This window comes from Corythoichthys intestinalis, chromosome 10 (assembly GCF_030265065.1).
Source record: "Corythoichthys intestinalis isolate RoL2023-P3 chromosome 10, ASM3026506v1, whole genome shotgun sequence".
In the NCBI taxonomy this organism is placed as follows: Eukaryota; Metazoa; Chordata; class Actinopteri; order Syngnathiformes; family Syngnathidae; genus Corythoichthys; species Corythoichthys intestinalis.
This window is the reverse complement of record NC_080404.1, coordinates 38,524,973-39,562,500: the sequence shown is the minus strand read 5'-3', so window position 1 is coordinate 39,562,500 and position 1,037,528 is coordinate 38,524,973. Positions and strand designations below refer to the sequence as shown.

At 39.3% G+C, this 1,037,528-nt stretch overlaps 7 protein-coding genes and 1 long non-coding RNA gene across 40 annotated transcripts; 5 read left to right on the top strand and 3 right to left on the bottom strand.

The window, feature by feature from the left end:
• Positions 1-62,565: 62,565 nt before the first annotated feature.
• On the top strand, positions 62,566-553,041 carry ehbp1 (EH domain binding protein 1). 6 transcript variants are annotated; one of them, XM_057847482.1, is made up of 27 exons: positions 62,573-62,858; positions 111,232-111,370; positions 159,907-160,312; positions 177,678-177,735; positions 179,680-179,775; positions 180,131-180,184; positions 245,502-245,683; positions 252,704-252,843; positions 255,921-256,037; positions 261,007-261,147; positions 261,216-261,465; positions 270,442-270,676; positions 373,490-373,668; positions 373,796-373,844; positions 395,534-396,232; positions 402,247-402,288; positions 405,410-405,559; positions 450,719-450,854; positions 465,578-465,793; positions 468,313-468,482; positions 477,630-477,768; positions 477,833-477,933; positions 486,662-486,785; positions 531,188-531,287; positions 531,886-531,959; positions 549,149-549,263; positions 552,217-553,031. In XM_057847482.1, exons 3-27 carry the CDS (start codon positions 160,209-160,211, stop codon positions 552,305-552,307), a joined length of 3,762 nt encoding a protein of 1,253 aa, XP_057703465.1. In that variant the 5' UTR covers positions 62,573-62,858; positions 111,232-111,370; positions 159,907-160,208; the 3' UTR covers positions 552,308-553,031. The 6 variants fall into 6 exon arrangements, with proteins under 6 accessions (XP_057703469.1, XP_057703465.1, XP_057703466.1 ...); XM_057847483.1 differs by lacking the exons at positions 62,573-62,858; positions 111,232-111,370 and adding an exon at positions 153,840-154,230 and having other exon boundaries at positions 486,665-486,785; positions 552,217-553,041; XM_057847481.1 differs by lacking the exons at positions 62,573-62,858; positions 111,232-111,370 and adding an exon at positions 153,842-154,230.
• A 1,899-nt stretch (positions 553,042-554,940) lies between these two features.
• otx1 (orthodenticle homeobox 1) lies at positions 554,941-564,369 on the top strand. Its single transcript, XM_057847310.1, has 4 exons — positions 554,941-555,200; positions 557,522-557,761; positions 559,252-559,403; positions 562,013-564,369. Exons 2-4 carry the CDS (start codon positions 557,665-557,667, stop codon positions 562,772-562,774), a joined length of 1,011 nt encoding a protein of 336 aa, XP_057703293.1. The 5' UTR covers positions 554,941-555,200; positions 557,522-557,664; the 3' UTR covers positions 562,775-564,369.
• A 22,720-nt stretch (positions 564,370-587,089) lies between these two features.
• wdpcp (WD repeat containing planar cell polarity effector) lies at positions 587,090-818,417 on the bottom strand. Of its 15 annotated transcripts, none has more exons than XM_057847348.1 (18): positions 756,614-756,729; positions 756,006-756,080; positions 717,979-718,083; positions 712,565-712,609; positions 699,922-699,972; positions 695,610-695,680; positions 690,289-690,348; positions 689,961-690,075; positions 677,461-677,600; positions 665,330-665,521; positions 648,909-649,509; positions 641,577-641,765; positions 641,361-641,484; positions 637,147-637,210; positions 606,371-606,503; positions 597,401-597,494; positions 591,749-591,780; positions 587,090-588,585 (listed from the first exon to the last, which is right to left on the bottom strand). In XM_057847348.1, exons 3-17 carry the CDS (start codon positions 718,037-718,039, stop codon positions 591,765-591,767), a joined length of 1,956 nt encoding a protein of 651 aa, XP_057703331.1. In that variant the 5' UTR covers positions 718,040-718,083; positions 756,006-756,080; positions 756,614-756,729; the 3' UTR covers positions 587,090-588,585; positions 591,749-591,764. The 15 variants fall into 15 exon arrangements, 12 of the variants coding, with proteins under 12 accessions (XP_057703331.1, XP_057703332.1, XP_057703327.1 ...); XM_057847349.1 differs by lacking the exon at positions 756,614-756,729 and adding an exon at positions 756,319-756,501; XM_057847344.1 differs by lacking the exons at positions 756,006-756,080; positions 756,614-756,729 and adding an exon at positions 818,155-818,416.
• LOC130922546 (malate dehydrogenase, cytoplasmic-like) lies at positions 756,724-769,876 on the top strand. Its single transcript, XM_057847361.1, has 9 exons — positions 756,724-756,867; positions 757,341-757,439; positions 757,783-757,879; positions 760,153-760,328; positions 760,406-760,528; positions 760,611-760,787; positions 761,011-761,124; positions 761,217-761,306; positions 769,218-769,876. The coding sequence occupies exons 1-9, from the start codon at positions 756,865-756,867 to the stop codon at positions 769,338-769,340; spliced, it is 1,002 nt and encodes a 333-aa protein (XP_057703344.1). The 5' UTR covers positions 756,724-756,864; the 3' UTR covers positions 769,341-769,876.
• LOC130922547 (uncharacterized) lies at positions 770,603-774,005 on the top strand. 8 transcript variants are annotated; one of them, XR_009064532.1, is made up of 10 exons: positions 770,603-770,774; positions 771,297-771,395; positions 771,461-771,567; positions 771,913-771,960; positions 772,090-772,856; positions 772,927-772,978; positions 773,175-773,243; positions 773,353-773,466; positions 773,550-773,619; positions 773,748-774,005. It is a non-coding gene; the product is annotated as an uncharacterized LOC130922547 (long non-coding RNA). The 8 variants fall into 8 exon arrangements; XR_009064533.1 differs by having other exon boundaries at positions 770,604-770,774; positions 771,461-771,960; positions 772,090-772,189; positions 772,796-772,856; XR_009064534.1 differs by lacking the exon at positions 771,913-771,960 and having other exon boundaries at positions 770,610-770,774; positions 772,090-772,189; positions 772,796-772,856; positions 773,748-774,003.
• ugp2b (UDP-glucose pyrophosphorylase 2b) lies at positions 774,994-820,571 on the top strand. Of its 4 annotated transcripts, none has more exons than XM_057847358.1 (10): positions 774,994-775,049; positions 782,411-782,538; positions 797,391-797,498; positions 801,262-801,447; positions 812,699-812,832; positions 814,870-815,167; positions 816,273-816,470; positions 816,539-816,781; positions 819,870-819,974; positions 820,079-820,571. In XM_057847358.1, the coding sequence occupies exons 2-10, from the start codon at positions 782,440-782,442 to the stop codon at positions 820,184-820,186; spliced, it is 1,479 nt and encodes a 492-aa protein (XP_057703341.1). In that variant the 5' UTR covers positions 774,994-775,049; positions 782,411-782,439; the 3' UTR covers positions 820,187-820,571. The 4 variants fall into 4 exon arrangements, with proteins under 4 accessions (XP_057703341.1, XP_057703342.1, XP_057703343.1 ...); XM_057847359.1 differs by lacking the exon at positions 774,994-775,049 and adding an exon at positions 775,066-775,140; XM_057847360.1 differs by lacking the exon at positions 774,994-775,049 and adding an exon at positions 775,253-775,414.
• An 11,141-nt stretch (positions 820,572-831,712) lies between these two features.
• Positions 831,713-910,664, bottom strand: peli1b (pellino E3 ubiquitin protein ligase 1b). 3 transcript variants are annotated; one of them, XM_057848126.1, is made up of 7 exons: positions 910,584-910,664; positions 862,242-862,481; positions 854,039-854,168; positions 853,620-853,721; positions 846,549-846,746; positions 846,289-846,477; positions 831,713-840,316 (listed from the first exon to the last, which is right to left on the bottom strand). In XM_057848126.1, the coding sequence occupies exons 2-7, from the start codon at positions 862,319-862,321 to the stop codon at positions 839,747-839,749; spliced, it is 1,269 nt and encodes a 422-aa protein (XP_057704109.1). In that variant the 5' UTR covers positions 862,322-862,481; positions 910,584-910,664; the 3' UTR covers positions 831,713-839,746. The 3 variants fall into 3 exon arrangements, with proteins under 3 accessions (XP_057704109.1, XP_057704108.1, XP_057704110.1); XM_057848125.1 differs by lacking the exon at positions 910,584-910,664 and adding an exon at positions 892,236-892,621; XM_057848127.1 differs by lacking the exon at positions 910,584-910,664 and adding an exon at positions 871,412-872,819.
• An 18,559-nt stretch (positions 910,665-929,223) lies between these two features.
• On the bottom strand, positions 929,224-1,007,650 carry abch1 (ATP-binding cassette, sub-family H, member 1). 2 transcript variants are annotated; one of them, XM_057848612.1, is made up of 20 exons: positions 1,007,404-1,007,650; positions 1,000,537-1,000,682; positions 976,679-976,838; positions 976,459-976,613; positions 968,461-968,568; positions 965,325-965,418; positions 959,997-960,071; positions 959,735-959,915; positions 959,573-959,669; positions 959,339-959,507; positions 959,168-959,268; positions 945,279-945,349; positions 945,139-945,188; positions 943,215-943,271; positions 943,071-943,141; positions 942,858-942,946; positions 940,711-940,814; positions 938,524-938,683; positions 938,334-938,438; positions 929,224-932,265 (listed from the first exon to the last, which is right to left on the bottom strand). In XM_057848612.1, the coding sequence occupies exons 1-20, from the start codon at positions 1,007,539-1,007,541 to the stop codon at positions 932,159-932,161; spliced, it is 2,238 nt and encodes a 745-aa protein (XP_057704595.1). In that variant the 5' UTR covers positions 1,007,542-1,007,650; the 3' UTR covers positions 929,224-932,158. The 2 variants fall into 2 exon arrangements, with proteins under 2 accessions (XP_057704595.1, XP_057704597.1); XM_057848614.1 differs by lacking the exon at positions 1,007,404-1,007,650 and adding an exon at positions 1,001,212-1,001,270.
• Between the last annotated feature and the right edge of the window lie 29,878 nt (positions 1,007,651-1,037,528).

Below are 1,037,528 nucleotides of genomic sequence, written 5' to 3'. Positions count from 1 at the left end.
TTAATTACGATTAATTAATTTTTAAGCTGTGATTAACTCGATTAAAAGTTTTAATCGTTTGACAGCCCTAGTATAAACCCAACATATGCTGAATTTCTTAGCAGGTTTATACTGAAATATAACCACAAGATGTCGCCATTGTATGAGGTGACGTTACATGTATTCAAGTCAAAGCCACCAGTGATACTGCAGAACATCGCCGGGCATAGTGGCGCGTGCCTGTAATCCAAGTTACTGGGAGGCTTAGTCTGGCGGAGCGTTTGAGCTCAGGAGTTCTGAGCTGCAGTGGACTATGTCGAGCGGGCGTCCGCGCTAAGTTCGGTATCGATATGGTGCTCCTGGGGGAGCTCGGGATCACCAGGTCGCCTAAGGAGGGGTGCACCGGCCCAGGTCGGAAACGGAGCAGGTCAAAGCCCCCGTGCTGATCAGTAGTGGGATCGCGCCTGTGAATAGACGCTGTAGTGCAGCCTGAGTAAAATAGCGTGACACAGTCTTTTTCTTAATAAGCCATTTGTACCAGATAACAAAAAACTCAGTAGCTTTATGTCACTAAACCTTATGTGGTCATTTTATTTCCTCCCTACAAGCTATTTTCCTTTGTCCTGTACTGCCTCCTTCTGGTGAAAGGTGGCAACTTGACAGTGTCGTCATTTTAGTTACTTTCGATGTCATTGGTTGATGTGGCCACCCTTGTTTCGATTGGTCCAAAAATAATTCGTACAGCTGTGCTCTCCATTGGCCCAGCTATGTCTGCGCGGTAAATAAATAAAGCAGGCTGTGTTCTCCCTCTCTCCTCTCGTGTATTTAGACTTGTTAAAAAAATACAATTTAACAAAAGAACAACAATACATATAATCAGAGTCTTTAGATAATAATGAAATCATTTTTTCTAATACGCCTTCTGCCCGTTTCCCTTTTTCCTGTGATGAGGTAATTTCACCAGTCTGCAATCCCACTCAGCCCCCTGATTATTTGATTCAGGTGTGCTGGAGGAGGGAGACATGGGGAAAAGAAGCTGGATACGGGGTCTCGAGGACCAGACTTGGGTACCCCTGATGTAGCCATACATCGGTAATGTATTGTATAGTTCCTATACTACTAGAATGTTTTTGCACTGATTGGTTTCACATTTTAATTTTTGTTGTACATATAATTTTAGCAGTGTGCGACCAGCACATCCTTTATGATACCTCTCACTGAGAGGTGGTGCTTCATAGTGGTTCATTTGGTCTTATGACAGTCTTATGATGCCGCTGTCAAATAGTGATGGTGAGATGAAGCCTCATGAGGCATTGAACCACTTACGCCAATTGGTTTGAAAAAGGGTTCAGGGCCCATCCCTCCTCCCGCCGCCCAGCAAAGGAGCCACCGCCCCCCCCCCCCCCCCCCCGGGACCCAGGGTGGTCCCCCGGGCCACCCGCGTGCCCATCAACCGGCCTTCAGGGATGGCAGGAGGGGACGCATCACCAACCCCACGCCTACACCCACCCCCGCCCGCCCACCCGGGCCACGAGCCACAGCCACAGCCCCCCAACCGGCACGCCACGGGACCCCCAGCGGCCCACCAAGCCCCAGGCTTGGCGCCCGTGCGGTTTCTCCGCCCGTCTGCGTGGCTGTTGCGCGCCCGGTGGGGCTTGCGTGCTGCTGGATGTGGTAGGGCATGCTCGGGTTGGGGGTTCCGGTGCCGGGATTGGCGATGCGGCGGCGTAGGGTTGGTCGCCAACGGGCTTACACTCATAAGAGATTCACACGATTACTGGGTTCTAGATCACAGAACTGATTTGTGTACACTCTACCCCTTTCAATCACTTAGCTTATAGTCTTATAGACACCCCCACCCCCATTCTCCTCTTTCACTGGCCAATAGGCCCCCACATGGTGTAAACCGGAAATACATCTCGCTGACGATAGCACCAGCATATTAGTAACTAGTTTAGATGTTCAATGTATTTCTTGTTGTTGTTTGTGTATGTGTTTCTTTTCTTTCTTCTCTTGTATTTCTTTTCTTCTGTCCCCCCATAATCCCTTCCTGTTCGCTGCTTTGTCAAAATAAAAAGGTATTTTGAATGATCACAATGGGAGTATGTCAGACTCTCAATGTGAAACATTAAAACTGTTCAGAATCCGGGCACTTAGACTTCCATTCTCTGTGTCAAACAGCTGAACAGGACAGGTTAAAAAATAAATAAATAAATAAAATAAAAAAATAAAAATGGTCCGATATGCATGTGTGATACATCATTGGAAAGTTTAAAATCACAATTTTCTGGGGGAATTTTTTTTTTTAACAGGAGAGCATTTTTACCCCCAAAAAATTTTTTTTTACAGCAAAACCCTATCTGGAAGTGAGAGCACGCGAGAGCAGAATTAAAGACGCCATGACTTTAATGAGATATTATCGCGTTCTTCGCTTGTTTCGATACAAAAATTCCATGTAGCATGTATCACCGAGTGTCAAGACACAGCTGTGAATGGCCACAGCTGGATTTTTTGGGGATTTTATGGGTGAAACATGGTAATATAACAAGGGTCGCAATGCAGAAATCGCAGACATCAAGGAGTGGTCGAGATTTTCTTTTTCATATATTTACCCTTTTAAAAGTTTTTTTTCAATTTTTCTTTGTTTGGATCGATTATTTATCATCTAACATATTGGAGAAAATGCGACAGTAAAAAAAAAAAAAATACAATTAAGCGATAGGTATGTGGTAGATATCCGTGACTTTTTTACAGACACCATTTTTTTCATTATGACGTCATTTGTTTAAAAGTTTAAAATGTGCGAGTGAATAATTTTTTAAAGTCGTTTTTCTTTTTTTTAAACGAAATATTAGACATCAATTAATAATTCTAAGCTAAAAATGACAGACATTTTGAATAATAAATACGATTAGTTACCCTTTTTTTTATGGCTGGGTCGAAACAAAAGCAGGTGCGCGACGTCTCTAAGCGGGGGTTTCCAGGGTAAAACGGACAAATTAAAAATAGTTCGGTGACTTAATGCACCATGAATCTGCTATGGCAGCATATGGACATATTGCTTTATCAAACACAACAGTTGTTTTGGCTTAAAATACAGCATTTTCTTTTAAAGAGGAGTGCAAGAGCAGAAACTGCCTTTTCAGTCTTGTCCGTGTTTTCCGCCAAATATATTTTTTGTTCAACTTTTTTTTTTTTCCCCCCTCCAGTTACAGAAGTTAAATTTGGTATACAGTACATCTTCAGCAATGAGATCAAACACATAACCTGTGTGACCAAAATGTATGAGCGGACAGTACCCCCTGAAACAAAAAGAAAAAAACAAAAATATACCAAACAAAAACCCCCCAAAATATATGTTGATGTCTTATGTAAGTGAGTAGTACCAAGTAGCTCCCCTAATATCAACGTACAACAAATTCTCCATATAGACCTATAAACTTTTGAGTCCGGTAAGAGGAGTGGCCACATACGGTCACAGTCATACGTCACTCATGTAAGTCATCAAGTAAAACCTACAATATTTTTTTATGTAGTGTGTGTATGTGTGAAAATGATTCCATAAAGGGCATTATCTAATATTGCAGGTTGTGCAATGTTTTTTTTTTCCGAAAATGACATGGTGATGTTTGTTTTGGTTTTCAGCTTAACGGCGATGACTTTCGCCATCGCTTATCGCCTCCTGTGTGTTTAGTAGAGGTGTGCATCGGCACTGCCCTCACGATTCGATTCGATTACGATTCGGAGGGCCACGATTCGATTCGATTCGATTCAGAGGGTCACGATTCGATTCGGTTCGATTCGGCAATGCGTTGCGATGCATTAAAGCCTGGGATGCATTAACATTCTAAAGCAAAGCATATTTTTCGTGAATCATGAGCCAACACAAGCGGACAGACATTAAACAACTTTTTATTGGCTCTTGTGTCACTTCTGGTTGAAGTCAAATGAAAATAGTATACTTTCATATATATTTAAAAAAAAAAATCAGATCACAGCATTTAATTAGTCCTTTGAATGAGACCAGGGCTTTCTCTTTTTTTTTTTTTTTTTTTTTCCACACAGTAGCAGCCTTTCACACAGTGCAACATCTGAACTCCTGTGCAAAATCAGTAGTAACAGTCACTGTATTTTAGTCACAATGACCCACCAATAAAAATATTCAAGTAAATATTAAAGAAAACGACAAAGAAAATATTGTAGTGCAGCAGCATCTTTATCGCAATATCAATCCAGGGATCAGTTCAGTTGCAAACAAAACATCAACTAAATTGCAATGTAGAACAAAAGTAAAATGTAGGCCTGGCCTATTTTATCTCATTAATATTTCTCACTCCCTCTTTCTCCGTTTCAGCCATTGTTATGTTATGTCCTATCTCTCTGCTCTCTCGATTACAACTGCGCTTGTCTGTGACGTTACTCCGGTGAGGAAGCGGATTTGGGTTCCTCATCCCCCCTGCATAGGGGTTAGATCTTGTGCCTGAACCCGACCCGACCCGAAATGTTAAGCATTCACGTTTGGGTGGGTTGGGTTGGGCCGCCGCGCCGGACTAAAAAATTATTTTAAAAAAAAAAATGCGCAGAGGGCTGTGGCGCAGCCGTCTTTTTCTTCGTCTCCTGCCGTTATTTCGTTGTGTGAATGCTTTTATAATTCTCATAAAAATATGTAGACTATTTAAATATTGAGTAAACTTGCGTTTTTTTCCTGGCAACTGAGAATTCGTTACGAAAGACACTTTTATTTATGCACACAAAGGCAAATGTGATCCTTTCGAATCTTCTCCTCTGTGTGTCTGCAAAACCGTGTTTTTTTTTTTATATTAAACTTTCCCAGCGTTATTTCGTTGTGTAAATGCTTGTATAACTCTTATAAAAATATGTAGACTATTTAAACAGTAAGAAAACTTGAAGAAATGAAAATAAATTGCTGCTGCTGCTGCGTTTTTTTTTTCCCCACATCACTCGGCTCGGGCATGCAAATCTAGTTAATTGATCTGGCCGGTCGGGCTTCAATACCAGCGGGCCGTGTCGGGTTGGGCTGGAATTTTTTAGGCCCGATCTAACCTCTACAGGCTTGGTTTGAAAGTAAAGTAGCTCTCTCTACAGGTAAACATGAGAATAACAATACAAATGGGGAAACCAAATCCATTGCATCACCGGAATTGCGCAGGGAAGGTTTTTGAACGTACTTATATATTTTAAAATGCGCTGAATCGATTCAGCGTGTTGCCCGCATCGAATCGAATCGTCCCTGCCCCGCATCGGGATGCATCGCCGCATCGATTATTGTTGACAGCCTTAGTGTTTAGCCCTTGAGATTTTTACAATATTATATACTATAAATTTATATTATTGCCGGAACTCCCTGGCATGAAGGTCGCCACGAAGTCGCCAGAATTTTTTTTTTTTTTTTTTTCAAACCTAAAAAACTTGAAATGCAGTTAAACTGCTTTTGGTACAGTTATTTATACAAAAAATTCCAAACAAAAAAAAAAAAGATTTTCATTCAAAATTGTATTTCTTATAAATTAACAAAAACAGCAGTAACCCCAACCTCCATCTCCTAATTTTTATTTTCCCTCATTTCCTCACATCTAAATGCAAAACCTCAATTTTAACTACTTAAGAACATTGGATGTACATTAAAATTGAAGCTAATGTAAACTTTTACTTCTTTTTCTTTTAAATAATAAAGATATAAGTAACATACAGTCACAAAAATAAGTACAAATAACTTATATTATGCTCAGTGAAATGGAATATATTTTGAAGATCACGCAAACATTGACTTTTTTTTTTTTTTTTTTTTTTAAATCATTATAAGGAAATAAATAAGTAGCCTAACATAAATGACTGAAAATAAGTCCAAAGTGCACATTGACAGGGAAGATGTTCTGAACATCCCCATAAGAGCAAAAAAATAAATAAAATAAGCCTCTTCAACTTTTCAATCAATCAATTTTCTGTTACATTGCCCTTTTTTTATCGCATTGAACAAGCTTGAGCTTGTTTTTTTTAATTTTTTTTTTTTTTTTTAAAATCCCAATTTAGTGTTAAAAGTAATAGGAACGTTCCATTAATACACCCAATGACATTTGAAAGCCTTGCAAAATTAGTTAATCAAAATATGTATCTCATGCTGAGGTAGCAGAATATTACGAGAATATTAGGGCCGAAGAAAGAAAAATAATAGGATTTTGATATTAAAGTCGTATGAGTAGCACGACAGTAAAGGAAATTAAATATTACCCACAATCCTTTCCAGCGGCAGTATTTCTGTGACAGACCGATAGACTACGATCCAATCCATCTCACAAAAATCAGATTTCTGTACTTTGTGACTGTCTAGATGACAAACGTTCCATCTAGTTTCAATCTGGATGAGCTAAAAATCAGGTTTTGGCTGCTAGTCTGAACAGGGCCTAAGTGTTGAGATACTAAAGTGAGACTGGCATTCTGACTCCCAAGATTTTCCATAGACTTCACCATCAGTTGACAAGACAGCCCCAACAAGCATTGTGCCACGCCTTCCCGTTGGGGGCCGACCCAGACAGAGCGTTTGGCTTTCACTGTGAAAAACTCAAGCACGCTGCGTTCAAATGCCGGATTTAGGTGGAAAAAGGACGAAAGTTTTACTTCCTAAGCGGGCAGGAGTGTCTCGAGTGATTTGGTCGAGGATTCAAGGTAGTTATTAAATAAAATTGCCCCATACATGCACTTTAAATGTGAAAAAAATGCATGGAAAAAAATAGCTTAACTTTAGCTTGAAATATTTACATAAAATAAATGATAACTGCCTGGTTTTTTGCTTTTAACCAAGAATCTAGACTGTTCTCTGTTCATATCTAGAGAAATTCTGGAGTTTACACATTTATTTACAAGAATTTTCAACTTAAAAAGCGCTTTGTTTTGTGATGGCCGCCATGTTGTATCCATACACAGTAGCGAAACTTTACATTCAAACGATCAGGTAAATTTCGGCCAACTGCCCGTTTTTCGGCAAAAAAGTAGTAATTTAGACATTTCTGCGTCCAAACAAATTTTTCTGGCACTCCCTGAGTTCGTCCAGCTCACGTCGTAGTAGCGCGTTCTCCATCTCCACCTCTGAGCGCGTGCGTACTTTTCGCGCCTCTCGCAGAGTCATCTGGAAAGGTTTGGGCACCGTAACTTTGGAGGCACCCCGACGGCCCCCAAAGCCCCTTGACTCCGGCCGGGTCCTGAAGTTTTTCAGGATCTTCCTCATTTCCTCAGGACTTTGCGAAGGCTCTCTGATGGAAAAAAAGAATAGGTTGTCTGAAACTTGGTCCTTTATTTTAAGTGCTCTATTCAAGCCCCTCTTGCTGTAAGTCATTTGTGATACAATGACATTTTTGCACAGTGGCCATAGCAATATTTATAACATTGGTCAAGTCATACAAGCCGTTACAATGGTGCACCGCAAGCAACACGTCACTTCCACTCGTTAATATTCATGACGTTAGCTACTGTTGCTAAGGGAGGATACGCAACCGTTTGTCCTCAATAGGAAATGAATGGAAATCGTGTACGAAGGAGATGTTTACAAAGCTAAACTCGCCATTCTCTCCGAAAATTATGTCCCTGGTGCCAAATTCACTTGCAAAGATGATAGAGGTACATAAAAATGTTCAGTTAAAGAGATGGCTTGAGCATAAGCGGAGTTTAAGAGGGGGCCAGGGGGGGCCAGGCCCCCCTAACGGCTGAAAAGTGTCATTGCATGTAATTGACTTTCCTATATGTATATACAGTGTGTGTATATATATAGCTGTAAAGCATTAAAGGAAACAACAAAAATGAACAAAAAAAATATATTTTTATAACGGGTCAAAATAATTTTTCGAACACATCATGTGACTAGCACCTTAGACCGTCATTTTCTTTGCATATTATTTAAAAAAAAAAAAAGACAATTCGGGGAGGGCAATTTTATTTTTCTAATGATTTTTACCTTTGTTTGAAAATGTATAATTATTTCTTTTTTATTGAAGCAACTTTTTGGGGGATTTAATGATTTAGAAACCAATGTCCTACCCATAATATGGCCCCTACACTAAAAGGATTGCTAAAATCAAAGAAAACTTTTTCAATTAAAAATTAAAGTGTGTCGCAAATATTTTTTCGCATTCAAAAACTTTTTTCTACGATAAAAATTTTTTTTTTTTGATTAAAGTGATTTTTCGTTTGAAAATATATATATTTTTTGTATGAAGCAACTAATTTTTGGATTGAATAATAAAGACAAAAATGTCCTAGCCAAAATGTGGCCCAAACAGAAAACATTACTTCAATCAGTTGCTTCAATAAAAAAAGAGAAAAAAGACTTAAACCCCCCCCCCCCCAAATTCAAAGAAAAAAAGCTTTCAAATGCATTTTTTAGAGTTTCAAATTTATTTTTGCATTCAAACACATTTTTTTTTTTTGATCGAATGAAGAGACAAATCTACCTCCATATGGCTCCGCCCAGGGAATACAATTTTTGACTGGGGTAACTACATTGGCACGACACCGGCGGGCGTACCATATTCAATGGATGACGATCTTGGCCAAAAAGTATAGTTGTCCGAAGCAGCCTGATTTAGAATTTCCCTCAAGAATGATGGGAAACAAAAAAACGTTCATTTTCAACTTATCATTATTATTGTAAGTTAATTTTATTGCTGACACTGCATTTTGGGGTCATCAACATGTTGAGCCCCCCCTGACCCAAAGTCAAACTCCGCCTATGGATGTGAGTGTCGAGGGCTGAAAAAGACGAAAAAAAACGAGGCGACCTTAGCATAGCCTTAGCTTTTTTTATCGACACTTTTTTCTTACGCGACTGACAATGACATTCTCCTGTTTCAATAAGCTATCCTTTACCACGAGCCCTGTCTTTCCTATATATTATATCCTCTGGTTGTCCTACGTCTCTGACCGTTCTTGGGGGGTAATTTATATTTTGTGTAGCAATCGCAAATGCTACTCAGTGACAGCCAACGAACACTTTTAATTGTTTCATTGATAACAAATCTTAATTCTATTATTTATATACACTTCCCCCTTACTAAAGTTGTTTTATTCACAACAGAAAAGGCAACAGTGTCAGATACCATTTTAAATCTTTTCAGGTCATTCATTGTCAGAAGCAGGACGGCACAACATCACGTTAAAAATAAGTTAAAAATATAAAAATGGCTTACTCTTTGTCCTCTGAAAGACCATGCCAACCCAACAAAATGTTTACTGCATATGAAATGTGAATGGATTCACCGAGCTAGTCCGCGCAAGTGGATTCATTCTTCACATTTTTTCCTCCCGAGTTTTCACTTTCGGGAAACACATGAAGAAAACATCCTTCGTATGTCGTAATGTCTAGAGTCGTTTCTACAAGTTCCAAAAATGTAATGTGTGATCGGCATGTTCGATTTTGAAAGATTACCAGAAAAATGTAGCAGAATTAACATTGTTTCTATGCGAGGGCGGGTCTATAATGTCCCACTTCTGCTTTAATTCCGCTTTAGAATGTGACGTCACAGTCTAAAAATAGCACGTGTGCGGTACGCCATTGTTCATACTTGAATGCTTATTGATTATAAAATATATACTTAATGTTTACACTGCATGTACAATTGTTAAATATATTAAATTGAAAGTAGGTAAATAAATCAACGAGAAACAGTTTGTATTTGATGCATTGATTAAGATTTTCAAATTGTATAGCAATCTGCTTGGGCGAATTTTAACGTCATTTACCGTTATCGGACTAAATCTGCTTATTTTACCGTGATAAGTACTTAAAGCCATATCTCCAAGCGCTACAATATTTTACGCATTATATTTATTTGGAAAATGGATAAAATGAATTGTTATTTATAACATATTTGGAAAAAATATACTGGTTTGGCCCTCATGAGATCTAATTGATATGAATGTAGCCCCCAACCAAGACGAGTTTGACACAACTGCAGAATTTTTTTTCCCTAAATTAAAAATTTCTGGACTTTTTCTGTAATGTTACCGACCTGTCAACTGTTTTCTCCCGCGTCTTGGTAACGACCGGTGTCATATCCCTCACGTTGTCCTCCGAAGACGTCTCGGACTGGTCAGAGCCACTAGATGTCTCGTGAAAGTCCAGCTCCTCTTCGGAATTGATCCTTTGGAGCCTCCTGAAAACAAAAAGTTGTGAGATTGCATACACCACCTCTGATAAAAAATATCCATCCATCCAATTTCAACACTGCTCATCATTGTCAGGGTTGCAGGGTGCTGGAGCCTATCCCAGCTGACTTTGGGCGAAAGGCAGACTACACCCTAAACTGGTCAGTTTCAAAATATCTCTCTTTTCTCGAAAGAAACTTTCTAAAATAACCACATTTTTAAAAACTTTTTCTCAGAAAATATGATTTGAATCTTAAATTTAAAAAAAAAATCTCCAAAAAGTTATTTCTCACAAAATATAACTTTTGAAAGACACAAAAAAATTGAAGAAATAAACTTTATTTTCCTAGAAAAATGTGACTTTTCATCATTCATCGCCCCCAGATACGACTGGATTCCAAAAAAGTTGGAATGCTAATACAAATTGAGTAAAAACAGAATTTGTTCCTGTGGAAGTCCTGAATTTCATTATTTCAGTCAAAATGTAACATGGATGTCAGATCAAAAGTTTAAACTGAGAAAACGTATCTTATTCAGGGGGAAAAAAATTACATTTTAGATTTCACGGAGTTAACAAATCTAAGAAAAGTTGTTTTCTTTATATAGTAAAATTGGACGGCATGTCGTTGGACTTAAAAGGCCAAAGACAAAACAAGTTGTTTTCAGCGCTCAGTTTAGGAGACTTGATCTGTGATGGTATGGAGTTGCATGAGTGAATGTGGAATGGGCAGCTTGCACATCTGGAAAGGCGCTGTCAATGCAAAAAGACCTATTCAGGTTCTAGAACAACATGTGCTCCCATTCAGACTTCATATTTTTAAGAGAAAACCACACATTTTTCAACGTGATCATGCAAGACCACATTCACGCAGCATTTATTACAACATCGTGGCTGCGTAAGAAAAGGTTCACTGTATTGAAATGGCCAGTCCAGATATTTCACTTAAAGAGAACATCATTCCCAAGACAGTTAAACAGTTAGAAGCCCATATTAGATTCAGAATAGGACAGCATTTCCATTTCTTAACTTGTGAATGTGTTTCCTCAGTTCTTATGTAGATATTTGCAGACTGTTGTACAAGGGGAGGCCTCACAGTGGTGAAAATGGCCTTGCCCCAACTTTTTTTTAGATTTATTGACACCATGAAAATTAAAATAAACATATTTTCCCTTAAAATGATACATTTTCATCAGTTTAGACTTGTCATTTATGTTCTATCATGAATAAAATATTGAAATTTGGCTCTTCCACATCATTCCAATAAGTTTTGTTCACAATTTGTATCGTATCCCAACCTTTTCAGTGTATTTTCACTTATATATATATATATATTTTTAAAAATACTGCCCTGCAAGAAAAATAATAAAGATAACTGATTACAAAACAAAAACAAAATCCTGTCCCATTTTCTTTGGTTAGGGACTATAATTGGGCAAGAAAAGCAAAAATCTGAAAGTAATTCTAGTGCTGTAGTGCCTACAGTTGTTAAAAGATGATAGTAATTAGCACACGATAATATAGAACTCCATTTTTTTTTAAATCATTGCAGCCAATGAGTTAGAAAGGATATACAGTGGTATGAAAAAGTATCTGAACTTTTTGGGATTTCTCACATTTCTGCATAAAATCATCAAATGTGATGATCAAATCTTTGTCAAAATCACACAGATAAAAAAAAAAAAAAACCTATAAATGTGTGGGTGGTTTTAGTTAAAGGCTTTCATTTTCATGGGAATTGTATGCAAACAATTACAGAAGGGAGAAAATAAATGAACCATCACATTTAATATTTTGGGACCCCCCTCTTTGGCAGCAATAACTGACACTTCCTGTAGATGCAGATCAGTCTGGCACATCGATCAGGACTAATCTTGGCCCATTCCTCTCTACAAAAATGCTGTAGTTCAGTCAGATTCCTGGGATGTCTGGCATTAATCGCTGGCTTTAGGTCATACCACAGCATCTCAATGGGGTTCAAGTCTGGTCTTTGACTTGGCCACTCCAGAATGTGTATTTTGTTCTTCTGAAACCATTCTGAAGTTGATTTACTTCTGTGTTTTGGATCATTGTCTTATTGCAGCATCCATCCTCTTTTTAGCTTCAACTGTCTGACAGACAGCCTCATGTTTTCCTGCAAAACATCCTGATAAACCTTGAATTCATTCTTTCAGTAACAATTGCAAGTTGTCCAGGCCCTGAAGAAGCAAAACAGCCCAAATCACGATGCTCCCGCCACCATGCTTCACAGTGGGGATAAGGTGTTGATGTTGATGAGCTGTTCCATTTTTCCTCAACACATGACGTTGTGTGTTACTCCCAAACAATTCTACTTTGGTTTCATCAGTCCCCAAAATATTTTGCCAAAACTTCTGTGGAGTGTCCAAGTGCCTTTTTGCGAACATTAAACGGGCAGTAATGTTTTTTTTAGACGACAGTGGCTTCCTCCGTGGATCCCATTCTTGGCCATAGTTTTACATATAGTTGATGTGTGCGAGATATTGGACTGTGAAAGTGATTTCTGTAAGTCTTTCGCAGACACTCGAGGGTTTTCTTTTTTTTAAATCTCTGAGTATTCTGCACTGAATTCTTGGCGTCATCTTTGTATCCTTTTCCAGCTTTATACAAATCAACAATCGTTGATCGTAGGTCTTCGGACAGCTCTTTTGACCGAGCCATTATGCACATCTGACAATGCTTCTCGTCAAGACAGTTCTTACCAGGTGTGTTTTTTATAGTGGACAGGGCACCTTTAAACCACTCAATTTTCACGTTTACATGGAGCCAAATATTCCAATTACAATCGGAATATTTGTTCAAACCGAATAAATGTGTTCCATATAAACATCTCATTCGGAATGAACAGGCCCAAACCGAATGGAATTTCATTCCGATTCACAGGGGTGGAATATTCCTTTTCCCAAACCGATTAGAAGTAAAATTATATCATGTAAACAGGGAAGCGGAATGGTGTCTGGTTGCGTTCTTTCTGCACATGCTCCGTACTGACGTGGTGACGTCACTTTGTGACATAAGTAACGTCACTTGCAACATGGCTTCCAAGCACAGCGCACCTAATTGGAGTCCGGCGGAAAGATTGTATTTAATTCAAACTTGAAAAGAATTGAATATAATTGCTCGCTTAGACGGGCGTAAAACGAGGAACAGTGAACTATTTAAAAAAGTTCACGAGAGGTTACACAAAGCCGGAATAGACCGGAGCATTGACCAGATTAGAAACCGGTGGAAAACCGGCTACTACAAGGCAAAAGAGCAAAACAGCAGAAGCGGGTACGACCCCACAACACAACAAGTGGGTTAAAGTTAAAACAGCAGCACTCCGACGATCGATCTCCATGTTTTGCAACGTGACGCTTTGTTTTGATTAATCTGCGCATGTCGGACGGCAGTTGTCAAACGTCCTTTCGGAATAAAGGCAGTCACATGTAAACGCTGGATCGGAATAGATGAAGTGACATGTAAACAGCTGATCTGAAATTTCCATTCGGAATGATTTGAATCGGTATGAATAAAAGTCAGCATGTAAACGTGGCTAATGATTGGGCACAATCCTGACCTTAATTGTTTGGTAAAAATTGGTTTCAAGTGCTCTTAAAGTCTTCTTATGTTATGTTCTTATGTTCACTTATTTTATTCCCCCCCGGTCATTGTTTGCATGCTATCCTCATTGAAATATGAAAACCTCTAAATGTTTGGATGGTTTTAGTTAAAGTTGACACAGTTTTATTCATCTGTGTGATTTTGAAAAAGATCAGATCACATTTGATGGTGATTTTATGCAGGAATGTGAGAAATTCAAAAAGGCTCAGATGGTTTTTCATACCACTGTAAATTATGAATCCGTTTGTGTGTCATTATCGAACGGTTCCTTTCAATTCATTGTGCTGCTCCTTCTGGTATACAACTCAACTCCCGACCTGAAGGAGGCGCCGTGCCCATCCTTCCGCAAACGTCCGTTACGGTCTTCCCGCCAGGTTCCGATGGACATTTGCTGCAGCTGAACCACATTGTTGAGATGAGCTCGCCTCAGCTCTTCCAATTTGTGGTCCCGCCCCCACTCAGAGAAGTCAAGGTTGTCATGTCGTTTCCGTAGGCCATAAATGTGCATGGAAAGCAAGCTGTCGATGCCAATACTGCCATTGCGCAGAGCCTCCACGTTGTCGTCCGCCTGACAGGTGCACACGTGTAAAACATGATTTTCTTTGGTATTTGTGGGGATGTTTTGCCCACCATCTTAAGACAAAGACAATATAGCTTGATATTTTGGGTGAGCTATCCCAACTTTCTTAATTTTTAAGTTAGGTTTTTGCTGCTATCATTGTAAAGATATACAAAATATGTGGTTACAGGCAAACATGAAAAGAAAAAAGATAAGTATACATACATATTGTTATATTAAATAATGTATACAGTATACTGTGTGTGTGTGTGTGTGTGTGTGTGTGTGTATATATATATATATATATATATATATATATATATATATACATATATATAACGTCATGATTAACAAATGAAAGTGGACGTTGGCCCTTGCATCCACTTTTAATGAAAGTGGCCCTCAGAGAAAAAAGTTTGGACACCCCGGTTCTAAAACTTTAAAAGAAATCCAACAACTCTAAAGCGATATTAACTGATTACACAAAACCGTTCCAGAAAATAATTCTAAAAAATATACAAATGCAAAATAATATTGTTTTATTCATGTAAAATACAACATAGTTTCAGCCAAAGAAAGAGGATTTTTAAAAATATTTTTTTTCCTGAAAAGTAACAAAATATGTATGGTATATAACAGGTAACAAATATGGATAAAAATGTTCAGTGTTTCCCATCAATGAACGAGACTGTGGCGGCCCGCCACAGTCTCCTTTGCCCCCCCCCCCCCCCCCCCCCGCCGGAAAAAAAAAAAAAAAATAAGATACTAATCAGATGCATCAGTCAGCTGATTACACAGCTGTAGCCCACTCCACTCTACTACCCGCGCGAGCGAGAGCAGCATTTTAGAATACTATTTTATTTATTTATTTATTTAAGAGACGCAAGGGGAACGAGTAGGAAGAATGGGAGAACGAGCGAGATAGCGAGAGATAGCGGTCGCATGTCGTAGCAGCCCGCTGCTATTTTGTTATTGTTTTTCTTTATTATTGTTACCACAATCAAGTGGGTAAGCAAATACAGACTTCTCTCCTTCTTCCCCATATCCGGGGCATTACAATAGTTTGGATCGGACTTTTCGGCGAAAGTGAGCGGTGGACGGCCGTCTTGGACGGAAAGCAAACTTTGATTGAACTTGCGCGGAGAGGCGGGGCCCAAAATAAAGCCTTGCTCTATTTTCAGAGCGTTGGTCACAGTAAAGTATTTATTAGTTCAAGCAGAGTAAAATGATACATATTCACGGTACAAGAACGTCGTTTCCGTGTCCATCGATTGGTAAGAAAAGGCTGTACGAGTGACGTGTGGCCACTCCCGTCGGGGGGACATTTCGGGTGGAGTGGCTATTTTTCGGCACAACACTGACGCGCCAACTTCAGACATTTACGGCTGACGAAACTTGGATAAATGCGCCCCCCCCCAATTTCGCGAGATCTGGGACACTCGAAAAATGACTCTCATACCTCTCCTTGCTAAGTTAATGGTACCTCGATGTGCGTTTGTGTGGAAATTTAGTTCACGAACAACGGGGAAAAAACTATTCACCTTCTCACCGAATCAAGAAAAACTCTTTACACGGCCATTAGAATTCCCCCAGTCCTGTAAATGGGTCAGTTGACAGAAGGACTGTTATTGTTGTGGTAATGTAGTACTTATGAGGGTCAAATAAAAAGGAAAAAGGAGGGCTACGACGGCGGTCTGAAACCCGCGGCTCTTGGGCCGCATGCGGCTCTTTAGTGCCGCTTCTGAGCTTTTTTTTTTTTAATGGAAAAAGATGGGGGAGGGAAATATTTTTTGTTTTAATAGGATTACTAGGAGGACAAACATGATACAAACATTCTTTCAATTCATTAATATTGGAATGAAAAACTTGTGGTGTCATCGTACAACAGAGTAGTCACGTGGTGCGCTATAGGATCCACTGCAGGGAAAATAAACATTTAATCATGAAGGCTAATTATGTATTTCTAGCCAACTTAGTCATTTTTATAGTAGGCTAATATAGCTAGTATTGATAATTATAAGGCTTGTACAAGGCTTTTAATTTTTTGCTGCGCCAGACATACTGTATCAGTTTTTTTATTTTTTTTGGGGGGGTCAAAATGGCTCTTTCAACAGTTTGGGTTGCCAACCCTGAGTCACTACGAGATGTAAGTCGTACTATTGCTACGAGAAAAAAAGTCGCATTATTACATAGGGTAACGTAGCTGTAATCAGCAACGCATTTTACATACATGTACCACAGCTGAGAGCTATAACATTAGCTTAGCTAATGAAAGATTTCAAATATATCTTTGTTATGGTTCTTCTTGGGGGGAAAAAATAATGAAAAAAAAAAAAAACATTCGCCGTGGCACGACATGGTGTGGTTGTCCGACTCCGATGCAGCCCACCACCACAGTTTCAAAAAATCCTATGGTCAGAGACCCTCCCACCACAGTCTCCTAAAATCCTCTGGGAAACACTGATGTTTCATGTAGAAAAACATCTAAATGAAAATAAAATTGAACTACTGTATAACCTTTCCTTGAAATATGACAGAATTTGGCATAAAACAGTAGTATTTTTTTCTGATGAAAATGATATATTTAGTCCTTTTTTTGTGTGTGCGTGTGTGTGTGTGTGTGTGTGTGTGTGTGTATTTTATTTTTTTTTTTTTAAATCTCACCTTAGAGTCAAACTGTAGCAGTCCGCATTGATGCAGCGAGTTGGCGCGCCACGTCGACGCCATCACCACGTTTCCTCGGTTATGCCCAAACTGCCGCTTGCGCAGCCACGCCAAGGGTCCGACACTGAACTTGATGCTGGCTCAAGTGTTGTTCGCTTTGGACTAACTGAAGCGTAATAGCTCTGAATAGCCAGATGCTCCCAATGGGATTGACCTGATTAACATGTTGCCGCACAATATTGCCCACCTGTTGCTCACAGGGACTTTTGTACAATCTTACATTGACCTACTTTACAACTTCCATTTTCTTTTGCTGTTGAAAGAAATTTGGCTGGGTGATTGACTATTTCACTCAGAATAACCTTTTAGTGCTCTTTGTCTTTCTCAGAATAACCTTTTAGTGCTCTTTGTCTTTCTGTAAGTGTTTTGAGAGCACTGAAACACGTTTCCATTTGTTAGAAATGAGAAACTTTTCAGAATGTTTGGAGTTGTCAATTAATTAACTGTGAAGACAGAAGTCTTAGTTTAATGGGGACTACTTGGAGCACCAGTAGCAGCTTTTGGCCTGATCTTTGCAGAGCCTCCATGCACTCTTAAATACTTCCATATGTCTCCTGTCTCCCTACATTACACATGATTCCCTATGTTGTGTCATTATCAACCATGAGACATTGAGAAACCCATGAACACTAGCCTCCAAGCTTGGCAGGTGTTTTTAAGTGTCAAAATAGGCTTGTGTGGACGTACAGTGGGGCAAATAAGTATTTAGTCAACCACCAATTGTACAAGTTCTCCTACTTGAAAAGATTAGAGAGGCTTGTAATTGTCAGCATGGGTAAACCACAACCATGAGAGACAGAATGTGGGGGGAAAAAAACAGAAAATCACATTGTTTGATTTTTAAAGAATTTATTTCCAAATTAGAGTGGAAAATAAGTATTTGGTCACCGACAAACAAGATTTCTGGCTGTCAAAGAGGTCTAACTTCTAACGAGGTCTAACGAGGCTCCACTCGTTACCTGTATTAATGGCACCTGTTTTAATTCATTATCTGTATAAAAGACACCTGTCCACAAACTCAGTCAGTCACACTCCAAACTCCACTATGGCCAAGACCAAAGAGCTGTCGAAGGATACCAGAGACAAAATTGTAGACCTGCACCAGGTTGGGAAGACTGAATCTGCAATAGGTAAAATGCTTGGTGTGAAGAAATCAACTGTGGGAGCAATTATTTGAAAATGGAAGACCTACAAGACCACTGATAATCTCCCTCGATCTGGAGCTCCATGCAAGATCTCACCCCGTGGCGTCAAAATAATAACAATAACGGTGAGCAAAAATCCCAGAACCACACGGGGGGACCTAATGAATGACCTACAGAGAGCTAGGACCACAGTAACAAAGGCTACTATCAGTAACAAAATGCGCCGCCAGGGACTCAAATCCTGCACTGCCAAACGTGTCCCCCTGCTGAACCCAGTACACGTCCAGGCCCGTCTGCGGTTCGCTAGAGAGCATTTGGATGACCCAGAAGAGGACTGGGAGAATGTGTTATGGTCAGATGAAACCAAAAGAGAATTTTTGGGTAGAAACACAGGTTCTCGTGTTTGGAGGAGAAAGAATACTGAATTGTATCCGAAGAACATCATACCCACTGTGAAGCATGGAGGTGGAAACATCATGCTTTGGGGCTGTTTTTCGGCAAAGGGACCAGGACGACTGATATGTGTAAAGGAAAGAATGAATGGGGGCATGTATCGAGAGATTTTGAGTGAAAATCTCCTTCCATCAGCAAGGGCATTGAAGATGAGACGTGGCTGGGTCTCTCAGCATGACAATGATCCCAAACACACAGCCAGGGCAACAAAGGAGAGCTTCGTAAGAAGCATTTCAAGGTCCTGGAGTGGCCTAGCCAGTCTCCAGATCTCAACCCCATAGAAAATCTATGAAGGCAGTTGAAAGTCCGTGTTGCCCAATGACAGCCCCAAAACATCACTGCTCTAGAGGAGCTCTGCATGGAGGAATGGGCCAAAATACCAGCAACAGTGTGTGAAAAGCTTGTGAAGAGTTACAAAAACGTTTGGCCTCCGTTATCGCCAACAAAGGGTACATAACAAAGTATTGAGATGAACTTTTGGTATTGACCAAATACTTATTTTCCACCAAGATTTGCAAATAAAGTCTTTAAAAATCAAACGATGTGATTTTCTGTTTTTTTTCCTTGCACATTCTGTCTCTCACGGTTGAAGTTTTACCCATGTTGACAATTACAGGCCTCTCTAATATTTTCAAGTGGGAGAACTTGCACAACTAGTGGTTGAGTAACTTATTTGCCCCACTGTATTTGATACCATTAGTCACAGCACCATCTATCCAACATTGGCATCATCCACACCCCGTTGAACTGGTTCTCATACTAACTTTCTGGATGCACTCAATATATCCATCTCAAGTCACTTAAATCTACCCCCCCCCCCCCCCCCCCATTACCTCTGGTGTGCCCCAGGGCTCTCTCCTCGGGTCCCTATACCTCATCATCTACCACCTTCCCCCTGGCAACATTTTCTGTAAATTCAACATCCACTTTCACTGTTACGCCGACGACACCCAGTTGTACCTCACCTCCGAACCCTCCTTCTCTCTCCCGCCCACCCTGTAGTGAACACAGCAAGCAAAATCATCAACGCTCCACTTCCTTCCCTGCAGGACATCTACACCACCAGCCTCACTTGCAAGGCTGTCACAATAGTGAGAGATGTGACACACCCAGCGCACAAATTTTCAACTTGCTTCCCTCTGGAAGGAGGTATAGGAGCCTCCTGTCCAGAACCACCAGACTGACTAACAGCTTCATCCACCAGGCCGTCAGGATGTTGAACTCCCTTCCTTGCCTCCCACACACATTCGCACATGCACTTTAATAAGTTACTACCCCATAAGAACTACTATAGCCTAGCAATACACAACAATGGACTGTCTCAATTGTTGCCTGTCACTACATCACTTTATTATTATTATTGTTACCATTCATGTTCGTGTTCCAATGTATGTATGTATGTCTCACTTATGTTAGTTCTATGTTATGTGTCTTTCACAGGGATAGAGAGGGAATCACAATTTCGTTTTCTTTATGAAGAAGATGACAATAAAGCTGACTTATTTACTTACTTGCTTACTTACTCCTGAGTGACTGTATCACGGAAATAAAAATTTGTTTCCTAAAGTTTCCTAAAAATCAACAGCAATAAAACTGAGGTGCTCCTCAATGGCTCCAAATCCACCATATCCCAAAATTATAGTCTATCCCTCACCATCGACAATTCCACTGTCTCACCCTCTCCCCAAGCCAAGAGCCTGGGTGTCATCCTGGACAGTACACTTTAATTTCAGTCCCACATCAATAACATTACCCAGATTGTCCACTTCCACCTACGCACTATCAATCGCCTTCACTCCTCCCTAACCCCACAATCTGCTGCCATCCTGGTTCACAGTCTTGTCACTTCCCGCCTGGACTACTGCATCTTACTCCTCTTTGGTGTCCCTCGAAAAGCCCTCCATAAACTCCAACTGGTCTAGAATTCAGCCTCCTGCATCATAACCATCCATCCACCGAATCACTCCAGTCTTCCAACAGCTCCATTGGCTCCTGGTCCATTTTCGCATCCACTTCAAAGTTCTCCTCACATTCAAGGCCATGCCAAACCTCGCCCCATCATACCTGTCTGACCTCCTTCATGTTACGACTCCCTCCCGTGCCCTCAGATCCTCCTCCTCCAATCACATGTGCGACCCCCAACCCCCCCCCCCTTCGCTCGCCTCAGCGTCATGGGGAGCAGAGCATTTAGCTGCTTGGCTCCCTGGCTATGGAATTCATTACCACCCGAGCTCAGAAACACCGACTCACTCCACCTTTTTCAATCCAAACCCAAAACTCACTTGTTCAGACTTACCATCCACAATAATCATCATTTCTTTGTATTTTAGTTTTCCACTACTTATTTTCATCTATTACAGTCATCCCTCGCTTTTTCGTGCTTAAAACTTTGCGCCCTCAGTCCATCGCAGATTTTTTCCCCCTTAAAACAAATAAATACTTATTAATGCTGATTGAGACGTTAAGGTTTGAATTTGCCAAAAATGCATGGAAGCCGAAACTTCAAAGGGCAGCATGTGTCAATCATCATTTAACTTGTTAAACAGTTGCTGTGGCAACTCATTGTGTGTAAGTGAGCAGCGTGAGCAGATTTGAGTGCACTCACTCAATGAAACATTTAATAAAGACAAGCATTTTTCTACTTTATTCTTGCTTAAAAATAATTCGGTGGGACAATAATATGTTTAAAACTTATTATTACATCTGAAGTGCTTAAAACCATTTATTTAAAAAAACATATATGTACTGTGTGTGTATATATATATATATATATATATATATATATATGTTTTTTTTCCCCCAATGCTAAATCTGAATAAATACATTGAACACACACACACACACACAAATTGGAGGTGGGGAGGTGCTACTTCGCTTTTTTTCCACTTATCGCAGCGGGTTCTGGTCCCCATTAACCGTGAAAAATGAGGGATCCCAGTGTTATTTTTATTCATATTTTCACATCTGTCTGGCATTTTAAATCTCTTAAATGTTCTATACTTGATTTTCCTTTATTCAGGTATTGTTTTTCAACTTTAAATCTGCCTATATGTTTTTAATATGATTCCACTGTGAACTTGAGTGCCAGAAAGGCGCCTTCAAATATAATGTATTATTATTTGCGTGTGTTACTTTTTATCGTGCATGTCCGTTGTATAGTCACACAAATTAGGAAACAATCGCACATTTTTGTCATGGCTTGAGTTAAATTCTGTTCAGTGAGTGCCTTAGTGTTTCTTGCCCATGCGATTACCCATTGATTTCACCTGTTGTGGCCTGATCCTTGTGTCTTGACCAATCCGCTGCTTCTTATATCAACCACCTGTGTCTCATTGTCTCGTTACCCATGTCTATATTTAAGTTCCCCATGTGCGGTCTGTTCTTGTTCGGTCATTGTCAATCCAAGTATCTATCCTATGTCGATATCCTGTCCAAGCCCTCGTGTTCCTGGTCCTCTGATTTGATTAGATTAAGTTTTGATCCACAGTTTTCGTTGGTACTCCTATGATTTCTGTTTGAACCTTGCCTTTTGACCGCCAGTCTTTTTGTTTGTACTTGTTTTTGTTTGTCATAATTAAAACATTTTTTCTGGGTTCACCGCCACCGTGACTTACCTCCCTGCCTTTGTTTCGCTGCGTTTGGGTCCTCCATGGCCTCCACGTCGTGACAAATCTCGTGTTCAACAGAAACTCAAAGCAAGCCCCGTTAATGCACTTCCCCTTTTGTCCACGAGAGGATGGTGTTGTACGTGTTTGAAATATGAGAGTCCCCATTCTGTCTATCGCCTGGCTTCATTCTTAAAAGTACTACTATATATTCCACTAGAGACGGGGCTCAGGATGTTTATTTAATAATTTCTTTTAAAAAAAATGTTTACACATTAATGGGATGCGTCTAGGCCAACACAGCAAGCATAGAGACGCGAAAATAATAACGTTTCGATGACAAAAAGTGACCTTCTCACTGAAAAGTTCGAGATAGGGGTACCCTCCCAGCCCAAACAAGACAACAGATATTGTCATTCACAATTTACACACCACACACATAAATGAGGGGTGGGTGGAAGCTCAATGGTTTTCAGCTTCAATAGTTATGGAATCTGTTAGTTAGGGTGACCATATTTTGATTTCCAAAAAAGAGGACACTCGGCCCGGCCTTGAGATACTTGAATTTGATCACTCAAAGATTCCTATATCACCCACTTTTTTTTTTTTTATTCAACTGGTTATTCAACAGGCTTTATTCTTCCTAAAAAAAATAATAAAAATAATAAATAAAAAAGTGAATAATGATTAAAAAAATTTATATAATGCAGACCCATGGAAATGTAGTCCAGTCAATACACACACACAGTAGGCTATGTGCCCACTCAAAATGTTTTAAAATTAATATCGCGACAATTGTCGTTGACAAATTGTTATTTCCACTCAATTTTTATTCTCATTCAATGTTCCAGATTGTACGCAAACAATAACCGAAATAAACTGACAAGCTATTTAACCAGCATGTTTCCAAACGCAGCAGTTCAAAACTACATTACCCATAGTGCCTAGCACGGCTGAGCTCACTGATTGCTACCGTATTAGCGAGTACGTGAGCAAAGGCAAAATCACTTTGCTATAAAAGTTTACAATCATCGGCAGCGCAAAGATGCGACACCAAATGGGATTTTACAGATTACACCAGTACAAATCTCCGACAGAAGTCAACAGTTGCCATTATATACGTATTTATCGGGGAGGAAAAAAACTCATAAGAAACACAGCAATTTAAAATATAGTAATAATAGCATTCAACCAAATAAACTAAAGCAGAACAATTACAAGACTCATACAATATAAAGTATCTCTGTGTACACATATAACCCTATATACAACAGAAGACACGTGATTGACATTAACAGGAGATAAACTTACAGAAAGGTGTATGGAGCCTCGTCTTTTAGAACTCCTTACTGAACTCCTTACTGTAGTCTGATCTCTCACCAAAACGTCAGTAGATGGTGGTAATTCCCCATGAAACAAGGGGTAAACTGCCAACAAACAAGATCTACTCCTTCTCCCGCCCCTACTAGTAGGAGTCAAAACAACGCAGGCAGGCGCTGCTCCCTAGCGGCCGGAGGGATTCTCTTCAAATTGGTCCCGTGAAAAATCATAAAAACCGGACATTTTCATGAATTTATGAAACCCGGCCGGACGCTCTGGAGGGCAGGTAATAAGAGGACTTGTCCGGGCAAAAGAGGACGTTTGGTCACCCTAATCTATGTAGATTAGAAAAGGCTGCCAGGTTCTATCAAAGGTTTGCAGGGAACCTTTTAGGGAAAATCTTATTTTTTCAAATCTCAAGTTTTGCAGAATTTCTTGGATCCAATTTCTGTGTGTAGGTGGGGAAAAGTAAGTCCACTTAAGGAGAATAAGCCTCCGAGCAAGTAGTGTTGTGAAAGCAAAGACTTTCCTTGATGGTTTAGACCAGGGGTCGGCAAACCGTGGCTCTAGAGCCAAATGCGGCTCTTTAGCGCTACCCTAGTGGCTCCCTGGAGCTTTATCAAAATGTTTGAAAATGGAAAAAGACGGGGGAAGGAAATCCATTTTTTGTTTTAATATGACTGTAGGAGGTAAAAAGATGACACAAACATTCCTCTGATCTAATTAATATTGTAATGAAGTTAAACCTGTGGCGGCATTGTACAACAGAGTAGTCACGTGGCGCGTCATTCTCGAAAGCAGTGATCCCCAACCACCATGCCAGGTACTGATTCGTGGCGCATTTTCTACCGGGCCACGGAGAAATAAATCATTTGTCAATGACCGCAATCTGGCCTGTGCCTCTTGACACATCAATAACAACAAATCAGTCAATAGGCTTATTGACTGATTCGAGTAGAGATTTGTGTACGTTGCCGTCTAGAGTAGAGGTGTGCCATCAAAGGCACCCAACGATTCAATTTGATTACGATTCAGGGTGCAACGATTCAATTACTAAACAATGATCACGGTATTGACATTTATCACGGTTATCGATGCATCGTACATTACTAATTACTAAGGTAGCCAAACAAATATGTCAGTTATTTATTTAAAATATCCTAATGATTCAACAGGAACGATGGAAACATGCCCATACAACAAAAAGCTGCCCTGAAACTGCTTTTTTTTTTTTTTTTTTTAACAAGAATGTGCAAAAACATTAACAATTTTATAGGCAGTACTTATTTCTCTCAACAATACAATAAAATTTACACAGGTGGAATAAATTCCACATTTTATATAGAAATAAGGCTTCATATACTGTGTGCATATATGTATGTGTGTGTGTATATATATATATATATATATATATGAATATATATATACAGTGCCTTGCAAAAGTATTTGGCCCCCTTGAACCTTGCAACCTTTCGCCACATTTCAGGCTTCAAACATAAAGATATAAAATTTTAATTTTTTGTCAAGAATCAACAACAAGTGGGACACAATTGTGAAGTGGAACAAAATTTATTGGATAATTTAAACTTTTTTAACAAATAAAAAACTGAAAAGTGGGGCGTGCAATATTATTCGGCCCCCTTGTGTTAATACTTTGTAGCGCCACCTTTTGCTCCAATTACAGCTGCAAGTCGCTTGGGGTATGTTTCTATCAGTTTTGCACATCGAGAGACTGACAGTCTTGCTCATTCTTCCTTGCAAAACAGCTCGAGCTCAGTGAGGTTGAATGGAGAGTGTTTGTGAACAGCAGTCTTCAGCTCTTTCCACAGATTCTCGATTGTATTCAGGTCTGGACTTTGACTTGGCCATTCTAACACCTGGATACGTTTATTTTTCAACCATTCCATTGTAGATTTGGCTTTATGTTTTGGATCATTGTCCTGTTGGAAGATAAATCTCAGGTCTTGTGCAGATACCAACAGGTTTTCTTCCAGAATGTTCCTGTATTTGGCTGCATCCATCTTCCCGTCAATTTTAACCATCTTCCCCGTCCCTGCTGAAGAAAAGCAGGCCCAAACCATGATGCTGCCACCACCATGTTTGACAGTGGGGATGGTGTGTTCAGGGTGATGAGCTGTGTTGCTTTTACGCCAAACATATCGTTTTGCATTGTGGCCAAAAAGTTCAATTTTGGTTTCATCTGACCAGAGCACCTTCTTCCACATGTTTGGTGTGTCTCCCAGGTGGCTTGTGGCAAACTTTAAATGAGACTTTTTATGGATATCTTCGAGAAATGGCTATCTTCTTGCCACTCTTCCATAAAGGCCAGATTTGTGCAGTACACGACTGATTGTTGTCCTATGGACAGACTCTCCCACCTCAGCTGTAGATCTCTGCAGTTCATCCAGAGTGATCATGGGCCTCTTGGCTGCATCTCTGATCAGTTTTCTCTTTGTTTGAGAAGAAAGTTTGGAAGGACGGCCGGGTCTTGGTAGATTTGCAGTGGTCTGATGCTCCTTCTATTTCAATATGATGGCTTGCACAGTGCTCCTTGAGATGTTTAAAGCTTGGGAAATCTTTTTGTATCCAAATCCGGCTTTAAACTTCTCCACAACAGTATCTCGGACCTGCCTGGTGTGTTCCTTGGTTTTCATAATGCTCTCTGCACTTTAAACAGAACCCTGAGACTATCACAGAGCAGGTGCATTTATACGGAGACTTGATTACACACAGGTGGATTCTATTTATCATCATCGGTCATTTAGGACAACATTGGATCATTCAGAGATCCTCACTGAACTTCTGGAGTGAGTTTGCTGCACTGAAAGTAAAGGGGCCGAATAATATTGCACGCCCCACTTTTCAGTTTTTTATTTGTTAAAAAAGTTTAAATTATCCAATAAATGTTGTTCCACTTCATGATTGTGTCCCACTTGTTGTTGATTCTTGACAAAAAAATTAAATTTCATATCTTTATGTTTGAAGCCTGAAATGTGGCGAAAGGTTGCAAGATTCAAGGGGGCCCGAATACTTTTGCAAGGCACTGTATATATATATAATATATATACATACATACAGTGGGGCAAATAATTATTTAGTCAACCACTAATTGTGCAAGTTCTCCCACTTGAAAATATTAGAGAGGCCTGTAACTGTCAACATGGGTAAACCTCAACCATGAGAGAATGTGTGTGTGTGTGTGTGTGTGTGGGGGGGGGGGGGGGGGGGGGGCAGAAAATCACATTGTTTGATTTTAAAGAATTTATTTGCACATCATGGTGGAAAATAAGTATTTGGTCAATACTAAAAGTTCATCTCGATACTTTGTTATGTATCCTTTGTTGGCAATAACGGAGGCCAAACGTTTTCTGTAACTCTTCACAAGCTTTTCACACACTGTTGGTGGTATTTTGGCCCATTCCTCCATGCAGATCTCCTCTAGAGCAGTGATGCTTTGGGGCTGTCGTTGGGCAACACGGACTTTCAACTCCCTCCACAGATTTTCTATGGGGTTGAGATCTGTAGACTGGCTAGGCCACTCCAGGACCTTGAAATGCTTCTTATGAAGCCACTCCTTTGTTGCCCTGGCTGTGTGTTTGGGATCATTGTCATGCTGAAAGACCCAGCCACGCCTCATCTTTTAATGCCCTTGCTGATGGAAGGAGATTTCTCTTATATCTCTTGATACATGGCCCCATTCATTCTTTCCTTTACACAGATCAGTCGTCCTGGTCCCTTTGCAGGAAAAACAGACCCAAAGCATGATGTTTCCACCCCCATGCTTCACAGTGGGTATGGTGCAATTCAGTATTCTTTCTCCTCCAAACACGAGAACCCGTGTTTCTACCAAAAAGTTCTATTTTTGTTTCATCTGACCATAACACATTCTCCCAGTCCTCTTCTGGATCATCCAAATGCTCTCTAGCGAACCGCAGACGGGCCTGGACATGTACTTTCTTCAGCAGGGGGACACGTTTGGCAGTGCAGGATTTGAGTCCCTGGTGGCGCATTGTGTTACTGATAGTAGCCTTTGTTACTTTGGTCCCAGCTCTCTGTAGGTCATTCACTAGGCCCCCCCGTGTGGTTCTGGGATTTTTGCTCACCGTTCTTGTTATCATTTTGACGCCACGGGGTGAGATCTTGCATGAAGCCTCAGATCGAGGGAGATTATCAGTGGTCTTGTATGTCTTCCATTTTCTAATAATTGCTCCAACAGTTGATTTCTCTACACCAAGCGTTTTACCTATTGCAGATTCAGTCTTCCCAGTCTGGTGCTGGTCAACAATTTTGTCTCTGGTGTCCTTCGACAGGTTTTTGGTCTTGGCCATAGTGGAGTTTGGAGTGTGACTGACTGAGGTGGACAGGTGTCTTTTATACCGATAATGAGTTAAAACAGGTGCCATTAATACAGGTAACAAGTGGAGCCTCGTTAGACCTCGTTAGAAGAAGTTAGACCTCTTTGACAGCCAGAAATCTTGCTTGTTTGTAGGTGACCAAATACTTATTTTCCACTCTAATTTGGAAAGATTTCTTTAAAATATCAAACAATGTGATTTTCTTTCTTTTTTTCCCCACATTCTGTCTCTCATGGTTGAGGTTTAACCATGTTGACAATTACAGGCCTCTCTAATCTTTCAAGTAGGAGAACTTGCACAATTGGTCGTTGACTAAATACTTATTTGCCCCACTGTACATGAGGTGCTGGGCAATTATTCGATCGTGATTGTTGATTTATAACGTGACAAAATTAGCACTTGTTATTCAAGATGATGCACATTTCAAAATAACAGTGATCTTAATGGGGAAAAAAAATCTAAGGAATTTTGTGTGAAAAAAAACCTCAACTGAAAAAGTGTTCATTTCGCAACCTTTTTTCTTTGTGTCCGTGACTGATGAATTATCTGCACTGCAGAACTCGTTTATCAACAGTTTACCGCCACGTTTGCTGTGTGTGCTTTATCACCACTTGCCATCACATTCGCATTGTGACCACTTTACCCACTGCCAGCCCTTCCCGTTACAATGTGTTGCAAGTCTATTGCCGCAAATGAAAATGAATCATGAGAATTCACTGCCACTCACCGATGTGTTCTGTCTGAACATACAGTATCTGCTGTGGCCAATACGGTCATATAGTACAGCACTAACATGACATATCCATAATCTTCGGACCCACATCTTTCGATGTTACTCTGAACAATCATGATGTTCCATATTTTCTGTCACTTTCAACAAGGCTTATTTATTTTTTATCAATTAAAATGCCTCTTAATTGTACTAATTTAATTCATTATGTGTTTATTTTAAACATGGAGTTTTTGTCCATTCTCAACTCCTAATAATTTTTTTCCCCCTTGTAATGTTTGCATGCTAAAATGACAACCTGCTTAGTACACGCAAACGCATTTTTAAGAGTACAATTAAAATGAGACTCATCAAGATTACCCTGCTATTACCTCATTTGCTCCCAAAAACGTATAAATACGTTCTATTTTCAATTGTTTCAGTGTCCCAAAAACTTATTTATACGTCTTTTTCACAAGAGACATCTCTAGCTTCTGATGCAACTTCGCTCCAAAGCACAATGGTGAAAATTCATTTTAAAGCAATAAAACTGGCCACTGGAGGGCAGTAGCGCATTTGGTAAGAACTCATATTAGACCATGAAAGGAAGTGAGGAGAAGAGGCATCACCCGTGGAATGAACGGTCAGGTTGCACGGCCGTGGCGCCGGTGGAAGACGACCGAACGGACGACCAGGAGGACGTCCAGGACGCCAGGTGTGGGAAGTCCGAGTAGGACGATCGGGAGGATGGCCGGGACGCCAAACGACCAGGCGCGACGACCAGGAGGACGGCCAGGATGCCAGGCTTTGGACGACCAGAACGATCGGGATCACCAGTGTAGCGGACGATGTTGTTGTGTCTGTATTGCTCGTTCAGTAGCGTTCGCTTTGCCGTGTTCGGCCTCTCGTGACTCTCTAGTGTCTCGTGACTCGGCCGGAAACGCACACAACAGCGTCATCTCTCAGTTCAATAGTTTATTTATGTGTAAATGAATTGTCACTTTGCTATCAAAAGCTCTATTTTTCTTGTTGTGTACATTATTTTGTAGAAGGAAAACATTATTCAGATGTTTGGGATGTCACAAAAGCAAAAAATAGCTGTGTTAAAGTCAGTTATGTTTGAAATATATGCTTTTACGAAAAGCTCAATTTCTGTTTTTTCATCAGAAATTGGAAATTTGCTCAAACTAAGCTATTTTCTAATGCTGATTTCTAAAGAATGGAAAAAGATATGAACTTACTTTTTCTGCGAGAGAGGCTAATCTTTCTTTTGGTGAGTTCAATAGAACAGAATTTTCTGCCGGCCTTGCAAAATCAGTCAAAATCTAGTAAAACGGCCGGGAGCGAAGGGAGTTGCTCCGGTGAAAATGGCTAGTAGTGAATGAGTTACTGGTTTCATATTAATTAACTGAAATTGTATACAGTTTCCTCCATTTTTTTCAATCATGTAGTAAAGTACCATTTGTAACGTGTTCTCTCAGAGCTGTTTGTCAAATGTTTGCTGCATTGCAACACTTTCTGTAGATACATTAAAACATCTACTTTGTCAACTGAACTATTTGTTACTTGTTACTGTTTACTGTCAGCGGGGGGAAAAAAACAAATTTCGTATAACTCAGGGCTCACCCTTGCTCAAAATATTCCCACTGTTTGAATTAGGTTTCGGTTTTGCCTCGCGCTGCTAACTTAACAGTTCATAAAAGTGTGTGGAAGATAGTGACTCCACCCTCTCGCTACACTCAGAGAGACAAAGATAAGATACAAGAGGAAACACCTCGTCCTAGCAGCTAAATGGAAAGGCACTGTTGAGAAATGTAGCTTCATCTAGTGTTGACATTGAAAAATGCAATAGAGTGGAGGCTGAGCTCAACTTTCTTGTACAGGCCATAATCAATTCTTGCCTGGCACGACCAGACTGTTCTCCCTGTATTTTTCAAATACCGTGAGAAGAGTCTCGGACCCAGCTCCTTAACTCATTCACTCCCAGCTATTTTCAACGGAGCAAGGCCCTTCGCTCCCGGTCGTTTTACTGGATTTTGACTGATTTTGCAAGGCCCACAGAAAATTCTGTTCTATTGATATATAAACATGGAACCCACCAAAAAAAAGATTACTCTCTTCATTCATCAGAAAAAAAAGTTAGTTCATATCCTTTTCCATTCTTAAGAAATCCGCATTAGAAAATAGCTTAGTTTGAGCAATTTTCCAATTTCTGATGAAAAAAACTGAGAAATAGAGCTTTTTGTGAAAGCATACATTTCAAACATAACTTTGACACAGCTATTTTTTGCTTTAATTACATCCCAAACATCTGAATAATGTTTTCCTTTTACTAAATAAGATAAACAACAAGACAAATAGAGCTTTTGATAGCAAAGTAACTATTTACACATAACTAACTAAAAGATGACGCTGTTCTGGCCACGACAGCCGGTTAAACTTTTCCCTCATCGCCGTCTGTCTCATAAAGATGATTTTTTTTTGGAGTCTCAATTTAGCTCCAAAGCACAAAGCTGAAAATCCATTTTAAAGCAATAAAAGTGGCCACTGGAGGGCAGTAGCGCAATCCAATTCAACAGCAATGAACGGCCAAGCCGCATGGCCGGGCGCTGGTAGAAGACGACAGAATGAATGCCAGCCGACGGACGAAAGAACAGAACAACCGGTAGGACGCCCAGGATGCCAGGCGCTGGACGACCGAGCAGAACGACCGGGACCACTAGTGCAGCGGACGATGCCTTTGAATCCGTGCTTACTCGCGAGCAGAGCCCGCAGAGACTCAAAAAAATTCATCTTTATGAGACAGACGGCGATGAGGGAAAAGTTTAACCGGCTGTCGCGGCCAGAACGGCGTCATATTTCAGTTAGTTATGTGTAAATAAATTGTTACTTTACTATCAAAAGCACTACTTGTCTTGTTGTTTATCTTTTTTGTAAAAGGAAAACATTTTTCAGATGTTTGGGATGTAACTAAAGCAAAAAATAGCTGTATATAAGTCAAAGTTATGTTTGGAATGTATGTTTTCACAAAAAGCTCAATTTCTCTGTTTTTTCATCAGAAATTGGAAAATTGCTCAAACTAACCTATTTTCTAATGCTGATTTCGAAATGAATGGAAAAAGATATGAACTAACTTTTTTTCTGCTGAAAGAAGAGAGTCTAATCTTTATTTTGGTGGGTTCCATATTTATCAATCGAACAGAATTTTCTGTGGGCCTTGCAAAATCAGTCAAAATCCAGTAAAATGGCCGGGAGCCAAGGGCCTTGCTCCGGTGAAAATGGCTGGGAGTGAATGAGTGAATGTTCCTCTCGGGTTCAAATTGAAAGGGTTGAACAGATGACATGTTTATGTCGCTAGAGCAGTACTTCTCAAATAGCCCCCCCCAGGGTGGCGCAGAGCGATGCTGGGGGTGGCGCATGTGACCTTGGGGAACATACTTTGTTGCCGTACTAGAATAAAGTGTAATTGCACATCCACTCAGTGGGTGGTAGTGCCGCTGTCATTTTCAGCGAGTGCGCAATATTTTTGAACCAAACAAGAGCACACAGATAGGAGCACTGGAGATATGAAAAGCTAAGACAAGGAAATATGACGAAGCGTATGCAGCATTTGGATTTTGGCTTTGACTTTTAGTACAGTGGGAGAAAAATGTTTGCAGCGGACAGCAGGAATTATTTTTTTCAGCGAAAACGTGCCAACAATCCTCCCGCTTTGTCAGTGTTACATCAGTAAACTAGCGAGCACTGTCATTTAATCAAATAAGATGGCATACCAAGTTGCTCAGTGCAAAATTACTCCACAGCATAGGAAAGGAGCTGATACTGCCAGCAGCAAAAATAAACTGTCCCTCTGTCCAATGACACTATCGTTTTTGTTCTATTAATTTGTGTTTTTTCGGTGTAATTGTTTGGCACGTTTTCCTTGTCAGTTATCATTATTATATTATTGTTATTATTATTATAATATTATTATATTATATATATATATATATATCAAGTTATCATTATTTATTGACTTTTTCAAATTGTATTTTTCAGTATCAAACGGTGAAAAAATCTTGAGTGTATTTTTATAGTATGGATGAGTTTTTTGTGTGTGTTTTTTTTCAACTTTATTATAAGTTGATCTATATTACTTTTTTCACACAATGTTTTGCAGAGGAATATTGTATATACAAATGACACTACAGTATATTTACAGTGGCAGCAGAGTTGGGGTGGGGGGGTGCGGAACGTTTATGTCTTCCTGGGGGGGGCATAACAGAAAATAATTGAGAAGCACTGCGCTACAGTCATACTCTGGAAGACCGGCAGCGTAACCATGTGAGGTCTCCGCCCTGCGACGTCAACAATGGCGACCTACTAGTTCAACTAATTTTAAAACATCGAGAGGTGTTCATATAAAATTATTTTAACTTAATAACATTTATCTTTTAAGAACTACAAGTCTTTCTATCCGTGTATCCCTTTAAAGTTAAGTGCTCTTGTGGTTTAGGTTGGTTGCGAACACATCAGTGGGACTTGTGACACTGTTTGGCTGGCATTAAGCCTGAACGATATATCGTTTAAACATCGCCATCGCGATGTGCACGTGCGCGATAGTCCCATCACAAGCACGTGCGATAGTTTAAAAAAATATATATATATATATCCATATACGCGTTGCTTTCTACTCTACGCACAGCCTCATACCTTCCCTCTCCCAGCCCTTTGTTCCTCTCAGTCACTGCGGCACTTGCTTATTAAAGTTAACGATGGCTTTGATCTGGCCAAAGAAGCCGGGCAGCAGTCTGTCAATCATCGTTTAACTTGTTAAACAGTTTCTGCAAGGAAGCAGCGCTGGAATGAATGTGTGTGCGTGTGGAGACGTTGGAGACATATAAATGCCAGAAGTGATCATGAGGAGTTTGACATTTCTACATGTCACTCCAACTGTCACAGCTAAGGTAGATAAACAGAAGCATTTAATAAAGCCAAGGATTTATCTACTACAGTACTTTATTATTTTTCAAAAATGATTTGGTTATGTTTAAAACTGATCATAATTTTGACATGAAGTGCTTAAAAACCATTTTATATACATTTTTAAAATCACTTTGGGGGAAAAAGTGAGAAAAACCATGTCTTATTTGTATCTATTTTCAATGCTAAATCTGAATAAATACATTGAGCACATAAAACACACACACACACAAAAAAAGAAAACATTGTGGGGGAGCGCTACTTCACGATTTTTCACTTATCGTGGCAGGTTCTGGTCCCCATTAACCGCGAAAAACGAGGGATCACTGTACACTGTGGTGATGGTGAGTCATCCAAAGTCTTTCCAAACAGCTATTCAAGTCATCAAGTGAAAATTTCTTTAATAAATTTTTTTTTTTTTTTTTAAATATCGCAATATAATATCGCAACATATCGCAAACCCCCCAAAAATCGCAACAATATTTTTTTCCCAATATCGTTCAGGCCTAGCCGGCATTTAAATGTTAAGGGCACAGCAAATGAATGAGGAGGATGCAACTCGGCGTGTTGATGATGTAAATTTGCTTAATAAACAGGCTTGTGATTAGTCAAATCTTTGTAACATCTTTCTATGAAAATACCCCATTTTAATACGCGGACACCTGTCGGTTATACAGTAGGTGCGAGGGTTTTTTCCCCCTTAGATTTTATATAAAAGTTTTGTGGTGAGGTATGTAGTATGGTACCTTGGCAGGGATATTGTAATGATTGACACAGGCATGAATGAGCAACCAGCTCATTGGCTGGCTTGCAATGTTTGAAGGTCACTATGCTAAAGGATGCCAGGTAAGGTCACCCAGTGTGAATGCGATAGTTAATGATTAGCCACAACCTGAGTAACAGGTCAAAGGAATTCAGTAATTATTTTTTTCTTGAACTCACTGGCTGACAGAGATAGCAGTTTAATCCATGTGGAATGGGAGGGCTGGCAGTGTTCATTTGATGTCATTCATGTCCTTCATTCCCTTACCAGTTCAAAATGGATTTGACATCTGTTGCTATCAATGGCAGTGAATGATTTAGCATATTTTGTAATCACAATCCCAGGGCAAGAAGACCGTTTTAGAGCAAATGGGTTGTCGCGGTAGACGCGAGGAGTCACAGGACCTGAGGACGTCGCCACCAGGGTCCAGCCGTTGTGGTGACAAATGCCTCCATTGTTGCCCTGAGAAGAGGAAGCTGTACAACTACACGCTGCTCACGCAAAGAATTTTGGTATCTTAGCTGGACATGCTGCAAACAGAAAGTGGACAGCGTTATTTTTGGACTTCCTTTCAAACGGGTCAAGCAGCAAACAGACCTCACTCACTGCCCATACATTAACTTTCATTACCTAACTACTAGGGGTGTAACGGTAAACAAAAATCTCGGTTCGGTACGCACCTCGGTTTTGAGGTCACGGTTCGGTTCATTTTCGGTACAGTAAGAAAACAAAATGCAAAATATAAATGTGCTAGTTGTTTATTACACACCTTTGTGCTTTCAACAATAGGAACATTAGCCTATACAGAGCTAGAATTCTGCTCAAAAAGTAGCGGGTATTTAAAGATAATCCAACAACAATTTGCCTTTCAGACCCCGTGTATTGGTCAGCTTTCTTTCTGAAAGAAGAAAAAAGAAGTCCTGTGCTAAAGAGAAAAGCAATCCCAATGACAAAGATTTTAACATGTATTTTACAATAAAATGCCTCTATGAAACATTTTTCTTATGAACGGTTTTCAAAAGGTTTATAGGTGGATTTTCTGAAGTTAAAGCGCCACACAAAAATTAATAAATTTAATTGTGTAATTATTAGGGCTGTCAAAAGGATCGTGTTAACGGGCGGTAATTAATTTTTTTAATTAATCACGTTAAAATTAAGAGGTGTCTCGATCGATCGGCATCCTGATCGATCAGGTCCAATCACGTCATTTAAAGTATCGGAATCGGCAAAAAAATATCAGCCATGCCTTTTTTTAATATATATAAATTTTTTAATTAAATCGTTTTCTAAATGTATTTAACGTTACAGACATAATATGTTACACTCATCCAGAGTCTTTTAGTTTAGGCTTAAGGTAGGGTTATCAAATTTATCCCGATAACGGTGGTAATTAATTTTTAAAAAATGTATCACGTTAATTTTTAACGCAATTAATGCATGCGTTGCACGACCCACTCATTCATTGTCACGCTCAATGTGTAATGGCGCCGTTTTACCCATTTAGAGAGATAAAAGGCAGTGTAAAATGAGTCGAGTGAATTTTGGCAGCCTTTGGAGCCTTTTTGGTAATAGGCTAACGCCTTACAATCCCTCACCCTACAATTAGAAATATCATGGGAAGCAATGTGGGGAAGCAATTGATCATTTACTTAACACCTTATGTTATTTCCCAACGCAGAGAAGATATATCAATTGCTAGCACTACGCACAGTCATGGTTCCACTTCCTATCATGCATTTGGGTTGAATGGCTGCAGTATCATTTACTGAAAGCTCAACAAATACACTAGATGGCAATATTTAGTCACAGTATACAAAGTCACAAGTCTTTCTATCCGTGGATCCCTCTCACAGAAAGAATGTTAATAATGTAAATGCCATCTTGAGGATTTATTGTCATAATAAACAAATACAGTACTTATGTACTGTATGTTGAATGTATATATATAAGTTTTATTCATTTTTTTCTTAATGCATTGCCAAAATGTATATGATCGGGAAAAATGATCGAAAAAAAAGCAATCGGATCGGGAAATATCGGGATCGGCAGATACTCAGACTAAAACGATCGGGATCGGATCGGGAGCAAAAAAACATGATCGGAACAACCCTACTTGTTACTTGTATTTTTTGTCTCCCTCTGCTGGCGCTTTGCTGCAACTGATTTTATGGGTTTAAGCACCATAATGTAATGTAATTATTGACATCAACAATGGCGAGCTACTAGTTTATTTTTTGATTGAAAATGTTACAAATTTTATCAAAACGAAAACATTAAGAGGGCTTTTAATATAAAGTTTCTATAACTTGTACTAACATTTATCTTTTAAGAACTAAAAGTCTTTCTATCCATGGATCGCTTTAACAGAATGTTAATGTTAATGCCATTTGTTGATTTATTGTTATAAAAAAGAAATACTTATGTACAGTATGTTGAATGTATATATCCGTCTTGTGTCTTATCTTTCTATTCCAACAATAATTTACAGAAAAATATGGCATATTTTAGAGATGGTTTGAATTGCGATTAATTATGATTAATTAATTTTTAAGCTGTGATCAACTCAATTAAAAATTTTAATCGTTTGACAGCCCTAGTAATTATTCTTATTATTTAATTACAGGTGTTTTCGCTCATTTCAATTTATTTTACTTAAATGGGCTATTATTTATTTTATTATGTGTTTATATTTTACAAATGTGACGTAGTATTCATTTATATTGTATATTTTATGTTGTATAACTTTACTTCCTATATGAACAGGCCCGGAGTGGCTAATCGGGAGCTTCTGGACGATTCCAGAAGGGCCGGCCGGCCAGATGGGCCGGTCCGGGTTTTATTTAAAAAAAAAAAAAAAAAAATAGACTTATTAGACTTAGATTATAATTTTTTGTTTGGTATTTATTTATGACAGTGTCAATGAGTAAAACTTACATTCTGTTACCGCTGTCCCTGTGGGCCATCTTAAAAAAAAATATATATATATATACAGTATTATTTTTTTTCCAGACTCATCCTCACGTGCGCACACGAAAAATACAGCATGCAGCTCCGCCCCCTAATTGTAGTCTGTATTGAGCCAAATTAGCTGCTATCTCGGTGCTCGGATGGATAAAAAGAGCAAGGGTGGCGCTGAAAAATAAGAATTAAAAAGAGAAAAGCACTCGTGAAAGAATCGGCAAAATGCGCGAAAATAGCTAATTTTTTCATTCAACGACCTTGCTGCCTCAAACTACAGAGGATTACAACGAAAGTGGTAAGGCCAGATGGCGAATAAAATGCAACTTGCACCGTGTGATACGACAATATGTAATTGTGGAAACTTTGGCTTCTTGTAGCACCTCACAAGGGATATGTAGCAGTAAGCATTAGCCAAAATGAACACACCACAGGTGCAGAGCTGGAAGGTAGGATTGCCATGTCGTTCAACGAGTGAACAATAGAATTAATATAATCAATTACCTGGCGTTTTTAAAGTGGAAATGGAAAATGGATAATAGTATCATTAGAAGTTGTTACAATGTGCAATACGTATTCTTTATTTTTCATATTGTTATGTTGCTATGTTTGTTTTATCTGTAAGCACTCATTTTGTTAATATTTAATGTTGCAGAAAAGGTCTTATTTATTAATTTATTTTAGGGCTGTCAAAATTATCACGTTAATGGGCGGTAATTAATTTGTTTAATTAATCACATTAAAATATTTGACGCAATTAATGCACATGCCCTGCTCAGACAGATTTAAATGACAGTACAATGACATGCCCACTTGTTAATTGTGTTTTATGGAGTTTTGCCGCCCTCTGCTGGCGCTTGGGTGCAACTGATTTTATAGGCTTCAGCACCCATGAGCATTGTGTAAGTAATTATTGACATCAACAATGGCGGGCTACTAGTTTGTTTTTTGATTGAAAATTTTACAAATTTTATTAAAACGAAAACATTAAGAGGGGTTTTGATATAAAATTTCTATAACTTGTACTAACATTTATCTTTTAAGACTACAAGTCTTTCTATCCATGGATCGCTTTAACAGAATGTTAATAATGTTAATGCCATCTTGTTGATTTATTCTTATAATAAGCAAGTACAATCCTTATGTACAGTATGTTGAGTGTATATATCCATCTTGTGTCTTATCTTTCCATTCCAACAATAATTTACAGAAAAATATGGCATATTTTATAGATGGTTTGAATTGCGATTAATTACGATTAATTTTTAAGCTGTAATTAACTCGATTAAAAATTTTAATCGTTTGACAGCCTTAATTTTTCAAATGTATCATTTAATAGTTTTTTTTTTTTTTTAATCCATTTTTAAATTTGTTCAAAATGATGTTGTGTTGCACTTGTTAAAATAAAGCCACCTTGTTAAACAACCATTACCTGCACTGAATTGGAATACACAGAATTACAGTACACGGCTTTAGAGAACACTGAACTTAACACGTGTATGCATAGTGACATTATTTTAAATGAGTGGGCTGGTCTGAGGCATGAAATTCCAGGGCCGAAAATGAGTCCCACTCCGGCCCTGTATATGAATATTAGTTCCCACTTGTTTTGTTGTGGTAGGAGGATTTTGTATTGAACACGGGGCCGTGTTGGTTATTATTATAGCAGAGAAGACAGCAGTAAATCAACAAGAACAAAACAGCTGTGCCCCGATCTACCTTTCAAGAGATCTGATGGACTCAAAAAAGTGGGTTACGATTGCATATTAGTTTGAAAATCGACTGGATCCACCTTATTTTTACACGAGTGACTTCCGGCCCGATCCTAGCTACCGGTAGTAGTATTGACGCAGGAGGGCCGCGTCTCGCATCAAATAATAAACTCTGCCGTTCTTTTCGCGTGCGTCATGTTGAGCCGCTTCTGGGACGCATCTAACACTTGGCCGCACTGCGACTGGTGTGCATTGGCTGATTGACTTTAACGCCCGCGTTTCACTGCGTTCTCGCGGGGGCTACGTTGTCGCGCCGTTGATGTTTCTTACTGTCCTACCGTGTTGGTCCTCATTATAGTGGAAAAGACGGAGTAAATAAAATCTACACAAAGAAACTGTCACCCAATTGACTCACAGCCTCGAAAAGTAAGGGTTATATTATGTGAGAAACTCGTTCGGTACGCGTCCATTCCGAACCGACCACCACGTACCGAAACGGTTCAATACTATTACATGTACCATTACACCCTTACTAACTACGAAGTACCTGCTGACCTAACTGTCAGCTAAAGGATCCCATTACTTGACTCATTGGCTACTTGTGAGGTTTATAAGGGTTAAGGTAACTGTAGAGCAGACATGTCCAAAGTGCGGCCCGGGGGCCAAATGCGGCCCGTGGTCAAATTTTATCCGGCCCCCAGCCTCTGTCAAAAAATCAATAACGTCTGGCCCGCACACAGACTTAATAAATTGATCAGCAGTACTGCTACCAGCATATGAAGTAGCTTACACACTAAATGCTGCTCCTCATTTACCCACTAAAAGGCAGCAGCACTCCAAGCAACATTACCCCGTGTGACCCTTCCAATTTTCTAAAATGGCAATAGGCGGAAAACACTCAGGTGACTTGAAGTTCCGCTCTGAGACCCCCAATTTGGCCAACTTTCAAAATTGTCCGATATGTATGTGTGATACATCATTGAAAAGCTTAAAATCTCGATTTTCTGGGGGAAGAAAAATTTTGAACAGGAGGGCTTTTCTTTTAAAAAAATGTTTTTTAAACAGCAAAACCCTATCAGGAGGTGAACGCACGCGAGAGCAGAATTAAAGACGCCATGACTTTAATGAGATATTATCGCGTACTTACCTTGTTTCGATCCAAAAACTCCATATAGCATGTATCACTGAGTGTCAAGACACAGCTGTGAATGGCCACAGCTGGATTTTGGGGGGATTTTATGGGTGAAACATGGTAACATAACAAGGGTCGCGATGCAGAAATCGCAAACATCAAGGAGTGGTCGAGATGTTCTTTTTCATATATTTACCCTTTTAAATAACCATATTTCAATTTTTCTTTGTTTGGATGGATTATTTATCATCTAACATATCGGAGAAAATGCGATAGTAACAAAAAAAAAATACAATTAAGCGCTAATTTTGAGGTAGATATCCGTATCTTTTTTTACAGACACCATTTATTTCATTGTGATGTAATTTGTTGTACGTTTGAAATATGCGAGTGAATCATTTTTTTAAGTCGTTTTTTTAAAACTAAATATTAGACATCAATTAATGATTCTAAGCTAAAAATGACAGACATTTTGAATAATAAATATTATTAATTACGTACGTTTTATGGATGGGTTGAAACAAAAGCGGTTGCGCGACGTCTGTAAACGGCGGTTTTGAGGTTAAAATGGACAAATTAAAAATAGTTCGGGGGTTTAATGTGCCATGAATCTGCTATGGCAGCATATAGACATATTGTTCTATCAAGCACAACAGTTCTTTTGGCTTAAAATATAGAAGTTTCTTTTAAAGAGGAGTGCAAGAGCAGAAACTGCTTTTTCAGTCTAGTGTTTTCCACTAATAATGAACAAAAAAGAGAAAGTTGACTGTGTTGGCTGATGCCTCAAGGATAGGTGGAAATCGGACTATTTCTTCACTAAAATACGCAACAACTGTGTCTGCCTCATTTGCATAGAGACAGTCGCTGTTTTTAAAGAGTTCAATGTGAGGCGATATTACCAAACAAGACACGCTGACATGTACGATAAGATTAGAGGGAAGATACGCAGCGAGAAATTGAAGCAACTTTAAGCTAGTTTAATTTCACGGCAGCAGTATTTCGCAAGAGCCCGAGAGTCGAAAGAGAACGCCACAAAGGCTAGTAGTTAGATTGTTGAAATTATTAAAAAATAAAATAAAAGCAAATGTGACACACAGAATGGCTTGCTAAAATATATTGTTCTATGTAGTGGACTTCAGCCATGGTCGGCCCCCCACATTTTTACCACACTAAATCTGGCCTCCTTTGCAAAAAGTTTGGACACCCCTGCTGTAGAGCATTTGGTTAAATGTTGTTTGACACTCATTAGCTGCCGTACCCTTACTGTCATCCAGAGGTGGGTTGAGTAGCAAAAAATTTTACCCAAGTAAGAGTAGCGTTACTTCAAAATAATTTTACTGACGTAAAATAAGTCATCCAAAAAATGTCCTCAAGTACAAGTAAAAAAGTATTTGTTGAAAAGAATACTCAAGAAATGAGTAACATTGTGAGTACCGTATTGTTCGGAGTATAAGTCGCAGTTTTTTTTCATAGTTTGGCTGTGCGACTTATACTCTGGAGCAATTTATGTGTGAAATTATTAACACATTATGTCATTTCACATGTTATTTTCACACTAAACCGCAAGAGGGCGCTCAAGGCCTGTGTTTTAACATTGACGGTAATTTAAAAATTAGGGCTGTCAAACGATTAAAATTTTTAATCGAGTTAATTACAGCTTAAAAATTAATTAATCGTAATTAATCGCAATTCAAACCATCTATTAAATATGCCATATTTTTCTGTAAATTATATATATATTCTGTAAAATAATTTGTTGGAATGGAAAGATAAGACACAAGATGGATATATACATTCAACATACGGTACATAAGGACTGTAGTGGGCATTTCACTCTACTGTCATTTTAATCTGTCTATGCTGTCCTCACTCCGAAGCGTCTACTTTTTCCAAAGCTAGACAGCTAGTGAACGACGCCTTAATAATCAGACTTCTTCCTTTTTCATCTGATTTACTAATAAAATGGCCTCAAACCACTGTCCTCTTTAGACCGTAGTGAAACTACAAAAAAAAGTACACAAGCATTGCATTAACAACAACGTTAGCTTAGCACGCTATACAGGTTCACTAAACAAAAACAAAAAGCGTCTCATACAAAAAATATAACATTTCGCTTACTAACATAATATGTACATTCTTTACAACAACCATACTTACGGACAAATCTTGTCCAAGGATCATATAAGCACAATATTACAACGTAGGCGTCAGCCCGAGACGTCGTGCAGCCATATTGAACTGGCAAGATAGCAATAAACCATGTCGCAAAGCGACCACAAGAGTTCGCTGTTAGACAGCACAAAAAAACTTCCTGTAAAACTTACCAAAAGGCAGAATACTGTCTGAGCGGGACATGTGCGTTAATTTTAACGTGATTAATTCAAAAAAATAATTACCGCGCGTTAACGCGATAATTTTGACAGCCCTATTAAAAATACAAAGAACTCAGAAGGGCTGAACAAAATGGCACTGAAAAGAAAATCATGTTCTGCAGATAACAAGCTGCAACTAGTGAAATATGCATTTGAAAAGCAGCATCAAGCAGCAGAAAGAATGTTTGGAGTTTGCGAGAAACTTGGCTGGCGAAATGAGGTTACTCTTACTGAAATAAAGAAAACAAAAAAAGCTAATCGTGGGCTAAGAGCGAGGTGGCCTTTCAAGATGACATGTCTGTTTTCAGTGTCCGATTTTATCAAATAAATTTACCCTAAAAATGCGACTAATATAAGTTTTATTCCTCTCCGTTGCGCATTTTTGACTGGTGCGACTTATACTCAGGTGCGACTTATAGTCCGAAAAATACGGTAACTGCTTATATTTTTGTTGGATTTCAAAAAATGTTTAAACAATGGTATTTTTTTCTGAGCACAGTTATCTATATGCACTGTTGTCGTAATGATGCTGTACAATAACCCACTACATAACCATCATTGAATTACGACAAGAGAAAAAAATCTTACATAAACGAAGCATTATTCGTCCAAAGAGCATGAGTGCCCTCTGGTGGAGAAAATAATTACGAGTTTGAATAGTGAAGAGTGCCTCCATAATCACTATTTTGAAATGAAAAGGATAATATCTCCTGTTTTCCGTGGTCAATCGCTGCCAAATAAAAATTAGGAGAGAGGTTAAACTCCGTGCTTTCGAGTCATGTTAAGGGCAGCGCTTATCAAATACTTGATTTTTTCCGGTGCTTAAAAGATGCCACATGATGGAACAGGCTGGCGTGAAGATAGAACGTCAAGCTTGCGTCCAGTTGGTATAATGGAGTCATATGATTATTGTTGCGTCTCATTGGTGAAATCGGTAGAGCTACCCCAGTAATACAACAGGCACGTCTCTACACTTGGCATCGCTTGCAAAAGACAAATTTAATATGTAGAATAAAGTAGAAAAATTTAACAGCTCTTGTATAGCCCAAAATAGCGGAGTAAGAGTAGCGTTTTTTTCTTCACAAATCTATTCAAGTAAAAGTAAAAAGTATAGCTTAGTAAAACTACTCTTAGAAGTACATTTTTTTCAAAAAGTTACTCAATTAAATGTAACGGAGTACATGTAATGCGTTACTACCCACCTTTGCTGTCATATGTATGTTACCAATCACCGAAATAGCGACAGTATACATGAGACTGCACGGAATTTTGCATGTGAGGCAATCGGTGGCTCACAGTTTATTGTAGGATTGTTCCGATCATGTTTTTTTGCTCCCGATCCGATCCCGATCGTTTTAGTTTGAGAATCTGCCGATCCCCGATATTTCCCGATCCGATTGCTTTTTTTTGCTACCGATTCAATTCCAATCATTCCCGATAATTTTTCCCGATCATACACATTTTGGCAATGCATTAAGAAAAAAATGAATAAAACTCGGACAAATATATACATTCAACATACAGTACATAAGTACTGTATTTGTTTATTTTGACAATAAATCCTCAAGATGGCGTTTACATTATTACTTCTGTGAGAGGGATCCACGGATAAAAAGACTTGTGACTTTGTATATTGTGACTAAATATTGCCATCTAGTGTATTTGTTGAGCTTTCAGTAAATGATACTGCAGCCATTCAAGCCAAATGCATGATGGGAAGTGGAACCATGACTGTGCGTAGTGCTACCAATTGATATATCTTCTCTGCGTTGGGAGATAACATAACGTGTTAAGAAAATGATCAATTGCTACCTTGCTTCCCCACATTGCTTCCCATGATATTTCCAATTGTAGGGAGAGGGATTGTAAGGCTTTAGCCTGTCAAAAAAAGGCTCCAAAGGCTGCCACAATTCACTCTAATCATTTGAAGCTGCCTTTTATCTCTATATAGGACAGTGCCATTACAGATTGAGCACGACAATGCGTAAGTGGGTCGTGCAACGCATGCATTAATTGCAATAAATATTTTAACGTGATACATTTTTTAAAAAATTAATTACCGCCGTTATTGGGATAAATTTGATAACCCTACCTTAAGCCTAAACTAAAGACTCTGGATGAGTGTAACATATTATGTCTGTAACGTTAAATACAATTAGAAAACGATTTAATTAATATATATATTAAAAAATGGCATGGCCGATATTTTTTTGCCGATTCCGATACTTTGAAAACGACGAGATCGGACCCGATCGATCGGATCTCTAGTTTATTGTTTTATTAATAAACTAGTGGTTTCTTCATCTCAATTGTTATCCTTGACTCGCACAGAAACAAACACGTTTCTACAGTAATTCTCCAGTTTTTTTTAGACATTCCGATAGATAAATATTTCCTCATTCCACCGAACTAAATCTTGCTGTCCCAGTATTTCCTACCACCGGCATCAACAACAACAACAAAACAAAAACAATACTTAATTCTTTCACTACATTAGTAAAGTCATGACATTATTTCCCCTTAACTCCCAAAGCATTTCACAACTACTACAAAAACAACTTTTTCCTGTACTAAAAGATCAAAATTCCTTATGTATGGAGCTCTGATTGGCTGGCAACCAATTCACGGTTTACTACATACCCTCAGGAGGATAAGTGGAACATAAGATGAATGAATCAATGAAACGTGCAGAAGCTCTCTTCAAATACAGAACATGAGCTTTTTACTGCCAGCACCCTAATTTTAAAAAGATTATTGGCTTTATGGAAACATGGCCACTAATTCTAATACTGTACTATTTAAAGGTGACAGTATCCTGTACACAGTACATGTACTCTATGTACAGTGGGGCAAATAAGTATTTAGTCAACCAACAATTGTGCAAACTCTCCTACCTGAAAAGATTAGAGAGGCCTGTAATTGTGAACATGGGTAAACCTCAATCATGAGAGATAGAATGTGGAGAGAAAAAAAAAACAGAAAATCACATTGTTTGATTTTTAAAGAATTTATTTCCAAATTAGAGTGGAAAATAAGTATTTGGTCACCTACAAGCAAGATTTCTGGCTGTCAAAGAGGTCTAACGTCTTCTAACGAGGTCTAACGAGGCTCCACTCGTTACCTGTATTAATGGCACCTGTTTTAACTCATTATCGCTATAAAAGACACCTGTCCACAACCTCAGTCAGTCACACTCCAAACTCCACTATGGCCAAGACCAAAAAGCTATTGAAGGACACCAGAGACAAAGTTGTAGACCTGCACCAGGCTGGGAAGACTGAATCTGCAATAGGTAAAACGCTTGGTGTAAAGAAATCAACTGTGGGAGAAATTATTAGAAAATGGAAGACATACAAGATCACTGATAATCTCCCTCGATCTGGGGCTCCATGCAAGATCTCACCCCGTGGCATCAAAATGATAACAAGAATGGTGAGCAAAAATCTCAGAACCACACGGGGGGACCTAGTGAATGACCTACAGAGAGCTGGGACCACCAATGTTCCGCCAGGGACTCAAATCCTGCACTGCCAGATGTGTTCCCCTGCTGAAGAAAGTACACGTCCAGGCCCGTCTGCGGTTCGCTAGAGAGCATTTGGATGATCCAGAAGAGGACTGGGAGAATGTGTTATGGTCAGATGAAACCAAAATAGAGCTTTATGGTCGAAACACAGGTTCTCGTGTTTGGAGGAGAAAGAATACTGAATTGCTTCAGAAGAACACCATACCCACTGTGAAGCATGGGGGTGGAAAAAATCATGCTTTGGGGCTGTTTTTTCTGCAAAGGGACCAGGACGACTGATCTGTGTAAAAGAAAGAATGAATGGGGCCATGTATCGAGAGATTTTGAGTGAAAATCTCCTTCCATCAGCAAGGGCATTGAAGATGAGATGTGGCTGGGTGTTTCAGCATGACAATGATCCCAAACACACAGCCAGGGAAACAAAGAAGTGGCTTCGTAAGAAGCATTTCAAGGTCCTGGAGTGGCCTAGCCAGTGTCCAGATCTCAACCCCATAGAAAATCTGTGGAGGGAGTTGAAAGTCCGTGTTGCCCAACCACAGCCCTAAAACATCACTGCTCTAGAGAAGATCTGCATGGGGGAATGAGCCAAAATACAAGGAACAGTGTGTGAAAAGCTTGTGAAGAGTTACAGAAAACGTTTGGCCTCTGTTATTGCCAACAAAGGGTACATAACAAAGTATTGAGATGAACTTTTGGTATTGACCAAATATTTATTTTCCACCATGATTTGCAAATAAATTCTTTAAAAATCAAACAATGTGATTTTCTGTTTTTTTCCACATTCTGTCTCTCATGGTTGAGGTTTACCCATGTTGACAATTACAGGCCTCTCTAATATTTTCAAGTGGGAGAACTTGCACAATTAGTGGTTGACTAAATACTTATTTACCCCACTGTACATAATGCTGCATATAGCTATGTCTGGACAATATGTCTGCCCACATCATCGAACAGGCATGTTTTGTTGGTCACAGTGGTCACTTGACCACTTTCCCAGGCTTCTGTTGCAACCGCAAAATATTTAAACCATTTTTGCACTTTGTCACACTTGGTCACGCTGTAACTTAACCGTGACGCTGACCTTCACCTCTTTCACAAACAACACAACAAAGTCATAATTAGATTCCACATTCTTTGGTTTAAAGCATTGGCAAATTTTCTTGCTGCCCATATTTCCCTCTTGGATGAAAAAAGTTGAATGCGTCATTATTACATCAGCGGAAGCGTGGCTTGAAATTACAAATATAAGCGAACAAGTTAGTTTTGCTTTTTGAATTTCATAGCACTCCACATTTTACTGAAGTGGCCTTTTCTAGTCGCTCCTAATCTCTTCCTGAAAAATATTCTAGCGTTGTCGTAAGATTCGAAGGTACATTCCTTGAACTGACAAAAATAAACAGTGTTGTATACAGTGTTGTTTCCATCAATGATGACGATAACGAAAATATATCGTCAACGAACACTTTTTTCATGGCAATGACGAGAAAATAACAGGCTAAAAACGTGTTTCGGGAGAATAAAACGAGACACGATTTTCGTCTGACGAGAACGAGACGAAAATGTGCAAGTTTCCGTTAAATATTCAAAATATGTGACATTTTAATGTGTATTTAGCCTACATTGTAGCAGTGTCTGGTTTTGTCACTCATGTGAAGTGCTCCGCATAAGCGGATTTTAAGGGGGGGCAGAACCCTCCTGGTGGCCGAAAAGTGTCATTGCATTAAATTGACTTTGCTATATATATAAAGCTTATAAAGCAATAAAACTGCAACAAAAATTAATGAAATGAACAAAAAAATATATTTTTATAATGGCGTCAAAATTATTTTTTGAACAGATCATGTGAATAGCAACTTAGACGGTCATTTGCTTTGCATATAATTAAAAAATAATAATAAAAAATTTAGGGGAGGGCAATTTTATTTTTCAAATGATTTTTTTTCTTTGATTGAAAAAAAATTTTTTTGGGGGGGGGTTGAATGATTTAGACACAAATGTCCTACCCATAATATGGCCCAAACACAAAAAGGATTGCTTCAATCAAATAAAACTTTTTCAATGAAAAATTAAGTGTTCAAATGCAAATTTTTCAATCTCAAATATTTTTTCGCATTCAAAAACGTTTTCTATTATTGAAAATTTTCTTTTTTTTGATTGAAGTGATTTTTCTTTTTGAAAATATATATTTTTTAGAGCAACTTATTTTTTGATTGAATAAGACAAAAACGTCCTAGCCAAAATGTGGCCCAAACACAAATCAACATTACTTCAATCAAAAAAGTTCCTTCAATCCCCCCCAAAAATCAAAGAAAAATAGCTTTCACATGCATTCTTTTGAGTTTTAAATTTATTTTTGCATTCAAACACATTTTTTTTGATTGAAGAGACTTTTTTAAAAATTGAAAATATATATTTTGATTGAAACAACTTGAACAAACTTTTTTTGGGATTGAATAATAAAGACACAAATCTACCTCCATATAGCTCCGCCCAGGGGATAAAAGTTTTGACTGGGGTAACTACATTGGCACGACACTAGCGGGCGTACCATATTCAGTGGTTGACGAACTTGGCGAAAAGTATCGCCTAAACAGCCTGATTTAGAATTCCCCTCAAGAATGATGGGAAACAAAAAACACTCATTGTCAACTTATTATTAAAAAATATTCTTGTAAGTTAATTTTATTGCTGACACTACGTTTCGGGGTCATCAACATGTTGTGCCCCCCCCTTGCCCAAAAGTCAAACTCCGCCTATGGTGCTCCGCCCCCCACTCTCTGACTCAGCAGTGTGTTGTCTCCATTCTCCACGTAAGCTTGCACACACGGTAAGATTTGTTTTCTAACCTAAGCCAGAGAGAATATGCAATGTTGCTCTAGCCTTTAAAGTCTAGTGCTTAGTGATCATCACCCACTAAATGTAACTCGTAGCATTAGCCTAGCATTCGCCTTAGCATTAGGCTAATGCTAACCTCTTAAACTCTCGGACAACTTTTTTTACATACAGTTCGTGGTTTCAAGGAAGGTATAATAATCTCCTGAATATGACCCTGTTGCAAAGACTGGTTGTAAACTTAACTCAAGGGTCACCAACTGGTGGAGTGCAGTTCAAATTTGGAGCACGACACCATTCTTTGAGCATTTTTTAAATTAATAAAGGCAAACATTTTCTCACCAAAGGACATCTATGAACTAGAGTGCACGAGGGCAGCTTTGTCTGCGTCTGGATCTTTTGAGAGGCAGCCCAGATGATTAGACCTCCGAGGCGGTCACAACTGTTGTGCTGTTGTTTTCACGGTACACGCAGTCAGAAACTTGACTAAATTATGGCGTTGTCTTGAAAGAGAAAAGTGGCCTCTGAAAACCACGTCCTTTGAGATGAGGGGAGTAACGCTTATGCTTTGATTTTGCCCGCAGTGAGTTCTAAAAGGCCAGTGTGTCTGTACACGGAGTCTAAAAGTTCCAACACAAGCGGCATTACGATACAAGGCACAAAACATTCAAGGCGAATTACTCTTCAGGATCGTTGATGAGAAAATGTTTAATAAGTGATCAGAAAGTAAAGTATGAACATTACGTTACGTTAATGTTATGGAATGTTATTTTCTTAGCATAATGTGGTATGTAATGGGTTATAGTACAGTAGAAGAATAACAGTTGAGGAAAAAAAGTACAATTGTTTAAAAAAAAATCAGACATTGTATGCATTTATTCACAATGTTACCCATTACTTCTTTCTGCTGAATACTTTTTTTTACCTGTACTTGAGTACTATATTTTTCGTACTATAAGGCTCACTTGACTATAAGCTGCCACCCACCAAATTTGACATGAAAACAACATTTGTCCATATATAAGCCGCACTGGACTATAAGCTGCAGCTGTCCTCACTGTATTATGGTATATTTACACCAAAAGATGTTAAGCGCTAAAACTTTATTTTACAGCGGCATCATAAGAGTGTTATAAGACCAAATTAACCAATTGGCTAAAAAGCTTCGTTGCTTCAAGAAGCTTCATTTGGACATCACTGCCCCCTTGGGGGAGACAATCAACCTCCGCTGCCACATGCTGTCAATATTCTTGTCGATTAGCATAACTCCTAGCATGCATTGCAGCGCTACAGATGAAAATAACAATCAAAATTCATATTCTGTACTAATTATTTCTTCGGTTACTGTTCTAGTTGTTTCATTAATTGCTAGTTATGGAATTAGGTAACACTTTATTTGACAGTGGTGCCATAAGACTGTCATAACACCATCATAATTATGACATGACACTGTCATGAGCAATAATGAATGCTTATGTTGATGCTATATTTTTGTGTCATCTGGAAAATTATCTCACTTTGAATGGATGTAAAAGATCCAAGCTGGACATGAATGGAGTGACATAATTTGCCGGATGACATTTAATGACATCTGCATTCATTAATGCCCATGATAATGTCATGTCATAATTATGACGGTCTTATGGCAGTCTTACGACGCCTGGTAATAAAAGAGGTCTGCCAGATTCCCTTATCATTGTTAATAAATAGTCTATGCTTTTTTACCTTGTTTACTGGCTGTTGTACATTTTGAGTAAAACACAATACAGTGCCAAAAAGTTTGTAAGAGCACATATAATGTACTTACAAGCTGATTCTGTTTTCTGATTGCAGGTGAATTACTTGTAACTACTATATCCAGGGTCCAATTATTCTGTCAGGATGTCTAATGTGAACATTTGCATAAAATGAATATTATTATTATAGATACAGTAGTATTAAGTAATGTTCAGCAAAATCTGTTGAAGACTAAGATAATAGTATCATTGCTAATTTAACCATATGTTTTCAGTTGGAAAAAGACATTTTAAAAAAATGTATATATATAAATATATATACAGTGGGGAGAACAAGTATTTGATACACTGCCAATGGGAAAACCCATTGGCAGTGTATCAAATACTTGTTCTCCCCACTGTATATACGGTATGCATATATACTGTGTGTATGTATATATATATATGTATATATATATATATATATATATATATATATATATATATATATATATATATAGAGTATATATATATTAAAACCCTAACCCTATATACAGTGAGGCAAATAATTAAAACCCTAACCCTATATACAGTGAGGCAAATAAGTATTTAGTCAAACACTAATTGTGCAAGTTCTCCCACTTGAAAATATTAGAGAGGCCTGTAATTGTCAACATGGGTAAACCTCAACCATGAGAGATAGAATGTGGAAAAAACCCCAGAAAATGACATTGTTTGATTTTTAAAGAATTTATTTGCAAATCATGGTGGAAAATCAGTATTTGTTGGCAATAACGGAGGCCAAATGTTTTCTGTAACACTTCACAAGCTCTTTCACACACTGTTGCTGGTATTTTGGCCTATTCCTCCATGCAGATCTCCTCTAGAGCAGTGATGTTTTGGGGCTGTTGTTGGGCAACACGGACTTTCAACTCCCTCCACAGATTTTCTATGACGTTGAGATCTAGAGACTGGCTCGGCCACTCCAGGACCTTGAAATGCTTCTTACGAAGCCACTCCTTTGTTGCCCTGGCTGTGTGTTTGGGATCATTGTCATGCTGAGAGACCCAGCCACGCCTCATCTTCAATGCCCTTGCTGATGGAAGGAGATTTTCACTCAAAATCTCTCGATACATGGCCCCATTGAGGGGCCGTTTACATGGTGACTCTCCGAGAATACGAAAAATTTCAAATTTGCATTTGCGTCTTCATTTGAACAATGTCGCAATTCTGCATGAAAATGAAGTAGTATTTATGCCAGGCCCTAGGGGGCAGTGCAGATTTACAGGGCGACAGAGAATGATGCACTTTGACCCCACCAAGGTCCCTCAGCCCGGAAAAAAATATGCCCGCCCACTTGAAGCAATGTCATTTTTCTTTTCTTCAAAAAGGCACAAAAATTGAAACGTTCAACATATTTAATTTAAAAATCTTATTAAAACAGTAAATTAAATCCGACATTCCGCCATATTTGCTGTTTTAAATGTTTAGTAGCACCGCTGCGCACGTCCAATGTGATGTGTAGGAGTGCTGACGTTACCATTGCGGTCTCGTGCTGCAGGAGCCTTTGATATGCATGCCGAGGAAGCCCCCTTCAACCCCCCGCAATCGGATTCTTCCACTTTGGAGGCAGGATTCAGAATTTTTCGTCTTCGCCGACACCATATGCACGCGAGGCGAGTCCGCTACTCAGTCATTGCATTTTGTGTCGCAGAGTCGCCATGTAAACTGCCCCTCATTCTTTCCTTTACACAGATCAGTCGTCCTGGTCCCTTTGCTGAAAACCAGCCCCAACGCATGATGTTTCCACCCCCATGCATCACAGTGGGTATGGTGTTCTTCCGATGCAATTCAGTATTCTTTCTCCTCCAAACAGGAGAACCTGTGTTTCTACCAAAAAGTTCTCTTTTGGTTTCATCTGACCATAACACAATCTCCCAGTCCTCTTCTGGATTATCCAAATGCTCTCTAGCGAACCGCAGACGGGCCTGGACGTGCACTGGCTTCAGCAGGGGGACACGTCTGGCAGTGCAGGATTTGAGTCCCTGGCGGCGCATTGTGTTACTGATAGTAGCCTTTGTTACTGTGGTGCCAGCTCTCTGTAGGTCATTCACTAGGTCCCCCTGTGTGGTTCTGGGATTTTTGCTCCTCGTTCTTGTTATCATTATGATGCCACAGGGTGAGATCTTGCATGGAGCCCCAGATCGAGGGAGATTATCAATGGTCTTGTATGTCTTCTATTTTCTAATAATTGCTCCCACAGTTGATTTCTTTATACCAAGCGTTTTACCTATTGCAGATTCAGTCTTCCCAGCCTGGTGCAGGTCTACAATTTTGTCTCTGGTGTCCTTCGACAGCTCTTTGGTCTTGGCCATAGTGGAGTTTGGAGTGTGACTGACTGAGCTTGTGGACGGGTGTCTTTTATACCGATAATGAGTTAAAACAGGTGCCATTAATACAGGTAACAAGTGGAGCCTCGTTAGAAGAAGTTAGACCTCTTTGACAGCCAGAAATCTTGCTTGTTTGTAGGTGAACAAATACTTATTTTCCACTCTAATTTGGAAAGAAATTATTTAAAAATCAAACAATGTCATTTTCTGTTTTTTTTCCCTGACATTCTGTCTCTCATGGTTGAGGTTTTACCCATGTTGACAATTGCAGGACTCTCTAATCTTTTCAAATAGGAGAATTTGCACAATTGGTGGTTGACTAAATACTTATTTGCCCTACTGTATATGTATAATTGTCTTTGCCTCATCGCATTACTGGACCTCTTGCCAATTTGGTTTGGAGCCCTCACTTAAATGCTTCAATTTTCTTACAGTTTGTTGTGGTTGAGGCCTATCTTTGGCTGTGCAATTTCCTGGCTCGCGGGACGAAAATGCTTTCAGACAATGAAATGTGGACACGTGCTTCTTGAATACTAAAACAACTTGATTCATTCAACTGGATTTTCATGATAAGAATGGAGACCAGGAAAGGTATCAAGATATATTAAGTGCTGCTTTCAGGTGTTGTCATTACATCTGAGCTGCCGTTGCGTAAAGAAAAGAAGACTCACGTGTGTACTTAAGCTTTGACTCACAATGTTTTTGTACTCTTAACTGCCCCGGTGAGATGAATTGCATTGTAATATTGTGATAAGATCTTAATTCTTATCATATCGGTATATCTCAACTGAACTTAAAGCAGGAATGTGTGATGTTATTATGGGTATCAAAATATCGTGACAGTCTCCGATTGTAAGCTACATGGTCTAAGAAAAGCTCACCAGTGATGAGAAATTGTGAATGCTAAAAAAGTAATGTGAAAACTTGCTTTTCCTGTTCAACGGAGTCAAACTTATTTACTCTAAATATCCCTAAATCATTAAAAGATCCCAACGGGCTTCACAGAAATATAATTTCCATGTTAACGAGAATGATTATAATAAATAGATAACAGTAAAAGAGTAATAACAATCAGAAAATTACAAATTAAGTGAGCATGACAAACATAACTGTTCACATTTCAAGTAAATGAAATGATTTTATTTTTTTATTATATTTTATTATTTATCCAAAGTATATTACACTATTTGTAACGAATATTTTTTGTTTGGATCATTGTTCATAATTAATGTGTGAAATATTAACATGACGAGTGCATTCATGCAAAGAAATGTCATTAATGATTAACTCGTTCACTGCCATTGACAGCTATAGACGTCCAATCATTTTTAAGTGGGAGGGCTCAGGGCAGGTGTCAGTGGCGTCGTTAGTCCTATTTTAGGGGGGCCTCAGCTGAAAATCCAGTCTACGAGTTCCCTGTGACCTTGCTTGCAGTCGGTACCGCCAGCGCACACAGAGCAGAGCGTGAATAGAAGGATGAAGGACGAACATAAGAAGGTTTTTTAAGGAAGTGAGTATTTATCACTGCTGGTAGTAACAGTTACTTAGTTCCAGCTTCAAGCTAAAAGCAGAAAGTACCATGCAATTAATAAACCAAATGCTCTGTGTTTGACAAATAAAAACATGGCTTGCACACGACAATCTCTGCCAACGTCTTCTGTTAGTTGTTTTGCGGTCAAAAGTTGCAAAGTTAGTGAGTCTGAAATGCATTGTGAAGGTCCTCGTAGAGTTAAGTGTGGACTCTTTTTACCACTATCTTTGGGGTGACTTCCTTCCAGAGCATCAGCTGTGTTTCTCACTTTACGCACAGATGAGTACAGGAGCTGAGCTCATTCACGTATGATTATCATTGGTGGATAGTCATAATAATATACTAATAATAATCACTGGATCACTTTTATTGACCTGTAGGAGTCAGAGCAGATGCAAATAGGGTGAGAGGGGAGAGACCTCTACTGGAAAGGTGAGTAGGAGAGTGATGATTAGAAAGTGCAGAAAGCCAAGAAGTTGATTATATATAGCATAACCCCCCCCTACCCTCCCACACACACACATACATATGCACAGTGCTGGTAAAGAGTAATGGTATTCCGGTAGCCATCAATGAGATTCTTACAATGCTCTGCTGGAATTTTAGACCATTGTTATTTGGCCAACTGCTCCTGGACTCTGAGATTTGAAGGTTGACTTCTCCAAACTGCCATTTTCGGATCTCTCCACAGGTGTTATATGGGATTTAGCTCTGGACTCATTGCTGGCCACTTCAGAAGTCTCCAGTACTTTCTGTCAAAGCCTTTTCTAGTGCTTTTTGAAGTTTGTTTTGGTCATTGTCCAGATGGAAGACCCATGACATCTGAGGGAGACCCAGCTTTCTCACACTTGGCCCTACATTATGCTGCAAAATTTGTGTCTAGTCTTTAGACTTCATAATGCCATGCACATGGTCAAGGGTCCAGTGCCAAAGGTAGCAAAGCAACCCCAAAACATCAGGGAACCTCCGCCATGTTTGACTGTGGGGATCGTGTTCTTTTCTTTGAAGGCCTCGTTTTTTTCCCTGTAAACTCTATGTTGATCCCTTTTCCCAAAAAGCTCTACTTTTGTCTTCCAAAACATTTTTGGCTTTCTCAGGTAAGTTTTGGCAAACTCCAACCTGGCTGATTTATGTCTCTGGGTCAGAAGTGGGGTCTTCCTGGGTATCCTACCATAGAGTCCCTTATCATTCAGACGACAACGGCTGGTACGGGTTGACACTGTTGTACCGTCGGACTGCAGTACAGCTTGAACTTGTTTAGATGTTAGTCGAGGTTCTTTATCCACCATCCGAACAATCTTTCGTTGAAATCTCTCGTCAATTTTTCCTTTCGGTCCACATCTAGGGAGGTTAGCCACAGTGCCATGGGCTTTACACTTATTGATGACAATGCACACGGTAGACACAGGAACATTCAGGTCTTTGGAGATGGACTTGTAGCCCTGAGATTGCCCATGCTTCCTCCCAATTTTGCTTCTCAAGTCCTCAGACAGTTCTTTGGTCTTCTTTTCTTTTCTCCATTCTTAATGCGGTACACACAAGGACACCGGACAGTGGTTGAGTCAACTTTAATCCATTTTAACTGGCTGCAAGTGTGATTTAGTTATTGCCACCACCTGTTATGTGCCACAGGTAAGTAATTGGTGCTGTTAATTACACAAATCAGAGAAGCATCACATGATTTTTCAAAGGGTGACAATACTTTTGTCCGGCCCATTTTAGGAGGTTTGTGGAAAATGATAATGATTTAATTTTTTTCCCCATTCTATTTTGTGTTTTTTCATTGCAAGCAAAATAAATGAAGATATTACTACCAAAGCATTTGTAATTGCAATTATTTTGGGGGGTGAAATTGAGCATTATCTGACAGAATTGCAGTGGTACCAATACATTTGGCCAGCACTGTATATGTACTGTATATGGCGGAAAACACTGACTTGACTTGAAGTTCCGCTCTGAGACCCCCAATTTGGCCAAATTTCAAAATTGTCCGATATGCACATGTGATACATCATTGGAAAGCTTAAAATCTCAATTTTCTGGGGGAAGAAATTTTTTGAACTGGAGGGCATTTTAAAGAAAAATAAACAGCAAAACCCTAACTGGAGGTGAGAGTATGAGAGAGCATAATTAAAGACTCCCTAATTTTAACGAGATATTATCGCATACCTACCTTGTTTCCATCCAAAAACTCAGTGTAGCATGTATCACTGAGTGTCAAGACACAGCTGTGAATGGCCAAAGCCGGACTTCGTGGAGATTTTATGGGTGAAACACGGTAATATAACAAGGTGCGCGATGCAGAAATCGCAGACATCAAAGAGTGGTCAAGATTTTCTTTTTCATATATTTACCCTTTTAAAGGTTTTTTTCCCCCCAATTACTCCTGATTGTTTGGATCGATTTTTTTATCATCTAACATATTGGGGAAAATGCGAAAGTAAAAAAAAAAAAAAAAAAACCTAAAAACAAAATACAATTAAGCGATAGTTATGAGGTAGATATCCGTGACTTTTTAAAAAAACACAATTTTTTCATTGTGACATAATTTGTTTAAAAGTTTAAAATATGCACGTGAATAATTTTTTTAAGTCTTTTTTTTTTAATGAAATATGAGACATCAATTAATGATTCTAAGCTAAAAATGACAGACAATATGAATAATGAATATTAATTAATTATCTTTGTTTTAAGGCTGGGTTGAAACAAAAGCGGTTGCGCGACATCTGAAAACTGGGGCTTCCAGGGTAAAACGGACAAATAAAAAATAGTTCGGGGGCTTAATGCACCATGAATCTGCTATGGCAGCATATAGACATATTGTTCTATTAAACACAACAGTTCTTTTGGCTTAAAATACAGCAGTTTATTTTGACGAGGGGTGCAAGAGCAGAAACTGCTTTTTCAGTCTTGTCTGTGTTTTCCACCATATACTGTATATATATTTTGTGCTTGTACACTTCGTTCACTTACGTCCTGTTAAATCTCCTGGGGGCTAAGTCCCCCACTCCCCTGTTCTTAAAACCTAGTGAAGCCCCTGGCCGAAGGTCAATGATTTTGTTTCAGTGCAGTTGACAATAGACCCCACTCACCAATGTCACACAATGACGTGTCTCTGTATAGTGCCGCCATATTGTCCGTCATTGTGTGTCCGTATTCTCAATGGTCTCAATTTATCGTGCAATTTATAGTGCAATTCATGGAAGCCCCGGGGTTTTCAGACGCTGTAAACTCATTGGATGTGTTGCATAAAAGGCGTTATGTGGAAAAGCTTCGGTCGATCCTTCGCCAGATCCCTATTTGATGCCTAAATCGATATTTTTCGACCCGCTGTCTTCGCCGTCTCTGCTTGACATCTGCTACCCTGATATCTACAACTATCTTGTCCACAGAAACTCAGCCTATTCTCACGAAACTTTGAAAAACTTTAAGAGCAGCACTCTAAGCAACATTACCCCGTGTGACCCTTTACTTCCAATTTTCTAAAATGGCGACAATCAATAAAAAAAAAAAAAGTTGACTGCGATGGCCGACGCTTCAAGGATAGGTGGATATTGGACTATTTCTTCAATAAAATACGCAACAACTGTGTCTGCCTCATTTGCAAAGAGACAGTCGCTGTTTTCAAAGAGTTCGATGTGACGCGATATTACCAAACAAGACACGCTGACATGTACGACAACATAACAGGGAGGATACGCAGCGAGAAATGAAAGCAACTTGAAGCTAGTTTAATTTCACAGCAGCAGTATTTCGCAAGAGCCCGAGTGTCAAAAGAGAACGCCACAAAGGCGAGATTGTTGAAATTATGGATTAAAAAAATAAATAAAGCAAATGTGACACACAGAAGGGCTTGCTAAAATTTGTTTAAATATATTGTTCTACGTAAATCAGCCAAGGTAGCCCCCCACATTTTTACCACACCAAATCTGGCCCCCTTTGCAAAAAGTTTGGACACCCCTGTTTAACTTCGACGAGGCCAGCTTCTTTCACTTGTTACCAGCTAAATATTATTCAAAAAATAATGATGGTGGAAGAAATAAGCATCTTGAATTTGAAACTATGTTGTCGGCGATTAGCCTCGCAATGATCTTAATTGTGGTTGTCAGCCCAAAACCCTCTAAATATATATTAAATGCATCTTACCAGATATAAAATGACTACTACATAATCTGTGGTGAGCGTTTGGTGCCCAGTTTTCTCGTCGAATTGCAGCAGTCCACCTCGCTCTCCTCTCCGGGTCTCTTGGAATACGGTAGAACTTCAAGTCTCTCCGTCTATCTTCTCTGTTACTGCAACCAACCGCCACACACGCCTTCACCATTTTGATTATTAATGTTAACGAGCAGAAAAACACGCCATAATAGGAGGAATTTACGTAGCGGTAATGCGTAAACACAACGAGCTGACGGACAATATGGCACGGAGGCGTGGTTGTGACGTCATGTGAGTGGGGTCTATAGCTGTTTTTGCTAACTTTTATTTTGTAAATCATTGAAAAAATACAATTTTGAATGAAAATCCGTTTTTGTATGTGTTATAGAAATAACTTTTGAAACAGTTTCCTTTGCATTTCAGTAGTTTAAGAGGTTTGACCCCCTCAAAAAAAGAAAGAAACATTTTAATTTTTTAATTCTTGCTCCGTGACGACCTTCGTGTCGGGGAGTTCCGGCAAGAAATTCTAGCCACTTTCACCCCTGCATATACTGTATATATGTTTTGTGCTTGTACACTAGGGTGACCAAACGTCCTCTTTTGCCCGGACAAGTCCTACTTTCACGTAGTGTCCTCGTGGTCCGGGCGGGTTTTATAAATTCATAAAAATGTCCGGTTTTTATGATTTTTCACGGGACCAATTTGAAGAGAATCCCTCCGACCGCTGGGTGGCAGCAGTTGACATGGTCCCTACGAGAATGGAGGGAAGTAGTAGTTCTTCTTGTTTTTGTTGGCAGTTTACCCCTATCATGAGGCATTACCGCCATCTACTGGGTTGACGATTTGGCCACAATGCCTGAAGTTTTTTTTTTTTTTTTTTTTAATGATAAATAAGTATATAATGCCAACTGTTGACTTCTGTCGGAGCTTTGACTGTAAAATCCCGTTTGGTGTCGCATCGGCGCGCTGCCGATCGATTGTAAACTTTTATAGCAAAGTTTGATTTCTGCCTCAGCTAGCTATCAGTAAGCTAAACCGCGCTAGGCATTATGGGAAATGTAGTTTTGAACTGCTACGTTTGGAAACATGCTGATTGAATAGTTTGTCAGTTTATTTCGGTTTTTGTTTGTGTGCAATCTAGAACATTGAATGAGAACACCAATTGAATGGGAATAACAATTTGTCAAGGACAATTGTCGTGATAGTAATTTATAAAAATGTTTAGTTGGCACATAGCTTACTGTGTGTATGTGTATTGACTGGACTACATTTCTATGGGTCTGCATTATATATATATATATATATACAGTGCCTTGCAAAAGTATTCGGCCCCCTTGAACCTTGCAACCTTTTGCCAAATTTCAGGCTTCAAACATAAAGATATAAAATTTTAATTTTTTGTCAAGAATCAACAACAAGTGGGACACAATCGTGAAGTGGAACAAAATTTATTGGATAATTTAAACTTTTTTAACAAATAAAAAACTGAAAAGTGGGGCGTGCAATATTATTCGGCCCCCTTGCGTTAATACTTTGTAGCGCCACCTTTTGCTCCAATTACAGCTGCAAGTCGCTTGGGGTATGTTTCTATCAGTTTTGCACATCGAGAGACTGACATTCTTGCCCATTCTTCCTTGCAAAACAGCTCGAGCTCAGTGAGGTTGGATGAAGAGTGTTTGTGAACAGCAGTCTTCAGCTCTTTCCACAGAATATCGATTGGATTCAGGTCTGGACTTTGACTTGGCCGTTCTAACACCTGCATACGTTTATTTTTGAACCATTCCATTGTAGATTTGGCTTTATGTTTTGGATCATTGTCCTGTTGGAAGATAAATCTCCGTCCCAGTCTCAGGTCTTGTGCAGATACCAACAGGTTTTCTTCCAGAATGTTCCTATATTTGGCTGCATCCATCTTCCCGTCAATTTTAACCATCTTCCCTGTCCCTGCTGAAGAAAAGCAGGCCCAAACCATGATGCTGCCACCACCATGTTTGACAGTGGGGATGGTGTGTTCAGGGTGATGAGCTGTGTTGCTTTTACGCCAAACATATCGTTTTGCATTGTGGCCAAAAAGTTCAATTTTGGTTTCATCTGACCAGAGCACCTTCTTCCATATGTTTGGTGTGTCTCCCAGGTGGCTTGTGCCAAACTTTAAACGAGACTTTTTATGGATATCTTTGAGAAATGGCTTTCTTCTTGCCACTCTTCCATAAAGGCCAGATTTGTGCAGTGTACAACTGATTGTTGTCCTATGGACAGACTCTCCCATCTCAGCTGTAGATCTCTGCAGTTCATCCAGAGTGATCATGGGCCTCTTGGCTGCATCTCTGATCAGTTTTCTCCTTGTTTGAGAAGAAAGTTTGGAAGGACGGCCGGGTCTTGGTAGATTTGCAGTGGTCTGATGCTCCTTCCATTTCAATATGATGGCGTGCACAGTGCTCCTTGAGATGTTTAAAGCTTGGGAAATCTTTTTGTATCCAAATCCGGCTTTAAACCTCTCCACAACAGTATCTCGGACCTGCCTGGTGTGTTCCTTGGTTTTCATAATGCTCTCTGCACTTTAAACAGAACCCTGAGACTATCACAGAGCAGGTGCATTTATACAGAGACTTGATTGCACACAGGTGGATTCTATTTATCATCATCGGTCATTTAGGACAACATTGGATCATTCAGAGATCCTCACTGAACTTCTGGAGTGAGTTTGCTGCACTGAAAGTAAAGGGGCCGAATAATATTGCACGCCCCACTTTTCAGTTTTTTATTTGTTAAAAAAGTTTAAATTATCCAATAAATGTTGTTCCACTTCACGATTGTGTCCCACTTGTTGTTGATTCTTGACAAAAAAATTAAATTTCATATCTTTATGTTTGAAGCCTGAAATGTGGCGAAAGGTTGCAAGATTCAAGGGGGCCGAATACTTTTGCAAGGCACTGTGTATATATATATATATATATATATATATATATTTTTTTTTTAAGTCATTATTTTTTTTTTTCAAACTGTATTTTTCCATCCAGAGTGAGGGGGCACACTTTAAATATATTAAAGTGATATAGGCATCTTTGAGTGAACTTCGAGTAAAATTCAAGTACAGTGATACCTCAGCTCACGAACATAATTGGTTCCCAGAAAGTGTGTGTAAGGCGAAAAGTTCGTCTTCCCAACATTTATTTCCCATAAGAAACCATTAAAATGAGAATAATCCGTTCCCAGGTCCCCATAAAACATAATTTTCTACTAAATAAGCCTTAAAACTACACAAAAATATACCTTATTTTCTTTAATGTTTTCTTAGGCTTAACATTAGCCTGTGGTGGGGTCTTTTTCGGTCCCATAATCGCAAAAGTACACTCAATATGGTCCAAAATGTCTATCAAACACAAACCACGTCCGCACTCAACGAAAGGGAGGGGACGAACTGGGACGCCATGAGCGTGCGTCAGCTTCTCGTGGCGCTGTTCGACCGCGTGGTTTGGTTCGTCCGCCGAAAACTAGTTCGTCAGCAGAGACTATATGCTCGCGAATTTAATGTTCTTGAGGCTAAAAGTTCGTGAGCTTAAGCGTTCGTGAGCTGAGGTATCACTGTATCTTGAGGCTGGGCTGAGTGTCCTCTTTTTTAGAAATCAAAATACGTTCACTTACGTCCTGTTAAATCTCCTGGGGGCTAAGTCTCCACCCTCCCCTGTTCTTAAAACCTAGTGACGCCTCTGGCCGAAGGTCAATGATTTTGTTTCAATGCAGTTGACAATACACATAAAATCCGGGGCTTCATTCACTGTCAAAATGGATTGGACGTCTATCTCTCTATCACCGTCAAATGCAGCCAATTAGTTCAAATCGTGTGTGGCCCCACCCCCGCCTGCGCCCCCGGTCCCGGCCACGCCTCGCCCAGCGTCAGAGATCTAAAACCCGCGGAGGTGAAGAGTGAGTGAGTCCGCCTAGTGTTCCACCAAGACCAAGCAAGCAACAGTCGCCCTCTTCGTCGTCCTAACACCACGCGAACTTAATTTTCACGGCTTTTCCTCCCCATTTTTATTGTACCTTGTTTTCGGTGTTTTTTCCGTTTTTGGGCGGAAAGCCAAAATACGGCGTTGAAGCCGCCGACGCCGAGGAGTTTACGTCGGGCACCGGGAGAAGCAGCTGCGTGAGGCGGCGCCCACGAAGAGTAAGCTAACCCACCGGGCGAGGTAACTTACCATACTTATCTTGTTGTACTTTTGCTTCCTGACTCACGAGAATGAGAAGTACTATGACCAGCTGTTGCTCGTTATTATTATCAAAAGTTGTACTTTGCGTGGACGTGAAATCTTTGAATGCACCTAAATGTCCCCGAATACGATGGAGTCACGGGGGAAAACTGCGTGACCAAATGTTTTTATCGGACTGTCGTCTTGTCGATACATGACAACAAGTCAACCCTAACTTTTAACCTGGAATACTGCGAGTTTCACGTCGATGCCAAACAAATGGTAGCTCAACAACTTGACAAAAAAAAAAAAAAAAAAAAAAAAGAAAAATTACACCACTTCAACCGGAGTTTTATGCACCGATTATTGTGGTTCCACGACACATGCTGCTTGTTGTTGTTGTTTTTCGGAAATACTTCCTTTTAAAAAATCTTTTTGCGCGATATCTCCAAGAAATATTCAGATCTAAAAACAAAAGCATCAAAGATGAAGTCTTTCTTCATAATTTCTTTCCATCTATCCTTGATCCTTTTCCTTTCATGTTACTCCATTTTTGTACTGACATTCAACCGCCCCTATTAAAGACTACAATCATAGCAGTGTAAAAAAATTATAAAAAATAACATGTTTTATCATTTTAAGTTAAAATGAGATTCTGACGGTATTATAACTTTAAGCAAAAATATCACGGTATTGCAATTACAGCTCTAAAATGTGTTACTTGGAGACCTGGGTTTAAAAAAAACGTTTTCCACTGAACAGGATTTTTATTTCTCAAAACATATTAGCAAATTGGAACATAATTGTAATGTTAAGTTAAAATAAAATAACAAATTTTCTGAATAAAATTAACTCATTCACTTCCAGCCATTTTCACCGGAGCGAGACCCTTCACTCCTGGCCGTTTTACTGGATTTTGACTGTTTTTGCAAGGCACACAGAAAATTCTGTTCTATTGCTATATAAACATGGAACCCACCCAAAAAAAGATTACTCTCATCTTTCAGCAGAAAAAGTTCATCTTTTTCCATTCTTTAGAAATCAGCATTAGAAAATAGCTTAGTTTGAGCAATTTTCCAATTTCTGATGGGAAAAAAAATGGAGAAATTGAGCTTTTTGTGAAAGCATACATTTCAGACATAACCTTGACTTATACACAGCTATTTTTTTGCTTTAGTAACATCCAAAACATCTGAATAATGTTTTCCTTTTACAAAATAAGATGAACAACAAGACAAATCAAGCTGTTGATCGCAAAGTAACAATTTATTTACACATAACTAAATGAAAGATGACGCTGTTCTGGCCACAACAGTTGGCTTTTCCCTCATCGCCGTCCGTCTCATAAAGATGGAATTTTTTGAGTCTCTGTGGGCTTTCCTCGGGAGCAGCACAGACTGAAAGGCATCGTCCGCTGCACTAGTGGTCCCGGTCGTTCTGCTTGGTCGTCCAGCGCCTGGCATCCTGGGCGTCCTACCGGTTGTTCTGCTCGGTCGTCCGCCGCCTGGCATCCATTCGGTCGTCTTCTGCCAGCGCCCCGGCCGTGCAGCTTGGCCGTTCATTGTCGTTGGATTGGGTTGCGGGTCTTACCAAATGCGCTACTGTCCTCCAGTGGCCAGTTTTATTGCTTTAAATAATGGATTTTTAGCTTTGTGCTTTGGAGCTAAATTGAATCAGAACCCAGAGATGTCTTTTTAAAAAAAAAAAAAAAAAAAAAAAAAAAAAACGTAAAAGACGTGTAAATACGTCTTTGGGACACTGAAACAATTAAAAATAGAACATATTTATACGTTTTTGGGAGCAAATGAGTTAAAATAAATGCAGTCTTTTAGGTGTGCGTGAACCCACAACCACAGCTTAACATCATTATCATCAGAACAAAAATAATAGAATTTAGGGCTGCAGCTATCGATTCTTTTAGTAGTCGATTAATCGATGAACTAGTTAGTTCGAATAATGGAGTAATCTGATAAACATCAGGATAAACCAATCCTCTTACAAATCATTCAGACACATATTCCCAAAAAAAATTGGTTAAATGTACTTTTAAACTCCATTAAAAAAACATTAGCTCAAACAAAAACCTAGCTTATGTTGGTCTTAACAGGGCTGGATTTGGCCATGTAAAATGAGGCAGACTAGAGGGTAGTGTATCTACCCAAATCAATAAAACTAAATGCGAACACTTTCAAAATCAAACCATTACAACGCCACTTTAATTATACGAATACTCGAAGCAGCAAAATTTAATTTGAATATTTTTTTCTAATTGAATACCCAAGTTAATAGATTAATCGTTGCAGTCATAGCGAAGGTCGATAAACGGAAGTATTTAATAAAGCCAAGCATTGTTCTACTACAGTACTTTATTCTTGTTCAAAAATGATTTGGTTGGACAGTTATGTTTAAAACTGATCATAATTATTACATTTGAAGTGCTTAAAACCATTTATTAATATATATATATATATATATATATATATATATATATATATTTTTTTTTTAAATCATACTTTGGGGAAAAAGTAAGGAAAAAAACATGCCTCATATGTATCTCTTTCCAATGCTGAATCTGAATAAATACATTGAGCACACACACAAAAAAATAAATAAAAATATGGGGGGCGGGGGGCGCAACTTTTTTACTTATCGCGGCGGGTTCTGGTCCCCATTAACAGCGAAAAACGAGGGATCACTGTACACTGGTCATTGTGAGTCATCCAAAGTCTTTCCAAACAGCTATTCAAGTCATCTAGTGAAAATTTCTTTAAAAAAAAAAAAAAAAAAATTAATATCGCAATATGATATCGCAAACCTCCAAAAAATTGCAGCAATAGTTTTTTCCAATATCGTTCAAGCCTACTGCACAGTGATTACAGTGATCAAGTTAAACTGTTGTTTTCTTGTATATTTGTTATGGAAGATTGTAGACATCTTTGACTGCTTATAGCTTGATTTTTAGAGAGTTCCACAAAAATAGTGGACACTTATAGTAAATATTGATATCACATGTGATCTTATTGTTATCTCTTCTGATAGACAGTCATACCTCTACATACAAAGTTAATTCGTTCTAGGACCTTGTTTGTAAGTCGAAATGGTCGTATGTCGAGCAGGATTTTCCCATAAGAATACATTAGAATTCCATTCATTCGTTCCACAGGCCAAAAACCTACACTAAATCCTTAATAGATATTGGGTTCACTATTGCAAATAGCAATTACACAAAGCAAAGCAGATGACTTAGGAATACAAATTGGAATTACAATATTACAGGTATTATTATAGCATAACGAATCGGCTTCTAATGTGGCAGATGTATTTTTGCGTGGTGTACCTGAACGCACTATGTGGCTGACGTGTCAGAGTGAGGTAGGACTTGTCACTTTTACTTCACTTGTTTAGCTGGGCGGACAGTAGGCATGTTGTGTTGCGCAAGCTCTGAAATAAATGATTAAAAACCTGACTAAGCTAGTGATTTCTTTGGCGATGTTACAATCAGGGTTCGCGTTAACCGAATATTTTCCGTCGTTGACCGTTTTTTTAAAACAGTGACGGAAAAAACTGAAGTCCATCTGTCATTTTGACAGGTTGCAATTCACACCCCAGACCACAGGGTGGCGAGTGAGCATATTAATTAGCTATTGTCTCTCTTGATGCATGACGTCGTTGGCCTTACTCGGAAAAATGTCAAGGCAACTGAGTGTTTGCCTGGCACGGCCAGACTGTTCTCCCTGTATTTTTCAAACACTGAGAGAAAAGTCTGGGACACAGCCTCTCGAGTAGGTACAAAATCAATCGACAAATCAGATTTGTTAGTTGCGTGACGTGTTCTTCACGAGCAACGTCACTCTTGCGCGCCGAAAGTCGTCTCTACAACAACACGGATGGCGAACGGGAGAGCCGAGAATATGTTCCAATCCGCGGTAAATTCAGTTTTAAATGAGCTAAAACACATCGGCACGAGTGATTGACAACAGTCTGTCTCGCGCTAGCCATGTTGAATAAACTCCGTTCTCCTCGTATGTTTACTTCCGCGCGCAAGTCCCTCGTCCTGCCCTCGTCGCTTTGCTAACGGCACGTCTGCCCGTCGCTGATTGGTGCACTCCGCTGTCTGTTTGCCTCTTGTTAAGCTTGTTCGGACAGAATATTAATTAAAAATGAATGAAAACTAAATACTATTGAATATGTCATTATTATCATTTTAAAAATGTAAGTGACGGGTAAAAATAGATTATGACAGGATTTTTATGACACTGTCAGTCAAAGTGACAGACATCGAAAAAGTCTAGCGCAACCTCTGGGTACAATAATAATAATTGTCACCTTAACTTATAAAAACTACCGAACAGAGGAGGAACCGCCGAGATCACAGACCATCTACGGCCGTATTGTTGAGCCAGTTCACGGATGCGCACCTCACGTTTGTTCGTATTTTTTTTATCATTTCCATCTTCATTTCAATGGTAAGCCTCACCTTTTAATATTTTTTCACCACCTTCACTAACATTCTTGGAACCCATGTTGATTTCTGTCACGAGAAAGTCTGCCGTGCGTCTGTCTTGCGGGAAAACAAATGGCGAGTCAAATTTTACGTCTGATGTCGAAAAGATAGTGTGACTAATCGATCATATGTCAAGGTACCACTGTTTTGTTAATACAATTTGAGGGGGGAGGGAAACTTTTTAATTAGTGATTCTGTTTTATGTAAATAATGGAACAGGCCAAATATCAATATTTTGACGATAAAGTAGCATTGTAAAGAATGGAACAAAATATCAAATTTTTTTTTTGATGGTTCGTGTTAATTTTGAGGATAAATTACTAATATGACTTAATCTCCTTTTTACTTCTCAAATATAACTGTTTGCTTTTTGATATATTTCACTGCAATTGCTGATTTCATACAACCGATGATATGTAAATCATACCACTGTCTCGTACAGTATGGATGTAATGTCTAAGCGCGAAATATTTGACATGCGAATATTGTTACTTGTAGATGACCACACTTTACGTCTGTTGTCATTCGTTATAGCTGATGGCTATTTTTAGCCCTCCCGCTGCTACTCAGCTGCCTCATATGACTCCTCCTTAACGTTTTTTATCACATGAACAGAATGACTCACTTGCAGTGGTCAGCAACACCACATTTGGAGGAGTAACATGGAAAAAGTCGAACCACTGCTTGCCACACACCCTTTTCAATATCAGCGCAACACCTCTTAAAGTCAAATCAACAGGTAAAAAGATTACTCATCCCGGCGTCAACTATCTATTAGCACATCCCCTAAGATCACCTAAAATATCAATGTAAAACAGTTTTTTTTTTGTGCCAGAGTTGGCACATTCACTCGACGAGAGGCGTGTTGGCTTTTGAGAGACGGCCTATCAAAGTAACCCCAAATGATGCTGCCTTCAGGAAACGTGGGTACTTTGATGGATTATGACGCCACACTCAATCCATTTTTACTGCATTACTTCCGTGTCCTAACTCCACGTGGCTGATGGAGTGTACCAACTCTCTCAATAATAGTGGGGTGTCTCTACAACTAGCACAAACGTATGGCACCACTTCGGGTCCATTTTGCAGTAAATTGGGGGGCTGCAAGTGACGCCATCACTCAAAATCAATGAACGAATATTTTTCCAAAAGTGATAGCAGCACAAACGAACAGTTTTACAATACAAACTAGCAAAAAGATGCTCCGCTACGTTGGCGGTTTCCTTTTGGATTTTGGACACATCGATAAAAGTCAACAACCTGGCATATTTTCCAATTTTTATTAATCAAAACTGATCAAGGGTTGTCTAGAATGACTTACAAAAGCCCCCCCACAACCCCCTTTAGTATTACTTGAACTACAGGTATCAAGAAAATAAAGTGGTGAGATTGTGGCGTCATAATCCATCAAAGTACCCACGCTTCCTGAACGCAGCATCATTTGGGGTTGCTTTGATAGGCTGTCTCTCATAAGCTAAGACGCCTCTCGTCGAGGCCACGCCCCCCCGTGCCAGAACACAGCCAAAAGTTTTGAAAGTGTAAAAAAATATTAAAGTGTGAAAAAAAATGAAACTGAAAAAAATAGATCTAAAATTGAAAAAAAAAAAAAATAATCTGAAGGTGAAAATTAAATAACCGAAACCAAAAAGTTAATATTTGAACCTGAAAATATCAACTGAAAGAGGAAAACGTCTTTTTTGGTTTTGAAAGATTTAAGAAAAAAACTTCAACATGGTTTCAATTTTTTTTCCCTAATTTCTTTTTTTTTCAGATTACAATTAGTGTTTCACCACCCATTTTTTGGCTCCGATACCGATACTGGCTGTGCAGTATCGTCCGATACCACTACGTTTATATACTGTTTATATATGTATTTATTTGTGTATGTGTGTGTATTTTTCCTAAAGAGCTACATACTTGGATGTGAAAACATCCAGTAGAAATTTTTATTGCATACCTGGTATGGGTGACAATATTCGAATAAACCTTTGGCTCTCAAAAGCCAAACTAGTGCTAAATTTGTGAAATTAAAACATGTATAACACTAACCCATCAGTAAAGTAAAAATACAATCATAATAATAAATTCTGAATGAACTGATTTAAACTTTTTTAAACCTCTCAAAGGTCAAACAGTGCAACTTTCATGAAATTATATTATAATAATTGACCACAGCATCCTCTCTCTCTATTAGGCTCCCTCTTTGTGCACCAGCAGCAACACCACTCCATCTATATCAACGCACAAATGCAAACAGCGTGCACACACACACAGCTTTGCCACTTAGCTGAGATTATTTTGCTTACTTCTACAGCACTTTTGAATAGGGGTGTGACAAAATATCAAAATGATAATATATCGTGATACTTTGTATCCCAAAATGTTATCGATATGCTCCTGCCAAGAATCGAGATATCGTTTTAAAAAGGTGTCAATGTCTAAAATAAAAATGAGCCAACAAGTTGCTACCAAAATCTTCCACCATAATAGTGTCTCAGTTAACTCTAAGGTTGCATTGACGGTGTTTGACGCCCAATCCATTTAGACAGGGAACGTTCGTTCATTCGAAACCAGAGCATTCACAGTCATTCTGTCAGATTTTCAGGGCATTTACAGGTCACTTGCTGTTAATTTTAGGGCATTCACAGGTCATTTTCTGTTTAAGTCACTGCCTTTTCATTTGGGTGGTTCCCAGGTCACTTCCTGTTCTGTAACTCAAACAGGAAGAGACCCATAAAATACCCCAAAATCAACAGGAAGTAACAGAAAATCAACAGGAAAATGACCTTAAATGGCCCAAAATTACCTCATTGGCTGCCACTGACAGCCATAGATGTTCAATCCGTTTGAAGGCACGAATGGTCATTCGCTGCCACCCTCCCAGTTCAAATGGATTGGACGTCTACAAGTGATGAACTCATTCCAATTCTCAGCAGAAGCTTGTTTTTATGTTTATTAGTTGTTTGTAGAATATCCTAGAAATATTCCCTGAACAATGTACCGATAATCGTTGTATCGCCGTATCGTCAGACCATCGTTATCGTGAGCTTTGCATCGTGAGATACCAAGAGGTTCCCACTCCTACTTTTGAAACAGGTCGTAAATTACTGTGGCATTTATTTTGGTAAAAGACAAGAAAAGTAAAGTATCTTTGACTTCGGGATGCTCCAGTTGAGCAGCAATAGCTTGGCCGGTGTGTGTGACCCCTTGAATTCATTCGCATGAAGTACTACGCTTTCCAGTCGGCTGTCAGGTTAAGCAGGGAAAGTTGGGAGACTTGGTTGCTCCAGATGTCAGTTGAAAAGCTTATGGCCCCTCCCTTCTCCAGTTTTTCTAAAACATGTTTTGTTAGTTTATTTTTTAGTGCAGGATAGTCGTGTCCCGAATGTATTTGCGACTTGGGACCTTATACTTTGGTACTGCGTGAGTCATAAAAAGCAGGATTCCCACGCTTTCAACAAAGGCAAGGGGCAGGTTACAGACAAGTCATTTCTGGTATTTTTTTTTTTTCTTCCCCAGACATCTGTCTTGCTGCGTCATTATTCTCGTCCCACTGCCCAGGGTTTGTTGCTGCGGTCCAACCCCAGCCATTGTACTCGACGCTGAAATATTCTGAAACGGGCGACATTTTCTTCTCCTACTGCTAGTTTGTTTTTCTTCCATATGAAAAAGCTACCCCGGCATTGGTTAAGAGCAACTATTGGCTTGCTCTCATTGGTCCGGAGCAGGTCAATAGTGATAGCTGCTTGGCATGCAAAGTAATCACGTGTAATCACACAACACAGTCTAGTGAGTGTCAGGAGAAAAAAGGCTGTGTTCTGTGTTACCAAACCGGTAAATGGTATCGGCGCCCTGTTTGTTGGTACTCGCCGATACCACCATTTCGGGCCGGATTGGCCCCCCGCCGATATCGGTATCGGTGCATCAGTAATTACAATACTTTTGGCCTTGATTTAGCACCATACTATAAGAAGGTAGATTCTTTACTTTACCCACTAAAAGGTTTTTGACGAGCTTTTTCCAATCTTTGACAGATAGAATTGCGTGCAAAAAACACAGACAACAAATGTCTTGATCTATTGTACAGTGAGTCATTTCACAGACACGTGGGTCGGAAAAAAAAAAAATTGGCTGTCCTTATTTCAGGAAATTTAATAACAACAAATATGACAAAATGGCAAAAGAAACCACGAGACACTTTCTATGCAAGACGACTTGATTCAAATAAAGTGACTTATGGTTGCCATTTTGTTAATTGAAAATTGACATCACGACTGCTCCCTGGTGTACTGCATTTAACTGCTGATATCTAATGTTGTGAAAGCATCTCAAAAACATCAACTTTAGGGTAATTTTATTCAACTGCTTCTCAATGCTTGTGATGAGACGGCTTACAAAATCCGTTAAAAATAAATTCTTACGATGCAGGTCTTGAGGTGAAAGTTTCAGAGGTTTTCATTAATCAACCTCTCATAAAAGTTACATTATCTTTTGGGAAACCATATGCCCCCCTTCCCTGTTCACCTAATGCATGTGGCCTCATTAAGAATTCATCAACATGACTCCAGACACTCTGAATTAGGCCTGCTTCCAGCCAGGAAGGCGGAGGCAAAGAACGGCCATCAATAATCTTCACCAGGCCACATCATTCTTGTTCCGATAAATCTCTTGTCGCTTATTTCTTCCTCTGATTTTTAAATCTTGGGAAGCCTCACTTGTGCTATAAGGTCAGTGGGACGTCGTCTCCTGTGGGGTCTTGCTATTTATGGTGATGTCCTATTACCTCAAACTATTCCTGCTGACACCGCAACCTGAACTCTTTCTTTAGAGCAAGAATGAAATATGAATTGACAAACAACAAGAAAGTAATGATTTTCTGAATGTGCATTAGCTGCCTGTGCGCGCACGTAAAGGCAAACACAAACTAAGTGCGTCCCAATTCTCTAATGCAATAAAAGACGAGCACCTCGCTCATCTTTCGTCCCTGGATTGGAAATAAAAATAGATTTGTGTACGCAAAGGCTGTTCCATATCATACAGTCGTTATTACATTTTTTTTTATTGTTGTGCTGCTGGTATGAAATTTGAAATATCACTGGAATTATGCTGCAGCGATGTCAGACTTTAATACACAACTGTTTCGAAGAGCAAAAAGTACAGTGATCCCTCGTTTTTCGCTTTTAATGGGGACCAGAACCTGGGTCAATAAGTGGGGTGGGGGGCACCTAACCCTTTTTTGTGTTCAACGTATATGGAAGAGATACATATAGGACATGTTTTTTTCACCCCCCCCCCCCCCACACTATAATTAAAAAAAAAAAAAAAAATATATATATATATATATATATTTTTTTTTCTTTCTTTATAAATGGTTCTCGAGCACTTAAAATGTAATAAGTTTTAAACATGTTACTGTCCCATTGAGTTATTATTAAACAAGAATAAAGTATAAAAATTAAATATAAATAATATAATGTATTTATATATGGCGGAAAACACTCACGTGACTTGAAGTTCATGAGCATAATTAAAGACGCCATGATTTTAACGAGATATTATCGTGTACTTGCCTCTTTTCGATCCCAAAATTCCATGTAGCATGTATCACCGAGTGTCAAGACACAGCTGTGAATGGCCACAGCTGGATTTTTGGGGGATTTTATGGGTGAAACATGGTAATATAACAAAGGTGCGATGCAGAAATCGAAGACATCAAGGAGTGGTCGAGATGTTCTTTTTCATATATTAACCCTTTTAAAAGTTTTTCAATTTTTCCTTTGTTTGGATTGATTATTTATCATCTAACATATCTTGAGAAAATGCGACAGTAACAAAAAAATACAATTAAGTGATAGTTATGAGGTAGCTATCTGATACTTTTTTACAGACGCCATTTTTTTTTCATTGTAATGTCATTTGTTTAAAACTTTAAAATATGCAAGTGAATACTTTAAAAAAAATTTTTTTTTTTAACTAAATATTAGACATCAATTAATGATTCGAAGCTAAAAATGACATTTTGGATAATAAATATAATTCATTACCTACCTTTTATGGCTGGGTTGAAACAAAAGCGGTTGCACGACGTCTGTAAACGGAGGTTTTCAGGGTAAAACTGACCATTTAAAAATAGTTCGGGGGCTGAATGCGCTATGATATGCTCAGATAATGGAACAGTATGACATCTCCTATCACGCCTATGCAGATGACACACAACTGTACATTTCTGTGTCCCCACATGATTTTAGTCCCTTAGTCACCCTGAGCAAATGCATTCATCAAATCAATGATTGGATGTGCCAGAATTTTCTCCAGTTAAATGTGCAGAAGACAGAGGTGATCATTTTTGGGCCAAAAAAGGAAAGGTCAAAGATAAGCAGCCAACTTAGCACAATGTCACTTACAGCTACAAATCAAGTCAGAAACCTTGGCGTAATTATTGACTCAGACCTAAAATTTGATAGCCATTTAAAGTCCGTCACTAAATCCGCTTATTACCACCTAAAAAATATAACCAGAATTAAGGGGCTTCTGACTCAACAAGACATGGAAAAACTTATGCATGCATTCATTTTCAGCAGATTGGACTATTGCAACGGTATATTTACAGGTCTTGATAAAAAATCAGTCAGGAAGTTGCAGCTGGTACAGAATGCTGCAGCCAGAGTCCTCACAAATACAAGGAAGCTGGACCACATTACACCAGTTTTGAAATCGCTACACTGGCTTCCAGTAAGTCAAAGGATAGACTATAAAATACTACTGCTCGTCTACAAAACACTTAATGGCCTTGGACCAAAATACATGCTTGACTTGTTAGAGTCCTATGAGACATCTAGACCCCTAAGGTCGTCTGGAACAGGTCTTCTGCATGTTCCAAGAACAAGAACCAAGCAGGGTGAGGCAGCATTTAGTTATTATGCTCCTCACCTCTGGAACAAGTTACCCGAACGTCTGAAGTATGCTCAAACTGTTAGCTCTTTTAAATCAGGGCTAAAAACGCTTTTGTTTAGCACTGCATATCTATAACTGTCTATATATTTCAATCTACCTGCTTTCTATTCCTCTTGTTTTTATCTCCATTGCTGATTTCAATTATTATTATTTGTAGTAGTTTTTGTTTTATTTTTATTTTATTTATTTATTTTTATTCTGTGATTAAATGCGATCTTTTGTCTTCGTTTCTACGTTGTGTTGATTTAAATGTGATTTTTATGATCTTCATGTGATGTAAAGCACTTTGAATTGCCTTGTGTTGAATTGTGCTATATAAATAAATTTGCCTTGCCTTGCCTTGCCTATGAACGTGCTATGGCAGTATATAGACATATTGTTCTATCAAACACAACAGTTGTTTAGGCTTAAAATACAGCAGTTTCTTTTAAAGAGGAGTGCAAGAGCAGAAACTGCTTTTTCAGTCTTGTCTGTTTTCCGCCATATATATATATATATTTTTAAATAAATGGTTCTTAAGCACTTAAAATGTAATACGTTTTAAACAGTTACTGTCCCATTGAGTTATTTCTAAACAAGAATAAAGTATAAAAACGAAATATAAATGATGCATTTATATACGGTGGAAAACACTCAAGTGATTTGAAGTTCGGCCCTGAGACCCCCAATTTGGCCAAATTTCAAAATTGTCCTATATGCATGTATGATACATCATTGGAAAGCTTAAAATCTCAATTTTCTGGGAGAAGAAAAATTTTGGACAGGAGGGCATTTAAAAATAAATAAATTGTTGGGTCTAATCTTACTACTGTACTAAGAAAATAATAAAAGACCTGAGGGAGGACGGAGAGAGGATCAGAATGGAGACAGATAAGGTTTTATGCTAACGGCCCGTCAGGAGAAAAAGGTTGATGTGAGCTCGGTGGCTCCCATCAAGCTTCTCTGACTTTCATCCTGAGGAGCTCAGCTTTTATTGACAAGTGAGAAAGTTTCAACATACATGTGTGAGTTTCACATCTTGAGAAATAGCTGTTATCTTGAGAAAAGAATGCGGGCAGTTATTTGTCTTGTCTCATTGTGTTGAAACTTTATGGTCAGCAATAGAAACCTAAAACAGGAAATCTACCTCTCTGGGTCAAGCTGGGCATCTGTCCTTCAGTTGAATGTGACCTTCCGTGACACATTCTTTCTTTTGTAAGGCCTTAAGACTTTTAAATAAGACAAGTAACAATAACTATTAGTTTTAAACACACATTATTAACCTTAGCATGCAAAAGTATTAGAGCACATCTTACATTTCCCTCCTGTTGTGGGTTTAAAACTTTTCAGCTTTCATCAAAGTTAGACATTCCCGAGAGTGGGGTTTGTGTCTGACTCATCATTTATCCATTAGCAGGAGTTATAAAATGCCACAATAGGGGCAAAGGGAAAAAAAACCTTAACATTAAGAACAAAATTCCCCTATTCCCTCCCCATTTACGCTAGGGACGAGAACAGCTTCATGCCATGGCTCCATGAAAAACACACAATTCAACACAACATTTGGTAAATGTAGGTACAATCTGGAACTCTTTTGAACGCCATATTTCAGCGATTTATGATCGCCGCGTCGGTGTTATTTATCGAGAGTCCATAGGGTTGCAGAGTCGGGATAGCCGGTGTGGGGAATCTACTTTAGACGATAGTGTCCGTATCGTCACTGTCCAAGTCCGTATCTGGTTCTTCTAGGGGGACCTGTGACACAAGGTCGTATTTGACTGAGTAGGCGACAAACATGGTGTTGACCTTTTGGTCCACAGTAGAGAGCAGGCGATTTGACAATGCGAAGTAGACTCCTCCATCCAATGACGGGAGGTCATTCGTAAGAGCGGACGGGCTGCCAGGAGGGTGGAAAACCCTCCACCGCTCTTAATGACTTTAGGTGAGGTCGGGACTTTAGGAATCAGGGTCTGGTGGACTGGCGTCGCTAGGTCCTTCTGGCAACCGGAAAAGCTTATACTGGGACTGACGAATTCACCCAGTGCCTCCGGAGACTTTCACTGCAGTCGGGCTGAAGCCCACCATCTCGTAAGGACCGTCCCAGCGTTCACTGTCCCACCAGGCACGCTGCAACACTTTTAGGATCACCAAGTCTCCGACCCGCACCTTGAGAGTCTGTGGATCAGAACATTCTGGCAGATCATTGTTGTCGCGACCTTGTCTTGGATCAAACTGTTTCTTTATATGAGCTGCAATGCTGCCAGAACCCCTAACAGGTCCTGGGTTTCAATCTGGAAGTCCAAAAAGTGGCAAGTTCTTTCCTTCTGCATCAGTCTGTTATTAATTTGTCTTTTTCCACTAGTCCAGCCGACTGGGGTCTGTACATACAATGGGTTTTCTCTTCTTTTTTTCCATTTCAATTTTTAACAGTCTGCCCACTTCCATTAGGCCCTCAACTCTGAAGTGGGGTCCATTGTTAAACCTCCCTCTTTTCAGTCTCTCTTAACATTGTTTATGCAAAGTAAACACTGAAAAATTTTTTTTTGTTTTCCAAGCATGAATTGAAGACATTTTTCCAAGCATGAATTGAAGACATTGGGCCACAATTGTCATAGTGTCTATTAACCAATAACTCAGTTTTCCCCCCTGTAGACACTTGACAATCATGTGGGTCAATTCAGCTGCCCATATGATCAATAATTTTGGTAGAAACCTTTCATCGCCCATTTTTGCTTTTCTGTTTGCGATGCTATGTTTTGATAGCCTTTAAGTTTTTTTATCTATTAGTTGTTGCGGTTCAGTTTCAGCTAATAGGTGTATTTGGCTTTATTGCGTTGATTTACAACCGCTATCTTGGCTGCTTCATCCGCTAGCCTGTTCTTGATTGACACGTTATCAAGGCCATCAACTTGGGCTTCACATTTACAAATGGTTAACGCTTTTCGTAGTTTGGATGTGCTAAGACTGAGGAGCCTGTCAAGTCTGTTTACAGTTTCCTGAAAGGTACTTCGGCTTCAGGTGTCCAATTCAATTGATCATTCATTGACATTGGCTTGAGGTCAAAATCTAACAGCCAGGCTCGGCAGTGATTGCACAATCCTAAAAATAACATCATTTGTTTTTTTGGTTTTGCTGCATTCAAGATTGTTTGTTTTCGCACTACTGCAGAATTCTCAGTTAACTTAATTTGTCAGCACGATCTAAACAATTGACTCATTATTCAAAACAGGAAACCAAATTAAATTAGCTTTTATAAACTCTACATTAAAACATATCCTCAAAACAAACCAAATGTTATGTCAATAAAAATGTGAAATAAAGATACTGAGGATAAACGTGATATATTCAAAGTCTAAAATCAAAGATTAAGCTTATCTTGGGAGAATGGTAATCATGTATCGTAAATTCAAGAATAACAAATAACCCATTTCTGAAACCCCATGCTATTACTGTTACCGTTACTATTACCGTATCAAAAACAGTTTACGTTCCGCAATCAACCCAAAGTTAGAGTTACAATTCTCCCAGTATAATAATTTCCACTTGGCAAATGCCAATATTTGCTTATGATCAATTTTGTCAGTTCCCATTTTAATCAGCAAATTGAATTTTGCAGTGGCTTTAATATATCGCGCAATATTCCACTCAAGATTACAAAAATGGAATGAATTTGTCTTTGTTTTGGAAGTTCTGTAGAGCTGACAAAAATGTCTTTTCACCTTTGGGTCACTGTTGAAGATTCATCAACATGTAATCCAAAAATTACGATTCCACGACGCAATTATAATCTATTCAATTAATTGTTTTTAGTCAAATACAGTATCTCAATAGGCCTAGAGTATCTTTTGGGTAAATTTTGTAATCAATTTAAATTTCTATTTCAAATTTGAATTTTCCATATCACAGTGTGTTGTCCACATAAATCAAAATCAGAGTTTTTTTACCCAGGCAAAGTTTTTCATTTGAATGGGAGAGTATTGAGGGACTGCAATACTCTTTTAAACAATCTTTTTTTATTCCACTATGACCTCTCTGCTATTCTTTAACATTTAAGTAAACACTACCTCTTATAGCATTCAATTCAATTTTTAATTCCAATCATTTTCAACTGACATCCATATAATTTATAATAGAGGATAATTCAGCAGTCCAGAGGAGAACAAAGAATGTTTTTTCGTGCACTAAAAAACATCCATTTGTATGTCACTCCAGGTTGGTAGAATTATCTGCTTTCCGTGTGAATTTTTAGAACGTTTTTTAATCATCATTTGTTATCATTATTTATACACTGCCTGTAACAACTTATTTCCCTAGTTTAAACTATTTCTACCATTCTTAAAAAGCAGCAGTTTAGAATTGCTCTAACATCTGCTAAAACTGATTTTTCATCAGCTGTTAATATTTATTCATTTTGTGACATATACCAAACCGCTGCTCCTCCCTCAACAGGAGTTTGCTAACCAACATTTGGACATCTCTTTATCTATAAGACTAGCATTGATATCTATTATCATTCCCAAGAATTAATGGGAAGTCTTTTGACAGTTCTTACTGTATTTTGCCATTTTCTTCAAAATCTAATTTAGTCAATCTATTTCAAATTACTCTACTTACTTGGAGTAAATATTATTATTTGTTCTTATTAGCTCGATACATCCATAAGTTGGTCATTTTTTCACCTGAATTCAGAAGAATTTACTTTCAAATAATATTATGAACAATATCTATTCTTGGATGAAGAACATCTCTAACAATCTAATTTTCTTTTTATCAAATATACTAGCTCTTTGCTTAAAATAAATCTGTTAAGTTTGTTTTCAAATAGCTATTTATCAACAGTTGATCTTTTCCTTTTTCAAAACATTAACTATTTTCTTTCTCTTTTAGCCATTCTCTTATTTTCTTTTAAGAGCATTCTATAAGTTTCAATTTAGCTCAATAATCTATTTTTATCTCTATTGAGATTCCATTTCAAACTTCTATCCTAAATAGTACAAGGGAAAGGCTGGAATATTCCCAGCTGCAATTACAACCTTCCCTTATAATTAATTTGGGCAAAAACCCAGCGGATGCCGTCGAGGACCCCATGTTGCAAATAGGGGCCACCGAAGGGCCGCACTCCTCATGTTGAAAAACTTCTAGGTTTTTCCGATTTTGCACAATAAACGGTCAGCTATTCACAAACAATTCCCTCGCTTATCGAAGCTTGTCTCACACGCCCAAAACTTTCTCAACCCTACTTTCTCAGCTCCTTCATGTCACTCCGGACATCCACCAAACAACCAAACACATTCGCCACCCATCTTTACTTAGACTTACGGTTACCTCTGTCCTCAATACAACTTACTCAAACCTTCAACATCACAGTTCACCAATTATCACTATGGCCATGACTAGTGCACTTCCTCTTTGCTCCGCACACACTCCCTGCTCTGTGCGTGGGGCAGGACGTGTTGTTTCCTCATCTGGCTGTATTTTAATTGTAGCCAGAGTTGACTTTTCTTCATTCTTTCGCACAAATTTTTTTTTTTTTTTTTTTTTTTACTTTTAGTTTTTATCAGTTTTCACACGTAACACTTTTACGTTTTATTTACGTCGCCTATTTAATCTCTTAGTCGTTTTGTGTTAAGGTTTGGTCGCCTGTATTTTATTGCCGTGCACGGACTTTTCACTTTTGCTTTTTATCACGCTATTACGTTTGCTTTACCTTGTCCCTGACTCCGGGTTCGGACGTTTTATTAACTTTTTATGGCTCGGTACTTCGGCCCGCTTTCCGCAATATTTTGTCTTTACTTCGCAAAATATCGCCTGTGTGTTAGTCCTCAGTACTTCGAGGATTACTGTTTACGTAACGTTTATAGACCCTTTAAACGCACGCAATTCGTCACACAATAGTTCAGTACTTCGAACTAGGATGGTTTAAATTTCAACGGTTTACTTAACGGATGTTCCGTACTTCGAACAATTATGAGTCAGTACTTCGACTTCACAATTCAATCCGCCCCGTATTTAAACCCGAAAGCGTCAACAACTTAATTAGACTTTATCCTACCTCACTCCGTCCTGCCCTGGTTCGTCTGGGACCTGTCACCGGCAATTCGGGTCGTCGCAGGAACAAAGGCACAGCCGTCCGGTCATGAGAAAAAGGTCGTAAATATCCCGGCGGCGTCCGTTGGCCCCGCGGCGGTCCGGAAGAACGCGGATTTTTAGGTCCCGGCTTTCGGCACCAAGAAATGTTGGGTCTAATCTTACTACTGTACTAAGAAAATAATAAAAGACCTGAGGGAGGACGGAGAGAGGATCAGAATGGAGACAGATAAGGTTTTATGCTAACGGCCCGTCAGGAGAAAAAGGTTGATGTGAGCTCGGTGGCTCCCATCAAGCTTCTCTGACTTTCATCCTGAGGAGCTCAGCTTTTATTGACAAGTGAGAAAGTTTCAACATACATGTGTGAGTTTCACATCTTGAGAAATAGCTGTTATCTTGAGAAAAGAATGCGGGCAGTTATTTGTCTTGTCTCATTGTGTTGAAACTTTATGGTCAGCAATAGAAACCTAAAACAGGAAATCTACCTCTCTGGGTCAAGCTGGGCATCTGTCCTTCAGTTGAATGTGACCTTCCGTGACACATTCTTTCTTTTGTAAGGCCTTAAGACTTTTAAATAAGACAAGTAACAATAACTATTAGTTTTAAACACACATTATTAACCTTAGCATGCAAAAGTATTAGAGCACATCTTACAAAATAAATAAAATAAAAATAAAACATTTTAAACAGCAAAACCCTAACTGGAGGTGAGAGCACGCAAGAGGAGAATTAAAGACGCCATGATTTTAACAAGATATTATCGCGTACTTACCTCTTTTCGATCCGAAAACTCCATGTAGCTTGTATCACCGATTGTCAAGACACCGCTGTGAATGGCAACATCTTGATTTTTGGGGGATTTTATGGCTGAAACATGGTAATATAACAAGGGTCGCGATGCAAAAATAGCAGACATCAAGGGGTGGTCGAGATTTTAATTTTCATATATTTACCCTTTTAAACGTTTTTTTTTTTCCCTTTTTTTTGTTTTGTTTGGATCGATTATCATCTAACATGTTGGGGAAAATGCGACAGTAACAAAAAAAATACAATTAAGTGATAGTTAAGAGGTAGATATCCGTGAATTTTTTACAGAAGCTAATTTTTGCATTGTGACGTTTAAAAGTTCAAAATATGCGAGTGAATAATTTTAGTAGTTTTTTTTAAAACTAAATATTAGACATCAACTAATGATTCTAAGCTAAAAATGACATACATTTCGAATAATAAATACGATTACTTGCCTTCATTTTATGGCAAGGTTGAAACAAAGCGGTTGCGCGACATCTGTAAATGAGGGTTTCCAGGGTAAAACAACAACAACAAAAAAACAACAAAAAAAACGCCATGGACTGAGGATGCGAAGTGGCGAGAGACCACTGTATTACAAAAGCGTTGACTTCCTTTTATTTTTTTTGTTTTCGAACAAGCACATGAAATTGTTATTTGAAGACCGGGGATTATGCTCAGAATGGTGTAACGTGTGGCAAGGCAGGATGTGTGCATAAAAAAATCGAAAAGGTAGTAGACTTCCACTTCCACAAACAGTGCTAACAGCCAGAAATGATTCACTCAAGGTCAAGTCTGTCAGTTTGAAAGGCATTGGTCCATTTACTATCAGCTCAAACGGATGTCATGTCTGGCGCAACGTCTGGGCCTGAGGTCGTATCGCCTCAAGCATCCAGGAAATATACGGATCCCAAGCCAAAGTTGAAACAGCGGTTGGAACGTCACATTAGAGCTGTAACGAATACTCGAGCAACTCAAGTAACTAGAGTTTAAAAACTGATCAGAGTAATTTTATTCGCCTCTAGGAGTAGTTTAATTTTGCCAGCTATAAGCATCACGTTTTGCCCGGATTACTTTTAATGTGGGACAACGCGCTGACGTGCGTAGAGGAAGAAGCAAAAAAACAACAACAACTTATACCTGCAGACAGCTGCTACAAACAATGCCGACGTTGCTAAAAACTACACCCGCATGATGCTACGGTGGTAGCAAGTAGCGTTTGATGCGTCTCATAGATATCGCATGTCTATAGAACTAGATGTGAAATGACAGACTCAGCAGCGTTAGTAAACAGCTGCCATCTTAAAGCAGTAGACTTCTCAGCGCTAATAAATAAGATTAATGTTGCTATCGCTTTCTCACGTAATAGCGCTGCGGAGAGCTAGGTTTCTATTAATTATGACTACTGTCAATGCGTGGCTAACTTGTCTTACATAAATACAGGCTTTATTTAATCTGTAAAAACATAGCGCTGTAGAGTGGTTAGGGTTTAAAATAAAAACATAATAAAGCTGTCAATTTTAGCTCAGTAGTCATTGCTGGATAAAACACCGAGTAGCACTGGTCCCTAATGTGCTCCCAATACAGAAGGTATCATACATTTGTTTTGAACACTGCAAAAACTCAAAATCCTATCAGGACTTAGTTTAGACAAGATTAAAACTTAACTAGAACTAAAAATAGCTGACACAAATGGAAATTCAATTGAAACACATAGGAAAACCACCTAACTTTAAACTCATTTGCTCCCAAAAACGTACAAATAGGTACTATTTTTAATTATTTCAGTGTCCCAAAGAAGTATTTATACGCCTTTTACGTTTTTTTTTTTTTTTTTCAAAAGAGACATCTCTGGGTTGTGATTCAATTTAGCTCCAAACCACAAAGCGTCAACTTTCAGTTAGTTATGTGTAAATAAATTGCTACTATCAAAATCTCTATTTGTCTTGTTGTTCTGTTATTTTGTAAAAGGAAAACATTATTCGGATGTGTGGGATGTAACTAAAGCAAAAAATAGCTGTGTTAAAGTCAAAGCTATGTTTGAAATGTATGCTTTCACAAAAAGCTAATTTCTCTGTTTTTTTCATCAGAAATTGGAAAATTGCTCAAACTAAGCTATTTTCTAAAGAATGGAAAAAGAAATGAACTTTTTTTCTGCTGAAAGAAGAGTCTAATATTTCTTTTGGTAGGTTCCATGTTTATATAGCAATAGAACAGAATTTTCTGTGGGCCTTGCAAAAACAGTCAAAATCCAGTAAAACTGCCGGGAGTGAAGGGCCTTGCTCTGGTGAAACTGGCTGGGAGTGAATGAGTTAAGTGATGTGTGTTATCAAGCGTAATGACATTTTTAGGTAAGAAGTAAGATTTAAAAAAAAATTTTTTTTTTTTAAGATCGAGAATTTTTTTGAGTGAAAAAAGTGAATTAGTGATTTTTTTTTTTTTTCCCCTAGTCACATCTGAGATGCAATTGTTGGTTGTTTTCAACAATCTACATTGAAAATAAAGACATTGATTGACTTAAAATGGTTCAGTATTAGATGAAATGTCTTGTTTTCCCATGTACTAGTCCTTCTCAAAAAATTACCATATTGTGATAAAGTTAATTATTTTCTGTAATGTACTGATAAACATTAGACTTTCATATACCAGTATTTTCATTACACACAGCAGAAGTAGTTCAAGCCTTTTATTGTTTTAATATTGATGACTTTGGCAAAAAAGTCAAGAAAAACAAGAAAAACAAAAAATACCTATCTAAAAAAATTAGCATATTTCATTCGACCAATACGAAGTGTTTTTTAATACAAAAAAAGTCAACCTTTAATTGTTTCAGCTATGCACTCAATACTTGGTCGGGAATCCTTTTGCAGAAATGACTGCTTCAATACGGCGTGACATACAGCCTGTGGCACTGCTGAGGTGTTATGGAGGCCCAGGATGCTTCGATAGCGGCCTTACGTTCATCCACAGTGTTGGGTCTGGTCTCTCTCAACTTCCTCTTCACAGTATCCCACAGATTTTCGATGGGGTTCAGGTCAGGAGAGTTGGCAGGCCAATTGAGCACAGTAATGCCATGGTCAGTAAACCATTTACCAGTGGTTTTGGCACTGTGAACAGGCACCAGGGCGTGCTAAAAAAAGAAATTGTTATCTCCATAAAGCTTTTCAGCAGATGAAAGCATGAAGTGCTCCAAAATCTCCTGATAGCTAGCTGCAGTGACCCTGCCCTTGATAAAACACAGTAGACCAACACCAGCAGCTGACGTGGCACCCCAGACCATCACTGACTGTGAGTACTTGACACTGGATTTCAGGCATTTTGGCATTTCCTTCTCCACAGTCTTCCTCCAAACTCTGGCACCATGAGTTCCGAATGACATGCAAAATTTGCTTTCGTTCTGAAAAAAATACTTTGGACCACTGAGCAACAGTCCAGTGCTGCTACTCTGTAGCCCTGTTCAGGCACTTCAGCAGCTGTTTCAAGTTCAAAAGTGGCTTGACCTAGGGAATGCGGCACCTGTAGCCCATTTCCAGCACACACCTGTGCATGGTGGCTCTGGATGTTTCTACTCCAAACTCAGTCCACTGTTTGTGTAGGTCCCCCAAGATCTGGAATCGGCCCATCTCCACAATCTTTCTCAGGGTGTGGTCACCTCTTCTGGTTGTGCAGCGTTTCCTGCCACACTTTTTCCTTCCCACAGACGTCCCACTGAGGTGCCTTGATACAGCACTCTGGGAACAGCCTATTCGCTCAGAAATTTCTTTGTGTGTCTTAGTTTCTTGCTTGAGGGTGTCAATGATGGCCTACTGGACAGCAGTCAGGTCGGCAGTCTTGGCCATGATTGCGGTTCTGAGTAATGAACCAGGCTGGGAGTTTTTAAAAGCCTCATGAATCTTTCGCAGGGGTTTTGAGTTTATTCGTTGATTCAGATGATTAGGTTAGTAGCTTCTTGAGAGTATCTTTTCATGATATGCTATTTTTTTGTGACAGTGATTTTTGGGTTTTGAGTTTTTTGCCAAAATCATCAATATTAAAACAATAAAAGGCTTGAACTACTTCAAATGTGTGTAATGAATCTAAAATATATGAAAGTCTAATGTTTATCAGTACATTACAGTAAATAATGAACTTTAACTCAATATGCAAATTTTTTTAGAAGGACTAGTATATTGATAATTGCACTTTACCTAAATGTTTGATCAGATTACTCGATTAATCGATAGCATTATCAGTCGAATACTCGATTACTAAAATATTCGATAGCTGCAGCTCTGTCACATCCAAGAAATAAACTGATCCCTCCCACGTCAATGTCTCAACCGTGGTCGGAAAAACTCTAATCCACAGAGGCACAGCGATCTCCATCAACCATCCACGTGAGGTACACAAAGTCACGTTTTGATCAAAAACTTGACTGAGGTCCAGGAAAAATGTTTGGGCGCCATTTGCCTGCATAAAAAGGGACCAGACTTCCACTTATGCACGTTTATTACTCAAAATAATAAATAAATCCAGCTCAACCACTCGTCACTTGGGAGTACAATGGGCCACACACATTCGGTCACAATTGACTCCCATAAAAAGCGAGTGGCAACAGAAGAAAATGAACGTAAAGAGGCGTCACCATATGGTGGATGTCATAAGGAACACAGAGGTCACCGTTACAATGTATAAAGTTAAGCTTTAAAATCAAACTAAAATAAATTAGCATGCTAGCTTCCACTAGCTATTTGTTAACAAGCTTCCTGTTCTTACTCGGCCATTATAATCTAGATCTGCCAGTCTTCCTGCACCACAAAGACGAGTGTTATACAAATTTATTTTACACTCCAGAGCAGGGGTGTGCAAAATTTTCCACAAAGGGCTGCAGTGGGTGCTGGTTTCCGTTACAACCCTTAAAGAGGAAACTTTTTCACAAATCTGATGTCTTGCAAGCGCAATCAGTTGATAGCTGTAAGGTGCTTCTTGTTTCAGCAGAAACCTCATTGGTTTACACTCTGAGTATTTTTTGTGAAATTAGGGGTTGATTTTCTACAAGTATTTAAAAAAAAAAAAAAAAAAAAAAAAAGTTCAAACATGCCTCATGGCGCATTTTTTTATTTGTAAGTCATCAAATGATTGTCACGAACCTTTTTCAAAAGTTTTTACCTTTTTGAAATTGTCATAACAGCTAGATTTGAAGAATTTCAAATGCTAAATATGGAAAATCACACACATTGCTTACTTACCGATAACCTATACATTTTAGTAAGATTTTGACAACTGATCATAAAATTTAACATCTTAGCTTTAATTTGACATATTGCACATTGAGGTTGAGCAAATGAGCACGGAGTAATTTACATTGCAAAAATTGCACTTTTGGACAATATTATGTAAACATTATTGTGTATTTATGTACAAATTATTATCATGTAATGTGAAAAATAAACATTTCTCTTCAACGAAATGAAACTCCCATCTTTTGCATCTGGGCGGGGTCTGTTCATGATAAACGACTATATTTTTTCATTGTATTACCTTGTTGGAGGGTATCAATGCCATTGTTGATCAAATCCTCTTCCTCCGAATCAATGTCCCTTCTTTCATAATAATTCACTGCTTCTACTCGTCTTCTAAGGACCGGATGCTCTTCCACTGGTGTTCTTCACCTCTTCTACCCCTGCCTTGTCATTGTGATGCCATTTTGTCGATGTAACAGTGAACTAAACTAGATTAGGGCTGCAGATATGGATTGTTTTAGTAGTCTGTTAATCAATGAACTAGCTAGTTCGAATAATCGAGTAATCTGATAAGGAACATAAAAAATTTAAGTAACTGAGCTCAAACGGTATACAAAATAAATGAGGATCTAAGTAAAACAAAAGAACAATTGGCTAACTTACATAGCAAAAGTCCGCTAGCTTAAATGCTATAAAATTCTAACTTTTTTTTTTTTTTCAATGCTCTTAATAAATGGTTAAAACATATTCTCACCAAAAACAGCTGACTATACCTATAAAGTAAATTACGAACGCATTAAAAACATTAGCTCAAACAAAAACTTAGCTTATGTTGGTCTTAACAGGGAGCAGCTGGATTCAGCCATGTGAAATGAGTTGTATCATATTCACTGTTGCCACTAGAGGGCAGTGTTTCCACCCAAATCAATAAAACTAAATGCAAACACTTTCAAAACCATTACAACGCCACCTTAAACGAATACTTGAAGCAGCAAAATTTAATTCAAATATTTTTTTCTAATTGAATTACTCAAGTTAATACATTAATCATTGCAGCATTAAACTAGATTAATTAAAAAGTTCTATTATTAACTATAGACCCGACTCACATGACGTCACAACCACGCCCCCGCGCCATATTGTCCGTCAACTCGTCGTGTTGACGCATTACCGCTACGTAAATTCCTCCTATTATGGCGTGTTTTTCTGCTCGTTAACATTGATAATTAAAATGGTGAAGGTGTGTGTGGCGGTCGGTTCCAATAACACAGAAGATAGACGGAGAGACTTGAAGTTCTACCGGATTCTGAGAGACCCGGAGAGGAGAGCGAGACGGACTGCTGCAATTCGACGAGAAAACTGGGCTCCAAACGATTACCACAGATTATGTAGTAGGCATTTTATATCTGGTAAGATGCATTTAATATATATTTAGAGGGTTTTGGGCTGACAACCACAATTAAGATCATTGCTAGGCTAATCGCCGACAACATACACTCAGACGTTGTGAATGAACTACCCGAAAATATATAATTATAAGGGGATAATAAGACAGTTGTCATACAATGAATTTACAATTTCACTATTGAGGTCAAAAGCCAAAAAATCAACTAGGGACAATCTGGAGTAGTGCTATCGCACTTCATATTTATTACATATTATATATGTATGTAGTGAGAGTGCTATCGCTAAACCATATAAACATTAAAAGCCCTAGCTCCATTGACAAATGACATGAAATACATTAGACTTGACAGTGGATGTTGGCAAGAACAAAAGATTTTGAATTGAAAATTTCGCAACTCACCTTCCTGAGCACAAGATAGATTCCTGCCGAATTTTCGTGGACGAGGACCTGTTTCACCCAACCAGCAACGAAGTATTTATAAGCCTCCAAGCTCTTAAAGTTTTCCAAACTTTCGTGAGAATAGGCTGATTTTGTGTGGACAAGATATCAGGGTAGCAGATGTCCGGCAGAGACGGCGAAGACAGCGGGTCGAAAAACATCGATTTAGGCATCAAATATGGATCTGGCGAATGGATAAACTGAAGCTTTTCCACATAACGCCTTTTATGCAACGCATCCAATGAGTTTACAGCGTCAGATAACACTGGGGCTTCCATGAATTGCTCTATAAATTGCATGACTAATTGAAACCATTGAGAATAGGGCTTAAAAATGACGGACAATATGGCGGCCGGATACAGCGACACATCATTTTGTGACGTAGGTGAGTAGGGTCTATAGAGATCCAAGAAGGGTTTCCTTTTTGTTTTTTTAATTTATTTTTAAATGTGATTGCAAAATAATGCTGTAATCGTGAATGTTAGAAAGAAATATTGCTGCGTCCATCGCTGTCAATGGCACTGAAACATGATCATCCACTGCGAGCCCTCCCAGTTTAAAAGAATTGCAAATCTCACTGTCAGTAGAAGCAAATGGAATTGGTTCCACGCGATCTATTAAAACTTTCTCTTGGCTGAATTTTTTTTTAGTTGCTTTTTTCCAAAGAAAACCCACAAGTCAGCCTTGTGTTTCTTGGAAAACAGGATATGACTCCTGTCGTCTGTATTTAGCCTAAGGTGTTTACGGTGGATGACGCTCCAACTCCAAACAGCAACAGATGGAGACTTTGGAAACCATTAGAGTCCACTGAGGCTGCTTTCCCGAGAGACCAAACTGTCTTGTAAAATTCATTTGGTCATTTAGTAGTCGTACTACAAGCATTAAAAGCCGTTATTAGTACGGTTATGGGAAAATGACCCCTAAAACAGACATTTAAAGCCGCCCCTTTGCCAAAACTGCCCCCTGAACCCCATATCCACCCACTTAAAATACTCCCAAACTATGCAAAACATGTTTTTCCGTCGACAGTTTATCGTATTTGGGGAATTATAAAGTCACGGCAAGGCCCAAACACAACACACAAGACCAAAATGGAGTCCCGCCCTGTAAATTGACAAAGTGGACAAGTGTCTGCATCCTGGCAGCGCCTTCCTGTCGACTCCTCATAGATCCGCAGATAAAATTGGATTGATCTCGTACACCCTTCCCACTTGAATGTAAATCTACAAAAGGTTTCTGCCGCAACGTCATACGTTGTCCCGACCCACTTCCTGTTGGAGCTCCCTGAGGATGGACTGCGCCCCAGATCAGAGGAAGACACTGGGGGCCGGATGTTGCACTGTTTGCTCAGGAACCCATCCGACTAGTTCCCAAATGACTGCTCCTTCACTAGTGGCAAATGCTATGGAAATTTAACTTCTGCAATTATTTGGAAAACAGAATAACCACAGCAATCACGGTTTAAAAAAAAAAAAAAAAAATAATAATAATAAAATAGGACTAGGAATGTGCCGTTATGAGATTCTGACAGTATGATAACCTTAAGCAAAAATATCACGGTATTGCAATTACAGCTCTAAAATGTGCTACTTCGAAAGATCTGGAATAAAAAAAAATCCATTGAACAGGATTTTTGTTTTTCAAAACATATTAGTAAATTGGAACATATATATCATGTTAAGTTAAAAAAAAAAACAACAACAACAACAAAATATTCTAAAATAAATGCAGTCCTTTAGATGAGCGTAAACACCACAGCCACAGCTTAAAGTGATCCTCTAGTTTTAAGACAAGTAATTCTTAAAAGATACATCTTAGTATGAGTTATAATAATTTGACATTAAATCCCTCTTAATGTTTTCGTTTTAATAAAATTTGTAAAATTATTTTAACTGATTGTTCGCCATGGTTGTTGACGTCGCAGTGCTGTGACGTCACAAATCCCGCTGCCGGACTTCTCTCGACTTCAGCGTGTCATTCATTAGCAACATCTCGTCAGTTCGTCCCTTCCAATTTGAACCAGAGCGGAAAAGTGAAGAGCAGGACAGCACTGTCGGTCGTTCACAAGACGAGCAGCAAAGGCGAAATGCAGAGCAAGAAATACCTGATGAGGCAAGAGTTGGGCTAAACTTCTGGTGTACTTGCGGCAAGTGCATCTCGATGACAACGGAGCGAGAGAGCGTATGTTGTCGAGAACTCAGGTTTTTGTCAGCAGATCTTCAAGGTGAGTTATTGCGTCATCAAACTCATTCCAATATAATTGTGTAGATTGTTAGCATCCAGAGCTGTCGTATGCTTTACATACAGTACAGGCCAAAACACATTGGCATTCGTGCCTTTTTATTTTCTTGACCATTGACATTATAAACTCTCACTGAAGGCAATAAAACTATGAATGTGTGGCGAGCTAGGGAAGGAGGCGGAGTATCAAACCACGGAGCTAATCCGCGTTGTTTTATTGACATTTAGGCTGCAAGAAATAGCAATGTCTGTCTGGCATGCGACCCGCGGAAGGTAACAGTTATTTCCAGCTGTTCCCTTCACAAAGTACCCCCCCCCCCCCCAACCACACAACGTGCCAACATAATTTCCGCCGGTGAATTCTTTTATAACTTGCTACAAATGCACACGTGTGTATTGTGTACTTAGAAAAAAGGTGAAATAACTAAAAACGTGTAATATTCTAGTATCTTCAAAGTAGCCATCCTTTTTTCTGATTACTGTTTGGCACTCTTGCCATTCTCGCGATGAGCTTTCAGAGGGAGTCCCCTAAAATGGATTTTGACTTCACATGTATGCCATTCCGGCGATGAGAATTTATTGCTTTATCAATGGGGTTGGGACATTTGTGTTGCATTGAATGAATTGCATTGGACGTGCTTTGATCAGTTTGAGTGGCAGCATCACTCATATTAGCTGAATACTGAACACACACTGCCTGATGAACTGACAGTAGAGGTGAATTATTAGCTTCCTCTGTGACTAGCGGTACGCCCGAAGGTTCGCCTCCCGCTGTAGCGACAGGAGCGGCTTGGGTGCTTAAGAGGGCGGCCAGAGTGTCTCGTCCGTCTCGCTTCATTGCGCGCATTTCACTCGATATCCGAGCAGGCTGAGGCTTCTTGTGCGGGAAAATAGTTGCAACAGCATTTGGTTTTAGTCTGCGCTTATATCTAGCCGCTCCGGTGAGATCTTTCATTAGTTGTCATCTACTAAAATCCTCAAACGCGGTAGGAGAAAAATGGCGACAACAAAGCCTTGGTTGTTTGGGAAGATTTGCTTGTCTACAGGCATTTTCCCAAACCTTTCTCCTCTTCTTGTCAACAGGAAATTTGTGGAGACTCGCATCACTCTCCTTGTTTCCATTTGACTCGAAATTGCATCCATAAGCAGCACATCGTGGCATTTTACTTCGCGAGTTAAGCCAGTAATACACAGTTGTTGTACACACGCTACACGATTGGAAAAATATCATCTACGTCATCACTCCGCGCCCGCAGAACATGGCGCCAACTATCGGTCAAAATATGCACTAAATATTATAAAATATTTCCATTGATTTAACATTTTATGTGTTTCTAACGACATATTTTAATACAAGAGAACAATTGTGATTTATTAGAGCCTACATGTCTTTAAAATCGAGGATCACTTTAACATTATCACCATTGGACCAAAAATAAGTGAATTATTTTCCATAAAAAGCACGTGTGTATGACTCGTATCATATTTACATTATACACACTCTCTTAACACAGTCACTACACAAAAAACACCACAGGCTATATTATGAAACTGTTATTTTGAGCAGATGTTTACAATGGTGTAAGATTTAAACAAAATGTTAGAGGAATCTAGTTAGACATCTTGGCATGCTGATTAGCCATGATATCTGCCTTGTTCACAAAATTACATCATAGAAAGACACACTAAACACGCTGGCCTTAACTCTCATAGCTTGTGGAAACCGTCCGTGATGATTTTTACTAACCTTTAATTTTGTATAAAGGCGAACTCATATTGGAGGTATTGCCTCCTCGGCAGCCACCCTCCGCATACGTTTTACATGTCGGTTGGCTCTCCTCCTCTAAGCCGCGAACGTCTGTAACTTTTCTGTAGCTGAAGTATTCCCATACCAGGGATTTCGTGTTCTTCGATGGGGGGAAAAACTACAGGAGTTTCACTTCCTCTAGCCATCGTGTAGCACAGCTGACTCACTGACACTGAGCAACAGTCTGTAGGGGAGGTTTGAGCCTTGCAGCTGCATGCGAGGGATTTCTCCCTGCATTTTTGGGACGTAAAAATGGCTCATACTAAGCCTGTCGCGATATGCAATAATTCCATTTATCGCACGGTAAATAAAAATGAAGGTGGTAATTTTACCGCTTGCACGCACGTGCGGCAGACGTGCTGTTAAAAGTTCGGCTTCCTTGTTACCAACTATGCAATATGTTGCGACGAGGACTCAGGGCTAGAATACACCGGGCGCATCTTTGTTCCGGGTTCCGTCCGGATCCGGCAATAAATAGCGCCGGAGCCAATCTGTTTCCATTATATCATATTGTTCAACGTATACCGGCAATGACCATCTCCGCCGTGCCTGAACCCGCCGGGTGGTTTAGGCCATTTTCTATTTTTGCTGGAAACGTATCTGTCAAAATGGGTGTAGCCAGGCCTGGAGTCAACAACCCAGTTGGTTATTCACGGTTTAAACACCAGTGAACATGGACGAAGAACGTGTCATCATGGAGGTTGAAAGTCACAAAGTGATTTATGATGCAGCAGATCATTATTATAAGGACAGCATTCAAAAGGAAGCTTCGAGGTGTCCTATTATGTGTGTTTTTCTGGCAAAATATAACACACGACGTGCTGACAACATTGTGTTTTTATTAACACACGGCGCTAACAACACTTCCTCAACCTGGGGCTATCGGCAGGCTGTATCTCTCACTGCCGCGTCACATGAACAAAACATCACCGCTGCGTGCGCTTCAGGGTGCCTCGGAAAACATCCAATTGGAATATTACACATGGAACGCTAAAGCAGAAGCTATGAGGGAAAAGTTTTCATTTGCCAAAATGCTTGTTATTAAATGCAATTTAATTATTTTCTTGAAAAAGAAATTTTTTTATTCTGTTTCTGTGCGGTACTAATATTGTTGTCTTTTACTTAAGAGGCATGGTCTATTGTTTTTAGTTGATTTTTAAAGTATGTTTGAATTTAAGAGAAAACATTTATTGCGTTTAAATGGGTGTACTTGATCTATTAATATATACTGTATTCTCACTGTGTTATTGTAAATTGGTTTAAAAAAAATATATATTTATTTTTGCAATAATACCGCAATAATTTGAGATAAATTATCGCCCACTAAAATTTGTTATCGCGACAGGCCTAGCTAATACCGACGGTATAACAGGAAAATTTTTGCAGTTTTGAAACTGACGTTTTCATACCACTTTATACCTTGAAACCCGTAATCGGCACATGTCTATTTAGGAATAAAGAAAATCTAGACTAAAGACGTGTAGCAAAAATTACCCAAGTAAACAAATATTCAACAACAAAGAAAAACATTTCAGAAAAGTAAAAATTGCTTGGGAAACGAATTGTATGAACAATGTAATACACATGGTAAAGACATGTTAAATGGATTTTAAAAAATGTTTCAGACAAATCCTCAAAACATTTTTTTAAATCAATATTTGACAGAATAGTTTAAAATATGTGTGTTTATATAGAGCCATTTGTGATTGCGTGATTTCCATTCCATTCCGCCAGGCTTTCAAAGTTCAGGCTGTCATTGGATTCTTGTAGCAGCTGTGTTGCTTGACATTATAGCTAATTAATGGGAGGGTTGCCAGTTTTATATGATTGCAATCTATCTGCTGGAATTCCAGCCATGATTGTTCTTCTGCGTTGCAATGTAGCCACTTAATGAGGTACTGTATTTGCTTTGCCATATAATGTAGTAAGTTGGGAGCATCTAAGCCCCCTTCTAATTTGTTTTTCTGCATGTTTGATAGGATAATTCTGTTCTTCTTGTTCTTAAAGTAGAATTTTGTGGCAGCTGAATCGAGATCTTGAAACCCTTAAAGAGAGATGGGTAGATTATTCCAATGTATAAGGTCGTCACATATTTGTTAAAAGTGATATATGATTTAGTTCTGTAAATTCTGATGGGATGTGAATTCCAAGATAATTCATATTACCAATTGGAATTTTGTAATTTAAAATTTTGATCTACAGGATTCCATGAGTTTGTCGTTAAAGGCACTATTATTGATTTTGACCAATTAATACAGGGGTCGGGAACCTTTTTGGCTGAGAGAGCCATGAACACCACATATTTTTAAATGTAATTCTGTGAGAGCCATACAATATGTTTAAAACTAAAAAATACAAGTAATATGTGCATTTTATGTAATTTCAACACTTTTAAAGTACAATAAGTCTCTGAATTCTTTTTAATAACTTTTATAAATGAAAATAAATAACAATTATTTAATAATACTAAAATTGGGTCCGATCACGTCATTTTCAAAGTATCGGAATCGGCAAAAAAATATCGGCCATGCCTTTTTTTAATATACAATATATATATATATTTTTTAATTAAATCGTTTTCTAATTGTATTTAACGTTACAGACATAATATGTTGCACTCATCCAGAGTCTTTAGTTTTGACTTAAGGTAGGGTCATCAAATTTATCCCAAAAACGGCGGTAATTAATTTTTAAAAAAATGTATCACGGTAAAATATTTAACGCATTTAATGCATGCGCTGCATGACCCACTCGCGCATTGTCGCGCTCAATCTGTAATGGCGCCGTTTTACCTATATAGAGAGATAAAAGGCAGCGTAAAATGAGTAGAGTGAATTTTGGCAGCCTTTGGAGCCTTTTTTTTAATTGGCCAAAGCCTTACAATCCCTCTCCCTGCGATTAGAAATATCCAGGGAATCAATGTGGGGAAGCAAGGTAGTAATTGATCTTTTTTTTAACACCTTATGTTATTTCCCAACGCACGGTCATGGTTCCACTTCCCATCATGCATTTGGGTTGAATGGCTGCAGTATCATTTACTGAAAGCTCAACAAATACACTAGATGGCAATATTTAGTCATAATATACAAAGTCACAAGTCTTTCTATCCGTGGATCCCTCTCACAGAATGTCAATAATGTTAATGCCATCTTGAGGATTTATTGTCATAATAAAAAAATACAGTTCTTATGTACTATATGTTGAATGTATATATTCGTCCGAGTTTTATTCATTTTTTTCTTAATGCATTGCCAAAATGTATATGATTGGGAAAATTTATCAGGAATGATTGGAATTGAATCGGGAGCAAAAAAAAAAAGCAATCGGATCGGGAAATATCGGGATCGGCAGATACTCAAACTATATCTGGATCGGATCGGGAGCAAAAAAACATGATCGGGACAACCCTAATTAAAATAGTTATTTTAATATTTTGTGTCAACAGATAGACTGTTGTACTTACGGTTTTTAACCAGCAGGGGGGAGGCGTTCGCTAAGTGGCGTGCATGGGCAATAAATGTTAGCATTTTAGAGCAATGTGAGATGGACGTTGTAAACTAGTATTTTTTTTCTTGTTTGAGATGAGAAAAAGAGTATAATTTGACTGTGTATATTAGCGGATTGCTTTATTTTATGACGATTGTGATGTGTGTTGTGTGTTAATATAGTTCAGATATATGTTAATCGTTAAGTATTGTAATGTCCGTAACTATTTGTGGGCCCTTGAAAGAGGCCATCAGACGACAGAGTAGTGCCGTAGCGGGAAGCAAGGAGGAGAGAGCGTACGGCATGAGAGCAAAGTTGGAATGTTGCGGATGCTGCTGTTATTTTATTATTTCTATGGTTGCCACAATAAAGTGGGAAAGTCATCACAGACTCCTCTCCTTCCTATTTCCCCATTCTGGGCTATTACAGTATGTTTATGTGTGACTGCAGATGTGTTCGTAATGGCGAGCGGATGACGAGTGAATGCTAGTAGTGTCTAAAATGCAGAAGCTAAATGTTTTGTCACAAAAATTTGTATTTGTTTGTTATTATAATTATGTAAGAATCCACATTTCAGAGCGAATAAAAAGAGCCGTGTGTGTGCAGCAATGCGGGACTGACGTTTTTTTCTTGTTTCAGCTGTACAAGAAAAATGAAAATAAAGCAAAATTAATTGTGTAGCAACAGACTGAAGCATTTAATCCCTGTCTGCACCAAACTACAGATCCATAGCTATTATTTTAACACACTGCCACACGCATCTTCAGACTTCAGACATTCTCCACTGTGTAGTGCCCCGAATGTTGCCTGATCACTAGTTTGCTAATGGAAAATATGTGAGCGCCCCTAACTGGTTGCTATTTTTAACACTTCCCCAGTGGCTCTTACGCCTGCCAGGTTTCCCCCGAGGTCCTAGCACCCTTCCCGTTACATAACAAACATAACATTTTTTTTTAAATAACTGAAGATTTGTCTGCGAGCCAGATGCAGCCGTCAAAAGAGCCATATCTGGCTCGTGAGCCATAGGTTCCCGACCCCTGAATTAATAGCATAGCCTGATATTTGTTTATTATTATTTCTTAATAATGTTAAAAAAACCTCTTGGAAAGAAGATTCCGGTTCTTGTAAATATAGTACATAATATATCGTCTGCGTATAAATAAATGTTTACGTTCTGATATTGGCGACCGGATCTCTTTTAATCATGACATTTTTTCTTATTGCAATTACCAACGGTTCGAGAAATAATGCATATAGTAAGGGTGACAGTGGGCACCCTTGTCTGGTACCTCTTTGAAGACCAAAACTTTGCGATATAATTCCGTTAGTTTTGACTTCACTGTGGCTTTAAGGACATTGTAAAATGTTGTTATCCAGTGGATAAATGGATCTCCGAAGCCAAATTTTCTTAGTATTTTGACAAGAAAGATCTAATAAACTTCTCGAGTGAATTAAAGAACAGTATACCTTCTATTGGTTCTTGGATGTAACAGAACACAGTAGACGCAATCATAATTTAAATGTTTGTGTTACGGTGAAGCGTATACGTGTGCTTCTTGTTGTTGCCTCTCGCTGTACTTTGCAATGACCTCTGCCAAGTTGCACCAACAACTATTTGTTGATAATGAGGAATTCTGTTCTATTTAAAAGCGCGGCAGGCAGACATGTCAGCAGCTGCTGCAACATTTTGACACTCGTTGGAGCCGTATGCCTGAGGGTTGATGCTTAACTCCACAAATTGTAGCTATAAACCTAATTACAAATGCATATGCCAGGGGTCTCCAAACCGGCCCTCGAGGGCAGCTGTGGGTCCTGGTTTTTGTTCATACCGATCAAGCACAGACCTTTTAACCAATGTGGTTTCTACTAAAACAAGCAGCACCTGACTGCAATCCACTGATTACGCTTATATAACACCAGATAGGTGAAAAGGTGTGGTCTTGTTTTGTTGGAATGAAATCCTGCACCCACTACGGCCCTATGTGGAATAGTTTGGAGACCACTGGCATATGCAAACATATATTAGGAGAAAAAACTTGCAGCCTTATGTGGACCAAACGAGAGGGCAGCTGTCCTATATCCATGTCGGACGCGTATCCTACTCAGTCATGGAAGCCAAGACGACAGTTCTGCCACACCCAACGCTGCCACCAGAGGGCAGTGTATTTTCCATCATTAAACAAAATAAAATACTTTTGGATAGTTATTTCTTTAAATTCCAGCTTGCACAAAAATTCGGGTTACGTCACCAGCGTAGGAACGGAACTCATTCGTAACCCGGGGACTACCTGTGCATACCAAATGACAAAAATTAAATTGTACTATATATTATAAATCGGGTTTGGCATCGATGGGATCTTGGACTAACACTCCGATTCTCCCGAAACCGATTTAAAAAAAAAAAAAAATTTCGATTCCAAGTTTCGATGCCCTGACCGCCGACGGGAAAAAATAGCTGCCGAACACCATGAAGAAGCCACATTAAAAAACTAGCTCCGTTATGAGTAAATCAAATGAAGTGGCAAATTTAGCTTAGCATAAAAAGCTTCACTTTACATAAATGACAACAAAGTAACAGAATAAAGACAACTAAGTGATATCAGATCCTCTGTAAAAACGTGCAATTTTACAGATTGTTTTATCAAGGGTTTCCAACAATGTGTAGCGCAGAGGAGGTATGTAGCGTCTCAATAAGTTTTTTTCCTGCTGCTTTCAGTAAGTCACCACTAGGGGAAGCCAAGCACACATAGCAAAACCAAAGAAAAACGGTCCGAGGTTACAATAGTTACATCTCGTGGACGTATGAACCATATATCAGTTTAGAAAGAAATCAAACTTTAAGAGTAGTTAACACAAGATCAAGGGACAAAACACTCCCTGCCTGACATCTGCAAGATGTCAGCCCTTAACTAACTTGTAGAAATACCACCTAAAACACACGATGCAATGCAATAAATGCCTGCAGCACAAGACACTCTAAAACATAGGCAAAAGAATATGTGTAAATGTTTTCACCATGAGCTTTTGAAAAATGAATATCTTTGTGAAAGTGCACTCCTTTGGACAGAAACTTCATCATACTCAAGTTTAGTGCTGCAACGATTAATCCATTAACTCGAGTATTCGATTAGGAAAAAAAAGATTCGAATTAAATTTTGCTGCTTCGAGTATTCGTTTAATTACTGTGGCGATGGAATGGTTTATTTTGAATGTGTTTGCATTCAGTTAATTGATTTAAGTGGATACACTCCCTCTAGTCTGCCTCATTTCACATGGCTGAATCCAGCTGCTCCATGTTAAAACCAACAGAAGTTAAGTTTTTGTTTGAGCTAATGTTTTTTTTTAATGCATTCGTAATTTAGCTTATGGGTACATTTAGTGTTTGTTTTTTTTTTTGGGGGGGGGGGGGGGTGGAAATATGTGTCTGAACCATTTGTTAAGAGCACTGTGAAGAAAGAAAAAAAAAGTTTGCATTTTATAGCATTTAAGCTAGTGGACCTTTGCTATGTATGTTAGCCAATTGTTCTTTTGTTGTACATAGATCCTTATTTATTTTTTTAATACCGTTTGAGGCTCAGCTTAGGCATTTCAATTTTTCATTATGCGATTACTCGATTATTCGACAAACTAGTTCATCGATTACTAAAATAATCGATATCTGCAGCCCTACTCAAGTTTAAAGACTGATATTTATATACAAAAATAGCCCTGTAAGGAAATTCATAGCAAAGTTATTTGAAAGTTCCTATAATTTCAAAAATAATCTAGAAGTTAAGAAATTTATATATTGTAAACTATGCAATATTTTTTACCCTGCCTGTTAAATGAATCGGACTCGAGAATCGTTCGGAACCAGAACCGCTCAAATTCAAACGATATCCAACCCTAACTATAAATTGATTTTATTATCCGTGATTGACAGGTGAGGCTCTGCCTCCCCTGAATGCATGTCACTGTACATAGGTCCAAGAAAGTAAAAAAAAAAAAAAAAAAAAAAAGCACAATTAGCAAGAACAACAACAAAATAGTAGCCCAAAAAAATCCACATGTTTTGGAATAAAAATGTAAAAATCACATTAATGGAAATGACACCTCTTTGTTGCACGTTGAGCTAGCCAACACAAGGCTTTTGTTTGGTTGTTTTACTTTGAGTTTCTTTGGAGTTGGGTAACCAGTTTCCCTTTGTTTGCTCAGCAGAAGCATACACAACCTGTCAAGCCCATGTGTGTGTGTGACAGCAACAGTGTGAATAGTGTCATGGACTGGAGATATTTGGTGCCCCAGCGGCACTTGTCTATTTTGGGTGCTGCTGGGCCCGCATTCATCCTCTTAGGCGCGTTTGATCCCACCTAAAGCCAGTTAATTGCCAGTCGAGCGTGTGTGGGGTGTAAATTGACACGAAGGCATACAGTACATTTGGTGATAGACGTCTAACCCCCTCGAACTGGGAGGATTGGACATCTATCCCTATCAATGGTAACTTATTGTTAACGTTCTAGTTTGTGTTTATTTTCATATTTAACAGAGATTATATATATATATATATATATATATATATATTCCAGTTCCTTGTCATTTTGATGTTATTTCAGCGTGAAAAATTGAGAATTGAGTTCCAGGTTTAGACAAGGTTTGAAAATAAAAATGTTGAACAAGTATGAGACAAATCAAGTTCTATTGTTATAATTAAAGATATAACATTCAAAATCAAAGTATTGCAAGATATCGGGGAGGAATTGTTGGACATAAAATACACGAATATTAAAGTTAAAAATAATAGAAAATTCAAGCAAATGAAGTGAGACAAATTATGCACTGCTATAATAATGCCACAATTGGACATACAATATACTATTATAACTAGGAGTAGGAACCTCTCGTTACCTCACGATACGTTTTGCGATACAAAGCTCACGATACCGATGATCTGACGATATGACGATACAACGATTATCGATACATTGGTCAGGAAATCATTCTAGGATATTCAACAAAGAACTAATAAACGGAAAAACAAGCTTCTGCTGTGAATTGGAATGAGTTTATCACTAGTAGACGTCCAATCCATTTGAACTGGGAGGGATGGCAGCGAACGTTCATTCGCTGCCATCCCTCCTACTTCAAATGGATTGAACGTCTATGGCCGTCATTGGCAGCCAATCCCAGGCAATGAGGTAATTTTGGGCCATTTAAGGTTGTTTACCTGTTGATTTCCAGTTACTTCCTGTTGATTTGGGGATATTTTATGGGTCACTGTCTTTTTATTTTGAGTTACAGAACAGGAAGTGACCCGGGAATCACCCAAATGATTAGATAGTGACTCAAACTCAGCAGGAAATGACTTGTAAATGAACAGCAGGTGACCTGTAAATGCCCCGAAAATTGACTGCGAATGCTCTGATGTCGAATTAGTGCTGCACGATAAATCGATTAACTCGAGTATTTGTTTAGAGAAAAAGATTCAAATTAACTTTTGTTGCTTCAAGTATTCGTTTAATTAAAGTGACATTGTAATGGTTTGTTTTGAAAGTGTATGCATTTATTTTCATTAATTTGGGTGGATACACGGCCCTCTAGTCTACCTCATTTCACATGGCTGAATCCGTCTGCTCCCTGTTAAGACCAACATAAGCTAAGTTTTTGTTTGAGCTAACGATTTTTTTTAATGCATTCGTAATTTAGTTTAAAGGTATATTTAGCCATTTTTTGTGGGAATATAGGTCTAAGCCACTTGTTAAGAGCTTTGTAAAAAAAGCGTTAGCATTTTATAGCATTTAAGCTAGTGGACTTTTGCTATGGAAGTAAGCCAGAGAAGCAGAGATAGAGCACGTTTTTTCTTTGCATATTGATATTTTAGTTATGTCTGTCTCTTAATTCCAGATTGACTGCATCATGTTGAGATCAGGGCTCCGTGTGTGGGGGGGAATGGGGGCTATTATACCCTTGGTTGTGTCGGTGGGTTTATATCTTTGTGCACATTTAAAATTTATGGCACATAACATCTCATAAAGCTGTTATAAATACAGATGCACGATAATATCGGTTTCCGATAATTATCGGCCGATAATGGCAATTATGACATCGCACCGATAATCCAGATTAAAAAAAAAAAATTCAACCGATAATGCAATCCGATGATATACTTGATTAAACCTCCAAATGTGCGCAATCGACGCAAATTTGTCCAATTCTGTGCCTGCGCTTCATGCCCTCCTAAAGGCATTTTTGTGCAATTAAGGGGCATTGTATCCACCCAAATTAATAAAACTAAATGCAAACACTTTCAAAACAAACCATTATATGCCACTTTAACATTCATATCAAAAGTCCGGTAGCTTAAATGCTATAAAATGCTAACTTTTTTTTTTTTTTTTTTTACAATGCCCTTAACAAATGGTTCAAACACATATTCCCACAAAAAGCGGCTAAATATACCTATAAACCAAATTACAAATGCATTAAAAAAAAAAAAGCATTAGCTCATACAAAAACTTAGCATATGTTGGTCTTAACAGGGAGCAGCTGGATTCAGCCATGTGAAATGAGTTAGGTCATATTCACTGTTGTCACTAGAGGGCAGTGTATCCACCCAAATCAATAAAACTAAATGCAACACTTTGAAAATAAACCATTATATGTCACTTTAACTTGCATAGCAAAAGTCCACTAGCTTAAATGCTATAAAATGCTGACTTAAAAAAAAAAAAAAAAAAAAGAAAAAAATGCTCTTAACAAATGGTTCCAACACATATTCCCACAAAAAAACGGTTGAATTTACTGAACTAAATTACAAATGCATTAAAAAAAAAAACATTAGCTCGAACAAAAACTTAGCTTACGTTGGTAAGTATTATTAATATTAATTAATATACAGTGCCTTGCAAAAGTATTCGGCCCCCTTGAACCTTGCAACCTTTCGCCACATTTCAGGCTTCAAACATAAAGATATAAAATTTTAATTTTTTTGTCAAGAATCAACAACAAGTGGGACACAATCGTGAAGTGGAACAAAATTTATTGGATAATTTAAACTTTTTTTAACAAATAAAAAACTGAAAAGTGGGGCGTGCAATATTATTCGGCCCCCTTGCGTTAATACTTTGTAGCGCCACCTTTTGCTCCAATTACAGCTGCAAGTCGCTTGGGGTATGTTTCTATCAGTTTTGCACATCGAGAGACTGACATTCTTGCCCATTCTTCCTTGCAAAACAGCTCGAGCTCAGTGAGGTTGGATGGAGAGTGTTTGTGAACAGCAGTCTTCAGCTCTTTCCACAGATTCTCGATTGGATTCAGGTCTGGACTTTGACTTGGCCATTCTAACACCTGGATACGTTTAATTTTTAACCATTCCATTGTAGATTTGGATTTATGTTTTGGATCATGGTCCTGTTGGAAGATAAATCTCCGTCCCAGTCTCAGGTCTTGTGCAGATACCAACAGGTTTTCTTCCAGAATGTTCCTGTATTTGGCTGCATCTATCTTCCCGTCAATTTTAACCATCTTCCCTGTCCCTGCTGAAGAAAAGCAGGCCCAAACCATGATGCTGCCACCACCATGTTTGACAGTGGGGATGGTGTGTTCAGGGTGATGAGCTGTGTTGCTTTTACACCAAACATATCGTTTTGCATTGTGGCCAAAAAGTTCAATTTTGGTTTCATCTGACCAGAGCACCTTCTTCCACATGTTTGGTGTGTCTCCCAGGTGGCTTGTGGCAAACTTTAAACGAGACTTTTTATGGATATCTTTGAGAAATGGCTTTCTTCTTGCCACTCCTCCATAAAGGCCAAATTTGTGCAGTGTACGACTGATTGTTGTCCTATGGACAGACTCTCCCACCTCAGCTGTAGATCTCTGCAGTTCATCCAGAGTGATCATGGGCCTCTTGGCTGCATCTCTGATCAGTTTTCTCCTTGTTTGAGAAGAAAGTTTGGAAGGACGGCCGGGTCTTGGTGGATTTGCGGTGGTCTGATGCTCCTTCCATTTCAATATGATGGCTTGCACAGTGCTCCTTGAGATGTTTAAAGCTTGGGAAATCTTTTTGTATCCAAATCCGGCTTTAAACTTCTCCACAACAGTATCTCGGACCTGCCTGGTGTGTTCCTTGGTTTTCATAATGCTCTATGCACTCTAAACAGAACCCTGAGACTATCACAGAGCAGGTGCATTTATACGGAGACTTGATTACACACAGGTGGATTCTATTTATCATCATCGGTCATTTAGGACAACATTGGATCATTCAGAGATCCTCACTGAATTTCTGGAGTGAGTTTGCTGCACTGAAAGTAAAGGGGCCGAATAATATTGCACGTCCCACTTTTCAGTTTTTTATTTGTTAAAAAAGTTTAAATTATCCAATAAATGTTGTTCCACTTCACAATTGTGTCCCACTTGTTGTTGATTCTTGCCAAAAAAATTAAATTTCATATCTTTGTTTGAAGCCTGAAATGTGGCGAAAGGTTGCAAGATTCAAGGGGGCCGAATACTTTTGCAAGGCACTGTACATTGGTTTATATGTTGAAATGTACTATTGGTTCATATTTGATGTGGAAAAAGGAGCAATGAATTCTATTTTGCACAGTAACATTTGCTCTTGTGTATAATTTAAAATTGTGTATAGATATCTGTTAACAGAATTATCAGCTTCACATTATCGGTTAGCGGCCTGGAAGGTGGAGAAAATTATTGGTTATCGGTATCGGTTGAAAAATATGTTATCGTGCATCACTAGTTATAAACAACTGTTAAATAATCTGTAATATTTATAAAATGGATAGCGAATTATATACTACACGAACTAAAAAACTGCGTACTTGGAATTGGTGTCTCAACACTGCAGATTCCGGTGCCCAGTGCAAACTGTTGGTTTTTCTATGAAAAGTCAAGTAAAATGTTGGAAACAAAGAGAAGCGTCTTCAATAGAGCACCAGGTCGAAACTTGTGGTTGTCTCTTTATTCTCGTTCATACTGTCCCCCCTCGACTTTGTATACAAACCGACATTGTGTGTGCGCCGGGCACGAGAATTTCTGCGGTGGAACCACTTCCGGACAAGCTTTTTTTTTTTTTTTTTTTTTCCGCTCAAAGTTGTCAGCACGTCGTGTGTTTGATATCATTGCTAGAAAAACACACATAATAGGACACCTTGCAGCTTCCCTTTTAATGCTGTCCTTATAATAACGATCTGCCGCATCGTATATCACTTTGTGACTTTCCACCTCCATGATGAAACGTTCTTCGTCCATGTTCGCTGATGTTTAAACTGTGAATAAGCAACTGGGCTGTTACGTCCAGGCCCAGCTCCGCCCATTTTGTCGGATGCGTGCCCGGCAAAAATAGAAAATGGCCTATATCATCCGGCGGGCTGCGGCACGCCGGAGATGGTCCGCAGGCAATCCGGAGCACTGACGCGGCCGGTATACGTTGAACAATAGGATATAATGGGAACGGATTGGCTCCGGCACTATTTTTTACCGGAGTCGGACCGGAATCGCAACGATCATGCATCTGGTGTATTTGGGCCCTTAGAGTTACCTGATATTTCGATTCTTGGCAGGAGCATATCGATAACCTTTTGGGATACAAAGTATCACGATATTTCACCATTTCGATATTTTGTCACACTCCTAATTATAACTATAGCTAAAAATACAAAATAATCAAAAAGATGGGACATTTTATTTTTTTATTTTATTAATGCAAAAATTCAAAGAGCATGTAAAACAAGCAAAAGACAAATGTTGCACTCATGATAACAAAAACTTATATTTCCCCTAATAATTTGCAATATTTTATAAGGCATAAAACACACAAATATCGACTGACAACCAGTTGAATGACACCTATTTTATATCTTGAGGGGGTCTGTTTCGCTTTCACCGGCACTAATTCACTTTGTGGAGGGTGGCAGGAATCCTGCCAAACACACAAAAAAATACGGCATATGTCACTTCCCCCTTTCCCTATTCATTATGACGATGGAAGTCTATGCTTTCGCGCAAATTCTGCAAAGATTGCAGAGCAACAGAGACAAAAAGTTTTATCTGAGGAGGGGAAAAAAAGGGCGGCTACCAGGATATACAAAGTAAACATTGGCCCAGCTTTCACTCGCTAGCGTGACGCCCACCCCCGTGTGGGGGAATTAGCCATATGATTGCTAACTGTCAAATGCTATTGTTTGGCCACAACTGGATTGAACTGATTTTACGACACTATGCGGGTGTGCGCTGATCCTTATGGGAAACGCTGTCTTCCTTAAGGCAAAACACTAGAGCTGGGAATCTTTGGGCACATAACGATTCGATTACAATTCAGAGGCTCCGATTCGATTATAAAACGATTATTGATGCACCCCCCCCTTTTTTTTTATATTAAATGTTTTGTACATTAGTTCCAAAATTGTTCAAAAATCCTCTCAGGCTAAACCAAACTACTATTTCAGTATCAGGTTAACATATAGCAGTAAACAAATATACAAAAATAACAGTAAATAAAAAAACTCCAGTCCCCATTCTGTAACAGTAGCTTTAAACTACATTCAATTAATTTAATGTTGTGAATCAACTGTTAAAGTTGTTAAAATTGCTCCCGTTATTCCATAATTTCCCTTTTGTCTACTTTCGACATGTGAAAGTTTTAAAACTATTTTAAAGATAGATTCAAGTCAATATTTTACCGATTTAGGAGTATTTTAGATAAAAAGTTAATTAGGTTTGCTTGGAAGGTTCGCTACAACAGCCTTGCGGGGAAGTGTACTGCTTTAAGATGGCGGCCGTTTACTAACGGATGCATCTAGCTTTTTGTAGATGTGCTGCTCACCCTACCGAATCAGTGGTGCATCTAGTCCTATATAAATGATATCTACCATTACATAATGTGGATGACGTACTTTGTAGCAGCTTTTCGGCAGCAGTCAGGTATGTTGTTGTGTTTTTTTAGCTCGTGGCATGAGTTGAGCTAGAGCCGTGAGTTGAGCATTGGCATTACCCAAGGGGCCGGGTAATCAGAAGAATGATGTTTAGCTACTCTTGCTGCTTTCTTCCTCGTTGCGCCCCGAAGACCGCGCGGCGCGCTGAGTGTGTTGTACTTCCGCTTTACTTGGCATATTTCAATAATCGGAATTTGGATGTTTGTGAATCGTTCTCCAATCTTTCACGGCCGAATTGCGAATAATCTAAGAATCGGAAATTTTGCACACCTCTACAAAACACTACCACTTTTGTCGTCCGACATGCCTCCTAGTATGCATTGCAGTGCTTCAGATGTAAATAATGATAATATTCATATTCTGTGCGAATTATTTCTTTAATTACTGTTCTAGTTGTTTCATTAATTGCTAGTTATGGTATGGTTATGGTATTTAGTTACACTTTATTGGACAGTGGTGACATAAAATTGTCGTAAGACCATCATAATTATGACCTGACACTGCCATGAGCATTAATGAATGCTCATGACAGATTTCATTTTGTGTCATCTGGCAAATCATCTCACTTTTTTTATCAGATGTAAAAAATTTGAGCTGGACATAAATAGAGTTAGTGACATAATTTGCCAGATGACACTTAATGACATCTGTCATAAGCATTCATTTTTGCCCATGATAGTGTCATGTCCTAATTATGACTGTCTTATGGCAGTGTTATGACTGCTGTCAAATAAAGTGTTGCCTATTAACCCAAAAAAATCAATAAATAAGCCGCACTGGAGTATAAGCCACAAGATTCAAAATGAGAGGGAAAAAGTAGCGTGTCATAGTCCGAAAATTACGGTGTATATACAGTGGGGCAAATAAGTATTTAGTCAATCACTAATCTTCCACCAAGTTTTCCCACTTGAAAATATTAGAGAGGCCTGTAATTGTCAACATGGGTTGGTCAATACCAAAAGTTCATCTCAATACTTTGTTATGTACCCTTTGTTGGCAATAACGGAGGCCAAACGTTTTCTGTAACTCTTCACACACTGTTGCTAGTATTTTGGCCCATTCCTCCTTGCAGATCTCCTCTAGAGCAGTGATGTTTTGGGGCTGTCATTTGGCAACACGGACTTTCAACTCCCTCCACAGATTTTCTATGGGGTTGAGATCTGGAGACTGGCTAGGCCACCCCAGGACCTTGAAATTGTTCTTACGAAGCCACTCCTTTGTTGCCCTGGCTGTGTGTTTGGGATCATTGTCATGCTGAAAGACCCAGCCACATCTCATCTTCAATGCTCTTGCTGATGGAAGGAGATTTTCACTCAAAATCTCTCGATACATGGCCCCATTCATTCTTTCCTTTACATAGATCAGTCGTCCTGGTTCTTTTGCAGAAAAACAGCCCCAAAGCATGATGTTTCCACCCCCATGCTTCACAGTGGGTATGGTGTTCTTCGAATGCAATTCAGTATTCTTTCTCCTCCAAACACGAGAACCCGTGTTTCTACCAAAAAGTTCTATTTTGGTTTCATCTGACCATAACACATTCTCCCAGTCCTCTTCTGGATCATCCAAATGCTCTCTAGCAAACTGCAGACGGGCTTGGACGTGTACTTTCTTCAGCAGGGGGACACGTCTGGCAGTGCAGGATTTGAGACCCTGGCGGTGCATTGTGTTACTGATAGTAACATTTGTTACTGTGGTCCCAGCTCTCTGTAGGTCATTCACTCGGTCCCCCCGTGTGGTTCTGGGATTTTTGCTCACCGTTCTTGTTATCATTTTGACGCCACGGGGAGAGATCTTGCATGGAGCCCCAGATCGAGGGAGATCATCAGTGGTCTTGTATGTCTTCCATTTTCTAATAATTGCTCCCACAGTTAATTTCTTTACACCAAGCGTTTTACCTATTGCAGATTCAGTCTTCCCAGCCTGGTGCAGGTCTACAATATTGTCTCTGGTGTCCTTCGACAGCTCTTTGGTCTTGGCCATAGCGGAGTTTGGAGTGTGACGGGCTGAGGTTGTGGACAGGTGTCTTTTATACCGATAATGAGTTAAAACAGGTGCCATTAATACAGGTAACGAGTAGGCCTGTCGCGATAACAAATTTTAGTGTGCGATAATTATTCTCATAAATTATTGCAATATGCGATATTATTGCGCCCCCCCAATTGTTTTTAACCAATTTACAGTAACACAGTGAGAATACAGTATATATTAATAGATCAAGAACACCCATTTAAACGCGATAAATATTTACTCTTAAGTTCCAAAATACCTTTTAAGAAATCACAACGAAAAACAATAGACCATGCCTCTTAAGTAAAAAACAACAATATTGATACCGCACAGAAACACAGAATAAATAAAATGTTTAAAAAAAAAAAAAAAAAAAAAAAAAAGTGCACTTAATAACTTAAGCATTTAGGCAAATGAAAACTTTTCCCGTCATAGCCTCAGCAATGGTGTTCCATAGGGATGCAACGATACAGTTAAGTCACGGTTTGGTACGATTTTTGATACGGGGGACACGGTTTTTGATCCGATTCAATACATTTAATGCTCTGTTAAAAAAAATTATATTTTTCGTTTTTTTGTTTGTTTTTGTTTTGCTAACGAGCAAAGATTAAATTGCCATCATACAAACATGCATTTTAGTGCATAATATTTATGTGCTTACTTCTTACTGATCTGAAAAAAATTTGTATAAAAGTGCTGAGAACAATCTTTACTGTTTGTAAAGTGAGGCAGAGCACACTGTTGATTGCTACAGCTCTTTTAGCAGCTAGGTTTACTACATGAGCAAGACATCCTATTTGTGGTCCGAATCCATCCGTGTCAAGTACTGAATTAACAATATTTTTAACATTATCTATAGTCACTGGTATGGATTGATTTGGCCTTCTTAACTTCCATTCAGTCATGACAGTTTAGAATTCATCGATGTAGTATATGGACTACATGTCCCATAATCACTCAGGGCTCACGTAGCCAATGGCATGGGACGTAGCACATCTAGTTAGCAATTTCCTGATATCTAGTGTGTGCGCGCATTAAAAAAAGTTAGCAAGCGACGCTGAAGTCACATCTGCTCATTACTACACAACACCAGCATATGACAATCGACTTTCATAAACAGGACGAGTTTTAAGCACAGCGTTCTTAATTTCATTCAGCTGTTCCTTGTCAAAGCGAGGTTGTTCGTAGCAGCCAAGTCGGTAACAATGTTTTGGCGGACTTCGTTGTAAATATCCGGCGTTGTGCCAAAAAAAAATAGCCGCCCCACGTGAAATGTCACTCCTTACGGGAGCGCCCACACGTCAACAACACCGGCGCGCCGTAGATGGTCCACAGTCACTCCGGAGCACTGACGCGGCCGGTATATGTTGAACAATAGGATATAATGGGATCGATTGGCTCCGGCGCTAGTTTTTGCTGGACCTGGAACGAAGATGCATTTTGCGCAGTTGGTAACGAGGAATCCGAACTTTTAACAGCACGTCTGCCGCGCGCGCACGCACGTGCACGCGAGGCGATAAATCGCAGCGTAAAAATGACCGACTTCATTTTTATTTATCGCGCGATAAATGGAATTATTGCATACTGCGACAGGCTTAGTAACGAGTGGAGCCTCGTTAGACTTCATTAGAAGTAGTTAGACCTCTTTGACAGCCAGAAATCTTGCTTGTTTGTAAGTGACCAAATACTTCTTTTCCACTCTAATTTGGAAATAAATTATTTAAAGATCAAACAATGTGATTTTCTGTTTTTTTTTTTTCCACCTTCTGTCTCTCATGGTTGAGGTTTACCCATGTTGACAATTACAGGCCTGTCTAATCTTTTCAAGTAGGAGAACATGCACAATTGTTGGTTGACTAAATACTTATTTGCCCCACTGTACATGGAAAAAAAGGGAAAGTAACTTTGGGCTTATATTTGAGAGGGCTTATATTTCTGTTGCACTTGTTCTCAATTGTCAAAGTATTTCTTGTGAAGTGCATAATGTCTTTTTGCCTGTCCCATATACATGCTTGTTGCCCACGATTAAAGTCCTCCAAAACACACGAATGGAGTGTTTTGGAGGGCAAAACACCCAAATCAAAAGTGTCTCGTGTCAAAATTGTCTGCTCGCATGCGTCAGTCGTGTGTTTAGTCACAAAAAGGCTTTTAAAACTTGGCCTGTAATCTTGGGACATCCCGAAATGTTTTGTGTTTCATTGCCCCTCTTGGATTGGTGGCTCTCTTAAGTTAATCAGCGACCTTGTTTTCAATCACAAGGATTGGATTGGATTTTAGCAAGCTGAATTCCAAGTGGTTTAAGCTTCCTACAGTCCAGAAGAGCACATTCAGCAAATACGGCAGTTAATGATTAGCCAAAATACTGATTAATCAGTCGTCACTTTCCATGAAAAGGATTCGTATTGAAGCCAACATTGTCCGTGCCATCGCCTCAGGGGAATGAAAAATGAAAGTTGTTTCTTCCACTAACTATCTTTTTCCGGCCCACGTTCTGCCGTTGACTGTGTGGTTTTTGTTATTTTCCAGTTCGAAACTCACTCGACAGCACCATTCTGTCACTCCTGAACCCCTGTTGGCCGCTTTGGTCCCACTGGGCGGAGCCAAGTATGGGGTAAGCAAGCCTGGGCGACATTACAACAAGACCAGGGCCTGCTCGGCAGCACAGGTAAGATAAATTAAGACAGCGATGGACGTATAATCTGTTTGAAGTGGGAGGTCTGTGCCATTGATGTTGATAGACGTCCAATCCATTGGCAGTGAATAAGTTAATGTGGGGTCTCATTGTTTTGATTGTGGAAATTAGAAATCAATTTTTGACCAGTGCTGGCACATGTCAACTGTTCAGACAAAACATGTTTTATGTTTTTACAAGACTCACTTGAGATAAAAAGTCATTTCAGAAAATCACAAGCATTAACCCTTCAACTGCTGGACACTTCCAGAATATTTACTATTATTTATCTCCAGCTGTTTTTCATAAAAATAAAAACATTGTACTGTATATGTTAAATTAGCTGATCTCATCTCAATAAAAATAAACCATATTAATTTGCTGTTTGAACTTTAGTAACGCACGCCTTTCATGCCTCAGTAACGGCAATGGTGTTGCCAAGATGAGAAAAGTAATCAATTGGATTACTCACTACTGAAGAAAAATATGTCGTTAGTAACGCCGTTATTAACAACACTGGTTACTACTAGGGTTGTTCCGATCATGTTTTTTTGCTCCCGATCGTTTTAGTTTGAGTACCTGCCGATCCCGATATTTCCCGATCCGATTGCTTTTTTTTTTTTTTTTTTTGCTCCCGATTCAATTCCAATCATTCCCGATCATATACATTTTGGCAATGCATTAAGAAAAAAATGAATAAAACTCAGACGAATATATACATTCAACATATAGTACATAAGTAGTGTATTTGTTTATTATGACAATAAATCCTCAAGATGGCATTTACATTAACATTCTTTCTGTGAGAGGGATCCACGGATAGAAAGACTTGTAATTCTTAAAGGATAAATGTGATTTTGTATATTGTGACTAAATATTGCCATCTAGTGTATTTGTTGAGCTTTCAGTAAATGATACTGTAGCCATGCCCAATTGCATGATGGGAAGTGCAACCATGACTGTGCGTAGTGCTACCAATTGATACCAGACCAATCTTCTCTGCGTTGGGAAATAACATAGGGTGTTGAGAAAAAGATCAATTACTACCTTGCTTCCCCACATTACTTCCCATGATATTTTTATTCGTAGGGAGAGGGATTGTAAGGCTTTAGCCAATTAAAAAAGGGCTCTAAAGGCTGCCAAACTTCATTCTACTCATTTTACGCTGCATTTTAGCTCTCTATATAGGTAAAACGGCGCCATTACAGATTGAACGCGACAATGCGTTAGTGGGTCGTGCAGCGCATGCAATAATTGCGTTAAATATTTTAACGTGATACATTTTTTAAAAAATTACCGCCGTTATCGGGATAAATTTGATAACCCTACCTTAAGCCTAAACTAAAGACTCTGGATGAGTGTAACATATTATGTCTGTAACGTTAAATACAATTAGAAAACGATTTAATTAAAAAAAAATATATATATAATATAAATTTTAAAAAAAAGGAATGGCCGATATTTTTTTGCCGATTCCGATACTTTGAAAATGACGTGATCGGACCCGATCGATCGGGATGCCGATCGATCGAGACATCTCTAATTATTTGACTCGCTGATTATCAGTATCTTGGCTTGTATACTGTCAAAAAATGAAAAAATAAAAGAATGTTTTATTATTTAAAATGAAAATAAAAATATTATATATTTATTTTATATATACTTATTTATTTCAGTCTTTTTTTCCTATGTCATAGTTACTCTATCCAAAACAATGCAACTAGGGAAAAGCCACTTTTTTCCCCCTTCAGCAATTTTGGGTGTGACATCACAACCATAATTGATGATCACACCTAGCTTCCTGGTACTGCGCTAGATAGTACATGTTCACAGAATGACAAAACGGTCACATGGCAACAACATAATAGAAAGGTTTTGCATAGTATTGTAGTCGACTGCAAAAATCTGCAGCTCATTCCAGGCGTGACACCAACTTTTGTTTGGAGATTTTTTTAGTGGGTGTGGCCAAGGCAGCTGAGAAAGGAAGACTTAAGCCTGTTTTATACCTGCCACTTTGTACGTTCAGTGCGGAAACGAGACTCTGAGGTCATCCAGCATGGGTTTATCAGAATGTTTACTAGGAGTGGGAACCTCTTGGTACCTCACGATACGATTTGCGACACACAGCTCACAATAACCTGACGATATGGCAATATAACGATTATCGATACATTAGTCAGGAAATCATTCTATGATATTCTACAAACAACTAATAAACAGAAAAACAAGCTTCTGCTGTGAATTGGAATGAGTTTATCACTAGTAGACCTTCAATCCATTTGAACTGGGAGGGTGGCAGCGAATTGAACGTCTATGGCCGTCAGTGGCAGCCAATGCCAGGCAATGAGGTAATTTTGGGCCATTTAAGGTAATTTACCTGTTGATTTTCAGTTACTTCCTGTTGATTGTGGGGTATTTTATGGGTCACTTCCTGTTTATTTTGAGTTACAGAACAGGAATTGACCTGGGAATCACTCGAATAAATAGGCAGTGACTCAAACCCAACAGGAAATGACCTGTAAATGCCCCAAAATGAACAGCAAGTGACCTGTAAATGCCCTGAAAATCAGACAGAATAACTGTAAATGCTCTGGTTTCGAATGAACAAATTAGGGCTGTCCCAAACGACTAATTTCCTCCCGATTAGTCAGCTGACTATTTTTACGATTACCGTAATTTCCTGAATATAAGGCGCACCTGTGTATAATGCGCACCCCAAATTTACTTGTAAAATCTAGGGGAAAATATTGTACCCGTTTATAACGCGCACCCTAATTTTAGCACCAATAAATAGAAGAATACAAGAAAACAGCTCGTGTACAGACACAGAAATGTCATTTTACTGACTGGTGAAACACAGCACAAGAAACACAGCACAAGCATAGCATATTGGTAGTTCAAAACATTACCATAAACTGACAATATTTACGGTAATAATACGATTTGACAACTTATCCAGCTTACCAGAATCTAGGAGAAAACAAAACAGATGTGACTTTTCTTTTAAAGGCTGCTGTATAACTTGCTCGTTTCATCATGATGAATAAATGTTTCTTCCATGGATTGATACGGTAAAATGAAAGTGAGAACGTAAGTCGGAAATCCGTGAGAGCTCATCGCTGTGACCACGACAGTAATAGGAACTATTGTTATTTGGGATTGAGTTTCCTGAGGGACAGATATAGTTGACGGACACAGGAAGTCTGTGTCCTTACATTTGTTATGGTCAGAGTTGCGGAGCTGCAATAAACGTTGACTCAAATGAGTTCAAGAAACTAAATTCCGTGCTTTATGAAGAGTAAAAAAAGCAGAATTTAACACAGACGAAATCATTCGGCCGATTAGAGTGAAGTATTACCGAAACAAAATGGTGACGTCACGTACCGTAATGGTCGGCAACGGGTCGCCGCATACGTTTCTTCAACACAACGTGGCCGTGTCAATAAAAAAATTTTTTTTAAAAAATCGGTTTGTGTATATATATATATATATATATATATATATATATATACATATATATATTTCTGTCTCCATCCATGTACCCGTTTATAATGCGCACCATGATTTTACAAGTTGATTTGGGGGGGGGGGGGGGGAGTGCGCGTTATATTCGGGAAATTACGGTAGTCGACTAATCAAATTTTTTTTTTTTTTTTTTTTTTTAATAATTTAATAATGACATTTTTGTTGAAGCTTATTAATTCACAAAAAACATTTTGGAACACCTAAATTCTTTGTTAACGTATAAATAAATAACATAAATATCAATAATAAATCACAAACAATGAGGTCAAATGCTGCTGGCATTAACTACTCCCCCCCCAAAAAAACAACAATTCTTACTCTTTTTGTGGTATGTCATTGTCTATATTGTAAAAATGAATTGCAATGTCCCGGACAACTATTTTCAGAATACTTTGTGTGAGTTCAGATGCTCTTTCTGGTGTGCATTCTGCATTTTTTGGGGAGGGGAAAAACTGTTCAACTTTAGTTTGTTTTAACCTGAAAATAGACAAAGCAGAGGGCACACTGAAATATTACCACAATTATTTTGAATGAAAGACACACATAGTCATAGTAACAAAAATTAAATATATAGTATTAATTTCATAGTATACTACTATATGTATATACGCAATAATACTTTATAATATAAAGTAACTAACATTAATGCAGTCATGGATTATAGTAAGCAGGCCAGTGCTGTTTCCATATATATTTTTATTATATTATGTATATACAGGATATATATATATATATCCCCCAAGTGGGAGCTTCCATGATCCTAATAAATTTAATAATTAAATATTATATAATTTTATTAAATAAAAATGCATGTTGATATGACACACATAAAGGCAACTTCAATTAAAAAAAAAAAAATCATTACAACATTGTATGGACTTAGAATCCGCTAGCTTGTTGTTTCTTGTTGTCTTCGAAAATTATACTTTGGTGAAGGCGCTTCAAGTGTTCGTTCATAGCCGACGTGCTACCGTGGTATGCGAGCTCAGCTTAGCAAAGAGTACACAGTCGCACCCTCCATATTTTCCTTGAAATAATTCCAGGCTCTGGCTTTTCTGGTCCGCTTTTTTGGCTTTATGCCACTTTCACGTGTCACCAATTCTGCACTTTTTGGTAATTGGCGGTGTTTTCAACTCCTCGACGTACTGAGGAGTGAACCGGCGATTCACTTGGCTCGTTGGCGTCGGTTTGTCCGATTTCCTCCTCAGGAAAGCGGCGGCGTGCATAAAAACACCGAGAGGCGTCGGATGGCTCATTATGGACACTTTTATTGACCAAAACAAAAACGTGGGGGATGCAGCAACTGAACTCCGCGCTACCCGCGCACTTTCCCAACTCACCGATCTCGCTCGCTATTGCTCGCTCCCTCTCTCTCGCTCCCCCACTTTCTTCCTCTTTGCTCAATCTGACAATGCTGGTCACATTGAAATAACAGCGGCCCCCTTGGGGGTGCCAGTAACAACCGCTTGCATCGCGAGCGCCCGCAATTCTAAACTTTATCCGCATGTAATTTTTGTTTTTTAACCCGTCGTTACCCGTCGACGGTATGTTTTGCCCATCAACGCATTTATGTCATCGATGACGTCGACAACGTCGACTAGTCGGGACAGCTCTAGAACAAATGTTCCCAGTCTAAATGATTGGGCGTCGAGCACCATCAATGCAGCCTTTATAGTTAACTGAGACACTATTATGGTGGAAGATTTTGGTAGCAGCTTGTTGGTCCACAACCTTTTTTTTTTTTTCTTCTTTTTTTTAAAAACCTTTTTAAAACTATATCTAGATTCTTGGTAGAAGCATATCGATAACCTTTTGGGATACAAAGTATCACGATATATCACCATTTCGATATTTTGTCACACCCCTAGCGCGGAAAGGCATAGCAGATACGCTTTCATTTTTTTCTACGTGAAGCCGTGCAGACCACGTGGAGGCGTCTGATATAAACCAGCCTTATTTAGGATCTACTTTCATTATTAAGCTTTTTCTGTTACTTTATCGAGGTAGAATTGTGTAAAGTACAGTCTCTCGTCTGCAGTGGCGCGGAAAGTGGGGTGCTGTGGGTGTTGGGGGGGGTTTTGGTAGATTAATTTTTTTTTAATTTTTTTAAAATATATCGAAACAATAGCTTACAGTATTTAACTTTGGGGGATTAAAGATATGTTTTTTTGTTAATAACATGGTCACCACCGGACACCTTGGTGTTATGGTGTTATACTTGTATAGCGCTTTTCCACCTTTCAAGGTCCTCAAAGCACTTTACACTACAGTGCCATCTACCTACTGGTGATGCAGCACCAGGAGCAATGTGGGGTTCAGTATCTTGCTCAAGGATACTTGGGCAAGTTCATCAGGGCAGAGAGTCGAACCCGCAACCCCTGGGTTGGATATTTTTTTTTAATAAGATGTAAAAGTTTTTTTGAGTGAAAGCAGTTAATTGGTTGGGGTTTTATTCTAGTTACATCTGAGATGCAATTGTTGGCTGTTTTCAACAATGTACATCGAAAATAAAGGCATTGACTGAAAATGGTTTAATATTAGATTAAATGTCTTTTCTCATGTATATTTATAATTGCTCTTCACTTAAAAATGTTTTATCCGATTAATCGATAGAATTTTCAGTCGATTACTCTATTACTAAAATACTCGAAAGCTGCAGCCCTAAAACCGAGGCTTCATGGACCTTTTAGTTTTCAAATGTGTTGTGTGTCATTGCGCCATCTAGCTGCGGGGATTTGCATTACAATACATGGGCGCTTTTATTTCCAATACAAAAACTCCAACACACTGTAGGTGAAATGGAAAGAACGCTGTCTTTGTAGTAGCCTAGTAGTAGTAGTCTGTAAACTATCCATCATGCGTGTTGCAGTAGACACGTCTTTTATGGAGAAAAAGCGTGAGCATGACAGATTTGGACCGAAACTGCTGTTTTTGTATGGGAAAAACAAAATAAGAATAAAAATAAAATAAGCACCCCCTGCTGTGAGTGACTTCCAGCACCCCTGCTCCTATGGGTTTTGAAGTCACTTGTAGCATTTCATAGCACCTTGGAACTTTGGAAATCAATAATACAGTTGCATAATATTCCTAGTCCAACGTTTCCCAGTTAGGTTTTTGGTTCAAATGCCCATTCTACTGCTCAAAATGTTAAGACCAAACTAAAAACGGTCAATAACGTGATTTATAAATGGGCCGATTCGTTGACTAATCAGTTATTACTGGATTTTTTACTGTAAATTAACCCAGATTTCCTCCATCCATCCATTTTCAACATCGCTTACCCCTATCAGGGTCACGGAGTGCTGGAGCCTATCCCAGGTTACCCCAGACTACGCGCTAAACTGGTTGGCAGTCAGACATAGGGTACACACTAGGATTGTTCCGATCATGTTTTTTTTGCTTCCGATCGTTTTAGTTTGAGTATCTGCCGATCCAGATATTTCCCGATCCGTTTGCTTTTTTTTGCTCCCGATTCAATTCCAATCATTCCCGATAATTTTTCCCGATCATATACATTTTGGCAATGCATTAAGAAAAAAAATGAATAAAACTCGGACGAATATATACATTCAACATACAGTACATAAGTACTGTATTTGTTTATTACAGGGGTGTCCAAACTTTTTGCATTGCGGGCCAGATTTGGTGTGGTAAAAATGCAGGGGGCCGACCTTGGCTGACGTCTTTTAAGTAGAACAATATATTTAAGCAAATTTTAGCGAGCCATTCTGTGTGTCACATGTGCTTTATTATTTTTTTATTAATAATTTCAACAATCTACTATCAAACTAACCTTTGTGGCGTTCTCTTTCGACTCTCGGGCTCTTGCGAAATACTGCTGCCGTGTAATTAAACTAGCTTCAAGTTGCTTCAATTTCTCGGTATGTATCTTCCCTGTAATCTTGTCGTACATGTCAGCGTGTCTTGTTTGGTAATATCGCCTCACATTGAACTCTTTAAAAACATCGAATGCCTCTTTGCAAATGAGGCAGACAGTTGTTGCATATTTTAGTAAAGAAATAGTCCAATTTCCACCTATCCTTGAAGTGCCAGCTGTCACAGTCAACTTTCTTTTTTTTTTTTTTTTTGTTGATTGTCGCCATTTTAGAAAATTGGGAGTAAAGGCTCACACAGGGTAATGTTGCTTAGCGTGCTGCTGCCTTTTCGTGGGTGAATGAGGAGCAGCATGTAGTGTGCAAGATACTTCATATGCTGGTAGCAGTACTAGTGACAAATTTATTGAGTCTGTGTGTGGGCCAGACGTTATTGATTTTATGACAGAGGCTGGGGGCCGGATGAAATTTGACCACGGGCCGCATTTGGCCCCCGGGCCGGACTTTGGACATGTCTGGTTTATTATGACAATAAATCCTCAAGATGGCATTTACATTATTAACATTCTTTCTGTGAGAGGGAACCGCGGATAGAAAGACTTGTAATTCTTAAAGGATAAATGTGACTTTGTATATTGTGACTAAATATTGCCATAAAGTTTATTTGTTGAGCTTTCAGTAAATGATACTGTAGCCATTTAACTTCTGCCCAAATGCATGATGGGAAGTGCAACCATGACTGTGCGTCGTGGTACCAATTGATATATCTTCTCTCCGTTGGAAAATAACATAGGGTGTTAAGAAAAAGATCAACGACTACCTTTCTTCCTGACATTGATTCCCACGATTATTCTAATCGTTGGGAGAGGGACTGTAAGGCTTTAGCCATTTGAAAAAAGGCTTCCAAAATTCACTCTACTCATTTTACGCTGCCTTTTAGCTCTATATACTGAATGAGTAGAACGGCGCCATTATAGATTGAACGCGACTATGCGTGAGTGGGTCGTGCAGCGCATGCGCTAATTGCGTTAAATATTGCAACGTGATGAATTAATATTAAGCGATAAATTTGATAACCCTAACTTAAGCTTAAATACTCTGGAAGAGTAACACATTATGTCTGTAACGTTAAATACAATTAGAAAACGATTTAATTAAAAAATATACAGTATATATATATATTTTTTTAAAAAAGGCATGTCCGATATTTTTTTGCCGATTCCGACACTTTGAAAATGACGTGATCGGACCCGATCGATCGGCATCTCTAGTATACACAGAGACGGACAACTATTCGCACTCACAATCACGCCGCCACTGAGCGTGAATCGATCCCACTCTGCCCACGCTGAAGACAGGCAAACACCGTCAGCGATTCATATTTAAATAAAAAAAAAAAAAGAAAGAAAGAAATCAATGAAAAATAAACGATCTTTGTTGGACTTTCCTATCCAATAAGATTTTAAAAATGAGCCTCGTTGGCGAGTTTCTTCACTTCCACTACAACATCTTCCCTGAAATGGTTTCACAAAGGCTTGAAAAGTGTTGTGAAAGTTCCCCCTTGACACTGCTAATTCGCTGTGTATTGTCGCAACAGATGTGTGGGCTTTCCCATTATGTGGTTGAAGCATAAGTGGTACTAAAACTGTTGAGTTTGATTTCACAAAGTCTGTTATAGTGGGGGCGGGGCCGTCTGCTGTCTGATCATCATATCAACTTTTAATGCGCGAAGATCAGCAGGGAGGGAAGTAGTGAATTTACAGTTGCAAATAATATATATATATATTTTGCATTCATTCAGCTGTTTTACAGTATATCCTAAAATGACTTGAGTGAAATGGAATTATTAATTTTTGAAAATTATTTAACTATTTTATGTAACGTACCGTAAACAAGCTGGATTATAAATTATATTAGACTGTATATAAATGACATAATAGAATTTGTAATGTCAAAATGTTTTATTTACAATACATTGTATTAATTAAATACAAATTTGACAATATTGAAGTGTTTAAAATATTTTATTTATTTTCTTCAAATGAATCAATTTCTGGATTTCATAAAATTCTTTCGAAATGTCACACCAAATTATACTTTGCAAATATTTTTATTTAATTGAAATAAATATTAAAGAATCTGGAATTCTGGTTAATTACTGAATAATACATTCCAATTATTATTATTATTTTTTTTTTTACAATGAACTCAACCTTGTATTTAATAAAAAGCATATAGATATGAATGTATGTGTAATGGTTTACAGAACCTTTTTTTAATTTACAGTTAACAGCAAAATTAGTTTAATTTTTTTAAATGTTATATTTCTTAGGACATTTTTAATTCACTTACTATAAATTGAGGCTGCAGTGGGGTCTTGAAAACTCCAATGTAAAACACAACAAACTTTCTATCAAAAAAGGTAGATGTACAACCACCAATTGTGCAAGTTCTCCTACTTGAAAAGATTAGAGAGGCCTGTAATTGGCAACATGGGTTGTAAGATATGCTTGATTGGATGACCATTATACTCTGCGGGTTATACAAGTTTGCTCTCCCACAGCTATTATACGCGCTCTCCCAAGCTATTATGAGGAATACAGTTTTAGCCCATAATCATGTGCTTACCTTTTTATTACTGGCAATTGCTCACATTCTGCTGATAAATCGAGATACACGCATATGTTGATTCATCACACAACGTCTCAGTACTTTTCCACCAAGCGACTTCGAGTGCAAATGTGTGTTCAAAACAACATGGGTAAACCTCAACCATGAGAGACAGAATGTGGGGAAAAAAACAGAAAACCAAATTGTTTTATTTTTAAAGAATTTATTTACAAATTAGAGTGGAAAATAAGTATTTAATCACCGACAAACAAGCAAGATTTCTGGCTGTCAAAGAGATCTAACTTCTTCTAACAAGGTCTAACGAGGCTCCACTCGTTACCTGTAGTAATGGCACCTGTTTTAACTCATTATCAGTATAAAAGACACCTGTCTGCAACCTCAGTCAGTCACACTCCAAACTCCACTATGGCCAAGACCAAAGAGCTGTCGAAGGACACCAGAGACAAAATTGTAGATCTGCACCAGGCTGGGAAGACTGAATCTGCAATAGGTAAAACGCTTGGTATAAAGAAATCAACTGTGGGAGCAATTATTAGAAAATGGAAGACAAAGAAGACCACTGATCTCCCTCGATCTGGGGCTCTGTGCAAGATCTCACCCCGTGGCATCAAAATGATAACAAGAACGGTGAGCAAAAATCCCAGAACCACACGGGGGGACCGAGTGAATGACCTACAGAAAGCTGGGACCACAGTAACAAAGGCTACTATCAGTAACACAATCTGCCGCCAGGGACTCAAATCCTGCACTGCCAGACGTGTCCCCCTGCTGAAGCCAGTACACGTCCAGGCCCGTCTGTGGTTCGCTAGAGAGCATTTGGATGATCCAGAAGAGGACTGGGAGAATGTGTTATGGTTAGATGAAACTAAAATAGAACTTTTTGGTAGAAACACAGGTTCTCGTGTTTGGAGGAGAAAGAATAAGGAATTGCATCCAAAGATGACCATACCCACTGTGAAGCATGGGGGGGTGGAAACAACATGCTTTGGGGCTGTTTTTCTGCAAAGGGACCAGGACGACTGATCTGTGTAAAGGAAAGAATGAATGGGGCTATGTATCGAGAGATTTTGAGTGAAAATCTCCTTCCATCAGCAAGGGCATTGAAGATGAGACGTGGCTGGGTCTTTCAGCATGACACTGATCCCGAACACACAGCCAGGGCAACAAAGGAGTGACTTCGTAAGAAGCATTTCAAGGTCCTGGAGTGGCCTAGCCAGTCTCCAGATCTCAACCCCATAGAAAATCTGTGGAGGGAGTTGAAAGTCCGTGTTGCCAAACGACAGCCCCAAAACATCACTGCTCTAGAGGAGATCTGCATGGAGGAATGGGCCAAAATACCAGCAACAGTGTGTGAAAAGCCTGTGAAGGGTTACAGAAAACATTTGGCCTCTGTTATTACCAACAAAGGGTACAAAGTATTGAGATGAACTTTTGGTATTGACCAAATACTTGTTTTCCACCATGATTTGCAAATAAATTCTTTAAAAATCAAACAATGTAATTTTGTTTTTTTCCTTCCACATTCTGTCTGTCATGGTTGAGGTTTACCCATGTTGACAATGACAAGCCTCTCTACTATTTTCAAGTTGGAGAACTTGCCCAATTTAGTGGTTGACTATTTATTAGCCCCACTGTGTATCTAATATATATATATAAATAAATATATGTATTTATTTATTTATTTCGGGAAAAAAGTAAAAAAAAAAAAACATGTCATATGTATCTCTTAAACTACTTTGCAGGTTTTCACTCATCCCGGTGGGTTCTGGTCCCAATTAACCACGAAAAACTAATTAATTGGAAATACAGTGATCCCTAAACTCACCTGGACGCCACGAACTGTATGTACAAAGTTTTCCAAGAGTTGAAGACGACACTCACCCCGCTAAATGCTACTGCTAACACGAACACTATGCTAAGGCTACAAGTTACATTAAGTGTGTGATGATCATTCAGCAAATACCTTTTAAAGGCTAAAGCAACATGGCATATTTAGCCAAGATAAGAAAACAAAACTTACCAAGCAGCACATGACATGAGTTTCACAAAAAGCAAGTCTGGAGCCTATAGAGGAAACCTGCTACGATGCGTGCTAACTACACCTACGATAAGAAAATGTCGTACATTGAGAACTTATGACCAAAACTATGGCAAATTTTCATCTTGATCTTGTCTCGTCAGATGAAAACTGGCATTCGTCTTGTCATGTTTTAGCCTCCTAAGACACGTTTTTAGCCCATTGTCATGAAAAAATTGGTCATCGTTAAAATATTTTCATGATCAACATCATCATTGAGGAAAGTGACACTGGTAAAGTCTGAGGGCCTTCCCTTTTCTGTAGCGAGAGCTCGCTAATACAGATGTTGCCAGCTAACGTGTTTAATTTGGTACTGCTCAACTTTAATGAAGCTTGAGATGCTGCACTCTTATCAACAAGTTGTTGGCCTGCCTTTTTCGGACTACCTCTTGGCTCCTTGTTCTCCCTGGAGTCTTTTTGTTTTTTTTCTTTTTGAGCGTGTATGCTGGGAACAGGAAGGTAATTATCCCGCAGGGAGGAGGAGCTGGTCTGTAAAGAAAAGGCTTGGCTTGTGTTTTTCTCAGTGAAGACGGCTATATGGGGTGCCAGTAAATGTTTCACGAAGCGAAACCACAAGGACAGATTGTTTAGCATATTATCTTAACCCTTTAACACTGAATGTGTCGTCGGCAACAAAATTCCGCATATCATCTTTGAAGCCTTGTCACGCTGTAATTACGTCACCCACGTGCCGCTGGTTGATCTCATTTGAAAGTGCGGAAGTTGAGGTCCACGCCTTTTTTTTACTTGAAGTCAATCGACCAAGTAAAACCTGGCTGGATCTTCCAAACTTGACAGTGATCCGAAGCGCACAGCCTAGCTGACCAAGGGGTGGCTGCGTAAAAAGCATATCAAGGTTCTGGAGTGGCCTAATCAGTCTCCATACCTCAATCTAATAGAAAATCTTTAAATGGAGCTGAAACTTGGTGTTTCTCAACGACAGCCCCGAAACCTGACGGATCGATAGATTTCTGTGGAGGAATGGGTCAACTTGGTGAAGCATTACATACAGGAGAAGCATCTGACTCCTGTAATTGTAAACAAAGGCTTCTGCACTAAATACTAGCGCTGATTTTCTCAGGGGTACAAATACTTTTGGAACTCTGTAAATTTCAAATAAATTATTGAGAAATCATACATTTGGAGTTCCGGATTTAATTTTTTTTTTTTTTTTTTTTTTTTTTTTAACGATTGTCTCTATAAGTGGAAATACATCTATGATTTGAAATTTTAGACCTGTACCTATTTTCTAAGTGGCTGAACTTGGTTTATTGTTGTCTTGCCAGTTCAATATGGCTGCACGACGTCTCGGGCTGACGCCTACGTTGTAATGTGCTTATATGATCCTTGGACAAGATTTGTCCATAAGTATGGTTGTTGTAAATAATGTACATATTATGTTAGTAAGCGAAATGTTATATTTTTTGTATGAGACGCTTTTTGTTTATGTTTAGTGAACCTGTATAGCGTGCTAAGCTAACGTTGTTGCAAATGCAATGCTTGTGTACTTGTTTTTGTAGTTTTACGACGGTCTAAAGAGAACAATGGTTTGAGGCCATTTTATTAATAAATCAGATGAAAAAGGAAGAAGTCTGATTATTAAGGCGTCGTTCACTAGCTGTCTAGCTTTGGAAAAAGTAGACGCTTCGGAGTGAGGACAGCATAGACAGATTTAAATGACAGTAGAGTGAAATGCCCACTACAGTCCTTATGTATCGTATGTTGAATATATATATCCATCTTGTCTTATCTTTCCATTCCAACAATTTATTTTACAGAATATATATATAATTTACAGAAAAATATGGCATATTTTATAGATGGTTTGAATTGCGATTAATTGCGATTAATTACGATTAATTCATTTTTAAGCTGTAATTAACTCGATTAAAAATTTTAATCGTTTGACAGCCCTAATATATATATATATATATATATATATATATATATATATATATATATATATATATATATATATATACACTCACCGGCCACTTTATTAGGTACACCATGCTAGTAACAGGTTGGACCCCCTTTTGCCTTCAGAACTGCCTCAATTCTTCGTGGCATAGATTCAACAAGGTGCTGGAAGCATTCCTCAGAGAGTTTGGTCCATATTGACACGATGGCATCACACAGCTGGTGCAGGATTGTCGGCTGCACATCCATGATGCGAATCTCCCGTTCCACCCACATCCCAAAGATGCTCTATTGGATTGAGATCTGGTGACTGTGGAGGCCATTTGAGTACAGTGAACTCATTGTCATGTTCAAGAAACCAGTCTGAGATGATTACAGCTTTATGACATGGCGCATTATCCTGCTGAAAGTAGCCATCAGAAGTTGGGTACATTGTGGTCATAAAGGGATGGACATGGTCAGCAACATTACTCAGGTAGGCTGTGGCGTTCCAACGAAGCTCAATTGGTACCAAGGGGCACAAAGAGTGCCAAGAAAATATTCCCCACACCATTACACCACCACCACCAGCCTGAACCGTTGATACAAGGCAGGATGGATCCATGGTTTCATGTTGTTGACGCCAAATTCTGACCCTACCATCCGAATGTCGCAGCAGAAATTGAGACTCATCAGGCCAGGCAGCGTTTTTCCAATCTTCTATTGTCCAATTTCGATGAGCTTGTGCAAATTGTAGCCTCAGGTTCCTGTTCTTAGCTGAAAGGAGTGGCACCCGCCGTGGTGTTCTGCTGCTGTAGCCCATCTGCCTCAAAGTTCGACGTACTGTGCGTTCAGAGATGCTCTTCTGCCTACCTTGGTTGTAACGGGTGGTTATTTGAGTCACTGTTGCCTTTCTATCAGCTCGAACCAGTCTGGCCATTCTCCTCTGGCATCAACAAGGCATTTCCGCCCGCAGAACTGCCGCTCACTGGATATTTTTTCTTTTTCGGACCATTCTCTGTAAACCCTAGAGATGGTTGTGCGTGAAAATTCCAGTAGATCAGCAGTTTCTGAAATACTCAGACCAGCCCTTCTGGCACCAACAATGATGCCACGTTAAAAGTCACTCAACTCACCTTTCTTCCCCATACTGATGCTCGGTTTGAACTGCAGGAGATTGTCTTAAACCGTGTCTACATGCCTAAATGCACTGAGTTGCCGCCATGTGATTGGCTGATTAGAAATGAAGTGTTAACGAGCAGTTGGACAGGTGTACCTAATAAAGTGGCCGGTGAGTGTATATCACCCAAAAAGAAGAATGTATTTTTATCACTTAATCTATCACGTGTATACATATATATATATATATATATATATATGTGTGTGTGTGTGTGTGTATATATAATATACACCGTATACAGGTATATATACACAGTGGTATGAAAAAGTATCTGAACCTTTTGGAATTTCTCACATTTCTGCATGAAATTACCATCAAATGTGATCTGATCTTTGTCAAAATTACACAGATGGAAAAAAAAGTGTCTGCTTAACTAAAACCACCCAAACATTTACCGTATTGCCCCGAATATAAGACGACCCCCTCTTTTTCAAGACTCAAGTTTGAAAAAGACTTTTTGAACACCAAATTTTTATACAGAAAATAATTACAGTACATCTGAAACAAATGATTATAACAATATGTTTGAGAGAAAAAGCATGTTATTTTGCCTCATTCAAATCTTAATATCCGAACATTTAAATATGGAAACTAAAGTGCAATCCCATTTGTAAATGAATGGCTTCTGGTTTCGCTTCTGGCAGCAACAGTGTGTGGAAAAACTTGTGAAGGGTTACAGAAAACGTTTGGCCTCCGTTATTGCCAACAAAGGATACATAACGAAGTAATGAGATAAACTTTTGGTATTGACCACATACTTATTTTCCATCATGATTTGCAAATTCTTTAAAAATCAAACAATGTGATTTTCTGTTTTTTTTTTTCCCCACATTGTCTCTCGTGGTTGAGGTTTACCCATGTTGACAATTACAGGCCTCTCTAAGATTTTCAAGTGGGAGAATTTGCACAATTAGTGGTTGACTAAATACTTATTTGCCCCACTGTATATGCGTGTGTGTGTGTCGTCCATGCTCGAGATCGTCGTCAATGACGTTGACTACGTCGCCTAGTCGGGACTGCGCAATAACACATTTTTTTTATGTATTGGGAAAGGAGCCATTGCTGTGTATACCCTTTTGTTAAACATCAGCCAGATTTTGGATTCGCGTTAGTCATGATTGACAGCAGAAAGCAAAGGTTACACAATAACCATTAAATGTTTGGCAGACGAACTCTTTAACACGGCGTCAATAATTTTATTGTGTTTAGTTTGGCCTACCTGTGAGGGACTTTTTCGATAAGCAGGTTACACGAAGTCACGGCGCAATTGGGATCTTCTGGTTACTTATTGATTTGTAGTGGCGTTTGCGCAGACGAAGGCGGCACAATGAGATCAGCTTGGCATTAGGCCATTAGTAAAAGAGAGAAAGGAAGGAACTTTGCTTGACTGAAACAACGTGTTTCAACTGGAATATTTGGAAAACTCTGCCCCTATAAGTTGCTTAGCAACAAGAAGACAAAATGCAAAATAATAAATGTGCTAGTTGTTTATTACACACCTTTTTGCTTTCAACAATAGGAACATTAGGCTATACAAAGCTAGAATTCTGCTCAAAAAGTAGCGGGTATTTAAAGATAATCCAACAATTTGCCTTTCAGACCCCGCGTATTGGTCAGCTTTTTCTCAAAGAAAGAGGAAAAAAGAAGTCCTGTGCTAAAGAGAAAAGCAATCCCAATGACAAAGATTTGAACATGTATTTTACAAATGAAATGCCTCAATGAAACATTTTTTTTTCTTATGAACGGTTTTCAAAAGCTTTATTGGTGGATTTTCTCAAGTTAAAGCGCCACACAGAAATTAATAAATTTAATTGTGTAAGCAGGATCTGTGTATTATTCTTATTATTTAATTACAGGTGTTTTAGCTCATTTATATTTATTTTATTTAAATGGGCTATTATTTATTTTATTATGTGTTTATATTTTACAAATGTGATTTAGTATTCATTTATATTGTATATTTTATGTTGTATAACTGTAGTTCCTATGTGAATATTAGTTCCTACTTGTTTTGTTGTGTAGGAGGGTTTTGTATTGAACACGGTGCCGTGTTGGTTGTTATTATAGCAGAGAAGACAGCAGTAAATCAACAAGAACAAAACAGCTGTGCCCCGATCTACCTTTCAAGAGATCTGATGGACTCAAAAAGTGGGTTACGATTGCATATTAGTTTGAAAATCGACCGGATCCACCGTATTTTTACTCGAGTGACTTCCGGTCTGCTCGATCCTAGCTACCGGTAGTAGTATTGACGCAGGAGGGTCGCGTCTCGCGTCAAATAATAAACTCTGCCGTTCTTTTCGCGTGCGTCGTGTTGAGCCGCTTCTGGGACTCGTCTAACACGCGGCCGCACTGCGACTGGTGTGCATTGGCTGATTGACTTTAACGCCCGCGTTTCACTGCGTTCTCGCGGCGGCCATGTTGTCGTGCCGTTGACGTTTCTGGATTATACTGTCCTACCGTGTTGGTGTTCATAATAGTAGAAAAAAACGGAGTAAATGTAATCAACACAAAGAAACTAACCCGTTGGACTCACAGCCTTGAAAAGTAAGGGTTACATTACGTCAGAAACTCGTTCGGTACGCCTCCGTTCCGAACCGAGCACCAAGTACCGAAACGGTTCAATACAAATACGTGTACCGTTACACCCTTAATTTTAGGTAGTTCCTGGAGTAATTCCTATTGGAATACAGGTGTTTAACCCATCTTAAGAAAAATGAAATTTGTTATCCATCGTGAAGGCGGTCTTGATAAGCAATACCTAAAACGACACAGGAATTTACTTTAGGGTCTTTCCAAATGTCAACATATGAATGTTTGTGTATTCAGGTCAGGACACTGTCATGGCGCTGCTGCGGGTGAGACTGAAAGTTTTGGTGACTGTGACGATGGTCAACGTCTTCCTCTTCCTCCTCATTGCAAGACACAGTGGACGAGACAAGGGCTACCTGGATAAAGTGCGGATACCCTCCAAGCCCTTCTGGAACAAGATAACACCCAGTTCAGGCTACTGGAACCGCCAGCAGCAGGTTCTGGACTTCCAAAACAACCCTTTTTTTGCCAATCACACTGTCGGTGACTTGCCCGATTGGCTCAACGTAACCCACGTGTCTTTTAATGCCTGCCGGATTGACACCAGGGTAACCGCTCAGGTGAAAGACTACAGTTCCCTACCCTTGCGATTCAAAGACTTCCTACTCTACATGCACTGCCGTTATTACCCGATCCTGGTAGACCAACCAGACATCTGCCGAGATCCGCCTTTCCTACTGCTCGCCGTCAAGTCGGTGGCATCTCATTTCGACAGGCGCCAGGCCATCCGCCAGACGTGGGGCCAGGCGGGCCTTGTCGCCAACCGGACCGTGGTGACCATCTTCCTCCTGGGTAAGACCTCGACGAGTGATCACCATCCGGATCTCTCGGCGATGCTGAGCTACGAGAGCGAGCGGCACAGGGACATTATCCAGTGGGACTACCGGGACTCCTTCTTTAACCTGACTGTCAAGGAGGTCCTTTTCCTGGACTGGATCCAGACGCGTTGCCCCGGCGCCAGCTTCATCTTCAAAGGCGACGATGACGTCTTCGTCAACACTTTTGCTATCCTGAAATTCCTGGCCGGGCTGTCGCCGACCAAAGCCGACGAGCTCTTTGTGGGCGACGTCATTACCAATGCGGGGCCGCACCGGGACAAGAAGGTCAAGTACTTCATCCCTGAGAGCGTGTTCATTGGCTCATACCCGCCGTACGCCGGCGGCGGCGGCTACCTGTTCTCGGCCAGCGTGGCCGCCCGTCTTCATGTCGCTTCGCGCCGGGTGGTGCTTTACCCAATCGATGACGTCTATACAGGCATGTGTCTGTTGAAGGCGGGGCTGGGCCCCGAGATGCACAAGGGCTTCAAGACTTTTAACATTGAGGAGAAGTACCGTTCCAACCCATGCGTCTACAAAGGTCTGATTCTGGTTCACCCGCGAACACCGCAGGAGATGATCCAGATTTGGTCTTGGCTTAACCAGCCAGACCTCAACTGTCAGTAGGCTAGGATCTACCCAAACGAAAATGTCAGACCATTAGGAGGTGACTTGGAAGTTGCCAATTTGTTGTTGTTTTGCTTGGAGCTTTTCGGGAACAGTTTGTGCCATTTGGGATTAGGCAGCCATTTTACAATAAGAGTACACCTTCAAGTGAGTTTATTTTTTTCTTTCTTTTCTTTTTTAATCGTGATTGCAACATTGTCCCCTTTTAATTCTATATTAAAGTTGAGATTTTTTTTACATAAGGCTTTATCTTCGAGTTAGCGGGGGTTTAAATAGTCGGTGGAGTTCAACAAATTCCATGTAGTTTGCGAGTTATTATTTTCAAGGCTCCTGAGTGGCAAAACTAGCGTGCGTCAATGGTCGCATCCTAGCATGCCAATAAAAAAACAATATTAACAGATCTAACATTAGGGGTGTGCCATCTTAGACACCCCCCGATTCGATTCGATGACTATTCAGGGTGCTACGATCAGATTGTTGAACTATGATCGCGGTATTGACGATAATCGCGGTTATCGCGACTATCACGATTATCGATACATCATGCATTACTACTTAATACAGTAGCCAAACAAATGTATGTCCATTATTTATTTAAATTATCCTAATGATTCAACAGGAACGATGGAAACATGCCCATACAACAAAAAGCTGCCCTTAAGCTGCTTTATTTATTTATTGATTGATTAATTTTAAAAGAAAGTGCAAATACATTAACCATTTTAAAGGGAGTACTTATTTCTCTCAACAATACAATGAAATTGACACTTGTGGAATGAATTCCACATTTATTGGAAACAAAGTGTCGTTAGAAATAAGACTTCTTTAAACCAATATACTTTTTTCACAGAATTCTGTACTATTTCACATGTTTGTAGTGTTACTGCTGTAATTAATTGGGCTTTTACATGTTCTGCATATGAAATACATGTTAGCGAATTAGCTAATTAGCTTAGCGCTCGGCGCTAACTATTAACATGTCAAAAACAGCAACAATAAAGGCTTAAACAGTACAAGGGGTTCGTGTACTCACCTCTTACAAACGCAGAGGGGTCTTAGCAACACACTCAGGACATTTTTCAATTGAAATGCCTTAAAAGTACTGCTGGACATCTAAATGACAAGGGGCAACAAACTCTCTCTTCCCCTCTTGCGCCAAAAAAATAACTTGGGCACAAAAGCGCGACCACCGGGTCTTGCTTCTGTTCCTGTCTGTCTAATACACAAATTTATTTTCCAGTCTTTTAAAAAGGAGTAAATCTCTCTCTCAGTAACCAGCAGCATCCATCATAACATTGTGGGGTGGCGTGGCTCAGTGGTGGAGTAGTTGTCCCCCAAGCAGAGGCTGTTGGTTCGATTCTTCGCCCTGACAAACTCGTCTAAGTATCCTTGAGGAAGATACTGAACCCCACGTTGCTCCTGGTGCTGCGTCACCAGTAGGTGAATGGCGAGATAGTGTAAAGCGCTTTGAGCGCCTTGAAAGTTGGAAAAGCATAAGTGTAACACCATTTACCATAACGTGTGCGCGCCTGTTAACGGTGCCCGGTGGCAGACGGGTCTTGAATTTCGTTCTGCTACGAGCGGCTGCCATAAAGTTATGAGGGAAAAACATTTTGTTTTTGAACCTTTATGAATCGTAATCGAATCGTCATGTGTCGAATCGCGACGCATGTAATCTTTTTTTTTTTTGGAACTACTCTATTTAACATAGTCAAATAAATTCAAAATGCAGATCGTCGTTCTAAATACCAGTGCGGGCAAAACAATGTCACGCCAAACTGCCGTAATTAATTTATTTCTGCGGAACTTTTTTTTTTTTCAGATGCGCAATAAGACCACAATAGAGAAGAGTGCTTCAGCCACTCATGCTATGCTGCATTTGAAGAAGGTGGGAAGTAGGACTTATCCCACTCGGATGGTACCAGTTGCAAGCTCAAAGCATTCCAAGCGTTTATTTTGGCGATCGAAAGACATGTTGACCTCCAGCAAACCTACCTTCTTGTAAGCGATCAAATAGTGGAGGAAAAATGACGGCTAAGGTAAATAGACCAAACTGTTAACTGCCTTCTTTAGTTTTATGATTGACGGTCTGATTTTCGGATGGGCAGCACATTCTGTCACAGTTCGAGTGGCGTTCCAATGATATTTTTCCTGGTCGGAAGTTTGTCTCTTGACTTCCCACCTTCCTGGAATGCAGCATCAGTCCACAGAATCTTGACTAAAGAACGGCAACATAGTGAAACGTGCATTTAGAGGCTGTGGAAACAAACAGAAGAAATGGGCAAATGAGAGTTTCCACAAATTCCCTATGAAGAACGAAGAACAATACAAACTGGATACTTGCTGCTGGCTACGACATAAAATATCACTCGACTCTGCAGCCTGTTACCTGCGGAGCTGCTTGATTACAAATATTGCTCTTCATACTACAGTTATTGACATGCGTCATAAGTTTAAATAACATCATCCTGAAAACATAGCCAACACTATTGATTGCATGAGTCATCAGTGATTTTCATGCGTGTTGTTGTAGAGCTGCATTTATCGATTATTTTAGCAGTCGATTAATCAACAAGTTAGTTCGAATAGAGTAATCAGATCAGGTAGATTTAATGCGTTATAATATTTTAGGGGTGTAAAACAAAGGCTTGTTAAGATTGCGTTTTTAAAACACCACTAATTGCGAATACAAAATAAAATTCCTGAGTGGTTCTGCAAACTAAGCCGATTTGCGTTTGTAATTAAAAATAAATTGAAATACCTGAGATTAGCCTTGAATTGTGTAAAAATAAGTAAATGAGGATCTAAGTACAGCAAAAGAACAATTGGCTAACTTGCATAGCAAAAGTCTGCTAGCTTAAATGCTATAAAATGCTTTTTTATTTAACATATATTTCCACAAAAAACTGCTAAATATACCTATAAACTAAATTACAAATGCATAAAAAAAATTTAATCGTAACAGGGAGCAGCTGGATTCGGTTATGCTAGATATTCACGGTTCGCCGATATATTCACTGTTGCCACTGGAGGGCAGTGTATCCACCCAAATCAGCAAAACTAAATGCAAACAATTTCGTCATTACAACGCCACTCTAATTAAACAATTACTCGAAGCAGCAAAATTTGATTAGAAGCTTTTTTCTAATCGAATTACTCGTTGCAGCACAATTTAAAAAAAAAAATTTTTTCTTAATCATTATTGGCATGCTAGCAAGCCCATAACTCGCGCTAGCTTAACCACTCCGGAACCCTGAAACTAGTAACTAACAGGGGGGAATTTGTTCAAATCAACTCCACCGACTAATTCAACCCTCGCTAACTCGAAGATTAAGCCTAATGTCAAAAATTCTGAACTTAAACCCCAACCCTAAAAACGGGTAGGTGATATGAAAAAAAAAAAAAAAAAAATTCCCACCAACATCAAATCCCCTTTTATCATATTTAGCACATTTGATGTGCCCACTAATGAAATCATACCACAGGATTTATATCAACTAATAACGGGCTCTTAATCCTTTAATTGGTGAAAAACAATTTGATGGCCCCTTGTTGTAAAGTGTTTATTATTTTTAACTTGATCTACACACATTGCTGTTCAAAGAGCTTGAACCAAAAGTGCGTTTGTGCCTTGGGCACACATATTTATACCGCTGTACCTATTTATAACGCTTTAACACTGTCTGCTCTACACCAGGGGATCCAAAATGCTGTATTAATGTCGGACTTTACCTGAGAACTGTACACTCTGAACACCGGTGTCGTCATTCGTGATCATTTTTTTGCCAGCGCCTCCCAGGCAAAAGGATGAGTCATCAATTGCTGTGAATGGCAGCTAAAGAGTTAACTCGTCACTGCTTTCAAAAAATGTTTTGTCGGTGTTCGTGATGCTTTTAATGTTTTCAGAAACGAAGATATATGTACCTGTTGGGGTGTCAATACTCACACAATATATATGGCGGAAAACACTCAGGTGACTTGAAGTTCTGCTCTGAGACCCCCAATTTGGCCAAATTTCAAAATTGTCCTATATGCATGTGGGATACATCATTGGAAAGCGTTAAATCTCAATTTTGGGTGGATTTTATGGGTGAAACATGGCAATATAACAAGGGTCGCGATGCAGACAACAAGAAGTGGTTGAGATTTTCTTTTGAATATATTTACCCTTACCAATTTTTCTTTGTTTAGATCGATTATTTATTATCTAACATCGGAGAAAATGCGACAGTAACAAAAAAAAATACAACTAAGCGATAGTTATGAGAGAGATATCGGTGACTTTTTTTACAGACGCCATTTTTTTTCATTGTGACATGTTTAAAAGTTTAAAATGTGAATAATTTTTTTTTTAAACGAAATATTAGACATCAATTAATAATTCTAAGCTAAAAATGACTGACATTTTGAATAATAAATATAATTAGCTTCTCTTTATGGCTAGATTGAAACAAAAGTGGTTGCGCGATGTCTGTAAACGGGGGTTTCCCGGGTAAAACAGACAAATTAAAAATAGTTCGGAGGCTTAGTGCGCCATGAATCTGCTATGGCAGCATATAGACATATTGTTCTATCAAACACAAGTTCTTTTGGCTTTAAATACAGCAGTTTATTTTAAAGAAGGGGTGCAAGAGCAGAAACTGCTTTTTCAGTCTTGTCTGTGCTTTCCGCCATGTATATATATATATATATATATATATATATATGTGTGTGTGTGTATGTATATGTGTGTGTATATATACACAGTGGGGAGAACAAGTATTTGATACACTGCCAAAGGGTTTTCCCCATTGACTGTGTATCAAATACTTGTTCTCCCCACTGTATATATATATATATATATATATATATATATTTTTTTTTAAACATTACACAAAGACTTCACTATGAGTTGGCGGGAAACGGGGCACAGGGCCGTTCCGTTGGGGGCGATTTTCAAAAATTTAAAATTCAAATATTTTCAAAACCCAAACAGGCACCTCCCTTGGGCATATGAGTCTCCATGAGCAATGGTAAAAAAAAAAAAAATTCAAAGTCGTTCCCTAATAAAGTCCCGATTATTATTTTTATCACAATATAACAAAACTTAAAATGGCTATAAAATTCTGAGATTTTACGCTAGATGCACCTATATTTTCAGGATCAATAGCAATCTTTAACATATAAGTTTTTGCCTGAAATAGCGACTTTAATTTTTTTGTTTTTTAGTGCAATTTTGACATAGGTTTTCAGGAGCTAATAAATCACTCAATTTTCAGATCAGAAAGTTAAATCTTGAGGAAAGCATGCAAAAGCATCTTAATTTTACGCAACAATTTTTTTCTATATACAATCACAACTTATTGAGGTTGAATTCCGATGTCACTATTGCCTTAGATTGAAATGTTACATAAAGTGTTGTTTTTCGTCAACGGTGACGACAACGGAAATATTTCGTCAACGAACACTTTTTTTCATGTAGATGATGAGACGATAACGGTCTAAAATGCGTTTTTGGAAACTAAAACATAAGACGAATGCCAAGACGAGACCACAAACAGACGAAAATGCGCAAGTTTCCGTCACAATGTGTGACATTTTATGTGTAGTTGGCCTACATCGTAGCAGCGTCTGCTTGTGTTACTCATGAGACGTGCACCCCCCCCCCCCCCCCCCCCCACACACACACACCAGTGCAGTGTCTTCTCCAGACTCGAGGTTTGCACACACGGTAAGATGTTTTCATATCTTGGCCAGAGAGAATGTTGCTTCAGCCTTTAAAGGTCTGTGCTGAGTGATCACACACTAAATGTAACTCCTAGCTTTAGCATAGCATTCTGCTAATGTTATCAGACAACTTTTGTTTTTTGTTTACATACAGTTTGTACATTTTTAGTAAATGTCGACTAAAACTAGACGAAATTAGTCTTATGTTTTCGTCAACAAAAACTAGACGAAGACAAACACGTTTTGAGATGACTAATATATGACCAAAATACTAAGACAAAAATCAAAACCAACACTGGTTACAGAAAACGTGTAAAAGCCGATTTTTTTTTTTGTGTGTGTATGGATGTGGAAATGTCTAAATTACTATTTTTGGTCAAAAATTATGTAATTATTTGAATGTAAAGTTGCACTATCGTGTATGGATACAAAATCCAACATGGCATTTTCAGCGTTTTTAATTGAAAATTCTTGTAAATAAATGCATTTATCCCGGAATTTCTATAAATATGAACATAAAATGGTCTAGATTCTTGGTTAAAAGCAAAAAAACGAGCAGTTATCATTCATTTTACGTAAATATTTAAAGCTAAAGTTACACTAATTTTTCCATTTCATTTTTTTCACGTTTCAAAGTGCATACATGGTGCTACTTTATATAATATTTACCTTGAATCCTTCTCCAAATTGCTCGAGACACTCCTGCCTGCTCGTATGCACTAAAACTTTCGCTCTGTTTCCACCTAAATCTGGCGTTAGAACGCAGCCTGTGTTTATCGCAGTGAAAACTACCACGATGCTCAGCCTGGCCCGGCCCCCTACGGGAAGCCGTGGCACAATGTCTGTACAAGCAGTCTCGTCAACTGATAGTGAAGTCTATGCCTTACAATAGACCAGGGGTGTCCAACTCCGGGTGGGAGACATGGAAAACAAGCCGGATCGGGGCTCTCGATGACCGGAGTTGGACACCCCTGCTGTTGTGTGATTACGAAATCACAAGTACCCATTTGTTGTACGAATTGTTGGAATTTGGACGGATTTCTCATTTAACATATATAACACTGCAAAGGTCAAGAATGATTAATCCTACGCAGTTGCATATCAACTTGACATAAAATGATTAATCCTTTTGGTTTCCGATATTTGCGCTACTGTAAATTGTGAATGTATATGCGCACCTCTTGTCTGTACTCCTCACGCAATACTTTCAATTTGAAAGGAAAAAAAATAGGACGGTATATGCTTGCCATTTCATATTCGGAAAGATCAATTTCAGTCATATAATGTCAGAATTTTGGTGGCGTTCCGATGAAGTGACTTCTTCACTTACAGTTTGGAGATGTTGAGTATTGCGGACATAACTGGCCAAAAGTATTGGCACCCCTGCAATTCTGTAAGATAATGCTCAATTTCTCCCAGAAAATGATTGAAATTATAAATGCTTTGGTTGTAATATTTTCATTTATTTTGATTGCCATGAAAAAACACAAAAGAGGAAAAAAAAATTAAAAAATCATTATTTTACACAAAATTACAAAAATGGGCCAGACAAAAGTATTGGCACTTTCAGCCTCAAACCGTTTCCTAGTGCTTTTTGAAGTGTGTTTTCGGTCATTGTCCTGCTGGAAGACCCATGACCTCTGAGGGAGGCCCAGCTTTCTCACACTGGGCCCTACATTATGCTGCAAAATTTGTTGGTAGTCTTCGGACTATGCAATGCACACGGTCAAACAGTCCAGTGCCAGAGGTAGCAAATCAACCCCAAAACATCAGGGAACCTCCGCCAAGTTTGACTGTGGGGACCATGTTCTTTTCTTTGAAGGCCTCGTTTTTTTTCCTTTTGTCTCATCTGACCAGAGAACATTCTTCCAAAAATGTTTTTGGCTTTCTCGGGTAAGTTTTGTCAAACTCCAGCCTGGCTTCTCTATGTGTCTGGGTAAGAAGTGGGGTCTTCCTAGGTATCCTACCATAGCGTCGCTTTTCATTCAGACGCCGACTAATAGTAAGGGTTGACACTGTTGTGCCCTCGGACTGTAGGAAAGCTTCAACTTGTTTGGATGTTAGTCGAGGTTCTTTATCCACCATCCGCACAATCTTTCGTTGAAATTTCTTGTCAGTTTTTCTTTTCTGTCCACATCTCGGGACGTTAGCCACAGTGCCATGGGCTTTACACTGATTGATGACACCGCGCACGGTGGACACAGGAACATTCAGGTCTTTGGAGATGGACATGCTTCCTCACAATTTTGCTTCTCAAGTCCTCAGACAGTTCTTTGGGCTTCTTTCTTTTCTCCATGCTCAGTGTGGTACACACAAGGGCACAGGACTGAGGTTGAGTCAACTTTAATCCATTTTAACTTGCTGCAAGTGGGATTTAGTTATTGCCACAGGTGTGTAACAGGTGCTGTTGATTACACAAATTAGAGAGGCATCACGTGATTTTTTCAAAGGGTGCCAATACTTTTGTCCGGCCCATTTTTTTTTAAGTTTTGTGGAAAATGATAATGATTTTTTTTTCATTCTTTTGTTTTTTTTCATTGCAAGCAAAATAAATGAAGATATTACTACCAAAGCATTTGTAATTGCAATCATTTTCTGGGAGAAATTGAGCATTATCTGACAGAATTGCAGGGGTGCCAATACTTTTGGCCAGCAGCGTATGTTTAAAATCCTAAATAAAACCGATATGTCGTCCATTTGGATGCATACTCATTGGTTGATGGTGATCCCTTCTCTAAAAATTCAGTCAAAGCTACAATTCATGTTAGATTGTTTCAGTATTTTCCGAATTGGAGGAATTTAGTCAACAGGAAAATGACCAGTTATCGCAAAGTCACTTATGGTAGATATGTCTGAGATGCTGGTTGTCCATTAGCTTTGCTGTCACGGTCTTCAGTGTTAACAATATGAAAAATATTTCAGCAAAATTTAAAAATGCAGCCTTAGAGTGGTCTATGGTTAGGACTCCCCCTGCTGGTCAGGTTGGTCATTTGAGCTGTTGCTAGGCGAATTGTTCAATAGTTAAAAGTTAAATACCACATTATTTATGTTTTCTCTTACAGGACAATCACGTACAGATGAGTCAGATTTCTATATACGTATGACAATCAATTAGGAACACTGTTGGGGTTATTTTAATGCTTTGAGAGACGTCATATCCCATGACGAGTACTTGAAATGTTTACGTTCAAAGTCATTGCTGCTCTGTAGGAATTTGTTTTTTGGCTTGCCAACCCCCCCGGTCTCGTGAGGTAAAAACACTGGTATTAGTCATTTATTGCGTGAAGTTGAAGAATAAGAAATATTTGTGTATGAATACTGGATGTATGTACGCTACTCGCATAAAAGCCAGCCAGCTTTTTGCCAGTAGTGTACACAAATGTTTTAGAAAGAAGGGTGCACTCAGGGTAAAGACAAATTTGCTCGCCAAACAGTGGTTGTGCTCGTACGAAGTAGTTGTGAGTTACGATACATTGAGATTCTGACAGTGAATGTGTGGCAAATCTGAGGCAAACCAGACGGCAACAGCAAGACATTTTGCCGTATCGATATCGTATCGATCGGGTGCAATATTTGTATCCTGTTCTGAAATTGCCGTAGACCAAATCTGTGCCTGATGTCTGTGGTTTGATTAAATGTAAGTGTGACTGCTTTTTTGGTATCATTTGGATTCTTTCAGTAATTGTACTTTGTTATTGTTTTTAAGTGTGTTTTTATTGTAACTCCAATAAACCCAAGACACCTGAAAGCTCCTGCTCTCTTCTTTTTGTTTTATGAGCACTCGAATTCATTTTTCATGTACAATAAAACCCAGGGCGTAGGTTTGGTCTAAACATGGGTAGGGACGATATAACAGCATAACCTGCATGTACACTTTTTGCTGGGGACGGGACATTAATAAGACCAAACATATCTGGTGAATGGGGGTCAGGGCTATATTTCTCACCAATATGAACCTGATTAATGGATAGGCTAAATGATTAATGCAAAATCGCAATACGCCTACTGTCCGCTGTAGCTGACGCCAGCAACAAAACAAAAAAAGTAAACTCTCGACCGCACTCTTATCTCACCGTTACGTCAGCGACGCGGGCAGTGGCGCCACCAGGGGGTGGCCAGGGGTGGCCTATAAATTGGTTGGCCACCCCACTGGCCACCCCGCTTGCCAGTATATCATTAGATTGTTGTAGCATCAGTTATGCATTTCTTCCCAAATGAATGCATTTATTTTGTTTTGTTAAATGTAGGGCTGTCAAATTTATCACGTTAACGGGCGCTAATTAATTTTTTAAAATTAATCGTGAAAATATTTATCGCAATTAACGCATTCGCGGTACGACTCATTCACGCATTGCCACAAACTGCCTACAATGGCGCCGTTTTACTTATATACAGAGATAAGAGGCAGAGTGGAGTAGATACAAACATTCATTGGGGCTGTGCTTTTAATTGGCAAAAGCTTTGTCATCGCGCCCACAGCAGCTAAAAATATTGTGGGAAGCGACATGGAGAAGAATGACAGGACTTGATCTTTTTCTTAACACCCTGTGGTGTACCCAATGCAGAGAAGATATAGACCCTACTCACCAACATCACAGAATGACGTGTCGCTGTATCCGGCCGCCATATTGTCCGTCTCTGTTTAGCCCTATTCTCCATGGTTTCAATTAGTCGTTCAGTATATAGAGCAATTCATGGAAGCCCCGGTGCTTTCAGACGCTGTAAACTCTTTGGATGCGTTGCATAAAAGGCGTTATGTGGAAAAGCTTCAGTCTATCCATTCGCCAGATCCATATTTGATGCCTAAATCGATATTTTTCGACCCGCTGTCTTCGCCCTCTCTGCCTGACATCTGCAACCCTGATATCTACAACTATCTTGTCCACACAAAATCAGCCTATTCTCACGAAAGTTTGAAAAACTTTAAGAGCAGCACTCTAAGCAACATTACCCCGTGTGACCCTTTAATTCCAATTTTCTAAAATGGCGACAATCAAAAAAAAAAAAAAAAAAGTTGACTGCGATGGCCGACGCTTCAAGGATAGGTGGATATTGGACTATTTCTTCAACAAAACACGCAGCAACTGTGTCTGCCTCATTTGCAAAGAGACAGTCGCTGTTTTCAAAGAGTTCGATGTGACGCAATATTACTAACCAAGACACGCTGACATGTACGACAAAATTACAGGGAAGATCCGCAGCGAGAAATTATAGCAACTTGAAGCTAGTTTATTTTTTCACAGCAGCAGTATTTCGCAAGAGTCCGAGTGTCGAAAGCGAAAGCCACAAAGACGAGACTGTTGAAATTATGAATTAAAAAAAATAATAAAGCAAACGTGACACACAGATGGGCTTGCTAAAATTTGTTTCTCATTTTTCTCCCAATTGACTCTGGAGTTTTTGGAGTTTTTCCTTGCCGGCATGGAGGGTCTTAAGGATAGGGGATACCCAGGGCTTGAACTGTATCTATTCATCTTTGTTGCTTCATTTCTAATTGTGTATCATATTGCCTCTGCAAAGACCTTTGAGACATCTGTTGTGATTTAGGGCTATACAAATAAAATTGAATTGAATTGAATTATATTGTTCTATGTAAATCAGCCAAGGTAGCCCCCCGCATTTTTACCACACCAAATCTGGCCCCCTTTGCAAAAGGTTTGGACACACCTGTTTAATTGATGATCCGTAGACGAGGCCAGCTTCTTTCACTTGGTACCAGCTAAATATTATTCAAAATGTAATGATGGTGGAAGAAATAAGCATCTTGAATTTGAAACTGTATGTTGTCGGCGATTAGCCTCGCAATGATCTTAATTGTGGTTGTCAGCCCAAAACCCTCTAAATATATATTAAATGCATCTTACCAGATATAAAATGACTACTACATAATCCGTGGTAATCGTTTGGAGCCCAGTTTTCTCGTCGAATTGCAGCTGTCCATCTCGCTCTCCTCTCCGGGTCTCTCGGAATACGGTAGAACTTCAAGCCTCTCCGTCTACTCTGTTATTGCAACCAACCGCCACACACGCCTTCACCATTTTGATTATTAATGTTAACGAGCAGAAAAACACGCCATAATAGGAGGAATTTACGTAGCGGTAATGCATCAACACGACGAGTAGACGGACAATATGGCGCGGAGGCGTGGTTGTGACGTCATGTGAGTAGGGTCTATCGCATTTGCAGCCACCACACACATTCATGGTTGCACCACTTCCCAACATGATTTGGGCAGAACAGTTAAGTCGCTACAGTATCATTTACTGAAAGCTCAACAAATACACTAGATGGCAATATTTAGTCACAATATACAAACTCACATTTATCCTTTAAGAATTACAAGTCTTTCTATCCGTGGATCCCTTTCACAGAAAGAATGTTAATAAATGCCATCTTGTGGATTTATTGTTATAATAAACAAATACATTACTTATGTACAGTATGTTGAATGTGTATATATCAGTCTTGTCTTATCTTTCCATTCCAACAATAATTTACAGAAAAATATGGCATATTTTAGAGATGGTTTAAATTGCGATTAATTACAATTAATTAATTTTTAAGCTGTGATTAACTCGATTAAAAACTTTAATCGTTTGACAGCCCTAGTTAAATGTACACCTTATGCCTAATATATACTGTATATAACACAATAAAACAATTGTTGTGGAACTCAAAATGTTGACTGGACAGTTATGGACTATGCACATTAATTAATTAGTAACATCAAATGTTACACAATACACCAAAGTATATCAGTAGCCGTGTCCTTAAGTCTTTCTGATAGTTTTCCCCTGACCTTTTTACTGCAATAGTATAATGAAAACCTGAAATTATGGATTTTAGTTTTGGCCACCCCTAGATTTTAAGTGGCCCCCATCTGGCCACCCCTATGAAAAATTTCTGGAGGCGCCATTGGACGCGGCGCGTTCAGGTACAGCACGCAAAAAAGACGTCCGCCACATTAGAACCCGATTCGTTACATTATTTCAGGAATTATTATAATATTATTCCGATTTCTATTTTTAATTTTCTGTATTGGCCCGAATATAAGGCTGTGTTTTTTGCATTGAAATAAGATTGAAAAAGATGGGGTTGTCTTATATTCGCGGTCTAGACATTATACCCATTCACGACGCTAGATGACGCCAGATATCATTGAAGCGATGTTCTGTCCTGACAGATATCACCTACGATTTTAACCAGTTGGCATTACTTTATTGCAATGTTTTTCCTTATTCAGATTTGTTTTAAGACTACAGTTACAGTTAGACCCCACTTTAATGGTTAATGCAGTTATTGCAATTTTGTTGTTTTATCATAATGGATTGGTTTACATTTCAAAAACCAGAAGCCATTCATTTACGAATGGGAGTGCACTTTAATTTACATATTTAAATGTTCAGATATTAAGATTTGAATGGGGCAAAATAACATCCTTTTTCTCTCAAATATATTGTTATAATAATTTGTTTCGGATGTACTGTAATTAATTTCTGTATAAAAATTGGTGTTCAAAAAGTCTTTTTTTCAAACTTGAGTCTTGAAAAAGAGGGGGTCGTCTTATAATCAGGGCAGTCTTATATTCCGGCCAATACGGTAATTTGGATGCCTCAGATGTAAATCGGTCCTTGGATGTCTCAGATTATTTCTCATGATTTTTTCCCCCAAAGCACTTATATATTCCAATACTTTAGTTTAAGTCTAGGTCCCCCAGAAGTGGACTCATTCTTAGATGGCTCTCCTTTTTTTAAATAAAGGGACTTTCCTTCGAAATATTTCTTTAGTAGTTTTTGAAAACAAAGGTTTGAATCGAACGTTGTATCACGTAAACCAAATGTACATAAAAGTTCGTATAAGTCAATACAGATTCATTTTGCTTTAACCATTTCGCCAATCTATTAATTAGGTTCGTATTCGCGAGAAATGTGGCTCTGAACCCCGTTCAATAATTTGTTTGGTCTTATTAATGTCCCGTCCCTAGCAAAAAAGGTACATGCAGGTTATGTTGTTATTGCGTCCCTATCAATGTTGAGACCAAACCTACGACCTTGGTTAAAAGTCTTAAGTGCCAACTTTTGAATATATGTCCACTACAGTTGTGGTCAAAAGTTTACATACACTTGTGAAGAACATAATGTCATGGCTCTCTTGAGTTTCCAGTTATTTCTACAACTCTGATTTTTCTCTGATAGAGTGATTGGAACAGATACTTCTTTGTCACAAAAACTATTCATGAAGTTTGGTTCTTTTATGACTTTATTATGGGTTAACAGAAAAAGTGATCAAATCTGCTGGGTCACAAATATACATACAGCAACAGGAATTAGCAATTTTGGTGACTTAGAAAGTTGTTTCAGTGAAATGAGCTTCATAGCATGGCCTCTTAACTTCTTGTGAGTGATTATGAGTGGTGCGCTGGTGACTTCTCTGAGGCCATTGAAATAGGGCTCGTTGGATGCAAACGCCCACAAACGCTACAATGGGAAAGTCAAAGGAGCTCAGCATGGATCTGAAAAAGCGAATCATTGACTTGAACAAGTCAGGAAAGTCACTTGGAGCCATTTCAAGGCAGCTGCAGGTCCCAAGAGCAGCAGTGCAAACAATTGTTTGTAAGTATAAAGTGCATGGCACTGTTTTGTCACTGCCACGATCAGGAAGAAAACGCAAGCTATCACCTGCTGCTGAGAGAAAATTGGTCAGGAGGGTGAAGATTCAACCGAGAATCACCAAAAAGCAGATCTGCCAAGAATTAGAAGCTGCTGGAACACAGGTGTCAGTGTCCACAGTCAAGCGTGTTTTGCATCTCCATGGACCGAGACGCTGCCGTGCAAGAAGGAAGCCCTTGCTCCAAAAGCAGCACCTTAAGGCTGGACTGAAGTTTGCTGCTGATCACATGGACAAAGATAAGACCTTCTGGAGGAAAGTTCTGTTGTCAGACGAAACAAAAATCGAGCTGTTTGGCCACAATGCCCAGCAATATGTTTGGAGGAGAAAAGGTGAGGCCTTTAACCCCAAGTACACCATGTCTACCGTCAAGCACGGTGGTGGTAGTATTATGCTGTTGGGCTGTTTTGCTGCCAATGGAACTGGTGCTTTACAGAGAGTAAATGGGATAATGAAGAAGGAGGATTACCTTCAAATTCTTCAAGATAACCTAACGTCATCAGCCCGAAGATTGGGTCTTGGGCGCAGTTGGGTGTTCCAACAGGACAATGACCCCAAACACACATCAAAAGTGGTAATGGAATGGCTAAATCAGGCTAAAATTAAGGTTTTCGAATGGCCTTCCCAAAGTCCTGACTTAAACCCCATTGAGAACTTGTGGACAATGCTGAAGAAACAAGTCCATGTCAGAAAGCCATCAAATTTAACTGAACTGCACCAATTCTGTCAAGAGGAGTGGTCAAAGATTCAACCAGAAGCTTGTGGATGGCTGCCAAAAGCGCCTAATTGAAGTGAAAATGGCCAAGGGACATGTTACCAAATATTAGCGCTGCTGTACGTATATTTTTGACCCAGCAGATTTGATCACTTTTTCTGTTAACCCATAATAAAGTCATAAAAGAACCAAACTTCATGAATGTTTTTTGTGACAAAGAAGTATCTGTTCCAATCACTCTATCGGAGAAAAATCAAAGTTGTAGAAATAACTGGAAACTCAAGAGAGCCATGACATTATGTTCTTCACAAGTGTATGTAAACTTTTGACCACAACTGTATAGTACCACTGTTCCTAAAAGGGTTATTAGTATTTTAAATGCATAAAGTACAAATAACGCATTAAAAAAATAATAACAATAGTACAACTGGAGTAATAATTATAAATAACAATTCACAACAAAAATAGACAAAATAGTCCTAATATGAGTCAAATTTTGAGAATAATGAAAAAATATTACTTGTACGAAGTCAAAATATAGGAATGAATTGAATGAACAGATTAAAAAAAATAGAGAGCAGAAAAATGAACTACAAGATAGTCAAACAACTGCGAGAAGGAAATATTGAAAATCGCGATTTTACAAAAGTACCCCATGATCTGTTCTTTGGTCCTGCAGTGCTTCCATTTTCCCGACAGAGGGCAGCATCGTATGAATCCACCATCGACAGTCGATTGTCAATTTGATGCTGTGGAGGAAAAAGTCATATTATGCACTCAACTTGTTGATTCTCCGTATTCCGTTTGCTGACTTTACAAAATAGTCTCCTGCATGTGGAGGTAGTGACTTGCAAGGTGACGTCCAAATTTGTATTTGTTCCAAACATAAAGAAAACACTGATATTTTGAAGCGAAACCACAAAAAGGGCCAAGCGGTCCATCTGAAGAGAGAGCGATAATTTCCTTGTTGCACTCCCACTTCAAATGGATATTATCACCGTGAACGGAGTGAATTATTGTGTCATTATTCAGTGTCAGTGGCGTTCGGATAGAAGAGCGAAAAAAAGGGAAGGTCAAGTCTTTCCTCCAAAAACACATGAGACCCTGTTACAGTATGTGAAGTTATGAAACGGAGGCGGCGTTCACTGACACGTGGGCTGACTGACACACAACACAAGAGACATTTGTCAAAGCATGCCTCAAAACGTGTGTGTGTTCACTTGTACAGTGTAGTGCTGCAACGATTAATCGCTCAACTCGAGTAATTCGATTAGAAAAAAGCTTTAAATCAATTTTTTTCTGCTTTGAGGATTCGTTAGAGTGCTGTTGTAATGGTTTGTCTCGGAACTGTTTGCATTTAGTTTTATTGATTTGGGTGTATACACTGCTCTCTAGTCGCAACAGTGAATATGACACAACTCATTTAACATGGCTGGATCCAGCTGCTCCCTGTTAAGACCAACATAAGGTAATTTTATTGTTTGAATGAATGTTTTTTTTATGCATATGTAATTTAGTTTAAAGGTATATTTAGCAGTTTTTGGGGAGGAATGTTTAAACGATATCTTAAGAGTATTGTAAAAAAAAAAAAAAAAAAAAAGAATTTAAGCTATCGAACTTACCGTATTGGCCCGAATATAAGACGGTGTTTTTTTTTTTTTTGCATTGAAATAACACTGAAAAAGAGGGGGTCGTCTTATATTCGTGGTCTAGACATTATACCCATTCACGACGCTAGATGGCGCCAGATATCATTGAAGGAATGTTCTGTCATGACAGATCTCAGCTACTCTCCCCATTCATGACGCTAGATGGCGCCAGATATCATTGAAGCGATGTTCTGTCATGACAGATCTCAGCTACTCTCAAGTTTAACCAGTTTGCATTATTTTATGGCAATGTTTTTCCTCATTCAGATTTGTTTCAAGACTACAGTTACAGTTAGACCTCACTTTGATGGTTAATGCAGGTATTGCAATTTTGTTGTTTTATCACAATAGATTGGTTTATTTACATTTCAAAAACCAGAAGCCATTCATTTACGAATGTGATTGCACTTTAGTTTACATATTTAAATGTTCAGATATTAAGGTTTGAATGAGGAAAAATAACATGCTTTTTCTCTCAAATATATTGTTATAATCATTTTGTTTCGGATGTACTGTAATTTTCTGTATAAAAATTAACTTGGTGTTCAAAAAGTCTTTTTTCATACTTGAGTCTTGAAAAAGATGGGGTCGTCTTATAATCAGGGCTGTCTTAAATTTGGGCCAATACGATATTACTGTTACTATTTTTTATATATGCCTACATCAATACCATATTGTGCAAAATTACATGTTTTTAGACATAAATATTTGCATTTTATAGTATTTCAGTGAGTGGACTTTTGCAATACAAGTTAGCCAATTGTCTTTTTGTTGTACGCAGATCCTCATTTTTTTTTTTTTAAAACCCTTTGAGGCTAAGCTCAGGTATTTTATTTTCAAATGAAATTGCAATTCTGCATAGTGTGAAGAAACACTCGGAAAATTTATTGCATTTAATGCTATTTTGAAAGTGCAATCTTAACAAGCCTTAGTTTTACATCTCCTAAAATTTATTCTGCAACGCATTAAATGTTCCTAATCCGATTATTCGAATTAACTAGTTGATCGAATAATCGATTGCTGCAGCCCTAGTACAGTGTTTACAATTTAAGTTATTACACTGGTCAACATTTTTTTGTTGCATTCGTTTGTTTCCAGTATTCTCTGTGGGTCCCCCCCCCCGGAAATCAAGATTAATTTTTTTGTGCAAAGCAAAATGATTGCAAAGCGGAATTTGCAACAGCTGGCACTTAAAAATACCCCAAAAGCAACAATATGAATAAATTTAATACCTGTTATGCTAGGTTATAAACAGCTGCAGACACAGAGACCAACAATAGGACGTTCTGTAATTTTTCGCTGCTAAGGTGCTCTAATATGTGAAAATTAGTCAACTATGACGAGCTATTGTTAACAACAATTCCGATTTTTCTAACTATGTAAAGAACTGAAAAGTTAAACGAAGAATCTGTATAAAATACCACTAATATAAGAAGATGAAAAAAATGGAGATTGCATGAAAACGAAAAGCCTACAGAAACAAGCATGTGTGCCTCAGCACACTACAGGCTGAAGGCTGTGAGCGGATGCCCTCTACTGGCTAACTCGTAGCATACAGGCAACACTGTCGCCATAAATCCATGTGCAGTACGAGCATGCCCTGTACTGGTAAACCCGTAATGTAGACCCTATTCAGCCCCAGTGTTGTTAATAACGGCGTTAGAATATAACTGCGTTACTAACGGCGTTATTTTCTTCAGTAGTGAGTAATCTAATTAATCACTTTTCTCATCTTTGCAACGCCGTTACCGTTATTGAAGCGGGAAAGGCATGCGTTACGATGTTGGTTGACTGACGCGAGAAAAGTCTGAAAAAGACGGACTCACGGAGACTCGAGAGCAGACCAGTAGTGGGGAGGAGGCAAGGGAGTGTGACGCCGTTGCAAACGCGATGCTACTATGCTAGGTGGCTCCAATAATACCTGACTGTAGCCGAAAGCCTAAAAATACGCCCACACGATTCTTCGGTAGATATCACATATATACAGAACTAGATGCAAATGACAGACACGGCGGCATTAGTAACATGTATAATAAAGAACTAGATGCGTTAGTAAACAGCCGCCATCTTAAAGCAGTAGAGTTCTCAGGGAGGCTCTGTTGTAGAGAACCTTCCTAGCGAACCTAAGTAACTTTTTATCTAAAATGCTCCTAAATAACCAAAACTTAACTTAAATCTATCTTTAAATGATGAATCAGTTTTAAAACTTAAACATGTCGAAAGTAGACAGAAGGGAACTAATGCAATAACCGGTGCAATTTTAACAACTTTAACGGCTGATTGACAACATTAAATGACTTCCACACATAGCAAAGGTTACTATCTAGTGATCGCAATATCCGCAATACCCCTGTGTCTAGTTAAGTTTAGGGTAAAGAATTGGGCTAGGGCCAATTGTCCCAAAACCCTTTAAACTTCACATTGTGTGATCTTTTTTTTTTTTTTTTTTTTTTTTTTTTGAGAACAAAAAAAAACATGAAAATTATCACCAGTTACTTTGCCAAGTAACTAATTACGCTTACATTCAGGTAACTGAGTTACTAACGCAATTACTTTTTGGGAGAAGTAATTTGTAACTGTAATTAATTACTGTTTGTTGGCAATCTTACAAATAGTGACGTATGCTCTTACAAATTGATGACTAATCTTGCAACGTTTTATCTATCGTGCAATATGAAACAAAAATAAAACTCAATTAAAAAATAATAATTATGAATTTATTGGCAATATTGTCACATACAGTATAACCTGGTGCAATCAAAGAACAATCAATATCTTCAGCTACATCATGATTACTAAAATTTAACAGTGACTTTTGTTATAATTGTAAGTAGCACTTTTGGCAATTTCTATCATGTCTTTTGGTGGCTACACTTCATGGCACTTCAATGAATCAACCGGTAAAGTTGTTGAAATTGCTCCTGTTTTTGCATTAGTTCCCTTCTGTGTACTTTCGACATATGAAAGTTATAAACTGTTTCATCATTTAAAAATAGATTCAAGTCAAGATTTTGCCAATTTAGTATTTTAGATAAAAAATTACTTAGGTTCGCTAGGAAGGTTCACTACAACAGAGCCTTCCTGAGAAGTCTACTGCTTTAAGATGGCGGTTATTTACTAACACCGCCGAGTCTGTCATTTCGCATCTAGTTCTCTACGCATATAATATCTAGTGTAGCATCAAGTGGGCGTAGATTGTAGGCTGTCGGCTACAGTCAGGAAATATTGGAGCCACCTAGCCTAGCATCGCTTTTGAAAGAGCGTCACAACTCCTCCCTCTTTCCCATTCCCACTCTTCTTTCTCCATGTCTCTGACTTTTCTCGCGTCATTTAACCAACGTAGCAACGCATAGTAACGCACATAGTCTCGTTGCCGAAACAGTGACAAAATCCGAACGGAGAAAAAAAACGTAATGCACGAAAAACGTACAGATTTTGAACGTACGGCGTACACATTTAAAAATCAGTGTTCACTTGTACAAATTACGCTGAAACCGTACAACTTGACAGGTATTTTATCATACTGTCAGAATCTTATCTATCTACTGGCAATTTTAAACCTACAAGCAACCATAATTTCACTCTGCGCTCTACTGGCACATCCCATTATTTTATTAGAGGATTGCTCTCTACTGGGTATCTACTTACTTACACATTCCATTTTTTATTAGAGGATTGCTCTCTACTGAGTATCTACTAACTATATTACTGCAACTAACCAATCAGCCCTGATATATATATATATATATATAATTTTTTTTTTTTTCCCTTTTTTAAACTGTGCTCCGAGAATAGATGTGATAGATACTAGCCCATGCTACACTGCTACCAAGTTTCAAGACAATCTATTCACAAATGACTTGATTTCAAAGTTAGTATCCACAAGAACAACCTGAGTGGCGACTTGACAGATATACTGTAAATCATGCGTTTACAGCCACAATTTAAAGGCACTCTTTACTGAATGTGCTATTTTAAATGAGGAGGATGATATCCTCATTTCCTGTTATTCAGTTCATCTCTTGGCTTGCTTCCCACTGCATGTCCTCCACAGATTTAAAACAAGGATGTGTTCTATCGATTCCCTTGCTCGCTGACTTTTTAATGCAGCAGGAGCAGGAAATTTAAGGCTCATTAGCACAAAGCCTTGACAATACAATGCCCACGTATACCTTGAAACTCCAAACACTTATAAAATCTATTTGGAAAGTTTTGTTTCTGTAAGAACAACATTTGCTGGAGAAATTGGGGACCTTCTCTGCCTCTTCTAAAGTAAATAAATTAAAAACAGAGCTGCTACCACCTAGCATGTTGAGTTAAAGGATAGTACTGCACTGAACATGTGCAACTCCGAATTCAAATTTGCCTCGTTATATAAATCCAATTTAAATAAAATTAGGCCGGCAAGCAGGACTGAACTCGTAGTTTGGCGCAACTCGGACGAACACTGCGAAAAGCGGGGGACTATAGTCAGTGAATTTTTTTTACGCTGTATTCCCTCGTTTTTATTCCTCCGCTTTCCGCTGTGTTAGTTTTTCACAAAAAACGCGAAAAACGAGGGAATACAGCAAAAAATTGTTTTCACTATATTCCCCTGCATTCGCGGTTTTCGAGAAAAAGCGGGGGTACAGTGATTTTTTTCCCCCTCTGTATTCCCTCATTTTTCGGGGTTTTTATGGTTTTCGTGGTAAAGCGGGGAATATAGTGAAGATTTTTTTTCGCTGTATTTCCTTGTTTTCCTGGGAAAGCGGGGGAATATGGTGAAGTTTTTTTTCGCTGTATTCCTTCGTTTTTCGTGAAAAAGCGGGGGAATACAGTGAATGTTTTTTCCGCTGTATTCCCTCGTTTTTCGCAGTTTTCAATCTTTTCGCGGAAAAACGAGGAATATAGTGAAGATTTTTTTTCGCTGTATTCCCTCTTTTTTCACGGAAATGCGGGGGAATACAGTGAAATTGTTTTTCGCTGTATTCCCTCGTTTTTTGCAGTTTTCATGGTTTTCGCGGAAAAGTGGGAAATATCGTGAAGATTTTTTTGCTGTATCCCCTCGTTTTTCACGGAAATGCGGGGGAATACAGTGAAATTGTTTTTCTCTGTATTCCCTCGTTTTTCTTCATTTTCGCGGAAAAGCGGGGGAATATAGTGAAGATTTTTTTCGCTGTATTGTCTTGTTTTTCTGAATTTGGTGTGTTGCCAAAGAATGGTCGACTTCGGCACCCCGCCTAGGTTGGGCCTGTTAATGAAAACTCACCTTTTTCATATGGCAAGATCCCTCTTTTTTCGCAGAAATGCGGGGGAATACAGTGAAATTGTTTTTCACTGTATTCCCTCGTTTTTCGTGGAAAAGCGGGGAATACAGTGAATTTTTTTTCGCTGCATTCCCTTGTTTTTCGCGTAAATGTGGGGGAATACAGTGAAATCGTTTTTCGCTGTATTGTCTTGTTTTTCTGAATTTGGCGTGTTGCCAAAAAATGGCCGACTGTTTATGAAAACTCACCTTTTTTTATAACTCAAGATCTCATATGTCTCCTGAACAGTCTCACCAATTTTGAGGACAATCCAACTAACTCCCTCGGTTACAAGGTCTCAAATGTGCACCCTGTAAATCGATAACAAATTCACGTTCAATCCAAAATACCACATTTCCTGTTGGGTTTGGAATATGGGTGCAAGAGACTTTTTGGAGCAGTTTTGCACAACGTATCGACTCCCCAAATTTCATCGCTCTACGTTGAAAAAACCTAATAGGAGAGGCCTTTTTTTAAAAATTCAAGGGGGCGCCACTGAGTCATTTTATTACACTTTTTCGCAAAGTTGCATAATTATCGAAATTGACGCAAGCCACATGTATGTGCAAATTTTGGTGAGTTTTCGAGCATATTCAGGACTCCAAATGGGCCCTTGTTTGCCATGAAAAAAATCATCATAATTCTTTGCATTCCAATAGGGCTCTCGCGCCAGTTGGTGCTTGGGCCCTAAAAAACAGTGCTCCTACCACTTAGCATGTTGAGTTAAAAGATAGCACTACACTGAACATGTGCAACTCCGAATTCAAATTTGCCTCGTTATATAGAACCAATTTTTAAAAAATTACCTTTTACATACTGTATACAGTTATTATGAAGACGAAAATAGGTTGGAACTCCTGTCCTCAAGGACTGTACTTTATGTTCCACTTCTTGTAGAAACAACAAGCCCCAGAATGCCCGGTGGAGTGTCAACACGCTTTAAATGGTAGAAAAATGCCACCAACGAGAGATTCCCGGAGGCGTTTCTTCGCCTTTCAGTCATCCATCAAGGCGGCGGTAAAGATGATGTAAATCAAGTGCTACGAAAAAACATGTAGTGCTCCGGAAACATGTTGATCTTTCTACAAAATAAAATAATAAAATCCTGAATTTATATAAGGTAACGATAATGGAAACGTTAATATGTGTTTAAATTTAAGTTTTATACGTTAAAGATATATTAGAGTGAATTTAGAAGTCAGGCGTTCACGTTCATTATCCGGATGTAGCCACTTTTGATTTTACTTTGAAATTATTTTCAGTATAAACATCGGCTAACTTTTCATTAAGCGGACGGTCAAAGTACTAAGTTTCAACTATCCCTACTTTACTTTGGTAGTCGCTGCCGGTTTTCACAGTGGGGGAGTCCTTATAAATGAACTACCTCGGGGTACAAGTTTTTAAAGTGTAAAATTCGAGGCACTCGAGACATCCCGGTGCCCTTTGGAGCTCATGTTTCATAGCGACCGAGCAACGGTTTCCGTACGGGCTCTGTTATGATGGCTACAAGCTAGCAGGCTAGCGGGCTAGTACTTGTAGGGATTGATGCTACACGAACCAAGGCGACGGATCCGCTGACAATTCTTCCCAGACAGCTAATTGGGACTTCCCGTTAAGACTGCAGACAGCAGTGGTGTCGGTCATCACGACAAGGTGAGTGTCATCTGGGCTCATCTGCTCCGAAAGTCGCGTAGCCTAGCTGAGTGAGCGATGGACGGAGCGCGGCGCCGACTACTCCCTGGATTCAACAGCATCATTCTCACATCCCCAAAAAAATCAAATACTGCGCCGATCACTTCCTGTCCTCAGCAGCATCATGTCCCCTAAAATGTTGCATGTCTCCGCTGTCGTGGTTGTTTATATATAATTGGCTTTTGTGTGTGGTTGCTTTTGGCGTGATATACATTAAATTGCATTTTATTTCAGTCTGACGTAATCGTTTAATGTAACAGCATTCTTGCATAGAAACCTAGTTGTGGACTCTTTATTGATAAACCAGGGTTCTCTTTTTTGACGGTGTAGTGTTCTTTCAAACGGTATTAACGTAACCTAAAAGTAAATGGAAGTCTATAAACATGCTGATAAAGTGCCAGTCAATATTTTGGGGGGGAAAAAAACACTTGTCATAAATATACCGTGAACCCCAAAGATTATGGACCGCTGAAAATTGTTCAGATTTTTTTTTTATATTAAATGAAACATTAAATTAAATCAGTACTTCTCAAATAGTGGGGCGGACCCCCTCAGGGGGGCGCAGAGCGATGCCGAGGGTGGCGCATGAGACTTCGGGAACATACTTTTTTGCCGTACTAGAGTGTAATAAGTGTAATTGCACATCCACTCAGTGGCTTGCAGTGGCGCTCTCATTTTCAGAGTGTGCACAGTATTTTTGAACCAAACAAGATCACACAGCAAAGAGCGCTGGCAATATGAAGAGCTAAGACGAGGAAATATGACAACGCGTATGTAGCATTTGGCTTTGACTTTTAATACAGTAGGAGACAAGGACAGACTGGTCTGTATCAAAAAATGTTTGCAACCGACAGCAGGAAGCCAAATCAATTAAGATGTCACATAGTGGAATGAAATAGTATCTGAACCTTTTGTGATTTCTCACATTTCTGCAAAAAAATCACCATCAAATGCTGATCTGATCTTTGTCAAAATCACACAGATGAAAAAACAGTGTCTGCTTTAACTAAAACCACCAAAACATTTATAGCAATAAATTTTTATTTTTATTAAATTTTTCGGTCAAATGGCAATGGTGATATGAAGAGCTAAGACAAGGAAATATGACGACGCGTATGTAGCATTTGGCTTTGACTTTTAATACAGTGGGAGACAAGGACAAACTGGTCTGTATCAAAAAATGTTTGCAACCGACAGCAGGAAGCCAAATCAATTAGGACGTCACTTATAGTGGAATGAAAAAGTATCTGAACCTTTAGTGATTTCTCACATTTCTGCATAAAATCACCATCAAATGCTGATCTGATCTTTGTCAAAATCACACAGATGAAAGTACAGTGTCTGCTTTAACTAAAACCACCCAAACATTTATAGCGATACATTTTTATTTTTATTTTATTAAATTTTTCGGTCAAATGGAGATGGCGATATGAAGAGCTAAGACGAGGAAATATGACAACGCGTATGTAGCATTTGGCTTTGACTTTTAATACAGTGGGAGACAAGGACAGACTGGTCTGTATCAAAAAATGTTTGCAACGAACAGCAGGAAGCCAAACCAATTAAGACGTCACTTGTAGTGAAATGAAAAAGTATCTGAACCTTTTGTGATTTCTCACATATCTGCATAAAATCACCATCAAATGCTGATCTGACAGTACAGTGTCTGCTTTAACTAAAACCACCCAAACATTTATAGCAATACATTTTTATTTTTATTTTATTAAATTTTTTGGTCAAATGGAGATGGTGATATGAAGAGCTAAGACGAGGAAATATGACAACGCGTATGTAGCATTTGGCTTTGACTTTTAATACAGTAGGAGACAAGGACAGACTGGTCAACAAAAAATGTTTGCAACGGACAGCAGGAAGCCAAATCAATCAAGACGTCACTTATAGTGGAATGAAAAAGTATCTGAACCTTTTTTGATTTCTCACATTTCTGCATAAAATCACCATCAAATGCTGATCTGATCTTTGTCAAAATCACACAGATGAAAATACAGTGTCTGCTTTAACTAAAACCACCCAAACATTTAGAGCAATACATTTTTATTTTATTACATTTTTCGGTCAAATGGTCTGGCATATTGTTCTCATGAGTTAATGTTGCTAATGAATTTGAATATATTATTATTTATTGATTTTATTAAATTTCAGTTTTCAGTATTAAATGGTCAAAACATTTAGTACCTTGAGTGTATTTTTACAGGTTGGATGTGACTTTTTTTTTTTTAATTCAGGCAAAGTGATGCCTTTTAAGTCTTTTCTGTTCCCAACAAAACAATATTGATAACATTATACTTTATTGTATGCTGATCTATATTACTTTTTCTTTTTTTAAAAATCTTTTTCTTTAAAAAAAAAAAAAAAAAAAAAAAAAAAAGAACACAATGGTATGCAGAGGTGTACTTATGATGATAATTTTATTGACAAATGATACTATTTACAGTTGCGGCAGAGAGTTGGGGGGGCACGAAACGTTTACGTCTTCCTGGGGGGGTGCCTAGCAGAAAATAACTGAGAAGCACTGAATTAAATTGTCCACAGACATTGACAACGATAGATGCTCTGTCCGTTTTGAGTGGAAAGGTTGGCAATAAATGTTATATTTAAGTACTAATTGCGGTCATAGACTCAATGTCTGTCGCTGTAAGTGGCAGCCAATGAGTTAAACATACCCCGAATGCTTGAATATCACATTACAACAAAAGCTTTAAAAAAATCAATTAAACGAGGCATCACAATACAGTACTTCTCCCTGCAATTCAATATTGATGAACAGCATTTCGATTGAAATGATTCACATCCTGGCCTGTGGAAGCCAGTGCTGTCCACTTCTAGATATGATTATAGGTACCATTTGGATTTTTGCGGCGTTGAATACAGTGGTACCTCTACTTACGAAATTAATTGGTTATGGCAGTAGTTTCTTAACTTGATAATTCTTTAAGTAGAGACGCGTTTTCAATGTAAATGCCCTAATCTGTTCCATGCCCTCCAAAATTCACACATAAATCTATTATAATGCATGAAAAGGCATCTAAACGTGTAACAAATACATGTTACGATTAGATTATTGCACAATAAACATGAAATCTGAGTTGAGAATAATGTAAAAAACCAAGAATAAAGAAATACACTTGTATAAAGCTGTCGGAACATGAGGGGCAAATGAAGAGTACGATGGGATAAACACATACACACACTAGGGGTGTGCCATCTTTGGCACCCCTCGATTCGATTACGATTTAGGGTGCTACGATTCGATTATTGAACAGTGCTCACGGTATTGACGATGATCACGGTTATCACGATTATTTCGATATCGATCCATCGTACATTTCTAATTAATAAAGTAGCCAAAAAATGTATGTTCATTATATATTTAAAATATTCTAATGATTCAACAGGAACGATGGAAACATGCCCATACAACAAAAAGCTGCCCTTTTTTTCCCCCCCAAGAAAGTGCAAAAACATTAAGCATTTTAAAGGCAGTACTTATTTCTCTCAACAGTGCAATAAAATTTACACTAGTGGTATGAATTCCACATTTTCTGGAAAAAAAGTGTCTTTAGAAATAAGACTTCTTTTAACCAATATACTTTATTTTCACAGATTTCTGTACTATTTTGCATTTTAGCAGTGTTACCGCTGTACTTAATCATGGTTTTACACGTTTTGCATATAGAGTAACTTTTGTACACCAACAAACAACGCGTAAATGGACATGGAAACACACGTTAGCAAATCAGCCAATTAGCTTAGCGCTCGGCGCTAACTATTAACACTTCAAAAACAACAACAATAAAAGCTAAACAGTACAAGAGGGTTCATGTACTCACCTCTCATAGACGCAGACAGGTCTTAGCAACACACTCAGGACATTTTTCGATTGACATGACTTGAAACTACTGCTGGAAAACTGAAAGACAAGGAGCAACGAACAGTCTCTCTTCCTCTCTCGCTCTGAAAAATAACTTGCCCACAGAAGCGCGACCGCCGGGTCCCTGCCTGTCTCATACACAAATTTGTTTTCCAGTCTTTTGAAAATGAGTAATCTCTCGCTCAGTAATTGGCAGCATCCATCGTAACGTTGTGCGTGCGTCCGTCAAAGGTGTACGGTCGGTAGACGTGTTTTGAATTTCGTTCCCTTTTAGCGGCTGTCATAAAGTTATTAGGGAAAATCATCGTTTTTGAACATTTATGAATCGTGATCGAATCGTCACGTGTCGAATCGCGATGCATCTAATAGTCGATTTTTGGGGCACTCCCTTATTGAATACAGTGGTACCTCTACTTACGACATTAATTGGTTCTGGAAGTATTCTGTACGCGTTTTCCATGTAAATGCCCTATCTGTTACAAGCCGCCCAAAATTCAGACTTGTATCTTTTATAATATATAAAGCATCAAACCATGGAACAAATACATTTTACAATTCGATTATTGCACAATAAACATGAAATCTGAATAAAGAATAAAAGTGAATATACTCATGCAAAGCTGTCGGAACACGAGGGCCAAATGAAGAGGACGATGGGATACACATATACACACACACACTACAGGTCCCTCTTAGCCAATTGGATTCCAAGAATGCTACACAATAGCCAATGGCAGAGCAGCTTTAAGTATGTTATGTTCAGTAAATTCAGGGAGCTGAGAGTACCAGTCATACTGTATTTTTGCCTGTCTTATCTTGAAATTTCTTTCTTAACAAGAGGCAATTTTCCCAATGAGGCATGTCTTAACCTGAAAATTCTGTATGTAAAGATGTTCTTAAGTAGAGGTACCGCTGTATAGAAATGCGAGTGTTTTTTTGTTTTTTGTTTTGCTTGAAATCACATGATGATTAGGGAAATCTGAATTTCTTACTGAATCGCCCTTAGAGCATCTCAATAAAAATTGAGTTGAATTCCAAACCAAACTATACAAAATTGATTTGAATTGGGAGTTTTTTAATAATTGCCTGTCACGGCCAGACTGTTCTCCCTGTATTTTTCAAACACTGAGAGAAAAGTCTGGGAACCAGCCCATTAACGGCCTCTCGAGCAGGTACAAAATCAGTCGACAAATCAGATTCGTTTATTTGCGTGACGTATTCTTAACGAGCAACATCACTCTTGCGCGTCGGAAGTCGTCTCCACAACAACACAGATGGTGAACAGGAGAGCCGAGAATATGTTCCAATCCACGGTAAAATCAGTTTTAAATGACCAAAAACACATCGACACGAGTCATTGACAACAGTCTGTCTCGCGCTAGCCATGTTGAATAAACTCCGCTCTCCTCGTATGTTTACTTCCGTGCGCAAGTCCCCCGTCCTGCCCTCGTCGTTTTACTAACGTCACGTCTGCCCGTCGCTGATTGGTCCACTCCGCTGTCTGTTTGCTGTGGCTTGCTCCGCCCTGGAAATTTTATCCGCTGAATGGTGGCCAGACTCAATAGCTGGAACAGCGGTGAGTCTGGTATACCAGGCAATCTTTAATAATGCTCCGCATTAAAAAAAAGAACCCAATTAATTTGTAATTATTTTGAGGAAACAACTCATGTTTTCAATGACTTCATTAAAAAATTTCTTCTTGGTGTGACCCAAGCTCAACTGACTTTCCTCCTTTTATTTTGCAGGAGCCTCCTGAGATGTCACAATAACACGAAAATCCAGCGGATTACTCATCATGCCGCTGGAAATTGTGGAATGTTTTCTTTCGCAAGATAATGCATGTCGCACCGCGCTCGTGCCACCAAGATCCTGAGTCCTGACATCGGGATTTCACCCTCTGCCGCTGCTCTTGGATGTCTTATCTCATGTGCGTCTTTCTCTAAGACTTCAACTATGTGTCTGGTGGTCGCCTCGCTGCGGTAAACATTGGGGTGAAGTGGTGTGAACAGGCAAGGGGAAAAAAAGCCCAAAGAAGGATATCTCCAACATGGCTTCGGTTTGGAAGCGACTGCAGCGTGTGGGGAAGCACGCCTCCAAATTCCAGTTTGTAGCGTCTTACCAGGAGCTGATGGTGGAGTGCACCAAGAAATGGTGAGTGGTGGGGGTGTCATTTAAACCCCTTAAAACTGTGTTTTCTGGTGTTTGTGCCTCGGCTTGAATCAAGACTTTATTTCTTAGCTGTATTCCACCCGCACACCATTGTTTGTCGGCTTGTAAGTATGCTTTGGGTTCTCCCTTTGTTTGAGTGACAAGTTTTGATGAGGAGCATCTCCTCCAGGGATGCTACCGGCAAGCTGATGGACACCTGAAACTGTGTTGCAATTACTGTGGAATCTCCACAATAGGTTCCATGACATTGTTCAAAGTTTAACTTCACATATGGAATTTAGCCTTGACTTTTAACTCATTTTCTGCATTGACTGATTTCCCATCCATTTGAACAGGGAGGCTCTAGGAGTATCTGATCACTGGAAAGGTTTTTTAGTAGTCGATTATTCTCTCAAATAGTTAGTTTGAATAATCGAGTAATCGGATTAGGAACATTTAATGTGTTTCATAATCAATTTTAGGAGATATAAAGCAAAGGCTTGCTGAGACTGCACTTTCATGCGAATAAAAAATAAAATTCCTGAGTGTTTCTTCAAACTATGCAGAATTGCACTTTCATTTAAAAATAAAAATACCGAAGCCTCAAAAGGTATGAAAATAAATTAAAAAATGAGAATCTAAGTAGAACAAAAATTTGATTCAAAGCTTTTTTCTAACCGAATTACTCCAGTTAAATGATTAATCGTTGCAGCACTACAATACAGCATATCGAAACGGTAATATATCGCTCTACTTTGTAGCCCAAAACGTTATATGGATATGCTCCCACAAGAATCAATATATCGTTTTAATAAGGTGTCACTGTAAAAAAAAAAAAAAAAAAAAATCTTCCATTAGAATAAGGTCTATGTTAGCTCACTGCCTGCCATTGATGGTGCGAAACATCCAGTCATTTTTTCTGGAGGGATGTTTAGCATCGTCAATGACACTGAAATCAGAGCATTCCCAGTTAGTCTTTTGTGGGTATTTACAGGTTAATTCCTGGTGATTTTGAGTCATTCATTTGAGGACATTATTGAGTCTTTTCTTTTTCAGTAACTCAAAATCAACAGGAAGTGACCTGGAAATGATGTGAAATGCCCCAAATTGAACACATATCCTGGCATTGGCTGCCACTGATGGCCATAGACTTCCAGTCTGATTGAACTGGGAGGGTTGCAGCAAATGAACATTGGGGTGAAGTGTTAAGGGTAAACCCTAAACATATAATAACAGCAGATGCTTTATGTTCCAGTTGAACATAACATAACCCACAATGTCCCAAAACGAATAGAAAGGGACCCAACATTCGTTCATTTGCTGCTATCCCTCCTACTTCAAACTGGGACTCTGACGTCTACTAGTGATAAACTCATTCCAATTAACAGCAGATGGATGCAAATGGCTTGTCTTCCTGTTTAAAAACTGATGAATTTGCGGTGTTCATCGGAATGCGTAAAGACTTAATTTGTCATATCACGATCTCTGTGCGTTTGGGTGCAAAAAGAATATAGCAATTGCCTTACAACACTGTACCCTTGCGCATATAAATGGATAATTCCGAATGTCTAAAACAACCATAACATTGACCTTAAAGGGATCCACAGATATAAGAATTGTAGTTCTTAAAAGATAAACGTTATTATGAGTTAAAATAATTTGTTATTGAAACCCCACTTAATGTTTTTGTTTTTATACAATTTGTGAAATAAGTTTAATTAGTTGGTCGCCATTGTTGTTGACGTCACATGGTTACGCTGCCGGGCTTCCAGAGTCTAGCGACATAAACATATCATTAGTTCAACCCTTTCAATTTGAACCCGAGAGGAACGTTAATGCATGACCGCACTGTCGATGTTTAACAAAACGAGCAAAATAGCAAAATGAACAGGAAAGACGGGATGAGACGAGACGAGATTAGAAAAAAAAACAAATTTTCTGCCAAAATGTGCTACACCGGCGAAACGTCTACAAGAGGTGAATTTGACACCCAAAGTACTACCGTGCACTTTCAGCTTGTTTTGTTTAGATGCATACAGACAGAACATACTAAAGATGCCTTAAGAAAATACCTAAAAGTAGTAATATCAAATAAGGATGGTTTAAATATGCTACGTGACTAATGTGGTCAACACTCTGCTTTAAAGCTACCACAAGAAAACACAATGCTTAAAAGTATGAGAGGGAAACACATGCAAAAAGTATATTGAGGCAATGAAAAGGTAATAAAAGGCTTAATAAAAACACAAATAGTAAGTAATTGCCGCTTTAATAACCGATGAGCGCGCGTGTTGGACCTCTCGCCGCATAGAAGGAATACCAGTAACCGGGTAGTATTCATCGACTGATAAAACATATAAAACATAAAGCATGGCGCCCTCCATAGGTCAAAACATGTACTAAATATTATAGATTTTGAAATCAATGACAATATTTTATGTGTTTCTAATGGGGTTAGGCATCGAGCATCCATAAGAACCGGTTCTAACACTCCAATGCTCCCGGGATTGTTCGAATTTTAAAATTTCGATTCCTTGTTTCAATGCCCTGACCGCCGAGCGGAAAAATATTGCTCATGTTCAAAGACTGATATTTATATTAGGGCTGTCAAACGATAAAAATTTTTAATCAAGTTAATCACAGCTTAAAAATTATTTAATCGTAATTAATCGCAATTCAAACCATTTCTAAAATATGCCATATTTTTCTCTAAATTATTGTTGGAATGGAAAGTTAAGTAAATTAGTGATTGAAAATACACCACAAGGTGTCAATGGCGAGTTTTAAATTAATTGGAGATCTAGCCAAGTCAAAGTCTGTGTAAGTTTGATGTGTATTTCGCATCGCTATTTTGATTGGGAATGCCAGTTCTCTTTGCATTGAGCGCTTTTCTTTTTGTGACCATATTTTTTTTGAGCGATAGGAGTATTATTTTTTTGTGCTTTTACTAAATGATACTGTAGCGACTTAAATGTTCTGCCTAATTGCATGCTGGGAAGTTGTGCAACCATTACTGTCCGTAGTGGCTGGCAAATGGTATACAGTATGGTCTGCGTTATGTTCACTTGAGCATGTTAAGAAAAATATTGTCTCCCGCACATCCCAAATGTATGCTGGGAACATGTGCAACCATGACTGTCAGAAGTGGCTGCAAATGGTAAATGGTGTTCAAATGGTATACAATATGGTCTGCGTCGTGTTCAATTAAGCGTGTTCAGAAAAAGATCGTCACCTGCTCTGCCCAAATGCATGATGGGAAGTTAGGCAACCATAACTGTCAGTAGTGGCTGCAAATGGTACACAATATGTTCTGCGTTGTGTTCAATTAAGCGTGTTAAGAAAAAGATCGTCTTCTGCTTCGCCCAAATGCATACTGGGAAGTTGGGCAACCATGACTGTCAGTAGTGGCTGCAAATGGTATACAATATGTTCTCTGTTGTATTCAATTAAGCGTGTAAAGAATAAGAGGGTCTGATCGTCAATGAATGCCTGTGTCCGCTCGCATTTCTCTTCCTTTTCGCTCCCACTGTGCTAAAACTGCGTCATTGTAAACTCCTTTGAGGCAATGCATGAACGGGTCATTCTGTTAATTGCGTCAAATATTTTAACGTGATTAATTAAAAAAATTAATTACCGGCCGGTAACGTGATAAATTTGACAGCCCCAATTTATATACAAATTAAAATATTAAAATTAGCCATGTGAGAAGTTCATTTAATTTTAAAAATAATTGAGAAGTTAAGACTTTAATATAAACTGAGCAATTTTTTTTTACTGCATTTTTTTTTTTTACCCTGCCTCTTAAAAGAATCGGAATCGAGAATCGTTTGGAATTGGAATCGAAACGTGGAATTGGAACCGGACTCGTTCAATTTCAAACGATGCCCAACCATAGTTTCTAATAACATATTTTAGTAAAAGAGAACAATTGTGGCTTATTATAGCCTACAGGTTCCCTTTAACCCGAATGGAGGCTGCATGTAAATGTGGCAACTTGTCAGCTTCCAGTAGAAATGGATTGGTCGTCTATCTGCGTCAATGGCAACCAGTGAGTTAAATTTACTGAACATGCACGTTTTAAGGAAGCCGGATTTTTGGGAGAAAAGCCACGTGAGCATGGGGCAAACAGGGCTGTACAGAGATTTTATTGTAAATACTGTACACATACAGTATAGACAGATTTTCAATCCATTACAGTTCATCTGGAAAATAAGGAATATATGTTTCGTTCTGCCAGGAGAAACTTTACTTTTCCTGGAAGAGTTGCAGAAAAAGAGATTGCAGACACCCATCGCCCTGCAGGCACGTTTTGTCAAGAGGCGGGATCTACACAGGCCCCGGCACACCGCCTGGACCCGGGACAGATGTGTCAGGGAATGGAATGAGGAGAATGTACGTGTCTTCACAGAGCAGAGTGAAGGCTGGGAGGGCTTAGCTTAAGCAGCCGGTTCTTCACTTTGTTTTTCCTCTGTCAGCGTGGGCTTGGCGCTTTGCTGTTGTTGTAGTTTTCTGCTTATTAATATGTTTACTAATTGAGAAAGTTTTACTTTTGAGAGTAGATGCCATTGTTTTTTTGTTCATTTGTAACTATACGTTTTAAAACACATTGGCTGCCATTCACAACGGCCGCTCTCAGTTCAAATTGATTGGATGTCGATTCCCGTTTATGGAATTTAACGTATGCATTTAAGTGTGTATTGACCATTCGAGTATTAAGACGCAAACCAAGAACTTTTTGAATAGGCATCTGTGTACATCTTGCAGCCGGAAAGTTTGATGTTTATTCTTTTCTGGTTTGGGTTTCCTCCCGCTGCTGCCATTTATATTCTGAAGTTTGCAGCCATTTTTAAACCTTCATAAAGATGAACTTTTTTGTTCCAAAAGCAACACAAACAAAAAGAGGAATATTGATTCATTTCAGTGTGCACATCCCCATCTAATTTTAACATGATTTTTAGGATTCGTGGATTTTCTAGCTGTTTTAAACTCAACACTGACTTTACAGAATCAGTGACAGAAGTTACAGTATGTACGACGATGTCAGACGTCTGTGTGGTTTGCTGACTTTATTCAGCTGCTCATGACATCAACACTTGAAGAATGGAACTAAAGTAAAATGAAATTAAATCAGTCTCATCTTCAATAACAGCAATTCAAATTTGCGTTTACAAGTAGCTGCTGATGCAGCAATAACAAACGCATGTTATTAGCAGGTATCACTTAGCGTCCGCACATCATCAAAAACAATCATATTAACTCGCCCCAAGTATTTGACCAGAATTGAAAACGCACAATAAACAGTACAGAAGGGGTTTCTATACAGCCGTCGCCTTTGGATGCTTCACAAGCAACAAATGTGCGCGCAGGCTGTCACTCTGTCACTTGGCTGCTCTGTGTGTGCGGGGTGGGCGGGTGTGTTTGTAAATGCGCTGTTCTACGCTTCCCGCGCCAAAATAAAAGCGTTCTTTACAAGACAAAAGTCATTATTTAAAAAAAAAAAAAGATGCAGGTGTCATAAAGTGGTAATTGCGTAAGTCTGCTCTGTCGTGACCTGGAGACTACCTGTATTTATGTTCCTCTGCTTCATGTGCATACAGCCTTCACTCTCCCTCATGCTGCTTTACTTGCTCACTAGTGCAGCTGGCGTTTGCTTGTTAAAGGGCAGCTGAACAGTAATTTTACAAATATTAAATTTGGACGAGTTCGACAAAACAACCATGTAATTTTTAACACGTAACTGGGAGGGTAATTTGCGTTTTTTTTTTTTTTTTTTTAGTTCTTTTGCACTTCGTTAATCGTCCCTTCCCAAACCCGGAAGTGTGACGTAAATTCCTAAATGCTACAGAAGACTATTCACAGCGAGCATAGCAGCAGCAACAATATCAGTGATATTTCCACCAAAAGTAACCATTCAGGATCCCTCTTTAGTGACGCTCACGATGGCAAAGGCTCCCAGGAAAGACTATCTACAATTAATCCTTACATGTCTGAACCTGAGGCGTCAGATGATGACGATTTACCCGGCACAGCAGACGTTGTTGATGACGGCGGTTTGCAGTTTGATGGTTCACGAAAGGAAGAGTGGAAGGCAACTAGCATCGTGATTTCTCTCTGAACCTTTTATTCCCCAGTCAGTCCATGACATAACTATCAGTAATAGCAAAAACAGACTGGTAGATATATAGATCGAGTAATAAATGTATCAAACTGACATGAATAGACAACTTTTCAGCTTTCACTAGTCTTTGACAGGCAAGCAACAACAACAACAGCAAACAGGTTGTGATCAAGTAATAAACGTATCAAATTGCCAGCAAGGGTCTACTTACGTCTTTGAAAAACCAAGGTTGTATCCTCCTATGCTTTCAAAGCTGTCGTCGCTGAAATGTTGAAAACAAAGACTCGATCGAGGAGCCGGGGAGAAGTTCTTCTGCTTGACTCTGACAAAAAATGTTCGATGAGTCTCGTGAGTAAAACCTAGTAAATTTTTGCAGTATATGGCGAGGATAGCGTGGTGCTATACTTTCTTATTGGAGTGCTGGCCAGGTCGTCAGGAATTGACGTCTCTGGTAGCGGCCAGCAGCGAGGCGCGTCTGTCGTTGCTAAGGTGTTGCTATGGCAGTAACTCGAAAACTATGCGGTCAATTAAAAAAAAAAAACATTGGGGAATGTAAGTTTCGAGACAGCGAATGATGCATTCAGGTCAAATTAACAGAGTAAAATTCTTCAGCTGCCGTTTGAAGTTAACGATGAGTGACAGCTTTGATGTTGCCGGAGAAGCCTCATTGTGGGTGTTTTAAGTGTTCTCAGCAGCGTGAACGGATTTGAGTGTACTCACTCAATGAAGCATTTAATAAAGGCAAGTATTTTTCTTTATTCTTGTTTAAAAATAATTCGGTGGGACAGTAATATGTTAATTTTTTTCCTTTTTTTAAACAATTCTTGTTCGATCGGAACTATGTATTGGCAGATTCTCAAAATTATTTGACTCGGACTCTGGTGCAAAAATGCAATCGGGACATCCTGAGTTTAAACATTGTTTTTCTCTGTAATCGTTGGTCTAAGAAATTAGTGATTTGCATACTGTATCTAGAACATCTGAAACATCTTTTTTTAGTTCCAGAAACCTGGAAATTCCTGAAAATTTCAGCCTTCAGTTGTAAGATAGTCTTCAAAGCGAGCGGCTCTGCTGGTAGTCCTCAATAATCCATCAGGTCATGAAGCCTGAATCGATGACCTCAGTGGCTATAAAGAGGTGTCACCTTACCTTCCTTCTCAAAATGCCCTCCTCTTAAATATCCTTCTGCTTAGTCCTTGTGTCTTCATTAATTAATTGGATTATGTTCAGTTGTGGATGCTAGCATGTCAAAATGGGCAGAACCATGCTATCGAAAATCAATTCAGACTAAATGATTAATGAATGTAGTTGGTCAACCATGATTCGTTAGAAATATAAATATGGTGATTTAAAGTGCGTATGACACCAAAAAGCATGTTTATTTCCTGTTTCACGCCGTGTTTTATGCTCCTGAATGAAATGGACCATTTGGATGTGTGTGGAAGTGATTGTTTTATATATTCAATTTTTGAATCCCATGCCATGAAAATGAGTGACTTCTGGCTTCAGTCTCGGGTTTAGGACGAATGTGATGTCACCCTGATCAGCATCTCACAATACAACATTGCTTTATAGTAGGGTTGGGAATCTCTGGCATGAAGCCGCTTCGATATGTATCGAGATACACAGGTTACGATTCGATTAAAAAACGATACATTTTTAACGCTGAGCGATTCGATACAATTCAATACAGTTCAAGAACGATACGGTTCGATACAGAGTGAAAACGATACGACAGTAAACATTTGTGTGTGTTCGTACAGTATTTAAAACATATAAAAAAAGATTAAATTGGGATTGATAACAAAATAAAACTCCAGTGACAGACAACAATAAAGTGCAGTAATTTAATTACTGTATTTCCTGGTGTTTTGAACACAATAGGTAAGTAATTTAAGTGCAAACTTTCAACGTAGACATCTTAGAAGCAAAAAATCTTAATTATATGCAGCAGCTCTAGAAAAAAAAGAATTAAACCTGCTAGTGTCATCATAAATAAATACAAAATTATGCTTTACCACTGGTATAACTGGGGGAATAAAAACATGGCATTTCAGACAGACGGATCTATAACCATTACTTTAACCTTATACACAGCAAAGTCTTATGCCTGTGCTTCCACATTTTTTTATTCCTCATCACTGTCTATATCTTTTTTGAAGGGCAGATTTTTCTTGAGGAAGATCAACTGATCCACATGTTCATGTTTAAGTAGACTGCGTTTCGTGGAAACAATATGCCGCCCTTTCCACCATTGTAGTGGGTTATTTTTCAGACTTAACACGATCTCTGTACCGGTTCACACTTCACAGTAGCTCTGTCCCATGCGAACAGATCTGGCTGCCTTCGTCACTTCAAAGTCTGACTTTTGTTTTCCTGGGTGCGTTGAAAATCAATCGCTGCACGTCGCTGGCGTAGTGCGCAAACTATCCATTGTTTTAGCATGTTGCTTCGTTGCCACTACTAGTTTCGTTTTGGGCTGTGAAGAAAACGCTACGGAGCGTGCGTTTCAGTGGTTTTGTTAGCTCTCGCGTTGTTATGACACGCCCGTGACGATCGGGTAATGATGGCAACTACTAGCGGTTCTGCCGAAATGAATGGGAAGTTGAGGCAACCACGATGGCGGTAACAATCTAAGTGCGCTGTGTGGTGAATGACACAAGCGCAGCATGTGAGGTAAAAGCTAAATTATTATCATATTATGCAATGCATTGAAATAGGCATTAGAAGCCGATTCTTGTGCTCGCGACAGCCGAATTCTATCTCTACTATCGGGTCATTGAATATTTAATGGCTAATTACTGTCGAATGGTAACTTTACTATTGATGCCGCTGTATCTTTTACCTGTAAAACTGGATATCCGGTCGTATCAGTTTATCGTTCTCAAGCTTACTTTATAGCATGCACATGGACTGCGGATTCAGCTGATTTTGCGGATTAAGTCGTTTTTTTTTTTTTCACATCACGCCAGCCAAAAGGCTGCAGAAAATTGTTGCTGCACCAGGGAGAGGCGTGTGAGCCTTTTTGGGTTTCAAAAGGTACCCGTTCACTGCGAACTTACGAGGAAGTGAGTATTGGCCGACGACCGGCGGCTTGTTTGCACCCCCCCCCCCCCCCCCCATACTGGGCTTATTGCCCTCTTTGTGTGCCTAGTGTTCTGACAAATTTTCAACCCCATCAGAAATTGCAACTTTTGTTTTGAAATGGCCGCGAATACAGCGATTACAAAGTAAACACTAAAAACTTTCTTTAAATAAAGGTCTATTTACTTACGTTTGGTCATGGACGGACATGTAGAAAAGTTCTCCTCAGACACATCAACAACTGCACGCCGCTCTCTACGTCTTCGCTGTGTGGTACGCCATATTCGTGTTGACAATGTGACAGCTACGCGCTCCTCCGACGTTGGCCGGTTTGTCAAGCGGTACGCTCCAGCTGGTTCCCCGGTGAGCTCTCCTGTCCGTGGCAGTGGAACGAGCTGTAACTTGCTTGCTGCCGGGCGGATGGCCGATTGGCAAAGACAATCGACTACCCTGCCGCCGTGTGAGATGATCCGGGCTGGTTTTGTGTGATTTTTTTTGTTACGAAAAGCAAAAATAAGACTTTGAGACGGCACTCGGTTCGGGTTAGCATGTCAGCTAGCTGTCACGCCTCTTGGTTTGTTTACATTCTTCGAAGCCGGGGCAGGGAAATGACAAAAGCCTGACTAACTACGGTAATGTAAAATATCGTTCGAGAGGTGCGACAGTAAAAGTCGACAGTTTGGACCATTATGGAGTAATTTTGCCATGTCACACTGAATAAATGCATTTTTATTATTCATATTCCATTTAGCACAAGACTTAGTTGTCAAGACCATACCATTTATTTAGCAATTGGGGGAAAATATTATTACTTATCGCCCTCTTCGTGTGCCAGGCGTTCGGTCAAATTTTCCACCCAATCAGAAATTGCAACTTTGTGTTAAAAATGCGAATACAGCAATTACAAAGTAAACACTACAAACTTTCTTTAAATAAAGAAATATTAACTTACGTTTGATCATGGACAGACATATAGAAAAGTTCTCCTCAGACACATCGTGCCAAGTTAGCTGCACAACAACTGCCCGCCCCTCTCTCACTGTTTACGTCTTCGCCATGTAGTTAAGCATTAATTTATGCCATATTCGTGTTGACCATGTAGCAGCTACGCGGTCCTCCGACGTCGGCCAGTTTATCCGGCGGAAATTCTCCAGCTGCTTTCCCGGCAAACATGTCCATGAAGTGACAGTTTGGAGTAGAGAGACTGAAACAATGACATTTGCGGCTCTCTTCGTCGCATTTTCCTCGTTCTGAATAATTCCCCCTCAATGGATTGAATTCCAAATCAGATGAAATCATGACCCTGCCCACGTCATCCTTCCGTTGGCGACACTAGAGCCCTATAATGTTAGGCGTGGCCAAACGGCGGATTAAAAGACTTAATTTCTCGTCATCTGCGCTTTGCGAAATTGTTTTATATAGTCAAACTGTCTCAAAATATGATTATAATTCACATAATAATGCTATTTAAGAATGTTTTTTTTTTTTTTACCGTACGCACTTTAAAGGCTCTTGTAATATGGTAATCGGTACCGGTAAAAACATCAGTGAATGTAAAATCTTCCAAGTGGTGACAGTGTCTGAGAGTTGAGTCAGTGTTTTGAGCTCAGCAAGCAGCATGTGTCAGGCTGTGACACGTTTCTTGTGTTGAGCGTGTGTTCATTGTGGCGGGCAGCCATCAGGCCGCTGCCAGACCAAGCCTTTCCTGCCAGCGAGCATGACGTCACACTCCTGACACAGTCCCGCTTTGGAAGTTGGCACCAAGGACTCTCACAACTACAACTGCTGCTGAAAATAGAAGGCTGAATGCTACTTTTGCTTTCGCGTTTTGCTTGTTATAGCCTGATCTTAGTAGTCCCTCATAAATGGTGTTTTATTCTTGTCTGCTTAAATTGCAATCTGTATGAACTGAACTTCATTGCCCCATGCACAAGGAACTGTACATCAGTCAGGGCTGAGTTTCCCTTACACAAATGCACCCTTTGTGTTCTAGACGTTGTTTGCCAGGATGCTGACTTTACCGCCCGTGCTAAAATTAATGGGACTTGTCAATGAGTCATTATGTGGGATTAAAAATATGAAAATCAGTATTTGGTCATCCCATTGGAGGGTGGCAAAACCTGTGTATGGTATTTTTATTTTGTGGAAAAAGTCACGTATGTTATTATCAGTGTTGTTAATAACGGCGTTACAATATAACGGCGTTACTAACGGTGCTATTTTTTTCAGTAGTGAGTAATCTAATTACTTTTCTCATCTTGGCAATGCCGTTACCGTTACTCAGGCGGGAAAGGCTTGCGTTACTATGCGTTACTAAGTTGGTTGAATAAAAAAAGCCAGAGAGACGGACTCACGGAGACGAGAGAGCAGAGCAGGAGTGGGGAAGACGCCGTTGCAAACACGATGCTAGGTGGCTCCAATAATACCTGACTGTAGCCTACAAACTACGCCCACATGATACGATAGATATCACATTATAGAACTAGATGCAAATTATAGACACGGCTGCATTGGCAACATGTTTTAAGGACCACATGCGTTAGTAAACAGCCGCCATCTTAAAACAGTAGATCTCTCAGGAAGGCTCTGTTGTAGAGATCCTTCCTAGCGAACCTACTTTAAAAAAAAAATATTTTTAAAAAAATCTAAAATGGTCCTAAATCGGCAAAATCTTGACTTAAATCTATCTTTAAATGATGAAACAGTTTTAAAACTTACACATGTTGAAAGTAGACAGAAGGGAACTAATGCAATAGCGGGAGCAATTTTAACAACTTTAACGGTTGATTCACAACTTTAAATGACTTCCACACATAGCAAAGGTTACTATCTAGTTATCGCAATACCCTTGTGTCTAGTTAAGTGGAGGGTAAAGAATTGGGCTAGGGCCAATTTTCCCAAAAACCCTTTAAACTTCACATTGTGTGACTTTTGAGAAAAAAAAAAAACATGAAAATTCTCACTAGTTACTTTGCCAAGTAACTAATTACTCTTAAATTCAGGTAACTGAGTTACTAACGCAATTACTTTTTGGGAGAAGTCATTTGTAACCGTAATTAATTACTTTTTTAAAGTAAAATTAACAACACTGGTTATTATTATAAATTGACTGGTGGTGCATGGTCTGTGTCTCCAATGAACCCCGTTTGTACATCAAGTACTTCCTTCCTTTTGCCTTATTGTAAATGTCCAGGCAGCCACATCCTCACCCAACCCATTAGCAACACTTTTTTTTTTTTTTTGTGTAATGATGAATTTGAGTGGCTCAAGTATGGAACATTTCACAATATCTGCATGTTTCAGCAAGTGTTTGTTACTGTGCAACCAACAAAAACAGCCTCTTGTCATTTATTCACTCAAGTAATGACGCATGTGTTGAAAGGGTAGTTGCTGAATTTTCACAACATGGTATAACATAATTTTTTCGTGCCACTCACTTTTCCGTTTTGTCAACTCAAACTTAAATAAATGACACCATGTGTTATACAAGCTATATAATTGAGAAATTACACTGAGTGCTCCAAATATCAGTTTCAATTTTCAGTTTTTGTGAAGCCTAAACCGCAAAAATGGTACTCGTATTGAATGGTGTCATTTGTATATCAATACTAGAGGTGGGAACCTCTGGGTTCCTTACAATATCATACATTTTGCGATGCAAGGCTCGTGATAACGATTATCTCATAATATGGCGATGTGACAATTATCGTTACAGGAAATCATTCCACAATATTCTACAATACAAGTAATAAACAGAAAAACAAGCTCTTTTCATCCTTCTGTTTTCAATTTCAATGCGTTTATCACTAGATGTCCTAACCGTTTGGGACGGTGGCAGCGAATGAACATTCATTTATTTTCGGCCAACCCTTGGACGTCTGTGGCCGTCAATGACTTAATTTTGGGTCTTTTTTTTGGTCATTCCCTGTAGTGCTTTAATGATGATAATTTAACTCGAGTAAATCAATTAGGAAAAAAAGCTTAAAATCAAATTTTGCTGCTTAAGGGATTCGTTAAATTAGAGTGACATGATGGTTTGTTTTGAAAGTTTTGTTTTTAGTTGTATTGATTTGGGTGGATACAGTGCCTTCTAGTGGCAATAGTGAATACGAAATAACTTGTCTAACGAGGCAGAATCCAGCTGCTCCCTGTTAAGACCAACTTATGTTTTTGTTTGAGCCAATATGTTTGTTTATGCTTTCATTATTTATTTAGTTTGAAATATATATTGTTTTTGTGGTAATATGTTTGAAAGATGTGTTAAGAGCATTGTTAAAAAAAAAAAAAAAAAAAAAAAAGCATAAAATGTTCGCATTTTACACCATTTAAGCTAGCTGACTTTTGCAATGCAAATTAGCCAATTGTTCTTTTGTTGTACTTAGATCCTCATTTTTTTTTTACATATCGTTTGAGGCTAATCTGAAGTATTTTAATTCATTTTAAATAGGGCTGTCAAACGATTACAATTTTTAATTGAGTTAACCACAGCCTAAAAATTAATTAATCGTAATTTAAAGCATCTATAAAATATGCCATATTTTTCTGTAAATTATTGTTGGAATGGAAAGATAAGACACAAGACGGATATATACATTCAACTAGGAGTGGGAACCTCAGGGCACCTCACGATACGATACGATTCACGATACACGGCTCACGATAACGATTATCTCACGATATCACAATACAGCAATTATCGATATATTGGTCTTAATCTGATACATGATATTGTACGATATAACTGTTGAAACGGAAAAAAATATATATTTCAAAATAGAAAAAGTACTGTTTAAGTAATTTATTAAACAGTGACACCTTTTCTGTGCAACATTGCTGTAAAATATGAATCTACTGCAAATTGTGTATCTGCACATATGTAGGAAACCCACAACCACTGATATCTCTTGGAGAGATCATGATGAATGGCACTCTTAATTTCTTTAAAGTTTTAAATCTTAAAAAAAATAAAAATAAAAAATAGCAGTGCTGTAGGTGTTAGTCAACAGTTGAGCTTGGAGTGGGGCAATGATAAAATTGGTGGGTCTTTTCTTCGTATATGACCTTTGTTGCCAAAAGCATTGGTTTGAGCACTTCCACCATCTGCTTCAGCATTTGAGATGTCAGACTCAGTCACAATTTTCCTCACCTTAACAACAACAAAATAAAACAAAATATTTTAGTTACTTAATAGCTTTTGAGTTGAAATCCTGATTTTTTTGTGTTGGAAGTATTGAGTGAATTAAAAAAAATTGAATTGAATGTATAGAAATTAAAAATGCAATAATTACCTATTTTTAATATGTAGGCTACATTAATTATAATGCACATCACCTTATATATCTTGGAAGCTAGTCAAACCATTTTTATAGCTTAATGCATCAAAATGGCAGTAATAATAGTTTGTGTAGTAAACCAGATGGAAAGTGGTTCTCAAATAATATCAAATAAATCAGTAAGTTCATGTAGGCTTGTTCGATATTCATTTTCATCCAGTTTAGGGTCCTGGTTTATTTTGTATCACTCAACACCAAATGTCATCAAAATAATACATGTAAAATAAAAAATCAATTACATTGCAAAACTTTCTTACCTCAAGTGATCAAAGTGAAGCAGTGAAGATATCCGTGTCCACTTCGTCACCAGCTGGCAGTAAACCTTATTTTTGTTAGACAATTCTTGCATTCAGCAAAGTCCTTGTTCACCTTACTTCCTTTCTTGTTGATGTAAAATCTAAAGTTTGTCCTCATGTGTGATTTGTAGCAATATTTTTGTCACTTTTTCCTCCATCGTTCCCACGAAGCTTTTTTTATTTTTTTCAACCCACTTGGAGCTTCCTCTCTTCTTCTCTAGACAACTTGTGCTCACTTTACCTTCACCGCCACTCTTGAGCGCCCCTAGTGGACCGCCAAGGAATTGCTGAACAAACACTGAGCAGTTTACAGCATCCAATGGCCAATATGTCAAATAAAAGAATCGATACTTGGCGGGAGCATATCAATAACCGATAGGGTTGCAAAATATCGCGATATATCGCTGTATCGATATATTGTCACACTCTTACATTCAACATACTGTACATTAGTACTGTATTTGTTTATTATAACAAATCAACAAGATGGTATTAACATTTTTAACATTCTGTTAAAGCGATCAATGGATAGAAAGACTTGTACTAACATTTATCTTTTATGAACTACAAGTTATCGAAATTTTATATTAAAACCCCTTTTAATGTTTTCGTTTTAATAAAATTTGAAAAAATTTTCAAACAAAAATAAAGTAGTAGCTCGCCATTGTTGATGTCAATGATTACAGAATGCTCATGATGCTGAAACCCATAAAATCAGTCACACCCAAGCGCCAGCAGAGGGCGACAAAACACACAAAAAAACACAACAAGTGGACATGACACTGTGCTTTCATTTTCATCTGTTTGAGCGGGGCATGTGCGTTAAATGCGTCAAATTTTTAACGTGATTAATAAAAAAAATAATGACCGCCCGTTAACGCTATATTTTTGACAGCCCTAATTTTAAATGCATTTATTGGTTTTGTCAAATGAAAGTGCAATTCTGCATCATTTGAAGAAACATTCAGGAATGTTACTTTTTTATTTGCATTGAATGCTCTTTTGAGTGTAAACTTAGCAAGCCAAAATATGTTATTGCTAGGATAAGCACTTGTTTCATTGTATTACATATCCTAAAATTTATTCTGCAACGCAATAAATGTTCGTAATCCGATTACTCGATTATTCAAACTAACTAATTGATACATTAATCGAGAATCTAAATCAGGGGTGTCCAAACTTTTTGCAAAGATTTGGTGTGGTAAAAATGTGGGGGGCTGACCTTGGCTGACCTCCTTTACGTAGAACAATATATTTAAAAGCAAATTTTGGCACGCCATTCTGTGTGTCACATTTGCTTTTATTATTTTTTAAAATTAATAAATTCAACGATCTCGCAACTAGCCTTTGCGGCGTTCTCTTTCGACTCTCGGGCTCTTGCGAAATACTGCTGCTGTGAAATTAAACTAGCTTCAAGTTGCTTCAATTTCTCGCTGCGTATCTTGCCTGTAATCTTGTCGTACATGTCAGCGTGTCTTGTTTGGTAATATCGCCTCACATTGAACTCTTTAAAAACAGCGACTGTCTCTTTGCAAATGATGCAGACACAGTTGTTGCATATTTTAGTGAAAAAATAATCCAATTTCTACCTATCCTTGAAGCGTAGGCCGTCACAGTCAACTTTCGGTTTTTTTTGTTGATTGCCGCCATTTTAGAAAATTGGAAGTAAAGGGTCACACGGAGTAATGTTTCTTAGAGTGCTGCTGCCTTTTAGTGGGTAAATGAGGAGCAGCATTTACTGTGTAAGCTACTTGATATGCTAGTAGCAGTACTGCTGACCAATTTATTAAGTCTGTGTGCGGGGCAGACATTATTGATTTTATGACAGAGCCTGGGGGGGGCCTTATGAAATTTGACCACGGGCCGCATTTGGCCCCCAGGCCGGTGTTTGGACATGTCTGACCTAAATAATCAGTAGTTACAGCCCTAATTCCCTGTTTATTTTTGGTCACTTCTTGTTGATTTTGGTGCATTTGCGAGCAACTTTGTGTTGAATTTAGGTTACTGAACAGGAAGTGACCCAGGAATGTCCCGAAATAAATAGAAAGGGACCCAAAATCAATAAGAAGGGACCTGTAAATGCCCTAAATGAACAGGAAGTGACCTATAAATGCCCCCCAAACCAGGAAGACCGGCTGTGAATGCTCTGGTTTCAGTGCCATTGACGGCGCTAGACGTCCAATCCATTTTGACTGGTAGGGGCCAATGAATATAGCGATTTTTGGCGGGAGCATATCAATAACCTTTTGGGATACAGAGTATCGCGATGTATAACCATTCTGATATTTTGTCACACCCCTAATCAATACTATCTTAATGTAAAGGGAAAACAAATGTTATATCTGAAAGCAACGTTTCAGGTTTTGCCAAATAAACTTGGAAGGTTGAATTTGGCAGAATCTGAGCGAGCGACATTTTGAAATAGTGCTTGATTCTTGTCATCACAGGCCAATATTTTGCAAAATATCGGTGTGAAAAGAAACGAATCACTGTCACTTTCCCCCCCTCACACAACCCTTTCCTGTCATGTGTTTCAGGCAACCAGACAAATTGGTGGTGGTTTGGACCCGCAGGAGTCGGCGGAAATCCTCGAAGGTTTGTAACATTATTAATATTTTACACCAATTTAGAAGTTAGATACCGTGACCATCTGCTTATGTCCACTAGATGGCCTTCTAACATTATTAAAATACAGGTAGTTGCCTGGTTACGGCATACCCGATTTACGCCATTTTGACTTTACGACGCTGAAGCCTTGTCCACCAATCTGTCTCCAGTCGTGATTTTTTTATTTCTAGGCGCGTAAAAAGTACCTAGTTCATGACATGCCTCCTCCCCTAGCAGTGTCGCCGCCGCCCTGCAGTTCCTGACAATTTGCGGTTCTTATGTGTCCGCCCAAGAAGCGCCCTTTTCGGCTTGGGAGGGTCATGATGCCCGTCCCAACCTCCGGTTCTCCTCTTACCGCCGACAAAGCTCCTTTTTCGGACTGTGCTCAAGCAGCCACCAGCTGCCATCGCTGGTTCTCATGTGTCCGCCCGAGAAGCGCCCTTTTCGGCTAGGGAGGGTCATGATGCCCGCTTCAACATTTGGTTCTTCCCTGGCGCATTTTTCGGACTTCCTACTTCCTTGCCCTCATGCTGCTGCTGCCATGCTGCCCCCCGATTCCTTTTGCGAGTCCCGATCCGTTTCTTTTTTAGTTCGGACGGCGGGCTCGTGTTGAGAGAGGTGACCAGAGCGGCCATGATATCCCCCCCTTTCTCCTTGCTACTCTTTCCTCAGCGCCCTTTTCTCTCAGCAAAGCGACACACTCGCGAGTAAAGCCCGAATCGTTTAAAAAAAAAATTTTTTTATAAGCCTTAATAGTCATCCAATATGACGGCATTAACTAATTTGCTCCCAAAAACGTATAAATACGTTCTATTTTTAAATGTTTATGTGTCCAAAGACGTATTTATACGTCTTTTACATTTTTTTTTTTTTTTTTAAAAGCACAAAAAATACCCATCTCTGGGTTATGATTCAATTTAGCTCTAAAGCACAAAGCTTTTAAAGCAATAAAACTGGCCACTGGAGGGCAGTAGCGCATTTGGTAAGATCCGCAACCCGATTCAACGGCAACGAATGGCCAAGCTGCACGGCTGGTGCGCCGGCGGAAGACGACCGAATGGATGCCAGGCGGCGGACGACCGAGCAGAACGACCGGGACCACTAGTGCAGCGGACGATGCCTTTGAGTCCGTGCTGCTTGCGAGCAGAGCCCGCAGAGACTCAAAAAAATTCATCTTTATGAGACAGGCGGCGATGAGGGAAAAGTTTAACCGGCTGTCGCGGCCAGAACAGCGTCATCTTTCAGTTATGTGTAAATAAATTGTTACTTTGCTATCAAAAGGTCTATTTGTCTTGTTGTTTCTCCTTTTTTGTAAAAGGAATACATTATTCTGATGTTTGGGATTTAACTAAAGCAAAAGATAGCTGTGTTAAAGTCAAAGTTATGTTTGAAATATATGCTTTCACGAAAAGCTCAATTTCTCCGTTTTTTTCATCAGAAATGGGAAAATTGCTCAATCTAAGCTATTTTCTAATGCTGATTTCTAAAGAATGGAAAAAGATATGAACTTACTTTTTCTGCGAGAGAGGCTAATCTTTCTTTTGGTGGGTTCCATGTTTATATAGCAATAGAACAGAATTTTCTGTGGGCCTTGCAAAATCAGTCAAAATCCAGTAAAATGGCCGGGAGCGAAGGGCCTTGCTCTGGTGAAAATGGCTGGGAGCGAATGAGTTAAACACAACGTACCTCACAGTATCTTATTCTTTACCTGATGGTATTAATATGACGTATTTTGTACATGTTTTTGGACAGTTATTTTGTGTTTAGAGGTACTTAAAGGGTCAATTCTGACTTGCGTGGTTACATCGCCAGCCTAGGAATGGAACTCGTTCGTAACCTGGGGACAGTACAGTACTCAGACTAGTTAGGCCTTGGGGTAATCACATCACATTTTCTGTAGTCAATGCTGATTGTGTTCTCTTCGTCTTGCAGTCTCACAGCTGGCAGCCTGGCATCAAAAATCCCTACAGAGGTGTGGTGGTGTGGCCCGTACCAGAAAACATTGAAATCACAGTCACGCTCTTCAAGGTACCTTTTTAACTTTCTGTATTTAGTGTTGCTTATGTCATACATAAGCCTTGCTGCTTGCCAATTGGCGAGTGAGTAATGAAACAATGAGCTCCACTTAAACTATTAGGACCTTACCAGAAACTGAAAAAGCTTTTAGTGTCTGTGTGCTAGAGTGTTGTCTCCCCTTTTTGACAGTAAGCAATATTGATTGGTGACAAGCCTCAGTCCGAAAAGAAGCCATTTTAAACAATCATTAACAAAGCATTTGGGCAGCGAGTGAGCCAGCCGATCCCAGTCCGAAATGGATTGGACGTCTATCGCCGTCAATGTAGTGAATGACTTAATAATCCTATCTTTTGTTCTTCTTCTGCAGGACCCTCACGCAGAGGAGTTCGAAGACAAAGAATGGACGTTTGTCATTGAAAACGTGAGTCAGCTTGTTTGTACATTTTAGCTGAGGTGACATTGCCATTACAAAATTTATTGTCTGCCAACTTGTTTATTGAATGCTGCCTTTTTGAATGTGAAGAGTTCGCCAGCCAGTCTTCATCATTCTGGCATGCAGTGTCTGCCATCGTGTGGTTACAAAGCGACATTACATATTAGTTGCTGATGCAAGATTTGACTTGCTTTGGCACTATTGAAAACGATGTTACTCAAGTTCGTGCATTTAAATACTAATACACTTGGTAATGTATTTTTTAGGAGGAATTTCTTAGCTAGGTGAAACAACAGTATTTTGCTGCATTATTTTTTCTGAGACCTGGATAGTGCAATTGTGTTTGGCAACAGCAAGTGTCTTCACAGTCTGTACTTTCCACTCTGCTTGACGCTGTTCAGTGTAAATTGCAGTAACACAATCGTGGAAGGAGAATGTTCCCCATGTAATTTTTCACCTCATAAGAAAGCAAAGCTAGGTGCTATAACCTGAAAATACAATAATTTTGCTTCACTGGGTTCTGTATTAAATTCAAATTCTGCATCTACGTTTTCCGTTTTAGATTGAGAACTTTAAGCTACGGTGTTCTGAGTACTAGGGCTTCAAGTAACGTTAAATTTTTATAATCGATTATTTAAAGGATTAATCAGATAAATGTCACTTTTTTCGGCATGTTGTAAGTAACAATGAAGACAAAATGGATGACTATTTCCTTTAAAAAATATATGTTTTTATAGCTTCCTGACTTAACTGTAGTCTATAGTTAAGTTAGGAAGTCAACATGGGTCTCAAGAAGGGTAGTGCAGGTGGTGAAATTTTCTTTATTTTTTTAAATGATGCTTACCATTGAAATTAAAAAGGAAATGATAGAAAAATATGAGCGTGGTGTGCACGTCAGGGAATTTACTGAACTGGCTTGACAATCCGGCCGAAATATGTCAACGATCTGGAGTGTGACTCTTATTATTTTTGTAACATCGGCAAATAAGTCACCAGCTTTGTCAGGTTTTTAATCATTTAATTCAGAACTTGTGCAACACAACACGGCTACTGTTCGCCGTAGCCGGCGCCAACAACAGCAGAACATGGAAAGAGAAAGCACCTCTCACACCCTCGTCAGTCACAGGGTGCGTCCGGGAGCAGCATGCAAAACACAACTGCCACGTTAGAACCCAAGTCTTTACAATATTATTGTAATTCCGATTTGTATTTATAATTTATTTGTTTTGCAATGGGTAATTGCTATTTGTGTGGCATGAATCGCTGCCTTTAGGTCATGCCACAGCATCTCAATGGGTTTCAAGTCTGGACTTTGACTTTGCCAATCCAGAATGTGGATTTTGTTCTTCTGAAACCATTCTGAAGTTGATTTACTTCTGTGCTTTGGATCAATGTCTTGTTGCAGCATCCATCCTCTTTTTAGCTTCAACTGTCTGACAGATTGCCTCAGGTTTTTCTGCAAAACATTCTGATAAACTTTTGAATTCATTCTTCCATGAATGATTGCAAGTTGTCCAGGCCCTGAGGCATTAAACAGCCCCAAATATTGATGCTCCCTCCACCATGCTTCACGGTGGGGATGAGGTGTTGATGCTGGTGAGCTGTTCCATTTTTCCTCCACATGACGTTGTGTGTTACTCCCAAACAATTCAACTTTGGTTTTTGATCAGTCCACAAAATATTTTGCCAGAACTTCTGTGGAGTGTCCAAGTGCCTTTTTGCGAACATTAAAGAAACAAAAATGTTTTTTTTAGACATTAATGCCTTCCTCCCATGAACACCATTCTTGGCAATAGTTTTACATATACAGTGGGTAGTATATATACAGTATTTGATCAAATACTTGTTCTCCCCACTGTAGTTGATGTGCGTACAGAGATAGTGGACTGTGCCAGTGATTTCTGTAAGTCTTTAGCAGACACTCTTGGGTACTTTTTACCTCTCTGAGTATTCTGCGCTGAACTCTTGGCGTCATCCTTGGGAGAGAAGCAACAGTGCCAAACTCTCTCCATTTTTAGACAACATCTCTAACTGTCAGTTGATGAACATCCAGACTTTTCGAGATGGTTTTGTATCCTTTCCCAGCTTTATACAAATCAACAATCCTTGATCGCAGTTGTACAGACGCCTCTTTTGACCGAGCCATGATGCACATCAGACAATGCTTCTCATCGTGACAATTCTTACCAGGTGTTTGTTTTATAATGGGCAGGGCAGCTTTAAACCACTCATCAGCGATTGGGCACACACCTGGCTTAAATCGTTTGGTTAAAATTGGTTTCAATTGCTCTTTGTCTCCTTAGGCAGAGGGTTCACTTACTTATTTTTCCCCCTTCTGTCATTGTTTGCATGCTATCCTCATTAAAATAAGAAAACCTGTAAATCAGGGGTGTCCAAACTTTTTGCAAAGAGGGCCAAATTTGGTGTGGTAAAAATGTGGGGGGCCGACCTTGGCTGACGTTCTTTATGTAGAACAATATATTTAAGCAAATTTTAGCAAGCCATTCTGTGTGTCACATATGCTTTATTATTTTTTTAAATTAATAATTTCAACAATCTCACAACTAGCCTTTGTGGCGTTCTATTTCGACTCTCTGGCTCTTGCGAAATACTGCTGCTGTGAAATTAAACTAGCTTCAACTTGCTTCAATTTCTCGCTAGTCGCTACGTATCTTCCCTGTAATCTTGTCATACATGTCAGCGTGTCTTGTTTGGTAATATCGCCTCACATTGAACTCTTTAAAAACAGCGACTGTCTCTTTGCAAGTGAGTCAGACAGTTGTTGCGTATTTTAGTGAAGAAATAGTCCAATTTCCACCTATCTTTGAAGCGCCAGCCGTCGCAGTCAACTTTCTTTTTTTGTTGATTGTCGCCATTTTAGAAAATTGGGAGTAAAGGGTCACACGGGGGAATGTTGCTTAGAGTGCTGCTGCCTTTTCGTGGGTAAATGAGGAGCAGCATTTAGTGTGTAAGATAATCTGGTAGCAGTACTGCTGACCAATTTATTAAGTCTGTGTGTGGGCCAGACGTTATTGATATTATGACAGAGGCTGGGGGCCGGATGAAATTTGACCACGGGTTGCATTTGGCCCCCGGGCCGGACTTTGGACATGTCTGCTGTAAATGTTTGGGTGATTTTAATTCAAGCAGACACTGTTTTTACACCAGTGTGATTTTATCAAAGATCAGATCACATTTGATGGTGATTTTATGCAGAAATGTGAGAAATTTCAAAAGGTTCAGATACTTTTTCATACCACTGTAAATGTAACCTAAATCTTTATGCGATTATTTAATTCATCAATATAATAGATTAAAAGATTCTATAAAATATTAGACAGACACATCCCTACAGTATCTTCACTTGCACTTCAGCTGCTACCAGCCACTGTTCATGCCCAGATATTCACCTACACACTCAGGCCCTGCCTCGCCTTTAAAGGGCATGAACAGAGACTCTGAAATACAGACTTTGTTCTGTACAAATTAACTGCTTCTAGTTAAGTGCTTTTTCTAGTTCAAATATGTTTAATCGCGTAGGCGATGGTTAAAACTACAAAAGTATTTTTGACATGATCTTTCTATACCATAGATTTTTACCCACTCTTTGAGCATCTGGAACATAACCTGTGGGATAAGCAGGTATTCACTATATTTTGTGTGAAAAAAGGTGTATGATCCCTCACTCAGCTACGTTTCCAAGAATGTGGGCGGCACATTAAGAATGCTAGGTGAGTGGGCGCTCTCAGCCCTCCGCCCCCCCTCGTCATTTTCTTTGTGCACATCAAACGGACAACATAAGAAAGTGCTTGGGGGTGCTTCTGGTGTTTGATAGAAGGCAGACGTGACAAGCAGGTCAGCCGCTTTTGCGCGGTCAGAGCGTGGGAGACGCGCAAGAGGACCAGAGCAAAGAGAGGCGGCGTGACTTCTTCTAGGTTCCTAACCGCATACCTGACTAATGACCACTTTCATCACAGTGCAGAAATGAGTCATGGAATGCCGCCAGATAGACACGTTCATCATTCTGGTTGCTCTTCAACTCTTTCGCTGCCTTTGACGGCAAAAGACATCTATTTGAACTCGTGAAAGATTCCTGCCACCCCTCCCAGTCAAACTAGATAGGACGGACATTGCCATCACTGGCACTAAAACATGGTTGCCACACAATGAAACTCTGCAAGCTGCAGTAAAATTGGTCGTTATCCACAGAGAATGAAGAATATGTGTCTACTTTCCAGTTACCAAAGACCCACAGTGGGGCAAATAAGTATTTAGTCAACCACAAATTGTGCAAGTTGTCCCACTTGAAAATATTAGAGAGGCCTGCAATTGTCAACATGGGTAAACCTCAACCATGAGAGACAGAATGTGAAAATAAAAAACAGAAAATCACAGTGTTTGATTTTTAAAGAATTTATTTGCAAATCATGGTGGAAAATAAGTATTTGGTCAATACCAAAAGTTCATCTCAATACTTTGCTATGTAACCTTTCTTGGCAATAACGGAGGCCAAACGTTTTCTGTAACTCTTCACAAGCTTTTCACACACTGTTGCTGGTATTTTGGCCCATTCCTCTATGCAGATGTTCTCTAGAGCAGTGATGTTTTTGGGCTGTCGTTGGGCAACACGGACTTTCAACTCCCTCCACAGATTTTCTATGGGGTTGAGATCTGGAGACTGGCCAGGCCACTCTAGGACCTTGACATGTTTCTTACGAAGCCACTCCTTTTTTGCCCTGGCTGTGTGTTTGGGATCGTTGTCATGCTGAAAGACCCAGCCACTTCAAGACAAGAACAGTTTTGACTTCAAATAAAGTGCCCATATTTATTTATTATAATAAATAAAGTTTGAGTGAATTTCAAAACTCAATCGAAGAAATGGTGATGTTTTAAGTGGCTTATTAACTCATTCACTCCCAGCCATTTTCACCGGAGCAAGGCCCTTCGCTCCCGGCCGTTTTACTGGATCTGACTGATTTGGCAAGGCCCACAGAAAATTCTGTTCTATTGCTATATAAACATGGAACCCACCGAAGGAAAGATTAGACTCTCTTCTTTAGAAGGAAAAAAAAAGTAAGTTCATATCGTTTTCCATTCTTTAGAAATCAGCATTAGAAAATAGCTTAGTTTGAGCAATTTTCCAATTTCTGATGAAAAAACAGAGAAATGGAGCTTTTTCTGAAAGCATACATTTCAAACATAACCTTGACTTTAACACAGCTATTTTTTGCTTTAGTCACGTCCCAAACATCTGAATAATGTCTTCCTTTTACAAAATAACATAAACAACAAGACAAATAGAGCTTTTGATAGCAAAGTAACAATTTATTGACACATATTGTGGCTGTTGTGGCCGTGACAGCCGGGTCAACTTTTCCCTTTTTTGAGTCTCTGCGGGATCTGCTCGGCGAGCAGCACTGACTGAACGGCATCGTCCGCTGCACTGGTGGTCCCGGTCGTTCTGCTTGGTCGTCCAGCGCCTGGCATCCCGGGCGTCCTCTAGGTCAGGGATCCCCAACCTTTTTTGCACCACGGACCGGTGTTATTTGGGTAATTTTTTTCAAGGACCGGTGTTCTGACAAATTTTTTGGCGTGTTAAGCAGGGGCACAGGGTTAATTCGGCCAGAATGCAGTCGTTATTAAATTATTATTTCTGTGCGGCCCGGCAGCAAGTGCGCTATGGACCGGTACCGGTCTGCGGCCCTGCAGATGGGGACCCCTGCTCTAGGTTGTTCTGCTCGGTCGTCCACCTCCTGGACGTCCATTTGGTCGTCTTCCCCGGCCGTGCGGCCCGGCCATTTGTTGCCGTTGAATCGGGTTACGGGTCTTACCAAATGCGCTACTGCCCTCCAGTGGCCAGTTTTATGGCTTTACAATGGATTTTCAGCTTTGTGCTTTGGAGCTAAATTGAATCAGAACCCGGGAGATGTGTCTTGTAAAAAAAAAAAAAAAAATGTATAAGACGTATAAATAAGTCTTTGGGACACTGAAACAATTACAACAACAATGGTTGGGATGATGTCATAATTCCTATTATTGGACCGATAATTATCTGACCAATACTTATCGTGCACCTGTAGTAAAAGCAGATCATTAACCAAATAAAAACACATCAACACGGCGTGTTGTATCGTTTCCCTTCATATGGAGCGATCTGTCACATGAGGGAGCTAGACGCCATAAGTCCCACTCAAGTTTTCTGAGGGATTGTAAACCTTAAAAAAAATAAATCCTTAAAAATACAGGTCACTACATTTACAATTTAAAAAAATCTACCTATTTGACATACTCAGACCATAGTGTCGCATCTTAGTTGTAGCACACTTTGGCAATCGGTCTTCTTTAAATCAAAACAAAGTCAAAACACCCAGGGCTACCGTAATGGGATCAAGCTTCTGTTGGCGCAATCCTGGGCTAAAAGGTCCACTGAGTGCTGGTTGAAAAGCTCGTAACTGGCGTGAGCAAACAGTGGATATCTATCCTTTTAAATTTGTTCTTTTATAGCGTCTATTGAATCAGATGGCATTTTTCATCTTGAAGGTTTCTGATTAAGTATGATTAAGCTTCTGGCAAGCTTTGTCACTGCTAGTGTAGCAGGTGAGAACCATTTATTGGAGAAATTTGGATGTTATTTCTTTTAAAATATGTCTAATCATCCGTGGTAGACCTAAATGGTTCTTCTACAACAGCAGCAAGGGTCCTCTTTTGGCAGAACAACAATTATCAGTCCGTTATTCAGGGAATTAATCTGCAATACTCTATGTTACAAGTATTAAAGACAGAAACCAGCTTTTTCTGGTGTTTTTTTAAAAAAAAATTATTTGCACTTTCACGGTCAATCTGTCAAAATCTATTGTCTTCACAGACAATGAGAATATTTTAGTGCTGCATTTCTGTAAATAAATACAGCAACACTGTTCTAACAATGTTTTTGTAAACAAAGGAGTGCCTTTCTCAACGTTGACACTTTTGTAGTGGAAACTTTGGGTAGCAATCTTGTTCTTGTTTTTTTTATTTAGCTGTGACAGATTTTTAAAACAATAAATCGATTCATGGTGCTAGCATATGGGATTGTAAGTATCGCAATATATCACCATATCGATCGATATATTATTGCACCACTAATTAATGATCTAATCCCCTAAATCCCGTGGTTTGAGAGTCGCATGCGGCTCTTTAGCACTTACCTAGTGGCTCCCTGGAGCATTTTCAAAAATGTTTAAAAATGGAAAAAGATGGCTGAGGGAAATATATTTTTTGTTTTGATATGGTTTTATGTAGGAGGACAAAAAGTACACAAACATTTTTAACGTTTTGCAATGCTGTAAAAATGTGTAGAATAGGTCTTAAATTTCAACTTTTCTGGCAACTAAGATTTGCGTCATAGCTTGCGACACACATTTCTATCAGCAGAGCGGGATGCCAGGCAGGTGGCTAATGTAAACAAACCGGCAGCCGAGTACCTCGTTTGGGAGTGAGGGAAAAAGTGTGATTCCGTTACTCCACTAGTGCTGCATGTTTTGTTGCAACCCGGGAGATAATAAAGCGTGGAAAACCGTTCACAGATGGTGAGTACATGAAGGAGACACTCATCAACATATCAGAACACCTATTTGCAGACTTCAAAAACAAAACCGAGATAATAAAGAAAATCAAAGACATGCCCAGATAAAGGGCATGCTATGCACGTTTCATTTTGTTGTTTTTCGAAACCTCAAATAAAAATGACATTAAAAATCAGATGTCTTTATTGCATTTTTATTATTTCATAAAAGCAATGAAACAATTCATTAATATTGTAATGCAGTTAAACTTGAGGTGGCATCAGAAAACAGAGTAGTCACGTGGTGTGTTGGATGCACTGCCGGGAAAATAAACATTAAATCATGAAGGTTCTTTATAGGGGTGCACGATATCCATTTTTTGAAACCGATATCAATAACTTCCTGCTCTTCAAAGCCGATACCGATATCGATAACCGATAATAAATACATAATTTTTTTAATGTATAACCTGAGTTTTTGAACACCTGGAGGTTTTAAAAAAAAACAACAACTAGTGGTGGATTCAACATAGATTTGCCTTTGATCTCACCAGATTTTTCATAATGACATGAACAAAACAGTGCGTTTCACTTCTGCACTGCCCAAAAGCCAGCTAAGAATGAATGCACTTCCATAAACCACAAGGCTTGGCCTTTTCTTGCTTTTATGGGAATACACTCGTCTTAATATTGTGAAAGTACAACAGAAAAATACACATATTCAATACTCAATATACAACAAACTGCAAAATACACTTATACACACACAACTATTATATGTATAGCATAGCACACTAGCTTGAGCTATGAAAGCATTGCCTGACTTCTATAACACAACTTATGAAGTTCTGTACATATGACCCTTCACCACAGAAGTAAACATATATTGCACATCCATATGTTATAGTAAACATAAAATACATATATTTCCGAGGCGGAATCGTAACAGAAATCATTCACGACTGTCAATGCTACCACTAGACACTGCAATGTGTAAGTGATTGAACCAAACTACGGTAACAAAAAATAGATGCTATGAATTATTCTGACCAGCAGGTGGGAACAATGCCCCGCAAATGGTCAACTGATTCCCCATACCTAGTGTGTAAAATGTAAAGTCAGAACGGTACATATTATCGGTTCTATTATAAATGTTATTGGAATTATCGGGATGACGTCATAATTCCTATTATCTGACCGATAATTATCGGACCAATAATTATCATGCACCAGTAGTTCTTTATGTATTTTTAGCCGACTTAGCCATTTTCATAGTAGGCTAGTATAGCTAACACGGATACATACAGCATTTGTTGCTTTCATTATTATGCTTATTTAAGGTTTTTTATTTTTTGCGGCTCCAGACATATTTTTTTGTTTGTTTATTTGGTCCAATATGGCTCTTTCAACATTTTGGGTTGCCGACCCCTTCCCTAAGGGAAAACATGCATCTGGCGAAAATAACAAACCTTGAGAATCATTACCACAAATAGAAGTATTCCCGTTTCTGGATGATCAGGCAGCAATGTATGGCAACCTTACAGTGAAGTCTTAACTAGTGTTGCGAAACGTGGTTACACATGTTCATTCCGTCCCTACTTCCATCCTGTAAAAGAGGATTTAGTCCCTCATTCTCAGTGTTGTTAATAACGGCGTTACAATATAACGGCGTTACTAACGGCGTTATTTTTTTCAGTAGTGGGTAATCTAATTAATTACTTTTCTCATCTTGGCAACGCCGTTACCGTTACTGAGGACGGAAAGGCTTGCGTTACTATGCGTTACTATATTGGTCGAAAAGTCTGAGGGAGACGGACTCACCGAGACGACAGAGCAGAGCAGGAGTGGGGAGAGGCAAGAAAGTTGTGACGCCGAGCAGACGCGATGCTAGGTAGCTCCAATAATCCATGTTGTAGCCGATAGCCTACAAACTACGCCCGCATGTTATGGTAGACATGGTAGATACCACATGTACTGTATATAGATATAACTAGATGCAAAATGACAGACATGACACTAAATGCGTTAGTAGACAGCCGCCATCTTGAAGCAGTAGACTTTTTAGGACGGCTCTGTTGTAGAGAACCTTCCTAGCGAACCTAAGTAACTTTTTATATAAAATACTTCTAAATCGGCACAATCTTGACTTGAATCTATCTTTAAATGATGAAACAGTTTTAAAACTTTCATACGTCAAAAGTAGAGAGAAGGGAACTAATGCAATAATGGGAGCAATTCTAACAACTTTTAACAGTTGATCCAGGGTAAAGAGTAAATTAGGGTAAAGAATTGGGCTCGGGCCAATTGTACCAAAAACCTTCACAAAAAACTTCACATAGTGTGGTCAATGTTATTATCACCAATTACTTTGCCAAGTAACTAATTACTCTTACATTCAGGTAATTGAGTTACTAACGCAATTACTTTTTGGGAGAAGTAATTTGTAACTATAATTAATTACTTTTTTTCAGTAAGATTAACAACACTGCTCATTCTTCAGGTGATATACAGACCCTCTTTCCAGTAAACCCATTAAAAGAACCCAGAAGTGCGTGCTTTGCAAAACCTGACCAGCAGGGTGTAGTCTACCCCCATAATTAGTCCAACATGTTGCCTACTTCCATTAAATGTTCCTGTCACTTCAGGATTTTTGTGTGTGTGTCTGTGTACTGAGCCGCTGTAATATACACTTCTGTTTATTCTATTGTGGGTAGTTTAAAGACTGCTATGTTCACACACAGTAGGTTAAGTGGTTCCAGACGAAGGCAGGTACATGTGAATGAGTATGACGAGAGGTGAGCTCCTCAACCCCTCATCAGACGATGGAGGAGAAAAGCGAAGAATACGCCATTGTGCCCCAACGCTGGAGATGATGAAATTTAAGATCCCCGCGTTCCGGCTTCGTCTTAATCTGGTGGTGGGGGGGGAGCAACCTCGCGCGAGGCTAATCCTTCCCTGTTGAATTACCGGACCCTCCAAGATTGTATTTTGTCATTGAAAATGGCAGTGTCAAACACTGCCATTTTTTCCCCCCTCGTCTATTTGTTCCTCTGCCAAGGCCAATCGCATAATCAAGCGAGGGCAAGCCGAAAGGAGGACAAGACGGCGAGGTGGCGGCCCGCATAAGTGGCGCTTCGGCAGTATCTCTAAATTGCACGCTACCCTTGCCTTTCACCCCTTTTCAAAAAGGTGCACATTATCAAAAAGGTGGGCAAATTGAGAGGCCGCAGAGATTGGACGGCTCCATTTGAAGGTATTGTGCTGACGGACGTACTCGGGCATCTGCATATCAACCAGAAAAAGGGAGATGGCAATCAAACTTCACTTTGTGGATGGGGATTTATGCAACATATTGAACTAGTGACTTTTAAGAGTTGAATATACATTAATGCAGACTGCTCGTCTCCTTTCTGAATCATACAAACCTTTTTGCTTGATATTATCACGTGAATATTTTGCTTTGTGTTACGGCATTGGCTGTCATTGAAAGAGATAGACGTTAGAGATCAGTCCATTTCAACTGAATGAGTTATTCATTCATTCATTTTCCATGCCGCTTATCCTCACGAGGGTTGAGGAGGTGCTGGAGTTTATCCTAGCTTACTATGGGCAGTAGGCAGGCTACACCCTGAATTGCTCTCCAGGAATGTGGGAATTAGCTTAAACGTTGCTTGAAATGACCTAAATTGGATATTTTTTGCCTTTAAATAGTTCAAGATTATTTCACGACTGTCTAAACAGGCCAAGTCTCATGGAATCTTATCATTTCCAATCTGATCTTATGTGGTTTTAACTGTCTTTTCATCCCAAATCAGAATTCAAGCAACGATAACAGTTTTGTTTGGCTCAGTAACAAGTGAAATGCCAGGAGCACGACATCGATGGGGTTGTGCGGTGGAAGGACAGTGAAAGTGTTATAGCTCAAAAGTATTTGAGGGGAATTAAATGATTCAAAGGTAGTTTTGAGGGCTACCATGGCAGCTGGCTTGACTTTGTCTTTCCGACTGAAGACTGGCCTGGCCAGTTATATCCGGTCGGTGTTTGAAAGTATTTCTGGCTAGAAGGTTGAGAGGGAACCTGGCTCCAATTCCAGAGAAACATAAAGTGACTTCAAGATAGGTTTAGAGAAGCCAAAGACTCAGTCACAGAAGAGATCGGGGTCTGATAACATGTCAGGTTTACAGTGAGCTGAATGTTTAGGCTGCTTGTTACGTCTTTTGTTATTATGCTTATGCGCATGCGGGTCACTTTCACATGTTGCGACATGTCTTCTTGTTGTTAGGGACGGTATGTACAGAAAATATAAAGTGTTCTGTACTGTCACACAAATGCAATAGGCAGGGGTGCACATAATTTTTTTGCCCAGGTTCTCAGAGGAGGACCTGGAGATGTGACTTGGTCCTCATTGAGCTTGAGAGCCGACCCGCCTGATGCGATAAATTTATGACAAGCTTTACTTAGAGCCAATTAACTTTAATTAATTATATTAACAATTAATGCTTGATTAACATCAACTGGCACAACAAAATTGCCATTACTTTGAAGTGAAATGTAAAGAAATAAAAAGCACCAATTCAAAATAAAGGGCATTATGCGGCTCCCACATTAACTCCAAGCCTTTTTAAAAGTGGGATGTCTTCCTCATAATACCTCATTGAACGTGCATGTTTAGCTTTGTAAAATGCGAGCAAAAACACGTTTGTCAGTGCATGTCGCTGTTCATTACCTTTATTCCGCCCTATTCCGCCACTTGTCCATAGGGCGAGTGTGGTCCTGTCTGACATCGATAGTTTGCTTAATTGCCACATGCTCTCTGTTTTTTTCGTGCTTTTCAAAGTTTGGATGGCTGAAATTCTTTGACCCTACATAAAATGCGCTGCTCTTATCGGCGACATTGGGATACTCACGGCACATTTTGTATCGCATTTCCGTGCGAGCATCATTTGCTTCTAGCCATGGTACCTCCTGTAGCCACTTTTCAGCAAAAGTCCTTTTTTTTGGTAGCTCCGTCTCTGTCGTCTGTCTGTCTTTTGACGGGGGTGGGGGAACACGGAAGTAATTACTCAGTGTGGCCTGCCTCTTCGACATTTTGAGAAGTTATTTTCTCGTGTCCGCCGCAAATACAGTGGTCAGCCATCGGTACGCAAAAGCGTATGGAAGCCGTTGAGGGCTAGCACGTTTGTCTACGTCCAGTACGCATGCGTGCATGCGGACCATGTATGTGCACCCCTGGCAATAGGGTATGACAAAAAAGTGTATAAAAACCTTTTGTCTGAATGTAGCCTTACATGGTAGCAAATTGTAACTAGAGATTGAACGATATGAGTTTTTCCAGGACCATTACAGATTATTAGTGGTTAGAGAGGTCTATAACCGATTTTTGGAGCCGATATTTATTTGCAGTAAAAGTGTAAAAATTTGCGTAAAAAAATGAATAATGTAAACCCTGAACTTGCGTATAGCATTTTTATTGACTCACACAAATAAGAAAATAATAGGTCCGGAAGTGCCTGAATTTCCTAGACTCAGAAACATTTCATAAAGTTGAATAAAAGGTTAAATAAATATTGTAGCTCTCCAGGAAAAAAAAGTGTTTTTCGGAAAAAAATAAAAAAATAAACAACAGGTCACTACACTTACAGTGGGAAAAAAACTATTTGATATACAGTGGGGCAAATAAGTATTTAGTCAACCATCAATTGTACAAGTTCTGATACTTGAAAAGATTAGAGAGGCCTGTAATTGCCAACGTGGGTAAACCTCAACCATGAGAGACAGAATGTGGGAAAAAAAAAACAGAAAATCACATTGTTTGATTTTTAAAGAATTTATTTCCAAATTAGAGTGGAAAATAAGTATTTGGTCACCTACAAACCAAACAAGCAAGATTTCTGGCTGTCAAAGAGGTCTAACTTCTTCGAACAAGGTCTAAGGAGGCTCCACTCGTTACCTGTATTAATGGCACCTGTTTTGACTCATTATCAGTATAAAAGACACCTGTCCACAACTTCAGTCAGTCACACTCCAAACTCCACTATGGCCAAGACCAAATAGCTTTCGAAGGACACCAGAGACAAAATTGTAGACCTGCACCAGGCTGGGAAGACTGAATCGGCAATAGGTAAAACGCTTGGTGTAAATAAATCAACTGTGGGAGCAATTATTAGAAAGTGGAAGACATACAAGACTACTGAAAATTTCCCTCGGTCTGGGGCTCCATGCAAGATCTCACCCCGTGGGGTCAAAATGATAACAAGAACGGGGAGCAAAAATCCCAGAACCACACGGGGGGAACTCGTGAATGACCTACAGAGAGCTGGGACCACAGTAACAAAGGCTACTATCAGTAACACAATGCGCCGCCAGGAACTCAAATCCTGCACTGCCAGATGTGTCCCCCTGCTGAAGACAGAACACGTCCAGGCCCGTCTGCGGTTCGCTAGAGAGCATTTGGATGATCCAGAAGAGGACTGGGAGAATGTGTTATTGTCAGATGAAACCAAAATAGAACTTTTTAGTAGAAACACAGGTTCTCGTGTTTGGAGGAGAAAGAATACTGAATTGTAACCGAAGAACACCATACCCACTGTGAAGCATGGGGGTGGAAACATCATGCTTTGGGGCTGTTTCTCTGCAAAGGGACCAGGACCACTAAAGGAAAGAATGAATGGGGCTATGTATCGAGAGAATTTGAGTGAAAATCTCCTTCCATCAGCAAGGTCATTTAAGATGAGACGTGACTGGGTCTTTCAGCATGACAATGTTCCCAAACACACAGCCAGGGCAACAAAAGAGTGGCTTCGTAAGAAGCATTTCAAGGTCCTGGAGTGGCCTAGCCAGTCTCCAGATCTCAACCCCATAGAAAATCTGGAGTTGAAAGTCCGTGTTGCCCAACGACAGCCCCAAAACATCACTGCTCTAGAGGAGATCTGCATGGAGCAATGGGCCAAAATACCAGCAACAGTGTGTGAAAAGCTTGTGAAGAGTTACAGAAAACGTTTGGCCTCCGTTATTGCCAACAAAGGGTACATAACAAAGTATTGAGATGAACTTTTGGTATTGACCAAATACTTTTTATCCACCATGATTTGCAAATAAATTCTTTAAAAATCAAACAATGTCATTTTCTGTTTTTTTTCCCACATTCTCTCTCTCATGGTAGAGGTTTACCTATGTTGACAATTACAGGCCTCTCTAATATTTTCAAGTGTGAAAACTTGCACAATTAGTGGTTGACTAAATTCTTATTTGCGCCACTGTATTTTTTAAAAACTAAAAACCAGATCCTTTTCACCAGATTCCGATCCTCTGAAAAATGGGGAGATCCCTAGTCCCCATCTCAAGCTTTAAATGGACTTTTTCATATCGGCCGGTCGGATTTGGAAAAAAGGCAGATACCGTCAAATTTCCAAATATCGGCCGACTGATATATCGGTCTATCTCTAATTCTGAATATTTCTTTTTTTGTGCACATTGAAATGTTCCTTCCTGTACAAAATCTAGCTTTGTCGAAGATATTCCTGATCTTTATTGAAGTGCATCTCACGACCATTTTATGTCTGATTTTACACTGTAGTCATCCATCGTGCATCTTGCCTCCAACTCCATTTAAGCCATTTTCAATTCACACAGTCCCACACTGTTGGTGCCCACTTGGTAGCAACACACAAACCATCTCATTCCTATACACACACACATGCATGGGACCCTCTCTCCGCCGTGCCAGGGGGAGCACATTACGTAGGCCAGTGGCTTGTGAGCAGCGAGCAGGCCTCCGGGAGGGGAAAACACAATTATTTCAGCCCTGTGCTATTCACGCAAAGGTGACAAAAGCTGGTATGAAGTATGAAATCCCAAAAGTTTCCTACTTTTTGCGCTGCGGCCGACAAATTGGGATTAATTTGCACTCGAGTGTCTCGAGCCAACGCCGTCTCCAAAGTTTTCACCTTTTGCTTATTTTGCCCGTTTCTTAAGTAGTTTGGAGGGCTCAAAAGGCCTCCTTTATTTGTTTTTTTTTTTAGTTTTTTTTTTCATGCAAGTCTGCTCTCTTTAAATAATACATGTGCTGTAGTTCAAAGCATGTAAGTCATTGTGTGTGTGCGTGTGTAAGTGTGTGTGCTTTGAAAACTAATTTAATTAATCACCCTGAGGAGAGGCAACAGATGCTGCTGATTTCCCTCCTCCTGGTGAAACCTCCCCATGAGGGTAACGCGCACACACACTGTTAATTTGGTGGCACAACCATTCAAATGTGTCTGCATGTTGCCGGACGTTTTGTTGTCGGTCATGAGGACTATTTTTTGGGTGTGTGTTGACGTTGCTTGTAATAGGTGGCTGTAGAGGCCGGGTGGTCCCTCCCGCCGCCCTAATAGGCTTACCGCACCCCTAATCCAAACCGCACCACCTCCGTCACATGGTCGGTCTGCTGACTGGCTGGGCCACCACGAGGTGTTTGTTGTGTTCCTGCGTTGCTGTATTTGTGTTACAAAGTCTATGTTTTTGTAAGCATGTTTTTTTTTAGCCCGTTAGTTGATCCATTTGAACGTGCAGTTGAAAAGTGAATAAAGATGATCAATGGTCAATGACAGTCAAATAGTTAACTAACTTGAGGTCCAGTCATAGATTCTTGGGCTGCTACAAATGATTTTATTGTCGATTTATCACGGAATATTTTTTGTGATTCGTAAAATAATTGGCTTACGAATATCGTAATATTTACTATAGATGGACCGATTATCGGCGCCGATATTTAGAAATTTCACATATATCGGTATCGGCATTTTTAAAAATCTGACCAGCAGATATGAAAAAATCGATTTAAAACTGGGTTATTTTGGCTCAGATCCAGCCGCGCCTTTCTCCTGCCTGCTCTCTCCTGCACTAGTATTCACCCTGTCCTCTGATTGGTTGAATAGTAATGGTAAATGGAGTTACATTTATATTGCGCCTTTCCACCTTTTTAAGGCCCTTCACATTACAGTGTATCGCAAAAGTGAGTACACTCCTCACTTTTCTGCAGATATTTAAGTATATCTTTTCATGGGACAACACTGAAAAAAATGACACCTTGACACAATGAAAAGTAGTCTGTGTGCAGCTTATGTAATAAAGTTAATTTATTTTCCCCTCAAAATAACTCAAAATATAGCCATTAATATCTAAACCCCTTGCAACAAAAGTGAGTACACCCCTTAGAAACTACGTACATCCCTAAATGTCCAAATTGAGTACTGCTTGTCATTTTCCCTCCAAAATGTCAGGTGACCCGTTACAGGAGTGCTGTCAGCGTTGCAGCAGAGATTGAAGAGGTGGGGGGTCAGCCCGTTAGTGCTCAGACCATATGCCCCACTCTACATCAAATTAGTGTGCATGGCTGTCACCCCAGGAGGAAGCCTCTTCTGAAGACATTACACAAGAAAGCCGCCCGTCTCATCAGACATGGTTCCAGTGATCCATGTGCTTTGTTGACATGTCTTCAGCAAACTGTTTGCGGGCTTTCTTGTGTAATACACATGTTTTTGGATGGTTATTTTGAGATTTGAGGGGGGACCAAGAGGTACTTAATTAAACATTGCTATCTTTCTATCTATCTTTACCTATCCTATGCACGATACAGTTCAAAATTTTGGAAATTTACATTAGTTCCTCTCTAAATATCGTCTTTAAACAAGCTATGTTCTGTTGGCGTCTTGGGCTATTTACTAAATAAACAAATCAAACTACCTTATCCATGACAATGGGCTGCTTTCCTTCTCTTTTTAAAACAAAATGTCTTCCTCTTTTTCAGTTTTCTTTTTGTTTTGTCTGCTTTATTCTTGTAAAGTGTCCTTGTGTGTGTGTTTAATGTCCATTTGTGCAGCAGTCCTTAAGTTGTCTCCTTTTTTGTGTGTGTTGTGTTTTCAAGTACACCTCCCCATCCCACCGGTCCCGGTTCTGACCTCGGCTTTCATCTTCTTAGTGAGGTTCCCGCAGCCCGCTGCGCTCCGACTCCCAGCCAACAACGCGCAGATGTCACCAGACACCGCGACACACACAGACACAAACTGTCTGATTTGTATAATAAACACAGCGTTACTCTTTCATTCATACACATTAGCTCTCCTGCAGGCTCCCAGCTTGTGCACAAATGGCATTCAATCTTTAATACAAACAAATCTGGGAAAGCTTCCCACAGTAGTTTATAAGGAACTCTTCAGTTTCATCATAGTTCCATTCTGAAGGCAGTGACGGAAGACAAATTTTCCCTAAAATGTGAACGCACTGTATTCTATCACTTATGAGCTAATAATATCAATAGTGAGGACACTGAAGGCTTGCGGAGAGCATAGTGAGATATCGCAACATTTTGAACGTCAAACTGCTTTGCAGCAATAATCTTGGAAACGTGGGCCATTGATTTACAGCATGTAGGCATGTGCAGATTACCGGTTTCAAGGTATACAGTGGTATGAAAAAGAAAGCTATTTTTTATGTCTCAAAAATGCATGGAGAAATCCCGCGCTTGCAGCTGTAAGGCTCAATCCTCCCCCATGGTTTGTTGTTCAGTGTAAGTGAGTCAGCTGTGCTACACGATAGCTGGAGGAGGTGAAACTCCTGAACTTTTTCCCCCATTGAAAAAAACGAAATTGCTGGTATATGAATACTTCGGCTACAGAAAATTTACAGACGACCGCGGCTTAGAGGAGGGCCAACCAACATGTAAAACATGTTTGGTGGCTGCCGAAAAGGCAATACCTCCAATATGATTTTGCATTCATACAAAATTAAAGGTTAGTCAACACAGTCATGAACGTTTCCCACCAGGTACGAGAGTTAATTCCAGCGTGATTAGTGTTTTTAGTGGTGGTAAAACATGTTTTTTTCTCTCTGGCAACTGTCTGTGTCAAGAGTGTGTGTGTATGATGTAAACATGATACGAATCAGACACGTGCTTTTTATGGAAAATAATTCAATTATTTTTGTTCTGATGGTAATAATGTTGAGCTGTGGCTATGAGTTTAGGCTCACATAAAGGACTGCATTTAATTAGATTTTATTTAGAATATTTTAGTTATTTCTTTGTTATTTTTATTTATTTTAACTTGACATTATACTTATGTTCCAATTTGCTAATATTTTTTGAAAAATAAAAATCCTGTTCAATTGGAAAAAATATTTTTAAACCCAGATATCTCAAAGTAAGACATTTTAGAGCTTTAATTGTAATACTGTGAAACTGATATTTTTGCTTAAGGTTATCATACCGTCAGAATCTCATACCGGCACATGCCTAACAGTATGATTAGTCAATTTGCACAGCAAACAAATAAATTTGTCTGATCAAATCTGTAAAGATCAAGGGGTATTAATTAATACACCCCACAAGCATTTGGGCAAAAGCAGACAAAATTCTCCCTTACAAGATTTCAACCACAGGTGAATATAAATACTCATTGCACAGATTTCAAGCAGATATGGGCATAAAAGGGGTCTTGACTAATGAGCAAACCCCTCACCCTCATCACGCTGTCAGCAATGCCACCTCATGGATGAGAAATGTCTCAAGATCTCAGGAATAAATAATTTCTTTAGACACAAGGGTGAGAGCTACAAAATGATCAGTAAAGCCTTACTTGTCAGTCAAAACAAATGTGGTGCAGAAATTTAAAAGAGATGGAAGTATCATCTCTCTTGGCCATCCTGAAGTTAACACCTCGACAGGAGTGTCACCTGATTAGAAAGGTAGAAAAAAATCGCCATGCAAGTTCTCCGCAGTTAACTCATGAATTAGAAAATCCAAAAAGGGTTGACTGTTTCCTGTACGTAACACGGTGCTGCAGTGGAGTGGTATGCATGGGTGTCGTCCATGTAGGAAACACTGTAAAACATAAGTAGTGCCAGTGTTTTCATATGGGGCTGCGTGCGTTTGGGAGCTTCTTTTCACCAATGGGATCATCAGTTCTGAAATGTACGGTTATGTTTTAAAAGAAATGATGCTACCATTATTCTATGTCCCTGTTCGTCTTTCAGTTTTCCAACATGACAATGACAGGCCACAGTAGCATTTCGTAAGACGATCAGCGTCAGAGTAACTTGGGGGCAGTTTACATGGCGACTCTGTGACACCAAGACTCAATGACTGTGTTGCGGAATGGCCTCGCCTTCATATGGTGTCTGCAAAAACGAAAGGAGAAGACGCAAACCACTGAATCCGGGATTCAAAGTGGAAGGATTCGATTACGGGGGCTTGCTCCGCATCCATATCAATGGAAAGCTCCCGCGCCGATAACGTCAGCACACGCACACACGTCACATTGAGCGTGTACAGCGGTGCTACTAAACATTAAAAACAGCAAATATGGTGGAAGGTTGGCTTTAATTTACTTTATTTGAATATTTTTAATTTTTAAATATGTTGAACATTTTCACTTGTGTGCCTTTTGGAGCAAAAGAAAAATCCCATTCCTTGGAGTGGGTGGGTATGTTGTCTTCCGGGCTGAGGAGGTTGTTGGGGTCAAAGTGCATCATTGGCTGTCACCTTGTAAATCTGCACTGCCCCCTGGGGCCTGGCATGAATACTACATCGTTTTCACGCGGAATTGCTACATTGTTTGAATGGAGACGGAACCATATAAATGCAAATTTGAAATTTTTTGTATTCTCAGAGAGTTACCATGTAAACGGCCCCTGGATGGTCAAGTATGTCTCCTGATATGAACACGATTGAGCAAAAGCGCTATATAAGTATAACACAACCACCACCACCCCGGACAGCGTTGTAATAACGGCGTTATTTTTTGTCAGTCGTGAGTAATAGAGGTGGGAATCATGGGGCAACTCACGATTCAATTACGATTCAGAGGCTACGATTCAGTTATAAATCGATTATTGATGCACAACCCACCCCCCAACCCCGTACATTAGTTACAAAAATAGTACAAAAATCCTCTCAGGCTTAAATAAACTACTATTTCAGTATCAAGGTAACAGTTCAAACCAATACATAAAATACTCAATTCCCCATTCTGTATCAGCAGCTTTTAACTACATTCTGTTAATTTAATGTTGTGAATCAACCGTTGAAGTCGTTAAAGTTGCTCCCGTTATTCCATAATTTCCCTTCTGTCTACTTTCGACATGTACAAGTTTTAAAACTGTTTTATCATTTAAAAATAGATTCACGTCAAGGTTTTGCCGATTTAGGAGTATTTTAGATAAAAAGTTAAGTAGGTTCGCTCGGAAGGTTTGCTACAACAGAGCCTTCCTGAGAAGTATACTGCTTTAAGATGGCGGATGTTTACTAATGCCGGCGAGTCTGTCATTTCACATCTAGTTGTATATGTACCGTAGCATTATGTGGGCGTAGTTTGTAGCAACGTGAGTGAAGTTTGTAGCAACTGGGCGTTGTTTGTCCCGGCTGTCGGCATTTTTTATCTTGCGGCATGAGTTGTGGATGTGTACTCTCGGTCTACTCCACATAGCGTCCCATAGACCGCGCTGTTTTAGTTCCGCTTTACTTGGCATATTTAATTAATCAGAATATGGATGTTTGTGAATCGTTCTGGAATCTTCAGCGGCCAAATCACGAATAATCTACGAATCGGAAAATTTCACACACCTTTAGGGAGTAATTTAATTAATTACTTTTCCCATCTTTGCAACGCCATTACCGTTACTGAGGACGTAAAGGCGTGCGTGACTATGCTTTACTATGTTGGTTGAATGACGCGAGGAACGTCTGAGAGACACATAGAGAGCAGAGGGGAGGAGGGGATGGGGCTTGTGACGCAGTTGCAAACACGATGCTAGGTGGCTTGAAGAATTAGCATAGCATTTGCAATCTCGCTAGCATTAGCATTTAGCGTAAACGCTCGGGAAACTTTTTACATATAGTTCGTGGTGTTCAGGTGGGTACAATTAATTGAATATAATGGACTCTTTTCCTGTTCAGTATGCATTAACATCACCAAGTGGGCGTTGTCCTTGTAGATGCTACAATGTAATAATAATTTGTTTTTGTTTTTTATTACCAAAAATAGTCACTTGCCCTAAACTTTTCTTGAATGACATATCCATAAACCGTTTGTGATTATTATTATTATTTTTTAAATCAAAACAAATAGAGCAAAGATAGAAGAGGGAAGAGATTCAAGTAGGGCTGCAGCTATCGATTATTTTAGTAGTCGATTAATCGATGAGCTAGTTAGTTCGATTAATCGAGTAATCGGATAAGGAACATAAAAAATTAAAATACCTGAGCTGAGCCTCAAACGGTATTTAAATTAAAGAGGATCTATGTACAACAAACATTTGGCTAACTTACATAACAAAAGGCTGCTAGCTTAAATGCTATAAAACGCGAATGGGTTTTTTTTGTTTGTTTTTTGTTTTTTTACAGAATGCTCTTGGTAAATGGTTCGGACACATATTTCCACAAAAAACATCTAAATATACCTACAAACTACTTTACGAATGCGTTAAAGAACATTACCTCGAACAAAAGCTTATGTTGGTCTTAACAAGGAGCAGCAGCTGGATTTATTAACATGAAATGAGGCAGACTAGAGGGCAGTGTATCCACCCAAATCAATTAAACTGAATGCAAACACTTTTAAAACAAACCATTACAACACCGCTTTAATTAAACGAATACTCGAAGCAGCAAAATTTAATTCGAATATTTTTTTCTAATCGAATACTCGAGTTAATCGATTAATCGTTGCAGCACTAGATTCAAGCCTCACCTGCATATTGAAAAATATATATTAGGGGTGCGATGGTACACACAAGTCACGGTTCAGTACAACAGGAAAAAGGCTTACTCTCACAGCGTTTGAAAGTTAAAGTTTGTATAGCATTACACTCTTATATCGCTGAAATTTTAAAAACTTAAAAAAAAAGGGTGACTTTTTTTTTTTTTTGGAATAGAAAGAGTTCAATTCAATTAGTTACTATAAACATATTTTATGTGAAAGCCGTTATAGAATGGATTATGTAATAACGTGTAGAACATGAAAAGTAACATCATTTACTTTGCTGAGTAACTAATTACTCTTACGTTTAGGTAACAGAGTTACTACCTCAATTACTTTTTGGGAGAAGTAATTTGTAACGAATTAATTTTAAAGTAAGATTAAAAACACTGCCTTTGGGGAATTCTGAAGAGACAAATGGGGCGTCACTCTTCATCCAACATCAAGACTATTAAACAGGTCATTCCTGAAAGATGGAAAAAATTGAATGCCTCAAAGAGTTGCTGATGCCCTTAAAAGACATGGAGGTCATACGAGATATGGCAGCTTTTCTTAAAGATGAATTTATATTTGCACCAATTTTCATTAAATTGTTATTTTTTTGTACTACATTCAATCTCGTTCTCATGGTACGAGTCAAGCAAGCGTTGCAAAAAAAGTTATGTTGAAATTGTAAAACCAGTTGTTGTTTTAATTGAGATGTTGACGAAAATCTTACTTTCCATAGAGGGTGTACTTAATTATGATGTGCACTGTATATGAAAGGAATTCATACATTTAGCTTAAAATTAGAAATATGGTGATACACAGTTCAAAGGAGGAGGAATGGATGGATAATAATTTCACAGGTGTGGGTAGTTTAAAATACATTCGTTTGTGGAACCGAAAGCTCTTAAGGTTATTAATATGTCTGTTTAGTATACGTTTTTTGTGTCCCTTCTGCTATCGGTCATCTCTGTCACCTCGTGGTCGTCATCTCCTTCGACTTACAGTATTTCTGGTGCCCAATTTTTGCACAAGGAGCACTTTCGTTGCCCACTGATTGGACAAGGAGAGTGGAGCAGTTATTATCACCATCTCTGTTATTTATTTTGCCTCTGCGCGTCTTAAGATGGCTGCCCGCGATGGAGACAAGCCCTTGTCTCCCGCAAAACATTTCAGCTGGCAAATCCCCATGTTTATCCACAAGCTTGACCCGCTTGGCTGTTGTGTGGGTGGCGAAAGAAGCAGAACAGATGCTTCAGTTGTTAGCAGCTTGTTTGGCGTAAACCTCCGTTCGTGTACCTGTTGGTGCTCGAGTACTGTAGAGAACAATTAGGTAGGTTTCCACTGTTTTTCTGGCTGCAAAGAACTCTAATAATGCCTACAGTTTGTGCCTGAGATTTGATTTTGTCCTGATAAAAACTGCAAAATGCTGGAATTATTAGTGACTTTTTTCGTATGACCTCTCTGCCTGTTCCGCAGAGAATTTGGATGCCGGCGCAGCCACCAGGAGACAGAGGCGATTGTTCTGCTGAGTGGCAATGAATGGGGTCTTATGACGTGCTCCGATGCCAGAGCTAAGCTGGCCACTGACAGTCTGCCTGCCCACCCCCCTTTAAAAAAAAAAAAAAATCACTCGGTCTCTGTTGGGGATAGAAAGCTGTACTTTGGTGGGCCGCGCCCAGAGGTGACTGGGTCAGGAATTTGAGGTGACTCGTGCTCGAAGGCCTTTGGGTGTCACCGGGGGGGAGGTTGCATGGCGAAGGAGGGGCACATTCCAGCCGTCAAAGACATGCTTGTATTAGGTGTGGCACAAGTTACATTATTAAGAGATGGAGCAGCAACGAAGATACAACTTACACGTTTAAAACAATAAACAAAATGTATTGTTCAGACTAGGGGTGGGAACCTTTTGGTACCTCACGATACGATACAGTTTGTGATACAAAGCTCACGATAACGATGATCTCACGATATGGCGATACAACGATTATAGATACATTGGTTTGGAAATCATTCTACAAAACAACGAATACACAGAAAAACAAGCTATCTTCATTCTTCTACTGTAAGTTTATCACTAGTTTATCACTCTATTAATGGCCAGCCTCCATCTTATCAGAAATTTTAACTTTCCGTAACTCTGGCAGGACTCTTAGTTCAACCGGCCAGCTTCTTTTACATGTTCTGAGGTCGAAACTTAAACAGTGGGATGACCGATCTTTTGTGTTTGCTGCCCCCAGGCTGTGGAATAGCCTTTTTTTTTTGTTTTTGCGTCATTTCTTTTTCTTCATGTCATTGTATGATACTTTCCTGCCTTTTATTTATGTTGATCCATGTTTTGTTGTAAAGCACTTTGGTGGGCTTTGGTAGGGTTTTGTAAAGGGCTATATAAATGAATTTTGATTGGCTAGTAGACGTCCTATCCATTTGAACTGGGGGGTTGACAGCGAATGAACCTGTCCCACTTCATAGGGGCTCCTCCCACTTCTGTTGCCATCAGTGGCAGCCAACGAGGTAAATTTGGGCCCCGGGGGAGAGGGTGTAAATCTCGCACCAGGCCGTACCCATATCTGCAGCAGGTCTCCAAGGTGAACGGAGGACTCGCTCCGTTTGCTCCCCGCGCCCCAGGCCCCGCTGATCAGGAAGGCCGCCGCCGGAATCGCGACTCTGTGGCCCGGCCACTCCCGGCGCCCGGCCGGCGCCTCCGTCACGCACGAAAAGGGCGGCCGGTTACGAAGGGTGTCAGGGCCTGGCGCGTCGGGAGAGGAAGAAAGTGTGATATTAATGTACTTGCTCAAGTCGTGTTTTCAATTTATGTTGCTAACTTGCTAATGTAGCCGCTTGTAGACCGAATTCGCTTTTCTCCTGGTAGACCGAATTTTCTTCTTATCGTTTCCCGAGCGGGTTCTCGCTTCTGGCGACAAGCGTGCCCCGCGGCCCCCTCCGCAGGCAGGCCGGGCGCACGACCCGCTCCGGGGCCGGAGGAAGCTCCAGCAGGTGAAACTCATACCTCCTCACTCAGGGGGGTTGGTTATAGAGGAAGGCGACGAGTAGCAGCGCTTGAAAATAGTTAGGGAACGCTATCAGGAGAGGGCAATTCCAGACTCACCGGCGGCCTTTCCGGGCTGGCTCTCCGGCGGTTAGAAGCCAGCCGGCCTTGCTCCGCTAGACGAGGCAAGGCATCTCCTCCTGCCCGTGTTGCTGACTGAGTTGAACCGGAGAGGAGAGGGGGGCAGGTCGGGTTACATTACCTGTTGATTTTTAGTCACTTCCTGTTGATTTTGGGGCATTTTATGGGTCACCTCCTCTTCTGTACTCCAAAATACACAGGGAATGAATAAGCAGTGACTCAAACACAACAGTTAGTGACCTGTAAATGCCCTAAAATGAACAGGAAGTGACCTGTAAATGCCCTGAAAATCGGAAAGCGGGACTGTGAATGCTCTGAACGAGTATTCATTTGTCCTTTTGCAGCCATAAAGTTAACTGAGGCACTATTATGATAGATTTTGGTAGCAACTTGTTGGTTCCTTTTTTTTTCTTTTTTTTTCCCAAACAAAAAAACATTGACACCTTTTTTAATTGATATCTCAATTCTTGGCATGAGCATATTGATTACCTTTTGGGAGGCAAAGTATCACGATATATCACCATTTTGATATTATGTCACACCCATGGTTCAGACATAGTATTCGAAAATGTAGTTCAACCAGTGTTCCTAAAATCTGCTTTCATTCAGATCCTTAAATATTTGTTTGAACATTTTTATTTTTCGTGACCACAATGCTTTTCACCAGTGAACAGGCAAGACATTTTGTTCGGGTCTAGCTTGAGTAATTCAATGGTAGCCAGGTTAGGGTGGACTTTCACCACACAAAAATCAGGCCATTTATTCTTACGAGAATCAGTGAGGACTAGGGCTATGTCAGGGATGCTTTTTGGGTGGGATTCTTTTCTCAAAGGGTCAAAGATCCTTTCGGAAGCTTGATGACTTCCTCGCAGAGTGATGGGTGGGGCTCCTTAATCGGTTTCAAAAATATTTGACACTTATGTTGATTGGACTTGAACTTTGGAGGAGCGCAGCAGGTGAAGTTGTTTCTACCTGCCAAAAGAGTGATTTCAAGCCATTTTTTTGAAGTAGGGTGACTGCACAACCTACATATTGTCGACATGAATGTTTAGGAGTCATTTGATGGCATATTTGATTCATAAAGACTTTGTTGCTGTACCATTCTAATAATACAACTTCTTTCACTATAATTAAAAACAATGAAATTAAAATAGGTTGATTACTGAACCTCTTATCTTGTGTACATATGTACAGTACTAGTTAATCCTGTGCTGCTTGTAACTTTTAAACATACACTAAGCCAGTACCATTGTAAAATGTAAGACCTGTTTTAATAGCTTACCACACGAATGCTATTTTTAGACAGTGACTTCGCATCATAAAGCGGAAGTGGGACATTATAGACACGCCCTTGCATACAAACCATTATATTTCTGCTAGTTTTGTCCGGTAATCTTTCAAAAAGGAACATGCCGAATAAGCACTGCTGATATGGAACTTGTAGAAACGGCTCTAGACATTACGACATATGAAGGATATTTTCTTCATACGTTTCCCGAAACCAAAAACTCGGAGGAAAAAAAGGAAGAATGGATCGACTTGTGTGGACGTTTACCGCCAGCAAGGTGAAGCCTATCACTTTTCATATAAATTTAACATTTTGCTGGTTGGCATGGTCCTTCAGAGGACAAAGAGGTAAGCTATTTTGACATTTTTTACCTATTTGGTGCTTCTGTCTGATGATGAATAACCTGAAAAGAATTAAAATGGTATCTGACAGCCACTGTTACCTTTTCTGTTGTAAAAAAAACAACTTTAGTAAGGGGGAAGTGTAAATAAATGAGAGAATTAAGATTTTTTCATTAATGAAAAAATTAAGTGTTCGTTGGCTGTCAACGAGTAGCATGTGCGACCGCTACACAAAAATAGCTATGTAAATTGCCCAAAAAGAACAGTCAGAGACGTAAGACAACCAGAGGATATAATTTATAAGATAGACAGGGCATATAGTGGTAAAGGATCGATTGTTGAAGCAGGAGAATGTCTTTGTCAGTGGCGTAAGAAAAAGCTAAGGCTAAGCTTAGGTCTGCTCGTTTCTTTTTCCGTCTTTTTCAGCCCTCGACACTCAAGCCATCTCTTCAACTGAAAATTTGTATGTTCTTTTACATCTTTACCAGTGAATTTGGCACCAGGGACATCATTTTCAGACAGAATTGGTAGGTTTAGCTCTGTAAACATCTCCTTCGTACACTATTTCCATTCATTTACTTTTGGGGACAAACGGGAGCTTGTCCCCGCCTTGGCAACAGTAGCTAACGTCATGAATATTACTGGGCTGAAGTGACGTGTAGCGCGCGGTACGCTATTCATAGATTAATGGCAAATTAAAGACACCTGAATTCGGTCATAAGTGGTATAAAAAATTCAATACCATAGTACTGTTTTACAAAAATGCATTGTAACTGGGAACTTGAATTTTTACGCAAGTAGGCCAAGTAATGCTCAGTAGCCTTTCAGTAACCTACCTAAACTTAGTAGTAAAAGTCATAAATACATTAAAGAAAAAAAAATGTATATATGAGAAAAGTGGGTCTTAGCCATGAAATCAAAACAATCAACAGCAAAACAGTAAATACCCACTAGTTGCACAAATGAAACACATAATAGCAATATAAACAACCACAATGAGAGCACAATATATGTGGCACAAGTGTCTAAGAAGCAGAACAGGACTGGCTTAAAAAAAAAAAAGTCAACAAAAATAAACACGTTTGCATTAACGTCAGTTTGGGGTCGACACAGAAGCGAGTTGCTACCATTTGTGAGTCAGACCGCCACACGGTTCAAATGAGTAATGGCTCTTCTTTTATGTACCACAAACGCTTTAAGCTTTTGTCTGTACATAAACAAAACAGGGTAACCTTTTTGTCCTTTTGAAACAGAAAAATACGCTTAAAGAACAGCCCCATACACACACAGACCTTCACACACTGAGGCACACCGGCTCCTTATCCAATCCCTCGGCTAATTCCCCCTTAGTGGAAGGTGTTCATTGTTTCTCTTTCATTCTAATCTCTGCCTCTCCTTTTCTTAAAATCCATATTAGATTCTCTTTGACTGGGCCACAATCGGAGGCAGTGGAGCAGAGCACGGCCCCCGCTAATGCTCTTTGTCTCCGCAGATTTGTCACTTAGCATGGAGAGTACACCTTTGTCACAGAGCAGGGCCGCCAGAGAGACAGACTCGCACTCGGGGCAATTGTTTCTTGTCACAGGCCATCTCCAAACCACCCCATTCCCTCCCCACACACACGCACTTTAAACAAATCAGCTTTGCTCTGGATTAGAGCCCTATCATAGCGCCGCCACAACTCAAAAACGCTTTAAACAAACACACCCTTAAAGTGAGAAGCCAGTGGATATGGAGAAGCTTATTGCAGATTTAGCAGGAGGTAGTCATTAGACAAAGCTGGTTTACATTAGCAAAAATCAGTGCTGGAAAATAACATGAGGTATCCTAAAATCTCCTACTTTAAACCTCTGAATTATATTGCATGCTCTTAGAAGTCTATTCCTGCAAGTAACTGCACAGTGCAGTAGGACATCAATTGGTGGGCTCTGCATTGACATTCAATTGCACATCCAACGAAACTAAGGTTTAAGATCTCCTGGTACAGTAATCCATGGATGTATGCAACGTTGTTGAGCGACACGAGTCAGAATCATTTCAGAGCCAATCACTACTAAAAAACACGACGCCAAATTTTAGGGATGTGTGAAGGCTTGAGGAGGACGTCACTGTAAAGACACAGGAGGGTGCACGCATCGCATGCAGCCATCCGGGAACTCGCAGCAAGGTGACGTGATTGGTGGGGGAGGGATAATGGATCAGAGGTGCTGTGTGTCTTCATGACACCCAGTCCTCCAGAAAAAAAAACACCCTTCACAATCTCAGTTCGTCGGATGATTGCTGGACAGAACACGGCCATTGCCGTGGAAATGGTCTGGATTGCATTCTTTCTGGGATGAAGTCGTAGGGGAGGGCACCGAGGGAGAGGATCTCTGTGTGAAGTTACGTTAAATTCAGGAGTTAGCTGACATCTACAAGGCCATCTGATTAGCGTTATTTGGGTTACTAAAGTGCGGGTAGTTTTGTCTGGTCACAATGGAATTTCAACTAATATGACTGAAGCCAGGTCAGGCTATCAACCAGGGGTGTTACCAGGGGGGGCAGGGGTGGGCAGAGCGTGTCTGTGGGTGGGCAAAGAAAACTGGATGTAGTACTAACAGCAGTCTGGGCACCGCGTATGGTATCCCATTCATGTAGTACTGATGTGTTCTAAGTTTTAACCTTTGCATTGTTACCTCCTCTTTCACCTTAAAAAAAAAAAAAAATGTTGGTTTTGTTCCTAGGGGGCGCTACACACATTTACGCATATTTAGATTTTTTTTTTTTTTTTTTTTTTTTTTTTTTTTTTTTTTTTTTTTACATTTTATCAAAGTTTTCACCAGTGTTCACCTGGCTGTTGAGTTTGGTGAGTTTTGAAGCATTCTGAGGGGGTCAAAGTAGGGCTCAAAGTGTCGGCCTGTACAAAGAATGACTGCTAGGGGGCGCTACATACTGTAGTGTATTTGGAATTTGTCTTTACACAGTATCAAATATTGCACCTGTCTTGACATGCAGTTGATTTTGGTGCATTTTGAAGCATTTTAAGGGGGTCAAATTGAGCTCAAAGGGGCTGCGGAACAAAGAATATAACAATAATAATAATATGATAATAATAATAAAACCGAGGAACCACAATAGCTTACCTAAAAATAACATTGTCACCTGCATATCCATACTGTTCAGATATCGATGTGTTCTAAGTCAAATAAAATCAAATAAACTTTTATTTGTTTTAGACCAAATCACAATAGTCACACAACAATCTCAAGGAGAAAACAAAACATGTTTTAACGTGCAGTAGCCCCTCGCTAGATTTCAACCTACTTGAGCATTGTAGCTTTTTTTTTTTTTCCCCCCCCCCCTTCCCCCCACAGCACCCCCAGGTAAGACTAATGCCCACCCAAACCTGGCATCCTGGTAACACCACTGCTGTCAACTTCTTCTAGTTGGCATCCATTTCCCAACCTCCACATCCAACTTGCGATTGAACTCAATTGAGTTCTAGCATTGACAGTCCGACCCAATCCCTTCGATGAGATTGGCAGTTTTCCCAATTACGAAAGTGCTGTAATCTGCTGTTTTGATATCTGAGGTTGTTCTTCATGCTGGGGAAATAATCAATCCCAGATACGGTGCTGGGGATGTTAGCTCGGTGGCCATTTATACTGTGTCTGTGTGGTAATATTATTGGCATTGTGTGCCTTGATGGTGGTGAGAGATGGTGAAATGGCGGGAAAATGATGAGCAGGCACTTCATAGAGTGGGGATGAACTCCCTGCTATAATCCCGTCGACCTTTCTCGTCTATCCCCCGTTTTGCCACATTTCCCTTTCCTTCGTTTTCCCCTCATCTTTTTCTCCTTTCCCCTCCCCTTGATATCCACCTCTCTGTCTTTCAGCCCTCTCCTTCCCATATCCTGACCACCCCCCCAACTCCCACCCCAAACGTACTCCGCACTCTCCACCCAGCAGAAGTGCCGAGCCAGGGCTTTTTGTCGACTGGTAATTTATTTTCCCATTAGCCCCCCGTCTGAAGTGCACACGCCGGGTCTGAGCGTGTGTTGGGGGGCACACCGGGGGCCACCCAAAAAGAAAGACCCGTAGAGCGGGAGAGAGAAGGGCACTCTGGACATGCCGATAAGACGAGGCAGGGGTGCAACGTTCGAAGATGATGCTGTCTGTGTGTATGGCGTTGGGGAGGTGGGGGGCAGATAGCAACGCTAAGCATTTTCTTGCTATCTTATATATGTTGTAGATTTTTTTTAACAGAAAACATACTGGATGATTGCATGCTTAAAATACTTGCCTACAATCAAACCTACAAAAACAGGCCAACAAATGAGTCTTATTAACTCTTAACCACTACTCGCAAAGTTCAGAGTTTAAAAATGTATGGACAGAGAATGTGTTTTGAAGTTCACCTGTATATTTAATGGGTTCCAAACCAGGTAAGATCATTGATCGCAAGTTAGGATGACCCACCCAATACACCAACTCACGAGGCAAAATCCTGCCTTTTTCCCATTCTCTTCTCAGTTTTTTCAAGGTTTCTTGGGGACTGCATTCTAATAGCATACCGCATAAATGCTATTTTTAGACCCTGACATCGCCATCGTAACGCGGAAGTGGGACATTATTAAGGGTGTAACGGTACATGTATTTGTATTGAACTGTTTCGGTACGTGGCGCTCGGTTCGGAACGTTGGCGTACCGAACGAGTTTCTGACGTAATGTAACCCTTACTTTTCGAGGCTGTGAGTCGATCGGGTTACAGTTTCTTTGTGTAGATTATATTTACTCCGTCTTCTCTACTATAATGAGGACCAACACGGTAGGACAGTATAACCCAGAAACGTCAACGACGGGACAAGTTGGCCGCCGCGAGAACGCAGTGAAACACGGGCGTTAAAGTCAATCAGCCAATGCACACCAGTCGCAGTGCGGCTGCATGTTAGACACGTCCCAGAAGTGGCTCAACACGCCGCACGTGAAAAGAACGGCAGAGTTTATTATTTGACGCGAGACGTGACCCTCTTGCGTCAATACTACTACTGGTAGCTTGGAACGGGCAGACCGGAAGTCACTCGTGTAAAAATACAGTGGATCCAGTCAATTTTCAAACTAATATGCAATCGTAACCCACTTTTTGAGTCCATCAGATCTCTTTTGAGTGGTAGATCGGGGCACAGTTGACTTGTCTTTGTTGATTTACTGCTGTCTTCTCTGCTATAATAATAACCAACATGGGCCCGTGTTCAATACAAAACCCTCCTATCACAACAAAACAAGTAGGATCTAATATTCCCATAGGAACTAAAGTTATACAACATAAAATATACAATATAAATGAATACCACATCACATTTGTAAAATATAAACACATAATAAAATAAATAATAGCCCATTTAAATAAAATAAATTGAAATGAGCTAAAACACCTGTAATTAAATAATAAGAATAATACACAGATCCTGCTTGTAGAACTTGTAGAAACAACTCTAGACATGACGACATATGAAGGATGTTTTCTTCATACGTTTCCCGAAACCAAAAGCTCGGAGGAAAAATGTGAAGAATGGATCGACTTGCGCGGATGTCGAAAAGACCAATTTAACGCCAGCAAGATGAAGCCATTCACATTTCATATTAGGAGTGGGAACCTCTTGGTAACTCACGATACGATATGATTTGAGACACAAAGCTCACGATAACGATTATCTGACGATATGGCGATACAACGATTATCGATACATTGGTCAGGAAATCATTCTAGGATAGTCTACAAACAACTAAAACAGAAAAACAAGCTTCTGCTGTGAATTGGAATGAGTTTGTCACTTGTAGACGTCCAATCCATTTGAACTGGGAGGGTGGCAGCGAATGAACATTTGTTCATTCGCTGCCATCCCTCCCACTTCTAATGGATTGAACGTCTATGGCCAGTAGTGGCAGCCAATTCCAGCCAATGAGGTAATTTTGGGCAATTTAAGGTTATTTTCCTGTTAATTTTCAGTTAACGTATTTTCCACACTATGAGGTGCACTGGATTATAAGGCGCACCTTCAATAAATGACTAATTTAAAACTTTTTCCATATATAAGGCGCACCACATTATAAGGCGCATAGAATAAACGCTACAGTAGAGGCTGGGGTTATTTTATGCATGCATTAGACGGTGCTGCGCTAAAGGGAATGTCAACAAAACAGCAACACAACAGCAAGGTAAAACATGTAGTGAAACATTTATATCACATAGTGTAGGGGAACTTTTTTCTTTTCCACAGTGACCCTTTTTTTATTAGATGGGTTATAATTTTTCCAGTGTTTTGCAATGTATGCACTGCATTTGACCAGGGCATGTAAAGGCCAAAAACGCCTATGACTATACTTGCTACTTATGTTGAATTATCAAATATAAAACTATTCAAATTTTGGGGGGAATTTGTTGTCTTTTTGGTCCCCAAATGTTGATTTATGATTGGTCAGTGAAGAAAACAACAGTTTGGACATGAAGTTAAGGAACCAAACCAGAGAGTGTGAACAATTCTTTCTTTGAAATATAAATGCAATATCAAAAAAACAAAAAAACAAACAAAAAAAAAAAAAACTGTTGTGGCTCAATATTGATGCATATATAAGGCGCACCGGATTATAAGACGCAGTCGGCTTTTGAGAAAATTTAAGACTTTTAGGTCTGTTCCTGTTTATTTTGTGGTACGGAACAGGAAGTGACCTGGGAATCACCCAAATGAATAGGCAGTGACTCAAACTCAACAGAAAATGACCTGTAAATGCACAGAAATGAACAGCGAGTGACCTGTAAATGCCCTGAAAATTGGACAGAATGACTGTGAATGCTCTGGTTTCGAATGTCTAAATCAGACATGTCCAAAGTGCGGCCCGGGGGCCAAATGCGGCCCGTGGTCAAATTTCATCCGGCCCCCAGCCTCTGTCATAAGATCAATAACGTCTGGCCTTGCAACTGCTACCAGCATATGAAGTAGCTTACACATTAATTGCTTATCCTCATTTACCCACTAAAAGGCAGCAGCCCTTCAAGCAACATTACCCCGTGTGACCCTTGACTCCCAATTTTCTAAAATGGCAACAATCAACATCAACAACAAAAGTTGACTGCGACGGCCGACGCTTCAAGGATAGGTGGAAAATGGATTTCTTCACTAAAATACGCAACAACGGTGTCTGCCTCATTTGCAAAGAAACAGTCGCTGTTTTTAAAGAGTTTAATGTGAGGCGATATTACCAAACAAGACACGCTGACATGCACGACAAGATTACAGGGAAGATACGCAGCGAGAAATTGAAGAAACTTGAAGCTAGTTTAATTTCACAGCAGCAGTATTTCGCAGGATCCCGAGAATCGAAAGAGAACGCCGCAAAGGCTAGTTGCGAGATTGTTGAAATTATTAATTAGAAAAAAAATAATAAAGCAAATGTGACACACAGAATGGCTTGCTAAAATTTGCTTAAACATATTGTTCTACGTAAAGTACGTCAGCCAAGGTTGGCCCCCCACATTTTTACCACACCAAATCTGGGCCCCTTTGCAAAAAGTTTGGACACCCTTGGTCTAAATGGATTGGGCGTCGTGCGGCATCAAAGCAAGCTAAGAGTTAACAACGACACTATTATGGTGGAAGATTTTGGTAGCAACTTGTTCGTTCATTTTTCTTTTAGACATCGACACCTTTTTAAAACGATATCTCAATTCTTGGCAGGAGCATATTGATAACCTTTTGGGATACAAAGTAACACGATATACCACCATTTCGATATTTTGTCACACCCCTATTTCATATGCATTAAACATTTTATCGGGGGCCATGGTCCTACAGAGGACGAAGAGGTAGGCCATTTTGATTTTTTTTTTTTTTTTTTAACCGTTTTTGGCGTTTTGTCGTGCTGCTTCTGTCTGACAATGAATGACCTGAAAAAAAAGAAATAGTATCTGACTGCCACTAGTACCTTTTCTGTTGTAAAAAAAAACAACTTTAGTAAGGGGAAAGTGTAAATAATTTATAGAATTAAGATTTGTTAGTAATGAAAAAATTAAAAGTGTTCGTTGGCTGTCACCGAGTAGCATTTGCAATCGCTACACAAAGATAGCAATGTAAACTGCCCCCAAGAATGGTCAGAGACGTACGAGAACAAGAGGATATAATATTTAAGAAAGACAGGGCATATGGCGGTAAAGTATAGATTGTTGAAACAGGAGAATGTCATTGTCAGTGGCGTAAGAAAAGGGTGTTGATAAAAAAGCTAAGGCTAAGCTCGGCTCTTTCTCCCGTCTTTTTCAAGCTACTCTTTAACACTCAAGCGATCTCTTTAACTCAACATTTGTCTGTTCTTCCACATCTTTACCAGTGAATTTGGCAGCAGGAACATCATTTTCAGACAGAATTGGTAGGTTTAGGTCAGTAAACATCTCATTCCTACACTATTTCCATTCATTTACTATTGGGGACAAACGGGAGGTTGACCCGTCTAACCCTTCGTACACTATTTCCATTCATTTACTATTGGGGACAAACAGGAGGTTGACCCGCCAAGCCACAATTGCTAACGTCATGAATATTAATGAGCAAAAGTGACGTGTTGCTTGCGGTACGCCATTGAAGACAACCTGTTAATTCCATAGCCCCTAAAGGTGTATATTTGCAAATTACACAAAAGTTCACAAACTGAGTAAATAAAAACGAAAGACTGAGATTTTCACATGCTCTTTCTTGTGACAGTGTACTGTATGAAGGTTTCCAACACATAATGGAGGGTTAAAGTCAAGCAAAGAATGTCCAGGCTTCTCAAGTAGTATCTTTCGGTGGGGGGGGGTGTGGGGGGGTCATTTTTGTGCAAAAGAATGGAAAATTTTGTGAAAGGGTTTATTACCTGCACTTGGTTCAGTCAGCGCATAGTTTTTAGGATGATGCTGTCTTTTGGCCAGTACATGAATGAAACAAGCTGGTAGTGTTGTAAGTATCTGTCATGTTTGGGCAGTTTACCACTTCTAAAAATATCTTTAAAAAAACACAGCTGCCAAAGTCTGGTGTTTTTAAAAGAAGACTAATCCGGCTCTCGTGAAGACTAATCGCTCCTCCTGTGTGTCGTCCTCTCTCCTTTCTTTTGCTGTTTGTTTTTGTGTCTCACTTGCCTGTTGACTGTTAGTATGAAGGAACCATTTGGAGGCTTTTTTTTTTCCAGCTCGTGAATTTAGTTTCTGTTAGCAGATTTCAATCGTGAGTCTATCTACCAAAGTATTAAAAAACAATAAAGAAGCCATTTTTGTTTGAATAGGCAATTAGACAAATTCTTGCGTTAGATGAAGGTACAACCCTGTTCTTCATACTGGTTAAGTTGCTCCACAAAACTGTTAGTGATGCAAAAAAAAAAAAAACATTTTAAAAACACCTCTTCAAAGCCATTTTTTCAATTGAGACAAAATTTGTCAATCATGATACTTGAAACAGAAAGCGGGCCATGTAAATTTGAAGCAGCCTTTTAGTTTGAGACTCTCCCTGGGAATTTTCCCAAATGATCCCAGATTGTAAGCAGTCAGGCAGTCAGCAACAGACAGAGTCAGGGCTCCAGACTAACATTTTTTTACTCTGAGCACAGTGGCCCCTAACTTAAAATTTTAGGGGCGCAAGCAGAAGGTTCAGGGGTTCACACTGTAAATTGACATGCAAAGTTTTCCTCTAATTTTCAAAGTTTAACGGATAAATGCTTTCGTAATAAATGCATAGAACTACTACAAACTTATGAATCTATATTTTATTCTCTATCAATTTGGACATCAACCAGTATACAGCTTAGAATTTAGGTTAACATGGAAATTGTGTTCTATTTCTGTCGTTGTCACCTGGCACTACAGCAGCGGATTTATTGATTAACAAATCACCTGCGATGACACTGGCCAACCTGGAAATTGACATCTACACGCCACACTCTGTTAACATTGAGAAGCGTATCATTTTAGCAGTGTGCGACCAGCACATACGTTATGATACCTCTCGGCATGATTTCCCAGGCATAATTAAAAAAGCAGGAGTATAGGAAGTTGTTGTCGCTCAGAAAAGACTGGAAATTTTAAAATGCCCTCCAAATTCATAGCTAATCAGAGACTCGCGATGACGCACAGGCAGGGGGCGGTACGTCTCGCTGTCACTTGCCGATGCAGTCGCATCAAGCCTCGTGTGTTGGCTTTCAGCTCAAGGCGATGACTTTTACCTTTCGCCATCGCTCATCGCCTCCTGTTTGTCAAGCCCCTGAGTCTGATTTATTCCCCTTGCCCTTACTGATGGAAGGAGATTTTCACTCAAAATCTCTCGATACATGGCCCCATTTATTCTTTCCTTTACACAGATCAGTCGTCCTGGTCCCTTTGCAGAAAAACAGCCCCAAACCATGATGTTTCCACCTCCATGCTTCACAGCGGGTATGGTGCAATTCAGTATTCTTTCTCCTCCAAACAAGAGAACCTGTGTTTCTACCAAAAAAGTCTTATTTTGGTTTCATCTGACCATAACACATTCTCCCAGTCCTCTTCTGGATCATCTAAATGCTCTCTAGCGAACAGCAGACTGGCCTGGACGTGTACTTTCTTCAGCAGGGGGACACGTCTGGCAGTGCAGGATTTGAGTCCCTGGCAGCGCATTGTGTAACTGATAGTAGCCTTTGTTACTGTGGTCCCAGCTCTCTGTAGGTCATTCACTAGTTCCCCCTGTGTGGTTCTGGGATTTTTGCTCCCCGTTCTTGTTAATGTTATCATTTTGACACCACTGGGTGAGGAGGGAGTTGAAAGTCCGTGTTGCACAACGACAGCCCCAAAACATCACTGCTCTAGAGAAGATCTGCATGGAGGAATGGGCCAAAATACCAGCAACAGTGTGTGAAAAGCTTGTGAAGAGTTACAGAAAACGTTTGGCCTCCGTTATTGCCAACAAGGGGTACATGACAAAGTATTGAGATGAAGTTTTGGTATAGATCAAATACTTATTTTCCACCATGATTTGCAAATAAATTCTTTAAAATCAAACAATGTCATTTTCTGTTTTTTTTTTTTTTTTTTACTACATTCTGTCTCTCATGGTTGAGGTTTACCCATGTTGACAATTACAGGCCTCTCTTATATTTTCAAGTGGGAGAACTTGCACAATTAGTGGTTGACTAAATACTTATTTGCCCCACTGTATATTGATGTCAATGGCACTAACACATGAACATTCTCTAACTGCTTACAACCCTCCCAACTTCTGTTACTGCAACTGATGCATGCCTTTTATGGCCATTGTTGCATTTACGCCTACAGTTTAGACAAGAAAAAAACTCATTGCATACTATATAGTAATGGTGTATATAAATTGGTCTTAATCTGCGGGTATATGGGGACTATAGCTGCGTATTCATAGCTGGTATGTAAAGCTGACTCTTTATCAGTTAAGTGCAGAATCGCAGAGCAATCGCTCTATTGTGGCTGCAATCAAAAAGATGCTAGCACGTCGGATGTCTCCATTTCCAATAACTGTGACCTTGAGGGGGAGTGCGATGGTACCCCCCCACTACCATCATCACCAACACTCAACGACAATCTGCTGACTGCTGACTCCAGGCACATGAGGCTGGTTTGGGGTGTTGGGGCTAATCGGTGATCCCTCGAGGTTAACCTGAAATCCAAATTGAGTTTATTGTCATATCTAAATAGATGTCCATTCCATTTGAATTGAGAAGGCTTGCAGTGAATGATCATGTTTCTTTGCCGTTGACTGTGATAGGCATCAACCCATTTGAACTGGGTGGCTGCCAACCCTCCCAGTTTGAATTGGCTTTGGGTGTCTGTTGTCCTCAGTGAGATTTAGCGGATGCCAAGAAATTCGCAGCACACACTGAAGGCCAGTGGGTTACACTGAATTCCCAAAATGTTCAGTTTTTAAACATTCCAAAATGTTACTTGCCCACTTCTAATAATTACATTTAGTGAATGCTAGGTCTTAAATTAGGTGGAAGTAGCTTTAAAAAGTTTAAGCAATAGACCATACAATTAATTTATTGCATGATAATTACAACTGATGCAAGAATTCCTCCCACCTACTTAAAAAGTAATAAAATCTTAAGTTTAGTGATTAAGTGTCTTGAAAATAGGGCTGCAGCTATCGATTATTTTAGTAGTCGATTAATCGATGAACTAGTTAGTTTGAATAATCATTAATCAAATAAGGAACATAAAAAATTAAAATACCTGACCTGAGCCTCAAACAAACAAACAAACAAACAAAAAATAAGGCTATATGTACATCAAAAGAACAATTGGCTAACTTACATAACAAAAGTGCGCTAGCTTAAATGCTATAAAATTCCAACATTTTTTTTACAATGCTCTTAACAAATAGTTCAAACACATACAGTATTCCCACAAAAAAATGGCTAAATATACCTTCAAACTAAATTACGAATGCATTAAAAAAAAACATTAGCTCAAACACAAAACTTAGCTTATGTTGGTCTTAACAGGGAGCAGCTGGATTCAGCCATGTGAAATTAGGCAGACTAGAGGGCAGTGTATCCATCCAAATTCATAAAACTAAATGCAAACACTTTCAAAACAAACTATTACAACGCCACTTCAATTAGATGAGTACTCGAAGCAGCAAAATTTAATTTGAATATTTTTTCCTAATCGAATACTCGAGTTAATCGATTAATCGTGGCAGCACTACTTAAAAACAATTAGAATTTTGTCTTAAATTACCAAAATTAGAAATGGAGTCCTAAATTAGAAATGGAGTCCTATTACGTGAAATTATATCTGAGAATAAATCTGAAATTGTAGCAGTTACTGATTTAAAAAAAAAAAAAAAAAAAAAAGTAAAATATATAAATGCATGGTTGACCGGGGAATTTACCCAGGAATTAGCATTACATTTTTAAGTTTACACTTAAATGTGCCGGATTTACCTGGAATTTTAACAGGACGTATTCCGTTGACAGTCAGAAACCCGTGACCTCAGTTTGTCCTTCGCCAGTCGCCGCCCCGCTTGGGATTGTTTTTGTTTCCGCGGCGGCGGTGGGGCTTAAGCCCGATAATCATCAGCTGGATGCGATTCATCACTTCCGGACAGCGTTGCGACGTATCGCGCTGGCATCGTCTTCCTCAGCGTTCTACTTGGCTGCAAAGAACTTTTAACAAAACATTTTTTTTGCAGACATATGTAATGTGAGACAATGGGTGATTTTACTACAGATGGTGTTGAAATCTTACCTAAAGGATCAATATGGGAACATGTTGGTTCATATTAGAAAGCAATTGACTTTTGACTGTGTTAAAAAGCCATTAGTTGATTAGTCAACATACGTCTTCACAAAGAAGCTAGCTCCTGCTTAGCACTCAGTCTAATTAATCCACAGTGCCAGTCACAAAGGGATCTGCCGCCCATTCTTTCTGTACCCCCACCCACCTACTCTGGCCCGTCCCATTGGCATTTTGGGGCAGAGGGGGTTCAGGGGGACCTCCTGGGCACCCCTGCTGCCCTGACCCCTGCCCCCCCACCAGGGAAGCATCTGTGGATCGATCTGGGGCCAGCTGGTGTATACCAGTCCTGCACACCACCTCACCCCCCCCCCCTTACCCAGTGATACGTCAAGATAAGAATGAAAGAAAAGTCATTTATTAAGGGAAATTGTAATCATTTGGATGAGTTATATTTTTATTCACGTAGCGAACATTTCAAATGTATGTACATATAATTTTTAAAATGTATTTGAGATACTTTTCAAGTCCAATTTTAGAGTTGCAAATCTTCAATGTTGTTGTTGTAATAGTTTCCACAGAGCAGAAAGCGGATCTATGCTCTGTTTGTAGCTGTTGTTTAAAGGTTTTTAAATCATTCGCTGCCATGGACGGTGGTAAACGTGCAATCTATTTGAACTGGAAAGGGCTGGCAGCTATCATTTGCTGCCAGGCTCTCCCAGCTGAAAATAGGTTGCAAATATAAGCGTCGTCAATGGAAGACAATGAGTTAATAATAGTGATGCACGATAATACATTTTTCAACCGATACCGATAACCGATAATTTCCTCCTCATTCCAACCGATAACCGATAATGTCAAGCCGATAATTCTATTAAAAGATTTATGTAAAATTTTAAAGTATACACAAAAGAAAATATTACTGTGCAAAAATATAATTTATTGCTTTTTTTTTTCGACATAAAATATGAACAAGTCGTCAATTCAAACATCTAAATAATGACAGATTGTCTGACATTGTGTAATGGTAAACTTTTGGCAACAATTACTTAAAGATTAAATACCTAAGTTGCACAAAATGCCTTTAAAAGTAAGCCAATCCTAACATATATAACATTAATACACTGCAAAACACACCTCCTTAAAACTAGTCAGTTTTAAGTGTAAATCTATTGGCAATAAGTGAAATTATCTGCCATCGCTTCAAGTGTATTTCTCAGATTTCTTGGAAGAAAAATAGCTAGCTGAAAATAATCTTAACAGCCTTGTTTTAAGCAATACATTATTATACTTAATCCTAAAAAAACAAAAACTTGGAAGAAGGAAAGATTTTGTATAATATTTGTGGCTACAGAATATTGATTTAAGAATTTGATTATCTACTGTGACTGTAATTGATCAGAGAAATATGTTTAATAATTTGAAAAGTGATTGCTAATGTAATATGCTTTGTTGCACACTGTGAAAATGATTAACTCAAAAGAGCGAGATGTCATGTACCCATTCTGCAGCGCTTTGTTTACATTTGCGGCTTTCACGACATTTGCTTCACAGCAACAAAGCGGCTTTCACGACATTTGCTTCACAGCAGCTAAACTGATACACGGCAGTACTATCTGGACGGAGTTGGAGCTCGCATCCGCGTGCGTGTTGTTTTGTGCCTGAGTTTTGTTAAGCCGAAAATAAAGGCAGCGTTACAAAGTCATCTGGCCGCTCGTCATTTTACATACTGAATGCATTATTGACTGGCTGACTTCGTTTTCTCCATGTTTAAATTATCATCTAACCACTGTGCCGTCATGATAAGCTTGCTTACTGGACATCACTTTTTCATGAAGAATGGTGGTCGTATAAACTGCATTTTTTTTTTATCCAGGGCTTTGGTTCTCGGGTCATTTAGGTAAAAAAACAAACAAACACATGTCTCGTCTCGGCGGCAGCTACGTTCGTACCGGATAATCCGCCCGCCCCAGCCGGTTTGCCGCGGCGTATTCGGGTCGTGGCTCTGCTCGCACGCCGTGGGGGAACGCTCGAGAAACCGGGGTGTTCGCCGGAGGTCCCGAAGCCGGGGAACCGGGCTCGGACCGGCCAGAGCGGCGGGCTCCGTCGGAAGACGGCTACTTGCCGACTTTCGGTCTCCAGTCTTGCCGGTGTTTAGCCTTAAATGCGAATTTACCACGCGCCTTGGGCTGCATTCCCAAACAGCCCGACTCTGTATCGTCACAAGCCCTGTAGTTTAACTTGGTTAGTGTTTACAATAGCTTTAGCATTCCCGCTAGCAGCAGCCTCGTATTCGTTCCAAAATTCTTTGTGATGCAGTTTTAAATGGCTGCTGGGTTAGTGGTTTTGAATGAGGACGCTTTCTTTCTGCCTTGTGGAACTTCTTCGGTACATGTTTCGCAGATGGCGAGAGCGTCGTTTTTTTAGTAACAGCCGCCATAATATTCAACTACTTCTTGTCGTGTAACACCGCCTCCTCAACCCCTCCTCCCTCAGGGGCTTCAGGGAGGGGAGGGGTTGAATTCTTGGGTTGCGCACATTTGGAGGCAAAATCAAGTATATAATTATCGGATTGCATTATCGGTTGAATTTTTTTATTATCTGGATTATCTGTGTGACGTCATAATTGCCATTATCGGCCGATAATTATCGGTGACCGATATTATCGTGTATCTTTAGTTAATAATGTAACATTTCATTTCCTTTAGTTTCCCTCTGGCTTTTTACATTATTTACTGGTATGCGTGTTTAAATCTTGTTTGTTTGAATTAGGCCTGCACAATATGTCATTTGAACATCGCCATCAGAATGTGCGCATGTGCAATAATCCTATCGCAGGATGTGCTATATGTATATGAATATTTCTTTTCTGTGTAAACTTTTGTTTTGCTTGATAAAGGAAGAAATTGTGCATGGACATTTGCCTGGCACCGCCAGACTATTCTCCCTGTATTTTTCAAATACTGTGAGAAGAGTCTGGGACCCATCTCCTCATTGGCCTCCCGAGCCCAAACGAAATCATCCGTGCAATCAGATTCATTTATTTGCGTGACGTCTTCTTAACGAGCAACATAACTCTCGCGTGTTGGAAGTAGTCTCTAAAACCACACAGATGTCGAACGGGAGAACCGAGAATATGTTCCAATCCGCGGTAAATTCAGGTTTAAATGACCAAAAACACTTCGAGTCGCTAAAACCATCAGTCTGTCCCGCGCTAGCCATGTTGAATAAACTTCTCCGTTCTCCACTCTCTTAGTATGTTTATTCCCTCGCGCTAGTTTCTTGTCGCTTTATCAACAGTACGTCCGCCCGTCGCTGATTGGTCCACTCGGCTGTCTGTTTGCTGTGGCTTGCTCCGCCCTGGGAATTTGATCCGCTGTATGGTCGCCAGACCCCATAGACCCCAATCACGTGACGTCACAACTCCACCCCCCTGACTGGTGCCACCATATTGTCCGTCAGCTCATCGAGTTTACATATTACCGCTACGTACATTCCTCCTATTACTGCGTGTTTTTCTGCTTATCTAAGGAATCAACGCCGAGTAAACGAACCCAAAAACCTTGTCATTTTAGTAGTGTGTGCCCATTGTTAAAAGGGCAAATCTCGAAAGCAGCACATTTTGTTTATCTCAGTCCACGATGCGTTTGTGTCGACAGCCGTTAGACAACGGTGAAAAAATCAATATGATGCCAACACGATCACAGACATCATCAGACGGAGACTACGAAGCTCGTCGCCACATTCGCGCAGCAAGAAGGTGAGCGCAACAACAGGTGTTGTGCCGAAAAATAGCCGCCCTGCGTGAAATGTCCCCCCTGACGGGAGCGCCCACACGGAAACGACTTTCTTGTACCGTGAATATGTATTATTTTACTCTGCTTGAACTAATAAATGTCATACCTGAGTGATTGTCATTGGGATATGGTCATGAAAACCTGTAGACTAATACATTTCTGTTCAAAGATGGTTATGTGGCCTAGTCCACGATTTGTTACTAAAATACATCACTAATATTTTGTGTAATTTAATTATTTAAAACTGAATAAATTAGTCGTAAATAAATAATAAGTAAAATAAATAAGTCGTTAATCCATTACTGTAATGCGTCCATGAAAACATTTGATGTTTTCACATCAATAAAGCATTATAAATAAGCGCTCCCGGTAGGGGGAACATTTCATGCGGGGCAGCTGTTTTTTGGCACACACCGGCCCGTTGTCGATCAAATTTCATTTTACAATCGTGACAACGGTGACGCTCAGCCGACCAAATGTCGGTTTATATTCGGGCCGGTGCCGATTTTGGGTACCCAACTCCTCATCGTGACATAAACTGGAGTATGATTGGAAATTTTGTGGTCTCAGGACGAGCTCTGACGCACGGGACCGGATGGGAGGAAACATCGGTTTGGGCATCAAATATGGATCTGCCGACTTGATCGACCGAAGCTTTTCCAAATAACGTCTTTTATGCAACTCATCCAATGAGTTTACAGCGTCTGAAAGCACTGGGGCTTCCATAATTTGCAAGTGAATCCACCTTTACAAACTACGATCATTGACAATACTACACACAATGACGGACAATATGGCGGCACAATACAGCGATCACGTGATTGTGTGACGTTGATGATTGGGGTCTATAGCTCGAACAGCGGTGAGTATAGTGTACCAGGCAACAGAGACATGGCTTTCTGAATCCCTTTTATAAAAACCATGTCATCTGATTTTGAGAACCTGCCGATCCGGTTCCGATATAACACAATGAATGAGTTGCCACAGCACACTGCAGACTGTGTACCAAGCTTAACGATGATTAACACTTTGGTGCCTTTGATCGTAGATCTACCGAGCTGTCTCTGGCTTGATCAGAGCTAAAAACCTGTCAGTCATCGTTAACTTGAAGTACCAAACGCCAGCCAAGAAAAACAGTTTGGTCGCACTGCTTAGCAGAAGGGAGCTTGTGAGGCTGTACGAGCATGAAGCAGAAAAACATAAATTTATTTTTTAAATTCATAACCCGATACTTGTCACCCAAATTCCGATCCGCTGAAAAATGGCGCGATCAAGCTGATTTCCAATCACCTGATCGGATCGGTTCATCGCTAATGATTACAATGTGGTCATTAGGAGTGGGAACCTCAGGGCACCTCACGATACGATACGATTCGCGATACAAGGCTCATGATAACGATTATATCACGATACAGCGATTATCGATATATTGGTCAGAAATTGGATACATGACATTCTACAACTGTTGAAACGGAAAAAAAAAAGAAGATATTTAAAAATAGAAAAAATACTGTTTAAGTCATTTATTAAACAGTGACACCTTTTCTGTGCAACATTGCTGTAAAATATAAATCTACTGCAAATTGTGCCCCTGCACATATAGAGGAAACCAACCACGACCACTGATATCGCTTGGAGAGATCATGATGAATGGCACCCTTAATTTCTTTAAAGTTTTAAATCTAAAAAAAAAATACATAAATAAAAAGTGCCGTGGGTGTCAGCAGTTGAGCTTGGAGTGGGGCAATGATAAAATTGGTGGGTCTTTTCTTCGTATATGACCTTTGTTGCTTGGTTTGAGCACTTCCGCTATCTGCTTCAGCATTTAAGATGTCAGACTTGCTCAGTCACAGTCTTCCTCACCTTAAAAACAACAAAATAAAACAAAAAATATTAGCTACTTCATAGCGTTTGAGATGAAATCCTGATTTTTTTGTGTTGGAAGTATTGAATTTAAAAAAATATGAATTGAATGTATAGAAATTAAAAATTCAATAATTACCTATTTTTAATATGTAGGCTACATTAATTATCATGCACATCACTTTATATATCTTGGAACCTATTCAAACCATTTTTATAGCTTATTGTATCAAAAATGACAGTAATACCAGTTTGTGTAGTAAACTAGATGGAAATTGGTTCTCAAATAAATCGGTAAATTCATGTGGGCTTGTTCGATATTCATTTTCATCCAGTTTAGGGTCCTGGTTTATTTTATATCATTCAACACCAAATGTCATCAAAATAATACATGTAAATTAAAAAGTCAATTACATTGCAAAACTTTCTTACCTGAAGTGATGAAAGCAAAGCTCACAAACTCCAGTGTCCACTACGTCACCAGCTCCCAGTGAAACTTATTTTTCTTAGACAATTCTTGCATACAGCAAAGTCCTTGTTCACCTTACTTCCTTTCTTGTTGGTGTAAAATCTAAAGCGTGTCCCCATGTGTGATTTGTAGCAATATTTTTCTCATTTTTTCCTCCACCGTTCTCTCGGAGCTTTTTTATTTTTTCAACCCACTTGAGCTTCCTCTTCTTCTCTAGACAACTTGTGCGCACTTTACCCTCACCGCCACTCCCGAGCGCCCCTAGTGGACCGCCAAGGAATTGCTCAACAAACATTGAGCAGTTTACAGCATCCATACTCCATTGTATGGCCAATATGTTAAGTAAAAGTATCGATTCTTGGCGGGAGCATATCGATAACCCATCGGGTTGCAAAATATCGCGATATATCGCTATATCGAGATATTGTCACACTCTTAGTGGTCATAGTGAGTCAACCAAAGTAGGGCTGCAGCTATCGATTATTTTAGTCGATTAATCGATGAACTAGTTAGTTCGAATAATCGAGTAATCTGATAAGGAACATAAAAAATTAAAATACCTGAGCTGAGCCTCAAACGGTATAAGAAAATAAATAAATGAGGATCTAAGTACAACAAAAGAGCAATTGGCTAACTTACATAGCAAAAGTCCGCTAGCTTTAATGCTATACACAGTGCTCTTAACAAATGTTTCAAACATATATTCCCACAAAAAACAGCTAAATATACCCATAAACTAAATTACGAATCCATTAAAAAAGCATTAGCTCAAAAAAAAACTTGTGTTGGTCTTAACAGGGAGCAGCTGGATTCAGCCATGTGAAATGAGTTATGTGATATTCACTGTTGCTACTACAGGGCATTGTATCCACCCAAATCAATAAAACCAAATGCAAACACTTTCAAAACAAACCATTACAATGCCGCTTTAAACGAATACTCGAAGCAGCAAAATTTTATTTGAATCTTTTTCTAATCTAGTTACTCGAGTTAATCGATTAATCGTTGCAGCAAGTCATCTGGTGAAAATTCTTCTAGTATATTTCGCAATTTGTTGCAAACCTCTAAAAAGCTGCAATGTCAGTTTTTTCCAGTATCGTTCAGCCTTAGTTTGAATACTACCTACCCTTAAAAGACAAGATAATTTTGTTCAAGAAATGAATACATTTTTGCCACATTTTTTGTTTTAATTCAATTGGCATTGTGCTTATCCTTCCTTTTTGTGAGCCACAGCAAACTGGGGGCAGTGTAATACAGACATGACATTAAAGAGGAGACTTGGCTTCTCAGCTGTTTAATATTGCATTTCAAATAGTCGTTATTCATAGATGATAAAGAATATACAGTACACAGATGAGTATTATGTTACTGTTTCTGGGATAAAAATATTGAGAAAAAATGTTTTTATAATAGAATGTCTGGATTTTCTCATTCTGCAGATGGGTCTGGAATGAGTTCTCTACCCACACTTGTTATGCTGCATTTACAAGGGGCTGCAACCAGGGGGCAGCATACAGCCACAACCCCTCACTCTTTCCTTCCTGCTCTTTTGCGTTCATCATCCTCTTAATGCACACTACAACTATTCATATTATTTATTTTCCCAAAGCATACTGAGGCTTGTCCTCTGTCTTTAATGAATCTTCCGCATCGTCTCCTTCCTTTCATGTTACTCACTGCCACTCTAAACCCCCGGACCTTTTTGCATTTTTGTATTTGATTGACAAACAGCATTCAGGGTAAAAGGAGGCAGTTGCCATTGTTTTGACGCCCCGGTTCAAATCTCACGAATGTTTATCATTCATTTTGCTATCTCATCTGCATATCCTTAAGTATTTCCTATTAGGGCCCCTCCTGTCCTCCCCGGCTCTATTCGTCACTATTGTCATCTTAAGCAAATCCCCCTCATCTTAAGAGTTTGCAGCATTTAGCAAATTCATTTGTAAAAGTATCTACACGCCCTATTAGCTTAGTATAATAGCCTAGGTGTAATCTGCGGAGAGATAATTCCCCCCCCCTCCTCTTCACACTCAGCTCTCGTGTTCGTCTCTCGACGGGTTGTTCTTTGGATACGTCGCTACGTCTCCAGCAACGAAGCTCAAATGTCAGCGCCAAAATGTCAAGTGGCCGATTTTCTTCTGTACTTTTCTATATTTCATTATTTTCCGCCGCAGGTGGGAAATGGAAGGCGTGATGGGTGTAGGGAGAGATGGAAAGATAGGTGGGAGATGTATCAACACAAAATGGAAAGGGAACAAGTAGTGCTAACTCATTTACTGACAATAGCCACGTTTACATGCTGACTTTTATTCATACCGATTCAAATCATTCCGAATGGAAATTTCACATCAGCTGTTTACATGTCACTTCATCTATTCCGATCCAGCGTTTACATGTGTCTGCCTTTATTCCGAAAGGACGTTTGACAACTGCCGTCTGACATTCGCAGATTAATCAAAACAAAGCGTCACGTTGCAAAACATGGAGATCGATCGTCAGATCAGCTGCTGTTTTAACTTTTCGAGTGGAAACAAAACTTCAGAATGATACGCCGTTCATTTAAAAAGTTGTGTGGGTGCGCTGTGCGTGTGCTTGGAAGCCATGTTGCAAGTGACGTTACTTACGTCACCAAGTGACGTCACCACGTCAGTACGGAGCATGTGCAGAAAGAACGCAACCAGACACCATTCCGCTTCCCTGTTTACATGATATAATTTTACTTCTAATCGGTTTGGGAAAAGGAATATTCCACCCCTGTGAATCGGAATGAAATTCCATTCGGTTTGGGCCTGTTCATTCCGAATGAGGTGTTTATATGGAACACATTTATTCGGTTTGAACAAATATTCCGATTGTAATTGGAATATTTGGCTCCATGTAAATGTGGCAATTGACAGCAATAGATCTCCATTCCATTTGAACTGGCAGGTTACCTGCCAATAGGGTTGTGCCATCTTAGACACCCCACGATTCGATTCGATTATGATTCAAGGTGCTACGATTCGATTATTGAACGATGATCTGGTATTGACTAGGGGTGTGAAAATATATCGAAATGGTGATATATCGTAAAACTTTGTATCCCAAAAGGTTATCGATATGCTCATGCCAAGAATGGAAATATAGTTTTAAAAAGGTGTCAATGTCTAAAAAAAATAAAATAAGAATGAACCAACAATTTGCTACCAAAATCTTCCACCATAATAGTGTCTCAATTAACTCTAAGGCTGCATTGACGGTGCTTGACACCCAATCCATTTATACTGGGAACGTTGGTGCATTTGAAACCAGAGCGTTCAGTCATTCTGTCCGATTTTCAGGGCATTTACAGTTCACTTGCTGTTCATTTTAGGGCATTTTCAGGTCACTGCCTATTCATTTGGGTGATTCCCAGGTCACTTCCTGTTCTGTAACTCAAAATAAACAGGACGTGACCCGTAAAATACCCCAAAATCACCAGGAAGTACCTGAAAATCAACAGATAAATGACCTTAAATGGCCCAAAATGACCTAATTGCCTGACATTGGCTGCCACTGACGGCCATAGACGTTCAATCTGTTTGAAGTGGGAGGGATGGCAGCGAATGATGTTCATTCGCTGTCATCCCTCCCACTTCAAACGGATTGGACGTCTACTAGTGATAAACTCATTCCAATTCAGAGCAGAAGCTTGTTTTTCTGTTTATTAGTTGTTTGTAGTATATCCTAGAATGATTTCTTGACCAATGTATCGGTAATCATTGTATCGCCATATCATCAGATTGTTATCGTGAGCTTTGTATCGCAAATCGTATCGTATCGTGAGGTACCAAGAGGTTCCCACTCCTAGTATTGACGATCATCACGATTATCGATGCATCTTACATTACTAATTAACTCATTTGCTCCCAAAAACGTATAAATACGTTCTATTTTCAATTGTTTCAGTGTCCCAAAAACGTATTTATACGTCTTTTACATTTTTTTTATTTTTTATTTTTTTGACAAGAGGCATCTCTAGGTTCTGTTGCACCTAAACTGCAATGCACATTGCTCAAAACTAGGGTTGTTCTGATCATGTTTTTTTGCTCCCGATCCAATCCCGATAATTTTAGTTTGAGTATCTGCCAATCCCGATATTTCCCGATCCGATTGCTTTTTTTTTTTTTTTTTGCTCCGATTCAATTCCAATCATTCCCGAGAATTTTTCCCGATCATATACATTTTGGCAATGCATTAAGAAAAAAATGAATAAAACTCGGACGAATATATACATTCAGCATACAGTACATAAGTACTGTATTTGTTTATTATGACAATAAATCCTCAAGATGGCATTTACATTATTAACATTCTTTCTGTGAGAGGGATCCATGGATAGAAAGACTTGTCACTTTGTATATTGTGACTAAATATTGCCATCTAGTGTATTTGTTGAGCTTTCAGTAAATGATACTGTAGCCATGCCCAAATGCATGATGGGAAGTGGAACCATGACTGTGCGTAGTGGTACCAATTGATATATCTTCTCTGCGTTGGGAAATAACATAAGGTGTTAAGATCAATTGCTACCTTGCTTCCCCACATTGCTTCCCATTATATTTCTAATCGTAGAGAGAGGGATTGTAAGGCTTTAGCCAATTAAAAAAAGTCTCCAAAGGCTGCGAAAATTCACTCTACTCATTTGACGCTGCCTTTTATCTCTCTATATAGGTAAAACGGCACCATTACAGATTGAGCGCGACAATGCGTGCGTGGATCGTGCAGTGCATGCATTAATTGCGTTAAATATTTTAACGTGATACATTTTTTAAAAAATTAATTACCGCCATTATCGGGATAAATTTGATAACCCTACCTTAAGCCTAAACTAAAGACTCTGGATGAGTGTAACATATTATGTCTGTAACGTTAAATACAATTAGAAAACAATTTGATTAAAAAAAAAAAAAAAATTTAAAAAAGGCATGGCAGATATTTTTTTGCCGATTCCGATACTTTGAAAATGACGTGATCGGACCTGATCGATCAGCATCCCGATCGATCGACATTTCTACTCAAAACCCATTTAAAAGCAATAAAACTGGCCACTGGAGGGCAGTAGCGCATTTTGTTAGAACTCATCTCGGGCCAAGAAAGGAAGTGAAGAAAAATAGTCAGGAAACGGAAGTTGGAGAGATCTTGTGAAGACGCGTGAAAATTTGAGAAAAATGTGGAGAACGATCTGAAAAAAAGGCAAACGACAATGGAGGAATGTTTTGAAAAGAAAACGAAACCATCGTCAAAGAAGGATTCAAAAAAATCTATTTTGATGAGACAGACGGTGACGGCCACAGCAGCATCAGGTTCCACACTCGTTCTGCGGAGCTGACGTTGCGTTACTCCTGAGCCCGAGGTTGAAACCAACGATGAAGATGACGAAAAAAGTGAGACCGATCTTGATCCGGACTCATCAGATTACTGGGAGCCACCTCATTCAACCGGGAGCACCCGTTGTGACGTGCGCAAATAGGTCAACAGTTCAGTAGTTTAGTTATGTGTAAATTGTAAATTGTTACTTTGCGATCAAAAGCTCTATTTGTCTTGTTGTTTATGTTATTTTTTTAGAATGAAAACATTCAGATGTTTGGGATGTCACAAAAGCGAAAAATGGCTGTGTTAAAGTCAAAGTTATGTTTGAAATGTATGCTTTTACAAAAATCTCAGTTTCTCTGTTTTTTTCATCAGAAATTGGAAAATTGCTCAAATTAAGCTATTTTCTAATGCTGATTATTAAAGAATGGAAAAAGATATGAATTTACTTTTTTTCTGCTGAAAGAAGAGAGTCTAATCTTTCTTTTGGTGGGTTCCATGTTTATATAGCAATAGAACAGAAGGCCTTGCAAAATCTGTCAAAATCCAGTGAAACGGCTGGGAGCGAAGGGCCTTGCTCCGGTGAAAATGGCTGGGAGTGAATGAGTTAATAATCTAGCAAAACAAATGTCCATTCAGCAGGAACGATGGAAAGCTTCCCCAAAACTGCCTTTTTTATTTTTATTTTTTAAATTTTAAAAATTTTTTACAAGAAAGTGCAAAAACATTAACCATTTTAATGGCAGTACTTATTTCTCAACATGCCCACACAACACACAGCTGACCTTGAGATACTCTTTTTCACAAGAAGGTGCAAAAACATTAGCTGTTTCAAAGGCAGTACTCATTTCTCTCAACCATACAATAATATACACTGGTGGAATGAATTCCACATTTTCTGGAAACAAAGTTTCTTTAGAAATAAGACTTCTTTTAACCAATATACTTTGTTTTCACTGATTTCTGTACTATTTCACATGTTTATATTGTTCCCGCTGTACTTAATCCAGGTTTTAAACGTTCTGCATCTGGAGTAACTTATGAAAACCACCAAACAACGCACAACTTGACATGGAAATACATGTTAGCGAAGTCACTCATTAGCATAGCGCGCGGTGCTAACTAGGAACATCTTAAAAACAACAAAAATAAAGGCTAAACACTACAAGAGGGTTCGTGTACTCACATCTGATAGACGGACATGGGACTTATCAAAACAATAGGGACTTTTTCCAATTAACACGACTTGAATCTACTGCTTGACAACTGAAAGGCAAAGAACAAGAAATTACCCCTCTTCCCCTCTTGCGCTATAAAATAACTTGCGCACAGAAACGCGACCGCCGGGTCCCTACCTGTCTCATTCACAAATTTATTTTCCAGTCTTTTGAAAAGGAGTAAATCTCTCGCTCAGTAACCGGCAGCATCCATCATATCGTTGTGCGTGCGTCCGTTAAAGATATCCGGGCGACAGACGTGTCTTGAATTTCATTCTGCTACGAGCGGCTGTCATAAAGTTATTAGGGAAAATCATTGTTTTTGAACATTTATGAATCGTTATCGAATAGTCACGTGTCAAATCACGATTCATCTAATAATCGATTTTTTTTGGGCTCTCTCTTACCTGCCATCCCTCCTAATTCTAATGGATTGGACATCTATTACCGTCAATAGCACTGAAACGTGATCTTGCACTGCCAGACATTTGGAGATACTCCACAGCCCACCAAGGCAGTCCCACACAGCCGTTACACCTGAAAGCTTTCTTCCCATGATCAGTCGCAGGGAGGCGACTTTTCTTTATGTCCTCAAAGTTTTTTTTCCATGAATGTCTTGAGGTTCCAAAACGGCTTTTACTATTCCCTTCCTTGAGAGAGGCCGTTTTTTACATAATCCTTTTGAGTGAGCGGGAAGTCTTGAGAGCGTCGATCCCTGCCAAATTCAATGGCAGGAACAAAAAAAAGAAGCGAAAAGAAGAATGCGCCTCTTTACTATGTTAAACAGATCTAGCTCAAGATGTAATGCTTTCTTCTTCAGATCACGCAAAAGCCCTGTGGTTGGTTGCTAACAATCTGCCATATAAACATTATTCGAGCTCAGAGCCTGAGGTCAATTTCGATGATTGGCTGAGATATATTCAATCGATCAAATAACGAACAATCCCTCAAAAAGACTAGTTGAGGTAAACTGCAAAACAAAAACACGCATAACAAAGGAAATCACAAATATTCTCGCAGAAAACCACCTCAGGAACATTCTTAAAAATGAATTGGAACACTGTGAAAAACAAGTTGTAGCGGAGTTTGACTTTTGGGGCAGGGGGGGCACAACATTCTGATGACCCCAAAACGCAGTGTCAGCAATAAAATTAGCTTACAAGAATATTTATAATAATAAGCTGACAATGAGTGTTTTTTTTTTTTGTGTGTTTCCCATCATTCTTCGGGAATTCTAAATCAGTCTGCTTAGGCAATACTTTTCACCAAGATCGTCATCCATTGATTATGGTACGCCCACTGGTGTCGTGCCAATGTAGTTACCCCAGTCAAAAATAGTATCCCCTGGACCGAGCCATATGGAGGTAAATTTGTGTCTTTATTATTCAATCAAAAAAACGTTGCTTCAGTAAAAAAAAAAAGTTGCTTCAATCAAAATATATATTTTCAAAAAAAAAAAAAAAAAAAGTCGCTTCAATATAAAAAAAAAAAGTGTTTGAATGCAAAAATAAATTTGGAACTCCAAAAAATGCATGTGAAAGCTATTTTTCTTTGTTTTTTTTGGTTTTTTTTATTGAAGCAACTTTTTTGATTGAAGTAATGTTGATTTGTGTTTGGGCCATATTTTGGCTAGGGTGTTTTGGTGTTTATTATTCAATCAAAAAACAATTTGCTTCAAAAAAATTTTTTTTCAAAAAGAAAAATCACTTCAATCGAAAAATCTCAATCATAGAAAACATTTTCGCATGCGAAAAAATATTTGAGATTGAAAAATTTGCATTTGAACACTTAATTTTTCATTGAAAAAGTTTTCTTTGATTGAAGCAATCCTTTTTATGTTTGGGCCATATTATGGGTAGGACATTTATATCTAAATCATTCAATCCCCCAAAAAGTTGCTTCGATCCAAAAAAAAAATATTTTCAATCAAAGAAAAAAATCATTTGAAAAATAAAATTGCCCTCCGCTATTTTTATTTTTTGGAAAATTATATGCAAAGCAAATGACAGTTTAAGGTGCTAGTCACATGATCTGTTCGAAAAATAATTTTGACCCATTATAATGTTTTTTTTTTTTTTTGGTTCATTTCATTCATTTTAGTTGCAGTTTTATTGCTTTACAACTTTTATATATATATATATATATATATATATATATATATATATATATATATATATATATATATATATATAGGAAAGTCAATTTCATGCAATGACACTTTTCGGACACCAGGGGGGTGGCCCCCTCTTTTGCTTATGGTTATAGACCCTACTCACCAACGTCACAGAATGACGTGTCGCTGTGTCCAGCCGCCATAGTGTCCGTCTTTGTTTATCCGTATTGTCAATGGTTTCAATTTGTCGTGCAATTTATAGTGCAATTCAGGGTGCTTTCAGACGCTGTAAACTCATTGGATGCGTTGCATAAAAGGCGTTATGTGGAAAAGCTTCAGTCTATCCATTCGCCAGATCCATATTTGATGCCTAAATCGATATTTGTCGACCCGCTGTCTTCGCCCTCTCTGCCTGACATCTGCTACCCTGATATCTACAACTATCTTCAGTGTTTCCCACAGGATTTTAGGAGACTGTGGTGGGAGGGTCTCTGACCCTCGGGGTAGGGTGTGTGTGTGTACATTTTCAAGCCTGTTGTATCTCTTTAGGGCATTTTGAGACCACTGAATGTAATATAAATTGCTGTATGCAGTGTCGCCGGATCGCGCCAAATGCAGCAGAATGCAGCAGACAGTAGTCCCGTAGCCTGGTACACCAGACTCAGCGGCAATATGTTCCAATCCGCGGTAAATTCGGTTTTACATGACCAAAAACACATCGAGTCGCTAAAACCAACAGTCTGTCTCGCGCTAGCCATGTTGAATATGTTGAAATGTCTCTCGCTAGTTTCTTGTCGCTTTACTGGCGTCGCGTCAGCCCGTCGCTGATTGGTCCGCTCCGCTGTCTATTTGCTGTGGCTGGCTCCGCCCTTGAAATTTTTTTCTGCTGAATGGTGGCCAGGCTCACACTCTCATAGCCAGGCATGAAAATGGGTCAGGGGTTAAAAAGGTGAGAAGGGCGTAGAGGAAATATGTTCCAGTACACTGTACACCCCAACAAAATATTGAGCTCTGTCGACCCACACTGTGTTTCAGCAGGGCTGTGCAGAGACCGGTGGAGGGGCGGGTGCTTGTAGATAAAAAGGGGCACATGAACAAGTATTTAATACACCTTAAAACAACATAACTTCAATTTTAACCAGCTTTAGATAATAATTGGCTGTGACTGTGACATACTTTAATTGGGAGGGGGCAACAGTGAATAGAAATCAAAACTGCCATCAACACTTTCTGGCTGTGACTCAGTCAGTCTGCCTCTTTTCTTTCTTCAATCTCTGCATCAAAACTTCCTTCCTCAACTTGTTCATCTGAGACCAAACCACATCAGATGTTCACTGAGCCACCAACAGCACAGTTTTCTCATAACTATTATTTCATTATTATCCATACTTAACAACTCTAGCACCTAATGATTATTAAAGCAACGACATAAAATCTTATAGAAAAATAACATTGTAATTGTGTTTATAATTGTATTTAATACCCGACTATCCTTGCAAACTTGTTCTTACAAAGTCTGCTATTCACCCAGCTGATGAGATATCCACTGCCTTTAGCAGCCTCATCCAACTCCTTTTTTTATCCCTCAATCTCCTTTCCCTACGAGGCATGTCTATGTAAGGAAATATAAATATTAAAAAAAACAAAACAAAAAAAACCAGCCTCCCCGGTGGCTTTTAGTTTTAAAGCTTTCTTAATTTCTTTCTCTCTCAATAACGATGGAGGTAGATTTGTGTTTTTGTTATTCAATCAAAAAACAAAGTTACTTCTATCAAAAACAAAGTTGCTTCAATCAAAATACAGGATATACTTTTAATCTCAAAAAAGTCACTTCAACAATAACAATTTTTTTTGATTGCAAAAATAAATTTGAGACAAAAAAAGCATTTGAAAACTTTTTCTTGACTGAAACAAATTTTTCCATTGAAGTAATGTTGTTTTGCTTTGGGCGACATTTTGGCTAGGACATTTGTCTTTATTATTCAATCAAATAAGTTGCTTCAAACAAAAAAATATATATAAAAAGAAAAACTTTTCACATGTGTCAATCACCGTTTAACAAAGCCTGAGAGGGTTTGAGTAGACTCACTATGAAGCATTTAATAAAGCCAAGCATTTTCTTACTACTTTATTCTTGTTTAAAAATAATTCAGTGGGGCAGTAACATGTTTAAAACTTATCTTAATTCTTACATTTTGAAGTGCTTGAAAACCATTTATAAATGATACTTTGGTGAAAAAAGTGAAAAAAACATGTCTTATATATATGTATCTTTTTTCCAATATAAAATCTGAATAAATACATTGAACACGCACAAAAAAAAAAAGGGGGGGGGGGGCGCTACTTCGCAGTTTTCACTTATTGCGGCGGGTTCTGGTCCCCATTAACCAAGAAAAACGAGGGATCCCTGTATTTCTGAAAAGCTTTAAGAAGCAAGAGTCATTCCCACCACTCGTCGGGCCGGTGTTGTGCCGACACCGGTGTTCGGCCATTCCTTACGACGCGGCGAAACGTCCTACACAATGCTCAGGGCGCTTGCGCATGCATCCACACGCATGCGCACATCTGTTAGAAGTGGCGAGTACTTACTATTTTTGTTTTTATTTAGTTATTTAGAACCTTTTCACTGCCTCAAAGATACTTTTTACATGTATTACCCTCTCATACTTTTAACCATTGTGTTTTTTTGCGTTAGCTTTGAACCAGTTGACCACATTAGTAATGTAGCGTATTTAAACCGTCATTATTTGATATAACTACATTTAAGTATTTTCTGCAGGCATTTTTTTAGTACGTTATTCCTGTATGCATCTAAACAAAACAAGTTTACAGCGCACGGTAGTACTTTAGAACGTTTCGTCGATGTAGAATATTTTGGCAGAACACCGGCCGTCAGCTCAAGTCCCAGCCGAAAATAACGTGTCTCTGGCGGACGACGGGAGCGATGCGAGGCAAACGAGACTGTGGCGGGCCAAAACGAGACTGTGACGGCCCGCCAAAGTCTCGTTCATTGGTGGGAAACACTGATCTTGTCCACACAAAATCAGCCTATTCTCACGAAAGTTTGAAAAACTTTAAGAGCAGCACTCGAAGCAACATTACCCCGTGTGACCCTTTACTTCCAATTTTCTAAAATGACGACAATCAATAAAAAAAAAAAAGTTGACTGCGATGGCCGACGCTTCAAGGATAGGTGGATATTGGACTATTTCCTCAATAAAACACGCAACAACTGTGTCTGCCTCATTTGCAAAGAGACAGTGGCTGTTTTCAAAGAGTTCGATGTGACGCGATAATGATATTACCGAACAACACACGCTGACATGTACGACAACATTACAGGGAAGACAAGCGAGAAATTATAGCAACTTGAAGCTAGTTTAATTTCACAGCAGCAGTATTTCGCAAGAGCCCGAGTGTCGAAAGAGAACGCCACAAAGACGAGACTGTTGAAGTTATGAATGAAAAAAAAAAAAATAAAGCAAATGTGACACACAGAAGGGCTTGCTAAAACTTGTTTAAATATATTATTCTATGTAAATCAGCCAAGGTAGCCCCCCGCATTTTTACTAGTGATGCACGATAATGCATTTTTCAGCCAATACCGATAACCGATAATTTCCTCCTCGTTCCAACCGATAACCGATAATGTCAAGCTGATAATTTTATTAAAAGATTTATGTAAAATTTTAAAGTATACACAAGAGAAAATATTACTGTGCAAAAATATTATTGCTCTTTTTTCCAACATCAAATGTGAACAAGTAGTAAATTCCAACATCTAAATAAAGACAGATTGTCCGACATTGTGTAATGGTAAACTTTTGGCAACAATTACTTAGAGTAAATACATAAGTTGCACAAAAATGCCTTTAAAAGTAAGCCATTCCTAACGTATAACATTACTACGCAGCAAAAACACAACTCCTTAAAACTAGTTAAATTCCCTTGTTTTCAGTGTAAATCTATTGGAAACAAGTGAAATTAACTGCCAGCACTTCAAGTATATTTCACTCGGATTTCTTGAAGAAAAATAGCCAGCTGAAAATAAGCTTAACAGCCTTATTTTAAGCAATACATTATTATACATAATCCTAAAAAAAAAAAAAAAAAAAAACATGTCAGAAATGTTCTTTATTCAAGAATATTTATGGTCCAAAACATTATTTGAAAGCATTTTTTTTCCTGATTTAGGTGAAAAATGACATTTTTTTATATGTTTGGGCCTAATAAGAACAAATGGCAATATTTAGTTCAAGTAAGTGGAATAATCTGGCGCGTTCATCTGTTAACTAGTCTTCAACACTCAAACAAGATGGGGAAAATTATTTCACTAGATTTAAGAAGAATGATCTGATTAAGACGCCATAAATTTAAGCGTACTGAATGCATTACTGACTGGAGGACTCAACTAACCACTGTGCCGTCATGATAAACATACTTTCTTGACATCACTTGTGTAAATGTCCGTAGTAAAACTGATGTGATCGGCATGTCTTTCACGATGAATCGTGGTCGTATAAAATGCATTATTTTTTCATCCAGAGGTTTGGCTATCGGGTCATTTCGGGAATTTCCTCCCGCCTGTGCCCTTCAGTCCGCCCGGCTGCCAAATTAGCACCCGCGTCAGGCCTCTGTCTTGAACCGGAGTGGCGGCGGCAGCTAAGTTCGTACCGGATATCCGCCCGCCCCGGCTGGCTCGCTGCGGCGTATTCGGTGCAGGGCTCTGCTCTGCTCTGCCCGCCGAGGGCGAGGCGGCGGCGGCGGCCTGCCGAAGCGGCGGGCACCGTCGGAAGACAGCTACTTGTCGACTATCGGTCTCGTGAGGTGTTTAGCCATAGATGGGAGTTTACCACCCGCTTTGGGCTGCATTCCCAAACAACCCGACTCTGGGAGGACCGCAGCGTCTCTGTATCGTCACAAGCCCCGTAGCTTCCTTATAGTTTGTGTTTACAATAGCTTTAGCATTCGCGCTAGCAGCAGCCTCGTATTCGTTCCAAAAATCTTTGTGATGCAGTTTTAAATGGCTGCTGGGTTAGTGGTGTTCAATGAGGACGCTTTCTTTACGCCTCGTGGAACTGTTTTGTAGATGGCGAGAGCGTCGTTTATTTCATTTCACACACGGGAAAAGCAACGCACGCTAGTGAGAGTGCCTCAACACTGATGTCTAACACCGCCTCCTCTATGACGCAGTACTCATGAACCCCTCCTCCCACAGGGGCTTCAGAGAGGGGAGGGGTTGAGCAGGCGGCGGTGGAGAAGTGGAGAAAACTGCTTGGTTGCGCACATTTGGAGGCTAAATCAAGTATATAATTATCGGATTGCATTATCGGTTGATTTTTTTAAATTCTGTATTATATGTGTAACGTCATAATTGACATTATCGGCCGATAATTATCGGTAACCGATATTATCGTGTATCTTCAATTTTTACCACACCAAATCTGGCCCCCTTTGCAAAAGGTTTGGACACACCTGTTTAACTGATGATCCGTAGACGAGGCCAGCTTCTTTCACTTGGTACCAGCTAAATATTATTCAAAATGTAATGATGGTGGAAGAAATAAGCATCTTGAATTTGAAACTGTATGTTGTCGGCGATTAGCCTCGCAATGATCTTAATTGTGGTTGTCAGCCCAAAACCCTCTAAATATATATTAAATGCATCTTACCAGATATAAAATGACTACCATATAATCCGTGGTAATCGTTTGGAGCCCAGTTTTCTCATCGAATTGCAGCAGTCCATCTCGCTCTCCTCTCCGGGTCTCTCGGAATACGGTAGAACTTCAAGTCTCTCCGTCTATCTTCTCTGTTATTGCAACCAACCGCCACACACGCCTTCACCAATTTGATTATTATTGTTAACGAGCAGAAAAACACGCCATAATAGGAGGAATTTACGTAGCGGTAATGCGTCAACACGACGAGTAGACAGACAATATGGCGCGGAGGCGTGGTTGTGATGTCATGTGAGTAGGGTCTATAGCAGGGGTGGGCAAACTATTCCACAAAGGGCCGCTGTGGGTGCAGGTTTTTGCTGCAACCTATCATGAGGACACCTTTTCACCAATCTGGTGTGTTATAAGTGCAATCAGTTGATTGCAGTCAGGTGCTTCTTGTTTCCAATGAAACCTCATTGGTTAAAAGCTCTGTGCTGGATCAGATGGAACAAAGACCAGGACCCACTGCGGCCCTTGAGGACCGGTTTGCCCACCCCTGGTCTATAGCAACAAAATATCTGGATTTAGCACTTTCTTCTTCTACTACTGTTACTGTGAGTGCTTCTCTGACATCGCCTCCCAGTGGCCAAGTTGCCCACACTATCAGACTCAGAAAAAGCAGTTTTTTTTTAAATCACAAATTTTTATATTTATGATTCGGTTCTGCCGTTTCAAATGTTGGATGTGAAAAGTGTAGTTTGCAAACGTTAGAGTATGCAGTGATGCAAAATTTATGTTAACACTGTATTTACTTAATATGAGAATGAAGCTTTTTTATAACTCTCCACAGTTTTTTTCTTTAATATGATTCTTTAAAACTACGTTTAACAAAACAAAAATTAAATGAAAAGTGAAAAATATGGAGATCTGTCAATATGGGGTAGAAATAAAAATCATGGTCGCACCAAAAAGCTAGATTTTACAGCCTTATGAGCACGTTTCTTGTCTTTTGCTTCTTTTCTTTTCTGTATCCTTCCCTCTTTATGTATGTGTGTATTTGGCTAAATCCCCCCCAGGACCTTGTTGATAAGGCACCAGATTGAGTTTTCCTCACACGGCCAGATCTTCCCGAGATGTGCACGTGTGAAGATGTCTGGGGAAATGTTACAGGATGCTATCACGGCGTTATCGAACCCCAGCGTTTATGTATATGTATATGGGCTCTCCCTTTCGCGTCGCGCCTAACCGACGCTTTAACTTTGTTTGCGCACGAGAGGCTCCATTCTTAGAGGATACTAGATGGAGTTTATGGTGATCTCACACAGACAACTGTGTGTTGGTTTCAGTTTGAAAATTGGGGCCAATCTACAACCCCCACCCCCAGTTTAACTTGATGTAGATGTAATGGCACAGTGTAAGAGTGTTACATCTTTACTGGAATCTGTTTAATTTATTGGTTGCCATTGACGGCAATAAATAGACATCCTATCCATTTTGACTGGGAGGGGTTGGCATTGAATATTGATGGTCACACCATGGTGTTATTTTATTGTATTATTTGTAGTATCTATTTATTTTTTTTGTTTTAGTTTTAACAGGTTAAAAAAAAGCATCATAGTTGTAGTGTTTTTAACTTGAATGAAAAAAAAGTAGTTTTGTGTTTTTCCTAGTCACAGGGTAAATTGCACTTTAGGTGATACATTTGAAATTTTAACCTAGGTATCACAATTTAATGAGATGAATTTCAAATTTTAAGATTTATGTTTTATTGTGAAGTTTTACATCTTAGCACGTTAGTTTCACATTTTCCAGTTATGTTTTACGTTCTAATATAAATTTAATGTTAAACATTGAATTTATCTCAGTTGAAAAGTTGAAGGACATATCATTCTTAATAGATAAATGTTAGTATGAGTTATAATAATTTGATATTAAAACCCCTCTTAATGTTTTCATTTTAATAAACTTACTAGTAAATAACTAGTAGGTTGCCATTGTTGTTGACGACGCAATGCACTCTGGTACCACGGATAGAAAGACATAATTCTTAAAAGATAAATGTTAGCATGAGTTATAATAATTTGATATTAAAACCCCTCTTAATGTTTTCGTTTTGATAAACTTTGTAAAATTAGTTTAACTAGCAGGTCGCCATTGTTGTTGACGATGCAATGCACTCTGGGCGGTGATGTCACTGGACGGTGCTGCGGGGCTTCCACAGTGTCACTCTTTAGCTTCAGAAACATGTCGTCGGTTCTGCCCTTCCAATTTGAACCCAAACGGAAAAGTGATGAGCAGCACTGTCGATATTTCGCAAAACAAGCAGCAAAAACAATTAAATGAAGGTCTCCAGCAGTATTCGAAACCCCGTTTCCTGTGCGGCAGACGAGCGCGTAGACCACAGGCGTATGCTTTCGCCTGATGTCGGAGTCATGGTTTTCCTTAAAAAGATCGATTCGATCTATTAGCTGCAATCAGTAACAAGTCCTCATATGAAAACCAACAAATCTGTTACGGTCTGCAAGCAGACAACAAAGACTGCGTAAAAGGGGTTTATTTAACACACAAAAAAACATGAGATCTCGAAAAAGGAGAGACAAAAAGGTTCTGTTAAAAAAAGGGGTCGGTGACAGTAAGTCGGGATCAGTTAAAGAAAAAAACAGGAAAAACAGCGGTGAGAAGCAGATGAACGGAAAAACCAAGGCAAAGATGTAAATCGCAACGAAATGGTCAAGAATACAAACTGTCAAATGGCAGCAAGTCAGTATCTCGTCAAGCCGCCTAGGATCGGTTTAAAGGCACTACTAATGAGCTGGAATTGGATGCAAGTACGACGTTGCACAAGCTGACCAGAAGCAGAATGTGACAAAATCATGCCAGTCGTCATACTAGCTTTGCTTCCTAGCTAGCACAGCTCTTATCCCAGTCCAGCCCATTGCGTGCGTAAAACATGACGCTCTCCGTAGGTCAAAACATGTACTGATTTTATCTATTTTTTAATCAAAGGCCATAATATGTTTCTAAAAACGTATTTTAGTAAAAGAGAACAATTGTGGCTTATTAGAGCCTACAAGTCTTTCACTCCGAGGTTTCCTTAAAAAACAATCTTCATATTTTAACATTTTAAGTTTTTTTTTTTTTTTTTTTTTACATACGTTTCATGTTTTAACATAATAAATTTTGTTTTAACGTAATTCATTTCCATATTTTGAAATTTCACATTTTTAAGTTTTATGTTTTAACATAAATTCAGCATTTTAACATGGTGAATTTTTACATTTTAAGTTTCAAGAATTTCCAGTTCACGTCACTTGCGTTGTGCTTTTAGTGTCTTCGAAATCAACTCGTTTCCATTGTTACTGTAAAAACATTCTAAAATAAGGCCTAGTGTACAAAGACTGAGGACTAACTCATTGACTGCCATTGACGACAATCGACGTCCAGTCCATTTTTACTGGTTGCTGCCAACCCCGCCGAGTCGAAATGGATTTGACGTTGAGCCCAGTCAATGGCGGCCAGTGAATTATTACGTGAACACCGATAAATGTTGTAACTAGGGTTGTTCCGATCATGTTTTTTTTTGCTCCCGATTCGATCCCGATCGTTTTAGTTTGAATATCTGCCGATCTCGATATTTCCCGATCCGATTGCTTTTTTTTTTTGCTCCCGATTCAATTCCAATCATTCCCGATAATTTTTCCCGATCATATACATTTTGGCAATGCATTAAGAAAAACATGAATAAACGAATATATACATTCAACATACAGTACATAAGTACTGTATTTGTTTATTATGACAATAAATCCTCAAGATGGCATTTACATTATTAACATTCTTTCTGTGATAGGAATCCACGGATAGAAAGACTTGTGACTTTGTATATTGTGACTAAATATTGCCATCTAGTGTATTTGTTGAGCTTTCAGTAAATGATACTGTCGCCATGCCCAAATGCATGATGGGAAGTGGAACCATGACTGTGCGTAGTGCTACCAATTGATATATCTTCTCTGCGTTGGGAAATAACATAAGGTGTTAAGAAAAAGATCAATCGCTACCTTACTTCCCCACATTGCTTCCCATGATATTTCTAATAGTAGGGAGAGGGATTGTAAGGCTTTAGCCAATTAAAAAAAGGCTCCAAAGGCTGCCAAAATTCCCTCTACTCATTTGACGCTGCCTTTTATCTCTCTATATAGGTAAAACGGTGCCATTACAAATTGAACGCGACAATGCGTGAGTGGGTCGTGCAGCGCATGCATTAATTGCATTAAATATTTTAACGTGATACATTTTTTAAAAAATTAATTACTGCTGTTATTGGGATAAATTTGATAATCCTACCTTAAGCCTAAACTAAAGACTCTGGAAGAGTGTAACATATGATGTCTGGAACGTTAATTACAATTAGAAAACAATTTAATTAAAAAAAAAAAAAAAGTATATATATATATATATATATATTTAAAAAAGGCATGGCCGATATTTTTTTGCTGATTCCGATACTTTGAAAATGACGTGATCCCGATCGATCGGGACATCTCTAGCTGTAATGTTATCTTGAATACATGCACCATTTTTCCATGTACAGGAGTCTCCGTCTGGTCGCCGTAAGGCCCTGGCCACCAGCAGCATCAACATGAAGCAGTACGCCAGCCCAATGCCCACACAGACAGACGTCAAGCTCAAGTTCAAGCCACTCTCCAAGAAGGTGGTGTCGGCCACGCTGCAATTCTCCCTCTCCTGTATCTTCCTGCGGGAGGGCAAGGCCACGTAAGTCAACACCCTACACTGGGGCTTGGCCAAGGTTAAATCAAGAAAATGATTGTGAACTTACTAAGTCTGGAACAATACACTTATCGAAATCGCAAAACTCTTCGAGTCAAGGTCCTGTCTCGTGGTGTGAGATGAAAGTATTGTTACATGTTCAAGCTGAGTTAAAAGCAAATACAGTATTTTTGCATCTGCCGGTAGCTCGCAATGAGAGGGGCTGAGATGTCGACATGTAAGCTTGCCAAAAGTTAAATCTTACCCGAATCCAGGGGAGAAAAAACACTCGGGGAGAGGGCGTGATAGAGACACAGAGGGGGAGAGCAAAAACACAGCAGGGCTCCATACACAGAGTGCATCATCCTGCCACTGAAATTTGAGCTAATACCACTTTATTTCTCATCCACTCGCACCAGTAAATTTCCCTATTCTTTTAAACTTGTTGCTGACAAGTGATGAATGCCTACTCTTCAATGAGCCGATTTTCCGTGAATGTCATGGCAACAAGTGGAGGAGAGCATTTTTCAGTCATTTGAATTTTTTTCTACAGTAAGTTGCAACATTAGCCAGTGGGCAACAACAATTTGTTTTCAATGTTTAAAGAAGCGGTGTGACAAAATATCAAAAAGTTGATATATCGTGATACTTTGTAGCCCAAAAGGTTATCGATATGCTCCCTCAAAGAATCAAAATATTGTTTTAAAAAGGTGTTAAGGTTTCAAAAAGGAACTAACGCGTTGCTACCAAAATCTTCCATTAGAATAGTATCTACGTTAGCTCACTGCTGCCATTGACGGCGCAAGACATCTAATTCATTTTGACTGGAATAGACGTCTAGCGCCGTCAATGACACAACATTAGAGCATTCACAACCAGTCTTCCGGTTTTGTGGGAATTTACAGATCAATTCCTGCTCACTTGAGAACATTTACAAGTTACTTCCTGTTTATTTGGTGTAACTTCCTATTCATTTGGGGGACATTCTTGAGTCACTTCCTGTTTAGTAACCCAAAATCAACAGGAAGTCACCTGTAAATGCCCCAAAATTAATTAGCATTAGCTACCAATGACAGCCATAGACGACTATCCATTTGAACTAGGAGGTTGCCAGCGATTGAACTACTAGTGATAAACGCATTTCAATTCACAGCAAAGTGATGAAAAGAACTTGTTTTTCTGTTTATTAGTTGTATTGTAGAATATACTAGAATGATTTCCTGACCCATGCATTGTTATTGTCATTGTTGTATTGCCGTATCGTGAGATATCGTTATAGTGAGCCTTGTACCGCAATCGTATCGTATCACGAGTTACCCAGAGGTTCCAACCCATCCAAGCCGCACTTTACATCAAATTGGTGTGCATGGCTGTCACCCCAGGAGGAAGCCTCTTCTGAAGACGGTACACAAGAAAGCCCGCAAACAGTTTGCTGAAGACATGACAACAAAGCACATGGATTACTGGAACCATGTCCTATGGTCTGATGAGACGGGCCCGCAAACAGTTTGCTGAAGACATGACAACAAAGCACATGGATTACTGGAACCATGTCCTATGGTCTGATGAGACGGGCGGGCTTTCTTGTGTACCGTCTTCAGAAGAGGCTTCCTCCTGGGGTGACAGCCATGCACACCAATTTGATGTAGAGCGCGGCGTATGGTCTGAGCACTAACAGGCTGACCTCCACCTCTTCAATCTCTGCAGCAATGCTGACAGCACTCTTGTAACGAGTCACATGACATTTTGGAGGGAAAATGACAAGCAGTACTCAATTTGGATATTTAGGGATGTACGTAGTTTCTAAGGGATGTTCTCACTTTTGTTGCCAGGGGTTTAGATATTAATGGCTATATTTTGAGTTATTTTGAGGGGAAAATAAATTAATTATATTATATAAGCTGCACACAGACTACTTTTTATTTTGTCAGTGTTGTCCCATGAAAACATATACTTGAATATCTTCAGAAATGCGAGTGGTGTACACACTTTTGTGATACACTGTATACCGTGGTATGAAAACGTCAAAATTTCAAAACCGCAAAAATTTTCCGTCATACCGTCCCTACAGTATTAACTATTTTTTATGTCCCAAAAATGCAGGGAGAAATCCCTCGCTTGCAGCTGCAAGGCTCAACCCTCCCCTAATAGTTGTTGCTCAGTGTCAGTGAGTCAGCTGTGCTACACGATGGCTGGAGGAGGTGAAACTCCTGAACTTTTTCCCCCATCGAAGCAAACGAAATCGGTGGTATAGACCCTGCCCACGTGACGTCACAGCTCCGCTCTCCTGAATGGTACCGCCCACTTGTCCGTCAAAACATAGTGTTAACCTGTTACGGCTACGTACATTTCTCCTATTTACGGCGTGTTTTTCTGCTCCTTAACATTAATAATCAAAATGGTGAAGGCGTGTGTGGCTGTTGGTTGCACTAACAGAGAAGATGGAAGGAGAGACTTGAAGTTTTACCGTATTCCGAGGGATCCAAAGAGGAGAGCGAAATGGACGGCTGCAATTCGACGTGAAAACTGGGCACCAAAAAATCACCACAGACTATGTAGTAGTCATTTTATATCCGGTAAGATGCATTTAAGATATACTTAGGGGGTTTTGGGCTGACAAATAACCACAATTAAGATCATTGCGAGGCTAATCGCCGACAACATACGACGTAGTACGACATAGTTTCAAATTCAAGATGTTTGTGACTTCCCTTTCTTCCACCATCGTTATTTTTTGAATAATATTTAGCTGGTACCAAGTGAAAGAAACTGGCCTCGTCTACGGAGCTGACAAATAACCACAATTAAGATCATTGCGAGGCTAATCGCCGACAACATACGACGTAGTACGACATAGTTTCAAATTCAAGATGTTTGTGACTTCCCTTTCTTCCACCATCGTTATTTCTTGAATAATATTTAGCTGGTACCAAGTGAAAAAAACTGGCCTCGTCTACGAGGCTGACAAATAACCACAATTAAGATCATTGCTAGGCTAATCGCTGACAACATACACGTATGTATGTCGTGAGAGTGCTATCGCTAAACCATATAAACATTAAAAGCCCTAGCTCCATTGACAAATGACATGAAATACATTAGACTTGACAGTGGATGTTAGCAAGAACAAAAGATTTTGAATTGAAAATTTCGTAACTCACCTTCCGAGCACAAGATTCCTGCCGAATTTTCGTGTACGAGGACCTGTTTCACCCAACCAGCAACGTAGCATTTATAAGCCTCAAAGCTCTTAAAGTTTTTCAAACTTTCGTGAGAATAGGCTGATTTTGTGTGGACAAGATAGTTGTAAATATCAGGGTCAGGCAGAGACGGCGAAGGCAGCCGGTCAAAAATCATCGATTTAGGCATCAAATATGGATCTGGCGACTGTATAGAACGAAGCTTTTCCACATAACGCCTTTTATGCAACACATCCAGTGAGTTTACGGCATCAGAAAGCACCGGGTCTTCCATGAAATGCATTTTAAATTCCTCGATCAATTGAAACCAATGCTAATACAGAGAAAAAAAATGACGGACAAGTGGGCGGAACCATACAGCGAGCACGTGGTTTTATGACGTCGGTGGGTAGGCTCTATAGGAATACCTCAGCGACAGAAAAGTTACAGACGGTCGCGGCTTAGAGGAGGAGGGCCAACCGACAAGTTAAACATGTTTGCCGAGGGTGGCTGCAGAGGAGGCAATACCTCCAATATTATTTCGCATTTATATAAAATTAAAGGTTAGTAAACACTGTCAAGAACGTTTCCCACCAGCTACGAAAGTTAACTCTTGTGTGCTTAGTGTGTCTAGCGGTGGTAAAACATGTGTTTTTTTTTAGGGCTGCAGCTATCGATTATTTTAGTAGTCGATTAATCGATAAACTCGTTAGTTTGAATAATCGAGTAATCGGATGAGGAACATACAAAATTAAAATACCTGAGCTGAGCCTCAAACGGTATAAAAAATATCTATGAATGAGGATCTATGTACAACAGAACAATAGGCTAACTTACTTAGCAAAAAGTCCACTAGCTTAAATGTTATAAAATGCCAAGTTTTTTTTTTTTTTTTTTAAATGCTCCTAACAAATGGTTCAGACACATATTCCCACAATAAAATGGCTAAATATACCTATGAACTAAATCACGAATGCATTAAAAAAAAACTTAGCTCCGACAAAAACTTAGCTTATGTTGGTCTTAACAGGGAGCAGCTGCATTCAGCCAAGTGAAATGAGGCAGACTAGGGGGCAATGGATCCACACAAATCAATAAAACTAAATGCAAACACTTTGAAAACAAACCATTACAACGCCACTTTAACTAAACGAATACTCGAAGTAGCAAAATTTAATTTGAATCTTTTTTTCTAATCGAATACTCGAGTTAATCGATTAATCGTTGCAGCACTAGCGTTTTTCTCTCTGGCAACTGTGTTGAGAAAGCGAGTGTGCGTACAATGTAACATGATATAATTCATACACACATGCTTTTTATGAGCTTTTTACTTGGGTTTAGGCTCACCAAAAGGACTGCAAATATTTTAATTTTATTTAAAATACTTCAGTTATTTTTTGTTATTTCTGTTTATTTTAACTTAACATTATACTTATGTTCCAATTTGCTCATTTTTGAAAAACTAAAATCCTGCTCAATGGAATTAAGTGTTTTTTTTTTTTTTTTTTTTTTAAACGAGATCTTTCTAACACATTTTAGAGTTGTAATTGCACTACCGTGATACTGTGAAACCGTGATATTTTGGCTTAAGGCAGAGTTCACTAAATCCGGACCTCGGTGCCACTTTTCCTGTCGTGTTTTCCATGTCTCCCTCCTTCAACACACCTGAATCAAAATAATCAGGATCATTATCAGGCTTCTGGAGAGGTTGCTGATGACATAATCATTTGATTCAGGTGTGTTAGGAGAGAGAGACGTGGAAAACACGACAGGAAAAGTGGCACCGTGGTCCGGATTTTGTGAACCCTGGCTTAAGGTTATCTTACCGTCAGAATCTCATTCCGGCACATACCTCGGGCAGAGTCTTCACATTACAAGTTATCGATGATTTATTGACAAAGGCCTAATACTTGCAGTTTTCTGAACACTTTTTCGGGGACAGAGGCTCATTTTGTTGTCGTGTTCATGAATGTTGTTACAAAAGGGGGAAACAATTCTATTTTATATCAGCCAAATTTGTGAAGAAGTTTTTTTTTTTAATTTATTTTTTCAAGTTTGTTTTCGGCTTAAAGACAGCATTCTTTTATTTTCTCCTCAAAACCATTATTTTGGTGGAAGGCAGGAGTGAGAATTGTTTGATCTTTTTTTATTTATTCTTTCTAGGGCTGCAGCAATCGATTATTTTAGAAGTCGATTAATCGATGAACTAGTTCAAATAATCGAGTAATCGGATAAGGAACATGAAAAATTGAAATACCTGGGATGAACCTCAAATGGTATATAAAAATAAATAAAGGAGGATCTATGTACAACAAAAGAACAATTGGCTAACTTACATAGCAAACGTCAGCTAGCTTAAATGCTATAAAATACTCACCTTTTTTTTTTTTTTTTTTTTTACAGAGCTCTTAAAAATGGTTCAGACTCATATTCCCACAAAAAATGGCTAAATATACCTATAAATTAAATTACTAATGCATTAAAAATCGTAGCCCAAATAAAAACGTAGCTTACGTTGGTCTTATCAGGGAGCCGTTGGATTCAGCCATGTGAAATGAGGCAGAACAGAGGGCAGTGTATCCACCCTAATCATTAAAACTAAATGTAAACACTTTCAAAATAAACCATTACAACGCCACTTTAATTAAACGAATACTCGAAGCAACAAAATTTAATTCGAATATTTTTTTCTTATGGAATACTCGAGTTAATCGATTAATCGTTGCAGCACTAATTCTTTCATTTTGCTTTTATTAGTTTTCAATGCTCCGCTGATTTATTACTGAGTTAAGTGTTAGTATAAGTATGATTTAAATGAAGTACTTTTCAGATTTAAAGAATTTTTTTGTGTATTAAATAGCGGTTCAAGAATCGTGATACGAACAAATACAGTGCCCTCAATAATTATTGGCACCCCCGGTTAAGATGTGTTTTTTAGCTTCTAATATTTTTTTTTTAATTCAAATAATATGGGACCTTAAAAGTTCAATCCTAGTCTTAAATCCAAGTCTATTTTTGTAGAAGGGAAAGAAAAATTAAGGTAATGTTGTGGCTCCCTATGGCTCCCACTAGCTATATGTTTGAAATTAAAAATGATTGAATGAAAAAATGATTTTTTTTTTCCAAGCCTGCGGCACCCTGTCAATCACTGGCAGCTTCTTCTTTACTTGTTATTCATCTTTGAGACTCACAACTTTAATTTTAAGACACCCTTCCTCTCGTTTGTCCATTATAATTCGATCACTTTAATTTAAAGACGCACACACACATACACACACATACTAGCGGAGGCCTTTGTTGTGTTGCGGACGGCGGGTCGATGGCGCGTAACCCTTGTTAACCCTTCGGGGAATGATGTCGACCACACACAAACAAACTCCATCATGCCGCTTCAAATGAAGCCCGCCGCCCGGGAAGCGACAAACACAAAGAACACAGACACACAGAGAGAGCGAGAAAGAGAAGATTATGATGGCACTTTCAAGGGGGGGGCGGCGTGAAATAATGTGCGGCGGGGGAGCAGGGACACGAAGGCCGAGTTGAGACAGAAGGTTTGAAAACGTCGAGAAGTTAGGAAGTGACAGAGGTGGTGGCGACGTTACATTAAATCCTTTGAAATGGACGCCGTCCTCTCGTCACATCAAAATTCAACGCATTTCCATTTATTCATTGATACAGCGGTGCATAATCGCCTCGTTTTTCCCTCATCTCGGCAGTGTGTTAATCTCCCAAGGTTATGTATAGCCTTGTGAGTGTTATTTTAAAAAAAAAACGCATTACATGTGCATGATATGCATTTGCATTAATGTGATTTTTTTTTTTTCCACCCCACCACCTCCTGCCACAGTGACGAGGACATGCAGAGTCTTGCCAGCCTGATGAGCATGAAGCAGGCCGACATTGGCAACCTGGACGACTTTGAGGAGGAGAATGAGGAGGATGAGGAGAACAGGGTAAACCAGGAAGAGAAGGCGGCCAAGATCACAGGTAGCTGCAATGTTTCGTGTATGACAAACTTTGGCGACAATGGAAAAAGTGGACACATGTTTTTTTCGACATCCTGCGATAAAATGCTGTAAAATCCACGCGACAGAGCACACCTGACTATAAACTGCACCACCCAAATTTAATCACATTTTGGAAAAAGTGCACATATAAGCCACACTTGAGCTTAAAGCTGCACTACTAGGTAACTTTTCAACATTTATAAAATAGTTTCATAACATTTGTGATGATATGTCGACTGACAACTAGTTGAATGACACCTCTTTTATATTTTGAGGGGGCCTGTATCACTTTCAACCCTGCCAGACAAAACAGCTATAAATGTGCTGACTGCTTTACGTCATATTCACTTCTCTCTTTCCCCATTCGTTATAAAGGCAAAAGTCGATGTGAACGCTTTCGTGCGAAATGTGCAAAGATGACAGAGCAACAAAAGAGACTGAAAAGGACACTCAAGAATACATATTGGCCCGGCGTTCACTCACTGGCGTGAGTCCCCTAACCCACCCCCACAATGGTAGGGAGAGCATTAGCCACACGAAATGGGCGGCCGTGGCGCAGTTGGCAGCTTGAGTTGTCCTGGGACCGAAGGGTCAGCGGTTCGATTCCCGGCTATGAGTGAAAGGGTTAATGTGTGCTAATGTAAAGCGCTTTGGGCATTGTAACAATGTAGGTAAAGCGCTATATGAGTACAAAAAAATAAATGAATAAAAATTTTTTAAAATCACACGGTTGCTAACTGTCATATGCTATTGTTTAGCCACAAATGGATTCATTACCTCATTATTATTCATCCTTCACACAGCTGCTGGAAACAGAAATGTCGTTTGGGTGGCGTGGCTCAGTGGAAGAGTAGTTGTTCCATTTAACTCCATTTACCAATCCATCTGCAGGCGATCAGTAGATGAGGAATTTACGCCACTATGCGTTCATGCGCTGGTCCTCATGGAAAATGCGGTCTTCCTTAAGGCAAAACACTACCGCTTTTGTCCACCAGTGTCGCTAAAATCGACCAAAACTGAAAAGTTAGCAAGTTGCTTTAAGTCGCAGGTGTCCACATTTTGAAATTGACTGTTTTCATTTAAAAAAATAAAAAAAAATTACACAGAAATATTTTATGGATCAAAACGCCAAACCAAATTAACATCAACAAAATGCAATGTTCTGCTGATTTATTACATTGAGTTAAGTGTTAGTATAAATATGATTTAAATAAAGTACTTCTCAGATTTAAAAATCTGTTTTGTGTATCGAATCGCGGGTCATGAATCGTGATTTAAATCAATAGCAAATGAAGTCTGGGATCGTGCAGACTAGAAGTGGGAACCTCTTGGTACCTCACGATACAATACGATTTGCGATACAAAGCTCACGATAACGATGATCTGACGATATAGCGATACTAAGATTTTCGATACATTGGTCAGGAAATCCTAGGATATTCTACAAAAAACTAATAAACAGAAAAACAAGCTTCTGCTGTGAATTGGAATGAGTTCATCACTAGTAGACGTCCAATCCATTTGAACTGGGAGGGTGGCAGTGAATGGATTCGCTGCCATCCCTCCCACTTCAAACGGATTGAACATCTATGGCCGTCAGTGGCAGCCAATGCCAGGCAATGAGGTAATTTTTGGGCCATTTAAAGTAATTTACCTGTTGATTTTCAGTTACCTCCTGTTGATTTTAGGGTATTTTATGGGTCACTTCCTGTGTATTTTGAGTTATAGACCAGGAAGTGACCTGGGAATAACTCAAATAAATAGGCAGCGACTCAAACTCAACAGGAAATGACCTGTGAATGCCCTGAAAATCGGACAGAATGACTGTGAATGCTCTGGTTTCGAATTAAGGAACATTCCTCAGTCTAAATGGATTGGGTGTCGAGCACCGTCAATGCAGCCTTAGAGCTAACTGAGACACTACTATTATGGAGGAAAATTTGAGTAGCAAATTGTTGGTTCCTTTTTATTTTATTGTTTTTTAGAAATTGACACCTTTTTAAAATGATATTTCGATTCTTGGCAGGCGCATATCGATAACCTTTTGGGATACAAAGTATCACGATATATCACCATTTCAATATTTTGTCCCACCCCTATTTAGAATGTTGGTAAAAAATGGAACACCCGCGCTAATCATTAGTGCTTCTGAATGCACCCAATGCCGCAAACCACCTTGGGGCCAAAAATCAAAATGGTTTAAATGAAAAGGTTAGCTTAGCAAAAAAGGAAGCATGATTCCCATTAGCCTGTTAAGATCCACAATTTAACTGGTTTGTTGATAAAGCCAGAAGGGGGAAAAGGGAGAGAAATAATGGCTAATATATTGGCCGAAAAATATGTTAATTAGATGACTTCCTGCATGTTTGTATGATGCATTAAAATCGATGTCAGGCAAAGTGTAAATATGCAGATTTAAATTCCAAAGCCATGCAATGCTGCTATCGACAATTAGCAGTTTATCATGCCATTAGTTTTAAAAACTAAATTTCACTGTCAAACTCAGCGAGACCATCTTCCATGCAAACTCATTGAAAATCTGGCAAATGTAGATTCAAGAGGACAAATATAATTGCTAATGGCAATGAATCAGAAGTGTAACAAACATAACAATCACACCTTCATTCCACGCGTATGTCCTTGCTGTGTTGTAACGTATGTCCTCCCCTCCCTCCCGCTTTGCCTAATCCAACTTTCCTCCCGCCTCCTGTTCAGCTTCATGCTTTCTGTCTTCGCTCTTTTGTCTCATTTGTATGTGTGCACATCAAGCGCCTACAGCCACGCTTCGCTTAGCTTGCGTCTCGCTAAGAAAAGCCAAAACTCCCACTAACTTGTACCTACAAGCTTCCCCGATGATGCTCGCATGAATGCAGGGGTTCTCAAACATTTTATGTCCTTAATCCTAACACAGATCCTCAGATCCTAGTTTGAGAACCACTGCGTCAAACTAATCACACCTTCTTCCAAACATACGTATTTTAGCTGTTTCTCTTTTTGTTCTCTTCAACGCCTTGTCTTCTTCCGTCCTTCCTTGTTGTGTGGCCCCGTGGTCTGCAGAGATAGTAAACCAGCTGAACGCCCTCAGCTGCTTACACGGTGACGATGACGACGATGGCGTCGGCGTTCCTAAGCGAGCGTGCAAGGTGGCCGCAAAGCCTGCCGCTTCCTCGCAAGGTTTTATTTGTTACCGACTATCTCCAACCTGGTCTCGTCTTGTGAAACCTCCTTCAGTTTCTTTTTGTTTGGTATATCTTTATTTATTTCTTATCCCTAATTTTTTGTTTCTCATGTATTGAGTTGACATTGGTCTTGTGAACATGTGGCGAGTTTTGTTGTTGTGCTTTTTGTCCTAAAATGCATTTGGTAGTGAACCAAGCCAGGTGAACTTTATCCAGACAAGACTTGATATAAAACATAATCAATGTTCGTCTGATTTATTGATAGGATCAATCAGTCATATACCTGACACTAACCTAATGGTACAGTTTGGTTCATTATGTTAATGGTAAAAAAAAGTCCTTAAAATGCATATGGAATGACAAAAAAAATCTTAAATAGCATTAGTATTGGAATTACAATCATATTTTGAGATGATTCAACGAAATACAAAAATTTGGTAAAGGGCAGATGATGAGAAATGCGTCTTTAAATCTGTCGTTCAGCTTCTCCTATCATCTTGGTGATGATATCAGAGAATGAGCGATTTCAACGGATTTAGCAATGAGCCCAATGGAGGAGAAAGTGTTTTTTAGTGATTCTGGTTCAAGTGTGGATTTTTCGAACAATATTGTGGATCCAGAGGAAGTATGTGACATACAGCCATATGTTTGAGTTGTATTTGGAAGATGAGGAAAATTCAAAATGAGGAAAAAGGCGACAGAGACCACAAACACCAGGCTGATGATTAGCGCAGACTGCAAAATGTCATCATAGTTTTTATCTCTCTACGCCAATATTTTTACAGGATATTCTTTGTAAGTATTTTCCCCGATAGCTATACATATATATGCTCATGACAGATAACAGTCTTGTGCTAAGTGGAATATGAAATATTAAAAATGCATTTATTCAGTACGACAGGGCAAAATTACTGCATAATGGTCAAAACTGCCGACTTCTTAAACCTCCCGAAAGATATTTTATGCCACCGGAGTTAGTCCGGCTCTTGTCATTTTCCTGTCGGGGACTCGGAGACTCGGAAAACCGCGTAAACAATACAGGAGACGTGAGAGCTAGGCTACATGCTAACCTGAACCGAGCGGCTCTTCCAAGTCTCTTCCTCGTCCTTCGAACACGAAAATCACACAAAACAACCCCGACCCAGTCACACACGGCGTCGGGAGTGATTGCCTTCACCGATCGGCCGGCCTCCGGCAGTGAGCAACTTTCAGTGGACTATTACAGTCATTCCCCTGTTGCGGCCCTGGCAAGCAGTCCCGCGGGAGTGCTCATCGCCGAGGACGCAGCAGGGAATGAACGCCGAAAATTGCTCATTCTTGGTGGATAAATCGGCATAAATTGGGTTGCTTGCTACACGCAGTGCTCGCTGGCCGATGAATGCAAGCACGCCCTGCTTCACTGACCGACGGCAAACATTGTCACCCACAGAATACAAGCCATCTCCTTATAAAACGTGTGCCATGGTTCCATTATTTGACTTAATATAAAACACGTATTGTAGCTTACTCACTTCCTTGTCCGTCCAATTTTCCCTCAATTGTCGGACTTGTTTTGCCCTTTCTTCGACTTGAACAGGATCTTTTGGATCTTCCAAAATGGCTCACACAACTCTCCCTGGTGTAGCAACAAAAGCCTGCAGCTCATTGGGCTGGTGTGATGCGAAAAATGCACAAATCAATCTGTAAAATCAGATAAATCCCCAGTCATTCTGCATACAAAAGTATGGCTGTCTAGCTAAAATGATCTCATTCTCTGACGTCACATCCGCCTTCTTCCTAAACCCTGGGCTCTGGCCGGAAGTTACTCATTTTCATTTTAAAAAGTTGAATAAATTAGGGGTGCACGATAGACATTTGCCGGTTACCGGTTTCACGGTTTACCGTGGTGTGAAAACGTCGCGGTTTCAAAACCACTAAAATTTTCCGTCATACCTTAGTACGGTATTCGCTATTTTTCATGTGCCAAAATGCAGCCGAAGTGGCTTGGTGCGGCAGCGCTCACCCTTCCCCTGTTAGTTGCCGTAAGTGTCAGTGACGCTATACTGCTAAACAGCCAGCAAACCCAAAAACAAACCCTCCAAACACAAGGCGTACTTTTCTTCAATTTATTTAGCTCTCAAATCGTGGTGAAATATACAAATGAATACATTTAAAACGTTGTACAATTCGATTTTTCCACGTGTGATTTTGTTCAACAGGATAGCAGTAGCACCATTAAAAAGTTCGCCAAAAACAAAACACACATTTTCCTTTCAAATTCAATATACAAACTAACTAAAACTTACAAAGACCAATGTTAGCCTAGGCTAAGCTGGGAGAGCAACTTTGTCGAGGTTTTATGTCTCTCAGACGCTGAGTGAGAAACAAGCTTGAATGAAGGGGGGGAAAAAAGGATCGCGTCAAAGATCGCTAATTGTGAAAGGAGGTCTCACTCCTCACTTTTTTTTTTAAATTTTTTTTTTAGATGAAACCTTTCCTCAAAAATATTTACATTTTAACTAATTTATAAAACTAACTTATACATTTTTAACTAACTTATGAATTCTTTGTTCTTTTTAACACAAAGGCATGGCATCATGTAGACTAGAGTTGACACAGTGGCTGAAAATGGCGAAACTTCACTTGTCCCCCCCCCCCCCTCAAAAAAAGTAATACAGTATATATTTTTGATTTCATTTAGAATTGTTTTTACTTTTTTATAGCAATTATTTTGTTCTTACTCTAATATTGAGCAACTTGAGCTGTGGCTGTGGGTATTGTCTAGGTTCTATTTATTTAAATTTTATATAAAATATTTGTTATTTTTTGTTAATTTATTTATTTTCACATTATATTCATGTTCCAATTTGCAAATATGTTTTGAAAAAAATCCTGTTCAATGGGGAAAAAAAATGTATTTTTTTCTTTCTTTGGAGCTCTAATTGCAATACCGTGATACCGTGAAACCGCGGTATTTTTGCTCACGGTTATCGTACCGTCAAAATCTCATACCGGCACATGCCTAGTGCACGATATCCATTTTTTGAAACCGATACCAATATCGATAACTTCCTGCTCCTCAAAGCCGATATCGATATCGATAACCCATAATAAATATATCATTTTTTAAATGTATAACCTTTTTTGAACCTTTTTCTGAGTTTTTGAACACCTGGAGGTTTTAAAAAAAAAAAAAAAATTTACCCTCGTGAGGAAAAAGCGGCATGGAAAATGAAAATGAATGAATGAATGAATGAATAGTGGTGGATTGAACATACATTTGCCTTTGATCTCACCAGATTTTTCATAATGACATGAACAAAACAGTGCATTACACTTCTGCACTACCCAACAGCCAGCTAAAAATGAATGCGCTTCCATGAACCACAAGGCTTGGTCTTTTCCTGCTTTTATGGGAAGACACTCGTCTTAATATTGTGAAAACAGAAAAATATACATCTTCAATACTAAATATAAAACAAACTGCACAATACACTTATATACACAACTATTATATGTATAGCGTAGCACACTATCTTGAGCTACTAAAGCATTGGCTGGCTTCTATAACACCACAATGTATGAAGTTCTGTACATATGACCCTTCACCACAGAAGTAAACATATGTTGCACATCCATATGTTATAGTAAACATAAAATACTTACATATATTTCCGAGGCGGAAACGTAACAGAAAGCATTCACGATTGTCAATACTACCGCTCGACACCGCAATGTGTAAGTGAATGAGCTTGTAATGTGAAACAAACGGTAACAAAAAATAGATGCAGCGAATTATTCTAACCAGCAGGTGGGAGCAATGCCCCGCAAATGGTCAACTGATTTCTTATACTAGTGTGTAAACTGTAAAGCCAGCACTGTACATATTATCTGTCCTGTTAATAATGTTATTAGATTTATCAGGATGACGTCATAATTCCTATTATCGGACCAATAAATATCGTGCACCAGTAGAATAAATACATCGATCGCTTCCACAAACATCCAAGCAGTCTGTTTCATTCAGGAGCATAAAATACAGCGTGTAATATGAAATAAACATGCTTTCTTGTGTCATATGCACTTTAACGTGTACATTAAAACTGAAATGTTTGAACTAATATCTATACTATCAAACTGGTGTAGAAATGTAAAATACAATGAAACTACAATGAAGAAAAAACACCAGTAGAAGATGCATGACTGGTGCATTCATGGAGATTAATGGATAGATAGTACTAACGTGCAATTTTTTATAAGTGGGTGGAAGCTTATATGTTCAACCACTAGCCTGTTTTCACCTGCATGTTACTTATTCCATGGTAAAATGATTCGACTCCTCATTGCTTTCACAAGAAAGTCCTCATCGCTCTTGCCACCTCTGACGATCCTTTCTGTTGTCACTGACCTAAAGTGTCGTGAGACTAAATTGGGTTTAATCTGTAAATATTTATTTCCACCAGCAGCTTCTTCTGTTGTATATTTAATGACTCTAACTATGTACGCACAACTCCACACATACCGTAATCGGCCTAAAATGGGTCACCAGGGAAAAAGGCTACCCGGTTTATCAGTGAAGTGTACTTGACATAGCGACACCTCAAATAGAAATAGCCATGCTGCTCTTTCCAGACCTGTCTCGGCATCTCCTTTTTGCACCCCTTCGCCAGCCTCTCGTCTTCATGCAAATGAGCTACCGTGGTGGGGACGACGAAGATAAAGTGCTCAAGTGTCAGCCCCTTCGGCCTGTGTCACCGTGGAAACTTCACGCCGCTCGGCTCCCACAGTAACACCCCACGCTAATTGCACCAATGTTCCCAGAAAGGCGCGCAGTCAAGTTTAGCTGGTGGTTACTTGTGGTTCACTCCCAAGTGCAGCACTTTTTTTCCCCCCCTACCCATGTGATAATCATTTTCCTGCTTCATGGCTCATATTCTAATTGTTTGTCATTCATCCTGATTGACTTTTTATTCATCCCTCCAAAGAGCTGATCAACAAGCTGAACTTCTTGGAAGACAAGGACAGCGAAACGCACCCTGCCATGCTCACCAACCCTTTTGACGAGTCTGAGGATCACCTACCTGAGGCCAATCACCTAAACCCATTTGGTGACCCTGATGAGGACGGTATGTAAGCTGAAGAGGCACATAATGTTCACCATGACATTGCTGACAGAAAATTACTCTTTCAACAGAACCCCCTAGTCAGTCTCCAGCCTCCCGGATCGACGTTTCGTCCTACAACGCCTCCAATCCGTTTGACGAGTCCGCAGAGGAGTCGCGTGACACGACGCCAGGGAACCCTTTTGAAGAGCCAGAGCAAAATGAAGGCAACCAAGAGCCTGAACCACCGAAGGCCCGGCCCAGGCAAGGGGTGCGGCCAGTCAACATGAGCAAGTACTTGTACGCCCATGTCGGACAAAACGATGAAGAGGAGCTCGATGAGTATGATAATTTTTACTTATTCTAATTTTTAGTTTTTCGAGTGTGATAACGGTTCAGTTAGAACGGACAATGATGTTTTGGCATGAAGTCAATCATCCAATCCCAAGTTGACCCAGACAACATGCAAGTTAAAAAAGGTGTGGTTTGTTTCAGTTTGCAACAGCTGAAGCGTAGAAAGATCAAAGACACAGACCACATTTTATAATCTGCGATAAGGGCTCGTGCCATAGACAGTCCGTGCGGTGTTGTCTTTGAGACTACACAATCTAAGACCAAGACAAGAAAATGACCTTTGGGACCTGATCCCATCAAGTCTCCCTACAATTTTGCGATCACCAGCAACGTGTTCGTTTCGGATGCGGACCAGTTTAGTCATGTGCAAGTTGTGCCTACCGTCTTCCGCTCGCTCTGCTGCTATTAGCTTCTGGGAATAACCACAAAAATATGCCAATGTCAAAGAAATGCTGGGTAAAGATGATTTGTTCCGAAATTTTGGAATAAAGTGTTTTCATGAGCGCTGATCGGATAATCAATCGACAAAACCCACCCCTCTGGTTCGGAATAAAATCTTGATTGGAATAGCCTGCATTGGGTTATAATATTCCAAATGAGTCGTGTACATGAAGCATTTTTATTCCGAAAGTGTTTGTAAATGTAGCTAGGGATGTCCCGATCCAGGTTTTTGCACTTCCGATCCGATACCGATATTGTTTTGCACTTCCGATCCGATACCGATACTGGCCGATACCGATACCGGCCTATCTGAGCATGTATTAAAGTTTAAAGTTATTTAGCCTCCTTACTTAGTTGTCAGACTCATGTTGAAAAGGGTTTTAGTACTCTTGATAACAACTAGCCAGCTGAATTAGGTGAGTTTGAGTAACACACAATGGTTGGTAACAAGAAACTGACCTGTTTATTCAGTGACAAACACAAAACATTCTAAATAACAAACAGAAATGGTATAGTCAGTCAGTAAAACGTGCAAATAATATTGTAAACTGTCAGTGGAAAATCCCACAAACTTCCCAAGCTATTAGATGCTTTTAATGTTTCGTGCATTAGTTACAAAACTTGTATGAAAAGCCTCTCAGGTTTAAATAAACGACTATTTCAGTATCAAGTTAACATTTTAAAACAGTAAATTAAATACTCAAGTCCCCATTCTGTATCAGCAGCTTTAAACTACATTCAATTCATTTAATTTTGCGAATCAACTGTTAAAGTTGTGAAAATTGCTCCCGTTATTCCATAATTTCCCTTCTGTCTACTTTTGACATGTTAAAGTTTTAAAACTGTTTTGAAGATAGATTCAAGTCAAGATTTTGCCGAATTTTAGATAAAAAGTTAATTAGGTTCGCTTGGAAGGTTCACTACAACAGCCTACAAGGGAAGTCTCCTGCTTTAAGATGGCGGCTGTTTACTAACGCACGTAGTTTCCAATGCATGTGTTGCCAACGGCGTCGGGTCTGTCATTTTGCATCTAGTTCTATATACATATGATATCTATTAGACAAGCAGGATGTTTATGCTGCATTCCAGGGAAGAGGGAAGTCTGATTTATCCCACTCGGATGATACCAGTTCCGACCTCAAAGCGTTCCAAACAAATGTAAACAATGATGGCTGATTGCGACGAGGTGTTTTTTTATTTTGGCCATCCAAAGACATTTTGACCTCCAGCGAACCTGCCTTCCTATAAGCGATCAAATAGTACTATCTAAATATCCGACTTCCCACTTCTCTGGAATGCAGCATAAAAGTGTTGGATGGTGCGTCTTTACTCACGAGAGAGAATGGCTCGCCATCCAGAATGAATTCTTCGGCAATGACTCTTGTTATTCCCTGGGCTTTGGGACTGTCGAGTGCCAGTTTGTCACGCATAGCAATAGTTTCTGCCAGTGTTAGTTGCGTAGGACCTTTTTTTTTGTCTTCGGTTTTCTTAACATACTCCTTATATTGTTTGTGGTGGTATTTCGCTAAATGCTTGATTAGGTTGGTTGAATTAAAACTTCTTACAGCTTTACCACCACGCTTGACTTTATTGTGGCATATGTTGCACTCTGCCTCTTCGTCTTTGTCGTCCTTTAAGGTGAAATGATTCCACACAGCTGACATTTTTACCGATAAAGTCTCTCGGTAAATTGGGAGACGGTAATGTAGTGTGTTGAAGGAGTGCCGTAAAATTCGGATTTTAGGGAAACCGAGGCAAAAACTGGAATGGATTATATATGTCGGTGCGCTGGAAACCCGGACCGGATTAAAAAAAACTGGATCGGAAGTCTGGATCGGAATTTTTCCGTGTCGGCCGATCCGATACCGATGCGCATTTTTTTGCCCATATCGGCGTCCGATCCGATCCAAATATCGGATCGGGACATCTCTAAATGTAGCCAATGCCTTCATATGGGATGCTTTATTTACATAGAGAGATGTTACACAGAAAGACTGATCAAAAATTTATTAACCAAACAAACATGCATCAACACGTCGGGTTACTGTCTCATTCATATGCAGTAGCCTGTCACTCGGGAGAGCCAGACACTAGCTGTCCAAATGGTGTTCTCGCAAACCTTAAGAAGAAAAAATAACTGTAAAAAAAAAGGTCTCGACATTTACAGAGAACACAAAATATAATCCACATTACCTTGCCTTCTAAACTTGAAGTGGATGACGTTTTATAATCCCCACCATAGCATCTGGTGTACTGCAGCCCAGGGCTAAGGGCCAACGCTAACACTTAGTACATCAGCTTCGTTGTAGCACACCATGGCAGTCCGTCCTTTTTAAATCAAGTTATACTGTTTTTGTAATGGGATCAAGCATTTGAGGGGTACATCCTGGGCAATAAAGTGAATGCTAGTTAAAAACGGCTAAATGAGCGCTATCATAGCTTCCTGTTGTCGTAGCAAACAGGGAATTTCCTTCCTTTTAGAATGATTTTTGATGAAATCTGACTAAATATCTGGGCACTCTTTGTCAGTGTTAGTGTAGCAGCTGTATGAGTGCCATGTACTGACAATATTTGGCTATCCGTTATTTTAAAGGGGGGGCTATCATATATTGTAGCATCTATAAGGACAACACCGTAATCAGAACACACACTTAGCAGGAAATCAGTACTTTATTGTCAAAAAATTATACCCACCCGGACGCCAAGAACTGTATACAGGCATGAAAATGGGTCAGGGGTCAAAAAGGTGAGAAGGGTGTGGAGGAAATATGTTCCAGTACACTGTACACCCCAACAAAATATTGATCTCTGTCGACCCACACTGTGTTTCAGCAGAGACCGGTGGAGGGGCGGGTGCTCGTAGATCAAAAGGGGCACATAAACAAGTATTTAATACACCTTAAAACAACATAACTTCAATTTTAACCAGCTTTAGATAATAATTGGCTGCGACTGTGACATACTTTAATTGGGAGGGGGCAACAGTGAATAGAAATCAAAACTGTCATCAACACTTTCTGGCTGTGACTCAGTCAGTCTGCCTCTTTTCTTCCTTCAACCTCTGCATCAAAACTTCCTTCCTCAACTTGTTCATCTGAGAACAAACCACATCAGATGGTCACTGAGCCACCAACAGCACAGTTTTCTCAAAACTATTATTTCATTATTATCCATACTTAAAAACTCTAGCACCTAATGATTAATAAAGCAATGACATAAAATCTTATAGAAAAATAACACTGTAATTGTGTTTATAATTGTATTTAATACCCGACTATCCTTGCAAACTTGTTCTTACCAGGTCTGCTATTCACCCAGCTGATGAGGTATCCACTGCCTTTAGCAGCCTCATCCAACTCCTTTTTTTATCCCTCAATCTCCTTTCCCTACGAGGCATGTCTATGGAATGAAATATAAATATACAAAAAAAAAAAACAACAAAAAAACAGACTCCCCGGTGGCTTTTAGTTTTAAAGCTTTCTTAATTTCTTTCTCTCTCAATAACGATGGAGGTAGATTTGTGTTTTTATTATTCAATCAAAAAACAAAGTTACTTTTATCAAAAACAAAGTTGCTTCAATCAAAATACAGTATATACTTTTAATCCCAAAAAAGTCACTTCAATAAAAAAAATTGTTTTTGATTGCAAAAATAAATTTGAGACAAAAAAAGCATTTGAAAACTATTTTTCTTGATTGAAACAAATTTTTCCATTGAAGTAATGTTGTTTTGCGTTTGGGCCACATTTTGAGTAGGACATTTGTGTCTTTATTATTCAATCAAATAAGTTGCTTGAAACAAAAAAATATATATAATAAGAAAAACTTTGCACATGTGTCAATCACAATTTAACAAAGCCTGAGAGGGTTTGATTAGACTCACTATGAAGCATTTAATAAAGCCAAGCATTTTCTTACTACTTTATTCTTGTTTAAAAATAATTCGGTGGGGCAGTAACATGTTTAAAACTTATCATAATTCTTACATTTTGAAGCGCTTGAAAACCGTTTATAAATGATACTTTGGTGAAAAAAGTGAAAAAAACATGTCTTATATATGTATCATTTTTCCTATGTAAAATCTGAAGAAATACATTGAACACGCACAAAAAAATGGGGGGGGGGGCGGGGGGGGGGCTACTTCGCGGTTTTCACTTATTGCGGCGGGTTCTGGTCCCCATTAACCGCGAAAAACGAGGGATCCCTGTATTTCTGAAAAGCTTAGCAAGAGTCATTCCCACCACTCGTCGGGCCGGTGTTGTGCCGACACCGGCCGTCAGCTCAAGTCACAGCCGAAAATAACGCGTCTCAGGCGGTCGACGGGAGCGATACGAGGCGCCCCCCTCCATCCGAGAGCATGCCGCTTAATTTGACTCAACAGTGTGTTTCTTCGTCTATATTACCGCTAAATACACAAGCTTGACGCCAATTTAACGGGAGCTATTTTTTTTCATGGGAGATTTGGCTAGCTCTGGCAGTGTTCAACGCAAGCTGCAACGAATGGCAGTAACTTTTTTATATCGCAAAATGTGAAAACGATTGAAACCATTACTCACCAAATTCAATCTGCTGGCAAATACAGGCAAGTGTGTATGCTGCGCTCTGGTCTGCCCCGGTGTGGATAAGGCCTGCTTTTTGTTTTCGCAGCTTAGCAATGCAACCAAAGGCTCTCCGAGCACTCTATGTACACGTAAGGAGTGCGCGCGTTTGGAATAATGGAACACAGCTTGGGCCGATGATTGGTTCTCGTCAGCGAAGCATCTAGAAGGATATGCTGACTGTCCAACTTGTCCAAGTGTCACTTTTTTAAAGAACCGATTTCTTAAGTGCTCAGTTTACGTACTAAGTTAATCACATGATGATGATAATAATAAGAATTAAATAAAACCTCCCGACCCCCTCCCAAAAAGAATTTCTCCTCGGATCTACGCAATTCATGTAGGTCGCCCTTTTTGACTTCAAAATGGCGAATTTCGTCGAAAGGTGAGAGATTTTCGTGCCTGTGTATATAAAAAAGTTGTCCGGGACTTTAAGAGGAGGTTTGCCCCACCTGAAGCTACGTAAATGCTAATGCGAATGCTATGCCAACGCTACAAGTTACATTTACATACATACATTTTTGACTTTCAAGACTAAAGCAACATTGCATATTCTCTCTTGCCAAGATAGGAAAACAAATCTTACCATTTATTTTCAAAACAACAAAGCCTGCAGCACAGCCTAGCTTATAGCCCAAGCTTGAAAGTAATTCTATACACTGGTGAGGAGGAGGTTGGGGCGCAGCAAATCTCACATGAGTGACATGACTTAAACACTGCTACAATGCAGGCCAACGTGATCACGCTTTGTGAACGTATGACAGAAACTATGTCACATTTTCGTCTTGTCGTCTTGTTAGATACTGGCATTCGTCTCGTTATGTTATAGTCTACCAAGACACGTTTTTAGCTCGTCATCGTCACAAAAAATTGTTTGTCGACGAAATATTTTCGTTATTGTCACCTAGGGCTGCAGCTATTGAATATTTTAGTAATCGAGTAATCGACTGAAAATTCTATCGAGTAATCGGATAAAACTTTTTTTTTCTAGGTAAAGAGCAAATATAAATATACATGAGAAAAAAAACACATTTAATCCAATATTGAACCATTTTCAGTCAATCAATGTCTTTATTTTCGATGTACATTGTTGAAAACAGCCAACAACTGCATCTCAGATGTGTCTAGAAAAAAAAAAAATTCACTGCTTTCACTCAAAAAACTTATAGATCTTATTTAAAAAAAACAACATATTTCATACCTAAAAATGTAATGGCGTACCGCACGCAGGCTATTTTTAGACCGTGGCGTCACATCGTAAAGCGGAAGTAAAGCCGAAGTGGGACATTATAGACCCGCCCTTGCATAGACCCAACGTAAAAAGTGCTACTTTTCTCCGGTAATCTTTCAAAAACGAACATGCCGATCACGCATTGCTTTTTTGGAACTTGTAGAAATGACTCTTGACATTACAACACATGAAGAATGTTTTCTTCATACGTTTCCGGAACCAAAAACTCGGGAGGAAAAAATGTGAAGACCGAATCAACTTGCGCGGACGTTAACATCAGCTCGGCGAATCCATTCACGTTTCATATGCAGTAAACATTATGTTGGGTTGGCATGGTCTTTCAGAGGACAAAGAGGTAAGCCATTTTTATATTTTTAACTTATTTTTTTAGCGTAACGTTGTGCCGTACTGCTTCTGTCTGACAATGAATGACCTGAAAAGAATTATAATGGTATCTGACTGCCACTGTTACAGTTTCCTTTAAATATATAAAAAAACAACTTTAGTAAGGGGGGAGTGTAAATAAATTATAGGATTAAGATGTGTTATCAATGAAAAAATTAAAAGTGTTCGTTGGCTGTCACTGAGTAGCATTTGCGATCGCTACACAAAGCTAACTAAATTAGCCCCAAGAACGGTAAGAGACGTAGGACAACCAGAGGACATGTAAGAAAGACAGGGCTGATGGTAAAGGATAACTTGTTGAAACAGGAGAATGTCATTGTCAGTCGCGTCGATAAAAAAGCTAAAGCTATGCTTAGGTCGGCTAGTTTTTTTCGTCTTTTTCAGCCTTCGACACTAAAGCCATCTCTTTAACTGAACATTTTTATGTTCTTCCACATCTTTGCCAGTCAATTTGGCACCAGGCACATCATTTTCGGAGAGAATTGGTAGGTTTAGCGCTGTAAACATCTCCTTCGTACACGATTTCCATTCATTTCCTATTGGGGACAAATGGTGGCTTGTCCTTACTTAGCAACAGTAGCTAATGTCATGAATATTAATGAGCGGAAGTGACGTGTTGCTTGTGGTACGCCATTACGCTTGATAACACACATCACTTGAAAGCTACGTGTTTTTCCCACCTGTTTCAATTGAATTTCCATTTGTGTCAAGCTATTTTTAAGTTCTAGTTAAGTTTTAAGTTAGTCTAAACTGTAAGTACTGATAGGATTTTGAGTTTTTGCAGTGTTCAAAATAAAAGTATGATACCTGCTGTATTGGAGCATATTAGGGACCAGTGCTACTTGGTGTTTTATTCAGCAATGACTACTGAGCTAAAACTGACAGTTAGCTTTATTATGTTTTAATTTTACACCCTCATCACTCTACAATGCTGTGTTTTTACAGATTAAATAAAGCCTGTATGTAAGACACGTTAGCCACGCATCGACAGTGGTCATAATCAATAGAAACCTAGCCCTCCGAAGGGCTAACGTTACATGAGGGATGACAGTTAACGTTATATTTATTAGCGCTGAGAAGTCTACTGCTTAAAGATGGCGGCTGTTTACTAACGCTGCCCAGACCCGGCCGAGTCTGTCATTTCACATCTAGTCCTAAATGCATGCGATATCTATGAGACGCATCGGACACTACCTGCTACCACACCAGCATCATGCGGGCGTAGTTTTTAGCAACATCGGCGTAGTTTGTAGCTGCTGTCTGCTGCAGTAAGGTTTTGTTTTGTTTTTTTTTTTTAAATTGCTTCATCCTCTACGCACCCAAGTCAGCGTGTTGTCCCGCATTAAAAAGTAGTCCGGGCAAAACGTGATGCTTAGAGCTGGCCAAATTAAACGATTCCTCGAGGTGAATAAAATTACTCGGATCAATTTTTAAACTCGAGTTACTCGAGTTGCACGAGTATTCGTTTCAGCTCTATTGTCATCGTTGATGATAAGAACGCAGGGTACAAACGCAGAGAAAAAAATAATGGTTAACAGTCCAACAAATACGATAGTTACGCTGATGATATATAGGCGATCTTGACTTAAGCTAGCCCAACGACGCTCCTCGATCCATGCTCCTTGCTCCAGGGTCCCTCCTCGATGCGTGTTTTAGAGACTTTTCATGCTACTTAATATGTCGGCGTGAGAACTTCTTGATTGCTGTTAATGTTTTGAGGAGTGAGAAACATTGCAATTATAAAACTTGAGATGAACCCCTGTTGTATCTCCAACAGTGCGAATAGGACAGTTGTGTCATTTGTTATCCTCTGGTTCTTAGTTGCCTTCACAGACTTGCAGTTGAGCTATGCTGTCAGAAAGCCTGACGTGTTATTGACTGCCGTGACTTCCCTTAAGTCTGGGGTCATTCTCTACAGAATGGAAAGTTCAACGCAGCCTTGCCGTGTTTTGACTAGAGCAATTTCAGCCATCGCATAGGTCTTTCTTAGCTTTGGCCTCCCCTGTCAGCACGATTTCTTCCAACCCTCTTTTCCAATTGTGTTTATTTAACACCGCTTGTCGCATGCTGAGTGAGTATCTTTCACTGCCACAAGTGTGCCCCGATATTGATAACATTCGTTGGTATGCGCTGGGCGGGGGGGCGTGTTGGTGATGGACCTAGAGAAACCAGGTTGCGAGCTGACTCCTGACTCCATTGATTAGCTCAATAGGATTGTTCATTGTGTCACACGCACCACTGCTTCTTAAAACTGAGCAATGTCAAACTTTGTCTTTGTTATTGCAACCAGGTCCAACCCATTCTATGAGCCAAGAACAAGCCCTATGCAGAGCCCCGCCCTCCTGGACGTGGGTAGCAGCCAGAAGAGGCGAGCTCCGGCACCCCCAGACTCATCTGGCCCTGGAACGCAGGCTCTCGATTCCAAAACCAGCCTGGGCCCGGATGGGGAGAAAAAAACCTTGCCAGTTGGACCTGGTCCAGTGTCGGCGGTCATTGGCCGAGAACTGGCTTCGTCGTCCCCAAAGGTAAACCGTTAACAGTGAGGCTGCTTAGCGTATACACAAACTAGTGTACTTGAATTTTGCGGACTATAAGGTACACTTAAAGTGCATGTGACACGACAAAGCATGTTTATTTCATAATACACGCGGTATTTTATGCTCCTGAATGATATGGACCGCTTGGATGTGTGTGGAAGCGATCGCTATATTTATTTAGTTTTTTTAATCCCGCGCCATGAAAATGAGTGACTACCGGCTTCGGTCTTGCATTGAGGAGGAGGACGCTGTGACGTGTACGGTAGAAGACGTCCTCTTCACTATACAGCGTACTGTTGTGTTTAAGGACGAAGGATTCAGCTGATTTTGCGGATTAATACGTTTATTTTTCGCATCACGCCAGCCAAACGGCTGCAGAAAAATCATTCTGTATGAGGGAGAGGCGTATGCGCCATTTTGGAGTTTCAAAAGGTTCCCATTCACCGTGGATATTTAACTGCGGTCAAGCTGTGGGACCATTGGACTTACGAGGAAGTGAGTAAACATCTTGTTTTGTATTATGTCAAATACGAATACAGCGATTACAAAGTAAACACTACAAACTTTCTCTAAATAAAGGACTACTTACGTTTGATCATTGATAGGCATGTAAAAAGCTCTCCTCGTGCACATTAGCAGGACGTTAGCTGCACAAAAACTGCAGCCACCCTCCTCCGGGGAACGAAATGTAAATTGCTCTCCGCCGGGCGGTTTGCTGATCCGCATAGACAATTGACAACCCAGTCGTCATGTCAATAAATCCAGGCTAGTGATTTTCCGCTTGGAAGACTTTGAAACATCACTCGGTTCGGGTTAGCATGTCGGCTAGCTGTCACGCCTTTTTTTGGTTTGTTTACATTCTCCGAAGCCGGGGAAGGGAAATGACATATGTCCGATTTAGGTGTCATAAAATATCGTTCGGGAGGTGCGACAGTAAAGGTGAAGTCGACAGTTTTGACCATTATGGAGTAATTTTGCCATGTTGTCCTGAATAAATGCATTTTTATTATATTCATTCATATTCCATTTAGCACAAGACTGTTATTTGTCATGACCATGCCATTTATTTAGCAATTGGGGAAAATACTTGGATAAAAAGAATATCCTGTAAAAATATTGAAGTAAAAAGACAGAAACAATGACATTTTGCAGCTCTCTTGGTCGGGTTTTCCTCGTTGTGAATAGTTCCCCCTCGACGGGCTGACTGGTCCTTCTCAAGCCATTTATATAGCTATTGGGGAAAAATACTTGGATAAAAAGAATATCCTGTAAAAATATTGGAGTAGAGAGACTGAAACAATGACATTTTGCGGCTCTCTTCGTCGTGTTTTCCTCGTTCTAAATAATTCCCCCTCAATAGGCTGAATAGTAAAACCGATGAGCCCAGTCTACCGCTGACGTCATCCACCTGTTGGGGACGCTAAAGCCCTATAATGGTAGGCGTGGCTAACCCGCAGATTAAAAGACTAATTTCTCGTCATCTGCGCTTTGCTAAATTGTTGTATATAGTCGAATCGTCTCATAATATGATTCTAATTCACATAGTAATGCCATTTAAGACTTTTTTTCTCCTGCCGTATGCTCTTTAAGGTGACAATTATTGTGGTAACATCACCAAAGAAATCGCCATCTTCTACAGGTTTTTATTCGTTTATTTCAGAACTAGTGCAACACAACATGCCCACTGTCCGCCGCAGTTGACGCCAACAACAGAACATTAAAAAAGTAAAATCTCTACCACACCTATCTCACTCTGTCACGTCAGCCACGCGGTGCGTACAGGTACAGCAGGCAAAACACATCCGCCACATTAGAACCCAATTTGTAACATTATTACATGAATTATTATGTTATTATTCTGATTTTTTATTTATAATTAATTTGCTTTGCTATGTGTAATTGCCATTTGAATAATACCAGCAGTATATAACGATTTAGTGTAGGTTTTCGGGCAGTGGAACAAATTCATGGAATTATAATGTATTCTTATGGGAAAATCCTGCTCAACATACGACCATTTCGACTTACAAATAAGTTGGAAATGGAATTATAATGTATTCTTATGGGAAAATCCTGCTTAACCAAACAACCAAATACAGTGCCTTGCAAAAGTATTCGGCCCCCTTGAATCTTGCAACCTTTCACCACATTTCAGGCTTCAAACATAAAGATATGAAATTTAATTTTTTTGTCAAGAATCAACAACAAGTGGGACACAATCGTGAAGTGGAACAACATTTATTAGATAATTAAAACTTTTTTAACAAATAAAAAACTGAAAAGTGGGGCGTGCAATATTATTCGGCCCCTTTACTTTCAGTGCAGCAAACTCACTCTAGAAGTTCAGTGAGGATCTCTGAATGATCCAATGTTGTCCTAAATGACCGATGATGATAAATAGAATCCAAATGTGTGTAATCAAGTCTCCGTATAAATGCACCTGCTCTGTGATAGTCTCAGGGTTCTGTTTAAAGTGCAGAGAGCATTATGAAAACCAAGGAACACACCAGGCAGGTCCGAGATACTGTTGTGGAGAAGTTTAAAGCCGGATTTGGATACAAAAAGATTTCCCAAGCTTTAAACATCTCAAGGAGCACTGTGCAAGCCATCATATTGAAATGGAAGGAGCATCAGACATGCAAATCTACCAAGACCCGGCCGTCCTTCCAAACTTTCTTCTCAAACAAGGAGAAAACTGATCAGAGATGCAGCCAAGAGGCCCATGATCACTCTAGATGAACTGCAGAGATCTACAGCTGAGGTGGGAGAGTCTGTCCATAGGACAACAATCAGTCGTACACTGCACAAATCTGGCCTTTATGGAAGAGTGGCAAGAAGAAAGCCATTTCTCAAAGATATCCATAAAAAGTCTCGTTTACAGTTTGCCACAAGCCACCTGGGAGACACACCAAACATGTGGAAGAAGGTGCTCTGGTCACATGAAACCAAAATTGAACTTTTTGGCCACAATGCAAAACGATATGTTTGGCGTAAAAGCAACACAGCTCATCACCCTGAACACACCATCCCCACTGTCAAACATGGTGGTGGCAGCATCATGGTTTGGGCCTGCTTTTCTTCAGCAGGGACAGGGAAGATGGTTAAAATTGACGGGAAGATGGATGCAGCCAAATACAGGAACATTCTCGAAGAAAACCTGTTGGTATCTGCACAAGACCTGAGACTGGTACGGAGATTTATCTTCCAACAGGACAATGATCCAAAACATAAAGCCAAATCTACAATGGAATGGTTCAAAAATAAACGTATCCAGGTGTTAGAATGGCCAAGTCAAAGTCCAGACCTGAATCCAATCGAGAATCTGTGGAAAGAGCTGAAGACTGCTGTTCACAAACACTCTCCATCCAACCTCACTGAGCTCCAGCTGTTTTGCAAGGAAGAATGGGCAAGAATGTCAGTCTCTCGATGTGCAAAACTGATAGACACATACCCCAAGCGACTTGCAGCTGTAATTGGAGCAAAAGGTGGCGCTACAAAGTATTAACGCAAGGGGGCCGAATAATATTGCACGCCCCACTTTTCAGTTTTTTATTTGTTAAAAAAGTTTAAATTATCCAATAAATTTTGTTCCACTTCACGATTGTGTCCCACTTGTTGTTGATTCTTGACAAAAAATTAAAATTTTATATCTTTATGTTTGAAGCCTGAAATGTGGCGAAAGGTTGCAAGGTTCAAGGGGGCGAATACTTTTGCAAGGCACTGTAGCTCAATCTTGGCCCCACACAACAATACACACGGTCCCAGGCTTCAACTGGGACCGTGTGCTTTGGTCAGATGAGACCAAGATTGAACTTTTTGGCAACAAACACTCTTAAGTGGGTCTGGCGTGCCACGAAAGATGCGAATGCTGAAAAGCACCTCATACCCACTGTGAAGTATGGGGGTGGGTCAGTGATGCTGTGGGGCTGTTTCGCTTCCAAAGGCCCTGGGAACCTTGTTAGGGTGCATGGCATCATGAATGCTTTGAAATACCAGGACATTTTAAATCAAAATCTGTTGCCGTCTGCCCGAAAGCTGAAGATGGGTCGTCACTGGGTCTTTCAGCAAGACAATGACCCTAAACATATCTACACAGAAATGGCTCACCAGACACAAAATCAAGCTCCTCCCATGGCCACCTCAGTCCCCAGACCTTGTTTTGTTGGCAAAAGGGGGTTGTACAGAGTATTAACACCAGGGGTGCTAATAATTGTGACACACATTATTTGATGTCAAATATTTTTTTCTTTATGTGGGATTTTTTCCCCACTGAATGAATGCACTTGTATTGAAGGTTGGATTTTTCTCTTTTTTTCCAATAAGGTCCCATATTATTTGAATAAAAATTATTAGAAGCTAAAAAACACATCTTTTTCAGGGGTGCCAATAATTATGGAGGGGACTGTATGTCGATGTACAGCTTTAAAGTCAAAGGAAAGGTAAAAGGGAAAACAAGTTCATCACAAGACTTAATATCCAAGAGCTATTGTGTGTGTATGCTTGTGTATCCACATGCATTGATCCTTAGATCAGTTTTCTTGCCAAATGCACGCAGACACGCACACACAGAGCAACTCATTTGAATATTTGTTCATTGAGGGTTTGGGGTGTGTGTGCCGATTCAGTGTTTATTTATTTATTTATTGAAATTAGGCAAATGCCGGCTGGCTCTAATTAAATGGCTGATGGTCACACACACTCACGGCAGGAGTCAGACCACTGGTGGGGAATGATTGACTTGGGGGCGGGGGGGGGGGGGGGTGACTCTGCATATATATGTTTATGTGTGTGTGCGTGTAAGGGGTTGAATGGGTCTATGTGGGGGCTTAAACACAGAGGGCTTAACTACAGCAGAGCGATCACAAGGGGGTGTTGACCCCCTTGACGCACTCACCCACACATGCAATTGTACAGTACACACATACACACACACGGAGCGCACCACTGCCACCATGCACCTGGCTAGCTGACTGTTTTAGTGGCTGTCCATGTAATTATGGCACAGTGCCTTTATCACCCAGCCGCACTTGCCTGTGACAGTGGATGGATGGGGAGGAGGGGAGGTGGGCCACTTTAATTACCCGAAGCCAGTGGCCTGTGGTGGGCCGCACTTGGCCAAGAGATGCCCCTGGCCCTGGATAGAGGAACATAAGGAAGGTGGGGATCCAAAGATGGAATAGGGGAGTTGGGAGTTTTGTCGTAAGACTGTGGACATTTCAAAAGGATTTCCTGCCCTCACTAGGTGGCGCCATCACATCGAACCGAATACAGTCCCTGACAAAAGTCTTGTTGTTTTGTAGAAACAATTGCTAATAACCTGACTTTTAATAATTCAATTTGTTTCAGAAATAGCTCATATGAAAGCTAAGACCCTCCCAAATCATGTTGAATGTACAAAAATATATTTGTTTCACTGAAAAAAGATTTATCATTTAATGAAGACATAAAAGTCCAATTTTGGCAAGACAAAAGCTTTGTCACCTACAGAAAACAGTGTGAAAATTGAACCAAAAATGTACTTCAAATGCAAAAATATGTTACATAACATAAGCGAATTAAAGTAGTGGTGCTGTGAGGTCCAAATTAAATATTTTGTATGACTTCCATGGGCTTGAAGGACTGCATCCATGCAGTTCGGCAAGGATTCATACAATTTATTGATGAAGTTATCAGGAACATCAAAGAAAGTAGTCTTGCATGCCTCCCAGAGTTCATCAACATTCTTGGGTTTCGTCTTCCATGCTTCCTCTTTCATCCTGTTCATGTCTGCCAGTCCTAGAGGATCTTGATCTTCTTTGCCTTGAAGAACTATGATGTAGGGATTGAAGTATGCAATGGAGCACCATGCTGCAGAATTTGTCCCTTTTTATGGTTAGGAATGTAAGAGGCAGCTAAGATTTGTTGATATTTGAGACTATTTATGTTGCCTTCCACCCTGTAGATCTCTCGCACACCCCATACTGGATGTAACCCCAGACCATGAATTTGTCACCACCAAACTTCACTGTTTTGTGGCAAAGGGTGGATTTTTCCGATGAATCTTCCATTGAATTACACTACAGTCGCCGCAAATATTGCAGGAGACCTACTGGAGCCCGCATGGATCTGAGATTCACTCAGAAAACAGTGAAGTTTGGTGGTGTCAAAATCCTAGTCTGAGGTTACATCCAGTATGGGGGTGTGCGAGAAATCTGCAGGGTGGAAGGCAACATAAATAGTCTGAAATATCAACAAATCTTAGCTGCCTCTTATATTCCTAACCATAAAAAGGGACAAATTCGGCAGCAGGATGGTGCTCCATCACATACTTCAATCTCTACCTCAAAGTTCCTCAAAGAAGATCAAGATCCTCCAGGACTGGCCAGCCCAGTCACCAGACATGAACAGGATGAAAGAGGAAGCATGGAAGACAAAACCCAAGAATGTTGATGAACTCTGGGAGGCATGCAAGACTGCTTTCTTTGATGTTCCTGATGACTTCATCAATAAATTGTATGAATCCTTGCCGAACTGCGTGGATGCAGTCATTCAAGCCCATGAAAGTCATACAAAATATTAAATTTGGATCTCACAGCACCACTACTTAATTCACTTATGTTATCTAACATATTTTTGTATTTGAAGTACATTTTTTGTTCAATTTTCACACTACTTTCTGTAGGTGACAAAACTTTTGTCTTGCCAAAATTTGACCTTTATGTCTTCATTAAATGAAAAATCTTTTTTCAATGAAACAAATATATATTTTGTACATTCAACATCATTTGGGAGCTTTCATATGAGCCATTTCTGAAACCAATTAAATAATTAAAAGTCAGATTATTAGCAATTGTTTCTACAAAATGGATAAGCGTCAAGACTTTTGTCAGGGACTGTAGAATACCAGCATTTATTGCAACTAATGTCAAAAGGCGTCCAATTTATTTTGACTGGGTGTTGTCAACCTTCTGAGTCATTGGCAGCGAATGCGTTAATTACACGCCATGGCCAAATAAATGTCTGCTTCAAAGTAAAAAGATACACAAAAAAGATTGTAGGAGAAGGAGACGAGTCATCAGTGAAAAGACAGTGTGTGTGTTCATAAGGGCCAGTGTGAATGGGTTTCTATTTCTTATTCTCCCTGTATACCCACAAACACGAGGCAGCCATGTGCTGGCAGCAAGATGACCTTTTTGAATGTATGAAGTCAGAGGGGATTAAGAGAAGACACACGTGCTATGAGAGGCCCGAGACGAAGGCGACACATCGCACCGTGTACGTGTACTGTGTTCAAATGGGGGACTCTTGAATGCGCTCGCATGTGTATATAGATATACAGTGTGTGTGTCTGTGTGTGTGTTTATACTAGTATATATATAATTTATATATATATATATATATATATATATATATGTATACACATGCAAACATTTTTTCTAGTCTGCTGTGCCAAAGCGTCACAGGACAGTTGTCACTTCCCTCTTTCTCCGAAAGCCAACTTACATTTACCTCCTATCTCTTCCGATAGTGTTGGAGGTGTGCACCCTTCATTTATTTTTATTTCTATTTCTATTTGTTTGTGGCAACTGTTCTCGTGGCAGTCTGGCGTGTAGGGCCGAGATAAACGCGAGCCGCAAGACGACCTAGTCTAATCTGGCAATGTGAATAGAAAAAAAAAAGATTCTCCTGTTGAAAGGCAGGGGTGATGCATTTACAACTCAGCCCCCGAGGCTGTGAAATGTATTGTGTGATTGCTTGAATGAAATCATATCCAAAGGAAAATGAGATTAGCAGCTCTTGTGTAACCCTCATCTTTTACATATTGTAGTTGTTTGACGATATCCTTGTATTCCGCATTGTTTTTTCAGGAGGGATAATAATTGTCTATAAAATGCACCAGAATTTAGTTGACTTACCGACCGTCAGTTAAATATATTTTCGGTGTTGGATTTTGTTTACAACCGTCCTGACGACTAAAAGCTGAAAGGTCTTTTCTGTACATGGGTGTTTTGAGATTTTTTTTTTTTTTTTTTTCGCGCGTCCTGATACTTCACATAGATCTCGGTAACAAGTGTCCAGGGTTGAACTTAACAGAGGTTGTACATAGTGATTTTTTTTTTTTTTAGTACCGTATTGGCCTGAATATAAGACGGCCCTGATTTCAAGACGACCCCCTCTTTTTCAAGACTCAAATTTGGAAAAAGACTTTTTGAACACCAAATTAATTTTTATATAGAAAATAATTACAGTACATCTGAAACACATGATTACGACAATATATTTGAGAGAAAAAGCATGTTATCTTGCCTCATTCAAATCTTAATATCTGAACATTTAAATATGTAAACTAAAGTGCAATCACATTCGTAAATGAATGGCTTCTGGTTTTTGAAATCTAAATAATTTATTGTGATAAAACAACAAAATTGCAATAACTGCATTAACCATCAAAGTGAAGTCTAACTGTAACTGTAGTCTTGAAACAAATCTGAATAAGGAAAAACATTGCAATACAATAATGCAAACTCTAAAAAGAGTAGCTGAAATCAGTCATGACAGAACAATGCTTCAATGATATCTGTCGCCATCTAGCGTCGTGACTGGGGAGAGTAGCTGAGATCTGTCATGACAGAACATCGCTTCAATGATATCTGTTTAATAACCTCTGTTTAATTTCCCCCCCACATTTCCGAAATGCAAATCCTCAATTTCATTGAATGTACATTAAAATTATGGCTGTCAAAATTATCGCGTAACGCGCAGTAATTAATTTTTTAAATTAATCACGTTAAAATATTTGACGCAATTAACGCACATGTCCCGCTCAGACAGTATTCTGCCTTTTGGTAAGTTTTACAGCAAGGTTTTTTGTGCTGTCTAACAGCGAACTCTTGTGGTCGCTTTGCGACATGGTTATTGCTTTCTTGCCAGTTCAATATGGCTGCACGACGTCTCGGGCTGACGCCTACGTTGTAATGTTGTGCTTATATGATCCTTGGACAAGATTTGTCCATAAGTATGGTTGTTGTAAAGAATGTACATATTATGTTAGTAAGCGAAATGTTATATTTTTTGTATGAGATGCTTTTTGTTTATGTTTAGTTAACCTGTATAGCGTGCTAAGCTAACCTTGTTGCTAATGCAATGCTTGTGTACTTTTTTTTGTAGTTTCACTACGTTCTAAAGAGGACAATGGTTTGAGGCCATTTTATTAATAAATCAGATGAAAAAGGAAGAAGTCTGATTATTAAGGCGTCGTTCACTAGCTGTCTAGCTTTGGAAAAAGTAGACGCTTCGGAGTGAGGACAGCATAGACAGATTTAAATGACAGTAGAGTGAAATGCCCACTACAGTCCTTATGTACCGTATGTTAAATGTATATATCCATCTTGTGTCTTATCTTTCCATTCCAAGAAATTATTTTACAGAATATTTCTATAATTTATAGAAAAATATGGCATATTTTATAGATGGTTTGAATTGCGATTAATTGCGATTAATTTTGAGTAATTAATTTTTAAGCTGTAATTAACTCGATTAAAAATTCTAACCGTTTGACAGCCCTAATTAAAATTGAAGCTAATGTAAATGTTTACTTAAAAAATTTTTTTTTTTTTAAATAAGGATATAACTAACATGCAGTTCAGGCCAAAAGACACACCTCATTCAGTGCATCACAAATGAAGGTCCCTACCCCACTGATAAAGCAATAAATTCCACTAACCAACCCTGAAAAGGCATACCTGTGAAGTCAAATACCATTCTAGGTGACCCCTTCTTGAAGCTCATCAAGAGAATAGCAAGAGTGTTCAAAAAGTAATCAGAGCAAAAGGAAGCTACCGGTACAAGAATATTATACGTTTTTAGTTATTTCACCTGTTTTTACTAAGTACATAGTTCCACACATGTTCATTCATACTTCTTTTACGTTCAGTGAGAATTTACAATGAAACTTGATGAGTCTAAATAAATGATAGCCAGTAGATCAAATAAACAAGCCTCTTTCCTTTCTCATAAAGAGCTGGTCAATTTTCTGTTGCATTGCTCTTTTTTATTGCATCAATTCACCAGGTGTTTTTTTTTTTTTTTTTTTTTTTTTTTTTTTTTTTTTTTTTTTTTTTTTTTTTTTTAACATAGTGTTCTGTCCTCACTAAAAGTGGATTTGTTTAGGTTGACACACCAAAACGAGGCAATAGTGGATTTTTTAATTTGAAGCTTTTATACTTCTTCACTTTTGACGATTCATAAAGCTGCAACACATACCTGTATATGCACTTATGTTCAAAATGACACACATATTAACAATAAACATTTTACACAAAACAATTGGTGACCATACGTTCCTCCAGTACGATCAATATGTAAATTTAGTAAATCAATTCAGCCCAGTCTGCATAATAAAGTCCGCTAGCTTAGATGCTATGAATGCTAACGTATTCACACTTCTCACAGCAAATCGCTAAACATAAACAAGCAAATAGTATCTCCAAATTTAACTACAAATGCCAACACCAACATACATCAACTGAAACAACTTACAGCTTCAAGTGGGCCGAACCAGAGTAAGTAGCTGTCCCTCAGCCATCTCAGAAACATCTGCTTCTCAGTCATAAAAGCCAAGAGTTCAGACTCACCCAACTCCGCCACCAGAGGGCATTATTTGACAAAATACAATACTTTAAACAAACCATCACACATCGGATTTTGACAGTTGCCGTCATATTTTCAGGATCAAAGTACCGTCGGAACGGCGTTCCGGGTCGAGAACTCATGTCGGTACGGAGATCCGGCTCGCTCCGGTCCACTTTCACCCCTGCTTTTAGGTGTCTATTTTTTTAATATAGCAATGCAAAATGACAAACTGTAATTCCAAGAGAGCCTACCTTTAAAGTTCTAAAAGAAAAAAAAATGCTAAAAGCATGAATGAGGATGATTAAACATCATCTTAGGTGGAGCCTATCCTCCGTGTCACTGCATTTAAAGCTCTTTCCTCATCACCAGCTTGTGATGAATTGCTACATCTTCCAACATATGTTGCACACCCACTTACTCCGTGCACAGCTATTATACATATAAATGTGATTTACCATGATGATTTGACATCGTGAAGCAATGTAATATATTTATTTGAACATGTGGTCTACCAGTTGTTGGCTTTTTCATGTTGAGGCCATGAAATAACATTTGTAATGCAGATTTTCAATGCTGTGGTTTCCATATTACCTACTCAAGATTTTGAAGAGCACATTAACTCAAAATGAGCATTTTTACCCCCCCCCCCCCCCCCCCAAAAAAAAGGCTTTCATAAACTTTCAGTATATTGGTTGCCATTGACGTCGACGTTATAGAACGTCATAGAAGTCCAATGCATTTGAACTGGGAGGGCTGAGAGGGAATTATAGTGCCACTGACAGCAATAGACATACAATCAGTCACAACACATTGACTCCAAGCAGTTTTCAGAACAACAAGGGTCTGTGTTTTGGTTGGAAGTATTTTGAACCACTATTCTTTACAAAATATATTTCATTCAGTCCGGTTTGTTGGTTTCCGAGCATGGATAGCCCACTTTAAATCACTCCAAAGATTTACAATAAAATTGAGGATTGGTGACGGAGATGTCCATTCCAGAACGGTGTTTTTCTCTGCGTGACTCCTTTTGTAGATTTTGAGCAGTGTTTCGGGTAGTTGGATTGTTGGAGTATCCAGCCTCGATAGGTGTGTGTAATTATATGTACCATGTTTTTAAGACTATAAGTCGCACCTGAGTATAAGTTGCACCAGCCAGAAAATGCCCAACGAAAAAAAAAATATATATAAGTCGCACCGGAGTATAAGTTGCATTTTTGGGGGAAATTTACTAGATAAAATCCAACACATAGAGCAGATATGTCATCTTGAAAGGCAATTTAATGTAGAAATACAATAGAGAACAACATGCTGAATAAGTGTATGATGTTACATGATGCATGAACAACAAAATGCGAATATACTGTCCTCACCAGGACGCTACGGCTCGGTCCTGGCTATACAGTAGGGCTGGGCGATATGGCCTTAAGTAAGTATCACGATAAATTGAGCAGATTTACCTCGATAACGATAAATGACGATAAATTCGCCCAAGCAGACTGTTATATAATTTGAAAATTTGAATAAATGCATGGAAAACAAATTATCCGTTTCTCGTTAAATTTATTTAACCAGCTTTCAATCTAACAATTGCACATGCAGTCTAATCATTAAGTATTAAAAAAAAATCTTGTAAACAATAAGAATTCTAGTGTGAACATTTATAGCAGCTTGTATGACTTGGAAAATGTACAACATTATAAAAATCAATATGATGACTGTGCAAACGTCATTCTAACACAAATGACTTGCAGCTTTAACAGTACACTTCAGACAATTTATTGGTAATGGCTGCTGTGACATAATTATTCAACACAAGTGTTTACGTCAAGGTTTCAGTTACCCCCCCCCCCCCCCCCCAAAACATTTTTAATACATGCACCCTCCACACAGACACAACCAGATTAAAGCTGTATTGCTCTGATGCCAATGAAACATTTAAGGTTTTATGATGGCAGAATAAAACAAACACATACAGAAAAATAGCTGTGGCCATTAAACTGTCATATATAAGCTTCACTGTTGGATTAGGCTACTTTATGCTGAGTGCTTTACCATCATGAAAGCTTTCACACAGAGATGCCAAATAACGCGACATGATGATTTCTACATGAAGTCCGTGCCCAGTCCACTCATTAATTTCCGCCGTTTCGACAAGGTTAGAGCCGCTGTCCGACTCTTTCACGTTCATTTGTAGCCGTTGTTAGCTGCTAGCGTTAGCCTGTGGCTTGGGTACCAGAAGAACGCACTGAAAGCATCCTCTCCTAATATCGTGAGAACCAGGGAGGACAGCGGGTGAAAGCCCGTCTGGAACCCGCCAAGAGTTTCCTTAATGCCGGGTGAAAGTTTGGCAAAACTAAGTTAGCTAACTTGAGCCCGACTCCATCCCGTTTACTTTTAGCGTTAGCCGTTAGTATTAGCCTACCGGGCTTCTGTTTGATTGGCTTCCTGAAAACCACGTGACTCCATATGTAAGCACACTGTCTGCTTTCTTAAAGGGGAATGAACATAGCCGAACAACACAGCGTCAAAGCGGGATAAAAAGAGTATATTTTCTTGTTTTATTAAATTGCCGAATTTACCGACTTGGTCAAAATTACGTCGGTCATCGTGAAGAATTTCGGTGACGGTAAATTTTCGGTTTACCGCCCTGCTCTACTATACAGCGAGCTAAACTCCCAAATGACGATGCTGGACGTCCGTATAATTTGCTGAATCAATTGCCTGTAACTGCCTGTATACTCTAGCCCAGACATGTCCAAAGTCCGGCCTGGGGGCCAAATGCGGCCCTCGGTCAAATTTCATCCCCCCCCCCCCCCCCCAGCCTCTGTCATAATAATTAGTGTTGCACCGATACCATTTTTTGGGCCCGATACCGAGATAGATACCAGGCTGTGCAGTATCGGCCGATACCGATACCATTCCGATACCACTCTGTTAGAAAAAAAAAAAAAAAACACACACACAAACACACACACACACATATATAAATATATATATGTGTATGTATACATATATGATGTATACATATATACATACATACATACATATATATGTGTGTATATACATATATATATATATATGTATGTACGTATATGGGATGCAACGATACAGTTAAGTCATGGTTCGGTACGATTTTCGATACATTTCAATACATTTAATTAGGAGTGGGAACCTCAGGGGACCTCACGATACGATACGATTCGCGATACAAGGCTCACGATAACGATTATATCACGATACAGCGATTATCGATATATTGGTCAGAAATTGGATACATGACATTCTACGATACAACTGTTGAAACAAAAAAAAAAAATTAAAAATTGAAAAAATACTGTTTAAGTCATTTATTAAACAGTGACACCTTTTCTGTGCAACATTGCTGTAAAATATAAATCTACTGCAAATTGTGCCCCTGCACATATAGAGGAAACAAACCACGACCACTGATATCACTTTGAGAGATCATGATGAATGGCACCCTTAATTTTTTTAAAAAGTTTTAAATCTTAAAAAAAATAAAATAAAAAGTGCCATAGGTGTCAGCAGTTGAGCTTGGAGTGGGGCAATGATAAAATTGGTGGGTCTTTTCTTTGTATATGACCTTTGTTGCTTGGTTTGAGGACTTCCGCCATCTGCTTCAGCATTTAAGATGTCAGACTTGCTCAGTCACAGTCTTCCTCACCTTAAAAACAACAAAATAAAACAAAAAATATTAGCTACTTCATACCGTTTGAGTTGAAATCCTGATTTTTTTTTTTTTTTGTGTGTGTTGGAAGTATTGAATAAAAAAAAATATGAATTGAATGTATAGAAATTAAAAATAATATCAATAAATAAATAAAAAATAAAATAAAATCAATAATTACCTATTTTTAATATGTAGGCTACATTAATTATCATGCACATCACTTTATATATCTTGGAACCTATTCAAACCATTTTTATAGCTTATTGTATCAAAATGACAGTAATAACAGTTTGTGTAGTAAACTAGATGGAAAGTGGTTCTGAAATAATATCAAATAAATCGGTAAATTCATGTGGGCTTGTTCGATATTCATTTTCATCCAGTTTAGGGTCCTGGTTTATTTTATATCATTCAACATCAAATGTCATCAAAATAATACATGTAAATTAAAAAGTCAATTACATTGCAAAACTTTCTTACCACAAGTGATGAAAGCGAAGCTCACGGACTCCGGTCTCCACTACGTCACCAGCTCCCAGTGAAACTTATTTTTCTTAGACAATTCTTGCATACAGCAAAGGCCTTGTTCACCTTACTTCCTTTCTTGTTGGTGTAAAATGTAAAATGTGTCCCCATGTGTGATTTGTAGCAATATTTTTCTAATTTTTTCCTCCCCCTTCTCACGGGGCTTTTTTATTTTTTCAACCCCCTTGGAGCTGCCTCTCTTCTTCTCTAGACAACTTGTGCGCACTTTACCCTCACCGCCACTCCCGAGCGCCCCTAGTGGACCGCCAAGGAATTGCTCAACAAACATTGAGCAGTTTACAGCATCCATACTCCATTGTATGGCCAATATGTTAAATAAAAGTATCGATACTTGGCGGGCGCATATCGATAACCCATCGGGTTGCAAAATATCGCGATATATCGCTGTATCGAGATATTGTCACACTCTTACATTTAATGCTCTGAAACAAAATAAAACTGTTATTATTATTATTATTTTTATTTGCTAACAAGCAAAAATAACTTCATATAAACAAGCATTTTAGCGCATAATATTTATGTGCTTACTTCTGTGCTTACTTCTTACTGATCTGAAGAAATTTTGTATATAAGTGCTGAGAACAATCTTTACTGTTTGTAAAATGGGGCACACTGTTGATTGCTGCAGTTCTCTTAGCAGCTATATTTACCATATAAGCAAAACATCCTATTTGTGGTCCGAGTCCATCTGTAACATGTACTGAATTAACAGTATTTTGCAGTCACTGGTATGGATTGATTTGGCCTGCTTAACTTCCATTCAGTCATGGCGGTTTCTAATTCATCAATGTGGTATATGGACTACGTGTCGCTCTGGGCTCACGCAGCTAATGGTATGGGATCTAATGTAGCACATCTAGGTTGCTATTTGATGATATCTAGTGTGTGCGCTGCGCCGCTTGTTTTCTGGCCACAGAAGTCACTTCTGCTCATTACTGCACAACACATATGACAATCGACTTTCATAAACAGGACGAGTTTCAAGTACGGCGCTCTTAATTTGCCACTCATTGTTCATCATGAAACCATGAGTTTGCTTAGTCTCCCACGGGTTTAAGCTTTCTGATCCCGTCAGTGTGATAATAGTAGGCATTAACACACGCATGCTAATCAGTTGTGAATGCCATGTTAGAAGAGCAACGTATCATCGCGGATATGCGTTGTACTTAACATCCTTTAAATTGAAGACGAAGGAGTTAATTTCGTTTGATAAATTGGAGACAGACATACAGACGTCATGCATCGGGATTTGGGAAGTTAGCGCACGTGGGGAGGACAGTACATTTGCGTTCAAGTGATGCCAGTAGATGGTATCGGCGCCCTAAATGTTGGTACTCGTCGATACCGATACCACCTATTCAGGCCAGATCGGCGCCCCCTGCCGATACTGGTATCGGTATCGGTGCAACTTTAATAATAATCATTAACATCTGGCCCGCATAGACTTATTATATTGGTCAGCAGTACTGCTACCAGCTTACACACTAAATGCTGCTCCTCATTTACCCACTAAAAGGCAGCAGCACTCTAAGCAACATTACCCCGTGTGACCCTTTACTCCCAATTTTCTAAAATGGCGACGATCAACAAAAACTGTTGACTGCGATGGCCGATGCTTCAGGGATAGGTGGAAATTGGACTATTTCTTCACTAAAATACGCAACAGCTGTGTCTGCCTCATTTGCAAAGAGACAGTGCGCTGTTTTTAAATACTTAAATGTTAGGCGATATTACCAGAGGTGATATTACCAAACAAGACACGCTGACATGTACGAAAAGATTACAGGAAGGAAGTGAGAAATTGAAGCAACTTGAAGCTAGTTTCATTTTACAGCAGCATTATTACATTATTACATTACATATAACAGCAGTATTTCGCAAGAGCCCGAGAGTCGAAAGACAACGCCACAAAGGCTAGTTGCGAGATTGTTGAAATTAATAATTTTAAAAATTAGGGCTGCAGCCATTGATTATTTTAGTAGTCGATTAATCGATGAACTACTTAGTTCGAATAATCGAGTAATCGGATAAGGAACATGAAAAATTAAAATACATGAGCTGAGCCTCAAACGGTATAAAATATAAATAAGGATTGACAAAAGAACAATGGCTAACTTACATAGCAAATGTCTGCTAGCTTAAATGCTATAAAATACTAACGCTTTTTTTTTTTTTTTTTTTTTTACATTGCTCTTGACAAATGGTTCAGACACATATTCCCACAAAAAAAATGCTAAATATACCAATACACTAAATTACGAATGCACTTAAAAAAAAAAATTAGCTCAAACAAAAACTTGGTATGTTGGTTTTAACATGGAGCAGCTGGATTCAGCCATGTGAAATGAGGCAGACTAGAGGGCAGTGTATCACTTTAATTAAACGAATACTCGAAGCAGCAAAATTTAATTCGAATATTTTTTTCTTTAATCAAATACTGGAGTTAATCGATTCATCGTTTCAGCACAAAAAAAAAAAAAAAAGCAAATGTGACACACAGAATGCTTGCTTACATTTCCTTAAATATATTGTTCTACGTAAAGGATGTCAGCCAAGGTCGGCCCTCCACATTTTTACCACACCAAATCTGGCCCCCTTTGCAAAAAGTTTGGACACCCCTGCTCTAGCCACATAAGGTCGGGCATTGTAGTGGACCAGGAGGAACTCAGGTCCTACTGCACCAGTGTAGGTCCTGACATGGGTCCATGGATTTCATCCTGATACCCAATAGCAGTCTCAGGGTGCTATTATCTAACCTAGAGGTTTGTGCATCCTTCCAGAGATATGCATTCTCAGACCATCACTGACCGGTCATTCTGAATGATGGCAGCTTGACGTTTTCCATGGCATCTTCAGAACTTTTCACATCTGTTGCATGTGCTCAGGTTGAACTTGCTTTCACCGGTGAGGAGCACAGGCCACCAGTGGTGTAGTTGCCAATTCTGGTGGGCTATGGCAAATGCCAATTGAGCTCAACGGTGCTTCGCAGTGAGCACAGGACCCACTACCGGACGTCAGGTCCTAAGGCCACCCCCTCAGAGAGCTTATTTCTGATTGTTTAGTCAGAAATATTCACGCCTGTTTTACTCTGGCAGTGCTCATCCTGTTCCTCCTGGCACAAAAGAGCAGATACCGAACCTGCTGAGGATTTGTCCAGTACTCCTGGAACAACTACCTCCTGGAATCTCCTCCATGCTCTTGAGACTATGCTGGGAGACACCACAAACCTTCTTGCAACTTCATGTATTGATGTGCCCTCCTGGAGGAGTTGGACTACTTGTACAAACTCTGTAGCATCCAGGTACTGCATCATGCTATCAACAGATGAACAACAAATGAAAAACTACAGCAGTAGAAAGTCGGTCAGTAAAAAGTCAGCCAAAAGAGATGATGAGGGGATAAAATGTATCAGTGGTCTCAACCTGGAAGACCATTGCTGTTTTGGGGGGCATCTCATTGTTGCCCCTCTGATTCACCTCTTGTTTATTGCATTAACAACAAAGCAGCTGAAACTGATTCACAACCCCCCTGCTACTTACTTAACTGACCAAACCAATATCCCAGAAGTTTGACTATTAGGTTGCTATACTCTGATTAAAAAGTAGGGGTGTAGAGGTACAAAAAAATCTCGGTTCGGTACGCACCTCGGTTTTGAGGTCACGGTTCGGTTCATTTTCGGTACAGTAAGAAAACAAAATGTAAAATATAAATGTGCTAGTTGTTTATTACACACTTTTGTGCTTTCAACAATGGGAACATTAGCCTATACAAAGCTAGAATTCTGTTCAAAAAGTAGCGGGTATTTAAAGATAATCCAACAACCATCTGCCTTTCAGACCCCGCATATTGGTCAGCTTTCTTTCTGAAAGAAAGAAGAAAAAAGAAGTCCTGTGCTAAAGAGAAAAGCAATCCCAATGACAAAGATTTTAACGTGTATTTTACAAATGAAATGCCTCAATGAATCTTTTTTTTTTTCTTATGAATGGTTTTCAAAAGCTTTATTGTTGGATTTTCTCAAGTTAGAGCGCCACACAGAATTTAATAAATTTAATTGTGTAAGCAGGATCTGTGTATTATTCTTATTATTTAATTACAGGTGTTTTAGCTCATTTCAATTTATTTTATTTAAATGGGCTAGTGTTTATATTTTACAAATGTGATGTAGTATTCATTTATATTGTGTATTTTATGTTGTATAACTTAAGTTCCTATGTGAATATTAGTTCCTACTTGTTTTGTTGTGGTAGGAGGGTTTTGTATCGAACACCGTGTTGGTTATTATTATAGCAGAGAAGACGGCAGTAAATCAACAAAGACAAGTCGACTGTGCCCCGATGTACCACTCAAGAGATCTGATGGACTCAAAAAGTGGGTTACGATTGCATATTAGTTTGAAAATTGACCGGATCCACCGTATTTTTACATCGGTGACTTCCGGTCTGCCCGATCCTAGCAAGTAGTATTGACGCAGGAGGGCCGCGTCTCGTGTCAATAATAAACTCTGCCGTTCTTTTCACGTTGAGCCGCTCCAGGGACGCATCTAACACGCGGCCGCACTGCGACTGGTGTGTATTGGCTGATTGACTTTAACACCCGCGTTTCACTGCGTTCTCGTGGCGACCACGTTGTCGCGCCGTTGACGTTTCTTACTGTCCTACCCTGTTGGTCCTCATTATAGTAGAGAAGACGGAGTAAATATAATCTACACAAAGAAACTGTAACCCGATCGACTCACAGCCTCGAAAAGTAAGGGTTACATTACATCAGAAACTCGTTCGGTACGCCTCCGTTCCGAACCGAGCACCCCATGCCGAAACGTTACAATAGAAATACATGTACCGTTACACCCTTATTAAAAAGTGATCATTTAATTGCGACTGCAGCCAACTGCTTTTATATTCTAATTCAGCCAACGTATGTCAGAACAGAGTAAGGTTTTCAAACTTCATATCTGAGAATTTGGAGGATGTATGTGCAGGATTTATTCAAATGCACATTGGGAGTTCCCGTCGGGCGTGTTGCGATCTCTCTGGTCCGATTCAGTCCATCTCTTTTCCTCGGAGCTGATCCCTCAACACCTCCCCACCCCGCTTCTCTTCCTTCTTGCCAGTAATTCAGTGATCTCTTCCTCCGTCTTCTTCTCCATCTCTATTCCGGAGTCAAAGCACTCTACACTTAGATGCTCTGATCTTAAGATTTTCATCCCGTTTCCGCTTGACAAACTTTTTATTTGCCACATTTTCATATAAAGAAAGTTTGGAGCTTATATCTACGGGCCAAAAGTTTGAGCAAATACGTTCAACTTCATATTGAAAGTACAAATCTCGTTGAGAATTAAGCCCCTTCAATTTTGAGTCGCTGACATTGAGTGACAGTAGAATCTTTAAGTTTATGAAAAGTGATCAAATAGCGTACAGTCAATGCCGTATATGGGTTTCTTCACTGTACGAAATATTTCTGAATGATCTTTATTGGTGCCAAGTATATTAACTCATTGACTGGCATTGAGTTTCATTTTGAATTCCCAGGTATTAGTGCTTATTGATGTATGTTCCTTGTAATTTGCCTCAAATTGCCTCTTTGAAGTGAAATTGACAACTTGCCAAATTATATTTTGATCGGTGAAGCAAATTTTTCCATCGTATCAACTTTGAGTTATGACAGAGCTATTGTTCAAAAAACCGTACTCAAAATAACATAGCTTCCATTTTGGTTCCTTTTTGCCAAGGTGAGTGTTTGATGGTGGTCTACAGTTGAAGGGCTTTTCTGATTACTTATGTTAATCAAAAGGTGGAAATTAAATGCTTTTGCGCTGATGGGGGAGCAGCGCAAGTAGATCTCTCTTTACAGCCCGTCCTTTGCTTCCCCACTTTCTCCAAATTGAAATTAGAATAAATTAATGTGATTTAATTGAGTTCGCGCAAGGCTGTGATATTTCTTAATTAGCCAAGCGGCGAGCCAGGACCGCCGAGTCTCGCCAAGGTGGCCGTGTCGAATGAGAGATGTTTGCCGAGGACGAAGGGGGGAGGCCCGGGAGACGAGGACAGTCGTCGCTTTTCTCAACAACTCTGCCCTCATTAAGGCACTTGTCTTTCTGCGTATTTTATAAAGTTTTACATCTTTTCTGATAAGTTTTGCTTGTAATTCGGTCCGACGTGACTAAGACACTGTAAACTCTATTTGAGCAAATGTTTGAACAAGTAGAACCCATTTTTAAAGTACTGATTTTATATTTTGTAACATTTATAGTTAAAAAAACATGATTCCAGAAATTATTGTTACAAAAATGATTAGAAAATGAACAAATGGACTTTAAGACAAATTTCGTTTCACCAGCAACTTTTCTACCAGTAGTTTTGTTTATGATTCTGTTTTATATTTGTCATATATAATGGAACAAAAGAATGTAGTCCAGCTGTGATCTTGAAAAACAAACTTTTTTTTACCCCCCATTGTTCATGTTGATAAATATACAGAGTGAAAACTATTGCCGCCATTTCCTTTTCATGTTGACAAACTAGTGAATGAATAGATGAATGGATTGACAAAAATGGAAAGAGCAGCATTTCCCTCTAGTGGAGAAAATAGTTCCTAGTTTGAATGGGGAATAGTTCCTTCATAGTTACTATTATAAAATTAAAAGGATCATATCTCCGGTTTTCCATGGTCAATCGGTGCCAAATAAAGACTGGGAGTGAGGTTAAAATTTGCGCTTTCGAGTCATGATGAGGGCAGCACTCTATGTCAAATACTTAATTTTTTAGGGTGCTTTAAAGACGCCACGTGATTGAACAGGCTGGTGTTATCATAGAACGGCAAGCTTGCGTCTGTTTAATATAATGAAGCCATGTGATTATTGTTGCGACGTCTCTTTAGTGAAATTAGCAGCGCTACTCTTGGCATCGCTGGCAAAAAAAAAATATATATGAAGAATAAAGAGGAAAAATGTAACGACTTTTGTGTAGCCCAAAGTAGCGGCTTAAAAGTAGTGTTTTTTTCTTCACAAATCTACTCAAGTAAAAAGTATGGCTTCTTAAAACTACTCTTAGAAAAAACTTAAAACAAAAAAAACTTTTAAAAAAAATTAAAACTACTCTCATCACTCAAAATTAATATCTCAAGCCCCCCCAAATTACTGCAAAATGGACCCGAATTTGTTTGTGCTACGTTCATGCTAGTTGTTAGGACACCCCTCTTCTATTAAGAGAGTTGGTACGCTCCATTAACCGTGGGAAAAAGCTACAAGTGACATTACTGCTCGAAATTAATATCTCAATTAAAGCATAATACTGTATCTACAAAACCGTTGCAGCACAAACGATTGACATCATTTTTATATGAATTTGTATCTGATAGGGGCGTGGGGGGCACTTTACGGAGGTCCGTAGAGATGGTCACAAAGCACATGTAGCAATATACAAAGTGTCGTCTTTTTTTTTTTTTTTTTTTTTTTTAAACTTCTGGGTCATCTTCTGTGCAATTGTCTTGGGAGCCTTTTGCATTCGTGCTGTGAGCCATTTGCTATCATGTTGTGGCAACTGGGGTTCGTGCTTTTGCCAAATTGCAATCGCGCTTTAGGAATTGGGGATCGTGTTGTGGCAGTTTGCATTCGTGCTTTTTTTCCTTTTGCAAAGCGTTTGTAATCGGGGTTCGTGCTTTTTTTCTGTTTGCAAAGTATTTGGACTTTGCAGTTTGCCTAACACCTCTCGGCCACCGTAGAAAATATATGATTGGGTGCGTAAACATGTCCATTAGCTCAGGGTCTTACATAAATCACATTAGGAAAAGCAATCAACCGTAAGTGTTAACTTCCGTGGCTTCAATCCGCACATGTTAATGCTAATGCTAACCCTAAACTTCACTTCTTCTAAGTATCGTTATACCTCTTTTTTAAATTTAAAGCTGTGAATCAAAGTACCCTTCTGATTCTCCTCCAGGCCTTTTCCCCCATCATTACCTTGGTCTTTCTGAAAGAAAGAACAAGGTATTGTTATTGTGCAACTTTATTGTTCTTATTACCTTGGTCTTTCCAAGGGAAAGAACAAGGTATTGTTATTGTGCAACTTTATTATTCTTATTACCTTGGTCTTTCTGAAAGAAAGAACAAGGTATTGTTATTGTGCAACTTTATTGTTCTTATTACCTTGGTCTTTCCAAGGGAAAGAACAAGGTATTGTTATTGTGCAACTTTATTATTCTTATTTATTACCTGGGTCTTTCCTATGGAAAGTCCAGGTAGTGCTGTTCTGCAACTTTATTCGTCTTATTATTATTATTATTATTTATTACCTTGGTCTTTCTGAAAGAAAGAACAAGGTTATGTTATTCTACAACTTTATTATTATTATTATTATTATTATGCAATGGTTTCTCCGCGTTTTTTCGGCGCGCCGCGCAGCCCGAACCGTCCCACCGATCGGCACCGTTCAAGTATCGACACGACCGGAATTTTCGCGCGACGATGGGAATTTTTCAAACGACCCCGAAAAATTTTTCGTTCGCCCGTAAACGGCAATTTTCCGATTTTTTACAACTTTTTCAAAACGCTACTTGTCCTACAATTTTTAACCAAATCACATAATTTGGACATCAAAAATTCCGGGACGGTGGGGGGCATAAAGATTGTATACAGAATTTGGAAAAAATTTACGGTTCTCCGGATATTTGCCAAAAACTATCCCATTCATTTCCAATGGGAAAAGTTCCCATTCACTTTCAATAGTATTTCCAATGGACTTTACATTGCATTGATGCCATTGACGGCCATGCATGTCGAATCTATTGATGCCAATGTACTTGGATTCATTTGATTGTATGGATGTCGATGCCATTGACGGCCATGGACGTCCAAAATTTTTCCCATTCATTTTCAATGGGGAAAAAACTAAATTTCCCCAAATCAACAGAAAATGACCAGATATTAATAGGACGTATACCCCAAACGTCCCCAACTCCATTGACGCTTATGGGGGGTGCTGCCATTGACATCCATGGACGTCCAAAATTTTTCCCATTCATTTTCAATGGGGAAAAAACTAAATTTCCCCAAATCATCAGAAAATGACCAGTTATCAATAGTACGTCTCCCCCAAACGTTCCGAACTCCATTGACGCTTATAGGGGGTGCTGCCATTGACGTCCATGGACGTCCAAAAATTTCCCCATTCATTTTCAATGGGGAAAAAACTAAATTTCCCCAAATCAACAGAAAATGACCAGATATCAATAGGACGTATACCCCAAACGTCCCCAATTCCATTTACGCTTATGGAGGGTGATGCCATTGACGTTCATGGACGTCCAAAATTTTTCCCATTCATTTTCAATGGGGAAAAAACTAAATTTCCCCAAATCATCAGAAAATGACCAGTTATCAATAGGACGTCTCCCCCAAATGTCCCCAACTCCATTGACGCTTATGGGGGGTGCTGCCATTGACGTCCATGGACGTCCAAAATTTTTCCCATTCATTTTCAATGGGAATTTTTTTTTTTTCCCCAAATCAACAGAAAATGACTAGATATCATTAGGACGTGTCCCGCAAATGTCCCCGATTGCATAGCTGCTTATGGAGGGTGATGCCATTGACGTCCACGGACGTCCAAACTTCCCATTAATTTCCAATGGCATTTCTTCATGTTTGTTCATTTTATTGATGCCAGTGTACTTGGATTCCATTGACGCTTATGTAAGTTCATACCATTGACGTCCATAGACGTCCAAAATTTTTCCCATTCATTTTCAATGGGAAATTTTTTTTTTCCCCAAATCAACAGAAAATGACTAGATATCATTAGGACGTGTACCCCAAACTTCCCCAATTCCATTGACGCTTATGAAGGGTGCCGCCATTGACTTCCATGGACGTCCAAAATTCCCATACATTTCCAATGGCATTTCTTCATGTTTGTTCATTCTATTGATGCCAATGTACTTGGATTCCATTGACGCTTATGTAAGTTGATACCATTGACGTCCATGGACGTCCAAAATTTTTCCCCATTCATTTTCAATGGGAATTTTTTTTTTTTCCCCCAAATCAACAGAAAATGACTAGATATCAATAGGACGTGTCGCCCAAATGTCCCCGATTGCATTGCCTCCTATGGAGGGTGATGCCATTGACGTCCACGGACGTCCAAACTTCCCATTCATTTCCTAAGGCATTTCTTCATGTTTGTTCATTCTATTGATGCCAATGTACTTGGATTCCATTGACGCTTATGTAAATTGATACCACTGATGTCCATGGACGTCCAAAATTTTTCCCATTCATTTTCAATGGGAATTTTTTTTTTTTCCCCAAATCAACAGAAAATGACTAGATATCATTAGGACGTGTCCCCCAAATGTCCCCGATTGCATTGCCGCTTATGGAGGGTGATGCCATTGACGTCCATGGACGTCCAAACTTCCCATTCATTTCCAATGGCATTTCTTCATGTTTGTTCATTCTATTGATGCCAATGTACTTGGATTCCATTGACACTTATGTAAGTTGATACCATTGACGTCCATGGACGTCCAAAATTTTTCCCATTCATTTTCAATGGGAATTTTTTTTTTTTCCCCAAATCAACAGAAAATGACTAGATATCATTAGGACGTGTCCCCCAAATGTCCCCGATTGCATTGCCGCTTATGGAGGGTGATGCCATTGACGTTCATGGACGTCCAAACTTCCCATTAAATCCCAATGGCATTTCTTCATGTTTGTTCATTATATTGATGCCAATGTACTTGGATTCCATTGACGCTTATGTAAGTTGATACCATTGACGTCCATGGACGTCCAAAAATTTTCCCATTCATTTTCAATGGGAATTTTTTTTTTTTCCCCAAATCAACAGAAAATGACTAGATATCAATAGGACGTGTCCCCCAAATGTCCACGATTGCATTGCCTCTTATGGAGGGTGATGCCATTGACGTCCACGGACGTCCAAACTTCCCATTCATTTCCAATGGCATTTCTTCATGTTTGTTCATTCTATTGATGCCAATGTACTTGGATTCCATTGACGCTTATGTAAATTGATACCATTGACGTCCATGGACGTCCAAAATTTTTCCCATTCATTTTCAATGGGAATTTTTTTTTTTTCCCCAAATCAACAGAAAATGACTAGATATCAATAGGACGTGTCGCCCAAATGTCCCCGATTGCATTGCCTCCTATGGAGGGTGATGCCATTGACGTTCATGGACGTCCAAACTTCCCATTAAATCCCAATGGCATTTCTTCATGTTTGTTCATTATATTGATGCCAATGTACTTGGATTCCATTGACGCTTATGTAAATTGATACCACTGATGTCCATGGACGTCCAAAATTTTTCCCATTCATTTTCAATGGGAATTTTTTTTTTTTCCCCAAATCAACAGAAAATGACTAGATATCATTAGGACGTGTCCCCCAAATGTCCCCGATTGCATTGCCGCTTATGGAGGGTGATGCCATTGACGTCCATGGACGTCCAAACTTCCCATTCATTTCCAATGGCATTTCTTCATGTTTGTTCATTCTATTGATGCCAATGTACTTGGATTCCATTGACGCTTATGTAAATTGATACCATTGACGTCCATGGACGTCCAAAATTTTTCCCATTCATTTTCAATGGGAATTTTTTTTTTTCCCCAAATCAACAGAACATGACTAGATATCATTAGGACGTGTCCCCCAAATGTCCCTGATTGGATTGCCGCTTATGGAGGGTGATGCCATTGACGGCCATGGACGTCCAATTCTCCCAATCTTTTCTAATGGCTTTTACTTTGTTTAGTGCCATTGACTGGCATTATGGTCCATTCTATTGATAGACCTGAGTGGGGCTAAGATTTGTATCTCCACAGAGGAAAGACCAAGGTGTAATTTCTCCCGAAATTGCAGTTTCTAGTTATATCATCATCTTATTCTCCGCGTTTTTTCGGCGCGCCGCGCAGCCCGAACCACAGCACCGATCGGCACCGTTCAAGTATTGACACGACCGGATTTTTCGCGCGACGATGGGAATTTTTCAAAATCCCCCGAAAAATTTTCCGTTCGCCCGTAAACGGCAATTTTCCGGAAAAAAAAAAAAGTTTAAAAATGTATCTAGTCCTACAGTTTTTGACCAAATCACATAATTTGGGCATCAAAAATTCCGCGACGTTGAGGGGCATAAAAGTTGTATACAGAATTTGGCAAAAAATTACGGTTCCCCGGAAATTGGCCAAAAACTCTCCCATTCATTTGTAATGGGAAAAGTTCCCATTCACTTCCAATGGGATTTCCTATGGACTTTACATTGCATTGATGCCATTGACGGCCATGCATGTCGAATTTACTGATGCCAATGTACTTGGATTCTATTGACTATATGGATGTCGATGCCATTGACGGCCATGGACGTCCAAAATTTTTCCCATTCATTTTCTATGGGGAAAAGACAAAATGTCCCCAAATCAGTAGGAAATCAACAGATATCAATAGGACCTTTACCTCAAATGTCCCCGATAGCATTGATGCTTATGGAGGGTGATGCCATTGACGTCCATGGACGTCCAAATTTTTCCCATTCATTTTCAATGGGGAAAAAACAAAATGTCTCCAAATCAGTAGGAAATCACCAGATATCAATAGGACCTTTACCCCAAATGTCCCCAACTGCATTGACGCTTATTGAGGGCTCCGCCATTGACGGCCATGGACGTCCAAATTTCCCATTCATTTCTAATGGCATCTAATTATGTTTTTTCATTCTATTGATGCCAATGTACTTGGATTCCATTGACGCCTATGTAAGTTGATACCATTGACGTCCATGGACGTCCAAAATTTTTCCCATTCATTTTCAATGGGAATTTTTTTTTTCCCCCAAATCAACAAAAAAAGACCAGATATCAATAGGACGTGTCCCCCAAACTTCTCCAATTCCATTGACGCTTATGAAGGGCGCCGCCATTGACGGCCATGGACGTCCAAATTTCCCATTCATTTCTAATGGCATTTAATTATGTTTTTTCATTCTATTGATGCCAATGTACTTGGATTCCATTGACGCCTATGTAAGTTGATACCATTGACGTCCATGGACGTCCAAAATTTTTCCCATTCATTTTCAATGGGAATTTTTTTTTTTTTCCCAAATCTACAAAAAATGACCTGATATCAATAGGACGTCTCCCCCAAACGTCCCCAATTCCATTGACGCTTATGAAGGGTGCCGCTATTGACGGCCATGGACGTCCAATTCTCCCAATCATTTCTAATGGCATTAATTTGTTTTAATGCAAATGACTGGTATTATTGTCCATTCTATTGCTACACCTGAGTGGGGCTAAGATCTGTATCTCCACTGAGGAAAGACCCAGGTGTAATTTCTCCCGAAATTGCAGTTTCTAGTTATTATTACCTTGGTCTTTCCAAGGGAAAGAACAAGGTTATGTTGTTGTACAACTTTATTGTACTTCTTTATTATTATTCTTTATTATTATTATTATTCAATAATTGTTGACGTTTTTTTCGGCGCGCCGCGCAGCCCGAACCGTAGCACCGATCGGCACCGTTCAAGTATCGACACGACCGGAATTTTCGTGCGACGATGGGAATTTTTCAAACAACCCCGAAAATTTTTCCGTTCGGCCGTAAACGCCGATTTTCCAATTTTTAAAAAAAATTTCAAAACGCTACTTGTCCTACAATTTTTGAGCAAATCACATAATTTGGACATCAAAAATTCCGGGACGGTGGGGGGCATAAAGATTGTATACAGAATTTGGAAAAAATTTACGGTTCTCTGGATATTTGCCAAAAACTATCCCATTCATTTCCAATGGGAAAAGTTCCCATTCACTTTCAATAGTATTTCCAATGGACTTTACATTGCATTGATGCCATTGACGGCCATGCATGTCGAATCTATTGATGCCAATGTACTTGGATTCATTTGACTATATGGATGTCAATGCCATTGACGGCCATGGACGTCCAAAATTTTTCCCATTCATTTTCAATGGGGAAAAAACTCAATTTCACCAAATCAACAGAAAATGACCAGATATTAATAGGACGTATACCCCAAACGTCCCCAACTCCATTGACGCTTATGGGGGGTGCTGCCATTGACGTCCATGGACGTCCGAAATTTTTCCCATTCATTTTCAATGGGGAAAAAACTAAATTTCCCCAAATCATCAGAAAATGACCAGTTATCAATAGTAGGTCTCCCCCAAACGTTCCGAACTCCATTGACGCTTATAGGGGGTGCTGCCATTGACGTCCATGGACGTCCAAAAATTTTCCCATTCATTTTCAATGGTAAAAAAACTAAATTTCCCCAAATTAACAGAAAATGACCAGATATTAATAGGACGTATACCCCAAACGTCCCCAATTCCATTTACGCTTATGGAGGGTGATGCCATTGACGTCCATGGACGTCCAAACTTCCCATTCATTTCCAATGGCATTTCTTCATGTTTGTTCATTCTATTGATGCCAAAGTACTTGGATTCCATTGACGCTTATGTAAGTTGATACCATTGACGTCCATGGACGTCCAAAATTTTTCCCATTCATTTTCAATGGGAATTTTTTTTTTTCCCCAAATCAACAGAAAATGACTAGATATCAATAGGACGTGTCGCCCAAATGTCCCCGATTGCATTGCCTCTTATGGAGGGTGATGCCATTGACGTCCATGGACGTCCAAACTTCCCATTCATTTCCAATGGCATTTCTTCATGTTTGTTCATTCTATTGATGCCAATGTAATTGGATTCCATTGACGCTTATGTAAGTTGATACCATTGACGTCCATGGACGTCCAAAATTTTTCCCATTCATTTTCAATGGGAATTTTTTTTTTTTCCCCAAATCAACAGAAAATGACTAGATATCATTAGGACGTGTCCCCCAAATGTCCCTGATTGGATTGCCGCTTATGGAGGGTGATGCCATTGACGGCCATGGACGTCCAATTCTCCCAATCTTTTCTAATGGCTTTTACTTTGTTTAGTGCCATTGACTGGCATTATGGTCCATTCTATTGATAGACCTGAGTGGGGCTAAGATTTGTATCTCCACAGAGGAAAGACCAAGGTGTAATTTCTCCCGAAATTGCAGTTTCTAGTTATTATTATAATTCATCTTATTCTCCGCGTTTTTTCGGCGCGCCGCACAGCCCGACCCGTAGCACCGATCAGCACCGTTCAAGTATCGGCACGACCGGAATTTTCGTGCGACGCGGGCAATTTTTCAAACGGCCCCGAAAAATTTTCCGTTCGCCCGTAAACGGCAATTTTCCGGAAAAAAAAAAAAGTTTCAAAATGTATCTAGTCCTACAATTTTTGACCAAATCACATAATTTGGGCATCAAAAATTCCGGGACATTGAGGGGCATAAAAGTTGTATACAGAATTTGGCAAAAATTTACGGTTCCCTGGAAATTTGCCAAAAACTTTCCTATTCATTTTGAATGGAAAAAAAACACGCGCTTCACAGCCCGAACCGTTAGACCGATCGGCACCGTTCAAGTATCGGCACGACCGGAATTTTCGCGTGACACAGGAAACTTTACAAATGGCCCCGAAAATTTTTCCGTTCGTCCGTAAACGGCAATTTTCCGTGAAAAAAAAAAAAGTTTCAAAATGTATCTAGTCCTACAATTTTTGACCAAATCACATAATTTGGGCATCAAAAATTCCGGGACGGTGAGGGGCATAAAAGTTGTATACAGAATTTGGAAAAAAATTACGCTTCCTCGGAAATTTGCCAAAAACTATCCCATTCATTTCGAATGGGAAAAGTTCCCATTCACTTCCAATGGGATTTCCAATGGAATTTACATTGCATTGATGCCATTGACGGCCATGCATGTCAAATCTACTGATGCCAATGTACTTGGATTCTATTGACTATATGGATGTCGATGCCATTGACGGCCACGGACGTCCAAAATTTTTCCCATTCATTTTCAATGGGGAAAAAACAAAATTTCCCCAAATCAACAGAAAATGACCAGATATCAATAGGACGTGTCCCCCAAACTTCCCCAATTCCATTGACGCTTATGAAGGGTGCCGCCATTGACTTCCATGGACGTCCAAAATTTTTCCCATTCATTTTCAATGGGGAAAAAACTAAATTTCTCCAAATCAACAGAAAATGACGAGATATCAATAGGATGTATACCCCAAACGTCCCCAACTCTATTGACGCTTATGGGGGGTGCTGCCATTGACGTCCATGGACGTCCAAAATTTTTCCCATTCATTTTCAATGGGAATTTTTTTTTTTCCCCCAAATCAACAGAAAATGACTAGATATCAATAGGACGTGTCCCCCATATGTCCCCGATTGCATTGCTGCTTATGGAGGGTGATGCCATTGACGTCCATGGACGTCCAAACTTCCCATTCATTTCCAATGTCATTTCTTCATGTTTGTTCATTCTATTGATGCCAATGTACTTGGATTCCATTGACGCTTATGTAAGTTGATACCATTGACGGCCATGGACGTCCAAAATTTTTCCCATTCATTTTCAATGGGAATTTTTTTTTTTCCCCCAAATCAACAGAAAATGACTAGATATCAACAGGACGTTTCCCCCAAATGTCCCCAATTCCATTTAGGCTTATGGAGAGTGATGCCATTGACGTTCATGGACGTCCAAACTTCCCATTCATTTCCAATGTCATTTCTTCATGTTTGTTCATTCTATTGATGCCAATGTACTTGGATTCCATTGACGCTTATGTAAGTTGATACCATTGACGTCCATGGACGTCCAAAATTTTTCCCATTCATTTTCAATGGGAAACTTTTTTTTTTCCCCAAATCAACAGAAAATGACTAGATATCATTAGGACGTGTCCCCCAAATGTCCCCGATTGCATTGCCGCTTATGCAGGGTGATGCCATTGACGTCCATGGACGTCCAAACTTCCCATTCATTTCCAAAGGCATTTCTTCATGTTTGTTCATTCTATTGATGCCAATGTACTTGGATTCCATTGACGCTTATGTAAGTTGATACCATTGACGTCCATGGACGTCCAAAATTTTTCCCATTCATTTTCAATGGGATTTTTTTTTTTTTTCCCAAATCAACAGAAAATGACTAGATATCATTAGGACGTGTCCCCCAAATGTCCCCGATTGCATTGCTGCTTATGGAGGGTGATGCCATTGACGTTCATGGACGTCCAAACTTCCCATTCATTTCCAATGGCATTTCTTCATGTTTGTTCATTTTATTGATGCCAATGTACTTGGATTCCATTGACGCTTATGTAAGTTGATACCATTGACGTCCATGGACGTCCAAAATTTTTCCCATTCATTTTCAATGGGAATTTTTTTTTTTTTCCCAAATCAACAGAAAATGACTAGATATCAATAGGACGTGTCCCCCAAACTTCCCCGATTCCATTAACAATTATGGAGGGTGCTGCCATTGACGGACATGGACGTCCAATTCTCCCAATCTTTTCTAATGCCTTTAACTTTGTTTAGTGCCAATGACTGGCATTATGGTCCATTCTATTGATAGACCTGAGTGGGGCTAAGATTTGTATCTCCACAGAGGAAAGACCAAGGTGTGTAATTTCTCCCGAAATTGCAGTTTCTAGTTATTATTACCTTGGTCTTTCCAAGGGAAAGAACAAGGTTATGTTGTTGTACAACTTTATTGTACTTCTTTATTTTTTATTACCTTGGTCTTTCCAAGGGAAAGAACAAGGTTATGTTGTTGTACAACTTTATTGTACTTTTTATTATTATTACCTTGGTCTTTCTGAAAGAAAGAACAAGGTATTGTTATTGTGCAACTTTATTACCTTGGTCTTTCTGAAAGAAAGAACAAGGTATTGTTATTGTGCAACTTTATTGTACTTATTATTTATTCATCTTATTCTCCGCGTTTTTTTGAGCCAACGCACAGCCCAAACCGTAGCACCGATCGGCACAGTTCAAGTATCGGCACGACCGGAATTTTCGCGTGACGATGGGAATTTTTCAAACCGCCACGAAAAATTTTCCGTTCGCCCGTAAACGGCAATTTTCCGAAAAATAAAAAAAGTTTCAAAATGTATCTAGTCCTACAATTTTTGACCAAATCACATAATTTGGGCATCAAAAATTCCGGGACGGTGAGGGGCATAAAAGTTGTATACAGAATTTGGCAAAAATTTACGGTTCCCCGGAAATTTGCCAAAAACTTTCCTATTCATTTTGAATGGAAAAAAAACGCGCGCTTCACAGCCCGAACCGTTAGACCGATCGGCACCGTTCAAGTATCGGCACGACCGGAATTTTCGCGTGACACAGGAAACTTTACAAATGGCCCCGAAAAATTTTCCGTTCGTCCGTAAACGGCAATTTTCCGTGAAAAAAAAAAAAGTTTCAAAATGTATCTAGTCCTCCAATTTTTGACCAAATCACATAATTTGGGCATCAAAAATTCCGGGACGGTGAGGGGCATAAAAGTTGTATACAGAATTTGGAAAAAAATTACGCTTCCTCGGAAATTTGCCAAAAACTATCCCATTCATTTCGAATGGGAAAAGTCCCATTCACTTCCAATGGGATTTCCAATGGAATTTACATTGCATTGATGCCATTGACGGCCATGCATGTCAAATCTACTGATGCCAATGTACTTGGATTCAATTGATTATATGGATGTCGATGCCATTGACTGCCATGGACGTCCAAAATTTTTCCCATTCATTTTCAATGGGGAAAAAACAAAATTACCCCAAATCAACAGAAAATGACCAGATATCAATAGGACGTGTCCCCCAAACTTCCCCAATTCCATTGACGCTTATGAAGAGTGCCGCCATTGACTTACATGGACGTCCAAAATTTTTCCCATTCATTTTCAATGGGGAAAAAACTACATTTCTCCAAATCAACAGAAAATGACCAGATATCAATAGGACGTATACCCCAAACGTCCCCAACTCCATTGACGCTTATGGGGGGTGCTGCCATTGACGTCCATGGACGTCCAAAATTTTACCCATTCATTTTCAATGGGAATTTTTTTTTTTTTCCCCAAATCAACAGAAAATGACTAGATATCAATAGGACGTGTCCCCCAAATATCCCCGATTGCATTGCTGCTTATGGAGGGTGATGCCATTGACGTCCAGGGACGTCCAAACTTCCCATTTATTCCAATGGCATTTCTTCATGTTTGTTCATTCTATTGATGCCAATGTACTTGGATTCCATTGACGCTTATGTAAGTTGATACCATTGACGTCCATGGACGTCCAAATTTTTCCCATTCATTTTCAATGGGAAATTTTTTTTTTTCCCCAAATCTACAGAAAATGACTAGACATCATTAGGACGTGTCCCCCAAATGTCCCCGATTGCATTGCTGCTTATGGAGGGTGATGCCATTGACGTTCATGGACGTCCAAACTTCCCATTCATTTCCAATGGCATTTCTTCATGTTTGTTCATTCTATTGATGCCAATGTACTTGGATTCAATTGACGCTTATGTAAGTTGATACCATTGACGTCCATGGACGTCCAAAAATTTTCCCATTCATTTTCAATGGGAATTTTTTTTTTTTTTCCCAAATCAACAGAAAATGACTAGATATCATTAGGACGTGTCCCCCAAACTTCCCCGATTCCATTAACAATTATGAAAGGTACCGCCATTGACGTCCATGGACGTCCAATTCTCCCATTCATTTCTAATGGCTTTTACTTTGTTTTGTGCCAATGACTGGCATTATGATCCATTCTATTGATAGACCTGAGTGGGGCTAAGATCTGTATCTCCACAGAGGAAAGACCAAGGTTTGTAATTTCTCCCGAAATTGCAGTTTCTAGTTGTACTTATTATTTATTCATCTTATTCTCCGCGTTTTTTTGAGCCAACGCACAGCCCAAACCGTAGCACCGATCGGCACAGTTCAAGTATCGGCACGACCGGAATTTTCGCGTGACGATGGGAATTTTTCAAACCGCCACGAAAAATTTTCCGTTCGCCCGTAAACGGCAATTTTCCGAAAAATAAAAAAAGTTTCAAAATGTATCTAGTCCTACAATTTTTGACCAAATCACATAATTTGGGCATCAAAAATTCCGGGACGGTGAGGGGCATAAAAGTTGTATACAGAATTTGGCAAAAATTTACGGTTCCCCGGAAATTTGCCAAAAACTTTCCTATTCATTTTGAATGGAAAAAAAACGCGCGCTTCACAGCCCGAACCGTTAGACCGATCGGCACCGTTCAAGTATCGGCACGACCGGAATTTTCGCGTGACACAGGAAACTTTACAAATGGCCCCGAAAATTTTTCCGTTCGTCCGTAAACGGCAATTTTCCGTGAAAAAAAAAAAAGTTTCAAAATGTATCTAGTCCTACAATTTTTGACCAAATCACATAATTTGGGCATCAAAAATTCCGGGACGGTGAGGGGCATAAAAGTTGTATACAGAATTTGGAAAAAAATTACGCTTCCTCGGAAATTTGCCAAAAACTATCCCATTCATTTCGAATGGGAAAAGTCCCATTCACTTCCAATGGGATTTCCAATGGAATTTACATTGCATTGATGCCATTGACGGCCATGCATGTCGAATCTACTGATGCCAATGTACTTGGATTCAACTGACTATATAGATGTCGATGCCATTGACTGCCATGGACGTCCAAAATTTTTCCCATTCATTTTCAATGGGGAAAAAACAAAATTACCCCAAATCAACAGAAAATGACCAGATATCAATAGGACGTGTCCCCCAAACTTCCCCAATTCCATTGACGCTTATGAAGGGTGCCGCCATTGACTTACATGGACGTCCAAAATTTTTCCCATTCATTTTCAATGGGGAAAAAACTAAATTTCTCCAAATCAACAGAAAATGACCAGATATCAATAGGACGTATATCCCAAACGTCCCCAATTCCATTGACGCTTATGGGGGGTGCTGCCATTGACGTCCATGGACGTCCAAAATTTTACCCATTCATTTTCAATGGGAAATTTTTTTTTTTCCCCAAATCAACAGAAAATGACTAGATATCAATAGGACCTGTCCCCCAAATGTCCCCGATTGCATTGCTACTTATGGAGGGTGATGCCATTGACGTCCAGGGACGTCCAAACTTCCCATTCATTTCCAATGGCATTTCTTCATGTTTGTTCATTCTTTTGATGCCAATGTACTTGGATTCCATTGACGGTTATGTAAGTTGATACCATTGACGTCCATGGACGTCCAAAATTTTTCCCATTCATTTTCAATGGGAATTTTTTTTTTTTCCCCAAATCAACAGAAAATGACTAGATATCATTAGGACGTGTCCCCCAAATGTCCCCGATTGCATTACCGCTTATGGGGGGTGATGCCATTGACGTCCATGGACGTCCAAACTTCCCAATCATTTCCAAAGCCATTTCTTCATGTTTGTTCATTTTATTGATGCCAATGTACTTGGATTCCATTGACGCTTATGTAAGTTGATACCATTGACGTCCATGGACGTCCAAAATTTTTCCCATTCATTTTCAATGGGATTTTTTTTTTTTTTTCCCAAATCAACAGAAAATGACTAGATATCATTAGGACGTTTCCCCCAAATGTCCCCGATTGCATTGCCGCTTATGGAGGGTGATGCCATTGACGTTCATGGACGTCTAAACTTCCCATTCATTTCCAATGGCATTTCTTCATGTTTGTTCATTTTATTGATGCCAATGTACTTGGATTCCATTGACGCTTATGTAAGTTGATACCATTGACGTCCATGGACGTCCAAAAATTTTCCCATTCATTTTCAATGGGGAAAAAACTAAATTTCCCCAAATCAACAGAAAATGACCAGATATCAATAGGACGTATACCCCAAACGTCCCCAACTCCCTTGACGCTTATGGGGGGTGCTGCCATTGACGTCCCTGGAAGTCCAAAATTTTTCCCATTCATTTTCAATGGGGAAAAAACTAAATTTCCCCAAATCATCAGAAAATGACCAGTTATCAATAGTACGTCTCCCCCAAACGTTCCGAACTCCATTGATGCTTATAGGGGGTGCTGCCATTGACGTCCATGGACGTCCAAAAATTTTCCCATTCATTTTCAATGGGGAAAAAACTAAATTTCCCCAAATCAACAGAAAATGACAGATATTAATAGGACGTATACCCCAAACGTCCCCAATTCCATTTACGCTTATGGAGGGTGATGCCATTGACGTTCATGGACGTCCAATTCTCCCAATCTTTTCTAATGGCTTTTACTTTGTTTAGTGCCATTGACTGGCATTATGGTCCATTCTATTGATAGACCTGAGTGGGGCTAAGATCTGTATCTCCACAGAGGAAAGACCAAGGTGTGTAATTTCTCCCGAAATTGCAGTTTCTAGTTATTATTATTATTATTATTCAATAATTGTCGACGTTTTTTTCGGCGCGCCGCGCAGCCCGAACCGTACCTCCGATCGGTACCGTTCAAGTATCGGCACGACCGGAATTTTCGCGCGACGATGGGAATTTTTCAAACGGCCCCGAAAAATTTTCCGTTCGCCCGTAAACGGCAATTTTCCGGAAAAAAAAAAAAGTTTCAAAATGTATCTAGTCCTACAATTTTGGACCAAATCACATAATTTGGGCATCAAAAATTCCAGGACATTGAGGGGCATAAAAGTTGTATACAGAATTTGGCAAAACTTTACGGTTCCCCGGAAATTTGCCAAAAACTTTCCTATTCATTTTGAATGGAAAAAAAACGCGCGCTTCACAGCCCGAACCGTTAGACCGATCGGCACCGTTCAAGTATCGGCACGACCGGAATTTTCGCGTGACACAGGAAATTTTACAAATGGCCCCGAAAATGTTTCCGTTCGTCCGCAAACGGCAATTTTCCGTGAAAAAAAAAAAAGTTTCAAAATGTATCTAGTCCTACAATTTTTGACCAAATCACATAATTTGGGCATCAAAAATTCCGGGACGGTGAGGGGCATAAAAGTTGTATACAGAATTTGGAAAAAATTTACGGTTCCCCGGATATTTGCCAAAAACTATCCCATTCATTTCTAATGGGAAAAGTTCCCATTCACTTTCAATAGGATTTCCAATGGACTTTACATTGCATTGCCATTGACGGCCATGCATGTCGAATCTATTGATGCCAATGTTCTTGGATTCAATTGACTATATGGATATCGATGCCATTGACGGCCATGGACGTCCAAAATTTTTCCCATTCATTTTCAATGGGAATTTTTTTTTTTTCCCCAAATCAACAGAAAATGACTAGATATCAATAGGACGTGTCCCCCAAATGTCCCCGATTGCATTGCTGCTTATGGAGGGTGATGCCATTGACGTTCATGGACGTCCAAACTTCCCATTCATTTCCAATGGCATTTCTTCATGTTTGTTCATTCTATTGATGCCAATGTACTTGGTATCCATTGACGCTTATGTAAGTTGATACCATTGACGTCCATGGACGTCCAAAATTTTTCCCATTCATTTTCAATGGGAATTTTTTTTTTTTCCCCAAATCAACAAAAAATGACCAGATATCAATAGGACGTGTCCCCCAAACTTCCCCAATTCCATTGACGCTTATGGAGGGTGCCGCCATTGACGGCTATGGAAGTCCAAATTTCCCATTCATTTCTAATGGCATTTAATTATGTTTTTTCATTCTATTGATGCCGATGTACTTGGATTCCATTGACGCCTATGTAAGTTGATACCATTGACGTGCATGGACGTCCAAAAATTTTCCCATTCATTTTCAATGGGAATTTTTTTTTTTTTTCCCAAATCAACAAAAAATGACCAGATATCAATAGGACGTGTCCCCCCAAACTTCTCCAATTCTATTGAGGCTCATGAGTGGTGCCGCCATTGACGTCCACGGACGTCCAATTCTCCCAATCATTTCTAATGGCTTTTACTTTGTTTAGTGCCAATGACTGGCATTATGATCCATTCTATTGATAGACCTGAGTGGGGCTAAGATCTGTATCTCCACAGAGGAAAGACCAAGGTGTGTAATTTCTCCCGAAATTGCAGTTTCTAGTTACCTTGGTCTTTCTGAAAGAAAGAACAAGGTATTGTTATTGTGCAACTTTATTGTACTTATTATTTATTCATCTTATTCTCCGCGTTTTTTTGAGCCAACGCACAGCCCAAACCGTAGCACCGATCGGCACAGTTCAAGTATCGGCACGACCGGAATTTTCGCGTGACGATGGGAATTTTTCAAACCGCCACGAAAAATTTTCCGTTCGCCCGTAAACGGCAATTTTCCGAAAAACAAAAAAAGTTTCAAAATGTATCTAGTCCTACAATTTTTGACCAAATCACATAATTTGGGCATCAAAAATTCCGGGACGGTGAGGGGCATAAAAGTTGTATACAGAATTTGGCAAAAATTTACGGTTCCCCGGAAATTTGCCAAAAACTTTCCTATTCATTTTGAATGGAAAAAAAACGCGCGCTTCACAGCCCGAACCGTTAGACCGATCGGCACCGTTCAAGTATCGGCACGACCGGAATTTTCGCGTGACACAGGAAACTTTACAAATGGCCCCGAAAATTTTTCCGTTCGTCCGTAAACGGCAATTTTCCGTGAAAAAAAAAAAAGTTTCAAAATGTATCTAGTCCTACAATTTTTGACCAAATCACATAATTTGGGCATCAAAAATTCCGGGACGGTGAGGGGCATAAAAGTTGTATACAGAATTTGGAAAAAAATTACGCTTCCTCGGAAATTTGCCAAAAACTATCCCATTCATTTCGAATGGGAAAAGTCCCATTCACTTCCAATGGGATTTCCAATGGAATTTACATTGCATTGATGCCATTGACGGCCATGCATGTCGAATCTACTGATGCCAATGTACTTGGATTCAATTGACTATATGAATGTCGATGCCATTGACGGCCATGGACGTCCAAAATTTTTCCCATTCATTTTCAATGGGGAAAAAACAAAATTTCCCCAAATCAACAGAAAATGACCAGATATCAATAGGACGTGTCCCCCAAACTTCCCCAATTCCATTGACGCTTATGAAGGGTGCCGCCATTGACTTCCATGGACGTCCAAAATTTTTCCCATTCATTTTCAATGGGGAAAAAACTACATTTCTCCAAATCAACAGAAAATGACCAGATATCAATAGGACGTATATCCCAAACGTCCCCAATTCCATTGACGCTTATGGGGGGTGCTGCCATTGACGTCCATGGACGTCCAAAATTTTACCCATTCATTTTCAATGGGAAATTTTTTTTTTTCCCCAAATCAACAGAAAATGACTAGATATCAATAGGACCTGTCCCCCAAATGTCCCCGATTGCATTGCTGCTTATGGAGGGTGATGCCATTGACGTCCAGGGACGTCCAAACTTCCCATTCATTTCCAATGGCATTTCTTCATGTTTGTTCATTCTATTGATGCCAATGTACTTGGATTCCATTGACGCTTATGTAAGTTGATACCATTGACGTCCATGGACGTCCAAAATTTTTCCCATTCATTTTCAATGGGAAATTTTTTTTTTTCCCCAAATCAACAGAAAATGACTAGATATCATTAGGACGTGTCCCCCAAATGTCCCCGATTGCATTGCCGCTTATGGGGGGTGATGCCATTGACGTCCATGGACGTCCAAACTTCCCATTCATTTCCAAAGGCATTTCTTCATGTTTGTTCATTCTATTGATGCCAATGTACTTGGATTCCATTGACGCTTATGTAAGTTGATACCATTGACGTCCATGGACGTCCAAAATTTTTCCCATTCATTTTCAATGGGATTTTTTTTTTTTTCCCAAATCAACAGAAAATGACTAGATATCATTAGGACGTGTCCCCCAAATGTCCCCGATTGCATTGCCGCTTATGGAGGGTGATGCCATTGACGTTCATGGACGTCCAAACTTCCCATTCATTTCCAATGGCATTTCTTCATGTTTGTTCATTTTATTGATGCCAATGTACTTGGATTCCATTGACGCTTATGTAAGTTGATACCATTGACGTCCATGGACGTCCAAAATTTTTCCCATTCATTTTCAATGGGAAATTTTTTTTTTTTTCCCAAATCAACAGAAAATGACTAGATATCAATAGAACGTGTCCCCCAAACTTCCCCGATTCCATTAACAATTATGGAGGGTGCTGCCATTGACGGACATGGACGTCCAATTCTCCCAATCTTTTCTCATGGCTTTTACTTTGTTTAGTGCCATTGACTGGCATTATGGTCCATTCTATTGATAGACCTGAGTGGGGCTAAGATCTGTATCTCCACAGAGGAAAGACCAAGGTGTGTAATTTCTCCCGAAATTGCAGTTTCTAGTTTATTATTATTATTATTCAATAATTGTTGACGTTTTTTTCGGCGCGCCGCACAGCCTGGACCGTACCACCGATCGGCACCGTTCAAGTATCGGCACGACCGGAATTTTCGCGCGACGATGGGAATTTTTCAAACCGCCACGAAAAATTTTCCGTTCGCCCGTAAACGGCAATTTTCCGAAAAATAAAAAAAGTTTCAAAATGTATCTAGTCCTACAATTTTTGACCAAATCACATAATTTGGGCATCAAAAATTCCGGGACTGTGAGGGGCATAAAAGTTGTATACAGAATTTGGCAAAAATTTACGGTTCCCCGGAAATTTGCCAAAAACTTTCCTATTCATTTTGAATGGAAAAAAAACGCGCGCTTCACAGCCCGAACCGTTAGACCGATCGGCACCGTTCAAGTATCGGCACGACCGGAATTTTCGCGTGACACAGGAAACTTTACAAATGGCCCCGAAAATTTTTCCGTTCGTCCGTAAACGGCAATTTTCCGTGAAAAAAAAAAAAGTTTCAAAATGTATCTAGTCCTACAATTTTTGACCAAATCACATAATTTGGGCATCAAAAATTCCGGGACGGTGAGGGGCATAAAAGTTGTATACAGAATTTGGAAAAAAATTACGCTTCCTCGGAAATTTGCCAAAAACGATCCCATTCATTTCGAATGGGAAAAGTCCCATTCACTTCCAATGGGATTTCCAATGGAATTTACATTGCATTGATGCCATTGACGGCCATGCATGTCGAATCTACTGATGCCAATGTACTTGGATACTATTGATTATATTGATGTCGATGCCATTGACTGCCATGGACGTCCAAAATTTTTCCCATTCATTTTCAATGGGGAAAAAACAAAATTACCCCAAATCAACAGAAAATGACCAGATATCAATAGGACGTGTCCCCCAAACTTCCCCAATTCCATTGACGCTTATGAAGGGTGCCGCCATTGACTTACATGGACGTCCAAAATTTTTCCCATTCATTTGACGTTCATGGACGTCCAAACTTCCCATTAAATCCCAATGGCATTTCTTCATGTTTGTTCATTCTATTGATGCCAATGTACTTGGATTCCATTGACGCTTATGTAAGTTGATACCATTGACGTCCATGGACGTCCAAAAATTTTCCCATTCATTTTCAATGGGAATTTTTTTTTTCCCCCCAAATCAACAGAAAATGACTAGATATCAATAGGACGTGTCCCCCAAATGTCCCCGATTGCATTGCCTCTTATGGAGGGTGATGCCATTGACGTCCACGGACGTCCAAACTTCCCATTCATTTCCAATGGCATTTCTTCATGTTTGTTCATTCTATTGATGCCAATGTACTTGGATTCCATTGACGCTTATGTAAATTGATACCATTGACGTCCATGGACGTCCAAAATTTTTCCCATTCATTTTCAATGGTAATTTTTTTTTTTTCCCCAAATCAACAGAAAATGACTAGATATCAATAGGACGTGTCGCCCAAATGTCCCCGATTGCATTGCCTCTTATGGAGGGTGATGCCATTGACGGCCATGGACGTCCAAATTTCCCATTAATTTCTAATGGCTTTTAATCATGTTTTTTCATTCTATTGATGCCAATGTACTTGGATTCCATTGACGCCTATGTAAGTTGATACCATTGACGTCCATGGACGTCCAAAATTTTTCCCATTCATTTTCAATGGGAAATTTTTTTTTTCCCCAGATCAACAGAAAATGACTAGATATCATTAGGACGTGTCCCCCAAATGTCCCCGATTGCATTGCCGCTTATGGAGGGTGATGCCATTGATGTCCATGGACGTCCAAACTTCCCATTCATTTCCAATGGCATTTCTTCATGTTTGTTCATTCTATTGATTTCAATGTACTTGGATTCCATTGACGCTTATGTAAGTTGATACCATTGACGTCCATGGACGTCCAAAATTTTTCCCATTCATTTTCAATGGGAATTTTTTTTTTTTCCCCCAAATCAACAGAAAATGACTAGATATCATTAGGACGTTTCCCCCAAATGTCCCCGATTGCATTGCCGCTTATGGAGGGTGATGCCATTGACGTCCATGGACGTACAAACTTCCCATTCATTTCCAATGGCATTTCTTCATGTTTGTTCATTCTATTGATGCCAATGTACTTGGATTCCATTGACGCTTATGTAAGTTGACACCATTGACGTCCATGGACGTCCAAAATTTTTCCCATTCATTTTCAATGGGAATTTTTTTTTTTTTTCCAAATCAACAAAAAATGACTCGATATCATTAGGACGTGTCCCCCAAATGTCCCCGATTGCTTTGCCGCTTATGGAGGGTGATGCCATTGACGTCCATGGACGTCCAAAATTTTACCCATTCATTTTCAATGGGAAATTTTTTTTTTTCACCAAATCAACAGAAAATGACTAGATATCAATAGGACCTGACCCCCAAATGTCCCCGATTGCATTGCTGCTTATGGAGGGTGATGCCATTGACGTCCAGGGACGTCCAAACTTCCCATTCATTTCCAATGGCATTTCCTCATGTTTGTTTATTCTTTTGATGCCAATGTAATTGGATTCCATTGACGCTTATGTAAGTTGATACCATTGACGTCCATGGACGTCCAAAATTTTTCCCATTCATTTTCAATGGGAAATTTTTTTTTTCCCCAAATAAACAGAAAATGACTAGATATCATTAGGACGTGTCCCCCAAATGTCCCCGATTGCATTGCCGCTTATGGGGGGGTGATGCCATTGACGTCCATGGACGTCCAAACTTCCCATTCATTTCCAAAGGCATTTCTTCATGTTTGTTCATTCTATTGATGCCAATGTACTTGGATTCCATTGACGCTTATGTAAGTTGATACCATTGACGTCCATGGACGTCCAAAATTTTTCCCATTCATTTTCAATGGGATTTTTTTTTTTTTTTCCCAAATCAACAGAAAATGACTAGATATCATTAGGACGTGTCCCCCAAATGTCCCCGATTGCATTGCCGCTTATGGAGGGTGATGCCATTGACGTCCAGGGACGTCCAAACTTCCCATTCATATCCAATGGCATTTCTTCATGTTTGTTCATTCTTTTGATGCCAATGTACTTGGATTCCATTGACGGTTATGTAAGTTGATACCATTGACGTCCATGGACGTCCAAAATTTTTCCCATTCATTTTCAATGGGAATTTTTTTTTTTTCCCCAAATCAACAGAAAATGACTAGATATCATTAGGGCGTGTCCCCCAAATGTCCCCGATTGCATTGCTGCTTATGGAGGGTGATGCCATTGACGTCCACGGACGTCCAAACTTCCCATTAATTTCCAATGGCATTTCTTCATGTTTTTTCATTCTATTGATGCCAATGTACTTGGATTCCATTGACGCTTATGTAAGTTGATACCATTGACGTCCATGGACGTCCAAAATTTTTCCCATTCATTTTCAATGGGAATTTTTTTTTTTTTTCCCAAATCAACAGAAAATGACTAGATATCATTAGGACGTGTCCCCCAAACTTCCCCGATTCCATTAACAATTATGAAAGGTGCCGCCATTGACGTCCATGGACGTCCAATTCTCCCATTCATTTCTAACGGCTTTTACTTTGTTTTTTGCCAATGACTGGCATTATGATCCATTCTATTGATAGACCTGAGTGGGGCTAAGATCTGTATCTCCACAGAGGAAAGACCAAGGTGTGTAATTTCTCCCGAAATTGCAGTTTCTAGTTATTATTATTATTATTCATCTTATTCTCCGCGTTTTTTTGAGCCAACGCACAGCCCAAACCGTAGCACCGATCGGCACCGTTCAAGTATCGGCACGACCGGATTTTTCGTGTGACGATGGGAATTTTTCAAACCGCCACGAAAAATTTTCCGTTCGCCCGTAAACGGCAATTTTCCGAAAAATAAAAAAAGTTTAAAAATGTATCTAGTCCTACAATTTTTGACCAAATCACATAATTTGGGCATCAAAAATTCCGGGACGGTGAGGGGCATAAAAGTTGTATACAGAATTTGGCAAAAATTTACGGTTCCCCGGAAATTTGCCAAAAACTTTCCTATTCATTTTGAATGGAAAAAAAACGCGCGCTTCACAGCCCGAACCGTTAGACCGATCGGCACCGTTCAAGTATCGGCACGACCGGAATTTTCGCGTGACACAGGAAACTTTACAAATGGCCCCGAAAATTTTTCCGTTCGTCCGTAAACGGCAATTTTCCGTGAAAAAAAAAAAAGTTTCAAAATGTATCTAGTCCTACAATTTTTGACCAAATCACATAATTTGGGCATCAAAAATTCCGGGACGGTGAGGGGCATAAAAGTTGTATACAGAATTTGGAAAAAAATTACGCTTCCTCGGAAATTTGCCAAAAACTATCCCATTCATTTCGAATGGGAAAAGTCCCATTCACTTCCAATGGGATTTCCAATGGAATTTACATTGCATTGATGCCATTGACGGCCATGCATGTCGAATCTACTGATGCCAATGTACTTGGATTCAACTGACTATATAGATGTCGATGCCATTGACTGCCATGGACGTCCAAAATTTTTCCCATTCATTTTCAATGGGGAAAAAACAAAATTACCCCAAATCAACAGAAAATGACCAGATATCAATAGGACGTGTCCCCCAAACTTCCCCAATTCCATTGACGCTTATGAAGGGTGCCGCCATTGACTTACATGGACGTCCAAAATTTTTCCCATTCATTTTCAATGGGGAAAAAACTAAATTTCTCCAAATCAACAGAAAATGACCAGATATCAATAGGACGTATATCCCAAACGTCCCCAATTCCATTGACGCTTATGGGGGGTGCTGCCATTGACGTCCATGGACGTCCAAAATTTTACCCATTCATTTTCAATGGGAAATTTTTTTTTTTCCCCAAATCAACAGAAAATGACTAGATATCAATAGGACCTGTCCCCCAAATGTCCCCGATTGCATTGCTACTTATGGAGGGTGATGCCATTGACGTCCAGGGACGTCCAAACTTCCCATTCATTTCCAGTGGCATTTCTTCATGTTTGTTCATTCTTTTGATGCCAATGTACTTGGATTCCATTGACGGTTATGTAAGTTGATACCATTGACGTCCATGGACGTCCAAAATTTTTCCCATTCATTTTCAATGGGAATTTTTTTTTTTTCCCCAAATCAACAGAAAATGACTAGATATCATTAGGACGTGTCCCCCAAATGTCCCCGATTGCATTACCGCTTATGGGGGGTGATGCCATTGACGTCCATGGACGTCCAAACTTCCCAATCATTTCCAAAGCCATTTCTTCATGTTTGTTCATTTTATTGATGCCAATGTACTTGGATTCCATTGACGCTTATGTAAGTTGATACCATTGACGTCCATGGACGTCCAAAATTTTTCCCATTCATTTTCAATGGGATTTTTTTTTTTTTTTCCCAAATCAACAGAAAATGACTAGATATCATTAGGACGTTTCCCCCAAATGTCCCCGATTGCATTGCCGCTTATGGAGGGTGATGCCATTGACGTTCATGGACGTCTAAACTTCCCATTCATTTCCAATGGCATTTCTTCATGTTTGTTCATTTTATTCATGCCAATGTACTTGGATTCCATTGACGCTTATGTAAGTTGATACCATTGACGTCCATGGACGTCCAAAATTTTTCCCATTCATTTTCAATGGGAAATTTTTTTTTTTCCCCAAATCAACAGAAAATGACTAGATATCAATAGGACCTGTCCCCCAAATGTCCCCGATTGCATTGCTACTTATGGAGGGTGATGCCATTGACGTCCAGGGACGTCCAAACTTCCCATTCATTTCCAATGGCATTTCTTCATGTTTGTTCATTCTTTTGATGCCAATGTACTTGGATTCCATTGACGGTTATGTAAGTTGATACCATTGACGTCCATGGACGTCCAAAATTTTTCCCATTCATTTTCAATGGGAATTTTTTTTTTTTCCCCAAATCAACAGAAAATGACTAGATATCATTAGGACGTGTCCCCCAAATGTCCCCGATTGCATTACCGCTTATGGGGGGTGATGCCATTGACGTCCATGGACGTCCAAACTTCCCAATCATTTCCAAAGCCATTTCTTCATGTTTGTTCATTTTATTGATGCCAATGTACTTGGATTCCATTGACGCTTATGTAAGTTGATACCATTGACGTCCATGGACGTCCAAAATTTTTCCCATTCATTTTCAATGGGATTTTTTTTTTTTTTTCCCAAATCAACAGAAAATGACTAGATATCATTAGGACGTTTCCCCCAAATGTCCCCGATTGCATTGCCGCTTATGGAGGGTGATGCCATTGACGTTCATGGACGTCTAAACTTCCCATTCATTTCCAATGGCATTTCTTCATGTTTGTTCATTTTATTGATGCCAATGTACTTGGATTCCATTGACGCTTATGTAAGTTGATACCATTGACGTCCATGGACGTCCAAAATTTTTCCCATTTATTTTCAATGGGAAATTTTTTTTTTTCCCCAAATCAACAGAAAATGACTAGATATCAATAGGACCTGTCCCCCAAATGTCCCCGATTGCATTGCTACTTATGGAGGGTGATGCCATTGACGTCCAGGGACGTCCAAACTTCCCATTCATTTCCAATGGCATTTCTTCATGTTTGTTCATTCTTTTGATGCCAATGTACTTGGATTCCATTGACGGTTATGTAAGTTGATACCATTGACGTCCATGGACGTCCAAAATTTTTCCCATTCATTTTCAATGGGAATTTTTTTTTTTTCCCCAAATCAACAGAAAATGACTAGATATCATTAGGACGTGTCCCCCAAATGTCCCCGATTGCATTACCGCTTATGGGGGGTGATGCCATTGACGTCCATGGACGTCCAAACTTCCCAATCATTTCCAAAGCCATTTCTTCATGTTTGTTCATTTTATTGATGCCAATGTACTTGGATTCCATTGACGCTTATGTAAGTTGATACCATTGACGTCCATGGACGTCCAAAATTTTTCCCATTCATTTTCAATGGGATTTTTTTTTTTTTTCCCAAATCAACAGAAAATGACTAGATATCATTAGGACGTGTCCCCCAAATGTCCCCGATTGCATTACCGCTTATGGGGGGTGATGCCATTGACGTCCATGGACGTCCAAACTTCCCAATCATTTCCAAAGCCATTTCTTCATGTTTGTTCATTTTATTGATGCCAATGTACTTGGATTCCATTGACGCTTATGTAAGTTGATACCATTGACGTCCATGGACGTCCAAAATTTTTCCCATTCATTTTCAATGGGATTTTTTTTTTTTTTTCCCAAATCAACAGAAAATGACTAGATATCATTAGGACGTTTCCCCCAAATGTCCCCGATTGCATTGCCGCTTATGGAGGGTGATGCCATTGACGTTCATGGACGTCTAAACTTCCCATTCATTTCCAATGGCATTTCTTCATGTTTGTTCATTTTATTGATGCCAATGTACTTGGATTCCATTGACGCTTATGTAAGTTGATACCATTGACTTCCATGGACGTCCAAAATTTTTCCCATTCATTTTCAATGGGAATTTTTTTTTTTCCCCCAAATCAACAGAAAATGACTAGATATCATTAGGACGTGTCCCCCAAACTTCCCCGATTCCATTAACAATTATGAAAGGTGCCGCCATTGACGTCCATGGACGTCCAATTCTCCCATTCATTTCTAACGGCTTTTACTTTGTTTTTTGCCAATGACTGGCATTATGATCCATTCTATTGATAGACCTGAGTGGGGCTAAGATCTGTGTCTCCACAGAGGAAAGACCAAGGTGTGTAATTTCTCCCGAAATTGCAGTTTCTAGTGTAAATTGATACCATTGACGTCCATGGACGTCCAAAATTTTTCCCATTCATTTTCAATGGTAATTTTTTTTTTTTCCCCAAATCAACAGAAAATGACTAGATATCAATAGGACGTCTCGCCCAAATGTCCCCGATTGCATTGCCTCTTATGGAGGGTGATGCCATTGACGGCCATGGACGTCCAAATTTCCCATTAATTTCTAATGGCTTTTAATCATGTTTTTTCATTCTATTGATGCCAATGTACTTGGATTCCATTGACGCCTATGTAAGTTGATACCATTGACGTCCATGGACGTCCAAAATTTTTCCCATTCATTTTCAATGGGAAATTTTTTTTTCCCCAGATCAACAGAAAATGACTAGATATCATTAGGACGTGTCCCCCAAATGTCCCCGATTGCATTGCCGCTTATGGAGGGTGATGCCATTGACGTCCATGGACGTCCAAACTTCCCATTCATTTCCAATGGCATTTCTTCATGTTTGTTCATTCTATTGATTTCAATGTACTTGGATTCCATTGACGCTTATGTAAGTTGATACCATTGACGTCCATGGACGTCCAAAATTTTTCCCATTCATTTTCAATGGGAATTTTTTTTTTTCCCCAAATCAACAGAAAATGACTAGATATCATTAGGACGTTTCCCCCAAATGTCCCCGATTGCATTGCCGCTTATGGAGGGTGATGCCATTGACGTCCATGGACGTACAAACTTCCCATTCATTTCCAATGGCATTTCTTCATGTTTGTTCATTCTATTGATGCCAATGTACTTGGATTCCATTGACGCTTATGTAAGTTGACACCATTGACGTCCATGGACGTCCAAAATTTTTCCCATTCATTTTCAATGGGAATTTTTTTTTTTTTTCCAAATCAACAAAAAATGACTCGATATCATTAGGACGTGTCCCCCAAATGTCCCCGATTGCTTTGCCGCTTATGGAGGGTGATGCCATTGACGTCCATGGACGTCCAAACTTCCCATTCATTTCCAATGGCATTTCTTCATGTTTGTTCATTCTATTGATGCCAATGTACTTGGATTCTATTGACGCTTATGTAAGTTGATACCATTGACGTCCATGGACGTCCAAAATTTTTCCAATTCATTTTCAATGGTAAATTTTTTTTTTCCCCAAATCAACAGAAAATGACTAGATATCATTAGGACGTGTCCCCCAAACTTCCCCGATTCCATTAACAATTATGAAAGGTGCCGCCATTGACGTCCATGGACGTCCAATTCTCCCATTGATTTCTAATGGCTTTTACTTTGTTTTGTGCCAATGACTGGCATTATGATCCATTCTATTGATAGACCTGAGTGGGGCTAAGATCTGTATCTCCACAGAGGAAAGACCAAGGTGTGTAATTTCTCCCGAAATTGCAGTTTCTAGTTATTATTATTATTACCTTGGTCTTTCTGAAGGAAAGAACAAGGTTATGTTATTCTACAACTTTATTATTATTATTATGCAATGGTTTCTCCGCGTTTTTTCGGCGCGCCGCGCAGCCCGAACCGTACCACCGATCGGCACCGTTCAAGTATCGACACGACCGGAATTTTCGCGCGACGATGGGAATTTTTCAAACGACCCCGAAAATTTTTTCGTTCGCCCGTAAACGGCGATTTTCCGATTTTTTACAACTTTTTCAAAACGCTACTTGTCCTACAATTTTTGACCAAATCACATAATTTGGACATCAAAAATTCCGGGACGGTGGGGGGCATAAAGATTGTATACAGAATTTGGAAAAAATTTACGGTTCCCCAGAAATTTGACAAAAACTTGCCCATTCATTTTTAATGAGAAAAATAAAATTTCAAAATGTATCTAGTCCTACAAATTTTCACCAAATCACACAATTTGGGCATCAAAAAATCCAGGATGGGGAGGGGAATAAAGGTTATTAACACAATTTGGAAAAAATATACGGTTCCCCGGAAATTTGCCAAAAACCTGCCCATTCATTTTTAATGGGAAAAAAAGACAACTTTCAAACTGTTACTAGTCCGTCATTTTTTGACGAAAACACACAAGATGGGCGTAAAAAATTCCGGGATGGTGAGGGGCATAAAAAATACCGAGGAATTTTTTTTGATAAAATGTACGGTTTCCCGGCAAATTGCCAAAAACTGGCCCATTCATTTTTAATGGGAAACAAAGAAAAGTTTCAAATTGTATCTTGTCCTTCAATTTTTGACCAAATCACACAATTTGGGCATCATAAATTCAGTGATGGTGAGGGGCATAAAAGTTGTATACAGCATTTGTAACAAATTTACGGTTTCCCAGAAACTTGCCAAAAACTTTCCCATTCATTTCTAATGAGAACATTTCCCATTCACTTCCAATGGGATTTCCAATTGAATTTTTTTTTTTTTTTACATTGCAGTGATGCCATTGACGGCCATGCATGTCGAATCTATTGATGCCAATGTACTTGGATTCCATTGACGCTTATGTAAGTTGATACCATTGACGTCCATGGACGTCCAAAATTTTTCCCATTCATTTTCAATGGGAATTTTTTTTCCCCAAATCAACAGAAAATGACTAGATATCATTAGGACGTTTCCCCCAAATGTCCCCGATTGCATTGCCGCTTATGGAGGGTGATGCCATTGACGTCCATGGACGTCCAAATTTCCCATTAATTTCTAATGGCTTTTAATCATGTTTTTTCATTCTATTGATGCCAATGTACTTGGATTCCATTGACGCCTATGTAAGTTGATACCATTGACGTCCATGGACGTCCAAAATTTTCCCCATTCATTTTCAATGGGAATTTTTTTTTTTCCCCAGATCAACAGAAAATGACTAGATATCATTAGGACGTGTCCCCCAAATGTCCCCGATTGCATTGCCGCTTATGGAGGGTGATGCCATTGATGTCCATGGACGTCCAAACTTCCCATTCATTTCCAATGGCATTTCTTCATGTTTGTTCATTCTATTGATTTCAATGTACTTGGATTCCATTGACGCTTATGTAAGTTGATACCATTGACGTCCATGGACGTCCAAAATTTTTCCCATTCATTTTCAATGGGAATTTTTTTTTTTTCCCCAAATCAACAGAAAATGACTAGATATCATTAGGACGTTTCCCCCAAATGTCCCCGATTGCATTGCCGCTTATGGAGGGTGATGCCATTGACGTCCATGGACGTCCAAACTTCCCATTCATTTCCAGTGGCATTTCTTCATGTTTGTTCATTCTATTGATGCCAATGTACTTGGATTCCATTGACGCTTATGTAAGTTGACACCATTGACGTCCATGGACGTCCAAAATTTTTCCCATTCATTTTCAATGGGAATTTTTTTTTTTTTCCAAATCAACAAAAAATGACTCGATATCATTAGGACGTGTCCCCCAAATGTCCCCGATTGCTTTGCCGCTTATGGAGGGTGATGCCATTGACGTCCATGGACGTCCAAACTTCCCATTCATTTCCAATGGCATTTCTTCATGTTTGTTCATTCTATTGATGCCAATGTACTTGGATTCTATTGACGCTTATGTAAGTTGATACCATTGACGTCCATGGACGTCCAAAATTTTTCCAATTCATTTTCAATGGTAATTTTTTTTTTTCCCCAAATCAACAGAAAATGACTAGATATCATTAGGACGTGTCCCCCAAATGTCCCCGATTGCATTGCCGCTTATGGAGGGTGATGCCATTGATGTCCATGGACGTCCAAACTTCCCATTCATTTCCAATGGCATTTCTTCATGTTTGTTCATTCTATTGATTTCAATGTACTTGGATTCCATTGACGCTTATGTAAGTTGATACCATTGACGTCCATGGACGTCCAAAATTTTTCCCATTCATTTTCAATGGGAATTTTTTTTTTTTCCCCAAATCAACAGAAAATGACTAGATATCATTAGGACGTTTCCCCCAAATGTCCCCGATTGCATTGCCGCTTATGGAGGGTGATGCCATTGACGTCCATGGACGTACAAACTTCCCATTCATTTCCAATGGCATTTCTTCATGTTTGTTCATTCTATTGATGCCAATGTACTTGGATTCCATTGACGCTTATGTAAGTTGACACCATTGACGTCCATGGACGTCCAAAATTTTTCCCATTCATTTTCAATGGGAATTTTTTTTTTTTTCCAAATCAACAAAAAATGACTCGATATCATTAGGACGTGTCCCCCAAATGTCCCCGATTGCTTTGCCGCTTATGGAGGGTGATGCCATTGACGTCCATGGACGTCCAAACTTCCCATTCATTTCCAATGGCATTTCTTCATGTTTGTTCATTCTATTGATGCCAATGTACTTGGATTCCATTGACGCTTATGTAAGTTGATACCATTGACGTCCATGGACGTCCAAAATTTTTCCCATTCATTTTCAATGGGATTTTTTTTTTTCCCCAAATCAACAGAAAATGACTAGATATCATTAGGACGTGTCCCCCAAATGTCCCCGATTGCATTGCCGCTTATGGAGGGTGATGCCATTGACGTTCATGGACGTCCAAACTTCCCATTCATTTCCAATGGCATTTCTTCATGTTTGTTCATTTTATTGATGCCAATGTACTTGGATTCCATTGACGCTTATGTAAGTTGATACCATTGACGTCCATGGACGTCCAAAATTTTTCCCATTCATTTTCAATGGGAAATTTTTTTTTTTTCCCAAATCAACAGAAAATGACTACATACCAATAGGACGTGTCCCCCAAACTTCCCCGATTCCATTAACAATTATGGAGGGTGCTGCCATTGACGGACATGGACGTCCAATTCTCCCAATCTTTTCTAATGGCTTTAACTTTGTTTAGTGCCAATGACTGGCATTATGGTCCATTCTATTGATAGACCTGAGTGGGGCTAAGATTTGTATCTCCACAGAGGAAAGACCAAGGTGTAATTTCTCCCGAAATTGCAGTTTCTAGTTATTATTATTATTATTATTATTATGCAATGGTTTCTCCGCGTTTTTTCGGCGCGCCGCGCAGCCCGAACCATACCACCGATCGGCACCGTTCAAGTATCTACACGACCGGAATTTTCGCGCGACGATGGGAATTTTTCAAACGACCCCGAAAAATTTTTCGTTCGCCCGTAAACGGCAATTTTCCGATTTTTTACAACTTTTTCAAAACGCTACTTGTCCTACAATTTTTGACCAAATCACATAATTTGGACATCAAAAATTCCGGGACGGTGGGGGGCATAAAGATTGTATACAGAATTTGGAAAAAATTTACGGTTCTCCGGATATTTGCCAAAAACTATCCCATTCATTTCCAATGGGAAAAGTTCCCATTCACTTTCAATAGTATTTCCAATGGACTTTACATTGCATTGATGCCATTGACGGCCATGCATGTCGAATCTATTGATGCCAATGTACTTGGATTCATTTGACTATATGGATGTCGATGCCATTGACGGCCATGGACGTCCAAAATTTTTCCCATTCATTTTCAATGGGGAAAAAACTACATTTCCCCAAATCAACAGAAAATGACCAGATATTAATAGGACGTATACCCCAAACGTCCCCAACTCCATTGACGCATATGGGGGGTGCTGCCATTGACGTCCATGGACGTCCAAAATTTTTCCCATTCATTTTCAATGGGGAAAAAACTAAATTTCCCCAAATCATCAGAAAATGACCAGTTATCAATAGTACGTCTCCCCCAAACGTTCCGAACTCCATTGACGCTTATAGGGGGTGCTGCCATTGACGTCCAAAAATTTTCCCATTCATTTTCAATGGGGAAAAAACTAAATTTCCCCAAATCAACAGAAAATGACCAGATATTAATAGGACGTATACCCCAAACGTCCCCAATTCCATTTACGCTTATGGAGGGTGATGCCATTGACATTCATGGACGTCCAAACTTCCCATTCATTTCCAATGGCATTTCTTCATGTTTGTTCATTCTATTGATGCCAATGTACTTGGATTCCATTGACGCTTTTGTAAGTTGATACCATTGACGTCCATGGACGTCCAAAAATTTTCCCATTCATTTTCAATGGGAATTTTTTTTTTTTTCCCCCAAATCAACAGAAAATGACTAGATATCATTAGGAAGTGTCCCCCAAATGTCCCCGATTGCATTGCCGCTTATGGAGGGTGATGCCATTGACGTCCATGGACGTCCAATTCTCCCATTCATTTCTAATGGCTTTTACTTTGTTTTGTGGCAATGACTGGTATTATGATCCATTCTATTGATAGACCTGAGTGGGGTTAAGATCTGTATCTCCACAGAGGAAAGACCAAGGTGTGTAATTTCTCCCGAAATTGCAGTTTCTAGTTATTCATCTTATTCTCCGCGTTTTTTTGAGCCAACGCACAGCCCAAACCGTAGCACCGATCGGCACCGTTCAAGTATCGGCACGACCGGATTTTTCGTGTGACGATGGGAATTTTTCAAACCGCCACGAAAAATTTTCCGTTCGCCCGTAAACGGCAATTTTCCGAAAAATTAAAAAAGTTTCAAAATGTATCTAGTCCTACAATTTTTGACCAAATCACATAATTTGGGCATCAAAAATTCCGGGACGGTGAGGGGCATAAAAGTTGTATACAGAATTTGGCAAAAATTTACGGTTCCCCGGAAATTTGCCAAAAACTTTCCTATTCATTTTGAATGGAAAAAAAACGCGCGCTTCACAGCCTGAACCGTTAGACCGATCGGCACCGTTCAAGTATCGGCACGACCGGAATTTTCGCGTGACACAGGAAACTTTACAAATGGCCCCGAAAATTTTTCCGTTCGTCCGTAAACGGCAATTTTCCGTGAAAAAAAAAAAAGTTTCAAAATGTATCTAGTCCTACAATTTTTGACCAAATCAAATAATTTGGGCATCAAAAATTCCGGGACGGTGAGGGGCATAAAAGTTGTATACAGAATTTGGAAAAAAATTACGCTTCCTCGGAAATTTGCCAAAAACTATCCCATTCATTTCGAATGGGAAAAGTCCCATTCACTTCCAATGGGATTTCCAATGGAATTTACATTGCATTGATGCCATTGACGGCCATGCATGTCGAATCTACTGATGCCAATGTACTTGGATTCAACTGACTATATAGATGTCGATGCCATTGACTGCCATGGACGTCCAAAAATTTTCCCATTCATTTTCAATGGGGAAAAAACAAAATTACCCCAAATCAACAGAAAATGACCAGATATCAATAGGACGTGTCCCCCAAACTTCCCCAATTCCATTGACGCTTATGAAGGGTGCCGCCATTGACTTACATGGACGTCCAAAATTTTTCCCATTCATTTTCAATGGGGAAAAAACAAAATTTCTCCAAATCAACAGAAAATGACCAGATATCAATAGGACGTATATCCCAAACGTCCCCAATTCCATTGACGCTTATGGGGGGTGCTGCCATTGACGTCCATGGACGTCCAAAATTTTACCCATTCATTTTCAATGGGAATTTTTTTTTTTCCCCAAATCAACAGAAAATGACTAGATATCAATAGGACCTGTCCCCCAAATGTCCCCGATTGCATTGCTGCTTATGGAGGGTGATGCCATTGACGTCCAGGGACGTCCAAACTTCCCATTCATTACCAATGGCATTTCTTCATGTTTGTTCATTCTTTTGATGCCAATGTACTTGGATTCCATTGACGGTTATGTAAGTTGATACCATTGACGTCCATGGACGTCCAAAATTTTTCCCATTCATTTTCAATGGGAAATTTTTTTTTTTCCCCAAATCAACAGAAAATGACTAGATATCATTAGGACGTGTCCCCCAAATGTCCCCGATTGCATTGCTGCTTATGGAGGGTGATGCCATTGACGTCCACGGACGTCCAAACTTCCCATTAATTTCCAATGGCATTTCTTCATGTTTGTTCATTCTATTGATGCCAATGTACTTGGATTCCATTGACGCTTATGTAAGTTGATACCATTGACGTCCATGGACGTCCAAAATTTTTCCCATTCATTTTCAATGGGAATTTTTTTTTTTTCCCCAAATCAACAGAAAATGACTAGATATCATTAGGACGTGTCCCCCAAATGTCCCCGATTGCATTGCCGCTTATGGGGGGTGATGCCATTGACGTCCATGGACGTCCAAACTTCCCATTCATTTCCAAAGGCATTTCTTCATGTTTGTTCATTCTATTGATGCCAATGTACTTGGATTCCATTGACGCTTATGTAAGTTGATACCATTGACGTCCATGGACGTCCAAAATTTTTCCCATTCATTTTCAATGGGATTTTTTTTTTTTTTCCCAAATCAACAGAAAATGACTAGATATCATTAGGACGTGTCCCCCAAATGTCCCCGATTGCATTGCCGCTTATGGAGGGTGATGCCATTGACGTTCATGGACGTCCAAACTTCCCATTCATTTCCAATGGCATTTCTTCATGTTTGTTCATTTTATTGATGCCAATGTACTTGGATTCCATTGACGCTTATGTAAGTTGATACCATTGACGTCCATGGACGTCCAAAATTTTTCCCATTCATTTTCAATGGAATTTTTTTTTTTTTTCCCAAATCAACAGAAAATGACTAGATATCATTAGGACGTGTCCCCCAAACTTCCCCGATTCCATTAACAATTATGAAAGGTGCCGCCATTGACGTCCATGGACGTCCAATTCTCCCATTCATTTCTAACGGCTTTTACTTTGTTTTTTGCCAATGACTGGCATTATGATCCATTCTATTGATAGACCTGAGTGGGGCTAAGATCTGTATCTCCACAGAGGAAAGACCAAGGTGTGTAATTTCTCCCGAAATTGCAGTTTCTAGTTATTATTATTATTCATCTTATTCTCCGCGTTTTTTTGAGCCAACGCACAGCCCAAACCGTAGCACCGATCGGCACCGTTCAAGTATCGGCACGACCGGATTTTTCGTGTGACGATGGGAATTTTTCAAACCGCCACGAAAAATTTTCCGTTCGCCCGTAAACGGCAATTTTCCGAAAAATAAAAAAAGTTTAAAAATGTATCTAGTCCTACAATTTTTGACCAAATCACATAATTTGGGCATCAAAAATTCCGGGACGGTGAGGGGCATAAAAGTTGTATACAGAATTTGGCAAAAATTTACGGTTCCCCGGAAATTTGCCAAAAACTTTCCTATTCATTTTGAATGGAAAAAAAACGCGCGCTTCACAGCCCGAACCGTTAGACCGATCGGCACCGTTCAAGTATCGGCACGACCGGAATTTTCGCGTGACACAGGAAACTTTACAAATGGCCCCGAAAATTTTTCCGTTCGTCCGTAAACGGCAATTTTCCGTGAAAAAAAAAAAAGTTTCAAAATGTATCTAGTCCTACAATTTTTGACCAAATCACATAATTTGGGCATCAAAAATTCCGGGACGGTGAGGGGCATAAAAGTTGTATACAGAATTTGGAAAAAAATTACGCTTCCTCGGAAATTTGCCAAAAACTATCCCATTCATTTCGAATGGGAAAAGTCCCATTCACTTCCAATGGGATTTCCAATGGAATTTACATTGCATTGATGCCATTGACGGCCATGCATGTCGAATCTACTGATGCCAATGTACTTGGATTCAACTGACTATATAGATGTCGATGCCATTGACTGCCATGGACGTCCAAAATTTTTCCCATTCATTTTCAATGGGGAAAAAACAAAATTACCCCAAATCAACAGAAAATGACCAGATATCAATAGGACGTGTCCCCCAAACTTCCCCAATTCCATTGACGCTTATGAAGGGTGCCGCCATTGACTTACATGGACGTCCAAAATTTTTCCCATTCATTTTCAATGGGGAAAAAACTAAATTTCTCCAAATCAACAGAAAATGACCAGATATCAATAGGACGTATATCCCAAACGTCCCCAATTCCATTGACGCTTATGGGGGGTGCTGCCATTGACGTCCATGGACGTCCAAAATTTTACCCATTCATTTTCAATGGGAAATTTTTTTTTTTCCCCAAATCAACAGAAAATGACTAGATATCAATAGGACCTGTCCCCCAAATGTCCCCGATTGCATTGCTACTTATGGAGGGTGATGCCATTGACGTCCAGGGACGTCCAAACTTCCCATTCATTACCAATGGCATTTCTTCATGTTTGTTCATTCTTTTGATGCCAATGTACTTGGATTCCATTGACGGTTATGTAAGTTGATACCATTGACGTCCATGGACGTCCAAAATTTTTCCCATTCATTTTCAATGGGAATTTTTTTTTTTTCCCCAAATCAACAGAAAATGACTAGATATCATTAGGACGTGTCCCCCAAATGTCCCCGATTGCATTACCGCTTATGGGGGGTGATGCCATTGACGTCCATGGACGTCCAAACTTCCCAATCATTTCCAAAGCCATTTCTTCATGTTTGTTCATTTTATTGATGCCAATGTACTTGGATTCCATTGACGCTTATGTAAGTTGATACCATTGACGTCCATGGACGTCCAAAATTTTTCCCATTCATTTTCAATGGGATTTTTTTTTTTTTTCCCAAATCAACAGAAAATGACTAGATATCATTAGGACGTTTCCCCCAAATGTCCCCGATTGCATTGCCGCTTATGGAGGGTGATGCCATTGACGTTCATGGACGTCTAAACTTCCCATTCATTTCCAATGGCATTTCTTCATGTTTGTTCATTTTATTGATGCCAATGTACTTGGATTCCATTGACGCTTATGTAAGTTGATACCATTGACGTCCATGGACGTCCAAAATTTTTCCCATTCATTTTCAATGGGAAATTTTTTTTTTTCCCCAAATCAACAGAAAATGACTAGATATCAATAGGACCTGTCCCCCAAATGTCCCCGATTGCATTGCTACTTATGGAGGGTGATGCCATTGACGTCCAGGGACGTCCAAACTTCCCATTCATTTCCAATGGCATTTCTTCATGTTTGTTCATTCTTTTGATGCCAATGTACTTGGATTCCATTGACGGTTATGTAAGTTGATACCATTGACGTCCATGGACGTCCAAAATTTTTCCCATTCATTTTCAATGGGAATTTTTTTTTTTTCCCCAAATCAACAGAAAATGACTAGATATCATTAGGACGTGTCCCCCAAATGTCCCCGATTGCATTACCGCTTATGGGGGGTGATGCCATTGACGTCCATGGACGTCCAAACTTCCCAATCATTTCCAAAGCCATTTCTTCATGTTTGTTCATTTTATTGATGCCAATGTACTTGGATTCCATTGACGCTTATGTAAGTTGATACCATTGACGTCCATGGACGTCCAAAATTTTTCCCATTCATTTTCAATGGGATTTTTTTTTTTTTTTCCCAAATCAACAGAAAATGACTAGATATCATTAGGACGTTTCCCCCAAATGTCCCCGATTGCATTGCCGCTTATGGAGGGTGATGCCATTGACGTTCATGGACGTCTAAACTTCCCATTCATTTCCAATGGCATTTCTTCATGTTTGTTCATTTTATTGATGCCAATGTACTTGGATTCCATTGACGCTTATGTAAGTTGATACCATTGACGTCCATGGACGTCCAAAATTTTTCCCATTCATTTTCAATGGGAAATTTTTTTTTTTCCCCAAATCAACAGAAAATGACTAGATATCAATAGGACCTGTCCCCCAAATGTCCCCGATTGCATTGCTACTTATGGAGGGTGATGCCATTGACGTCCAGGGACGTCCAAACTTCCCATTCATTTCCAATGGCATTTCTTCATGTTTGTTCATTCTTTTGATGCCAATGTACTTGGATTCCATTGACGGTTATGTAAGTTGATACCATTGACGTCCATGGACGTCCAAAATTTTTCCCATTCATTTTCAATGGGAATTTTTTTTTTTTCCCCAAATCAACAGAAAATGACTAGATATCATTAGGACGTGTCCCCCAAATGTCCCCGATTGCATTACCGCTTATGGGGGGTGATGCCATTGACGTCCATGGACGTCCAAAATTTTACCCATTCATTTTCAATGGGAAATTTTTTTTTTTCCCCAAATCAACAGAAAATGACTAGATATCAATAGGACCTGTCCCCCAAATGTCCCCGATTGCATTGCTGCTTATGGAGGGTGATGCCATTGACGTCCAGGGACGTCCAAACTTCCCATTCATTTCCAATGGCATTTCTTCATGTTTGTTCATTCTTTTGATGCCAATGTACTTGGGTTCCATTGACGCTTATGTAAGTTTATACCATTGACGTCCATGGACGTCCAAAATTTTTCCCATTCATTTTCAATGGGAATTTTTTTTTTTCCCCCCAAATCAACAGAAAATGACTAGATATCAATAGGACGTTTCCCCCAAATGTGCCCGATTGCATTGCTGCTTATGGAGGGTGATGCCATTGACGTCCACGGACGTCCAAACTTCCCATTCATTTCCAATGGCATTTCTTCATGTTTGTTCATTCTATTGATGCCAATGTACTTGGATTCCATTGACGCTTATGTAAGTTGATACCATTGACGTCCATGGACGTCCAAAATTTTTCCCATTCATTTTCAATGGGAATTTTTTTTTTTTCCCCAAATCAACAGAAAATGACTAGATATCATTAGGACGTGTCCCCCAAATGTCCCCGATTGCATTGCCGCTTATGGGGGGTGATGCCATTGACGTCCATGGACGTCCAAACTTCCCATTAAATACCAATGGCATTTCTTCATGTTTGTTCATTCTTTTGATGCCAATGTACTTGGATTCCATTGACGCTTATGTAAGTTTATACCATTGACGTCCATGGACGTCCAAAATTTTTCCCATTCATTTTCAATGGGAATTTTTTTTTTTTCCCCAAATCAACAGAAAATGACTAGATATCAATAGGACGTTTCCCCCAAATGTGCCCGATTGCATTGCTGCTTATGGAGGGTGATGCCATTGACGTCCACGGACGTCCAAACTTCCCATTCATTTCCAATGGCATTTCTTCATGTTTGTTCATTCTATTGATGCCAATGTACTTGGATTCCATTGACGCTTATGTAAGTTGATACCATTGACGTCCATGGACGTCCAAAATTTTTCCCATTCATTTTCAATGGGAATTTTTTTTTTTTTCCCCAAATCAACAGAAAATGACTAGATATCATTAGGACGTGTCCCCCAAATGTCCCCGATTGCATTGCCGCTTATGGGGGGTGATGCCATTGACGTCCATGGACGTCCAAACTTCCCATTCATTTCCAAAGGCATTTCTTCATGTTTGTTCATTCTATTGATGCCAATGTACTTGGATTCCATTCACGCTTATGTAAGTTGATACCATTGACGTCCATGGACGTCCAAAATTTTTCCCATTCATTTTCAATGGGATTTTTTTTTTTTCCCCAAATCAACAGAAAATGACTAGATATCATTAGGACGTGTCCCCCAAATGTCCCCGATTGCATTGCCGCTTATGGAGGGTGATGCCATTGACGTTCATGGACGTCCAAACTTCCCATTCATTTCCAATGGCATTTCTTCATGTTTGTTCATTTTATTGATGCCAATGTACTTGGATTCCATTGACGCTTATGTAAGTTGATACCATTGACGTCCATGGACGTCCAAAATTTTTCCCATTCATTTTCAATGGGAATTTTTTTTTTTTCCCAAATCAACAGAAAATGACTAGATATCAATAGGACGTGTCCCCCAAACTTCCCCGATTCCATTAACAATTATGGAGGGTGCTGCCATTGACGGACATGGACGTCCAATTCTCCCAATCTTTTCTAATGGCTTTAACTATGTTTAGTGCCAATGACTGGCATTATGATCCATTCTATTGATAGACCTGAGTGGGGCTAAGATCTGTATCTCCACAGAGGAAAGACCAAGGTGTGTAATTTCTCCCGAAATTGCAGTTTCTAGTTATTATTATTATTATTCATCTTATTCTCCGCGTTTTTTTGAGCCAACGCACAGCCCAAACCGTAGCACCGATCGGCACCGTTCAAGTATCGGCACGACCGGATTTTTCGTGTGACGATGGGAATTTTTCAAACCGCCACGAAAAATTTTCCGTTCGCCCGTAAACGGCAATTTTCCGAAAAATAAAAAAAGTTTAAAAATGTATCTAGTCCTACAATTTTTGACCAAATCACATAATTTGGGCATCAAAAATTCCGGGACGGTGAGGGGCATAAAAGTTGTATACAGAATTTGGCAAAAATTTACGGTTCCCCGGAAATTTGCCAAAAACTTTCCTATTCATTTTGAATGGAAAAAAAACGCGCGCTTCACAGCCCGAACCGTTAGACCGATCGGCACCGTTCAAGTATCGGCACGACCGGAATTTTCGCGTGACACAGGAAACTTTACAAATGGCCCCGAAAATTTTTCCGTTCGTCCGTAAACGGCAATTTTCCGTGAAAAAAAAAAAAGTTTCAAAATGTATCTAGTCCTACAATTTTTGACCAAATCACATAATTTGGGCATCAAAAATTCCGGGACGGTGAGGGGCATAAAAGTTGTATACAGAATTTGGAAAAAAATTACGCTTCCTCGGAAATTTGCCAAAAACTATCCCATTCATTTCGAATGGGAAAAGTCCCATTCACTTCCAATGGGATTTCCAATGGAATTTACATTGCATTGATGCCATTGACGGCCATGCATGTCGAATCTACTGATGCCAATGTACTTGGATTCAACTGACTATATAGATGTCGATGCCATTGACTGCCATGGACGTCCAAAATTTTTCCCATTCATTTTCAATGGGGAAAAAACAAAATTACCCCAAATCAACAGAAAATGACCAGATATCAATAGGACGTGTCCCCCAAACTTCCCCAATTCCATTGACGCTTATGAAGGGTGCCGCCATTGACTTACATGGACGTCCAAAATTTTTCCCATTCATTTTCAATGGGGAAAAAACTAAATTTCTCCAAATCAACAGAAAATGACCAGATATCAATAGGACGTATATCCCAAACGTCCCCAATTCCATTGACGCTTATGGGGGGTGCTGCCATTGACGTCCATGGACGTCCAAAATTTTACCCATTCATTTTCAATGGGAAATTTTTTTTTTTCCCCAAATCAACAGAAAATGACTAGATATCAATAGGACCTGTCCCCCAAATGTCCCCGATTGCATTGCTACTTATGGAGGGTGATGCCATTGACGTCCAGGGACGTCCAAACTTCCCATTCATTACCAATGGCATTTCTTCATGTTTGTTCATTCTTTTGATGCCAATGTACTTGGATTCCATTGACGGTTATGTAAGTTGATACCATTGACGTCCATGGACGTCCAAAATTTTTCCCATTCATTTTCAATGGGAATTTTTTTTTTTTCCCCAAATCAACAGAAAATGACTAGATATCATTAGGACGTGTCCCCCAAATGTCCCCGATTGCATTACCGCTTATGGGGGGTGATGCCATTGACGTCCATGGACGTCCAAACTTCCCAATCATTTCCAAAGCCATTTCTTCATGTTTGTTCATTTTATTGATGCCAATGTACTTGGATTCCATTGACGCTTATGTAAGTTGATACCATTGACGTCCATGGACGTCCAAAATTTTTCCCATTCATTTTCAATGGGATTTTTTTTTTTTTTTCCCAAATCAACAGAAAATGACTAGATATCATTAGGACGTTTCCCCCAAATGTCCCCGATTGCATTGCCGCTTATGGAGGGTGATGCCATTGACGTTCATGGACGTCTAAACTTCCCATTCATTTCCAATGGCATTTCTTCATGTTTGTTCATTTTATTGATGCCAATGTACTTGGATTCCATTGACGCTTATGTAAGTTGATACCATTGACGTCCATGGACGTCCAAAATTTTTCCCATTCATTTTCAATGGGAAATTTTTTTTTTTCCCCAAATCAACAGAAAATGACTAGATATCAATAGGACCTGTCCCCCAAATGTCCCCGATTGCATTGCTACTTATGGAGGGTGATGCCATTGACGTCCAGGGACGTCCAAACTTCCCATTCATTTCCAATGGCATTTCTTCATGTTTGTTCATTCTTTTGATGCCAATGTACTTGGATTCCATTGACGGTTATGTAAGTTGATACCATTGACGTCCATGGACGTCCAAAATTTTTCCCATTCATTTTCAATGGGAATTTTTTTTTTTTCCCCAAATCAACAGAAAATGACTAGATATCATTAGGACGTGTCCCCCAAATGTCCCCGATTGCATTACCGCTTATGGGGGGTGATGCCATTGACGTCCATGGACGTCCAAACTTCCCAATCATTTCCAAAGCCATTTCTTCATGTTTGTTCATTTTATTGATGCCAATGTACTTGGATTCCATTGACGCTTATGTAAGTTGATACCATTGACGTCCATGGACGTCCAAAATTTTTCCCATTCATTTTCAATGGGATTTTTTTTTTTTTTTCCCAAATCAACAGAAAATGACTAGATATCATTAGGACGTTTCCCCCAAATGTCCCCGATTGCATTGCCGCTTATGGAGGGTGATGCCATTGACGTTCATGGACGTCTAAACTTCCCATTCATTTCCAATGGCATTTCTTCATGTTTGTTCATTTTATTGATGCCAATGTACTTGGATTCCATTGACGCTTATGTAAGTTGATACCATTGACGTCCATGGACGTCCAAAATTTTTCCCATTCATTTTCAATGGGAAATTTTTTTTTTTCCCCAAATCAACAGAAAATGACTAGATATCAATAGGACCTGTCCCCCAAATGTCCCCGATTGCATTGCTACTTATGGAGGGTGATGCCATTGACGTCCAGGGACGTCCAAACTTCCCATTCATTTCCAATGGCATTTCTTCATGTTTGTTCATTCTTTTGATGCCAATGTACTTGGATTCCATTGACGGTTATGTAAGTTGATACCATTGACGTCCATGGACGTCCAAAATTTTTCCCATTCATTTTCAATGGGAATTTTTTTTTTTTCCCCAAATCAACAGAAAATGACTAGATATCATTAGGACGTGTCCCCCAAATGTCCCCGATTGCATTACCGCTTATGGGGGGTGATGCCATTGACGTCCATGGACGTCCAAACTTCCCAATCATTTCCAAAGCCATTTCTTCATGTTTGTTCATTTTATTGATGCCAATGTACTTGGATTCCATTGACGCTTATGTAAGTTGATACCATTGACGTCCATGGACGTCCAAAATTTTTCCCATTCATTTTCAATGGGATTTTTTTTTTTTTTTCCCAAATCAACAGAAAATGACTAGATATCATTAGGACGTGTCCCCCAAATGTCCCCGATTGCATTACCGCTTATGGGGGGTGATGCCATTGACGTCCATGGACGTCCAAACTTCCCAATCATTTCCAAAGCCATTTCTTCATGTTTGTTCATTTTATTGATGCCAATGTACTTGGATTCCATTGACGCTTATGTAAGTTGATACCATTGACGTCCATGGACGTCCAAAATTTTTCCCATTCATTTTCAATGGGATTTTTTTTTTTTTTTCCCAAATCAACAGAAAATGACTAGATATCATTAGGACGTTTCCCCCAAATGTCCCCGATTGCATTGCCGCTTATGGAGGGTGATGCCATTGACGTTCATGGACGTCTAAACTTCCCATTCATTTCCAATGGCATTTCTTCATGTTTGTTCATTTTATTGATGCCAATGTACTTGGATTCCATTGACGCTTATGTAAGTTGATACCATTGACGTCCATGGACGTCCAAAATTTTTCCCATTCATTTTCAATGGGAATTTTTTTTTTTTCCCCAAATCAACAGAAAATGACTAGATATCATTAGGACGTGTCCCCCAAACTTCCCCGATTCCATTAACAATTATGAAAGGTGCCGCCATTGACGTCCATGGACGTCCAATTCTCCCATTCATTTCTAACGGCTTTTACTTTGTTTTTTGCCAATGACTGGCATTATGATCCATTCTATTGATAGACCTGAGTGGGGCTAAGATCTGTGTCTCCACAGAGGAAAGACCAAGGTGTGTAATTTCTCCCGAAATTGCAGTTTCTAGTTATTATTATTATTCATCTTATTCTCCGCGTTTTTTTGAGCCAACGCACAGCCCAAACCGTAGCACCGATCGGCACCGTTGAAGTATCGGCACGACCGGAATTTTCGCGTGACGATGGGAATTTTTCAAACCGCCACGAAAAATTTTCCGTTCGCCCGTAAACGGCAATTTTCCGAAAAAAAAAAAAAGTTAAAAAATGTATCTAGTCCTACAATTTTTGACCAAATCACGTAATTTGGGTATCAAAAATTCCGGGACGGTGAGGGGCATAAAAGTTATATACAGAATTTGGCAAAAATTTACGGTTCCCCGGAAATTTGCCAAAAACTTTCCTATTCATTTTGAATGGAAAAAAAACGCGCGCTTCACAGCCCGAACCGTTAGACCGATCGGCACCGTTCAAGTATCGGCACGACCGGAATTTTCGCGTGACACAGGAAACTTTACAAATGGCCCCGAAAATTTTTCCTTTCGTCCGTAAACGGCAATTTTCCGTGAAAAAAAAAAACTTTCAAAATGTATCTAGTCCTACAATTTTTGACCAAATCACACAATTTGGGCATCAAAAATTCCGGGACGGTGAGGGGCATAAAAGTTGTATACAGAATTTGGAAAAAAATTACGCTTCCTCGGAAATTTGCCAAAAACTATCCCATTCATTTCGAATGGGAAAAGTCCCATTCACTTCCAATGGGATTTCCAATGGAATTTACATTGCATTGATGCCATTGACGGCCATGCATGTCGAATCTACTGATGCCAATGTACTTGGATTCAATTGACTATATGGATGTCGATGCCATTGACAGCCATGGACGTCCAAAATTTTTCCCATTCATTTTCAATGGGGAAAAAACAAAATTACCACAAATCAACAGAAAATGACCAGATATCAATAGGACGTGTCCCCCAAACTTCTCCAATTCCATTGACGCTTATGAAGGGTGCCGCCATTGACTTACATGGACGTCCAAAATTTTTCCCATTCATTTTCAATGGGGAAAAAACTAAATTTCTCCAAATCAACAGAAAATGACCAGATATCAATAGGACGTATATCCCAAACGTCCCCAACTCCATTGACGCTTATGAAGGGTGCCGCCATTGACTTACATGGACGTCCAAAATTTTACCCATTCATTTTCAATGGGAATTTTTTTTTTTTTCCTCAAATCAACAGAAAATGACTAGATATCAATAGGACCTGTCCCCCAAATGTCCCCGATTGCATTGCTGCTTATGGAGGGTGATGCCATTGACGTCCAGGGACGTCCAAACTTCCCATTCATTTTCAATGGCATTTCTTCATGTTTGTTCATTCTTTTGATGCCAATGTACTTGGATTCCATTGACGCTTATGTAAATTGATACCATTGACGTCCATGGACGTCCAAAATTTTTCCCATTCATTTTCAATGGGAATTTTTTTTTTTTTCCCCAAATCAACAGAAAATGACTAGATATCAATAGGACGTTTCCCACAAATGTGCCCGATTGCATTGCTGCTTATGGAGGGTGATGCCATTGACGTCCACGGACGTCCAAACTTCCCATTAATTTCCAATGGCATTTCTTCATGTTTGTTCATTCTATTGATGCCAATGTACTTGGATTCCATTGACGCTTATGTAAGTTGATACCATTGACGTCCATGGACGTCCAAAATTTTTCCCATTCATTTTCAATGGGAATTTTTTTTTTTTCCCCAAATCAACAGAAAATGACTAGATATCATTAGGACGTGTCCCCCAAATGTCCCCGATTGCATTGCCGCTTATGGGGGGTGATGCCATTGACGTCCATGGACGTCCAAACTTCCCATTCATTTCCAAAGGCATTTCTTCATGTTTGTTCATTCTATTGATGCCAATGTACTTGGATTCCATTGACGCTTATGTAAGTTGATACCATTGACGTCCATGGACGTCCAAAATTTTTCCCATTCATTTTCAATGGGATTATTTTTTTTTTCCCAAATCAACAGAAAATGACTAGATATCATTAGGACGTGTCCCCCAAATGTCCCCGATTGCATTGCCGCTTATGGAGGGTGATGCCATTGACGTTCATGGACGTCCAAACTTCCCATTCATTTCCAATGGCATTTCTTCATGTTTGTTCATTTTATTGATGCCAATGTACTTGGATTCCATTGACGCTTATGTAAGGTGATACCATTGACGTCCATGGACGTCCAAAATTTTTCCCATTCATTTTCAATGGGAATTTTTTTTTTTTTTTCCCAAATCAACAGAAAATGACTAGATATCAATAGGACGTGTCCCCCAAACTTCCCCGATTCCATTAACAATTATGGAGGGTGCTGCCATTGACGGACATGGACGTCCAATTCTCTCAATCTTTTCTAATGGCTTTAACTTTGTTTAGTGCCAATGACTGGCATTATGGTCCATTCTATTGATAGACCTGAGTGGGGCTAAGATTTGTATCTCCACAGAGGAAAGACCAAGGTGTGTAATTTCTCCCGAAATTGCAGTTTCTAGTTAGCTGTGTAATATTATCAGAATAATCCTCAACTAGGGTAGTGGCCTCTCAGTGTCTGCCCTCTACCTTGGTGGACCCCTCCCTATCGCCGCTTATTTGCAGCCCCTGAGTGGTCTGACATTGGATCTTGTGGGAGAGGAGGTTTCTTCCCGAGGTCTGGTCACTGAGCTTCCTGTGTGTCCTTCCACGCCGGAGGGCAGCACTGTCATCGCATCAGGCTTGAGGCCTGCCGGACAATACCGACCACTCAACTGTCGTCACCGTCTCTAATTTAGATCGGTTCCTCAAATAGTGGCTGGACTGCTAATTGATGCCGTGCCCCAATTAGTCGCTGAGTGTGTAAGGAATCCCTTGTGTATGTGTAGGAGTTTTGGGAGACTATTAAACTTTACTTATTGGCTGCCATTGACCGTTATAGATGTCTAATCCATTGGTGATGCTTGATCATAAAAAATTGGGGTTAATTCCGATAAGCGTAGATCCGCAATCAAACGTGGAGGAAATGAAGTGGGGAGAACAAGTATTTGATACACTGCCAATGGATTTTCCCATTGGCAGTGTATCAAATACTTGTTCTCCCCACTGTATGTGTGATAACAGCCAATCACTAAAAATTTATTGGTCGGGCAGTTTAGTAAAGCGCCTGTAAATACAATACAAATATCAATTTTAAAACGTTGTAATATTGAGGTGTAGTGTTTTGTTGTAAATCTCCTCGTCCAGATAAGTTGTGCCAAAGTAAACTTGACTAATTCACATCAATGTGAATTTTAGGAAGTTTATGAGTGTACGCTTTAGCAAGTCCACACACATTAATACGATTAAGCTGTTGTAATTCCCCAAATAGAAAGTACCATTTTTTGATGGCATTTCAGGCTCTGATCGCTACTCAATTTTATACATGTTTGCCTTGAAAGGCAGCCGCCTGTGTGTGTTTTGACTCATATTTTTTTATCCAGTTATTGTAATGCGGCTATCATTTTTTTCACCCCGCGCCACCACCTTCTTCTTCGCCGAGTGCACGGCGGGTTCACAAGTTAAGCACTGCGCAAGAGCTCGCTCTCAATACCCGCGTCGACGGCTGTATATAAAATATATATATATATATATATAAAAACTAGGGCCTTCTGCAAAGCGCCTCTTGTAATCTGCCTGGGGTAAGTCCTCTTTAGTTTTATCTGCCAGGGATTACCTCACAAGCCGCGAGCGGGACCGGCATACAGAGAAAACGATGAAGATGGAACCAAATGAAAACAAATCGCTGTGTAATCTCCGCAAGGGAGCGAGCGGGCGAGCCAGCCAGAGAGCGACTGGCTTTGGTCTTGAAGGGAAGTTTCCCGTGCCACTCATTTAAAGAGGGAATTTACTAATCCCTCCGTGATTGATGTCTGCTATGAGAGGCTCTGTAGCAGACTAATAGGGCTTATGAGGATGGCCACAAAGTCCTTTGTGTATGTTCGAGAATGAAGCAAACCTGCGTCGCTTCGTTCAGCGGGGTTTGAATGACACGGAGAAGGGGTAACATTATCTTAATCTGGATTTAACTCAGACCGGTCCTCCAGGTGTGTGGGTCTAAGCCCAACGGGACCCCCTGGCTTTCAAAAGTTGTTGGTGGGAGATAAGTCTTCAAACCCCGAAAGAAGAGACCACCATACATACCCAGTCCTTAGGGTACATACATACGGATTTTGAGTATCTAAAGCTCCATATACAGTGAAGAAAATAAGTATTTAAACACTCTGCTATTTTGCAAGTTCTCCAACTTAGAAATCATGGACGGGTTTGAAATTTTCATAGTAGGTGTATGTCCACTGTGGGAGCGATAATCTAAAAAGAAAAATCCAGAAATCACAATGTATGATTTTTTTAACGATTTATTTGTGTGATACAGCTAGAAATAAGTATTTGAACACCTGAGAAAACAAATGTTAATATTTCATATTTGTTTGCAATTACAGAGGTCAAACGTTTCCTGTAGTTTTTCACCAGGTTTGCACACACTGCAGAGGGATCTTGGCCCACCCATCAGTCAGGTTTCTCGGCTGTCGCAAAGAAACACTGAGTTTGAGGTCCCTCCAAAGGTTTTCTATTGGGTTTAGGTCTGGGTGTAGGTCATGCTAGAACCTTGTTATGCTTCTTACGGAGCCACTCCTTGGTTTTTCTGGCTGTGTGCTTCGGGTCATTGTGATGTTAAAAGACCCAGACACGACCCATCTTCAATGCTCTGACTGAAGGTAGGAGGTTGTTCCCCAAAATCTCACAATACAGGGCCCCAGTCTTCCTCTTTTTAATACAGTGCACTTATCCTGTCCCATGCACAGAAAAACATCCCCAAAGCATGATGCAACAACCCCCGTGCTCCACAGTAGGCATTGTGTTCTTGAGATAGTACTCATAATTCTTCTTTCTCCAATCACTGTTAGTGAGATTATGACCTAAAAGTTCTATTTTACTCTCATCTGACCACAAAACTTGCTCCCATTGACTCCTCTGCATCATCCAGATGGTCATAGATAAATTTAAGACGGGCTTTGACTTGTGCTAGTTTCAGCAGGGAAACCTTCCGTGCCATGCATGATTTCAAACCGTGACGTCTTAGTGTATTACCAACAGTAACCTTGGAAACCGTGGTCCCAGTTCTTTTCAGGTCATCGACCAACTCCTGTCGTGTAGTTCTGGGCTGATTCCTCACCTTTTTTAGGATCATGGAGACCCCACGAGGTGATATCTTACAGTGGGGCAAATAATTATTTAGTCAACCAAATGCAAATTCTGTGCAAATTCTCCCACTTGAAAATATTAGAGATGCCTGTAATTGTCAACATGGGTAAACCTCAACCAAGAGAGACAGAATGTGGAAAAAAAAACAGAAAATCCCATTGTTTGATTAAAAAAAAAAAAAAAATTATTTGCAAATCATGGTGGAAAATAAGTATTTGGTCAATACCAAAAGTTCATCTCAATACTTTGTTATGTACCCTTTGTTGGCAATAACGGAGGCCAAACATTTTCTGTAACTCTTCACAAGGTTTTCACACACTGTTGCTGGTATTTTGGCCCATTCCTCCATGCAGATCTCCTCTAGAGCAGTGATGTTTTGGGGCTGTCGTTGGGCAACATGGACTTTCAACTCCCTTTAAATTCTTTAAAAATCAACCAATGTGATTTTCTGGGTTGTTTTTCCACATTCTGTCTCTCGTGGTTGAGGTTTACCTATGATGACAATTACAGGCCTCTCTAATATTTTCAAGTGGGAGAACTTGCACAATTAGTGGTTGACTAAATACTTATTTGGCCCACCGTACATGATGCTCCGCTCCGATTGAGATTGACTGTCATGTTTAGCTTCTTCCATTTTCTAATAATCGCTCCAACAGTGGACCTTTTTTCACCAAGCTGCTTGGCAGTTGCTCCGAAGCCCTTTCCAGCCTTGTGGAGGTGAACAATTTTGTCTCTGGTGTCTTTGGACAGCTCTTTGATCTTGACCATGTAACAAGTTTGAGTCTTACTGATAAAATGGGGTGGACAGGTGTTTTAATGCAGCTATCGACCTCAAACAAGTGCATGTGATTCAGGATAATACATGGAGTGGAGGTGGACTTTTAAAAGGCGGACTAACAGGTCTTTCCGGGTGTTTCTATGTGGGGTGTTCAAATACTTATTTTCTTCACTGTACACTAGGGCTAGGCAATATGGCCTTAAGTACGTATCACGGTAAATTGAGCAGATTTACCTCGATAACGATAAATGACGATAAATTCGCCCAAGCGGACTGTTATATAATTTGAAATTTTGAATCAATGCATGAAATACAAATTAACCGTTTCTCGTTAAATTTATTTACCAGCTTTCAATTTAACAATTGCACATGCAGCCTAAACATTAAGTATAAAAAAAAACAACTTGTAAACAATAAGAATTCTAGTGAACATTTATAAAAGCTTGTATGACTTGAAAAATGTACAATATTATAAAAATCAATCTGACGACTGTGCAAACATGTCATTGTAACACAAATGACATGCAGCTTTAACAGTACACTTCAGACAACTTATTGGTAATGGCTGCTGTGACATAATTATTCAACACAAGTGTTTACGTCAAGGTTTCAGTTTTTTTTTTTTTTCCCAGAACATTTTTTAATACATGCACCCCCCACACAGACACAACCAGATTAAAGCTGTATTGCTCTGATGCCAATGAAACATTTAAGATTTTATGATGGCAGAATAAAGCAAACACATACAGAAAAATAGCTGTGGCTATTAAACTGTCATATTATATATAGGCTTCACTGTTGGATTATACTTTATGCTGAGTGCTTTACCATCATGAAAGCTTTCAGAGAAATCACACAGAGATACCAAATAACGCGACATAATAAGGGTGTAACGGTACATGTAATAGTATTGAACCGTTTTGGTACGTGGTAGTCGGTTCGGAACGGACGCGTACCGAACGAGTTTCTGACGTAATATAACCCTTACTTTTCGAGGCTTTGAGTCGATCGGGTTACAGTTTCTTAGTGTTGATTATTTTCACTCCGTCTTCTCTACTATAACGAGGTAGGACAGTCCAGAAACGTCAATGGCGCGACAACGTGGCCACCGCAAGAACGCAGTGAAACGCGGGCGTTAGAGTCAATCAGCCAATGCACACCAGTCGCAGTGCGGTCGCGTGTTAGATACGTCCCAGAAGTGGCTCAACGCGACGCATGTGAAAAGAACGGCAGAGTTTATCATTTGACGCGAGACGAGTAATGAGACGGCCCTCCTGCGTCAATACCACTAGCTAGCAGACCGGAAGTCACTCGTGTAAAAATACGGTGGATCCGGTCGATTTTCAAACTAATATGCAATCATATCCTACTTTTTGAGTCCATCAGACCTCTTGAGTGGTAGATCGGGGCACAGTTGACTTGTCTTCGTTGATTTACGGCTGTCTTCTCTGCTATAATAATAACCAACACGGCCCCATGTTCAATACAAAACGATCCTACCACAACAAAACAAGTAGGAACTAATATTCACATAGGAACTAAAGTTATACAACATAAAATATACAATATGAATGAATACTACATCACATTTGTAAAATATAAACACATAATAAAATAAATAATAGCCCATTTAAATAAAATAAATTGAAATGAGCTAAAACACCTGTAATTAAATAATAAAAATAATACACACATCCTGCTTACACAATTAAATGTATTAATTTCTGTGTGGCGCTTTAACTTGAGAAAATCCACCAATAAAGCTTTTGAAAACCGTTCATATGAAAAAATGTTTCATTGAGGCATTTTATTTGTAAAATACATGTTAAAATCTTTGTCATTGGGATTGCTTTTCTCTTTAGCACAGGACTTCTTTTTTCTTCTTTCCTTCAGAAAGAAGACCGGGGTCTGAAAGGCAAATTGTTGTTGGATTATCTTTAAATACCCGCTACTTTTTGAGCAGAATTCTAGCTTTGTATAGGCTAATGTTCCTATTGTCGAAAGCACAAAAGTGTGTGATAAACAACTAGCAGATTTATATTTTGCATTTTGTTTTTTTACTGTACCGAAAATGAACCAAACCGTGACCTCAAAACCAAGGTACGTACCGAACCGAGATTTTTGTGCACCGTTACACCCCTACGACATAATGATTGCTAGATGAAGTCTGTGCCCAGTCCACTCATTAATTGAAGCCGTTTCGACATGGTTAGAGCCGCTATCCGACTCCATCACGTTCATTTGTAGCGTTAGCTGCTAGCATTAACCGCTAGCGTTAGCCTGTGGCTCGCCTACCAGAAGAAAGCACTGAAAGCACCCTCTCCTGAAATCGTGAGAACCAGGGAGGACAGCGGGTGAAAGCCCGTCTGGAGCCCGCCAAGAGTTTACTTAATGTTGGGTGAAAGTTTGGTGAAGCTCCCTTAAGCCCGACTCCATCACGTTTGCTTGTAGCGTTAGCCGCTAGCGTTAACCTACTGGGCTTCTGTTTGTTTGGCTTCCTGAAAACCACGTGACTCCATACGTAAGCACACTGACTGCTTTCTTAAAGGGGAATGAACATAGCCGAACAACACAGTCATAGTGGGATGAAAAGACTATATTTTCTAGTTTTATTAAATTACCGAATTTACCGACATGGTCAAAATTATGTCGGTCATCGTGAAGAATTTCGGTAACGGTAAATTTTCGGTTTACCGCCCTGCTCTACTGTACACACAGTTTTGGAACATTTCAGCATTTTACTGCCAGTCCAAATAGACTGAACGTCTATCTCTGTCAACGACAGCGAGTGAGTTAAAGTTTAACATCCATTTTTTTTTTTTTTTTTTTTTAAGGGATTTTGTTAACCTAAAAATTATCTTAAAACATCTTCTTTTCCTTTAGAAAACAATTATACAGTTGCATAGTTACAGTTTTCATAGCATCAGCGTGTAGTTTTTGGTTCCAATATACACACAAACCCACACACATATACACACATATCTAATATATAATCGTAAATATTGGTTGATTTATTTATATGAGACTAAAGATGTCATCCCGATCGATTGGGTCCGATCATGTCATTTTCAAAGTATCGGAATCGGCAAAAAAATATCGGACATGCCTTTTTTTAATATATATACTGTATATTTTCTAATTAAATCGTTTTCTAATTGTCTTTAACGTTACAGAAAAAATGTTTTACACTCATCCAGAGTCTTTAGTTTTGGCTTAAAGTAGGGCTATCAAATTTATCGCGTTACCGGCGGTAATTAATTTTTAAAAAATTAATCACGTTTATTTATTTAACGGAGTTAACGCATGCGCTGCACGACCTACTCACGCATTGTCGTGTTCAATCTATAATGGCACCGTTTTACCTATATACAGTGGGGAGAACAACCCATTGGCAGTGTATCAAATACTTGTTCTTCCCACTGTATAGAGCTAAAAGGCAGCGTAAAATGAGCAGAGTGAATTTTGGCAGTCTTAGGAGCCTTTTTGTAATTGGCTAAAGCCTTACAATCCCTCTCTCAACAATTAGAAATATTGTGGGAAGCAATGTGGGGAAGCAAGGTAGTAGTTGATCTTTTCCTTAACACCCTATGTTATTTCCCAACGCAGAGAAGAGATATCAATTGGTGCCACTACGCACAGTCATGGTTGCACTTCCCATCATGCATTTGGGCAGAACAGTTAAATGGCTACAGTATCATTTACTGAAAGCTCAACAAATACACTAGATGGCAATATTTTGTCACAATATACAAAGTCACATTTATCCTTTAAGAATTACAAGTCTTTCTATCTGTGGATCCCTCTCACAGAAAGAATGTTAATAATGTAAATGCCATCTTGAGGATTTATTGTCATAATAAACAAATACAGTACTTATGTACTGTATGTTGAATGTATATATTCGTCCGAGTTTTATTCATTTTTTTCTTAATGCATTGCCAAAATGTATATGATCAGGAAAAATTATCGGGAATGATTGGAATTGAATCGGGAGCATACAAAAAAGCAATCAAATTGGGAAATATCGGGATCGGCAGATACTCAAACTAAAACGATCAGATCGGGGGCAAAAAAACATGATCGGAAGAACCCTATATGAGACGATTAATCAACTCAATTACAAAAATAATTGGTGATTAGTCAACTATTAAAACAATCATTTCAAGTGTGTCATGTGTTTTTCCTTTCCCGATATACTGACATCTGGTATATTAAACTGTGTATGACAGCAAATAGTAAAGCAACTGACAATCAGGCCAAAGATGAGCATTTTCACCTTTTGATGTCGGTCAGTAAGGCTGTAGGAAGTCTTGAAATGATTATCCTTAGTGATTATCCCGGTTTGAGGGGTGTAAAGAGTATTTTTTTCTTAGCTGTATCTCCCTCTGCTCATAATTCTCTTCTACATTTTTAATTTAATTAACGTAAAGCAACATTTAAAAGGAACCTTAGAAGTACCTTATGAATTGTAACATCTTACTTAAATGTGTGCTCTTGCGTGTGAAGAAAAGAGGAATGATAAGACTCTCTAATTGCCTCTTTGGAATTATAAAAAGACTTCCCTTCTTTTGTCAGTTACCGTAGTCAGACATTGGAATTACTGAGTGGTGTCTTTTAGGGCCATCACCTTCTCTTGATTTAGATTTGAGACTTGTCACGTGAGTTCATGTACTCTATAGAGAGAGGGAAAAGTATTACAATTTGACTATATCAATCAAAACAGAAAATAATAAAGGAAACTTTTTTTTTTTATTTGTATGTTCGCGTGTGTGTATTCTGATCAGTAGTCAAAGAGGTGGCTTCTTAATTATGTTCAGTATAATTGGTCGTACTATCGCACTCGCTCATCGTTGTGAAGCACGCTCCATGTTGGACTATGGTCGCCGTTTGTGTAGTTGTGCTTGTGGATGGGTTCTGTACTGAGACACTTACCTGTGCAACGTAATTCCAAAAGTGGGGTCTTTAATGAGTTTTGCTCACCCTCGCTTAGATTAATTGATAAATGTCGGCTTTATCGACGCAGCCAATCTGTGAATCCATCGCACGTCTTAATTTGTTTGTTGAAGATGTCCGGTAAAGGAGATTAATGGCATTAGATAGATTTAGAAGAGATCACCATTCTCTCATCCAAAGCTTCTTTAAGGATGCAAAAAAGCACCTGTGTAAAAGTCAGAGGTATCCATGTTTTAATAGGGGTTATTTACAGAATTATTTTGCATAGGAAGATTTGATCGTTTCTCTATATTAACGAAATTAACATACATCAACACTCATCTATTTGTGTCTTACTTATTCCTGTTCTACATTTTCACAATTCAAATGCCAACAAAACATTGTCACAAGTCCCACTAGTGTGTTCACAGCCTGTCAGAAACCACAAAAGAACTTCACTTTAAAACAAGGTCCTTACAAATAGAAAAAAAATCAAATCTTTACTTTTTAGCTAGCAGCGGCCTCTTAAAGTCCCCACGGTATTTAATTCCAGTTTAGCAGCTGTCAGCACTAGAATATCAGCTTGGTTGTAGCAAACTGTGGATGCCCATTCTTTTTACGGCACCAATCATCAGACGTATCCATCTCCGGAAATCAAATCCCCATACTGCCTAAGGAACTCAGCTAGTAAATTGCTAGCCTAGCAGCTTCGTGGTAGAAAACTGTGGATATTTGGGATGTCCCAATCTAATCACATGATCGAAAATCTGGCTGATCAGGCCATTTTTAGGAAGCTCAGAATCTGGTGAAAAGGATTTGGTTTTTAATTTATGCTATATATACCGTATTGGCCCGAATACGAGACGGTATTTTTTGCATTGAAATTAGACTGAAAAAGAGGGGGTCGTCTTATATTCGTGGTCTAGACGTTATACCCATTCACAACACTAGATGGCGTCAGATATCATTGAAGCGATGTTCTGTCATGACAGATCTCAGCTACTCTTTTAGTTTAACCAGTTTGCATTATTGTATTGCAGTGTTTTTCCTTATTCAGATTTGTTTCAAGACTACAGTTACTGTTAGACTTCACTTTGATGGTTAATGCAGTTATTGCAATTTTGTTGTTTTATCACAATAGAATGGTTTATTTACATTTCAAAAACCAGAAGCCATTCATTTACGAATGTGATTACACTTTAGTTTACATATTTAAATGTTCAGATATTAAGATTTGAATGAGGCAAAATAACACGCTTTTTCTCTGAAATATATTGTTATAATCATTTGTTTCGGATGTGCTGTAATTATTTTCTGTATAAAAATTAATTTGGTGTTCAAAAAGTCTTTTTTCAAACTTGAGTCCTGAAAAAGGGGGTCGTCTTATAATCAGGGCCGTCGTGTTCGGGCCAGTACGCTAATTTAAAAAATTGTGCTGGCTTGAGTCGCCACTATTTAGAGCCAGTTGACATTTTTAAGTAAGTTACTGCCATCTTGTGGTCATAATAATTCACTGCATCCATCCTGTGACGCAGTTTAGAACACATGCTCATTCACTTTCACAGTTGACGCAGTTGAATGCTTTCTGTTACGTTTCGGCCATGGAAACCATATGTCCGTAAGTATTTTACATCTATGCCAACCTGTTAATATGCAGTATATGTATGTTTGTGGGGAAAAGCTATATGAACAAAATTTGTTGATCCTGCTGTATGGAAGCTAACCTATACTTAAAGCTTGTAGCTCAAGCGAAGTGTGGTGTCTACATGGTATTTGTACCCTGGTGTGTATTGCATACCTGTCAACCCGAGGCCGTTGGCAATCTTACATATAGGGAAGTATGCGCTTACAAATTGGTGACTAATCTTACAACGTTGTATATATTGTGCAATATGAAACAAAAATAAAACTCAATTTTTAAAATCATATACATTTATTGGCAATATTGTAACATAATCTGGTGCAATCAAAGAACAATAAATATCTTCAGCTCCATCATGATTACTAAAATTTAACGGTGACTTTTTTAATAATTGTATGTAGCACTTTTGGCAATTTTTATCATGTCTTGATGGCTGCACTTCATGGCACTTCAGCTCGCAATTCAGTTTGACTTGAAGGTAGTTTGTTAGTGTGTCCAATATAAATTAAAAAGGTCAATTGATAAAATTAACTTACCGATGCAATCTTTGAGTCAGGGAACATTTCTTTTGTTAATTCTGAGAAGTAATCAGCAATAGTTGCGGGCAAATTGTGTTCGGCAACAAATTGGCAGAATGAAATCTCCGCTTTCGTCACTTTTCATTCTGCAGACTTCATCTTTATGACCAGTGTTGTTAATTTTACTTTTAAAAAGTAATTAATTAGTTACAAATTATCTCTCCCCAAAAGTAATTAAGTTAGTAACTCAGTTAACTGAAGGTAAGAGTAATTAGTTACTTGGCAAAGTAACTGGTGTAACCTTTAATGTTTTTTTTTTCCATTTAAAAAAAAAAAAACACACACACACAAAAAACATAGTAACCTTTGCTATGTTTGGAAATCGTTTAATATTGTGAATCAACAGTTAAAGTTAAAATTGGTACTGTTTTTGCATTAGTTCCCTTCTGGCTACTTTCGACATGTTAATTTTTTACAACTGTTTCATCATTTAACGATAAATGGGAGTCAAGTCAAGATTTTGCTGATTTAGGAATATTTTAGATAAAAAGTTACTTAAGTTCGCGAGAAAGGTTCACTACAACGGAGCCTTTCTGAGAAGTCTACTGCTTCAAAATGGCGGCTGTTTATTAACGCCGCCGTCTGTCATTTCGCATGTAGTTCTATAAGCATCTGATATCTAGCCGTAGAGTGTAGGCTGTTGGCTACAGTCACGAAATATTGGAGCCACCTAGCCTAGCATCGCGTTTGCTATGGCGTCATAACACTCTTCTCTCTCAGTGTCTCTGACTTTTCTCGCGTCATTCAACCAACGTAGTAACGCATCGTAACGCAAATTGTCTCGTTGCCGAAACAGTGACAAAATCCGAACGGGAAAAAAAAAACGTAACGCACGAAAAACGTACAGATTTTGAACGTACGGCATAAAAATTTAAAAATCAGTGCTCACTTGAACAAATTACGCCGAAACCGTACAACTTGACAGGTATGGTATTGTGCAGTTGTATCGAATGCATGCATGTTTGTTATAGTTTCACAAACATAAACAAATTACTTCATATAAAAATAAGAAATGACCAAGCCAACATTATTTTAATTTAGGAAGAATTTACATTTCGTTGATCAATGATAAATGATAAAAGTCAATTGAAGGATCCAATTGCCCTTATCCAACTGAATAGCCAGTCAGTTAAAATATGCCAGAAGTTAACTCACTATCACCGCCAATGAGTAAAAAAGAAACCCAAATGAGTGCATTGCGTTACTTTACAATTGTCTATTAAATTCGCAGAGCATATATGTACTGTAAATGTGTTGTCATCTCCCGCAAATCTGTGTGTGCGCGCACTGGGTAACGTGCGTGTCTTGTGTTGCCGCAGGCTCCCTTTTGAGCGGATTACAAGTTTTAAAGAGTCACAGATTCAACACCTCCTCAAATCTGACACACTCTGACGCCGCTTTCAAGCAAGCGAGATTGGAAAGACACGTGTCTGCGGTGGTGGCGGTGTTTCTTTGCTTCCTTTCTCCTCCCCGCCATTGCGTTGGCGTTCGTATGTCATTGGGTTGAGTTTACATTCCACCGTTAAAGCCTCAAAGCCACCACTTCAGCTTGAAGGACACTCACCTTGTCATTATATACAATGTCAAGTGATTTTTGTACGCTCATATACGATCGCTTCGACGCACGATCTTTTCAACATCAGACGTAAAATTTTACTCGCAATTTGTTTCTAAATCCGACAAAATGCCCGAAATAAGACAAAATGACAGTGCCACAACTTGCACAAAGGATTTTCTTGCGAGTGAAATCAATACAGGTTCCAAGAAGGTTAGTGCAGGTGTTGAAACAAGAAAAAGGTGAGGCTTACCATTGAAACGAAGATGGAAATGATGGAAAAATATGAGTGTGGGGTGCGCATCCGTGAACTGGCTCAAATATATGGCCGTAGAATGTCGACGATCGCCACGGTCCTCCTCTCACCTTCGTTTGCTAGTCTTTATAAATCGCCAGCTTCGTCAGCTTTTTTTTTTATCATTTATTCCAGAACTTGTGCAACACAACACGTCTACTGTCCACGGCAATTGATGGTGTTCTCAACAAAACATTAAGAGAAAGTAAAATCTCAACCGCACCTTTCCCTCTCTCTGTCATTTCAGCGACGCGGTGCGTTCAGGTACAGCACACAAAACACGTCCGCCACATTAGAACCCGATTCGTTACATTATTACTAGGGCTGTCAAACGATTAAAATTTTTAATCGAGTTAATTACAGCTTAAAAATTAATTAATTGTAATTAATCGCAATTAATCGCAATTCAAACCATCTACAAAATATGCCATATTTTTCTGTAAATTATATATATATTCTGTAAAATAAATTGTTGGAATGGAAAGATAAGACACAAGATGGATATCTACATTCAACATACGGTACATAAGGACTGTAGTGGGCATTTCACTCTACTGTCATTTAAATGTGTCTATGCTGTCCTCACTCTGAAGCGTCTACTTTTTCCAAAGCTAGACAGCTAGTGAACGACGCCTTAATAATTAGACTTCTTCCTTTTTCATCTGATTTATTAATAAAATGGCCTGAAACCATTGTCCTCTTTAGACCGTCGTAAAACTACAAAAAAAGTACACAAGCATTGCATTAGCAACAACGTTAGCTTAGCACGCTATACAGGTTCACTAAACATAAACAAAAAGCGTCTCATACAAAAAATATAACATTTTGCTTACTAACATAATATGTACATTCTTTACAACAACCATACTTACAGGCAAATCTTGTCCAAGGATCATATAAGCACAACATTACAACGTAGGCGTCAGCCCGAGACGTCGTGCAGCCATATTGAACTGGCAAGAAGACAATAAACCTTGTCGCAAAGCGACCACAAGAGTTCGCTGTTAGACAGCACAAAAAGCGTTGCTGTAAAACTTACCAAAAGGCGGAATACTGTCTGAGCGGGACATGTGCGTTAATTGCGTCAAATATTTTAACGTGATTAATTTAAAAAATTAATTACCGCGCGTTAACGCGATAATTTTGACAGCCCTAATTATTACAGGAATTATTTTTATTAATATTTTATTATTCCGGTTTTTAGTAACAATTTATTTGTTTTGCTATGTGTATTTGCCATTTGTAAGCGTACCAGCAGTATATATTAAGGATTTAGTGTAGGTTTTCGGTCTGTGGAACGAATTAATGGAATGATAATGTATTCTTATGGGAAAATCCTGCTCGACATACGACCATTTCGATTTACAAAGACGGTCCTGGAACGAATTAACTTCTTATGTAGAGGTACCACTGTATTTTAAAAATATATATATAATAATTACAGGATTTGTAAGTCTAATAATCTAAAGTCTAATCTAAAATGTTTAAGGTCTCCAAATAAAGACTTTAAATTCTAGTCACAGATAATTCTATGTTGAATAATTTTTTGAGAGCCTGTTTTGCTCACATTTAATGCAACAGACCTAATTTTCCATTCATTGTCGACAAGGTGTGTTTTGACTCCCAAGTAGTTACGGTTGGTCACAGACATCTGCCTGGTTAAGGCGAGGCGGTAAGGCCCTGTCAATAGTCTCTTTACAACTGCTTGATTTTTTTTTTCATCATCATAAGTTTTTGAAGGAAGCTTGGAAGTCGTATCTGATGATACTATCTGAAATGACTCATTAAGCCCCCTTTTGTGATAGAGTTGAGTCTGTTTTTCAGTGATAGCTTTGCCCATTCGCTTTCCAAGTTTTGTAGTCGTGGGAGGGATGGCAGCGAATGACGTTCATTCGTTGCCACCTCCCAGTTCAAATGGATTGGACGTCTACTAGTGATAAACTCATTCCAATTCAGAGCAGAAGCTTGTTTTTCTGTTTATTAGTTGTTTGTAGTATATCCTAGAATGATTTCCTGACCAATGTATTGGTAATCGTTGTATCGCCATATCGTCAGATCGTTATCGTTAGCTATGTATTGCAAATCGTAACATGCCGTATCGTGAGGTACCAAGAGGTTCCCACTCCTAGTGTTGACGATTATCGATGCATCGTACATTACTAATTAACTCATTTGCCCCCAAAAACGTATAAATACGTTCTATTTTTAATTGTTTCAATGTCCCAAAAACGTATTTATACGTCTTTTACGTTTTTTTTTTTTTTTTTTTTTTTTTTTTTTTACAAGAGGCATCTCTAGGTTCTGTTGCACCTAAACTGCAATGCACAATGCTCAAAACTCATTTTAAAGCAATAAAACTGGCCACTAGAGGGCAGTAGCGCATTTTGTAAGAACTCATCTCGGGCCAAGAAAGGAAGTGAAGAAAAATAGTCAGGAAATGGAAGATGGAGAGATCTTGTGAAGACTACATCGTTTTCATGCGGAATTGCGACATTGTTCAAATAAAGACGCAAATGCAAATGCAAATTTGAAATTTTTCGTTTTCTCGGAGAGTCACCATGTTAACGTCCCCTTTGTGATCGGCTCGGGATGGCTCATTTGTATTTTTTTTTTTTTTTTTTTTTTTAATTGGAGGGGGGGGGAAATCCTCAATGGACTGAGGGCACGAAGTTTGAAGCGCGAAGTAGCGAGGGATCACTGTACATCAGTTTGGAGCAGCTTCAGTGATAAGATTTTTTTTTTAAGTCAATAGCTAAAAATGACTTTTTTCTTGTTATGTTTTTTTTTTTTTTTTTTTCTAAAAAGAAAAAAAACTTGCCGTTTAAAGGACCTAGCAACAATTCCCTCGTCCGCCTCACTCGCCTGAGCTGTGCCCAGCCATGTTTGTTATCTCACTCTTGCGTTAACTGGCGACACATTTGTCAAGTGACTAACTGGCTTCCAATGGGCCAGTCTTGAAATGCTGCTGATTGTGCCATAATTAATTTTAATTTTAATAACACACTGATTTGCAGTATGGTTGATTAATCTAATTAACGTGTTAAAATGACAGCCCTAATCTATGTTATATATTAATTAGGTGTGTCAAAAGATTAAAATTTTTAATCGAGTTAATCACAGCTTAAAAAGTAATTAATCGCAATTAATCGCAATTCAAACCATCTGTAAAATATGCAATATTTTTTGTAAATTATTGTTGGAATGGAAAGATAAGACACAAGATGGATATATACATTCAACATACTGTACATAAGTACTGTATTTGTTAATTATAACAATAAATCAACAAGATGGCATTAACATTATTAACATTCTGTTAAAGCGATCCATGGATAGAAAGACTTGTAGTTCTTGAAAGATAAATGTTAGTACAAGTTAGAGAAATTTTATATTAAAACCCCTCTTAATGTTTTCGCTTTAATAAAATTTGTAAAATTGTCAATCAAAAAATAAACTAGTAGCCCGCCATTGTTGATGTCAATAATTACTTACACAATGCTCATGGGTGCTGAAGCCTATAAAATCAGTCGCACCCAAGCGCCAGCTGAGGGCGACAAAACTAAAAAAAAAAAAAAAACACAATTAACATCATGACAGTTCACTGTGCTGTCATTTTAATCTGTTTGAGCGGGGCATGTGCGTTAATTGCGTCAAATATTTTAACGTGATTAATTTAAAAAATTAATTAACGTCCGTTCACGCGATAATTTTGACAGCCCTAATATCAAAGTCAACTTTTTTTTAAAATGGTGGATCCATGAGGAGTTTTTGGTTATTTAGAGCTAAATAAATAAATTTAGCTTGACTTAGCATTGGAATGTCCACTTTGTGTTAAATAAAATAATGCAAAACACTGTAGACAAGCTAGCAGTTAGCATTGATTATCACAGTTTTGAAAGTGAAAGCAAATCAAAAGTTGAAGTAACATATAAAGACAGATAATGCCCACAGGCGCATTTTCATTCTCCCCTACAAACTGATATCACAGTATTCTATCGGGTTACTTTCATTCGTCGTGGGAAAAGCACTGAATTGTCAGCTTGACTATTATATACTGCCTCCCGGTGGCAAAGACGGGCACACAACAAGGAGCAACACAAAAAATTGGATTGTACAATACTGTTATAAACATTATAGAGTGATATTTTTCCTTATATACAGGGGTGCACATAGGTGGTCCGCATGCGCGCATGCGTATTGGACGTATACAAACGCGCTGGCTCTCAACGGCTTCCATACGCTTTTGCGTACCGATGGCTGACCACTGTATTTGCGGCGGACACGAGATAATCACTTCTCAAAATGTCGGAGGCAGGCCCCACTGAGTAATTATTTCCGTGTTCCCCCACCCCCGTCAAAGGACAGACAGACGACAGAGACGTCACCGGAGCTACCGAAAAAAGGACTTTTGCTGAAAAGTGGCTGCAGGAGGTACCATAGCTAGAAGCAAATGATGCTCGCACGGATATGTGGTACAAAATTTGCCGTGAGAATCGCTGATAACGGCAGCGCATTTTATGTTGGGTCCAAGAATTTCAGCCATCCAAACTTTGAAATGCACGAAAAAAACAGAGCATGTGACAATTAAGCAAACTATCGATGTCAGGCAGCACCCCACTCGCCCTATGGACAAGTGGCGGAATAAAGTTAATGAAGAGCAGCGCCATGCACTGACAAACGTGTTTTTGCTCGCATTTCACAAAGCTAAACATGCACGTTCATGAGGAGGAGGACATCCCACTTTTACAAAGGCTTGGAGTTAATGTGGGAGCCGCATAATGCCCTTTATTTTGAATTAGTACTGCTTTTATGTTTATTTCTTTACATTTCACTTCAAAGTAATGGCAAATTTGTTGTGCCAGTTGATGTTAATCAGGCATTAATTGTTAATATAATTAATAAAAGGTATTTGGCTCTAACTAAAGCTTGTCATAATTTTATCGCATCAGGCGGGTCGGCTCTCAAGCTCAATGAGGACCAAGTCACATCTCCAGGTCCTCCTCTGAGAACCTGGGCAAAAAAAATATGTGCACCCCTGCTTATATAACATATTTGCTGCAAGGGCGTAGGTTTGCATAGGGACAGTAGGGACATAACACTACCAACTTTTCAGGATGCTTAAATTGTCCCCACCAACTTTTAAGCAACCTTACTGTATTTCCATTTTATAATGACTTCAATTATATAGGTAATTTAAATCGTCTTCCCATGTTGTAAGGATAAAATTAACCCCACCATTATTAAGTGAATTACAGTACTTTCAATATGTTCAGACTTACATTAACCCCTCTTCACTTGCTGAATGTGTTAGTCCATCCCCCCCCAAACGCAAGTTTGATTGGCTGATGACTTGACCCCCCTACATTCACACACGTTGTTAACAGCCGGTGTTCTGTCAAATTTTTCACCCTGATACTATTTTGCTCCCGAAGCTTTTGTGGTGGTGACTAAGCGCTCTTTTACATTCAGTTGGACTCTCAAAGTTATCCAAAAGTGCTAAATAAACAAGAGATTATTAGATTAATTACTTTTTTGCCGGTGTAGCAGCTGTAGTAGTAGCAGGTAGCTCTACCGATTTCACCAATGAGACGTCGCAAAAATAATCACATGACTCCATTATACCAATCAGACGCAAGCTTGCTGTTCCAGTTTCACGCCAGCCAGTTCAATCATGTAGCGCCGCAAAAAATGAAGTATTTGATTTTGAGCGCTGCTGTCAACATGACTCGAAAATGCGGATTTCAGCTTCTCTCCCAGTTTTTATTTGGCACTGATTGACCAAGGAAAACCGAATGTATGTTCCTTTTAATTTCTAAATAGTAATTATGAAAGAACTCTTCACTATTCAAACTAGGAACTATTTTCTCCACCAGAGGGCACTCATGCTCTTTGGACGAATAATGTCTCATTTATGTTTTTTTCTCTCATTGGAATTCCTCAATGATTTTTTTTTTTTTTGTATTTCTTTAGCTTAATGTGGTTATGTAATGTGTTATTGTCCAGTATCAATACAACAACAGTTCATATACCATTGTTTAAAAAATAAATAAATAAATAAGCAGTTACTCAAAATGTTACTCTTACTTGAGTATTCACTGTATACTTTTTTACTTGTACTTGAGTACATTTTTTGGATGACTACTTTTACTCTTACTTGAGTAATATTGTTTTGAAGTAACGCTACTCTTACTTGAGTAAAATTCTTGGCCACTCTACCCACCTCTGTGTTTAAATATTGCAATTTAAATTTGCTTATAAAATATAGACACTTATTCTGGAAGTTTACAAAATGTTTCTTTAGTAGTTTTTGAAAACAAAGGTTTGAATCGAACGGTGTACCACCCGAACCAATACATATGCACTGCAAAGCCCCGCCTTCTTTACCTTGTTTTCAATGTAAATCTACTAGAAATAAGTGAAATTATCTGCTACTATTATCTGCTAATTTTTACTCACTTAGATTTCTTGAAATAAGAAAAATACCTAGCTGAAAATAAGCTTAACAGACTTATTTTAAGCAAAACGTTTGTATATTTAAATTTTTTTTTAAAAAACCCTGTTTGTCAGAAATACTCATAATTCAAGAATAGATATTGTTCAAAACATTATTTGAAATCATTTTTTTCTTGATTTAGGTGAAAAATGACCAACTTGTATTTGTATGGCCTTAATAAGAACAAATACCGTAGTAATTAGGGTTGTTCCGATCATGTTTTTTTTTATCCCGATCCGATCCCGATCGTTTTAGTTTGAGTATCTGCCGATCCCGATATTTCCTGATCCGATTGCTTTTTTTTTGCTCCCGATTCAATTCCAATCATTCGCGATAATATTTCCCGATCATATACATTTTGGCAATGCATTAAGAAAAAAAATGAATAAAACTCGGACGAATATATACATTCAACATACAGTACATAAGTACTGTATTTGTTTATTATGACAATAAATCCTCAAGATGGCATTTACATTATTAACATTCTTTCAGTGAGAGGGATCCACGGATAGAAGGACTTGTGACTTTGTATATTGTGACTAAATATTGCCATCTAGTGTATTTGTTGAGCTTTCAGTAAATGATACTGTCGCCATGCCCAAATGCATGATGGGAAGTGGAACCATGACTGTGTGTAGTGCTACCAATTGAAATATCTTCTCTGCGTTGGGAAATAACATAGGGTGTTAAGAAAAAGAGCAAATGCTACCTTGCTTCCCCACATTGCTTCCCATGATATTTCTAATGGTAGGGAGAGGGATTGTAAGGCTTTAGCCAATTTAAAATAGGCTCCAAAGGCTGCCAGAATTCACTCTACTCATTTTACGCTGCCTTTTATCTCTCTATATAGGTAAAATGCCGCCACTACAGATTGAGCGCGACAGTGTGTGAGTGGGTCGTGCAGCACATGCATTAATTGCGTTAAATATTTTAACGTGATACATTTTTAAAAAAATTAATTACCGCCGTCATTGGGATAAATTTGATAACCCTACCTTAAAGTGCCTGTGACACGAAAAAGCATGTTTATTTCATAATACACGCGGTATTTTATGCCCCTGAATGATATGGGCCGCTTGGATGTGTGTGGAAGCGATCGCTATTTTTATTTAGTTTTTTGAATCCCGCGCCATGAAAATGAGTGACTTCCGGCTTCGGTCTTGCATTGAGGAGGAGGGCGCTGTGACGTGTACGGTAGAAGACGTCCTCTTCACGCTACAGTGTACTGTTGTGTATGAGGACGAAGGATTCAGCTGATTTTGCGGATTAATACGTTTATATTTCGCATCACGCCAGCCAAACGGCTGCAGAAAAATCATTCTGTATGAGGGAGAGGCGTATGCGCCTTTTTGGAGTTTCAAAAGGTTCCCATTCACCGTGGATATTTACTGTGGGACCATTGGACTTTTGAGGAAGTGAGTAAACATCTTGTTTTGTATTATGTCAAAAACGAATACAGCGATTACAAAGTAAACACTACAAACTTCCTTTAAATGAAGGACTACTTACGTTTGATCATTGATAGGCATGTAAAAAGCTCTCCTAATGGTCATTAGCAGCACCACGTTAGCTGCACAACAAATCCAGCCACCCTCCTCCGGGGAACGAACTCTAAATTGCTCTCCGCCGGGCGGTTTGCCGATCCACTAAGACAATTGACAACCGGGTCGTCATGTCAAATAATCCAGGATAGTTATGTGTGATTTTCCACTTCGAAGACTTTGAAACATCACTCGGTTTGGGTTAGCATGTCGGCTAGCTGTCACGGCTTCTGGTTTGTTTACATTCTCCGAAGCCGGGGAAGGGAAATGACATATGTCCGATTTAGGTGTCATAAAATATCGTTCGGGAGGTGCGACAGTAAAGGTGAAGTCGACATTTTTGACCATTATGGAGTAATTTTGCCATGTCGTCCTGAATAAATGCATTTTTATTATTTCATATTCCATTCAGCACAACACTGTTATTTGTCATGAACATGCCATTTATTTAGCAATTGGGGAAAATACTTGGATAAAAAGAATATCCTGTAAAAATATTGAAGTAAAGAGACAGAAACAATGACATTTTGCCGCTCTCTTCGTCGCGTTTTCCTCGTTGTGAATAGTTCCCCCTCGACGGGCTGACTGGTCCTTCTCAAGCCATTTATATAGCTATTGGGGAAAATACTTGGATAAAAAGAATATCCTGTAAAAATATTGAAGTAAAGAGACAGAAACAATGACATTTTGCCGCTCTCTTCGTCGCGTTTTCCTCGTTGTGAATAGTTCCCCCTCGACGGGCTGACTGGTCCTTCTCAAGCCATTTATATAGCTATTGGGGAAAAATACTTGGATAAAAAGAATATCCTGTAAAAATATTGGAGTAGAGAGACTGAAACAATGACATTTTGCGGCTCTCTTTGTCGCGTTTTCCTCGTTCTGAATAATTCCCCCTCAATGGGCTGAATAGTAAAACCGATGAGCCCAGTCTACCGCTGACGTCATCCACCTGTTGGGGACGCTAAAGCCCTATAATGGTAGGCGTGGCTAACCGGCAGATTAAAAGACTAATTTCTCGTCATCTGTGCTTTTCTAAATTGTTGTATATAGTCGAATCGTCTCAAAATATGATTCTAAGTCACATAATAATACCATTTAAGACTTTTTTTCTCGTGTCATATGCTCTTTAAGCCTAAACTAAAGACTCTGGATGAGTGTAACATATTATGTCTGTAACGTTAAATACAATTAGAAAACGATTTGATTAAAAAATATATATATTAAAAAAAGGCATGGCCGATATTTTTTTGCCGATTCCGATACTTTGAAAATGACGTGATCGGACCCGAACGATCGGGACATCTCTAGTAGTAATATTTACCTAAAGTAAGTGGAAGACTCTGACACATTAATCTGTGAACCAGCCTTTAAAACCCGGAACGAGATGGAGAAAATTATTCGACTAGATTTAAGAAAAATTAGCAGATTAATACGTTATAAATTTGCAGCGCGGAAGTTAAATAAAGTTGTATTGATTTATTTTGCATTAATAAATTAGCCTATCAATTAATTTGGTTCACATTGGTAAGAAGTGTAGCCCTGACCGCCGTTCACCCAATCTACTTGGTGTTATTAATGTCCCGTCTCAAGCAAAAAGTGTACATAGAGGTTATGCTGTTATTAGAGATGCCGATCGATCGGGTCCTATCATGTCATTTTCAAAGTATCGGAATCGGCAAAAAAATATCGGTCATGCCTTTTTTTGTATATATATATACAGTATATATATATTTTTTAATTAAATCGTTTTCTAATTGTGTTTAACGTTACAGACATAATATGTGACACTCATCCAGAGTCTACTTTAGGCTTAAGGTAGGGTTATCAAATTTATCCCGATAACGGCGGCAATTTTTTAAAAAATGTATCACGTTAAAATATTTAACGCAATTAATGCATGCGCTGCACGACCTACTCACGCATTGTCGCGCTCAATCTGTATTGGCGCCGTTTTACCTGTATAAAGAGATAAAATGCAGCGTAAAATGAGTACAGTGAATTTTGACAGCCTTTGGAGCCTTTTTTTTAATTGGATAATACCTTACAATCCCTCTCCCTACGTTTAAAATTATCATGGGAAGCAATGTGGGGAAGCAAGGTAGCATTTGATCTTTACACCTTATGTTATTTCCCAACGCAGAGAAGATATATCAATTGGTAGCACTACGCACAGTCATGGTTCCACTTCCCATCATGCATTTGGGCATGGCTACAGTATCTTTTACTGAAAGCTCCACAAATACACTAGATGACAATATTTAGTCACAATATACAAAGTCACAAGTCTTTCTATCCGTGGATCCCTTCTCACAGAAAGAATGTTAACAATGTAAATGCCATCTTGAGGATTTATTGTCATAATAAACAAATACACTACTTATGTGCTGTATGTTGAATGTATATATTCGTCCGAGTTTTATTCATTTTTTTCTTAATGCATTGCCAAAATGTATATGATCGGGAAAAATATCGGGATTGATTGGAATTGAATCGGGAGCAAAAAAAAGCAATCGGATCGGGAAATATCGGGATCGGCAGATAATCAAACTAAAACCATCGGGATCGGATCGGGATCAAAAAAACATGATCGGAACAACCCTAGCTGCTATATCGTCCTTACCAATATTGGACCAAACCTAGGCCCTTGATTTGCTGTCATTAATGGTGAATCCATCCAATCCATTTTAACCCAGAGGCTGCTAGTCCCTCTCAGTTCAGAATAGATTGAACGTCTGTCGCTGTCAGTGGCAGCCAATTTAAAAAACACAAACACTTTTTTATTAGGGGGATGGGCTGGAAAGGATTAACACCTCCAAAGTGACATTCGAGGTGTATTCCTAACTGCAAAAAAACAAAAATAAAAGTCAAATCCAGCCTCCCGTTGAGTTTAAGTCTTTACAAAAATTCCACTATCTTCTCCAACAGGAATCCGCATTCCCATGTCTGCTCCTATCTCGCCGTTCAGGTATTGTAGGGAGCTTAACCCCCCTTTCCCGGCTCCGTCGGCCTCCATTTTCTTCTCTCTTTGCCCCGTTTGGTGCATGTTGTTGACACGGCGGCGCAGGGAATAATGGATTCTCTTGTCGGCCGCCTTGTATTTTCCCGCCCAGCCTGTTAGGCTGCCGTGTAATAGCGGCAGAGGGGAGGTTATGTGGCGCTGATAGTAATGAAGCTTTTTCTTCTTTTTTTCCCCTTTTTAATACGGAATGTTTGCGGGCCGAGGCAACGCTCGCTGCTAATCCTACCCTGCAGCTCTGCTAGCTACATGGCTCTGTAAATGTGTGTGGGTTTGAGTAATACACACACACGAACCACACACACGTGCACACCTTCCTTCAGGCAAACTGTAAGTCAACATGCCTTTTGACTCCTTGTGCACTTTTAATGAAATGCGGCCTGCTCCTGTCAAAGCAGATACAGTATGTTATTTTTTACAATTTTTGATGCATTTGTAAACACTTTATCAGTGTCAAGTGTAATGGAACAGTCCGGAATTCCTATTTGAGAGAATCGCATCCGTGTCGCCATCCTTCTTTAACACATTGGCTGCCACTGATTGCCATACGTAATGGCCAGAAAATATTCAGTTTAAGGTCAATATTATGTTTACATTCTCAATTGTAAATTGTCCTCTTCAATTTGCACAACAACAATGCAATTAGAGTCATTCCTGCATTCCACAAAACCCTGCAAACTCATAACTCCTCGCTAAAGCTTGCGATCCCGTTACTTTGTACTAGGACTGCAGCTATCGAATATTTTATTAATCGAGTAATCGACTGAAAATTCCATCGATTAATCGAGTAATCGGATAAAACATTTTTTTTAAGGTAAAGAGTAATTATGAATATTCATGAGAAAACAAGGCATGTCATCTAATAATGAACCATATTCAGTCAATCAATGTCTTTATTTTCGATGTACATTGTTGAAAACAGCCAACAATTGTATCTCAGATGTACTCTCAGATCATAGAAGCCCTGCCTCGAATCGAAGTCATCCGCCTTAGGTGCGCTGTTTTCGGCTTGAACTAAAGCTGAGTCCGATGGCTGGCTGGAGCCTTGGTGGCCATTATTCTTGCTTTATCATGCTTTTATGCCATTGGTGTATTCACCTGTCACTCAAACATGTCGGAAGTAGTGGCAAAGTTGGATCTTTCTGTCAAAATCAAAACTTTCTACTTAAAAAAAAAGTGTGTTCAAAACTTTTACTACTTCAAATTAAAAATGAGTTCAAAACTTTTTGCTCTCCAAAAAAGTGACACTTCAATAAAAAAAATATATATATATATATATATATCAAAAAAAAAAAAAAAAAAAAAAAAACAGCAACATCTACTTCCTGTACTTAAAAAGAAAAAACTAAACCATCATTCTTAGTGAATGGAGCATGCGCAGAAGCTCCCTTCAAAGCGGCCAGATATTCACTTTTTAAAAATTGGTTAACCCAGGGCATATCGTGCGTTATCGTGTTACTGCCAATAAACCCGTTATGAAATGAGTTAAATGGGTGTTCACTGAGCAAAGTATTTGATTTACAGTGAGGAGCAGAAGTATTTGTACCCCTTGTGATTTTGCAAGTTCACCCACTTAGAAAATAGGTAGAGGTCTGAAATTTCAATCTCTAGATGCATTTCCACTCATAGAGACATAATCTAAAAAAAAAAAATCCAGATATCACACAGTATGTTTTTTTTTTTTTTTTTTTTTAAAGCATTTATTTGTAATTTACTGGGGTTCATAAGTATTGGTACCCCTGAGAATCAGCAATAATTATGAACCTCAAAGAGTTGTCAGTCTACCTTAAAAAAAGTCCACCTTTACCCCATGAGTAACCCACCACTCGTTTTAGCTCATTATTGTCACCCGTGCACCCCACAGTCAGTCATAATCCAACTGCTACCATGGGCAAAACCAGAGAGAAAGACACCAGAGAAAAAAATGTTGAGTTCCAAAAAGCTGGAAAAGGCTACGGGACAACTGGAAAGCAGCTTGTTGAAAATTAATCAACAGTTGCAGCAATTGTTAGAAAATGGAAAATGCTAAACATGACTGATCTACCTCAGACTGGGGTTCCTTGTAAAATCTCTCCTCTTGGGGCATCACTCATGATGAGAAAAGTAAGGGCTCAGCCTAGAACTACACGGCAGGAGCTGGTCAATGATCATGCATTGCTCAGAAGGTTCCCCTGTTGAAGCCAGTACATGTGAAGGCCCGTCTGAAATTTGCAAGGGACTATCTGAATGATGCAGTGGGGTCATGGGAAAAAGTTCTGTGGTCAGATGAGACCAAAGTACAACATTTTGGTGCAAACTTTACTCGTCGTGTGTGCAGGAAAAAGAAGGATGTGTGCAATCCCAAGAACACCATCCCCACTGTGAAGTATGGGGGTGGAAACCTCATGCTTTGGGGCTGCTTTTGGGCAAAGGGGACCGGACGACTGTACTGTATAAAGCAGATGATAAATAGTGAAATGTATCGTCAGATTTCTAGCCACAACCTCCTTCCCTCAGTCAGAGACTTGAAGATGAGTCTTGGCTGGATCTTGCAACATGACAATGATCCGAAGCACACTGCCAAGCTGACCAAGGAGTGGCTGTGTAAAAAGCATATCAAGGTTCTGGAGTGGCCTAGCCAGTCTCCAGACCTCAATCCAATAGAAAGTCTTTGGATGGAGGTGAAACCTCGTGTTTCTCAACGACAGCCCCAAAACCTGACAGATCTAGAGAAGATTTGTGTGTAAGAATGGGCCAAAATCCCTGTTTCCATATGTGAAAAGCTGGTGAAGAACTACAGAAAGAGTATGACCTTTGTAATTGCAATCAAAGGCTTCTGCACTAAATATTAGCGCAGATTTTCTCAGGGGTACAAATTAGGGCTGTCAAATTTATCGCGTTAACGGGCGGTAATTAATTTTTTTTATTAATCACGTTAAAATATTTAACGCATTTAACACATGCGCGGAACGACCCACTCACGCATTGCTGCAAACAGACTACAATGGCGCCGTTTTATGTATATTGAGAGCTAAGAGGCAGAGGCGAGCGAAGTGGACACAGGCATTCATTGGGGCCGCGCTATTTATCGGCAAAAGCTTTGGCAACTCTTCCATAACTATTATATCTTTTGTGGCGAGCGACGTGGGGAAGAATGACAGGATATGATCTTTTTCTAAACACCCTGTATTGAACACAACGAAGAGAAGATATACCATTTGCAGCCACCGCTGACTGTCATGGTTGCCTAACTTCCCATCATGCATTTGGGCAGAACAGTTAAGTTGCTACGGTATCATTTACTGAAAGCACAACAAAAATAATATTCCTATCTCTAAAAAAAAATGTTCACAAAAAGAAAAGCGCTCAATGCGAAGAGAACTGATCCCAATCAAAATACAGTGGGGCAAATAAGTATTTAGTCAACCACTAATTGTGCAACTTCTCCCACTTGAAAATATTAGACAGGCCTGTAATTGTCAACATGGGTAAACCTCAACCATGAGAGACAGAATGTGTGTGGGGGGGGGGGGGGACCAGAAAATCACATTGTTTGATTTTTAAAGAATTTATCTGCAAATCATGGTGGAAAAAAAGTATTTGGTCAATGCCAAAAGTTCATCTCAATACTTTGTTATGTACCCTTTGTTGGCAATAACGGAGGCCAAACGTTTTCTGTAACTCTTCACAAGCTTTTCACACACTGTTGCTGGTATTTTGGCCCATTCCTCCATGCAGATCTCCTCTAGAGCAGTGATGTTTTGGGGCTGTCGTTGGGCAACATGGACTTTCAACTGCCTCCACAGATTTTCTATGGGGTTGAGGTCTGGAGACTGGCTAGGCCACTCCAGGACCTTGAAATGCTTCTTACGAAGCCACTCCTTTGTTGCCCTGGCTGTGTGTTTGGGATCATTGTCATGCTGAAAGACCCAGCCATGTCTCATCTTCAATGCCCTTGCTGACGGAAGGAGATTTTCACTCAAAATCTCTCCATACATGGCCCCATTCATTCTTTTCTTTACACAGCTCAGTCGTCCTGGTCCCTTTGCAGAAAAACAGCTCCAGAGCATGATGTTTCCACCCCCATGCTTCACATTTGGTATGGTGTTCTTCGGATGCAATTCAGTATTCTTTCTCCTCCAAACACGAGAACCTGTGTTTCTACCAAAAAGTTCTATTTTAGTTTCATCTGACCTTAACACATTCTCGTAGTTCTCTTCTGGATCATCCAAATGCTCTTTAGCGAACCGCAGACGGGCCTGGACATGTACTTTCTTCAGCAGGGGGACACGTCTGGCAGTGCAGGATTTGAGTCCCTGGCAGCGCATTGTGTTACTGATAGTAGCCTTTGTTATTTTGGTCCCAGCTCTCTGTAGGTCATTCACTAGGTCCCCCCGTGTGGTTCTGGGATTTTTGCTCACTGTTCTTGTTATTATTGTGACGCCACGGGGTGAGATCTTGCATGGAGCCCCAGATCGAGGGAGATTATCAGTGGTCTTATATGTCTTCCATTTTCTAATAATTGCTCCCACAGTTGATTTCTTTACACCAAGCGTTTTACCTATTGCAGATTCAGTCTTCCAAGCCTGGTGCAGGTCTACAGTTTTGTCTCTGTTGTCCTTCGACAGCTCTTTGGTCTTGGCCATAGTGGAGTTTGGAGTGTGACTGACTGAGGTAGTGGACAGGTGTCCTTTATACCGATAATCAGTTAAAACAGGTGCAACTAATACAGGTAACGAGTGAAGCCTCGTTAGAAGAAGTTAGACCTCTTTGACAGCCAGAAATCTTGCTTGTTTGTAGGTGACCAAATAGTTATTTTCCACTCTAATTTGGAAATAAATTCTTTAAAAATCAAACAATGTGATTATGTTTTTTTTCCAAATTCTGTCTCTCATGGTTGAGGTTTACCCACATTGACAATTACAGGCCTCTCTAATCTTTTCGAGTAGGAGAAGTTGCAAAATTGATGGTTGACTAAATGCTTATATACCCCACTATAGCTATGCAAAATAATACTCAGACTTAGGTCAAACTCTATTCAAACATTTCGTTTTGCTCAACAAATACACTAGATAGCAATATTTAGTCACAATATACAAGCTCACATTTTTCTTTTAAGAATTCCAAGTCTTTCTATCCGTGGATCCCTTTCACAGAAAGAATGTTTATAATGTTAATGCCATCTTGTGGATTTATTGTTATAATAAACAAATACTGTACTTATGTACAGTATGTTGAATGTATATATCTGTCTTATCTTTCCATTCCCACAATAATTTACAGAAGAATATATCATATTGTAGAGATGGTTTGAATTGCGATTAATTATGATGAATTAATTTTTAAGCTGTGATTAACTCGATTAAAAATTTTAATCGTTTGACAGCTCCAGTACAAATACTTATGAACCCCAGTAAAGTACAAATAAATTATTGAAAAATCATACAATGTGAGTTCCGGATTTTTTCCCTATTATGTCTCTATAAGTGGAAATATGATTGAAATTTCAGTCCTCTACCTATTTTCTAAATGGGTGAACTTGCAAAATCACAGGAGGGTTCTCACTGTAAATACTTGCAATGACCACTTTTTTGAACATTGTTTTTACTATTTATGTAAATTCACCAGTGCTGTTTTTTTTTTTAACTAGTTGTTATAGTCCTCCTAGTTGGTGTGTATGTAAGTGTGTGTTTTCTCTGTGCCTGTGTGTCTAATTGCTTTAATAGCACCTGGTGTCTAATCCCAGGTAATTAGAGTGCTCCAATTAGACGGCTACTTTTTCACCGTCACTTGAAAGAGTGGGACGGAGGGAAGGCCTGGAGAAAGACCACCACACGCTCACAGACACACACAATGCAGCTTACTCAAGAAGCAATGCGCTTTTGTGTCATTGTATGCTGTACGTCAGTGACACATTTTCTGTAACTACATCCTAGGGACTTGATATCCATGTTATTATCTGCTTGTTGTTGGGGTTTTTTGTCATTATTCATTCGGGCTGATATTGTGCGAAAGGTATTGGAGGAAAAGGTTAAGGCCCTCCTTTAAAGACGAGCCAGAAATGTCAAGTGTCTCCCCCTCAGGCTGCCGCCACCGTCTCTTCCTGTCGTACCGAGATACCCGAAGGGTTCTTTACTATACACGCATGCACGCACACACACAAGGACAAAAAGTCAGGAGTTGCTAGTAGTGACTGCCTCCAGTCTTTCATTTTGTTGTGTTCGCAGTTTAAACTCTGTAATGGAGGAAATGGAATTCCTCCATTATACAGCTACCATTTGAGACTGTTTACGAAAGGCTTCCGTGGCTTTGTGTGGACCTTATATAGATTTGTCACATGTGCGCATGTTTGAGCACATGTTTAATATTGTCATAACAAATTCTTGTATATGGCGGAAAACGCTCAGGTGACTTGAAGTTCCGCTCTAAGACCCACAATTTAGCCCAATTTTAAAATTGTCCGATATGCATGTGTGATACATCATTGGAAAGCTTAAAATCTCAATTTTCTGGGGTAAGAAAAATTTTGAACGGAAGCGCATTAAAAAAAATTAAAAAATTAAACCGCAAAGCCCTAACTGGAGGTGACAGCATGAGAGAGCATAATTAAAGATGATTTTAACGAGATATTATCATGTACTTTTGTCTTTTCAATCCAAACACTCTATGTAGCACATATCACCGAGTGTCAAGACAAAGCTATGAATGGCCACAGCTGGATTTTTGAGGGATTTTATAGGGCAAACATGGTAATATAACAAGGGTCGCGTTGCAGAAATCACAGACATTAAGGAGTGGTCGAGATTTTCTTTTTCATATATTTACCCTTTTAAATTTAAAATTTTCTTTGTTTGGATTGATTATTTAAAAATGTATTTAAAAATTTTAATTTTTCTTTTTTTGATTGAGGTGATTTTCCTTTTGAAAATATATATTTTTTGTTTGAAGCAACTTATTTTTTGATTGAATAATAAAGACACAAATGTCCGAGCCAAAATGTGGCCCAAACACAAAACATTACTTCAATCAAAAAAGTTGCTTCAACCAAAAAAAAAAAAATCCAAAGAAAAATACTTTTTAAATGCATTTTTTTGAGTTTCAAATTTATTTTTGCATTCATTTTTTTTTGATTGAAGTGACGTTTTTTTTTGGGGGGGGGTTGAAAATATATACAATGGGGCAAATAAGTATTTAGTCAACCACCAATTGTGTAAGTTCTCCTACTTGAAAAGATTAGAGAGGCCTGTAATTGTCAACATGGGTAAAACTCAACCATGAGAGAAAGAATGGGCGGGGGGGACCCAGAAAATCACAGTTTGATTTTTAAAGAATTTATTTGCAAATCATGGTGGAAAATAAATATTTGATCAATACCAAAAGTTCATATCAATACTTTGTTATGTACCCTTTGTTGGCAATAACGGAGGCCAAACGGTTTCTGTAACTCTTCACTCTTCGCTTGGTGTAAAGAAATCAACCGTGGGAGCAATTATTAGAAAATGGAAGACATACAAGACCACTGATAATCTCCCTCGATTTGGGGCTCCATGCAAGATCTCACTCCGTGGCGTCAAAATGATAACAAGAACGGTGAGCAAAAATCCCAGAACCACACATGAGGACCTAGTGAAGGACCTACAGAGAGCTGGGACCACAGTAACAAAGGCTACTATCAGTAACACAATGCGCCGCCAGGGACTCAAATCCTGCACGACCAGACGTGTCCCCCTGCTGAAGCCAGTACACGTCCAGGCCTATCTGCGGTTCGCTAGAGAGCATTTGGATGATCCAGAAGAGGACTGGGAGAATGTGTTATGGTCAGATGAAATCAAAATAGAACTTTTTGGTGGAAACACAGGTTCTCGTGTTTGGAGGAGAAAGAATGTTGAATTGCATCCGAAGAGCACCATACCCACTGTGAAGCATGGGGGTGGAAACATCATGCTTTGGGGCTGTTTTTCTGCAAAGGGACCAGGACGACTGATCTGTGTAAATGAGAGAATGAATGGGGCCATGTATGGAGAGATTTTGAGTGAAAATCTCCTTCCATCAGCAAGGCCATTGAAGATGAGACGTGGCTGGGTCTTTCAGCATGACAATGATCCCAAACACACAGCAACAAAGGAGTGGCTTCGTAAGAAGTATTTCAAGGTCCTGGAGTGGCTTAGCCAGTCTCCAGATCTCAACCCCATAGAAAATCTGTGGAGCGAGTTGAAAGTCCGTGTTGCCCAACGACAGCCCCAAAACATCACTGCTCTAGAGGAGATTTGCATGGAGGAATGGGCCAAAATACCAGCAACAGTGTGTGAAAAGCTTGTGAAGAGTTACAGAAAACGTTTGGCCTCCATTATTGCCAACAAAGGGTACGTAACAAAGTATTGAGATGAACTTTTGGTATTGACCAAATACTTTTTTTCCACCATGATTTGCAGATAAATTCTTTAAAAATCAAACAATGTGATTTTCTGTTTTTTTTTTTTGTTTGTTTGTTTTTTTTCACATTCTGTCTCTCATGGTTGAGGTTTACCCATGTTGACAATTACAGGCCTCGCTAATATTTTCAAGTGGGAGAACTTGCACAATTAGTGGTTGACTAAATGCTTATTTGCCCCACTGTATTTTGACTGAATTTTTTTGTTTGTTTTTTGTTTTTGATTGATTTAAGCAACTTTTTTTGGATCGAATAATGAAGAAACAAATGTCCCTCCATATGGCTCCGCCCAGGTGATACAATTTTTGACTGGGGTAACTACACTGTCACGACACCGGCGGGCGATCTTGGAGAAAAGTATAGCTGTCCTTAGCAGCCTCATTTAGAATTCCCCTCAAGAATGATGGGAAACGAAAAAAAACCCGCTCATTTTTAACTCAATATTATAATTATTCTTGTAAGGTAATTTTATTGCCTATGTTTAGTTTCATATTTGTGAGAAATGTAGCCCTGACCTCCGTTCACCCAATCTATTTTGGCCTTATTAATGTCCCAGTATTAATCCCCAGCAAAAAGTGTACATGCAGGTTATGCTGTTATATCGTCCCTACCAATATTAAGACCAAACCTACGCCCTTAATATAAACCATTTAATACTATCAAGACAATGGTTTCTTAGAACCCAGAGAGGTATATTTGTGAATTTCACGTTTTTTGTCTGACTCGAGTGCCACTCTACACCTGCAGTATCAGTCATCGACCAACAGAGGGAGTTGGGTGGCCACTACTAACCTTTTTTCACTTCCCATCTTCACTCACTGATCACCTCAACATGAAATAGTGTTGCATATATTGCTAACATCACATCCTAATCCCAAATAACTCCGTGTGTTGTTTTATGTACATTTTGATGCCAAATCATTAAAACACTCAAAAATAAGCCATATTATTTTGTTATCTTTCATAGGAAAGAAACGTCGCAATATATCTTATTAAAATGTTTGAAGTTGCATTTTAGTCCCCCAACGGCCTTGCGTGGGCAAAATTGAATTAAGCGCCATCTAAAAAGACGCAATTCTATATAGGGGAGAGAAGACTCGGCGTGACGAAAAGCTTTTGCTCCTTGATAAGACTTCAGAGGAGGTGCTCATTAATAAGATGTTTACATTATCCACGCTCACACGCCTCTCAAGGAACAAGCCTCAATACAACTAAGCAACTAATTGGAGGACCACCGTTATCGAGGCCTTTATTTTTTTGTCTCCTCTCTCTTGTTTCCAGCCGAGCCCGATCCCCAGCCCGGTCCTGGGCGGGAAGCCCAATGCCAGCCAATCGCTGCTGGCCTGGTGCCGCGAGGTGACGCGTGACTACCGCGGCGTGAAGATCACCAACTTCACCACATCCTGGAGGAATGGCCTGGCCTTCTGTGCACTGTTGCATCATTTCCGACCCGACGCCATGTACGCACAAAAATCATGTTTCACTGCCATTGACAGCGATAGACGTCCAATTCATTTTGACTGGGAGGGGGCTGGCAGGGATCATTCGCCACTGTTAAACACACCCGCTCTCTCTGCTGTTTTTCAGAGACTACAAGGCGCTCAACCCTCAGGATATTAAAGAAAACAACAAAAAGGTAAGAGGCGACCTCCCATCGTCACTTAGCTCCCTCGCCGACACATCCCCGATCGGCCTTATTTCCACATCAGCCATTAATCCCTCCGTACAATGCGGGTGTGTTATGGTAGTTTCATTTGAGCCACCACCCCCAGCTGTAGTAAATGGATGTTGAAATGCGCTCATCTGTCGCAGGCACCCGCAGAGAGGATGTGGCTGGAGTGTGGTGATGGAAAAAGGACGAATATTTGCTCAAAGCATCATCTCGCGTGATTCAATCACAGGGGTTACGCATAAATGTTAACTAATATTTGTACCTTAAGAAAGAAAACCAACAGTTCTAGAAGATTAAGTATAAATTAGTAGGGGTGTAATGATTAGAGGTGTGCAAAATTTCCGATTCTTAGATTATTCGCGATTTGGCCGTGGACGATTCGAGAACGATTCACAAACATCCAAATTCCGATTATTGAAATATGTCAAGTAAAGCGGAAGTAAAACACGCACCGCGCCGTCTTCGGGACGCAATGAGTAACGGAGCGAGAGTAGCTAAACATCATGCTTGTCATTACCCAGCCCCTCGGGTAATGCCAATGCTCAACTCACGGCTCTAGCTCTACTCATGCCGCAAGATAAAAAAACAACAACATACCTGACTGCTGCCGACAGCTGCTACAAAGTATGTCCACATAATGGTACGGTAAATATCATATTTATATAGGACTAGATGCAATATAGACTCGGTGGCGTTAGCAGCACATGTACAAAAAACTAGATGCGGGCGTTAGTAAACGGCTGCCATCTTAAAGCAGTAGACTTCCCTGCAAGGCTATTGTAGTGAACCTTCCAAGCGAACCTAATTAACTTTTAATCTAAAATATTCCCAAATCGGTAAAATATTGACTTGAATCTATCTTTAAAATAGTTTTAAAACTTTCACATATGGAAAGTAGACAAAGGGGAAATTATGGAATAACGGGAGCAATTTTAACAACTTTAACGGTTGATTCACAACATTAAATTAATTGAATGTAGTTTAAAGCTGCTGATACAGAATGGGAACTTTAGTATTTTATTTACTGTTTTGAACTGTTAACTTGATACTGAAATAGTCGTTAATTTAAGCCTGCGAGGCTTTTTTTTTTTTTTTTTTTTTTTTTTTTTTACAGTTATTGTAATTAATGTACAAAACATTAAAAGCAGCTAATGGGGGGGGGGGGGGGGTCATCAATAATCGATTTATAATCGAATCGTAGCCTCTGAATCGTAATCGAATCGTTAGGTGTCCAAAGATTCCCACCCCTAGTAATGATACAGAGATCATTATCGATACATCAATATCGTTTTAAGCAACGTGCCAATAACAGCAAATGAAAAGCAACACATTGATTAGTATAGTCATCTTTTGATATGGTGTTTTGTTAAAAAAATGTTTTCTTTCACGTCAGAAATGTTTAAGAACCGTATTGTCCAAAATATCACAATTGTTTTGTATTTTTTATTTCTTAAGGTGCAATGTAACTCATTGTTTGATGTATTTTGTAAAATTCTATGGAAGGCCCTGGAATCAAATAGAATCAGATCTTGTACTCTCGGTGAATATTGTATCTAGGGCTGAAACTAACGATTATTTTTTTTTTATAATCGATTAACTGGACGATTAATTAAACGGTTAGTCGATTAATTGGATAATGTCACTTTTTTTCGGTTACCTTCATTATTTAACTTGAAGTTGTTTTAGGCATGTTGTAAGTAGCGGTGCAACGGTTTGCGGTTCAAAGCCGAACCGTACGGTTCGCCCTGTACGGTTTATGAACCGCGCCTTTTCGGTTTTGCAATTAATGTATTCCGAACGCTTGTGGAATGAATTGATCGAGCTTTGTGTGCCTGTGTGTGACGTGAAGCACAGCTGTGGAGAAATTCCCGCCCCGCAAGTAAATGTCGGATCGCTGTCAAGCACCCGTGTAATAGAAGCCGAGTAACGCTCTCTCTCGCTTACGAGCGAAGTGAAAGTGAAACAAGAAAGAAAACAAATAGCTATGGCGAGCGGAGTGGAGAGACCGAATTTTGAGGAAGCACCGGCTTCTTTCAAATCTGCGGTGTGGCAACATTTTGGTTTCCCCGTGGACTACAATGCGGAGAGAGAGAAAATATTGAAGAAAAAAAAAATTGCAAGCGTTGCTCAGCGCTTGTTCCCCATGCTAATGGCAACACTTTTATAACATGACTCCGGTACCTCAGCCGGCATCACCCACAGATATCACTTTCTCAGGGTAGGACAACCCCGAAGATGACACCAGTGAAAACACACGGCGGGCTTCGTTCATTTATATGCAACGCTTGACCCGCATTACATTGTTCCCTCGCGGACATATTTCTCCAACAACGTAATCCCCGACATTTATGAAATGGCACACAAAGCCATCGAAGATGATTTCGCTAAAGCACATAGTTTCGCCCTCACGACTGATAGTTGGAAGTTGGACGTCCCGTGCTACTACCTAACTGTGACGGTCTACTATAATTCATACCTGACAAATTGTACGGTCTCGTTGTAATTTGTACAAGTGAGCACTCATTTTTAAATGTGTACGCCGTACGTTATGTTCAAAATCTGCACGTTTTTCGTGCATTACGTTTTTTTTTCATCCGTTGGGATTTGGTCACCGTTTCTGAAACGAGACAATGCGTTGGTTGAATGACGCGAGAAAAGTCAGAGACTCGGAGAGGGAAGTTTGTTTGTTGAGATGCTGTAGCAAACGCGATGCTAGGCTAGTTGGCTCCAATATTACCTGACTTAGCCGACAACATACAATCTACGCCTAGATATCTCATGCATATAGAACTACATGTGAAATGACAGACTTGGTAGCGTTAGTAAACAGTCGCCATTTTAGAGCAGTTAACTTCTCAGAAAGGCTCTTTTGTAGTAAACCTTACGAGCGAACCTAAGCAACTTTTTATCTAAAATACTCCTAAATCGGCAAAATCTTGACTTGAGTCTATCTTTAAAGGATGAAACAGTTTTAAAATGTTCACATGTCAAAAGTAGACAGAAGGGAACTAATGCAAAAACGGGAGCAATTTTATCAACTTTAACGGTTGATTCACAGCATTAAATGACCTCCAAACATAGCAAAGGTTACTATGTTTTTGTTTTTTTTTTTGTTTTTTTTTTAATGGGGGGGGGGCATGAAAGTTATCACTATAACTTTTTTACTACTGTGTGTGTATTTCAGTAGTCAGTCACTACACTAGCCATAGAGCTAAGAGGCATTTTAACAGTCGAAAATGTTTACATTTAAGTGTTTATTTCATTTTTTAAAAAGCAAAATAAAGGCAGTTTAAAAAAAAAAAAAAAGAAAAAAAGCAAAACGTAAACCGAAACCGAACCGAAACCGTGATCCCAAAACCGAGGTTCAAACCGAACCGTGGGCTAACTGAACCGTTGCACCCCTAGTTGTAAGTAACAATGAACACAAAATGGATGACTTTTACCTTCAAAAATAATATTTTATTACAGCTTCCAGTTTACAACTGTGCTGTTTCAAGTTTTTAATAAAAGTTCTGAGTATAAAACTGAACAAGAATTTCTCAGTACAGAACACAAATCAAAAAAAGTCCTGTTCATTCAAATAAAAAAAAAAGTGCTGCTGATTGACATTTTTTTTCTTGTGGGCAAAGCGCTGATATAAATTGTGTCAATGACTCACTTATTTTCTATAAACAAACTAAACAACAAACATGAACAGCAGTTCATAAACACAGTCCAAATTGATTTTCAAAGCACACTTTCTTGTATCACAATTTACAGTTTGAACAGGAATTTGTGTTGAAAGGAGACTCCAAGCCAGTGGTTCTTAACCTGGGTTTGATCGAACCCCAGGGGTTTGGTGAGTAAGTCTCAGGGGTTAAAGGTAAAGAAACGCAGAGCCCTAGTTTTGTACGCTGATTAACTCTAGGCAAAGTGGCTTCTTAGACCAGGTTTTGGACTGGTTTGCGCTCAATTTACAGGCTTTATTCTATTTGTTTCAACTGCTAGCCATCTATCTAATGGGAGGAGAAATCTGTTTGCTCAGTGGAAGATGGACTGGGACTTGGTATGAGGAAGTATAACACACCTACAGACAGCGTGAACTGCGTAGATTTAAAAAACAAAAACAAACAAAAAAATACATCACTTTACGCCATGAAAATAGTATGTGATGCAAGGATGCAATCATAAAATGAGAATGTAAACATAAAAACAAAAAAAGGCTAAATTAATTTTGGTAAATTTGAAATCTGGAAGAAATGTGAACAGGAATTCACTTAGATGTTAGCTTGCTAGGTTTTGAATTCGTTAAAAAATGGCTTTATTATGAAATTCCAAAGGGTTCAGTAAATGCTCGTGTGAAACTCGTGGGGTTCGATATGTTCAGAAAGGTTAAGAACCAATGCTCTAAGCTGTAATATGAATGGGTTTATGTGTGTGGTTTCTTTATAAAAAGAAATGAGACAACTTTACTATCCAACAATAACTCATGTGCTAACATGCTTCTCCAAAACACAATACAAATGGACACTTAAGACACTGATTAGCATAATCGCTAACTAGCGTAGCACTCCGTGCTAAGTAGTAACGTCTCATCAACAAAGAATACAAACAATACAATTGGCTTCATTTGCTCATGTCTGATAGTTGCACACTGGATCTAACAACACACAAGACAATCTGACTCTCGACACTTCGTAATATTATTGTTTCAGCGACCCAACCTGAGTGCAGCAGTGAACTCTCTCTTGCTCTAATCACTGGTCATATGAAGTTGCGTACCTGTACAGTATACATGAATGGACGTGCGAGTACAGTACGCTCATACTCTTATTTTCCTCCTCACTGTATCTCTGCGTTCATACCTTGAGTTGCAGTCTTGTCAGCATTACCTTGTCCCCTCGGCTCTTTTTCGGTGTACACCTTTTCCCCTATCCGTACACACAAATGCACACTTGCCCTACACACATGCACGCACGTGCAGCCATCCCTACTCCGGCCCTGAGGGCTACAGCGATACGCGTGGGCTTCCTGCAGCTTGATTTCCTTCTCCTCATACACACTCTGGCTGGGCGATAACCTCTGGTGGCCCTGTTAGGCATGAATGCCAGCCTGTTGACAATAACCACAGCCAGAGAGCCAATCCCATATCTGCACACACCCCCACTCCCCTGCTGCAGGTGCCTCCTCGAGTAGCCCCCGAGAAAATTGGCTAGATATAAGTAATGTGGGAATATGCCGTGGAAGGCGATATCCGAAGAATAGCCGCTCCGGTGTCGCTGTTGTGGCATGCTGTCCGAGCGCTTTGCTATCGCCCAGGTGCCGTGCCAAAGCGGGTCTTTGCTACCTGGTTATTTGTCCGAGGAGAAGATAGTGAGGCCACTTCATGATTCATTTTTAATCTTTCCAACATTCTTTGGATTCACTAGGCGTCTTTTTGCTTACTGCTCCTTTCATTGGTATCATCATGGTAGTTAGACCTTGTTGGACCCAGAAAGGGCAACTACCCACCGCAGATAAGCCGCGAGGGAAAAACTGCTACCCTCGGTGTTCTTTTTGAAAACAACACTTTGAGGCTACACATAATGCACTTTATTACTGTTGTTTACTGTCGTTCAAACTACATCAGGGTTCCCGCGGGGTCTTAAAAAGTCTTAAAAGCATTGAATTTATGAATTTGGAATGAATACCATAAAAAGCAGAGGTCATGAAAAGCAACCATGAAAGCAGAGGTGTTGTAGTTGTCCGAGAGTTTAAGATGACGCTCGCCACGCTAAATGCTAATGCTAACGAGAACGCCTCTACTTGGGCTGTGTCTGCGCTGTGGTGGTGTTGCGTGAGTAATCTATTCAATACGCTGCATTCTTACATCCTGCACACATTCCAGATTTCCACTTCCGAAAAATAACACAAATTCCTGGATTTTGTTTTTCTTTGTCAATATGGCTATGAAATAGATATTAAGTTCTTTTTAAAATGGTCTTAACTAGGTCTTAAAAGTCTTAATATAACTTGAAGAAACCTGTAGGAACCCTGTATATGAAGTGTGCCATAAAGCAAGTCACTTGAATCTTTCATTTCATTTCAGGCAGTTAGATTCATTTTTTCAAATACAGTTTCGCTTTCAACAAACGACAAAAAAAAAATGCCTGAAATTTAATGGGCCGAAGAAAACCTATTAAATCCAACCCGGACTTCTCAATTTTCATGCAAATGAGGAAAATATTTCCTTGCAATCTGTTTTTGTTTTAGATAGTTACATGAGGACATTCTTTCCTGGAAAACACTCAGGTGACTCGGAGTTCTGCTCTGAGACCCCCAATTTGGCCAAATTTCAAAATTTTCCTGTATGCATGTGTGATACATCATTGGAATGCTTAAAATCTCAATTTTCTGGCAGAAGAAACATTTTGAACAGGAGGGCATTTAAAAAAAAAAAGAATTAATAGCAAAACCCTAACTGGAGGTGAGAACACGCGAGAGCATAATTAAAGGCCATGATTTTAACCAGAAATTATCGCGTACTTACGTCTTTCCGATCCAAAAACTCCATGTAGCATGTATCACCGAGTGTCAAGACAAAGCTGTGAATGGCCACAGCCGGATTTTGAGGGGATTTTATGGGTGAAACATGGTAATATATCAAGGTTCGCGATGCAGAAATTGCAGACATCAAGGAGTGGTCGAGATTTTCATTTTCATACATTTGCCCTTTTTTCCCCCAAATTTTTCTTTGTTTGGATTGATTATTTATCATCTAAAATATTGGGGAAAAAGCGAAAGTAACGGAAAATAATACAATTAAGCGATAGTTATGAGGTAGATGTCCGTGACTTTTTTACATTGTGACGTTTAAAATATGCAAGTGAATAATTTTTTATAGTATTTTTTTTTTTAAACAAAATATTAGACATCAATTAATGATTCTAAGCTAAAAATGACAGACATTTCGAATAATAAATACGATTACTTACCTTCTTTTTATGGCTAGGTTGAAACAAAAGCAGTTGCGCGACGTCTGTAAACGGGGGTTTCCAGGGTAAAACGGACAAATTAAAAATAGTTCGGGGGCTTAATGCACCATGAATCTGCAATGGCAGCATATAGATTTATTGTTCTATGTCTGTGTTTTCCCACATATACAGTGCCCTCCATAATTATTGGCACCCCTGAAAAAGATGTTTTTGCTCCTAAAATTTTTTTTTTATTCAAATAATATGGGACCTTAATGGAAAAAAAGAGAAAAATCCAACCTTTAATACAAGTGTAATCATTCAGTGGGGAAAAAAATCCCACATAAAGAAAAAAATTATTTGACATCAAATAATGTGTGTCACAATTATTAGGACCCCTGGTGTTAATACTTTGTACAGCCCCCTTTTTGCACCCTTTTGCACCCTAACAAGGTTCCCAGGGCCTTTGGAAGCAAAACAGCACCACAGCACCACTGACCCACCCACATACTTCACAGTGGGTATGAGATGCTTTTCAGCATGCGCATGTTTCGTGGCACGCCAGGCCCACTTAGTGTTTGTTGCTAAAAAGCTCAATCTTGGTCTCACACAAAAAAGCTCAATCTTGGTCTCACACAAAAATACACACGGTCCCAGGCTTCAACTGGGACCATGTACTTTGGTCAGATGAGACTAAATGTGGCCAAATCTACACAGAAATGGTTCACCAGACACAAAAACAAGCTCCTCCCATGGCCATCTCAGTCCCCAGACCTTTGTGACACACATTATTTGATGTCAAATATTTTTTTCTTTATGTGTGATTTTTTTCCCCCACTGAATGAATGCACTTGTATTGAGGGTTGGATTTTTTTCTTTTTTCCCCCCATTAAGATCCCATATTATTTGAATTAATATAAATATAAATATAAATAAATATATATATATATATATATATATATATATATATATATATATATATATATATATATATATATATATATATATATATATATATATATATATATATATATATATATATATGTATGTATTAGAAGCTAAAAATCTTTTTCAGGGGTGCCAATAATTATGGAGGGCACTGTATGTGTGTAAATCTATGCATATACAGATGTATTACATATACCCATACCAGCAATGGTAATAGACTACGCACAGTTAACAAAACATTGAGCACTGATATACATTTAAGACCCTCTGTGAATACAATGTGTGAATATTTTTACACTGTACATACACACACAAGCTTTTGCGAGTTGTTCTAAATTTGGGAAGTGTGAACTCCCCGATAAACTCTTAATGTATTAGTTCTTTCTTGTTTGGTGAAATTTGTTGGTAAATTTGCTGGTAACATATTGTTAAAAGCTTTATGCACAATTCTAGATGTGTTATAATCAACAAGGTCTTGAAATTTAAACAATTTAAATTAAAGAAATAGTTCATGGGTGTGATCCAGAAATTGTCTTGTGATTGATGTGAACTGCTCATTTCTGAACTATGACTTATGGATTTGTTGTATTGTGATAGGTGTTCACCCACACTTCCACACAGTATGTAAAATATGGCAGAATCAAGGTACAGTACAGAGTGCATTCTGATCTATATACACTTAACTTTATTAAAAATTGAGAGGCTTCTTGAATCTTGGTTTTTATGTGTCTGACATAAGGTTTCCAAGTCTGCTTGTTATCAATTATAACTCCCAGAAATTTGTTCTCATAAACATTTTCAATTTGTACACCCTCAATATTGAATGTTAGTTCAGTGTCAGTTTTTGCATTCCCAAAAATCATTGCTTTAATTTGACTTATATTCAGTGATAATTTATTTCTATCCATCCATTCTTTAATCAACTTTAGTTCCTTGTTCACAGTAGTTACAAGTTCAGTGTAACTATCACTACTGTAAAAAATATTTGTGTCATCTGCAAACAGAATGAGTTTGATTTCTTGGGATACATTAAAAATATCATTTATATACACAGAGAAAAGTTTAGGTCCCGACACTGACCCCTGTGGAACCCCACATGAAATACCAAGTTTGTCTGATGAATAAGAGCGTATTTCTAGAGCCCGAGCACTAAGTGTGCGAGAACCTTATTGTAATGCAAAGGATTCTTATTATTATTTCTTCTCGGCAAATGAAAATGGCCAATTTGGAGGCCTGCTTGAAAACTCACCAAAATTTGCACATACGTGCGGCTTTGCATGAATTTCGATTATTTTGCAACCTTACGAAAAAATGTTACAAAATGGCTCGGTGGCGCCCCCTTTAATTTTTTAAAAGGCCTCTCTATTTAGAGTTTTTGCAACGTAGAGTGATGAAATTTGGGGAGTCGATACATTGTCCAAAACTGCTCCAAAAACTGTCTTGCACCCATATTCCAAACCAACAGGAAGTCGGGTATTTAGGATTGAATCTGAATTTTTTTATCGATTAACAGGGTGCACATTTCAGACCTTGGTTTCTAGAGTGTTAGTTGGATCCTCCTCAAATTTGGTGAGAATGTTCATAAGACATATGAGATCTTAAGTTGTCAAAACTGCGTTTTCATTCACTGGCCTGACATGGGCCTGACCAGAAAATGACTAATAACTCCCTCATACGACGTTCAATCTTTTTCATATCTGGCATGTATGTGAAATATCCCAGCCTGAACACGACTGCATTGAAATATTACCCATTAGGCCTGGCGCCTCCTGGTGGGACCAGGAAATGCCCTTTTTTACGAGACAGGCTCCTCCTCCAAGGGAAAAAAATCTATTGACCTCAAACCTGTTTCAGGGAAGCCTTAAGACATGTGTTCAAGTGACTGATGAAAAATATAGAGGTTTTGTTGAAGATGAGGGGTCCAAACAGGAAAGTGAAAATGACCGTCGCTATTTTGTCTGGCCACAAATTCTGAACAGTCATAACTTAGCAGACACACAACATATCTGCGCCAAACTTCTCGTGCTTGGTGAGAGTCGTACCCTGAAGGGTCCTGTAGGGGTTATTTGCATCAACTCTGTAGCGCCAACTAGTGGCAACAGAAAGTCACTCATTTTACTTATACACGTCCAGTTCTTTTCAGGTTGGTCACTGTAGTTTTGAACCCTTTTGTAAGACTACAATTTAAGGCCCATGTCCACACGTCGATGTCTGTTGCCGTGACGACCCTTTGCCATTTCAGGGACTTAGGCAGTTTATAGACCCATACAATCTGGCACACTTGGTCAAATTGGCCCAAATAGAAGATTCATTTTGGTTTTCAATATGGGCTTGGCTGCACAGCTCAGTAGTCCCTCCTTTTTTGTAGGACTGTCTTCAATAGGGGCTTTTTCACCGAGGTGTGTGAACGTATTTGTAATCCTAAAAAAAGAGGCGAGTTCGAAGAGAGTCAGGTTCTCAGGGGATGATGAAATGGAGACGATCTGCCACCACCCTGACCTGCGTGCCATCCGAGATGCGTGACGCCCGAGTTGTGTGACTTTCGAGTTCCGCCAAAGTGCGAGGGCGCGTTCAGTCCTGCTTGCAGGCCTAGTTCCCTACCTGTTAAATCCCCAGCTACCCCCCAAATACCATATTTTTCTAAATTTTCAAATAAAATTGAGGGCAAAGAGAGGAAAAGGATGCAAAATATTTTAGCTGCCTAGCTTTTCGCAATATAAATAAAAATGAGTTTGGTCATTTTCCCAGCTTGGATTTATCGCCGTGTGCATGCCTTTGTACTCGGCACATGGAGTTAAAATTTCGGCTTCCTTGTTTAGAGTGAAATGAGTAAAGAGTCTTCATGTCAGTCATTCAATGGAGGGAGGCAGGGCCAAGGCCACGTGCACAAATAGCACACGGCAATGATGGAGCAGAGTCGGAAAGATGAAAAGATGAAGTCAATAAAAGTAATAATTGCCCAGCCCTACTTGAATCCATTTCACATCCATTTAATGTTGTACGTTGAACATCATCCAAGTCCATTTTGAATCTGACTGATCATCAGGTATAAAGAGGAATCAAAGAAGAAGAAAAGAATCATAATGAAATGTTTTAGAGTGGCCAAACGCACGGCCGAGTAGGTGTTGTTATTATTGGGGACGTATTGAACGCTAGCACACCTATCTGCTCCTTTTCACAGCTCGTTGATAGACGCGCACCCCTCACCCGCCTCCTTTCAGCATCTATCTGTGTGCAGTGATTGCAATGAGCTCAGACCGTGCTGAATTATGACAGATAAGGACAATCAATACCGGGGGCCGGTTCGTCGGCGGGGGGGGGGAAACAGAGAAGTTAATATTTAAGGAGAAAAGACGCGTTATCTGTGCATATGCCTCAATGATTGTCATGTATGTTTTTGAGGTGTTTTCTCCGTATTGGATCTTTTTAAGTGTGTGGAGAGCAGGAGACCGGGCCAAGGAGAAGTCATTTGGCGCGCCATCTGATAGCGTTGCACCAAGCGCTTTGAGGAGGTGAGGGAGGGGTGTTGATGATTGACAGCGATAGATAGCTGTCAGTCACCAAGGGGGGAGGGTGCAGGGAACAGCGGCCCGGGGCGGACCACGATGACATTTAGTCCCCGAGCATTGTCGGTGGGTTAATGGAAAGTGAGCAAGTGGAGATAGTTGTCCTTTTTGCCGTCATTGCCATATGAAAAAAAAACTGCGTAATGCACTACTATGGGTCATGTCGACTGCCAATGACGGCGATAGACATCCTATCCATTTAAAATGGGAGGGTCGGCCTCCCGGTTCAATGACACTGCAACATGAAATCAAATTTTAAATGATTTCTTGTCAACATTTGTAATAAGTTGGTTGGGGGTTTCCTTTTCCAGGAAATATACAGCGCCACACCATGTTTCTATTTGTTGTTTTACAAGTGGTGAGTGTGCAACTGAGCAACGATCGTAACATCTCAAGTAACGATGTCCGGCTTTCGTTGTTGTTTTCCAAACATTTATTTCAATCACAACTCAGCGACTGCTCGTAAAAGCCAAGCATCCCCTCATTTTTGCTCCCGCATGATGCGTTCAAATGCGCTCACGAAAAAAACAGTGCTTACAAAACTGACTCGGACAAACTGGCAACATATAATATAGACACACTCACACACACACTGTACGGCTCTCGTTGAATCATATATTAAAATATGTTGGGTGTTTTGGCTCTCTCGGTCAATAAGGTTCCCGACCCCTGCTGTATATGCTTCATTGCATTCAGTGGTACCTCTACTTACGAAATTAATCTGCTCTGGAAGTAGTTTCTTAACTTGGAAATTCTGTAAGTAGAGACACGTTTTCCATGTATATGGCCTAATCCGTTCCAAGATTCCTCCAAAATTCAGACTTAAATATTTTTTAATGCCTAAAAATGCATCAACACATGTAACGAATACATGTTACAAATAGATTATTGCACAATAAACATAAAAATTGAGTTGTGCATAATGTAAAAAAAACCCAGAATAAAGAATAAAAGTTAATACACTCATGTAAAGCTGTCGGATCATGTGGGACGAATGAAGAGGAAACTGGGATATACGCATACAGTAGAGGTCCCTCTTAGCCAATTGGATGCCAGGAATGCTAGGCAATAGCCAATGGCAGCGCAGCTATAAGTATGTTATGTTGAGTCAACTCTGGGAGATGCGCGTACCAGACATACTTATTTTTGCCTTTCTTATCCTGAAATTTCTTTCTTTACAAGAGGCAATATTTTCCCATTGAGGTGTGTCTTAACCTGAAAGTTCTGTATGCAGAGATGTTCTTAAAGTGATCCTCGATCTCAAAGACATGTAGGCTATAATAAACCACAATTTTTCTCTTGTACTTAAATATGCTGTTAGAAACACATAAAATGTTAAATCAATGGCAATATTTTATAATATTTAGTACATATTTTGACTCATAGTTGGCGCTATGTTTTGCGGGCTCGGAATGGGCTTTTGGAAGCAATTTCCAGTCAAGTGGAAAGAAGGGGGAGTGATGCGAGTCTTCACAGATTTCCTATTGACAAGAAGAGGAGAAATGTTTGGGAAAATGCCTGTAGACTATCAAAACTTCTCAAAGACCCAAGGCTTTGTTCACGCCATTTTTCTCCTACCGCGTTCGAGGCTTATCGTCGACGACAACTTATGAAAGAGCTCACCGGAGCGGCTGGATATACAGTGCCTTGCAAAAGTATTCGGCCCCCTTGAATCTTGCAACCTTTCGCCACATTTCAGGCTTCAAACATAAAGATATGAAATTTAATTTTTTTGTCAAGAATCAACAACAAGTGGGACACAATCGTGAAGTGGAACAACATTTATTGGATAATTTAAACTTTTTAACAAATAAAAAACTGAAAAGTGGGGCGTGCAATATTATTCGGCCCCTTTACTTTCAGTGCAGCAAACTCACTCCAGAAGTTCAGTGAGGATCTCTGAATGATCCAATGTTGTCCTAAATGACCGATGATGATAAATAGAATCCACCTGTGTGTAATCAAGTCTCCGTATAAATGCACCTGCTCTGTGATAGTCTCAGGGTTCTGTTTAAAGTGCAGAGAGCATTATGAAAACCAAGGAACACACCAGGCAGGTCCGAGATACTGTTGTGGAGAAGTTTAAAGCCGGATTTGGATACAAAAAGATTTCCCAAGCTTTAAACATCTCAAGGAGCACTGTGCAAGCCATCATATTGAAATGGAAGGAGCATCAGACCACTGCAAATCTACCAAGACCCGGCCGTCCTTCCAAACTTTCTTCTCAAACAAGGAGAAAACTGATCAGAGATGCAGCCAAGAGGCCCATGATCACTCTGGATGAACTGCAGATATCTACAGCTGAGGTGGGAGAGTCTGTCCATAGGACAACAATCAGTCGTACACTGCACAAATCTGGCCTTTATGGAAGAGTGGCAAGAAGAAAGCCATTTCTCAAACATATCCATAAAAAGTCTCGTTTAAAGTTTGCCACAAGCCACCTGGGAGACACACCAAACATGTGGAAGAAGGTGCTCTGGTCAGATGAAACCAAAATTGAACTTTTTGGCCACAATGCAAGACGATATGTTTGGCGTAAAAGCAACACAGCTCATCACCCTGAACACACCATCCCCACTGTCAAACATGGTGGTGGCAGCATCATGGTTTGGGCCTGCTTTTCTTCAGCAGGGACAGGGAAGATGGTTAAAATTGACGGGAAGATGGATGCAGCCAAATACAGGAAGATTCTGGAAGAAAACCTGTTGGTATCTGCACAAGACCTGAGACTGGGACGGAGATTTATCTTCCAACAGGACAATGATCCAAAACATAAAGCCAAATCTACAATGGAATGGTTGAAAAATAAACGTATCCAGGTGTTAGAATGGCCAAGTCAAAGTCCAGACCTGAATCCAATCGAGAATCTGTGGAAAGAGCTGAAGACTGCTGTTCACAAACACTCTCCATCCAACCTCACTGAGCTGGAGCTGTTTTGCAAGGAAGAATGGGCAAGAATGTCAGTCTCTCGATGTGCAAAACTGATAGAAACATACCCCAAGCGACTTGCAGCTGTAATTGGAGCAAAAGGTGGCGCTACAAAGTGTTAACGCAAGGGGGCCGAATAATATTGCACGCCCCACTTTTCAGTTTTTCATTTGTTAAAAAAGTTTCAATTATCCAATAAATTTTGTTCCACTTCACGATTGTGTTCCACTTGTTGTTGATTCTTGACAAAAAATTAAAATTTTATATCTTTATGTTTGAAGCCTGAAATGTGGCGAAAGGTTGCAAGGTTCAAGGGGGCCGAATACTTTTGCAAGGCACTGTAAGTGGAGACTAAAATCAAATGCTGTTCCAACAATTTTCCCTCACAAGAAGCCTCAACGCACTCGGATAGCGAGTGAAATGCGCGCAATAAAGCGCCAAAGACAAAAGCTAGCAGCTCTCTTAAGCAGGCAAGCCACTCCTGTCGTTACAGCGGTAGGCGAACCTTGGGGCGTACCGCGAGTCACAGAGGAAGCTAATAATTCACCTCTACTGTCAGTTCATCAGGTCGATCCCAGGATTTGATCCCGTCAGATGACGAATTTAATGAGGACAGTCACCCACAACATGACTCCGATCCTGACTATCACACGTGCGCATTCATAGTTTTATTACCTTCAGTGAGAGTTTATAATGTCAATAGTCATGAAAATAAAAATGCACGAATGACAAGGTTCGTTCAAACTTTTGGCCTGTACTGTATGTAAAGCACACGACAGCTCTGGATGCTAACAATCTAGATAATTGGAATAAGTTTGATCACGCAATAGCTCACCTTGAAGATCTGCTAACAAAAACCGGAGTTCTCAACAGCATACGCTCTCTCGCTCCGTTGTCATTGAGATGCACTTGCCGCAAGTACATTACCAGTTTTCCCCAACTCTTGTCTTATCAGGTATTTCCTGCTCTGCATTTTGCCTTTGCTGCTCGTCTTGTGAACGACCGACAGTGCTGTCTTGCTCTTCACTTTTCTGCTCTGGTTCAAATTGGAAGGGCAGAACCGTTGTTGGGGTAGCTAACGAGTGACATGCTGGAAGTTCGGCAGCGGGCTCGGTGACGTCACCGCACTGCGACGTCAACAAGAATGGCGACCTATCAGTTGAAGTAAATTTACAAATTATATTAAAATGAAAACATTTAGAGGGGTTTTAATATCAAATTATTATAACTCCTACTAACATTTATCTTTTGAGAATTACTTGTCTTTGAGATCGAAGATCCCTTTAAGTAGAGGTCAACCACTAATTATATTCATATTGCTTTTTATTATGTTTAATCATTATCTTTGATTAAAATATTATTAGATTATTTTGAATCTATAATATTTTAATGGTAATAAAACAATATAATTAACTGCCAGTCCTCTTAGCTGAAATGGATTGGACGTTTATTGGAGTCAACGACATTGAATGAAGTCATTTTTGCACAATCGGTCCTCAGCGCCTGATACGAGAGACGCGCCACGAAGAATAGCATGTGACACCGAGGTCAAAAAGACCGTTGTGAGCGTCAAAGGCGGAGACAAAAAGCCCTTCGTCCTTGCGCACCTCTCACATTCTCACTTTCTCCTCACTCGCGGTCTCCCCTCCATTCTTTTTCAAAGTTGTCGCTCCTTTTCAGCGCCAACAGGAACAATGGCAGCACGCTTTGCTGCCTTCAATACGTGTTAGAAACCCAATCAGGTTCCCCCCATATTCATTTTCTTTCTTTTCACCCTCTCCTTCCACACCTTTCATATGCACACAAACTAATCTGTCTGTTCTCTCTTTACACACTTTTGAGGTTAGATGTTCGACAGCTATTGTTCGCCTCGACATCAGCGATGGTGCAATAGGGCGAGAAAAAAAACATGCGAACAGGATGTTAGCATTGCATGTAAAAAATATTTGTTAAATATACTTGAGATTTGTGAATGGACTATAATTTTTTTAAAATCAAATGCTGACTGTCATTACCACTATATAGCAGCGTAAGAGGGAAGTTCCGAATTTTTGTACATTAGGCTTAATGTTAGAGTTAGCGTCGGTTTGATTAGTTGGTGGAGTGGATTTCAACAAATTTAGTTAGTTATTTGTTTCAGGGCTCCGGAGTGGCTAAGCTAGCGTGAGTCAATGGGTCTATCCTAGCATGCCGATAAAAAACATCATATGCACGCATGAAAATCACTAATTACCCGTGAAATCAATAGTGTTAGTTTTGTTTTCAGGATGAAGTTATTAAAACTTACCATTGCATGTCAATAACTGTAGTACGAACAGCAACATTTGTAATCCAGCAGCTCTGCAGGTAATAGGCTGCAGAGTGGCTTGGTGTGTTTATGTCGTAGCCAGCAGCAAGTATCAACAGTTTGAATTGTTTCTTGTTCTTCATAGGGAATTTGTGGAAACTCTTTATATCCCCATTTTTTCTGTCCGTTTCCACAGCCTCTAAATGCAGGTTTCACTATGTTGCCGTTCTTCAGTCAAGACTCTGTAGACTGATGCTGCATTCAAGGAAGGTGGGAAGTCGGAGTTTTCCAACCTCCGACCAGGAAAAATATCATTTGAAAGCCACTCGAATTGGGAGGCCTTAGTCACGAAGTCAAAAGAAAAAAGTACCCCGACTTCTCGAGTTGCTTCAATCAGACGTCACTTGACAAAATGTGCTGCCCGTCAAAAAGCAGACCGTCAATAATAAAACTAAAGAAGGCAGTTTGCAGTGTGGTCTATTTACCTTAGCCGTCATTTTTCCTTCACTATTTGATCGCTTATGAGAAGGCAGGTTTGCTGGAGGTCAACATGTCTTTTAATGGCCAAAATAAAAAAAAACGCTTGGTCGCAACTGGTACAATCCAAGTGAGATAAGTCCGACTTCCCACCTTCCTCGAATGCAGCATGAGACCAGTGGACGAAGGACTCTTCTCTATTGTGGTCACATTACGCATCTAAAAAATAGATCCGCAGAAATAAATGAATTAGGCAGTTTGATGACATTTGGTGGCCGCATCGGTATTTTGAACAACGATCTACATTTTGAATTGATTTGACTGTGTTAGATCTGTTAATATCGTTTTTATTGGCATGCTAGGATGGGACCATTGACTGGTGCTAGCTTAGCCACTCCGGAACCCTGAAATTACTAAATAACTAACAAACTGCACGGAATTTGTTGAAATCAACTCCACCAAATAATTCAACTCCCGCTAACTCGAAGATTAAGCCAAATGTCAGAAATCTTCTGCTTTATGGTTGATTTCGCATCTTGCCCTGCAGTTTGGTTATAATTTCTAATGAGTTGCTAACATGATGACACAACAGCTTGGAAGAGCTTGGGACTTTTGCACTTTTGGGAGGTCCAGGAAAACGAGCAGTAGGGTCCACCAGTTGAAATTTCTTGAACCTCTTATTTCCAGGAAGTTGGCATGAACTTTAAAGAGCATATGACACGAGAAAAAAAGTCTTAAATGGCATTATTATGTGAATTAGAATCATATTTTGAGACGATTCGACTATATACAATAATTTAGCAAAGCACAGATGACGAGAAATTAGTCTTTTAATCTGCCGGTTAGCCACGCCTACCATTATAGGGCTTTAGCGTCCCCAACAGGTGGATGACGTCAGCGGTAGACTGGGCTCATCGGTTTTACTATTCAGCCCATTGAGGGGGAATTATTCACAACGAGGAAAACGCGACGAAGAGAGCCGCAAAATGTCATGGTTTCAGTCTCTCTACTCCAATATTTTTACAGGATATTCTTTTTATCCAAGTATTTTTCCCCAATAGCTATATAAATGGCTTGAGAAGGACCAGTCAGCCCGTCGAGGGGGAACTATTCACAACGAGGAAAAAGCGACGAAGAGAGCGGCAAAATGTCATTGTTTCTGTCTCTTTACTTCAATATTTTTACAGGATATTTTTTTTTATCCAAGTATTTTCCCCAATTGCTAAATAAATGGCATGGTCATGACAAATAACAGTCTTGTGCTGATTGGAATATGAAATAATAAAAATGCATTTATTCAGGACGAGATGGCAAAATTACTCCATAATGGTCAAAACTGTCGACTTCACCTTTACTGTCGCACCTCCCGAACGATATTTTATGACACCTAAATCGGACATATGTCATTTCCCTTCCCCGGCTTCGGAGAATGTAAACAAACCAGAAGGCGTGACAGCTAGCCGACATGCTAACCCGAACCGAGTGATGTTTCAAAGTCTTCAAAGCGGAAAATCACACATAACTATCCTGGATTATTTGACATGACGACCCGGTTGTCGATTGTCTTCGCGGTTCGGCAAACCACCCGATGGAGAGCAATTTACAGTTCGTTCCCCGGAGGAGGGTGGCTGGAGTTGTTGTGCAGCTAACGTGCTGCTGCTAATGAGCATTAGGAGAGCTTTTTACATGCCTATCAATGATCAAACGTAAGTAGTCCTTCATTTAAAGGAAGTTTGTAGTGTTTACTTTGTAATCGCTGTATTCGTATTTGACATAATACAAAACAAGATGTTTACTCACTTCCTCGTAAGTCCAATGGTCCCACAGTAAATAACCACGGTGAATGGGAACCTTTTGAAACTCCAAAAAGGCGCATACGCCTCTCCCTCATACAGAATGATTTTTCTGCAGCCGTTTGGCTGGCGTGATGCGAAAAATAAACGTATTAATCCGCAAAATCAGCTGAATCCTTCGTCCTCATACACAACAGTACACTGTAGCGTGAAGAGGACGTCTTCTACCGTACACGTCACAGCGCCCTCCTCCTCAATGGAAGACCGAAGCCGGAAGTCACTCATTTTCATGGCGCGGGATTCAAAAAACTAAATAAAAATAGCGATCGCTTCCACACACATCCAAGCGGCCCATATCATTCAGGGGCATAAAATACTGCGTGTATTATGAAATAAACATGCTTTTTCATGTCACAGGCACTTTAAGCTGCTGGTTATTTAAGATGTAAAGTTCAACCAATTTTAAGGAGTTAACTTTGACTGAAAGAAGACACTGCTAGATGGGTAACTTTCTCTGCGATCGGGTTTGAATTGTGAAGTAGGCTGCCTGTCGAACATTTAGCTCAAAGAACTTTCAATGCCAAAAAACATTTCAAACAATCTAAAATAATTGATCTGTGGAGAAAGAAACCCTTGCTTGCTTTACATCAAAAGATCCAAGAAAATTTGGAGTAGGGTGTGCAATGCTGAACATTTCTGTACAAGTAGCAAGAATTAAAGCACCTTAGTCCTTTATGTTGCACATTTAGCCAATCTTACTGCAAGTCGTCTGTCTGCTGGAGCTGGTTCTCAAACGTAAGGATTCCTGTGTTAAATTTGAGTAACCAACCAAAAACTTTCTGTCATACCGTCCTTAAGGTATCAGCTATTTTTCATGCCCAAAAAATGCAGGGAGAAATCCCTCGCTTGCAGCTACAAGGCTCAACCCTCCCCCACCAGTTGTTGCTCCGCGTCAGTGAGTCAGCTGTGCTACACGATGGCTGGAGGAGGTGAAACTCCTGAACTTTTTCCCCCATAGAAGAAAACGAAATCGCTGGTATAGGAATACTTCGGCTACAGAAAAGTTAGAGAAGGCCTGGGTTTAGAGGAGGAGGGCCAACCGACATGTAAAATATGTTTGCGGAGGGTGGCTGCCGAGGAGGCAATACCTCCAATATGATTTCGCATTCATACAAAATTAAAGGTTAGTAAACACTGTCATGAACTTTTCCCACCAGCTACAAGAGTTAACTCCAGTGTATTTAGTGTGTCTAGTGGTAGTAAAACATGGAGTGTTTTTTTTCTGTCTGGCAACTGTCTGTGTTGAGAAAGAGAGTGTGTGTATAATATAAACATGATACGAGTCATACACACGTGTTTTTAATGGAAAATAATTCAATTATTTTTGTACTGATGGTAATAATGTTGAGCTGTGGCTGTGGGTTTAGGCTCACCTAAAGGACTGCATTTATTTTCATTTCATTAGAACATTTTGTATTTTGTTTTATTTATTTTAACTTAGCAAATTGGAACATAAGTATAATGTTAATATGTTCTCAAAAATAATCCTGTTTAATAGGAAAACGTTTTGTTTTTTTACCCCGGTATGTCAAAGTAAAACATTTTAGAGCTGTAATTGCAATACCGTGAAACCGTGATATTTTAGCTTAAGGTTATCATAACGTCAGAATATCATACCGGCACATGCGTAGCACTGGGTAACTTTGCGATCGGGTTTGAATCGTGAAGTAGGTTGCCTGTGAAACATTTAGCTCAAATAACTTCCAGTACCAAGAACCAAGGCTTCAAGCCTCTGGAGCTTTTGTCTGGTCATTTCAAGCAATCTAAAGTAATTTATCTGTGAAGAAAGAAAACCTTGCTTGCTTTACGTTCAAAAGATCCAAGAACCTTTAGAGTAGGGTGTGCAATGCTGAAAATTTCTGTACAAGTAGCAAGAATTCAACCTAAACCTTTAAGTTGTCCAATTAATGTAAGTCGTATGCTGGAGAGTTCTCAAACCTAAGGGTTCTTAGTTTAAATTCGAGTAACTAAACAAAAGTACATTTTTATACCTTTTTGAGATCTAGAGAATTTGAAAATCATGCCTGGCTTAGGAAATAAGACAAAGGAGGCCTGCAACAGGTTGAAATGAGATCAACACTATCAAGCAAGCCAGATACAAGCCGAGATACGTGTGCGGCTGTGCTGGAATGGAGACGGTGTGGGTGTACGTGTATGTGTATGAGTGTGGCGCTAATCTATTTATTTACCTGTCATTGGGTGCGATAATGGTTTTCTTCCCGTCTCTCTGTGTCTCCGACTATCAGCTAATGTGAGGGCGGGTGATTGGCTCCCGTGTGTGTGTGCGTCGTGCTTGATAATCAAACCTGTATTTTCTCATCACACTCTAATCAGACCAATTACACGCGTGACGGAGAGCGTGGGCAGGCCGATGTGATGGAGTGATAAGGACATACACACACACACACACACTGACACAAAGACTGGGATTAAGCGCTCTGTCTCGGGGTATCTCGGTCCCTTATCTGGGACAACCATCCTTAACGTGACCTGTCGGCAGTCCTGCCAAAAGGTGTCTATCTTGCATCCCCGACATGGCCATCGAATACATTCTTGAACACACACATTCTATTGAACTACAATGCGGTCCTATTTGGCACAATTTTGGATGAATCAAATCTCTTAAGAAACAATTTTCCGTTGTTTTTTCTTGTGTCACCAGGCATACGATGTGTTCGCCAGCCTTGGTATCTCGCGACTCCTGGAGCCATCGGACATGGTGCTGCTGGCCATTCCCGACAAGCTGACGGTGATGACCTACCTCTACCAAATCCGGGCACACTTCTCGGGCGAGGAGCTCAACGTAGTGCAGATCGAGGCCAACAGCAGCCGCAGCACTTACAAAGTAGGCGACTTCGAGACCGACACCAACGCCTCTATTGGCCAAGACAAGTTCTACGCCGAGCTCAATGACCTTCAGTCGCAGCCCAACGACGACGCCAAATCCAATGGCTCTAAAACTGCAGAAGTCCCGGCAAAGGTGGAAATGGTTGCGCCGCCTGCCGGCTCACAATCGACGGCACCTCCGCCGTCCTCGTCTCCCGTCCCAGCAGCCGACGCGCCGTCGTCGGGGTCTGCCCTCCTGAAAGCGAAAACTCTGGACTTTTCGGACCTACCGCAGAAGTCTGAAGCCGAAAGACCGCAGCAAAGGAGCCGTGCGGTGGAGGAGCAAGGGTCTTTCGCCACACCAACCGGGGGCCTGCCTTCTGCCCTCTCGCCGACTCACCAGAAACTAGGCTTCTCCTACAATAGGGATGCCGACCTCATCAAGAAGAAGAGGGCCAGCCTACGTCACTCAGAGTCGGAGCCCACATCAGACATCGGAGGGCCCGTCAAACATACGGAAGCAAAAAACAAACAGGTAAACAAATGAAACGCAGCAATTCAACTTATGAGTTCCCATGGAAAATTTGAGTTGCTGAACACGTAATGGGGCAATTGACTTATTTTGGCTGTTTAAAAAACACTTGACCTCATAGGCTGGATTCATACCGCAGGTCTTAATGCACAAATCAGATTTTTTTCGTGTTTTTCCGACTAGAGTTAGGCATTAACTTGACGATCTGAACAGGACAGGTTGCATAAAAAAGGACTATTTGAAATCCGATCTAGACCACTTTTGTATGTGGTTAAAATCAGATCTGGGCCACATTTTCCCAGAATGTGGCTGCGGTCTGAACTGTCAAGTCTCTCAAATCGAAATTCATGCAGCAATTACGTCAACAAAGAGCGAGAAACACTGAGGACGGCAGTGATGAAGCTGTATATTAGCGTTTAGAGGTGTGCGAAATTTCCGATTCTTACGTTATTCGCGATTCGGCCATGCAAGATTCGAGAAAGATTCACAAACATTGAATATTGAAATGTGTCAAGTAAATGTCAAGTAAAGCGAAACTATAACCCAGTCAGCGTGGTCTTCGGGACTCAACATGGAACGGACCGCATTGCGTCCCGAGAGTAAACATCAACAGCTCAATTCACGGCTCTGGCTCAACTCATGCCGCTAGATAAAAAAACAATAATACCTGACTGCTGCCGACAGCCGCTACAAACTACGTCCACATTATGCTACGGTAGGTAATAGATATCATATGTATATAGAACTAGATGCAAAATGACAGACTCAACGGCGTTAGCAGCACATGTATTGAAAACTAGATGCAAAATGACAGACTTGCCGGCGTTAATAAACAGGCTCCATTTTAAAGCAGGAGAGTTCTCTAGAAGGCTCTGTTGTAGCGAACCTAATTAATGTTTTATCTAAAATACTCCTAAATCGGCAAAATCTTGACTTGAATCTATCTTTAAAACAGTTTTAAAACTTTCACATGTCTAAAGTAGACAGAAGGGAAATTCTGGAATAACGGGAGCAATTTTAACAACTTTAACGGTTGATTCACAACATTAAATTAATTGAATGTAGTTTAAAGCTGATGATACAGAATGGGAACTTGAGTATTTTATTCACTGTTTTGAACTGTTAACTCGATACTGAAATAGTCGTTTATTTAAGCCTGAGAGGCTTTTTGTACAATTTTTGTAACTAATGTACGAAACATTGAAAGCAGCTAATACCTTTGGGGGTTGGTGGGCGTCATCAATAATCAATTTATAATCGAATCATTGCCTTTGAATCGTAATCGTAATTGTAATCGAATCGTTAGGTGCCCAAAGATTCCCACCTTTATTAGCGTTAGCGCCTTGTTTGAACTCGGCTTTTAGGGAAGAGGCGGGCTTTAAAACAGTGATTTTTTTTATTTTTATTTTAAGCCTTAGAATGCTTAGTTTTCTTTCTGTGCGCCAAATGAGCAGTACTGTATTTCAATATTGCTTACATGACCGAGTCGGGGCAAACTGACCCTATTTGTGTGCGTCATGTACGCACAGTGTTGCATGCGTTCTATCAATCCATATGAACTTTGAATATGAGACAAACGGGGATTATTTATGTCTGTTATTTGTGTCCTTTTTTTGGAACTCAACGGAAAAAGGCAGTCTGAACTAGGGCTGCAGCTATCGAATATTTTAGTAGTCGATTAATGGACTGGACTAGTTCGAGTAATCGGATAAGGAACATGAAAATTAAAATACCTGTGCTGAGCCTCAAACGGTATAAAGGTTTTGTTTTGTTTTTTTAAATTGAGGATCTATGTACAACAAAAGAACAATTGGCTAACTTTCATAGAAAAAGTCCGCAAGCTTAAATGCCGTAAAATGCAAAAGTTTTTTCACAATGCTCTTAACAGATGGTTCAGACACATATTGCCACAAAAAACAACTAAATATACCAATAACCTAAATCATGAATGCATTAAAAAACATTAGCTCAAACAAAAACTTAGCTTACGTTGGTCTTAACAGGGAGCAGTTGGATTCAGCCATGTGAAAAGACGCATACCAGAGGGCAGTGTATCCATCCTAATCAATAAAACTAAATGCAAACTCTTTCAAAATAAACATTACAACGCCACTTGAATTAAACGAATACTCGAAGCAACAAAATTTAATTCGAATATTTTTTTTCTAATCAAATACACGAGTTAATCAATTAATCGTTGCAGCACTAGTCTGAACGGACACGCCCCAAAAATGGATATAACGAAAAATCGGATTTGTGCATTAAGACCTGCGGTATGAACCTACCCATAGAGACCTGCTGTTTACATACAGTAACATCACATTTTAGGTCATATAGGCCACAATATTAACATTTTGCTGAGTGTAACCTACATGTCCCAAAATGTGATCTCCACTACTGTGAACTATTCTAATTATACTATTTTTTTTAATTACCAATCATTAATGTACTGTAGTCTAATATTATTTTTGTATTTTTCCATCAATAAATATATAAATTTAAAACTTAATCAAACCAAATATATAAAGTAAAAAAACAGAAATACACTCTTTTTTTTTTTTTTTTTTTTTTTTCAAACTAAAAATAAAGAACTCAATGATGCTATTGACAATAATAGATGTCCTATTGATCTAAACTGTGAGTGCTGGCTCTGGATACTCGGGTTTCAGTGCCATTTACAATGCAAGATCTCCATTTTGACTGGCCTTGAAAAGGATTGGACGATTTTCGCGGCCAATAGTAGCCCATTAGTTACATGAGTGCTCTATAACGTTGTATTTACAGTTTATGGTTTAACTTGCGTCTTGGAGCTACGAATGAGCTTGAGTCAAGAGGGAAACAAAAATTGAAACCAGTTTCATGTGTCTGAGAATTACACCCTTCCCTTTGGGTTCCCTCTCAAACATTTTTCTTTTTCATCCTGGCGCCTTAATCTTTCACCTCGATTGAAACTTTTGTCGTTCCGTCTTGTCACAAGACAGCGAGGTGGCGAGCGTTCATTTCCCCTCGCTAAGCTTCCCGATGACCCCCGTACAGAAATTGTCCCACTCGGCATTAGTCGTCAAATTCGTCATCGCCTGTTTTTTTCCGAAACGGCCGGGTAGAACCCCCCTACTTTGACATGTAATCATATTTTTCATTACATTTCTCATCCCCAGGCTTGATGGCAGTCGGTGCCGTGACCATTCAGGCGTGGTGGTGCTTTGCTGATTTTTTTTTTTTTCCCCTGCGAGCGCACCTCATCCCGCCTTTTGCACGCACACACGTTAAATGCTTTGCTCCCACCCCCTCCCCTCACAGATAAATGCTTTCTGTTTACAGGAGGAAAGGTCACAGGACAGGTGGGGGTGAGGCAAAAATTGACAGCTATGACACCCTCATTTTATATCTAAGCGTATATTCTCACGAGAGGGATAGGCCTGAGTTTGACATACAGTGGTATGAAAAAGTATCTGAAACTTTTGGAAGTTCCCACATTTCTGCATAAAATAAATCAATCAGTCAATAAATAAATAAGTGGACCCTCAACCTAAGGAAATTTCAAGTGCAATTGAAACCAATTTTCACCAAAATATTTAAGTCAGGTGTGTGCCCAATCACTGATGAGTGGTTCAAAGCTGCCCTGCCCACTATAAAACACACACCTGGTAAGAAATGTCGTGATGAGAAGCATTCTCGCAGCCGGCGTGATGTCACGATGACGTCATCTCGCATAGCACCGTGTCGCCATTTTGAGAAGGGGGCATGCACAGGTAAACATCCGTAGACAAACGTTGTCTGAAATTCATATATTTCAGTTGTGTTTTGCGTGTTTTTTTCATAAAAACGTCTTAAACACGACTTACTATTATCACGAGTCACTGCCGACAGACGCGAGGAGGCGATACAACTTTAAATTAGCGTGTATTGGTTAGTAAATCTGCCCATTCAAAGTCACAGCAGATAGCTGGATCAACAATCCAAAGGAATGGCCTGCACTGGAGTTCGGAAACATCTACAACTACCTCATAAAGTCACCCAGTAAGTTGACCTTTATCAATTACGTGGAATATGTACTGTTTGGAACTAAGAAAACTGGTATAGATACTGAGTGATTATTTCTGCCTTAACCGGTAATTCGCCTCCAAGCGTTATTTAGCTGTGAACACGTCACGGCAAAATAACCAATTCCCACCAGGCCTATAATATACCGATTGACCGATCAGAGCAGTTCACGGGAAAAGAAAAATAACGCTTTGCGAGTTGTCGGTTCTGTTAATAATAGCCACTGCCTAGTCTATTGAATCCTAGCAGCTAATTGGGGCACAAAAAAAAAAAAAAAAAAAACGATTAAAGTTTACTCACCAGTAATAAAATGTCGGCTACAAACATAAATGTGCCTGGTCCACGGAACCGTCTTCTTTTACTGTTCCTTGATTGATTGCTTTCAGCCATTTGCTTCTCCTTTTCTTCTCACGAGGAAGAATGAAGAACTTCAAATGCGGCTCCGAACTCTTCCTTGTGTTACAACCCGCAACTCGGGAACTTTTTGTCATTCCGATGGAAAAAAAGACAGCAAATAAGACAAAAGTTCAACGCGTTTGTACTACAATGCACGACAGAGCATCTGCTTGTGACCCGTGTTTTGCCCCCTCTTCAATATGGCGACGCTTGTTGTGGCTGGTGATGTCATTAATGCACGGATGTCCGATGTGCATCATGGCTCGGTCAAAAGAGCTGTCTGAAGACCTGCGATCAAGGATTGTTGATTTGTATGAAGCTAGGTAGGATACAAAACCATCTCTAAAAGTCTGGATGTTCATCAACCGACCGTCAGAGAGGTTTTCTACAAATGAGAGTTTGGCACTGTTGCTTCTCTCCCAAGGAGTGGCCGTCCACCAAAGATGACGCCAAGAGTTCAGCGCAGAATACTCAGAGAGTTTAAAAAAAAAAAAAGAACCCTTGAGTGTCTCCTAAAGACTTAGAGAAATCACTGGCACAGTCCAATTATCTTTGTGCTCACATCAACTATATGTAAAACTATGGCCAAGAATGGTGTTCATGGGAGGACTCCAAAGAGGAAGCCACTGCGGTCTGGGAAAAAAAAAAAAATGCTCATTTAGTATTCGTATAAAGGCACAGAAGTTATGGCAAATATTTTGTGGACTGATTAAACCAAAGTTAAATTGTTTGGGAGTTACATACAACATCATGTGCGGAGGAAAAATGGAACAGCTCACCAACATCAACACCTCATCCCCACCGTGAAGCATGGTGATAGGAGCATCATGATTTGCGGCTGTTTTGCTTCCTCAGGGCCTGGACAACTTGCAATCACTAATGGAAGAATGAATTCAAAGGTTTATCAGGCTGTTTTACAGGAAAACCTGAGGCTGTCTATCAGGCAGTTGAAGCCAAAAAGAGGATAGATGCTGCAACAAGACAATGATCCAAAACACAGAAGTAAATCAACTTCAGAATGGTTTCAGAAGAACAAAGTACATGTTCTGGAGTGGCCAAGTCAAAGTCCAGACTTGAACCCCATTGAGATGCTTCGGCATGACCTAAAGACAGCGATTCATGCCAGACATCCCAGGAATCTAAATGAACCACAGCAGTTTTGTAGAGAAGAATGGGCCAACATTTGTCCTGATCGATGTGCCAGACTGATCTGCAGCTGCAGGAAGCGTCTGGTTGAAGTCACTTACTTACTTTTCCCCTTTCTGTCATTGTTTGCATTCTATCCTCATTAAAATATGAAAACCCATAAATGTTTGGTGGTTTTAGTTAAAGCACACACTGTTTTTTCATCCGTGTGATTTTGACAAAGATCAGATCACATTTGATGGTGATTTTATGCAGAAATGTGAGAAATTCCAAAAGGTTCAGATACTTTTTCATACCACTATACAATCATGTAAAAATAATCTAAAACAAACTGTGTCAGGGCACCTATAAATGAGAAATATCGCCAAAATTTAATTTTGGGGGATCTCGACACACTTCAAGCGAACACTATTTTGCTTTGTCTTTTACAGGAAGTGGCTTCTGCCTCCGTTTCAAGTCCTCCTGCTGAGAAGGTAACTAATTTTATAACATTTCAAACTGTCCATGGACGTCGATAGAGGGCTGACGGGGAATGTAAATGTATCAGTGCCATTTACGGTGATAGATGTCAAATCCATCTCAACTTGGAGGGCTAACAGCAATCATTAAAACAGTGCCAGCCCTTCCCAGTTAAAATAGATTGGACGTCAATCACTGCCAGTGTTGGGAAGAACGCCATTATAAATAACACTGTTACATAGCGGCGTTATTTTTTCAGTAACGAGGTAATCTAATTAATTATTTTTTCTGCCGTTACATCGCAGTTACCGTTACTGACTGTCGAAAGCGGTGCGTTACTTACTTTGAATAAATTGAAGAAATTACCAGCCGTAGCGAGTCTACTCTGCTCTGTTTATTTGTCATCCAAGACTTGGGGTCCGTTCAGGTTCATGGCAATGAAAATAGGAAACACACATAGCCTAACTTTGCAAGAACGATGGAGTTGCCGTTTGATACGGTCATAATGTGCAGGTCCTGCACCCATCTGCAGCAAAACTGTTCATAGCTTTGTAGCGATTTGTAATTTTGGAATCGCTGATGAGTTTAGTAACATACACAAAAAAAATAAATACAGCAGAATGTCCATTTCGCGTAATTGTGGAAGCCCGTCGACAACTTTACTCCATTTGTCTTCGGCTTGCTCGTAAGAGTCAACATTGTTCACATCCTTAAGTTTGATCACATATCTGTTCTTCGCCTTAGTAACGAGTTTGTCTTTATCAGACTGGCAAGTTAAAGTTTAATGTCCCGCAAGCCAGACCTGCTTCCAATATGGCTGCGTTGTTGTCAAATCTCACGTGATCCCCCATTCTGTGACGTAAACGCTCGAGCCTAATAGCGCACGTACTTCAGAGCCGGTGTTTTCAAACACAAACCGGAACCGCGCGTGCAGCAAACACACACACACAAAACAGATGCAGAGGGATATGATGGCAGAGTATTCAGAGGAAATTTTTTTCCTTTACAAGGTGGAGATATAAACACTGTTTCAAGTTGGTCGAAATTAAAGGAAACGTGTATGTAAAGTAAGCTTGAGAACGATAAACCGATACGACCGGATATCCGGTTTTCCAGGTGAGAGATACAGATGTATCGATTGTAAAGTTACCATTCGACAGTAATTAGCCATTAAATATTCAGTGAACCGATAGTAGAGATAGAATTCGGCTATCGCGAGCACAAGAATTGGCTTCTAATGCCTAGTTCAATGCATTGCTTAATATGATAATTTAGCTTTTACTTCACATGCTACGCTTGTGTGTTTCAGTGAATGACACAAGTGCGCGTCATTCGCCACACAGCGGACACTTAGATCGAGACCGCACGCATGATATAATATGGACAAGCACTACTCACAGTCGTGGTTGCCACAAGTTACATCCCATGCATTTCGGCAGAACCGCTACTAGTCGCCGTCATTACCTGATCGTCACGGGCGTGTCATAACAACGCGAGAGCTAACGAAACCACTGTAACGCACGCAGCGTCGCGTTTTCTTCACAGCCCAAAACGAAAACGAAACTAGTAGTGGCAACGAAGCAACATGCTAAAACAATGGACAGTGTGATCACCGACGGCAGCGACGTGCTGTGATTGATTTTCAACGCACCCAGGAAAACAAAAGTCGGACTTTTAAGTGATGAAAGCAGCCAGATCTGTTCGCATGGGACAGAGCTTGTGTGAAGTGTGGAGCGGTACAGAAATCGTGAGTTTTAACCCTGAAAAATAACCCACTACAATGCTGGAAAGGGCGGCATATTGTTTCCACGAAACGCAGTCTGCTTAAATATGAACATGTGGATTAGTTGATCTTCCTCAAGAAAAATTTGCCCTTCAAAAAAGATATGGGCAGTGATGAGCAATAAAAAATGAGGAAGCACGGGCATAAGTGAATGACTTTGCTGTGTATTAGGTTAAAGTAATGATTATTGACCTGTCTAAAATGCTATGTTTTTATTCCCCCAATTATACCAGTCGTGAAGCATAATTTATTATTTATTTATGATAACACTAGGAGGTTTAATTTTTTTTTCAAGAGCTGCTGCATATAATTAATATTTTTTGTTTGTAAGATGTTTACATTGAAAGTTTGCACTTAAATTACTTACCTCTTGTGTTAAAAACACCAGGAAATACAGTAATTGAATTACTGCACTTTATTGTTGTCTGTGACTGGAGTTTTATTGTATTATCAGTCCCATCCAACAAAATGACGGTCATATAGTAAGCCTTATTTATTTTCTCATAAAAAATAAAACATAACATTGGTATCAAATTTTGTAAATTTTGCTATTAAAAAATATGGTGTTTTTTATATTTTTAAAATACTGTACGAACACACACAACAAATGTTTACTATCGCATCGTTTTCACTCTGTATCAAACCGTATCGTTCTTAAACTGTATCGAATCGTATCGAATCGCTGGGCCTTAAAAATGTATCGTTTTCACTCTGTATCGAACCGTATCGTTCTTAAACTGTATCGAATCGTATCGAATCGCTGGGCCTTAAAAATGTATCGTTTTTTAATCGAATCGTAACCTGTGTATCTAGATACATATCGAATCGACTTCATGCCAGAGATTCCCAACCCTAATGTAAAATGTAATTTATGTCCCGTGGCAAAGCTTTTGTCAACATCTGTGCTAAGCAATTAAAATCTGTTTATTTTTGTTGCACTTCAAGTGTAGGATAAATCTGTTGCTGGTGAGGTGCAATAAATATTACAAGGTTCTATAACATAACTACCTGTCTGTTCTTCTCTATTCAACTGACTCGAATACTGCTCAGAAAATGTCATATTCTTTGACATACAACAACTTCTTTTTAAAGTAAAGGAAATAGTTACTTTCCCTGGTAACTAGTTACTTTTACTATAGAGTAATTCAGTTACTAACTCAGTTACTTTTTGGGAGAAGTAGTGAATAACTAGAACTAATTACTTTTTTAAAGTAACGTGCCCAACACTGATCACTGCTAATGGCAACTAATGATTAACCAATTACCCATTACAACTCACTAACATTACAAGTACGATATGAGCAAAAAATTTCCTATATTTGTATTAAATGGTGTCCTGTTACTTGGTGCAGAAGGCCTTATCCCGCCAGGAGGAGCTGAAGGAGCGGGCCCGGCTGCTCCTTGAGCAGGCCCGCCGGGACGCTGCCATGAAAGCCGGCAACAAGGGCATCCCAAATGCTGGTGTCACCGCCGCACCCGGCAGAGGCATCAATGTCTGCGATGTAAGTAGTGAATTTTTTTCACTTGTCAGTCAAATCCAAAAGCAAGAGTTCACTTAGGTGGCAACGTGGCTCACTTTCACTTTATAAGACTGGCGTGTAGCACAGGTGCTCTCTTCACTGCATCATCGTGTCCAAAAATATCCTCTCGAGCAAAGAGGGAGGCCTCCAGCTCGTTAACTTGCGCTCACACTCTCTTGACCGTGTCAAAAGCTGTCACGTCAAGTCAGTCTTCTCGGTATTTGGTCATCCTTTACTTGCACAATCATCATGACACGACAGCCAAACGCGCGTATGCTTTTCCCACAGCAACAACACCTGTCGGGACGGGAGGGAAAAGTACATTTGACGGCGAAATTGCCAGCACGCTCCACTGAACATAATGCACTCAACGAAGAGTTAGCAGAGCTTGGAGTAAGTCACTTATGTGCGAGTCTCAACTTTCAAGCAAGTCCCAAGTTACTGGCAAAAAAAAAAAAGTGTTTTATATGGTTTTGCTCTCTCGTGACCTTTCCCTGACTGCAATAGACGTCCATTCCATTTGAACTGGGCTGGTAGTGAATAATCGAGTTTCAGTGCCACTGACGGCAATAAATGTCCCATCGCTGTCAAGCGGGAGGCCTGGCAGCCATTATCAGTCTCTTGTCGTCAATAGCAGTGAATGATTTTAAAATGTAGATTTTCTCCTGTGGCCTGTCATTTAGTTGAAGTCTAATGCCTTGTCCAGGTTTTTTTGTCCTCCTCCTCCAACAAAAAAAAATTACATTTAAGCACATTATTCATAATGCCAGACACATTTAGATGTTGTAACTTGTAGCTAAGTCCGTCGCAATATGCAATAAATCAAATAATCACACAGTAAATAAAAGTGAGGGCGGTAATTTTCCCGGCTGCGATTTATCGCCGAGTGTGTTTCTGCATACATGTGTGGGTGCGTGTGCTGCGTGCACTCGGCACATGTGTGTGTTGATTACATTAGACTCCAGTACCTTTCGCAGATGTTTATTGGCCATCAACACAACGTGGAATTAAAGTTCAGACATACAAAATAAGGAAACACTTCTTTATAGTGATCTCACACAAAAATACACACTGGGACCGTGTGCTTTGGTCAGATGAGACTAAGATTGAGCTTTTTGGCAACAAACACTCTAAATGGTTCTGGCGTGCCACGAAAGATGCGCATGCTGAAAAGCACCTCATACCCACTGTGAAGTATGGGGGTGACTCAGTGATGCTGTGGGGCTGTTTCGCTTCCAAAGGCCCTGAGAACCTTGTTAGGGTGCATGGCATCATGAATGCTTTGAAATACCAGGACATTTTAAATCAAAATCTGTTGCCCGAAAGCTGAAGATGGGTCGTCACTGGGTCTTTCAGCAAGACAATGACCCTAAACATATGGCCAAATCTACACAGAAATGGTTCACGGGACACAAAATCAAGCTCCTCCCATGGCCATCTCAGTCCCCAGACCTTGTTTTGTTGGCAAAAGAGGGTTGTACAAAGTATTAACACCAGGGGTGCTAATAATTGTGACACACATTATTTGATGTCAAATAATTTTTTCTTTATGTGGGATTTTTTCCGCACTGAATGAATGCACTTGTATTAAAGGTTGGATTGTTCTCTTTTTTTCCATTAAGGTCCCATATTATTTGAATTTTAAAAAATTATTAGAAGCTAAAAAACACATCTTTTTCAGGGGTGCCAATAATTATGGAGGGCACTGTATGTTACATTTTCCAACAGAAAAAAAAAAGTTTTTTTATTGATGGATGGGCCATGTTTTAAAACCCCGTAGATAACTCCATCACCAAAACATGGAAATCAAGCAAATCAGTGCAGCACAGTGGCTCCGCTCAGGGGATACAATTTATGACGGGGGTAACTACATTGGCAAAACACCGGCATGTGTACCATATTCAATGGATGACAATCTTGGCAAAAAGTATACGTGTCCTAAGCATGATGGGAAACATGATGGGAAAAAAACGCTCATTTTCAACTTATTATTATAAATATACTTGTAAGTTAATGTTATTGTTTACACTGTGTTTCGGGGTCATCAACATGTTGTGCCCCCCCTGCCCCAACTCCGCCTATGGTACTCACCTGTGCCCATTCCAGGCTCCTCCTCCAGCGTGTCTGTGGGGCGGGGGCGTGGATGGGGGGAAGCGCAGCACGTCACATGAGTGACACAGCCAAACACTACTAAATGCGTGCTCACTACACATACAATCACATCACGAGTGACACGGCCAAACACTAAATGCGTGCTCACTACACATACAATAAGAAAATATCACACATGGTGAATTTATTACGGTAACTCTGGCAGATTTTCATCTCGTGTCGTCAGACGTCAACTGGCATCCATCTCGTTATGTTTTAGTCCCCCAAGAAACATTTTCAGCGCATCATCCCGTCATTGTCATGAAAAAAATCGTTCGTTGACGGAATATTTTCGTTGTCGTCATCGTTGCCGAAAACAACACTGACAGATATCAAATCAAAGTACAGTAGTCAAACCTTTCATAGGTTTTCGACAAGCGAGTCCTGGTGACTTTAGTCAAATTGCACCTCTGTGAGTTCCTCTGGCAAATGCACAGTGGTCAAACACTCAAGAGGGAGAACAATAAAAGCAGCGACATTCACAAAAACGGCGGATTTGGTAATGAAATATCTAAAAAGCGGCAGCTGCAATTCCATAAAGCATAACGTACGCCCTTGAATTTTCTCAACTGTAGGCATGCAAATACATGGCGGTAATCCAGAGGAAACAAACAGGCAGGCTTTTCCAAGGACCTTCCAAGGTCTGCAGCTTGAGGAAAACTAATTAATTCAAAGCCGCCTTCGCTGCACATCTTTGAGGAGGAGGAAGAAGAAGAAGGTGCGGCGCTGTCCCGCCTCGTCTTTTGAGATGGCCGACCGGCTGTCTGACTTTCCAAGGACGGCCGTGCTGCGCTAACCTCGCACCCCGCCACCCGTGAGCCTATTGAATTGTTTACACTTTTTTTAATAGAAAGCATTGATCAAAGGAAGGCGACGAGCCCTCGGGGCCAGCGTTCTGATAATTGCCAGCGATTCAGATTAGATTACTCGATGTCTTCTTTTGATTAGCGCCGGTGTGCGAATGTGCATGTGTGTGCGGATGTGTTATCGCCGCCGTTCGCCATCTTCCTTGTTGACGGTTTAAGTAGCCGTCCTGCTGTTTAGCATGCATAAGGTAAGACTTAATTCAATTAAAGAAGCACAGGAAGTGGCTAAGGAGAAAACGGGTGGGGAGGCAATGTTGTTTGACGCCGCTTAACTACGTTGCATTGGGGCGTTTTTTCCGATCTTATCAGTTGGTTAACTCATTCACTGCCATTGACGGCAACAAACATCCAATCAATTTTGCATAGACTCCATAACCTATTGACATGACACAGGAAACGGAGCAGATTCGTAGGGGGCCTATTTTTAAAAACTTCAAATTCAAATATTTACAAAACCAAAGCTGCTACCGACCTCAAACCAAAAAATGAGTCTCCATGAGCAGCGGCATAAAAACATTCAAAGTCGTTCCCTTATAAAATCCCGATTATTTTTTATATAAGTATAACACAACTTAAAATGGCTATATAAGTCTCAGATTTTACACTAGATGCACAAAAATCACCAAATGCAGAGATAATCACCTATATTTTCAGGATCAATAGCAATATTTAGCATATCATATTAGTTTTTGACCAAAACAGCAACTTTTTTTTTTTTAATTTACTGCAAGTTTTCAACCGCTAATAAATCACTCAATTTAACATCGGAAACTTAATACTCGAGGAAAACATGCAGAATCACTTATAAATAATACGTAAATAGATTATTAATAAATTATATATACAATCACGATTTATTATAGAATAGAATAGCCCTTTATTATCATTATACATTATATATACTATTAGCGAATGAGGCTAGCGGCCGCCTGGCATAACAGGAGCTTTTCTGGTGAAAATTCTTGTGAATAAATGATTAAATCCCCGAATCCTTTATATATATATATATATATATATATATATATATATGTATATATATATATATATATATATAGACATAAAACAGTCTCAATTCTTGATAGACTTTAATAAGTTGGTCAGCAGTACTGCTACCAGCTTACACATTAAATGCTGCTCCTCATTTATCCACTAAAAGGAGGCAGCACTCTAAGCAACATTACCCCGTGTGACCCTTTACTCCCAATTTTCTAAAACGGCGACAATAAACAAAAAAAAAAAAAGAAAAAGAAAGAAAGTTCACTGCAACGGTGGACACTTCAAGGATAGGTGGAAATTGGACTATTTCTTCACTAAAATACGCAACAAATGTGTCTGCCTCATTTGCAAAGAGACAGTGGCTGTTTTAAAAGAGTTCAATGGGAGGCGATATTACCAAACAAGCTGACATGTACGACAAGATTACAGGGGAGATACGTAGCGAGAAATTGAAGCAACTTGAAGCTAGTTAAATTCTATAGCAGCAGTATTTCAGAGCCCGAAAGTCTAAAGAGAACGCCACAAAGGCTAGTTGCGAGTTTGTTAAAATTAGGAATTAAAAATAATAATAAAGCAAATATGACACACAGAATGGCTTGCTAAAATTTGCCTAAATATATTGTTAGGGTTGTGTCAGCCCCCCACATTTTTACCACAACAAATCTGGCCCCCTTTGCAAAAAGTTTGGACACCCCTGGTTTAAAGCAAAGAACCCGTGCACTTAGCATTTATTTTACGTGTGGCGGAAAACACAGACAAGACTGAAAAAAGCAGTTTCTGCTCTTGCACCCCTCTTTAAAAGAAATTCCTGTATTTTAAGATGAAACAACCGTTGTGTTTGATAGAACAATATGTCTATATGCTGCCATAGCAGATTCATGGCACATGAAGCCCCCGAACTATTTTTAAATTGTCCGTTTTACCCTGAAAACCCCTGTTTACAGACGTCGCGCAACCGCTTTTGTTTCAACCCAGCCATAAAATGAAGGTAATTAATTATATTTATTATTCCAAATATTTTTAACGTTTTTAGCTTAGAATCATTCATTGATGTCTAAATTTTTGTTTAAAAAAAAAAAAAAAAAGACTTTAAAAAATTATTCACTCGCATATTTTAAACTTAAACAAATTACGTCACAATGAAAAAAATGGCGTTTGTAAAAAAGTCATGGATATCTACCTCATAACTATCGCTTAATTGTATTTTTTGTGTTACTGTCGCATTTTCCCCAATATATTGGATGATAAATAATTGATCCAAACAAAAAAAAGTTGAAAAACAACGTTTAAAAGGGTAAATATATGAAAAAGAAAATCTCAACCACTCCTTGATGTCTGCGATTTCTGCATCGCGACCCTTGTTATATTACCATGTTTCACCCATAAAATCCCCAAAAAAATCCAGCTGTGGCCATTCACAGCTGTGTCTTGACAGTCAGTGATACATGCTACATGGAGTTTTTGGATCGAAACAAAGTAAGTACGCAATAATATCTCGTTAAAGTCATGGCGTCTGTAATTCTGTTCTCGCGTGCTCTCACCTCCAGATAGGGTTTTGCTGTTTAAAAAAATTTTTTTTTTTTTTTTTTTTTAAAATGCCCTCCTGCTCAAAATGTTTCTTCTCCCTCAAAATTGAGATTTTAAGCTTTCCAATGATGTATCACACATGCATATCGGACAATTTTGAAAGTTGGCTAAATTGGGGGTCTCAGAGCGGAACTTCAAGTCACCTGAGTGTTTTCTGCCGTATATTGATGAAGTACAATGCTAATATGTTAGCGAATGATGCTAGCGGCCGCCTGGCGTAACAGGAGCTTTTCTGGTGAAAATTCTTGTGAATAAATGCTTAAATCCCCGAATTCTTCATAGATATAGACGTAAAACAGTCTCGATTCTTGGTTAAAAGCAAAGAAGCCGTGCACTTAGCGTTTATTTTACGTATATTGACGAAGTACAATGCTACTATGTTAGTGAATGAGGCTAGCGGCCGCCTGGCGTAAAAGGAGATTTTCTGGCGAAAATTCTTGTGAATAAATGCTTAAATCCCCGAATTGTTCATAGATATAGACGTAAACAGTCTCGATTCTTGGTTGAAAGCAAAGAAGCCGTGCACTTAGCATTTATTTTACGTATATTGACCCAAGTACAATGCTACTATATTAGCGAATTAGGCTAGCGGCCGCCTGGCGTAAACAGAGCTTTTGTGGCAAAAATTCTTGTGAATAAATGCTTAAAGCCCTGAATTCTTTATAGATATGGAAGTAAAACAGTCTCGATTCTTGGTCAAAAGTAAAATATGAGGCTAGTCAGTTCCGAAAATTAGCCGCCTCTGTGTAAACAAAGAAGAAAATTCCTGCGAATAAATGCTTCAATCACGCATGCATGGTACGAAAAATATAATAGCTACTTTGAATCCTCGAAAAAATCACTCCCGAGAAAATCTGTCAATTTGTATGCGGTACAGCTTTCGTAGTTAAATCCAATTGTAAGTAAATCCAAGCTTAAATCTGACATTAGCGTGTGCCGTCTTCGGCTATCACTAAATGAAGCTCGGCCCCCTCTGATAAAGGCGTCGCGCAAAGAATGACGAAGTGATACGTCAATAGTAATGATGTCAATGCAATTTTGACTGGGAATGGTTGGCAGCAAATGATTGATGTCAATGGCAGCCAATGAGTTATTTGGACAGATGGAAGCCTTGGCTAATCATTTCTTTGTTTATACACTTGGGTTGTGAAAAGACACCACTAACTTTATTAGTTACACCATACTAGTAACGGGTTGGACCCCCTTTTGCCTTCAGAACTGCCTCAATTCTTCGTGGCATAGATTCAACAAGGTGCTGAAAGCATTCCTCAGAGAGTTTGGTGCATATTGACATGATGGCATCACACAGTTGTTGCAGATTTGTCGGCTGCACATTCATGATGCGAATCTCCCGTTCCACCACATCCCAAAGATGCTCTATTGGATTGAGATCTGGTGATTGTGGAGGCCATTTGAGTACAGTGAACTCATTGTCATGTTCAAGAAACCAGTCTGAGATGATTCCAGCTTTATGACATGGCACATTATCCTGCTGAAAGTAGCCATCAGAAGTTGGGTACATTGTGGTCATAAAGGGATGGACATGGTCAGCAACATTACTCAGGTAGGCTGTGGCGTTCCAACGAAGCTCAATTGGTACCAAGGGGCACAAAGAGTGCCAAGAAAATATTCCCACCACCATTACACCACCACCACCAGCCTGAACCGTTGATACAAGGCAGGATGGATCCATGCTTTCATGTTGACGCCAAATTCTGACCCTACCATCCGAATGTCGCAGCAGAAATCGAGGCTCATCAGACCAGGCAACGTTTTTCCAATCTTCTATTGTCCAATTTCGATGAGCTTGTGCAAATTGTAGCCTCAGTTTCCTGTTCTTAGCTGAAATGAGTGGCACCCGGCGTGGTTTTCTGGTGCTGTAGCCCATCTGCCTTAAAGTTCGACGTACTGTGCGTTCAGAGACGCTCTTCTGCCTACCTTGGTTGTAACAGGTGGTTATTTGAGTCACTGTTGCCTTTCTATCAGCTCGAACCAGTCTGGCCATTCTCCTCTGACCTCTGGCATCAACAAGGCATTTCCGCCAACAGAACTGCCGCTCACTGGATATTTTTTCTTTTTCGGACCATTCTCTGTAAACCCTAGAGACGGTTGTGCGTGAAAATCCCAGTAGATCAGCAGTTTCTGAAATACTCAGACCAGCCCTTCTGGCACCAACGACCATGCTACGTTCAAAGTCCCTCAAATCACCTTTCTTCCCCATACTGATGCTCGGTTTGAACTGCAGGAGATTGTCGTAAACCATGTCTACATGCCTAAATGCACTGAGTTGCTGCCATGTGATTGGTTGATTAAAAATTAAGTGTTAACGAGCAGTTGGACAGGTGTACCTAATAAAGTGGCCGGTGAGTGTATACGGTACATGTATAGTGGGTCAAAATGAATGATTTCACCTTTATTTACAACATATCACATGTGCAGTGCAATAAAATAAAATTCCCAGTTACAACCGGCCTCGAGTCGACAGGGCAAGAAGTCTGCCGGGTCGCTATAACGTAAATTGAAATGGAAAATGAGGGAGGATGAGGAGGAAAAAACAAACTCCCAACTCTTCTTCCAAGGTAGAAAAATAGGGAATTCAGAAAAAAAACTGTACAAGAGCAATAAATGAAATGATACTAAATGCCAAGATGTAACCTTACTGTTGTGAGGATGGAATGTGAGGTAAGTCGTTACCGAACAGACGCATGCAGCCATCCTAGGCCAAGCCATACCCAACCATTAGTTGCCCATCTCTTCGTCCTCTTCCTGGAGGCTGGTTGGTGGAGACTCGGATGGGCTGAGGGACCGTCCTGATTAGCTGATGGTGTCCCATTATTGTCCATCTTTCTTTTGAAACTATTATCAGGCTCATAAGTGACTGTGATTATGAATACACAGCTGTCATATTGCAGTAAATCTGTAGAAAAACGAGTTACTTCTGTAACTACGGTTCTATGAATTCCGGCGGTCATCCGGAATTCATAGAACCCTAGTTACAGAAGTAACTCTCGTTCTAGTTAATTCCTCCTGACCGCCAGAGGGCGGTGCTTAGCACCTGGATGACCACATACCAACATAGTCACGAAGACACTTCAGATGAGGTCAGAGGAAGCCAACAGCACCACTGAAGCCACCGGGTGAGGAGCTGCCACATTCACTCTGTAGAAGCGGGCAAACGTACAAGACGATGCCCATGCTGCGGCGGAACAGATGTCATTCAGTGGAACACCTCTCAGCGCCGCCCAGGAAGTTGCCATTCTTCTTGTGGAATGGCACGAGACCCGGGGAGGCCGAAGACCTTTCGACTCATTGGCCTGCAGAATAGCTGCGACAACCCAATGTGACAGTCGCTGCTTCGAGACCGCGCAGCCCTTTGTCCTGACCCCAAAACATACAAAAAGAGCATCCGACTTACGAGTGCTCGCAGTCACACCGACATAGTGCTCCAGCATCCGAACAGGACATAGCAAACTTCGCGAATGCCCATCAGGTGCACTCGCATCGTTAAACACAGCCAAGGTAATCACTCACAGCTGAAACAGTGTCCAGAGCGGAAAACACTTGCGGAAATATGTAACCGAACAAGATTCGGAAAGCGATAGTCCAGCCGCCGCTCGCAGCCTCAGGAGGACGTAACCCACGTAGCTCCAACCAAGTCGGTTTCGAGGCTTCCGGCAAGTGCGGAAATACGACCTTTGCTGATGCGAGAATGTAGAAAAGGAACTAGTGCTGGGTGAGCGTGTGCCTTACTGTATACTGGTCTGTGACGTCACCCAGGTCACGCCCACTGGCGTGACTTTGTTGTCATTTTATTCTCGACCTTTGTGCTGCGCACACGTAGATATCCAGGTGCTAAGCACCGCCCTCTGGCGGTCAGGAGGAATGAAATAGAATAATATATTTTGTAAGATTTGATGTCATAGCAAAACATGCCCATTATAGGCGTATTGTGCAACCTGAACTGAATCTTTGCAAAAAGCTTTGATGATACAGTCTGCATCTTAAAAAACATGGCTATGCGTCCTAATTTAGCTTCATGAATACAACTTTAATTCTTTACATTCCATTTCATCATAACTGTAAAATTACTTTCCATTTCATTGTTTTGTTACAAAGTACACAATTAGCGTGCTATTTTTCCTCATTAAAATGATTTGTAACCAACATGTGATCTACAGAACAAATTTGGTTTGTTACATTTTTCGGAAACTTTTCGGACGGCGTCGGACCTTTTAAGGTCTCGGCCGTCCTGAAATTGGCTTCACGACTACCAGAGAAGCTGAAAGGTGAACATAAAACATTTGACGTTTTCCCTCTTGAAGTGCTGCAAGCTATTGTGTCAAACTTGAACAGGAGGCATGCGCGTGCACCGCTTTCTTCTTTTGACGGCTCGATCAGCTCTTGTGATGCAACGAGACTGCATTACTTTTGCCCATTAACGCGCACGCACGCACATACACAAGCACACAGGCCTTTGATCTTTCCTCTTGCCGATTCAGCCACGACACATCTCCGCACACTCCAACACACACGGGTGCAAAGGAACTCCCAGGCCAACTATTTAGTTTCATTAGGGGCAAGATGCTTCAAAAAAGAGAAAAGAGTGAGGCAGGGAGGGGGAGTAAAGATGGGATGAAAAAGAGGGGAAGAAAGGGATGGCCAAAGCATTAACAAGTGCAGCCTATGGGATGCCATTACAGATACAGTAAGTGGAAAACGTTCCAATGAAGAAGTTCTGTGCAGTGAGTTGATTTGGGGCTAAAGCTACACAATATTCAGATATTGTAGTTAGGGATGGCAATGGAGAAGCGGTTCTTCAAGAGAACCAGTTCTGAGTGGTCCGATTCCATCGAATCATTTGGCAACTTATCTAACGATTCTCTTATTCGTTCCAACCAGCACAATTTACGTGTTAATATTGGGGCTGTCAAACGATTAAAATTTTTAATCCAGTTAATCACAGCTTAAAAATGAATTAATCGTAATTCAAACCATTTCTAAAACATGCCATGTTTTTCTGTAAATTATTGTTGGAATGGAAAGATAAGACACAAGACGGACATAAACATTCAACATAATGTAAATAAGTACTGTATTTGTTTTTTATAACAATAAATCCACAAGATGGCATTAACATTTTTTCTGTTAAAGGGATCCACTGATAGAAAGACTTGTCATTCTTAAAAGATAAATGTGAGTACAAGTTATGGTAATTTTATATTAAAACTAGGGGTGTCAAACGATTAAAATTTTTAATCGAATTAATTACAGCTTAAAAATTAATCGTAATTAATCGCAATTCAAACCATCTATAAAATATACCATATTTTGCTGTAAATTATTGTTGGAATGGAAATATAAGACACAAGATGGATATATACATTCAACATGCGGTACATAAGTACTGTATTTCTTTATTATAACAATAAATCAACAAGATGGCATTACCATTATTAACATTCTGTTAAAGCGATCCATGGATAGAAAGACTTGTAGTTCTTAAAAGATAAATGTTAGTACAAGTTATAGAAATTTTATATTAAAACCCCTCTTCATGTTTTCGTTTTAATAAAATTCAATCAAAAAATAAACTAGTAGCCCGCCATCGTTGATGTCAATAATTACTTATACAATGCTCATGGGTGCTGAAGCCTATAAAATCAGTCGCACCCAAGCGCCAGCAGAGGGCGGCAAAACTCTGAAAAACACAACATGTTGTCACTGTGCTGTCATTTTAATCTGTTTGAGCGGGGCATTTGTGCGTCAAATATTTTAACGGGATTGATTAAAGAAATTAATTACCGCTCGTTAACGCGATAATTTTGACAGCCCTAATTAAAACCCCTCTTAAAATTTTTGTTTTCAGCCACGTCGCTTTTCTTTTTGTGAACATAATTTTTTCAGAGATAGGAATATTTTTGTTGTGCTTTCACTAAATTATACTGTAGCGACTTAACTGTTCCGCCCAAATGCATGATAGGAAGTTGGGCAACCATGACTGTCAGTGGTGGCTGCAAATGGAAATGCAAATGCAGTATGTTCTGCGTTGTGTTCAATTAGGAGTTTTAAGAGAAAGATCGTATCTTGCTCCGCCCAAATGCATGATGGGAAGTCGGGCAACCATGACTGTTAGTAGTGGCTGCCAAAGCTTAAGCCAATAAAGGCGCGGTCTAATAAATGCCTGTGCCCACTCGCATTTCTCTGCCTTTTCACTCTCAATATGCTAAAACGGCATCATCGTAAACTATTTGAGGCAACGCATGAACGGGTTATTCCGTGCATGCGTTAATTGCGTCTAGGCATGTGCCGGTTACCGGTTTCACGGTTTACCGTGGTGTGAAAACGTCGCGGTTTCAAAACCACTAAAATTTTCCGTCAGACCGTAGTACGGTATTCGCTATTTTTCTTGTGTCAAAAATGCAGCCAGAAGCGACTTGGCGCAGCAGCGCTCACCCCCTCCCGTTTGTTGCTGTGTGTGAAAGTGACGCTATCGGCTAGCCAGCCAGCTAACCCAAAAATAAATACTCCAAATATAAGGCGTACTGTTCTTCAATTTATTGAGCTCTCAAATCGTGGTAAGTGTAATATACAAAATGAATACATTTAAAATGTTGTACAATTAGATTTTTCCATGTGAGTAGCTTCAACAGATTAGCACCATGGAAAAAGTTCGCCAAAAACAAAACACACATTTTCCTTTCAAATTCAGTATAAAAACTAAATAAAAGCTTACAAAGATGATTGTTAGCCTAGGCTTACCTGGGAGAGCAACTTCGTTGAGTGTGACAGCCGCAGAGTGAGAAAACAAGCTTGAGTCGCTTGAATGAAGGGGGAAAAGTGATAGCGTCAAAGATCGCTAATTGCAAAAGATGATCTTGCCCTAAGCACAAATCCACGTTCACTGGATCAAGAAGAGGTCTCACTCCCAATGTTTTTTTTATTTTATTTTATTTTTTAGATGAAACCTTTCCACAACAATATTGACATTTTAACTAACTTATACATTTTTAAGTAACTTATGAATTCTTTATGTTCTTTTTAACACAAAGGCATGACATCATGTAGACTAGAGTTGACACAGTGGCTGAAAATGGCGAAACTTCACTTAAGCTTTTCCACCCTCAAAAAAAAAGTCATGCAGTATAAATTTGTAAAAAAAATTATTCAGAAGTGTTTTTAATTTTTTTATAGAAGTTATTTTGTTCTTGCTCTAATCTTGAGCAACTTGAGCTGTGGCTGTGAGTATAGTCTATAAGTTATATTTAGTTTAATTTTATTTAAAATATTTTTTTATTGATTATTTATTTTAACAATATATTCATGTTCCAATTTGCAACTATGGTCTGAAAAAAAAAATCCTATTCAATGGAAAAAAGTTTTGTTTTTGTTTTTTAACCCATACATCTCAACATTTTTTGGAGCTATAATTGCAATACCGTGATACCGTGAAACCGCGGTATTTTTGCTCACGGTTATCGTACCGTCAAAATATCATACCGGCACATGCCTAATTGCGTCCAATATTTTAACGTGATTAATTAAAAAAAAATTTTTTTTGACAGCCCTAGTTTTGACCTACGGACGGTGCCATGCTTTGTGCGCGCAATGGAAGCTTGGGTTGATGACGTAGTTTGTCACTGTCACGAGACGAACACTACCGGTGTTCTGTAATTCGTTCTACGCGGCGAGGCGTTCAACACGTGCGCACATCGTTTAAAAGCGGCGGGGACTTACTATTAGTCTTTTATTGAGTCTTTTATCACCTTTTCATTGCCTCAAAATACATTTTGCATGTGTTTCCCTCTCATACGTTTAAGGATTGTGTTTTCGTGTGATAGCTTTAAAGCAAATTGTTGATCTGTTGACCACAGTAGTCACAAAGCGTACAGTATTTAAACCACCCTTATTTGATATTACTACATTTTAGTATTTTCTTAAGGCGTCTTTAGTACGTTCTGTCTGTATGCATCTAAACAAAACAAGCTGCTTTAACAAGAGGCAATATTTTCCCGTTTAAACATGTCGTAACCTGAAAAGAATGTTTGTAGAGATGTTCGTAAATCGTAAGTCAAGCTACAACTGTTCTACAAATGGATTTCAAACAGGAGCTGCAAACTATTTCCCCATGGCATGCAATTGGCCCCTGAGCCGCATGTTTGACACCCTTGTCCTACATGGATCTAATAAAAACATTTTATGAAGAAAAATTATGCATGAAGGGTTAAAAATTAAGTTGATTTAAAAATATGCCAGAGGTACAAAAATATATAAACTTTAGGGTAACAAAATCTTTTTTTTTTTTTTCAAATATTTATTACCGTATTGGCCCGAATACAAGACTGTTTTTTGCATTGAAATAAGACTGAAAAAGAGGGGGTCGTCTTATATTCGCGGTCTAGACTTTATACCCATTCACGACGCTAGATGGCGCCAGATATCATTGAAGCGATGTTCTGTCATGACAGCTCTCAGCTACTCTCCCCATTCATGACGCTAGATGGCGCCAGATATAATCGAAGCAATGTTCTGTCATGACAGATCTCAGCTACTCTCAAGTTTAACCAGTTTGCATTGTTTTATTGCAATGTTTTTCTTATTCAGATTTGTTTCAAGTAGGGCTGTCAAACGATTACAATTTTTAATCGAGTTAATCACAGCTTAAAAATTAATTAATCATAATTAATCGCAATTCAAACAGTTTTGAAAATATGCCATAACTTTCTGTAAATTATTGTTGGAATGGAAAGATAGGACAAGACGGATATATACATTCAACATACTGTACATAAGTACTGTATTTGTTTATTATACCAATAAATCCACAAGACGGCATTAACGTTCTTTCAGTGAAAGGGATCGACGGATCGAAAGACTTGTAATTCTTAAGAGATAAATGTGAGTACAAGTTATAGTAATTTTGATAGTTTGTATATTGTGAATAAATATTGCCATCTAGTGTATTTGTTGAGCTAAACTTAATGTTTGAATAGAGTATTATTTTGCATAGCTATTTTGATTGGGAATGCCAGATCTCTTTGCATTGAGTGCTTTTCTTTTTGGGAACATTATTTTATTTTTGAGAGATAGGAATATTATTTTTGTTGTGCTTTCACTAAATGATACTGCAGCGACTTAAATGTTCTTAACTGCCCAAATGCATGATGGGAATTTGAGCAACCATGAGTCAAAGTGGTTGCTGCAAATGGTATATCTTCTCTGCGTTGAGTACAATACATGGAGTTAAGAAAAAGATCATCTGCAGTTATTCTTCCCCATGTCGTTTACCACAATAGTCAGAAGAGTTGTGGAAGAGATGCCACCACTTATTCCATTAGATGGCGCGGCTCCAATAAACGCCTACGTTACCAATTCGTCCTTCTTGGTAATTGGCGGTGCTATGGACCGGTGATTCATTTTGGCTCGTTGTCATCGGTTGGCTCGGTTCATCCGATTTCCTCCTGAAGAAGATGGCGGCGTACATATAAACACCGAGAGGCGTTGGATGGCTTTTTGTGGGTACTTTTATTAACAAAACAAAAGCATGTGGGGGACGCAGCACTTGAGCCTACGCTAACTGCGCACTTTCTCTACTCTCTCACTCCCTCTCTCACTCGACCACTTTCTTCCTCACTGCTCAATCTGACAATGGCAGTCACATTGAAAATAACAGCGGCCCCCTTGGCGGGTGCCGGTAACACCTGCGTCCACACCAGTCTGTTCGCGGCAATGCTTGAGTGGGTCGTTCCGCACATGCGTTAATTGCGTTAAATATTTTAACGTGATTAATTTAAAAAATTAATTACCGCCCGTTAACGCGTTAATTTTGACGCTAGTTTCAAGACTACAGTTACTGTTAGACTTCACTTTAATGGTTGATGCAGTTATTGCAATTTTGTTGTTTTATCACAGTAGATTGGTTTATTTACATTTCAAAAACCAGAAGCCATTCATTTACGAATGTGATTGCGCTTTAGTTTACATATTTAAATGTTCAGATATTAAGATTTGAGTGAGGCAAAATAACATGCTTTTTCTCTCAAATATATTGTTATAATCATTTGTTTCGGATGTCTTGACGCAGTTGAGTGCTTTCTGTTACGTTTCTGCCATGGAAACCATATGTCTGTAAGTATTTTACATCTATGCCATAGGATGTACTTTAATTATTTTCTTTATAAAAATTAATTTGGTGTTCAAAAAGTCTTTTTTTCAAACTTGAGTCTTGAAAAAGAGGGGGTCGTCTTATAATCAGGGCTGTCTTAATGTTCGGGCCAATACAGTAATTTAAAAAATTGTGCTGGCTAGAGTCGCCACTATTTAGAGCCAGTTGACATTTTAAAGTAAGTTACTGCCATCTTGTGGTCATAATAATTAACTGCATCCATCCTGTGACGCAGTTTAGAACACATGCTCATTCACTTTCACAGTATACGGCCTGTCGGTCGTATTGACGCAGTTGAGTGCTTTCTGTTACGTTTCTGCCATGGAAACCATATCTCTGTAAATATTTTACATCTATGCCATCGGATGTACTTAAATTATTTGCTGTATAAAAATTAATTTGGTGTTCAAAAAGTCTTTTTTCAAACTTCAGTCTTGAAAAAGAGGGGGTCGTCTTATAATCAGGGCTGTCTTATTTTCAGGCTAATACGGTATTTATTTTGAAATATATATTTTTGAAATAGTTTTCTTCTTTGCAACAAACATTTAAGCAACACTACCTCCATCTGTAATGGGAATTTGATGGGGAGAATTTTTTGTGTCGTCTGGAAGGTTCGTGTTTTGGTCACAAAAGGAATGACTGGGAAAAGCAACAAGAGTTCAGAGAGCAGCCGGTGGCGAGGGAGCCGCCTGGGTCAATGCAGCGGAGACCCCCGGCGTCCCCTCCGCGGCAAGGGGGGTCTCACGTCGGCAAAAATCAAACGCGACCCAATTATAGGAATCTCAACGAGTCAGTGAGCAGGGAAGTCTTACCTGGAAAACACGGAGGAATGTCATACAACACACACATACACACACGCGTCATCATCATCGCAGTGACAATTAACATGACTACGCTGCTGTGAAATTACTACTCTTGTCTGCTAATGAACAAGACGAGTTCAAGCGAGACAAGGCGCCACGGACAAAAGTAACTGGACGTGACGCAATTAGGATGACGGGAATTCTCAAAAGGTGGAACAAATCTTGAATTTGGAGCCCCCAATTTCCCCCTCAAAAATGGCAGTGAAATATTATGCTCCATTGCCATTGACGGTTATAGACATTCAATGCAGTTTAACTGTGTGAATGATCACTGCCATCCCTCCCTGTCAAAATGGATTGGATGTCAATCACCATCAGTGACAAAGGGTGGAAGCGGAGGTAGAGAGAAAAGAAAGTGTTTTTGAGCGCACAGAGGAAGCAAAGCGAGAGGAGTAGACTTGTGTGACCTTACATGAAAGCAACAGTCACTGTGGGCTACAATTAGGGATGGCAGGAGGGAGAGCATAGGTCAACTTGAACACACCAGCACACACACACGCCGCTCTGTTTTGGAGTGACGGCCACTGTAGTCGAGGGGGTTTGAACCATCAAATACCTTTAAAAGCCATCTCTTTGGAAAAATCTGCCGAAAACTGGGCTACTGCTGCGTTTTGATAGACTTCTTCTTCTGTATTCCGAATGTTTTCAGGCCAAAAGAAGAAAAACTAAAATATTTAACATATTTTATTTGATGGTGTTTCATGTTTACGTGTTAAAGGGTACCACGGATAGAAAGACATGTAGTTCTTAAAAGATAAATTTTCGTACGAGTTATAATAATTTGATATTCAAACCCCTTTTAATGTTTTCGTTTTAATAAAATTAGTAAAATTATTTTAACTAGTAGGTCGCTATTGTTGTTGACGTCGCAGGGCAGTGACGTCACGTGGGTACGCTGCTGGACTTCCACAGTGTCACTCTTTACCTACATATACTAGGGGTGTGACAAAATATCGAAATGTTGGTATGTCGTGATACTTTGTATCCCAAAAGGTTATCGATATGCTCCTGTCAAGAATCGAGATATCGTTTTAAAAAGGCGTCAATGTTTAAAAAAAAAAAAAAAAAAAAAAAAAGAACCATCAAGTTGCTACCAAAATCTTCCACCATAATAGTTAACTCTAAGGTTCCATTGATAGTGCTCGACGCCCAATCCACTTAGACTGGGAACGTTCGTTCACTCAAAACCAGAGCATTCACAGTCATTCGGTCCGATTTTCGGGGCATTTACAGGTCACTTGCTGTTCATTTTAGGGCATTTACAGGTCATTTCCTGTTGAGTTTGAGTAACTGCCTATTTATTTGGGTGATTCCCAGGTCACTTCCTGTTCTGTAACTCAAAATAAACAGGAAGTGACCCATAAAACACCCCAAAATCAACAGGAAGTAATTGAAAATCAACAGGTAAATGACCTTAAATGGCCCAAAATTACCTCATTGCCTGGCATTGGCTGCCACTGACGGCCATAGACGTTCAATCCGTTTGAAGTGGGAGGGATGGCAGTGAATGAACATTTCATTCGATGCCACCCTCCCAGTTCAAATGGATTGGACATCTACTAGTGATAAACACACAGCCGAAGGATGAAAATTGTGTTTTTCTGTTAATTAGTTGCTTGTAGAATATCCTGGAATGATTTCCTGACCAATGTATCGATAATCGTTGTATCGCCATATCGTCAGATCATCGGTATCGTGAGCTTTGTATCACAAATCGTATCGTATCGTGAGGTACAAAGAGGTTCCCACTGCTAACATCTACAGTGGGGCAAATGAGTATTTAGTCAACCACCAATTGTGCAAGTTCTTCTACTTGAAAAGATTAGAGAGGCCTGTAATTGTCTACATGGGTAAACCTCAACCATGAGAGACAGAACGTGGGGAAAAAAAACAGAAAATCCCATTGTTTGATTTTTAAAGAATTTATTACCAAATTAGAGTAGAAAATAAGTATTTGGTCACCAACAAACAAGCAAGATTTCTGGCTGTCAGAGGTCTAACTTCTAAGAAGGTCTAACGAGGCTCCACTCGTTAACTGAAGCTGCAATAGGTAAAACGCTTGGTGTAAAGAAATCAACTGTGGGAGCAATTATTAGAAAATGGAAGCCATACAAGACCACTGATAATATCCCACGATCTGGGGCTCCATGCAAGATCTCACCCCGTGGCGTCAAAATGATAACAAGAACAGTGAGCAAAAATCCCAGAACCATACGGGGGGACTTAGTGAATGACCTACAGAGAGCTGGGACCACAGTAACAAAGGCTACTATCAGTGACACAATGCGCCGCCAGGGACTGAAATCCTGCTCTTCCAGACGTGTCCCCCTGCTGAAGAAAGTACACATCCAGGCCCGCCTGCGGTTCGCTAGAGAGCATTTGGATGATCCAGAAGAGGACTGGGAGAATGTGTTATGGTCAGATGAAACCAAAATAGAACTTTTTGGTAGAAACACAGGTTCTCGTGTTTGGAGGAGAAAGAATACTGAATTGCATCCGAAGGACACCATAGCCACTGTGAAACATGGGGGTGGAAACATCATGCTTTGGGGCTGTTTTTCTGCAAAGGGACCAGGACGACTGATCTGTGTAAAGGAAAGAATGAATGGGGCCATGTATCAAGAGATTTTGAGTGAAAATCTCCTTCCATCAGCAAGGGCATTGAAGATGAGACGTGGCTGGGTCTTTCAGCATGACAATGATCCCAAACACACAGCCAGGGCAACAAAGGAGTGGCTTCGTAAGAAGCATTTCAAGGTCCTGGAGTGGCCTAGCTGGTCTCCAGATCTCAACCCCAAAAGCTTGTGAAGAGTTACAGAAAATGTTTGGCCTCCGTTATTGCCAACAAAAGGTACATAACAAAGTATTGAGATGAACTTTTGGTATTGACCAAATACTTATTTGCCACCACGATTTGCAAATAAATTCTTTAAAAATCAAACAATGTAATTTTCTGTCGTCCCCCCCCCCCCCCCCACATTCTGTCTCTCATGGTTGAGGGTTACCCATGTTGACAATTTATAATATAATATTTTCAAGTGGGAGAAAATAATACTTATTGGCCCCACTGTATATTTTTTGCCAACCACTTTAGCCTGCTTATTAACCAATGGCAATCTTCTTTGAAACGCAGTCATCACGGTTAAGAGGTGTGACTTCAAACAGGAAAACTGGCTGGTTTATAACATTTGCAAACATTGCGAAAAATGGGGAAAAAAATGTACAACTGACACCTCATTCTCAGGAGCTATGAGGTTTCCTATATGAATCAAGATGTCCCACTATTTTGAAAAGTTTCTAAATGTTTTTTCCCAACAGCCATGTTACCAATAACGTGACTCTCCCCAATGCAGTGCTATAATTCTGTTAGTTTGCACATGAGTTGACATGTTCTCTATGCGACCTGGAAAGTTCAACGGGCGTTTTCCTGTGTTTATTTCCCCGCACCATAGCAATTATCCCGTCTGTTTAAAGGGCAGAACCTTCCCATCTTACTCGCCTGTCACTGACATGTGCATGTGTGCATGTGTGCACGCATCCTGTTCTACCTGTCCAACAACACAAGTGTTCTTTGTGAAGCACTAACACACAAAACCATAGTTACACACATTTTCTGTTTACAGAACTAAATTGTGTAATGAATACAGTTTTTGCATTGAGCTCATTGTTATAAGCAACTCCTTCCAAACTTTGCACGACACGTATAGCATTTAAAATTGATCCGGTTCTTCTTAGACTAATATTGCTGCATATTTTTTATATAAATGCAACGAAGCCAATTATACAGATTTGCATTTTTTATAATTTTTTGGTTTGTTAACTATGGCGAAAAAAAACACTCAGGTAGTGCTGCAACAATTAATCGATTAACTCAAGTACAGTGGTACCTCTACATACGATCACTTCGACACACGATCTTTTCGACATCCGACGTAAAATTTGAGCCGCCATTTGTTTCTACATCCGACGAGTTGCTCGAAATACGACGACATGACAGCACTGCAAACGAACGCACGGTGGATTTTCTTGTGTGAGAAATCAACACAGTTTTCAAAAAAAGTTGATACAGTTGGAGAAACAAGGAAAAAAGTGATGCTTACCTTTGAAATGAAGATGCAAGTTATAGAAAAATATGAGCTTGGGGTGCGCGTCCCTGAACTGGCTCAACAATACAGCTCCATGGTCCTCTTCCGACCACCGTTCGCCACTATTTATAAGTTAAGGTGACAATTATTATTGTGGTAACATTGCCAAGGAAATCGCCAGCTTCGTCACGTTTTTATCATTTATTTAAGAACTTATCCAACACAAAACGCCCATTGTCTTAAGCAGTTGACCGCTCTCAAGAAAACGAAAGTATTATCTCTACCGCACCGACCTATCTCACTGAGACGTCACCTTCGCGGTGCGTTCAGGGACAGTAAAAAGTGTCCGCCATATTAGAATCCGATTCGTTACATTATTTACAGGAATAATTATTAATTATTCTTATTATTATTATATTATTCTGAATTATTTATTTATAACTTATTTGTTTTTCTATGTTTAATTGCCATTTGTAACAGTGCCAGCAGTATTTATTAAGAATTTAGTGTATGTTTTTAGGCTTTGGAACGAATTAATGGAATTATAATGTATTCCTATGGGAAAATCCTGCTCGACATACGACCATTTCGACTTACAAACAAGGTCCTGGAACGAATTAAATTCGTATGTAGAGGTACCACTGTATTCGATTAGAAAAAAAGCTTCGAATTAAATTTTGCTGCTTCGAGTATTCATTTCATTAAAGTGGCGATGTAATGGTTTGTGTTGAAAGTGTTTGCATTTAGTTTAATTGATTTGTGTGGATACACTGCCCTCTAGTCTGCCTCATTTCACGTGGCTGAATGCAGCTCCTCCCTGTTAAGACCAACATAAGCTGAGTTTTTGTTTGGGCTAATGTTTTTTTTAATTCATTCGTGAAGTACTTCCTAGGTATATTTAGCAGTTTTTTTGTGGGAATATGCGTCTGAACCATTTGTTCAGAGCAAAAAAGTATATATATATCTTTTTATAGCATTTAAGCTAGCAGGCTTTTGCTATATAAGTTAGCCAATTGTTCTTTTGTTATATATACATCCTATTTTATTATTTTTTTTAAACCGTTTGAGGCTCAGCTCAGGTATTTTAATTTTTTACGTACCTTATCCGATTACTCGATTATTCGAACTAACTAGTTAATCGAATATTCGACTACTAAAATAATCGATATCTGCAACCCTGCACTCAGGTGACATGAAGTTCCGCTCTGAGACCCCCAATTTGGCCAAATTTTAAAATTGTCCGATATGCATGTGTGATACATCATTGGAAAGCTTCAAATCTCAATTTTCTGGGGGAAGACAAATTTTGAACAGGAGGGCATTTAAAAAAATAAGTAAATAAACAGCAAAACCCTATCTGGAGGTGAGAGCAGAATTACAGACGCCATGACTTTTAAGTTTAAAGATATTATTGCATACTTACCTTGTTTCTATCCAAAAACTCCATGTAGCATGTATCACCGAGTGTCAAGACATAGATATGAATGGCCACAGCTGGATTTTTGGGGGATTTTATGGGTGAAAAATGGTAATATAACAAGGGTCGCGATGCAGAAATCGCAGACATCAGAGTGGTCGAGATTGTCTTTTTCATATATTTACCCTTTTAAACTTTTTTTTCCTTTCAATTTTACTTTGTTTGGATCAATTATGTATCATCTAACATATCGGAGAAAATGCGACAGCAACAAAAGAAAATAAAACTAAGCCATAGTTATGAGGTAGATATCTGTGACTTTTTTACAGACGCCAATTTTTTCATTGCGATGTAATTTGTTTATTAGTTTAGATGCGAGTAATAATTTTTTCAAGTCGTTTTTTTTTTTTTTTTTTAATATAAGACATCAATTAATAATTCTAAGCTCAAAATGACAGACATTTTAAATAAAAATGTATTTAATTACCTTCGTTTTATTGCTGGGTTGAAACAAAAGCCATTGCGCGACGTCCGTAAACGGGGGTTTCCAGGGTAAAACGGACAAACTAAAAATAGTTCAGGGGCTTAATGCGCCTTGAATCTTCTATGGCAGCATATAGACATATTGTTCTATCAAACACAACAGTTGTTTTGGCTTAAAATACAGCAGTTCCTTTTAAAGAGGAGTGCAAGAGCAGAAACTGCTTTTTCAGTCTTGTCTGTTAAAAGTTCGGCTTCCTTGTGCAATATGCTGTGATGAGGATACACTCTTGTTTTATTGACTTCTGGGTATGTTTGTTTTATACATTTGAACCTAGCCTAAAGCTACGTTCATACTACAGGTCTTAATGCATGAATGCAATTTTTTCGTGTTTTTCCGACTCGAGTGAGGCATTAACTTGACCGTCTGAACGTGACAAGTTGCATAGAATTGGACCGTTTCAAATCCGATCTGGGTCACTTTCGTATGTGGTCTAAATCCGATCTGGGCCACATTTTTCCAGAATGTGGCTGGTGGTCTGAACTTTCAAGTCTCCCGAATCACAATTCGTGCAGCAGTGACATCAGCAAAGCGAAAGCGGCATGGTGGACGGGAGCGATGTAGCTGTGCATTAGCTTCTATTTTAAACTCTGCTTTTAGGCACGAAGCGGGCTTGAACACAGTCTTAAAAGATAAATGAAGAAAAGGATAAGCCTGACAATTTTTTATTTTAATCTAGTGCTGTCAAACTATTAAAAAATTTAATCTAGTTAATCATATGTCAACTGTGTGATTAATCATGATTAATCACATTTCCCTCGGGATGAATAAAGTTGCTTTTCAGGAAAAAAAAAATTAGGAAAATACTATAATTGACTTAAAATTTTGTTTTAAGATGATATGTATGATGTGTGAATGAATTAATACTTGACCAAATAGAGTTTTAAAATTGTATTTAACAAGTCAGCTTGTATAAAATAAAATAAATTGTCTGTATTATACAGCAAAGAGCTTTAACGGATTAAAGTGCCTCAGACTAACAATCTGGCTCAAGTACTGTTTGGCATATTACCCAAAATTAACTAACAATTTAAAAAGCAGACAAGCACAATACAGTAACAATAGCTAGTGTTTCAAAGAATGTGTAAACAACTTGTCTGTTAAATTGAACATTTCACACAAATAAATGCAGCATTTGCAGTTTTACACTAAATGGCCTGAAAGCTTTGTGAGATGTAAATTTTCACACACTTAACTGAAAAACATTACACTAAACTGTGTGTCAAGGTGTTTAGAAACACTGCCTAAGTTAGCCTAGTCATACTCTATATTTTTTTAACAAACTGCTCAGGCAAACTAGCTTGTTGACATTTTCAGATAACAGAGCAGACCTTTTCTTTTGAACAATGTGCCCTGTCAAAGAAAACAGTCTCTCGCAAGGAACGGTTGTGGCAGGTGTGACCAGATACTTTTTTCGCAAGGTTGGCCAGCTTACTGTGGGCACCACTGTGCGCAGATCACACCTGTAGTGGACATAAGTCGATGCTGTCACTGCCTTGTACCTGTCTTGTGGTTTGTCATTGGTTGTTGTTGTTGTCTGTTGTCATTTGATTTTCAAGGCCCTCGTCTTCGACTATGATAATGGGTCTACACTCTACAGTCACTGGCTACCCAAGTAGCGATAGCAGTAATCAACCTACTTGTTGTCTTTTTGTTGACAAGTCCGAGTCCGCACGCTGCTAGTGTAGCTTGATGACTGTGGCCTGTTCCCGCAGTGTTAGCGTCATTGCTAACACTAGCAAAGATATGCTTTGCCCGAAGGTAGTACTTTAGGATGGTTGAGCTTCGATCGAAGGACAGTTGATTACAGCAGTATGTGCACACAGCTTTGGTTTTATCCAGATTTCCATTAGGCAGCTTTTTAAAACGGAATTTGCCATGAAGCAGTCCTGGGTCATCATCCTCACTCATCGTGGGTGGCTGCATTTTGTGCTGCATTGCCACACAAAGAATGTAAACATCAGCGTGTGGGACTACGGGAGGCAGTTGTGGCCAACTAAAATGCGGTAAATTACGTTATTTTTTTTTTAATGCGTTAATATTTCCAGATTAATCATGGTCGTTAAGGCGTTATTGTTGACAGGCTTATTTTAATTATATACGCCGAATGAGCAATATTTCAGTGTTGCTTACATTGCAGAGACGAGGCAAATTGACACCCACGTCTGTGCGTGTATGCGTTCTATCAGTCCATATAAACTTTGAATAAAGGACTAAACGGGGGTTATTAATGTCTGTTATTTGTGTCATCTTTTTGGAAATCAATATATGATCACCCTGGAATGACATACAGCTAGCATGTGTCATTTGTTTTGATGCTTCTGCGCATGCGGTCACTTTGCTGAGCGCATCTCGGACTGCGATTTAGTGCGTATGCGTGATACTTGAACGGGCTCCATGGACAAAGGCAGTCTGAACGGGCACGCCAAAAAAACAGACGTGACAAAAAATCGGATTTGTGCATTAAGACCTGCAGTATGAACCTAGCCTTAGTGAAGCCAAATTTTTGTTACTGCTACTTAATTAATCTATTTTTCGCTGTTGTTGTTGAAGTGCAATTGTTTGTGTTAGTACAACTTTATACCTCTGTGCCTAAATGCTTAAGTTATTGAAGTGCAATTTTTATCTTTCCTTGAAAAAGACATTTTATTCATTCTTTGTTTCTGTGCGGTATTTATATTGTTGTCTTTTACTTAAAAGAGGCATGGTCTATTGTTTTTAATTGGGATTTCTTAAAAAGTATTTTTGAATTTAAGAGTAAACGTTTATTGTGTTTAAATGGGTGTACTTATTATTACTTAGTAATATTAATATATACTGTATTCTTACTGTGTTATTGTAAATTGATTAAAAAAAAATGGGGGGGCGCAATAATATCGCAATAATTTATGAGAGAATTTATCGCCTGCTAAAATTTGTTATCACGACAGGCTTACAAAAAAATTATTATTTGACAAGGTGCAACGGTAGCAGAGTGATGAGCAAATCCACCTCACAGTTCGGAGATTGTTGCTTCAATCCTGACTCTGACCCATGTGGAGTTTGCATGTTCTCCTGCATGGGTTTTCTCCTGGTATTCCGAACTCCTCCCAGAAAGATGTGTTGTTTATCTCTATGTGCCCTGCAACTGGCTGGCAACCAGTTCAGGGTGTACCCTGCCAGCTGCCCCTGTTAGCTGGGATAGGCTTCAGCGCCCTTGTGGGGGTAAAGCAGTTCAATTTATTTGATATTTATTGTATTCTGACAACACTGTATTTCTCGGGATTTAATAACGGACATGTTAGACGCAGAAAATTCGGACCCTGAGCACGTGGCTTACAAAACACAGTGGTTTATCGCGAGAGGAAGGTCATGCACAACCTCAGAAATCGCTGCCATGTTAGGAAGGAAGGAGCACTAGCTTGACTCCAGAGCCATGTAGCTTGACCCGCTCAACTCAAATACCGCCTAGTTCACGCCCGCCCACCGAGTTTGATGAGCCAATGACAGATAAAATTATTTCATGCAGTACAAGGGGAACAAGAGTGCAAGAATTACATAAATGAAAAGTGAAATAAATAAATGTTTGAATAAATAATTAATTAAATAAATAAAAATAGAAATAAATTACTGTTGAAATAAATGAATACAAATGGAAATAAGTGTTGAAAAAATTAAATAAAAATTGAAATAAATAAAAATGGAAATAAATCAATAAATGAAAAAGTGAAATATATAAATAAAAATTGAAATAAATGAATAAAGATTTAAATAAATAGACATTGAAATTGAAGCATTTTAACTCATTTGATCCCAGAAACGTATAAATACGTTCTATTTTTAAATACTTCATTGTCCCAAAAACGTATTTATACGTCTTTTGCGGGTTTTTTTTTTTTTTTTTTTTTTAAAATAAGAAGCATATATAGCTTCCGCTCTATCTGAGAAACAAAGAACAAAGCTCCAAACCCATTTTAAAGCAATAAAACTGGCGCATTTTGTAAGATCAGGCAACCCGATTCAACAGCAATGAACGGCAACGATGAGGGAAAAGTTTACACAGATGACGTGGCGACAACGGCGTCATCTCGGCGACAAAACGTCATTTCGCAGTAGTCATGTGTGAATAAATTATTACTTTGCTATCAAAAGCTTTATTTGTCTGGTTGTTCATGGTATGTTGTAAAAGGGAAACGTTATTCAGATGTTTGGGATGTAACTAATGCAAAAAATGGCTTTTTTAAAGTCAAAGTTATGTTTGTAATGTATGCGTTTACAAAAAGCTCATTTTCTCCGTTTTTTTCATTAGAAATTGGAAAATTGCTCAAACTAGACTAATGCTGACTTCTAAAGAATGGAAAAAGATAGGAACTTACCTTTTTTTCCTGCTGAAAGAAAAGAGTCTAATCTTTCTTTTGGTGGGTTCCATGTTTATGTAGCATTAGGACAGAATTTTCTGTGGGCCTTGCAAAATCAGTCAAAATCCAGAAAAACGGCCGGGAGCGAAGGGCCTTGCTCTGTTGAAAATGGCTGGGAGTGAATGAGTTAATGACACATTTAATTATTAAGTAAGCTCAGTTATAGAGGTCATTTAGATTGTTTTCACATATTTTGTAAGGATAGAATTCACCCTACCATGATTAAGTGAATTACTTTCATTATGTTCAGACTTACAATGACACCATTTTTTCCCCTCAAATGCACGTTTGATTGGCTGATGACTAGTTAAATTCCTGCTAGTTTGAAACGGCCTTAAAAAAAAAAAAAATTTTTTTTTAATTTAAAACAAAAAACAAAAAAACTATAACGTCTCTTTTGCACGGCGTGGCGGCTTTTATTTTGGTGTGGCGGTGCGCCGCAATATTTAATAGGTAGGGGGAACCCTGCTATGTTTCAGGTGGTAAGTTTTGCTTTCTTATCTTGGCTAGATATGCCGTGTTGCTTTAGTCTTTACAGGTCTATACTGAGTGATCATCACACACTAAACCAGACATGTCCAAAGTCCAACCCGGGGGCCAAATGTGGCCCGTGGTCAAATTTCATCCGGCCCCCAGCCCCTGTCATAAAATCAATAACGTCTGGCCTGCACACAGACTTAATAAATTGGCCAGCAGTACTGCTACCAGCATATGAAGTAGCTTACACACTAAATGCTGCTCCTCATTTACCCACTAAACAGCAGCAGCACTCTAAGCAACATTGCCCCACGTGATCCTCTAAAATGGCGACAATAAACCAAAAAAAAAAAAAGTTGACTCCAATCGCCAACGCTTCAAGGATAGATGGAAATTGGATTATTTCTTCACTAAAATACGCAACAACTGTGTCTGCCTCATTTGCAAAGAGACAGTCGCTGTTTTTAAAGAGTTCAATGTGAGGCGATATTACCAAACAAGACACGCTAACATGTACGACAAGATTACAGGAAAGATACTTTGCCAGAAATTGAAGAAACTTGAAGCTTAATTTTACAGCAGCAGTATTTCGCAAGAGCCCGAGAGTCGAAAGAGAACACCACAAAGGCTAGTTGCGAGATTGTTGAAGTTATTAATCAAAAAAATAATAAAGCAAATGTGACACAAAGAATGGCTTGCTAAAATTTCCTTAAATATATTGTTCTACGTAAAGGATGTCAGCCAAGGTCGGCCCCCCACATTTTTACCACTCCAAATCTGGCCCCCTTTGCAAAAAGTTTGGACACCCCTGCACTAAACTAACTTGTAGTGTTAGCATAGCATTCGCGTTAGCATAGCGTTCGCGTTAGCATTAGCATTTAGCGCGGTGACTGTGTCTTCTTGGAAAACATTTTACATAAATTGTTGGAAGCCTTACATTTATTTATCTATTAATGGGATTAAACTTTTGAAGTTTATACATTTTGAGAATTGTCGACTAAAACAAAATTTGCTGACTAAAACTTGACGAAGACAAACACATTTTCAAATGACTAAAATATGACTAAGACTATGGTAATAAGTATTTTCGTCCAAAAGACTAAGACAAATATGGCTGCCAAAAACAACACTGCCACGCAGTTTGTTTTGCATTGATATGTAATCACATTCATTATACAATATCCGAAGTTCCACTCTTTGACCAGTCAAACCATGCCATCAATATAGCAACAGTGTCTCATTTGCATATTGTCAACATTGTCCACATGCTAAATTAACACTGATGTAATAATATTTACCAACACATATGGCCAGAAATTTCCTGACTCCTTTTTCACCAAAGGGTGTGAAAAGGGAAGTGGGAGGAGAGGAGGGTTGGGGGCAGAATGGGGGAGCTTATCGTCGGCCTCCAGACGGAATGCGCGGATCAATGGGCACGCTAGGCGGAGCCCACGGCGATCAATGCATTTGATAAAAAAATTAAAGAAGAGCCACTGTACTGCATGCCTATCAAAAGAGACAATACATGCCTTCATTAGGATGATAGGGGGCTTGTACATCAAAAATATTCCATTTGATTTAGACTTAAAGGGTCTGGTGGTTAATGACTGTTTCCCTGCCATTGACTACGATGTACGTCCAATACCTCCGTCGATTATTAGTTGTCACCCCTCCCAGTTCAAATGGATTGGACGTCAATTGCCGTCGATGGCACTGAATCATGTTTTTGGCTCAAAATGCCAAACTAAAGTTGGGAACGAAAATATTGGCTTCTCACTGCAAAAATGGGACCAAGCGATAAATTAAGAGAAGCATGCGTCTCGTGATTTGTTCATTCATTTTTATGTTGTTGTAAACGGTGTGTAACATTAGTTTGTGTGTGGGTGTGTGCGTATGTGGAGTTCTAGTGCGTGTGGCCGGGCGAGATAGAGACCTAAAGCACCTCTCGACCGTGAATTAGCCTGTCATGACAAATGTCTGGACCTGCATGACTGGCTGCCAGACTGGCTGGCTATCTGGGAGGTTGGCAACCCCCTTCTTCAGATAGCGATTGTGTATGTGTGGCATCGCCGCGTGCCCACGCCAGCCCTCTGTACGCAGCCAGCGGTGCGTACCCTCCTCACAGAGAAAAAGAGCAAGCAAGGCGGCAAACCTGCTGCTGTTTAAAAAAAAAAAAAAACTGAAAAAGAAAGAAAAAGAACCTCCGGAGCAGAGAGGGGCCCTTGCCGAGACGCGAAGCCCACCGAGGAGGCCTGTGTCTCAGTCTCGCAATCAAGCGTTTAGCCCATCTTTCCCTGAAGGTTCCCAGCAGTCAATGCCAGACGTGATTGTTCTCACTGTTGCCACTTCCCAAAGGTCTCCTCTCTACTTGTGTTGTTTTTCTTGTGACGCCTGCCTCCTGCCAACCTCCGGGTTTTCTCATCCTTTTTTCATCCTCTTGATTGCATCAATCATAAGGATGCACCAAACCACTTTTTTGCCTCCGATGCATTTCCGATACAAGATCTTCTTTTATTTATTTATTTACCCTAGTATTATTCAGGCTTCATAGTTTGAAAAATTCAAAATGATTCAAAAACAAAATGTTCAATTCCAAGTAGGCATGTGCCGGTATGATATTCTGACGGTATGAGAACCTTAAGCCAAAAAATATCATGGTTTCACGGTATAATGGTATTGCCATTACAGCTTTAAAATATGTTACTTTGACATATGTGGGTTTTAAATAAAATAGGAAAAAAAAAAAAAAAACGATTAAATCAATTAATAAATTAGTTGCCATTGCATTTGATAGTCAATACAGTTAAAGGAAATTGTCATCCATTTTGTCTCCATTGCTACTTACAACATGCCGAAAACAACTTCAATGTAAACTGTGAAGTTTATTGAAAGAAGTGACATTTATCTGATTAACTCATTCACTCCCAACCATTTTCACCGGTGCAACCCCCTTCGCTCCTGGCCGTTTTACTAGATTTGGACTGGTTTTGCAAAGCCCACAGAAAATTCTCTTCTTTTGCTATATAAACATGGAACCCACCAAAAGAAAGATTAGACTCTCTTCTTTCAGCAGGAAAAAAGTTAGGACATATCAATTTCCATTCTTTAGAAATCAGCATTAGAAAATAGCTTAGATCAGTTTTCCAATTTCTGATGAAAAAACGGAAATTGAGCTTTTTGTAAAAGCATACATTTCAAACATTACTTTGACTTTAACACAGCTATTTATGCTTTTGAGACATCCCAAACATCTGAATAATGTTTTCCTTCTCCAAAATAACGTAAACAACAAGACAAATAGAGCTTTTGATAGCAAAGTAACAATTTATTTGCACATAACTAAACTATTGAACTGAGAGATGAAGCTGTTGTGCCTGCGACAGCCGAGGTAAACTTTTCCCCCATCGCCGCCAGTCTCATCAAGATGGATTTTTTTTTTAGTCTTTCTTATGTGGTGACCACTGCCTCGTGGCGGAGTTCGCTTGGGGAACTTGGGGAACTGTTCCTGGGGAGGAACTGGTTTGGCAGTGCGCGTTTCCAGCTGAGCCGCGGGACACTGGAGGGTGTTTCTCATGATTCCATCATTTTTTCTCAGAATGGAGTGATTCCACATATACAGTGGGGCAAATAAGTATTTCGTCAACCACTAATTGTGCAAGTTCTCCCACTTGAAAATATTAGAGAGGCCTGTAATTGTCAACATGGGTAAACCTCAACCATGAGAGACGGAATGTGGGAAAAAAAACACAAAATCACATTGTTTTATTTTTAAAGAATTTATTTGCTAAGTATTTGGTCAATACCAAAAGTTCATCTCAATACTTTGTTATGTACCCTTTGTTGGCAATAACGGAGGCCAAATGTTTCCTGTAACTCTTCACAAGCTTTTCACACACTGTTGCTGGTATTTTGGCCCATTCCTCCATGCAGATCTCCTCTAGAGCAGTGATGTTTTGGGGCTGTCGTCGGGCAACACGGACTTTCAACTCCCTCCACAGATTTTCTATGGGGTTGAGATCTGGAGACTGGCTCGGCCACTCCAGGACCTTGAAATGCTGCTTACGAAACCACTCCTTTGTTGCCCTGGCTGTGTGTTTGGGATCATTGTCATGCTGAAAGACCCAGCCTCGTCTCATCTTCAATGCCCTTGCTGATGGAAGGAGATTTTCACTCAAAATCTCTCTATACATGGCCCCATTCATGCTTTCCTTTAGTGGTCCTGGTCCCTTTGCAGAAAAACAGCCCCAAAGCATGACGTTTCCACCCCCATGCTTCACAGTGGGTATGGTGTTCTTCGTTTGCAATTCAGTATTCTTTCTCCTCCAAACACGAGAACCTGTGTTTCTACCAAAAAGTTCTATTTTGGTTTCATCTGGCAATAACACATTCTCCCAGTCCTCTTCTGGATCATCCAAATGCTCTCTAGCGAACTGCAGACGGGCCTGGAAGTGGACTGGCTTCAGCAGGGGGACACGTCTGGCAGTGCAGGATTTGAGTTCCTGGCTGCGCATTGTGTTACTGATAGTAACCTTTGTTATTGTGGTCTAAGCTCTCAGTCATTCACTAGGTCCCCCCGTGTGGTTCTGGGATTTTTGCTCTTCGTTCTTGTTATCATTTTGACGCCACGGGGTGAGATCTTGCATGGAGCCCCAGATCGAGGGAGATTATCAGTGGTGTTGTATGTCTTCCATTTTCTAATAATTGCTCCCACAGTTGATTTCTTTACACCAAGTGTTTTACCTATTGCTGATTCAGTATTCCCAGCCTAGTGCAGGTCTACAATTTTGTCTCTGGTGTCCTTCAACAGCTCTTTGGTCTTGGCCATAGTGGCGTTTGGAGTGTGGCTGACTGAGGTTGTGGACAGGTGTCTTTTATACCGATAATGAGTTAAAACAGGTGTCATTAATGCAGGTAACGAGTGGAGCCTCGTTAGACCTCGTTAGAAGAAGTTAGACCTCTTTGACAGCCAGAAATCTTGCTTGTTTGTAGGTGACCAAATACTTATTTTTCACTCTAATTTGGAAATAAATTCTTTAAAAATCAAACTATGGGATTTTCTGCTTTTTTTTTCCCCCCATTCTGTCTCTCATGGTTGAGGTTTACCCATGTTGACAATTACAGGCCTCTCTAGTCTTTTCAAGTAGAACTTGCACAATGGGTGGTTGACTAAATACTTATTTTCCCCTCTTTATTTCCCTGCACTTACTCTATAAAAGTGACATTTACTGTCCACCACAATGATTTTATTAATTTCTTTTAGTGTTTCTGAATGCTAAAAAGTTGCACTTTTGAACTATTTTTTTTTTTTTTTCCCCAAGCTTTTTATTTCGTTCTACATGATCAAATGTCTGAGTGAGTGCTCGTCCGAGAGGTGATTCCATACATTTTGCTCGGGGTTGCACTAAGAGTCTTACAGGTCCACAACACAAATATCTTTTTATCTTTGTGTATTTACCATACAATAATTCTGTGAGTGATAAATCCAATCTGATGACACAAGGCTTTGGTAAATTTCTCATTTCACCGTGCCGATAATTTGAGTCACAATAAAGTTGGTTGATCTCCACTTCTTCCCCCATTGTTTCAGCTGACACCTCCACACCCTCCCATCTTTAAATTTGTGTTTGTATGACAAACACGTGTTAAAGGCGGCATTGTCTTCATTGAATCAGTGTTTTTCTGAGACGTTTTATCCGAGATAACATGTTGTCCTTTACAATATAGAATTCAGATACACGTTTCTACTATTTTCTAATCAGTGTCTTTAGAGCCGACTGAGCTCGGCTGGCACCGGTCACATGCATTTTCCTATAGCGTTAATCCTAGCCCCTGGACAGACGCAGTCAATTTCCCCATCTCGTGTCCCCCGGAATGGCAAACCAAAAAATAGAACAAAGTGCGTTTCCCTTCGCGTTTGGGGAAGACGCGCCGTATGCATATTGCTACACTTAAACCTGCTGGTTGTGTCCTTATCTCCAATCAGTCCATTGCCAGGAGGCCCCCCTGCCTGCGACATTGCCGTTTATCATATTACACTCATAAAAGCTGCATGAAAAACATAGTCAAATGTGAGATAATTACATCAAGCGAAAGAGGAAAAAGTCATTTTTGCAAGGGAATGCAAAAATGAGAAATAGAAAGACGTGTCATGTTTATTCATCAAGTATTCGTACCACTCTTGCTTGCCTTTTGTCTCTGCTTAGGGAAGCATTTTGCATACTAACTAAAAGTTCACACTTTTTCCTTTTAACTGCGAGTAATGAAATGGACAAAGCAATGTGAGATGAAACTGAAAATGTGTTTTTTATTTAGCAAAAAAAATTAAATAAATAAACTTGCATATGAACAATGGGGGACTTTATATTCAGCCTTGTTGAATGCCACACTTTACAAATATCAAAATTGCACTTGACCTTCATTGCAATATTAAACGTGTTGAGGCTGGCAAAATTGTTTTGGTAATGCTTGGTCTCTTCCAGATTTTTCTTTCTCTGTGGAAGTAACTAGTAATGCACGATAATACATTTTTCAACTGATAACCGATAATTTCCTCCCCCTTCCAGCTGATATCCGATAATGTCAAGCCAATAATTCTTTTAAAAGATACAGTGGTACCTCGACATACGATCGCTTCGACACACGATCTTTTCGGCATCCAACGTAAAATTTGACTCTCCATTTGTTCCTACATCCGACGACATGCTCTAAACACGACGATTTATGAAAACGCCGCAGTTTCTTTTTTCCCCCGCAAGACTGACACACGGCAGATTTTCTTGTGAGAGAAATCAACATGGGTTTCAATGTTAGTGCAGGTGGTGAAAAAAAAGGAAAAAGGTGAGGCTTACCATTGAAATGAAGACGGAAATGATGGAAAAATATTAGCGTGCTGTACGCGTCCGTGAACTGGCTCGACAATATGGCTGTAGAATGTCTACGATCTCGGCGGACCTCCTCTGTTCACGAGTCTTCATAAGTTAAGGTGACAATTATTATTATTGTGACATCGCCAAAGAAATCGCCAGCTTCATCAGGTTTTTTATCATTTATTTAAGTACTTATGCAACACAACATGCCTACTGTCCGCTGTAGCTGACGCCTTCAACAGAACATGAAAAGTGAAAGTAAAAAGTCCTCTCTCACTCTGTCAAGTCAGCCACGTGGTGCGTTCAAGTACACCACAAAAAATACATCCGCCACATTAGAACCTGATTCGTTACATTATTATAGGTATAATTCTTATTATTACTCATATTATTATTATGATTTTTATTCATATTTTATTTGTTTTGCTCTGTGTAATTGCTATTTGCAATAGCACCAGCAGTATTTATTAAAGTGCTTGTGACACGAAAAAGCATGTTTATTTCATAATACACGCGGTATTTTATGCTCCTGAATGATATGGACCGCTTGGATGTGTGTGGAAGCGATCGCTATATTTATTTAGTTTTTTGAATCCCGCGCCAGGAAAATGAGTGACTTCCGGCTTCGGTCTTGCATTGAGGAGGAGGGCGCTGTGACGTGTACGGTAGAAGACGTCCTCTTCACGCTACAGTGTACTGTTGTGTATGAGGACGAAGGATTCAGCTGATTTTGCGGATTAATACTTTTATTTTTTGCATCACGCCAGCCAAACGGCTGCAGAAAAATCATTCTGTATGCGGGAGAGGCGTATGTGCCTTTTTGGAGTTTCAAAAGGTTCCCATTCACCGTGGATATTTACTGTGGGACCATTGGACTTACAAGGAAGTGAGTAAACATCTTGTTTTGTATTATGTCAAATACGAATACAGTGATTACAAAGTAAACACTATAAAATTCCTTTAAATAAAGGACTACTTACGTTTGATCATTGATAGGCATGTAAAAAGCTCTCCTCATGCTCGTTAGCAGTTAGCTGTTAGCACGTTAGCTACACAACAACTCTAGCCACCCTCCTCCAGGGAACGAACTGTAAATTGCTCTCCGCCGGGCGGTTTGCCGATCCGCAAAGAAACTCGACAACCGGGTCGTCATGTCAAATAATCCAGGCTAGTTATGTGTGATTTTCCACTTCGAAGACTTTGAAACATCCCTCGGTTCGGGTTAGCATGTCGGCTAGCTGTCACTCCTTCTGGTCTGTTTACATTCTCCGAAGCCGGGGAAGGGAAATGAGATATGTCCGATTTAGGTGTCATAAAATATCGTTCGGCAGGTGTGACAGTAAAGGTAAAGTCGACTGTTTTGACCATTATGGAGTAATTTTGACATGTCGTCTTGAATAAATGGATTTTTATTATTTTATATTCCATTTAGCACAAGTTATTTGTCATGACCATGCCATTTATTTAGCAATTGGGGAAATTACTTGGGTAAAAACAATATCCTGTAAAAATATTGAAGTAAAGAGACAGAAACAATGACATTTTGCCGCTCTCTTCGTCGCGTTTTCCTCATTGTGAATAGTTCCCCCTCGACGGGCTGACTGGTCCTTCTCAAGCCATTTATATAGCTATTGGGGAAAAATACTTGGATAAAAAGAATATCCTGTAAAAATATTGACGTAAAGAGACAGAAACAATGACATTTTGCCGCTCTCTTCGTCGCGTTTTCCTCATTTTGAATAGTTCCCCCTCGACGGGCTGACTGGTCCTTCTCAAGCCATTTATATAGCTATTGGGGAAAATACTTGGATAAAAAGAATATCCTGTAAAAATATTGGGAGTAGAGAGACAAACAATGACATTTTGCAGCTCTCTTCGTCTCGTTTTCCTCGTTCTGAACAATTCCCCCTCAATGGGCTGAATAGTAAAACCGATGAGCCTAGTCTACCGCTGACGTCATCCACCTGTTGGGGACGCTAAAGCCCTATAATTGTAGGCGTGGCTAACCGGCAGATTAAAAGACTAATTTCTCGTCATCTGCGCTTTGCTAAATTGTTGTATATAGTCGAATCGTCTCAAAATATGATTCTAATTCACATAATAATGCCATTTAAGACTTTTTTTCTGGTGTCGTATGCTCTTTAAGGATTTAGTGTAGGTTTTTGGACTGTGGAACAAATGAATGGAATTATAATGTATTCTTATGGGAAAATCCTACTCGACATACGATCATTTCGACTTACAAACAAGGTCCTGGAATGAATTAACTTTGTATGTAGAGGTACCACTGTATACTGCCTCAGCAGCTATCGATTATTTTAGTAGTCGATTAATCGTTGAACTAGTTAGCTAGAATAATGGAGTAATCGGATAAGGAACATAAACAATTAAAATACCTGAGCTGAGCCTAAAATGGTAGGAAAAAAAATTAATAAATGAGGATCTAAGTACAACAAAAGAACAATTGGCTGGCTTACATAGCAAAAATCCACTAGCTTAAATGCTATAAAATGCTTTTCTGTTTTTTTTATTTTTTATTTTTTTTTGTTTTTATTTTTTTTTTTTACACTGTTCTTAGCAAATGGTTCAAACACATATTCCCACAAAAAACAGATTAATATACCTACAAACTAAATTACGAATGATTAAAAAAACATCAGCTCAAAGAAAAATTTAGCTTATGTTGATCTTAGCAGGAAGATGCTGGATTCAGCCATGTGAAATGAGTTATGTCATATTCACTGTTGCCACTAGAGGGCTGTGTATCCATCCAAATCAATAAAACTAAATGCAAACACTTTCAAAACAAACCATTAATTACTGTATAAAGGCTGGCGAATGGCGGTCGGAGGAGGACCGTCGAGATCGTAGACATTCTACGGCTGTATTGTCGAGCCAGCTCACGGATTCGCACACCACGCTCTAATTTTTCTATCATTTTCATTTTAAATTTGCGTCGGATGTTGAAAAGATTGTGTGCTGAAGCGATCGTATGTCAAGGTAGCACTGTATATAATTATCAGATTGCATTATCGGTTGAATTTTTTTTTTATCTGGATTATATCTGTGTAATGTCATAATTGCCATTATCAGCCGATAATTATTGGTAACCGATATTATCGTGCATCTTTAGAAGTAACATCACGGACAATTACTAGAGTAGATTTTTTTTTTGGGGGGGGGGGGGGGGGGGGGCAGACAGCCAAACTTAACAGAAGTTTAACCAACCTATTGGCCACCTTACGCAAATTTTCACAGTGCATATGTCATGACTTGTCAGACTCTTAAATTAGAAATAACTTTGAAATCCAATTTTTGATGGAAAATGTCTGAAACTGAGTGTTGCCTTTCAAGGTAATAGCAAAAACAGGTAGCGAAAATAGCAATTTATGTACCGTATTTTTCGGACTATAAGACGCATCTGAGTATAAGTCGCACCAGCCATAAAATGCTCAACGAAGAGGAAAAAAAACATAAGTCGCACCGGAGTATAAGTCGCATTTTTGGGAGAAATTTACTTGATAAAATCCAACACATAGAACAGATATGTCATCTTGAAAGGCAATTTAAAATAAAAATTAGGGCTGCAGGTATCGAATATTTTAGTAATCGAGTAATCGACTGAAAATTCTATCGATTAATGGAGTAATCGGATAAAACTTTTTTTTTTTTTTGTAAACAGTGATTATAAATATACATGAGAAAAAAAGACATTTAATATTGAACCATTTTCAGTCAATCAATATCTTTATTTTCGATATACATTGTTGAAAACAGCCAACAATTGCATCTCAGATGTGACTAGAAAAAAAAATTCACTGCTTTCACTCAAAAAAACTTCTAGATCTTATATATAAAAAAAAAAAAAAAAAAAAAAATTCTTACCTAAAAATGTAATTACGCTTGATAACTAACACACATCACTTGAAAGCTACGCGTTTTTCCCACGTGTTTCAATTGAATTTCCATTTGTGTCAAGCTATTTTTAAGTTCTAATTAAGTTTTAAGTTAGTCTACTGGGTAAGTACTGATAGGATTTTGAGTTTTTGCAGTGTTCAAAATAAATGTATGATACCTGCTGTATTGGAGCACATTAGGGACCAGTGCTACTTGGTGTTTTATTCAGCAATGACTACTGAGCTAAAACTGACAGTTAGCTTTATTATGTTTTGATTTTACACCCTCATCACTCTACAGCGCTGTGTTTTTACGGATTAAATAAAGCCTGTAGGTAAGACACGTTAGCCACGCATCGACAGTGGTCATAATCAATAGAAACCTAGCCCTCCGAAGGGCTAACGTTACGTGAGCGAGTGACAGTAACGTTGTATTTGTTAGCGCTGTCTACTGCTCAAAGATGGCGGCTATTTACTAACGCCGCCCAGACACGACCGAGTCTATCATTTCGCATCTACTCTAGTTCTAAATGCATGCGATATCTATGAGACGCATCGGACACTACCTGCTACTACACTAGCATCATGCGGGCATAGTTTTTAGCAACGTCGGCGTAGTTTGTCGCAGCTGTCGGCTGCAATAAGGTATTCTTTTTTTTTAATTGCTTCTTCCTCTACGCACGTGACATCAGCACTTGTCCCGCATTCAAGTAGTCCGGGCAAAACGTGATGCTTACAGCTGGCAAAATTAAACGATTCCTCGCAGTAAATAAAATTACTCGGATCAGTTTTTAAACTCGAGTTACTCGAGTTGCTCGAGCATTCGTTTCAGCTCTAATAAAAATACAATGGAGAAAAACATGTTGAATAAGTGTACAGTATGATATTGTTACATGATGCATGAACAAGGAAATGCGAACGTGGCCGGTATGTTAACGTAACATAGCTATTAAGTTATTCAGATAACTATAGCGTAAAGAACATGCTAACAAGTTTTCCAAACCATCAGTGTCACTCCAAAACACCAAAATGACATGTGAAATGATATCATACTGTGTTAATAATTTCACACATAAGTCGCTCCTGAGTATAAGTCGCACCCCCAGCCAAACTATGAAAAAAACTGCGACTTATAGTCCGAAAAATACGTTACAAATAACTTTGAAATCCAATTTTTGATGGAAAATGGTTGAAACTGAGTGTTGCCTTTCAAGGTAGTAGCAAAAACAGGAAGCAAAAATAACAATTTATTTAATATCCAACACTTTATTCGATTTTTGCCTATTTTTTCTTCTTTGTTGTTGTTGTTTTTTTTTAATCAGATTTTTTGTCATTTTTTTCATGTATTTTTTTAGGGCTGTCAAAATTATCGCGTTAACGGGCGGTAATTAATTTTTTCAATTAATCACGTTAAAATATTTGACGCAATTAACGCACAAATGCCCCGTTCAAACAGATTAAAATGGCAGCACAGTGAAATGTGTACTTGTTGTGTTTTTCGGAGTTTTGTCGCCCTCTGCTTGCGCTTGGGTGAGACTGATTTTATAGGCTTCCGCACCCATGAGCTTTGTGTAAGTAATTATTGACATCAACAATGGCGGGCTACTTTTTTGATTGAAAATTGTGCAAATGTTATTAAAACGAAAACATGAAGAGGGGTTTTGATATAAAATTTCTATAACTTGTACTAACATTTATCTTTTAAGAACTACAGGTCTTTCTATCCATGGATCGCTTTCACAGAATGTTATTAATGGTAATGCCATCTTGTTGATTTATTGTTATGATAAAGAAATACAGTACTTATGTACCGTATGTTGAATGTATATATCCATCTTGTGTCTTATCTTTCCATTCCAACAATAATTTACAGAAAAATATGGCATATTGTATAGATGGTTTGAATTGTGATTAATTGCGATTAATTACGATTAATTTTTAAGCTGTAATTAACTCGATTAAAAAATGTAATCGTTTGACACCCCTAGTATTTTTATTTTCCACTCTACATTGTAAACTTTTTTTCATATTAGTGATTACCTTCTTTCATTTTTAATTCTTTATTTTCCCCCTAATTTCCCTAATGTGTCTGTCGGTGTGTATGATTATCTCTTTAAAGGTGTGTTCCCATCTCCCTTTAGGCATCCCCTTGGGCACTCACACACGCACACACACAGAGTGCATTAAAGTTGCCTGCCTTGACAATACAGCTCCATTGTCCCCGGTGCCGACAATGGCTACAAACAAACAATTGACATGGAAATGGAGAGATGTAGCTCATTAGCGGGGCGCTGCTTGTTTTGTTAATGGATAAATGGGAGCCCCGCTTGAATGGGCCAGCACCTTAAGAAAAATGAGAGAAAAGGGGAGGGGGTGCTTCAATATGGAGAAGCCTGATTAACAGTAAACCACAGGGAGGAAGAAGAAGTTGGTGAAAGAGAGAAACTTCTGGAGGTTGCGCAAGACGCATTGTGGTAAATAGGAGTGGGAACCTCTTGGTACCTCATGATACGATTTTCGATACAAAACTCACGATAACGATGATCTGACGATATGGCAATACAACAATTATCGATACATTGGTCAGGATATCTTTCTAGGATATTCTACAAACAACTAATTAACAGAAAAACAAGCTTCTAGTGTGAATTGGAATTAGTTTATCACTAGTAGACGTCCAATCCATTTGAACGTCTATGGCTGTCAGTGGGAGTAAATGCCAGGCAATTTGGTAATTTTGGGCCGTTTAAGGTCTCACTGGAACAGCACCAAAGAAAAGTTCCAGTATCATCACCTTGTCCAATGCAGATTCTTGACTCTTGGCAAGGTGATGATGCTGGAACTTTTGTTTGGTGCCGTTCCAGTGAGATTTACAAAGATGATTGCCTGAAGAAGACATCAAAATTCCCTCAGTCCTTGATGATATGGGGCTGCATGTCAGGCAAAGGCACTGGAGAAGATGTCTGTGGTTATATCTTCAATAAATGCAGAAGTTTACATTGAAATTTTAGACAGCTTTCTTATCCCTTCAATTGAAAATATGTTTGTCATTTTCCAAGATGACAATGCATCATGCCACAGAGCTAAAACTGTTAAAGCATTCCTTGGAGAAAGACTCGTCCAGTCAATGTAGGCCTGCAAATAGCCCAGATCTCAACCCTATTGAAAACCTGTGATGGAAATTGAAAAAAATCGTCCACAGCAAGGCTCCGACCTGCAAGGATGATCTGGCAACTGCAATCAAAGAGAGTTGGCACCAAATTGATACTTATCAAGTCCATGCCTCAGAGACTGCAAGCTGTCATAAAAGCCAGAGGTGGTGCTACTAAATACTAGAGATGTGTTTTGATTGGTATTTCTTTGTTTGTTTCTCATGATTCCATATTTTTTTCCTCAGAATCGAGTGATTCCATATATATTTCCCTGCACTTGCTCTATAAAATTAACATTTACTGACCACCACAATGACTTTTATTCATTTCTTTTACTGTTTCTAAATGCTAAAGAGTTGCACTTTTGAACTAATTCATTATTTTTTCAAGCTTTTTATCTGAGTTTGTTCTACATGATAAAATGTCTGAGTGAGTGCTTGTCCAAGACTGGTGATTGCATACTTTTTGCTAGGGGTTGTATTATGGTGGAAGATTTTGATAACAACTTGTTGGTTCCTTTTTTTTTTGTTTGTTTGTTTAAACATTGGCACCTTTTTAAAATGATATCTCGATTCATATCGATAACCTTTTGGGATACAAAGTATCGCGATATATCACCATTTCGATATTTTGCCACACCCCTAGTTGTAAATGTGTTGTATTTATAGTGACACCACAATGCTGCTGTTTAAAACCAGTGGCTGCTAATGTGTACTTTGTTGGGATGGTCGTTATTTACCTGCCATTTAAGTGTTTGCTTTAACGCTGCGTGTGTGTGTGTTAGGGAATGTGCCTGTGTGTTATCTGTGTAATCAGATTAGATCGCCGCCGAAAATGGCATTTTTGACAACAGGACGACATTGATGACTCAACACAGTGTGTATAGATTATGTGCATGTGTTGGCGGACGTGTACATGTGTTCATTCAGTTTGATTGGATTTTCAAGGAAGATGTTTATTATGGCGTCCCCGTCGATCACATTGATAAGAAATAATCAAAACTGATATCTTTGGATAGTGCTGGGCATTTTTTTAATCACCATAACAATATGCCACATTGTAGTCATTTTAGGCCTGACATGAATCATTTTTGGGTGCAGGATCCAAAATACGGTAACAGATTTTCCTCTATCTCGTCAGGTTTTTTTTCTCCTCAACTTACCTCCTTACTTTTGCGGTCTGACCGCAAAAGTACTGTGCTAAGTCACAGGTAAAAAACACTTTTTTTTCATATTTCATCATATTTCAATATTTGAATTTCTTTTTTAAGATAAAACTAACATATACTATATGTTAAAGCAACACGAGGAAGCTTTTCAGCTTACATCAGTATTTTCATAACATTTGTGATAATATGTAAACTGACAACTAGTTGAATGACACCTTTTATGTATCTTGAGGGTGTCTGTATCGCTTCCACCGGCACTAGTTAACTTTGAGGAGGGTGGCAGGAACCCTGCCACACACAAAAAAAAAAACTACAAATGTACTGACTGCTTTACGGCATAGGTCACTTCCCCCTTTCCTCATTCACTGTAAAGACGGAAGTCGATGTGAACGCTTTTGCGCAAATTCTGCAAAGATGACAGAGCAACAAAAGACACAAAAAGTTTTGTCTGAGGAGGGGGAAAAAAGCCCGGCTTTCTCTTGCTGGCTTGACGCCAACCCCCCCGAGTTCGGGTGGGCTGGGGGGTTGCCACACTAAGCCACACGGCTGCTAGCCGACATATGGATTAGCCTCAGCTGGATTGATTATCTTATTACCGTATTGGCCTTAATATAAGACAGTGTTTTTTGCATTGAAATAACACTGAAAAAGAGGGTGTCCTCTTACATTCGCGGTCTAGACATTATACCCATTCACGACGCTAGATGGCGCCATATATCATTGAAGCAAGCGATGTTCTGTCATGACAGATCTCAGCTACTCTTTTTAGTTTAACCAGTTTGCATTATTTTATTACAATGTTTTCTTTATACAGATTTGTTTAGTTAGACTTCACTTTGATGGTTAATGCAGTTATTGCAATTTTGTTGTTTTATCACAATAGATTGGTTTATTTACATTTAAAAAACCAGAAGCCATTTATTTACGAATGTGATTGCACTTTAGTTAACATATTTAAATGTTCAGATATTAATATTTGAATGAGGCAAAAATACATGCTTTTTCCCTCAAATATATTGTTAAAATCATTTGTTTCGATGTACTGTAATTATATTCTGTATAAAAACTTGAGTCTTGAAAAAGAGGGGGTCATCTTATAATCAGGGCCGTCTTATATTCGGGCCAATACGGTACTATTCGTCCTTCACACAGCCACTCGAAACAGAAATGTTGTTTAATCCATCTGCAGGCGACCGGGAGATTGATTTTTGATTGATTGATGATTTTACGACACTTTGCGGGTGTGCGCTGGTCCTCATGGGAAATGCAGCCCTGGTCCTCATAGGAAACGCAGTCTTTCTTAAGGCAAAATACTACTGCTTTTGTCCACCGGTGTCGCTAAAATCGACCAAAACTGAAAAATTTCCAAGTGTTTCTTTAAGTTCACATAGCTTTGTACAGTATGTATGTATATGAATATATATAAAATTCTTTTTTAAGAAAATGGGATCATTTATAAAAAATAAAAAAAAACTTTATGTGATCGAGAAAAGTTTTGGATTTCGCGTCCATAAAATATTTGATAACAGCTGTCTAAAGCAACAAAAATTGTGTTCCCCAGTCCAAGTCAACTTATTATGACAACCCCCCCACACTTTGGTTTTTCCTGTCTTCAACCAAGCCTGATTCACCAGGCAATCTTAGATTGCATTAATTGCTTTTTATTATATATTTTCTGTGAGTCACCTCATCACTCAAAATTAATATTTCAAGTCCCAACATTTACTGCAAAATGGACCCGAAGGGGGTCTCATTCGTTTGTGCTACGTTTGTGCTAGTTGTTGGGACACCCCTTTGTTATTGAGAGAGTCGGTACGCTTCGTCAGCCACGATGTAGTCGCTGTAATTGACGCCATCACTCGAAATTAATATCTCAATATCGATGAAACGATAGCAGCACAAACTAAAATGTTTACAGCGCAAACGTTGCGTAGACGAATGGCCCCATTACAGGTCCATTTTGCAATAAATCGAAATTATTATCTCGAAAATGATAACAGCACAAACAAAAATTTTTCTTCAGCACAAACAATTGACATTATTTTTTTAGCCATTTTAAATCAAAATAGGGTGCCGGTTGACCTCAAATTGACCTTTAAAAGAATTGTTAATATTTCAAAACATAGCAGCTCAAACAGTTTTTTTTTTCAGCACAAACAAGCAAACGAGTGACATCATTTTTATTTAAATTTGCGTCTGATGTGGGGGCCAACTTCACAGAAGTAATGCGCCATAATGTCCGTCATAGGTTCACAATGTATGACATTTTCTTACAGTATGTGTAGTTAGCAGTTAGTAGCAGTGTTTGGTCGTGTCACTCATGTGACGTGCTGCAAACACACTTATTCACCTGTGTCCTCACCAAGCTCCAGACTTGCTAGTTTTGAAAACACATGGTAAGATTTGTTTTCTCATCTTGGTGAGAGAGAATATGCCATGTTGCTAGAGCCTTTAAAGGTCTGTGCTCACACACACACTAAATGTAACTTTTATTCTTGTTTTTTTTTTTGGGTGCAGGAGCGGGACGCCGAGCGGCGGCGTCAGTTGCGCGAACGAGCCAGGCAACTGATCGCGGAGGCTCGATCTGGAGTCAAGATGTCCGACATGAGCCTGGACGTGTTGAAAAGCAGCAACGTTCCTGGCCTGGCTGGAGGTTAGGACGCGCACACACGTGCACGCATAATACTTGCTATGCCAACACGGTGCGCACACATTGGCGTTGTGGTCCCTCAAGGGGTCCCGCTAATCCTTGGAGAAAAACAAAATGGCATTTTTCACTGACCACAGGTCTGGATCACCCAGTAATTGTTAATCAACACAACACACAGTGTCGCCAGTTTAGCCTCCCAATAGCCAAGCCATCTAATAGCCGACCCGTAGGGACCCCGCTGCTTTCCATTTTCTGACAAATGATGGGGTATTTTGAACATTTGCATTATCAAAGCCTTTGCTGTCTTTGTTTGTGTCCGACATGTTAACGATAAACCCATGATTGACAGGTTGGTGTTCTATCAGTAGTGTCATTAGGATCAAGGACGTATTTAGACATTTCATACATTTGGAAATGAAAATGTCATGATTAACTCACTGCCACTGACGGTATTAGACGTCAAATCCATTTGATTGGGAGGGCCTTGCAGTGATAATTTGCCCAGTGTCCCAATCAAAATAGAATAGAAAGCCTGGTAACACTTTACAGTAAGGGTCCCTCATTTAACATTAGTTAATGCATTTTTAGACAATAACTAATGTTTAAGTAACATTAAAATAATTAATATAATTGCTTATCTAACATTTGTTAATATATTAATTAACATAGGTTAATGCATTAGTTAATGCATAACCAGACAGTAACTAATAGTTTGGTAAAATTATAAATATATATAGGCCTATATCGGGTTAGGGTTTAGGGTTAGGGTTTGTTAACTTAAGCATTTATAATTTCTTAGCTAAGGGTTAGGGTTTGTTAACTTAAGCATTTATAATTTCTTAGTTAAGGGACACATGTGCTACACTTTACAATAAGGGTCCATAATGCATTCAGTAATGGTTAATGAAGGTTAAGAGGGGGGAACTTAAGCATGTATAATTTCTTAATTAAGGGGTACGTGTGCTACACTTTACAATAAGGGTCCAAAAAACATTTAGTAATGGTTAATCAAGGTTAACCCTTTAACACCTAGGCCTATATATTTCAAAGAAAAAAAATGTTTACAATGGCCAAGTTGGGTCCCTTTTTTCAGGACACCTTGAACTTCATGTCTAAACTGTTGTTTTCTTCACTGACCAATTATAATCAACATTTTGGACCCAAAAAGACAAAAAGATCCCGAAATATTTTTTCAAAATTTGTAATGTTGATGTGCCATTGACAACCAAACATGCTCGACCAACCATTTTGAAGCTTGGTAATATTTATTCAACTTGTTAGGATAAACATTCAATAGAAGAAAAAAATAAGATTGAATAGTTTTATGTTTGACAATTCAACACAAACAGCCGGTATGGTCATAGGCGTTTTTGGCCTTTACACATACTATGGTCAAAACAGGTTACATACTGTGCAAAATAGTGAGAGAAAAAAATTATATATATCATCTAACACAAAAAGGGTTTGGAGGATATCTCTGTGAAGTTAGGTGTTGTACCCATCACCTTATCAAAAGTATATACGTACATGCAATCAAGCTTCTCAAACACACATCTACATAAAAATTGAAAAGATTATAATGAAGAAAAAATATATATAACATTAGAAAAAAGTATTTTAAAAAATACTGACAAGAATTTCAGTTCAATTAAAATTTTTCAGGCAAGCGACCCAATAAAAAAATTTTTCTTTTTTTTTTTGCGCACTCAATAAAGCTTCTTCTTGAACAGGTCATGGAGCTGCGTCACACACAATGTCACACAGCCTACTCTTTCGCCGTTTGCGCGCTGCTGTCACTTCTACTCGCCAAGACGCCGACTCATCCCAAGAAAACAACGACAAATACGGCTCATCTTCTTCCTTGACAAAATGAAATAATGCATTAGCTTGCGCTAAATGTAGTTTTAGATTCATTCTGCACGTTTCAAAGTCGCTCGCTCAAACCAACCGGCCGTTGCTTGCTTCGTATGCCTCCCTTTCAATAGTTGGCGCCTCGCTCGGAAATTTATTTAAAATGATCTTATTCGGTTCATCCTTCTTGACATCACAATGGCTCTTGGGATATGTAGTCTTTTGTGCTGCTTTCGGTTTTGAAAAAGGATAAGAAATGATGAAAATATGGAGATGGATACATGTTCCATGCAGCGTTTTAATGCACATTTATGAGTGCAATAAAACTACAAAACTCAAATGACATTATCTCCCGTTTTTCTTGGCCGATTGACTTCAAATAAAAACTGGTGTGGACATCAACTTCCGCACTTTCAAACGAGACCAACCAGCGGCACGTGGGTGACGTAATTACAGCGTGACGAAGCTTCAAAGACGATGTGCGAAAATGCGTCGCTGCCGACACGTTCGGTGTTAAAGGGTTAAGTAATACTTATGAGGTACGTTCACTGAAATAATACCATACTTCAGGTCAGTCATAAAATCACTGTATAATAGGACAATGTCTCCATATTTCAGCAGCACCAAATAGCCCCACGCAGCGCTCCGCAAAAATCAACATACAACAATGTATATATGAGCTTTTGGGTCCGATGGGAGGCACGGCCACATACCGTATTTCACTAACGGGAAAGAGAAAAAAAACAAGCAAACTAACCAACAACAAGAAAAAAACATTATTCCGGAATCTGAGGGAGGTTCAAGGCCCTAGCATACGTCAGGAAAGGGGTCCACTTTGCATAAAATTGTTCCTGCAGCCCCCAAGCGTACACCGTTTCTTTTTACAATATCCTCATACATCTCGTTTTTTTTTTTTAATGTAGCCCGTGAAATAAAAAATGACGAGATCATAAAACCCCCATCTTTTTCTCCCGATTCCGATTCTCTGAATTGGTGTGATCGGGCCTGATTTCCGATCACGTAATCAAAATTTGGACTTCCCTGGTAAAACATTGCCTTTTCAAAGGCAAATATGTTACTGGAAGGTTTTTACTTGTTATGTCAGTCATGTTGACCGATGTCAAAATCTTCAATTCATACTCCAGTGCAGTGTTTAAGAGGAAGGCAATAAAAGAAAACAATTTATGAAATATGTGACACACCTTTATGAAGGTAAGTATAGAAAGCGGATGGCAAAACTAATATACAAACAACTCAACACATTTAGATTAGTGCTGTCAAATTTATCGCGTTAACGGGCGGTAATTAATTTTTTAAAATTAATCACATTCAAATATTTGACACAATTAACGCATGCACGGAATGACCCGTTCGCGCGTTGCCTCAAACAGTTTACAATGAAGCCGTTTTAGCACATTGATAGCGAAAAGGCAGACAAATGCGAGTGGACACAGGCGTTCATTGGACCACACTTTTTATTGGCTTATGCTTTGGCAACTCTTTCACACCAAATATAAGTATTGCGGCGAACAGCGTGGGGAAGAATGACAGGAGACGATCTTTTTCTTAACACTCTTAATTGAACACAACGCAGAACATACTGTATACCATTTGCAGCCACCACTGACAGTCATGGTTGTCCAACTTCCCAATTCCCATCATGCGTTTGGGCGGAACAGTTAAGTCGCTACAGTATCATTTAGTGAAAGCACAACAAAAATAATATTCCTATCCCTCATAGGAGACGATCTTTTTCTTAACACGCTTAATTGAACACAACGCAGAACATACTGTATATCATTCGCAGCCACAACTGACAGTCATGGTTGCCCAACTTCCCATCATGCATTTGGGCGGAACAGTTAAGTCGCAACAGAACGGAACTGGAATTCCCAGTCAAAATAGCTATGCAAAATACACATATAACTTACTCAGACTTTGCCTTGGTTAGTTCTCTAATTAATTTAAAACTCGCCATTGACACCTTGTGGTGTATTTCAATCACTACCTTACATAGTTAAAGACACTGTGGAAGAACGGCAGGGAGCCCATGTGACGTCCCGCTTGGCGACGTCAACAATGGCAAGCTATAAATTTATTTTTTGATTGAAAATTTTACAAATTGTATCAAAACGAAAAGATTAAGAGGGGTTTTTATCATAAAATTACTGTAACTCCTGGAGGTGGGGCTCGAAGGCAAGCGTCTGGGCCTGTTCCCATGGGGCCCGGCCGGGCACAGCCCGAACAGGGCAACATGGGTTCCCCTTCCCATGGGCTCACCACCTGTGGGAGGGGCCAAAGGGGTCGGGTGCGTAGAGAGTTGGGCGGCAGCCAAAGGCGGGGGCCTTGGCGGTCCGACCCCTAGCTGCAGAAGCTAACTCTTGGGACATGGAATGTCACCTCTCTGGCAGGGAAGGAGCCTGAGCTGGTGGGTGAGGCAGAGAAGTTGCGACTAGATATAGTCGGACTCTCCTCCACACACAGCTTGGGTTCTGGTACCAATCCTCTTGAGAGGGGTTGGACTCTCTTCCATTCTGGAGTTGCCCACGTTGAGAGTCGCCGAGCAGGTGTGGGCATACTTATTGCCCCCCGGCTTGGTGCCTGTACTTTGGGGTTTACCCCCGTAGACGAGAGGGTAGCCTCCCTCCACTTTCGGGTGGGGGGACGGGTTCTGACTGTTGTTTGCGCTTATGCACCGAACAGCAGCTCAGAATACCCACCCTTTTTGGAGTCCTTGGAGGTTGTGCTGGAGAGCGCCCCCTCTGGGGACTCCCTCGTTCTACTGGGGGACTTCAACGCTCACGTCGGCAATGACAGTGAGACCTGGAGGGGCGTGATTGGGAGGAACGGCCCCCCCGATCAGAACCCGAGTGGTGTTCTGTTATTGGACTTCTGTGCTCGTCACGGTTTGTCCATAACGAACACCATGTTCAAACATAGGGGTGTCCACATGTGCACTTGGCACCAGGACACCCTAGGCCGCAGTTCAATGATCGACTTTGTAATCGAGTCATCGGACTTGCGGCCACATGTTTTGGACACACGGGTGAAGAGAGGGGCGGAGCTGTCAACTGATCACCACCTGGTGGTGTGTTGGCTCCGATGGCGGGGGAAGTTGCTGGCCAGACCTGGCAGGCCCAAATGTATTGTGAGGGTCTGCTGGGAACGTCTGGCAGAATCCCCTGTCAGAAAGAGTTTCAACACCCACCTCCGGCAGAACTTCTCCCTTGTCCCGGGGGAGGTGAGGGACATTGAGTCCGAGTGGGCCATGTTCCGCACCTCCATTGTTGAGGCGGCCGATCGGAGCTGTGGCCGTAAGGTGGTTGGTGCCTGTCGTGGCGGCAATCCCCGAACCCGCTGGTGGACACCAGCGGTAAGGGATGCCGTCAAGCTGAAGAAGGAGGCCTGTCAGGCCTTTTTGGCCTGTGGGACTCCGGAGGCAGCTGACAGGTACCGGCTGGCCAAGCGGACTACGGCTTCGGTGGTCGCCGAGGCAAAAACTCAGACATGGGAGGAGTTCGGCGAGGCCATGGAAAACGACTTCCGCATGGCTTCGAGGAAATTCTGGTCCATCATCCGGCGTCTGAGGAGAGGAAAGCAGTGCACCATTAACACTGTGTATAGTGAAGATGGTGTACTGCTGACCTCGACTCGGGACGTCGTGAGTAGGTGGGGAGAATACTTCGAAGCCCTCCTCAATTCCACCGACACGCCTTCCTTTGAGGGAGCAGAGTCTGGGGACTCTGAGGTGGGCTCTTCGATCTCTGGGGTTGAAGTCACTGAGGCGGTTGGTAAGCTCCTCGGTGGCAAGGCTCCGGGGGTAGATGAGATCCGCCCGGAGTTCCTAAAGGCTCTGGATGTTGTTGGGCTGTCATGGCTGACACGCCTTTACAACATTGCATGGACATCGGGGACAGTGCCTCTGGATTGGCAGACCCGGGTGGTGGTCCCCCTTTTTAAAAAGGGGGACCGTAGGGTGTGTTCCAATTATAGAGGGATCACACTCCTCAGCCTCCCCGGTAAAGTTTATTTAGGGGTGCTGGAGAGGAGGGTCCGTCGGGAAGTCGAATCTCGGATTCAGGAGGAGCAGTGTGGTTTTCGTCCCGGCCGTGGATCAGTGGACCAGCTCTACACCCTCGGCAGGGTCCTCGAGGGTGCATGGGAGTTTGCCCAACCAGTCCACATGTGGTTTGTGGATTTGGAGAAGGTGTTCGACCGTGTGCCTAGGGGAGTCCTGTGGAGGGTGCTCTGGGAGTACGGGGTACCGAGTCCCTTGGTAAGGGCTGTTCGGTCCCTGTACGACCGGTGTCAGAGTCTGGTCCGCATTGCCGGCAGTAAGTCGAATTCGTTCCCAGTGAGGATTGGACTCCGCCAAGGCTGCCCTTTGTCACCGATTCTGTTCATAATTTTTATGGACAGAATTTCTAGGCGCAGCCGAAGCGTTGAGGGTGTCCGGTTTGGTGGCATCAGCATTGCATCTCTGCTTTTTGCAGATGATGTGGTGCTGTTGGCTTCATCAAGCCGAGACCTCCAACTCTCACTGGGGCGGTTCGCGGCCGAATGTGAAGCGGTTGGGATGAAGATCAGCACCTCCAAATCCGAGACCATGGTCCTCAGCCGGAAAAGGGTGGAGTGCCCTCTCCGGGTCGGGGATGAGATCCTGCCCCAAGTGGATGAGTTCAAGTATCTTGGGGTCTTGTTCACGAGTGAGGGTAGGAGGGAGCGGGAGATTGACAGGCGGATCGGTGCAGCATCTGCAGTGATGCGGACTCTACACCGGTCCGTTGTGGTGATGAAGGAGCTGAGCCAAAAGGCGAAGCTCTCGATTTACCGGTCGATCTACGTTCCTACCCTCACCTATGGTCACGAGCTGTGGGTCGTGACCGAAAGAACAAGATCCCGGATACAAGCGGCCGAAATGAGTTTCCTCCGCAGGGTGTCCGGGCTCTCCCTTAGAGATAGGGTGAGAAGCTCGGTCATCCGGGAGGGGCTTGGTGTCAAGCCGCTACTCCTCCGCGTTGAGAGGAGCCAGCTGAGGTGGCTCGGGCATCTGGTTCGGATGCCTCCTGGACGCCTCCCTGGAGAGGTGTTCCGGGCATGTCCCACTGGCAGGAGGCCCCGGAGTCGACCCAGGACACGCTGGAGAGACTATGTTGCTCGGCTGGCCTGGGAACGCCTTGGAATCCCGCCGGAGGAGCTGGCTGAAGTGGCTGGGGAGAGGGAAGTCTAGGCTTCCCTGCTAAAGCTGCTGCCCCCGCGACCCAACCCCGGACTAAGCGGAAGATAATGGATGGATGGATGGGTACTGTAACTTGTACTAACATTAATCTTTTAAGAACTACAAGTCTTTTTCTATCTGTGAATCTCTTTAACAAAGAATGTTAATAATATTAATGCCATCTTCTTGATTTACTGTTATAATAAACAAATACAGTACTTATGCACCGTATGTTGAATATATATATTTGTCTTGTGTCTTATCTTTCCATTCCAACAATAATTTACAGAAAAATATTTTATAGATGGTTTGAATTGCGATTAGTTACGATTAAATAACTTTTAAGCAGTAATTAACTCGATTAAAAATTTTAATCGTTTGACAGGTCTAATTTATATCTATCTATCTACTGTGTATATATATATATACATTAAGCCTGAACGATATATCGTTTAAAGATCGCCATCGCGATGTGCGTGTGCGCGATAGTCCCATCGCAAGCACGTGCGATAGTTTTTCTTTTTTTAGATCCACATACGCCTCACTTTCTGGTCTGCGCACAGCCTCCTACCCTCCCTCTCCCAGCCTTTTGATCCTCTCAGTCACTGCGCACAACGATGGCTTTGATCTGGCCAAAAAAGCAGACTTCAGACGGGCATCTGTAAATCATCGTTTAACTTGTTAAACAGTTGCAAGGAAGCCGCGCTGGAATGAATGTGTGTACTGTGGGGACGTTGGAGACATTTAAATGCCAGAAGTGATCATGAGGAGTTTGAAATTTCTACATGTCACTTCAACGTTCACAGCTAAAGTAGATAAACAGAAGCATTTAATAAAGCCAAGCATTTATCTGCTACAGTACTTTATTCTTGTTCAAAAATGATTTGGTTGGACAGTTATGTTTAAAACTTATCATAATTATGACATTTGAAGTGCTTAAAAACCATTTATTTATATACATTTTTTAAATCACTTTGGGGGGAAAAGTGAGAAAAAAAACATGTCTTATATGTATCTCTTTCCAATGCTAAATCTGAATAAATACATTGGGCACAAAAAACACACACACACACACAAAAAAATGGGGGGGTGCGCTACTTCGCGGTTTTTCACTTATCGCGGTGGGTTCTGGTCCCCATTAACCGCGAAAAACAAGGGATGACTGTACACTGTGGTGATGGTGAGTCATCTAAAGTCTTTCCAAACAGCTATTTAAGTCATCTTGTGAAAATTTCTTGAAAAAACATTAGATATACATTTTTTTTAATATCGCAATATAATATCACAATATATCGCAAACCCAAAAAAAATTGCAGCAATAGTTTTTTCCAATATCGTTCAGGCCTAATATATATATACATATATGTATACGTATATATATATATATATATATACATACACACATATGGCGGAAAACACGCAGGTGACTTGAATTTCCGCTCCGAGACCCCCTATTTGTTCAAATTTCAATATTTCTCATTCGATATTTCAATAAACAAGCAGCAAAAGCAAAATGAACAGGAAAGACAGGACGAGACGAGAGTAGGGAAAAAACGGTGCTCTGCCAAAATTTGCTACACCGGCGAAACATCTACAAGGGGTGAATTTGACACCCAAAGTAATGAGGTTATAGCTTGTTCTGTTTAGATTCATACAGACAAACATACTTAAGAGGCCTTAAGAAAATACTTAAACGTAATAATATCAAATTAGAGTGGTTTAAATATGCTACGAGACTTATGTGGTCATCAAATCAACAATCACAAGAAAACACAATGTTTAAAAGTATGAGAGGGAAACACCTGCAAAAAGTATTTTTGAGGCAACGAAAAGGTGATAAAACTCAATAAAAACACTAATAGTAAGTACTCGCCGCTTTTAACTGATGTGCGCATGTGTTGGACGTCTCGTCGCCTAGAAGGAATTGCAGTAAGTAACCTGTTTGTATTCGTCGAGTGACAGTGACAATCTACGTCATCATCCCGAGCATCCGTTGTGCGCTTAAAACATGGTTCCCTCCGTAGATCAAAACATGTACTAAATACTAGAGGTGGGAATCTTTGGGCACCTAACGATTCGATTATGATTCAGATGCTCAGATTCGATTATAAATTGATTATTGATGCCCCCCCTCCCCCCGGTGTTGAGTGTTTATGTCCGCCTCGTGTCTTATCATTCCATTCCAACAATAATTTGCAGAAAAATATGGCATATTTTAGAGATGGTTTAAATTGCGATTAATTATGATTAATTAATTTTTAAGCTGTGATTAACTAAAAAAAATAATCGTTTGACAGCCCTAATTTTGATTTGGTTTGCATTTCCGGTGACGATATTGGTATCCACAAGGTGACGAATAGGAAAACAAATTCCCACACTAACCCCTAAACCCTAACACTTGTACTAACTAGCAAACATTTTTTATTTGTCAGCAAAAAAATCTAAAATCACTAAAAACTCAATAGTATTTTTAATGTAAAATTTACAAATTGTGAAACATTTTGAAATCTCCCCCATGAATGAAAAATTTAGAAAATGCACAATAACAAAACTCATCAGAACAACAGTAAAACACATTAAAAATATGTTTTTAAATGTGTAAACTAACATTTTATAACTTTTTCTCCAAATGTAATTATGTTTAGTAGTATTTGAAAGTGTCATTTTATAAATTTCTTTCTGTCACTTTGTTGTTACTTCGAGCCTAGAGTTCGTAAAGACGCTTGCTCAGGAGGAAAAAACAAAATGGGTGACGCAAGGCAAATGAGGGCCGTGATTGATTTATTTCCTCCTTCAGCTTCTCTGAATCACACTAATTGTTGATCTCATTAAAAATGGAGCCGAAGAGGAAGAAGCAAACAGCGATGGAGGAAGAAGAGCAGCACTGCAGGCTGCGTTACACAAGGCCTGCCGAGCAGAACGGCTAATCCTAGCCTCTCTCTCTTTTTTTCGCTCGTCCTTCTTCAATACAAGTCAACCTAACACCCCCCCGCCTCTGTTTTTCTGCCCGCAAAGAAACTTTCCAACTCCAGCGCCTTTAATTAAGCCCCAGCCACTTGCTAGCACGCTCCAAATCGCAGCTAGTAAATTAAGAGAAGGGGGAAAGAACGGCAGAAAAAAAGCTGTTGTTGTTTGTCCCGTTTCATTGTAGGAAGAGTTTTAGAAGAGTTTTTGGGTTTTTTTGCCAAGTCATCATAGGCAGCATCCTCTAATTGGCAGCCATTGACGGCGATAGACGTCAAAACCAAGTCCGAGTCAATAGCAGCCATTGAGTTAATTTCAGTGGCAATCAGACAAAATCTCTAGGAAGGCTTTGCCAAATTGAGCCTGAAATAGTGGCTTGTAACATAATTGGAAGCTCCGTACTACGGAGCCCCCTGGGTGCCAGGATAGAAAAAAATAAAAAATCATAGCTAATCTGTACCCACAGTTTACTAATCTGTGGGTACAGTTTAGTAACAGTTTAGTAAACTGTACCCACAGTTTACTCATCTGTACCCACAGTTTACTAAAGTGTGCCCATAGTTTGCTAATCTGTACCCACAGTTTAGCAATGACCCGGAAACAGTAGTCACCAATGTTTGGCGGGGACTCCGAGTCCAAACGCCGAGGGACCGACCGAGCAAGCATCTCACCATTTGCCCTCGGTGAACAAAGGGGTTTTAAAAGGTAACTATTGCACGTTTTCTTTGGTAGCTGTCTTTCAGGTGTCATCAGTCAATATGATTGATAGTGTGACTGCAGCGAGACAATATTAAAAACAGTCTTTAAAAGCACGGATGGTGAATAGCAACACTTAAGGCTACTTTTATCTGGTCGCTGCTAATGCGGCTACTAAAAATAGCTAACTGACAAATGAACACTACTTGAATTAAGCACGCATGGACACGACAGCAGCACAGAAAATGTGCAAACACAACATGCCATATTGATTGATGACGCCTGAAAGACTGCTACCAAAGAAAACGTGCAAGTTACCTCTTAAAACACCTTTGTTCGCCGAGGGCAAATGGTGCAGATGCTTGCTCGGTCGGTCCCTCGGCATTTGGACTCTGAGTCCCCGCCAAACATTGGTGACTACTGTTTCCAGGTCATTGCTAAACTGTGAGTACAGATTAGTAAACTGTGGGCACAGTTTAGTAATCTGTGGGCACAGATTAGTAAACTGTGGGCACAGTTTAGTAATCTGTGGGCACAGATTAGTAATCTGTGGGTACAGTTTAGTAAACTGTGGGTACAGTTTAGTAATCTGTGGCTACAGTTTAGTAATCTGTGGCTACAGATTGCTAAACTGTACCCACAGATTAGTAAACTGTGGGTACAGATTAGCTATGATTTTTTATTTTTTTCTATCCTGGCACCCGGGGGGCTCCGTACTTTTCAGGCATGGCTCCTTGAGATATTTTTTTGTGGGCTTGCAAAATTTTTGTTGCTCAGAAAACCCACATTTGTGGGCTGAATTTTTTAAAGGGATCCATAGATAGAAAGACTTGTAGTTCTTAAAAGATAAATGTTATTATGAGTTAAAATAATTTGATATCAAAACCCCTCTTGATGCTTTTGTTTTTATACAATTTGTAAAATTTGTTTAACTAGTAGGTTGCTGTTATTGTTGACGTCGCAGGGTGGTGACGTCACTGGGCTACACTGCCGGGCTTTAAGAGTATGACTCTAGTGACATAAACATGTCATCTGTCAACCATTTCAATTTGAACCCAATAGCGGGGTTGAAAGTGGCTAGAATTTCTTGCCGGAACTCCCCGACGTGAAGGCTGCTACGGAGCCAGAAATTTTATTTATTTTATTTTTATTCTTTTCTTTCGGTTTTTTTTTTTTTTTTTTTTTTTTTTTTGGGGGGGGGGGGGGGTGAAACCTCTTAAACTACAGAAATGTAAAGAAAACTGTTTTAGCACAGTTCTATAACACATACTTATATTATGAACAGTGAAATTGAATATATTTTGAAGATCGCGCAGACATTGACTTTTTTTAAATTCATAAGGAAATGAATAAGTAGCCTAACATAAATGAACAAATATCAGTCCAAAGTGCACATTGACAGCTAAGATGTTCTGAACCTCCCCATCAGAGCAAATAAAACTAGATATGATAAATAAGCCTCCTCAACTCTTTTCGTTGCTTAAAGATTTGATCCATTTTATGTTTCATTGCACTTTTTTTGTCGCATCATTTCAACAACCTTTTTTTTTGTTGTTGTTTTTTGATGTTCCAGAAAACATGCACATTGGAACCAATCAGAGCTAACTATCTCTGCTGATCACATGTCAGTATGTCAGTCAATTGAACGGATAAACGAGTCCAGGCGTTTTACTTTGCTTCGTGCATTCGCACAGTAATGTGACTCATCATTGTCAGACTCTGATAACTGCTGCAGCTGGGGAAACCTCCATGCCGTCCGTGGAATAAAATAAATAATAAATATTGGTGGATACGGATTACGCTACACAAGCACTTTATTATGCTTGTTGTTAACATTTGTGTATGTAAATCTGATGTTGGTAAATTGTTTTCTTCTTGGAGATGAAATGCAAGTATGGCAGCTTAGCACTTTTTTTTTTTAACATAGTGTTTTAACAGTTGCCGTCATATTTTCGGAATCAAAGTACCGTGTGCCAATGCAGCATTCAGGCCCTAAAATCTTATACTGGAACAGCACTATGGCCCTGAATCTTATACCGGAACTGCGTTCTGGCCCTGAATCTTATAACAGAACTGCATTCCTGACCGTTCTGGCCCACTTTCAACCCTGCCCAAGAGAACCATTAATGAGCATGACAGCACTGTCGATATTTCACAAAAAAAGCATCAAAAGCAAAACAAACAGGAAAGACAGGATGAGACGGGACGAGAGTATGACAAAACCGTTGTTCTGCCAAAATGTGCTACACCGGCAAAACGTCTTACCGAGAGGCGAATTTGACACCCAAAGTACTACCGTGCGCTTTAAGCTTGTTTAGTTTAGATGCATACAGACAGAACATACTAAAGACGCCTTAAGAAAATACTTAAACGTACTAATATCAAATAAAGGTGGTTTAAAAACGCTAGGTGACTATCAACAAATAACAATCTGCTTTAAAGCTACCGCAAGAAAACACAATGCTTAAAAGTGTGAGAGGGAAACACATGCAAAAAGTATATTGAGGTAATGAAAGACTCAATAAAAAACACAAATAGTAAGTACTCGCCGCTTTTAACCAATGTTCGCATGTGTTGGACGTCTCGCGGTGTAGAAGGACTTGCAGAACACCGGTAGTGTTCGTCTAGTGACAGTGACAAACTACGTCATCACCCCGAGCGTCCATTGCGTGCATAAAACATGGCGCCCTCCGTAGGTTAAAACATGTACTAAACATTATGGATTTTTAAATCAATGGCATTATTTTATGTTTCTGATAACATATTTGACGAAAATAGAACAATTGTGGCTTATTAGAGCCTGCAAGTATTTCAGTCCAAAGTTCCCTTTAAAGACTCAAGTATAATAAGTTTGTATTTAAATTACATCTAAAATTCTAAAACTATGCACAAGTGGATGGCTTCCTGTCTTATATCTTTTCAAGACTTTTTTTATGGATTGGCTTATAACACAGCCTAAATTCGAAGTGTATAGAAAAACTATGTAATGGAGGCTGAATTTAAAAAATATATATATATTCAAGATATCATAGTTCAGACTATAAGCCAGCACTTTTTCCCCTCATTTTGAATCCTGCGGCTTATAGTCCAGTGCGGCTTATTTGTTGATTTATTTGGGTTAATAAGTAACACTTTGTTTGACAGCGGCATCATAAGACTGCCATAAGATGTCATAATTACGACATGGCATTATCATGGGAGTTAATGAATGCTTATGACAGACGTCATTAATTGTCATCCGGGAAATTATGTCACGATCTCCATTTATGTCCAGCTCGGATCTTTTACATCCATTCAAAAATAACTTGCAGGATGACACAAAATGATATGTGTCATAAGCGTTTATTAATGCTCATGGCAATGTCATGTCATAATTATGATGGTCTTATGACAGTCAGATGGTGCCACTGTCAAATAAAGTGTTACCAAATTCCATAACTAGGAATTAATGAAACAACTAGAACAGTAACTGAAGAAATAATTCGCACAGAACATGAATTTTGATTCGTTAGATCTGTAGCACTGCAATGCATGCTAGGAGGCATGTTGGATGACCACAGTGTTGACAGCAGGTGGTAGCAGATGTTGACTGTCTCCTCCAAGAGAACAGTGATGGCCTAATGAAGATTTTTAAAGCCAATTGGTTCAAACAAAAGATATAACTTTGTTGTAAATATCCCATAATGCTGTGAGGACAGCTTCGGCTTATTGTCCAGTGCAGCTTATCTGTGAACAAATGCCGTTTTCATGTCAAATTTGGTGGGTGGCGGCTTTTAGTCAGATGCGCCTTTATAATGTCAAAATTTTGGTGAGTAAAGTTAGCTAAAAATAACCTAGAATGGGCACTTCATTGAAAAATGGCAGACTTGTCTTTTCAGGCATGGCATCTTTGTTGCCATTGGAGCTGAATTTTCAAAACTAACAAATTTTCTTTCATTGCTATTTAACCACTTTGTTCTCATTTCATACAATGTCCTGTCCCACTAATAACTCACAGACATGTTGGGCGATGCAGAAGAGGGTTGCCATGGCATTGAAGGCCTTGATCATAAAACGGGTGAGGACTTGGGTACGGAGGGTGACAATGATGACATCACAGCCTCAACGTCCGCCATGGCTACTAACCTGTTGGAGGCCCCTCTCCCGGCTCCATCTTGCTGCATCCAGGGAACCTCGGAGCTTACTAACCCCGACTCTGAGCTATCGTACTCTGGTAAAGTCACTGGCTGTAGTGCTGCATGCTTGCCGTTTTGTCCTCATCTTTCTAACACTTCTGTTAACTTTTCTTTCAAATACGGAGTTTTAAAAGTGCTTCCTTGACAAAAAAGAAAACATTGAACCAAATCTGCTGACTTATTAACATTTTGCGTTAGTATATTTGTGCTTTCGTGCTGATGTGTGATATGTGCGTGGAGGCTCTAAAAGAAAAGCTTGAAAACCAAACCGAGTCTTTGAAGTGTTCTATCGCCACACCTTTGTTGTTGTGTTGTCTTATGTGGAGCCGCTTCTTCATTCATGTCGGATACTTTGTCGTCTTCATGAAAGAGCTTAATAATTAAAGTGGCAACACAATGATTATCAGGCTGAGGGAAGAAACAAAACAACATAAGAGTTCATAGATGTGCTGAAAAGCTGTACTTTTAACTCGCATGCTTGCGGCTATGAATCTTTGTGTTTCATTTTGCGTTTCATTGAGCTTATAGTTTGAAAATCATTTTAAAAAGTATTGAAAATATTAACACTTTCAGTGACAACGGTCGCTAAAGTGGACATCTAATCAAAATTTATCATTAGCTTAACTCATTCACTGGCAGCTCAGGTCACAAAGTATGTGTTGTGGTAGTTACCGTATTTTTCGGACTATGAGTCGCAATGTTTTTCATAGTTTTGGCTGAGGGTGCGTCCTATACTCTGGAGCGACCTATGTGTGATTATTTAGGATCGGGTCGGGCCGACTTCTCCCTCGCGAACTTTTTTTTAAAAATAAATATATATTTTTGTACTAAAATGATGTGTCGTTGTTAAATAAAATAAATCATTTGGATAAAGCAGAGAAGGCGCCTGCGCACGTGAACGCAGTAGCCTCGCTCTCTTTTCTTTTTCATTTTTTTTTAACCTGTCCTGTTCAGCTGTTTGACACGGAGAATGGAAGTCTAAGTGCCCGGGTAGTCTGAACACTTTTAATGTTTCACATTGAGAGTCTGACATACTCCCTTTGTGATCATTCAACATACCTTATTTATTATGACAAAACAGTGAACAGGAAGGGGTTATAGGGGAACAGAAGAGAAGAAACACAAGAGAAGAAAGAGAAGAAACACAAACAACAACAAGAAACACATTGAACGCCTAACTACACTAACTACTAATATGTTGGTGCTATCGTCAGCTAAATGTATTTCCGGTTGACACCATGTGGGGGGCCTGTTGACCAGGGAAAGAGGGGGAAGAAGGTGGGGGAGTCAATAAGCTAAGTCTGATAGAGAGGGGTAGAGTGTACACAAATCATCTTCCCGGGGGGGATCCGCGGCGGAGCACTGGGCGGATACCCAGTTAGAGAAGAGAGGTGAAGGCGGAGGCAGGAGAACGGCGAGGAGCCGCCGTGGGGCGACGCGAGACCGGAGCCCCGACCTCCCCCCACTCCCGCGGCCGGCAGCCCAGGCAGAGATGAGGCCACGCCTCGGGAGCCATACCCCCCCCCCCCCCCCAGGTCCCAACCATCCCACATCCTTGGTGTGTGATGCATTAAAAACAGGGGGGAGCCAGGCCAGGACTGTATGGCCCCGTCCCAACTCTCCCTGGAGAAATGAATAAGTATGTAAGTGCCAGGGTGAAAGATATTTACAGTGCTGAAGTGAGGAGTGCGTGAGTTAAGAGGCAGGCTCCCGCGGGCGTGGCCCCGTCCACCGGAGCAACCGGCCGCAGGGCGGGAGAAGCGCCAGGGCCCTGATCAACCCCAGACCACCCACGGCGCACCCGCCCACCAAGCACCCACCATGCACCTCGAGCAGGCGCTACGCCAAACGTCGGAGACCAGGTGATTTCCACCTCACCAGCAAGGAACAGCAAGCCCCATCCAGGGCCCCACCCAGGGCCCCGCAGGCCCCACGAGGCCCCGCCAACGACCCCGACGGCCCCACTGTATATGCACCGGCATCATCACAAACATGATCACACAAAACGCAACCGCGCATAGCATTCCCGCATTCCCTCCTTCTCCTGAGTACTCACAAATAAAACATAGCATGTATTTTTTTTTTCCGGGCTCATGCCTACAAATGAAACATCAAATTTGTTTTGTTTTTTTTTCGGGCTCGGGCAAGCAAATCAAGGTAATTAATCAGGCTTGGGCCGCGTCGGGCTTTAATACCTGCGGGCCGGTCGGGTCGGGCTGGATTTTTTTAGGCCCGATCTAACTTCTAGCGTCATGTAATGTTAGCATACCGTACACCTATTCAGCCTGTTGTTCCCTATTGTATTTTGAATTGCCTTTCAAGATGACATGTCTGTTCTTGGTGCTGGATTCTATCAAATAAATTTCCCCCTAAAAATGCGACTTATACTCCGGTGCGACTTATCTATATGTTTTTTTTCCTTTTCATTGCACATTTTTTGGCTGGTGCGACTTATACTCAGGTGCGACGTATAGTCCGAAAAATACAGTAGTAAAAGAGTGAAATTGGTGTTGAAAACAGCTCTTGACAATCTCCCGCCCCCCCCTCTTTATTTCAGGAGCAAACAGCAAATACGTCGACCTGAAGCTGAAGAAGTTGAGCGAGGTCAAACCGAGCGCCCTCACCACAACTGCTGGTCCTACATCCCCGTCTTCCTCATCTTCCTCTTCTACGCCCACCGCCACTTCTTCCTCTTCCTCCCCGATCAGCCCTGCAGATGGAGTGGAGGTACGTACCATTGAGAAAAAAAAAAACAACACAGTGCCATCAATCAGCTGCATTGACCCTAGCGTGTGGACGCTCACCTGGTCGTTGATGTTAGTAGCAGTAGTCGCTATTGACTGTGACCTTCTCCAGTGTAAGCGTGTGTATCTTCTGATGTGGATATTGAGTTGTGCGCAGTCTTAACAGCACTTTAATTGATTGATGGGAATGTCAAGTGGAATAAGGTGACTGTGTGTGTGTGCGCGCACGTTGGTCGGCGTGCGCTTATGATGAGACTTTGATCATTGATTCACATAAACACCCTCTTGGGTTCAAAGCCAAAAAAGGGCTTAGTACTTTACGGACACTGGAGTCAAACTGTGTGTGGGTGTGTGTATGCATGTCCCCAGTTGAACCACACAGTAGTGGAGTCACCATTTCAATAATGTGCAGGATTTTGTGTTTAATTTCCACTTAATTTTGTATAGGTTTGATAATGTAGTTAACAAAAATAATAACATGCTCACTTTTTATCGTATATTATACTGTGTATATACAGTGAGGAAAATAATTAAGTTAATAAGTTCTCCAACTTAGAAATGATGGGCGGGTTTGGAATTTTCATGGTAGGTACGTGTCCACTGTAAGAGATAATAAATGAATTAAAAAAAAATCCCGAAATCACAGTTTATGATTTTTTTAAACAATTTATTTGTATTATACTGCTGCAAATAAATATTTGAACACTTAAAAAAAATCAATGTTCATATTTGATACAGTAGCCTATGATTACAATGTCAGAGGTCAAATGTTTCCTGTAACTTTTCACCAGGTTTGCAAAGACTGCAGCAGGGATTTTGCACCACTGCTCAACACAGATCTTCTCTAGATCATTCGGGTTTCTGGGCTGTCACTGAGAAACACAAAGAGTTTAAGCTTCCTCCAAAGATAATTCTGTCATGTTGGAAGACCCAGGCACGACACATTTTCAATGCCCTAACTGAGGGACAGAGGTTATTCTCCAAAATCTCACAATACATGACCCTAGTCATCCTCTCTTTAATACAGTGCAGTAGTCCAGTCGCATGTGCAGAAAAAAAACCCAAAGCATGATGCTACCACCCCCATGCTTCACAGTAGGGATGGTGTTCTTGGGATGGTACTCATCATTCTTCTTCCTCCAAACACTATGAGTGGAATTAATATGACTCCTCTGGATTATCGCAGGGAAACCTTCCGTTCCATGCATGATTTTATCCATGACGTCTTCGTGTATTACCAACAGTAACCTTGGAAATGGTAGTCCCAACTCCTTTCAGGTCCTTGACCAGCTCTTCCTGTATAGTTCTTGGCTGATTCCTCACCATTCTTAGGATCGTTGAGACCCTGCGAGGTAGATCTTGCATGGAGCCCTAGTCCGAGGGAGATTGACAGCCATGTTTGGCTCCTTCCATTTTCTAATAATTTCTCCAACGGTGGATCTTGTAAGGCAAGGCAAATTTATTTATATAGCACAATTCAACACAAGGCAATTCAGAGTGCTTTACATCACATGAAGATCATAAAAATCACATTAAATCAATAGAAGGTAAAAACAAAGACAATCGAAACAGGAAATAAAATTATACATCGAAATTGCATTTAATCACGAATAGAAAAATAAAAAATAAAAACACTACTACTACTAATAATAATTGAAATCAGCAATGGAGATAAAGCACAAGAGGAATAGAGAGCAAATAGAATGAAATATATAGATATTTATGGATATGCTGTGCTAAACAAGAGCGTTTTTAGCCCTGATTTAAAGGAGCTAACAGTTTGAGCATACTTCAGACCTTCAGGTTACTTGTTCCAGTGAGGAGCATAATGACTAAATGCTGCCTCACCCTGCTTGGTTCTTGTTCTTGGAACATACAGAAGACCGATATCAGACGACCTTAGGGGTCTAGATGTTTCATAGGAATCGAGCATGTATTTTGGTCCAAGGCCATTAAGTGTTTTGTAGACAAGCAGTAGTACTTTATAGTCTATCCTTTGACTCCCTGGAAGCCATTGTAACGATTTCAAAACCGGTGTAATGTGGTCCAGTTTCCTTTTAATGTGGTCCAGTTTCCTTGTTTGCCAAGATGCTTGACAATTGCCCTGTAACCCTTTCCAGCCTTGTAGAGGTCTTCAAGTCTGTCTCTGGTGTCTTTGGACAGCTCTTTGGTCTTGACCATGTTAGTAATTGGAGTCTTCCTGATTGTATGGGGTGGACAGGTGTTTATTTGCAGCTAACCGCCTCAAACAGGTCAAAAAGTCAAGACTCAAAAAGTTTTACCTCCACTGTCTTATTTGTTGGACTTTTTAAAGGCGACTAACAGGTCTTTGTGGCTCACAATTCTAGCTAATAAGCAGGTGTTTAAATACTTATTTGCAGCAGTATAATACAATTAAATTGTTTTTAAAAAAGAGTTGATTTCTGGATTTTTTTTCTTTAGATTGTCTCTCACAGTGGACAAGCATGAAAATTTCAAACCCATCAAAGCCCATCATTTCTAAATGGGAGGACTTGCAAAATCGCAGTGTTCAAATACCTTTTTTCCTCACTGTAATACAGTAGTATATTTTATTATCTGATATTCTTTATTTCACTAGGTTTTTTCAGCATAATTTTTACAAACTGGATTCCCGAAAAAGTCGAGACACTCAATGAATTGTGAATAAAAACTAAACGCAATGATGCATAAGTGGCAATTTTTAATACTCTCAGAATAGAACACAAATGACAGGTCAAAAGATTTATGCGAAAAAATGAAATATTTAAGGAAAAATGTTTTGATTTAAATACCAAAGTGTCAACAAATCAAAAAAATGGGACAAGTCCATTTTCACCACTGTGATGCATCACCTCCTCTTACAATTTGTACACTGGCATCAATAGAATCGACATACATGGCCGTCAATGGTACCAATACATTGTAAATGCCGTTGGAAATGAATGGGAAATTTGGACGTCCATGGCCGTCAATGGCATGGACGTGCATAGCCCTCTAATGTATCGGACAAATGGTAAGATTTGAGAAGTGTCTAAAGTTTATAGGAGTTACAGAAAGTGTGCAAAAAAAAGAGGTCAAAAGTGTCAGTTGCCTATCGTTTTTGATATACAGTATCTGTGCGAAATGTTAAAATCCAAGCAATTTTGGCCAAATTTATTGTATAAATCCTGATGTTTTAAAGTAGACAAAATGCATTCATTTCATAAGCCTATTTTAGTTATTTTAAAATGTGTTTTTCTTTGTCTCGTGTTAATCTAATAAATATCATACAAGTTTTATGTACCGTAGTTTTAGTTGACAGTTGCTCAAAATGTTTTTGTCTGTAAAATTCAAAAGTTGTAGTCCAAAAATAAATGTTTCCAAAAAAAGGACGATAATAATATACACTCCTTAGGAAAATCAGTACATTATTTTCAATTAAACCCACCTAGAAGCCACGAACTGTATGTTTAAAAAAAAGTTGTCCGAGTGTTTGAGTGTTCGAACGCTATGCTAACCCGACGAGTTACATTTAGGGTGTGATGATCACTCAGCACAGAACCTTTAAAGCAGGGGTCCCCATTTGCCGGGCCGCGGACCGGTACCGGTCCGTGGCGCATTTGCTACTGGGCCGCACAGAAATCATAATTTAATAACGACCGCATTCTGGCTGAATTAACCCTGCGCCCCTGCTTAACACACCAATATCCCTGTCTGCTCTAGATATAATACTACAGGATAGATTAGAATGTCGTCATAGAAATCCATTGATTGGACTGCTAGCAGTACATCTTGTTTGTGCATATAATATATCTGTGTGCGCTTGTCCTCGATAATAACGTATTACTAGGCCGCAGGCGCAGCACGTTTGTTCCCGGAAATAATTAGCCCCCACACGAGCGAAGATGACTGGAAAACAGACGTTTTTGGAGATATTTTTACGGCGAAAAGGGCACCTGATGAGCCTACAACCTCGAAGACCCACGGACTGCAAAGGAGTGGATTCGTGACCCGTTTGTGAATAAACCGAGTGATTCAAGCATATCTGTGCAACAGGAAACTCAACTTGTAGAGATCACAAATGACGGGGACCTTATTAAACGTACATTTGAGACAACAACTCTACCGAGGTTCTGGATTAAAGTCATTCCGGAATATCCTGACATCGCTACGAGAGCATTGAAAACCTTGCTACAATTTCCAACATCGTATCTTTGTGAAGCGGGCTTCTTAATTAATGCTTAACGACAAGGCGAAGTCGTTAATGGTGAGAGTGGTGTGCAGTTGTTGTGTGCAGCTAACATGGCAGGATGTATCTGAGGAGAACTTTTCTACAAGTCCTTCCATGATCAAACGTAAGTTAATATTCCTTTCTTTCAAGAAAGTTTGTAGTGTTTACTTTGGAATCACTGCATTTGCACATTTTGCAGCTATGTTTAACGTTACGTGCACGCGCAGAACCGCATCGTTGCAATTTTTGATGGGTTGCAAAATTTGTCAGAACACCGGTCCATGAAAAAAAGACCGAAATAACACCAGTCCATGGTGCAAAAAAGGTTGGGGACCCCTGCTTTAAAGGCTTAAGCAACATTGCATATTCTCTCTTGCCAACATAAGAAAACAGATCTCACGATGTGTTTCCAAATTAGCTAGATGCAGCGCAGCCTAGCTTGAAACACATCCTAAACCCCGGTGAGGAGAGTGAAAGAGAGGCACATCTCACATGAGTGACTTGACCCGAATACTGCTACAATGCAACCTAACGTACTTCACGTACAATATGAAAATGTCACGCATTGTTAACATATGACAGAAACTGTGTTGTGTTACGAAAACTGGAATTCGTCTCATTATATTTTTGTCTTCCAAGCCACGTTTTTAGCTCGCCACGTCATCGTCATGAAAAGATTGTTCATCAACTAAATATTTTCGTTATCGTCATTGTTGACGAAAACAATCTTGATATTTGTTTTTGATGATGAAACAGACAGTTGGCACTAAGAAGCCGTAATACAGTACTAGTCATTTTTTGCAGTACATAAAAATATATTACTCTTTATATATCCGTCTATAAAGCTTTGTTACTTTGTTTTAAATGTTAAATTGGCCAGTTTTGCATTGTATTTCATTACTAAATTTGCCTGGGCGTGACTGGACGTGAGCTTTTTGAGTCGCTTATCCAAGCAAACAGAAGAAGAGCAGCCTTAATTGCAGGCATTGTGAGCCAACAATCGAAAGCAAAGTTAACGAGCTCGCAAGGCGTTTGACTATCTGCCGCCGTCTCAAGCGGCGGAACATGTTTGCCCCTAATTGTCGACTTTATTACACTTTTGGCCGTCCTATTAGCGTTAGCGGTCGCCTCCGTCGCTTTCTTTTTCCACTCGGCTTGGCTCATTTGGAGCTACGCTAATAAAGCATTTTTACTTCGTGTCTTTTTTTTTTTTTTTTTTTTTTTTTGCCTGATAGTGGGAGAAGCGAGCGTGCAGCTTTTTAACATGTGTTCACTTTGAAAACAATAGCGTTTCTACCCTTTTTGCATAATTTGAATATATTTTCTGGCTCAGGGTTTTGTTGAAAGTCAAGTTAATTGCCTCCTTTTTACGTTTCCCCTGAGTGTGTGGCGGGAGTGTGTGCTGGGATGTGTTTGAATGTGTGTTTGTAGAAGCAGATGCAAATAAACAAAGCAGCCATGTTGCTCAGGTATCACGTTCGAGCAGACGTTGCGCAGAGCTCTGGCAGCAGGTGTGTTTGCGCACACGAGTACATGAATTTTGGGATTCTTTTGAGTGTACACTCGCTCAGTTGGGATTATTTCAGTCATTTAGATGTTTTTTAGTTGGCTAGTTCATCCTTTCTTTTGATTGATGTAGTCGCTGGTTGGTTGTTTTGTCGGTGGTTTGGTATGTTGCTTTTAGGGCTGCAGCTATCGAGTATTTTAGTAATCGAGTATCCTACTGAAAATTCCATGGATTAATCGAGTAATCGGATAAAACTAGGGCTGTCAAAATTATCGCGTTAACGGACGGTAATTAATTTTTTTAATTAATCGCATTAAAATATTTGACGCAATTAACGCACATGCCCCGCTCAAACAGATTAAAATGACAGCACAGTGCCATGTCCACTTGTTACTTGTGTTTTTTGGTGTTTTGTCGCCTTCTGCTGGCGCTTGGGTGCGACTGATTTTATGGGTTTAAGCACCATGAGCATTGTGTAATTGTTGACATCAACAATGGCGAGCTACTAGTTTATTTTTTGATTGAAAATTTTACAAATTTTATTAAAACGAAAACATTAAGAGGGGTTTTAATTTAAAATTTATATAACTTGTACTAACATTTATCTTTTTAGAACTACAAGTCTTTCTATCCATGGATCGCTTTAACAGAATGTTAATGTTAGTGCCATCTTGCTGAATTATTGTTATAATAAACAAATACAGTACTTATGTACAGTATGTTGAATGTATATATCCGTCTTGTGTCTTATCTTTCCATTCCAACAATAATTTGCCCAAAAATATGGCATATTTGATAAATGGTTTGAATTGCGATTAATTACAATTAATTAATTTTTAAGCTGTGATTAACGTGATTAAAAATTTTAAACATTTGACAGCCCTAGATAAGACTTTTTTTTTTTTTTTTAGGTAAAGCGCTATTATAAATGTACCTGAGAAATTCATGATTAATAGAAATATAGCCCTCTGCAGGGCTAATGTTACGTTAGCAAGGTACGGTAACGTTAATCTTATTTATTAGCACTACGTTAACTTAATTTTACCTTGTCCTGAGTATTGCTCCTCCGCTCTCAGAGTAAACGGTGTGCCTTCGGTGGAGCTGCTGCATTGAAAAGAATGCTGTAGTGTTATGCAAGCGCTGTCTTAAGCCTGAGTTATACTCCGGCGTTGCGGTGACTGCGCAGCGACTATGGTGTCATTCGACATTCGATGGTTCTCCGGCCAGGTGACGTGTTGCTCTGTAATTCACCAACAAGCCACTAGAGGGGTGTTGTGTTATGTTTGTAAGGTTTTGGGACATGCTTGTTGAGTTCCTCATGTCTAGTTTAACGCAGAAAAAAAATAAACAATGCAAGATGGAACGCTTGAATGTGGATCTTCAGCTCTTCAACATTGAATAAATGTTGATCATACAAATGTTGAGGCGCAGGCGACGCAGAAGACGGTTTCGAGGTGGTCTGTCTTTGCCTGGCACGGGCAGACTGTTCTCCCTGTGTTTTTCAAACACTGAGAGTATAGTCTGGGACCCAGCCCATTAACGGCCTCTCGAGCAAGTACAAAATCAATCGACAAATCAGATTCGTTTATTTGCATGGCGTGTCTTAGCAAGCAACGTCACTCTTCCGCGTCGAAAGTCGTCTACACACAGATGGCGAACAGGAGAGCCGAGAATATGTTCCAATCCACGGTAAAATCAGTTTTAAATTACCAAAGTCACATCGACACAAGTCATTGACAACATTCTGTCTCACGCTAGCCATGTTGAATAAACTCCGCTCTCCTCGTATGTTTACTTCCGCTCGCAAGTCCCTCGTCCCGCCCATCGCTGATTGGTCCACTCTGCTGTCTGTTTGCTGTGGCTTGCTCCGCCCTGGAAATTTTATCCGCTTAATGGTGGCCAGACTCAATAGCTGGAACAGCGGTGAGTCTGGAGTACCAGGCTAGGTCCGTCTAACTTTTGATGCCGCGTAGAGTTCTTCTAGCCTCGGGTGAAAACCAGCTAGATGCGGCGGCTATCTTCAAACTGGCGTCGAGCACTGCGTACAGCGTTTAGTCCGAGGTCTGGAAAGTCCTCCAGCCCAATTTGTTTGCTACAACCAGCGAGTGGGAAGCCATAGCAGATTTCTGGCGTGTATGGAACTTCCTAAACTGCGTTGGAAGCCTTGATGTTAACATTATCATAAAAAGCACCGAGGCACTCAATCAGTGATGATGTATCGTGTGTGAACTGTCTGTTATTGAAAAGTAAAGATCAAAACAACTCTTTTGACACCAAACCTGTGCTTCATTCTTCATATACTTGAAGTGTGGCATGTAAATAAGTCACAGACTCACAGCAAACATATATATACAATAAATGATGAAGTGCACCAACCAAAAATACGACATAAAGTGATAAAAAGCAGTTTTTGGCTGACTGGGTCACCGCTTCGTGTGGCCACTCGATTCTGAACACACACGTCTCGGTGGTTCTTCCATTTTTTTATTTAATCGCTGACCTTGCCATTTGGCAAACTTTATTATGTCTTGACGAGACTTGCTCTTCGATGATACTCCCGTCGGCTTGTTCCATTTTTGCGTCTAGAAAAACCGGAACCTGAAACAAACACAACAGTCTGAGCGAACCAATCACAGTCCATTTCCGCCACATCATGTGCGATGACTTGACGCTAGGGTTTGAAAAATCAATAGGACCGCATCAGGCTACGGCGCAGGGTCGTAAATCGGGTCCTCCTTGACGGCGCAGGTCTGACGCGGAAGTATAACTCTGCCTTTACAGTGAATACATGAAACAGTGTTCACCTTGGTGTCCAACTTGAAATGCTCCCACACTTTTAACATTTTGACATTGCTTTTTCTTGGTGCCTTGGTGTCTCTTCGCTTTCGTCGGCGTCTTCGTCGTAACCTCTATATTCATGCATGGTTGAAATCAAATATATCTGCGGCCTCTATCTTCTTCCTTTACGCACGCGACGTCAGCGTGTTGTGCCTCATTAAAAGTAGTCCAAGCTAAACGTCATGCTTAGAGCTAGCAAAATTAAACGATTCCTCGAGGCAGAGAGAATTCCTCAATTTAAAAAAAAGATTAATTTACTCAAATTATTCAAGTAATCGTTTCAGCTCTAGTTGGTTTGGTTTTTTTTTTTTTTTTTTTTTTTTATTGTTGATATTTCATTTTTGGTAGCCTCTGTTGTCCCCCGAAATTAACTCTTGACTGGGAGGGCTAGTCACGATGATTTGCTACCGGCCGACAGCCTAAGACAGTGTTGGACTTATTGGCAGCCCCCTTTAGATGTAGGAAAATTGAGGAATTTTTCTGTTTTTGGTTATTCAGCCAACTCAATATCAATGAGAATGTTTTGACCTGCCGTTGTGGACAAGACTTATTCTCACCACGTTGTAACTTGACAGAACAACGTGGACCAGCTGCGTGCGGAGCGTCTGCGCCGTGCCACTGAGAGACTGCGCAGCCCCGTGGTCTTCAACAAGGACTCGACGGTCAGGAAGACACAGCTTAAATCCTTCAGTCAGTATGTGGACAGCAGACCTGGTATGTCAATTCCTTGCATTACCAGTTTAGTCCATATTTTAGTGACAATGTCTCCTTCCCGTAGATGTGAAAAGACAGAAGTCTGCTCCTGACGACTTGAAAAAGGCAGAGGAGGATGACTGGTCCCAGACGGACATTGACATCTTGAGACCGTTTGAGGAAGAGGTTTGTCCAGTCATTGTTTTGTTCCTCAACTCTTCGTGGAAACAACAGTTGCTACTAATTGGCGGCAATAGACGTACAATGTATATAAACAATGAGTGACAACTGCGTAATAAAAGATTCCCTGTTTCACTTTTGGTCCTCGCTGATGCAGATGGGTTTTTTTCACAGTGTTGTGGGGGTCTCACTGAAAATCCAGATTTTGTTGGTATCCTGGTTTTAATTTCTGTTGGCTATAAAACTGCATGAATCTTCTCGTTTAAGTTACGGAAATGATGCTATTTGCATCATCGACCTGATGACGTTCCCTTGCAAAAGGGTTATGCCAATTTATTTACCTCCTCTTATACTTGCGCGTGTATAATTGAAATGTCTTCAAAAAAAAAAAAAAAAAAAAAGAATATTTACCTTAACCTTTAGCGGGCAATTGACTATTTTTGATTAATTAAAAAAAAAAAAAAAACTTTAACCTAAACTCATGGAAGGAAACCTCAGACTTAAAGACTTTTAGGCTCTAATAAGCCACAATTGTTCTCTTTTACTAAAATATGTTATTAGAAACACATAAAATATTAACATTTATTTAAAAACATATAGTATTTAATAGAGGCGTACGAAATTTCCGATTCTTAGATTATTCGCGTTTCTGCCATGGAAGATTCGAGAACGATTCACAAAAATCCAAATTCCGGTTATTGAATTATACCAGGTAAAGCGGAAATAAAACACAGTCAGCGCAGTCTTCGAGACGCAATGAGGAATGGACCGAGAGTAAATATCTTGTTCAACTCATGCCGCTAGATAAAAAAAAACAATAATATCTGACTGTGGCCGTCAGCTGCTACAAACAGCCCCGAGTTGCAAGTTTCTACAAACATACGGCTATGGTAGATATTACATATATCCAGCACTAGATGTGAAATGACAGACGATGGCCACGTTAGAACATGTACCAAGAACTAGATGCGAAATTACACTTTCCCGCGCTAATAAACAGGCGCCATCTTAAATCAGTAGACTTCTCTAGAAGGCTCTGTTGTAGCGAACCTAATTACTTTGATCTAAAATACCCCTAAATCGGCAAAATCTTGACTTGAATATCTTTAGATGATGAAACAGTTTTAAAACTTTCACATGTCGAAAGTAGACAGAAGGGAAATTATGGAATAACGTGAGCAATTTTAACAACTTTAACGGTTGATTCACAACATTAAATTAATTAAATGTAGTTTAAAGCTACTGATACTGAATGGGGATTTGAGTATTTTATTTACTGTTTTTAACTGTTAACTTGATACTAAAATGGTAGTTTGGTTTAGCCTGAGAGGATTTTAGAACAATTTTGGAACTAATATACAAAACATTAAAAGCGGGGGGGGGGGGGGGGGGGGGCGTGGGGGCATCAATAATCGATTTATAATCGAATTGGAGCATCTGAATCGTAATCGTAATCGAATCGTTAGGCGCCCAAAGATTCCCACCTCTAGTATTTAGTACATGTTTTGATTTACGGGGGTAACCATGTTTTAAGCGCGCAATGGACGCTCGGGGTGATGATGTAGATTGTCACTGTCACTCAACGAATACAAACAGGTTACTTACTGCAATTCCTTCTCAGCGGCGAGACGTCCAACACATGCGCACATCGGTTAAAAGCGGCGAGTACTTACTATTAGTGTTTTTATTGAGTCTTTTATCACCTTTTCGTTGCCTCAAAAATACTTTTTGCATGTGTTTCTCTCTCATACTTTTAAACATTGTGTTTTCTTGTGGTAGCTTTAAAGCAGATTGTTGATTTGATGACCGCATAAGTATCGTAGCATATTTCAACCACTCTTATTTGATATTATTACGTTTAAGTACTTTCTTAAGGCCTCTTAAGTATGTTTGTCTGTATGAATCTCAACAGAACAAGCTAAAGCCATATTACTTTGGGTGTCAAATTCACCCCTTGTAGACGTTTCGCCGGTGTAGCAAATTTTGGCAGAGCACCGTTTTTTCCCTACTCTCGTCTCGTCCCGTCTTTCCTGTTCATTTTGCTTTTGCTGCTTGTTTATTGAAACATTGAAATTTGAACAAATAGGGGGGGTCTCAGAGCGGAAATTCAAGTCATATATATATATATATATATATATATATATATATATATATATATATATATATATATATATATATATATATATATATAAATTAGACCTGTCAAACGATTAAAATTTTTAATCGAGTTAATTACAGCTTAAAAATTAATTAATTGTAATTAATCGCAATTCAAACCATCTATAAAATATGCCATATTTTTCTGTAAATTATTGTTGGAATGAAATGATAAGCCACAAGACGAATATATACATTCAACATACGGAGCATAAGTACTGTATTTGTTTATTATAACAATAAATCAACAAGATGGCATTAACATTATTAACATTCTCTTAAAGCAATCCATGGATAGAAAGACTTGTAGTTCATAAAAGATAAATGTTAGTAGAAGTTATAGAAATTTTATATTACAACCCCTCTTAATATTTTTGTTTGAATAAAACTTGTAAAATTTTCCAACAAAAAATAAACTAGTAGCTCGCCACTGTTGATGTCAATAATTACACAATGCTCATTGTGCTGAAGCCCATAAAATCAGTCGCACCCAAGCGCCAGCAGAGGGTAACAAAACACCAAAAAATACAAGTAACAAATGGACATGACTAGGGCTGCAGCTATCGAATATTTTAGTAATCGAGTAATCGACTGAAAATTCTATCGATTAATCGAGTAATCGGATAAAACAAATATATTTTTAGGTGAAGAGCAATTATAAATATACATGAGAAAACAAGACATTTTATCATTTTCAGTCAATCAATGTCTTTATTTTTTATGTATATTGTTAAAAACAGCCAACAATTGTATCTCAGATGTAACTAGAATTTTAAAAAATGACTAATTCACTGCTTTCACTCAAAAAAACTTTAATCTTATTTTTTAAAAGTATATATATATTATATAATATATATATATAAACACACCTAAAAATGCCTTTACGCTTGATAACACACATCACTTAAAAGTTAGGATTTTTTCCCACGTTTTTCAATTAAATATCTATTTGTGTCAAGCCATTTTTAAGTTCTAGTTAAGTTTTAAGTTAGTCCAAACTGTAAGTCCTGATAGGATTTTGAGTTTTTGCACTGTTCAAAATAAATGTATGATACAGGCTGTATTGGAGCACATTAGGGACTAGTGCTACTTGGTGTTTTATCCAGCAATGACTACTGAGCTAAAATTGATAGTTAGCATTATTGAGTTTTTATTTGACACCCTCATCACTCCACAACGCTATGTTGTGTAAAGCCTGTATGAAAGACACGTTAGCCACGCATCGAAAGCGGTCTTAATTAATTGAAACCTAGCCCTCCGCAATGCTAACGTAAGGTGAGCTAGTAGTGACAGTAACGTTAATCTTATATATTAGCGCTTAACGCTCTTTATTAGCGCTTAGCGCTCTACTGCTTTAAGATGGCGGCTGTTTGCTAACGCTGCCCAGACGCGGCCTAGTCTTTCACTGTGCATCTAGTTCAACATACATGTGATCTCTATGAGACGCACCAGATGCTATCTGTTACCAATGTAGCATTGTGCGGGCTAGTATTTAGCAACGTCGGCGTCGTTTGTGGCGGCTGTCGGCTGCGGTAAGTTTTTTTCTTTTCCCCCTTCTTCCTCTCCGCACGTGACAGCGCGTTGTCCCGCATTAAAAGTAGTCCTAGCAAAACGTGATGCTTAGAGCTGTCAAAATAAACGATTACTCGAGGTGAATAAAATTACTCGGATCAGTTTTTAAACTCGAGTTACTCGAGTTGCTCGAGTATTCGTTTCAGCTCTAGACATGACACTGTGCTGTCATTTTAATCTGTTTGAGCAGGGCATGTGCGTTAAATGCGTGAAATATTTTAACGTGATTAATTTTAAAAATTAGTTACCGCCCGTTAACGCAATAATTTTGACAGCCCTAATCACGATACATCACCATTTCGATATTTTGTCACACCCCTACTTGCAGCTATCAAATCAAAACGGCAGCCAGTGAGTTAAATGAGTGCCCTATAAACGGTTAACCCAAATATTGGCTTTTTGTAAACGTGGCCCTTTTTAAGAAATAATGCTTTCATCGATATTTCTTCATTTTGAATTGTGTCTTCTTTTTAGGAAATGTAATGATGTTTGGCTCCTCTAAATCAAGCTCCTTATCTTCCCCACACGCACACTCACACTCTCCTCAGAGTTGACTTTGAGTGTCTAAACATGACTCACACTCCTTCTCCTCTCAGCCTGTGTTTAAACTTGAGTGTGTGTCCATCAGAATGCTATAATTTCAATGTGTGTTTCTTCCCGAGCAGGCCTCTTTGCTCTATCGGCGACCCCACACTCTCCTCGCACACACACGCACGCCAGCGCCCGAGCTCCAGGGTTAATGGGTGTTGAACCTTTCCATTATCCCGATCAGCCAAGAATTACCTGCTGAATGATGTTTGCATTAATATAATATATATGGTAATTTCCCTGCTCTTAATTACGGCCGGGCCGAGCGCGGCAAGGGGAGTGGGCTGATCATGTGTAAAATTGATTTGCCAAGGAGAAAAATATAGCGATAGAGCGAGAGGAAAGGGAGAGGAGGAGGAGGAGAGCTACTGGGAATTGACACACAGAAAAGTGCTGCCTGGGTGGAACAAGAGGGAGGAAAAAAACAAACTTTCACTCAAGTTCTTCTCGTTACCCAGAAAGGAGCGCATCAGCAGTGCAATTGCGTTTTTAGGGCGGTTGATTTAACTTATTCTCTGTCATTGATGACAATATATCCAATCCATTTGTGCCAATCAAATGGGTTGGACGTTTATCGCTGTGAATGACAGCCAATTAGTTGATAAGAATTAATATTCTTATCACTCTCATGACAAATGACAAGCACAATAACATCTGGAATAAAGGCTAGGCTAAGTTTTAAACAGTGTTCAATATGAGTGTATAGCTCTGGGAATTTTCTATCAAATATTGTAAACACAGTGGCTTTTTCTGAAGCCACACCCACCCTCTGGCCAATGACGGAGTTTCTATTCAGGTCCGACACTTTCCCAGTGTCATTCCTTTGGATTCTGGAGCATTACGTGTATGTTAGTTACTTTAAAAGATGGAGTTTAAATTGTGTGGTCCTGCTTGCAGCATTTGCATTACCCCTGCTATCCCAATACTAGTGTTGTTTTTCGCAGCTATTTTAATTTTTGTTTTAGTCTTAGTCTTTTGGACGAAAATACTTATTTGTCTTTGTCGTATTTTAGTCATTTTAAAATGTTTTTGTCTTCTTCTAGTTGTGTCAACGAAAACTCAGACCAATTTCGTCTAGTTTTAGTCGACAATTCTCAAAATGTTTTCGTCTATAAACTTAGTTTTGGTCCATGATTGAATGAATAAAATGTTTCTAAAAATTTCGAATGAACATGACAGACGAGCACATCACTGTAGAATCTTTGAGGAAATCACCATTTTCATGATTATAATACACACTCAGCATGAAAACAGCATATTATTTGCTATTAATTAAACTCAGCTGGACGCCACGAACCGTATGTAAAATGTTTTCCAATAGTTTAAGAAGACACTGAGTCACAGCGCTAAATGCTAATGCTAATGCTACAAGTTAGTTCAGTGTGTGATGATCACTCAGCACAGACCTTTAAAGGCTAAAGCAACATGGCATATCTAGCCAATAAAAAGCCAAACTTACCAAGCAGCACCTGACACATATGTTTCGCAAAATGAGCCTGGAATGGGCACATGGTACTCACCAGCCAGTGAGTAAAGCGTGTGTGTGTGTGGGACGGAGGGGAGGCGCAGCACGTCACATGAGTGATACGACCAAACACTGCTAAATGCATTCTAACTACACATACAATAAGAAAATATCACACATTGTAAATATATAACGGAAACTAACTAACTTCCATCTCGTTCTCGTGTCGTCAGACGACAACTGGCATCCATCTCGTTATGTTTAGGTCTCCCAAGATGTCAACGCGTCATCGTGACGTCATCGTCATGAAAAAAATTATTTTCGTTGACGAAATATTTTCATTTTCCAGATCGTTGATGAGAACAACACTGTCCAATACTAACCCCAAAAATTAGAGCATCAAGTAAAAGTTGTTTTAATTCAGCAATAGAACATAAAAGATAAATCCAACAAGTTTTACTGAGCCATTACTCATAAATGGACATATCACAAGCAGTTCCTTGTTGTAACTTTACGGAGTAAGGTTGTTAGCATATTAAAAACAACAACCTTTTCCAGATACTCTAATTTTTCTGAGTAATACTGTATATGTATGATAACCTCGTATTATATCGTATATAATTCGTTACAACAAGGTTGAGAGTGAGACATGCTTGGCCAGTCCATCACCTTTACCCTCAGCCTCTTCAGCAAAGCAGTGGTCATCTTTGAGGTGTGTTTGGGGTCATTGTCATGCTGGAACACTGCCCTGCAACCCAGTTTCTGGAGGGAGGGGAGCATGTTCTGCTGCAGTATTTCACATTACATGTTGTAGTTCATGTTTTATCAATGGAATGTAACTCTCCAACACCAGCAGCACTCATGCAGCCCCAGACCATGACATTCCCACCACCATGCTTGACTGTGGGCATGACACACTTATCTTGGTTCTTTGAACACTTGGTCGCCACCACACATGCTTGAGACCATCGGGACCAAGCAAATTAATTTTTGTCTCATCAGACAATAGGACATTCTTCCAGTCATCCATGTGCTTTGTTGACATGTCTTCAGCAAAGTGTTTGCGGGCTTTCTTGTGTACCGTCTTCAGAAGAGGCTTCCTCCAGGGGTGACAGCCCTACACACCAATTTGATGAAGAGTGCGGCGTATGGTCTGAGCACTAACAGGCTGACCCCCCACCTCTTCAATTTCTGCACAAATGCTGACAGTACTTCTGCGACGATCTTTCAAAGAAAGCATTTGGTTGTGACACTCAGCACGTGCGCTCAGCTTCTTTGGACGACCAACCCCGAGGCCTGTTCTGAGTGGACCCTGCTCTTTTAAAAAGCTGGATGATCTTAGCCACTGTGCTGCAGCTCAGTTTCAGGGTGTTGGCAATATTCTTGTAGCCTTGGCCATCTTCATGTAGCGCAACAATACGTCTTTTAAGATACTCGGAGTTCTTTGCCATGTGGTGCCATGTTGGGAGATGCCATGTATGAGCGAGTGTGAGAGCTGCACTACAAGTTTGAACACACCTGCTCCCTATGCACACCTGCACCTAGTAACACTAACGAGTCACATGACATTTTGGAGGGAAAATGACAAGCAGTACTCAATTTGGACATTTAAAGATGTAGTTTCTAAGGGGTGTACTCACTTTTGTTGTCAAGGGTTTAGATATTAATGGCTATATTTTGAGTTATTTTAAAGGGAAAATAAATTAACTCTATTGTATAAGCTGCACACAGACTACTTTTCATTATGTCAAAGTGTCATTTTGTCAGTGTTGTCCCATAAAACGATATACTTAAATATCTGCAGAAATGCAAGGGGTGTACTCACTTTTGTGATACACTGTAGAAAGAAATCAAACCTAAAAATTTGTCAACTAAAGATCAAGAGACAGAAATAACTTGTAGAAATACCACCTCAAACAAACGGTGCAATATAATAAATGCCTGCAGCATAAGACACTCTAAAACATAGGCAAAAGAAAATGTGTAAATGTTTTTGAGAATGACTTTTGAGAAGAAAAAAAAACATCTTTGTGAAAGTGCACCTCTGTGTAAAGAAACGTCATCATATTCAATTTCAAAGACTGATGTTTATATACAAGTTAACAATAGCCCTGTGAGAAATTCATAGCAAAGTTAACTGAGAGTTCATATAATTTGAAAAATAATCGAGAAGTTAAGAAATTAATAAACTATGCATTTTTTTTAGCCTGCCTATCAAAAGAATCGGAAACAAGAACTGTTTGGAACCTAAAATGAATTATGGAATCGGAATCAGAACCGTTAAATTTAAACGATGCCCAACCCTACTCCACAGCGTCTTTTTAAATTACTTACAGTGGCTGCTGCTGACCGAAAAAAAATTTCTAATATCCCACCTCTTCGGAGGCAGCATGTTGTTGACATATATTTCTGTCGGGGATATGTGGGGGTGAGTGTGAGTGTGTGTGCTGGGGTGGGTCAAATCATCAGCCAATCAAACGTGTGTTTGAGGGGGGAAATAATGGACGGGCACGTTCAGCAAATATAAGTTTGAACATAATTAAAATAATTCACTTAATAATGGTAGGGTCAATTCTATCATTGCAACATACAGGAAGACAAGCTAAATTACCTTTATAACAGAACACAGGTTGCTTAAAGGTTGGTGGGGACAATTTGAGTATCCTGAAAAGTTGGTAGTGTTATGTTCCTACCGTCCCTCTGCAAACCTACGTCCTTGCTCGTACCTCATAATGATCTCTTTCCCTGGAAAAAAAACACTGTGTAAAACAACAAAAAGAATAAAAAACTGAAAGCTATCAGAGGGAAACACAAAACAAAAACCAGTCAGTCTTTTTTGGGGGGTGAACTCCTTTTGTGTTGTTGTTTCACGAGGACGTCTCGATGATGAGCGACACCCTCTGTCACTCATTCTCACGTCTCTCTCTCTCTCGCTCACTCTCTCTGTCTCAGAAGGCGTTCAAAGACACCAGTCAGTATGTGGTGGGCGAGCTGTCGGCGCTAGAGAGCGAGCAGCGGCACATCGACGCCCGGGCAGCTCGCGTGGAGAAGAGGCTGCGCTATCTCATGGACACAGGTACCCCGAGCCCAATTACGCTGGGAAAAAAAAGTGTTTTGTCAAATTGAACACACACACATATAACGAGAGAGTGGGGAGTTTGCGCGAGAGGGAATCTTTGAAGCCCCCCTCTCTCACAGGGAGTGCGGGGGAGACCTCTCTGGGCCGGGGTGATAAGGGAGCCCTTCATGGGGGAAACGATAACTGGGCGCGATAGCGGCCCCAAGTCTGCGCCACCGTCGTTTGGTCGGGTTTGCCAGCCGGCCCCGCACTCGCTAACTATTGAACGGTGCGCTCAACCGTGCACACACACACCCTCCTCGCCCTAGTACATATCTGGCCTCGCTTGATATGCTGTGTAAGGGAAGACGGGGGTGAGTTAAAGGGAAGCAAAAGGGGATGAGGGAGGAGGAAACGTGGGTGGAGGGAGGGTCAACACAACACAAGCGTCGACACACTTCACAAATCCACGCGTACACACCCACGCGTACACAAAGTACGGCCCCCGCTTTTTTCTTTTTGGCAGACGGGAGTTTGTAAGATTTGTCCACGGGGTAAAGCCTTGTTAGGACGCCGGCCAAAAAAGGAAAAGAGAGAGCGGCCCGCTTGCTTGTGAAATTGAAGAAAAGCGACGCCCGTTTGTGGCACTAAACCGGCTTGCGACAAAGTGTAAAATTTTGATCTTCGCAAAAATGCCGCAAAGGCTTTAGATTTTGGGGGAATACATGGAATGAGAAGAAGCGCGAGAGCGAAAATCCATGAGTAATCCACAATGAACCCCAAAATCCTGAGCACAATACAGTGAAAATGTTCGTTTCCAGTGAATTATGTAGCTTAGCTTCCCAAAAATAGGCATATTGCTGATAACGTCTCTCGATAATGGCAATTTTAAGATTTTTTTTCATAAATTGATGTTAGGTTTAGTTGTCACATATAAATTTTATGCTCGTTCAGATTATATGATTCTGCCCGACAGCAGTGAAATGCAACACATAAATAACAAAAGGCATAGACAAAAGCAAACAGTATTACATTATGAATATGGTAAATATTTTATGTGACATACTGTTTAGTTGGCCTTGTTTGGTTATGACACACCTCTAATGCAGTATTTTTAGATAAAACATCACTTTCTATCTAAGCTTTAACCCACGAAAATCATGTTTAACAAACGTCTTTGTAGGTCTAATATGGTTGGCTTATTTGTGACAAAATGTTATTTCTGGGAAGTGATTTTTTTCCCCCTTCAATATACAGGCGCTCAACAGACTATAATCTGACGGTAATATTTTGCAAATTTTTATGGTTCGAGGTCATTCCAAAATGCCCTTAGAAAGCCATTATCTCCACAAGCCATAGGATGAGCTACAAAGCTACACTTACATACTAGCATGTAGCAATTACTTTTCCTTACGCTTCCTTATGGGGACCTCATTCAGATCTGCACCATACTGAAAATTCTGACTACAGCTGTGGCTTTCTATGTAATTGTTGTTAGGTGCTTTATTCCTCGCACCAAAGATGGTGAGTTTAACCTCAAGAAATCCACAAAAAGCAACATAGATCACAAAGGTAGTCCTGCTAACCTTCCTCATCCTATTTGTCACCTCATATCAAGACTATCTTCTTGGCGCCTTCTTTCCTCTCCCCCTGCCAGCACGATTGCCATTGTGTCCCTGGCCAGCTTATTTACTCCCAAAGATTTCTTTTTGTAAATCTATATATTTTTTATATATTGAATGTGTGTGTGTGTGCAAAATCCCATGAAAAGGGGCAAGGACAAAAAAGGTAAAAGGATATCAGGAAGAGAAATTCACTTTGTAGCTGAAGTGGAAAGGAGAAAATGTGCCTTATACAAGCTAACTGACAGCAAACGATAGCTTCGATCAGGTGTCTGTATTCATACACTACGAGCTAGATGTCCATTTTTTTTTTTACCCATAACTCCTTATTTGTTATCAAATAACCAGACAGATGTTTTTCTACAACTTTGAATAATCTCATTTATTTATATAGCCTTAAATCGTCAGATTCCAACGGCCTTTTCAGACACACAATTGACATTAGCCATTACTACCCTAAATAAACACAAAAAAGTTAACTCCCCATAAATGATCTTCAGCTGGTGTATGTAACCTGTTTTTATATTACATTCTTGTTTTTGCTCAAATGGCGCTGCTAACTTAGGACTGCATTTCACTAGTTCTGTGTTGCACATACAGTATTTTTAGTCTAAGCAAGCTATAATTACTCACTTATAGCATATATTTTCCTATTTGTTTCATTTTATCTTAATTAAATACATAAGTTTATACTGGAATGCCACGTCAAATTTCGTTGTTCACCATGTTCATTTCGTTGCTGACATTGACAATAAAGTTCATTCTATTCATAAGATAATGTTCTCATATTAATTGATATTGTTATATTGAATTATTAGCATTAAAAGAGTAATAAAAATGAATTAAAAAATGTAAAATATACATGGTATAAAATATACATATGGTGGAAAACACAAGGCTGAAAAAGTTTCTGCTCCTGCACCCCTCTTTAAAATAAACTGCTGTATTTTAAGTCAAAAGAACTGTTGTGTTTAACTGAACAATATGTCTATATGCTGCCATAGCAGATTCATGGCACATTAAGCCCCTAATTATTTCTAATTTGTCCGTTTTACCCTGGAAAACCCCGTTTACAGACACCGCGCAACCGCTTTTGTTTTAAGCCAGCCATAAAGAGAAGGTAAGTAATTATATTTATTATTCAAAATGTCTGTCATGTTTAACTGAGAATAATTAATTGATGTCTAATGTTTAGTTAAAAAAATAAAGAACAACAACTTTTAAAAAAATATTCACTCCCATATTTTAAACTTTTAAACAAATTATGTCACAATGAAAAAATTAGTGTCTGTAAATAAGTCACGGATATCTACCTCATAACTATCGCTTAATTGTTGTTGTTTTTTTTGTTACTGTCGCATATTCACCGATATTTTAGATGATAAATAACTGATCCAAACAAAGAAAAATTGAAAAAAAAAAAAACGTTTAAAAGGGTAAATATATGAAAAAGAAAATCTCGACCACTCCTTGATGGCTTCAATTTCTACATCGCGACACTTGTTATATTACCATGTTTCACCCATAAAATCCCCCCAAAATCCGGCTGTGCACATTCACAGCTGTGTCTTGACACTCAGTGATACATGCTACACGCAGTTTTCGGATCTAAACGGAGTATGCGATAATATCTCGTTAAAATCATGGCGTTTTTAATTATGCTCTCTCATGCTCTCTCTCACCTTCAGTTTGGTTTTTGCTGTTTAAATTTTTTTTTTTTTTTTTAAATGCCCTCCTTTTAAAAAATTTTCCTCCCCCAGAAAATTGAGATTTTAAGCTTTCCAATGATCTATCACACATGCATATAGGACAATTTCGAAATTTGGCCAAATTGGGGGTCTCAGAGCGGAACTTTAAGTCACCTGAATGTTTTTTTCCGCCATATTTTTTTTTTGTTTAAAAAATATTATAATTTATAATGCGTGGGTTTTCTCCGGGTACTCCGGTTTCCCCCCCACATCCCAAGAACATGCATGATAGACTCATCAAACACCCTAAACTGGCACTAGGTATGAGTGTGTGCACAAATGGTTGTTCACCTCCTTGTTCCCTGCGATTGGCTGGCAACCGATTCAGGGTGTACCCCGCCTACTGCCCATAGTTAGCTGGGATTGACTCCAGCACCCCCGTAACCCTAATGAGGATAAGCAGGTCAGAAAATGAATAAATAATTTATGATGATGCCCAGATCTAAACTGCCCTACAGGGCAAGAAAAAAGTACTTCTGATCAAATTTTCTTCAATTAATGTAACAAAAAAATACAAACAATAAAAATTAACGTAAACGTAATATAGAGGAAATAAGAAATACTGTATACACAGTTAATCAAAATAAATACAAAAACAAAATTACAAAACTAGGGCTGTCAAAATTAACGCATTAACGGGTGGTAATTAATTTTTTAAATTAATCACGTTAAAATATTTGACGCAATTAACGCACATGCTCCGCTCAAACAGATTAAAATGACAGCAGTGTAATGTCCGCTTGTTACTTGTTTTTTGGTGTGTGGCGCCCTCTGCTGGCGCTTGGGTCCAAATGATTTTATGGTCTTCTGCACAGTGAGTGAGCATGGTATAATTATTGACATCAACAATAGCTACTTGTTTATTTTTTTATTGAAAATTTTTACAAATTTTAATAAAACGAAAACATTAAGAGGGGTTTTAATATAAAAATTCTATAACTTGTACTAACATTTATCTTTTAAGAACTACAAGTCTTTCTATCCATGGATCGCTTTAAGAGAATGTTAATAATGTTAATGCCATCTTGTTGATTTATTGTCTTAATAAACAAATACAGTACTTATGTACCATATATTGAAAGTATATATCCGTCTTGTGTCTTATCTTTCCATTCCAACAATAATTTACAGAAAAATATGGCATATTTTATAGATGGTTTGAATTGCGATTAATTACAATTAATTAATTTTTAAGCTGTAATTAACTCGATTAAAAATTTTAATCGTTTGACAGCCCTATACAAAACATAAAAATATAAGAAAGGTTTACCGTAGTTGTATATGATCAGCATTGCGTTTGCAATTCTGTATTTTTTTGTATCTCTCCTTTAGATTTTTTTGATATCCATCAATCATTTTTAATGTACATTTTATGACGCATACGTCTTTTGTACACTTTCGTAATTTGTAGTGTCACCTGTTGCTAGAATTGATCCTCTCTTGAACCCTGACTTCCAGTTCGTCACCCCTAAAGAAATGCCCACCCACCCCTTTAGCAAGACAATGAATGCATTCCATGCAAAATGCGCGTGCAGGTATATGTGCCACACACGTGACATCGGGCCTTGTCCATATTGTGAGGGTGCAGGCTGAGCGGCGCCGCTAACGCGTGAAGGACAGCGCTCCCAGCGGTGCAAGAATAACAAGTTCATTAGTGCACAGGCGCCGCCGTCGCAGGAATTCCAATTCCCTCCGCCTCGACCCGCGCCCCTGCCTCCTGATTGGCCGGCAGCCGACGCTCATTAGAGCCCCGCAGTAATTAAGAGTTGTTAGAAAGTGAATTCTCCAAACGCAGATTAGGAAATTAAACTATTTACTGATTACATATTAATAGAAGACAACAATGGCGCTCGCCATAAGCTTGGAAGGCAACCAAGGAATAAATCTGTGTACTTAATTACCACAAACAATGGGCGCATGGAAATGGGAGTTTGACGCTCGCGCGCTCCCCCGCTGTAATATGTGTGATATCAGAAGACACTTGACAATTCTTGTTCAATTATCTCTATTATTTAATGTGCTGTGAACTGCCGCTGAGTAAATAAATTAACCACCCCAATTACTTTGGAGGCATCTGGGGAGGCCCGGCGCCTAATAGAAAATGCCGCCGTTGTGCCCCGACCGGGGGGCGTACGCAGGAGGGAAAGGGGGGTTGTGTGTGAGGAAGGTCGAGGTGTTGCAAATATGTGGGGAAGCAATGTATAATGTACTAGGGTTTAACTCCTTGGCAGCCATTGACGGCGAAAGATGTCCAATCTATTTGGACAAAATGGATTCGACGTCTATCGCGGTCAATGGCGTGGAAAGATGGGTTGCCTGCCAGGGCCTGCAAGTTCAAATAGGTTGGATGTAGGACTGCAGCTATTGATTATTTCAGTATTCGATTAATCGATTAACTTGTTAGTTCCAGTAATCGAGAGGTCAGATAACGAACATGAAAAATTAAAATACCTGAGCTGAGCTTCAAACAGTATAAAAAATAAAGGATCTAAGTACAACAAATGAACAACTGGCTAACTTACATGGCAAAAGTCCGCTAGCCTAAATGCTATAAAATGCTAACTACTTTTTTTTTTTTTTTTTTTTTAACTATGCCCTTAACAAATGGTTAAAACTATGGTTGTTCCGATCATGTTTTTTTGCTCCCGATCCAGTCCTGATCATTTTAGTTTGAGTATCTGCCGATCCCGATATTTCCCGATCTGATTGCTTTTTTTCGCTCCCGATTCAATTCCAATCATTTCCGATAATTTATACCGATCATATACATTTTGGCAATGCATTAAGAAAAAAATATATAAAACTCGGACGAATATATACATTCTACATACAGTACATAAGTACTGTATTTGTTTATTATGACAATAAATCCTCAAGATGGCATTTACATTATTAACATTCTTTCTGAGAGAGGGATCCACGGATAGAAAGACTTGTGACTTTGTATATTGTGACTAAATATTGCCATCTAGTGTATTTGTTGAGCTTTCAGTAAATGATACTGCAGCCATTCAACCCAAATGCATGATGGGAAGTGGAACCATGACTGTGTGAAGTGCTACCAATTGATATATCTTCTCTGCGTTGGCAAATAACATAAGGTGTTAAGAAAAAGATCAATTGCTACCTTGTTTCCACGCATTGCTTCCCATGATATTTCTGATCAAAGGGAGAGGGATTGTAAAGCTTTAGCCTATTAAAAAAAGGCTCCAAAGGCTGCCAAAATTCACTCTAATCATTTTACGCTGCCTTTTATCTCTCTATATAGATAAAATGGCGCCATTACAGATTGAGCGCGACAATGCGTGAGTGAGTCGTGAAACGCATGCATTAATTGCGTTAAATATTTCAACGTGATACATTTTTTTAAAAATTAATTACCGCCGTTATCGGGATAAATTTGATAACCCTACCTTAAGCCTAAACTAAAGACTCTGGATGAGTGTAACATATTATGTCTGTAACGTTAAATACAATTAGAAAACGATTTAATTGAAATATATATATATATATTAAAAAAAGGCATGGCCGATATTTTTTTGCTGATTCCAATACTTTGAAAATGACGTGATCGGGCCGATCGATCGGGTCCGATCACATCATTTTTATCTCTAGTTAAAACACACGTTCTATTAACAAATGGTTAAAACTAGCGTTAACGGGCGTTAATTAATTTTTTTAATTAATCACGTTAAAATATTTGACGCAATTAACGCACTAGGCTCGCTCAGACAGATTTAAATGTCAGTACAGTGAAAGGCCAACTTGTTAATTGTGTTTTATGGAGTTTTTCCGCCCTCTGCTGGCGCTTGGGTGTGACTTGCATATGTTATGTGGCGTAATGTCGCCCTCTGCTGGCGATTCAGTGCAGCTGATTATTTGGGTTTCGGCGCGCTTTTCTGACGTGGTTATATGTCGACGCGAACTCACACTAATAGACAGTGCTATTCAGAACAGCTAACGTCCGCATCCAGTATTCAGTGGCAGTTCTCATAGCCCCATCAGACTGTTTGTGTCTAATACATGCATCGCTTGTGAGTTATATTCCTCCTTTGTTTATATTCATGAGCATTAGATAGTTATTGATGATGTGTATTTGAATTTGTTCACATATATGGTGAAATGCAGTTACATTGTTAGATGCTTGTGAGCTAATTGGCTAGTGCTACTGCTCAAATGGACACGTGTGTGTACATTTTATGTTATTTTGTGATTTATGCAAGGTATTGACACATTGCCTTGTTATTTTCAGTTTTACAAAAATACAAGAAACGTGCTCCTGTCAAAAAGAGATGACTTCAGTAAAGCCCATGCAACTTTGCCACACCGTCTGATTTCTTTTTGGAACTTATGTTCGCTATCTGTCAATTTGTGTATTCACACACATTGAGGACAGAATAGGGCTACTAGTTTATTTTTTGATTGAAAATTTTACAAATTTTATTAAAACGAAAACATTAAGAGGCGTTTTAATATAACATTTCTATAACTTGTACTAATATTCATCTTTTAAGAACTACAAGTCTTTCTATCCATGGATCACTTTAACAGAATGTTAATAATGTTAATGCCATCTTGTTGATTTATTGTTATAATAAACAAATACAGTCCTTATGTACCGTATGTTGAATGTATATATCCATCTTGTCTTATCTTTCCATTCCAACAATAATTTACAGAAAAATATGGCATATTTTATAGATGGTTTGAATTGCGATTAATTGCGATTAATTACGATTAATTAATTTTTAAGCTGTAATTAACTCGATTAAAAATTTTAATCGTTTGACAGCCCTAGTTAAAACACATGTTCCCACAAAAACATGGCTAAATATACCTATAAACAAAATTGCGAATGCATTAAAAAAAAAATTGTTCAAACAAAAACTTAGCTTATATTGGTCTTAACAGGGAGCAGCTGGATTCAGCCATGTGAAATGAGTTATGTCAAATTCACTGTCGCCACTAGAGGGCAGTGTATCCACCCAAATCAATAAAACTAAATATAAACACTATCAAAACAAACCATTGCAACGCCACGTTAATTAAACGAATACTGGAAGCGGCAAATTTAATTTGAATCTTGCTTCGAATCAAGGTTCCAGCTTGCTCGTTTGGAAACACTGTAAAATGTGTTTTCTTATCTTGGCAATCGAGAATATGGAATTATTCTTTAGCCTTTAAAGGTCTGTGCTGAGTGATCATCAGTCGCTAAATGTAATCCTAGTGTTAGCATAGCATTCACGTTAGCGTTAGCATTGGCATTAGCTTCAGAATGGCAAGCGTCCTCTTGAAAACACTGGCTAGTCTAAAGCGCAGCACCTTGGCTTTTCTGGTCAGTCTAGAGGATGTTAAACCCTCGGACTAGGGCAGGGCGGTAAACCGAAAATTTACCGTCACCGAAATTCTTAACGATGACCGACGTAATTTTGACCATGTCGGTAAATTCGGGAAATTAATAAAACAAGAAAATATAGTCTTTTCATCCCGCTTTGATTCTGTGTTGTTCGTCTATGTTCATTCCCCTTTAAGAAAGCAGTCAATGGGCTTACGTAGGGAGTCACGTGATCATCAAGAAGCCAATCAAACAAAAGCCCGGTAAGCTAACGCTAGCAGCTAACGCTACAAGCAAAACGTGAGGGAGTGTGGCTTAAGGGAGGTTCACCAAACTTTCAACCGACATTTAGTAGACTCTTGGTGGCATCCAGACGGACTTTCAACCGCTGTCCTCCCTTGTTCTCACAATTTCCGGAGATGGTGCTTTCAGTGCTTTCTACTGGTAGCCAGGCTAACGCTAGCTAGCGGCTAACGCTACAAATGAACGTGATGGAGTCGGATAGCGGCTCTAACTTTGTCGAAACAGCTGAACTTAACGAGTGGATTGGGCACAGACCGCATCTAGCAATTACTATGTGGCGTTATTTTGTATCTGTCTGTGTGTGATTCCTCTGATAGCTTTTGTGATGGTAAATCATTCAGCATAAAGTACAATCCAACGGCGAAACTTATAATGACCGAGAAATGGCACAAGCTATTTTTCTGTATGTGCTTATTTCTGTGTCATTATTGCTATCATAAAATCTTAAGCGTTTCATTTGAAGAAGATCAATATAGCTTTAATGTGTGTGTCTCTCTCTGTTTGTTTGGGGGTTCATTTGTGCGTGCATTTATTAAAAAAATGCACTGGGGGCTCCCTGAAACCATAATGTAAACACTTGTATTTAATAATTATGTCACAGCAGCCATTAACAATAAGTTGTCTTTTTGAAGTGTACTGTTCAAGCTGCAAGTCATTTGTGTTACAATGACATGTTTGCACAGGCATATTGATTTTGATAGTGTACATACTTGAATTCTTATTGCTTACAATACATTTTTATAAACTTAATGTTTAGACTGCATGTACAATTGTTAAATACAGTATATGAAATTGAATGCTGGTAAATAAATCAACAAGAAACAGTTAATCTGTATTTCATGCATTGATTCAGATTTTCAAATTATATAACAGTACGCTTGGGCGAATTTATCGTCATTTATCGTTATCGAGATAAATCTGCTCAATTTATCGTGATACATGTTTAAGGCCATATCGCCCAGCCCTACCTCGGACAACTTTTTTTTTACATACAGTTTGTGGCTTCTAGGTAGGTTTAATTGAATATAATGTACTGCTTTTCCTGCTAAGTGTATATTACCATCACAAAGTTGGCGTTGTCCTTGTAGACGCTACAATACATGCTCGTCTGTGTAAGTTCATTCGAAATTGTTAAAAACCTGTATTTATATTTGGACTAAAACTTTGAATTTGACTTTTACAGACGAAACTATTTTTAGTAACTGTCGACTAAAACTAGACGAAATTAGTATGCGATTCCGTCAACTAAAACTAGATGAAAACATTTTTGAAATGAAAGTATTTTCGTCCAAAAGGCTAAGATAAAAAATTAAAAGTGCTGCCAAAAACAACACTGAATCAAACTGATGATGCTTCGGCTCCAGGACAACTCACGCTACTAACCGCGCCATGGCTACCCTAAAAAAGACAATCAAGATTGTCAAAAAAATCCATTTTGTGGCACCTCCAAGAGAAGCAGTGACAGTAATATAGAATAGTAGAGGTCCTGCTAAAGTTTTGTTGAGCATATGCTTGTAGGTGTTCTATTTCTTCTATGAATACTGTATTTCCAAAGTGTTTGTGTGTAAATATGCATTGCTTGAGAGTAAAATACCGTTAAATTAACATGATGCTTTTTTTCTTTAGCATGTGAATGCCATGTTCCACAGCATTAGCACGTAGCATTAAGCTAACAGGTTTTTGGGATCAAAAGAAGGCTTTTTTTTTTTTTTTTTTTGAACGTGTAAATGCCGTGTTCCACAACATTAGCGCGTAGCATTATGCTAAAAGGTTTTTGGGCTCAAAAGAAGGCAAAGAGTATTTTAATGCACAGAATGTATCGTTTTCTGTGTTTAGTTTTGTAGTTTAGCTCAGCCAGAGTCAACCATCAACATTGGAATCTTTTTGGGGGACTTTTCAGTATCTCTTAAACTAGTCGGGCGTCATTTCCGCCACGTTTGATTGATTAAATATCTCACGAATGAGCATCAAAACCAACTTAAAATTATCTCCATCTACCATCTCAATCATAAAAGCGCAGAGACCTAATTTGGCATCTATAGCCTTGGTTTCTTTCTATTGACAGTCCATTGGCGACATGTAGGCGGATAGGCAACACCTGTTAAGTACGGGAGGCTCTTGACGACGTATCCATTCTGCTCTCGTCTCCCGGCAGACACACAAAAGCAGATTAAAGAAAGAAGAAGAAAAAAACGCCGTCAATCTTATCGGCTACTGAGCGTGAGTTTTAAACATATGTTAATCTCCTCTCCTCCTCGCCGCTTGTTTATCTCTTATCAAACACGGCGCTAGGTGACGGCCAGCTTTGCGGCCGCGCTTTAAGTGCCATTATTGGGATAATTGCAGCCATTGTGGTAGGTGATACCGCCGCTTCCAAACGGGACTTGTGGGTAAATAGGAGACATATTCAATAAGGGGATTTTATGTGCAAAAGGCTACATGACGCATTTGAATGCTTCCGCAGCCCCACAGCTTAACCTTCCGTACGCCTACAAAAGCAAGGCGGAGGAACAATGCCAAGGTCACGAGCACACTACGATGACTCAAACCACTGAATGTAAATGCAAAGTTTGTCAGAAAAGCAGTTCGTACTATTTGTTTAGAGTTAAACCTTCATGATGCGCTTCATGGACTGAAAAATGGTGGTGCTCGTTTACATTTTTAATTTGTCAGGGCAGGAGTATTTGCTTATTTTACTGAAACTGCACGATCAGTAGGGCTGGCAAGGAATCAAGAATAATTGTTACCCGGACCATAAGCAAACAGCTTCCTGTCAGCAATATGAAAAAAAAATTAAGATTGATGATGAAATCACTCTCTTAGCTGCCTCCTTTCCTTTAGGCTTGTCCGGTTTGGGGTCTGTACCTTTCCTTGTCATCCTGTCTTCTGTGTCCTGCCCTAAAACTAACTGGCCTCATGTCTTCCATCACCACATCCATCCAACTTTGCTTTCAAATTTCATAAATACTTTCAAATTCCATTTTTCAATACAAGCATCAGATTGAAAACTAAAGCAATCACATGAATCATAGACTTGATTATCAGTTGACGGGACACAGGGCTAGGGGCCGATCCGTACGAGGCCTATTTTCAAAAACCTAAAATTCAAATATTTTCAAAACCAAAGCCGCTAGCGACCTAAAACCAAAACAGGCACCTCCCTCAGCCATTTATGAATCTCCATTAGCAGCGAAATAAAAAATTCAAAGTCGTTCCCTGATGAAATCCTGATTAATTATTTTTTTATACAAGTATAACGAAACAAAATGACTATGAAATTCTCAAATTTTACGATAGATGCACAAAAATCACCAAATGGAGAAATGATCCACCTATATTTTCAGAATCAATAGCAATATTTAACTTATGAGTTTTTTCCCAAAGTAGCAACGTCATTTTTTTTTTAATTTAGTGCAAGTTTTCAACAGCTAATAAATCACTCAATTTTCACATCAGAAACGTAATACTTGAGGAAAACATGCAGATTAATCTTCATCAACATCAGAAACGTAATACTTGAGGAAAACATGCAGATTAATCTTCATCAAAAGCAAAATTTGCATTTTTCTATATACAATCACAACTTATTTAGGTTGAATTCCAATGTTACTATTGCCTCAGCATGTCTTGCCGGTGTTCAGTCAAATTTTGCACCCTGATAGTATTTTGATCCCAAAGCTTTTGTGGCGGTGAATAAGCCCTGTTTTTCATTCAGTTGGACTCTAAATGTTATCCAAAGGTGCTAAATAAACAAGTTATATAATAAACATACATGTGCAACACGAAAATGGCGTAAATTAATGGTTAACGACACTGCTAAGACGTTAACAGTGAGAGAGTTGCGTGCAGTTATTGTGTACAGCTAACATGGCGGGATGTGTCAGAGGAGAACTTTTGTACCTGTCCGTCCATGATCAAATGTAAATTAATACAGTGGTACCTCGACATACGATCACTTTAACACAAGATCTTTTCGACATCCGACGTAAAATTTGACTCGCCATGTGTTTCTACATCCGACGACATGCTTGAAATACGACAAAATGACAGCACCGCAGACGAACGCACAGCGGATTTTCTTGTGTGAGAAATCAACACAGGTTTCAAAAAGATTAGTACAGGTGGTGAAACATGGAAAAGGGTGATGCTTACCTTCTAAATAAAGATGCATATTTTAGAAAAATATGAGCGTGGGGTGCGCACCCGTGAACTGGCTCAACAATACATCTCCAATGTCCTCCACCGACCACCATTTGCCAGTCTTTATAAATTAAGCTGACAATTATAATTGTGGTAACATTGCCAAAGAAATCGCCAGCTTCGTCACGTTTTTATCATTTACACTGTATATCACAACTTATTCATCACAAAACGCCACCTGACCGCCAAAGTTGACGGTGTTCTCAAGAAAACATTGAAAGTGAAACTCTCAAGCTCACTGCTCTTGGGTGCGTTGCGTTCAGGTACAGCAAAAACCGTCGGCCACATTAGAACCTGAATTATTACCATTATTATTATTATATTATGCCTATTTTTTTTTTTTTATAATTTATTCGTTTTGCTATGTGTAATTGCCATTTGTAATAGTACCAGCAGTATTTATTAAGGATTTAGTGTAGGTTTTTGGGCTGTGGAACGAATTAATGGAATTATAATGTACTCCTATGGGAAAATCCTGCTCGACATGCGACCATTTCAACTTACAAACAAGGTCCTGGAACCAATTAACTTTGTATGTAGCGGTACCACTGTATTCCTTTCTTTAAAAAAAAATGTTTGTAGTGTTTACATTGGAACCGCTGCATTCGCGGCCATTTTTAACATTACGCGAATTCGCAGAACCTCAAGGTTCTGATGGGGTGCAAAATTTGACAAAACACCGGCTATCTGTCATTTTTAGATTGGAATGTTACATCAGATAAAACACATTAATGCCGAATTTTTTGTATGGACGCAGAAATATCTAATTTACTAGATTTTCTGTCAAAAAACAGGTAGTTGGCCTAAAATTACCTGATTATTTGAATGTAAAGTCACGCTATTGTGTATGGATACAAAGTCCAACATGGCTGCCATCACATAACGGAGAGCTTTTTAAGTTGAAAATTCTTGTAAATAAATGCGTACATCCCAGAATTTCTATAGATATGAACATAGAACAGTCTAGATTTTTGGTTAAAAGCAAAAAAATGGACAGTTATCATTCATTTTACGGAAATATTTCAAGCTAAAATTTCACTCATGTGTAATCTAATGTGGCGGCCGTCACAAAACAAAGAGCTTTTTAAATTGAAAGTGCATGCATGGGGCTCTTTTATATAATAATTGCATTGAATCCCCGACCAAATCACTCTTGAGACACTCCTGCTTGCTTGTATGCAGTAAAACATTTGTCCTTTTTCCACCTAAATCCGGCGTTTGAATGCAGCCTGTGTTTACCACAGTGAAAGCCAACTCAGCTATGCCTGGGTCAGCCCCCAACAGGAAAGTGTGGCGCAATGTTTGTAGGAGCTGTCTTGTCAACGAATGGTGGGTGAAGTCTATGCATGAATCAAAAAATGCCTACAGCTAAAATTCTGGGCTAATTTTGTTTTTCATTTCTATTTAAAACTGACGGTGTATTTAAAAGACTAATAGGTTGATATAATATTTGTACATGTGAAAGGAGTCACGGCAGGAGTGCGCTCGTCTGGTTTTTGCAGCTTTTTATCTTGATCTCATGTATGATACATTGAGGAAGTGATGTGTTACCAGCAGATTAGCAGAGATTATCCCTCGGATGGATATCGAACAGGCGTGTTTATATTTCTGCTGACTCAAGTTGTCGCTCGTCCTAATCCGCCATCAGCACCGAGTTTGACTAAAGATTTACGCCGGGCGACTCGCACTCTTTCTCACGTGCGCGCCTCCGCAATGAAAGAAAAAAAAAATACCAAACAGCTTTAAGTATGTTAGCATGGCCCGCTTCTTTTCTGCTGATGAAGCTTAGTCGTAATCATTGTAACTTTGGGCAGATTACCGACACGGCCGCCTTGTAAGCGCCGGCGGACTCGTCTTGACCTCCCAGGCGCGGGGCTTAAAGACACAAGAATGGCATTTTAGCAACTTTAATGGGATAACCGCTCTAATCTTCCGCCGGCCGCACCAGCAAAAGTGCGAAGACTATAATACTCTGGTCGCTTGGCACACTTCTTGTTGCGCCTTTTTAACTCATTGGGCACCATTGACGGTGGTAGACATTCAATCCATCTAAATAAGGAGAGGCTGGCAGTGAATGAGGTCCAATCTTTTCCTCTTTTCTGCCATTTCATCTTTGTACTCAGTGACCCTGAGACACATGAAATTTGCTGTATCATGAGTAGACCATAGAGTTGTTGTAATACATCAATCTACATTGGGTGTCCAAACTTTTTGCAAAGGGGGCCAGATTTGGTGTGGTAAAAATGTGGAGGGCCGTCCTTGGCCTTTACGAAGAACAATATATTTAAGCAAATTTTAGCAAGCCATTCTGTGTGTCACATTTTCTTTATTTTTTTATTTTTTAAATTAATTTAGGGCTGTCAAACTTATCTAGTTAACGGGTGGTAATTAATTTTTTAAATTAATCACGTTAAAATATTTAACGCAAATGCCCCGCTCAAACAGATTAAAATGATAGCACAGTGTCATGTCCACTTGTTACTTGTGTTTTTTGGTGTTTTGTCGCCCTCTGCTGGCGCTTGGGTGCGACTGATTTTATGGGTTTCAGCATCATGAGCATTGTGTAATTATTGACATCAACAATGGCGAGCTACTAGTTTATTTTTTGATTGAAAATTTTACAAATTTTATTAAAACGAAAACATTAATATAAAATTTCTATAACTTGTACTAACATTTATCTTTTAAGAACTACAAGTCTTTCTGTCCATGGATCGCTTTAACAGAATGTTAATGTTAATGCCATCTTGTTGATTTATTGTTATAATAAACAAATACAGTACTTATGTACAGTATGTTGTAGGTATATATCCGTCTTGTGTGTTATATTTCCATTCCAACAATAATTTAGAGAAAAATATGGCATATTTTATAGATGGTTTGAATTGCGATTAATTATGATTAATTAATTTTTAAGCTGTGATTAACTCGATTAAAAATTTTAATCGTTTGACAGCCCTAAATTAATTATTTCAACAATCTCGCAACTAGCCTTTGTGACGTTCTCTTTCGACTCTCGGGCTCTTGCGAAATACTGCTGCTGTAAAATAAACTAGCTTCAAGTTGCTTCAATTTCTCGCTATCTTCCCTGTAATCTTGTCGTACATGTCAGCGTGTCTTGTTTGTTAATATCGCCTCACATTGAACTCTTTAAAAGCAACGACTGTCTCTTTGCAAATGACGCAAACACAGTTGTTGCATATTTTAGAGAAGAAATACAGTAGTCCAATTTCCACCTATCCTTGAAGCGTCGGCCGTCACAGTCAATTTTCTTTTTTTTGTTGGTTGTCGCCATTTTAGAAATGGGGAATAAAGGGTAACGTGGGGTAATGTTGCTTAGAGTGCTGCCGCCTTTTAGTGGGTAAATGAGGAGCAGTATTTAGTGTGTAAGCTACTTCATATGCTGGGAGCAGTACTGCTGACCAATTTATTAAGTCTGTGTGCGGGCCAGACGTTATTGATTTTATGACAGAGGCTGGGGGCCGGATGAAATTTGAGCACGGGCCGCATTTGGCCCCTGGGCCTGGACATGTCTGATCTACATCAATACATCAATCGGTTTAGGAACGGTCCAATGAAATCGATCGAAACGCAAACATCTTTTATGAATGCTGTTTAGTTAAAAAGGAGAGTTTTCATTCATATATTTGAAAGATTTCAGCTAAGAAATTGTCAAAAATGTCAAAATTGCTTTGTATTTTTTTATTGCTTTGGGTAAAATGAAACTAATTATGTTCACATAACATCGCATTAAAGCGATCGAAAGCCTTTGATTCAAATCGAACCGTAGCAGACGTTAGTCATAAAATTGGTGAGTTGCACCCCTAGTAGACCTACAAAACATCTAAGGAAGCAGTGTTGGAAAAGGAACTAGGAGTTTTAACAGGTCTTTGAAAGAGAAATGTATGTTATTTTATCATTTTGAAAATAAGACATCCCATATCCTTCGGCAATGATGGTAGATGATCCTTTCGCGTCTTTAATGAGTAGACCTCCCCCCGAAAATAATATGAAGAAGCCATTCTGGACAGGACAGTGACATCTTCTATTTTTGTTGTGGAGCACCTATTTTAATAATTTCTCTTAAACACCCACACATTTTGACAAATCACACCATGAAGCCAATTAGCAAAATAAGTTAGCAAAAGTACCATACAGTAACCCCAACCTCCATCTCCTAATTTTTATTTCAAATTTAACTACTTAAGAACATAGGATGTACAGTACAAAATTGAAGATAATATAAACATTGACACACACATTTATATATATATGTATATATATATATATATATATATATATATATATATATTTTTTTTTTTTAGTATCATACATTGACAAAAATAAGTACAAATGACTTACATTATGCACAGTAAAATGTAAAATATTTTGAAGATAACGCAAACATTGACTTTTTTTTATATTATAAGGAAATAAATTAGTAGTCTAACATAGGTAAAGGAGCAAAAATAAGTCCAAAGTACAGTACAAAATTGAAGATAATGTAAACATTCACTTATATATATATATATATATATATATATATATATATATATATATATATATATATATATATATATATATATATATATATATTACGGCTGTCAAAATTATCGCGTTAACGGGCGTTAATTCATTTTTTTGATTAATCACGTTAAAATATTTGACGCAATTAACGCACATGCCCCACTCAAACAGATTAAAATGACAGCAAAGTGCAATGTCCACTTGTTACTTGTGTTTTTTGGAATTTTGTTGCCCTCTGCTGGCGCTTGGGTGCGACTGATTTTATGGGCTTCAGCACCCATGAGCATTGTGTATTGACATCAACAATGGCGGGCTACCAGTTTATTTTTTGATTGAAAATTTTATCAATTTTATTAAAACGAAAACATTTAGAGGGGTTTTAATATAAAATTTCTATAACTTGTACTAACATTTATCTTTTAAGAACTACAAGTCTTTCTATCCATGGATCGCTTTAACAGAATGTTAATAATGTTAATGCCATCTTGTTGATTTATTGTTATAATAAACAAATACAGTACTTATATACCATATGTTTAATGTATATATCAATCTTGTGTCTTATTCTTCCATTCCAACAATAATTTACAGAAAAATATGGCATATTTTATAGATGGTTTGAATTGCGATTAATTACGATTAATTTTTAAGCTGTAATTAACTCGATTAAAAGTTTTAATCGTTTGACAGCCCTAATATATATATATATATATTTTTTTTTTTTAAAGTAACAAACATTTACAAAAATGAGTACAAATGACTTACATTATGCACAGTAAAATGGAAAATATTTTGAAGATAACAAAAACATTGACTTTTTTATATTATAAGGAAATAAATAAGTAGCCTAACATAAGTAAATGAGCAAAAACTGCCAAATGTATCACATTTGAGACAAGCATTTCTGGACCTATTTGTAGAAAAAAAATTAAATTGTATAAAACCTCTTATTATAACATGGAAAATGATAAAACAAGCCTCTATAACTCATTCCTTTCTCCTAAAGATCTGATCAATTTTCCGTTGCATTGCCCTTTTATATCGCATTAATTTAACAAGTTTGTTCTTTTTTCTTTTGTTGTCGTCCCAGAAACTTATGCATTTGAACCACTCAGAGCTAACAAGCCAGGCTGATCACATGTCAGTATGTCAACCAATTAAACGGACAACTGGAGTCCAGGCAGGGTGGTTTGCATGTGCACATCAACGCAAGTCGAGTCTCTCGTCAGACTCATCAAATACACACGCTGGGAGAACTCCGTGCCGTCCGTGGAATAAATAAATAATCAGTATAGTTGAGCACTTAATTAGGCTTGTTGTTCACATTTGAGTATGTAAAAATCTGACGTAAAGTTGATTGTTTTCCTCTTGTAGATGCGTGTGTGGCGGCTGGCTTTTTTTTTTAGCATGGAGGTTTGACAGTTGCCGTCATATTTTCAGGACCAAAGCACAGTTCCGCACAGTTCCGCCTCCGAATTTTATACCACAATTCATTTAATTTTAAAATTTTATTAAAACAGTAAATTAAAACCGACATTCTGCCATATTTGATGTTTTTAATGTTTAGTAGCGCCGCTGCGCACGCCCAATGTGACATGTACGAGTGCTGACGTTAACGGCGCGGTCTCGCGCCGCGTGAGCCTTTGATATGCATCCCCGGCAATCTGATTCTTCCACTTTGGAGGCAGGATTCAGAATTTTTCTTCTTCGCCTTCCATCTTCGCCTACAACATATGCACGCGAGGCAAGTCCGCTACTCAGTCATTGCGTCTTTGTGTCGCAGAATCGCCATGTAAACTGCCCCTGATTTAAGGGCTCCTTCAAAGAAAAGTTTTCCAAATGGAAAATTCAGTTCCAGACACCAGATTCCTTTAGGAACTTGACATTTAGTCGCCATATCGATCATCTATCAACAATTCTAGCTGAAAAAGCCGTTTTGCTTTAAAGCCACCATTTTCAGGTCATGTTGGCCATTTCCAGGCACCCTCCGAAGACAAGTTTTTCCTACAAAATTAGTCCGATTGCTACAAATTTTGAATTTCGTTTACAAGACACGCTCCTGTTGCGAAGAATTTTAGTTTTTGCCCGTGATACTTTTAATCTGGTGCACCCCCTGCAGTATGGGAATTCCTGGCATAGAGAAGTGGGGAAGAAAAGACAGCTCAGGATCAGTGCCTTAAAAACCTATTGCCTTTTGCTTGCCTTTGAGGGCGCAAAACAAAGGCTTTTTTTTTTTTTTGCTTTGTTTTGTGTGAAAATGTGTGTGTGTGTGACTGAGGTTCAGATGGGTCAGAACACAGATTAACCTCCCCCTCTCTTCGTGCCCCCCCCTTCCCTTTTCCCTTTTTGCCTTTACTCCCGCTCCTCCGGTTAATCCCAGCGGCCATTTGAATGTTTGAGCGGCACAACAATTTAATTAAGAGTCGGCGCAGGCAAACGCGGCGGTCCACCCGATGCGCTGACACCACCCTCCCAGATGTGCGCCGGACCCCAGCCTCCTGCAAACATAGCCCAAAACCGTAACAACCCCCCCAGCCCCCCTTTCTTGTGTTCTCCAGCTCCATGTCAACCTTTCATACATTCTTTAACAGTGGGGATGAAAGGGGGATTTTTAGGAAGATTAGGGAACGGGATCCTCTAGGCATTGTCTGACAATCCTCAGATAAAACGAGCCGGGCGGACGGAGTCAACGGGGGGAGCGTTGTGGGGAGGGGGGGCACCCAGCCACTTGCCCAGGGACGTGTCGGTTACATTTTGTTGCGCTCGCTTTGTTTTCTGGCCGCTTTCTTCAATCTCTTTCCGTTGCGCGGCTTCGGCGTGCCGGCAAAAAGGGCCGATTAACATTTTCACTGGGTGAGTGTGGGGGGCCGGGGATGAAGGGGGGCCGTGGAGAGAGAATTGAGAGTTGGACAATGGCCGCTTATGATAATCTGCTCTTTATTGGAGCATCCCGCCAATGCTTTCATCAACCGCCCGCCTGTGTGCCCCAGACCCCTTGCAATGCACACACACACACTCTCAAGCATAACATTCAACTTCTACTCTGGCCTGTCATGTTGTCCTACATCCACAGATGGCAGTTTACCTTCTACAACATTCTTATTTTTATGATGAATCGGCGTTTATGTTTATTGTTCATAGAGGTTTATAGATTTTGAAATTTTGCCCATCTATTTTGAAACATCTATTTGTATCAGAATGGTGAGCTGCTGCTAGCCCTTTATTTTAACTACAGTGGTATGAAAAAGTATCTGAACTTTTTGGAATTTCTCACATTTCTGCATGAAATCCCCATCAATTGTGATCTGATTTTTGTCAAAATCACACAGATGAAAAAACTGTCTGCTTTAACTAAAACCACCCAAACATTTATAGGTTTTCATATTTTAATGAGGATAAGGGTGAAAATAAGGAAGTGAACCATCACATGTAATATTTTGTGACCCCCCCTTTTGGCAGCAATAACTTCAACCACACGCTTCCAGTAGCTGCAGATCTGTCTGGCACATCGATCAGAACTAATCTTGGCCCATTCTTCTCTACAAAACTGCTGTAGTTCAGTCAAATTCCTGGGATGTCTGGGATGAATCGCCGTCTATAGGTCATGCCACAGCATCTCAATTGGGTTCAAGTCCGGACTTTGAATTGGCCACTCCAGAACGTGTATTGTGTTCTTTTGAAACCATTCTGAAGTTGATTTACGTCTGTGTTTTGGATCATTGTCTTGATGCAGCATCCATCCTCTTTTTAGCTTCAACTCTCCAGGCCCTAAGGCAGCAAAACAGCCCCAAATTTTGGTGCTCCCTCCACCATGCTTCACGGTGGGGATGCAGTGTTGATGTTGGTGAGCTGTTCCAATTTTCCTCCGCACATGATGTGTGTTATTCTCAAACAATTTAACTTTGGTTTAATCATTCCACAAAATATTTTCCAAAAACTTCTGTGGCGTGTCCAAGTGCCTTTTTGCAAACATTAAACGAGCAACAATGTTCTTTTTTTGAGACAGCAGTGGCTTCCTCTGTGGAGTCCTCCCATGAGCACCATTCTTGGCCATAGTTTTACATATAGTTGATCTGTGCACAAATATACTGGACTGTGCCGGTGAATTCTGTAAGTCTTTAGCAGACACTCTAGGGTTCTTTTTTACCTCTCTGAGTATTCTGTGCTCAACTCTTGGCGTCATCTTTGCTGGACGGCCACTCCTTGGGAGAGAAGCAACAGTTCCGAACTCTCCCCGTTGTAGACAACTTCTCTGTCAATTGATGAACATCCAGACTTTTAGAGATGGTTTCGTATCTTTTCCCAGCTTTATACAAATCAACAATCCTTGATCACATATGTTCAGACAGCTCTTTTGACTGAGCCATGATGCACATCAGACAATGCTTCTCATCAAGACAATTCTTACCAGGTGTGTGTTTTATAGTGGGCATGGCAGCTTTAAACCACTCATCAGTGATTTGGCACAAACCTAACTTATATTGTTTGGTAGAAATTGGTTTCAATTGTCTCTTTAAGTCTCCTTAGGCAGAGGGTTCACTTATTTTTCACCCTTCTGTCATTGTTTGCATGATATCCTTATTAAAAATTTTAAACCTATAAATGTTTGGCTGGTTTTAGTTAAAGCAGACAGTTTTTTCATCTATTTGATTTTTACAAAGATCAGATCACATGCGATAATGATTTTATGCAGAAATTCCAAAAAGGTTCAGATACTTTTTCATACTACTATATCACGATTTGGGGGATGGATTATTCATTCTTAAATCCATATTAAAATCCTATGCTGCATTGATACACATTTTGGTATTATAACCACCACTGAGTTTCATTTTTTTTTTTTTTTTTTTTGTCCTTTATATGCTATTTACCTATAAGCAAAGTTTTCATTCTTTTTTCATAAAAAATTGCATGCACTATATGTTGTTAATACTTTTTTTTTTTTTTTTTTTTTGTTACAAACTTTTTTGGGGTAGTTTTATTTATTATTACCTGAATTTTTAACATTTCATTTGTTCAATCATTTTGCATTCAGACAATCAAAGAAGTTTTTGTTTGGAAAACCACCTGTTTGCTTAAGATGTTTTAGCATCTTTAAAACACCCTTTGGTCAAAAGTTTGGAGATTCTCATTTAACTGTATGGTCTCAAAACTAATGACCACGGGTGTAGGCAGATGACCCTGCATACTAGTGCATTTCACAACTTTACTATACTATTCTGACAAATATTGTTGTTGTTTATCTTCTTTCATTCTTTTTAAGTACTGTTTGGCCACGTCAAGCAATGTAGTGCGAGTAAAACTTTTCGATTAGAACTTGTTGTTTTTGCATCCAAATTGTGTTATTTTTCCCACTTTATTTGTGTTGATTGCTTATGTAGAGTGTCGCCGAATCCGCGGGACGGCCGCTCAATTAACGGCGTCTTTCTCATGGTAACGGCAGCGCTGACGTCGGACAATGCGGGTTAATGACGGAGGTTTGGCCCCGGTAATTACGCCATTCACTTGCTAACACAGCTGCTGGCCAGCTCAACCCCCTCAGCGGCCCCCCCACAAGACCCCGTACACACTCCTCCCCATTTCCCCATTGTAATCAGCACTCCGGGCTACAAATACCAACAGCTGTCTTTCCCAATACATTTCCATTTAAATATCTATTTCAGCATGTGTGCGTGAGAGTGGATGCGTTTGTGCGTACGTGTTGAGCACATTTGGTGACACTAGTTTTTATTAGCTGGTTTGATGGCAAAAACGGGAAGATATTTCATAATCAGTTTAAAGGATGGGCGGAATGTTAACGTTGTTGTCGTCGTCTCAAGCCATACCTAAAGACAGTGCTTGGATGTACTCAATAAATACCGTAATTTTTGGACTATAAGCTGCTACTTTTTTCCCCTCATTTTGAATCCTGCGACTTGTAGTACAGTGCGGCTTATATGTTGATTTATTTGGGTGAATAGGTAACACTTTATTTGACAGCGGCGTCATAAGACCGTCATCATTATGACATTACACTATCGTGGGCATTAATGACATCATGAATTATGTCAGTAACTCCATTTGTGTCCAGCTCGGATCTTTACATCCATTCAAAAGTGAGATCATTTGAAGACAAAAAATGTCATTTGTCATTAGCATTAATTAATGCTCATGGTAGTGTCATGTCATAATTATGATGGTCTTATGACCGTTTAATGGCACCACTGTCAAATAAAGTGTTTCCAAATACAATAGCTAGCAATTAAAGAAACAACTGGAACAGTAACTGAATAAATAATAAGAACAGAACATGAATTTTGATTGTTATTTACATTTGTAGCACTGCAATGCATGCTAGGAGGCAGGTGGCAGCAGAGGTTGACTGTCTCCACCAAGGTAGCAGTGATGGCCAAATCAAGGTTCATTTGGTCAAAGACAGTCTGTTGTTTACATCTGTAGCGCTGCAATGCATGTTAGGAGGCATTTGGACGATGGTAGTGTTAACAGCAGGTGGCAGCAGAGATTGACTGTCTCCCCCAAGGGAGCAGTGATGGGCATATGGTGGTTCATTTGATCTTATAACAAGTCCTATGATACTGCTGTCAAATATAGTGTTACCGGTTAATATTTTTTGGTGTAAATATCCCATAATACAGTGAGAACAGCTATCTATGAATAAATAACGTTTTTGTGTCAAATTTAGTGGGTCGTGGCTTATAGTCAGGTGCGCCTTAAAGTCCTAAAATTATGGTACTTCCTCCATCCATCTTCTCCCGCTTAAGTACTTCATTACTTAATTTAACACTCTGGTGATACTGTACTGTATGTCCTTTTGATAATTTATTTCAAGTTTTTTGCTTCATTTTCTGCCTAAAGTTTAACTGACATCAGTTTTTATGTTTCAACATCGCAAATTCCTTTTTTTCTTTTTCTTTTTTTTTTTTTGCGTAATGCCAAGGTTATGAATGTAGATAGTTCACCAAAAAAAAAAACCTTTCCCAAAAGAAATGTACTGAAAATTTATTGGCTGTTGAAAAGTGACTAAAAATGTGGTTTCGGTCCGAAATGCTTTTTTTCCACTCAAATAATGCTGCCATAACCACAAGGTATTTTACACTAGCAAATAGCTTGGTAAGGTGCACTTCTCCTGCTACCAGAGGTAACACGCGAATAAAAGTGTGTTGGCACCCGCGATATTCACTACCCACCTTTCGATATTCTCTCTACTTGGCCCCTATTAGCAGCTAAAAACTGTCCAGCTTTCGAAACATTTATTTTGCTCTAGTTGTCGTGTATGGGCAAGTGTTCTTTCTTATCGTGACTCGACTGCATGCACAGGGTGCATTCAAGGGCCGCTCCGAGAAAACCGCTTTAAAAGCGATCCCTTCGATTAGCATCCAGAAACAGAAATGAGCATACGCTAACTGATGCATGCTTATCGTTTGTTATTGCTGCATCAGCTGCTATTTGTAAACACAAGTTTGAATGGCTGTTATTGAAGATGAGACTGATTTAAATTCGACTTTTCTTTCATTCTGCAAGTGTTCATGTCATGAGCAGCTGAATAAAGTCAGCAAATCACACCGATGTCTGACATCGTCATTACGGAGCTTAGCTCGCGGTCTTGGCGAGAACGATACAATGACGTATAATACATGTTTTTGGATAGCTTTTTTTAGAAGTTGTTTTGAGGTATTTAAATGGGTAATTCCGACTTGCGCGGAAATCCAGGTTACATCGCCAGAGCAGGAACGGAACTCGTTCGTAAACCGGGGACTTCCTGTATAACACAAATAGTGAAAATAAAGGACAGCACAAAGCGGGTGTCTGTGAAACAATAACAGATTATTATTAGCATTTTCAACATGCTTTTAATTCTGTAGAGGATCAAGAACATCATTGACATTTAATTTTAAGTTTAATCTTACGTTCATTGTTGAAACATCAGTACAAAATCGAATACATTTTTGCAAATCTAAGCATTAAGAATTCTGATTTTAAAAGGTAAAGTGAATGATCTAAATAGATAATGTAAGTAAAAAACAGAGTAATACCGTAAAATATTGGCCCGAATATAAGACAGTGTTTTTTGCATTGAAATAAGACTGAAAAAGAGGGGGTCGTCTTATATTCGCGGTCTAGACGTTATACCCACTCACGACGCTAGGTGGCACCAGATATCATAGAAGCGATGTTCTGTCATGAGAGATCTCAGCTACTCTCAAATTTAACCAGTTTGCATTATTGTATTGCAGTGTTTTTCCTTATTCAGATTTGTTTCAAGACTACAGTTACAGTTAGACTTCACTGTGAGGGTTAATGCAGTTATTGCAATTTTGTTGTTTTATCACAATAGATTGGTTTATTTACATTTCAAAAACCAGAAGCCATTCATTTACGAATGTGATTGCACTTTAGTTTACATATTTAAATGTTCAGAAATTATTATTTGGTGTTCAAAAAGTCATTTTTCAAACTTCAGTCTTGAAAAAGAGGGGGTCGTCTTATAATCAGGGCCGTCTTATATTCGGGCCAATACGGTAATTGGTTGTGGTTTTCTTTCATATAAATATGAAATAAAACATTAAATAATAATTGGTTTATGTTATTGGCCTCAGTTTTCTTATATTCATTTTTAGGTTTCGGCCAAGAATTTTCATTTTGGTGCATCTCTTCGATAAATGGCATCACCCTTGACAAAAAATGTCACGACTTGATTCAGGAATGATAGCCATTTAATCAAAGTTGAATATTCAATACAGTACGTAAAATGGAATTTAAAAATACACATTTTTCATTGGATTCAATTTGCAAAACGTATCCCTAAACTGTATGATCAAGAATCTTATACGCTACAGTTGAAAATGACTAAAAGCCAGCTCCCTTTAGGGAAGTTTCATTTGCATCAACACAAGTCAAATAGTTTAAAACAAGGAAATGAGCTAAACACAAAAGGCCAGCAAAGGGCCCACAGGCTTAAGTAGATCTTTGAGATATCTGTACTTTCCTGGAGTATTTCGTTTTCTGGCAACTTTTTACTTTCCATCCCCACATTTTAAAGCAAATATTTCTACACCTTACTTTGTAAAACTGCTCCTCTTACTTTTTTAAATCCCTGCTGATGACAACTGTACGTTACAAAAACATTCAAAAATGTTCAATCAGAACTTCTGCTATTATCAGACTTTTTCAAAGATACCAAATTGTACTTTTACTTCATTACAGTGTGACTAATTTTGCCACCTCTGCTTATTCAGCAACATAAGAAGTAAAAGAAAGATGACTATTAGCCCACTGATGCAGATTAATTCATTTAGCTTTTCATCATCGCCACCCTTCCCCCAAAATGTCACCAGGCGTGTAATATGACACCCCTCAAATTTGTTCTAACATCTACCCCGGGGGGGTCAAGCTTGCATACCCCCTCTCTCTTTCACACACAGTCACATGGTGGCTAATGGAGCAGGCGGGGCTACTTATGCTAAAAAGATTGTAGCTGTCCGTCAGCAAGTGGAAAGGGGCGGGGGGTACTCCTCGGGGGGTTTTTTGCTTCCACGCACTCATTCTCTCCCTCATTCACAAAATTGGGCTCAGCTGAGATTGGAGCTAATAATGCTAAGCTAAAGAAACGACAGTACAAATTTGCCTCTAATTTTTGTTGACTTTCTCTTCATTTTTGGACATGGCTCTTTGAGACTCGTGTCGATCACTAAAGCTGGTTTTAAGAACATCTATTTTCAATTTGTTTTTGTTGTTTTAATTTTGCAGGGGTTCACACCCCGGTGTCCCACCTCCTAAGGTTGCCTCGTCACCTCCCCACTTCTTCTATGTCAACACATTAACACCCAAAAAGATCTGCGCTGTGAAAGAGGCTTAATAAAACCCACATGTGCTGCCCTGTCCGAAACACAACACTGCAAAACCAGCACGTTGAGCCCGCCACTAAACGGATGCGCTAAGCTGCCGGCAATTTACGCCACGGCCTGGATTGCTAAAGTTGACAGTAGCGCTTAGTCAACTCTTCGTCAACCTAAACACTCCCACCGCCCGTCTAAGCTCCCTGGGCGAGCTTCACACCTCACTGTGTGTGTAAATACGTGCACTCGGGGGAGCTAAAGTACCTGGCTTAGCCTTAGCTTAGCCCCACCGAGCCATGGCTTATCAACAGACGTCCCAAAACGGCAGCGTCAAGCTAGGTTGTTGAAATACCCTTTAGCTGTTTGATATCAGGGTGAAAACAATACACCTTTAAATCACTTGCTGCCATTAACAGCGATAGATGTACAATCTATTTTATATGTGAGAGCCCCACCCGTGAATTGAACAGGGATAGCACACGGCAGGCTGCGCCATTCGTGCACTGCAGTGTTGTTAATCTTACTTTTAAAAAGTAGTTAGTTATAAATTACTTCTCCCAAAAAGTAATTGAGTTAACTCATTTACCTCGTTGTAAGAGTAAATAGTTACTCAGCAAAGTAACTGACGTTACTTTTCATGTTCTACACGTTATTACATGTTGCATTCTATAACATCTTATACATCAACATTTTTCACATCCAATATGTGTATATTAACTCATTCACTCCCAGCCATTTTCACCATAGCAAGGCCCTTCGCTCCCGGCCGTTTTACTGGATTTTGACTGATTTTACAAGGCCCACAGAAAAATCTGTTTTATTGCTATATAAACATGGAACCTACCAAAAGACAGATTAGACTCTCTTCTTTCAGAAGGAAAAAAAAGTTAGTTCATATCTTTTTCCATTCTTTAGAAATCAGCATTAGAAAATAGCTTAGTTTGAGCAATTTTCCACTTTCTGATGAAAAAACTGAGAAATTGAGCTTTTTGTAAAAGCATACATTTTGAACATAACTTTGACTTTTACACAGCTATTTTTGGTTTTTGTGACATCCCAAACTTCTGAATAATGTTTTTCTTCTACAAAATAACATAAACAACAAGACAAATAGAGCTTTTGTTCGCAAAGTAACAATTTATTTACACATAACTAAACTATTGAACTGCAAGATGACGCTGTTGTGGCCGCGACAGCCGGTGTAAATTTTTCCCTCATCGCTGTAATATATTGATAGGATGATTTATGTCATCCTAGAACGATTGGTTCGCCCTGGGAAGCACATCCTTGATTGACATGTCATGTCTGGGTCTGCGGGGAATATATGTTTATGTTTGATGTGTGCGGCGCAGTGCAAAGTAGTGAGATTATAAGTGTAAAAAATACATAACAATCGCCGCCTGTCTCATCAAGATGGATTTTTTTGAGTCTTTCTTTTGTGGTGACCACTGCCTCGTGGCGGAGTTCGCCTGGTGAACTTGTGTGGGGCATGTTGTGTTTCTGGGGGGGGGAACTGGTTTGGCCATTCCGGCTGAGTCGCGGGACACTGGAGGGTAGCGGGGGACGCGAGCGGCCGAGCACGGCGGCGCGGGCTCGGCATGGCGAGCAGCAGAGACTCAACGGCATCGTCCACTGCACTGGTGGTTCCGGTCGTCAAGCTCGGACGTCCCGCGCCTGGCGTCCTGGTTGTCTATTCGGTCGTATTCCGACTGCGCCCTGGCCGTGTGGCCCGGCCGTTCATTCCGTTGAATCCGGGTGCGGGTCTTACAAAATGCGCTACTGCCCTCCACTGGCCAGTTTTATTGCTTTAAAATGGATTTTCAGCATTGTGCTTTGGAGTGAAGTTGCATCAGAACCTAGAGATGTCTCTTGTGAAAAAAAATGTAAAAGACGTTTAAATACGTCTTTGGGAAACAATTAAAAATAGAATGTATTTATACGTTTTTGGGAGCAAATGAGTTAAAAAGGTAATTATAAATTACTCCTCCCAAAAGGTAATTGAGTTAGAAACTCAAATTCAAAGAGTAATTAGTAACTCAGCAAACAAAGTAACTGACGTTACTTTTCATGTTCTACACTTTATTACGTTACATTCTATAACAGCTTTCACATCAACATTCTTTAACATTTTTCACATCCATGTTCTACACTTTATTACGTTACATTCTATAACAGCTTTCACATCAACATTCTTTAACATTTTTCACATCAAATATGTTTATATTAACTGACTGAATTGAATTGATTTTTTTCATTTTAAAAAAATCACACTTTTTACATTTAAAAAAAAAAGTTCACCTATATAAGAGTGTAATGGTGCAAACCTATATATATTCTAAGTTGTATTATAATATTTTTTCAATATTTAGTCGAGGCTCTAAATATCCTGCATTTGCGCTAGTTGTTTTAATTAAAAAACATCACGCAAGTTGCATGAATACGTCACTCAAGAAAAGTTTAGGGCAAGTGTCTATATTTGGTAATTATGTATGGCGCAAAACACTCAGGTGACTTGAACCCCCCAATTTGTCCAAGTTTCAAATTGGTCCTACTTCATTGGAAAGCTCAAAATCTCAATTTTCTGGGGGAAGAAATATTTTGAACAGGAGGGCATTTTTAAAAAGAACAAACAAAAAAAAAAACACATTTTTAAACCCCTAAACCCTAACTCGAGGTGAGACCATGAGAGAGCATAATTAAAGACAACATGATTTTAACGAGATATTATCGCTTACTTACCTTGTTTCGATCAGAAAACTTTGTGTAGCAGGTCTCACCGAGTGTCAAGACACAGCTGTGAATGGCCACAGCTGGACTTTTGGGGGATTTTATGGGTGAAACACGGTAATATAACAAGGGTAGCAATGCAGAAATCGCAGACATCAAGGAGTGGTCGAGATTTTCTTTTCAAATATTTACCCTTTTAAACGTTATTTTTCCAATTTTTCTCTGTTTGAATCGATTATTTATCATCTAAAATATCTGAGAAAATGCGACAGTAACAAAAAAAATAGTGATAGTTATGAGGTAGATATCCGTGACCTTTTTACATACAGTTTTTTTTATTGTGACGTAATTTAAAAGTTTAAGATATGCGAGTCATTAATTTTATAAAGTCGTTTTTTTTTTTTTTTTAACTAAATATTAGACATCAATTAATGATTCCAAGCTAAAAATGATAGACATTTCGAATAATAAATATAATTACTTACCTTGTTTTTATGGCTGGGTTGAAACAAAAGCCGATGCGTGGTGGTAAAACGGGTAAAACGGACATTATTAAATTATTAAATTAAAAATAGTTCGGGGGCTTAATGCACCATGAAACTGCTATGGCAGCATATAGACATATTGTTCTATCAAACACAACAGTTCTTTTGGCTTAAAATACAGCAGTTTCTTTTAATGAGGGGTGCAAGTGCAGAAACTGCTTTTTCGGCCTTGTCTGTGTGTTCCGCCATACACTGCTGGCCAAAAGTATTGGCACCCCTGCAATTCTGTCAAATAATGCTATATTTCTCCAAATAAATGATTGCAATTACAAATGTTTTGGTAATAATATCTTCATTTATTTTCCTTGCACTGAAAAAACACAACAAAGAATGAAAAAAAAAAAATCATTTTATCATTTTACACAAAACTCCAAAAATGTGCCGGACAAAAAACTCTCGGTTAATTTAATCAAATAATAACGCCACTAACGCGCCACCCTAAATCCTCAGTAACGGTGACGGCGTTGCAAATATATATGCGAAAAGTAATTGATTAGATTACTCATTACAACAACAACAAAAAAACACCGTTAGTAACGCCGTTATACTCCCATTATTAACAACACTGGTGCACTGACAGGCCGAAACAATGTGACTTTTATGCAAGCCCTGCCCAGTTCATGCCACGCTCACAAAGTTTGATGGGAGAATGAGGAGAAATACAGGAACAAGGGTTCAAAAAGTGAAATAAATAAAAAGTTAAGTAAATGAAAATAAATAATAATTGAAACAACACCGAATGGTTGTGGTTGAGGTATTCACCTCATTGATGTTAAAAAAATTTTTTAATTAAAATTAATGTTGGAATGAATTATGTAATTAAATTATTAAAATAAACTTTGAAATGCTAAAATAAATCATTAAAATGTTAATAATACATGCAAAAATGTTTAAAATAAAATAAAATCAATGAGTAAAAAAGAACTAAATTGAAATAAACGTTGAAATACCTAAATAAAAACATAAATATTTCAATATATAAGTTTTTTTACTTCTTCCTACTCCTTTTCCAGTCTTATGTTTTGTTTGTATTCTTGTATATCCATAATGTGATGCATGTTTTCGAAATAAATTCAATCAATCAAATCAATAAAAAGAAATAAAACCGTGGCACTCCTGGGTCTCCATACTAGCTGGGTTTCACTGTACACCAACTAAATCCCATGGATAATGGCCTCTGTGTAAGTGGGATGGTGGTGTTTTGAGGGTGTGGGGGGATTACTGTGCTGTTTTGCATCAGTTGCCTTCTGCTGGGTGGCCCCAGCTTGACAAAAAAAGAGGGAAAGAAGAGAGGAAAAGTGTTTAAGGCAGCACATTGAGGAGGAGAGGAGGGCTCTTAATGCCTTCAAAGCGAAGAAGAGGAGAGATCTGCCATTCAGCAACTCCACTGTTGATGTTTTCTGGTCCGCAACAAGCGAGAATGACGTCATGGCGCTCCCTCCCCTTCCAACATTTTCTGCGTGCGTGCTTTAAAATGATGTGTGTCTGTGTATGTTATATTACAGGCCTGGGGTGGGGGTGAAAGCCTTGATATTAGGGAGGAAGATGAGGATGAGGAGAGCAAGATGACGGAGCTATTCATTGGCTGATAAGAGCTGATGGAGGGGTTAATAAGCTACACCGCCGGGTCATCGCCGCCTTTTTTGACGCGGGAGCGGAGCAGAATGGAGGACGGCCAGGATGAGTGCATGTGTGTGTGTGCCTCTCAAGTGGCCCAGCTTTTCTAAGTCTTAAGTGTCCCTCAAAGTTGTCTTCCAACCCCGTCCTTTCAGCGAGGGGCCGTATACACAGGGACACTGAGACGGCAATCCGCAACGATTGCGTCACAGATTGCCGTTGCATTTTGACCGCGACAGTGAATCCGAAGTCAAGCTTTCGATTGCGGGGTCCGAAGTAGAACGATATCATTTCAAGGCTTGCTCCTCGGCCGTATAAACAGAAACTGCAGTGATCGCTCTTGCTGCGATTACATCATAACACGTGATTTTGGGCATTCGTAATAGTCGGTAATGGCAGCCTACTCTTCTTGTGTACCCTGCCACATTTGTCGTGTTGCTGATTGAACACTCTAAATTGTCCTGTATCTGTTTTGTTTTTGGGAGCCATTTTAATTTTCGTCTTAGTCTTTTGGACGAAAATTCTTATTAGTCTTAGTCATATTATAGTCATTTCAAAATGTGTTCGTCTTTGTCTATTTTTAGTCAACGAAAACTCAAATTTCATCGAGTTTTAGTCGACATTTCTAAAATGTTTTCATCTAAAAACTTTTTTAGTCCATGAATAAATAAATGCAGTCGGGCAAATAAGTATTTAGTCAACCACCAATTGTGCAAGTTCTCCTACTTGAAAAGATTAGAGAGGACTGTAATTCTCAACATGGGTAAACCTCGGGAAAAAAAAATTGGAAAATCACATTGTTTGATTTTTAAAGAATTTATTTCCAAATTAGAGTGGAAAATAAGTATTTGGTCACCTACAAACAGGCCAGATTTCTGGCCGTCAAAGAGGTCTAACTTCTTCTAACAAGGTCGAACAAGGTTCCACTCGTTACCTTTATTAATTGCACCTGTTTGAATTCATTATCGGTATAAATGACACCTGTCCACAACTCAGTCAGTCACACTCCAAACTCCACTATGGCCAAGACCAAAGAGCTGTCGAAGGACACCAGAGACAAAATTGTAGACCTGCACCAGGCTGGGAAAACTGAATCTGCAATAGGTAAAACACTTGGTGTAAAGAAATTAACTGTGGGAGCAATTATTAGAAAATGGAAGACATATAGGACCACCGATAATCTCCTTCGATCTAGGGCTCCATGCAAGATATCACCCCGTGGCGTCAAAATGATAACAAGAACGGTCAGCAAAAATCCTAGAACCACACGGGGGGACCTAGTGAATGACCTACAGAGAGCTAGGACCACAGTAACAAAGGCTACTATCAGTAACACAATGCACCGCCAGGGACTCAAATCCTGCACTGCCAGACGCGTCCCCCTGCTGAAGAAAGTACACGTCCAGGCCCGTCTGCGGTTCGCTAGAGAGCATTTGGATGATCCAGAAGAGGAGTGGGAGAATGTGTTATGGTCAGATGAAACCAAAATCGAACTTTTTGGTAGAAACACAGGTTCTCGTGTTTGGAGGTAGAAAGAATACTGAATTGCATCCAAAGAACACCATATCTATTGTGAAGCATGGGGGTGGAAGCATCATGCTTTGGGGATGTTTTTCTGCAAAGGGACCAGGACGACTGATCTGTGTAAAGTAAAGAATGAACGGGGCCATGTATCGAGAGATTTTGAGTGAAAATCTCCTTCCATCAGCAAGGGCATTGAAGATAAGACGTGGCTGGGTCTTTCAGCATGACAATTATCCCAAACACACAGCCAGGGCAACAAAGGAGTGGCTTCGTAAGAAGCATTTCAAGGTCCTGGAGTGGCCTAGCCAGTCTCCAGATCTCAACCCCATAGAAAATCTGTGGAGGGAGTTGAAAGTCCGTGTTGCCCAATGACAGCCCCAAAACATCACTGCTGTAGAGGAGATCTGCATGGAGGGATGAGCCAAAATACCAGCAACAGTGTGTGAAAAGCTTGTGAAGATTTACAGAAAACGTTTGGCCTCAGATATTGCCAACAAAGGGTACATAACAAAGTATTGAGATGAACTTTTGGTTTTGACCAAATACTTATTTTCCACCATGATTTGCAAATAAATTCTTTAAAAATCAAACAATGTGATTTTCTGTTTTTTTTCCCCCCCACATTCTGTCTCTAATGGTTGAGGTTTACCCATGTTGACAACCATGTTGCCACAGCATCACTGGCCCACCCCCATGCAGTGGGTATGAGGTGCTGTCTACATGCCAACAAGCTGTTTGGGAGGCATGCACGGAGAAAACCTTTCCTCACTCACAATCATAAACGCAAAGGTCTGGAGTTCGCCAAGCGGTATTGGGGCTTCAACTGGCACCATGTGCTTTGGTCAGATGAGACCAAGATTGAGCTTTTTGGCAACAAACACTCTTAAGTGGGTCTGGCGTGCCACAAAAGATGCGCATGCTGAAAAGCACCTCATACCCACTGTGAAGTATAGGGGTTGGTCAGTGATGCTGTGGGGCTGTTTCGCTTCCAAACGCCCTGGGAACCTTGTTAGGGTGCATTTTAAATCAAAATCTGTTGCCCTCTGCCCGAAAGCTGAAGATGGGTCGTCACTGGGTCTTTCAGCAAGACAATGACTCTAAACATATGGCCAAATCTACACAGAAATGTTTCACCAGGCACAAAATCAAGCTCCTCCCATGGCCATCTCACTCCCCAGACCTCAACCCCATTAAAAACCTGTGGGGTGAGCTGAAGAGGAGAGTACAGAGGAGAGGACCCAGGTCTCTGGATGATTTAGAGAGATTCTGCAAAGAGGAATGGCTGTCTTTTCCCATCATGTGAAACGTTATCGAAGAAGATTAGGTGCTGTTTTGTTGGCAAAAGGGGGTTGTACAAAGTATTAACACCAGGGGTGCTAATAATTGTGACACACATTATCTGATGTCAAATAATTATTTCTTTATCTGGGATTTTTCCCCACTGAATAAATGCACTTGTATTGAAGGTTGGATTTTTCTCTTTTTTTTTTTTCTATTAAGTTCCCATATTATTTAGAAGAAAAAAAAATTTGAAGCTAAAAAACACATAATTATTATAAATCCAATAATTATGGAGGGCACTGTATATATACAGTATGTATACACATGTGTAAAGACTATCTTTGCCCCGGTCAATGAAACCAAATGCGAAATAACGTACCACCGGTCAATGGGTCCACATGCTAAATAACGTTGCACAATCATGCCAAATGAATGCATATCCTTGTTTTGCTTTTATTGTTGTTTTGAATCCTCTGAGATTCGTAACAATGTTTTTTTGCTTGAGTGGTAGACCTAATTCAGACTGTTTGTCAAAGTTGTCATAGCCTTAATTTATGGGGCGTACAGAGCTGTGGCCACCCGGACAAAGACTGAAAACTGGTTTCGTGATTGGCTGATGATGAACACGAAAGCAAAACAGAAATAAATTTGTGACGTGCAAATCACTTTTTAAAATCGGAAAATCTCCGCTTTACCGTTGAGATCCGTTTTAGAAGTACAGTGATTCCTAGCTACTTTACACTTCAAACTTTGTGCCCTCAGTCCATCGCGGATTTTTAAAAAAAAAAAAAAAAAAAACAATAAATAAATACAGATGAGCTGTCCTAATCCGATCTCATTCTCCGTTGTGGTGCTTTTCTTGGTCAGGCAGTGCACTGGAGTTGCTTATGAAAGTTAACGACGATTGACAGACTTTAAGGTTTGATCTTGCCAGAGACGCTTGGAAGCCGAAATTTTAAAGCGCCGCATGCGTCAATCATTGTTTAACTTGTTAAACAGTTGCTGTGGCAAAGTGGGCAGCTTGAGTGGATTTGATGATTTTCATGGATAATTGAAGTGCAATTCCTACATTGTGCACCTTAAATACAGTCCACAAATTTGAAATGCAAGTTAATTTCACTCATTTAATAAATTTCACGATATATACAGTACATGATAAAAATGAGTTTGGAATACACAAAATATCAAGTTTACTTAAAGGAACTTTTTGAGTTATGTTTAGTCTGAAGTTACCATGAATAATTTTTCACTCTAGTAAAAAATGGTTCATCTTGGCCAGAGGATCCCTTTCACTCATTTACTAATATTGACAGCAATAAACAACCAATCTGTTTTAACTGAGATGGTTTCCAATTAAATAATCATGGGTCAGTGTAATTGACGCTGATAGACGTCCAATTCATTTTGACTGGAAGGGGCTAGGAGGCTAATCTTCTCATGGTCTGGGGTCTTATGGATAGGCCTGTGGGGGGCCCGCTTCATCGGTCTCAGGTGGATGTTCTTTCCAACGAGCGTTCCCGCTGTTGTCCTCTGTTTGTTTGTGGAATCTCTCTTGCGGTGTCATTGAATCCAAATAGAAAGCACCACTGAAGGGCCGTGCGAGCCGATGAATGGGGCGCACGGGGGGCCGGGCTCCACGAGCATGGGGACTCTTCTCTTCCTTCATACCTGCCCTTGTCCCAGAGCTAATAGCCCCATATCAGCCACTCACCTTGCTTATGAAAGACAGTGTAGTGCCAGATCACGGCGTTATTAGGATGATGCCTTTTGTGTGGAGATTATGAACAAGGATAGCCTCTTCTCGCTTCTCTTTACACTCACACACCGAGCCACGGGCATCCTGCGGGCGGCTCCCTGCCGAGCTGAGGCGGTTGTAAACGAGCCCTTTGTTCCCGGGGCTTGTGTGCTAACGGGCCCGCTAATAAAATAGCTCTTAGATGGGGGCGGGGAGTGGCAGGTGAGCGAGGCCTTCCTCTCCGCGATATTAATTACCTGAAATGCGCCCGGGCTCTTCATCCGCCTAATGTGAGGGATAATGGCGCGTGTGACAATAATAATGAGACAGGTAATTGAAGGGGGAAAAACAGCCCTGAGGGGAGCGGAGGCAGCTTGTAAATTGGCTCGTTTGGCTTACTCCAGCAATTTGGACACAAGCTGACGAATAAGCTCCAGGTAAATACACAATGAGCAATTATCAAACAATATATATATTTTTTTAATTTAGAAAAACAGTCTCTGAATTTGAAAGACGGGACTAAATGGGTGCTCGCGTATCTGTCAAGATGGTTCGTTTACCTTTCGGCCATTCGCACACAGGGGTTAAAGTGGCAGCTAAGATTTGTTGATATTTCAGACGGTTGATGTTGCCTTCCACCCTGCAGATCTCTCGCACACCCCCATACTGGGTATAACCCCAGACCATGATTTTGCCATCACCAAACTTCATTGTTTTCTGAGTGAATCTCTGATCCATCCGGGCTCCAGTAGGTCTCCTGCAATTTTTGTGGCGACTGTGGTGTAATTCAATGGAAGATTCATCTGAAAAATCCAGCCTTTGCCACTTTTCTAGCATCCATCGTTTTGACAGGCTGTGGGCCTTGGCAAATGCCACACGTTTTTTTTTAATTGTCTGCGCCCTGAGAGATCTGCTGGGTGGAAGGCAACATAAATAGTCTGAAATATCAACAAATCTTAGCTGCCTCTTACATTCTTAACCATAAAAAGGGACAAATTCATCAGCAAGATGGTGCTCCATCGCATACTTCAATCTCTAGCTCAAAGTTCCTCAAGGCCAAGAAGATCAAGATCCTCCAGGACTGGCTAGCCCAGTCACCAGACATGAACATCATTGAGCATGTCTGGGGTAGGATGAAAGAGGAAGCATGGAAGACGAAACCCAAGAATGACGATGAACTCTGGGAGTCATGCAAGACTGCTTTCTTTGATGTTCCTGATGACTTCATCTATAAATTGAATGAATCCTGGCTGAACCGCATGGATGCAGTCCTTCAAGCCCATGGAAGTCATACAAAATATTAAATTTGGATCTCACAGCACCACTACTTAATTTGCCTATGTTATGTAACACATTTTTATTTGAAGTACATTTTTTGTTCAATTTTCACACTACTTTCTGTAGGCGACAAAACTTTTGTCTTGCCAAAATTTGACCTTTATGTCTTCATTTAAATGTTAATCTTTTTTTCAGTGAAACAAATATATTTTTGTACATTCAGCGTCATTTGGGAGGGTCTTAGCTTTCATATGAGCCCTTTCTGAAACCAACTGAATAATTAAAAGTCAGGTTATTAGCAATTGTTTCTACAAAATGATTAAGCGACAAGACTCTTGTCAGGGACTGTACATCTATATATCACATTTTTGCTTCAGGAGAAAATACTTTTACTTTTTACTTGTAAATTTTAAAGCAAGTACTTTTGTACTTTTACGGGAGTATTTCATTTCTTAGATACTTGTACCTTTACGTAGTAATTTTTTTGCCCGTATCTGTACTTTTACAAAAGTTTAAAAAAAAAAAAAAAAAAAAAAAAAGCGAGTACTTCATCCACCACTGAATGTACATAGTTTTTCCTACTGTGCCTCAACACCGAATTTTAGGGCTCGTCCACTTGTCAAATCCCACTTTAACCACTGTTCGCAGAGGAGACAATTTCTTCCGTTTTTTTTTTTTGTTTGTTTGTTTGTTTTTGACACACAAATTGGAAGAAAAAAGTAATGGCTAAAAGGTACCTTGGATGCTTCTGCCTGATTTCTACCGAAGAGTTTGAACATTTGCCCAAAAACTTCTTTATCAATTTAAGGCATGGCTCCTTAAAATTCATCACTGAGTCCTGTTATGATTGCTATATCCACTATACTAACCTACTAGGACAACCTCCTCCTAACCGAGGGCGCTCGTTCCTGTCACTGTATCCACTCGACACAGACAATCAGATAGGTGTCATGTTGCCTTGTGTGTATCGCTTGTATCTTGTGTGTGTGTGTATGTGATAGTATCTGTGTGCGCTTCTCGTGGCCGCCATGTTAGCAGAGCGATAAGTGCGGCAATCAGACGTCCATTTTGTTGATCAAACATGGTGCTCAACTTAGCCTTGAGCTGAGAAATGGCTGACAATACAAGCTAGGTGCCATGAGCCAAAATGAACCCCGCGTTTTGGGCCCGACTAGTTTATTTTTGGCTAGTTAACTCACTGGTTATTACCATTGACGGCACTCGACGTCAAATACATTTTGATTGGACCCTCTCAGTTTTGTTGTTTCCCTCAAAATCAGAACTATAATTACTACTTAACGTATTGGCCCAAATATTAGACGGTGTTTTTTGCATTGAAATAAGACCGAAAAAGAGGGGGTCGTCTTATATTCGCGGTCTAGACATTATACCCATTCACGACACTAGATGGCGCCAGATATCATTGAAGCGATGTTCTGTCATGAGAGATCTCAGCTACTCTGAAGTTGACCAGTTTGCATTATTTTATTACAGTGTTTTTCCTTATTCAGATTTGTTTCAAGACTACAGTTACAGTTAGACTTCACTTTGATGGTTAATGCAGTTATTGCAGTTTTGTTGTTTTATCATAATAGATTGGTTTATTTAAATTTAAAAAAAACAGAATCCATTCATTTACGAATGTGATTGCACTTTAGTTTACTTATTTAAATGTTCGTATATTAAGATTTGAATGAGGCAAAATAAAATACTTTTTCTTTCAAATATATTGTTATAATCATTTGTTTCAGATGTACTGTAATTATTTTCTGTATAAGAATTAATTTGGTGTTCAAAAAGTCTATTTTCAAACTTGAGTCTTGAAAAAGAGGGTGTGGTCTTATAATCAGGGCCATCTTATATTCGGGCCAATAAGGTACTTTTAACAGCTTACTGGACCCTCCCAGTCAAAATGGGTTGGGTTGTCTAACGCTGTCAATGGCAGCCAACTAGTTAAATGAATGCAGTGAAAACAATAATAAATTTTGCATGAAAGTATTACCGCTAATCGAAGGTTTGAAACCCTCAAATTGCTATTGCGTTCTGTCCGGCCTCTTCCTTACCTCGCGTCCTCCCTCAAAAATAAAAAGCTGCCTCTGCTTGCCAAGCGTTGGGTGTGTGCGTGTGTGGGATATTTCTAATCCCCTGCGGCGTTCGTCTCGCAGGCCGCCACAATGTCACAGGAGCTTAATATTTGCCGTGATTATTTGCTTGTTTTATTGGAGTGGCAGGCGGCACGCTGACCCGCCTTCATCCTGCCGCCGGCGTCCGTTTGAAAGTTGACTACTGTAATCCAGAACAGCGCTAAATCCCGACTTTAATATCCCTCCGCCTGTAATAGAATGACATCACACCGGCGCCAATATACACACACGCCTTTTGTGTCAGCCCTGAATAAAATCTGCAGCTTTACTATTTAGGACAAAGTGGGGCAAATATTGAGATCTATAATGACCTCGCTTCTTTTATTTAATGTAAATAAGCCTTACACGCTCGCTTGAGTGACGGGTTCACAACGTGTGGGTCGTGGTCCGTAAGCGACCACTCAGAGTCTTTGAAGTGGTCCATTTTAAAATGGAAAAAAAAAGTCAGATGAAGTGTTCTCAAAAAGAATGAAAACAGATGCAAACCAAAAGCTCAAAATATATTCCGCCTAAGCCGCCAAATTCAAAGCATCCCCCTAATTCTGACCCTCATTAAATGTAATCACCTCTTCAGTTTCATATAACAAACATTCTGCAAATTTGATAATCCTTTATTCGCTCTTGAGTTGTCTTGAGTGGATAGCTGATAGAATCAATTGGAGGTTGACTTTTTTTGTATTAAAAAACACTTTTTTGTATTGGTCGGATGAAATATGCTAATTTTTTGAGAGAGGAATTTTTGTTTTTTTCTTGACGTTTTTACCAAAATCATCAATATTAAAACAATGAAAGGCTTGAACTACTTCAGTTGTGTGTAATGAACCTAAAATATTTGCAAGTCTAATGTTTATCAGTACATTACAGAAAATAATGAACTTTATCACAATATGCTAATTTTTTTAGAAGGACCAGTAAGGCGCACTGGATAATAAGGCGCACCGTCGGCTTTTGAGAAAATTTAATGCTTTTAGATGTGCCTTATAGTGCAGAAATTACGGTAACTCATTGCCTGGTTTGGACAGCGATAGACGTCTAATCATCGGGCTGTCGGTGATTATTTGTCGTCAATGACACTGAAACATAATCATCAATGGCAGCCATTATATAATTAATCTAGAGCTGAAACGAATACTTGAGCAACTCGAGTAACTCGAGTTTAAAAACTGATCCGAGTAATTTTATTCACCTCGAGTAATTGTTTCTTTTTGACAGCTCTAAGCATCACGTTTTGCCTGGACTACTTTTAATGCCGGACAACGCGCTGATGTCACGTGCGTAGAGGAAGAAGCAATTAAAAAAAAAAAAAAACTTACTGCAGCCGACAGCTGCTACAAACAATCCCGACGTTGCTAAAAACTAGCCCGCATGATGCTACAGTGGTAGCAGGTAGCGTCTGATGCGTCTCATAGAGATCACATGTATGTGGAAATAGATCAAAATGACAGTCAGCGGCGTTAGTAAACAGCCGCCATCTTAAAGCTGTAGACTTCTAAGCGCTAATAGATAAGATTAACGTTACTGTCACTCGCTCACGTAACGTTAGCCCTGTGAAGGGCTAGGTTTCTATTAATTATGACCACTGTCGATGCGTGGCTAACGTGTCTTACATACAGGCTTTGTTTAATCTGTGAAAACATCGCGCTGTAGAGTGATGAGGGTGTAAAATAAAAACTTAATCATGCTAACTGTCAATTTTAGCTCAGTAGTCATTGCTGGATAAAACACCAAGTAGCACTTGTCCCTAATGTGCTCCAATTCATCAGGTATTATACATTTATTTTGAACACTGCAAAAACTCAAAATCCTATCAGGACTTAGTTTAGACTAACTTAAAACTTAACTAGAACTTAAAAATAGCTTGACAAAAATGGAAATTCAATTGAAACACGTGGGAAAAACATCTAACTTTTAAGTGATGTGTGTTATCAAGCGTAATGGCATTTTTAGGTAAGAAATATATATATATATATATATATATATATATACAGTGGGGCAAATAAGTATTTAGTCAACCACCAATTGTGCAAGTTCTCCTACTTGAAAAGATTAGAGAGGCCTGTAATTGTCAACATGGGTTGTAAACCTCAACCATGACAGACAGAACGTGGAAAAAAAAAACTGAAAATCACATTGTTTGATTTTTAAAGAATTTATTTCCAAATTAGAGTGGAAAATAAGTATTTGGTTACCTACAAACAAGCAAGATTTCTGGCTGTCAAAGAGGTCTAACTTCTAACGAGGCTCCACTCGTTACCTGTATTAATGGCACCTGTTTTAACTCATTATCGGTATAAAAGACACCTGTCCACAACTTCAGTCAGTCACACTCCAAACTCCACTATGGCCAAGACCAAAGAGCTGTCGAAGGACACCGGAGACAAAATTGTAGACTTGCACCAGGCCGGGAAGACTGAATCTGCAATAGGTAAAACGCTTGGTGTAAAGAAATCAAATGTGGGAGCAATTATTAGAAAATGGAAGACATACAAGACTGATAATCTCCCTCGATATGGGGCTCCATGCAATATCTCACCCATTGGCGTCAAAATGATAACAAGAACGGTGAGCAAAAATCCCAGAACCACACAGGGGGACCTAGTGAATGACCTACAGAGCGCTGGGACCACAGTAACAACGGCTACTATCAGTAACACAATGCGCCGCCAGGGACTCAAATCCTGCAATACCAGACGTGTCCCCCTGCTGAAGAATGTACACGTCCAGGCCCGTCTGCGGTTCTCTAAAGAGCATTTGGATGATCCAGAAGAGGACTGGGAGAATGTGTTATGGTCAGATGAAACCAAAATAGAACTTTTTGGTAGAAACACAGGTTCTCGTGTTTGGAGGAGAAAGAATACTGAATTGCATCCGAAGAACACCATATTCACTGTGAAGCATGGGGATGGAAACATCATGCTTTTGGACTTTTTTTCTGCAAAGGGACCAGGACGAAAGATCTGTGTAAAGGAAAGAATGAATGGGGCCATGTATTGAGAGATTTTGAGTGAAAATCTCCTTCCATCAACAAGGGCATTGAAGATGAGACGTGGCTGGGTCTTTCAGCATGACAATGATCCCAAACACACAGCCAGGGCAACAAAGGAGTGGCTTCGTAAGAAGCATTTCAAGGTCCTGGAGTGGCCTAGCCCGTCTCCAGATCTCAACCCCATAGAAAATCTGTGGAGGGAGTTGAAAGTCTGTGTCGCCCAACGACAGCCCCAAAACATCACTGCTCTAGAGGAGATCTGCATGGAGGAATGTGCCAAAATACCAGCAACAGTGTGTGAAAAGCTTGTGAAGAGTTACAGAAAACGTTTGGCCTCTGTTATTTCCAACAAAGGGTACATAACAAAGTATTGAGATGAACTTTTGGTATTGACCAAATACTTATTTTCCACCATGATTTGCAAATAAATTCTTTAAAAATCAAACAATGATCGAACAATTTTCTGTTTTTTTTTTCCACATTCTGTCTCTCATGGTTGAGGGTTACCCATGTTGACAATTACAGGCCTCTCTAATATTTTCAAGTGGGAGAACTTGCACAATTAGTGGTTGACTAAATACTTATTTGCCCCACTATATGTATATTTTTTAAGTTTTTTGAGTTAAGCAGTGAATTAGTCTTTATTTTTTATTCTAGTTACATCTGAGATGTAATTGTTCGCTGTTTTCGACAATGTACATCGAAAATAAAGACACTGACTGAAAATGCTTCAATATTAGATGAAATGTCTTGTTTTCTCATGTATATTTATAATTGCTCTTCACCTAAAAATATGTTTTATCCGATTACTCGATTAATCGAAAGAATTTTCAGTCGATTACTCGATTACTAAAATATTCGATCGCTGCTGCCCTAAATTAATCATAGTCAAACAACCTTTTTCAATCAAATCAGATACTTTAATCGAAATTACGTGATTGCTAATGGTCAAAAATGTAGCATGGTGTGTTTACGCGTCTAATGTTTTTTTTGTGTATATGTGTGTGCACAGGCAACAACAAGGAGGAGGAGGAGGCCATGATGCAGGAGTGGTTCATGCTAGTCAACAAGAAGAATGCCCTCATCAGACGACAGAACCAACTCTCTCTACTGTATGTTCACTTCGCTTACTTACTCTCTCATTGATTGACATGAAATCAATAGAAATGTGCGCGTTATATGCGTCTATTGCTCCTGTGTGTGTGTGTGTGTGTGTGTGTATACCGCATGTAGGCGTATGTGCATGCTAGCCTGGTCCACTCACACACACACATATTGGCGAGGATGTGGAAGCGTGCGGGCGGCGAGATTGAAGTATTCCTAATCACATTATATCACGAGCAAAGAGTGGGGGGACGAGGGGGCCCTTTAAAGTGGCCAATTGACAGAAGGGCTTATTATGAGGCCTTTGTGGTCCCTCTTTGTACGGGAAAGACGAGCGTCAAGGACAAATTCTATTAGGGCTCATTTTTTAATATGGCTGAAAGAGGAAAGAATTGAATTTGTGCCACACACACACCTGCCGTGATGTCATTTCACACACACACACACGCAGACTGGAGGTGGTGGCGATGTGTGTGCGACACTAGATTAAAAGTGTGAGAAGGTTCCGGCGAGTGTGCCGATCGATGTTTGTTTATGTGGGCGTCCTGCCGTAATGATTTAGTCATTAACATATTGATGAACTTTGCTCCTCCCTCCCGCCTGCAGGGAAAAAGAGCACGACCTGGAGAGACGTTTCGAACTGCTCAACAGAGAGCTCAGAGCCATGTTGGCCATTGAAGGTAACACACGCACACACACAGATTGAGAGTTCGCCTTTGGGTGTCGCTAGACGCAAAGCTTGTCCTGATGGAGCGTCAAACGTATCGGAAAGTTCCATGATTGAACACATTTGGCATTTTTCTTCACGGAAGTGAAGAAAACGGCACTGGAGATCTGCTGATTGTTCATGTGGTCGCACTTTTGGAGGCTTTGATTTTGTGTCAAAACGTGTCCGTGGATTATTCATTAAGTTTTCCATTCCAAATACAAAATTAAATTGGCAATCAACGACAGATGTTTGTATTTTTCGGTTCATTTAACGAATTGAAATCAACTAAAATTGGTTTGATTTTCGAACTGATAGTACAGGCTTGGTGCATGATTTTCTCACCAATTTTGATTTTGTCAAGTTGTGTGATCTGTTTGAAGCAGTTTAGCCCATTTCGTATGCAATTCCTCAGCCTCCATAGTGAGAAGAGTAGAAAACTGAGATAATCAATCCATAGACTTCACTTTCAGTTGACGAGACATTGCACCACAGCTTATAGAGGAAGTCGGACATCCGGGCATTTCATGACGTCACCAGCCACAACAAAGCGTCGCCATATTGACAATGGGGCAAAAGACGAGTCACAAACAGTTGCTCTGTCGTGCACTGTAATACAAACGCGTTTAACTTTCATTTTATTTGCGGGCTTTTTTCCGTCGGAATGACTAAAAGTTGCTGTGTTGCGGGTTGTCACACAAGGAAGAGTTCGGAGCCGTATTTTAAGTTCTTCAGTCTTCCACGTGAGAAGAAAAGGAGAAACAAATGGCTGAGAGCAATTAATCGAGGAACAGTAAAAGAAGACGGTTCCGTGGACTATTTTCGCCTGTGGGAACCTAAATCCAAGCACATTTACGTTTGCAGCCGTCATTTTATTACTGGTGAGTAAACTTTAATTTTTGCCCCAATTAGCTGCTTGAATTCAATAGACTAGGCAGTGGTTATTATTACCGCAACCGGCAACTCACAAAGCGTTATTTTTCTTTTGCCCTGAACTGCACTGATTAGTCAATCGGTATATTATTGGCCTGGTGGGAATTGGTTATTTTGTTGTGACGTGCTCACTGCTAAATGACGCTTGGATGCGAATTACCGGTTACGGCAGAAATAATCAACTGTATATGCTACCAATTTTCTCAGTTCCACACAGTACATATTCCACGTAAATGATAAAGGTCAACTTACTGGGTGACTTTATTAGGTAGTTGTAGATTTTTCCGAACTCCACTGCAGGCCATTCCTTTGTTTATCCAGCTATCAGCTGCGACTTTGTATCAGCAGCTTTGTAAGCTAATAAACGCTAGTTTTAAAGTGCTTCGCCTCCTCGCGTCTGTCGACAGTGACTCGTGATAATAGTAAGCCACGTTTAAGACGTTTTTAGGAAAAAAGACGCAAAACACACCTGAAATATATTAATTTCAGACGTTGGTCTATGGAATGTTTAGCTGTGCGTTCCCCCTTTACAAAATGGCAACACGTTGCTAAGCGAGGTGACGTCATCATGACATCACGCCGACTTCCTCCATGGTCGTAGACATAGGCGGAGTTTGACTTTTGGGGCAGGGGGGGCACAACATGTTGTTGACCCCGAAACGCAGTGTCAGCAATAAAATTAACTTAAAAGAATATTTAGATTGTCATCCATTGAATATGGTACACCCGCAGGTGTCGTGCCAACTTACCCCCGTCACAAATTGTATCCCCTGGTTGGAGCAACTGCGCTGCACTGATTTGCTTGATTTCCGTGTTTTGGTGATGTCGTTATCTACGAGGTTTTAGAATATGGCCCATCCATCAAAATAAATAAATAAATAAAATTGGCGTATAACGTAACATACGTACTGAATGTAAAAAAGGCAATGTTTTACTTGTAGGATTACCTATTACTGTAAGTCCTGTATGGAGTTTCTCCAGTTTAATAAATGTCGATGTCCAAAATACAGTCCCTGACAAAAGTCTTGTCGCTTAGCCATTTTGTAGAAATAATTGCTAATAACCTGACTTTTAATTATTCAATTGGTTTCAGAAATGGCTCATGTGAAAGCTAAGACCTTCCCAAATGATGTTGTATTTCACTGAAAAAAGATCTATCATTTAATGAAGACATAAAGGTCAAATTTTGGCAAGACAAAAGTTTTGTCGCCTACAGAAAGTAGTGTAAAAATTGAACCAAAAATGTACTTCTAATACAAAAATATGTTACACAACATAAGCGAATTAAGTAGTGGTGCTGTGAGATCCAAATTTGGATTTCACAAATTTAATATTTTGTATGACTTCCATGGGCTTGAAGGACTGTGTCCATGCGGTTCGGCAAGGATTCATACAATTTATTGATGAAGTCATCAGGAACATCAAAGAAAGCAGTCATGCATGCCTCCCTGAGTTCATCAACATTCTTGGGTTTCGTCTTCCATGCTTCCTCTTTCATCCTGTTCATGTCTGGTGACTGGGCTGGCCAGTCCTGCAGGATCTTGATCTTCTCTGCCTTGAGGAACTTTGAGGGAGAGATTGAAGTATGCGATGGAGCACCATCCTGCTGCAGAATTTGTACCTTTTTATGGTTAGCTGCCTCTTACATTCCTAAGATTTGTTGATATTTCGGACTATTTATGTTGCCTTTCACCCTGCAGATTTCTCGCACACTCCCATACTGGATGTAACCCTAGACTATGATTTTAACACCACCAAACTTCACTGTTTTCTTAGTAAATCTCGGATCCACGCGGGCTCCAGTAGGTCTCCTGCAATATTTGCGTCGACTGTGGTGTAATTCAATGGAAGATTCATCTGAAAAAATCCACCTTTTGCCACAAAACAATGAAGTTTGGTGACTTTTGTCAGGGACTGTATATAGGAAAATGCAAAATTTGCTTTTTTGAGTAAAATGAAGATGTTCTGCATGCTTTCTTCAAGTATTAAGTTTTGGATGTGAACATTCAGTGATTTGTTAGCTGTTGAAAATTGCACTAAATTAAAAAAAATGTAAGTCGCTATTTCGGGCAAAACTTAAATGATGTTAAATTTTGCTATTGATCCTGAAAATATAGGTGATTATCTCTACATTTGATGATTTTTGTGCATCGAGCGTAAAATTTGAGAATTTTATAGCCATTTTAAGTTTTGTTACACTTGTACAAAAAATAATGAATCGGGATTTTATTTGGGAATGACTTTGAATTTTTTTGTGATGTGGTTCATGGCAACTCATATATGCCTAAGGGAGGTGCCTGTTTTGGTTTTAGGTCACTAGCGGCTTTGGTTTTCAAAGTATTTTCAAGAGTTTTTGAAAATAGGCCCCCTACGAATCGATCCCGAGCCACGTGTCCCGTCATCTGATAGTGAAGTCTAGCTTGCTCTCGCGGAACTATTCAAAACCGTTACGCTTCAAGCCTATACTTTGAAATTTCATTTTGTAGTGTAAGCATCAGTTTGAAAATTGTAAATCAAAGAAATCTTGGCTGATTTCTTATCGTTAAATGAAACAAAAAATGCTGACAGCTCACGTTTCTGGCTAGTTTAGGTCTTGGATTGAAATTGAAGATTGTTTGAATGAATGATACACAATTTACTCGTCTATCATTGATGTTAACTCATTGACTGCCAGCCGTCTCACTTCAAATGGATTAGACGTCTATCGCCGTCACTGGCAGCCAATGAGTTAATTATATGATGAGGATTAAGATGCAGTCCGGCTACGGATTTGGCCGGCTGATATGTGATCAATGCTATCTGTCAGGCCCGACTAGCCGATGCCCGATTGCGGAGCCGCGGCACGCTTTTTATTACCCGAAGCGCGTTAAGCATCCCACCTCTGTTGCTATTGTGTCGTATCAAAGTTGTGGAAGGGGGATGTCGGGGGAAAGTTTAATCCCTTTCGATGGCGTCCTCTTTGGCAAAATGAACCTTCGGCCAATCAATGCTAATTGATTTTGCGATTCGACATTGAACACCCGCAAATAAGAGCAGCGCTTCCCTCCGCAGCCTCTGTGCGACCATTGTCATTTCACTGATAAGCTACCTGCTCCATCATAAATCAATTGTAATTAGCAAGAGAGCAGGAGTGGGAAGGGCCGCGAAGGGGGAGAAGACATGCATAGTCGAGCAAGGAGCGAGAGAGCGCGCCGACTTCTGTTTTAGTTATTGCTTAAAGGTGTGTGACTCTTATTCGGCGCTTCGTCAGGCGTGCGAGTGATTGTCCATTTGGTTGGCAAGGCAATCACATGCAAACACAACTTAAATACACAAAAACACACACATACAAGAGCGTGGCTATGTGATCTGGCAAAAAATGTCATTTTTTATGTTGTCAGTTCTCGATTATTTTTCGCAATCGTTTTTTTCCCAACTTGAGTTTTACATTGTTTTCTGATAGTTTATTTACAAAAAAAACTCTTGACTGAAAACTTCAGAAACTAGAGGGTAGTTCAGCATTTCATTAGAGGTGCACGATATCCATTTTTTGAAACAGATACCGATATCGATAACTTCCTGCTCCTCAAAGCCGATACCGATATCGATAACCGATAATAAATGTATCATTTTTAAAATGTGTATTCACCCGGGTTTTTGAACACCTGGAGGTTAAAAAAAATAATAATAATAATAATGGTGGATTCAACATACATTTGCCTTTGACCTCACTCACCAGAATTTTCATAATGACATGAACATTATTATAATGAACAAAACAAAGACAAGAATATCTTGACTTCAAATAAATATATATATTTTTTTAATAAATATAATTTGAGTCAATCACAATAAATTAGTCAATATAATTGAAGATGTGTTTCCTGAACAATGAGCACTGAACTAAAACATAAACCCAACAGGTATTGTGCTTTGTCATCAGATAAAAATATTTGGTGCTACAGAAAACTATTGTGGTCTTGGTCCATGAAACAACTTTCTTAACCTGGGAGACAGGTTAGGTCAGCAAGCCTATCAATAACCAAAAGGCCTCTCAGTAACTTACTAACTTATAACTAACACTGTAAAATGCAAACATTATATAGTAAGGTTTATCACTCATTCCTCATAACAAAAATATGGTAGAACAAAATGGATTAATAGCTTGCCTTATAATAATCAATATAAACGGCAGTTAGTGAACCCACTAGCTTTACAACTTAGGAAGTTCTGTACATATGACCCTTCACCACCAAAGTAAACATATATTGCACATCCATATGTTGTAGTAAAAAAATACTTACATATAATTCCAAGGCGGAAACGTAAGTAACAGAAAGCATTCACGATTGTCAGTGCTACCGCTAGACACAGCACTGTGTAAAGTGAATGAGTTTGTGGAACAAATTATAGATGCAGCGAATTATTCGAACCAGCAGGTGGCAGCAATGCCCCGCAAATGGTCAACTGATTTCCAGACCAGCCAGCACAGTACATATAATCGGTCCTATTAATAATGTTATTAGATTTATTGGGATGACGTCATAATTCCTATTATCGGACCGATAATTATCGGACCAATAATTACCGTGCACCAGTACATTTCATTAATATTCAAAGTAAACAAGATGAAATGCCACTCGAAAACGGCACTTTTCATGGTCGTCATTTGGATGAGCAAACCCAACATGACAGTAATTTACAAGTAAATAATACACAAATTAAATAGAATGCCAAAAATAGGAATTCATTAGAAATTCACTCGATCACGCAATCATTTTTTGTAAATAACTAAATGAAATGTGCATTATTTGCAGTAAAAGTGCAGATTTTGTCATTTTATAAAATAGCAAAAAAATATATATATATTCCACCCACCACATAAGATCCATTAAAAATCTCACGGCTGATCTTCGAAGTCGTCCTAAAATGTTTCGCCATCAACAGTTAGAATAGAATAGAAAGCATTTATTGTCATTGTGCAGAGTTTAACAAGATTTAAAGCTAGGCCATACCGTGCACTACATAAAAAAGACGCAAACGTACAATAAGGCGAATATAAGACTAAACGGGGATTATGTATGTCTGTTATTTGTGTCCTATTTTTGGAACTCAAAATATGATAACCCTAGAATGACGTAGAGCCAGTTGTGTAGTCCTTTGTTTTGATGCCCAGCGCGTACTGTGAATTAGTGCGCATGAGTAATACTTGAACGGGCTCAATGGACAAAGGCAGTCTGAACGGGCACGCCAAAAAAACATGACAAAAATTTTGCGGAATTGTGCATTAAGACATGCGGTATGAACCTAGCCTAAGTGACAGCAGCGTGTGGTGATTTCGTTTTCATATAACACTGCGTATATGACAATTTACAGTACTCAGACTAGGAGGCATATAATACTTCATACTTAAGGCAGACTTGATATGATATGCGTAAATATTGATGTAAAAGTGCAAAAATGCTATAATGTAACTGTCCGAGTATTGCATATGCAGTACCCAGATTGAGAAAGATGTCTGAGAACATATTAATTAGTGAAATGCACATAACAATGTTGTGGCATTAGCAGTGCATTTAAAGACTTGAGTACAGGTAGTGCCCGGGTTACGACGTACCCAACTTACGTGATTTCGACTTTACTACGCTAGAGTCTCGTTCGCCATTTTGTCTCCAGTCGTTTTTTTTTTTTGTCACGTAAACAGTACCTTATTGTACCTGACAGTATCTTATTTCTTACTTTATTTTATCAATATGACTGTTTTGACCTTTTTTATGAAATCTGTATTTGATTATAATGTTGACTTTTTGTTTTGCGCTACATGCTTTTATTTTGGCGCATGAAGCATTGATCAGGTAGTACTTCCGCACGCGACTAAGAGCGCATGTACACACGAAAAAGAACGTATTTGCGCACACAAAGATGAGGGTTCATTCTGATTTACACGGAAATTCGGATTACGTCGCCAGCATAAGAACGGAAATCACTAGTAACCTGAGTAGCACCTGTATTTTGACAGCTCTCAGTCTGTTTTTTCATGTTTTTGAATACCGTAATTTTCGGACTACAAGCTGCCACCCACCAAATTTGACGTGAAAATGTTCATAGATAAGCCGCACTGGACTATATATCGCAGCTGTCCTCACTGTATTATGGGATATTTACACTAAAAAAGATTAACCGGTAAAACTGACAGTGTATCATAAGACTGTCTTAGACCAAATGAACCTTGAAGCTTTGAACCAATTGGCTGCAAAGTTTCATTGCTTCAAGAAGCTTCATTTGGCCATCACTGCTACCTTGGTGGAGACAGTCAACCTCTGCTGCCACCTGCTGTCAATACTATTGTCATCCAACATGCCCCCTAGCATGCATTGCAGTGCTACAAATGTAAATACCAATCAAAATTCATGTTCTGTGCTAATTATTTATTCAGAAACTGTTCCAGTTGTTTCATTAATTGCTAGCTATGGTATTTGGTAACACTTTATTTGACAGTGGCGCCATAAAACTATCATAAGACCATCATAATTATGACATGACACTACCATTAGCATTAATGAATGCTTATGACGGATGACATTTTATGTCATCCGGAAAATTTACTCACTTTTGAATGGATGTAAAAGCTCCTAGCTGGACATAAGTCATGAGTTAGTGAAATAATTTCCCAGATGATACTTAATGAAATCTGTCTTAAGCATTCAGAAAATGCCCATGATAGTGTCACGTCATAATTATGACCGTCTTATGGCAGTGTTATGGCGCTGCCGTCAGATTGTGTTACCTATTAACTAGAGGTGTGCGAAATTTCTGATTCTTAGATTATTCGCGGTTCGGCCATGGAAGATTCGAGAACGATTCACAAACATCCAAATTCCAATTATTGAAATATACCAGGTAAAGCAGAACTAAAACACAGTCAGCGTGGTCTTCGGGACGCAATGCGGAACGGACCGAGAGCAAATATCATGTTCAAATTATGCCGTTAGATATAGAAATAAAAATACCTGACTGTGGCCGACAGCTGGTTCAAACAACGGCCAGTTGCTAGTTGCTACAAACATACGCCCACATACGGCTATAGTAGATATCACATATATGTAGAATTAGATGCAAAGTGACAGACTTGCCGTTTAATAGTTGCCGCGTTGTAAACAACCATCTTAAAGCAGTATACTTCTCTAGAAGGCTCTGATATAGCGAACGTAATTCACTTTTTATCTAAAGTAATCCTAAATCTGCAAAATCTTGACTTGAATCTATCTTTAAATCATGAAACAGTTTTAAACATGCTTTAAGTAGACAGAAGGGAATTTATGGAATAACGGGAGCAATTTTATCAACTTTAACGGTTGAGTCACACGATTAAATTAATTGAGTGTAGTTTAAAGCTGCTGATACAGAATGGGGACTTTAGTATTTTATTTAATGTTTTAAATGTTAACTTGATACTGAAATATTAGTTTGGTTTAGCCTAATAGGATTTTTAAAATTTATATTGGAACGAATGTACAAAACATTAAAAGCGGGCGGGTGACATCAATAATCGATTTATAATCGAATCTTAGCCTCTGAATCGTAATCGTAAGAGAATCGTTAGGTACCCAAAGATTCCCAACTCTACTATTAACCCAAATTAATCAATAAATAAGCCACAATGGACTATAAACCGCAGGATTCAAAATAAGAGGGAAGAAGTAGCAGCTTATAGTCCAAAAATTACTGTAATCGCCCAACCCGAGCTCTGACTGACTCAGCAGAAATACATTAAAAATAGAGACAAATACATTCACTGGCTGTTCAAGGAGGCAGTCATTTTTGGCAACAACTCATCGGCTCCCTGTTCGAATGGATCGGGCGTCTATCGCCGTCAATGACCGCGACACATGATCATTCACTGCCAGCCTTCCCAGGCATTTTGTTGGCGTTGATAACAGCGTCTGTTGGTACGATGCCAGCAGCGGAAATGCCATCTGTATGCCATGCTCTCATCTCACCTCGGCAAAATTGATCCACTACGGCCTCTTTATCTGCTTACACATTCACACCTGGGTGTGTGCGTGCGTGCGTGTTGTTCGCCCTCTCAGCATCTAAAAGGGATTTATGCATAGTCGGGTCCCAGAGTTTTCCCTGTTACGCTTTGATATGATAAGCTTTATTTTTTTATATGTTTAAAATCAATATGTAATCCTATGCAGGAGCTTATCCCCGCATACACACACAGTTTGTAAATCTATTTGGGGTTTGTAAGGCAGTAGGGCGACGCCTCGGCCTCCATTGATTAGCTTCACTAGGGATGGCGATCGCATCGGCGACTTTTCATGATGTCGCCGTGTGTTTTGCGCGGCCGTAAATATCCATCTAGCTGAAATTGTCACATTTTTTGGCAACATTTCGATGATTTCACGCCTTCTCGTCTTTTTTTCCGTCAACTTCTATTGCTTGTTTGGGGCTTCGTACACATGTGCGTTAACAGTGCGAGATTAAGCATTGTTGATGCAAAAAAAATATCAAGAAAGGAATGACAATAAAATGCTTTTTAGTTCTTGACTATTGTCACTGAACAAACACAAAGTGTTAGCATATGGATTTGTAACCTGGCAAACCAGATTGATTGTTCCATATGTCTGCTACAAATAAATTTCACATATCAATCTGGGAAAGATTCAATCAAGACCTTCCTTCATGGGATGAACCTTCAAAATATATGGCTGCTGACTGAAGGATAGTTCTTCTCGTCACACTCGCAAAAACGTCGTTTGTCGGGAAAAACGCTTTTAGTGATGTACTTTGCAACTCTGTTCATGAGAAAATGAAGAGTATTTCAGAGAAAACTTGGGAAATTGACTTATCTTTGCATTTCTCCGCAGTATTCAACCAGATAGCCGCTTCTCGGTCATGTCTGCAATGCCCGCCTCTTTCCGCAGATTGGCTCACCATCAGAGTGCGACCAATCCATTAAGCCACGGTATTATGTATGTGTTCCCAAAAGAAACAAACAAAAAAATGTTTCCCCTGTAAGGAAATGAAGCTTATTTCCGAAATTTAGAAATTGACCTATCTACAAGAACCGCTTTGCACTCCGACGTTGTATTCAAGCACATCTGCAGTTGCCGCCTCGTTCTCCTAATTGGTTCGAACATCAGATGAACGGGGAAGAAGTTGGACAGTTGAGGTTTGCAACTGTATGATGTACAGTGCTGTATGATGAACAGTGTTGATTTCGACAACGAATATATTTCTTCAACACTTTTTTCATAACGATGATGAGACGATAACAAGCTAAAACCGTGTTTTGGGAGACTAAAACATAACAAGACGAATGCCAATTTTCGTTAATCCCTAGTTAATGACACGTGTTTTTTGGACCCAAGAAATTAACTCATTCACTCCCAGCCATTTTCACTGGTGCAACCCCCCTCGCTCCCGGTCGTTTTACTGGATTTTGACTGATTTTGCAAGGCCCACAGAAAATTCTGTTCTATTGCTATATAAACATGGAACCCACCAAAAGAAAGATTAGACTCTCTTCTTTCAGCAGGAAAAAAAGTAAGTTCATATCTTTTTCCATTTTTTTAGAAATCAGCATTAGAAAATAGCTTAGTTTGAGCAATTTTCTAATTTCTGATGAAAAAACTGAGAAATTGAGCTTTTTGTGAAAGCATACATTTCAAACATAACTTTGACTTTAGCACAACTATTTTTTGCTTTAGTTACATCCGAAAAAAACATCTGAATAATGTTTTCCTTTTGCAACATAAAATAAACAACAAGACAAATAGAGCTTTGATAGCAAAGTAACAATGTATTTACACATAACTGAGAGATGACGCTGTTGTGGCCACGACAGCCGGATAAACTTTTCCCTCATCGCCGCCTGTCTCATAAAGATGGATTTTTTTTTAGTCTCTGCGGGGTCTGCTCGGCGAGCAGCATGGATTCAACTGCATCGTCCGCTGCACTGGTGGTCCCTGTCGTTCTGCTCGGTCGTCCAGCGCCTGGCATCCCGGGCCTGCTCTAGGTTGTTCTCCATTCGGTCGTCTTCCGCCGGCGGCCCGGCCGTTCGTTGCCATTGAATCGTGTTGCGCTTCTTACCAAATGCGCTACTGCCATCCAGTGGCCAGTTTTATTGCTTTAAAATGAATTTTTAGCTTTGTGCTTTTGAGCTAAATTGAATCAGAACCCAGAGATGTCGCTTGTAAAAAAAAAAAAACTGCAAAATACGTATAAATACGTCTTTGGGACACTGAAACAATTAAAAATAGAACGTATTTATACGTTTTTGGGAGCAAATGAGTTAAAGGCAAAGCAACAGTGCATATTCCCTCTGGCCAAGAAAACTAATCTTAGCATGTGTGCAAGCCTGCATGGAACCTGGAGACAACACACTGGTGTGTCGGGAAGGGGGATGCAGCACGTCACATGAGTGACACAAACAGACACTGCTACTATACAGGTTAACTACACATAAAATGTCAAACATTGTGAATATGTGACGGAAACGATTGCGCATTTTCGTCTCAGTCTCGTTGGACAAAAACTGGCATTCATCTCGTTATGTTTGTCTCCCAAAACATGTTTTTAGCTCATTATTATCTCGTTGTCGTCATAAAAAAAATTTTGACGAATATTTTTGTTATAATCACCGTTGACGAAAACACCTGTTTTCTACCTTATGTTGTGTTGTGCAACTCATTTGCAGGATTTGGGGATTTTTTTTTTTTTTTTAACCGCTGCGTTGAAACCACTGCTGTCGTTGTAACCCTTTTATACGACTATAATGGTAGGGTAGCATCCACCCCACCCTTAAAGCATTTCTGAAGTATCGGATTGAGACCAGATATTGGCTGATCCTCAAACTCAAGGGCAGTTTACATGGCGACGCTGCGACACAAAGACTCAATGACTGAGTAGCGGAATCGCCTCGCGTGCATATAGTGTCGGCGAAGACTGAAGGCGAAGTCGAAAAATTCTGAATCCTGCCTTCAAAGTGGAAGAATTCGATTGCGGGGGGTTGAGGGGGGCTTGCTCCGTATAAATATCAAAAGCTCCCGCGGCCCGAGACCACGCCGATAATATCAGCACTCATACACGTCACATTGGGCGTGCGCAGCGGTGCTACTAAACATTAAAAACAGCAAATATGGTGGAATGTCGGCTTTAATTTACTGTTTTAATAATATTTTTAAATTAAATATGTTGAATGTTTCCTTTTTTGTGCCTTTTTGAACAAAAGAAAAAGGCAATTGCTTCGAGTGGGCGGGCATATTTTTTTCCGGGCTGAGGAGCTTGTTGGGGTCAAAGTGCATCATTCGCTGTCGCCTTGTAATCTGCACTGCACCCTAGGGCCTGGCATGAATACTACATCGTTGTCATGCGGAATTTTGACGTTGTTCGAATGGAGGCGGCCCATATAAATGCAAATTTGAAATTTTTCGTATTCTCCGAGAGTCACCATGTAAACGGCCCCTCAGTTGACTCGTAATCACATGAAAAAAAATTGTGATCGGGATATCTCTAAGCCTGCCAAATTTCATAAAAAATAACTAAATATATTTAATTAGGTTTCAAATAGGTAAAACTAAGGCTTTCTCCTTGTCACAGTGTGACAAGCAAACATTTTTTTTCTCTTTGAACAGTGACTGCATGCCTTCTGTGTAATGGCTTGTAATATAGCTTCTGATTGGCTGAAATTTTTGCCTCATGTTGCTGTGTCATGTATGGTTCATCTTAAAGCAACAGAGCAACTTTTGCGTCTCTTCTACTTTTGTCAGCCAGCAACAGACAAAAAACGGAGTTGCATTGCTTCTTATGGAGCAAGTTCAACATCTTCTCACTTGTATGGAGCACTTCTCTCTTGGCTGAATGCATTAAATGTTAAGGGGGGGTTGAATATCCAAGCCATTGGGGGGATTGTAGCAGCGCATTCTTGTGTGCCTTGTGCCGACTCACTTGGTTACCGTGCACGGCCAGACTTCATCTGAATATGTGCCAGCAGCGGGCCAGGTTTTCCCCTACGTGGAACCTCTCGCCAGGGGGGGTTTGTGTTTGTTGGCGGGTGTCTGCTTACCCAGCCTGCCTCGCTCTGCTCACGTCTCTCATCCCCTCTCTTTATTGTTTACCTTCCTAATGAGAGGGGCGGGACCTGGAGACGTGTGATTGACAGCTCCATACACCCACTCCTTCCCAATACACACACATATAAAGCCTTGCTCTACACGCACTTTTTATCGGGTTTAATTGACGGCGATAGACGTCCAATCCATTTGCCCTCCCAGTCCAAGTCTAAATGGATTAGACGTTTATCGCTGTCAATGGCACTTAATGAAGCCCCCTTTCTTTTTCTTTTTTTTTTTTTTTTTTTTAACTGAAGTGAGCAAAAGGGAGGAAAGAGATTGCGTAAGGACAAATATTGGAAGTGTGTTGACTTGGCTGAGTGATTGACTTCAAAGAGACGACGAGGACCAATCCGGAGAGAGCTCAGAAGCGCACATACTGCCATAGAAACAAGAAGCACAAGGACAACCGGTTTATTTTATAATTAATTTTCATTCATTTTATTGTGAATGAGAATTTTGTGAGACGATCAAATCTTGGAATTAGTGCCTCGACAGTGTGGAAGTCTTTTCTGTGCGATCCCCCGTGGACAGCCCCCCTCATGCACCTTCCTCCTCCCGAGCCAGGCGGATGGGGATTTGGGTGGGGGTCCTACCTGAACCCCCGTGGGAACTCACGGGAGCCCCATCCTGTTCACCCTCTGGAGGCAGGAGGGTGGCGCGCCCCCACCATTTTATTTATTTGTTTCCAAAAAGTCACTCTTGATCAACATGTTGTTGATGATGACGACGGGGTGATAGACAGTACGCAGAAATGAAATGAAAACAGACTTTTTGACACTCTAAAAAGGAAAACAAAGTCATTTGGTCGCATTGGTTTAATATAACTTTATAGGAAACATGTCCACCCTTAAAATGAACAGCAAACAACTCCTTAACATAAATGCCTCTATTATGAACAACATGACAAAAAAATGAAAAAAAATCTTTACAAATAATAGAAAAAACCTCAAGTATAAGATAATCCTTTATTGATCCCTCATAGGGAAAATTCAGGCATTGCAGCAGCAGCATCAAACATTTTATAGATATATTGTGTTAAATTAGATTTTTTTTTTTTTTTTTTTTTTTTTAAAGAAAATTGAGGAAAACCCTCAAATAATAATTATTAGTTCAGTTCCCATCCTTAAAAAATATTCACAATTAAAGCTAAATTAAAATATTTTGGAAAATTAGATTTTTTTTTTTAAACTGATGTATTAATATTTTAAAGGGATCCACAGATAGAAAGGCTTGTAGTTCTTAATAGATAAACATTATTATGAGTTAAAATAATTTAATTTTGAATCCGCTCTTTGTTTTCATTTTATACAATTTGTAAAATTAGTTTAACTAGTAGGTCGCTATTGTTGTTGACGTTACAGGGCGATGACGTCACATGGTTACGCTGCCGGGCTTCCAGTGTATGACTCTAGCGACATAAACATGTCATCTATTCAGCCCTTTCAATTTGAACCTGAGAGGAACATTAATGAGTACACAATGTCGATGTGCACTGTCGATATTTCACAAAACGAACAGCAAAAGCAAAATGAACTGGAAAGACTGGCTGAGACGAGACGAGAGTAGGAAAAGAAAACGGTGTTTTGCCAAAATGTATTACACTGGCGAAATGTCCTACAAGAGGCTAATTTGACACCCAAAGTACCACCGTGCGCTTTCAGCTTGTTTTGTTGAGATGCATACAGTCAGAACATACTAAAGATTCCTTACGAAAATAATTGAACGTAGTAATATCAAATAAGGGTGGTTCAAATATGCTACGTGTCTAATGTGGTCAACAGATCAACAATCTGCTTTAAAGCAACCACAAGAAAACACAATGTTTAAAGGTAGGAGAGGGAAACATGTGTAAAAAATATTTTTAGGCAATTAGAACTAAATAAAAGACTCACTTAGGCATGTGTTGGTATGAGATTCTAACGGTATGATAACCTTAAGCAAAAAATATCATGATTTCTCGGTATCACGGTATTGCAATTACAGCTCTAAAATCTGTTACTTTGAGATATCTGCGTGGGAAAAAAAAAAAAAAAAAATGTTCCATTAAAGAGGATTTTTATTTTTCAAAACATACTAGCAAATTGGAACATAAGTATGATGTTAAGTTAAAATAAATTAAAAAAAAAAAAAAAAAATTAACAAATATTCTAAATAAAATGAAAATAAATGCAGTCCTTTTGATGAGCGTAAACTCACAGCCACAGCTTAACATTATCATCAAAACAAAAATAATCAAATTATTTTCCATAAAAAGAATGTGTGTATGACTCGTATCATGTTTAGATTATACACGCGCTGTCTTCCTCAACACAGACAATTGCCAGAGGAAAAAAAAACACGTTTTACCACCGCTAGACACACTAAACACACTGGAGTTAACTCTCGCAGCTGGTGGGAAACGTTCATGATAGTGTTTACTAACCTTTAATTTTGTATAAATGCGAAATCATATTGGATTTATTGCCTCCTTAGCAGCCACCTTCCGCAAACATGTTTTACATGTCGTTTGGCCCTCCTCCTCTAATCCGTGGCCGTCTGTAGCTTTTCTTTAGCTGAAGTATTCCCATACCAGCGATGTCATTTTCTTTGATGGTGGGAAAAATGTTCAGGAGTTTCACCTCCTCCAGCCATCGTGTAGCACAGCTGACTCACTGACACTGAGCAACAACCAGTGGGGAAGCTGCAAACGAGGGATTTCTCCCTGCATTTATAGTACATAAATAAATAGCTAGCACCTTCAGGACAGTATGAAGGAATTTTTTTGCGGTTTTGAAACCGTGCGTTTTCATACCACGGTATACCTTGAAACTGGTTAGCGGCACATGCCTAGACTCAATAACAACACAAATAGTAAGTACTCGCAGCTTTCAACCGATGTACGCTTGTATTGGACGTCTTACTGTGTAGAAGGAATTAGAGCAGTGGTTCTTAATCTGGGTTCGATTGAACCCCAGGGTCTCGGTGAGTAAGTCTAAGGGGTTCGGCAAAGGTAAAGAAACGCAGTCCTATTTTTGTACGCTTATTAAATCGAGGCAAAATGGCTTTTCAGATCAGGTTTTCTTCACGGGCTCAATCCATTTCTTTTAACTGCTAGTCCTCGATCTGATGGATGGAGGAAATGGTTTGCTCAGTGGAAGGTTGACTCGCACTTAGTATAAGGGAAAACAACAGATCAATTGGCAACGTGGTCTTAAATTTTGACCTGTTTAAAAAACATGCTGTCAAAATGAGACGAATTTTGAACAGGGATTTGCTCAATTATTAGCTTGCTAGCTTAGATATATTGGTTTTGAATTTGAAAAAAATTGCTTGATTTTCTAATTCCGAAGGCTTCGGGGGGATCCACATGGAAAATGTATGGGGTTTGGTACCTTTAGCAAGGTTAAGAACCACTGAATTAGAGTAACCTAGTAGTGTTCGTCTAGTGACAGTGACAATCTACGTCATCACCCCGAGCCTCCATTGCATGCATAAAACAAGTACTAAATATTATAGATTTTTAGATCAATGGCAATACTTTATGTGTTTCTAATAACATCTTTTAGTAAAAGAGAACAATTGTGGCTTAATACTCTTTAAATCTGAGGTTCCCTTTAAATGATACTACATTGTTAGATTGCATTCCATTTAAAATACAACATAACAAAATGCAGAAAATATGTACAAAAAAAACAAGAATAAGCCATCTTAAATACTTAAGTTTCGTAAAATTAAATAGTGGCTATTGGTCAAATTATATAGCAACTTAGCACAATTTGTGCCAAATATTTATTAAAAAAAAAAAAAAAAAACTGACAACAGCTCCCTTTTCAACTTTGGGGAAAAAATAACTTGGAAAAAACTATATTAAAACATTGGAAAACTTGGATAAATGTAATGGAATTATTTGGGGAAAATTGATGGAAAAACTCAGAACCGATCCATATTTAACTGTCATAAAAACTTAAACAAATATGGAGGGGAAATTTCTCATGGAAAATGTCAAATGCAAGTTGAGCAGATTTGATTTTATTTGCTGGAACTTTGTCCTCCGTTACACCAAAAATAGAAAATCCATCCACTTTCATCGTTTTCCTGCAGACAAGACGACGGCACCTTTTAACGATTTTTGTCTTTTGCGTTGAATCAGATTGGCAGAAGACGGAAGCGCAGAAGCGTCGAGAGCAGCTGCTGCTGGACGAACTGGTCCTGCTCGTCAACAAGCGTGACGCGCTGGTACGAGACCTGGACGCACAAGAGAAAGAGTAAGTTTGAGGACATTGACCTCCATTGTAGTCCGATCCATTTGAACTGACAGGTCCAAATGAATCCCATTTCATGTGGATCGGACATCTAGCACCGTCAATGGCACCGAAGCATGATCATCACTGTATGTCTTTGTGTTTGATCTATTTTTCAATGCTGTTGCTAAGCAAAACAACAGCACCCAAAAGTGTCGAAAACCAACGACTTTAATAAATTACTTTGTAATTTTTTTTAAAACACAATTTTAACAAGAAACAAGGGCGTAGGTTTGCATAGGGACAGTAGGGACATAACACTAGCAACTTTTCAGGATGCTCAAATTGTACCCACCAACTTTTAAGCAACTTTATTTGCATTATATGAGTTCAGTTATATAGGTAATTTAGATTGTCTTCCCATATGTTTTAGGATAGAATTGACCCTACCATTTTTAAGTGAATTTTGATTATGTTCAGACTTAAATTTACACCTTGCTGAATGTGCCGGTCCTTTTATTCCCCTCAGACGCATGTTTGATTGGCTGGTTACTTGTATTTATTGAAAATGTATTTATTTGTTTTCTACATTATTTAATTAAAAATATTTTTATTTACAGCCTATGCAGATATTTTTTAAGATAGTCATAGATTAATCATAGTCGAGATGGTTGAGTTTCACTATGCTTGTGGACAAAAGCAGTAGTGTTTTACCTGACTAAGACGTTTTTTCAGTTATATTTATTTATTTAGACGGACGAGGTTGAGTGGTCTTAAGACAGGTTTGTTTTTTGCATTCCTGGATAGTTAAGAGACTATTGACAAGTGTGTATTTGTTGTGTATGTTGATAAAACTTAAGTTATGTTCAAATATGGCCATTTAAATTTGCTAAAATCCAGACATTAATATTGGAAATTTTCAAAATGTTTCTTTAGCGGTTTTTGAAAACAAATGTTTGAATTCCTCAACCTATTCACATGAAAGGTATTTAACTGATGTTTTCACAGTGGGATTTTTAAAAAATTATGCGGACGATATATATATTATATTTTAGGTTTTAGAAATGCATTAATAAACCGGTTAGGTTTTTCCATATAAAGCTTTTTTTTTTTTTTTTTTTTTTTTTTTTTTTAAAACTGATTGTTTTCGCAGTGCAATTTAAAAGAAAAAAATATATTGCCAATATTTATATAGCGGGAAATACAGAGAAGGCTGAAAAAGCCGTATTTGCTCTTGCATCCCTCTTTAAATTAAACTGCTGTATTTTAAACCAAAAGAGCTGTTGTGTTTGATAGAACAATATGTCTATATGCTGCCATAGCAGTTTCATGGCGCATTAAGCCCCCGAACTATTTAATTTGTCCATTTTACCCTGGAGACCCCCATTTACAGACACCACACAACCGCTTTTGTTTCAACCCAGCCATAAAAATAAGGTAAGTAATTATAGGTTAATTGATGTTAATAAATTGATGTCAAATATTTAGTTTGGGGGGAAAAAAACTTTATAAAATAATTCACTCGTATGTTTCAAACTTTTTTACGTCACAATGAAAAAAATAGTGTCTGTAAATAGGTCACGGATATCTACCTCATAATTATCGCTTAATTGTATATATATATATATTTTTTTTTTATTTTTTTATTTTTCTGTTACTGTCACATTTCCACCAATATTTAAAATGATAAATAATCGGTCCAAACAAAGTAAAATTGAAAAAAAATGTTTAAAAGGGTAAATATTTGAAAAAGAACATCTCGACCATTCGTTGACGTCTGCGATTTCTGCATTGCGACCCTTGTTATATTACCGTGTTTTACCCATAAAATCCCCAAAAATTCACAGCTGTGTCTTGACACTCAGTAAGACTTGCTACACGGAGTTTTTGTATCGAAACAAGGTAAGTACGCGATAATATCTCGTTAAAATCATTGTCTTACGCTCTCTCATGCTCTCACCTCGAGTTAGGGTTTAGGGTTTTTTTTTTTTTTTTTTTTTTTTTTATAAATGCCCTCCTGTTAAAAATGTTTCTTCCCCCAGAAAATTTATATTTTAAGCTTTCCAATTATGTATCACACATGCATATAGGACAATTTTAAATTTTGGGCCAAATTGGGGGTCTCAGAGCGGAACTTCAAGTCATCTGAGTGTATTCCACCATAAGTCAATGCAGATTTATTTTGCATGGATCATTTAGCCTATCAATTATTAGGTTCATATTTGGGAGAAATGTAGTTCTGACCCCCGTTCACCCAATCAGTTTGGTCTTTTTAATGTTCCAGGCAGAAGTGTACATGCAGGTTGTGCTGTTATATCGTCCCTACCAATGTTGAGACCAAACCTACGCCCTTGACAAGAAGTGTCACGAAGAGTGTCGTCATTTTTTGGTTATGACCCGATTTGAAAACAATCATTTGTTCAAGAGAGGCATTCCTTTCTTTGATTGATTTTATCTGGTTGATGTTCACTTTCAGGGCAAAACATCATTTAGGGAACACATTGAATGCAAATTAGCCTCTTTGCTAACCAAAACAGCAGCGCTACAGACATGCATCTTTGGGATGGTTTTTGTTGCGTTTTATTTACTTTTTGTTTTTTTGTTTTTTTCATCATGTTGGTTTTTGCTGTGTTGGTTTTGATGTTTGTTGTGGTGTTTTTGATGTTCCAGTATTTGTGTTGTTTTGCTTTTTTTCAGCATTTTTTATGTTTTGATGTTTTTTTTTTGTTGTTGTTGTTGTTTTTCATGTTTTTTTTCTGTTGTTGTTTTGATGTCTTTTTTTTTTTATTTGAATTGTTTTCATATTTCAGTTTTTGTTTATTTTTTATTGTTAAAAATGTCTACTTTTCATGTTGCTTTTGTTGCTGTTAATGAAGTTCTATCCACGTTTATGTTGTGATGCTGTTCTGGGGTGCAGCTCAGCTTTTTTTTGACTGCTTTTCCTTCAATTTTGTTGTTGTTTTTATGTCTGTCGCAGGGCCGAGGAGGAGGACGAGCACCTGGAGCGAACGCTGGAGCAGAACAAAGGCAAGATGGCCAAGAAAGAGGAGAAGTGCGTCCTTCAGTGACAACATCAACAACGTGTGGCATAGTTGGACAGTTTTCACATTTCATGCTTTAAAAGCCGTGCGGTACTCTAGTGGGGGTTTTGGGGGGTGGGACGGTGTCGCAATGTAAATGCGGGAACGCTCCAGGTACAAAAAGTCTTTGATATGTTCTTTGATTTCCAATTTTGAACAACGACGAGGTGAACTTTTTTAAAAGATGAAAAGTTAAAAAAAAAAAAAAAAAAAAGTTATTTGTATCTTTTGTTTCCTTCACATTAAAACTTTTTACTGTAATATATCTTAAATGGATGTTTTTGCTTGAAAACAGTTTTACCAAAGTTTTTTTTTCTCCACAAAACTTATAAACTTGTCTTTTTTTCTCTCATCATCATTTTTTTTTTCTTTCTCCGGGAGTCATGCAGTCAAAGTAAAAAAAAATTATTATTATTTATTGTCCTATATAAGCTGCTTGTACGTCAAACTGCCATCACTTTTTTTGCCTGTTTGAACTGGTATTTATTGAGATTTGCTTCCACGTCTCCAATCAGCTTTCGCATCTTCTCTTTTATTTATACCACTGGCTTCAAAACCAACCTTCAATAAAGTCCTTGTACATTTCATACTCCACTACACATGCCTCGCGACTATTTTTTTTAATAGTTCCAATTTTACTTTAACCAAACTTGGTTAAATTATGGCTGAAAAAATACTTTTTAAAATAATGAATTGTATTTTAAACGTTTAAAGTTTTGAATTCCCCAATGGTTTTAATACGTGCAATTCATTCGCATCCATAGAGCATGCGCGAAAGCATGAATGATTACATTTCATATTTGATATTTGGGAGGGGAAAAAAATAAAAAGTGGAGTCTTGGGACTTCCACAAGCCCGGTGCTATGCAGCGGCACGCCGAGGCAAGCATAGCCGGGAAGGAGGCGCTGCGCGTCGGCCTCGTGCTGCTCGGCCTCCCCCCTCCCCCCGCCTCCTTCCCTTCACGTCTCTCTTACGGAAGGGGAGCAAATGAAGAGTGACAGAAGTCTTCTTCTTCCTCCTCCACCTCCTCCTCCTCAACTCCTTTTTCTAACTTTCCCATTTTTAATCGGCCCCACTTGACTTTGTTTTATTGCTCTTGTCACATCACGGATTAAAATGAAGAGAATAGATCAATTAAAGTGGGACTGCGGAGGGGGCGAGGGCACTTTTTGCGCTCCATTTGGATGATTCTTGCTGTCGAAATATTCCTTTTTCGTCATTTCATAATTATGCAAATTTACAACGGCATGTTTTTTTTAACATTTAATTTCGAGCAAGAGTTTAAAAAAAAAAAAAAATGGACTCACCAGCCTGTCGAGTTTGCAAATCCCCCAAATCATCTCGTTTGAGTCAAAAGCATCCCCATGCACGCATAGGCCTGCGTCCACGTCCACCGTCACTTGCAGTGCACTACTTCTGCTCCATGCTGGGGATGGATTTATGGAAGTATAGATGGATGAAGGAGGGATGGAGGGAGCAACTTCTCCTCCTCCTCCTCCTCCTCTTGGTCGCCTTAATCCTCAGATTTAGCAGCTCAGAAAGGAATTCAAGCACAATTTGGGATTAGACAAATAAAAAAAAGATGCCTGGTCACTTGATACTTGTACAAGATGACAAGAAACACAAAAACCAAACAAGCACATTTGTGTCGTTTGCTTACATTTTGCAGCAATGACGAGGATGCTGATTTTTTTCCCCCTCTTATTTTTAATAAGGCAATTTTTGTGCCTTCCACCAAATTGCAAACTCATGTTCAAAACATTTCTTCTTGCACTATGAAATAATTCTATTTATCATGAATGGTATGTGTGTGATTTGCTGTGAAGGTGCTCCCTTATTATTCAACTTTACGTCCTCAAATGTAATTCTAAATGGGGATTAGAGCTCATTAATATTCATGAGGCTGCCCCGAGCGCATTTATGTGTGTGTGTGTGTGTGTTTGTGTGTGCGCGTGTGTATATGTGTGTTAGAGAAAATAAACGCCCAAATGGACTGATTTAATGTTTATTTTAAATATAAATGTGAAACTCCCTACAAAAAAATTGAGCCTATGTTATAAGTTCAATTTAAAAATATTTCACAAACGGATAAAAGTGATCACCCTAAAAATGTTTTAAGTTTTAGGGGAAAAAAAGAATAATGCATAAACAAAGCTACTGTTTCTAAGCTAATGTTTCGACATTTTTAATCAATTAGAGTGAAAAATAATGTTTGCTCGTGTTATGTAAAACAATGGAAATTCACATTTTTAAATATACTTTTTTTTTTTTTAAAGATATAATATTAACTACAAAAATTCGCGTTTTAGGCAAATGTATGGTGACAACTTTAAAGGGGAAAAAAATTGTATCAACCATATTCCATTTAAAAAAAAAACACAAACACTATATTCGAATGTTTTTCGACGACAACAATCGGAGGCCCTCGGAGGAAAGACGACGAGAGAGAGAGTGAGTGAGGGAGCGTAGGCGTGACCCTGGCGTGTATCCTCTCTCTTGATTGGCCACCATGCCCATCCCTTGAGCGGAAGTGGTGCTGCCATTGGCTGCCGGAGGCGGGCCGGCAGGTGTCAGCCTTCTCTTAGAGGCGTGGGGCGGGCGGAAGGCCTCCATTAGCCTCACCCAAGCACCCGCGCGCAACTCAAGCGCTAACCCGTGTACGCGACGCTCTCCTCGGCCCACGGACGACGTAGGACCCGCCGACGCCGGAGCCCCTTCCAGAGCTTTGGCCTGCCGACATGTCGAGCGCTTTTCTAGCCGAACGAGAGCGACTTTAGGCGGCTTGCGTGCTTTCCTGCTGCCGCCGTCGCTGTTGCCGGATACTTTGACTTCGTTTGATTTGCTGGAGACGAGACAGAAACTCGGGACACGGACAAACAAGGTGACGTCAAATTAGATGACTTTTTACTAAGTTTTTGACAAAAAAAATATTTTTAAAAGGTCAGGTTAAAAAGAAATTAAAACGCCATCGTCATTTAAGTTGTGTTACAAGACATTCAACAAAATTACAATGTTTAAAGCAAGTGTGTAACTTCTTTCAAAATGGGTCCAAATTCACTTTTGTCATTGAATTTTCATACTGTTTTAATGTGGATTTTGTCGACAACACAGCTAATCCAAATTCTAGCTTTGTTCATTTTATTGCACCAAAAAATAATCTTTTTCGTTATTTTTACTAACTAAATAGTTACCGTCATTATGGTTGTGCTTCAGGGTGAAATGAAAACCAAAATGCATTTCTGGTCAGTGAATATAAATTGGATTTCTGCACGCAAAATGGGCCACAAATTCAAGAAGATATCAAATATGTTATTAGTAATAATATTGGTGATGAGTCACAGTAGAAGAAGCTTACAAAACACACAATTTATATGATAACAATTTACATTTGAACAGAGCTCGACATTTTCGTAAGTGATATTTTCAATGTTAAGTTTTGTTGGGGGGAATCATTCCTTATCTGGTCGTTAAATCCATACGTGGTGTCGTTAAATTTACAAAACAGACCCGAACTCACTTATAACTTTTTTTTTTTTTTCCAAATTAGTTGATGTGTCCTCATTTGGTTGAATTGTGTTGCTAATCGACATTCAACTCACAATTACTTGGCTTCTCCATTCATTTTAATGTGTTAAATGACATTCGAGTGTGATTTGAGATGTGTATTTCCTACATTCACCTTATAAAATGATATATATATTTTTTAAATTGAATAAAAACTAAGAGTTTTTTTTTTTAACTCGGAACTTTTTAAGTGTGGAAGCTGACTTGCTCTTACTGATAATGCGTTAGGCTTAATTGCTGCTGGAATTGTTTTGAGTTGTTTGCTGTCTGATAAGAGAGCTGCCAAATTAGAATTGGGGAGGAGGGTGTAAACACGTTAAGCTCGTCAAGAGAAAGACAACAACATAGAAAATCTTTTACTGAAACTAAATCATCCGAATAGTTGCGGGACATATCCATTTTTATCCAAAACGGATGAACCTTTTCCCCTCCGGTTGCTCAAATATTCTGCAAATAATAGAAAGGTAGCAATGGATTTAAGTCAATATTTAGCCCAGATGTTCCCCTGAGGATGTAGAGAGAGAGAGAGAGAGAGAGAAAAAAGAAAAATAAATAAACTTCTAGAATTGCGTTTGCTCCCTCGATTCCAACTTGATGGAAATACAAGAAATCAGATGTGATTTCTGCCAGTCATTAAAAGGAATAAAATACATCCTGAAATACATTAAACAAACTTTATATTCATTCATATCATAATATAAATAACCTCTTCAGACCCATTTTTTTTTCTGTTGGGCAAAAAAAAAAAAAAAAAAAACTTCCCTAATTTTTATTCTAGTCAAATACCAGAATAAAGTGCACTTTACTTGGTCAGGGATATTTCATACTTTTATTGGTTATTTTTTATGTTAATGTTACTTTGTTTTAACAAGAAATGAGCACTTACATTTGCCTTTTTGAAGTTAAGTTTTATCTCAGCCATTTTCAAAGAGCCAAAAATAGCAAAGAGTGTGCAAAACCTCATGATTTGATTTCGATGGGTAAAGTTTCGTCTAATCATCTCCCAGAAGTGGTAATGGCAACTAAATTCAGTGTATTTATTGATTTCGAGACACGAACCCGGGATGTCCTTCAGCAGCATGCTCAGGTCTGGAGGGGTTAAAACAAGTTTGTTCTTTCTCTTAAAGGTCTTAAAATTTAAATTAATAAAATTTTTAATAAAAATTAAAACTTTAAAAAATGACTGACCTATTACACTGCAAGATTTTTCAACTTGAAAGATTGGTATTTTTTTAGGGGGGGGGGGGGCAAACAATTTCACATTTCCAAGTAAAAAAAATACAATTGAATTTTACCATATGAAGTTTACACATATGGTGCGTTAAAATCGGCTAGTATGAAACTCGTGGCCTGGGGTCAGATCGAGCTCATCATCGTGTGGTTGGATGTTTCTTGCTTCTTTTTTTCCAGCTGGGAAGAAAATAATCGTTAGCTCATTAGTCATTTCCCCCTTTCCACTTTAGGTAAATTGAATAATAGATGCCTGTTTTTTTCTGTGATGTTGGACTCAATCAAATAAAATGAACTTGAGGTCTTTAACTTTTTAACTTACTGTTTGTTTAGTTCTGCACTTTTTGCAAAAATTCCAAATTCAATTTTCAAATTGTTCCTTTGACGTTGTTTATGGTGATGGTGCAGGCGGGCGATCCTTGCTTGGGGAGGGGCCCTCGCGTCAGGCCAAGCTGCAGCATCCCCGGGGCCGAGCGTCGGCTGCGGCGGCGGCGGCGGCAAGCCAGTGGGCCGAGCTGGGCGGCGCCGCGGTGAGCACGGCGGCGTGTAGCATGATGTCCTACCTCAAGCAGCCTCCCTACGCCGTCAACGGCCTGGGGCTGAGCGGGGCCGCCATGGACCTGCTGCACCCTTCCGTGGGATACCCGGGTACGCCAACGCACACGCAAGCAACCCTTTGCACTTTTGTAGTGACGTCACGCGCGCACTAAAGAGGACTTCTTTTAGTCTTTTCTTTTTTCGCGTTAATATATTAAAAAAAAATACACATATTATGCAAGTTTTATTTTCATTTTGATTTGTAATACATTACATGTAAAGTAAAATGTTTAACAAATTGCTTACTAAATTCACAGCAAATGAATACACAATAGTTTTCATTACTTACTGCTATTTATCAAAAAACAAACAAACAAAAAAACGCTTGATGTCGTGTCTCGGTCCTCAATCTTTTTCTGATCACTGAATCCCAACGCCCTCCCTTAAACGTCACTTTATTGCAACAGTTGACAAAAAAAAAAAAACACGTTTTTCATTCTAAAACCAACTCAACAAATAGCAAAATACTAGTTTATTGTTGATAATATTTTCAAAACCCACAAATTTCTTATCATTGCAAAAAAATAAAAAGTGTGTGTGTGATCCTCTTTCAACATAAGTTTGTCGTGACTCTAAGCTTTTATCCCGGGTTAGAAATGGAGTGAAATAAATGGTCCTTGATGAAAAAAGAAAAAAAAAAACATGCACACACACGAAAAAAAGTGAAAAACTGATCCTAGCTCACCTTTTTCCCTGGGGACTTATTTTATAACTCTAGAGCAAAAACAGTTTCTTGGGATTTCCAGTCATTTTACAGAAATAGGATTGCAGTTTCGTCTGCAACATCAATTTAAATTAGGGGTCGGCAACCCAAAATGTTGAAAGAGCCATATTGGACCAAAAAACAAATATATCTGAAGCAGCAAAAAAAAATCAAAGCCTTATAATGAAGGCAACGCGTGCTTTATCCTGCTAGCGATGACTAAGTTGGCTACAAATACATAATGAGCCTTCATGATTAAATGTTTATTTTCCCTACCCACGTGACTGCTTTGTTGCACGATGCCGCCTCAAGTTGAACTTTATTACAATATTAATGAATTAGCAAAATGTTTGTGTCATGCTTGTCCTCCCATACCAATCATATTAAAATAAGAAATATATATTTCCTTTCCCCATCTTTTTCAATTTCCGAACATTTTTTTTTTTTTTAACTCCAGGGAGCCACTATAGAGCAGCGCTAAAGAGCCACATGGGGCTCTAGAGCCGCAGGTTGCTGACCCCGGATTTAAATGTACAAACCCATAAAACTTCATGTCTATAGTTAAAAAAAAAAAAAAAAAAAAAAGTTAACGTAAAATGAATGTTCGGTATTTTCTCCCCACCTAGAATATTCTAAAGTGAGTTACTGTTTTAATGCTAAAAGAAGGTTATATAATTTGGTGTGATAATTACGTAAATCGAAAAACATTTTTTTCCTGGTCAGGCTTTGTGTTTTTAGGACTTAAAAATAAGCTCAGTGTATTGGGGAAAAAAAAAACATCCTTTTTCAATGAAATGTGAAGGTATTTATTGGTTGCTGTCCTGTATTGGTTTTGAAGCGACGCCGAGGAAGCAGCGTCGCGAGCGGACGACGTTCACGCGGTCTCAGCTGGACGTCCTGGAGGCTCTGTTCGCCAAGACCCGCTACCCGGATATCTTCATGCGGGAGGAGGTGGCTCTCAAAATCAACCTGCCCGAATCCCGCGTCCAGGTCGCCACTCAGCGCTCACTCGATTAGGCTGTTCAGCATGACACTTTTTTTTTTTTTTTTTTTTTAGATACAGCTGCTTGAAAAATAACGACTCGATGCTATCGAGCAAATAGGCGAATTCATTAACCCGACAGGCGGGCACTTTAACTTGATTTACGAGCACATTAATCACGTTCGCTTGTCACTTCAGATCACTTGGGAGCAAATAGGAAATGTCGTCGACGACTTGAAAGTGTCCACGCTTGACTTTCACGGCTTAATTAATGACGTTTCAACTTGTTACCTGAATCGGCGTCGCCATTTTAAGCAAGCATTACCGAAAATGGCGTCATTCTATAATCAATTACCGCGCTTCTTTAAGTCTCTTTTGTGATGCGTTTCAGAACTGATTTACCCTTTATACAACAAGTGACTATTTTTGGCCAGTTAAAAAATACCTGCAACATGAAGCGATTATCAGAGAATCCCAACATTTGAAAAATAAGGTCCTAATGAAACCTTTTTTTCAAATTTGTAAAAAGAAAAGTCAAAATAAATATGTGTAATAAGCACTCTGATATCTATAACCCTTGCTAAATCCTGTTTTTTTTTCTCATGGAACCTGCAGATGCATGTGTTGACTTGAATCCATCTTTTTTTTTTTCAAAAAGAAATGTCAAAATTCGGAATTGCTCTCAAAATCATGAAATTTTAGGTGTATGAAACGTGATGCATTTGGCAATGTAGGGTTAAACACATTTAAATATGAGCAATTATTACTATAGAATGCTTTCAAAATTAAAAAAAAATCAATAATAGGAATTATTACTATGGAATAATTTTTAAAATGATCAATCATGAATGTATCTTTTATACAATTTTTATAATTATGGGGGGGAGGGGCGTGCATGTAACAGTTATAAAACTTGGCGTCCACGCACGTGGACATCACGCTGAAAAATATAACTGGTGGATTTACTTGATAAAATCATTGCTAACAAATTGCATTTACTTCTATTAAGTAAATTTCACTGCTTGTGAACTGAACTTAATATTGCAAACAATAAAATTTACTTTAAAAAGTAAGTGCAAAGTGTTGCAATGATTTTATCATGTAAAATTTTCAGTGCACGTTACATAACTCAGCCTTTTTTTTTTTTTTTAAGATAAATAAAATGATATATCAATAAAAAGAAATTTAAAATGAATGGCCCCTAATAACACTCACTGTTTTAATGGATAATTTTTAAATCAAGAAAACAATACCAATTCCATCTTTATTAGCTGTTTTGAAAAAAATAATTGAGCCATTTTATGTTTTTCTAAGTGAAAATGTAAAACAAGAAACCAAGTTTATATATATTTTTTTCTTAAAATACACTATATGAGAATACTTCCTATTAACTTCTATTGACAATCCATTTTGACTGGGAGGGGTCATTTGTTACAAGCCCTACCAGTCAACATGGATTGGACGTCTACCGCCGTCAATGGCAGCCAATTAATTAAATGAGTGCCCTGTAAAGGGTTAACTGTATCTGTAAGGAAATACGATCTTTTAACATTATTGAAATATTTCTGAGTGAAATCGTTTGAGAATAAATAAATAAATAAATGCAAACTCAACGTAATCAAATGTATGTACTTTACAAGTCATTTAAAAAGTGGCAAAAAAAAAAAAGTTTTTACTTTGCGTTCAAGTTTTAAAACTTCTCAAGCGTTTCAGATTACCCCCGATGAATTCCGGGCTTTTCCCTCATACTCTATGAATTAAAAAAGTTTTCAAATCCATGCATAATGGATTCAAAAGGTAAACAATGAGTAAAAATGTCACGAGATAAGCTGCGTTCACGTGTTGTTGCTATTTCTGTCTAGTTAGAATGGGTCCACATTGCAGGCCCTCTGAACCCTAATACCTGGAACGTAATTTAAATAAATAAATGATTATAATGTATATTGAATTTTTAAAGTCAATGAAAGCAGTGGATACATGCAAGTTTTGTGTTCCAGTATTGTGCTTATTTAAGACTTATTTCCCTGTTGCCCCATGTTAAACAATTATTAGGTCTCCCAAATGCCTGTCTGGGCCACAGTTTGAAAATGAAAAAACACACCAGATTAAAAATCACTACCCATTAAAAAAGCGAAATAGCTCATTGTGTTAATGGGAAAACCTTATGTTGTGTTTAAGTGTTATATTTCTGACTTTTTACCACAAATGTCGTCTAGTTAGTCGTCAGGGACCTACACAACTAACTATGGGTTGTTGGGCCCCTAATATGTTTAAAAATAAATAAATAAATACACATTTGTGAACAAAATAATACATAGCCAACAAAAAGTTTGCCCTGAATTCTCTTGTTAAAAACTGTACATCCACAAGAAGCAAAAGTTGTTGTTTTTTTTAGATTTCTAACTCGGTCCGTTCATGTTCACCAACTCTAAAGAGAATCAAAAAGTTTCCAAGAAAATACTGATCAAACATGAATTATTTTTTAGAATGAAAAGCTGTCATCTATGAAATAGCTGGTATTTGTCTTGTATGTCCTGAAGTTGGACTCGAGCGGTGTCAGCAGCCTCTCGTTTTACCACTCACATGGAGAATTAAGGTGGCGTTGGTATGCTTGCAGGTGTGGTTCAAGAACCGCCGAGCCAAGTGCCGGCAGCAGCAGCAGAGCGGCGGCGGTACCAAGGCGCGGCCACCCAAGAAGAAGTCGTCCCCGGCCCGCGAGAGCACTGGTTCCGAAAGCAGCGGTCAGTTCACGCCGCCCGCCGTCTCCAGCGCCGGTTCCAGCTCTTCCTCGTCGGCGGCGTCCAATCACGCGGCGCTGAGCAGCAGCACGGCCCCGTCCATCAGCACCGTGTCGTCCATCTGGAGCCCGGCCATATCTCCGGGCAACGCCCCGGCTCCGGCCGCCGCCCCCTCGACCGCCCCGCTCCCCGAGCCCGGCCCGCCCTCCAACGCCTCCTGCATGCAGCGATCCGTGTCGGGCTCGGCCGCCGCCTCCTACCCCATTTCCTACAACCAGACGACGGGTTACGGGCAGGGCTACCCGGCCCCCTCCGGCTCCTACTTTGGGGGCGTAGACTGCGGCTCCTACCTGACACCCATGCACTCCCACCACCACCAGCTCAGCCCCATGGCCGCCTCTTCCATGTCCGCGCACCCGCACCACCACATCGGCCAGTCCTCGGGACACCCGCACCACCACCACCCGCACCATCACCATCACCCGCACCAGGCCTACGGCGGCTCCGGACTGGCCTTCAACTCATCCGACTGCCTGGATTACAAAGAGCAGACGGCCGCTTCGTCCTGGAAACTCAACTTCAATGCCTCGGACTGCTTGGACTATAAAGACCAGACCTCCTGGAGGTTCCAAGTTTTGTGATTGATGACTTTTTGCTACAACACTCACAAGCAAAGATCCGGAGTGTGTTGCACCAGGTTCCTGAGCCAGAATGCAAAATTCAAGGAGCTGGGGTAATCTGGTTCCCGTTTGCGAACTGTAACTCTCAGAGCTAGAGCGCTCGAGAGTCGTAACACTGTGGCTCCGAGAATTCTAGGACTGGAGAGTTTTCCGGTCTGGAGCCAAAGTGTACCATGTTCCGAATGCCTCAACTCCTGTAATGTTCATGAGTTGGCACTCTCGGAACCAGAGGTGGCAATGAGAGTTCAGACTCGACAATATCCAGGAACCTTTGGGAGACACTCTGGTTCCTGAAAAACACTAAGCTCCAGACCAGGAATTCTCGGATCCAGAGTGTTCCGTGCTCTGATATTTGTGAGCAGGAACTCTCGAAGCTTCAGGAAGTTAAGGCAGAACTGTCAGAGCCCAAACACAGCTCCGAAATTTTCTTGGAGGCCTAGTGTTTCAAACGTTTGTAAGCCGTGTATTTTGGAACTCTCGAGACTTGAAGAAAATGACGAACTTTTTTTTTTTTTTTAAGGGTATGGGGTGGCGACGACAACCAGAAAGCTGTAAGGAATATCAATCAAAAGCCCCTTGTCACACCCCTTTTTGTTTGTTTTCTTTTTAGAGAAAATTTTTAGTCAGCAGTTGAGCTGAAAGCGTGTAAATATGTATTTGGGTCAGTTCCAGTGACCGCCTTTAGATGGTGTTTTTTGCAACTCTTTATTACACATGGGAGGGAAGAAAAATACAGAAGAAAAAAATGTAAATGTTTCCAAAGAGATCAAATTGTCCCCCACTGGAAAAAGGTCAAGTTTTAGCTACCACGGTTTTGTTTTACTATGAACAAAAAAGATGTTTTAGAATCTCAAATTACAAAGCAGGGAGATTTTCCCCGAGAAGATGGAAGGATTCCACTTTCAGCTTTTTTTTTGTTTTGTTTTTTCGGGCTTTGTGGTGATGTTTGAACACAGCACTTGGCAAAAACATTCTGCTAATCATCACTTTGGGAGCCAACGGAACCACTTTTTCACTTGCGCTGAGATGTTGAATGTATTTCCACCCCTCCAAAAAAGGCAAGAAGCACCCTCACTTTCATGTTCATCCAATAAAGATCCCTTCAGTCATGTTAATGTCTTTCCAACTTGAATTTATTCATCAATACGACGCGTTGACCTTTAATCATTCTCTCAGTGTCTGATGAACAGACGGCTAATACAGTACTGGCCAAAAGTTTCTCATCCGTGCGTTTTCTTTATTTTCATGACTACAGTGGTACCTCGACATACTATCTTTTCGACATCCGACGTAAAATTTGACTCTCCATTTGTTTCGATATCCGACGACATGCTCGAAATATGACTACGTGACAGCGCTGCAAAAGGGGGAGAAAATCAACACAGGTTCCAAGAAGGTTAGTGCAGGTGGTGAAAAAGGAAAAAGGTGACGCTAACAATTGAAATGAAGATGGAAATGATAGAAAAATATGAGCGTGGGCTGCGCATCCGTGAACTGGCTCAACAATACGACCGTACAGTCCCTGACAAAAGTCTTGTCGCGTATTCATTTTGTAGAAACAATTGCTAATAATCTTACTTTTAATTATTCAATTGGTTTCAGAAATGGCTCATATGAAAGCTAAGACCCTCCCAAATGATCGTGAATGTACAAAAATACTGAAAAAAAGATTTATCATTTAATGAAGACATAGAGGTCAAATTTTGGCAAGACAAAAGTTTTGTCGCTTACAGAAAGTAGTGTAAAAATTGAACAAAAAATGTACTTCAAATACAAAAATATGTTACATAAGCAAATTAAGTAGTGGTGCTGTGAGATCCAAATTTAATATTTTGTATGACTTCCATGGGCTTCGGCAAGGATTCATACAATTTATTGATGTCATCAGGAACATCAAAGAAAGCAGTCTTACATGCCTCCCAGAGTTCATCAACATTCTTGGGTTTCGTCTTCCATGCTTCCTCTTTCATCCTACCCCAGACATGCTCAATGATGTTCATGCCTGGTGACTGGCCTGGCCAGTCCTGGAGGATCTTTAGTAGGTCTCCTGCAATATTTGCGGCGACTGTGGTGTAATTCAATGGAATATTAATCTGAAAAATCCACCTTTTGCCAGTTTTCCAGCGTCCATCCTTTTGACAGGCTTTGGGCCATGGCAAATGCCACACGTTTTTTTTTTTAATTGTCTGCACCCTGAGAGGTCTGCAGGGTGGAAGGGAACATAAATAATCTGAAATATCAACAAATTTTAGCTGCCTCTTACATTCCTAACCATAAAAAGGGACAAATTCTGCAGCAGGATGGTGCTCCATCACATACTTCAATCTCTACCTCAAAGTTCCTCAAAGCAAAGAAGATCAAGATCCTCCAGGACTGGCCAGCCCAGCTACCAGACATGAACAGGATGAAAGAGGAAGCATGGAAGACGAAACCCAAGAATGTTGATGAACTCTGGAAGTCATGCAAGACTGCTTTCTTTGAGGTTCCTGATGACTTCATCAATAAATTGTATGAATCTTTGCCGAAGCCCATGGAAGTCATACAAAATATTAAATTTGGATCTCACAGCGCCACTACCTAATTTACTTATGTATTTTTGTATTTGAAGTACATTTTTTGTTCAATTTTCACACTATTTTCTGTAGGCGACAAAACTTTTGTCTTGCCAAAATTTGACCTTTATGTCTTCATTAAATGAAACATCTTTTTTCAGTGAAACAAATATATATTTTGTACATTCAACGTCATTTGGGAGGGTCTTAGCTTTCATATGAGCCATTTCTGTAACCAATTGAATAATTAGAAGTCAGGTTATTAGCAATTGTTTCTAAAAAAATGGATAAGTGACAAGTCTTTTGTCAGGGACTGTAAAATGTCTACAATCTTGACTGTCCTCCTCCGTTCGCCAGTCTTTATAAGTCAAGGTGACAATTATTATAGTTGTAACATCCGGAAGAAAGTCGCCAGCTTCATCAGATTTTAAAATCATTTATTTCAGAACTTGTGCAACACAACACGCCGACTGTCCGCCCCAGTTGACGCCAACAATAAAACTTTGAAAAAGAAAGTAAAATCTCAACCGCACCTGTCTCTCCGTGTGGTGCGTTCAGGTACAGCATGCAAAACACGTCCGTCACATTAGAACTCGATTTGTTACATTATTACAGGAGTTATTATTAATAATGCATTTGTTTTGCTATGTGTAATTGCCATTTGTAATATTACCAGCAGTATTTTTAAAGGATTTAGTGTAGGTTTTAGGGCTGTGGAACGAATTAATAGAATTATAATGTATTCTTGCGACCATTTCGATTTACAAGGTTCTGAAGCGAATGAACTGTACATTGGTACCTCGACATACGATCGCTTCGACACACGATCTTTTCGACATCCGAAGTAAAATTTGACTCGCCATTTGTTTCTACATCCGACATGCTCGAAATATGACGATCTATGACAGCACTGCTGTTTCGTTTTCCCGCAAGACTGACGCACGGTGGATTTTCTTGTGAGCGAAATCAAAATGGGTTCCGACAATGTTAGTGCAGGTGGTGCAAAAACAGAAAAAGGTTATGCTTACCAATGAAATGAAAATAATAGAAAAATATGAGCGTAGGGTGTGCATCCGTGATCTGGCTTGACAATACAGCCGTAGAATGTCTACTCTTGACTGTCCTCCTCCAACCTCCTTTCGCCAGTCTTTATAAGTTAAGTGACATTTATTATTGTGATAACATCGCCAAAGAAATCGCCAGCTTCTTCAAGTTTCTAATCATTTATTCCATCAACTTGTGCAACGCCTATTGTCCCCTGAAGCTGAACGAAGTAAAGTATAAGTAAAAAGTCCTTTCCCACTCGGGCTCACTCTGTCAAGTCAGCCACGCGATGCGTTCAGGGACACCATGAAAACACATTCACCCCATTTAAAACCCGATTCATTACATTGTTAAAGGTATTATTATTCAAATTTTTGTTTATTACCATTTTGTGCTATTTGCAATAGCCATGTTTAATAGTACCAGAAATATTTATTAAGGATTTAGTGTAGGTTTTTGGGTTGTGGTACCAATTAATGGAATTATAATCAGGGGTGCACATAAGTGGTCCGCATGCGCGCATGCGTACTGGATATAGACAAACGCGCTGGCCCTCAACGGCTTCCATGGGCTTTTGCGTACCGATGGCTGACGACTGTAGTTGCGGCGGACACGAGAAAATAACTTCTCAAAATGTCAAAGAGGCAGGCCCCACTGAGTAATTATTTTCGTGTTCCCCCACCCCCGTCAAAAGACAGACTGACAACAGAGACGTCACCGGAGCTACCGGAAAAAAGGACTTTTGCTGAAAAGTGGCTGCAGGAGGTACCATGGCTAGAAGCAAATGATGCTCGCACGAAAATGTGGTGCAACATTTGCCGTGAGAATCCCAATGTCGTTAATAAGAGCAGCGCATTTTATGTAGGGTCAAAGAATTTTAGCCATCCAAACTTTTAAAAGCACGAAAAAAACAGCAAGTGGCAATTAAGCAAACTATCGATGTCAGACAGGACCCCACTCACCCTATGGACAAGTGGCGGAAAAAAGTTATTGAAGAACAGTGCCATGCACTGACAAACGTGTTTTTGCTCGCATTTCACGGAGCTAAACATGCACGTTCAATTAGCTCTTATGAGGAGGAGGGCATCCCACTTTTACATTGCCTGGTACACCAGACTCACCGCTGTTCCAGCTATTGAGTCTGGCCACCATTCACGCGGATACAATTTAAAGGGCGGAGCAAGCCACAGCAAACAGACAGCGGAGTGGACCAATCAGGGACGGGCAGACGTGACGTTAGTAAAATGGCGAGGGAAGGACGAGGGACTTGCGCGCGGAAGTAAACATACGATGAGAGCGGAGTTTATTCAACATGGCTAGCGCGAGACAGACTGTTGTCAATGACTCGTGTCGATGTGTTTTTGGTAATTTAAAAGTGATTTTACCGTGGATTGGAACATATTCTCGGCTCTCCCGTTCACCATCTGTGTTGTTGTGGAGACGACTTTCGACGCGCAAGAGTGACGTTGCTCGTTAAGAACACGTCACGCAAATAAACGAATCTGATTTGTCGATTGATTTTGTACCTGCTCGAGAGGCCGTTATGGGCTGGTTCCCAGACTATACTCTCAGTGTTTGAAAAATACAGGGAGAACAGTCTGGCAGAGCCAGGCAAACTTTTACAAAGGCTTGGAGTTAATGTGGGAGCCGCATATGAATGCCCTTTATTTTGAATTAGTGCTTTTATGTTTATTTCTTTACATTTCATCTCAAAGTAATGGCAATTTTGTTGTGCCAGTTGATGTTAATCAAGCGTTAATTGTTTATATAATTAATTAAAGGCTCTAAGTAAAGCTTGTCATAATTTTATCGCATCAGGCGAGTCGGCTCTCAAACTTAATGAGGACCAAGTCACATCTCCAGGTCCTCCTCTGAGAACCTGGGCAAAAAAAATATGTGCACCCCTGATTATAATATATTCTTATGGGAAAGTCCTTCTCAACTGGAACGAATTGACTTCGTATGTAGAGGTACCACTTGTAAATTCTCACTAAAGGTAATAAAACATTGAATGGACATGTATTTATCAAAAAAAGGTGAAATAAAAAAACGTATAATATTCTAGTATCTTCAAAGTAGCCACCCTTTGCTCTGATTACTTTTTTTTGCACCCTCTTGCCATTCTCTTGATGACCTTCAAGAGGGAGTTACCTAAAATGTTTTTTGACTTTCCACGAATGCTTTTTCTGGGTTAATTAGTGGACTTCATTGTTTTATCAATGGGGTTGGGACCTACATATGTGTTGCATTGTGTTTGGTCTCAACATTGGTGGGGATAGCATAACCATCATGAACACTTTTTGCTGGGTGAATGGCGGTCAAGGCCACATTTTTAATGAAAATGAACCCAATTACCTGACCTGACCTGACCTGACCTGACCTAACCTGACCTAACCTGACCTAACCTAACCTAACCTAACCTAACCTAACCTAACCTAACCTAACCTAACCTAACCTAACCTAACCTAACCTAACCTAACCTAGGCTAAATGATCAATGCAAAATAAATCTGGATAGACTAATGCTAACTTTCACATACTAGGGTTGTTACGATCATGTTTTTTGCTCCCGATCCGATCCCGATTGTTTTAGGTTGAGTATCTGCCGATCCCGATATTTCCCGATCCGATTGCTTTTTTTTTTTTTTGCTCCCGATTCAATTCCAATCATTCCCGATAATTTTTCCCGATCATATACATTTTGGCAATGCATTAAGAAAAAAATGAATAAAACTCGGACGAATATATACATTCAACATACAGTACATAAGTACTGTATTTGTTTATTATGACAATAAATCCTCAAGATGGCATTTACATTATTAACATTCTTTCTGTGAGAGGGATCCACGGATAGAAAGACTTGTAAAGGATAAATGTGACTTTGTATATTGTGACTAAATATTGCCATCTAGTGTATTTGTTGAGCTTTCAGTAAATGATACTGTAGCCATTTAACTGTTCTGCCCAAATGCATGATGGGAAGTGCAACCATGACTGTGCGTAGTGACACCAGTTGATATATCTTCTCTGCGTTGGGAAATAACGTGGGTTTTAAGAAAGAGATCAACTACTACCTTTCTTCCTCACATTGCTTCACACGATATTTCTAATTGTTAAGAAAGGGAGTGTAAGGCTTTAGCCAATTCAAAAAAGGTTCCAAAGACTGCCAAAATTCACTCTGCTCATTTTACGCTGCCGTTTAGCTCTATATATAGGTGAAAGGGCGCCATTATAGATTGAACGCGACAACGCGTGAGTGGGTCATGCAGCGCATGCGTTAATTGCGTTAAATATTTAACGTGATTAATTAAAAAAATATATATATATATACCGCCATTAACGCGATAAATTTGATAGCCCTACTTTAAGCCAAAACTAAAGACTCTGGATGAGTGACATGAATGAAGACATTTTGTCTGTAACGTTAAATACAATTAGAAAACGATTTAATTAAAAAAAAAAAAAAGTATATTAAAAAAAGGCATGTTCGATATTTTTTTGCCGATTCCGATACTTTGAAAATGACGTGATCGGACCCGATCGATCGGGATGCTGATCGATCGGGATGCTGATCGATCGGGACATCTTTAACGTATACACTATATATATTTTACTTAATCCTTGATATGTAAAAATGTATTTTTTTAGAGTTAACAGGGTGGTTGGTTCTATGAAATTTAAAGAAAAAAACGCATTCTGAAAATGAATGTGGTTGTAATTTAAAATTCATGCAAAAAAGTGCAAGTACCGTTTTAAAAAGACAAGCAAAACAAGCTACTATCCTATTGTGATCATTAAAAATCACGATTATGAAGCTATGGCTCAGTTTTCAAAATTAAAGGATTTAAAGAGCCATATTTTGATGAGTAGACGCAGTGAACTTTTGCCAGTTTTGACGTGTCCGCCAAGTGAACTGGGTAAACTGTGTCAATCACATTAGGATAAATATCTTAAAATAGAAGATAAGTTGCATTGGGATTTTCCATGTAGGAGCACAATGTTCATACTTGTCTCCAATTGGCTAAAGGACGTGGACACATTTTGTCTTCCTCATGCTTATTGGCTGACAAATGATTAGAGATAAGATTACGGATTTTTCTTAACATACAAGGGTAATACTTTTGTTGAAATTTTCTCCTAGTATTTTAAAAAGTTAATATTGTATTTAAATAGTATTGTTTCATAACTAACAAATTAAAAATATTTGTATCAGCAGTAGATTTGAAAATATGTTCAATTTTTGTGACAGATTTCCAATTCATTCAATTTTTATTGACTAAATACTGTAGTCACACAGAAATAGTTATATCATCTTGATAAACTTTACACATAGACTTCACCATCAGTTGACAAGACAGCTTCTACAAACATTGCACCACACCTTCCTGTAGGGGCCGACCCAGGCAGATCTTTGAGTTGAGTTTCACTGTGATAAACTCAAACACAAGCTGCGTTCTAAAAACGGATTTAGGTGGAAACAGGACGGAGATTTTACTCCATACAAGCAGGCAGGAGGGTCTCAAGAGTGATTTGGTCAAGTATTCAAGGTAATCATTATATTAAATAACTCCATGCATGCACTTTCAACTTAAAAAGCTCTTTGTCTTATGACAGCGGCAACATTGGATTACACACTAGTGTTATATCTCGGAATATTTGTGTAAAATGAATGATAACTGCCCGTTTTTTTGCTTTTAACCAAGAATCTAGGCAAGGCAAGGCAAGGCAAGGCAAATTTATTTATATAGCACAATTCAACACAAGGCAATTCAAAGTGCTTTACATCACATGAAGATCATAAAAATCACATTTAAATCAACACAACGTAAAAACCAAGACAAAAGATCGCATTTAATCACAGAATAAAAATAAATAAATAAAAACAAAACAAAAATAAAAATAAAACAAAAACTACTACTACTAATAATAATTGAAATCAGCAATGGAGATAAGCACAAGAGGAATAGAAAGCAGGTAGATTGAAATATATAGACAGTTATGGATATGCACCGCTAAACAAAAGCGTTTTTAGCTCTGATTTAAAAGAGCTAACAGTTTGAGCATACTTCAGACTTTCGGGTAACTTGTTCCAGAGGTGAGGAGCATAATAACTAAATGCTGCCTCACCCTGGTTGGTTCTTGTTCTTGGAACATGCAGAAGACCGGTTCCAGACGACCTTAGGGGTCTAGATGTCTCATAGGAATCTAACAAGTCAAGCATGTATTTTGGTCCAAGGCCATTAAGTGTTTTGTAGACGAGCAGTAGTATTTTATAGTCTATCCTTTGACTCACTGGAAGCCAGTGTAGTGATTTCAAAACCGGTGTAATGTGGTCCAGCTTCCTTGTATTTGCTGCTGCAGCTTCCTGACTGATTTTTTTATCAAGACCTGTAAATATACCGTTGCAGTAGTCCAATCTGCTGAAAATGAATGCATGCATAAGTTTTTCCATGTCTTGTTGAGTCAGAAGCCCCTTAATTCTGGTTATATTTTTTAGGTGGTAATAGGCGGATTTAGTGACGGACTTTAGATGGCTATCAAATTTTAGGTCTGAGTCAATAATTACGCCACGGTTTCTGACTTGATTTGTAGCTGTAAGTGACATTGTGCTAAGTTGGCTGCTTATCTTTGACCTTTCCTTTTTTGGCCCAAAAATGATCACCTCTGTCTTCTCCACATTTAACTGGAGAAAATTCTGGCTCATCCATTCATTGATTTGATGAATGCATTTACTCAGGGAGACTAAGGGACTATAATCATGTGGGGACACAGAAATGTACAGTTGTGTGTCATCTGCATAGGCGTGATAGGAGATGTCATACTGTTCCATTGTCTGAGCTAACGGAAGCATATAGATGTTAAATAAGAGTGGTCCAAGAATTGACCCTTGAGGGACTCCACACGTGAATTTGGTTCGTTCTGACTGATAGTTTCCAATTGACACAAAGAAATCCCTATCATGTAAATAGGATGTGAACCACTGAAGAATAGTGTCAGTAAGCCCTACCCACTGTTCCAATCTGCTGAGTAGTATGTTGTGATCAACCGTGTCAAATGCGGCGCTGAGATCCAATAGTAGCAGAACAGATGATTTGCCTGCATCGGTATTCCGACGAATATCATTTAGGACTTTGATAAGCACGGTCTCGGTGCTGTGTTGTGGCCGAAATCCAGACTGAAATGAGTTAAAAAGATTGTTTTGCATCATAAAAGTTTGGATCTGTTCGAACACAACCCTTTCGATAATTTTCCCCAGGAATGTCAGATTTGATATTGGCCTGTAATTACTAATGGTTAAGGAATCCAGATTAGGTTTTTTTAGGAGAGGTTTTATTACTGCAGTTTTTAAAGTCTGTGGAAACTCTCCTGTTTGGAGAGAAGTATTTATAATTTGAAGTATGTCTGGGGCTATGCAATGAAAAACAGTTTTGAAAAAGTTTGAAGGAAGGATGTCAAGGCAGCATGTTGTGGGTTTTAATTTTGACACAATTTCTGTTAAAGTGGCATAGTCCAAGAGGCTAAACTGTCTAAGATTGATGTGGGGGACATTTTGGGAGGCATTTAGTGTAACATTTGTCAATCTGGAGTTGCACACAGTCTGTCTAATCTTTAGTACTTTGTGTGTAAAGAATGCTGCGAAATTATTACAGGATTCCTCAGATGCCAATTCCTGAGGTATTGATGCTTGTGGGTTTGTCAGTTTATCAACAACAGAAAATAGTGCTCGAGTATTGTTGGTGTTTCTACTAATGATCTCTGAAAAATATGACTGTCTAGCATTTTTCAGTTCCTGGTTGTATTTGCGAAGACTCTCTTTGTAGATATCATAAAAAACTAGGAGTTTGTTTTTTCGCCATCTGCGTTCTGCTCGTCTACAATCTAATCTAGACTATTTTACGTTCATATCTAAAAAACTTTTTGGGATGTACGCATTTATTTACAAGGATTTTCAATATAAAAAGCTCTTTGTTTTGTGACAGCCGCCATGTTGGATCCATACACAGTAGTGTAATTTTACATTCAAATGATCAGGTAATTTTTGGCCAACTGCCGATTTTTTGGCAAAAAAGTGGGAATTTAGACATTTCTGTGTCCATACCAAAAACAATTCGCCTTTTATGTGTTTTATTTTATGTAACATTGCAATTCAAAAACGACGAGGGCGAGATAGCCGGATCTGTCAATTTTCACACCATCAGAAATTGCAACTTTGCGGTTCTACAAATGCACGTAAGGTTAAAAATGGCCGAAAATGCAGCGGTTCCAAAGGAAACACTACAAACTTTCTTTAAAGAAAAGAATATTATTTTACGTTTGATCATGGACGGACATGTAGAAAAGTTCTCAGACACATCCGGCCATGTTGGCTGCACACAACAACTGCACGCCGCTCTCGCACTGTTAACGTCTTCGCCGTGTCGGTAAGCCTTAATTTACGCTTTTTCACGTTGCACCTTAATGTTTATGATGTAACTTGTTTATTTAGCACCTTTGGATAACATTCATAATCGAACTGAATGTAAAATATGGTTTATTCACTGCCACAAAAGCTTTCAGGAGAAAAATATTATCAGGGTGTTGGCAGAACACCGGTAAGACGTGCTGAGGCAATAGTAACATTGAAATTCAACCTAAATAAGTTGTGATTATATATAGAACATCCAAAATTTGACAGAACACCGGCAAGATGTGCTGAGGCAATAGTAACATTGAAATTCAGCATAAATAAGTTCTGATTGCATATAGAAAATGCAAATTTTGCTTTTGTTGAGTGATATTAAGATGATTCTGCATGCTTTCCTCACGTTTTAAGTTTGTAGTTTCAAAACTGAGTGATTTATTGTTGCTGTTGAAAACTTGCACTAAATAAAAAACTCATATGTTAAATATTGCTATTGATCCTGAAAATATAGGTCATTATCGGTGTTGTTAATCTTACTTTAAAAAAGTAATTAATTACAGTTGCAACTTACTTCTCCCAAAAAGTAATTGTGTTAGTAACTCGGTTACCTGGATCTAAGAGTAATTAGTTACTTGGAAAAGTAACTGGTGTTACCTTTCATGTTTTTTTTGCATTCAAAAAAAACAAAAAAAACAAACAAACAACAACATAGCAACCTTTGCTACGTTTGGAAGTCATTTAATGTTGTGAATCAACTGTTAAAGTTCTTAATATTGCTCCTGTAATTGCATTAGTTCCCTTCTGTCTACTTTCAACATGTGAAAGTTTTAAAACTGTTTCATTTAGATTCAAGTCAAGATTTTGCCAATTTAGGAGTATTTTAGATAAAAAGTTACGTTAGGAAAGTTCTCTACAACAGAGCCTTACTGAGAAGTCTACTGCTTTAAGATGGTGGCTGTTTACAAACGCCGGCAAATCTATCATTTCGCATCTAGGTCTCTATACATGTGCTAACACCACCGTGTCAGTCATTTTGCATCTAGTTCTATATACATGTGATATTTAGCATCATACCGTAGCATCGTGTGGGCGTAGTTTGTAGGCTATTGGCTAGTCAGGTATTATTGGAGCCACCAATCATCGCGTTTGCAACGGCGTCACAACTTTCTTCCCTCCTCCACACTCCTGCTCTGCTCTCTCATCTCCGTGAGTCCGTGTCTCTGACTTTTCTCCCGTCATTCAACCAACATTGTAACGCGTGGTAACGCATGCCTTTACATCCTCAGTAACGGTAACGCCGTTGCCCAGATGAGAAAAGTAATCAGATTACTCACTAGTGAAAAAAATAACACCGTTAGTCAGTGACTGGGAAATTTTGAGGCCTAAGGCGAACATATCCAGGTGCCCTCTTCTTGGGTCATGGGTTAAAAAGGTGAGAAGGGTGTGGAGGAAATATGTTCCGGTACACTAGGGCTGTCCTAAACGACAAATTTTCTCCTGATTATTTAGCCGACTAGTTTTACGATTAGTCGACTCATCTAATAATTTTCTTTTTTTTTTTTTTCTAATCTAGCAATGAAATTTTTTGTTGACGCTTATTAATTCACAAAACCATTTTGGAACACTTAAATTCTTTAATAAAGTGCAAATAATCATGTAAATGACAATAATTAATCACAAATAAACAATGAGGTTAGATGCTGATAGCATTTACTAGTGCAAAAGAATGGAAAGTAAACAGATTCAGAACACTGACTTTGCCTTTCTAACATTATTCAAAACAATTCTTAAAAAAAAAAATCTAGCATTAATATTATAGTATACTACTATATATAATAGTAGTATAATAATTATATTATTCATTGCCAATCATATTTGTCATAAAAAGTGTCATTTGAAAGCTATTCTTAGTGTAGAATCTGTATTTTGTAGTATTTACTCAACATATCATAATATTAATTCTGAAGTATGTGGGATTAACTCCAGAAATTGTTATTTATATGACGAACATGACGTGCTTTTATTATGAAATGTTCACCGGAGGTACGTTCGCTAAACCGCTAACCGAAAGCTTTGCACTCCGTAAAAAAAAATTCTTCGTCATTGCTTGTTGTGTCACTAATAGATTTAAAAAAAAAAAAAATCGTTAGCAAATGCTGTTACCCAGCTGTTGAGTGTTATTGTATGACTGATTCGAACTGTACTGCATTGTTTCGCCACAGGGTGTGCTGTATTTTATGTTCGTTGTGAAGAAGAAGAAGAAAGTTAAAAGAGGCATTAGCGGCCTGTTCTCAACTCCTCCCTCTCTGCACTTTGGCTCTCATGGAGAGCACGTTCGCTCATGTGTTTGAAATAAATGATAGCCGACGCGCAAAGTAGTGAGCTGTAAAATTAGCGAGCTTGGTGGCGTGAAAAATGCGGGAGAGTTAAGTGAAGCTAACGAACAGCTAAGCGATGCTAAAACGGAGCTAAGCTAAACGGCGCTAAATGAAGCTAAGCGACTGATACTCATACTCAGTCCGTCGTCGTGAAACAGTCCATTGTAGTACGTGTGTGTGGGTGAGAGATAATATAAAATGCAGCATTCAAATGGCTTTCTTTTTTGTTTTGTTATTTGTTTGGTTGGTATGCTGACATAATTATACATGACGGATAGTTGGGGGTGCTGCTGGCTCCGGTGGCTCAAGCCCTTGCTCATTGGGGCAAGGGCAGCTGTTTGGGGGCCCCCTACTGGTTGGGGGCCTAAGGCGATCGCCTCCTTCGCCTGAATAGTAGATCCGCCTATGCCGTTAGTAACGCCGTTATACTCTAAGGTCATTATTAACAACATTGGTCATTATCGCTGCATTTGAGAATTATGTCGCCATTTTAAGCTTTGTTATACATGTATTGTATTAAAAATCATCGGGATCTTTATTAGGGAAGGACTTTGAATTTTTTTATGTCGCTGCTAATGGAGACTGTTTTGGTTTTAGGTCGCTAGCGGCTTTGGGTTTGAAAATATTTGAATTTTACGTTTTTGAAAATAGGCCCCCTACGGATAGGCCCGAGCCCCATGTTCTGTCAACTGATAGTGAAGTCCATCCTTTACATTTTAAATTGACAAAGTTCTTTCTCCATGGAATGCTTTAACAGTTTTAGCTCTGCGGCATGATGCGTTGTCATCTTGGAAAATGACAAACATATTTTCAATTGAAGGGATAAGAAAGCTGTCTAAAATTTCAATGTAAACTTGTGCATTTATTGAAGATTTAAACACAGACATCTCCCCAGTGCCTTTGCCTGACATACAGCCCATATCATCAAGGACTGAGGGAATTTTGATGTCTTCTTCAGGCAGTCATCTTTGTAAATCTCACTGGAACAGCACCAAACAAAAGTTCCAGCATCATCACCTTGTCAAAGAGTCAATAATCTGCATTGGAAAAGGTGATGATGCTGGAACTTTGTTTTTTTAAAAATAGGCCCCCTACGGATCAGCCCCAAGCCCCGTGTTCCGTCAACTGATCGTGCTCCATGCCTTACATTTTAAATTGACAAAGTTATGCTCCACTGTGACAAGTTATTATAGTATAGTATAGTATAGTAGTAGTATATAGTATAGTATATTTAAAATAATTAGATCAAAAAGTGTTTTTTTTTATTTTTATTTTTTTTACAAAAATTCTAATACTGTATGTTTTTATTACATCAAGAATGTTAGTTATACTGCCGGCTTTTAAGTTTTTGAAGCAACCGAGAGCAATAGTGTTGCAACCACTATGACGATATTTATTCCAAATCATAACATGTTTATGAAAAACTGAAAATCTGTGTTAGAGAAATACCAATTCTGTTTACACAACATACACACAAATCTATTTATACTTGACATGCATATCTTCTCTTGCCTTTTGGCTGCCCTTTTATTATTATAGCCCAAAATGTTAGTCACAATCTGACATTCTCTTTTCGTCGTAAAGAAATCATCACAACACGAAAAGAGGAAAGTCTATCATTTTTGGGGGGAAAAGACCCATATGGGAAGTTGTTTGGCCAGTTTGATGGTATCACTATTAGAGGGAATTATAATGCTAACTTCTCAAGAAGTAGGTAGTCCCCTGATAAGAGTTGGGCCTTGGGGGAAGTCTGCCTTCCACTAAGTGACTTCCCAGTAATTAGATACGCTCACTAATGACATAACGACTAATGGGGGCCTCGGGCTAGATGCCCAATCTATTTGAACTGGGAGGATCAAGTTTCAGTGCCATCGACGGCAAAAGGTGTCCAATCCATTTGGACCGAGAGGGTTGACAGCAAACGATAACTGTCAGCCCCTCCCTGTCAAAATGGATTGTACGGCTATTCCCGCCAATGAGTTGGCAAACTACAACCACGTTTGATCATGATGAGGCGAGACGGACAATGAAGGAGCCCTGAGGGCGGACGGCCATCATTAGCACTGATAAATCCCAGCATGCCACAAAGTGCTGCAGGCTCCCTTCATTAGGAAACATTAACAAGGCCACCAGTGTGTTAATAGCACTGATAGGCCGTGTTAAACATGTTAGCTGGTGGCCATACACGTCATTAACATGGCAATTTATTCATTTTTACAAAATTGTCGTCATTATAATTAGTAGCTGTATGCCGCTTTAAAACCGAATAAAACTGTATGGCATACAACTGCATATTTTCAAATGAACCTATTTGAATTTTTTCTCACAAACTTTTTATTTATAGGGGGTAAAATACTGGTGCCTTTACCTCCCCCCCGCCCCCCCAAAAAACTGTCAGCTTGTAAGTCTTGCTTGCTATTAATAGTGAGAAGAAGTATTCAGCCCCTTCTTGATATCTGTGATCACATATGAAAGTTTCAGGACAACAAAGCAATTTTAATACCACACTGACACAACCCGAGGACTTACAAAATGCAGTTTCTAAATGCTAATTGTATTTACCTTGGGGGGCGGTATTCAAACCTATCTGGCCCTATGTGGAAAAAGTAAACGCACACCTTATTAAAATCACAAAAGCCCCTTTCACACATACTTGAACTCCGGTAAATTCACAGAATTTAAACGGGTTCCCCTTATATGTGAAAGCAATTTCCCAGGTCGACTGACTTGGCGATTACGCGGACATTAACCGGGTTGTGTCGTAGCAGTGTTGTTTTTGGCAGCCATTTTGAATGCTTTGAATGCTTTATTTGGACATGAGAAAAAAATAAAAATAACAGACAAAAAATAAATAAATATATATATATATATATTTATTTTTTTTTTTAATCAGACAGAACCAATGATATTCTCGAGATAACAGAAACAATAGTTAAGACAATAATATTAATGATAATAATAAACAAGATCAGAATTTATTCATTGTGTCCAAAAAGGAGTAGGATGAAGCATTTGCTTATTAAAACCTACCTCCCATTTCTATTTCTTAATTATATCTGTCCGCCCTATGTAACTAGTCCTCATACTAACAATGAAATAAACTAAATAACCATATACATAAGAATTTAATTTTTGTCTTAGTCTTTTGGACGAAAATACTTAGTCCTTAGTCTTAGTCCTATTTTAGTCATTTCAAAATGTGTTCCTCTTTGTCTAGTTTTAGTCAACAAAAAGTCAGACACATTTCCTCTAGTTTTAGTCGCCAATTCTCAAAATGTTTTCGTCTATAAACCTCAAAAGTTTTAGTCCATAAATTAATAAATGGTTTCCAACAATTTCGAATGAACATGACAGACGACAACAATTCCACAACAATTCTGTATTATTGTGTTATGTATATATTAGGCTTAAGGTGTACATTTAACTAGGGCTGTCAAACGATTAAAATTTTTAATCGAGTTAATCAAAGCTTAAAAATTAATTAATTATTGTTGGAATGGAAAGATAAGATGGATCTATACATTCAACATACTGTACATAAGTACTGTATTTGTTTATTATAACAATAAATCCACAAGATGGCATTAACATTATTAACATTCTTTCTGTGAAAGGGATCCACGGATAGAAAGACTTGTAATTCTTAAAGGATAAATGTGAGTTTGTATATTGTGACTAAATATTTCCATCTAGTGTATTTGTTAAGCTTTCAGTAAATGATACTGTAGTGACTTAACTGTTCTGCCCAGATGTATGATGGGAAGTGGTGCAACCATGACTGTGTGTGGTGGCTGCAAATGCTATATCTTTTCTGCGTTGGGTACACTACAGGGTGTTAAGAAAAAGATCAAGCACGGTCCCAATGAATGCTTGTATCTACTCCACTCTGCCTCTTATCTCCGTATATAAGTAAAATGGCGCCATTGTAGGCCGTTTACGGCAATGCGCAAGTGAGTCGTACTGCGACTTCGTGATTAATTAAAAAAATTAATTACCGCCCGTTAACGCAATAAATTTGACAGCCTTACATTTTAACAAAACAAAATAAATGCATTCATTTAGGATGAAATGCATAACTGATGCTACAACAATCTAACGATATACTGGCAAGCGGGGTGGCCAACCGCTGGTGGCGCCACTGCTGTAGTCTACAAGGACATCACCATTTTTATGATGATAAAACACAGCAAGAAAACAGCACATTATTTGCAATTAATAAAAATCACCTGTACGCCACGAACTGTATGTAAATTTTTTCTCCGCGCGAAATGCTAATGATAACCCGAACGCTATGCTAACACTACAAATTGGTTTAGTGTGTGATGATCTCTCAGCACAGACCTTTAAAGGCTAAAGCAACATGGCATAGCTAAGATAGGAAAACAAACTTACCAAGCAGCACCTGACACATTTCACAAAAAGGAGCCTGGAATGGGCACGCCTGTGGGGTTGGGGGGGCGGTAGCACGTCACATGAGTGACACGACCAAACACTGCTAAACGCGTTCTAACTACTGACATTGTGACGTCATCGTCGTGAAAATAATTGTTTGTTGACACACAGCCCTTAAACTGCTTTTTTTTTTTTTTTTTTTTTTTTTTACAAAAGTGCAAAAACATTAACCATTTTAAAGGCAGTACTTATTTCTCAACATGCCTATACAACACACAGCTGATCTTGAGATGCTTTTTTTCACAAGAAGGTGTAAAAAAATTAGCTGATTCAAACAGCAGTACTTATTTCTTTCAACAATACAATAAAATTTACACTGGTGGAATGAATTCCACTTTTTCTGGAAACTAGAAATAAGACTACTTTTAACCAATACACTTTGTTTTCACAGATTTCTGTACTATTTCACATGTTTGTGGTGTTCCTGCTGTACTTAATCCTGGTTTTACACGTTCTGCATCAGGAATAACTTTTGTACACCACCAAACAACGCACAACTTGACATGGAAATATATGTTAGCCAAGACGCTAACTAGCATAGTGCTCGCCGCTAACTAGTAACATCCCAAAAACGACAATAAAAGCTAAACAGTACAAGAGGGTTCGTATACTCACCTTTTGTAAACACACTAGGGACATTTTCCAATTAACACGACTTGAACTTACTGCTGGACAGCTGGAAGGCAAGAAGCAATTATCCTTTAAAAAATAACTTGAGCACAGAAGAAGAATCTAATATTCGATTTTTGGCACACCCTTAACTCATTTGCTCCCAAAAACGTATAAATACGTTCTATTTTTAATTGTTTCAGTGTGCCAAAGACGTATTTTTATCCGCCCTTTATATATTTTTTTTGTTACAAGAGACATCTCTGGGTTCTGATTCAATTTAGCTCCAAAGCACAAAGCTGAAAATCCATTTTAAAGCAATAAAACTGGCCACTGGAGGGCAGTAGCGCATTTGGTAAGACCTGCAACCCGAGTCAACGGCAACAAACGGCCGGGCTGCACGGCCAGGGCACCGGCGGAAGATGACCAAATGGCGTCCAGGATGCCAGGCGGCGGACGACCGAGCAGAACAACCTAGAGGACGCCTGAGATGCCAGGCGCTGGATGACCGTGCAGAACGACCGGGAGCACAAGTGCAGCGGACGATGCCGTTGAGTCCGTGCTGCTCGCCGAGCAGACCCCTCAGAGACCAAAAAAAATCGATCGTCATGAGACAGGTGGCGATGAGGGAAAATTTTACCCGGCTGTCGCGGCCACAAGAGCGTCATCTCTCAGTTAGTTATGTGTAAATAAATTGTTACTTTGCTATCAAAAGCTCTATTTGTCTTGTTGTTTATTTTATTTTGTAAAAGGAAAACATTATTCAGATGTTTGGGATGTAACTAAAGCAAAAAAAGCTGTGTTAAAGTCAAAGTTACGTTTGAAATGTATGCTTTCACAAAAAAATCAATTTCTCTGTTTTTTCATCAGAAATTGGAAAATTGCTCAAACTAAGCTATTTTCTAATGCTGATTTCTAAAGAATGGAAAAAGATATGAACTTTCTTCTCTCAGCAGGAAAGAAAGTGAGTCTAATCTTTCTTTTTGTGGGTTCCATTTTTATATGGCAATAGAACAGAATTTTCTGTGGGCCTCTCAAAATCAGTCAAAATCCAGTAAAACGGCCGGGAGTGGAGGAGGTTGCACCGGTGAAAATGGCTGGGAGTGAATGAGTTACTAAGTTAATCACATGATGATTATACCATATTGACCCGAATATAAGACGCTGTTTTTTTTTTTTTTTCATTGAAATAAGACTGAAAAAGTGGGAGTTGTCTTATAGTCGCGGTCTAGACATTATACCCATTCACGACACTAGATGGCGCCAGATATCATTGAAGCGATGTTCTGTCATGACACATCTCAACTACACTCAAGTTTAACCAGTTTGCATTATTTTATTGCAATGTTTTTCCTTATTCAGATTTGTTTCAAGACTAGTTACAGTTAGACCTCACTTTGACGGTTAATGCAGCTATTGCAATTTTGTTGTTTTATCACAATAGATTGGTTTATTTACATTTCAAAAACCAGAAGCCATTCATTTACGAATGTGATTGCACTTTACATATTTAAATGTTCAGATATTAAGATTTGAATGAGGCAAAATAACATGCTTTTTCTCTCAAATATAATTTGTTTCAGATGTACTGTAATTATTTTCTGTATAAAATGTTATTTGGTGTTCAAAAAGTCTTTTTTCAAACTTGACTATTGAAAAAGAGGGGGTCGTCTTATAATCATGGCCGTCTAATATTCGGGCCAATACGGTACTTTGTTTTCACAGATTTCTGTACTATTTCGCATGTTTGTGGTGTTAACGCTGTACTTAATCCTGGTTTTACACGTTGTGCATCTGGAATAACTTTTGTACACCACCAAACAATGCACAACTTGACATGGAAATACATGTTAGCGAAGTCGCTAATTAGCATAGCGCTCGGCGCTAACTAGTAACATCTAAAAAACAACAATCAGTGTTGTCACTGATTACTTAAAAAGTAATTTAATTACTGATTACTTTTCCGATTACTTTATTATCAAAGTAACCAAGTTACTTTAAAAGTAACTTATCAGTTACTTTTTACCAATTTTTCTCCTTTTGCTGCCTCAACATAAAAATGACAACAAAAAATGTCATCGCATGTAATTGAATTTTTCACATAAGGCTTAATCTTTGAGTTAGCGGGGGTTTAATTAGTCGATGGAGTTGATTTCAACCACCATTGACTCGCGCTAGCTTAGCCACCCCAGAGCCCTGAAACTAACAAATAACTGACAAACTGAATGGAATTTGTTCAAATCAACTCCAACGACTAAATAAACCCACGCTAACGCCAAGATAAAGTCTAATGTCAAAAATTCTGAACTTCCCCTTTAAAATAAAGACATAGCTATTAAAATATTGTCTATAAAAGATGTAAAGCAATAAAACAAACACCAACAATTATTGAAATGAACAAGAACACTACAACGTATTTCATAATGGGTCAAAATCATTTTTCGAGCAGATCATGTGACCAGCACTTAAGACACTAGCTTTTGCTTTGCTAAGCCAAAACTACACCTGTGGAGGCAAAATGGGTATTTAGAATTTCTGTAAACCGAAGCTTTCAAATGCAACCAACAACAACTGAGCTTGAACAGTTTTATATATACGCATATATACAGTATTGGCCAAAAGTTTGGCTACACCTCAGAGGTGGACACTATGAAGAATGTAGAATATAAAACCTGTTTTCAGTTATTTCACTTTTTTTTTTTTTTTTGCCATTCCACATGTTCGTTCATAGTTTTGATGTATTCAGAGAGGATTTACAATAGTAGGGAAAATATATAAAACATAAAAATGTTTAGGTGTGTCCAAACTTTTGACTTTTGTTTCAGTCATCAACATGATTTGCCCCCAGCCCCACAAAAGTAAAACTCTGCCTATAGTTACAAACACTGACAAAAAAATGTGCATAAAGGCTGGTTAAAAAACTGTAGAAGTGTTGGCTGTCTTGTTACCTGAAAGCTTTTTCGAGTTTTGTCGCGTTTTCCTGTAATTCCAAGTGCTTCCTTGTTGAATTGGATGTAGTTTTTAGCGGCCGACAGTCTTTTTCAGCCAGCGTAAAGTTTTCAACGCACGGAGATATTTTTGTCATCTTTACTGGACAGAAATGTGAAGTAATGGCTGTATTTCCAGTGAGCAAAGGCATCCATTTGCTGTATATATCCTGTCTTTCACTGTTAGCCTCGCTGCCTCGTCAGAATGCTATGTTGTTGACCGCCGTGGCAGACAGCCTCAAACAGCATCGTAATACACGTGACCCGTTTTTTTTTTCCCCCCAATGAGAAATGCTCTTTGTACATGACTACAGTATTCTTCATTCTACATACATTATGAGGCAAAAACAAAATAGTAATGCACAGGCACTAGGGAAACTAATTTTAATCAGATTACTGGCTTGGAAAAATGAACGCGTTAGATTACTCGTTACTGAAGAAAGTAATCAGATTACAGTACTGACAACAATAAAGGCTAAACAGTACAAGAGGGTTCGTATATTCACCTCTTGTAAACACACTAAGGACATTTTCCAATTAACACGACTTGAACCTACTGCTGGACAGCTGAAAGGCAAGAAGCAATGAACTATCTCTCTTCCACTCTCGCTCTAAAAAATAACGAGCACAGAAGAAGAATCTAATAATCAATTTTTGGCACACCCTTACTAAGTTGATCACATGATAATAATAATTCAAACCCCCCCACCCACAAAAAAAAGTTTCTCCCTGAAGCTACACAATTCACGCAGGTCACCCTTTTTGACTTCAAAACGGCGAATTTCACCGAAAGGTGAGAGATTTTCATGCCTGTTTCCTAATCAGTGCTACTTCTTATGATGCCATTGCTCCCTTCGATCACGATTTGAGTGGGCGGAGTCAGTGGCGCCTCCAGAAATTTTTCATAGGGGTGGCCAGATGGGGCCACTTAAAATCTTGGGGTGGCACACCAAGACTAAAAGCCATAATTTCAGGTTTTCATTATATTATTGCAGTAAAAAGGTCAGGGGAAAACTATCAGAAAGACTTATGGACACGGCTACTGATATATTTTGGTGTATTGTGTAATATTTTATGTTACTAATGATTTAATGTGCGTAGTCCATAACTGTCCAGTCAACATTTTGAGTTCCACAACAAGTCTGTTTTATTGTGTTATGTATGTATTAGGCTTAAGGCGTACATTTAACAAAACAAAATAATTACTGGGGAAAAGCAGGTGCTGGCAAATTTGCATTTGGGATGAAATGCATAACTGATGCTACAACAATCTTGATATACTGGCAAGCGGGGTGGCCAGTGGGGTGGCCAACAAATTTATAGGGGTGGCCGTGGCCACTCCTGGCCACCCCCTGGGGGCGCCACTGGGCGGAGTCTGCTTTTTCAGAACCTTCAAAAGGTCTGTGGCGCGCGGCCTCGGCTAGGAGGAGCTGCGTTTGTTAAGCAATTTTTGCAGCTGTCAGGTCAAACAATCAGGACACGACGGCGTGTGAAGGCAGCGTGACAGGCCAAACGCAGTGCGCTGGAAGCGTACAGAAGAGAAGCTTTAGTATCCGTCACGAAAATGGAATTCCTTTCACGCGGCGGATTGACTCGGCGGAAAACCTACCGCGATTTCTCCCTTTTTTGCCACGAAACAAACAAACAACAAAAAATGAAAAGCGTCCTTGCTGATCTTCTGTCCGTTTCCAACCGCGGCTCCTTGTATATGTTTTTTGGGGGGGATGTAAATCCTCTTAGAATGCAAAGTAAATAGATTAGGATACAGTGAGGGATTAGCGCTGTCAGATTAGGCAGGCGAGCGCACCGCGTCGCGTCGACAGCTCTGACACCGGCGTGGCGGATGCTCGGGAAAGGTGGCACGCTTTAACGTTGGCGCTCGCCTTCTATTCATGAATAAAACTGCTAGCCTTAATCTCACACGCACACAAATTATAGAAATATGTCACATCTCATGATTTATAGAACATTTTTGAGTTTTTTTTTTATGATGTTAAATGTAGTGTTTTTAATTCCTTAATGGACATCTATCATAGTCAATTGGTGTTAATAGCCTGTGTATTAATAGTGAACTCAGTTTTGTGTAAACCTAACACGCACAATGACCTTAACAGCTCAATTGAATTTCTTTGAACTTTTTTGATGTCCAACTGTTAAATGTTTTCAGTACTTTTTGCACACTTGTCATGGTGATGAAATGCTGCGTTCATTACATTGAATGCAATGGAATTTCATTGGATGGTTGGGAATTGGCGATAGAGTGCAGGGCCGGTGTGGGACTCATTTTCAGCCCTGGAATTTCATGCTTCAGACCGGCCCACTTTATATTATTTAAAATAGGGATGTCTAGGCTTGGTGGGTCCAGTGGCGTGCCGATGGCTCCTTTGCTGGGCTGCGGGAGGAGGGATGGGCTGCGCAGAACCCCCCAGCCAGCCCGCCATCCCTCCCTCCCTCCCCGGGTTGGCTGGGTGAGGGCCGTGGCCCTGGGTTACCGCCCGCGTGGCGTCTCCGCTTGTCTACGTGGCTGTCTCGCGCCTGGTGGGGCTCGCATGCTGCTGGATGTGATGGGGCGCGCTTGGGTGGGGGGTCCCGGTGCCGGGATTGGCGATTGGGCGGCGTAGGGTCGGTCGCCAACGGGCTTACACTCACAAGGGATTCACACGATTACTGGGTTCTAGATCAGAGATCTGATTTGTGTACACTGTACCCCTTTCAATCACTTAGTTTATAGACTTCCCCCACCCCCATCCCCCTCTTTCCCTGGTCAACAGGTCCCCCACATGGTGTCAACCGGAAATACATTCAGCTGACGATAGCACCAACATATTAGTAGTTAGTGTAGACGTTCAATGTATTTCTTGTTGTAGTTTATGTTTCTTTTCTTTCTTCTCTTGTATTTCTTTTCTTCTGTTCCCCCATAACCCCTTCCTGTTCACTGCTTTCTCATAATGAACGAGGTATGTTGAATGATCACAATGGGAGTATGTCAGACTCTCAATGTGAAACATTAAAACTGTTCAGACCATCTTAGACTTCCATTCTCCGTGTCAAACAGCTGAACAGGACAGGTTTAAATAATTAAATGAATAAAACAGGGATGTCTCGATTGCATGTTTTTGCACACGCATCCAAGGCACCTGATTCTGAGAATTTCCCGATAAAGAGTGTCGATCCAATACAGATTAAAAAAAATATTTGAACAAAAGTTCCAAACTTCTTACAGTACTTCCACGTCCTCTTTTTCTGGGAGTGTTGCTAGGATAAAACGTGTATATTTTGTTTATTTTGGACATGCCATTGTATTTCTGGATTAGTTTGTTACTTTTTAGCTCTTTAAAAAATAAAAAAATATTTAAGTGTACTGGCCAAAAAAAGTGTCTTTCCGTATGGACTGCCCAACAGGTGACTAACATCTAATGTCCTCCAAATAAAACACAAGGCTTGGTCTTTTCTTGTTTTTATATGAAGTAATTTGTTTAACTTTGTGAAACTGTAACAAAGAAACATGCATTCATTCAACACAACTGCACAATTCATGCCAGTATACAAATATCATGTAGACGCCACACTTCACTTGAGTTACAAGCTATAAGTCTGGGGGAGCTTCCATACAGCAGGACCTCTTCACAAATTTTGTTCATACATTTTTTGGAACATGTAAAAAGGTTGTCCTCCCGATTGCCTGCCTGAGCGGTCCATTGTCCGACAAAGTCAAGGCAGCCCTGCCCTGCAAACATTCAAGATGCTAATTGGAGCAATTCAAGCCTGTAGTTTTGTGAGTGTGAATGGGAATGAGTAATGAGGACCTCAATGCTCACAAAAGAAATGCTGATTAGGATCAGATGACCCTTCTCTGGTTACAAAAGTGATTTGTATCAACTGATCCACCCTTGGTAGTTCTAGTGTTTTAAAAAAAAAAAGCTATTTTCGCACATTTTTCAGCTTCTTTTACAAGCGCTTTTCTCTTTGTAATTCTTATTTTTTCGGCTCCACCCTTGCACTTTTATCCATGATCCGAGCACCGAGCTAGTAGCTCATTTGGCTCAAAACCGACTCCGAATAGCGGGGGGAGCTGTATGTTTTATTTTTCGCCCGCTCACGTCAGGATGAGTCTGAAGACGGCCCACAGGGACAGCGGTAACAGCATGTAAGGAATACTCACTGTCATGAATAAATACCAAACAAAAATTACATTAGTATTAAAAATGTGTAAAACCCGGACCGGCCATCCTGGCCAGCCGGGATTCGTCCCGATCCTCCCGATTAGCCACTCCGAGCCTGATTGAGTGGATGAACCTGAGTGGGCAAGCACATCCAGAATAAAACAGTTGAAGGATGCTGTCCTCCTGAAGGGCAAAAAGCACAAACATGACATCATGTAAACATGGTATCCTGTAATATTAAAAGTAAATAAAATATTTGCTGACAATATGAGTGGATTCCAGATAGAAATTGAAGGAAAATCTACTAAAACCAATCAACTCATGAATTTGTATCATCCAGATATTTAGAATATTATAATACGATAACATGACTGAAAGTACAAATCTGACAAAAGTCTAATACAAATTATTATTATTAAAAGTACTGTATTATCACGACCATAAGGCGCACCTAAAAGTAAAAAATTTTCTCCAAAATGGATGGTGCGCCTATTGTGTGGCCTAAGTACCAAAACGTGTCTGTCTGACTGCGCAATTTTTGAAAAGGCGGACGTAAGAGAGAGCCGCATGAGAACCTTAAAGGGAGAAGGTTCCGCGTGATAGGTGGCATGCCCCCAATAGCTGTAACGTTCGAGTGTGTGCGTTAGGCTCAACAACATTGGTTTGGCGAAAGACCCTTGAAAATGGCATCTACTGCAAAGAGACACGCTTACGAAGCCCAGTTAAAACTCAAGGCTATCACCTACGCGAAGCAAAAAGAAACTGCCACCTATGGTGATTTTAAGAGGAAGATGCTGCCTAAAGAAAAGTTGCCGTGTTTGATGGAGACTTAGTCTAGCTGTTTAATTCGGATACAAAGATGAGGACTTTGATGAAGATTAAGATTGATGTGAGTGCTTAGTTAAATTCTTAAATAAAATACAATTGAACTCAGTTTTCCCCTCTCTAATAAGCCACAATTCTTCTCTTTTACTAAAATGTTATTAAACATGTTTTGACTTACAGAGGGTGCCATGTTTTATTAGCACAACGGAGGCTCAGCGTGATTATCACTGTCACTGGCCAAACCCTACACGGGTTACTCCAATTCCTTCTACGCAACGAGACGTCCAACACATGCGCACATCGTTAAAAGCAGCGAGCACTTACTAATTGTGTTTTTATCTTGTATTACCTTTTCATTGCCTCAAAATACTTTCGGTATGTGTTTCCCACTCATGCTTTTAAGCATTGTGTTTTCTTGTGGTAGCTTTAAAGCAAATTGTTGATCTGTTGACCACATTCGTCACGTACAATATTTAAACCACCCTTATTTTATATTACTATGTTGAAGTATTTTCTTGAGGAATCTTTAGTATGTTCTGTCTATATTCATCTGAACAAAACAAGATAAAACGGTATTACTTTGGGTTTCAAATTCACCCCATGTAGACATTTCGCCGGTGTAGCACACTTTGGCAGAGCACCGTTTTTTTTTGTCCTGCTCTTGTCTCGTCCTGCCTTTCCTGTTCATTTTTCTTTTGCTGCTCGTTTTGTGAAATATCGACAGTGCTGCCATGTTCATTAATGTTCCTCTCGGGTTCAAATTGAAAGGGCTAAACAGATGACGTGTTTATGTCGCTGAAGTCATACTTTGGAAGCCCGGCAGCGTAACCCAGTGACTTCACTGCCCTGCGACGTCAACAACCATAGCGTCCAACTAGTAAACTAATTTGAAAAATTGTATAAAAACGAAAACATCAAAAGGGGTTTTAATATCAAATTATTTTAACTCATAATAACGGTGCGCCCCCATGGTTGGGACAATATGGTAATTTCATTATTTTTTAAGAATAAAACAGTTGTTTTAAAGTGGTAAACGGTATTACTCTTGTATAGCACCTTTCCACCTTTAATGCCCTCAAAGCTCTTTACACTGTATCCTCACCTACCTACTATTGACACAGCACCAGGAGCAACATGGGGTTCAGTATCTTGCTCTAGGATATTCAGATGAGTTCATCAGAGGGGAGAATCGAACCCACAACCTCTGGGTTGGGGAACCACACCATCCCCTTATGAATCTTTAAAGATGTAATTCAGTAAACACAACTTTTAAGAGTAAAAAAAAAATATTGTACAGACCCATTCAAAAAATGTCACTTATAAAAATTACTTGTAAATCATGGAAAACTTTATTTCCAATAAAAATGACTATTTTTCTATTTGTTCTATTTATTTCTATTTCTATTTCGACAATTTTCATCATTTAGTTGTATTCATGTAAAGCCCATACTCCCCCCCAAAAGTACAGTATCTAAAAATTTGAATTCATTTATTATCAAAATAATAAAATTACATTCAAGTCTATTTATTTCCATGATAAGGTTTTTGAATTTTAGATTTTTGACTTTATGGAAAGGAGAAAATGTAACTATTTGATTAACTCCTTAAGAAATAAATAAATTAAATGGAAATAAAAGTATTCATATCATTAAAATGAGCTGTAAATTCTTTTGGTAAATGATCAAATTTAATTAGGGCTGTCAAACGGTTAACATTTTTAATCGAGTTAATCACAGCTTAAAAATTAATTAATCGTAATTAATTGCAATTCAATCCATTTATAAAATATGCCTTATTTTTCTGTAAATTATTGTTGGAATGGAAAGATAAGACACAAGACGGATATATACATTCAACATACAGTACATAAGTACTTCATTTGTTTATTATAACAATAAATCAACAAGATGGCATTAACATTATTAACATTCTGTTAAAGCGATCCATGAATAGAAAGACTTGTAGTTCTTAAAAGATAAATTTTAGTACAAGTTATAGACATTTTATATTAAAACCTCTCTTAATATTTTAGTTTTAATAAAATTTGTAAAATTTTCAATCAAAAATAAACTAGTAGCCCGCCATTGTTGATATCAATAATTAAACAATGCTCATGGTGCATAAAATCAGTCGCACCCAAGCGCCAGCAGAGGGAGACCAAAAACACAAGTAACAAGTGGACATGACACTCTGCTGTCATTTTAATCTGTTTGAGCGGGGCATGTGCGTTAATTGCATCAAATATTTTAACGTGATTAATGAAAAAAATTCATTACCGCCCGTTGACGCAATAATTTTGACAGCCCTAAATTTAATTCAATAAAGATGAAAGCAAGCACGAAAGCTGATGGTGCCTGTGCTTTAACTGATATTATTGGAATTATTCATTCATCTTCTGTGCTGCTTATCCTTATGCGCCTATTATACAATATCATATATTCAATGAAATATTTTAAAATACAAAAATATAATATAAATCAACCGCAGAGTTAACAAATGATACAATAAAAACACCACTCACATTGCAGCCAACTCATTTATCTTCCTTGTCTCCTGCAGAAAAAAAAAAAGAAAACGTTAAGAATACGTTAAGAGGCCTGGTATACTAATTGGTCTTAAGTTGTTGTCACTCATGTTGATCTCTCTGGCTGCCAGCAACGTGCGTTAATATGCTAGTGATTGACATTAAAACCCTCATGCAGATATTTAAAACAATGTGACATAAATCGCCTCTATTAGCCTCCGGTCTGGATTATCAAACGGCAGCGTGACAATTGCAAATCATTTCGGGAATTAATGTGGGGTAAAACCACTTATGTCTTCAAAACACGCTATTTGACTTGATGTTAGGTGACCCGATGCCAACATTCCACGTGGTTCGTCAGGTCAGCTTGCCGCTCGTGTTTATTCTTATTTCTCTGCCTGCCAATCGTTCACCTGCAAAGGTTAAGCTGCAGCCCGAGATAAGGTGTGCGCCAGACACAACACACAGATAGTACTGCGTGCAAGGCAGACGCATGCACACAGGCTGGTATCGGTGTCATGGCAGCTCGGTTTGTCCCTGACTGTTTGTCTGCCAATGCTGAAAAAAAAACTTATTTTGAATTTGAACCTTTGAATATTGGTCTGTGTTACTTGCCAACAGATTAACTAATGCCTATTAGAAAACTACGGGTATTTGGATTCAAACATCATACTACAGCTAATGAATCCCTTATTTTGGTCAAGCATAGACTCCACCATTAGTTGACAAAGACAGCTCCCACAGACATGTGCCACGCCTTCCCGTAGGGGGCCGGACCCAGGCAGGAGTTGAGTTGGCTTTCACTGTGATAAACTGTAACACTTGCCGGATTTAAGTGGAAATAGTACGAAGGTTTTACTGCATACAAGCAGGCAGGAGTGTCTCAAAAGTGATTTGGTCGAGGATTCAAGGTAATCATTATATTTTTCGCACCATGCATCCACTTTGAAACGTTGTGAATACGATAAAATGAATAGAAAAAAATTAGCCTAACTTTAGCTTTAAATATTTACGTGAAATGAATGATAACTGCCCGTTTTTTTTTTGCTTTTAACCAAGAACCTAGACTGTTTTACGTTCATATCTATAGAAATTCTGTGATATAAGCATTTATTTACAAGAATTTTCCAACTTCAAAAGCTCTTTGTTTCGTGACGGCCGCCATCTTGGATTACACAATACCTAACTTTGCTTGATATATTTAAGTAAAACGAACGATAACTGACCATTTTTTGCTTTCAACCATGAATCTAGGCTCTTTTATATTCATATCTGTGTGCAATTCCGTGATTTTGGCATTTGTTTACAAGAATTTTTAACTTAAAAAGCTCTTTGTTTCATGACGGCCGCCATGTTGGATTACACAATACTGTAACTTTTATTTGAAATATTTATCTAAAATGAACGATAGCTGTCCATTTTTTGCTTTTAACCAAGAATTTAGACTGTTTTACGTTCATTTCTATGGAAATTCCGCGATTTAAGCATTTACTTACAAGAATTTTCAACTTAAAAAAACTTTGCGACGGCCGCCATGTTGGATTTTGAATCTACACAATAGTGGAATACATCGAAATAAGTTGTGATTGTATATAGAAAAATGCAAATTGTGCTTTTGTTGAGTAAAATTAAGATGATTCTGCATCGTTTCCTCAAGTATTAAGTTTCTGATGTGAAAATTGAGTGATTTATTAGCTGTTGAAAACTTGCACTAAATATGAAAAAATAAAAATAAAAAAAATTGCTATTTTGGGCAAAAACTTATCTGATATGTTAAATCAAGGGCATAGGTTTGGTCTCAACATTGGTAGGGACGATATAACAGCATAACCTGCATATACACTTTCTTTTGCTGGGGACGGGACATTTCTATGACCAAACAGACTGGGTGAACGAGGGTCAGGGCTACATTTCTCACCGACATGAACCTAATCAATTGATAGGCTAAATGATTAAGGCAAAACAAATCTGTATTGACTGCTACTAACTTTCCTGTGTATTGGTTTAGGTGATGCACCGTTCGATTCAAACCTGTCTTCAAAAACTACTAAAGAAACATTTTGAAACTTCCAGAATAAATGTCTGGATTTTATTATCAAATTTAAATTGCAATATTTGAACACAAATTATATTAATATACATAAGAAATACAAACTTTTTAATCATCAATTCTATAAAACATCTATAAAGCGGTAATCCTTGGTTCACTACATTTCTTCCAGGTTGATTAACGTTAACGAAAACATACGGGAGGATATGTCTCTCAACGCAGCTACCTCCTTGAGTTCGAGAAATTCACACAGATTAATGTTATGCTAACTCTGATGCAGGGCGGACTTTCAGTAGCAAAATTAGCTGTGTGTTCCCCACCTCCACAACATTGACATCTTTTTGCATTACTTACAGTGGCTTCTGCTGGCGGAAAAAAAATGTCTAATATCCCTCGTCTTCAAAGGGGGCGGAGGAAGCGGCATGTTGTATTCCTGTTAGGCTGTGAATGCGTGTGTGTGTGTGTGGGGGGGGGTGTCAAGTAATCAGCCAATCAAACGTGCATTTGAGGGGGAAAAAATGGACTGGCACATTCAGCAAGTGAAAAGGGGTCAATGTAAGTCTGAACATAATGAAAGTACTAAAATTCACTTAATAATGGTCGGGTCAATTCTTCTTACAACATATGAGAAGACAATCTAAATGACCTATATAACTGAAGCCATTATATAATGCAAATAGGGTTGCTTAAAGTGCATGTGACACGAAAAAGCATGTTTATTTCATAATACACGCGGTATTTTATGCTCCTGAATGATATGGACCGCTTGGATGTGTGTGGAAGCGATCGCTATATTTATTTAGTTTTTTGAATCCCGCGCCATGAAAATGAGTGACTTCCGGCTTCGGTCTTGCATTGAGGAGGGCGCTGTGACGTGTACGGTAGAAGGCGTCCTCTTTACTATACAACGTACTGTTGTGTATGAGGACGAAGGATTCAGCTGATTTTGCGGATTAATACGTTTATTTTTCGCATCACGCCAGCCAAACGGCTGCAGAAAACTCATTCTGTATGAGGGAGAGGCGTATGCGCCTTTTTGGAGTTTCAAAAGGTTCCCATTCACCGTGGATATTGGCCAAAACAAGCCCGACAACTACTGTGGGACCATTGGACTTACAAGGAAATGAGTAAACATCTTGTTTAGTATTATGTCAAATATTAATACAGCTATTACAAAGTAAACACTACAAACTTTCTTTAAATAAAGGACTACTTACGTTTGATCATTGATAGGCATGTAAAAAGCTCTCCTCATGCACATTAGCAGCACGTTAGCTGCACAACAACTGCAGCCGCCTTCCTCCGGGGAACGAACTGTAAATTGCTCTCTGCCGGGCGGTTTGCCGATCCGCGAAGACAATCGACAACCCAGTCGTCATGTCAAATAATCCAGGCTAGTTATGTGTGATTTTCCGCTTGGATGACTTTGAAACATCACTCGGTTCGGGTTAGAATGTCGGCTAGCTGTCACGCCTTTTGGTTTGTTTACATTCTCCGAAGCCGGGGAAATGACATACTGTATGTCCGATTTAGGTGTCATAAAATATCGTTCAGGAGGTGCAACAGTAAAGGTGAAGTCGACAGTTTTGACCATTATAGAGTAATTTTGCCATGTCGTCCTGAATAAATGCATTTTTATGATTTCATATTCCATTTAGCACAAGACTGTTATTTGTCATGACCATGCCATTTATTTAACTATTGGGGAAAAATATTTGGGGAAAAAGAATATCCTGTAAAAATATTGGAGAAACAATGACATTTTGCGGCTCTCTTCGTCGTGTTTTCCTCGTTCTGAATAATTCCCCCTCAATGGGCTGAATAGTAAAACCGATGAGCCCAGTCTACCGCTGACGTCATCCACCTGTTGGGGACGCTAAAGCCCTATAATGGTAGGCGTGGCTAACCGGCAGATTAAAAGACTAATTTCTCGTCATCTGCGCTTTGCTAAATTGTTGTATATGGCAAATGTTAAATGGTGTTATACTTATATAGCGCTTTTCCACCAGTTGAATCGTCTCAAAATTTGATTCTAATTCACATAATAATGCCATTTTAAGACTTTTTTTCTCATGTCGTATGCTCTTTAAAAGTTGGTAGGGACAATTTCAGCATCCTGAAAAGTTTGTAGTGTTATGTCCCTACCGTCCCTATGCAAACCAACGCCCTTGTGTTGAATATTGCTATTGATACTGAAAATATCAGTGATCATCTCTGTATTTGGTGATTTGTGTGCATCTAGTGCAAAATTTGAGAATTTTATAGCCATTTTAAATTTAGTTATACTTGTATTGAAAAAATAAATTATCGTGATTTTATTAGGGAACGAATTTGAATTTTTTTATGTCGCTGCTCACGGAGACTTATATATGCATAAGGGAGGTGCCTGTTTTGGTTTTAGGTCGCTAGTGGCTTATAGTCTATGGGTCAAGAACTACAAGCTGTATTACAGTTCTACCGGTATCAATTTGAACTCATTGACTTCCATTGACCATAAAGGATTTCCCGGTTGAAACGGATTGGACGTCTACTGCTGTCAGTGGCACCCAATGAGTTAAATTGATGCGACTGACAAAAACAAGCTGGTCGTGAATGGAGTTGCAAGCAAATGAAGCCTCAAAGACAATTGGGCCGCATCCCAAATTCCCGCTCATTCCCACTCCACACAGATCAGGATTTCAGGATTGAGATGGGAAGGAGGGGCACAGGATTCACTCACGAGCCCCCGGACTGCCATTGTGCTCGCACACAGAGCCGAAAGCTCCAAAAGCTAAGCTGTCGCTCGCTTCACATGAGAAACAAAGAAACTTCATCTGAGAGCAGATAACAATGGCGAAACGCAACATCGGGAGGTGGTTGATATGTCACATTTTTCTTGTAAAAAAAAAAAAAAAGGCAATGGAATTTTTAACACGCGCTTTTCAGGATGTACTTTTCTTGGTCTCAGCCAGCAGGCAAAAACTCCGGGCAGTGTGTTGCCAACATAAAAAAAAAAAAAAGAGCTTAGCGTGGAGCATCTCTGCCACTCTGGACCTTACTTGGCCAGGCGGCCGGAGTCAACAGTCAAAGAGCTGCAAAAAGCCTCAGGAGGAGCCAAAGAACACAAATCCCATACAAACATGCTTCCATTTGTGCTCAGTCACACTGTGTTGTATGAAACCGTCGCTGGGATTTCATCAAGCGTCGCATTTTGAAAGCACCAGCATGTAAGAGCCAAATCCGATACGGCTTTGACATTTCAAACATCACCAGAGAGACGACGACGTTTGCTTTCATACGCATCATAATGCAAACAATGATGAAGCGCAAAATGGTAGAGACGGAAAACGCAGCAGCGGCGTGCGAGGAGATTCTACGTTGTTTGTACTAACAAAAGGAAGGATGTGATACAATATAAAAACCAGCTTTTAACATGCTTATGATAGCAAATACAATGTAGGCCAGTAGAACTTGTATGGTGGCAGATGCTGATGGCTTCCATAGCCTACAGCCTATGATCTAAGAACCGCAGACAATTTATAAAGGCGGTGTCAGAAATTTGGAAGCAAGTTACTAAAAGAAGCATTTGGGAAAAAAATGACAAGAGACATGTAACTCACAGGGTTATTTTAGGAGTAGTTGAGTGCGATGGTTCTAATATATACTGGCCTTTTAATTCCAATGCAGAAGAAGTGTTCTGCGCTCTTACAGCATCTAAAAACATTCACATGTTGTGAGTTAATACCCAACTAAGGCTAGGTTCAGACCACTGGTCTTAATGCGCAAATCCGATTTTTTCGTAGTTTAAGTGAGGCATTAATTTGACGGTCGATTTGGTCTGAACCTGACAAATCGCATAGAAGTGGACCATTTCAAATCTGATCTGGGTCACTTTCGTACGTGGTTTAAATCCAATCGTACGTGGTTTAAATCCAATCTGGGCCACATTTTTCCAGAATGTGGCGAAAATCGGAATTCATGCAGCAATTACGTCAGCAAAGAGCGAGAGTGGCAGGCAGGACGGCAGCGATGAAGCTGTGCATTAGCGTTAGCGCTTAGCTTGACCTCAGTTTTTACACAGAAGGCGGGCTTGACCACAGTCATAAAAAAGTAAAATGAAGAAAAGGATGAGCCTTATAATGCTCGGTTTTCTATCTGTGCGCCAAATGAGCAATATTTCAGTCGGCGCAACTGACGCAAACACATGAGGCTTACAGTGTATCACAAAAGTGAGTACACCCCTCGCATTTCTGCAGATATTTAAGTATATCTTTTCATGGGACAACACTGACAGAATGACACTTTGACAAAATGAAAAGTAGTCTGTGTGCAGCTTATATAATAGAGTTCATTTATTTTCTCCGCAAAATAACTCAAAATATAGCCATTAATATCTAAACCCCTGGCAACAAAAGTGAGTACACCCCTTAGAAACTACGTACATCTGTAAATGTCCAAATTGAGTACTGCTTGTCATAAGTAATACTTACGAGGTACGTTCACGTGAAATAATACCATACTTAAGGTTAGGTTAGCAGCACCCAAGGACTCACAGAGCAATGTTTGTAATTTTAAAATAACAATCACTTACTAGTAGCAGTATCCATTGCTAACTATTTATTAATGCACTAATGTAATGTGAATTAATGTTAATTAATGTATTATATAAATTATAACCTAACCTTAAGTATGGTATTATTTCACGTGAACATACCTCATAAGTATTACTTAACCTTAATTAACCATTACTCAATGCTTTTTGGGCCCTAATTGTAAAGTGTAGCACATGTGTCCCTTAACTAAGAAATTATAAATGCTTAAGTCCCCCCCACCCACCCCCGCCTCCCAATCTTTATTAACCATTACTGAGTGCTTTTTGGACCCTTATTGTAAAGTGTAGCACATGTGTCCCTTAACTAAGAAATTATAAATGCTTAAGTTAACAAACCCTAACCCTAAGGCCTAGATACTGGTATATTTTTTATTTTACCAAATTATTAGTTACTGTCTGGTTATGCATTAACTAATGCATTAACTCATGTTAATTAATACATTAATGAATGTTAGATCAGCAATTATATTAATTATTGTAATGTTACTTAAACGTTAGTTATTGTCTTAAAATGCATTAACTAATGCATTAACTCATGTTAATTAATATATTAATAAATGTTAGATAAGGGATTAAATGAATTATTGTCATGTTACTTAAACATGAGTTATTGTCTAAAAATGCATTAACTAACGTTAATTAGGGACCCTTATTGTAAAGTGTTACCCAATTAAAGACCTAACATATGAAATGAAGTGTCTTTTTAAGACACTATCATAGAGTTAGTAGAATTAAGACTTTTTAAGACCTTGTCGGAACCCCGATATAATTTATTTGTGTAACAATAAGAGTTAAATTGCATTTATTTCTCTTTTTAAAGTTTTTCATAGCTTGATCGGGAGGGGATTTAGGGAAGAGGATATCATTCATTTATATTTGGAATATTTATTATTATAATTGTTTGTTTTTTTAACCAACTCTTTCCTTGTTATTAATTTGTGCAATATATTATTAATTCATATTATCAGATTTTGATCTTTTGAACGATTAAGAGTTAGATATATAAATGAACTTGACTTGAGGCGCTTGAGAAATATTTAAATGTGATCACCATGCAAACAACTGCAATTAGGCAGGCGCTACGTAGCTACTTGAGCACCTTGAAAGGTGGAAAAGCGCTATACAAATATAACACCATTTACCATTTTGCGACACTGTATTCAAGCTATTTTACATTTATGAAGTACTAATACACTCCTCCTGATTTATGTTACAGAACACATTACGTTGTTTTCCAAACAAAGCCTGACATCTATTGCCATTAATTGACAACAATTAGCATGACGTGTGCAAGTGTATTCCATTGAAGTGTCATCATTTTGCACAACGATTTATGTTTTCATGATGATTTATGTTTTCGCATGGCAGAGCAGGTTTGAGGATTTCATGCTTCGCAGTCCTCTTCAAAGGAGCGGCGGAGGTTGCGAAAAAAGCGCAAGCGGGAATGCGAAACGGCGAAACTAACAGCTGTTCTTCGGGGGGACACGCCGAAGCTAACAGGCTTTTCAGCAGAGTCGACGTGGATCTCCAGATAAAGCTCTTCTTGTCCCGACGCCAGCGTGAAGGCCCGGCGGCCGCGTGGCAACTTCACAAAGCCACTTGGCTCGCACGCTTGGCAAAAAAAAAGAAGGAAAAAAGCGACCCAGAAAAAAAAGCGATAGTGTGAAAGAGAGAAAGCTTTGCCTCCCACTTGCGGTGACGCTCACAATGGCGTATCTGTGCCCATCGCTACACTTGTCAGCCAGCAGCCTTTTCTCAAAGGACCGTCGCTAAGCTGCGCTGAGATTCTTCCATTGTGTGTTTTGAGTGCGCCATTTACAAAAGGATGTGCTTGAATATGAGATGTGCGCAAAAAACATTCTACATGTACAACATGTAGACTCGCCACAAAGACATTGAAAGAAGTCAAATGAATTCATCGCTGGGGAATAATCAGATTCTTGTAGGATATTCTAGAAAAAGTTAACTCGTTGACTGCCATTGACAACAATAGACAACCAAGTCATTTGAACAGGGAGTGTTGGCAGCGATTATTTGTTGCCAACCTCTCCCAGATTGCACGTCATAACGTCTTAACATTGTTTTACTCAGACCAAATACAGTGGGGCAAATAAGTATTTAGACAACCACTAATTCGCCTTCTTGAAAATATTAGAGAGGCCTGTAATTGTCAACAAGGGTAAACCTCAACCATGAGAGACAGAATGTGGAATTAAAAAAAACCCAGAAAATCACATTGTTTGATTCTTAAAGAATTTATTTGCAAATCATGGTGGAAAATAAGTATTTGGTCAATACCAAAAGTTCATCTCAATACTTTGTTATGTACACTTTGTTGGCAATAACGGAGGCCAATTGTTTTTTGTAACTCTTCACAAGCTTTATCACACACTGTTGCTGGTATTTTGGCCCATTCCTCCATGCAGATATCCTCTAGAGCAGTGATAGTTTGGGGCTGTCGTTGGGCAACATGGACTTTCAACTCCCTCCACAGATTTTCTATGGGGTTGAGAACTGGAGACTGGCTAGGCCACTCCAGGACCTTGAAATGCTTCTTACGAAGCCTTTGTTGCCCTGGCTGTGTTTGGGATTATTGTCATGTTGAAAGACCCAGCCACGTCTCATCTTCAATGCCCTTGCTGATGGAAGGAGATTTTCACTCAAAATCTCTCGATACATGGCCCCATTCATTCTTTCCTTTACACAGATCAGTTGTCCTGGTCCCTTTGCAGAAAAACAGCCCCAAAGCATAATGTTTCCACCCCCATGCTTCACAGTGGGTATGGTGTTCTTCGGATGCAATTCAGTATTCTTTCTCCTCCAAACACGAGAACCTGTGTTTCTACCAAAAAGTTCTATTTTGGTTTCATCTGACCATAACACATTTTCCCAGTCCTCTTCTGGATCATCCAAATGCTCTCTAGCGAACCGCAGACGGGCCTGGACGTGTACTTTCTTCAGCAGGGGGAAACGTTTGGCAGTGCAGGATTTGAGTCCCTGGCGGCGCATTGTGTTACTGATAGTAGCCTTTGTTACTGTGGTCCCAGCTCTCTGTATGTCATTCACTAGGTACCGCCGTGTGGTTCTGGGATTATCAGTGGTCTTGTATGTCTTACTTTTTCTAATAATTGCTCCCACAGTTGATTTATCTACACCAAGCGTTTTACCTATTGCAGATTCAGTCTTCCCAGCCAGGTGTAGGTCTACAATTTTGTCTCTGGTGTCCTTCGAGAGCTCTTTGGTCTTGGCCATTGTGGAGTTTGGAGTGTGACTGACTGAGATTGTGGACAGGTGTCTTTTATACCGATAATGAGTTCAAACAGGTGCCTTTAATACAGGTAACGAGTGGAGCCTCGTTAGACCTCGTTAGAAGAAGTTAGACCTCTTTGACAGCCAGAAATCTTGCTTGTCTGTAGGTGACCAAATACTTATTTTCCAATCTAATTTGGAAATAAATTCTTTAAAAATCAAACAATGTGATTTTCTGTTTTTTTTTCACATTCTGTCTCTCATGGTTGAGGTTTACCCATGTTGACAATTACAGGCCTCTCTAATCTTTTCAAGTAGCAGAACTTGCACAATTGGTGGTTGACTAAATACTTATTTGCCCCACTGTATATCAACGAAAATGCATATTCCAACTGAGGAAAAAGTTAAGACACCCTACCACCTAATAGCTAGTGTTACGCCCTTTGGCTGAAATAACTTCAGTGAGACGCTTTTTGTAGCCATCTACCAGTCTTTATCATCGGCCTGAAGAAAGTTTGCCCCACTCCTCAACTCAGAATACTTTCAGCTCTGAGCTGTTTGAGGGGTTTCTTGCATGTACAGCCTGTTTCAAGTCATCCCACAGCATCTCACAGATCTGGGCTTTGACTCGGCCATTCCAGGACTTTCCATTTCTTCCTTTTCAGCCAGTTCTTGGTGGATTTAGTGTTTTGGGTCATTGTCATGTTGCAGGGTCCAGTTTTGCTTCAGCTTTAATTTTTTCACAGATGATCTTACATGTTACTCAAGCACTTTCTGATACACGATAAAATTCATGGTGGATTCTACGATGGTGAGCTGGCCAGGTCCTGCTGAAGCAAAGCATCCCCAAACCATGACACTTCCACCGCCGTGCTTCACAGTTGGGATGAGGTTCTTTTCCTGGAATGCTGTATTGGGTTCATGCCAAACATGTCCTCTGTTCTGGTGTCTAAATAATTCAATTTTAGATTCATCTGTCCAACGAACATTATTCCAGAAGTCCTGGTCTTTGTCTACATTCACTCTGGCAAACCTCTGTCTGGCCTTCATGTTCTTCTTGGAAAGCAAAGGTTTCCTCCTTGCACACCTCCCATGAAGGTTAAACTTGTGCAGTCTCTTTCTGATTGTAGAGGCATGCAGTTTCACATCAACAGTAGCAAGAGCCTGCTGTAGGTCCCATGATGCCATTTTAGGGTTTTTGGAGACTTCTTTTAGCATCTTGCGGTCTGCCCTCGGGGTTAACTTGCTTGGACGGCCAGACCTGGGCATGTTGGCAGTTGTTTTGAATGTTCTCCACTTATAGACTATTTTCTGGACAGTGGAACGGCTGATTTAATATTCTTTTAGGATCTTTTGAAATCCTTTACCAGATTCATATGCATTTACAATCAACTTTCTGAAGGCCTCAGACAGCTCCCTTGGTCTCACCATGGTGTTTTCTCTCACTTCAACAGTCAGTCACTGTTGAAAGTATGCTGCGTTGAGGAGTGAGGAAAACTTACTTCAGACCGATGTCAAAGCCTGGTAGATGGCTATAAAAAGCCTCTCACTGGAGTTATTTCAGCCAAAGGGGATAACACTAGCTGTTATGTGGTACGGTGTCCTAACTTTTTCCTCAGTTATAATATGCATTTTTGTTGATAAATTTGGTATAATAAGTAAAACAATGTTAATTTTTGTTGTTAATCAGCAATTAAATCACTTTCTTTTCCAGAGATAAAGAAAAACAAGATCAGACATTGATATGTGACCCTTTCTTAACAAAGAACTGAATATTTAATGGGGTGTCGTAATTTTTTCACATGACTGTATTTCCTACTTTTAACCTCGATACATTTGGAAATTAAAGCTCAATAAACAAGTGGCAACTTTTCTTCTATTCCTTACCAGTGCATTGTGTGAGTCCAAGGCTATGCAGAGCTGCAGGATATGTAGACAAATCATGAAGGAGACAATTAAGAGGCTTACGATGAGGACTGCAAGGGCGCGTGTTGTGCCTCCTGTTAGGCAACTCAAAGAAACGCTGCTTTTCCTCAGCCGACGGCGTATGACTTTACGCTGACATATCAAAGAGCTCATTGGACATGTTTATCATATTTACCGAACGTGAAAGTCGCCCGGCTGAAGAATGACCAGCGTGTAATCGGAAACGCGCGTTGATTCCCTGTTGTATGTGTGCTCCTTGGAGAAATTAGGCAGCAGTACAGCTTAAAAAAACAACTTTTCTTAGTTGCATTTAGTTGTCTCACTAGCACTTAATGAAATTAAAAGTTCAAATGTCAGTTTTTTTGTGTCACACTTCAGACACAGTTGTACAAACGCAAGGTCCGGGTGAGGTTCACCACTTTGTGAACAACTGCATGAGCAAAAAGTCTAACAGTTTATGAAAAAATATTTTTGAGTCATTAATAAATGTTTTTTTCCAAATTTAAGAAGTTAAAGGAGCGGGGGTTAAATTGGTAGAAGTGTTCGATCCATGCATAGGATTATGTCACAAAATATTGCAATAAATTTTTATTTATTAAACATTTTCACGGTACAATCAATTTTAGATCATTCCTTCAATAAGACTATAAATTGTTTTTGTTTGTATTTATTTTAAAAAATCAAATTCATAAAAAGAAAAACTATTAGGTCTGAAATCTTAAACATGTATTCACAAATTTTTTGATTTGCATTAAAAAAATATATAATTATGTATATTATAATTATGTGAAACATTTGTTTTTTTTTTATAAAGGAAGAAACATTTGGGATGTTTTAACACTACTGCAATGACATTCAAGACCTCACTTTACAAAATTACTAAATATATTACAAATATTAACTTAAGAGGGGTGCCTAAAAAACCTGATAGTGTACTACGTTTAAAAAAAACAAAACACAAGCTAATATTGTATTCCCAAGTTTATGGAAGCAATATTTCTTCAACTACAAACGTCAAATCACAATATTTTCTTCGTTAAACTGACTTTTCATATACTGTGGGGCAAATAAGTATTAAGTCAACCACTAATTGTGCAAGTTCTCCCACTTGAAAATATTAGAGAGGCCTGTAATTGTCAACATGGGTAAACCTCAACCATGAGAGACAGAATGTGGGAAAAAAACAGAAAATAACATTGTTTGGTTCTAAAAAAAAATATTTGCAAATCATGGTGGAAAATAAGTATTTGGGCAATACCAAAAGTTCATCTCAATAATTTTTTATGTACCCTTTGTTGGCAATAATGGAGGCCAAACGTTTTTTTGTAACTCTTCACAAGCTTTTCACACACTGTTGCTGGTATTTTGGCCCATTCCTCCATGCAGATCTCCTCTAGAGCAGTGGTGTTTTGGGGCTGTCGTTGGGCAACACGGACTTTCAACTCCCTCCACAGATTTTCTATGGGGTTGAGATCTGAAGACTGGCTAGGCCAGGACCTTGAAATCCTTACGAAGCCACTCCTTTGCTGCCCTGGCTGTGTGTTTGGGATCATTGTCATGCTGAAAGACCCAGCCACGTCTCATCTTCAATGCCCTTGCTGATGGAAGGAGATTTTCACTCAAAATCTATCGATACATGGCCCCATTCATTCTTTCCTTTACACATATCAGTCGTCTTGGTCCCTCTGCAGAAAAACAGCCCCAAAGCATGATGTTTCCACCCCATGCTTCACAGTGGGTATGGTGCTCTTCGGATGCAATTCAGTATTCTTTCTCCTCCAAACACGAGAACCTGTGTTCCTACCAAAAAGTCCCCCAGTCCTTTAGTGGATCATCCAAATGCTCTCTAGCCAATCGCAGACAGGCCTGGATGTGTACTGGCTTCAGCAGGGGGACACGTCTGGCAGTGCAGGATTTGAGTCCCTGGAGGCGCATTGTGTTACTTATAGTAGCCTTTGTTACTGTGGTCCCAGCTCTCTGTAGGTCATTCACTAGGTCCTCCCGTGTGGTTCTGGGATTTTTGCTCACCGTTCTTGTTACCATTTTGACGCCACAGGGTGAGATATTGCATGGAGCCCCAGATCGAGGGAGATTATCAGTGGTGTTATATGTCTTCCATTTTCTAATAATTGCTCCCACAGTTGATTTCTTAACACCAAGCGTTTTACCTATTTCAGATTCAGTCTTCCCAGCCTGGTGCAGGTCTACAATTTTGTCTCTGGTGTCTTTCGACAGCTCTTTGGTCTTGGCCATAGTGGAGTTTGACTGAGTTGTGGACAGGTGTCTTTTATACCGATAATGAGTTAAAACAGGTGCCATTAATACAGGTAACGAGTGGAGCCTCGTTAGACCTCGTTAGAAGAAGTTAGACCTCTTTGACAGCCAGAAATGTTGTTTGTAGGTGACCAAATACTTATTTTCCACTCTAATTTGGAAATAAATTCTTTAAAAATCAAACAATGTGATTTTCTGTTTTTTTTTTTCACATTCTGTCTCTCATGGTTGAGGTTTACCCATGTTGACAATTGCAGGCCTCTCTAATCTTTTCAAGTAGGAGAACTTGCACAATTGGTGGTTGACTAAATACTTATTTGCCCCACTGTACAATAGAAATCACTTTTGATCTTACCAAGTGTTCTTAAGGCAATGTAGAAATGTTGTTTAGTGGGTTTCAGGTAGTTTTAGGTGCAAAGTAACATCTTAATGATCATTAAGGACTTAAATTTGTAAAATTTTACCAACAGTCAAGCAATTGGAAGAAACCTCTTAGAGTTATTTTAAGATGTTAAAAGAAGCAAGTCACCTTCATCATCTCTCCGGTTAATCACAGTGATTATTTCCTGTTCGCTGCGCACCTCAGCCACTTGCTGGGCCTTCCTCTTGGCCACCTCCGCCAACACCAGCTCGCCCTTATCGCCGGCCACGTAATGGAGGTCCTTTGAAGGTGCAACGAGAGAGAAAGACACGTTAATCTAAAATGAATCTGGGCCACGATGACAATACTTCTCTTTTGGGGAGGAGGAAACAGATGAAATGGGAAAAGGACATGTTTGAAGGCCAACATCAGAAGCGCGGATGAAATGCGGCTTTTCCTGAGGAAAACTTTGAAATGAGCCCGTTTCTGTGGTTTTGAACTGTGGTGGGATGTTATCTGTCACATGTAGAAGCGGGAGAGGAGTTTCACATGGAAACACGTATTAGCACAGCAGTCTGGATTGAAAAAGAGCGCTAGCCTGCAAGTGGCCCTCTTTGAGCCCAAAACAGTGTTGGACGGCTAAACATTGTCAGCGGGATGCTGATTGTTTTTAGTAACTGTGTCACACTTATATTTTTGCTTGGGGACCTCAAGACACAAAACATAACCTTAAATTACATTGTTTTTTCAGGAATAATGCTTCTTTATAGCAGCCTTTTAAGAAAACTAAACTACAAAAACTACAATCTTTTTAAAAAAATTTATCCATCTGTCCGTCCATCCACCAACGAATCCATCCTAGCAAGGGTTGCCAACATTCCTGGATTGGGCGGGACAACACAGAATTTAGGAGATTCGGATTGGTACTGCAGCATTTCCTAAATTCCATGACAACAGCGGTAGTGTTTTGCCTTAAGGAAGACTGCGTTTCCCATGAGGACAAGCACACACGCGCAGTGTTGTGAATCATCAATCAATCAAAAATCAATCACCCGGTCGTCTGCAGATGGATTAAACAACATTCCTGTTTCAAGCAGCTGTGTGAAGGATGAATAGTAATAATGCAATGAATCTTGTTGTGGCCAAACAATAACATATGATGGTTAGCAACTGTGTGCCTTAGTGTGGCTAAACACATCAGCAAGTGAAAGCCGGGCCAATGTTTATTATGTATATCCTGGTTGCGTGCCTTTTTTTTCCTCCTCAGATAAAACTTTTTGTCTCTTGTTGCTCTGCCATCTTTGCAGAATTCGCGCGAAGGCGTTCACATCAACATCCGTCTTTATAATGAATGTGAAACGGGGGAAGTGATGTTTGCCATAAAGGAGTCAGCACATTTGTAGTTTTGTTGTGTGGCAGGGTTCCAGTCACCCTCCTCAAAGTTAATTTGTGCTGGTGAAAGCGATACAGACCCCCTCAAAGTATAAAAGAGGTGTCATTCAACTAACTTTCAGTCGAAATATTATCAAAAATGTTATGAAAATATTTTATAAAGGTTGAAAAGTTACCAAGTGTTGCTTTAGATGCTTTAGCAAACACAGGAACAGAAACTAATAAAGAAAGAACATTAAAAGGCCACAAACTATCTGTACGCAACAAACTTCATTGAGTGAGTCCACTCAAATTTGCTCACACTGAAGAGAACAGCCTCTCACCTAAATGAATGAGTTGCCACAGCCTGTGTACCAAGCTGAACGATGATTAACTCATTTGACCCCAAAAACGTATAAATACGTTCTACTTTTAATTGTTTCAGTGTCCCAAAGACGTATTTATACGTCTTTTACATTTTTTTCCAGACATCTCTGGGTCGTGATTCAATTTAGCTTCAAGCACAAAGCTGAAAATCCATTTTAAAGCAGTAAAACTGGCCACTGGAGGACAGTTGCGCATTTGGTAAGACCAGCAACCCGATTAAACGGCAACGAACAGCCAAGCCGCACGGCGGCGGAAGACGACTGAATGGATGCCAGGTGGCGGACGACCGAGCAGAACAACCGGTAGGACGGCCGGGATGCCAGGCGCTGGACGACCAAGCAGAACGACCGGGACCACTAGTGCAGCGGACGATATCTTTGAGTCCGTGCTGCTCGTGAGCAGAGCCCGCAGAGACTCAAAAAAATTCATCTTTATGAGACAGACGGCGATGAGGGAAACGTTTAACCGGCTGTCGCGGCCAGAACAGCGTCATCTTTCAGTTAGTCATGTGTAAATAAATCGTTACTTTGCTATCAAAAGCTCTATTTGTCTTGTTGTTTATGTTATTTTGTAAAAGGAAAACATTATTCAGATGTTTGGGATGCAACTAAAGCAAAAAATAGCTGTTTGGGATGTAACTAAAGCAAAAAATAGCTGTGTATAAGTCAAAGTTATGTTTAAAATGTATGCTTTCACAAAAAGCTCAATTTCTCCATTTTTTTCATCAGAAATTGGAAAATTGCTCAAACTAAGCTATTTTCTAATTTCTAAAGAATGGAAAAAGATATGAACTAACTTTTTTCTGCTGAAAGAAGCGAGCCTAATCTTTCTTTTGGTGGGTTCCATGTTCATATAGCAATAGAACAGAATTTTCTGTGGGCCTAGCAAAATCAGTCAAAATCCAGTAAAACGGCCGGGAGCGAAGGGCCTTGATCCAGTGAAAATGGCTGGGAGTGAATGAGTTATAAAATTTGTGCTTTTGATCATAGAGCTCGAGGATTTTCTGGCCAGATCAAAGTTACAAACCTGACAATCATCGTTAACTTTAAGTACGCCAGCTGCACTGGTGACCAAGCAAAACTGTTTGGCCGCACTGCTTAGCAAAACTCGATCCTTTTTACCCGATTCTGATCCTCTGAAAATTGGCGTGATTGGCCTGATTTCCGATCACGTGATTGGATCTGGACATCTCTGGACATTTCGACAAGGAAGCATAATGCTAGTTAGCCCATAAAAATCAACAAATAATCCGATTCATTATGTAAGCCACAAGGCTTACAGGGTCCGAATAATACGGCACTAAAAGTTTGAGAGCAACTGGTATATATCCAAGAAAATTCAAAACTATTAGAGAAGTTTCCAATAAAAGGAGAAGACAATCAAAACCTTTCCAAAGTGACTCGGCGTGAGAGCGAATCACATCCGGGCCCCTGCCGAGGAGCTCCTGAGCCGGGCGCTAGGCTCTGGGCCCATCAAAGGCCGCGGCATGTTGAGGAGAGCCTTTCCGCATCAGCGACATCACACGACCCCACCGTGGCGACTCGGGGCTCGCCGCGGATAACCCTCAGCTGGCTCAAGGCAGCGCCCAGCTGGGCCTGCACTCTGCCCTAATACCCCCATATTGGGGGTGAGAAGACGAGGAGGAGAATAAGGGGGAGTGAGGCGTAAAGGGGAACGCAGGCCGGAAAGGGTGAGAAGGGGGGTTATTGGACAGCAATGAGGGAAAATGGAAGCGTATGAATGGGGACAGATTGGGTAATTATAGGGCAGTGCCCGCCCTATAATATGAGAACGCCGCCCCTCAATTAGGTGTTAACTAGCATCACTAATTCATCATTTTTGCTGATGTGAATTTTCACTTGTTTGCCACCACTGACGCGATAGCTGTTCCACTGGGAGGGGCTGATAGCGAGCGTGTGTGTTAGATGAAACTGTTGTCACAGTCGTAATGTATTTTAGTAAAAATTTGAACATTCATGGATCATTATGGATCTTTTTTTTATTTATAATAATCTATATTACATCAAAATATTCCAATTCCACATTCTTTATTTATTTCATTTTATACACTTTGTAGAATGTCTGTGCAGAGCTTTCGGATCTTTTAGGGAATTAAGCTTACATGAATAAAATGGACTATTATTATTGATAAACAAGGGATTTCATTTTTTAATCGCGATTAATCGCTTGCGGTCCATAGTCAACTTAACGATTCATGCGATTAATTACATTTTACTGTGTGGATGTTTTAAATAACAAAATGATTACTGTATTTTTCGGACTATAAGTCGCAGTTTTTTATAGTTTGGCTGGGGGTGGGACTTATACTCTGGAGCGACTTACAGTTGTGGTCAAAAGTTTACATAGACTTGTGAAGAACATAATGTCATGACTCTCTCGAGTTTCCAGTTATTTCTACAACTCTGATTTTTCTCTGATAGAGTGATTGGAACAGATACTTCTTTGTCACAAAAAACATTCATGAAGTTTGGTTCTTTTATGACTTTATTATGGGTGAACAGAAAAAAGTGATCAAATCTGCCGGGTCAAAAATATACAGCAGCGCTAATATTTGGTAACATGTCCCTTGGCCATTTTCACTTCAATTAGGCTTTTGATAGCCATCCACAAGCTTCTGGCAAGCTTCTGGTTGAATCTTTGACCACTCCTCTTGACAGAATTGGTGCAGTTCAGTTAAATTTGATGGCTTTCTGACATGGACTTGTTTCTTCAGCATTGTCCACAAGTTCTCAATGGGGTTTAAGTCAGGACTTTGGGAAGGCCATTCGAAAACCTTAATTCTAGCCTGATTTAGCCATTCCATTATCACTTTTGATGTGTGTTTGGGGTCATTGTCCTGTTGGAACACCCAACTGCGCCCAAGACCCAATCTTCGGGCTGATGACGTTAGGTTATCTTGAAGAATTTGAAGGTAATCCTCCTTCTTCGTTATCTCATTTTCTCTCTGTAAAGCACCAGTTCCATTGGCAGCAAAACAGCCCCACAGCATAATACTACCACCACCGTGCTCGACGGTAGGCATGGTGTACTTGGGGTTAAAGGCCTCACCTTTTCTCCTCCAAACACATTGCTGGGCATTGTGGCCAAACAGCTCAATTTTTGTTTCGTCTGACCACAGAACTTTCCTCCAGAAGGTCTTATCTTTGTCCATGTGATCAGCAGCAAACTTCAGTCGAGCCTTAAGGTGCCGCTTTTGGAGCAAGGGCTTCCTTCTTGCACGGCAGCCTCTCAGTCCATGGAGAGGCAAAACACGCTTGACTCTGGACACTGACACCTGTGTTCCAGCAGCTTCTAATTCTTGGCAGATCTGCTTTTTGGTGATTCTCGGTTGAATCTTCACCCTCCTGACCAATTTTCTCTCAGCAGCAGGTGATAGCTGGCGTTTTCTTCCTGATCGTGGCAGTGACAAAACAGTGCCATGTACTTTATACTAGGCATGTGCCGGTATGATATTTTGACAGTACGATAACCGTGAGCAAAAATACCGCGGTTTCACGGTATCACGGTTTTGCAATTATAGCTTCAAAATTTTTTGAGATGTATGGGTTTAAAAAAAAAAACTTTTTTCCATTAAACAAGATTTTTTTTTCAGACCATAGTTGCAAATTGGAACATGAATATATTGTTAAAATAAATAAATTATCAATAAAAAAATATTTTAAATAAAATTAAACTAAATATAACTTATAGACTATACTCACAACCACGCCTCAAGTTGCTCAAGATTAGAGCAAGAACAAAATAATTTCTATAAAAAAGTAAAACCACTTCTGAATAAATTTAAAAAAAAATTTATACTGCATGCCTTTTTTTTGAGGGTGGAAAAGCTCAAGTGAAGTTCCGCCATTTTCAGCCACTGTGTCAACTCTAGTCTACATGATGTCATGCCTTTGTGTTAAAAAGAACAAAGAATTCATAAGTTAGTTAAAAATGTGTAAGTTAGTTAAAATGTATATATTGTTGTGGAAAGGTTTCGTCTAAAAAAAAAAATTATTTTTTAAAACATTGGGAGTGAGACCTCTCCTTGATCCAGCGAACGTGGATTTTTGCTTAGGGCAAGATCATCTTTCGCAATTAGCGATCTTTGATGCTATCACTTTTTCCCCTTCATTCAATCGAATCAAGCTTGTTTTCTCACTCTGCGGCTGTCACACTCAACGAAGTTGCTCTCCCAGCTAAGCCTCGGCTAACATTCATCTTTGTAAGCTTTTAGTTAGTTTGTATATTGAATTTGAAAGGAAAATGTGTGTTTTGTTTTTGGCGAACTTTTTCCATGGTGCTAATCTGTTGAAGCTACTCACTGTTAGGGCCTCAGCCCCTCCCTCCTGAACCCTGGCCCACCTTGGGCAGGTGTGAGTGTTTTTGATTTGCAGGTTGGACGCCAGACGGGTGGAGCGGCCACAGCTGCTGGCAATGACAATCAGCCATCTTCATAAGCCAGTGGACGCCACCACCTCGTCGCCCGATCAACTAGTCTGTTTTACCACGTCAGTTGTGTCTCGCGTACTTAATTATTTATCTGATCCCCGGCTCACGACTTTTCTCTTCTCGCCCCAGGTCCTGACTTTGCGCGCCCCTATCGGATCCCACGCCTGCCTTCCTTCCGAGCTTCCACACCCCGCGTCGGCTCAGCTACACCGAGCAGAACAATTTACGCCCGCCACGTTATTGTTTGTGCTCGCCAATAAAATATTATTCGCCACAACCCCTGCTTGTCTGCATTTGGATCCCCTCTCGTCGCACACCATAACACTCACATGGAAAAATCTAATTGTACAACATTTTAAATGTATTAATTTTGTATATTACACTTACCACGATTTGAGAGCTCAATAAATTGAAGAACAGTACGCCTTATGTTTGGAGTATTTGTGTTTGGGTTAGCTGGCTGGCTAGCCGATAGCGTCACTTTCACACACAGCAACAAACGGGAGGGGGTGAGCGCCGCTTCTGGCTGCATTTTTGACACAAGAAAAATAGCGAATACCGTACTACAGTCTGACGGAAAATTTTAGTGGTTTTGAAACCGCGACGTTTTCACACCACGGTAAACCGTGAAACCGGTAACCGGCACATGCCTACTCTATACTTACAAACAATTGTTTGCACTGTTGCTCTTGGGACCTGCAGCTGCTTTGAAATGGCTCCAAGAGACTTTCCTGACTTGTTCAAGTCAATGATTCGCTTTTTCAGATGTGTTCAATGTATGTATATTTTTGACCCAGCAGATTTGATCACTTTTTCTGTTAACCCATAATAAAGTCATAAAAGAACCAAACTTCATGAATGTTTTTTGTGACAAAGAAGTATCTGTTCCAATCACTCTATCGGAGAAAAATCAGAGTTGTAGAAATAACTGGAAACTCAAGAGAGCCATGACATTATGTTCCTCACAAGTGTATGTAAACTTTTGACCACAACTGTATGTGTGAAATTGTTAACACATTATATAATTTCACATGGTATTTTGGTGTACTGGAGAGACACTGATGGTTTGGTTAAAAAATGTTCTTTATGCTATAGTTATCTGAATAACTCTTAATAGCTATGTTACGTTACCATACCAGCCACGTTTGCATTTCGTTGTTCATGCATCATGTAAAATTGTCATACTGTACACTTATTCAGCATGTTGTTCTCTATTGTATTTTTATTTTAAATTGCCTTTAAATATGTTATATCTGTTCTATGTGTTGGAGTTCATCAAGTAAATTTCCCCCAAAAATACGACTTATACTGCGGTGTGACTTATGTTTTTTTTCCCTCTTCGTTGGGCATTTTATGGCTGGTGCGACTTATACTCAGGTGCAACTTATAGACGACAATCATGATGTGACGCGTCTTCATCAGCTGATAAAGACTCGTCACACAAATTCCAGTGACACTCTGATGAAGGCGGAAGTCATCGCCGAAACATGACTGGTAACGAAAACAAACCTAAAACAATTGTCTGGGATAAAAGAAAAAATCAACTACCGTATTGGCCCGAATATAAGACAGTGTTTTTTGCATTGAAATAAGACTGAAAAAGTGGGAGTCGTCTTATATCCGGGGTTTAGACATTATACCCATTCACGATGCTAGATGGCGCCGGATATCATTGAAGCGAGTGCTGAACTTGAGGAGTAATGTTCTGTCATGATAGATCTCAGCTACTCTCAAGTTTAACCAGTTTGCATTATTTTATTGCAATGTTTTTCCTTATTCAGATTTGTTTCAAGACTACAGTTACAGTTAGACCTCACTTTGATGGTTAATGCAGTAATTGCAATTTTGTTGTTTTATCACAATAGTTTATTTACATTTCAAAAACCAGAAGCCATTCATTTACGAATGTAAACTTTAGTGTACATATTTAAATGTTCAGATATTAAGATTTGAATGAGGCAAAATAACATGCTATTTCTCTCAAATATATTGTTATAATCATTTATTTCAGATGTACTGTAATTATTTTCTGTATAAAAATTAATTTGGTGTTCAAATTTTATATTAAAACCCCTCTTTATGTTTTCGTTTTAATAAAATTTGAAAAATTTTCAATCAAAAAATAAATTAGTAGCTCGCCATTGTTGATGTCAATAATTAAACTGCTCATGGTGCTTAAACCCATAAAATCAGTCGCACCCAAGCGCCAGCAGAGGGCTACAAAAAACACAAGTAACAAGTGAACATTACACTGTGCTGTCATTTTAATCTTTTTGAGCGGGGCATGTGCATTAATTGCGTCAAATATTTTAACGTGATTAATTTTAAAAAATTAATTACCGCCCGTTAACGCGATAATTTTGACATCCCTAATTTAGACACATTTGAAAAGTGGTGGCACACACTGATATATCCATCTCATGTTAAATGTAGCAACAAGTAAAACTGATATTATATAATTACACCATTGTATCTTTGTAATCAATGTGTAGCATTAATCATCTTGAATACTTTAGCCAACCAGCACTAAAATATTTTATTTTCCAATTAATGTGCACCACAGCAAGTACAACAACTTTGTTTTTTTTTTTTTTATCTCTCAAGCAGATATTTTCCAATATTTTGTAGATCAGTAACTATATTATTATTTTATTTCTTTCGTTCGTTCTTTTTAAAAAAATTTTTTAATTCATTATCTCCAATTGACAGCAAAATCCAATTCCCGATCAATCATTCGCTGCCAACTTCCCCCAGTCCAAACACATTTGACATCTATAGGCGTCAATGATTTCGAATGGTTGAATCACCCTCATGTACAAAATAATGTTTTCATCGTAATTTTAAGTGTGGAATCAAAGCCAGGTGTATGTGCGCGCACAGCAGGGAAGCGATACTGCATGACATACCAAACAGGACAATATGAACGTTTGAACGTGGGGCGCTTTATTCCAGCTTAGCGCTTCATAAAGCCGTCTGGATGGCGGAGAGAGTGAGAGAAAGGGGGGAGAAAACAATGAACAAATGTGAAAAGAGGAAGAGAGAGGAGAGGAGCGTATCAAGGCGACTAAGCGGGGATAACAGTAATACTGCGCATAAAACCATCAGATATTACACCTCTTATTTCCCGCCGTTCAAACGCAACACTAATCTTATTTATACAAGAGCTTTAGGGGTTGCGCTGCGCCAGCTAACAGCGCCGCTGATAAAGAGGCCCGTGTTTTAGCGGGCCTGTTTTGTCAGCAAAGGGGGAGGTTCGAGGCTAAGAGCCCAATATTGAATGATATTTGGGTGACGTCCAAATAAATGACGGATTAAGTTAACTGGCGCACATTAACGGGAGCGCGTCGCTGTCAAACGGGATCAAAAATGATGATCGGCTCCTTTTATGGGATTTTACAGTATAACGCACTTTTGCATCAGAGTGCTATTACTTCCGCCAATGAGGTCATGGTGGTGGGTCAGGATAAGGATAAAGGTGCAGCGGGTCTGTTTTACGTTACAAAACAGGTGGACATTTTTATAAAAATGTCTTTAGCTTTTTGGTCGAGCTTGATGACAAATTCAAAATGTGAACATTGACACATCGGGTTTTTATGCCGACTCGGTGGAAGCCTGCAGTCTTGTGTCTCATCCAGGGTTTTGTGTCTTCTGCATTTGGTAAAAAATTCTGCAGTGGTACCTCGACAAACGATCGCTTCGACACACGATCTTTTCGACACACGATCTTTCATCCAACGACATGCTTGAAATTTGACGATTTCTGACAGTTTTTTTTGCTTTGCCCTCAAGACGGACGCACGGCAGATTTTCTTGTGAGAGTAATCAAAACTGGTTTCAAAGAAGGTTAGTGCAGGTGGTGAAAAAAGGAAAAAGGTGACACTTACCATTGAAATGAAGATGGAAATGAGAGAAAAATATGAGCGTGGTGTGTGCATCTGTGAACTGGCTCAACAATACGGTCGTAGAATTTCTATGATCTCGACGGTCCTCCTCCGACCTCCGTTCGCCAGTCTTTAATAAGTTAAAGTGACAATTATTATTGTGGTAACGTCGCCAAAAAATCGCCAGTTTCGTCAGGTTTTTAATCATTTATTTCAGGACTTGTACAACACAACATGCCTACTATCCGCGGCAGTTTAACTTAATAAGGGAAAGTAAAAAGTCCTCTCTCACGTCAGCCACGCGGTGCGTTCAGGTACACTACGCAAAACACATCTGCCACATTAGAATCCGATTTGTTACATTTTTACATGTATTATTATTATTATTACTGTTATTACTGTCAAACTTATCGCGTTAACGGGCGGTAATTAATTTTTTAAATTAATCAGGTTAAAATATTTGACGCAATTAACGCACATGCCCCGCTCAAACAGATTCAAATGACAGCACAGTGTCATGTCCACTTGTTACTTGTGTTTTTTGGTGTTTTGTCGCCCTCTGCTGGTGCTTGGGTGCGACTGATTTTATGGGTTTAAGCACCCTGAGCATTGTGTAATTATTGACATCAACAATGGTGAGCTACTAGTTTATTTTTTGATTGAAAATTTTACAAATTTTATTAAAACAAAAACTTTAAGAGGGGTTTTAATATAAAATTTCTATAACTTGTACTAACATTTATCTTTTAAGAACTACATATCTTTCTATCCTTGGATCGCTTTAACAGAATGTTAATGTTAATGCCATCTTGTTGATTTATTGCAGTACTTCTCAAATAGTGGGGCGCGCCCCCCTGGGGGGCCGCAGAGCGATGCCAGGGGGGACGCATGTGACCTCGGGGAACATGTTTTTTTTTTCTTTTTTTTTTTTCCGCCGTACTGGAATAAAGTGTACTTGCACATCCACTCAGTAGGTGGCAGTGGCGCTCTCATTTTAAGAGTGCGCGCAGTATTTTTGAACTAAGGAAGAGCACTCAGCACACACAGACAACAGATATGAAGAGCAGTGTGCCACCGCTGTTTTCGAAAGCCGTTTTCCGACCGGACTCACTCACGCAGCGACCCACTGCCTTGTCCGGTTCTCACGTTGCCGCCCGAGAAGTGCCATTTTCGGCTTGGGATCGTCACGACGACCGCCCTCACCTACGGTTCTACCTCGGCCGCCGTGAATGCGCTTTTTTTCGTGCCATTTTGCCTTTTAGCTTTGACTTTTAATACAGTGGGTGATGATGAAAGACCACTGTTTACTGTGTCTAAAAATAATTATAGCAGACAGCCAGAAGCCAAATCAATTAAGACGCCACTTAAAGACATTAGACCCCAATCTCATTGTTAAGCCGCTTGATTTTTTCTGTGAAAACGTGCCGAATATTGCCAACAATCGTCCTGCTTTGTCAGTGTTATATCAGTAAACCAGTGAGCATTGTTAGCATGCTAATTGCAAAATAACTCCACACCATTGCAAAGGAGGTAAATACTGTGAGCAGCAAAAATAAAAACTCTCCTGTCCAAGGACACTTTTTTTTTCTCTTTTATTCAGATTTGTTTTTTCGGTCAAATTTTTTGGCACATTGTCCTCATGAGTGAATGTTTCTAATCACTTTTAATTTGTTATTATTTACTGATTTTATTACATTTTATTTTTCTGTATCAAATGGTCAAAAATGTACCTTGAGTGTATTTTTTAGTTTGGATGTGAATTTTTTTTTTTAAATTCAGGCAAATTGATGCACGTCAAGTCTTCTCTGTTACAAACAAAACAATGTTAATAAAGTTATACTTTATTATAAGTTGATCTATGTTACTTTTTTTCTTTATTAGAAAAAAAGGACACAATGTTAGGCAGATGCATATTTATAATAGTAATTTTATAGACAAATGATACTATTTACAGTGGCGGCAGAGAGTTTGGGGGGGGCGCGAAACATTTTTCTTCTTCCTTGGGGGGGCGTGACAGAAAATAATTGAGAAGCACTGATTTATTGTTATAATAAACAAATACAGTACTTATGTACAGTATGTCGAATGTATATATCTGTCTTGTGTCTTATCTTTCCATTCCAACAATAATTTACCAAAAAATATGGCATATTTTATAGATGGTTTGAATTGCGATGAATTACGATTAATTCATTTTTAAGCTGTGATTAACTCGATTAAACGTTTTAATCGTTTGACAGCCCTACTATTATTATATTATTATTCCGATTTTTATTCATAATTTATTTGTATTGCTCTGTGTAATTGCTATTTTCAATAGTACCAGCAGCATTTATTAAGGATTTACTGTAGGTTTTCAAGCTGTGGAACGAATTAATCTTTTTTAACTTTAATACCTGAATGTAAATTTATCCCAAAATACTTCTGAAACTAATATTTTTTTCTCAATATAATTTTCCAATATATTAAAAACCTACTAAATTCACCATGATGAAAATATGATTAAATGGTAAAATGAACAAAAAAAAATTAATGGCAACTTTCCTAATTTCCCCCCCATATAAGTGCAATATGGAGGTTGCGTGAGACAGGCTATAGTACCATAATTTTAGAACTATAAGACGCACCTGACCATAAGCTACTGCCACCCTATTTCATAATAAAACCATATTTGCTCATGTAAAGGCCGCACTGGACCATAAGCTGAATGTGTCCACGTCTATATTATTATATTTACAGCAAAAGAGCTCATTAGCCTGAAAAAAAAAATCTTTATATTAGCAGCAAAGGACTATAACCACCAGGGTTTAAAACGGGGAAAAGTGGCGGCTTATAGACCAAAATCTAAGGTATATTTTTCCCCCAAACTATTCTATTTTAATGCAAAATCCCTCTAATATTTGAACTTCTAGACTCATCGACACTCCACCCAAAATCTGCGTAAAAGAACAAAAAGAGCGTTGAATCTCCCTCTGCTTGCCAATCCTAATATTATAAACATACCGTCACGGGGCTTTAACACATTCACTCAACTACTGTATGGATTTACACATATTAAAATGAGTATGACAACTCTTCGAATTACTTCTGTTTTTAGGGGAAGTAAATATGCGAAATGAAAACATTTCACTCTGGTTTTCATGTTTAGCTGACGAGTAGCACTGGACTCTCCCCAAACGCTCAAATATGCAAATGATAAAACACACGTATACGCTAATTAACGTGGGCTTAATCCCTGGACATGCGCTCGCACACACCTGTTCGCCTTGTGTTGGACTAGCACTTGTATCAGATAAGCGTACGTTAAGGACTTTCATAAATGCTAATTAGCCATCGGAGAGACAACAGCGAGCTTAATAGTGAGAAGGTGAGACTTCCCCATCAATTTGCTATCCCCACTATCAAGATTGTGGCGGGTGCTAACTGCGTGAAAACACAGTGCTACCGGGGAGCAAAAGAGCTGGCACCAGATTGTGCTATCACGCAGTTTTTGATTTAATTAACAAGCAGCTATCACGCGCTAACGAGCTGCGAAGAGAGCAAGGGGAAAACTTGAGGAATTACCTAATTGCTCATTTCATCATTATCAGAGGGTAATTAGGCGACTGTAGCACCAATTATGACCCCCCTAAAATAAATCCCTTTAAAATACGTTTCTTCTATTCTAGTGATGAAATATAAATACTATATTAGGGCTGTCAAACGATTAAAATTTTTAATCGAGTCAATCACAGCTTAAAAATTAATTAATCGTAATTAATCGCAATTCAAACCATCTCTAAAATATGCCATATTTTTCTGTAAATTATTGTTGGAATGGAAAGATAAGACACAAGAGCGATATATACATTCAACATACAGTACATAGGTACTGTATTTGTTTATTATAACAATAAATCCACAAGATGACATGAACATTATTAACATTCTTTCTGTTAGTGATTGAAATACACCACAAAGTGTCAATGGGGAGTTTTAAATCAACTTAGAAATCAAGCCAAATAGTGTGTTTTATTCCTCGACTGACGACGTAGTTCCCTGTTTACTGGTCCATACATTGTACCTCACGGTCATTTGAGTGCTGGCTTCACAACGTACGAGACCTCTGATAGTACATTGTGACTAAATATTGCCATCCAGTGTATTTGTTGAACTAAACGAAATGTTTGAATAGAGTTTGACAAAAGTCTGAGTAAGTTTTATGTATATTTTGCATAGCTATTTTGATTGGGAATGCCAGTTCTCTTTGCACTGTTGCTTAACAGTGTGAGAATAGGGCCTCATTAATACAGATTGAAGCGCTTTTCTTTTTGTGAACATTTTATTTTTTTTGAGAGATATTATTTTTGTTGTGCTTTCACTAAATGATACTTAAGTTTGTTGTGAAGGAGTTGCCGAAGCGTATGCCAATACACGGCGCGGTCCAATGAACGCCTGTGTCCACTCGCCTTTTGTAATATTCTGATACAGAATTTTCCGAGGCACCCTGAAGTGCACGCGGCGCTAATGCTGTTTACTCACATGATGCAGGAGTGAGTTAGAGTTACGGCCTGCCGAGAGCCGTAAGCTGTGTTACTGTTGCTGAATGTGCTAATAAAGAAACAAAGTGCCAGCACGTCACGTGTAGTATACCTTTCTCTGCCTCTTAGCTCTCAAGCATGTCATTGTAATCTGTTAGAGGCAATGCATGAGCGGGTCATTCCGCGCATGCGTTAAATGCGTCAAATATTTTAACGTGATTAATTAAAAATATTAATCACCACCCGTTAACGCGATAAATTTGACAGCAGTAATACATATATATACATATTTATATGCGGAAAACACAGACAAGGCTGGAAAAGCAGTTTCTGCTCTTGCGCCCCTCTTTAAAATACGCTGCTGTATTTTAACCCAAAAAAACTGCTGTGTTTGATAAAACAATATGTCTATATGCTGCCATAGTAGTTTCATGGTGCATTATGCCCCCGGACTATTTTTGTCTGTTTTACCCTGGAGACCCCTGTTTACAGACACCCGCACAACCGCTTTTGTTTCAATCCAGCCATAAAAATGTAATTAATTATATTTATTATTCAAAATGTCTATCATTTTTAGCTTTGAATCATTAATTGATGTCCAATATTTAATAAACAAACAAAAAAAGACTTTAAAAAATTATTCACTTACATATTTTAAACTTTTAAACAAATTATGTCACAATGAAAAAAATAGTGTCTGTAAATAGGCCACGGATATCTACCTCATAACTATCACTTCATTTTTATTATTTTTTTATTATTATTGTCACATTTTCCCCTTTTTAAGAAAAAAAAAAAAATCGATCCAAATTGAAAGAAAAAAAAAAAAAACGTGGGTAAATATTTGAAAAAGAAAATCTCAACCAATCCTTCATGTCAGTGATTTCTGCATCGCGACCTTGTTATATTACCGTGTTTCATCCATAAAATCCCCACAAAGTCCGGCTGTGGCCATTCACAGCTGTGTCTAGACACTCGGTGATACATGCTACATGGGAGTTTTTGGATCAAAACAAAGTAAGTACGCGATAATATCTCGTTAAAATCATGGTGTCTTTAATTATGCTCTCTCCTGCTCTCACCTCGAGTTACCGGAAAGCCACAAAAAGACATACAATGCAGTCAAACGCTAGCGCGAGAATTATGGACACAGCAGGCTATATGCTTTCGACCCTTGTTGCCATTTGGATTGCTTATTATGGGATGATATTGATGTATTAGATACATTAGATCAGGGGTCCCCAACGACCGGGCCGCGGACCGGTAGCGGTCCGTGGCGCATTTGGTACCGGGCCGCGTAGAAATAATAAATAATTTATTAATGACTGCATTCCGGCCGATTGCCTTTGGCCTGTGCCGCTTAACACACCAATATCCCTGTCTAGTCCAGATATACAACTACAGGATAGGAAGTCGTCATAGAGATGCATTGATTGGACTGTTAGCAGTACATCTTGTTTTGTATATCTATGTGCGCTTGGCGTCGATAATAACGTACGACGTAGGGCGGGCACATCACATTTGTTCCCGGAAATATTTAGCCCCCACACTAGAATGACTGAAAAACAGACGTCTTGGACAGATTTTTTAAAGGGGAAAAGGGAACCTGACGGGCCAGAAGATGAGCCTACAACTTCGAAGAAAACAAAATTGTTGCTACTTCCCAATCACTTAAGACCCACGAACTGCGAAGGAGTGGATTCGTGACCCGTATGTGAATAAACTGAGTGATTCGAGCATGTCTGTGAAACAGGAATATCAGCTTGTAGAGGTCGCAAATCAGGCGACTTTAAACGTACATTTGAGACAACAACTCTACCGAGGTTCTGGATTAAAGTCATTTCGGCATATCCCGACATCGCTAGGAGCGCACTAAAAACTGTGCTACAATTTCCAACATTTTATCTTTGTGAAGCTAGGTTCTCTCACTCTCCCATCTCGGGACCATCTCGTCACAACGAAACACGCTCAGGCCTCCCACTGATTCAGCGGGTGAGTTGTATTTTCCCTGCACTTAAACATGACGGGGCTAAAAACAAATGTTATTTTATATTTGCTGTATTTTTCTGCTGCACATTGCCGGTGTTCTGACAAATTTGCCATGCGCGTAACGTTGAAAATGACCGCGAATGCAGCGATTCCAAAGTACACACTACAAAGTTTCTTTAAAGAAAGGAATATTAACTTACGTTTGCCATGTTAACTGCACACAACTGCTCGCAGCTCTCTCACTTAACGACTTCGCCGTGTCATTAAGCATTAATTTACGCCATTTTTGTGTTGCACGTGTATGTTTATGATGTAAACAGTTTTTAGCACCGTGGGATAACATTGAGAGTCCAACTGAATATAAAAGAGGGCGCCACAAAAGCTTTAGGAGCAAAATTTTATAAGGGTGCAAAATTTGACAGAACACCGGTCCGTGAAAAAAAGACCTAAATCACACCAGTCCGTGGTGCAAAAAAGGTTGAGGACTCCTGCATTAGATGATTAAATAAAAAAAGCCTATGTCCTAGGCTTCAAGTCTAAATACAGTAAACAAAAGATAGTGTTATGTACCCACATTTATATGTACCCTTTATGCATATGGAGCTATTTATTGTCAGTATCTCTCATTCACATTCTTTAATCATAATTGAAAAAATATTTCTAAAGCCCACTGCAAAATTTAAAATATTATGGTATTGTAATTTAACACCCTAAATTCCCCTGGAAATGTTTTTCTTTGCACAGATTTAAATCAAGCTAAATCAAAAACTATATGCAGTAAAGTTACCATTAACTATATAGCTAACTCCCTGTTTAGCCATGTTTAGTTACAAAATAAAACACAGGGCTAAATTAAATCTACATTTACTCACACACCAATTTCCTTTATTATTGTACATCCACCCACATGTCTGAGTGCATGCATATTAATTATCAAAGATTTGAGTAGACAAAGGTGGGGTCATCTTGAAGTGTTTGTTATTTATTATGTACCATGATGGGTGTCCAAACTTTTTTTTAAAATGAGAAACTTAATTTTTCACTCACCTGATTTTTACCTACTTTTAAGGTGTCAAAAAATGCCCTCCTGTTCAAAAATTTTCTTCCCCCAGAAAATAGAGAGCTTTCCAATGATGCATGTACACATGCATGTAGGACAATTTTGAAATTTGGCCAACTTGGGGGTCTCAGAGCTGAACTTCAAGTCACCTGAGTGTTTTCCGCCATATACTAGTATATGTTCATTAATTTTTCATGTTAGAAAAATTCTACAACTGGTTAACAGGTTTGGTTGTTTGTAAGCAAGGATGGGTCGAAGTTCATCACTTCGTGAACAATTGTGTGAGTAAGCAGTCCAATAGTTTAGGAATGTGTATTTTTCAGTCCTCTTTAACTTGTTGGCTGCCACAGGTGTCCAATCCACATTGCCTTCCGGCATTAATGGCACTGAATCACAGTGTAGGAAAAGTTAATTTGCTACATGATGCAGTTCAAGATTCAGTACACACATTTTAAAATTAAGTAGTTCTATTCATTGTACATTATAAACTTTTTTAAGCCAGTTCAGTGTTTCAAAAATGAAATGCTCCAAGCTCTGTTTCTGCACACTTTTTGTGAATATACATTTTTCTGTCTTGTTTACCTAAAGAAACTAAGTCATAAATGTGCACTATTAGTAAGGAACATTATGTGCATAATTAGATAAAACAAACATTTTAAAAAAGACAATTAGGAATCACTAAGGGTCCTTTGCTTCTATTTTTTCTCCTGTGGGTTCATAGGTGTACTTGGCTTGGGCTAGTGACCACTATTGAATATCATTATTATTACAGCTTGATAAATATGTCATTTCATGATTAATGAAAGGGGTTTTACAATATTTGCATTTGTAATAATGTCAAGTGGCATATAGAAAAACCGCAGTAGTAGTCCTCACTCTCATTTGTACATCTCAAATTATATCAAATTCAATGAAAAACCCAGCACAAAATGATCGCCAAATTTGTACAGAGTTAAAAAACATGAATCTTCTCACAAATACAATAAACAGTGTGAATTTACAACAAATAATTTAAAGATTTGATTTGCTTTTCACATTACAAAATGAAAGTAAACTCGATTCATTTCAGTTTCTATTTTTGTTTTTCATGTCGACATCCTCACTCTATCATATCCTTGCCTTACATACCAAGTGAGAGTCATCTTCCACTGAGCAAACCAGTTTCTCCTCCCATCAGATAGAGGACTACCAGTTGAAACAATTTAAATAAAGCCTGTAAATTGGGGAGTAACCAGTCCAAAACCTGGTCCAAAATGGCACTTTGCCTAGATTTAGTCAGCGTCCAAAAGAAGGGCCCTGCGTGTCTTAACCTTCACCAAATGAACCCTGAGACTGACTAACCGAACCTCTGGGGTTCGATCGAACCCAGGTTAAGAATCACTGCACTATATTCACGTCATGTTTGCTCAAATTATCAACTAGTTCATGAACATCAGCTCATTGAACTTGTTCAGCTACAACATTGCTGAAACAAGGTTGCCAACACTCCATTAAATATAATACTGGGAACAAATGAGAAGGCATTAGATTGCGCTATCACGAAGATTTGGATTTAATTAACAAGTGGTATCAAGTGCTAACGAGTCTAGAAGAAAGCGAGGGGAAAAACTTGAAGAATGATCTAATTACTTATATTATCAAAGTCATTATCAAAAGCTAATTAAGCACCATCAGAACAGCTCCAATTATGACTGCCTCAAAATTGCAAAGCATGCCGTACCCCCCCACCCCAAGATGACCTCTACCCAAACACCCCTTCACACACTCCTGACCCCCCTCCTCTCCTTTCGCCTCCCCTTCAATTTGGGCTGACACTAAAGTGTTTCACTTGAACAAAAGCGTTCTCATTTTGGAGAGGAGTTCCATTGTTAGCGGGGCAACAATAGTGCCCGGGGAGGGGGTGGCGGCGGGTCCGGGGGTGGGGTGCGAGTATCACGCTGTGTCATCTGCGTGGAGTGTGTGTGCATTTTAGCCAGTCGACCATGCGTTATTGAGTTGTGCGGGCAAGTTAGAAGTCGGAAAGAGTTGAGTGAGGATGGGGCACTTTTGGAAGGAGGTCCTCATTAACCCCCCCACCAAAAAAGCCCGGCCCAGCCCAGCGGCGTCGGCCAAGCGGCAGGTTAAGGCAACATAACAGCCTAATTAGCGCTCGGGGTGAAATGTCACTGTTGGCTTTTGCTGCTCGCTTGATCACTGAGGCATAAACAAAACAAAAAACTAACGTCTAAAATACTGCATTTTTTTACTTTGAGTTGGGAGCTTAAACTTTCAGGCGGATTTAAAAGTTATCCCAAACGTTTTTTGTTTTTGTTTTTTTTTACATACTGTATTTTCCGCATAATAAGGCACACCTAAAAGCCTTCAATTTTCTCAAAACCAGGCAGTGCGCCTTATAATCCGATGTGCCTTATATATGGATCAATATTGGTTAATCATGACATGACATTCCCTTTAGCGCAGAACCATTTTGTGGATATATAACGCAACCACTACTACTACTACTACTACTACTACTGCGCCTTATAATGTGGGGTGCCCTATATATGAAAACAGTTGAAAAATAGGCCATTCATTGAAGGTGCGCCTTATACCTAGATGCGCTTTATAGTGCGGAAAATACGGTATATACGCGAGTCAAAAATCAAATATGGTACCGTCTCACAAGTACAAAAATGTCTTTAAAATATTCAACAAGCCCGGCTGTTTGAGGAATTTAGTTTTAAAGTTGCCAATTCTAAAAATCCTGTTTCTATCTGTGATGTCAAATGAGAGTAAAACTTTTACATTCTTTCATTCATTCATTCATTTTCCATACCGCTTTTCCTCACGAGGGTCACGGAGGTGCTGGAGCCTATGCCAGCTAACTACGGGCAGTAGGCAGGGGACACCCTGAACTGGTGGCCAGCCAGTCGCAAGGCACAAGGAGACATACAACCATTCACACACACACTCATACCTACGGACAATTTAGAGTGTTCAATCAGCCTACCATGCATGTTTTTGGGATGTGGGAGGAAACCGGAGTTCCCGGAGGAAACCCACGCAGGCACGGGGAGAACATGCAAACTCCACACAGGAAGGCCAAAGCCCGGGATTGAACCCTTGATCTCAGAACTGTGAGGCAGACGTGCTCACCACTCAGCCACCGTGCCGCCAAATATGGTACCGTCTCACAAGTACAAAAATGTCTTTAAAATATTCAACAAGCCCGGCTGTTTGAGGAATTTAGTTTTAAAGTTGCCAATTCTAAAAATCCTGTTTCTATCTGTGATGTCAAATGAGAGTAAAACTTTTACATTCTTATTCCTCATAAATGTTTGGTTTTATCTACCACTCAATAAACGCCTTCTGATTAGCTGACAAGTTTCAAAATATCCACCAGTTAGCTGCTGTAAGATGAAAATCGGACGTGTTCTCTTGTGCTTCAGAATAACACGTTACAAACTGCCTCACTTGCTCTGAAAACCCGATTGAGCCACGCATTGGCTGCCTTTGATGGCAATGGACATCCAATCTATTAGAACTTTTCTTTTTAACTTTTTTACAGCAATATTTCAGTAAATACAGTGCCTTGCAAAAGTATTCGGCCCCCTTGAACCTTGCAACCTTTCGCCACATTTCAGGCTTCAAACATAAAGATATAAAATTTTAATTTTTGTCAAGAATCAACAACAAGTGGGACACACTCGTGAAGTGGAACAAAATTTATTGGATAATTTAAACTTTTTTAACAAATAAAAAACTGAAAAGTGGGGCGTGCAATATTATTCGGCCCCCTTGCGTTAATACTTTGTAGCGCCACCTTTTGCTCCAATTACAGCTGCAAGTCGCTTGGGGTATGTTTCTATCAGTTTTGCACATCGAGAGACTGACATTCTTGCCCATTCTTCCTTGTGAAACAGCTCGAGCTCAGTGAGGTTGGATGGAGAGTGTTTGTGAACAGCAGTCTTCAGCTCTTTCCACAGATTCTCGATTGGATTCAGGTCTGGACTTTGACTTGGCCATTCTAACACCTGGATACGTTTATTTTTGAACCATTCCATTGTAGATTTGGCTTTATGTTTTGGATCATTGTCCTGTTGGAAGATAAATCTCCGTCCCAGTCTCAGGTCTTGTGCAGATACCAACAGGTTTTCTTCCAGAATGTTCCTGTATTTGGCTGCATCCATCTTCCCGTCAATTTTAACCATCTTCCCTGTCCCTGCTGAAGAAAAGCAGGCCCAAACCATGATGCTGCCACCACCATGTTTGACAGTGGGGATGGTGTGTTCAGGGTGATGAGCTGTGTTGCTTTTACGCCAAACAAATCATTTTGCATTGTGGCCAAAAGGTTCAATTTTGGTTTCATCTGACCAGAGCACCTTCTTCCACATGTTTGGTGTGTTTCCCAGGTGGCTTGTGGCAAACTTTAAACGAGACTTTTTATGGATATCTTTGAGAAATGGCTTTCTTCTTGCCACTCTTCCATAAAGGCCAGATTTGTGCAGAGTACGACTGATTGTTGTCCTATGGACAAACTCTCCCACCTCAGCTGTAGATCTCTGCAGTTCATCCAGAGTGATCATGGGCCTCTTGGCTGCATCTCTGATCAGTTTTCTCCTTGTTTTAGAAGAAAGTTTGGAAGGACGGCCGGGTCTTGGTAGATTTGCAGTGGTCTGATGCTCCTTCCATTTCAATATGATGGCTTGCACAGTGCTCCTTGAGATGTTTAAAGCTTGGGAAATCTTTTTGTATCCAAATCCGGCTTTAAACTTCTCCACAACAGTATCTCGGACCTGCCTGGTGTGTTCCTTGGTTTTCATAATGCTCTCTGCACTTTAAACGGAACCCTGAGACTATCACAGAGCAGGTGCATTTATACGGAGACTTGATTACACACAGGTGGATTCTATTTATCATCATCGGTCATTTAGGACAACATTGGATCATTCAGAGATCCTCACTGAACTTCTGGAGTGAGTTTGCTGCACTGAAAGTAAAGGGGGCGAATAATATTGCACGCCCCACTTTTCAGTTTTTTATTTGTTAAAAAAGTTTAAATTATCCAATAAATGTTGTTCCACTTCACGATTGTGTCCCACTTGTTGTTGATTCTTGACAAAAAAATTAAATTTCATATCTTTATGTTTGAAGCCTGACATGTGGCGAAAGGTTGCAAGATTCAAGGGGGCTGAATACTTTTGCAAGGCACTGTAAGTTAGTGCCCTTGGTTGCTGTGGATGTTTATGTTGCCCAATGGAAAACAATTGACAACAAAGTGTACTTTTTATATCAAGCACTAATTATATTTGATAGGCTCCAGGACCTTCGTGAGGAAAAGCGGCGTGGAAAATGAATGAAGGAATGATAAAGTAAACACGCCACATTCAAAAATACGCATTTCAGGTTCGTTGACGGCTAACACTTTTTCTGCGAAAGTTACCGTATTTTTCGGACTATAAGTCGCAGTTTTTATCATAGTTTGGCTTAGGGTGCAACTTACACTCAGGAGCGACTTATGTGTGAAATTATTAACACATTATGATATCATTTCACATGTTATTTTGGTGTTTTGGAGTGACACTGATGGTTTGGTAAACTTGTTAGCATGTTCTTTATTTTATAGTTATCTGAATAACTCTTAATAGCTATGGCCACGTTCGTGTTCTGCCTTTGGCAATGTGTGTTCAATTGTATTATTGACTTTTTTATATTGAAATGCATGCTTTTAGTTTGTGGCGCTTTCACGCCCACGTGGGGGCGCACTCGCACTTGTTTACGTGAAGAAGAGCGCTCACACGCCAGAAGAAGACTGACAGCTATGCAGCTCTGAGTGAGTGGGCGAGCTTGCGAGAGAGAAACATGGCTGCGAACCTACGTTCATTGTTTATGCTTGTAAAATATCCCTACAGAGGCAACGCCCGTGTGTATCATCTTTATTGTTGTTGTTGTTGTTGTGTTTTCCACCCGCGATCGGACACTTAGAGCCAGTTGTGTGGTTGTTTGAACGATGTGCTAATGCTGGCGAGAGCATGCTAACCGTTTGTGTCATTGCTGTAATAGCACCTAATTATCATTTATTTATGTTGATGCAAACCTGTTTGGTATCGAGGACGAAATTGATTCATTAAATTATACGGACGTCCAGCATCGTCATTTGGGAGTTTAGATTGCTTTATAGCGAGGACCGAGCCGTAGCGTCCTGGTGAGGACACTATATTCGCATTTCGTTGTTCATGCATCATGTAACATCATACTGCACACTTATTCAGCATGTTGTTCTCTATTGTATTTTTATATTAAATTGCCTTTCAAGATGACATATCTGTTCGATGTGTTGGATTTTATCAAGTAAATTTCCCCCCAAAATAGTAGGGTCATACTCCGATGCGACTTATATGTTTTTTTCCTCTTCCTTGGGCATTTTATGGCTGGTGCGACTTATACTCAGGTGTGAATTGTAGCCCAAAAAATACGTTGGTGTGAATATAATATTTGCAATGTAAGGGAAAAAGGTGCAAATGAGAATTAGGGGTGTAAATCACCAATTTCATGACGATACGATATAATATCGATTCTTTGCACAACGATACGGTATTTGACGATATTACAAAATCTGTTACAAAAAAATGAGAAAAACTTATTAGTTTCACACTGAACTCATTAAATGCCATTGATGGCGACAGATGCTCAATCCATTTTGAATGGAGGGTCTGGCAGTTATCCAAGAAAATAGAGATTGAACATCTATTACCGTCAATGGCAGTCAATAAATTAATACATGTTTCCATTTATTTGAGATTTCGAGATATCTGACATTCTTGTATACCATGCACTGACTACCTCTTTCCTCTTTACTTCCGCAACACCGCCTTTCACTGCGCTAAACATCCTCCTTCACTTCGTTCTTTCAAGGTCTGCAGCCCGGGCTCCACCTTTTCTTGCGTATTAGTATTTCTGAGCAAAAGGGGGCCCCGCCGGATGAAAAAAAAAAAAAAAAAAAAAAAAAAAAAAGAAGGGGGTCCGCCGCATGGAGGAGCATTTCAGCGTGGAGTGGAAGAAAGGCACTGAAAAGACGTCCGTCACACCTGCTCCCTCGACACTTGAATGGGTTACAAGTCAAATGCAAATGGGAGTAACGAGGCCGCCGGCGTGAATGGAGCGGCAAGAGAGAAGAGAGGTTGCACAATGACAGCAGAGCCTCTTGTACTTCATGTGAAACTCAGGTGGCGGCGCACCTTCATTGTAGGCCATTTTGTGTTAGCGATGAGACCAATGAGAGGGAACACAGCCCAAAAGTGTCATTAACTCACCTTATTGTGTCACTGATCTGGATTGGATCACTTTATGCAGGCAGGCAGCTGCTGCCATTCACAAAAACGCTTGCTGATAATTAACAAATTTCCGGAAATAGGGGTTACTCAACTGCAATGAGCGTCAAGGGGAGGTAAGGGGCCATTATTTTTGGGGACGAATGGTAAAGGAAGTATGGTAACATACTCTTTATATAGACAGTATATACATTATTTTTAAAATTACTTTGTACAAATTAAATACTATTTCAGCAGTTTGAAATCGAAAATGTTATTGAAATTTATTGCCTTGAAGTACACTTTTGTTTTTAATTAGTTCTTCCAAATGATCCTCCTAATTGCTTATATGTAAATTAGAATACTGAATTACAACATTCTTGGCTTTAAGCTAGTACATGAAAAAAAATCCATTCCTTCCTTCCTTCCTCCGCCCCTCCCTCCCTCCCTCCATCCATCCATCCATCCATCCATCCATCCATCCATCCACCCACCCACCCCACTGCTTAAAGGGATCCTCGATCTTAAAGACAAGTAATTCTTAAAAGATAAATGTTAGTATGAGTTATAATAATTTGATATTAAAACCCCTCTTAATGTTTTCATTTTAATAAAATTTTGTAAAATTATTTTAAGTGATAGGTCGCCATTCTTGTTGACGTCGCAGCGCGGTGACGTCACCGGGCCTGAACTGAAACACTTACTGCCTGATGAACTGACAGTAGATGTGAATTATTAGCTTCCTCTGTGACTAGAAGTACGCCCGAAGGTTCACCTACCGCTGTAGCGACAGGAGCGGCTTGACTGCTTAAGAGAGCGGCCAGCATTTTCTTGTCTTTGGTGCTTTATTGCGCGCATTTCACTCGCTATCCGAGCGCGTTGAGGCTTCTTGTGACGGAAAATAGTTGGAAAAGCATTTGATTTTAGTCTCCGCTTATATCCAGCCGTTAAGGACATTACAGTATGATCAACATTTGTTGTTCAATGTTGATGAGCTGAAGATCCACATTCAAGCGTTCCATCTCTGTTGGCATGACTGTGTAACCTGTAGAAAACTAGAGTAAGTCGACAAGAGTACCCCCAAACCGTACAAACACAACGCCACAGCTCGTGACTATAGGTGAGGGATCCAGGTTTCCCTTGCCCGGACACTGATTACCGGGACCTTCTTTGGAGTCAGGCCTGGAGGTGAGGCTCGAAGGTCGGCGTTTGGTGGCCGGGCCTGTACCCATGGGGACGGGCCGAGCACAGCCCGAAAAGGCAACGTAAGTCCCCCTTCCCATGGGCTCACCACCTGTGGGAGGGGCCAAAGGGTTCGGGTGCATAGGGAGTTGGGCATCAGCCAAAGGCGGGGCCTTGGCGGTCCAACCCCCAGCTACAGGCACCAGAAAATATAATAATTAGAGGTGGGAATCTTTGGGCACCTATTCGATTACGATTCAGAGACAACGATTCGCTTATAAATCGATTAGTGATGACACCCATAAACCCCCCAAGTTATTAGCTGCTTTCAATGTTTCTTACATTAGTTACAAAAATTGTACAAAAAGCCTCTCAGGCTTAAATAAACGACTATTTCAGTATCAAGTTAACAGTTCAAAACAGTAAATAAAATATTCAAGTCCCCATTCTAATTTAATTAATGTTGTCAATCAACCGTTAAAGTTGTTTAATCCATAATTTCCCTTCTGTCTACTTTAGCCATGTGAAAGTTTTAAACTGTTTTAAAGATAGTTTCAAGTTAAGATTTTGCCAATGCAGGAGTATTTTAGATAAAAAGTTAATTAAATTCGCTACAACAGAGCCTTCTAGAGAAGTCTCCTGCTTTAAGATGGCGGCTGTTTACCAACGCCGGCAAGTCTGTCATTTCGCATCTAGTTTCAATACACTAACGCCATTGAGTCTGTCATTTTGTATCTAGTTCTGTATACATATGATATCTATTATCTACCGTAACATGATATGGACGTAGCTTGTAGCGGCTGTCGGCAGCAGTCAGGTATTATTGTTTTTTTTATCTAGCGGCATGAGTTGAGCCAGAGCCGTGAGTTGAGCATTGGCCAGGTAATGACAAGCATGATGTTTACTCTCACTGCGTCCCGAAGATCGCACTGACTGTGTTTTAGTTCCGCTTTACTTGACATATTTCAATAATCGGAATTTGGATGTTTGTGAATCGTTCTCGAATCTTGCACGGCCCGAATCGCGAATAATCTAAAAATCGGAAATTTCGCACACCTCTAATAATTATAATAATTATGAAATTTAAGCACTGTCTGCTTTACAGTTTGAGCTCTTCAGGTGAGAAATTTCGAACACCTCTAATAATAATAATAATTATGAAATTTAAGCACTGTCTGCTTTACAGTTTGAGCTCTTCAGGTGAAGTTTAAACGCAAATAAAACTAAAGACATTGAACAACCCCTGACAGGGAACATTCTCTGCCAGTGAAATCCTCATTGAAGTAATCATTTTTTCCCTTTAATTTATAACCCCTCTGTGAGAATTCAAACAAATTTATAATTGACAAAAATTGGAAGCACCAATGTATAGAAAATGTACTGTAAATACTGTAATATTTGTATACATGAGTGCCTATAAATGGGGGAATTTCATATTTTTCAGGCATATACTGTGATCATTCTAAAGCACAACACTACTTTGAGTTGATTTGTGAAAGCTATACATTTCATACCTGACTTGATAGAAAATTGTCTTAGCTTCCTGGTTGTTTAAAACGGCTCGAAATGGGACTCCCACAGGTCCCCTTCACTACGTGATCCTGGTGTTTTTGAGCAAATTAGAGAACGTTACATTTACAATAGTGCTTTTGCCTGGGACAGTAGCTAAACTAAATTCTGGTGGACAGTTAAATATTGGCACAACAACTTGTGAATGTGTTATACTGGTTGAGATAGCCACAAAAGCTAGAAACATGCCTTCTTGTATTTTCATTGGTGACTGGAAATAATTATCTCCGCAAACCTATGAAGGCTGGCAGTACATATAGACTCCAGAACCTCAAAACCGCAAAACCTGTCGTTTAAAAAAACGTTGCTTCAGTCCAACTATGAGGATATTTATTTACGCCAAAAACATACAAATGTAATTTAAGACTATAGTGTAAACTAGCTACTGTAGTTTACACTGACGGAAATGTTGATATTTCCATAGCGAACAATGACTTTAGCTTACCTGTGCTCATTGGAGTGCTCTTGAGAAATGGGATAGCATTCTCTTTAAGTGAAAATCTGCTTATCAGTCCACTCTCAAATGAGCTTTTGTTTTGAAAGCAGTCCTCTGTAAAAATGGCTTGCGCAGATATAGCAGATCACAAAATCCGACCACTGCTGATGAAGCGTATTGTCTTCTGACAGTGTGAAAAGTGGACACCCTTCTTTGCATCTAAATATACATTTCCTCATCAACATTTTGAAAATCACTTGATTGAGTGGGCGTTACGCTCCAACTTAGTAGTTTACACAGTTGCTAAGGGTTAGCTATGCTGTCACATTAGCTACTACTCTCCGCCGGAATAGGTTGAACACTACACACAACAAAGCAGGGGCGGTGCTATGCATGAAAGGAGGTGCTTTGCTGGACCGAGCATTTCAGCAGCTCCCACCAGCAAAGAGAAGAGATTCGAATATTTGTCAAATATATGTGAATGGTTGAGAAAATCACTTCGGATTTGTTTTTAACTTGGTTAAAAGCTCAAAACAGTTCATTTGGCATTACATGCGCCCCTTGAAAAACAAACAAAAATAGTGGTGATTTTTGAGTACCGTATTTTTCGGACTATAAGTATAAGTCACAGTTTTTTTCATAGTTTGGCTAATAACAATTTGGCTGATATCATAACACATTATGATATCATTTTACATGATATTTTGGTGTTGGTTTGGTAAACTTGTTAGCATGTTCTTTATGCTATAGTTATCGGAATAACTCTTAAATGCACACGTTCGGGTTACGCGAAGAAGAGCGCTCACATGCCAGAAGAAGACCGACAGCTACGCAGCGTCTCTGAGCGAGTGGGCGAGAGAGAGAGAAACACTGCTGCGAACCTACATTCATTGTTCATGCTTTTAAAATATCTCTACAGAGGCAACGCCTGTGTGTATCATCTTTTCTGTTGTTGTTGTATGTTTTCCACCCGCGATCGGACACTTAGAGCCAGTTGTGTGGTTGTTTGAACGATGTGCGAACGCTAGCGAACGCATGCTAACCGTTTGTGTCATTACTGTAATAGAGGCTAATTATCATTTATTTACGTTGATGCGAACCTGTTTGGTACCGAGGACGAAACTGATTTAGCAAATTATACGGACGTTCAGCATCGTCAATTGGGAGTTTAGCTCGCTGTATAGCCAGGACTGAGCCGTAGCGTCCTGGTGAGGACAGTATAGTCGCATTTCGTTGTTCACGCATCATGTAACATCATACTGTACACTTATTCAGCATGTTGTTCTCTATTGTATTTTTATATTATATTGCCTTTCAAGATGACATATCTATTTGTTGGATTTTAGCAGTTTCCCCCCAAAATGCGACTTATACTCCAGTGCGACTTATACACTCACCGGCCACTTTATTAGGTACACCTGTCCAACTGCTCGTTAACACTTAATTTCTAATCAGCCAATCACATGGCAGCAACTCAGTGCATTTAGGCATGTAGACATGGTTTAAGACAATCCCCTGCAGTTCAAACCGAGCATCAGTATGGGGAAGAAAGGTGATTTGAGTGACTTAGAACGTGGCATGGTTGTTGGTGCCAGAAGGGCTGGTCTGAGTATTTCAGACACTGCTGATCTACTGGGATTTTCACGCACAACCATCTCTAGGGTTAACAGAGAACGGTCCGAAAAAGAAAAAATATCCAGTGAGCGGCAGTTCTGTGGGCGGAAATGCCTTGTTGATGCCAGAGGTCAGAGGAGAATGGCCAGACTGGTTCGAGCTGATAGAAAGGCAACAGTGACTCAAATAACCACCCGTTACAACCAAGGTAGGCAGAAGAGCATCTCTGAACGCACAGTACGTCGAACTTTGAGGCAGATGGGCTACAGCAGCAGAAGACCACGCCGGGTGCCACTCCTTTCAGTTAAGAACAGGAAACTGAGGCTACAATTTGCACAAGCTCATCAAAATTGGACAATAGAAGATTGGAAAAACGTTGCCTGGTCTGATGAGTCTTGATTTCTGCTGCGACATTCGGATGGTAGGGTCAGAATTTGGCGTCAACAACATGAAACCATGGCTCCATCCTGCCTTGTATCAACGGTTCAGGCTGTTGGGGGTGGTGTAATGGTGTGGGCAATATTTTCTTGGCACACTGTGGGCCCCTTGGTACCAATTGAGCATCGTTGGAACGCCACAGCCTACCTGAGTATTGCTGCTGACCATGTCCATCCCTTTATGACCACAATGTACCCAACTTCTGATGGCTACTTTCAGCAGGATAATGCGCCAAATCATAAAGCTGGAATCATCTCAGACTGGTTTCTTGAACATGACAATGAGTTCACTGTACTCAAATGGCCTCCACAGTCATCAGATCTCAATCCAATAGAGCAACTTTGGGATGTGGTGAAACGGGAGATTCGCATCATGGAAGTGCAGCCGACAAATCTGCACCAACTGTGTGATGTCATCATGTTAATATGGACCAAACTCTCTGAGGAATGCTTCCAGCACCTTGTTGAATCTATGCCACGAAGAATTGAGGCAGTTCTGAAGGCAAAAGGGGGTCAAACCTGTTACTAGCATGGTGTACCTAATAAAGTGGCAGGTGAGTGTATATGTTTTTTTTCCTCTTCGTTGGGCATTTAATGGCTGGTGCGACTTATACTCAGGTGCGACTTGTACTCCGAAAATTTCAGGTAGATGGAATCATTAAACTTTTTTTTGAGTAACTTGACTCGAATACACTCCTCCATAACATAAGTTTGAAAAAACCAAAACTTTCAAAGCTGTAGTAAAATAACTGTGGCTCACCATGAAAAGATCTTTGTCTTGCAAATCAATAGCGAGTAGAAAGGCCTTTTCCAAACGATCGTGTCTGAAAAGACAATGAAAAGGATAGAATTTAATGTGAAATACCAGCCCAAAAATGCTCACCATCAGTTGAAAACACAAAGTATAGGACATTGAAGGAGCGTTTGAAACATATAGAGAGCATGCTTCCAAACAGCTAAACTTGATTCCTATAGTCAAGAGCCAACGATAAAACAAACAAGGGAAGAGATGCTCAATGGGTGTGTGTCCTCCTCCATTTGATGTGGACAGAGAGAGAAAGAATGCAGGTGCGTGATAAGAGAGGAGATGCTCACGCCGGCGGGCGCTAACAACGGTGTCTGTTTAAGTCAAACGCACACCGACAGATGCCGGGATGAAAGGACGGCGCAAACAGGTGCTCCGTGTTTGAAATATGCATCGGTAGACACCGCTTGAAAAGGCTCCAAAATGGAGTCAGTTTCTGATGCCTCGTTTTTGTCCTGTACTTCTTCGTCAATACCGCAGCACCAAGTTTTGGTGTAGTTATTTGAAAGATGACATCCGGTATTTGTCAACAGCTAATGAGAATCTTATAATAATTTAATTATTTTGCTAACTGTATGGATTTTAAATGTAGTACCACTTTTCTTTTTGACCAAGACAATTTTTTCTCAAAACCTTTATAAAATTGTCAATAGCACACCTCTGCTTAACATTGTATCCTTATTACCGTTAAGAAAAAAATAAAGAAAGAAAGAAATATACCGGTAGCTCAACATAGAATAAAGAATGATTTGATTAACACAATGTTAATAGGTTACAGAAAAGACAAAGTGCATCAATTTACCTGAAAAAAAAAATTGTACTACATTAAGTATTATATTAGGGCTGCAGCTATTGAATATTTTAGTAGTCGATTATTCGATGGACTGGTTAGTTCAAATAATCGATTAATCGGATAAGGGACATGAAAAATTAAAATACCCGAGCTGAGCCTGAAACGGTACAAAAAATAAAAATAAAAATGAGGATCTATGTACACCAAAAGAACAATTGGCTTACACAGAAAAATTCCGCTAGCTTAAATACTATAAAATGCTAACTTAAAAAAAAATTTTTTTTTTTTAATATGCTCTTAACAAATGGTTCAGCCACATATTCCCACAAACAACGGCTGAATATACCTATAGACCCTACCCACCGACGTCACAAAATCACGTGCTCGCTGTATGGTTCCGCCCACTTGTCCGTCATTTTGTGTCTGTATTATCAATGGTCTCAATTGATCGAGCAATTTATAATGCATTTCATGGAAGACCCGGTGCTTTCGGATGCCGTAAACTCACTTGATGCGTTGCATAAAAGGCGTTATGTGGAAAAGCTTCAGTTTATCCATTCGCCAGATCCATATTTGATGCCTAAATCGATGTTTTTCGACCCGCTGTCTCCGCCGTATTTGCCTGACATCTGCTAGCTACCCTGAACTGTACAACTATCTTGTCCACACAAAATCAGCCTATTCTCACGAAAGTTTGAAAAACTTTAAGAGCTTGGAGGCTTATAAATACTTCGTTGCTGGTTGGGTGAAACAGGTCCTCGTCCACGAAAATTCGGCAGGAATCTATCTTGTGCTTGGAAAGGTGAGTTACGAAATTTTCAATTCAAAATCTTTTGTTATTGCTAACATCCACTGTCAAGTCTAATGTATTTCATGTCGTTTGTCAATGAAGTTAGGGCTTTTAATGTTTATATGGTTTAGCGATAGCACTCTCACTGCATACATACGTGTATGTTGTCGGCGATTAGCCTAGCAATGATCTTAATTGTGGTTGTCAGCCCAAAACCCTCTAAATATATATTAAATGCATCTTACCAGATATAAAATGACTACTACATAATCTGTGGTAATCGTTTGGAGCCCAGTTTTCTCGTCGAATTGCAGCAGCCCATCTCGCTCTCTTCTCTCCGGGTCTCTCGGAATCCGGTAGAACTTCAAGTCTCTCCGTCTTCTCCGTCTATCTTCTCTGTTATTGCAACCGACCGCCACACACGCCTTCACCATTTTGATTATTAATGTTAACGAGCAGAAAAACACGTCGTAAATAGGAGGAATGTATGTAGCCGTAACAGGGAAACATGATGTGTTGACGGACAATTGGGCGGCACCAGTCAGGAGGAAGGAGTTGTGACGTCACGTGGGTAGGGTCTATAAACTAAATCATGAATGCATTAAAAAAAGATTAGCTCAAACAAAAACTTAGCTTACGTTGGTCTTAACAGGGAGCAGTGGGATTCAGCCAAGTGAAAAGAGGCAGACCAAAGGGCAGGTAATCAATAAAACTAAATGTAAACACTTTCAAAATAAACCATTACAACGCCATTTTAATTCAAGGAATACTCGAAGCAACAAAATTTAATTCGAATATTTTTTTCTAATCGAATACTCGAGTTAATCGATTAATCGTTGCAGCACTACATTATATACATTTTGTCATATTCTCTTCTTAGCGTTATCTCATTATCTCAGTCTTGTCACTTTTCTTTTCATCATTTTTCAAAAGTTGTCTCTTGGGAGTTTGTTTAGTCTCTTCAAATCATTTGCTTGGTGCAAAAAAAGCCCTACACCATAGCAATAATTTATTGTGCAAGATGTATACTCTAAACCAGTGGTTGTTAAACTGGGTTCTATTGAACCCCAGGGGTTCGGTGAGTAAGTCTAAGGGGTTCGGCGAAGAGCCCCTATTTTTGTACGCTTACGATTAAATCTAGGCAAATTGGCTTTTAAGACCAGGTTTTTGGACTTGTTTGCTCCCAATTTACAGGCTGAATCCATTCCTTTTAAATGCTAGTCCTCGATCTGATGGGAGTAGGAACTGGTTTGTTCAGTGGAAGGTTGACTCGCACTTGGTATGAGGGAATACAAAAGACCAATGGGCAGTGTGGTCTCAAATTTTGACCTGCTTATAAAACATGCCCTCAAAAGAAGAAAAGGAGAAGACTTTTGAATGAGAATTTGCTAAATTATTAGCCTGCTAGCTTAGATATATCGGTTTTGAATTTGAAAAAAATTGCTTTATTTTCTAATTCCAAAGGGTTTCAGATAATCCACATGTAAAACTTGTGGAGTTCGGTACCTTTAGCAAGGCTAAGAACTAGTGTTGCACCAATACCTTTTCTTGGCCCCGATACCGATACCTGACTGTGCAGTATGCCGATACCGATATCACTTTGTTTGAAATTTATACTGTATATAAACAAAGGAAATCCAGTAGAACTTTTTATTGCATACCTGTTATGGGTGACAATAGTTAAATAAACCTTTGGCTCGCAAAGGCCAAAATAGTGCTAAATTTGTGAAATTAAAACATGTATAATACTAGCCCAACAGTAAGAAAGTATAAATACAATAAATGAAGAATGAATAAACTTTTTTAAACCTTAAGTTTTGTCTCTCAATGGCCAAAAAGTGCAACTTTCACGAAATTATAAGTAATTATAATTGACCACAGCGTCCTGTCTCTCTATTAGCCTCTCTCTCTGTGGACCAGCAACAACACACACATAGCAACATATCTTAGCTTACTTCTACAGCACTTTTGAAAAAGGTCTCAAATTACTCCGGCATTTCTTTCAGTAAAAGACAATAAAAGTAAAGTAGACCAAGTGAGCTGACCTCTCTCTTGGTAGCAGTTGCTGCTGTTGTAGCCTTAAACTCTTTGTGTTCGTTCACGTTTCATCTTCAAATGTTTTATCAGGTTCGAGGTATTGAAACTGGCCGATTTAAATCCACCTCTCGAAACTTTCAAGCCGCAAATCTTGCATGCAGTTATTGTACTCGACGGAGATTATAAGACGAAATATGTCCAGACCACCGAGTTTGTTTTTCCTACATATGAAAAAGCTGCCCCGCCATTGGTTAAGAACGGCTATTGGCCCGCTCTCATTGGTCTGGAGCAGGCCAATAGCGATAGCTGCTTGGCATTAAAAGTGATCACGTTTCATCACACAACAGAAAGTGTAGTGAGCGTCAGGAGAAAAAAAGGCTGCGGTCAAGTGTAGTACTGCACCGGTAAATTGTAACGGTGCCCTCTTTGTTGGTACTTGCCGATACCGATACCACCAGTTCGGGCCGGATCGGCCCCCCCTGTCGATACTGGTATTGGTGCATCTTTACTAAGAGCCATTGCTCTAAACCCTGAACAAGCAACCTTTACCTGACAAGGTGGTGGAAGAAGCGTCTGGAGTATTTGTGGACGGGCTCCTTATAGTCTGCCATCACGCTATCGGGAAGCGGTGCGGGAGGGTTGTAAAAGGTTGCCAATGCAGCTTCTAATTGCTCTGAATGCATACAAAAGACAGAAATATATGTTTTTGGTGGTGATGGTGGATGTGTGTGTGTGGGGGGGGGGGTGTTAATGGCAGAGACTCACCCTCGGTTTGTGCATCCAGAGGCAACTTTAGCAAGTGGTTGATGATGGCACTCAGGCCTCGCCAGCACTGCTGAGGTGCGCTGCTCCAGTCCATGGCCTCCAGAACGCTCACAGCCTCCTGCTCTTGACAAAGACGGAGACGCTGCTGCAGGACAGGCACCGGGCCCAGATGATCCCCGCTCAGGACCCCTGGTACATATTTTACATTTGTTAATACCTCAAATTTGCTGAAAGTAACATTTTTAACTAATTAAAGCTATTCACCTCGATAGAATTAGAATTGGAAGAGGTCATTCGCTGCCATCCCTCCCAGTTATTAGACGTCTATGACCGTCAATGGAAACCATTGAGTTAAAAGAATGAATTTGTAATACGTTTTGAGCACCCGTGCTTGATCTTCTGTTTTGTTATGTGTGTGAGCAGATTAGAAGGCTACTGAATAATGAAACGATGAGCTCTGGTAACATGGCCCCCAGCGTGTGGGTGTGCGTGCCTACAAACATGAGATGAATGGCCAAGGTTGCACATGATTCACTGTGACACGATTTTTGGGGTTTATTTTGGGTTGGTGTGCTCACATTCACGCTTACATACGAGTTCAAATGAGCGTGTATTCTGATTGGATGAGCCTTAAAATGTTCTTCTGCATTCATTTGAGAACCAAATTAATGGAGGGAGGTGTCTGTGTGATTATTTGTGCGTGCGTGCGTGTGTGTGTGGAAGAGAAGAGGCAATTAAAATGACAAGCTAGCAATTAGCAAGCCCCAAATCCCCAACAGTATGTGCTAATGTGTGTAAATACATCTGCTGCAGTGCACGCATATATGTGTGTGTATTTCCGTCAAGACAACACCAAATTAAAGCCATGTGTAATGTTCAAACCCAGGTTTGGGTTTAAAGTTGGGCTGCCACAAACGATAATTGTGATAGTCTATTAATCAGTGATTACACTAATAAACAATTCCGGGAAAAAAAATCTGTTGTTTTAGGTCTGAAAGCGGTTCCCAACATGTTTATGGGTGCAGAATCAAAACTGATAACAGTTTTTCTCTTTCATGTCAAGGGTTTTTCTCCACATCTTACCTACGTTACTAGTAGGGGTGCAACGGTTCAGTTAGCCCACTGTTCGGTTTGAACCTCGGTTTTGGGATCACGGTTTCGATTCGGTTTGCGTTTTGCATTTTTCTTTTTCTTTTAAAAACTGCCTTTATTTTGCATTTAAAAAAATGAAATAAACACTTAAAACATTTTCGACTGTTAAAAATAAAATGCCTGTTAGGTCTTTGGCTAGTGTAGTGACTGACTACTGAAATAGACACACAGTAGTAAAAAAGTTACTTAGCAAAGTAACTGGTGATACCTTTCATGGTTTGTTTGTTTGTTTGTTTTTTTTTTAATTAAAAAAAAAACAAACAAACAAACCCAAAAACGTAGTAACCTTTGCTATGTTTGGAGGTCATTTAATGTTGTGAATCAACCGTTAAAGTTGATAAAATTGCTCCCGTTTTTGCATTAGTTCCCTTCTGTCTACTTTCGACATGTGAAAATTTTAAAACTGTTTCATCCTTTAAAGATAGATTCAAGTCAAGATTTTGCCGATTAAGGAGTATTTTAGATAAAAAGTTGCTTGGGTACGCTCGTAAGGTTTACTACAACAGAGCCTTTCTGAGAAGTTTACTGCTCTAAAATGGCGGCTGTTTACTAACGCTACCGAGTCTGTCATTTCGCATGTAGTTCTATATGCATGAGATATCTAGGCGTAGATTGTATGTTGTCGGCTAAGTCAGGTAATATTGGAGCCACCTAGCCTAGCATCGCGTTTGCTACAGTGTCTCAACAAACACTCTTCGCTCTCCGAGTCTCTGACTTTTCTCGCGTCATTCAACCAACGCATTGTCTCGTTGCAGAAACGGTGACCAAATCCAAACGGATGAAAAAAAAACCGTAATGCACGAAAAACGTGCAGATTTTGAACGTAACGTACGGCGTACACATTTAAAAATGAGTGCTCACTTGTACAAATTACGACGAGAATGTACAATTTGACAGGTATGAATTATAGTGGACCGTCACAGTTAGGTAGTAGCACTCTGTAGCACGGGACGTCCAACTTCCAACTATCAGTGGTTAGGGCGAAACTATGTGCTTTAGCGAAATCATCTTCAATGGCTTTGCGTGCCATTTCATAAATGTCGGGGATTACGTTGTTGGAGAAATATGTCCGCGAGGGAACAATGTAACGCGGGTCAAGCGTTGCAAGTAAATTACCGAAGCCCGCCGTGTGTTTTCACTGGTGTCATCTTCGGGGTTTTCCTACCCTGAGAAAGTGATATCTGTGGGTAATGCCGGCTGAGGTGCCGGAGTCAAGTTATAAAAGTGTTGCCATTAGCATGGGGAACAAGCGCTGAGCAATGCTTGCAATTATTTTTTTCTTCAATATTATCTCTCCCTCCGCATTGTAGTCCATGGGGAAACCAAAATGTTGCCACACCGCAGATTTGAAAGAAGCCGGTGCTTCCTCAAAATTCGGTCTCTCCACTCCGCTCGCCATAGCTATTTGTTTCCTTTCTTGTTTCACTTTCACTTCGCTCGTAAGCGAGAGAGGGCGTTACTCGGCTTCTATTACACAGGTGCTTGACAGCGATCTGACATTTACTTGCGGGGCGGGAATTTCTCCACAGCGGTGCTTCACGTCAAACACAGGCACACAGAGCTCGATCAATTCATTCCACAAGCGTTCGGAATACATTAACTGCAAAACGGAAAAGGCGTGGTTCATAAAGGTGTATTGAACCATACAGGGCGAACCGTACAGTTCGGCTTTGAACCGCAAACCGTTGCACCGCTAGTTACTACATGCACATACTGTAACTACCATATTCTTTGTTAAAAAAACAAAAAAACAATTAAATAAGCATAGCACCCATGTCTCTCTCAATCATATACATATTATGTCAATATAATGTCTACAAGGACAACGCCAACTTGATGATTATACACACTCAGCAGGAAAACGGTACTTAACAGTATTTTCAAATAATTATAACCACCTGGACGTCACGAAGTGTACGTAAAAAAAGTCGTCCGAGAGTAACATGAAAGCGGATGCTATGCTAATGCTACAAGTTACATTTAGTGTGTGATGATCACTCGGAACAGACCTTTAAAGTCTAAAGCAACATTGGATATTCTCTCTAGGCAAGACAAGAAAACAAATCTTAAATCGTGTGTGCAAGCCTTGAGAGGAGAGGACACTGGTGAGTTGGGGGTGGGAGGACGCAGCACGTCACATGAGTGACACAACCAGGCACTACTAACATGCAGGCTAACTACACCTAAAATCATCTCGTTCTCGTCTAGTCAGACGAAAACTTGAATGAATCTCGTTATATTTTTCTCTCCTAAACACGTTTTTAGCTTGTTATAGTCTCATCATTGTCATGAAAAGTGTTCGTTGATGAAATAGTTTCGTTGTCGTCATCCTTGACGAAAACACCGGCCTCCACTAGTGTGAAAAGGCCTATACTTTTTTTTTTTTTTTTTCCCGAATTTTGTTAATTTACATTTTAAAGATAAATAAAATTTTGAAATAAATGATTACAAAAATACAATAGAATATTTGTTAAAAGGCTCCAAAAGAGGATTGGGACAATTATTAGGTCAACAATGTCTGTGAACAATTCATAGACTATCTAATTGATTGTTGATTAACTTGATAATTGATTAGTTGTTGATTAGTCAATTCATCGTGTGCCCACAAAATTTGAACACCTTATTCCTATTTTCCATTTTGCATTACTACTACACAGGGCAGACAGACCCACTTTTGGCCCACATGTGTGCCCAGATGAGATATCTGTGTGCAGGCAGGGGGCTGGCTGGGTGGGTGGGTGTTTAGTAGGACGTTTGTAGGGGTTTCCGCCAGTGAGCTTCTTTCCTCTTATAGGGGAAAAAAAAAACAGAACTTGGAGCTGGGCCAAGTCTTTCTTCATTCTGTCATGTAGCGAGTCTTGTCAAAGGAGTCAACACAGAGAAGTGCTCACAAACAAACAAATGGCTATGTGCGTGTGTGTTTGGTGGCGATGGGGGGATTATCATGGAGAAAAATGCGTGCAGTCGCTTCCTTCATCAAAACGTTGGCACACCATCAGACGAGACAGCGCCATTGTTGGAGGACACCCTCCCCTTTTCCACATGCATAAAAAACAACATTTTCTACCTATACATACTGTACACACCCGCACAAATAGTATTACACTGTCACTCTCACGTGTGGGTGAGTGGTCAGCAAGTCCGCCACACAGTTCTGAGAACAAGGGTAAAATCCCGGGCTCCAGCCTTCCTGTGTGGTGTTTGCATGTTCTCCCCATGCCTGCATGGGGTTTCCGTCTTCCAAATACATGCATGGTAGACTGACTGAACTGTCCCTAGGAATTAGGGCTGAACGATATTGGAAAAAACGATTAGAGAGGCCTGTAATTGTTAACATGGGTAAACCTCAACCATGAGAGACAGAATGTGGAAAAAAAACCATAAAATCCCATTGTTTGATTTTTAAAGAATGTATTTGCAAATCATGGTGGAAAATAAGTATTTGGTCAATACCAAAAGTTCATCTTAATACTTTGTTATGTACACTTTGTTGGCAATAACGGAGGCCAAACGTTTTCTGTAACTCTTCACAAGCTCTTCACACACTGTTTCTGGTATTTTGGCCCATTCCTCCATGCAGATCTCCTCTAGAGCAGTGATGTTTTGGGGCTGTCGCTGGGCAACACAGACTTTCTCAACTCCCTCCACAGATTTTCTATGGGGTTGAGATCTGGAGACTAGCTAGGCCACTCCAGGACCTTGAAATGCTTCTTGGGAAGCCACTCCTCTGTTGCCCTGGCTGTGTGTTTGGGATCATTGCCATGCTGAAAGACCCAGCCACATCTAATTTTCAATGCCCTTGCTGATGGATTTTCACTCAAAATCTCTCGATACATGGCCCCATTCAGTCTTTCCTTTACACAGATCAGTCGTCCTGGTCCCTTTGCGGAAAAACAGCCACAAAGCATGATGTTTCCACCCCATGCTTCACAGTGGCTATGGTGTTCTTCGGATGCAATTCAGTATTCTTTCTCCAACAAACACGAGAACCTGTGTTTCTACCAAAAAGTTCTAATTTGGTTTCATCTGACCATAACACATTCTCCCAGTCCTCTTCTGGATCATCCAAATGCTCTCTAGCGAACCGCAGCCGGCTTTGGACGTGTACTGGCTTCAGCAGGGGGACACGTCTGGCAGGGCAGGATTTGAGTCCCTAGCGGCGTATTGTGTTACTGATAGTAGCCTTTGTTAATTTGGTCCCAGCTCTCTGTAGGTCATTCACTAGGTCCCCCCGTGTGGTTCTGGGATTTTTGCTCACTGTTCTTATAATCATTTTGACGCCACGGGGTGAGATCTTGCATGGAGCCCCAGATCGAGGGAGATTATCAGTGGTCTTGTATGTCTTCCATTTTCTAATAATTGCTCCCACAGTTGATTTCTTTACACCAAGCGTTTTACCTATTGCAGATTCAGTCTTCCCAGCCTGGTGCAGGTCTACAATTTTGTCTCTGGTGTCCTTCGACAGCTCTTTGGTCTTGGCCATAGTGGAGTTTGGAGTGTGACTGACTGAGATTGTGGACAGGTGTCTTTTATACTGATAGACCCGTTAGACCTCATTAGACCTCGTTAGAAGAAGTTAGACCTTTTTGAGAGCCAGAAATCTTGCTTGTTTGTAGGTGACCAAATACTTATTTTCCACTCTAATTTGGAAATAAATTCTTTAAAAATCAAACAATGTGATCTTCTGTTTTTTTTCTACATTCTGTCTTTCATGGTTGAGGTTTACCCATGTTGACAATTACAAGCCTCTCTAATCTTTTCAAGTAGGAGAACTTGCACAATAGGTGGTTGACTAAATACTTATTTGCCCCACTATATATTGCAATATTAAAACTAGAAGAATGTTCACCAGGTGACTTGTATAGCTCTGTTTGGGGAGACTGGTTGACTCACCATGTTTTTGTATTAGGGTATTGCATTCAGTATTTTATTAGATTGTTTTTCCTGAGTTTCCCCCTTGTTTTTCTCATTTATCCATGTATTCTTATTTTTTCCTTTATTTTACGTTCTTTAAACAACTGATCATATTCTTCACTATAAGATTGTTATCTTCGTTTCTGTATTTTTTATCGTTGCATTATAGATATAAGGTGCTTTAATTTACTTTAATTGTATTTGTTCATCTTCGATGATTTTTACTATCCTCAAATACCAGAACTAATTGCCATTTTTTGGTCAGGGATATTTCATGCTTTTATTGGTTATTTTTAATGTCAAAGTTACATTGTTTTGTTTAATGAGAAATGAGCACTTACGTTTGCCTTTTTGAAATTGCTTTTTGTCTCAGCCATTTTCAAAGAGCCAAAAATATAAAGGAGGGCATGCTAAACTTCATGATTTCATTTCGATGGGTAAAGTTTTGTCAAATCATCTCCCAGAATGCAATAGCAACTAAATTCAGTGTAATTATTGATTTAGAGACATGAACGTGTCATGTCCTTTAGCCTAATGCTCAGGTCTGAAGGGGTTAAGAACTCAAATTGAAAAAAATGTCAAAATCGTGATACATGATTGTATTCATGTAATACAGTTTAATCCAGGCTAAAGGGGTTAATCAGTGACTGATGAAGATTGCTGTATATAATAGGGATACAGGAAGCCATGCCCCTGCACACTTTTGCTGCTTTTATGAAGCAAACCAAAAGTTTACGTGTTCAAAAAAAAATAAATAATCGCACATCCTGCGATAGGACTATTACGCAGCGATCATTGCGATAAATATGTGTGTGCATGAATCAACCGATACTGCCTATAGTTAGATCCAGCACCCCAACGACCCTCGTGAGGATAAACGGCTTGAAAGATGAATGAATGTCTTTCTCACACACACAAAGTTGAAGTCACTATGCTGTTTGCATGTGCGTTAGTAGTGAACACGCTTTGATTGGCAAACTTTATCAGGCCCCCCCTGAGGAAGTGTGCAGCCACCACAAATGATTTATCGGAAAACTGCTTCGCACAAAACACCTGCAGGGGAAGGTGGCAAGGGAAGGGCGGGGTAGATTTTGCCCACCTGGGGCACTTATTGAATGACCTCTGAGAGCAAGACATTCGCTCACCATGGAGCGCGTCCACAAATAAACTGGAGGAGGCAGTGAAGCAACCGAGGACAGCGACCCAAAGCAAAACCAAACATCTAAAATTAAATTGATGATGACTCAGTCGACACTACATACATACCCAGTTGTAACTTTAAGACTCCAAAGAGTCCCCCATGGAAGGTCAGCATTAGGGTGTCCACTTCATTGGTGCCTCCTTCAGGACCCGTGGCCCACTGTAGTATCTGCATGGATCCAGGGCAGAGAAGGTGCCGTCCCAGTTGGAGAACAGCGGCGGGGGACACCTCCTCACCCAGTGGCGCCACCTTGACGGGCGCCAAGCTTACGTCCAGGAACATCAGATCGGATGCCGCCGCCACTGCAACAAAGGCTCCAGCCGGATGCCAGGCCAGGAGAGTAGGTGGAGCGGGGCATGAGGCCCGCAGGGAGACCCCCCGACGGTGGTCGTAGAGCACAAGGGAAGAGTCAGCGAGGCTCAAGAGGAGCATGGTTTCGCCGGGGTGGTGCACACAGCAGACGGGTGGGGATGGCAGCGTGATGCGGATGGCGGATACACGCTGCAGGCGTCCTTTGCCGTAATCGTACATACAAGCTCTAGCCCAGGATGCCTCTCTGGAGTTTTGGGATCCTGCGGGTGCTTCCACCGTTAGCAGCTGATTGGGTTGGAAATTGCTGAAGGTGCAAACCAGGAAATCGCCTTCTGTCTGCATGGAACTCAAAACCTGAGCAAAAATTTAAAAAAAGGATAACATTTTTCGCCCTGATTTAAAATCCCAATTTGAAACACTACAAATCCCAAGTTGGAACCATAACCTGATCTTCAATTCCTTGTTTAATACCATAATATTGACTACAAAAAACCCTAGTTTTAAGTAATAACCCTTTTTTGAATACCCAACAACAATATTTCAATTTGGCTTGAAAACTATATTTGAAGCCCTTATTCTTGCGGAAATTGGTTTAAATCCTAATATAAAGGTCTCAACCTAATTTGAAACCCTAACACTGGCCTTTAAACACTAATTTGAAATTAGGTGTGGAAACCTCTTGGTATCACACGATACCCTACGATTTGCGATACAAAGCTCGCGATAACGATGATCTCACGATACTGCGACACAACGATTATCGATACATTGGTCAGGTAATTATTCTAGGATATTCAACAAAACAAGTAAGTACCACAAAAAGAGGCTATTTTGTCCTTCTGCGGTAAGTTTATCACGAGTCCAATCCATTTGAACTGGGAGGGTGGCAGCGAATGAACCCCTCCCACTTCAAACGGACCCCTCCCACTTCTGTGACCATCAGTGGCAGCCAATGCCAGGCAACGAGGTAATTCTGGTAATTAGGTGCGCTGTGCGTGTGCTTGGAAGCCATGTTGCAAGTGACGTTACTTACGTCACCAAGTGACGTCACCACGTCAGTACGGAGCATGTGCAGAAAGAACGCAACCAGACACCATTCCGCTTCCCTGTTTACATGATATAATTTTACTTCTAATCGGTTTGGGAAAAGGAATATTCCACCCCTGTGAATCGGAATGAAATTCCATTCGGTTTGGGCCTGTTCATTCCGAATGAGGTGTTTATATGGAACACATTTATTCGGTTTGAACATCTAAACCGATTGTAATTGGAATATTTGGCTCCGTGTAAACGTGGCAAGTGACTGCTCTGGTTTTGAATGAACGAATGTTCATTCGCCCTTCCTTGTCTTAATGGATTGGGCGTCGAGTGCTGTCAATGGCAGCCATAGAGTTAACTGAGACACTATTATGGGGGAAATTTTGGTAGCAACTTGTTGGTTCTTTTTTAAACATTGACATCTTTTTAAAAAGCTACCTCGATTATTGTCATAAGAAACCTTTAGGATGAAAAGCATCACAATATGTCACCATTTCGATATTTGAAACCACAACAAAACATGCGACAAGCGCAAGACACAGCGAAACACTGGCATTGAATTGTGAATATTTAGATTTTGAGTCAGTTTACAGTGGTTTGAAAAAGTATCTGAACCGTTTGGAATTTCTCACATTCCCGCATAAAATTGACATCAAATGTGGTTTGATCTTTGTCAAAATCACACGGATGAAGCAAAACTGTCGGCTTTAACTAGAACCACCCAAACGTTTATAGGTTTTCATATTTTAATGAGGATATAATGCAAACAATGATAGAAGGGTGAAAATAAGTAAGTGAAACATCACATTTAATATCTTGTGCACCCCCCTCCTTTGGCAGCAATAACTTCAACTAGATGCTTCCTGTAGCTGCAGATCAGTCCGGCAAATCGATCAGGAACAATCTTGGCCCATTCTTCTGTACAAAACTGCTGTAGTTCAGTCAGATTCCTGGGATGTCTGGCATGAATCGCTGTCTTTAAGTCATGCAACAGCATCCCAATGGGGTTCAAGTCTAGACTCTGACTTGGCCACTCTAGAACATGTATTTGTTTTACTGAAATCATTCTAAAGTGGATTTACTTCTGTGTTTTGGATGCATGTCTTGTTGCAGCATCCATCCTCTTTTTGGTTTCAACAGTCTGACCGACTGGCTCAGGTGTTCCTGCAAAACATCCTGATAAACTTTTGAATTCATTCTTCCATTAATGATTGCATGTTGTCGAGGCAGCAAAATAGCCCCAAATCCTGATGCTCCCTCCAAAAGGCTTTACGGTGAGGATTAGGTGTTGATGTTGGTAAGTTGTTCCATTTTTCCTCCACACATGACGTTGTGTGTTACTCCCAAATGATTCGACTTTGGTTTCATCAGTCCACAAAATATTTTGTCAAAACTTCTGTGGAGTGTCCAAGTGCCTTTTTGCGAACATTAAACGAGCAACAATTTTTTTTTAGACAGCAGTGTCTTCCTCTGGGAAGTCCTCCCATGAACACCATTCTTGGCCATAGTTTTACATATAGTTGATGTGTGCACAGAGATATTGGACTGTACCAGTGATTTCTGTAAGTCTTTAGTAGACACTCTACGGTTCTTTTTTACCTCTATGAGTATTCTGCGCTGGACTCCTGGCATCATTTTTGGTGGGCGGCCACTCCTTGGGAGAGAACAACAGTGCCAAACTCTCTCCATTTGTAGACAACTTCTCCGACTGTCGAATAATGAACATCAAGATCAGACATATCCAAAGTCCGGCCTGGGGGCCAAATGCGGCCCGTGGTCAAATTTCATCCGGCCCCCAGCCTCTGTCATGAAATCAATACCATCTGGCCCCCACACAGACTTAATAAATTGGTCAGCAGTACTGCCACCAGCATATGAAGTAGCTTACACACTAAATGCTGCTCCTCGTTTACCCACTAAAAGGCAGCAGCACTCTAAGCAACATTACCCTGTGTGACCCTTTACTCCCAATTTTCTAAAATGGCGACAATCAACAAAAAAAGTTGACTGCGACGGCCGACGCTTCAAGGATAGGTGAAAATTGGACTATTTCTTCACTAAAATACGCAACAGCTGTGTCTGGGTGAGACAAGACACGCTGACCTGTACGAAAAGATTACAGGCAGCGAGAAATTGAAGCAACTTGAAGCTAGTTTAATTTCACAGCAGCAGTATTTCGCAAGTGCCCGAGAGTCGAAAGAGAATGCCACAAGGCTAGTTGCGAGATTGTTGAAATTATTACCGCATTGGCCCGAATATAAGACTCCCCTGATTATAAGACGACCCCTTCTTTTTCAAGACTCAAGTTTGAATAAAAACTTTTTGAACACCAAATTAATTTTTGTACAGAAAATAATTACAGTACATGTGAAACAAATGATCATAACAATATATTTGAGAGAAAAAGCCTGTTATTTTGCCTCATTCAAATGTTAATATCTGAACATTTAAATATGTAAACTAAAGTGCAATCACATTAGTAAATGAATGGCTTCCGGTTTTTGAAATGTAAATAAACCAATCTATTGTGATAAAACAACAAAATTGCAATAACTGCATTAACCATCAAAGTGAAGTCTAACTGTAACTGTAGTCTTGAAACAAATCTGAAAGGAAAAACATTTCAATAAAATAATGCAAACTGGTTAAACTTGAGAGTAGCTGAGATCTGTCATGACAGAACATCGCTTCAATGATATCTGGCGCCATCTAGCGTCGTGAATGGGTATAACTTCTAGACCGCGAATATAAGACGACCCCCACTTTTTCTGTCTTATTTCAATGCAAAAAACACCGTCTTATATTAGGGCCGATGCGGTAATTAAAAAAGATAATGAGGCAAATGTGACACACAGAATGGCTTGCTAAAATTTGCTTAAATATATTGTTCTATGTAAAGGTTGTCAGCCTAGGTCGGCCCCCCACATTTTTACCACACCAAATCTGGCCCCCTTTGCAAAAAGTTTGGACACCCCTGATCTAGACTTTTAGAGTTGGTTTTGGATGCTTTCCCAGCTTTATACATACAGTGCCTTGCAAAAGTATTCGGCCCCCTTGAATCTTGCAACCTTTCGCCACATTTCAGGCTTCAAACATAAAGATATGAAATTTAATTTTTTTGTCAAGAATCAACAACAAGTGGGACACAATCGTGAAGTGGAACAACATTTATTGGATAATTTAAACTTTTTTAACAAATAAAAAACTGAAAAGTGGGCGTGCAATATTATTCGGCCCCTTTACTTTCAGTGCAGCAAACTCACTCCAGAAGTTCAGTGATGATCTCTGAATGATCCAATGTTGTCCTAAATGACCGATGATGATAAATAGAATCCAAATGTGTGTAATCAAGTCTTCGTATAAATGCACCTGCTCTGTGATAGTCTCAGGGTTCTGTTTAAAGTGCAGAGAGCATTATGAAAACCAAGGAACACACCAGGCAGGTCCGAGATACTGTTGTGGAGAAGTTTAAAGCCGGATTTGGATACAAAAAGATTTCCCAAGCTTTAAACATCTTAAGGAGCACTGTGCAAGCCATCATATTGAAATGGAAGGAGCATCAGACCACTGCAAATCTACCAAGACCCGGCCGTCCTTCCAAACTTTCTTCTCAAACAAGGAGAAAACTGATCAGAGATGCAGCCAAGAGGCCCATGATCACTCTGGATGAACTGCAGAGAGCTACAGCTGAGGTGGGAGAGTCTGTCCATAGGACAACAATCAGTCGTACACTGCACAAATCTGGCCTTTATGGAAGAGTGGCAAGAAGAAAGCCATTTCTCAAAGATATCCATAAAAAGTCTCGTTTAAAGTTTGCCACAAGCCACCTGGGAGACACACCAAACATGTGGAAGAAGGTGCTCTGGTCAGATGAAACCAAAATTGAACTTTTTGGCCACAATGCAAAACGATATGTTTGGCGTAAAAGCAACACAGCTCATCACCCTGAACACACCATCCCCACTGTCAAACATGGTGGTAGCAGCATCATGGTTTGGGCCTGCTTTTCTTCAGCAGGGACAGGGAAGATGGTTGCAGCCAAATACAGGAACATTCTGGAAGAAAACCTGTTGATATCTGCACAAGACCTGAGACTGGGACGGAGATTTATCTTCCAACAGAGCAATGATCCAAAACATAAAGCCAAATCTACAATGGAATTGTTAAAGAATAAATGTATCCAGGTGTTAGAATGGCCAAGTCAAAGTCCAGACCTGAATCCAATCGAGAATCTGTGGAAAGAGCTGAAGACTGCTGTTCACAAACACTCTCCATCCAACCTCACTGAGCTCGAGCTGTTTTGCAAGGAAGAATGGGCAAGAATGTCAGTCTCTCGATGTACAAAACTGATAGAAACATACCCCAAGCGACTTGCGGCTGTAATTGGAGCAAAAGGTGGCGCTACAAAGTATTAACGCAAGGGGGCTGAATAATATTGCACGCCCCACTTTTCAGTTTTTTATTTGTTAAAAAAGTTTAAATTATCCAATAAATTTTGTTCCACTTCACGATTGTGTCCCACTTGTTGTTGATTCTTGACAAAAAATGAAAATTGTATATCTTTATGTTTGAAGCCTGAAATGTGGCGAAAGATTGCAAGGTTCAAGGGGGCCGAATACTTTTGCAAGGCACTGTATCAACAATCCTTGATCGCAGGTCTTCACACAGCTATTTTGACCGAGCCACTATGCACATCAGACAATGCTTTTCATCAAGACAATTATTAACAGGTGTGTGTTTTATAGTGGGCAGGGCAGCTTAAAACAACTCATCAGTTATTGGGCACACACCTGACTTAAATTGTTTTGTTAAAATTTCCTCCTTAGACAGAGGCTTCACTTAATTATTTTTCCCCCTTCTGTCATTGTTTGCATGCTATCCACATTAAAATATGAAAACCTGTACGGTTAATGTTTGGGTGGTTTTAGTTAAAGCAGACACTGTTTTTACATCTGACAAAGATCTTTGAAGATTTTGACAAAGATCAGATCACATTTGATGGTGATTTTATGCAGAAATGTCAGAAATTCCCCCAAATTTAGATACTTTTTCATATCACTGCACATGCATTTTCTGCTTGCGACGCTAATTTGTCAGGTTCTGTGCTACAGTTTTACCAATAAAAAAAACAGTGGAGCCCTAGGTACCATTCAACTTGTGTATATACTGTACTGTATGTAAGAAGATATGGCGCTTCCGAAGGAAAACATAACTATGATAATGAATTAGAGTTTGACCCTCCTCTAGGGTTTGCCATTTGTTTTTCAAACCTGAATTAGGAACCCTGAAGCCTCTTTGGAATGAAGAAAATCTTCACGCTCGTGTACACCAGACTGTCAATCATGGACAACAATGATAAGCTCTTGATTTTCAACTCAAGGTTAAACAAGTGCAGCTTCTGCCCAAGCACGAGCGATAAACAAACGTCATCGTCAAACATCATCGGCAGAATGGGTGACGACTGCAAACAACGTGGCTGATCCGATTTAAAAGCAGTGACAATTGAAAATGAGAAACCTGGATCATAAGCGGACCGACAGTTGTGCACTCGCTCAGTGGAGCTTTCATAGAGCATCTTCTTTTTAGAAAGGCGGGGTTGAGCGCGACCTGTGCTGAGCATGGCGGCTTTGGTTAAACCATACCATTTCATTTTGCCGTGTGGACAGAAAGACGGCTTGCCTCCCATCAAAGCTGCTAGGCGCCACTTTTTTTTTTTTTTGGCACGCACTGTCAAAAAGGGACTTAGGGGGAGGAAGGGGTTTGATTTTGTCTGCGCATGGTCTGCAGCACGTTGACTGTCCTCCTGAAAGCTTTTTCTTCTTATTTTTCTGCTCCCAGTAATCCCCCTGGAGCGGGCTCCTGCTGCTTCCTGGGGGGTGACGGTGGGAAACTGAGGGGGGGTCAGTGCATGGCAGGACTGGGATGCTTTACAAAAATATTGAGGAGATATTCACCATTCCATCTCGCTTATTGCGTTTCCTTGTGCGATGTCATTGAAGGCATCGTTGTGTAAGAGAGGAAGCTGAAGGTGGAGAACCAGGAAGTGAGAAGTGTGGGTTCTTATTTTACTCTGTGTTCCAATTCAATGTGAAAAACGTTGTTTCCTGTCATAAGACAAAATTAGTTTACCTTAAGTATCTGGATTTCCAGTTAGGGTTTCAAGACTATGTTAGGGTTTCAAACAAGAGCAGGTGTTTTACATTAGGTTTGGATTCCAGTGTTTGTTAAAGACAGGTAAAGGATTTCAAGTTAGGGATTCAAAACAGATTTAGGGTACAGAATTTGGAAATTAAGCTTTAGTTAGCATTTCAAACGGGGTAAGGTCTCAAATGAGGGTTTTATGTGTTTGAAGTAGGGCTGTCAAACGATTAAAATTTTTAATCGAGTTAATTACAGCTTAAAAATTAATTAATCGTAATTAATCGCAATTCAAACCATCTATAAAATATGCCATATTTTTCTGTAAATTATTGTTGGAATGGAAAGATAAGACACAAGATGGATATATACATTCAACATACGGTACATAAGTACTGTATTTGTTTATTATAACAATAAATCAACAAGATGGCATTAACATTATTAACGTTCTGTTAAAGCGATCCATGGATAGAAAGACTTGTAGTTCTTAAAAGATAATGTTAGTACAAGTTAGAGAAATTTTATATTAAAACCCCTCTTAATGTTTTCGTTTTCATAAAATTAGTAAAATTTTCAATCAAAAAAATAAACTAGTAGCCCGCCATTGTTGATGTCAATAATTAGTTACACAATGCTCATGGGTGCTGAAACCCATAAAATCAGTCGCACCCAAGCACCAGCAGAGGGCGACAAAACGCCAAAAAACACAAGTAACAAGTGGACATTGCACTGTGCTGTCATTTTAATCTGTTTGAGCGGGGCATGTCCGCTAATTGTGTCAAATATTTTAACGTGATTAATTAAAAAATTTAATTACCGCCCGTTAACGCGATAATTTTGACAGCCCTAGTTTGAAGTCAACGTTATGGTTTCAAACTAGTTTCATGAACGGCTTGGGTTATGTACTGTATACAGTACTACAGTATGTTAAGGCTTCAAATTAGGACTTGAAAGCAAGGATAGGATTTTAAGGTAAGCTTTTGAGTAAACTTTAGTTTTTAACAATTGTTCTGGTTTTATATTAAGGTTTGGGGCTGATTTTAGGGTTTCAAACAAGGGAATATTAGTGTTTTAAGCCACTGTTAGGGTTTCAAATTAGGGTTTTAAATCAGAGTTAAATTTAGTGTGTCAGTTTAAGACTTGGTTAGCATTTCAAACACATGTTAAGGTTTCAAATGTTTTCATTCAAATGATCAAATGTGTTTTAATGGGTTGAAGGCAAGGTTTTGCTTTTTAACAGGGTTTCATGACATGTTTTTGGGTAAAAAGATTTATGGTGGGGGGTGTCAATTTAGAGAAATAAGGGTTACGATTTTAAGTTAAGCTTTTAAAGACAATTTCAGAGTTCAGTTAAGGTTTATACGTAGGTCCATGTACCTTTTAGACATTAATTTTTTTTCTTCTAATTTTGGAAAATGAGCCCAATTCTGTGTTTTGTTTTTATGTGTATTAACAAAAAATGAGAAATGAATCGTCTCCCGTTTCCAACTTAAAAGCTGCTAATTAAATAATGGAAAATGAGACTAAATCCATTTTTCCAATATCAGTTTATTGAAGTTGAAAAAAAAAATACGTCCAATATTTGTGTTTTCCACTAAGTTCGCTTTTACAATTAACCATGAATTAATATTATGCAGCTGCAGCAAGACCTTGTTCGTCTTGTTGAAGAAGAACATGTTCTTCTGGGTCAAGGCTCATTGTTAAAGCGAACTTGGTGGAAAACAAATATTGGGCGTATTTTGTTTTTTGACATCAGCTTAATAAACTGACATTGGAAAGACGGATTACGGCTCATTTTCCGTTATTGAATCGGGAATTGGTAGACGATTCATGTCTCGTTTTTTGCTAACACACATAAAAACAAAAAACAGAATTGGGCTCATTTTCCGTTTTTTGCTTTCCAAAATCAGAAGTAAAAACGAGTGGACTTTATAGCCTATTTTAGGGTTTTAAATTAGGGCATATTAGGGTTTGATGCAAGTGTAGCTAATGTTTCACGCTAAAGTGTGTATTTCAAATTTATACAATTTTAAGTTTTCAAGCCAGGGTTATGATTGTAAATTCGGCTTTGAAACCTAAGTTAGGCTTTTAAAATTAGTTTTGGAAGCTAATGGAAGATTTTCAAACAAGTTTGGGTTTCAAATGAGTAATTAAAGCTAGGGTTAAGGTTTTAAGACAATGCTGCTTCCATTTCAAACGCAGCTTCCGGTTGTGCCTGGCTTTGCAACGGCCGAGAGCAGCGGTGAGCACCTGGAAGTGCAAGGAAGCTCGACACCGGAGTAGGAAAACGAAGAAAGAGATGCAAAGACGACGGCGTACGACCAGAAGCGGACAGGACAGCGCGGCCCCCGCTAAGTAGCTTTCTCCTGCTTATTGGTTTCAGTGACTGCTCCAAACTATTCTTCCCATTCTCCCTCACTCTTCCTCTCTCGCTGGCTGGCAACCCCCCCCTTGCACCCCTCCGCGGCGTGAAAGATAAAGCGGACGGGCCCGACTGTGTGGCTGGCCCTTGTTCACAGCAGCGGCCTTTTGAAGCCAATTTTCCAGCTCACGGAGCAGAGAAAGACGAAGAGAGACGGGCTGCGGAGATGGAGGCACTCGGAGGAGAGTCCGGGGATGATGGGATGGGCGGGGAAGGGAAGCGGAGGGGCCGCAGAGGGGGTGGGAATGGGAAGTTTTCCGAAGGTGAATTAGGATTAGAGTTCAAGAAAACACCTTTAATTCATTAGTTGCCATTGACGGAAAGGAACGTCCAATTCAAATGATAGCTGCTAGCCCTCCCTGTCAAAATGTAATGGACACCATCAATGAGCTACTGACAGGTTTATACTGAGTTTTTGGGCCAAAATTGTGTGTTTCTAGCAGGATTATTTTTTACACAAAAGCAATACAATTTGTAATTTAAATTTGCCAGTGGTTCAGCAACCCTTGATTTACATTTCCAGTCAATACGTTTCAGTAAAACACTGCACACACCTTTAACTCATTCACTGAAAGCTCTAAGATTTCTCTGCTTTTTGGAGCATTTTGTGTGACTTTTCAAGACCCACACGTGTTCTTTTTAACTTTTCCCATTTAAATATGGGCTAGTTTAACCATGAACAAATATTTTCAAACTTTTTATGAAAAGAAATATCAACCTGAAGAATGACTGGATTTTGTGTCACTGTATGGCAAAGTGACTACATTTCTCATAAATGAAAGTTTGTCAAAACGCAAAGTCTCTTTGGATTGACAAGTCAGGTGCATCGCACCAAGAATTCGGAAAATAAAATGATGGCTTTTAGAGAAAACATCTTTGCATGGGGGAACATTTTAATTCATTTTCTTCTACTGATGCGATGGTACATAAAATACAATCCATAGGAATTGGCATTCAAAATGGACTGGATGTCTATCGCCGTTAAATGCAGTTATTGAGTTTGTGAAAAAACTGCGAAAATGTAGTTAAAAAAACCTTCAAGATTAAAACAGTAACATTATTAAGTTTCGAGCCTTTTTGATTGCCTGTTACTTGGGGATTCCCTTCTCGGATTGACAAAATTCAGTTAACAATTTCCACTGTAGGGCTGCCGCAATTAACCAGCTAAGCGCCAACTAATCGATTATCAAATAAAAGGGCAACAATTTTTATAATTGATTGTTTCAAACATTATTTTTCGAAACAAATGTCCAAATCTTTTTCTTTGAGCCCCTTACCGAATATTTTTCTGTAGTGCTTGATGAAAGCAGACTGATTCCTTAGTAATTCACCAAAACAAGAAATTTGCAATTTCCTACTTTTGCTTTGGAAAAAATAGATAGTTAAATAGTTACAATTTTTGTCATACAGTGCCCTCCATAATTATTGGATTTATAATAATTATGTGTTTTTTAGCTTCTAATAATTTTTTTTCTTCTAAATAATATGGGACCTTAATGGAAAAAAAGAGAAAAATCCAACCTTCAATACAAGTGCATTTATTCAGTGGGGAAAAAAATCCCACATAAAGAAATAATTATTTGACATCAAATAATGTGTGTCACAATTATTAGCACCCCGGTGTTAATACTTTGTACAACCCCCTCTTGCCAAAAAAACAGCACCTAATGGTGCTATACTTATATAGCGCTTTTTCACCTTTCAAGGCGCTTTACACTATCTCGCCATCCACCTACTGGTGACGCAGCACCAGGAGCAATGTGGGGTTCAGTGTCTTGTTCAAGGACACTTAGACGAGTTCATCAGGGCGGAGACTTGAACCCACAACCTCTGGGTTGGGGGGACAACTACTCTACCACTGAGCCACGCCACCCCGCAGTCTACACACCAACAAGCTGTTTGGGAGGCATGCACGGAGAAAACCTTTCCTCACTCACAATCATAAACGCAAACGTCTGGAGTTCGCTAAGCGGTATTGGGGCTTCAACTGGGACCGTGTGCTTTGGTCAGATGAGACCAAGATTGAGCTTTTTGGCAACAAACACTCTAGTGCCACGAAAGATGCGCATGCTGAAAAGCACCTCATACCCACTGTGAAGTATGGGGGTGGGTCAGTGTTGCTGTGGGGCTGTTTCACTTGCAAAGGCCCTGGGAACCCTGTTAGGGTGCATGGCATCATGAATGCTTTGAAATACCAGGACATTTTAAATCAAAATCTGTTGCCCTCTGCCTGAAAGCTGAAGATGGGTCGTCTCTGGGTCTTTCAGCAAGACAACGATCCTAAACATATGGCCAAATCTACACAGAAATGGTTCACCAGACACAAAATCAAGCTCCTCCCATGGCCATCTCAGTCCCGAGACCTCAACCCCATTGAAAACCTGTGGGGTGAGCTGAAGAGGAGAGTACAGAGGAAAGGACCCAGGTCTCTGGATGATTTAGAGAGATTCTGCAAAGAGGAATGGCTGAAGATCCCTCTTTCAGTCTTTTCCCATCTTGTGAAACGTTATAGGAGAAGATTAGGTACTGTTTTGTTGGCAAAAGGGGGTTGTACAAAGTATTAACACCAGAGGTGCTAATAATTGTGACACACATTATTTGATGTCAAATAATTATTTCTTTATGTGGGATTTTTCCCCCCCACTGAATAAATGCACTTGTTGTATTGAGGGTTGGATTTTTCTCTTTTTTCCCATTAAGGTCCCATATTATTTAGAAAAAAAAATGTATTAGAAGCTAAAAAAACATAATTATTATAAATCCAATAATTATGGAGGGCACTGTATATAGTGTATAAGTTTTTGGTTCTAATGGTAAATTACAACTGAAATATTAAACCAAGAATAATACAACACAAAATCACGTAATTGATATGAGCTGATTAGTCACCTCATCGCAAAACTTAGTCAAAGGATGATTTTGATAGTCAACTATCCTTTGTGCTAGTGCTGAGGTCTAGACCAAAACATTTTCACGGATTAAATTTCTTGAGGTACATCCAGATATGTTACTCAGCTAAATTACCGCACGGTGTTCTTAAAAGTAATGAAGAAATGAAAATACATCCTACTTCCTCCTCTTTCCAAACTAAACGTTTTAATTTAAGGTGGCGCGTCTTTTTAAATGTGTTTCTTGTTGCGCCACCATGCAGCGTGGAGCCAAAGTCAATATTAATTAAAGCCGGCAAATACAGATCAAACAAGTGCAGGGATAGTGTTTGGCGACAGATAACGGGAGGGGGAAAAAAAAATAAAATTACATACACGCGTGCCTGTAAGGACGAAAACATTCATCTGTTGTTTACATTTCATTAGGAAAAATGAAGAATGTGGTGTGTTTTGATAGCACTGCTGAACATTTATTCAGTATCCTTGATATAAAGTATACTACTAGGACAATTCAGTGAACTAGTAGAAGGACTGTCTTAATAGAATTTTCTTTTTTCAAATGACATTTCTGCACAGGAGTAAGACTACTGTGACATTCAATTTGTACATCTAGTTAAGTAATAGGCAAGTACAGTTTTGGCATGACTTGCATTTTAAGTCAGCTAGTGAGTAGACGTACTTACAGAATTTTTCAGAATAGAGGCCGCAACTCTTTTCCCTCTCTTTGATCCCTGCGGCTTTAATGACGAAGTGGCTAATTTATGGATTCTTACAGGCTAATAAGTTTCATGCCTTCCTGTATAATTCATTTTACTTGGCAACCTGGAGCATAATTGAGACGATGCCTTTTTGGATGCCTTCATAATCTCTACATACAAGCATGAGTGTTCCAATATCCAACAACACTCAGAGTTTTTAGAGTGAGTTTTCGAACACACATTTAGCAAAAGCATACCTGAGGAGGGAAGAAGAGTTACTTACAGGTACATGCCAACTTGTTGAGAGAAGATCCTTGGTGCTACTACAGAAGAACAATTTAAGACGAACCATTGGTAGTTAGAATATCTACAGTTTGCTATAACATGGCTCTTGGTTGCAAACCCATTGACAAAGATAGCTACTTTATAGAGACTTCAATATACAGTCCCTGACAAAAGTCTTGTCGCTTATCCATTTTGTAGAAACAATTGCTAATAACCCGACTTTTAATTATTCAATTGGTTTCGGAAATGGCTCATATGAAAGCTAAGACCCTCCCAAATGATGTTGAATGTACAAAAATATATTTGTTTTCACTATCCAAAGATTTTTTATTTAATGAAGACATAAAGGTCAAATTTTGGCAAGACAAAAGTTTTGTCGCCTAAAGAAAGTAGTGTTGAAATTGAACAAAAAATATACTTCAAATACAGAAATATGTTACGTAACATTAGTGAATTAACTATTGGTGCTGTGAGATCCAAATTTAATATTTTGTATGACTTCCATGGGCTTGAAGGACGGCATCCATGCGGTTCGGCAAGGATTCATTCAATTTATTAATGAAGTCATCAGGAACATCAAAGAAAGCAGTCTTGCATGCCTCCCAGAGTTCATCAACATTCTTGGGTTTCGTCTTCCATGCTTCCTCTTTCATCCTGTACATGTCTGGTGACTGGACCGAACATGCCCCACAGCATCCCACAGCATCACTGACCCACCCCCCATACTTCACAGTCCCAGCCTGGGACCGTGTGCTTTGGTCAGATGAGACCAAGATTGAGCTTTTTGGCAACAAACACTCTAAGTGGGTCTGGCGTGCCACGAAAGATGCGCATGCTGAAAAGCACCCCATACCCACTGTGAAGTATGGGGTGGGTCAGTGATGCTGTGGGGCTGTTTCGCTTCCAAAGGCCCTGGGAACCTTGTTAGGGTGCATGGCATAATGAATGCTTTAAAATACCAGGACATTTTAAATCAAAATCTGTTGCCCTCTGCCCGAAAGCTGAAGATGGGTCGTCACTGAGTCTTTCAGCAAGACAATGACCCTAAACATATGGCCAAATCTACACAGAAATGGTCCACCAGACACAAAATCAAGCTTGTGAAACATTATAGGAGAACATTAGGTGCTGTTTTGTTGGCAAAAGGGGGTTGCACAAAGTATTAACACCAGGGGTGCTAATAATTGTGACACACATTATATGATGTCAAATAATTATTTCTTTTTGTGGGATTTTTTTCCCCAATGAATAAATGCACTTGTATTGAAGGTTGGATTTTTCTCTTTTTTTCCATTAAGGTCCCATATTATTTGAAAAAAAAAAATATTAGAAGCTAAAAAACACATCTTAACCAGGGGTGCCAATAATTATGGAGGGCACTGTCGTTAATAAACAGATATTTGATCAATAAATTTCTTCATATTTAACATCTTTCTGTGTGAATATACAATATTAATTAGAACCTAGAAACCTTTAAAAAGGTCATTAATTTTAGGCGGTTCCCTCATTAGTGCAGAATTTACGGTAGTCACTCGTGTGTATATGTGTTTAAAGGAAAAAGGGGGGTAGGAATATGAAGACCACAAAGGGGATAAAAATCTGACTTTTCCAAATGCAGAGAGACTGGGGAGAAAATGGGTTTAGCCTGGCGGACAAAAGGGGAACATATACGCGAGCTGGGAGCGATTCAAGTCGCTGGTGTAAAGCGCTTGCTCCATTTCACACTGCGCATCTGAAAAATAACGACAACAAACACTTTCATTGGACACAGGAGAGAGTCGCGGTGTTCTAAAAGGAGGGTGGGTACACACCAACAAGAGGTGAAGGAGTGTGATAAACGCTCGTTCTAAAAAAAATAATAATAAAGAAGCGACTCGCAGCATCTGCTTTTGATGATTTCAATATTCATGTGTTGATTGGTAACGCTCATCTTCGTTCTCGCCTTCACGAGGGGAATATTTAAGGACGTGCAGAGTTAAGCCCCACGTCGGTAATTTGGGATCTTTCATGGGGGGTTTTGGAGGTGGGAGGGGTGGCAAGTGGCAAATGGGGAGGGGCTTCGCCAGAGGCCGCGAAGATGCTGTGTGTGGGCGTCGCGCTTCACGCCGCTGTGCCGGCTTAGTCGCAGCTTTTGCATATTCAACATGGATGTGCGTAGAAGGTGTGAAGAACAAGGTGCAACGAGAGAGGTGGCACCCTATGGGTGATGAACATCCCGACACCCACGCAAACAAGAAGGGAAAACGCACTAAAAGAAAACATTCTGATGGAAAATGTTAACTCATTGGCTGGCATTGATGGTGGTAGACATCTAATCCATTAGGACTAGAGGGGCCAAATTTAGAAAATGTTACAAAATTTAGATAAATTCAAATCAAAAATTCAAATTAAAAAATGAATTGGTGATATAAAATGCCTATTCCATTTAAGTTTTTCTTATAATTCTCCACCGTATTATTTGTTACTGTTTGTGTCTTGACAAATTTTTTAAAATTTGTCTTCATTGCTATTTATACTTTCCTTGAGTAAGGTGTAATTACATTTTTAAGATTAGGACTTAAAAATGTTTTCTTACTTATTGTTGGCAATTGACGGCCATGGATGTCCAATCCATTTCGACTGGGAGTGGTAGCCAGCAATCATAGTCAAAATGAATTTTATGTCGACCACTTTTTTTCCTGCCATATACTTCAACAACAAACCTTGAGACTTTCCAGGGCCGAGCAGCCGAGCAGAACCAGGTTGTTCCCATGTGCGTTTTTGGAGGTCCAGGGCCACAGCCCCTCATCATGATCACTGGACCTCCACCAACACAGTGCCATGTCCTGCGTCCAGTTTAGTGCCAGGCCTTGATGGGTGCGATGCGCCCACCCTGGCACCTCAACACTTGTCACCTGAGACAACAAAAGCACATTCATAATTCTTGCGTATGTATTCGCCATGTTACACAGTATACCAACCAAACACCCCCACCTTCCACAGTAGATGCACACATCGCCCTGGTCCAGTGGGCTAAGCTGGAGGGGAGTCGAGGGAGGAAGAGGGGGGCTAAACTAATCCAGCCCGGCAGAAAAGTGCTTTCTGCTTATTGCTGACCAGCAAACGCTGGTAGAAAATATATAAATATATATATCTAGGAAGAGATGAGAGGGCGTGTGCGCAGGGTAGATATAGTGTGTTATTATTAACCCACTGATTCCCTCCCCCCGTTTCCCCCCAATCTGTCAGTGATCTCCCATTCAGCGGTTTTGGGCAACACTTTGTTCCCTTTATCATCTCTGAGGCTGCCATCATTTTCATTCAGCCCCATACGCACAAACGCACGCACCACTGAAGCTAAGATGGGTTCTACGACACAGAAATATGTTGTAATAAACAAAATTTTGCTTTATGGAAGGCAATGTCGTTTTTGACATCCTGCTCCCGATTTCACAAGTGACTGCTCTTTAGTTTGACCCGAAACCTCTTATTGATCTGAAAAATTCAATTTATTCTGCTCTCTCTCTCTTCTTATCTTTTGGATGTGTCCTTCCTTCATTCACTCAAACAAGCTTTAGTTCACTTCCTTTAAGCTAATTGTCTCCCTCACTCTTTTTCTTCATTGCCAGCTTGAAACGTCCTGCCTTGCGGATAGAAACAAAGGTTACAGTCAGCGTGCTTTTTGAATGAACATTATTACCGGCGTTGTGCCGAAAAACTCATTGGCTACCATTGACCAGTGTTGTTAATCTTACTTTAAAAAGTAATTAATTACAGTTACAAATTACTTCTCCCAAAAAGTAATTGCGTGAGTAACTCAGTTACCTGAATGCAAGAGTAATTAGTTACTTGCAAGGGCATAGGTTTGCATAAGGACGCTAGGGACAAAACACTACCAACTTTTTAGGATGATCGAATTGTCCCCACCAATTTTTAAGCAACCTTATTTGCACTATATAATGACTTCAGTTATTTAGGTCATTTAGATTGTATTCCCATATGCCGTAAGGGTAGAATTGACTCTACTATTATTGAGTGAATTATTTTCATTATGCTCAGACTTACATTTACCCTTTTTCACTTGCTGAATGTGCCAGTCCATTTTTTCCCCTTCAAACGCATGTTTGATTGGTTGATCGCTTAAATATGTTGACAACATGCCGCTTCCTCCACCCCCATCAAAGAGGATTTATATTAGTTTTTTTTTTTAATCAACAGCACCAGCAGCTACTGTACGTAATGTAAAAAGTAGGGCTGTCAAACGATTAAAATTTTTAATCGAGTTAATTACAGCTTAAAAATTAATTAATCGTAATTAATCGCAATTAATCACAATTCAAACCATCTATGAAATATGCCATATTTTTCTGTAAATTATTGTTGGAATGGAAAGATAAGACACAAGATGGATATATACATTCAACATACGGTACATAAGGACTATATTTGTTTATTATAACAATAAATCAACAAGATGGCATTAACATTATTAACATTCTGTTAAAGCGATCCATGGATAGAAAGACTAGTTCTTAAAAGAAAAATGTTAGTGCAAGTTATAGAAATTTTATATTAAAACCCCTCTTAATGTTTCCGTTTTAATATAATTTGTAAAATTTTCAATCAATAAATAAACTAGTAGCCCGCCATAGTTGATGTAAATAATTACTTACACAATGCTCATGGGTGCTGAAGCCTATAAAACCAGTCGCACCCAAGCGCCAGCAGAGGGCGGCAAAACTCCATAAAACACAACAAGTGAGCGTTTCACTGTACTGTCATTTAAATCTGAGCGGGGCATCTGCGTCAATTGCGTCAAATATTTTAACGTGATTAATTAAAAAAATTAATTACCGCCCGTTAACGTGATCATTTTGACAGCCCTAGTAAAAAGGTGTCAATGTTTTGCAGGTGGGGAACACACCACACATTTTGCTACTGAGAATTCGATGTGAGTTAGCTTAACATTAAACTGTGTGAATTTGCTAACCTGCAAAGTTGGAAGCTGCTTAGTGAAGTGTACTCCTGTATGTGTTTTATTCTTAAACTGTTAGAAATGTAGTGAACCGAGGTCTACTCCCTTCTCCCCAATTGTCATTTTTATTTTATTTATGTGGCCCTAAAGCAGCCCAAAGGAGCTTTCATTTTCTGTTGAGTTTGGCTGTGCTTGTGGACAAAAGCAGTAGTGTTTTATCTGAAGGAAGGCTCCATCTTTATTTATTTTGTTATTCCATAACTAAGAGGTTTTTTTCAGTTATATTGAATTAATTTATTTAGAAAGACAATGTTGAGTGGTCTCGAGACAAATGTTTATTTTTTTGCATTCCTGGATAGGTAACAGATTATTAACAAGTTAGTATTTATTGTGTATGTTAATGTCATTTAAATTCAAATATTGCAATTTAGATTTGCTAATAAAATCCAGACATTTATGTTTTCAAAATGTTTCTTAGTAGTTTTTTGAAAACAAAGGTTTGAATCGAATGGTTTATCACCTAAACCAATACATATGAAAGTTAGCATAAGTCAATACAAACTTATTTTTGGATTGATCATTTAGCCTATCAATTAATTAGGTTGATATGCGTGAGAAATGTAGCCTTGACCCGCATTCACCAAATCAGTTTGGTCTCATTAATGCCCTGTCCCCAGCAAAAAGTGTACATGCAGATTATGCTGTTCTATCGTCCCTACCAATGTTGAGACCAAACCTACACCCTTGGTTACTAGCAAAGTAACTGGTGATAATTTTCATTTTTAAAAAAAAAACAGGTCACACAATGTGGAGTTTAAAGGGTTTTTGGGACAACTGGCCCTAGCCCAATTCTTTAACCTAAACTTAACTAGACACAGGGGTATTGCGGATATTGCGATAACTAGATAGTAACCTTTGCTATGTGTGGAAGTCATTTAATGTTGTGAATCAACCGTTAAAGTTGTTAAAATTGCTGCCGTTATTGCATTAGTTCCCTTCTGTCTATTATCTATGTGTGTCTATGTATAAGTTTTAAAACTGTTTCAGCATTTAAAGATAGACTTAAGTTTTGCCGATTGAGGAGCATTTTAGATAAAAAGTTACTTAGGTTCGCTAGGAAGGTTCTCTAAAACAGAGCCTTCCTGAGAAGTCTACTGCTTTAAGATGGTGGCTGCTTACTAACGCATTTAGTTCTTTATTATACATTATGCTAATGCCGACGTGTCCGTCATTTGCATCTAGTTCTGTATATATGTGATATCTACCGAAGTGTCATGTGGGTGTATTTTGTCGGCTACAGTCAGGTATTATTGGAGCCACCTAGCATAGTAGCATCGCGTTTGCGACGGCGTCACACTCCCTTGCCTCCTCCCCACTCCTGCTCTGCTCTCTCGTCTCCGTGAGTCCATCTTTTTCATAATTTTCTTGCGTCAGTCAACCAACATCGTAACGCACTAACGCACGCCTTTCCCACTTCAGTAACGGCGTTGCCAAGATGAGACAAGTAATTAATTTGATTAATCACTCCTGAAGAAAATAACGCCGTTAGTAACGCCGTTATATTCTAACGCCGTTATTAACACTGCCTTTGACGCCGATAAACGTCCAATCAATTTTGAAAGGGATGTCTGGCGGCGATCAATGGCAGAGGATGAGTTAATTGTTTCTTCGGTTGTTGTGAATGTTGCCCTAAAAGCAAAATGTGTCAGGAGAGCTCATTATCTATTGGAGCGTGGCAGACCTTCCCCAAAAATATGCACATGGCTAAAATGAAGCCCCAAAGAACAAAAACGGACATTAATAATGAAAGATGAAAAGGAAAAAAGGCAAGAATAGAAACAAAGAGTATGAGGCAATGATACTGAAGTGAGGAGGCGGTTGTAGGTGCATCAGGTGTGCAAACACAAATACAATCCCAATTCAAAAGAAGGTGGAGCATTGTTTTAAACAAAAATAAAATGGAACACAATGATTTGTAAATCATTTTTCAACCTATATTTATTTGGATATACTTCAAAGAAAATATATGGCGGAAAACACTCAGGTGACGTGAAGTTCCGCTCTGAGACCCCCCAATTTGGCCAAATTTTAAAATTGCCCTATATGCATGTGTGATACATCATGGGAAAGCTTAAAACCTCAATTTTCTGGGAGAAGAAAGTTTTTGAACAGGAGGGCATTTTGGAAAAAAAAATAAAAAATTTAAACAGCAAAACCCTAACTGGAGGTGAGAGCACGCTAGAGCAGAATTAAAGACGCCATGATTTTAGCAAGATATTATCGCTTACTTACCTCTTTTTGATACAAAAACTTCATGTAGCATGTTTCATCGAGTGTAAAGACACAGCTGTGAATGACCAGAGCCGCATTTTTGGGAGATTTCATGGGTGAAACATGGTAATATAACAAAGGTCGCGATGCAGAAATCGCAGACATCAAGGAGTGGTTGAGATTTTCTTTTTATATATTTACAAGAGGTGGGAATCTTTGGGCACCTAACGATTCGATTACGATTACTATTCAGAGGCTCCGATTCGATTATAAATCGATTATTGATGCACAACAAGCCCCCCCCCCCCTTTTAATTTTTTGTACACTACTTCCAAAATTGTTCAAAAATCCTCTCAGGGTAACAAACTACTATTTCAGTATCAAGTTAACCGTTAAAAACAGTAAATAAAATACTCAAGTCTAGGGATGGGAATTGATAGGATTTTTACGATTCCGATTCCATTATCGATACTGCTTAACAATTCAATTCTTTATCGATTCTCTTATCGATTCTAATTTGGGGAAAAAGAAGAACAAACGTTTTGATTGGCATCGAGTTTGTTTAATCAGAACTCACAACCTTACAAACTCACAACGAAATCAAAAGAGGCCCAAAGCCTCAATGTTAACTGTGGCAATAAGTGGCAAATACACAAGAATGTGTAACATTTTACTGAAACATTTATCTAATAGAAATAAAAAATATTGGTATATATTGGCAGATAGGTTGTTGTTCTGCCTTTGGCAATATGTGTTAAAGCAGGGGTCCCCAAACTTTTTCCTGTGAGGGCCACATAACTTTTCCCTTCTCTGATGAGGGGCCGGGGTCAGTTTGTAACAGAAAAAGTGTGATGATTGCACAAGTGCATAAATGTCAAAAATGATTGTTTTTCAGAAAGCCACAATCAAATAACCCTTTCTGGATTCTTCACAGAATGAAAGTAAATAAAATAAAAATAATAATATAATAATAATAATTAATAATAAAAACACTATTAATTAAATAGATAATAACCAAATAACCCTCTCTGAATTCTTCAAGGAAAAAGGCCAGGAAATAAATAACACGATTGAGAAAAAAAAAAAATTCAAAATGGCCGGACCAAATGTGGAGGCGGGCCGTATTTGGGCCGTGGGCCGCAGTTTGGGCGCCCGAAGAAATGCCGCATCCAAGCGAGTGAGCGAGCGAAGTGAGAGAGGGAAACACTTCTACGAGCCTACGTTCTTTGTTAATGTTAATATCTACAGAGGCAACGCCTGTATGTATCACCTTTTGTGTTGTTGTTGTTGTGTTTCCACTCGCGATCGGACACTTAAATCCAGTTGTGTAGTGGTTTGAACGACGTGCTAATGCTAGCGAACGAATGCTAACCATACTGTTATTAGCAGCTAATCATCGCTGATTTACGTTGATGCAAACCTGTTTGTTATTGGGGACGAAATTGATTTGTTTCATTTCTATTCTTAGTTTCACTCTTCAAGTGATGGTTGAATAAAGTCAGCAAATTATACCAACGTCTTCTACATCGTCATTTGGGAGTTTAGCTTGCTGTATAGCCAGAACTGAGCCTTAGCCTCTCTGTGAGGACAGCGCAGTCATATTCCCTCCCGATGCAGTTATCTCCACCTTGCAATGACTGCAAGTCGCTTTGTTGTAATTTTTCCTCCTGAAGTGAAGACACACTTTCGAGCGTTTGAACCTACGTGCTGTCATTGTTATGTTTATGGCTGCAATGCTCGTGCTTACCCGTCGTAACCTTTCATTTTCACACTCTTTCCTGGTGAAGTGTAGTCAAACTTTGGAGCGAGTGGTTCTTGGCGCCATGCTAGTTTGATGCGTCTGGACAACAAGACACGTCACGACGCAATACGCGTCTTTAGGAATCGTTAAAGGGATCGTTAAGGCTTTTTCATTGTGATGTCGAGGCCTCGAAACACTCGGAACCGGTTCCGAATTGGAATCGGATTTCGATTCCCATCCCTACTCAAGTCCATATTCTGTATCGGCAGCTGTAAACTACATTCAATGAATTTAATGTTGTGAATCAACCGTTAAAGTTGTTAAAATTGCTCCCGTTATTCCATAATTTCCCTTCTGTCTACTTTCGACATGAAAGTTTTTAAACTGTTTTATCATTTAAAGATAGATTCAAGTCATGATTTTGCCTATTTAGGAGTATTTTAGATCAAAAGTTTGCTAGGAAGGTTCACTACAACAGAGCTTTCTAGAGAAGTCTACTGCTTTAAGATGGCGCCTGTTTACTAGTGCGGGAAAGTCTTTCATTTCGCATCTAGTTCTTGGTATATGATCTAACACGGCTGTTGTCTGTTTTTCACATCTAGTTCTAGATACAGTATATGTGATATCTACCAAGCCGTATGTTGCTGTATGTTTGTAGCAACTAGCAACTGGGCGCTGTTTGTAGCGGCTGACGGCCGCAGTCAGGTATTATTGTTTTTTTTTTTTTTAAATCTAGCGGCATGAGTTGAACATGATATTTACTCTCGGTCCGTTCCTAATTGCGTCCTGAAGACCGCGCTGACTGTGTTTTATTTCCGCTTTACCTGGTATAACTCAATAATCGGAATTTGGATGTTTGTGAATCGTTCTCGAATCTTCCACGGCCGAATTGCGAATAATCTAAGAATAAAATTTTGCACACCTCTAATATTTACCCTTTTAAATGTTTTCTTTTTTCTTTTTTTTGATCAATTATTTATCAACTAACATATCGGGGAAAAAGCGACAGTAACAAAAAAAAAAAAATACCAATTTAGTGATATTTATGAGGCAGATATCCGTGGCTTTTTTACAGACACCATTTTTTTCATTGTGACGTAATTTGTTTAAAACTTTAAAATATGCGAGTGAATAATATTTTAAAGTCGTTTTTTTTTTTTTTTTTTTTTTTTAAACGAAATATTGGACATCAATTATTGTCCAAGCTAAAAATGGCAGACATTTTGAATAATAAATATAAATACTTACCTTCTTTTTATGGCTGGGTTGAAAAAAAAAGTGGTTGCGCGACGTCTGTAAACGGGGGGTTCCAGGGTAAAAGGGACAAATAAAAAATAGTTTGGGGGCTTAATGGGCAATTAATCTGACATGGCAGCATATAGACATTTTTATTCTTTCAAACACAACTGTTCTTCTGGCTTAAAATACAGCAGTTTATTCAATAGAGGGTTGCAAGAGCAGAAACAGCTTTTTCAGTCTTGTCTGTGTTTTCCGCCATATTTAATGCTCAAACAGATAAACTTGATTGTTTTTGGCAAATAATCATTTAATTCTTGGCTGTAACATGCTCCAAAAGAGCTGAGACAGGTAGCATAAAAAAAATAAAATAAAAAAAAAACACTCAGAAAGTTAAGGTATGCTCACCAAACACCTGTTTGGAACATCCCACATTTAACAAGCTCATTGAGAACAGGTGAGTGCAATGATTAGGTATAAAAGGAGCTTTCTGAGGGGCTGTTTACATGGTGAAGCTCTGACAAAAACAACAGAACACGACCCATTTCATGTTTGCTTTACATGGTTTCGTCTCCGTTAGAACAATGTCGAAATTCCGAGTAAAAACGATGTATTAATCATGCCAGGCCCTAGAACGCAGTGCAGATTTTCAAGGCCACAGCCACTAATGCACTTCCTTGACAACAATCTCCTCAGACCAAAAGACAACATACCCGCCCACTCGAAGTAATGACGTCCACGTGTTTTTTTTTTTTTTTTTTTTTAAATGCAGCAACATCAGAAGCTTTTGCTTCAAAAAGAAACAAAAACATTAACATGTGGCGGACCACAGAAAGAACAAGCCGACGTTCGCCATGTTTCCTGTTGTGAACATTTAGTAGCAGCGAGTGCGCATGCCCAAAGTGACGTGTGCGAGTGCTGGCATTTATCAGATCGAGAGCGTTCCATTTATATGGCTGCGGACCAAGTCCTGCAATTAAATCGTTCCACTTTGGAGGCCGGAATATATAGCTTGCATCTTCGCCTTCGACATCACCATGTAATGGCGGGGCCATTCCGCAACACAATCGTTGCTTGTTGGTGTCGCAGCGTCATCATGTAAATGGCCCCTGAATTGCTTAGTCATTCACTATCAAAGATGGGACGAGGTTCACCTCTTTGTGAATGAATGTGTGAGAAAATATTCTAACAGTTTAAGGACAACATTTGTCAATGTAAAATAGCAGGGAATTTAGGGATTTTATTATCTTTGGTCCATAATATAAAAAAATTCAGAACGTTTTGAGAAATCACCACATGTAAGCGGCAATGCTGGAAAAACCATACGGGGAACCATTGTCGTTGAACAATATCCACTGTGCCATTAGCCATTGCCAGATGAAACATACATTGCAAAGAAGAAGCCTTTCCTAAATCCAGAGGCAGGGGCAATATTAATGGAGTGTGGCTAAGTGGGAAGCTGGTCTGTGGTCAGACAAGTCACAATTTTAAGTTCTTTGTAGAAAATGAAACGCCAGATTAGAGGACAAAAACAACCCATATTGTTAACAGCACTCAATTAAAGCATCCATGATGGTATGGGGTTGCATGAGTGCCTGTGGCGTAGAACAGGGGTCCCCGACGACTAGGCCGCGGACCGGTACCGGTCCGTGGCGTATTTGGTACCGGGCCGTGCAGAAATAATAAATAATTTATTAACGACTGCGTTCTGGCCGATTGACTTTGGCCTGTGCCGCTTAACACACCAGTATCCCTGTCTACTCTAGATATACGACTACAAAATGGGAGGTCGTCATAGAAATGCATTGATTGGACTGTTAGCAGTACATCTTGTTTTGTATATCTATGTGCGCTTGGCCTTGATAATAACGTATGGCGTAGGTCGTCGCCCATCACATTTGTTCATGGAAATAATTAGCCCCCACACTAGAATGACTGAAAAACAGACATCTGTGTGACCACTACCTATTAACAGAATTCATTGAACTTGTATGGGGCATGTTGTGTTCCGGGGAAAAACTTTGTTGTCGCGCGCGTTTCCGGCACAGACACTACAGACACTCGAGAGCCGTGCGCGTTCCGGCTGTGTTAACAGAGAGTCAAGAGAGTCACGAACACGGCAACACATCTTCTCGATGAGCTATCGAGACTCAACAACATTCATCCGCCACACGTCTATGGACAGATTTTTTACGGGAAAAGGGAACCTCACGAGCCAGAAGATGAGCCTACAACCTCAAAAAAAACCAAAATCTATGCTACTTCCCAATCACTAAAGACCCACGAACTGCGAAGGAGTGGATTTGTGACCCGTATGTGAATAAACCGAGTGATTCGAGCATGTCTGTGCAACAGGAATATCAGCTTGTAGAGATTGCAAATCACGGTGACCTTAAACGTACATTTGAGACAACAACTCTATCAAGGTTCTGGATTAAAGTCATTTTGGAATATACTGAAAAATATGTAAGCGACATCTTTTTCATGAAATAAAAAAAAAAAAACAATAGTAAAATTGAATCAAAAGTGTAATTTAAATTAAAAAAAAAAAAAGTTTTATAATAATGATTATTTTGAAATCTGAATTCAACAAGTCAATGAATTTCAAAGTTTCTCATGAAAATACCAAATGAAGATTAAAACTAAACATCTCAAGTCACCTAAAAATAAATTGTTTTTTCAATATATGTCAACGAAACGTGGAAACTTCTAATTTTACTTTTAAATTTTGAATAAAATCTGAATTTGAAATTTAGATTAAGAAGCAAATTTAAAATAAAAATCCAGAATTATATTTAAAATAGTAATTTGAAGCATAAATTTTGATTAAAAAATGAAAATTCCAAACTTCGTTAAATATTGTAGCACAAAATGCCAAATTGTAAATGCACACTTAAAGTGCTTGTGACACGAAAAAGCATGTTTATTTCATAATACACGCGGTATTTTATGCTCCTGAATGATATGGACCGCTTGGATGTGTGTGGAAGCGATCGCTATATTTATTTAGTTTTTTGAATCCCGCGCCAGGAAAATGAGTGACTTCCGGCTTCGGTCTCGCATTGAGGAGGAGGGCGCTGTGACGTGTACGGTAGAAGACGTCCTCTTCACGCTACAGTGTACTGTTGTGTATGAGGACGAAGGATTCAGCTGATTTTGCGGATTAATACTTTTATTTTTTGCATCACGCCAGCCAAACGGCTGCAGAAAAATCATTCTGTATGCGGGAGAGGCGTATGCGCCTTTTTGGAGTTTCAAAAGGTTCCCATTCACCGTGGATATTTACTGTGGGACCATTGGACTTACAAGGAAGTGAGTAAACATCTTGTTTTGTATTATGTCAAATACGAATACAGTGATTACAAAGTAAACACTATAAAATTCCTTTAAATAAAGGACTACTTACGTTTGATCATTGATAGGCATGTAAAAAGCTATCCTCACGCTCATTAGCAGTTAGCTGTTAGCACGTTAGCTACACAACAATTCCAGCCACCCTCCTCCAGGGAATGAACTGTAAATTGCTCTCCGCCGGGCGGTTTGCCGATCCGCAAAGAAACTCGACAACCGGGTCGTCATGTCAAATAATCCAGGCTAGTTATGTGTGATTTTCCACTTCGAAGACTTTGAAACATCCCTCGGTTCGGGTTAGCATGTCGGCTAGCTGTCACTCCTTCTGGTCTGTTTACATTCTCCGAAGCCGGGGAAGGGAAATGACATATGTCCGATTTAGGTGTCATAAAATATCGTTCGGCAGGTGTGACAGTAAAGGTAAAGTCGACTGTTTTGACCATTATGGAGTAATTTTGCCATGTCGTCTTGAATAAATGGATTTTTATGATTTTATATTCCATTTAGCACAAGTTATTTGTCATGACCATGCCATTTATTTAGCAATTGGGGAAAGTACTTGGGTAAAAAGAATATCCTGTAAAAATATTGAAGTAAAGAGACAGAAACAATGACATTTTGCCGCTCTCTTCGTCGCGTTTTCCTCATTGTGAATAGTTCCCCCTCGACGGGCTGACTGGTCCTTCTCAAGCCATTTATATAGCTATTGGGGAAAATACTTGGATAAAAAGAATATCCTGTAAAAATATTGGGAGTAGAGAGACTGAAACAATGACATTTTGCAGCTCTCTTCGTCTCGTTTTCCTCGTTCTGAACAATTCCCCCTCAATGGGCTGAATAGTAAAACCGATGAGCCTAGTCTACCGCTGACGTCATCCACCTGTTGGGGACGCTAAAGCCCTATAATTGTAGGCGTGGCTAACCGGCAGATTAAAAGACTAATTTCTCGTCATCTGCGCTTTGCTAAATTGTTGTATATGGTCGAATCGTCTCAAAATATGATTCTAATTCACATAATAATGCCATTTAAGACTTTTTTTCTGGTGTCGTATGCTCTTTAAGTACAGCTTTTGTTACCATGGCACCAAGTGATTGAGCTATGTTGTTTCCATGCGCTATGTGAACTTTAAAGAGCCTAGAGTGTGTAAAATATGAGGCAGCACTTCATCCCTTGAAAATTTCTGAGCGGATCGTGTTTATTTCACGTGTACAAAATTCCAAACAAGTCTTTTTAAAAATGTATTTTGTACTTGTACATTATAAAAGTGATTTTGATTTACCTTGATTGTTGAAGGCGAAATCTTTTCTGCGTCCCTTCCACTTTCTGGGGTGTTGTCCCTGTTCTTCTTGTTGAGGAAGACGACGGCCAATTGACTTTGCTTCAGAAAGGACAACACGAGCAGCCCGTCGCCCAAAACCGCTGAAACAACCCATAAAAATGGTTGAATGAACATTTTTCATTGCCAATGACGACGATAGACGAACAATCCATTTGGACTGGGAGGTTATGGCAGCGATTATCAATGGATTGGCCATCAATCGCCGTCAATAGCACCCGATGAGTTGATGCATCTTAATGTGTTGTATAACTTTCAGTAAAATATTTTCCCAAATCTTGGTTCGCATTCCAGTTCTACCCCCCCACCAACTTCTCTTTTTGGTTCCGCTTGGCAAGCTCCAAGGCTTTTTATGTTTTTGGTGTTATTTTGCGTGGAAAACACTTGATCCCGTTCAACTCTTCACCAGCCGCATTGAAACGCCGATTAGCAATTAAGAACCCCACACACCGCACCTAAACACCCCCACTCTCCTTCAAATTAATCTGTTTATGAAAGCAATTAAATGGCAAAGAAGGGAGGGGGGCTGTAACACATGTCTCTCAGATATGCTGCTTTGAGTTGAATGAGTAAGGCTGCACCCCGAGATTTGGAAATCTAACCGACAATTAACCACGCTGTGTATACGTGTGTACGTGTATTTATACACGCGAAGGGTGCTGCTATGATTAACTTCAAATGAATTTCAAATTAATATGCAAATAGTCCAAAAGGGGGTGAAAAGACTGCTTGAAAACATGGTAAACCAGGTCAGCCTCCTCGCCGACTGTAACCGTATGCCCAAATTTGGGATTATGAAACATTGGTACGTGCAAAATGGCCCACTGGTTTAATCGCCAATGGAAAATGTAGAGTAGGAAGGCGAGCTGTGGCTTTTAGACGCAATGGTTAATGCAGTATACTAAGCATCTTTGTAATAGATTAAAGGCAAATCAAGTTAAATGCAGTTTAGTATTGATCTCGACGGGTGTCTATAAACGGGATTAGGATTAATCCCATTCGTTCCCAAATGAAGGAGAGGATATGAGAGCGGGCTGCGTAGCCAATGTGGGACCAGGTGGCCCTTTCTGTATCAAGAGTCCAGACGGACATGACCCCCCTTCACACATACTCCCACCCTTCCGAACACAAGCACATAAGCACGACTGCAAAAATCAGCATGAGCATATGTCGACATACTTACAGATACAAGGGGAAAACAATAAATTTTTCCTAACAGTATGCCTTTTTTTCCGTGTACCTATGAGTATTCTCATCTTTCTCATCATGTATTTTTGCCCCCCAAAGCACTATATATTTAAATTTTCAGGGTTTTTTTGCCCAAAAAATTACAAATTCGTTTTCATAGTATTAGTTATTTTGTGAAGAATGACTTTGTTTTAATAGACTTTTTTTTTAAGACGGACATCATTTTATGTATTTCATCTCCTTGTTCCCAGAAAACTGAACACAACTTTATTGTAATAATTTTATCATTTTTTTCCCCACAAACATAAAATTCCTTCTCAGACAATTGCGTCTCTTGAAAAAATAGAACAAGATCAGTTTTAAATCTTTTAATTTAACTTTCATTTTAAGTTTATTCTCAAAACTGTATGATATTTAGTTTAAAAAAAAACTTTTTTCCTAATAATACAAAGTATTTAAAAATCACAACAAAGTTAACATATATTAATAAAAAGATGCATTCATATATCATTAGAGCTGCAGCTATCGATTATTTTAGTAGTCGATTAATCGATGAAATAGTTCGAATAATCGAGCAATCTGATAAGGAACATGAAAAATTCAAATACCTGAGCTGAGCCTCATACGGTATTAAAAATAAATAAATGATCTATTTACAACAAAAGAATCAGTGACTAACTTACATGGCAAAAATCCGCTAGCTTAAATGCCGTAAAATGCTAATGTTTTTTTTTTCTCCAATGATGTTAACAAATGTTTCAGATTTGTATTCCCACAAAAAACGGCTAAATATACATATAAACTCAATTGTAAATGCATTAAAAAACATTAGCCCAAACAAAAACTTAGCTTACATTGGTCTTAACAGGGAGCAGTTGGATTCAGCCATGTGAAATGAGGTAGACCAAAGGGCAATGTATCCACCTTTCTCAATAAACTAAATTTAAACACTTTCAAAATAAACCATTACAACGCCACTTTAATTAAACGAATACTCTAAGCAACAAAAAGTAATTGGAATATTTTTTTCTAATCAAATAATCGAGTTATTTGAATAATCGTTGCAGCACATATCCTTTTTTTGCCTAAAAAAAGGCTTTATTCTGGTTATTTATCGTCATTCCCGAATAAATACACTTTTTCATATTGTTTTCTCTCATAAAAATAACAATAAAAAAGATAACTTGTTTGTTTTTTTTAGACGCTCAACTTTATTATATAATTTATAATAATTAGAATAATTTTGGTCTGTAATTCTGAAAGGCACATTCATTCCCAAATGTAGGTGATTACATAAGACCAGACATTGGAACCAACCTGAGACCATGTGTCTGATGTGATATTTGGAGTCCAAACCAATATGACTCTCCATCCATGCAGACACACACAAACACTACATGCATGTACTCGAAGCCATGTTCATGAAAAATCAACATATGCCAACACACTTCAATATGCAAGACGCAAGATCTCACACCCGCCAGCATAAACAAATTTAACACAAATTCAAGCATGCACACATACGCACACAGACACGCACAAACTGGAAGGCACATCCCCCTCTAAATCCATTTAATTCCATCTCTTGAGCAGCGTGTTGACATAAGAGGCCAATGGGCTTAGCCAAAGCACATTTAAAACAGCAGTAAATGAAACCGGCTATGAAAAATCACTTAAGGACGCTTAATCGCGGAGCACATGGGCGGCTTGTCGGCCAAAAAGGACGCGGCTAATTCTTTGATGGAGCAAACATATGTAATCTAGCCCTCGCTATGATGCAACGGAAATACGGCCGTGGAGAACGCGGACAAAGTTGAAGAAAGGAGAATAATCCGCCATTGTTATACCACCGAGGCATAGAAGAAGGCTGGTGGACCTGGCTGGGACACAGTGGCTCCTCACAGCGAGTCTGGCCGCGTTTAGTTTAATCTGGGCGCCGTAGAAACGGGATTATCTTCTGCATTCGGATAGTAAAAGGGGTTTGTTTCTATTGCGCAGTGAAACAAAAAGGGCAGCTGGCAAAGGAAGGACTCAATGAAGATGAGACACAAAGACTGCGCAACATTAAGCACCCGTTTGTTTGAATATGTCAACAATTTGACTGCATAGGAAATCAGTCAATTTCAAATAATCCGTTGCGCAGTCAATGCAGCATTAATTCAGTGCTGTTAAAGGAATAGCCAGAGGCCGCATACGGTCTGTTCCACTTTAACATCCGGTCCAGGATTTGCATTATGGTCCAGGATTTGCATTATCTGCAATTTTCCTCCTAATAAAATACTTTACCGTATTTTTCGGACTATAAATCGCAGTTTTTTTTCATAGTTTGGCTGGGGGTGCGATTTATACTCAGGAGCGACTAATGTGTGAAATTATTAACACTTTATTATATCATTTCACATGTTATTTTGGTGTTTTGGAGTGACACTGATGGTTTGGTAAACTTGTTAGCATGTTCTTTATGCTATAGTTATCTGAATAGCTCCTAATAGCTATGGCCACGTTCGCGTTCTGCTTTTGGCAATGTGTGTTCAATTGTATTATTGACTTTTTATATTGAAATGAATGCTTTTAGTTTTTGGCGCTTTCACGCCCAAGTGGGGGCGCACTCACACTTGTTTACGCGAAGAAGAGCGCTCACACGCCAGAAGAAGGCAGACAGCTATGCAGCGTCTGAGCGAGTGGGTAAGAGAGAGAGAAACACGGCTGCGAACCTACGTTCATTGTTTATGCTTGTAAAATATCTCTACAGGGGCAGCGCCTGTGCGTATCATCTTTTCTGTTGTTTTTGTGTGTTTTCCACCCGCGATCGGACACTTAGAGCAAGTTGTGTGGTTGTTTGAACGATGTGCTAATGCTAGCGAACGCATGCTAACCGTTTGTGTCATTGCTGTAATAGCAGCTAATTATCATTTATTTAAGTTGATGCAAACCTGTTTAGTATCGAGGACGAAATGGATTTGTATTACCGGTATTTCTATTTTTAATTTCACTCTCCAAATTATGGTGTCATAACAACGGCCAAAATAAAGTCAGCAAATTATACGGACGTCCAGCATCGTCATTTGGGAGTTTAGCTAGCTGTATAACCAGGACCGAGCCGTAGTGTTCTGGTGAGGACAGTACATTCACATTTCGTTGTTCATGCATCATGTAACATTATCATACTTTACACTTATTCAGCATGTTGTTCTCTATTGTATTTTTATTTTTTTATTTGCCTTTCGAAATGACATATCTGTTCTATTTGTTGGATTTTATCAAGTAAATTTCCCCCCAAAATGCGACTTATACTCCGGTGCGACTTATATATATTTGTTTCCTATTCATTGCGCACTTTATGGCTGGTGCGACTTATACTCAGGTGCGATTTATAGTCCGAAAAATACTGGTATTATTGTTGATACTTAAATAATCAACTCATTCATTCATTTCCAGAAGCCTGAAAACCACCCTGATTGTTCAGGTGCGTTGAGGAGGGAGGCATGGAAAACAGACTGCCCTCAAGGACCGGAGTTGATGACATCTGACATAGAATATTATTATTATTTTTCCATTAAGAAAACACATGTCTATTTTTGGAAAAAAAAATGTGACTAATCTTGTTTTTTGATTTTAAAAAAACGATTCTCATAATATTAGGTTTCATTTTAATAAAAAAATACACATTTGTTCCTGTAATATTACAATGTTCTCTTGACAATCTTTTTTTAAAGCAATAAATAAATATGTTTTTGCCCTTTCGCCTCCAAAGAAAAAAAAGGGCAATTCTCCAACTATTATGTAATTTTTGCTAACATTTTTCCACGGAACACCCACACACAAACTCCAAACTGTGTGTCTTAATTGCTCGTGGCAAATTGAACTCCCGAGTGTTCCTCCTCTGATTACCTAAGCAGGCTAATTTAACCAGTGACAGATGTGAGGAGAGCTTCTAAGGTGCTACACACCCACACAATCCCCACCATCAAACCCCCCCGAACTCGTCCACTCTCGTTCCTACAAGCATTATGCTAATAATTAGCGCAGCGGGAGATGGCCGGGCGTACTCGTACCTGTGGGCCGCCAGTGTGTGTCTATTCTATGTGTTTAATATGTTTCTTTAAAAGGAATGAACATGCAGCAAACAGTTGCTTCTCTTTGTAAAAGGCAGCTTTTTTGTGTGTGTGTGCACGAATGGGGCTTTATCAAGTGTCTTGAAACCAAGCGGGACAGCCATGTTATGAACAAATAATTGATACAGAAACAAAGAAATAATTAGCAGATTTGGGCTGCCGCTTATTCTCTGCCGAGCAAGGGCGTGTGGCGAGGGAGGGGAGGCGGAGGGATAAGGTAAAGTGGGGTGCGGGACCCCCTGGAGGAACCCGGATAGGAGGAAAAACACTGATGGATGCTCTTAAGGGAAGGCCCCTGGACACACAACACAAAAGGATTTGCCCGCAATTAGCTACCGGAGACGGCTTGCTCACCTGTGGCACCTGTAATGTGTGTGAGCGTGTGGGGGTGTGCGTGTGTGTATGGTAATAAAAGGATGTGATTAAAAACGTGGATCATGGCAGTGATTGATCATGTTTCAGTGCCACTGACGGTGATAGATGTCCAATGCATTTTGACTGGCTTTGATCTAGTGCTGCAACGATTAATCCATTAACTCGAGTATTCGATTAGAAAAAAATATTTGAATTAAATGTTGCTGCTTCGAGTATTCGTTTAATTAAAGTGGCAATGTAATGGTTGGTTTTGAAAGTGTTTGCCTTTAATTTTATTGATTTGGGTGGATACACTGCCCTCTAGTTTGCCTCATTCACATGGCTGAATCCATCTGCTCCCTGTTAAGACCAACATAAGCTGAGTTTTTGTTTGAGCTAATGTTTTTGTTAATGCATTTGTAATTTAGTTTAAATATATATTTAGCCAATTTTTGTGGGAATATGTGTCTGAACCATTTGTTTAGAGCAGACATGTCCAAAGTCCGGCCGGGGGGCAAAATACGGCCCTTGGTCAAATTTCATCTGGCGCCCAGCCTTGGTCATAAAATCAATAACGTCTGGCTTGCACACAGACTTAATATATTGGTCAGCAGTACTGCTACCAGCATATGAAGTAGCTTACACACTAAATGCTGCTCCTCATTTACCCACTAAAAGGCAGCAGCAGTCTGAGCAACATTACCCCGTGTGACCCTTTACTCCCAATTTTCTAAAATGGCGACAATCAGCAAAAAAAAAGAAAGTTGACTGTGACGGCCGACGCTTCAAGGATAGGTGGAAATTGGACTATTTATTCACTAAAATACGCAACAATGGTGTCTGCCTCATTTGCAAAGAGACAGTCGCTGATTTTAAAGAGTTCAAGGTGAGGTGATATTACCAAACAAGACACCCTGACACGCACGACAAGATTACAGGGAAGATACATAGCGAGAAATTTTAAGCAACTTGAAGCTAGTTTAATTTTACAGGAGCAGTATTTCACAAGAGCCCGAGAGTCAAAAGAGAACGCCACAACAGCTAGTTGCGGGATTGTTGAAATTATTCATTTGAAAAAATAATAACGCAAATTTGACACACAGAATGGCTTGCTAAAATTTGCTTAAATATATTGTTTTACGTAAAGGACGTCAGTCAAGGTCGGCCCCCCACATTTTTACCACACCAAATCTGGCACCCTTTGCAGAAAGTTTGGACACTCCTTGTTTAGAGCAATATATACATTTAAAAAAAAAAAAAAAAGGTATTCTATAGCATTTAAGCTAGTGGACTTTTACTATGTAAGTTAGCCAATTGTTCTTTTGTTGTACCTACATTCTTATTCATTTTTTTTCTATAACGTTTGAGGCTCAGCTAACGTATTTTAATTTTTTATGTTCCTTATCCGATTACTCGATTATTCGAACTAACTAGTTCATCGATTAATCGACTACTAAAATAATCGATAGCTGCAGCCCTACTTTAATCTTTCTCTCTCTGTTAAAATGGATTGGACATCGAGTGGCAGCCATTGAGTTAAACTCCAAAAGTTATGAGTTTCCAAGTGGATGCTTCCTGCCTTATTTTTCGGACTATGAGCCAGCACTTTTTTCACTCCCCTAATAACGTAGTGGCTTATTTATGGATTTTTTTCAGCCTAACAAGTTTCATGCTTTTGTTACAAAGCAAACTTTTTCACTCATCCCATCTTGATTTGCGACCCAACTATCCAAAACAATCCAAAACTACAATCAGAACGGAAACTGTAGTGGCGCCTGCTCGGAGTTCATTTGCGACCACACCTTTGGTTTGTTTTGCTCGTGATAGCATTCCCGACGTTTGTGAGGCGAGTTATTTATTGACTAATCTGAGCAAATCGACGGGAAGTACCCCATCCGGCATTGCTGAGGTGTGCCACCCACAGCACAGAGCCCACGGCAGTTAACGTTACTGTTTACATTGACTGACGCTGGGCTGCTGTAGGTGTACAAACACCCCAGTAATGGCGGCCAACCACTAGAGGGCGATGTACACAAATCCCTACTCGGATTAGTCAACAGGTAAATTTTGATTTGTGTCAAGAGAAGACCCTTCATGCCACTGAAGAAGATTTGAGGTTTACGATGGGTAGTTTGATAGATCCAAAAAAAAAAAAAAATCCAAAAAAAAAAAAAAAAAAAAAAAAAAAAAAAAAAAAAAAAAAGAATTGATAGTTTGCTAAAACAAAGCTGCTGTGCTAACACACTGCTAGCCAGGTTCTTTGGGGTATTTTATTGCCAAAGAAGGCTGCAACCAATGCTTGGTGCCTTTACAAAGAACCAGAGTTGTTTTTGGCATCCAATTTAATTTTCGCTTAGTGTTTTGGATGAAAATACTTATGAGTCTTAAAGCCAAATTATACCGGATGCGTTTGCTGTCCGGGTCTGGCAAGAAATAGCGCCGGAGCCAATCTGTTTCCATTCCATCCTATTGTTCAAACTATATCGGTGCTACGAATTGACTGTGGACCATCTCCGACGTGCTGGAGCCCCCTGGATGGTTTGGGCTATTTTCTAATTTTGCCGAAGACGCATCCGTCAAAATAGGTGGAGCCAGGCCTGGACTCAACAGGCCAGGTGCCTATTCACGGTTTAAACACCAGCGAACATGGACGAGGAACGCTTCATCACGGAGGTGGAAAGTCACGAAGTGATTTACAATGCAGCAGATCCTTTTTATAAGCACAACATTAAAAAGGAAGTTGCATGGAATGCCATAACAGAAGCTATGAGGATGGACGATCAGTTTCTGTGCAAGTTATGTAATTTAAAACAGTAATTAAATAGTGTCACAAACCCATGGTAAATGCAAATAAAATTCGGGAATAAAATCAGTCAAATCAAGTCAACCTCTCTCTGCTTCTCTGTTGAGTACCGACTCCGTGTGTTTGTCGTTGTTTTAAATGCCACATTATCGCATGCGACCACGACGGCATAGAGCTGCCGGACCGCAGTTGTGCGCAGCCAGTATGTTTTGTCCTACTTTTGAGGTAGTGCGAAGCACGCAGTCAACACAGAGATTGGCGGATTTGTACCAAAGACGTGTCCGGTATAATTTGGCCTTTAGTCATGTTTTAGGTATTTGAAAGAGTGAAAACAAATTTTGTCTACTTTTAGTCGACGCTAATTTAAAATGTTTTCGTCTGTAAAATTCTAACATTTTAGTACAAAGATAAAAGAAAAAAAAATAAAGGTTTCCAACAATTTCTAATCAACATTGACAGACAGACAGAGTCCATATTGATGCGTCTACAAGGACAACGCAAACTTTGTGATTATAATACACACTCAACAGGAAAACAGTAGCTCACATTATTTTTAATTAATTATACCCAGCCTGGATGCCACGAACTATATGTAAAAAAAAAAAAATTGCCCGAGAGTTTAAGAGGAAGCTCAACACGCTGGTTTATGCTAACGCTATGAGTTACATTTAATGTGCCATGATCACTTAGCACAGACCTTTGAAAGCTAAATCAACATTACATAATCTCTTGCCAAAAAAACAAATCTTACGAAACCCATCCAAATCACCTGTGAGGGGCCGCGGAGGCGCAGGTTCGAGCAGCACGTCACATGGGTGACACGACCCAAACGCTGCTGCAATGCAGGCTGACGTACTACACGTACAATAAGAAATGTCACGCTGTGTGAACGTGACAGAAACTGTCGCATTTTCGTGTTGTTGTTGTCTCCTCAGACGAAAACTGGCATTCATCTCATTATGTTTTAGTCTCCCAAGACACCTTTTTAGCTCATCATCGTCAAAAATTTGTTAATCGATGAAATATTTTCATTATCGTCATTGTTGACCAAAACAACAATGAAAAGAACAAATTAAGGCTAGCCATTAATAGTTTGATACATTGCAAAGGAACAGATAGGACATCTAAGGTGTTCTCCAATCAAGCTCCAATGTTAGGGCTAGCCGTTAGCCCGAAGTTCAACAAGCACTATGTGGACTGTATGCAGCAAGCTTAGAATTCAAGACATGTACTGTATTATACTTTTCTTTATATGAGCTGCTTTTGTAGTTTCAGGTTAGCTGGGAACACAGCAATGGGATATGTGACGTTGTTTGGTTGAATATTGAAGCAATTCGGTGTGTTGATGATATCAGTCAATCCATTCATCAAGAACATCTGTCTATATAAATATTACTGGTGCACGATAATTATTGGTCCGATAATTATCGGTCCGATAATAGGAATTATGACGTCATCCCGATAAATCCAATAACATTTATAATAGGACCGATAATATGTACTGTTCTGGCTTTGCAGTTTACACAATAGTATGGGAAATCAGTTGACCATTTGCGGGGCATTGGTCCCACCTGCTGGTCAGAATAATTCAAAGCACCTATTTTTTGTTACAGTAATTTGGTTCAATCACACATTGCGGTGTCTAGTGGCAGCATTGACAGTCGTGAATACTTTGTTAAGTTTCCGCCTCGGAAATATATGTAAGTATTTTATCTTTACTATTACATATCGATGTGCAAAATATGTTTACTTCTGTGGTGAAGGGTCATATGTAGGGTCTCCATAAGTTGTGCTATAGAAGCCAGCCAATGCTTTAGTAGCTCAAGCTAGTGTGCTATGCTATACATATAATAGTTGTGTATATAAGTGTATTGTGCAGTTTGTTGTATGCTGAGTATTGAATATGTGTATTTTACTGTTGTACTTTCACAATATCAAGACGAGTGTCTTCCCATAAAAGCAAGAAAAGACCAAGCCTTGTGGTTTATGGAAGTGCATTTATTCTTAGCTGGCTGTGGGGCAGTGCAGAAGTGAAACGCACTGTTTTGTTCATGTCATTATGAAAAATCTGATGAGATCAAAGGCAAATCTATGTTTGAATCTACCACTATTTAAAAAAAAAAAAAAAAAAACCTCCAGGTGTTCAAAAACTCAGGTTATACATTTAAAAAATTATATATTTACTATCGGTTATATCGGTATCGGCTTTGAGGAGGAGGAAGTTATTGATATCGGTATCGGTTTTAAAAAAATGGATATCGTGCACCCCTAATAAATATCCCACTTTAAAACGTGGACACCTGCGTCTTATAGTCAGGTGTTGCTTATATGTGTATTTTCCCCTAAATGATATATATATAATGAAACTTTTATTTCCAGTCCAACAAAACTTATTCTTTGAAATGTGTGTTTTCTTCAACAAGTGAATGACAGTGACATTATACCAGTACTTCTCAAATGGTGGGGCGCGCCCCCCCAGGGGGGCGCAGAGCGATGCCAGGGGGGGCGCGAGTGACCTCGGGGAACATGCTTTTTTTTTTTTTTTTTTTTTGCCGTACTAGATAGAATAAAGTGTACTTGCACATCCACTCCGTGGGTGGCAGTGGCGCTCTCATTTTCAAAGTGCGTGCAGTATTTTTGAAGTAAGCAAGAGCACACGGAAGAGACTCATGCAGAGCTGGACTCACGCAGCGACCCACTGTCTTCTTCGGTTCTCACGTGTCCGGCCGAGAAGTGCCGTTTTCGGCTTGGGATCGTCACGACCACCGCCCTCACCTACGGTGCTCCCTTGGCCGCCGAGAATGCGCTTTTTTCGGGCCGTTTGCCTTTGACTTTTAATATAGTGGGAAATGAGGAAAGACCACTGTTTACTGAGTCTAAAAATGATTATAGCGGAGAAGCCAAATCAGTTAAGACGCCACTTAAAGACATTAGACCTCAATCTCATTGATAAGCCGCTTGATTGTTTTTCAGCGAAAATGTGCCGAATATTGCCAATTGTCACAATCGTCCCGCTTTGTCAGTGTTATATCAGTAAACCAGTGAGCTCTGTGGTGAATCAGCGAAAATAAAAACTTTCCTTCTGTCCAAAGACCCCCCCCCCCCCCCCCCCCCATTCAGTTTTGTTTTTTTTTCGGTCAAATTTTTTGGCATGTTGTCCTGAAGAGTAAATGTTTCTAATCAATTTGAATTTGTTATTATTTACTGATTTTATTACATTTTCTTTTTCAGTATCAAATGGTCAAAAATGTACCTTGAGTGTATTTTTACAGTTTGGATGTGACTTTTTTTTTTTTTTTTTTTTTTTTTTTAACTTCAGGCAAATTGATGCGCGTTAAGTCTTTTCTGTTACAAGCAACACAATGTTAAAAAAGTTATACTTTATTATAAGTTGATCTATGTTACTTTTTTTCTTTAATAGAAAAAAAAGGACACAATGTTAGGCTGAGGCGTACTTATAATAGTAATATAGACGAATGATACTATTTACAGTGGCGGCAGAGAGTTGGGGGGGGGCGCGAAACAGTTACGTCTTCCTTGGGGGGGCGTAACAGAAAATAATTGAGAAGCACTGCATTATACAAACATTCAAGGTAAATAATAAAAAATGAAACAAAAAATAAATAATAGAAAAATATCAGAAACAGCAAGAATACAGTCTTAAAAAAACAACTACGGTAAACCAATACTCTACTACTGCTCATTGAAATATGACACGACTGATTACCAAGAGAAGACTTTTTTTTTTTTTTTTTAAATCCACAATCTTGATCTTAAAATCAGTCAGCCCTAAATCAGGTGCTGTCCATAGTGTGTAATTTATGATAACTATAAAGCGAGCAAATTTTTTTTTTTTTTTATCCACAATCTTGATCTTAAAATCAGTCAGCCCTAAATCAGGTGCTGTCCATAGTGTGTAATTTATGATAACTATAAAGGACAAAAGGCAAGCATTACTGTCCTTGCGTATTTCTCTCACTAACCCTCAGTCACGGTGTCACCTGGCAGTCGCCCCACTAACGCTCGGTCGATGCATACTTGTTCAAGTTGGGGTCCACTGAGGGTCAAGGTTACCAGTATGCCACTGCTGAGTAGCAGCTATATAGAGACACACACACAAAAAAAAAAACAAAAGCAGACAAGTTAGAGTGGGTCCACCCACAGGGGAGAAGAGGGAAGGAACACATCAAGCAAACTACAGTGGACCTGTTAATTTGTGGTCTGCTCTGGGAGGACCTGGGGAGGTACAGCTCCATAAGGTTGAAACAAGAGTGTGCATGTTTGTTATTGTGTGTGTTTTTCAGTGTGTACCTGGCAACAATGTGTGTTCCTCCATCTGGTGTGAACGCAGGTGTTGGTCTGCAACAGTTCCTGAATGAGCATGGAGGATGGACAAAAGAAAGCAAACAGGTCACAATGAGTTATAGCGATGACCAAAAAGGAATAACAGCTTAATCAAAATAAATTAATTTATTGGCTGTGGATGTCTATCGATGTCTATGTCAGCCGATGCGTTAATGCTGCAATTTTACTTTACAGAGCAGGCTCAGTCTATACAACAGAGACGAGGATTGTCAGTCTACTGTACTTCTGTAAGGAACCGTGTAAAATTCAAAGGGGGACTGAGGAACAGGACAAACAATAAACTCACATAGCACTATGAGCCTGAACATGTGTCAAGGATATCTGCTCTGACTGAGACTTATTTGGGCAAATTCCCAAGTAGGACTTTCCAACTTTACAAGCGCCCACACGGCTGTTTGACATCCAAAGCCGTCAATAGCACTGAAAGATGATCATTCACAACCAGTCTCCCTATCTTAAATAAATTGGATGTCTTTCATTGTCAATATTCCTTGAGAAATTGTTGTCATAAAATAGATTTCATTACATGTAATTCATTAGAAAAAAAATAATAGTAATATTTCAAAAATACAACCATGATTAATAACACATTCACAACCAAACACCATGTCACAAGACATCCCTTCTCTAAACTGCCACAGAATATTGTGTTCTATGGCTACATGAACACAGAACTTACAAAAAGAGAGATTAGATTCTCATCCTTCATCATAAATCATCTTCTACTCATTTTTGCTCTCTAGTTATGAGCAGCTGAACATCATAAACAATATACGTGTTTGATAATGAATGAAATAATAATAAAAATAAATAAATAAAATAATATAGAAAAAAAAAAAAAAAATCAATTAAAAAATAAAGAAAAATAATAAAATTATTAGGGACACATCCAAATGAAAATTCTTGGCCAAACTTGGCCAAACAAATATGACAACACCGGTGTTGCAATTAGCTATTACTGTATTATTCAAAATATTTTCAAAACACCTTTTTAAATATGTATGTAAATTTCCACTCGTCTGCAGGACTACCACATGTCTGATGGGATTCACGCATGACTAGATGTAATTAGACACACTCAAGTAGTACAACTCGGTGTCTGGATTAGCGATTAGATAGCATAGAATAGGATGCAAGCATACTCAGACTCACAAGGGATTCACACAAATACTGGGTTCTACACCTCACATGGCTGGTTTGTGTGAACTCGATTCCTCACAATCACTATCTTTCTGACCCTCCCCCCTCTACTTTTTTCCTTGGTCATCAGGCCACCCACATGGTGTCAACTGGAAATACAACTGGCTAACAAAAAAAGCATCAACATATTCATAGTTTGTGTAGGCGTTCAATGTATTTCTTGTTGTATTTCTTCTCTCTCCTTCTTTTCTTCTGTCCCCCCATAAATCCTTCCTGTTCCCTGCCTTTTACTAATAAACGAGGCATATTGAATGATCGCAATGGGAGTACGTCATACTCCTATGTGATACATTAAAATTGTTCAGACCAATCAGACACTCGGATATCTATTTTCCGTGTCAAGCAGCTAAACAGGACAGGTTAAAAAAACAAACAAAATGAAATAAAAATGCCAATTATCATTCTGATTTCTGACACTTTTTTCCCCAGTATAGGTTTTAAAATGCTTGGAATGACAAAACTATTTATTTATGACATTTCAACAATGCAAACACATAAAACAACATTAAATACAAAATTAAAAAAAAAAAAGTTAATGGCTTGACCAATATACATTAAATAACAATGTACATGACCTGCAGAAAAGCCAATTCTACTTCTTGAGATAATGTGGCAGAGTTTATTATTTATTTTTAGATGAAAAGTAGATTTTCTGCTTTATTACACTGACATCTGTTCCTCCGCTCAATCATTTAGAACACAAGCTGCAGTTGTGTCTCTCACTGGTAAGGCTGCTTCTTTATTCCCACATCCAAGTAGTGCAAGTGAAGTTCAAGTGAAAATGCTACGAAATACACAGGATCTGAACAGACCTCTGTGAAATGTTTGTTGACAGACTGCAATAGCTTTATTTTCATTGCTTTCACTCCATGGTCTCTTAACTTGCTTGGAAGGCAATGAGTAGGTATCGTAATTAGAGTTGCATTGGGGGTGCTTATCTCTTTCCTGAGCTACTCCCACGGGGTAAGAAGAGCGGATATCTCTACTGGCGGGAAGTGAATGCTGCGCGTAGCTCGTGATGTCCACAGTACTATAAGCCAAGACGCTCTTGTGAACGTGAAGTTCCACTAAAAGGTGAATAGCTGTGTTAAGCAAAAACTCCTTCGTTCATGGACATTTTGCCTCTAGTAGCAAGAGACGTGCACACTACCATGCTATTTGCCTGCGCCAACGCAACTTCCTGTTTCAGTAATGTTATCTTGGTGAAAAAAATCATTTCGTCCCATAACCACATTTTAAGTCACTTTTCAGCCAAAACGTTTTGGCTCTGAAATTTTGGTGCATCTCTAATAATTATAATTGACTCATATCCTCGAGAATTTTAAACATCACATTTTTGTTCATATACCGTAATTTTCAGACTATAAGGCGCTACTTTTTCCCCTCATTTTGAATCCTGCGGCCTATAGTCCAGTGCGGCTTTTTTGTTGATTTATTAGGGTTAATAGGCAACACTTTATTTGACAGCTGCGTCATAAAACTGCCATAACACGGTCATAATTATGACATGACACTATCATCGTCATAAATGAATGCTTATGACAGGTACCATTAAGTGTCATCTGGCAAATTATGTCACTAACTCAATTTATGTCCAGCTCGGATCTTTTACATCCATTCAAAAGTGATATAATTTGTCGGATGACACCGAATTACATCCGCCCTAAGCATTCATTAATCCTCAAGGCAGTGTGATGTCATAATTGTCTTATGACAGTCTTATGGTGCCACTGTCAAATAAAGTGTTACCAAATACGATAACTAGCAATTAATGAAACAACTGGAACAGTAACTGAAGAAATAATTAGCACAGAACATGAATTTTGATTGATATTTACAGACATACACATATTTAGGGCTGTCCCAAACGACTAATTTTCTCCCGATTAGTGGGCCGACTATTTTTACGATTAGTCGACTAATCTAATAATTAAAAAAAATATATATATATGTATATATATATATATATATATTTTTTTGTTTGTTTACTAATTTAGCAATGAAATTTTTGTTGACGCTTATCAATTCACAAAAAAACATACTGGAACACTTAAATTATTTATTAAAGTACAAGTAAACACGTAAATAACAATAATAAATCACAAATAAACAATGAGTTCAAATGCTGATAGAATTAACTAGTGTAGCATCCCGATTGAAAAGATGGTCTCTTAAACTGATGGTTTACAACTTTTATTCCATCCTTGATGTAATCACACTGTAAGAGCTACGGTGCACACAAATAAAACAACACAATTAGAAATTAACGAAAACTTTTCACCTTTTTCCTTTTAAACCTTATTTGTATATCAATGAATTGCCTATATAAATTGCCTTTACCTTAATTTATTACCTTATCATTGACAATCTCTCCCTTGAGTGCAATCACTGTATATACTGTATATATTTATGACCTTTTAACCTTATATAATTTTCTATACCATAACATGAAATAAACCTTTCAGTTAGCATTAAGAACAATACTAATAGCACTTATAGGCCCAATGTCAATTAAACATTATTATTTAGTAAGGCGACAGCACCCTCTGGTGTACAAAAAATGAAAAAAAAAAAAATTACAAACGGTGACGGCGCTTGAGGTGTTTATTCACGGCCGACGTGCAGCCAACCTTGGCATTGAAGAGACAGGACAGAAGAGTGTACCCTCCTTTGTTTCTTTGAAAAAAGTCAATGTTTTGGACACTCTGGTGCGCTTTTTTGGCTTTGTGCCGCTTTCCCCGATTGCATACAGAGCATCCGACATTCTGAACTTTCCGCGCATATATATTTTTTAACCCTTCATTAACCGTCGACGGGATGTTGTGCTCGTTGACGGATTTACGTCATCGATGACGTCGACTATGTCGACTAGTCGGGACAGCTCTACACATATTTACATTTATTTTGATATGTAGCGCTGCAATGCATGCTAGGACGCATGTTGGACGACAACAGTGTTGATAGCAGGTGGCAGCAGAGTTTTGTCTCCTCCAAGGGAACAGTGATGGCCATATGAAGCTTCTTGAAGTTATTATCTTTGCAGCCAATTGGTCAAAGCTTCATGGTGGTTCATTTGGTCTCATGACAGTCTAATGATGCCACCCTCAAATAAAGTATTACCAGTTAATATCTTTTGGTATTAATTTCTCATAATACAGTGAGGACAGCTGCAGCCAGTGCAAAAATGCTGTTTTCGTGTCAAATTTGGTGGGTGGCGGTTTAAAGTCAGGTGCGCCTTATCGTCCAAAAATTACGGTAGGTCACACTTGTATACCAAATATTAAAATGTGCTGTCCACGCATGTGGACATCAGGCTTTATGGGGTTAAGTATTGTTTCAATGACAAAAATAGTCATTTGGCCAATAAATAGTTAAGTATTGTAAGTGTATCTTAACAGTGGAGGTTGAATCTACGTCAGCCAAACCCACTTCCATTAAATGTGCAGGTGGTACACATAAGCGGACAATTGCCAACACAGGTTCTACAGCTTGCTCAGACTACTTTTGTGTGTGTAATGTCAGTCATTCCTGCCACATTCCAAACCCTGCTGCGGTGATTGGATGGGTGGAGAGAAGGACGGAGAAGGAGGAGAGGGCAGGGGCGTGGAGGTAAGCTGGGTGTTTCTAGTTTCAAACAATGTTTACGAGCGAGCAGTGTGTGTGTATGTAGTCACAGACAGGTTCCAGCAAACAAAGCCAGGTCTGTACTGGTGCCCCAAGTACAGGGGCGAGGGTGGTTGGGGTAGGCGGTGGAGTGAATGAAGGGAGAGGAAGGAAAAGGAGGAGGAAGAGAAGGAGGGAGGATGGGGAAGGGATGAGGGGGCAGCCAGCGGGTCCCCTGATCCCCTCAAATATCCCCCTCGATGACAGAGCTGGGCCAAAAGAGAGGTGATGAGAGAGGAGCGGGGAGGCAAGAGAACAAACGAGAATGATGGCGAGAGTGAAGGCCAGAGGTAGCGCACAGAGAGAATGCCCCTATTTGTTAATCAATCAAGCGTTTCGGAAAGGGAAAACTTGGAAAATCCCCAGAGGGAGAAAAACGGGGGTTGAACGACAGAGGCGGGCACCTCCAGCTCCTTCAGCGAATCGCGGAGCCTCTCCGGACGACGGTTGGCGGGGGTCCACCAGTAGCCTCGAGCTAGAAGACAAAACCATGCCGGAGATCATGTGACTTGAACTTTTTAACAAGTAGAAACTGGAGAGAAAAAAACGGAGGAAGAATGCGAACAAAATCCAGAAGTATTTAGGTGAAGTGTGACAGGGGGTCAATGTGGTGAATAACAGGTGGTGACAACATGACCAAGGCGGAAGTGATGCTAATTATGTTCTGAAAAAACAGAATAACTAAGGGCACTAATTGAAAGGCAGGGCTATCGATCATGTGCCTAAAAACTACTGTACAGGTGCGGGATGAAGAATGCGGTACACAGATGTATGTGCTTAACCTTTTATAGGGCAAGTAACTATTTTTGGTAATTAAAAAAAGGTTGGCCTCATAAAGACCCGGCCTCCACATAGCCTATCATGACAATATTAACATTTGGTATAGTATAACTGTGGCCTACATTACCCATGAAATTTCCACATATGTGGATGCCAGATTAACTGATCTCGATGGGTGTCTATTACTACTGGTAGTTACTCTTACAATAAGGTAACTAAGTTACTAAATTACTTTTTGGAGAAGTAATTTGAAAATGTAAGTAATTACTTTTATAAAGTAAGATTAACAACATTGGTTATGAGCCACAATAACTCTTAAGTTAACCCTTTAACACCGAACGTGTCGGCAGCGACGCGTTTACGCATATCGTCTTTGAAGCTTCGTCACGCTGTAATTACATCACCCACGTGCTGCTGGTTGGTCTCATTTGAAAGTGTGGAAGTTGATGTCCACACCAGTTTTTACTTGAAGTCAATCGGCCATGAAAAACGGGAGATAATGTCATTTGAGTTTTATAGTTTTATTGCACTCATAAATATGCATTAAAACGCTGCATGGACCATGTATCCATCTCCATATTTCCATCATTTCTTGTCCTTTTTCAAAACCGAACGCAGCACAAAAGACTACTTATCCCAAGAGTCGTTGTGATGTCAGGAAGGACGAACCGAATGTGATCATTTTTAATAAATTTCCGAGCGAGGCGCCAACTATTGAGAGGCAGGCATGCGAAGCAAGCAGCGGCCGGTGTTGTGCCGAAAAATAGCCGCCCCGCACGAGCGACTTTGAAACGTGCAGAATGAATCTAAAACTACATTTAGCACAAGCTAATGCATTATTTCATTAACTTAAGGAAGAAGATGAGTCGTATTTGTCGTTGTCTTCCTCTGATGAATCGACGTGACAGTAGAAGTGACAGTAGAGCGCAAACGGCGAAAGAGTAGGCTGTGTGACGTGTGTGACGCAGCTCCGTGACCTGTTGAAGAAGAAGCTTTATTGAGTGCGCAAAAAAAAAAAAAAAAAAAAAAAAAAAACTTTATTGCTTAAAAATTTGAATTGAATTACTTGTCAATATTTTTTTAAAATACTTTTTTTCAATGTTATATATTTTTTCTTCACTATACTCTTTTCAATTTTTATGTAGATGTGTGTTCGAGAAGCTTGATTGCATGTAGGTATATACTTTTGATAAGGTGATGGGTACAACACCTAACTTCACAAAGAGATATCTTCCAAACCCTTTTTGTGTTAGATGATATATATTAAAAAAAAAAATTCACTATTTTGCACACTATAAAACCTGTTTTGACCATAGTATGTGTAAAGGCCAAAACGCCTATGACCATACCTGCTGTTTGTGTTGAATTGTCAAACATAAAACTATTCAATCTTATTTTTTTCTATTGAATGTTTATCCTAACAAGTTGAATAAATATTATCAAGCTTCAAAACGGTTGGTCGAGCATGTTTGGTTGTCAGTGGGACGTCAACATTACAAATTTTGAAAAAAGATTTTGGGATTTTTTTGTCTTTTGGGGTCCAAAATGTGGTTTAAAATTGGTCAGTGAAGAAAACAACAGTTTGGACATGAAGTTCAATGTGTCCTGAAAAAAGGGACCCAATTTGGCCATTGTAAACAATTTTTTCTTTGAAATATAAAGGCAACATCAAATGCATGCAAATTCGGCCAAAATAGGCTTAGGTGTTAAAGGGTTAATTACCGTAATTTTTCAGACTATAAGCAGCTACTTTTTTCCTTTGTTTTAAATCCTGCGGCTTATAGTCCAGTGCGGCTTATTTGTTGATTTATTTGGGTTAATAAGTAACACTTTATTTCACAGTGGCGTCATAAGACTGTCATAATTTTGACGTGACACTATCGTGGGCATTATTGAATGCTTATGACAGATGTCATTAAGTGTCATCTGGCAAAGTATATCACTAACTCCATTTATGTCCAGCTCGGATCTTTTACATCCATTCAAAAGTGAGATAATTTGCCGTATAACAGTGAATGACATCTGTTATAAGCTTTCATTAATGCTCATTGCAGTGTCATGTCATAATTACGATGGTCTTATGACAGTCTTTTGGCGCTACTGTCAAATAAAGTGTTACCAAATACCATAACTAGCAATTAATATAACAACTGGAACAGTAGCTGAAGAAATAATTAGCAAAGAACATGAATTTTGATTGTTATTTACATCTGTTGTGCTGAAATGCATGCTAGGAGGCATGTTGGACGACAACAGTGTTGATAGCAGGTGGCAGCAGAGGTTGAATGTCTCCCCCAAGGGAGCAGTGATGGCCAAATGAAGCATCTTGAAGCAATGAAATTGCCAAATTGGTTCAAAGCTTCATGGTGGTTCATTTGGTGCTTTGACATTTGTATGATGCCATTGTCAAATAAAGTGTTAGTGGTTAATATCTTTTGGTGTAAATATCCCCATAATACAGTGAGGAGAGCTGTGGCTTATAGTCCATTGCGGCTTATCTATGAATAAAAAAAATTTTTTTCGTGTCAACCTTGGTGGCTGCCGGCTTATAGTCAGGTGTGCCTTATAGTGTGAAAATTACGGCAGTAATAAATAAAACAACATTAATAACATTTTATTAAATCTCCCTTTTCATTTCGAAATATAAATTAAGAGAAGAACTGCAGTTTTGTCAGGTACGAGACCAAGGAACAAGTTGCGTATCGCGAACACAGGATTTTATTGATGTTGGCAGGCAAAGAAAACAATCAGGAATTGGAGAAATGGTGTTGTCGGGAAGAGCAGGATTGCCAGAGTGGGTCAAGTGGTCATGGACAGTCGACATGCAGGAGTGTGCTGAGTCGCTGACGAACTGACACTGAATGCTATGAGGCCGTGCCTTAAATGCACAGCTGGTAACTGTCATGTCTTTGTTTTCAGTTGTTCTTTGTGACATGTTTGTTTTCTCTATTTATTGTGGCGCATTAAGGAGCACACTGTCTTTGTGACGCATGAGTGTGATGGAATATGCTGAAAATTAGTAGAGAAGGGCCAGTCACATGACAAGTTTTTTTGTAATCTATTCTTTAAAAAGAAAAAAATTATATCAATATATGAGAGAATTTTTGCAGGTTTTTCCCCCCTTTTTGTTTTTGTTTTTTTTTATTTAAAAAAATGTAGCTGCAAACCCTCCCAGTCAAAATGCCTTTGACGTCTAGCGCTGTCAATGGTACCCAATCAGTTAAACGAGTGCTCTAAAAAGGGTTAATTTAAGAAAACAGAATTATATTCTTACTGTATGTCTCTGGAATGATTATCAACTCAATCAGTGCTGTTTAGTGTAGGTTTATCTGCAAACACAATGTTTTAAAGTGCAATACTACAATAAAGTGGTTTTCCATTACTGCGGCGCGGTCCCCAGAGCGGCAAGCGGAAGCGTTAAGTCGGCCGCTTTCAGCCCGGAGTAGCCCAACGTCCTTTCAAAAACAGGTCCTCGAGGAGAAGCGCGCACTTAATTGCGGCGCACTCAAGTTATCTCCCTGACGCCACCTCTCGCTCGGCGCAAAAGGCCTCCTTCATGTTGGTTTCTCCATCTCTGGTGGCCGAGCGGCGAGAGGAAACAGAACACATAATTGAATTTGAGCATCTGCTGGCGGCCGAGTATAAACGACCTCAGCTTCAATTGAGGAAACAGTGGGGAAAAAGAGGGAGTGTTGTTTTTAATGGGGTGCAATATCTGCTCAATAAAAAAGGAAGGTTTTCCATTAAGAACTGGTGTGAGGAGGAGGTAAACAGTATGTAAATGCAGGAAGGGAGGGCGTGGTGGGTTCAGGGGCGGTGCGGGGGTGTGATGAGTGTTTGTCTCCTGATAAGGGGGTTTGTATTCCACTTCTGGGTGAGTGGGAGGGTGAGAATAAAACGAAGTGATTTGCCCGAGACTCAAAATCATTACTGTACCTTCAGTAAAGTGGACTTTCTCATTGAAATAGTGATGCTCCTGGTGATTGGCTGTGCGGGGGGAAAAAAATACAGTTGAGCGTTACAAGATGAAAAGGTCCTTGTACCCCAGTATTTATGGTGAATCCTCAAAATAATCATCAAACACTGATACTGCAATTCATCAGTCGTGGATGGTGGAGACAAAAAAAATACCCATCCATCGAGGATACCTACTTCATTTCAAGGTATCTGCTCAAATGTGTGCATGCATCCTTGAGAAATTTTGTGCACCTTGAGATTGAACAATCACTAGTGTTGTTTGCTCACTCACATTCTTAAAGGGGCTATACAGTCAAATTGATGATTTGCTTCCAAATAAATAAAATTTGGCCCAAAAAAGGATTTCAGGAGACGTACCAGGAACACTGCTTTGTGGCCTGCCCCAACCACTAAACAATGCTAAGCGCCGTTAGTAGCTATGAAGTACAATTGCAAGTTCCTAATTTACCGTAATTTCTCGAATATAAGGCGCACCCGTGTATAACGCGCATCCCAAATTTATTTGTAAAATCTATGGAAAATTATTGTATCCATGTATAACATGCACCTTAATTTTAGCACCAATAAAAAGAAGTATACAAGAAAACAGAGCTCGTGTACAGATACAGAAATGTCATTTTACTGACTGGTGAAACACAGCACAAGCATAGCACATTGGTAATTCAAAACATTACCGTAAATTGGCGATATGCAGGGTAAAAATATGATCTGACAACTTGTCCAACTTACCAAAATCTTGGAGAAAACAAAACAGATGGGACTTTTCTTTTAAAGGCTGCTGTATAACTTGATCGTTTCACCATGATGAATAAATGTTTCTTGCATGGATTGATACAGTAAAATAAAAGTGAGGACCGAAGTCGGAAATCGGAACGAGCGCATCGCTACTGTAACAAGAGGAACTATGTTTTTTGGGTTTGAGTTTCCCGAGGGACAGATATAGTTGAAAGACAAAGGAAGTCTGTGTTGTGTTACGTTTGTTATGGTCCGAGTTGCCAAGTTGCAATAAACGTTGACTCAAATGAGTTAAAGAAACTAAATTCTGTGCTTTATGAAGAGTGAAAAAAGCAGAATTTAACACAGACGAAATCATTCGACCAATCAGAGTGAAGTATTACCGAAACAAAATGGTGACGTCGTGTACCGAAATGCTTGGCAACGGCTCGCTGCATATGTTTTCTTCAACACAACATGGCCGTGTCAATAAAAAAAATTCGGTCTTTATATATATATATACTGGACTGTCTCAGGAAATTAGAATACACAATATTCTAATTTTTTGAGACAGAAACCCCCAATATACACAGGACTGTCTCAAAAAATTAGAATATTGTGTATTCTAATTTCCTGAGACAGTCCAGTATATATATATACACATATATTTCTGTCTCCATCCCTGTACCCGTGTATAATGCGCACCATGATTTTACAAGTTGATTTTTGGGGAAAAAAGTGTGCGTTATATTCGGGAAATTACGGTACGTTACCGTCAAGCTATGCAGACGCTACAGCCTCCGATCCCTATATACATAATCTCTTGCTTGATTATGTATTTTATGCGACAGTACAGTATTTTGGCTTTGTTTAGTAACACAGGGAGAGACATATGGTCAGCTGTGAGCAACGACGCGGTGTCACTGGTGGTTCCTCGTGCCACAGAGGCAGACATTGGATGCACTGTGGTTGCCTTCATTTCTGCTATGAATTTACTTCTGAATAAATTGTAACCCCTGTCACCAAGCAGCGAATAAATCATAACCACAGCCACCAAAATTTATTTCGGTCAGTTTACATGTGTGTTATGTAATGTGGGCTTTGTGTAATAATGCACTGCACAGTACAGACCAGCAACACTGTGGGGTCCCCAGCAGCTGTGAGGTCCTTCAGTGGCGGCTGATGGTGGATGTATACATTAGGCTACAATACTGCCAATGGCCCACTGAATTTCAAGCGAATTGAAGCCAACAATACACATTTACTGACAGCTCTTGCTTGCGGGCTTTGGGTCGCTGCTCACCACCGGCCGACCATTCCGCTCTGCTGACGAGATAGATGCTTCTCCTTATGTTCACAAAGCCCCCCTGGCATAGGAGATGTGTTCGGTAGACTTGGGGAAAGATCTAGACAAGTATCACCCACGTTGCAACTTGCTATGGTAACAAGTAGACGCTCACTTGAGCGGGGCGTGGTTTGAGAACAGTCAGCGGACACTCTTACAGCATCTGAGAGCTGACAGGCCGGCCTTATTTTCCCCCATTTTGAAGCCTTGTTATATATATTTTAGTTTAGGGCTGTCAAACGATTAAAATTTTTAATCGAGTTAATCACAGCTTAAAAATCAATTAATCGTAATTAATTGCAATTCAAACCATCTTTAAAACATGCCATATTTTTCTGTAAATTATTGTTGGAATGGAAAGATAAGACACAAGACGGATATGTACATTCGACATACTGTACATAAGTACTGTATTTGTTTATTATAACAATAAATCCACAAGATGGCATTAACATTCTTTCTGTTAAAAGGATCCACGGACTGAAAGACTTGTAGTTCCTAAAAGATAAATGACAAGTTATATTAATTTTATATTAAAAACCCCTCTTAATGTTATCGTTTTAATAAAATTTGTTAAATTTTCAATCAAAAAATTCCTGCCGTTAATCCACAGTGTCTTTACCTACGTAAGGTAGTGATTGAAATACACCACGAGGTGTCAATGGCGAGTTTTAAATTACTTTAGAAATCAAGCCAATGAGTGTGTTTTGTCCCTCGACTGACGCCGTTGTTCCTTGTTTCCATTGTACTTCACGGTCATTTGAGTGCTGGCTTCACAACATATGAAACCTCTGATAGTTTGTATATTGTGACTAAATATTGCCATCCAGTGTATTTGTTGAGCTGAACCAAATGTTTGAATAGAGTTTGACCAAAGTCTGAGTAAGTTTTATGTGTATTTTGCATAGCTATTTTGATTGGGAATTGATTTTTTTTTTGAGAGATAGGAATATTATTTTTGTTGTGCTTTCACTAAATGATACTTATGTTTGTTGTGAAGGCGTTTCCGAAGCTCATGCCAATAAACGGCCCGGTCCAATGAACGCCTGTGTCCACTCGCCTTTCTCTGCCTCTTAGCTCTCAGTGTGCAAAAAACGGCGCCATTGTAATCTGTTTGAGGCAATGCATGAGCAGGTCATTCCACGCATGTGTTAAATGCGTCAAATATTTTAACGTGATTAATTTAAAAAAATAATTACCGCCCGTTAACGCGATAAATTTGACAGCAATAATATTTTTGAAAATTATTTTTAATTATAATTTAGAGAGCGGTTTAACAACACTCTTTTCTTTGACAATCACTTAATTCATTAATGTGGACTTCCACTGCAATGTCCTTTTAACTTTATGGACAGGACTCCACCTTATTTGAACTTTGAGTGCTGGTAGTAAATGGTCATGCTTAAGTGCCATTGACAGTTATATACATCCATTGTAATTTGACTTATATCGTTCTGGCAGTGTTCAATTGCTGCCAGCCCTCTCAAACTCGTTTTGGCAAACCATGCCTCACAATGGCGCCTCTTGGCCAGGTCATAGCCAGCAAGCTGGTTGGCCTTCCAGTTGGAACACCCCCTGGATTAGTAGTATTAATCAGATAAGGAGGTGGGTATTGGGAGGCGGCTGACAGGCCCCAGACATGGGCACCTGCTCAAGGAAAAGGCTGGGTGTGTGTGGGAGGGGAGGGCTTCTGGAAGGCTATTTAGCTGCAGGGGACCCCCGAGGCGCTCCACTGAGCCTGGGTCTCCCTCTAGTGGGCATGAGTCGCTTAACTAATATATACACAAACATAACAGTATAGTGGAGGAAATGCAAACAGACTACAAAGCAAAAAAAAAAACAAACAAAAAAAAAAGAAGAATTTATTAGCTTTTTAAAAACTACGCCTACAAATAATAAAGCATTTTGCAATAGTGAGAAAAGTGATTAATGTTCACTATTTAAATATAAATTGTCTACATTAAAATAGAGGAAATATTGAGACAAGTTATCATATTGGGGCTTTTTTTTTTTTTTTTTTTTTTTTTTAATTTTGGGAATAATCTAAGTTTTAAGTGTAAATTTTAAGGATGATTTCCATTTAGAAAATCAAATTAAGGAACTTAAAATGTGACCATGAGGAGATGGAGTCATTACAACAAAATATTATTGAATAGTACTTATGATATTCTGTTTAAAATAATTATGATTTTTTTCTACAATATTTTCCAGATTGTAGTTTGCAACATTTACAGTTTACAATTTAAAAAAAAAAAAGCCTTAAAAGGGCCTTGGCAGTTATTTTTTCAAAATAATTAAACCTAAAATAATTTGAATGAAGACATTTTAAGAAACTATGGACACCCTGAAAACAAGCAAACAATTTCTGACCTGAATTAAAACCCACTTCGCCCTAGTGACAGGGTTTAACTACGTAAATCAGTGGGCTTGTTTTAGTTGGTGAAATCCTACTAACAAGAAAAAAAAAATACAATCACTACCAAAACAAATAAAAACCTGACATAATCTATCTCTTGCAACAGCTGCTATCATTACAATCCAATGTGGAAATGTTGTGATACATTTGGACGTTCTTGTCTTCCTCCTCCTCCTCTTTTCTACGCTGTGATATCAAGCCACACTTTAGTAATCCTCCAAATGAAAGGATTTGGAGGCAGAACATCATTTCTCCACTAAGATTGAAGGGAGAGAAGAAGGCGGCTATTCAGATGAGACAAAAAAACAAAAAAAACAAACCCTGAGTGAAAACAGACTAAAAATAATATATGTACAATTGAGGGCGAGCAAGGCAAGTAAGGGCCAAACCATATCATACCATACCAAATTCTCTGCATCAATTACACTAATACATTTGCATTTTAGCATCTTGCAAAGAGACAAAAATAAAATACAACGAAAATGTATCATCTATCCTTCATTTTTACAAAAACATATAAATAAATAATTTCAAACAAAATAACAATAAGGCAAGAAGTGACCACACTACCATTTGTCCAAGACTGTTTAGGTTAGGGGTGAGCAAACTATTCCACCGAAAGGGCGTGTTTTTTTTGTTCCAACCCATCATGAGGACACCTTTTAACCAATCTAGTGTCTTACAAGCAGAGTTGGTAATAACGGGGTTTGAATATAACGGTGTTACTAATGGCGTTTTTTTCTTCAGTAGTGAGTAATCTAATTAATTACTTTTCTCATCTTGGCAACGCCGTTACCGTTACTGAGCCGGGAAAGGCGTGCGTTACTATGTTGGTTGACTCACGCGTGAAAAGTCTGAGAAAGACGGACTCACCGAGACGAGAAACCAGAGCAGGAGTGGGGAGGAGGCAAGGGAGCGTGATGCTGTTGCAAACGTGATGCTATTATGCTAGGTGGCTCCAATAATACCTGACTGTAGCCGGTAGCCAACAAACTATGCCCACATGATGCTTTGGTTGATATCACATACAGTGCCTTGCAAAAGTATTCGGCCCCCTTGAATCTTGCAACCTTTCGCCACATTTCAGGGTTCAAACATAAAGATATGAAATTTATTTTTTTTGTCAAGAATCAACAACAAGTGGGACACAATCGTGAAGTGGAACAACATCTATTGGATAATTTAAACTTTTTTAACAAATAAAAAACTGAAAAGTGGGGCGTGCAATATTATTCGGCCCCTTTACTTTCAGTGCAGCAAACTCACTCCAGAAGTTCAATGAGGATCTCTGAATGATCCAATGTTGTCCTAAATGACCGATGATGATAAATAGAATCCACCTGTGTGTAATCAAGTCTCCGTATAAATGCACCTGCTCTGTGATAGTCTCAGGGTTCTGTTAAAAGTGCAGAGAGCATTATGAAAACCAAGGAACACACCATGCAGGTCCGAGATAGTTTAAAGTTTAAAGCCAGATTTGGATACAAAAAGATTTCCCAAGCTTTAAACATCTCAAGGAGCACTGTGCAAGCCATCATATTGAAATGGAAGGAGCATCAGACCACTGCAAATCTACCGAGACCCGGCCGTCCTTCCAAACTTTCTTCTCAAACAAGGAGAAAACTGATCAGAGATGCAGCCAAGAGGCCCATGATCACTCTGGATGAACTGCAGAGATCTACAGCTGAGGTGGGAGAGTCTGTCCATAGGACAACAATCAGTCGTACACTGCACAAATCTGGCCTTTATGGAAGAGTGGCAAGAAGAAAGCCATTTCTCAAAGATATCCATAAAAAGTCTCGTTTAAAGTTTGCCACAAGCCACCTGGGAGACACACCAAACATGTGGAAGAAGGTGCTCTGGTCAGATGAAACCAAAATTGAACTTTTTGGCCACAATGCAAAACGATATGTTTGGCGTAAAAGCAACACAGCTCATCACCCTGAACACACCATCCCCACTGTCAAACATGGTGGTGGCAGCATCATGGTTTGGGCCTGCTTTTCTTCAGCAGGGACAGGGAAGATGGTTAAAATTGACGGGAAGATGGATGCAGCCAAATACAGGAACATTCTGGAAGAAAACCTGTTGGGATCTGCACAAGACCTGAGACTGGGACGGAGATTTATCTTCCAACAGGACAATGATCCAAAACATAAAGCCAAATCTACAATTGAATGGTTCAAAAATAAACGTGTCCAGGTGTTAGAATGGCCAAGTCAAAGTCCAGACCTGAATCCAATCGAGAATCTGTGGAAAGAGCTGAAGACTGCTGTTCACAAACACTCTCCATCCAACCTCACTGAGCTCGAGCTGTTTCGCAAGGAAGAATGGGCAAGAATGTCAGTCTCTCGATGTGCAAAACTGATAGAAACATACCACAAGCGACTTGCAGCTGTAATTGGAGCAAAAGGTGGCGCTACAAAGTATTAACGCAAGGGGGCCGAATAATATTGCACGCCCCACTTTTCAGTTTTTTATTTGTTAAAAAAGTTTAAATTATCCAATAAATTCTGTTCCACTTCACGATTGTGTCCCACTTGTTGTTGATTCTTGACAAAAAATTAAAATTTTTTATCTTTATGTTTGAAGCCTGAAATGTGGCGAAAGGTTGCAAGATTCAAGAGGGCCGAATACTTTTGCAAGGCACTGTATATACAGAACTAGATGCAAATGACAGACACAGCTGCATTAGCAACACGTATAATAATGAAATAGATGCGTTCGTAAACAGCCGCCATCTTAAAGCAGTAGCCTTCTCAGGAAGGCTCGGTTGTAGAGAACCTTCCTAGCGAACTGAAGTAACTTTTCATCTAAATTGCTCCTAAATTGGCAAAATCTTGAATTAAATCTATCTTTAAATGATGAAATCGTTTTAAAACATACACATGTCAAAAGTAGACAGAAGAGAACTAATGCAATAACGGGAGCAATTTTAACAACTTTAACGGTTGATTCACAACATTAAATGACTTCCAAATATTACTATCTAGTTATCGCAATATCCACAATACCTGTGTCTAGTTAAGTTTAGGGTAAAGAACTGGCCTAGGGCCAATTGTCCCAAAAACCCTTTAAACTTCACATTGTGTGACCTGTTTTTGTTGTTGTTGTTGTGTTTTTTTGTTTTTTTTAGAAAAAAAAAAACATGAAAATTATCACCAGTTACTTTGCCAAGTAACTAATTACTCTTACATTGAGGTAAATGAGTTACTAACGTAATTACTTTTTGGGAGAAGTAATTTGTAACTGTAATTAATTACTTTTTTAAAGTAAGATTAACAACACTGCTTACAAGTGCAATCAGTTGATTGCAGTCAGGTGCTTCTCGTTTCCGCTGAAACCTCATTGGTTAAACTGTCTGTGCTGAATCAATTGGAGCAAAGACAAGGACCCACTCCGGCCCTCGAGGACCCGTTTGCCCGCCTCTGTCTTAGGTGCTGCTCTCAAAAATAATAATAATAATAATTAAAAAACATAAAATTAAAAAAAATCTGCAGTTGTACAGGGCAGTCCCAAATGATTATTTTGATAGTCAGCTAATAATTATTGATGGTTTTTGTGATTAATCTACTAATCTGCTCATATGCAGTTCCAATCACGCTATTTATTTTTATATTCGTCTGTCCTTATTGAAATTTCATCTTTAAATGTGCATTGGAACCAAAAACTGCACTGCGAAAAGGTGAACTAGGAATTCTATGTAATTATTTAACTGCATCATTGTGTGAAAATATATATTGTTTTGATTAAATACAAAGAAAATTGGTCACAGACTAAAGAAATGATAGAAAATTTACTCTCAACAAGCCCAAATAGTCGGATTCGGACCATTTTCATGTAAACAATATCCCTGAATGGTAAATCGATTATAAAAAAATGTTATAGATTAATTTGATGATGTGTGGCAGTCCTACTGTCAATAAAGCAAATAAGTATCTGTGGAGAAGAAACAAACATACACTGCTGGCCAAAAGTATAGGTATATAGTATATATACAGTATATAGTATATACTCCTGCAATTCTGTCAGATAATGCTCAATTTCTTCCAGAAAATGATTGCAATTACAAATGCTTGGTAGTAATAGCTTCATTTATTTTGCTTGCAATGAAAAAACACAAAACAGAATGGTAAAAAAAAATTAAATCGTTATCATTTTACACAAAACTCCAAAAAATGGGCCGGACAAGAGTATTGGCACCCTTTGAAAAATCATGTGGTGTGGTCTCGAATTTGTGTTTTTAACAGCACCTGTTACATACCTGTGGCACATAACAGGTGCTGGCAATAACAGGTGCTGGCAATAACTAAATCATACTGGCAGCTAGTTAAAATGGATTAAACTTGACTCAACCTCTGTCCTGTTTCCTTGTGTGTACCACATTGAGCATGGAGAAAAGAAAGAAGACCAAAGAACTGTCTGAGGACTTGAGAAGCAAAAATGTGAGGAAGCATGGGCAATCTCAAGGCTACAAGTCCATCTCCAAAGAACTGACCTGTGTCTACCGTGCGCAGTGTCATCAATAAGTGTAAAGCCCATGGCACTGTGGCTAACCTCCCTTGATGTGGAGGGAAAAGAAAAATTTACGAGAGTTCAATGAAATATCGTGCGGTAGGTAGATAAAAAACCTCGACTAACATCCAAACAAGTTCAAGCTGCCCTGCAAATTTAAGCATTCACGTTCGGGTCAGGTCGGGTCGGGCCGCCATGCCGGACTAATAAATTATTAAAAAAAAAAAAAAAAAAAATGGAGAGCATGCTCTCTGTATTGCGCTTTTGCTTGTACGTGTGCACGAACGCCGTGGCGCCGGCCGCTTTTTCTTCTTGTCCTCCCGCTGCACCGCCGAGGCGCCGCCCTCTCCTGTTCCCTCTCCTTGTCAGAGAGGCGCGTCCATGTGAGAACAATATCCCACACACTCAGAAATATGTTTAACAAACTTTCCCAGTGTTATTTCGTTGTGTGAATGCTTTGATAATTCTAAAAAAAAATATGTAGATTATTTAAACATTAAGAAAACATGCGTTTTTTTCTGCCAACTTGAAGAAATGAAAATAAATTGCTGCTGCTGCGTTTTTTCCGCGTCACTCAAAAAAAAAAAAAAAAAAAAAAAACGGGTTTTTCGGGCTCGGGCCTGCAAATCTAGTTAAGTGATCGAGCTCGGGTCGGGTCGGGCCTCAATACCAGCGGGCCGTGTCGGGTCGGGCTGGATTTTTTAGGCCCAAACTAGGCTCTACTTCAACGGTCACAGCTAAAGTAGATAAACAGAAGCATTTAATAAAGCCAAGCATTTATCTGCTACAGTACTTTATTCTTGTTAAAAAATGATTTGGTTGGACAGTTATGTTTAAAACTTATCATAATTATGAAATTTGAAGTGCTTAAGAACCATTTATTTATATACATTTTTTAAATCACTTTGGGGGGGGAGTTGGGGGGGGGGGGAGTGAGAAAAAAACATGTCTTATACATGGTTACCCAAAAAAAAGTTTACACTGCCATAATACAACTTAAATGCCATGTTTATTCAGCTTAGAATTAGAATTGAATCACAAATTATACATTATTGTAAAGAACATGTACAGTACACTCTATTTTTCAATGTGTCCTCCCTTAAGTGTCACAACAGCCTCCAGGCGCCTGCGGAACGCTTCTTTATGTAGGATGCTGTCATCTTTTCCCAAGATCTAACAATGGACCTCTCAAAGGCTGCCACAGAAGTTTGTGGCTTCTTACAGGCACTGTCCTCCACAGTTGCCCATATGCTATAATCCAGGGGATTGAGATCTGGACTCTGGGGTGGCCACATATCACCTTGTCAATCAACTATTTGGTCCGCACAGATCGGCACTTCCAGACCCAGGTTTTCGTGAGGCTGTTCCAATATCTTTCAGCTTCTTTTTAACTTTGTAGACTGCACATCTGGATATTCTCAGATTTGCTGCAATCTCAGTAGGTGTCAGACCGGCACGCAGCAATTCAGGTACAGCTAAAGTTTTCTTCATTTTCAGCAGAAGCACAGGAATTGTAGAGACGAGAGATTACCAGCTGCACTGAGTGACCTTAATGAATCACTTAAGCATGACAACCTTTTTAGATATGTTTCAATGGTTTTTAAACAAGCAGTCAACTGAGTGTAAACTTTTTTTTTGGGTCAACCTGTATGTATCTCTTTCCAATGCTAAATCTGAATTAATACATTGGGCACAAAAAACACACACACACACAAAAAAAATTTAAATGGGGGGGGTGGGCTACTTCGCGGTTTTTAACTTATCGCGGCGGGTTCTGGTCCCCATTAACCGCGAAAAACAAGGGATGACTGTACACTGTGGTGATCTAAAGTCTTTCCAAACAGCTATTTAAGTCATCTTGTGAAAATATCTTGAAAAAAATATATATAATTTTTTTTTTAATATCGCAACATAATATCGCAATATATCGTAAACCCAAAAAAAATCGCAGCAATAGTTTTTCCCAATATCGTTCAGGCCTACCGGTGATTCACTTGGCTCGTTGTCGTCGGTTCGGCCCATTTCCTCCTCAGGAAGGCGGCGGCGTGCATAAAAACACCGAGAGGCGTCGGATGGCTCTTTCTGGATACTTTTATTGACCAAAACAAAAACGTAGGGGCTGCAGCCACTGAACTCCGCGCTACGCGCGCAGTGCACGCACTTTCCCAACTCACCGATCTCACTCCCTCTCTCTCGCTCGCCACTTTCTTCCTCTTTGCTCAATCTGACAATGCCGGTGTACTTCGACAAAGGCTCCCCATTTGTCAGAACACCGGTCACATTGAAATAACAGCGGCCCCCTTGGGGGTGTTAGTAACAACCGCTTGCATCGCGAACGCCCACCATTCTAAACTTTATCCGCATGTAATTTTTTTTTTAACCCGTCATTACCCGCCGACGGTATGTTTTGCCCGTCGACGCATTTATGTCATCGATGACGTCGACAACGTCGACTAGTCGGGACAGCTCTACTACCGTCATATTGTCGAGCCAGTTCACAGATGCGAACACAACGCTATTATTTCCAACTTCATTTCAATGGTAAGCATCCTCTTTTCCTTTTTTTCACCACCTGCACTAACATTATTGGAACCCATGTTGATTGCTCTCACAAGAAAATCTTCCGTGCATCCGTCTTGTGGGAAACAAAAAGAAACTGCGCTGCAGTCACAGATCGTTGTATTTCAAACATGTCGTCGGATGTAGAAACATATAGCGAGTCAGAATTTTACGTCGGATGTCGAAAAGATCGTGTGTCGAAGCGATCGGATGTCGAGGTACCACTGTACTTTTGTCTGGCCCATTTTTGGATTTATGAGTGAAATGATGATTCTTTTTTTTTTTTTTCCATTCTGTTTTGTGTTTTTTCATTGCAAGCAAAATAAATGAAGATATTACTACCGAAGCATTTGTAATTGCAATCATTTTCTGGGAAAAATTGAGCATTATCTGACAGAATTGCAGGGGTGCCAATACTTTTGGCCAGCAGTGTAATTTTTGAAGCAACTTAAACAACATTTAACTACCAATTGCAATATATGGAGAAAAAACTATACTGCTCAAGAGTTTACACTCTACTTGTGTTATTGTTTTGCTTAGCAACTTTGGTCCATACTGAATGATCGCTGCAAGCCCTTCCGGTCAAAATGGCTTTGACCTCTACCGCCGTTAATGGCAGCCACCGGTAATAACATTAACTACAAATAACGACCCAATCAGTCATGCGTGTTAAGATGTAATAACCGCACAGCTCCCATGAGAAAAAGGGTGCCGCTTATGTGAAGCCTCCTGGCCTGAGGCAATATATGGCTAGCCTACACAGGAGCAGGGCCTCTCGCTATGCGATCTAGGAGAAAGTCAACAGTTTAGCTCTCCTATCGCTTTGTGGCAGGACCCCGGGTCAACATCGGCCTCGTGGTAATAATAACAACAACCTGTGCACATGTTTTACCATGCAAATCCCACACACTAACACAGCTTCTGTGTGCACAAGATTGATCAAAGACCCACCTTAACCCTAAATAAAAGAAGGATCTAAGTCTTGTGTGTGTATGCATCCAAATACAACTTATCTGAAAAGCAAACACAGAGGAGATATAAACACTATTTACCTGGCTTTGCTTTATTGTAGTACTGATACGTGCCAATATCTGTGTCTGCGGGGCGAGACAGGGAAAGGAAAAGGGAGAAAAAGAGAGAGATGAGCATCATGCCGTCAGGGTAAAAAAAAAAAAAAAAAAAAAAAAACAGCACAAGACAAATCAGCAATTTTTGCACCGTGGGATAAACAATCGCTATCAGCCACTGGCCTGTCCCGTCTGCCAAGAACGCGCTTTAGATAAGACCACTGGAGGGAGGTGGGGGGCGTCAGGCGAGGGGAAGCTGGAATGAAGGGGGTCCAAGAAAACGAAATAGAAACGAATGGACAGGGGGAGTTTAATAAAGACAAGTGTGCCCATATTGGCCTGTCTGAGACTCTAATTGACACACAGACATTGAAAATAGAACCACACAAACACACATGAGCTGATAAACACGCACATATAAATACACACTGCTACACAAATTGCAGAGGTGAGCATGTTTCTGCTCAGCGTTATTACAGCAGGCCCCAAAAGTCAAGATTCGCACAACACATCATTTCTTTATCATGCCAACACTTTTTCTGCTGCTGAGGCTGAGGTCACACTAATAAAACTTGACACACACATACACACACACACACACACATACAACAGAGTGTATAAACTTCAGGTTAAGCGATCTGGGGAGGGAGGGAACATTTGGACATTTTTTCATATTGTCCAATCAAGATTATATATTATGATTAGGGCTGTCAAAATGATCACGTTAACGCGCGGTAATTAATTTTTTAAATTAATCACATTAAAATATTTGACGCAATTAACGCACATGTCCCGCTCAGACAGTATTCTGCCTTTTGGTAAGTTTTACAGCAAGGCTTTTTGTGCTGTCTAACAGCGAGCTCTTGTGGTCGCGTTGCGACATGGTTTATTGTTTTCTTGCCAGTTCAATATGGCTGCACGACGTCTCGGGCTGACGCCTACGTTGTAATGTTGTGCTTATATGATCCTTGGACAAGATTTGTCCGTAAGTATGGTTGTTGTAAAGAATGTACATATTATGTTAGTAAGCGAAATGTTATATTTTTTGTATGAGACGCTTTTTGTTTATGTTTAGTGAACATGTATAGCGTGCTAAGCTAACGTTGTTGCTAATGCAATGCTTGTGTACTTTTTTTTTTGTAGTTTTACGATGGACCAAAAAGGACAATGGTTTGAAGCCATTTTATTAATAAATCAGATGAAAAAGGAAGAAGTCTGATTATTAAGGTGTCGTTCACTAGCTGTCTAGCTTTGGAAAAAGTAGACGCTTCGGAGTGAGGACAGAATAGACAGATTTAAATGACAGTAGAGTGAAATGCCCACTACAGTCCTTATGTACCGTATGTTGAATGTATATATCCATCTTGTGTCTTATCGTTCCATTCCAACAATTTATTTTACAGAATATATATTTAATTCACAGAAAAATATGGCATATTTTATAGATGGTTTGAAATATGATTAATTAATTTTTAAGCTGTAATTAACTCGATTAAAAATTTTAATCGTTTGACAGCCCTAATCATGATTATTTAAAAACTTTGCATTTTAATGTTTCGGTGCTGAAAACTTGATAAACTAGAGTAGGGCTGCAGCTATCGAATATTTTAGTAGTCGATTAATTGATGGACTAGTTAGTTCGAATAATAGAATAATCGGATAAGGGACATGAAAAATGAAAATACCCGAGCTGAGCTTGAAACGGTACAAAAAATAAAAATGAGGATCTATGTACACCAAAAGAACAACTGGCTAACTTACACAGAACAAGTCCGCTAGCTTAAATGCTATAAAATGCTAACTTTAAAAAAATTTTTTAATGCTCTTAACAAATGGTTCAGACACATATTCCCACAAATAATGGCTAATATACCTATAAACTAAATCATGAATGCATAAAAAAAAAGATTAGCTCAAACAAAAACTTACGTTGGTCTTAACAGGGAGCAGTGGGATTCAGCCATGTGAAAAGAGGCAGACCAGAGGGCAGTGTATCCACCCTAATCAATAAAACTAAATGTAAACACTTTCAAAATAAACCATTACAATGCAACTTAATTAAACGAATACTCGAAGCAACAAAATTAATTCGAATATTTTTTTTCTAATCGAATACTCGAGTTAATCGATTAATCGTTGCAGCACTAAACTAGAGTATAGTTCCTCATTTTATTAACAAATGAGGTGTAAATTTCGTGATGATATGCAATCAACTGTTTTGAGAACGATACATATATTTATTTATCATGTTTGCAGATATTACAAAGTCTGTCACAATTGTATTTCGATTCAGAGTCCTTCAAATGATTTAATACGATATTATGTACACATTTAAAACAATCACCTATAGATTACCTGAAGCAATAAAAAGTACACCTTTATAAAAATTTAGTTGCCGATGCATTTCATACATTTGAAAGAACACCAATTCTTGAATGCATATTTCAGACCATCTGTATCCATACTTATATGTAAATTGAAAATCTGTCCGCGTGTGGGGGTGTGTCTGTGTGTGTGAACGTTCTAGAGCTGAAACAATAACTCGAATAATCCGAGTAACTCAATTTTAAAAATTGATCGAGGCATTTTCTCCGCCTCGAGGAATCATTTAATTTTGCCAGCTCTAAGCGTGACGTTTTGCTCGGACTACTTTTACTGCGGCTCAACGCGCTGACGTCACGTGCGTAGAGAACGAAGGGAGAGGCGATGGATATATTTGATTTCAACCACGCGTGAATATAAAGGTAACGACGAAGAAGCCGATGAAAGCCACTGCGGGAACCACCCAGCATCCCAGGACATATCAGTATTAGTTTTATTTTAGCGGTCGACAAAAAGCTTTCATCAGATTTGACCACTAGACAGGACTTTTCTGTTACACTGTCCTATAAGCTTTACATTGGATGCAAATGACGGCAATCGACGTATGATCTACAGTGCCCTCCATAATTACTGGATTGATAATAATTATGTGTTTTTAGCTTCGAATTTTTTTTTTTTGGGAAATAATATGGGACCTTAATGGGGAAAAAAAGAGAAAAATCCAACCTTCAATACAAGTGCATTTATTCAGTGGGGAAAAAATCCCACATAAAGAAATAATTATTTGACATCAAATAATGTGTGTCACAATTATTAGCACCCCTAGTGTTAATACTTTGTACAACCCCCTTTTGCCAACAAAACAGCACCTAATTTTCTCCTATAATTTTTCACAAGATGGGAAAAGACAGAAACAGGGATCTTCAGCCATTCCTCTTTGGAGAATCTCTCTAAATCATCCAGAGACCTGGATCCTCTCCTCTGTACTCTCCTCTTCAGCTCACCCCACAGGTTTTCAATGGGGTTAAGGTCTGGGGGCTGAGATGGCCATGGGAGGAGCTTGATTTTGTACCTGGTGAAGCATTTCTGTGTAGATTTGGCCATATGTTTAGGGTGATTGTCTTGCTGAAAGACCCAGTGACGACCCATCTTCAGCTTTCAGGCAGAGGGCAACAGATTTTGATTTAAAATGTCCTGGTATTTCAAAGCATTCATGATGCCATGCACCCTAACAAGGTTCCCAGGGCCTTTGGAAGCGAAACAGCCCCACAGCATCACTGACCCATCCCGCATACTTCACAGTGGGTATGAGGTGCTGTCTATACGCCAACAAGCTGTTTGGGAGGCATGCACGGAGAAAATCTTTCCTAGCTCACAATCATAAACGCAAACGTCTGGAGTTCGCCAAGCGGTATTGGGGCTTCAACTGGGACCTTGTGCTTTGGTCAGATGAGACCAACCTCTTACCCGCTGTGAAGTATGGGGGTGGGTCAGTGATCCTGTGGGGCTGTTTCGCTTCCAAAGGCCCTGGGAACCTTGTTAGGGTGCATGGCATCATGAATGCTTTGAAATACCAGGACATTTTAAATCAAAATCTGTTGCCCTCTGTTTTGTTGGCAAAAGGGGGTTGTACAAAGTATTAACACCAGGGGTGCTAATAATTGTGACACACATTATTTGATGTCAAATAATGATTTCTTTATGTGGGATTTTCCCCCCACTGAATAAATGCACTTGTATTGAAGGTTGGATTTTTCTCTTTTTTTTCCCATTAAGGTCCCATAATATTTAGAAAAAAAAATTATAAGAAGCTAAAAAACACATAATTATTATAAATCCAATAATTATGGCGGGCACTGTATTTGGGCTGGGAGGGGCTGACAGTGAGCAGTTGATCATATGATGTCTATCGCCGTCCATGGCACTGAAACATGATTATTCACTGCCAGACACTCCAGGTTCAAATCTATACGGTATTGATGTTTGTTAAGGCGGACATATACTCCAATAGAAAGGTGCGTCACGACTCACCAAGCAGGGTTCTTTGTTGAGATTTATCCCGGCACGTTTTTGCAAGATATAAGGTTAAAAAAAAAAAAATCACACACACCACACAACCAAAGCCGTGTCAGCCTGAATCCACACAGGACATGTGGAGTCACATTCACATGTCATCAGCCCTACGTAAAAAAAAAATGACACTATCTTCCCCGAGAGTCCAGCAGACTGTGAAAAAGGAACGGAAGGGGAAGAAAACAAGAAAATGGAGAAACGGCGCATTGGGAGGAGATGGGCAGATAGTTGGTGAGCATTGAAACTCACAAAAATGTCAAACATTAGGCCACTATCAAATGTTTTTTTTTTAATTAGAAGGGCTGGCTGAATCAGCTATTCATGGCCATTGATGTACCATTGATGGCAATAGAATGTTAAATTAGGACGAGTGTTCCATTATGACAACACTCTTGAGTTTCCGTGAATATCTGTGCGTGCTCGGTGTGTACTCTATTTTCCAAACGTACCCTTAGCTACTTAGCTCCTTAGGCTCGTTCGTGTGAAAACAAGTTAATTTCAGGTACATGCAAACTTGTTAAGAGGAGACCGTTGCTTCCACTACAGAATAGTCACTTAAACCTAGCCATGGATAACTAGACATATTTCAAAAGAATGGATATCCAAATTTTGCATTGACACGGCTCTCAGCTGCTACACTAACGCCGACAAAGTTCACCAGAACTTTCGTCAGATTTAATCAAAAACTCTTTTACAGATGAATATGACTCCGCCCATCTCTACAATGAGAATAGTAGCACAAACTGTCAAGCCAATATGGGTCTGTGTGGTCCTCACAATAGGCCCACCCCCCTTTGTAAGGTTGTCTCCGGTCACGCTAAACAATTACAACTGTCATCGATGAACAACTGCATGCTGTGAAAGCAACACAAGAATTCCAAGTGACGCCAAGCAGCATGGACTGGGTGTTGACAGAACGCGCCGCCGTTAACGTGCGATAGAGAGCAAACAAAGTGACTGATGACAGAATTGCCGAGTTACAGATGGAACTGGGTGATAAATACCTTGAACTTGGAGGGAACTCTTGGTGGACCACAAGTGGAGCTCAGCCAGGCAAAACGCCATCTGACGGGACGACGTGATCCAACTCTGTCCAAGTCGAAAACGAACTGCAAGAGCATCAGGAAAAACAACAGATAAAGCACTGAAACATGATTTTATTTTTAACGCATTGATTGCAATAAACATCCAATATCGATTTTAGCTGGGAAGGGTTGACGTTAAAATGATCGCTGTCAGGCCTCCCGGTTTCAATGGATTGGACCAGAGACGACTGCTCTTAACCTTGCTAAAGGTACTGAACCCCATAATATTCACAAGTGGATTCACCAAACCCTTCGGAATTGGATTACAAAGCAATTTTTTTTCAAATTCAAAACTGATATGTCTAAGCTAGCGAGTTAATATTTTAGCAAATTCCCGTTCAAAACTCTTAATTTTGACAGCATGTTTTATAAACAGGTCAACATTTGAGACCACGCTGCCCATTGGTCTGTTGTATTACCTCATACCAAGTGAGAGTTAACCTTCCACTGAGCAAACCAGTTCCTCCTCCCACCAGATCAAGGACTAGCAGTTAAAAGAAACGGATTAAGCCTGTAAATTGGGAGCAAACCAGTCCAAAACCTTGTCAAAAAAGCCACTTTGCCTAGATTTAATCAGCTTACGAAAATATGGTTCTGCGTTTCTTTCCCTTCGCCGAACCCCATAGACTTACTCACCGAATGCCTGGGGTTCTGCTCTAAAGGCTGATTAATGATTCTGCGCTCCGGTGACGGCAGAGCAACGGTGTCTGTGTATGGTTTTGGGGGGCTCTTGTCGAATTCCTTTAATTTTCCTCTGGTCATTGACAGCAATGGCAATGGAGATGAAACGTGTGTATTTGCAGCTACAGCTAATCAATATTGAACAACAAATGTTGTTAATATAAATGTTGAAGTGTAGGCGAAACAGAAGACTTTTGCGAATGTTTGAAAACTGCGGTGTTGTTGCGCTGAACCGGAAACAACGTTCTGAGCGGACCAATCACAGTCCTTCGACGTGACACGTTGTCAGGATTTTTTAGAGGTGCATGTCAGGCTACAGTGTAGGGCCGTAAATCGGGTCTGCGTGACAGGGTAGGTCAGCAGTCACTGCTACGCAGAAGCATAAATCAGACTTAAAACTGCAGGTGTTCCGCTTCCCCTAAAAAGTAAATGATCAAATGTATACATTTGTGTGGATTTTAATTATTAAATATGGTCTACAAATAAGGGAGTTCCAAAAAATTGATAATTAGATGCATCGCAATTCGACACGTGACGATTTAATTATGATTCATAAAGGTTAAAAAACGATGATTTTCCCTAATAACTTTATGACAGCCGCTCGTAGCGGAACAAAATTCAAGACACATCTGCCGCCCGGACACCTTTAACGGACCCACGCACAACGTTATGATGGATGCTGCCGGTTTCTGAGCGAGAGATTTACTCCTTTTCAAAAGACTGGAAAATAAATTTGTGTATGAGACAGGCAGAAACCCGGCCGTCGCACTTCTGTGCGCAAGTTATTTTTTAGAGTGAGAGGGGAAGATAGTTTGTTGCTCCTTGTCTTTCAGTTGTGCAGCAGTAGTTTCAAGTCATGTCAATTAAAAAATGTCCTGAGTGTGTTGCTAAGACCCGTGTGCGTCTATAAGAGGTGAGTACACGAACCCGCTTGTACTGTTTAGCCTTCATTGTTGTCGTTTTTGAGATGTTAACAGTTAGCGTCGAGCGCTATGCTAATTAGCTACGTAGCTAACGTGTATTTCACAGCGGTAACACTACAAACATGCAAAATAATACAGAAATCTGTGAAAAGAAAATATATTGGTTAAAAGTCTTATTTCTAAAGACACTTTGTTTCCAGAAAATGTGGAGTTCATTCCACCTGTTTAAATTTTATTGTCTTGTTGAGACAAAAAGTACAGCCTTTAAAATGGTTAATGTTTTTGCACTTTCTTGTAAAAAAAAAAAAAAAAAAAATGCGGTTTAAGGGCAGCTTTTTGTTGTATGGACATGTTTCCATCGTTCCGGTTGAATCATTAGGATATTTCAAATAAATAATGGACATAAATTTGTCTACTTTATTAATTAGTAATGTACGATGCATCGATAATCGTGATAAACGTGATCATCGTCAATACCGTTGTCATCGTTCAATAATCGAATCGTAGCACCCTGAATCGTAATCGAATCGAATTGTGGGGTGCCTAAGATGGAACACCCCTATCTACAACACTCTCAACTTGTCAGAATCAGCTTCTTATCACTGGTTACGACGCGGCTTTCTTTTCATTTATTCACACAGCTTCACAGTGCTTGAAACAGTGTGGAGGCCGAGCGTCTACAGAGTTGAGAGTGCATTGTTCCACTGCAACGAAACAAGATGAGTTATTGGAAGTATGCTGGGCTTGTTCCTTCTATTGGACACTCATTATCAATGGCGGTGTATGGGCAGATGCCAGAGCTCGGCTGGCCCGGATGCTCTGCTTCTTTCTCTCTCTGATGATTGGATGATCTGTCCGAGGCTGAATCCCTTTTTGACTGACAGCGAAATGAGTGAATCACCGATCTTGTGGTGTAAACATCCGCAGGGGGCATTTTTCAATTTTCATTCTTGTTCTGCGTTAAACCGGAGACTTTCCTAATCATCTTAGTGACACTTTCTTTGTTAAAAATGACAAGCGAGGAGTCCGAGCTTCCACTTGTGCTGTTTTTTCTTTTGTAGCTGCTTGTATTTGGAGTCTTAACTTATGTCATTCTACAATTTTTGTCCCTAACGAGCAGCGGGTGCCGCTGAGCCCCTCCACCGTCACAAACCACTCACAGGCGGACACACTTGGAGCTTTCCCACCTTGAAAGACCAGAATCAGCCACAGCATTGGACGTCTATCGCCATCAATGGTTGCCAATACGTTAAACAGACTTTTTTGAGTTCATGCAGGCAAAACGGTAACCTGCAGTTCTTGTGGTGCTGTTTTTACACGCAGATGCTTGGAATGCCGCTTGCTTAGTCAAGTAGACGTCTGTCACTGCGAGCCCATGACACTTGAATTGGAGCACGGGTGTTACCCCGCCTATGATGGCCTCTCAATGTCAGCCCAAGGTCACCAGACTGCGTCGGCTCATACCTTCAATTTTGGTTTTATTCAGGTACTCGAATGGTAGTCAGTACAGCATAGACCTCCACCAAAGTTGACTAATACTACTTCCAAGATGACGAAAATCGGTTCACTTCCATTTATCGTGAAGGATATTTTGCAGGCCCAGCCACACCACAAATAATTTCAGTGATATCATTTGGTGTATCCTTAACTCTGGAGTCTTCTGGTGCTGTTCTAAATCTCAGCAACGATCAACTAGGACCTTCTAAAAAAGTTTCCCCATTCTCTCCCTGTGGCTTTCAACTCGGGCCTGAAATGCCCCCAAATCAACAAGAAATGAAATGAAACAAACCAACAGGAAGTGACCAGGAGGTCTCTCTAAATCAACAGGAAGTGAGTCGGAAGTGACCCATAAGTGCTCTTTGATCACCAGGAAGTGACTCGTAAGCAGTGTTGGGCACGTTACTTTAAAAAAGTAATTAGTTACATTACTCACTACTTCTTCCAAAAAGTAACTGAGTTAGTAACTAAATTACTTTATAGTAAAAGTAACTAGTTACCAGGGAAAGTAACTATTTCCGTTAATTTAAAAAGAACTTGTTGTATGTCAAAGAATTTGAAATTTTCTGAGCAGTATTCGAGTCAGTGGAACAGAGAAGAACAGACAGGTAGTTAACTTGTTAGGTGCTTCAGCAGATTTGAATTGCTTACCACAGACGTCGACAAAAGCTTTGCCCCGGGACATAAATTACACATTACATGCAGGTTTTTTCCTTTAATTTCGACAAACTTGAAATAGTGTTTATATCTCCACCTCTTAAAGGACAATTTTTCTTCTGACTGCTCTGCCATCCCGACCCTGTGCATCTGTTTTGCGTGTGTGTTTGCCGCACGCGCTGTTCCGGTTTGCTTGTGAAATCACCGGCTCTGATAGGCTTACCACGACACATGACTCTAACCCTCAGCCAATCACAATCACTTCCATCGCATCTCTCGAGGGGCTGCATTCAGGTAGGCTAGTTTCCCGACAATTCACGTCACCTTCAAAGCGTCTGCCGTCCTCAAGATGGAAGCAGAATTATTGCTGGCTGACAGTGGGAGATGGGAACGAGGCTAGCATCAGGTGTAGCAAACACAGAAACGTTACCAAACTTTGGAAAGCATTGTCTAATAGAATGAGCAGGGACAAACAGCTTGGAGTCAGAAGTACATGCGCTATTCTCGAACCTGAACGCACCCCAAGTCTTGGATGACAAATCAACAGAGCAGAGAGTCCACTCAACACGGCTGGTAGTTTCTTCAATTTATTCAGAGTATGTAACGCACCGCTTTTGACCGTCAGTAACGGTAACGGCGTTGTAACGGCGGAAAAAGTAATTAGTTAGATTACCCTGTTACTGAAAAAATAACGCCGTTACGTAACGGCGTTATTTATAATGGCGTTACCCCCAACACTGCTCGTAAGTTCTCTAAAATGAACCCAGAAGAGCTCAAAATAAACAAAAAGTGCCCCAAATCAATATGAGGTTACCTCCAAGTGCCCCTAGTTAACAAAAAATTACCCAAAATCAACATGGAGTGACTTAGGCTAGGTTCATATCGCAGGTCTTAACGCGCAATTCCGATTTTTTGTCAAATCTGTTTTTTTGGCGTCCCCATTCAAACAGCCTTTGTCCACTGAGCCTGTTAAAGTATTACGCATGCGTTCTAATTCGCAGTCCGAGATGCTCTGAGCAAACAGACCTGCATGTGTGCAGGAGCATCAAAACAAATGACATGCTGGCTCACCGTCATTCTAGAGTGATCGTATTTTTTTTTTTTTTCCCAAAAGAGGACACAAATAACAGACATACATAATCCCCGTTTAGTCTCATATTCAAAGTTTATATGGATTCATAGCATGCACGCACTGTGCGTGCTTGACGCACACACACACACATACGGACAGTTTGCCCCAACTCTCGGCTGTGTAAACAATATTGAAATATTGCTCATTTGGAGCACAGAGAGAAAACTGAGCATTCTCAGGCTTATCCTTCACCCCTACCTCTCATTTTATTTTTCTACTGTTGTTAAGTCCGCCTCTACCTTAAAAATCGCGTTCAAGCTAGGTCCTAACGCTAAAGCACAACTCCATCGCTACGGTAGAGCCCTGTCTCTCTCACTCTTTGCTGACGTAATTGCTGCATGAATTCCGATTTGGGGGACTTGACAGTTCAGACCGCAGCCACATTCTGAAAAATGTGGCCCAGATCGGATTTTAACCACTTAAAAAGTGACCTAGACCGAGATCGGATTTGAAATGGTCCACTTTTACGCGACTTTTCTCATTCAGACCATTAAGTTAATGCCTCACTGGAGTTGGAAAAACACAAAAAAAATCGGTTTCATGCATTAAGACCTGCGGTATGAACCTAGCCTTAGAGTTGCTCTGAAATTACTTTATTTAACATGAGTCCACTTCATTTGACAACATTTAACATTACCTTGATCTCTCAATTGTCGCCGTTAATGGGGACCAGAACCGACCACATAAAGTGGAAAACTGCGTAGTGTCACACCATCACCCCATTTTTTTACATATTTTTTTGTTTAATATAATATTAATGACTGTATATATATATAACCTTATGAACACATTTTTTTATTATTAGAACATTCAAGAATAGTTTGAAAGATAAATAAAATACATCATAAATTACATAAAATAAGGTATGAATAATACGTACTGTACAAATTCTCTCACTTTCATATGATACACGTGTGTGTGTGTGTTTAAGTGTACATCCATATGTAACTAAAGTATACATAAATGTTTTTAGAACTCTTTTACATAATATAATATTTTTCAAAAATCCACGATGCACTGAGGCCATGAAAGTTTTTTTTGTGTCGATCGTTAAATATAAATATACACACATTTCCTTTCATTTAACAACCCTTAACATTATTCCACTTAAGTTAACACCATTTGACATGATTCTACTTCATTCAACGCTATTCCACATCATTTGATGTACTATGTGCTTCCAGTTTTTTGACCAGGATGAAAGCCTTCCCATGCAATTTCTCCAGAAATGGCATTTTCTAGTACGTATTGCAGTGTAACAGTGTAAAAATAAATGTCTGCATTTTATGTGGAAGATGCTAAAAAAAGAGAAACGCAGACAGTCAAAGGTAAAGCGGTTATATTGCTGTGTCGGCCTCGCTTTCTTATATCCTGTCTGAGGAGTCGTTCTTATCAACTTTCCCCGGTGCGGCAATATGTGGAGTATCTCATTTTGCCACTCAAAAACACCCAAACTACAACTCCCGACAAAAATATGAAGCGATAACACGAGGGGCCATGAAATTGCTATGGCAAAAATGGCGTGGAGATGGTGGAGTGAGTGGGTGCTTATGTCCTTTTTAAAGGCCATTTTTTTTGGGTGGGAGAGCTACTGTCAGACAGTTGATTTTTTTCCATCAGGATTTATTTAAAAGTTATTTAATGAAAGGATATTAAAACTAGTGTTGTCAAGAGATTAACATTTTTAATTGTGATTGATCGGATGTGGTCCATCGTTAACTTGCGATTAATTGCATGTTTTCTAAAATTTTTGATCCAAAAATTTTTACATTTTTTCACATTTTAAATACACCTGTTAAGACAGGAGAGACATCCAATTGGTCCATTTCATTCAGGAGACAAAAATCCTTGTGTATTATGAAATAAACATTCTTTTTCGTGTCACAGGCACTTTAATGTAAATGTATTTACATTTCACAATTCAAATTTAAGCCTCACAAAAAAAAAAGAAAAAAATTTGGGCAACGATACACTTGTAAAGTTTAGGTTATAATTGGTATACCGGGAACCAGTGTTGTGCTTGAACATGTTCATATTTTGGGCGAACATGAACTGAACGCATTATATCTTTGTCTCTTGACCGCATCATATCTTTGTCTCACGAACGTTACTGTGAACGCGCTCATTCTAGCAGTTATGAGCGGCGTTCATAACCTTGTTCATTGTCAAGTAGTGGGGTTGTGCAGCAATTCTCGCAGTCGGCGTGATGTCACGATGACGTCATCTCGCATAGCAACTTGTCACCATTTTGAGAAGGGGGCACGCACAGGTAAACATCCGTAGAGAAACGTCTGAAAGTCATATATTTCAGCTGTGTTTTGCATCTTTTTTTCATAAAAGAGTCTTAAAGATGACTTATTATTATCACGAGTCACTGCCGACGGACGCGAGGAGGCGATACAACTTAAAACTAGCGTGTATTGGCTTGCAAATCTGCCCATACAAAGTCGCAGCTGATAGCTGGATAAACAATCCAAAGGAATGGCCTGCAGTGGAGTCCGGAAACATCTACAACTACCTTATAAAGTCACCCAGTAAGTTGACCTTTATCTATTACATGGAATATGTACTGTGTGGAACTGAGAAAACTGGTAATATACAGTGCCTTGCAAAAGTATTCGGCCCCCTTGAACCTTGCAACCTTTCGCCACATTTCAGGCTTCAAACATAAAGATATAAAATTTTAATTTTTTGTCAAGAATCAACAACAAGTGGGACACAATCGTGAAGTGGAACAAAATTTATTGGATAATTTAAACTTTTTTAACAAATAAAAAACTGAAAAGTGGGGCGTGCAATATTATTCGGCCCCCTTGCGTTAATACTTTGTAGCGCCACCTTTTGCTCCAATTACAGCTGCAAGTCGCTTGAAGTCGGAGACTGACATTCTTGCCCATTCTTCCTTGCAAAACAGCTCGAGCTCAGTGAGGTTGGATGGAGAGTGTTTGTGAACAGCAGTCTTCAGCTCTTTCCACAGATTCTCGATTGGATTCAGGTCTGGACTTTGACTTGGCCATTCTAACACCTGGATATGTTTATTTTTTAACCATTCCATTGTAGATTTGGCTTTACGTTTTGGATCATTGTCCTGTTGGAAGATAAATCTCCGTCCCAGTCTCAGGTCTTGTGCAGATACCAACAGGTTTTCTTCCAGAATGTTCCTGTATTTGGCTGCATCCATCTTCCCGTCAATTTTAACCATCTTCCCTGTCCCTGCTGAAGAAAAGCAGGCCCAAACCATGATGCTGCCACCACCATGTTTGACAGTGGGGATGGTGTGTTCAGGGTGATGAGCTGTGTTGCTTTTACGCCAAACATATCGTTTTGCATTGTGGCCAAAAAGTTCAATTTTGGTTTCATCTGACCAGAGCACCTTCTTCCACGTTTGGTGCGTCTCCCAGGTGGCTTGTGGCAAACTTTAAACGAGACTTTTTATGGATATCTTTGAGAAAAGGCTTTCTTCTTGCCACTCTTCCATAAAGGCCAGATTTGTGCAGTGTACGACTGATTGTTGTCCTATGGACAGACTCTCCCACCTCAGCTGTAAATCTCTGCAGTTCATCAAGAGTGATCATGGGCCTCTTGGCTGCATCTCTGATCAGTTTTCTCCTTGTTTGAGAAGAAAGTTTGGAAGGACGGCCGGGTCTTGGTAGATTTGCAGTGGTCTGATGCTCCTTCCATTTCAATATGATGGCTTGCACAGTGCTCCTTGAGATGTTTAAAGCTTGGGAAATCTTTTTGTATCCAAATCCGACTTTAAACTTCTCCACAACAGTATCTCGGACCTGCCTGGTGTGTTCGTTGGTTTTCATAATGCTCTCTGCACTTTAAACAGAACCCTGAGACTATCACAGAGCAGGTGCATTTATATGGAGACTTGATTACACACAGGGGGATTCTATTTATCATCATCGGTCATTTAGGACAACACTGGATCATTCAGAGATCCTCACTGAACTTCTGGAATGAGTTTGCTGCACTGAAAGTAAAGGGGCCGAATAATATTGCACGCCCCACTTTTCAGTTTTTTATTTGTTAAAAAAGTTTAAATTATCCAATAAATTTTGTTCCACTTCACGATTGTGTCCCACTTGTTGTTGATTCTTGACAAAAAAATTAAATTTCATATCTTTATGTTTGAAGCCTGAAATGTGGCGAAAGGTTGCAAGATTCAAGGGGGCCGAATACTTTTGCAAGGCACTGTATACGAATTGATTATTTCTGCCGTAACCGGTAATTCCCCTCCAAGCGTTATTTAGCAGTGAACCGTGATAGTAGAACTAAATGGGACGTCACAAGGCAAGAATGCAGTGCATGAGTCACGTCACGGCAAAATAACCAATTCCCACCAGGCCAATATTATACCGATTGACCAATCAGAGCACTTCACTGCAAAAGAAAAATAACGCTTTGCGAGTTGTCGGTTACGTTAATAATAACTACTGCCTAGTCCATTGAATCCTTGCAGCTAAGTTTACTCACCAGTAATAAAATGTCGGCTGCAAACGTAAATGTGCCTGGATTTAGGTTCCCACATGCAAGAATGGTCCAAGGAACAGTCTTCTTTAACTTTTCCTCAATTGATTGCTTTCAGCCATTTGCTTCTCCTTTTCTTCTCACGAGGAAGAATGAAGAACTTCAAATGCGGCTCCGAACTCTTCCTTGTTTTACAACCCGCAACACAGCAACTTTTAGTCATTTCGACAGAAAAACATGACCGCAAATAAGACAAAAGTTCAACGCGTTTGTACTACAATGCAAGACAGAGCAACTGGTTGTGACTCGTGTTTTGCCCCCTCTTATATATGGCGACACTTTGTTGTGACTGGTGACGTCATTAATGCCCTGATGTCTGACTGCGAGAATGAACAGACGCTACTACTGCGGTATATGTGATGTCAACTCTTTTTTTTTTTTTTTTTATGCACACGAACATTTCACTATATATCATATAACAGAACAGTGATTTCCCCCAAATAGATCCCCCAAGTCTTATCCCATTTGCTGTGTGAACCAAGGGGATCATGAGACGCGTAGTCCGTATACTACATTCATGAGTTCATAATTAGAGCCTTTCTGACAAAACTGCAAATAAATCCATAGGCTCAAAACACTATAAAAAAACAAACCGTAATAGCAGAAAATTATCCAACCTGGCAAACCAAGCTACCTAAGGGGCAAAACACTCAGGAGGTGATGGCGCTAACGTTCAATACATTCTCTACGGAACGAGCGCAAAGAGGTGAAAATCGTCAACTCTCAAATTATAATCAATAGAAGGGTTTATACTAATGCTTTGTCGTAGCTCCCAGTTAAAGTGCGTACAACAGGAGAAAAAAGTCTTAAATAGGATTATTATGTGAATTAGATTCATATTTTGAGACGATTGGACTATATACAACAATTTAGCAAAGCGCAGATGACGAGAAATTAGTCTTTTAATTTGCCGGTTAGCCACGCATACCATTATAGGGCTCTAGCGTCCCCAACAGGTGGATGACGTCAGCGGAGTCACGATTTTATCTGATTTAGTATGCAGCCCATTGAGGGGGAATTATTCACAACAAGGAGAACGCGACGAAGAGAGCCGCAAAATAGGGTTAGGTTAGGTTGTTTTAGTCTCTCTACTCTAATATTTTTACAGGACATTCTTTTTATCCAAGTATTTTTCCCCAATAGCTAAATAAATGGCATGGTCATGACAAATAACAGTCTTGTGCTAAATGAAATATGAAATAATAAAAATGCATTTATTCAAGACGACATTGCAAAATTACTCCATAATGGTCAAAACTGTCGACTTCCCCTTTACTGTCGCACCGAACGATATTTTATGCCACCTAAATCGGGCTTATGTCACTTCCCTTTCCTGGCTTCGCAGAATGTAAACAAACCAAGAGGCGTGACAGCTAGCCGACATGCTAACCCGAACCGAGCGATGTTTCAAAGTCTTCGAAGCGGAAAATCACACATAACTAGCCCAGATCATTTCACATGACGACTGGGTTGTCGATTGTCTTTGCCGATCGACAATTTACAGCTTGTTCCCCTGCTACTACGGACAGGAGGGCTTGCCGGGGAAGCAGCTGGACAATGACCGCAGAACAAACCGGCCGACGTCGGAGGAGCGTGTAGGTGTCAAATGGTCAACACAAATATGGCAAAATAATGCTTTGCTACACGGCGAAGTCGTAAACAGCGAGAGACTCAGTGGAGGAGGGCGGCTGCAGTTGTTGTGCAGCTAACATGTGCAGCTAATGTTTATGAGGAGAGCTTTTTACATGCCCATCCATGATCAAACATAAGTAGTCCTTTATTTAAAAAAAGTTTGTAGTATTTACTTTGTAATCGCTGTATTCGCGGCTTATTTTTAGCTCAAAGTTGCAATTTCTGATCGGTCGGAAAATTTGACAGAACACTGGGCACATGAAGAGGGGAATAAGCCGAGTATAGTGCTCTCTCGGCGGGGGGATGTCCATGGTCCCAAAGTAGTAGGGCTTGTTTTGGCCAATATCCAGCGGTGAATGGGAACCTTTTGAAACCCCCAAAAGGCGCACACGCCTCTCCCTGGTACAGCAAAATTTTCTGCAGCCGTTTGGCTGGCATGATGCGAAAAATAAATGTATTAATCCGCAAAATCAGCTGAAGCCTTAGTCCTTCTCATACAACAGTACGGCTGTATAGTGAAGAGGACGTCACAGCGCACTCTTTCTCAACTCGAGACTGTTCCCGGAAGTCACTCATTTTCATGGCGCGGGATTCAAAAAACTAAATAAATATAGCGATCGCTTCCACACACATCCAAGCTGTCCATTTCATTCAGGATAATAAAATTTCGTGTGTATTATGAAATAAACATTCTTTTTCGTGTCACAGGCACTTTAAGGTACATGTACGTAATGTGCGTAGCAACTTACAGCTACATTACTCCTCAGTAATGATACGACTTGTTTTCTCGTAGCAATAGTACAACTTTAATATCATAACCCCCCTTATTTGGCCCCAATACTTTTCCGTAGTGGGTTTAATAAAAAATAAAAATAAAAAAACTTTGTCAACAATAATTTTGTTTTACTTGGAATATGAGATGTTCGGTATCTTTTTTTTTTTTTTTTTACCTCAACCCGCACAATTTTCCAGGTTTTATTTAAGCTCCGCAATGGTGACGGTTGCCATGATAAGGATTTAGATAACCGGCATACTTCTTTTGAGTCACTGGCTGCCGTTGACGTCGACCGACATCCTATTCAGGCAGCGCCATCTATGGCAGCTATTCCGATGAATATTCATATGCGAAAGACCAAAAACAATGTGAAAATTAGTCCAAATGTTGCTTTTAGGACTCTCTTTCTCGCTCTCTCTTTCACATATGCACACACACACCACCACACGCACACGCAGTGCACAAAACTTGGAATGCTGCCATCCACTTTCTGGCGGGGGTTACTGAGGTCTACCTGTCCATCCCCCCAACGGCTGTAGGGCTCTGCGGGGTGTGCAGGCAGTATGCAGAGGGTGTGTGTGTGTATGCTGTCTTTGTCAAGAAGCTGCTTGAACATCAAAGGAGAGGTAGTTTGGTTGAAGAGTGGGGGGGCACATGACTCCACTTTCAAGGAAAAGACTGTGTGTTTGGTGTCCGCGTCTTCTTTTGTGCTCTGTATTGACATCCCCCCCTCTGGGTGGTCACATTTGAATGTTTGTCAATGCATGTGACTGAAGTCACGGTAAATATTTGAGATCTCGCACAGGGTTAATTACAAACAACTTCAATGAACTTTAGCACATTATAGACATTATTATGATTGCACATATTTCAGGTCAGGATGGTGGGAAACAGTTTCCAGATATGCTGAACTGCAGCTAAGATTTTCTTAAAGTGGAAAAAAAGACAACGCCAAAAGGTTATCTGGCTTTTAAGCAGCGGAAATTAAGACAAGAGATGTGCTAGATAAGTGAAATGGGTTTTTGTGGAATGAATAATTTGCAAAGTTGATTTAGTGATTACCTCAGGGTTTGCACTTTGGCTTCCATATATGTGGAGCTGCAGTATGCATAAGTGGAAGGCCTAGTATGAAAGAAACACTTTGGTTTGACATCTTAGGAATCCTTTCTATCAGGTATTCTCTTTCTTGTGCACCCAAACCAACATCGATGTTATCAAGTAACTTGCACTCATATGCACAGCTTCAGTCTCATGCTGCTGGACTCAAATAAACCTTTAAAACAAAAACAAAAAGTATAGATGCACCTTGAATCAAGACAAAACATTACGCCTGACCCAGACTACATGATTTCTTTAGTTGGTGCCGACAAATGTGGTGTCAGATTTCACAACATTGTGTCATGATGTCTTTGAACAGACAAGTTGTCAACCTACAAAACCAGAGCCTGCCTGATCATCGTTTACTACAGAGAAGAGCGCGGTGCGACAGCTAAAGTCGTTGGGAGGCGGGACATGCAGCTATCAATCAGTACATTTACTATGGGCAAGACGAGAAAATGGGATTCAATGTTTATTTTGTCTGTGTGGAGTGGAGGAACACAACTATTTGTCAATATTCAACAACACATTGTAGGATCATGCAAGACATGTCACACCATGTGCCAAGACAAGCCTAAATTCTGACACACCAGACATCCTACGACATGATCATGAGGGGCCCAAGACACCAGATTGGGAGTCAAATTTCTCATACTACACGAGACGATGCCATAGTGATGCTCCTTACTTCAAAATGTCAACCACGATGGAAAACAAATCTCCACGATGTGTCTGTTGGGCCAAAATTAGGCTGAAATCATGTACTCCGGTATCAGTCAGTCTCACACATTCACACAAGCAAAGTCCATAGTTCGTTTTCTTTGGTCCGCACCAAAACACATTTGGTCTGGATTTTTTTGATGCAGCTCCTTTTCACATTGTGATTTGAGCAAGCGACCCAGGATTTGACAAAAAATGTACGCATGTTCAAAAATCGTTCAATCTTTGAATCGGTCTTGGTGAGGCAACACGCTAAAATAGGGAAATAAACAATGACAGCGCTTCCGAGTACTGCAAATGTGTTCATAATGATTTATTTTATCCAATTACAAGTGTTTGTGGGAAATTTTAAGCATCAGAGGCCTTTGATGCCACGTTCATTTTACAAGTTCATTTTTATTGCTCGACGTTAAAACCTGACTCATATTAGCTGTCGTACCGCTAATCACAGACTGTGATGCTAACCAAACAACATTTCCTGACTACGGAAACCCGTTACGTGCAAAGAGGTATGTGATTTCATCTATAGTCCAGACCACGGTGAGGTCGCTTTTACACTTATAGCAAACCGCAACACAGTCGGCTTGGAAGCGAACCGAGAACACCTCTCTGCCGAAGTCTCGGACGGGCTGTTTGGGCCGCACCTGTGCGCTGGTTTGTATTAACACCAGCCCAGAAGGTGTGCACCACAAACTTTTTTGGTTTGGTCCGGACCAAACAGGGTAGGTGTGAATACGCCCTTAGTTTAAGGTGGTCCATTCTAGGCAAGGGCGTGGGTTTGCTGTCAACATTGGTACGGACGATAGAACAGCATAAACTGCATGTACACTTTTTGCTGGGCACGGGACATTAATAAGACCAAACAGATTATTAACCCCGTCAGGGCCACATTTCTCACGAATTTCTAACGATCTTGTGGAGGCTGGCCTGACCGCAGAAGTTTTGCAGGTTATCAAGTTCACAGAGATTAATGCTATGCTAACTCTAATGCAGGTCGGGCTTAGTAGCAAAATTAATTGTGTTTCCCTCACCTCGACAATATTAACGTCTTTTTACATTATTTACAGTGGCTTGTGATAAAAAAAAATATCCCTCCTCTTCGAAGGGGTGGAGGAGGCGGCATGTTGCATTTCTGTCGGCGAGGTTGTGTGAGTGTGCGTTGCAGGAGGAGGGAGCGGGGAGTCAAGTCATCAGCCAATCAAACGTGCGTTTGGGGGGGGGGGGGGGGGTGGACCAGCAAATTCAGCAAGTGAAAAGGCATAAAATGTAAGTCGGAACATAATGAAAATTATTCACTTAATAATGGTAGGGTCTATTCTATCCTGACAACATATGGGAAGACAATCAAAATTACCCATATAACTGAACTCATTGTATAATGCAGTGTTTTCCAACCTGTGTGCCGCGGCATACCAGTGTGCCGTGATAGATCGTCAGGTGTGCCGCGAGAAATTATTCAATATCGCATTTTTGTTTTTTCTTTTTACGTCGTCAGGCGGAGTTGCAATCAGAAGGAAGGAGTAGGTAGAAGGTTTCGGTTAAGTGCAGATGAGCGGGGTATTGCTCATGTTGCGTTCAAGAACTGTTTGGATTTCTAGCCATCAGCGAACTTGCTGTCCATGTGGACCCCAGCACATCTACTGTACATCATTTGATTAGACTTGTCAAGTGTCAATATACACGAAAGTGTCCTTTCCATTTTATCCATATTTGACGAACATCAATCCTCCCCGTGTTTTATTCTAACACACTGTCGAGGACAATAAGGTGGCTGATGGCTAGAAATGCGAGCAGTTCTTGAACGCGACACAAGAAGCTATCCAACAGCGCCATGGTGCCGAGGGCTTAAACGTCATCTCCAAACAAAACACCCATCGCTTCAAATCAAGTCGATGAACTACTTTGTTCGCCTTCGTGAAAACACAGAGAAACAGGCAACTACTTAAGGGAAAACTACAAAAGTAAATGAGAAAGCCCTCAAAGCCACTTACCTTGTTGCTGAGCTTGTTGCTTAATTGAAAAAGTTCCACACTGTGGCAGAGACATTAATACTACCTGCCTGCAAAGCCATTGTCAGCATGATGCTCGGCCCTGATGCAGTTAAAGACATTGCTAAAGTTCCCCTGTCTGAGCTTTTCGAGCCTAACTGCTATAGATATATATATAAAAAAAATAAAAAAATATAAAAAAAAAAGACTGAGAGATGTAGAAGAAGAGCTTTGGGTGTTTCTTCAATTCCTGCCAGGATGTTGGCTTTGTGTTCATCTAAACAGGCTCAAGTTTCACACTGAGGAAGTATAAATATTGAGAAATATTTTTATAATTAAATATACTTAACAGTAAGTAATTTTGGAACATTTCTGGTTTATGAAGATTTTTTTTCTAATGTATAAACGTGCCGTGACTCAGAAAAGGTTGAAAAACACTGGTATGATGCAAATAAGGTGGCTTTAAAGTTGATGGGGACAATTTCAGCATCCTTAAAAGTTGGTAGAGTTATGTCCCAACTGTCCCTATGCGCAAACCTACGCCCTTGGTTCTAGGTCATGGTCTTGAACACAACACTAGTTCCTATTTCAGAGCGTCCACAGTAGTTGAATTTCTCTGTCAAGCTGTAGCGGTACCTCAACTGAACCGTTTGTAAACCCACTGGTTGTAATGAATACGATACCTTCTAGGGGTAGTGAACTCAACTACAAAGTTCCAATCAAGTCCTATTCGGTTTAATTGTTTGCCAAGCACCTGAGGCGGCACAAAACCCGCCCCGTTTTGGGCCCAGCAGCGGGGTATACGCTTACAGTCTATACTATGGTGTATCATGGTTTTTTTACGAGAGAAAGACCAAAGTGGCGCCAGGCACTGGGCTCACAGCCATTGCGTCTCGCGGAAGCGCATTTAGAATAGAAGTGATGGACAGGTAGAACAAAATGAGGCGAAGGTAATAGCGCTCAGGAGAAGTGACAGGTACAGTCATTCTGCATGCATTTGTGTTTTACAAGATGTCAATCAGCAAAATGGGGGAAGCCACTCTGACGTAGCCTCCGGGCAAGTCGTGAGTGTGAGTGTCTATGTGAGACAGCAACAGAAAGCAGTCAGTCACTGGAAGTTGCATTCCAGGTTCAAGGGGCATGCAGGGGTAAAGAGTTCAGGTGTCAAAACTTTTTTTCTCCCTTATCAGTCAGTCAAATTGCTTTGTTAATTAGGTCAGAAGGTTGCAAAAATGGTAAGGATGTCCAAAACCTTTATTATTTTGGGACCCAATTCAATTCCAGGTCACCTGGTTTAGAGTATATGCCAATATCGAGTCCTGATCAGATTCCATACGTATATGGCGGAAAACACTCAGGTAACTTGAAGTTCCGCTCTGAGACCCCAATTTAGCCAACTTTCAAAATTGTCCAATATGCATGTGTGATACATCATTCGAAAGCTTAAGATCTCAATTTTCTGGGAGAAGAAAGATTTTGAAAGGAGAGCATTTAAAAAAAACAAAAACAAAACAAAACAGCAAAACCCTATCTGGAGGTAAGAGCACGCTAGATCAGAATTACAGACGCCATGACTTTAACGAGATATTATCGCGTACTTACATTGTTTCAATCCAAAAACTCCATGTAGCATGTATCACCGAGTGACAAGACACAGCTGTGAATGGCCATAGCTGGATTTTATTTATTTATTTATTTATTTTTTATTTTATGGGTGAAAAATGGTAATATAACAAGGGTCGTGATGCAGAAATTGCAGATATCAAGGAGTGGTCGAGATTTTCTTTTTCATAAATTTACCATTTTAAACGTTTTTTTTTTCCTAAATTTTTTGTTTGGATCGATTATTTACCATCTAACATATCGGAGAAAATGCGACAGTAACAAAAAAAAAAATACAATTAAGCGATAGTTATGAGGTCGATATTCGTGACTTTTTTATAGATGCCATTTTTTTCATTGTGACATAATTTGTTTCAAACTTTAAAATATGTGAGTGGATAATTTTTTAAAGTCGTTTTTTTTTTTTTTAAACTAAATATGAGACATCAATTAATGATTCTAAGTAAAGATGTCCGATCACCTCATTTTCAAAGTATCGGAATCGGCAAAAAAATATCGGACATTCCTTTTTTAATTTTTTTTTTTTTCTTCATTAAATTGTTTCCCAATTGTATTTAACGTTACAGACAAAATGTCTTACATTCATCCAGAGTCTTTAGTTTTGGCTTAAAGTAGGTCTATCAAATTTATCACGTTAACAGCGGTAATTAATTTTTTTTCAAATTAATCATATTATAATATTTAACACAATTAACGTATGTGCTGCACGACCTACTCACGCATTGTCGCGTTCAATCTATACTGGCGCCGTTTTACCTATATATAGAGCTAAAAGGCAGCGTAAAATGAGTAGAGTGAATTTTAGCAGTCTTCGGAGCCTTTTTTTAATTGGCTAAAGCCTTACAATCCCTCTCTCAACAATTAGAAATATCGTGGGAAGCAATGTGGGGAAGGAAGGTAGTAGTTGATCTTTTTCTTAACACCCTATGTTATTTCCCAACGCAGAGAAGATATATGAATTGGTGCCACTACGCACAGTCATGGTTGCACTTCCCATCATGCATTTGGGCAGAACAGTTAAATGGCTACAGTATCATTTACTGAAAGCTCAACAAATACACTAGATGGCAATATTTAGTCACAATATACAAAGTCACATTTATCCTTTAAGAATTACAAGTCTTTCTATCCGTGGATCCCTCTCACAGAAAGAATGTTAATAATGTAAATGCCATCTTGAGGATTTATTGTCATGATAAACAAATACAGTACTTACGTACTGTATGTTGAATGTATATATTCGTCCGAGTTTTATTCATTTTTTTCTTAATGCATTGCCAAAATGTATATGATCAGGAAAAATTATCGGGAATGATTGGAATTGAATCGGGAGCAAAAAAAAAGCAATTGGATCGGGAAATATCGGGATCGGCAGATACTCAAACTAAAACGATCGGGAGCAAAAAAACATGATCGGAACAACCCTAATAAATATAATTAATTACCTTCGTTTTATGGCTGGGTTGAAACAAAAGCGGTTGCGCGACGTCTGTAAACGGGGGATTTCAGGGTAAAACGGACAAATTAAAAATAGTTCGGGGGCTTAATGTGCCATGAATCTGCTATGGCAGCATATAGACATGTTGTTCTATCATACACAACAGTTTTGGCTTAAAATCCAGCAGTTTCTTTTAAAGAGGAGTGCAAGAGCAGAAACTGCTTTTTCAGTCTTGTCTATGTTTTCCGCCGTATATAAAAAAAACATGTATATTAACTCACCCCCCCCCCACCAAATCAGTGGAAAAGTTGGCTGAATTCATTTGCTGCAAGCTCCTCCCAATTAAAATGAACTCAGCCCTCCCAGTTAAAACAAATGTGACATCTTAGTCCACACTATTGACTATTTCTTTGATCCTTGCAACTGTAATGTGTACATTTCCCCATGAATCAAGGATTATCTCACGAATTAGACAAAGTTGTCTAAAAAGAGTACCTTAAGTGCAAATCCCAAACACCTTTAAACATGATCTTGTGGCCCAAGTGAGCATAGAAAAGCAGGCAGGGAAGGAGGGGCAGGCTGCAGAGATGAGAGGAGGCTTTTCTAAGCACAAGTGTAAACGTCATTAGAGAAGCTAATGGAGGGAAGAAGGTGGGAAAAAAGGGAAACTCACTCCAGCAGAGGTATTTACCCAACGCCTGAAGCAGAAAGGCAAACACAGCCTCGGTAATGACAGAGAAAGAGAATGCGGGAAAGAAAAAAATGATGGGGAGGAAGTCAAAGTGAGGAAGACATCCCGTCTGATTATGCCTTCAACATGTTTTTAACCATCCAAATCATTCTAAACATTCGCACGCTGGGGCAGTAACGCTTGTCGCTGCCTCCTGTTCTGCTAATAGGCCTAATCCTGGCAAGCGTCTCGCTAAAAGCTCGGCGTATCTGCCCCTGCGGCGACGCCCAAGGGCACGAAAGGCAATACTTCCACAGCAGCTGCAAAATTGACGGGCCGGCCGGCTTCAAAGAGATTCTGGGGCCACGACGAGCCTCGGCGGTGCCACTCCCCTGTCGCCGTTGAGGTGACGCGTGTCACGCTGACATGCTGGGGTTTTGTTTACGTCGCTGGATTTTCTGTTCCTAAAGCCGCTCGCTGCCCCGCCGTTTGCCCCTCACCTTTTGACCGCAAACGCCACTGGTGACGACAATCATATACGTGAAGTCACATTCAAAATTTACCATCCGGTTCTGGACTCAAACCAGATCTTCATATGTCATAATCACATGACAAAAGTTTTGGTTAGATCGGGCAATTTAAGTCAAATTCAAGATGAGTTCAAGGTGGCCGACTCATTATTACATCTCAGATCACTTCAAGTATTGTATGGCCTTCTTAGTCATGAAGGTGGGGGTGAGTAACGACCAAACTTTTCACTAGAATGTTAGTCTGACTTAACTTTTTCAGAGCCTTCCATTTCTTAGAAGACAACCCATTTGGGTGCAAGTTGATTTCAGAAATGTTGACTGATTTTTCAAAGCCAACTGAATACTGCATTGTGTTTCTTGACTGGGTAAACATTGAGGCTATCATATTAAAAACTAGAATCTTTTCTTTAATCACAAAGTCTCTTTCTACATTAGTCTATAGCAGGGGTGCCATACATATCATTGCTGCACTCCACAACATGCTTATGGTTTCCCTTAAAGGGCCATTTAGTCCACAAGCCATCATATTGTACATGCATGATGGCCTCGTATTATTACAAATTAGACATATGCAAATTACCAGTTTCAAGGTCTACCGTGATATGAAAATGTCACGTTTTCAAAACCGCAAACATTTTCCGTCATACCGTCCCTAAGGTATTAGCCATTTTTATGTCCCAAAAATGCAGGGAGAAATCCCTCGCTTGCAGCTGCGAGGCTCAACCATCCCCCACTGGTTGTTACTCAGTGTCACTGTGTCAGCTGTGCTACACGATGGCTGGAGGAGGTGAAACTACTGAACTTTTTCCCCTATCGAAGAAAACAAAATCGCTGGTATGGGAATACTTGGGCTACAATAAAGTTATAGACGGCCGCGGCTTAGAGGAGGAGGAGGGCATGTTTGTGTAGGGTGGCTGCCAAGAAGGCAATAAAAAAAACACCACGTTTTACCAGCGCTAGACACAATAAACATGCTGGAGTTAACTCTCTTAGCTGGTGGGAAACATTCATGACAGTGTTTACCAACCTTTAACTTTGTATAAATGAGAAATCATATTGGCGATATTGCCTGCTCAGCAGCCACCCTCCGCAACCATGTTTTACATATCGGTTGACCCTCCTCCTCTAAGCCACGGCCGTCTGTACGTTTTCTGTAACTGAAGTATTCCCATACCAGCGATGTCATTTTCTTCGATGGGGGAAAAGTTCAGGAGTTTCACCTCCTCCAGCCATCATGTAGCACAGCTGACTCACTAACACTGAGCATCAACCGGTGGGGGAGGGTTGATCCTTGCAACTGCAAGTGAGGGATTTCTCCCTGCATTTTTGGGACCAAAAAAAAAAAAAAGCTAATATTGTAGGTACAGTATGACGGAAAATTTTTGCTGTTTTGAAACCATGACGTTTTCATACCACGATATACCTTGAAACCGGTAATCGGCACATGTCTATTCATGAGGATACGATATTGATGCTTTGGACAATGATACAATACTTTCCCATATAACAAAGTCTGCCATGATTCGATTCACAGGTCTTCGGTTGGTTTATCATGATATTAAGTACGCATTTAAGAAAAAAATTTCATTCATTTGAATGAAAACATTATTTTCAACAAAATGCCATATCTAAACGATGACAATATTGATCGATGTTTTGATCGATAGATCCAGATAGATCGTTACAGCTCTAGTCATTGTCTTTACATCATTGTCCAACTGAAACATGAATGTGTGGAGTACACAAAGTCGAGTGTACCACCACCCATGTGGTCAACTTTCAACAAACAGCTGTCAAAGACTGTTGACGTCGAGATCCTTTAAAGTTGCTGTCGGATTCATAGAGACCGCAGACCCCGGCAGAAAGGAAAGGTCACACCGAACGTCCCCTATACTTCTTAGCAGCCTTATTCGCCCGTCACATGCTCACACACGGGTTGTCTGTCACCTCCCAGACGAGGCCGTGACACGCCGGACACACCTCAGCAGGCAGCCGCTGTCTTTCCGTCTCGCTCCACCTGTGACAGGTTGACACGGTGGCAAGTCGCGAGTCGATGGCGCTCTAAGCATAAGGGCTCCACGACCTCTGAGATGGATGCCGGTGTCGTTATCGCCCTTGCGAAACCCCCGACTGAGGTACGCTGCCATGTACAAGTAAATAAACAATCTTTTCCACTACCTTGACTACTTGCAGACTCTGACCTAGCAGATGTCTATCATACTTAAAACTCATTCGCTGTCATTGACAATGATAGATATCAAATACATTTGAACTGTCAGCTTTAGTCCAAAATCAGTCGAGACACATTGTTGACCTAAAACTTGTCCAAATCTATTTTTTCAAGTCTTTCAATAGCAAATATTGTCAATTAGTTTTATTTATATATATATATATATATATATATATATATATATATATATATATATATATATATATATATATATATTTAAAAAACAAAATAACCTTTCTCTTAATTATAATAAAACACAATATTTAAAAATATATTTTAAATGAAAGAAAACAATTGGAAAAGTGTAAATACACTGATCCCTCGCTACTACGCGCTTCAAAAAATTTTTCAACAAATTTTCAATTAAAAAAAAAAAAAAACTGATTAGCTGTCCCGAGCAGATCATGTAGTCTCACTCTACCTCCCTCCCTCCCTCCCTCTCCCTGCTCTTTGTTGGTCAGGCAGTGAGTGTTTATTAAAGTTAACAATGATTGACAGACGTTGATGTTTGATGTTGCCAGAGACGCGAGCTTCAAAGCCCCGCATGCGCCAATCATCGTTTAACTTGTTAAACAGTTGCTCTGGCAACTCTTTGTGTGTAAGGGAGCAGCTAGAGCGGATTTGAATGGACTCACTCAATGAAGCATTTAATAAAGACAAGCATTGTTCTGCTTTATTGTTTAAAAATTAATCGGTTGGACAGTAACATGTTTAAAACTTGTTAACTTTAAAACTCATAACTATTACATTTGAAGTGCTGAAAAAACATTTATTAAAATATAAATGGCAGAAAACACAGACAAGGCTGAAAAAGCAGTTTCTGCTCTTGCACCCCTCTTTAAAATAAACTGCTGTATTTTAAGCCAATAGAACTGTTGTGTTTGATAGAACAATATGTCTATATGCTGCAATAGCAGATTCATGGCGCATTAAGCCCCCGAACTATTTTTAATTTGTCCGTTGTACCCTGAAAACCCGTTTACAGACGTTGTGCAACCGCTTTTGTTTCAACCCACCCATAAAAAGCTCAAGTCATTTTTAGCTTAGAATCATTAATTGATGTCTAATATTTTGTTTAAAAAAAAAAAAAAAAAAACGACTTTAAAATATTATTCACTCGCATATTTTAAACAAATTACATCACAATGAAAAAAATGGTGTCTGTAAAAAGGTCACAGATATCTACCTCATAATTATCGCTTATTTGTATTTTTTTGTTGCCGTCGCATGTTCCCCAATATTTTAGATGCTAATCCAAACAAAGAAAATTTGAAAAAAAAACTTTTAAAAGGGTAAACACATGAAAAAGAAACCACTCATCGATGTATGCGATTTCTGCATTGCGAACCTTGTTATATGACCATGTTTCACCCATAAAATCCCCAGAAAATCTGGCTGTGGGCATTCATTCACAGTTGTGTCTTCACACTCGAGGATACATGCTACATGGAGTTTTGGGGTCGAAAAGAGGTACAGTGGGGAGAACAAGTATTTGATACACTGCCAATCCATTGGCAGTGTATCAAATACTTGTTCTCCCCACTGTAAGTGCACGATAATATCTCGTTCAAATTGTGCCGTCTTTAATTATGCTTTCTTATGCTCTCACCTCCAGTTAGGGTTTTGCTGTTTAATTATTTTTTTTAAATGCCCTCCTGTTCAAATCCCCCCCCCCCCCCCCCCCCAAAAAAATTGAGATTTTAAGCTTTCCAATGATGTATCACACATGCATATAGGACAATTTTGAGTTTGGCCAAATTGGGGGTCTCAGAGCGGAACTTCAAGTCACCTGAGTGTTTTCCGCCAGTGGGGAAAATAAGTACTGTATTTAGTCAACCACTAATAGTGCAAGTTATACCACATGAAAATATTAGAGAGGCATGTAATTGTCATCATGGGTAAACCTCAACCATGACAGACAGAATGTGGAAAAAAAACAGAAAATCACATTGTTTGATTTTTAAAGAATTTATTTGCAAATCATGGTGGAAAATAAGTATTTGGTCAATACCAAAAGTTCGTCTCAATACTTTGGTATGTACCCTTTGTTGGCAATAACGGAGGCCAAACGTTTTCTGTAACTCTTCACAAGTTTTTCACATACTGTTGCTGGTATTTTGGCCCATTCCTCCATGCAGATCTCCTCTAGAGCAGTGATGTTTTGGGGCTGTCGTTGGGCAACACTGACTTTCAACTCTCTCCACAGATTTTCTACGGGGTTGAGATCTGGAGACTGGCTAGGCCACTCCAGGACCTTGAAATGCTTCTTACGAAGCCACTCCTTTGTTACCCTGGCGGTGTGTTTGGGATCATTGTCATGCTGAAAGACCCAGCCACGTCTTATCTTCAATGCCCTTGCTGATGGAAGGAGATTTTCGCTCAAAATCTCTCGATACATGGCCCAATTCATTCTTTCCTTTACACAGATCAGTCGTCCTGGTCCCTTTGCAGAAAAACAGCCCCAAAGCATGATGTTTCCACCCCCATGCTTCACAGTGGTTATGGTGTTCTTCTGATGCAATTCAGTATTCTTTCTCCTCCAAACACGAGAACCTGTGTTTCTACCAAAAAGTTCTATTTTGGTTTCATCTGACCAAAACACATTCTCCCAGTCCTCCTCTGGATCATTCAAATGCTCTCTAGCAAACCGCAGACGGGCCTGGACGTGTACTTTCTTCAGCAGGGGGACACGTCTGGCAGTGCAGGATTTGAGTCCCTGGCCGCGCATTGTGTTACTGATAGTAGCCTTTGTTACTGTGGTCACAGCCCTCTGTAGGTCATTCACTCGGTCCCCCCGTGTGGTTCTGGGATTTTTGCTCACCGTTCTTGTTATCATTTTGACGCCACGGGGTGAGATCTTGCATGGAGCCCCAGATCAAGGGAGATTATCAGTGGTGTTGTATGTCTTCCATTTTCTAGTAATTGCTCCCACGTTTGTTTTCTTTACACCACACGTTTTACCTATTGCAGATTCAGTCTTCCCAGCCTGGTGCAGGTCTACAATTTTGTCTCTGGGGTCCTTCGACAGCTCTTTGGTCTTGGCCATAGTGGAGTTTGGAGTGTGACTGACAGGTGTCTTTTATACCGATAATGAGTTAAAACAGGTGTCATTAATACAGGTAACGAGTGGACCCTCGTTAGACCTCGTTAAAAGAAGTTAGACCTCTTTGACAGCCAGAAATCTTGCTTGTTTGTAGGTGACTAAATACTCATTTTCCACTCTAATTTGGAAATGAATTCTTTAAAAATCAAACTAAACTAAACTAAACTAAACTAAACTAAATACTTATTTGCCCCACTGTATGTATCTCTTTCCAATGATAAATCTGAATAAATACATTGAACACACAAAAAACAATTTTTGTGTGTGTGTGGGGGGGGGTGCTACTTCGCGGTTTTTCACTTGTCGCGACAGGTTCTGGCCCCCATTAACCGCGAAAAACAAGGGATCACTGTAGTCTTTTTTTCCCCCTTAAAAAGAAAGGTAGGGTGGACCAAAATATTCTCTGATTCCTATAGTCCTCGATGAAAGTAGATTATCATTCTGATCATTCACTGACCAACCCCTCCCAGTTCAAATGGATTAGACGTCTACAGCCAACAGTGTGGCAGCAACATTAAAATAAGGTACCACTCGTCTGATTGTTCTTCCTCCATGACCCAACAAGTAGATTGCTGAGTAACAAACAATTGTAAACACAACCTTGACACGCCACTCATTCTTCTCCACAAAACTCCAAGAGGTAAACCCTACAAGAGTGAATTCTGCACTTACATTCAGCATAAAACCAGAACTGTGGTACTATTCGTGGGTCAAGTCATGTCTTGTCAGGAGTGGTATCCTCTTTCCGTCGGGGCTGACAGCTGGGAGCAACAGAGGGGCTGCCGCCGGGCCCCTGTGTTAAACACGCTCGGCCTGCAGTTAAGCCCTCTTGAGAGAGTGCATAGGTTCACTTTTCGCATTTTCACTATTAATCCTTAGCCGTGCCCTACACTGCTAACAGGGCAATGGTTGAAGTAAAACACAGGAAGTTGGGAAAAGCAGCACGCGGGAATAAGAAATGATTGCCGCTTTCCTGACCTATTCAAGTTCCTGCTCATTTTACAGCGTGTGTGCTTTTGTTGCTTTCGTGTACAGACGGAACGTACAGTACATCACAAAGATCATGTCAATCATCATTAGTCTCAAGTTTTGAACGGTGCTATTTTGTTTCGCTCAATTGTGAGGGTGCAGAGATTGACAAAGCTGACAAACAATTGCTACCGAATCAGCCCTTTTTCTAACAGTATGTTCTTTCGAGATATTCTTGTTTGGCTGCTTTATGACATCATTTTACCGTTTGAGCTGGACCAACTGTCATGAACTATTGTGAAGTTGTATACGCCCCCTTTCATAGGCTTGGGACTAAAGCCTGAGTTATACTCCCGCGTTGCGGTGACGGCGTAGCGACTACGGCGTCATTTGACATTCGATAGTTCTGCGGTGAGGGAACGCGTTGCTCTGTAATTCACCGCCAAGCCACTAGAGGGATGTGGCGTTATGTTTGTACGGTTTTGGGGCATGATTGTTGACTACTTCCGCTAGTCGGAGAAAAAATAAACAATGCAAGATGGAACTCTTGAAAGTAAATATTCTGCTCATCAACACTGAATAAATATTGAACATACAAATGTTGACGGGCAGGCGACGCAGAAGACGGTTTCGAGGCGGTCTGGCCGACTTTTGATGCCGCACAGAGAGTTTTAGACTCGGGTGAAGAGAGCTAGCTGTGGCGGCTAGCTTCAAACTGGCGTCGAGCACTGCGTTCAAGGTCTGCAAAGCCCTCCAGCCAGATTTGTTTGCCGTGTCCTACAACCAGCCAGTGGGAAGCCATAGCAGATTTCTGGCGTCTAGGGAACTTCCCAAACTGCGTTGGGAGGCTTGATTTTAAGGTTATCATAAAAAGCACCGAGGCACTCTCAATCAGTGATGATGTATTGTGTGTGTGAACTGTCTGTTATTCAAAATTAAAGATCAAAACAACTCTTTTGACACCAAATCTGTGCTTTATTCTTCATATATTTGAAACATATGTACACAGTAAATGATGAAGTGCACCAACCAAAAATACGACATAAAGTGATAAAAAGTTGGCAGTTTTTGGCCGACTGTGTCACCGCTTCGTGTGGCCACTCGATTCCGACCACCCACGTCTCGGTGGTTCTTCCTTTTATTTATTTTTTCGATCGCCGACCTTGCCATTTGGCAGTCACAATAATAATTTCTTGACGAGACTTGCTCTTCGATGATACTCCCGTCGGCTTGGTGCATTTTTGCGTGTAGAAAATAATGTTTGATTCTATTCTACAATGGCGGTGTTTTCGCCCGGAAACAACAGTCTGAGCGGACCAATCACAGTCCGTTTTCGCTACGTCAACGCGTCTACGCGACGCGAAGGTTACAAAAATCGAGAGGTGCGCGTCAGGCTACGGCGTAGGGTCGTAACTCGATTCTTCCTTGACGGCGTAGGTCTGACGCGGAAGTATAACTCAGGCTTCAGTTCTCAGTGTACAAAGCAAAGTTCAATAGACTTTGGTGTGGAAAACCAAGGCCATCAAACTTGAGTTACTACCAGATCTGCATTTTTCTGTATTTCAGTTCCCTAACAAAATATAAATTGGGAATGGACAAAATAATTAGTGCTGTCCCAATCTGATACTCAGCATCGGCATCGGCGCCCAATACGGATAGTTTTGGTGTATTGGACAGTGTCGGATTTGGTCACAAGATCAGATCAAGTCCAGTATTCACGTTTGTTTTCAGCACAATCGCAGTTTTTAATTAGATCACTGTGAAGTTAGACATTGACGAACCAATAAAAGACCGTCATTACCAACCCTTCCAAAAATAGGCATGTGCCGGTATGAGATTCTGACGGTGTGATAACCTTAAGCCAAAATATCACGGTTTTACGGTATCATAGTATTGTAATTACAGCTCTAAAACATGTTACTTAAAAAAAACAAACTATTATTGGACAGAATTTCTATTTTTCAAACATTAGCAAATTGGAACTTAAGTATAATGTTAAGTTAAAATGAATAAATAAAAAATAACAGCATATTCTAAATAAAATTAGAATAAAAGCAGTCCTTTAGGTGAGCCTGAACCCACTGCCACATCTCAACAATATTACCATTAGAACTAAAATAATTGATTTATTTTCCATAAAAACCACGTGTGTATGACTTGTATCATGTTTACATTATACAGGGTGACCCAAAAAAAGTTTACACTCAGTTGACTGCTTGTTTAAAAGCCATTGAAACATATCTAAATAGGTTGTCATGCTTAAGTGATTCATTAAGGTCACTCAATGCAGTTGGTAATCTCTCGTCTCTACAATTCCTGTGCTTCTGCTGAAAATGAAAACTTTAGCTGTACCTGAATTGCTGCGTGCCAGTCTGACACCTACTGAGATTGCAGCAAATCTGAGAATATCCAGATGTGCAGTCTACAAAATTAAAAAGAAGCTGAAAGATACTGGAACAGCCTCACGAAATCCTGGGTCTGGAAGTGCCCGATCCGTGCGGACCAAAAAGTTGATTGACAAGGTGATATGTGGCCACCCCAGAGTGCAGATCTCAATCCCCTGGATTATAGCATGTGGGCAACTGTGGAGGACAGTGCCTGTAAGAAGCCACAAACTTCTGTGGCAGCCTTGTAGAGGTCCATTGTTAGATCTTGGGAAAAGATGACAGCATCCTACATAAAGAAGACCTGTCAAGCGTTCCGCAGGCGCCTGGAGGCTGTTGTGACACTTAAGGGAGGACACATTGAAAAATAGAGTGTACTGTACATGTTCTTTACAATAATGTATAATTTGTGATTAAATTCTAATTCTAAGCTGAATAAACATGGCATTTAAGTTGTATTATGGCAGTGTAAACTTTTTTTTGGGTCACCCTGTACACACACTCTGTCAACACGGACAGTTGCCAGAGTAACACGGACAGTTGCCAGAGAAACAAAAAAACAACAAAAGTTTTACCACCGCTTGACACACTAAACACGCTGGAGTTAACTCTGGTAGCTGGTGGGAAACGTTCATGACAGTGTTCACTAACCTTTAATTTTGTATAAATGTGAAATCATATTGGAGGTATTGCCTCCTCAGGATCCACCCTCCGCAAAAAGTATTCCCATACCAGCGATTTCGTTTTCTTTGATGGGGGAAAAAGTTCAGGAGTTTCACCTCCTCCAGCCATCGTGTAGCACAGCTGACTCACTGACACTGAGAAACAATCGGTGAGGGAGAATTGAGCCTTGCAGCTGCAAGCGAGTGATTTCTCCATGCATTTTTGGGAAATAAAAAATGGCTAATACCTTAGGGGTGGTCTGACGGAAAATTTTTGCGGTTTTGAAACCTTGACGTTTTCATACCACGGTATACCTTGAACCGGTAATTGGCACATGTAAACAGAACATTTCTCGAGTAGGTACCAGCAGGGCTCACTTGACACTTTCACTCTCGTTGGGACAATGCGTCCCACAGCTTTTCAAAAAATTGTTGTGGGTATAGGAGTCATAGCAATTTGATATTATTTATATTATTATTTACATCTTTTTTTTTTGGAAAACTAAAAAAAAATCGGTCGTGAAAGGGTTAAATACACAAAATATGATTAGTATTTACACAGGAGTAACCCTACAAAGTTAGAAAAAGCATTTTAAAAATGATTTTTTCTTAATCTTTTGACAATTACAAAAAAAATCTTTTGTAAAATTGAATTGCATTATGGCTTTTGATGTTGCACTATTTGGGATTTTTATATTCATAATTTAATGTATTTTCATAACCTGGTTGCAGGGGAAGTTTACTGCAATACAGTGCATTTTGGAAAGCAAAATAAAAAGGATATAGGTAATCCGGGTTGCACTGTTTTGTGCATTATTTATAATGGTTTAAAATTGTCGGGATCCGATCGGCATCGAATAGTATCGGCAGAATATATCATGAAAAAAATGAAAGCAAAAAAAATGTCCATCGTGACATCCCTAAATATAATGGCAATTTTTGGTTGTTTACGTGCGTTCTGATATATAAGAATTTTCTGAATTCTGAAGAATTCTTGTTTTGCGTTGGTAACAATTCCTGAAGAGCAGAATTATTCTTGTAAAGATAATGAAGTCCTTCATTTTTGAAAATGAGATGAAGACCCACAAAATCTTGATTACAGACTTCCCAAAAGAGTGGAAGCTGTCATCACTGTCCTCCAAGTAGTTCTATTTAGTTAACTGTTGTCTCCATCTCGCCCGAGTTTATGAATTTCATGGCCCATCTTGCTGCAAATGAGGGGACTCCAAATTTTACTATGTAGAGGTAAAAATGGCAACTGCGTAGTTTAGTCCAAGTGTTTTTCAACCTTTTCTGAGTCACGGCACGTTTTTACATTAAGAAAATTCTCGCTGCACACCACAAACCAAAAATGTTCCAAGATTACTTTTTGGACAGTAAACTTAATTTTAAAATAATTTATCAATATTTATACTTACTCAGTGTAAAACTTGAGCCTGTTTAGATGAACACAAAGCCGGTATCCTAGCAGGAATCATCGTCAACAGCTCTCAGTCTCTCTCTGTTGTTATTTTTTATTGCAGTTAGGCTTGAAAAGCTCAGAATTATCAGACGGGGACTAGCAATGTCTTTAACCACATCAGAGCCGAGCATCTCGCTGATAATAGCTTTGCAGGCAGGTAGTATTAAGGTCTCTGCAACAGTGTGGGACTTTTTTGATTTAGCAACACAGAGTTACTGGCTTCTAGGGCTTTTTCATTTACCTGTGTAGTTTTTCTCAAAAAAGTTGCCTGTTTCCCTGTGGTTTCACGAAGGCAAACAAAATAGTCCATCGACTAGTTTTGAAGTGACGGGTGTTTCGTTTGGAGATGACGTTTAGGGTAGCTGCTCGTGTCGCGTTCAAGAACTGCTCGGATTTCTAGCCGTCAGCCATTTTGCTGTCCTCGACAATGTGTTGGAATAAAACATGGGGAGGATTGACGGTCGTCACATATGGATAAAATGGAAAGGACACTTTCATGTATATTAACTCTTGACGAGTCTAATCAAATGATGTACAGTAGACATGCTGTGGTCCACATTGTCGGGGACAGCAAGGTTGCTGATGGCCAGAAATCCGAGCAGTTATTGAACGCGACAGGAATACTTCGCTCATATGGACACAACTGCAAGTTTCTATCTAATCCTTCCTTGCTACTGCAACTCGGCCTGCGAATAAAAAAAAAAAAAAAAAAAAAGCGATATAGGATAATTTCTCGCGGCACACCTGACGATCTCTCACGGCACACTAGTGTGCCGCGGAACACTGGTTGAAAAACACTGGTCTAGTCTATCTAATGTCACAAGTTTCAATGCTAACTAGCACTTGTTTCTCTTCACACTTAGGGTCATTTGGGCGGCCCGACATCCCAAACAGCCTTGCTGTTGTCACGGCAACAAGCAGCTATCCTGGCTAACATCTGCTGCGCGACCTCGGACTGCCCGGAACGGGCCTTAATCCCCGCACGGAGTTGTGTTGTGGGGGAAAACATTCTTTCCTTTCTGGGGAGGCAGACATACGGGACAGGCAGTGTTGCTGGTAACCTGCAGGCGAACGGATCCCACAGTGTTGTCAGTGGCGTGGCCCCAATACACCCACCACCTCTCCAACCCAACATTATGGCTGTGCAGAGGGGTGTGACAGCCAGCTTTCGGCAGAGTTGCCATCGGCGGTCCAGTTGGATGGATTTGGGCTCCGGGGTTAATGAAAGGTCTGACGTGCTGCTCTTGTTGTTGGTACCGTAAAACGACATCATTTTGATTAGGACCCCAAAAAAATGTGGTGGTCACCCTTCAGCAAGTTTTAAAGGAGTGCACAATATTTGTTGTCGTTTTCAGCAGAGAGAAAAGCGACAAGGCTATGATAGAACATTATTTTGAAATTATTCATGTCGTAATGGCCTATAGTACACGCTTTGTCCAAACTAGTTCGAAAAATAGTAGATGCAGTATATTCAACTGCATGCGGCAGTTTGGTGTCCTCAACTGGCCGCTACAAGGGTAAAGTATCCAAAAACAAACAAATATCAAGACACTAACTGTGAGTTCTAGAATTACAAGTTGGCATATCCAAAACAAGCCGAGCCTCCCTAATATCCTGATAAGCATCTTCTCCGAGGAGAAATGGAGAAGATGGCCCTCCGTCAATCAGTCCATCGGCAGCTATGAAATATGCATTTGTCTTAATATGGAGTTTGATTCCATCAAAAGCCATTTCACGGACCATTTGCTTATGCAAACGCCGCTAGGAGACAGAGAGCGAGAGAGAGGGAGCGTGGTCGAGACTCTCTCGGAAGATGAAACACACCTCCAGCATGCTAAAATGTGTGTGTTAGATTTAATTGAATAGTTATGCATCAGTGCCAAGAAGTTACTTGGTGTGTTTGCAGAGGCCTGTGTTCTGATTGTTGACGGGGACGCGCTTTTCCTTCAAAAATATCACAGGATATACAGCGCTTAGCAAAAACTGCTCTGGTTTCATCCAAAGACAGAAACACCTACTTAATTAAACCTTCAGCAAAACTGAGAAAAAGCTTACTCACCAAATTGGACAACTTTTTTGGTAAGGAATCATCCGTGTCACATGAAACGCTTTTTCACATTTTTAGTTTTCAAGATTTTTTTTAATGGCTAAAACAGCACTAAGTTTAGCTTTTGACATGCATCCACCCCTCAAGCATTATAAAAGAACATTCATTGGCATCAGAGGTCATCTAGCAAGGCGGCACATTTGCGAAGTAATAACCTATTATGACTAGGCCCGAACCTTTAGTTTGCAAGCTAATTGTTGGCCAGTGTGCTAGGTACAACATTGAAAAGTACAGCAATATTTTTGATAAACAAATTTGGAAGTAGATATGTTCAAATTACCGGTTTCAAGGTATACCGTGGTATGAAAACATCACAGTTTCAAAACCGCAAAAATTTTCAGTCAAACCGTCCCTACAATATAAGCTATTTTTTATGTCCCAAAAATGCAGGGAGAGATCCCTTGCTTGCAGCTGCAAGGCTCATCTCTCCCCTACCGGTTGTTGCTCAGAGTCAGTGAGTCAGCTGTGCTACACGATGGCTGGAGGAGGTAAAACCCCTGAATTTTTTCTCCCATCGAAGAAAACAAAATCGTTGGTATGGGAATACTTCGGCTATAGAAAAGGAGGGCCAGCTGACATGTTTGCGGAGGGTGGCTGCAGAGGAGGCAATACCTCCCATATTCATACAAAATCAAAGGTTAGGTAAAACTGTCATGAAAATTTCCCACCAGCTACTAGAGTTAACTCCAGTGTGTTTAGTGTGTCTAGCGGTTGTAAAACATTTTTCTCTCTGGGAACTGTCTGTGTTGAGAAAGAGAGTGTGTGTATAATGTAAACATGATAAGAGTCATACACACATGCTTTTTATGGAAAATAATTCAATTATTTCTAGGGTTGTCAAAATTATCGCGTTAACGGGCAGCAATTATTTTTTTAAATTACTCACGTTAAAATATTTAACGCATTTAACGCATGCGCGGAATGACCCACTCACGCATTGTCGCGAACAGACTGCAATGGTTTTATGTATATTGAGAGTTAAGAGGCAGAGACAAGCGAGTGGAGTGGATACAGGCATTCATTGGAGCCACGCTATTTATTGGTATAAGCTTTAGCATCTCTTTCACAACAATTATAACTATTGTTGCGAGTGATGTGGGGAAGAATGATAGGAGATCATCTTTTTCTTAACACCCTGTATTGAACACAACGCATAGAAGATATACCATTTGCAGCCACCACTGACAGTCATGTTTGCCCAACTTCCCATCATGCATTTGGGCAGTTAAGAACAGTTAAGTCGCTACAGTATCATTTAGTGAAAGCACAACAAAAATAATATTCCGATCTCTCAAAAAAATGAAAATGTTCACAAAAAGAAAAGCGCTCAATGCAAAGAGAAATTGCCTTCCCAATCAAAATAGCTATGCAAAATAATACTCAGACGTTGGTCAAACTCTATTCAGACATTTCGTTTAGCTTAACAAATACACTAGATGGCAATATTTAGTCACAATATACAAACTATTAAAATTACTATAACTTGTACTCATATTTATCTTTTAAGAATTACAAGTCTTCCTATCCATAGATCCCATTCACGGAACAAATGTTTATAATGTTAATGCCAGCTTGTAGATTTATTGTTATAATTAACAAATACAGTACCTATGTACAGTATGTTGAATGTATACATCCGTCTTGTCTTATCTTTCCATTCCAACAATAATTTACAGAAAAATATGGCATATTTTAGAGATGGTTTGAATTGCAATTAATTACGATTAATTAATTTTTAAGCTGTGATTAACTCGATTAAAATTTTTAATCGTTTGACAGCCCTAATTATCCCTGTTCTGATGGCAAGAATGTTGAGTTGTGTCTGTGGGTTTAAGCCCACCAAAAAGACTGCATTTACTCTAATTTTATTTTTTATTTATTTTACCTTAACATCATAGTTATGTTCGAATTTGCTTATATGTTTTTAAAAATAAAAATTCTGTTCATTGTGAAAAAACTATTTTTTTTTTTTTTTAAAAACCCAGACCGTGAAACCATGCTATTTTGACATGGTTATCATACCGTCAGAATCTCATACCGGCACATGCCTATCTGACAGGGTTGGTAATGACAGTCTTTTTTTGTTTTGCCAATGCCAACTTTACAGTGACCTAATAACAGTCTTTTTTTTGTTTTGCCAATGCCAACTTTACAGTGACCTAATAAAAGAAAAAGTTAAAAAGCAATCTTAAAACTCCTGAAAATCTCTAGCCAAACCTCCCCCTGATATTAATGGATTCTGTCTTGGCCTACTCCTTACCATTTCATCATCAGTCTATGAGGAAAATTAGTGTTGTTTTGTGAACTTTAGATGAACATTCAATAAATAACAATGAAAACACAACATTACTGGCAGAGGTAATTGCAGTGACATCCCCTTTAGGACATGTGTCCTATGTCCATCAATTGCAAGGCTGCTTTAAAAAGAAGGGAAATTGAAGCACCTTTTAAAATACAACCCATTTCAATTTAACTCGATTAAATATGGGAATAAATCTTCGAGGGTCACTTTGATTCCTATTAACACCAGCGCAATCAGTCCCGCTGTCTTACAGGCCTTTAGCGCCCATCAGCAACAGCAGAGCTTCTATTCGTAGTGATCACTGTGGTCCTGCACTGACACCTAGTGGAACACACCGTGGGACTGTCAGCCCAATTTTAACACTAGAGCAACTGTGCGACAGAGCACAAAATTCATCCATTTTAGACAGGGACATGACAATAATACCAAGACACACTATGCTAGAAGAAAGTGGCAACTGCAATCTGCTCACATCTCCGAGAATGCCACAGGACCATAGTCTACCGGAGCAGATAAAAAGGTGATGTTCAGTGTCCTGCCGGTTATGCAGTATCTATACCACTGCTGTAGACGTGATGGGGGTCTCGCTCAGGTGAGTCGTTCCAGGCCAAGTGGAGGAACAGAATAGGATAGGCGATAAAGGGAAGAAAAGGCGGAGAACTAGGCAGGTGAAAGGACAAAGGAGGCAAAGAGGAAGAAGTGGAATGAGGGAAATCAAGCGAGCGACGTTCCAGAACCCTTGGTTGAACTTTTCCCTGCGTCACTTCTGAGTGGCTACAAGGGACAAAGGAGACAGCTCGCTGGTTATTTTCACAGCAAAGACATAAGAGGGGCACTGCGCCAGTATGGAAAAACGGGCACCAAATAAAATTACGCTCAATCTACCATTTTATAGAAAAAATATTAAGTCTGAAACTCCTCATGTTATTAGATGAAACTATCACATTAAAATGTGAAACTACAGATGAATTAAAAAAAAAAAATTCTGGTGTGGTTGCAACACACTTTTTCATGGCATGAAAAATGGGGGTTCACAGTGTACGTACTTTCAACAATTGCTGAGAGGTGGGTAGCATAGGCAAAAATTTTACTCAAGTAAGAGTAGCGTTACTTCAAAATAATATTACTCAAGTAAAAGTAGTCATCCAAAAATGTACTCAAGTACAAGTAAAAAGTATCCAGTGAAAAGAATACTCAAATAATGACTGACGTTGTAAATAACTGCTTTTTTTTTTTTTTTTTTTTTTTTTTTTTTTAAAACAATGGGGTTTTTTTCTCTCAGCACAAACTTATCTATATATGAACTGTTGTTATAATGGAACTGTACAATAATTAGGAGTGGGAACCTCTTGGTACCTCACGATACGATACAATTTGCGATACAAAGCTCATGATAACGATGATCTTGAGGATATGGCGATACACCAATTATCGATACATTGGTCAGGAAATCATTCTAGGATATTCTACAAAAAACTGATGACCAGAAAAACAAGCTTATGCTCTGAATTAGAATGAGTTTATCACTAGTAGACGTTCAATCCGTTTGAAGTGGGAGGGATGGCAGTGAATGAACAAATGTTCATTCACTGCCACCCTCCCAGAGCCATCAGTGGCAGCCAATGCCAGGCAATAAGATCATTTTGGGCCATTTAGGGTCATTTAGCTGTTGACGTTCAGTTACTTCTTGTTGATTTTGGGGTATTTTATGGGTCACTTCCTGTTGATTTTGAGTTACAGAACAGGAAGTGACCTGGGAATCACCCAAATGAATAGGCATTAGGCAGTGACTCAAACTCAACAGGAAATGGCCTGTAATTGTCCTAAAATGAACCGCAAGTGACCAGTAAATGCCCTGAAAATCGGACAGAATGACTGTCTGTGAATGCTCTGGTTTCGAATGAATGAACGTTCCCAGTCTAAATGGATCGGGCGTCATGCACTGTCAATGAGACACTATTATGGATCTCGATTCTTGGCAGGAGCATATCGATAACCTTTTGGGATACAAAGTGTCACGATATATCACCATTTCGATATTTTGTCACACCCCTAACAATAACCCATTACACAAATTAAAAAAAAAAAAATAAATCATTGAATCCCGGCGAGAGGGGGAAAAAAAAAAAAAAACAGACATGAAGCATTATTCGTCCAAAGAGCATGAGTGCCCTCTAGTGGAGAAAATAGTTCCTAGTTTGAATAGTGAATTGTTCCTTCATAGTTATAAAAAACTAAAAGGATCATATCTCTGTTTCTGCTTGATCGATCATTGCCAAATAAGAACTGGGAAAAAGGTTTGAATCTGCGCTTCCGATTCATGTTGAGGGCAGCGCTCTATGTCAAATACATTTTTTACGGTGCTTCATAGACGCCACGTGATTGAACAGGCTGGCATGATCATGGAATGGCAATCTTGCATCAGAGTGGTGTAATGGAGTCATGTGATTATTGTTGCCACGTCTCATTGGTGAAATTGGTAGAGCTACTCTTGGCATCGCTGGCAAAAAAAAAAAAAAAATCTAAAACGTAGAATAGAGGAAAAATGTAACAACTCTTGTGTAGCCCAAAGTAGCGGACTAAGAGCAGCGTTTTTTGTTCACAAATCTACTCAAGTAAAAGTAAAAAGTATGGCTTAGTAAAAATACTCTTAGAAGTACATTTTTCTCAAAAAGTTACTCGGGTAAATGTAACGGAGTGCATGTAACGCGTTACTACCCACCTCTGCATTTGCGAGAACAGTTTGACTTTTTTTTGTTTCCATACATTTGCATTGATGCGTGAGGACCTTAATTGGCGAGTTCAATAAATATGAATGAATGCTCACCTTTCAGGTGCCCACAAGAGCCAAACCAGAATGGCAGCAACACTTAAGCCTTTGTTGACGACACCATTAAAATCACTGCAAATAGAAACACAGTAAGAATAGATTGAATATCTATTAAAACCACTAAATTCAAGGATAAAGTATGATATTGCCTCTATTTAAGTCCGTTTATGGTCCAGAGGGACGTAAACAGTTACACTTGACCAGAAAATAAAACACACCGAAAATAAGGATGTTTACAGTCAGAAAGTTCTAACTAGCTCAACTACAGTAAAGATGTTTACGGAAGTATCATCGCTCATCAGTGCCTCACTTCAATCACGGTCCAACTTGAGCTCGTTTCATTGTTCGGTTTCAACATCTACGGCGTCAAACTTCGTTTAAAGACTCGCTTACTGAGTTGACATGTACATTTTAACCGCATGCAGTTATTAACATCTCCCGATATAGCCATTAAAACAAGACAGTATCGCTTCTTACAGGAGATTAGCTCACATGTTGCTAAATGCTAAGTGCAGCCGCGCCACTGGCGTCGCTAGGCAACAAGGTGTTGCTAACCAGCTTACAAAATTAAAAACAGCAACCGTCGTTTTACCGGTGAGACTTACGGAATAAAACACAGGAACCTAGAGGGCCTGTATGATGAAGCGTAAAACGCGTTTATGATTATTTTCCAGAAGATAGTTCTTACGGAGCACACAACTTGAAGCTGATTGTAGAAAACTACAAAACTACACTTCCCACATTTCTCCAGAAGCCGTCCCCAGCACTCCAACTCTCGCGATGTCAGCCGGCTTTCCCGTGACCTGCTGCTATTTACCGGGCTCAAGTGGGCATTTGGTTTACTGTAAGCGACAAGATGGTAAGTATATTCTTTTAATATACTGTCTGATTGTTATTCGCCTTATTGGGAATTAGAGTGCAAATTTTGACCGTTTTCGATTGGATTTGTGTTTTTAAAAAGAGTCATTTTCGAGATGAAACTCGAATGACTTTCATTATGTAACACTAGTCAGGTTATGGCGGCGGCCATGTTACAAGTTAAGTACTGATAGAAAGTTTTCATGAAACTAACGTGGGGATTTTATGTAAACTGTTGCCGTTCAGTGGACTTTCCTTGTACGCCCAACATATGTACAAGGAAGTTCCCCCAGTCTATTTTTGACGTGACCTGATTTAAGTTAATCCTATAGGTGTAGACGAGAATGTGAACAATACCCAGTTGGAGTGTGCCATCTCCTGGCTGCCTATCTGCCCCACCTGCCTACCCTTGTGTGTGAAATCAATGCTAATTGTACTAACTCCTCTGTTCTCTGCCTTGTTCCTCCTACGCAGTCTGAGCCAATTAGAGTTCTGGTGACCGGCGCTGCAGGGCAGATTGCCTACTCACTCTTGTTCAGCGTCGCAAAAGGAGATGTCTTTGGCAAAGATCAGGTAAAAGAGTCCTTGTTCTCACTCATAAGCCCCATATCCTGTTAGTGGGTGTCCCGAGATGAACACACCTGTCAGAAAAGGGTCATGTCGGTGACTTTGAAAAGCTGAATCGTTCAGATCGCTTTCACGAGGTTTGACATTGAAGCTGGTGAAATGACTCCGGTGCCAAGCACTTCAAACTGTAATTTAAAACCATTCGTACAGCATGCCCTCTCGGCCTCACTTACTAGTTTCCAGACAGGCCAAAAAAAAAAAAAAAAAAGTTTCAACATGACATGTTATTATTATTTTTTTCATGTATTTTTTGTTATCCTTTTCATGTATTTTTTGTTATCCATGCCAGCCAATCACACTGCTCCTCCTCGACATTCCACCCATGATGCCCGTCCTGGAAGGAGTGGTAATGGAGTTGCAAGACTGTGCCCTTCCTCTTCTGAGAGGTAACCATTTAACTCATTGGCTCCCACTGACAGCAATACACATACAATCCATTTAAACTGAAAAATGACTATTACTTAACAATCTTTCATTTACAATACATCACCGTAATCATCATTGTGAATTTTGTGCCTTTCAAACTGCAATGTCCTCTGTATTGTGGACACATTGGGAGAGGGCTCGACGTCGATGGCTTCTGCCATTTTTTTTTTTTTTTAAATTCAATTGCTGGCTGACCTCCAGCCCCGTATTTTCAACAATCTCCTCCCGCAAATTGCTTGCCATTTGGCAATCTTCATAATGTCTTGACGAGACATTGTAGAAGTTGTCGTACTTGCTCTTCGTTGATACTCTCGTCGGCTTGGTCCATTTTTGCATGTAGAAAAATCATTTTTGAAAATGGCGGTGATTTCACGCTGAACCGGAAACAAAAGTCTGAGCAAAGATCAATAATAATTTAAATCATTATTAAGCATCTTTACATGTATATTAGAGCTGAAACGAATACTCGAGCAACTCGAGTAACTCGAGTTTAAAAACTGATCCGAGTAATTTTATTCACCTCGAGTAATCGTTTATTTTGACAGCTCTAAGCATCACGTTTCGCTCGGACTACTTTTAATGCGGGACAACGCGCTGACGTCACGTGCGTAGAGGAAGAAGCAATAAAACAATATAAAAAAACATTTCCGCAGCCGACAGCCGCTCCAAACTACGCCGACGTTGCTAAAAACTAGCCCGCATGATGTTAAGTTGGTAGCAGGTAGCATCTGATGAGTCTCATAGAGATCCCATGTATGTTGAACTAGATGCGAAATGACAGACTCGGCCGCGTGTGGGCAGCGTTAATAAACAGCCGCCATCTTAAAGCAGTAGAGCGGTAATAAAGAGCGCTAAACGCTAATAAATAAGATTAACGTTACTGTCTGAGTCACTACTGCGGAGGGCTAGGTTTCTATTAATTATGACCACTTTCGATGCTTGGCTAACGTGTCTTACATACAGGCTTTAACATAACATAGCTTTGTGGAGTGATGAGGGTGTAAAATAAAAACTCAATAATGCTAACTATCAATTTTAGCTTAGTAGTCATTGCTGGATAAAACACCAAGTAGCACTGGTCCCTAATGTGCCCCAATACAGCCTGTATCATACATTTATTTTGAACACTGCAAAAACAAAAAATCCTATCAGGACTTACAGTTTAGAATAGCGTAAAACTTAACTAGAACTTAAAAATGGCTTGACACAAATAGAAATTCAATTGAAACACGTGGGAAAAATCCTAACTATTAAGTGATGTGTGTTATCAAGCGTAATGGCATTTGTAGGTGTGTGTATATATATATATATATATATATATATATTTTTTTTTTTTTTTTTTTTTAATTTATTTTTATTAAGATCTAAAGGTTTTTTGAGTGAAAGCAGTGAATTTGTCTTTTTTTTTTAAATTCTAGTTACATCTGAGATGCAATTGTTGGCTGTTTTTAACAATATACATCGAAAATAAAGACATTGATTGACTGAAAATGGTTCAAGATTAGATGAAATGTCTTTTTTTCTCATGGATATTTATAATTGCTCTTCACCTAAAAATATATTTGTTTTATCCGGTTACTCGATTAATCGATAGAATTTTCAGTCGATTACTCGATTACTAAAATATTCGATAGCTGCAGCTCTAATGTATATGTTGGCCTGTGATTGGAATAAAAATAGATGGAGGAATAAGATCGTCTTTGCGGATGCTGCCAATACATTCCCAAATGAGATATTCCTTTGCCAGTGAGTGTGCTGATAAGTTGTTGATAAAAGTGTGGTAGTTTCCGTCCCGTCATTGTATGAGAAACTAACCTTTGTTCGCAACTCACTTCTTTTTTTTTTCTTTTGTATTAACCTACTCATAATCTATTCATGCACCAACTTAACACTGGTGCAATTTGAAATCCTTACGTTTGAGGACTATAGCGTGTGTACTCATTTAATTTTTGGTATGTAATAGACATAGGTTGTAGACTACACATGTAGGATGTTCAAATCATCATTGCTAACGTTAATGTGTAGTTTGTTCACCTCTCTTTTCTGATTGAAATGTGAAATTGATATAACGTAGCTTAATTGTTCATTGTGAAGCGCTTATCTGGCAACCCAAAGCGGAAAGGATGTTGTGGACGTCAATATTTTGATCCTGGTTGCAGTAGCATTTTTGGCCACCAATTTAATTGTGTGTGCCGTAAAATTGAGACAAACTGAGGTTTTTCTCCCCTCACAGAAATTGTGGCCACTGACAATGTGGAAGTGGCCTTCAAGGACCTAGACGCCGCCATGTTGGTGGGCTCAATGCCCAGGAGGGAGGGTATGGAAAGGAAAGACCTGCTCAAAGCCAATGTGGCTATCTTTGAAACTCAGGGAAAGGCCTTGGATAAGCATGCCAAGAAGACAGTCAAGGTAGTATTAGCAGGAATGCTACATTATCCGTCTTTGGAGGTTTGACATGTGAAAGGAACAGATTGTGATGCTTTCAGGTTCTGGTGGTAGGAAACCCAGCCAACACCAACTGTCTGATTGCAATGAAGTCTGCTCCCTCCATCCCCAAAGAGAACTTCTCGTGCCTCACCCGCCTCGACCACAATAGGGCTCGCTCTCAGGCAGGAGTCATACTTTTTGTTAATGCTGATAACATTTAATTAATAGCCTGTAATACTATTGGTCTTCACGCCTGTCCCATAGGTTGCGATGCGCTGCGGTGTCCCTGCTACTAATGTGAAGAATGTGATCATCTGGGGCAACCACTCATCAACGCAGTACCCGGATGTGCACCACTGCAAGGTCAACGTGACCGGCAGCGAAGTGGCTTGTTATGATGCAGTCAAGGATGAGGCTTGGCTTAAAGGGGACTTCATCGCTGTAAGCAAACTATCGTTGTGACTTTCACAATTGTTCTGTGACTGAAGTTTTCCATTGCTGTAAGTTTATTTCCAGTTTAATTCTTTTTGCCACATTTTGAAAATGAGCTTACTAGAGAAAGTGATTTAAAAAGTCAGTTTTTGTGACAGAATGCACAGGGAAAAATCCATTCAGCTTCCGAATCCTAATTTGTGTTGACGTCGCCCGTGTTGCCACGCCACAGACTGTGCAGCAGAGAGGCGCGGCTGTCATCAAGGCCAGGAAGCTGTCCAGCGCAATGTCTGCAGCCAAGGCCATCTGCGACCACATGAGGGACATCTGGTTTGGTACCCCGGAGGTGAACCGCCGTCTCCGGCCATTATTGCACTCATTTTTACCATGTGAGGGGTGTCACGCTGTCTTTCAAATGTTTTTTTTTTTTTTTTCTAGGGTGAGTTCATTTCCATGGGTGTGTACTCCTCAGGCAACACGTACAAAGTACCAAGTGATCTCATCTACTCTTTCCCTGTCCAAATCAAGGTCAGCATGCCCATGTGCACACACAGGATTTACACATTGAAAATTATTTGAAGGCTTCAGCCCTTTATAGGGCAAGTGACTATTTTTGATCATTTAAAAAAAAAAAAAAAAACTTAGCCCCATAAAGACCTGGTGTCCACATATGTGGACATCAAATTTCAGATCATGTAGGCCACATTATCAATTTTTAGTGTACAAGTTTGACCTACATGTCCATGCCAAACACAACGGCAAATTGAAAAACAAAAATGCAAATCACATAACAAAAAAACAAATCACACTGACAAATAACATAACAAAAAAACAAAAAAAACAACTGCAAATCACAAAAGTTAAAAAAAAAAAAAAAAAAAAAAAGATCACCTAACAAAATAATTAAAAAACAATGACAAATGAAAAAACAATATTTATTTCGACATGTATGGAACATGTCCAATATGACTTAATACGTATGTCCCAAATAAAATCTTTCTTTTATAGCGGCAGCCACATTCGCATCATTGGTAACGCTAATTTTTAAATTCCACACCAGACGCGGAGTAACTTCCTTGTTCATCAGTACCCACCCTTTCCGGTGGATTCGTTCAATTAGCGATGAGTTTACTTTTTTTTTTTTTTTTTTTCTGGTTCCTTAATGTAAATTTATTTTTCGATTTGTTGTTGTTTTATGAATTAGTTTTTTGTTATGTGATTTGTCGCTGTTTTTTTTTTTTTTTTTTCATTTTTTTGTCATGTCATTTGTCGTTTTTTGTCAAGGAATTCTCAACATATGCTTCTCAGATGTTGATATATACAGTGTATCACAAAAAGTGAGCACACCCTTCCCATTTCTGCATATTTAAGTATGTCTTTTCATGGGACAACACTGACAAAATGACAATTTGACACAATGAAAAGTAGTCTGTGTGCAGCTTGTATAATAGTTAATTTATTTTCCCCTCACAATAACTCAAAATATAGCCATTAATATCTAAACCCCTAGCAACAAAAGTGAGTATACCCCTTAGAAACTACATCCCTAAATGTCCAAATTGAGTACCGCTTGTCATTTTGCCTACAAAATGTCATGTGACTCGTGAGTGTTACTAGGTCCAGGTGTGCATAGGGAGCAGGTGTGTTCAAATTTGTAGTGCAGCTCTCACACTCTCTCATACTGGTCACTGAAAGTTCCAGCATGGCACCACATGGCAAAGAACTCTCTGAGGATCTTAAAAGACGTATTGTTGCGCTACATGAAGATGGCCAAGGCTCCAAGAAGATTGCCAACACCCTGAAACTGAGATGCAGCACAGTGGGTAAGATCATACAGTGTTTTAAAAGAGCAGGGTCTACTCAGAACAGGCCTCGGGTTGGTCGTCCAAAGAAGCTGAGCGCACGTGCTGAGCGTCACATCCATCCAAATGCTTTCTTTGAAAGCTCATCGCAGGAGTGCTAGCAGCATTGCTGCAGAGTTTGAAGAGGTGGGGGTTAGCCTGTTAAGGCCGAGTTATACTTCTGCGTCAGACCTACGCCGTCAAGGAAGAATCGAGTTACGACCCTACGCCGTAGCCTGACGCGCACCTCTCGATTTTTCTAACCTTCGCGTCGCGTAGACGCGTTGACGTAGCGAAAACGGACTGTGATTGGTCCGCTCAGACTGTTGTTTCTGGGCGAAAACACCGCCATTGTAGAATAGAATCAAACATTATTTTCTACACGCAAAAATGCACCAAGCCGACGGGCGTATCATCGAAGAGCAAGTCTCGTCAAGAAATTATTATTGTGACTGCCAAATGGCAAGGTCGGCGATCGAAAAAATAAATAAATGGAAGAACCACCGAGACATGGGTGGTCGGAATCGAGTGGCCACACGAAGCGGTGACACAGTCGGCCAAAAACTGCCAACTTTTTATCACTTCATGTCGTATTTTTCGTTGGTGCACTTCATCATTTACTGTGTACATATGTTTCAAGTATATGAAGAATAAAGCACAGATTTGGTGTCAAAAGAGTTGTTTTGATCTTTAATTTTCAATAACAGACAGTTCACACACACAATACATCATCACTGATTGAGAGTGCCTCGGTGCTTTTTATGATAACCTTAAAATCAAGCCTCCCAACGCAGTTTGGGAAGTTCCCTAGACGCCAGAAATCTGCTATGGCTTCCCACTGGCTGGTTGTAGGACACGGCAAACAAATCAGGCTGGAGGGCTTTGCAGACCTTGAACGCAGTGCTCGACGTCAGTTTGAAGCTAGCCGCCACAGCTAGCTCTCTCCACCCGAGTCTAAAACTCTCTGTGCGGCATCAAAAGTCGGCCAGACCGCCTCGAAACCGTCTTCTGCGTCGCCTGCCCGTCAACATTTGTATGTTCAATATTTATTCAGTGTTGATGAGCAGAATATTTACTTTCAAGAGTTCCATCTTGCATTGTTTATTTTTTCTCCGACTAGCGGAAGTAGTCAACAATCATGCCCCAAAACCGTACAAACATAACGCCACATCCCTCTAGTGGCTTGGCGGTGAATTACAGAGCAACGCGTTCCCTCACCGCAGAACTATCGAATGTCGAATGACGCCGTAGTCGCTACGCCGTCACCGTAACGCGGGAGTATAACTCAGGCTTTAGTGCTCAGACCATACGCCGCACTCTACATTAAATTGGTGTGCATGGCTGTCACCCCAGGAGGAAGCCTCATCTGAAGACTGTACACAAGAAAGCCCGCAAACAGTTTGCTGAAGACATGTCAACAAAGCACATGGATTACTGGAACCATGTCCTATGGTCTGAAAATTAATTTGTTTGGTTCTGATGGTCTCAAGCATGTGTGGTGGCGACCAGGTGAGGAGTACAAAGATAAGTGTGTCATGCCTACAGTCAAGCGTGGTGGTAATGTCATGGTCTGGGGCTGGATGAGTGCTGCAGGTGTTGGAGAGTTACATTCCATTGAGGGAAACATGAACTCCAACATGTACTGTGAAATACCGCAGCAGCGCATGATCCCCTCCCTCCCTCCAGAAACTGGGTTGCAGGGCAGTGTTCCAGCATGTCAATGACCCCAGCTTTACTGAAGTGGCTGAGGGTAAAGGTGATGGACTGGGCAAGCATGTCTCCAGACTTGAACCCAATAGAATATCTTTGGGAGATCTTCAAACGGACGCTGGAGGTGCGCAAAGTCTCAAATATCCGGCAGCTCCGCAACGTCGTCATGGCGGAGTGGAAGAGCTTTAGTGTGAAGCTCTGGTCAACTCCATGTCCAGGAGACTAAAGGCAGTTCTGGATAATAGTGGTGGCCACACAAAATATTGACAGGTGACATGTTGTATGTTAATATTGACAACTTTCACTAAGGGGAGTACTCACTTTTGTTGGTTTAGATATTTTCAGTTATTTTGAGGGGAAAATAAATTAACTCAATTATATAAGCTGCACACACACTTATTTTCATTGTGTCAAAGTGTCATTTTGTCAGTGTTGTCCCATGAAAAGATATACTTAAATAGCTGCAGAAATGCGGGGGGTGTACTCACTTTTGTGATACACTGTAGCTTAAGCTTTATTATTGTGCAAGTGTTATCTAAAATTCATAATTCAGAGCACAGCTATCAACATCCTGAGGCAAGGAAGGGCAGGCAGGCGCTCTAAAGGGTAAAGCTGTTCTTCAAACGGTACAATGTAACATTTAACTGGTTAAAGCACGGCCTGGCCACCCACGTTTCAAGATATGACATATTAAGACGTATTTTGTCTTCTAATCATGGGACCATTGTTCATCACATGACATATTTTGTCTTGTTTTTTTTTTTTTATTTGATTTGCCATTGTTTATTAAATTGCCGTTGTGTTTTTTGGATTTCGTTGTGTTTGGCACTTCAAGGCCACCGTATACATGACCCAAAATGTGACGTCCGCATATGTGGACAGCATGGCTCTAATATACCATTTTTAAATCATTGTTAAATATATTTATACTTCATAAACTTCATAAAATGATGATTATAAACACAAAATTAAAATGAAGAAAAACAGAAATACCCTGTATATCACATTAAGGCTAGGTTGATACCGCAGGTCTTAATGCATGAATACGATTTTTTTTCCAACTCCAATCAGGCATTAACTCAGTACTTCTCAAATGGTGGGGCGCGCCCCCCCAGGGGGGCGCAGAGCGATGCCAGGGGGGGCGCGAGTGACCTCGGGGAACATGCTTTTTTTTTTTTTTTGCTGTACTAGAATAAAGTGTACTTGCACATCCACTCCGTGGGTGGCAGTGGCGCTCTCATTTTCAAAGTGCGTGCAGTATTTTTGAAGTAAGCAACAGCACACGGAAGAGACTCATGCAGAGCTGGACTCACGCAGCGACCCACTGTCTTTCTCACGTGTCCGGCCGAGAAGTGCCGTTTTCGGCTTGGGATCGTCACGACCACCGCCCTCACCTACGGTTCTCCCTCGGCCGCCGAGAATGCGCTTTTTTCGGGCCGTTTGCCTTTGACTTTTAATATAGTGGGAAATGAGGAAAGACCACTGTTTACTGAGTCTAAAAATGATTATAGCGGAGAAGCCAAATCAGTTAAGACGCCACTTAAAGACATTAGACCTCAATCTCATTGATAAGCCGCTTGATTGTTTTTCAGCGAAAATGTGCCGAATATTGCCAATTGTCACAATCGTCCCGCTTTGTCAGTGTTATATCAGTAAACCAGTGAGCACTGTGGTGAATCAGCGAAAATAAAAACTTTCCTTCTGTCCAGAGACCTTTTTCCCCCCTTCTATTCAGTTTTGTTTTTTTTCGGTCAAATTTTTTGGCATGTTGTCCTGAAGAGTAAATGTTTCTAATCAATTTGAATTTGTTATTATTTACTGATTTTATTACATTTTATTTTTCAGTATCAAATGGTCAAAAATGTACCTTGAGTGTATTTTTACAGTTTGGATGTGACTTTTTTTTTTTTTTTTTTTTTTTTAACTTCAGGCAAATTGATGCGCATTAAGTCTTTTCTGTTACAAGCAACACAATGTTAAAAAAGTTATACTTTATTATAAGTTGATCTATGTTACTTTTTTTCTTTAATAGAAAAAAAGGACCCAATGTTAGGCTGAGGCGTACTTATAATAGTAATATAGACGAATGATACTATTTACAGTGGCGGCAGAGAGTTGGGGGGGGGCGCGAAACATTTACGTCTTCCTTGGGGGGGCGTAACAGAAAATAATTGAGAAGCACTGCATTAACTTGACAGTCTGAACGTGACAAGTCAAATAGAAGTGGACCATTTCAAATCCGATCTGCGTCACTTTCGTATGTGGTTTAAATCCAATCTGGCCCACATTTTTTCAGAATGTCGCAGCGGTCTGAACTGTCAAGTCTCACAAATCGGAATTTATGCAGCAATTATGTCATCAAAGAGCGAGAGAGACAGGACTCTACGGTAGCGGTGGAGCTGTGCGTTAGCTCCTAGCTTGTCTTGAACATGGCTTTTGGGGAAGGGTCGGGCTTGACTATAGTCATAAAAAAATAAATGGGTTGAGGATAAGCCTGAGAATGATTGTTTTCTCTCTGCTCCATATGAGCATTATTTCAAGATAGCATACATGGCCGAGAGTCAGGGCAAACTGTCCTTATGTGTGTGTGTGTGTGTGTGTGTCATGCACGGACAGTGTGTGCATGCTATCGATCTATATGAACTTTGAATATAAGACTAAACAGGGATTATTTATGTCTGTTATTTGTTTCCTCTCTTTGGAAATCAAAATATGATCACCTTTGAATGACGTTGAGCCAGCATGTTTGGTCATTTTGATGCCCCTGCGCATGTGGGTAAGTTTCTTAAGCGCATCTTGGACTACGAATTAGTGCGCATGCGTGATACTTGAACGGGATCAGTGGACAAAAGCAGTCTGAACGGACAAGCCAAAAAACAGATATGACAAAAAATCTGATTTGTGCATTAAGACCTGCGGTATGAAGTTTAATTATATTTCTGAATTTCATAGTATTTAACTCGTCTTTCGTTGATAAATATATAAATTGTAATGGTGTAACAGTACATGTAATAGTATTGAACCGTTTCGGTACGTGGTAGTCGGTTCGGAACGGAGGCGTACCGAACGAGTTTCTGACGTAATATAACCCTTACTTTTCGAGGCTGTGAGTCGATCGGGTTACAGTTTCTTTGTGTAGATTATATTTACTCCGTCTTCTCTACTATAATGAGGACCAACACGGTAGGACAGTCCAGAAATGTCAACGGCGTGACAGCGTGGCCACCGCGAGAACGCAGTGAAACGCCGGCGTTAAAGTCAATCAGCCAATGCACACCAGTCGAAGTGCAGCCGCGTGTTAGATACGTCCCAGAAGCGGCCAACGCGACGCACGCAAAAAGAGCGGCAGTGTTTATTATTTGACGCGAGACGGGGCCCTCCTGCGTCAATACTACTAGGTAGGATCTTTGTTGATTTACTGCTGTCTTCTCTGCTATAATAATAACCAACACGGCCCCGTGTTCGATACAAAACCCTCCTACCACAACAAAACAAGAAGGAACTAATATTCACATAGGAACTAAAGTTATACAATATAAATGAATTAGGGTTGTCAAACGATTAAAATTTTTAATCAAGTTAATTACAGCTTCAAAATTAATTAATCGCAATTAATCGCAATTCAAACCATCTATAAAATATGCCATATTTTCTGTAAATTATTGATGGAATGGAAAGATAAGACACAAGATGGATATATCCATTCAACATACGGTACATAAGTACTGTATTTCTTTATTATTACAATAAATCAACAAGATGGCATTACCATTATTAACATTCTGTTAAAGCGATCCATGGATACAAAGACTTGTAGTTCTTAAAAGATAACTGTTAGTACAGGTTATAGAAATTTTATATTAAAACCCCTCTTCATGTTTTCGTTTTAATAAAATTTGTAAAATTTTCAATCAAAAAATAAACTAGTAGCCCGCCATTGTTGATGTCAATAATTACTTACACAATGCTCTTGGTTGCTGAAGCCTTAAAATCAGTCGCACCCAAGCGCAAGCAGAGGGAGCCAAAACTCCGAAAAACACAAGTACACGTTTCACTGTGCTGTCATTGTAATCTCTTTAAGCAGGGTATTTGTGTGTTAATTGCGTCACATATTTTAACGTGATTAATTTAAAATATTAATTAACGCCCGTTAACGCGATAATTTTGACAGCCCTAAAATGAATACATCACATTTGTAAAATATTAACCCATAATAAAATAAATAGTAGCCCATTTAAATAAAATGAATTGTAATGAGCTAAAACACCTGTAATTAATAAGAAAAATACACACATCCTGCTTACACAATTAAATTTATTAATTTCTGTGTGGCACTTGAGTTTGAGAAAGTCCACCAATAAAGCTTTTGAAAACTGTTCATAAGAAAAAAAAAATGTTTCATTGAGGCATTTCATTTGTAAAATACATGTTAAAATCTTTGTCATTGGGATTGCTTTTCTCTTTAGCAGAGGACTTCTTTCTTTTAGAAAGAAAGCTGACCAATACGCGGGGTCTGAAAGGCAAATTGTTGTTGGATTATCTTTAAATACCCGCTACTTTTTGAGCAGAATTCTAGCTTTGTATAGGCTAATGTTCCTATTGTTGAAAGCACAAAAGTGTGTAATAAACAACTAGCACATTTATATTTTGCTTTTTTTTTTTTTTTACTGTACCGAAAATGAACCGAACCGTGACCTCAAAACTGAGGTACTTACCGAACCGAGATATTTGTGTACCGTTACACCCCTAATAAATTCAATTCATTTTAACTGGAAGGACTGCTCGTCTTTCATTTCCAATGATGGCGCAAGACGTTCTGTCCATTTTGACTAATAAAAAACCTTTCTCAGAAAACTAGTAACATTTAATGTGCTGTCAATCTCCTTAGAACAAATCCTGGAAAATAGTGGAGGGCCTGGCCATCAATGACTTCTCCAAGGCAAAGATGGAGGCCACAGCCACAGAGCTGATAGAGGAGAGGGATACTGCAATGGAGTTCCTGGCCAAGTGACTACGTGTAGATGCTCGACTGTGACTTAGCACTCCCTTCAACATCCTTCTATTCATCGTGTATGTGTGTGTTGTGTGTTTTCCCCAAAACCTCGGGTGGGGCGATTGGGGGGAACTGAAAGGCTTTGGTACTGTAACAGATCCCAAGGGCACATACAGTGGGGAGAGCAAGTATTTGATACACTGCCAATGGAAAAACCCATTGGCAGTGTATCAAATACTTGTTCTCCCCACTGTAGCTGCCTTAGTTTTAGCTATGCAGACATGCCCATTTTAAAGGTCACAAACACAAGAGCTCTTTCTTTTGACTTTCTAAATGTAATTTTCTTTCAAAAACTGCTGTTTAACCCATGATACCTTTTACTCATAATATAGTGCCACTTGGTGTGTAATCTGAGTTTTGGGTCCATCTAATTTGTCACCACCAACTTGTCATTTCATTTGGTGTAGTGAAGTGTTGGTTGAACAAAAAAAAAAACACTTGAATCCTAATGGTTCATGTTATAAAAATAAAAGACTTGAAAAGTATTGGGCTTGGTGTATTTATTATTGACCTATGGCATAATGAAGTAAAACTATTCTTAACAAAGGTATGCTGGCAATTTCACTTCATGCAAGTGGCACATCGAACTATAACTGTCATAGTACAAGGTTACAGGTCTTGCTTTCAAGTGTAACCAGTTTCAAACAAGTGATTTATGGTTTAGCTTGAATGCACATGAAAGACAATCCTGCACGAACTTGACCAGGCAAGTGTACTGTGCCGGAATGGGCCTAGTAAAGATACGACCTTTATGAAATCCTTGGCAGACGCAGAACAGCACGGTATTGGGAAATTGAGTGTAATATCAACTTGACACCTGGGAGGGGCAGACTTTGCCCACTTTTCTAACCACTAAAACTGGTAGCTCTAGTAATTATTGGAAATGTCCATATGTACAATAAACACTAATAGTGAGACCCCACACCAAAATAAATTATGGTAAAAAGCTTTTTGGATTAAATATGAAATATCTTCAACAAGCAAGTACAGTCGCAGGGAGAAAAAATACAAATTCATAACACATAATTCCCGCTATCGAACAGTTTAAAGACAACGTGTTTTCTTAATACAAGAGTTCGGTTCGGAAGAGTTCAGCCCCCCAAAAATACATAGCAAAAACCATATTTGAAAAATATTTTGTGTCCAATCATTTCTTTGAGTTTTGACAGTTTCTGATTCATTTATTTACAGACGGAAATGGCGTCTTTTTATTTGAGAGGAGTCTGGCTGCAGCCCGCCTCTCTCAGTACCCTGCGCCGCTCTTCTCAGTACCCATCCCGCAGACAGGAAATGACGCAACACCGCAGCTCTCAGTCCCCTCAGACCGGAAATGTCGTCAACCCTTGCGACGAAAACAAGTTACGTTATTTCACCTCTCGCGAAAAAAACACGGTAAGTGGCCGCACTGAAAAAAAGTTTTTAAAAGCGTATGCATGTTTAAAAATGTTAAATAGTTAAACAAGACTTGCGGTGAAAATATGAAGTGTTTATTCTGAGTTGAAAAGACCGTACTTATATCTAGTATTCTTAATGTAATTTAAATAATGTCTTCCTTTACTAACTGCATGTGACTTTGCTCTACTTATATTGTTTAATACGTACTGATGAATTCAGCAGCGAATTCGCTAATGCTGCTAATGCTTTTTACATTTTTTTTTCACAATGAACAGTCTTCTTTGTGTAGTTTTCATTATATTGCACTCTTATTTTTCATTATGTACATGCCTGCAATTCGCAGCTCGCTGTTTTTGTTGTTGTATGGTATTGTTGTTTTGCCTTCATTTGTTTTGTCTGGTCCTTTGTAGTTTGAATGTTGTCACATGATCCAAATAGGACAAGGTTGTAATTTTTTCTTGATATTGTTACTCTGCTTAGCTATATATTTTTTCATTATTTTGTTTTTTTTTTTACTAGCTGCAAGATCACCACCCCATTGGGAAGAAACTAAATCACGACCCCCAAATGGTAGTCTTCCCATGCAGATACAGGGATGTCACACAGATCCAAATGGAAGTAAGTAGCATAAATATTAATGTACTTTAGATTTTGGACTGTGCTGAATACTTTTTTTTTGATAGACATCGAACACTGTAAAACCCACTGTGCAGACAGGACCAATGGTGACAATATAAGACCATGCCGAGCTTCATGGACGGTTCAAACTCATCCTGCCCAGGAACGGCTGGTATGTTTTATGTCTGAGACAAATGTTGTGCTCAGTGGAAATCTGGATAGGCTTATTATTCCTTATATTAGTTAACAATTGGACATAATTGATTATTTACTCTTTGTTTATTTAACCAATCAACATTCTCATTAGCTTATGCAAATCTTGAATATAAAGAGGCCAGAAATGGTGTTGATTGTCTAAAAAAAGAAAGTTTGATTGACACGTGCTGACTTTTGGAACGTTGGCCTGAACAATGAAATGGAATCAACTGTGAATTTTGAGGATTTAGTTTCTCTAAAGAACATAATGTCACTTGTACAATTAAGTAAAATGTAACTTTTTGTTTTTGTTTTTTTGCAGATATGAAATGCATATTTATAACTTGTCTAACAAGTAGCTCATTCAAAGGTATAAAAAAGTATTTTTTTGGCGTGTGTAGGGTATTATTTTAACTATGTAGCCTACAGAATGCTTGTATGGGCTCATGTAGGTGTCTGCGTACGTTTGTATTTATATAACATATGTCCGTGTGTATAGATTATGTATTTTTCAGGGAAGGACCATATTTGTGGCTGACCCCTATGTTGTTGCAACATGGTGAAAGCCTACAGGATGTGACCCACACATGCATCTGCCTGTAAGGCTGATTAGTAACAACTACAACTTGGAGCATTGGTTCATTTTCAAAGAACAGTCAAATCATAACAAATTAAATGATCCAAATTCCAATTATTTGTGGGAAGAAAAACAGATCCAATCTTGAGATCAGAGAACTATTGTTATCTCTAATGAAATTCAGTAACCATTCATATTGGCATGGCGTTTCCATGATGATCCAGAATAGCCTTGTTTGGTTTTGAAGGTATGTTCCAGTCGATCCTTTTATTTTGCCCCTTCAATTAAAGCAGAATTGCACTCCAGATGATTCATCCAATCATTTGAAGCTAAATTCTAAAATGCCACTCTAAAATTGCGAATGTTTTGTTTCAAGGGCATTGGCCCGGTCTCAACATTGGTAGGGACGAATATAATGCAAATAAGGTTGCTCAAAAGTTGGTGGGGACAACTTTAGCATCCTGAAAAGTTGGTCGTGTTATGTCCCTACCGTCCCTATGCAAACCTACGCCCTTGTTTTGTTTGCATGAATCATTTAAACCTGACTGGTTGGTGTTCTTATGCATGGAAACACGTTTGTAATTGTTTAACTACTGTATTTAATATAAACCTATATTTTCAATTGCAGAAAACGTTGACAGTCAATCAACAGGGGGACATGGAAAGAGAGGATTGGAAGTGAAATAGAGGTATTTGTAAAAGTGTGTATTCATTGATTCAAAACTAGAAGGAAGTGACTCGGTTAAATTCTTACGTTAGGGTTTTTCGGGACAGCCATAGGGGAAGGACTGTGGCATCTTCATGTTGGTAGGTGAGTTTAACTGTCCAATTTTGTCCTCTGTTATATTTGTATTCATTTATCCATTTGTAGTATGCTCTTTGCACTGTTCTGGATGCTCTCTTTGAGTTTAACCATTGTAAAATGAAGTTCACCGAATCATTCAAATTGGGCTACAAAATATCCTTGTCGTTATTCTTTATTTACACTTGTTTTTAATTTTTGTTAGACTGATATGCCAACTCTGAGGAAGTGGTGGTGTATATTGCTAGTGGACAATTTCAAACTTGGGTGCATGGTAAGTCTTTGAAACTGTTGATATGGCATTCATAGGAAAGTAGGTGCACAGCACCTTAATTCTTTGTTGGAAAATGTGGAATACTTATTTTTGTATTTTTTCAACTTAGGTGAGCCACAGGAAAGAGTTTGCCCATTGGACAGATAAGGCAAAAGCATTACTGCAGGGTGAAGTGCCACCAGTCTATCAGCTACAGAAGTGAAATTTGAATATAATTGCTGAGGTCAGCTTTTAAAGACTTTTTAGTGTCCATTACTCTGACGCACTTTTGAACATGTCCCCCTTTATTCACTGATTTTTTTTTAGGAAGAGGTGCAACCACAGCTCCTTCAAGTTAGTGGTGGCCCACTCCAAAAAGATATGGCGGGAAAAAATGGTACGATTGTTTATATATCTAGTTTAATGCAATGCCTGAAAAGAAAAATCAAGTATAAAATTAACAAAGCATCATTTTTATTATGTAATATTCAAATAGCTGTTTTCTTTCTCTTTTCCAATGAACAGTTTTGGTAAAAGGATTGTGCAAGACAGCACAAAAGCCTCGGACAGGGCGGGGGGGGGGGGATCAATGCAGTAGGAGTTCCCAAGCATCCTGCAGATGGAAGAGGATGAGCACGAACTACAATGTCTTGGAGCCATTCAAGTTCTGTTTCAACCATCTGGAAGATGGATTTACCTTTTTTGAGGAGATTGTTGACCAAAGAAAATATCTGGTATTCTCTCAATAATAATAAAAAAATAATAAAAATAAAGTTTACCATATTAGAACTGGTTGTATTGAGTTCATTTTTCTACACTTATAAATTTGTTGTTTTTTTTCTTTTATCCCAGATGTTAGTTGTAGGTAGTTTTAATTACCTGTGATGAAGGCTTGCCGAAAAATGTCAGGTAATTAAAACAACCTACAACTATTGTCTGGGATAAAAGAAAAGAACAACTAACACATGACAACTATTTTGTCATTTCTGTTTGAAATAAAGGTGCCTTTCCTGGAGCAGAAAGTTTAATATAGTTTCTGAATTAGTTAATTAGGATCTTCACCCGCATGAATGAATTTAATTAGCAAAATGAAAGACAAAATTGGTTTGGTTGCAACATTGAGAGAATATTACGTTTTTGATACATTAAATTGTAATGAAGCTATATTAATGTGTCCGTTCATAAAAATGTAAGGATGACAGCAATTTCTAATAATTCTCAATTGGAGTATATTTTACAATTGACAAACTAAAGTACACACTGTGATAGGTCACATGCGATCTCTCAGTCACCAATTAAACCTTTATTGCAGTAGTGTGTATTTTAATTTTGATGTACTGTAACCGTGTTTTTCATTTTGGTAAAATCAGCAGGCTTTAACAAACTGACCGCGCTTAAAGAGTTAATCTCCCGATTTCACCAAATCAATTTAAGGAGCATGGAAATAAATTATTATTTAAATAATAATGAGTGATGCTGAAACCGAACATAAAAGACGTGCGAAAAGGAAAGTAAACTAGTATTTACGTTCGAATGGACGCTAACTATTACGATAAAACCGGAAGCTCGGAGCTAGAGCGCTGTTTCATGTTGTCATTTCCGGTCTGTGAGCTGCGATATTGCGTCACTTCCTGTCTGCGGGATGGGTACTGAGACGAGCGGCGCAGGGTACTGAGAGAGGCGGGCTGCAGCCAGACTCTCTTGTTTTATTTCGCCCAGCCCTATTGGCGCCCATTAGTGACGTCATTGAAAAACCGCGCTCTGATTGGTCTTATCTCTCGCTCACCAGCCTTCCAATTTGTTCCTGTTCGGAATGTCACTTTAACGGTAAGACAAAACTAATCAGATTTTTTATATTCTTTTTTTATTTTACAAGTTCCACGCGTATTTTGACTTTTTTCTGAACACAGTTTGTCAGGTGTGTTTACGCATCCGAAAGGAATTAGATATTCTTGTACGTGTAGTGGTGTATGTCCTCCTCCGCTTGCGGGGAGTTGCTTGTTGAACCGCAGGACCGGGCCGACCTCCTCTATCGTCCCTCCATTGGCATCCAAACTGCCGAGCATTGAGCATAACACCTCCGCTCTGGATGCCGTTTTAGCTTGTATTGTTGGTTAGCTGGCTTAGCCCATTGGGTTTTCTATCCCTGAGGGACTCTTTTTCGCCACAGTGGTTCCTTCCTCATCACCGTGGTGCGTTCAGTGAACCTCTGTTTTTCTGCCTCGCGTCGCGTGCGCATCGTCTCCGTGCTCTTCGCGGTTTGCCCTTGGCTTTTATGCGCTTGTGAAGTTCCGTTAGTCACGTCGCGCGGATGGGAGTGTTTTCCCCAGTGGGTTAATAATTGACGTGGGTGCCTCTTGGCGGCGTTAAAGAAATCGATGTGAAATGGCCGCAATAATGTGTTCGTAAAATCCTGAGCAGGGGAGTTGGCGTTGAAGGGGGAGAAGCAGGAGAAGGAGGGAGAAAAAACCTGGGCAGAGGTTAAGAGTCACTGGTAGGACTTATGACGTGGTTTACTGGGCAAAATGAGGAAGTGAGGGTTAAAAGCTGACGTTTGCGAAGCTACATTTCATTTGTCGGCTGTTGAGCGAGATAAGTGTCCCATATTTGCCCATTTTTTCCTGCTTTGAACGGGATGTCCTGAGATCTGGAGCTCCGCTTGTGATTGGACGTTCACTGCTCGAATGGACAGTCAGCACACAGCCAGGAAAGTTTACTGCACCGCGGGATGACACTCAGGATTTAACTGGCAATTATTACAAGGTTTTAAGTTTTCTCAATTACTTGTTTCCTGGCTGCTGTGAGCATGGCGCTTTATGTCCAAGGTAAGAAGTTCAAGGCAGTTGTAGCTATAGAACTTTTGTCAATATGTAAACTAGACTTTATTTGTGGATTAATGAAACCAGTTTTCCATGTTTCTCATCCTTCTATTCACTGGATGGAACAAATTAGACAACATATTATGCTTATAACAATGATATTAATCACAATGTGCTGTATCTTTGATCCTTTCAGGGATAGTGGTCACTCAAGTGACAGCTATTCATTAGTTGACACTTAGGACCTTTAACCCTTTATCGGGCAAGTGACTATTTTTACTTATTAAAAAAAAACTTAAATAGTAGCAATTGTCATATTTGTTTAAATTAATGATCGGTATTGAATATTTAATAATATTTGTAAATGAAATGAAAATGATTAAAAACAGAAATGCACATTGATTATGGCACCAAGTACACTGTAAAGTTGATTTTTTTTCCCCCAGTGTTTCCAAGACATCCAATTCATTGCTGGAAATGATCATGTTTCAGTGCCATTGACAGCACTAGACGTCCAATTCATCTTGAATCATTCAATCGTTCATTCGCCCCCTCCTAGTCTAAATGGGCTGCCAATGAATTAAAAGAGTGCGCTGTTTTTTTTGTTTGTTTGTTTGTTTGTTTGTTTGTTTTTTAATCTCATTCATGCCACTGCCAAGGAAAGTTTGTCATGTTGGAGGACGCCAGAGTACACAAAGAAAACCAACACAGGTATCTGGCAAACATGCAAAAACAGAGCTGAGAATATTCCAGCCACTTTTTTACACACACGCAAAAATCACATCCTTTCACACAGAAACGTGAAGAAAAAAGCTGCCGTATTTCTCGAAAGAAATAAGGAATCCAGGGTCGTCACGATGTCTTAAGGGACAGGGATAAGGAGTAAGATCGCTGTCAGAAAGACTCATATCCAACTAGGCATTCATATTTTACTTGGGTGTGAGAATTTTTTTCTACTTACAGTGTCTACTACTATTTTTATCTGAGTATGAGGATTCTATTTGCGTTATAATTTGTAATAATGTGAGTTTGAGTTTTTTTTTTTTTTTTTTTTTTAAATGTGATTATGAATCTAAAAACTTGAGTAAAGTCTAGTGAACACAACTCTCAGGGACATCATTTTTTTCAACTGTGTGAATTTTTACATTCTGCTGTGAAATGGTTAAACATCAAAAAAGTCCCCCCCCCCCCCCAAAAAAAGAATAGTATTATAGCTACAGTATTGTTCCTTGAATGAAGATTGATTGCAATGTGGCTCACTTCCCTCTAATGTGCCAGAAGCGGATGCCATGACATCTTACTTGTTACTTTTACCCGGGTTAACTTTGGTTTCCTGTTGTCACTTTTTGTTGGAATTTGCTGCTGCAAGCAAAAAAGCAACACTTTTTTAATTCAATGTTGTGAGTTGGCTAGATTGATCAAAGACAACTACTGTATGTGAACCACTACTACTAGTCTACTTTGTCGTAAATTAACGCAAGAGGCAATTATTTCCCTGTGTCTTTCGCAAAGACACCCCAAAAATGTGATGTTATCATGTCAGGCGGATTCCACAAATCCAGAGTCATGTTGGATCCAACACTTGGCACTGTGTTCAGTGATGTAGGGAAAGGCTTGCAAGCAGCTGCTACACCATGGAAACGGGCCACAAAGTCCCATGTGTACGGCCTGTTTGCTGCCAGAGGATGTTTGGACCAAGTGGGATATTACCGTCATTCTGCTATCGTATAATTAGTTGACGTCAGCGTCAAAGAGCAACTGGTGTGACGTACGATAAATGCTCTCAAGCGCAACAGGGTGGGAGAATTGAATAGCGTTCACTAGTTTGTGTTGGGCTTAAATACAGATGATTTACTAAGTGTCTTTACATGCGTGAAATGATTCATTATCCATTAATGACTAAGACTTTCCGAAAGGGTTATAATGTTCTTCCACAATTTGATCTGAACACAAGATTTCTGCCCAGATGTCACAGAAATTGTTTCCAGATGTAACAAACTGGAAGCAGCACAACGTGATTCACTGACGTCAAATGTGATGATGGTTCAAAGTCCAAGTTTTGTCTAACGTGTGAGACATGTTTGTACTAGGGTTGTTCCGATCATGTGTTTTTGCTCCTGATCCGATCCAGATCGTTTTAGTTTGAGTATCTGCCGATCCCGATATTTCCCGATCCGATTGCTTTTTTTTTGCTCCCGATTCAATTCCAATCATTCCCGATAATTTTTCCCGATCATATACATTTTGGCAATGCATTAAGAAAAAAATGAATAAAACTCGGACGAATATATACATTCAACAAACAGTATAAGTACTGTATTTGTTTATTATGACAATAAATCCTCAAGATGGCATTTACATTATTAAAATTCTTTCTGTGAGAGGGATCCACGGATAGAAAGACTTGTAATTCTTAAAGGATAAATGTGACTTTGTATATTGTGACTAAATATTGCCATCTAGTGTATTTGTTGAGCTTTCAGTAAATGATACTGCAGCCATTCAACCCAAATGCATGATGGGAAGTACAACCATGACTGTGCGTAGGGCAGTGCTTCTCAATTATTTTCTGTTACGCCCCCCCAAGGAAGACGTAAATGTTTCGCGCCCCCCCAAACTCTCTGCCGCCACTGTAAACAGTACTATTATAAGTACGCCTCAGCCTAACATTGTGTCCTTTTTTTCTATTAAAGAAAAAAGTAACATAGATCAACTTATAATAAAATATAACTTTATTAACATTGTTTTGCTTGTAACAGAAAAGACTTAACGCGTATAAATTTGCCTGAAGTAAAAAAATAAATAAATAAAAAAGTCACATCCAAACTGTAAAAATACACTCAAGGTACATTTTTGACCATTTGATACTGAAAAATAAAATGTAATAAAATCAGTAAATAATAACAAATTCAAATTGATTAGAAACATTTACTCTTCAAGACAACATGCCAAAAAAATTTGACCGAAAAAAACAAAACTGAATAGAAGGGGGAAAAAAGTGTCTTTGGACAGAAGGAAAGTTTTTATTTTCGCCGATTCACCACAGTGATCACTGGTTTACTGATATAACACTGACAAAGCGGGACGATTGTGACAATTGGGAATATTCGGCACGTTTTCGCTGAAAAACAATCAAGCGGCTTATCAATAAGATTGAGGTCTAATGTCTTTAAGTGGCGTCTTAACTGATTTGGCTTCAGACTCTCCGCTATAATCATTTTTAGACTCAGCAAACAGTGGTCTTTCCTCATTTCCCACTATATTAAAAGTCAAAGCCAAAAGGCAAACGGCCCGAAAAAAGCGCATTCTCGGCGGCCGAGGAAGAACCGTAGGTGAGGGCGGTGGTCGTGACGATCCCAAGCCGAAAACGGCACTTCTCGGCCGGACACGTGAGAACCGGAGAAGACAGTGGGTCGCGTGAGTCCAGCTCTACATGAGTCTCTTCCGTGTGCTCTTGCTTACCTTCAAAAATACTGCACGCACTTTGAAAATGAGAGCACCACTGCCACCCACGGAGTGGATGTGCAAGTACACTTTATTCTAGTACGGCCAAAAAAAAACAAAAAAAAAAGCATGTTCCCCGAGGTCACTCGCGCCACCCCTGGCATCGCTCTGCGCCCCCCTGGGGGGGCGCGCCCCACCATTTGAGAAGTACTGGCGTAGGGGCACCAATTGATATATCTTCTCTGCGTTGGGAAAGAACATAAGGTGTCAAGAAAATGATCAACTACTACCTATCTTCCCCACATTGCCTCCCACATTAATTTTAATTGCTGAGAGAGGGAATGTAAGGCTTTAGCCAAATAAAAAAAGTCTCCAAAGGATGTCAAAATTCTCTCTACTCATTATACGCTGCGTTTAGCTCTATATATTGGTAAAACAGCGCCTTTATAGATTGAACGCGACAATGCGTGTGTGGGTCGTGCAGCGCATGCGTTAATTAACGTGATTAATTAAGAAAAAATAATTACCGCCGTTAACCCAATAAATTTGATAGCCCTACTTTAAGCCAAAACTACTCTGGATGAGTGTAAGACATTTTGTCTGTAATGTTATATACAATTAGAAAAAGTTTAAAAAAAAATATATATATATATATATATATATAAAAGGCATGTCCGATATTTTTTGCCGATTCCGATACTTTGAAAATGACGTGATCGGACCCGATCGATCGGGACATCTTTAGTTTGTACACATTGGTAGTTTTGAGCACGCTTTTTAACCAAGTATTTGGAGTTAGTTAGTTTTTTTTTTTTTTTTACAAATGCAGGTTTGCTCTGAAAAAATTGAAGCATATTTTTAAGTTAATGTTTGTAAAAACACTATATATGGATTTGAATAGATTTGTGTTTTTTTGGTGGTGTGGGGGGGGGGGGTGACAGACGTCCAAAAGGGCTGCCTCAAATGATCATTTTGACAGTCAATTGATCAAAGATTATTTTGCTATTAGTTGGGTACTCGGTACACATGCACTATACAGTATTTACTGTATATGTGCATATATATATATATATATGTGTGTATGTATATACACTGCTGGCCAAAAGTATTGGCACCCTTTGAAAAATCATGTAATGCTTCTCTAATTTTTGTAATTAACAGCACCTGTGGCACATAACAGGTGGTGGCAATGACTAAATCACAGTTGCAGCCAGTTAAAATGGATTAAAGTTGACTCAACCTCTGTCCTGTGTCCTTGTGTGTACCACATTGAGCATGGAGAAAAGAAAGAAGACCAAAGAACTGTCTCAGGACTTGAGAAGAAAAAAATGTGAGGAAGCATGGGCAATCTCAAGGCAACAAGTCCATCTCCAATGACCTGAATGTTCCTATGTCTACCGTGCACAGTGTCATCAATAAGTGTAAAGCCCATGGCACTGTGGCTAACCTCCCTAGATGTGGACGGAAAAGAAAAATTGACGACAGAATTCAACGAAATATTGTGCGGATGGTGGATAAAGAACCTCGACTAACACCCAAACAAGTTCCAAGCTGTCCCGCAGTCCAAGGGTACAACAGTGTCAACCTGTGCTATCCGTCAACGTCTGAATGAAAAGATACTAGGATACCCAGGAAAACCCCACTTCTGACCCAGAGACATAAAAAAGACAGGCTGGAGTTTGCCAAAACTAACACGAGAGAGCCAAAAAGGTTTTGGAAGAATGTTCTCTGGTCAGATGAGAAAAAAATTAGTGCTTTTTGGGAAAATGCATCAACATAGAGTTTAGAGGGGGAAAAAACAAGGCCTTCAAATAAAAGAATACTGTCCCCACAGTCAAACATGGCGGAGGTTCCCTGATGTTTTGGGAATGCTTTGCTGCCTCTGGCACTGGACTGCTTGACCGTGTGCATGGCATTATGAAGTTTTAAGACTTGCCAACAAATTTTGCAGTATAATGTAGGGCCCAGTGTTAGAAAGCTGGGTTTCCCTCAGAGGTCATGGGTCTTCCAGCAGGACAATGGCCCAAAACACACTTCAAAAAGCACTATAAAATGGTTTGAGAGAAAACTGGAATGGATTATGTAAATCGGCGTGCTGGAAAACCCGGACCGGACTTTTTTTTTTTTTTTTAGAAAAAAACTGGATCGGAAGTCTAGATCAGAATTTTTCCGTGTTGGCCGATCCGATACCAATGCGCATTTTTTTGCCCATATCAGCGTCCGATCCGATCCAAATATCGGATCGGGACATCTCTAGTATTATACTTTAAGAGGTTGAAAAAAGATTTTGAACAATTCTTAGATCAGCAATTTCAACTAATTTGATAATTGATTACGGTATACATTGCAGGCCTAATGTCCAATCATTTTTCGTTTTCTTAAGTGTCTTTTCATATCAATCTTTATACTGAAGTCATGGAAAAAAATATATTACTATGGGCAACTTACCATGTACTTGGAATTCTACAGTATACTTTGTTGACCTTTTTTAGGGACAAAAGTCAATTGTGTTTTAAAGCAGCACTTTTATTTCCATTATGCGCAGTCATAGTTTTGTTGTTGCCTATTAATACCAAGGGGAATTTAAATGTTCCCATTTTTTCTGTTGAATTGTCGAACATTTGAAATGTTTCGGTAAAATGTTTTTTTTTTTTTTTTTTTTTTTTTTATGACTGCTATTGACGCCAATAGACTATCACCATCGATGGCAGCCAACGTATTATGTCTGAAAAAAGTGACTTGGGAGCAGCTGGAATCAAGAACAGCGTGTCTGCATTCCAGTATCAGACTATTATCATATTTTTGGTTTTAATTATGTCTGTGCAGTGTTAAGGTTTTACTGGGACATGCTTGTCTTGTTTACTTCATGTCCAATGTGATTAACGCATTGTCAGTTTTACTCTTCACTCTCCCATTCACATGCAGGGCTGAGTAAAGGAGTGCTCAACGGAGAGATGTCTCACTTCCAGGAAATGATGCGGCAACAGCTGGAGAGCTCCATACACTGCGAGATGGAGAAGTTGCTGGACACCGCAGCGGGCGTGGAAAGAGAGGTAACATCCCCCAACATTTCGCTAGATTGACGAACATCTGGTCACCATTTGGTGGGCGGAGGGGTTGCTGAGAAAACTCACACGAGTGACACATACTGTGCTACAGTGCCAATGAGGGTTCCGCCTGCTTACTAACACATATTTATGCATGTGTGTCAAAGTGGGGCCACGCAGGGGACAGCTTGTGCCATTTCAACCCGTGGTTTACGGACCAATCCTGGTCTATTGTTATACACTACAGCAGTTGTTCTCAAACTTTGGACACTAAGTACCACCTCCAAAAGTATTTGACTCTTCAAAAACATATAGGAATTAAATATAAATTGAATTAATTAATGTATAAAAACAAACAATTCTGAATTATGTACATTCAGTACCGTAATTTTTTTTTTTTTTTTTTTTTTTGTAATGTCTTTAAACTAGTGCTGCAAAGATTAATCGATTGACTCGAGTAATTCGATTAGAAAAAAGATTTGAATTAAACTGCTGCTTCGCGTATTTATTTAATTAAAGTGGCGTTGTAATGGTTTGTTTTGAAAGTGTTTGCATTTAGTTTTATTGATTTGGGTGGATACACTGCCCTCTACTGAGGACAGTGAATATGACATAACTCATTTCACATGGCTGAATCCAGCTGCTGCCTGTTAAGACCAACATGAGTTTTTTGTTCAAGCTAATGTTTCTTAATGCATTCATAATTTAGTTAATTGGTATATTTAGACTTTTTTTGTTGGAGTATGTGTTTGAACCATTTGTTAAGAGCATTGTATTTAAAAAAAAAAAAAAAAAAAAAAAAAAGTTGGCATTTTATAGCATTTAAGCTAGCGGACTTTTGTTGTGTAAGTTAGCCAATTGGTCTTTTGTTGTACTTAGATCCTCATTTATTTATTTATATTCCGTTTGAGGCTCAGCTCAGGTATTTTAATTTTCTGTATTCCTCATCCGATTACTCAATTATTTGAACTAACTAGTTCATTGATTAATTGACTACTAAAATAATCGATAGCTGCAGCCCTCCTTTAAACGTTTGGGTTATTTTGTTGCTTGTAGCCCTTAACTTATTGACTGCCACTGACAGTTATAGAATTCAAATCCATTTCAACTGGGAAGGTTGGCATTGAGAGATCATGTTTTCCTGCAATTGACGGTGATAGACGTCCAATCCAATATGACTAGGGGGCTGGAAGTGATCGAACGATCGCTAAAAGCCCTCCCAGTCAAAGTAGATTGGATGTCTATTGTTGTCAATGGCAGCCAATGAGCTAATACTTAATAATAAATACGTTTCATAAGATCAATCTTTTTTTGGCTGATTCTGACCCTCTGAAAATGACGGGATCGGGCCCAATTTCAAGTCACATGATCAGATTGGGGACGTCCCCACATACATAGTACAAATAAAATGTTGATAGCACTATTCTCTGGTTTCTTATGTTTTTATTACTGATTAGTTAAGATTCCCATTTAAAGTACAATACAAAAATCAATTTTAAAAAAATCATGATATTAATCAAGATCGCAGGATATCCCTGTCATCAAGGATAAAGCAAGGGAAGTGAGCAGCTCGAACAACTATAGACCCCTCTCTGCTCTGATGAGGTCAAGCTCGCCTTGTTCAAGGCCTATTGTACACCCCTCTACACTGCGCATCTGTGGTCAAATTATAATAAGACAAGTTTTCAGAGACTGCAAGTGGCATATATGACTCTCTAAGAATCTTGTTGAAAGGGCCCAGGTGGTGCAGTGCCTCTGAATTGTTTGTAGCTGCTTCGGTGAATACTCTCCAGTCCTTCTTAAGGGTGCTGATGTTTAATTTTATCAGTCATGAAAATCACTCACTTTTTGGCGAAATTCACCGTTTTGAAGTAAAAAAGGGTGACCTACGTGAATTGTGTAGATCGGAGGAGAATTTTTATTTATTTTTTTGGTGGTGGTGGTGGGGGGGGGGTCAAAAGTCCATCTAACTAACTAACGACATGTTTTATTGAAGTTGCTAAGCCTGTCGCAATATGCAATGAATCCATTTATCGCATGGTAAATAAAAATGAGGGCGGTTGTTTTCACGGCTGCGTTTTATCACCGCGCGCGTGGATACATTTGTGCGTGCGTGTAGGTGACATATGAGACTCCAGTTGTTGTGTCCAGATGTTTATTGGTCAACAACACGCCGTAGAATTACAGTTCACAAATACAAAATAAGGAAACGCATCTATATTAAACACTGTAAACGTTAGCATTGCTGCACTGAGACTAATGGGGAAAAAAGACAACTTACTTTAGCCTGCTATAAAACATTGGCAGTCTTTTCCAAAACGCAAACTTGCGGTTAAACGGTGACACTTCAAACATGAAAAATTGCTGGTTAACAGCATTTGCAAATGAAGAAATGAAGAAAAAAAAATCTTTTAGTGACACCACAAGCAATGACTAAAAGTGCTTTTTGCGTAGTGTAAAGTTGTTAGCGGTTTAGCGAGCGTAGTTCCGGTGGACATTTCAAAATAAAAGTCACGTTTCTCATATAAATAACGATTTCTGGAATTAATCCCACATACTTCAGAATTAATACTATAGTATGTAAATACTATAATACAAAAGAATTCAGATTTTACACTAAGAAAAACTTTAAAATGACACCCTTTTTAAAAAACATGATTGGCAATTAATATTTTAGTTATTATAATACTATTATATATACAGTAGTGTACTATAATAATTAGGGTTGTTCCGATCATGTTTTTGCTCCCGATCCGATCCCGATCGTTTTAGTTTGAGTATCTGCCGATCCCGCTATTTCCCGATCCGATTGTATTTTTTGCTCCCGATTCAATTCCAATCATTCCCGATCATTTTTCCCGATCATATACATTTTGGCAATGCATTAAGAAAAAAATGAATAAAACTCGGACGAATATATACATTCAACATACAGTACATAAGTACTGTATTTGTTTATTATGACAATAAATCCTCAAGATGGCATTTATATTACATGGATAGAAAGACTTGTAATTCTTAAAGGATAAATGTGACCTTGTATATTGTGACTAAATATTGCCATCTAGTGTATTTGTTGAGCTTTCAGTAAATGATACTGTAGCCATTTAACTTCTGCCCAAATGCATGATGGGAAGTGCAACCATGACTGTGCGTAGTGGTACCAATTGATATATCTTCTCTGCGTTGGGAAATAAAATAGGGTGTTAAGAAAAAGATCAACTTCTACCTTTCTTCCTCGCATTGCTTCCCACAATATTTCTAATCGATGAGAGAGGGAGTGTAAGGCTTTAACCAATTTTTAAAAAAAAGCTTCAAAGGCTGCCAAAATTCTCTCTACTCATTTAACATTGCCTTTTAACTCTATGTATACGTAAAATGGTGCCATTATAGATTGAACGCGATGATGCGTGAGTGGGTAATGCAGCACATGCATTAATTGCGTTAAATATTTAAAAGTTATTACCGCCGTTAACGCAATAAATTTGATAGCCCTAGTTTAAGCCAAAATTAAAGACTCTGGATGAGTGTAAGACATTTACATTTTGTCTGTAACGTTAAATACAATTAGAAAACGATTTAATAAAAAAAATATATATATATATATTAAAAAAAGGCATGTCCGATATTTTTTTGCTGATTCCGATACTTTGAAAATGACGTGATCGGACCCGATCGATCGGCATCTCTAATAATAATAATGCTATACTTTTTTTTTTTTTTAATAAGAATTGTTTTTGAATAATGTTGGAAAGGCGAAGTCAAGGTTCTGAATCTGTTTACATTCCATTTTTTCACACTAGTTAATGCTATCAGCTAAGCCTGCACAATATATCGTTTGAACATCGCCATCGCAATGTGTGCATGCGCAATGGTCACATCACAGGACGTGTAATTTTTTTCTTTTTTTCAACATTTAAACTTTTGTTTTACTTCATGAATGCAGCAAGTGTGCAGATCCTGGATTAAAGTGAGCTATAAAAATTAGGGCCGATGGCGCCATTTTATAGAGCATCGGAATCTAAAAACAATATACGGTACATTCATGTTTTTCTGCTTCATGCTCATACAGCAACACAGTGTCTCACTCTCCCTCCTGCTAGGCAGCGCGACCAAACTGTTTGTCTTCGTCAACAGTACAGCTATCTCGAACGGACCTATTCAAGTTATTTGGTGAAAATGTTCTCGTTTTACTATAGCAATGTAATATTGCAAACTCCCAAAAAATCGCAATGATAGTTTTTCCAATATCATTCAGGCCTACTATCAGCATTTGACCTCAGTGTTCATGTGTGATTAATTATTGTTATTTACATTTTTATTTGTACTTTAATAAAGAATTTAAGTGTTCCAAAATGTTTTTGTGAATTAACAGCCCTACCGGAACATATTTCCTCCACACCCTTCTCAACTTTTTAACCCCTGTCCCATTTTCATGCTTGTTTTATTGATCGTTTTAAGGTTTCGAAAAATGTGGTTGTCTTGGGCCTGACTACCATTTGCACAGTTCTACATGCTGCTTGTCACTGTTCTGGAAACACTGGTTTAGGTGCCTTTTAAAAGTGGGTCGCTAAGTGACCTTGGTTTGTTATCACTGTAGTTCACTTCCTTTTATTGTTATATTGTTATTTTTGTTTAATCTGTTTCTTGTTTTGTATGGTTGTAACTTGGACCTTGAGTCTGCTAATAAAGCTACTCATCCATCCATTCGTCTATCTACAGTGCTGGCCAAAAGTATTGGCACCCCTTCAATTCTGTCAGATAATGCTCAATTTCTCCCAGAAAATGATTTCAATTACAAATGCTTTGGTAGTAATATCTTCATTTATTTTGCTTGCAATGAAAAAACACAATAGAGATTGGAAAAAATAAAATGATCATTGTACACAAAACTCCAAAAATGGGCCGGACAAAAGTATTGGCACCCTCAGCCGAATACTTGGTAGCACAACCTTTAGACAAAATAAGTGCGAGCAACCGCATCCGGTATCCATCAAGTTTAGACTATTCTTCTTTGGCCAACTGCTCTGCTGGAATTTTAGACTATTCTTCTTTGGCCAACTGCTCCAGGTCTCTGAGATTTGAAGGGTGCCTTCTCCAAACTGCCATTTTCAGATCCTTCCACAGGTGTTCTATGGGATTCAGGTCTGGACTCATTGCTGGCCACTTTAGAAGTCTCCAGTGCTTTCTCTTAAACCATTTTCTAGTGCTTTTTGAAGTTTGTTTTGGGTCATTGTCCTGCTGGAAGACCCATGACGTCTGAGGGGGACCCAGCTTTCTCACACTGGGCCTTACATTATGTTGCAAAATTTGTTGGTGGTCTTCAGACTTCATAATGCCATGCACACGGTTAAGCAGTCCAGTGCCAGAGGCACCAAAGCAACCCTAAAACATCAGGGAACCTTCGCCATGTTTGTCTATGGGGACTGTGTTCTTTTCTTTGAAGGCCTCGTTTTTTTACTGTAAACTCTATGTTGATGCCTTTTCCCAAAAAGTTCTACTTTTGTCTCATCTGACCAGAGAACATTCTTCCAAAACGTTTTTGGCCTTTTCAGGTAAGTTTTGGCAAACTCCAGCCTGTCTTTTTTATGTCTCTGGGTCAGAAGTGGGGTCTTCCTGGGTATCCTACCATAGAGTCCCTTTTAATTCAGACGCCGACGGATAGTACTGGTTTACAGTGTTGTACCCTTGGACTGCAGGACAGCTTGAACTTGTTTGGATGTTAGTCGAGGTTCTTTATCCACCATCCACAATCTTTAGTTTAAATCTCTCGTCAATTTTTCTTTTCCGTCCACATCTAGGGTGGTTAGCCACAGTGCCATGGGCTTTACACTTACTGATGACACTGCGCACGGAAGACACAGGAACATTCAGGTCTTTGCAGATGGACTTGTAGCCTTGAGATTGCAGATGGTTCCTTACAAATTTGCTTCTCAAGTCCTCAGACAGTTCTTTGGTCTTCTTTCTTTTCTCCATGCTCAATATGGTACACAGGAAAGAGGTCCAGTCAAATTTAATCAATTTTAACTGGCTGCAACTGTGATTTAGTTATTGCCACCACCCATTATGTGCCACAGGTAAGTAACATGTGCTGTTAATTACACAAATTAGAGAAGCGTCACATGATTTTTCAAAGGGTGCCAATATTTTTGTCCAGCCCATTTGTGGAGTTTTGTGTAAAATGATAATGATTTAATTTTTTTCCATTCTATTTTGTAGGGGTGTAACAGCACACAAAAATTTCGCTTCGGTACATACCTCGGTTTTGAGGTCACAGTTCGGTTCATTTTCGGTACAGTAAGAAAACAAAATTCAAAATATAAATGTGCTAGTTGTTTATTTCACACCTTTGTGCTTTCAACAATTGGAACATTAGTCTATACAAAGCTAGAATTCTGCTCAAAAAGTCGCGGGTATTTAAAGATAATCCAACAACAATTTGCCTTTCAGACCCCGCGTATTGGTCAGCTTTCTTTCTGAAAGGAAGGACAAAAAAGAAGTCCTGTGCTAAAGAGAAAAGCAATCCCGATGACTAAGATTTTAACATGTATTTTACTGTTACGTCCCACGGACGGCTCGCTAAGGTACGGTGTAGCATAAAACAAGCCACACAAATTTACAAGTGGACACAAATGTATTTACACAACAATCAAACTCGCAATGAATGTACAAAATGTGGATGAATCGTGGCTTCAGGGTAAGCCCAGGCCAAAACAACAGACAAAAGGAATCTACACTTAAACCCCACCCGCTAAGTAAACCCTGATCGTGTAAAAGGAACAAAGAAAAGACAGCCACTAACCTAACTTCTTACACTAAACAAACCAGGAGAAAACGGGTTGAACAGAAATGGCGGCTTGCCCCTACTGCTTCAGTGCTCTTATTTACAGTGGTGAACAAAAACAATCAAATTACGAATAAATACAAAAGACCTCACCGAAAAAGCTGGAGTGTATCAAACTAGCGATCAAATGCACACGAGAGTGAATGGCGAGCAAACAGCTTGCGAGGAGGACCGCAGCAGAATGCTGTCAAATGCGACCTCCCAGAGCGTTGACAGCGGCAGGTTTTTTAAGCTTGGCGCCTTTTTTCGTGGCCAACCAGCAGCGGCAACGTCGTCGGTCCGTCCAGCGTCGATCAGCTTTCATCACAGTGGGAGGGGAAGCAGCCAGCTGGCGGAGGTGACGATCAGCTGACTGGAGGCTTCTCAAAATAAAACACAGTTAAACGGCCAGGGCCGTCACATTTACAAACGAAATGCCTCAATTAATCATTTTTTCCCCTTATGAACGGTTTTCAAAAGCTTTATTGGTGGATTTTCTCAAGTTAAAGTGCCACACAGAAATTAATCAATTTAATTGTGTAAGCAGGATCTGTGTATTATTCTTATTATTTAATTACAGGTGTTTTAGCTCATTTCAATTTATTTTATTTAAATGGGAAATTATTTTATTATATATTTTACAAATGTGACGTAGTATACATTTATATTGTATATCTTATGTTGTATAACTTTAGTTCCTATGTGAATATTAGTACGTAATTGTTTTGTTGTGGTAGGAGGGTTTTGTTTTGAACATGGGGCCGTGTTGGTTATTATTATAGCAGAGAAGACAGCATTAAATCAACAAAGACAAGTCAACTGTCCCCCGATCTACCACTCAAGAGATCTGATGGACTCAAAAAGTGGGTTGCGATTGCATATTAGTTTGAAAATCGACCGGATCCACCGTATTTTTACACGAGTGACTTCCCGTCTGACCGATCCTAGCTACCGGTAGTAGTATTGACGAAGTAGGGTCACGTCTCTCGTCAAATAATAAACTCTGCCGTTCTTTTCGCGTGCGTCGTGTTGAGCCGCTTCTGGGTGTTCTGGGTTCCGCGTGTTAGACGCGTGTCTAACACGCGGCCGGACTGCGACTGGTGTGCATTGGCTGATTGACTTTAACGCCCGCGTTTCACTGCGTTCCCGCGGCGGCCATGTTGTCGCGCCATTGATGTTTCTGGGTTATACTGTCCTACCGTGTTGGTCCTCATTATAGTAGAGAAGACGGAGTAAATATAATCTACACAAGAAACTGTTACCCGATCGACTCACAGCCTCAAAAAGTAAGGGTTACATTACATCAGAAACTCGTTCGGTACGCCACCGTTCCGAACCGAGCACCACGTACCGAAACGGTTCAATATAAATACATGTACCGTTACACCCTTACTATTTTGTGTTTTTTCATTGCAAGCAAAATAAATGAAGATATTACTACCAAAGCATTTGTAATTGCAATCATTTTCTGGGAGAAATTGAGCATTATCTGAGAGAATTGCAGGGGTGCCAATACTTTTGGCCAGCACTGTATCTATTACATTTTTTTTTTGTCAGCTTACCAAGCCCGAGTTGGCACTAGTGAATCGTTTTGGAATTATTTGTGTTTTTTATCAATTAATTGCCTTAAAATATATATTTCACATACAGTATAAATGTGAGGGCTAAGTCTTTTTCACTCACCTTCCACAGTTTTACAGTGTATGTTTTTTGTGTGACTGAATGAATATAGCAAAAAATTCACAATATGAATACATTCACTGCCAGTGAAAGCAATAGAGCCATTTTTCACCAATAGATCCACCAATCTATTTTTACTGAGGGGTTGGCAGCGAGCATTTGCTCAAGTTGATTGGACTTAAATCCCCATCAATGGCAGCCAGTTAATGATGACTACCTATGCTTTTTAATTTTTTATTTATTTATTTGTTGTTGTTGTTGTGGATTTCCACAGTTCGCATCCATGAGTTAAAAAAAGTACTCAGAAACTAGCTATCCAATAGTTACAATATTCCTTTTGAAGTTAATATGAGAGGAGTTAGCATACTAAAGGCTTAGGAAAGCATAGTTTGGGTTTATTTAGGCTCTAAACAACTAACATAGGTCCTGAAGTTTGCACATTTTTGGAAGCCGTTTTGCTTTTTCTACTCATTCACATAGCCGGAGTGGATTACCTTCTGTTATTGCGATTTCATCCCCTCCCCATCAGGTTGCCTGTTTTCAATTGAATCATGCACACATGAAGCAAAAACATACTCAAATACCAACTTTGGTTCACACAAGGACCCTACTAGGATCATGACCTTATAAGCATTGTATTTGCTGAGCCTTCTTATCTTCAATCTGTTATCTGTTGAAAAAGTACAACCAACAGCACTCTTGTGTAGGTGGTCCAAATGCCTGAAATGGAATTTATTGCTTGCAGCAAGTAGTTTTTTTCCCCCCATATGGTTGCTAACAAACTTCCTTGTGTAAATGTTTTTCAATAAATGATCTCAAACTAATTACCTTGACTAATTAATTACGTCCGTCGTAGCAAACTGTGTATAGGTTAGGATGGATCTTATCTTGACAACAAGTCTGCATATACCTATAAATAAGGGTCGCCTTCTCACAAAAGTAACCTCGGAATCACTAGGAAACATATGCAAAAATTGCAGTTCAATTATTAATTAAATAGCCCTAATACTTCAATAGACATTAAAGAAATCTATTTTGGAAATAACATCTAACATTGTTCTCAATGGTTAAGATGAGATTTTCACATTTTAAAAGTTGATACTCAGTAGGGGTGCAACGGTTCAGTTAGCCCATGGTTCGGTTTGAACCTCGGTTTTGGCATCACGGTTTCGGTTCGGTTTCGGTTTTGCTTTTCTTTTTTTTTTTTTTTTCATTTCTTTTTTTTTTAAACTGCCTTTATTTTGCTTTTTAAAAAATGAAATAAACACTTAAAAGGTAAACATTTTCGACTGTTAAAATGCCTCTTAGCTCTTTGGCTAGTGTAGTGACTGACTACGGAAATACACACACAGTAGTAAAAAAGTTACTTGGCGAAGTAACTGGTGATACCTTTCATGTTTTTTTTTTTTCATTAAAAAAAAAACAAACAAACCCAAAAACATAGTAACCTTTGCTATGTTTGGAGGTCATTTAATGTTGTGAATCAACCGTTAAAGTTGATAAAATTGCTCCCGTTTTTGCATTAGTTCCCTTCTGTCGACTTGCGACATGTGAAAATTTTAAAATTGTTTCATCCTTTAAAGATAGACTCAAGTCAAGATTTTGCCGATTTAGGAGTATTTTAGATTAAAAGTTGCTTAGGTTCGCTCGTAAGGTTTACTACAACAGAGCCTTTCTGAGAAGTTTACTGCTCTAAAATGGCGGCTGTTTAGTAACGCTACCGAGTCTGTCGTTTCGCATGTAGTTCTATATGCATGAGATATCGAGGCGTAGATTGTATGTTGTCGGCTAAGTCATGTAATATTGGAGGCTGAGCCACCTAGCCTAGCATCGCGTTTGCTACAGCGTCTCAACAAACACTCTTCCCTCTCTGAGTCTCTGACTTTTCTCGCGTCATTCAACCAACGCGTTGTCTCGTTGCAGAAACGGTGACCAAATCCGAACGAATGGAAAAAAAAAAGCGTAATGCACGAAAAACGTGCAGATTTTGAATGTAACGTACGGCGTACACATTTAAAAATGAGTGCTTACTTGTACAAATTACGACTAGACCGTACAATTTGACAGGTATGAATTATAGTGGACCGTCACAGTTAGGTAGTAGCACTCTGTTGCACGGGACGTCCAACTTCCAACTATCAGTGGTCAGGGCGAAACTATGTGCTTTAGCGAAATCATCTTCGATGGCTTCGCGTGCCATTTCATAAATGTCGGGGATTACGTTGTTAGAGAAATATGTCCACGAGGGAACAATGTAACGCGGGTCAAGCGTTGCAAATAAATTAACGAAGCCCGCCGTGTGTTTTCACTGGTGTCATCTTCGGGGTTGTCCTACCCTGAGAAAGTGATATCTGTGGGTGATGCCGGCTGAGGTGCCGGAGTCATGTTATAAAAGTGTTGCCATTAGCATGGGGAACAAGAGCTGAGCAATGCTTGCAATTTTTTTTTCTTCAATATTTTCTCTTCTTCCGCATTGAAGTCCACGGGGAAACCAAAATGTTGCCACACCGCAGATTTGAAAGAAGCCGGTGCTTCCTCAAAATTCGGTCTCTCCACTCCTCCGCTCGCCATAGCTATTTGTTTTCTTTCTTGTTTCACTTTCACTTCGCTCTTAAGCGAGAGAGGGCGTTACTCGGCTTCTATTACACAGGTGCTTGACAGCGATCCAACATTTACTTGCGGGGCGGGGATTTCTCCACAGCGGTGCTTCACGTCACACACAGGCACACAGAGATGGATCAATTCATTCCACAAGCGTTCAGAATACATTAATTGCAAAACCGAAAAGGCGCGGTTCGTAAAGACGTATTGAACCGTACAGGGCGAACCGTACGGTTCGGCTTTGGACCGCAAACCGTTGCACCGCTAATACTCAGCCCGTTTTAGTTATTGTTTTAAATCTGTGTTTACAACAGATGGCCACCCTCCACCAGTCAGCCAATTACAAAATCAGTTCTTTGTCTTCGTCCAGGTTTCCAGAGCTCTTTAGGCTAAGTCAACTACGTTTACTACAACTTTCGCAGTCAAAATTTACCATGTCGTCTACCAATGGGGCAAAAACAAAAAAAAAAAGCAAATGTCAAACGTGCATGACGAATTCAGAAAATAAGGGTAGCCTATGCATTGCATTGGAGACCTCTTTGATCAATGGAGACAACTGAAAAGGAAGAAAAACATTAAAGACAAAGGCCAAAGTTGCACTTCTCCTTGACAAGTGATGTACTTTGGAGTTTTCCTAAATTTCTTTCATATATGATAAACTTGCATTTTGAATATGAACTAATTTGGCATGCTCGTTAAGGCTGAAGGATATGGGAAAAAACTGACATTGTGACATTTTGGGGGGGTTTGTGATATATTGCGAGATTAAAACTACAACTTTCAGCAGATTACTTGAATAGCTGTGTTTGGGAAGACTAGATCCAGGAGGCCATGTCTCTGCACACTTGCTGCTTCTATGAAGTGAAACAAAAGTTTGTGTTTGATGTGACTACAGCGTATACGCACATCGCGATGGCAATGTTGTAATGATATGTTGTGCAGGCCTAATGCTCATGCTACATTCATACCACAGGGTTCAATTGACCGGGGCAAAGATAGCATCTTTACGCGTGTACATATGTTGGTCGGTAATTGAAATGAATACGGTCGTAGAAGTGAATCATCTTTGTGGGTGCTGCTAATGCATTACCAAATGAGATATGTATCTGCAAGTGTGCTTATATGTTGTTCAGAAAAGTATGGTAGTTCCTCTCCCGCCATCACTTTTTTTTTTTTCCGAACTCATCTCTTTTATCCTTGTTTTAACCTACCTCCCTAAAAATGATTTATTTATCTCTGCACCAACTTAACCCCGGTACAATTTGAAAACCTTAAGTTTGAAGAATGTAGCATGTACTCATTTAATCTTTGATATGTAATAGACATAGGTTGTCGACTACCAGGGATGTCAACAGACTTGCAGGGGCCCGGGGACAAGAGACCCTTATAGGGCCCCCCCACCCCCACCCCACCACTGCCACCGGCTTGTCTCGACAACATACGCAGTACTTTTAACACTTTGCAAGCAATGAGAGTGTAAATTTTCAAATTATTTAATTGGAGATTGACATTTAAATTTAACAGACCGTAATGTGATGTGACACAATATAAACAAACAATTTCCATCTATTGTCCCATGTAGGCTACAATACAACTGAGAGTGCTATGCCTGCCTGCTAAGCAACAAAATAGTATAACTAAACATCCTGTGCCTGCCTCCTCCACATCCCAGGGGTTATCAAACCCTCAAACAGTGTTGCGCCTAGATTTTTTGACAGCAAAGTCATTTATAACATCAGTGAAACCCAGTTTTTGAGCAACTTCACGCTCAATGGAGTGCATGGCTAGGTTGTTAAGCCTGCCCTTTGATATGGTGGACACTAATACGGTATTAGCGTTTGCCATAATACACAGTGGGTTGTAAACTCAAGAACAATCCAGCTGCCAGACCCGAGTCTGTTCAGCCTCGCACACCTGCTCCCAACAGACTAACATATATCCCTGATCTCCCATCACCTTCTCTCTCCCAGGCTCTACGGGAGCAGCATGTCTTGTCATACCGCAGCTCAATATGCTACAAGCGGCCGGTGACAGAATCGAATCGGGCTTTGGTCACAGTGATTGCGAATGTAAACGTTCAGTGTTAGCGGCTGTTGTTCACTTACCAATATCACTGTCCACAGCCAACTCTAGCCCTAATTCTCTGGCTTCTTGTCCCCCTTTTAAAAACGTCATCATTTTTTTCTCATTCACCTCTATGATCTTTATCTCTTTTCTTTTCTGCGCACCCGATTTATGACGACTCACTATGTTTACAGTTTATAACAATGACCTATTTTAATTTCCCCGCTTCAGGGCACGTACGTTGTGTAGCCCTGAGTGCGCCAGAGTGGGGACAAACAATGCTAAGACAGAGGGGGTGGGGGGGGCGCTCTGCAAAAAAAAAGGAATATTTGAAATATTTAATATGTTAGTTTTTAAGTATATATCGGTTAGAACTAGGGCTGTCAAAATTATCGCGTTAACAGGCGTTAATTAATTTTTTTAATTAATCACGTTAAAATATTTGACGCAATTAACGCAGATGTCCCGCTCAGACAGATTTAAATGACGGTACAGTGAAACGCTCACTTGTTAATTGTGTTTTATGGAGTTTTGCCGCCCTCTGCTGGCGCTTGGGTGCGACTGATTTTATAGGCTTCAGCACCCATGAGCATTGTGTAAGTAATTATTGACATCAACAATGGCGGGCTACTAGTTTATTTTTTGAAAATTTTACAAATTTTATTAAAACGAAAACATTAAGAGGGGTTTTAATATAAAATTTCTATAACTTGTACTAACATTTTTCTTTTAAGAACTATAAGTCTTTCTATCCATGGATCGCTTTAACAGAATGTTAATAATGTTAATACCATCTTGTTGATTAATTGTTATAATTAACAAATACAGTCCTTATGTACCATATGTTGAATGTATATATCCATCTTGTGTCTTATCTTTCCATTCCAACAATAATTTACAGAAAAATATGGCATATTTTATAGATGGTTTGAATTACGATTAATTAATTTTTAAGCTGTAATTAACTCGATTAAAAATTTTAATCGTTTGACAGCCCTTGTTAGAACATATTATTTAATCAGAAAATGATTTAAATAAAAAAGAAATATGTGAATGTAAAGTAAAATAAATTAAGGGTCATTCAGGGTCCTGAGGCCCGGGACAACGTACCCGGTTGCCCCCCCCCCCCCCCCCCCCCCGTCGACGGGCTTGTCGCACTACCCGTGCTTGATGTTTACACAATCATTACTAATGTTAGTGCGCAGTTTGTTAGCCTCTGTCTTTTCTGATGATAAAGCAACAATTTTATGATAACCCATTGCGAAGCGCTTATTTGCCAACCCAAAATTTGTGTTATTCAATATTTGATCCTGGTTGCAGTACTATTTTTGGTTACCGGTCTTACATAAGGGTGCACTCGACAATGCACTAAGAATGGAACACTCTTGCTCGCAGGTACAGACTGAATGCTCTTAACGTGGCAACCTCACCACGGCACGGTGGGCCGCAAAGCAAAATGACTGACCAGGAATAAGTAAGCATGATTTTAGTTAGCCAGTTAGCCAAAAAACAATTGTATTAGCCGCTTTGACATTAAAGCCACAAAGAGAGAAAAATGACCTATAGAATAGCTTGCTTTTTTCTTGTTTGAGTTTGAAATAAAAAATGCGCTGAACGTGAGCGTACTTGAACACTTGTGCAAAAATCACGCTGACATGGAAAACTCAGTGAATTAAAATGTGTGTTTCAGGCGTGCAAAAAAGACTTTGAAGGCTTCAGGAGTCTCTTCCACAGATTCCTGCAAGTGAAGGGTCCGTCGGTGGAGTGGATCAAGATACAGCGACCGCCGGAGGACTCAGTAAGTTGCCCTTTCAAATGTGTGTTTAAAATGCAAACAAAACACCAAGTGCCAAACAAACAGCCATAAAACATTTGGTGCTAAGATCGAACTTTGGAAGACCACAGTCCTTGTTGTGCAACAAAAACATACACATTATATAAGTTGACTTCTCCACCTTGTGCAGTCATAACCTTTGAACTTTGTCCATCATAATGTGTATACAATCCGTAACCATAGAATAGGAATGAAATTCACGAATCACCACTTTAAACAGTCATTAAGGAAAAGCCCACAGTCATAATTGCAACAAACGGCAACCACATTAATGATTTACACCCCAGCGACCCAAATTGGGGTGTACCAGCGCAACAATAAATTGTTTATCGAGCGTGCAGACCTTCTGTCTCTCTGTGCATTTGCAAAACAGCCTCAGTGGTTTGCCACAAACACACACAATGCCTCATTTGTCTTCGCCTTCTCACACTGTAAGTCTGCAAGCATCCAGAAACTCCAATGCCATTCTCCCCTCTCACTAGCTCTCAGCATATGCGACACATTGGAGATAAAGTGCAGAGAGATAGTGTTGCATAACAAGGGGAAAGTTAAAAGTCTGAGATTAGAGGGATCAAAAAATGACAGTGATGTGCACTAATGAGAATGGGAGACTTTAAGACCTGCCATTCTTGGAACTGTACGACATCTTCTTAATTCCATTTACACATCAAGAGAAAAATATTAGGACTTTGACCTCATTGGCTAACATTAAGACAGATTTAAGAAATTTAATCTTGCGTGGAAAAAGCACCACAAGGTCAACAACACCCAGTTTAGAGTAGTTCTTTCCTCCCTAAAGCTGATAAACTTTTATTGGTGCAAATTAACACTCTCTCCTGTTAAATCAGCAACACAAACAGCGGTGCTGATGTGTGTCTACATGCCTTCGGCCGCTAAGTGAACATACGGGGAGGAAACCCTGGGAATCTCGTCTCAACCATACTAGTGCTAATTACACTCTGCGGTGGTATGCCTCCTAAAATCCGTACGAGTGCAGCCTGCTAGGGAGCCTTGAAGTATTTGTGCACACACCAGCTATGATAAGGATTGACAACTTGATGTGCTTTGTCTACTGTTTTCACCGCCTCATCAGTCTTAACCTCAACCACTTTGCGAGAGTACAGATTTGGTTGTAGTAGTTTGCTAGCAGGAAGTTTGCTCACACAAACAGAGAATTGTGATTTCAGAATTTTCAGTATTTCCACCCCTTCCAGCATTGGGTCTTGAGATTGTTTTGGATGACTTTAGTTGGGAGTGAAAAAGTTGTGAGTGAAAAAGAAAAGTTCTCGTACGTCCGAGATGAATGTAAACGGGAGTAAAAATCGATGGGAGTGCAACTGGGGTACAGTGATCCCTCATTTTTCGCAGTTAATGGAGACCCCCCCCCCCCCCAATAAAATAATTTAGACAATTTTTTTTGTGTGTGTGTGTTCAATGTATTTATTCAGTTTAAGCATTGGAAAGAGATACATAAAAGACATGATTTTCCACTTTTTTTCCCCAAAGTATAATTAAAAAAATTTGTATGTATATATATATATATTTATATACACATACGTTGTACATTATATATATATTTATGTTTGTATATATGGCGGAAAACACAGACATGGCTGAAAAAGCAGTTTCTGCTCTTGTACACCTCCTTAAAATAAACTGCTGTATTTTAAGCCAAAAGAACTGTTGCGTTTGATCGAACAATATGTCTATATGCTGCCATAGGAGATTCATGGCGCATTATGTCCCCGAACTATTTTTAATTTGTCCGTTTTACCCTGGAAACCCCCGTTTACAGACGTCGTGCAACCGCTTTTATTTCAACCTAGCCACGACTTTAAAAACGACTTTAAAAAATTATTCACTCGCATATTTTAAACTTTTAAACAAATTACGTCACAATGAAAAAATTGGTTCTGTAAAAAAGTCACGGATATCTACCTCATAACTATCGCTTAATTGTATTTTTTTCGTTCCTGTCGCATTTTCCCCTATATTTTAGATGCTAAATAATCGATCCAAACAAAGAGAAATTGAAAAAAAACCAAAACGTTTAAAAGGGTAAATTTATGAAAAAGAACATCTCGACCACTCCTTGATGTCTGCGATTTCTGCATCGCGACCCTTGTTATATTACTATGTTTCACCCATAAAATCCCCCAAAAATCTGGCTGTGGCCATTCAAATCTGTGTCTTGACACTCGGTGATACATGCTACATGGAGTTTTTGGCTCGAAAAAAGGTATGTACGCGATAATATCTCGCTAAAATCGTGGCATCTTTAATTCTGCTCTCGCGTGTTCTCACCTCCAGATAGGGTTTCGCTGTTTAAATTTTTTTTTTAAAATGCCCTCCTGTTCAAAATTGTTCTTCCCCTAGAAAATTGAGATTTTAAGCTTTCCAATGATGTATCACACGTGCATATCGGACAATTTTGAAATTTGGCCAAATTGGGGGTCTCAGAGCGGAACTTCAAGTCACATGAGTGTTTTCCGCCATATATATTTTAATAAAAGTTTTTTAAGCACTTCAAATGTTATAATTATGATGGTTTTAAACATGAAACTGTCCCCCCGAAATATTTTGAAACAAGAATAAAGTAGAAAAATGCCTGTCTTTATTAAATGCTTAATTGAGTGAGCCCACTCAAATCCGCTCAAGCTGCTCACTTACACACAATGAGTTGCCACAGCAACTTTTTAACAAGTTAAACGATGATTCACGCATGCGGCGCTTTGAAGTTACGGCTTCCAAGCATCCCTGGCAAGATCAAACCTGAATGTCTGTCAATTATCGTTAACTTTAATAAGCAACTCCATTACACTGCCTGACCATGAAAAGCGGCAGGAGCAAGCGTAAGAGACTATGTGTTTGGATCGGGACAGCTCTATACAATACTGCATTTATTTATTTATTTTCTAATTGGGAAAAAAAAAATCAGTGATGGAATGAGGGTGCCAAGTTTGAAAAGTAGCAAGGGATCACTGTATTTTTATTGGTCTGAGTTGAAAGTAAAACAGAATAAAAGTTGAAAGTCAGAATAGAAGAGCATTTTTTGTGTGGGTCCGACTAGAAAGTCAACCAAAGTAAAAGTGGCTAATTTTTTTGATCTAAGTAGAAAATCAACGAGAACTAAAGTGGGGTATTCTTTGTGGATCTAAGTAGGAAATCGACGAAATGAAACTGGAATATTTTTATGGGTCTGAGTTGTAAATCAACAAGAGTGAAAGTGAAATACTTGTTATGGTCTGAGTTGAATGTTAACTGGAGCGAAAGTGATTTTTTTTTGTGAGTCCATATAGAAAGTCAGGTGTAGTGGAATTTTTTTGTGGGTCCAAGTTGAAAGTCAATTGGAGTGAAACTGGAATGTTTTCGGAGATCTGAGTAAGAGTCAAGTGGGAGTGATATTTTTTCAGGGAGCTAAGAGAAGTGAATATGGAATGTTTTTGTGGGACCGGGGAAAATGTCAATGAGAGTGAAGGTGGAATGAATATTTTTGTGGATCAGAGTTGAAAGTAAACAGGAGTGAAAAGTGGGGTTGGGTACCAAAATCTAACCATTGTAAAAATTACCGCTTATTAACCGGCATCGGATTAAACCAAAATGGCAAACTTTCTTTGTCCTTTCCATCATAGCTTTAAACTTTTTTGTAGGTCTAATCATAATAAACAGTTATACCAAATTTCATGTTGCTGAGTTAAACTGGCTTCAGGGGCTGAATTTTTTCTAGATCCAACCATATGACAAGATTGCGGCACGAGGCCTGCCAGAGGGCGTTGCTGACAGCCTGAACAAGCTGGTGGTGGTGAAGCTGAACGGGGGTCTCGGTACCAGCATGGGCTGCAAGGGTCCCAAGAGTCTGATCAGTGTCCGCAACGAGAACACCTTTCTGGACCTTACAGTGCAGCAGATAGAGGTAACGATACAGTCAACCCAAAATCCAGGCACGTTATTCAACAGACATACATAATTTGAAAATGTGTTTAAGATTAATATTGTAGGGGACAAATAAAATAAACATGTCTTCAGATGGGCCCGCCAGGGAGTGTTGTCATGGTAGCATCAGCTCTGTTAACATAAGATGACGTTTCCTTGTCGTGTCACAATTTCCATGGTTTTCTCTCCCGTGTCACAAATGGGATGTGTGTAATGGCTGTGTAAAATAAGAAAAGAAAAAAAAGTTATTGAATCAAAAGTTGATTTTCTTTTGACAGGTTCTTTTATTATCTTAATGAACAGGAGATGACGACACACAACTCAGGAACAAAATGAAAGCAACAATCCCCTAAGATAAATACATTTATCAAGGAAAGAATAACTAAAAGCTGGCGAGAGCCCCGCCCAGGGGCCTTCGAGAAGATTTGCCCTTAACTCTCAACGCATACACTTTTTATTTCCAATGTGAATAAGCAGGCCCCATGTTAACCCATGAGGTGACTAACAAGAAGTGGAATTTTACTAGGAAGCTTTGTTATCTAGAGCTGAAACGAATACTCGAGCAACTCGAGTAACTCGAGTTAAAAAACTGATCCGAGTAATTTTATTGACCTCAAGGAATCGTTTTATTTTGCCAGCTCTAAGCATCTTGTTTTGCCGGACTACTTTTAATGTGGGACAACGCGCTGACGTCACGTGCGTAGATGAAGACGCAATTAAAAAAAAAAAAAAAAAAAAAACTTACCGCAGCCAACAGCCGCTACAAACTATGCCGACGTTGCTAAAAACTAGGCCCGCATGATGCTAGTGTGGTAGCAGCTAGTGTCTGATGCGCCTCATAAATATCGCATGCATTTAGGATTAGATGCGAAATGACAGACTTGGCTGCGTCTGGGCACCGTTAGTAAACAGCCGCCATCTTTAAGCAGTAGACTTCTCATCGCTAATAAATATAACGTTACTGTTACGCGCTCACGTAACGTTAGCCCTTTGGAGGGCTAGGTTTCTATTGATTATGACCACTGTCGATGTGTGGCTAACGTGTCTTACATACAGGCTTTATTTAATCTGTAAAAACACAGCGCTGTCGAGTGATGAGGGTGTAAAATTAAAACATAATAAAGCTAACTGTCAGTTTTAGCTCGGTAGTCATTGCTGAATAATAGAGGTGTGCATCGACACTGCCCTCACGATTTGATTTGATTACGATTCGGAGGGCCACGATTCGATTAGATTCGATTCAGAGGGTCACGATTCGATTCGGTTTGATTCGGCAATGCATTGCGATGCATTAAAGCCTGGGATGCATTAAAATTCTAAAGCAAAGCATATTTTTCGTGAATCATGAGCCAACACAAGCGGACAGACATTAAACAACTTTTTATTGGCTCTTTTGTCACTCCTGGTTGAAGTCAAATGAAAATAGTATACTTTCATATATATTAAAAAAAAAAAATCAGATCACAGCATTTAATTGGTGCTTTGAATGAGACCAGGGCTTTCTCTTTTTTCTTTTTTTTTTTTTTTTACACACAGTAGCAGCCTTTCACACAGTGCAACATCTGAACTCCTGTGCAAAATCAGTAATAACAGTCATTGTATTTTAGTCACAACGACCCATCAATAAAAATATTCAAGTAAATATTAAAGAAAACGACAAAGAAAATATTGTAGTGCAGCAGCATCTTTATCGCAATATATATATTTTGTTGAGTAAATGCTTTTATAAATCTCTTAAAAATATGTAGACTATTTAAATATTGAGTAAACTTGCGTTTTTTGTCTGCCAACTGAGAATTTGTTAGGAAAGGCAAATGTGATCTTTTCGAATCTTCTCCTCTGTGTGTCTGCAAAACCGTGTTTTTTTTATATTAAACTTTCCCAGCGTTATTTCGTTGTGTAAATGCTTTTATAACTCTTATAAAAATATGTAGACTATTTAAACAGTAAGAAAACTTGAAGAAATGAAAATAAATTACTGTTGCTGCTGCGTTTTTTTTTCCTGCATCACTCGGCTCGGGCATGCAAATCTATAGTTAATTGATCTGGCCGGTCGGGCTTCAATACCAGCGGGCCGTGTCGGGTTGGGCTGGAATTTTTTAGGCCCGATCTAACCTCTACGGGCTTGCTTTGAATGTAAAGTAGCTCTCTCTACAGGTAAACATGAGAATAACAATACAAATGGGGAAACCAAATCCATTGCATCACCGGAATTGCGCAGGGAAGATTTTTGAACGTACTTATATATTTTAAAATGCGCTGAATCGATTCAGCGTGTTGCCCGCATCGAATCGAATCGTCCCTGCCCCGCATCGGGATGCATCGCCGCATCGATTATTGTTGACACCCTTACTGAATAAAACACCAAGTAGCACTGGTCCCTAATGTGCTCCAATAAAGCAGGTATCATACATTTATTTTGAACACTGCGAAAACTCAAAATCCTATCAGTACTTACAGTTCAGACTAACTTAAAACTTAACTAGAACTTAAAAATAGCTTGACACACATGGAATTTAAATTAGCTTTCAAGTGATGTGTGTTATCAAGTGTAATTACATTTTTAGGTAAGAATTTTTTTTTTTTTAATAAGATCTAGAAGTTTTTTGAGTGAAAGCAGTGAATTTTTTTTTCTTGTCACATCTTAGATGCAATTGTTGGCTGTTTTCAACAATGTACATTGAAAATAAAGACATTGATTGACTGAAAATGGTTCAATATTGGATTAAATGTCTTTTTTCCTCATGTATAAGCCTGTCGCGATAACAAATTTTAGTGTGCGATAATTATTCTCATAAATTATTGCGATATGCGATATTATTGCGCCCCGCCCAATTTTTTTTAAACCAATTTACAATAACACAGTGAGAATACAGTATATATTAATAGATCAAGTACACCCATTTAAACACGATAAATATTTACTCTTAAATTCAAAAATACTTTTTAAGAAATCACAACTAAAAACAATAGACCATGCCTCTTAAGTAAAAGACAACAATACTGATACCGCACAGAAACACAGAATAAAAATAAATAAAAAATTGCACTTAATAACTTAAGCATTTAGGCAAATGAAAACTTTCCTGTCATAGCTTCTGCAATGGTGTTCCATAGGGATGCAATGATACAGTTAAGTCACGGTTTGGTACGATTTTTGATACGGGGGACACGATTTTTGATCCGATTCAATACATTTAATGCTCTGTAAAAAAAAAAAAAAAAAAAAAAAAAAAAAACAATTATATTTTTTGTTTCGTTGTTTTTTTTTTTGTTTTTTTTTTGCTAACGTGCAAAAATTAAATTGCCATCATATAAACATGCATTATAATGCATAACATTTAGGTTATATTATTTATTTACTTCTTACTGATCTGAAAAAAAAAAAAAAAAAATTGTATAAAAGTGCCGAGAACAATCTTTACTGTTTGTAAAGTGAGCCAGGGCACACTGTTGATTGCTACAGCTCTCTTAGCAGCTAGGTTTACTACATGAGCAAGACATCCTATTTGTGGTCCGAATCCATCTGTGTCACGCACTGAATTAACAATATTTGCAACATTATCCATAGTCACTGGTGTGGATTGATTTGGCCTTCTTAACTTCCATTCAGTCATGACAGTTTAGAATTTATCGACGTAGTATATGGACTACGTGTCCCATAATCACTCTGGGCTCACGTAGCCAATGGCATGGGACGTACATCTAGTTTGCTTTTTCATGATATCTAGTGTGTGCGCGCATTAAAAAAGTTAGCAAGCGCCGCTGAAGTCACGTCTGCTCATTACTACACAACACCAGCATATGACAATCGACTTTCATAAACAGGACGAGTTTGAAGCACAGCGCTCTTAATTTCATGTTTTGGCGGACTTCATTGTAAATATCCGGCGTTGTGCTGAAAAATAGCCGCCCCGCGTGAAATGTCATTCCTGACGGGAGCGCCCACACGTCAACAACACCGGCACGTGGTAGATGGTCCGCAGTCACTCCGGAACACTGACGCAGCCGGTATACATTGAGCGATAGGATATAATGGGAACGATTGGCTCTGGCGCTAGTTTTTGCCGGACCTGGAATGAAGATGCATTTTGCGCAGTTGGTAACAAGGTATCCGAACTTTTAACAGCACGTCTGCCGCACGCACGTGCACGCGAGGCGATAAATTGCAGCGGAAAAATTACCGCCTTCTTTTTTATTTATCGTGTGATAAATGGAATTATTGCATATTGCGACAGGCTTACTCATGTATATTTATAATTGCTCTTTACCTAAAAAAAAGATGTTTTATCCGATTACTCGATTAATCAATAGAATTTTCAGTCGATTACTCGATTACTAAAATATTCGATAGCTGCAGCCCTAGTGTTATCTGCTGATGACCTTGCTTCAGAGAAGAAGCTGAGAGCTGTGCAAATCTTTATCAGAAAGACAAAACAACATAGAAATGACTGTACCAAGTACAATAAACAAACAAATGTGAATAAATATTTCTACAGTTACCGTTCAGAATAGAATAGAATAGAAAGCCTTTATTTAACACTACCTATGTTATAGAGCACTTGGGTGTCAGGCCTCCTCTACTTTTCATTTAGATAAAAAAACTTAGTTCAACATCCTGAGGATAGTTACTTAATATTGTGCTGGTGAAGACAGCAAGTAAGTGAGTGAGTGAGGTCCTTTTCCAGGACTCAAGGGGGAGGAAAAACAAACATTGGATGCCGTGTGCTGTTGGGTAATTCAATAAATCACTTGTATGCAGCTAAAAGAATCTACCTTAGTCTTATGTGTACAGTTCTGTGTAATTCACTTCATATTTGGTCCGCGTATATGTGACTGAGTGAGTGAGGTTGTGTTTCATAAGGGCCACTCGGGACACCCCCCTCCCACCGTGGTCCAGTAGTACACTGCTCTCTTGTGTCCCAATCACTACGCCCCAGTTCTGCTGCGATCATATTACCTGCAGTCCGCAAACAACATGTTTGTGGAGAAAGTAGAGACCATTAACACAAGCACACATCTTTTCCCCTTTAAATGAGTCATATGTGAGATGGTTGGCCAAAAATGGTATTGTAACCAGGATGAAAATATTGAAGCCCACAACATCCCCTTTAGCTTTGGGTTGCAAGATAAGCACTTCACAATGGAGAATCAAGCTGCGTTCCCATTCCATTTTCCATTTCAATCAGAAAGGACAGAGGCTAACAAACTACACATAGCAATGTTCATGTGAACATACAGCATGTGTAATCTACAACTTATAAGTACATGCTACAGTCTTCAAACCCAAGGGTTTCAAATTGCACCAGTGTATAGTTGGTGCACGAATATAGAATCATTTTTAGTGAGCCAGGTTAACCCAAAAGTTTAAGAAATTAAAAAAAAAAAAAAAAAAAAAAAAAAAAAAAAAAAAAAGCTGTAAAAAGTTAATGGCACAGGTTAGTATCTTATGCAATGACGGGAGGAGAATTACCATACTTTTGTCAACAACATATAAGGACAATGGCAAAAAAAAAATCATCTGACAAAAACAGCATCTACAAAGACAATTTTATTTCTCCATTTTAATTTCAATTACCGACGAACATATGTACACGCATGAATATGCTATCTTTGCCCCAGTTGGTCGACCACCATGCTTAACAATGTAAGCACGAACATGCCAACTTTGTTCATATTCCAAATGTCAGTTTACCATACATGAAAATAATATAGGAAAACTCTAAATTACCGGATTTTCCACACTGTAAGGTGCACCTCCAATGAATGGCCTATTTTAAAACAGTTTTAATATGAAGGGTGCACTGCATTATTAAAGGGAACCTCAGACTTAAAGACTTTTAGGCTCTAATAAGCCACAATTGTTCTCTTATACTAAAATATCATAGACTTCATAATGACATTGACAGGTCACACCTGTCATACACGGAGCCTCGCCTTCAAGTAGGGGGCCTGCCCACATCAAGAGGAGTTATTCTTAAACACACGCATCCAGCAATCTAACGCCAGATTTAGGTTGAAAAAGTACAAAAGCTGTACCGCATATAAACAGGAAGGATTGTCTCTGGAGTGATTTGGTCGAGGATTCAAGGTAATTATTATATTTTTCGTACCATGCATGCATTTTCAAACGTTGTGAAAAAAATCAATGGGAGAAATTAGCCACTACGGCATTAGCATCGTAGTTTGCAATATTTACGTAAAATGAATGCTCACTGCATGGTTTTTTTTCTTTTTGTTTTTTTTTTTTTTGCTTTTAACCATGAGTCGAGACTGTTTTAAATCCATAGCTTTAAAAAAAAATCAGGGATTTAAGCATTTATTCACAAGAATTTTCAACGGAAAAAGCTCTTTGTGGTGATAAGGCGGCACTGCAGTGCCTCAAAGACTAGCGGCACATTCGACATATTTACGTAAAATAACTGCTAACTGCCCAGTTCTTTGCTCTTTTAACAAAGAATCGAGACTGTTTTACGGCCATACCTATAAAGAATTCAGGGATTTAAGCATTTATTCACAAGAATTTTCAACGGAAAAAGCTCTTTGTGATGATAAGGCAGCGCTACAGTGGCTTAAAGACTAGCAGCACACTCAACATATTTACGTAAAATAAATGCTAACTGCCCAGTTCTTTGCTCTTTTAAAAAAGAATCGAGACTGTTTTACATCCATATCTAATTGAGGGATATACACATTTATTCACAAGAATTTTCAACGTAAAAAGCTCTGTCTTTGTTTCCACTCGGTCAGCTTTGACGGAGAAAGGCCCAGTATTTATCGACCCCGTGTCCCGTCAATATCATTATGAAGTCTATGAAAATATGTTATTAGAAACACATATTATTGCCATTGATTTAAAAATCTATAATATTTAGTATGTATTGACCTACGGAGGGCGCCATGTTTTACGCGTGCACTGCATGCTGGTGGTGATGACACGGTTGGGTTGGATTGGGAGAATAGCTGTGCTAGCTAGCAAGCGAAGCTAGTATGACGACTGGCATAATTTTGTCACATTCTGCTGCTGGTCAGATTGTTTTGTTACAGAGATGTGGGATGAGTTCCCAATGTCGTATCTGCATCCAATTCCAGCTCATCAGCAGTGTCTTTAAACCGATCCTAGGCAGCTTGCCAAGATATCGACATGCTGCCATTTGGCAGTTTATATATTCGTTGCTAGTTGCATCATTGCCTGTCTTTTTTGTTTGTCTGCCTCTCACAGCGGTTTTCCTTCGGGGTTTTTTTTTTTTTTTTTTTTTGTGATCCCAACCTACTGTCATGGACCCTTTTTGTGTATCCCTTTTCGTGATCACGTGGGTTTTTTTTGTGTTCAATAAACCCATTAACGTTAATGTTATTGTTGTCTGCTTGCTGTCTGAAGTGAGCCGCATTTTCTAATTTCATGGTCAAGACAGCCACTTTCTTTGCAGTTGCGTTTCCCTTTCAGGTTTTAACACACAGAGAGACAACACACATGGGTTTTGATTACTTTATAGGGAAAATCATGACACTAACGTCATGCGGAAGTATAGTCCTGTGGTCTACGCGCTTGTCTGTCGCACGGGAAATGCAGGTTTGAATACTGCTGGAGACCTTCATTTAATTGCTTTTGTGGCTTGTTTTTTGACATATCGGCAGTGCTGTCCTGCTCATCACTTTTCCGCTCGGGTTCAAACTGGAAGGGCAGCCGCTCGGGTTCACATTGGAAGGGCAGAACCGACGACATGTTTATGTAGCTAACAAGTGACACTGTGGAAGTACGGCAGAGCTGCCCAGTGATGTCACCGCCCAGAGTGCATTGCGTCGTCAACAACAATGTCGACTTACAAGTTAATTTTTCTAATTTTATAAAAACAAAAACATTAAAAGGGGTTTGAAACAAATTATTATAACTCATACTAACATTTATCTTTTAAGAACTACAAGTTTTTCTGTCCGTGGTTCCCTTTAAGGAGCAGTAGTAGTAGGGTTTGGGGTTGCGTTATGCATCCATTAGATGGAGCTGCGCTAAAGGGAATGTAATGCCATGATGCGCCAATATTCATTTATAAAATGTGCGTCTTTTATTGCAGAAGATACGTACAAACCGAGAAGTCGTCAATTGTTTCTTCCGTTTCAGTTGTCTCCAATGCATATCCTTGTTTTATTTAATTTGTCATGGCATATTTGACATTCGGAACAATGTATTTTTGCTCCTCTGGTAGACAGCGTCATTAATTCTGACTGAAAGTGGTAGAAACGTTAGTTTACATAGCCTACAGAGCGGTGGCAACCTGGACGAAAACAAAGAACTGAACTCGTCATATATTGATTGGCGGGGGGAGGGACATCTGTTGTGAACACAGAATCAAAACACTAACAACTAAATTGTGCTTTTTATCAACTTTTGTAGGAAAATGTAATTGAGAACCGTGTAAAAAGTTTTTCCAAAACACATTTATTTAATATCTGTTGAAATTTTAGGGCCATTTGATGAATAATTCAAGTGTTATTCTTACATATGGCTCCTTTAACTTATTATTGTTAGCGACAAGAGACGTCTAAGCCATTTTGATGATTTGTCAAAATTGATTGGACGTCTATCGTTGTTCGAGTCACAGAATGAGTTATTGTGCAGAACATCTTTTCAGTCCGGATCCGCCAGTGTCAACACATGCTTGACACACATCATACCTTGGAATTATTTGCATTGTATTATTGTATTGTAAAAGGGTGTGTGTTGAGTGACCTGAAGTTACACTAAGCCTCCACCCAAAAGGTATGGTGTGCTTTAATGACTAATGGCAAAACTCCATTCTTGTTATTGAATCGTATACTTTTTACTCCTTTGTTTTTTTTAAATCTAGAAAAAGAATGCAAGGCACTCCTTTTTTTCTGTTGCAGTTTGAGAAATTGAACTGTGGACTAGCCATCAAATGGTATATTAATTATTTGGACAAAGTTGATATTTTTTTTAGCTAATAGTTTGTGTTTTTGTCACATATTGTTGTATTGTGTTCTCATTTTTGTGTATTTTACTCCTAATTTTTAGTATTTATATTTAGCATTATTGCTTATATTCTGACTCTGGGCAGGAGGTGGCCGTGTAATATAGTTTCATACTTTCATGTAATCTTTGTATCTCTTTTTAAATTTTTATTTTTGTCCAAAATGTTTTTACTATCTTATACAATTTTTAAAACTTTTAATCTATCTAATTTAGATTTTTTCCCTACATTTTATAATTAAAATATTTGTAATTGTTCCTAATCTTTTTTCCAATATTTACCATTTTGTATTATTTTCATATATTTCATACAATAATTTTTGTCCTTTATTCTTAGTATTATTTTTTCCATTTAACTTTTCATCTAGTAATTGTTTAGCTATTGAGTTTTTTTTTTTTTTTTTTAATTCTTTCTAATGTCTTTCTTTTGCCCATATTTTGTATATTGTACTTATATTTTGGATACTTGGTTTTATTTTTAAAATATTTTTCTTTCTATTCACAAATTATGATTTTTTTTTTAACTCTTTGAGGGCAGTCAGTCATTTAGCTCATTTACCGCGCTAGTCATTCACCCCTCCCAATCAAAATGAATTTGACATCTATTGTTGTCAATGGCATGCAAAGATTTGAATACCATGAAAAAAATATATATATACTTCAGAGTGTTTTTTGGAGCCATAACCTGAGTGTATTTCTTTTTTAATCATCATAATTTATTTCATTCAGCTTTTATTCACATTGATTTTAAAATGTATTTATAATTAAATATAAATATTGATGATTGAATGATTTATTTAAAAAATAATCATCGCTATTATATGTTTTTTTTTATTTTTTTAAATATAGACTTGCCCTATAAGACGTTAAAGATCTGAAAGGGTCAATTTCCTTTCATTACCCTATTTTGTGTGATGTTTAATTTTTTTTTTTTTTTCAAATGTTTCTATATTTTTTATGTAGTACTATTTTCTTCTGTTTGTTATATTTCTTGTCAAATTTTAATATCTTATTTTGTGTTTATGTGTGGTATGTCTACCATTTTTCTTCTATTTTTCTTTTTCAACATTTCCCACTTTTACAGTAATCTATTTCTCAAAGCTGTTGTAACTACCTCAAACGCCATGAAACTACACGTTTCTGGCCTTTTGTGATTTAAGTTATGATTTGTTAGTTCTACTTTCCTGATACCCAATAGCTGGACTGTGAAGAATATGATCTGAATGTTGATAAATTACCAAACTAAAAATCTGTGGCACAACAAACAAAGTCCATTTTATATTATAGTAATAAGTTTGATTTTTTTTTTTTTTTTTTTTTTAATTCTTTCTAATGTCTTTCTTTTGCCCATATTTTGTATATTGTACTTATATTTTGGATACTTGGTTTTATTTTTAAAATATTTTTCTTTCTATTCACAAATTATGATTTTTTTTTTAACTCTTTGAGGGCAGTCAGTCATTTAGCTCATTTACCGCGCTAGTCATTCACCCCTCCCAATCAAAATGAATTTGACATCTATTGTTGTCAATGGCATGCAAAGATTTGAATACCATGAAAAAAATATATATATACTTCAGAGTGTTTTTTGGAGCCATAACCTGAGTGTATTTCTTTTTTAATCATCATAATTTATTTCATTCAGCTTTTATTCACATTGATTTTAAAATGTATTTATAATTAAATATAAATATTGATGATTGAATGATTTATTTAAAAAATAATCATCGCTATTATATGTTTTTTTTTTTTTTTTTTAAATATAGACTTGCCCTATAAGACGTTAAAGATCTGAAAGGGTCAATTTCCTTTCATTACCCTATTTTGTGTGATGTTTAATTTTTTTTTTTTTTTCAAATGTTTCTATATTTTTTATGTAGTACTATTTTCTTCTGTTTGTTATATTTCTTGTCAAATTTTAATATCTTATTTTGTGTTTATGTGTGGTATGTCTACCATTTTTCTTCTATTTTTCTTTTTCAACATTTCCCACTTTTACAGTAATCTATTTCTCAAAGCTGTTGTAACTACCTCAAACGCCATGAAACTACACGTTTCTGGCCTTTTGTGATTTAAGTTATGATTTGTTAGTTCTACTTTCCTGATACCCAATAGCTGGACTGTGAAGAATATGATCTGAATGTTGATAAATTACCAAACTAAAAATCTGTGGCACAACAAACAAAGTCCATTTTATATTATAGTAATAAGTTTGATTTTTTTTTTTTTTTTTTTTTTTGGGCAGCATCTCAACAAGACGTACAACACCGACGTTCCACTGGTGCTCATGAACTCGTTCAACACGGATGAAGACACCAAGAAGATTCTGCAGAAGTACTCGCACCACCGCGTCAAGATCCACACCTTCAACCAGAGCAGGCAAGAGCTAACTAGATTGGGAACGAAATATGGTTTGATGCAATACAAGACGTCATGATATGCTTCAAGTTTGAAAAAATTGGATCGCCATATATGTAAAGATTACATGCACTGGCACATGCTGTGAGCATTGTTCCCCATATACAGTACATTGTAATCAGTTTGTTGTACTGATTCAGCAATTGTACCACCAGTAGCCACCAGCCATTTTCTGGTGTCCATGAAGCAGGGAGGATCAATATTTACTCATAATGAGTTAGTACAAGAACAAGCAAGAACACATGCAACAAACAACACTAGTAATAGCATGTCATTAAATCTAAGGTTATTTAAACTCACGGTCTCAACATGAACCTACAATTATGGCATAACAACAAACTAAATAGCATAACTAGAAAATTATGAAACAACAGGAACAGTAACTGAAGTAATAGTTTTCACAGAACATGACCTTTATTTAGATCTGCATTGCCGCATTGCATGTTGGGAGGCATGACTATCATGATGTGCGACAACAGTCTTGACAGCAGGTGGCAGCAGAGGTTGTCTCTCCTAAGGAGGTATTACATTGAGCAGTGATGGTGAAGTGAAACTTCTTGAAGCAATGAAGATTTGCAGCCAATTGGTTCAAAGCTTCGTGGTGGTTCATTTTCCCTATGGTGCTATCAAGTGGTGTTGAAGCCAAAGAGGCAAACACAGTTGAGATTTCCATGTCTATTTGTTGAAGAAAATATGAATGTGCTTGTGTTACTATATGAACGAGATGCAACAAGAGTTATAAGGATAACTTGTTGTAGGACTGAATGATATTGGAAAAAACTACTGTTGCGATTTTTTTGGGGTTTGCGATATATTGTGATATTATATTGCGATAATAAATATATATATATATATATATATATATATATATATATATTTTTTTTTTTTTTTTTTAAAGAAATTTTCACTAGATGACTTGAATAGCTGTTTGGAAAGACTTTGGATGACTCGCCATCACCACAGTGTACAGTGATCCCTCGTTTTTTGCGGTTAATGGGGACCAGAACCCGCTGCGATAAGTGTAAAACCACAAAGTAGTGCACCCCCACAATTGTTTTTTTTTTCTTTTTTTTTCTTTTTGTGAGTGTGTGTTTTTTGTGCTCAGTGTATTTATTCAGATTTAGCATTGGAAAGAGATACATATAAGACATGTTTTTTTCTCACTTTTTCCCCCCAAAGTGATTTAAAAAATGTATTGAAATAAATGGTTTTTAAGCACTTCAAATGTCGTAATTACTATCAGTTTTAAACATAACTGTCCAACCAAATTATTTTTGAACAAGAATAAAGTACTGTAGTAGAAAAATGCTTGGCTTTATTAAATGCTTCTGTTTATCTACATTAGCTGTGACTCTTGGGAGTGACATGTAGAAATTTCAAACTCCTCATGATATCTTCTGGCCAGATCAAAGTCATCGTTAACTTTAATAAGCAAGTGCCAGTGATTGAGAGGAACAAAGGGCTGGAAGAGGCAGGGTGTGAGGCTGTACACAGAATAGAAAGCACGGCATATGTGGATTTGAAAAAAAAAAAAACTATCGCACGTGCTTGCGATGGGACTATGGCGCACCCGCACATCGCGATGGCGATGTTTAAACGATATATCATTCAGGCTTAATTTGTTCTTTATTTTTGTTTCAAAATAATAGCTTTCCCGCAGTGTATGGCTTTAAACAATTTTATTTCGGCGGGTGGGGGTGTTTAACTTGCTGTAGATATTATATAAATAATTTTGAAATTCTTAGAAATCCACAAAATGCGAGATGACAGGCGATCGCAGTTGCGTTTTGCAGCCACTTTATACTGTAGTCTGTACTGCATTTGCATAAGCACGTGAAACCAAAATAAGTTTTAATTATCGTAAATAGATTTTTTTATATTGTGTTGAGACGTATCTTATAATGATCCTGGCATATCAAGGTGCATCATATTGTAAGTTTAAGGGCATTTTTCCAATCTCTAACTGAAACGCCGCGTATCAATAATCTGTTTCCACAGGTATCCTCGCATCAACAAAGAGTCGCTGCTGCCTGTGTCCACCAGCCTGAGTACGGCAGGCCAAAACGCCGAAGGCTGGTACCCGCCGGGCCATGGCGACATCTACGCCAGCTTCTACAACTCGGGCTTGCTGGAGCAGCTGATTGCCGATGGCAAAGAGTACATCTTTGTGTCCAACATTGACAACCTGGGCGCCACCGTCGACCTCCACATCCTCAATCACCTCGTGGGGCGGCACAATGGAAAACGATGCGAATTTATCATGGAAGTGACGGACAAGACGCGCGCTGACGTCAAGGTGAGTGGCCTTCAGTGCCATAATTGGGAATGGACATCCAATCCGTCTGAACTAGGATTGAACGTCTATCGCCATCAATGGCAGACAAAGAATGAAATTCTATGTGTACGATTTCGAAATTTGTGATACAGTGAGACTGCCAAAGGTGACCTAATTTGACTTGATTTAACAGTTGTGTTTTAAGGTTCAAAAAATGCTTGAATTTTGCATAAGGTTCTTTTAAAATGCTTGGACATTCAAAAAAACATGAGATTACAGGTGTTATTCAAAAACGGCAAAATATGAGAGTATATGTGTATTTAAAAAAAAAAAAAAAAAAGATTTGTGACGTCTTCTTGAGACTAAAATTTCATTTTATAGGCGAAAAATTAGACATTATCTTACGTTTTTTAAAGCAAAATAATATGATGATTTATGTTTAGAAAAAGTAATTGAATAAATTCACTTCAAAAAAGATCTTATTTAGAGCAAAAGCATATTTTTGTGTATACAAAAGTGTACTCTGAGTGTTTTTCTTGTAAAGAAAATATTTGAATAAATGTAACTTTTGCGAGGGGGGGGCATAATAAAAGTGCAACCTTTATTTTATTGGATGGAAAACTAAAGTGAGTTTATTTTCATGTACTGAGTCCTAATTTTGCAAAATAAATGCACAACTTGGAGTATAAATACAAATTAAGCGATTTTTTTTCTTTGAAATACTGAGATTTAAGATGATTTTTAAAAATTACTACTAAAAATACTGTCAGTATTTTTTTAGATGTGATATGAGAATTAAGTTCTTTAATTTTTAAATGGAAAAAATGACTAAAAGATTCACTATAATGAGAATAATTTAATAGTTTATTATGGTTACAGAGAAAAAAATTATAAGAACGATTGTAAGACTAATTTATTTGTGTAGTACAATTCAACACAAGGTAATTCAAAATGCTTTACATCATATGAAAATAAGCAAGAACTACAAATTCAAAGATATAAAGGGATACATAAAAGTCACCTTATGTAAAAGTCACACTAAGTTCAGATGACCTCTCAGAGCCCTCAGTCAAACCGGATTGTACGTCTACCACTGCCAATGGGAGCTAACGAGTCTGACATTCAGGGTGGCACGCTGATCGAGTACGAGGGCAAACTGCGTCTGCTGGAGATCGCTCAGGTGCCCAAAGCGCACGTGGATGAGTTCAAGTCAGTGTCCAAGTTCAAGATCTTCAACACCAACAACCTTTGGATCTCGCTGGCCGCCATCAAGAGGCTGCAGGAGCAGAAGGCCATGGACATGGAGATCATCGTCAATACCAAGGTGACACGCCACAACACAATCGGCGGTACGGCAAAACTTTGCCAGTCGAGTGACGCGTCTTTCACCAGACGCTGGATGGAGGTCAGAATGTGATCCAACTGGAGACAGCGGTGGGTGCCGCCATCAAGTGCTTTGACAACGCCATGGGCATCAACGTTCCCCGTAGCCGCTTCCTGCCAGTTAAAACCACCTCGGACCTCCTGCTGGTCATGTCCAACCTGTACAGCCTTCATGCCGGATCTCTCACTATGAGCCCCCGTAGGGAGTTCCCCACCACTCCACATGTGAAGTTGGGGAGCTCCTTCACCAAGGTAACGCACACATGCCATATCAGTCATTGATAAGGGAAACATTTGTGGTCAATATCAGAGGTCGGTCGTGCTAAAGTTGTTCCTGAACACCTGTTATCGCATCCTTTTCATGCATGAATCATGTTTTTTTCCCCACAATCCTTGCAGGGCACTCATTTTACTTGTTGGCTGCTATTGACGGTGCTAGATGTCCAATTTATTTTGGCTGGGAACCAGGGCCGGTTGTAGGCAGGCATGTATGAGGGGGCATTCAGAAATGTGTGGCGGGGGGGGGATCATATGTGGGGCATAGTGAGGCACTGGCGAGCAAGCAAAAAACATTTTTACCACCTACTGTGGCATAAAAAGTCAGAAATGGTGCATTAAACCATATAAAATCAAACCAAAATACAAGTTTCTGTAAAAAAGTGATGGTTTTTCAGTCATCTATATTCAAAATCAAAATTGGGACATCCCTTGTTGATAGTCAATTCACCTCAGCTCATCAACTTCCATCACTCATTCACCTCTACCTGCACTCTGCTGCTCTATTTTAATCAGTGTTTCTCAAATTTGTGACCTAAAAGTGGTTTATGTTGCCTAGATGGGTTACCTCGCGTACCTCTCACATTCCTCCTTACTGCGACCAAATAACTTTCTAATATCCATTTGCAAGAGTAATACTGTTTGAGTCAAATACAAATAAAAATAATACATCTTGTTACAGATTACAGGGACTGCTGTAACAAATAAAATGTTTGTAAAACAGCTGGAAATTATGATGAGCACACATACAAAATTGTTAGAGTATATCTCAAAGAGAGGCAATTAATTTATACAGATTGATTCATTTTGGTCATATAAAAAATAGCAATAAATTGCATCAGTATTGCTGCAGCTAAAATACCACATACCATATTAACACAATATTAGATGGCATTGAAACATGACCATTAACAGCCAGTCTTCCCTGTCAAATTGGTGTCAGTGGCATGCAATGAGTTTGAAAGTGTTACTTAGGGCCATAACCAGCGTGTATTTGTGTTTTAATTCATTTTAATGTCATGATTTTAATTTTTGTTAAAATTGTATTCACATTTTTTAACATTAAATACAAGTAATTACAAATATTACGTTTTTAAATGACCAAAAAAAAATTGCCCTATAGATAAGATATAGAAGATATATACAGAGGAAGATATATAGAAGAAGATTGATAAAAGAAGTTTTTTTTTTTTTTTTTAATTACATTTATATAGGAAAAAGCAACTTTTGAATAGCTGTTCACTGTAGTGACCACTGTCCCTGAAAGTGTTCATGCTAACATACAACGGCAGCCGCCATTGATGATCGTAGTGTGGTGGTATTCAACTATAAAAACAGTGAGTACTCACATACAGAAGCCTTGGGAATGTTCATAGACAAGAAATATAATGACTCTTACAGCCATATTCTCTGTACGCTGCCAAAACAAGTTACTACCAACAAAATGTTAGCGGGACTTTACAACCGTCTACTTTTACTGTTGCGCGGAGTGTCTGTGCTTCTCTACGAAGCACCATACTGCCTCCAAGTGGCCAAGGTGCGAACACAATCAGGCTCAGAAAAAAAGGCGCATTTTCTAGTCTGAAGGGGCAGTTTTTTCTTGTTTTTGCCCTCCTCCTGTATAGCTCCTAATTAAACACTAACAGACCTAAATTTGTGATTTTTTTTTCTAAATTATTATCATAAATTCCTTAGGTTGTTAATTGAATGTATTATATTTTTCTGTTTATTTCATTTATTTTATTTATTAGTCTTTGTACCATTAGGTTGTCATTTTTTTCTTTCCACTGACCTTAGGAAGTGTTGTTTTCCACTACTCTCTAGTTTCTTATGTTTTCATTGCAAATACTTTAAAAATACCAATTTAAAGATGAAGTATTGGATCAATCAATTGTACAATATCAGGGGGGGAAAGTGTCCTTGTTTTAGAACATAAAATTTAAATGGACGTTTTTTTTTGTTTTTTTTTTCTAAAATGTTTTCATATACACAGGGCCGGCCCAGCCTATACGCAGACTATGCAGCTACTTAGGGCCCCTGACCTCTAGGGGCCCAGATAGGGGGCAATCTGGCAATTGTTTAATTTATATTCTATTTTGTTTACTACAGTTTGCTTTATTTGACTTTTGTGAGTTTTGATACTTGATTACAAGCTTAAAAAAACAAAAGTTCTTCCTTAACCTCTTTCTTTCCTCTTTTAGAAAACGATTTAGCGTTATCTACTGTAAGTACTGACCATCATTTGGGGTGAGAAGTTTGAAGAATGCAGTGCAACAAAATCTGATTAATATACAAAATATGGACATATAGGTTGGATTGCATGTATGGGTTTCACAGTACACTGTGACGAAATGGTGGGCCAAAAATATGGGCCCTAGGCATTATTTTGCTTAGGGCCCCCAAATGGCCTGGGCCGGCCCTGCATATACAGTCTCAAACTTGCGGCCCTTATTTGACATCGGATGTAGTATGAATCAATGCTGGTACTTTGCAATTTAAAAAATCTTGCAACGGGCGTAAAAAATAAAATCAAATAAAATGAATGAATGAATTGTCGGGTCCATTTTGGAGAAAAACATTGGAGAAAAAAAAAAATTAAAAATAATAATAGTATAATAGTAATTAAAATAGTAATTTAAAAGTAAGGTTTTAAAACACAATTCGGAATAACATAAACAAATGGTAAAAAAAATAAATAAATAAATAAAAAAATTACAAAAAAACATGCAAAAAAAAAAAAGGTAAGTGTGACCCTGTGTGTATTTTGCCTGGGGATTTTTTTTTGTTTAATTTTGTGACCTCACATAGGTTAACTCTTTGCCTGCCATTGACGGCAATAGATGTAGAATCCATTTCACTTCCAGCCCCTCCCAATTGAAATGGATTGGACATCTACTGCTGTCAATAAGTGTTTTCAATATTTCAATATCAATATTCCTTTTCTATTAACTACTTACTGAGTGAATCTAATGATAACTTTTGAAAAGAAGTCCACTGTAATGACCATCGTCTCTCAAAGGATTTAAAAAAAAAACATCTTGCTGTTGTTGTTTCCCACATTCAGGTGCAGGAGTATCTGACGCGCTTCGAGAGCATCCCCGACATGCTGGAGTTGGACCACCTGACTGTGTCCGGAGACGTCACCTTCGGCAAGAACGTCTCACTCAAGGTAAAGGGAGTGCTCGGAGCGAATGATCAAGTTTCAGTGCCATCGACGCCGATAGACGTACAATTTCAAAGTAGGATTTCAAGCTACTGGCTATTTCCCCGCAGGGTACGGTGATAATTATCGCTAACCACGGCGACCGCATTGACATACCTGCCGGTTCCATGTTGGAGAACAAGATTGTTTCGGGGAACCTGCGCATCCTGGACCACTGAGGCCACGCCCAGGTGTCCTAAGACCCCACCCACCGCCTGCCTGGCTTCATCCCAATCATGTGACCTTTTTTTGTTAAGAGACGCTGCCCCTGATGGCCAGCAAACCGCACTACAACCCTCACGAGTGAATTCAGTAGAACGTGATACTACAGTATTGTTGCGTGCTAACATGGACTCGAGTAGTCTGACTGAAATTAAGCGAAAGGCCTTATGTACCCATTGTATCACAATGTTGTGCTTTATTTTTCCTTTTCTTGTACTTTTCTTTGTGTCATCAATCATCATGAGATGCCAAACAAACACAGAGCGAGAGTGAAAGCAGCAATAAGTTGTTGAAGAGTGTCTTAGGTCTGATTAAAGTGCAATAGCAAACATTCAACTATAACTGCTTGGATTGCATTATTACAGTTATAAATTATGGTTACAAGTCAAGTGCAGGATTTCAGTTTATATTTGAAAACAAGGTTTTGAACTAAGTTTTCAACATGCAGTGGCACCTCTACTTGCGGACGCCTTAACAAACATTGTTTTTATGTTATGACACATTAAACGGGAACATATTGTCTCTTGTTAAGTAAGAAATTTCAGGTTACAAGAGGCAAAAATACCACAGTGCTGGCCAAAAGTATTGGCACCCATGCAATTCTGTCAGATAATACTCAATTTGTCCCAGAAAATGATTGCAATTACAGATGCTTTGGTAGTAGTATCTTCCTTTATTTTGCTTACAATGAAATAACACAAAAGAGAATGGGAGGAAAAAATCATTATCATTTTACACAAAACTCCAAAAATGGGTCGGAGACCATTTGAAAAATCATGTGATGCTTCTCTAATTTGTGTAATTAACAGCACCTGTTACTTACCTGTGGCACATAACAGGTGGTGGCAATAACTAAATCATACTTGCAGCCAGTTAAAATGGATTAAAGTTGACTCAACATCTGTCCTTTGTCCTTGTGTGTACCACATTGGACATGGAGAAAAGAAAGAAGACCAAAGAACTGTCTGAGGACTTGAGAAGCAAAATTGTGAGGAAGCATGGGCAATCTCAAGGCTACAAGTCCATCTCCAAAGACCTGAATGTTCCTGTGCCTACCGTGCACAGTGTCATCAATAAGTGTAAAACAAGTGACACTGTCGCTAACCTCCCAAGATGTGGACGGAAAAGAAAAATTGACATGGGATTTCAACGAAAGATTGTGTGGATTGTGGATAAAGAACCTCGACTAACATCCAAACAAGTTCAGGCTTTCCTGCAGTCCGAGGGTACCAACAGTGTCAACCCGTACTATCCGTCGGCGTCTGAATGAAAAGGAACTCTAGGGTAGGATACCCAGGATTAGGAAGACCCCACTTCTGACCCAGAGACATACAGTGCCCTCCGTAATTATTGGCACCCCTGAAAAAGATGTGTTTTTTAGCTTCAAATTTTTTTTTTTTCAAATAATATGGGACCTTAATGGAAAAAAAGAGAAAAATCCAACCTTCAATACATGTGCATTCATTCAGTGGGGAAAAAATCCCACCTAAAGAAAAATTATTGAACATCAAATAATGTGTGTCACAATTATTAGCACCCCTGGTATTAATACTTTGTACAAGCCCCTTTTGCCAACAAAACAAGGTCTGGGGAGTGAGATGGACATGGGAGGAGCTTGATTTGGTGTCTGGTGAACCATTTCTGTGTAGATTTGGCCATATGTTTAGGGTCATTGTCTTGCTGAAAGACCCAGTGACGACCTATCTTCAGCTTTCGGGCAGAGGGCAACAGATTTTGATTAAAAATGTCCTGGTATTTCAAAGCATTCATTATGCCATGAACCCTAACAAGGTTCCCAGGGCCTTTGGAAGCGAAACAGCCCCACAGCATCACTGACCCGTCCCCATACTTCACAGTGGGTATGAGGTGCTTTTCAGCATGCGCATCTTTCGTGGCACGCCAGACCCACTTAGAGTGTTTGTTGCCAAAAAGCTAAATCTTCGTCTCATCTGACCAAAGCACACGGTCCCAGGCTTGTATTTTTGTGTGAGACCAAGATTGAGCTTGTTGCCTGGGATAAAAGGAAAGTTTTGACGAATTTATAAGTGTAGGCAAAATGAACTCAATACAACTATGATCGGGGATTGCCACGAGTTAGCTTTCGGCTAACCTCGCTAGCTTCTACTGTTCATTCCACAACACGATGGGGGTTTTGACTCGAGTTACCTTTCGGCTAACGTAGCTACCTTCTACTGTTCATTCCACAACTGTTGGCAGCTCTGCTTTGACAAAGTCATCAGTCATCTATCCAAAATTCACACATTTTTTGCAAATCCTTGATCATAAGCAGACCGGTTGAGGAAGCAGGCATCTTCGAAGTGTTTGTAACAGAGAACACTACTCGATGATGGCGTGAAATTCATTCGCTTCGTGCGAACGAAAGATGTCCATTTACGTGCACTGCTATCCTTTGGCCACTCATATAACTTTTCTTTAGCTTGAGAACAATACATCGCCACACACCACCGTGGAATCTTACCGAGAAGCAATGCAGCAATACTGTTTGATGGCGGACTTCCCTCGCAGTTCTCTGTGTGACGGAATTTCCAAAGATTTCCGAAGATTGTCGAAGAAAAGCATTTTCGTTGTCAAGCGGGTTGCGTTAAAAAAAATAACGAAAATATGCTTATAATTGTTTAGCCATTGATATTATTCAAAAACATGGTTGGCCAACCTTACTTCACATTTGGTCTTTAAGTATCTAATGCTGGGTTTGGAGAATTCAGAGTTCAAAATAAAAAAGTATCGGTCGACATCTATTCAGAACCAAGTAAGGTCGTAACTATCCAATGCTAGGTTTGAAGAATTCAGTTTAAAATTAGTGTCAAGGTGAAAAAAAAAAACGCAAGCTGAAAGGAAAAGAAGATTTACATTTTTTAAGTTAACAAAAATAGTCACTTGCCCTATGTTAGGGGTAAATACAAAGTTTATTTATTTTTTTAATGACCAAAAAGTCAAAACGGTTATAAAGGATTAAAAATCTTTGGTGTCAACTTCTGAATAGCTGTCCACTGTAGTGACCAGTGTTGTTAATAACGGCGTTAGAATATAACGGCGTTATTTTTTTCAGTAATGAGTAATCTAATTAATTACTTTTCTCATCTTGGCAACGCTGTTACCGTTACTGAGGCGGGAAAGGCGTGCGTAACTAAGTTGGTTGAAAAAAAGTCCGAGAGAGAAGGACCCACGGAGATAAGCGAGCAGAGCAGGAGTGGGGAAGACGCCGTTGCAAATGCGATGCTACTATGCTAGGTGGCTCCGATCTTACCTGACTGTAGCCATAGCCTACAAACTACGCCCACATGATACGGTAGATATCACATATTATAGACCCCAATCACCAACGTCACACAATCACGTGATCGCTGTATTGTGCCGCCATATTGTCCGTCATTGTGTGTCGTATTGTCAATGATCGTAGTTTGTAAAGGTGGATTCACTTGCAAATTATGGAAGCCCCGGTGCTTTCAGACGCTGTAAACTCATTGGATGAGTTGCATAAAAGCCGTTATTTGGAAAAGCTTCGGTCGATCCAGTCGCCAGATCCATATTTGATGCCCAAACAGATGTTTCCTCCCGTCCGGTCCCGTCTCATGCGTCAGAGCTCGTCCTGAGACCACAAAATTTCCAATCATACTCCAGTTTATGTCACGATGAGGAGTCAGGTACCCAAAATCGGCACCGGCCTGAATATAAACCGACATTTGGTCAGCTGAGCGTCACCGCTGTCACGATTGTAAAATGAAATTTGATCGACAACGGGCCGGTGTGTGCCGAAAAATAGCTGCCCCGCGTGAAATGTTCCCCATGCCGGGAGCGCTTATTTATAACCAGGGGTGCACATAATTTTTTTGCCCAGGTTCTCAGAGGAGGACCTGGAGATGTGACTTGGTCCTCATTGAGCTTGAGAGCCGACCCGCCTGATGCGATAAAATTATGACAAGCTTTACTTAGAGCCAATTACCTTTAATTAATTATATAAACAATTAACGCTTGATTAACATCAACTGGCACAACAAAATTGCCATTACTTTGAAGTGAAATGTAAAGAAATAAACATAAAAGCACGAATTCAAAATAAAGGGCATTCATATGCGGCTCTCACATTAACTCCAAGCCTTTGTAAAAGTGGGATGCCCTCCTCCTCATAAGAGCTCATTGAACGTGCATGTTTAGCTTCGTGAAATGCGAGCAAAAACACGTTTGTCAGTGCATGGCGCTGTTCTACAATAACTTTATTCCGCCACTTGTCCATAGGGCGAGTGGGGTCCTATCTGACATCGATAGTTTGCTTAACTGCCACATGCTCTGTTTTTTTCGTGCTTTTCAAAGTTTGGATGGCTAAAATTCTTTGACCCTACATAAAATGCGCTGCTCTTATTAGCGACATTGGGATTCTCACGGCAAATGTTGCACCACATTTCCATGCGAGCATCATTTGCTTCTAGCCATGTTACCTCCTGCAGCCACTTTTCAGCAAAAGTCCTTTTTTTTGCGGTAGCTCCGGTGATGTCTCTGTCGTCTGTCTGTCTTTTGACGGGGGGGTTCACGGAAATAATTACTCAGTGGGGCCGAGAGAAAGTGATTTTCTCGTGTCTGCCGCAAATACAGTGGTAAGCCATTGGTACGCAAAAGCGTATGGAAGCCGTTGAGGGCCAGCGCGTTTGTCTATGTCCGGTCCGCATGCACGCATGCGGACCACTTATGTGCACCCCTGTTTATAACGCTTTATTGACGTGAAAAGTCATCAAATGTTTTCATGGACGCATTTCAGTAATGGATTTACGACTGTAAGATCAGTTTTAAATAATTACATTACAAAATATTAGTAATGTGTTTTAGTAACAAATCGTGGACTGGGCCACATAACCATTTTTGAACAGAAATGTATTAGTCTACAGGTTTTCACGACCATATCCCAATGACAATCACACAGGTATGACATTTATTAGTTCAAGCAGAGTAAAATAATACTCACGGTACAAGAAAGTCGTTTCCGTGTGGGCGCTCCCGTCAGGGGGGACATTTCACGCGGGGCGGCTATTTTTCGGCACAACACCTGTTGTTGCGCTCACCTTCTTGCTGCGCGACCGTGGCGACGAGCTTCGTAGTCTCCGTCTGATGGTGTCTGCCATCGTGTTGGCATCATATTGATGTTTTCGCCGCTGTCTAACGGCTGTCGACACAAACGCATCATGGACCGAGATAAAACAAACCGTGCTGCTTTCGAGATTTGCCCTTTTAACAATGGGCACACAGCAACTACTAAACTGACTGTTTATCTTCTCTGTTACTGCACCCAACCGCCACACATGCCTTCACTATTTTGATTAATCAATGTTAACGATTGTCAGGAAGGTTTTTGGGTTCGTTTACTCGGCGGTGATTCCTTAGACAAGCAGAAAAACACGCAGTAATAGAGGCAGACGGACATCCGGGCATTTAATGACGTCACCAGCCACAACAAAGCGTTGCCATATTGACAATTGGGTAAAAGACCAGTCACTTATAACAGAAACGCATTGAACTTTCGTCTTATTTGCCGTCTTTTTTCTGTCGGAATGGCTAAAAGTTGCTGTGTTGCGGGTTGTCACACAAGGAAGAGTTCTTCATTCTTCCACGTGAGAAAAAAAGGAGTAACAAATGGCTGAGCGCAATTAATCGAGGAACAGTAAAAGAAGACAGTTCCGTGGATTATTTTCGCCTGTGGGAACCTAAATCCAAGCACATTTACGTTTGCAGCCGACATTTTATTACTGGTTAGTTTAATCGATTATATTTTGCCCCAATTAGCTGCTAGGATTCAATAGACTAGGCAGTGGTTATTTTTACCTTAACCGGCAACTCGCAAAGCGTTTTCTTTTCTTTTGCCGTGAACTGCTCTGATTAGTCAATCGGTATATTATTGGCCTGGTGGAAATTGATTATTTTGCCATGACGTGTTGACAGCTAAATAACGCTTGGAGGCAAATTACCGGTAACGGCAGAAATAATCACTTCGTATATACTACCAATTTTCTCAGTTCCACACAGTACATATTCCACGTAAATGATAACGGTCAACTTACTGGGTGACTTTATGTTGTAGTTGTAGATGTTTCCGAACTCCACTGCAGGCCATTCCTTTGTTTATCCAGCTATCAGCTGCGACTTTGTATCGGCAGCTTTGTACGCCAATAAACGCTAATTTTAAATTGCATCGCCTCCTCGCGTCTGTCGGCAGTGACTCGTGATAATAGTAAGCCACGTTTAAGACGTTTTTAGGAAAAAAGACGCAAAACACACCTGAAATATATGAATTTCAGACGTCTGTCTCTGGAATGTAAAGCTGTGCGTACCCCCTTCACAAAATGGCGACACGTTGCTAAGCTAGGTGACATCATCGTGACATCACGCCGACTTCCTCCATCGGAGGAATGTACGTAGCGGTAATATGTAAACACGATGAGCTGACGGACAATATGGCAGCAGCAGTCGGGGGCGGATTTGTGACGACAAGTGATTGGGGTCTATAGAACTAGATGCAAATGACAGACACGGCTTCATTGGCAACATGTTTTAAGGACTACATGCGTTAGTAAAAAGCCGCCATCTTAAAGCAGTAGACCTCTCAGAAAGGCTCTGATGTAGAGATCCTTCCGAGCGAACCTAAGTAACTTTTTTTTTTTCAAAATCTAAAATGCTCCTAAATCGGCAAAATCTTGACTTAAATCTATCTTTAAATGATGAAATAGTTTTAAAACTTACACATGTCAAAAGTAGACAGAAGGGAAATAATGCAATAACGGGAGCAATTTTAACAACTTTAACGGTTGATTAACAACTTTAAATGACTTCCACACATAGTAAAGGTTACTTGCTAGTTATCGCAATACCCTTGTGTCTAGTTAAGTGGAGGGTAAAGAATTGGGCTGGGGCCAATTGTCCCCAAAACCCTTTAAACTTCACATTGTGTGACCTGTTTTTTTGTTTGGGTTTTTTTTGTTTTTTTTGGAGAAAAAAAAAAAAACAAAACTGAAAATTATCACTAGTTACTTTGCCAATGAACTAATTACTCTTACATTCAGGTAACTGAGTTACTAACGCAATTACTTTTTGGGAGAAGTAATTTGTAACTGTAAGTAATTACTTTTTTAAAGTAAAATTAACAACACTAGTAGTGACCACTGTCCCGAAAAGGGTTCAAAGTAGGGCTGTCAAACGATTAAAATTTTTAATCGAGTTAATTACAGCTTAAAAATTAATTAATCGTAATTAATCGCAATTAATCGCAATTCAAACCATCTATAAAATATGCCATATTTTTCTGTAAATTATATATATATATATTCTGTAAAATAAATGGAATGGAAAGATAAGACACAAGATGGATATATACATTCAACATACGGTACATAAAGACTGTAGTGGGCATTTCACTCTACTGTAATTTAAATCTGTCTATGCTGTCCTCACTCCGAAGCGTCTACTTTTTCCAAAGCTAGATAGCTAGTGAACGACGCCTTAATAATCAGACTTCTTCCTTTTTCATCTGATTTATTAATAAAATGGCCTCAAACCATTGTCCTCTTTAGTCCGTCGTAAAACTACAAAAAAAAAAAAGTACAAGCATTGCATTAGCAACAACGTTAGCTTAGCACGCTATACAGGTTCACTAAACATAAACAAAAAGCGTCTCATACAAAAATTTAACATTTCGCTTACTGACATAATATGTACATTCTTTACAACAACCATACTTACGGACAAATCTTGTTCACGGATCATTTAAGCACAACATTACAACGTAGGCGTCAGCCCGAGACGTCGTGCAGCCATATTGAACTGGCAAGAAAAGAATAAACCATGTCGCAAATCGACCACAAGAGTTTGCTGTGGACAGCACAAAAAGCCTTGCTGTAAAACTTACCAAAAGGCAGAATACTGTCTGAGCGGGACATGTGCGTTAATTGCGTCAAATATTTTAACGTGATTAATTTAAAAAATTAATTACCGCGCGTTAACGCGATAATTTTGACAGCCCTAGTTCAAAGTTAAGGGGTTAAACATTCGTTAAGGTTTCAGATTAGGGTTTCAAATTTGGATTTGAAGCCAAGTGTAGGGTTTCAAAGTAATGGAAGCATATAAAAAGGTAAAATATTATAAAACAGACAGAATTTCAAAGTTTGGTTCCAAGCCTGTGTTTGGATTTTGAAGCAGGATCTGGTTCCTGACAGGCTTTGCTCCAAACATTGTTCACTCATTACTTAATATAAACTGTCTTATTGCACATGCACAATAACAGTGAATTTAAAAAACACAGTAAAAACTTTTTTTTACCCACTTTATTGTTTAAAGTTATTAGAAAAACATTCTTTTGCTTTTTTTCACCTTCACAAAAAACACATTTAGAGAAGACCAGAACGTGCGTGTCATGGTTGACAGGACTGGAAGAAAGCATTATCTTCCATATCTGGGCAAAGATGCGGGGCCATGGCAATGAGGATGTGTGGACGTGTTCCGCAGGTTTTTATCTTTGTCTCCCTGAGTTGAGTTCAGGACACTTCAGATGCGAGTGTGACGTTTTTCAACCTTCAGACTGCAGGCATATCTGATTCCATTCGGATTTTTCGGGCTGATTTTTAGCAAGTGTCCAAATCAGATCTGGACCTGCTCAGGTTAGGCCGCATTATTGCCGCATTATTGACACACCTGACAGGTTGCTGTGGCAACGAAGGCGTCATCCAACACAGAGACATCACGGACTGTCAAAACCCATCTGAGCTGTTTAGAATGAGAGGCGTCTTGTCCATATCTGATATGAAACTATGTAGTTTCAATCAGTCTCGCAAAAAAAAATCAGACTTCTGTGCTTTGCAACTTTTCAGACTACAAAAGCACCATCCTGTTTCAATCTGGATGGGAGAATTTTGGCTGTCAGTCTGAACAAGGCCTTCAACACACAACCACGCCGGTTCCTTAAATCGTCAGAGAAATGCCAAATAAACCAGAGTCAAACAAGCGGGCAGGCGGAAAAATCCTGACACGAGTTGACGCAATCAAGTTCCTCACGTTGTTGCTGTCCACTAAAAAGCACATAACACCATGTTTTCTTTTGGTGTCAATCAATTGGTGTTTTACTTTTTACATAGACGGCGATGATGTGTAAAATTGTTTAAATTATGCCCATTTAAAGCAACACTTTGTAACTTTTCAGTTTGGTTGATTTTAGTGACACCGGTGGACAAAAGGGGTAGTGTTTTGCCTCAAAGCGGAAGTTCAGAATTTTTGACACTAGGCTTAATCTTCAAGTTAGCGGGGGTTTAATTGGTTGGCGGAGTTGATTTCAACAAATTCCGTGCAGTTTGTAAGTTATTTGCTCGTTTCAGGGCTTCGGAGTGGCTAAGCTAGCGCGAGTCAATGGGACCAACTTGGCAAGCCATTAAAAAACAATACAGATCTACGAACAGATCTAACATAGTCAAATAAATTCAGAATGCAGATCATTGTTCCAAAACACCCATGTGGCCAAAACAATGTCATAAATAACTGCCGTAATTCATTTCATTCTGCAGGACGATTTTTTTTAGCTACGTAATACGACCACAATAGAGAGGAATGCTTTGGCCACTCGTGCTCATGCTGCATTCGAGAAAGGTGTGAAGTCGGACTTATGCTGCTTAGAGGCTACAAGTTGCGACCTTAAAGCATTCTAAGAGAATGTAAAGATGGCTGATTGCGACAAGTTGTTTTTCATTTTGGCCATCAAAAGACATTTTGACCTCCGGCAAACCTGCCTTCTCGCAAGCGATCAAATAGTGCAGGTGTTCCAATGGTATTTTTCCAGACTGGAGGTTGGAAACACTGACTTCCCACCTTCCCAAATGCAGCATCAGTCTGCTGAGTTAAATGACGGTCGGTATTCTGACGAATGGTTATTCCTTGTCGAAGTAGTACGCACGAGGTTGATAGTTGAACAAATCTACTTTACGTTTTGACACTATTTAGATATATTATTACATTAAATATTTAGATACCTTTGCTATAATGTCAGTTATTTCTTCAACAACAAACACTATTAAAACCCAGACGACCCACATGTTTACTGCTTATCAAAAAACGTTAACGTCCTAACCCTATTATCTCACAATATCATAAATATTCAATTGTAGTCTTTCGTGCATATACGTAATTGTTGAGTGTTTAGTAGTCAAAAGGCACTATAAAATGGAGGAGCGTGGTTGTCGTGCCATGCTCATTAGTGCTTTGGATATCAATTTGACCGGGATACCCATTCGTCAGAACACCGGCAACATGCCCAAATGTGCATTTAGAGGCTGTGGAAAGAGACAGAAGAAATGGGCAAAGGAAAGTTCCCACAAATTCCCTATGAAGAACGAGGAACAATATAAACTGGTTACTTGCTGCTGGCTATGACATAAAAAATCAGCAATAAGAAAAAACAATGTGATATCACTCCGCCTTGCTCCTCTGCAGAGCTTCTGGATTACAAATACAGTGCCCTCCATAATTATTGGAACCCCTGAAAAAGATGTGTTTTTTAGCTTCTAATATATATATATATTTTTCAAATAATATGGGACCTCAATGGAAAAAAAGAGAAAAATCCAACCTTCAATACAAGTAAATTCATTCAGTGGGGAAAAAATCCCACATGAAGAAAAAATTATTTGACATCAAATAATGTGTGTCACAATTATTAGCACCCCTCGTGCTAATACTTTGTACAACCCCCTTTTGCCAACAAAACAAGGTCTGGGGACTGAGATGGCCATGGGAGGAGCTTGATTTGGTGTCTGGTGAACCATTTCTGTGTAGATTTGGCTATATGTTTAGAGTCATTGTCTTGCTAAAAGACCCAGTGATGACCCATCTTCAGCTTTCGGGCAGAGGGCAACAGATTTTGATTTAAAATGTCCTGGTATTTCAAAGCATTCGTGATGCCATGCACCCTAACAAGGTTCCCAGGGCCTTTGGAAGCGAAACAGCCCCACAGCAACACTGACCCACCCCCATACTTCACAGTGGGTATGAGGTGCTTTTCAGCATGCACATCTTTCGTGGCACGCAAGACCCACTTAGAGTGTTTGTTGCCAAAAAGCTCAATCTTGGTCTCATCTGACCAAAGCACACGGTCCCAGTTGAAGCCTGGGACCGTGAGTATTTTTGTGTGAGCCCTCTGCCCGAAAGCTGAAGATGGGTCATCACTGGGTCTTTCAGCAAGACAATGACCCTAAACATATGGCCATATCTACACAGAAGTGGTTCAGCAGACACAAAATCAAGCTCCTCCCATGGCCATCTCAGTCCCCAGATCTTGTTTCGGTAGCAAAAGGGGGCTGTACAAAGTATTAACACCAGGGGTGCTAATAATTGTGACACACATTATTTGATGTCAAATAATTTTTTCTTTATGTGGGATTTTTTCCCCACTTAATGAATGCACTTGTATTGAAGGTTGGATTTTTCTCTTTTTTTCCATTGAGGTCCCATATTATTTGAATAAAAAAAATTATTAGAAGCTAAAAAACACAATCAACAGCACAATCTTTTTCAGGGGTGCCAATAATTATGGAGGGCACTGTATTGATGTTCATACTGCAATTATTGACATGCAATGGTAAGTTTTAATAAATTTACCCTGAAAACATAGCCAAAACTATTAATTGTACGGGTCATCAATGATTTTCATGTGTGCACAGAGGTGGGTAGTAACGCATCATATGTACTCTGTTACGTTTACTTGAGTAATTTTTGAGAAAAATGTACTTCTAAAAGTAGTTTTACTAAGCTATACTTTTTTACTTTTACTTGAGTAGATTTGTGAAGAAAAAACACTACTCTTACTCCGCTACTTTGGGCTACAAAAGAGTCTTTACATTTTTCCTCTTTAGTCTACATATTAGATTTATTATTATTTTTTGCCGGTGATAACAAGAGTAGAGACATCCATGTTATAGTACCGGGGTAGCGCTACCGATTTCACCAATGAGACATCGCAACAATAATCACGACTCCATTATACCAATCAGATGCAAGCTTGCTGTTCTAGCTTCACACCAGCCTGTTCAATCATACGGTGTCTTTAAAGCACCTAAGTATTTTATATAGAGCGCTGCCCTCAACATTTCTCAAAAGTGCAGATTTAAACCTCTCTCCCAGTTTTTACTTGACACCGACTGACCACAGAAAACCGGAGATATCATCCTTTTAATTTAAAAAATGTAATTATGAAGGAACTCTTCACTATTCAAACTATGAACTATTTTCTCCACCAGAGGGCAGTCATGCTCTTTGGACGAATAATGCTGCATTTATGATTTTTTTTCTCTCTCGTCGGCTTAAATGTGGTTATGTAATGGGTTATTGTACAGTATCATTTTAATAACAGTCCTTATAGATAACTTTGGCAGAGGAAAAATACCATTGTTTAAAAAAGAATCCAACATAAATATAAGCAGCTACTCACAATGTTTTCACCAAATACTTTTTTACTTGTACTTGAGTACATTTTTAGGATAACTACTTGAGTAATATAATTTTGGAGTAACGCTACTCTTACTTGATTAAAATTTCTGGCTACTCTACCCACCTCTGTATTGTTTATTATTGGCATGCTAACTCGCGCTAGCTTAGCCACTGCAGAGCCCCGAAGCTAACAAATAACTAACAAACTACACGGAATTTGTTGAAATCAACTCCACTGACTAATTAAACCCTCACTAACTTGAAGATTAAGCCTGATGTAAAAAAAAATCCGAATTAACGAAGACTGCGTTTCCCATGACGATCAGTGCTGCATTTCCCATGAGGACCACCGCACACCCGAACAGTGTTGTAAAATCATCAATTAATCAAAAATCAATCTCCCGGTCGCCTGCAGTTGGATAAAAATAGCATTTGTTTTCAGCGGATGTGTGAAGGACGAATAGTAATAAGGTAACGACTCAAGTAGTGGCTTAACAATAGCATATGACGGTTAGCAACCGTGTTGCTTAATGTGGCTAATCCCACCCGAACTTGTCAGCGCTGATGTTCTGTTTTATTCTGTATATTCTGGTATCAGCCCTTTCTTTTTCCTCTTCAGTCAAAACTTTTTGTCTCTTTTGTTGCTCTGCCATCTTTTCAGCGTTTGCATCGACTTGGGTCTTCATAATGAATGGGGAATGGGGGAAGTGACGTATGCCGTAAAGCAGTCAGCAGATTTGTAGTTTGTTTTTGTGTGGCAGGGTTCCTGCCACCCTCCTTAAAGTTAAGTTGTTTTTTGCATTGAAATAAGACTGAAAAAGTGGGGGTCGTCTTATATTTGCCGTCTAGACATTATACCCATTCACGGCGCTAGATGGCGCCAGATATCATTGAAGCGATGTTCTGCCATGACAGATCTCAGCTACTCTCAAGTTTAACCAGTTTGCATTATTTTATTGCAATGTTTTTCCTTATTCAAATTTGTTTCAAGACTAGTTACAGTTAGACTTCACTTTGATGGTTAATGCAGTTATTGCAATTTTGTTGTTTTACCACAATAGATTGGTTTATTTACATTTCAAAAACCAGAAGCCATTCTTTAACGAATGTGATTGCACTTTAGTTTACATTAGAGATGTCCCGATCGATCGGGTCCGATCACGTCATTTTCAAAGTATCGGAATCGGCAAAAAAATATTGGCCATGCCTTTTTTTAATATATATATAATTTTGAATTCAATCGTTTTCTAATTGTATTTAACGTTACAGACATAATATGTTACACTCATCCAGAGTCTTTAGTTTAGGCTTAAGGTAGGGTTATCAAATTTATCCCGATAACGGCGGTAATTAGTTTTTTAAAAATGTATCACGTTAAATATTTAACGCAATTAATGCATGCGTTGCACGACCCACTCACACATGATTGCACTCAATCTGTCATGGCGCCATTTTACCGATTTAGAGAGATAAAAGGTAGCATAAAATGAGTAGAGTGAATTTTGGCAGCCTTTTTTTAATAGACTAAAGCCTTACAATCCCTCTCCCTACGATTAGAAATATCATGGGAAGCAATATGGGGAAGCAATTGATCTTTTTCTTAACACCTTATGTTATTGCCCGACGCAGAGAAGATATATCAATTGGTACCACGACGCACAGTCATGGCTGCACTTCCCATCATGCATTTGGGCAGAAGTTAAATGGCTACAGTATCATTTACTGAAAGCTCAACAAATACAATAGATGGCAATATTTAGTCACAATATACAAAGTCAAAAGTCTTTCTATCCGTGGATCCCTCTCACAGAAAGAATGTTAATAATGTAAATGCCATCTTGAGCATAACAAATAATAAACAAATACAGTACTTATGTATGTTGAATGTATATATTCGTCCGAGTTTCATTCATTTTTTTCTTAATGCATTGCCAAAATATATATGATCGGGAAAAATTATCGGGAATGATTGGAATTGAATCCGGAGCAAAAAAAAGCAATCGGATCGGGAAATATCGGGATCGGCAGATACTCAAACTAAAACGATCGGGATCGGATCGGGAGCAAAAAAACATGATCGGAACAACCCTAGTTTATATATTTAAATGTTCAGATATTAAGATTTGAATGAGGCAAAATAACATGCTTTTTCTCTCAAATATATTGTTATAATCATTTGTTTCAGATGTACTGTAATTATATTCTGTATAAAAATGAATTAGGTGTTCAAAAAGTCTTTTTTCAATCTTGGGTCTTGAAAAAGAGGGGGTCGTCTTATAATCAGGCCTGTCGTATATTCTGGCCAATACGGTACTGCCAGTGAATGCGATACAGACCCCGTCAAGATATAAAAGAGGTGTCATTCAACTAGTTGTCAGTTGACATATTATCACAAATGTTACGAAAATATTTTATAAAGGTTGAAAAGTTACCCAGTGTTGCCCAGTATGTCGGGGGATACAAGTAATTAGGGGAAAAGTTCAGCGAAAACAAGTTTTAATTTACAAACACAATGTAAAAAAAAAAGTCGATGTTACGATTATTCCAAATGGTGGTGTAGGGATAAACATGATGAAAAACAATAGCTTATTTGCGCCCTAGTTTTGTCGAAATGCGAATAATACAACAGCACGCCTTTTCAACACGATAGGGCATCAAATGAACTTGTGGTAGAACGTGCACATTCATGGATATACAGTCACGGTTTCCAAACCACTCCACAAAACCGGCATTCATAAAACAAGAAGCGCCTGAAGTCCTTTGTTTGTGTGTGTGACGCTACATGGCTGGGCTGCTTTAAAGGGTTGAGGAAGCGGCATCACTCAGACGAACCATAATGCTTCAGGTCGGTTTTCACAAAAGATATTGCTTGTCAACGGCTCGGAGAGGCCGACACGAGACAAAACGTTTCAATAGGACAAACCGAGTGTATCTGTCTGGGGCCTGCAAGACAAGGGGCGTAGGGAAGGGCGAAGACGTAACCTGGAAGTTACCCTCCCGTCTTGGAGGCCGCAGACAGATCCTACTTGGACAAACGCACACAAAACACGGAAAAGCCCTCGGAAGACGTGACCACCTAAAAGCAAAGGAAATTGTCCTTGATGTGACTTAAGAGCCTTTAATAAAAAATATGATAGACAAAATACAGGGCGGCCCCTAAAATGAATGGTTTTTAGGTCGGATATTTGTATTTGCATTTAAAAGCCCTTTTAAAGTTTTGCATTGTTGTGATTTTTTCCAGGTAGTTGGGTGAAACAAACCCATCTTCTGTTAACTCATTAACTGTGGTAATGGATGAACTAGAATTGCTGTAAAAAAATGCAGTTTTTACATTGACAACACTAACTTTGCGGAATTACCACTTAAAAACATTCAAACATAGGAAACAAATGACCCTTTGACTAATTTTTCTTATTTTATAAATATTAGGGATGCAACGATACAGTTAAGTCACGGTTCGGTACGATTTTCAATACGAGGGACACGATTTTCGATTCGATTCAATACATTTAACTCTGAAACAAAAAATACGTGTTATTTTTTTTAAACGTTTTTTTATTTTGCTAACAAGCAAAAATAACATTTCCATCATATAAACATGCATTTTACTGCATGATATTTGTGTGCTTACTTCTTACTGATCTGAAGAAATTTTGTATCGAACTGCTAAGAACAATCTTTAATGTTTGTAAAGTGAGGTGGGGCACACAGTTGATTGCTACAGCTTTTTTAGCAGCTATGTTTAGCACATTAGCAAAACATCCTATTTGTGGTCCAGTCCATCTGTGTTACGTACTGAATTAACAATATTTGCAGCATTATCTATAGTCACTGGTATGGATCGATTTGGCCTGCTTAACTTCCATTCAGTCATGGTGGTTTTTAATTCATCGATGTAGTAAAAGGACTATGCGTCCCATGATCACTCTGGGCTGATGCAGCCAATGGCATGGGACTTCTGGGGGATCTAACGTAGCACATCTAGTTTGCTATTTGATGACATCTAGTGTGTGCGAGTGTTGTCGGGGCATTAAAAAGTTAACAAACGCCACAGAAGTCACGTCTGCTCATTACTGCACAACACCAGCATTTGACAATCGACTTCCATAAACAGGACGAGTACAGCGCTCTTAATTTGCCACTCATTGTTCATCATGTAACCGTGAGTTAGCTCTCTGTGTCCCAGGGTGTTAAGCTGTCTGGTGTCAAACCGAGGCTATACGTAGCAGCCAAGTCGGCAAAAATACATTGGCGGGCATTGCTGTACATATCTGTAAAGACAGTCCTTGTTAAATATGTACGAGTGGGGATAGCGTATCAGCAAACCCAAAATGCTGCCACACAACGGATCCGTACGACGTTGAAGCCGGCCTGTCGCCTCCTTAAGCAAATATGCGCCAGACATTATAGCGAAAGAGACCACAAAAAAAGTTCAGAAAATACATTTTGGGAGCTTTTTCAATTGTATTGAATGATTTTGTGTATTGAATCGAAGAGGGAGTTCAATGTAAAACCAAGTATTGTTGCATCCTTAATAAATATGTTAGCTGCCAGCCCTCCAAGTCCAAATGAGTTGGACACCTATCACTGTCAACAGAAGTGAATTAGTTCATTTTTAACAAATGGAAAAAGCTAAAAACAAAATGTTTTTGAGTATCAATATTGCCATTGAAAAATGGACACGCATAACTCATTTAGGTGTTTTAAGGAATAATATTGTGCGTGAATTAGATTTTTTTCTTAAATGTTATTACATTCATAAATGCAGTGGGGAGCAGAAGTATTTGCACCCCTTATGATTTTGCAAGTTCACTTAATAATAGAAAACAGGTAGAGGTCTGAAATTTCAATCATAGAGGCATTTCCACTTATAGAGACATCATGTAAAAAAATCTGGAACTCACACTGTATTTTTCAATAATTTTTATTTGTAATTTACTGGGGTTCATAGGTATTTGTGCCCCTGAGAAAATCAGTGCTAATATTTAGTGCAGAAGCCTTTGTTTGCAATTATAGAGGTCAGACGCTTTGTCTGTAGTTCTTTACCAGGTTTATACATATGGAAACAGGAATTTTGGCCCATTCCTCCACACAAATCCTCTCTAGATCTGTCAGGTTTCGGGGCTGTCATTGAGATACACGAAGTTTCACCTCCATCCAAAGATTTTCTCTAGGATTGAGGTCTGGAGACTGGCTAAGCCACTCCAGAACCTTGATATGTTTTTTACGCAGCCACTCCTTGGTCAGATTGGCTGTGTGCTTCGGATAATTGTCATGTTGAAAGATCCAGCCATGACTCGTCTTGAAGGGCGGGAAGGAGGTGTGGCTCAAAATCTGACGGTACATTTCACCATTCATCCTCTGCTTTATACAGTACAGTCATCCTGTCCCCTTTGTCAAAAAGCATGCAGTTTCCAGCCCAATACTTCACAGTGGGGATGGTGTTCTTGGGATAGTACTCATCCTTATTTTTCCTCCACACACGACGAATAAAGTTTGCACCAAAAAGTTCTACTTTTGGTCTCATCTGACCACAAAGACCCCTCTGCATCATTCAGATGGTCCCTGGCCAACTTCAGACAGGCCTTCACATGTACTGGCTTCAACAGGGAACCTTCTGAGCTATGCATGATTTTAAACCATTGCACTGTAGCGTTCTACTGACAGCCTTTAAAACTGTGCATCCAGCTCTCTTCAGGTCATTGAAAAGCTCCTGCCATGTAGTTCTAGGCTGAGTCCTCACTTTTCTCATCATGAGTGATGCCCCACGAGAAGAGATTTTACATGGAGCCCCAGTCCGAGGTAGATTATCAGTCATGTTTAGTCTTTTTCATTTTCTAACCATTTCTGCAACTGTCCACAGATGACAATAAAAAACGGGTGGTGGGTGGGTGGTAGACTGACAAATCATTGAGTGTCATAATTATTGCTGATTCTGCGGGGTACAAATACTTATGAACCCCAGTAAATTACAAATAAATTATTGAAAAATCATAAAATGTGAGTTCTGGATTTTTTCTTCCAGATTATGTCGCTATAATTTGAAACGCATTTATGATTGAAATTTCAGACCTTTACCTATTTTCTAAGTGGGGGAACTTTCAAAATCACAAGCGGTGCAAATACTTCTGCTCCTCACTGTATATATTCAAACCTGCCAATTGTGGCCTACAGTACAATATTGTGTGGCCCCCATTTGACATTAGGGTTGGACAATAAAAAAAAAAACAGAAAAAAAAGAACTGAATTGAGAGTTAAATTTTTTGAGGGGGTTAATTTTTAAAAAAGTAATAAATAAAAAAGAATTTTTAAAAATCATTTCAAAATAATGCTATATTAACAGTTCAAAAAATTATTCAGAAAAATTGTAAAAAATGGAAAAAAGATTAGTGTGGCCTTTATGTTTTTTTGCCCTGGGAAATTTATTATTTGATGATGGTTATTTTATTATTATCTTTTTTTTTAATAAATCTCTTGTGATTTCAAATAATCCAATAATAATAATCAATCCATTTTAACAGGTCGGGTCTGGAAGTGATCGAATTACCAGTTGAAATGGATTGGACGTCTATTGCAGTCCATATATATTTTCAATATATTTTTCCTACTTTTACTGACTACTGACCTGGGCTGGCAGTGAATGAGTAATGATAACATTCATCCCCTTTTTTTTGGGGGGGGGGGGGGGGGGGGTCCTTGATGAAGCCCTGACTCTTAATTTCCAGCGTTCGCAGAGAAAGCAAATTTTGAATAGCAGTTCAGTGTAGTGACAACTGTCCCTGAAAGGGTTAATAACTTTTACGATCATCCTGAAATTTCACCCAACGTGCCAAATTTCTGGGGATTCGCATAAACGCGAGCATATTTTGAGGGGGTCGCCCTGTAGTTCGACAACAATAAGTCGCAGTGTAGCTTTTGGTTTCGGATAAATACTGTTGTGTTTGCAATCACAAAGTCTCTCCAGCAGTTTCGTGGAAAATATAGAAATCTTTTTCATGAAAAAGGAATAGTTGAAAAGGTCACTTAAAAATCGGAGGGAGACGCCTGATCTAGTCGAGGGGTCCCTGGAAGATGAGTCTGACGAAACCGCGCTCGCCGCTCAGCTGGTGCGCGCAGAAGGGGCACGCGGCGTGAAAAGTGTGCGTGCCGTGCGGCAGAGGGATCTGACTCCAGAAGGCGGCTGTCTTCTCCGAGCACACGTGGCCGCAGGGTCCAAAGGCGTGCGTGGGCGGCGCGGCGTCCACGTAGAAGGCGGCCTCGCAGCCTAGCCACAGCGGCACGTAGGGCCCCTTAGCTCGGCACATGGGGCACTCTCTCTGGCGCCCGTCGCGCTCCTCGCGCCGATTGCCCCAGTCGTGGTAACCATGCACGTGGCCGCAGCGAAGGTACGCCCACGGCTGCTTCTCGTCCGGCGTGTCCTTGCGCCGCATGGATGGGAAGGCCAGCGTGTTGAACCCCACCGGACACTGCGGCCGCGCCGCGTTGATCTCCTGCCGCAGGGCCTCCAGGTGCTTGAGAGTGGGCGTGCGCGAGAGACCCTCCGCCGTGCGCCACAGCAACGTGGCGCCGCACAGGTCGATCAGGGAGCCATCCACCAGCTCCTGAGACTCCGACTCCACCTGCGACAGAACAAATGAGCCCAACATTCATAATCTTAAAAAATTTATTTCTGAACACGTTTTATGGCATGAAGACAGATTGTCGATGACGTGACTAACGGTTGCTTCAAGAAGGAAGATGATACAAACACTTTCATCTTGGTCAAATCTATCAAACAAAACATAACAACGACACCAGATGGCGCCATACTACTGCAATTTCTCGACTTTAAGTGGGTACGGAAAATATTCTGACTCCCTTGAATTTTCCAAGCAGTTATATTGCTTAAATGATAAGTTTTTATCCCCTTATTAATCGTTTGAGAGACAGTGGTCACTCCATTGAACAACAGTTAAAATGTTGACACTCAGACCTTTAGCTCTTTTTGGGCAATATTTGGACTAACTGTAATTTTCGGACTATAAGCCACTACTTTTTCCTTCATTTTGAATCCTGCGGCTTATTTGTTGATTTATTTGGGCTAATAGGTAACACTTTATTTGACAGCGGCATCATAAGACTGTCATAATTATGACATGACACTATAAGGGGCATTAGTCAATGCTTATGTCAATATGTCCAGTTTGGATCTTTTACATCCATTCAAAAGGGACATAATTTGCAGGATAACACTAAATGACATATGTTATAAGCATTTATTAATGCTCATGACTGTGTCATGTCATAATTATGATTGTCTAATCACAGTCTTATGGCACCACTGTTGCTATAAAGTAGCGCTGTCAAACAATTAAAATTTTTAATCGAGTTAATCACAGCTTAAAAATTAATCATAATTAATCGCAATTCAAACCATCTATAAAATATGCCATATTTTTCTGTAAATTATTGTTGGAATGGAAAGATAAGACACAAGAAGGATATACTGTATACATTCAACATACTGTACATAAGTACTGTATTTTGTTAAAGCAATCCATGGATAGAAAGGCTTGTAGTTCCCAAAAGATAAATGTTAGTACAATTTATAGAAATTTTGAATTAAAACCCCTCTTAATGTTTTCGTTTTAATAACGCGATAATTTTGACAGCCCTAATTACTGGTGCACGATAATTATTGGTCCAATAATTATCGGTCCGATAATAGGAATTATGATGTCATCCCGATAAATCCAATCACATTTATAACAGGACCAATAATATGTACTGTTCTGGCTTTACAGTTTCTAGTATGGGAAATCAGTTGACCATTTGCGGGCCATTGCTCCCACCTGCTGGTCAGAATAATTCACTGCATTTATTTTTTTGTTACAGTAGTTTGGTTCAATCACTTACACATTGCGGTGTCTAGCGGGAGCATTGACAGTCGTGAATGCTTTCTGTTACATTTCCACCTCGGAAATATATGTAAGTAATTTTATGTTTACTATGTGCAATATATGTTTACTTCTGTGGTGAAGGGTCATGTACGGAACTTATTAAGTTGTGTTGTAGAAGCCAGCCAATGCTTTAGTAGCTCAAGCTAGTGTGCTATGCTATACATATAATAGTTGTGTATATAAGTTTATTGTGCAGTTTGTTGTATATTGAGTATTGAAAATGTGTATTTTTCTGTTGTACTTTCACAATATTAAGACGAGTGTCTTCGCATAAAAGCAAGGAAAGACCAAGCCTTGTGGTTTATGGAAGTGCATTCATTCTTAGCTGGCTGTCGAGCAGTGCAGAAGTGAATCGCACTGTTTTGTTCATGTCATTATGAAAAATTTGATGAGATCAAAGGCAAATCTATGTTGAAGTTGTTGACCACTAGTTTTTTTTTTTTTTAAAACCTCCAGGTGTTCAAAAACTCAGGTTATACATTTAAAAAATTATATATTTATTATCAGTTATCGATATCGGTATCGGCTTTGAGGAGCAGGAAGTTATCGATATCGGTTTCAAAAAACTGATATCGTGCACCCCTAGCCCTAATATGAAGTGTTCCAAATACTATAACTAGCAATTAATGAAACAACCGGAACAGTAACTGAAGAAATTAGCACAGAACATGAAGTTTGGTTGTTATTTACATCTGTGGTGCTGCAATGCATGCTAGGAAGCATGTTGGACAACACCAGTATTGACAGCAGGTGGCAGCAGAGGTTGACTGTCTCCCCCAAGGGAGCAGTGATGACCAATTGAAGCTTCTTGAAGCAATGAAGGTTTGCAGCCAATTGTATCAAAGTTTCATGGTGGTACATTTGGTCTTATGACAGTCCTTTGATAATGCTATCAAATAAAGTGTTACCTGTTAATATCTTTTGGTGTAAATATCCCATAATAGTGAGGACAGCTGTGGCTTATAGTCCATTGTGGCTTATCCAATAAACAAATGCTATTTTCGTGTCATATTTGGTGGGTGGCGGCTTATAGTCAGGTGTGCTTTATAGTGCGAAAATTACGGTAAATATCAGCCATTACTATGATGTGTAATGTTTTCATTATTAATTATTATTGTACTTTAAAGTATTATTTTATATAATATAAATACATTCATAAATTAATACGGAAAAAAAGGAATAGACTGACGGTCCCAAGTAACACTCAAAAGTAGATTTTAGCTGAGAAGGATGAATGAACAAAAGTTCAACTAATTTATGATGATCTTATTTATGATCTTTTTTCTTTGAAAGGAAGGAAAATGTGGATTATACCAAAGAAATTAAGGCGATATTAGATCGTAAAAACTGAAAAACAATCTACCCCAAAAAGTAGAGGTGAAAGATGTTATGTGAGAGTTGTGGCCATATAAACACTTCCACTTCTCTAGTATTTTACAATAAAACAAATGGTCTGTGAGCCCTTTACTGTATTTTTTAACCAATTGCCTAACATCGACAACATTTCAATTCATTTAAAGTGGGAGGGCTGGAAGTGAATTTTTCAGGACTCTAGACATAAATTAAGTAGTTTGAACCCAACATTTTTAAGTAAACTGTAAAGTACCCTAATTTTCGCACAAAAAGGTGCACCTGACTGTAAGCCGCCACCCACCAAATTTGCCAAGAGAACGGCATGGTCCATAGATATGCCGCACTGGACTATAAGCCACAGCTGTCCTTTCTGTATTATGGGATATTTACACCAACCGGATATTAACCGGTAACACTTTATTTGAGAGAAGTGACATAAGTCCAAATGAAACACTATGAAGCTTTGAACCAATTGGCTTCATGGCTTCATTTGGCCATCACTGTTCTCTTGGGGGACTGTTGTCATTCAACATGCCTCCTAGCATGCATTGCAGCGCTACAGATGTAAATATCAATCAAAATTCATGTTCTGTGCTAATTATTTCTTCAGTTACTGTTCTAGTTGTTTCATTAATTGCAAGTAGGCCTGAACGATATATCGTTTAAACATCGCCATCGCGATGTGCGCATGCGCAATAGTCCCATCGCAAGGACGTGCGATAGTTTTTTCATTTCATTTTTTTAAATCCACAAACGTTTGTTTTGAGGAAGGAGAGAGAAGGAGAGCGCACAGCTGCTTTCCCTCCAGCAAGTCATCGGCTCCTCCCCCTCCCACCGCGTTAGCGGAGTGGAGGGAGGAGGGGCCGAACAGCAGAGCGGAGGGAGGAGGGGCCGTTCCCAAAGTGAAAGCAAGAAAGCAACACGTTGAAGCAAGGAAACGAGGCAAGACCGTCTCCAAAAGGAGTTTTGGAAGTATTTTGGCAAGAAAAAGACTATAAGGGACAAAAAACAGCCCTGTCGACAGTGCCTCGCCATGGTTGCATCAACAAGAAGTAATCTGTCGAACATGTGGGACCATTTAAAACGCAGGTATCTATGCATTCCTGCTAAGACCTTCCCATCAGAGGCTTTTTAGTACAGGTGGGAACATTGTTACGTGCCAACGTTCTTGTCTCAAGCCTGCAATAGTGGATAAACTAGTAGTCTTGGCCAAAAACCTATGAGACCCAGTTGAGAATTGCTGAGCAAGGAAGGTGGACGATATGCAGACAAATACATAACACAGCTGGAGGAATGTCTTTTCTTCTTTTTATTCATGTGACAGCTATCAGGAAGGCAGGAAATTTGGTTCTGTTATTCATCAGTTATTTGCAGTTATTCAGGTCAATTATTTACAAGTTCAATTGAGTTTCTGTTTCTTTTATATTTATTGTAAATCGTATTTTTCAAATAACTATATATAGTACTGCTGCACATAAAGTTTTGACACTTAATATTTTTGTTTAAATATTTTTACAACTTTGTTGCCGTTTTGCAGTTTTATATTGTAATATTTTGTGTAAACAGCTCAGGGGACTAATGCACTTGCACTTTTATTAGTCAGATTTAATATTTAAGTTCAAATATGTTGACAACTTTGTTGTTTTACTGAGGTTTATTTATTTTTATAGTTTGTGAACAACTCTTTTATTTGTCATATTTAATATTTTTGTTCAAATATGTTTACAACTTTGTTGTTATTTTACAGAAGTTTTTATTTATTGTTATATTTTGTCAAAAACTTAGGGGACTAATGCACCTGCTCTTTTATTTATCATTTAATGTATTTGCTGCTGTTGAAGTGTAAAATATTGTGTTCAATAAATGATCTATTTTGTGCAGACATGGCTTCCTGGATCCCTTCATAAAGCAATCTTCATCATTCACAAATGAAACGGTATTATATGAATACACTGTGGTCACGGTGTGTCAAGTAAAGTATTTCCAAACAGCTATTCAAGTCATCTAGTGAAAATTTCTTTAAAAAAGATAAAAAAAAAAATATATATATAATATCGCAATATAATATCGCAATATATTGCAAACCTCAAAAAAATTGCAACAATAGTTTTTTCCAATATCGTTCAGGCCTAATTGCAAGTAATGGTATTTGGGAACAATTTGTTTGACAGTGGCGCCATGAGACTGTTATAAGACCATCATAATTATGACATGACACTGCCATGAGCATTAATAAATGCTTATGACAGATATAAATTTATTTATATTTATATTTATTTCATTTCACAGTACACACGGGAAAATCAACGCACGCTAGTGAGAGGCCTCAACACTGCTGACACCGCCTCCTCTATGACGCCGTACTCCTGAACCCCTCCTCCCACAGGGGCTCCAGAAAGGGGAGGGGTTGAGCAGGCAGCGGTGGAGAAGTGGAGAAAACTGCTTGGTTGCGCACATTTGGAGGCTAAATCAAGTATATAATTATCGGATTGCATTATCGGTTGATTTTTAAAAAAATCTGTATTATCCGTGTGACGTCATAATTGCCACTATCAGCCGATAATTATCGGTAACCGATATTATCGTGTATCTTTAATAATTATGACATGGGCAAATAATGGATGCTTATGACATATGTCATTAAGTGTGATCTGGCAAATTTTGACACAAACTCCATTTATGTCCAGCTAGGATCTTTTACACTAATTCAAAAGTGAGATAATTTGCCGGACGACAATAAATGACATCTGTCATAAGCATTCTTTAATGCTCATGACAGTGTCATGTCATAAATATGACAGTCTTATGATGCTACTGTCAAATAAAGTGTTATCGGCTAATATCTTTTGGTGTAAATATCCCATAATACAGAGAGGACAGCTGCAGCTTATGGTCCAGTGGGGCTTATCTATGAACAAATGGCGTTTTTGTGTGAAATTTGATGGGTGTTGACTTATAGTCAGCTGCACCTTATAGTCCAAAAATTATGGTAGTCATGTTCAATGGAGAACTCAGATAAAACTCAAAATTTTAAGTAAACTGGACTTAGTTAAAACTATTTTTTTTACAATATCAACGAAATGAGTAAAGAAGACTCAAAATAAGTTCACCTAAGAGAACTTAAAATTTTGAGTTATGTCTACTTAAGTTAGCATGGCTGATTGGAAGTTCATTTTTTGCTTGATGCAGGGCAGATTTTACCAATCCGATCATTAGCGATCCTTCAAATGGATTGGATGTCTACCGTAGTAAATGGTGCTAAAAGAGCCAATAAAAATAATTTTAGTGTGTCCACTAACCATTTTTCCCCGCTGCTGTGCCGAACGCGTCTCCCGCAGAGTAAACACGTTCCCGCAGACGGAGATCTCCCGCCACACGCCGGGCCCGGAGTCCTGACTGAAACCGCGGCGAGGGTGCATGACCAGCACGCCGTTGGTGGTCAGGCCGTCCATCTGCCCGTCGGGTGTCTTCCACTTGGCGGCTTTCTCCTGATAAACGCAGTCAACAAACCAGCTCGAGCGTCTCTCTCGGCTCGGTGTCGCCGACGGCACCTTCTCACCCCCAGGAAGATATTCTTGGACGAGTCGAAACCGGCCGCGTAGATGCGGGCGGTGTAAGGCGGCGCACGCTGGCACATGATACGGCAGGCGAAGCGCGAGATGGTGCTCTGGACCGTTTGCGTGTCGCCGTTGCACTGGCTTCCCGCCACTGTGTCCGTCACCACAAAGTCGATCGGGCTCTCCGTCGAACGACCCACCTGGAAAAGCATGTCGCCGTAATTATTACCTAAGTGTGTAATTGTTCACGTGAATCCACTGAACTGTTTCAGTTTTGCATTTTCAGTTTGATTTACTTATGTATCATTTCGGTTTGGTGTTAAGAAGTGTTTTTTGTCAGCCTTTTTAATTTTCGTCTTAGTCTTTTAGACGAAAATACTTATTAGTCATACTTAGTTATTTCAAAATGTGTTCGTTTTCGTCTAGTTTTAGTCGACAATTCTCTAAATGTTTTCGTCTATAAACTTCAGAAGTTTTAGTCCATGAATAAATAAAGGTTTCCGTCAATTTGGGATGAACATTGACAGACGAGCACATACGGTAATTGTAGAGTCTACAAGGACATCAACATCTTCATGATGATAATACACACTTAGCAGGAAAACAGCACATTATTTGCAATGAATTAAACTTACTTGAACGCCACGAAATATGTAAAAAGTTTTCCAAGAGTTTAAGAAGACACTCACTGGGTCAACCAGCTAAATGTTAATGCTAACGAAAACGCTAAGCTATCGCTTCAAGCTAAGTTAGTGTGTGATGATCATTCAGCAGAGAATTTTCAAGACTAATGCAACATGGCATAGCCAAGAAAAGAAAAGAAAACATATCAAGCAGAAGCCTGATACGTTTCACAAAAGCAGCCTGGAATGGGGTGTGTGTGGGGCAAGGGTGTCAGGGGGAGGCGCAGCACGTCACATGAGTGACACGACCAAACACTGCTAAGATGCGTGCTAACTACACATACGATAAGAAAATATCCCCCATTGTGAACTTACGACGGAAACTGGCGAATTTTCATCTCGTTCTCATCTTGTCAGATGACAACTGGCATCCATCTTGTCATGTTTTAGTCTCCGAAGACACGTTTTTAGCTCGTCATCGTGACGTCCTCGTCATGGAAAAATTGTTTGTTGACGAAATATTTTCGCTATCGTCATCGTTGACAAAAACAACACTGGTGTTAAGCATTTTTTTCCTCATGAAATTTATTATTAGCGCAAGCCAAGCGCTACGTGCGGAACCAACTGTTAGAGTTTCCGCACAGACACCCTAAAGGCCATTTCATACTAGCGTCAGCCCAGTGTGAAGAGCTGTCCACGGCAAGCGCAAAACGGGAGGAGCCCCGTAGCCTGACGAAGACGCTGTCAGGAAGTGAAAAGCGGCAAGCATATTTACTGTAGTCCTAAGCACCAATGAGTTTATTTTTCATGATTGCACAAGAAAACAGCTACTGTTCCTATTTCAACAAGTAGGGGGCATTATAATAGTCGTGTTAAGTTTTACTAGTTGTGTGAAGATCAATAGTTTATTTTGTTGTTCGTGAACTACATTTTCACACAAACGCACATTGAGATACCATTTAACTTAGCAAGGAGAGACATGAGAGTCATTTTTCAAGTGTCCCTGAGCTCGCCAAACTTTTAAAAAAGCGCATTTCTCAAGGTTTGATTCACCGTGTTTTGCATATAATCGTCCGCCGAAAAAGGTATTGGTACAACTGCTATTGGATGCATTGTTGATGGATGCCCAGGCTGCGCCTGGTGGGAGACGCTACGAGCAGTGGCAGCGCGGGGAACACTTTTTGGCTTCCCCATTAAACCTAGCAAGGGACAAAGGCAGGTGGATACATCCAAAGTTATATCCACACAAGGGCTGCAGCTAACGATTGTTTTAGTAATCAATTAATCTATGATCTAGTTAGTTCGAAAAATCGTGTAATCGGCTCAGGAACATTTAATGCCTTGCAGAATAAATTTTAGAAGATGCAAAACAAAGGTTTGCTAAGAATGCACTTTCATAAGAGCATTAAATGTGAATGCAAAGTAAAATTCCCGAGGGTTTCCTCAAACTATGCAGAAGTATACTTTTCATTTGAAAATAAATTAAAATACCTGAGCTTAGCCTCAAATGGTATAATAAATAAATGAGGATGTAAGTAGAACAAAAGAACAATTGGCTAACTTGCATCGCGAGAGTCCGCTAGCTCAAAGGCAATTTTTTTTTTGTTTTCTTACAATGCTCTTAACAAATGTTTCAAACACATATTCCCACAAAAACTGCTAAATATAAAACTAAACAAAAATTAGGAATGCATAAAAAAATCGTTAGCTCAAACAAAAACTTCCCTTATGTCTTTCTGAACAGGTAGCAGCTGGATTCAGCCATGTTAAATGAGTTATTTCATATTCCCTTTTGCCACTTGAGGGCAGTGTACCCACCCAAATCAATAAAACCAAATGCAAACACTTTCAAAACAAACCATTACAACGCCATTCTAATTAAACGAATCCTCGAGGCAACAAACTTTGATTCTAAGCTTTTTTTTCTCCTAATCAAATTATTCGAGTTAGTCGGTTAATCGTTGCAGCTCCAATCGACACTGCTGGATATTGTAACCCACTCAATATTGCACAATTAGACAGTGAATGTTAAATCTACATGTAATATAATCAGCGAGATATTGTCACTGCAACCAAATATGTGGATTGTTAGTATATCTAGCAACAACAACAAAAAAACCCCCTTAAACTTGGATAATTACCTTTATTATTTTCAGGTTCTTGCTATTAAGGATTAAAAGCTTACATTTTTGCTCATAGATTCATAATTTTAAGATTTTATAATTGTTACAATTGTTTTATTGGTTTTAATTTAGAATGTAATTTATTTGAAAAGGGTTAAGGACCGAACCGAAATTCCATTTTTATTAACTCTATAGCAGCCATTGATGTCCAATTCGTTTTGATCGGGCGGGGCTGGCCTCAAAAACGATTGAACGTCTGTCGTCGTCAATGGCAGCGAATGCAACTTGCACATGCGACTCCGTCAGAGAAATTGCTTGACCAATATTTTAACCCCCCCCGAGCAAATGAAATAAGAAAGATGCTTGATGATGAGCAAATCCACTATCCACTACAAGGGGTTCAGTAAGTGTTTGACACTGTCGTTAAAGTGACATTAAAAGGCACTTTCTATAACGTTGGCGACATGCTGGTAATGAATAATTTATGATGTTGCGTTAAGCGCTATTGAAAAAAAAGCATCTCAAAGAGTTACTTCAGAAGGGATCTATTGTTTTGGAACTGTTTTAATTGCTAAATTGTTAAACTGATTGAGAATAACTTTGTGGATTGATGCATAACGTGTCAGAAAAGGATTCTAAAATGTTTTTTTTTTTTAAAGTAGAAAATTAAAGGATGTAAGAAACACTATATTAAGACAGAAATCAGGGCGAAAAAAATACTTTGACGGATTTGTGCAATTTGATGTTAAACAATGTCTATAAATATAAAATATTTGTGAACTCATTTGATTAGGGATGTCCCGATCCGATCACGTGATGAGGAATCAGGCCGATCGCGCCATTTTTCAGAGGATCGGAATCAGGTGAAAAAGATCGGTTTTCTCACTCGCCCTCCTACTGCTTTTCTTGGGGGCAGTTTACATGGCGACTCTGCGACACAAAGACGCAATGACAGAGTTGCGGACTCGCCTCGCGTGCATATGGTGTCGGCGAAGACGAAAAATTCTGAATCCTGCCTCCAAAGTGGAAGAATCCGATTGCGGGGGGTTGAGGGAGTCTTCCTCAGCATGCATATCAAAGGCTCCTGCAGCGCGAGACCACGTCGTTAACGTCAGCACTCGTACACGTCACATTGGGCGTGCGCAGCGGTGCTACTAAACATTAAAAACAGCAAATATGGCTGAATGTCGGCTTTAATTTACTGTTTTAATAATATTTTTAAATTAAATGTTGAACGTTTCAATTTTTGTGACGTTTTGAGCAAAAGAAAAATGACATTGCATCGAGTGGGCGGGCATATTTTTTTTCCGGGCTGAGGGAGCTTGGTGGGGTCAAAGTGCATCACTTTTTTTTTTTTTTTTTTTTTTTTTTTTTTTTAAACCTGTCCTGTTCAGCTGTTTGACACAGAGAATGGAAGTCTAAGTGCCCGGATTCTGAACAGTTTTAATGTTTCACATGGAGAGTCTGACATACTCCCATTGTGATCCTTCAAAATACCTTTTTATTATGACAAAGCAGCGAACAGGAAGGGATTATGGGGGGACAGAAGAAAAGAAATACAAGAGAAGAAAGAAAAGAAACACATAAACAACAACAAGAAATACATTGAACATCTAAACTAGTTACTAATATGCTGGTGCTATCGTCAGCGAGATGTATTTCCGGTTTACACCATGTGGGGGCCAATTGGCCAGTGAAAGAGGAGAATGGGGGTGGGGGGGTCTATAAGACTATAAGCTAAGTGATTGAAAGGGGTAGAGTGTACACAAATCAGTTCTGTGATCTAGAACCCAGTAATCGTGTGAATCTCTTATGAGTGTAAGCCCGTTGGCGACCAACCCTACGCCGCCGCATCGCCAATCCCGGCCCCGAACCCCCAACCCGAGCATGCCCTACCACATCCAGCAGCACGCAAGCCCCACCGGGCGCGCGACAGCCACGCAGACGGGCGGAGAAACCGCGCGGGCGCCAACCCAGGGCCACGGCCCCCACCCAGCCAGCCCGGGGGGGGTGAGGGCGGGCGGGGGGGTGGGGGGTTTCATGCGCAGCCCATCCCGCCGCCCAGCAAAGGAGCCACCGTCCCCCCCCCGGGACCCAGGGTGGTCCCCCGGGCCACACGCGCGCCCATCAACCGGCCTTCAGGGATGGCAGGAGGGGACGCATCACCAACCCCACGCCTACACCCACCCCCGCCCGGGCCACGAGCCACAGCCACAGCCCCCTAACCGGCACGGCACGCCACGGGACCCCCAGCGGCCCACCAAGCCCCAGGCAAGGCAGGGTCCCCCGCCGGTGCAGGCGACACCCCGCTGATACACCGGCGCCCAGCCAGCGACCCGCGACGGAGTGCAGGGCGGATGCCCAGCCAGAGAAGAGAGGGGAAGGCGGAGGCAGGAGAACGCCCAGGAACTGCCACGGGGCGATGCAAGATCGGAGACCCGACCCCCCAACCCACTCCCGCGGCCGGCAGCCGAGGCAGAGGGGAGGCCACACCCCGGGAGCCACGCCATATAGAAAAAGTGTGGGACCCACCTACCACCCTATTACTGTGGCTGCCAGGTTCCCGACTGGCAGCCATCACCCAGCACCGTGATGGGGGTGTGAGGGGAGGGTAGTGCAATGTATGCATTAAAATAGGAGAGCTTGGCTTGGGGCAGTGGGACCGCAGCATGGAGTTTCTGTCCAGCCGCCCGTCCCACCGCCCTCAAAGTGCATCACTCTCTGTCGCCCAGTAAATCTGCACTGCCCCCTAGGGCCTGGCATGAATACTACATCGTTTTCATGCGGAATCGCAACATTGTTCAAATGGAGACGCAAATGCAAATGCAAATTTGAAATTTTTCGTATTCTCGGACAGTCACCATGTAAACGGCCCCTTGGTCAGTAGTGCCCCGGAGTTAGCGCATTAAAGTTAACAAGATTGATAGGTTTGTAACTTTGATCTTGCCAGAGAAGCTTGGTAGCTCTGCCATCAAAGGCCCAAATGTGTCAATCATCGTTAAGCTTGTTAAACAGTAGCGGTAGTGTGCTGTGGCAACTCATTGTTTAAGTGAGAGGCTGTTTTTTAGCAGCGTGAGCGTCAAAGCGTAAGTGGATTTGAGTGGACTCACTCAATGAAGCATTTAATAAAGACGAGCATTTTTCTGCGTTATTCTTGTTTGAAAATAACTCACATTATGAAGGCGGCACGGTGGGACAGTAAAATGTTTAAAACTTTTTTAAAAACATTTTTGTCTATCGGCAGATTCCCCAAATCAGGTGACTTGGACTTGGGTGAAAAAATATGCGATCGTGACACCCCTAACAACTGCTATCACTTTCATTGATTTGAAAATGACTTAAATGACCTCAGATTTTCATCAGTTTTATTTTTGAAAAGACTTTTGGGAAAAAAATGTGTTGCTTATTATTGATGCATGTTTATTTTTGAAAAAAAGTGACTATCAAAACTAGAGGAGCACTGTTGCTATGCAGCCAAATTCAAAGCATCCCCATATTTTGTTGTGTGGGCAATAAACCTATGCCTTTAGGCCCCAAAATGTCATCATTTTTTTTCTGTTCTCATCACTAACCCTGCAAATTTAAGTTTAATAGGCTAATCTGTTTTATACAAAATTATTTTTCTGACCTCTGTGACCTCATAACCCCCAAATTTAATCACCTCTTCTGTTTAATATTACAAAACCTATGACATACGTAAACAAATACCAAATACTACGCCAGTCTTAAACATCACTTGTCTTCTTGGGAAAAAAAAATTGTTTTGCTAAAAATCTAATTTATTGGATGGTTCTTACACCCAGTCCAATGTGTGTCTTTTTATTTATTTATTTATTCTATTTTGAAACAATTTGGGTTCATGTCCCATATTTATTGCCTTGACTATGTCAATAATTTTTCAAAAAACGCTGAAATCTCAAGTTCTCGCTCCCTTTGTTCTTTTTGTGTTCTTCATCTGGGAGAGCACACTTACTAAAATGACTACTCCACCATTATTTATGGATGGATCATACTGAAATTTGGTCGGTATATTCTATGGATGTATACGATTGATACTTTGACCTTGACTCTTAAGTTATTTTCTTCTATTCATTGCGGACTTATTGTTGTCTGTAGCACCCGAGCCAACCAGTAGAGGGCATGTGCGCTCTTCCATTGTGCTTTTCATGTCACCGGGCTGATGAGACATTTAAGAAATGAGGCAGACAGTCGTAGTTCATTTTAAGCTTGTCAAATCGGGGAAAAAAATGGCTTTACCGCCATCTTGTGGCAGGGATGAGAAATTTGAAATATTTTTGCTTAGACATCAATTATTTGTGTGTGTTACCTGAAACATGTCTACATTGCTGTCGTGAGTGTACTCCACCACCACCGTCTGCGCTCTCGACAACGTGTACGAAATGCTGTGCTGGTCTTTGTTGCTGATGGCCTATAGGGGTCGCAAGAGAACATGTTTTGAAGCGCTCGAATGATCACGGTTCAGTGCCACTGACAGCGATATATGACCGATCCTTTTAACTGGGAATTGTGGCAGAGATCGTTCGACCGCTGCCATCATTCCCATTTCAAATGGATTGGACATCTATTGCCATCACTGGTAACAATGAGCTAAGCATACAGTGGGGAGAACAAGTATTTGATACACTGCCAATGGGAAAACCCATACACTGCCAATGGGTTTTCCCATTGGCAGTGTATCAAATACTTGTTCTCCCCACTGCATGTGTGGGTGAGTGTGTGTCAGACCTTGGCAGCCTGCGGAGAACAGGCGACATGAACCGTGCTGGGTTTGACTCCATTGGCTTTTGGTCGTCTGCAGAGCGAAAAGCGACTTTTACGTCGCCCTCGATCGCCGTTGGGCAAAGAGCCATTGTACCTGCACACAGACAACACGCAGCCAGGTTACAGGGTGGACAGATAAAAAAATGACCTGGAATAGACGACACAATTTGGTTGAAATGTCACAATACAAACAAATCGGATAGGAAAATAAACAGAATGGAAACCTAGTTTCCTGAAAAACGAATTCTAGGAACCAATCGTTTTTTGTTTTTTTTTTTTACAAATGAGCAATGACGTCAAGTTCATTTTGTTTTTTAATTGGTATGTGTTTTTCATATTATTTAGTACGTGCTCCCCTTTGAATTGAAAATAAGCTTGGTTTTTAAGAAAAAGCTTAGCCTTAGCTAGTGAAGTGCAGACGTTATTTGAACTCTAAGACGTATTTCGAGTCGGGTAAAAGCATTTTTTTTTGGTCATCATGTATTGTTTATTGTGTATTATATTGTACACAATGAAATGGGAAATTAAAACACAATGGGCCCTTTTACACTTAGATGGTGCTCATGCTTATTGAGCATAGATTAGCGCCAGTTCTTTCTGTTTCCACAAACCAAGCACTGACTCCAGCACTTGACAACTTGCTGGGCAGAACAAGGGCTAGCATTGTGATGATTTGAAGAAAGGGAGCTATAATGTATGTATGTATAATGTATGAAAAAGGAGTTTGTTCTATATATAATAAATTACAGTATACATATATATATATATATATATATATATATATATATATATATATATATATATATATATATATATATATATATATATATATATATATATATGTATGCATACATATATATATACATATATTAGGGCTGTCAAAATTATCGCGTTAACGCGCGGTGATTAATTTTTTAAATTAATCACGTTAAAATATTTGCCGCAATTAACGCACATGTCCCGCTCAGACAGTATTCTGCCTTTTGGTAAGTTTTACAGCAAGGCTTTTTGTGCTGCAGCACAACAGCGAACTCTTGTGGTCGCTTTGCGACATGGTTTATTTTTTCTTGCCAGTTCATATGGCTGCACGACGTCTCGGGCTGGTAATGTTGTGCTTATATGATCCTTGGACAAGATTTGTCCGTAAGTATGGTTGTTGTAAAGAATGTACGTATTATGTTAGTAAGCGAAATGTTCTATTTTTTGTATGAGACGCTTTTCGTTTATGTTTAGTGAACCTGTATAGCGTGCTAAGCTAACGTTGTTGCTAATGCAATGCTTGTGTACTTTTTTTTGGTAGTTTTATGACGGTCTAAAGAGGACAATGGTTTGAGGCTATTTTATTAATAAATCAGATGAAAAAGGAAGAAGTCTGATTATTAAGGCGTCGTTCACTAGCTGTCTAGCTTTGGAAAAAGTAGACGCTTCGGAGTGAGGACAGCATAGACAGATTTAAATGACAGTAGAGTGAAATGCCCACTACAGTCCTTATGTACCATATGTTGAATGTACTGTATATATCCATCTTGTGTCTTATCTTTCCATTCCAACAATTTATTTTACAGAAAATATATAATTTACAGAAAAATATGGCATATTTTATAGATGGTTTGAATTGCGATTAATTGCGATTAATTACGATTAATTAATTTTAAAGCTGTAATTAACTCGATTAAAAATTTTAATCGTTTGACAGCCCTAATATATATATATATATTCAGTGTACATATATACAGCCTTAGGTATTTTGCAAGTTCACCCACTAAGAAAGTCTGAAAATTCAATCAAAGATGCATTTCAACTCATAAAGACATAATCTAAAAAAAATTCCAGTTTATATGATTTTTTAAAAAATAATTTGTAGTTTTTGTGTTCATAGGTATTTGTATCCTGAGAATCAGCAATAATTATGACACTCAAAGAGTTGTCAGTCTACTTTAAAAAAAAAAAAAAAAAAAAAGTCCACCTTTACCCCATGAGTAACCACCCTGTCACAACCCGTTCGAGCCCATTATTGTCACCTGTGAACCCCAAAGTCAGTCATAATCCATCTGTTGCCTTGGGCAAGACCAGAGAGCTTTTGAAAGACACCAGATAAAAAATTGTTGAGCTCCACAAAGCTGGAAAAGGCTACGGGACATTTGGAAAGCAGCTTGGAGAGAGTAAATCAACAGTTGCAGCGATTGTTAGAAAATGGAAAAGGCTAAACATGAGCTGATAATCTACCTGGGACTGGGGCTCCATGTAAAATCCCCCCTCGTGGGGCATCACTCATGATGAGAAAAGTGAGGTCTCAGCCTAGAACTACACGGCAAGAGCTGGTCAATGACCTGAAGAGAGCTGGATGCACAGTTTCAAAGGCTACTGTCCGTAGAACACTATGGTGCAATGGTTTAAAATCATGCATTGCTCAGAAGGTTCCCCTGTTAAAGCCAGTACATGTGAAGGCCCGTCTCAAGTTTGCCAGGGACCATCTGAATGATGCAGAGGGGTCAAAGGAGAAAATCATTTTGTCAGATGAGACCAAAGTAGAACTTTTTAGTGCAAACTTTACTCGTAGTGTGCGGAGGAAAAAGAAGGATGAGTACAACCCCAAGAACACCATCCCCACTGTGAAGTATGGGGGTGGGAACCTCATGCTTTGGGGCTGCTTTTCGGCAAAGGGGTCAGGACGACTGTACTGTGCAAAGCAGAGAAGGAATGGTGAAATGCATTGTCAGATTTTGAGCCACAACCTCCTTCCAACATTAAAAATAAGTAAATAAATCAATAAATCAATACAACAACCTAAAATTACAGTATTAAAAAATGTTTGATTAAATGGTTTCTCTTTATCGTCTTACAGTTATGTCCAAAATGATAAATGTGTTGACTGCAGTTTTGCTAAACAGCAAAAAATTTGAGCATTTTGTTTCACAAACGATCGTTTAAAAGAACTTAAATGGCCGACGTTCCCATAACAAGTCACCCACTGTGTCCTCTGAGCTGCATTAAGGTGTGTCTATATGAAAGCACGCTTTTGTTATTTGCTTTACATCATCGAAAAAACCACAGCGGCTCTTTTGAAGCCTGCGCTGGGATGGCGCCTCCCTCCAAAGTGCTTCTTCAAGGTTTGTTTTGACTCAAGTCATACGCTCAGCTGGAAGTGGGAAAAAACCTTCGCCGCGCCCTTCTCGTCATCCTCACACACATACACACACGCTTCCTTTCTGTCAGGTTCCCTCCTACATCACAGCACGTATGTTATTTAACAACACGTGTAAGCATGTCAGCTTTGCTGGTCTGAACTGCCGATGACCGTGGAAATTTTCCTCGGTGGAAAAAGCAGTAAAAGACGGCTAGCTTGGCTTCTTTTAACTTCTCAAAGCTTTTCCACTTTTCTTTTCTTTTCATTTATTTCATTCTAGGTCAGGCAGACATTTTTAACTCATTGCCTGCTGTTAACAGCGATAGACGTTTGATCCATTTTGACTGGGAGGCCTAGAAGCGATCATTTGTAGGTAGATAAAACAAGTAAGTGCTTGAGCAAACTAACACACCAAAGTGTCAATTGTTGATGCCTTTGGTTTAATAAACAAGGATGGCCTCTCAGGAATGTGCTGTGCTACATGTGTGTGACTCCATATTAGCATAGTAATTGCATCTACACTTTCATGTATATGCTAATGTATATTCGTATGCATGTGCTGTGCAATTGTTAGAAAACAGTTTACACAATCGTGTATGCAACTCACACCGCGAAAGACTTCCAATAAGAAACATGTTGCGAGTCTGTCATTTGGCTTTCAAGTGGCTGTTTTGAGCTCTTTTCCAGAGATTGTTCAATGAAAAAATGTGTTTGAGCAAAAACTTGCCGCACACCAAAATGTTGGAGACCAAAGTAGCTAGTGTGAGGCATAAGCGGATTTTAAGGGGAGGCCCTCCCCCTGGTGGCCGAAAAGTGTCATTGCATGTAATTGACTATGCTACAAATATTCAAGTTGTAAAGCAATAAAACTGCAACAAAAATTAATGAAATGAACAAAAAAACTAATTTTTATAATCGGTCAAAATTAGACTTCGAACAGATCACACAGATGACTAGCAACCTAGACGGTCATTTGCTTTGCATATAATTCCCCCCCCAAAAATAATCAAAAAAAAAAATATATATATATATATATATATATTTTTCCAAAAGATTTTTTTCTTTGATGGAATTTTTTTTTAATTTAAGCAACTTCTTTTTTGGGGGGATTAAATGATTTAGACACAAATGTCCTACCCATAATATGGCCCAAACACATAAAGGATTGCTTCAAACAAAGAAAACTTTCTCGATACAAAATTAAGTGTTCAAATGCAAATTTTTCAATCTCAAATCATTTTTCGCATTCACAAACTTTCCTTCATTGAAATGTTCCTTTTTTTTTTATTTAAGTGATTTTTCTTTTTGACAATATATTTTTTGATGCAACTTATTTTTTGATTGTATAGTAAAGACAAAAATGTCCTAGCCAAAATGTGCCCCCAAATGAAATGAACATTACTTCAATCAAAAAAGTTGCTTCAATCAAAGAAAAAAAAAAAATCTAAGAAAAATAGCTTTCACATGCATTTTTTTTTAGTTTCAAATGTGTTTTTGCATTCACTTTTTTTATTTTTTATTTTTTTATCGAAAGCGACCTTTTTTTGGGTTGAAAATATGTATTTTAATTATAAAATTAAAATTTTTAAAATTGAAAATAATGTGCCCCCCCTGCCCCAAAAGTCAAACTCCGCCTATAGTATGAGGACAAGTGGGAGACACCGCCGCTGTCCTGCAGTTCCTGACGGCGTCCGGTCCCAATTCTTGTTCTCATACTGCTGCTGCATTAAAGTTAATACACTGATGTAATGCTGTCGGAATATGAGGGCCGAATGAGGAGGATGCTGGGATACACATATACACATGCAGTAGAGGTCCCTCTTAGCCAATTGGATGCCAGGAATGCTAGGCAATAGCTAATGGCAGAGGAGCTATAAGTATGTTACATAATACATTCAGTAAAATCTGTGAGCTGTGAGTACCAGTCATACTGTATTTTTCCCTTTCGTATCCTGAAATCTCTTTCGTAACTAGAAGTAATATCTTCCCGTTGAGGCGTGTCTTAACCTGAAAATTCTGTATGTAGAGATGTCCGTAAGTAGAGGTAAGAGTAACAGTAACACATCTTTTCTTTAAAAAATAAATTGAAATAGTTGGCTAATCAGGAGAGAAAGTGTTGTAGGGACATTTTTTTTTACTACGGGTGCCATTTGTGTCCCCAGTATAAATGAAGCTTTATTTTCACTCAAAGGTGGAAAAATATTCATCCAATTATTTTTTGGGGGGTGTATTGTCAATGGCTGTCTTTGATAAATTCAAAAGGTACAGGCTCCTAAATTGTATTTCTTTAAATTAATTTACTTCTGGTAAAAGGTTTTATGTCAGGTCTGTTTTTTGCTATGTACCCAGTGTGTTTCATACAAATTCAATCTAAAATAACTAATATAAGTAGGGAAAAAAATTCCAAAATAATTATAATGAATTTATTGTCCTGAATAAACGATTTTAATCATGTGTTGTTCTAAAATTAAAATATACTAATTGATTATTTAAAAATATAAATATAAATATATATAAATATAAATAATAATAATAATATAAATATAAAAATATAATATTAATAATAATTATTATTATAAAAAGGCTTTCTGTTAGTCCCCTTTGTCTTTGTCCACTATGTTGTGTCCCTTTAAGAACATTTCCCATTTATTGATGCAATAACATCGCACCAGTATTTTTTACTTCCTTTGAAAATCAGATTTTGCAGTTTTATGAAGTAGATTCAGTGTGGTTGATCATAACGTGTCCACTCTGTTCAAGCTATATATAACACACACACACACATATACAGTGTATCACAAAAATGAGTACACTCCTCAAATTTCTGCAGATATTTAAGCATATCTTTTCATGGGACAACACTGACAAAATGACACTTTGACACAACGAAAAGTAGTCTGTGTGCAGCTTATATAATACAGTTAATTTATTTTCCCCTCAAAATAACTCAAAATATAGCCATTAATATCTAAACCCCTGGCAACAAAAGTGAATACGCCCCATAGAAACTACGTACATCCCTAAATGTCCAAATTGAGTACTGCTTGTCATTTTCCCTCCAAAATGTCATGTGAGTCGGTACAGGAGTGCTGTCAGCATTGCTGCAGAGATTGAGGAGGTGGGGGTCACCCTGTTAGTCGATAAGAGAATCTATAACGAATCGAATCGTTAAGCAATATAAATAATGGAATCGGAATCGTAAAAATCCTATCAAATAACAACCCTAGTCTTGAGTTTTCGTCAACAAAAACTAGAAATTGACGAAAACAATTTGGTTGACTAAAATATGACTAAGACTAATTAGTATTATCGTCTAAAACACCAAGACTAAAATGAAAATTAAAAGGGCTTCCAAAAACAATTCTGGAATTACGATAGTAAAATCAAAATTTATCAAGGTCACAAAGACATTCTAAATGAATTTCTAAAATACAACTTTAATACCTAACATTGCTCCGCAATACATGAAATGCACATGCCCAACCGTTCTTGTTTCAGTTTTAAAAGCTGCCTCTATTCTTTAGAAAAAAAGAAAAAAAAAATCTTGTTTCAAAAAACAAATATTTTTATTCTTCAAATCCTTCACTTTTTGTTTTCCACAAAAAAACTGACTTCAATTGTGATGGGATGCTCAAAAATATTATTATGTTACAGCACGAGCAAAAAATAAATAAATAAATAAATAAATAAATAAATTTAAAAAATATATATATATTTATTTATTTATTTATATATGTATTAGGGCTGTCAAACGATTAAAGTTTTTAATCGAATTAATTACAGCTTAAAAATTAATTAATCCCAATTAATCGCAATTCAAACCATCTTTAAAGTATGCCATATTTTTCTGTAAATTATTGTTGGAATGGAAAGATAAGACACACGACGGATATATACATACAACATACTGTACATAAGTACTGTATTTGTTTATTGTAACAATAAATCCACAAATGCCATTATTAACATTCTTTCTGTTAAAGTGATCCACGGATAGAAAGACTTGTAGTTCTTAAAAGATAATTGTTATAGTTACAAGTTATAGTAATTTTATATTAAAACCCCTTTTCATGTTTTTGTTTTAATAAAATTTGTAAAATTTTCAATCAAAAGTAGAGTTAATATAATAATAATAAGAATAAAAATAACAATAATAAAAATAGAGTGACCAAAGTCTAAGTTTTACGTGTATTTTGCATAGCTATTTTGATATGGAATGCCAGTTCATTTTGCATTGTTGTTTAACTGTGTGTCAGAATAGGGCCTCATTACTATAGACTGAAGTGCTTTTCTTTTTGTGAACATTATTTTTTTTTTGAGAGATAGCACAACAAAAATAATATTCCTTTCATTAAACGATACTTATGTTTGTTGTGAAGGAGGAGCTTATGCCAATAAACGGCGCGGTCCAAAGAACGCCTGTGTCCACTCGCCTTTACTGTATAACATATATCTGTACATATCTTACCCAAAATACAACAAGAGACACATAATTGCCACTAAAAGAAAGAAAACTTACCGAAATATGTGTGGAGCACAAATAGTGAATTGTGCATAGTGCATTGTGAATACAGCATAAACGTCTCACAACTACTAATTCTCCAACGTTTAGAAGAAATAACAGTATGAGTATGGAACGGCGCTGCCCCCAAGCGGCCGGATGGCATTCTCTTCACTCTTAATGTCCATAAACGGCCTCATTGTAATCTGTTTGAGGCAATTGGCGAGCGGGTCATTTAATGCATGCGTTAATTGCGTCAAATATTTTAACATGATTAATTTAAAAAATTAATTAACGCCCGTTAACGCGATAATTTTGACAGCCCTCATATACATATGTATACATATATTTGTATATTAAAAACGCCCATTGACGGCGACACACGTTCCTGCCATTTTGAACTGGAGAAGCTGCCATTGAATGATCTTTGCCAGTCCTCCCAGTAAAAATTAAATGGGCGTCAATCGCCGTTAATGGTTTCAAAAGTTTTCGCACTCTGAGGATGTGCATTTAAGCACAGGATAAATGGGAGTTCTTACCCGAGCACAATGAGCTCTCCATACTTGACTGGCACTTTGATGGAAGTGGTGCAGATGTTCTCCTGCTCGGGGGAGTACATCGGGCTGGGATGATGGATGGACGTCTGGGCGGGCTGCAGCCAGGGGATGGGGCGGGGACGATGCGGAGCTAAGGGGGCGGGAAAGGTGGAGGAGGAAGGGGAAGGGTCAGCAGAGCCTCAACTCCAGCCTCTCATTCTTCAGGCCTCCGTCGCTCTTTCCCTGCCAAACCACAAGGAACATTAGAATAGAATAAGACCACTTGAACGGAAGAACCGCATCTGAGTCTAATCCCAGCGTGTGAAAGTCGATCTATATTTGGTGGCTGGTGGCAGTACAGTAGGCGACTATAAATGGATCAATCGAGTCGCATGTGATGTGGCGAGGGAAAAGGTGAAGAATCACCATGGGCTTAAGTGCCTCAGTTTCAAACAATCTTTATCCTCCTCTCACAGTCTGTTGTTCTTGCAGCCTTCAAATGTCACATTATGCTGGATCGCAAGATGACAAGCGAGTCAGCTTCTTCCACGTGGAACAGGAAAGTTGACTCTGGTTCAGCGACTTCCCCTCTCAAATTTAAAAAGCACCAAAAGAGTTTGGATTGCGTCTCACCATCTAAAGTTCTGAATGGTGTTTCGTGGAATTGTTTTTTTTTTTTGAGTGTGTGTGATTTTAAGTCATTTTATATTCGAATGTCAAAAGAATTTGGATTCCTTCTCACCCTTGATATACACACACATATACAGTATATACACTGTATATATTTTAAATAATTTGACAAAACATATGCATTTAAAATGTTTTATCATTTCTAATGAAATTTATCATCAGATTTTTTTGCCCTTAATGCTTCTTTTCTTCCCCCTAATTTTGGTTTTGCATTTTCAATTCATTTTCTAATTCACTGTTTTTAAGGAATAAGTTCGGACTTAATGGCTACTCTCCAATGTACAGTATTTTAATGTTTTTTATTTGCCAACATATTTTAGATGTATTTTTTAAGATGATGTACAAATTTTCACAGTATTCTTTAATAGTAAGAAAAACCTTTTTAAAATTCAGAAATGTTTGTAAAAATGTCTAAAAAAAAAAAAAAAATTTTACATATTCAATTATATACATTTATAATTTTTAAGTTAAGAACAGTTTCTGCTTTATGGTAGAATATTTTAGTTTAAACAAAAATATCTAAAAATATTTTAAAATTACTTTACATTTCATTCAAAACTTTTTTTTGCCCTAAATAAAATCATTAATTTTTCCTACTTTTTTGAATTACAAAATTATAACAATTGTGCGAAAATATAAATCAAATATTTTTAAAAACAGTTAAAAAAAAAAAATATATATATATATATATATATATATATAAGAATAACCTAAACCGTTTTATCCTGTAATTAGGACGACGACATTGCAAAAAAGGAATCATAGTAATCTGTAAAAATAGTCAGTTACCGCATATTGTGTGGGCACGCACGCCCCTTGACCTCCTTTTCACACGCAGCTCACTATTAAATGACACACGCCCGCGTGCACAAAGCTGCACACAGATGAGAGGGCCAGAGACTTTGCAGGTCAGCGAGCGAGCTCGACGCGCTGACGCCAGCCACAAAAGCAGCTTGACAGCCGCTGAGGTGACACGTGACCAAAGTGGATTTTACTTGACTTCATTAGTTTATCATATGTACAGTGGTACCTCTACATACAAATTTAATTCATTCCAGAACCTGGGTTGTAAGTAAAAATGGTCGCATGTCGAGCAAGATTTTCCCATAAAAGTAAATTAGAATTCGATTAATTTGTTCCACAGCCTAAAAACCTATGCTAAATCCTTCATAAATAGTGCAGGTACAATTACAAATAGCAATAACACATCACAAAACATATAAATACAAATTTGAATAATAGTAATATATAGAGATGTCCCGATCGGATATCTGGATCGGATCGGACGCCGATATGGGCAAAAAAATGCGTATCGGTATCGGATCGGCCGACACGGAAAAATTCCGATCCAGACTTCCGATCCAGTTTTTTTTTTAAAGTCCGGTCCGGGGTTTCCAGTGCACCGACTTACATAATCCATTCCAGTTTTTGCTTCGGTTTCCCTAAAATCCGGTCTGCATTTTACGCACACCTTCAACACACTACATTACCGTCTCCCAATTGACTGAGAAACTATCGGTAAAAATGTCAGCTGTGTGGGATTATTTCACTTTACAGGAAGACAAAGACGAAGAGGCAGAGTGCAACATATGCCACAATAAAGTCAAGCGTGGTGGTAAAGCTGTAAGAAGTGTTAATACAACCAAACTAATCAAGCATTTATCGAAATACCACCACAAACAATACAAGGAGTATGAGGAGTATATGAGGAGTATAAGGAGAAAACCGAAGACAGAAAGAAAGGTCATACGCAACGAATACTGGCAGAAACTTTTGCTATGCATGACAAACTGGCACTTGACAGTCCCAAAGCCCAGGGAAGAGTCATTGCCGAAGGAATCATTCTGGATGACGAGCCATTATCTCTCGTGAGTAAAGTGGGATTTAGACACATCGGGCAGACTTTTTTCAAAAAATATATATTCATATATTTATACTAAAACGATGTATGTATGTATGTACTTTTCCAGCGTTATTTCGCTGTGTAAATGCATTTATAATGATAAAAATATGTAGAGTATTTAAACATTGAGAAAACTTGCGTTTTTTTTTTCTGCCAATTTGAGGAGATTAAAATAAATGTCAAATCCACTATCCACCTGTTAGAACACACATGCAAATATAAAATATATAAATGTTTATTGAATATCCATATTACAGTCTTGTTTAACTGGGAGAATTTGTTACAAAAGACAGGCTATAATTTGATATCATTATGCGTATATGCACTGGCGTCACCAAACGTGATCACACAAAACGTAACCACGCATCGCTCCTGAGTCCTCACAAATAAAGCATAAAATTATGTTTTTTTTCGGGCTCGTGCCTACAAATAAAACATAAAATTTTGTGTTTTTTCGGGCTGAGCAAGCAAATCAAAGGGAGTGTGTAATAGTTAATAGTTTGAGGTTGTTTGTGTGTTTTGCTTTTTTAAGACAGTTTACAATATTATTTGCATGTTTTACTGTCTGAATATGTCATTTCTGTTTTGTTATTTATAATGTTTTGTGTTTATTATTTAATAAACAGGTCAGTTTTTGTTACCAACCATTATGTGTTATTCCAACTCACCTAATTCAGCTGGCAAGTTGTTATCAATACTACTAAAACCCTTTTCAATATGAGTCTGACAACTAAGTAAGGAGGCTAAATAACTTTAAACTTTAATAGATGCTCAGAGAGGCCGGTATCGGTATCGGCCAGTATCGGTATCGGATCGGAAGTGCAAAACAATATCGGTATCGGATCGGAAGTGCAAAAACCTGGATCGGGACATCCCTAGTAATATAATCATAATAATCTAACAAATCAGGTTCTATTGTGGCGGTTGTGTTTTGCATGCTCATCCTGATGAGAAAGTGAGAGGTGCGGAAAAGTTTTTACTTTCACTTTTCATGTTCTGTTGTTGTTGGCGTCGGCTATGGTGGACAGTGGCCGTGTTGTGTTGTACAAGTTCTGAAATAAATAATCAAAAACCTGACAACTGACGATTTCCTTGCCGATGTTACAAAAATAATTGTCACCTTAACTTATAAAGACTGATAGTTAAATATGTTCAATTGAAAGCTGGTAAATAAATCAAGAAACGGTTAATTTGTATTTCATGCATTAATTGAGACCTTCAAATAATATAACAGTCCGCTTGTGCGAATTTATTGTCGTTTATCTTTATCGAGGTATATCTGATCAATTTACCGTGATTCGTACTTAAGGCCATATCGCCCAGTCCTACTAGCACACCCTGCCCTTCAGTCGGAAGACCCATTCAGACTCCCGTTTATGCTCATTGCGCCCCGGCCATGTTTACATTTTTTCCAGCCACTGGTAAACGATGTTTATGTAAATTGTGAATTTTCCATATGATGGTAATCTGCACAGACCGAATCTAGTTAGACTTTTCATGTTTCTTGAATTTGTTGTGTTTCTTCCTATTTTCTGACATTCTTCAAAATTGACAGAAACCTAGAGCGACTAATGTCCGTTCAGTTTTAACCTCTCAATTCAAATGCTCTGTTATCAATAAAAATATACAGTACATATTAAAGCCAATCGATCGGGTCCGATCACGTCATTTTCAAAGTATCGGAATCGGCAAAAAAATATCGGACATGTCTTTTTTTAATATACCGTATTGGCCCGAATATAAGACGACCCCGATTATAAGACGACCCCCTCTTTTTCAAGACTTAAGTTTGAAAAAAGACTTTTTGAACACCAAATTAATTTTTATACAGAAACGACCACGGAAAGCTTTTCTCTGACTGAGCATTTTTTAGGCGATCTTTTTGAGCTCTCCATCTCCGTACATTACACTCTGTGACACCATATTTCACAGCCGCTTTGCAGTTGTTTGAAGACACCGCCTCATTTATCACCATCAACTTGAAGTTTGCGTCATAACTTCTCAGCTGCCGGTGTTCTGCCAAAATGTGCTACATCGGCGAAACGTCCTACATTAGTCGAATTTGACACCTAAATTACTACCGTGCGCTCTAAACTTGTTTTGTTTAGATGCATACAGGAATAACGTACTAAAGAAATGCCTGCAGAAAATACTTAAATGTAGTTATGTCAAATAAGGACGATTTAAATACGCTACGTGACTAATGTGGTCAACTGCTTCAAAGCTAACACAAAAAAACACAATGGTTAAAAGTATGAGAGGGTAATACATGCAAAAAGTATCTTTGAGGCTGTGAAAAGGTTCTAAATAACTAAATAAAAACAAAAATAGTGAGTACTCGCCGCTTCCAACCGATGTGCGCATGCGTGTGAATGCATATGCAAGCGCCCTGAGCATTGTGTAGGACGTTTCGCCGCGTAGTAAGGAATGGCCAAACACCGGTTAACCTGGCCAATCTTCGACCCACTTTTCTCCAAATTGTCGCGAAGTTTCTCCATTTTCGGTTATCTCTTCTATTACCGGTATTTTCTTCTCTTTTCCTTCTTACCACTTTCTTCTTCGTGTCAGGGGTTCGCTTTGGCCGCCCGAGTCGCGTTCAGCATTCGATTCATTGATGACTGGCGCCATCAAGCGTCGTGAATGGGTATATGTCTAGGCCGCAGTTTTTTTTTTTTTTTTTTTTTTTTTTTTTTTTTTTTTTTTTTTTTTAGACCGCAGTTATAAGACGACCTCCTCTTTTTCAATCTTATTTCAGTGCAAAAAACATCGTCTTATATTCGGGCCAATACGGTATATATATTTTTTTATTTAAATCGTTTTCTAATTGTATTTAACGTTACAGACAAAATGTCTTACACTCATCCAGAGCAGTTTTGGCTTAAAGTAGGGCTATCAAATTTATTGCGTTAACGGCGGTAATTATTTTTTTTTAATTACTCACGTTAAATAATTAACGCATGCGCTGGACGACCCACTCACGAATTGTCACATTCAATCTATCAAGACTCCGTTTTAACTATAGATAGCGTTAAAAGGCAGCATATAATGAGTATGAGAGAATTTTGACAGCCTTTGGAGCCATTTTTTATGTTGCCAAAGCCTTACAATACCTCTCTCAGCAAATAAAAGTCTTTCTATCCATGGATCTCTCTCACAGAAGGAATGTTAATAATGTAAATGCCATCTTGAGGATTTATTGTCATAATAAACAAATAGAGTACTTATGTACTGTATGTTGAATGTATATATTCGTCCGAGTTTTATTCATTTTTTTCTTAATGCATTGCCAAAATGTATATGATCAGGAAAAATTATCGGGAATGATTGGAATTAAATCGGGAGGAAAAAAAAGCAATCGGATCGGGAAATATCAGGATCTGCAGATACTCAAACTAAAACAATCGGGATCGGATTGGGAGCAAAAAAACATGATCGGAAAAACCTTAGTATATATTGATGTGCTTCTGTGTGTGTGTGCGTGTGTGTGTTGGGGGGGTTTGGGTGGGTTGCCTATTTTCTCAGAAATCCAGGTCATGGTAAACCACAAAACTTGAATTGAGACAACTGGACTTCCTGTTGTTGAATTCGCTCTGTTTTATTATTTGTTTCCCCAAACTCTCACACATCATGAAAGCCAATAACAATGCACTAACAGATTACATTTTTTCAGCATTTACATTGTAATGTAGAAGCTAACAACAAGATACGCGCTATGCTTTGTTGTTTTTAGGATGTGCTGCGTAAGCACAGATACTTGATATTAAAAGCAGGTCAACATGAGAACACAAGCGCTACCTCTTATCATTGTTGTATTTTTTAAGTCACAAGATAACAGAATTCATTGACAAAGAGAACAAGTGGCACTCGTCAGCTAATTCACTTAATCAAAAGGCATAACAACAGCTTGGTTTGTTTGAGTATGAAATTCCATGCACCCCTTTGGCCGGCATCTTTTTCTGGCAAGCCGCTTAAGTCTTCTAAAGCCACAAGAGCCTTCAAAGACAAGCTACGAGTGCGTCCTACCAACTTTTTTTTTTTTTTAAATAAATATTCCTCTTGATTAGATAAGAAAATGTATGACCTGATCATTTGTTCTCACCAAGGGGAACTAAAACAATAATTCCCCACTTGTGTTTCCTTTCCGATATAATAAGGAAGTGTTTAATCGCATAGTGAAAGGAGATGGCCATCCAGGACAAATAATTCACAGTTGAGGGTTTAGGTTCTCTTTTAAAGGGATCCACACATAGAAAGGGTTGTATTTTTAAAAGATAAACATTATTATGAGTTAAAATAATTTGATACTGAAACCCCTCTTGATGTTTTTGTTTTTATACAATTTGTAAAATTAGTTTAACAAGTAGGTCGCCATTGTTGTTGACGTCACAGGGCGGTGACGTCACATGGTTACGCTGCCGGGCTTCAGGAGTATGACTCTAGCGACATAAACATGGCATTTGTTCAATCTGAACCCGAGAGGAACATTAATGAGCATGACAGCACTGTCGATATTTCACAAAATGAGCAACAAAAGCAAAATAAACAGGAGAGACGGGATGAGACGAGGGTAGGAAAAAAAAAAAAACTTGTCCTGCCAAAATGTGCTACACTGGCGAAACGTGCTTCAAAAAGCGAATTTGACACCCATAGTACTACCGTGTGCTTTCAGCTTGTTTTGTTTAGATGCATATAGACAGAACATACTAAAGATGCCTTCAGAAAATATTTAAACATAGTAACTAGAGGTGTGCGAAATTTCTGATTCTTAGATTATTCGCGATTCGGCCGTGAAAGATTTGAGAATGATTCACAAACATTCAAATTCCGATTATTGAAATATGTCAAGTAAAGCGGAACTAAAACACAGTCAGCGCGGTCTTCGGGACGCAATGAGAAACGGAGCGCATTGCATCCCGAGAGTAAACATCATGCTTGTCATGACCCGGGTAATGACAGTGCTCAACTCACAGCTCTGGCTCAACTCATGCCGCTAGATAAAAAAAACAATAATACCTGACTGTTACCGACAGCCGCTACAAACTACGTCCACATAATGTTACGGTAGAAAATAGATATCATATGTATATAGAACTAGATGCAAAATGACAGACTCGACGGCATTGGTAAACATCCACCATCTTAAAGCAGGAGACTTCCCTAGAAGACTGTTGTAGCGAACCTTCCAAGTTAACCTATTTTTTAAAATCTAAAATACTCCTAAATTGGCAAAACCTTGACTTGAATCTATCTTTAAAACAGTTTTAAAACTTTCACAAGTCGAAAATAGACAGAAGGGAAATTATGGAATAACGGGAGCAATTTTAACAACTTTAATGGTTGATTCACAACATTAAATTAATTGAATGTACAGTGGTACCTCTACATACGAAGTTAATCCATTCCAGGACCTTGTTTGTAAGTCGAAATGGTCGTATGTCGAGAATGATTTTCCCATAGGAATACATTATAATTCCATTAATTTGTTCCACAGCCCAAAAACCTACACTAAATCCTTAATAAATACTGCTGGTACTATTACAAATGGCAATTACACATAGCAAAACAAATAAATTATAAATCAAAATCGGAATAATATTAAAAAAAAAAAAAGAAAAGAAAAAAAAATTCCTGTATTAATGTAATGAATCGGGTTCTAATGTGGCGGACGTTTTTTGCTGTACCTGAACGCACCGCGGGACAGACGTGCCAGAGACAGAGAGCAGTGAGCTTGAGAGTCACTTTCACTTTCAATGTTTTCTTGAGAACACTGTCAATTGCGGCAGACAGCAGGCGTTTTGTGATGAATAAGTTGTGAAATAAATGATAAAAACATGGCGATGTTACCACAATAAGAATTGTCAGTTTAACTTATAAAGACTGGCGAACGATGGTCGGAGGAGGACCGTGGAGATGTATTGTTGAGCCATTTCACGGATGCCCACCCCACGCTCATATTTTTCTATAATTTGCATCTTCATTTAGAAGGTAAGTGTCAACTTTTTCCTTGTTTCACTACCTGTACCAACCTTTTCTGAAACCTGTGTTGATTTCTCACACAAGAAAATCCGCCGTGCACTTGTCTACGGTGCTGCCATGTCGTCGTATTTCGAGCATGTCGTCAGATGTAGAAACAAATGGCGAGTCAAATTTTACATCGGATGTCGAAAAGATCGTGTGTCGAAGCGATCGTATATCGAGGTACCACTGTAGTTTAAAGCTGCTGATACAGAATGGGGACTTGAGTATTTTATTTACTGTTTTGAACTGTTAACTTGATACTGAAATAGTCGTTTATTTAGCCTGAGAGGCTTTTTGTACAATTTTTGTAACTAATGTACGAAACATTAAAAGTAGCTAATAGCTTGGGGGGTTGGTGGGTGTCATCAACAGTGTTGTTAATAACGGCGTTACAATATAACGGCGTTACTAACGGCGTTATTTTTTTCAGTAATGAGTAATCTAATTAATTACTTTTCTCATTTTGGCAACGCCGTTACCGTTACTGAGGCGGGAAAGGCGTGCGTTACTATGCGTTACTAAGTTGGTTAAATAAAAAAAAGTCTGAGAGAAACGGACTCACGGGGACGAGAGCAGAGCAGGAGTGGGGAAGACGCCATTGCAACCGCATGCTAGATGGCTCCAATAATACCTGACTGCAGCCATAGCCGACAAACTACGCCCACATGACAAGGTAGATATCATATTATAGAACTAGATGCAGATGACAGACACTGCTGCATTGCCAACATGTTTTAAGGACTACATGCGTTTGTAAACAGCCGCCATCTTAAAGCAGTAGACCTCTCAGGAAGGCCCTGATGTAGAGATCCTTCCTAGCGAACCTAAGTAATTTTTTTTTAATCTAAAATGCTCCTAAATCGGCAAAATCTTAACTTAAATCTATCTTTAAATGATGAAACAGTTTAAAAACTTACACATGTTTAAAGTAGACAGAAGGGAACTAATGCAATAACGGGAAAAATTTTAACAACTTTAACGATTGATTCACAACTTTAAATGACTTCCACACATAGCAAAGGTTACTAGCTAGTTATCGCAATACCCTTGTGTCTAGTTAAGTGGAGGGTAAAGAATTGGGCTTGGGCCAATTGTCCCCCAAACCCTTTAAGCTTCACATTGTGTGACCTGTTTTTTTAAATTTTTTTATTTTTTTGAGGAAAAAAAAAATATCACTAGTTACTTTGCCAAGTAACTAATTACTCTTACATTCAGGTAACTGAGTTACTAACGCAATTACTTTTTGGGAGAAGTAATTTGTAACTGTAATTAATTACTTTTTTAAAGTAAAATTAACAACACTGGTCATCAATAATCGATTTATAATCGAATCATAGCATCTGAATCGGAATCGTAATCGAATCGTTAGGTGCCCAAAGATTCCCACCTCTAATAGTAATATCAAATAAGGACGATTTAAATATGCTATGTGACTAATGTGGTCAACGGATCAACGATCTGCTTTAAAACTACCACAAGAAAAAACACAATGCTTAAAAGTATGAGAAGGGAACACATGCAAAAAGTATTTTGAGGCAATGTAAAGGTAATAAAAGACTCAATAAAAATACAAATAGTAAGTACCCGCCGCTTTTAACCAATGAGCGCATGTGTTGGACGTCTCCGTGTGTGGAAGGAATTGCAGTAACTCAGTAGTATTGGTCGAGTCACAGTGACAATCTTTGTCATCACCCCGAGTGTCCATTGCAGGCATAAAAACATGGCGCACTCTGTCGGTCAAAACATGTACTAAATATTATAGACTTTTAAATCATTGGCAATATTTTATGTGTTTCTAATGACATATTTTAGTAAAAGAGAAGAGTGGCTTATTAGAGCCTGCAAGTCTTTAACTCTGAGGTTCCCTTTAAAAAGCAATCACTTCTTCTGACAAAAAATGTTTAAACAGGTAAGTCCTATATTGCAAATATTATTGTTTTGTTTGTTTGTTTGTTTTACAAACAACTAATGAACAGAAAAACAAACTTCTGCTGTGAAATGGAATGAGTTTATCACTTATAGACGTCCAATCCATTTGAAGTGGGAGGGTGGCAGCGAATGAACGAATGTTCATTCGCTGCCACCCCTCCCACTTCAAACAGATTGAACGTCTATGGCCGTCAGTGACAGCCAATGCCAGGCAATGAGGTAATTTGGGGCCATTTAAGGTCATTTACCTGTTGATTTTCAGTTACTTCCTGTTGATTTTGGGGTATTTTATGGGTCACTTACTGTTGATTTTGAGTTACAGAACAAGAAGTGATCTGGGAATCACCCGAATCAATAGGCAGTGACTCAAACTCAACAGGAAATGACCTGTAAATGCCCCAAAATGAACAGCAAGTGACCTGTAAATGCCCTGAAAATCGGACAGAATAACTGTAAATGCTCTGGTTTCGAATGAACAAATGTTCTCAGTCTAAATGATTGGACGTCGAGCTACATCAATGCAGCCTTATAGTTAACTGGGACACTATTATGGTGGAAGATTTTGGTAGCAACTTGTTGGTTCCCTTTCTTTTTTTAAAACGATATCTCGATTCTTGGCAGGAGCATATCGATAACCTTTTGGGATACAAAGTATCACAATATATCACCATTTCGATATTTTGTCACACCCCTAATTAATACTGTGTTGTATAAATGTGCGACAGACAGAAGTAAAATAATTTTTTTATGAGGAGATTGGTGGTGTAAAATCATGGATATGGAAGATGGGTAATCTGGCAAAAATAATAATAAATTTAATAATACGTTTATGTTTTCATATCAGCCAATTACAGTATATTCTTTTTACTTCTTTCTTACTTACTTTGTAACTGGTACGTTTAAATAATCTGAAATGAAAACACCAAAAACTATTGTACATTTTATTCACAGTAACATAAAATGAAATATTAAATACTCCACTTTTCCCAAACAAGACCTTGTTGATATTTTTGGGAGAGTAAAAAGAGCATGTGTTTTAGTTTTATTTTATTTCTTGCCTATAAAAACAGAAATTGCAATTTCGTAAGCAAATGAATGGCTTTTTCCATTAGAATACTGAAATTAACTGCAATCAACTAGTTGACTCCACTCAAATACTTTTAGTTAATTTCAATCAAGTCCTTTAAAGTCTGCCTAGCAACAAGCAGACAGGACAAATACAATTCCGGAGTCCAGTTTCTAGAGTCCTTGGAAGGTCAAGGCTGAACCCAGGGGGTTAAGAGGGCGTACATTTCGGCTGGTATAGCTACCATTTTGTCTGGCAGCCTGAGCAAGGCAACCACTCGTTTATGTTGATGAGTTAATTTCATTCTCAGCAGGAATTTGGCGCTAAAGCCTCCAATTCCTGTCTGCTTATTTGCTTGTCTAGATGTAGTCGGGGGTGAATGGCATTGAAAAACGCGATGTATTTCACACGCTTTTGAAGTGAAATGAGTCATTACAAAAAACACTGGGAAAAAAGTCTGAAGTCAATTAGGCAGGTGTGGTCTGTTTCGGGCCTCGCAATACTCAATGGTCTCGCCTGCGTTCACATGTGTTTTCAAGCGCGTTTACATTCCACACCCTGTTCTTAATGCTCCAGTCCTCCTTATGACCCCCGCCACATATTTGGTGCCTGGCTGTTTGGAGCTGACGAGCATTGTTGTGGCAACGCTTGTTTAAAAGTCAGTCAAGTACATGTCAACTCCTGGGAAAGACAAGTTGAGTCTGTGGGTCGCTTTCACACACGGAAATTAAGCAGAATAGCGACCTAGAAGTTGCTGCAAGTTATAACTGTGGCCACGTTTACATGCAGCCATATTCAGGTGAAGGTCAATATTATACATGTGCCGATTACCGGTTTCAAGGTATACCGTGTTATGAAAAAGTCACTGTTTCAAAACCGAAAAATTTTCCATCATACCGTCCCTAAGCTATTAGCTATTTTTTTGTCCCAAAAATGCAGGAAGAAATCCCTTACTTGCAGTTGTAAGGCTCAACCCTCCCCCTCTAGTTGTTGCTCAGTGTCAGTGAGTCAGCTGTGCTACACGGTGGCTTTTCCCCCCATCAAAGAAAACGAAATCGCTGGTATGGGAATACTTCAGCTACGGAAAAGTTACAGACGGTAGGTCTTAGAGGAGGAGGGCCAACCAACATGTAAAAACATGTTTACCTCGGATATGATTTTGCATTTACGTATACAAGATTAAAGGTTAGTACTAAACACTGTCATGGACGTTTCCCACCACCTGCGAGAGTAAACTCCAGCATGTTTACTGTGTCTAGCGGTGGTAAAACTTTTTTTTTCCTCTTTGGCAACTGTCTGAGAGAAAGCGAGTGTGTGTATAATATAAACATGATACGAGTCATACACACGTGCTTTTTATGCGAAATAATTCCATCATTTTTGTTGTGATGGTAATAATGTAACACATTTTAGAGCTGTAATTGCAACACCGTGAGACCAAGATATTTTGGCTTAAGGTTATCATACCGTCAGAATCTCATACTGGCACATGCCTAGTCAATATTCTAATAATTGTAATAATATATATATATATATATATATATATAAGACATTTTGACGTTTTCTGAAAATTGACGGTAACCTGAATTCTTTCTGCCTGTAAACGTACCTACTGTCTTGTTTCAGACATACAATAAACCTTCTTCTTCTTTGATGCTAATAAAATTCAGATTACCGTATTTTTCGGACTACAAGTCGCACCAGCCATAAAATGCCCAACAAAGAGAAAAAAAAACATATATAAATCACACCGGCGTATAAGTCGCATTTTTGGGAGAAATTTATTTGATAAAATCAAACACATAGAACAGATATGTCATCTTGAAAGGCAATTTAATATAAAAATACAATAGAGAACAACATGCTGAAGAAGTGTACAATGAACAGTGCATAAATAACGAAATGCGAATATACTGTTCTCACCAGGACGCTACAGCTTGGTCCTGGCTATACAGCAAGCTTAACTCCCAAATGACGATGCTGGACGTCCCGTATAATTTGCTGAATCAATTTCGTCCTCGATACCAAACAGGTTCGCATCAACGTAAATAAATGATAATTAGGGGCTATTACAGCAATGACACAAGTGGTTAGCATGCGTTCGCTAGCATTAGCACATCATTCAAACAACCACACAACTGGCTCTAAGTGTCTGATCGCAGGTGGAAAACACACAACAACAACAGAAAAGATGATACACACAGGTGTTGCCTCTGTAGAGATATTTTACAAGCATAAACAGTGAACGTAGGTTCGCAGCCGTGTTTCTCCCTCACTAACTTGCCCACTGACTTAGAGCTGCACCCCCACGTGGGCTTGAAAGCGCCACAAACTAAAAGCATGCATTTCAATATAAAGAAGTCAATAATACAATTGAACACACATTGCCAAAGGCAGAACGTGAATGTGGCCATAGCTATTAAGAGTTATTCAGATAACTATAGCATAAGGAATATGCTAACAAGTTTACTAAACCATCAGTGTCACACAAAAACACCAAAATACCATGTGAAATGATATCATAATGTGTTAATAATTTCAAACATATGTCGCTTCTGAGTATAAGTCGCACCCCAGCCAAGCTATGAAAAAAACTGCGACTTATAGTCCGAAAAATACGGTAATGACAATTTTTTCAGAATGTGTGAAAGGGTAATCTCCTAGCTTTTTGTCTGTGGTTGCTTTCTTTGCATTAAGTGGACCACACGCGAATACACACATATCCAATGGTTCTCCAAGGAGAAGTGAGCATGAAAGAAGTGTGTCCTGTCCGGGAGTGGGTAGGGAATTGGGACTTCCTGTGTGCATGCTATCACTTTAGGCAGACTGTCTGTATCAGAGCATTTCCTGGGAATATCGCTGCATTCCTGGAGACAAGCATTATGACTTACACACACACACACCTCTAAATCAATTAACTGGTCTTTTTTTAAATGAAATATTTAAGGAATAAATGCTCAAAGTAGGTTGAATGATTTGGAAAGCACCTCTATTACAGTGGAAATATGTTAGGATCTGTTGTGTTTGTGCCACTGGCCATTGTTTTTTTCCCTTTGCATCTTGTTTCTGATTATTTTGATTGGCCATTAATTCCACCTGTTGTCAGTCAGCTCTTTGTGTGTCTTCCAATCAGCTCCCCTCAGCCCAGTGGTTTTTAACTTGGGTTCGATTGAACCCCAGGGATCCAGGGATAAAGCCGAAGGGTAAGATACACAAGGCCCTGACTAAAGGCAAAGTGTCATTTTAGACTAGGTTTTGGACTGGTTGGCCCCCAATTTACAGGCTTTATTCCATTTTATCAACTACGAGCCCTCTATCTAATGGAAGGGGAAACTGGTTTGCGCAGTGGAAGGTTGACTCGCACTTAGTATTGGGAAGTATAACAGACCTACATGGACTGCGCAAAGTTACAAAAATAGTATGTGATGCAAAGATGCGATTGTAAATTTGAGAATCTAGACATTAAAATTAAAAAAAGAAACAGTGTCAAATTGACATGTGCCGATTACCGGTTTAAAAGGTATACCATGGTATGAAAACGTCAAGGTTTCAAAACCGCAAACATTTTCCGTCATACTGTCCCTACGGTATTAGCTATTTTTTATGTCCCAAAAATGCAGGGAGAAATCCCTCGCTTGCAGCTCCACCGGTTGTTGCTCAGTGTCAGTGAGTCAGCTGTAGTGCTGCAACGATTAACTCGAGTATTCCATTAGAAAAAAATATTCGAATGAAATCTTGCTGCTTCGAGTATTCGTTTAATTATAGTGGTGCTGTAATGGTTTGTTTTGAAAGTGTTTGCATTTACTTTTATTGATTTGGGTGGATACACTGCCCTCTAGTCTGCCTCATTTCACATAGCTGAATCCAGCTGCTCCCTGTTATAACCAACATAAGCTAAGTTTTTGTTTGAACTAATGTTTTTTCGTAATTTAGTTTATAGGTATATTTAGCCGTTTTTTATGGGAATATGTGTCTGAACCACTTGTTAAGAGTATTGTTAAAATAAAAAAATAAGGTTAGCATTTTATAGCATTTAAGCTACCTGACTTTTGCTACGTAAGTTAGCCAATTGCTCTTTTGTTGTACATAGATCCTCTTTTTTTTTTTTTTTATACCATTTGAGACTAGGCTCAGGTATTTTAAAATTTTTTATGTTCCTTATCCGAGTACTTGATTATTTGAGCTAACTAGTTCATCGATTAATCGACTACTAAAATAATCGATAGCTGCAGCCCTAGTCAGCTGTGCTACACGATGGGTGAAGGAGGTGAAACTCCTGAACTATTTCTGCCAAGGAAGAAAACGAAATCGCTGGTATGCAAATACTTCGGCTACAGAAAAGATAGACGGCCACAGCTTAGAGGAGGAGGGCCACCCGGCATGTAAAACATGTTTGCGGAGGGTGGCTGCCGAAGTGGCAATATCTCCATTTAAGCCTGTCACAATATGCAATAATTCCATTTATCGCACGGTAAATAAAATGAAGGCGGTAATTTTCCAGCTGCGATTTATCGCATCGCGTGCACGTGCTTGCGCACGCGCGTGCGGCAGACGTGCTGTTAAAAGTTCGGCTTCCTTGTTACCAATTATGCAATATGCTGCAACGAGGACTCAGGGCTCAAATACACTGGGCGCGTCTTCATTCTGGGTTCAGTCCGGGTCCGGTAAAAAAATAGCGCCGGAGCCAATCCTTTCCCATTATATCCTATTGTTCAACGTATACCAGCAGCGTCAGTGCTCCGGATTGATGCGGACCATCTCCTGCGTGCTGGAGCCCGGGATGGTTTAGGCTATTTTTCTATTTTTGCCGAAGATGTATCCGTCAAAATGGGCATAGTCAGGCCTGGAGTCAACAGCCCAGTTGGTTATTCACGGTTTAAACACGAGCCAACATGGACGAAGAACGTTTCATCATGGAGGTGGAAAGTCACAAAGTGATTTATGATGCAGCAGATCATTATTACCTGGGTCTTTCCCAAAGGGAAAGCCATGGTAATGTTGTTCTGCAATTTTATTGTACTTATTTATCACCTGGGTCTTTCCCAAAGGGAAAGGCAAGGTAATGTTGTTCTGCAATTTTATTGTACTTATTATTAATATTACCTGGGTCTTTCCCAAAGGAAAAGCCAAGGTAATGCTGTTCTGCACCTTTATCCTTATTATTATTATTTTTCTTCAATTTATCCAATCAGAAAATTACAAAAAAACGGCATAGCAGAAGCTATGAGGGGAAAAGTTTTCATTTGCCTAAATGCTTAACTTATTAAGTGCAATTTTATTTTATTTTTTTCTTGAAAAAGACATTGTATTTATTCCATGTTTATGTGTGGTACTAATATTGTTGTCTTTTACTTAAAAGAAGAATGGTCTTTTGTTTTTAGTTGTGATTTCTTAAAAAGTATTTTTGAATTTATGAGTAAACATTTATTGCATTTAAATGGGTGTACTATATACTGTATTCTCACTGTGTTATTGTAAATTGGTTTAAAAATTTTTTGGGGGGGAGCAATAATATCATATATCGCAATAATTTATGAGATAAGTTATTACCTACTAAAATTTGTTTTCGCGACAGGGCTACCTCCAATATGATTTCACATATATACAAAATTAAAGGTTAGTAAACACTGTCATGAACGTTTCCCACCAGCTACGAGAGTTAACTCCAGTATGTTTAGCGTGTCTAGCGGTGGTAAAAGGTGTTTTTTTCTCTCTGGCAACTGTCTGTGTTGAGAAAGGGAGTGTGTATAATGTAAACATGATACGAGTCTTACACACATGCTTTTTATGGTAAATAATTCTATTATTTTTGTTCTGATAGTAAGAATGTTGAGCTGTGGCTGAGTTTAGGCTCACTAAAAGGACTTGCATTATTTTAATGTTATTTAGAATATTTCAGTTATTTTTTATTACTATTTTTTTAAAAATTTATTTTAACTTATCATTATACTTGCATTCTAATTTGCTAATGTTATGAAAAATGAAATTCCTTTTCAATGGAAGTTTTTTTTTTTTTAACCCAGATATCTCAACGTAACACATTTTAGACCAGTAATTGCATTACCGTGGTACCGTGAAACAGCGATGTTTTGGCTTAAGGTTATCATACCCTCAGAATCTCATATAGACACAAGCCTAGTGTTAAATGAAATGAGTTTCATTTTCCAAAGTAAAAACAGCAAAAGGCAAATTTATTTGTCGTAAATTTTAATGGAAATCCACTAGATATTAGCTTGCTAGCTTAGCTGCATTGGCTTTCAATTTGGGGGGGAAAAAATCCTTTATTATTATATTCCAAATGGTTCAATAGATGCACATGTGAAACTTGTGGGGTTCAGTACCTATAGCAAGGTTCGGAACCACGGCCTCAGCTTCTCATGTCTTGCCCAGGCATAGCTCGTTGCTTCGTCACTTTGCTTTTGTATGGAGCGGTTTTCTTGCTATCTTTTGTCAGGTTATTGTTCATGTCCTTGTCATGGTTCCTGTTCCGTGCCCCATTATATTTACCCCTGTTTACCTAAGTTTATTTGTCAAGCTTTTTGTTTCCTACTTTGGGTTTACTTTTATTTGGACGATACCATTTTTGTAAAAAAAAGCCTCTTTGCTTCCCTGCTTTTGGGTCCAAGGTTAATACAGAATTCTCACACAAACTTACAAATGATATATGTTTGCCCTTGGTGGGAAAAAAGTGGGATCTAATTGAACAGAAGCATTTATTTATTCAAGTGGAGGCATGCAGGCAGCCTCGTGCGACGTTCCCAAAGGCATCACTGGGGAGGGGGGGAGATGACACGCTGTACAGGAGGGGCGACGTTCCAGTTACAGCCTCATCAATGATTCAGCCAGACCGCACAACAACAAACAGCAACAGGATCCAAAGCAGCAACTAAAAACACTCACTGTAATAAACACATGCGCTCATGTCAATATGCTATCATCCATGATGCGATGGTATAACTACGCGTCCGGGTTTAAAGTCCTTTTTTGGGGATGCACGATTCAAGTGACTGACCTCATAGCATAGTTGTGGGAAACACACCCCAAAACACTTAAAGGTAACGATGAATTTCCATTTTATCACTGTAGCATGTTTCTCAAACATGTTGGGAGCCCGTGTGGAAAAACATTAAAGATTAACCGGAAGCAAAAATGCAACAAATTCGTTTTTAGGAAATTTAAGGATGGAAAAACAGATCTTATTTTTAAAAAGTCAAAATCAGGTCGCCAAAACGTGCCTACCATCTGACCCACTTTCCAGGACAGATGTAATCTTCTTCCGCGAACGTTTGGGCTGCTTACCAGAGCCCAACATACAGTACCAGCTGCTGCTACCAATATGTTGTTTTTAAGGATGTCCCGATCGCATGATTTTGCACCCAAGTCCGAGTCATCTGATTTTGAGAATCTGCCAATCCCGAAAAATAAAGTGTTGTTCAAAAACAAAATCAAACAAAACATGTTACTATCGCACCATGCCTTCTTCATAATGCGAATTATTTTTTAAATAAGAATAATGTAGAAAAGTATGTCTTTATTAAATGCTTCATTGAGTGAGTCCACTCAAATCCACTCACGCTTTGACGCTCACGCTGCTGAGAACAGCCTCTCACTGACACAATGAGTTGCCACAGCACACCACCGCCTAGTGTTTAACAAGGTGAATGATGATCGACACATTGCCTTTGATTGTAGAGCTATCAAGCTTCTCTGGCAAGATCAAAGCTACAAACCTGTCAATCATCGTTAACTTTAAATGGCTAATTCCAGGGCACTGCTAACAAGAAAAGCAGCAGGAGGCGGAGTGAGAAATTGTACGAGCATGAAACAGAAAAACACAAATATATATTTTTAATTAACTCATTCACTCCCAGCCATTTTCACCGGAGCAAGGCCCTTTGCTGCCGGCCGTTTTACTGTATTTTGACTGATTTTGCAAGGCCCACAGAAAATTCTGTTCTATTGCTATATAAACATGGAACCCACCAAAAGAAAGATTAGACTCTTTTCTTTCAGCAGGAAAAAAAGTAAGTTCATATCTTTTTCCATTCTTCAGAAATCAGCATTAGAAAATAGCTTAGTTTGAGGAATTTTCCAATTTCTGATGAAAAAAACAGAGAAACTGAGCTTTTTGTGAAAGCATACATTTTAAACATAACTTTAACACAGCTATTTTTTGCTTTAGTTACATCCCAAACATCTGAATATTGTTTTCCTTTTACAAAATAACATAAACAACAAGACAAATAGACTTTTTGATAGCAAAGTAACAATTCATTTACACATAACTGAGAGATGACGCTGTTGTGGCCGCGACAGCCGGGTTAACTTTTCCCTCATCGCCACCTGTCTTATAAAGATGGATTTTTTTGAGTCTCTGCGGGGTCTGCTCGGTGAGCAGCACGGACTCAACGACATCGTCCGCTGCACTGGTGGTCCCGGTCGTTCTGCTCGGTCGTCTCGCGCCTGGCATCCCGGGCGACCTCTCGGTTGTTCTGCATGGTCGTCCGCTGCCTGTCATCCTTCTGCCAGCGCCTCGGCGTTCAGTGCCGTTGAATCGGCTTGCAGGTCCTACCAAATGCGCTACTGCCCTCTTATGGCCAGTTTTATTGCTTTAAAATGGATTTTAAGCTTTGTGCTTTGGAGCTCAGTTGAATCAGAACCCAGTCTCTCATGAAAAAAAAAAACGTAAACTGAAACAATTAAAAAGAGAACGTGTTTATACATTTGTGGGAGCAAATGAGTTAAAAACCCGATCCTTTTCACCCGATTCCAATCCACTGAAAAATTGCGCGACTGGCCCAATTTCCGATCACGTGACCGTATCGAGACATCCCTAGTTGTATTTGATTACAAAGTACAGCTATATGTCCAATCCATTTGGACTGTGTGGGCTGGCAGTTATCATTCGACATTCAAATGGATTGGATGCCTATCCATATCACTGAATGAATGAATGAATGAAGTTTCACAAAATATTTGGTTGTAATCGCAGCCTGACCTTCATCCATTCTTTCACGGGCAAAAGTAACGCAGCATCCCATTGAGGCCATGCTGTCTATTGTGTGTGTGCGCGTTTGGCAGCCTCCATTAAGACATCAGAGTATCTGCCTGCTCCCCTCTGACACCATCAGCTCAGGTTTCCTCACTGAAATTGAGATGTGAACGTCGGGCGTACATCGGCAAACGTCCTCTACTACGCTGCAGAACATTCTGACAATAATGAACACATAAATTGCACCTTTTGCCAAAAACCCGGAATGTTCGGACGCATATCGACACAAAATCCAGCACATACGTTCATCGTGACTAGCACTTGACAATGCACTAGCCTTAAAGGAATGTCCTGATTCCACCCATGAAATAGAGCCCCAGGAGGTTGCAACAGATGGGAAGTTCCAGCAAAAAGGGACAAGGAAGCGAGTGTGATCCCAATCTGCAGCCAAACTTCCAATCGCATCTTTTGAAATGGGGCAGGATGGAGGAAGGGAAAGATAGAGATTGTATAAGCGAGAGGAAGTTGTTAAGGTGTCAAATTTAAAGGCCAAATGTGAACTAAGGTTGGCCAACCATGTTTTTGAATAATATCAATGGCTAAACAATTACAAGCATATTTTCATTATTTTTTTTAACGCAAGCCTTCCAGATTCTTTGTTTAACCCATAGCAACGCCCTTGACAACGAAACTGCTTTTCTTCGGCAATCTTCGGAAATTACGTCACACCGGGAAGTGCGAGGGAAGTCCACCATAGAACAGTATTGTTTGTTGCATTGCTTCTCGGTAAGATGCCATGGCGGTGTGTGGCGATGTTTTGTTCTCACTCAAACAAAAAGTTGTATGAGTGGCCAAAGGATAGCAGGGCACGTAAATGGACATCTTTCGTTCGCACGAAGCAAATGAATTTCATGCCATTATCGAGTAGTGTTCTCTGCTGCAAACACTTCGAAGATGCCTGCTTCCTTAACTGGTCTGCTTATGATCAAGGATTTGCCAAAAAGTAATTTGTGTGTGATTTTTGGATAGATGACTGATGACTTTGTCAAAGCAGAGCTGCCAACTGTTGTGGAATGAACAGTATAAGCTACCGACATTAGCCGAGGCTATCTCTGATCATAGTTGTTGTTGCGTTCGCGAGGTTAAGCATGTTTAAATTGTGCGTCATCTACGATCTTGTCCGAAAGGGTTAATCCACTGTCAATCGGGAAAGGGGTGTGGATGTGCACATAAGCGGGTCGGCGTCGCGGTAATTCACGGTCACGTTGCAGTAATAGACACACACCGCCGGTGAGTTTATTTATTTTTTATTTATCTGTATTTGTATTATGTATTTCCACCTCCTTCATGCTTCAAGCATTGCATTGCATTTGTACGGTTCGCCGTTTCTTTCACGGTGATCGCTTTGAAGCCTTCTAGTTTGTGCTTCGCCTCTTCGCGAGAGCTACTGACAGGTAACAAGTGTTGCTTTTAATGTCTGGCAGCGAATCAGCGAGCGCCCAGGCCACGCAGTGAATCATGGGAAATGTAGTCTCGGGACAACAGTGAAGTGGTGCTTTGTAATCTGTTCGCTTGTGTGAAAAAACTACATTTCCTCACGCCATTAGACGCCACTTTGTTTTCTTATTGCCACAATAAAGTGGAGAAAGCAATCGGCGACTGTGATATAGTGGATTTTATTTAGTTGTAATACGGGAGTTCACCAGTAGAGTGTACGCATGTCATTTAGATGTGTTATTGTTTGTGCTTGTTCAGAGTCACTTGGCAAGACGTTGATTAAAGTTGTAAAAGCCAATAAAGGTGTCGTGTGGGTCACTCGGTCAAGATATAACAATGACTCATCTCCTTCTTTCCCCCCAACGTTTTTATATTATTATTTTATATGCACGAGAACTGCCGGATCTGCCAAAATGAACATGAAGTCTGATTTTTTATTTTTTTTTTTAACAATGTCATCAGATAGACAAAAACATAAAATTGTGTGCAAATATCTGCATCTTCAAATCATGAAAATAATAACAGCCTATATCTTACCAATGTTGTAATCTCGATGGGTCTTGTATCCATTCCATGTCAGGAAGTCTAGGCACATTGTTTGCATCATGATTAGTGTCTGGCTAATGACATGAAATTCCAATCTCCTCTTCTTCCTCCAACTCTTCAAAAACTTGGATCTCCTCCCTTGCGCTTGATCTATCGCTTATATCGCTGTTTGAATCATTGTTTGAAGGGCTTTGTGTGGCGGCCGTATGTATGGAGGTGCCATCGCGTTCCCGGTGTGACGTATCACTTCTGGGTTCGTCCCCTTTCAGGCTCGAACTTCGGAAACGCGATTATTTTGTCAAATATACAACATATAATTTTTTTTTTTCATGCTTTATTTGTTGGACAATGTTTAATTACTTTACTTGTGACCCTATTTGGCATGTGAAGAAATTACTTCACATTACTGCTTTAAGGCCCTCAGGGCAGAATTGACCTGTGAAGACTTGTAGTCACATTTAGGACAATTTGTTAACATGGAAAGTTTCTGGGAATGTAGGAGGAACCAGAGTATGAATGTGAATCGTGTTATTTAAGGCAACCGTCCAGTTTGTGTTTTTTCAGTTCCAATATTTGCCCCAAAGTACACACTTGTATACAAAATGTTAACCCTGTCATGCACATTTTTTTTTAACCCTTACAGGTCACTCATTTAACTCATTGTCCGTCATTGACGGCACTAGATGTCCTATCTATTTGGATTGGGAGGGCTGATGAATGTTAATTCATTTGCCCCTCCCTGGTCACTTGTCAATGGCAATTAAAGATGAGCATTCCCTGTCAATAGCATGCAATGAGTTCAAATGCGATGAAAGATATGTACTTTAGAGCAGGGGTAGCCAACTCTGGTCCTCGAGGGCCCCTAACCAGCTTGTTTTCCATGTCTCTCTCCTTTAAAACACCTGAATTAAATGATCAGCTCATCAGTAAGCTCTGCAGGAGCCTGATAACGATCCTGATTATTTGAGTCAGGTGTGTTGGAGGAGGGAGACATGGAAAACAAGCTGGATAGGGGCCCTAGAGGACTGACGTTGGCTACCCCTGCTTTAGAGTCTTACGTGTGTCTGTAATCAGATTGAATTTCTATTTTCATTTTAATTAAAAAAAATTTTTAGCTTTTACCGAAGGGACTATATGGAGTTTGTCACTGTTTTAGTTACAACTGCTATCTCCAGCCTAAAGTGTAACTGCAGCTCGTGCAGTGCGCGCATGCTGGTACGAGCACGGACATTAAGCAATGAGCATTTGGCCCATCAAATAGGCCCCAGAAATGTAAACAGTTAGTAACCAGTTTTATGAGGGTTAGAAAAGCGTTTTCTTTCTAAGTGTTGACTAGGCGGAGGCTCGGTGAAACAGACAGTGCTGCTGCCGCGGGGACGCGCATTGATGTGCACAGGCGCGTGTTTGCCCGGAGTGTGGTGGAGCATGCATGGAGTAGAAAAGTTTTTTAAATTAACTCTAAAAATCCTGCACAGTCCCTTTAATATTGTAGTAATTTATAAACATAATTATATTACAGTGATCCCTTGCTACTTCGCGCTTCAAATTTCGTGCCCTCAGTCCATCGCAGATTTTTTTTTCAATTAAAAAAATAAATAAAGTAATGAAGTAATTTCATAACATGCCAAATAGGGTCACAATTAAAGTAATTAAACATTGTCCAACAAATAAAGCATGAAAAAAATAATTTATATGTTGTATATTTGACAAAATAATCGCGTTTCCCAAGTTCGAGCCTGAAAGGGGCCGAACCCAGAAGCTATTCGTCACACCGAGAACAGCGATGGCACAGCTCCATACGGCCGCCATACAAAGCCCTCCAAACAATGATTCAAACAGCGATACAAGCGATAGATCGAGTGCAAGGGAGGAGATCCAAGTTTTTGAAGAGTTGGAGGAAGAAGAGGAGGTTTGAATTTTATGTTGGACCTAACACGTATTAGCCAGACGCTAATCAGGATGCAAACAATGTGCCTAGACTACCTGACATGAAATGGAGACAAGAGCCATCGAGATTACAGGATTGGTAAAATATAGGCTGTTATTATTTTGATGATTTGAAGATGCAGGCATTTGCACATAATTTTATGTTTTTGTCTATCTGATGACATTGTTTAAAAAAAATATTAGTCAGACTTCATGTTCATTTTGGCAGATCCAGCAGCTCTCGTGCATATAAAATAATAATATAAAAACGTGGGGGGGGGGGGGGAGAAAGAGATGAGTCGTTGATGGCTTTCTCCACTTTATTGTGGCAACAATAAGAAAACAAAATAATAGCGGACTGCCGCCACATTCAACCACAAAGTTTTGCTTCCCGCTCATCTCCCCCTTGCCTCCTACTACTCACAGCGCTCCAGTCCCAGCATCTCCTAAACAGATCGTGCATAGGGTCTTGCTATGAGCTTTTTTTTTTTAACACATGGAGCTAACAGTACGAACACTCTCGGCAGGCTGTGCGGAGCGAAAGATAGAGCCTGTGCCTCTCTATCACACTCTCGCGTCACGTGACCAAAACAAGAGTAACGTTGCGTGCACTTCAGGGTAGGGCTGGGCGATATGGCCTTAAACATGTATCACGATAAATTGAGCAGATTTATCTCGATAACGATAAATGCCGATAAATTCGCCCAAGCGGACTGTTATATAATTTGAAAATCTGAATCAATGCATGAAATACAGATTAACTATTTCTTGTTGATTTATTTACCAGCATTCAATTTGATATACTGTGTTTAACAACTGTACATGCAGTCTAAACATTAAGTTTATAAAAATGTATTGTAAGCAATAAGAATTCAAGTATGAACATTTATAACAGCGTGTATGACTTGAACAATGTACATTGTCAAAATCAATATGCCTGTGCAAACATGTAATTGTAACACAAATGACTTGCAGCTTGAACAGTACACTTCAAAAAGACAACTTATTGTTAATGGCTGCTGTGACATAATTATTAAATACAAGTGTTTACTTTATGGTTTAAGGGTCCCCCCCAGTGCATTTTTTAATAAATGCATGCACAATAAAAATAGCTGGGGCCATTTCTCGGTCATTATAAGTTTTGCCGTTGGATTGTACTTTATGCTGAATGCGTTACCATCACAAAAGCTATCAGAGGAATCACACACAGACAGATACAAAATAAAGCCACATAGTAATTGCTAGATGCAGTCCGTGCCCAATCCACTCATTAAGTTCAGCCGTTTCGACAATGTTAGAGCCGCTATCCGACTCCATAACGTTCATTTGTAGCGTTAGCCGCTAGCTAGCGTTAGCCTCGCTACCAGTAGAAAGCACTGAAAGCACCATCTCCGGAAATCGTGAGAACAAAGGAGGACAGCGGGTGAAAGCCCGTCTGGATGCCACCAAGAGTCTACTAAATGTCGGTTGAAAGTTTGGTAAACCTCCCTTAAGCCACACTCCATCACGTTTTGCTTGTAGCGTTAGCTGCTAGCGTTAGCTTACCGGGCCTTTGTTTGATTGGCTTCCTGATGATCACGTGACTCCCTACGTAAGCACATTCACTGCTTTCTTAAAGGGGAATGAACATAGACGAACAACACAGAATCAAAGCGGGATGAAAAGACTATATTTTCTTGTTTTATTAATTTACCGAATTTACCGACATGGTCAAAATTACGTCGGTCATCGTTAAGAATTTCGGTGACGGTAAATTTTCGGTTTACCGCCCTGCTCTACTTCAGGGTGCCTCTAAAAACATTAAATCACAATATTACACGCAGTTAGGACATTACAGTATAAAATAAAATAATAATATGCATAAATTCATTTACACAACAAATCCCAAGAATTGCATGTAGTTTATGAAAATTAACGTCATATGAAAGAGTCGGCGATTTGTTGGTGCACTGAGAAGCTGGACCAACAAATCACACTCCTGACATTTAAGAAAAAAAAAAAAAAAACTTGAAATTTGCGGCATCTTGGGAGCAAGCAGCCAGGATTAAACGGTATTTCAACATGCCCAAAAGACTGTTGCATTTACTGTCTTTTTTCAAAAAGAAGGAAGATGGTTCAAAACGAGTCAGAAAAGCACAAAAGCACATAGAAAAGAAAGAAAAAAATGAAAGTCCCACAGCATGGCAAGTGGGCATTTGCGTTTTGTATTCAGCACCATTTTCTGCATAACGCAATGTTCGTAACTGTGTGCGGGACCGTGAAGGGGCCATCAGACAGTTGCCTGGCACGGCCAGACTTTTCTCCCTGTGCTTTTCAAACACTGAGAGTATAGTCTGGGACCCAGCCCATTAACTGCCTCTCGAGCAAGTACAAAATCAATCGACAAATCAGATTCGTTTATTTGCGTGACGTCTTCTTAACAAGCAACGTCACTCTTCCGCGTCAGAAGTCGTCTCCACAACAACACAGATGGCGTACAGGAGAGCCGAGAATATGTTCCAATCCATAGTAAAATCAGTTTTAAATTACCGAAAACACATCGACACAAGTCATTGACAACAGTCTGTCTCACGTTAGCCATGTTGAATGAACTCCGCTCTCCTCGTATGTTTACTTCCGCGCGCACGTCCCTCGTCCCGCCCGTCGCTGATTGGTCCACTCCGCTGTCTGTTTGCTGTTGTTTGCTCTGCCCTGGAAATTTTATATTTTATCCGCTTAATGGTGGCCAGACTCAATAGCTGGAACAGCGGTGAGTCTGGAGTACCAGGCTAATCGGACAGCAGTGTGGTGACGTAGCGGGAAGTGAGGAGAAGAGTGCGGCGTGAGAGTGAAGTTAGCGGTCGCATGTTGCAGCAGTCCGCTGTTATTTTTGTTATTTGTTATTTAACTGTTGCCACAATAAAGTGAAGGAAGCCATCATTCACTCCTCTCCTTTCTATTTCCCTATTCGGGCTATTACAATATGTTCCGGGACCTGTCCACATGCCGTCATCCCTGCGCTGTCATATGTACTTTGCGTTCCGGCACCTTATGATTTACAAATTAAGCACTGTTCCACAACAGTTGGCAGCTCTGCTTTGACAAAGTCATCAGTCATCTATCCAAAAATCACACTTACTTTTTTGCAAAACCCTTGATCGTAAGCAGACCGGTTGAGGAAGCAGGCATCTTCGAAGTCCTTGTAGCAGAGAACACGACTCGATGATGGCATGAAATTCATTCACTTAGTGCGAGCAAAAGATGTCCATTTAGGTGCCCTGCTATCCTTCAGCCACTCATACGACTTTTCTTTAGATTGAGAACACACACTGCCGTGGCATCTTACCGAGAAGCAATGCAATAATACTCTGTGTATGGCGGCCTTCCCTCGCAGTTCTCGGTGTGATGTCAATTCCGAAGATTTCCGAAGATTGTCGAAGAAAAGCATTTTCGTTGTCAAGGGCGTTGCTATGGGTTAAACAAAGAATCTGGAAGGGTTGCGTTTAGAGCTGAAACGAGTACTCGAGCAACTCGAGTAACTCGAGTTTAAAAACTGATCCGAGTAATTTTATTCACCTCGAGTAATCGTTTATTTTGACAGCTCTAAGCATCACGTTTTGCTCGGACTACTTTTAATGCCGGACAACGCGCTGTCACGTGCGGAGAGGAAGAAGGGAAAAAAAAAAACACTGCAGCTGACAGCCACCACAAACGACGCCGACGTTGCCAAATACTAGCCCGCACGATGCTACGTTGGTAACAGCTAGCGTCTGATGCGTCTCATAAAGATCACATGTATGTTGAACTAGATGCGCAATGACAGACTCGGCCGCGTCTGGGCAGCGTTATTGAACAGCCGCCATCTTAAAGCAGTATAGCGCTAAGCGCTAATAAAGAGCGCTAAGCGCTAATAAATAGGATTAATGTTACTGTCGCTACTAGCTCACGTAAAGTTAGCCCTGCGGAGGACTAGGTTTCAATTAATTATGACCACTGTCGTTGCGTGGCTAACGTGTCTTACATACAGGCTTTAACATAACATAGCAGTGTGGAGTGATGAGGGTGTAAAATAAAAACTTAATCATATTAACTATCAATTTTAGCTCTGTAGTCATTGCTGGATAAAACACTAAGTAGCACTGGTCCCTAATGTGCTGCAGTACAGCCTGTATCATACATTTATTTTGAACACTGCAAAAACTCAAAATCCTATCAGGACTTACAGTTTAGACTAACTTAAAACTTAACTAGAACTTAAAAATGGCTTGACACAAAGAGAAATTCAACTGAAACACGTGGGAAAAAAATCCTAACTTTTAAGTGATGTGTGTTATCAAGCGTAACGGCATTTTTAGCTAATTTTTTTTTTTTTTTTTTAAATAAGATCTAAAAGTTTTTTGAGTGAAAGCAGTGAATTAGTCTTTTTTTTTAAATTCTAGCTACAATATACATCGAAAATAAAGACATTGATTGACTGAAAATGGTTCAAGATTAGATGAAATGTCTTGTTTTCTCATGTATATTTATAATTGCTCTTCACCTAAAAATATATTTGTTTTATCCGATTACTCGATTAATCGATAAAATTTTCAGTCGATTACTCGATTACTAAAATATTCGATAGCTGCAGCCCTAGTTGCGTTAAAAAAATAAGGAAGATATGCTTATAATTGTTTAGCCATTGATATTATTCAAAAACATGGTTGGCCAACCTTACTTCACATTTGGCCTTTAATGTCCCATCCCCAGCAAAAAGTGTTTATGCAGGTTATGCTGTTATATTGTCCCTACCAATGTTGAGACCAAACCTACGCCCTTGGTCTGCATTGATTCTATTTATTGCATTGCTGTATATATTAGACTGACAATATCTTTGTTCAATTCAGTTATGTATTATTTTTTTAAAAAATGCTGCTACTTAATTCTCATGCGACTGGGTGTCAGATCACAACTGCCACACTTGCCACCTGTGATAAAAATAATTATCCTCCTTAGCTTTTCTTTTGTTTGTTTCTCAACACACCCGCACGCACGCACCCACACCCGCACACACATTGCTTTCCAGTGTGCTCCTTGCCGTCTTCCTTATCAGGCAATGTTGTTGTTGCCTGTGCAGCCCGGGCTGCTCTTGCTGGTGCTGCTGCTGCTGCTGCTTGCTGACAGCTCAGCATGCACACTGAAAAGAGGAGGTGATGGAAAGTAATACCAGCCGGGAGCACGTACAAAGGCGATGCATAAATCTAAGTTATTAGCCCACGACACGTAGAATGAAGCAGGAAATGAGAGCACAAAGAAAGACCTCCCTGCCCCCTAGGTCCTAACTCACAGCTGGGACCACCACTAAAAAAAACAAGCTGGGCCCTCGCTGTGTGACGCTCAAACGACTGCCAGTCGGACTGTAACCCGCTTACCAACGCTAAGTAGAGAGTGGGGAGCTTGTGAAGGACTCACCGTAGTTTCAATGACGGCTTTATTTCCAGCGTCCTCCGGTGCCGCTAGCCGACTAACCGCCACCGGGCTGAGCTCCACCGCGACCGTCGCCGCCAACTTAGCGAGCTAGCTCACCGGCACGTGAAGAAGAAGAAGAGGGGTACAAAAAGAATAATTGTCCCTTGGCGAATAAAGATGGAAAATGTCCAAATGAGGTATCGAGGTGGCACGGTGAGGAGTTCGGAGCGTGTCCGCCAAGGAAGAGAATATCCAACGAGTGCGAGTTGGGGCTCGGATAGATTTGAATGACAGGTTCTCCTTTGTTGTGAGCTTTCCAACGTAAACACACACTGACCCCACATCCACACATCCCCGGGCGAGAGCCAACCAGCCAGTCAGCCGGAGTAGGCGTGAACCAGCCGGAGAAAGACATGGTGACGTCGTCACAAAGCATTCTGGGATATGTAGTTTGTGGCGCTCTCTTTATAAACAAGTTACGTTTGCAGAATGCAGAAGTCAAATTTAAACGGGATATAAAATAAAACGGGTAAGATTTGGGAGAAATTTGTCATCTTCAAATAGGGAAATCACAGTAATGTGTGAAATATATTAATTTATGCCTTTAAAGCAGGGGTCCCCAAACTTTTTCCTGGGAGGGCCACATAACTTTTCCCTTCTCTGATGAGGGGCCGGGGTCAGTTTGTAACAGAAAAAAGTGTGGCGTTTGCAGAAGTGCCTAAATGTGAAAATGTTTTTCAGAAAGCCACAATCAAATAACCCTTTCTGGATTCTTCACGGAACAAAAGTAAACAAAATAAAAATAATAATATAATATAATATAATATAATTAGGGCTGTCAAACGATTAAAATTTTTAATCGAGTTAATTACAGCTTAAAAATTAATTAATCGTAATTAATCGCAATTCAAAACATCTATAAAATATGCCTTATTTTTCTGTAAATTATTGTTGGAATGAAAAGATAAGACACAAGACGGATATATACATTCAACATACGGTACATAAGTACTGTATTTGTTTATTATAACAATAAATCAACAAGATGGCATTAACATTATTAATATTCTCTTAAAGCGATCCATGGATAGAAAAACTTGTAGTTCTTAAAAGATAAATGTTAGTACAAGTTACAGAAATTTTATATTAAAACTCCTCTTAATGTTTTCGTTTTATTAAAATTTGTAAAATTTTCAATCAAAAAATAAACTAGTAGCTCGCCATTGTTGATGTCATTACACCATGCTCACTCCCCAACCCATAAAATCATTTGGACCCAAGTGCAAGCAGAGGGCGCCAGACAACAAAAAACAAGTAACAAGCGGACATTAAACTGCTGTCATTTTAATCTGCGCGGGGCATTGCGTTAATTGCGTCAAATATTTTAATGTGATTAATTTAAAAAATTAATTAACGCCCGTTAACGCGAAAATTTTGACAGCCCTAAATATAATATAATAAATAATAATAACACTATTAATTAAATAGATAATAACCAAATAACCCTCTCTTAGTTCTTCACAGAAAAAGGCCAGGAAATAAATAACACTATTGAGAAAAAAAAAAAAAATCAAAATGCTCTCTGGTAGTGTTCAAGGGGCCGGACCAAATGTGGAGGCGGGCCGTATCTGGCCCGCCGGCCGTAGTTTGGGGACCCCTGCTTTAAAGGGAAGCTCGGACTTAAAAACTTGTAGGCTCTAATAAGGCACAATTGTTCTCTTTTACTCAAATATATTATTAAAAACATCTAAAATATTGCCATTGATTTATGCCAAATCCACAATATTTAATACGTTTTGACCGGCGGAGGTCGCCATGTTTTAAGCGTGCAATGGATACTCGGGGTGATGACGTAGAGTGTCATTGTCACTCGACGAATACTACCGGGTTACTGCAATTCCTTCTACGCAGCGATACGTCCAACACATGCGCTCATCGGTTAAAAGCGGTGAGTACTTACTATTTGTGTTTTCATTGAGTCTTTTATTACCTTTTCATTGCCTCAAAATACTTTTTACATGTGTTTCCCTGTCATACTTTTAAGCAATGTGTTTTCTTGTGGTAACTTTAAAGTGCCTGTGACACGAAAAAGCATGTTTATTTCATCATACACGCAGTATTTTATGCACCTGAATGAAATGGACTAATTGGATGTGTGAAGAAGCGATCGATATATTTATTCAATTTTTTAAATTCCGCGCTACGAAAATGACAGACTTCCGGCTTCGGTCTTGCATTGAGGAAGAGGGCGATATGACGTGTACGGGAGAAGAAGTCCTCTTCACTATACAGCTGTACTGTTGTATGAGAAGGACTAAGGATTCAGCTGATTTTGTGGATTAATTTGTTTATTTTTTGCATCCCGCCAGCCAAACGACTGCAGAAAAATCTTGCTGTAGGAGGGAGAGGCAAGTGAGCCTTTTTGGGGTTTCCAAAGGTTCCCATTCACCGGTGCATAGTGGCCAAAACAAGCCCTACTACTGTGGGACCATGGAACTTATGAGGAAGTGAGTAAACATCGTGTTTTGTATTATGTCAAATACTGGTATCATTTTAATATGTAGGTGGCTTGCATTTTGTGGCTGACATGCTCGTTGTCCCCTCGGCCGACATCCACCCGCCGGAAGAGCACTATACTCGGCTTATTGTCCTCTTCATGTGCCCGGTGTTCTGCCAAATTTTCCAACCGATCAGAAGTTGTAACTTTGTGTTAAAAATAACCGCGAATACAGCGATTACAAAGTAAACACTACAAACCTTTAAATAAATGACTACTTACGTTTGATCATGGATGGGCATGTATAAAGCTCTCCTCATACACATGTTGTCATGTTAGCTACATAACAACTGCAGCTGCCCTCCTATGAGTCACTCACTGTTTAAGACTTCGCCGCGTTGTAAAGCATTATTTTGCCATATTCGTATGAACCATTTGGCAGCTACACGCTCCTCCGACGTTGACCGGTTTGTCCTGGAGTCATTGTCCAGCTGCTTCCCCGCAAATGAGCCCTCTGCCCTCAGCAGGGGAACGACAAGCTCTAACGTGTTCGCCGCCGGGCGGGTTGCCGATCGGCGAAGACAATCGACAACCCAGTCATGTGAAATGTCTGGGCTAGTTATGTGTGATTTTCCGCTTCGAAGACTTTGAAACATCAGTCGGTTCGGGTTAGCGTGTCGGCTAGCTGTCAACCCCCTTGGTTTGTTTACATTCTCCGAAGCCGGGAAAGGGAAATGATATAAGCCCGATTTAGTTGGCATACAATATCGATTGGGAGGTGTGACAGTAAAGGGAAGTCGACAGTTTTGACCATTATGGAGTAATTTTGCCATGTCGTCCTGAATAAATGCATTTTGATTATTTCATATTCCATTTAGCACAAGACTGTTATTTTTCATGACCATGCCCTATACACTGTATTTAGCTATTGGGGAAAAATACTCGGATAAAAAGAATATCCTTTAAAAATATTGGAGTAGTGACTGAAACAATGACATTTTGCGGCTCTCTTCGTCGCGTTGTCCTCGTTCTGAATAATTCCTCCTTAATGGGCTGAGAAGTAAAACCGATGAGCCCATTCTCCCGCTGACGTCATCCACCTGTTGGGGACGCCAGAGCCCTGTAATGGTAGGCATGGCTAACCGGCAGATTAAAAGACTAATTTCTCGTCATCTGCGCTTTGCTAAATTGTTGTATATAGTCGAATCGTGTCAAAATATGATTCTAATTCACATAATAATGCTATTTAAGACAGGGAAAGGGAAGTTTGGGGATCCCTGTTGAAACTGCTGCCCCCGCGACCCGACTCCGGATAAGCGGTTGAAGATGGATGAATTGATGGATGTTTACAATGTTCTCTCTGTATGCATCTAAACAAAACAAGCTGAAAGCGCACGGTGGCACATCTTGGCAGAACACCGTTTTATTTTTCTACTCTGGTCTCGTCTCATCCTGTCTTTCCTGTTCCATTTGCTTTGGCTGATCGTTTTGTGAAATACGGACAGTGCTGTCATGCTCATTAATGTTCCTCTTGGGTTCGCATTGAAAGGGTTGAACAGATGACATTTTTATGTTGCTGGAATCACACTCTGGATGCCTGGCAGCGTAACCATGTGACGTCACCGCCCTGCGACGTCAAGGACAATGGCGACCTACTAGTTAAACTAATTTTACAAATTGTATAAAAACGAAAACATCAAGAGGGGTTTCAATATCAGATTATTTTAACTCATAATATCTTTATCTTTTACGAACTACAAGTCTTTGTTTTCGAGAATCCCTTTAAAACTATCAGAAATTTAATTAATATGTTATTATTATAACTTTCGTACTTGAAATTGATGAGTATAAATAATAACAATAATATTTTTGAAAAATTGCTTATTGTATTTAAAATTGGGCTGTCAAACGATTAAAATTTTTAATCGAGTTAATTACAGCTTAAAATTAAATTAATCGTAATTAATCGCAATTCAAACCATCTCTAAAATATGCCATATTTTTCTGTTAATTATTGTTGGAATGGAAAAATAAGACACAAGATGAATATACAGTATACATTCAACATACGGTAGATAATTACTGTATTTGTTTATTATAACAATAAATCAACAAGATGGCATTAACATTATTAACATTCTGTTAAAGTGATCTATGGATAGAAAGACTTGTAGTTCTTAAAAGATAAATGTTAGTACAAGTTGTAGAATTTTTATATTAAAACCCCTCTTAATGTTTTCGTTTAAATAAAATTTGTAAAATTTTCAATGAAAATATAAACTGGTAGCCCGCCATTGATGATGTCAATAATTACCCAACGCTCATGGATGCTGAAGCCTATAAAATCAGTAGCACCCAAGCACCTGCAGAGGGCGACAAAACTCCAAAAAAACACAAGTAACAAGTGGACATTGCACTGTGCTGTCATTTTAATCTGTTTGAGCGGGGCATGTGCGTTAATTGCATCAAATATTTTAACGTGATTAATTAAAAAAATGATTTACCGCCCGTTGACGCGATAATTTTGACAGCCCTGATTTAAAAATATATCATTAAATTTGGAGGGTATATATTTCAATTTTAAATCAACACAAATTGTAACCTTCGCCTATGTGTAATCTAGTTGCCTATATTTTTTCTTCATTATATGTAATTTTCTTTTCACACTATAAATACCAGTTAACTGCTTAGATATCAGTATTTTGTAGGGCTGGGACAATCCGCTTTTGTCACAATCCGATCTGTATCCCAATACCAGTGTGGCGATCCGATACGTAGTGCGATTCTTCTGTTATGGCAACATATTACCTTTTCAAATTTATAGAAACACTGAGGCATGTACAGCATGTGTCAGACAATGCTCCTCATCAAGACAATTCTTACCATGTGTGTGTTTTATAGTGGGCAGGGCGGCTTTAAACCACTCATGAGTGATTGGGCACAAACCTGACCTAATTTTTTGGGGTAAAAATTGGTTTCAATTGCTCTTAGGCAGAGGGTTCACTTCCTTATTTTTCCCCCTTCTATCGTTGTTTGCATGCTATCCTCATTGAAATACGAAAACCTATTAATGTTTGGGTGGTTTTAGATAAAGCAAACACTGTTTTTTCATCGGTGTGGTTTTGGACAAAGATCAGATCACATTTGATAGTGATTTTATGCAGAAATGTGAGAAATTCCGAATGGTTCAGATAATTTTTCATAACACTATTCAAACTAGATGTCATCTGACATGTATCCTTTTTTTACATTGAAAAGTGCATCAACTGTTGCAGCAACTGTTCCTGTGCAAAATAGAACAAAAACTATCTAAAACACTTGTGCAATATAACAGCTATTTCTTTCATTCAGCATTGTCTCTTTATTGGGCAGTTGTTAGCTGAAGCAGCACAGTGTTCCCCTCTAGCGGTTTGGCAGATTTGAATGGTTTGTTGTATGGATGTCATATTTTTGCACCCGAGTCACCTGATTTTGAGAATCTGCCTATACTAAGTCCTGAAAAAATAGTTTAAAAAAAAAAAAAAAAAAAAAAAAATTAAACATGCATGTTACTGTCCCACTGGATTATTTTCAAAAAAGAATGACGTAGAAAAATACTTGTCTTTATCAAACGCTTCATCGAGTCAGTCCACTCAAATCCGCTCACACTGCTGAGAACTGTTGGAGGCAGTCTTTCAGGTTCTCCGCGTGTTCGTTTTCAATTCAGGTGAGACGGCTAGACTGGATTGCTAAATAAAAGACTGGAGGCAAGAGATCTTTACTGCGCAGTTTTAATTTCAGAAATTTCTGGGTGCATTCATTTACGGAACAAAAGTTGTGTCGAGGAATGCACGCTGAACAGAGAGCTCGGCGTTGCCTATATGCTGTACAAATAATCGCCAAACAGACACACTTCCTTAACTCATCTTGCAAAATAGGTCATGAGCCTTGCTGGTTGGCAGTTAAAAGTCTTGTTGGCAGTTAAACTCCATGATTATCTGAGGCAAAACTAACTGTCAGCGGTTTTCTGTACAAAAATAACAACTCCATTTTTGGACATGATTGCATTAGGCGAGATGCATACTGACTTCAAAACACACACACAATGAGTTGCAACAGCACACCACCGCTAGTGTTTAACAAGCTTAATGATGATTGACCCATGCGACGTCTTTTAAGGTGGCGCTCCCAGGCTTCACTGGCAAGATCAAAGCTTCAACGTTTGTCAATCAGCGTTAAATTTAACAAGCAAACTCCAGCGCACTGCGGACCAAGAGAAGCAGCAGGACGGAGAGTGATCGGACCGGGACATTTCTAGTTCGTTAGCTTGTGGCTGCGTTGGTAAGCACAATAGAGGTATCTACAGATTCGCTACTCAGAAAACATATGGATACTTGGCACTGGGACATGAAGGATCGCGATATATCACCAGATAATATTTTCCCCCGTTTTCGTATTTTGATTGTCATACTGCCTTGCCTAAAATTAGTTTTTTCTCTGTCCTTAAAGAGTATTACAACACCTGGGGAAATGCTAATATTCCATCATTTATCCATAAATGCATGCCTTTTGGATTCATATCATGCCACTTTGTGTAATTACAAATATCGCAACACCAAGAAAATGATAGAAATTTGGATTGATTGTCAAGCTAAAACGACCGGTGCCCACGATCCCGGAAATCTAGCATATTGTGTGCGTGACGTCACAACTAGGAAACACAGTGCTTAGTACTGAATGGCGGTGATGATGGCGGACAATTTTGTTTTTAGTTGTAGCGACGAATCCGACATAACGAAAGTTCTTCTAATGGTGACGAGGAGAGTTATGAACCTTTCTTTGGTGTTTTGGGTTATCAATTTGAGCCCAAATGAAAGCCAATGCAGCCTAATGAAATGATCATTGAGGGGAGCAATCACACTGATGAAACACCGGCAACAGATCGTGTGGGAAACACCGAATGGTTTGTTTTGCATTTCTTTTTGTGAAGCTGATACACCGTGACCGCAAAATAATGTATAGAATAATGATCATTTATTGTGCTATCATAGGTTTTCGCTCTGCCAACAGACACAAATATGAATGCTATTAGAGATTTGTTGTATATATTTTACGAGCGATAATTTATACATGTGTCCAGTCCTATATCCAATGCATGATATGTTTTTTAGTATAAAAGAGTACTCACTCTGGCCATTTTGAGCTTGGCTGCTCCCCTCCATTGCTTAGCCTGGGGTGGTAGGGTGGTCTCATCAGTGCCAGTCATCGTCCTCTTTCTTGATATCTCGGGACATTGAGGTGGCTGCGCATGTATGGTGGGCACCGCATCTGCTTTCATCAGCAATTTCTTAGCAAAACCTGATTTCATTTGTCCATAGTTCAAATAGCTTTCAGGTGTAAAATGCGCACCACACAAAACCGTGCCGGAGGCTGGGTCTGCAAAATTAGCCCTCTTTGCACGGATGAACTTTACTCATTGTCTGCGTAGTCCAGCTCTTTTCCTCGCGTTCGGGAACTCATGGGTACTACATTGCGACAAGTGGCTCTTTGTACACCACATAGCATGACAGGTTTGAACCATTTCAGTGATTTTTTGATAAAACAAACGTATCTCTCGTCGATAAACAACGATAGCACCTGTCTCGACCTTTTGTTTCCTGGCTGTGACGTCAAAGCCCCATTCGGCTGTTTCCGGAATACTTTCGGAAATGTTCGTAATTTTTGATCTATTTTCGATAATTGCTCATGGATGTGATTTATTTTTTTGTTAACTTTATTAATATTTGTTATCTTGCCACATAACGGTTCTATTGATATCTCATAGCCCCTTAGTATTATAATTCTCTTTAATATTAAGTTAAAACAAATTCAAACTTCAAAGTAAGATGATCAAGCAGAAGAAGAACAACTACTTCAAGGTCACCTTGACAGGCCTTCACCCTGTAAACAAAATATATGTCATTTTGTTTCGTCATTTTCGTTATGTTTCGCAGGGGATATATATTTTTCATGTAAAATAAGATTATTATTTTTTTGCTCTTTATAATTATTGCATCAAAATAAAGTCAAATTCAAAATAATATGATGTACAATAACTAAAAACACCAAACGTTGGAAACCTTTACCATAGCTTTTGACTGGCTAGCGTGTTTATATACATGACTAATGACCCCCCAAAAAACTTTATGTATGTTCCTTTGTGTGCAAAGTTTCCACATGACGCTTGAAAAGTTAATTTACTTTCAAGCACAAACATTTACTTGCTGAATGAACACAGCACAGCACCACTAAAGCTAAAATACGAAAGAAAGTGATAGAAACAATTCCAGTTTTTCTAATGCACAGTAACATTTCAACTTTTTTCTGTCAAAGATACAAAACTAATGTTTTTCAATCAAAACATTTTTGTTGTCACATTATGATGCTTTCTGCAGGAGCTGCATACTGGCCGCACAAGCACTTACATAACCCTTGCACACGCTGTATTGCAATGTGTGTGGACGTCACCATGGTTTCAAGAGCAAACACCTCCTGTTGGCATTTCCAAGTAGCACAAGTGGGAGCAGCGGACACACCTTCCTTTGATTTGCGCTGATGGATGTTCCTGTCATGCTTTTTGGAGCCAATGAGCTGAACGTCCGTGTCAAGATCGGAGCGGAACAGCCGTCCGTTGGCGTTTGTTCTGCTCAGCATGACATGCAACGTCGCTTGGAATTCTATCAGTTTGCTTCTTCTTCGCAAACACTGAATGTGTGCTGCATGTGCTTTTTTACCTTTTGGGGTAATTATTTTTGAATGAGATTAAAAAAACAGACATAAACCTCAGTTCATAATAATGTACAAAAACAGTGACCTCATCAACGTACATCAACAATAATTTTCAGGTTTCGGCTGGTAAAGTCCTGAAAACAAAGACAAAAACCTTGAATGTATTGTATTATTAACACTAACAATCTAGCAACAGATTGAGAACGATCTTAAACGGCAGATGAATATTGTGTTGGATTTCGGAGAAATTTGACAAACTTTAGACGACTTTGTCATTTTTTTGGCACATAAATGACAGTAGAATTTGCGTTTTTTAACGTTTTTTAGCACTCCGTCAATACTGCCTTCCTAAACCCGGAAGTGTGACAAAATATCGAAATGGTGATATATCGTGATACTTTATCCCAAAAGGTTATCAATATTCTCCTGTCAAGAATCGAGATATAGTTTTAAAAAGGTGTCAATTTAAATTAAAAAAAAAAAAAAAAAAAAAAAAAAGGCGGCACGGTGGCTGAGTGGTTAGCACGTCTGCCTCACAGTTCTGAGATCAAGGGTTCAATCCCGGGCTGCGGCCTTCCTGTGTGGAGTTTGCATGTTCTCCCCGTGCCTGCGTGGGTTTCCTCCGGGAATTCCGGTTTCCTCCCACATCCCAAAAACATGCATGGTAGGCTGATTGAACACTCTAAATTGTCCGTAGGTATGAGTGTGTGCGTGAATGGTTGTATGTCTCCTTGTGCCCTGTGATTGGCTGGCAACCAGTTCAGAGTGTCCCCTGCCTACTGCCCGTAGTTTGCTGGGATAGGCTCCAGCACCTCCGCGACCCTCGTGAGGAAAAGCGGCATGGAAAATGAATGAATGAATGAAAAAAAAAGGCTGCCATTGATTGTGCTCGACGCCCAATCCATTTAGAATGGGAACGTTGGTCCATTCAAAACCAGAGCATTCACAGTCATTCGGTCCGATTTTCGGGGCATTTACAGGTCACTTGCTTTTCATTTTAGGGCATGTACAGGTAATTTCCTATTGAGTTTGAGTCACTCCCTATTCATTTGGGTGATTCCCAGGTCACTTCCTGTTCTGTAACGCAAAATAAACAGCAAGTGACCCATAAAATGCCCCAAAATCAACAGGAAGTAACTGTAAGTAAACAGGTAAATGACCTTAAATGGCCCAAAATTACTCATTCCCTGGCATTGGCTGCCACTGACGGCCATAGACGTGCAATGAACGAATGAACGAATGTTCATTCGCTGCCATCCCTCCCACTTCAAATGGATTGGACGTCTACTAGTGATAAACTCATTCCAATTCACAGCAGAAGCTTGTTTTTCTGTTTATTAGTTTTTTGTAGAATATCCTAGAATGATTTCATGACCAATGCATCGAAAATCGTTGTATCGCTATATCGTCAGATCATCGTTATCATGAGCTTTGTATCGCAAATCGTATCGTATCGTGAGGTACCAAGAGGTTCCCACTCCTAATTGTGACGTCATTTACAGGAGGCTACAGAAGAAGTGGCAGACTTTATCCATAGCAACACCAGCGATAATGATATTTCCAGCAAAAGTACCCGTTCAGATCACTTTTATCATGACGTTAGCGATGATGAGGGCTCCCAGGAAAAATTAAATTAAATTAATTTTAATTAATTAATTTTTTAAAAATGTATCCTTACATGTTTGAACCTGAGGCGTCAGATGACGACGATTTACTCGGCACAGCAGACAGTGGTGATGATGCCGATTGGCGGCTCGACACTTCACGAAAGTAAGAGTGGTAAGCCTATGTCTAGCATCTTGATTACTCTCTGAACCTTTCATTGTGTGTTATAATTAGAGCTGGGAATCTTTGGGCACCTAACGATTCGATTACGATTCAGAGGCTCCGATTCGATTATAAGACGATTATTGATGCACCCCCCTCCTTTAAAAAAAAAATTTTTTTTTATGTTTTGTAAATTAGTTCCAAAATTGTTCAAAAATCCTCTCAGGCTAAACCAAACTACTATTTCAGTATCAAGTTAACCTATAACAGTAAACAAATATACAAAAATAACAGTAAATAAAAAAACTCCAATCCCCATTCTGTATCAGCAGCTTTCAACTACATTCAATTAATGTTGTGAATCAACTGTTACAGTTGTTGAAATTGCTCCTGTTATTCCTTAATTTCCCTTCTGTCTACTTTTGTCAAAGTTTTAACACTATTTCATCATTTAAAGATAGATTCAAGACAAGATTCTTTCGATTTAGGAGTATTTTAGATAAAAAGTTAATTAGGTTCGCTACAACAGAGCCTTCTAGAGAGGTCTACTGCTTTAAGATGGCGGCTGTTTACTTACGCCGGAAAGTCTGTCATTTCGCATCTCTGTTCGATAATACATGCTCTAACACTGACGTCGTCTGTCATTTTGCATCTAGTTCAACATATATATGATATATACTGTAGCAGTCTGTTTGTAGCAACTAGCAACTGGGTGTTCTTTGTTGCGGCTGTCAGCCGCAGTCAGGTATGATTGTTTTTTGTTTTTTTATTATCTAGCGGCATGAGTTGAACATGATATTTACTCTCTGTCCATTCCTCATTGCGTCCCAAAGACCGCGCTGACTGTGTTTTACTTCCGCTTTTCCTGGTATAATTCAATAATCGGAATTTGGACATTTGTGAATCGTTCTCGAATCTTCCACGGCCGAATTGCGAATAATCTAAGAATCGGAAATTTTGCACGGCTCTAGTTATAATTATCAGTAATTGCAAAAACAGATGAGTAGTTATATAGATCTAGTAATAAATGTATCAAATTCACGTGAATAGACCACCTGTCAGCTGTCCTATCTACTTAGGACAGGCCAGAAACAACAACAACAAAAAACAGGTCGCACTTCAACAAACAGGCAGTAGGATTTGCCCCCCTATATCAACAGAATTGAATCAAATTTTAATATCAGAATAGCAAGTAAAATGTGGTAGAGGTAAAAATTTGTGTGTCTACTTACGTCTTTGAAAAACCAAGGTTGTATTTTCCTACGCTTTCAAAGCGGTTGTCGCTGAAATGTTGAAAACAGAAGCGATCGAGAAGCCGGGGAGAAGTTCTTCTGCTTGACTCTCACAAAAGATGTCCAAATCCTTGCAAAAGAAAGTTTTTTGGGCCACTGATAGAGTCACGAGCCTTCATGTGCGCAATTCATCGCCACACATCAAGATTGCATGATGAGTTTCGTGAGTAAAACCCAGAAAATCTTTGCGATATATGGCGAGAATAGCGTAGTGCTATACTTCCAAATTCGAGTCCTCACGAGGTCTTCTGTAAATGATGTCATCAGGTAGTGGCCGGCAGCGAGGAGTGTCCCTTGTTGCTAAGTTGTCGCTATGGCAGTAACTCAAAAACTACTTTTTATGAGTTTTGAAACATGCAAATGATACATTCAATACAATTTAATTGAGTAAAACGCTCAATAATTGAGCGCTTTACTCTTCATTCGGCCTTTAAAAATTGTTTTGAAATTAAAATCTAATTCTGAAAGACAGCAAGCTAGCTGGTTTTAAACATTTTAAGAATACCTCGAATGAAGGCATTTAAATATAACCATAAAAAACAGGAGACAAAAAAAAAAAAAAAAAAAAAAAAAAAAAAAAAAAAAAGATTTGAAATTTCAAATTGAGTTTTAGCTCATACGAATGTAAGTTGGAAAACTCTTTTGGAGCGAAGCAAAGACAAAACGAATCATTGCATTTCATGGTAACGCATACCAAATTCATAAAAACGAAACAAACAAAGAGTCTCATGATTCTGTGAGAAGAGCAAGAAAGGAATACCTTTTAGGAAACAATAAGGCCCTTTTCAGTTTGCTGTTTTGCCTTGGAACTTTCCCATCCTTTCTCAGTGAAATGACGTGAGGTTCATCCAAATATGAAAAGTGCGCGTCCTCCTTTCATTACTTTATGATCCAATGAAAAACTCGAAGATTCAGGAAAAGTTGCATCTTGATTCGTTGAACATGGCCTAAAATTGCCATATAAAGATGAAGATAAAAGTTAACATAGTCTGTGCACATTTTGAACATTTAATTTTTGTCTCTCAGAAGTCAAATCAGTTTCCAGTTTCAAAACGTTTCCAGTAAATCAAAATTACTGGCCTACCGCAAGCAACACGTGACTTTTGCTTATTAATATTCATGACGTTAGCAATTTTTGCTAGGCGGGTCAACCTCCCGTTCGTCCCTAATAGTAAATGTGTCGTAATAGTGAACAAACGTGACGTTTACTGAGGTAAACCTACCAATTCTGTCCGAAAATGATGTCCGTGTTGCCATATTCACTGGTAAAGATGTGGAAGAACATACAGATGTTCAGTTAAAGAGATGGCTAGAGTGCCGAGGGCTGAAAAAGATGGGAAAAAGAGCCGACCTGATCCAGAGTTAGCTTTTTTTTTTCAACACCTTTTTTTTTTGTGCATTGCCATACGGCACTGACAATGACATTCTCCTGTTTTAACAACCACCATATGCCCTGTCTTTCTTATATATTATATCCTCTGATTGTCTTACGTCTGTGACCGTTCTTGAGGGCAACTTACATTGCTATTTTTGGGTAGCGATCGCAAATGCTATTCAGTGACAGCCAACGAACACTTCTAATTTTTTCACTATTAACAAATATTAACTATAATTTATTTACACTTCCCCCTTAGTAAAGTTTTTTTTTTTTTTTTTTTTAACAACAGAAAAGGTTACAGTGGCAATCAGATACCATTTAAAATTTTTTCATGCCATTCATTGTTAGACAGAAGTAGCACAGCCAAACGCCACGCTAAAAAATAAGTAAAAATATCGAAATGGCTTACCTCCTCGTCCTCTGAAGGACCATGGCCTCCAACAAAATGTATACTGCATACAAAATGTGAATGGCTTCACCTTGCTGGCGTTAATCTGGTCTTTTGGACGTCCGCGCAAGTTGATCCATTCTTCACATTTTTTTCCTCCGAGTTTTTGATTTCTGGAAACGTATGAAGAAAACATCCTCCATATGTCGTAATGTGTAGAGTCGTTTCTACAAGTTCCATAGAAGCAGTGTTTGATCAGTATGTTCTTTTTCGAAAGATTACCAGAGAAAAGCAGAAATAACATGAATTGTATGCGAGGGAGTGTCTATAATGACCCACTTCCGCGTTACCAGGACAACGTCACGGTCCAAAAATAGCATTCATGCAGTACGCTATTACCGATTTTATTTTATTTTTTTAAATACCACAATAATGACAGAAAAAATTTCATAAGAGATTTTTACATAATTTCTTTTAAGGTCCAAAGTCTACGTCCACAAAATGTACTTTGTTGTTAAAGAACATAGGGAAGTCAAGATGATGGGGTCATGGCTCTTGATAAAAATGGTCATGGATAGTGGGCCCAAGTCCAGGGAGCAGTTGCAAGCTACGGAAAAATACCCAGATAGCAGACTGACGTTGAAAAGATGTTGGATCAACATTTCGCTGTCGATCTTATATCGTTGAATCAGTTTCTGGTCGGGAAACGTATGAAGAAAACACCCTTCATATGTCGTAATGTCTAGAGTCGTTCCTACAAGTTCCATAGCAGCAGTGTTTGATCAGTATGTTCTTTTTTGAAAGATTACAGGAGAAAACAAGCAGAAGTAACATGAATTGTATGCGAGGGAGTGTCTATAACGACCCACTTCCGCATCACGATGGCGACGTCACAGTCTAAAAATAGCATTCGTGCAGTACGCTATTACCAAATTTTTTTTTTTTTAAACACCACAATAATGAGAGAGAAAACCTCTTAAGAGAATTTTACATTATTTCTTTTAAGGTTCAAAGTTTACGTCTACAAAATGTACTTTGTTGTTAAAGAACATAGAGAAGTCAAGATGATGGGGTCATGGCTCCTGATAAAAATGGTCATGGATAGTGGGCCCAAGTCCAGGGAGAAGTTGCAAACTACGGAAAAATATTCATTTACAAAAACACAAATACAAAAGAAAAACCACCACTGAATGAACTAAATGAAAATGAATTAAAACCAAATTATGAGACATTATGACCCAAGGGGCTGAGGGTAGCTGTTTGCCTGAACGTGACAATAGGTGCAACTAATACACTAATCAGAAGACAAGGGGGAAGAAAAATGCAAAACAAAACAAGGAACCAACCAAATTCCAAAACAAAATCACTGACACTGAACAAAAATGAGGAATAGCACGCCAAACCTGTTCAGCAAATGTACACAAATTAACCAAGTATAGTGTTTAAATCAATCAAAACTTTATTACAATGTAGCATACGATGCATATGCATGTAAATATGTCAATTCTTCTGACGTGAGGGTTTGTCGTAATGACTTTGAGGGCCTTTTGGGTTAACAAAGGCTGGCCACTCAGTTCTGGTGGTGCTTGTTGTTGTTGTGCGATAAGAGAAAAACATAGCAACAGCTGGGCTGCTGATGTGTGTGCGTGTGACAGAAAGACGGCGGGCTGGTGCGTCGTCAACTATTAAATAACAGCACCGTCCCATGTTTGAGGGGCCGAGGCAAATGCTGTTGTCGCGCTGCCATGGCGACGGTAACCATGCGCGCCAATGTTTACTCAATGTTTAGCGTATCACACAAAGCAGCAGCAGCAATTGTGTGGAGTGACTTTTTACGCTGGGACACAATGTTACATTGAGTTCTTTTAATTCATTCCACATGGCTAAAAGAGGAAAGAAAATGCAAGTGCGCTAGGGTACCAAAATAGTCTCTCAAGGCCTCATTTGTATTTTTTATTTGTATTTATTAATTTTTTTCTCCCCATTTTTTTCTTTTCATTGTTATTTCATTTTAAAAAAGTTTGTTTTTATTTGAGCTCATTGTCCGACAGTCAAGGTAGAGTGTAGTTTGCCTTTTGCCCGTGACCCTGACAAGGAAGAGCAGTGTTTAAAATGGATGGATGTCTGCCATTGGCATCCAATCCATTTTGAACCAATGGCGTACCGCACGCATGCTATTTTTAGACCGTGACGTCTCATCATAAAGCGGAAGTAAGCCAAAGTGGGACATTATAGACCCGCCCTCGCATAGAAACAACGGAATTTGTGCTACTTTTCGCCGGTAATCTTTCAAAAACGAACATGCCGATCACGCATTGCTTTTTTGGAACTTGTAGAAATGACTCTAGACATTACGACACATGAAGGATGTTTTCTTCATACGTTTCCGGAAACCAAAAACTCGGGAGGAAAAAATGTGAAGACCGAATCAACTTGCGCGGACTTTAACACCAGCTCGGTGAATCCATTCACATTTCATATGCAGTAAACATTTTGTTGGGTTGTCATGGTCTTTCAGAGGAGAAAGAGGTAAGCCATTTTTGTATTTTTAACTTATTTTTTTAGCGTAACGTTGTGCCGTACTGCTTTGTCTGACAATGAATGACCTGAAAAGAATTACAATGGTATCTGACTGCCAGTGTTACCGTTTCTGTTATATATTTATATATATGAAAGAACTTTAGTAAGGGGGAAGTGTAAATAAATGATAGAATTAAGATTTGTTATCAATGAAAAAATTAAAAGTGTTCGTGGCTGTCACTGAGTAGCATTTGCGATCGCTACACAAAGCTAACTATATTACCCCAAAGAACGGTAAGAGACGTAGGACAACCAGAGGATATGATGGTAAAGGATAGCTTGTTGAAACAGGAGAATGTCATTGTCTGTCACGTCGATAAAAAAAGCTAAGGCTATGCTTAGGTCGGCTCGTTTTTTTCGTCTTTTTCAGTCTTCGACACTCAAGCCATCTCTTTAACTGAACATTTTTATGTTCTTCCACATCTTTGCCAGTGAATTTGGCACAAGGCACATCATTTTCGGCGCGAATTGGTAGGTTTAGCTCTGTAAACATCTCCTTTGTACACGATTTCCATTCATTTCCTATTAGGGACAAACGGTGGCTTGTCCCTACTTAGCAACAGTAGCTAATATCATGAATGTTAATGAGCGGAAGTGACGTGTTGCTTGCGGTACGCCATTGGACGTCTATTGCAGTCAAAGGCAGCCAAGAATTTGAAGGGAACCAAACTTGAAAGACTTGTAGGCTCTAATAAGCCACAATTGTTCTCTTTTAATAAATATATTATTAAAAAACACATATATCGCGATTGATTTAAAAATGTATAATATTTAATGCATGTTTTGACCTACAGAGGGCGCCATGTTTAAGGCGCACAATGGACGCTCGGGATGATGACGTAGATTGTCACTGTCACTCTATGAATACTACCGGATGACTGCCATTCCTTCTACACGGCGAGACATCCAACACATGTGCTCATCGGTTAATAGTGGCGAGTACTTACTATTTGTGTTTTTATTGAGTCTTTTATCACATTTTCATTGACTCAAAATACTTTTTGCATGTGTTTCCCACTCATACTTTTAAGCATTGTTTTCTTGTGGTAGCTCCAAAGCAGATGGTTGATCTGTTGACCACATTAGTCACGTAGCATATTTAAACTACCCTTATTTGATATTATTACGTTTAAGTATTTTCTTAAGGCATCTTTAGTATGTTCTGTCTGTATGCATCTAAACAAAACAAGCTTAAATCGCACGGTAGTACTTTGGGTGTCAAATTCGCCTCTTGTAGACGTTTCGCCGGTGTAGTACATTTTGGCAGAACACAGTTTTTTTCCTACTCCCGTTTCGTCTCATCTCGTCTTTCCTGTTCATTTTTCTTTTGCTGCACGTTTTGTGAAATATCGACAGTGCTGTCATGCTCATTAATGTTCCTCTCGGGTTGAAAGTGAAAGGGTTGAACAGATGATATGTGTATTTCGCTTGATTCATACTCTGGAAGCCCGGTAGCGTAACCATGTGACGTCACCGCCTTGCGACATCAACAACAATGGCGCTTACTAGTTAATTAATTTTACAAAGTGTATAAAAATGAAAACATCAAGAGTGGTTTCAGTATCAAATTATTTTAACTCATAATAACATTTATCTTTTAAGAACTACAAGTCTTTCTAGGGAGATTATCAGTGGTCTTGTATGTCTTCCATTTTTCTAATAATTGCTCCCACAGTTGATTTCTTTACACCAAGTGTTTTACCTAGTGCAGATTCAGTCTTCCCAGCCTGGTGCAGGTCTACAATTTTGTCTCTGGTGTCCTTCGACAGCTCTTTGGTCTTGGCCATAGTGGAGTTTGGAGTGTGACTGACTGAAGTCACACAGGTGTCTTTTATACCGATAATGAGTTAAAACAGGTGCCATTAATACAGTTAACGAGTGGAGCCTCGTTAGACCTTGTTAGAAGAAGTTAGACCTCTTTGACAGCCAGAAATCTTGCTTGTTTGTAGGTGACCAAATACTTATTTTCCACTGTAATTTGGAAATAAAATATTTTAAAATCAAACAATGTGATTTTCTGTCCCCCCACACACACACATTATGTCTCTCATGTTTGAGGTTTACCCATGTTGACAATTACAGGACTCTCTAATCTTTTCAAGTAGGAGAACTTGCACAATTGGTGGTTGACTAATTACTTATTTGCCCCACTGTATAATCGTGGTGTTATCTAACATTTGGTGTGTATGTTTGTGTGTACTCGTACTGTATTACATGAGCATACAATCAAGCAAACCACTAAACAAATAAATAAAATCCAGCATGGAAAAAGGAATCCAGTTAAATCAATAACATATTGTAAAGATGATGAGAGCTATTATGAAGCAGATGTCATCCCTATTAAACTGCTGCAAAGTAACTGAGACGTGTGTTGGAATTTTGCTGTCATTGATTGCAACATCTTGAAGAGTTTGTTCAATTAGTGTCAAGCTACCATGTTTGACTCATCATGTAGCTTTTTACTGGTTCAACACACAACAAATACAACAAAACATATCCAACACAACACTACACACGTGCTTAGACTCATATTTGGCCACCAGTGATGACGAGCCACAAGACGTTAGACTTGAAACTGAAGAAAAGTGCTGAAAAATAGGAAAATATCAATTGAAAAAGATTTAAATATGCGTATGACCATTCAAATACAAAAATAGCCAAATAAAAAGAATTAAAAATGAAAAAAAGACAAATTAAAGTAAGTCCTTACATATGAAATATAAAATAAGAGAAAAAAAGTGAAAAAAAATACAGTAAAATGTAAACATGACATTGAACAATACAATTCATTACAGTGTTATTACTATCTTATGAGAATAGGATAATGTACATAGACTAAAATCGCATAAAAAATATAAACAAATGTTTATTTTAATGAGAAATTCGTTGAAGTAAATTATACATCAACTTTCAAAATAAATTGTCTCAATATAATTAGGAATACAAAGTCACATTATTATTATTATCATACAAATTATAATTTAAAAAATGAAATAGAAATTTTAAATCTGAAACAAAATTCATGTATATTTTAAAATAATAAAAAGATTTTTAAAAAGAGATAAATTCTCATACAAATAAAACAAAGGTACTTGAATTTAACATTCGAGTGTTTAAACAATCACAACAATCACAATGAAATTATATTAAATATCATGTATGTGTATCATATGGGATTTTTCATTATGTACAATCCGGTTCAAAAGTTTGGGGTTTGACCCCAAACTTTTGAACGGTAGTGTATTAAGTTCAATAAGATCGTATTACGATACAAAACAATAATGTCCAATTCAACAGTAACAATGACAGCAAGTTAAATGAAAAGAATGTCGAAAAGTACTAAATATTAGGGGAAAAAAACTTTTTTGATTAATAATTGTTATTACTTATGCCACAAAAGTATGACTTAGAATGTTTTGTATGTTGAGCTCTTGTGTATTCACATTTTCATCTTTAAAAGTCATGTAATTTTCACAAGATTCAGAAATAAACTTTCATCAACAAATTATGTAATAAATATGTGGTCGCACAATTAGACAATTATACTGATCATACAAAATTATAGAATAGTCACACAAACCCTCAAGGAGTGTTTATGCACACACAAAATGCACACTAACCAGTCAGGTGAAGTTCCAGAGGCAGTTGGGTCACGGCCATTATTGCAGTCGTCATGGCGACAGGGTATACAAGTGAGGCAAGGGCGGGCATGAGGTCATCGGGTCTGTCCATCAACAGAGGATGGAGAAGAGGAAAAGGATGCCTGTGGCGGATTCTTGTCGCCACGGGAACAGCCTGAGGTTTTTTTTTTTTTTTTTTTATGGGACAGGGGGGTCTTTGAGTGTGACACAAACCAAGATTCCTCACTGTCAACATCATCTTGGTCAGTTTACAATCTGGATGCACATGAAAGGATGTGAAGAGTGGCCTCTGCTCTGCTTCCAGCATGTGAACGTAATCTATTTTTGTCCAATCAGATTCCGGCCTCAACATGTTGCCGTGTCAACATAATCTGTGCTGTGCCATCAGAATCACTCGTGCTGATTCACGTCACCCAAACAATGAAACTGAACCCTACCTCGGAAATTCGGGAGAGCGCCTAAATGTCAGAAGATGGCGATAAAACACTACTTTTGTCTAAATTAAACTCCATAATTCACTTTGATGTAGTTCCTCGGGTCCAAAATACATCATTAGAGCACTAATTTAGTCCAAAAAAAATCCTCCCTAATTCACTTCAATATAGTTCCTTGGCTCCAAAATGTGATAGTTATGCACTTTTGAATTTAAAAAAAAACAAAAAAAACCCTCTTTATTAAAATCAAACATACCCTTGGGGCAGCACAGTGGCTGAGTAGTTAGCATGTCCGCCTCATTTCACTTGCTTTATTCAAATGCGACAATAAAAAGCGCAAAATATAACGAGCAACTGACGGGCTCAATTTGCAACGCATAAAACAAGCCCATTCACTGCTGCCGCCAGACTGACTTCTCTCTTCAGCATACGTCATACCACCATCGCATCTAATCTCTTAAAAACAACACACGCACACATATTTAATTTTCTTCGCTATATTCCCTCGTTTTTCGCGGTTTTCGCGGAAAAGTGGGAGAATATGATGAAAAAATGTTTTGCTGTATTTCCTCGTTTTTCGCGGAAAAGCGTGGGAGTATAGTGATTTTTTTTTTCCCCACTGCATTTCCTCATTTTTTGTTTTTCGTGTAAAAGCAGGGGAATACAATGACATTTTTTTTTGCTGTATTCCCTCATTTTTCGTGGTTTTTGCGTAAAAGCGAGGAATACCATGACATTTTTTTTTGCTGTATTCCCTCGTTTTTCGTGGTTTTCACGTAAAAGCGGGGGAATACCATGATTTTTTCCCTCTGTATTCCAGCGTTTTTTGCGGAAAAGCGGGGGTATACCATACATTTTTTTTTTTTTTTTTTTGTTGTAATCCCTCGTTTGTCCCGTAAAAACGGGAATACAATGAATTTTGTTTTTGCTGTATTCCCTCGTTTTTCGTGGTTTTCGCATAAGAGTCGGGGAATACCATGAAAAAATGTTTTACTGTATTCCCTCATTTTTCGCGGAAAAGCGTGGGAGTACATTTACCTTTTTTTCCATTGCATTACCTCATTTTTTGTGTTTTTCGTGTAAAAGCGGGGGAATACAATGACTTTTTTTTGTTGCTATATTCCCTCATTTTTCGTGTTTTTTGCGTAAAAGCAGGGGAATACCATGATTTTTTCCCCGCTGTATTCCCTCCTTTTTCGCGGTTTTCGCTGTTTTCATGCAAAAGTCGGGGAATACTGTGAATTTTTTTCCCGCTGTATTCCCACATTTTTCGCAGTTTTCGCAGAAAAGCGGGGGAATACATCAACATATTTTTTGCGGTTTTCGCGTAAAAGCGGGGGAATACCGCAATTTTTTTTTGCTGTAATCCCTCGTTTTTCGCGTAAAAGCGGGGGAATACAATGAATTTTGTTTTTGCTGTATTCTCTCGTTTTTCGTGGTTTTCGCATAAGAGTGGGGGAATACTATGAATTGTATTGTATGTATTCCATCGTTTTTCGCGGAAAAGCAGGTGGATACTGCGAACATTTGTTTCACTGTTTTCCCCTTGTTTTTCGTGGTTTTCGCTGTTTTCACGCAAAAGTGGGGGGGATACCGTGGAATTTTCACCTGCTGTATTCCCCCGTTTTTCGCAGTTTTCGCGGAAAAGCGGGGGAATACCGCATTTTTTTTGCTGTAATCCCTCATTTTTCACGGTATTCGCATAAAAACGCGGTAATACCGTGAATTTTTTTTCTCGCTGTATTCCCTTGATTTTTGTGGTTTTCACTGTTTTCACGCAAAAGCGGGGGATACCATGAATTTTTTTCCCGCTGCATTCCTCCGTTTTTTGCGGTTTTCGAGGAGAAGTGGCGGAATACTATGAACATTTTTTTCACTGTATTCCCTTGTTTCTGCCTTGTTCAGAAACGTACCATCAGCATTTTTTCACGGTTTTCGTGTAAAAGCGGGGGAATACCGCAATTTTTTTGCGCTGTATTCCCTCGTTTTTCACAGAAAAGCGGAGGAATACCGCGAACATTTTTTGTGCTGTATTCCGTTGTTTTTCGCGGTTTTCGCTGTTTTCACGCAAAAGCGGGGGATACCATGAATTTTTTTTTCGCTGTATTACCCCTTTTTTCGCGGTTTTCGCTGAGAAGCGGCGGAATACCTTGAACATTTTTTTCACTGTATTCCCTTGTTTCTGCTTTGTTCCGAAACGTAACGGAACCCCCCAACCCTCAATTTTATGGCACTCTAAAGACTCCGCATATGCAGTATATGGACTACGTGTCCCATGATCACCCTGGGCTCACGCAGCCAATGGCATGGGACTTGGGGGGGGGCTAATGTAGTACATCTAGGTTGCTGTATATCGAGTGTGAAGTGCGTGAGTGTTTTCGGCGCATTAAAAAAGTTGACATACACCGCAAAGTTACGTCTGCTCATTATTGCACAACATCAGCATATGACAACATAATTGATTACGTTAATTCTAATATTCACTCATTGAACATGGCAATCCTACCTGCCTCCTCTGCATCTGTGAGGAGCAACAAGCCAGTTTCCACATTTACATGTTGTCGTATCACCCGGTGCAAACTGCATTCTTACAGCTTTTGTAGTAATCCTCTGTCGGTTGAGGCCGCGAGCTTGTTGCATGATCATAATTACTATTTTTGCACTTTTTTTTTTAGCTTCTTTTACGAGTGCTTTTCTCTTTGTAATTGTTATTTTTTATCCATGACCCGAGCACCGATCTAGTAGCTAGTTTGGCTCAAAATAGACTCCGATTAGCGAGGGGAGCTGCATGTTTTATCTTCGCCCGCACACGTCATGATGCGTCAGAAAAAAAAAAATCTTTTTCTTTAAGACGGCGAACTAATATGTTGGTGCTATCTTCAGCTAGATGTATTTCCGGTTAACGCCATATGGGGGCCTGTTGACCAGTGAAAGAGGGGAACGGGGGTGGGGGTGTCTATAAGCTAAGTGAGGGGTAGAGTTCAGCGTACACAAATCAGTTCTGTGATCTAGAACCCAGTAATCGTGTGAATCCTTTGTGAGTGTAAGGCCGTTGGCGATTGACCCTACCCCGCCCCATCGCCAATCCCGGCACCGGGACCCCCCACCCGAGCGCGCCCTATCACATCCTGCAGCACGCGAGCCCCACCAGGCGCGCAACAGCCACGCACACGAGCAGAGACGCCACGCGGGCGCCAACCCAGGGCCCCGGTCCCCACCCAGCCAGCCCTTGGTGTTCCGCACAGCCCATCCCTCCTCCCGCAGCCCAGCAAAGGAGCCATCGTCACCCCCCGCGCACCCATCAACCGGCCCTCTGGGATGCAAGAGGGGACGCACCACCAACCCCACATCCACCCCCACCCCTGTCCGCCCACCCGGCCCACGAGCCACAGCTGCAGGCCCCCCACGGGACCCCCAGCGGCCCACCAAGCCCAGGACAGGGCAGGGTTCCCCGCCGGAGCAGGCAACACCCAGCCGATACACCGGCGCCTAGCATGCGACCCGCGAAGGAGCACAGGCGGGATACCCAGTCAGAGAAGAGAATGAAATTCCTTGATTAACCTCAAAATGGTTTTGTTTCCTAAAATAGCCCACAACATGAGAGGAAAGCACTACTTTGTCTAAATAAAACTCTTTAATCTGAATCATCATCGTTAAATAGGTTCAAAATGTGGCAGTAAAGAACAACCTTTGTCGAAATAAAGCTCCGTATTTCACTTCAACAAAATTCCGTGGCTCCAAAATATCACATTATTGTGCCATGACACTACTTTTGTAAGTTAAGAGACTCCTTAACTCACTCCAACAAAGTTCCTGGGCTGCAAAATGTTGGTAAACGGTGATTAAACACTACTTTTTTCTCAACGAAACTAACTTCAACGTACTAGTTCCCTTGCACCAAATATTCCACAAAATGGTACCAAAACAACGTTTTTTTTTTTTTTTTTGCTCGAAAATATCTATTAGGTGGATTTTTCAGCATGTAATTGGGCTTAAGTTCCCCACAAATGATCATGCTCATAAATAAATCAGTCGTACCTCAGACAAATGAAGTGAAATTGGATAATTTCCCGCACTACATTAGAACACTTTGTACAGCAGTGTTCAGAGTGAGCAGAGTCGGCCACACACTGTTGTGCTACTAGAGCAGCGTCATGCTGGCTATTACATAATGTGTGTGTTTGTGTGTGTCTACAGGCTAGATGATCCCTGGCATGACGACACGTTGTGTAACGCATCATTCGCGCAGTCTCACAACATTACAACTCGACGCTCACCTCACAAAATCTATTTAGTTGAGCAACAGGTCACTTGACTCCTTTTACATCAAAACATATGATGGAAGCTCGCCAGAAGTTGGACGATCTGGGGGGTATCGCAATAACTCATTGGCTGCTATTGACGGGGATGGATGTCCAATTTATTTTGACTGTAATTTCTAATGGGATGGCAGCGAATGATCACTTCCTGCCGTACCAGTCAAAATAAATTGGACAAAAGGTAGTAGCATCTGTTGTGATAATGTGATGATAATGAGCCAGCAAAATTGTTTGTCGGTTTCAAAAATTTAAAAGATGTTTCAAAAAACAATCCAGGTGTGAAGACATTATCTATTCATCAATGAAATTATGTTTTAAGTATAAATTATTTGATTAATAATATAATAATAATAGTAAACATTTTATTTTAGAATAAAGGCATGGTTTTTGAAGAACAAAGTTAAGTCAAGAATGAGGTCATATTTCATTTTAAAAATAAAGCCATATTTCAAGAATGAACTTGATAAACTTTAAATTTTAACACAAACATTTTTTGGTGAAGAATGAAATAATTTTTTGCGGTGGGTTAAATATTTAGGTCAAGAATTAAGTCATATTTTTAGAGTGCATCTTTTAGAATATGGAACACTTTCCCCCCAAGATTTAGTTCAAACTTTTTAAACAAGGCTTTGGAAATTAAATTTACATTTTTTTCATAGTTTGTTGAAAAGCAAATAGTTTTAAAAATAGAAATAAAAAAAAAATATATTAAACATCTTTCACAGGAATATTTTTTCTTGTCTGTTTTATGTAAAGACCATGCAATACAGTACATGCAATGACTTAAATCTATATTTTGCAATCTTTTTTTTCAAGCGTGTCATCTATTTTTCTGAAATAAAGTCATATTCATATAAATGTAAAAAGTCCCATTTAAATAATGAATTTCATTTTTTAAAGAATGACGGATTTTTTGGGCGAAGACAATTTTTAAGAATAATTTTGTTCAAAGAATAAGTTGCATTTGCATGATTTGGTGTGACCCCAAGCTTGTTTTTCAAAATGTCAAGTATGTCAGCGAGTGAGAGATTATGTGTGTCAAATTGGGGCTTGAAAGTGCACTCCGTGAACTTTAAAATTGCAACCACGCTCACTACTTCTGCTGCTTCTGCTAGTTCTGCTGCTGCGTCTCCCGTGACAACTTGCAAAAATAGAGGTGAGGCTTCACGACCGATTGGTTGCCACAGCAATGGAGACGTGTTGTCGTGGCCATGCGGTTGGTGTGGGAAAACCATTTATGGGGTGAACCATTTGAACTTTATTCACACACACGTGCACACACCCACACACTTGACCCACAAATAGTCCATTTAAATCAGTCTGTATTCATTTAACTGGGAATCAGTCAGTCCTGGCTAAACAAATGATGTATAGTTTTAAAAAGACTTTAATTAAAGTTGTACATACTTTGAAAATATTAATGATGTATTTTTTTATTTTTATTTTTAAATAAAAGTTTTGATCAGAGTTGCTTGGTGAGATCAAAGTAAAAAGTATATAGGGCATAAAACACACAAGACTGAAAAAGCAATTTCTGCTCTTGCACTCCTATTTAAATGAAACTGCTGTATTTTAAGCCAAAACAACTGTTGTGTTTGATAGAACAACATGTCAATATGCTGCCATCGCAAATTCATGGCGCATCAAGCCCCCAAACTATTTTTAATTTGTCCGTGTTACCCTGGAAACCCCCGTTTACAGACATTGCGCAACCGCTTTTGTTTCAACCCAGTCATAAAAATAAGCTCAGTAAATATATTTGTTATTCGAAATGTCAGTCATTTTTAGCTTAGAATCATTAATTGATGTCTAATATTTCGCTTAAAAAAAAAAGACTTTAGAAAAATTATTCACTCACATATTTTAAACTTTTAAACAAATTACGTCACAATGAAAAAAATGGCGTCTGTAAAAAAGTCACGGGTATCTACTTCATAACTATTGCTTAATTGTATTTTTTTTTTTGTTACTGTCACATTTTCTCCGATATGTTAGATGATAAATAATCAATCCAAACAAAGATGAAATTGAAAAACAAAAAAAGGGTATATATATATATATATATATGAAAAGAAAATCTTGACCACTCCTTGATGTCTGCGATTTCTGCATCGCGACCCTTGTTATATTACCATGTTTCACCCATAAAATCCCCTCCCAAATCCAGCTGTGGCCATTCACAGCTGAGTCGTGACACTCAGTGATACATGCCACATGGAGTTTTTTGATCGAAATCAGGTAAGTACGCGACAATATCTCATTAAAGTCATGGCGTCTGTAATTCTGCTCTCGCGTGCTCTCACCTCCAGATAGGGTTTTGCTGTTTAAAAAACATTTTTTTAAAAAAATGCCCTTCTGTTCAAAATGTTTCTTCCCCCAGAAAAATGAGATTTTAAGCTTTCCAATGATGTATCGCACATCTATATCGGGCCATTTTGAAATTTGGCTAAATTGGGGGTCTCAGAGCGGAACTTCAAGTCACCTAAGTGTTTTCCGCCATAGACAAGTTTCCTGAGTGAAACATGAGCGGCGCCATCTTTGATCATTTCTGCTCCGAACTTCCGGTTTAGACAGAAGAACATGAAGTGCGGTTGAAGTAAGCAGTGTGTTGACAAAGTTAAAACTGCAAAATCAAACCAGAGGAACTTACGGAATCTCCAAAAATGGATTCAGCACGACGTAGATGAAACTCCAAGATTTTCTGTGCTGTGCATGAACTCCTGGAAGCGCCTAGATATATAGTTGGAAGTGGAATATTTGAACAGCGTCCAGCTTCAAAGCGCCAGTGTGGATCTACCTCACCATAAGCCTTAAATTGAAACCAGCTGCAGACAATAAGGTAACGATGTGCTTCAAACCTGAGGATCTACCTAAAAGATTGTATGTTTGTTCTTATCACTTCGGTGATTATTCGTGGACCAAATTATAACAACCTGTAAGCCTGTGTTGACGTGAGGTGTAGATTTTGTGACTAAAATGAAGTGAAATTACAAATAATATTACAGTTGCTGAATGCAGAAGGGCTGACACGGATTTTGTAGTTACAACGAAATACTACAGTACAAAAAATGTACATATACACAAAAATAGTATGTCATTATTTTTCATTGCAGATATTGATCGCAATAAAACATTTGGACAACATGATTCAATTTCTTGTTTTATTCAAAACTGTTGAGATAAATGGTGGAGGAAATGTTTTGTATTCATAAATGTGTCCTCAGTTGATGTTGAAATAATGTTCCTATTGCCTATTAATATTGACATATTATCTTTTCGCCACAAGATGGCAGGATGGGACTTAATTGTCTAAAGTGCTACTTTTATTACTTCTTTGTGTTTGACTTTGATGACTTTGTGGGATTGCCTGTGAAGACAGCAATGAGAGAGGATGTATCCGCATGTCAATGGAAATTAAATACGCCGAGTTTTGGCTAAAAGACAACTTATTCTCCGTCAATTCTTCCTACGAATGCAACGTTGAGCTGCAACCACCTCAACAGGTTATGGGCCCAGGAGTCATTCGAAGGTAAAGTCAGTTTCCACCGTGTAGAAGGTCGCGAAGGACAGCGTGCTCACGGACTGCTGATTAGCGGAAAAAGCTAACAGGCAACATGGATCCACGAGGAACAAGTAGGTTACCTCGACTGGCATTTGACGGAGATGAAGCTAAATATGAACTCTGGGAAACTAAAATGTTGGGACATTTTCATCTGATCGGGCTAAAGAACACAGTGCTGGTAGGACCAAACACTGAAGCCGAGAGAGAAAATGATGAAATGAAAAATGCGGACGCGTATGCTGAAATGATACAACTTCTTGATGATAAAAGCCTCTCGTTAATAATGAGAGATGCGCCAAATGACGAAAGAAAAGCTCTGAAAATATTAAGAGAATATTATGCTGGGAAGGGAAAACCCAAGATTATAAATCTGTACACCATGCTAACATATCTTCAAAAGGGAACCGAAGAAAGCATAGTGGACTACATAATAAGAGCTGAGACCGCCATCACAGCATTGCGAAATGCAGGTGAAACAATGGCAGATGGTCTACTTATCGCAATGGTCTTGAATGGGCTACCAGAAAATGACAAGCCATTTACAATTCATGTGGCGCATACCGATGAGAACATGACATTTGCAGAATTCAAAATCAAATTCCAAAGACGACGCAGAGTTGGTGTGCTTCAGATGTGGGATCAAAGGCCACCGTGCAAAATCATGTCGACAAAAGACATGGTGTAGTCGTTGCAAAATGGACACACACAAAGATGCCACTTGCAGACGCAAGGTCAAACCGGACGGAGCGAGAAAAATCGCTGAAGATGGAGATCCTGACTTCGCGTTCAAGGTGAGAGATGAACAGCCCGACACCAGGCGGCAGGATACACACAGCATCCGGGAACGAGGCCTGATGGTGGACACGGGAGCGACATCTCATATCATCACTGACGAGACCAAATTCAAAAGCTTCCAGGAGACGTTCAAACCAGAGAACCACAGCGTCGAGTTGGCACCCGGTGCAGTGGAGTCGCACTCAAAAGAGGAGATGCTGAGTGCTACCCGATTGACAACGGATGACATGATAGCTGATATCATGACAAAACCTGTAACAAAGTTAAAATTGAAGAAGTTTGACAGTGTTATTTTTGGAATTTGAAATGTTAAAGTTCATTTGGTTGTTAAAAAGGCCATCAACATGAGAACAAGTGGGGGTGTTGAGAGAAATGGTGGAGGAAATGTTTTGTATTCATAAATGTGCCCTCAGTTGATGTTGAAATAATGTTCCTATTGCCTATTAATATTGACATATTATCTTTTCGCCACAAGATGGCAGGATGGGACTTAATTGTCTAAAGTGCTACTTTTATTACTTATTTGTGTTTGACTTTGATGACTTTGATTTGTGGGATTGCCTGTGAAGACAGCAATGAGATAGGATGTATCCGCATGTCAATGGAAATTAAATACGCTGAGTTTTGGCTAAAAGACAACTTATTCTCCGTCAATTCTTCCTACGAATGCAACGTTGAGCTGCAACCACCTCAACAAAAACGATTGGTGCATGTGCAAAACAGGTCAATAAAACACAATTTATTAAAATTATTTGAAAATATTAACGAAGGTGGAGCATAAGTCGACTCTTTCATCATTAAAGTCAAATGCACATAATCTTGATAAATGTCCATCGACGTACAGTAAGTGTTGTTGCTGGTATTTTGGCCCATTCCTCCATGCAGATCTCCTCTAGAGCAGTGATGTTTTGGGGCTTTCGTTGGGCAACACGGACTTTCAACTCCTTCCTTACCCCGTGGCGTCAAAATGATAACAAGAACAGGGAGCAAAAATCCCAGAACCACACGGGAGGACCTAGTGAATAACCTACAAAGAGCTCGGACCACAGTAACAAAGGCTACTATCAGTAACACAATGTGCCGCCAGGGACTCAAATCCTGCACTGCCAGACCTGTCCCCCTGCTGAAGAAAGTACATGTCCAGGCCCGTCTCTGGTTTGCTAGTGAGCATTTGGATGATCCAGAAGAGGACTGGGAGAATGTGTTATTGTCAGATGAAACCAAAATAGAACTTTCTGGTAGAAACACAGGTTCTCTTGTTTGGAGGAAAAAGAATACTGAATTGCACCATACCCACTGCGAAGCATGGGGGTGGAAACATCATGCTTTGGGGCTATTTTCTGCAAAGGGACCAGGACGACTGATCTGTGTAAAGGAAAGAATGAATGGGGCCATGTATCGAGATATTTTGAGTGAAAATCTCCTTCCATCAGCAAGGGCATTGAAGATGAGACGTGGCTGGGTCTTTCAGCATGATAATGACCCCAAACACACAGCCAGGGCAACAAAGTAGTGGCTTCGTAAGAAGCATTTCAAGGTCCTGGAGTGGCCTAGCCAGTCTCCAGGTCTCAACCCCATAGAAAATCTGCGGAGAGTGTTGAAAGTCCGTGTTCCCCAACGACAGCCCCAAAACATCACTGCTCTACAGGAGATCTGCATGGAGGAATGTGCCAAAATACCAGCAACAGTGTGTGAAAAGCTTGTGAAGAGTTACAGAAAACGTTTGGCCTCCGTTATTGCCAACAAAGGGTACATAACAAAGTATTGAGATGAACTTTTGGTATTGACCAAATACTTATTTTCCACCATGATTAGCAAATAAATTATTTAAAAATCAAACAATGTGATTTTCTGTTTTTTATGTTTCCACATTCTGTCTCTCATGGTTGAGGGTTAACCATGTTGACAATTAAAGTCCTCTCTAATATTTTCAAGTGGGAGAACTTGCACAATTAGTGGTTGACTAAATACTTATTTGCCCCACTGTACCTCCCATAACACTAGCGGTAACATGGCTACATAACCCGGTCTTTGCGGTGGTACGGGATTGGTTCCACATCTGCCTTCATGAACATGTTGTCCTCCCATGTTGTGATGGTGGCAGATGGATGCTGCATTTCCCAAATCGTCTTTTTTGAGGGATTTTGACGAGTAATTCATCGCCAGCTCCACTGTTGTTTTGGATGGAGAAAGTGTGAAACGGAAGTCACGAGCAGAAATGCAGAAGTAAAGCGGAGGTACCTCGGAAACTTGTCTATATTATGAGCATATTTTACAAAACAAAAGCCTTTTTTCAGTTTTCTATTTTTAGAAACATGTTATATTTTGCCAAATATAAATTATATGTTTTTTTTCACTCCAAAAAATAAAGGTACATTTTTTGATAACCCAGTCATATTAATAATAAAAACAAATGCTTGTATTAACTTCAATTTTAATACACATCCTATGTTCTTAAGTCGTTAAAATTGACATTTGGCATTTAGTATGTGAGGGAAAATAAAAATTAGGAGATGGAGGTTGGTTGGGGTTATTGCTGTTTTTGTTGACTTTTATTTTGCAAATCATTGAAAAAAATATCATTTTAAATGAAAATCAGTTTTTGTATGTGTTATAGAAATAACCGTGCTAAGAGGTTGGATACCCCCCCCCCCCCCCAAAATGAAAATAAGTAAATAAATAAATACACAAAATTTCTGGCTCCGTGGCGACCTTCACGTCGGGGAGTTCCGGTAAGAAATTGTAGCCACTTTCACCCCTGATCTTTACCCTTAATTTGTATTTCTATTCACGTACATGTGACTTGCAGTCGTTGAGTATAATGATATAGTGTCCTCTACTGGGAGAATTTTGAATTACACCAACCGGATGGAGTAGGCTCTGACTGCGGCTTGACATTCGCCCCGCCCTTGTTTTAACCTCAACCACGCCCCCATCTTGCAAGTTACACCCCCGCGCCTACGTCTTGTAGGCTGCAGACAGATTCACTTGAATAGATAGTCGATTTAAATTGCTGTAGATTACATTCTCGTTTGTAAAAGGTACAAGTTGAATATCACAGGGGGATTATTTATACTAGTATCACAATCAAAAATCTGAGGAAATGTGTCATATATGATGAATTGAACAGGGTTTTTTATTATTATTATTATTTAAATTTAACAGGAGATTAGAAAACTTTCAGTGTGGTATTTGGGGATTGTTCAGTGCAGGGTTGTCAAACTCATCATGTTGTTGTTAGCCACATCGTAGTTAGTTTTTCCTTCAAATGGCCATTATGCCTGCAAATGAGGGCTGCCGTAACTAATCGACGAATCAACAACCAGAGGTGGGAAGTAACGTGTTACATGTACTCTGTTATATTTACTTGAGTAACTTTTTGAGAAAAAATGTACTGATAAGAGTACAGTCCCTGACAAAAGTCTTGTCGCTTATCCATTTCTTAGAAACGATTGCTAATAACCTGACTTTTAATTATTCAATTGATTTCAGAAATGGCTCATATGAAAGCAAAGATCCTCCCAAACGATGGTGAATGTACAAAAATATATTTGTTTCACTGAAAAAAGATTTATCATTTAATGAAGACATAAAGGTCAAATTTTGGCAAGACAAAAGTTTTGTCGCCAACAGAAAGTAGTGTGAAAATTGAACAAAAAATGTACTTCAAATACAAAAATATGTTACATAACATAAGCGAATTAAGCAGTGGTGCTGTGAGATCCAAATTTAATATTTTGTACGACTTCCATGGGCCTCAAGGACTGCATCCATTCGGTTCGGCGAGGATTCACACAATTTAATAATGAAGTCATCAGGAACATCAAAAAAGCAGTCTTGCATGCCTCCCAAACTTCATCGAACATTCTTGGGTTTCATCTTCCATGCTTCCCTTTCATCCTGTTCATGTGTGGTGACTGGGCTGGCCAGTCTTGGAGGATCTTGATCTTCTTTGCCTTGAGGAACTGTGAGGTAGAGATTGAAGTATGCGATGGAGCACCATCCTGCTGCAGAATTTGTCCCTTTATATTTTTAGGAATGTAAGAGGCAGCTAGGATTTGTTGATATTTCAGACTATGTATGTTTCCTTCCACCCTGCAGATCTCTTGCAAACCCCCCTACTGGATGAACCCCAGACCATGATTTTTCCACCACCAAACTTCACTGTTTTCTGAGTGAATGTCGGATCCATGCGGGCTCCAGTAGGTCTCCTGCAACATTTGCGGCGACTGTGGTGTAATTCAATGGAAGATTCATCTGAAAAATCCCCCTTTTGCCACAAAACAGTGAAGTGAACCAAAAATATGATCCTTTTAATTTCATAATAGTAACTAGGAAGGAACCATTTTCTTCACTACAGGGCACTCATGGTCTTTGGACAAATAATGCTTCATTTGTTTTTTTTTTTCTCGCCGGAATTTAATGATTTTTTTTTTCTTTTGTATTTCTTTGGCTTTATGTGGTTATGTAATCAGTTATTGTACAGTATCATTATAACAACAGTTCATATAGATAACTTTGCACTAAGTAAAAAAAATGCCATTGTTTAAAAAAAAAAAAAAAAAAAAAAAAATCGAACAAAAACGTAAGCAGTTACTCACAATGTTACTCATTGCTTGAGTATTCTTTTCACCAAATACTTTTTTACTTGTACTTCAGTACATTTTTGGACGACTTCTTTTACTTTTGTAATATTATTTTGAAGGAAAGCTACTCTTACTTGAGTAAAATTTTTGGCTACTCTACCCACCTCTGTCAACAACTAATCGATTACAACTATTTTGATAATTGATTAATAGTTTTGAGACAAAAATGTAAAAACCTGTTTTTTTGAAACCCTTATTAGCAATTTTTTTTTTCTTAATAAATGTTTTAATTTACATTTTTTAGTTCTAAAAATATGCGAGAAAGCCTTTTTAATTTTTTGTAAGATTTTTTTTTTTTAATTTAAAAATTGTTGAGGAAAAAATGTTTTCAAAGGAAATATTTGAAATTTTTAATATTGTAAAATTATTTATCTCATTTAAATGTTATTTCAGCAAGGAGTCAATGCACATGCTTTTGCAGGCTGCAACTCGAGTTTGACACCTAAGGCCGACTCGAACCGTTGATTGAAAAACGGATAATTTTAATATCCATTTGAAGTCAGAGATACTGACATTATTGTACAGATTTATGAGGACTTTTATTTTGGAATGGCACATTACACACAACGAAACTCCATGTGTGCCTTCTCTTTATCAAAGTTATGTGCCAGAATGAAGGGAAAAAAACGACAATTAAATCAGATGGGGGAAAAAAATCCGGAAATTTAAAGAATGATATCCCCACTAATTAATTGCCTGCCATACCACTCAGACATAATAACTCACTGCCAGTCATTCATTTTGTGATTGGTTTAATTGTAAGCAAACGATCCATCAAACAAATAACACAAAGTGTGATGGGCGATTTCATGTACAACACATAATGATGTCACACGGGTCATCTGACCCACGATCAGCGTCCACTCTGTCCAGCAAAGTGGAATGAGACCATCAAAAAATACAGTTGAGTAAAAATACAAATAAAATTTCACATTTTCTCCCATATAAGTTCACTTGAGGAAAATACTGCAAGAACACAAGTTTACCTCCCACATGTATAGTCAGCATATAGTATATTTATTCACTTTGGACTGCTTATGTTGCCTCCATGCTCCATTATTGGGGAATAACAAGACAAGCTGCTTGTACTGTACGACAGGCCTGGCTATGCAAATTGCACTTTTTACAGGTTATAGCATTCATATATTTAAATTGTAAAATAATCATCATTTCTTATTTATATATTTGTTTATTTTGAAAATATTTTTTTATAAGATGGTTAATACACTAGTTTTTGTTTAATTTACTCTTAACAATAATAGCCAATGATTTAATGTGATAAAAACAATTAAAAATGTGAAAAGTAATTTATTTTGACAGAAGTTATTTTTGCATTGAACATGGTGTACAGTGCCTTGCAAAAGTATTCGGCCCCCTTGAACCTTGCTACCTTTCGCCACATTTCAGGCTTCAAACATAAAGATATAAAATTTAAATTTTTTTGTCAAGAATCAACAACAAGTGGGACACAATCGTGAAGTGGAACAAAATTTATTGGATAATTTAAACTTTTTTAACAAATAAAAAACTGAAAAGTGGGGCGTGCAATATTATTCGGCCCCCTTGCGTTAATACTTTGTAGCGCCTCCTTTTGCTCCAATTACAGCTGCAAGTCGCTTGGGGTATGTTTCTATCAGTTTTGCACATCGAGAGACTGACATTCTTGCCCATTCTTCCTTGCAAAACAGCTCGAGCTCAGTGAGGTTGGATGGAGAGTGTTTGTGAACAGCAGTCTTCAGCTCTTTCCACTGATTCTCGATTGGATTCAGGTCTGGACTTTGACTTGGCCATTCTAACACCTGGATATGTTTATTTTTGAACCATTCCGTTGTAGATTTGGCTTTATGTTTTGGATCATTGTCCTGTTGGAAGATAAATCTCCGTCCCAGTCTCAGGTCTTGTGCAGATACCAACAGGTTTTCTTTCAGAATGTTCCTGTATTTGGCTGCATCCATCTTCCCGTCAATTTTAACCATCTTCCCTGTCCCTGCTGAAGAAAAGCAGGCCCAAACCATGATGCTGCCACCACCATGTTTGACAGTGGGGATGGTGTGTTCAGGGTGATGAGCTGTGTTGCTTTTACGCCAAACATATCGTTTTGCATTGTGGCCAAAAAGTTCAATTTTGGTTTCATCTGACCAGAGCACCTTCTTCCACATGTTTGGTGTGTCTCCCAGGTGGCTTGTGGCAAACTTTAAACGAGACTTTTTATGGATATCTTTGAGAAATGGCTTTCTTCTTGCCACTCTTCCATAAAGGCCAGATTTGTGCAGTGTACGACTGATTGTTGTCCTATGGACAGACTCTCCCACCTTAGCTGTAGATCTCTGCAGTTCATCCAGAGTGATCATGGGCCTCTTGGCTGCATCTCTGATCAGTTTTCTCCTTGTTTGAGAAGAAAGTTTGGAAGGACGGCCGGGTCTTGGTAGATTTGCAGCGGTCTAATGCTCCTTCCATTTCAATATGATGGCTTGCACAGTGCTCCTTGAGATGTTTAAAGCTTGGGAAATCTTTTTGTATCCAAATCCAGCTTTAAACTTCTCCACAACAGTATCTCGGACCTGCCTGGTGTGTTCCTTGGTTTTCATAATGCTCTCTGCACTTTAAACAGAACCCTGAGACTATCACAGAGCAGGTGCATTTATGCGGAGACTTGATTACACACAGGTGGATTCTATTTATCATCATCGGTCATTTAGGACAACATTGGATCATTCAGAGATCCTCACTGAACTTCTGGAGTGAGTTTGCTGCACTGAAAGTAAAGGGGCCGAATAATATTGCACGCCCCACTTTTCAGTTTTTATTTGTTAAAAAAGTTTAAATTATCCAATAAATGTTGTTCCACTTCACAATTGTGTCCCACTTGTTGTTGATTCTTGACAAAAAAATTAAATTTCATATCTTTATGTTTGAAGCCTGAAATGTGGCGAAAGGTTGCAAGATTCAAGGGGGCCGAATACTTTTGCAAGGCACTGTATGTGAAATAGGTCAATTTAATTATTATTATTATTTTTTTGAAGATGAAATAATACATTTTAAATAACCAATTGTTACGGTAAAGAATGGCTAGATTAATATTAGAAATTCATTGATTTGGGTAATATAATTAAAAATAATATATCCCCATTTTCAGTTTTGTTTAATGATATTTCATCCATATTATATTCATTGTTGTGAAATAAAACACAATTTTTAGTGATAAAATAATAGGGGTGTAACGGTACACAAAAATCTCGGTTCGGTACGTACCTCGGTTTTGAGGTCACGGTTCGGTTCATTTTCGGTACAGTAAGAAAACAAAATACAAAATATAAACGTGCTCGTTGTTTATTACACACCTTTGTGCTTTCAACAATAGGAACCTTAGCCTATACCAGAGATCACGGAACCGCGGACCTCGGTCCGGTTCCGGACCCCTACGCCGTCTGGACCGGATCTCAAGCTGTCCGGACTAATACACGTTGCATCAACAAAAATATTTTTTTTCTCCGGGTTTGCAGAGCGCGGAATGGGCAACAAACAAAAACCTTAGCGGTGACGTGCGTGAGCCAGCCAATGGGAGTGAAGCATTTGAAAGTTATTTTTAGAAAAGCATGTCTCACACTTGCTTTCCAGACTCCGCGGATGTACAGCCAAAAACTGAGCCGAATGAAGTTGGAGGAAAGGGCGAAAAGGTACGGCAAATGGCGTGCTCAAAACTACGCAAAATTGGTGCAGAAAACAGTGTTTAAGGAGGAGTAGACCAACACATTTTTGTTTATTTTACCTGGCGGCAGCACAAGCCCGCAATCCTCATCTGTTCAGAGACGGTGTCCTACCAAAATCTGCTACATTGGCGAAACGTAGTCGAATTTGACGACCAAAGTACTACCGTGCGCGCTAAACTTGTTTTGTTTGGATGCATACAGGCAGAACGTACTCAAAAATGCCTTAAGAAAATACTTAAATGCAGTTATACCAAATAAGGACGGTTAAAATACGTTACGTGACTAATGTGGTCAACTGCTTCAAAGCTAACACAAAAAGCCACAATGGTTAAAAGTATGAGAGGGTAATACATGCAAAAAGTATTTTTCTGGCAATGACAAGGTTCTAAAAAACTAAATAAAAACAAAAATAGTGAGTACTCGCCGCTTCTAACCGATGTGCGCATGCGTGCGGATGCTTGCAACCGTCTTGTGTAGACGTTTCGCCTTGTAGTAAGGAATGGCCGAACAACGGAAGCGCTTGTAAAAAGCAGCCATTTGAAAATGCACTATGAAACGAAGTACGCAGCTTTTTCACAAAGTTTCCCTATGAACTCTGCCATCTGTTCTCAAAAAATAGCGGAATTAAGGGCTCAATATGATCGCTTTATTATTTATTACTAATTAATTATTATCAAATATTATTTATTACTTACTATAAATTTATTTTTTATATTTTATTTACATTTTTGAATGTTGTAATTATAAGCATGGCCACGTAAAGATACGTTTGTATTTTTGGGAAAAAAAGAAGCATTAAAAATATTTCCGGACCCGAGATTGTTTTAATTTTTTAATTTCGGACCCAGCGGATTTTTAATTCATGACCCCTGGCCTATACAAAGCTAGAATTCTGCTCAAAACGTAGCGCATATTTAAAGATAATCGAACAACAATTTGCCTTTCAGACCCCACGTATTGGTCAGCTTTCTTTCTGAAAGAAAGAAGAAAAAAGAAGTCCTGTGCTGAAGAGAAAAGCAATCCCAGTGATAAAGATTTTAACATGTATTTTACAAATGAAATGCCTCAATGAATCTTTTTTTTTTTAATGAACGGTTTTCAAAAGCTTTATTGGTGAATTTTCTCAAGTTAAAGCGCCACACAGAAATTAATAATTTTAATTATGTAAGCAGGATCTGTGTATTATTCTTATTATTTAATTACAGGTGTTTTAGCTTTTTTTTTTTTTTATTTAAATGGGCTATTATTAATTTATTATGTGTTTATATTTTACAAATGTAATGTAGTATTCATTTATATTGTATATTTTATGTATATTTTATGTTGTATAACTTTAGTTCCGATGTGAAAATTAGTTCCTACTTCTTTTGTTGTGGTAGGAGGGTTTTGGATAGAACACAGGGCCATGTTGGTTACTATTATAGCAGAGAAGACAGCAGTAAATCAACAAAGACAAGTCAACTGTGCCCCGATCTACCACTCAAGAGAACTGGTGGACTCAAAAAGTGGGTTACGATTGCATATTAATTTGAAAATCGACCGGATCCACCGTATTTTTACACGAGTGACTTCCGGTCTGTTGCGTCTCACGTCAAATAATAAACTCTGCCGTTCTTTTCGCGTGCGTCGTGTTGAGCCGCTTCTGGGACGCGTCTAACACGCGGCCGCACTGCGACTGGTGTGCATTGGCTGATTGACTTTAACGCCCGTGTTTCACTACATTCTCGTGGCAACCACGTTGTCGCGCCGTTGACGTTTCTGGGTTATACTGTCCTACCGTGTAGGTCCTCATTATAGTAGCGAAGACGGAGTAAATATAATCTACACAAAGAAACTGTAACCCGATCGACTCACAGCCTTGAAAAGTAAGGGTTACATTACATCAGAAACTCGTTCGGTATGCCTCCGAGCACCATGTACCGAAACGGTTCAATACAAATACATGTACCGTTACACCCTTATAAAATAACGTCTTATATTTTACCATATCTCTGTATCTCTCTCTGTCTGTCTTTCTCTCTCCAAATTGAAGTAAATCTTTGAAAATAACAACTTGTCCCTGTAGGATGGAATACTTGTTTAAAAAAACATGGAGCAGGCCATACATTGCCTTTGCTCTGATGTACAAGGTTGTACAAAAATTTCCCATGCATTCTGGGTGTGCGTATGTTCACTTCCTGAGCTTCAAGATGAGGGTTGCCACAACGATGAAGAAAGTGTTCCAGCCCAGAGTGACGACAAAGCCTCGCCAAACCATCATGTGAGTCAGATCCCAACCTAATGACACATTGCCAATAATAAAAGTACATTTTAAGAACAGCCATTTTTTAAAGAACAATTACATTTTCCTATTGTACGTCTAGTTAGCCTGCAACATAGCTGTGTTTGGGTCGTCTCACTCATGTGACATGTCCTGCACCCCCTACCTGACTGTTAACCGTGACTGGTGGTTAACTCCTTCACTACCAAAAACGTCTAAACAATGATGTTCTTCAATCCAGGCGGCGCTACAGTCTTGCTTGTTTTGAAAACATGTTTGTTTGTTTGTTTTATTATTGTCAGGGAAGTTCAAGTTTGAAATTTGAAAAAAAGAAATGAATCAGACCCAGCCAAGGATTGCCTGCTTCGAAGACTTTAGATAAAAACTTGATATACAGTATATCAAGGATACAATGGCGTGATCCGGCCAGAAGCCGTGAACACGCAGGAGTACAAAGAGGATACACAAGTCAAGGGTTTACATATGCTTGTTGAAAGGGTGTTGCTTACTATGAAAACGATACCTACTATGAAAGCAAAAATGAAACTTATTACAGCCCACCTCTGGTGATTTTCAGCTGATAAACATCGTGAGTTACGACCTTGGGAACTTAGCCGTAGCTGGTACGAGAGGGAGTAAAATCAGATAAGAAAGTCGACAGAAGCTCTTTGTATTATGTTCAAAGAAATACATGTGGATACAGCCTCACAAATGAATATAGTATCACAACAGTTATGTGTTTTATAAGCATGAATAAAATATTATTTCACAATTATCAAAGAAATAGATCATATGCAATGTTGCTTTAGCCTTTAAAGATCTGTAGTGAGTGAACATCACGTACAAAATGTAACAACTCATATCAAATCAAATTCATTTCTATAGCCTTTACTATAGACATCATAACTATTGACTAGACACTTCGTCATTCTTCGCGTCACGTCTTATCAGAGGGGGGCCGAGCTTCATTTAGTAATAGTTAATAATAGCTGAAGACGGCACACGCTCATGTCAGATTTAAGTTTGGATTTACTTACGATTGGAATTAACTACGAAATTTGTGCCACATACAAACTGGAAGAATTGTCTAAGGAGTGATTTGTTTGAGGATTCAAGGTAGATATTATATTTTTCGTACCATGCATGCATGATTGAAGTATTTATTTGCAGGAATTATCTTCTTTGTATACACATGGAGGCGGCTAATTTTCTGACTGACCAGCCTCATAGTTTACTTTTAACAAATAATCGAGACTGTTTTACTCCCACATCTATAAAGAATTCAGGGATTTAAGCATTTATTCACAATAATTTTCGCCAGAAACGCTCCTATTACGCCGGGCGACCGCTAGCCTCATTCGCTAACATAGTAGCATGGTGCTTCGTCAATATACGTAAAATAAACGCTAACTGTACGGTTTCTTTGCTTTTAACCAAAAATCAAGCCTGTCTTACGCCCATATCTATAAAGAATTAATTGATTTAAGTATTTATTCACAAGAATTTTCGGCAGAAAAGCTCCTTTTACGCCAGGCGGCTGCTAGCCTCATTCGCTAACAAAGTAGCATGGTACTTCGTCAATATACGTAAAATAAAAGCTAACTGTAAGGTTTCTTTGCTTTGAACCAAGAATCGAGAGTGTTTTACGTCCATATCTAGGAAGAATTCGGGGATTTAAGCATTTATTCACAAGATTTTTTGACAGAAAAGCTCTGTTTATGCCAGGTGGCCTCTAGCCTCATTCACTAACAGTATATAGAGTATAATCATAATAAAGGGATATTCTATTTTATAATAAGTTGTGATTGTATATAGAATCTATTGATTATCTAGTTACATATTATTTATGATTGATTCTGCATGTTTTCTTCAAGTATTAAGTTTCTGATGTTAAATTGAGTGATTTACCGTCTTGACCCGAATATAAGACGGTGTTTTTTGCATTGAAATCAGACTGAAAAAGTGTGGGTTGTCTTATATTCACGGTCTAGACGTTATACTCATTCACGACCCTAGATGGCGCCAGATATCATTGAAGCGATGTTCATCATGACAGATCTCAGCTACTCTCAAGTTTAACCAGTTTGCATTATTTTATTGCAATGTTTTTCCTTATTCAGATTTGTTTCAAGACTACAGTTACAGTTAGACATTCACTTTGATGGTTAATGCAGTTATTGCAATTTTGTTGTTTTATCACAATAGATTGGTTTATTTATATTTCAAAAACCAGATGCCATTCATTTACGAATGTGATTGCACTTCAGTTTACATATTTAAATGTTCATATATTAAGATTTGAATGAGGCAAAATAACATTTTTCTCTCAAATATGTTGTTATAATTATTTGTTTCAGATGGACTGTAATTATTTTCTGTATAAAAAATAATTTGGTGTTCAAAAAGTCTTTTTTCAAACTTGAGTCTTGAAAAAGAGGGGGTCGTCTTATAATCAGGGCCGTCTTACAGTGCCCTCCATAATTATTGGCATTATTAATTATTAAGATGTGTTTTTTAGCTTCTAATATTTTTTTTTATTCAAATAATATGGGACCTCAGTGGAAAAAAAGAGAAGAACCCAACCTTCAATACAAGTGCATTTATTCAGTGGGGGGAAAAAATCCCACATAAAGAAATAATTATTTCGGTCCCAGGTGTGCTCTGGTCAGATGAGACCAAGATTGAGCTTTTTGGCAACAAACACTCTAAGTGGGTCTGGCGTGCCACCAAAAATGCGCATGCTGAAAAGCACCTCATACCAACTGTGAAGTATGGGGGTGGGTCAGTTTCGCTTCCAAAGGCCCTGGGAACCTTGTTAGGGTGCATGGCATCATGAATGCTTTGAATACCAGGACATTTTAAATCAAAATCTGTTGGCCTCTGCCCGAAAGCTGAAGATGGGTCGTCACTGGGTCTTTCAGCAAGACAATGATTCTAAACATATGGCCAAATCTACACAGAAATGGTTGTACAAAGTTTTAACACCAGGGGGTGCTAATAATTGTGACACACATTATTTGATGTCAAATAATTATTTCTTTATGTGGGATTTTATCCCCACTGAATAAATGCACTTGTATTGAAGGTTGGATTTTTCTTTTTCCATTAAGGTCCCATATTATTTGAAAAAAAAAAAAAAAAAAAAAATTAGAAGCTAAAAAACACATCTTAACCAGGGGTGCCAATAATTATGGAGGGCAGTGTATATTCGGGCCAATATGGTATTCGCTGTTGAAAACTTAAATTAAAAAAAAAAAAAAAAAAAAAAAAAAAAAAGTTGCTCTTTTGGTGAAAAACAAATATGATATGTTAAATATTGTTATTGATCCTGAAGATATAGGTGATTATCTCTGCATTTGGTGATTTTTTGCATGTAATGTAAAGTCTGAGACTTTTATAGCCATTTTAAGTTGTGTTATACTTATATAGAAAATAATTCATCGGGATTATATAAGGGAACGACTGAATTTTTTTATGCCGCTGCTCATGGAGACTCATATATGGCTAAGGTAGGCGCCTGTTTTGGTTTTAGGTCGGTAGCAGCTTTGGTTTGTAAATATTTGAATCTGAAGTTTTTGAAAATAGGCCCCCTACGAATCGGCCCCATTTCCCATGTCATGTCAATAGATTATGAAGTCTATGCCTTTACATAAACCCGAAAGGTCTTCAAAGTGCTTTACAACAAAGACAAACATACTTCATGATACATAAAAGGCAGGAAAGTACTATACAATGACATAAAAAAAACGAAAACAAAAAGAACGCATCACAATAAAAGTCAAAACAGTCACAGTTCCGTCACATTATGTGACATTGCACCCGTCACCCACGATCTGTCTCACTTTTCCCCCACAGTGCAGCAGGAGGTCGAGAAGGTCATCAGTAAATCCAAACCATCCGCTTGCTCCCTAGACCCCTTCCCTTCCCCTCTGCTTAAAGCACACTGTCACTCCGTCAGTCACTTAATAACAACAATTATCAATCTTTCTCTTCAAACCGGGTATGTTCCGGCCACCCTCAAAACAGCTATCATCAAGCCCCTCCTCAAAAAAGCCACTCTTGATCCAGATCCTCTGTCAAATTATAGACCGATCTCCAATCTCCCCTTCATTTCCAAAATTCTTGAAAAAAATTGTATCCATCCAACTTCACAACCACCTGAAATCAAACAGTTTATATGAAAAATTCCAATCTGGTTTTCGTCCATCCCACAGCACCGAGACAGCGCTCATCAGAGTCACAAATGACCTTCTGATGACCTCCGACTCCGGTTCTACTTCCCTCCTTATCCTTCTTGACCTCTCTGCTGCATTTGATACTGTTGATCATCACATCCTCCTTCACCGCCTCCAACACTATATAGGAATCTCTGGCACTGCCCTTCAGTGGTTTAACTCATATCTCACGGGAAGGACCGAGTTTGTAGCCCTGGGGGATGCTAAATCCCGCCCTAACACTGTCATCTGCGGAGTCCCCCAGGGCTCTGTGCTCGGTCCAACCCTCTTCACCATTTACATGTTACCCCTCGGTCGTGTCGTCAGCAGGCATGGAATACAATTCCATTGTTATGCTGACGACACACAGCTATATATCAAGGTCACTTCGTCCTCCACCCCCTCCTCCTCAGTTTCTCACCTTGACTCCTGCCTGGAGGAGATAAAGGCCTGGATGAGTGAAAACTTCCTGCAGCTGAACAGCTCCAAAACAGAAGCTATTCACATAGGTACTCCCCACCAGCTCCGTTCCGCCCCCATTTCCTCAGTCTCCTTTTTCGGCCACAAATTTTCCCTCTCCCCTTCTGTGACTAATTTGGGAGTCAGATTTGACCCCCATCTTAGCTTTAACAATCACATCAATTACATTTGCAAAACCTCCTTCTTTCACCTCCGCAATATTGCCAAACTCCGGCCATCTCTCTCCCGTCCTGCTGCAGAGAGACTCGTCCATGCCTTTGTCTCCTCCAGGTTGGACTATTGTAACGCACTCCTCATCGGGATCCCTGGCAAGAGCCTACAAAGGCTTCAGTATGTCCAAAACAGCGCTGCCAGGGTCCTGATGAGGGTGCGTAAACACGAGCACATCACCCCCATCCTTCACACCCTACAATGGCTCCCTGTTCACCTCCGTATTGAATTCAAAATCCTCCTTCACACCCATCACTGTCTACACGGTGTAGCCCCCACCTACCTCACCGAACTCCTCACATCACATAATTCAGCTAGAACCCGGTCAGGCCAACAGCACCGTCTACTCCCGCCCAGGACTCGGCTCAAGACTATGGGCGACAGGGCCTTTGCAGCTGCTGCTCCCCGTCTGTGGAACGCCCTCCCAGACCACCTCAGAGCCCCGCAGACGGTGGATGCATTTAAAAAAGGACTAAAAACTCACCTTTTTAAAAAAGCTTATTCTAGCTAATTTTATTTGACTATCTTATTTTTATCTGATTGGTATCTGATTTTATCTGTGCTTCTGCCTGTTTTGCTTTTCCTCTTCTATTCTTAGTCTTTTTATTTATTTTATTTTTTTCTGGCAATGTGCACTTTGAGATTTGTTTTCAAATGTAAAGTGCGTTATAAATAAAATGTATTATTATTATTATTATTAAAACAGCAAATAAAACAGATAAAATCCCAAAACTTAAGAAATAAAACTAGGTTACCCTAGTCTGGAGAAAAAGCGAGTCTAAAAAAGTGTGTTTTTAACCGTGACCGCCCTGCAACGTCAACAACAATGGCGAGCTACTAGTTTATTTTTTTAATTTAAATTTTTACGAATTTTATTAAAACAAAAACATTAAGAGGGGTTTTAATATTAAATTATTATAACTCGTACTAACATTTATCTTTGAAGAACTACATGTCTTTCTAACCGTGGTACCCTTTAAATAAAATAGGTATGTTTACTTTTATAAAGAGCCACATTCCATTTATTTTATTTTGCTTGTAGTGGCTCACCAATTAAACATCACAATAATAATCACATGACTCAATTATCCCAATGAAACCTAACAATACATGCCTCCAACAAGCATACAGTACAGTCCATGGTCAGCATACTGTATATTGGTTAATTAGTATGTGCGTACCTCTGTACATGATGCATCGCAGTGCTTGCGAGGCGTAGGTTTGTGGCAGGGCCAGGCTGAGGTAACGCAGCGGGTAGGGAATGCTCTCCACAGGCCAGATGATACCTAAAATGAGTGCATGTGATGTCACATCCTGTGCAGCTTGGCAACATTCATTTTAAAAATCAAAGCATGGATGGGTTAGACCTACCGCTCATGATCAAGTTGGGGTAGAAGATTCCCAACGCCGCCTGGTTGGCATTCTGCTCGTCATCGATGGCGGCTGAGATGACCAGGCCAAATGAGATGCCGGTGATGCCTTGCAGCACGATCAGCAGCACGATCAGAACAAGCGAACCTTCGTTTGGCATCTGCATGCAAATGTAAGTGGCAAACCAAGATTTTAAAGGATACTTATTGCCAAGATAAAGTTAGGTTCTTTCAAAACAAAGGTCATGTGTTTCAAGATTGAGCTGCTATTTTGTCAAAGAATCAAGTTGTGTGAATGATTTAAGAATGAATCTTGCCACAAAATATCTAAGATTTTTAGTTTTATCTGAAAGGGGTTATTTTACAAAATAGAAACACTTTTTATCAATTACATTTGTATTCTTTCAAGATTATAAAGTTTATAAAATTTTCAATGAATGAAATTGTCTTTTTCCGAAGAGAACAGAATGTATATTTAGAACAAAATATTTTTCCCTGAAATAAACAATTGTATGTCTTTCTGAGAAAAAGGATTGTAAATTAAAGCGCATGTGACACAAAAAAAAGGATGTTTATTTCATAATACACGCGGTATTTTATGCTCCTGAATGATATGGACCTCTTGGATGTGTGTGGAAGCGATCGCTATATTTATTTAGTTTTTTTAATCCCGCGCCATGAAAATGAGTGACTTCCGGCTTCGGTCTTGCATTGAGGAGGAGGGCGCTGTGACGTGTACGGGAGAAGGACTCCTCTTCACTATACAGCCTACTGTTGTGTATGAGGACTAAGGATTCAGCTGATTTTTCGGATTAATACATTTATTTTTCGCATCACACCAGCCAAACGGCTGCAGAAAAATCTTGCTGTATGAGGGAGAGGTGTGTGCGCCTTTTTGGAGTTTCAAAAGGTTCCTATTCACCGTGGATATTGGCCAAAACAAGCCCTACTACTGTGGGACCATTGGACTTACGAGGAAGTGAGTAAACATCTTGTTTTGTACTATGTCAAATACGAATACAGCGATTACAAAGTAAACACTACAAACTTTCTTTAAATAAAGGTATACTTATGTTTGATAATTGATAGGCATGTAAAAAGCTCTCCTCATGCACATTAGCTGCATGTTAGTTGCACAACAACTGAGGCCGCCCTCCTCCGGGGAACGAGCTGTAAATTGCTCTCCGCCGGGCGGTTTGCCGATCCGCGAAGACAATCGTCAACCCAGTCGTCATGTCAAATAATCCGGGCTAGTTATGTGTGATTTTCCGCTTCGAAGACTTTAAAACATCACTCGGTTCGGGTTAGCATGTCGGCTAGCTGTCACGCCTCTTGGTTTGTTTACATTCTCCGAAGCCGGGGAAGGGAAATGACATATGTCCGATTTAGGTGTCATAAAATATCGTTCGGGAGGTGCGACAGTTAAGGTGAAGTCGACAGTTTTGACCATTATGGAGTCATTTTGCCATGTCGTCCTGAATAAGTGCATTTTTATTATTTCATATTCCATTTAGCACAAGACTGTTATTTGTCATGACCATGCCATTTATTTAGCAGTTAGGGAAAATACTTGGATAAAAAGAATATCCTGTAAAAATATTGAAGAGACAGAAACAATGACATTTTGCAGATCTCTTCGTCACGTTTTCCTCGTTGTGAATAGTTCCCCCTCGACGGGGTGACTGGTCTTTCTCAAGCCATTTATTTAACTAATGGGGGAAAATACTTGGATAAAAAGAATATCCTGTAAAAATATTGGAGTAGAGAGACTGAAACAATGACATTTTGCGGCTTTTTTTGTCGCGTTTTCCTCGTTCTGAATAATTCCCCCTCAATGGGCTGTATAGTAAAACCGATGAGCCCAGTCTCCCACTGACGTCATCCACCTGTTGGGGACGCTTGAGCCCTATAATGGTAGGCGTGACTAACCGGCAGATTAAAAGACTAATTCCTCGTCATCTGCGCTTTGCTAAATTGTTGTATATAGTCGAATCGTCTCAAAATATGATTCTAATTCACATAACAATGCTATTTAAGACTTTTTTTCTCCTGTCGTATGCTCTTTAAGAATAGACATAGACATGTTTTTCAACATTCATTTTCTCCCATAGTTAAAATTCTATTTTTCTCCATCATAAAGTTCAATATTTCTTTCATTTTTGCATATGCTCATCAGAATGAAATGTACCTTGAAGACAAGAAGGACGAAGAGCAGCATGAGGACAATCTGAACGCTGATGACGAAGAGCTGAGAGAAAAGATGTGCAAGCATGGTCTCCAGCGAACTTACGCCTGACACAAAAAAATATATAAACATAGAACAATATTATTTCATAATATAGACACTGTAAATTTAAAAAGTGTTAAATTTGCAGTCTTAGTGTTGTTAGTTACACTATTGTGTTAATTCAAAACCCCTTTAGTTTAATTCGACACTCCGAGAGTTGGTCCCGCAAAAGAATTAGTGTTAATCCATGGAGTTAAATCTAAACAACTATATTAAGTGTTGAGTTTAACATCGACACTTAAGAGAGTACCTCCAGATTCCCGATGTTTATGTGAGGTGTCTAGTTTTATTATTTTATTACTAATCCGAGCAAAAACGAAAACAGAAGTACCCCGTCCGCCATTGCTGAGATGTACCGCCTGCAGCTCACAGCAACAGCAGCTAACGTTACTGTTTACATTGACTGACGCTGGGCTGCTATTTGTCTGCAAACACCCCAGTAATGGTGGCCAACCACTAGAGGGTGACGTACACAAAAATTATACTTGGCTTAGTCACTGGAGTAGACAGGCATCCCATGTGTCAAGAGACACAAGCCTGTTTGCAGGCATTAACAAATTATGTGTTATCTCTATGCAGCTCGGTAGCAAATGCGCCATGGACCAGTACCTGTCCCCGGCACGGTGGTTGGGGATCACTGGTCATAGACTTCATAATATGTTGACGGGACACGGGGCCGATTAATAGGGGGCCCATCTCTGTCAAAGATGCGGACAAAGAGCTTTTTACGTTGAAAATTCTTGTGAATAAATGCGTAAATCCCTGAATTCTTTCTAAATATGGACGTAAAACAGTCTCGATTCTATGTTAAAAGAGCAAAGAACCGAGCAGTTAGCATTTATTTTACGTAATGTCGAATGTGCTGCTAGTCTTAAAGCCACTGTGGTGCCGCCTTATCACCACAAGGAGCTTTTTGCGTTGAAAATTCTTGAGAATAAATGCTTAAATCCCTGAATTCTTTTTAATATGAATGTAAAACAGTGTTGATTCTTGGTTAAAATCAAGAAACCTGGCAGTTAGCATTTACTTTCTGAAAATATTGCGACTTATGATAAGCATATGCTTTTCCCGTCTGCCTTTGTCTGTCTTCGGTTTCCTTTCTTTCTTCGGGCAAATTATTCCACATTTTGTGACTGTCAAAGATTTCTTTCTTTCTTTGGGCAAATTATTCCACATTTTGTAACTGTCAATGATACCCATGATGATGACAATAAACATTTCATTTCATTTCATTATGACGCCAATGCCGTAGCGGTTAATTTCTCCCATTGAGGTTTTTCACAATATTTCAAAATGCATGCATTGTACAAAAAATATATAATAACTACCTTGAATCCTCGAAGAAATCACTCCTGAGACAATCCTTCCTGTTTGTATGCGGTACAGCTTTCGTGTTTGTTCAACCTAACTCCGGCTTTGGATCGCTGAATGTGTTTGAGAATAACTGCGACCGACTTCGACCAACTAAAGCGGAGTGTGGTGCGGCCCCCTACTTAAAGGCGTGGCACAGTGTCTAGGGAATGTGTCCCGCCAATATCATTATGAAGTCTATGCACTGGTCTAAACAGTCACAAAGCACAGAAATCTGGATTTTTTTAGATGGATTGAAACCACACATAGGAGGTACTTTTAGATCTGATATAGAGAAGATGCTTCACAGTCCCGATCAGCTCAGATGGGTTTTGACTACATGTGACGTCACTCTATGCTGGATGATGTCTTCGTTGCTACAGCACCCTATTAGCTGTATCAACAATTTGGCCCAATCTGGATTGGCCCATATCTGTATTGGGCATTTGCTAAAAATAGTGTGAACAGTCAGCTCTAAAAATCAGATTTGAGTAGGAATCCGCTTTTTTGTTTCTCTTGATGCATTCACTGTTGATCCAACTCTGTCACAGTGTAACATGTTGAACACTTTTGAAAGTGTTGCTTTAACTCAGTCTAAGCACTTTCAAAACGCTGAAATTAATTCTGTTGAAGAACTCCTTCAATTTGCAGTGCATGTGCACATATTTTGCTGCTGTTATTAGCATGGAATTTCTTACCTGCGACCCAACAGCGGTCCAGAAGACCCTCTTTTCTCTCCAGGACGAAAGAGAGGGCAGTCAGACCCAAAGCCAAGTAGAAGGTGATGCTGGACAAAAAAAGTAATAATGGTAAAAAAAAAATGTCTATCCCAGTCAAAATGGATTGGACGTGTATTGCCGTCAATGACACGAAAACATGAGCTCCTACTAGTGTTTTCACATGGAACTGACCTGAGAACAGCGCCCGGCATCACAAATGTAGTGAAGTCGATGTTCTGGCTGCCGTAAATGGCCTCCTCATACTTCACAAAAGTAGAGAATTAGCATTTCCAACAATGCTACATTGATGATTTATGACAGGATTGTCTCAATTACCTTTATTGGTAAAGCATACTTGTAGGACATGCTGCCAAGCTTGGCCTCCACAAAATCCTAGACAGCAAAACAGGGGAAGTAAAGTATAGAAAAATGATAACAACATTGTGGGTTGAAAGAAATCCATAGGAAAAATCCTTTATTACACACACACACACACACACACACACACACACACACACACACAAAAATGTACGCTTATCTTAAGATAAAATATTTGAAATAATAAATAATCCGGGGCAAATATGATCAACTAAATCTTCATCCAACACTGGTAAATATTGCTTATATTAAAAAGATTGAATAGCACAAAGTTAATTGAAATACCAAAATTGTAAATCTGACAAATAGATAAGTATAAACCATAGACTATCAGTTGACAAGATAACTCCTACAGACATTGCGCCACAGCTTCCCGGTGAGGTCCGGGCCAAGCAGTGCGTCATGGAAGCTTTCACTGCGATAAACTCAAACAAGCTGTATTCTAAAGCTGGATTTAGGTGGAAACAGGACGGACGTTTTAGTGCATACAAGCAGGCAGGAGTGTCCCAAGAGTGATTTGGTCGAGGATTCCAGGTTAACTATGACATAAAATAGCGCCATGCATGCACTTTGAAACGCTGTGAAAAAAATGAATGGAAAAAATTTGTGTGACTTTAGCTTAAAATATTTACGTAAAATAAATGATAACTGCCCGTTTTTTTCCTTTTAACCAAGAATCTATTCTAGACTATTTTACGTTCATATCTATAGAAATTCCGGGATTTACGCATTTATTCACAAGAATTTTCAACTTAAAAAGCTCTTTGTTTTGTGATGGCCACCATGTTGGATTTTGTATCCATACACAATAGCGTAACTTTACATTCAAATAATCAGGTAATTTTTGTCCAACTGACAGTTTTTTGGCAAAAAAAAAACTAGCGATTCAGACACTTCAGCGTCCATACAAAAACAAATTAGGCTTTTACGCGTTTTATTTTATGTAACGTTTCAATGTAAAAAGGACGAGGGCCAAATGGCCAGCAGTGATATCGGAATTCAACCAAAATAGGTTGTGATTGTATGAAAAAAAAAAAAAAAAAAAAATGCTAAATTTGCTTTTGTTGAGTAAAATTAAGATGATTCTGCATGCTTTTTCCAAGTATTACGTTTCTGATGTGAAAATAGAGTGATTTATTAGCTGTTGAAAACTTATGTGCAAATTTCACAAAATAAAAAAGATTTACCAATAAGTCACTATTCGGGCCAATATTTACATACATTATATATTGCTATTGATCCTGAAAATATAGGGGATTATCTCTGCATTTTGTGATTTTTGTTTATCTAGTGTGAAATCTAAATATTTTAAGTTTTGTTATACTTATATTAAAAAAATTGTTATTCGAGATTTTACTAGGGGACGACTTTGAATTTTTTTTAATGCCGCTGCTCATGGAGACTTATATACACTAGTGTATGCCTAAGGGAGGTGCCTGTTTTGGTTTTAGGTTGCTAGCGGCTTTGGTTTTGAAAATGCTTTATTTTACTTGAAGTTTTTTTAAAATAGGCCCCCAATGGAGCGGCCCCGCCCCCTGTTTCCCATCAACTGATAGTGAAGTCTATTATAAACTTTATAATGCAGATCATGCATCTACATAAAGCATAAGTATTGATTTAGTTATTTTATCACAATTAATGCAAGTTTTAATCAAAACTATTTTCATTCAATTTTAAGTAAGGTTATCTTAACATAAAATCAAAATGTGATTTATGTGTGAGTGAATGTGAAAGTGATGTATGAACATTTAAAAGAAATTATTATAATTACTGTAAAAAAAATTTTTTGTAATTATTGAATCATAATGAATATAAAACTGTACAATATATACAATACATACAAATTTATTGAGAATGTTCAAATTTTGGAACTTATCCGTACCTGAAAAGCCGCGTAGAGTTTCTTCTGCAGAATCATGGCAATTTGTGTGTCTGGAAAAGCAAAAAAGTGTAACTTTTTTTTTTCTTTAACGCATCTTAGCAGGTGATGGTATAGTGAAATATAGAAAATGTTCCCCTTACTGGTCTGGTCCAGCCAGACATGCACAGAACCTCCATCTATCACCTCCTTGGACACATTCTTCATTAACATCCTGGAACAGCAACAGTAGCGGAAAACCTTATTAATTCATCATCGTTCCATACAAGTACAGTGGGGCAAATAAGTATTTAGTCAACCAACATTTGTGCAAGTTCTCCTACTTGAAAAGATTAGAGAGGCCTGTAATTGTCAACATGGGTAAATCTCAACCATGAGAGACAGAATGTGGAAAAAAACAAAACAAGAAATCACATTGTTTGATTTTTAAAGAATTACATTTCCAAATTAGAGTGGAAAATAAGTATTTGGTCACCTACAAACAAGCAAGATTTCTGGCTGTCAAAGAGGTATAACTATTTTCTAACGAGGTCTAATGAGGCTCCACTCGTTATCTGTATTAATGGCACCTGTTTTAACTCATTATCGGTAGAAAAGACAACTGTCCACAGTCACACTTCAAACCCCACTATGGCCAAGACCAAAGAGCTGTCAAAGGACACCAGAGACAAAATTGTAGACTTGCACCAGGCTGGGAAGAGCGGGCCTAGATTCCTTTTGTTTGTTGTTTAGGCCTGGGCGCACCCTGAAGCCACGCTTCATCCATATTTTGTATATATTGTTCATTGCGAGTTTGACTGTGTAAATAAATTTGTGCCACTTGCGAACTTGTGTGGCTCAGTTTATGTTACGCCCTTTGCGAGCCGTCCGTGGGACGTAACAATCTGAAATAGGTAAAACGCTTGGTGTAAAGAAATCAACTGTGGGAGCAATTATTAGAAAATGGAAGACATACAAGACCACTGATAATCTCCCTTGATTAGGGACTCCATGCAAGATCTCACCCCGTGGCGTCAAAATGATAACAAGAACGGTGAGCAATTCCCAGAACCACATGGGGGCACCTAGTGGATGACCTACAGAGAGATGGGACCACAGTAACAAAGGCTACTATCAGTAACACAATGCGACGTCAGGGACTCAAATCCTGCACTGCCAGATGTGTCCGCCTGCTGAAGAAAGTACACGTCCAGGCCCGTCTGCGGTTCGCTAGAGAGCATTTGGATGATCCAGAAGAGGACTGCGAAAATGTGTCATGGTCAGATGAAACCAAAATAGAACTTTTTGGTAGAAACACAGGTTCTCGTGTTTGGAGGAGAAAGAATACTAAATTGCATCCGAAGAACACCATACCCACTGTAAAGCATGGGGGTGGAAACATCATGCTTTGGGGCTGTTTTTCTGCAAAGGGACCAGGCTGACTGATCTGTGTAAAGGAAAGAATGAACAGGGCCATGAATCGAGAGATTTTGAGTGAAAACCTCCTCCATCAGCAAGGGCATTGAAGATAAGACGTGGCTGGCTCTTTCAGCATGACAATGATCCCAAACACACAGCCAGGGCAACAAAGGAGTGGCTTCGTAAGAAGCATTTCAAGGTCCTGGAGTGGCCTAGTCAGTCTCCAGATCTCAACCCCATAGAAAATCTGTGGAGGGACTTGAAAGTCCGTGTTGCCCAAAGACATCACTGCTCTAGAGGAGATCTGCATGGAGGAATGGGCCAAAATACCAGCAACAGAGTGTGAAAAGCTTGTGAAGAGTTACACAAAACGTTTGGCCTCCGTTATTGCCAAACAAGGGGACATACCAAAGTATTGAGATGAACTTTTGGTATTTACCAAATACTTATTTTCCACCATGATTTGCAAATAAATTCTTTAACAATCAAACAATGTGATTTTCTCCCCCCCCACATTCTGTCTCTCGTGGTTGAGGTTTACCCATGTTGACAATTACAGGGATCTGTAATATTTTCAAGTGGAAGAACTTGCACAATTGGTGGTTGACTAAATACTTATTTGCCCCACTGTAGGTGTGTGCGGTGGATATAACTGTCTTGTAGTGGTTTTGAGCTGCTTCACCTTTCACCTAACTTTTCACCTTACAGCACAGAATTTATGAACTAACGCCTTGGTTGCCAAGCTTGTTACGTGTAACGAGCGTGTGATTTTGCCCAGCAGCCAGCCGGAATGTTGTCAAGTGTGACACTTTGGTATTTGGACAGCGGCGGAGTTTCTTGTTGTGGTTTTCAGGTGACGCACGAGACCGAGTGCGTCGCAGGTAAGCGACGGCGCTACATGACAGATGTCGAGTCAGCTGAAAGCTTAACACTGCAGTTGTTTTGGTTTTGGTTGCCAAGGCATGAACCTGAAGACCTCATTTTATACACAATACCACGTGCATTCTAGCTGATTTTCTTTGATTCTTAACTACTGTATTTTTCGGACTAACGTCGCAAGTTTTTTCGATGTTAGCCTGGGGTTGCAACTTATATGTGAAATGTTTTAAGGGACTACACATGTTGTAAACATGTTGATTCTATATTGTGGCAATCACCAGTTAGAGATAATTTGCACTGTTATTACAAGCAGAAGATTAGGCTTTGACACACTTCGACAAGCAATGACAAATAATAATAATAATAAACAAATAATAACAAAATTGAAATTCTCATATAATATCAAACTAAATAGCTTAACTAACAAGTAATGAAAGAAGTGGAAAAGTAACTGTAGACATAATTAGCACAGAACATGAACGTTGAATGTTATTTACAGTGGTATGAAAAAGTATCGGAACCTTTTGGAATTTCTCACATTTCTGCATAAAGTCACCATCAAATGTCATCTGATCTTTGTCAAAATCACACAGATGAAAAAAACAGTGTCTGCTTTAACTAAAACCACTCAAACATTTATAGGCTTTCGTATTTTAATGAGGATGGTATGCAAACAATGACAGGAGGGGGAAAAACAAGTCAGTGAACCATCACATTAAATATTTGGTGCCCCCCTTTTGGCAGCAATAACCTCAACCACACTTCCTGTTGCTACAGATCAGTCTGGCACATTGATCAAAACTAATCTTGGCCCATTCTTCTGTACAAAACTGCTGTAGTTCCGTCAGATTCCTGGGATGTCTGGCATGAATTGCTGTCTTTAGGTCATGCCACAGTATCTGGACTTTGACTTGGCCACTCCAGAACATGTATTTTGTTGTTCTGAAACCATTCTGAAGTTGATTTACTTCTGTGTTTTGGATCATTGTCTTGTTGCAGCAGCCATCCACTTTTTAGCTTCAACTATCTAACAGACGGCCTTGGGTTGTCCTGCAAAACATCCTGATAAACTTTTGAATTCATTCTTCCATTAATTATTGCAAGTTTTCTAGGCCCTGAGGCAGCAAAACAGCCCAAAGTCATGATGCTCCCTCCACCATGCTTCACGGTGGGGATGAGGTGTTGGTGAACTGTTCCATTCTTTCTCCACACATGACTTTGTGTGTTACTCCCAAACAATTCAACTTTAGTTTCATCTGTCCTCAAAATATTTTGCCAAAACGTCTGTGGAATGTCCAAGTGCCTTTTTGCGAACATTAAACAGTGGAGTCCTCCCATGAACACCATTCTTGGCCATACTTTTACATATAGTGTTGTGTGCACAGAGATATTGGACTGTGCCAATGATTTCTGTAAGTCTTTATCAGACACTCTAGGGTTCTTTTATCACCTCTCTGAGTATTCTGCACTAAACTCTTGGCGTCATATTTGGTGGACGGCCACTCCTTGGGAGAAAAGCAACAGTGCCAAACTCTCTCCATTTGTAGACAACTTCTCTGACCGTCGATTGATGAACATCCAGACTTTTAGAGATGTTTTTTGTATCCTTTCCCAGCTTTATACAATTCAACAATCCTTGATCGCAGGTCTTCAGACAGCTCTTTTGACCGAGCCATGATGCACATCAGACAATGCTTCTCATCAAGACATTTCTTACCTGGTGTGTGTTTTATAGTGGGCAGGGCAGCATTAAACCACTCATCAGTAATTGGGCACACACCTGACTTAAAATGTTTGGTAAAAATTGGTTTCAGTTGCTCTTTAGGTCTCCTTAGACCAGGGGTGGGCAAACCGGTCCTCAAGGGCCCCCTTCTGTCATTGCTTGCATGCTACCCCTATTAAAATAAAATTAAAAAAACTATAAATGTTTGGGTGGTTTTAGTTAAAGAAGACAGTTTTTTTCATCTGTGTGATTTTGACAAAGATCAGAGGACATTTGATGGTGATTTTATACAGAAATGTGAGAAATTCTAAAAGGTTCAAATACTTTTTCATATCACTGTGCACGCTGAGCGCCCTAATGAATGCTGGGAATCATGAGACCGTTCTTATATGTCTGTTCCGCTCGCAAAGGTTGATGGGTAATTTGTTGGGGCATTGTTACTCAGAACAGAGCAGTTTGGTCACTAATGACCTGCGTTTGATATAGCTAGCAGCTTCATAGAGTCGTGCAGTGTATAAGACACAAAAGCAGCCAGAGAACTCAAAGTCCAGTGTCTCCATACTTTGTTCACCACACGACACTTGCCATATTATATTAAGTTGCCCTAAAAATGAAATATTTGTTCCTGGGGTTGGATTTTATTAAATACATTTCCCCATAAAAGTGCAACTTATTCTCTGGATCAACAAATATGTTTTTTCTTTCTTATTACTGTATGTAGTTTTGGCCTGTGAGATTAATACTCCCGAGCGTTTTATCGTCTGAAAAATATGGCAATTGGCTGCCATTGGCGGCGATGCACGTCCATTCCATTTGGACTGGGAGGTTGCCAGCCCTTGCCATTTCCAATGGATTGGATGTCTACTGCCGTCAAGGCAGCCAATCACTTAAACGCTTTATAATCATCTAGAGGTTTTTGTGAGTCGCTTATGGGTTTGAGTTGTGAATCTAGAGATACAGCAAATGCGTTCTAAAGCTTTTACTCTATTCATTGATTTATCTTTCAAATGTACTGTATATTTTTTTAATCAATGAAAAAACATTTGTTATATATTTAATTTATTAACAAATGCATAAAAACAAATTTACTTATTAATCTATTTGATTACCTATTCAAATTTGTTATCACTCATGAACAGTGTTGTTAATCTTACTGAAAAAAAGTAATTAATTATAGTTACAAATTACTTCTCCCAAAAAGTAATTGCGTTAGAAACTCAATTACCTGAATGTAAGAGTAATTAGTTACTTGGCAAAGTAATTGGTGATAATTACTTTTTTTTTTTTTCCTCAAAAAAAACAAAAACAAAAAAAACACATTAAAAAAAACATTGGCCACACTATGTGAAGTTTTTTGTGAAGGTTTTTGGTACAATTGGCCCGAGCCCAATTCTTTACCCTAATTTACCCCTTACCCTGTATCAACTGTTAAAAGTTGTGAGAATTGCTCCCATTATTGCATTAGTTCCCTTCTCTCTACTTTCGACATATGAAAGTTTTAAAACTGTTTCATCATTTAAAGATAGATTCAAATCAAGATTTTGCCGATTTAGAAGTATTTTATATAAAAAGTTACTTAGGTTCGCTAGGAGGGTTCTCTACAACAGAGCCGTCCTAAAAAGTGTACTGCTTCAAGATGGCGGCTGTCTACTAACGCATTTAGTACCATGTCTGTCATTTTGCATCTAGTTATATCTATATACAGTATATGGGATATCTACCATGTCTACCATATCTACCATAACATGCGGGCGTAGTTTGTAGGCTATCGGCTACAACATGTATTATTGGAGCTACCTAGCATCGCGTTTGCTCGGCGTCACAACTTTCTTGCCTGCTCTGCTCTGTCGTCTCGGTGAGTCCGTCTCCCTCAGACTTTTCGACCAATATAGTAACGCATAGTAACGCATGCCTTTCCGCCCTCAGTAACGGTAACGGCGTTGCCAAGATGAGAAAAGTAATTATTTAGATTACCCACTACTGAAAAAAATAACGCCGTTAGTAACGCCGTTATATTGTAACGCCGTTATTAACAACACTGCTCATGAACAATCATTTGTTATCTGTTATTTAAAAATACTTAATCAAAATTGTTATTATTAATACTCATTTAGTTTACTTACAGTATTTTTGTGAATTTAAATATGATTTTAAATTGTTGAAAAAAATTTAGTTATTTAAAATTGTTATTAGTATTATTACTAATTGACTCCTATATATTTTTGTTATCTTTTTTTAATAGATATTTGTTAATTATGGGATTAAAAAAATAATAACACAGTAGTACCTCTACTTAAGAACGTCTTTATATACAGAATTTTCAGGTTAAGACACTACTCAACGGGAAAATATTGCCTCTTGTTAAGAAAGAAATTTTAGGATACAAAAGGCAAAAATACAGTATGCTGGTACTCGCAGCTCCTAGAGTTTACTGAACGTAACATACTTATAGCTTCTGTGTCTTTGGCAATTGCCTAGCACTCTTGGCATCCAGTTGGCTAAGAGGGACCTCTACTGTATGTGTATGTGTCTATCCCAGCGTCCTCTTCATTCGCCCCTTGTGTTTCACACGTATTTGTAACCTGTTTTGATGCATTTTTATGTATTACAAAAAATGTATGTCTGAATTTGGGGGGGGGGCATTAGAGCATTTAAATGGAAAACGCGTCGCTACCTACAGAATTTTCAAGTCAAGAAACTACTTCCAGAACTAGGGTTGTTCCGATCATGTTTTTATGCTCTCGATCCGATCCCGATCGTTTTAGTTTGAGTATCTGCCGATCCCGATATTTCCCGATCCGATTGTTTTTTTTTGCTCCCGATTCAATTCCAGTCATTCCCGATAATATTTTCCGGTCATATACATTTTAGCAATGCATTAAGAAAAATATGAATAAAACTCGAATATATGACGAATATATACATTCAACGTACAGTACATAAGTACTGTATTTGTTTATTATGACAATTAATCCTCAAGATGGCATTTACATTATTAACATTTTTTCTGTGAGAGGGATCCACGGATAGAAAGACTTGTAATTCTTAAAGGACAAATGTGACTTTGTATATTGTGACTAAATATTGCCATCTAGTGTATTTGTTGAGCTTTCAGTAAATGATACTGTAGCCATTTAACGTCTGCCCAAATACATGATGGGAAGTGCAACCATGACTGTGCGTAGTGGTACCAATTGATATATCTTCTCTGCGTTAGGAAATAACACAGGGTGTTAAGAAAAAGATGAACTACTACCTTTTTTCCCCACATTGCTTCCCACGATATTTCTAATAGTTGAGAGAGGGATTGTAAGGTTTTAGCCAATTAAAAAAAGGCTTCAAAGGCTGCCAAAATTGTCTCTACTCATTTTACGATGCCTTTTAGCTCTATGTATACGTAAAACAGTGCCATTATAGATTGACCACGACAGTGCGTGAGTGGGTAGTGCAGCGCATGCGTTAATTGCGTTAAATATTTTAATGTTATTACCATCGTTAACGCGATAAATTTGATAGCCCTACTTTAAGCCAAAACTAAAGACTCTGGATGAGTGTAAGGCATTTTGTCTGTGACGTTAAATACAATTAGAAAACGATTCATTTAAAAAAAATATATATACAGTTGTGGTCAAAAGTTTACATACACTTGTGAAGAACATAATATCATGGCTCTCTTGAGTTTCCAGTTATTTTTACAACTCTGATTTTTCTCTGATAGAGTGATTGAAACAGATACTTCTTTGTCATAAAAAACATTCATGAAGTTTGGTTCTTTTATGACTTTATTATGGGTGAACAGAAAAAAGTGATCAAATCTGCTGGGTCAAAAATATACATACAGCAGCGCTAATATTTGGTAACATGTCCCTTGGCCATTTTCACTTCAATTAGGTGCTTTTGGTAGCCATCCACAAGCTTCTGGCAAGCTTCTGGTTGAATCTTTGACCACTCCTCTTGACAGAATTGGTGCAGTTCAGTTAAATTTGATGGCTTTCTGACATGGACTTGTTTCTTCAGCATTGTCCACAAGTTCTCAATGGGGTTTAAGTCAGGACTTTGGGAAGGCAATTCGAAAACCTTAATTCTAGCCTGATTTAGCCATTCCTTTACCACTTTTGATGTGTGTTTGGGGTCATTGTCCTGTTGGAACACCCAACTGCATCCAAGACCCAATCTTCGGGCTGATGACGTTAGGTTATCTTGAAGAATTTGAAGGTAATCCTCCTTCTTCATTATCCCATTTACTCTCTGTAAAGCACCAGTTCCATTGGCAGAAAATCAGCCCCATAGCATAATACTACCACCACTGTGCTTGACGGTAGGCATGGTGTACTTAGGGTTAAAGGCCTCACCTTTTCTCCTCCAAACATATTGCTGGGCATTGTGGCCAAACAGCCCGATTTTTGTTTCGTCTGACCACAGAACTTTCCTCCAGAAGGTCTTATCTTTGTCCATGTGATCAGCAGCAAATTTCAGTCGAGCCTTAAGGTGCCGCTTTTGGAGCAAGGGCTTCCTTCTAGCACGGCAGCCTCTCAGTCCATGGAGATGCAAAACACGCTTGACTGTGGACACTGACACCTGTGTTCCAGCAGCTTCTAATTCTTGGCAGATCTGCTTTTTGGTGATTCTCGGTTGAATCTTCACCCTCCTGACCAATTTTCTCTCAGCAGCAGGTGATAGCTTGCGTTTTCTTCCTGATCGTGGCAGCAGTGACAAAACAGTGCCATGCACTTTATACTTACAAACAATTGTTTGCACTGTATCTCTTGGGACCTGCAGCTGCTTTGAAATGGCTCCAAGTGACTTTCCTGACTTGTTCAAGTCGATGATTCGCTTTTTCAGATCCATGTATGTATATTTTTGACCCAGCAGATTTGATCACTTTTTCTGTTAACCCATAATAAAGTCATAAAAGAACCAAACTTCATGAATGTTTTTTTGTGACAAAGAAGTATCTGTTCCAATCACTCTATCGGAGAAAAATCTGAGTTGTAGAAATAACTGGAAATTCAAGAGAGCCATGACATTATGTTCTTCACAAGTGTATGTAAACTTTTGACCACAACTGTATATTAAAAACGATATTTTTTTGCTGATTCCGATACTTTGAAAATGACGTGATCGGCATCCCGATCGATCGGCATCCCTATCCAGAAGCAATTAATTTTGAAAGTAAAGGTACCACTGAATTGTGAAATGAAAAAATTATTTAAAAAAGTTATTAATATTACTCATTTAATGGGACTTTTATTTACGAAGTGGTAGAATCATTTACTGTTATTCATTGTATTTATTTGGTATTACATTAAAAAAATAGCCCTTTAAAATTAGTATTTATTCATTATATTCATTTTTTTATTTTCAACTGTTTGTCTGTGTAGCCCACTCTCTTTTTTGGTCAAAAGAAATAAAACTTTACTTGACTATTACAATGTTTTATTGATTATATTGTAGACAGGAATAATGTTACTAAATCTGTATTGAATTAAAATCGGGGGTGTCTCCCTTAATGTTAATGAATGCATCAATTTCCTTTTTCGAAACGATTCTGTACTTTTAACCCAATAAGGGACAGTGGTCACTACAATGCCAAAGTTCTCTCCCGAAAATGTGGTCAGTGCTCTGATGAGGTCAAGCTTGCCCTGTTCAAGGCCTACTGTACTCCCCTCTACACCCCTCTGCATCTGTGGTCAAATTACAGTCTGCAAGTGGCATACAATGACTCTCTGAGAATCTTGTTGAAAAGGCCCAGGTGGTGCAGTGCCTCTGAAATGTTTGTAGCTGCTCAGGTGAATACTCTCCAGGCCCTCCTAAGGGTGCTGATGTTTAATTTCATTGGTCGTTTGAAGTGTTCTAAAAATGTGATTGTCTTGGGCCTGCTTGTCACTGTTCTGGGCACACTGGTATAGGTGCCTTTTAAAATGGGTCACTAGATGACCTAGTTTTGTATCACTGTAGTTTACCTCCTTTTATTGTTATTTTGGTTTTTAGTTTTGTTTAGTGCTGCAACGGTTAATCGATTAACGAGTATTCGATTAAAAAAAATATTCGAATTAAATTTTGCTGCCTAGAGTATTCGTTTAATTAAAGTGGCGTTGTAATGGTTTGTTTTGAAAGTGTTTGCATTTAGTTATATTGATTTGGGTGGATACACTGCCTTCTAGTCTGCCTCATTTCACACGGCTGAATCCAGGTGCTCCCTGTTAAGACCAACATACGTTTTAGTTTGAGCTGATGTTTTTTTAATGCATCCGTAATTTAGTTTAAAGGTATATTTAGCCATTTTATAGCAATTAAACTAGCGGACTTTTGCTATGTAAGTCAGTCAATTTTTCTTTTGTTGGACATATATCCTCTTTTTAAATTTTTTTTAATTTTTTAAATACTGTTCGAGGCTCAGGTCAGGATTTTAATTTTTTTAATGTTCCTTATCCGATTACTCGATCATTCGAACTAACTAATTCATCGATTAATCTACTGCTAAAATAATCAATAGCTGCAGGCCTAGTTTTGTTAAATCCTTTCCTTGTATTGTATAGTTGTGGCTTGGACCTTGAGTACGTTTTAAAAAATCTATCTATCTATCTATTGGACATCCAGTCAAAAGTTAACATTATCTTAACTCATTCACTGCCAGCCCAAGTCACAGATTATGTGTTGTGGTAGTTTGTAAAAGAGAATTCGATATTGGAAAACATATGCGGAGATTAAGGGGGAGCTGGGGGGCCCAGGCCCCCCGATGACTGAAAAGTGTCATTGCATGTAATTGACTTTCCTATATATGATTTTAAAATTAAGAGTTTTCCAGTAAAATATTGTTGATAAAAGTTGTAAAGCCATACCACAAACAACAAAAATGAATGAAATGAAAAAAAAAAAAAAAATTTATGATACATCAAAATTATTTTTCGAACAGATCATGTAACTAGCACCTGAGACGGTCATTTGCTTTGCTTAGCCGAAACCACTCGAGGACCAAAGATGCAAGATGAAATAAGATTTTCCCCACTAAAGATGCTAATTGTACAACAGAGCCACCATCGGTGTCTTGGCAATGTAGTAACCCCCGTCAAAAATTGTATCCTCTGGCCACATGGAGGGCACACACACAAATTAGTTATGAGTTATGTCGACTTAAACAATTCATTGAAGCCAGAAAAGAATCACAGTAATATATTTTGGACACTGACGTTTATTAAACTGAAGAAACTCCATATAGGACTTGAATTACAGTAACAACAGTTATAGGTCATCCTACGAGTAAAACAGTTAACCCATTAACACCTAAGCCTATTTTGGCTGAATTTGTATGCCTTTGATGTTGCCTTTATATTTCAAAGAAAAAAATGTTTACAATGGCCAAGTTGGGACCCTTTTTTCAGGATACCTTGAACTTCATGTCCAAACTGTTGTTTTCTTCACTGACCAACTTTCATCCACATTTTGGACCCAAAAAGACAAAAAAACCCTTTTTTCAAAATTTGTAATGTTGAAGTCCCACTGACAACCAAACATGCTCGACCAACTGTTTTGAAACTTGATAATATTTATTTAACTTGCTAGGATAAACATTCAATAGAAAAAAAAAATATTGAATAGTTTCATGTTTGATTATTCAACACAAACAGCAGCTATGGTCATAGGCGTTTTTGGCCTTAACACATACTATGGTCAAAACATGTTATATACAGTGAAAAATAGTGAGAAAAAAAAATTATGTATATTATTCAACACAAAAAGGGTTTGGAGGATATCTCTTTGGGAAGTTAGGTATTGTACCAGTCACCTTATCAAAGGTATATATGTACATGCAATCAAGCTTCTCGAACACACATCTACCGTAATTTCCCGAATATAAGGCGCACCCGTGTATAATGCGCACCCCAAATTTACTTGTAAAATCTAGGGAAAAATATTGTACCCGTTTATAACGCGCACCCTAATTTTAGCACCAATAAATAGAAGAATACAAGAAAACAGAGCTCGTGTACAGATACAGAAATGTCATTTTACTGACTGGTGAAACACAGCACAAGCATAGCATATTGGTAGTTCAAAACATTACCATAAACTGACAATATTTACGGTAATAATACGATTTGACAACTTCTCCAGCTTACCAGAATCTAGGAGAAAACAAAACAGATGTGACTTTTCTTTTAAAGGCTGCTGTATAACTTGCTCGTTTCATCATGATGAATAAATGTTTCTTCCATGGATTGATATGGCAAAATGAAAGTGAGGACGTAAGTCGGAAATCCGTGAGAGCTCATCGCTGTGACCACGACAGTAATAGGAACTATTGTTATTTGGGATTGAGTTTCCTGAGGGACAGATATAGTTGACGGACACAGGAAGTCTGTGTGCTTACATTTGTTATGGTCAGAGTTGCGGAGCTTCAATAAACGTTGACTCAAATGAGTTCAAGAAACTAAATTCCGTGCTTTATGAAGAGTAAAAAAAGCAGAATTTAACACAGACGAAATCATTCGGCCGATTAGAGTGAAGTATTACCGAAACAAAATGGTGACGTCACGTTCCGTAATGGTCGGCAACGGGTCGCCGCATACGTTTCTTCAACACAACGTGGCCGTGTCAATAAAAAAAAATCGGTTTATATATATATGTAATATATATATATATTTCTGTCTCCGTCCATGTACCCGTTTATAATGCGCACCATGATTTTACAAGTTGATTTTGGGGGAAAAAAGTGCGCGTTATATTCGGGAAATTACGGTATATAAAAATTGAAGATTCATGGTGAAGAAAAAATAATAACATTGAAAAAAAAAGTGTTTTCAAAAATATTGAGAAGTAGTTCAGTTCATTTCAATTTTTTTAGGCGTGCGACCCAATAAAGTTTTTTTTTTTTTTTTGCGCACTCAATAAAGTTTGTTTTTGAACATGTCACTAAACTGCGTCACATATAACGTCACACAGCCTACTCATCCGTCGTTTACGCGCTGCTGTCACTTCTACTCGCCGAGACGCCGACTGATTCGAGGAAAAAAATGACAAATACAGCTCATCCTATTCCTTGAGTTAATGAAATAATGCATGAGCTTGCACTAAATTTAGTTTTCGATTCATTCTGCACGTTTCAAAGTCGCTCGCTCAAACCAACCGGCCGTTGCTTGCTACGCGTGTCTCCTTTCCCTTAGTTGGCGCCTTGCTCGTCAATTTATTAAAAAATGTTCACATTAGGTTCGTCCTTCTTGACATCACAACGGCTCTTGGGATATGTAGTCTTTTGTGCTGCTTTCGGTTTTGAAAAAAGGACAAGAAATGATGGAAATATGGAGATAGACACATGGTCCATGCAGCGTTTTAATGCATATTTATGAGTGCAATAAAACTAGAAAACTCAAATGACATTATCTCCCCTTTTACTTGGTCGATTGACTTCAAATATAAACTGGTGTGAACATCAACTTCCGTACTTTCAAACGAGAGCAACCAGGGGCACGTGGGTGACGTAACTACAGCGTTACGAGGCTTCAAAGATGGTATGCGTAAACGTGTCGAATCCGACACGTTCGGAGTTAAAGGGTTAAACACTGCCTTTTTTTATGTTCAGTAGGTATGTTAAGTTATACGACAGGAAAAAAAGTTTTATTTTCAAGGATGGGCAGTGTTTTAAAACCTCGTAGATCACTACAACACACAAAAATCAAGCAAATCAGTGCAGCGCAGTGGCTCTGCCCAGGGGATACAATTTTTGACTGGGGTAACTACATTGGCACGACACCATATTCAATGGAGAAAAAAAACGCTCATTTTCAACTTTTTACTATAAATATTATTGTAAGTTAATTTTATTGTTGACACTGTGTTTTGGGGTCATCAACATGTTGTGCCCCCTCTGCCCCAAAAGTCCACCTATGTTGGAAAACATCTATTGACGGCAATAGACGTCCAGTCTGTTTTCACCGAGAGGAGCAAGAACTATCATTCATTCATCTATAAAAAAAAATCATAATTCGTGCATAAAAGGATTCATTGGACAATCAGACCGGATGCTAAGCGTACCTTTTCATAATGCAGTTGCTGAAGTTCTGATCAAAGCCGATGACGGCCCAGTATTTTCCGTCATAGATCCCTTGGAAAGCCTCCGTGTGAGGCAAGTTCACCTGTCAGACCACACAACAGCTCATTAGATGGCATTTCACATCAACGCTACAACTGTAGTGCATTTCCTACCTGCTCCACACTGCTGTTGTCCAAAAAGGAGAGCAGCGATTGGCTAAAAGCCAAGGGGGAGGTTTCATTGTTGACCACGGCAACCTGGATCCCCTTCGGGTCTCCACCCACGCACAAGCAGATGAGTGACATCTGGATGACGGGCAGCAGGAACTGGAAACAAATGGCGCTGCGAAGGACGGCGCAGTCAGAAACCGACACAAACGTCAAGACTTTATGCGCTGGTGAACATACCCTGGCATCCGCTTCATTCGCAGTAAAGTTTTGACGGTGAGAGCAGTGATGTTTCTCCACTTGGGGATCACATGTCTCACCCGTGTTTTCCAGTCCACTACATAATCACAATTATTTTCTAATAAGTTGACAGTATCGACAAAATGGCTGCTGTATCCCAACCTGTATGGGTGACGACTTCTAAGGGGGTTTTGGTCACATTGTTGAGAATGGGCTGGCTCTCGTCACGCCCGCTCTCAAACGATTGGCTGTTCCCCAACACGTCGTCTTGCGAAGCAGAGCTTTGCTTAACGCTCGTCTGGTCCGAAGTTTCGCACAGTTGCAGGAAGGCGTGCTCAAGAGTCTAAAACCATGACGATAGAGGGACGCAGGTTCAAAAAAACAAAAAGAAACGTATAGTTGTAGGTGCTGAGGTTCTACTCACGGTGGAGTTTTGCATCTTCATGACTGCTTCTGGAGTTCCTTCAGCTAACAAGCAGCCGTTACGCATTAGGCCCACCTGGAAAATTTTATACGTCATGATAAATACATTTATAAATCAATACGACGTGAATAAAAAATGAATTAAAGACATTAAAATGAGTAAAATCAGAAATACACACTGGTTACGGTTACTGGTTGGTTATTTTCTTTTCATAGTACCGTATTGGCCCGAATATAAGAGGGTGTTTTTTGCATTGAAATAAGACTGAAAAAGCCATTCAAAGCTGTGTCTTGACACTCAGTGATACATGCGACATGGAGGTTTTGGGTACGCGATAATATCTCGTTAAACTCATGGCCTCTGTAATTCTGCTCTCGTGTGCCCTCACCTCCAGATAGGGTTTTGCTGTTTAAAAAACGTTTTTTTGTTTTTTTTTTAAATGCCCTCCAGCTCAAAATTTTTCTTGCCCCAGAAAATTGATATTTTAAGCTTTCCAATGATGTATCACACATGCATATCGGACAGTTTTGAAATTTGGCCAAATTGGGGGTCTCAAAGCGGAACTTCAAGTCACCTGAGTGTTGAGTGTTTTCCGCCATACATATGTGTGTATATGTATGTATACATATACATATACATATACATATACATATACATATATATATATATATATATATTTATATATATATATATATATACAGTGCCTTGCAAAAGTATTCGGCCCCCTTGAACCTTTCGCCACATTTCAGGCTTCAAACATAAAGATATAAAATTTTAATTTTTTGTCAAGAATCAACAACAAGTGGGACACAATCGTGAAGTGGAACAAAATTTATTGGATAATTTAAACTTTTTTAACAAATAAAAAACTGAAAAGTGGGGCGTGCAATATTATTCGGCCCCCTTGCGTTAATACTTTGTAGCGCCACCTTTTGCTCCAATTACAGCTGCAAGTCGCTTGGGGTATGTTTCTATCAGTTTTGCACATCGAGAGACTGACATTCTTGCCCATTCTTCCTTGCAAAACAGCTCGAGCTCAGTGAGGTTGGATGGAGAGTGTTTGTGACCAGCAGTCTTCAGCTCTTTCCACAGATTCTCGATTGGATTCAGGTCTGGACTTTGACTTGGCCATTCTAACACCTGGATACGTTTATTTTTGAACCATTCCATTGTAGATTTGGCTTTATGTTTTGGATCATTGTCCTGTTGGAAGATAAATCTCCGTCCCAGTCTCAGGTCTTGTGCAGATACCAACAGGTTTTCTTCCAGAATGTTCCTGTATTTGGCTGCATCCATCTTCCTGTCAATTTTAACCATCCTCCCTGTCCCTGCTGAAGAAAAGCAGGCCCAAACCATGATGCTGCCACCACCATGTCTGACAGTGGGGATGGTGTGTTCAGGGTGATGAGCTGTGTTGCTTTTACGCCAAACATATCGTTTTGCATTGTGGCCAAAAAGTTCAATTTTGGTTGCATCTGACCAGAGCACCTTCTTCCTCATGTTTGGTGTGTCTCCCAGGTGGCTTGTGGCAAACTTTAAACGAGACTTTTTATGGATATCTTTGAGAAATGGCTTTCTTCTTGCCACTCTTCCATAAAGGCCAGATTTGTGCAGTGTACGACTGATTGTTGTCCTATGGACAGACTCTCCCACCTCAGCTGTAGATCTCTGCAGTTCATCCAGAGTGATCATGGGCCTCTTGGCTGCATCTCTGATCAGTTTTCTCCTTGTTTGAGAAGAAAGTTTGGAAGGACGGCCGGGTCTTGGTAGATTTGCAGTGGTCTGATGCTGCTTCCATTTCAATATGATGGCTTGCACAGTGCTCCTTGAGATGTTTAAAGCTTGGGAAATCTTTTTGTATCCAAATCCGGCTTCAAACTTCTCCACAACAGTATCTCGGACCTGCCTGGTGTGTTCCTTGGTTTTCATAATGCTCTCTGCACTTTAAAGAGAACCCTGAGACTATCACAGAGCAGGTGCATTTATACGGAGACTTGATTACACACAGGTGGATTCTATTTATCATCATCGGTCATTTAGGACAACATTGGATCATTCAGAGATCCTCACTGAACTTCTGGAGTGAGTTTGCTGCACTGAAAGTAAAGGGTCCAAATAATATTGCACGCCCCACTTTTCAGTTTTTTATTTGTTAAAAAAGTTTAAATTATCCAATAAATGTTGTTCCACTTCACGATTGTGTCCCACTTGTTGTTGATTCTTGACAAAAAATTAAATTTCATATCTTTATGTTTGAAGCCTGAAATGTGGCGAAAGGTTGCAAGATTCAAGGGGGCCGAATACTTTTGCAAGGCACTGTATGTATGTATACACAGTGGGGCAAATAAGTATTTAGTCAACCACTAATTGTGCAAGTTCTCCCACTTGAAAATATTAGAGAGGCCTGTAATTGTCAACATGGGTAAACCTCAACCATGAGAGACAGAATGTGGAAAAAAAAGAGAAAATCACATTGTTTGATTTTTAAAGAATTTATTTGCAAATCATCGTGGAAAAAAAGTATTTGGTCTATCCCAAAAGTTCATCTCAATACTTTGTTATGTACCCTTTGTTGGCAATAACTGAGGCCAAACGTTTTCTGTAACTCTTCACAAGTTTTTCACACACTGTTGCTGGTATTTTGGCCCATTCCTCCATGCAGATGTCCTCTAGAGCAGTGATGTTTTGTGCCTGTCGTTGGGCAACACAGACTTTCAACTCCCTCCTCACCACGTAGCGTCAAAATGATAAAAAACAAACGGGGATCAAAAATCCCAGAACCACACGGGGGGACCTAATGAATGACCTACAGAGAACTGGGACCACAGTAACAAAGGCTACTATCAGTAACACAATGTGCCGCCAGGGACTCAAATCCTGCACTGCTAGACGTGTCCCCCTGCTGAAGAAAGCACACGTCCAGGCCCGTCTGCGGTTCGCTAGAGAGCATTTTGAAAATCCAGAAGAGGACTGGGAGAATGTGTTATGGTCAGATGAAACTAAAATAGAACTTTTTGGTAGAAACACAGGTTCTCTTATTTGGAGGAAAAAAATACTGAATTGCACCATACCCACTGTGAAGTATGGGGGTGGAGACATCATGCTTTGGGGCTGTTTTTCTGCAAAGTGACCAGGACGACTGATTTGTGTAAAGGAAAGAATGAATGGGGCCATGTATCGAGAGATTTTGAGTGAAAATCTCCTTCCATCAGCAAAGGGCATTGAAGATGAGACGTGGCTGGGTTTTTCAGCATGACAATGATCCCAAACACACAGCCAGGGCAACAAAGGAGTGGCTTCGTAAGAAGCATTTCAAGGTCACAGTGTGTGAAAAGCTTGTGAAGAGTTACAGAAAACGTACGGCCTCCGTTATTGCCAACAAAGAGTACATAAGAAAGTATTGAGATGAAATTTTGGTATTGACTAAATACTTATTTTCCACCATTTGCAAATAAATTATTTAAGAATCAAACAATGTGATTTTCTGTTTTTTTTTTTTTTCAACATTCTGTCTCTCATGGATGAGGTTTAACCATGTTGACAATTACAGGCCTCTCTAATATTTTCAAGTGGGAGAACTTGCACAATTAGTAGTTGACTAAATACTTATTTGCCCCACTGTGTATATATATATATATATATATATATATTTATATATATATATATATATATATATATATATATATATATATATATATATATATATATATATATATATATATATATATATCGGCACACTAGTGTGCCGTGGCACACCGGTTGAAAAAAACTGCACTAGGAGTCCAAATGGATTGGATGCCTATTGCCGTCAATGTGTTTATTATATGAATTTCTTTTACATCCAACACTAATGTGACATTGTTTTTAAAAATGCTAAGAAATCAATATACATTTCAGTATACATTAGTTTCCTTAAAATTTAAACAAATTCATTGTTATCAAATATTAGCATAAAGCAAAGAAAGTCAAGGCATCAGTCGGGGACCATGATTACTAGAGATGTCCCGATCGGCCGATCACATCATTTTCAAAGTATCGGAATCTGCAAAAAAATATCGGACATGCCTTCTTTAAAATAAATAAATAAATAAATATATATATATATATATATATATATGTATTTTTTTTAAAAAATAAATCGTTTTCTAATTGTATTTAACGTTACAGACATAATATGTTACACACATCCAGAGTCTTTAGTTCAGGCTTAAGCTAGGGTTATCAAATTTATCCCGTTAACGGCGGTAATTAATTTTTTAATAGAATTTATCACGTTAAAATATTTAACGCAATTAATGCATGCGCTGCACGGCCCACTCACGCATTGTCGCGTTCAACCTGTAATGGCGCCGTTTTACCTATGAATAGAGCTAAAAGGCAGCGTAAAATAAGTAGAGTGAATTTTGGCAGCCTTTGAAGCCTTTTTTTAATTGGCAAAAGCCTTACAATCTCTCTCCCAACGATTAGAAGCATCGTGGGAAGCAATGTGGGGAAGAAAGGTGGTAATTGATTGTTTTCTTAACACCTTATATTATTTCCCAACGCAGAGAAGATATACAAATTGGTACCACTACGCACAGTCATGGGTGCACTTCCCATCATGCATTTGGGCAGAACAGATGGCTACAGTATCATTTACTGAAAGCTCAACAAATACACTAGATGGCAATATTTAGTCACAATATACAAAGTCACATTCATCCTTTAAGAATTACAAGTCTTTCTATCCGTGGATCCCTCTCACAGAAAAAATGTTAATAATGTAAATGTCAGCTTGAGGATTTATTGTCATAATAAACAAATACAGTACTTATGTACTGTATTTTGAATGTATATATTCGTCTGAGTTTTATTCATTTTTTTCTTAATGCATTGCCAAAATGTATATGATGAGGAAAAAATATCGGGAATGATTGGAATTGAATCGGGAGCAAAAAAAAAAAAGCAATCGGATCGGGAAATATCGGGATCGGCAGATATTCAAACTAAAACGATCGGGATCGGATCGGCAGCAAAAAAAAAACATGATCGGAACAACCCTAATGATTACTATTGTATTGTGTTGTTTGTTGTGTTGCCTGCATGTCCTTCTTCTTCGCAAGCACTTTCTTGGCACATATAAGTGACTTATGTCAAGCCAAAAATGAATCTCAGTCACCCGACTGGTTTGACTGGAGAACTCGTGCCTCGTTCTTTGTGATGCTAGCCGACTGTTTATGTGTGTGAACAATACATTTTGACTGGGAGGGGCTGGCAGGCCTTTAGATGTCAATGGGAGTCAATGGCACTGAAACATGATCTGGGTTTTTTTCCCCCGGGTTTTCTCACCACGTTGGCTTGCCGGGCCTCTTCGATGTAGTGCGTGGTGATGATGACGGATACTTTGCCTGTTTTAACAATGTCCACCAGATGCTGCCAAATCCTGGAAAAGAGGTAGCACATTAACAGCAAGCAAATGTAGTGGTTTTCTATTTTAAATTTGAATGTTGCTGTCAGTTGTGATCAGATTTTGTAGATGTGCGACTAAGAAAAAAATAAAAACTAAATAATGGAGACAAAATGGTGTACGAGACTCTGGCGTCGAAAAATCCAAATCACCTAAGTCGGGTACGTCGGAACAGGGGGACTACCTGTGTAATTGTCCTGCCAAATTTTCATTCAAAATTATTTTTCTCTGCCTTTTTTCATGTGTTTTTACATTTTAGTGCCTATGAATTAAAAAAGCATGTTTATTTCATATTTCAGGCAGTATTTTATGCTGCTGAATGAAATGGGACCGCTTGAGTGTGTGTGGAAGCGATCATTTTATTTATTGAATTTTTTTAATTTCGCACCATGAAAATGAATAACTTCCTGTTTTGAGGAGGGATGCGAACGTGACGTCGCCCGGATCAGCATCTCACAATACAGCATTGCTTTATAGCATGCAGATGGACTGCGAATTCAGCTGATTTTGCGGATTAATTTGTTTATTTTTCGCATCACGCCAGAGAGGCGCGTGAGCCTTTTTGGGTTTCAAAACGTTCCCGTTCACCCCAAGATTGGTCAAAACAAGTTCGACAGCTGTGGGACCATTGGACTTACATGTGAGTAAACATCGTGTTTTGTCTTATGTCAAATACTGGGATCATGGCACACGTTTTAATATGGAGATGGCTTGCATTTTGTGGCTGACAATGCTCCTTGTCCACCTAGAATGACCCCCCGCTGGCGAGCGGCGGCTTGTCGCACACTCCTCTCGGTCCTCTTCCTTTGCTCGCCGGGAGAGCGCTATACTCGGCTTTTTGCCCTCTTGGTGTGCCCGGTGTTCTGTCAAATTTTCCACCCTAACAGAAATTGCATCTTTGTGTTAAAAATAGCCGCGAATAGAGCGATTACAAAGTAAACACTACAAACTTTCTTTAAATAAAGGAATATTTACTTACGTTTGATCATGGACAGACATGTATAATGTTCTCCTCAGACACATCCTGCCATGTTAGCTGTACACAACAACTGCCCGCCGGTCTCTCACTTTTTACGTCTTCGCCGTGTAGTTAAGCATTAATTTAAGCCATATTTGTGTTGAACATGTATGCTTACGATGTTACTTGTTTATTTAGCACTTGTGGATAACATTGAGAGATCAACTGAATGTGAAAGAGGGCTTATTCACAGCCACAACAGCTTTGGGAGCAAAATATTATAGGGTGAAAAATTTGGCAGAACACCAGCAATAGACCACTATCCTCGGGTAGGGCTCGGGCAGCTATGCGCTCCTCTGATGTCGGCCGGTTTGTTCGGTGGTCATTCTCCAGCTGCTTCCCTGGCAAATGAGCTCTCCTGCCCGCAGCAGAGGAACGAGAAGGTGTCATTTGCTCGCTGCCGGGGGGTGAGGGGTGGGGGGGTTGCCGATCGGCGAAGACAATCGACCACCCCACCACTGTGCGACATGATTCAGGTTAGTTTAATGTAAGATGTGCTTTAATGCTTTTGCACGCTAAGGTTAATAATGTGTGTTTAAAACTAATAGCTATAACTACTGTCTTACTTAACAGTCTTAAGGCCTTACAAAAAGAAAGAATGTGTTGTGTAAGGTCACATCCAACTGAAGGACAGATGTCAGCATGACCCAGTGGGGCAGATTTCCTGTTTTAGGTTTCTATTGCTTACCATAAAGTTTCAACACAATGAGACAAGACAAATAACTGCCCGCACCCATCTCTCAAGATAACAGCTATTTCTCAAGATGTGAAACTCACACATGTATGTTGAAACTCTCCCACTTTGTCAATAAAAGCAGCGACCCTAGGTAGGGGGCTGAGAGAGAATTACTGACTTGCGAGTAAAGAGTACCGCTCTGTCAATCCTCTCCCTGGCGGCCGCCGGTGAAAACATATCTCCGTTCCTGGTCTGATCCTTCTCCCGTCCCTTTCTGGGTCTTTAACTAATTACAAAATTGAGTTTAGACCTAACATTTAGTGTAATTTTTCGCTTCGAAAGGCGAGAATAAGACTTTGAAAGACTTTGAGAATAAGACTTTTTGAAACATGTCAGCTAGCTGTCACGCCTCCTGGTTTGTTTGCGCTCTCCGAAGCCCGGGCAGGGAAATGACAAAAGCCAGACTAACCCCGGTGGCATAAAATATTGTGGAGGGGCAAGAAGTCGACAGTTTTGACCCTTATGGAGTAATTTTGCCATGCTGTACTGAATAAATTGTTTTTTTAATTTCATATTCCATTCAGCACAAGACTGTTATTTGTCATGACCGTGCCATTTATTTAGCAATTAGAGAAAAATACTTAGGCAAAAAGAATATCCTGTCAAAATATTGGAAAGATAGAAACAATGACATTTTGCTTCTCTCTTCGTCGCATTTTCCTCGTTCTGAATAATTCCCCCTCAATGGGCTGAATTCTAAATCAGACGAAATCGTGACTCTGCCGACGTCATCCTCCAGCTGGGGACGCTAGAGCGCTATAAGGACAGGCAAGGGCTAAACAGCAGCTTAAAAGACTCATTTCTCGTCACCTGCGCTTTGTCAAATTGATGTACATAGTCAAATCGTTTCAAAATATGATTCTAATTCACTTAATAATGCTATTTAAGAATTTTTTTTAATCCAGTCATAGGCACCTTAATTTTGCATAATTTTTCATTGAAACTTTTCAAACTGGATTTTTCAATCAGGTTTGCACCAAGACTCAATTAATTGGTCGCAATTTGTAAAAGGACCCCAACATGGTTGTACTCGACTGATGAATAATCACTGATGAATATTGCAAGTAACAAGCTAAGTAGGGATCTTTGCCAGTCAGGTTTCCTGTTTCTCCAACAAGGAACTAATGGGAGGACAGTGGCGGCTCCATTTCTACTACGGGTATCCACTTACAGGATCTCAGAGGGCTTGCGTACAAGAAGTGCAGAGTGATGAGTGTAAGTGGCAATTCCAATGTACAGTGCAGATAAAGTGGTCTGTACATACTTGGCCCGGAGCACGGGGTCCACTCCCACTGTGGGTTCATCAAGAATAAGCAGTTCGGGATTCTGAAGGAGCGCTGCCGCCAGGGACACCCGACGCTTTTGCCCACCACTGAAATACACAAAAGTCCATTTGCATTGTTTTAAAGAATAATGTTGCAATTTTTAAGTATAAAATTTGAATGGGTCCCTGATGACTCCCTGGCCGACTCCATCGGAGCCATTGGTTCCCTGAACCAGAAGATGAAGAAGCACTCGGGGGGTATCCACCTCTGCGCTGTCTGAGTGGTGGGAGACATCTTCCAGGAAATATAAGTCTCTTATATTTACTGTACTGGTTTCTGTCGCTGTGTTTCTTGTGGTTGTTGTTGAATTCCTTGCATTTGTTTAGTGCTTAATCGACTGATCTCAACTGCTATGGCCCCAATAAATTCTAGATTGCAAGAAACGTATCCGTTGCTTCTCCAAAACAATGGGTATGACAGGTGCCCGCGTTGATGATGATGACATTTACAGTGGGGCAAATAAGTATTTAGTCAACCACTAATTGTGCAAGTTCTTCCACTTGAAAATATTAGAGAGGCCTGTAATTGTCAACATGGCTAAACCTCAACCATGAGAGACAGAATGTGGGGAAAAAAAAAAAACAGAAAATTGCATTATTTGATTTTTAAAGAATTTATTTGCAAATCACGGTGGAAAATAATTATTTGGTCAATACCAAAAGTTCATCTCAATCAATCAATCAATCAATCAAATTTATTTATATAGCCCTTTACAAAACCTGGAAGGTCCCCAAAGTGCTTTACAACAAAAACAAACATGGCTCATAGTAAATAAAAGGCAGGAAAGTGTTATACAATGACATTAAGAAGAAGAAGAAAAAAAAAAGTATCACAATAAAAGTCAGACAGCAAATAAAACAATAAAACAGATAAAATCCAAAATCATTCAAAACCCTTAAGAAATAAGACCAGTGCAGCAACCGCAAAAGATCCGTCTCCCCACTGTTTGAGTTTGGACCTCGGAACGTGCAAAAGAAGTTGGCCGGTAGAGCGAAGAGTCCTGCCAGAATTACGGATGGTTAAAATTTCCGATAAGTAAGAAGGAGCCTGGCCATTAATAGAATTAAAAACAAACAGTAAAAGTTTAAAGTCAATTCTAAAATGGACTGGAAACCAGTGGAGCGATGATAGCACGGGGGTAATATGTTCACGTCTAGGTGTATCTGTTAAAAATCGAGCAGCAGCATTTTGAACAAGTTGGAGACAAGAAATTGAGGATTTGGGACTCTGAGGACTCTCAATACTTTGTTATGTACCCTTTGTTGGCAAAAACGGAGGCCAAACGTTTTCTGTAACTCTTCACAAGCTTTTCACACACTGTTGCTGGTATTTTGGCCCATTCCTCCATGCAGATCTCCTCTAGAGCAGTGATGTTTTGGGCCTGTCGTTGGGCAACACGGACTTTCAACTCCCTCCACAGATTTTCTATGGGGTTGAGATCTGGAGACTGGCTAGGCCACTCCAGGACCTTAAAATGCTTCTTACGAAGCCATTCCTTTGTTGCCCTAGCTGTGTGTTTGGGATAATTGTCATGCTGAAAGACCCAGCCACGTCTCATCTTCAATGCCCTTGCTGATGGAAGGAGATTTTCACTCAAAATCTCTCAATACATGGCCCCATTCATTCTTTCCTTTACACAGATCAGTCGTCCTGGTCCCTTTGCAGAAAAACAGCCCCAAAGCATGATGTTTCCACCCCCATACTTCACAGTGGGTATGGTGCAATTCAGTATTTTTTTCCTCCAAACAAGAGAACCTTTGTTTCTACCAAAAAGTTCTATTTTGGTTTCATCTGACCATAACACATTCACCCAGTCCTCTTCTGGATCATACAAATGCTCTCTAGCAAATCGCAGACGGGCCTGGACGTGTACTTTCTTCAGTAGGGGGACACGTCTGGCAGTGCAGGATTTGAGTCCCTGGCAGCGCATTGTGTTACTGATAGTAGCCTTTGTTACTGTGGTCCCAGCTCTCTGTAGGTCATCCACTAGGTCCCCCCGTGTGGTTCTGGGATTTTTGCTCACCATTCTTGTTATCATTTTGACGCCACGGGGTGAGGTCTTGCATGGAGCCCCAGATCGAGGGAGATTATCAGTGGTCTTGTATGTCTTCCATTTTCTAATAATTGCTGCCACAGTTGATTTCTTTACACCAAGCGTTTTACCTATTGCAGATTCAGACTTCCCAGCCTGGTGCAGGTCTACAATTTTGTCTCTCGTGTCCTTCGACAGCTCTTTGGTCTTGGCCATAGTGGGGTTTGAAGTGTGACTGTGGACAGGTGTCTTTTATAGCGATAATGAGTTAAAACAGGTGCCATTAATACAGGTAACGAGTGGAGCCTCGTTAGACCTCATTAGAAGACGTTAGACCTCTTTGACAGCCAGAAATCTTGTTTGTTTGTATGTCACCAAATACTTATTTTCCACTCTAATTTGGAAATAAATTCTTTATAAATCAAACAATGTGATTTTTCCCCCCCCCACATTCTGTCTCTCATGGTTGAGGTTTACCCATGTTGACAATTACAGGCCTCTCAAATCTCTTCAAGTAGGAGAACATGCACAATTGGTGGTTGACTAAATACTTATTTGCCCCACTGTATATGGCTGGAGCTCTGTTCCAGCCACCTCCTCCTCCTCCCGTTTGTGAGAATATATGCCGACAAATTATATGATTCTTTTCAGTGAAGTTGTTGGGAGGTTCTTTCTGATATTTTTGTTGCTAGTATTGAATAAAAAGGGGGGAAATTATGAGATAATTATTAATATGTTTACTATGCATTTGCTTTAATCAATTGCTGCTTGCAATGAAGAGATGTTTTTGCTTATTATTGCTCACAATGAAGGAATGCTTTGCCTTGAAGAAGCCTTGAAAACTCTTGCCTGCTCAAGGACAAAGACAGCCTTGCTTTGCTGGAATGTGCTGACACACATGTATTAATTCCACCTACATGCATACACATAGCCAAACAAATTCATTGAGGTGTCATCCGCACAGCTCCCCATCCTTTTAAAGACCAAATGTGAAGTAAGGTTGGCCAACCATGTTTTTGAATAATATCAATGGCTAAAAAATTATAAGCATATTTTCGTTATGTTTTTAACGCAACCCTACCAGGTTCCGGGTTTAACCCATAGCAACGCCCTTGACAACGAAAATGCTTTTCTTCGACAATCTTAGGAACTTTTCGGAAATGACGTCACACAGAGAACTGCGGGGGAAGTCCGCCATAGAACAGTATTGTTGCATTGCTTCTCGGTAAGATGCCATGGCAGTGTGTGGCGATGTATTGTTCTCAATCTAAAGAAAAGTTGTATGAGTGGCCAAAGGATAGCAGGGCACGTAAATGGACATCTTTCATTCGCACGAAGCGAATGAATTCCATGCCATCATCGAGTTGTGTTCTCTGCTACAAACACTTTGAAGATGCCTGCTTCCTCAACCGGTCTGCTTATGATCAAGGATTTGCAAAAAAGTAAGTGTGAATTTTGGATAGATGACTGATGACTTTGTCAAAGCAGAGCTGCCAACTGTTGTGGAATGAACAGTAGACGGTACCCATAGCAAAGCAAAATTGAAAATGAGATCTTGTTCATGTCTCATTTACATCTCTGAGAAATGGATCAGCAATAATCGAGACCAGAGTGGTTTTCTCAGTTTTCTCAAATTTGTCTCATGAGAAGTCTCAGAGTGAGCATTACATGAGAAGGTCTTGAGAATAATTCTACTGGGACGATTTTTCAATAAAGTCTCACAGTTGTCTCCTTTCAAGATTTCACCAAGAGACAGCCATGAGTACTTGTGTTGTGTCGGTATCAAATGCGTCTCAATTTTATCTTCTTACTTGGAGTCATGATCTCAGTAATGTCTCAGTAAAAGATATGGATGAGCAAAGTAATTTATTTCTTCAACTTGCCTCAAAGCTGCCTCTTTTACTGATCTCGCGGTCACAAATATTTCTCAATTTGATCTCCTTCGAGTCTGCAATTGCTCATTTTGGGTTTTCAAGATCCTTTCATTGTAAGAAAGAGTAGTGTCTGCTCTGACATGTCCAATCACATCTTAATTCATCTCATGACAAAATCCGAGAAAATATTATAATTGGCCAAATAATTAAATAACATCTGGTTCATTTGGTTCATCTTGTTCAATGTAAAAATTAGAGATGTGACTGAAAATTTGGCACCGAAAACTATTGGCCTTAACAAATGCATTATCGGTTTTTGGTTTCGAAGACCGAAAGTTTACCACAAAATCGTGTGAAGAACCTTAGTCCTCTTGTTTGATGACGTAATCAAAACAGGCAACACGCTGGCTGACTGATGTCTTGCTAAAACTACTGGCTCACAGGCAACATGTCTGCAATTTGGAAGTTGTTTTTTTTTTTTTTTGAAATATCAAATAAATAAATAAATAAATAAATAAATAAATAAATAAATAAATAAATAAATATATATATATATATATATATATATATATATATATATATATATATATATATATATATATATATATATATATATATATATATAAAAATATATATATACATACTATTAAATGAATCAAAATATAATACATTTTCTTCATCGCTGCTACACGCACTTTCTGAAGTTGCTTTCCATTGATGTGACGCGTCAAATTGAGCACAGTGCATCTAAGCACGTGCGTGGCTCAGTGGTAGAGAAGTCATTCCCCAATTCAGAGGTTGTGAGTTCAACTCTGTCCTGATAAATTAATCTAAGTATCCTTGAGCAAGACACTGAACCCCATGTTGTTGTGTCACCATCAGATAGATGAGGATATAGTGTCAAAGCGCTTTGAGTGCCTGAAAGGTGCTGTACAAGTGTAACTCCATTTTCAATTAAGAGAATTTCTCTTCTTAAATATTGCTCAAATCTGGTTTTCTCAAATCAATCTCCTTTGTCTCAATGATGTCTTTGCTCATTTTGACTCATCACTTGCTCCTAAGGGTACCCTTAGGAGCGCAAACTCAGAAACAAATAAGCAAAGAACGACATAAATTTGAGATGATCAAATTCGTCTAACGACACGAGATTAAGCAACAGATGAGTAGCAAATTTTTGCTATGGGTAGTGACGTTAACCGAAAGGTAACTCGAGGCAAAACCCTGATCGTGTTGTGTAATGAACAGTAGAAGCTAGCGACGTAAGCCGAAAGCTAACTGGTGGCAATTGCCGATCATAGTTGTATTGAGTTCATTTTGCCTATACTTATAAATTCGTCAAAACTTTTCTTTTATCCCAGGCAATAGTAGGAGGTTTATTTACCTGACATGTTTCGGCGAACATTTCCGCCTTCGTCAGAGGGTCCGAAGGCGGAAATGTTCACCGAAACATGTCAGGTAAATAAAAGCTAACGTCGGTAGCTTTTACTGTTCATTCCACAACATGATCGGGGATTCGTCAAAACTTCTTTTATCCCAGGCAATAGTAGGTGGTTTATTTACCGAAGGTTGTTTAGGCACATTGTTTGCATCCTGATTAGCGTCTGGCTCATACATGTAAGGTTCAACTTATAAAATTCCAACCTCCTCCTCTTCCTCCAACTCTTCAAAAAATTGGATCTCCTCACTGTGCGCTCGGTGTGACCTGTCACCTTTCATGCACGAATGTCGGAAACGCGATTATTTTGTCAAATATACAACATATAAATTATTTTTTCATGCTTTATTTGTTGGACAATGTTTAATTACTTTAATTGTGACCCTATTTGGTATATTATGAAATTACTTCACAGTTGGTCTTTAAAGTGCCTGTGACACGAAAAAGCATGTTTATTTCATAATACACGCGGTATTTTATGCCCCTGAATGATATGGGCCGCTTGGATGTGTGTGGAAGCGATTGCTATTTTTATTTAGTTTTTTGAATCCCGCGCCATGAAAATGAGTGACTTCCGGCTTCGGTCTCGCATTGAGGAGAAGGGCGCTGTGACGTGTACGGCAGAAGACGTCCTCTTCACGCTACAGTGTACTGTTGTGTATGAGGACGAAGGAGTCAGCTGATTTTTGCGGAGTAATACGTTTATTTTTCGCATCACGCTAGCCAAACGGCTGCAGAAAAATCATTCTGTATGAGGGAGAGGCGTATGCGCCTTTTTGGAGTTTCAAAAGGTTCCCATTCACCGTGGATATTTACTGTGGGACCATTGGACTTACGAGGAAGTGAGTAAACATCTTGTTTTGTATTATGTCAAATACGAATACAGCGATTACAAAGTAAACACTACAAACTTCCTTTAAATGAAGGACTACTTACGTTTGATCATTGATAGGCATGTAAAAAGCTCTACTAATGCTCATTAGCAGCAGCACGTTAGCTGCACAACAACTCCAGCCACCCTCCTCCGGGGAACGAACTGTAAATTGCTCTCCGCCGGGCGGTTTGCCGATCCACAAAGGCAATCGACAACCGGGTCGTCATGTCAAATAATCCAGGATAGTTATGTGTGATTTTCCGCTTCGAAGACTTTGAAACATCACTCGGTTCGGGTTAGCATGTCGGCTAGCTGTCACGCCTTCTGGTTTGTTTACATTCTCCGAAGCCGGGGAAGGGAAATGACATATGTCCGATTTAAGTGTCATAAAATATCGTTCGGGAGGTGCGACAGTAAAGGTGAAGTCGACAGTTTTGACCATTATGGAGTAATTTTGCCATGTCGTCCTGAATAAATGCATTTTTATTATTTCATATTCCATTCAGCACAAGACTGTTATTTGTCATGACCATGCCATTTATTTAGCAATTGGGGAATATACTTGGATAAAAAGAATATCCTGTAAAAATATTGAAGTAAAGAGACAGAAACAATGACATTTTGCCGCTCTCTGTCGCGTTTTCCTCGATGTGAATAGTTCCCCCTCGACGGGCTGACTGGTCCTTCTCAAGCCATTTATATAGCTATTGGGGAAAATACTTGAATAAAAAGAATATCCTGTAAAAATATTGAAGTAAAGAGACAGAAACAATGACATTTTGCCGCTCTCTTCGTCGCGTTTTCCTCGTTGTGAATAGTTCCCCCTTGATGGGCTGACTGGTCCTTCTCAAGCCATTTATATTGCTATTGGGGAAAATACTTGGATAAAAAGAATATCCTGTAAAAATATTGGAGTAGAGAGACTGAAACAATGACATTTTGCGGCTCTCTTCGTCACGTTTTCCTCGTTCTGAATAATTCCCCCTCAATGGGCTGAATAGTAAAACCGATGAGCCCAGTCTACCGCTGACGTCATTCACCTGTTGGGGACGCTAAAGCCCTATAATGGTAGGCGTGGCTAACAGGCAGATTAAAAGACTAATGTCTCGTCATCTGTGCTTTGCTAAATTGTTGTATATAGTCGAATCGTCTCAAAATATGATTCTAATTCACATAATAATGCCATTTAAGACTTTTTTTCTCTCGTGTCATATGCTCTTTAAGGTTGACACTCTCTCTTGTTGCTAGGGCCATCCCAAATAAAAAAAAAGGTGAAGGAGGGCGTAGTTTCAGAACGATTGTGGAAGCTGTATTTTGTAGTCTAGTATTACATTGTATAGTTTTCCTCTTCCTCCTCGCAAGCTTTTTAACTAAATCAAGTGCCTTCTCTCCATATTTTTGTTTAATGTTTATGAATGTCCTCCTAAAGATTTGTGTTTGAACTTTACACAATCATTTCACCGCTTTTAAAGTTAGCTTTACTTTTAAATCCAAACCAAATGACTTCTTACCTGTAAATTGTATTAGGGTTGTGAAAAGGTTGAAACATGACTGCGAACTTGAGACGCCACACGAACAATGAATATTACATGCCTCACTAATGAAGCTGCTTATGGGGCCTCTTTGAATAACAGAAAGCTCTTTTGTATCACAACTATGTATAGGAACAACAAGTGGTCAGTATATACATTTTGGCACAGAGCTGGATTAGGAAATTCTTACCTAAGATTGCGCACCAGTCGGTCTTTCTGCGGCAGATCCAAGAACTCAACGAGGAAGTTGATACGGGCCTGGGTTTCCCTTAACGTCAGTCCGTGGATTCGCCCGTAGAAGTAAAGCGTGTTGCTAATGGTGAACTCATTGTACAAGGCCAGCTCCTGAACGACGCCACACGCAGGTCACGAAGCGTTCGTCAAAAGGGAGCGGTAATAAAAAGACTCACTTGTGGCATGTAGCCCACCATCCTGCCTGGCACGCCATGGCCGGGAAATGCCGGCGGCTTCCCCAGAACGCTGATATGACCATGGGAGATGGTGAGTGTTCCCACGATGCATTTCAGCATGGTGGTCTTGCCACAGCCGCTTGGGCCAAGAAGGCCGTAGCTGCAGATTTTAATTAAAAAAAAAAAAAAAACATGAAAAAATGGACTACAAACATACTGAGAAGAAGAAAGGCAGTGGTGCTCAAAAGTAGTCCACGACAGTGATCTTAAGTACATCAACAGATCACGAATGTGTAAACTAGACAGTTGATGGCAACCATGATAAAATAACTGACAAATAGTTGACACTCATCTGATGACATTTACAAGTTCGATGAAAATGAAGATTGTTCCCGTAAAAAACTCACCAAGACTGAACGACACTATTTAAGATGCAAGAAGTGAAATACTAACATGTTAATGTAAATTTATAACCTCATACTGTATATGTCAACATAATGCACTTTTGACTTTTGACATTTCATTATTTTATTTGCAGATTTATCTGGATTTTTTTTTTCTATTGAAATAAATCCACATTTTCCCAACAATTAACTAGTATTTTTCTGGAGTACATTTATTTTTGTAAGATTGTTAACCTTCCTTAAACCCAGGAAAAAAAAATGCACATTTCACTTGTGAAAAAAAAAACCTTTTTCCTAGAATGGGCATAGTTAAAAAAAAATTTAGTCAGATATTTTTTTCCCAAAATTTCATTCCTCCTAATTACCGGTAGTCTGTTTTTCGCTTCAGAATAAAGTAATATTTTCGAGAATAAAGTTGTTCTTTGAACAATAGTTTCCAATGTAAAGTACCCCAAAAAATGTTGAGTAATATAGAATAAAGTCTAAGTTTTTCCAATTACGAAAACAATATTTTACCGATTAACTCCACTTTTCTTTTCTTGCAGGAAAAAAGGTCAAGAATTTATTTTTTTATTATTTTTTTTCGGTATTAAATGCAAATTTTAGCAAGGATAAAGTCACTTTAAAAAATCTGAATAAAGCAACATTATTCAACAGCCAATTCTAGCTTTTCCATAGCTAGTTTTCCAAACAGAAGTCATTTTTTCCAGAGTAAAGTTTTTCAAAACTACTTATACCATAAACAGCTACCGTAATTTTAGGACTATAAGCAGCTATTTTTTTCTTTCATTTTGAATCCTGTAGCTTATAGTCCAGTGCGGTTTATTTGTTGATTTATTTGGGTGAATAGGTAACACTATATTTGACAGCGGCATCATAACACTGTCATAAGACCGTCATAATTATGACATGACACTATCTTGGGCATTACTGAATGCGTATGTCATTAAGTGTCATCCGGCAAATTATGTCACTAACTTTGTCCATTTGGGATCTTTTACACATACGCAGAGTTTAAGGTAGGGCCTGGGGGGAGGTTCTTGCGGCCGAAAAAAGTGTCATTGCATGTATATATGATTTTAAAATTAAGAGTTTTCTGGTAAAATATTGTCTATAAATGTTGTAAAGCAATAAAACAAGAGAGAGATTAAATACAGCAAATGTCAAAATAAGATTTATGGCCCTAAGCCCCGCCCCTTTTGAATGATTTATTGCCCTTAAGCCCCGCCCCTTTATGCACCTGTCAAAGGATAATGATCTTTAAGCCCCGCCCCTTGTTATTGATATGGAGGTATTTTTGCCCCGAGGTTAGTTCCGGAGGAAGTGTTACGGAATGTTTGGAATGTCCGGAAGTGTTTGAAGTGAAAATATTCCTTTGAAGTTTCGTAAGAAGACAATGGTTAGTATTGTTATGGTGTTTGGGGGGTGTTTCCAGCCTAGGGCAGTTCCGGAGGAAGTGTGGTGGGGTTACAGGTGGGTTATTCGGAATGTTCGGAAGTGTTTGAAGTGAAAATGTAGCTTTGAAGTTTTGGAGAAGAAAGGTTAGGGTGGGTTAGGTCAGGGGTGAGTATGACCGGTTTTCAAGACATGTCTAGGCAGTTTCCCAACCGGAACCCACGACCATTGTGGGTGTGTCGCAAATAGGTTAGTTTTGAAGCCATGCTAAACGGTCATTTTGCAGGCTAGCTTACCTTAGCAGAGCGCCTCGTGTCATTCTCCTGCTTTTTGAGTGTTTTCTTAGCTCAGGTAGTTGTTGTTGGGCTAAAAGATTGTAAAAGTTTGTGTGAGCGCCATTTCAAGCATTTTTTAAATCTACAGTGTTTTTAAAAGTTACCCAAACAAAGTCATCACTTCTACTTCAAAGTACAACGTTTTTCAAGAATGGAGTTTGCTTGAACAATTCAACGCTGGTGAAACTACAACTTTTCTGATATAACTTCAGGTGAGTTTAATTTTCTCAAGAGTTTTTGATAGTTAGCATGCATAGTGTATCCATTTAATAGTTAAATAGGGACCTGGCAGCTTTTGATAGTTAGCATGTACAACGTATTTAAGAGCATACAAATAATAGTTAAATAGATGCCTGACGGTTTTTGATAGTTAGCATGTACTATGTATTTAAAAGCATACAAATAATAGTTAACAAGTAGCCTACCAGCATTGTTGTTTTTTGAAGAGAGAGTCTTTTTTAGGTGTTACATCCTCGCGATCCCATGTGGAACTGATTTGAAACATGTCTCACTACCTGTTGTGAATCTCCGCCCCTTCTACCTGAACCAGCCTATAGCGTTTGGGGTGGGCGTGGAAAAGGCGTTGACTATTGTTATAGTGGGGTGTTTCCCTCCGAGGGTGGTTTCGGAGGAAGTGTCGGGGGGTTGTGGGTGTGGTGCGAATTGGCTAGTTTTCAAGCAATGCTAAACGGTCATCTTTTTGTTAGCTTACCATTAAAAAAATTGTAAAATACACCTTTTGTTAACTAGGGGTCATGACAGATGATTTACGACTTTGAACCCTTTGACCCTGCCCCCTTGACCGCAGGCCTTTGATCTATGTTTTGATTGATGTAAAATGGGGGTTAATTATTGGGTTTGCGGTCATGGGTATGACTTAATGTTTTGTAATTAGAGGGTTATTGTGGTTTTGAATGATCTAATTGGGGAGTTAATTAAAGGGTTTTTGATGGGTCTATATTGGGGAGTTAATTAAAGGGTTTCGTGTGGTTTTGATTGATCTAATTTGGGATTGAGTTAATTCAATTGTGCTGGGTGGTTTTGATTGATCTAATCTGGATTGATTTAATTAAAGGGTTTTGTGTGGTATTTGATGGATCTATTTTGGATAGAGTTCATTAAAGGGTTTTGTGTGGTTTTGATGGATCTAATTGGGGAGTTAATTAAAGGGGTTTTGTGCGGTTTGGATGGATCTAATTTGGGGAGTTAAAGTTTTTGTGATCATGGGTGTGTCTCAATTGGGTGTATATCCATACATGTCCAAACGAGGCGTTGTCACGGATGTTGGGACATGTGCGGTCATGCCCCTCTAGAAAAGGGAGGGGTGGCGTGTTTAGCGCATTCGTGCTCTGGGGTTTTGGAACATGTACGGACATGTCCCCCTAGAAAAACGTAATTGGGGTTGGGGGAGTGTTTAGCGCATGCGTTCACACGGATGTATGGGACACGAATGTACATGTTCAATCGAAGAATCGGAAGTAGTAGAGCGTAGCTCGCGCGGAGGGTGTGGTCTGTGTGTAGGCTAGTTTTGTAGCAATGCTAAGTTAGTATTTTTCGAAAGTCTACCGTAACTTGCGGCGAATCTTTTACCTTCTGGATGAAGTCTCCTCCGTCAGGTTTGTGGTTCTATAATAAGTTTCAAAAAGTCTTGCTCGAATTCATTTTCAAGCATTTGTGAAACTACAGTTTTTATATCCAAGTAACTTCATTATTCCAAAGACAGCGTCTTTCAAGTATGAAGTCAGCTTGGACATTTCACCACAGATACTACAGAGGCAGCGCATCGACTTAAAACCCAGACAGCTTATTGCTGCAACTATAGGTTGATGATAATGTATACATATATACACTTAGGCAAATAACTATGTATTTAAACCGGGTTTAATTCATTCTATTCCGCAAAGTTAGCATGCTCTCTATATCTTTAAAAGTAACCAAATAACAGTTGGTGACATACCAGTTTTGTTGCTGAAGAGTCTTTTCTCCCCAACTTCTTCCTTGCGATTCCGAGGGCCGACCCATTCGAAACGTGTCAATACTCGGCGCGAATCTCCGCCCCTCATCCATAGCATGGAAGCATAGTGTTCTGGTTATTGTGCAGTAGACCTAACATACAGTTTCAGAGATTTACACTGGTGAATGGTCAGAACTTTACATTCGAGTTTTCTTAACAGACTGTAATATATTTGATCCAAATAAATACCAAATGCTCTAAAATACTATATATAGTGTTCTTATTCTTCAATCAGTTAATATAAACATCTTTGATGTGAAAGATGTTATAGAATGTATAAGGTAATAACATGTAGAACATGAAAAGCATAACATAAAATGTTGAATAAGAACGAGTACTGCGTCCGAAGTGTTATGTTGAGATTATGTTAATGTTCATACTTGTAATTCTTGGGGTTCGAGGATTTACCTCCCGACTACAAAACACATGGTCTCTAAACTCGGTATATTTAGACATTTATGGCAATGTAACTATTTCGTTGTTAGTACGTTTCTAAAGAGTTGAGTAAGCGAGATGACTAAAGTTATACACTACATGAGATACTAATTCATTTACTTTTTGGGAGAAGTAATTTGTAACTTTAATTCATTACTTTTTAAAACTAAGATGAACAACAGTGGTTACAAGTTAACTTTTGTGTTTAAGAATGACAACTGCCTTCTTGATATTACAATGAGAAAACAGTAGGACGATGTACAACTCAGTTTCATTACAAACGTATTAGTTCAAGAGTGTTCCATTTAAAAGATCCCCATCATCTTTAATGTGAAAGCTCATTTACTTTTTGGGAGAAGTAATTTATAACTGTAAGCCATTACTTTTTTTAAGTAAGATTAGCAACACTGGTTACAAGTTAACTTTTGTGTTTAGAATGACAACTGTCTTCTTACTATTAAAATGAGCAAACAGTAGGATGGTTTACATCTCAGTTTCATTACAAACGTATTAGTTTAAGGGTGTTCCATTTAAAAGACCGCCTACCATAAGAAAAACAAATGGAAACTAATATTCACTTTGAAACTAAAATTACATGACATAAAATGTTGAATATAAAAGAATGCAGCATCTGAAGCGTTATATGAATGGACTCTGTTGATACTTGTAGTTCAGGGGGTTGGACTATTTAAACATTTATATTAATGTAATTATGTCCTTGTTAGTATGTTTTTAAAGAGTTTCGTAAGCGAGATGAATAACTTTATACACACCATGAGTTACTACCTCATATACCTTTTTTATGGGGCAGAAGCGATTTTTAACTGTATCTCATTACTTTTTAATGTAAGATGAACAACAGTGGTTAGAAGTTAACTTTTGTGTTTATGAACAACAACTGCCGTCTTACTATGACAATGAGCAAACAGTAGGACAGTGACCATCTCAGTTTCTTTACAAATGTATTAGTTCAAGAGTGTTCCATTTAATAGACCCCTACCATAACATAAAAATAGGAACTAATATTCCCAGAGACACTAAGATTACACAACATAAAATATTGAACATAAAAGAATGCTACGTTTGAAGTATTATATATAGTGATATTGTTAATGCTTGTAATTCAGGGTTTTCAGTACAAATCTTGTAGAAAATAAGTGAAATGGTCTGCCATTGTTTCAAGGAAATTTTACTCGGATTTCTTGGAATAGAAAAAAAAAAGTAGTTGGATATAAGCTTAAACTTATTTTGAATATTAATTGAGTACTTTAATATTATTATAAAATAAATAATATTATTTCAAGAATAGATATTGTTCAAAACATTATTTGAAAGCACATTTTGCTTGGTTGAGACGAAGACTTTATGCTAGGGAGAAGCAGATCCAAAGAGCCTCTTGTTTCTTAGTCATTGTAGTCAGCGTTAAAGTTACTTTTGTGTTTAAAAAGTAATAATTCAACAGTTTCGTTACACGCGTATTAGTCCAAGAGTATTCCATTTAAAAGACCCCCGACTTTAACAAAAACAAATAGGAACTAATGTTCACAAAATTACACAACATAGAATATTGAACGTAAAAGAATGCTACATCTAAAGAGTTACATGTCAGTATATTTTTAAAGAATTTAGTAAGCCCAATGAATAAGTTTAAACAGTATCCAGACCAAATGGACAGCCAGCTCAGTTCTACTAGCCATCTCTACCCCACCGCTAGTACCTGCAAACACCTACAACACGATAAAACAAACATCTGAAAGTGTCACTTTCAACAAGGGGGCAAGGAGAAGTTAAAAGTAGGGGCAAAAAAAAAAAGCAGGCTTCAAAGCCCTTGACAATTATGTATTTAAAAATATCTGCAATGATACTATTATCTTGTTATTTCAAAAGATTTCCTGAACATTACTTTAGTACAGTACGCATTTGTTTTGTGCATATATTCATTCATTTCACATCCTAAAGAAATGATTGAACACCTGATACAGTTGGTATACCTTCTCTTACAAAACAAAATCCTCTTGTAATTGCATAATAAGTGCTCTTATGCAAACCTTTTCACTTGAAAAGTGCAACAAGCAACAAATACGGTACCTCGAAATGCATACTGTACATATCTGAACAATGATGAGGGAAGGGAATATGTTGGACCATTTTTAACCTTTTTCCAAAAGCTACCACTACTTACATACACTTATCTCATACCTGAGTCAATCCAAGTTAACTGAAGAAATATTCAAAACAGTATATGTTGCTTTACCAAGTTCGATAAAAAGAATTCAAATAAGAGTTAGGTAGTTACATACCGGCTATGTCAATGACCATACGTGTGCGCAGTTTGAAGATGAGTCACGTTTCTCATTGGTTCTCTCATTGGTTATTCAAAATAATTCTAAAATACTTCAGCCATAAAACTATACATTTAACTTTCTGCTAATAATGCAATTCAATGGAATTGAGGTGGCACTGTCATGACTGAATGTCTGACTGTCATGCCTCATTGTGTGAAGTTTGCTCGTTCTTCCCCCTGTCTGTGTGGGGTTTACAATGGGTACTCAAGTTTCCAACCATTTCCAAAAACACGCATGTTAGGAGTATTTAACGCATCAAATTGGCCACATATGTTTTTGGGTTATCTGGAAATTAGTCTGGTAACCCTTCCATTTTGGAATGATCTTTGTGTTCGAGGCATGCTCGTAAGGTTTCCTATTTTTACCCATTACATACTTTCCTGAAGACTTAAAAGTTGACATTATTTTTTTTTCTTTCTCAAAACCCGTTTGTTTTTATTTTTTAATAAAAGCAACTTTATGTATCTTCAATACACCATAATAAACTATATCCACACCATTTAGCAGTCTAAATTTGTCTTTTGAAAACTTCAGATGTACACTCTCTGACGTCTGGCTCGTACAGTGTCTGTGGTTGAAAAGAAAAAACTACAGTAAACATCAGTGAATCAAGAACTCTTGTGTCACCACGTGTGAACAAGCCGTCATCCTCAGTGTACCTTTTTATACCCTCAGCCAACAACGATGGCAGGTTCAGTATCCTATTTTTTTTCTTTAATTTTATTAATACGACATTTAGTACATGTTTTTGGATAGTTATTTTGAGATTTAGGGGGTATTTAGTGGGACCTAAAGGGTTAATTCCGATTTATGCAGTGATTTGGGTTATGTCGTCAGCGTAGGAACGGATGTCGTTCGTAACCTGGGGGGACTACCTGTAATTTGTATTGTATTGTACTGATTTTTTTTTTGTTAGAGACTAAATACAAAATGGGAAAAGATTGACTTAAAATTAGAAAAAAGGAAGTAAAGCAAACAGAAATTTCTACATAAGTGCAAAATTTAAAAAATGAACATGCAAAATGAAATGAAAAATAACTAAATATTACATTGATAAAATGCAAAGTAACCAAAAAAGTTTGAATATGTTAAAAAAGAATATGTCAAGGAAAAATCAAAAAGCCTGTTTATATCAATTTTGTAACTGATGGAATTAAAAATGGCAAACAAATGTTGAATTGACAATCTCAATACCTACAAATACAAATTACCATAATTTTCGGAATATGGTGTCTACATAGTATTACACTAAAATACTTGGAGCTCAATGGCCTGTAAAAATCCAGAAATATTAAGCCAAGCATGACTATAAGCCATGAATTGAATGAATAAAGTATTTTCCCCTTTTTTCTTCCTGTTCCCTTTTAGCCATGCTGGACATTGCCACAAATGTGACTGCTGAAAACTTGGGTCGTAACTGGCGTAGATTAGGACGACAGCTGGGTCTGAGCGAAAGTAAACTGGATTCCGTCTCAACGAGACATTCGAACGATTTGTTCGAGACTGCCAGAGAACTGCTGAAGGAATGACGCAAGAGTCGTGGATCCAAAGTCTGCGCTAAAGACTTAGTTAGGGCTCTCAGGGCATGCCACCAAAATCTCACAGCTGATAAAGTAGAGGATGCCTGGATGATACCTCAATAGAGAGCCAATGACATATGAATATTTAACCCATGTGTATAATGCATCAGATTTGTGGTCATTTAGAAAATGTATTTAGATATACAGTGGTGCACATAACACAATCTGAGATTATTGGACACACCAGTTTATTTACCGTATTTGCCCGGTATATAAAATTCTTTTTTACTTATACTTGAGTACATTTTTTTTTTTTTTGGACGACTACTTTTACTTGAGTAATATTATTTTGAAGTAACGCTTCTTTTACTTGAGTAATATTTTTGGCTACTCTACCCACTTCTGGCAAACAGACGTAACTCAGAGTTTACAGGTGTTCCACCTGCTGAAATAAGGAATCCGAAAATAAAATATTAAATCACAATTTAATAGGAATAATTTTTAAAATAATAAAAAAACCAATCATTAAAATAATTAAAATAATCTAAAATAATTAGAAATAAAATGAAATGATCATTTAAAATATTCATTCATTCATTCATTTTCCATGCCGCTTTTCCTCACGAGGGTCGCGGAGGTGCTGGAGCCTATCCCAGCCAACTACGGGCAGTAGGCAGGGGACACCCTGAACTGGTTGCCAGCCACTCACAGGGCACAAGGAGACATACAACCATTCACGCACACACTCATACCTACGGACAACTTAGAGTGTTCAATCAGCCTACCATGCATGTTTTTGGGATGTGGGAGGAAACCGGAGTTCCCGGAGGAAACCCACGCAGGCACGGGGAGAACATGCAAACTTCACACAGGAAGGCCGAAGCCCGGGATTGAACCCTTGATCTCAGAACTGTGAGGCAGATGTGCTAACCACTAAGCCACCGTGCCATCATTTAAAATATTAAAATAATTATTAACATTTTTTGAAATAAAAATTAATGATTTAAAATTGGTGGCATGCCCTGAGAGCCCTAACTAAGTCTTTAGCGCAGACTTTGGATCCACGACTCTTGCGTCATTCCTTCAGCAGTTCTCTGGCAGTCTCGAACAAATCGTTCGAATGTCTCGTTGAGACGGAATCCAGTTTACTTTCGCTCAGACCCAGCTGTCGTCCTAATCTACGCCAGTTACGACCCAAGTTTTCAGCAGTCACATTTGTGGCAATGTCCAGCATGGCTAAAAGGGAACAGGAAGAAAAAAGGGGAAAATACTTTATTCATTCAATTCATGGCTTATAGTCATGCTTGGCTTAATATTTCTGGATTTTTACAGGCCATTGAGCTCCAAGTATTTTAGTGTAATACTATGTAGACACCATATTCCGAAAATTATGGTAATTTGTATTTGTAGGTATTGAGATTGTCAATTCAACATTTGTTTGCCATTTTTAATTCCATCAGTTACAAAATTGATATAAACAGGCTTTTTGATTTTTCCTTGACATATTCTTTTTTAACATATTCAAACTTTTTTGGTTACTTTGCATTTTATCAATGTAATATTTAGTTATTTTTCATTTCATTTTGCATGTTCATTTTTTAAATTTTGCACTTATGTAGAAATTTCTGTTTGCTTTACTTCCTTTTTTCTAATTTTAAGTCAATCTTTTCCCATTTTGTATTTAGTCTCTAACAAAAAAAAAATCAGTACAATACAATACAAATTACAGGTAGTCCCCCCAGGTTACGAACGACATCCGTTCCTACGCTGACGACATAACCCAAATCACTGCATAAATCGGAATTAACCCTTTAGGTCCCACTAAATACCCCCTAAATCTCAAAATAACTATCCAAAAACATGTACTAAATGTCGTATTAATAAAATTAAAGAAAAAAAATAGGATACTGAACCTGCCATCGTTGTTGGCTGAGGGTATAAAAAGGTACACTGAGGATGACGGCTTGTTCACACGTGGTGACACAAGAGTTCTTGATTCACTGATGTTTACTGTAGTTTTTTCTTTTCAACCACAGACACTGTACGAGCCAGACGTCAGAGAGTGTACATCTGAAGTTTTCAAAAGACAAATTTAGACTGCTAAATGGTGTGGATATAGTTTATTATGGTGTATTGAAGATACATAAAGTTGCTTTTATTAAAAAATAAAAACAAACGGGTTTTGAGAAAGAAAAAAAAATAATGTCAACTTTTAAGTCTTCAGGAAAGTATGTAATGGGTAAAAATAGGAAACCTTACGAGCATGCCTCGAACACAAAGATCATTCCAAAATGGAAGGGTTACCAGACTAATTTCCAGATAACCCAAAAACATATGTGGCCAATTTGATGCGTTAAATACTCCTAACATGCGTGTTTTTGGAAATGGTTGGAAACTTGAGTACCCATTGTAAACCCCACACAGACAGGGGGAAGAACGAGCAAACTTCACACAATGAGGCATGACAGTCAGACATTCAGTCATGACAGTGCCACCTCAATTCCATTGAATTGCATTATTAGCAGAAAGTTAAATGTATAGTTTTATGGCTGAAGTATTTTAGAATTATTTTGAATAACCAATGAGAGAACCAATGAGAAACGTGACTCATCTTCAAACTGCGCACACGTATGGTCATTGACATAGCCGGTATGTAACTACCTAACTCTTATTTGAATTCTTTTTATCGAACTTGGTAAAGCAACATATACTGTTTTGAATATTTCTTCAGTTAACTTGGATTGACTCAGGTATGAGATAAGTGTATGTAAGTAGTGGTAGCTTTTGGAAAAAGGTTAAAAATGGTCCAACATATTCCCTTCCCTCATCATTGTTCAGATATGTACAGTATGCATTTCGAGGTACCGTATTTGTTGCTTGTTGCACTTTTCAAGTGAAAAGGTTTGCATAAGAGCACTTATTATGCAATTACAAGAGGATTTTGTTTTGTAAGAGAAGGTATACCAACTGTATCAGGTGTTCAATCATTTCTTTAGGATGTGAAATGAATGAATATATGCACAAAACAAATGCGTACTGTACTAAAGTAATGTTCAGGAAATCTTTTGAAATAACAAGATAATAGTATCATTGCAGATATTTTTAAATACATAATTGTCAAGGGCTTTGAAGCCTGCTTTTTTTTTTTGCCCCTACTTTTAACTTCTCCTTGCCCCCTTGTTGAAAGTGACACTTTCAGATGTTTGTTTTATCGTGTTGTAGGTGTTTGCAGGTACTAGCGGTGGGGTAGAGATGGCTAGTAGAACTGAGCTGGCTGTCCATTTGGTCTGGATACTGTTTAAACTTATTCATTGGGCTTACTAAATTCTTTAAAAATATACTGACATGTAACTCTTTAGATGTAGCATTCTTTTACGTTCAATATTCTATGTTGTGTAATTTTGTGAACATTAGTTCCTATTTGTTTTTGTTAAAGTCGGGGGTCTTTTAAATGGAATACTCTTGGACTAATACGCGTGTAACGAAACTGTTGAATTATTACTTTTTAAACACAAAAGTAACTTTAACGCTGACTACAATGACTAAGAAACAAGAGGCTCTTTGGATCTGCTTCTCCCTAGCATAAAGTCTTCGTCTCAACCAAGCAAAATGTGCTTTCAAATAATGTTTTGAACAATATCTATTCTTGAAATAATATTATTTATTTTATAATAATATTAAAGTACTCAATTAATATTCAAAATAAGTTTAAGCTTATATCCAACTACTTTTTTTTTTCTATTCCAAGAAATCCGAGTAAAATTTCCTTGAAACAATGGCAGACCATTTCACTTATTTTCTACAAGATTTGTACTGAAAACCCTGAATTACAAGCATTAACAATATCACTATATATAATACTTCAAACGTAGCATTCTTTTATGTTCAATATTTTATGTTGTGTAATCTTAGTGTCTCTGGGAATATTAGTTCCTATTTTTATGTTATGGTAGGGGTCTATTAAATGGAACACTCTTGAACTAATACATTTGTAAAGAAACTGAGATGGTCACTGTCCTACTGTTTGCTCATTGTCATAGTAAGACGGCAGTTGTTGTTCATAAACACAAAAGTTAACTTCTAACCACTGTTGTTCATCTTACATTAAAAAGTAATGAGATACAGTTAAAAATCGCTTCTGCCCCATAAAAAAGGTATATGAGGTAGTAACTCATGGTGTGTATAAAGTTATTCATCTCGCTTACGAAACTCTTTAAAAACATACTAACAAGGACATAATTACATTAATATAAATGTTTAAATAGTCCAACCCCCTGAACTACAAGTATCAACAGAGTCCATTCATATAACGCTTCAGATGCTGCATTCTTTTATATTCAACATTTTATGTCATGTAATTTTAGTTTCAAAGTGAATATTAGTTTCCATTTGTTTTTCTTATGGTAGGCGGTCTTTTAAATGGAACACCCTTAAACTAATACGTTTGTAATGAAACTGAGATGTAAACCATCCTACTGTTTGCTCATTTTAATAGTAAGAAGACAGTTGTCATTCTAAACACAAAAGTTAACTTGTAACCAGTGTTGCTAATCTTACTTAAAAAAAGTAATGGCTTACAGTTATAAATTACTTCTCCCAAAAAGTAAATGAGCTTTCACATTAAAGATGATGGGGATCTTTTAAATGGAACACTCTTGAACTAATACGTTTGTAATGAAACTGAGTTGTACATCGTCCTACTGTTTTCTCATTGTAATATCAAGAAGGCAGTTGTCATTCTTAAACACAAAAGTTAACTTGTAACCACTGTTGTTCATCTTAGTTTTAAAAAGTAATGAATTAAAGTTACAAATTACTTCTCCCAAAAAGTAAATGAATTAGTATCTCATGTAGTGTATAACTTTAGTCATCTCGCTTACTCAACTCTTTAGAAACGTACTAACAACGAAATAGTTACATTGCCATAAATGTCTAAATATACCGAGTTTAGAGACCATGTGTTTTGTAGTCGGGAGGTAAATCCTCGAACCCCAAGAATTACAAGTATGAACATTAACATAATCTCAACATAACACTTCGGACGCAGTACTCGTTCTTATTCAACATTTTATGTTATGCTTTTCATGTTCTACATGTTATTACCTTATACATTCTATAACATCTTTCACATCAAAGATGTTTATATTAACTGATTGAAGAATAAGAACACTATATATAGTATTTTAGAGCATTTGGTATTTATTTGGATCAAATATATTACAGTCTGTTAAGAAAACTCGAATGTAAAGTTCTGACCATTCACCAGTGTAAATCTCTGAAACTGTATGTTAGGTCTACTGCACAATAACCAGAACACTATGCTTCCATGCTATGGATGAGGGGCGGAGATTCGCGCCGAGTATTGACACGTTTCGAATGGGTCGGCCCTCGGAATCGCAAGGAAGAAGTTGGGGAGAAAAGACTCTTCAGCAACAAAACTGGTATGTCACCAACTGTTATTTGGTTACTTTTAAAGATATAGAGAGCATGCTAACTTTGCGGAATAGAATGAATTAAACCCGGTTTAAATACATAGTTATTTGCCTAAGTGTATATATGTATACATTATCATCAACCTATAGTTGCAGCAATAAGCTGTCTGGGTTTTAAGTCGATGCGCTGCCTCTGTAGTATCTGTGGTGAAATGTCCAAGCTGACTTCATACTTGAAAGACGCTGTCTTTGGAATAATGAAGTTACTTGGATATAAAAACTGTAGTTTCACAAATGCTTGAAAATGAATTCGAGCAAGACTTTTTGAAACTTATTATAGAACCACAAACCTGACGGAGGAGACTTCATCCAGAAGGTAAAAGATTCGCCGCAAGTTACGGTAGACTTTCGAAAAATACTAACTTAGCATTGCTACAAAACTAGCCTACACACAGACCACACCCTCCGCGCGAGCTACGCTCTACTACTTCCGATTCTTCGATTGAACATGTACATTCGTGTCCCATACATCCGTGTGAACGCATGCGCTAAACACTCCCCCAACCCCAATTACGTTTTTCTAGGGGGACATGTCCGTACATGTTCCAAAACCCCAGAGCACGAATGCGCTAAACACGCCACCCCTCCCTTTTCTAGAGGGGCATGACCGCACATGTCCCAACATCCGTGACAACGCCTCGTTTGGACATGTATGGATATACACCCAATTGAGACACACCCATGATCACAAAAACTTTAACTCCCCAAATTAGATCCATCCAAACCGCACAAAACCCCTTTAATTAACTCCCCAATTAGATCCATCAAAACCACACAAAACCCTTTAATGAACTCTATCCAAAATAGATCCATCAAATACCACACAAAACCCTTTAATTAAATCAATCCAGATTAGATCAATCAAAACCACCCAGCACAATTGAATTAACTCAATCCCAAATTAGATCAATCAAAACCACACGAAACCCTTTAATTAACTCCCCAATATAGACCCATCAAAAACCCTTTAATTAACTCCCCAATTAGATCATTCAAAACCACAATAACCCTCTAATTACAAAACATTAAGTCATACCCATGACCGCAAACCCAATAATTAACCCCCATTTTACATCAATCAAAACATAGATCAAAGGCCTGCGGTCAAGGGGGCAGGGTCAAAGGGTTCAAAGTCGTAAATCATCTGTCATGACCCCTAGTTAACAAAAGGTGTATTTTACAATTTTTTTAATGGTAAGCTAACAAAAAGATGACCGTTTAGCATTGCTTGAAAACTAGCCAATTCGCACCACACCCACAACCCCCCGACACTTCCTCCGAAACCACCCTCGGAGGGAAACACCCCACTATAACAATAGTCAACGCCTTTTCCACGCCCACCCCAAACGCTATAGGCTGGTTCAGGTAGAAGGGGCGGAGATTCACAACAGGTAGTGAGACATGTTTCAAATCAGTTCCACATGGGATCGCGAGGATGTAACACCTAAAAAAGACTCTCTCTTCAAAAAACAACAATGCTGGTAGGCTACTTGTTAACTATTATTTGTATGCTTTTAAATACATAGTACATGCTAACTATCAAAAACCGTCAGGCATCTATTTAACTATTATTTGTATGCTCTTAAATACGTTGTACATGCTAACTATCAAAAGCTGCCAGGTCCCTATTTAACTATTAAATGGATACACTATGCATGCTAACTATCAAAAACTCTTGAGAAAATTAAACTCACCTGAAGTTATATCAGAAAAGTTGTAGTTTCACCAGCGTTGAATTGTTCAAGCAAACTCCATTCTTGAAAAACGTTGTACTTTGAAGTAGAAGTGATGACTTTGTTTGGGTAACTTTTAAAAACACTGTAGATTTAAAAAATGCTTGAAATGGCGCTCACACAAACTTTTACAATCTTTTAGCCCAACAACAACTACCTGAGCTAAGAAAACACTCAAAAAGCAGGAGAATGACACGAGGCGCTCTGCTAAGGTAAGCTAGCCTGCAAAATGACCGTTTAGCATGGCTTCAAAACTAACCTATTTGCGACACACCCACAATGGTCGTGGGTTCCGGTTGGGAAACTGCCTAGACATGTCTTGAAAACCGGTCATACTCACCCCTGACCTAACCCACCCTAACCTTTCTTCTCCAAAACTTCAAAGCTACATTTTCACTTCAAACACTTCCGAACATTCCGAATAACCCACCTGTAACCCCACCACACTTCCTCCGGAACTGCCCTAGGCTGGAAACACCCCCCAAACACCATAACAATACTAACCATTGTCTTCTTACGAAACTTCAAAGGAATATTTTCACTTCAAACACTTCCGGACATTCCAAACATTCCGTAACACTTCCTCCGGAACTAACCTCGGGGCAAAAATACCTCCATATCAATAACAAGGGGCGGGGCTTAAAGATCATTATCCTTTGACAGGTGCATAAAGGGGCGGGGCTTAAGGGCAATAAATCATTCAAAAGGGGCGGGGCTTAGGGCCATAAATCTTATTTTGACATTTGCTGTATTTAATCTCTCTCTAAAACAAACAACAAAAATGAAATAAATGAACAAAAAAAGATATTTTTATAATGGGTCAAAACATTTTTGAACAGATCATGTGACTAGCACCTTAGACGGTCATTTGCTTTGCTTAGCCAAAAGCACCTGCGGACCGAAGAGGCAAGATGGATATATGTAATTTTTTCAAACCTAAGCTTTCAAAAGCGACAACAACTACTGAGCAAGAACCAGGATTGAAAATGTGGACCATCAAACGCCGGAGAGAGGTGGTGAGCGGAGTTTCAATTTACCCCACTAAAGACGCTAATTGTACAACAGAGCCCCCACCGGTGTCTTGCCAATGTAGTTACCCCAATCAAAAATTGCATCCCCTGGCCGTGGGAGCGCACACAAACACACACACACACATTAGTTACGAGTTATGTCGATTTAGACAATTATTCAAAGCCAGAAAAGAGCCACAGTTATATATTTTGGACCTCGATGTTTATTAAACTGGAGAAACTCCATACATGACTTGAATTACAGTTACAACAGTTATAGGTCATGCTATGACTAAAACACTAAAATACTGCCTTTTTTATGTATGTTATGTGATATGACAGGAAAAAAAAAAAGGTTTTTTTGATGAATGGGTCATGTTTTAAAACCTCGTAGACAGTGTTGTTAATCTTACTTTAAAAAAGTAATTAATTACAGTTAAAAATTACTTCTCCCAAAAAGTAATTGTGTTAGTAACTCAGTTACCTGAATGTAAAAGTAATTAGTTACCTGGCAAAGTAACTGGTGATAATTTAAAAAAAAAACGGGTCACACAATGCGAAGTTTAAAGGGTTTTTGGGACAATTGGCCCAAGCCCAATTCTTTACCCTAAACTTACCTAGACACTGGGGTATTGCGGATATTGCGATAACTAGATAGTAACCTTTGCTATGTGTGAAAGTCATTTAATGTTCTGAATCAATCTTTAAAGTTGTTAAAATTGCTCCCGTAATTGCATTAGTTCCCTTCTGTCTACTTTTGACATGTGTAAGTTTTAAAACTGTTTCATCATTTAAACATAGATTTAAGTCAAGATTTTGACGATTTAGGAGCATTTTAGATAAAAGATTACTTAGGTTCGCTAGTAGGGTTGCCACCTTTCAGAAATGGAAATAAGGGACGCCCCCTCGCGTCTTACGGGCGAAAAAAAGGGGCATTCCCAAAACTCTTAAAATGCATAGAAATGTATCTATTTTTAGATGAGAAAACTGTATTGTGCACTATGTGGGCATGTCAGTTTCCTTGCAGCAGATTGTTGTTGTTGTTTTTCTCCAGGTTAGTGAAAACGAAGTTGTGAATATCGTAATTAACATTTGTGTTGTCGGCACTGAATCCGGTCACGTGATCCATTGACAAGCCAAATTTCTTAAGGGAATGTTCCAGGAGAGCTACAATTCCAGCAGCTGACTAGTCTGCATTATCTATGAAGTCCAGCATTTTGTTGGTGAGCCCAGACTCTGGACTGAAGTACTGGACAGCAAGGGGAAGCATCTTCCTGCTCAATTTATTCGAGGCATCAGTCTGTATGGAGAATGGGATGGGTGACGTTAAGATCTTGAGCACATCATCCGCTGCCTTTGGACCCAGGACTTGTTTCAACAGTGCCTCTTGCTTTGTTCTCCCCAAAGTCATTTTCTTCACCATTTTGGAATCACATAAAAATCTTCTGATTGAGCCTGTGTCCACAGTCAGCACTATTGTAGCTCTGGCTGGCAACGTTTTACTGTGTGGTATACCTGTGTCACCTCAGCTGCAGTAATTTAGAGGGTAGGAGTGGGATGATGTCAAATTCACTATCAATCAATCAATAGATAGTATATATCCGCAGTAGGACTATTTATTCAGTGTTTATTTGCTGTTAATCTAGTAGGAATGATTCCAAATAACACTAAATGACATCTGTTCTCATGACAGTGTCATGTCATAAATATGATTGTCTAATGACAGTCTTATGGCGCCACTGTCAATTAAAATGTTACCGACTACCATAACTAGCAATTAATGAAACAACTGGAACAGTAACTGAAGAAAAAAATAGCACAGAACATTAATTTTGATTGTTATTTACATCTGTGGCGCTGCAATGCATGCAAGGAGGCATGTTGGACAACAACAGTGTTGACAGCAGGTGGCAGCAGAGGTTGACTGTCTCCCCTAAGGGAGCAGTGATGGCTAAAGGAAGCTTCTTGAAGCAATGACGCTTTGCAGCCAATTGGTTCAAAGGTTCATGGTGGTTCATTTGGTCACATAACAGTCGTGTGATGCCACTGTCAAATAATGTGTTACCAATTAATATCTTTTGGTGTAAATATCCTATAATACATTGAGGACAGGGGCGGCTTATAGTCTAGTGCAGCCTATCTAACAAATGCTGTTTTTGTACCATATTTGGTGGGTGGCGGCTTATAATCAAGTGCGCCTTATGGTGCAAAAATTATAGTATTTTCTTTAAATCCTACTTATGATGAATATATGTTTATACCCTCCGAGACTAAACACTTTGTTGTCATTTATTCTTTTCGAGGAACTCCTCCACGCCCTCATCACCTGGAAAAACAACAAGAGATCACATGCCACTTGTTTTCTTCTGAGTCATCATGCATGCTTGCCCTAGCATGCAGTGGTAGGTTTTTTTTTGGAATACCTCTCATTCTTTTATTCTTTCAGTGATAGACGTCCAATCATGTGGCTCTTTTTATCCTGCGGTGAATTTAAATTACTTTGTCATTACATCCAATTGGATGTCTATCGTCGCCACTTGTTTTCTTCTGACTGCATTCCAAGTGCAACATGATGTTGCCAACATCATGCATGCTTGCCCTAGCATGCGGTGGTAGCTTTTTTTTTAATACTTCTCATTCTTTAACTCTTTCAGTGATAGACGAACAGTCATGTGGCTCTTTTTATCTGTAGCAAATTTTAAATTAGTTTGTCATTGGATAGACATCCAACGTCTATCGTCGTCACTGGTAGCCAATGAGTTAAGACTCGTTTCTAAAGCATTTCCACTGGCATGGTTTTGCATTAAGGCCAATCACATCTTTCACAAGAGGAATGTAGCAAGGGCAAGTGATGTCGCAGCTCACGTCAATCCTTTTTATTGACGTTCAACGCCACAAAAACAAAACTGGGGTGCGCCTAAGGAAGGTTTTTGGCGAGTCCAACAACGTCGAACATTCCGGAAAGTGAAATTAATGGATCAAATACTGTGCACTGTAAAAAATAAAACTTCCAAAAAGTTGTGGTAACTTAAGATTTCAAGTAAGTTCAACTCAAATTTTGTCATTTTGATTGTGCAGTTGTGCTAGTTTTTTGGCAAACATTTCTGAGTACAACTTTAAAAAATAAGCTATTGTAACATAAAATGTAAGTTGTGCTACACTAAAAAAAAAAAATGGGGTGTTGAACTGACATTAAAAAAAATATGGAAAGAATTTGCACCTGATAATATTGCTTTCCTTAAGCATTTAGCAATTGTGTTCTTTTAACATAAAGCAACATGTTGAGCCAACATAAGGCACAACTAGGGCTGTCAAATTTATCGTGTTAATGGGCAGTAATTAATCTTTTTATTTAATCACGTTAATATATTTTACGCATGCACAGAACGACCCACTCACGCATTGCCGCAAACAGACTACAATGGCGAAGTTCTACGTATATACAGAGCTAAGAGGCAGTGACAGGTGAGTGGAGTGGATACAGGCATTCATTTGGACTGTGCTTTTAATTGCATAAAGCTTTGACATCTCTTCCACAACAATTATAACTATTGAGGCGAGCAACGTGGGGAAGAATGACAGGAGTTGATCTTTTTCTTAACACCCTATATTGTACACAACACAGAGAAGATATATTATTTGCAGCCGCCACACACAGTCATGGTTACCCACTTCCCATCATGAATTTGGGCAAAACAGTTTTGTCACTTCATTGTCATTTACTGAAAGCTCAACACATACACTAGATCGCAATATTTAGTCACAATATACAAACTTACATTTATCCTTTAAGAATCTATCCATGGATCGCTTTCACAGAAAGAATGTTAATAATGTTAAAATGCAATCTTGTGGATTTATTGTTATAATAAACAAATACAGTACCAATGTACAGTATGTTGAATGTATATATCCGTCTTGTCTTATCTTTCCATTCCAACAATAATTTACAGAAAAATGTGGCATATTTTACATATGGTTTGAATTGTGATTAATTACGACGAATTAATTTCTAAGCTGTGATTAACTCGATTAAAAATTTTAATCTTTTGACAGCCCTAATTTTAACGTAACGATGTGTTTTTGGTAATTTAAAACTGATTTTACCGTGGATTGGAACATATTCTCGGCTCTCCTGTTCACCTTTGTTGTGGAGACGACTTCCGACGCGCAAGAGGGACATTGCTCGTTAAGAACACGTCACGCAAATAAACGAATCTGATTTGTCGATTGATTTTGTACCTGCTCGAGAGGCCGCTAATAGGATGGTTCCCAGACTATTTCTCTCAGTGTTTGAAAAATACAGGGAGAACAGTCTGGCAGAGCCAGGCAAATTTAAACGGTGCCGGTCGGTCAAACGGTTTGGAGTCTCCACTGCGCCGAAAAAATGTGGATAATAAGATTATGAAAGAAAGAAATAAAAATAAAGTTGAGGAATTTTACTAGCTGAGTCTTGGCCGTTCAAAGTCCCATCAAACAAAATATCTCTTTTCACATACAAAATAATAATTCAATGGTGACGGTACCAATGAGGTGTCCCTTACTTTTTCAGGGAGTTGGCAATCCTACTTTTAAATCTCGCGAGAAATCACGAGACTACTGCAATTAGTTGGAAAGACACATTAACATTATGTTGCATCAACAATATCTAATCAAGCTCCTCATTCACTGTTCATGTTGATGTAGAGATTGCATGATTCAATCATGCTCACCTTGGAAACATGATGGTTTCTTGCTGAAAATGCACACTGTCTTTTAGTAAACTTTACAACCTGCCTGATTCATTTTTTTGAGTGTAGTTGAATGACACCTCTTTTATATCTTGAGGGGGTCTGTATCGCTTTCACCAGCACTAATTAACTTTGAGGAGGGTGGCAGAGCAACAAAAGAGACAAAAAGTTTTGTCTGAGGAGGAAAAAAGGGAGGCTTCCAGGATATACAGAATAAACATTGGCCCGGCTTTCACTCGCTGGTGTGACGATGGGGGGGTTAACCACACTAGGCCACACAGTTGCTAACAGTCATGTGCTATTGTTTAGCCACAACTAGATTAATTAATTTATTACTATTCATCCTTCGCGCAGCCGCTTGAAACATAAATGTTGTTTAATCCATCTGCAGGCGACCGGGAGATTGATTTTGGATCAATTTCTGATTTTACGACACAGTGCGGGTGTGCTCTGGTCCTCATGAGAAACGCAGCGCTGGTCCTCATGGGAAACGCAGTCTTCCTTATGGCCGAACACGACCGCTTTTGTCCACCGGCATCGCAAAAATCTACCATAACTGAAAAGTTGCCAAGTGTTGCAGTGCGATCTTGAAACTGCTCTGTGCACCTTAGCCCTAGCCTCACACCTGATGCCTCCAAGAGTGTGCTGGTTAGTAAGGCAAACCATGTAGCTCACTTGCTTAAGCATTGTTCGGTCATTGACCCAGCTTCAAAATCTGGCTTGGGTTAACAGCCATGCACGTCCATGCCATTCTACGTCCGAATTTCCCATTCATTTACAATGACAGAAAAACCTGAGTGGTTGTGATTTTTGACCAAGCATTTACCATTACAGCACACTGATATTCAACTGGCGCCCAAGTAAGTCGGTGCTATTGGCAGCCATGCAACAGAACATGTCCCTGAAATGTCCAAAAATCAACAGAAAGTAACCTGATATCAACAGGACGTGTCCCCAAAATGTCCCCAAATCAACAGGAAGTGACCTGATATCAACAGGACTTGTCCCCAAAATGTCCTCAAATCAACAGGAATAGATAGATCTGTATGTACCACAGTGAAGCTCCATTGTAATTTCTCCAGAAATTGCAGTTTCTAGTATAAACATCTCTTGCAAGTTTGATAATAATCCCATTTGTCCTTCTTGACTTTCCTTGAACACAAATTCTATTTGTTTCAGTGTTCTTTGACCTTATTACTAGGGGTGCGTGATATCCATTTTTTGAAACCGATACCGATATCGATAACTTCCTGCTCCTCAAAGCCGATACCGATATCGATAACCGATAATAAATATATATTTTGTAATGTATAACCTGAGTTTTTGAACACCTGGAGGTTAAAAAAAAAAAAAAAAAACTAGAGGTGGATTCAACATAGATTTGCCTTTGATCTCACCAGATTTTTTATAATGACATGAACAAAACAGTGCGTTTCACTTCTGCACTGCCCGACAGCCAGCTAGGAATGAATGCACTTCCATAAACCACAAGGCTTGGTTTTTTCTTGCTTTTATGGGAAGACACTCGTCTTAATATTGTGAAAGTACAACAGAAAAATACACATATTCAATACTCAATATACAACAAACTGCAAAATACACTTATATACACAACTGATATATGTATAGCATTGCACACTAGCTTGAGCTACTAAAGCATTGGCTGGCTTCTATAACACAACTTATGAAGTTCTGTACATATGACCCTTCACCACAGAAGTAAACATATATTGCACATCCATAAGTTATAGTAAACATAAAATACTTACATATATTTCCGAGGCGGAAACGTAACAGAAAGCATTCACGACTGTCAATGCTACCGCTGGACACCGCAATGTGTAAGTGATTGAACCAAACTACTGCAACAAAAAATAGATGCAGTGAATTATTCTGACCAGCAGGTGGGAGCAATGCCCCGCAAATGCTCTACTGGTTTCCCATACAAGTGTGTAACCTGTAAAGCCAGAACAGTACATATTATCGGTCCTATTATAAATGTTATTGGAATTATCGGGATGACGTCATAATCCCTATTATCGGACCGATAATTATCAGACCAATAATTATCGTGCACCAGTACTTATTACCCCAAAATGTAATCACTTTATGTTTCTGTTTACAACAATATCCCACAAATTTGATGATAATCCCTTTATTATTTCTTGAGTTATCTTGAAAACTAACATACATACAAACAGAGAGATAGAAGAAAATGATTACATAACCGTTGCCCTGTATCACCTACTTGCGGGAATAATTAGTTGTCATTAGGTCGCTCAATTGTTTCAGCCCTAATTAAATATGAACCCATCAGAATCTCACAGCCAAAATCATACAGCCAGTATGAATATACTGTACATATATCCTAGAGTCGTTTTACCCTTGTTTTCAAATAATATTTACACACAGAATGACATTAATTCAAGTTGAGCTGTTACTTACATTTGCCCCTGTGGCACAGTGAGGTTGAGGTTGTTCAGAACTTTAAGTTTTCCATACGAACGGCACACGTCCCGACATTGGATGGCCGGGTCTCCAAGCGTGGGTGCCAGCGACGCCTCCATGTCGCCCTTCATTTTCTCGTGCATCTGCAAACAGCGGCCGTCAATGTAAATGGTTTCAGCATATTTTTACTTTGACATGCATCTTACAGGTTTCAAGTGCCTTATAGTCCAAAAAATTTGGTAAGAACTTACTTCTAATGCCAATTCATGCAAAACAAAATCAGCCGGAAAATCACCAGTGCTCAAGACACAATTCCATGCAATGTAACTCAGTTTCAAGAATGTGACCCAAACAGGGTCTTTTGCCCTTTCACCTCAAAGTGAACAACACCAACTCACATGGCAACATTCCCATAGTTTCCGAATTACAATTACGCAGAGTCAAAACCAAACAAAAACAAAAATCTTTTCCGCGACACGAATTCAACATTTACCAGCAGGCAGATTAGAGCACATGATGCTAGTGTTGTTGCATAATAATAATCTGCTACCTTTCACTTCTGCCACTCCGACCTACATCTCCTGATCCGTCTAAATCACAACCGAGGCAGCATAAATCCATCTGGCTGCGTTGAGAGATCACAACTTCACGATAAGAGGAGGAAAAACTCACATTTCGAGAAGATGACGGTGAAGAGAAAACGTGCACAGGATGGAGATGGAGCGATTGAATGTGACACGCTGGGAACCAAAACTACAACAGCAGTCGCGTATTTAGTGCATGCTCGCAAAGTGGCAGAACAGGTTGAGTGTTCTCACATATACATACCTTAAGAGTACCCTCAAGCAAGTCCCAGTCAGCCTTCTAAACTCATTGGCTGTCACTGACAGCAATATACTACTGTATGTCCCACCCATGTTGTTAAAATAGATAAGAAATAGATTCTTTTTTATAATTGTTAAAATTTTGGAAGTACAGTGGGGAGAACAAGTATTTGATAAACTGCTGATTTTTCTGGTTTTCCCACTTGCAAGCCATGTAGAGGTCTGTAATTTGTATCATAAGTTCTCTTCAACTGTGAGGGACGGAATCTAATACAAAAATCCAGAAAATCACATTGTATAATTTTTAAATAATAAATTTGTATTTAACTGCATGAAATAAGTATTTGATACATTACCAACTAGTAAATATTTCGGCTATCAGTTCTTTTTTAAAAACCCCTACGGTTCTCCACTCATTACCGGAAGTAACTGCACCTGTTTGAACTTGTTACCTATATAAAAGACACCTGTTCACATGCTCAAACAAACAAACTCCAACCTCTCCACAATGGCCAAGATCAAAGAGCTGTGTAAGGACATCAGGGATAAAATAATAGACCTGCACAAGGCTGGGATGGGCTACAGGAAAATAAGCAAGCAGCTTGGTGAGAAGGTAACAACTGTTGGAGCGATTATTAGAAAATGGAATAAGTTCTAGTTGATGGTCAATCTGCCTCGTTCTGGGGCTCCATGCAAGATCTCACCTCGTGGGGCATCACTGATCATGAGGAAGGTGAGGGATTAGCCCAGAACTACACGGCAGGACCTGGTAATGACCTGAAGATAGCTGGAACCACAGTCTCGAAGAAAACCATCGGAAACACATTACGCCATCATGGATTAAAATCCTACAGCACACGCAAGGTCCCGCTGCTGAAGCCAGTGCATGTCCAGACACTTCTGAAGTTTGCCATTGACCATCTGGATGATCCAGAGGAGCAATGGGAGAAGGTCATGTGGTCGGATAAGACCAAAATTGAACTTTTTGGTCTAAACTCGGCTCGTCGTGTTTGGAGGAAAAAGAGGGATGAGTACAACCCCAAGAACACCATCCCAACCGTGAAACATGGAAGAGGGAAAAACATCATTTTTTTGGGGCTGCTTCTCTGCCAAGGGTACAGGACGACTGCACCGTACTGAGGGGAGGAAAACACAGACAAGACTAAAAAACCAGTTTCTGCTCTTGCACTCCTCTTTAAAAGAAACTGCTGCATTTTAAGCCAAAACAACTGTTGTGTTTGATAGAACAATATGTCTGTATGCTGCCGTAGCAGATTCATGGCGCATTAAGCACCAGAACTATTTTTTTTTTTTTTTTACCATGTTTATTTACAAACGTTTTCAATAAACAACAAACGGTGACTATCAATTTCTATCAGTTGTTGGCATTTTCTACTGTCACCTTGACAAACAGGAGACGAGATACACACATACATAAATATAAAACCCCCCCCCAAAAAATTACTCAGAACTATTTTTAATTTGCCCGTTTTAGCCTGAAAACCCCCGTTTACAGACATCGCGCAACCGTTTTTGTTTCAACCCAGCCATGAAAACAAGGTCAGTGATTATATTTATTATTCAAAATGTCTGTCATTTTTAGTTTTAATTGCTCTAATACAGGCATGTCCAAAGTCCGGGCCGGGGGCCAAATGCGGCACGTGGACAAATTTCATCCGGCCCCCAGCCTCTGTCATAAAATCAATAACGTCTGGCCCACACACAGATTTAATAAATTGGTCAGCGGTACTGCTACCACCATATGAAGTAGCTTACACACTAAATGCTGCACCTCATTTACCCACTAAAAGGCAGAAGCACTCTAAGGAACATTACCCTGTGTGACCCTTTACTCCCAATATTCTAAAACGGTGACAATCAACAAAAACAAGAAAGTTGACTATGCGACGGCCGATGCTTCAAGGATAATTGGAAATTGGAGTATTTCTTCACTGAAATGCGCAACAACTGTGTCTGCCTCATTTGCAAAGAGACAGACGCTGTTTTAAAAGAGTTCAGTGTGAGGGGATATTACCAAACAAGACACGCTGACATGTACGACAAGATTACAGGGAAGATACGTAGTGAGAAACTGAAGCAACTTGAAGCTAGTTTAACTTCACAGCAGCAATATTTCGCAAGAGCCCAAGAGTCAAAAGAGTGCGCCACAAAGGCTAGTTGCGAGATTGTTGAAATTATTCATTTAAAAAAAATAATAAAGCAAATGTGACACAAAGAATGGCTTGCCAAAATTTGCTTGAATATATTGTTCTACGTAAATGACGTCAGCCAAGGTCCGCCCCCCACATTTTTACCGCACCAAATCTGGCCCCCTTTGCAAAAAGTTTGGACACCCCTGGTCTAATATTTTGTTTAAAAAAAAAAACAACTTAAAAAAGTTATTCACTCGCATATATTAAACTTTTAAACAAATTACGTCACAATGAAAAAAATGGCGTCTGTGAAAAAGTCACGGATATCTACCTCATAATGATTGCTAAATTGTATTTTTTTTGTTACTGTCGCATTTTCCCTGATATGTTAGATGATAAATAATCGATCCAAACAAAGAAAAATTGAAGAAAAAATACAACGTTTAAACGAAACGTGTCAGGTGTTGCTTGGCAAGTTTTGCTTCCTTATCTTGGCTAGATCAGCCATGTTGCCTTGGGGTCACTTCCTTGTTAACTCATTGGCTGCCATTGACGGAGCTGGACTTCCAATCTGTTTTGTCTGGGAAGGGGCAAATGAACGAACGTGAATGCGGACACAAAAGTGAACCAGGTTCAGTAGTGCAAGCACTTGATCACACGAATCCAAAATCTCTAGTTTTACGACGCCAATGACGACGTCAAAATAAAACCATGTGACTCTGAACATACAGTATAAATGATGGGCGTAGTTTTGGTCTCAATATTGGTAGGGACGATGTAACAGCATAACCTGCATGTACACTTTTTGTTGGGGACGGGACATTAATAAGACCAAATATATTCGGTGAATGGGGGTCAGGGCTACATTTCTCACTAATGCTAAATGATTAATGCAAAATAAATCTGTATTGACCTAAACTAACTTTCACATTGCAAATCTATAATGTCTTAGTCAGAATTTTTTTTTAATCTAGTCAAATAATTTTCTCCATCTTTTTTTGAGTGTTAAAGGCTAGTTAACAGATTAATGCGTCAGATTCTTCCACTTACTTTAAGTAAATATTACTATTTCTTCATATAGAGCCCAACATCTAAAAGTTGGTCATCTTTCACCTAAATCAAGAAAAAAATTCATTCAAATAATGTTTTCAACAATATTCTTGAATTAAGAACATTTCTGACAAACAACATTTTTTTTAAAGATTAAATATACAAACTTTTTGCTTAAAATAAGTCTGTTAAGATTATTTTCAGCTAGCTGTTTTTCTTATTTCAAGAAATCTCAGTGAGTAAAATCGACTTGAAGCACTGGAGCAGTAGCAAAATTAGTGGAGTGTTCCCCACCTCTACAACGTTGACGTCTTTTTACATTACTTACAGTGGCTGCTGCTGGCGGAAAAAAAAAAACTTGTAATAGCCCTCGTCTTTGAAGGGGGCAGGGGAGGCGGCATGTTGTATTTCTGTCGGGCTGTGAATGGGTGTGTGTGTGTGTGTGTGTGGGGGGGGGGGTGTTCAAGTCCTCAGCCAATCAAACGTACGTTTCAGAGGAAAAATGGACTGGCACATTCAACAAGTGAAAAGGGTCAGTGTAAGTGAACATACTGAAAGTACTGTAATAGATTTAATAATGGTAGGAACAATTCTATCCTTACAACATATAGGAAGACAATCTAAATACCTACATTGCTGAAGTCATTATATAATGCAAATAAGGTTGCTTAAACGTTGGTGGGGATAATTTGAGCATCCTGAAAAGTTGGTAGTGCTATGTCCCTACCGTCCCTTTGCAAACCTACATCCTTGGTATAAATGAGCTGAAACATTCCTGTTAGGCAGAACAACCCCGTGGGCCTGATTACATCCCCTTGTGGGCCACTTCTGGCCCATGGGCCGTATGTTTGATTCCTCTGCTTTAAATGGAAGTGCCACTGAGTAATGATATGTTTGAGGTAAAAAGAGGCGAATAAATGAAAATGTATTGAAAACAACACATTTTATTAAGGGTGTAACGGTACACGTAATAGTATTGAACAGTTTCGGTACGTGGTAGTCGGTTCGGAACGGACGCGTACCGAATGAGTTTCTGAAGTAATATAGCCCTTACTTTCCGAGGCTGTGAGTCGATCGGGTTACAGTTTCTTTGTGTAGATTATATTTACTCTGTCTACTCTACTATAATGAGGACCAACAAGGTAGGACAGTCCAGAAACGTCAACGGTGCTACAACGTGGACGCCGCGAGAACTCAGTGAAACGCGGGCATCAATCAGCCAATGCACACCAGTCACAGTGCAGCCGCGTGTTAGATGTGTCCCAGAAGCGGCTGAACGTGAGGCACGCGAAAAGAACGGCAGAGTTTATTATTTGACGCGAGACGCGGCCCTCCTTTGTCAATACTAGCTAGGATCGGGCCGGAAGTCACTCGTGTAATAATACGGTGGATCCGGTCGATTTTCAAACTAGTATGCAATCGTAACCTACTTTTTGAGTCCATCAGGTCTTTTGAGTGGTAGATCGGGGCACAGGTGACTTGTCTTTGTTGATTTACTGCTGTCTTCTCTGCTATAATAATAACCAACACGGCCCCGTGTTCAATACAAAGCCCTCCTACCACAACAAAACAAGTAGGAACTAATATTCACATAGGAACTGAAGTTATACAACATAAAATATACAATATTAATGAATACTACATCACATTTGTAAAATATAAACACATAATAAAATGAATAATAGCCCATTTAAATAAAATAACTTGAATTGAACTAAAACACCTGTAATTAAATAATCAGAATAATACACAGATCCTGCTTACACAATTAAATTTATTAATTTCTGTGTGGCGCTTACCTTGAGAAAATCCACCAATAAAGCTTTTGAAAACCGTTCATAAGAAAAAAAAATGTTTCATTGAGGCATTTCATTTTTAAAATTCATGTTAAAATCTTTGTCATTGGGATTGCTTCTCTCTTTAGCACAGGACTTCTTTTTTTCTTCTTTCTTTCAGAAAGAAAGCTGACCAATACACGGGGTCTGAAAGGCAAATTGTTGTTGGATTATCTTTAAATACCCGCTACTTTTTGAGCAGAATTCTAGCTTTGTATAGGCTAATGTTCCTATTGTTGAAAGCACAAAAGTGTGTAATAAACAACTAGCACATTTATATTTTGCATTTTGTTTTTTTACTGTAATGAAAATGAACCGAAACGTGACCTCAAAACCGAGGTACGTACCGAACCGAGATTTTTGTGTACCGTTACACCCCTACATTTTATACCTTAAAAATTCTTGAAAATGCGCTGATGTGGGGACAACAAAGTGGATTCCTCAGGTTGGTTTCCCGGGGAAAAAAAGAAAAATGAATAGAAAAGACGTTTTTTTTTAATTAACCAGTTATTTTTTAAATTTAAGTATTATTATTTTTTTACATTAATACAGTATGTGAATTCGCGATGTCCAAACTGTGCATTTATGCGAGGATCCCGCGCGAAGACATAACAACTATTCAAATCAAATTCATATACACATTCACACCTCTGGAAAAACATCGACTTCAATGAACCCCAACAGCTGGCGAGACATTCAGGTTACAGCCCGATTTCGTCACCGGTCATAATAAAAACGTACATACACAGTCCCAACTTCACTCTATAACGCAGCCCGGATTCGAACCCCCGGCATCCCCACTGCTCTAGCTAGGCCCTGCATTTCATACATTTCAAAATGTGCCTTTGAAATTCCATCAAATACAAGCTTGAGCTGCACGCATTCATGAAACAACTCAACGCTGAAAAGCATTCGGAAAGAATTGCCTCTCGCTGCAGGCAAGTGGATCAAAACGTTCCTGACAAGCGTCCTTACGACATGCACGACAACAAGGCCAAGCACCTGCGTGTCGAGGTCCTCTTCCTTCCCCCGCATAATGATGCACCTTTCCCGGACTCCCAACTCTGTATGCTCCGCCATCATGACATCCTTCGGGCTGGCAACCGTCTCCTCCTCCTCGGTCACTGCTGCAGTGAACATTGGGCACGGCGGAGCCTCCTGCTGGAGACCAAGAGAATGGACGAAAGGGAGACTAGGAGGAGATTGATTGATTGCTTAGCAGATTTTTTATTTGTTTGTTTTGTGACGTGACGTGAAATAATTTAATCGTTTTGAAAACGAAGCTTTGATCAGCGTTTTAGTTCCCCATTAGATCTTTACTATACAAATGTCTAATGTACAACTAAATAGCCTTTTTAGTGCATTTCATTCGTGAGTAGTTTGATTGTAATTAGCGTTGTTCCGATCATGTTTTTTTGCTCCCGATCCGATCCCCATTGTTTTAGTTTGAGTATCTGCCGATCTCGATATTTCCCGATCCGATTGCTTTTTTTTTTTTTTTTGCTCCCGATTCAATTCCAATCATTCCCAATAATTTTTCCCGATCATATACATTTTGGCAATGCGTTAAGAAAAAAATGAATAAAACTCGGACGAATATATACATTCAACATACAGTACATAAGTACTGTATTTGTTTATTATGACAATAAATCAAGAATTCAAGTAATTCTTAAAGTGCTTGTGACACGAAAAAGCATGTTTATTTCATAATACACGCGGTATTTTATGCTCCTGAATGATATGGACCGCTTGGATGTGTGTGGAAGCGATCGCTATATTTATTTAGTTTTTTGAATCCCGCGCCAGGAAAATGAGTGACTTCCGGCTTCGGTCTGCATTGAGGAGGAGGGCGCTGTGACGTGTACGGTAGAAGACGTCCTCTTCACGCTACAGTGTACTGTTGTGTATGAGGACGAAGGATTCAGCTGATTTTGCGGATTAATACTTTTATTTTTTGCATCACGCCAGCCAAACGGCTGCAGAAAAATCATTCTGTATGCGGGAGAGGCGTATGCGCCTTTTTGGAGTTTCAAAAGGTTCCCATTCACCGTGGATATTTACTGTGGGACCATTGGACTTACAAGGAAGTGAGTAAACATCTTGTTTTGTATTATGTCAAATACGAATACAGTGATTACAAAGTAAACACTATAAAATTCCTTTAAATAAAGGACTACTTACGTTTGATCATTGATAGGCATGTAAAAAGCTATCTCACGCTGATTAGCAGTTAGCTGTTAGCACGTTAGCTAGACAACAATTCCAGCCACACTCCTCCAGGGAACGAACTGTAAATTGCTCTCCGCTGGGCGGTTTGCCGATCCGCAAAGAAACTCGACAACCGGTCGTCATGTCAAATAATCCAGGCTAGTTATGTGTGATTTTCCAATTCGAAGACTTTGAAACATCCCTCGGTTCGGGTTAGCATGTCGGCTAGCTGTCACTCCTTCTGGTCTGTTTACATTCTCCGAAGCCGGGGAAGGGAAATGACATATGTCCGATTTGGGTGTCATAAAATATCGTTCGGCAGGTGTGACAGTAAAGGTAAAGTCGACTGTTTTGACCATTATGGAGTAATTTTGCCATGTCGTCTTGAATAAATGGATTTTTATTATTTTATATTCCATTTAGCACAAGTTATTTGTCATGACCATGCCATTTATTTAGCAATTGGGGAAAGTACTTGGGTAAAAAGAATATCCTGTAAAAATATTGAAGTAAAGAGACAGAAACAATGACATTTTGCCGCTCTCTTCGTCGCGTTTTCCTCATTGTGAATAGTTCCCCCTCGACGGGCTGACTGGTCCTTCTCAAGCCATTTATATAGCTATTGGGGAAAATACTTGGATAAAAAGAATATCCTGTAAAAATATTGGGAGTAGAGAGACTGAAACAATGACATTTTGCAGCTCTTTTCGTCTCGTTTTCCTCGTTCTGAACAATTCCCCCTCAATGGGCTGAATAGTAAAACCGATGAGCCTAGTCTACCGCTGAGGTCATCCACCTGTTGGGGACGCTAAAGCCCTATAATTGTAGGCGTGGCTAACCGGCAGATTAAAAGACTAATTTCTCGTCATCTGCGCTTTGCTAAATTGTTGTATATGGTCGAATCGTCTCAAAATATGATTCTAATTCACATAATAATGCCATTTAAGACTTTTTTTCTGGTGTCGTATGCTCTTTAAAGGATAAATGTGACTTTGTATATTGTGACTAAATATTGCCATCTAGTGTATTTGTTGAGCTTTCAGTAAATAATACTGTAGCCATTTAACTGTTCTGCCCAAATGCATGATGGGAAGTGCAACCATGACTGCGTAGTGGCACCAATTGATATATCCTCTCTGCGTTGGGAAATAACACAGAGTGTTAAGAAAAAGATCAACTACTACCGTTCTTCCCCACATTGCTTCCCACGATATTTCTAATTGTTGAGAGAGGGATTGTAAGGCTTTACCAAATTAAAAAAAAGCTCCAAAGACTGCCAAAATCCACTCTACTCATTTTACGCTGCCTTTTAGCTTTATATATAGGTAAAACGGCGCCATTATAGATTGAACTTGACAATGCGTGAGTGGGTCGTGCAGCGCATGCGTTAATTGCGTCAAATATTTTAACGTGATTAATTTAAAAAGAATTAATTACCGCCGTTAACGCGATAAATTTGATAGCCCTACTTAAAGCCAAAACTAAAGACTCTAGATTTGTGTAAGGCATTTTGTCTGTAATGTTAAATACAATTAGAAAACGATTTAATTAAAATATATACATATATGTATATATATATGTATATATATATATCTATCAAAAAAAGGCATGTCCGATATCTTTTTGCCGATTCCGATACTTTGAAAATGACGTGATTGGACCCAATTGATCATCTTTAATTGTAATAATTCATTTACTGGCAATGACGGGTATCGACGTCCAATGTGTTTGACTGGGAGAGGTGGCAGTTTTTTTTTGGTTTTATTATTTATTTTTTATTGGTATTTGCTTTAAAATTGAAAAAAGGACATTATTCTGTAAAAAGAATACATTTTGTCAAATCTTATTTTCAACAAATTTGACATTATTCCTTAATTTTTTTATGTATCTATTTTTTTTATTCCGTACAGTCATAAAGGACAGGGGTCTCAAACCTGCGGCCCGGGAGCCAATTGCGGCCCATTGGACAGTATTTTGCTGCCCGAATTTGACATTCAATTCTAGTATTAATCAGGGGTGGAAGTGGGCCAGAACGGTCAGTAAAGCAGTTCCGGTATAAGATTCAGGGCAGGAACACAGTTCCGGTATAAGATTCAGGGCCGAAATGCTGTTCCGGTACACGGTGCTTTGATTCCAAAAATATGACGGCAACTGTCAAAACGTTATGTAAAAAAAATTTTTTTTAAATGCTGAGCTGCCACACATGCATTTCATCTCCAAAAAGAAAACAATCTACCAACATCAGATTTACATGCACAAGTGTTAATAACAAGCATAATAAAGTGCTTTTGTAGCGTAATCCGTTTCCACCTATATTTATTATTTATTTTATTCCACGGACAGCATGGAGGTTTCCCTAGCTGCTGCAGTTATCAGAGTCTGACGATGATGAGTCACGTCAATGTGCGCATGCACACAGCAAAGCAAAACGCCTGGACTCATTTATCTGTTCAATTGGCTGACAGACTGACATGTGATCAGCAGCGATAGTTAGCTAGCTACTGCATGTTTTCTGGAACAGCAACAACAACAAAAAAAGTTTTTTGAATTGATGCGACAAAAAAAGGGCAATGCAACAGAAAATGGATCAAATCTTTAAGAGCAAGGAAAGAGTCGAGGAGGCTTATTTATCATATTTAGTTTTATTTGCTCTGATGGGGAGGTTCAGAACATCTTAGCTGTTGATGTGCACTTTGGACTTATATTTGTTCATTTATGTTAGGCTACTTATTCATTTTCTTATGATTAAAAAAGTCAATGTTTGCATGATCTTCAAAATATATTCCATTTCACTCTGCATAATATAAGTCAATTGTATTTTTCTGAATGTATATTACTTATATCTTTATTATAAAAAAAAAGAAAAAAAAAAAGAAAGTAAATGTTGACATTAACTTCAATTCTAATATACATCATGTGTTCTTCATTAGTTAAAATTTAGATTTGGCATTTAGTATGTGAGGAAATGAAGGAAAATAAAAATTAGGAGATGGAGGTTGGGGTCATTGCTGTTTTTGTTAACTTTTATTTTGCAAATCATTGAAAAAATACAATTTTGAATGAAAATCAGTTTTTTTTTTATATGTTATAGAAATAACTGTGCCAAAACAGTTTATTTTGCATTTCAGTAGTTTAGGAGGTTTGCCCCCCCCCAAAAGAAAAAAATAAATAAACAAAATTTCTGGCTCCGTGGCAACCTTCTCGTCGGGGAGTTCCTGTAAGAAATTCTAGCCACTTTCACCCCTGGTATTAATCATTAGCGGAGTTTAAAGGGAGGCCAGCCCCGCCCGGTGGGTCAGAAGTTTCATTGCATGTAACTGACTTTCCTATATATGTCAACGTTGTAAAGCAAGAAAACAAACAACAAAAATGAATGAAATGAACAAAAAAAAAAAAATTTTTTATCATGGATCGAAATTATTTTTCGAAAAGATCATGTGACCAGCACCTTAGACGGTCATTTGGTTTGCATAAAAAAAAAAAAAAAAAAAAAATAGGGGAAGTCAATTTTATATTCCAAATGATTTTTTTCTTTGATTGAAGCAACTTTTTGGGGGATTGGATGATTTAGAATGATGGATGATTTAGAAGTCAAAAGTAAACTTTTTTGGCATATTTGGGCTGTGCCGAGAGTCCTGACATGTTTTTGGAACGTATCCCGGCGCTCCGAGGCCCAAAAGTGTTTTTTGACCATTTTTGAAATTTTGAAAAATGCGTAAGCACCCCCCTTACTAAAAAGTCAAAAACTGACTTTTTTCAAAAGTCAACTTTTTTGGCATATTTGGGCTGTGCCGAGAGTCCTGACATGTTTTTGGAAGGTTTCCCGGCGCTCCTAGGCCCAAAAGTGTTTATTGACGGTTTTTGAAATTTAGAAAAAATGCGTAAGCACCCCCCTTACTAAAAAATCAAAAACTGATTTTTTTCAAAAGTCATATTTTTTGGCATATTTGGGCTGTGCCGAGAGTCCTGACATGTTTTTGGAACGTATCCCGGCGCTCTGAGGCCAAAAAGTGTTGGTTGACCGTTTTTGATATTTTGAAAAATGCGTAAGCACCCCCCCTTACAAAAAAGTCAAAAATTGACTTTTCTCAAAAGTCAATTTTTTTGGCATATTTGGGCTGTGCCGAGAGTCCTGACATGTTTTTGGAACGTATCCCGGCGCTCTGAGGCCAAAAACTGTTGGTTGACCGTTTTTGAAATTTTGAAAAATGCGTAAGCACCCCCCCTTACAAAAAAGTCAAAAATTGACTTTTCTCAAAAGTCAATTTTTTTGGCATATTTGGGCTGTGCCGAGAGTCCTGACATGTTTTTGGAAAGTATCCCGGCGCTCCGAGGCCCAAAAGTGTTTTTTGACCGTTTTTGAAAATTTGAAAAAATGCGTAAGCACCCCCCCCTTACTAAAAAATCAAAAACTGACTTTTTTCAAAAGTCAACTTTTATGGCATATTTGGGCTGTGCCGAGAGTCCTGACATGTTTTTGGAACGTTTCCCGGCGGTCCTAGGCCCAAAAGTATTTTTTGACCGTTTTTGAAATTTTGAAAAAATGCGTAAGCACCCCCCCTTACAAAAAAGTCAAAAAGTGACTTTTCTCAAAATTATACTTTTTTGGCATATTTGGGCTGTGCCGAGAGTCCTGACATGTTTTTGGAACGTTTCCCGGCGGTCCTTGGCCCATAAGTGTCTTTTGACCGTTTTTGAAATTTTGAAAAAATGCGTAAGCACCCCCCCTTACTAAAAAGTCAAAAATTGACTTTTCTCAAAAGTCAACTTTTTTGGCATATTTGGGCTGTGCCGAGAGTCCTGACATGTTTTTGGAATGTTTCCCGGCGGTCCTAGGCCCAAAAGTATTTTTTGACCGTTTTTAAACATTTGAAAAAATGCGTAAGCACCCCCCCTTACAAAAAAGTCAAAAATGGACTTTTCTCAAAAGTCATATTTTTTGGCATATTTGGGCTGTGCCGAGAGTCCTGACATGGTTTTGGAATGTTTCCCGGCGCTCCTGGGCCCAAAAGTGTTTTTTGACCGTTTTTGAAATTTTGAAAAAATGCGTAAGCACCCCCCCCTTACAAAAAAGTCAAAAATTGACTTTTCTCAAAAGTTTACTTTTTTGGCATATTTGGGCTGTGCCGGGAGTCCTGACATGTTTTTTGATAAGTTTCCCGGCGCTCCTAGGCCCAAAAGTATTTTTTGACCGTTTTTGAAATTTTGAAAAAATGCGTAAGCACCCCCCCTTACTAAAAAGTCAAAAATTGACTTTTCTCAAAAGTCAATTTTTTGGGCATATTTGGGCTGTGCCGAAAGTCCTGACATGTTTTTGGAACGTTTCCCGGCAGTCCTTGGCCCAAAAGTGTTTTTTGACCGTTTTTGAAATATTGAAAAAATGCGTAAGCACCCCCCCTTACAAAAAAGTCAAAAATGGACTTTTCTCAAAAGTAAACTTTTTTGGCATATTTGGGCTGTGCCGAGAGTCCTGACATGTTTTTGATGAGTTTCCCGGCGCTCCTAGGCCCAAAAGTATTTTTTTGACCGTTTTTGAAATTTTTAAAAAATGCGTAAGCAACCCCCCTTACTAAAAAGTCAAAAATGGACTTTTCTCAAAAGTCAACTTTTTTGGCATATTTGGGCTGTGCCGCGAGTCCTGACATGTTTTTGGAACGTTTCCCGGCAGTCCTAGGCCCAAAAGTATTTTTTGACCGTTTTTGAAATTTTGAAAAAATGCGTAAGCACCCCCCCTTACAAAAAGTCAAAAATGGACTTTTCTCAAAAGTCAACTTTTTTGGCCTATTTGGGCTGTGCCGAGAGTCCTGACATGTTTTTGGAACGTTTCCCGGCGGTCCTTGACCCAAAAGTGTGCTTTGACCGTTTTTGAAATTTTGAAAAAATGCGTGAGCACCCCCCTTTACTAAAAAGTCAAAAATGACTTTTCTCAAAAGTCAACATTTTTGGCGTATTTGGGCTGTGCCGAGAGTCCTGACATGTTTTTGGAACGTTTACCTTGGCCCAAAAGTGTCTTTTGACAGTTTTAGAAATTAAAAAAAAAATGCGTAAGCACCCCCCCCATTTACTAAAAAGTCAAAAATGGACTTTTCTCAAAAGTCAACTTTTTTGGCATATTTGGGCTGTGCCGAGAGTCCTGACATGTTTTTGGAACGTTTCCCGTTGGTCCTTGGCCCAAAAGTGTTTTTTGACCGTTTTTGAAATTTTGAAAAAATGCGTAAGCACCCCCCCTTACAAAAAAGTCAAAAATGGACTTTTCTCAAAAGTTTACTTTTTTGGCATATTTGGGCTCTGCCGAGAGTCCTGACATATTTTTGGAATGTTTCCCGGCGGTCCTAGGCCCAAAAGTGTTTTTTGACCGTTTTTGAAATTTTGAAAAAATGTGTAAGCACCCCCCCTTACAAAAGTCAAAAATTGACTTTCCTCAAAAGTTTACTTTTTTGGCATATTTGGGCTCTGCCGAGAGTCCTGACATATTTTTGGAATGTTTCCTGGCGGTCCTAGGCCCAAAAGTGTCTTTTGACCGTTTTTGAAATTTTGAAAAAAATGCGTAAGCACCCCCCCTTACAAAAAAGTCAAAAATGGACTTTTCTCAAAAGTTTACTTTTTTGGCATATTTGGGCTGTGCCGGGAGTCCTGACATGTTTTTGATGAGTTTCCCGGCGGTCCTAGGCCAAAAAGTATTTTTTGACCGTTTTTGAAATTTTGAAAAAATGCGTAAGCACCCCCCCTTACAAAAGTCAAAAATTGACTTTCCTCAAAAGTTTACTTTTTTGGCATATTTGGGCTCTGCCGAGAGTCCTGACATATTTTTGGAATGTTTCCCGGCGGTCCTAGGCCCAAAAGTGTCTTTTGACCGTTTTTGAAATTTTGAAAAAAATGCGTAAGCACCCCCCCTTACAAAAAAGTCAAAAATTGACTTTTCTCAAAAGTCAACTTTTATGGCATATTTGGGCTGTGCCGAGAGTCCTGACATGTTTTTGGAACGTTTCCTGGCGGTCCTAGGCCCAAAAGTATTTTTTGACCGTTTTTGAAATTTTGAAAAAATGCGTAAGCACCCCCCCCTTACAAAAAAGTCAAAAATGGACTTTTCTCAAAATTATACTTTTTTGGCATATTTGGGCTGTGCCGAGAGTCCTGACATGTTTTTGGAACGTTTCCCGGCGGTCCTTGGCCCATAAGTGTCTTTTGACCGTTTTTGAAATTTTGAAAAAATGCGTAAGCACCCCCCCTTACTAAAAAGTCAAAAATGGACTTTTCTCAAAAGTCAACTTTTTTGGCATATTTGGGCTGCGCCGAGAGTCCTGACATGTTTTTGGAATGTTTCCCGGCGGTCCTTGGCCCAAAAGTGTTTTTTGACCGTTTTTGAAATTTTGAAAAAATGCGTAAGCACCCCCCCCTTACTAAAAAGTCAAAAATTGACTTTTCTCAAAAGTCAAATTTTTTGGCGTATTTGGGCTGTGCCGAGAGTCCTGACATGTTTTTGGAATGTTTCCCGGCAGTCCTAGGCCCAAAAGTATTTTTTGACCGTTTTTGAAATTTTGAAAAAATGCGTAAGCACCCCCCCTTACAAAAAGTCAAAAATGGACTTTTCTCAAAAGTCAACTTTTTTGGCCTATTTGGGCTGTGCCGAGAGTCCTGACATGTTTTTGGAACGTTTCCCGGCGGTCCTTGACCCAAAAGTGTGCTTTGACCGTTTTTGAAATTTTGAAAAAATGCGTGAGCACCCCCCTTTACTAAAAAGTCAAAAATGACTTTACTCAAAAGTCAACATTTTTGGCGTATTTGGGCTGTGCCGAGAGTCCTGACATGTTTTTGGAACGTTCACCGGCGGTCCTTGGCCCAAAAGTGTCTTTTGACCGTTTTTGAAAATTTGAAAAAATGCGTAAGCACCCCCCCTTACAAAAAAGTCAAAAATTGACTTTTCTCAAAAGTCAATTTTTTTGGCATATTTGGGCTGTGCCGAGAGTCCTGACATGTTTTTGGAAAGTATCCCGGCGCTCCGAGGCCCAAAAGTGTTTTTTGACCGTTTTTGAAAATTTGAAAAAATGCGTAAGCACCCCCCCCTTACTAAAAAATCAAAAACTGACTTTTTTCAAAAGTCAACTTTTATGGCATATTTGGGCTGTGCCGAGAGTCCTGACATGTTTTTGGAACGTTTCCCGGCGGTCCTAGGCCCAAAAGTATTTTTTGACCGTTTTTGAAATTTTGAAAAAATGCGTAAGCACCCCCCCTTACAAAAAAGTCAAAAAGTGACTTTTCTCAAAATTATACTTTTTTGGCATATTTGGGCTGTGCCGGGAGTCCTGACATGTTTTTGGAACGTTTCCCGGCGGTCCTTGGCCCATAAGTGTCTTTTGACCGTTTCTGAAATTTTGAAAAAATGCGTAAGTACCCCCCCTTACTAAAAAGTCAAAAATGGACTTTTCTCAAAAGTAAACTTTTTTGGCATATTTGGGCTGTGCCGAGAGTCCTGACATGTTTTTGGAACGTTTTCCGGCGCTCCTTGGCACAAACATTTTTTTTGACCGTTTTTGAAATTTTGAAAAATGCGTAAGTACCCCCCCTTACAAAAAAGTCAAAAATTGACTTTTCTCAAAAGTCAACTTTTTGGGCATATTTGGGCTCTGCCGAGAGTCCTGACATGTTTTTGGAACGTTTTCCGGCGCTCCTTGGCGAAAAAAGATTTTTTACCGTTTTTGAAATTTTGAAAAATGCGTAAGTACCCCCCCTTACAAAAATGTCAAAAATGGACTTTTCTCAAAAGTCAACTTTTTGGGCATAATTGGGCTCTGCCGAGAGTCCTGACATGTTTTTAGAACGTTTCCCGGCGCTCCTTGGCACAAACATTTTTTTTGACCGTTTTTGAAATTTTGAAAAATGCGTAAGTACCCCCCCTTACAAAAAAGTCAAAAATGGACTTTTCTCAAAAGTCAACTGTTTTGGCCTATTTGGGCTGTGCCGAGAGTCCTGACATGTTTTTAGAACGTTTCCTGGCGCTCCTTGGCGAAAAAATGATTTTTGACCGTTTTTGAAATTTTGAAAAATGCGTAAGTACCCCCCCTTACAAAAAAGTCAAAAATGGACTTTTCTCAAAAGTCAACTGTTTTGGCCTATTTGGGCTGTGCCGAGAGTCCTGACATGTTTTTAGAACGTTTCCTGGCGCTCCTTGGCGAAAAAATGATTTTTGACCGTTTTTGAAATTTTGAAATATGCGTAAGTTCCCCCCCCCTTACAAAAAAGTCAAAAATGGACTTTTCTCAAAAGTCAACTTTTTGGGCATATTTGGGCTCTGCCGAGAGTCCTGAGATGTTTTTAGAACGTTTCCTGGCGCTCCTTGGCACAAACATTTTTTTTGACCGTTTTTGAAATTTGAAAAATGCGTAAGTACCCCCCCTTACAAAAAAGTCAAAAATGGACTTTTCTCAAAAGTAAACTGTTTTGGCCTATTTGGGCTGTGCCGAGAGTCCTGATGTGTTTTTAGAATGTGTCCCGGCGCTCCTTGGCCCAAAAGTGATTTTTGAGCGTTTTTGAAATTTTGAAAAATGCGTAAGTACCCCCCCTTACAAAAAAGTCAAAAATGGACTTTTCTCAAAAGTCAACTTTTTGGGCATATTTGGGCTCTGCCGAGAGTCCAGACATGTTTTTAGAACGTTTCCCAGCGCTCCTTGGCCCAAAAGTGATTTTTGACCGTTTTTGAAATTTTGAAAAATGCGTAAGTACCCCCCCTTACAAAAAAGTCAAAAATGGACTTTTCTCAAAAGTCAACTTTTTGGGCATATTTGGGCTCTGCCGAGAGTCCTGACATGTTTTTAGAACGTTTCCCAGCGCTCCTTGGCCCAAAAGTGATTTTTGACCGTTTTTGAAATTTTGAAAAATGCGTAAGTACCCCCCCTTACAAAAAAGTCAAAAATTGACTTTTATCAAAAGTCAACTTTTTGGGCATATTTGGGCTCTGCCGAGAGTCCTGACATGTTTTTAGAACGTTTCTAAGCGCTCCTTGGCCCAAAAGTGATTTTTGACCGTTTTTGAAATTTTGAAAAATGCGTAAGTACCCCCCCTTACAAAAAAGTCAAAAATTGACTTTTCTCAAAAGTCAACTGTTTGGGCATATTTGGGCTCTGCCGAGAGTCCTGATGTGTTTTTAGAACGTGTCCCGGCGCTCCTTGGCCCAAAAGTGTTTTTTGACCGTTTTTGAAATTTTGAAAAATGCGTAAGTACCCCCCCTTACAAAAAAGTCAAAAATTGACTTTTATCAAAAGTCAACTTTTTGGGCATATTTGGGCTCTGCCGAGAGTCCTGACATGTTTTTAGAACGTTTCTAAGCGCTCCTTGGCCCAAAAGTGATTTTTGACCGTTTTTGAAATTTTGAAAAATGCGTAAGTACCCCCCCTTACTAAAAAGTCAAAAATTGACTTTTCTCAAAAGTCAACTTTTTGGGCATAATTGGGCTGTGCCGAGAGTCCTGACATGTTTTTGGAATGTTTCCCGGCGGTCCTTGGCCCAAAAGTGTTTTTTGACCGTTTTTGAAATTTTGAAAAAATGCGTAAGCACCCCCCCCTTACTAAAAAGTCAAAAATTGACTTTTCTCAAAAGTCAAATTTTTTGGCGTATTTGGGCTGTGCCGAGAGTCCTGACATGTTTTTGGAATGTTTCCCGGCAGTCCTAGGCCCAAAAGTATTTTTTGACCGTTTTTGAAATTTTGAAAAAATGCGTAAGCACCCCCCCTTACAAAAAGTCAAAAATGGACTTTTCTCAAAAGTCAACTTTTTTGGCCTATTTGGGCTGTGCCGAGAGTCCTGACATGTTTTGGAACGTTTCCCGGCGGTCCTTGACCCAAAAGTGTGCTTTGACCGTTTTTGAAATTTTGAAAAATGCGTAAGTACCCCCCCATACAAAAAAGTCAAAAATGGACTTTTCTCAAAAGTCAACTTTTTGGGCATAATTGGGCTGTTCCGAGAGTCCTGACATGTTTTTGGAACGTTTCCCGGCGCTCCTTGGCCCAAAAGTGTTTTTTGACCGTTTTTGAAATTTTGAAAAATGCGTAAGTACCCCCCCTTACAAAAAAGTCAAAAATGGACTTTTCTCAAAAGTCAACTTTTTGGGCATATTTGGGCTCTGCCAAGAGTCCTGACATATTTTTAGAACGTTTCCCGGCGCTCCTTGGCACAAACGTTTTTTTTGACCGTTTTTGAAATTTTGAAAAATGCCTAAGTACCCCCCCCTTACATAAAAGTCAAAAATGGTCTTTTCTCAAAAGTCAACTGTTTTGGCCTATTTGGGCTGTGCCGAGAGTCCTGACATGTTTTTGGAACGTTTCCCGGCGCTCCTTGGCCCAAAAGTGTTTTTTGACCGTTTTTGAAATTTTGAAAAATGCGTAAGTACCCCCCCTTACAAAAAAGTCAAAAATGGACCTTTCTCAAAAGTCAAATTTTGGGCATATTTGGGCTCTGCCAAGAGTCCTGACATATTTTTAGAACGTTTCCCGGCGCTCCTTGGCACAAACGTTTTTTTTGACCGTTTTTGAAATTTTGAAAAATGCCTAAGTACCCCCCCTTACAAAAAAGTCAAAAAGGGACTTTTCTCAAAAGTCAACTTTTTTGGCATATTTAGGCTCTGCCGAGAGTCCTGACATGTTTTTAGAACGTTTCCCGGCGCTCCTTGGCCCAAAAGTGTTTTTTGACCGTTTTTGAAATTTTGAAAAATGCGTAAGTACCCCCCCCCCCTTACAAAAAAGTCAAAAATTGACTTTTATCAAAAGTCAACTTTTTGGGCATATTTGGGCTCTGCCGAGAGTCCTGACATGTTTTTAGAACGTTTCTAAGCGCTCCTTGGCCCAAAAGTGATTTTTGACCGTTTTTGAAATTTTGCAAAATGCTTAAGTACCCCCCCTTACAAAAAAGTCAAAAATGGACTTTTCTCAAAAGTCAACTTTTTGGGCATATTTGGGCTCTGCCGAGAGTCCTGACATGTTTTTAGGACGTTTCCCGGCGCTCCTTGGCACAAAGGTTTTTTTTGACCATTTTTGAAATTTTGAAAAATGCGTAAGTACCCCCCCTTACAAAAAAGTCAAAAATGGACTTTTCTCAAAAGTCAACTTTTTGTGCATATTTAGGCTCTGCCGAGAGTCCTGTCATGTTTTTAGAACGTTTCCCGGCGCTCCTTGGCCCAAAAGTGATTTTTGACCGTTTTTGAAATTTTGAAAAATGCGTAAGTACCCCCCCTTACAAAAAAGTCAAAAATGGACTTTTCTCAAAAGTCAACTTTTTGGGCATATTTGGGCTCTGCCAAGAGTCCTGACATATTTTTAGAACGTTTCCCGGCGCTCCTTGGCACAAACGTTTTTTTTGACCGTTTTTGAAATTTTGAAAAATGCCTAAGTACCCCCCCTTACATAAAAGTCAAAAATGGTCTTTTCTCAAAAGTCAACTGTTTTGGCCTATTTGGGCTGTGCCGAGAGTCCTGACATGTTTTTGGAACGTTTCCCGGCGCTCCTTGGCCCAAAAGTGTTTTTTGACCGTTTTTGAAATTTTGAAAAATGCGTAAGTACCCCCCCTTACAAAAAAGTCAAAAATGGACCTTTCTCAAAAGTCAAATTTTGGGCATATTTGGGCTCTGCCAAGAGTCCTGACATATTTTTAGAACGTTTCCCGGCGCTCCTTGGCACAAACGTTTTTTTTGACCGTTTTTGAAATTTTGAAAAATGCCTAAGTACCCCCCCTTACAAAAAAGTCAAAAAGGGACTTTTCTCAAAAGTCAACTTTTTTGGCATATTTAGGCTCTGCCGAGAGTCCTGACATATTTTTAGAACGTTTCCCGGCGCTCCTTGGCCCAAAAGTGTTTTTTGACCGTTTTTGAAATTTTGAAAAATGCGTAAGTACCCCCCCCCCCTTACAAAAAAGTCAAAAATTGACTTTTATCAAAAGTCAACTTTTTGGGCATATTTGGGCTCTGCCGAGAGTCCTGACATGTTTTTAGAACGTTTCTAAGCGCTCCTTGGCCCAAAAGTGATTTTTGACCGTTTTTGAAATTTTGCAAAATGCTTAAGTACCCCCCCTTACAAAAAAGTCAAAAATGGACTTTTCTCAAAAGTCAACTTTTTGGGCATATTTGGGCTCTGCCGAGAGTCCTGACATGTTTTTAGGACGTTTCCCGGCGCTCCTTGGCACAAAGGTTTTTTTTGACCATTTTTGAAATTTTGAAAAATGCGTAAGTACCCCCCCTTACAAAAAAGTCAAAAATGGACTTTTCTCAAAAGTCAACTTTTTGTGCATATTTAGGCTCTGCCGAGAGTCCTGTCATGTTTTTAGAACGTTTCCCGGCGCTCCTTGGCCCAAAAGTGATTTTTGACCGTTTTTGAAATTTTGAAAAATGCGTAAGTACCCCCCCTTACAAAAAAGTCAAAAATTGACTTTTCTTAAAAGTCAACTTTTTGGGCATAATTGGGCTCTGCCGAGAGTCCTGACATGTTTTTGGAACGTTTCTAAACGCTCCTTGGCGAAAAAATGATTTTTTACCGTTTTTGAAATTTTGAAAAATGCGTAAGTACCCCCCCTTACAAAAAAGTCAAAAATGGACTTTTCTCAAAAGTCAATTGTTTTGGCCTATTTGGGCTGTGCCGAGAGTCCTGATGTGTTTTTAGAACGTTTCCCGGCGCTCCTTGGCCCAAAAGTGTTTTTTGACCGTTTTTGAAATTTTGAAAAATGCGTAAGTACCCCCCCTTACAAAAAAGTCAAAAATGGACTTTTCTCAAAAGTCAACTTTTTGGGCATATTTGGGCTCTGCCGAGAGTCCTGAAATGTTTTTAGAACTTTTCCCAGCGCTCCTTGGCCCAAAAGTGATTTTTGACCGTTTTTGAAATTTTGAAAAATGCGTAAGTACCCCCCCTTACAAAAAAGTCAAAAATGGACTATTCTCAAAAGTCAACTTTTTGGGCATATTTGGGCTCTGCCGAGAGTCCTGACATGTTTTTAGAACGTTTCCCGGCGCTCCTTGGCACAAACATTTTTTGTGACCGTTTTTGAAATTTTGAAAAATGCGTAAGTACCCCCCCTTACAAAAAAGTCAAAAATGGACTTTTCTCAAAAGTCAACTGTTTTGGCCTATTTGGGCTGTGCCGAGAGTCCTGATGTGTTTTTAGAACGTTTCCTGGCGCTCCTTGGCGAAAAAATGATTTTTGACCGTTTTTGAAATTTTGAAAAATGCGTAAGTACCCCCCCTTACAAAAAAGTCAAAAATGGACTTTTCTCAAAAGTCAACTTTTTGTGCATATTTAGGCTCTGCCGAGAGTCCTGACATGTTTTTAGAACGTTTCCCGGCGCTCCTTGGCCCAAAAGTGTTTTTTGACCGTTTTTGAAATTTTGAAAAATGCGTAAGTACCCCCCCTTACAAAAAAGTCAAAAATGGACTTTTCTCAAAAGTCAACTTTTTGTGCATATTTGGGCTCTGCCGAGAGTCCTGACATGTTTTTAGAACGTTTCCCGGCGCTCCTTGGCCCAAAAGTGTTTTTTGACCGTTTTTGAAATTTTAAAAAATGCGTAAGTACCCCCCCTTACAAAAAAGTCAAAAATGGACTTTTCTCAAAAGTCAACTTTTTGGGCATATTTGGGCTCTGCCGAGAGTCCTGACATGTTTTTAGAACGTTTACCGGCGCTCCTTGAAACAAACATTTTTTTTTACCGTTTTTGAAATTTTGAAAAATGCGTAAGTACCCCCCCTTACAAAAAAGTCAAAAATGGACTTTTATCAAAAGTCAACTGTTTTGGCCTATTTGGACTGTGCCAAGAGTCCTGACATGTTTTTAGAACGTTTCCTGGCGCTCCTTGGCGAAAAAATGATTTTTGACCGTTTTTGAAATTTTGAAAAATGCGTAAGTACCCCCCCTTACAAAAAAGTCAAAAATGGACTTTTCTCAAAAGTCAACTTTTTGTGCATATTTCGGCTCTGCCGAGAGTCCTGTCATGTTTTTAGAACGTTTCCCGGCGCTCCTTGGCCCAAAAGTGATTTTTGACCGTTTTTGAAATTTTGAAAAATGCGTAAGTACCCCCCCTTACAAAAAAGTCAAAAATTGACTTTTCTTAAAAGTCAACTTTTTGGGCATAATTGGGCTCTGCCGAGAGTCCTGACATGTTTTTGGAACGTTTCTAAGCGCTCCTTGGCGAAAAAATGATTTTTTACTGTTTTTGAAATTTTGAAAAATGCGTAAGTACCCCCCCTTACAAAAAAGTCAAAAATGGACTTTTCTCAAAAGTCAATTGTTTTGGCCTATTTGGGCTCCGCCGAGAGTCCTGACATGTTTTTAGAACATTTCTAAGCGCTCCTTTGCCCAAAAGTGATTTTTGACCGTTTTTGAAATTTTGAAAAATGCGTAAGTACCCCCCCTTACAAAAAAGTCAAAAATGGACTTTTCTCAAAAGTCAATTGTTTTGGCCTATTTGGGCTGTGCCGAGAGTCCTGACATGTTTTTAGAACGTTTCCTGGCGCTCCTTGGCGAAAAAATGATTTTTGACCGTTTTTGAAATTTTGAAAAATGCGTAAGTACCCCCCCTTACAAAAAAGTCAAAAATGGACTTTTCTCAAAAGTCAACTTTTTGGGCATAATTGGGCTGTAACGAGAGTCCTGACATGTTTTTGGAACGTTTCCCGGCGCTCCTTGGCGAAAAAATGATTTTTTGACCGTTTTTGAAATTTTGAAAAATGCGTAAGTACCCCCCCCTTACAAAAAAGTCAAAAATGGACTTTTCTCAAAAGTCAACTTTTTGTGCATATTTGGGCTCTGCCGAGAGTCGTGACATGTTTTTAGAACGTTTCCCGGCGCTCCTTGGCCCAAAAGTGTTTTTTGACCGTTTTTGAAATTTTGAAAAATGCGTAAGTACCCCCCCTTACAAAAAAGTAAAAAATAGACTTTTCTCAAAAGTCAACTTTTTGGGCATATTTGGGCTCTGCCGAGAGTCCTGACATGTTTTTAGAACGTTTACCGGCGCTCCTTGAAACAAACATTTTTTTTTACCGTTTTTGAAATTTTGAAAAATGCGTAAGTACCCCCCCTTACAAAAAAGTCAAAAATGGACTTTTATCAAAAGTCAACTGTTTTGGCCTATTTGGGCTGTGCCAAGAGTCCTGACATGTTTTTAGAACGTTTCCTGGCGCTCCTTGGCGAAAAAATGATTTTTGACCGTTTTTGAAATTTTGAAAAATGCGTAAGTACCCCCCCTTACCAAAAAGTCAAAAATGGACTTTTCTCAAAAGTCAACTTTTTGTGCATATTTAGGCTCTGCAGAGAGTCCTGTCATGTTTTTAGAACGTTTCCCGGCGCTCCTTGGCCCAAAAGTGATTTTTGACCGTTTTTGAAATTTTGAAAAATGCGTAAGTACCCCCCCTTACAAAAAAGTCAAAAATTGACTTTTCTTAAAAGGCAACTTTTTTGGGCATAACTGGGCTCTGCCGAGAGTCCTGACATGTTTTTGGAACGTTTCTAAGCGCTCCTTGGCGAAAAAATGATTTTTTACCGTTTTTGAAATTTTGAAAAATGCGTAAGTACCCCCCCTTACAAAAAAGTCAAAAATGGACTTTTCTCAAAAGTCAATTGTTTTGGCCTATTTGGGCTGTGCCGAGAGTCCTGATGTGTTTTTAGAACGTTTCCCGGCGCTCCTTGGCCCAAAAGTGTTTTTTGACCGTTTTTGAAATTTTGAAAAATGCGTAAGTACCCCCCCTTACAAAAAAGTCAAAAATGGACTTTTCTCAAAAGTCAACTTTTTGGGCATATTTGGGCTCTGCCGAGAGTCCTGACTTGTTTTTAGAATGTTTCCCAGCGCTCCTTGGCCCAAAAGTGATTTTTGACCGTTTTTGAAATTTTGAAAAATGCGTAAGTACCCCCCCCCCCCCCCCCCCTTACAAAAAAGTCAAAAATGGACTTTTATCAAAAGTCAACTTTTTGGGCATATTTGGGCTCCGCCGAGAGTCCTGACATGTTTTTAGAACATTTCTAAGCGCTCCTTTGCCCAAAAGTGATTTTTGACCGTTTTTGAAATTTTGAAAAATGCGTAAGTACCCCCCCTTACAAAAAAGTCAAAAATGGACTTTTCTCAAAAGTCAATTGTTTTGGCCTATTTGGGCTGTGCCGAGAGTCCTGACATGTTTTTAGAACGTTTCCTGGCGCTCCTTGGCGAAAAAATGATTTTTGACCGTTTTTGAAATTTTGAAAAATGCGTAAGTACCCCCCCTTACAAAAAAGTCAAAAATGGACTTTTCTCAAAAGTAAACTTTTTGGGCATATTTAGGCTCTGCCGAGAGTCCTGACATGTTTTTAGAACGTTTCCCGGCGCTCCTTGGCCCAAAAGTGTTTTTTGACCGTTTTTGAAATTTTGAAAAATGCGTAAGTACCCCCCCTTACAAAAAAGTCAAAAATGGACTTTTCTCAAAAGTCAACTTTTTGGGCATATTTGGGCTCTGCCGAGAGTCCTGACATGTTTTTAGAACGTTTCCCGGCGCTCCTTGGCCCAAAAGTGATTTTTGACCGTTTTTGAAATTTTGAAAAATGCGTAAGTACCCCCCCTTATAAAAAAGTCAAAAATGGACTTTTATCAAAAGTCAACTTTTTGGGCATATTTGGGCTCTGCCGAGAGTCCTGACATGTTTTAAGAACGTTTCTAAGCGCTCCTTGGCTCAAACGTTTTTTTTGACCGTTTTTGAAATTTTGAAAAATGCGTAAGTACCCCCCCCTTACAAAAAAATCAAAAATTGACTTTTCTCAAAAGTCAACTTTTTTGGCATATTTGGGCTCTGCCGAGAGTCCTGACATGTTTTTAGAACGTTTCCCGGCGCTCCTTGGCCCAAAAGTGTTTTTTGACCGTTTTTGAAATTTTGAAAAATGCGTAAGTACCCCCCCTTACAAAAAAGTCAAAAATGGACTTTTCTCATAAGTCAACTGTTTTGGCCTATTTGGGCTGTGCCGAGAGTCCTGATGTGTTTTTAAAACGTGTCCCGGCGCTCCTTGGCCCAAAAGTGTTTTTTGACCGTTTTTGAAATTTTGAAAAATGCGTAAGTACCCCCCCTTACAAAAAAGTTTAAAATGGACTTTTCTCAAAAGTCAACTTTTTGGGCATATTTGGGCTCTGCCGAGAGTCCTGACATGTTTTTAGAACGTTTCCCGGCGCTCCTTGGCCCAAAAGTTATTTTTGACCGTTTTTGAAATTTTGAAAAATGCGTAAGTACCCCCCCTTACAAAAAAGTCAAAAATTGACTTTTCTCAAAAGTCAACTTTTTGGGCATAATTGCGCTCTGCCGAGAGTCCTGACATGTTTTTGGAACGTTTCTAAGCGCTCCTTGGCGAAAAAATGATTCTTTACCGTTTTTGAAATTTTGAAAAATGCGTAAGTACCCCCCCTTACAAAAAAGTCAAAAATGGACTTTTCTCAAAAGTCAACTTTTTGGGCATATTTGGGCTCTGCCGAGAGTCCTGACATGTTTTTAGAACGTTTCCCGGCGCTCCTTGGCCCAAAAGTGTTTTTTGACCGTTTTTGAAATTTTGAAAAATGCGTAAATACCCCCCCTTACAAAAAAGTCAAAAATGGACTTTTCTCAAAAGTCAACTTTTTGGGCATATTTGGGCTCTGCCGAGAGTCCTGACGTGTTTTTAGAACGTTTCCCGGCGCTCCTTGGCCCAAAAGTGATTTTTGACCGTTTTTGAAATTTTGAAAAATGCGTAAGTACCCCCCCTTACAAAAAAGTCAAAAATTGACTTTTCTCAAAAGTCAACTTTTTGGGCATAATTGGGCTCTGCCGAGAGTCCTGACATGTTTTTGGAACGTTTCTAAGCGCTCCTTGGCGAAAAAATGATTTTTTACCGTTTTTGAAATTTTGAAAAATTCGTAAGTACCCCCCCATACAAAAATGTCAAAAATTGACTTTTCTCAAAAGTCAACTTTTTGGGCATATTTGGGCTCTGCCGAGAGTCCTGACATGTTTTTAGAACGTTTCCCGGCGCTCCTTGGCACAAACATTTTTTTTGACCGTTTTTGAAATTTTGAAAAATGCGTAAGTACCCCCCCTTACAAAAAAGTCAAAAATAGACTTTTCTCAAAAGTCAACTGTTTTGGCCTATTTGGGCTGTGCCGAGAGTCCTGATGTGTTTTTAGAACGTGTCCCGGCTCTCCTTGGCCCAAAAGTGTTTTTTGACCGTTTTTGAAATTTTGAAAAATGCGTAAGTACCCCCCCTTACAAAAAAGTCAAAAATGGACTTTTCTCAAAAGTCAATTTTTTTGGGCATATTTGGGCTCTGCCGAGAGTCCTGACATGTTTTTAGAACTTTTCGCAGCGCTCCTTGGCCCAAAAGTGATTTTTGACCGTTTTTTAAATTTTGAAAAATGCGTAAGTACCCCCCCTTACAAAAAAGTCAAAAATGGACTTTTCTCAAAAGTCAACTTTTTGGGCATATTTGGGCTCTGCCGAGAGTCCTGACATGTTTTTAGAACGTTTCCCGGCGCTCCTTGGCACAAACATTTTTTTTGACCGTTTTTGAAATTTTGAAAAATGCGTAAGTACCCCCCCTTACAAAAAAGTCAAAAATGGACTTTTCTCAAAAGTCAACTGTTTTGGCCTATTTGGGCTGTGCCGAGAGTCCTGATGTGTTTTTAGAACGTTTCCCGGCGCTCCTTGGCCCAAAAGTGTTTTTTGACCGTTTTTGAAATTTTGAAAAATACGTAAGTACCCCCCCTTACAAAAAAGTCAAAAATTGACTTTTATCAAAAGTCAACTTTTTGGGCATATTTGGGCTCTGCCGAGAGTCCTGACATGTTTTTAGAACGTTTACCGGCGCTCCTTGAAACAAACATTTTTTTTTACCGTTTTTGAAATTTTGAAAAATGCGTAAGTACCCCCCCCTTACAAAAAAGTCAAAAATGGACTTTTATCAAAAGTCAACTGTTTTGGCCTATTTGGGCTGTGCCAAGAGTCCTGACATGTTTTTAGAACGTTTCCTGGCGCTCCTTGGCGAAAAAATGATTTTTGACCGTTTTTGAAATTTTGAAAAATGCGTAAGTACCCCCCCTTACAAAAAAGTCAAAAATGGACTTTTCTCAAAAGTCAACTTTTTGTGCATATTTAGGCTCTGCCGAGAGTCCTGTCATGTTTTTAGAACGTTTCCCGGCGCTCCTTGGCCCAAAAGTGTTTTTTGACCGTTTTTGAAATTTTGAAAAATGCGTAAGTACCCCCCCTTACAAAAAAGTCAAAAATGGACTTTTCTCAAAAGTCAACTTTTTGGGCATATTTGGGCTCTGCCGAGAGTCCTGACATGTTTTTAGAACGTTTACCGGCGCTCCTTGAAACAAACATTTTTTTTTACCGTTTTTGAAATTTTGAAAAATGCGTAAGTACCCCCCCTTACAAAAAAGTCAAAAATGGACTTTTATCAAAAGTCAACTGTTTTGGCCTATTTGGACTGTGCCAAGAGTCCTGACATGTTTTTAGAACGTTTCCTGGCGCTCCTTGGCGAAAAAATGATTTTTGACCGTTTTTGAAATTTTGAAAAATGCGTAAGTACCCCCCCTTACAAAAAAGTCAAAAATGGACTTTTCTCAAAAGTCAACTTTTTGTGCATATTTCGGCTCTGCCGAGAGTCCTGTCATGTTTTTAGAACGTTTCCCGGCGCTCCTTGGCCCAAAAGTGATTTTTGACCGTTTTTGAAATTTTGAAAAATGCGTAAGTACCCCCCCTTACAAAAAAGTCAAAAATTGACTTTTCTTAAAAGTCAACTTTTTGGGCATAATTGGGCTCTGCCGAGAGTCCTGACATGTTTTTGGAACGTTTCTAAGCGCTCCTTGGCGAAAAAATGATTTTTTACCGTTTTTGAAATTTTGAAAAATGCGTAAGTACCCCCCCTTACAAAAAAGTCAAAAATGGACTTTTCTCAAAAGTCAATTGTTTTGGCCTATTTGGGCTGTGCCGAGAGTCCTGATGTGTTTTTAGAACGTTTCCCGGCGCTCCTTGGCCCAAAAGTGTTTTTTGACCGTTTTTGAAATTTTGAAAAATGCGTAAGTACCCCCCCTTACAAAAAAGTCAAAAATGGACTTTTCTCAAAAGTCAACTTTTTGGGCATATTTGGGCTCTGCCGAGAGTCCTGACATGTTTTTAGAATGTTTCCCAGCGCTCCTTGGCCCAAAAGTGATTTTTGACCGTTTTTGAAATTTTGAAAAATGCGTAAGTACCCCCCCCCCCCCTTACAAAAAAGTCAAAAATGGACTTTTATCAAAAGTCAACTTTTTGGGCATATTTGGGCTCCGCCGAGAGTCCTGACATGTTTTTAGAACATTTCTAAGCGCTCCTTTGCCCAAAAGTGATTTTTGACCGTTTTTGAAATTTTGAAAAATGCGTAAGTACCCCCCCTTACAAAAAAGTCAAAAATGGACTTTTCTCAAAAGTCAATTGTTTTGGCCTATTTGGGCTGTGCCGAGAGTCCTGACATGTTTTTAGAACGTTTCCTGGCGCTCCTTGGCGAAAAAATGATTTTTGACCGTTTTTGAAATTTTGAAAAATGCGTAAGTACCCCCCCTTACAAAAAAGTCAAAAATGGACTTTTCTCAAAAGTCAACTTTTTGGGCATAATTGGGCTGTAACGAGAGTCCTGACATGTTTTTAGAACGTTTCCTGGCGCTCCTTGGCGAAAAAATGATTTTTGACCGTTTTTGAAATTTTGAAAAATGCGTAAGTACCCCCCCTTACAAAAAAGTCAAAAATGGACTTTTCTCAAAAGTCAACTTTTTGTGCATATTTGGGCTCTGCCGAGAGTCCTGACATGTTTTTAGAACGTTTCCCGGCGCTCCTTGGCCCAAAAGTGTTTTTTGACCGTTTTTGAAATTTTGAAAAATGCGTAAGTACCCCCCCTTACAAAAAAGTAAAAAATAGACTTTTCTCAAAAGTCAACTTTTTGGGCATATTTGGGCTCTGCCGAGAGTCCTGACATGTTTTTAGAACGTTTACCGGCGCTCCTTGAAACAAAAATTTTTTTTTACCGTTTTTGAAATTTTGAAAAATGCGTAAGTACCCCCCCTTACAAAAAAGTCAAAAATGGACTTTTCTCAAAAGTCAATTGTTTTGGCCTATTTGGGCTGTGCCGAGAGTCCTGATGTGTTTTTAGAACGTTTCCCGGCGCTCCTTGGCCCAAAAGTGTTTTTTGACCGTTTTTGAAATTTTGAAAAATGCGTAAGTACCCCCCCTTACAAAAAAGTCAAAAATGGACTTTTCTCAAAAGTCAACTTTTTGGGCATATTTGGGCTCTGCCGAGAGTCCTGACATGTTTTTAGAATGTTTCCCAGCGCTCCTTGGCCCAAAAGTGATTTTTGACCGTTTTTGAAATTTTGAAAAATGCGTAAGTACCCCCCCCCCCTTACAAAAAAGTCAAAAATGGACTTTTATCAAAAGTCAACTTTTTGGGCATATTTGGGCTCCGCCGAGAGTCCTGACATGTTTTTAGAACATTTCTAAGCGCTCCTTTGCCCAAAAGTGATTTTTGACCGTTTTTGAAATTTTGAAAAATGCGTAAGTACCCCCCCTTACAAAAAAGTCAAAAATGGACTTTTCTCAAAAGTCAATTGTTTTGGCCTATTTGGGCTGTGCCGAGAGTCCTGACATGTTTTTAGAACGTTTCCTGGCGCTCCTTGGCGAAAAAATGATTTTTGACCGTTTTTGAAATTTTGAAAAATGCGTAAGTACCCCCCCTTATAAAAAAGTCAAAAATGGACTTTTCTCAAAAGTCAACTTTTTGGGCATATTTAGGCTCTGCCGAGAGTCCTGACATGTTTTTAGAACGTTTCCCGGCGCTCCTTGGCCCAAAAGTGTTTTTTGACCGTTTTTGAAATTTTGAAAAATGCGTAAGTACCCCCCTTTACAAAAAAATCAAAAATTGACTTTTCTCAAAAGTCAACTTTTTTTGCATATTTGGGCTCTGCCGAGAGTCCTGACATGTTTTTGGAACGTTTCTAAGCGCTCCTTGGCGAAAAAATGATTTTTTACTGTTTTTGAAATTTTGAAAAATGCGTAAGTACCCCCCCTTACAAAAAAGTCAAAAATGGACTTTTCTCAAAAGTCAATTGTTTTGGCCTATTTGGGCTCCGCCGAGAGTCCTGACATGTTTTTAGAACATTTCTAAGCGCTCCTTTGCCCAAAAGTGATTTTTGACCGTTTTTGAAATTTTGAAAAATGCGTAAGTACCCCCCCTTACAAAAAAGTCAAAAATGGACTTTTCTCAAAAGTCAATTGTTTTGGCCTATTTGGGCTGTGCCGAGAGTCCTGACATGTTTTTAGAACGTTTCCTGGCGCTCCTTGGCGAAAAAATGATTTTTGACCGTTTTTGAAATTTTGAAAAATGCGTAAGTACCCCCCCTTACAAAAAAGTCAAAAATGGACTTTTCTCAAAAGTCAACTTTTTGGGCATAATTGGGCTGTGCCGAGAGTCCTGACATGTTTTTGGAACGTTTCCCGGCGCTCCTTGGCGAAAAAATGATTTTTTGACCGTTTTTGAAATTTTGAAAAATGCGTAAGTACCCCCCCCTTACAAAAAAGTCAAAAATGGACTTTTCTCAAAAGTCAACTTTTTGTGCATATTTGGGCTCTGCCGAGAGTCCTGACATGTTTTTAGAACGTTTCCCGGCGCTCCTTGGCCCAAAAGTGTTTTTTGACCGTTTTTGAAATTTTGAAAAATGCGTAAGTACCCCCCCTTACAAAAAAGTAAAAAATAGACTTTTCTCAAAAGTCAACTTTTTTGGCACATTTGGGTGGTTCCGAGAGTCCTGATGTGGTTTTGGATCGTTTCCCGGCGCTCCTTGGCCCAAAAGTATTTTTTCACCGTTTTTGAAATTTTGAAAATGCGTAAGTACCCCACCCTTACAAAAAAGTCAAAAATTGACTTTTTCCAAAAGTCAACTTTTTTGATATCTTTGGGTGGTTCCGAGAGTCCTGATGTGATTTTGGAATGTTTCCCGGCGCTCTTTGGCCCAAAATTATTTTTTGACCGTTTTTTAAATTTTGAAAAAATGCGTAACCACCCCCCCTTACGAAAAAGTCAAAAATTGACTTTTTCCAAAAGTCAAGATTTTTGGCCTCTTTGGGTGGTGCCGAGAGTCCTGATGTGATTTTGGAATGTTTCCCGGCGCTCTTTGGCCCAAAAGTATTTTTTGACCGTTTTTTAAATTTTGAAAAAATGCGTAACCACCCCCCCTTACGAAAAAGTCAAAAAATGACTTTTTCCAAAAGTCAACATTTTTGGCTTCTTTGGGTGGTGCCGAGAGTCCTGATGTGATTTTGGAATGTTTCCCGGCGCTCATTGGCCCAAATGTATTTTTTGACCGTTGTTGAAATTTTGAAAAAATGCGTAACCACCCCCCCTTACGAAAAGGTCAAAAAATGACTTTTTCCAAAAGTCAACTTTTTTGGCACATTTGGGTGGTGCAGAGAGTCCTGATGTTGTTTTGTAACGTTTTCCGGCGCTCCTTGGCCCAAAAGTATTTTTTGACTGTTTTTGAAACTTTGAAAAAATGAGTAACCACCCCCCCTTACGAAAAAGTCAAAAATTGACTTTTTCCGAAAGTCAACTTTTTTGGCACATTTGGGTGGTTCCGAGAGTCCTGATGTGGTTTTGGAACGTTTCCCGGCGCTCCTTGGCCCAAAAGTATTTTTTCACCGTTTTTGAAATTTTGAAAAAATGCGTAACCACCCTCCTTACGAAAAAGTCAAAAAATGACTTTTTCCAAAAGTCAACTTTTTTGGCACATTTTGGTGGTGCCGAGAGTCCTGATGTGGTTTTGAAAAGTTTCCCGGCGCTCTTTGGCCCAAAAGTATTTTTTGACCGTTTTTGAAATTTTGAAAAAATGCGTAACCACCCCCCCTTACGAAAAAGTCAAAAATAGACTTTTTCCAAAAGTCAACTTTTTTGATATCTTTGGGTGGTTCCGAGAGTCCTGATGTGATTTTGGAATGTTTCCCGGCGCTCTTTGGCCCAAAAGTATTTTTTCACCGTTTTTTAAATTTTGAAAAAATGCGTAACCACCCCCCCTTACGAAAAAGTCAAAAAATGACTTTTTCCAAAAGTCAACTTTTTTGGCATCTTTGGGTGGTTCCGAGAGTCCTGATGTGATTTTGGAACGTTTCCCGGCGCTCTTTGGCCCAAAAGTATTATTTGACCGTTTTTTAAATTTTGAAAAAATGCGTAACCACCCCCCCTTACAAAAAAGTCAAAAAATGACTTTTTCCAAAAGTCAACTTTTTTGGCTTCTTTGGGTGGTGCCGAGAGTCCTGATGTGATTTTGGAACGTTTCCCGGCGCTCCTTGGCCCAAAAGTATTTTTTGACCGTTTTTGAAATTTCGAAAAAATGCGTAACCACCCCCCCTTACGAAAAAGTCAAAAATTGACTTTTTCCAAAAGTCAACTTTTTTGGCACATTTGGGTGGTGCCGAGCGTCCTGATGTGGTTTTGGAACGTTTCCCGGCGCTCCTTGGCCCAAAATTATTTTTTCACCGTTTTTGAAATTTTGAAAAAATGCGTAACCACCCCCCCTTCCGAAAAAGTCAAAAATGGACTTTTTCCAAAAGTCAACTTTTTTGGCACATTTGGGTGGTTCCGAGAGTCCTGATGTGGTTTTGGATCGTTTCCCGGCGCTCCTTGGCCCAAAAGTATTTTTTCACCGTTTTTGAAATTTTGAAAAAATGCGTAACCACCCCCCCTTACGAAAAAGTCAAAAATGGACTTTTTCCAAAAGTCAACTTTTATGGCACATTTGGGTGGTTCCGAGAGTCCTGATGTGGTTTTGGAACGTTTCCTGGCGCTCCTTGGCCCAAAAGTATTTTTTGACCGTTTTTGAAATTTTGAAAAAATGCGTAACCACCCCCCCCTTACGAAAAAGTCAAAAATGGACTTTTTCCAAATGTCAACTTTTTTGGCACATTTGGGTGGTTCCGAGAGTCCTGATGTGGTTTTGGAACTTTTCCCGGCGCTCCTTGGCCCAAAATTATTTTTTCACCGTTTTTGAAATTTTGAAAAAATGCGTAACCACCCCCCCTTCCGAAAAAGTCAAAAATGGACTTTTTCCAAAAGTCAACTTTTTTGGCACATTTGGGTGGTTCCGAGAGTCCTGATGTGGTTTTGGATCGTTTCCCGGCGCTCCTTGGCCCAAAAGTATTTTTTCACCGTTTTTGAAATTTTGAAAAAATGCGTAACCACCCCCCCTTACGAAAAAGTCAAAAATGGACTTTTTCCAAAAGTCAACTTTTATGGCACATTTGGGTGGTTCCGAGAGTCCTGATGTGGTTTTGGAACGTTTCCCGGCGCTCCTTGGCCCAAAAGTATTTTTTGACCGTTTTTGAAATTTTGAAAAAATGCGTAACCACCCCCCCCTTACGAAAAAGTCAAAAATGGACTTTTTCCAAATGTCAACTTTTTTGGCACATTTGGGTGGTTCCGAGAGTCCTGATGTGGTTTTGGAACGTTTCCCGGCGCTCCTTGGCCCAAAAGTATTTTTTCAACGTTTTTTAAATTTTGAAAAAATGCGTAACCACCCCTCCTTCCGAAAAAGTCAAAAATGTACTTTTTCCAAAAGTCAACTTTTTTGGCACATTTGGGTGGTGCCGAGAGTCCTGATGTGGTTTTGAAACGTTTCCCGGCGCTCTTTGGCCCAAAAGTATTTTTTGACCGTTTTTGAAATTTTGAAAAAATGCGTAACCACCCCCCCTTACGAAAAAGTCAAAAATTGACTTTTTCCAAAAGTCAACTTTTTGGCACATTTGGGTGGTGCCGAGAGTCCTGATGTGGTTTTGGAACGTTTCCCGGCGCTCCTTGGCCCAAAAGTATTTTTTCACCGTTTTTGAAATTTTGAAAAAATGCGTAACCACCCCCCCTTACGAAAAAGTCAAAAAATGACTTTTTCCAAAAGTCAACTTTTTTGGCATCTTTGGGTGGTTCCGAGAGTCCTGATGTGATTTTGGAACGTTTCCCGGCGCTCTTTGGACCAAAAGTATTTTTTGACCGTTTTTGAAAATTTGAAAAAATGCGTAACCACCCCCCCTTACGAAAAAGTCAAAAATTGACTTTTTCCAAAAGTCAACTTTTTTGGCATCTTTGGGTGGTGCCGAGAGTCCTGATGTGATTTTGGAATGTTTCCCGGCGCTCTTTGGACCAAAAGTATTTTTAGACCGTTTTTGAAATTTCGAAAAAATGCGTAACCACCCCCCCTTACGAAAAAGTCAAAAATTGACTTTTTCCAAAAGTCAACTTTTTTGGCATCTTTGGGTGGTTCCGAGAGTCCTGATGTGATTTTGGAACGTTTCCCGGCGCTCTTTGGCCCAAAAGTATTATTTGACCGTTTTTGAAATTTTGAAAAAATGCGTAACCACCCCCCCTTACAAAAAAGTCAAAAAATGACTTTTTCCAAAAGTCAACTTTTTTGGCTTCTTTGGGTGGTGCCGAGAGTCCTGATGTGATTTTGGAACGTTTCCCGGCGCTCCTTGGCCCAAAAGTATTTTTTGACCGTTTTTGAAATTTTGAAAAAATGTGTAACCACCCCCCCTTACGAAAAAGTCAAAAATTGACTTTTTCCAACAGTCAACATTTTTGGCTTCTTTGGGTGGTGCCGAGAGTCCTGATGTGATTTTGGAACGTTTCCCGGCGCTCATTGGCCCAAAAGTATTTTTTGACCGTTTTTGAAATTTTGAAAAAATGCGTAACCACCCCCCCTTACGAAAAAGTCAAAAAATGACTTTTTCCAAAAGTCAACTTTTTTGGCATCTTTGGGTGGTTCCGAGAGTCCTGATGTGATTTTGGAATGTTTCCCGGCGCTCTTTGGACCAAAAGTATTTTTTGACCGTTTTTGAAATTTTGAAAACATGCGTAACAACCCCCCCTTACGAAAAAGTCAAAAATTGACTTTTTTCAAAAGGCAACTTTTTTGGCATCTTTGGGTTGTTCCGAGAGTCCTGATGTGATTTTGGAATGTTTCCCGGCGCTCTTTGGCCCAAAAGTCTTATTTGACCGTTTTTGAAATTTTGAAAAAATGCGTAACCACCCCCCCTTCCGAAAAAGTCAAAAATGGACTTTTTCCAAAAGTCAACTTTTTTGGCACATTTGGGTGGTTCCGAGAGTCCTGATGTGGTTTTGGATCAATTCCCGGCGCTCCTTGGCCCAAAAGTATTTTTTCACCGTTTTTGAAATTTTGAAAAAATGCGTAACCACCCCCCCTTACGAAAAAGTCAAAAATGGACTTTTTCCAAAAGTCAACTTTTATGGCACATTTGGGTGGTTCCGAGAGTCCTGATGTGGTTTTGGAACGTTTCCCGGCGCTCCTTGGCACAAAAGTATTTTTTGACCTTTTTTGAAATTTTGAAAAAATGCGTAACCACCCCCCCCCCCCTTACGAAAAAGTCAAAAATGGGCTTTTTCCAAAAGTCAACTTTTTTGGCACATTTGGGTGGTTCCGAGAGTCCTGATGTGGTTTTGGAACGTTTCCCGGCGCTCCTTGGCCCAAAAGTATTTTTTCACCGTTTTTTAAATTTTGAAAAAATGCGTAACCACCCCCCCTTACGAAAAAGTCAAAAATGGACTTTTTCCAAAAGTCAACTTTTTTGGCACATTTGGGTTGTTCCGAGAGTCCTGATGTGGTTTTGGAACGTTTCCCGGCGCTCCTTGGCCCAAAAGTATTTTTTGACCGTTTTTGAAATTTTGAAAAAATGCGTAACCACCCCCCCTTACGAAAAAGTCAAAAATGTACTTTTTCCAAAAGTCAACTTTTTTGGCACATTTGGGTGGTGCCGAGAGTCCTGATGTGGTTTTGAAACGTTTCCCGGCGCTCCTTGGCCCAAAAGTATTTTTTGACCGTTTTTGAAATTTTGAAAAAATGCGTAACCACCCCCCCTTACGAAAAAGTCAAAAATTGACTTTT

Excerpts from the sequence above, each read along its gene's own strand:
- ehbp1 (XM_057847482.1), top strand. The coding sequence starts at position 160,209 with ATGGCTTCGGTTTGGAAGCGACTGCAGCGTGTGGGGAAGCACGCCTCC. Across the intron at positions 450,855-465,577 it reads CGTTCCTGGCCTGGCTGGAG|ACATGTTGGGCGATGCAGAA; the intron begins GTTAGGACGCGC and ends AATAACTCACAG. Across the intron at positions 531,960-549,148 it reads AGCCATGTTGGCCATTGAAG|ATTGGCAGAAGACGGAAGCG; the intron begins GTAACACACGCA and ends GCGTTGAATCAG.
- peli1b (XM_057848126.1), bottom strand. The coding sequence starts at position 862,321 with ATGTACTCCCCCGAGCAGGAGAACATCTGCACCACTTCCATCAAAGTG. Across the intron at positions 846,747-853,619 it reads GCAATGTAGACATGTTTCAG|GTGGGTCGTTCGACGGAGAG; the intron begins GTAACACACACA and ends ATGCTTTTCCAG. Across the intron at positions 840,317-846,288 it reads CACAGCAGCGGGGAAAAATG|GTGGAGTCGGAGTCTCAGGA; the intron begins GTTAGTGGACAC and ends GTTCTGTCGCAG.
- LOC130922546 (XM_057847361.1), top strand. Across the intron at positions 760,329-760,405 it reads ATGCCAAGAAGACAGTCAAG|GTTCTGGTGGTAGGAAACCC; the intron begins GTAGTATTAGCA and ends TGATGCTTTCAG. Across the intron at positions 761,125-761,216 it reads TCTGGTTTGGTACCCCGGAG|GGTGAGTTCATTTCCATGGG; the intron begins GTGAACCGCCGT and ends TTTTTTTTCTAG.
- ugp2b (XM_057847357.1), top strand. Across the intron at positions 801,448-812,698 it reads TTACAGTGCAGCAGATAGAG|CATCTCAACAAGACGTACAA; the intron begins GTAACGATACAG and ends TTTTTTGGGCAG. Across the intron at positions 816,471-816,538 it reads AGATCATCGTCAATACCAAG|ACGCTGGATGGAGGTCAGAA; the intron begins GTGACACGCCAC and ends GTCTTTCACCAG.
- otx1 (XM_057847310.1), top strand. The coding sequence starts at position 557,665 with ATGATGTCCTACCTCAAGCAGCCTCCCTACGCCGTCAACGGCCTGGGG. Across the intron at positions 557,762-559,251 it reads CCCTTCCGTGGGATACCCGG|CGACGCCGAGGAAGCAGCGT; the intron begins GTACGCCAACGC and ends TTGGTTTTGAAG. Across the intron at positions 559,404-562,012 it reads TGCCCGAATCCCGCGTCCAG|GTGTGGTTCAAGAACCGCCG; the intron begins GTCGCCACTCAG and ends GTATGCTTGCAG.
- abch1 (XM_057848612.1), bottom strand. The coding sequence starts at position 1,007,541 with ATGTTCACTGCAGCAGTGACCGAGGAGGAGGAGACGGTTGCCAGCCCG. Across the intron at positions 960,072-965,324 it reads AGGCCCGGCAAGCCAACGTG|GTGGGCCTAATGCGTAACGG; the intron begins GTGAGAAAACCC and ends AAAATTTTCCAG. Across the intron at positions 945,189-945,278 it reads TGTCTGGCTGGACCAGACCA|ACACACAAATTGCCATGATT; the intron begins GTAAGGGGAACA and ends TTGCTTTTCCAG.
- wdpcp (XM_057847344.1), bottom strand. The coding sequence starts at position 818,179 with ATGAACATTCCCAAGGCTTCTGTAT. Across the intron at positions 677,601-689,960 it reads AGGTGACACCGTGACTGAGG|CGGTTTTGGGCGACGGGCTG; the intron begins GTTAGTGAGAGA and ends GGGTTGTTTCAG. Across the intron at positions 641,766-648,908 it reads AGTCTTAAAGTTACAACTGG|GGGTCCTGAGCGGGGATCAT; the intron begins GTATGTATGTAG and ends AATATGTACCAG.